The following is a 1153433-nucleotide window of genomic DNA, read 5'->3' on the forward strand; positions in this document are numbered from 1 at the left end:
GACGGCGAGTGAAGGGGCGGGGGAGGGGTTGCAGGCGGCGAAGTCGATGGTGTCTTGGGGCCAGGGCTGATGGAACTGGACGACGGTGTAAATGCGGAAGTGCAAGGGAGGTCCAAGTTTGGTAAAGGATTTGTCAAAGAGATATTCCTGAAGCGCGCCTCGGAATATGGAGCGTTAACAGGTTTGGCTTGCCACACGAGCCCCAAGATTCTAGCAAATTTGTTGCAATCTTTTCTGACATGACCAGACCGGAGGCAAGAGATACACCGAAGCGTAGATGTACACGCAGAAGCAAAATGATCCTTCTTCAGGCACTGCTGGCACATATAAATTTCATCGACCATATCAGAAATTAAGTTGTCGAAATCTTCCCTTGCTTGTTGAGACGAGGGGATATCCAGGTGCTCCCCAAAGGAAACTGGCGAAGCCCGGCCCACCTCAGAGGAGGATGATGACTCAGCAAGGCCCTCCGAGCCCACAAAAGCGGGCCCAACATGGCCCGACACGTCCTCATTCGAAGGAACAGAATTCCCGCTCGAGATTGGTGGCGTGCGATCAGCATGGGGTCGAAGATCATGCACCGTACCAAACGAGATAGATGGTCTCGCCGACGTCCACCGGAGAGTCGCCGACAAGGTTGGACGAATAATAACCCGCTCATGAGAAGAAATTGAGTAACCCGCCTGTTCAACATCCCGAATGCAATTTTCCGTAGCTGGATAACGATAATCCTGGCAAGCACCATAGCTTTGGAAAACTGCAAATGAGAGCTTTTTGCCAATTGAATGAGCCAATTTGAAAGAAGACTTCGAAGGCTTACAGTGCAGGGCTAAAACCCCAAGAGCAGCACGTCTCTTCGAGGGACTCACTAGGATCCACTCAGCATCACACTCCAAATTCCAGATCTTGAACTCACGACTCCAATTAGGACCACCGTTACTCCACAAATGAAAGTAACATTTGAATTGTTCGCAAGAAAAAGACCGAAGATGAAGAATAATCATGGCAACAACCTTGCAAGAGACTTGAAATCCAAATACCTTGTCCTTTATCAAAAACACCATGAAATCAATGCCCGATCCACCAATAGCTGCTTCCAGAGCCGCAGCCACAGAATCTTCGTTCAAACGAAAGTTGTGGCGCCCAAACGAAACCACCATGGTGAAGATGTGGGAGTCCTCCATGGGGTGTACCGAAAAGCCCGTAGATCTGAAAACCTTCTCCGCAAAAGCCAAACCTTTGGAGAAGTCCAGGCCAAGGGTGGAACCCTCCATGGAACCCATTAAAGATGGGTATGAACGTGTAGATCCCGGAGCACCGAAGAGATCCACTGGAGAAGAACTAGATTTTAGTGGCTAGTGTAGGAGATCGCCGGAAGGGGGTGGAGATCGCCGGGGTGGGGGTGGGAGCGTCGCCATCACTAAAGAATCCTACCATGAAATGGCCAATTGTTGGCGCCCTTCCCGCTCATTAAGTGGATGAAGTTTGTGGATTATTTAAGCTTGCAGGTGTACCCGGAGATGTTGTTAAGAAGAAGGTCTTCCCTTTATCTTTGAAGGGAGATGCATCGACATGGTATAGGATATGTGATGATACGGGGTCATGGAACTACAAACAATTGAAATTGGAATTTCATCAAAAGTTTTATCCTATGCATCTTGTTCATCGTGATTGCAATTATATATATATATATATATATAATTTTTGGCCTCGCGAAGGAGAAAGCATCGCTCAATCTTGGGGGAGGCTTAAATCAATGTTATATTCATGCCCCAATCATGAGCTCTCAAGGGAAATGATTATTCAAAAAATTTATGCTCGACTTTTCGATAGCAATCGCACCATGCTTGATACTTCTTGTGCTGGCTCTTTTATGATGAAGACTATTGAATTCAAATGGGATTTATCGGAAATAATTAAACGCAACTCTAAAGATTGGGACCTCGACAAAGGTAAGGACTCAGGTATGACACCTAGGTTTGATTGTGTTAAATTTTTTATGGATACCGATGTTTTCCGTAAGTTTAGCACTAAATATGGACTTGACTCTGAGATAGTAGCTTCTTTCTTTGAATCTTTTGCTACTTATGTTGATATCCCCAAGGAGAAGTGGTTTAAATATCATCCTCCCATAGAAGTAAAAGTAGCTGCACCTATTAAAGTTGAAGAAAAGACTATCACTTATAATGATCCTATTGTTCCTACTTCTTATGTTGAGAAACCACCTTTCCCTGTCAGGATAAAGGATCATGCTAAAGCTTCAACTGTGGTTCATAAAAGCAATATTAAAACTTATACACCTTCTGAGCAAATTAAAGTTGAACCTGATATTGCTATTGTTAAAGATCTCTTGGTTGATAATATTGATGGGCATGTTATTTATTTCTGTGATGAAACTGCTAGAATTGCTAAACCTTGTGCTGAAGATAAACCTAGACCTGTGGTAGGCATGCCTATTATTTCTGTTAAAATAGGATATCATTGTTATCATGGTTTATGTGATATGGGTGCCAGTGCTAGTGCAATACCTATTGGCCTATATAGATAAATTATGCATGATATTGCACCTGTTGAGTTAGAAGATATTGATGTCACAATTAAACTTGCCAATAGAGATACTATTTCACCAATGGGGATTGTTAGGGATGTTGAAGTCTTGTGTGGGAAAACTAAATATCCTGCTGATTTTCTTGTTCTTGGTTCCCCACAAGATAGCTTTTGTCCCATTATATTTGGTAGACCCTTCTTAAACACTGTTAATGCTAAGATAGATTGCAAAAAGGATGTTGCTACTATCGGTTTAGATGATATGTCTCATGAATTTAATTTCTCTAAATTTAGTAGACAACACCGTGTAGAAGAATTACCTAGAAACGATGAAATTATTGGTCTTGCTTCTATTGCCGTACCTCCTAGTGATCCTTTAGAACAATATTTGCTAGACCATGAAAATGATATGTTTATGAATGAAAGAAGGGAAATAGATGAAGTATTCTTTAAACAGGAACCTATTCTGAAACACAATTTTCCTGTTGAAATCCTAGGGGATCCTCCTCCACCCAAGGGTGATCCCGTGTTTGAGCTTAAACCGTTGCCTGATACTCTTAAATATGCTTATCTTGATGAGAAAAGGATATATCCTGTTATTATTAGTGCTAACCTTTCAGAGCATGAGGAAGAGAGATTATTGAAAACTTTGAAGAAACACCGTGCTGCTATTGGGTATACTCTTGATGATCTTAAGGGCATTAGTCCCACTCTATGTCAACATAAAATAAATTTGGAAGAAGATGCTAAACCAGTTCGTGATCATCAACGACGGCTGAATCCTAAAATGAAAGAAGTGGTAAGAAAGGAAATACTAAAGCTCCTTGAGGCAGGTATAATCTATCACGTTGCTGATAGTCAGTGGGTAAGTCCTATCCATTATGTCCCTAAGAAGGGAGGTATAACCGTCGTTCCTAATGATAAAGATGAATTGATTCCTCAAAGAATTATTATAGGTTATAGGATGGTAATTGATTTCTGCGAATTAAATAAGGCCGCTAAAAGGATCATTACCCCTTACCTTTTATCGATCAGATGCAAGAAAGATTATCCAAACATACACATTTTTGCTTTCTAGATGGTTATTCTGGTTTCTCTCAAATACCTGTGTCAGCCAAGGATCAATCAAAGACTACTTTTACTTGCCCTTTTGGTACTTTTGCTTATAGACGTATGCCTTTTGGTTTATGTAATCCACCTGCTACCTATCAAAGATGCATGATGGCTATATTCTATGACTTTTGTGAAAAGATTTGTGAGGTTTTCATGGACGATTTCTCCGTCTATGGATCTTCTTTTGATGATTGCTTGAGCAACCTTGATCGAGTTTTGCAGAGATGTGAAGAAACTAATCTTGTCTTGAATTGGGAAAAGTGCCACTTTATGGTTAATGAAGGTATTGTCTTGGGGCATAAAGTTTCTGAAAGAGGTATTGAAGTTGATAAAGCCAATGTTGATGCTATTGAAAAGATGCCATGCCCCAAGGACATCAAAGGTATAAGAAGTTTCCTTGGTCACGCCGGATTTTATAGGAGGTTCATTAAGGACTTCTCAAAAATTTCTCAACCTCTGACTAATTTATTACAAAAAGATATACCATTTGTCTTTGATGATGATTGTGTAGAAGCATTTGAAATACTTAAGAAAGAATTGATCTCTGCACCTATTGTTCAGCCACCTGATTGGAATTTACCCTTTGAAATTATGTGTGATGCTAGTGATTATGCTGTAGGTGTTGTTCTAGGGCAAAGAGTTGATAAGAAATTAAACGTTATTCAATATGCTAGTAAAACCCTAGACAATGCTCAAAGAATTATGCTACTACTGAAAAAGAATTCTTAGCAGTTGTATTTCCTTGTGATAAGTTCAGACCTTATATTTTTGATTCTAAAGTAACTATTCACACTGATCATGCTGCTATTAAATATCTTATGGAAAAGAAAGATGCTAAACCTAGACTTATTGATAGAAAGGGAGCTGAGAACACCGTTGCAGACAACTTGTCTAGGTTAGAAAATGTGCTTGATGACCCACTACCTATTGATGATAGCTTTCTTGATGAGCAATTAAATGTCATAAATGCTTCTCATACTGCTCCATGATATGCTGATTATGCTAATTACATTGTTGCAAAGTTTATACCACCTAGTTTCACATATCAGCAAAAGAAAAAGTTCTTCTATGATTTGAGGCATTACTTTTGGGATGACCCACATCTTTATAAAGAAGGAGTAGATGGTGTTATTAGACGTTGTGTACCTGAGCATGAACAGGAACAGATCCTATGCAAGTGTCACTCCGAAGCTTATGGAGGACACCATGCTGGAGATAGAACTGCACATAAGGTATTGCAATCTGGTTTTTATTGGCCTACTCTCTTCAAGGATGCCCGTAAGTTTGTCTTATCTTGTGATGAATGTCAAAGAATTGGTAATATTAGTAGACGTCAATAAATCCCTATGAACTATTCACTCGTTATTGAACCATTTGATGTTTGGGGCTTTGACTATATGGGACCTTTTCCTTCCTCGAATGGATACACACATATTTTAGTTGTTGTTGATTACGTTACTAAGTGGGTAGAAGCTATTCCAACTAGTAGTGTTGATCATAACACTTCAATTAAAATGCTTAAAGAAGTTATTTTTCCAAGATTTGGAGTCCCTGGATATTTAATGGCTGATGGTGGTTCACATTTTATTCATGGTGCTTTCTGTAAAATGCTTGCTAAGTATGATGTTAATCATAGAATTGCATCCCCTTATCACCCTCAGTCTAGTGGTCAAGTAGAATTGAGTAATAGAGAGCTCAAATTAATTTTGCAAAAGACTGTTAATAGATCTAGAAAGAATTGGTCCAAGAAACTTGATGATGCATTATGGGCCTATAGAACTGCATATAAAAATCCTATGGGTATGTCTCTGTATAAAATGGTTTATGGAAAATCATGTCACTTACCTCTCGAACTAGAACACAAGGCATATTGGGCTATTAAAGAGCTCAATTATGATTTTAAACTTGCCGGTGAGAAGAGGTTATTTGATATTAGCTCACTCGATGAATGCAGAACCCAAGCCTACGAAAATGCCAAGTTGTTTAAAGAAAAAGTTAAAAGATGGCAAAAGCGTGAGTTTAATATAGGTGATTATGCATTGCTATACAACTCTCGTTTAAGATTTTTTGCAGGAAAACTTCTCTCTAAATGGGAAGGTCCTTACGTTATCGAGGAGGTCTATCGTTCCGGTGCCATAAAAATCAACAACTTTGAAGGCACAAATCCGAAGGTCGTGAACGGTCAAAGAAGCAAACATTATATCTCAGGTAATCCCATAAATGTTGAAACCAATGTTATTGAAACCATAACCCCGGAGGAATACATAAGGGACACTTTCCGGAACGTTTCAGACTCCGAAAAGGAATAGGTATGTGGTACGGTAAGTAAACCGACTCCAAAATAGTTTTAAGGCAATATTTCTCCGTTTTGGAATATTTAGAAAAATAGAAAATAAGAAGCAGTCCGGGAAGGACACGAGGGCTCCACGAGGGTGGAGGGCGCGCCCTACCCCTTGGGCGCGCCCCCTACCTCGTGGGCACCTCGTGCGCTCTCTGGACTCCGTTTTCGTACACAACACGTATTTTGGTCAGTAAAAATTCATTATATAACCTCCTGAAGGTTTTGACCACCGTATCACGCAAAATCTCATGTCTTTGTTTCAAGCTATTTTTCTGACAGATCCAGGTCGTCATGTCGTCTTCAAGCGCCCCCAAGGACCAGTTCTTCGAGAAGGTCATCAACCCCTACCTCGCGGAAGTGCTGCAACACCCTCAAACCATTGAGATGCGTGAGGGGTTGTTGCACATCCGTGATGCTGAGGGACCAAGGAAGACCGGAAGCACGGAGGCAAGGCTCGAGGCATTGGAGCAAGAAGTTTTCAAGTGTCGGGAGATGGTGGTGCGTGGACTCGATTCCAATCATATTATGATCACGGAGTTCACCAACAACCACAAGCTGGATGTCAAGGACATTGGGGAGGCCATCTTCAAGCTTCATGAGAAAAACGAGCACCTCCAAACCCAGATCTATGACCTGCAAAATCAAAACTATGAGTATGAATATAGATTCAAGAGGATAAGTTTGGCTGCAGATTTGAGGTTTCAGGAGACTCAATCATCCTTCTATGATGGTGAGCCTATGCCTTGGAAGAAGGACAACAAGCCTACGCCATCAACAAAACCATCACCTTCTCCACCAACAAAGAAGAATTGAGTATCTGGTATGGGCCCTCCCCTTGGCAACCGCCAAGCTTGGGGGAGTGCCCCGGTATCTTATGACCATCACTTTTATCTTTACCATTTTTCTTAGCTCGATCCTTTTGGTAATATCTTGATCTAGTAGAATAAAGTTTATGGCATGATCTAGTCTTGAGTTTTCCTTTATGATCCTTCTATGTAATCGAGTCCGTGAGCTATATAATAAAGATTAGTGTTGAGTCAAGGGCTTGATTATTTTGCCATGATCCCAAGGGAATTAAAGAAAAGAGAAAGAAATAAAAAGAAACAAAGAGATCATATGGATCTTATGGAGAGTAATGAGCTCACATAGAAAAAGTATGATGAATAAAAGTTGTTGAGTGTTGACAAACATAGTTTTGGTCATCGTTGCAATTAATAGGAAGTAATACAGAAAGAGAGGTCTTCACATATAAATATACTATCTTGGACATCTTTTATGATTGTGAGCACTCATTAAAATATGACATGCTAAAGAGTTGACGTTAGACAAGGAAGACAACGTAATGGGTTATGTTTTCTTACATCTGAGATAAATTATATTGGCATGGATCATCTAACATGGTTGATCTTGCCTTCCCCCCTCATGCTAGCCAAATTCATCGCACCAAGTAGAGATACTACTTGTGCTTCCAAATACCCTTAAACCAGTTTTGCCATGAGAGTCCACCATACCTACCTATTGATTGAGTAAGATCCTCCAAGTAAGTTGTCATCGGTGCAAGCAATAAAAATTGCTCTCTAAATATGTATGACTTATTAGTGTGGGAGAAAATAAGCTTTATACGATTGTGTGATATGGAAGAAATAAAAGTGACAGACTGCATAATAAAGGTCCATATCACAAGTGGCAATATAAAGTGACGTTCTTTCGCATTAAGATTTTGTGCATCCAACCATAAAAGCGCATGACAACCTCTACTTCCCTCTGCGAAGGGCCTATCTTGTACTTTTATCTCCTACCTTGCATAAGAGTCATGGTGATCTTCACCCTTCTTTTTACATTTTATCCTTTGGCAAGCACAGTATGTTGGAAAGATCCTGGTATATAAGGCTAATTGGATGTGAGTTTTCATGAACTATTATTGTTGACATTACCCTTGAGGTAAAACGTTGGGAGGCAAAACTATAAGCCCCTATCTTTCTCTGTGTCTGATTAAAACTCCATACCCATAAGTATTGCGTGAGTGTGAGAAATTGTGAAAGAATATATGATAGTTGAGTATGTGGACTTGCTGAAAAGCTCTTATACATTGACTCTTTCCTATGTTATGATAAATTGCAATTGCTCCAACGACTGAGATTATAGTTTGTTAGTTTTCAATGAAGTTTACGATTCATACTTGAAATTGTGATTGAATTATTACTCTAGCATAAGAAATCATATGACAAGAATTATATAAGTTGCTGTTCAAAGAATGATCATGATGCCCTCATGTCCGTATTTTATTTTTATCGACACCTCTATCTCTAAACATGTGGACATATTTTTCGATTTCGACTTTCGCTTGAGGACAAGCAAGGTCTAAGCTTGGAGGAGTTGATACGTCCATTTTGCATCATGCTTTTATATCGATATTTATTGCATTATGGGTTGTTATTACACATTATGTCACAATACTTATGCCTATTCTCTCTTATTTTACAAGGTTTACATAAAGAGGGAGAATGCCGGCAGCTGGGATTCTGGGCTGGAAAAGGAGCAAATATTGGAGACCTATTCTGCACAGCTCCAAAAGTCCTGAAACTTCACGGAAGACGTTTTCAGAATATATAAAAAATACTGAGCAGAAGAAGTTCACCAGGGGGCCACACCCCGCCCACGAGGGTGGGAGGCGCGCCCCTACCTCGTGGGCCCCCTGGTGGCCCTCCAATGTCCATCTTCTGCTATATGAAGTCTTTCGATGAGAAAAAAATCATAAGACATCTCCTTGGACGAAACTCCGCCACCACAAGGCGGAACCTTGGCGGAACCAATCTAGGGCTCGGCAGAGCTGTTCTGCCGGGGAAACTTCCCTCCGGGAGGGGGAAATCATCGCCATCGTCATCACCAACGCTCCTCTCATCGAGAGAGGGCAATCTCCATCAACATCTTCATCAGCACCATCTCCTCTCAAAACCCTAGTTCATCTCTTGTATCCAATTCTTGTCTTCAAGTCCGGGATTGGTGCTAGTAGGTTGCTAGTAGTGTTAATTACTCCTTGTAGTTGACGCTAGTTGGTTTATTTGGTGGAAGATCATATGTTCAGATCCTATATGCATATTAATACCCCTCTGATTATGAACATGAATATGCTTTGTGAGTAGTTACGTTTGTTCCTGAGGACATGGGAGTAGTCTTGCTATTAGTACTCATGTGAATTTGGTATTCGTTCGATATTTTGATGAGATGTATGTTGTCTCTCCTCTATTGGTGTTATGTGAACGTCGACTACATGACACTTCACCATTATTTGGGCCTAGAGGAAGGCATTGGGAAGTAATAAGTAGATGATGGGTTGCTAGAGTGACAGTAGCTTAAACCCTAGTTTATGCGTTGCTTCGTAAGGGGCTGATATGGATCCATATGTTTCATGCTATGGTTAGGTTTACCTTAATACTTTTGTTGTAGTTGCGGATGCTTGCAATACAGGTTAATCATAAGTGGGATGCTTGTCCAAGTAAGGATAGTACCCAAGCACCGGTCCACCCACATACCAAATTATCAAAGTACCGAACGCGAATCATATGATCGTGATGAAAACTAGCTTGACGATATCCCCATATGTCCTCAGGAGCGCTTTTCTCTATATTAGAGTTTGTCCAGGCTTGTCCTTTGCTACAAAAAGGATTGGGCCACCTTGCTGCACTTTATTTACTTTTGTTACTTGTTGCTCGTTACAAATTATCCTATCACAAAACTATCTGTTACCACTTATTTCAGTACTTGCAGAGAATACCTTGCTGGAAACCGCTTATCATTTCCTTCTGCTCCTCGTTGGGTTCGACACTCTTACTTATCGAAAGGACTACGATAGATCCCCTATACTTGTGGGTCAACAGAACCCTAGAGGGCGCGACAGGCCAACGAGGGAAAATTTTCACACCCAAACAACAACATGCCGTCATGGCATGGATCATGTTGATTACTTTGAGCCTTATGATGCACGACGCTAGATAGATGTGAACTGGGCGCCTCCTCGGTCCATCTACAGGTCAAGAGGGCGTGTGCCAGCCGAGCTCAATGGCTATGATTCCTGGATGGACAGGAACGGTCGAGCTTGGGACCAAACTTATACATGGATATGTCCTGATGTCCGACACGACACTGCTCGGTTCTAAGGCCCCGCTCACCTGATCTGTTTCACATGTAGGGTGATGGAACATCAGTTCCTAGACGATTTTAAACCCGTCAACATCAAGTCGTATGATGGCACGACTGATCTAGCTGTGTGGATCAAAGATTTCCTTCTCCATATCCATATGCCAATGGAGACGATCTCCACGCTATCAAATAATTGCTGCTCAAACTAAAAGGGTCGGCGAGGCATTGGCTGAACAACCTGCCTCCTCATTCCATCGGGAGCTGGGATACACTGGAGGATGCCTTTAGGACAAACTTCCAGGGCACTTATGTCCGACCTCCAGACGCAGACGACCTCATCCATGTCATTCAGCAACCTGGCAAGTCAGCAAGGAAATTCTGGAACTGGTTCTTAACTAAAAAGAACCAAATCGTAGACTGCCCTGACGCCAAGGCAATCGCCGCCTTCTGGCACAACATCCGATATGAGTGGCTGGTGCGCCAGCTCTCCCAGGACAAGCCGAAGACCATGGCATCCCTCACCTCACTTATGACCCACTTTTGTGTGGGAGAGGATAGTTGGCTGGCCCACAATACTCACAATGGTGAGGCAGGCACCTCAGAAGATTGCGACGCCAATGGTAAACCCAGGCACAATAAGAATAAGAGCAGGCATAAAAATGGCGGGAGGGATATCGAGGACGCCGTAGTAAAGACGGGGTCCAATGGACCTAGATTCGGGCAGAAAAAGAAGGCCTTTAAAGGAAACAAAGATGGACCCAGCCAGCTAGACAAGATCCTTGACAGGCCGTGCCACATCCATGGCACCTTGGACAAACCAGCAAATCACACCAACGGGAACTGTTGGGTCTTCAAGCAGGCTAGAAAGGTGGCGACGGAGGGCCATAATAAAGCCCAACCTCACAGCGAAGACGAGGATGAACCTCGACAGCCCAATAAGGGAGGCCTGAAATAATTCCCTCACGAGGTGGAAGATGTGAACATGATTTACGCTACCCACATCCCTAAAAAGGAAAGGAAATGAGCACTTCGGGACATTTACATTCTAGATCCTGTTGCCCCGAAGTTCAACCCGTGGTCGGCTGACCCGATTACATTTGACAAACATGATCATCCGACCAGCATAAATCATGGCAGGTCGGTAATGCGGCTTGAACTACGTCGGTATTTCCCCAAAGAGGAAGGGATGATGCAGCGCAGTGAAGGTAGGTATTTCCCTCAGTGTTGAGACCAAGGTTATCAAACCAGTAGGAGAATGGCGCAACACTACGTAAACATTATCTGCACATAAAGAACAAATACTTGCAACCCAACGTGTTAAAGGGGTTGTCAATCCCTTTCGGTAACGGTGCCAAAAATTGTCGAGTTGACGGGATAAAAATATGATAGATTGGATAAATAGATCACGAATAAATGCAAAATAAAATAAAGTGCAGTAACGTATTTTTGGGTTTTTGGATTAGTAGATCTGAAAATAAAAGTGAATAAAAATAGATCTCGAAGGAAAATATAATAAAGAAGAGACCCGGGGGTGTAGATTTCACTAGTGGCTTCTCTCGAGAAAAATAGCTTACGGTGGGTAAACAAATTACCGTTGGGCAATTGATAGAACTTCAAATAATCATGACGATATCTAGGAAATGATCATTATATAGGCATCATGTCCAAGATTAGTAGACCGACTCCTGCCTACATCTACTACTACACACATCGACCACCATCCAGCATGCATCTAGTGTATTAAGTTCATGGAGAAACGGGGTAATGCAATAAGAACGATGACATGATGTAGACAAGATCTATTTATGTAGAAATAGACCCCATCTTGTTATCCTTAATAGCATAGATACACACATGTCGGTTCCCCTTCTGTCACTGGGATCAAGAACCGTAAGATCGAACCCATCACAAAGCACCTCTTCCCATGGCAAGAAAATCGATCTAGTTGGCCTAACTGAACCAAAGGATCGAAAAATAAATACGAGGCTATAAGTAATCATGCATATAAGAGATCAGAACAGTCAAATAACTTTCATGGATAAAAACATAGATCTGATCATAAACTCAAAGTTCATTGGATCCCAACAAACACACCGCAAAAAGGGTTACATCAAATAGATCTCCAAGAGACCATTGTATTGAGAATCAAGAGAGAGAGAGAGAGTGAGAGAGGAAGACATCTAGCTACTAACTACGGAACTGTAGGTCTACATTGAACTACTCACGCATCATCGGAGAGGCACCAATGAGGATGATGAACCCCTCTATGATGGTGTCTAGATTAGATCTGTGGTTTCTGGAACTTGCGGTGGTTGGAATTAATTTTTGCCAACTCCCCTAGGGTTTCTGGAATATTGGGGTATTTATAGAGCAAAGAGGCGGTGCGGAAGGTGAGGGAGTCCTGGATTAGGGTGTCCTCGGGTGCCCGGCCTATTCAACATGGGCCGCAGTGATGGGCCAAGAGGATAAAAACTGAAGATCATCCTCGTGTCTGGGTAGGACTCCTTGTAGGATCGAAAGTATGTCTAGAGGGGGGTGATTAGACTACTTGACCAAATAAAAACTTAACCTTTTCCCAGTTTTAGTTCTTGGCAGATTTTAGCTAATTTAGGACAAGTCAAGCAATCATCACATAATTCAAGCAAGCATGCAAAGAGTATATAGGCAGCGGAAAGTAAAGCATGCAACTTGCAAGAATGTAAAGGGAAAGGTTTGGAGAATTCAAACGCAATTGGAGACACGTATGTTTTTCCCGTGGTTCGGATAGGTGGTGCTATCCTACATCCACGTTGATGGAGACTTCAACCCACGAAGGGTAACGGTTGCGCGAGTCCACACAGGGCTCCACCCAAGGGCAACGGTTGCGCGAGTCCACACAGGGCTCCACCCACGAAAGGTCCACGAAGAAGCAACCACCCACAAAGGGTCCACGAAGAAGCAACCTTGTCTATCCCACCATGGCCATCGCCCACACAGGACTTGCCTCACTAGCGGTAGATCTTCACGAAGTAGGCGATCTCCTTGCCCTTACAAACTCCTTGGTTCAACTCCACAATCTTGTCGGAGGCTCCCAAGTGACACCTAGCCAATCTAGGAGACACCACTCTCCAAGAAGTAACAAATGGTGTGTAGGTAATGAACTCCTTGCTCTTGTGCTTCAAATGATAGTCTCCCCAACACTCAACTCTCTCTCATAGGATTTGGATTTAGTTGAAAGAAGATTTGAGTGGAAAGCAACTTGGGAAGGGTAGAGATCAAGATTCATATGGTAGGAATGGAATGTCTTGGTCTCAACACATGAGTAGGTGGTTCTTTCTCAGAACATATGAGTTGGAATGATGTGTGTGTTCTGATAGCTCTCTCATTAAATGAGAAGGAGGTGGAGGGGTATATATAGCCTCCACACAAAATCCAACCGTTACACAGTTTTCCAGTCTCGGTGGGACCGAATCAATAAACTCGGTCGGACCGAAAATGTAAACCTAGTGACCGTTAGTGATTTTCGGTGGGACTGACATGCAGCTCGGTAGGACCGATATGGTTAGGGTTTGGGCATAACATAATCTCGGTGAGACCGATTACACAAACTCGGTGAGACCGAATTTTGTAATTAGCTAACCAGAGAGTTGGTCAGGCAAACTCGGTGGGACCGATTTGCTCTTTCGGTGAGACCGAAAAGTTACAAAGGGGAAACACTGAGTTTACATTGCAATCTCGGTGGGACCGATTCGCTCTTTCGGTGAGACCGAAAAGTTACGAAAGGGAAACAGAGAGTTTGCAACCCCATCTCGGTGAGACCGAGATCCCTATCGGTAGGACCGAATTGCTAGGGTTTGGCAGTGGCTAATGACAAGTGAAACTCGGTGGCGCCGGATAGAAAGAATCGGTAGGACCGAGTTTGGCTTAGGGTTTAGGTCATATGTGGATATGGGAAAGTAGTTGAGGGTTTTGGAGCATATCACTAAGCACATGAAGCAAGAGGCTCATTAAGCAACACCTCATCCCTCCTTGATAGTATTGGCTTTTCCTAAAGACTCAATGTGACCTTGGATCACTAAAATATAAAATGAAGAGTCTTGAGCTTTTGAGCTTGAGCCAATCCTTTGTCCTTAGCATTTTGAGGGTTCCACTTTCACATCCATGCCATGACAATCATTGAGCTTTCCTGAAATAATCATCTTGGAATAGCATTAGCTCAATGAGCTATATGTTGTTATGAATTACCAAAACCACCTAGAGATAGTTGCACTTTCACTCCTGTATGCGTGAACGGCAAGTTTTGGTGTCCGGATGTATTATTTCCATCTTCTGCAAACTCACTGTATACTACCCTAGGCCCCTCCGGTGTGTATATAAACCGGAGGGGTTAGTCCGTAGGGATCATCATAATTCTCATAGGCTAGACAACTAGGGTTTAGCCATTACGATCTCGAGGTAGATCAACTCTTGTAACCCCTATACTCATCGAATACAATCAAGCAGGACATAGGGTTTTACCTCCATTAAGAGGGCCCAAACATGGGTAAACATTGTGCCCCACTTGTCCCTTGTTACCATCGATCCTCAAACGCACAGTTCGGGACCCCCTACCCGAGATCTGCCGGTTTTGACACCGACATTGGTGCTTTCATTGAGAGTTCCATTGTGTTGTCTATAGAAGTATTGATGGCTCGCCTTGTCATCAATAATGATATCACTTCTGGAAGGAGCCTAACTTCAAGATAGGTCCTCTAGCTCGACGGTTTCACCACGGGCACCCACACGGCCATCAAGCCGACGGCGCCCCCCATGATCGCCAAACATCACCTCCGCATCGGTCTCAAACACTCCAAACAGATGGATCTGACAGACATCTCGTCCTTGAACGAGCTGCTAGCTCACATCGCTGCCCTGGGGCTTACAACAGATTATGATCAGATCAGGCTCAAACCCAATCAAAGGGAAATCAATTCCCCGTTGATCACCCATCTGGTAGCGATCGTCGAGGAACAAGCAGAAAACACTTCTTCCCCTAAGTTAAAAACCAGCTATGTTTGGATCTCTGAGCCCCTCGAGTCGGACACCCTCCCTCGGGATGAGACTTCATGTCCTCCGAGCTCAGGGTCGGACATAGGGCCCGGAAAGAACTTGGGTCTTCCTGGACCCGAACCGGTGACCTTGGAGATTTTTCAAGCTCCGGATTCAATCCTGGGTCGGGATTCGAGTTTTAGCCCACCCACCCACCACAATCAATACTCTCCAAGTAATTCAGGCCCTCCAGACATATGTGACCTAATGTATGTATGACAGCAACCTCAGGAAACGGTCCATCACTTCTGGGCTAGATTACTCCTTGTTAAAAACAAGATTAAAGATTGCTGCGATGACAGTGCAATTTTGGTTTTTCATCATAATTGTACGAACGAGGGAATTCTGTACACCCTCAACCGCCGCCGCATACAAAATTTTACGGAATTATCACACTTAGTACAGAAGTACTGCTCGATGGAAAGCACATGGAAGGCCCAGAAAGCCCGGTTGGAACCCGCTGCCTTTAAGCAGTCCATTGCCCGGGCAAAATGGGTACACCCCTATGAGGCATCCGATCACACGCCCTTCAGCAAGAAAAACAAACCCGTCATGGGATACAGGTCCATTCTCAACGAATTCCCCGACAAGCCCTGTCTGGTACATGCGACGCCAAGCACCGAACCAACTCATAACCTTCGGGCATGTTGGGTGCTCCGGCAAGTGGCTAAAAGAGGGGAGGCTATCCTCACCACCGCTACTCTATAGAAACATTCTCCAAAAGATTACAATCTTAACGTCTTTACAGTCTTTGAGACCTTCTCTTCAAATAATCGACGCAAAAGGGCACATTGTGACCTCGCAGAAATTAACCAAGTAACCGCAATGAGCCCAGGGAACAACGCGGCAATAACTTTCACTGCTGACGACGAACCAAGGGCCCGATCAGTCCGTGCACCCGCCGCCTTGGTCTTAAACCCAATTGAGGACGCTTCCGACTTACCAAAGTGCTCATGGACGGCGGCAGTGGACTTAACCTCATCTATGGGGACATGCTTGACTAAATGCATATTGATAGAGCACGCATCGAGCAAAGCAACACCACCTTTAGAGGCATCATCCCCAGTCGAGAAGCACAATGGTTGGGGAAAATCAAACTTGATGTAGTATTTGGCACGCTTGAGAATTACAGGTCCGAAGAGTTTCTCTTCCACGTGGCCCCCTTCAATAGAGGATACCATGCCCTTTTGGGGCGGGACACCTTCTCACGCTTTCAAGCCATACCCCATTATGGGTACATGAAGCTTAAGATGCCAGGGCCCAATGGAATAATCACAATTATAAGTGATCCGGATATAGCACTCTGCGCCGAAAACAAAACCGCATCTTTGGCCCTTGAGGCATTATTCAAAACCCTTGCGGCCAGAGAACTAACCACCCTGCAATCCACGATGGAAAAGGATGATGTGATTCTCGATAAGAGACCCAAATCCACCTCTTTCAAACCAGCAGAGGAAATAGTAAAATTCCAAGTGCACCCGACGGATCCTAACAAAACAGCTTCCATTGGAGGACAACTGGATCTGACGGTAGATGCTTCCCTATGAGTGTTCCTATGCGAAAATTGGGACATATTTTCCTGGCACCCTTCAGACATGCCCGGGATCCCACGCAGACTGGTCGAACACAGCCTCAACATAATCAAGGGGTTCAAACCAGTCAAACAAATACTACGGCGATTTTCCAAACCCAAACGACAAGCTATGGGGGAGGAGCTAGCCAAACTACTCGAGGCCGGGTTCATCAGAGAAATCAAGCACCCGGATTGGCTGGCCAACTTGGTCATAGTGCCGAAAAAGGATAAGTCTTGGCACCTCTGTGTCGATTTCAAAGACCTCAATAAGGCATGCCCCAAAGACCCTTTCCCATTGCCCCGCATTGACCAGATTATTGACGCAACCGTAGGACACGACTCATTGTGTTTCCTCGATGCTTACTCTGTATACCATCAAATTAAGATGAAGGAGTCCGACCAGGCCACAACGGTGTTCATTACCCCGTACGGGCCTTTCTGTTTCAACACTATGCCTTTTGGGCTTAAAAACGCTGGTGCCACCTACCAACGCATGATTCAAACATGTTTGGAAAACCAAATCGGCAAGACAGTGGAAGCATATGTGGATGACGTGGTCGTCAATACTAAACACGTCAAATCATTGGTGGACGATCTCCGCCTCACATTTGACAACCTCCGAACATATGACATACGGCTCAATCCGGAAAAATGTGTTTTCGGCGTTCCAGCCGGGAAGCTACTAGGGTTCATCGTCTCCAATAGGGGAATTGAAGCAAACCCAGCCAAAATCCGAGCCTTGTCACAACTGGCCGTACCAGCAGACTTAAAGCAGGTCCAAAAACTAGCAAGGTGCGTGGCAGCGCTGAGCCGCTTCATCTCCAGATTGGGAGAAAAGGCATTACCACTGTATAGACTACTTAGACGCACCGACAACTTCGAGTGGATGGATGCGTCTAGAGCCGGATTGGAAGAAATAAAAACTTTATTAGCAGGCAACCTGATCCTAGCCGCCCCAAGTGTTGGCGAGCCTATGTTGCTTTATATATCCACAACTCACTAGGTAGTAAGCGCCGTACTCGTCGTCGAGCGAGGCGACGAGTGTTGGTGTCAAAACCGGCCGATCTATGGTAGGGGGTCCCGAACTGTGCGTCTAAGGATCGAAGGTAACAAGGGACACAGTGAACATGATGTTTACCCAGGTTCGGGCCCTCTTAATGGAGGTAAAACCCTATGTCCTGCTTGATTGTATTTGATGAGTATAGGGGTTACAATAGTTGATCTACCTCGAGATCATAATGGCTAAACCCTAGATGTCTAGCCTATATGAATTATGATCATCCCTACGGACTAAACCCCCAAGTTTATATATACACTAGAGGGGCAGAGAGTCGGTTTACAAGGGAAGGAAACAATACATTCTGTCTCCAATCTTGCATTCCACACATCCAGGAGGTGTAAGTGCATCTAGTGCCACCCCTAGTTGATTTTGGAGTATTGACGACAAACCTAGTTGAGGGACTAATGTGTTTGTGAGAATTGCAGGATAACACAGGTAGAAGTCCCTCATTGATTCGGTTTTAATACCAGAGATGACCCCTAAAAATGTATGAAGACATTGAAGCCAAAGGTGGTATATGAAGATATTCACATTGAAGACTATGACAAAAGAAGACACGTTATGAAGCCTATGGAGCTCGAAGACTTAGATCTTTCGTAGTTCTTTTTCTTTTGTGTTGAGTCATAGGAACCACCGTACTGTTAAGTGGGGTCCAGGAGAACCAGTCAGAATGACTGAAGTGATGCCTAAACCAAAAACCTATGTCTTCGAGTGAAGACAATGAGAGAGAATCTTGTCCAGAGCCGGACAAGTCAGCTTTGCTTGTAGCCCAAGTAAAGTTGCCATGAGAGTTTGAAATCTGACCGTTGCGACACGTGTCAGTTCCTTAGTGACCCAGGGTCATTTCGGACAAATCAGGTTGGGTTGCCAAGTGGCTATAAATAGCCCACCCCCTACAACCATAAACGGTTGGCTGCTCAGATTTCAGTGCACGGCTTTTGTCTTTGAGAGCAACCCACCTCGAAGCCTTTGAGAGAAAATTCCTAGCGAGGAGAAAAGCCCTAACCACCCAGAGCCAGAGAACATTGGGCATCACTTAAGTCTTCTTGTCTGTGTGATCTGAAGACTTATTACACTTGGGGACTGTGAATCCTCCAGATGGTTAGGCGTCGCGTTCAGAGCATCCAAGAGACATTGTGGATTGCCTGTGAACGAAGTCTGTGAAGGTTTGGGAGTCTACCTTGAAGACCTACCAGAGTGATTGGGCAAGGACTATGTGACCTTAGCTCAAGGAGAATACGGTGAGGACTTGGTGTCCTGAGCTGCGTGTTCAGGACTGGCTGTCCGGGACTGTGTGTCCTAAGGTTTAAATACCTAGCCGCTCCAACCAGACGTACAGTTGTCACAGCAACTGGAACTGGTCTAACACATCATTGTCTTCAACGAGTCACCGGTTTCATCTTCACTTCCTTTTTCATACTGTTACTCATTGTGAAGCCATTGCATGCTTGCTCTATCTTTTGTCTTCACAACGTGAATGTATGATCTGTTTGGCTTCACAACTTCTTCCTACCTGATCCTTATTACACTGCAGCTGTTTGTCATTGTGCTTTCACTCTATTGAATGCTTGACCATGGCTGGCCTAGTGTAATCTAACTTCCCCTGCATAGTAATAGGCATAATCTTTGCTGTTTGTCTTCATAACTCCCACGTTTTGAAGACTTTCATAAAAATCGCCTATTCACCCCCCCTCTAGTCGATATAACGCACTTTCAGGAGGCCTATCCGAACACGGGGAATAATCTTCCGTTCTATCTTCACGGCCCATCAGCCCAACCCATACTTGAATAGGCCGGACACCTGAGGACCCCCGAATCCATGTCTCCCTCAAAGAGGGGCATAAATTCATCATACATAAACCAGTGTATTACGTATCAGAGGTCCTTACAAGAGATAGCTTACTCGGTCTTTATGGCATCCTGAAAACTTCAGCACTACTTTCAAGAGTGTTCGATCACGGTGGCATCTGAAGTACCACTTAATGACATTATAAATAACAGGGATGCCACCGGTCGCATTGCCAAATGGGCCATTGAGCTCTTACCATTCGAAATAACATACAAGCCACGCCGAGCTATTAAATCTCAGGTGTTGGCCGACTTCATCGCTGAGTGGATGGAAGTCGAGCTCCCCAAAGAGTACAGTGCATACTCCAACTGGATCATGTACTTCGACGACTCTAAAATGCTGGCCGGACTGGGGGCTGGTGTCATCTTGACATCCCCTACGGGGGACACAGTCCGCTACGTGCTTCAAATCATGTATACGGACTCCAATAATGCAGCCGAATACGAGGCACTTCTACATGGTCTCCGAATGGTTGTCTCCATGGGCATACAATGCCTACAGGTGCGCAGTGACTCAAATCTCGCAATATCCTAGATAAATGGACAGTTCGATGCAAAAGATCCAAAAATGGTGTCGTACCGAAACACCGTATTAAAAATATTGGCTCGGTTCAAGGGGTTTGAGTTTCATCACGTCGCTCGAGACAGTAACCAGGCAGCACACATCCTTGCTCGAATGGGCGCCAAACACGACCCCGTCCCACCCTATACCTTTGTGGAAAGGCTCTTTAAGCCATCCGTGGTGTGGTAGGACGAGAGCAGAAATGCCAGTCTGGACCTGATCATACCCCCAGCAGCCGAACACAATACCGATATCATCGGGGGTTCGGATACCACAATAACACCCTCTGCTCGTGAAATCTTGGCTATTATCACTCCATGGACTGAACCCTTCCTGGCCTACCTTAATAGGCAGGAACTTCCTAACGATCAAATGAGGCCCATCGCATAGTCCGACGTTCTAAAGCCTATAAGGTCCGTGAAGGTGAAAGATACAAGAAAAGCACTATTGGAGTCCTTCAAAGGTGCATCTCCGAAGAGGAGGGACGACAACTCTTGGCTGAAATACATGCTGGTCTAGGTGGCCATCACGCTGTAGCTCGGGCCCTCGTAAGCAAGGCCTTCTGGACAGGTTTCTTCTCACCAACGGCCCGAGCAGATGCACAAGCCCTTATGCAACGTTGTGTGGGATGTCAACTTTTCGCCAATCAAAGCCATATGCCTCCCACTGCCTTAAGAACAATCCCCATCACTTGGCCTTTCGCTGTCTAGCGGCTAGACATGGTCGGAACCCTTAAAGGGGAAGCCACAAGAAGAAATATCTACTGGTTATGGTGGATAAATTCACTGAGTGGATAGAGCCCAAACCAGTAAAAACGGCTGAAGCAGGGCCAGTGATTGACTTTATATCCGGCGTGGTACACCATTATGGCGTCCCGCACAGCATCATCACTGATATCGGCTCCAATTTTACAACCATGAGCTGAAGAACTGGTGCGCTAACTTGGGCATTAAGCATGACTATGCATCCATCTACCACCCTCAAACAAACGGTCAGGTTGAATGAGCCAATGGCCTAATAATGAGCGGCATTAAACCCAGACTGGTGCGCTCCCTATGGGAGTCAGATAAGCACTAGGTGGAGGAACTCGATTCCGTACTCTAGGGGCTACGAACTACACCTAATCGAACGACCGGATACACACCTTTCTTCATGGTGTATGGTGCAGAAGCTGTATTGCCCTACGACATTATTCATGACTCACCTCGAGTGCGCATGTACAAAGAGAGAGAAGCCGAGCTTGATCGGCAGGACGACCTAGACGGCCTTGAAGAGGAGTGCGATATTGCACGAGCCCGTTCCGCATTTTATCAACAACAGGCCAGGTGATACAAAAGCATAGACGTGCGGGTCAAGACTTATTGTTGGGTAACATAGCATGCAATTTCAAAAAATTTCCTATGATCACATAAGATCTATCTACGAGATGCATAGCAACGAGAGGGGAAGAGTGTGTCCACGTACCCTCATAGACCGAAAGCGGAAGCGGAAGCTTAACGCGGTTGATGTAGTCGAATGTCTTCTCGATTCAACCGATCAAGCACCGAACGTACGACACCTTCGAGTTCAGCACACGTTCAGCTCGATGACGTCCCTCGAACACTTGATCCAGCAAAGTTTTGGGGGAGAGCTTCATCAGCACGACGACATGGTGACAGTGATGGTGATGTGATCCGCGCAGGGTTTCGCCTAAGCACTATGACAATATGACCGGAGGAGTAAACGGTGGAGGGGGGCACCACACATGGCTAAGAAACAATTGATGTGCTTAGAGGTGCCCCCAACCCCCGTATATAAAGGAGGGAGAGGGGAGGAGGCCGGCCTAGGGCGCGCCAATTGGGAGGAGTCCCAGTTGGACCCTAGTCCATTTCGCCCCCCTTTCCTTTTACCAGAAGTGGAAAGGGGGAAAGAGTAGGAGGATCAGAAGGAAAGGGTGCTGCGCCCCCACCCCTTGTCAGGATAGCTTGTACTAGCTGCCCCCCTTCAAATTGGCCGCTGTGGGATCCCTTCCCGCCTAATATTTGGGAAGTGGACCCCGACCTCTTTATATAGGGCTAGCCTCCACCAGGGGGGAGATCTCATCTTGGACCGGATCCATTCCACCAAGACCACTGATACGTCTCCAACGTATCTATAATTTTTGATTGTTCCATGCTATTATATTATCAACCTTGGATGTTTTATATGCATTTATATGCTATTTTATATTATTTTTGGGACTAACCTATTAACCCAGAGCCTAGTGCCAGATTCTGTTTTCCCCTTGTTTCAGTGTATCGCAGAAAAGGAATATTAAATGGAGTCCAAACGGAAAGAAACCTTCAGAAAAGTTATTTTTGGAAAGAAAGCAATACAAGAGACTTGGAGTGCACGTCAGTGGATCAATGGGGAGAGCACGAGGTAGGGGGGCGCGCTCCCTGGGTGTGCCCTCCACCCTCGCGGGCCCCTCGTGGCTCCCCTGATGTATTTCTTCTGCCTATATATATATCCATATACCCTAAAACTATCAGAGAACACAATAGATCAGAAGTTCCGCCGCCGGAAGCCTCTCTAGCCACCGAAAACCAATCTAGGCCCGTTCCGGCACCCTGCCGGAGGGGGAATCCTTCTCCGGTGGCCATCTTCATCATCCCGGCGCTCTCAATGACGAGGAGGGAGTAGTTCTCCCTCGGGGCTGAGGGTATGTACCAGTAGCTATGTGTTTGATCTCTCTCTCTCTCTCGTGTTCTTGAGGTGGTACGATCTTGATGTATCGCGAGCTTTGCTATTATAGTTGGATCTTATGATGTTTCTCCCCCTCTACTCTCTTGTAATGGATTGAGTTTTTCCTTTGAAGTTACCTTATCGGATTGAGTCTTTAAGGATTTGAGAACACTTGATGTATGTCTTGCGTGGGATGCCCGTGGTGACAAATGGGGTATTCTATTGATCCACTTGATGTATGTTTTGGTGATCAACTTGCGGGTTCTGTGACCTTGGGAATCTATGCATAGGGGTTGGCACACGTTTTCGTCTTGACTCTCCGGTAGAAACTTTGGGGCACTTTTTGAGGTTCTATGTGTTGGTTGAATAGATGAATCTAAGATTGTGTGATGCATATCGTATAATCATACCCACGGATACTTGAGGTGACATTGGAGTATCTAGGTGACATTAGGGTTTTGGTTGATTTGTGTCTAAAGGTGTTATTCTAGTACGAACTCTAGGGCTGTTTGTGACACTTATAGGAATAGCCCAACGGATTGATTGGAAAGAATAACTTTGAGGTGGTTTCGTACCCTACCATAATCTCTTCGTTAGTTCTCCGCTATTAGTGACTTTGGAGTGACTCTTTGTTGCATGTTGAGGGATAGTTATGTGATCCAATTATGTTATTATTGTTGAGGGAACTTGCACTAGTGAAAGTATGAACCCTAGGTCTTGTTTCAACGCATTGCAATACCGTTTGTGCTCACTTTTATCATTAGTTACCTTGCTGTTTTTATATTTTCAGATTACAAAAACCTTTATCTACTATCCATATACCACTTGTATCACCATCTCTTCGCCGAACTAGTGCACCTATACAATTTACCATTGTATTGGGCATGTTGGGGACACAAGAGACTCTTTGTTATTTGGTTGCAGGGTTGCTTGAGAGAGACCATCTTCATCCTACGCCTCCTACGGATTGATAAACCTTAGGTCATCCACTTGAGGGAAATTTGCTACTGTCCTACAAACCTCTGCACTTGGAGGCCCAACAACGTCTACAAGAAGAAGGTTGTGTAGTATACATCAAGCTCTTTTCTGGCGCTGTTGCCGGGGAGGTTAGCGCTTGAAGGTATATCTTTAGATCTTGCAATCGAATCTTTTTGTTTCTTGTTTTAGCACTAGTTTAGTTTATAAAAGACAACTACAGAAAAAAAAATATGGAATTGAGTTTGCCTCATACGCTTCATCTTTTTAATATCTTTTGTGAGTATGATGGAAAGGAAAATTGTGCCAAAGTGTTAGAAGAAGAATGCATTAGAATGTTTGGCACTAAATATTTGATGATGAGCATGATTGCAATGTTGTTAGTATGAATTCCTTGAATATCCATGATGCTAATGATGTGCAAAGCCACAAGCTTGGGGAAGCTATGTTTGATGAAGATGATATTTTTTTGTCCCCCAAGTTTTGATGAGCAAATTTATTATGATGATAGCATGCCGCCTACTTATGATGATTATATTGATGAAAGTGGGTTTCTAAGAGTGACAACTTTAGGAAGTAATGACCCCACTATTTTGGAGGATGATGAATCTTATTGTGATAATTATGAAAGTGGATTTGGAGAGGTCATGACTTTATTTAGTAATGATTCCACTATCTTGGAAGAGGTTCCAATTGATTATGAGAACAAAGTTGCTATCTATGATGATTATTGTGATGACTTGTATGATATTAAGAATAATGATACCCATGAAACTTGTCGTCATGATTTTAGTTTTCAATTGGATTATGCCTCACATTATAATTATTTTGTTGAGTTTGCTCCCACTATTATTCATGAGAAGAATTTTGCTTGTGTGGAGAGTAATAAAATTTTTGTGCTTGTACATCATGAAAATAATGCTTTAGGTTCTGGTTATATTGTTGAATTCATTCATGATGCTACTAAAAATTATTATGAGGGAGGAATATGTGCTTGTAGGAATTGCAATAATATCAAGTTTCCTCTCTATGTGCTTAAAGTTTTGAAATTATGCTTGTTTTGCCCTCCTATGCTAGTTGATTCTTGTTCCCACAAGTTGTTTGCTCACAAAATCCCTATGCATAGGAAGAGGGTTAGACTTAAATGTGCTAGTCATATTCTTCATGATGCTCTCTTTATATTTCAATTTTTATCTTTTATGTGAGCATCATTGGAATCATCATGCCTAGCTAGGGGCGTTAAACGATAGCGCTTGTTGGGAGGCAACCCAATTTTATTTTTATTCCTTGCCTTTTGTTCCTGTTTAGTAATAAATAATTTATCTAGCCTCTTTTTCGATTGATTTTTTATGTGTTAATTAGTGTTTGTGCCAAGAAGAACCGTTGGGAAGACTTGGGGAAAGTCTTGTTGATCTTGCTGTAAAAAAACAGAAACTTTAGCGCTCACGAGAATTGCTGCCATTTTTATTTGGATAGTGCTATTTAGTTAATTATTTTTTCATATGATTAATAGGTAAATTCCTCAAGTCCAGAAATTTATTTTATAATTTTTGTGGTTCCAGAAGTTTGCGTTAGTTACAGATTACTACAGACTGTTCTGTTTTTGACAGATTCTGTTTTTTCATGTGTTATTTACTTATTTTGATGAATCTATGGCTAGTAAAATAGTTTATAAACCATAGAGAAGTTGGAATACAGTAGGTTTAACACCAATATAAATAAAGAATGAGTTCATTACAGAACCTTGAAGTGTTGTTTTGTTTTCTTTCGCTAACGGAGCTCACGAGTTTTCTGTTAAGTTTTGTGTTGTGAAGTTTTCATGTTTTGGGTAAAGATTCAATGGACTATGGAATAAGGAGTGGAAAGAGCCTAAGCTTGGGGATGCCCAAGGCACCCCAAGGTAATATTAAAGGACAACCAATAGCCTAATCTTGGGGATGCCCCGGAAGGCATCCCCTCTCTCGTCTTCGTTCATCGGTAACTTTCCTTGAAGCTATATTTTTATTTACCACATGATATGTGTTTTTCTTGGAGCGTCAATTTATTTTGTTAGGATTTGCTTGCTGTTTGAATAAAATACCAAGATCTGAAATTCTTAAATGTTAGAGAGTCTTCATATAGTTGCATAATTATTCGACTACTCATTGATCTTCACTTATATCTTTCGGAGTAGTTTGTCGTTTGCTCTAAAGCTTCACTTATATCTTTTTAGAGCACGGTGGTGGTTTTATTTTGAAGAATTAGATGAACTCTCGTGCTTAACTTATATTATTTTGAGAGTCTTTAGAAAAGCATGGTAGTTTGCTTTGGTTATGAAACTAGTCCTAATATGATGGGCATCCAAGAGGTATATAATAAAAACTTTCATATAGAGTGCATTGAATACTATGAGAAGTTTGATACTTGATGATTGTTTTGAGATATGAGGATGGTAATATTAGAGTCATGCTAGTTGAGTAGTTGTGAATTTAGAAATACTTGTGTTGAATTTTGTGATTCCCGTAGAAGGCACGTATGGCGAACCGTTATGTGATGAAGTCGGAGCATGATTAACTTATTGATTGTCTTCCTTATGAGTGGCGGTCGGGGATGAGAAATGGTCTTTTCCTACCAATCTATCCCCCTAGGAGCATGCGCGTAATACTTTGTTTCGATAACTAATAGATTTTTGCAATAAGTATGTAAGTTCTTTATGACTAATGTTGAGTCCATGGATTATACACACTCTCAACCTTCCACCATTGCTAGCCTCTCTAATACCGCACACCTTTCGCCGGTATCATAAACCCACCATATACCTTCCTCAAAACAGCCACCATACCTACCTATAATGGCATTTCCATAGCCATTCCGAGATATATTGCCATCCAACTTTCCACCGTTCCGTTTATTATGACACGCTTCATCATGCAACCTCTTGAGCACTGCGTTGGTTTTCCCCGAAGAGAAAGGGATGATGCAACAAAGTAGCGTAAGTATTTCCCTCAGTTTTTGAGAACCAAGGTATCAATCCAGTAGGAGGCTATGTGCAAGTCCCTCGTACTTGCACAAAATAAATAAATCCTCGCAACCAACGCAAATAGGGGTTGTCAATCCCTATAAGGCCACTTACGAGAGTGAGATCTGATAGATATGATAAGATAATATTTTTGGTATTTTTATGATAAAGATGCAAAGTAAAATAAAGGCAAGGTAAATAGCAAAGGAAATAACTAAGTAGTAGGAGATCAATATGATAAAGATAGACCCAGGGGCCATAGGTTTCACTAGTGGCTTCTCTCGAGAGCATAAGTATTCTACGGTGGGTGAACAAATTACTGTTGAGCAATTGACAGAATTGAGCATAGTTATGAGAATATCTACGTATGATCATGTATATAGGCATCACGTCCGAGACAAGTAGACCGACTCCTGCCTACATCTACTACTATTACTCCACTCATCGATCGCTATCCAGCATGCATCTAGAGTATTAAGTTAAAAACAAAGTAACGCCTTAAGCAAGATGACATGATGTAGAGGGATAGACTGATGCAATATGAAGAAAACCCCATCTTGTTATCCTCGATGGCAACAATACAATGCGTGCCTTGCTGCCCCTACTGTCACTGGGGCAGGACACCGCAAGATTGAACCCAAAGCTGCAAGAAAGATCAATCTAGTAGGCCAAACCAAACTGATAATTCGAAGAGACTTGGAAAGATAACCAATCATACAAAAAAGAATTCAGAGAAGATTCAAATAGTATTCATAGATAGACTTGATCATAAACCCACAATTCATCGGTCTCAACAAACACACCGCAAAAAGAGGATTACATCGAATAGTTCTCCACAAGAGGTGGAGAACATTGTATTGAGATCCAAAAAGAGAGAAGAAGCCATCAAGCTACTAACTATGGACCCGTAGGTCTAAGGTAAACTACTCACACTTCATCGGAGAGGCTATGGTGTTGATGTAGAAGCCCTCCGTGATCGATACCCCCTTTGGCGGAGCTCCGGAACAGGCCCCAAGATGGGATCTCGTGGATACAAGAAGTTACGGCGGTGGAATTAGGGTTTTGGCTCTGTATCTGATCGTTTGTGGGTACATGGATATATATAGGAGGAAGGAGTACGTCGGTGGAGCAACAGGGGGCCCACAAGGGTGGAGGGCGCACCTAGTGGGGGTGGGCGCGCCCCTACCTCGTGGCCTCCTGTTTCCTTTCTTGACGTAGGGTCCAAGTCTCCCGGGTCTTGTTTGTTGAGAAAATCACGTTCCCAAAGGTTTCATTCCGTTTGATCTCCGTTTGATATTCCTTTTATTCGAAACCCTAAAACAGGCAAAAAACAATGATTCTAGGCTGGGCCTCCGGTTAATTGGTTAGTCCCAAAAATAATATAAAAGTGGATAATAAAGCCCAATAATGTCCAAAACAGTAGATAATATTGCATGGAGCAATCAAAAATTATAGATACATTGGAGACGTATCACATCATTGTCATATTGCTTTGCATGATCATGTAGTTGACATCGTATTTGTGGCAAAGCCACCGTTCATAATTCTTTCATACATGTCACTCATGAGTCATTGCACATCCTGGTACACCGCCGGAGGCATTCATATAGAGTCATATCTTGTCCTAAGTATCGAGTTGTAATTCTTGAGTTATAAGAAAATAAAAGTGTGATGATCATCATTATTAGAGCACTGTCCCAAGTGAGGAAAGGATGATGGAGACTATGATTCCCCCACAAGTCGGGATGAGACTCCGGACGAAAAAAAGAGGCCATAAAAAATACAAAAGGCCCAAAGAAATTAAAAAAATGAGAGAAAAAGAGAGAAGGGACAATGCTACTATCCTTTTACCACACTTGTGCTTCAAAGTAGCACCATGATTTTCATAGTAGAGAGTCTCCTTTGTTATCACGTTCATATACTAGTGGGAATTTTTCATTATAGAACTTGGCTTGTATATTCCAATGATGGGCTTCCTTAAAATGCCTTAGGTCTTCGTGAGCAAGCAAGTTGGATGCACACCCACTTAGTTTCTTTTTGAGCTTTCATACATTTATAGCTCTAGTGCATCCGTTGCATGGCAATCCCTACTCACTCACATTGATATATATATTGATCGGCGTCTCCATAGCCAGTTGATACGCCTAGTTGATGTGAGACTATCTTCTCCTTTTTGTCTTCTCCACAACCACCATTCTATTCCACCTATAGTGCCATGTCCATGGATCATGCTCATGTATTGCATGAAGATTGAAAAAGTTTGAGAACATCAAAAGTATGAAACAATTGCTCTAATAATGATCATCACACTTTTATTTTTCTTACAACTCAACAATTACAACTCGATACTTAGAACAAAGTATGGCTCTATATGAATGCCTCCGGCGGTGTACCGGGATATGCAATGACTCATGAGTGACATGTATGAAAGAATTATGAATGGTGGCTTTGCCACAAATACGATGTCGACTACATGATCATGCTAAGCAATATGACAATGATGGAGTGTGTCATAATAAACGGAATGTTGGAAAGTTGCATGGCAATATATCTCGAAATGGCTATGGAAATGCCATAATAGGTAGGTATGGTGGCTGTTTTGAGGAAGTAATATGGTGGGTGTATGATACTGGCGAAAGGTGTGCGGTATTAGAGAGGCTAGCAAAGGTGGAAGGGTGAGAAAAGTGCGTATAATCCATGGACTCAACATTACTCATAAAGAACTCATATACTTATTGCAAAAATCTACAAGTTATCAAAGCAAAGTATTACGCCCATGCTCCTAGGGGGATAGATTGGTAGGAAAATACCATCGCCCGTCCCCGACCGCCGCTCATAAGGAAGGCAATCAAAAAATAAATCATGCTCCGACTTCATCACATAACGGTTCACCATACGTGCATGCTATGGGAATCACAAGCTTCAACACAAGTATTTCTCAAATTCACAACTACTCAACTAGCATGACTTTAATATCACCATCTTTATATCTCAAAATAATTATCAAGTATCAAACTTATCATAATATTCAACACACTCATAAGAGAATTTTTTATATTCTTGAATACCTAGCATATTAGGATTTAAAGCAAATTACCATGCTATTAAGACTCTCAAAATAATCTAAGTGAAGCATGAGAGATCAATAGTTTCTATAAAACAAATCCACCACCATGCTCTAAAGGATATAAGTGAAGTACTAGAGCAAAATTATATAACTCAAAAGATATAAGCAAAGCACATAGATTATTCTAACAAATTCTAAATCATGTATGGCTCTCTCAAAATGTGTGTACAGAAAGGATGGTTGTGGTAAACTAAAAAGCAAAGACTCAAATAATACAAGACGCTCCAAGCAAAACACATATCATGTGGCGAATAAAAATATAGCTCCAAGTAAAGTTACCGATAGAAGTAGACGAAAGAGGGGATGCCTTCCGGGGCATCCCCAAGCTTTGGCTTTTAGGTGTCCTTAGATTATCTTGGGTGTGCCATGGGAATACCCAAGCTTTGGTTCTTGCCACTCCTTGTTCCATAATCCATCAAATCTTTACCCAAAACTTGAAAACTTCACAACACAAAACTTAAAGTAGAAAATCTCGTGAGCTCCGTTAGGGAAAGAAAATAAAAGACCACTTCAAGGTACTGTAATGAACTCATTCTTTGTTTATATTGGTGTTATACCTACTGTATTCCAACTTCTCTATGGTTTATAAACTATTTTACTAGCCATAGATTCATCAAAATAAGCAAACAACACACGAAAAACAGAATCTGTCAAAAACAGAACAGTCTGTAGTAATCTGTAGCTAGCGCAAGATCTGGAAACCCAAAAATTCTAAAATAAATTTCTGGACGTGAGGAATTCATATGTTAATCATCTTCAAAAATAATTAACTAAATAGCACTTTCCAAATAAAAATGACAGCAGTTCTCGTGAGTGCTAAAGTTTCTGTTTTTTACAGCAAGTTCAACAAGACTTTCCCCAAGTCTTCCCAACGGTTCTACTTGGCACAAACACTAATTAAACACAAAAAACACAACCGAAACAGAGGCTATATAAATTATTTATTACTAACCAGGAGCAAAAAGCAAGGAATACAAATAAAATTGGGTTGCCTCCCAACAAGCGCTATCGTTTAACGCCCCTAGCTAGGCATAACAAGCAATAATAGATCTAGGTATTGCCATCTTTGGTAGGCAATTATTCAATGAGGCATCTACCATTTTTAGTAAATTTTTTTATTTTTATTAATTATCAAACTTTTAGCCACAAGATCGAAAAATTCATTTGTAACAAATGGTTCCTTAATGATAGCAAAAAGATTGGGATGAATACTTATAGATTTGAGATCCGTATTTTCCTTACTAGATGATTCACCCTTATTTTTAGGAACGTACATAAGCTTGGCAACTTTAGTGGAAGGACTTGGAGTATTCTTTACGGAAGAAAAAGCGGTTCCCAAGTTGGTAATAATATTCTCAAGTTTATCGATCCTAACGGAATCATGATTTATTTTCTCATTAACTATGGGTTCCTTTTCTTTAATATCTTTCAAAGTAACTCCTACTTTAGATCCGTATTGAGAGATTCGGCTGTGGATCTATTTATCCAAATTTTCAATTAACTCTACGGTAGCAACCTCATTTTCAATAATTTCAAGCCTTTGTATTACATGCTCCAAAGTTAATATAGTTCCATTAACCAAGAGAGGGGGTGAGCCAAATAAATCTGACATAACATTATAAGAATCAAAAGTATGGCTACCCAAAAAGTTCCCTCCGGTAATAGTATCAAGAACATAACGGTGCCAAGGAGTAATGCCTACATAAAAATTGCGAAGGAGAACGGAAGTAGATTGCTTCCTAGTAGATCTATTTTGAGCATTGCAAATTCTATACCAAGCATCTTTTAGATTTTCTCCCTCCCTTTGCTTAAAATTTAGAATTTCATTCTCGGGAGACAACAGAGAAGATAAGGGACTAGCCATAACGACAAGCAAACAAACTAACACACAAGCAAACAAAAAGCAAGCGGGCTGTTGACACCTGATTTTGGCAAGATACAGATTGCAATGAAGATGGTATCGAGTGAACGGATTTTCAGCATGAAAAGATTCACGTCGCCGAGTGGAACCACTTTGATGTTTCGGTTATATTCATTCGACTTTATCTTACGGACCGAAACTATACTCCGAGTGGCATAATTCAATGTTCCGAGTTGTTTTTGGCCAATCACGTCTTCAAGATGACCTCGGATGAAGGAGCACTCTTAAGGAATTGTCTTCGACTCGTCGAGGCAATTGGTTTTGATATATAAATCATCTCAATCTGAGTTCATATACAAAAGTTAGAGGCAATACACTGCAGACCGAACCTCAACGGAAATATGGCGCGAGGTGCGAGACACTTGTCTGATAGGTTGCGTGAGTAATTCGGCCATCAAGACGGCCTTGAATCGAAAAACCTTCAACACGAAAAAGTTTTGTCTCGTCGAGCCGATTGTTTCTCATATAAAATTTGTCTCAATCCGAGGTCGTATGCAACTTGGAGAGGAAAATCAAGATCAGGCTGTGTTTTCAGTCGGGAAATCCGAGTGAAAAGTTTACCATCCGAGTGAAAACCTACCGATCGAGTAAAAGGTCGAGTGAAAAACTTATCGATCGAGTAAAAGATTGGCTTTCGAGTGAAAATATAGTAATCCGAGTGAAATTATCATCCGAGTGAAGTTATTCCGAGTGAAAAGATTACCATCGGAATGAAAACTTGACGTTCGAGTAAGATATTGCCTTCCGAGCGAAATATAGTCATCTGAGTGAAAGATTGTCTTCCGAGTGAAATTATAGTCATCCGAGTGAAAGATTGTCTTCCGAGTGAAAGACTCTAACATCCGAGTGAAAAGGTCCAGTCGGACGAAAAACTCTAATATCCGAGTGGATGAGCTCGGATCCGAGTGAAACTGAAGATGTGCCCGAAAGGTAATCCAGATGACCTCGGATGGAAAAGCGATCAACACGGAAGTTGTGCGCATCGTCAAAACGGTGAACTTTGGTTTTGGAGTCATTATCATATGAGATAGTATACGGCCTGTAAGTTCACTAGGAGACTCGGACTATCCAGTCCGTTACATGACCGAGTTCGACTGGATATTAAAGATGGCGTCGTAGAATATTCAAGATGGTCTTATTTGGAAAAGTGTTCAACATAAGGATTGTTCGCCTCGTCGAGGCACACAAGTTTCATATTTGGGCCGTCTTGATCGGAGGTCATATGCAAGCTCGGCGGCCCGCACAAGGAGGAAGATAGAAGTTGGGCCAGATTCAGACTGAATCCGAGTTGGAATAGAACTAGGACTCTAGGACGTGAATTGATGTAATTTTTTGTAAGGAAAGCCTAGATGAATCCTTTGCTTGTATGGGAAGTCCAGCCGCCTCTTATATATGTCGGGGGTGATGGCCGATTGAACAACACGCAATTGAACAAATCAATATACTACTTTGTCATCTATGTTTTATCTCTCCACCGTTTTTCTATCTCGTTCTTCGCTGTTCTTTGTGTTTGAGAGCTGCGAATCCCGAGGATCTAGGGGCGAGCGAATCGACCTAGGGCAGCCCATAGCCGCTGCACTCCCTGACGGGGTCCCTCCCGTGGGTGTGGGGTTTTCGGGTCTGCAAAAGCGCCTGTCGACTGTCTTGCGCATCGCGCTGTCGGTCGGGTCTCCTTCGACGTGAGCTGCGGTGCATCAACCCCAGTGTCGAGGGTACACGTGACGTGTTCGTGTGTCAACACACTTTTTGGCGACTCCGCTGGGGATCGAAGATCAATCATCATCATCCACCATGTCCGATCTTCCCAAGCCATCTGAGGTAGACGCCGATAACATCATTAAGCCCAGTCTTGATGAGATATCGGCCGATCATCGCCAAGTCTATGAGGAGTACAAGAAGGCGCGCGAGGAGAAGGACCTGCAGGAGTTCCTTGCAAAATTCAAGAAAGATCGCCAAGGCAACATCACTCCGATTGAAGAAATCAAGTTCCCTCCTCTTCAAACTGAACAGGTTAAACCCTCTATAAGTACTGCCTTTTCTCCTGAGCAGTGGGCTGAGATTGAAAGTCGTATTGCTGATGGTAACAATCTAGTCTATCAAACTTTTATAGAAAATACTAATGCTCAGAAGAATATATCTCAATCTTCTAGTGGTAATAATGGTATAGCTGCTAGTGTGCAAAACCCTAATCTGGCTTTACCTATTGCATCAGCGCCTCCCGTGCCGATGACTTATTATCCTACCCAAACAAATCAGATTGTGGCTACACCCATTAATCCTATTATGAGCATGACAGGTTCGGTGGCAACACCGAACCAAACTCTACCTACAACTATAACCACTCGACCACTACCAAATTATGGGTCGACATACATGCCACAATTCCTACCTACAGCTAGTAACCATACTCTTCCTATGTCACTGCCACAAGCTTCATCGTCCACTACGGATGATGGTCTAGCTAATATTAGAGAGGAGATGGCTAAGATGCTTAGAGAGAATTTTGGAGTTGAGTTACCTCGGAATCGGATTTACCAAAAGCCGTACCCTGAGTACTTTGATGCCATCCAGTGCCCTCCGGGATATAAGATTCCAGATTTTGTTAAGTTCAATGGAGAGGGCACAAAAACCACATGGGAGCATGTTAGTCAATACTTATCACAACTAGGTGAAGCAGGCTCACTAAATGAGTTGAAAGTGCGTTTGTTTCATTTATCTTTAATTGGTACTGCATTTTCATGGTTTTCTTCTTTACCACATGGTTCCATTCGGGTTTGGTCACAGCTAGAGCAGAAATTTCATGATCACTTTTATAGCGGCGACAATGAACTCAAGTTATCACATCTAACATCGGTTAAACAGAAGCATGATGAATCAGTCTCCGATTACGTCAAGAGATTCAGAGAAACAAAAAACCGGTGTTTTAGTTTGGTGATAACCGAGAGAGTCTTGGCAGACCTAGTGTTGAGTGGTTTGAGAACTCCCATTAGAGAATAGCTATAAGGTTATGAGTTCTTAAATATCAACCAAGTCTTACAAAGGGCTTTGGCTCAGGAGAGCCGAAGCAAAGATCTCAAAGAAGTGCATAGATACAAAGCCGATCGTCCAAAGATGAATATGGTGGAATATGATAGTGATCACTCGAACGATGAGGGTGATGTTTTTGCTACTGAATTTGTTTGTCCATCTAAGGCAAAACCCTTTACTTGCAATGATCTGAAACCGATTCATAAGAATCGTGATGAAGAGATGAAGTTTACTTTTAACATTGCTAAGTGTGATAGAATATTTGATGCTTTGCTGCAGGCTAAGATTATTAGAATATCTCATACTTTACCGCCGTTTGAAGAGCTAAAACGGCGTGCTTATTGCAAGTATCATAATTCTTTTTCTCATGCTACTAACGATTGCAATGTTTTTCGATGACAGATACAATCGGCCATTAATGACGGATGATTGAACTTTTCTGAGATGCAAGTTGATAAACAACCTTGTCCAATGAATACCATGGATTTGGAGGGGAAGAAGCTACTCATTCAGCCCGAGGTAGCCGAATCTGCTAATAAAGCTAATATCATTATTGGTGAGCCCAGGAAAGACAAGGAAGGCAGCACGGTCTTGGGGAGACATGTTGTGCTTGATAAGCAGCCCGATGGCAAGGAAGTAATCAAAATCACCATCAAGAATCCTACACTCGGGGGGCAACCGCAAGTGCAAGAAAATACTCAAGTTAAATTTGTCAAGCCTAAGAGTCCAAAAGTTGGCAAGTGGAAGAGGAATGAAGCTAAAGTGCAACGCAAGCGGATCAAGCCAACTTTTGATATGTTGCTATCCAAATATGCTAATTAGTCGGCTGGTCCCAGCTCTAACCGGCCATCATACTTGAAGCGACCAAGGTCACCATCAGATGATATGTTCAGTCAGTATATGAAACCGAGTGGACCAAAGGCGTTGTTTCCAGAAGAGCAAAGGCAAACTATTTGGGGTCGACTTGAATACTCATATAATGGCCGACTGAACATCGGTAACTATCGGCCGGCTGGTCAAAACATGCGACCGGATGGAAATTATCCGAGTGTAAGAATGCACCCAGGTGGAAGCTATCCGAGTGAAAAAATGTGGCCGAGTAGATTCCATCCGACTGAATTCCATCCGAGTGATATCCATTCGAGTGGATTCCATCAGAGTAAAAAGGTGCGCCCGAGTGGAAATTTCATGCATCTGGAAAGTCGAAACGAATGGCATGTTAAATCATCAAGTGTTGTAGCAGTTGAGTCGGGAAAAGGCAAGGAGAAAACGGATGTCGACTCACTTATCTTGGGCACCGAAACATTCGCCATACAGCAGTCGATTGTGCATAGCAATCCGACTGAGCCGATACTTGCTATCGCGCCAAAGCACTCGTCTAATGACCATGAGGCAAGCACCGGCCAGGTAAAAATGAGAGATCCTAAATACACTCAGCCAAAGTGGTGTCCTCCAGGGCTAACAAAGACACAAAAGAGGAAACTACAGAGGTTAAGGAGTCAAGATATGGTCCAAAGGACCACCATCATCCACTGCCTTAATAATTTCCTTCCGCTGTATTAATTTTGCATTGTGAAGTCAAACCGATAAGAAAAAGGAATAAAATCCGCTCTTCAGAACTCATTCATGCATGATACTGATGAACACTACTCGGATGAATGGCAAACACATGATACGAGGATGGAATATGTACGAAAAACAAGACGACATGACATATTCACACCTATGATGTGATAACTAAGAAGAAGGCATTTCAACAAATTAGAAGCACTGCAAGCTAGACACCATGCGAATGATGCAACCAATATCACTCTGCCAAGTTCAAACCGTCTGGCGTTTCACCAAAGTAGAAGCAGTACATGCTAGAAATCATATGCAAGACACAACCAATATCACGGTGGCGACTTAAAGGTGCCTCACCATAAGTGACTGATGCGGGATGCGTAAGAACAGTAGTTTGATGTAAGAACATACTATGATCAGATGTAGTATGTTCTAGAAATAGGAGCACGTCTCATATTCACAGGTATGATGTGTAAAGTAAGCATGCAATACAACAAGTTTAGAAGCAATACAAGCTAGACATCATATGCAACATGCAACCACATATAATAGTGCCAAGTTAGAGCAAACACCTGTGATGGTGGAGTAGGGGAGATGTGCTCATCATCTACATAGCTACGTTGACTGTCTACCCTTGCGTTTTCTTGTGAATCTTGTTGGGAGGATGGTGGAGTAGAATCTGTAGAGACCCTCCATTTAATTTCCTCGGAAGGACCACCATCATCCAATTCCTTACCAATTTCCTTTTTGCATTGTGAGGTCAAACTGACAAGAAAAAGGAATAAAATTTGCTCTTTAGAACTCATTCATGCATGATACCGACGAACACTACTCTGATGAAAGGCAAACTCATGATACGAGGATGGAATATGTACGAAAAACTATACGGCATGACATATTCACACCTATGATGTGGTAACTAAGCAGAAGGCACTTCAACAAATTAGAAGCACTACAAGCTAGACACCATATGGAAGGTGCAACTAACATCACTCTGCCAAGTTAAAACTGTCTTGTCATAGGTGGCGTTCATCAAATTAGAAGCACTACATGCTAGAAATCTTATTCAAGATGCAAACCAATATCACACGACCAACTTAAAGGTGTCTCTTCATAAGTGACTGATGCAGGATACACAAGAAGAGTAGTTTCATGTAGGAACATGGTGTGATAGACAGATATAGTATGTACCAAAAACAAGAAGGTGTTTCATATTCACACATATAATGTGTAAGCTAAGAAGATGTAGTTTACACTAATTAGAAGCAGTACAAGCTAGACACCATATGCAACATGCAACCAGATATCACACTGCCAAGTTACAGCAAGCACCTGGGATGGTGGAGTAGGGGACCGGAGACTTGGAACTTGTAATGCACTAGCAGTATGAGGAGAATCCGTACAGATGCTCTATTTACGTTGATGCAGAGGACCACCACCATCACCTTCCTTACTCATTTCCTTCCTCTTTTTGATTTTGCCTTGTCAAGTCAAACCCATAAGAAAAAGGAATAAAATTTGCTCTTCAAAACTCATTGATGCATGATACTGACGGACACTACTTTTGTGTAAGGAAACCGCGTGATAGGAGGATGGAATATGTATGAAAAACAGGACGATGTGACATATGGACATGTATGATGTGTAATGTGTAAACTATGCACAAGGTGTTTGAACTAATTAGAAGCAATGCAAGCTAGACACCATATGAAAGATGAAACCAATATCACTCTGCCAAATTAAAAGGGTGGCCTCATAAATGTATTTGAACAAACTAGAAGCAATACATGGCAAAAGGCTAGAAATCATATGCAATATGCAACGAATAAATGTGTCGCATCATAAGTGATTGATGCAGGATACAAAAGAGTGCTAGTTTCATGTAAGAACATGGTTAATAGATAGATGTAGTATGTACCAAAAATAGGAAGGCATGTCATATTCATAGGTATAATGTGTAAAATAAGCAGTTGCAATTTACCCTAATTAGAAACATCACAAGCTAGACACCGTATGCAACATGCAACCACATATCACACTGCGAAGTTAGAGCGAGCACCTGCGATGGTGGTGTAGGGGAAATGCGGTCTTCAAGTACAGAGCTACATTCAATATCTTCATTTGGACTTGCTGTTTCTTGAGAATCATGTGGGGAGGATGAAACTGCACTCTTTATAAGAGTAGCGTGTCTCATACTAACCCATGGGCATGACTATCACATCATAAGTGATAGATGCAGGATACACAAGAATAGTAGTTTGATGTAAGAACATGGTGTGATTGGCAGATGTAGTATGTACCAAAAACAGGAAGGCGTGTCATACTCACATGTATAATGTGTAAGCTAAGGAGATGCAATTTAACAAATTAGAAGCAATACAAGCTAGGCACCATATGCAACATGCAACCAGATATCACACTGCCATGTCAGAGCAATCACCTAGTATATATGTGGAGTAGAGGAGATGAGATTTGGAACTTGCACTACAATAGGAGTAGCAGGAGAATCTGCAGAGATCATCTGTTTCGGTTGCTCTAGAGGACCACCATGATTACGTGCGTTCATCCTTTTAGATTTTGCTTTGTCAAGTCAAACACACAAGAAAAAGGAATGAAATTCGCTCTTCCAAATTCGTTGATGCATGATACTAACAAACACAACTTTTATGTAAGGCAACCACATTTTAGGAGGATGGAATATGTACAAAAAAATGCTAAGCAGAAGTCATTTCAACAAATTGGAAGCAATGCAAGTTACACACCATATGAAAGATCCAACCAAAATCATTGTACCAAGTTAGAATTGTCTCGTTATAAGTGGAATTTCAACAAATTAGAGGCAGTACATGCTTGAAATGATATGCAAGATGAAACCAATGTTACACTGTCAATTTGAAGGTGTCTCGTCAGAAGTGATTGATGAGGGATACACAATAAAAGTAGTTTGATGTAAGAACATGGTTAATAGAAAGACATAGTATGTACCAAAACAGGAATGCATGTCATATTCACAGGTATAATGTGTTAACTAAGCAGATGCAATTTACCCTAATGAGAAGCATTACAAGGTAGACACCATATGCAACATGCAACGACATATCACATTTCCAAGTAAGAGCAAGCACCTACAATGGTGGTTGTCGGCGTTTTGGGAACGAGGGTCCCCAGACTTGCCTGCCTGCGGCCAACGGCGTCTCCGCTTCCCCATGCTGCTTTGGTGAGGCCGCGCCAACCAGCACCCCCCACAATCACAGGTAATGATGGTTTTCCTTGCATGTCGCAGGGACTTGTCAAGTCAGGCAGTTGCCAAGGCAGCGTGGGGAAGCGGAGACGCCCAAGTCCAATCAACCGCCATGCGTCCACCAAGGCCGCGGGCTATTGGGGCCCGCGGCGCTCCGCACTTGACCTTTGGCTTCGCCTCGAAGCCAAGCCCGAGCGCGCCTTCGGCCCGGGGGCTACTGTCGGCGTTCTGGGAATGGGGGTCCCCAGACTTGCCTGCCTGCGGCCCATAGTGTGGCTTTGCTAGCAGGCCTGTACGGCCCATCTTCACCAGCAAGGAATCAAGACCCTCGCGAGGGGCCAGGCGTCGCGAGGTGGACGAAACAAGACCTCCTCAGGAGCGGCCTCACTAGGTTGGCTCGCGAGGGGCGGAGAATTCAAGGCCAGGCAAACCTTGTGAGGTTCTCGTGACGTGAGCCATGACGATCGAGACCAGGCGGACGCCAAACGGGCACCAGCGTGCGCAACATCCTTGTTTCCTCTTTGGTGCTAAGGGGCAAGCGCAGGCGCGGAGTACCGAGGCATCACGCAAAGGTTTCCATATCGGTGCAATGAGACCAAGACCAGCAGGACGGCAAGATAGAGGCCACCGTGGTGCCCAAGATGGCATCACCACCAGAGCCTTTGGCAGGCGAAGACTGCTTTTGTTAGGATAGCTTGTACTAGCTGTCCCCCTTCGAATTGGTCGTTGTGGGTTCCCTTCCCACTCAATATTTGGGAAGAGGACCAAGGCCTCTATAAATAGGACTAGCCATCACCATAGCTAGGGGACGAGAGGTGAATCGGATCCTCACACACACAAGTTCACCAAGCACAAGAACACCTCAACCTTAGGAGGCTGCTCTTCCCCTTGTACTGTTCATCCTCAGCCCAAGAGGAAATCCACCACCACCACACTGGAGTAGGGTATTACACCACAACGGTGGCCCGAACCAGTATAAATCTTGTGTCCTTTGTGTTGCGAGTTCGTCGAGTTAGTTCATAACATCTTACCTAAGTTAGGCGGTGGATCGGTAGGAGGGAAATCTTCGTGCGCACCCTAGAGTTCGAACCTTAAGGGTTTTGTCAGAACCCGTGATCCGACATTTGGTGCGCCAGGTAGGGGTGCAGGGGAGTCTTTCTTCCATTGATTTGCGCTCCACCATCTCCACGCCCGCTCCCCATGGTGGGAGCCCCGCCAGCTAGATCTACCGGTGCCCACGGCGGCGTTCGGGGGCTCCGAGCCCTTGCCCCCGCCTTGCGGCAGGTGCAGTGGCCACCAAAGTTCAAGCCAGAGATGCCGCCGCGCTACAAAGGCGCGGTGGACTCGTCAGCTTTCCTGCGGGCGTACAAGGAGGCCATTCTGGAAGCCGGGGGCGATGGCAAGATCATGGCCAACTGGTTCCCAATGGCCCTTGTAGGCGTGCCGCGCGCCTGGCTCTTCCACTTGCCGGACTCTTCTGTCGCCACCTGGGAGGAGCTGCGCAACCTCTTCATCACTCACTTCGGGGAACCGGCAGCCCCCATCGTCGCAGCTCTTATCGGCGGTTCGCAAGCACCACCCTTAGATCGGCATGTCAAGCCGTACTTTTGCCAGATCGGCGCCGCTTCCAAGCGCCCGGGGGCTCCACCGGGCTGGGCCGCGCCTGAGGCCGACCTCACCTTCACCTCAGAGGATCATCCCACCTCCACCGTCGGCTCGGGTGCGCTCCCGATGTTGTGCACACCCACCATCTGCCACGTATCCATCACTAAGACGCTCGTCGACGGCGGCGCCGGCCTCAATGTGCTCTCCATCGAGGCCTTCAGCCTCCTTCACGTACCGTTCGAGTGGCTCCGCCCCAGCAAGCCCTTATCGGGGGTTGGCGGAGGCCCCGCCCGCTCCTTCGGGCAGATCCGCCTCCCCGTGACCTTCGGCACGCGCGACAACTACCGCACCGAGCTCATCGACTTTGACATTGCCTGCATTGGCCTCCCGTACAACGCCATCCTCTGGTACCCAGCTCTGGCCCAGTTCATGGTAGCAACCCATCCTGCTTACAATCTCATGAAGATGCAGGGGAGCTAGGGTGTCCTCACCATCAAGGGGGACGCCAAGGAGGCCCTGGCGGTGCTCAAGCTTTCCCTCAAGGCCGCCGCGACAGCACGACCCGCCGACACGGATACCTCCAAGGCCAAGGGAGCCGCACCAACCAAGAAGAAGCAGTTCTTCACTCAAGACAAGGCAGAAACCAAGCAAGTGCTGGTCGAGGAGGACGGGTCCTCAGGGACAACCTTTACCATATGCGCCAACCTCGAGCCTGCTCAGGAGGAGGCGCTAGTGATGTTTTTGCATGCAAACAAGGGAGTGTTCGCCTGGGAGCCCGATCTGCTGGTAGGGGTCCCAAGAGAGGTAATAGAGCACCACCTGAAGGTGTGCCCCAATGTATGCCCCGTGAAGCAGAAGGCGAGGCGGCAGTCCATGGAGAAGCAAGATTTCATCGTCCAAGAAACCCGCAAATTTGAGCCTGCGGGTGTCATTTGCGAGGATTGGTAACCCGAGTGGCTGGTGAACCCCGTCGTTGTCCCCAAGAAAGGCGGGAAGGAGCGGATGTGCGTCAACTTCACCAACCTCAACAAGGCCTGCCCCCAAGATCCGTTCCCACTTCCACGCATCGACCAGATCGTCGACTCCACCGCCGAGTGCGACTTGCTATGCTTCTTGGATGCATTCTCAGGATATCACCAGATCAAGATGGCGGTAGAAGATGTGGAGAAGACGGCCTTCCTGACCCTGTGTGGGTGTACTGCTACACTTGCATGTTGTTTGGGCTGCGCAACATGGGCGCAACCTTCCAGCGGCTCATGTACATCACCTTAGGGCGGCAGCTCGGGAGAAACACTGAAGCCTACGTCGATGACATCATGGTGAAGTCTCGGGAGGCGGGGACCTTGATCCAAGACCTGAAGGAGACCTTTGAAAGCCTTTGCCAGGTGGACTTGCGGCTCAACCCGGAGAAATGCGTGTTTGGCTTCCCCTCCGGCAAGCTGCTTGGTTTCCTGGTGTCCCACAGGGGGATCGAGGCCAACCCAGAGAAGGTCGAGGCCATTGAAGACATGAGTCCACCGCAGACCCTCAAGGAAATGCAGAAGTTGGCTGGTCGGGTGACTATGTTGGGGCGCTTCATCTCCAAGCTGGGAGAGCACACCCTACCCTTCTTCAAGCTGATGAAAAAGAAGGGACCGTTCGAGTGGACCCCAGAGGCCGACCAAGCTTTTCAAGACCTCAAGAGATACCTGACTAGCCCTCTAGTGATGGTGGCGCCACGACCTCGCAAGCCCCTAGTGCTCTATCTTGCCGCCACCCCGTACTCAGCCAGCGCGGCTCTGGTGGCGGTTCGGGAAGAACACCAAGCCAAGGGCGCATCGCACCGTGCCACGCCTCCAGCAGAGACAACGCAAGACCAGAAGGGCGCCACAAGGGCTGCAGTAGCAGCGATAGTGTCGGATTTCGGGTTCCGGCAGACCCTTGAGGTTCGAACACTGGGGTGCACGCGGAGATCTCTCCCCTACCGATCTACGTCCAATCTCCTCGCATGATCTAAGCTGGAAACAATGAACAACACAAGGGACACGAGATTTATACTGGCTTGGGCCATCGTTGTGGTGTAATACCCTACTCCAGTGTGTGGTGTGGTGGATTGCCTTGGGGGCTGATGATGAACAGTACAAGGGAAGAACAGCCTCGCGAGAGGTGTTCTTGAGCTGGTGCGATGAACTGCTTGGGTGAGTTCAGTCGCCTCTCTCTCTCTCTCTCTGCTAGGGTTCTATCATATCTCTAGCCGTCTCTCTTTCATCCCCCCTTGGTGTCTCCTTCGTTCTGTGGTGGCTAGCTCTATTTATAGGGGCCCTGGGCCTCTCCCCAAATTATGAGCGGGAAGGGCGCCAACAATTGGCCATTTTGAAGGGGAACATCTAGTACAAGTTATCCTGACCAAAGGTGGTCTTCGGCTGCCAAAAGCTCTGGTGATGATGCCGTCTTGGGCTCCACGGTGACCTCCGTCCTGCCGCTCTGTTGGTCTTGGTCTCGTTGCACCGGAATGGTAACCTTTGCCCGATGCCTTGGCCTGTGCTTGCCCCTTTGCACCAAAGGGTAAAAAGGATGCTGCGCAGGCCGGCGCCCGCCTGGTATCGATCGTCATAGCTTGCGTCACGGGCTCCTCGCGAGGTACCCCTGCCTTGATCTCTCCGCCTCCTCGCGAGCCTGCCCGATGAGGCTACCTCTGAGGAAGCTTTCTGCCGTCTGCCCTGCGAGGCTTGGCCCCTCGCGAGGGTCTTGAGCTTGAGCTGATGAAGATGGGCCGCGCTGGGCCCCCACTGGAGCCACGCCACAGGCAGGCAAGTCTGGGGACCCCCGTTCCCAGAACACCGACAGTAGCCCCCGGGCCCAAGGCACGCCCGGGCTTGGCCTAGTAGGGAAGCGAAGGGGCAAGCGCGAAGCGCCGCGGGCCCTAACAGCCTGCGGCCATGGGCACCGTGTGGAGATTGATTAGACGTGGGCGTATGTGCTTCCCCACGACGCCTTAGAGACCACACGACTTGACATGTCCCTGCATGCAGAGAAACCGATCATGATTACCTATGATCGTGGTGCTCGGCGGTTGGCCTCCTTCGGCTATAAGTACGGGGCTGCGCGAGCCCCTTCAGCCCGTCCCTTCCTGCTGCTCCTTGCCTTCTTCTTGGCTACTCGTCGTTCCCAGGGCTCCAAAGAGATTCTCGGCCGCGGAGAAAGGAAAGGCCCGCGAGGCAGGGCCTGACTCCCCCCGACCAAGCGCGGCCAAGGCCGCCCTCGCAAGTATTCCACGGTCCCCGTAGTGGCCTCCCGTGGCCATGGAGGCGGTTCCCTGCGCGGGGGTGAGCGCCGGGTTGCCGATGGGGGGCATGCCATGGCTGCGCCCCCCTAGGCCATGCTTTCGCTCTGCGGAGGTGCTGCCGGAGTTCGTCGTGTGGTCGGTGGACCCAAGCAGCACCCAGCTCCAGCTCCCCCGTTTCTTTGTAGATGAATTGCCGGCCAGCGCCCTGTGCAGCTTCTGGCTCCAGGCGGACGGCTACTGCAGCAGGGCCTCCTGGGCTTTGCTGGAATTCTTCGTTTCTGGGAATGGGGCCCTGACCCGCGGCTGGCAAACGTTTGCCCGTGCGCGCGGCCTGGGCCGGTGGTGCACCCTGCACTTCAAGTTCGATGGCGACGCCACCCTCTACGTGAGGGTGTTCGGGGAAGACGGTCGCCGTGCTGGGTGCTGCCCCGAAGACGACGACCGCAGCCGCCTGGCCATCCCCGGTACTGACCAGGATGAAGACGGCGACAGGCGTATGGGCGGCGGTGCTTGGGGTCCGCTGAGCTTCGGCGACTCCCTCTCAGGCAGCAGCTCCTCCAGTGGTGGCTAGGACCATCCCCCGCACCGTCGCGCCCGCCTGGGTGAAGGTAGCGGGTCTGCCCGCCGTCGCGCCCCGATGAAGCGAGAGGAGGGATCCGCCTGAGCCTCAGGAGCAGCTCGGACCCTCACTTTGGGTTGTTGTAGGACGAATCGCACCCATTTTGTTTTCCTTCCTTTCCTTCGCAAAAATAGAGGGTAGTATAAGGCCCCGCGGGGCGTGTTAGAACTGCTGCTGTTAACCATCGTGCTGCTTCTGCTACTTCTGCGCTGTGTTTCCGCGCCGTGCACCCATGTGCGGGAACTGTTTTAGCTCGGTGGGGCCTAACGCGGTCCTTGCCTCCCGAGGCCGTGGCCTCGCCGTGCGCTTCGTGCCCTGCAAGGGTTAGTAGGAGGGGTAACTTTCGGTCTTGGTTGAGGGGGCGATCGGCCCAGGTCCTGCACTCTTGTCGCGATGCCCGCGGGGCACGGACTAGGAGGGGTGCTCCCACAGAGGACTCGGATAGCAAAGCTCCAAACGATCGGGGCAGAAAACACTCGCGAGGGCGCCATCGCGAGACTTGTGCGAGAGGAAACGAGGCAAGCGAGTGAAAAAGATAAAGTGCCACAAGCCAGGAACGTCAACAACTCCAATAAAACTTCAAACGGGAATAGACAAGCCAACTGCAGAAAGCAAATGGGAAAGCCGCATCCGGCACCTATTCTAGTCTTCGACGTCTTCTCACCAGCGCGGAGCTAAGTGCTGCCACTGGGCGTGGGCGGGAGCCCCCGAGGCCCGAGGGCGGCACTCCGGAGACTCCAGGGTGTGTACAACCCCACTCATTATTACGTGAGAGTGTCACGGGCGACGAGCTTCACAGGCATTGGCCTTCTTCACAGGCACCGGGCCTTTTCCGAAACGCGGCAGCTTCACAGGCATTTGCCTTCTTCACAGACACCGGGCCTTTCCCAAAACGCTGCAGCTTCACAGGCATTTGCCTTCTTCACAGGCACTAGGCCTTTCCCAAAACACTGCAGCTTCACAGGCATTTGCCTTCTTCATAGGCACCGGGCCTTTCCCAAAACGCGGCAGCTTCACAGGCATTTGCCTTCTTCACAGGCACCGGGCCTTTCCTAGGCGCTAGGCCTCACTCAGGGATAGAACCTCCGGAGATGTTGAATGTTCCACGCGTTCTGGATGGGTAACCCCTCCGTGGTCTCCAAGCGCGCGGAGCCAGGCCTGGAAACATGAACAACCTTGAACGGGCCCTCCCACATGGGAGAGAGCCTGTGCAGCCCCTCCCTGGAGAGAACCCGTCTGAGCACGAGATCCCCTACCTCAAGAGTTCTGGGGCGGATGTTGCGGCAGTGGTATCGTCGCAGCGCCTGTTGATACCTTGCCGCTTGCAGCGCGGCTTCTCTACGGTGTTCCTCCCCCAACACGAGATCCGTCCCCCGCATGGCGTCCTACTGCGTCTCGTCGAACGCCAGGACCCGTGCGGAGCGATGCCTGAACAACCTCTGCTCCGTAGACGAGGAAGAACGGGGTCTCGCCAGTCATCTTGGTTGTAGTTGTGCGGATTGACCATAGCACGGACTGGAGCTCGTCATACCAACCCCTGCCACAGGCCTCCAGCTTCTTCTTGATGGTCTTGGCTTTGAGGCCCCTCAGGACCTCCATGTTGGCTCGCTCGGCCTGGCTGTTGCTCTGGGGGTGTGCTACCGAAGCGTAGCATATCTGCGTTCCAAGGTTAGCACAGTACATTTTGAAGACATTGCTGGTGAACTGCGACCCGTTGTCGGTGATGATGCGGTTGGGCACCCCAAATCGACTCACAAGGCCCCTGATGAATTTGACCGGAGAGCCTACCGGGATTGTGCGGACGGCGTCCACCTCGGCCCACTTGGTGAACTTGTCCATAGCGACGTAGAGGTAGCGATAGCCCCCTGGCGCCCGAGGAAACGGGCCCAGAATGTCCAGCCCCCAAACTGCGAATGGCCATGAGAGGGGTATAGTCTGTAGACCCCCCGCAGGCTGATGGATCTGCTTAGCGTGAAACTGGCAGGCCTCGCAAGCCTTCACCAGCTCAACAACGTCGTTGAGCGCCGTGGGCCAGTAGAATCCACTACAGAACGCCTTGCCGATGAGGGTTCGTGACGATGAGTGGTGCCCGCAGTCTCCGCCGTGTATGTCCGCCAGTAGCTCCTTCCCTTGCTCTCGGGTGATGCAACGTAGGGACACATCATTTGGTCGCTTCCTGTAGAGCTCTCCATCCTTGATGCAATAAGACGTGGCCTGCCGTGCCACACACTCTGCTTCCTCCTCATTCTCCAGCAGAGTCCCTTGCATCAGGTAGTTCTTGAGCTCCGGGATCCAACACCCTTCCTGAGGCTCTAACACCAGGAGCAGGCGTGCCCCTGAGGCCGGGCCGCAGACCGGGGCTCCTGAGGCAGGTGGCTGAGGGAGCTCCTCCTTTGTTGCGCCGTGCTCGTTAGTGACGGCACCGCCAAGGGTTTGAAGAGCCGCTCCTCGAAGACGCCAGGCTCCTGAGGCAGCCTCCTAGATGCCCTCTTGGCAATGTCATCAGCCTCCTGATTGGTGCCGCGAGGCACATGCTGCAACTCCAGCCCCCAGAACTGTTTCTCCATCTTGCGAACCTCAGCGAGGTAGGCTTCCATGTGCTCGTCATTTGACTCGTATATCTTTTTGGAGAAGTTGACGAGGAGCTGCAAATCACCCTTGATGATGAGGTGCTTCACCCCTAAGGAAATTGCGGCCTTCAAGCCTGCTATTAGGCCTTCATACTCCGCTATGTTGTTGGAGACTTTTTCTCCGTGCTGGAAGCAGAGTTGTACGGCGTAGTAGAGTTTGTCTTGAGTAGGAGATATGAGCACTAGGGTAGGATGCAAGGGATCAATATGGGGTGCACAAGGGCTAGCAATATACTTGTTCAAATGATATTGATTGAACATTACAAGCATCTCATTTTTCCACTCATGAAAATACTCTCCCTCAAGAATAGGCACTCTATGTCTAAGACTCCCTAATGTAGACACATCCATCTTCCTCCAATGGTGATTAAACCAAGGCAATGGAGACCAAAGCTCTGATACCACTTGTAGGATCTAGAAGTAGATGTGTCTAGAGGGGGGTGATTAGACACATAATGCTCTAGTTGCAATTTTTAAGCTTTTTCGGTTTAAGTGGAGTTTAGGCACAATTTCAATACACTCAATATATATCAAGCAAGCATGCAAAGAGTATATGAGCAGCGGAATGTAAAGCATGCAACTTGCAAGAATGTAAAGGGAAGGGTTTGGAGAGATCAAACGCAATTGGAGACACGGATGTTTTTCCCGTGGTTCGGATAGGTGGTGCTATCCTACATCCACGTTGATGGAGACTTCAACCCACGAAGGGTAACGGTTGCGCGAGTCCACACAGGGCTCCACCCACGAAGGGTCCACGAAGAAGCAACCACCCACAAAGGGTCCACGGAGAAGCAATCTTGTCTATCCCACCATGGCCATCGCCCACACAGGACTTGCCTCACTAGCGGTAGATCTTCACGAAGTAGGCGATCTCCTTGCCCTTACAAACTCCTTGGTTCAACTCCACAATCTTGTCGGAGGCTCCCAAGTGACACCTAGCCAATCTAGGAGACACCACTCTCCAAGAAGTAACAAATGGTGTGTAGGTAATGAACTCCTTGCTCTTGTGCTTCAAATGATAGTCTCCCCAACACTCAACTCTCTCTCATAGGGTTTGGATTTGGTGGAAAGAAGATTTGAGTGGAAAGCAACTTGGGAAGGCTAGAGATCAAGATTCATATGGTAGGAATGGAATGTCTTGGTCTCAACACATGAGTAGGTGGTTCTCTCTCAGAACATATGAGTTGGAATGGTGTGTGTGTTCTGATGGCTCTCTCCTCGAATGAGAAGAAGGTGGAGGGGTATATATAGCCTCCACACAAAATCCAACCGTTACACAGTTTTCCAATCTCGGTGGGACCGAATCAATAAACTCGGTCGGACCGAAAATGTAAACCTAGTGACCGTTAGAGATTTTCAGTGGGACTGACATGCAACTCGGTAGGACCGATATGGTTAGGGTTTGGGCATAACGTAATCTCGGTGAGACCGATTACACAAACTCGGTGAGACCGAATTTGGTAATTAGCTAACCAGAGAGTTGGTCAGGCAAACTCGGTGGGACCGATTTGCTCTTTCGGTGAGACCGAGTGGAACTCGGTGAGACCGAAAAGTTACAAAGGGGAAACACTGAGTTTACATTGCAATCTCGGTGGGACCGATTCGCTCTTTCGGTGAGACCGAAAAGTTACGAAAGGGAAACAGAGAGTTTCCAACCGCATCTCGGTGAGACCGAGATCCTTATCGGTAGAACCGAATTGCTAGGGTTTGGCAGTGGCTAATGACAAGTGAAACTCGGTGGCGCCGGATAGGAAGAATCGGTAGGACCGAGTTTGGCTTAGGGTTTAGGTCATATGTGGATATGGGAAAGTAGTTGAGGGTTTTGGAGCATATCACTAAGCACATGAAGCAAGAGGCTCATTAAGCAACACCTCATCCCTCCTTGATAGTATTGGCTTTTCCTAAAGACTCAATGTGATCTTGGATCACTAAAATATAAAATGAAGAGTCTTGAGCTTTTGAGCTTGAGCCAATCCTTTGTCCTTAGCATTTTGAGGGGGTTCCCACAACCTTTAGTCCATGCCACTCCATTGTTGAACTTATATGAAACATGCTAGATTGAAATGTTAGTCCAACAAGAGATATGTTGTCATCAATTATCAAAACCACCTAGGGAGCACTTGTGCTTTCAATCTCCCCCTTTTTGGTAATTGATGGCAACATACATCAAAGCTTTAGATAAAGATATAAAGAACAGCAAGTAAAGCTTTGGAAGAACATGTAACAAGCATAGGCTCCCCCTACATGTATGCACTCATGTAAATATGAAATATAGAGACATGTGAGTGAAGGAAATATGCCCTAGAGGCAATAATAAAGTTATTATTTATTTCCTTATAATCATGATAAATGTTTATTATTCATGCTAGAATTGTATTAACCGGAAACATAATACATGTGTGAATACATAGACAAACAAAGTGTCACTAGTATACCTCTACTTGACTAGCTCGTTAATCAAAGATGGTTATGTTTCCTAACCATGAACAATGAGTTGTTATTTGATTAACGAGGTCACATCATTGGTTGAATGATCTGATTAACATGACCCATTCCATTAGCTTAGCACCAGATCGTTTAGTATGTTGCTATTGCTTTTCTTCATGACTTATACATGTTCCTATGACTATGAGATTATGCAACTCCCGTTTGCCGGAGGAACACTTTGGGTGCTACCAAACGTCACAACGTAACTGGTGATTATAAAGGAGCATTACAGGTGTCTCCAAAGGTAGATGTTGGGTTGGCGTATTTCAAGATTAGGATTTCTCACTCCGATTGTCGGAGAGGTATCTCTGGGCCCTCTCGGTAATACACATCACATAAGCCTTGCAAGCATTACAACTAATATGTTAGTTGTGAGATGTTGTATTACGGAACGAGTAAAGAGACTTGCCGGTAACGAGATTGAACTAGGTATTGGATACCGACGATCGAATCACGGGCAAGTAACATACCGATGACAAAGGGAACAACGTATGTTGTTATGCGGTCTGACCGATAAAGATCTTCGTAGAATATGTAGGCGCCAATATGGGCATCCAGGTCCCGCTATTGGTTATTGACCGGAGACGTGTCTCGGTCATGTCTACATTGTTCTCGAACCCGTAGGGTCCGCACGCTTAAGGTTACGATGACAGTTATATTATGAGTTTATGCATTTTGATGTACCGAAGGTTGTTCGGAGTCCTGGATGTGATCACGGACATGACGAGGAGTCTCAAAATATTCGAGACGTAAAGATTGATATATTGGAAGCCTATGTTTGGACATCGGAAGTATTCCGGGTGAAATCGGGATTTTACCGGAGTACCGGGAGGGTTACCGGAACCCCCCGGGAGCTATATGGGCCATAGTGGGCCTTAGTGGAAAAGAGAAGGGGCTGCCCTAGATGGGCTGCGCGCCTCCCCCTTCCCCTAGTCCTATTAGGACTAGGAGAGGTGGCCGGCCCCCTCCTCCTCTTTTCCCCTCCGAGGAATCCTAGTTGGACTAGGATTGGAGGGGGAATCCTACTCCCAGAGGGAGTAGGACTCTCCTGCGCCTCCCTCCCTCTACTCCTTTATATACGGAGGCAGGGGACACCTCTAGACACACAAGTTGATCCACGTGATCTATTCCTTAGCCGTGTGCGGTGCCCCCTGCCACCATATACCTCGATAATACTGTAGCGGAGTTTAGGCGAAGCCCTGCTGCTGTAGTACATCAAGATCGTCACCACGCCGTCGTGCTGACGGAACTCTTCCCCGACACTTTGCTGGATCGGAGTCCGGGGATCGTCATCGAGCTGAACGTGTGCTCGAACTCGGAGGTGCCGTAGTTTCGGTGCTTGATCGGTTGGATCGTGAAGACGTACAACTACTTCCTCTACGTCGTGTTATCGCTTCCGCAGTCGGTCTGCGTTGGGTACGTAGACAACACTCTCCCATCTCGTTGCTGTGCATCACATGATCTTGCGTGTGCGTAGGAATTTTTTTGAAATTACTACGGAACCCAACAGTGGCATCCGAGCCTAGGTTATTTATGTTGATGTTATATGCACGAGTAGAACACAAGTGAGTTGTGGACGATACAAGTCATACTGCCTACCAGCATGTCATACTTTGGTTCGGCGGTATTGTTGGACGAGACGACCCGGACCAACCTTACGCGTACGCTTACGCGAGACCGGTTCCCTCGACGTGCTTTGCACATAGATGGCTTGCGAGCGACTGTCTCTCCAACTTTAGTTGAACCGAGTATGGCTACGCCCGGTCCTTGCGAAGGTTAAAACGGAGTCTATTTGACAAACTATCGTTGTGGTTTTGATGCGTAGGTGAGATTGGTTCTTACTTAAGCCCGTAGCAGCCACGTAAAACTTGCAACAACAAAGTAGAGGACGTCTAACTTGTTTTTGCAAGGCATGTTGTGATGTGATATGGTCAAGGCATGATGCTGAATTTTATTGTATGAGATGATCATGTTTTGTAACCGAGTTATCGGCAACTGGCAGGAGCCATATGGTTGTCGCTTTATTGTATGCAATGCAATTGCGATGTAATGCTTTACTTTATTACTAAACGGTAGTGATAGTCGTGGAAGCATAAGATTGGCGAGACGACAACGATGCTACGATGGAGATCAAGGTGTCGCGCCGGTGACAATGGTGATCATGATGGTGCTTCGGAGATGGAGATCACAAGCACAAGATGATGATGGCCATATCATATCACTTATATTGATTGCATGTGATGTTTATCTTTTTATGCATCTTATCTTGCTTTGATTGACGGCAGCATTATAAGATGATCTCTCACTAAATTATCAAGAAGTGTTCTCCCTGAGTATGCACCGTTGCCAAAGTTCGTCGTGCCCAGACACCACGTGATGATCGGGTGTGATAAGCTCTACGTCCATCTACAACGGGTGCAAGCCAGTTTTTGCACACGCAGAATACTCAGGTTAAACTTGACGAGCCTAGCATATGCAGATATGGCCTCGGAACATGGAGACCGAAAGGTCGAGCGTGAATCATATAGTAGATATGATCAACATAAACGATGTTCACCATTGAAAACTACTCCATCTCACGTGATGATTGGTTATGGTTTAGTTGATTTGGATCACGTAATCACTTAGAAGATTAGAGGGATGTCTATCTAAGTGGGAGTTCTTAAGTAATATGATTAATTGAACTTAAATTTATCATGAACTTAGTACCTGATAGTATCTTGCTTGTTTATGTTGATTGTAGATAGATGGCTCGTGCTGTTGTTCCGTTGAATTTTAATGCGTTCCTTGAGAAAGCAAAGTTGAAAGATGATGGTAGCAATTACACGGACTGGGTCCGTAACTTGAGGATTATCCTCATTGCTGCACAGAAGAATTACGTCCTGGAAGCACCGCTGGGTGCCAGGCCTGCTGCTGGAGCAACACCAGATGTTATGAACGTCTGGCAGAGCAAAGCTGATGACTACTCGATAGTTCAGTGTGCCATGCTTTACGGCTTAGAATCGGGACTTCAACGACGTTTTGAACGTCATGGAGCATATGAGATGTTCCAGGAGTTGAAGTTAATATTTCAAGCAAATGCCCGAATTGAGAGATATGAAGTCTCCAATAAGTTCTATAGCTGCAAGATGGAGGAGAACAGTTCTGTTAGTGAGCATATACTCAAAATGTCTGGGTATAATAATCACTTGATTCAATTGGGAGTTAATCTTCTGGATGATTGCGTCATTGACAGAATTCTCCAATCACTGCCACCAAGCTACAAAAGCTTCATGATGAACTATAATTTGCAAGGGATGAACAAAACTATTCCCGAGCTCCTCGCAATGCTGAAAGCTGCGGAGGTAGAAATCAAGAAGGAGCATCAAGTGTTGATGGTTAACAAGACCACTAGTTTCAAGAAAAAGGGCAAAGGGAAGAAGAAGGGGAACTTCAAGAAGAACGGCAAGCAAGTTGCTGCTCAAGAGAAGAAACCCAAGTCTGGACCTAAGCCTGAAACTGAGTGCTTCTACTGCAAGCAGACTGGTCATTGGAAGCGGAACTGCCCCAAGTATTTGGCGGATAAGAAGGATGGCAAGGTGAACAAAGGTATATGTGATATACATGTTATTGATGTGTACCTTACTAGAGCTCGCAGTAGCACCTGGGTATTTGATACTGGTTCTGTTGCTAATATTTGCAACTCGAAACAGGGACTACGGAATAAGCGGGCACTGGCAAAGGACGAGGTGACGATGCGCGTGGGAAACGGTTCCAAAGTCGATGTGATCGCGGTCGGCACGCTACCTCTACATCTACCTTCGGGATTAATATTAGACCTAAATAATTGTTATTTGGTGCCAGCGTTGAGCATGAACATTATATCTGGATCTTGTTTAATGCGAGACGGTTATTCATTTAAATCAGAGAATAATGGTTGTTCTATTTATATGAGTAATATCTTTTATGGTCATGCACCCTTGAAGAGTGGTCTATTCTTATTGAATCTCGATAGTAGTAATACACATATTCCTAATGTTGAAACCAAAAGATGTAGAGTTGATAATGAAAGTGCAACTTATTTGTGGCACTGTCGTTTAGGTCATATCGGTATAAAGCGCATGAAGAAACTCCATACTGATGGACTTTTGGAACCACCTGATTATGAATCACTTGGTACTTGCGAACCGTGCCTCATGGGCAAGATGACTAAAACACTGTTCTCCGGTACTATGGAGAGAGCAACAGATTTATTGGAAATCATACATACCGATGTATGTGGTCCGATGAAATTGAGGCTCGTGGCGGATATCGTTATTTTCTCACCTTCACAGATGATTTAAGCAGATATGGATATATCTACTTAATGAAACATAAGTCTGAAACATTTGAAAAGTTCAAAGAATTTCAGAGTGAAGTTGAAAATCATCGTAACAAGAAAATAAAGTTTCTACGATCTGATCGTGGAGGAGAATATTTGAGTTACGAGTTTGGTGTACATTTGAAAAACTATGGAATAGTTTCGCAACTCACGCCACCTAGAACACCACAGCGTAATGGTGTGTCCGAACGTCGTAATCGTACTTTACTAGATATGGTGCGATCTATGATGTCTCTTACTGATTTACCGCTATCATTTTGGGGTTATGCTTTAGAGACGGCCGCATTCACGTTAAATAGGGCACCATCAAAATCCGTTGAGACGACGCCTTATGAACTATGGTTTGGCAAGAAACCAAAGTTGTCGTTTCTTAAAGTTTGGGGCTGCGATGCTTATGTGAAAAAGCTTCAACCTGATAAGCTCGAACCCAAATCGGAGAAATGTGTCTTCATAGGATACCCAAAGGAGACTGTTGGGTACACCTTCTATCACAGATCCGAAGGCAAGACATTCGTTGCTAAGAATGGATCCTTTCTAGAGAAGGAGTTTCTCTCGAAAGAAGTGAGTGGGAGGAAAGTAGAACTTGATGAGGTAACTATACCTACTCCCTTACTGGAAAGTAGTACATCACAGAAAACTGTTTCAGTGACACCTACACCAGTTAGTGAGGAAGCCAATGATAATGATCATGAAACTTCAGATCAAGATACTACTGAACCTCATAGATCAACCAGAGTAAGATCCGCACCAGAGTGGTACGGTAATCCTGTTCTGCAAGTCATGCTACTAGATCATGATGAACCTACGAACTATGAAGAAGCAATGGTGAGCCCAGATTCCGCAAAGTGGCTTGAAGCCATGAAATCTGAGATGGGATCCATGTATGAGAACAAAGTATGGACTTTGGTTGACTTACCCGATGATCGGCAAGCAATTGAAAATAAATGGATCTTTAAGAAGAAGACTGACGCTGATGGTAATGTTACTGTCTACAAAGCTCGACTTGTCGCAAAAGGTTTTCGGCAAGTTCAAGGGATTGACTACGATGAGACCTTCTCACCCGTAGCGATGCTTAAGTCTGTCCGAATCATGTTAGCGATTGCCGCATTTTATGATTATGAAATTTGGCAGATGGATGTCAAAACTGCATTCCTGAATGGATTTCTGGAAGAAGAGTTGTATATGATGCAACCGGAAGGTTTTGTCGATCCAAAGGGAGCTAACAAAGTGTGCAAGCTCCAGCGATCCATTTATGGACTGGTGCAAGCCTCTCGGAGTTGGAATAAACGCTTTGATAGTGTGATCAAAGCATTTGGTTTTATACAGACTTTCGGAGAAGCCTGTATTTACAAGAAAGTGAGTGGGAGCTCTGTAGCATTTCTGATATTATATGTGGATGACATATTGCTGATTGGAAATGATATAGAATTTCTGGATAGCATAAAGGGATACTTGAATAAAAGTTTTTCAATGAAAGACCTCGGTGAAGCTGCTTACATATTAGGCATTAAGATCTATAGAGATAGATCAAGACGCTTAATTGGACTTTCACAAAGCACATACCTTGACAAGATTTTGAAGAAATTCAAAATGGATCAAGCAAAGAAAGGATTCTTGCCTGTGTTACAAGGTGTGAAGTTGAGTAAGACTCAATGCCCGACCACTGCAGAAGATAGAGAGAATATGAAAGATGTTCCCTATGCATCAGCCATAGGCTCTATCATGTATGCAATGCTGTGTACCAGACCTGATGTGTGCCTTGCTATAAGTTTAGCAGGGAGGTACCAAAGTAATCCAGGAGTGGATCACTGGACAGCGGTCAAGAACATCCTGAAATACCTGAAAAGGACTAAGGATATGTTTCTCGTATATGGAGGTGACAAAGAACTCACCGTAAAAGGTTACGTTGACACAAGCTTTGACACTGATCCGGACGATTCTAAATCGCAAACCAGATACGTGTTTACATTAAACGGTGGAGCTGTCAGTTGGTGCAGTTCTAAACAAAGCATCGTAGAGGGATCTACATGTGAAGCGGAGTACATAGCTGCTTCGGAAGCAGCGAACGAAGGAGTCTGGATGAAGGAGTTCATATCCGATCTAGGTGTCATACCTAGTGCATCGGGTCCAATGAAAATCTTTTGTGACAATACTGGTGCAATTGCCTTGGCAAAGGAATCCAGATTTCACAAAAGGACCAAACACATCAAGAGACGCTTCAATTCCATCCGGGATCTAGTCCAGGTGGGAGACATAGAGATTTGCAAGATACATACGGATCTGAATGTTGCAGACCCGTTGACTAAGCCTCTTCCACGAGCAAAACATGATCAGCACCAAGGCTCCATGGGTGTTAGAATCATTACAGTGTAATCTAGATTATTGACTCTAGTGCAAGTGGGAGACTGAAGGAAATATGCCCTAGAGGCAATAATAAAGTTATTATTTATTTCCTTATAATCATGATAAATGTTTATTAGTCATGCTAGAATTGTATTAACCGGAAACATAATACATGTGTGAATACATAGACAAACAAAGTGTCACTAGTATACCTCTACTTGACTAGCTCGTTAATCAAAGATGGTTATGTTTCCTAACCATGAACAATGAGTTGTTATTTGATTAACGAGGTCACATCATTGGTTGAATGATCTGATTGACATGACCCATTCCATTAGCTTAGCACCAGATCGTTTAGTATGTTGCTATTGCTTTTCTTCATGACTTATACATGTTCCTATGACTATGAGATTATGCAACTCCCGTTTGCCGGAGGAACACTTTGGGTGCTACCAAACGTCACAACATAACTGGGTGATTATAAAGGAGCATTACAGGTGTCTCCAAAGGTAGATGTTGGGTTGGCGTATTTCGAGATTAGGATTTGTCACTCCGATTGTCGGAGAGGTATCTCTGGGCCCTCTCGGTAATACGCATCACATAAGCCTTGCAAGCATTACAACTAATATGTTAGTTGTGAGATGTTGTATTACGGAACGAGTAAAGAGACTTGCCGGTAACGAGATTGAACTAGGTATTGGATACCGACGATCGAATCACGGGCAAGTAACATACCGATGACAAAGGGAACAACGTATGTTGTTATGCGGTCTGACCGATAAAGATCTTCGTAGAATATGTAGGCGCCAATATGGGCATCCAGGTCCCGCTATTGGTTATTGACCGGAGACGTGTCTCGGTCATGTCTACATTGTTCTCGAACCCGTAGGGTCCGCACGCTTAAGGTTACGATGACAGTTATATTATGAGTTTATGCATTTTGATGTACCGAAGGTTGTTCGGAGTCCCGGATGTGATCACGGACATGACGAGGAGTCTCGAAATATTCGAGACGTAAAGATTGATATATTGGAAGCCTATGTTTGGACATCGGAAGTATTCCGGGTGAAATCGGGATTTTACCGGAGTACCGGGAGGGTTACCGGAACCCCCCGGGAGCTATATGGGCCATAGTGGGCCTTAGTGGAAAAGAGAAGGGGCTGCCCTAGATGGGCTGCGCGCCTCCCCCTTCCCCTAGTCCTATTAGGACTAGGAGAGGTGGCCGGCCCCCTCCTCCTCTTTTCCCCTCCGAGGAATCCTAGTTGGACTAGGATTGGAGGGGGAATCCTACTCCCAGAGGGAGTAGGACTCTCCTGCGCCTCCCTCCTTGGCCGGCCAGCCTCCCCCCCTCTACTCCTTTATATACGGAGGCAGGGGACACCTCTAGACACACAAGTTGATCCACGTGATCTATTCCTTAGCCGTGTGCAGTGCCCCCTGCCACCATATACCTCGATAATACTGTAGCGGATTTAGGCGAAGCCCTGCTGCTGTAGTACATCAAGATCGTCACCACGCCATCGTGCTGACGGAACTCTTCCCCGACACTTTGCTGGATCGGAGTCCGGGGATCGTCATCGAGCTGAACGTGTGCTCGAACTCGGAGGTGCCGTAGTTTCGGTGCGTGATCGGTTGGATCGTGAAGACGTACAACTACTTCCTCTACGTCGTGTTATCGCTTCCGCAGTCGGTCTGCGTTGGGTACGTAGACAACACTCTCCCATCTCGTTGCTGTGCATCACATGATCTTGCGTGTGCGTAGGAAATTTTTTGAAATTACTACGAAACCCAACAGTGAGAGCATAACCATGACAGAGTAGGCAATGTGTTACATGCATCTTGGCCATATGCATCAGAGCAAAAGATTATCAAGGAAAATACCTTCATGCTCATGAGTCCTTCTTGCAAACAGTATGTACATAAGCAAGAGCTCCTCATACTCATGATTTTGATGCATATACTTACCTTGTGGTCTTGAGTTGGCTTAGGATGGAATGAACCTGCACAAACAACGTTAGATAACACAGGTACGTCCACTAGCCAGAGCAAACAAAAGAAACCACAAGAATACCAAGATTGGGATGACATGTAGAGAGTGAGTACAAGGTACCATATTGAATTCAACATGTCCCCAAGAATAAAGATATGCAATGAATTTAACTGATTTCTTTTCCTTAGGTGTCTTGCTCCCCCTGAATCTTACATGGGATATTGGGAGAAGATAGGAAATAGAAAATCAGAGCTGAAAGATATGAGTAGAACTAAATTCAAATGAGTTCATATGAACATGTCTTTCCCCCAAAAAGACATGTGGCATCTCTCCTCTTGAACATCAAGCATCTGGGATGCTTGAGTATTCTCTCCCCCTTAGTACTTTCTCCTTTGTAGGTGATAAGCTTTTGATGTGATCTCTCTCTCTCTGATGATAAGCTTTGATGTGATCTCTCTCTCTCCCCCTTTGACATCAATTTCCAAGAAGGTTTTTCCTGGAATCCGTCGAATAGGTTTGTTCCTTGAGATTCAGTACAAAGCAGTGAATAAAACTGTGATGCTTGTAGAGGACAAGATTCATTGAGTGGAGCTGGATCAGAAGAAATATAGAATATGTGGCAAACTGTTTTTCCTGTTGCGAAATCGGTGGTACCGAGTGGCATGTTTCGGTAGTACCGAAGGGATTCGGTTGGACCGAAAATAGCTATTCGGTGAAACCGAGTTCATCACAGAGAAAAACACTTGTCACCTCAGCTCACTAGTCAAGTAAGATCTCACAAAGATTTGCAATGAATTAGCTGAAAGATTTGCAAGGAATTTGATGCGGAATTATGCAGAACAAAAATCAAAAAGAAAAGAGTGAAAGTTTCTAGATGAAGTTTTTTTTGATTGAAAAAGAAAGAAACGAATATGCAAGGAACAAATGCAATAACTCAGAAAAGAACACAAGAGATCTTCATCTAGAATTGGGCGGTGACATAGTCACCTATGTTAGAGTATATTGACTTAGGAGTCAAGTGAGAACACTTGATCATAGGTCATACTCATCGTTTAAGCTCAAAATGGGGTTATCATCTTTCGTTTAAGCATCTTGATGTATTCACATCTTGTTGAGTTGCTTTGACTCATGTCTTGGAGTAAAGCTTCTCTAAGATGGAATAACATACCTTGGGTGGTGGTGTGGTTCTTGCTCATGTAGTTGAACTTGTGTGGGTGCTCAAGGTTGATGTAGCTCATCGAGAGTTGGGAGCACCATTTGGAGTTTGAGTTCATCTACCTACACGGTTTAGTTCTTGCAAGGAAAAGCACTTGTGTATCCAAAAATGACAATCATGAAGCTTAATATAGAATTTGTCAAAGGATATGTTTGAATGGTTTTGTGCTTCCTTGTCTTCAACCACTATTGTGTAGAGTCTTGGTGATGTAGAGATTGCTCAAGATATGAGTGAGTCGCAATCTCATGGAATTAGATTCAACCAAGCACCTACATGGGTTAGACAACATGCAAGGTGCAAATATATCCAAGACATAAGATAGTTATCATAAGAGATATATCATGGATTAGTCATAAGCTCATGTCTTGCATGTATCCAATGGAGTTTCTACTCCAAGTTCGAAGCACAATGATGTTCAATTCTCCTCTCAACCTGCAAAACACTTTCTCATCAAGCGGTTTAGTGGATATATCCGCTAATTGCTTATTAGTGCGAACATGCTTAAGATTGATGTCACCCTTAGCAACATGATCTCGAATGAAATGATGACGAACTTCAATATGCTTAGTTCGAGAATGTTGTACAGGATTATGACCAATTTTGATAGCACTTTCATTGTCACAAAGCAGTGGAACATGTGTCACATAAATCCCATAATCTTTAAGAGTTTGGGTCATCCAAAGTAATTGAGCACAACATGAACCAGCGGCAATGTATTCCGCTTCGGCGGTGGATAAGGATACCGAGTTCTGTTTCTTGGAAGACCAAGACACAAGAGATCTACCAAGAAATTGACAAGTACCCGAAGTGGACTTTCTATCAACCTTGTCTCCGGCATAATCCGAGTCAGAATAGCCAACAAGATCGAAAGAAGACCTCTTAGGATACCAAATGCCAAAATTTGGTGTATGGATTAAATATCTCACTATCCTTTTCACAGCCTTAAGATGGCAATCTTTAGGAGCAGTTTGATATCGTGCACACATGCACACACTTAGCATAATATCGGGACGTGAAGCACATAGGTATAACAATGAACCAATCATAGAGCGATAAACCTTTTGATCAACCGGTTCACCATCTTTGGTCAAATCATTATGTCCACTAGTAGGCATGGGTGTAGACATACCTTTGCATTCTTGCATATTGAACTTCTTGAATAAGTCCTTGGTGTACTTTGTTTGAGAGACAAATGTACCTTCCTTAGTTTGCTTGATTTGCAACCCGAGAAAGAATTTGAGTTCACTCATCATAGACATCTCAAACTTCTCTGACATTAGCTTTCCAAACTTTTCACTAAATAGAGGGTTAGTTGAACCAAATATGATATCATCAACATAAATTTGGCATACAAATAGTTCTCCATTAACCCTTTTAGTAAAAAGAGTAGAATCAATTTTACCAATTTCAAAACCACTTGTAGTAAGGAACTTGGTCAAGCATTTATACCATGCTCTAGGAGCTTGTTTAAGACCATAAAGAGCTTTGTGAAGTTTGTAAACATGATTTGGTTTCTTAGGATTGATAAAGCCAGGAGGTTGTTTGACATAAACTTCCTCCTCTATTTCACCATTTAGAAAAGCACTTTTAATGTCCATTTGGTACAAGGTGATATTATGGTGATTAGCATAGGCAAGTAAGATGTGAATGGACTCAAGTCTAGCAACGGGAGCATATGTCTCACCATAGTCCATACCTTCGACTTGTGTGTACCCTTGGGCGACGAGACGTGCTTTGTTGCGAACCACTTGTCCATCTTCATCTTGCTTGTTGCGGAACACCCATTTGGTACCAATGATGTTGTGGTTGTTGTCGGGCTTCTCGACCAATGTCCAAACTTGGTTTCTCTCAAAGTTATGTAGCTCTTCATGCATAGCGTTTATCCAATCCGGATCTTCCAATGCTTCTTCAACCTTCATAGGTTCAATACTAGAGATGAATGAATAGTTTTCACAAAAGTTAGCTAAACGAGTTTTTGAGCGAGTGATTCTCCCGGTTTGTATATCATTGAGGATTTGCTCGACGGGATGATCTTTGGCAATTCTTGCTCGAACTCGTGAGAGCTTTTGCTTGGGTCTTCGTTGAACATCTTCTTCATCTTGTTCTTCTTCTTGGCCTTCTTCATTGTTGACATCGTCGTTCTCTTGTCGTGGTGGAGAAGGATGTTGTTGATGTTCGTCTTGATGTATTTCCTCGTTTTCTTCATCTTGGTGTGTCCCACTTGTGGATGCTTCCGTGTCGATTCTTGGTTCACCTTGTCGTGAAGTGGAAGCTTCCACTTGAACGGATGAAGTACTCTCCTTCACTTCCGTTGGACGAATTTTTCCAATGGACAAGTCTTGAATTGCTTCTGAAGGGTCTTTGTCTCCTACATCAATTGGCAGTTGCTCTACTTGCGAGCCATTAGATTCATCAAACTTCACATCTACCGTCTCTTCAACCTTTCGGGTGAAATTGTTGTAGACACGGTAAGTGTGAGAGTTTGAGCCATAACCAAGTAGAAAACCTTCATGAGATTTAGGAGCAAACTTTGAACGACGATGCTTATCAAGAATGTAGCACTTTGAGCCAAATACTCGAAAGTATCCAACTTGGGGTTTGTTACCGGTGAGAAGCTCATATGCCATTTTGCCGAGTAGCTTGTGAAGATATAAGCGATTTGTTGCGTGACAAGCTGTCTCAACCGCTTCTGCCCAAAAGTGCTTTGGCGTCTTGTATTCATCAAGCATCGTTCTTGCCATTTCGATGAGCGTCCGGTTCTTCCTCTCAACAACTCCATTTTGTTGAGGTGTGTACGTAGCCGAGAACTCGTGTGAAATCCCTTCTTCGTCAAGAAAGGTGTCCACATTTATGTTCTTGAACTCCGTTCCATTGTCACTCCGAACCTTTTTGATCTTCACATCAAACTAATTTTGGGCCTTCCTAGCGAAGTTTCTGGAGATCTTCTAGACCTGCGATTTGTCATTAAGAAAGAACACCCACGTAAATCTTGAAAAGTCATCAACTATAACTAGACCAAAAGAATTTCCACCGAGACTCTTGTAGGCATTGGGACCAAAAAGATCCATGTGAAGTAGCTCAAGTGGCCTCCTTGTGGTCATGATGTTCTTCACGGGATGTCTTCCTCCAACCTGTTTACCTACTTGACAAGCACTGCAAAGTCTATCCTTATCAAATATGACATCGTTGACTCCAAGGATATGATTTCCTTTAATAAGCTTGTCAAGGTTTCTCATGCCAACGTGACCTAGTCGTCTATGCCACAACCAACCTTTTGAGGATTTAGCAACAAAGCAAGTTTTAGGTTGTGCCTTTTTAGAGAAATCGACAATGTAAAGATCACCTCTACGCATACCTGTAAATACCATTTTATGATTGTCTCGATGAAATACTTGGCAATCTACCTCAGTAAATAGGACATTCAAACCAAAATCAGCAAGTCTAGATACTGAAAGTAAGTTGTAGCCACGAGATTCAACGAGCATGACATTTTGAATGGAACTATCATGTGAGATGGCCACCTTACCAAGGCCAACCACTTTACCCTTTGAATTATCACCAAAGGTGACATATTTTCGAGGGCCGTCATTTTCAGCAAGCTCACGAAACATCTCTTCATCTCCGGTCATCTGATCAGTACATCCACTATCAAGAACCCATTCCTTTCCTCCTGATTCATATCCCCGAAGATTTTCCATAAGACCAAAATGTCTCATTGCATCATCAAGATCTAAGTCACTATCATCATCATCATAATATTCATGTTCATCATGATCTTGTGACTCATCATTTCCTAGAGAGGGTAATTCATTAGATAAATGATTATCAAGGTGGTCACTTTTATGAATTCTTATAGCTTTGAATATGATATCATTAATGATTCCAACATCTCCTTTAGCATGCTTAAGATTGGCAAGTTCAAAAAGACATTTACCAAAACTAGGATCACTAGAGTTCATCTTACTCAAGGCAATAGATTTATGGAGAATTTCATCCAAAGTTTTCAAGGAATAATCGGGAAATCGTTCCTCAAGAAATTTCCATTGGTATAGGCACAATTGTGAGTAGGCAAACTAGCAATCAAATTTTTGGGCAATCCTCTAATGATGAGCTCAATAGTTCTAAGATTGCGAATCATGTCAATATCTTCATCTAGGGTAGGATGCAAGGGATCAATATGGGGTGCACAAGGGCTAGCAATATACTTGTTCAAATGATATTGATTGAAGATTACAAGCATCTCATTTTTCCACTCATGAAAATACTCTCCCTCAAGAATAGGCACTCTATGTCTAAGACTCCCTAATGTAGACACATCCATCTTCCTCCAATGGTGATTAAACCAAGGCAATGGAGACCAAAGCTCTGATACCACTTGTAGGATCTAGAAGTAGATGTGTCTAGAGGGGGGTGATTAGACACATAATGCTCTAGTTGCAATTTTTAAGCTTTTTCGGTTTAAGTGGAGTTTAGGCACAATTTCAATACACTCAATATATATCAAGCAAGCATGCAAAGAGTATATGAGCAGCGGAATGTAAAGCATGCAACTTGCAAGAATGTAAAGGGAAGGGTTTGGAGAGATCAAACGCAATTGGAGACATGGATGTTTTTCCCGTGGTTCGGATAGGTGGTGCTATCCTACATCCACGTTGATGGAGACTTCAACCCACGAAGGGTAACGGTTGCGCGAGTCCACACAGGGCTCCACCCACGAAGGGTCCACGAAGAAGCAACCACCCACAAAGGGTCCACGGAGAAGCAACCTTGTCTATCCCACCATGGCCATCGCCCACAAGGACTTGCCTCACTAGCGGTAGATCTTCACGAAGTAGGCAATCTCCTTGCCCTTACAAACTCCTTGGTTCAACTCCACAATCTTGTCGGAGGCTCCCAAGTGACACCTAGCCAATCTAGGAGACACCACTCTCCAAGAAGTAACAAATGGTGTGTAGGTAATGAACTCCTTGCTCTTGTGCTTCAAATGATAGTCTCCCCAACACTCAACTCTCTCTCATAGGGTTTGGATTTGGTGGAAAGAAGATTTGAGTGGAAAGCAACTTGGGAAGGCTAGAGATCAAGATTCATATGGTAGGAATGGAATGTCTTGGTCTCAACACATGAGTAGGTGGTTCTCTCTCAGAACATATGAGTTGGAATGGTGTGTGTGTTCTGATGGCTCTCTCCTCGAATGAGAAGAAGGTGGAGGGGTATATATATCCTCCACACAAAATCCAACCGTTACACAGTTTTCCAATCTCGGTGGGACCGAATCAATAAACTCGGTCGGACCGAAAATGTAAACCTAGTGACCGTTAGAGATTTTCGGTGGGACTGACATGCAACTCGGTAGGACCGATATGGTTAGGGTTTGGGCATAACGTAATCTCGGTGAGACCGATTACACAAACTCGGTGAGACCGAATTTGGTAATTAGCTAACCAGAGAGTTGGTCAGGCAAACTCGGTGGGACCGATTTGCTCTTTCGGTGAGACCGAGTGGAACTCGGTGAGACCGAAAAGTTACAAAGGGGAAACACTGAGTTTACATTGCACTCTCGGTGGGACCGATTCGCTCTTTCGGTGAGACCGAAAAGTTACGAAAGGGAAACAGAGAGTTTGCAACCGCATCTCGGTGAGACCGAGATCCTTATCGGTAGAACCGAATTGCTAGGGTTTGGCAGTGGCTAATGACAAGTGAAACTCAGTGGCGCCGGATAGGAAGAATCGGTAGGACCGAGTTTGGCTTAGGGTTTAGGTCATATGTGGATATGGGAAAGTAGTTGAGGGTTTTGGAGCATATCACTAAGCACATGAAGCAAGAGGCTCATTAAGCAACACCTCATCCCTCCTTGATAGTATTGGCTTTTCCTAAAGACTCAATGTGATCTTGGATCACTAAAATATAAAATGAAGAGTCTTGAGCTTTTGAGCTTGAGCCAATCCTTTGTCCTTAGCATTTTGAGGGGGTTCCCACAACCTTTAGTCCATGCCACTCCATTGTTGAACTTATCTGAAACATGCTAGATTGAAATGTTAGTCCAACAAGAGATATGTTGTCATCAATTATCAAAACCACCTAGGGAGCACTTGTGCTTTCACCTCCCAGCTGAGTTGGGGCTCCTGAGTACTCTTTCCAAGGGGTATGATGAGACGACTTTGATGGGATGGCCTTGGAAGTAGTGGCTCAGCTTGCGTGAGGCCACTAGTAGCGCGAGGAGGAGTTTTTGAGGCATGGGATACCGTGCCCTTGCGTCCCGTAGCACCATGCTGACGAAGTACACGAGGTGCTCGACGAGGTTGAGGGTGCTAGCGCAGCTTGCGTCCTCCAGAGGCTGAGGCATCTCTTGAGACGACGGAGCTCCCAGTGCTTGGTCGCCTGAAGAGGTCTCTCCTGCTCCGGGTGCGTTCTCCTGCCGCGGCTGTTGCTTTCCGGCTGCGGTTGCGACCTTCACGAGGCCCTCCTGGCTCTACTTTGCTTCGGTTTGGACGGTCGATGCGGCCTTGGCACAACGCTCCTCCCTGACCGCCACCAGGGCTGCGCTAGCGGAGTAGGGGGTGGCCGCAAGGTAGAGCGCCAGGGGCTCCCTAGGACGCGGAGCTACCATCACTGGTGGACTGGTAAGGTACCTCTTGAGGTCTTGGAATGCCTTGTCGGCCTCTTCAGTCCATTCGAAGGGGCCCTTTTTCTTCATCAGCTTGAAGAAGGGCAGCGCTCGTTCCCCCAGCTTGGACATGAAGCGCCCCAGCGCAGTTACACGCCTGGTGAGCTTCTGCATTTCTCTGAGGGTCCTTGGCGGGCTCATATCTTCGACTGCCTTGACCTTCTCCGGGTTGGCCTCGATGCCCCTGTGGGACACGAGGAAACCCAGGAGCTTGCCCGAGGGGACTCCAAACACGCACTTCTCCGGGTTGAGCCATAGGTCCACTTCGTTGAGGCTCACAAAGGTTTCCTCCAGGTCCTGTATCAGGGTTCCTGCCTCACGATACTTCTACCACAATGTCATCGACATAAGCTTCAGCGTTCCTCTCGAGATGCTGGCCCAAGGCGATGTGCATCAGCCGCTGAAAGGTCGCGCCTGCGTTGCGCAACCCAAATGGCATGCACGTATAGCAGTACACTCCACACGGGGTCAGGAAAGCCGTCTTTTCCACATCTTCTACCGCCATCTTGATCTGGTGATAGCCCGAGAAGGCATCTAGGAAGCACGATAGGTCACACTCTGCGGTGGAGTCGACTATCTGGTCAATGCGGGGGAGCGGAAATGGATCCTGCGGGCAGGCCTTGTTGAGGTTGGTGAAGTCGACGCACATGCGCTCCTGTCCTCCCTTTTTTGGCACAACGACTGGATTGGCCAGCCAATCAGGGTAGCGGACCTCGCGGATAACTCCTGCCGCCTCTAGCTTCCGGGTCTCTTGAACGATGAAAGCCTGTTTCTAAGTGGACTGCCGCCTCGCCTTCGGCTTCACGGGGCGCACATTGGGGCACGCGTTGAGGTGATGCTCAATCACTTCCCTTGGGAGCCCTGCTAACTGATCAGGTTCCCACGCGAACACCTTCTTGTTCGCACGCAGGAACCTCACCAGGGCCTTCTCCTGCTCGGGCCCGAGGTTGGCCCCTATGGTGAAGGTGGCGCCAGTGGACCCATCCTCATCGACTGGTACCTACTTGGTTTCTGCCTTGTCTTGGGTGAACAACTGCTTCTTTTTAGCCGGCGCAGCCCCCTTGTGCTCAAGGGCACCGGTGCTAGTGGGCTGTGCCACCGCGGCCGCCCTGAAAACAAGCTGGAGCACCTGCAGCACATCCCTTGTGTCTTCCGACATGGTGAGGACGCCGCTGCTCCCAGGCATCTTCATGAGGTTGTACGCCGGGTGAGTTGCTGCCATGAACCGAGCCAAGGCCGGGTAGCCGAGGATGGTGTTGTAGGGGAGGCCAATGGGGGCGATGTCGAAGTCGATCAGCTCCGTGCGGAAGTTGTCGCAGGTGCCTAAGGTCAATGGGAGGCGGATCTGTCCCAAGGAGGCGGTGGAACCGGCTCCGACGCCCGAGAAAGGCCTGCTGGGTTGGAGCCGCTCCAGCGGCACGTGGAGGAGGCTGAAGGCCTCCACCGAGAGCACGTTGAGGCTGGCACCACCGTCGATGAGGGTCCTGGTGACAGCCACTTGGCAGATGGTGGGGGTGCACAGCATCAGGAGCGCGCCCGAACCAATGGGGTTGAAGGGGTGGTCCTCCGAGTCGAAGGTCCACCCAGCCCGGGGGGGCTTCTCGGCGCTTGGAGGCGGTGCTGATCCGGCGGGTGAACGGCTTGACGTGATGGCTCGAGGGCGGTGCCTGGGAGCCACCCAGGAGAGCCGCGACGACGGGCGGCACTGGTGTGGCAAAACGGGCAAGGAAGAGGCCGCGCAGCTCCTCCCAGGAGGTGACAGAAGCCGTCGGCAGGTGGAGGAGCCACGCGCGCGGGACGCCGGTGAGGGCCATGGGTAACTAGTTGGCCATCACCCGGTCGTCGCCCCCAGCTCTGAGGACGGCCTCCTCGTACGCCAGCAGGAAAATCATCGGGTCTATCGTGCCGTTGTAGCGCAGCGGCATCTCGAGATTGAACTTGCGCGGCCACTGCACCTGTCGCAAGGCGGGGGCCAAGGCCCGGAGCCCCCTGGCCCCAGTATCGGCATCCGTTGCTGGAGCGAGTGGCGTGTTGTCCACCATGAGGGCGGGATGCGATGTTGGGGTAGAGCGGGTCATCAGGAGGGAGAACTCCGGCGCACCCCTACCTGGCGCGCCAAATGTCGGATTTCGGGTTTCGGCGGACCCTTGAGGTTCGAAGACTGGGGTGCGTGCGGAGATCTCTCCCCTACCAGTCTACGTCCAATCTACTCGCGCAATCTAAGCTGGAAACAACGAACAACACAAGGGACACGAGATTTATACTGGTTCGGGCCACCGCTGTGGTGTAATACCCTACTCCAGTGTGTGGTGTGGTGGATTGCCTCGGGGCCTGATGATGAACAGTACAAGGGAAGAACAGCCTCGCGAGAGGTGTTCTTGAGCTTGTGCAATGAACTGCTTGGGTGAGTTCAGTCGCCTCTCTCTCTCTCTCTGCTAGGGTTCTATCAGATCTCTAGCCGTCTCTCTTTCATCCCCCCTCGGTGTCTCCTTCCTTCTGTGGTGGCTAGCTCTATTTATAGGGGCCCTGGGCCTCTCCCCAAATAATGAGCGGGAAGGGTGCCAACAATTGGCCATTTTGAAGGGGAACATCTATTATAAGTTATCCTGACCAAAGGTGGTCTTCGGCTGCCAAAAGCTCTGGTGATGATGCCGTCTTGGGCTCCACGGTGACCTCCGTCCTGCCGCTTTGTTGGTCTTGGTCTCGTTGCACCGGAATGGTAACCTTTGCCTGATGCCTTGGCCTGTGCTTGCCACCTTTGCACCAAAGGGGAAACAAGGACGCTGCGCAGGCCGACGCCCGCCTAGCGCCCGCCTGGTCTCGATCATCATGGCTTGCGTCACGGGCTCCTCGCGAGGTACCCCTGCCTTGATCTCTCCGCCTCCTCGCGAGCCTGCCCGATGAGGCTACCTCTGAGGAAGCTTTCTGTCATCCGCCCTGCGAGGCTTGGCCCCTCGCGAGGGTCTTGAGCTTGAGCTGATGAAGATGGGCCATGCTGGGCCCCCACTTGAGCCACGCCGCAAGCCACACACAGGCAAGTCTGGGGACCGCCATTCCTAGAACGCCGACACAAAGGATCAGGCTCGGCAGGACGACGCCCTCAAACTCGAAAATACTTCGGAAAGCGATAAAGCGTCGGGGGCTCTACCACCTCAGGAGGCACCCCAGCTTCCGGAAGACACAAACCTCATCAGCACGCCTACCCTCATCGAGCACCCAGAAACTTCGTCAGCACGGTGTTGCGGGATGCAAGAGCACGGTACCCCATGCCTCAGAAACTCCTACTCGCGCTCCTGGTGGCCTCACGAAAGCTGCGGCACTACTTCCAAGGCCACCCCATCAAGGTCATCTCAGCTTACCCATTGGAGAGGGTGCTCAGGAGCCCCAACTCTGCTGGAAGGCTCGCTGAATGGAACATCAAGTTGCAAGCATTCCAGTTGGAGTTCAGTACTACCAGGGTCATCAAGGGAGCCGCGCTCGCTGATTTCGTGGCAGAATGGACAGACGCCCCAGCGCTTGAAGTAGGCGAAGGCCGGTCCCTCCCGCCGGGAAGCGAGGTGCCTGACGGCTGGATCATGTATTTCGATGGTGCCTTCGCACGCCAGGGCACGGGGGCTGTAGCAGTACTCATCTAGCCCACTCAAGACGAGCTCTACTACACCGTGTAGCTCTGCTTCCAGCAGGGCGAGAAGGTCTCCAACAACATTGCAGAATACGAAGGCCTCATAGCCGGCCTGAAGGCTGCGGCAGCACTGGGGGTGAAGCGTAACACTATCAGGGGCGACTCATAGCTCCTCGTCAACTTCTCCAACAAGGTATACGAGCCGAAGGACGAGCACATGGAAGCATACCTCGCGGAGGTGCGCAAGATGGAGAAGCAATTTCTGGGCCTGGAGTTGCAGCACGTGCCCTGTGGCACCAACAAGGAAGCCGAAGACATCGCCAGAAGAGCATCCAAGTGATAGCCCTAGGAGCCTGGCGTCTTCCAGGAGCGGATCTTCAAGCCATCAGCAACGCCACCGCTTTCAAGAACAGCTCAGCCTCGGGAGGAACTCCCGCAGCCGCCTGCCACAGGATCCCCGGCCTGTGGCCCGACCTCGGGAGCGCACCTACTCCTGGTGCTTGAGCCCCAGGAGGGATGCTGGACCAAGGAATTCATGGAATACCTGATGCAAGGGACGTTGCCAGAGATGGAGGAGGATGCGGAGCGCGTGGCCCGTCAGGCTACAACATACGGCATCCGTGACGGTGAGTTATACAGGAAGCGACTAAATGATGTTTCACTGTGTTGTATCTCCAGGGAACAGGGGAAAGAGCTGATAGCTGACATACATGATGGGGACTATGGGTACCACTCGTCGTCGCGAACCCTCGTCGGCAAGGCATTCCGAAGTGGATTCTACTGGCCTACGGCGCTCAACGACGCGGCTGAGCTGGTGAAGTCCTGCGAGGCCTGCCAATTCCATGCCAAGCAGATCCATCATCCAGCTCAGGGCCTCCAGACCATTCCACTCTCTTGGCCGTTCGCAGTCTGGGGGCCGGATATTCTGGGCCCGTTTCCTCGGGCGCCTGAGGGCTATCGATACCTCTACGTCGCCATCGACAAGTTCACTAAGTGGACGGAGGTTGAAGCCATCCGCGCCATCCCAGCTGGCTCTACGGTCAAGTTCATCAAGGGCCTCGTGAGCCGTTTTGGGGTCCCCAACCGCATCATCACCGATAATGGCTCGCAGTTCACTAGTAATCTCTTTAAGTCATATTGTGCTAACCTTAGAACGCAGATCTGCTACGCCTCGGTAGCACACCCCAGGAGCAATGGCCAGGCCAAACGTGCCAATGCAGAGGTCCTGAGGGTACTCAAGACCAGGACCTTCAAGAAGAAGCTCAAAGCCTGTGGCAGGGGCTGGCACGACGAGCTCTAGTCCATGATGTGGTCGATACGCACCACCGCCACCAAGCCAACGGGCGAAACCTCCTCCTTCCTCGTCTACGGAGCAGAAGCAGTCCTCCCTCACGAGGTCAAGCATTGCTCCGCACGGGTCCTGGCGTTTGATGAGACGCAGCAGGATGCCACGCGGGGGATGGACCTCGTGCTGGGGAAGGAACGTCGCCGCGAAGCTGCACTACGGGCGGCAAGATGCCGGCAGGCACTGCAGCGGTACCACTGTCACAGCGTCCGCTTCAGGACTCTTGAGGTGGGTGACCTCGTCCTAAGGCGGGTGCTCTCCAGGGAGGGGCTACATGAGCTCTCACCCATGTGGGGGGGCCCGTTCAAGGTCATCCACGTCTCCAGGCCTGGCGCCGCGCACCTGGAGACGCAGGACGGGGTACCCGTCCAGAACACCTGGAACATCCAACACCTCCGGAAGTTCTACCCATGAAGAAAGGCCAAGCGCTTGTGAAGAAGGCCCGGTGCCTGTGAAGAAAGGACCAGCGCCTGTGAAGAAGGCCCGGTGCCTGTGAAGAAAGGCCTAGTGCCTGTGAAGCAAGGCCCCGTGCCTGTGAAGAATCGCCGCCCGTGACACTCTCACATAATAATGAGTGGGGCTCTACACGCCCCGGAGCCTCAGGAGAGCCGCCCTTGGGCCTCGGGGGCTCCTTCCCACGCCGAGTGGCAGCACTTAGCTCCGCGCTGGTGAGAGGAAATCGAAGACTAGACTAGGTGCCGGACGCAGCTTTTCATTTTCTTTCTGAAGTTGGCTCGCCCCTCTTTAAATTGAAATTTGCTTTCTAGTGTCTCTTGCTGGTCCCGTTTTATCACCTTCTGCCTCTGTTTCTGCCTTCGCCTCTTTGGTCGACCTCTTCTCTCCCTCGTGTCCCTCGCGAGGGGGATGAACATGTACCTTCATGAGCTTCCTCCTTATGTCTTTTCATGAGGCACCCTCGTTCGAGCCCACAAGCTGTCACACCTATCCTAATCTATTCCCCACGGGTATAGTGACGCAAAGCACCGGGGCAAGGCCAGCGGCGCCTATGACCAAGCCCTAGGTGAACGATAAACCTCTTGACGATTTTTTTGCAGTTCCTAAGCGCATATCAGGACAAGGAGGCCTCGATGGGTACTAGGAAGCAAGCGCCTCATGAGGAGGAGGCCACTCAAAACAAGTCGAGCTAAGTTATCCCTACATAAAATGACGATATTGCGACACAGCACAGGAACGACAAACATAACATAACAATTGAGATCATGGTTCGATACATGCCCCTCCGGGGCCCATTCTGCATTCTTTCTGATGCAGGAAGGAAAAGGAGAACAAAATAGAAGCGACACGTACAACGGTCCATGGGAGCAGGCCCCAGCGCCTTCCTGAGCTCAGCCGGACCCCTCCTCGCGCTTCACGGAGGCGCGACGACGAGACGACCCGCCACCATCTTCGAAGCGGGCACAACGGCATGGCGGCTGGTCGTAGCAGCCACTACTGGAGCTGTCACTGGGGGAAGAGCTGCCATAGCCGGACGAGACGTGGTCGGCACCAAGGGTAGGATCGCCCTCGTCCTCGTCGCGGTCGTCGCCAAGGCCGAGCACCTCCTCACCATTGTTCACCTCGGGGTAGCACCTGGCGCGGCGACCATCTTCCCCAAACACCCTCACATAAAGGGTCGCATCGCCGTCGTACTTGAATTGGAGGGTGCACCGCCTGCCTAGGCCACGTGCGCGGGCAAACGTCTGCCAACCACGGGCCCGAGCTATATTGCCGATGGCAGAGACCTCGACCGCGACCCAGGAAGCACTGTTGCAGCAGTTGTCTACCTGTAGCCAAAGCCCGCCTGGACCTGAGGCCGGCAGCTCGTCGGCGAAGAAGCGCGGGAGCTAAAGCCGGTTGCCGGTTGGGTTCTCCGACCAGGCAACAAACTCCGGCAGCATCTCCGCCAAGTGGAAGTGCGGCCGGGGAGGCCGCGCAACCACGACACGTCTCCCTTCATCAACAGGACCACCACGACCGGAGCGACCCCTGCCCCACGAAGCGGCACCACCATGGCTGCGCGGGGCCGCGGCGGGGGTTGCGGTGTGCTTGCGCGGACGTCGACGTCCATGCTTGGGCACCGGAGAGCCGGGGCCCTCGCGAGGGGCCTTCCCCTTCTCCGCGGCAGTGAACCTCCTTGACGGCGCCATTGGTAGAAGGAGAGGAGCAAGGAAGGAGAAGAAGCGGGAGAGGCAGAGGAAAGATGGGCGACGGGGGCTCTGCCCCCTTCTCATTTATACCAGGAGAAGGCCAACCAGCACCCCCCACGATCACAGGTAATGATGGTTTTCCTTGCATGTCGCAGGGACTTGTCAAGTCGGGCAGTTGCCAAGGCAGTGTGGGGAAGCGGAGACGCCCAAGTCTAATCAACCACCATGCGTCGACCAAGGCTGCATGCTATTAGGGCCTGCGGAGCTCCGCACTTGACCTTTGGCTTCGCCTCGAAGCCAAGCTCGAGCGCGCCTTGGGCCCTGGGCTACTGTCGGCGTTCTAGGAATGGGGGTCCCCAGACTTGCCTGCCTGCGGCCCACGGGGTGGCTTTGCTAGCAGGCATGTATGACCCATCTCCACCGGCAAGGAATCAAGACCCTCGTGAGGAGCGGCCTCCTAAGGAGCGGCCTCACCAGGCTGGCTCACGAGGGGCAGAGAATTCAAGGCCATGCAAACCTCGCGAGGTTCTCGTGACGACATGAGCCATGACAATCGAGACCAGGCGGGCGCCAGCGCGTGCAGCGTCCTTGTTTCCTCTTTGGTGCTAAGGGGGCAAGCGCAGACGCGGAGTACCGAAGCATCAAGCAAAGGTTTCCATATTGGTGCAACGAGACCAAGACCATCAGGACGGCAAGACAGAGGCCACCGTGGTGCCCAAGATGGCGTCACCACCAGAGCCTTTGGCAGACGAAGACTACTTTTGTTAGGATAGCTTGTACTAGTTGTACCCCTTCGAATTGGCCGTTGTGGGATCCCTTCCTGCTCAATATTTGGGAAGAGGACCAAGGCCTCTATAAATAGGACTAGCCATCACCATAGCTAGGGGAGGAGAGGTGAATCGGATCCTCACACCCACAAGTTCACCAAGCATAAGAACACCTCAACCTCAGGAGGCTGTTCTTCCCCTTGTACTGTTCATCCTCAGTCCAAGAGGCAATCCACCACCACCACACTGGAGTAGGGTATTACACCACAACAGTGGCCTGAACCAGTATAAATCTTGTGTCCTTTGTGTCGCGAGTTCGTCGATTTAGTTCGTAAGATCTTAGCTAAGTTAGGACGTGGATCGGTAGGAGGGAAATCTCCGTGCACACACCAGAGTTTGAACCTTAAGGGTTTTGCCGGAACCCGTGATCCGAAAGTGGTGTAGGGCAATTGCATTCATCAACTATAGAGCTACGTTGACTATTTTCATTTAGCCTTGCCGTTTCTTGAGATCATGTGGGGAGGATGACAATGTAGTCTTTAAAAGAGTAGCGTTTCTCACAGTAACCCACTGGGGTGACTGTCTCATCATAAGTGATTGATGAGGGCTACACAAGAGCATTAGTTTGATGTAAGAACATGGTTAATAGACAGATGTAGTATGTATCAAAAATAGGAAGGCATGTCATTATCAAAGGTATAATGTTTAAAGTAAGAAGCTGCAATTTAACCAAATTGGAAGCAATACAAGCTAGACACCATATGCAACATGCAACCACATTTGACAGCGCAAAGTTAAAGAAAGCACTTGGGATGGTTGTGTGTGGAAATTGAGATCATCAACTACAGAGCTACGTTTACTGTCTCCATCTGCCGACACTACAACCTTTAGAGTGACTTCTCTCTTTTCTTTTGTGTATTCATCAATAGTGCGTCAGAGTCTGAAATACCCAAGCATAAAAATACAATAGTGTGAGTATGGGCGATGTGTGTGCACAAGTAGTATAGTGTAAAAGTAGCAGATAGCAGGTGGGTGAGAAATAAATGATGGGAGACATATGATAGCTCTACAACATGCATGGCACATGAAATTAGATTCTAGGATTTTGAAATATGAGCACAGGGATGGCTGGGAAATGCAGATACTCCTCCAGCACATCACAAGGTGTGGTCCTATGAAAATAACAGTCGGCTAAAAACAAATAGGCTAGTACAGTTTTTCTGCACCATCCGATTTACAAAGAACGGGAAGATCGCCTTCATCTACATCCAACTAGTCAGTGTTGATGATCTTCCTCGAAACGCCAGCAACCACCGGCCCAGTCCCCTGCCTCCGCTCTCCCCTCGACCTCACTACACCGCCATGCTTGGCACCGCCCCGGCCATCCCTTCAAGCCCCGCCGGCCTCTAGATCGGGCGCAAGCAGCTCCTGCACCCCACACCCCTATGATAGACACGGATGCGTCGCTTCCCTGGCGAACATGCGGACTAGGTGCTCCGCGCGCCTAAGCGGGTGTTGCTTCTTTAAATTGTGAATCAACTGACCTTGAACTGAAATCCAAGCAGGCGACTGACCTCTAGCTAAGGTGAAATAGTAAATTGGGGGAAACCTTGTGCATTTAGTATCACAAAGAAGGTGCAGTAAGAAGCACTCAACTAGTTTCTTTCGTGGGATGAAACGATGTGAGCAGCGATGTAAGATTTGCACGAATAAGGGAATAGGAGTACCTATTTCTGCTGGCAGTGTTGTGTCCTCCTTCTATTTTTCCAACAATCTTCTTGTGGTTCACTAGAAACAATAAGTTGTGGACAACGACGAAGCCTTGGACGAACCCATGGCCAAGTTGTTGATTGTGGTGCGGTGGCTGTCTGTTGGCAGCGGGAAACCAGATCTGAGGCAACGAACGACGGCGTAGCGGGAACATATCCGGTGCGGTGGACGGTTGCGACAGTGGAGCAGCAGTGGTGAGGCGCAAGACAGTGTGGTAGAAGTGGTTCGGGTATGGCGCATGTCGGCGTCGGTGTCGTGGAGGCAGCTCTGCCTCGGCTTCAGCTCCTAAGTCCTTGAGGGCGTTGCGGTTGTGGTTGCATTGGACGACAATGTCGGGATACCGGCTCTGGCGTGATGGAGGAGGGCGGCGGTGGATTGGGAGCGATGGGGTGGAGGACGGAGGAGGTTGGGGTTTCACGACTAGTGGAGAGGGCATTTCGGTGCCCAGAGAGTATGAATGGGGAAACAGAGGGAGGGGGAACTAAGGGGTAAAAATGTTTTAGTTTGGGACGCTCTTGTTTGAAATTTGGGGAAAGTTACAAACTTTGCCCCCATCTAAAATTTCGGACATATTGCGGGTCGGGAGTAGGATAATAATCTCAGGTGTCCCAAATAGTGTGCGAGATAGATTTCGGCCGAGCGCATGGGTGTTTAGGCGCCCACGGGGTATGAATGCTTCTCGGAGGCGGTTGACTAGCGTCTTGGTGAAGTTACAAACCTACCCCGGTTTAGACCTTTGGACATCAGGCCGATAGGCTACACAGGTCAGAGCATCTCCAGCCGTTTGCCCCCCCCAGAGGCATTTTTTCGCCTCCTGGGGGCTGCCGGCGAGAACTTTGGCCTGGGGGGCCAAAATTTTCCACTCGCTGCCTCCCCACTACCAGTGTTGGACTTCCACAAACGGAGCGGCATTTCGTCGAGCATCTTGCCCGCGGCGGCATCGACAACCTCCACGGCGCGCGCCCAGCGGAGGAGCGTGAGCATCGACGGGGAAGGAGGCGATGAGAAGCTCGAGGAGACATCCTGCAGCCGGAGGCCGACGTCGAGCCGCCCCATGCCCTGCTCCCTCGCCCCATGCCCGGTCCCTCGAGCCGCCCGATGAGAAGCTCGAGTCGCCCGTGCCCCGCTCCCTCGCAGGGCGTCCAACCGCGGACGATGAGCTTTCGCTCGGCGGACTCCAGCTCGTCGAGCGCCTCCATCTCGGAGCATAGCTTGGATGTGGCGGCCACGAGGCGCTCCATCTTCTTGGCCTTGACCTTGAGCTCCTTGGCCGCCAGCAAGTCGAGGCACGTGTCGTGGGTGCCGACCTTGATGATGTAACACCCGGCGAAGTCGATGCCACAGCGCAGGCCGAGGCGCGCGACAGCGGCTGCCGCGGCGTCGAGCGACAGCGCCAGCTCGGCGCAGGTGAGGCGGAGGAGGAACGCATGGTCGGCGTAGTTGAGGTAGCCCTCCTGCTCCGAGAGCGAGCGGTGCAGCGAGAGCAGCTTGGACATGGCCGCCCTCCCCTACCCGGCGTCCTGGGCTGCACGGGTCAACGCGCTACAGCGGCGGGAGATGGAGGCGGCTGCAGGCGGAGGCGGTGGTGCTCACGGAGGCTGCGCCGTGGCGGGAGGCGGCTGACGTGCGAGGCGGCAAGCGAGGAGGGAGGCGCATGGCGAGGATGAGAGGAGCGGCCGGGCGGCGCGCGGCCAGGGCTGCGGAGGGCGTGGGGAGAAAATAAAAAGAGATAGCGTGGGTGGGGCCCGGAGGAAAAGGGTGGAGAAGGAGTGTGAGGCTGATTGTGGGCCAAACACATGCAAATCCTTCTCTCTCCGCCCCCAACTCCCCCCCAGGGGGCTGAGTTTCGCCTGAGAGCGCCGGCACTATTTTTGGTCAAATCCGGCGAAAATAAAGCCTCTGGGCGACGAGTCGGAGAAATTTTAGTCGCCTGCGCGCAAAAAGTGGCCTGGGAGGGCATCTTGGGGGGCCGGCTGGAGATGCTCTCAGAGTCAGGACAGTAATTCCCTACCACCAAACATTAGTCACCCGTGGTTTCAGGCGACCAGAGGCTTATTTGGCGCTTCGTTCAATATTTGGGAGAAGAAGCATTAACGTTTACAATTCTCTTGAATTGAACTTTCAGGATTTGTCAAACTTCAAAAATCTTGACTCTTGAAAATCCTAAAACTATGATTATTTTGGAATCGAGGGGTACATTTGAATATATATTGTACTTGACTATATATTAAAAAATATGCAACTTAGCTCAATTCATGCATGGTTCCAGATATAATATCCTTGGTTGCAAAAAAAAATAGTTAGACATGTGTATGAATATATAGCATGTTCAAACGCACAACAAAGATTGATGCCCCCTTTTAGATCTTATTTACAAATGCCATTATCTCAAATTCAAATAGATGAATGCACTTCCTATGAATTCGAATCTTCGAAACCACCTTAATGTTGAATTCAGTATGTATTCTATTTCGTAGCTAGCAATTTGGAATGTATCCATGTATATGACAAATTTATAAAGTGCTTGACACTAACAACACGGAGAGCACTAATTAATGCTCATATATGAATTGCAAAAGCCATGCATTGTCTGGATTTCAAACCACTCTTACTCTATGGATCGATAATATGAAATAAACCCATACACATGCTCGAATTCAATAGAGTATGGGTGGCTGATAGACCAATGTTCATTCATATGCAAATTGCAAAATTCATGATCTCATCCAAATTTTTTAATGCAATTTATATTTTAATTTAATGCGTAGAACCGCATTTTACGCGTAGATGCGCTATGCCTCGGCCCGTCCTCACGCACACGCTATCTCTCTCTCTATCTGACGCATAAGTGCACACACTTTATATACGTCGGCATTTCTCTCTCACACATGCTCACACTCTCTCCTGGGTTTTCTCACGCACACACTCTCTATATATCCCCCCCTCTCTCTCTTACTACTACGTACCATGATTTTCACTAATCTCAGTTGGAAAACACTATTTCTCTCACATGCATATATACACATGTACGGTCTCTGCTGGCCCTCTATATGCACATATATGTGCCTACGGGTCTCCCTCGCACATATTATCTTTACGCCTCTCTCGCACACATTGCCCGCTTCCACCCCTCTCTCTTATTAGTTGGCGGATATGATTCCATCAGAGCATTCAGTAGGATATCCCTTACTGTTAGGCTGGATGGTAATACAAGGAAAAGTTTTACCCAAGTCTGGGCCCTTGCAGTTGAGGAAAAATTCTACTCCTGGTACTGTATATTTGTGATAGGGGTGTGTACAAAGTACACGTGAATACTAGGCATTGTGTGTGTATACTATCGACGAACTAGCCCCCCGGCTTATATAACATACTCGGGGCCTAGGGATACAAATCATATATAGCCGGCTTATCATTAGTGGGGATAGAGTCCTCCGTGACTCTCGCAGCTTCATCTTGTACGCCGAGTCCTCCATGGGTCTTCGAATAACGCATCTCGGTCCAACCTATGTGGCTTAGGATGGAACCTACCCATGAGTCCTCACGTCGACCCAACACAACTAGAAATGATGTGCCCACCACACCCCACACACAATCGGCCACTAAGAAAATAAGCATATACAATAGTACAAAGTTAGACATGAAAGTTAATTGCATGGCGCATCCAATAATATTTGTTCCGCATTGTGAATGTTTATATTTTCTCCTAAAAAATTAGTCACGGAAAAGAGAAACGAAGGGCATATCTCTCTTTGTCTCCACCCCACACCCCCTCTCTCCACACCAATTTCACGTACGCACACAAACTATCTCTTGGCCCTCAAAAAGTATGCCCTTGACACATTCATGCGTGACGGTCACTATATTTCAAGTGAAAGCACTATTCGGTCATTGTACTTCAGAATATGCTCATTACGGTCACCGTATACATTCTTGTGGTGATCATACGACATCTAGCTCACCACACGTCTCCGTATTTTGTGGATGACACTGACAGTCATTGTATTTGATGCGTGCTCCGTATTTTGTTGACGACACTTATAGTCATTGTAGTTGAAGTGAAAGCACGATATGTTCACTGGACTTCAGAATAAGCTCATTATGGTCACCATATACATTTTGTGGTGCTAACCAAGCTGTGATTGGATGGTTAGAAGGACAATGGTATCCTCAGCCCACCAAGATTGAAGTCCTAGTGCTTGCATTTATCCTGGATTAATTTCAGTATTTCCGGCGATGTGCGTTCAGCGGGAGGAGACGTTTCCATCGACTACGAGGTGCCTATGGTGACTTCGTAAAATCTCAAGATGATATGTTGGCTCACTCTCTCGAAGGTGCTCATAAGGGCAGGGCGTGCGTGTGTGCTCTTAGAGCGGTGAGTGTTTGCGCGTATATATGAGTGCTTGTGTTTGTACTGTGTTAAAAAATACATGTCGGTCAGTGGCTCACCGTACAACTCTGTAATCTGTTGATGACACGATCAATTGACCAGTCAAATGTTCCACGTGGCCCAACTAGTGTTGCACCATCAGCGCGCTTTCCCATGGGGCCCACCAGTCAGCGTGTATTTGAAAGAAAGAAATGGCAGCTTGCGTCTGTACTGTGTTAATAAAATACATTTTTTGTGGTGATCATACGGTCGCTGGCTCACCATACAACTCCGCAATTTGTTGATGACACGATCAATTGACCAGTCAAATGGTCCATGTTCATCAGCGCACATTACCGTAGGGCCCACCTGTCAGCATGTATATGAAAGATAGAAATGGTAATAAATTAGTGATCGGTGGGGATTCGAAGTCGTGAGACTTCTGGTTGGTAGCCCGCGCGCCCTAACCACAACGGACAAGGTCGCCTTATGATGATATGTTGCATCGGCCATTTTAATTGCACGCAATTATTGTGGTGAATACAAACACATCACACATGCGCACAAACATGCCTGCAACGCCAGCATGCATGCAATACTCACACATACACATGCACGCACGCAACACTCGCAGGAACACACACACGCATGCAGGCATGCAACACTAGCACGTACACATGCACGCACGCATGCATACAACACTAAAACATACACATGCACGCAACACTCGCTTGTACACATGCACGCACGCAACACTCGCAAGCTTGCATGCACACAGCACATGATGCAAGACACACGCTCAACCTATATGTGCATGCACCCTTTGTTAAGCACATGGATTGTTACGAGTATTAATCAATCTTATCTCTGATAAGCAGAACATTGATGTTTGCAGCGGTCTTCATGAATCACAACGTATCGAACGGGCTATCAACGTATATACATGAAAATTTTAAAATTCTCTTACATTATATAGTAGGCCTATCAACCTATATGAATTAGATGACGTCACACTCAATGAACAATCATGGGTTTATGTAATGCCCGCTTCTCACCGGCTAGGCCCACCAAAAACCCCTCCCCCTCCCGCGCACGATTCCGGCCTAGCGCCAGCTGCCCACATTCACATGGAGCTGGCTCCTCTGCCGTGCTCTGCCTGCGTTGGTTGACAAACATGCAAGCCAGGTACCCGACGGGCCCACACATCAGTGGAAGAATGACACGGTGTTGTAGATCAGATTCGAGGGCGCCGCTCGCTGCACGCCCGGCTAAACACGCCTCCTTGCCGCATTCAAACGCCTCCATGAAACCCGTGTGGAAGCCGAGAAATCCACTCCGGCCACACGTCCATTCATGACTGGGCCGACATTAACTGCAACGCCGGCTGAGCTCCTCCCGTACGACCTCTATTTAATCTCCTATTTAAACAAGGCCAGACGCCGGCCAAGAATCACACACCTCCACCGCTCCCCTATCTCCTCCTTTAGCATTTTCTCCACTCTTATAATGGCTTACAAAGAGTAGTTATCCGGCATCCAAGCCGGCTGGGTGGCCTGCCAGATACGAGTTATGCAGCTTTGTGATCCATCTCCCTCCCCTCGCCCGACAGAGCCAGTTGCCACCCCAAGCCGACGCATGCTTCAGCAACTCGCTACTCCAGGCCAGCTCAACGAGGAGTGGTGAGCTACTCCATGCCGGCACGGTGGGTAGCACGGGCATCACCGGTGCCATCCACGTCGCCACCTTGTACCGCATCTTCCTTGTCTATGGCCGAGACTCCTGTGCCTGCAGCCGCACCATGCAAGCAGAGATAGAAGCTGGGTGCACGGAGAACGACGAGTCGGTGGCCAGTGCCTCCACGTCTGCCGCCTTCATCGAGGAGAAGTAGAACATGAGAGGCCGCCTCCACTTGGGTCCCATGAAGGCCACCACCGAGGCGATGTCAGCGTACACAACAAGTGTCTTGTCGGGTCCTTCTGTTGCGAGGACCTTCGTCGACCATGCATGGGCTCCACGGAAGCAGAGAATCCCCCTTCGACTCCATGTTTGGCCTCAACAAAGGATTTCACTCCGTTGAGCGATGGGGAAGCGAGTGGTCCTTTGCACTGAAGCATATACCTCCGGGGCTCCCGGCAGTCTGGTGATCGTGCTGCCGGACATGAGGAAGACAAAGGGATCCGCGAGCAACCATTTAGGCTAGGTATTATACCTGTGCCGTTCAGGAGTAGGACCGCTTAGTTGATTTATAAATGTAATGAAATTTGTTATGTTTATATGAAAATCCGGTATCTTATATGAATTCTGTCATTGTTTATATGAAATATGGCCGTGTTTGCATGAATTTTTTCTGGTTGGTTGAGTTGTTGTCAGAATGTGTGTGGCTTCGGTTGGATGGCATGATTTCTAGGTTACCAGTCGGTCTGCGACTGGCTCAGGTGGCGAGGTGGGACAAATAAAAACCAGCTCGTCCGAGCTCCTCTCCACCACGCGCGCTGGAGGAGGAGCACCTGAGCTCTACCTCGTTCATCGGTGTCAAAGGCATGGGTGGACAAAAGGGTCACCAATATTTTGGCTACCCCGGGCAAGATCCAAACAGCGCCTTCACTACAAAAAAAACCACTTCCATGATGATACGTGTTTGTCACAGTAGGTCACGTTTTCTGTCATACATGTACATCCATGAAAATTTTATGAATGAATCAAGATAGTCATATATGTGCTGTCGTAGAAGTGTTCCATGGCAATACCAAAATTATCATCACGGAAGTGTCCACTTCCATGACGATAAATGTCACGTCATGGAAGTGCTTTCGTCAATGGTAACCGACACGTGACATCCACCGTAACGGGTCCCCGTTAAGCTATCGGGTTCTGGTTTGGATCCAATAACCCGTTAACAGCCCGGACTAATGGGGATTTTCCATGTGTAAAATTCTCATTGGCTCTAGCAACCATGTGTTAGCTCCACGTTGGGACAGATGTCAACTGCCCAATGAACAGGAGGCACCTATCATATGTTGACACGTAGCAAGGCCCAACAACAGCCCATTTAGGTTAAAAAGGTCGGCATGTTTGACTTGGTCAAAAGGTAGCGGGCCGGGCCACGAAAGCCTGTTAATGGCCTATTTGCATATAGCCCATTTACAGCCCGCTAAATCACGACCCATTATGATCTATCTGAATTAGAGGCCCAGTAGCGTCATCTGGGCCATCCAATATGATTCCAACCCGTAGTAACTTTCAGCCCATGTATGGCCTATGACGTGTTTCGGCCCATATGGGGCCCTTTGTAAAACATGGCCCTTTAACGGCCCATGGTGAAACTAGCCCATAATGAATAGTAAATCACTTTATACCCATTGATGCCCATTATTCCATTGGGCCATTTCTAGCCCGCGTTACATTTCGGCCTTCTAAGGGCTCATTTCCAGCATACAATTACTTACGGTCCATTATTGGCATGTTCCGCTGATGGGCCAAATTCAGCCCGTGGTTACAGTCAGCCTGTTTGTGGCCCGTTAATCTAGTGGGCTTTTTTCATAGCGTCATCCAATATGGCCCATGAATAGTATGGTCCATGTTAGACCAATCAATCATACGGCCCGTAGATGCCCCCCTGATTCTACGGTCCGTAGAAGGCCCATGGACCATATGGACCTTAGGAGGCCCATGGTCAGTATAGCAGGCAGCAGGACCATGGTTACAATGGTTCGTATGTTGCCCAGGGTTATTGTGGCCTAGTTCTAAATAAAAAGGCCATGGAAAAAGAACTGTAGTGACTACAAGCCAAAAAATAAACAAGACAATAAGGAAATAAATAAGCAAGCAACTTAAGCTAGGATATTACAAATATTACATCCACTAGGCATCGAAGTTCGCCACCAGAGCAAATATAGTGAATAAAGTAGCATATTACATACACTAGGCGTCTAAATTGGCCACCCGTGCAAATAAACGATGCAGCAAAACAAGTCCAGGACTGAAACCATGATAGAAGAGCTTAAGAAACGATATCCTGGATACCCACCATGTTGGCAAGAAGCTTAGCAAGCTTATTAGTTTTCTCTTGTTTGGCGCTAAAATCCTCGAGCGCATGCTATTGCACTAGAAAGTATGCATCTGAATTTTGCAGGGACTTCCTCAGTCCTTCGGTTTCTTGCTGCAGCACACCTGACTGATGCCTTTCAGCTTGTAGTTGAAACTGAAGAAGCCGAACTGATTTAGGTAGCGAGTTCAAAGAGTTTGTGCCAACGGTAGTGGCCAGTAACTCAAACACTACATCAACGCATGACTTTGGGGTTGTCTCACTGTCCAGAAGATAGTTTCTACCACCTTTCTTGGAGACAAACAAGGTTGCCTCACTATCTTGAACCTTATCTGCATTACTTTCTCTACCATTGCATAATGGGGTGCTCTTCTCCAACATTCTGTTCGCATTCTACAAGAGAAACAAGCAGACACATCACAGGTTTACATGTAGTGTATGAAACACATTTTGTAAACCGATTCAGTAGTAATGTGGACAGGATAAAAACATCAAACAAGCATATATCTATGTACTATGGCCATTGTATGGTCTATATCATTCTAGTTTATGTTGCCAAATCAAGATAGAGACACGGTTCAAATCATATCTTTTCAAGACACAGCAGCATAGACAGAATATAAGTGTGGGAAACTACACAGCACTAGCAACATTTATAATGTGCATGACCTGAGAACATAACTGTTTATTCAATTGAAACTGAAATCAACATAGAGCATGTTACAACAACAACAAACCAGTTACAAAAACAGGTTTAAAACATACCTGTTGCGTCATTTGAGTTTCAATTCCATCCTTCAAATTTGAAATTAATTCGTATGAGTAAATACAGTGATGCAAGAGCAAATGAGTAAGAACCATAGCTATGGAACCTAACCTGAGAACAATTATTCTTCTGCTTTAAGCATTGAGTTGGGGTTTAGAGTGGTGGTCCTCATGCTTTGAGCACTGCAGTTGCCTTACTAATTGCTCATGTTTGGGTGCTCTGTGGTGGAGACAGTGTTGTGTCAACTGGAACTGGGTTACTATCTACTGGGGTTGGGGTTAGAAGGGGTGTAGCTAGTTCTCTGTCCAACTGGGTAGGGGTACAATCTGCAAGAGTCTGGGTTATGTGTGGTGGGGCTGGTTCTTGGGCAAGTACAACCATGGTTCTATCTGCATCGACTAGTAGCACTATCTTTTCTGAAGACCATGTTGTTACTCCCTTAGATACTGCCATCACCCCCTCCAATTCAAATGGCTGATAAATAAGAAAAGTAATTGAATGTACAAACATTGTATGATAGTTAGGTGCAATGGATAGTGGGGAATAAAAGAGGGCATGAAATAATTCACATTTATGTTGTCTAATCAAACAGGACAACATGACACAATTTCACATATATGATGGCTAGCCAAATAGGATAGCATGACACAATTTCACATATATGATGGCTAACTAAACTGGATAGAAAGACATAATTCAGAATATGATGACTATGTAAACAAGATGACATGATATAACTATATGATGTGTTTATTAAATAGGTTGGCATGCCATAATTCACATACATGCCGCCTATGGAAACACAATGGCATGATATAATTCACGGATAGAATGACATAATTCAAAATATGATGACTATGTAAACACTAAACAGGATGAGATGATATAACTATATGATGTCTTTATTAAATGGGTTGGCATGCCATAATTCAGATAGATGTTGTCTATGTAAACATGATGGCATGATATAATTCAAATATATAATTTATATACTAAGCAACAAAGCAGATGGAAATCGCATATATGATGTCTAAACTAAGCAGATGGAATTCAATATTGTGTATATGATGTAAAATTTCAGCAATGCAAGACAACATATGCATGATATGAGTAATATAACCCTGCCAAGTTTGAGCATACACCTCAGGGGGGAAATAGGACTGGTCATCTATCTCTGAATCCTCCTCTAAAGACCTTGTTTCACTCCAAATACTTCCATCACCGATTCAAATGTTTGATGCACAGGAAGAGTAGTTGAATATAGAAACGTTATCGACAAATGGAATACGTAATACAAAAAAAAGGATAACATGATATAATTCACATATATGATGATTGGCTAAACGGCATTGCATTGCATAATTCACATATATAATGCCTTGCAACAAGATAGCATTGCATAATTCACATATATATGATGTCTTGTAACAAGAGGGCATTGTATAATTCACATATATGGTAATTAGACACTAAACAGGCAGCATTCACACAAAGCATGTCAAAACTAAGCAAATGACATAGCAATGCAAGACACCATACGCACGATATGAGCAACATAACCCTGTCAAGTTAGATCATACACCTTGGGGGGTGGGTAATAGGAATAGTCATCTATCTCTGAATCCTCCTCTGAGGAGCTATCCATAACCAGCGAGATATGTGCTTCGTCAGATAGCATTGTCTGCTCTGAAGACCTTGTTTTCACTCCAGATTTTTCCATCACCGTGTCAAATGGCCGATGCATATGAAGAGTAGTTGAATGTACTAACATTGTTGACAAATGTAATACGTAAAGAAAAAAGGATGGGTGATATAATTCACATATAAGATGACTGGCTAAGTAGGATGGCATTGCAAAATTCACATATATGATGCCTGGCTAAACAAGATGGCATTGCATAATTCACATATATGATATAGAAACTAAATAGATGGCATTCACACAAAGCATGTCTAAACTAAGCAGATGACATATTTGATGTATAAAGTAAGAAATGCAAGGCACCATATGCATAATATGACCAACATCAGCATGCCAAGTTAGAGCAAAGACCTTGGGGGTAAATATGAGTGTTCTGCTCCTTCTGTATCCCCCTCAGAAAAGTTATCTTCTTCTTGATTACAATCTGAAATGGGGGAGGGGGCTGCCTTGCACCCACCTTGGAGCGAGGTATGCATGAAATGTATTGCCACACAAGGCTCGTCTCTTTTGCTCTACATGCTCAGTACCATTTTGTACATAACTGACATGCATAGGAATAAAACATAGTGAGATTATGTAAGGAGTGCATGCAGAAATCCAAAGTGATGGTAGCAACCTGTGGATAGACCCAAAACCAATGATAGCAGGCAGATAATAGCTTCAGTTAAAAAATAAAGATAATGACTTCTTTTACTGTTTGTTTCCCACCCAACATGAAACTCATAGTAGACACCATAGATTAACCAGATAGTATACATATACTATTGATTGCTGCCCCGATATGTACCCCGCAACCATTTAAAAACTCAAGTTTGAGCATTAGTTTGGAGCTGACACAGTGTCTAATCGGTGAACAGGATGATAAAGTAGCATGTAATATTAAGCGATGCATAACGTAAGCAGACATGAAAGAGTGCGAGCTCTCTTGCAGACCCGTGTAGTCATCTTAAGCTTCTCACACTATAGGTTTAGTAAAACATATACATGAACAAGACCCCTTTTTTTTTAATGACCGATAGCGGAACCCTAGACATCCATATCGATCCCTATGAGCACACGAATGACATTCGAGTGAACCTTTGGTTATCACGTGTTATTCCCTTTGCTTTGCGATACTTTACAAACCAGAGGTGGGATATAACGGTATCATCTTGAGTCGTACACATGCTCATTATACCAGTCTTCTCATTATCGGTTTTGTTCTTCTTTCTCATTGACATGTTCTGACATCCCCGTGATAGTCACCCATGTCTGGCCAAATGATGACGGATGTCGTCACATAGAGAGGTCCCTAAGAATATCTCTCCATCATCAGAGGAGCAAATCCACTCTCGTGCTATCTAGTCCCTTGTCAAACTTTCCGATGAACCTATAAGTTTTCGTCATGATCACCGTGTTATAGATGACGTTTGAGCAACCCAAAGTTCATTGTACAGTAAGAATTGACTATGATACTATCATGGTCCAAGGAACTAAATCACACGTTAACTTTGCGTGACGATATTATCTCAAAGTATAACAAACAAGTTTGGGGCGATTCAGTATGATCGTTCTTCCAACGTCATATTGTCAAATTTGTTTTAGGACTATCGTTTACACTTAACAATATCCTAAGATCTGGAAAACATGACCATCAACAACACTTTGGGCTAGTCTTAGAGGCAAGACTAGGAATCATATTTTACCGTTTATTCTTCCACGCGTGCATATGAGTTTTCCATTGAATCGCATATTCCAGGATCATACCCGTTATATCATAGAATATAAACTCCTAGTTATCAACATCGAAATATAATAATACAATATTATTGCCTCTAGAGCATATTTCTGACACACACATAATTTCAAAGGGTATATTCCAATCAGGTGGCTGAACAATAGGAGCAGTAATGAAATCTTTCTTAAGTATTTCAAAGGCTTCTACACAATCATCATAAAAATAAAAGGAACATTCTTTTGCAATAAATTAGTAAGAGACCTAGAAATTTTAGAGAAGTCCTTAATAAACCTTTTATAGAAACCAACATGACCAAGAAAAGTTCTTATACCTTTGATATCTTTAGGACATGGTATATTTTCAATAGCATCTACCTCTGCTTTATCTACCTCGATGCCTCTTTCAGAAATTTTATGAACAAGGACAATACTTTTGTTTACCTTAAAGTTTCACTTCTCCGAGTTTAATACAAGACTAGTTTCTTTACATCTCTGCAAAACTTTATCAAGATTGTGCAAGCAATCATCAAAAGAAGTCCCACAGATGGAGAATCGTCCATGAAAACTTCAACAATTTTATCACAAAAATAAGAGATTATAGCAACCATACATCTTTGGAAGGTAGTAGGTGCATGATAGCCTACAAGTGCATGGGGTTTGGTTGTAGCCTTTTCAAAGTAAGATTATTGGTCCCATAGGGAGCATAGGAATTAGGCTTTTGCTCCTTGTAAAGAATTGTGTAGCTCTGTTCCGACTGATAATTGTAGACTTGAAGCAGAGTGAGGGAAGATTTAAATAAGGATTTAGTGAAATGGTGATTTGTGACTAAACAACATGAAAATAAACTAAAGGCAAGGGATGGTGTCAGTGCAACAGACCCTGGGTCTGTCGCCCAGACTGTGCACAGGCACAGGTACAAGATTGAACCACCAGCCCAAGTCAGAGATTGAGGGACCAAGAAATTCAAAGAACCAGCATGCAGCTCAGAGAGACCAAGGCCAGGCCAGGGAAGCAAGATATCAATGAGAGAAGGGCCTCCCTTGCTGGGTAGGCAAGCCCGGCAAGCGGTGAGGCAACCACCAGAAGTAGGCAACTCAGGCACCCCAGCAAGGTCTACCGGGGCTCGCGGGCATAAACCACCCCACCAACCACTCCAACATGACCCACATCATCAATCAGTGCGGTGTCAAGCCGCAAGGTGATTAAGCCACAAGGCGAATGGCTTCCACTTAGTCACTTTGCGGCTTGACACCACACTAATTGACGACATGGGTTGTGGCGAAGTGGTTGGGTGAGGTGGTTTTGCCGTCGCGAGTCCCGGCATGCCCTGCCAGGACGTCTTGGACGTCTTCTTCTCGGGCTGGCCTCGTCCTTGTCGAGCCCGCCTTCCCGGCAAGGGCGGCTTTTCTCCTGGTGGTGTCTTGCTCTTCTGGTTTGATCTTAGTCTTCTTGATCTGCATGTTGGTCCTTCGATGCTCTTGGCTCCTTGCACTCTGACTTGGGTTGGTGCCCCAATCCTGTTCCCGTTCCTATGCACAGTCGGGGCAACAGACCCAGGGGTTGTGGCATTGCTAGAAGCCCCCGGGCCTGCCCCGAACGCGCTGCCGAGCATCGTCTAGGTAGGGCCTAATAAGTGCATAGGTGGGGATGCTGAAGAGACTGGCCTCTTGTGGTCTTCTTTGCTTCTTCATTAATATTGGGTCCAGGCTAGTTTCCAGTTTCTCTGCGCGTTGTGCGTAATGTTGTGGAAGAACTTTGATCATGGCCCGCGGATTCTCCATGTCCCACGGTCACGGGGTGGAAACTGCCATCCCACTTGCCTCACGTTTCGCACGCACCTGCCATGTGTTCTGCATGCATTGGGCGTGGTAGGTGGTGGATGCAGAGAGGGCGGGGATGAGCTCCATGGTCGAAAAACCGGGCGTCGATGGTTGGAGCAGAGGATCGGCCTTGATTCTTATAGTCGCAAAAGGCGCAGGGAGGCCGCATTGGAGGAGCGGGGTGGCCATTTCCTGTGAGAGGCCAACCCCTACCTCATCCTCCTATAAGAAGGGGGCAAGGGTAGAGCTTCTTCACACACGCTCCTTCTCCTTCTTCTTCTCCTCTGCATCCTTTCCCTTCTAGCCATGGTGAGGGGACAAGGGCGCGGTGGTGGCCCAGTGGTAGCAATGAGGGCTTCTACTCGACAGCGCATCCCTCCTCCTCCGGATCCTGCAGCGGTGGAGCCCGCCGTGAGGGGAGGAGGGAGAGGGCCGGGTCGAGGTCGCCGTAGCTCCTGAGGAAGTGGAGGACGGGGCGGTTTAGCCGTGCCCCCACCGGCGGCCCTCCCTCCAATGGAAGGCCATGTCAGGGATCAGCCTCGGGAGTTCATCATCAGGCTGTATAAGCCTCCGTGCGGCCATCTTCATCTCCCTACTCCATTCGCACGGGAAATGGAGCTTGAACCACCACGCTCCCTGAGGTTGCACATGAGGGGCTATGGTAATGGCGGCATGCGGGTGGATGTTGATTTCCCAGCTCCTCATGTCATGTACCTCCGCCATGGCTGGAAGACTTTTGCTCGCGCCCACAGCTTCTCGGAGGGGCATGTTCTCCAGTTCAAAATAATGGAGAATGGCCTGCTGTCCGTCAAGATCTTCGGGCGCTCGGGAGGTCGCTTAGGGTGCTGCGCGGAGAGCTCGATCGACAATGAAAGCACCTCCTTGAGCGAAAGCGACGAGGAGGACAGTGACGGTGATGAAGACGGCAGTGGGCGGGCAGGCAACGATTTCCGACTCTGGCTGAGCGCCACCCACACCATCTTCATCAGGCGGCAGCGCCATCATCTGCATCTGCATCTCCTTCCTGGCAACGTGATTTGCTGGGGAGTTGGATGCAGAGGTGGGGATGGTGCAACCAGGCTCCTCTAGCAGTCCCCCGGCTGGACTCCTGTTGGCGTTCTGGGAACGGGGGTCCCCAGACTTGCCTGCCTGCGGCCTGCGGCATGGCTTAAGTGGGGGCCCAGCGCGGCCCATCTTCATCAGCTCAAGCTCAAGACCCTCGCGAGGGGCCAAGCCTCGCGGGGTGGACGATAGGAAGCTTCCTCAGAGGCAGCCTCACCAGGCAGGCTCGCGAGGAGGCGGGGAGATCAAGGCAGAGATACCTCGCGAGGAGCCCGTGACGCAAGCCATGACGATCGAGACCAGGCGGGCGCTAGGCGGGCGTCGGCCTCCGCAGCGTCCTTGTTTCCCCTTTGGTGCAAAGGGGGCAAGCACAGGCCAAGGCATCGGGCAAAGGATACCATTCCGGTGCAACGAGACCAAGACCAATAGAGCGGCAGGACGAAGGTCACCGTGGAGCCCAAGACGGCGTCATCACCAGAGCTTTTGGCAGCCGAAGTTCACCTTTGGTCAGGATAACTTATAATAGATGTTCCCCTTCAAAATGGTCAATTGTTGGCGCCCTTCCCGCTCTTTATTTGGGGAGAGGCCCAGGGCCCCTATAAATAGAGCTAGCCACCACAGAAGGAAGGAGACACCCAAGGGGGATGGAAGAGAGACGGCTAGAGATCTGATAGAACCCTAGCAGAGAGAGAGAGGCGACTGAACTCACCCAAGCAATTAATCGCACCAACTCAAGAACACCTCTCGCGAGGCTGTTCCTCCCTTGTACTGTTCATCATCAGCCCTCGAGGCAATCCACCACACCACACACTGGAGTAGAGTTTTACACCACAACGGTGGCCCGAACCAGTATAAATCTCATGTCCCTTGTGTTGTTCGTTGTTTCCAGCTTAGATCACGCGAGGAGATTGGACGTAGATCGGTAGGGGAGAGATCTCCACGCGCACCCCAGTGTTCGAACCTCAAGTGTCTGCCGGAACCCGAAATCCGACATTTGGAGCGCCAGGTAGGGGTGTGCCGGAATCTTTCTTCCGTTGTTCGCGTGTGATCTTCCGTCGTGTCCATGGCTGACGTTGGTCGGGCTCGCACCGAGCGCCGGGATGCTCTCGCCACCCGCGTTGCCCAGACGGCGCCCGTCGGCGGACGTCCTTGTCATTCCCCGTCTCCTACCACCAACGCCGCCACCGGCCCGGCGGGGAACGAGCAGCAGGCCTCGTCCCATCATCCTTCGGTACGGCGGGAGGGCCGCACCGCCACACCGTCGCTAACTCCAGCCGCTTCGTCGTCCCACGCCAGTCGCGCCCCCACGGACGCGCACGCCGCTCTGCTCCTGGCAAGAGAGCTCTTGCACTACCGCCCCGTCGACAACCTCTACGAAGACTGGCTCGCCTGCATCATCGAGCTCGTCGGCGCCGCAGGGGCTCCCCCTTGCCATCCTTCTTGCTGCCTCGCCCTCCATTCCGCGCAGGAGGCGAGGATCAGGAGGTGCCTCCACCACCTCCTCCCCAAGGAGGCGCCCTGGCTCCAAGGCGCGCAGCCCCAGGGCGAGACCCTCCGCGCCCGGCGCCTGCGCAGCAAGAAAGGAGCTGCCAAGAGATCCCTCGTCCCCAAGAAGGTGCTCGCGCGCTCCCAGTGCCGGCGCGCCAAGATCGCGTCCCTGCACCTCCACGCCAAGACCCCGTGCTGCTCCAAGCGGTGGCGCGCGGTAATCCCCAGGAGCAAGCCCAGTACCAGCAAAAGGCACCGGTGGCCACAGTAGGCTGCCGCGCCCTCCCCCCGAGCTACACGGCGTCGCATGGCCAGGCAAGTTCAAGCCTGACCTGCCCCCTCGCTACGATGGCATGGCGGACCCTGCGAGAGATGGACGTGTCGGCCAACGCCTCGAGCGCAATGATAGGGGCTATGGCCGAGGAGGAGGAAGAGGTGGCGGACGATGGGAAGACCGTGGTCCTCGCCAAGGGTGGCGTGACCGACCTCGCGAGGATCACTGGAAGGACCAGCCTCGCAAGGGAGGTTGGAGAGGTCAGCCTCGTGAGGATCGCCCGCACGGCAACGCAGGCCTTCCTCCTCTGCCGCCACTGCCAAGGAGGAACGAAGACCAACATCAAGATGAGGGAGCTGGGGGCTTCCAGGAGCCGCGCGCAATCGCTTGCATCTTGGGTGGCGCGCAGGCCCTAGCCTCACAGCTCATCTTCAAGCAGTTTGCTCGCGAGGTGAATGCAGTCCTCCCCAAGCTTGAGGCCACGCGCCCTCTCAGGTGGTCTGCGTGCGCTATCACGTTCAGCTCAGCGGATCAGCTCAAGTGCGCGGCAACGGCCGGTGTCCTCCCGATGCTTTGCTCCCCAGTCATCAGCAACTTGCAGGTCACCAGGACCCTCATTGACGGTGGAGCAGGACTCAACGTCCTGTCCATCGAGACGTTCGACAATCTCCAAGTGTCGTATGATCAGCTTCAGTCAACCAAGCTCTTCTCAGGAGCCACTGATGGTTCCACCGTTCTGATAGGGCAGGTTCGCCTTCCAGTCACCTTCGGGCAGCGCAACAACTACCGCACCGAGCTCATCGACTTCGACGTCGCCCACATCCGTGTGCCATACAACGCCATTCTCGGGTACCCAGCCCTGGCCAAGTTCATGGCAGTGACTCACCATGGGCACAATGTCCTCAAGATGCCAGGAAGCGGCGGAGTCATCACCGTATCCCTGTGAAGAAAGGGACGCAGTGTGTTCACTTGAGCGCGTGTTCCAAGCCACGGCAATCGAAGACCTGGACTACAGAAACGGAAGACTTCCCGAGGCGACCCTTAAGAAGAAGAAGGTTTCGCCTGGCCCAAGCCATAAGGAGGCAGGCGCCTCCAGAGGTGTTGCGTCAGGATCTGCGCCCAATCAGGGAGTGCCACCCTCTTTCGCATAGGAAGGCGCGCCCGGTGCCCTCCTCAGGCAGGGCTCGGGGGCTCTTGCTTGGAGAGCCACCAACCTTGCCGAGGTCGCGAGGGAGGCGCTCGGGCACCACTTGGAGGGGTGCTTCCAGGCACATTTCCCTCAGGAAGGTACAAGAAAAGGAAAACCAAACCCTCAGGAGTTCATCGCAAGAAACACCCAGGAGCTACAGGAATCGAGAGTCATGCGCGGGAGCCGCCATTTGCCCACCATAGCCCCACATCCAGGCGAGGATGGTGGGCTGCACATCTGCATCGACGTGCCAGGGCTCAACCGAGCCGCGTCTCTGGAGCGCCTCTGGCCTTCGCGCACGGGGCGTTGCGAGGGTCCACCTCACAGCTACATTCACATGCCTTTCGGCCTGCCGAACGCAGTCGCCGCTCATCAGCGCCTGCTGAGGGGCATTCTGGAGGCTCAGGAGGTCAGGCATGGTGTGGTCCTGGCGGAGATGGAGAAGGCCCTCGGAAACCCACCAGTGCCCCCGGAGCCTCCCGAGGCTCCTGGGCCTGGGGGCTCGTAAGGATCGACGTCTTCATCACGCATCGACCGCTTCTTCAGCATCACTTCAACTTCAACGAGACCAGGTGATATCTTTCTAAGTCCCGTTTTTAGCTGGGAGCGCCCACAGGGCCGCATCATTCCCAGGTCGCGTGGGTCCGTCCCTGCGGCATGTATCCATTTTGCTTACGCTCTTTACTTACCTTGTTGGGGGCGCCCTCGTGCTGCATCATCTTCGAGCTGCTCGGGCCTGGCCCTGCGGCGTTTGCTTTTCCCGCGTCTACTTAAAATGAATTTGCTCTTTCGCGCTTAATTGTCACCTACTGCTTATCGCGGACTTCTCCGCTTTCATGCAAAGCGCTTGCACGTTAAAAGGGGGGTACCTGAGCATCGCGACTCATGGGCTCCTACTGGCTCTCCAGCCTTCACCCCCTGGCCTTGACCCACGGCATCGCGACCTGTCATACCAGCGGCGGCCGAGCTCGCTCGAGGGCCGGGACCTGAGGACATAGAGCATTTGCATTCTAACCACCCTGTAGGAACACACCATTGATAAAGGCCTAGAGCCAGGCGCAACCCGCCTCGAGGTAGGTCCTCGTGAGTCCCGCGCTGGCTCACGAGTGCCCAGATACACCTCTCCTAGCCCTATCGTGCCGGTCACGTGTCAGGGCGGGGCTGTACATGCCCTGGGGGCTCCTCCCGGAGGGGAACCCCCTCCCACGTACCAGTGGAAGCACCATGCTCCGCGCTGGCTGATGACACTGCCGAGGAGCGGCTATGCCCGTACACATACGGAAGCGCTATGATCCGCGCTGGTGATAAACAACTAAGGGCGGCCTACAGCCGTACCAACCTCAGGGAGCCCAGAGCTTAGTGTCTGGCACCATCGCAATGCCTCCCCTCGGGAGCGCCGCGCGAGGGGGCTGGACACGGGGGCTACACCTGGGTCTTGCCCAAGTGCACGCCACCCAGCCAGGTCCCTCGGACCTGGTCGTCACGCGCCCCTCCGCGAGCGGAGCCAAGGTATGGAAACCCGTTTGAACATCAAGGGGGACTCCTGAGCATCGCGACTCAGGAGCCTAACTTGCCCCGTAGCCCCTCACTCCTTAGTCCTGTCCTGGTTTCCGGGCGGGGCTAACACTGGGTGAGGTATGCGCGGGGCCGGGCCCTGCCGACGCAGAACGATCAATCCACTCCTCGTTCCCCCTTTCCTACTTGTTGCTTGTGCGTCAAGGGGGACTCCTGAGCATCGCGACTCAGGAGCCTAACTTTCCACGTAGCCCCTCACTCCTTAGTCCCGTCCTGGTTTCCGGTCGGGGCTAACGCTGGGTGAGGTATGCATGGGGCCGGGCCCTGCCGACATAGAGCGCGAGCAAATACGGGATAAAAATGCAAATTCCAGGAAATTCAAAGCAAATATTACAAGCCATAGATTGTTTCACGACGCCAAACACAAGTTTAAATGCCTCCGCGAGGCATGGTGCATGTTGCAGGAATAAAAATAGGACAGAAGCCGCGAAGGGACCACTCTCCAGTGGCGCCGCCGCCTGTGGTGGGGTCGCGCTGGGCGACCCCGCCTCCTGGGGCCGCGGAGCTAGTGGCACCACGCCCGGGCAAGACGCTGAAGGCTCGGAACCTCCCCAGCAAAGCTTCGGCTCGGCCTTTCACGGCCTCAGCGGCAGCGGCGGCAAGGTCGCGGCTCATGGGTTCCAGCAGGCTATCGAAGTCGACGTCGGGGTCACGCAGGTAGACGTGGCTGAGGACATGCGTCGGTGCCGCAGAAGACAGGGCACACGCCTCGGCCTCGGCCGTGTGGCCAAGGTCGTCTACGACATCTTCAAGCGCATGGACCAGGAAGGGAAGCAGCTCGGCGGGGCCGTCCTCCGCACCGGCTAGCGGCTCCTCCAAGCCGCTCTCGTAAAGCGTCTTCAGCGCGGCACGAGCCCTCTTCTCCATCTTCACGAAGGACACCCGATCCTCCGCCAGGACCTTCTCCTTGGCATCTAGCTCCGTCCTCCCCGCCTTCAGCGACCGCTCCAGCGTCTCCAACCAGTCGTGGCAGTCATCAAGCTTGACGTCCCGGTCCTTGACGACAGCCTCCCGAGCCTTCATCTCCTTCTCTTTCTCCTGGCGGCCGTGGACCTCCTTGGCGAGCTCGTCGTGCAGGCCTTGCAGCTCGGTCTCCAACGCTGGCAGCGAGCCTTGGCAGCCTCAGTGTCGCCTAGGGCAGCGTCGCGAGCGGCCTTGGCTTGGTTGGCGGCCTGCTTCTCCCCCTCGGAGGCCGCCACGGCCTGGCTCAGCGCTGCTCGGACGGAGGCAGCGGAATGGGCCCAGCCAGAAGCTAACTCCAGGCGCCCGGCCGCTAGGCGAGGGTCCGCGCTCAGAAGATCCTCCCGCAGCTAGCTCAGTTCGCTGGCGACCTGGTCCAGGATGGCGGCAGAGGAAACCGAAGAAGCGGGAACTGGCGGAGCAAGCGAAGAAGATGGCAGCGTGATCACGGCTTGGTAGGAAGGAACCCCCTGGGCCTTGGCTGCCCCGGCTACAGCATCGAGCGCAGTCGACTCCAGGGTCAACGGAGCCACGAGGGCTGACTCCTCGCCGAGGCATCCCAGTCGGCCTCGCAAGGACGACCGGGCAGGGGAGGCGTGAGCCGCGCCGTCTTTCCCCTCAGTGGACGAAGGCGCCATCCCGGCAGGTGGACTCGCCCCAAGCGGGGCCGCAGAAGCCCCTTTCAACCTCTTCGCCGCAGGCGCCAGCCTGACAAAAGAATATGGACGTCAAGCCACGGCGGCAGAAACCAAGCAAAGCACGAATCGAGCACTTACTGGTCGTCGCTCGCAGACCCAAGCAACCTCCGGCCGAACTTGAAGCCCGAGAGCCTGCAGCTGGGGTCAGCCTCGGGAGGCCTGGAAGCAGAAGGCATGTCAGGAGGGCTGGAGCTGGCCTCGGATAGCTCAGGGACCAGAGCAGACCCTGGGGGAACCAGCCCCGACCTGCCCTTCCTCGCGACCAAGGGAGAGTCCTCCCCTCCTCGCCTGGCGCCGGCCTCGTCGTCGTCTGGCATGGAGCGGAGGACCTGGGACCTGCACCGAGGGAAAGACTCCCTTGACTCCTCGCCAGTCACCTTAGAGTCAGATTCTTCTTCCTCCGCCTCTTCTTCCCCCTCGCTCTCGCTGGAGCTGTCGGAGGACACGTTCACTATCGCCAGCGCCGCAAGACCCTCGGGAGCTTCCACAGGCACCAGGTCATCGCCATTAAAGGTGGGCATGGCGTTCACCACCTGCTCCCAGTCGTCGCGAAGGAACAGGGGGACGGGGGCGCCCACCGGCTTCACCACGTCTCCCCCAACCATGGAATGGAGGGCCGTGACCAGATTCTCATCGGTCAGGGCCTCGGAGCTTAGGTGCAAGGCGGCGTCCGCTTCCCCAAGCCTCCACAACGGGAGCGAGTGCTCCTGGAGTAGAGCCACCCGGTGCTCCAAGAACTCCCTCAGGAGCGTGGCTCCAGTCAGCTTCGTCGTCCCCAAGTTGCTCGGCCTCAGGTCCGCGTTCATCCCCTTCAGCACCACCCTCGCATGGGGGTCGACGAGCTCCGCGCGGGACCACGCGTCGACAGCCTTGGGCTGCCCCATAGGCAACACCAGACGGGGTTGGAGGCGCCCAACGTCCACCATGACCCACTTGCTCCGGAAGCCTTCGATTCTCTTCCCAGGCTTCGAGATAGCATTGGAATTGGAGTATGCGATGAAGCTCGCACATGCGGAGACATGGCCACCAGAAACCCGGAGGGAAAAATAGTGGCGCAACAAGGCCACCGAGGGCTTTACCCCGACATGAGCCTCACATTAGTAAGCAAAAATCACCAGGAGAAGAACAGAGTTGGGGTGGAGATGCAGAGCCTGCAAGTTGTACTGGCGGAGAACAGCAAAGAAGAACTCAGAGAAAGGAGGCACCAGACTGGCGACGATGGTGCTCAAAAAAAGCAGATAGAAGGTGCTCCCCCCTGCTTTCTGGCTGGTCAGAGCCGGCCTAGAGCACAGTCGCCCCCTTGCTGCCCCGCGCCACCGTCATCGGGCGCGTGAGGGCGAGGTTCTTCTCCGGCAAGTTCGGGGAATCCAAGGCCGGCGAGTACCAGGCCTCGGTCGGGGACTTGCGAGGCGCCATGGCGTGCCGGGCGAGAAGGATTGAGACAGATCTGGAGGATTTCGGAAGCAAGAAGGAGGAGAGCAAGAAAGGGGATCTGGTGCAAGGCGAACGAGAACAAAGCAAGTAAGTCTAGCCCGGGCACCTCTTTTGTCACATGGATAGTTGCCGAAGCATCGTGGGAAGCGTAGACGCCCACGTCCAATCAATCGCCACGCGGCGTCCAAGGCCGCAGGCTGTTGGGGCCCGCAGCGCTTCGCGCTTGCCCCTTCGCTCCCCTGCTAGGCCAAGCCCGGGCGCACCTTGGGCCCGGGGGCTACTGTCGGTGTTCTGGGAACGGGGGTCCCCAGACTTGCCTGCCTGCGGCGTGGCTCAAGTGGGGGCCCAGCGCGGCCCATCTTCATCAGCTCAAGCTCAAGACCCTCGCGAGGGGCCAAGCCTCGCGGGGCGGATGACAGGAAGCTTCCTCAGAGGCGGGCTCGCGAGGAGGCGGAGAGATCAAGGCAGGGGTACCTCGCGAGGAGCCCGTGACGCAAGCCATGACGATCAAGACCAGGCGAGCGCCAGGCGGGCGTCAGCCTGCGCAGTGTCCTTGTTTCCCCTTTGGTGCAAAGGGGGCAAGCACAGGCCAAGGCATCGGGCAAAGGTTACCATTCCGGTGCAACAAGACCAAGACCAACAAAGCGGCAGGACGGAGGTCACCGTGGAGCCCAAGATGGCGTCATCACTAGAGCTTTTGGCAACCGAAGATCACCTTTGGTCAGGATAACTTGTACTAGATGTTCCCCTTCAAAATGGCCAATTGTTGGCGCCCTTCCCGCTCATTATTTGGGGAGAGGCCCAGGGCCCCTATAAATAGAGGTAGCCACCACCGAAGGAAGGAGACACCCAGGGGGGATGGAAGAGAGACGGCTAGAGATCTGATAGAACCCTAGCAGAGAGAGGCGACTGAACTCAGCCAAGCAGTTCATCGCACCAGCTCAAGAACACCTCTCGCGAGGCTGTTCCTCCCTTGTACTGTTCATCATCAGCCCCCGAGGCAATCCACCACACCACACACTGGAGTAGGGTATTACACAACGGTGACCCGAACCAGTATAAATCTCGTGTCCCTTGTGTTGTTCGTTGTTTCCATCTTAGATCACGCGAGGAGATTGGACGTAGATCGGTAGGGGAGAGATCTTCGCGCACACCCCATTGTTCGAATCTCAAGGGTCTGCCGGAACCCGAAATCCGATAACCCCGGCAGGCTTCCTCTCGAGCTGCAGCTCTATTAGCCATGTCGCGTCCTGCTGGCGCCGGTGGCGGTAGTCGACGGGTCGCCTCCGTCGGATTTCGATTTCAGGCAAAACCCTTCAGGTTCAAACTCTGGGGTGCGCATGAAGATCTCTCCCCCCTAGCTCACACTCTCACCACGATCTCGAAGCTAACCACGTCGAACTCGCAGCACAAAGGACATATGGTTTATACTAGTTCTGGCCACCATTGTGGTGTAATACCCTACTCCAGTGTGGTGTGGTGCATTGCCTCTTGGGCTGAGGATGAAGAAGTACAAGGGAAGAACCGCCTCCTGAGGAGAGGTGTTCTTGAGCTCGATGAGCTGGTGTGCTTGAGGATGGTTTGAATGTGTCCTCCCCTGCTATGGTGGTGGCTACTCCTATTTATAGAGGCCCTGGTCCTCTTCCCAAATGTTGGCGGGAAGGGATCCAACAACGGCCAAATTTGAAGGGGGACAACTATGTCGGCGTTCTGGGAACGGGGTCCCCAGACTTGCCTGCCTGTGGCGTGGCTCAAGCGGGGCCCAGCGCGGCCCATCTTCATCAGCTCAAGCTCAAAGACCATCGCGAGGGGCCAAGCCTCGCGGGGCGGATGACAGGAAGCTTCCTCAGAGGCAGCCTCATCAGGCAGGCTCGCGAGGAGGCGGAGAGATCAAGGCAAGGGTACCTCGCGAGGAACCCGTGACGCAAGCCATGATGATCGAGACCAGGAGGGCGCCAGTCGGGCGCCAGCCTGCGCAGTGTCCTTGTTTCCCCTTTGGTGCAAAGGGGGCAAGCACAGGCCAAGGCATCAGGCAAAGGTTACCATTCCGGTGCAACGAGACCAAGACCAGCCGGACGACAGGACAGAGGTCACCATGGAGCCCAAGACGGCGTCATCGCCAGTGCCTTTGGCAGCCGAAGACCACCTTTGGTCAGGATAACTTGTACTACATGTTCCCCTTCGAAATGGCCAATTGGTGGTGCTCTTCCCGCTCATTATTAGGGGAGAGGCCCAGGGCCTCTATAAATAGAGCTAGCCACCACAGAGTAGAGGACACCCCGGAGAGATATGGTAGAACCCCAGCAGAGAGAGAGAGGCGACCGAACTCACCCTAGCAGTTCATCGCACCTACTCAAGAACACCTCTCGCGAGGCTGTTCTTCCCTTGTACCGCCCATCATCAGCCCAGAGGCAATCCACCACACCACACACTGGAGTAGGGTATTACACCACAACGGTGGCCCGAACTAGTATAAACATCGTGTCTCTTGTGTTGTTCATCATTTTCATCTTAGTTCGCACGAGAGGATCAGACGTAGATCGGTAGGGGAGAGATGTCCGCGCGCACCCCAGTGTTCAAACCTCAAGGGTCTGCCGGAACCCGAAACCCGACATTTGGCGCGCCAGGTAGGGGTACGCCGGGGTCCTCCTTCCTGACGACCCACTCTCCCCCGACATCGCATCCCGCCCTCATGGCGGACAACGCGCCGCCCGCTCCAGCAACGGATGCCGACACTGGGGCCAGGGGGCTCCGGGCCTTGGCCCCCGCCTTGCGGCAAGTGCAGTGGCCGCGCAAGTTCAGGCCCAAGATGCCGCCGCATTACGACGGCGCGACGGACCCGATGATTTTCCTGCTGGCGTATGAGGAGCCCGTCCTCGGAGCCGGGGGCGACGATCAGGTGATGGCCAACTGGTTACCGATGGCCCTCACCGGCGTCCCGCGCATGTGGCTCCTCCACCTGCCGACGGCCTCTGTCACCTCCTGGGAGGAGCTGTGCGACCTCTTCCTCGCCCGTGTCGCCGCACCAGCGCCGCTCGTCATCCCAGCTCTCCTGGGTGGCTCCCAGGCACCACCCTCGAGTCATCACGTCAAGCCGTTCGCCCGCCGGATCCGCACCGCCTGCAGGCGCCAAGAAGCCCCCCCCCCCGGGCTGGGTGGCGCCCGAGGCCAATCTAACCATCGACTCGGAGGACCACCCCTTCAACCCCATTGGTTCGAGCGCGCTCCCGATGCTGTGCACCCCCACCATCTGTCAGGTAGCCGTCACCAGGACCCTCATCGACGGTGGTGCCGGCCTCAACATGCTCTCGGTGGAGGCCTTCAGCCTACTCCACGTGCCGCCGGAGCGACTCCAACCCAGCATGCCTTTCTCGGGCGTCGGAGCTGGTTCCACCGCCTCCTTGGGACAGATCCGCCTCCCTGTGACCTTCGGCACCTGCGACAACTTCCGCACGGAGCCGATTGACTTCGACATCGCCCCTATCAGCCTCCCCTACAACGCCATCCTGGGCTATCCGGCCTTGGCTCGGTTCATGGCAGCAACTCACCCGGCGTACAATCTCATGAAGATGCCCGGGAGCAGCGGCGTCCTCACCGTGTTAGGAGACACAAGGGATGCGCTGCAGGTGCTCCGGCTTGTTTTCAGGGCGGCCGCGGTGGCGCATCCCACTAGCACCGACGCCCTTGAGCCCAAGGGGGCTGCGCCGGCTAAAAAGAAGCAGCTGTTCACCCAAGACAAGGCGGAAACCAAGCAGGTACCAGTCGACGAGGATGGGTCGACTGGCGCCACCTTCACCATAGGGGCCAACCTCAAGCCCGAGCAGGAGAAGGCCCTAATCAAGTTCCTACGTGCGAACAAGAAGGTGTTCGCGTGGGAACCAGATCAGTTAGCGGGGGTCCCAAGGGAAGTGATTGAGCATCACCTCAACGTGTGCCCCAATGTACGCCTTGTGAAGCAGAAGGCAAGGCGGCAGTCTACTGAGAAATAGGATTTCATCGTTCAAGAGACCCGGAAACTAGAGGCGGCAGGGGTTATCCGCGAGGTCCGCTACCCCGATTGGCTGGCTAATCCTGTTGTCGTGCCAAAGAAGGGGGGAAGAGCGCATGTGCATCGACTTCACCAACCTCAACAAGGCCTGCCCGCAGGATCCATTTCCGCTCCCCCGCATCGACCAGATAGTCGACTCCACCGCAGAGTGTGACCTATTGTGCTTCCAGGATGCCTTCTCGGGCTATCACCAGATCAAGATGGCGGTAGAAGACGTGGAGAAGATGGCTTTCCTGACCCCGTGTGGAGTGTACTGCTATACGTGCATGCCGTTTGGGTTGCGCAACGCAGGCGCGACCTTTCAGCGGCTGATGCACATTGCCTTAGGCCGGCAGCTCGGGAGGAACGATGAAGCTTACGTTGATGACATTGTGGTGAAGTCTCGTGAGGCAAGAACCCTGATACAGGACCTGGTAGAAACCTTTGCCAGCCTCAACGAAGTGGACCTACGGCTCAACCCAGAGAAGTGCGTATTTGGAGTCCCCTCGGGCAAGCTCCTGGGTTTCCTCGTATCCCACAGGGGCATCGAGGCCAACCCGGAGAAGGTCAAGGTAGTTGAAGATATGAGCCCCCCGAGGATCCTCAGAGAAATGCAGAAGCTCACTGGGCGTGTGACTGCGCTGGGGCGCTTCATCTCCAAGCTGGGGGAACAAGCCCTGCCCTTCTTCAAGCTGATGAAGAAAAAGGGCTCCTTCGAATGGACTGAAGAGGCCGACAAGGCATTCCAAGACCTCAAGAGGTACCTTACCAGTCTGCCAGTGATGGTAGCTCCGCATCCTTGGGAGCCCCTGGTGCTCTACCTTGCGGCCACCCCCTACTCCGCTAGCGCAGCCCTGGTGGCGGTCAGGGAGGAGCGCTGTGCCAAGGCCGCATCGACCGTCCGAACTGAAGCAAAGCAGAGCCAGGAGGGCCTCGCGAAGGCCGCAACCACAGCCGGAAAGGAACAGCCGCAGCAGGAGAACGCACCCGGAGCAGGAGAGGCCTCTTCTGGTGACCAAGCCCCGGGGGCTCCATCGTCTCCTGAGACGCCTCGACCTCTGGAGGACGCAAGTAGCGCCAACACCCTCAACTTCGTCGAGCATCCCGTGTACTTCGTCAGCACGGTGCTACGGGATACAAGGGCACAGTATCCCATGCCTCAAAAACTCCTCCTCGTGCTACTAGTGGCCTCGCGCAAGCTGCACCACTACTTCCAAGGACATCCCATCAAGGTCGTCTCAGCATACCCCTTGGAAAGAGTGCTCAGGAGCCCCATCTCAGCTGGAAGGGTCACCGAATGGAACATTGAGCTACAGGCATTTCAGCTAGAATTCAGCACGACCAGAGTTATCAAGGTAGCCGCACTTGCAGATTTTGTGGCAGAATGGGCAGAAGCGCCGGGTCTCGAGGCAGGCGAAGACCGATCACTTTCCCCGGGAAGTGAAGCACCGGACGGCTGGGTCGTGTACTTCGATGGGGCATTCTGTCACATCCCTGTTTTTAGTCATGCGTTAGGATTGGATGAACATGTGCATCATGTTTAAATTTCTTTTAAACTTGAAATGGGGCCTAATCAACCCCAACACCCCCCTGAAAATGCTAATTTCCAACAATTGGAATTTCAATGAACCCAAAATGCCCTTCATAAAAGCCCACCATTTTTGGTCTTGACTAAAACCTCTGCCAAAAATGGTGTTGCAATTTATGGAGCCATTCTGGATTTTTGAACAAGCCATAAGTATTTGTATTTGGGCATTTTTTAAATGCTATAAATATTTTAAAGTGCTCAAATAATCTTGGAAGCATTTTTAGGCAGTTGAGAATATTCCCAAATGTGCCTCTGAATATTTCCAGAGTTTTTGGAAATGAAATAGTATTTATTCTATTTCAATACACATAGCAAGAAATAAATAAAAGCAAAACAGAAAAGAGAGAGAGAGAGAGTTAGAGCTTACATGTCGCCCTGGCCTGGCCCAGCTCGGCCCAGCCCACTGGCTACCGCCAGTCATCCCCCTCCTCTCGCCAGGAGGATGAGAGGCGCGTGGCCGGCGCCCGTAGCCACACGCCGGCCACCTCTTGCTTCTGCCGACACCCAAGACATCGTCTACGAGTGCCACGCACTCTCCCTCGTCCCCCTCTCACTTTTCCCACTCTTCCCGTGCCCCTCTCCCTCCTCTGGATCTCTCCCCATCCCCTCCCGAGAGGAGCTCGTCGCCACCGTCGCCGTCCACCGCGGCCATCGACCCTTTCTCGTCTCTTTGACGTGTCCCCGAGCACCGCCGATGTCTTCCTCTTCCTCACGGGCGAGCCACGACGCCTCAGACGCACTGCAACGCCACTAGCGCCGTCTTCTTCCACCTCGGTCCGCCGAGATCGTCGGCGACCGTACGCCGCCCCTGATGCCTCCCGAGCTCGCTGAGGCCACCGCTACACTCCCCGTGAGCTCCTTCTCCGTTCCCCTCTCTTTCCTTGCCGTTTTCTCCCTCTAACCGCGGGCTCCGTTGAGCCCGAGAGCTCGGCTCCGCCGGCCATGTCGCCGCCGTGGCCACAGGCGCGTAAGCTCGATTCCGAGCGCGTCACCACACTCACCATGTTTCTAGGAGCCTAACGCACCACTCCCCGCGCCTCGCCGTGCCCCGTAGGTTCGGGTTTATCCTCGCCCGAACTCTGGCGACCGCCAAGGTCGTTGCCGGCGTCGTTTTCGGCCTCCCCGAGCTCCACTTCCACCATCAAACGCCGCGGCTTGCACCCAGCTACGCGTAGGACCAAACCGCAGTCGATTTGGTCGACTGTGGGCAAAACCCGAGCCCCTCCGCCGCATCTATCGTCGCCGGCGTCAAGCCGCCGGCGGGTTGACCATGTTTTGACCCGTGCACTGACGTGTGGGCCCAAGTTGACTTCCCCCCTGAGCCTATGACAGGTGGGGCCGACCTGTTATTTAGTTTAGGATTAGTGCTAACTAATTTTAGTTAGATTAGGTCACTGACATGTGGGCCCAGGCCCCACTGACAGTTAGTTAGTGTTAACTTAATCCTCTTAGTTAGCTGAGACACTGACAGACAGGGCCCACCAGTCAAGTTTGACTGGCCCTGGCGCCTTTGACTCGCTGATGTCACAGTGACGCAGTGCTGACGCAGTTATTCTTTTTCTGGATTTATTTTTATATAGGAAATTCCAGAAAATAGCCAAAACTTCTAAAAATCATAGAAAATCAACCATAGCTCCAAATCAAACAATTTGTAAATGAAAAATGATCAGAAAAATTCAATTTATCCATTTGTAATGGTTTCATGCATGACAAACCACTTTAACCTTGCTGTTTAGGTGAACCAAGCTAATACACTTTTTATGCATAAGAACTTAACCTTCAATTGAATCTTTGATTCAAATGGACCCATTTTAACTTGTTTCACATTGCATTAGGCAGGACACGTCATTTTGCCATGTCATAGCATGCATCATATTGTTGCATATTGTCATGTGTTGATTATGTGTTGTGCGTCCTTCATGGTAGGTTCTGCCTCCGAGGATATCTCTGAGTATCCAACTGAAGGGCAGTACCCTACTACCACTCCATCAGGCAAGTAGCCCCATTGGGCATACCGATACAATCCCATGTTCTCGCCTCTGCTCGCAATTACTGCATTAAGACAACAACGTTTGAAACTGCGGTGTGCTATGGTAGTTGAACCCTTATCCTCTGCATGACCTGTCATTGCCACAGTAATTAGATGAAACCCACTAGCATGTGTAGGAGTTGATTGAGCCATGTATGTGTTTCCTACCTTGCTATGCCTGCTATGCTTAGAGTTGTGTCAGGTCTGGTTCATCTGGGTGATGGGCTAGAGTGAAATGATTATGTCGGTAATGTGAGGGATGTGTTGAACATGATTTGGTAAAGGTATCGATGAGAGGCCATGTAGGAGTACATGGTGGGTTGTTTCATTGAGGTCGTCCATAAGAACTGAGATCTGTATGCGTGATTTAAGATTCAGCTACTACCACTCATTGGGCCCTGAAATATGACCCCGCTCGACTTACTGACCCCTCTCGCCCTCTGTCCAGGAGTTGCAACTAGTTTATGCTGTTTGTAGGTTATGTGTTGGCGGCCGTGCGTAGCGCTGACCCTAGGGGTGGGCTATGATGCGGTAGATACACTGTGGCCGGGTATGCCGAGCGCCTGTTTGGTGTCTCGGGACCCTGTACACATCGCTTGGGGCCGTTGAGGACACCCTGGACGGATTTCCTTGCGGATGGAACCTGAATAGGCGATAAACCTGGACTAGAGACTTGTGCGGTTAGTCAGGTCGTGGTCTACACCCACGTCGGCTTTCGCTTGAAGTCTGCCGAGCACTTGTCGTGTGCAGACGCTAAGTGGTGGAAACATGTGTGATGAAGTACACCCCTGTAGGGTATAAAACTATTCGAATAGCCGCGTCCGCGGTAAAGGACTACTTGGTTGCCTATACAGTTCATAGACAAGTTAATGGACACTACTAAAAGACTCAAGATAAGTGGGAGTACCGAGGATGGCCCTCTCGTAGGATGACGAGGGAGGATCCCCGGTGGGGTATTGTGTTGGTGATTAGTGGACTCGTGTGCGAAAACTATTTTACTAGTGGAGTCTTGTAGGATAGCTTAGCCAAGAGTCAAAGCTGGCTTGCTGCAATAACTCCACCACCCTCTTGAGAATGAGCATGTATAGTAGGTTCTGATGTAAGACTTGCTAAGTATCTTTGTACTCATGTTTGCTTAATTACTGTTTTCAGATGACAACACCGCCCCCTCCGATGGGTTTTATGTAGATCTCGACGTCGATGAGTGACATGCCACCCAGGTGGTGATCCTGGCCATGGAGGGCCCTAAGTAGATAGACAGGCTTCGAGAAGCCTTCTTGCTTTCTAGTGTCTGTACTCAGACTATTTGCTTCCGCATGTGCTTGTATGCTTGTATGACTTGAGTGTCGGGTCATGTGACCCCTACCTGTATGAACATGTTATGTATGGCTCTTTGGAGCCTTTAAATAAAGTACTTGAGTTGTAGAGTTTTGTTGTGATGCCATGTTGTATTTGCACATATCGAGCATATTGTGTGTATGATTGAAATGCTTGGTATGTGTGGGATCCGACAATCTAGTTGTTTATCCTTGGCAGCCTTTCTTATGGGGAAATGTAGTCTAGTGCTCCTCGAGCCATAGTTGTCCGCTACAGCCCGGTTCACCGGAGTCCTGCTAGCCCAGCACTACTACTCAGGACACTTGACTGGCCGGCATGTGTTTCACTTTGTTCCTATGACTGTCCCTTCGGGGAAATGTCACGCGCTGACTTTCGGAGTCCTGCCTAGCCTGCTACAGCTCGGGTTCCCCGGAGTCCTGTTAGCCCAGTGCTACAGCCCGGATTCACACGCTGATGACCGACATGCTCGATGTGATTCACATATGCCTGTCTCCATAGGTATGTGCCGCTTTGGGTTCACGACTAGCCATGTCGGCCCGGGTTCTCTGTCATATGGATGCTAGCGACACTATCATATACGTGATCCAAAAGGCGCAAACGGTCCCGGGCCATGGTAAGGCGACACCCGTGGGGATACCGTGCGTGAGGCCGCAATGTGATGTGAGGTGTTACCGGCTAGATCGATGTGACTTGGAATCAGGGTCCTGACAGCGTTGGCATCAGAGCCGGACTGGCTGTAGGTTCATTGAGCCAAACTGGTCGATGTCGAGTCTAGAAATGCTTTAGTTATATGTAGGGGAATTGATTATGGGAGGGAACGTAAGGCTCTTTTACTCCTTAACCTTATGCCCTCTGATCTGAGTCATTCTCTTCTCATTCAACGTGGGTTAAGGACTAGGCTCTCTTCTTCTATCAGGTTCACGTGTTACTAATCTGTAGTAGCTTATAGGATTGTTGTTACAAGCCTCAGTACAGTTTCTACTATTTTTAGTATGTTGCCAGTTGAATCAGAACCTTGATATGATGTTGTTGAGTGGTATTGCAAACTGTTGTGGATGTCTCAAATCTTTTTCTGAGCATTTACAGCCGTTATGCTGTCCAATTTTCCCTAGAAATTCTAATGTCTTTGCATTGTGGTTGTGCTTTCAGATGGCCACTCATGCTCAAAACCAAGTGGTTCGCCTGACCCGGTGCCTCGATGTGCCCGGTCATACTGCTATGTTAGTCCGGGTAATGATCGAGACGGGTTACCGTTGGTATCCCGAATATACCGCCGAGGAGCAGTTCAGAGACTTCAACCAGAGCCGGTACCTCTGTACCGTCAGGATATATCCCTCTTATCCTGGAGCCACTGAGCCCCTTCACTATTCCTATGGACTCGGGGTTACTGTTGAGATGGCTGTGCAAGATGCTGCCTATTCCATGATGACCATCGTCCGAGTCCGGACTGGCCTGCTTCGGAACACCGACTTCTGTTATATGCCAGCTTCACTTCCGGGAGCGCAAGGGTATCTCCAGGCTATCTATGCTGACTCCACACATGAGGAGTCACTACTCCGCACCACTGCCGAGATGCTCGAGGATAAGGACCGCGAAAATTGGGCCTTGCGTATGGAGCTTTTCAACTCTCGTGCTGATCACTAGGCCACTTTGACTCGGTTTGCACCGGCGGTACAGGCAGGATACATGGATCTGAGGGATCTGTACCCTGTACGGTCTGGATTGCCAGATTGTATGGAGTGGCGCGATGTAGGAGGCATCACCCCTCCTCGTGGTCCCCGTCTGCCACCACCTATGGGACCAAGGCCACATCCGAGTCCCTATGGTCCGCAGGCTCCGCAGGACCGTCTGTTCCCAGATGATCATGTTCCACTTCCAGGCTTTGGTGGCGACTTCTATGAGGATTACTACAGAGCCGTTTGAGCTAGTAGTAGTTTCACTAGTATTGTAATAGTTGTATTCCCCACAGTCCTGCGTGAACCGTGGGATACAACTTGGTGTGTATCACGCTCCGGAGGTGTAGAAAAATAATGTATAGGAGCTTGGAATGCCTCCGATGAGATGTAATGTCTTCCACCGTAGTTGTACTCTAGCCTGGGCTTGTACTAAACTATGTACGGTGTGTATGACCAATGGTATATATATGGCAGTTTATATATTACCATGTCGTGCAATGAACATCTTAGCATTCCATGTTATCCATTACATTCTGCACTTCCTTGCTAAGTTGTGCCATCCTTATCTAAACCGTTGTCTTGTTTTCTCCTAGGATGGTCAACACCCGCAGCAACCCTGCTACCCCGGAGCAGGGGGAAGCCAGTGCAGCTAGGGGTGATAATCTGCCTCACCCACCTTCTCTGGCCGAAGTGATGCTAGAGGCGGAAAGAAACAAGCATGAGACTAACCGCTTGCTGGAGCGGATTGAGCAGAACATTGCACGCCATCAGCGAAATGACTTGGTGTCAATCAATGAATTTATCAAGCTGTACCCACCAAAGTTTAACCATTTTGTCGAGCCCCTCGACGCGGATGACTGGCTTCGCAGCATCACCCACAAGCTACGTTCTGCCAACGTAGCCAAAGCTGATAAGGTTACTTATGCTGCCTATCACCTCGAAGGCCCTGCTAGCCTTTGGTGGGAAAATTTTGAAGCTATGCGCCCGGTCGGCCAAATCACTACTTGGGCTGAATTCAGTGAGGCTTTCCGTGAGCATCACATCCCAGAAGGTCTCATAGATCGCAAGAGGGAAGAGTTCTGCAATTTCACCCAAGGAAGACTGACTATGGATGCATATAGTCGTGAATTTGGGAATCTGGCACGATATGCTCCTGAAGAGGTATCCACCGACGCTAAGAAGCAGGAAAGGTTCCGCAAGGGACTTAGCCCTGAGCTTCGCCGCGATCTTCGTCTGCACGAGTGCACCTCCTTTCAGAAGTTGGTCAATAAAGCCATCAGTGCTGAGACAGGCCAGTCTGACTATGACGCTTCACGCAAGCACTCTCGTGATTTTGGCTCTTCATCCGGCTCTGGATCTCAGAAGCGCCGAGTGTGGATTCCAAGCACGGCATTGCCACCCAGGTTCATTCCGAGGCCATCCTTTGAGGCGCCTCGTCCCAACCAGCAGTTTGCACCGCCCAAGCCCTATGGTGGCCCCGCTGCTAATGCTACTCCACGCCCCAATGTTGTGACATGTTTCAAGTGTGGAGAGCCGGGTCACTATAGTCGAGAGTGTCCCCAGAACAACAACCCCAATCAGTCTGGAAAGTCCGTTGGCCATGGTAAGCCAGCGGGAAAGACATTCTACGCCAAGCCAGTCACCACTGCACATGGCCATGTCAACTATGTCTAAGCCGAGGAGGCTCATGAGGATCCTAACGTCGTCCTTGGTACGCTCCTTGTTAATTGCCATCTGGCATCTGTTCTTTTCGATACTGGAGCATCTCATTCATTCATATCTGAGAGCTATGCTCGATTGCATAACACAACATTCTGTGATATGCCCACTATCATGGAAATTCAAACCCCTGGCTCTAGATGGCAAACTTCTAGAGTAAGCCATGGGAACAAAATTCTTGTCGATAGACTTGTCTTCCTTGCATCCTTAATAGCTCTCAAGTCCTCGGACATAAACATCATCTTGGGTATGGATTGGATGTCAGCTCATTATGCTAAGATTGATTGTGCCACTAGAACCGTTCAACTTACTCACCCATCGGGCAAGGCAGTTAATGTTTTAACTTGAGTGGCCAAGCGCCAGCTTTACTCCCTAAATGCCAACCCCCTTCCAGACCCTGAGGATATTTTGGTAGTCCGAGACTTTCCGGATGTCTTTCTAGAAGAACTTCCAGGTGTTCCACCTGACAGGGATGTCAAGTTCATGATAGACCTTGTTCCAGGAACCGTTCCAATTTCTAGAAGACCCTATAAGATGGCACCCTTAGAACTAGCCGAGCTTAAGAACCAACTCGATGAGTCCTTGAAAAAGGGTTTCATCTGTCCTAGTTTCTCTCCTTGGTCTTGCCCCATCCTCTTCGTCAGGAAGAAGGATGGAACGGATCGGATGGTTGTAGATTACCGACCTGTCAACTTGGTCACCATCAAGAACAAGTATTCACTTCCCAGGATCAACAATCGGTATGACCAGATCGCTGGATCCTTAGTCTTTTCCAAGATGGATTTGAGGTTGGGCTACCATCAAATCAAAATCAGAAACGGGGACATTCCCAAAACGGCCTTTGTTACTCGTTATGGTCAATACGAGTACACCGTTATGTCCTTTGGTTTAACCAATGCCCCAGCCACCTTCTCTCGGTTAATGAACTCAGTCTTCATGGATTATTTGGATAAATTCGCCATAGTATACCTTGATGACATACTCATCTACTCCAAAAATGAAGAGGAACATGCCGAACATCTAAGGCTGGTATTGACGAAACTTCGAGAGCATCGCCTTTATGCCAAATTCTCCAAGTGTGAATTTTGGTTGCCAGAAGTGACCTATCTAGGCCATGTAATCTCTGGTAAGGGTATTGCTATCAATCCCGAGCGAGTTCAAGCCGTACTTGATTGGACTCCACCTGAGACGGTCAAGCAAGTTCGGAGCTTCCTTGGTTTAGCGAGCTACTGCTGCCGCTTCGTCGAGAATTTCTTCAAGGTTGCTAAACCTCTAACTGAACTCCTCAATAAAGATAAAAAGTTCGAGTGGACCCCACAGTGCGAGTTCAGCTTTCAGGAACTGAAAAGACGCCTGACATCTGCTCCCGTACTGGTACCACCAGATTTCTCCAAGGACTTTATTATCTATTGCGAGGCCTCGCGACAAGGACTAGGTTGCATACTCATGCAAGATCGTCAGGTAATTGCCTATGCCTCACGGCAATTACACCCACATGAGGAAAACTATCCCACACATGATCTAGAGCTTGCAGCTGTAGTCCATGCACTCAAAACTTGGCGACATTACCTCCTCGGTAATCGTTGCGAGATCTTCACCGATCACCAAAGTTTGAAATATATCTTCACCCAACCGGATTTGAATCTCAGGAAAAGACGTTGGGTCGAGTTGATCTCGGATTACGACTTAGGAATAACTTACACCCCGGGCAAAGCCAATGTCATGGCTGATGCACTAAGTCGTAAGTCCTATTGTAACAACCTGATGTTACAACAAAGTCAACCACTTCTCCATGAGGAATTTCGTAAGCTTAATCTTCACATTGTTCCTTGAGGATTTCTATCCACCCTGGTGGTGAAGTATAATCTTACGGATCAAATCATAGCTTCCCAGAAGCGTGATAAGGGCATATTCCGGATTAAGGAAAACATTGCTAGCGGAGCTGGTAAATGTTTTTCCATGGATGAGCGAGGTGTTGTCTTCTTCGAGAACCGCTTAGTGGTTCCCAAGAAACAACATCTACACCAGTTGATTCTTAAGGAAGCTCATGAATCCCCTCTCACCATTCATCCCGGTAGTACTAAAATGTATCAAGACCTACGCCAGAGGATTTGATGGACTAGGATGAAGAGAGAAATTGCTCAATACATTGCTAGTTGGGACGTCTGTCGTCGTGTTAAAGCAGAGCACCAACGGCCTGCTGGCACCCTTCAACCTTTGGCTATTCCTGAGTGGAAATGGGATAAAATCAGTATGGATTTCATTACTGGGTTTCCCAGGACCAAGAGAGGGAATAATGCCATCTTCGTCGTGATCGACCATCTTTCCAAAGTAGCCCATTTCCTACCTGTTCGTGAGAGTATCACCGCTAGCCAGCTAGCTGACTTATACATCTCCCGAATAGTGTCTCTTCATGGTGTCCCATTGGAAATTAACTCAGACCGTGGGAGTCTCTTCACCTCTTGATTTTGGGAAAGTTTCCAAAATGCTATGGGAACTCGTCTCTCTTTTAGCACCGCCTTCCATCCTCAATCAAGTGGTCAAGTAGAGCGAGTCAATCAAATTCTGGAAGATATGCTCCAAGCTTCTGTCATCTCATTCGGAATGGGTTGGGAGAAATGCCTTCCATTCACGGAGTTTGCGTATAACAATAGTTATCAAGCTAGCTTGGGCAAAGCTCCTTTCGAAGTTCTCTATGGACGAAAATGTCGAACGCCTCTTAACTGGTCAGAAACCGGGGGAAGACAACTCTTTGACCCGGATATGATTCAGGAAGAAGAAGAGCAGGTTCACGTTATTCGTGAGAAATTGAAAACAGCCCAATCTCGTCAAAAGAGCCAATATGATCGTAAACATAAGCTCATGACTTATGAAGTCGGCGAGAAGGCTTACCTTCGGGTTACTCCGTTAAAGGGAACCCATTGTTTCGGTATCAAAGGCAAATTGGCTCCTCGTTACATTGCACCCTTTCGCATTCTTGCCAAACGAGGAGAAGTTGCCTACCAATTGGAACTACCTTCGCATATTTCCAGAGTTCACGATGTCTTCCACGTTTCTCAACTCAGGCGTTGCTTCGCGGATCCTATCCGTGGAATAGACCACGAAACGCTTGATCTACAGGATAACCTCTCATATCGGGAATATCCCGTTCGTATCCTTGATCAAGCCGAGCGTACCACTCGACGCCATAGTATCAAGTTTCTCAAGGTTCAATGGTCACACCATTCCGAGAAATAACCCACTTGGGAAAGGGAGGATCGTCTTCGACTCGAGTACCCCACCTTCTTCCCGGAGGATCCTAAATCTCGGGACGAGATTCTTTTGAGTGGGGGTGAGTTGTCACATCCCTGTTTTTAGTCATGCATTAGGATTGGATGAACATGTGCATCATGTTTAAATTTCTTTTAAACTTGAAATGGGGCCTAATCAACCCCAACACCCCCCTGAAAATGCTAATTTCCAACAATTGGAATTTCAATGAACCCAAAATGCCCTTCATAAAAGCCCACCATTTTTGGTCTTGACTAAAACCTCTGCCAAAAATGGTCTTGCAATTTATGGAGCCATTCTGGATTTTTGAACAAGCCATAAGTATTTGTATTTGGGCATTTTAAATGCTATAAATATATTAAAGTGCTCAAATAATCTTGGAAGCATTTTTAGGCAGTTGAGAATATTCCGAACTGTGCCTCTGAATATTTCCAGAGTTTTTGGAAATGAAATAGTATTTATTCTATTTCAATACACATAGCAAGAAATAAATAAAAGCAAAACAGAAAAGAGAGAGAGAGAGAGTTAGAGCTTACATGTCGCCCTGGCCTGGCCCAGCTCGGCCCAGCCCACTGGCTACCGCCAGTCATCCCCCTCCTCTCGCCAGGAGGACGAGAGGCGCGTGGCCGGCGCCCGCAGCCACACGCCGGCCACCTCTTGCTTCTGCCGACACCTAGGACGTCGTCTACGAGTGCCACACACTCTCCCTCGTCCCCCTCTCACTTTCCCCACTCTTCCCGTGCCCCTCTCCCTCCTCTGGCTCTCTCCCCATCCCCTCCCGAGAGGAGCTCGTCTCCACCGTCGCCGTCCACCGCGGCCACCGACCCTCTCTCGTCTCTTCGACGTGTCCCCGAGCACCGCCGACGTCTTCCTCTTCCTCACGGGCGAGCCACGACGCCTCGGACACACTACAACGCCACTAGAGCCATCTTCTTCCACCTCGGTCCGCCGATATCGTCGGCGACCGTACGCCGCCCCTGATGCCTCCCCGAGCTCGCTAAGGCCACCGCTACACTCCCCGTGAGCTCCTTCTCCATTCCCCTCTCTTTCCTTGCAGTTTTCTCCCTCTAACCGTGGGCTCCGTGGAGCCCGAGAGCTCGGCTCCGCCGGCCATGTCGCCGCCGTGGCCACGGGCGCGTAAGCTCGATTCCGAGCGCGTCACCACACTCACCACATTTCCAGGAGCCTAACGCACCACTCCCCGCGCCTCGCCATGCCCCGTATCTTCGGGTTTATCCTTGCCCGAACTCCGGCGACCGCCAAGGTCGTCGCCGGTGTCATTTCCGGCCTCCCCGAGCTCCACTTCCACCGCCAAACGCCGCGGCTTGCCCCCAGCTACGCGTAGGACCAAACCGCAGTCGATTTGGTCGACTGTAGGCAAAACCCGAGCCCCTCCACCGCGTCTGTCGTCGCCGGCGTGTTGACCATGTTTTGACCCGTGGACTGACGTGTGGGCCCAAGTTGACTTCCCCCCTGAGCCTATAACAGGTGGGGCCGACCTGTTATTTAGTTTAGGATTAGTGCTAACTAATTTTAGTTAGATTAGGTCACTGACATGTGGGCCCAGGCCCCACTGACAGTTAGTTAGTGTTAACTTAATCCTGTTAGTTAGCTGAGACACTGACAGACAGGGCCCACCAGTCAGGTTTGACTGGCCCTGGCGCCTTTGACTTGCTGACGTCACAGTGATGCAGTGCTGACGCAATTATTCTTTTTCTGGATTTATTTTTATATAGGAAATTCCAGAAAATAGCCAAAACTTCTAAAAATCATAGAAAATCAACCATAGCTCCAAATCAAGCAATTTATATATGAAAAATGATCAAAAAAAATTCAATGTATCCATCTGTAATGGTTTCATGCATGAGAAACCACTTTAACCTTGCTGTTTAGGTGAAACAAGCTAATACACTTTTTATGCATAAGAACTTTAACCTTCATTTGAATCTTTGATTCAAATGGACCCATTTCAACTTGTTTCACATTGCATTAGGCAGGACACATCATTTTGCCATGTCATAGCATGCATCATATTGTTGCATATTGTCATGTGTTGATTATGTGATGTGCGTCCTTCGTGGTAGGTTCTGCCTCCGAGGATATCTCCGAGTATCCAACTGAATGGCAGTACCCTACTACCACTCCATCAAGCAAGCAGCCCCATTGATCATACTGATACAATCCCATGTTCTCGCCTCTGCTCTCAATTACTGCATTAAGACAACAACGTTTCAAACTGCTGTGTGCTATGGTAGTCGAACCCTTATCCTCTGCATGACCTGTCATTGCCACAGTAATTAGATGAAACCCACTAGCATGTGTAGGAGTTGATTGAGCCATGTATGTGTTTCCTACCTTGCTATGCCTGCTATGCTTTGAGTTGTGTCAGGTCTGGTTCATCTGGGTGATGGGCTAGAGTGAAATGATTATGTTGGTAATGTGAGGGATGTGTTGAACATGATTTGGTAAAGGTATTGATGAGAGGCCATGTAGGAGTACATGGTGGGTTGTTTCATTGAGGCCATCCATAAGAACTGAGATCTGTATGCATGATTTAAGATTCAGCTACTACCACTCATTGGGCCCTGAAATATGACCCCGCTCGACTTACTGACCCCTCTCGCCCTCTGTCCAGGAGTTGCAACTAGTTTCTGCTATTTGTAGGTTATGTGTTGGCGGCCATGCGTAGCACTGACCCTAGGGGTGGGCTATGATGCGGTAGATACACTGTAGCCGGGTATGCCGGGCGCCCGTTTGGCGTCTCGGGACCCTGTACACATCGTTTGAGGCCGTTGAGGACACCCTGGACGGATTTCCTTGCGGATGGAACCTGAATAGGCGATAAACCTGGACTAGAGACTTGTGCGGTTAGTCAGGTCATGGTCTACACCCACGTCGGCTTTCGCTTGAAGTCTGCCGAGCACTTGTCGTGTGCAGACGCTAAGTGGTGGAAACATGTGTGATGAAGTACACCCCTGTAGGGTATAAAACTATTCGAATAGCCGCGTCCGCACTAAAGGACTACTTGGTTGCCTATAAAGTTCATAGACAAGTTAATGGATACTACTAAAAGACTCAAGATAAGTGTGAGTACCGAGGATGGCCCTCTCGTAGGATGACGAGGGAGGATCCCCGGTGGGGTATTTTGTTGGTGATTAGTGGACTCGTGTGCGAAAACTATTTTACTAGTGGAGTCTCGTAGGATAGCTTAGCCAAGAGTCAAAGCTGGCTTGCTGCAATAACTCCACCACCCTCTTGAGAATGAGCATGTATAGTAGGTTCTGATGTAAGACTTGCTAAGTATCTTTGTACTCATGTTTGCTTAATTACTGTTTTCAGATGACAACACCGCCCCCTCTGATGGGTTTTATGTAGATCTCGACGTCGATGAGTGACATGCCACCCAGGTGGTGATCCTGGCCATGGAGGGCCCTAAGTAGATAGACAGGCTTCGAGAAGCCTTCTTGCTTTCTAGTGTCTGTACTCAGACTATTTGCTTCCGCATTTGCTTGTATGCTTGTATGACTTGAGTGTCGGGTCATGTGACCCCTACCTGTATGAACATGTTATGTATGGCTCTTTGGAGCCTTTAAATAAAGTACTTGAGTTGTAGAGTTTTGTTGTGATGCCATGTTGTATTTGCACATATCGAGCATATTGTGTGGATGATTGAAATGCTTGGTATGTGTGGGATCCGACAATCTAGTTGTTTATCCTTGGCAGCCTTTCTTATGGGGAAATGTAGTCTAGTGCTCCTCGAGCCATAGTAGTTCGCTACAGCCCGGTTCACCGGAGTCCTGCTAGCCCAGCACTACTGCTCAGGACACTTGACTGGTCGGCATGTGTTTCACTTCGTTCCTATGACTGTCCCTTCGGGGAAATGTCACGCGGTGACTTCCGGAGTCCTGCTAGCCTGCTACAGCCCGGGTTCACCAGAGTCCTGTTAGCCCAGTGCTACAGCCCGGATTCACACGCTGATGACCGACATGCTCGATGTGATTCACGTATGCCTGTCTCCATAGGTCTGTGCCGCTTTGGGTTCACAATTAGCCATGTCTGCCCGGGTTCTCTGTCATATGGATGCTAGCGACACTATCATATACGTGAGCCAAAAGGCGCAAACGGTCCCGGGCCATGGTAAGGCGACACCCGTGGGGATACCGTGCATGAGGCCGCAATGTGATATGAGGTGTTACCGGCTAGATCGATGTGACTTGGAATCGAGGTCCTGACACATTCTCCCGACACGGTGCAGGAGCTGGCGCAGTGCTTGTGTCCCCTACCCTGGACAAACTCTATTACGTCGTGCAACTCTGCTTCCAGCACGGAGAGAAGGTCTCCAACAACATAGCAAAATATGAAGGCCTGATAGTAGGCTTGAAAGCCGCAATCGCGTTAGGGGTAAAGAGCCTCACCATCAAGGGCGATTCACAGCTCCTCATCAACTTCTCCAACAAGATATACGAGCCGAAGGACGAGCACATGGAACCTTACCTCGCTGAAGTCCGCAGGATGGAGAAACAGTTCTGGGGGCTTGAGCTGCAGCATGTGCCTCGCGGCACCAATCAGGAGGCTGACGACATTGCCAAGAGGGCGTCTAGGCGGCTACCGCAGGAACCTGGCGTCTTTGAGGAGCGGCTCTTCAAGCCCTCGGCGGCGCCATCGCTATCAGGCGCGGCACAGCCAAGGGAGGAGCCTCCTCAGCCGCCTGCCTCGGGAGCTCCGGTCTGTGGCCCGGCATCAAGGGCACGCCTGCTCCTAGCGTTGGAGCCTCCGGAGGGATGTTGGATCCCAGAGCTCAAGGACTACCTGATGCAAGGGATTCTGCCGGAGAACGAGGAGGAGGCGGAGCGTGTGGCACGGCAGGCCACGGCTTATTGCATCCAGGATGGCGAGCTCTACAGGAAGCGGCCAAATGACGTGTCCCTACGTTGCATTTCCACGGAGCAAGGAAAGGAACTGCTGGCGGACATACACAGCGGAGACTGCGGGAACCACTCGTCGTCACGAACCCTTGTCGGCAAGGCGTTCCGCAGCGGGTTCTACTGGCCCACAGCACTCAGCGACGCCGTTGAGCTGGTGAAGGCTTGCGAGGCCTGCCAGTTTCACGCTAAACAGATCCATCAGCCTGCGGGGGGTCTGCAGACCATACCCCTCTCCTGGCCGTTCGCAGTTTGGGGGTTGGACATTCTGGGCCCGTTCCCTCGGGCGCCAGGGGGCTATCTCTACCTCTACGTCGCCGTGGACAAGTTCACCAAGTGGGCCGAGGTGGAAGCTGTCCACACAATCTCGGCAGGCTCGGCAGTCAAGTTCATCAAGGGCCTCGTGAGCCGGTTTGGGGTGCCTAACTGCATCATCACTGACAACGGTTCACAATTCACCAGTAATCTCTTCAAAACGTACTGTGCTAACCTTGGAACGCAGATATGCTATGCTTCGGTAGCACACCCACGGAGCAATGGCCAGGCTGAACGAGCCAACGCAGAGGTCCTGAGGGGCCTCAAGGCCAGGACCTTCAAGAAGAAGCTGGAGGCCTGTGGCAGGGGCTGGCACGATGAGCTCCAGTCCGTGCTATGGTCAATCCGCACGACAGCGACCAAGCCGACTGGCGAGACCCCGTTCTTCCTCGTCTACGGAGCAGAGGCTGTTCTCCCTCACGAGGTCAGACGTCTCTCCGCACGGTTCCTGGCATTCGACGAGGCTCAGCAGGACGCCATGCGGGGGACGGATCTCGTGCTGGGGGAGGAACGCCGTTGGGAAGCCGCACTGCGAGCGGCAAGGTATCAACAGGCGCTACGACGATACCACAGCCGCAACATCCGCCCCAGGACCCTTGAGGTAGGGGATCTCGTGCTCAGAAGGGTTCTCTCCAATGAGGGGCTGCACAAGCTCTCTCCCATGTGGGAGGGCATGTTCAAGGTTGTTCATGTTTCCAGGCCTGGCTCCGCGCGCTTGGAGACTCCGGAGGGGGTACCCATCCAAAACCCATGGAACATTCAACATCTCCAGTGGTTCTACCCCTGAGTGAAGCCGCTGCGTTTTCGAAAAGGCCCGGTGCCTGTGAAGAAGGCGAATGCCTATGAAGCCGCTGCGTTTTGGAAAAGGCCCGGTGCCTATGAAGAAGGCGAATGCCTGTGAAGCCCCTATGTTTTGGAAAAGGCCCGGTGCCTGTGAAGAAGGCGAATGCCTATGAAGCCGTTGCGTTTTGGAAAAGGCCCGGTGCCTGTGAAGAAGGCAAATGCCTGTGAAGCCGCTGCGTTTTGGAAAAGGCCCGGTGCCTGTGAAGAAGGTGAATGCATGTGAAGCCGCTGCGTTTTGGAACAGGCTGGTGCCTATGAAGAAGGCGAATGCCTGTGAAGCCGCTGCATTTTGGAAAAGGTCCAGTGCGTGTGAAGAAGGTGAATGCCTATGAAGCCGCTGCGTTTTGGAAAAGGCCCGGTGCCTGTGAAGAAGGCAAATGCCTGTGAAGCCGCTGCGTTTTGGAAAAGGCCCGGAGCCTGTGAAGAAGGCGAACGCCTGTGAAGCTACCGCGTTTCAAGAAAGGCCCGGTGCCTGTGAAGAAGGTCAATGCGTGTGAACCTCGCCGCCCGTGACACTCTCACGAAATAATGAGTGGGGCTGTACATGCCCCGGAGTCTCCGGAGTGCCGCCCTCGGGCCTCGGGGGCTCCGCCCACGCCCAGTGGCGGCACTTAGCTCCGCGCTAGTGAGAAGACGTCGAAGACTAGAATAGGTGCCGGACGCGGCTTTCCCATTTGCTTTCCGCAGTTGGCTTGTTTATTCCCGTTTGAAGTTTTTATTGGAGTTGCTGACGTTCCTGGCTTGTGGCTCTTTGTCTTTCTCGCTCACTCGCCTCGTTTTCTCTCGTGAAGTCTTGCGAGGGAGGATCGCGGGTGCCCTCGCGAGTGTTTTCTGCCCCGGTCATTTGGAGCTTTCCTATCCGAGTCCTCTGCAGGAGCACCCCTCCCAGTCCATGCCCCACGGGCATCGCGACACGAGCGCAGGACCTGGGCCGATCGCCCCCACAGCTAAGACCGTAAGTTACCCCTCCTACTGATCCTTGCAGGGCACGAAGCGCACGAGGAGGCCACGGCCTCGGGAGGCGAGGAGCGCGCCAAGCCCCACCGAGCTAAAATAGTTCCCGCACATGGGAGCGCAGCGCAAAAACACGGCGCGAAAATAGCGGAAACAGCGCGATGGTTAAACAGCAACAATTCTAATACGCCCCCGCGGGGCCCTACATTACTTACTATTTTTGTGCAGGATAAGAAAGAAAACAAAACGGGCGCGATTCGTCCTGCGCCAACCCACAGCGAAGGCCCGAGCTGCTCCTGGGGCTCAGGCGGATCCCTCCTCTCGCTTCACCGGGGCACGATGGCGGGCTGACCCGCTACCTTCACCCAAGCGGGCGCGACGGCAAGGAGGCTGGTCGCAGCCACCGCCGGAGGAGCTGCTGCCTGAGAGGGGGTCGCCGAAGCTCGACGAAGCCCGAGCACCGCCTCCTGTACGCCAGTCGCCATCTTCATCCTGGTCAGAGCCAGGGCTGGGCAGGCGGCCGCGGTCGTCGTCTTCAGGGCAACACCCGGCACGGCGACCGTCTTCCCCGAACACCCTCACGTAGAGGGTGGCGTCGCCATCAAACTTGAAGTACAGGGTGCACCACCAGCTCAGGTCACGCGCGCGGGCAAACGTTTGCCAGCCGCGTGTTAGAGCCCCGTTCCCAAAAACGAAGACCTCCAGCGACGCCTAGGAGGCCCTGCTGCAGCATCCGTCTGCCTGGAGCCAGAAGCCGCACCGGGCGCTGGCCCGCAGTTCATCTACGAAGAAACAGGGGAGCTGGAGCCTGGTGCTGGATGGGTCTGCCGACCACACGACGTACTCCGGCAGCACCTCCGCAGAGCGAAAGCGTGGCCTAGGGGGCGCACACCCACGGCGTGCCCCCCGTCGGCAACCGGGCACTCACCACCGTGCCGGGAACCGCCTCCATGGCCGCGGGAGGCCACCACGGGGACTGTGGTATACTTGCGAGGGCGGCCTCGGCCGCGCTTGGCCAGAGGGGAGTCAGGCCCAGCCTGGGGGGCCTTTCCTTTCTCCATGGCCGAGAATCTCTTTGGAGCCATGGGAGCGACGGGTAATCAAGAAGAAAGAAAGGAGCAGCAAGGAGGGACGGGCCGAAGGGGGCGCCCAGCCCCGTACTTATAGTCGGAGGAGGCCAACCGCCGTGCACCACGATCGCAGGTAATCATGACCGGTTTCTCTGCATGCAGGGACTTATCAAGTCATGCGGTCGCCGAGGCGTCGTGGGGAAGCGCAGTCGCCCACGTCCAATCAATCGCCACACGGCGCCCAAGGCCGCAGGCTGATAGGGCCCGCGGTGCTTCGCGCTTGCCCTTTCGTTTTCCTACTAGGCCAAGCCCGGGCACGCCTTGGGCCCGGGCGCTACTGTCGGCATTCTGGGAACGGGGGTCCCCAGACTTGCCTGCCTGCGGCCTGCGGCGTGGCTCAAGCGGGGCCCAGCACGGCCCATCTTCATCAGCTCAAGCTCAACGACCCTCGCGAGGGGCCAAGCCTCGCGGGGCGGATCACAGGAAGCTTCCTCAGAGGCAGCCTCATCAGGCAGGCTCGCGAGGAGGCGGAGAGATCAAGGCAAGGGTACCTCGCGAGGAACCCGTGACGCAAGCCATGACGATCGAGACCAGGCGGGCGCCAGCCTGTGCAGTGTCCTTGTTTCCCCTTTGGTGCAAAGGGGCAAGCACAGGCCAAGGCATCAGGCAAAGGTTACCATTCCGGTGCAACGAGACCAAGACCAGCCGGACGGCAGGACGGAGGTCACCGTGGAGCCCAAGACGGCGTCATCGCCAGTGCCTTTGGCAGCCGAAGACCACCTTTGGTCAGGATAACTTGTACTACATGTTCCCCTTCAAAATGGCCAATTGTTGGCGCTCTTCCCACTCATTATTAGGGGAGAGGCCCAGGGCCTCTATAAATAGAGCTAGCCACCACAAAGTAGAGGACACCCCGGAGAGATCCGGTAGAACCCCAGCAGAGAGAGAGAGAGGCAACCGAACTCACCCTAGCAGTTCATCGCACCAGCTCAAGAACACCTCTCACGAGGCTGTTCTTCCCTTGTACTGTCCATCATCAGCCCCAGAGGCAATCCACCACACCACACACTGGAGTAGGGTATTACACCACAACGGTGGCCCGAACCAGTATAAACATCGTGTCTCTTGTGTTGTACATCATTTTCATCTTAGTTCGCACGAGAGGATCGGACGTAGATCGGTAGGGGAGATATCTCCGCGCGCACCCCGGTGTTCGAACCTCAAGGGTCTGCCGGAACCCAAAACCTGACAAACTAGTACAAGTTATCCTGACAAAAGGTGGTCTTCGCCTGCCAAAGGCTCTGGTGGTGACGCCGTCCTGGGCTCCACGGTGACCTCCATCCGGCCGTCATGCTGGTCTTGGTCTTGTTGCACCGATATGGAAACCTTTGCCTGATGCCTCGGGACTCCTCGCATGCGCCTGTCCCTTTAGCACCAAAGAGGAAACGAGGACATTGCACGCTGGCGCCCGCCTGGCCTTGGTCGTCATGGCTTGCGTCATAGGGACCTCGCGAGGTGCCCCCCACCTTGATCTCTCTGCCCCTCGCAAGCCAGCCTGGTGAGGCCGCCCCCGAGGAGGTCTTGCATCGTCCGCCTCGTGAGGATTGGCCCCTCGCGAGGGTCTTGAGTGTTCGATGCTGAAGATGGGCCGTACGGGGCCGCTGGTGGAGCCACACCGTGGGCCGCAGGCAGGCAAGTTTAGGGACCACCGTTCCTAGGACGGTGACAGCCTCCTCCGTGCTCTCGATCGATGTGTTCCCCAGTGCTCTCCCGCTCCCATCGGGTTACCTCTCCTGGAGCCCGATGGGGGCGGGCTGGGCTTCTACCCAGGCGCTCCTTTTGCCCTCCTCGCCTTCGACGGCTGTGCCTAGGAGGAGAGGGACAAGAAAGGGCATTACGGGGCACTTATCTTTTTTCAATCTTAAATCTATAGGCACTTTGCAAATTTTAATTCAAATAATGTAATCTCTCGAGTCCATGTTCGTGTTCTGTAATGCTTGTACTTGTATTGTCGGCATATTAATGAAAAAGATGAACCTTGCCGGGAACTCATGCATGTATATGTCCATGCAGAGGTGGGATACCTCTTTAGTGTAAATAAACGAGTTTTCCTCGGCAGGCTATCCTACCGGTACCCTTTTCATTTGCCGGAGAACTGTGTCTATCAGGCAAAATACAAAGGGACCAGACCCCCGCCAACTTCCTTTTTATCGGAGGCCACAGTGACCATTCTGACTGAAGCAGCATTCAAGTCAAGGATGGGAGCACCTAAGTCTCAAGAGAGTGGCGAGGTTTCTTCATGCACAAGTTATAGCTTACATAACACTAATGGACAAGAGGTAGAACTTATCTGTTTGGCTTGCCGAAGATCGCAATGCTGGTTCATCCTCCCAACTCCTTGTAGAGGCCAAGTTCACGGCATGAACCTACAACTTCATGCAGATAGGAATGATGCAAAATGCGATCCTATCTGTATGCACATGCAAATGCTCATGAAATGCTTATGCAGTGCTCTTGGAATGCTCATGCATGCATGCAACTTGGTAGGGGGCCACCCAGCGCTTCGTTTATTTTCTCTTGCACTGGGTCACCGCCCTAGCTTTGTATAAGGGGTTACATGCAACTGAGGCAAGGCCTATACAAAAGGGTGGCTGTTGGGACAAGTAGAACTTGTGGAGATGCTCAATATTCCATGAGTTTTGCAATTGAATGCCATCTCTGGTCTCCAGACGGACTGCGCCAAGTCTGGTGACTCGTACTGTAAGGGCCTTCCCACTTTGGCGTCAACTTGTTTGTACCCTTGGCGGACTGAACATGCCTAAGGACAAGGTCGCCTTCCTCACAACACCAGTCATGAACCCTGTGGCTATGATAGCAACGCAGGGCTTGCTGATAGCGTGCAGCACGCGTAGCAGCCCGAAGACGGTTCTCCTCGAGTAGCATAGCATCGTCACACCAGTAAATGAGTTCTGTGGGGATAATTGCTTCTGCCCTGTAAACCAGGGAGAAAGGAGTCTGCCTGGTAGCTCGGTTTGGTGTCATTCTGAGGGACCAGAGAACTACCAGCAGCTCATCAATCCATCGCCTGCCATGATTCTGCAGCGTATCAAAGGTTCTCATTGTCGGTGTCAAAACCGGCGGATCTCGGGTAGGGGGTCCCGAACTGTGCATCTAAGGCGGATGGTAACATGAGGCAGGGGACACGATGTTTTACCCAGGTTCGGGCCCTCTTGATGAAGGTAAAACCCTATGTCTTGCTTGATTATTCTTGATAATATGAGTAGTACAAGAGTTGATCTACCACGAGATCGGAGAGGCTAAACCCTAAAAGCTAGCCTATGGTATGATTGTCTGTTGCCCTAGAGACTAAAACCCTCCGGTTTATATAGACACCGGAGGAGGCTAGGGTTACACAAGGTCGGTTACAAAGGAGGAGATATGCATATCCGTATTGCCTAACTTGCCTTCCACGCCACATAGAGTCCCATCCGGACACGGGGAGAAGTCTTCAATCTTGTATCTTCATAGTCCAACAGTCTGGCCAAAGGATATAGTCTGGTTGTCTGGAGACCCCCTAATCTAGGACTCCTTCAGTAGCCCCTGAACCAGGCTTCAATGACGATGAGTCTGACGGGCAGTGTTGTCTTCGGCATTGCAAGGCGGGTTCCTCCTCCGAATACACCACAGAAGAGTTTGAATATAAGGATAGTGTCCGACCCTGCAAAATAAGTTCCACATACCACCGTAGAGAGAATAATATTTCCACAAATCTAATCCGCTGACACGTTTTGGCAGCATGACATCATGCCATGGCCCGGTAATTATTCGAACCGTTTTTCTTTAAACAGCCCGGCACATAACGCGAGGCGGTTTCTTGACATGTCTTGTCAAAGCAGAGATCATGTTCCCCTTATTATTGGATTCCCATTAATACGGGCATGGGTAACCCAACCGCGCCAGCAATTACGGCGCTTGGGGGATAAGCGAGTTTTACCAGGCTGGTGGGGGCGCATAGTTTCATCCGCCCTTATAAAGGGATAAAGTTTCACCTTTTTCTACCCACGCCTTCTTCCTCATTGCTCATCCATTCTCGCGCACTCGAGCTCCAATGCCCAAGTCCACATCCTTCCCCTCAACTCTCTCCAAACATGTCCGGAGCGGGAGGCAAGTGGATGGCCTCCTCCGTCACGGAGGGACACATCAAAAAGCTACATGGAGCCGGATACTTAGTCGCGGATATCGCGCACTGGCTGCCAGCCGCGGGGCAGGTCGTCCCTACCCCGGAACCTCACGAAAGGGTGGTTTTCCTCCCCCACTTCGTCCACGGACTGGGGTTTCCCCTCCATCCATTCGCCCGGGGCCTTATGTTCTATTATGGGCTGGACTTTCATGATCTGGCCCCGAATTTCATCCTCAACATCTCGGCGTTCATCATCGTGTGCGAGGCTTTCCTCCGCATCCGGCCCCACTTCGGCCTGTGGCTAAAGACCTTCAATATCAAGCCAAAGGTGGTTGGCGGGCAACAAGCGGAATGCGGCAGAGCCATGCTGGGCAAAATGCCCAATGTTATATGGCTCGAGGGCTCCTTCGTGGAGACCATAAAGGGGTGGCACTCGGGGTGGTTCTACATCATCGAGCCGTGCGACACCAACTGGGTGGTGGCCCCCGAGTTTCGATCCGGAATCCCCACGCGGCTCACTTCCTGGAAGGAGAAGGGCCTGTCTTGGGGTTCATCGGTGGAGCTGGACAGACTACAGAAGTGTATCCGAAACATGATAAGCAAGAAACTTAAGCTTGTCAACATAGTCCAGGTCATGCTCTTCCGCCGGATCCTCCCGTGTCAACAATGGGATTTCAACTTATGGGAGTTCGACCCGGCCCAGCACCAGACTCTACATGAGCTCTTCGACACGACGCATAAGGACGTCTGGAGGGTGCTGTTCAAGGGCGTTGAGGTCCCTCCTTCTCTTACCGAGGACCGCGGGCTAAGCGCGAAGCGCCCTGCGAATTCGGTAAGTTCTGTACATCTAGTAGGATATTTATTTCCCATAGCTTAACCATGTGCGGGGTTTGAGCTCCCATGCCTTTGACAGGACTGGGTGGAGACATCGAAGCAGATTAATTATCTGGCCCCTCTACCTGAAGACCCTGCAGACGCTCTCCTGACGGACATGCGGACTCCGGCTCCTTATGAGGTGCCGGAGAAGACCAAGAAGAAGGCGAAGGGAACCCGAAAGAGTTTCCGGCGCCAGGTGGTATCCGACTCATCATCCGATAACACCGAGACGCACTCCTCCCGTGAAAACGAGGGGAAGGAAGATGAAGATTCTCCCCCTCCAGCCGAGGGAGACAAGAAAAGGAAGGCCGCCCCAACCGGGGAGGCCGAAGGGTCCAAGAAGGGAAGGACTCTCCTTCTGGACTGCTCCACCACCGCCGCCAACGGCGAAGACGAGTGGCTGCTCAGGGCCAAGCCCCTGGCGAAGTCGTAAGTATTCGGATACCAGAGTAACTCATAGCATACCTTTGTCGCGCTGTTCTCTAACGTCGAATATGATTATGCAGTCCGCCCCAAGCCCGTATCGACGTATCATCGTCGGACGGTTCCATGGACTCGTCGGACATGAATAGTGATACACTTCCAACCGCCTCCTCTCCTTGCCCTACGGACAATGCCGAGGTATTGTCTCAGGGGGCACCGAGCCGGGGGGGACAGTCCCGGAGGCGCCTCAAGGCGACCTTCCGGATTCCAGGAGCAAAGGGAGCAAGGCTCCCGGGGACTCCAAGTTCGGCCCTCACCCGAACACCACGCCGGAACCTCCAGTGGTTCCGGACTCGGGCAGGCGGCCCCCTTCCAATAGGGGCAAGCCATCTGTGCTGGTGACCTCTGTCCATCCAGAGGCACCGGTCGACCTGCTGGGAGCGCTTCGCGGCGCTTCCATCGACGAAGAGCACCGCACTACTATGAGTGCGGTGATCAAGAAGGTTCAGTCCGCCAAGAGCGGACTGGCTGAAGCCTGTGCCAGCCTTCTAACAGGCTTTGAGGTAAGTATTTAAAATATAGGAAAATATTACCGCATAGACAGTAGCCCCTGATGCTCTTTTTGGTGTTCACAAAGAAAAGTCGAATAGAGGATAAAATAATATCTGTAGGAGTCTAATATAAGTATGTCTGTATGCGTTTGCAGGCTTCGCTGCTGACCTCTGCCGCACTGATTGCGGAGGTCGCCGCACTGAAGCAGGACCTCGAGCGGTCCAAGAAAGAGCTCGGCCTTGCCAAGAGGCAGCTCGAGGAGAACAAAGGTAAGTAATACCTTGTCTATATAAAAAACAAAATGTGGTTGCTAAATGATAGGATCATCATGAATGTGCCAGGGGCCACGACCGAAGTGGCAACCCTAAAGCAAGCGCTGTCCGAGGCCGAAAACAAAGCGGTCGAGCTGCACGGGTGGGCGAGGTGTAGCAAGAGCTCCAGGCTCTCGTGAAGAAGCACAAGGCTTTGGAGCTTGACTCGAAGACGCGAGAGTCTGAGCTTGCCGCGGCCCTCGAGAGCACAAAGCATGCCAAGGCTGAAGCCCAAAAGGCCCTCCAGGAAATTGAGGTGATGAGGAAGATAGCGGCGGGTAAGGCATTCAATATCCAAAGCAAGCATGTGAAAGTAAATTACTTGTTACTTACCCAAGTCCGGAGCTCTCCAGGAGCATTCGCAGATTTGCCCCGCAGCGTGTCGGATGCCGCGAAGTATTACCAGGCCGAGGAGGGAAGCTCGACGGAGAAGTCGTTTTGGTCTCAATATACTGGGACCGAACACCCGATGCCTATGAGCGACCAGCTAAAGCAACTGGTCGAGCTGCACAAGGCGGTCGGACAGGCCATGAAGGGCTTTATAGTCTGGATGTGGCCTGGCGACTCCCTTCCCAACAACTACTTCGGCCTGGTGAGGCGGCTTGTGGATGCCTGCCCAGGCTGGAAGTCATCAAGCGGTCCGTCTGTATCGAAGGTGCCCGCCGGCCTTTTGCCCGTGCAAAGGTGCACTGGGCCAAAATGGACGCCGAGAAGCTGGTGAAGGAGGGGCCGCCGCAGGGAAAGGAGCATCGCCACCCCGAGATGTTTTATGAGGGTGTCTTGAAGGGTGCCCGTCTTGTGGCGGACGAGTGTGTGAAGGATGTAATTTTTGAATGAACTTGCTCGTGTGATCCTGTATTATGAAAACTTGTTCATGTGCGCTATGCAACACTTGTTTGAATTTAAAATATTACCTTCTGTGCGGCTGTTTATCAAATCTGAGAGATGGCCAGTCGTCGGCTTCTGCCCCCATGCCACGAGTGCTGGGGTGTTCGGGATAAACCTGAGCACTCTTTTTCCCATTGTTGGGTCCTTCGAGGGAGGTGCTCAGCACAACGAACAAGGCAACCGGACTATAATGCTTTATCACTCTCACTTAGCTATAGAAGTCTACAATTTTAAATTTTGGCGAAGCCCCTAGTATTCGGAAGGCCGAATTCGGGGCGCTATACACGCCTTAAGTCGGACAAAGCCGACTCCTCGCTCTAAGCGGCATAAGTCTTTAGGGACTCGAGACCTCTCGAACAGCGACTAGCTCTCGCCTTATCATGACAGTCAGTTTTAGCTTTCTCTACTAAGGTGCTTAGCCTAGATGAACCGGGGCACAATCGCAGTAGTTCTCCCAGTGCTACCTTAGCCGATATAGCGGAACGTAAGGTACCAAAACATGGGAGCCGGGCAAACCCAACTATTGACCCAAGACATGATTCGGAGTTGATGCATATAATGCTATAAGTTCGGGGTGCCGCACTATCGAAAGTGTTCGGACTTCTCACACCATATTATGGGGTACGCTTAAGCCCCTGGCGTATTGGCTGTACCAGAGTGTATGGGTGCTGAATGTCATGAATGAACATATATATATATAAAGAAAGAATAGAGAATGCGGTAATAGTCTAGTGCTATGCATTGTTTATTCAAAAAGGTGCGTCGAAGCAGAATGATACAAGTAGTGCGATAAGCAAAAAGTAGGACTATTTGACATGTCCCCTCCAAGGGCAAGCTGAGGAATGGTATTTAAAGCAAGTATTTTACTCGTTATCGGAGACCACCTGGGAGTTCCGTGGTGCGACGTGGCTTTTTGCCTCCTTGGTTGTTGCATCGTGTGTCCGGCAATCGTACTGCTGGACGGGGTTTCCAGAGATTAAAGTCTTGAAAGAGAGAAAATTAACAAAGAGGGAAGCCCCTAGTGCGGTTGAGCCGCGTCTTGGGGCGTGCCGTAGTCGTGCCCCCTCCCCACCTGTGCCCATGGTATTTCCAATGCGTAATTATGTACGCATGGCATGGATTTCACCCGTTGGCTGGTACTGGGGTGGGGGCAGCATTGCTATGCGAGCTCGAAACGTGCCAGGCGGTCTTGTTGCCGATTACTCCGGGCACACTTGAAGGTGTCCGGGTCTTTAATCGCCGAACTGGTGGATTGCCTTAAGAGGCTGCTTTGCACTTCTACTGCGAGGGCCGCAGTGGGCTCCTCCGTGCGGAGAGAGCGCTCTGTGTTTCCATTGACCGTGATGACCCCCCGAGGTCCTGGCATCTTGAGCTTGAGATATGCATAGTGCGGTACCGCGTTGAATCTCGCAAATGTGGTTTGCCCGAGCAGTGCATGATAGCCGCTGCGGAACGGGACTATATCGAAGATTAACTCCTCGCTTCGGAAGTTATCCGGGGATCCAAAGACCACTTCCAGTGTGACTGAGCCTGTGCAATGGGCCTCTACACCTGGTATGATGCCTTTAAAGGTCATTTTTGTGGGTTTGATCCTTGAGGGGTCTATACCCATTTTGCGTACTATGTCCTGATAAAGCAGGTTCAGGCTGTTGTCGTCGTCCATAAGGACTCGAGTGAGGTGAAATTCGTCGATGATTGGGTCTAGGACCAGTGCGGCGAATCCGCCATGACGGATACTAGTGGGATGGTCCCTGCGATCGAAGGTGATCGGACAGGAGGACCATGGATTGAACTTTGGGGCGACTGGCTCCAACGCGTATACATCCCTTAACGCACGCTTCCGCTCCCTCTTGGGGATGTGGGTTGCGTATATCATGTTCACCGTCCGCACTTGTGGGGGGAACGTCTTCTGCCCTCCGGTGTTCGGCTGCCGGAGCTCCTCCTCGTCATCGCTATGTAGCCCCTTATCTTTGTCTTCGGCGCTTAACTTGCCGGCCTGCTTGAACACCCAACATTCCATGTTGGTGTGGTTGGCTGGCTTGTCGGGGGTGCCATGTATTTGGCATGAGCGATCGAGTATACGGTCCAAACTGGACGGGCCCGGAGTGCTTCTTTTGAATGGCTTTTTCTGCTGACCGGGTTTAGAGCCTCTGAATCCGGCATTGACTGTCGTATCCTCGGTACTGTCGCTATTGACGCGGCGCTTATGTTTGTTGCGACGTGACCTGCCGTTGCTATCCTTGGTATCTGAGGTACCGTGGTTCTTTGATATGTTATTGCTGCGAGCCAGCCAGCTGTCTTCTCCCGCGCAAAAGCGGGTCATGAGTGTCGTGAGGGCTGCCATGGATTTCGGCTTTTCCTGGCCAAGGTGCCGGGCGAGCCACTCGTCGCGGATGTTGTGCTTAAAAGCTGCTAGGGCCTCTGCATCCAGACAGTCAACGATTTGATTTTTCTTTGTTAGGAACCGTGTCCAGAATTGCCTGGCCGATTCCTTTGGCTGCTGAATTATGTGGCTCAAGTCATCTGCATCTGGTGGTCGCACATAAGTGCCCTGGAAGTTGTCGAGGAATGCGGCTTCCAAATCTTCCCAACAACTAATGGATTCTGCTGGCAGGCTATTGAGCCAATGCCGAGCTGGTCCTTTGAGTTTAAGTGGGAGGTATTTGATGGCGTGTAGATCGTCACCGCGGGCCATGTGGATGTGCAGGAGGAAGTCCTCGGTCCATACCGCAGGATCTGTTGTGCCGTCGTAGGATTCTATATTTACGGGTTTGAAACCCTTTGGGATTTGGTGACCCATTACTTTGTCTGTGAAGCATAGGGGGTGTGCGGCGCCTCTGTACTGGGCTATGTCGCGACGCAGCTCAAATGAGTCTTGTCCGCTGTGTTCGGCCCGGCTGGATTTAATTTTACTGTATCCGGCGTGACGGTTATCGTCCCGCGTGGTGGCGCGCCCTCGTGATCCGTAGATCAATCTTGCGTGTTTTGCTTTTTCCTCCAATACATCTCGCAGGTCTAGCGTGTTTCCCCATGCCTTGACATTTTTATTTGAGTGGCGTCGGGGTGCAGGCTGAGCTTTTGGCTGAAATGCCTCTCTGTCGCGGCCACGAGGTGGCCGATCAGCCGTGTCATACGCTGGAGATGTAGGTTTTAATGCTTCCTCCTCCAGGTGGGGTAGCAACATGCGCTTTGGGTAACTCTTGGAGGGGCGTTCGAGTTCATATTCCTCAGCCGCAAGGACATCAGTCCATCTGTCAGCTAGCAAATCTTGATCAGCTTGAACCTGCTGCTGCTTTTTCTTAAGGCTATTTGCCATGGCTATAAGCCGGCGCTTGAAGCGCTCTTGCTCGACGGTATCCTCAGGCACGACAAATTCGTCATCGTCGAGGCTTGCCTCGTCTTCGGAGGGAGGCATGTAATTATCATCCTCCGCCTCTCCATCTGCCGCTCTCTTGGGAAGGTTGGCTTCTCCATCATCCTGCTCTAAATCTTGCTGGAGGGGATTGTTGTCGTCTTCGGCACTGTCCGGAGTGTTATTATCTCCTATGCCGGTGTCACCGCTTTTGCTTTGGCGAGACTTAGAGCGGCTGCTGACGTCGGCGCTTGGGTTGTTTCTTGGAGGGGTCATCCTCCACTCTCTCGTCGCCATTGCCTTCTTTGGGTGTGTCCACCATGTATATATCATACGATGAGGTGGCTGTCCAGTGCCCTGTGGGCAGTGGTTCCTCTTCGTCTCCCGCATCGTCGTCCATACCGTCGATGTCTTCGGAGTCGAAGTCGAGCATGTCGGTCAAATTGTCGACAGTGGCTACTAAGTGGGTGGTGGGTGGGCGGCGAATTTCTTCGTCATCCGCATCCCCATCCTGCCGAACATAGTTCGGCCAGGACTCTCCTGACAGGGAGAGAGACCTTAATGAGTTCAGTATGTCGCCGAAGGGCGAGTGCTGGAAGATATCCGTGGAGGTGAACTCCATGATCGGCGCCCAATCGGATTCGATAGGCACGGGCGCAGGCGGTTCAGAGTCCGTGGCCGGGGAAGAATCCGGCAGTTCGTCATGGCTCCCGTGAAGGGTAAGGTCGATATTCGGCTCGATCGCCGCTGAGAATACGACCTCTGTGGTGGGGTCTATCCACCCATCCATGGATGGCACAATTGGCTCCGAATTGAGGGTCAGAGCGGTTGCCGGTGCGGTCTCCTGAACACTGTCCGATGGTAGAGCTAAATCATGCTCATTGTGACCGTGCGGCACACTCGGCAGGGGCTCGAATCCGTCGAAGATCAAGTCTCCGTGGATGTCGGCCGTGTAGTTTAAGCTTCCAAACCTGACCTGGTGGCCAGGGGCATGACTCTCGATCTGCTCCAGATGGCCAAGCGAGTTGGCCCGCAGTGCGAAGCCGCCGAATACAAAGATCTGCCTAGGGAGAAAAGTCTCACCCTGGACTGCATCGTTATCGATGATCGAAGGAGCCATCAAGCCTAACGGTGACGACACAGAGGAACTCTCAATGAAAGCACCAATGTCGGTGTCAAAACCGGCGGATCTCGGGTAGGGGGTCCCGAACTATGCGTCTAAGGCAGATGGTAACAGGAGGCAGGGGACACGATGTTTTACCCAGGTTCGGGCCCTCTTGATGGAGGTAAAACCCTACGTCCTACTTGATTATTCTTGATAATATGAGTAGTACAAGAGTTGATCTACCACGAGATCGGAGAGGCTAAACCCTAAAAGCTAGCCTATGGTATGGTTGTTTGTTGTCCTACGGACTAAAACCCTCCGGTTTATATAGACACCGGAGGAGGCTAGGGTTACACAAGGTTGGTTACAAAGGAGGAGATATGCATATCCGTATTGCCTAGCTTGCCTTCCACGCCAAGTAGAGTCCCATCCGGACACGGGACGAAGTCTTCAATCTCGTATCTTCATAGTCCAACAGTCCGGCCAAAGGATATAGTCCGGCTGTCCGGAGACCCCCTAATCCAGGACTCCCTCACTCGTCTTGAACCCTCGCAGCACTTCAGCGTTTGCCCTCTTAGCTTGTCCATTGCTCCGGGGATGTGCCACAGAGGCGAATGAGATCTTGTATCCGAGGGCATGAACATATTGCATGAAGGCGCGGCTCGTGAACTGGGTGCCATTGTCGGTAATGATCCTTGTCGGAACTCCAAAACGACACACCAATTCTTTCAAGAATTTAATAGCTGATTGTGCAGTCACCTTTCTCACAGCAGTCACTTCCGGTCACTTTGTAAACTTATCTATAGCAGCCAATAAGAATTCAAAGCCCCAGTTGCTCGGGGGAAGGGGACGAGGATATCGAGCCCCCAGACCAAAAATGGCCACGATAAAGGGATTGTCTAAAGAGCTTGGGCAGGCAGGTGTATGTCTCGGAATGGAACTAGTAGGCTTCACACTTGGTGACTAGCTCGACCGCATCTTGGAGGGCTATGGGCCAATAGAATCCTTGTCGGAATGCTTTCCCAACTAATGCCCTTGATCCAATGCGGGAGCTGCACATGCCTTTGTGTATCTCAGCCAGCAGTTCCTTTCCTTCTTCCCGGCAGATGCACTTCAATTTCACACTATTGGGCCTCTTTCTGTATAGAGTCTCATCGACAAACGGATACATATTGGCCCTCTGGGCTACTCTTTCAGCTTCATCTTGATCGCCGGGAAGCTCTCCGGTTTGGAGGAAGTGGACTATGTGCCTTGCCCAAGTTGGAGCCTGGGGCTCGGCGACGAGGACTAGCGGCACCTCCTCTACTGCGGGAACACATGCCTCGTTCGCGGGGTCCATGGGCCCAGCTGGAGGGTGTGGTCCGGTATGTGGCGAGGAGTTGTTTCCGGCAGGGTCTCTGCCAGGAGCGGACGGCTCTACCAGGAGAGGCTTACCGGAGTCCAACTTTCTCCTTTTCTGGTCCATTGTTGCTGGTGATACAGAGGGGTGAGTAAGATGGAGAACAAAAGTCCCTACTTCCACGGGAAGCTTCTGCGCAGCACACTTTGACAGATGATTAGCTATGTTGTTTTCCGCACGGGGTACGTGCTCTGTTTGCAATCCGTCAAAGTGTTCCTCCAATCTTCTCACTTCCTCGATGTATTCCTCCATCAATGGGCTTTGGTAATCCTTGTTGACTTGTCTCACCACAAGCTGTGAATCTCCTCGAATGATCAGTTTCTTGATTCCCAATTCTGCGGCAATCCTGAGCCCAACAAGGAGCCCTTCATACTCTATTGTATTGTTGGTTACCTCTTCCCGGGAAAAATGCATCTGGATGACGTACTTCAAGTGCTCCCTGGAGGGGGTGACAAGAAGCACGCCAGCTCCTGCACCTTGCAGGGAAAAGGCACCATCGAAATACATAATCCATTCTTGGGGTGATTCCTTGTCAGGGATAACTGTCTCCGTTACTTCCTCATTAGGGGTTGGCGTCCATTCTGCAATAAACTCTGCCAATGCCCTGCTCTAGATTGTTGCCATGTTCTCAAACCTTAAACCAAAACTGGATAACTCCAAAGCCCACTCCACTATTCTGCCAGTAGCCTCAGGGTTTTGGAGTATCCTTTGCAACGGGAAACGAGTGACAACGATGATCTCATGGGCTTGGAAGTAGTGCCACAGTTTCCTTGAGGCCATGATGAGACCAAAGATCAACTTTTGCATGCCAGAGTACCTCAATCTAGCCTCCTATAACAAGGAGCTAACAAAGTACACTGGGCGTTGCACCAATTTCTTCCCTGTCGTGTCCTTGGGGTTGCTCTAGTTGCCATGCTTATTGCTGTCCTGATCCTTCTCTCGCTCTATCGGTCCTTGCTCACTCTCTGGCTCATCCACTTCCCGCTGTGCCACCAAGGCTGCACTAACCACTTGGTTGGTTGCCGCTAAGTATAGCAGTAACGGCTCTTGCGGTTTGAGAGCAACCAAGGTGAGCACAGAGGACAAGTAGGCCTTCAATTCTTGCAAAGTTGCTTCTGCTTCCAGAGTCCACTTCATGGGCCCTGCCTTCTTCAAAATTTTGAAAAACGACAGGGCACGCACGACAGACTTGGAGATAAATCTGCTTAGCTCGGCAACGCACCCTGTCAGGTGTATCACATCCTTGACTGTCCTTGGTGCTTGGATCTGCTCAATAGCTTTAATCTTGTCAGGGTTGGCTTCGATCCCCCGATTGGACACAGAGAACCCAAGCAGCTTGCTGGAGGGAACGCCGAACACACACTTCTCCGCGTTGAGCTTCAAGTTGATCTCGTGCAGATTGGCAAATGTCTCCTCCAAATCCTGAATAAGGGTGGCTCTATCCTTGGTCTTGACCACAATATCATCCATATAAGCTTCAATGTTTTTGTGCACCTGTGGCTCAAAACCAATCTGGACTGCCCTTGGAAAAGTGGACCCGACACTCTTCAATCCGAACGGCATGCAGATAAAACAGTACATACCACATGGAGTGATGAACAATGTCTCCTCTTCATCCTCCTTGGACATGAAGATCTAGTGATACCCATAATATGCATCCAGAAAGGAGAGAAAATCACAGCCTGAAGTGGAATCCACAATCTGATCGATGCGTGACAAGGGAAATGGGTCCTTCGGGCAAGCTTTGTTGAGATCTGTGAAATCTATGCAAAGCCTCCACTTCGCGTTAGCCTTCTGGACTACCACTGGATTTTCCAACCACGTGGGGTGTATCACTCCTCTGACCAAACTAGCTGCTTCAAGTTTCTTGATCTCTTCCGCAATAAACTGCTGCCTCTCCAAGGCCTACTCCCGGACTTTCTACTTGACGGGTTGGGCGTGTGGGCAGACAACAAGGTGGTGCTCGATTACCTCCCAGGGAACACTGGGGATATCAGATGGTTGCCAAGGAAACACATCGATATTTGCCCACAGCATGGCAATGAGCGTGCTTTCCTATTTTTCATCAAGGGTGGCGCTGATAGTGAAAGTACCATCAACGCTAGCCAACCCCGTTAGGACCTTCTTCACTTGGGGTGTAGTGACCTTGGATCTCTTACTGTTGGAGCTCTCTGGCAAGTCATCGACAGGCACAGTGCACTCCGAAGAGGTACGCTTCCCGGATTCCTTGCTAGCGTCCTTGCTACCCTTCTTCTTTCCTCTGTACTCCTTGGTGGGAACTGCTGCTGCCGCTGCCTCTACCGCGACTGCATCCCGATACATCTTGTCCACGCAAATGATTGCATCCTTCTCGTCTGATAGGATAGTAACGACCCGCAAAGGCCCATGCATCTTCAAGGAGTTGTAGGCATAGTGGGATGCCACCATGAATTTAGCCAGGGCTGGGCGTCCGAGAATCCCATTGTACGGCAGGGGGAGGTCAACCACATCAAACACAATCTTCTCAGTTCGGTAATTCAGTTCCTCCCCAAACGTCACCGGCAGCGTGATCTTTCCCTTAGGATGGCTCCTGCCGGGATTAACTCCTTGAAACGTGTCAGTAACCTTTAACTCATCCTCTGCTATCTAAAGTCTTTCGATGACTACCGGGGAGATCAGATTGAACCCGGCCCCGCCGTCCACCAACATCTTTGTGACCTTGAGGTTGCGAATTGTTGGAGAGACCAACAATGGCAAACACCCTACCGCACTGGTACAGTTAGGGTGATCCTCCTCATGAAAGATGATGGGCATGTGTCACCATTTGAGCGGCTTCCGGGCCTCTGGCTGGTTCCATGGCATTGACTTCCCATGCCCACCGTTTGAGCTGGTGGTGGGAGGTCTGCAAAGATGCACCCCGTCAATGCACAGGGTGTTAGTGGCCTTATGAAACTCCTGCTCACTAGTTTCCTCTTCATCCCCTCCATCACTCTCATCATCATAGGCTTCCTTCTCTCGACCTTTGGCGGGTTTTCCTTGGTTCCGGAAGGGTTTACCGGGGCGATTTACTTCACCGCCCCGGCCCTTACCGCCGGCAACATTCTGACCCTTTTCCTTGCCGCGCTTCTCATACTCTGCTCTCTGTCTCTTAACATGTTGCACAACCCAATAACACTCTTGAAGGTCATGGCCTTTGGTCCGATGAATCTTGCAACAGACCCATCACCTTTCCCAGCCTTCTTAGTAGCCACGGCCTCCCGGCAGTCAGCGCACACGACAGCTTCCTTGCCGGGGATTTTAGCCTTGGCCTTCTTGCCGGTACTAGGTGTACCCGATCCATCAATAGTCATCACTACCCTATCCTTCCGTTTCTTACTGCGCTTCTTGCTCTTCTTCTGACTGGTTGATTCATCATCATCCTCTGAATCAATGTTGGCGCAATCTTCCTCTCCGGGAAACTTCCTTCCCTCCTCCATTCGGGCACACTTATCCACCAAGGTGTAGAGCTCCTTCACAGTCTTGGGCTACTGCATGTTCATCTTGGAACAAATCCGGCGGTTGCGCACATTGGACTGGAAGGCAGCTATCACAACTGCCAGTTGGATATTTGGTATGTTCCTATGAACCTTGCTGAATCTCTATAAATACTTACATAGGGCTTTTCCTTCCTTCTATTGGAGAAGATGCAAGTCGCTGGGCCTGCCTGGCTCTTGATGGCCGCCGATGAAGACGCTGATGAACTCAGGGCACAGGTCCGCCCATGATGATATGGAGTTCTCCGGCAGGTGCATCAGCCAAGACTTCACATTGGACTTGGGAGCCAAGGGGAAGTAGTTGGCGAACACCTTCTCATCTCTTCCCCCAGCAGCCTGAACAGCGATGGTGTAGATGCTCAGAAACTCTGTCGAGTTCAGCCCTCCATCGTACTTCTCAGGTATCTCTGGTTCGAACATGAGAACGGATGGCCAACAGACTTGCCACAGCTCTCGAGTAAAGGCAAATCACCCAACCTCGAAAGGTAGGCACACGCCAATACCGAGTGCAGGCTCATCGACGTTGGGGCCATCGCACCCGTTGGTTCGGCGGTGGTCGTCGGGGTGTCGCTCGACAGCGATGCGCCCGTCTTCCTCACGCCTATCCTCCGAGGCTCGCTGAGGGAGTCCTGGATTAAGGGGTCCTCGGGTGTCCGGGCTATCAGATATGGGCCAGACTAATGGGCCATGAAGATACAAGGTAGAAGGCCATCTCCCGTGTCCGGATAGGGCTCTCCTTTACGTGGATGGCAGGATTGGCGTCCAGATGTATAGTTTCCTTCCTCTGTAAACCGACTCTATACAACCCTAGGCCCTTCCGGTGTCTATACACTATAAAAAAATACACTTCCATGATGATACGTGTTTGTCACAGTAGGTCACGTTTTTTGTCATGCATGTACATCCATGACAAATTTATGACAGAACTAAGATAGTCATACCTGTGCTGTCGTAGAAGTGTTCCATGACATCACCAAAATTATCATCACGGAAGTGTCCACTTCCATGACGATAAATCGCGCATCACAGAAGTGCTTTCGTCAAGGGTGACCGACATGTGGCATCCACCGTAACAGAATGCCGTTAAGCTATCGGGTCGGGTTTTGGACCCGATAACCCGTTAACAGCCCCGACCAATGGGGATTTTCAACGTGTAAAATCATCATTGGCTGGAGGAAACATGTGTCGGCTCATCGCTGGGACAGATGTCATCCACTCATTGGACAGAAGGCGCCTATGATACGTCTACACGTGGCACGGCCCAATAGAGGCCCATTCCTGTGAAAAGGCCGGCCCATTTGACTTGGTCAAAAGGTGGCGGGCCGGCCCATGGAAAGCATGTTAACGGCCTGTTTGCATATAGCCCATTTACAGCCCGCAAACCCAAGGCCCGTTACACCCTATCCGTATTAGGCCCAGTAGCATCATCTGGGCCATCCAATATGATTCCAGCCTGTTTTCACTTCTGGCTCATGTATGGCCCATGACGTCTTTCGGCCCATATGAGGCCCTATGTAACTCTTGGCCTATTAACGACCCGTGGTGAAACTGGCCCGTAATGAATAGTGTATCACTTTACACCCATTAACGGCCCGTGGTGAAACTGGCCCGTAAAGAATAGTGTATCACTTTATACCCATTAACGGCCCGTTATTCCGTTGGGCCGTTTCCAGGCCATGTTATCTCTCGGCCTTCTCAGATCCCATTTATTCTTGGGCTATTTTCCAGCATTCTTTTACTTACGTCCCGTTACTGTCATGTTCTGCTTGTGGGCCAAATTCAGCCCGTGGTTACAGTCGGCTCGTTTGTGGTCCGTTAATACATTGGGCCGTTTTCATAGCATCATCAAATACAGCTTATTAATGATGGCTCGTTATGGTCGACCCATGAACGGACTATTCCAAGTCTAGCCCGTTTACGGCCAGAATGCAGTCTGTTTGGCCCATGTTTGGCCAATCGATCATACGGCCCGTATTAGGCCCATTGATGATACGGCCCGTAGAAGGCCCATTGTTTCTACGGCCCGTAGAAGGCCCACTGTTTCTACGGCCTGTAGAAGGCCCACTGTTTATATGGCCCGTAGAAGGCCCACTGTTTCTACGGCCCGTAGGAGGCCTAGTGTCACTACAGTAAATATTAGCCCATGGTTATTGTGGCCTAGTTTTTAAAAATAGGTTATTGCAGCCACTAGCAAACCGCAGAAAAAGAACTGCACTGACTACAAGCAAACAAATAAACAAGACAACAAGGAAATAAATAAGCAAGCAACTTACACTAGGCTATCACGGCTATTACACATATTACATCCACTCGGCATCAAAGTTCGCCACCAGTGCAAATATAGGGAACACAACAGCATATAAACGCCGCAGCAAAACAAGTCCAGAACTGAAACCACTTCAGAAGAGCTCAAGAAACAATATCATGGGTACCCATAATGCTGGCAAGATGCTTAGCAAGCTTATTAACTTTCTCTTGTTTGGCGCTTAAGTCCTCCAGCGCTTGCTGTTGCACCAGAAAGTATGCATCTGAATTCTGCAGGGACTTCCTCAGTCCTTCGGCTTCCTGTCGCATAACATCTGATCAATGTCTTTCAACTTGAAGTTGAGACTCAAGAAGCCGAACTGATTCAGGCAACGAGTTCGAAGAGCTGGTGCCAGCAGTGGTAGCCAGTAACTCGATCGCTACATCAAGACAGGACTTTGGGGTTGTCTCAGTGTCTTCAATATAGTTTTTATCAGCTTTCTTGGAGACCAACAGGGATGTCTCACTATCTTGAACCTTATCTACATTACTTCCTTTACCATTGCATAACACGGTACTCTTCTCCAATATTTTATCCGTGTTCTAAAAGAGAAACAAACAAACACATCTCAGGTTTACAATGTAGTATATGAAACTCATTTTGGTAAACCAGTTCAGTAGTAAGGTGGACAGGATAACAGCATGAAACAAACATATATCTATGTAGTATGGTCACTGTATGGTCTATATCATTCTAGTTTATGTTGCCAAATCAAGATAGATACAGTTCGAATCATATCTATTTAAGACAAAGTAGCATAGACAGAATATAAGTGTGGGAAACTACATAGCAATAACAACACTTGTAATGTGCATGGCATGAGAACATAATTGTTTATTCAATTGAAACTAAAATCAACATAGAGCAAGTTACAACAGCAATCAGCCAAACACATTGAAGAAACAGGTTTAAAACATACCTTTTGCGCTATTGGAGTTTCAATTGCATCCTTCAAATTTGAAATTAGTTGGTATCAGTAAATACATTGATGCAAGAGCAAAGTAGTATGAACCATAGCTACGGAACCTAACCTGAGAACAATTCTTCTTCTGCTTTAGCATTGACTTCGGGTTCAGAGTGGTGGTCCTCGTGATTTTGGCACTGCAGTCGCCTTACTAACTGCTCATGTTTGGGTGCTCTGTGGTGGAGACGGTGCTGTGTCAACGGGAACTGGGTGTCTATCTGCTGGGGTTGGGGTTAGAAGGGGTGTAGCTGGTTCTCTGTCCAACTGGGTAGGGGTACAATCTGCATGAGTGTGGGTTATGTGTGGTGGGGCTGGTTCTTGGGCAAGTACAACCGTGGTTCTATCTGCATTGATAGGTAGCACGATCTTTTCTGAAGACCGTGTTTATACTCCCATAGATACTGCCATCACTGCCTCCAATTGAAATGGCTGATAAACAAGAAAAGTAATTGATTGTACAAACATTGTAGGATAGACAGGTGCAATTGATAGTAGGGAAAGAAAACAGGGCATGAATAATTCACATTTATGTTGTCTAAGCAAATAGAATAGCAGGACATAATTTCACATATATGATGGCTAATTAAACAGGATGGCATGACACAATTTCACATGTATGATGGCTAACTAAATAGGATAGAATGACATACTTCAAAATATGATGACTATGTAAACAGGATGACATGATATAACTATACGATGTGTCTATTAAAGTGATTGGCATGCCATAAATCACAAACATGCCATCGATGGAAACATGATGGCATGATATAATTCACGGATAGAATGACATAATTTAAAATATGATGACTATGTAAATAGGATAAGATGATATAACTATATTATGTCTTTAGAAAATGGGTTGGCATGCTATAATTCAGATACATGTTGTCTATGTAAACATCATGGCATGACATAATTCAAATATATGATTTATATACTAAGGAAGTGAGCAGAGGGCAATCGCATATATGATGTGTCAACTAAGGAGATGGCATTCAATATTGTGTATACGATGTAAAAACTAAGCATTGCAATACAACATATGCATTATATGAGTAATATAACCCTGCCAAGTTTGAGCATACACCTCAGGGGGATAAAGGACTGGTCATCTGCCTCTGAATCCTCCTTTGAAGAGCTATCTATAACCAGCAAGATATCTGCTTCAGCAGGTAGCATTGTCTTCTCTGAAGACCTTGTTTTCACTCCAGATTTCTCCATCGCCAATTCAAATGGCTGATGCATAGGAAGAGCAGTTGAATATACAAACATTGTCGACAAAAGCAATGAGAAATACAAAAAAAAGGACGGCATGATATAATTTACATATATGACGCTTGCCTAAACAGCATGGCATTGCATAATTCACATACGTAGTGCCCTGCAACAGGATTAATTGCATAATTCACATATATAATGTCTTGCAACAAGATGGCATTGCATAATTCACATATATGGTAATTAGACATTAAACAGGTGGCTTTCACACAAAGCATGTCTAAACTAAGCAAATGACATACCAATGCAGGCTACCATATGCACGATATGAGCAACATAACCCTGCCAAGTTAGGGCATGCACCTCGGGGGGGATATGACTGGTCATCTGTCTCTGAATCCTCCTCTGAGGAGCTATCGGTAACCAGCAAGACATGCACTTCGTCAGATAGCATTGTCTGCTCTGAAGACCTTGTTTCCACTCCAGATTTTTCCATGACCGTGCCGAATGGCTAATAGACAGGAAGAGTAATTGAATGTACTAAAATTGTTGACAAATTTAACACGTAATAAAAAATGATGGCATGATATAATTCACATATAAGATGACTGGCTAACCAAGGTGGCATTGCAAAATTCACATATATGATGCCTGGCTAGACAAGATGGCATTTCATGATTCACATATATGATAAAGAAACTAAACAGATGGCATTGACACAAAGCATGTTTAAACTAAGCAGATGACATCTTTAATGTATACAGTAAGCAATGCAAGGCACCATATGCATGATATTACCAACATCAGCATGCCAAGTTAGAGCGAAGACCTCATGGGGTAAATAGGAGTGGTCTTCTCCTTCTGAATCCCCCTCAAAACAGTTATCTTCCTCTTGATTACGATCTGAAATGGGTGGAGGGGGGCTGCCTTTGCACCCACCATGGAACGACGTCTGCATGAAATTTTATTGACACGCAAGGCTCGTCTCTTTTGCTCTACATGATCAGTTCCATTGAGTACAAAAACTGGCATGCATAGGAATAAAACATAGTGAGATTATGTAAGGAGTGCATGCACAAATCCAGAGTGATGGTAGCAAACTGTGGATAGACCCAAAACCAATGATAGCAGGCAGATAATAGCTTTAGTTAAAAAAATACAGATAATGGCTCCTTTAATGTTTGTTTGCACCCAACATGAAACTCATAGTAGACACTGGAGATTAACCAGATAGTAGACAGATAGTACTAATTGCTGCCCCAGTATGTACCCCACAACCATTTAAAAACTCAAGTTTCAGCATTAGTTGGGACCTGACTCGGAGTCTAATAGGTGAACATGAGGATAATGTAGTGTGTCATCATATTAAGCGACACATAACGTAAGCAGACACGGAAGAGTGTGACCTCTCTTGCGGACCCGTGTAGTCCTCAAGGTCATCTGCTCAGTTGATGATGGTAATGCAGTTGCCATGGCTGCCGGCGGCGGGGAAGAAGATCTGAGGCGGCGAAAGACAGTCTGCAGAGCAGATCCCTGCTATGGTAAACCCTTCCGTTGTTGGAGCAGCTGAGCTGGGGTGGAACACAGCACCGCAGGAGCAGGACAAACCACACAAGGTTTTCTTTGACACATATCTGTAACAGAAGTAATTGAGTAAGGGCTTGTTTGAATTTGAGGATTCTAACAATGCAGGGATAGGAAATAGATAGGAATAGGATAGGAATGCATGTGCAAAACAGAGAATTTAAAAACACAGGATTTCTGCCAATCTGGGTGTTTGATTCACAACAATTGGAAGATCACAGGATGCAAAAAAGCATGGGGAGATTAAGTCAAATCACAAGAAAATGTACGGTTATAATGCTATTATGCTACTATCTCTTAGTCTTGTGCTTGATGAATAGGAATATGTAAAGGAGGAGAAGTGGAAATTAGAATTCCTATGGTTTTTATTTCAAGGAGACACTAAAGGAACAAATCCTGCAGTATTCCTTTGCTCCATTCCTTTGCACCAAATTCATGAAAAGTAGTACCATAGGAAACTTTCCAATTCTGATGTTTTTCATTCACTTTTCCTTTCAAGCATTGGCGATTCTAGTAGGCAGGCTTGAGCAAGGAAAATCCTACACTAAAAAAATGTTTTTGTGCTACTTCTATTACTTTGGACCCAGGCCACTGCCATACTAGCTCAAGTCCCAGGCCCATCAACAAATGCACAGCTCAAACGCAGAGAGATAAATAATGATCTCGTTCAAGAGAGTCCATCATGGATAGCTAAGTTGCCTGGTACCTCACTGCTTGTCATATAGTAGGATAAAATAATCGTATTTCCCGTTACTACGAGTGCTCAGTGGACAATATATATAATATGTACAGTAAAAAAGAGATGCAACAAGTGTACAACCTCTTTGGCGAAGCCATGTCGATCTCAACGTGATTGGGTTGGCCGGTGAGGATGCTCCGGCTGACTTGGCTGTCGAAGGAGGGTAAGAAGATCTTAGGCATCTGGAGATGGAGCCCGAGGTACTGCTCCGCTGTGATGGAGGGTTTCATCATTGGAGCAGCTCCGGTGAGTTGTACGACGCCGAGGCTGAAGCAGGACAAGAGAGACAATGAACAACGTTAACCTGAGTGGAATTCTAATAGCATCTCCCATACATGACGTAAAATACATAACCACAAAGTGCTAGATGTAAAATACATCAGCCGCTCATCTCTGAACTTAACTGTCGAAACTGAATTTAACTGTCTAAACTGAACTTAACTGTCGAAACTGAATTTTGCTGTCGAAACTGAACGCACTAGCAAGGTGAGGCTACACATCAGTCGACTGACTTTTTCATCTCTGGTCAGTCGATTTTGCAGCCGTTGGAAACGAAATCCAGGGCATGCGGTTCATCTTCAACCTCCACCCCCCTGAGCCACTAGCCACCACCGGCCAAACAGCAGCCCCCCGCCGCCCGCGGCCGGCGGTGCGCCGCCCAGCCCGCCCCGAAAACACTCCCCACCGCCGGTCCGTTGCCGCCTCGGCCATCCCTCTAGCCCCCCCCCCCCCCCCGTGCCGAGCTTTTTCTCCGGCGATCCCCATGCCACCGCCACGCCAACGCCCCACCACCGCTGGTGACCACCGCCCCCATCCTGAACCCTAAGATAGATAGTGGGGTACCTCTCCGGCGAGCCCCCTCCCTGCTGCGGCTGGTTCTTCCTTCACCCCGGCAAGCCCCCCCTGAAAATTGACTGACCCAAAAGTCGATTCACTCGACTGAAGTGTAGCTAAATCAGAGCAGCATCGCAAGCAAGAGCAAGAGCGAGAGCAGCAGTGTGAGCAAGAGCAATAGCAAGAGCAGACCAGGCGGGGGGCCGAGAGAAAGAGCAGAGCAGCAGCGCGAGGGAGAGCTAAAGCAGCAGCAGCTCCTACTGATGTGGACGTCGCCGCCGAGGGAGCGAGGCCGTGGAGGAAGTGGCCGGCGACGCCGCCGTGGATGGAGTCAGGCCGTGTCGGCTCGGGACCGAGCGCCGGCAGCACCGTGAGATCAAATCAAGAAGATGCGGTGATTAGTTTACAACCTCTTTGGTGGCGCCGATTAGACCGCAGCTTCATCCGAGGAAACGGTGATGATGATGCTCTTCCGGTGGTGCAGGTGAAGACGGCGGTGTGGGAATGGAGGTGGCGCGAAAGACGAGGGGACGTCGGGGCAGCTCCTTGGAGGTGGAGGACGGGGTGGCTGAACCGGCGGGACGATGAGATCGACGACGGATCCTCATCTGGTACGGTGGATGAGGGACGTCGAGGTGTTGCTGTGGACGAGGTCATCGGGGAAGAGGCTCCGGCTGGGTGGCGGACGGAGCAGGGTGTGGGGTTTCGTCACGGGTTTTCGCGTCCTCAGTGTACGAATGGGTGGGCGAATGGGATGGCACTGGGGAACCATGGCTTAGAGACGCTCTTGTCCGAAATGTCGGGTAAGTTACGAAAGTACCCCCACCGATTTGAGGCGGTTCTTTCGGTTCAGGGCTACCACGGGCATTTCGCGTGTCGGGATTTCACAGGAGGTGGAAGTTTTCACGCGCGTTGTAATTTCGAAATAGCAAGGCACGGGTTGAGATGGAGGGAGTTGTCGGAGCACAACGAGACAAAGATATATCTTAAATATTTCGGGCTAACAAGGCGCGGGTTGAAGAGGCGGGAGTTTCGCAGCATGATAGACAGAGACGCTAGCTTGAATTTTCGGCATAACAAGGCGCGGCTTGAAATTTCAGAAGAACAAGCTTAACGTGTACCCCAAAAAAAGACAATTTGCACCTCAACACGCAAAACACACACACACAAACACCATTTAGACTAGAGTAAGGTACACGTGCATTGCACGCATGAGATTTGGCAACCAAATTATGAATAAATACCACATTATAGCATGCAAGCTTTGAGTCATATATGCATGATGTAGATGTTCGTTTAATTCTTATAGCTCATTTCATTCAAAATCATCTAGTTTTTATAAGAAAGCTAATCTATTTTAAGATTCATGGAATTGTGCATCGTAAGACATAAAGTAAAAAACAAATGATGGCAAATCATGTATAAAAATATTTGGGAAATTCTGATACGGAAGATTCTAGAACAAATAAGTAGTGCTTGTGTTTTGATGTTTGTGCATTATGCTTAAGTTCAACCATGGAGTCTTCTAGATTATACATGTGGCAAAATTTGGTGGAATCTAGATGATATCCAACAGCCAGTAGTGCTCAAATTTGCCATCTTTGGACCATCGGATTCGCCTCATCCAAAGACTATCTTTCAAAGTTAAAGTTACCCACACACAATATAAAAAAATATAAAAATAATATATATAGGGGGTATAGATATAGATATGTGATGCAAAAGCCGCCCATCATCTCCAATTAGAATAGTGTGTCCATGCACGGATGCGACGTGGCCAAATGGTGTCTGCCATCGGTATCTCAAATTCAAATCAGTCTGACCTTGTTCAGTGTGTATACATTACAACATGCTCGTTTCCAAACCACACCACGCAGATCTCCGTTATATTCATGCATGCATGGGTTTCAGTTCAAACATCAGGATCTCTTATTCAAATATTTGAATTCAACTTTACATTGATTATGAGCTCACCTATTCTTTTACACCCACACAGTAGTCTTCTCTTTATAATTGTACCACTAACTTTCTCTCGTGCATGCATGCACACACACTACCAGTCGGCATTATCCATCGCACGCATGCAATCTTTTTCTTCAGGTCGGTCTCCCATGAAGGCACACACCCACACACATCCCCCTCTCCATCATATCGGGCATTCTTTTTCTCTCACGCGTGCATGCGCAACGATCGATGTTCCTCTATGTATGTGTGTATATAGCTAGGTCTTTCATAGTTTTCCACACAAACCGATCAATCGATATATCCAGTGAGGTCTCACCCTCTTTCCCACATCCATATCGATCAATCTATACCTCTCTATATAGGATTAACATATATAGCTAATACACCCACATTAATTATATATCCAACGTCCCCCTCTCATCATCCATGCCTTCCACTTCATCTCTCAGGTGCATGCACAATGGCAAAGACAGGGGGCAGTAAGGGCCCTGCCCCCCTCCCCCCTAACATCACTATATATCGAGGCTAATATGAATGTGATCATTAGACAATTGTTGATAAAAATGGTTTAAGTTCATGAATTGACCCTCCACGTAAAGGATTAGCAATGCTTGGCCCCCTAGCTCATTTATTTTTCATGGCTCCGCCACTGCGCGCAACAGCGCACGTGTTCGCCCCCTCTCTCTAAATATCGATCTCGCACTTGTGCATTCCTTCATAGTCTCCCTCCACTCAGCCCCTCGCACCATCTTCAAGCCCCCACCGGATTTTGCCACATGTACAATCTAGCAGACTCCATGGTTGAACTTAAGCATAATGCACAAACCTCAAAACAACAGTGGTTCTCTTTTGTTCTAGAATCTACCGTATCATAACTGCCCAAACTTTTTTTCTAGTTGAATTGCCAGTATTTGTTTTTACTTTATGCTTTACAACGCACAATTCCATGAATCACAAAATAGATTAAGGGCTTCTTTGATTCAAAGGATTCTCAAAGGAATTTTGGAGGATTCTAATCATTAGGAATTTTTCCTATCTTGGTTGTTTGATTCGTAGGATTGTAAACCATAGGAATTTTTCCATATGATTCATTTGCACTAGATTTCATAGGAAACATCCCATCCACTCAAACCTCTTTGAAAGAATTCTGCATTTTTTCTATGCACAATCAAACACTCGTACATTCCTGTAGGATTCAAGACGACATTCCACTATAATCCCATGTTTTTCCTATTCCTGTGTTCTTAGCTTTTTTATAAAAACTAATTGATTTTGAATGAGATGAACTATAAGAATTAAACGAAGGGCTACATTAGGCATATATGACTCAGAGCTTACATGCTATAGTGTGGTATTTATTCATAATTTGGTTGCAAAATCTGATGTGTGCAATGCACGTGTACCTTAATAGTACTTCGAGTATGTGCAAAACACGTAAATTAGAATACCAATGGAACGCTACACAGTGTCTCTCTTACAGTTCATGAAGCCACGTGGCACATGTGGAGGCGTTGTCGCGACCTCCTTGCGTGGATTGATCACAGTGATGTGTTGCTGGTTCCAGAAGAATGTACTCGTCCTCCCTGAGCCATACTGGCGGTATATGCACGAAGCGAAGATGTGCACGCACGCCATGCACGCACTCATTCCCTCGCACGCACACGCGGGTACATGGGCGGACGCAATTTTGTACCAAGATCCACCCCATGTGATAATTTAACGCATGTAAAGTCGTTCACTTCATTGATGGTCAATTAATACAGCGCATGCAAATTGAGTGGACGTGAGGGCGGAAGAAAGACATTATTACTCCACTGCGTGCATGAGAGTAGTTAAATCGTGGGTTGCTAGTAGTACTTCCATTGGTCTCCTTCGTATTTTGTGCCAATTTTTGACAGTAACATAATATTTACGCATTTGAGCAGTGTAGTACTTGAAATTTATGTTTCGCTAAACTCATCGGGGGCCGTTTCGGGCCTCGAAACCAAAACCATCAATTAATCTTTACCTTGTTCCCATCACATTCGAAAGCCTTCTCGCACCTACTAGTACGTACCAAACCTGAACGTGTTCCCACTATGCAGGTATTAGTACTAGTGCTAGTACTTAGGTTATAAAAAGGGGAACTACCTAACCGAAAATTACTCTACCTTTCCTCCTCATAAGTACTTCTTCTTCGTCCGACGTTGCCATGGTCGGTGAGCAGAGCTCTAGGTCGAGAACTACTCGTAACAAGGGAGCGGCAACCAAGGCTGTGGAAAAAAAGAGGGCTCGCCGCCACGCAGAGACCTCGAAAGATCTCTCACGGGCAGGCGATGGCTCCCAGGAGCGCCCTAGCTGCGGAGGCGAACATGCCGAGCCGGCGGAGCTGGAGTCGTTATCCCTCGACGGCATGCCCGATCAGCTCAATAAGCACCTCAATAAGCAGAAGGAGTTCATCGAAGGCTTGATGGAGTTGCTGAAGGAGAGCCTCGACGACATGCCCGCTGAGCTCAATCAGCAGGGGGAGTTGACCGCCGGCTTGGTGATGTTGCTGAAGAAGAGCATTGCCTCGGAGAAGAAGGCGACTGGCGAAATCCCACGACTTCAGGAGGACAAGGCGAAGCTCTGCCACGAGATCGACCTGTTGAAGGAGAAGAACGTCGGCTGGAAGAAGCTGCATGAGAATAGTAGTTCCTCGATGAAGATGCTGCAGGCCCTCGTCATGGAACAGAAGGAGGAGTTGGCGAAGCTCCGCATCGAGCACCCGGCTGCTGTCAAGGTACGTAATGCGGCCATGGAACAGATGATGAAGGCTTGCGTCGAGAAATCCCGCGTCATGGACAGAATGAAGAAGATGGCGGAGGAGACGCGCAAGGAGATGGAGGTCGTGGAGGAGATGAAGAAGAAGTTACGACTCCGCGGCGAATTAGATCATTTGGGGTGATAATCTTCCTTCTTCTTTTGCTCCTGTGTTTCATCTTTTGCTTCGGATGTTTCGCCGCATGTGTCACATTCTCTGCGAGCCATGAATAGAACAATGGTTTTTTAGGGAATGAATAGAACGATGCTAACAATGAGATGACTAGCAAATTAGATCATTTTTATCGCCATATGGCACTAGGCTGCCGTGTTTTGTGCTCCTCCGTCGCAGTACTACTCCAGTGGAAAACTTGAGTATACCGCACGGTTCTTTGCTCCTCTTCGATCAGGTCGTCGGCGCATTTATATGAGCAGTAAAATCACAAGGCCCCGCCTTCCAGCAGTAATGAGCTGTCAAATCACAAAGGCCCTCGCCTCTTGTGAACCCGACCAAGCTAGACTGCCCCGCCCTCTAGCCTTTTAAAAAATGTATACTTTTGTACAGCAGTAGTATCGATGGATTGCGCCATGGAGCAAAACTTAAAACTAAAAAAAAGGTGGTACATATAGAGAGTGCTCGTCGCCAAATTATGCATATAGTACTATTAAAAAGGCTAGTCACAATAATGGTGTCCAGCACAACCCACCCCTCAAATAAAACTAAGAGGGTGCTTGGATACGTTTTAGTCCCATGACTAAAAGTAGTGGGACTAAAACATGCTAGCCTCACCCATGCTTGGATCCAAATACTAAAAATGCTAAAATCAAGTTAATGAGCATTTATTATCCTCCAAACCCTCCAATCCAGAACTCGCATGTGTTAAAGGAGAGGAGTTAAATGAGTAGAGAGAGGACTAATCCACATTTTAGTAGGGGTACCCCTGACTAAAAAAATTTAGTCTCAAGACTGTTTTAGCCCCTCTTTAGTCAGGGGTGCTTGGAACTTTAGCCTCTTAAAGAGACTATTTTTAGTCAAACTAAAATAAGTCCCTTGGATCCAAGCACCCTCTAAGCATCCTGGAACTCTTTGACAAAACTAAGCACCCTGAAATTCTTTGACAACTAAACTGCTGGCTATATGATGTTGGCCATATATATTGTACGTATATAATGTGAAGAAACGAGTGGTAGTACTATACCAACTAAAAGATGAAATGTAAGAAATACTAGTATGTACATACTAAAGAGTTAAAGTAACGAGAAGAAACATAACATAGTTCTGCTAGGGGCTCAGCACAACACACCCCTCAAATTAAATTAAGCACACTTGAAATTAAACTTTGCAACTATTCCGGTAGACACTGCATTAGAACCACCATGAGCAACGACACTGCCACCTTACTCAGAGTCCTCGTCCACGTCCTCGACTTCGTCCTTGTCCCTCTTCCTCTTGGCCGATACTTCTTTGCTTGAACCGCACACTTGGCTATTGCTCTTCATCCAACCCTTGTAGATATTGAAGTAAAGGTAGCCATCCATTGCAGCGTAGTGGATGTGGTCTATATCTAGTACATTCTGCTGCCATGTATGACGATGAAATGTGTATGGAGGTTTCTCTAGTTTACCGTACGAAGGATGAACCATGGCTCTTGCCAGGGTCAGCATTGAAGGCTGACGAGAGGACACCAGCCGATTCTTCTGGAGGTCGAAGGGGTTGCCTACAACGAGACCTATCCGACGCAAGACATCCAAGTCGTTCTTAAAGTCTACAATAACGAATTTCACTGTTTTGTCCTTGAGGAAGTTCTTAAAATCCTGGCACTCAACGTCGGCATGGCATATGTGGTAGACCAAGCAAACGTTATGTACGCAAACCTGGATCACGGCGGGCTTCTTCCTCTCTTCGTCTTTTAGATCCTTCTCTGGTCCCGGGACTGTGGTGTACTCAACATCTAGCCCAGCGACCCACTCATCATCTGAGTTTTCGAACATGCGTCTGAAGCGAGAAAGGCATCCTTTCACCGTCGCGGAAGAACGGGTGTAGATGACGTCGAACTCATCGCCGGTGATGGTTCTAACCTTGTACTCACCGCCCATCGTGGAGATTTGGGACGCCATGGATTTGGGAGGAGGGTTAGGATTAGTGGAACTGCTGAATGGACGAGGCAACTAGGAGCGAACCGCCGTAGTATTGAAGGACGTGCGGGGACGAGTAGGAGCGAACTGCCAGTGTGCGAATGGCAGGGTAGTGGCATTCCATTCTCCCATGATACGGGCTTCCGAGAGCCCTTGGATCTGAGATCGAATGGTTGCATGGCGTGATTCTAGACCTATGGGTGATTATCCTATCCTGGAGGGTTATTCTGCAAATTTTTAGCAACTTAGCATGCGTCCGTTTGATCTCAGATCCAAGGGCTACCAGTAGCCCGTATCATGGTCGCGCCTACCACGACCGTCTCATCGCTCGCACGGCCGCGCCCTTGGAGATTTAACACGGTGCGTTAGGCTATCTGATGTTGGCATGTCATACATAGTCATCACTTAGTCACTCATACTACAACAAGGTTGGCTATAAGGTTGGCTATAAGTGTATTTTTTTACTCCTCTCTATCTCTTTCTTCGTACTCCCTCCGTCCCATAATATAAGAATGTTTTTGACACTGGTGTAGTGCCAAAAACATTCTTATATTATGGGACACAGGGAGTACTAGTATTTATTGCATTTGCCAAGGAGTGACCTCTTCCAATGAAATGGTGTTGCTAAGTTTGCTTCATTTAATTAGCTATAGACTAAAAATTGTCTTTTCACCTAGGTACACGCGCTTAGCACCGTTTCTTCCTTGGGTCACCAAACTAGTCTCTCTCTTCTTGATTAACTTGCCACATCAGACTTTATGCCTATGTGGCAAGCTTAAGCACCTGTAGGAGCAAGTAAAAGTAAGTACAATAGTGCGCTTTACATGGCATTTTTGCATATGTGGAGGAAAGAGAGGCAAGGAAGAAGTGGAGAAGTGGGCTCTCATGCAAGAGCCAGCCTCTACTACATTATGGAGCATTGGGAGAGGCACTGAGGGAGTCCTAGATTAGGGGGTGTCCGGATGGCCGGACTATACCTTCAGCCGGACTCCAGGACTATGAAGATACAAGATTGAAGACTTCGTCCCGTGTCTGGAAGGGACTTTCCTTGGCATGGAAGGCAAGCTTGGCGATACGGATATTCAGATCTCCTACCATTGTAACCGACTCTATGTAACCCTAACCCTATCTGGTGTCTATATAAACCGGGGGGGTTTACTCCGTAGGACGACATACACATCAACAATCATACCATAGGCTAGCTTCTAGGGTTTAGCCTCTCTGATCTCGTGGTAGATCTACTCTTGTACTACCCATATCATCAATATTAATCAAGCAGGACGTAGGGTTTTACCTCGATCAAGAGGGCCCGAACCTGGGTAAAACTTCGTGTCCCTTGCCTCCTGTTACCATCCGGCCTAGACGCACAGTTCGGGACCCCCTACCCGAGATCCGCCAGTTTTGACACCGACATTGGTGCTTTCATTGAGAGTTCCTCTGTGTCGTCGCCGTCAGGCCCGATGGCCCCTACGATCTTCGACAGCGATGCAGTCCAGGGTAAGACCTTCCTCCCCGGACAGATCTTCGTCTTCGGCGGCTTCGCACTGCGGGCCAATTCACTTGGCCATCTGGATCAGATCGAAAGCTACGCCCCTGGCCGTCAGGTCAGATTCGGAAGTTTTAACTACACTGCTGACATCCGCGGGGACTTAATCTTCGACGGATTCGAGCCACTGCCGAGCGCGCCGCACTGTCCCGACGAGCATGATCTAACTCTGCCGCCGAACAATGCCCTGGAGGCCGCACCCGCATCGGCTCCGTTCCCTAATTCGGAGCCAACTGCGCCGATCGAGGATGGGCGGTTGGACGCCACCTCAGGGGCTGCGATCCCAACGGCGATTGAGCCGAACACCAGCTCCGCACTCCGCGAGACTCATGACTCCAAGGAGCCGGACTCCTTTCCGGACTCCGAACCCTCCGCGCCCCGGCCTATCAGATCCGATTGGGCGCCGATCATGGAGTTCACTGTCGCGGACATCTTTCAGCACTCGCCTTTTGGCGATATTCTGAAGTCACTGAAGTCTCTCTCTTTATCAGGAGAGCCCTGGCCGGACTGCGGCCAGCGAGGTTCGGATTCGGACGATGAAGAAATTCAAAGCCCACCCACCACCCACTTTGTAGCCACTGTTGACGACTTAACCAACATGCTCGACTTCGACTACGAAGACATCGACGGTATGGACACCGATGAAGGAGATAATGAAGAACCAGCGCCTGCTAGGCCCTGGAAAGCCACCTCGTCGTATGACATATACATGGTGGACACCCCAAAAGAGGGAGATGGCGATGGAACAGCGGAGGATGACCCCTCCAAGAAACAGCCTAAGCGCCGACGTCAGCGGCGCCGCTCAAAATCCCGCGAAAACAAACACGGTGATTCCAGCACGGGAGATCATAACACTCCGGAAAGCACCGAAGAAACCCCCCTCCAGCAAGATTTAGCACAGGAGGATGGAGAAACCTGCCCTCATGAGAGAGCAGCAGTCAAAGAGGTCAAGGACGATAATTATATGCCTCCCTCCGAAGACGAGGCAAGCCTCGACGATGACGAACTCGTCGTGCCAGAGGATCCCGTCGAGAAAGAGCGTTTTCAATGCAGGCTTACGGCCACGGAAAGAAGCCTCAAGAAAAAATAGCAACAGCTCAGAGCTGATCAAGATTTGCTAGTTGACAGATGGACTGAAGTCCTTGCGGCCGAAGAGCATAAACTCGAACGCCCCTCCAAGAGCTACCCAAAGCGCAGGTTGCTACCCCAATTAGAGGAGGAAGCACTCTATGCGGCCGACCGGCTACCTCGTAGCCACGACAGAGAGGCCTCTTGGCCCTCCACTCAAGACGCACCCCGTACCAAGGCACGGGACTATGCGCCAGACTTACGAGATATGTTGGAGGACAAGGCTAAACAAACAAGATCGATCTACGGATCGCGTGGGCGCCCCACGGCTCGAGACGGCATCCGTCACGTCGGCCACAAATTCGGCAGGGCCAAACACAGTAGACAAGGCTCACTGGAGCTACGTCATGATATAGCCCAGTACAGAGGAGCTGCACACCCACTCTGCTTCACAGACGAAATAATGGATCATCAAATCCCCGAGGGTTTCAAACCCGTAAACATCGAATCATATGATGGCACAACAGATCCTGCGGTATGGATTGAGGATTATCTCCTTCATATCCATATGGCCCGCGGCGACGATTTCCACGCCATCAAATACCTCCCACTCAAGCTTAAAGGACCAGCTCGGCATTGGCTTAACAGCTTGACAACAGGATCAATCAGTTGTTGGGAGGACCTGGAAGCCGCATTCCTCGACAATTTCCAGGGCACTTATGTGCGACCCCCAGACGCCGATGACCTAAGCCACGTAATTCAGCAGCCATATGAATTGGCCAGGCAATTCTGGACACGGTTCTTAACAAAGAAAAATCAAATAGTCGACTGTCTGGACGCTGAGGCCCTAGCAGCCTTCAAGCACAATATCCGGGACGAGTGGCTAGCCCGGCACCTTGGACAGGAAAAGCCGAAATCCATGGCAGCACTCACGACAATCATGACCCGCTTTTGCGCGGGAGAAGACAGCTGGCTTGCTCGTAGCAACAATATAACCAAAAACCCTGGTAATTCAGACACCAGGGACAGTGGTGGCAGGTCACGTCGAACCAAGCAGAAGCGCCGCATTAACGGCGACAATGCTGAGGATACGGCAGTTAATGCCGGATTCAGAGGCTCTAAATTCGTTCAGCGGAAGAAGCCATTCAAAAGGAATCCTAGGGGCCCGTCCAGTTTGGACCGAATACTCGATCGCTTATGCAAGATACATGGCACCCCCGAAAAGCCGGCCAATCACACCAACAGGGATTGTTGGGTGTTCAAGCAGGCAGGCAAGCTAAACGCCGAAAACGAAGACAAGGGGCTGCATAGCGATGACGACGAGGAGCCCCGGCCACCGAACAACAGGAGAAAGAAGGGTTTCCCCCACAAGTGCGGACGGTGAACATGATATACGCAACCCACATCCCCAAGAGGGAGCGGAAGCGCGCGTTAAGGGACGTATACGCGATAGAGCCAGTCGCCCCAAAGTTCAACCCATGGTCCTCCTGCCCGATCACCTTTGATCGAAGGGACCACCCCACTAGCACCCGTCACGGTGGCTTCGCCGCATTGGTTCTAGACCCAATTATTGACGGATTTCATCTCACTAGAGTCCTTATGGATGGCGGCAGCAGGCTGAACCTGCTTTACCAGGATACAGTGCGGAAAATGGGCATAGATCCCTCGAGGATTAAGCCCACCAAAAGGACCTTTAGAGGCGTAATACCAGGTGTAGAGGCCAACTGTACAGGCTCAGTCACACTTGAAGTGGTCTTCGGATCTCCGGATAACTTCCGAAGCGAGGAGTTAATCTTTGACATAGTCCCGTTTCGCAGTGGTTATCACGCACTGCTCGGGCGAACCGCATTCGCTAAGTTCAATGCGGTACCGCATTACGCATACCTTAAGCTCAAGATGCCAGGCCCTCGAGGAGTAATTACAGTCAATGGAAACACCGAACGCTCCTTCCGAATGGAGGAGCACACGGCGGCCCTTGCGGCGGAAGTTCAAAGCAGCCTCTTTAGGCAGTTCTCCAGCCCGGCCACTAAATGACCGGACACCGTCAAGCACGCCCAGAGTAACCTACAACAAGACCGCCTGGCATGATCCGAGCAGGCGTAGCAATGCGGCCCCAACCCCAACCCTCGTAAAAAGGCGATGCCAGTACTTCGCGCACATAACTACGCTCTAGAGATACCATGGGCACAGGGGGAGGGGCACCACCACGGCACGCCCGAAACACGGCTGAAACCGCACCAGGGGCTGCCGATTTTTTAAATTTTCTCTTATTTTCAGGGCTCCACTCTTCGGAAGGCCTGTTCAGCAGTTTAGTTGCCGCAGAAACGATGCAAGAACCAGGGAAGCAGCCAAGCCACACCGCATTACGGAACTCCCAGGTGGTCTCTATCACGATCAGTATACCTGTTTCGCACATTATTCCACAGCTTGCCCCTGGAGCGGACATGTTACATTGTCCAACCTTTTGCTTATCGCATTATTTGTATCGTTCTGCTTTGATCGCAGCTCTTTTTAATAAACAATGCATAGCTTTTGTCTATTTTTGCATTACCTTTTTTATATATTTATATATGTTCCTTAACGACATGTTGCACCCGTACACTTTGGTATGGCCAAAATACGCCAGGGGCTTCCGTACCCCTCAACATGGTGTGAGAAGTCCGAACACTTTAACAAGTATGGCACCCCGAACTTATAGCATTATATGCATCGGCTCCAAATCATGTCTTGGGTCAATAGTTGGGTTTGCCCGGCTCCTATGTTTTGGTGCCTTACGTTCCGCTATATCGGCTAAGGTAGCACTAGGAGAACCACTGCGATTGTGCCCCGGTTGAGCTGGGTCGAGCACCTCAGTGGAGAAAGCTAAAACTGACCGTCATGATGAGGCGAGAGCTGGTCGCTGTTTGAGAGGTTTTTTCGAGTCCCTAAAGACTTATGCCGCTTAGGGCGAGGAGCCGACTCTGTCCGGCCAAGGCGTGGATAGCGCCCCGAACTCGGTCTTCCGAATACTAGGGGCTTCGCCGAAATTTAAAATTATAGAATTCTATGGCTAAGTGAGAGTGTTCACGCATTATAGTCCGATTGCCTCGTTCGTCGGGCTGAGCGCCTCCCTCGAAGGACCCAAATATGGGAAAAAGAGCACCCAGATTTATCCCCGAACACCCCAGCACTAGCGGCAAGGGGGCAGAAGTCGACGACTCGCCATCTCTCAGTATTGATAAACAGCCGCACAGAAGGTAATATTTTAAATTCAAACAGCATTGCTTAAGCGCATATGAACAAGTTTTCAACGCACGGGACAAAACGAGCGAGTTTTACTCAAAAATTACATCCATAGAATATTCCTCCGCCACAAGGCAGGCACCCTTCAGAACATCCTTATAATAATTTTCGGGCTTACGATGCTCTTTCCCCGGCGGTGGCCCGTCCTTTACAAGCTTCTCAGCATCCAGCTTGCCCCAGTGCACTTTCGCACGGGCAAGGGCCCTACGGGCACCTTCAATGCAGACGGAGCGCTTGATGACTTCGAGCCTTGGACAGGCCTCCACCAGCCCGAAATAGCTCCCAGGCTGAGCCTCTCCAGGCCACAGCCGAACTATGAGGCCCTTCATGGCCTATTCGGCCGCCTTGTGGAGCTCGACCAGTTGCTTCAACTGGTCGCTCAGGGGCATGGGGTGTCCGGCCTCAGCGTACTGAGACCAGAACACTTTCTCCGTCGAGCTGCCCTCCTCGGCTCGATAGAATGCGGCGGCATCAGATACACTCCGGGGAAGGTCTGCGAACACGCCTGGAGAACTCCGGATTCGGGTAAGTAACAAGTAACTCACGCTTATGTGTTTACTTTGCATAAAGAATGCCTTACCCGCCGCTATCTTCTTCACCTCATCCAACTCCTGGAGGGTCTTCTGGGATTCGGCCTTGGCAGACTTGGCACTTTCAGTAGCCGCCGCGAGCTCAGACGCTCGCGTCCTTGAGTCACGCTCCAAACTCTCATGTTTTTCCATGAGAGCCTGGAGCTCTTGCCGCACCTTGCCAACCTCAGCCTCATACTTTTCTCACTCAACGCGCTCCGCAGCCGACCTATTCTCAGCCTCAAGCAGCGCTTGCTTCAGGGTCGCCACCTCAGACGTGGCCCCTACAATAGCCACGATAATCCTGTCATTTTTTGCAATTGCACCTTTTTATATATACATATATTTAATTTAAACAAGGTATTTCTTACCGTCATTGTCCTCGAGCTGCTTCTTGGCACGTCCGAGCTCTTGCTCGGACCGCTCGAGGTTCTACTTTAGCACGTCCACTTCCGCAGTCAGTGCGGCGGATGCCAGCAGGGAAGCCTGCACACGCATATTGACTCTTTTTAGACTCCTGCGATTTTTATTTGATCCTCTATTCGGCTTTTCTTTCCGAACGCCAAACAGAGCATCAGGGGCTACTGTCTATGCGGTAATGTTATTTACACATTCTTTACTTACCTCAAAGCCTGTTAAAAGGCTTGTACAAGCTTCAGTCAGTCCGCTCTTGGCAGACTGAACCTTCTGGATCACCGCACTCATAATAGTGCGGTGCCCCTCGTCGATGGAGGCACCTTGGAGCGCCTCCAACATATTGTCCGGCGCCTCCGATTGGACGGAGGTCGCCGCCACGGTGGGTTTGCTCCTCTTGGAAGGAGGTTCCCCTCCGGACTCTGGAACCTTTGAAGGTTCCGGATCAGTGTCCGGCCTAAGGCCGGACTTGGAGCCCTAGGGGGTTTCGTCCCCTTTACTCCTGGAGTCCGGGAGGTCGCCTTGCGGCGCCTACAGGACCACCTCCTCCCGGATTGGACCCTGTTGGGACAACACTTCGATGTCATCCGTAGGGCGGGGGGAGGAAGCCGTCGGCAGCGAGTTCACGTCCGACGAGTCCAGTGAGCCGCTCGACGACGCGTCGAGCTGGTCTTTAGGTGGGCTACATAAACATATTCGACATAAGGGAAAGCTGTGCAATAAACGAATACTATGAAATCACTCCGGTATCCGGATACTTACGATTTCGCCAGGGGCTTGGCCCTGGGCGGCCACTCTTCTTCGCCGTCGTCGGCGTTGGTGTAGTCCGGAGGAGGGGTTCTCCCTCTCTTGGACCCCTCGGCCTCCCCAGTTGGGGCGGCCTTCCTTTTCTTCCCTTCCCCCGCTGGAGGGGGAGGGGTCCCTTCTTCCCCCTCCTCATCTTCGTGGGAGGAGTGCGCCTCGGAACCGTCGGATGATGGATCCGACGCCTCCTGGCGCCGGTCACTCTTTTGAGTCCCCACGGCCTTTTTCGCGGCCTTCTTCTCCGGCACCACATAGGGTACCGGAACCAGCAGCTTTGCCAAGAGGGCGTCCGCTGGGCCTTCGGGCGAAGGAGCCAGATAGTTGATCTGTCCAGACTTCGCCTGCCAATCCTGTCAAAGGTAAGGGAGCTTAGATCCCGCACAGAGTTGAACTATGAAAAACTAGTGCCCTGTAAGAGGTACAAAAAACTTACCGCGCTAGCGTGACGCTGCGTGCTGTATCCTGATCCTCGGTAGCAGATGCGGGAGCCTCGGTGCCTTTGAAAAGCCCCTTCCAGGCATCTTCATATGTCGTGTCGAAGAGCCTGCTCAGAGTTTGGTGCCGCGCTGGATCGAACTCCCACAGGTTGAAAGCCCGTTGTTGACACGGGAGGATCAGGCGGATGAGCATAACCTGGACTATGTTAACAAGCCTGAGTTGCTTGTTTGCCAGGGATTGGATGCATGTTTGGAGTCCGGTCACCTCCTTTTGCCTGCCCCATGACAGGCCCGTCTCTTTCCAAGACGTGAGCCCCATTGGGGGCCCGGACCGGAACTCGGGGGCTGCGACCCACTTAGGGTCGCGCGGCTTGGTGATGTAGAACCACCCCGATTGCCACCCCTTTAGGGTCTCCACAAAGGAACCCTCAGGGCCATAGGACGTTATCCATCTTGCCCACCATGGCTCCTCCGCACTCCGCTTGGTTGCCGCGCACCACCTTTGGCTTGACGTTGAAGGTCTTGAGCCATAGGCCGAAATGGGGGCGGATGCGGAGGAAAGCCTCGCACACGACGATAAACGCCGAGATGTTGAGGACAAAGTTTGGGGCCAGATCGTGGAAATCCAGGCCGTAGTAGAACATGAGCCCCCGGACAAATGGATGCAGAGGGAAGCCCAGTCCACGGAGGAAATGGGGGAGGAATACCACCCTCTCATGGGGCCTGGGAGTGGGGATGAGCTGCCCCGTTTCGGGAAGCCGGTGCGCGATGTCGCTAGCTAGATATCCGGCCTTCCTCAGCTTTTTGATGTGTCCCTCTGTGACGGAGGAGACCATCCACTTGCCTCCCGCTCTAGACATGGCTGGGAAAGGTTGAGGTGAGGAGTGCAGACTTGGGCGCTGGAGCTCGAGTGCGCGAGAATGGATAGGCGAAGGAGGAAGAAGGCGTAGGTGAAAAGGTGGATCCTTATCCCCTTATATGGGTGGACGCAACTACATGTCCCCACCAGCCTGGTAAAACTCGCTTATCTCCCAAGCGCCATAATCAAAGGCGCGGTTGGGTTACCCACGCCCGTATTGATGAGAATCCCGGAATAAGGGAACACGATCTCTGCTTTAACAAGATGTGCCAAGGAAACCGCCTCGCATAACGCGCTGAGATGGGACAATAAAATGGTTTGAATAAAAGCTTGGTCGTGGTGTGATGTCACACTACGGAATACGTCAGCGGATTAGATTTGTGTAAATATTATTCTCTCTATGGCAATATGTGGAAAACTTATTTTGCAGAGCCGGACACTACTTTTGTGTTCAAAATCTTCTATGAAGTACTTGGAGGAGGAACCCGCCTTGCAATGCCGAAGACAATTTGCGCGCCGAACTCGTCGTCATTGAAGCCTGGTTCAGGGGCTACTGAGGGAGACCTAGATTAGGGGGTGTCCGGATGGCCGGACTATACCTTCAGCCGGACTCCAGGACTATGAAGATACAAGATTGAAGACTTCATCCGTGTCCGGAAGGGACTTTCCTTGGCGTGGAAGGCAAGCTTGGCGATACGGATATTCAGATCTCCTACCATTGTAACCGACTCTATGTAACCCTAACCCTATCCGGTGTCTATATAAACCGGGGGGTTTTAGTCCGTAGGACGACATACACATCAACAATCATACCATAGGCTAGCTTCTAGGGTTTAGCCTCTCTGATCTCGTGGTAGATCTACTCTTGTACTACCCATATCATCAATATTAATCAAGCAGGACGTAGGGTTTTACCTCCATCGAGAGGGCCCGAACCTGGGTAAAACTTCATGTCCCCTGCCTCCTATTACCATCGGGCCTAGACGCACAGTTCGGGACCCCCTACCCGAGATCCGCCGGTTTTGACACCGACACGCACCTATATGGAGGTGGTCAGGAATCGGAAGACTCACGCTGGTCGTAGCACCGCAGTTAAAATGATAATGGCAAGTCAAATCACGGGGCCCCACCTATCCGGCAGTAACTCGCTGTCAAATCACACAGCCCTATGTTTGCAGCAGCCTACTCCCTCGTCTTCTCACGTCTCTGTCGAACCGACTAGGCGGAACTGCCCCGCCGCCTACCATGCAGGAAAAGCCCCGCCCTCGACTTTTAAATAGTATACAGTATACTAATTTGTATCCATGGATTGCGCCCGCGCCATGGAGTAAAGCGTCTAGAAAACGGAGGAGAGACGATGGTCTTGCAATAGAGAAGGGGGAGAGGCGAGACATTGGTTTTGGAATGGAGATGATGGAGAGGAGAGGAGGTGGTTTTGCAATGGAGAAGATCAGAAGAGGGAGAGGCGAGACGGTGGTTTTGGAATGGAGATGATGGAGAGGAGAAGAGGTGGTTTTGCAATGGAGAAGAGGGAGAGGAGCATGCAGCAGCGATTTAGGATTGGACGAGAGGGCCGGCGCGCTGTGACTGGATCAAAATCAAAATCAATTTACCCTTCAATTAAGAAAGCGACCCCACATTAACTAGTCTCCCTTTTATTCTGGGTCATAATTGACCATGTTTTTTGCACATAAAATATATATTATACGTTGCAAAAATAATATAATTTGAAAGTACATTCAGATACGAACCAAACGATACAATTTTTGGTGACATGCATTCACATTTTGCTTGTCAAATACAGTGCGTGGTCAAACTTTGACCCAAAATACGCAAAACAACAAAAAAATACTTCCAAGACCAGCGCCACTCTTCCGCTCTTCTCCTCTTAAACCACCGCCGCTCCTCTCCTGTTCCAATCTAAATGCAGCGCCGCTCCTCTCCTCTTCCATTTCAAAACCACCGCCCATCCTCCTATTCCAGTCCAAAACCAGCCTCGCTCCTCTCCCGTTCTAATCCAAAACCAGCGCTGCTCCTCTCCTCTTCCATTCAAAAACCACTGCCGGTGAGTGAAGGTGCTGTGGAGAAGTAGATCAATGGAGGAGTACAACCGATATGTGAGGATCGCAGACGGTGACCCTGTGAAGCTAGCTAGGATGTTGGAGATACAGTCTTGGTTTGACAACAAGGACCAACTAGCAGCGACGGCGACATCCATGGCCAAATATTTGCAACAGAGCGAAAAGGTGGCGATACTCCCGGAGGGAGTCGCGCCGGAGTACATAGAGCTGCTCCTCTGGGCCATGGAGCAAACAGATTCACCAAATCTGATCGTGAGGGAGCGGTGGTGGGAGTATCGATCCCAGATGGAGCATCCACCAGAGATTGAAGGATCGAGCATCTACAGGGTGTTGTTTGTGAGGGTGTCCTGCCAGAGCAAGCTGGTGGAGTCTTCGTCGACCGAACCCAACTTCAAGAGGAGAAAAGCAGTTGTCCCGACGACGCTTCCCTGCCATCGTCTCCCTCGCCGTTCACATCGTCTCACGAGGCGGCTGTCTGCCGTCGAGGAATAGGAGGGGGCTGCCCCCCAGCCCAATAGTCGGGCAGGTTGTGAATTGTTAGGAGGAGCTTAGGGTTGTCAGTATTTGCAGGTTGTGAATTGTGTTTTGTGTTGTGTATTTTGAGAGTACTTTCAGATATGAATGTCTTTTGAATTTCAGATTTGCAGTATTGAGCATATGAAGTATTTTATGAATTCTAGATATCTATTTTTAGCACTTAAAAAATGTAGTTTCATAGGAGTATAAAAGTGCACACAATGTGACTCTCAGAGAAGAAACTGCAAGTTTCAGTTTCAGATAAGAAACTGCAAGTTTAGTTTCAGATAAGAAACTGCTACTTTTAGAGGCAGAGCATTTATATTAGCACGGCCTTTTCAAACAGGGTTAACATCATGTTGGAAGTTTTATTCATGGTCGAAAATGGAACTACCGGCCAGTTAACATCATGCTGATCAACATTCATCCATAGAACATCTTCATATGATGCACAGTCAAAATGCCCACACAATGTCGAGTGTGCGAAACACAGAGAAAATGAGGGACGAAGTTTTGGCAAGTGTTGGACATGGTTTTGGGCTGCCCCGTCTAGGCTTTCATTTTTAACATGCGCAGCCCACGACCTCGGATGGGAGGTCCATAGGCTTGTTTGTATTTTCTTAGGGCCGTCATGTATCGACCGGCCTATGGACCTCCCATCCGAGGTTTTATTTTTGGCAGCCCAATTTATGTATTTTTTTGAAGAAACGCAGAGGTCTGTTCTATTTTTCTATATAAGAATAGGAACGCCAGGTCCAACTTATGTTTCCCTTCTAACTATATTATATATATTTAAGTTATTTTATATGTTGACTGTTTAGTTCACATAATTGGCAAATAGATGACCGCTCTCGCGATCCCCTTCGCCCCCGCCACCACCTCCACCCTCGCCGCCGCCCCCGCCACTAACTCCACCCTCGCCGCCGCCATAGATCTCGCCGCCACCCCCTGCCTCCTGACTCCGGGCACGCCTACCCCCCTCAGCAAGTCCGCTCGCGCGCCCCACGGAGTCGCCGGCCATATCCACGGGGGAATGGCTGGAAGACAGGCAGATGTACAAGATGCATCTCCCACATATCTACAAAGCCTTCCCGCGGATGCTCCAGCCGCTCAACTCTGTCGCGCCGGCGGTGCTGCGGGAGACTCGAGGGAGGAGATGGAGGGAGCGGGCGATGCGGATCCACGACGACGCTCTCTCCTGGACCCAGTGCACGTGCGAATGGAGGGAAGCAGAGGAGGAAGCTGCGAGGGAGGAAGCCGAGGAGGGACCAAATCCGTTCTCTCACTCGCGCAGGTATGCTCGGATGTGCAAGGATCATGTGGATTGGGAGCTGCTAAATCTAGACCTGTGGATCTACTTCGAAGGAGATTTCTCGGAGAAGCACATGATGCCCCACCCCAGGGAGCCGCCGATTGCGTTTGTTCGATGGGAGAAAGGAGAAGTGAATTCAGGAGATACACGCCGTGCTACGAGATGGGAATGCTTGACTGGACTCATGCCCACTAGCACGCCACTAGAGCCGGAGCAGGTGGATCCCCTACCTTACCTCTCCCCCTAACCTGCAGAAGATTGAAATTAGGCTTGCAATCTGCTTCAATTGAGTTGTCTGGTGGTTATTTCTGCTTCGTGAGAGACAACATCTGGCTGGAGGATGAGAAGGAACCAGGAACTCCGATGAATTTCCCCTATCACAATGGGGGGAGCGCCGGTTGGGCAGTGGTATGGCCCACCTCCGCCCCAAATGGGGGCACAATCTGGGCAGGTTCCTGTATTGCCCAAGATCAATCTGCTGGTAGTTCTGACTCTCAGATCAGTGGGAAATCTCAAGGCAAGAATCAGCAAAAGAAGAGACAGGACATCCAGAAAACTGCTCCTGCCCCTACTTCGGGCCTTATGGCATACTCTGAGGTGATCTGCTACAACTGTGGGGAACCAGGGCATCATTTGGATAAATGTGTCAAGCCCAAGAGTTGTTTTATCTGCAAAATGGTTTCCCATAAAGTTGAGAATTGCCCTGTCAGAAGAAAAACCCACAGTTCTGCTAGATATGTTGGAAGTGCTGCTCCAGGATTAGGGTTCTACCACATAGACCCACCTGATGAAAATGCTCAGTATCATGGCTCCCTGAAGAATGTGGGGATTGTACTGGTAAAAGCTGGTGAAGTGACCAAGCAGGAACTTGCCACTGAGTTTGCAGACATTTACAAAACCAACTGGCCCTGGCCAATCAATGCCCTAGATGAGTGGACATTCTTGGTCAAATTTCCTCCTGAAATAGATGTAGTTCAAGTTGTTGGATACCCCTGTTTTGGTCTCAAAAAAGACAATGTTGTAGTCAATGTTGAAATCTAGAAAGGCAGGATTGAGTCTGAAGAGGACCTCCAGGAAACTTGGATCAAGATCAGGAAATTGAACCCCCAAGTGGTGTGACTGGACTATGCTGGATCAAATCACTTCCACTCTGGGGGTCTTACTGGATGTGGATTGGCAGCATAATTTCAAGTCATTCTATGAAACTGTTAGGGTCAAAATCTTATGTAAAGATCCCTCCAAAAGCCCTGCGGAAAGGCTTTTTGGAGTTGGGAACAAAATCTACAGGCTACTCATTGAGGTGGAGTCCTTAACCCCCACTGAAACTGGCACCTCCACCAACCTCTCTGCTGGTACATATGTCTCTGCAACTGAAACTGGTACCAATCTTACTGAAGATGCTGAATCCAATAGGAGCTCTAGATTTGAATCAGATAAAGGGACTCCTGCCAATTCTGGGGCCCCTAACATCAGAGGACAGTCTTTTGTCCACAATCAGATGCTTGGAGAAACTACACCCACTTCAGTCCTCAAGACACACCTCCCTGATTCTCCATACACTCCTCAAATCAGCATCCAGGAAAAGATCTTGAATTCTGTGCTTGATGAAACTGATGGATTCAACCTCCTCAAGGAAATGGAGCTCCTGGAAGATGATGATCTGATGGAATTAGAAGGTTCTGTAGATCTACAAGAGGATCAAGAGGCACTTGTTGAAACAACTAAACTCCCAGAAAATTTGGACTCAAAATACAACTCTGACTTCCATGCCCTTCTTAAGGAGAAGCACCTTCCCAAATGGGGTCCTGTTCAAGCCACCAGAACCAGTGCCAGGGTAGCTGGTGACAAGAGAACCATTATTGAAAGAGGTTCAGAACCTGGAAGTGCAAAAACCCCAGGGTATGAAACACACTTCCTTCTCCAACTTTAATGATCCTTCCTTCAATGCCATTGCTGCTAAGATTGGTGTAGATGTTACTTCTCTTAATGATGGCATTGAATGCTCTTCCTATATTTACCCTCACCAAAACAGATCTGAAGGCTCTGTTTTGTGAGAATTTTTCTCTAGATGGTAGTTCTAGTTTAGACTGCCTTCGATAAAGTTGACCTTGATTTCCTTATGAAACTCCTGAAGCTTAGAGGTTTTGGGGGTAAATGGACTAGTTGGATCCAGCAACTTACTCATGGGGGTTCTGTTGGGGTCAAGTTAAATAACTGTGAAAGTGATTTTTTCCTTGATGGTAAAGGCCTTAGGCAAGGTGACCCCATCTCCCCGCTTTTGTTTAATTTAGTAGAGGACGTTCTTACTAAAATGTTGAGCAAAGCTGCTGATCATAGTATGATTGTAGGGCTCTGTCCTGAGATCTGCCCTGGTGACATCATCTGCCTTCAATATGCAGATGATACCATCCTTTTCTTAGACAATGACTCCACACATGCTAGCAATCTGAAAACTGTTCTAACCTGTTTTGAACAAGTCTCAGGCATGAGAATCAACTACTCTAAAAGTGAACTCATCCCTATCAACATGGATGATCAGGAGTTAGCTGACTTCCTCTCTATTCTAGTCCGTAATAAAGGTAACTTCCCCATTAAGTACCTAGGTATCCCTCTCCACTATGATAAACTGAGGAGAGAGGATATCCAACCCCTTCTGGATAAAATCATTAAAAAGATTGTTGGGTGGAGGGGCAAACTTCTCTCTTACAGAGGTAGATTGATCCTCATACAAGCTTGTTTGGCTAGCATTCCAGTGTATCTCCTCTCCTTCTTTAAGTTCCCTAAATGGGCAGTGAACCTCATCAATTCTTAGATGTCTCATTGCTTGTGGAATGATTTTGAGGGAAATAGGAAGCTACACCTTGCTAATTGGGCCCTAGTCTCTATGAAAAAAGATTTTGGAGGCCTAGGCATACCTAACCTCCAAGAAATTAACAATTGTCTTCTAGGGTCTTGGATTCAAAGATTCTATGAGGAAGACCTGAAACCCTGGAAGCTTCTTATTGCCCATAAATACCTAGGAAATAAACCTAATATTTTTGTCCCTTCCTGCAACCCTAAGACCTCTAGATTCTGGAAAGGATTAAAATCTATTATGCATGCTGTGAAATTTGGCTACAGATGGAACATAGGGGATGGGAGCAGAACCAGGTTCTGGGAAGATACTTGGTTTGGCACATCCCCCCTAGCAGTCCAATTTTGGCCTATTTACTCTGTCTGCAATGAGCTTAACAAAAGTGTCAATGAAGTTTGGGACGATCAATGCCTAAAACTCTCTTTTAGAAGGAACTTTAGTGATAGTCTCATGGAACAATGGTTCCAGTTGGAGGAAATTGCCAAAAGCATTACCTTTACTGCCGAGCCGGATGCCCTAATTTGGCAGCTGGACAATAAGGGGAAGTATTCCTCCAGCTCCCTCTATCATGTTATCAACTTTAGAGGGGTTCAACCCATGTTTATCCCTGCTGTCTGGAAATTGAGAGTTCCCCCTAAAATTCATGTATGTCTCTGGCTTCTCTCCAAAAACAAATTGATGACTAGGGATAACCCTAGGAAGAGACACATCATCAGACCCCTTGATTGTGTTTACTGCTTGGAACAAGAGTCTTGTTCTCACCTATTTTTTGAATGTATAGTTGCTAAACATCTCTGGGCCCAAATTGAGGAATATTTCTCTAGTCAGATTGGCTCATCCTTCGAATCTGTCGCCAGATTCTGGATTGCTACCAAAAAGTGCTCAGTTTTAAATATTGTTAGCTCAGCTGTCCTTTGGTGCCTCTGGAAATATAGAAATGCTATGATTTTCAGTAACACCTCCTGGATTTCCATTCTGCGGGTCTTGAGGTTGATCAGGAACATGGTGAGGAACTGGGCGATTCTCTCCTCCGGATCGGACAAGGACAAGTTGATGAGCTTCGTGGAAACCCTAACAAGATCCCTCCAAAAACTGTTGGCGATCACTTGTGGCTGAACAAGGCTCGACCTGCTCTGGGCTGGACCCGTGGGCTCGTCTCAAGATCTCTGATGAAGATGATGGGCACCTGGCGCCGAAACAGAGGGACATCCACCATGCTACGCCTTCCAGCCCGGTGTCTCCGCTTGCTTACTGGTCGGCACAGGCTGACACGGCCCCTCAGCTGAAGACCATGAAGTCTTCGCTGGACCCTCCTTGTGTCATTTGAGTGCTCTATCCACTCTGCCTTTGGCACCGCTCGGGTGATTTGTGTTATTCAGAGAACTTGTTCATCCACCCCCCTAGTTTGTAGCTTTTCTACCTTTGCTTTCGAACTGCTCTTTGAGCTGTTGTATCAGAATATGTTGTGGTTTCGTTCTCAGCAATGGAACCAGGGAGATGCTCCCTGTTTCTCTAAAAAAATATTTTATATGTTATTATATATTATTTTTATTGTCATCATATATTTAATAGATACTTACATATGTAAGAAAATAATATCCCACATCTTATTAACTTATAAGAATAATTTCTTAACAAATAAAATCCTGATTGTTTTGGCAGGAAAATCCTAGTGATTGTGTACAAAAGCTTGGTAAGATTTAAGGACAAATGTAATAATATCACTTATTATTTAAATATATTTATAACAAAATGCTCAGCCCCTTTTTATTTTTTGATAACATTGCTGGCCCAACCCAACATTATAATTAGAATCATCCCAGCAAAATCGTGTATTTCGAGAAAGTGCAAATGGCCTGTAATTTTTTAGGAAATAGAATAAATGGGCCGCATGGACACTACATTATTTGTTCACCCAGCCAAGCTAATGGCTGTAATTCAAAAAAAAAGATCAAATTGACTATAAATTCTACCGCGCAAAAAAAGACTGTAAATTCTGAAAAAATGGGTTGAATACGGGCCACATTTTTGGAGGCTGAAATGTGGGCCAATAGGTCGAAGCCAACGCAAGTTGTTGTCAATTTAGTCAACAAATGATTCTGACATGTTAGCCGTTGGATTTACATCCAACGACCGGCATCCATCTTCAATCTCTCGTCTTCTTCCTCCAGCGCCGCCGGGACCACCTCCCGCCTCCTGCTACTAGCAGCTCTGCTTAACACGCTTCGCTATGAAGCGCTACTCCACCGTTGGCCAGGCCATCCCTCCACCCCTCCACACCTCCTGTTCTTCTCCACCGACTGCCGAACCACACCGCACTAGAACCAGTTAACCCTCGTACACCTCTCCGTCTGCGACTCTACTCCCACGTCTTCCCATCTCCGGCTCGTTGCTGTCCGGGGCCACGCCGTCGTCCGCCACCTTGGATGCGCTCGGCGAGGCGTGGTCAACGAACGACACCATCGGAAGTAGACTGTGCATGGAGAGGCTGACAGCTGGGTCCACGACCGCACACAAGGAAATGCCTCCTTATTATGTGCAAAATAATGATTCCTCCACCTGACATCTGGGACCCACCGGAAGGGCCTCTGTATTTCGCGAAAATAATGTGCCCCCCACTGACATGTCGGACCCACCAGCTATCTTCAGATGCAAGGAAGTGCCTCCTTATTACGCATAAAAAAATGAATATTCCCCTTGCCAGCCGGAACCCAGCGTAATGGGAGGCTGACTTGTGGGCCTACCAAGTTGACGGGGACGGAGGGCTTTGTCAACTTAGTCAATATGAACGATTCTAGCTCCTGTTACCGTACGATGTTCATCCAACGGCCGTAGTGCTTCTTCAACCTCTGGTCTTCTTGCTCCAGCCGCCCAAACCAGCGACGGTCGTGCCGCGTGCTCCTGCCTCCCGTGGCCGGCTGTGATGCTGCGGAGGCCTCACCGCCCCTACTACTCCCACCGCTAGCAAGGCCATCCCTCTACTCACCCACACCCCCTGTTATTGTGCGGCGACAACAGCCTCACACCGCAACTGAACCAGTGAACCCTCATACTCCTCTTCGTGGGCATCCACTGTTGCGTCTTCCCCGGCTCCGAGTCGTCCCCTTCCTAGTCCTTGCCATCGTCCACCGCCGTGGTGCTCTCGGCGCGGAGTGGTCAACATGGTCAAGGAACGACTTCCATCGGACGTGGACTGTACGTGGAGAGGCTGACAGCTGGGTCCACGGCCGCAGCAAGGAAGTGCCTCCTTATTATGCGCAAAATAATGATTCCTCCACCTGACAACGGGGACCCACCGGACGGGCCACCGTATTTCGCGAAAAAACGTTTACCCCTGACTTCTGGGACCCACCAGCTACATCTTCGCACGCAAGGAAGTGCGTCCGGGCAAAAAAACGATTCGCCCCCCTGACTGCTGGGACCCACCAGCTACATCTTCGCATGCAAGGAAGTGCGTCCGGGAAAAAAAACGATTCGCCCCCCTGACTGCTAGGACCCACTAGCTACATCTTCGCACGCAAGGAAGTGCCTGACAGTCGGGGCCCACCTGGTCGAAGCGTACGTAGCGTTGTCATTCTGGTCGTGAACGTGTACGTACATATATACTAGTGGATGTAGAGGCGCGCACGTGTCATAGTAGAGGCGTGTACGTGTCGTAGTAGAGGCGCGTACATGTCGTAGTAGAGGCGCGCACGTAGCATGTACACATACGTACAGCGGCCAGGGTGCAAGAAAGAAAATACGGCTATGTATGTGTACATACGTGCGGGGTCTCGAACGCCTACTCGCGCATACGTACGGCCAGGGCTCGTGTACATGGCTGGGTCGGAACGGAGAAACAGCATCGTCGTTGTGTTCATGGGGAGGCAACGGAATGCGTCGTGTTCATGGGGAGGCAACGGAATGCGTCGTGTTCTTCGGGAGGCAACGGAAGGCGTCGTGTTCATCGGGAGGCAACGGAACGCATGGGAGCCAACCGGCTGGGTCAGAATAGAATGCGTGGTCGTGTTCATCGGGAGGGCTTGGACGGAACGGGCGATGGAAACGAGGCCTGGCGTACCGCACAACGGAGGAAATGGACCTCCTACATTCGGAACGGGGTCCTGTTGATCGGGAGGGGTCTGGCGTACCGCAAAACGGAGGAAACGGACCTCCTACGGTCGAAACGGGGGTCCTGTTGATCGGGAAGGGTGTGGCATACCGCAAAACAGATGAAACCGACCTCCTACGGTCGAAACGGGGGTCCTGTTCATCGGGAGGGGTGTGGCGTACCGCAAAACGGGACTCCATGGGGTACTGTTCATCTCTACCGTCGACCTCCTCCAGCCTCCCCGGGCTACCGTCGACCTCCTCCAGCCTCCACGGGCTCATGTTCATCCAGCCTCCACCGCGCGCTGCTCCACCGGCTACTGTTCAACCACCCCTCCACGGGCACCCCTCCACTATCTACTGTTCATCCAGCCCTCCACACCACGGGGTCCTATTCAACCACCCCTCCACGGGCACCCCTCCACCGTCTACTGTTCATCCAGCCCTCCACCACACCACGGGGTCCTGTTCATCCAGAGGCAACGCCACCGCTCACTGTTCATCCAGAGGCAACGCCACCGCTCACTGTTCATCCAGAGGCAACGCCACCGCTCACTGTTTATCCAAACCCCCCGCAACACTCACTGTTCATCCCACAGGCAGCATCGATCGGCTTCAGTTAGCAGCAGTAGAAAAAATCGCTCGATCGGGTTTAGTTAACAGCCATCGATCGATCGCTCGGGTTCAGTAACGCGTAGCCTGCAGTGCAATCGCTCGGGTTCAGTTAGAGCCCAACGTCTCGCTCGGGTTCAGTTAGAGCCAATGCCTTACACACACGCGCATACGTGTACGAGAGAAACGCGCATCGCTCGGCCCCCGACCTCCCACCAAAACCGGGAACTCCCCGAAATTTTCCTCCCCCTCGCTTCTACCATGGTTTTTTCCGTCATGGATGGCCCAAAGAATGTCATGCAGCTGCGTCTCCGGCCCGCCCAGGACGAAAAGCCCATTTTCTGTCATGATTTTTTGTCATAGAAGTAGGAGCCCACCACATCTATGATGATACCGGGTTTTGTCACAATTATCGTCATAGAAGTGTCATATGTATGACAGAAAAAAAAATCGTTCGGCCCAAAATGTCACGGATGTGTCTTTTTTTTGTAGTGATATAAACCGGAGGGGTTAATCCGTGGAGATGATCAGAATTCATATAGGTTAGACATCTCGGGTTTAGCCATTACGATCTCGAGGTACATCAACTCTTGTAACCACTATATTCATCAAAGTCAATCAAGCAGGAAGTAGGGTTTTACCTCCATTAAGAGGGCCCAAACCTGGGTAAACATCGTGTCCCCTTTGTCTCCTGTTACCTTCAATCCTCAGACACATAGTTCGGGACCCCCTACCCGAGATCGGCCGGTTTTGACACCGACATTGGTGCTTTCATTGAGAGTTCCACTGTGTCATCGGTAGAAGGTTTGATGGCTTGTTCGATCGTCAACAACGACGTCGTTTCCAGGAAAACCATTTGTGTTTGGCGGCTTTGCTCTGCGTGCCAATTCAATTGGTCACCTTAGCGGATCGACAATTATGCCCCTGGTCATCAGATCAGATTCGGGAGCCTGAATTACATTGCCGACATCCGAGGAGACTTGATCTTCGAAGGGTTCACGGCCTCGACCGCTATTCCTCATCTCCAAGAAAGAAACCCATCGGATTCGTCATCAGGCGCCACTCAAAGACCAACTATCATCCCTGCACTGGCCGTAGATCCAAAGCAGACCACCTCGTCCGAAGATGGGAGTTTGAAACCCACAGGATCCTCTTGATACGTCTCCAACGTATCTATAATTTTTGATTGCTCCATGCTATATTATCTACTGTTTTGGACATTATTGGGCTTTATTATCCACTTTTATATTATTTTTGGGACTAACCTATTAACCGGAGGCCCAGCCCAGAATTGCTGTTTTTGCCTGTTTTAGGGTTTCGAAGAAAAGGAATATCAAACGGAGTCCAAACAGAATGAAACCTTCGGTAACGTGATTTTGTCGCCGAATACAACTCAGGAGACTTGGACCCTACGTCAAGCCAGCTAACAGGAGGCCATGAGGTAGGGGCGCCTGCCCCCCCCCAGGCGCACCCTCCACCCTCGTGGGCCCCCTGTTGCTCCACCGACGTACTTCTTCCACCTATATATACCCACGTACCCCCAAACGATCAGAAACGGAGCCAAAACCCTAATTCCACTGCCGTAAGTTTCTGTATCCATGAGATCCCATCTTGGGGCATGTTCCGGAGCTCCGTCGGAGGGGGCATCGATCACGGAGGGCTTCTACATCAACACCATAGCCTCTCCGATGAAGTGTGAGTAGTTTACTTCAGACCTACGGGTCCATAGTTAGTAGCTAGATGGCTTCTTCTCTCTTTTTGGATCTCGATACAATGTTCTCCCCCTCTCTTGTGGAGATCTATTTGATGTAATCTTCTTTTTGCGGTGTGTTTGTTGAGACCGATGAATTGTGGGTTTATGATCAAGTCTATCTATGAATAATATTTTAATCTTCTCTGAATTCTTTTATGTATGATTGGTTATCTTTGCAAGTCTCTTCGAATTATCAGTTTGGTTTGGCCTACTAGATTGATCTTTCTTGCAATGGGAGAAGTGCTTAGCTTTGGGTTCAATCTTGCGGTGTCCTTTCCCGGTGACAGTAAGGGCAGCAAGGCACGTATTGTATTGTTGCCATCGAGGATAACAAGATGGGGTTTTCTTCATATTGCATGAGTCTATCCCTCTACATCATGTCATCTTGCTTAAGGCGTTACTCTATTTTAACTTAATACTCTAGATGCATGCTGGATAGCGGTCGATGAGTGGAGTAATAGTAGTAGATGCAGACAGGAGTCAGTCTACTTGTCTCAGACGTGATGCCTATATACATGATCATACCTAGATATTCTCATAACTATGCTCAATTCTGTCAATTGCTCAACAGTAATTTGTTCACCCATCGTAGAATACTTATGCTCTCGAGAGAAGCCACTAGTGAAACCTATGGCCCCCGGGTCTATCTTTATCATATCAATCTCCTACTACTTAGTTCTTTACTTTGCTATTTTACTTTGCCTTTATTTTACTTTGCATCTTTATCATAAAAATACCAAAAATATTATCTTATCATATCTATCAGATCTCGCTCTTGTAAGTGGCCTTATAGGGATTGACAACCCCTATTTGCATTGTCTGCGAGGATTTATTTGTTTTGTGCAGGTACGAGGGACTTGCGTGTAGCCTCCTACTGGATTGATACCTTGGTTCTCAAAAACTGAGGGAAATACTTACACTACTTTGCTGCATCATCCCTTCCTCTTCGGGGAAAACCAATGCAGTGCTAGAAGAGGTAGCAAGAAGGATTTCTGGCGCCGTTGCCGGGGAGGTCTATGAAAAAGTCAACATACTAAGTACCCATCACATACCCTTATCTCCCGCATTACATTATTTGTCATTTGCCTCTCGTTTTCCTCTCCCCCCAATTCACCCTTGCTGTTTTATTCGCCCTCTCTCTCTATCCTCCCTCTCTATTTGCCCTTTTTCCGCTTGCTTTTTGTTTGCTTGTGTGTTAGTTTGCTTGCTTGTCACGATGGCTCAAGATAATACTAAATTGTGTGACTTCACCAATACCAACAACAATGATTTTATTAGCACTGCGATTGCTCCTCTTACCGATGCTGAATCTTGTGAAATTAATACTGCTTTGCTGAATCTTGTCATGAAAGATCCATTCTCTGGCCTTCCTAGTGAAGATGCCGCTACCCATCTTAATAGCTTCGTTGATTTGTGTGACATGCAAAAGAAGAAAGATGTGCATAATGATATTGTTAAATTGAAGCTATTTCCTTTTTCGCTTAGAGATCGTGCTAAAGCTTGGTTTTCGTCTTTGCCTAAAAATAGTACTGATTCATGGAACAAGTGCAAAGATGCCTTTATCTCTAAGTATTTTCCTCCTGCTAAGATCATCTCTCTTGGAAACGATGTTATGAACTTTAAGCAACTTGATCATGAACATGTTGCGCAAGCTTGGGAGAGAATGAAATTAATGATACGTAATTGCCCTACTCATGGTTTAAACTTGTGGATGATTATACAAAAAATTATGCCGGATTGAATTTTGCTTCTATAAATCTTTTAGATTCGGCCGCGGGAGGCACTTTTATGGAAATCACTTTAGGAGAATATACTAAACTCCTAGCTAATATTATGGTTGATTATTCTCAATGGCACACTGAAAGATCTACTAATAAAAAGGTGCATGCGATAGAAAAAATTAATGTTTTGAGTGGAAAGAAGGATGAACTGATGAAATTATTTGCTAATAAGAGTGTTTCTTCTGATCCTAATGATATGCCCTTGTCAACTTTGATTGAGAATAATAATGAATCTATGGATGTGAATTTTGTTGGTAGGAACAATTTTGGTAATAACGCGTATAGAGGAAATTTCAACCCTAGGCCTTATCCTAGTAATCCCTCTAATAATTATGGTAATTCCTACAACAATTCTTATGGAAATTATAATAAGATGTCCTCTGATTTTGATTCTAATATTAAATAATTTATTACTTCGCAAAAGAATTTTAATGCTATGATTGAAGAAAAATTGCTTAAGATTGATGATTTCGCTAGGAACATTGATAGAATTGCTCTTGATGTTGATTCTTTGAAACTTAGATCTATTCCACCTAAGCATGATATCAATGAGTCTCTCAAAGCCATGAGAATTTCCATTGACGAGTGCAAAGAAAGAAGCGCTAGGATGCGTGCTAAGAAAAATGCCTTTATAAAAGTGTGTTCTTCTAGTTCCTATGAAAATAATAATGAAGATCTAAAAGTTATTGATGTGTCCCCTATTAAATCTTTGTTTTGAAACATGAATCTTTATAATGTTGGGACTGAATATGATCCACCTTTACCTAGAAGGTGTTCCAAGAATTCTGAATCTTTTGATCTTGATGCTAAATTTGATAAAAGTGGGATTGAAGAAATTAAAACCCTAGATGTTGCTAAACCCACTATTATGGATTTCAAGGAATTTAACTATGAAAATTGCTCTTTGATTGATTGTATTTCCTTTTTTCAATCCGTGCTAAATTCTCCTCATGCTTATAGTCAAAATAAAGCGTTTACTGAACATATCGTTGATGCCTTGATGCAATATTATGAAGAAAAAATTGAATTGGAAGTTTAATCCCTAGAAAACTTTATGATGAGTGGGAACCAACTATTAAAATTAAAATTAAATATCATGAATGCTATGCTTTATGTGATTTGGGTGCTAGTGTTTCCACGATTCCAAAGACTTTGTGTGATTTGTTAGGATTCTGTGATTTTGATGATTGCTCTCTAAACTTGCACCTTGTAGATTCCACTATTTAGAAACCTATGGGAATAATTAATGATGTTCTTATTGTTGCAAATAGGAATTATGTGCCCGTAGATTTTATTGTTCTTCACATAGATTGCAATCCTTCATGTCCTATTATTCTTGGTAGACCTTTCCTTAGAACGATTGGTGCAATTATTGATATGAAGGAAGTAAATATTAGATTCCAATTTCCGTTAAGGAAAGGCATGGAACACTTCCCTAGAAATAAAATTAAATTACCTTATGAATCTATTATGAGAGCCACTTATGGATTGCCTACCAAAGATGGCAATACCTAGATGTATTCTTGCTTGTTATGCCTAGCTAGGGGCGTTAAACGATAGCGCTTGTTGGGAGGAAACCTAATTTTATTTTTATTCCTTGCTTTTTGATCCTGATTAGTAATAAATAAATTATTTAGCCTCTGTTTGGTTGTGTTTTTTGTGTTTAATTAGTGTTTGTGCCAAGTAGAACCGTTGGGCAGACTTGGGGAAAGTCTTGTTGAACTTGCTGTAAAAAACAGAAACTTTAGCGCTCACGAGAACTGCTGTCATTTTTATTTGGAAAGTGCTATTTAGTCAATTCTTTTTGCAGATTATTAATAGATAAATTCCTCACGTCCATAAGTTTATTTTAGAATTTTGGGGGTTCCAGATCTTGCGCTAGCTACAGATTACTACAGACTGTTCTGTTTTTGTCATATTCTGTTTTGCGTGTGTTGTTTGCTTATTTTGATGAATCTATGGCTAGTAAAATAGTTTTTGAACCATAGAGAAGTTGGAATACAGTAGGTATAACACCCATATAAATAAAGAGTGAGTTCATTACAGTACCTTGAAGTGGTCTTTTGTTTTGTTTCGCTAACGGAGCTCACGAGTTTTCTACTTTAAGTTTTGTGTTGTGAAGTTTTCAAGTTTTGGGTAAAGATTTGATGCATTATGGAACAAGGAGTGGCAAGAGCCTAAGCTTGGGTATGCCCATGGCACCCCCAAGATAATCTAAGGACACATAAAAGCCAAAGCTTGGGGATGCCCCGGAAGGCATCCCCTCTTTCGTCTACTTCTATCGGTAACTTTACTTGGAGCTATATTTTTATTTACCACATGATATGTGTTTTGCTTGGAGAGTCTTGTATGATTTGAGCCTTTGCTTATTAGTTTACCACAATCATCCTTGCTGTACACACCTTTTGAGAGAGCCATACATGATTTGGAATTTGTTAGAATACTCTATGTGCTTCTCTTATATCTTTTGAGTTATATAATTTTGCACTAGTGCTTCACTTATATCTTTTAGAGCACGGTGGTGGATTTGTTTTATAGAAACTATTGATCTCTCATGCTTCACTTAGATTATTTTGAGAGTCTTAAATAGCATGGTAATTTGCTTAAAATCCTAATATGCTTGGTATGCAAGATTAATAATAAAAATTCTCTTATGAGTGTGTTGAATACTATGATAAGTTTGATACTTGATAATTGTTTTGAGACATGGAGATGGTGATATTAAAGTCATGCTAGTTGATTAGTTGTGAATTTGAGAAATACTTGTGTTTAAGCTTGTGATTCATGTAGCATGCACATATGGTGAACCATTATGTGATGAAGTCGGAGCATGATTTATTTATTGATTGTCTTCCTTATGAGTGGCGGTCGGGGACGAGCGATGGTCCTTTCCTGCCAATCTATCCCCCTAGGAGCATGCGCGTAATACTTTGCTTCGATAACTTGTAGATTTTTGCAATAAGTATATGAGTTCTTTATGACTAATGTTGAGTCCATGGATTATACGCACTCTCACCCATCCACCTTTGCTAGCCTCTCTAATACCGCGCACCTTTCGCCGGTATCATACACCCACCATATACCTTCCTCAAAACAGCCACCATACCTACCTATTATGGCATCTTCATAGCCATTCCGAGATATATTGCCATGCAACTTTCCACTGTTCCTTTTATGGCACACTCCATTGTCATATTGCTTAGTATGATCATGTAGTTTACATAGTATTTGTGGCAAAGCCACCGTTCATAATTCTTTCATACTTGTCACTCATGCATCATTGCATATCCCGGTACACCGCCGGAGTCATTCATATAGAGTCATATCTTGTTCTAAGTATCGAGTTGTAATTGTTGAGTTGTAAGAAAAATAGAAGTGTGATGATCATCATTATTAGAGCATTGTCCCAAGTGAGGAAAGGATGATGGAGACTATGATTCCCCCACAAATTGGGATGAGACTCCGGACGAAAAAAAAAGAAAATAGGCCATAAAAAAGAGAAAAGGCCCAAATAAAAAAAGAAAAAGAAAAAAATGAGAGAAAAAGAGAGAAGGGACAATGTTACTATCCTTTTACCACACTTGTGCTTCAAAGTAGCACCATGACCTTCATAGTAGAGAGTCTCTCATGTTATCACTTTCATATACTAGTGGGAATTTTTCATTATAGAACTTGGCTTGTATATTCCAATGATGGGCTTCCTCAAACTGCCCTAGGTCTTCATGAGCAAGCAAGTTGGATGCACACCCACTTAGTTTCTTTTTGAGCTTTCATATACTTATAGCTCTAGTGCATCCGTTGCATGGCAATCCCTACTCACTCACATTGATATCTATTGATGGGCATCTCCATAGCCCGTTGGTACGCCTAGTTGATGTGAGACTATCTTCTCCCTTTTTGTCTTTTCCACAACCACCATTCTATTCCACCTATAGTGCTATATCCATGGCTCACGCTCATGTATTGCGTGAAGATTGAAAAAGTTTTGAGAATGTCAAAAGTATGAAACAATTGCTTGGCTTGTCATCGGGGTTGTGCATGATTTAAATATTTTGTGTGGTGAAGATAGAGCATAGCCAGACTATATGATTTTGTAGGGATAACTTTCTTTAGCCATGTTATTTTGAGAAGACATAATTGCTTTGTTAGTATGCTTGAAGTATTATTATTTTCTATGTCAATATGAACTTTTTTCTTGAATCTTTCGGATCTAAATATTCATACCACGATTAAGAGTAATTACATTAAAATTATTCCAAGTAGCACTCCGCATCAAAAATTCTGTTTTTATCATTTACCTACTCGAGGGCGAGCAGGAATTAAGCTTGGGGATGCTTGATACGTCTCCAACGTATCTATAATTTTTGATTGCTCCATGCTATATTTTCTACTGTTTTGGACATTATTGGGCCTTATTATCCACTTTTATATTATTTTTTGGACTAACCTATTAACCGGAGGCCCAGCCCAGAATTGCTGTTTTTTCCTGTTTTAGGGTTTCGAAGAAAAGGAATATCAAACAGAGTCCAAACGGAATGAAACCTTCGGGAACGTGATTTCCTCACCGAATACAACTCAGGAGACTTGGACCCTATGTCAAGCCAGCTAACAGGAGGCCACGAGGTAGGGGGCGCGCCTGCCCCCCCCCCCCCCCCAGGCGCGCCCTCCACCCTCGTGGGCCCCCTGTTGCTCCACCGACATACTTCTTCCTTCTATATATACCCACGTACCCCCAAACGATCAGAAACGGAGCCAAAACCCTAATTCCACCGCCGTAAATTTCTGTATCCACGAGATCCCATCTTGGGGCCTGTTCCGAACCTCCACCAGAGGGGGCGTCGATCACGGAGGGCTTCTACATCAACACCATAGCCTCTCCGATGAAGTGTGAGTAGTTCACTTCAGACCTACGGGTCCATAGTTAGTAGCTAGATGGCTTCTTCTCTCTTTTTGGATCTCAATACAATGTTCTCCCCCTCTCTTGTGGAGATCTATTCGATGCAATCTTCTTTTTGCGGTGTGTTTGTTGAGACCGATGAATTGTGGGTTTATGATCAAGTCTATCTATGAATAATATTTGAATCTTCTCTGAATTCTTTTATGTATGATTGGTTATCTTTGCAAGTCTCTTCGAATTATCAATTTGGTTTGGCCTACTAGATTGATCTTTCTTGCAATGGGAGAAGTGCTTAGCTTTGGGTTCAATCTTGTGGTGTCCTTTCCCGGTGACAGTAAGGGCAGCAAGGCACGTATTGTATTGTTGCCATCGAGGATAACAAGATGGGGTTTTCTTCATATTGCATGAGTCTATCCCTCTACATCATGTCATCTTGCTTAAGGCGTTACTCTGTTTTAACTTAATACTCTAGATGCATGCTGGATAGCGGTCGATGAGTGGAGTAATAGTAGTAGATGCAGGAAGGAGTCAGTCTGCTTGTCTCGGACGTGATGCCTATATACATGATCATACCTAGATATTCTCACAACTATGCTCAATTCTGTCAATTGCTCAACAGTAATTTGTTCACCCACCGTAGAATACTTATGCTCTCGAGAGAAGCCACTAGTGAAACCTATGGCCCCCGGGTCTATCTTTATCGTATCAATCTCCTACTACTTAGTTATTTACTTTGCTATTTTACTTTGACTTTATTTTACTTTGCATCTTTATCATAAAAATACCAAAAATATTCTTATCATATCTATCAGATCTCACTCTCGTAAGCGGGCCTATAGGGATTGACAACCCCTATTTGCGTTGGTTGCGAGGATTTATTTGTTTTGTGCAGGTACGAGGGACTTGCGTGTAGCCTCCTACTGGATTGATACCTTGGTTCTCAAAAACTGAGGGAAATACTTATGCTACTTTGCTGCATCATCCCTTCCTCTTCGGGGAAAACCAATGCAGTGCTAAAAGAGGTAGCACCTCTCCTATTACGAAGCTCTTTTTCGGAGACCCAGAGGCAACTATGTCTACGGCAAACCTGGAATCAAGCAGGACTCTCCCTGTCATCGAAGAGCCGAATCCACCTCTGGATGCTAGCTTTGAACTCCCAAGGTCCGCATCCAGTTAGCACGGCCTGGTAGAACCTACCATGCCCGGCCCTGCAGGTCCCCAGTTCCTCGTCTAGCCTTCCCTTTAACGAGGCCTTGGACTTAATGCGATCTCTTGCCATTACGGAAGTATCACCTCCGAACTATGCCCAGCCCGGATTAGGGGCTGAGAGCGGGGAATTTTACGTCCCACCCACCACCCACTTAATAGCCACTGTCGAGGACTTGACCGACATGCTAGATTACACCTCCGAAGACATCGACGGTATGGATGACGATGCCGGAGACGAACCAGGCTAGAATCCGCCCATCACCAGGTGTTGGATGGCTACCTCCACATACGATGTGTATATGGAGGATACACCCAAAAAGGACGACGATGGCGGCAGCAAGGACCCAATTGAGGATAAGCCTACCGAGGCACCACCAAAACGTCGACGTCAGCGGCGCCGCTCAAAGTTGCATCGTGAAAAGGAAAGTAATACCGGCACCAGAGACAATGATACTTCGGGAATGCCGAAGACTGACAATCCCATCGAGCCCGCCATAGACTAGGATGATTTGGAAGATGGACAAGTCAATCCAGACGAACTTGCCGAGAATGAGGATCCGGAGGATAGTAACTATCTACCGGCCTCCGAAGAGGAAGTCAGCCTTGGAAACGAAGATTTCATCGTGCCAGAGGAACCCCTCGAGCAAGAACGCTTCAAGCGACTGCTCATCGCATCTGCGAGGAGCCTAAAAAAGAAACAACAACAGCTTTAGGCCGAACAGGATACGCTCAACGATAGATGGACCTAGGTCTTAGCTGCCGAGGAATATGGCCTCAAACGCCCAACAAAGAGTTATCCGAAGTGCCGGCTACTGCCACAATTCGATGATGAGGCCCTTGAGCCAATACCATCAAGATATAACCGCACTGATGAACCAGACCGACCACCGCATGGGCGAGATAAAGCGGCTGCTTACGCCGAACACCAGCCCGCACCACCGCGCCATCAAGGTAGAGAGGTAGCGGCTCCGAGATACACCTACGACTTACGCCAGGACCTGGAAAATAGAGCCGGTCAGGCTAGATCAATTTATGGATCAAGGGGGCGTGCCCCAATGCGAGATGACCACCATCAAGCTTGGCGCGATAGGCATAACCTCACTCAGGCCGAAAACCGATCACGGATGTCATCCCAACTCTGTCGTGACATTGCCCGTTACAGAGGTGCCGCACACCCCTTATGCTTTATCGATGAGGCAATGTAGCACCAGTTTCAAGAAGGGTTTAAACCCGTAAACATAGAAGCATACGATGGAACAACGGATCCATCAGTATGGATCGATGATTTCCTTCTCCATATTCACATGGCTCGCGGTGACGATCTCCACGCCATCAAATACCTCCCGCTAAAGCTGAAAGGACCAGCACGACACTGGTTAAACAGCCTCCCAGAGAACTCCATTGGTAGTTGGGATGATTTGGAGGACACCTTTTGAGACACTTCCATGGCACCTGCGTCCGGCTTCCGGATGCCGATGACCTTAGTCATATAGTCCAGTAACCCAGAGAGTCAGCCCGCAATCTCTGGACAAGGTTCTTAATTAAAAAGAACCAAATCGTCGACTGCCCGGATGCCGAAGCCCTCGCGGCCTTTAAACATAGCGTCTGGGATGAGTGGCTCGCTGACACCTCCGACAGGAAACACCAAAGTCTATGGAAGCTCTTACTGCACTTATGACCCGCTTTTGTGCGGGAGAAGACAGCTGGTTGGCTCATAGAAGCAACAGTACCAGTGACCCTGGCACCTCTGAACCCATGGATGGCAATGGTAGGCCACGACGCAACAAACATAAGTGCCAAAATAACAATGAAGAAACTAAAGACACGGCGGCTAACGCCAGATTCCGCGGCTCTAAATCCGGTCAGCGGAAGAAGCCATTCAAAGAAACAAAGATGGTCCATCTAATTTGGACAAAATACTTGATCGGCCTTGCCAGATTCATGGCACCCCTGACAAGCCTGGCAATCACTCCAACAAGAACTGTTGGGTCTTCAAACAGGCCGGTAAGTTAAATACCGAACAGAAGGGGAAAGGGCCACCAAGCAAGGACGATGATGAGCCCCGCCAAACAAACACGGGTGGACAGAAGAAATTTCCCCCTGAGGTGAAAATAGTGAACATGATATATGCCACACATATCCCCAAGAGGGAGCGTAAGCGCGCAATAAGGGATGTCTACGCCATAGAGCCTGTCACCCCCAAATTCAACCCGTGGTCAGCTTGTCCGATCACCTTCGATCGCAGGGACCATCTGACTAGTATTCGTCATGGAGGTTCGACAGCTCTGGTCCACAACCCAATCATCGATTGATTCCATCTCACTAGAGTCCTTATGGACGGCGGTGGCAGTCTTAACTTGATTTACCAAGATACCGTTCATAAAATGGGTATTGACCCATCAAGAATCAAGCCTAGTAACACCACCTTTAAAGGAGTGATACCCGGCGTAGAAGCCTGCTGCACGGGTTCATTAACATTGGAGGTAGTTTTTGGTTCTCCGGATAACTTTCGAAGTGAAGACTTGATCTTCGACATCGTCCCCTTCCGTGGTCGTTATCATGCACTGCTCGGATGAACCGCCTTCGCTCGCTTTAATGCAGTCCCGCATTATGCTTACTTAAAGCTCAAAATGCCTGGACCCCGCGTCGTTATCACAATTAATGGAAACATGGAGTGCTCCCTTTGTACTAAGGAGCACACCACGGCCCTTGTAGCCGGGTTACAAAGCGGCCTCGTCAAGCCGAACACTTCATCGGTCATCAAGCCTCCCGACACCGTCAAACGAGTCTGGCCTACCCTGCAGAACGACAGCTTGGTCAGTCCAGCAATGGACTAGATGTTCCGCCTCCGTCAATTGCCCCATCTAACCGCGACATATGTATCGCATGTGCATAACTACGCACTTAAAATACCTTGGGCGACGATGGAGGCACATTGCGGACGAGGTTCATAGTGCGGCTTGACCCTATTCGGACCTTAAAACTTTTTCCCTTTCCTTTTTTTCTCATATTACAAGTTCGTTAAAACCTAATAACTTCATGGTCGTACAAGGGCCCTTTCCCAGGCCACTTTTATACAAAAGATCGCCGATTGCTCCTCTCAAAGGATCCTGCACCAAGGCGAAAAGCGGCGCAGACGTGCGGCAGGGTGTCGAGGGGATCTTCAAGACAACCCTTTCCCTTTTTAGGCCCTGCATACAGCTTTCCCTTATTCACAAATTCTCGGCATGTAAAATAGCCTTGATGTTTATGGCATCATCTATAATAGCATGTTTTGACGTATCAAACAGATTACAATGGAAACAGTCTTTTCACCAACCCTTGTTCGGTATTGGTTTATTTCATAATCTGCATTCCTCCTTTGTGTTAAGGTTGTCATACATATATCTTGGTACGGCTTAAAATGCCAGGGGATCTATTTGGCCACATATATTTTTCTAAAATTCTGAACGCTTCTATAGTATACTTCGGCGTCCCGAATTTGGCATTATATGCATTAGCTCCAAATCATGTCTTTGGTCAATAGTTGGGTTGCCCGGCTCTTGTGATTACTACCTTACATTCCGCTTGTTTGGCAAGGGTAGTAAAGGGAGAACTACTACGATTGTGTTTCTGGTTCGTCTGGTCAAATACCTCAGTAGATAAAGCCGAAAACTGACTGTCATGATACGATTCGATGACTTGCTATAAATCTCTTGTGATTTCTTCTGTATTATACGAAGGACTCGCTCTCGCCCAGTCACGTGCCTAAGGCATCCCAGTTCGGATAGCCACATACGCACCAGGGGGTAGTTCTTAGTCCCATCGTCAAACTCCTATGGCTAAGTGAAAGTGATAAAGCCACATACTCTGATTGCCCGGTTCACTGCTGTCGCGGGATATCTGCGACCACCTATGGGACCAGGCAGCCCCTTGCTTGTTCGGCGGGGGGACGTCACGTTGCACAAAGAGCAGACCAGTGTGCGGCTGCACGGCAGAGAGCACACAAGCAATTTACCCAGGTTCGGGCCACCGGAGGCATAAGACCCCACTCCTGCTATGGTGGATTGATGGTGGAAATGAACGTGGTGGTGCATGGTACACTTGCCTGGCAAGGCCTGCCTCAGGGCTACGGTGACCACAAGTGTATGGTGGCTTGGGTTTGTCAAGTTTCTAACCCTCTAACCCCCTCCTACGAATGCCATGGGCCTCCTTTTATAGATTAAGGGGTCACCACAGTGGCAAAACAGTCATTACCCACTGATATGATAGCAAACAGTGCTATCATACCTAAGTCTGCGGGCCGGTAGGGTGCATTAAATGCACCGCTTAGTGTCACACCACTAGCTGCCCGGCAAGGCCTGCGGGCTTATCTTGCCAGCTCCACATATGTTCTCTTTACACGTCGTTGGACGGGTGTCACCTGTGGGTTTCTTCTATAGGAGATGGCTGCCATCCAAATGCTGCCACTTAATCACCTTGCGGCTTGACACCGCACTGATTGATGACGTGAGTCGTACTTGCGTGGTTGGTGGGGTGGTTCGGGCCCCGCAAGCCCCGACAGGTGCTACCGGGGAGTCTTGGTTGCTTGCTTTTGGTGGTGGCCTGGCCCCTTGCCGGGCTCGCCTGCACGACGAGGGAGGCTCTTTCCTCTTGCCGTTATTATGTTCCTTTGGCTCGATCTCGATCTCTCTGAGCTGCATGTTGATTCTTCAAGCTCTTGGTTCTTCAAGCTCTGACTTAAGCTGGTGCTCCAATCTTGATCTTGTGCCTATGCACCATTGGGCAACATACCCGGGGTCTGTTGCACCGACAAAAGCCCCGGGGCCTGCCCCGATCGCGCTACGGAACATCAGCGGGGTAGGGCCTAACAAGTGCACAGGCATGGCTACTGAAGGGGTTGGCCCCTTAAGTTTTCCGTTGCTGCTTCATCATCCTTGATCTTGGGGCAGTTTCCGATTCCCCTGCACGTGGTGTAAAGCCAACAGTGGTGGGACAGCGGCAGTGATGGCCCGTGAATGACTTTAGCGCATGGGGTAGAAACCGCCAAATTACTCTTCCCACAGCGTGCTCTTATCCTTAGCCACGTATGCCGCATGCATAGCATGGGGTAGGTAACGGAGGCGCGTCGTGCGGAACAACATCTTGAAGTGGATCCATCCGTCTTGAATTGGCGGAGGAGGGTGGTGGTTGCCTATTGATGGAGCAGCTGCCCTTCCCCGCTCGGCCTAAAAAAGGAGGGGCAGAGGAGGGCGAAGTCGTCCATCTCTGCGCCCCTCTCCTCCTTCTTTCCTGGTTCTTTGCTTCTTCTGGTAATGCTGAAGGGAAGGGCCCGGGGCCAGCCCCTGGGCTTCTGTTCGGGGCAATTGCTGCCTCATGTTGTTGCTGACGCTCGGGGAGTGAGCTTGGTCCTTGGTGCGGTGAACCTCTTGGTCTCTTTGAAGCTCGACCGGGAGGCGGGGCTGGAGATCACTGGTAATCCCAGCATTGCCCCTCCCGGAGGCCTTGGGGCCATTGTCGACGAGGTGCGCGCCATCCTACCCGCCAAGGAGGGGAGCGGTGCGCCTCGAGCCCCCTGGCCATTCGAGCTGCTCGCCATCCTCCCGGGAAGAGCGCCGGACTGCTGTCTGGGCCTCATCCTGGAACGGTGTTGATGGAGACGAAGCCTGGGAGAAGGAGAAGACGGGAGGCAGGCCGACCAGTAGGAGCATGACTGCATCAACGTGTTCGTGTCATACTAGCGACCTGCTGCCCATCTTCCTGGCTCTTCCCCCTTTTCCTGGCACCGTCATCACCGTTTCTTCCGGCCGCCGGCAGAAGGCTTGTACTCCTGGTGCTCCCGTTTCCTTCTGGGGCCTTCTGACCGGTCCCCGTCGTATTCCTCTCTAGTGCCTGTGCTGGAGCCCTCCTTCCAGTCCTGGAGGCGGTGACTAGGGATCCGTTGAGGCGCTCCGCACGTCTTCCGCCTTCGCAGCCTCGCCACTCCCGATCCTGTCAGACTGGGTTCGCCAGCTCCTGACAAGGATCGGGGTGGCGTTGTGCCGGCGCGGCGCCCATCCTCTTCTCTTCCCACTGCAATACCTAGGATAAGGGGAACAGGGAGAGGAGTTTATGGGGCACTTATCTTTTTTCAATCTTAAACTAGCCGGTAATCACCAAATTTTAATTCAAATAATGTAATCTCTCAAGTCCATCTTTGAATTCTGTAATGCTTGTACTTGTAACTACATATGAATGAAAAAGATGAATCTTGTCGGGAACTCGTGCATGTGTATGTCCATGCAGAGGCAAAGTGCCTCTTTAATAAAATAAATGAGTTTTCCCCGGCAGGATATCCTGCCGGCACCCTCTTTGTCTACCGGAGAACTACGTCTGCTGGGGAACAGACAGAGGGGCCAGCCCCTCGCCAAGTCCTTTTTCCCAAAGGCCACTGCGACCACCCAGACTGAAGCAGCATTCGAGTCATGGATGGGAGCACCTAAGTTTCAAAGAGGGAGGCGAGGTTTTCTCATGCAAAGTTGTAGCTTTACAGAATACTAATGGACAAGAGGTGAACTTATCTGTTTGGCTTGCCAGGGATCGCCGTGACATGCAATCTTCTCGTCCTTTGTCGAAGCCAGGTTCACGGCAAGAACCTGCAACTCCATGTAGATGAGAATGAATGCAGGATGCAATCCTATCTATATGCATATGCAAATGCTCATGAAGTGCTTATGCAATGGTCTGGGTGTGCTTGTGCACGCATGCAATCTTAGTTGCCCCCCCCCATAGCGCTTCTTTATTTTCTCTAGCACGGGGTCATTGCCCCAGCTACATGCAACTTCGGCAATGCCATGTACAATGGGTGGCTGCTCGGCACGGCCCGGCAGCCTCTGGGCCTTACGGGTAGAACTTACGGAGATGCTCAATGTTCCATGAGTTTTGCAACGGTGTGCCATCTCCGGTCTCCAGACGGACTGCGCTGGGTCTGGAGACTCGTACTACCCGGTAAGGACCTTCCCACTTCGATGATAACTTGTGTGTACCCTTGGCGGACTGAATGCGCCTAAGGACAAGGTCACCTTCCTCAAGACACCGGGCATGAACCCTGCGGCTGTGATAGCGATACAGGGCTTGCTGATAGTGTGCAACACACGCAGTGTCCCGGACACGGTTCTCCTCAAGTAGCACAGCATCGTCATGCCGGTGCTGATCTTGCGCTACTTCATCATAGGCAAGCACCCGAGGAGACCCGTAAATGAGTTCTGTGGGGATAACTGCTTCTGCCCCGTAGAACAGCACTACAAAAAAAAGACACTTCCATGATGATACGTGTTTGTCACGGTAGGTCACGTTTTCTGTCATGCATGTACATCCATGACAATTTTATGACAGAATCAAGATAGTTATACCTGTGTTGTCATAGAAGTGTTCCATGACATTACCAAAAATATCATCACGGAAGTGTCCACTTCCATGACAATAAATCCCGCGACATAGAAGTGCTTTCGTCAAGGGTGACCGACACGTGGCATCCACCGTAACGGCTCGCCGTTATGCTATCAGGTCCAATTTTGGATCTGATAACCCGTTAACAGCCCTGACCAATGGGGATTTTCCACGTGTAAAATCATCATTGGCTGGAGGAAACACGTGTCGGCTCACCGTTGGGACAGATGTCATCCACTCATTGGATTGAAGGCGCCTATGATACATCGACACATGGCACGGCCCAACAGAGGCCCATTCCTGTGAAAAGGCTGGCATGTTTGACTTGGTCAAAAGGTGGCGGGCCGTGTAACACCCATGATGCGGCTATATCTCCCACGTGTCGGAGCACGACTTAGAGGCATAACCGCATAGTAGGCATCTCGCAAGAGGGGTAATCTTTACACATCCCATGTACTGAATAAGAAAGAGATAAAGAGTTGGATTACAATTGCCACTTCACACAATACATAAATATAGCATTACATCATCCAGAATACAATCAAGGTCCGACTACGGAACCAAATAAAGAAAGACAACCCCAAATGCATAGATCCCCGATTGCCCCAACTGGGCTCCTCTACTGATCGTCTGGAAAGGAAACATAGTAACGTCATGAATCCTCATCGAACTCCCACTTGAGTTCGGTCGCGTCCCCTGCACTGGCATCATCGGCACCTGCATCTGGTTTTGGAAGTAATCTATGAGTCACGGGGACTCAGCAATCTCGCACCCTCGCGATCAAGACTATTTAAGCTTAAGGGTAGGGAAAAGGTAGTGAGGTGGAGTTGCAGCAACACTAGGATATATGGTGGCTAACTTACGCCAGTGAGAGCGAGAAGAGAAGCAAAGCACGGTCGAGAAGCTATAAAGATCAAGAAGTGATCCTGAAACTACTTACCTTCAAGCATTACACGAGACTGTGTTCTCTTCCCGGACTCCACCGAAAAGATACCATCACAGCTACACACGCGGTTCATGAATGTGAATCTGATGATAACCCATACGGGGGTCAAGCTTGGAGAAAACTTGGGCACCTTTAACTTTCTCGAAAATCTCATTGATGTTGGGAAGTGGGTACTTGTTCTTTATTGTCTTCTTATTCAATGGACGGTAGTCGACGCAGAGTCGTTCCGTTCCATCCTTCTTCTTGACAAAAAGAACACCACAACCCCATGGAGAAGAACTCGGTCGGATCAGACCCATGCGCTCTTGTTCATCGAGTTGTTTCTTCAGCTCCTTCAACTCTTCTGGTCCAAGCTTGTAAGGACGTTTGCAAACAGGTTCCATGCCAGGCTCAAGATCGATGACGAATTCAACTGGCTGGTGAGGAGGCATTCTTGGAAGCTCTTCTGGAAAGACATCTTGATATTCACAAACGACTGGAATCTGAGAGATGGCATTCAACTCGCCCTTCTCATTGAGAGAAAATAGTCGAATGGTATCGTCACGAGTGGCATAGATGATCACATCCTCAGACGAGTGTGTCAATTGAATCTGCCTGGAAGCACAGTCAAGCTGAACCTTGTGCTTAGAAAGCCAGTCTATGCCGAGAATTAGATCAATATCCGAGTCACCAAGAACAATAGGAGAAGACAGAAACTTATAGTCATCCATCTTGATAACGGAATCCGGAACGAATACTCGAGAAGTCATTTGTCGGGACGGAGAAACAATAGACAAAGGTCTCGGCAATACTTAAGTAACCAAATCATGCATAGCCACAAAAGGTCTTGAAATGAAAGAATGCGATGCACTAGTATCAAAAAGGACTTTTGCAAGAATATCATTAACAGGAAGGTTACCCATGATCACTTCTAAAGAGTCCTCTGCCTGAGCTGCGTTCATCATGTTGACCTTTGCAAACTTGGGATTATGCTTGACCAATGCATTGCTGGCAGATCTCACAGGAGGAGGAGGCGGAAGGCGCCTTTGGTTGAAGCATTTGTTCGCATAGTGCCCTTTCTTCTGACACTTGTTGCAAGTAACCTCTGAGAGCGGCCGGTGATAAGGAGCACTTGACCTTGGAGCATGAGACGGAGCTTTGTTCTGATAGCCTGGGTTGGGTGGGTGGGAAGATCCATTGCCACCTTTACTCTTCTGCTGATAAGGCTGACGAAACGGAGGAGGAGGAGGAGGCAACCAGAACTTCTGTTGCTTAGCTGCCACTTGAGTTAAAGAAGAAGAAGAAGATGGAGCTGCATCCCTGACTCTCTTCTTAGAAGCATCGCACTTGATCTGAGCAGCTTCTTGCTTTAGTGCCATGTTGTAGAAATCATCATACTTGGTCGGCTCAAAAAGCACGAGAGCTAGTTGCAGATCTTCTCTGAGGCCACCTCTGAATTGATAAATCATGCTCTTCTTGTCAGGGACGTCTTGTTTGGTGAAGCGAGCGAGCCTATGAAACAGGATGTTGTATTAGTAAACAGACATGCTGCCTTGCTTGAGATTGCGGAACTCCTCGCGCTTACTCTCAGCAACACTTTGAGGAATGTGGTGAGCTTTGAAGTCTCGGCGGAAATCATCCCAGGTAATCACACGACCTCCTCTGGAATCTTTGTATTATTGATACCACTCAGCAGCTTAGTCTTTGAGTTGGAACGAAGCAAACTTGACAAAGTCCTCAGGCCTGACGTTGCTACACTCAAAATGTTTGCAGATATCCACGAGCCAATCGTCAGCGTCTGTGGCCTCGACACAATTACTGAAGGACTTCGGCTGGTTTGGAAGGAACTGGTTGAGGGTAGCAAACTGAGCTTGATTGTTGCCTTGGCCTTGATTTCCTTGGTTGCGCTCTTGCAAGAGTTGCAAAAGCATTGATACGTCTCCAACGTATCTATAATTTTTGATTGCTCCATGCTATATTATCTACTGTTTTGGACTATATTGGGCCTTATTTTCCACTTTTATATTATTTTTGGGACTAACCTATTAACCGGAGGCCCAGCCCAGAATTGATGTTTTTTGCCTATTTCAGTGTTTCGGATAAACGGAATATCAAACGGAGTCCAAACGGAATAAAATCTTCGGGAACGTGATTTTCTCACCGAACGTGATCCAGGAGACTTGGACCCTGCTCCAAGGAACAAAAGAGGCGGTCACGAGGGTGGGGGCGCCCCCTAGGGCGCGCCCCCCTGCCTCGTGGGCCCCTCGTTGCTCCTCCGGCGTACTTCTTCCTCCTATATATACACACATACCCCCAAACGATCAGAAGAGGAGCCAAAAACCTAATTCCACCGCCGCAACTTTCTGTATCCACGAGATCCCATCTTGGGGCCTGTTCCGGAGCTCCGCTGGAAGAGGGCCGTCATCACGAAGGGCTTCTACATCATCCTAGCCCCTCCGATGAAGTGTGAGTAGTTTACCTCAGACCTTCGGGTCCATAGTTAGTAGCTAGATGGCTTCTTCTCTCTCTTTGAATCTCAATACAAAGTTCTCCCCCTCTCTTGTGGATATCTATTCGATGTAATCTTCTTTTTGCGGTGTGTTTGTTGAGACTGATGAATTGTGGGTTTATGATCAAGTCTATCTATGAATAATATTTGAATCTTCTCTGAATTCTTTTATGTATGATTGGTTATCTTTGCAATTCTCTTCAAATTATCCGTTTGGTTTGGCCAACTAGATTGGTAGTTCTTGCCATGGGAGAAGTGCTTAGCTTTGGGTTCGATCTTGCGGTGTCCTTACCCAGTGACATAAGGGGCAGCAAGGCACGTATTGTATCATTGCCATCGAGGGTAACAAGATGGGGTTTATTTCATATTGCATGAATTTATCTCTCTACATCATGTCATCTTGCTTAAAGCGTTACTCTGTTTTTAACTTAATACTCTAGATGCATGCTGGATAGCGGTCGATGAGTGGAGTAATAGTAGTAGATGCAGAATCGTTTCGATCTACTTGTCACGGACGTGATGCCTATATACATGATAATGCCTAGATATTCTCATAACTATGCTCAATTCTGTCAATTGCTCAACAGTAATTTGTTCACCCACCGTAGAATACTTATGCTCTTGAGAGAAGCCACTAGTGAAACCTATGGCCCCTGGGTCTATTCTCATCATATCAATCTCCATTACTTTAATCTTGCTTTGCTTTTTTACTTTGCCTTTACTTTTTACTTTGCATCTTTATACCAAAAATATTATATCTATCAGATCTCACTCTCGTAAGTGACCGTGAAGGGCTTGACAACCCCTAATCGCGTTGGTTGTGAGTAGCTATCGCTTTGTGCAGGTACGAGGGACTTGAGTGTGGGCTCCTACTGGATTGATACCTTGGTTCTCAAAAACTGAGGTAAATACTTACGCTACTCTGCTGCATCATCCCTTCCTCTTCGGGGAAAACCAACGCAAGCTCAAGACATAGCAAGAAGGATTTCTGGCGCCGTTGCCGGGGGGGGAGTCTACGCAAAAAGTCAACATACCAAGTACCCATCACAATCCCTATCTCTCGCATTACATTATTTGCCATTTGCCTCTCGTTATCCTCTCCCCCCAATTCACCCTTGCTGTTTTATTCGCCCTCTCTCTCCCAATCCTCCCTCTCTATTTGCCTCTTTTTTCCCGTTTGCCTCTTGTTTGCTCGCGTGCTAGTTTGTTTGCTTGTCTTCATGACTAGTCCTCTTTCTGCTCCTATGTCTCCCGAGTTTGAAGTCGTCCACTTCAAACAAAAGCAAGGAGAAAACTTAAAGGATTCTTGGTTTATAATAATGGAATCTTATTGTAAATGCACCCTAGAAGTAAATTTCAGAATTTTGCTTCGCAATTTTTATGTTGGGCTTAATATATCTCATAGACAACTTTTGGATTGTGTTGCCAAAGGCAATTTTATTGAAATTGATCCCAGTATCGCACATGAAATTATGGAAGGTATAGTAGGAACTTTACCTCAATAAAAGGGGCCCCATCATACCCAAGAGGAAACATAAGTTTTTGAGAAAATATGTGAAGTAACTAAGATTTTACAAAAATCTCTTGAACCTCTTAAGAGCGTTAGCGGAAATCTTCACCGCATGAATATGTTAATTACTCTTTGCAATAAGCGGTTGGATTCTTTAGATCTCAAGATCTCTGAATATGAAGGGAAACGTAAGGAACCTCCCAGATTCGAGAATAACATCACTAAAAGAATTAAGAATCAAGATGGCAATATTTAGATCTATCCTCGCTTTTATGCCTAGCTAGGGGCGTTAAACGATAGCGCTTGTTGGGAGGCAACCCAATTTTATTTTTATTCCTTGATTTTTGCTCCTGTTTAGTAATAAATAAATTATTTAGCCTCTGTTTTGGTTGTGTTTTTTGTGTTTAATTAGTGTTTGTGCCAAGTAGAACCGTTGGGAAGACTTGGGGAAAGTCTTGTTGAACTTGCTACAGATTACTACAGACTGTTCTGTTTTTGACAGATTCTGTTTTTTGTGTGTTGTTTGCTTATTTTGATGAATCTATGGCTAGTAAAATAGTTTATAATCCATAGAGAAGTTGGAATACAGTAGGTTTAACACCAATATAAATAAAGAATGAGTTCATTACAGTACCTTGAAGTGGTCTTTTGTTTTCTTTCGCTAACGGAGCTCACGAGTTTTCTATTTTGAGTTTTGTGTTGTGAAGTTTTCAAGTTTTGGGTGAATTCTTTTGATGGATCATGGAACAAGGAGTGGCAAGAGCCTAAGCTTGGGGATGCCCATGGCACCCCCAAGATAACCCAAGGACACCAAAAAGTCAAAGCTTGGGGATGCCCCGGAAGGCATCCCCTCTTTCGTCCACTTCCATCGGTAATTTACTTGAAGCTATATTTTTATTCACCAACATGATATGTGTTTTGCTTGGAGCGTCTTGTATTATTTGTGTCTTTGTGTCTTAGTATGTCACAATCATCCTTGCTGAACACACCTTTTGAGAGAGCCATACATGAACTAAAATTTTATAGAATACTCTATGTGCTTCACTTATATCTTTTGAGCTAAGTAGTTTTGCTCTATGTGCTTCACTTATATCTTTTGAGCTAAGTAGTTTTGCACTATGTGCTTCACTTATATCTTTTGAGCTAGATAATTTTGCTCTATGTGCTTCACTTATATGTTTTGAGCATTATGATTTTGCTCTATGTGCTTCACTTAGATCTTTTAGAGCACGGTGGTGGATTTGTTTTAAAGAAACTATTGATCTCTCATGCTTCACTTAAATTATTTTGAGAGTCTCTTAATAGCATGGTAATTTGCTTAATAATAATATGCTTGGTATTCAAGATTTGTGAAACTTTCTTTTGAGTGTGTTGAATACTAAGAAAAGATTGAAGCATGATAATTGTTTTGAGATATGGAGGTGATAATATTAAAGTCATGCTAGTTGAGTAGTTGTGAATTTGAAGAATACTTGTGTTAAGGTTTGTGATTCCCGTAGCATGCACGTATGGTGAACCGTTATGTAACGAAGTCGGAGCATGTTTTATTTATTGATTGTCTTCCTTGTGAGTGGCGGTCGGGGACGAGCGATGGTCTTTTCCTACCAATCTATCCCCCTAGGAGCATGTGCGTAATACTTTACTTTGATAACTTCTAGATTTTTGCAATAAGTATATGAGCTCTTTATGACTACTGTTGAGTCCATGGATTATACGCACTCTCACCCTTCCACCTTTGCTAGCCTCTCTAATACCGCGCACCTTTCGCCGGTATCATACACCTACCATATACCTTCCTCAAAACAGCCACCATACCTACCTATTATGGCATTTCCATAGCCATTCCGAGATATATTGCAATGCAACTTTCCACCATCTAGTTCATCATGACACATTCATCATTGTCATATTGCTTAGCATGATCATGTAGTTGACATAAGTATTTGTGGCAAAGCCACCGTTCATAATTTCTTCATAATTGTCACTCTTGATTCATTGCATATCCCGGTACACCGTCGGGGGCATCCATATAGAGTCATACTTTGTTTTAGAATCGAGTTGTAATTATTGAGTTGTAAATAAATAAAAGTGTGATGATCATCATCCAATAGAGCATTGTCCCAATAAAAAAAGGGGGGAGAAAGGCCAAAGAAAAAAAGAAGGCCCAAAAAAGGGCAATGCTACTATCCTTTTACCACACGTGTGCTTCAAAATAGCACCATGATATAGCGAGTCTCATATATTGTGCTTCAAAGTAGCACCATGTTCTTCATATAGAGAGTCTCATATGTTGTCACTTTCATATACTAGTGGTAATTTTACATTATAGAACTTGGCTTGTATATTCCAATAATGGGCTTCCTTAAATTTCCCTAGGTCTTTGTGATCAAGCAAGTTGGATGCACACCCACTAGTTTCTTTTGTTGAGCTTTCATACATTTATAGCTCTAGTGCATCTGTTGCATGGCAATCCCTACTCACTCACATTGATATCTATTGATGGGCATCTCCATAGCCCGTTGATACGCCTAGTTGATGTGAGACTATCTTCCCCTCCTTTTTGTCTTCTACACAACCACCATTCTATTCCACCTATAGTGCTATATCCATGGCTCACGCTCACGGGGTCCTGTTCATCCAACCCCCCCCCAACAACGCTCATTGTTCATCAAGGGAAGGAGGCAGCAGGTTCGATTGACTTTAGTTAGCAGCAGTAGTGAACAAAGGAATCGCTCGGTCGGGTTCAGATAACAGCCATCGATCGATCGCTCGGGTTCAGTAACGCGTAGCCTGCAGTGCAATCGCTCGGGTTCAGTAGGCGAACGCCTCGCTCGGGTTCAGTTAGAGCCCAATGCCTTACACCCATGTGCGTACGTGTATGAGAGAAACGCGCATCACTCGGCCCCGACCACCCACCGTACTGGGAACTCCCCGATATTTTCCGCGCCCTCGCTTCTACCATGGTTTTTTCCGTCATGGACGGCCCAAAGAATGTCATGCAGCTGTGTCTCCAGTCCGTCTAGGACGAAAATCCCATTTTCTGTCATGATTTTTTGACATAGAAGTAGGACCCCACCACATCTATGATGATACCGGGTTTTGTCACAATTATCGCCATAGAAGTGTCATAAGTATGACAGAAAAAATCGTTCGGCCCAAAATGTCATGTTTGTGTCTTTTTTTGTTGTAGTGTCATAACACGTAGTAGGTGACTATAACTTGCAAGGTCGGATCTAGAACATAGATATAATGGTGATAACATAAACGGTTCAGATCTGAAATCATGGCACCCGGGCCCAAAGTGACAAGCATTAAGCATGGCAAAGTCATAGCAACATCAATCTTAGAACATAGTGGATACTATGGATCAAGCCCTGATGAAACTAACTCGATTACATGATGAATCTCATCCAACTCCTCACCGACCAGCGAGCCTATGAAGGAATTACTCACTCCCGGTGGGGAGCATCTTGAAATTGGCGATGGAGAAGGGTTGGGTGATGACGAAAATCGAAGATCCCCTTCTCCGGAGCCCAAAACGGACTCCAGATCTGGCCTCCCAATGAAGAACAGGAGACGGCGGCAGCTCCATCTCATGGAACGCGATAATTCTTTCTCTCCTATTTTTTTTCTGGAAAAATAAGATTTTATAGTGTCGATTTCAGGGTCTATGGGGCCACCAGGTGGGGATAACCCACCTGGGCGCCTGGAGGGGGAGGCGCGCCCTGGTGGGTTGTGCCCACCCAGGTGCCCCCCTCCAGTGGTTCTTGGCTCCAGAAATTATCTTTCATTGTATAAAAAATCCTCGCAAAGTTTCATTCCAATCCGAGAACTTTTATTTCTGCACAAAAAAACAACACCATGGTAGTTATGCTGAAAACAACGTTATTCCGGGTTAGTTTCATTCAAATCATGCAAATTAGAGTCCAAAACAAGAGGAAAAGTGTTAGGAAAAGTAGATACGACGGAGACGTATCATGCCCCTGGCCTGTGGGCCCGCCGGTAGTCCACCGACCTCCCTCTCAGCTCTATAAATTCACAAATATTCCAATATCAACAGAAGCGTCCACCAAAATACTTTTCCGTTGTTGTAACCTTCTGTTCCCGTGAGATCCATCTTGGGGCCTTTTCCGGCATCCTTCCGGGGGGGATTCAATCACGGAGGGCATCTGCATCAACTCTATTGCCCTTTCGATGAAGTGTGAATAGTTTACCACAGACCTACGGGTCCATGGCTAGTATCTAGATGGATTCTCTCTCTTTGATTCTCAATACCATGTTCTCCTCGATGTTCTTGGAGATCTATCCGATGTAATCTTCTTTTGCGGTGTGTTTGTCGAGATCCGATGAATTGTGGATTTATGATCAGCTTAGCTATGAATATTATTTGAATCTTCTCCGAATTCTTATATGCATGATTTAATATCTTTGTATTTCTCTACAAATTATCGGTTTAGTTTGGCCAACTAGATTGGTTTTTCTTGCAATGGGAGAGGTGCTTAGTTTTGTGTTCAATCTTGTAGGGGTAGTGAGACACATATTGTATTGTTGCCATCAAGGGTAAAAAGATGGGGGTTGCATCATATTGCTTGAGTTTATCCCTCTACATCATGTCATCTTACTTAAGGCACTACTCCATTATTTATGAACTTAATACTCTAGATGCATGCTGGATAGCGGTCGATGTGTGGAGTAATAGTAGTGGATGCAGGCAGGAGTTGGTCTACTTTACATGGAGGTGATGCCTATATTCATAATCATTGCCTTGGATATCATCATAACTTTGCACTTTTCTATCAATTGCTCGACAGTAATTTGTGCACCCACCGTATTTTTTGCCCTCAAGAGAGAAGCCTCTAGTGAAACCTATGGCCCCCGGGTCTATTTTCCTTCATATATTTTCAGATCTATATACCAAAAACACCTTGCTGTAATTTATTTACTTTTATTTTGTTTTATATTTTAGTAATCTTTTGTGTCTATCTCTATCTGACCTCACCTTTGCGAGTGACTATGAAGGGATTGACAACCCCTTTATCACGTTGGGTGCAAGTGTTTGATTGTTTGTGTAGGTGCATGTTGGGAAACGTAGCGTGCAATTTCAAAAAAATCCTATGTTCACGCAAGATCTATCTAGGAGATGCATAGCAACGAGAGGGGGAGAGCATCTTCATACCCTTGAAGATCACAAAGCGTAAGCGTTTATCCACGCGGTTGATGTAGTCGTACACCTTCACAATCCGTCTGATCAAGTACCGAAAGTACGGCACCTCCGCGTTCAGCACACGTTCAGCTCGATGGCGTCCTCGCCTTCTTGATCCAGCAAGACAAGCGAAGTAGTAGATGAGTTCCGGCACACGGCTTGGTGAATCTTGATGTGTCTTGGGTGCTAGCCCTGCCCCTCTATTTATATGCTGAGCCTTGGGGTCGAAACTTGGAGTAAAAGCCTCCTCAAAGTCAGTTTTGCTCGTAAGGAAGAGTCCTTCTCGGACTTCCAGGACCAGATGCCACAATCCTTGGCGTCTGGCCCAAACACCATGTGCCTCGGCATCTGGCCCAGGGCCAGATGCCAGGGTCTCCGGCGTTTGGCCCCCTGGCCTCCACAAAACTCCTTTTCAACCAACCTAAAGCCCCGTGGGCTTTACCCCTTGGCCGAACCATATCATCCGATATATCAATCTTTACCTCTGGACCATTCTGGAGCTCCTCGTCATGTCTATGATCCCATCCGGGACTCCAAACAACATTCGGTCACCAACTTACATAACTCATATAGTACTATATCGTCAACGAATGTTAAGCGTGCGGACCCTATGGGTTCGAGAACTATGTAGATATGACCGAGACACCTCTCCGGTCAATCACCAATAGCGGAACCTGGATGCCCATATTGGCTCCTACATATTCTATGAAAATATTTATCGGTCGAACCGTAATGACAACATACATTGTTCCCTTTGTCATCGGTATGTTACTTTCCCGAGATTCGATCCTCGGTATCTTCATACCTAGTTCAATCTCGTTACTGGAAAGTCTCTTTACTCGTTCTGTAATGCATCATCCTGCAACTAACTCATTAGTCACATTGCTTGCAAGGCTTCTTATGATGTGCATTACCGAGAGGGCCCAGAGATACCTCTTTGATACTCGGAGTGACAAATCCTAATCTCGATCTATGCCAACCCAACAAACACCTTCGGAGATACCTGTAGAGCATCTTTATGATCACCCAGTTATGTTGTGACGTTTGATGGCACACAAGGTATTCCTCCGGTATCCGGGAGTTGCATAATCTCATAGTCAAAGGAATATGTATATGACATGAAGAAAGCTATAGCAATAAAACTGAACGATCAATATGCTAAGCTAACAGATGGGTCATGTCGATCACATCATTCTCCTAATGATGTGATCTCATTCATCAAATGACAACTCATGTCTATGGTTAGGAAACTTAACCATCTTTGATTAACGAGCTAGTCTAGTAGAGGCTTACTAGGGACTCGGTGTTTTGTCTATGTATTCACACATGTATCAAGTTTCTGGTTAATACAATTCTAGCATGAATAATAAACAGTTAACATGATATAAGGAAATATAAATAACAACTTTATTATTGCCTCTAGGGCATATTTCCTTCAGTGCATATATTGGGGACTTGCATGTTTCTCCTACTGGATTCATACCTTGGTTCTTAACTGAGGAAAATACTTATCTCTACTTTGCTGCATCACCCTTTCCTCTTCAAGGGAAAAACCAAGGCAAGCTCAAGAAGTAGCAGTAATCATGTACCTCGACTCCCTGCTGCTACCAACCGACAAGAGATAAATGGGAAGATTGCTCAGCGAATGGACAAGGCCTCATTACCACGAGCAAACCATCTCAAAGAGAGTGTACTAGCAAAAATAGCTAGAGCAGACATGAAAAAGGATGGAAATGCACGACCGGATGACTATAAATTTGGCAAGATACAGGTATGGCTCTATTGTGTATAAATCCATTCTTCCTTGTAAAAACAATTTCCATTCTCCAACTCCATTCTACCAAAACAATGCAGACATGGAAAGGAACAACAAAGAGGATCTTCTATACCAGCACAGCATCACCTTCGTCTTCAATGCAACTGATACAAGCACAACAACAACGGCACCAGCACACGACCAAACTGCTACCACCTCCACCCAAGCGCCAGCGCGAAGCACGTGTCAGCACCAGTGGAAGCAGGGAACCCGACACAAGCACCAGCACAGGATCAGAAGAAAGATTCGAAAGGATAAATGAAATGTTAGAAAAAGTGCTTGCCGAAGCAAAATATTTACCAGGGATAACCACCAGGACTGAACACCAATGCACTAATCAAGAGGAGAAATTGGATCAACAAGCCAAGACATCACTGGTGCAACAAACAACGGCTCTGATCAAAGCTTTCAAACATCACAAAGACCTTCAGGACCAGATTTGCAACGCGAGATACAACAAAACAAACGAGGGGATCCTGCGGGTACTAGAGCAAGCAGATGCAGGAGCCACAAGTACACTAGTGGATGGGAACCGTACGAAAGAAGTTGTAGCCGCAACAGAAGCATGAGAAACACAAAAAAGAAAGACGGAAGAACAGGACCGAGAGAAGAAGAGAAGAAGAACATCAAGGGACAGATAAAGAGCCAGAAACAGATACAGAAGCAACAGAAGGAGAAGTACATACCAACTAACACAAGCTTTGAAGAACAGCAAAACGAAGGAACAAAAGCAGGAGCACAAAAAAAGATGCAGGTCATGAACAAGAAAAACAGGTAAATAATAGTAATGCATGATGCCATATGCATCTAAAGCTCTATTTTCATACCCCGAACTAAAAAACTGTGTGAATACTTTGAGGCACGTGCTAGTAGCATGCTAGGCCAAGATGAACTCCAACAACAGGATGATGTCAACAACCCCAAAAACAAGGATAAATTCAACAAAGCAAGCAACCTCACAACAGATAGTGGTACATCAACAACGACCCCAAAACAAGCACAAGACACGATAGACATCAGAATCAGTGAACATGTCAGTATGAACATCCCTTTTTCCTTTCTAAACTAAATATAGTTATGACATGCCTGCAACAAAATATAGACTCAGCTGGACAACCATCAAATTAGCAGTCCCGCCAACAAACCACAAGAAGTTGACCCACAATCGACCATTAGCATCACACACAATAAACAACAAAGAGGAGGTAAACTTCCACAGCCCACTACGCCCCACACCGGAAACTCATAAAGGCAGGGAGAAAATGCACTACAAACTCATATTGTTTGATCTCCAGGTTTCACAAGAACTGCAAGAGCAAGAGGCGACCACGGTTGAAGCTGAATCCCATGATGAACCTCAAACGTATGAAAGCGTCACCGAACGCGAAGTTTGTGTATGAGAGATTTCCAGTGCCACAACATTGCAGATGACCATGAAAAATACAGAGGAGAAAGCCCCAGACATCCCACTCGATGAAAAACTCAAGACTATTATATCTGAGAAAGAAACAGTCGACGCAGACACGAATATGCCAATCACCACCACAAAGATGAAATTCAACAACAACAACAACAACAACCCTTTTCAAAATATTTATGATGTCTGAACTACCTACTACACCCTGCCACTATAATACAAGAATTATAAGGGATATACTACAAGAATTGTAAGGAATGAATCACCATTTTTTTCTAAACAGATGCGGGAAACAAACAAGAATGTTAATCTCAAAGATCAACAAGGAGCACAACCAGAGGAGGCCCAAAAACACAGAGAAGTTCAGACAACAATGGCTGAAGAGGTGAAGTTACATAGTCTGTTTCTATAACATAAAAAAATTGTTACACAGACACAAATAAAGTTCAATCTATAATTTCATTATTTATTAAACAGGAAAAAGGAACAAACGAAAACACTGGCATTGATATCCAACACGAAGAACGAGAGGATGATACGTCTCCAACGTATCTATAATTTTGATTGTTCCATGCTATTTTATTATCTGTTTTGGATCTTTAATGGGCTTTAATATACTTTTATATTATTTTTGGGACTAACCTATTAACCAAAGGGCCAGTGCAAATTAATGTTTTTTTCCTATTTTAGTGTTTCACAGAAAACGAATATCAAACGGAATCCAAACGAAACGAAACCTTCGCGAGGATCTTTCTTGGAACAAACGCAATCCAGGAGACTTGGAGTGGAAGTCAGAGACGCAACGAGGCAGCCACGAGGCAGGAGGGCACGCCCAGGGGGATAGGCGCGCCCTCCACCCTCGTGGGCCCCTCGTAGCTCCACCAACCTACTTCTTTTGCCTATATATACTCTTATACCCTGAAAACATCGGAGGGAGCCACGAAACCACTTTTCCACCGCTGCAACCTTTTGTACCCGTGAGATCCCATCTTGGGGCCTTTTCCGATGATCTGCCGGAGGGGGATTCAATCACGGAGGGCTTCTACATCAACACCATAGCCTCTCCGATGATGTGTGAGTAGTTTACCACAGACCATCGGGTCCATAGTTATTAGCTAGATGGCTTCTTCTCTCTCTTTGGTTCTCAATACAAAGTTCTCCTCGATATTCTTGGAGATCTATTCGATGTAATACTTTTTGCGGTGTGTTTGCCGAGATCCGATGAATTGTGGGTTTATGATCAAGATTATCTATGAACAATATTTGATTCTTCTCTGAATTCTTATATGCATGATTTGATATCTTTGCAAGTCTCTTCGAATTATCAGTTTAGTTTGGACTACTAGATTGATCTTTCTTGCAATGGGAGAAGTGCTTAACTTTGGGTTCAATCTTGCGGTGCTCGGTCCCAGTGACAGAAAGGGAACTGACACGTATTGTATTGTTGCCATCGAGGATAAAAAGATGGGTTTTATATCATATTGCTTGAGTTTATCGCTCTACATCATGTCATCTTGTCTAATGTGTTACTCTGTTCTTATGAACTTAATACTCTAGATGCATGCTGGATAGCGGTCGATGTGTGGAGTAATAGTAGTACATGCAGAATCGTTTCCGTCTACTTGACACAGACGTGATGCCCATGTTCATGATCATGCCTAGATATTCTCATAACTATGCGCTTTTCTATCAATTGCTCGGCAATAATTTGTTCACCCACCGTAATATATGCTATCTTGAGAGAAGCCACTAGTGAAACCTATGGCCCCCGGGTCTACTTTACATTATATAAGTTTCCGATCTATAATTCTAGTTTACTATTTATTTTGCAATCTTTATTTTCCAATCTATACAACAAAAATACCAAAAAAATAGCTTATTATCTTTATCAGATCTCACTTTTGCAAGTGGTTGTGAAGGGATTGACAACCCCTTTATCGCGTTGGTTGCAAGGTTCTTGATTGTTTGTGCAGGTACTAGGTGATTTGTGTGTAGTCTCCTACTGGATTGATACCTTGGTTCTCAAAAACTGAGGGAAATACTTACGCTACTTTGCTACATCACCCTTTCCTCTTCAAGGGAAAACCAACGCATGCTCAAGAGGTAGCAAGAAGGATTTCTGGCGCCATTGCCGGGGAGATCTATGATCAAGTCAAGACATACCAAGTACCCATCACAAACTCGTATCCCTCGCATTACATTATTTGGCATTTGCCTCTCGTTTTCCTCTCCCCCACTTCACCATTGTCGTTTTATTCGCCCTTTTTCCGTTCGTCTCTTTTTGCTTGCTTCTTCTGTGCTTGTGTGTTGGATTGATTGTTTGTCACGATGGCTCAAGACAATACTAAATTATGTGACTTTTCCAATACCAACAACAATGATTTTATTAGCACTCCGATTGCTCCTATTACCGATGCTGAATCTTGTGAAATTAATGCTGCTTCATTGAATCTTGTCATGAAAGATCAATTCTCTAGCCTTCCTAGTGAAGATGCCACTACCCATCTAAACAACTTTGTTGATTTGTGCGATATGCCAAAGAAGAAAGATGTGGTTAATGATATTGATAAATTGAAGCTATTTCCATTTTCGCTTAGAGATCGTGCTAAAACTTGGTTCTCTTCTTTGCCTAAAAATAGTATTGATTCATGGAATAAGTGCAAAGATGCTTTTATCTCTAAGTATTTTCCTCCCACTAAGATCATCTCTCTTAGAAACGATATTATGAATTTTAAGAAACTTGAACATGAGCATGCTGCACAAGCTTGGGAGAGGATGAAATTAATGATACGTAATTGCCCTGCACATGGTTTGAATTTATGGATGGTTATACAAAAAATTTATGCCTGATTGAATTTTGCTTCTCGAAATCTTTTAGATTCGGCCGCGGGAGGCACTTTTATGGAAATCACTTTAGGAGAAGCTACTAAACTCCTAGGTAATATTGTGGTTAATTATTACCAATGGCACACCGAATGATCTACTAGTAAAAAGGTTCATGCGATTGAAGAGATTAATGTTTTGAGTGGAAAGATAGATGAACTTATGAAATTGTTTGCTAATAAGAGTGTTTCTTATGATCCTAATGATATGCCTGTGTCCACTTTGATTGAGAATAATAATGAATCTATGGATGTTAATTTTGTTGGTAGGAACAATTTTGGTAACAACGCGTATAGAGTAACTTTAATTCTAGGTCGTTCCCTAGTAATTCCTCTAATAATTATGGTAATTCCTACAACAACTCTTATGGAAATTTTAATAATATGCCCTCTGATTTTGAGACTAGTGTTAAAGAATTTATGAATTCGCAAAAGAATTTCAATGCTTTGCTTGAAGAAAAATTGCCTAAGATTGATGAGTTGGCTAGGAATGTGGATAGAATTTCTCTTCATGTTGATTCTTTGAAATTTAGATCTATTCCAACTAAGCATGATATCAATGAGTCCCTCAAATCCATGAGAATTTCCATTGATGAGTGCAAAGAAAGAACCTCTAGGATGCGTGCTAAAAAAGATTGCTTTGTGAAAGCATGTTCTTCTAGTTTTCATGATAATAATGATGAAGATCTAAAAGTGATTGATGTGTCTTCTATTAAATCTTTGTTTTCCAATATGAATCTTGATAAAGATGGGACTGGAGATGAGTCAACTTTAGTTAAAAGGCGTCCCTGTGATTCGGAGTTTTTAGATCTTGATGCAAAAATTGGTAAAAGTGGGATTGAAGAGGTCAAAACTTTACATAGCAATGAACCCACTATTTTGGATTTCAAGGAATTTAATTATGATAATTGTTCTTTGATATATTGTATTTCCTTGTTGCAATCCGTGTTAAATTCTCCTCATGCGTATGATCAAAACAAAGATTTTACTAAACATATCATTGATACTTCAATGCAATCTTATGAAGAAAAACTTGAATTAGAAGTTTCTATCCCTAGAAAACTTTATGATGAGTGGGAACCTACTATTAAAATTAAGATTAAAGATCATGAATGCTATGCCTTATGTGATTTGGGTGCTAGTGTTTCCATGATTCCAAAAACTTTGTGTGATGTGTTAGGTTTCCGTGAATATGATGATTGTTATTTATATTTGCATCTTGCGGATTCCACCATTAAGAAACCTATGGGAAGGATTGATGATGTTCTTATTGTTGAAAATAGGAATTATGTGCCCATAGATTTCATTTTTCTTGATATAGATTGCAATCCTACATGTCCTATTATTCTTGGTAAACCTTTCCTTAGAACGATTGGTGCAATTATTGATATGAAAGAAGGAAATATTATATTCCAATTTCCATTAAGGAAAGGCATGGAACACTTTCCTGGGAAGAAAATTAAATTACCTTATGAATATATTATGAGAGCCACTTATGGATTGCATACCAAAGATGACAATACCTAGATCTATTCTTGTTTTATGCCTAGCTAGGGGCGTTAAACGATGGCGCTTGTCGGGAGGCAACCCAATTTTGTTTTTGTTCCTTGCTTTTTGTTCCTGTTTAGTAATAAATAATTCATCTATCCTATGTTTAGATGTGGTTTTATGTTTTAATTAGTGTTTGTGCCAAGTAGAACCTTTGGGAAGACTTGGTTGAGGTCTTTGTGATCTTGCTGTAAAAACAGAAACTTTAGCGCTCACGAGATTAGCTGCCATGTTTTACTGGAGAGTGATTTTAGGTTGATTCTTATTGAATATGATCAACAGATAAATTCCTCACGTCCACCAGTTTATTTCAGAATTTTTGGAGTTCTATAAGTATACGTATGATACAGATTACTACAGACTGTTCTGTTTTTGACAGATTCGGTTTTTCGTATGTTGTTTTCTTATTTTGGTGAATCTATGGCTAGTATCGGGGGGTATGAACCATAGAGAAGTTGGAATACAGTAGGTTTGACACCAATATAAATAAAGAATGAGTTCATTACATTACCTTAAAGTGGTGGTTTGTTTTCTTACACTAATGGAGCTCATGAGATTTTCTGTTTAAGTTTTGTGTTGTGAAGTTTTCAAGTTTTTGGGTAAAGATTTGATGGATTTTGGAATGAGGAGTGGCAAGAGACTAAGCTTGGGGATTCCCAAGGCACACCAAGGTAAAATTCAAGGACAACCATAAGCCTAAGCTTGGGGATGCTCCGAAAGGCATCCCCTCTTTCGTCTTCGTTTATCGGTAACTTTACTTGAGGCTATATTTTTATTCACCACATGATATGTGTTTTGCTTGGAGCATCTTGTATGACTTGAGTCTTTTCTTTTTAGATTACCACAATCATCCTTTATGTACACACCTTTTGGAGAGACACACATAAATTGGAATTTATTAGAATACTCTATGTGCTTCACTTATATCTTTTGAGATAGATAATTTTGCTCTAGTGCTTCACTTATACCTTTTTAGAGCACGGTGGTGGTTTTATTTTACAGAAATTATTGATCTCTCATGCTTCACTTATATTATTTTGAGAGTATTTTAGAACAGCATGGTAATTTGCTTTGGCTATAAAATTAGTCCTAATATGATAGGCATCCAAGATGGGTATAATAAAAACTTTCATATAGAGTGCATTAAGTACTATGAGAAGTTTGATACTTGATAGTTGTTTTGAGATATAAAGATGGTAATATTAGAGTCGTGCTAGTTGAGTAATTGTGGAATTGATAAATACTTGTGTTACGGTTTGCAAGTCCCGTAGCATGCATGTATGGTAAACGTTGTGTGACAAATTTGAAGCATGAGGTGTTCTTTGATTGCTTTCCTTATGAGTGGCGGTCAGGGACGAGCGATGGCCTTTTCCTACCAATGTATCCCCCTAGGAGCATGCGCGTAGTGCTTGGTTTTTATGACTTGTAGATTTTTGCAATAAGTATGTGAGTTCTTTATGACTAATGTTGAGTCCATGGATTATACGCACTCTCACCCTTCCATCGTTGCTAGCCTCTTCGGTACCGTGCATTACCCTTTCTCACCTCGAGAGTTGGTACAAACTTCGCTGGTGCATCCAAACCCCGTGATATGATACGCTCTATCACACATAAGCCTCATTATATCTTCCTCAAAACAGCCACCATACCTACCTATTATGGCATTTCCATAGCCATTCCGAGATATATTGCCATGCAACTTTCCACCGTTCCGTTTATTATGACACGCTCCATCATTGTCATATTGCTTTGCATGATCATGTAGTTGACATAGTATTTGTGGCAAGGCCACCCTTCATAATTCTTTCATACATGTCACTCTTGATTCATTGCACATCCCGGTACACCGCCGGAGGCATTCACATAGAGTCATATTTTGTTCTAAGTATCGAGTTGTAATTCTTGAGTTGTAACTTGTAAGTAAATAAAAGTGTGATGATTTTCATTGTTACAGCATTGTCCCATGTGAGGAAAGGATGATGGAGACTATGATTCCCCCACAAGTCGAGATGAGACTCCGGACGAAAAAAAGAGGCCAAAGAAGCCCAAATAAAAAAAGAGGCCATAAAAAAAGAGAAGGCCCAAATAAAAAATGAGAGAAAAAGAGAGAAGGGGCAATGTTACTATCCTTTTTCCACACTTGTGCTTCAAAGTAGCACCATGATCTTCATGATAGAGAGTCTCTTTTTTTTCACTTTCATATACTAGTGGGAATTTTTCATTATAGAACTTGGCTTTGTATATTTCAATGATGGACTTCCTCAAAATGCCCTAGGTCTTCGTGAGCAAGCAATTTGGATGCACACCCACTTAGTTTCTTTTGATGAGCTTTCATATATTTATAGCTCTATTGCATCCGTTGCATGGCAATCCCTACTCCTTGCATTGACATCAATTGATGGGCATCTCCATAGCCCGTTGATTAGCCACGTCAATGTGAGACTTTCTCCTTTTTTGTCTTCTCAGACAACCTCCATCATCATATTCTATTCCACCCATAGTGCTATGTCCATGGCTCGCGCTCATATATTTTGTGAAAGTTGAAAGAGTTTCAAAAGGCTAAGTATGAAACAATTGCTTGGCTTGTCATCAGGGTTGTGCATGATGGGGGCATTTTGTGTGATGAAAATGAAGCATGGCCAAACTATATGATTTTGTAGGGATAAGCTTTCTTCGGCTATGTTATTTTGATAAGACATAATTGCTTTGTTAGCATGCTTGAAGTATTATTATTTTTATGTCAATATTAAACTTTTGTCTAGAATATTTTGGATCTAAACATTCATGCCACAATAAAGAGAATTACATTGAAAATTATGCTAGGTAGCATTCCACATCAAAAAATCTGTTTTTATCATTTACCTAGTCGACGACGAGCAGGAATTAAGCCTGGGAATGCCTGATACGTCTCCAACGTATCTATAATTTTTTATTGTTCCATGCTATTATATTATCTGTTTTGGATGTTTAATGGCTTTTAATATACTATTTTATATTATTTTTGGGACTAACCTATTAACCGAAGGCCCACTTCAAATTGTTGTTTTTTTTCCTATTTCAGTGTTTCGCAGACAAGGAATATCAAACGGAATCCAAACGGAACGAAACCTTCACAAGGATCTTTCTTGGAACAAACGCAATCCAGGAGACTTGGAGTGGAAGTCAGAGACGCAACAAGGCGGCCACGAGGTAGGAGGGCGCGCCTAGGGGGGTAGGCGCCCCCCCACCCTCGTGGGCCCCTCGTAGCTCCACCGACCTACTTCTTTCGCCTATATATACTCTTATACCCTGAAAACATTGTAGGGAGCCACGAAACCACTTTTCCACCGCCGCAACCTTCTGTACCCGTGAGATCCCATCTTGGGGCCTTTTCCGATGATCTGCCGGAGGGGGATTCGATCACGGAGGGCTTCTACATCAACACCATAGCCTCTCCGATGATGTGTGAGTAGTTTACCACAGACCTTCAGGGCCATAGTTATTAGCTAGATGGCTTCTTCTCTCTCTTTGGTTCTCAATACAAAGTTCTCCTCGATATTCTTGGAGATCTATTCGATGTAATACTTTTTGCGGTGTGTTTGCCGAGAACCAATGAAATGTGGGTTTATGATCAAGATTATCTATGAACAATATTCGATTCTTCTCTGAATTCTTATATGCATGATTTGATATCTTTGCAAGTCTCTTCGAATTATCGGTTTAGTTTGGCCTACTAGATTGATCTTTCTTGCAATGGGAGAAGTGCTTAGCTTTGGGTTCAATCTTGCGGTGCTCGATCCCAGTGACAGAAAGGGAACTGACATGTATTGTATTGTTTCCATCGAGGATAAAAAGATGGGGTTTATATCATATTGCTTGAGTTTATCCCTCTACATCATGTCATCTTGCGTAATGCGTTACTCTGTTCTTATGAACTTAATACTCTAGATGCATGCTGGATAGTGGTCGATGTGTGGAGTAATAGTAGTAGATGCAGAATCATTTTGGTCTACTTGACACGGACGTGATGCCTATGTTCATGATCGTGCCTAGATATTCTCATAACTATGCGCTTTTCTATCAATTGCTCGGCGGTAATTTGTTCACCCACCATAATATATGCTATCTTGAGAGAAGCCACTAGTGAAACCTATGGCCCCCGGGTCTACTTTACATTATATAAGTTTCCGATCTATAATTCCAGTTCACTATTTATTTTGCAATCTTTATTTTCCAATCTATACAATAAAAATACCAAAAATATTTATCTTATTATCTTTATCAGATCTCACTTTTGCAAGTGGCCGTGAAGGGATTGACAACCCCTTTATCGTGTTGGTTGAAAGGTTCTTGATTGTTTGTGCAGGTACTAGGCGATTTGCGTGTAGTCTCCTACTGGATTGATACCTTGGTTCTCAAAAACTGACGGAAATACTTACGCTACTTTGCTGCATCACCCTTTCCTCTTCAAGGGAAAATCAGCACATGCTCAAGAGGTAGCAGAGGACAACACGAAAGAAGGTGAAGCCATATTTCCAGGAGTAGACAGTCCTGCCACTGCACAGAAAGGGGTCTTACAAATCCTATCCTTATAACATATTAAAAGATAACTGCAACTGCACCCTTTTAATTACTTTTTGCATTGGAACATGCGCAAGAAGCTCGGGAGAGCACCAACAATCAAGGCCATCAAACACAACAAGAGGAGGCCAATGAACAATGTGAACATGTTCTTAAAATGGTAGACAGCAATGCCACCGAAGACCAAGCAGGGAAATATTCACTCACCGAACAACAGGTAGCAGAGACGGCAACAGAGACAACAACTCAAGAGGTAAATTTCATAACCTGCTGCTATGAAATTCTAAAATAGCTCCGCACACTCAAATGCACTCCCACTTACCACCTCTATGTTCACTCAAATGCACTCACACTTAGCCACCTCTATGTTTGAGCAGCTGCAAGAGAAAAACGAGGACAGTGGCGAAGAACAGCAAAACAAACAACAAGAGGAGACCCAAAAACCTCCACTCAACAAAGAACAGGATGAACACTCAACACCAGCAACAACGAATAAAGAGGTGAAGTTGCATAAAGTGTTTCTACAAAATTGTAGCTTAACTTCCACGAACACCGCCACAATTCTCAATAAAAAATACCTCTTCACAATCACATAGTTCAAAAATACGCACTTGATATTTCACTATTTCCTTGTTACAGCCAGAGGAGGCCAATGAGCAAGAGGACGCCAATGAAAAAGGGCAACATGTTCTTCAAATGGTAGACATCAAGGCCACATAAGACCAAGCCCTAAAATATTCACTCACCAAACAACACGTAGCAGAGACGGCGACAGCGACAACGACTGAAAAGGTAAAATTAGATAAGTTGATTCTATGAAAATATAAAATAGCTCTGTGAAAACGCAAATGCACTCACACTTAGCCACCTCTATGTTTGAACAGCTTCAAGACAAAAACGAGGATAGTGGCGATGAACGCCAAAAGAAAGAACAAGAGGATGCCCAAAAACCTCCACTCAACAAAGAACAGGCCGAATAGTCAACATCAGCAACAACGACTAAAGAGGTGAAGTCGCATAAAATGTTTCTATAAAATAGTAGCTGAATCTCAATAAAAGAATGCCTCTTCACAATCACATAGTTCAAAACATGCACCAGGCGTTTCACAATTTTCCTGCCACATTTTCTATAATTAAAATAAAGTAGGAAAGTAAATTATTTAACGCTTTTTCCATGATAACGCAGAAACCTGAAAAAGGCAACCATGCAGATACAATTAATGAAGCAGACACTCAGAGTGTTCTGCACAAACATGGGTATGATATTTTAGAGAAAGAATCAGACACTATCCAAGAAAACCCTACACCATCATACGACGGTGATTCTCCTGGCAAAGAGGTTACTGCCAACCAGGGCGAGACTGAAAAAAGGATGGAAAAGACCACTAGCAAGACACGATGCTTGACAAGCAAAAACATCACGCTAAGAAAAGCATGGACGACTCAAACGAGGATGCAGCAGAAACTGGACAAAAGGGTACTGATGAATCCAGCTTCGAATGTACAATACAAAAAGGACAACATCACATGCAGCCAGAAGCAGAAGGAGAACAAGAAAGCAACAACACTGGATGATGACCCACAATTATGTGGGATCAATTGTAACTCTTTTCGATAAGTAAGAGTGTCAAACCCAACGAGGAGCAGAATGAAATGACAAGTGGTTTTTAGCAAGGTAATGTTTGCAAGTGCTGAAATTGTAAGTAACAGAGTAGTTTGATAGCCAGATAATTTTTAACGAGCAAGTAATGATAGTAGTAACAAAAGTGCAGCAAGATAGCCCAATCCTTTTGAGGCAAAGGACAGGCCAAAACAGTCTCTTATAGTAAGCAAAGTGTTCTTGAGGGTACACGGGAATTTCATCTAGTCACTTTCATCATGTTGGTTCGATTCGTGTTCGCTACTTTGATAATTTGATATGTGGGTAGACCGGTGATTAGGTGTTGTTCTTACTTGAAAAAACCTCCTACTTATGATTAACCCCCTCGCAAGCATCCGCAACTACGAGAAAAGTATTAAGAATAAATTCTAACCATAGCATTAAACTTTTGGATCCAATCGGTCCCTTACGGAATAGCGCATAAACTAGGGTTTAAGCTTCTGTCACTCTCGCAACCCACCATCTAATAACTACTCCACAATGCATTCCCTTAGACCCAAACAAGGTGAAGTGTCATGTAGTCGACATTCACATGACACCACTAAGGGAATCACAACATACGTACTATCAAAATATCGAACACACATCAAGTTCACATGATTACTTGCAACATGATTTCTCCCGTGACCTCAAGAACAAAAGTAACTACTCACAAATGATAATCATGTTCAATATTAGAGGGGTATTAAATAGCATATTGGATCTGAACATATAATATTCCACCAAATAAATCATATAGTAATGAACTACAAGATGTAATCAACACTACTAGTCACCCACAAGCAGCAATCTATAGTTCCGGTAACAAGATTGAACACAAGAGATGAACTAGGGTTTGAGATGAGATGGTGTTGTTGAAGATGTTGATGGAGATTGCCCTCACCAAGATGGGAGAGTTATTGGTGATGATGATGATGATGATTTCCCCCTCCGGGAGGGAAGTTCCCCCGACGGAATCGCTCCGCCGGAGGGCAAAAGTGCTCCTACCCAAGTTCCGCCTTGAGACGGCGGCTCTCCATCCCGAAAGTCCTCTTCTTATTTTTTTTTCTAGGTCAAAATTACTTATATACCAGAAGATGGGCACCGGAGGTGGGTTTGGGTGAGCACAACTCACCAGGGCGCGCCTGGGCTCCTTGGCGCGCCCAGGTGGGTTATGCTCACCTGGTGGGCCCCCTCTGGTACTTATTGGCTCCAATATTCTTCATATTTCCAAAAAAATCTCTGTAAAGTTTCAGCTTGTTTGGAGTTGTGCAGAATAGGTAGCCTGACGTAGCTTTTCCATGTCCAGATTTCCAGCTGCCGGAATTCTCCCTCTTTGTGTGTACCTTCAATATTATGAGAGAAAAGGCATTAGAATTACTCCAAAAAGCATTATTATGCATAAAAACATCATAAATAATAGTAGGAAAACATGATGCAAAATGGACGTATCACTGGACAAGGCATATCTTCTAGCAGCGAAACATGCAAGAAAAAGGAAACTTAGTTGCTATCTTCTGACTTGAAATTATTTAGATTAAAATAAAAATCATCCCAGGCACAAAGGAGAAAGGGGGCAAACATCGTGATTTCGTAAACAAATCCATCGAAGACATGTACAACGCTGTATGCAAGCCATGGACAAAGAAAGAAAGGTAAGTTCGTGTAACTAACACATAACACGTTCTTACATACAATGATTTTACCTGTATTCCGTGTAATTTAAGATATTTTTCTAAATATACTATGCAGAGAGCGGCTTTTCATTACAGCAAATAGGTTAGATGTCAATCTAGGTCATGTCGCTGAAAGCTTCAAAATCGGTAACCCAGTGAGCAGCGAAGCCATCGAGCCCATGCCAACGATCACGAGAAATCAACTCAATGGCACAGGGAGAAAGATTATATCATTAAGCAACACTATAAGTAAAGATCACGGCAAAGGATCACATTTAAAATGATAAATATCAGTTTATAAATAGATAAACTTCACGTATGAGTGAACTGATAAATTCCCTTTGTGTATGTATGACAAAACAAGCAGCACTCAATAAAGGCAGCCGACGAAGAAGATACAATGTGCTACAAAAATAATGATCAAACACATCATAAAAAAACACTACTTGCCACGCTTAGAACATTTTTCAATGTAGAAGAAGAAGAAGAAGAAAAACTGCAAGATTATGACATGGTAAGCAGATCACCTGTTACAAATGTTGGGGAACGTAGTAATTTCAAAAAAATTCCTACGCACACGCAAGAACATGGTGATGCATAGCAACGAGAGGGGAGAGTGTTGTCTACGTACCCTCGTAGACCGTAAGCGGAAGCGTTTATCAACGTGGTTGATGTAGTCGTACACCTTCACGATCTGTCCCGATCAAGCACCGAACATACGGCACCTCCGCATTCAGCACACGTCCAGCTCGATGGCATCCTCGCCTTCTTGATCCAGCAAGAGGGGCGAAGTAGTACATGAGTTCCGGCAGCACGACGGCATGGTGACGGTGTTGGTGAAGAACAATCTCCACAGGGCTTCGCCTAAGCTCTACGAAAACTATGACAGAGGATAAACTAGAGGGGACGGCGTTGCCGGCACACGGCTTGGTGTTTCTTGATGTGTCTTGGGTGCTAGCCCTACCCATATATTTATATGCTGAGCCTTGGGGTCGAAACTTGGAGTAAAAGCCTCCACAAAGTTGGTTTCACCCGAAAGGCAAGAGTCCTTCTCAGACTCCAGGGCCAGACGCCAGGGTTCCCGGCGTCTAGCCCCTGGACTTCGCAGAATTTCCTTTTGCACTTTCCAAAAACCTTATGGGCTTTCCCCTTTGGCCCAAATAAAGTGTTCTCGTACCCAAACATTTCGGGAAACATCCGGAACCCCTTCCAGTGAATTCTGGAACCCTTCCGGAGACCAAACACTATTATCCCATATATCAATCTTTATCTCCGGAACATTCCGGAGTTCCTCGTCATGTCCGTGATCTTATCCGGAACTCCGAACAACATTCGGTTACCAACATACATAACTCATAAATACTATATCATCAACGAACGTTAAGCGTGCGGACCCTACGGGTTCGATAACTATGTAGACATGACCGAGACATTTCTCTGGTCAATAACCAATAGCGGAACCTGGATGCCCATATTGGCCCCTACATATTCTACAAAGATCTTTATCGGTCAAACCGCATAACAACATACGTTGTTCCCTTTGTCATCGGTATGTTACTTGCCCAAGATTCGATCGTCGGTATCTCAATACCTAGCTCAATCTTGTTACCGGCAAGTCTCTTTACTCGTTCTGCAATGTATCATCCCGCAACTAACTCATTAGTTGCATAGCTTGCAAGGCTTATAGTGATGTGCATTACCGAGAGGGCCCAGAGATACCTCTCCGACAATCAAAGTGAAAAATCCTAATATCGATCTATGCCAACTCAACAAGTACCATCGGAGACACTTGTAGAGCACCTTTATAATCACCCAGTTACGTTGTGACGTTTGGTAGCACACAAAGTGTCGTGGAATTGTCACGGAAGATGTCCTCTTGCAAGGACTTAGTCGTGGAGCCATCGCAACTAGGAAGCTTAAAGGGGTTAATCGGGACAAAGGACACGAGAGAGTTATACTAGTTCAGCCCCTTACGGTGAAGAAAGGCCTACGTCTAGTTGGTTTGGTATTGATAAGGTTTCGATGACCGGGGAGCGAGATACGCTATGCCCGGTTCTCGATAAGTTGTTTCTTGCCCTAAGCCGCCAGCGGGTTGTCCCCTTATATACACGGGTTGACGCCCTGCGGTCTACAGAGTCCCGGCCGGCTCATAAACAGTGTCCGACTCGGTGAATAGTTAAGTCTACCTTACGATACAAGTCATGCCATTATGGCGGTTTACTACCATGGGCCTTAAGTCGCCAGTGGGCTTTAGACCCTATATTGAACCGCCATCTTCATGCTTGGTCTTGGGCTTCTTCAGATGAATCCCTCTTGCGTAACCCGGCCCCTTATGGCGGCTTACACAAGTAGTTATATCCCCAACATTAGGCCCCAGATTGATTTGAACCAGTTCATGTCAATCTTAAAATACCTTAAGAAATAAGCCTTCGGTCTTTTGTCTGTGCAAAGGGTTTAACCCATCATGACATCATCTTTTGGATCCGCGTTAACCCGTCGTGATGTCATCTTCAATTAAATTCATATTTTACTCCGCCATATCCTCAACGGATCTTTGCCTTTACTGACCGTCCCAAAAACCGAGGCGTCAGGGCCGCTGGATAATGATGTTTTGGTCTCCTCGTTTCTTGCGCCGTCTTAGTCGGTCTTCCCTTATAAATAGGCACAACCTAGGTCTTCCATTCTCCCCCCTTTCAGTCATCCTCTTCCTCTCGCTGTCTCTCTGCCACTCGAGCTCCGCCGCCACCGCCGCCGTCGAGCTCCTTGTCTTCACCAACTCAGGCCGCTGCATCGACCTGAATCTGACCAGAGAAATGCGACGAACTCTGCTGCAGCCCCGCATCTGTAAGTCCCTTTTTCCTTCTATCTTAGATCTGCATTATAGTGTTCATCGAGCTCGTCGGTGTTCATCGCCGCCCGCGGCGAACCCTTGATGTACTTCACCTCCGATGCCCTGTTCAGATCGTTGAATAGCATAGAACTGCCGCGGTGATTGTTTCACGCTTATCTTGAATGCAAACAAATCTCTTTTCTTTTGTTCAGAGGCTTCTTTCGAGTGTATGAATTCCTTTGCACTGGTCTTAGGTCTAGAAATTTTTCTTTTCATAATGACCGTTTGATCCTAAAATAATAGCCGCAGCTTGTGAAACCTGTTTGTTCCATACTTAGCCAAAAAAAACTGCCTCTGTTGAATCTGTTTAACCACGGTAGTCCATATGGCCGGCTTAAGACAACCCGATCATCGGTCTTGCCTACTTCTGACGACTTTAAATAATTTTAACTGTTTCTGAAACCTGTAGCGGTTTAAATACCACTGCATAGTTACCCGTATGTCATTAGGCCCCTTCTTAAGCCGCCACCTTGAATAAATTAATAATGCTCTCCTCCGGGTTATGAGTTAAACCGGAAATTTTTTCTTTGTCATAGGCCTCCACTTACGCCATGGCACCTAAGGCTCCCAAGGCTCCTGTGACCTGCAATTGGGTCCCGTCCATTTTCACAGAAAGCAGACTGTCTGAATTTATGAAGTCTGGCCACCTACCCAAGAAGGAAGTTATGTCTTATCATGCTCCTGACCCGTCTGAGGAGAAACCTCAACCCAAAGAAGGGGAGGTGATTGTTTTTACGGATCATATGAGCCGGGGACTTGCTCCACCCGGTTCAAAATTCTTCAGGGATGTTTTACATTTCTTTGACCTCAGACCTCAAGACATTGGACCCAACTCTGTGTCAAATATTTGCAACTTCCAAGTTTTCTGTGAAGTGTACCTTGGAGAAGAGCCCAATCTACTTTTGTTCAGAGAGTTGTTCTATTTAAACCGGCAGAATGAACGTGCCAACGGGCCCAGTCTGGAACTCGGCGGCATCTCAATTCAGAGGCGGAGAGATTGCCTTTTTCCTTATGCCGAACTACCCAGCCACCCAAAGGACTGGAACCAGACGTGGTTTTATTGCCAGGACACTTCTCCGGCTCGCGAGAACCCTCTGCCCGGCTTCCGTGCTTTGTGCCTTGAATCCAATCACCCGCTGCCGGATAAATTAACCGCTATTGAACGTCTATCACTTGCCCCTACCATCAAGAAGATCAAAGCCCTCTTAGGCAATGTCTTGAGTGGCATTGACTTGGTGCGAGTCTGGATCTCCTGGCGGGTGATCCCGTTAAGCCGCCGCCCCGGCTTAATGTGCTCTTACTATGGCGAGAAGGATGACCCGCTGCGCGATAGTTCTGATGACTTACCAGATGATATGGTTGAAGTTATGACCCAGACCTTGTTGAAAGAGGGCATGGTGACTAGTAACGCCTTTGGCTTACTTCCCTTTTGCAAGAAGAACCCGGCCCCTGCAGTGAGTCATCAACCTCAATAAATACTCTTTTACTGTGTTATACTTTGCTTTTACTCATAACCCTTTATCATTTTTCACAGGCCAATGACAACTTCTGGAAGGTCAAGTATGACCATGAGGCGGCCAAACAAGCCAGAGCGGCCAAGAGAGCCGAAAGAAAAGCCGCCAAACCAGTAACTTCGAAGAAAAAGAAGCCAAGCGCTTCAGACATGTTGAAACTTGATGATACTGATGATGATGACGAAGAGGTAACTTTTAACTCACTTGACTCTTTTATCATCACCTTACTGACATTAAGTCCTTTTAGGAATACACGGGAAACAGCCAAGCCGTCGAGGAAGAGGTAATTATAATCTCCTCCGACTCCGAGCCTCTGCTGCGTCAGAAAATACGAAGAGTGACCCAGAAAGTAAGATTTTCACATCCTTTGGCTTACCAAGATCCTCAATTTCTTTTGAAGCAACAGCAATTTGAAAGCTGGAGGCAGAGCCGGACCAGCAAGGATGCAGAGCTCTCCTACGGCTTACCGGACGTAACCAGGAAGCGTCGGAATGAGGTTACCTCCAAGTTACATTCTGTTTTACCTTTGGCGGGCTTAATTCGTCAACCTCTCAATTCCTCTGACTCCAATTATCAGGATACCTCTCCTTCCTCCGGCGAGTCTATGTAATCAAACATGCCGGCTTTCAAAACCGCCCCCGGGTAAGGTAAATTTGTCTATTTTATGCTTTACCTTACTCATGCTTTTGTACTCATCCTTCTGCCTTGTCCACGGTGTACAAATGAAGCCCAGTAAGAGGGCAAAAAATACTAAGCTGTCCCAAGAGCCGGTCGTCACTGAGCCGGAGCTTGGCACGGCTGCCCCTGACAGTTCTACCCATCAGCCGCCGCCTGAACCGGCTTATGACATTCCAGCACCAAACTCTGATCCGTCCGCTAAAGAAACTCTCAACGGTTCTGATAACCCGGAAGCTCCTAGCCCGGCCAAGACCATTGATCCAGAAGTCGACATTCTGAAGACTCAGTTTGCTGAGCCGGGTCAGCCCACTGTCCTTGCCAAATGCTCTGCCAAGGAGGAGCTTTTGGAGCGCCAAAAGGCCAAGTTATATATTGCAGACTACACTCACTTGAGTATTGGGGAGATCGTCTCTGGTTACATCAGTCAAGTGCATAGCAGGTGTGACCTGGAAATTGACATGGTGAAGCAAATACAGCAAAAATCTGAGGTATGACTTTTCCTTAACCATACTTACTGTACCAGCCCCCAAGTCTATTGCTTATAAGTAAATATGTTGTAGACTTTAGAAAACTGCCTAGTACTACTTATCCGGTTTAGAAAGAAGATATGTAACTCGAATGTAGCATGATACTTTGAACTTACGATACACATTAGCCCCCAAGTGCCAAGTATCTTTGCTTGCAAAGTGCTTGGGACTTAATTTTCATGACCCGGCATAGTAAATTAGAGTTCTTCAGCATACATTAGCCCCCAAGTGTCAAGTACCTTTGCTTGTAAAGTGCTTGGGACTTAATCTTATTTTACAATGATCCTGACTATAACCCGGCATCAATGCAGGCCACCATAAGTCAATTTGAGTCGGAGATTGCTGACCTGAAGAGCCGCCTGGCAGCTCAAGAACTTGAAACTCAAAAGGCCAACTCCAAGTTTGAATTCAGCGTCTCTGAACAAGAGAAGTTGAAGAAAAACCTTGAGACGGATAAGAAAACCTGGGCTGATGAGAAGGCTTCACTGGTGACCCGGGCCGAAACGGCAGAGGCATCGCTCGCCGAAGCAACAGCCGAGTTGTCCGGCTTAAAGCGCCAGATATCTCAGATGGTCTCATCAATCTTCGGTAAGTCACTTTATATACACTTTTAAGTGCTGCAAGCCTTCTTTTGATGACTATTTCAGTTGTTATCTCCGGTTTATCTTATGTTTATGACTGCAAGCCCCAGGAGCACAAACCTCAAGCAGAACATGTTGATCAAACTGAAGGCGGTTTATACTTTGGTGGAGCAACTCTACACCGTGTCACAACATGCCTTGGCCGTTGTGGCTTTATCAAACGATGCTCCCCATCTCCTGCAAGATGTGCTAAAATGGCTTGTTGTTCTGCCTCAGCGGGTCCAAGAACTAAGACGGGCATCTGCAAGAGCCGGAGCTATAGCCGCATTGAGCCGGGCCAAGGCGTGGCTTCCAGAGCTAGACCCGGCAGATATTGCTCTTGGGTATCCCAGCTTGAAGGAAGACGGCACCTTATTCAATGAGACAGACTTCACCGCCTGTGTTAAAGACATACGCCCTGTGGCTACCCTCATTGGGAATGATACGGACCTTACCAAGTATCAGCCGGGCTATGACAGTGAGAACCGGAGAATTCCAACACCTCACTATGATGAAGTCAGCCTGGTCCCTCCAACTCGTAAGCATACCTTTGCCCCTGAAGTCAACCCAGCCAGTTTAATAGATGATGAAGCTGAGTTTGAAGCCTTGAGTGGCATTGACTGGGCCTCATCAACCTTCTAGGACAGGGTAGCCGACGGAGGAGCGGAAAAGGATAACCTGGGAACTTCAGGCCAGCCAAAGGAGTAAAACGCCAGGCGTCGTGTACTTATGTCTTTGTGAAAACAATGCTTCATTTATTCATACTCGGGGAGTCTTGTAATAGGGTAGAAAAACCTCTCAATTTTGCCATGCCTTCGCGCATGTTTATGGCGCTCAATACTTTCTTAAGCCGCCATCGCTATACACTTCCAGCTTATATTGATCTTCTATTTCCTTTATGTTAAACAAAAAATTGTTTGCCTTATCCTGCATATAACACAAATAGAATTCCCTTGGCGACTTATCACACCAGGGGTCACATAAGGTACTGATAACCCGGAGTGTGAACCAAAACATCACATAAAGGTTGGTTTATGATTACCTCTGTTAACATAATCACAACAGCATACCTGCGATCCTTTTGGTAATTTCGCCGGCTTATATAACCCAACCCATGAAGGTAATTTTAATTCCTGAAAGTTGGCACATATAATGTTCACCTAGCACTTAACAACCTGGGGTGACCAATATTAAGCTGGAAGAACAAAAAACATCTTACAATGCTTTCAAGAAGGTCTCAAGATAATCAAATACTTACAAAGTCTGATGAATAATAAACAGAATTTAAAGGCCTCTGATACGAATACGATCAGTGAACCGTTCCAAAGGGGTTAAGCTAAGATTCGGATACAATCATATATCCCCCGGTGGCTTTGGCGATGCCGATCAAGTGGGTATCGACAGCTATGTTCTCTTTGGTTCGAATAAGACCTATGTTTGAACAGGAAGCCCCCAAGTGACCATAAGAGTTGTTTAATGATGCTGATTCGAATACGATCCACGTCAGACACAAAGGGGTTAAGCTATGATTCAAATATGATCAAGAAGCCCCCAAGTGGGTTTGGCAGTATGCCGATCAAGTGGGTATCGACAGCTATGTTCTCTTTTGTTCAAATACGACCTATGTTTGAATAGGAAGCCCCCAAGTGATCATGGCTGGATTCAGATATGATCATAAGTCGGACCAAAGGGAAAGCCGGATTCAGATATGATCCGCTCCCTGTTGGTTGTTTCCACCACCTGATAAGGAAGACATGTAAATCTTTGAAGGTGAAAAGGACAGAGGTCCTGCTTTATTGCTTTATATAATATATACATCGTCTAAATATATACATCCTGAGAGCCAACGGCTCAAGTATAGTAAGGCCGAAGATGAGCGATATTCCATGGCCGGCGGGTCTCCTCGGACTTAGGTGAGTCTTTGTGCTCTCGAACATCGATAAGGTAGTATGACCCGTTGTTCAGATTCTTGCTGACCACAAAGGGTCCTTCCCAAGGAGGGGATAGCTTGTGCATATCAGACTGATCCTGGATGAGCTGGAGCACTAAGTCGCCTTCCTGAAAGGTTCTGCTTCTAACCCGGCGGCTGTGATAGCGGCGCAGGTCTTGCTGGTAAATCGCCGAGCGGGCTATTGCCAAGTCTCGCTCCTCATCCAACAAGTCAAGTGCATCTTGACGAGCTTTTTTGTTATCAGCCTCAACATAAGCCGCCACACGAGGTGAATCATGTCGGATGTCACTTGGCAGGACCGCCCCTGCTCCATACACCATGAAGAAAGGTGTGTAACCCGTAGATCTGTTAGGCATAGTGTTGATGCTCCAAAGCACAGAGGGTAGCTCCTCCACCCAACAACCCGGTGTCCGCTGTAAGGGGACCAAGAGCCGGGGTTTGATACCCTTCAAAATCTCCTGATTTGCTCTTTCTGCTTGACCATTGGATTGAGGATGAGCAACAGCCGAAACATCAAGCCGGATATGTTCTCGTTGACAGAACTCTTCCATGGCACCTTTGGAGAGATTAGTACCATTATCAGTTATGATGCTGTGTGGAAAACCAAAACGAAAGATCACCTTCTTTATAAACTGAACCGCCGTGGTTGCATCACACTTACTGACCGGCTCTGCCTCAACCCACTTTGTGAACTTATCCACTGCTACCAGGAGGTGTGTCTTTTTATCTTTAGACCTCTTGAAAGGTCCAACCATGTCAATCCCCCAGACTACGAACGGCCAAGTAATTGGAATCATCCTCAATTCTTGAGCCGGCACATGAGCTCGTCATGAGAATTTCTGACATCCGTCACATTTACTGACCAGATCCTCCGCATCAGCATGAGCCGTCAGCCAATAGAAGCCATGACGGAAAGCCTTGGCCACAAGAGATTTTGAGCCGGCGTGATGACCACAATCCCCTTCATGGATCTCACGAAGTATCTCCTGTCCCTCCGCAGGCGACACACAATGTTGAAACGCCCCAGTGACACTGCGATGATGTAACTCACCATGAACAATTGTCATGGATTTGGACCGCCGGATTATTTGTATCGCCAAGGTCTCATCCTCAGGCAACTCTCCCCAGGTCATGTAAGCCAGATATGGCACTGTCCAATCCGGGATAACGTGAAGAGCTGCTACCAACTGTGCCTCCGGGTCTGGCACTGCTAGGTCTTCCTCTGTGGGTACCTTGACAGAAGGATTATGCAAAACATCAAGAAAGGTGTTAGGCAGCACCGACTTACGCTGAGATCCCAGCCGGCTTAAAGCATCTGCCGCCTCATTCTTCCTTCGATCAATGTGCTCCACTTGATAACCTTTGAAGTACCCAGCCATAGCATCAACTTCACGACGGTAAGCCGCCATAAGGGGATCCTTGGAGTCCCACTTGCCTGAAACCTGTTGAGCCACGAGATCTGAGTCACCCAAGCACCTTACCCGGCTCAAATTCATCTCTTTGGCCATCCTGAGACCATGGAGTAAGGCCTCATACTCAGCTGCATTGTTAGTACAAGGGAACATAAGCCGGAGCACATAACAAAATTTATCACCTCGGGGGGAAGTCAAAACAACTCCAGCCCTCGAGCCTTCTAACTGTCTAGACCCATCAAAGTGAATAGTCCAATATGTGTTGTCTGGCTTCTCCTCAGGTGCCTGTAACTCTGTCCAATCATTGATAAAGTCCACCAAGGCTTGAGACTTAATAGCAGTACGTGGCATGTACTTCAAACCATGAGGCCCAAGCTCAATGGCCCACTTGGCGACTCGTCCTGTGGCCTCCCTATTCTGGATGATGTCTCCCAAGGGGGCAGAACTTACCACAGTGATGGGATGACCTTGGAAGTACTGCTTCAGCTTCCGGCTTGCCATGAACACTCCGTAAACAAGTTTCTGCCAATGTGGATACCTTTGTTTAGACTCAATGAGCACCTCACTGATGTAGTAAACCGGCCGTTGAACCGGATGCTCCTTGCCAGCCTCCTTGCGCTCCACCATGATGGCAACACTGACGGCTCGTGAGTTAGCAGCCACAAATAATAGCAATGGCTCTCTATCAATGGGAGCCGCAAGGACCGACGGCTCAGACAACTGTCTCTTTAAATCTTCAAAGGCAGTGTTAGCAGCATCACTCCAGACAAAAGTGTCCGTCTTTTTCATCATCTGATACAGCGGTAAGGCCTTCTCACCTAACCGGCTTATGAACCAGCTTAAAGCAGCAACACGACCCGCTAGTCGCTGAACATCATTGATACATGCCGGCTTAGCCAAAGAGGTAATTGCCTTGATCTTCTCTAGATTAGCTTCAATGCCCCTGTTTGAGACCAGAAAACCCAAAAGCTTACCTGCAGGTACACCAAATACACACTTGGACGGGTTAAGCATCATCTTATAAACCCGGAGGTTATCAAAGGTCTCTTTCAAATCAGATATCAAGGTTTCCTTCTCTCTGGACTTCACCATGATGTCATCCACATAAGCGTGAACATTGCGCCCAATTTGATCATGGAGACAGTTCTGTACACATCACTGATTGGTTGCCTGGGCACTCTTGAGCCCAAATGGCATACATACATAGCAGAAGGCTCCAAACGGGGTGATGAAAGCCGTCTTCTCCTGGTCCTTAACTGCCATCTTGATCTGATGATAACCAGAGTAAGCATCAAAAAAGCTCAAATGCTCGCAACCCGTCGTAGCATCAATGATTTGATCAATACGGGGGAGAGCAAAGGGATCAGCCGGACAAGCCTTATTTAAGTCTATGTAATCCACACACATCTGCCAGGTGTTGTTCTTCTTGAGGACGAGCACCAGGTTAGCCAACCACTCCGGGTGAGAAACTTCAACAATGAACCCAGCCGCTAAGAGCCGGGCGACCTCCTCTCTAATAGCTTTCCGTCTCTCTTCGTTGAACCATTGAAGAAACTGCCTGACTGGCTTATACTTAGGATCAATATTGAGAGTGTGCTCAGCGAGTTCTCTTGGTACACCCGGCATGTCAGAAGGCTTCCATGCAAAGATGTCCCAGTTCTCAGGATGAACTCGATGAGCGCGCTTTCCTATTTAGGATCCAAATTGGCACTGATGGTGAACTGCTTAGATGAATCGCCTGGAGTAAAATCAATAAGCTTGGTTTCAGCAGCCGACTTGAAATTCGTCGCTGGGTCATGTTCCGTGGTTGGCTATTTGAGGGAGGTCATATCCGCCGGGTCAACATTATCTTGATAAAACTTCAGCTCCTCTGCCGCACAAACAGACTTAGCATAAGCCACATCGCCTTCTTCGCATTCCAGGGCCACCTTTCGACTCCCATGCACGGTGATGGTGCCCTTGTGACCCAGCATCTTAAGCTGTAGATAAAAGTAACACGGTCGTGCCATGAACTTGGCATAAGTCGGCCGCCCAAACAGAGCATGATATGGACTCTTGATTTTGACCACCTCAAAGGTTAATTTCTCAGCCCTAGAATCATACTCATCTCCAAAGGCCACTTCCAGTTCAATCTTGCCGACTGGGTAAGCCAACTTACCAGGCACCACTCCATGGAAAACAGTGTTGGACGTCTTTAAATTCTTATCAGTCAACCCCATGCGTCGAAAGGTCTCATAATAGAGGATATTGATGCTGCTACCTCCGTCCATGAGTACCTTAGTAAATTTATATCCACCAACCTGACGTGCTACCACCAGGGCTAACTGACCCGGGTTATCAACCCGGAGGGGGTGATCTTCCCTGCTCCATACAATGGGCTGTTCTGACCACCTCAAATAATGGGGAACCGCCGGCTCAACAGAATTCACGGCCGTCTTATGAACCTTCTGGTCACGTTTGCATAAGCTAGTGGTGAACACATGATATTGCCCACTATTCAGCTGCTTCGGATGGCTTTGATAGCCCGACTGCTGCTGCTGTTGTCCCCCTTGACCAGACTGCTGTTGATTATAGCCGCCTTGACTTCCCTGAAAGCCGGAACTTGAACCGCCGCCCGGGCCATGAAAGCCGTCGGCGCCTGAGCCGCCGCCCGGGCCATGAAAGCCGTCGGCGCCTGAGCCGCCGCCCAACCCATGATTGTCGTCAAACGTGTTGGAGTTCTTGAAAGCCTTCATGATCGCACAATCTTTCCATAAGTGGGTGGCGGGTCATTCCCGGGTGCCGTGTCTCGGGCAAGGCTCATTGAGTAGTTGCTCAAGAGATGGGCCTGACCCGCCCGATCGAGGGGGCGGTTTTCCTTTACGTCTCTGATTATTACCCTATGCATTGGCGTTGGCCACAAACTCCGGGTTACCCTCCGCCTTACGCTTATTGCCTCCTTGATTCATCGGGTTATGCTGCTGACCCTTTCCATTGTTGTTCTTCTTTCCCTTCCCTGTCTTTTCCTCATCAGACGCGGGATCCTTGGTACTATCAGAATCGGTGTATTTGACTAAAACTGCCATCAGCATACCCATATCATTGCAATCACGCTTAAGGCGCCCCAGTTTCTGTCTCAGCGGCTCAAAACGGCAATTCTTCTCCAACATGAGGACTGCAGAGCCGGCATCCATCTTGTCAGACGAATGTATTATCTCCTTGACCCGGCGCACCCAATGAGTTGTGGATTCACCCTCCTCCTGCTTACAATTTGTCAAGTCCACAATCGACATAGATTGCTTGCAAGTGTCTTTGAAGTTCTGGATGAATCGGGCCTTTAGCTCTGCCCATGAACTAATGGAATTGGGCGGCAAGCCCTTTAACCAAGACCGGGCCGTTCCATCCAACATCATGGTGAAGTACTTAGCCATTGTTGCGTTGCTGACCTCCAACAGCTCCATGGCCATCTCATAACTTTCGATCCACGCTCTGGGATGTAAGTCGGCCGTGTAATTCGGCACCTTACGAGGTCCCTTGAAGTCCTTGGGTAAACGTACATTACATAGAGCCAGCACCAAACAAGGAACACCACGGTTCTGGTAGCCACTCCCGCCTCAACGGAAGTCGTCGGATAATCTGGAAAGTCCTGATGAGCCGTCTGTTGAGCCGCTAGCTGAGCCGCCCGTTCGTCCTCCTGACGTATTGGTCCTGCACCGGGCTATAACCACCAGGCTGATTACGGCGCTGGGCGTTGCTTGACAAAGCTTCTGACTCCATGTGCCTGTTGTAACTCGGACTCCTGTTTGGACGAGCCAGGGTGAGCCAAGGCGGGGGAGTTGAATGAATCATGTCCCGGCTGTAGGAATAAGTCTCTTGTTGAGCCAGGGCTGTCTGGATGAGGTCTTTGATCCTTCGGGTCTCTACTGCTGTTGGATCGTCACCGTCCACTGGGAGAGCCGCCAAACGTGTTGATGATGCGATCAAGTTCTCCATGGGGTTGGAAAAGTGACCCGGTGAAAGGGCATTTCCCTACTTTATGTTTTGGATGATGATGACAACCCTTTGTGGTCTAATCGTATGCTATATGTTTCAGGTTCTCAATGTTTAGGCTTACATCGGATTGCATTGCCTCTCGAAGGAAAAGATCGAAGACGTGTCCTCTACGCTTTTATTTTCTTTGGTCGTAGAGTACCCGTACTATCAAGAAGGAATCCTCATTAGGAAGCTCTGGGGGAATCAGTTCACGTACACTTTCCTCACCCCTTCCTTGTCTTCCTCAGTTGTGAGAGAGAGAGAGTTCCCCCTGTCTTTCCTCTTGTTTCTGCTCTTCCCAGCAGTTGTACCGCTCCCTGGAGCGGTTGTACCGCTGGACCTTAACGCTCTCCAGCTTTGACCGAGCGGTTGTACCGCTGCCTCCGGGCGGTGGTACCGCCACCTTGCTCAACAAAGCCTAGGACGGTGGTTCCGGCCATGCACCGCTCAAGTACCGCTCAAGGCTCTGTTTTGATGCGGTTCTCGGGCGGTGGTGGCCCGGTTGATCCGGTCGATCCTCGTTGACTGGTACCACTAGTGGTCTGAGCGGTTCTTCCGCTCAGAACTTCGCCGTCCAAGAGCTCAGAGCCATGCGGTTGTTCCAGTCTTGCACCGCTCAAGTACCGGTCTCGTCTCTGTTTCGAGGCGGTAGTTGTGCGGTGGCTGGGCGGTTGGTCCGGTCATTCTCTTAACTGGTACCACCGCCTAGTGGCCCGGTTGTACCGCCTGGTAGGGTTCTGCAGCTACACTGTGAGTCCCGGTTGTACCGGGACAAGGACCGGTTGTACCGCTGCGGGGCTGAAAGCGCAGCAATGGCTGGATTTTTAGGGTTGGTATTTAAGAGAGCTTCTCCCACCTACCACACTCACCTTTGACCTCTCTCACTCCACCATTAATGCACTTCAAGCTCTCTTGCCCGATCTCTCTCTCTCTAGCCACCCAAACTTGTTGATTTGCTAGGGATTGAAGGAGGAGACCTAGATCTACACTTCCACCAAAGGATATTTGCTTCCCCCATACTTTCTTGTGTGGATTTTGTTACTCTTGGGTGTTTGAGGACCCTAGATGGTTGAGGTCACCTCGAAGCCATATTCCATTGTGGTGAAGCTTCGTGGTTTTGTTGGGAGCCTCCAATTAAGTTGTGGAGAGAGCCCCAACCTTGTTTGTAAAGGTTCGGTCGCCACCTTCAAGGGCACCAATAGTGGAATCACGGCATCTCGCATTGTGTGAGGGCGTGAGGATAATACGGTGGCCCTAGTGGCTTCTTGGGGAGCATTGTGCCTCCACACCGCTCCAACAGAGATGTACTTCCTCTCAAAGGGAAGGAACTTCGGCAACACATCCTCGTCTCCACAGTCTCCACTCTTGGTTATATTGTGCCTTTACTTGAGCAAGCTTATTTGTTTCATATCTCTTGCTTGCTTGTGTTCCTATCCTTGTTGCATCATATAGGTTGCTCACCTAGTTGCATATCTAGACAACCTACTTTGATGCAAAGTTTAAATTGTTAAAGAAAAGCTAAAAATTGTTAGTTGCCTATTCACCCCCCCCCCTCTAGTCAACCATATCGATCCTTTCAATTGGTATCAGAGCCTCGTCTCTTTATTAAGGACTTTACCGTCCAAAGAGTATGGTTGATACCGTAGACGGTGTGGAGGAACACTCCGGTGTGAATCCGGTCTCGTCTACGGGCAATGGGGGAACCTCGGTCTCTCGTGAGGAGTTCAATGTGGCCTTGGAGACATTGAAAACCTCCATGACAACCGAAGTTGAGAGCATGTTTACTAAATTTCTTGAGGGGCTTAAACTATCCACCGCACCGTTGAAAGTGGGTGATCCCGCCAACAAGGTGACGGATGCTATCCCCGACAAGGGGGAAGCTAGTAGTGAAAAGGCTCCTTCTTCTAGTGGTAAGAATGGCACCGGCATCTTTGCCCATGTGGAACCACCACTTGTTTATGGTGGACCGATTCCTTCCACTCATTTGAATCATGCCGGTCCTCCTCCTAAGATTGTGAAAAATGAGGACTTTGATTCTTGGGTTTACCGCTTTAAACGTCATTTAAATCATGTAAACACTAACCTTTGGAGAACCATTGAAGAAGGTTTCTATCCACATGATCCAAGCAACTTCACTCCTCGAGAAGCCGCAGACAATCAATTCAATGAGAATGCTCTCTTCATCATTCAAGATGCAATTCCACCCGAAGACCTACCTCATCTTCGTCCCTTCGCCTTGGCCAAAGATGCATGGCATTGTGTTATCTCTCTCTACCGGGGAAGCGCAAGCATTCAACGCTCCAACTATGAAGTGGTACAAGATGAGGCCGATGAGTTTGCAATGAAAGAAGATGAAGAACCTTGTGAGCTTTATCGGAGAGTAACCAAACTCGCGGTCTCACTATGAGATCACGGGAGCAAGGACACGGATGACAATTGGATCAAGCGCAAATTCCTCAAGGCAATGATGCCCTATCACAAGGCCATGTCCTCCGTCATTCGTCAAAGACCGGACTTCCACACTTTGACCTCAAGCGAAGTGTTGGATGAGTTTTTGGCCATGAACATTTTGGACAAGACCGCCGACAATGCGGTGCTTCGTTCCCAAAGGGCAAAGAGGCCTAACCTTGCATTGAAGGCCAAGCTCACCATTGAAGAAGAAGAAGAGGAAGAAGAGGAGAGCAACCCCGATGATACGAAGTATGCATATCATGAACACATGGCACTTGCTTCAAGGCAATTTTGGAGCAAGAAAAACTCAAGGCCAAACTTTAGCAAAAACAACTCGAGTGGCACAAGGGGCAAGCAACGTGTAAGGACTTGCTACAATTGCGGCAACATGAGTCATTTCGTTGCGGAATGCCCGTATGAGAAGAGGGAAGACAATGGTGGCAAGCTCATCCGAAAGGACAAGGCCAAGTCATTCCCCAACAAGAACAACTTATCCAAGAAGACTCCTCCCAAGGCTTTGGTTGTGCAAGAAGAGTACAATGAGGATGATGACGATGATGAAGATGATGAGTCGGTTGCCATGGCCTCCGTTGCCATTGCAACAACGTCACGGGTGTCTCTCTTCGACTCACCCAATGAGAGCATCACCGCCAAGTGCCTCATGGCTAAAGCCACCAACAAGGTGTTTGCTTCCGGTGGTGGATCATGGTTGCTCGATAGCGGAGCTACAAATCATATGACCGGAAGCAAGGACTTGGTGGTGGACGTGCACAAAGTTCCATCTATGCCCACCAATGTCGAGTGGGGTGACGCCTCATCTTCTAAGGTATTGGGACTTGGCAAGGTGGTCATCTCTCATGATCTCATGATCGAGAAGGTCATGCTTGTTGAGTCCCTTGCATACAATTTACTTTCCGTTCGTCAACTTGCAATGATGGGCTTTGCCACGTTCTTTGATATCGATACCGTGGCCCTCTTGTGGAGCAAGACTCTTAAAGTAGCTTTTGTTGGACATGTCAAGAACGGTCTATATGTGATTAACTTTTCGGAGCGACCCACTAAGACCGCGACATGCCTAATGGCTAAAGTTGATATGGGATGGCTTTGGCATCGCCGTTTAGCCCATGTCAATATGAGATCCTTGCAAAGTCTCCTCAAGGGGGACCATGTCCATGGACTAACGAATGTTAGTTTTGCTAAAGATCGTGCTTGCAGTGCCTGTATCGAAGGAAAGCTACATGAGAAGGCTCACCCTCCCATGACTATCATTTATTCAAAGAGGCCCTTGGAGCTCCTTCACATGGATCTCTTTGGGCCCCCATCCTTCGATAGTCTTGGAGGTAGGAAGTATTGCTTGGTGATTGTGGATGACTACTCAAGGTACACATGGGTGTATTTCTTCAAGAGGAAGAGCGAGACCCAACAAACCGTCATTGACTTTGCAAATGAAGCACAACGTCAACACAATGCAAAGATCTTGACAATAAGAAGTGACAACGGCACCGAGTTCAAGAACTACACCTTGGATGAATTTCTTAGTGATGAGGGAATCAAGCATCAATATTCCACACCATACACCCCTCAACAAAACGGTGTTGCGGAGAGGAAGAACCGGACGTTGATGGATGCGGCAAGGACCATGATGGCGGAGTTCAAGTCTCCATACAACTTTTGGGCCGAAGCCATCAACACCGCATATCATGCATCCAATCGGCTCTACCTCCGCAAGGGCTTGAACAAGACTCCATACGAGATACTCATCGGTAACAAGCCCAACCTCAAGTACTTTCGGGTATTCGGGTGTAAGTGTTTCATTCTCAAGAAAGGTGTTCGGTTGTCTAAATTTGAGGCTAGAGCTTATGAGGGCATATTTGTTGGCTATGCTACAAACTCTCATGCTTACTGTGTCCTCAATAAATCCACGGGACTTATTGAGGAGATGTGTAACGTGGAGTTTGATGAGAATAACGGCTCCCAAGTGGAGCAAAGTGGCACTTGTGATGTAGGTGATGAAATTCCTCCCCAAGCCATAAGAAGAATGGGTGTTGGCTTTATCCTACCCATTGAGGAACCCCTTGTGGCCGAAGGAGAAGGACAAAGCTCCACTCAAGTGGAGCCATCACCAACCCAAGGCCCACACGCTTCCGAAGAACAACATGAAGGCTCTCATCCTCAAGAACATGACCAAGGGCAAGATCACGCTCAAAACGGTGTTGACACATCAAGTGATGTCCAAGGTTAAGTTCTCTCCTCCGAGCAAGTTCAAGAACAAGAACAAGCCCAAGACGACGCTCAAGATGATCAAGTGACCACTCCTCGTCTCACCCCCGAGGAGGAATTAGAGCGTCGTGCCGCCAAGGTTGCTTCCAAGCTCTCCACCAAGGATCATCTCATGACGAATGTGCTTGGAAGCTTAAGAAAGGGGGTAAGCACTCATAGACAATTAGCAAACTATTGTGAACATCACGCGTTTGTCTCTTGTGTTTAACCCCAAAAGGTCTATGAGGCACTCGAGGATCTGGATTGGCTCAATGCCATGCATGAAGAACTCAACAACTTCGGGCACAGCAAGGTGTGGAGATTGGTGCCAAGGCCAACGGGGAACCATAATGTCATAGGAACCAAGTGGATATTCAAGAAAAAGCAAGATGCTCATGGGATTATCATTCGCAATAAGGCTCGTTTGGTGGCACAAGGCTACTCCCAAGTCGAGGGTATCGACTACGGTGAAACCTTTGCTCCCGTTGCTCGTCTTGAATCCATTCGCATGTTGATTGCATATGCTTCTCATCATAACTTTAAGTTACAACAAATGGATGTGAAGAGTGCTTTTCTTAATGGTCCTATTAATGAATTGGTTTACGTCAAGCAACCCCCCGGGTTCGAGGATCCCTACTTTCCCGATCATGTGTATCAACTCGATAAGGCACTCTATGGCCTTAAACAAGCCCCACGTGCGTGGTATGACCACCTTACCGAGTTGCTACAAGACCGTGGTTTTGAGGTTGGGCTAATCGACCCCACTCTTTTTACTAAGAAGGTCAAAGGGGAGTTGTTTGTGTGCCAATTATATGTTGATGATATTATCTTTGGTTCTCCTAACAAAGCTTTCAATGAGGAATTTGCCGCTCTCATGACCTCAAAATTCGAGATGTCCTCCATGGGAGAGTTGAAGTTCTTTATAGGGTTCGAAGTGAAGCAAAGAAGAGAAGGAACCTTCATCAATCAATCCAAATACACTCAAGACATGCTCAAGAGATTCAAGCTAAGTGACGTCAAGCCGGCCTCCACTCCAATGCCCACCAAGTGCCAACTTGACTTAGATCCCAATGGTAAAGTGGTGGATCAAAAGGTATATCGTTCCATGATTGGATCCTTGCTTTACCTTTGTGCATCTAGACCGGACATCATGTTGAGTGTGGGAATTTGTGCACGGTTTCAATCCGCACCTAAGGAAAGTCACTATGTGGCGGTCAAACGAATCTTTCGATATTTGGCTCATACCCCAAACTTTGGCTTATGGTACCCAAGAGGATCAAACTTCAAGCTTGTAGGTTACTCGGATTCTGATTGGGCGGGAGACAAAGTGGATAGGAAGTCCACTTCCGGAGGGTGCCAATTCCTTGGTTGCTATTTGGTAAGTTGGTCTTCCAGAAAGCAAAGTTGTGTGTCTCTCTCGTCCACTGAGGCGGAGTATGTTGCCTCCGGTAGTTGTTGTGCACAACTCCTATGGATGAGGCAAACTTTAAAGGATTATGGTGTCACTTGTGACAAAGTGCCTCTTTGGTGTGACAATGAAAGTGCCATCAAGATCTCTCTCAACCCGGTGCAACACTTCAAGACGAAGCATATTGAGATTCGGTATCACTTCATCTGGGATCACATTAGTCGAGGAGAGATCGAGCTCAACTATGTCAACACTCATGACAACCTTGCAGATATTTTCACGAAGCCCTTGGATGAAGCAAGATTTCACGAGTTAAGGCATGAGCTAAATATCATTGATTCGAGCAATGTGGCTTGAACCCTTGCACACCCCACCACGCTCAATTTGTTGTCTAGTTTAGGTGTAGGCATGGACAGAGGGGGAGTGATGTTCTCTCAATGAACTCTCCCTCCCCCCATTATGCATAAATTGATCGAGTCTTTCACATTAGCCATGTTTGATGGTACTTGTGCTTCAAAGATGAGTTTTGGTCATGGACCCAAGGATAATTCTTCGCGGTGCCATACCAATTGACTCAAACATAGGTGGCCTCGGCCACCGTCCTCTCTTCGAGAGGTTGGAGTTAGCCTTGTTGTTCTCGTGTTATTTTTCTCTCTTCTGTCTTTGCTCCTTGTGTTGGGTTCTCCTAGGGTGTTGCTTCTCTCCTGTTTTGTGCCCCTTCTTCCTCCCTTGGGATTGCACTCATTTGACCTTGGCTTGGGCAGAGGTGGTCGGGCGGTACAACCGGTATCACGGGCGGTTCTACCGCTGGTACCGGGTTGTGCCGTCCCAATGGGCCTCCGTTCGGTGCTTAGGCGGTTCCACCGCTCAAACCCACGGTAACCTACGTCCGGTACTACCGGTTGACGCTGTGCGGTACTACCGCTGCCTCCCAGGCACCGGAAATATTATCTCCAACCATCGGTCTTTACCAAATGAGCGGTACAACCGCTCCCCTAAGCGGTTCTACCGGGGCGTGTCTACGGGCCTATATATACTCGACGGGGCTGAAGGGCTGTCTTTTTTTCCCTCCGTCCTCGTTCCTCTTCTCTTTTCCCTAGCCGCCGGCCATCTCTACCCCTGCCCCGGAGTGCGTCTCGCGCTTCGGATCCTTGGCTCTCTGTGGATTCTCTCCGTGGAGGCCTCCCGTTCTCTTCCCATGGATGGTGGTAATGCCTCGTGTTCTTTGCTTCTAGATCTTTCTAGGGTTCTTCCTTGTCTAGGGCATTACTTAACTTTCCGTGATTAGTGTTCGATCTATGGTATAGAAGAGATCTTTGTTAGCCTCCTGTCTTGTTTGCAGCACCTAGAATTTGGAATATTACTTGTGTGATTCATATGCCTCGGTTAGATCTATCTTCCCTGGTAGTGCCACTATCGGCAGTTCTACCGCCCCTACGGGCGGTACAACCGCTGGAGCGGTACTACCGGCGGAAGATCCGGTACAACCGGAGTATATCAACCACAAAGCACTGTTCTATCTTCTCTGTTTTTGCAACTTGTTCCTTTTCTGCTAGTGGGTGCAATCCTCTCATCCTTGTTGGGTTTTCGTGTGTTCTTTTCGTTTGTGTGTTCAGGTGGCTCTAGTTCTCGCTCTGCCCCTCGCAAGACCAAGAAGAGGGCGCGAAGGACCTTGCGCCCGGTTGTGTCTGATGATGAAGAAGAAGTTGTGATTCCCACCAAGCCCACTCGCCGTGAAAAGTCTGCAGCTGCTAAGCAACGTGTGGTTATGCCATTGCATCGTTGGAAAGCCAAGGATTGGGAAGCCTTTCGATCAAAGAATCTGTATGAGGTTCCCATTGCTCCCCGTTGGACCACCGTTCAGTTCCGGAATGATATGCAAGTGCGGATTGTTCATGAACTCTTTGAGCACAACAAGAACAGATATGCCAAGCAGTGGACAATTGATCTTGACCATTGGAGGAACAACATGGAGTATTTTGGTAAGGCGCTGGCTCTTTGCGAGGAGTTTGATCTTGTCAAGCTCATATCAGTCAACTGTGACTTTGATGTTCAACTCATCCATCAGTTCTATGCCACGGTTCATTTTGGGGAAGATGATGCACGCACTATCACCTTCATGTGTCGCGATGAGTTGTTTCACGTTCCCTGGAGGGCATTCTGCAATGCTATTGGGTACGAGGATACCGGTCTGGAAGGAAGGGGTGGCATTCGTCCTCATGATTTTCCTGAGCCCATGCTTAAGGAGAAGCTTGCCCCTCTGTACATTCGGGGCCGTGGGATTATTGGAGAATCCAAGGATTTGGAGAAGGTCTATGACATCATGCACCGAGTGTTCCGCAATGTGCTCTTGCCCAAGGTGGGCAACCAAGATGAGATTCATGGTTATCTGGTTGATTTGATGGTTGCTATGAAGACCATGGTGGGGACAAGAGCAACGTTTGATGTGTCAAATTGGATGTGGCATGAGATGTACAACATGGTCATCTACCGTAAAGTCCCAATCTATGCCCCGTTTGTCATGTGCCTTCTGAACTCTGTGTGGGTTGTTCGTCGTCCTGGAGAGCTCCTCACTTCTCCAGGCAACCTCACTGTTCATGAGGTCAAGCTTCTTAAGAAGAAGAAGCATGCCGAGCCTCGCTTTCCTGAAAATGCTCCTGAGGATGTCTATGCTACTTCTGACGATGGGGACTTTGAGCTGGAGCCAGGGGCCAAGCCTTCGTGGGTGGCCAAACTTACTGCCAAGGTGAAGAAGACCTTTTGTCTCCAGGCCGACATCCAGAAGAATATGTATGAGGCACATGTCAATGAGAAGCTTGCACGACGTCGCCAAATTGCGATGATGAAGCACCTCAACATGCCAGTTCAGAGTGGCTCTGAGAAGAGCATCACCCCAGAGGAGAGTTGGATTTCTACCCATAGCACCTGGACTGATGATGAAGCCCCTCCCCGGCCATCCTCCTCGTTTGCAGCAGCTGACAATGCCATGGAAGAATCTGATCACGACGACGATGACGACTCTGATGATGAGGATCTAGATGCAACCGAGGAGTCAGAGGAGGATGCCTGAGCTTTGGGTTGATAGCCTCGCTCTTTTCCTTTTTGGTGTCTTGATGCCAAAGGGGGAGAGGGTTCTATAGGTCTCGGGGATTTGCTTGGGTTGTTCTCTTTTTGGTGTCTCTTTTTCTCGTGTTTAGTGTTGGTCTTTGTTCGTGGACTTGTTTAGTTCCTTGCTATGTGTGAGACTTATGTTACTTCTTTTACCTTTCCGTTCATCAGCCATTATCGTTATTATTGCACTCTAAGTATTATATTGTTTCTCCTTTTGTGCTCAAAGTGGTGAGTCTATAAAATCTAGGGGGAGTCTAGTCCTGAAAGTGTGCCCACGCTTTCTAACAGCTAGTTCCTGTTGGGGCACACATTCAGGGGGAGTTCCGTCTAGATTTCATTGACTTATCTCTTGCAAATCGTGTTGTTGTCATCATCCACCAAAAGGGGGGAGATTGAAAGGGCATTTCCCTACTTTATGTTTTGGATTATGATGACAACCCTTTGTGGTCTAATCGTATGCTATATGTTTCAGGTTCTCAATGCTTAGGCTTACATCGGATTGCTATTGCCTCTCGAAGGAAAAGATCGAAGACGTGTCCTCTACGCTTTTATTTTCTTTGGTCGTAGAGTACCCGTACTATCAAGAGGGAATCCTCATTAGGAAGCTCTGGGGGAATCAGTTCACATACACTTTGAAGGAAATATGCCCTAGAGGCAATAATAAAGTTATTATTTATTTCCTTATATCATGATAAATGTTTATTATTCATGCTAGAATTGTATTAACCGGAAACATAATACATGTGTGAATACATAGAAAAACAGAGTGTCACTAGCATGCCTCTACTTGACTAGCTCGTTAATCAAAGATGGTTATGCTTCCTAACCATGGACAAAGAGTTGTTATTTGATTAACGGGATCACATCATTAGGTGAATGATCTGATTGACATGACCCATTCCATTAGCTTAGCACCCGATCGTTTAGTATGTTGCTATTGCTTTCTTCATGACTTATACATGTTCCTATGACTATGAGATTATGCAACTCCCGTTTACTGGAGGAACACTTTGTGTGCTACCAAACGTCACAACGTAACTGGGTGATTATAAAGGAGCTCTACAGGTGTCTCCAAAGGTACATGTTGGGTTGGCGTATTTCGAGATTAGGATTTGTCACTCCGATTGTTGGAGAGGTATCTCTGGGCCCTCTCGGTAATGCACATCACATAAGCCTTGCAAGCATTGCAACTAATGAGTTAGTTGTGAGATGATGTATTACGGAACGAGTAAAGAGACTTGCCGGTAACGAGATTGAACTAGGTATTGAGATACCGACGATCGAATCTCGGGCAAGTAACATACCGATGACAAAGGGAACAACGTATGTTGTTATGCGGTCTGACCGATAAAAGATCTTCGTAGAATATGTAGGAGCCAATATGAGCATCCAGGTTCCGCTATTGGTTATTGATCGGAGACGTGTCTCGGTCATGTCTACATTGTTCTCGAACCCGTAGGGTCCGCACGCTTAAGGTTTTGATGACAGTTATTTTATGAGTTTATGCATTTTGATGTACTGAAGTTTGTTCGGAGTCCCAGATGTGATCACGGACATGACGAGGAGTCTCGAAATGGTCGAGACATAAAGATTGATATATTGGAAGCCTATATTTGGATATCGGAAGTGTTCCGGGTGAAATCGGGATTTTACCGGAGTACCGGGAGGTTACCGGAACCCCCCGGGAGGTATATGGGCCTTAGTGGGCTTTAGTGGAAGAGAGGAGAGGTGGCCAGGGCTGGGCCGCGCGCCCCTCCCCCCCTAGTCCGAATAGGACAAGGAGAGGGGGCCGGCGCCCCCCTTCCTTCTCTCTCTCCTCTTTTCCCCCTCCTGAATCCTATTCCAACTAGGAAAGGGGGGAATCCTACTCCCGGAGGGAGTAGGACTCCTCCTGGCGCGCCCTCTCCTGACCGGCCGCACCCCCCCCCCCCCTTGATCCTTTATATACGGGGGCAGGGGCACCCCATAGACACACAAGTTGATCCACGTGACCATATTCTTAACCGTGTGCGGTGCCCCCTTCCACCATAGTCCTCGATAATATTGTAGCGGTGCTTAGGCGAAGCCCTGCGACGGTAGTACATCAAGATCGTCACCACGCCGTTGTGCTGACGGAACTCTTCCCCGACATTTTGCTGGATCGGAGTCCGGGGATCGTCATCGAGCTGAACGTGTGCTAGAACTCGGAGGTGTCGTAGTTTCGGTGCTTGATTGGTCGGGCCGTGAAGACGTACGACTACATCAACCACGTTGTGCTAACGCTTCCGTTGTCGATCTACAAGGGTACGTAGATCACACTCTCCCCTCTCGTTGTTATGCATCACCATGATCTTGCGTGTGCGTAGGAAATTTTTTGAAATTACTACGTTACCCAATAGTGGCATCCGAGCCTAGGTTTTATATGTTGATGTTATATGCACGAGTAGAACACAAGTGAGTTGTGGGCGATATAAGTCATACTGCTTACCAGCATGTCATACTTTGGTCCGGCGGTATTGTTGGACGAAGCGGCCCGGACCGACATTACGCGTACGCTTACACGAGACCGGTTCTCCCGACGTGCTTTGCACAAAGGTGGCTAGCGGGTGACAGTTTCTCCAACTTTAGTTGAACTGAGTGTGGCTACGCCCGGTCCTTGCGAAGGTTAAAACAACACCAACTTGACAAACTATCGTTGTGGTTTTGATGCGTAGGTAAGATTGGTTCTTGCTTAAGCCCGTAGCAGCCACATAAAACTTGCAACAACAAAGTAGAGGACGTCTAACTTGTTTTTGCAGGGCATGTTGTGATGTGATATGGTCAAGACATGATGCTAAATTTTATTGTATGAGATGATCATGTTTTTTAACCGAGTTATCGGCAACTGGCAGGAGCCATATGGTTGTCGCTTTATTGTATGCAATGCAATCGCGCTATAATGCTTTACTTTATCACTAAGCGGTAGCGATAGTCGTGGAAGCATAAGATTGGCGAGACGACAACGATGCTACGATGGAGATCAAGGTGTCGCGCCGGTGACGATGGTGATCCCGATGGTGCTTCAAAGATGGAGATCACAAGCACAAGATGATGATGGCCATATCATATCACTTATATTGATTGCATGTGATGTTTATCTTTTATGCATCTTATCTTGCTTTGATTGACGGTAGCATTATAAGATGATCTCTCACTAATTATCAAGAAGTGTTCTCCCTGAGTATGCACCGTTGCGAAAGTTCTTCGTGCTGAGACACCACGTGATGATCGGGTGTGATAGGCTCTATGTTCAAATACAACGGGTGCAAAACAGTTGCACACGCGGAATACTCAGGTTATACTTGACGAGCCAAGCATATACAGATATGGCCTCGGAACACGGAGACCGAAAGGTCAAACGTGAATCATATAGTAGATATGATCAACATAGTGATGTTCACCAATGAAACTACTCCATCTCACGTGATGATCGGACATGGTTTAGTTGATTTGGATCACGTAATCACTTAGAGTATTAGAGGGATGTCTATCTAAGTGGGAGTTCTTTAAGTAATATGATTAATTGAACCTAAATTTATCATGAACTTAGTACCTGATAGTATCTTGCTTATTTATGTTTGATTGTAGATAGATGGCCCGTGCTGTTGTTCCATTGAATTTTAATGCGTTCCTTGAGAAAGCTAAGTTGAAAGATGATGGTAGCAATTACACGGACTGGGTCCGTAACTTGAGGATTATCCTCATTGCTGCACAGAAGAATTACATCCTGGAAGCACCGCTGGGTGCCAGGCCTGCTGCTGGAGCAACACCAGATGTTATGAACGTCTGGCAGAGCAAAGATGATGACTACTCGATAGTTCAGTGTGCCATGCTTTATGGCTTAGAATCGGGACTTCAACGACGTTTTGAACGTCATGGAGCATATGAGATGTTCCAGGAGTTGAAGTTAATATTTCAAGCAAATGCCCGGATTGAGAGATATGAAGTCTCCAATAAGTTCTATAGCTGCAAGATGGAGGAGAACAGTTCTGTCAGTGAGCATATACTCAAAATGTCTGGGTATAATAATCACTTGATTCAATTGGGAGTTAATCTTCCAGATGATTGCGTCATTGACAGAATTCTCCAATCCCTACCACCAAGCTACAAGAGCTTCGTGATGAACTATAATATGCAAGGGATGAATAAGACTATTCCCGAGCTCTTCGCAATGCTAAAAGCTGCGGAGGTAGAAATCAAGAAGGAGCATCAAGTGTTGATGGTCAACAAGACCACTAGTTTCAAGAAAAAGGGCAAAGGGAAAAAGAAGGGGAACTTCAAAAAGAACAGCAAGCAAGTTGCTGCTCAAGAGAAGAAACCCAAACCTGGACCTAAGCCTGAAACTGAGTGCTTCTACTGCAAGCAGACTGGTCACTGGAAGCGGAACTGCCTCAAGTATTTGGCGGATAAGAAGGATGGCAAGGTGAACAAAGGTATATGTGATATACATGTTATTGATGTGTACCTTACTAATGCTCGCAGTAGCACCTGGGTATTTGATACTGGTTCTGTTGCTAATATTTGCAACTCGAAACAGGGACTACGAATTAAGCGAAGATTGGCGAAGGACGAGGTGACGATGCGTGTAGGAAATGGTTCCAAAGTCGATGTGATCGCAGTCGGCACGCTACCTCTACATCTACCTTCGGGATTAATATTAGACCTAAATAATTGTTATTTGGTGCCAGCGTTAAGCATGAACATTATATCTGGATCTTGTTTGATGCGAGATGGTTATTCATTTAAATCAGAGAATAATGGTTGTTCTATTTACATGAGTAATATCTTTTATGGTCATGCACCCTTAGAGAGTGGTCTATTCTTATTAAATCTTGATAGTAGTGACACACATATTCATAGTGTTGAAACCAAAAGATGCAGAGTTGATAATGATAGTGCAACTTATTTGTGGCACTGCCGTTTAGGTCATATCGGTATAAAGCACATGAAGAAACTCCATACTGATGGGCTTTTGGAACCACTTGATTATGAATCACTTGGTACTTGCGAACCGTGCCTTATGGGTAAGATGACAAAACACCGTTCTCCGGTACTATGGAGAGAGCAACAAATTTGTTGGAAATCATACACACAGATGTATGTGGTCCGATGAATGTTGAGGCTCGTGGCGGATATCGTTATTTTCTCACCTTCACAGATGACTTAAGCAGATATGGGTATATCTACTTAATGAAACACAAGTCTGAGACGTTTGAAAAGTTCAAAGAATGTCAGAGTGAAGTTGAAAATCATCGTAACAAGAAAATAAAATTCCTACGATCTGATCGTGGAGGAGAATATTTGAGTTACGAGTTTGGTGTACATTTGAAACAATGTGGAATAGTTTCGCAACTCACGCCACCCGAAACACCACAGCGTAATGGTGTGTCCGAACATCGTAATCGTACTTTACTAGATATGGTGCGATCTATGATGTCTCTTACTGATTTACCGCTATCGTTTTGGGGATATGCTCTAGAGACGGCCGCATTCACGTTAAATAGGGCACCATCAAAATCCGTTGAGACGACGCCTTATGAACTGTGGTTTGACAAGAAACCAAAGTTGTCGTTTCTGAAAGTTTGGGGCTGCGATGCTTATGTGAAAAAGCTTCAACCTGATAAGCTCGAACCCAAATCGGAAAAATGTGTCTTCATAGGATATCCAAAGGAAACTATTGGATACACCTTCTATCACAGATCCGAAGGCAAGACTTTTGTTGCTAAATTCAGAAACTTTCTGGAGAAAGAGTTTCTCTCAAAAGAAGTGAGTGGGAGGAAAGTAGAACTTGACGAGGTAACTGTACCTACTCCCTTATTGGAAAGTAGTACATCACAGAAACCTGTTTCTGTGACACCTACACCAATCAGTGAGGAAGCTAATGATAATGATCATGAAACTTCAGAACAAGATGCTACTGAACCTCGTAGATCAACCAGAGTGAGATCCGCGCCAGAGTGGTACGGTAATCCTGTTCTGGAAGTCATGCTACTAGATCATGATGAACCTACGAACTATGAAGAAGCGATGGTGAGCCCAGATTCCGCAAAATGGCTTGAAGCCATGAAATCTGAGATGGGATCCATGTATGAGAACAAAGTATGGACTTTGGTTGACTTGCCCAATGATCGGCAAGCAATTGAGAATAAATGGATCTTCAAGAAGACGTGGATTCCGCCGAAGGGGACCCGGTACCCATACTCAATTGAGCCAGCATCGGGGCCCCAGCCTTCGTCGTCGATGTAGATCTTGCCGCGACGACTCTTGGTCATCCGGCCGACCGCGTATCCTTTGAGCCCTTCGAAGCTGCCCTTCAAGAACTCAAATCCACCGTGCGCTTGCCCCATGGTGGGCGCCAACTGTCGTGGAATTGTCATGGCAGATGTCCTCTTGCAAGGACTTAGTCGTGGAGCCATCGCAACTAGGAAGCTTAAAGGGGTTAATCGGGACAAAGGACATGAGAGAGTTATACTAGTTCATCCCCTTACGGTGAAGGAAGGCCTACGTCTAGTTGGTTTGGTATTGATGAGGTTCCGATGACCGGGGAGCGAGATGCGCTATGCCCGGTTCTCGATAAGTTGTTTCTTGCCCTAAGCCGCCAGCGGGTCGTCCCCTTATATACACGGGTTGACGCCCTGCGGTCTACAGAATCCCGGCCGGCTCATAAACAGTGCCCGGCTCGGTGACTAGTTAAGTCTACCTTACGATACAAGTCATGCCATTATGGCGGTTTACTACCATGGGCCTTAAGTCGCCAGTGGGCTTTAGACCCTATATTGAACCGCCATATTCATGCATGGTCTTGGGCTTCTTCAGATGAATCCCTCTTGCGTAACCCGGCCCCTTATGGCGGCTTACACAAGTAGTTATATCCCCAACACAAAGTGTTCTTCCGGTAATCGGGAGTTGCATAATCTCATAGTCATAGGAACATGTATAAGTCATGAAGAAAGCAATAGCGGTAAACTAAAACGATCAAGTGCTAAGCTAACGGAATGGGTCAAGTCAACCACATCATTCTCCCAATGATGTGATCCCGTTTATCAAATGACAACTCATGTCTATGGTTAGGAAACTTAACCATCTTTGATCAACGAGCTAGTCAAGTAGAGGCATACTAGTGACACTCTGTTTGTCTATGTATTCACACATGTATTATGTTTCCGGTTAATACAATTCTAGCATGAATAGTAAACATTTATCATGAAATAAGGAAATAAATAATAACTTTATTATTGCCTCTAGGGCATATTTCCTTTAGTCTCCCACTTGCACTAGAGTTAATAATCTAGATTACACAGTAATGATTCTAACACCCATGGAGCCTTGGTGTTGATCATGTTTTGCTCATTGGAGAGGCTTAGTCAATGGGTCTGCAACATTCAGATCCGTATGTATCTTGCAAATCTCTATGTCTCCCACCTGGACTTGATCGCGGATGGAATTGAAGCGTCTCTTGATGTGTTTGGTTCTCTTGTGAAATCTGGATTCCTTTGCCAAGGCAATTGCACCAGTATTTTCACAAAAGATTTTCATTGGACCCGATGCACTAGGTATGACACCTAGATCGGATATGAACTCCTTCATCCAGACTCCTTCATTTGCTGCTTCTGAAGCAGCTATGTACTCTGCTTCACACGTAGATCCCGCCATGATGCTTTGTTTAGAACTGCTCCAACTGACAGCTCCACCATTCAATATAAACACGTATCCGGTTTGCGATTTATAATCGTCCGGATCGGTGTCAAAGCTTTCATTGACGTAACCATTTACGACGAGCTCTTTTTCACCTGCATAAACGAGAAACATATCCTTAGTCCTTTTCAGGTATTTCAGGATGTTCTTGACCGCTGTCCAGTGATCCACTCCTGGATTACTTTGGTACCTCCCTGCTAAACTAATAACAAGGCACACATTAGGTCTGGTACACAGCATTGCATACATGATAGATCCTATGGCTGAAGCATAGGGAACACTTTTCATTTTCTCTCTACCTTCTGCAGTGGTCGTGCATTGAGTCTTACTCAACTTCACACCTTGTAACACACGCAAGAACCCTTTATTTGCTTGATCCATTTTGAACTTCTTCAAAACTTTATCAAGGTATGTGCTTTGTGAAAGTCCAATTAAGTGTCTTGATCTATCTCTATAGATCTTGATGCCCAATATATAAGCAGCTTCACCGAGGTCTTTCATTGGAAAACTCTTATTCAAGTATCCTTTTATGCTATCCAGAAATTCTATATCATTTCCAATCAAAAATATGTCATCCACATATAATATTAGAAATTCTACAGAGCTCCCACTCACTTTCTTGTAAATACAGGCTTCTCCAAAAGTCTGTATAAAACCATATGCTTTGATCACACTATCAAAACATTTATTCCAACTCCGAGATGCTTGCACCAGTCCATAGATGGATCGCGGGAGCTTGCACACTTTGTTAGCACCCTTTGGATCAATAAAACTTTTAGGTTGCATCATATACAACTCTTCTTCCAGAAATCCATTCAGGAATGCAATATTTACATCCATTTGCCAAATTTCATAATCATAAAATGCGGCAGTTGCTAACATGATTCGGACGGACTTAAGCATCGCTACGGGTGAGAAAGTCTCATCGTAGTCAACTCCTTGAACTTGTCGAAAACCTTTTGCAACAAGTCGAGCTTTGTAGACAGTAACATTACCATCAGCGTCAGTCTTCTTCTTGAAGATCCATTTATTCTCGATGGCTTTCCGATCATCGGGCAAGTCAACCAAAGTCCACACTTTGTTCTCATACATGGATCCCATCTCAGATTTCATGGCCTCAAGCCATTTTGCGGAATCTGGGCTCATCATCGCTTCCTCATAGTTCGTAGGTTCGTCATGGTCAAGTAACATGACCTCCAGAACAGGATTACCATACCACTCTGGTGCGGATCTTACTCTGGTTGACCTACGAGGTTTGGTAGCAACTTGATCTGAAGTTTCATGATCATGATCATTAGCTTCCTCACTAATTGGTGTAGGTGTCACATGAACTGGTTTCAGTGATGAACTACTCTCCAATAAGGGAGCAGGTACAGTTACCACATCAAGTTCTACTTTCCTCCCACAAACTTCTTTCGAGAGAAACTCCCTCTCTAAAAGGGATCCATTCTTAGCAACAAATGTCTTGCCTTCGGATCTGTGATAGAAGGTGTACCCAATAGTATCCTTTGGGTATCCTATGAAGACACATTTCTCTGATTTGGGTTCGAGCTTATCAGGTTGAAGTTTTTTCACATAAACATCACAGCCCCAAACTTTAAGAAATGACAACTTTGGTTTCTTGCTAAACCATAGTTCATAAGGTGTCGTCTCAACGGATTTAGATGGTGCCCTATTTAATATGAATGCAGCTATCTCTAAAGCATAACCCCAAAACGATAGTGGTAAATCGGTAAGAGACATCATAGATCGCACCATGTCCAGTAAAGTACGATTACGGCATTCGGACACACCATTACGTTTGTAACGCCCTCGATGCGGCTATATCTCCCACGTGTCGAAGCACGACTTAGAGGCATAACCGCATTGAAGGCAATGTCGCAAGTGAGGTAATCTTCACACAACCCATGTAATACATAAGGGAAAGAGATACATAGTTGGCTTACAATCGCCACTTCACACAAATACATGAATAAAGCATTACATCAACCAGATACAATCAAGGTCCGACTATGGAACCAAAATAAAATAAGACTACCCCAAATGCTACACAGATCCCCGATCGACCCGACTGAGCTCCACTACTGATCAACTAAAACGAAAACAACACAAAGGACAAGATCTTCATCAAGCTCCTCCTTGAGCTTGGTTGCGTCACCTGCTCGGTAACATCGGCACCTGCAAACTGGTTTTGGAAGTATCTGTGAGTCACGGGGACTCGGCAATCTCACACCCTCGCGATCAAGACTATTTAAGCTTATAGGTAAGGTAAAAGGTATGAGGTGGAGCTGCAGCAAGCGACTAGCATATTTGGTGGCTAACCTATTCGCAAAAGAGAGTGAGAAGAGAAGGCAAAAGCACGGTCGAACAACTATGATCAAGAAGTGATCCTAGAACAACCTACGTCAAGCATAACTCCAACACCGTGTTCACTTTCCGGACTCCGCCGAGAAGAGACCATCACGGTTACACACGCGGTTGATGTATTTTAATTAAGGTCAACTTCAGGTTTTCTACAACCGGACATTAACAAATTCCCATCTGCCCATAACCGTGGGCACGGCTTTCGAAAGTTCAAATCCCTGCAGGGGTGTCCCAACTTAGCCCATCACAAGCTCTCACGGTCAACGAAGGATATTCCTTCTAGTGGGAAGACCCGATCAGACTCGGCATCCCGGTTACAAGACATTCTCGACAATGGTAAAACAAGTCCGGCAAGACCGCCCGATGCGCCGACATCCTGAAAGGAGCTGCACATATCTCGTTCTCAGGGCAACACCGGATGAGACATCCTATGAGTAAAACCAGCCCTCAAGTTTCCCTGAGGTGGCCCCACAGTCTACTCAGTTCGGACCAACACTTCGACAAGCACTGGCCTGGGGGGTTAAAATAAAGATGACCCTTGGGCTGGCCTAACCCAAGGGAAAAAGAGGCTAGGTGGCGAATGGTAAAACCAAGGTTGGGCCTTGCTGGACGAGTTTTATTCAAAGCAAACTATCAAGGGGTTCCCATTATAATCCAACCGCGTAAGGAACGCAAAATCCGGGAACATAACACCGATATGACGGAAACTAGGGCGGCAAGAGTGGAACAAAACACCAGGCATAAGGCCGAGCCTTCCACCCTTTACCAAGTATATAGATGCCTTAATTAGATAAGAGATATTGTGATATCCCAACAAGTAAACATGTTCCAACAAGGAACAACATCTCCATGTTCCGACAAGGAACAAACTTCAATCTTCACCTGCAACTAACAACGCTATAAGAGGGGCTGGGCAAAGCGGTAACATAGCCAAACAACGGTCTGCTAGGACAAGGTGGGTTAGAGGCTTGGGTTAACAATATGGGAGGCATGATAAGCAAGTGGTAGGTATAGCAGCATAGGCATAGCAAAAGAGCGAGCAACTAGCAAGCAAAGATAGAAGTGATTTCGAGGGTATGGTCATCTTGCCTGAAATCCCGCAAGGAAGAAGAACGAGTCCATGAAGAAGACAAACGGACGTAGATGAATGGGTCCTCACAAACACGGCGTTACCGGAACAAACCCGAAGAAGCAACACCGGAAAGAAGCACACAACAGAGTAAACAAACCACACATGAACATGGTATGATATGCGGGATGCGGGATGCGGTGCATATGCATGATTTGATAAGGAATGATTGAACCTGGCCTCGACTTGGAAATCCAAGAGTGCCACTGGAAAGGTGAGGTGATTTCGGTTGAAATCGATATAAAGATCACCGGAATCGGATGCATGGTTTGGAAATGGCAAGCAAAACAAATATGGCCCCGTTCTGCGATAATCAGCGAGTAGCCATCTAGATGCATCAAGATAAATATGCGATAGCACTCAAACATGGCAACAAAATACATGGCAGGGATACACTCAAGATGCTTGAAAAAATATGAACACTCAGCTATGGCTAATTCATCCATTAACAGGTTCAAAACAAGCATGGCAAAAGTGCAAATGATAACAGGTTTCAGACTTAGTGAAATAACATGTCAGGAATTTATCATCAGGAAGCATACTTTGGAGCATGAAAGCTATATGCTACAGGAACTTAACATGGCAAAGCAAGGCATGGTATGAAGCTACTCAAAGCACTTAACAAAAGTCCCTTAGTGACCTTGAGCCAAAAGGGATCAGAAAATACAATTGCAAGCATGTGAACATGGCAAAAACATAAACAGATTCAGACTTGGTGAAAAACTGGAGCATGCAAATCAGTTAACGAGTAGGCATGTTTACGAGCTCGATGCACTCACTATAGAGCATGTCATGACAAACTAAGCATACACCCAACAAGAATACATGGCATAGAAGCTAGAAATGGCAAGAACAATAACATAGCATGCACGGATCAATAGCAACATCCTCGGCAAAATCGCTAATCATGTCAACAATCTGCCAGGATTCACTTAATAGCAAAAGTAGAGCTCGATTGACTCAAGCTAGGGTGCTCCATAAATGCAAACAAAGACGTGGATGGATATAGAACCACAATATTAACAAAACATCCTTACTGATCATCCTCAAAAGAGGCACGGATCACTAGGAAACAACATGAACATATGGCATAACGACAAAATCAGGACAAGGACTTAGTGAAAAACTAAGTCCCTGAAATCAGCATTACCGATTACGCTACTTTGCAAGCTTGTGCTAGTCACCACAAACATCAAAAAAATACATGGCAAGCACCTATGTAAAGATGGCATGGCATATAACAAAACGCATGTAGAGCTCAGGATCATAGCATGCACACATCAATCATGGCAAAAATGACAAAATGCCATTTGGTGAAACAGATCTGACAAATTCACCACATAGCCCTCTTCCAACAGCATTTCGGGCATCAAGATGAGCTCAAATGAAAATGATGCAATGAGATGAAATGATGTACTCGTCGAGAAAAATATTTTTATATGCTACACGCACGAATCAGAGCTACGATGAGGGAGTTATGACATGATGAAAAGAGGCATATGAATCTGAAAATTTAAGGACTTAGACGAATTTTAGCGAGCGTCAAATAGTTAAACGGCGCACAGGCGGGAGATAAGGGCTGGTGGGGCGCTCACCTAGTGGGCTGCAGGCCCAGGTCGGTGGAGGAGGCGGCCTGGCAGGCCGGCTGGAGCTGGGCCCATGAGGGGGGGCGCTGAGGCGCATCGTCCCCGTCCTCTGCCCGAGCGGGAACAGGGCGGCGGCAGTCAACGCCGACACGGGAGGGCACGCCGGGGCGGCGGCAAGGCAGGGGAACCAGCGAGGTGCGTGGGATCTGACGGATCCGGAGGAGGGCGACGCCGGGGAACCCATTCCCGAGCTTGGCAGCGCCGGAGGCCGACAAGAACTTCGGCGGCGGCGGCGCCCTGCGAGGGAGAGAGAGAAGGTGAGCGGGCAAGGAGGAAGAAGGACGGGAAGGAGAGGAGCGGCGAGGCCTGGCCTAGGGTCGTCACGGCGGGGCTCCGGTAGTCGGACGCGCACGGCGACGGTGAGGAAGATCGAGCAGTAGGCGCGCGGAGGAGCGAGCGCTCGGGCGGCGGGGGTTCGGGCCCGGGCGGGCCGGCTTTGGGCGCCGCGGGCCCGCGCGGTGGAGAGAGGCGGCGGTGACAAGTGGCGGCGCCTGAGTGGAGGAGAGGGGCGGCAGAGCTGACGTGGCGCCTTTTGATTGGACGGAGTGAGGTGGCGGCGGGGTGGACGCGTCCGCCGGCGGGCGGACATGTCCGGCGGCGCGGAGAGAGGTGAGATCTAGGGTTTCGTCCGCGAATTTGGAAGGGTTGCACATATATATAGGTAGAGGGAGTTAGGAGAGTCCAAATGAGGTGTGGTTTTCGGCCATGCGATCGTGATCGAACGACCGAGATGATGGAGGGGGTTTAGGTGGGTTTTGGGCCACTTTGGAGGGGTGTTGGGCTGCAACACACACAAGGCCTTTTCGGTCCCTCGGTTAACCGTTGGAGTATCAAACGAAGTCCAAATGGTACGAAACTTGACAGGCGGTCTACCGGTAGTAAACCAAGGCCGCATGACAAGTCTTGGTCCAATCCGAAAGCGTTTAACACCCGCACACGAAAAGAGTTAGAAATGGACACCGGGTGACATAGGAGCGCCGGAAAGCAAAACGGACAACGGGAAAAATGCTCGGATGCATGAGACGAACATGTATGCAAATGAAATGCACATGATGACATGATATGCAATGCATGACACGCAAGCAATGATAAGGCAACAACATCGAATAACTGGAGGACACCTGGCACATCGGTCTCGGGGCGTTACAACGTTGTGGTGTTCCGGGTGGCGTGAGTTGCGAAACTATTCCGCATTGTTTCAAATGAAGACCAAACTCGTAACTCAAATATTCTCCTCCATGATCAGATCGTAGAAACTTTATTTTCTTGTTATGATGATTTTCCACTTCACTCTGAAATTCTTTGAACTTTTCTAATGTTTTAGACTTATGTTTCATTAAGTAGATATACCCATATCTGCTCAAATCATCTGTGAAGATGAGAAAATAACGATATCCGCCGCGAGCCTCAATATTCATCGGACCACATACATCAGTATGTATGATTTCCAACAAATCCGTTGCTCGCTCCATTTTTCCGCAGAACGGCGTTTTAGTCATCTTGCCCATGAGGCATGGTTCGCAAGTACCAAGTGATTCATAATCAAGTGATTCCAAAAGTCCATCGAAATGGAGTTTCTTCATGCGCTTTACACCAATATGACCTAAACGGCAGTGCCACAAATAAGTTGCACTATCATTATCAACTCTGCATCTTTTGGCTTCAACATTATGAATATGTGTATCACTACTATCGAGATTCATTAAAAATAGACCACTCTTCAAGGGTGCATGACCATAAAAGATGTTACTCATATAAATAGAACAACCATTATTCTCTGATTTAAATGAATAACCGTCTCGCATCAAACAAGATCCAGATATAATGCTCATGCTCAACGATGGCACCAAATAACAATTATTCAGGTCTAAAACTAATCCCGGAGGTAGATGTAGAGGTAGCGTGCCGACGGCGGTCACATCGACTTTGGAACCATTTCCCACGCGCATCATCACCTCGTCCTTAGCCAATCTTCGCTTAATCCGTAGTCCCTGTTTCGAGTTGCAAATATTAGCAACAGAACCAGTATCAAATACCCAGGTTCTACTGCGAGCTTTAGTAAGGTACACATCAATAACATGTATATCACATATACCTTTGTTCACCTTGCCATCCTTCTTATCCGCCAAATACTTGGGGCAGTTCTGCTTCTAGTGGCCAGTCCCTTTGTAGTAGAAGCACTCAGTCTCAGGCTTAGGTCCAGACTTGGGCTTCTTCACTTGAGCAGCAACTTGCTTGCCGTTCTTCTTGAAGTTCCCCTTCTTCCCTTTACCCTTTTTCTTGAAACTTGTGGTCTTGTTGACCATCAATACTTGATGCTCCTTTTTGATTTCTACCTCCGCAGCCTTTAGCATTGCGAAGAGCTCGGGAATTGTCTTATCCATCCCTTCCATATTATAGTTCATCATGAAACTCTTGTAGCTTGGTGGCAGTGATTGAAGAATTCTGTCAATGACACTATCATCCGGAAGATTAACTCCCAGTTGAATCAAGTGATTGTTATACCTAGACATTTTGATTATATGTTCACTGACAGAACTATTCTCCTCCATATTGCAGCTGTAGAACTTATTGGAGACTTCATATCTATCAATCTAGTCATTTGCTTGAAATATTAATATCAACTCCTGGAACATCTCATATGCTCCGTGACGTTCAAAACGTCGTTAAAGTCCCGGTTCTAAGCCGTAAAGCATGGCACACTGAACTATCGAGTAGTCATCAGCTTTGCTCTGCCAGACATATAAGTGATCACGTGATCCATAACAACTAAACCATGTCCGATCATCACGTGATATGGAGTAGTTTTCAATGGTGAACATCACTATGTTGATCATATCTACTATATGATTCACGCTCGACCTTTCGGTCTCAATGTTCCGAGGCCATATCTGCATATGCTAGGCTCGTCAAGTTTAACCCAAGTATTTATGCGTGTGCAAAACTGGCTTGCACCCGTTGTATATGAACGTAGAGCTTATCACACCCGATCATCACGTGGTGTCTCGGCACGACGAACTTTGGCAACGGTGCATACTCAGGGAGAACACTTGTACCTTGAAATTTAGTGAGAGATCATCTTATAATGCTACCGTCAATCAAGCAAAATAAGATGCATAAACGATAAACATCACATGCAATCAATATAAGTGATATGATATGGCCATCATCATCTTGTGCCTTTGACCTCCATCTTCAAAGCACCGTCATGATCACCATCGTCATCGGCGTGACACCTTGATCTCCATCGTAGCATCATTGTCGTCTCGCCAACTATTGCTTCTACGACTATCGCTATCGCTTAGTGATAAAGTAAAGCAATTACAGGGCGATTGAATTGCATACAATAAAGCGACAACCATATGGCTCCTGCCAGTTGTCGATAACTCCGTTACAAAACATGATCATCTCATATAATAAAATATAGCATCATGCCTTGACCATATCACATCACAACATGCCCTGCAAAAACAAGTTAGACGTCCTCTACTTTGTTGTTGCAAGTTTTACATGGCTGCTACGGGCTGAGCAAGAACTGTTCTTACCTACGCATCAAAACCACAACGATATTTCGTCAAGTTAGTGTTGTTTTAACCTTCAACAAGGACCGGGCGTAGTCGCACTCGGTTCAACTGAAGTTGGAGAAACTGACACCCGCCAACCACCTGTGTGCGAAGCACGTCGGTAGAACCAGTCTCGCGTAAGCGTACGCGTAATGTCGGTCCAGGCCGCTTCATCCAACAATACCGTCGAACCAAAGTATGACATGCTGGTAAGCAGTATGACTTGTATCGCCCACAACTCACTTGTGTTCTACTCGTGCATATAACATCTACGCATAAACCTGGCTCGGATGCTATTGGGGAACGTAGTAATTTCAAAAAAAAAAATCCTACGCACAGGCAAGAGCATGGTGATGCATAGCAACGAGAGGGGAGAGTGTTGTCTACGTAAGCGGAAGTGTTTATCAACGCGGTTGATGTAGGCGTACACCTTTACGATCCGTCCTGATCAAGCACCGAACGTATAGCACCTCCGCGTTCAGCACACGTTCAGCTCGATGATGTCCTCACCTTTTTGATCTAGCAAGAGGGGCGAAGTAGTAGATGAGTTCCGGCAGCACGACGGTGTGGTGACGGTGTTGGTGAAGAACAATCTCCGCAGGGCTTCGCCTAAGCTCTACGAAAACTATGACGGAGGATAAACTAGAGGGGACGGCGTTGCCGACACACGGCTTGGTGTTTCTTGATGTGTCTTGGGTGCTAGCCCTACCCCTCTGTTTATATGTTGAGCCTTGGGGTCGAAACTTCGAGTAAAAGCCTCCACAAAGTCGGTTTCACCCGAAAGGCAAGAATCCTTCTTGGACTCCAGGGCCAGACGACAGGGTTCCCGGAGTAAAAGCATGAGAGTTCATCTATTTCTTCAAAATAAAACCACCGCCGAGCTCTAAAAAGATATAAGTTAAGTACTAGAGCAAATGACAAACTACTCCAAAAGATATAAGTGAAGATCAATGAGTAGTTGAATAATTATGTAACTATGTGAAGACTCTAACATTTAAGAATTTCAGATCTTGGAATTTTATTCAAACAGTAAGCAAAACTAAATAAAATAAAATGACGCTCTAAGCAAAACACATACCATGTGGTGAATAAAAATATAGCTCCAAGTAAAGTTACCGATGAACGAAGACGAAAGAGGGGATGCCATCAGGGGCATCCCCAAGCTTAGGCTCTTGGTTTTCCTTGAATATTACCTTGGGGTGCCTTGGGCATCCTCAAGCTTAGGCTCTTGCCACTCCTTATTCCATAATCCATCGAATCTTTACCCAAAACTTGAAAACTTCACAACACAAAACTCAACAGAAAACTCGTAAGCTCTGTTAGTATAAGAAAATAAATCACCACTTAGGTACTGTTGTGAACTAATTATAAATTCATATTGGTGTAATATCTACTGTATTCCAACTTCTCTATGGTTCATACCCTCCGATACAACTCATAGATTCATCAAAATAAGCAAACAACACAATGAAAACAGAATCTGTCAAAAACAGAACAGTCTGTAGTAATCTGTATCAAACCCATACTTCTGTAACTCCAAAAAAATCTGAAAAAAATACTAAGTCCTAGATAATTTGTTTATTGATCCACTGAAATTGGAATCAGTATTTTATCACTTTCTGGTGATTTTTAACAATTGTTCTCGTGAGCAGAAAGTTTTTGACTTTTTCAACAAGATCAAATAATTATCACCCGAGAAGATCCTATAGGTTTTACTTGGCACAAACACTAATTAAAACATAAAACCAAATCTAACCAGAGGCTAGATGAATTATTTATTACTAAACAGGAGCAAAAAGCAAAGAACAAAAATAAGATTGGGTTGCCTCCCAACAAGCGCTATTGTTTAACGCCCCTAGCTAGGCATGATGATTTCAATGATGCTCACATAAGAGATAAGAATTGAAACATAAAGAGAGCATCATGAAACACATGACAAGCACATTTAAGTATAACCCACTTCCTATGCATAGGTATTTTGTGAGCAAACAACTTATGGGAACAATAATTAACTAGCATAGGAAGGCAAAACAAGCATAACTTTAAAACTTTTAACACATAGAGAGGAAACTTGATATTATTGCAATTCCTACAAGCATATGTTCCTCCCTCATAATAATTTTCGGTAGCATCATGAATGAATTCAACAATATAACCAGCATCCCCAAGATTGGGCCTTTTTCATATCATAAGCATAATCACTCTCATGATTAATAGTATGGATAGCACCAATAGTATAGCAATTATCATCATCACAATGAGTAATAGGAGCAACATCATTTGGGAAGGATACCTTTCTACCTTTGCTTATCTGTCTTTTCTTTTTCTTCTTCACATCATGTGTGGGTTTAACTCTCTTTTTGGAGCTCGTTATTAATGAGATTGGTTGAATAGAAGGCTCCTCCTCATTACCTGATTCATCATAAGAAATAATAGGAAGATATTGGGAAGTCTCTTCCCTTTCATTAGTATTCTCTTCATCTTATATTTGTTTTCTTGTCTTTATGTAATTGGCAATATAAGGATTTTCAATGCAATGCACCGCACAATACATAAAAATTTCTTCTAGATCAAAATCAAGAAATCTATTAAGATTAAATTTTGGAATACCCTCAGTTATATGTTTCATTCTTCATACCCCAAAAGAAGACTAAGCTCTTGATGCTCAAGGGTAATCAAGTTATCACAACTTTTGGACACTATTTGATCATGAAACAAATAGCATGGGAGCTTTAAATGACCGTGTTCATTGCAAAGTTCACAAGGATGGCGATAAATATTGAATCTTTCAGCACAATCATCTAGCCTTTCTTGCAACCATTTAGTTTCCAAATACGTCTGCCTCTTGCAAAATCTATCTTCCCTATTTGGTGTGTACTTGCAAGCACTATGTATTCCACAAAAGTTGACATGCTTATAAGAGACATTTTCATCATGACTAGTGCAATTATCATTGGTACTATGGATATTCAAAGAGTTTGTACTAACAACATTGCAATCATGCTCATCATTCAAAGATTTAGTGCCAAACATTTTAATGCATTCTTCTTCTAACCTTTTGGCACAATTATCGGAATCCTTATTTTCATGAAAGATATTAAAAAGATGAAGCATATGAGGCACCCTCAATTCCATTTTTTTGTAGTTTTATTTTATAAACTAAGCTAGTGATAAAACAAGAAACTAAAAGATTCAATTGCAAGATCTAAAGATATACCTTCAAGCATTCACCTCCCCAGCAACAGCGCCAGAAACTACCTTGATGTCTACTACACAACCTTCTTATTGTAGACGTTGTTGGGCCTCCAAGTGCAGAGGTTTGTAGGACAGTAGCAAATTTCTCTCAAGTGGATGACCTAAGGTTTATCAATCCATGGGAAGGTAGGATGAAGGTGGTCTCTCTTAAACAACCCTGCAACCAAATAACAAAGAGCCTTGTCCCCAACACACCCAATACAATGGTAAATTGTATAGGTGCACTAGTTCGGCGAAGAGATGGTGATACAAGTGCAGTATGGATGGTAGATAAAGGTTTTTGTAATCTGAAAAAATAAAAACAGTAAGGTAACTATTAATAAAAGTGAGCACAAACGGTATTGCAATGCTAGGAAACAAGGCCTAAGGTTCATACTTTCACTATTGCAAGTTCTCTCAATAATGATAACATAATTAGATCATATAATAATCCCTCGACATGCAACAAAGAGTCACTCCAAAGTCACTAATAGCGGAGAACAAATGAAGAGATTATTGTAGGGTACGAAACCACCTCAAAGTTATCCTTTCTGATCGATCTATTCAAGAGTCCGTAGTAAAATAACACGAAGCTATTCTTTCCATTCGATCTATTCTAGAGTCCATACTAGAATAACACCTTAAGGCACAAATCAACCAAAACCCTAATGTCACCTAGATACTCCAATGTCACCTCAATTATCCGTGAGTATGATTATATGATATGCATCACACAATCTCAGATTCATCTATTCAACCAACACAAAGAACTTCAAAAGGTGCCCCAAAGTTTCTACCGAAGAGTCAAGACAAAAACGTGTGCCAACCCCTATGCATAAGTTCACAAGGTCACTGAACCCGCAAGTTGATCATCAAAACATACATCAAGTAGATCACGTGAATATCCCATTGTCACCACAGATAAGCACATGCAAGACATACATCAAGTGTTCTCAAATCCTTAAAGACTCAATCGGATAAGATAACTTCAAAGGAAAAACTCAATCCATTACAAGAGAGTAGAGGGGGAGAAACATCATAAGATCCAACTATAATAGCAAAGCTCGCGATACATCAAGATCGTGCCAAATCAAGAACAAGAGAGAGAGAGAGAGAGAGAGATCAAACACATAGCTACTGGTACATACCCTCAGCCCTGAGGGTGGACTACTCCCTCCTTATCATGGAGAGCGCCGGGATGATGAAGATGGCCACCGGTGATGATTTCCCCCTCCGGCAGGGTGCCGGAACAGGTCCCGATTGGTTTTTGGTGGCTACAGAGGCTTGCGGCGGCGGAACTCCCGATCTAGGTTATGTTCTGGGGGTTTCTGTATATATAAGAGGTTTTGGCATCGGGGACAAGTCAGGGGGTCTCCGAGGCGGCCACGAGGTAGGGGGCGCGCCCCCCACCCTCGTGGGTGCCTCGGGACTCTTCTAGCCCATCTCCGATACTCCGTGGGTTTCTTCTGGTCCAAAAATAATCTCCATGAAATTTCAGGTCAATTGGACTCCGTTTGGTTTTCCTTTTCTGCCATACCCAAAAAACAAGGAAAAAACAGAAACTGGCACTGGACTCTGGGTTAATAGGTTAGTCCCAAAATTCATATAAAATAGCATGTAAATGCATATAAAACATCCTAAATGAATACTCCCTCCATTCCCAAATATTTGTCTTTCTAGACATTTCAAATAAACTACAAATATGAATGTATGTAGACATATTTTAGAGTGCAGATTCACTCATTTTGCTCCGTACGTAGTCACTTGTTGAAATCTCTAGAAAGACAAATATTTAGGAACGGAGGGAGTAATATAATAGCATGGAACAATCAAAAATTATAGATATGTTGAAGACGTATCAGCAACATGCCTTGGATTCTTCAATTTTTCCACAAAGAAAAATAAAAAATATCCAATGACCTTAATGCAGCATAGCAAGGTAGATGCCGAGTGGAAACCGCAGTTCCTATTTACAGCCATATTTGGTGAAACCAACCAAGTAAAGTGCGAGCAACTACCTAAAAGAATCGAAGAATTCAAACCAGAAACTTCGAAGTTCTTTTCCACCAGCAAAGGTAGAAAAATCATTTTCTGGTTACCTTTTTTCTAATGACCTACCCATGATTGACCAATGTCTTTAGTATCACAAAAGCTTACATACTACATATCTAGAATAAAAATATGATTTGATTTTTAGTTATCCATCTAGCATGAGAATAACAACCATCAATATCTGCTTCCTCTGACAAAAACAGATGCGATAAAAAGGGAATAAAGGATGAAGCACCAACCCATACCCAAAACATGAATATTCCTTCCAACACACAAACGAGGCGTCCGACCTCTTCCAAATAGTCATGAGCGATAGCTGGCAGGAGGAATTCAAAAAGTGAGTTGTTTTCTATTGCATCTCAAACTAGTTAGACCGAGGACAAAAATATTATTAAATCCAGTTTCTCACTGACTCTCACCTTGAAAATTATTTTATTTTTCTGTCACAGCAAAACTATACTTAAGCGCATACGTAGAAAAAGAGAAAGCACGCATCTTACTGGAGCCCACCTGAAGACAATATTTGGTCCAACACCAGCACAGATGAACATACCACATCGTATTGAAAAGAAAGTGCTCGATGATATAGCAGATATCTGTGAAAGCAGACTAGATGCAAAAGAGAGTGATAGACTAATATTAGGCCCAAACTTTGCAGAGGTAATTTTTTAAAAAGCACAAATTTGTCTATATTGCAACGCCTGTTATTATATTGATACCAAGTTGTTTCTTCTGACAACTTTTTTATCGTAATTATTGTTTGCAGCACATACTAGATTTAAAGAATCACAAAACTACTCCTAGCAAATTTAGAACTACATTGCAAAGAAGAAAGAGTCAACTGGTTTCCATGTATCTCAAAGAACATCAACAGAATAAGCTCTCAACAGCAAGCATGATAACATCCCTTTACTCCACAACAAAATCAAAAATGCACTTTATCATGTTCCTTTATATTAAATTGTCATCTAAACATCAATATTTTGTACGCATATATTCATACCACTCGAGAAGGATCATCACTACGTCCTATATATGTTGGACAAATATAAAAAGAAAGTTCATATTATTGGAATATATTTTTACTTGCGATGCATATATTCACCTTTTATGCACCAACTCTTAAGAATATATTTTTCTTCTCGGCCAAATTTCACAGGATGAAGTGCAAGACTAGAGGGAAGAGGCACTGTACATTCTTTGACTTAGCAAGAAGAATGACATCAAACCTAATGAAATGGGTGATGAGATTAGCAAGATCTTAAGCAAGAATGAACACTAAATCTTTTGATTTAGCCAGCGAAGCTAATTCCATCCAAACATAACAAAACAGTTTAACCATGACTCATATTTATATGTAATCTCGTTGCAAATTGGGTGTCCATGTTGAAAAGAGAACATCATCAGAGTACCACTACACTATGAACAACAGTGCCTCATTTAACAGTGACTCCCAATACAAATTCCTACCCATGCCTCTGGAGACAACTCGCGCGTGCCTTCGGAGACAACTTGCCTGTGTCTCTGGAGAATTCACACCTCACATGCCTCAACCATGGCTAGGTCAACCATGGCTAGGTGTTGTACACACGTGACAATAAATGTTTCACACCCATACCTTTCTAGGCGAAGCAGCTTAGCTGTAGCACCCGTGCCGTCTACAGGACTTGTATAAAGAATTGCTCATGAGGTGTCAACTTCTTATAGTATCTTATGAACTTCAGCAAGACGAATTCCTACCCATGTCTCTGAAGACAACTCGCGCGTGCCTCTGGAGACAACTTGCCTGTGCCTCTGGAGAATTCACACCTCACATGCCTCAACCATGGCTAGGTGTTGTACACACGTGATAGTAAATGTTTCACACCCGTGCCTTTCCAGGCGAAGCAGCTTGGCTGTAACACCCGTGCCGTCTACAGGACTTGTATAAAGAATTACTCATGAGAAAAATGCGCTACCCGACCAACACACACTCCGACCTATGCCCCCCCCTGGTCAAGATGTTTATGAAAAAATAACAAGCAGAAGACGAGCAGGAGGGTCCCCGCACCCGAGGCGCCATGTGCCACTACGACGGAGAAGGCGTCCAACACACACTCCGACCTATGCTCCCCTTCAAGATGTTTATGAAAAATTAACGAGCCGAAGGCGAGTTGGAGGGTCCCTGCGCCGGAGGCGCCGCGTGCCACCATGACAGAGAACGCGCTGCACAACCAACACACTGCCCGTCGAAGCTGATACAGGAAGCTACACCACTGTGACGCTGCTCTATGCTCCAACTCAGTAAAGTGATATAACTCATGCCTCTCCTACTATACGCCCGTGCCTATAGAGAATTCACACATGCCTCTGCACTCTTCACGACCGTGCGTTAACATGTTTTCTCGTCCAAGCGTGTGTATGATAAAGTTCCTGTTTTTGCTTACGTGAAAGGTCACATTTAATAGTGTTGGAAGCCCCGCCCGTAACTACCCCATAGAACTCCATTTCTCAGAAATATAATGAGAACAAAAAGGAAACAGGGAACCGCCGACGCGGTTGGCGGCTAGTTTCTGTCTGTTATCGCGCAGAAAGGGAAAACAAAAAATTCAAATAGTTGGAAGGTTAAACTGCAAAACGCACGAAACCACAAACCGGAAAGGGAAAAACGGGAACCAACGGCATTGGCTGGTTTTCCCTCGCGGGAGCGCTCCCGAACCGCTCGTTCGGAGCGCTCGTTAACTAGTTGCTCTCCACAACTAGGGATGTGTTTTTTGCTGCTGCAGGCCGACTAACAGATGTTTCCGTTGCCCTGCATGCGGAGACTATGGCGCTTGTACATGCTATTCATCTTGCTGAAAATTTTGGTATGATCTCTTCAGAGAAGCAAAGTTCCAGCTTAGTATATGTTTCATCGAGCATAAGATTGAGTACTGTCCCCGGCAATGTAATAGACCAGCTCATATTCTGACTAGTCTTGGTTCACGGGGTATGGTCGAGAGCCAACATGTCTGGCTAATTGGCCTACCCTCGGATGTAATGGGTGGGTGTTGTGGCTGCCAGTGCCAATGTTGGAGCAGGCACTAGCTAATGGAATGCATGGTGTTTCAGATTTAAAAAAGCAATAACTAGTTTATGAAGGCTTTTTACTGCAATAATCCTACACCTAGGAAAGTTGGTACCTGCCTAACAAACTCTCTCGCGATGGTGGAGTGGCCCTGCACTAACCAAGATGATATACGTGCACACAACAGATGTACTATCTAGGTTGTCAGACCTTGATCTGGCCGAGGTCACCAGCCCCGCATGATGGAGTGATAGCCACACGTAATGGGATCACCATCAGAACCGACAAGGACGTGCACGCCACCTAGGCACAATGCTATCACCCACAGCGAGGGAGAAACAGGGCCGAAGCTAAGGACGTGCTGCCAGCAGATTTGGTTTCGTCTCGATGCTTGAACAGCTTGTGGTATGCAAATAAGCTACTATTCCAGACAAGGTAAATAAACAACACAAAAGAAATTGGACAAGCCTTCCAGCCTTGTTCACATATGACATTACACACAAACGTCATAATAGCTAAGATTAAGTCGAGTGTTTAACTTGGTAACAAGTTCAAATACTCGAAAGCTCCACTGAGTTCAATCTACTGATAAATGAAAACAGGTGATAATAGGCAGGGACATCTTCACTCTTCATCTGAATCAGGGGCAATTTCTTCATCCGACTGTAAAATAGCAGCAATGAAAGAACTAGTCAAAAACACAAAATTTGAATACAAGATGAGTTCACGGCCATGTCGCATACAGGCAGTGCCTCCAAAAGACAACAGAGCTAGAGAACTGCAGACGACTGACATTCAAAAAGGTGGCTGGTGGCGAAATATATAGTACTATGGACCGTGATTGCACAGTAGTCCAATTTTCAGCAACACTACTTTTCTCAGCAGTCAACGAGTATATGGAGTCATCTAAACAAAAACATGCAACGGCACAACTAATCTTGTACATGGCACAACTAAAAGAGCAAAGGAAAACAAATAGCTGACCAGTTTCAAACACCAAAAATGGACAACAAACAGATTTAGTGACCTCCGAACAATCAAGTTTCAGGGTGTATACAAACCCAAGCAAACTACTGAGCGGTTCAGAGGCAAGTGCCCTATTCTTCTCACAAGCAGGTCGCCAGAAAACAGGCTCGGAACTAAAAAACAGTTTGGTAACACTACCAACATCCAGGAGCTTTCAGGTATTCTTCCTCTAAACATCTAAAGATTCACGTGGGAATCGGACAAAAAACTTGACAAAACACAACTACTAACACATTGAAGGAGATTGGGACTCGAACCTGGAGATGTATTTCATGTTTCCGTGGATAATTAAGACGTTTGCAGCGCATATTCTCCAAAAATTCAGCATCATCAAGGAACTTCAGAAGATGATAAACACAAAAGAAATAATTAGTCCAGTGGTTCAGAATCAAGTTGCCACAAAATGGTTATTTACCACAGAATTATGAAATTACCTCAAAGAATTCTCTTATCCTTTTCTCCTCTCTTTTTATCAGTTCTTCATCCTGAGCTTCCTGCAACCGAGGATAAAACACATAGTTAACATTGACGCAGCACATTGAAGATACTAAAACGCTAGCCAGTACATAGATCACCATACAGTGTTACGGGAGTCGACCCACTGCTTCTCATTACAGGGACCAAAACCAAGTGGGAAACAGATGTTCATGTGGCCGCCTTTGAATGAAGCAGCACATGGGTGCTTCATACCATCACTTTTATTGTTTGTACAGCCATGGCAGGTAGCTCCATCTAAAGACAGGTATGAAATTTGTCATTTAAGTATCAGATGACTAGCCTGGCTCAGATACAACAAGAATAGCTGAATAAGTGCCAAAAAATGCATGATTGCAGCACCTACAAATGGCTGTGCGTGAACCAGTTGGATTGTGATATTACAGACATAAAGCTATGTATGGTATAAGATGGCACAATGGGCAGGCAAGCAGGTCAACAGTAAGGGCTCCACAATAAACCAGAAACGCATTTGCAATTATATTATATATATATAGACATGCTAAAGTCAGTGTGCACGCATTATAACCTAGCATGCGCTCCGGCCGCCCATCGACCCACCGGCTGTATGCGCTAATTAGCCGAAGCACGGGCTGGACGGTAAAATCTACCGTAATGAACTTACGACCATGCCTGCTTTCCTCTGGAAAAAATGAGTAGTAACGAGTCACGATCCACGCGCAAGTTAACATGCCCAATCCCTCGCACACCTACACCCGGGTCCAACGTAATTGACAAATGTAAAAGAGCCCAGCCCAGCAATTAATTGCTACAATCCAGTAAATTGGGTCTGCAAAAGTAGTAACAATGTTACCACCTAGTAACTGGACATGCAGAAGTAGTAATGCATTACTATCCTGGTTTTACTAGGTTACCATCTAGTAATCGGACCTGCAAAAGTAGTAATGCATTATTACCCTGGTTTACTAGGTTTACCATTGACTCCATCATAGCATAGTAATCCGTTACTACATTCAAGCGTTGTTTCCAACGAAGAGAGCTCTTGTAGTAATGCATAGTAATCCGTTACTACATGCTAGCAAGCTTTTACACTTAAGGCTCCAACCAACGATTACTAAGTGTCTCGTAAACAATCCTCGTCCATTACCATCCCTACTATTCCTGTTACTGCCAATAAATAGTCACTCCAGAGACGGGATACATCCGACGAAGCATGGTAATAAAATTAATTCTGTTACTTCTTTTAACAAAGCCCGTTACCCTCAACCAGAATAGCAGTGGAGCGCAGCCTTCTCCGCATGACCCACGCGCCTAATTAGGAGAGGCCGGAGCGTAGGCTAAGAAGAATGCGCGCTCGCTTACAATAGCGCAGCCGTATTTGAGATACGAGTGTAAATTATCCTTGCCATCAGCGTTAACACCACAGAAAATGCGGAGAAAACATCCTAGTGTATCGTTCTGATCTATATCTAACAGATAATTTCAAACAGTATTCCAAAAATGCATAATTTGAGATAAGAGTGTAAACTACCCTGGCCATCAGTGTTAACCCTGGAGAAAGTGTTGATATAATATCCTGTGATATCATTTGAATCACATGCGACTTCAACGAAGAATAGACTGCTGCTGCCCGCATCATCGGCACCCTCTTTGGTCTTCACAGTGATATTGAGATGATAGTACCATTCGACACCTTCGCAGATTGATTGCCAATGAACAATTTCTTCGAGTTCATCCACAAGATCCTAGAATAAGCATTGATTGGATCAGTAATGTTGCATGCACAAAGCAGTAACAATAAAAATACAACACAAGCCTGGTAGTGGGACAGAGTGAAGGCGAGCAGAGAATGAACCTCATTGTCATTCCGCTTGTCCAGTAAAGCTTCAACCAGTCTCCGAACTTTGTCACGTTCCCTCTTCGCTACTTGAGCCCTTGTGTGTAGACCTTGCTGGTGCCATTTGGGAAGTAAAGATGTTCCTGTACAGCACGTTCCTTCTTTGAAAGCATCTTATCAGACCTAATTTCAGATCAGAGCATATGATTAATAGATGTTCGTTCTTCAGAGAAGTTAACGATTTTCTTTTGAGAGAGATCAGAACATTACATGACATTGCTATTGGGACCATTGGGACAAGCATAGGAATCAACAGCACTTCCAACTTCTTCAAGGCTCTGCAACGGCTTATCACCCAGAGTAGGATATGTGTAAAAAACTCCTGAACTATCCATTCTGACATAAACTGGTGTAGGCAAACCGGGATCTCTCCAGGCCAAAACATGGTTTGTGTCGTAAGTCTCTGGACCCCTGCAGTGGGTAGGCTTGGTCAATGAGTAGAAGAACGATGACACACTATGTTAGAAGATATAAACACATGGGATTTCAACCAGATGGAGAAACAGAAAACGAGAGAGCAAAAGCTTTTTTTTCATACTCATCAGACTCCGAAGCGTCAGACAGATCGGAAGATGACTTTTCCTCACCAGGCAATCCCTGAAACGGAGAAACAAGCTAGATGAGTACATAAGAACTATTTGTGTATATCTCAGGAGATTGAACATAGTGACACGGCCAAGTTGAACGGCGATTTGCAATCCAGGGAGGCGTAAAGCCAACTGAAATGCACTTCTATATCTACGTACCTTTAGATTACAAGTAAGAAACAGGTGACCAAAGAGAGAGGTAGGGCATACACAAGTGCAGAGAATCTGCCTCCGACCTGATCCACCGGCTGAGACCTGAAGCGAAACAAGCAAGCCTGATGAGTGGTATAACCATTTTTAAAACCTTACGAGACGAATTACCAAAGATATATCATGGCGTGATGTGGCCTGAAACCTTGCCGCGAGAAATCAGACAGAAATTTAGTTACAAATTACCGTCCACGGAGAAAACAATTCGATTTCGACTAACCAGAAACAGGAAGTGATGAGGGACTGAGAGCAAGATCTTACAGGGAGAGTGCCATCCTCTGCTTTGTCTTAGAAGATCTGATCTTTACCGGCAGGGATGACCTCCTCTCTTGTGGCTGCTGCCTGCCCTCAACAGATCCCGGCGGGAACATGACGGCGGTGGGAGTGTCTCTTCTATTTCGTCGACCCTTCCTCCTCTGTCGCTACCACGTCCTCGGCCTTTCCGTCAAAACCGACGTATTTTCGTTAATGGCGACTAACTTGACCGGCGGGGAGGAAGACGATCCGCCGACCAGAGTGGAGGTAGAAGGCGAGGTGGCCGTGGGACTGAACGGCGGGGACGAAGACGATCCGCCGACCGGCGTGGAGGAAGAAGGCGAGGTGGCCATGGGACTGACCAGCGGGAAGGAAGACGGAGATTTAGGGTTCGGGCGATTTGCTTTCTCGTGGGGTGGGTGGGGAAAGGGCAGAAGAGAAACACTGTGTGTGGTGGGTGGGGAGGCAACGCTCGCTCGGCGGAACTAAGACCTGGCCAAATGGGCCAGCCTGCGTTAAACGGACCAGGCACGACACTTCTGGCACGAGAAGGTGCGTCCGCCCGATTTTTCAATTTCAAAAATAACAAATGCACGTCAGGCTTACCGGCGAGAGCAACTAGTTAACAAGCGCTCCTTCAGAAGCCTCACAACGATCAGCGCCACTTGACGCGCTCTCAGCCATTCGCCACGTGTCGCGCTCTGGGCGCTCCCTCCGGATTTTGTTTTCTTTTTTGCACGCGTTTTCGCCTTTTTAAACGATTTTTTGGCGGTTTTTCGATGTTTTGGTTTTCCATCGGTCTTTCTTATCTTTTTGACAAAAAAAATTTGCGCAAAAAATGCGTTTTTTCTCCTTTCGTGAGAGTCACGGTTTTGCTTCCGCGAGAGGCACGGTTGTGCTTTAGTGAGAATCCCGGTCGTGCCTCTCGGAAACGGAAAAAAGCGCCTTTTTTGTTTTTTTTTCCTTTCACGAGAGTCACGGGTTTGCTTCCGCGAGAGGCGCGGTTGTGCTTTCGTGAGAGTCACGGCCGTGCCTCTCGGAAAAGGAAAAAACGCGTTTTCTGTTTTCTTCCTTTCGCGAGAGTCATGGTTTTGCTTCCGCGAGAGGCACGCCGTGCCTATCAAAAAGGAAAAAAAACGCGTTTTCTCTTTTTTTTCACGAGAGGCACAGGCGTGCCTTTTTCAAAAAGGGAAAAACCCGTGTTCCTAGTTCGGTTTTTTCATCCGGTCTTTTTTTGAAAAAAAGTTCGTCAAAACTTATCAATATGGGATCTAGTTTTGAAAATCTCGACGCGAGGAATTCAATGATGAAAGCGGTTCGAGATTTGGACGCACGGTTTGAGAGATAAAACGTTTTGAATAAACGGATCTATGAAAAAAAAACTTCCAGGTTGCGACAAGTGGCGTGCTGCATGTGCACCACTTGTCGCAGCTTGGGGAGTTGTGGTGATCTTTGCAATGAGTACTCTTCAACTAGTGATTTCGCCTACCGGCGGGGTGGTGTGAGTTGTCTTTGCTCGTCGGCTTGTGCCGAATGCAACCATGCAAGGCCGCATGCATGTATGCACGAAGCACGCTGTCTTTTTTTTAGATTAATGTTGCCATTTTATTTTCTATTTTTTTTGCAGGAAAGCCCTCAGCTCTATTCATCAGCTATAAAGATAAAAAAAAGAACACATATCCAGGCCCAGCCATCCCCTTCCGTCAGAGTGTGCCGATGGCGTGTCGCCGCCCCTCCGTCGCTAGAGTCGGGCTAACCATTGTTGATCACGCAGCTAGGAAGTCATCAATGCATAGCCCCAGAATGACCAGCACCCAGAGGAAGGAGATGCCGGAAAAGTTGTTGTCGAAGAACACCAAGACTCGACAGATCGCCAGATCTACAAGCAAGCACCACCGGAAGCTCGTCGGCGCCGCCCCAAAGGACCTTGCCGAGGTGGGGGAGAACTCGAGTACTGTTATTACACACCGATGCCGCCGCCACCACCTCACCAGAGCCATTAGGAGACACTACCCTACTATATACCACACCTCATGCACGAATCCGAGGTCTCCCCACTCTCCAGCCGCCGGAAAAGCAGACGGGGAGGGGAGAGACCGCCGATCCAGCCGTCGGCAAAACGAGGGACACGGTGAACTCCTTTTCCGCCTCTCCACAAAACGGTTACTAGATGCGATTCGCGTGCAACTGTTCAATGTTGCCGCTTTATTTAATCATAAAAGTTCGGGAATCTCATCTGAGATTACGTCTAGCACATAGTCTGGGGTAACCCCCAACCAGACCTTACAAAGTTCATCACCGACACCGACTCTAGCTAATTTATGCGTGATAACATTAGCAGAACTATGAACCCACGACACTTTAAAACCAGAAAACAAAACAAGCATCGCCTTGATCTCCTGTATCCACGGCCCCGCACTGGACATCTCCTTGTGTGGTTGGTTCAGCACATGCATCACACTTTGAGAATCAAGCTCCACATGGACCCTCACAGCGTTGATTTCCTGCACCACTTGTAGCGCCCGTGTGTTGGCCAAAATCTCCACTATTTCATTATCCACTAGGCCAGGAAAATGATGACAAAGCCCAACCCTAAACGCTCCCCCGTGGTCCCTAATCACTACTCTAGCTCCAGCTCCTCCCTTGTCACCGGCGTGGAGGAAGAAGCCAAGGTGGCCATGGGACTGAACGGCGGGGAGGAAGACGATTCTGCGACCGGCGTGTAGGAAGAAGACGAGGTGTCCATGGCACTGCTCAGTGAGGAGGAATACGGTGATTTAGGGTTCGGCGATTTGCTTTCTCACGATGGTGGGTGGGGAGACAACGCCCGCTCAGCGAAACTAATACAAACCTGGCCAAATGAGCCGACCCGGCTTGGCCTAGGTTAAACGGGCCAGACACGGCACGGCCCGGCCAGGCACGCGAAGTACTCGGGCAATGTCGGACGGCACGCATGCTAGCCTCCCAGACCCAAGCACGGCCCCTGGTTAAACGGGCTGGCCTATAGGCACGAGCAGCACGTCCTCCCGATGTTGGCCTGACAAAGTTGTCTTTTTCCCTCTAGTTAGGGTTTTGGTTCTCGCGCTGGCGATTTTCTCCCTGTCGTCGATCTTCTTCTTGATGGTCGTGTGACCCGGTCCGTGATCCTCGATCGCGCCGATCCATGGCTGTCGGGCCGAACAGCGGAGTTGGGTTCCTATCCAAATACCTGATCCAATCTACGTCGGGTAAGGAAATCTCCATGGCTACAGCTGAGACCTCGGACCAAGCGGGGGTCAGCGATGTGGAGAGGATGATGCAAGAGTTAGGGCTGAGAGAAGAGGATCTGGACGATGTCGTCTTCGATGAGAAGGAAGCACCACCAGTGGCTGCGCGTTGGGTGGCTTTGGCTAGGGTTCATACCCCCAAAACCTATAGCCAGACGTGGTTCTTCTAGAATATGAGATCCGCTTGGGACTTGGCACAAGAGGTCAAGTTCAGACCGCTAGAAGATAACCCATACATAGTCCAATTCTCGTGTCTTGGGGATTGGGTGAGAGTCATGAACAATGGCCCATGGCACTTCCGAGGGGACGCGGTGATCCTCAAACCTTATGATGGGGTGACAAAGCTAACGACCATCAAGATGGACACAATCGAGATATGGGTGGAAATCCATGATGTACCGTATCTGTATGCCCATCTAGTTCCATCTCTTGCTGCTAAAGTGGGGGAAGTTCTATTTGCCGAACCCCCGTCGCAAGATTTCGCGGGAAACTTTTATCGCGTTTGGGTCAGAATTGATGTCACAACGCCACTGAAGAACGCCGTGTCTATGATCCGTGAATCTAAGCGCCAGATTTATCGAGTGAGATATCAGAAGTTGCCAAACTGGTGCGCAGTTTGCGGAATGCTTGGTCACTTGTTTAAGGAGCATGGCACAGGAATACATCCTCCATCGGCTCTCGTCTTCAAGGAGTTACGGGCTGACTGGTTTATGAGATCTGGCCGAGGTCCAGGTGGTGGCCAAGGTCGTCGGGAGGAAGAAGAGGAGGTCGTAGTGGAGGATGGGGTCCAACCCCTGCACCAGGGACGCATAAGGAGTTTCAGGAGGAGGGTGAACTAGACACTGCTGATGGGAAGGCCTTGGTGTTGAAGGAGGGAGGTGGAGCGAGTGTTGACTTGGATATGGTGATGGAGGATCACACACGGAAGAGGATGGAGAGAGCAAAACTGGGTAGCAACCCTTCGGCTCCACCGCTTGTGCATGGTACTGTTTTGAAGGAGAACCAACTGGCTCTAGTTCCAGCAGGTGCTACAGTTGTTAGTCCACCAATCATGAGAGGTCCAAGAAGGCAAGGACTGGTCTAGATGGCAAGGAGGGTTCTACACTTCTGCAAAAAAATTGGTGGGCTCCCTGGAGGAGTGCCACCGAGACCAATGAGTGCATTTTGTTGGAACTGTCATGGCGCGGGTAAACCTTCGACAGTTCGAGAACTTCGCGATGAAGTTTACCCCTACTGTGCTTTGTATTGTCGAAACACAGATAAGTGGGGCACGTGTAGAAGCTCTTCCTAGTACTCTAGGGTTTGATAATTCATATCCTATTAATAGTTAGGGGAGAAGCAGAGGTATTGGTATTTTTTTGGAATAATATAATTAAGCTTGAGATTTTGGGAGACTCTTGTTATCACATTGATGCTAAAATTGAGGAGGCAGGTCAAGACCCTTGGAGGATTACGTGTGTATACGGTGAGGCCCAAAGTCACCTTCGGCACCAAACTTGGGATCTCATGAAGGGAATAAGTATTGTCAATGATCTAACATGGCTTTGTTTTGGAGATTTTAATGAAGTGTTGCGGCCAGAGGAACACGAAGGAGTAGCCAACAAAAGTAATGCCCAGATTTAGGGTTTTAGGGATGCAGTTGACATTTGCATGTTAATCGATATAGGTCACCAAGGTCGCTTCTATACGTTCGAAAAGAAGGTAGCAAGGGGTCATATGCAAGAGTCAGGTTGGGTCGGGCACTAGCTTCTGCGAGCTGGATGGCCCGATTCCCACATGCTATATTGACTCACCTGTCTGCCGCTACATCTGACCATGGTCCTATTTTACTGAAGTTGAATGTCGCGCAAAGTGATCCTACACCAAAGAAAACCTTCAGGTACGAGGTGATGTGGGAATCCCATGAATCGTGGAAGGACATGGTTACAAATAGCTGGAACACGACGAGTGCAGGCTATGGAGTCGGCAACTTTCGTGACAAGCTTCTGGCCATAACCAATGATTTGTCTTCGTGGAGTAGAGACAATTTTGGTAGCGTCAAAAAGGAGATTAAGCAGATTAAGGCTCAGTTGGAAGTATTGCGTAATGATCCAGGGAGGGTGAGACCATCACATGTGGAGTTGAAACTAAATGAGAGGTCTGAACTATATCATAGAGAATAGTTAATGTGGCGTCAAAGATCCCGGTTGGAATGGTTCTCTGCTGGTGACAGGAATACTAAATTTTTTCACATGAGGGCAAGCATGAGGCGTAAGAAAAACATGATCTGGGCACTCAGAAACGCTTTGGGTATACACACTGAGGACCCAACAGAATTGAAGGCCATGGCAGTGTTCTATAAGACTCTGTATACTTCCGAAGGGTGCAGGGGATGGAAGAGGTGCTGAGACATGTCCTAAGGAAGGTTACGCCTGCAATGAATGAGACCTTATGTGCTCCATATACCAATGCTGGGGTCAAAACTGCCTTATTTCAAATATTTCTAACCAAGACTCCTGGACCAGATGGCTTCCCTGCTCATTTTTATCAAAGGCATTGGGATATTTGTGGTGACGAGGTCATTGCAGTAATTGTGCGTATCATAAAAGGAGAGGAGAGCCCGGAAAGTATAAATGATATGGTATTGATGTCGCTTGAAGCTACGTCGGTATTTCCCCAAAGAGGAAGGGATGATGCAACACAGCGGCGGTAGGTATTTCCCTCAGATATGAAACCAAGGTTATCGAACCAGTAGGAGAACCAAGCAACACAACGTAAACAGCCCCTGCACACAAATAACAACACCTCGCAACCCGACATGTTAAAGGGGTTGTCAATCCCTTCCGGGTAACGACGCCAGAAACGACGTGCGGACAGGATAAAGTTGTAATAGATAGATAGATCGAACGCCAAATAAAATAAATAGAAATAAAATGCAGTGAGGTATTTTTGTATTTCTGGTTTAATAGATCTGAATAAAAATAGCAAATAAAATAGATCGCAAAGCAAATATATGAGAAAGAAGACCCGGGGGTGTAGGTTTCACTAGTGGCTTCTCTCGAGAAAGATAGCAAACGGTGGGTAAACGAATTATTGTTGGGAAATTGATATAACTTCAAATAATCATGACGATATCCACGCAATGATCATTACATAGGCATCACATCCAAGATTAGTAGACCGACTCCTGCCTGCATCTACTACTATTACTCCACACATCGACCGCTATCCAGCATGCATCTAGTGTATTAAGTTCATGGAAAAATGGAGTAATGCAATAAGAACAATGACATGATGTAGACAAGATCCATTATCTATTGCGGCAGATAGGGATCCCATCTTATTATCCTCAGTAGCAACGATACATACGTGTCAGTTCCCTTTCTGTCACTGGGATCAAGCACCGTAAAGATCGAACCCACTACCGGGCACCTCTTCCCATTGCAAGATAAATAGATCAAGTTGGCCAAACAAAACCCAAATATCAAAGAAGAAATACGAGGCTATAAGAGATCATGCATATAAGAGATCAAAGAAACTCAAATAACTTTCATGGATATAAAAAGATATAACTGATCATAAACTCGAAGTTCATCAGATCCCAACAAACACACTCAAAAGAGTTACGTCATATGGATCTCCAAGAGACCATTGTATTGAGAATTCAGTGAGAGAGAGGAAGCCATCTAGCTACTAACTACGGACCAGAAGGTCTACAAAGAACTACTCACACATCATCGGAGAGGCACCAATGGTAGTGGTGAACCCCTCCGTGATGGTGTCTAGATTGGATCTGGTGGTTCTGGACTCTACGGCGGTTGGATGAATATTTTGTTGACGTTTTTAGGGTTCTGGTATTTTGGGGGTATTTATAGAGCAAAGAGGCGGTCCGGGGGGCACCCGAGGTGGGCACAACCCACCAGGGCGCGCCTGGGCCTCCTAGCGCGCCCTGGTGGGTTGTGCCTCCCCTCGGGGCACCCCCCAGGTGCAACTAGGGCCCATTGCCTTCCTTCTGACCCATGAAAAATCATCATGGAGTTTCGTGGCATTTGGACTCCGTTTGATATTGATTTCCCGCGATGTAAAAAACATGGAAAAAATAGCAACTGGCACTTGGCACTATGTCAATAGGTTAGTACCAAAAAATGATATAAAATGACTATAAAATGATTATAAAACATCCAAGATTGATAATAAAACAGCATAGAACAATAAAAAATTATAAATACATTGGAGACGTATCAGGTATTGGTCTTGATCCCCAAGGTAACACATCCCACTCAGTTGACACAGTTTAGGACCATCAGTCTATGCAATGTTTTGTCTAAAATTGCCTCCAAGGTTGTTGCAAACAGGTTAAAAATCATCCTACCTGGTATTATCTCGGAGGATCAGTCAGCTTTTGTGCCTGGTAGGTTGATCACGGATAACATTATTTGTGCTTACGAGTGCTTACACTTCATGAAAAGAAACATGTCTAAAACTAACAGTTTCTGTGCTCTGAAGTTGGATATGATGAAGGCCTATGACAGAGTAGAGTGAGAATATTTACAGGCAATTATGAACAAACTTGGTTTCTCTCGATCATGGATTGAAGTGGTCATGGGTATGGTAAAATCAGTGTCTTTCTAGGTGTTATTCAATGGTGAAAAGCTTGAGCAGTTCAAACCAACAAGAGGTATTCGACAGGAAGATCCAATTTCCCCCTACCTATTCTTAATTGCAGCAGAGGGCCTTTCGTGCCTACTAAAATCCAGTTCCCAGTCATCCCCTCTCAGTGGTGTTAATGTTGGGAAACGTAGTAATTCAAAAGATTTTCCTACAATCACACAAAATCTATCTAGGAGATGCATAGCAACGAGAGGGGAGAGTGTGTCCACAAACCCTCGTAGACCGAAAGCGGAAGCGTTTAGTAACGCGGTTGATGTAGTCGAACGTCTTCACGATCCGAGTGGTCCAAGTACCGAATGTACGGCACCTCCGTGTTCAGCACACGTTCAGCACGATGACGTCCCTCGAGCTCTTGATCCAGTTGAGGATGAGGGAGAGTTCCGTCAGCACGATGGCGTGGCGACGATGATGATGAAGTTACCGGCGCAGGGCTTCGCCTAAGCACTACGACGATATGACTGAGGTGTGTAACTGCGGAGGGGGCACCGCACACGGCTAAGACAATTGATCTTGTGTGTTCTAGGGTGCTCCCCTGCCCCCGTATATAAAGGAGGGAGGAGGAGTAGGCCGGCCCCCTAGGGGCGTGCCAAGTGTTGGGAGTCCTACTAGGACTCCCTAGTCCTAGTAGGATTCCCATCTCCTTTTTTTTCCTTTTCTGGAATAGCAAAGGGGGAAAGAGAGAAGGAGTAGGAGAGGAAAAGGGGGGAACGCCGCCCCCACCCCTTGTCCAATTCGGATTGGCAAGGGGGGCGCGCGCCACCTCCTATGGTCGGCCCTCTCTTCTCCACTAAGGCCCATGTTGGCCCAATACCTTCCCGGGGGGGGGGGGTCCGGTAACCCCCGGTACTCCAAAACTTCCCGAAACCATTCCAGTGTCCTAATCTAACCTTCCAATATAAGAATCTTTACCTCTCAGCCATTTCGGTACTCCTCGTCATGTCTGTGATCTCATCCGGGACTACAAACAAACTTTGGTCATCAATTCACATAACTCATAATACAAATCGTCATCGAACATTAAGCGTGCGGACCCTACGGGTTTGAGAACTATGTAGACATGACCGAGACACATGTCCGGTCAATAGCCAATAGCGAACCTGGATGCTCATATTGGCTCCTACATATTTGATACGTCTCTGTCGTATCTATAATTTTTTATTGTTCCATGCCAATATTATACAACTTTCGTATACTTTTGGCAACTTCCTGCCCCCCTGGGCGCGCCTACCCCCCTCGTGGGCCCCCTGTAAGGCAGTTGCTGCTCAACTTTGGACGCAAGAAGGCTATTTTTTGGTTAAAAATCACGGCGAAGATTTCAGGCCAATCAGAGTTACGGATCTCCATATATACACGAAACGGTGAAAGGGCAGATACAGAGAACGCAAAAACAGAGAGAGACAGAGAGACAGATCCAATCTCGGAGGGGCTCTCGCCCCTCCCGGGCCATGGAGACCAAGGACCAGAGGAAAACCCTTCTCCCATCTAGGGAGGAGGTCAAGGAAGAAGAAGAAGAAGGGGGGCTCTCTCCCCCTCGCTTCCGGTGGCGCCGGAGTGCCACCGGGGGCCATCGTCATCACCGCGATCTTCACCAACAACTTCACCGCCATCAACATCAACTCTTCCCCCCTCTATGCAGCGGTGTAACCTCTCTCTTATCCGCTGTAATTTCTACTTAAACATGGTGCTCAACGCTATATATTATTTCCCAATGATGTATGGCTATTCTATGATGTTTGAGTAGATTTGTTTTGTCCTATGGGTTAATTGATGATCGTGATTGGTTTGAGTTGCATGTTTTATTATTGGTGCTGTCCTATGGTGCTCTCCGTGTCGCACAAGCGTGAGGGATCCCCGCTGTAGGGTTAGCAATATGTTGATGATTTGCTTATGGTGGGTGCGTGAGTGACAGAAGCACATACCCAAGTAAGTATGTTGTTTGCGTATGGGATAAAGGGGACTTGATACTTTAATGCTATGGTTGGGTTTTACCTTAATGAATCTTTAGTAGTTGCGGATGCTTGCTAGAGTTCCAATCATAAGTGCATATCATCCAAGAAGAGAAAGTATGTTAGCTTATGCCTCTCCCTCATATAAAATTGCAATAGTGATTACCGGTCTAGTTATTGATTGCCTAGGGACAAATAACTTTCTCATAACAAAAAGCTCTTTACTAAAACTAATTTAGTTCTATCTTTATATAAACAGCCCCTAATTTTTATTTATGCTCTCTTTATTATCTTGCAAACCTATCCAAAAACACCTACAAAGTATTTCTAGTTTCATACTTGTTCTAGGTAAAGCGAACGTTAAGCGTGCGTAGAGTTGTATCGGTGGTCGATAGAACTTGAGGGAATACTTGTTCTACCTTTAGCTCCTCGTTGGGTTCGACACTCTTACTTATCGAAAGAGGCTACAATTGATCCCCTATACTTGTGGGTTATCAAGACCTTTTTCTGGCGCCGTTGCGGGGAGCAATAGCATGGGGTGAATATTCTCGTGTGTGCTTGTTTGCTTTATCTCTAAGTAATTTTTATTTGCTGTTCTTAGTTGTTCTTTATCTTTAGTTATGGATATGGAACACGAAATACCAAAAAATTAGGTGTACTTGCTGCTCATGGAGAGGGGAACCTCCTAAAACCCCCGATGCTCAATATGTGAAAAATATTATGTACCACTTTGATAATCATGAGAAAACCTCATTCAATTATGTAATGGGAGACACGTTGGACCAACGTGAATACTTTAGGGATTATCGCTTGACTCAAAAAGGGAAACTATTATGGGATCAAATTTATATGTTGAAGTGGTATGCTAGGCAACTATGCTTGAGATATGATTATACTTGTTGCTCTAGGATGAAGTCTCCACACCTTCCCTTTTCATGCGAATTCAATGATAATGAAACCTTGGCTTCTTATGCCAGAGGTATATATGATTACTATGATGTGGAACAAATAAAAGAATTTGTTGCTTTTAAGGGTGCTTATGAAATTGAATCTTTGTTTGAAAAGTATGAAGCTTTTGATGATGATGTTTATAGGCCTAAAATTTTTGCTATATTGAAATATTGCTATGATAATTATGAATATAATTCCGATATTGATGCATTTATTGAGAAAGTCTCCGCTGTCCAAGAAGAGACTAATATTTTGCAGGAATCTATGGAAGAAGAAATTGATGAAACTGTGAGCTCATTGGATGAAAAAGATGATGAGGAGAGCGAAGAACAAAAGGAGGAAGAGCGGATTAGCTACCCGTGCCCACCTTCTAATGAGAGTAACTCTTCAACTCATACATTGTGTAATTTCCCTTCGTGCTTACCGAAGGATGATTGCTATAATAATTGTTATGATCTCGTTGATTCTCTTGAAATATCCCTTTTTGATGATGCTTGCTATGCTTGTGGCCAAGATGCCAATATGAATGATGCTTATGGAGATGAACTTGCTATAGTTCCTTATGTTAAACATGAAATTGTTGCTATTGCACCCACGCATGATAGTCCTATTATCTTTTTGAATTCTCCCGACTACACTATATCGGAGAAGTTTGTTCTTATTAAGGATTATATTGATGGGTTGCCTTATACCGTTGCACATGATGATTTTGATGAATATAATATGCATGTGCTTGATGCTCCTACTTGCAATTATTATGAGAGGAACTATATTTCCACCTCTCTATGTTTCCCATATGATAAAAATTGCAAGAAACTGTTTATACTATGCATTGGCCTTTACTAGGTGTGCATGAATTGTTCTTTTATGACATGCCGATGCATATGAAGAGAGTTAGACTTCATTATTACTTGATATATGTTTCTTTATGCTCACTACTAAATGCCAAATCATTGTTAATTAAAATTGGCTTTGATATACCTTGGGATCCGGGTGGATCCATTACTTGAGCACTATATGCGTAGCTTAATGGCTTTAAAGAAAGCGCTGCCAGGGAGACAACCCGGAAGTTTTAGAGAGTCATTTATTTCTGTTGTGTGCTTTTATAAAGTTTAAATATTAAAATAATGTGCCAAGGTTTGCCTTTAGTATGTTTATAATGCTTGTTGGTTTGTGCGGTGTAGGACAGAAACTTTGGCTGTAGTGCACGATTTTACATTTTTTTACTAGAAGGTCAAACAGTTCTGATTCTTTCTGCACTGTCTTTCTATACAAATTGTTTATTTTTCCTAATTTTGGTAGAATTTTTGGGGTACCAGAAGTATGGTGAATGTTCAGATTGCTACAGACTATTTTGTTTTTGACAGGTTCTATTTTTGATGCATAGTTTGCTTGTTTTGATGAAACTATCAATTTATATCAGTGGATTAAGCCATGGAAAAGTTATACTACAGTAGACACAATGCCAAAACAAAATATGAATTGGTTTGCAACAGTACTTAGAGTAGTGATTTGCTTTATTATACTAACGGATCTTACCGAGTTTTTTGTTGAAGTTTTGTGTGGATGAAGTGTTCGATGATCGAGAAGGTCTCGATGTGAGAAGAAGGAAGAGAGGCAAGAGCTCAAGCTTGGGGATGCCCGAGGCACCCCAAGTAAATATTCAAGGAGACTCAAGCGTCTAAGCTTGGGGATGCCCCGGAAGGCATCCCCTCTTTCTTCAACAAGTATCGGTATGTTTTCGGATTCGTTTCATTCATGCGATATGTGCAATCTTGGAGCGTCTTTTGAATTTAGTTTTCATTTTTATTTTATGCACCATGCTGGTATGAGATAATCCTTGGTTGATTTATAGAATGCTCTTTGCACTTCACTTATATCTTTTGAGTATGGCTTTATAGAATGCTTCATGTGCTTCACTTATATCATTTGAAGTTTGGATTTCCTGTTTCTCTTTGCATAGAAAACCACCATTTGTAGAATGCTCTTTTGCCTCACTTATATTTGTTAGAGAGTGGGCATATCTTTTGTAGAAATAATTAAACTCTCTTGCTTCACTTATATGTATTTAGAGAGATGACAGGAATTGGTCATTCACATGGTTAGTCATAAAATCCTACATAAAACTTGTAGATCACTGAATATAATATGTTTGATTCCTTGCAATAGTTTTGCGATATAAAGATGGTGATATTAGAGTCATGCTAGTGGGTAGGTGTGGATTAGTAGAAATACTTGTGTTGAGGTTTGTGATTCCCTTAGCATGCACGTATGGTGAACCTTTATGTAACAAAGTCGGAGCATGAGGTATTTATTGATTATCTTCCTTATGAGTGGCGGTCGGGGACGAGCGATGGTCTTTTCCTACCAATCTACCCCCTAGGAGCATGCGCGTAGTACTTTGTTTCGATAACTAATAGATTTTTGCAATAAGTATGTGAGTTCTTTATGACTAATGTTGAGTCCATGGATTATACGCACTCTCACCCTTCCACCATTGCTAGCCTCTCTAGTACCGCGCAACTTTCGCCGGTACCATAAACCCACCATATACCTTCCTCAAAACAGCCACCATACCTACCTATTATGGCATTTCCATAGCCATTCCGAGATATATTGCCATGCAACTTCCATCATCATCATATACATGACTTGAGCATTCATTGTCATATTGCTTTGCATGATCGTAAGATAGCTAGCATGATGTTTTCATGGCTTGTCCGTTTTTTGATGTCATTGCTATGCTAGATCATTGCACATCCCGGTACACCGCCAGAGGCATCCATATAGAGTCATATATTTGTTCTAGTATCGAGTTGTAATATTGAGTTGTAAGTAAATAAAAGTGTGATGATCATCATTATTAGAGCATTGCCCCAGTGAGGAAAGGATGATGGAGACTATGATTCCCCCACAAGTCGGGATGAGACTCCGGACGAAAAAAAGAGAAAGGCCAAAAAAAGAAGGCGCAAAAAAAGAGAAAAAAATGAGAGAAAAAGAGAGAAGGGGCAATGTTACTATCCTTTTACCACACTTGTGCTTCAGAGTAGCATAATGTTCTTCATATAGAGAGTCTCTTGAGTTATCACTTTCATATCTAGTGGGAAATTTCATTATAGAACTTGGCTTGTATATTCCAACGATGGGCTTCCTCAAATGCCCTAGGTCTTCATGAGCAAGCAAGTTGGATGCACACCCACTTAGTTTTCAGTCCGAGCTTTCATACACTTATAGCTCTTAGTGCATCCATTGCATGGCAATCCCTACTCACTCACATTGATATCTATTGATGGGCATCTGCATAGCCCGTTGATATGCCTAGTTGATGTGAGACTATCTTCTCCTTTTTGTCTTCTCCACAACCACCATTCTATTCCACCTATAGTGCTATGTCCATGGCTCACGCTCATGTATTGCGTGAAAGTTGAAAAGGTTTGAGAATGTCAAAAGTATGAAACAATTGCTTGGCTTGTCATCGGGGTTGTGCATGATGTGAATATTTTGTGTGGTGAAGATGGAGCATAGCCAGACTATATGATTTTGTAGGGATAACTTTCTTTGGCCATGTTATTTTGAAAAGACATGATTGCTTTATTAGTAGGCTTGAAGTATTATTGTTTTTATGTCAAATGATAGACTATTGCTTTGAATCACTTGTGTCTTAATATTCATGCCATGATTATATTATGTGATCAAGATTATGCTAGGTAGCATTCCACATCAAAAATTATCTTTTTTATCATTTACCTACTCGAGGACGAGCAGGAATTAAGCTTGGGGATGTTGATACGTCTCCGCCGTATCTATAATTTTTGATTGTTCCATGCCAATATTATACAACTTTCATATACTTTTGGCAACTTTTTATATTATTTTTGGGACTAACATATTGATCCAGTGCCCAGTGCCAGTTCCTGTTTGTTGCATATTTTTGTTTCGCAGAATATCCATTTCAAACGGAATCCAAATGGGATAAAAACAGACGGAGAATATTTTTGGAATATTTGGAAAATTCCAAAAGAAGAATCAACGCGAGACGGTGCCCGAGGTGGCCATGAGGCAAGGGGCGCGCCTACCTCTTGGGCGCGCCTACCCCACTCGTGGGCCCCCTGTAAGGCAGTTGCTGCTCAACTTCGGACGCAAGAAAGCTAATTTTTGGTAAAAAAAATCACAGCGAAGATTTCAGGCCAATCGGAGTTACGGATCTCCATATATACATGAAACGGTGAAAGGGCAGATACAGAGAACGCAGAAACAGAGAGAGAGACAGAGAGACAGATCCAATCTCGGAGGGGCTCTCGCCCCTCCCGGGCCATGGAGACCAAGGACCAGAGGGGAAACCCTTCTCCCATCTAGGGAGGAGGTCAAGGAAGAAGAAGAAGGGGGGCTCTCTCCCCCTCGCTTCCGGTGGCGTCGGAGTGCCACCGGGGGCCATCGTCATCACCGCAATCTTCACCAACAACTTCACCGCCATCAACATCAACTCTTCCCCCCTCTATGCAGCGTGTAACCTCTCTCTTACCTGCTATAATTTCTACTTAAACATGGTGCTCAACGCTATATATTATTTCCCAATGATGTATGGCTATTCTATGATGTTTGAGTGGATCCGTTTTGTCCTATGGGTTAATTGATGATCGTGATTGGTTTGAGTTGCATGTTTTATTATTGGTGATGTCCTATGGTGCTCTCCGTGTTGCGCAAGCGTGAGGGATCCCCGCTATAGGGTTAGCAATATGTTCATGATTTGCTTATGGTGGGTGGCATGAGTGACAGAAGCACAGACCCGAGTAAGTAGGTTGTTTGCGTATGGGATAAAGGGGACTTGATACTTTAATGATATGGTTGGGTTTTACCTTAATGAATCTTTAGTAGTTGTGGATGCTTGCGAGAGTTCCAATCATAAGTGCATATCATCGAATAAGAGAAAGTATGTTAGCTTATGCCTCTCCCTCATATAAAATTGCAATAGTGATTACCGGTCTAGTTATCGATTGCCTAGGGACAAATAACTTTCTCGTAACAAAAAGCTCTTTACTAAAACTAATTTAGTTGTGTCTTTATATAAACAGCCCCTACTTTTTATTTACGCTCCTTATTATCTCGCAAACCTATCCAAAAACACCTACAAAGTACTTCTAGTTTCATACTTGTTCTAGGTAAAGCGAATGTTAAGCGTGCGTAGAGTTGTATCGGTGGTCGATAGAACTTGAGGGAATACTTGTTCTATCTTTAGCTCCTCATTGGGTTCGACACTCTTACTTATCGAAAGAGGCTACAATTGACCCCCTATACTTGTGGGTTATCAATATTCTACGAAGATCTTTATTAGTCAAACCGCATAACAACATACGTTGTTCCCTTTGGCATCAGTATGTTACTTGCCCGAGATTCGATCGTTGGTATCATCATACCTAGTTCAATCTCGTTACCGACAAGTCTCTTTACTCGCACCGTAGTGCATCATCCCGCAACTAACTCATTAGTCACATTGCTTGCAAGGCTTATAGTGATGTGCATTACCGAGAGGGCCCAGAGATACCTCTCCGATACTCGGAGTGACAAATCCTAATCTCGATCTATGCCAACCCAACAAACACCTTCGGAGATACCTGTAGAGCATCTTTATAATCACCCAGTTACGTTGTGACGTTTGATAGCACACAAGGTGTTCCTCAGGTATTCAGAAGTTGCATAATCTCATATTCATAGGAACATGTATAAGTCATGGTGAAAGCAATAGCAATAAAACTTAATGATCATAATGCTAAGCTAACGGATGGGTCTTGTCCATCACATCATTCTCCAATGATGTGATCCTATTCATCAAATGACAACACATGTCCATGGTCAGGAAACTTAACCATCTTTGATTAACGATCTAGTCAAGTAGAGGCATACTAGGGACACTCTGTTTTGTCTATGTATTCACACATGTACCAAGTTTCCGGTTAATACAATTCTAGCATGAATAGTAAACATTTATTATGATATAAGGAAATATAAATAACAATTTTATTATTGCCTCCATGGCATATTTCTTTCAGTCTCCCACTTGCACTAGAGTCAATAATCTAGTTCACATCACCATGTGATTTAACACCAATAGTTCACATCTTTATGTGATTAACACCCATTGTTCACATCACCATGTGACCAACATTCAAAGGATTACTAGAGTCAATAATCTAGTTCACATCACTATGTGATTAACACCAAAGAGTAATAAGGTATGATCATGTTTTACTTGTGAGAGAAATTTTAGTCTATGGGTCCACAACATTCAGATCTGTATGTATTCTGCAAATTTCTATGTCTACAGTGCTCTACACGGAGCTACTCTAGCTAATTGCTCCCACTTTCAATATGTATCTAGATTGAGACTTAGAGTCATCCAGATCGGTGTCAAAGCTTGCATCGACGTAACTCTTTATGACGAACTCTTTGTCACCTCCATAACCGAGAAACATTTCCTTAGTCCTCTTTAGGTACCTAAGGATAATTTTGACTGTTGTCCAGTGATCTACTCCTGGATCACTATTGTATCCCCTTGCCAAACTCATGGCAAGGTACACAATAGGTCTAGTATACAGCATGGCATACTTTATAGAACCTATGGCTGAGGAATAGGGAATGACTTTCATTCTCTCTCTATCTTCTGTCGTGGTCGGGTTTTGAGTCTTACTCAACTTCATACCTTACAATTCAGGCAATAACTCCTTCTTTGACTGATCCATTTTGAAATCCTTTCAAAATCTTATGAAGGTATGTACTCGTCGAAATTCTTATCAAGCGTCTTGATCTATCTCTATAGATCTTGATGCCCAATATGTAAGCAGCTTCATCGAGGTCTTTCTTTTGAAAAACTCCTTTCAAATACTCCTTTATGCTTTCCAGAAAATTCTACATCATTTTTGATCAATAATATGTCATTCACATATACTTATTAGAAAGGTCGTAGTGCTCCCACTCACTTTCGTGTAAATACAAGCTTCACCGCAAGTCTGTATAAAACTATATACTTTGATCAACTCATCAAAGTGTATATTCCAGCTCCAAGATGCTTGCACTAGTCCATAGATGGATCGCTGGAGCTTGCACATTTTGTTAGCACCTTTAGGATTGACAAAACCTTCTGGTTGCATCATATACAACTCTTCTTTAATAAATCCATTAAGGAATGTAATTTTGATATCCATTTGCCAGATTTCATAAATGCGGCAATTGCTAACATGATTCGGACAGACTTAAGCATCGATACGAGTGAGAAAATGTCATCGTAGTCAACACCTTGAACTTGTCGAAAACCTTTTGCGACAATTCGAGTTTTGTAGATAGTAACACTACCATCAGCGTCCATCTTCCTCTTGAAGATCCATTTATTCTCAATGGCTTGCCGATCATCGGGCAAGTCCACCAAAGTCCACACTTTGTTCTCATACATGGATCCCATCTCAGATTTCATGGCCTTAAGCCATTTTGCGGAATCTGGGCTCATCGTCGCTTCCTCATAGTTCGTAGGTTCGTCATGGTCTACTAACATGACTTCCAGAATAGGATTACCGTACCACTCTGGTGCGGAACGTACTCTGGTTGACCTACGAGGTTCGGTAGTAACTTGATCTGAAGTTTCATGATCATCATCATTAACTTCCTCACTAATTGGTGTAGGCATCACTGGAACTGATTTCTATGATGAACTACTTTCTAATTCGGGAGATGGTACAATTACCTCATCAAGTTATACTTTCCTCCCACTCACTTCTTTCGAGAGAAACTCCTTCTCTAGAAAGGATCCATTCTTAGGAACGGATACCTTGCCTTCGGATCTGTGATAGAAGGTGTACCCAACAGTCTCCTTTGGGTATCCTATGAAGACGCATTTCTCCAATTTGGGTGCGATCTTATCTGGTTAAAACTTTTTCACATAAGCATCGCAGCCCCAAACTTTAAGAAACGACAGCTTAGGTTTCTTGCTAAACCACAGTTCATACGGTGTCATCTCAATGGATTTAGATGGTGCCCTATTTAACGTGAATGCAGCTGTCTCTAATGCATAACCCCAAAACAATAGTGGTAAATCAGTAAGAGACATCATAGATCGCACCATATCTAATAAAGTGCGGTTACGATGTTCGGACACACCAATACACTGTGGTGTTCCAGGTGACGTGAGTTGTGAAACAATTCCATGTTGTTTAAATGAAGGCCAAACTCGTAACTCAAATATTCGCCTTCGCGATCAGATCGTAGAAACTTTATTTTCTTGTTACGATGATTCTCCACTTCACTCTGAAATTCTTTGAAATTTTCAAATGTTTCAGACTTGTGTTTCATTAAGTAGATATACCCATATCTGCTCAAATCATCTGTGAGGGTTAGAAAATAACAATACCCGCCGCGAGCCTCAATACTCATCGGGCCGCATACATCGGTATATATTATTTCCAATAAGTCAGTAGCTCGCTCCATTGTTCCGGAGAACCGATATTTAGTCATCTTGCCCATAAGGCATGGTTCGCAAGCATCAAATGATTCATAATCAAGTGGTTCCAAAAGTCCATCTGCATGGAGTTTCTTCATGCGCTTTACACCAATATGACCTAGACAACAGTGCCACAAATATGTTGCACTATCATTATCAACTTTGCATCTTTTGGCATCAATATTATGAATATGTGCATCACCACGATCGAGATTCAGTAAACCATTTACATTGGGTGTATGACCATAGAAGGTTTTATTCATGTAAACAGAACAACAATTATTCTCTGACTTAAATGAGTAACCGTATTACAATAAACATGATCAAATCATATTCATGCTTAATGCAAACGCCAAATAACATTTATTTACGTTCAACACTAATCCCGAAAGTATAGGGAGTGTGCGATGATGATCATATCAATCTTGGAATCACTTCCAACACACATCGTCACCGCGCCCTTAACTAGTCTCTGTTCATTTTGCAACTACAGTTTCAAGTTATTAATCATAGCAACTGAACCGATATCAAATACCCTGGGGTTACTATGAACACTAGTAAATTACACATCAATAACATGTATATCAAATATACCTTTGTTCACTTTTCTATCCTTCTTATCCGCCAATTATTTGGGGTATTTCTGCTTCCAGTGACCATTCCCTTTGCAGTAGAAGCACTCAGTTTCAGGCTTAGGTTTAGCTTTGGGCTTCTTCATGGGAGTGACAACTTGCTTGTCATTCTTCTTGAAGTTCCCTTTCGTTTCCTTTGCCCTTTTCTTGAAACTAGTGGTCTTGTTAACCATCAACAATTGATGCTCTTTCTTGATTTCTACCTTCGCCGATTTCAGTATCGCGAGGAGCTCGGGAATCGTTTTCGTCATCCCTTGCATACTATAGTTCATCACAAAGTTCCAGTAACTTGGTGATAGTGACTAGAGAACTCTATCAATCACTATATTATCTCGAAGATTAACTCCCACTTGACTCAAGCGATTGTAGTACTCAGACATCCTGAGCACATGCTCATTGGTTGAGCTATTCTCCTCCATCTTGTAGGCAAAGTATTTGTCAAAGGTCTCATACCTCTCGACACGGGCATGATACTGAAATACTAATTTCATCTCTTGGAACATCTCATATGCTCCGTGGCGTTCAAAACATTTTTGAAGTTCCGTTCTAAGCCGTAAAGCATGGTGCACTAAACTATCAAGTAGTCATCATACCGAGCTTTGTCAAACGTTCATAACGTCTGCATCTGCTCCTACAATAGGTCTGTCACCTAGTGGTGCATCAAGGACATAATTCTTCTGTGCAGCAATGAGGATAATCCTTAGATCACGGACCAAGTCCGCATCATTGCTACTATCATATTTCAACCTATTTTTCTCTAGGAACATATCAAAAATAAATGGGGAGCTACATCACGAGCTATTGATCTACAACATAAATTTTCAAATACTATCAAGACTAAGTTCATGATAAATTAAAATTCAATTAATCATATTACTTAAGAACTCCCACTTAGATAGACATCCCTTTAGTCATCTAAATGATCACGTGATCCATATCAACTAAACCATGTCCGATCATCACATGAGATGGAGTAGTTTTCAATGGTGAACATCTCTATGTTGATCATATCTACTATATGATTCACGCTCGACCTTCCGGTCTCAGTGTTCCGAGGCCATATCTGCATATGCTAGGCTCGTCAAGTTTAACCCGAGTATTCTGCACGTGCAAAACTGGCTTGCATCCATTGTATTTGAATGTAGAGCTTATCACACCCGATCATCACATGGTGTCTCGGCACGACGAACTATCACAACGGTGCATACTCAGGGAGAACACTTATACCTTGAAATTTAGTGAGGGGTCATCTTATAATGCTACCGCCGTACTAAGCAAAATAAGATGCATATAAAAGATAAACATCACATGTAATCAAAATATGTGACATGATATGGCCATCATCATCTTGTGCCTTTGATCTCCATCTCCAAAGCACTGTCATGATCTCCATCGTCACCGGCTTGACCTTGATCTCCATCGTAGCGTCGTTGTCGTCTCGCCAACTATTGCTTCCACGACTATCGCTACCGCTTAGTGATAAAGTAAAGCAATTACATGGCGATTGCATTTCATACAATAAAGAAGACGACCATATGGCTCCTGCCGATTGCCGATAACTTTATAAAAACTGATCATCTCATACAACAACTTATATCTCATCACGTCTTGACCATATCACATCACAACATGTCCTGCAAAAACAATTTAGACGTCCTCTACTTTGTTGTTGCAAATTTTACATGGCTGCTATGGGCTTCTAGCAAGAACCGTTCTTACCTACGCATCAAAACCACAACGATTTTTCGTCAAGTGTGCTGTTTTAACCTTCAACAAGGATTGGCCGTAGTCAAACTCGATTCAACTAAAGTTGGAGAAACAGACACCCGCCAGCCACCTGTGTGCAAAGCACGTCGGTAGAACCAGTCTCATGAAAGCGGTCATGTAATGTCGGTCTGGGCCGCTTCATCAACAATATCGTCGAATCAAAGTAAGATGTTGGTGGTAAGCAGTATGACTATTATCGCCCACAACTCTTTGTGTTCTACTCGTGCATATAACATCTACGCATAGACCTGGCTCTGATGCCACTGTTGGGGAACGTAGTAATTCAAAAGATTTTCCTACGATCACGCAAGATCTATCTAGGAGATGCATAGCAATGAGAGGGGAGAGTGTGTACACGTACCCTCGTAGACCAAAAGCGGAAGCGTTTAGTAACGCGGTTGATGTAGTCGAACGTCTTCACGATCCAACCGATCCAAGTACCGAACGTACGGCACCTCCATGTTCAGCACACGTTCATCACGATGATGTCGCTCGAGCTCTTGATCCAGTTGAGGACGAGGTAGAGTTCCGTCAGCACAACGCCGTGGCGACAGTGATGATGAAGTTACTGGCGCAGGGCTTCGGCTAAGCACTATGATGATATGACCGAGGTGTGTAATTGTGGAGGGGGGCACCGCACCAGGCGCACCCCAGTGGGTTGTGCCCACCTCGGTGGCCTCCCGCACCGCCTCTTCGCCCTATAAATTGCCAAATATTCCAAAAACCCTCGGGGAGACCCTAGATCAGAAGTTCCGCCGCCGCAAGGCTCTATAGCCATGAGAAACCAATCTAGACCCTGTTTTGGCACCCTGCCGGAGGGGGAGATCATCACTAGTGGCCATCTTCATCATCCTGGCGGCCACCACGATGAGGAGGGAGTAGTCCACCCTCGGGGCTGAGGGTTTGTACCAGTAGCTATGTGTTTAATTTCTCTCTCTCTCATGTTCTTGAGATGGCACAATCTTGATGTATCGCGGGCTTTGTTAATATAGTTGGATCATATGGTGTTTTCCCCTCTCTATTTTATTGTGATGAATTGAGTTTTCCCTTTGAGATTTCCTTTTATTGGATTGAATACTTTTATGGATTTGACAGCACTCTATATATGTCTTGCATATGAATACCCGTGTTGACAATGGGGTATTATATTGATTCACTTGAGATATGTTTTGGCACTCAACTTGCGGATTCCCGAGGTGACGTTGGTGTAATCTATGCGTAGGGGCTGATGCACGTTCTCGTCTTTTGTTTCTCCGATAGAAATCTTGGGGCAATCTTTGAGGTTCTTTGTGTTTGATTGAGTATTATGAATCTGAATTTGCTTTGGTGTTATTTTAGTACAAACTCTTGATAGATCGATTGAAAGAATAACTTGGTGTTATTTTAGTATGAACTCTTGATAGATCGATCAGAAAGAATAACTTGGTGTTATTTTAGTACGAACTCTTGGATAGATCGATCGGAAAGAATAGCTACAAACAATTTCTTCTTATGTTCTCCGCTAGATAGGAACTTTGGAGTGATTCTTCATCGTACTTTGAGGGATGGTTATATGATCCAATTATATTAGCATTGTTGAGAGATTGCACTAGCGAAAGTACGGACACTAGGCCTCATTTTCAAGCATTGCAATACCGTTTGTGCTCCGTTTTATCAATTGCTACCTTGCTGTTTTTATTGTCCTTATTACAAAAATCAATATCTACTATCCATATTACACTTGTATCACCATCTCTTCATCAAACTAGTGCACCTATACAAATTACCATTGTATTTGGTGTGTTGGGGGCACAAGAGACTTTTTATTATTTGTTTGTAGGGTTGTTTGAGAGAGACCATCTTCATCCTACGTCTCCCACAGATTGATAAACCTTAGGTCATCCACTTGAGGGAAAATTGCTACTGTCCTACAAAACTCTGCGCTTGGAGGCCCAACACGTGTCTACAAGAATAAAGTTGCGTGGTAGACATCAAAGACCCACCCCAAATAGTCACTCAGCTAATTGACGCCACTGCTGCTTCATGGCAGGAAGAAGTAGTGCGGCAAGTTTTCCTCCCTCTGGATGCCGAGGCCATACTACGGATCCCCATATGTACTAGGCAAGTCAAAGATTTTTTGGCATGGGCTGAGGACCCGCGGGGTCGTTTCTCTGTTAGGACGGCATACAAGATGATCTTCGGAAAAAATGGGCAGGGAGGCATGGCTCGAAGAGACTGATGGCTTATCAAACCTAGAAGGGGAGATGAGAGGCTGGTCAAAGCTATGGAAGATGAATGTGCCCTCCAAACTCAAGGTTTTCTCTTGGAGGCTTGCCCAACATTCTTTGCCAACCGAGGATGTCCTCCAGCATAGAAACATGGCTACAACACAAGTTTGTACGATCTGTGGAGCACATGATAGTTAGCGTCACTCATTACTTGATTGTGCCATGTCCAGATGTACATGGGATTTGTCCAAAGAAGAACTTCTTCAACATATGTCCTCAAACCGAGATGACAATGCAAACGTTGGCTACACTCCATGATTGAAACCGTTGATAACCCACAAGTATAGGGGATAGCAACAGTTTTCGAGGGTAGAGCATTCAACCCAAATTTATTGATTCGACACAAGGGGAGCCAAAGAACATTCTCAAGTATTAGCAGTTGAGTTGTCAATTCAACCACACCTGAAATACTTAATATCTGCAGCAAAGTATTTAGTAGCAAAGTAGTATGGAAGTAACAGTAACGGTAGCCGAAGTAACAGTAGTAGTTTCATAGCAATTGTAACAGTAGCAGCGGAAAAGTAACGAAGCAAAGATCAATATGTGAAAAGCTCGTAGGCAATGGATCAATGTTGGATAATTATGTCGGACGACATTCATCATGCAATGGTTATAACACAGGGTGACACAGAACTAGCTCCAATTCATCAATGTAATGTAGGCATGTATTCCGAATATAGTCATACGTGCTTATGGAAAAGAACTTGCATGGAATCTTTTGTCCTACCCTCCCATGGCAGTGGGGTTCTATTGGAAACTAAGGGATATTAAGGCGTCCTTTTAATAGAGTATCGGACCAAAGCATTAGCACTTAGTGAATACATGAACTCCTTAAACTACGGTCATCACCGGGAAGTGTCCCGACTATTGTCACTCTGGGGTTGCCGGATCATAACACGTAGTAGGTGACTATAACTTGCATGATAGGATCAAGAACACAAATATATTCATGAAAACATATTAGGTTCAGATCTGAAATCATGGCACTCGGGCCCTAGTGACAAGCATTAAGCATAGCAAACTTATAGCAACATCAATCTTAGAACATAGTGGATACTAGGGATCAAACCCTAACAAAACTAACTCGATTACATGGTAAATCTCATCCAACCCATCACGGTCCAGCAAGCCTACGATGGGATTACTCACGCATGGCAGTGAGCATCATGAAATTGGTGATGGAGGATGGTTGATGATGACGATGGCGACGGATTCCACTCTTCGGAGCCTCGAACGGACTCCAGATCTGCCCTCCCGAGGAAGGACAGGGCTTGGAGGCGGCTCCGTATCGTAAAACATGATGAATCCTTCTCTCTGATTTTTTTCTCCCCGAACGTGAATATATGGAGTTGGAGTTGAGATCGGTGGAGGTCCAGGGGGCCCACAAGGTCGGAGGGCACGCCCCCACCCTTGTGGCCAGGGTGTGGGCCCCCTTCTATTGATTCTTTCACCAATATTTTTTATTAATTCCGAAAATGATCTCAGTGAATTTTCAGGTCATTCCGAGAACTTTTATTTCTGCACAAAACTAACACCATGGCAATTATGCTGAAAACAGCGTCAGTCCGGGTTAGTTCCATTCAAATCATGCAAGTTAGAGTCTAAAACAAGGGCAAAAGAGTTTGGAAAAGTAGATACGACCGAGACGTATCAACTCCCCCAAGCTTAACCCATTGCTTGTCCTCAATCAATTCAGCTGACAAACTAAAAGTGATAAAGACAAACTTTTACAAAGTCTGTTTGATCTTGTTGTTGCAAATATGTAAAGCTAGCGTTCAAGTTTTCTGCAAAGATTATGAACTAACCATATTCACAATAACGTTTAGGTCTCACATTTACTCATATCAATGGCATAATCAACTAGTGAGCAATAATAATAAATCTCAGATGACAACACTTTCCCAAAACAATCATGATATGATATAACAAGATGGTATCTCGCTAGCCCTTTCTGAGACCGCAAAATATAAATGCAGAGCACCTCTGAAGATCAAGGATTGACTAGACATTGTAATTCATGGTAAAAGAGATCCAGTCACAGTCATACTTGATATAAATTAATAACAATTCATACAAATGACAGTGGTGCTCTATATCTAGTGCTTTTTATAAGAGGATGATGACTCAACAATAAAAGTAAATAGATAGGCCCTTCGCAGTGGGAAGTAGGCATTTGCAGAGGTGCCAGAGCTCGAGTTTTGAAATAGAGATAAATAATATTTTGAGTGACATGCTTTCATTGTCAACATAACAACTAAGAGATCTCGGTATCTTCCATACTAGATACATTGTAGGCGGTTCCCAAATAGAATGGTAAAGTTTATACTCCCCCACCACCAACAAGCACATTCCACGGCTGGTCCGAAACAATGGTACCGTTCAACTAACAACAGTCCTGGGGGAGTTTTGTTTGCAATTATTTTGATTTGATTTGAGCATGGGACTAGGCATCCCGGTTACCAGCCATTTTCTCGTGAATGATGAGGGAGTCCACTCATCGTGAGAATAACCCACCTAGCATGGAAGATATTGACAGCCCTAGTTGGTACATGAGCGATTTGAGCATACAAAACAGATTATCATTTGAAGGTTTAGAGTTTGGCACATGCAAATTTACTTGGAACGGCAGGTAAATATTGCATATTTGTAGGTATGGTGGACTCATATGGAACAACTTTGGGGTTTATGGAAGTGAATGCACAAGCAGTATTCCTGCTTAGTACAAGTGAAGGCTAGAAAGAGACTGGGAAGCGACAAACTAGAGAGTGACAACAGTCATAAGCATGCATTGAGATTAACCAACATTGAGTGCAAGCATGAGTAGGATATAAATCATCATGAACATAAATATTGTGGAGGCTATGTTGATTTTGTTTCAACTACATGTGTGAACATGAGCCAAGTCAAGCCACTCGAATCATTCAAAGGAGGATACCATCCTATCATACTACATCACAACCATTTTAATTTTCATGTTGGCACGCAAGGTAAACCATTATAAACTCCTAGCTAATTAAGCATGGCATGAATAACTATAATCTCTAATTGTCATTGCAAACATGTTTCATTCATAATAGGCTAAATCAAGAATGATGAACTAATCATATTTACAAAAACAAGATAGGTCGAGTTCAGGCCAGCTTTTCCTCATCTCAATCATTTCATCATATATCGTCATTATTGCCTTTCACTTGCACGGTCGAATGGTGTGGATAATAATAATAGTGCACGTGCATTGGACTAAGCTGGAATCTGCAAACATTTATTCAAAGGAGAAGACAAGGTAATAAGGGCTCTTTGTTAGATCAACAATAATGTATATGAGAGCCACTCGGCATTTTCATCGTGGTCTTCTCCTCTCGACCTCCAAAGAAAAGAAATTCAAAGAAACACACTGAAATGTTTTTGGAGTTTTTGTTTTTCTGAAGAAAGTAAAACAAGAATGAGAAAAACCATTTACATGAGAAAGCTCCCAACAAGCAAAAGAAGAACGAGAAATCTTTTTGGGTTTTCTTTTAATTATACTACTAAGCATGCATAGAAGGTAAACTAACTACAACTATTTTTTTGGTTTTTCTTAAGATTTATCAAACACAAAAGAAGAAAGCGGGGAAAAGAAATAAACTAACATGGATAGTACTAATGAAAAAGTATGAACACCGACAACTGAAATGAGTGTGTGAACATGAATATAACGTCGGTGAGAAATATGTACTCCCCCAAGCTTAGGCTTTTGGCCTAAGTTCGTCTACGGCCATGACTGGCCTGGTGGATATCCAAAGTTGTAGTTGGGGTTGTACTGAGACGCATCAGCTACTGCCTGTAGGGCTGCAGCATGGAGGCGAGCAGCCTCCACTGTTCTCTCATACTCGTTTCTTCCTCTCAGTTATAAAATATCACCCATTTGCCTGAAAGTTAAAGAAAGCAGTGTTGGGGAACGTAACATGCAATTTCAAAAATTTCCTACGCTCACGCAAGATCTATCTAGGAGATGCATAGCAATGAGAGGGGGAGAGTGTGTCCACATACCCTCATAGACCGAAAGAGGAAGCATTTGTTAACGCAGTTGATGTAGTCGAACTTCTTCTCATTCCGACCAATCAAGCACCAAATGTACGACACCTCCGAATTCTGCACACATTCAACTCGATGACGTCCCTCGAACTCTTGATCTAGCAAAGTGTTGAGGGAGAGTTTCGTCAGCACGACGGTGTGGTGACAGTGATGGTGAAGTAATCCATGCAGGGCTTTGCCTAAGCACGTGAATATGACTGGAGGCGTAAACTCTGGAGGGTGGTGCCGCACATGGCTAACAATTGTTGGTGTGTGTTCTAGGCGCCCCCTCCCCATGCATATATAGGTGGGAGAGGGAGGGGAGCAGCCTTGCTGCACCCTATGTAGGAGGAATCCTACTTGGGGCCTCCTCCAATTCGGCCTCCCCCTTTCCTTATATCCGGAGGGGGAAGGAAAGAGGGGAGAGGGGAAAGGAAGGGGGAATCATATTCCCTCTATTTCCTTTCCTCTTCCCCTTTTCCTTTCTCCACTTAGATCGGCCCATATTGGGGCGCACCACCCCACAAGGGGCTGGTCTGTCCCACCCTAGGTCCAATAAGGCCCATATATTTGCCGGGGGGTATGTATTCCATGAAGATTGAAAAAGTTTTGAAAAAGTTAGAGTATGAAACAATTGCTTGGCTTGTCATCGGGGTTGTGCACGATTTAAATACTTTGTGTGGTGAACATGGAGCATAGCCAGACTATATGATTTTGTAGGGATAACTTTCTTTGGCCATGTTATTTTGAGAAGACATAATTGCTTTATTAGTATGCTTGAAGTATTATTATTTTTATGTCAATATAAACTTTTATCTTGAATCTTTCTGATCTGAATATTCATACCACAATTAAGAAGTTTTGCATTGAAAATTATGCCAAGTAGCACTCCGCATCAAAAATTCTCTTTTTATCATTTACCTACTCGAGGACGAGCAGGAATTAAGCTTGGGGATGCCTGATACGTCTCCAACGTATCTATAATTTTTGATTGCTCCATGCTATATTATCTACTGTTTTGGACTATATTGGGCTTTATTTTCCACTTTTATATTATTTTTGGGACTAACCTATTAACCGGAGGCCCAGCCCAGAATTGCTGTTTTTTTTGCCTATTTCAGTGTTTCGGATAAACGGAATATCAAACGGAGTCCAAACGGAATAAAATCTTCGGGAACGTGATTTTCTCACCGAACGTGATCCAGGAGACTTGGACCCTGCTCCAAGGAACAAAAGAGGCGGTCACGAGGGTGGGGGGCGCCCCCCCTAGGGCGCGCCCCCTGCCTCGTGGGCCCCTCGTTGCTCCTCCGGCGTACTTCTTCCTCCTATATATACACATGTACCCCCAAACGATCAGAAGAGGAGCCAAAAACCTAATTCCACCGCCGCAACTTTCTGTATCCATGAGATCCCATCTTGGGGCCTGTTCCGGAGCTTCGCCGGAAGAGGGCCGTCATCACGGAGGGCTTCTACATCATCCTAGCCCCTCCGATGAAGTGTGAGTAGTTTACCTCAGACCTTCGGGTCCATAGTTAGTAGCTAGATGGCTTCTTCTCTCTCTTTGAATCTCAATACAAAGTTCTCCCCCTCTCTTGTGGAGATCTATTCGATGTAATCTTCTTTTTGCGGTGTGTTTGTTGAGACCGATGAATTGTGGGTTTATGATCAAGTCTATCTATGAATAATATTTGAATCTTCTCTGAATTCTTTTATGTATGATTGGTTATCTTTGCAAGTCTCTTTGAATTATCCGTTTGGTTTGGCCAACTAGATTGGTAGTTCTTGCCATGGGAGAAGTGCTTAGCTTTGGGTTCGATCTTGTGGTGTCCTTACCCAGTGACAGAAGGGGCAGCAAGGCACGTATTGTATCGTTGCCATCGAGGATAACAAGATGGGGTTTATTTCATATTGCATGAATTTATCTCTCTACATCATGTCATCTTACTTAAAGCGTTACTCTGTTTTTAACTTAATACTCTAGATGCATGCTGGATAGCGGTCGATGAGTGGAGTAATAGTAGTAGATGCAGAATCGTTTCGATCTACTTGTCACGGACGTGATGCCTATATACATGATCATGCCTAGATATTCTCATAACTACGCTCAATTCTGTCAATTGCTCAACAGTAATTTGTTCACCCACCGTGGAATACTTATGCTCTTGAGAGAAGCCACTAGTGAAACCTATGGCCCCCGGGTCTATTCTCATCATATCAATCTCCATTACTTTAATCTTGCTTTGCTTTTTTACTTTGCCTTTACTTTTTACTTTGCATCTTTATACCAAAAATACCAAAAATATTATATCTATCAGATCTCACTCTCGTAAGTGACCGTGAAGGGCTTGACAACCCCTAATCGCGTTAGTTGCGAGTAGCTATCGCTTTGTGCAGGTACGAGGGACTTGAGCGTGGGCTCCTACTGGATTAATACCTTGGTTCTCAAAAACTGAGGGAAATACTTACGCTACTCTGCTACATCATCCCTTCCTCTTTAGGGAAAACCAACGCAAGCTCAAGACGTAGCAAGCATCTGCGTGTTGGCGTTGGTGGCGGACATGACAGCTTGCCATGCCTCCGGAGGTGGAGGTGGTGGCGGAGGTTCCGAATTCTGACGCGTTGGAGGAGCCATCCTGAAGAGGTTGACATCCGTTAGCATCTTGAAAGACATATATTCAAGCTTAATCAAATGGATCGAAATTGCAACATATAGCCTTAACATTCGAACAAGAATGAACGAATGAATTCCAAAGTAAATCATCACACTTTCATAAATTGAGAAGCCACTTAGATAGAGATAGATGAATAAAGCAACAAGGTACGGATATGAACAAATAATTGGTAAGGATTACCCAATCACAAACCAAATATTTGCGGGAAGAAATACTAGAGGTACAAGAATTCCCACCTATGAAACTCCTGAAACTTTCTGGTTATGCAATCAGGTGTTGGGGATACAGGGGAAGCATAATATCTCACCCAAAACTAGCAAATCCTACATCCAGCTGTATCCATCCTTCAACACATAACCAAGAAACCTTCGGAAATCATTTACCTGAACCTTCGAAAAGCATCCGTTATACGAGTTATGGCAATACTCCTGAACTTCCGCCCCAGTACTGTGTGGCGTCGAGGTTATCTCACCAACAACTGCATAAAGGAGATTTTCGATGTCGGCGAACTCAGGTATTCCAGAACTGCAACGATAAAATTGTGACGACAACACCTCGGAGCTCAACTCCCCGGGACACTGCCACAACCCCTAAATCTCAGGAGGCACCAAGAACAATGTTCTCGTCACAAAACCATCGGAACGATTCCAAGATACCCACATGATCTGATACGGCTCCAACATATCTATAATTTTTGATTGTCCCATGCTATATTATCTACTGTTTTGGACATTATTGGGCTTCATTATCCACTTTTATATTATTTTTGGGACTAACCTATTAACCGGAGGCCCAACCCAGAATTGCTGGTTTTTGCCTGTTTTAGGGTTTCGAAGAAAAGGAATATCAAACGGAGTCCAAACGGAATGAAACCTTCGGGAACGTGATTTTCTCAACGAACAAGACCCAGGAGACTTGGACCCTATGTCAAGACACAAAAGAGGAGGCCACGAGGTAGGGGGCGCGCCTACCCCCCCAGGCGCGCCCACCACCCTCGTGGGCCCCCTGTTGCTCCACTAACGTACTTTTTCCTCCTATATATACCTACGTACCCCCAAACGATTAGATACGGAGCCAAAAACCTAATTCCACCACCGCAACTTTCTGTATCCACGAGATCCCATCTTGGGGCCTGTTCCAGAGCTCCGTCGGAGGGGGCATCGATCACGGAGGGCTTCTACATCAACACCATAGCCCATCCGATGAAGTGTGAGTAGTTTACCTCAGACCTATGGGTCCATAGTTATTAGCTAGATGGCTTCTTCTCTCTTTTTGGATCTCAATACAATGTTCTCCCCTCTCTTGTGGAGAACTATTCGATGTAATCTTCTTTTTGCGGTGTGTTTGTTGAGAACGATGAATTGTGGGTTTATGATCAAGTCTATCTATGAACAATATTTGAATCTTCTCTGAATTCTTTTATGTATGATTGGTTATCTTTGCAAGTCTCTTCGAATTATCAGTTTGGTTTGGCCTACTAGATTGATCTTTCTTGCAATGGGAGAAGTGCTTAGCTTTGGGTTCAATCTTGCGGTGTCCTTTCCCAGTGACAGTAGGGGCAGCAAGGAACGTATTGTATTGTTGCCATCGAGGATAACAAGATGGGGTTTTCATCATATTGCATGAGTTTATCCCTTTGTAAGTGCATCTAGTGCCACTCCTAGTTGGTTTTGGAGTATTGACGACAAACCTGGTTGAGGGACTAATGTGTTTGTGAGAATTGCAGGATAACACAGGTAGAAGTCCCTCATTGATTCGGTTTTCCTACCAGAGATGACCCCTAAAAATGTATGAAGACATTGAAGTCAAAGGTGGTATGTGAAGACATTCACATTGAAGACTATAACAAGAGAAGACATTGCATGAAGACTATGGAGCGCGAAGACTTAGTTGTTTCGTCATTCTTTTTCTTCTTTGTTGAGTCATAGGAACCACCGTACTGTTAAGTGGGGTCCAAGTGAACCAGTCAGAATGACTGAAGTGATGCTTAACCAAAATCCTATGTCTTCGAGCGAAGACAATGAGAGCAAATCTTATCCAGAGCTGGATAAGTCAGTTATGCTTGTATCCCAAGTAAAGTTGCTGTGTGTGTTTGAAATCTGACCGTTGGAACACGTGTCAGTTCCTTAGTGACCCAGCGTCATTTCGGTCAAATCAGGTCGGGTTGCCTTGTGGCTATAAATAGCCCACCCCCTACAACCATAAACGGTTGGCTGCTCAGAGTTAGTGTACGGCTTTTATCGTTTGAGAGCAACCCACCTCGAAGCCTTTGAGAGAGAATTCCTTGCGGGGACAAAGCCCTAAACACCCAGAGCCAAAGAGTGTTAGGCATCACTGAAGTCTTCCTGTCTGTGTGATCTGAAGACTTATTACACTTGAGGACTATGAATCCTCCAGCCGGTTAGGCATCACGTTCTGAGCATCCAAGAGTCATTGTGGATCGCCGGTGAACGAAGTCTGTGAAGGTTTGGAAGTCTACCTTGAAGACTTACAAGAGTGATTGGGCGAGGACTAGGTGTCCTTAGCTCAAGGGGAATAAGGTGAAGACGTGGTCTTCTAAGTTGAATCTCAGCCTCCGTAACCAGACATACAGTTGTCACGGCAACTGGAATTGGTCCAACAAATCATTGTCTTCAACGAGCCACTGGTTCCATCCTTCCCATCTCTTTACTTTCAGATTGGTCCTTGTGAAGTCATTGCCTATCCGCATTATCTATTTGTCTTCACTGTGTGACTGCTGTTCTGCTTGGCTTCATACTATCTTCCATCCTGATCTATACTGCCTAGCTGCTATTAGTCCTTGTGCTTTCATCTCATTGAATACTTGACTATGGCTTGCTTAGTGTAGTCTACCTTTCACTGCATGGTAATAGGTTTGTTTCTATCGTTTGTCTTTGAAACTTCCATGTTTTGAAGACTTTCATAAAAATCGCCTATTCACCTCCCTCTAGTCGATAACTAGCACTTTCAATTGGTATCAGAGCAAGGTACTCCCTTGTTCTGTGTGATTCGGTTTAACCACCTGGAGTTTTAGCTATGTCGACTTCAGGGATAATCAAAGTCTCCGCTGCGTGCCCGGTCTTTGATGGAACTAAATATCCCTACTGGAAGAATAAGATGCGCATGCATCTTGAAGCCATTGATATCGACCTCTGGTATGTCGTCAAGAATGGTGTTCCCAAGGCTGGTGAAGGTGTCACCGCTGCTGATGTCAAGAAGTTCGTTCAACTGGATTCCACTGCCAAGAACATTATCTGTGGTCATCTGACCAAAGGACAGTATGGCCGTGTGAGTGCTTTGGAAACATCCAAGCCAGTCTGGGACTGGCTCTCCAAGGTCAACAAAGGCGTATGAACCCAGAGATATCAAAGAATCAGTGTCCTTCGCAACCTCTTCAACCGCTTCAAGAGAAACGACAATGAGAATGTTCAGCTTACGTTTGATCGACTCACTGACATCACAAATGAGCTTCAAGCCCTCAGCGCTACTGATATCACCAAGCATGAAGTCGTCAAGACACTCCTGAGATCACTTGACAGCTCGTTTGACACCCTAGCCCTGATGATTCAAGAACGCCCCGACTTCAAGACACTCGATCCGTCTGACATACTGGAAAAGGCTCAACACACATGAGTTTCAGCTTTCTGAGAAAAGAGACATCTATGGTCCCAACTATGGGCGAACTCGTGCTTTGAAGGAAAAAGCTATTTCCTCATGTGAAGAAGAATCTGATTGCAGTTTTGATGATCCTGAAGACATTGGAAAGGAGCTTGTTATGCTTGTGAAGAAGTTCTAGAAATTCACCAAGAAGAAAGGCTTCAGAAAGTCCTCATGATCTAGCTCAAGGAATGATGAAGCTTCTACTCATGACTACAAGAAGAGAACATGCCACAAGTGCAAGAAACCTGGCCACTACATCTCTGAGTGTCCTCAGTGGGACAATGAGAACAACAACAAGAAGAAAAGCAAGGAATATGATTCTGACGACAAGAAGAAGAAGAAATACTCAAAGTCATCTTCCAAGTCTTCATCAAAGTCTTCATCACACAAGAAGAGCTCATCTGGCAAGGCTCGTGCGTTTGTTGGCAAGGAAATGGATTCAGAGGAGGAGTCTGCTTCTGAGGAGGCGGAGGTGGAGTCTGAGGAGGAGTCCGATTCTGGCATTGCGAGTCTGGCTACAGCCTACGTTGCCAAGTCCAGCTTCAACATTGAAGACAATGACTCCATCACCGACGCCGATGCTGATGACCAGGATGACTCCGCCCCCACCTACTGCTTCATGGCACCCAGTGCCAAGGTAAACTCACGCACTACTCACTATCAAACATCCAGTGAAGATGACTCTGATTGTCGTTCCAAACCCAGCTACAAAACACTTGCTAAAATTGCAACTGAACAACAGAAAGCTATGGAACATATTCAAAAACTGTTAGACAAAAGCGATGACCTGTTAGACGCTGAAATGACTCGATCTCAGTCCTTAATTGAAGACATAAAAAATATTCACATTAAGTATGAGGAACTTGAAAGTCGTCATGAAACACTCTCAACAACTCATGAAAAGCTCTCCTATGATTATCTTCAAAGGAAGCAAGATCTTGATAAATTGAGAGCGGCTCATGAAGATCTTCAAAAGGAAAACGAGTCACTTCGCGCCAAACAGATCAGTCCCGCTCAGGAAGGATTTGAACCACCATGTCTTAAATGCATTGAGCGTGATAATGCTACTTCTGTTGCTGGATGTTCTACTGCTGCTACTGTTGCAATATCTTCAACTGTTGATGTGGTAACTAACCCCTCTGCTGAGGATGCCACTGCTATTGCTGATGAAAATGCTAGGTTGAAGACATTGCTTGAAACAGGGATGTACAAAAGTCTCAAAGGACATCAGACACTATGTGATGTCCACAAAAGGCAGATCCTGAACCGAAACCCTAGGAAAGAGGGTGTTGGGTTCGAAAGGAAAATGAATGCTGATGGCTCTTACTGGAAATCTGAGCAGTACCCCAAAACCACATGGGTTGCTACAAAGGAATCTTCAGTGGATCCATCCACCCTATCTGGCTTCACTTGTGCTAATCCCATTGTTATTGATGAATCCTTTGATGCAAACTATAAACTGTTTAAGAATCAGAATGGTGAAGTGTTTGCCATGTATATTGGTACTAACTGCAGGAATGGGCCACCTATGAAGAAAGTCTGGGTGCTGAAAAGGTGTCTGGAGAATCTCCCTGTGAATGTCATCATGACACCACAAGTGAAGAAGACAAACCCCAGACCACAGGCTTCATACAGACAGAGGGCTCACCCAAGTCGCACTAACGCAAATGTTTTGTAGGGAAACCATACTCAGGTCTATGAATATGAGCGCGTTTCATCAAACCGCCATGTTCATAAGACCAAGAACTACTCTGCTTATTCTCATGAGTACTATTGCCCTCCTGCAAGACTATTTACTAGGGCTTCAAAGCCAAAGTTCTCAGATGCTGCACTTAGACTCATTGCTTCGAAGCCACCCTTGAAGATGTGGGTGGCTAAGAAAGCTTAACTCTCTTTTGCAGGGAAGGGTCTCCAGCCGAAAATCAAATTCGTCTGAAGCTATTGCTGGGGACCTTAAACATCTTGTAGGGCGCAAGATCAAATGCCCAAATGGTCTTATTATGTATTTTGTTCCTGAGTCGCTTGCTACTTCCCCTATCAGTCCTAACCTCGATCTAAGCTTTCATAATCCACTTGCTCGTCAAATGTTTATGCTTCACAATTCTCTTCGTGAAGCCTATCCCCCTAACTGCACTGTAGGGAATGACACCAGCTGCTTCAGAATGGATTATTGATAGTGGGTTTACTAATCACATGACTGGCAAGCGAAGTCTTCTCATGGACTCAACTTTACGTCCATCTGACAAGAGTCACATCACATTTGCTGATACTGGTAAAAGCAAGGTATTGGGTCTAGGTAGAGTTGCAATCTCAAGGGATCAACACATGGATAAAGTGATGCTTGTTGAATCCCTTGGTTTCAACTTAATGTCTGTCTCAATGCTTTGCGATTTAAACATGATTGTGATATTTGGAAAATATCGTTGCCTTGTTCTTATGGAATCTGACAAGTCTCTAGTCTTTGAAGGGTATCGGAAAGATGATTTGTACGTAGTAGATTTCTCAGCAGGACCACAACTTGCCATATGTCTTCTAGCAAAGGCTTCAGAATGCTGGATCTGGCATCGGAGGCTAGGGCATGCTGGCATGAGGACCTTGCACACTCTTGCAAAGAAGAAGCATGTCATAGGCATCGAGTGCGTCAAGTTTAAGAAAGATCACCTATGCGGTGCCTGTGAACCTGGAAAGATGACGAGAGCCAAGCATCCCTCGAAGACAATCATGACAACGACTCAACCCTTCGAACTGCTACACATGGACCTCTTCGGTCCCACTCACTACTGAACTCTTACTACTACTGCTTGTCTCTATGGCTTTGTCATTGTTGATGATTATTCAAGATATACATGGGTGCATATAATCCTCTACAAGACTGAAGTGCAGGATGTCTTCAGACGCTTCGCCAATCGAGCAATGACCAACTATGGCGTCAAGATCAAGCACATCAGAAGTGACGATGGCACTGAATTCAAGAACACTGGCCTCGACACTTATCTTGATACTTTGGGCATCACTCAGAGTTCTCAGCTCCGTACACGCCGCAGCAGAATGGTGTCGTGGAACGCAAGAATAGAACACTTATTGAGATGGCCCGGACGATGCTCGATGAATACAAGACTCCAAGAAAGTTCTGGCCTGGAGCCATTGATACTGCATGCCATATTATCAACCGTGTTTATCTTAACAAGCTTCTGAACAAAACATCCTATGAGCTCCTCACTGATGAAGTTCCATCCAGTGAAACCATCAAGCTTATGGGAACTGGAGAAATCATACCGTCTGAAGCTCAGCCTGAAGAGGAACTCATCATCTCTGCACCTGATCAACCTGAAGACAATGCTTAGTCTAAAGACAATCCTTCTAACGATGACAATGATCAGCAAGAGCAAAATCTTCGTCCTGTTCATCCTCGTGTTGCAAATGAAGTACAGATTGAGAGAATAATTGACAGCATCAATGCACCTGGTCCACTCACTCGTTCAAGGGAAACACAACTAGCAAATTTCTGTGGACACTTCGCATTCGTCTCAATATCCGAACCCAAGAAAGTTGATGAAGCCTTCATGGAGCCTAAGTGGATTCAAGCTATGCAAGAAGAGCTTCAACAATTTAAACTGAATAATGTATGGGAACTGGTCAAGCGTCCTAATCCTCGTAAGCACAATATCATAGGCACTAAATGGATATATCGCAACAAGCAAGATGAGCATGGTCAAGCTGTCAGAAACAAAGCTCGTCTCGTTGCTCAAGGATACACTCAAGTTGAAGGAATTGACTTCGATGAAACATTTGCTCCTGTGGCTAGGCTTGAAGCTATACGCATACTGCTGGCCTATGCAAATCATCATAACATTCTTCTATATCAAATGGATGTGAAGAGCGCTTTTCTCAATGGCAAGATTGAAGAAGAAGTGTATGTTGCACAACCGCCTGGCTTTGAAGATCCAAAACATCCTGACATGGTTTACAAGCTCAACAAGGCACTGTATGGCCTTAAACAAGCCCCTCGTGCTTGGTATGACACACTCAAGGACTTCCTGAAGAGCAAAGGCTTCAAACATAGTTCTTTGGATCCCACACTCTTCATGAAGACATATGATGGTGAACTGTTTGTGTGCCAAATATATGTGGATGACATTATCTTCGGCTGCACCAACCAGAAATACAGTGATGAGTTTGGATATATGATGCAAGAGCAATATCAGATGTCCATGATGGGTGAACTGAAGTTCTTCCTTGGTCTTCAAATACGACAGCAACGCAACGACATCTTCATATCTCAAGAGAAATACCTCAAAGATTGCCTGAAGAAGTTTGGAATGCAAGACTGCAAAGGTTACACTACGCCAATGCCAGCTAAACACCATCTGGGTTCCGACGACAATGGTAAAGAGTTCGATCAAAAGGTATACCGCTCCATAATTGGTTCTTTCCTTTATTTATGTGCATCTAGGCCATATATCATGCTTAGTGTTTGCATGTGTGCCCGATTCCAAGCGGCACCAAAGGAATCGCATCACTTAGCTGTGAAGCGAATTCTTCGATATTTGGCTCACACCCCAACACTAGGATTATGGTATCCAAAGGGCTCAGAGTTTGATCTAGTTGGATTCTCGAATGCTGATTATGCTGGTGACAAGGTGGATTGCAAGTCTACATCAGGCACATGTCACTTTCTGGGACGATCACTTGTATGTTGGTCTTCAAAGAAGCAGAACTGTGTATCTCTCTCCACTGCTGAATCTGAATACATTGCTGCTGGATCTTGCTGCGCTCAGCTTCTATGGATGAAGCAAACACTCAAAGACTATGGCATTCATCTGAAGCAAGTGCCACTCTACTGCGACAACGAAAGCGCCATCAAGATTGCTAACAACCCAGTTCAGCACTCGAAGACAAAGCACATTGAAATTTGTCATCACTTTCTTAGAGATCATGTCATGAAGGAAGATATTGATATCATACACGTCAACATTGAAGAGCAACTGGCAGATATCTTCACAAAGCCCTTGGATGAGAAAAGGTTTTGCAAGTTACGGTGTGAGCTAAATATCTTGGAATCCTCAAATGTCCTGTGATCAGGCACACATCCTAACACTTATGCATGTCGATGACTTAGATGTGCAACACACGAAGTAAAGTATGTCTTCAATCAATGAAGACTTACATTCTGAGTGTGAATACATTAACGTGGAATTTGACTTCGGAGCGCCACAATAATTGTGCGCCGTGTCTAGGTCTAATACTTCCTATACGGTGGGTAACGCCACCACCAAATTCTTCCCTTAGAAGTGTTTTTCACATGGCGTTACATTTGCAAAGTATTCACATTTTGTTTGTCTTCAATGTTAACTTGGCCTCATGTTTATCTTCAATTTAGTTTCTGTCCTCTACAGCATTCACTTATAGCTATGTCTTCACATTGAATCTTTTGAACTAAGTGATTGTGATTGGACCCTAACCTCTCTATGCTTTCATCTTAAGTCTCTCTATCCAAATCATATGCATTCTATTGAAACTGTCAAAACGTCTTCTTTGCGTCCTTGTCAGCAGAAGACACAGAGACAAACATTAATCTGCTTTCAATGTTCAATCCTTTTTTCCTGAAACCCGGAGAAGTGGGAACGACCACCCGACAATCCAGGCGTGCGTGGGAACGTGGAACAACCTCTCATGTGTTGCATGATCGCCATGTGCCCTTCAGATGCGAATCGCCAGGGGCACCTGTGTAATAACACTGTGCCATCCATGTCCCTATAAATACATGCCTCACCCCAGTCACTATCTCTTCTTCTACTCTCGCACAAACCCTAGCGCCACCGCTAGCCCTCGACGACGCCGGCGACGAAGCGCTTAGCTGCCGCGACCTCACCGACTCCGTCCTCACGCCGGCCGCGGACATCGTCTTCTCCGCCGTCGCCGTAGGTGTCCTCCGTCGCCAAGTTAGGGAGCGGAAGATCGAACTGCTCGGCCTCCTCTCCCACTCCTTCTAGTAGTTCCTCGTGTGGTAAATAAAATCTCCTTTTACAGTCTTTTTGACCCGATAGATTCATCCTTTTCAACCACAAGTAGTTTCTGTTCACACAAGTTGGATCTATCTCATACGCATATCATAATATGCCTAGCATGTTCACTTATGCTTCACAAAGTAGTTAGATTCCTCACTTGTACTTATTCATGGATTCGTACAAATCTGGAACCAACTCTCTACCTATGAGTGAATGTCTTCGCACTATGAGGTCAATGTCTTCTAAACTGATTTATCTTCAAAATCTTCTGAGAATGCATATGACCTCTTCCCCTTCCTCGCACCTTTAATGCTGTCACAGGTACATGTCCGTGGGAGAATCCCTTGGTTCTCATAGTCTGCATTCATTTGCAGAGTTCTTACAACATCATATAAATTCTCCTGAAGCCAGTTCTTGTCTGACTAGTAGACAGAAGACTTTGACAGTTTTGAAGCCTTTCAGTCTAAACTTCATGGCACCAGAGAAATCTGCAAGGAAGGGTGGCAGACAACACCGTGGAAACACCTCAAGAGATTTGCCTCCTGACCTCTATGAGCTGTACAAGACAGATCCAGAGGAGGACTACAATCAGCGGAAAACCCGAATCCAATGGATTCGAAGATATTGGGCAGAACAATGGTACAAGTACAGGTTCGTGACCCAGGAATATGCTGAGAAGAATGCCATCAAGCGAGCGTGGGGAGACATCTTGTACAGAAATCTTCAACCCAGGTCCAGAGCTGAAGCCATTGAACAAGGCTTCTATCCTTGCATGGTCCGTGGACCACAGCCTCCAGATGCAGACCCATCTTCATTACTATGGTGCCGTGACGATAATCTATTCAAGCGCAACTTCTAGTTTGCCAAGTACTCGGCCAAAGAAAACAAGAAGTCATGGGGATTAGACTTCAATCCAAGTCCCTCTGCTCCTCGTGCCGATGGCACTCGTGAAGCTGAACCCAATCTTGTTGGGCCCTTCTACAACCTAGAAGGTCTCATCTCTCATATTATGGTTCAAGGGACAGCCGTGGATGAACCTGCAGATGACGCTGATTCTGACGAAGCGCCTACACCACCGAAGCCAAAGAAGCTGAAGAAACCTAAAGCTTCGAAGCCTTCCCCTGCACCAAAGGTTTCACGGGCGAAGCCTCTGGCCACTGCACCTCCTGAAGACAGTGTGCAGTCTGAAGATCTTTCACGCATCTCCAAACCCGCCAAAGTGAAGATGCCCATGCAACCCACTAGCCAAGCACTGGCCCCTGTTGTTGTTCTACGCAACGAGAATGACGCCATTGATCTGTCCAGCGACGACGATCTTGGCGATGACGCTCTTGAGGAGTTGATCAAGAGCAAGCAAGAGGCGGAAATCTTCAATGACCTTCCTCTCTTTGATGTGGAAATCTTAAACAAGTTCATTGATGAGTGGTTTGACAGCCCAAATGTCAGCTTTGATGATCTTCAGCTTCCCATTGGCCTCAACGTTGCCTTCCATGGAGCCATTGCTGCTGAGCTGGCTCTAACTCAAAAAATTGTTGAGCTGAAACATAAGATAGATTATGAAAAGGCTCGGTTCAAGAAGCATATGGCCAAGCTCAATGTTTAAGACCCAGAACTTCCAAGTCATGATGCATGAGCTCAAGGAAGCATTCCGCACGAAATGCGAAGAAGCCAAAGGTTCTCGTGAGCGCATGAAGGATCTTGCCGCTAAATGTGTTCAGGGATACAATGAAGCTGAAAAGCGCAAAGCTTTGGGGCGTCCAGGCATCGACCCTCGAATGGCGGCCAAGAAGAAGAAGAAGCCAGCTGTGGCAGAACCCGAAGCACCAAGGCAGGAAATACATCCAATTGTCTTCCCAGCCAGTATGACAGGCTCGAAGCCTAAGGTCCCCACAGTGGCTTCTGAACTCAAGAAAACAAGGGCAGCTGAAGCCGAAGCAAGAAAACGCAAGACCAAGGCCACCACTGATGATGCTCCCCCAACCAAGAAACGAAAAACCAAGAAGAGAGATTGGACTGCTCCCACAGAGCCCCTGAGGTCGAGCCAATCTCCGTGGCTCGTCCTGCGTCCGAACACCGAGAGAGCCGCTTGATAGTTCATGAGCCTGCTTCCATAGAGGCTCCTGAAGCTAAAGACAATCCAGCTGTTGACCCCACCGCAACTAAAGACATTGGTCCTCACGACAATGTTGAAGATGATGAAGTCCTTCCTCAGATCGAGCACAATTTGGTATCATCGCCTGTGCTCACGCACAGCAAACTCATCAGCATTGGTCATCCTCTAACACCAACTGCTCAGGATGCATCATGGGCTGATCACCCACAACACCAAGACACCCCAAGTGCTCCCCAACCACAAGATGATGATGACTTTGAGGCCCAGCCAACTCCATCTCCACAAGCGTCGCCAGCATTACGCAGGCTTCACAAAGGACCAAGGCCCCAAGTCCCTTCCACTGTGCACGTTTCTGAGTCTGAAGCCAAAACAGCTGAAGATATTCCTGTTGCATCAGCCGATGAAGGAGAAGAACCAAGAGTTGAAGTAGAAAGAGTTGCTACACCCCCGTCCCACCAAGATGTTGTTCTCGAGGAGAACGTGTCCGACCCTCCATCTCCTGAAGTGGAGGTTAACAATCCTGAGGCATCCACCAACATCAATAATGAAGCCAATGACGTTGTCATGGCTGAAGCTAATGTGGCGCCTGAAGCTCATGCGGTGCCAGAAGTGCCTGCACCTGAAGCCACTGCAGCGCCCGAAGCCAATACTGAAGCTCTTGAAGCCAATGTGGACCCTGAAGCCCATGTCAATGCCAATGCCAATGCTCCTGTACCCCCTCCAAGACCTCATACAATTGAGCTGGCATTTGATCATGGTCAGCCTGTTATGGTCCGATGGCCCATTCTGGTTCCTCCACCTGCTGCGGGTCCACAATTTGACTATCATGTCGAGCATAGACCTCATGTCCAGAAGCCCAAGCCAAGACTTCCAAGATTCCCAGGCACTGCAATCTCTCCTGGGGTCTTCAATGTGAATGGCTTCGTGGCACATAACACCTTCTTCAACAGCGCCAAGAACCCTTACACCAAACCCCGTATTTCCTCGGATCGGTTCTGGAGCTATCAGCAGCGCAGCTACTATTCCTGCGTCTTATACAATCAAGGGCGCATATTTCCCCATATGCGTCTTGATACTGAAGCTATAGCTGGCCTGCCCTGTCTGGAAGAAGCGCTGGATTGCTTCAGAGACGACGGACTCCTGCAGTTTGTCACGGACAAGGAACACTGGAATGAAGAGCTTCTGTTACAATTCTATGCAACTCTTCACATTCGCAGCTACAACAGGGATCCAAAGTCTTGGGTCCTTGAGTGGATGACATGCAATGTCCATCATGAAGCCAAAGCTCTTGATATCTTTGAGCTCACAAGCCTGCCCACTCCTGGTGAATACTATGAACCAGGTTGTCAACAACACCAGAATGCTTTGGAGAGCATTTTTCAGAAGCCAGAACCCAACATGAGCCAAATGTTGAGCATGATGAAGCCTTTGCCTCACGACACTGACTACACATCTGAATTCTTTGTTGAAGACCTAGAGTATTTGCCTTGCACCATTTATCATATCATCAGAAAAACTCTATGGCCTGTCAAAGGACATTCATCTGCAGCGAAGCTTGAAGGAGCAATGAAGACTTTGGTTTTCTATACCTTCAATGGCATCAGTTTCAATGCTCAAGACTTCTTCATCAGGCAGTTGGCTGCATCTGGCTCCGACATTTTTGGTGTGAAGTTTTATGCTCCATGGGTAATGCGCCTTATCAAGCTTCACTCTGCCATCAACTATCAGCCGTCTGCGTGCAATCATCTTGTATTCTTGCCAGAGGTTGATCTGTCTGTTGAAGCTATTTACCCAGAGCCTGCTAAGGATCCCATTTATCTTCACAATGCTGGTCACCAAAGCTTCACCCAGCCCATTGAAGGAGTTCAGGTAGTCTCGCGTGTTTATCCCTTGGCTGGCAATACACGTGTCCCTCGCGCTCAAACTGACGCCACTGGAAGCACCATTGCCCAAAGGCCTCGGAGGCAATCTCGTGTTCTCAATGACCGAGAGCTTCTCGTCATGCTACACTAGAAACAGGACAAGCATCACAACTGGCTTAAGCGTTAGATGCAAAGCCTCTTGGTGGATGTCAATCGCATTCGCAATCTTGCCACCAAGAATGCCTTTGTTACTCATGAAACTTGTCGGAGGTCTTGGAAGAGTTTGACATTGCTTAGTGCCGAAGCTGATTTGCAGGACGATGGCTTCACCGAAAGATTCAAGTTTGACTCAACTCCTCCAAGGAATGCTCACTTCCGTCGGACTCCCTCACTTGAAGACTCTAACTATCCGTCCTCAGCTGCGACAGTGAATGCCAGAGTCATCGATGACCAAGATGATGCCACTTCACCTCCTCCAACTTCAGCGCGTGTCGACACTGCACCAAGTTCTTCTACACCACCGGACCTCAACGACGACCCTGCTGCCTCGCCTGCACCTCATGGGAATGAGTAGGCGCTCTATGTCTTCAAACCTTTTTGGTCCTTACTGACAAAAGGGGGAGAAGCATATGAGTTGATAGTCTTCAAGCGGGTCCATATGGGTGGTTGCTTTACTTTTTGCTATGTTTGCCAAGTGCTTACAACTCTCGCTTTACGATACATTTGTTTCTTTGAGTTGTAACACTTAAACTCGATGGTCGTCTGCTACTTATTTGCTATTCTGTGATGCGATGATAAATTCTGCATGTGCGATGATAACTTCCGCACTTAGGTCATTTGCAGACGTCCATCTGTCATTATGCATGTCATTATCTACGTTATATCAAATCCTGCATGATGAATTGTCATCATAAGTTGAAGAGGATCTCCACAAGTACAACCTGCCATGTGCATTTGCATTCCAAAAGCAAATTACTTATATGCACATCTTCAGGGGGAGCCTTTGCCACTTATGAAGACAATACCCTATCCTTTACAATTTCACATATTTTATTCCCCATTGAAAACTTCAACCAGTTTGTCATCAATCACCAAAAAGGGGGAGATTGTAAGTGCATCTAGTGCCACCCCTAGTTGGTTTTGGAGTATTAACGACAAACCTGGTTGAGGGACTAATGTGTTTGTGAGAATTGCAGGATAACACAGTTAGAAGTCCCTCATTGATTCGGTTTTCCTACCAGAGATGACCCCTAAAAATGTATGAAGACATTGAAGTCAAAGGTGGTATGTGAAGACATTCACATTGAAGACTATGATAAGAGAAGACATTGCATGAAGACTATGGAGCGCGAAGACTTAGTTGTTTCGTCGTTCTTTTTCTTCTTTGTTGAGTCATAGGAACCACCGTATTGTTAAGTGGCATCCAAGTGAACTAGTCAGAATGACTGAAGTGATGCTTAACCAAAATCCTATGTCTTCGAGCGAAGACAATGAGAGGAAATCTTATCTAGAGCTGGATAAGTCAGCTGTGCTTGTAGCCCAAGTAAAGTTGCCGTGTGTGTTTGAAATCTAACCGTTGGAACACGTGTCAGTTCCTTAGTGACCCAGGGTCATTTCGGACAAATCAGGCCAGGTTGCCTTGTGGCTATAAATAGCCCACCCCTACAACCATAAATGGTTGGCTGCTCAGAGTTAGTGTACGGCTTTTATCGTTTGAGAGCAACCCACCTCGAAGCCTTTGAGAGAGAATTCCTTGCGAGGACAAAGCCCTAAACACCGAGAGCCAAAGAGTGTTAGGCATCACTAAAGTCTTCCTGTCTGTGTGATCTGAAGACTTATTACACTTGAGGACTGTGAATCCTCCAGCCGGTTAGGCATCGCGTTCTGAGCATCCAAGAGTCATTGTGGATCATCGGTGAACGACGTCTGTGAAGGTTTGGAAGTCTACCTTGAAGACTTACCAGAGTGATTGGGCGAGGACTGGGTGTCCTTAGCTCAAGGGGAATAAGGTGAAGACGTGGTCTTCTGAGTTGAATCTCAGCCTCCCTAACCAGACGTACAGTTGTCACAGCAACTGGAACTGGTCCAACAAATCATTGTCTTCAACGAGCCACTGGTTCCATCCTTCCCATCTCTTTACTTTCAGATTGGTCCGTGTGAAGTCATTGCCTGTCCGCATTATCTATTTGTCTTCACTGTGTGACTGCTGTTCTGATTGGCTTCGTACTATCTTCCATCCTGATCTATACTGCCTAGCTGCTATTAATCCTTGTGCTTTCATCTCATTGAATACCTGACTATGGCTTGCTTAGTGTAGTCTACCTTTCGCTGCATGGTAATAGGTTTGTTTCTATTGTTTGTCTTCGAAACTTCAATGTTTTGAATACTTTCATAAAAATCGCCTATTCACCCCCCCTCTAGTCGATAACTAGCACTTTCACCCTCTACATCATGTCATCGTGCTTAAGGCATTACTCTGTTTTTAACTTAATACTCTAGATGCATGCTGGATAGCGGTCGATGAGTGGAGTAATAGTAGTAGATGCAGGCAGGAGTCGGTCTACTTGTCTCGGACGTGATGCCTATATACATGATCATACCTAGATATTCTCATAACTATGCTCAATTCTGTCAATTGCTCAACAGTAATTTGTTCACCCACCGTAGAATATTTATGCTCTCGAGAGAAGCCACTAGTGAAACCTATGGCCCCCAAGTCTATCTTCATCATATTAATATCCTACTATTTAGTTATTTCCTTTGATTTTTTACTTTGCCTTTATTTTACTTTGCATCTTTATCACAAAAATACCAAAAATATTATCTTATCATATCTTTCAGATCTCACTCTCGTAAGTGGCCGTGTAGGGATTGACAACCCCTTATCGCGTTGGTTGCGAGGATTTATTTGTTTTGTGCAGGTACGAGGGACTCGCGCGTAGCCTCCTACTAGATTGATACCTTGGTTCTCAAAAACCGAGGGAAATACTTACGCTACTTTGCTGCATCATCCCTTCCTCTTTGGGGAAAACCAACACAGTGCTCAAGAGGTAGCAAGAAGGATTTCTGGCGCCGTTGCCGGGGAGGTCTACGCAAAAGTCAACATACCAAGTACCCATCACATACCCTTATCTCCCGCATTACATTATTTGCCATTTGCCTCTCGTTTTCCTCTCCCCCACTTCACCCTTGCCGTTTTATTCGCCCTCTCTCTATCCTCCCTCTCTTTCTCTATTTGCCTCTTTCTGCCTGCTTGCTTTTTTTGTTTGCTTGTGTGTTAGTTTGCTTGCTTGTCACGATGGCTCAAGATAATACTAAATTGTGTGACTTCACCAATACCAACAACAATGATTTTATTAGCACTCCGATTGCTCCTCTTACCGATGCTGAATCTTGTGAAATTGAAACTGCTTTGCTGAATCTTGTCATGAAAGATCCGTTTTCTGGCCTTCCTAGTGAAGATGCCGCTACCCATCTAAATAGCTTCGTTGATTTGTTTGATATGCAAAAGAAGAAAGATGTGGATAATGATATTGTTAAATTGAAGCTATTTCGTTTTTCGCTTAGAGATCGTGCTAAAGCTTGGTTTTCGTCTTTGCCTAAAAATAGTATTGATTCATGGAACAAGTGCAAAAATGCTTTTATCTCTAAGTATTTTCCTCCCACTAAGATCATCTCTCTTAGAAACGATATTATGAATTTTAAGCAACTTGATCATGAACATGTTGCACAAGCTTGGGAGAGAATGAAACTTATGATACGTAATTGCCCTACTCATGGTTTAAATTTGTGGATGATTATACAATTTTTTTATGCCGGATTGAATTTTGCTTCTAGAAATCTTTTAGATTCGGCCGCGGGGGGAACTTTTATGGAAATCACTTTAGGAGAAGCTACTAAACTCCTAGATAATATTATGGTTAATTATTCTCAATGGCATACTGAAAGATCTACTAATAAAAAGGTGCATGCGATAGAAGAAATTAATGTTTTGAGTGGAAAGATGGATGAACTTATGAAATTATTTGCTAATAAGAGTGTTTCTTCTGATCCTAATGATATGCCCTTGTCTACTTTGATTGAGAATAATAATGAATTTATGGATGTGAATTTTGTTGGTAGGAACAATTTTGGTAACAACGCGTATAGAGGAAATTTCAACCCTAGGCCTTATCCTAGTAATCCCTCTAATAATTATGGTAATTCCTACAACAATTCTTATGGAAATTATAATAAGATTCCCTTTGACTTTGAATCTAATATTAAAGAATTTATTACTTCGCAAAAGAATTTTAATGCTTTGATTGAAGAAAAAATGCTTAAGATTGATGAGTTGGCTAGGAACGTTGATAGAATTTCTCTTGATGTTGATTCTTTGAAACTTAGATCTATTCCACCTAAGCATGATATCAATGAGTCTCTCAAAGCCATGAGAATTTCCATTGATGAGTGCAAAGAAAGAACCGCTAGGATGCGTGCTAAGAAAGATGCCTTTATAAGAGCGTGTTCTTCTAGTTCCTATGAAAATAAAGATGAAGATCTAAAAGTTATTGATGTGTCCCCTATTAAATATTTGTTTTGCAATATGAATCTTGATAATGATGGGACTGAATATGATCCACCTTTACCTAGAAGGCATTCCAAGAATTCAGAATTTTTTGATCTTGATGCTAAAATTGATAAAAGTGGGATTGAAGAAATTAAAACCCTAGATGTTGCTAAACCCACTATTATGGATTTCAAGGAATTTAACTATGAAAAATTCTCTTTGATTGATTGTATTTCCTTGTTACAATCCATGCTAAATTCTCCTCATGCTTACAGCCAAAATAAAGCGTTTACTAAACATATTGTTGATGCCTTGATGCAATCATATGAAGAAAAACTTGAATTGGAAGTTTCTATCCCTAGAAAACTTTATGATGAGTGGGAACCAACTATTAAAATTAAAATTAAAGATCATGAATGCTATGATTTATGTGATTTGGGTGCTAGTGTTTCCATGATTCCAAAGATTTTGTGTGATTTGTTAGGTTTCCGTGATTTTGATGATTGCTCTCTAAACTTGCACCTTGCGGATTCCACTATTAAGAAACCTATGGGAAGAATTAATGTTGTTCTTATTGTTGCAAATAGGAATTATGTGACCGTATATTTTATTGTTCTTGACATAGATTGCAATCCTTCATGTCCTATTATTCTTGGTAGACCTTTCCTTAGAATGATTGGTGCAATTATTGATATGAAGGAAGGAAATATTAGATTCCGATTTCCCTTAAGGAAAGGCATGGAACACTTTACTAGAAAGAAAATTAAATTACCTTATGAATCTATTATGAGATCCGCTTATGGATTGCCTACCAAAGATGGCAATACCTAGATCTATCCTTGCTTGTTATGCCTAGCTAGGGGCGTTAAACGATAGCGCTTGTTGGGAGGCAACCCAATTTTATTTTTATTACATGATTTTTGCTCCTGTTTATTAATAAATAATTTATCTAGCCTCTTTTTCGGTTGTGTTTTTTTTGTTTAATTAGTGTTTGTGCCAAGTAGAACCATTGGGAAGACTTGGGGAAAGTCTTGTTACACTTGCTGTAAAAAACAGAAACTTTAGCGCTCACTAGAACTGCTGCCATTTTTATTTGGAAAGTGATATTTAGTTAATTCTTTTTGAAGATGATTAATAGATAAATTCCTCACGTCCAGAAATTTATTTTAGAATTTTTGGGGTTCCATATCTTGCGCTAGCTACAGATTACTACAGACTGTTCTGTTTTTGACAGATTCTGTTTTTCGTGTGTTGTCTGGTTATTTTGATGAATCTATGGCCAGTAAAATAATTTATAAACCCTAGAGAAGTTGGAATACAGTAGGTATAAAACCAATATAAATAAAGAATGAGTTCATCACAGTACCTTGAAGTGGTCTTTTGTTTTCTTTAGCTAACGGAGCTCACGAGATTTTCTACTTTAAGTTTTGTGTTGTGAAGTTTTCAAGTTTTGGGTAAAGATTTGATGGATTATGGAACAAGGAGTGGCAAGAGCCTAAGCTTGGGGATGCCCATGGCACCCCCAAGACAATCTAAGGACACCTAAAAGCCAAAGCTTGGGTATGCCCCGGAAGGCATCCCCTCTTTCGTCTACTTCTATCGGTAACCTTACTTGGAGCTGTATTTTTATTCGCCACATGATATGTGTTTTGCTTGGAGCGTCTTTCATGATTTGAGTCTTTACTTTTTAGTTTACCACAATCATCCTTGATGTACACACCTTTTGAGAGAGCCATACATTATTTGGAATTTGTTAGAATACTCTATGTGCTTCGCTTATATCTTTTGAGTTATGTAGTTTTGCTCTAGTACTTTACTTATATCTTTTAGAGCACGGTGGTGGATTTGTTTTATAGAAACTATTGATCTCTCATGCTTCACCTAGATTATTTTGAGAGCCTTAAATAGCATGGTAATTTTCTTAAAATCTTAATATGCTTGGTATACAAGATTAATAATAAAACTTTCTTATGAGTGTGTTGAATACTAGGAGAAGTTTGATACTTGATAATTGTTTTGAGATATGAAGATGGTGATATTAAAGTTATGCTAGTTGAGTAGTTGTGAATTTGAGAAATACTTGTGTTAAAGTTTGTGATTCCTGTAGCATGCACATATGGTGAACCGTTATGTGATGAAGTCGGAGCATGATTTATTTTTTGATTGTCTTCCTTATGAGTGGCGATCGGGGACGAGCGATGGTCTTTTCCTACCAATCTATCCCCCTAGGAGCATGCGCATAATACTTTGCTTTGATAACTTGTAGATTTTTGCAATAAGTATATGAGTTCTTTATGACTAATGTTGAGTCCTTAGATTATACGCACTTTTCTCACCCTTCCACCTTTGCTAGCCTCTCTAATACCACGCAACTTTCGCCGGTATCATACACCCACCATATACCTTCCTCAAAACAGCCACCATACCTACCTATTATGGCATTTCCATATCTATTCCGAGATATATTGCCATGCAACTTTCCACCGTTCTGTTTATTATGACACACTCCATCATTGTCATTTTTCTTAGCATGATCATGTAGTTGACATCGTATTTGTGGCAAAGCCACCATTCATAATTCTTTCATACGTGTCACTCTTGATTCATTGCATATCCCGGTACACTGCCAGAGGCATTCACATAGAGTCATATTTTGTTCTAAGCATCGAGTTGTAATTGTTGAGTTGTAAGAAAAATAAAAGTGTGATGATCATCATTATTAGAGCATTGTCCCAGTGAGGAAAGGATGATGGAGACTATGATTCCCCCACAAGTCGGGATGAGACTCTGGACAAAAAAAGAGGCCATAAAAAAGAGAAAAGGCCCAAATAAAAAAATAAGAGAAAAAGAGAGAAGGGACATTGCTACTATCCTTTTACCACACTTGTGCTTCAAAGTAGCACCATGATATTCATGATAGAGAGTCTCCTATGTTATCACTTTCATATACTAGTGGGAATTTTTCATTATAGAACTTGGCTTTGTATATTCCAATGATGGGCTTTCTCAAAATGCCCTAGGTCTTCATGAGCAAGCAAGTTGGATGCACACCCACTTAGTTTCTTTTTGAGCTTTCATATACTTATAGCTCTAGTGCATCCGTTGCATGGCAATCCCTACTCACTCACATTGATATCTATTGATGGGCATCTCCATAGCCCGTTGATACGCCTAGTTGATGTGAGACTATCTTCTCCCTTTTTGTCTTTTCCACAACCACCATTCTATTTCACCTATAGTGCTATATGAAAGTGCGTTATATCGACTAGAGGGGGGGTGAATAGGCGATTTTTATGAAAGTCTTCAAAACGTGGGAGTTATGAAGACAAACAGCGAAGATTTTGCCTATTACTATGCAGCGGAAGTTAGATTACACTAGGCAAGCCATGGTCAAGTATTCAATAGAGTGAAAGCACAAAGACAAACAGCTGCAGTGTAATAAGGATCAGGTGGGAAGAAGTTATGAAGCCAAACAGATCATACATTCACGTTGTGAAGACAAAAGATAGAGCAAGCATGCAATGTCTTCACAATGAGTAACAGTAAGAAAAAGGAAGTGAAGATGAAACCGGTGACTCATTGAAGACAATGATGTGTTGGACCAGTTCCAATTGCTGTGACAACTGTACGTCTGGTTGGAGCGGCTAGGTATTTAAACCTTAGGACACACAGTCCTGAACACGCAGCTCAGGACACCAAGTCCTCACCGTATTCTCCTTGAGCTAAGGTCACATAGTCCTCGCCCAATCACTCTGGTAAGTCTTCAAGTTAGACTCCCAAACCTTCACAGACTTCGTTCACTGGCAATCCACAATGTCTCTTGGATGCTCTGAACGCGACGCCTAACCGTCTGGAGGATTCACAGTCCTCAAGTGTAATAAGTCTTCAGATCACACAGACAAGAAGACTTAAGTGATGCCCAATGTTCTCTGGCTCTGGGTGGTTAGGGCTTTTCTCCTCGCTAGGAATTTTCTCTCAAATGCTTCGAGGTGGGTTGCTCTCAAACGACAAAAGCTGTGCACTGAAATCTGAGCAGCCAACCGTTTATGGTTGTAGGGGGTGGGCTATTTATAGCCACTTGGCAACCCGACCTGATTTGTCCGAAATGACCCTGGGTCACTAAGGAACTGACACGTGTCTCAACAGTCAGATTTCAAACTCTCATGGCAACTTTACTTGGGCTACAAGCAAAGCTGACTTGTCCGGCTCTGGACAAGATTCGCTCTCATTGTCTTCACTCGAAGACATAGGTTTTTGGTTTAGGCATCACTTCAGTCATTCTGACTAGTTCTCCTGGACCCCACTTAACAGTACGGTGGTTCCTATGACTCAACATAAAAGAAAAAGAACTACGAAAGATCTAAGTCTTCGAGCTCCATAGGCTTCATAACGTGTCTTCTTTTGTCATAGTCTTCAATGTGAATATCTTCATATACCACCTTTGGCTTCAATGTCTTCATACATTTTTAGGGGTCATCTCTGGTAGTAAAACCGAATCAATGAGGGACTTCTACCTGTGTTATCCTGCAATTCTCACAATCACATTAGTCCCTCAACTAGGTTTGTCGTCAATACTCCAAAACCAACTAGGGGTGGCACTAGATGCACTTACAATCTCCCCCTTTTTGGTGATTGATGACAAACTAGTTGAAGTTTTCAACGGGGAATATAGTCTGTGAAATTGTAAAGGATAAGGAATTGTCTTCATAAGTTTCAAGGGCTCCCCCTGAAGATGTGCATATAAGTTAATTTTCTTTTGGAATGCAAATGCACATGGCAGGTTGTACTTGTGGAGATCTAATTCAGCTTATGATGACAATCCACTATGCATGTGAAAGTATATGAAGATAATGACATGCATAATGGAAAATGGACGTCTGCAGAATGAGATAAGTGCGGAATTTATCGTCGCACATGCGGAATTTATCTTCGCAAACAGGGTGGCAAACAAGTAGCAGACGACCATCGAGTTTTAGTGTTACAACTCAAAGAACCAAATGAAGCAAAAACGAGAGTTGTAAGCACGAAGCAAAATATAGCAAAACATAAGGCACCCGCCCATATGGACCCGCTTGAAGACTATCAACCCATATGCTTCTCCCCCTTTTGTCAGCAAGGACCAAAAAGGTTTGAAGACATAGAGTGTCTACTCGTTCCCAGGAGCAGCAGGGTCGTTGGAGGTGTTTGGCGGTGCAGAAGAGCTTGGAGGTGCTGAAGCAGGTGGCGGTGATGTAGCATCGTCTTCTTCATAAATGATTCTGGCAGTGACTGTGGCAGCAGATGAAGAAAACTCAGAGTCTTCAAGTGATGGTGTGTTGCGCATCACAGCCCTTCTAGGAGGTGTGGTGTCAAACTTGAATCGCTCAGTGAAGCCATCCTCTTCAAGTTCAGCTTCAGTACACATCATTGATAGCCCTTTCCATGTACGACGACAGGTTTCATGAGTGACGAAAGCATTCTTGGTGGCAAGATTTCGAAGACGATTAACATCCACCAAGAGGCTTTTCATCTGACGCTTTAGCCAGTCGTGATGCCTATCTTGTTTTTGATGAAGGGCCACAAGAAGCTCTCGGTTATTGAGAACACGAGCGCGCTTCTTGGGTCTGGAAGCAGTTGCACTATCAGTGGCTTCAGTTGAAGCAGGGTGTGGCGCACGTGTAGTGCCAGCCAAAGGATACACCCTGGAGATGGCTTCAACACCTTCATCATTTTGAGTGAAGCTTTGGTGTTCTGCATTCTGAAGACTCAAAGGTTGCTTGGCAGGCTCAGGATATATAGCTTCAGCAGAGGTATCCACATCTGGCAAGAAGATCTGATGGTTGCGGGCTGAGGGCTGATATGAGATCGCAGAGTGAAGCTTGATCAGTCTCATTACCCAAGGAGCATAGAACTTTAAACCAAACAGATCTGAGCCTGATGCAGCGAGTTGGCGTATGAAGAAATCCTGTGCATTGAAGCATTTTCCATGAAGGATACAGAATATCAGAGTCTTCATTGCACCCTCGATCTTGGCATTTGAAGAGTGCCCTTTAATAGGCCAGAGAGTCCGCTGGATAATGTGATAGATGGTTCTGGGCAGGTACTCAAAGTCTTCAACGAAGAACTCTATTGGATAAGGAGCATCGTGGGGCAATGGCTTCATCATGGAGAGCATCTGACTCATATTTGGTTCAGGCCTCTGGAATATGCTCTCAAGAGCTTCAGTGTGTAGTGGACAGCCTTCCTCGAAGAGTTCGCCAGGAGTGGGCAGGCCGGTGAGCTCAATGATATCGAATGCATTGGCTTCGTGATGGACATTGCCGGTCATCCACTCCAGGGCCCAAGTCTTCGGATCTCTGTTGTATCCTTTGATGTGTAGGGTGGCATAGAATTGCAACAGAAGCTCTTCATTCCAGTGCTCTTCATCAGTTATAAACTACAGCAGACCCACTTGCTTGAAGCAATCCAGCGCTTCCTCTAAGCAGGGCAGACCAGCAATGACTTCAACATCAAGGCGCTTGTGCGGGAAGATGCGACCTTGGTTGTATAGGATGCATGAATAGTAGCTGCGCTGAGGATAGCTCCAGAACCTATCTGATGAAATCCTTTCCCTTGAATAGGGGTTCTTGGAGCTGTTGAAGAACGTATTGTCTGCCTTGAAGCTATTGATGTCAAAGGAGCCAGGTGCTGATGTAGGACCTGGGAACCTTGGCAGCCTTGGGACTGGCTTCTGGACATGAGGCATGTGCTCAACATGGTAATCAAATTGAGGACCTGCAGCAGACTCAGGAACAGAAGTGTCTGGATCAGTAGCTTCGCTGTCTGCTGAAGCTTTTGGTGGGGAGGGCTCCACATTGGCTTCAGTGTTGGTTGTGGCAGCCTCAACATTTTCAGCCTCCGCTTGACTAGCTGGAGGGTCAGTCACAAGCACGTTCTCCTGGAGAACTGCTTCTTGGTGGAGCATAGGAGTAGGCTCTTGTGGTGCGTCTTCTGCGGCTGATGTAGCCGGAATGTCTTCAGCATAGACTTGAGGCCTTGGACCTTTGCGAAGCCTGCGGAATGCAGACGACGCCTGTGGGGTTGGAGTGGGCTGGGCCTCATTGTCTTCTTCCTCTTGAGGGCGATCCGCCCATGACGCATCTTGTGCAATTGGTGTCAGAGGACGACCAATGCTGATGAGCTCGCTTTGTTCATACTGAGGAAGGGCTGCATCATCTTGTACATTGTCCTGATGACCAATGTCTTCAGCAGCAATGGGGTCGGCTGCTGGTATGTCTTCAGCTTAAGGAGCCTCTGTGGAAGCAGGCTCATGAACTGTCAGTTGTCGTTCTGCGTTGGGATGAACCATAGAGATAGGTTCAACTATCAAGGGCTCTGTGGGAGCAGCCCGAGATTTCTTGATCTTTCGCTTCTTCTTGCTGGGGGCAGTAGGAGAGGCTTCAGAGCTTTTCCTCTTTCTGGCTTCAGCCTCAGCAGTTCTTGTCTTCTTGAGCTCCGAAGCTGTTGACCGGCTCTTTGGCTTCGAGCCAGTCGTTGCAGTTGGGAAGACAATTGGAATTGCTTCTTGCCTAGGTGCCTCTGGTTCAGCCATAGCAGGCTTCTTCTTCTTCTTCACGGCCATCTTGGGGTCGATGCCAGGACGCCCAAGTGCCTTGCGCTTCTCAGCCTCATTGTAGGCTTGTACACATCTTTCAGCCAGAGACTTCATCTGCTCACGTGAGCCCTGAGCTTCTGCACGCTTCTTCAGAAAATTTTCCTTGAGCTCATGCAACATGGTCTTGAAGCTCTTCACTTCTTGCACGCTGAGATTGGACATATTCTTCTTGAACTGAGCCTTTTCATGATCAATTTTCTGCTTCAGTTCAACAATGCGCTGGGCAATGGCAAGTTCTGAAGCAATTGCGCCTTGGAAGGCGACGCTGAGGCCAACAGGCAGTTGCAGATCTTCGAAGCTGATGTTTGGTGTGGCAAACCATTCGTCGATGAAGTTGTGGATGATGGCGACATCAAAGAGAGGCAAATTGTTGAAGATTTCAGCTTCTTCTTTGCTCTTGATGAGCTGCTCTAGAGCGTCATCTCCAAGATCTTCATCACTTGACAGATCAATGGCTTTGCTGCGCAGAATGGCAGCAGCTGTGAGCTCTTTGCCGGTGTGTGGCTGAGGCACCTTGGCCTTCTGGGGCTTGGAGACGCGGGATACGTCTTCAGACTACACACTGTCTTCAGGAGGTGCAGTTGCCAATGGCTTCGCCCTTGAGATTTTTGATGAAGGGGCTGGCTTTGAAGCTTTTGACTTCTTCGACTGCTTTGGCTTCGGTACAGCAGGAGCTTCATCAGACTCAGAGTCAGCTGGAGGGTCATTCACGGCAGTCCCTTGGACTAAGATGCGGGTGATGAGGCCCTCAAGATTGGCATACGGACCGATGATATTGGGTTCTGCGTAGCGTGTGCCATCTGCCCTTGGTGCTGAGGGACCAGGGTTGAAGTCTAACCCCAACTTCTTCTTGTTCTGCTTCGCTGATTGTTGGGCAAACTGGAAGTTGTGCTTGAATAGATTGTCGTCACGACACCAGAGTAGTGACGACGGATGTGCATCATTAGGCTGTGGCCCATGAACCATGCATGGATAGAAGCTTTGGGCAATAGCTTCATCTCTGGACCTGGGTACAAGGTTTTTGTATAAGATGTCTCCCCACGGTCTTTTGATGGCACTTTTCTCAGCATACTCTTGGGTTGTGAAGCGGTATTTGAACCATTGTTCAGCCCAATAGCATCGAATCCATTGAATTCGGGTCTTGCGCTGCCCATAATTCTCTTCAGGATCTGTTTTATACATTTCTGCCAGGTCTTCAGGCAGATCTTTGGAAGTTCCTTCACGTCGCTGTCTGCCCCCCTTCCTTGCTGCTGCTTCTGAAGCCATAAACTTTAACTTGAAAGGCTTCAAAACTTTCAAAGGCTTCAAAGGCTTTCTTTTGCGGGACCAACAGGAACTGGCTTCAGGAGAATTTATGTGATGCTGTAGGAATTCTGCAAATGAATGCAGACTATGAGAACCGAAGGATTCTCCCACGGACATGTACCTGTGACAGCATTAAGGTGCGAGGGAAGGGGAAGAGGTCATATGCATTCTCAGAAGGTTTTGAAGATTAATCAGTTTAGAAGACATTGACCTCATCGTGCGAAGACATTCACTCATAGATAAGAAGTTGGTTCCAGATTTGTACGAACCCACAGATCAGTACAAGTGAGGAATCTAACTACTTCATGAAGCACAAGTGAATATACTAGGCATGTTATGAGATGCAGATTGAGAGATCTAACTTGTGTGAAGATAAACTTCTTATGGTAGAAAGTGACAGAACCATGAGATCAAAAGGGGCTGTAAAAAGAAGTTTTATTTACCACACTTGGAACTGCTAGACGGAAGTGGGAGATGATGCCGAGCAGTTCAGTCCTCCGTGCCCTAACTTGGCGACGGAAGACACCTATGGCGACGGCGGAGAGAACGATGTCCGCGGTCGGCGTGAGGACGGCGTTGGAGAAGTTGCGGCAGCGAAGCGCTTCGTCGCCGGCGTCGTCGAGAGCTAGCGGTGGCGCTAGGGTTCGTGCGAGGGTGGAAGAAGGAGATAATGACCGCGGTAAGTGTGAATTTATAGGCACAGGGGCGGCACTGTGCTATTACACAGGTGCCCCTGGCGATTCGCATCTGAGGAACGCGTGGCCTGTTTGCGGAAGTTTGGGGTTTGTTCCACGTCCCACGCACGTCTGGATTGTTGGGCGGTCGTTCCTGCTTCTCCGGATTTTATGTGGAGGAATGAGCATTGAAAACGGACTTTATGGTTGTCTCTATATCTTCTGCTGACAAGGACGCAGTGAAGACATTCGACAGTTTCAATAGAATGCATATGACTTGGAGAGATAGAATTTGAGATAGAAAGCATAGAGAGATTAGGGTCCGATCACATTCACTTAGTTCAAAAGATTCAACCAAGAAGACATAGCTATAAGTGAATGCTGTAGAGGACAGAACACTAGTATGTATACATCTATATAATCAACGTAGTGAAGATAATCATGAAGACATGTTGAGTTCGAAGCCAAACCAAATGTGAAGATATTGCAAGGTAACGCCATGAGTGAAACACTTCAAAATAGAACGTTTGGTGGTGGCGTTACCCAACGTATAGGAAGTATTAGACCCAGACACGGCGCACAATTATCGTGGCGCTCCGAAGTCAAATTCCACATTAATGTATTCACACTTAGAATGTATGTCTTCATTGATTGAAGATATACTTTACTTTGTGCGTTGCACATCTAAGTCATCATATGCATAAGTGTTAGGATGTGTGCCTGATCACAGGACATTTGAGGATTCCAGGATATTTAGCTCACAACGTAACTTGCAAAATCTCTTCTCATCCAAGGGCTTGGTGAAGATATCTGCCAATTTTTCTTCAGTGTTGACGTGTATGATATCAATGTCTTCCTTCACAACATGATCTCTGAGAAAGTGATGACGAATTTCAATGTGCTTTGTCTTCGAGTGCTGAACTGGGTTGTTGGCAATCTTGATGGCACTTTCGTTGTCGCAGTAAAGTGGTACTTGCTTCAAATGAATGCCATAATCCTTGAGTGTTTGCTTCATCCACAGAAGCTGAGCGCAGCAAGATCCAGCAGCAATGTATTCAGATTCAGCAGTGGAGAGAGATACACAGTTCTGCTTCTTTGAAGACCAACATACAAGTGATCGTCCCAGAAAGTGACATGTGCCTGATGTAGACTTGCGATCAACTTTGTCACCAGCATAATCAGCATCCGAAAATCCAACCAAATCAAACTCTGAGCCCTTTGGATACCATAATCCTAGAGTTGGGGTGTGAGCCAAATATCGAAGAATTCGCTTCACAGCTAAGTGATGCGACTCCTTTGGTGCCGCTTGAAATCGAGCACACATGCAAACACTAAGCATAATATCTGGCCTAGATGCACATAAATAAAGCAAAGAACCAATCATGGAGCGGTATACCTTTTGATCGAACTCTTTACCATTGTCGTCAGGACCTAGATGATGTTTGGCTGGCATTGGTGTTGTGAAGCCTTTGCAGTCTTGCATACCGAACTTCTTCAGGCAATCTTTGAGATACTTCTCTTGAGATATGAAGATGCCATTGCGTTGTTGTCGTATTTGAAGACCAAGGAAGAACTTCAGCTCCCCCATCATGGACATCTGATATTGCTCTTGCATCATATATCCAAACTCTTCACTGTACTTCTGATTGGTGCAGCCGAAGATAATGTCATCCACATATATTTGGCACACAAACAGTTCACCATCATATGTCTTCGTGAAAAGAGTGGGATCCAGGGAACCAGGTATGAAGCCTTTGCTCTTCAGGAAGTATTTGAGTGTGTCATACCACGCCCTAGGGGCTTGTTTGAGGCCATACAGTGCCTTGTTGAGCTTGTATACCATGTCAGGATGTTTTGGATTTTCAAAGCCAGGCGGTTGTGCAACATACACTTCTTCTTCAATCTTGCCATTGAGAAAGGCACTTTTCACATCCATTTGATATAGAAGTATGTTATGATGATTTGCATAGGCCAGTAGAATGCGTATGGCTTCAAGCCTAGCCACAGGAGCAAATGTTTCATCGAAGTCAATGCCTTCCACTTGAGTATATCCTTGAGCAACGAGACGAGCTTTGTTTCTGACAACTTGACCATGCTCATCTTGTTTGTTGCGGTATATCCATTTGGTGCCTATTATGTTGTGCTTCCGTGGATCAGGACGCTTAACCAGTTCCCATACATTATTCAGCTCAAACTGTTGAAGCTCTTCTTGCATAGCTTGAATCCATTCAGGTTCCATGAAGGCTTCTTCAACTTTCTTGGGTTCTGATATTGAGACGAATGCGAAGTGCCCATAGAAATTTGCTAGCTGAGTTGCCCTTGAACGAGTGAGTGGACCAGGTGCATTGATGCTGTCAATTATTCTGTCAATCTGCACTTCATTGGCAACACGAGGATGTACAGGGCGAAGACTTTGCTCTTGCTGATCTGTGTTGTTGTTGGGAGGAATGTCTTCAGGCTGAGCATTGTCTTCATGTTGATCAGGTGCTGAGATGATAAGTTCTTCTTCAGGATGAGCTTCAGAAGGTATAATCTCTCCAGTTCCCATTAGCTTGATTGATTCACTAGCTGAAATCTCATCTAGCACATTGGGCAGTTGCTCTCTTTGTGAACCATTTGTCTCATCGAACCGCACATCCACTGTTTCAACCACTTTGTAATGAAAGAGATTGAAGACTCTGTAGGAGTGCGAATCCTTTCCATATCCAAGCATAAAGCCCTCATGTGCTTTTGGTGCAAACTTTGAGGTGTGGTATGGGTCCTTGATCCAGCACCTTGCGCCAAATACTCTGAAGTAACTGACATTTGGCTTCTTGCCAGTTAGGAGTTCATAAGATGTCTTGTTCAGAAGCTTGTGAAGATAAACACGACTGATTGTATGGCATGCAGTGTCAATGCCTTCAGTCCAGAATTTTCTTGGAGTCTTGTATTCATCTAGCATTGTTCTGGCCATCTCAATGAGTGTTCTGTTCTTGCGTTCGACGACGCCATTCTGCTGTGGCGTGTACGGAGCTGAGAATTCATGTGTGATGCCCAAGGTATCAAGATATGTATCAAGGCTAGTGTTCTTGAATACAGTGCCATTGTCACTTCTGATGTGTTTTATCTTGGCGCCAAAATTGTTCATAGCACGATTGGCGAAGCGTCTGAAGACATCCTGCACTTCAGTCTTGTAAAGGATTATGTGCACCCAAGTATATCTAGAGTAATCATCAACAATGACGAAGCCATAGAGGCAAGCAGTAGTAGTAAAAGTTGAGTAGTGAGTGGGGCCGAAAAGATCCATGTGGAGCAGTTCGAAGGGTTGAGTAGTAGTCATGATTGTCTTCGAAGGATGTTTTGCCCTTGTCATCTTCCCTGCTTCATAGGCATCGCATAAGTGATCTTTCTTGAACTTGACGCCCTCGATGCCTATGACATGCTTCTTCTTCGCAAGGGTGTGGAGGTTCCTCATGCCAGCATGCCCAAGCCTCCGATGCCAAAGCCAGCATTCTGAAGCTTTTGCAAGAAGACATACTGCAAGTTGTGGCCCTGCTGAGAAATCTACCACGTACAGATCATCTTTTCGATACCCTTCAAACACTAGAGACTTGTCAGACTCCATTAGTACTAGGCAACAATATTTTCCAAACATTACGATCATGTTCAAATCGCAAAGCATTGAGATAGACATTAAGTTGAAGCCAAGGGATTCAACAAGCATGACTTTATCCATGTGTTGATCCTTTGAGATTGCAACTCTACTAGACCCAATACCGTACTTTTACCAGTGTCAGCAAATGTGATGTGGCTCTTGTCGGATGGACGTAAGGTTGAGTCCATAAGAAGGCTTCTTTTGCCAGTCATGTGATTTGTACACCCACTGTCAATAATCCATTCTGAAGACTTTGAAGACGCTGGTGTCGTACCCTACAGTGCAGTTAGGGGGATAGGCTTCACGAAGAAAATTGTGAAGCAAAAACATTTGACGAACCAGTGGGTTATGAAAATTTAGATCCAGATTAGGACTAATAGGGAGAGTAGCATGCGATTCAGGAACGAAATACATAATGATGCCATTCGGGCATTTTATCTTGCGCCCTACAAGATTTTTAAGGTCCCCAGCAATAGCGTCAGAAGATTTTGTTTTTCTGCTGGAGACCTTTCCCTGCAAAAGAGAGTTAAGCTTTCTTAACCACCCACATCTTCAAGGGTGGCTTATAAGCAATAAGTCTAAGTGCAACATCTGAGAATTTTGGCTTTGAAGCCTTAGCAAACAGTCTTGCAGGTGGACAATAATACTCATAGGAATAAGCAGAATAATTTTTGGTCATATGAACATGACGGTTCGATGAACCACTCTCATATTCATATGCCTGAGTATGGTTTCCCTGCAAAACATTTGCGTTAGTGTGACTCAGGTGAGTCCTCTGTTTGTATGAAGCCTTTGGACCGTATGAAGCCTTTGGTCTGAGGTTTGTCTTCTTCAAGTGAGGTGTCATGAAGACATTCGCAGGAAGATTTTCCAGACACTTTTTTGGAACCCAGATCTTCTTCATAGGCGGTCCATTCCTGCAGTTAGTACCAATGTACCTGGCAAACACTTCACCATTCTGATTCTCAAATAGTTTATAGTTTGCATCAAAGGATTCATCAATAATAATGGGGTTAGCACATGTGAAGCCAGATAAATTGGATGGATCTGCTGAAGGTTCCTTTGCAGCAACCCATGTGGTTTTGGGGTACTGCTCAGGTTTCCAGTAAGAGCCATCTGCATTTATTTTCCTTACGAACCCAACACCCTCTTTCCTAGGGTTTCGGTTCAGAATCTGCTTCTTGAGGACATCACATAATGTCTGATGTCCTTTAAGACTTTTGTACATCCCTGTTTCAAGCAATGTCTTCAACCTAGCATTCTCATCAGCAATAGAAGTGGTATCCTCAGCAGAGGGGTTAGTTACCACATCAACAGTTGAAGATATTGCAACAGCAGTAGCAGTGGAACATTCAGCAACAGAAGTAGCATTATCACACTCAATGCATTTAAGACATGGTGGTTCAAATCCTTCCTGAGCGGAACTGATCTGTTCGGCGCGAAGTGATTCGTTTTCCTTTTGAAGATCTTCATGAGCCGCTCTCAATTTCTCAAGTTCTTGCTTCCTTTGAAGATAATCATAGGAAAGCTTTTCATGAGTTGTTGAGAGAGTATCAAGATGATCTTCAAGTTCCTGATACTTAACGTGAAGATTTTTTTATGTCTTCAATTAAGGATTTAGATCGAGTCATTTCAGCACCCAACAGATCATCGCTTCTGTCTAACAGTTTTTGAATATGTTCCATAGCTTTCTGTTGTTCAGTTGCAATTTTAGCAAGTGTTTTATAGCTGGGTTTTGAATCACAGTCAGAGTCATCGTCACTAGATGTTTGATAGCGAGTAGTGCATGTGTTTACCTTGGCACCGCGTGCCATGAAGCAGTAGGTAGGAGTGGAGTCGTTCTTGTCATTTGCATCAGTGTCGGTGATGAAGTCATTGTCTTCAGTGTTGAAGATGGACTTGGCGACGTATGCTGTAGCCAGACTCGCAATGCCAGAATCAGACTCCTCCTCAGATTCCACCTCTGCCTCCTCAGAAGCGGACTCCTCCTCTGAATCCATTTCCTTGCCAACAAATGCACGTGCCTTGCCAGATGAGCTCTTCTTGTGTGATGAAGACTTTGAGGAAGACTTGGAAGAAGACTTTGAGTATTTCTTCTTCTTCTTGTCGTCAGAATCATATTCCTTGCTCTTCTTCTTCCTTCTGTTCTCATTGTCCCACTGTGGACACTTAGAGATGAAGTGTCCAGTTTTCTTGCACTTGTGACATGTTTTCTTCTTGTAGTCATGAGCAGAAGCTTCATCATTCCTTGAGCTTGATCGTGAAGATTTTCTGAAGCCTTTCTTCTTGGTGAATTTTTGGAACTTCTTCACTAGCATTGCAAGTTCCCTTCCAATGTCTTCAGGATGATCAGAACTGCTGTCAGATTCTTCTTCAGATGAGGAAACAGCTTTTGCCTTCAAGGCACGAGTTCGCCCATAGTTTGGACCGTAGATATCTCTTTTCTCAGAAAGCTGGAACTCATGTGTGTTGAGCCTCTCAAGTATGTCCGACGGATCAAGTGTCTTGAAATCAGGACGTTCTTGAATCATCAGGGCTAGGATGTCAAACGAACTATCAAGTGATCTCAGCAGCGTCTTGACGATTTCATGTTTGGTGATCTCAGTGGCACCGAGGGCTTGAAGTTCATTTGTGATGTCAGTGAGCCGGTCAAATGTGTGCTGGACATTCTCATTGTCATTTCGTTTGAAGCGGTTGAAGAGGTTGCGAAGAACACTGATTCTCTGATCTCTCTGGGTTGAGATGCCTTCATTGACCTTGGAGAGCCAGTCCCAGACCAGCTTGGATGTCTTCAAGGCACTCACACGGCCATACTGTCCTTTTGTCAGATGACCACAGATGATATTTTTGGCAGTAGAGTCAAGTTGAGTGAACTTCTTGACATCAGCAGCAGTGACACCTTCTCCAGCCTTGGGAACGCTGTTCTTGACGACATACCATAGGTCGACGTCAATGGCTTCAAGATGCATGCGCATCTTATTCTTCCAGTAGGGATATTCAGTTCCATCGAAGACGGGGCACGCAGCGAAGACTTTGATTATCCCTGCAGTCGACATAGCTAAAACTCCAGGTGGTTAAACCGAATCACACAGAACAAGGGAGCACCTTGCTCTGATACCAATTGAAAGTGCGTTATATCGACTAGAGGGGGGGTGAATAGGCGATTTTTATGAAAGTCTTCAAAACATGGGAGTTATGAAGACAAACAGCGAAGATTTTGCCTATTACTATGCAGCGGAAGTTAGATTACACTAGGCAAGCCATGGTCAAGTATTCAATAGAGTGAAAGCACAAAGACAAACAGCTGCAGTGTAATAAGGATCAGGTGGGAAGAAGTTATGAAGCCAAACAGATCATACATTCACGTTGTGAAGACAAAAGATAGAGCAAGCATGCAATGGCTTCACAATGAGTAACAGTAAGAAAAAGGAAGTGAAGATGAAACCGGTGACTCGTTGAAGACAATGATGTGTTGGACCAGTTCCAGTTGCTGTGACAACTGTACGTCTGGTTGGAGCGGCTAGGTATTTAAACCTTAGGACACACAGTCCTGAACACGCAGCTCAGGACACCAAGTCCTCACCGTATTCTCCTTGAGCTAAGGTCACATAGTCCTCGCCCAATCACTCTGGTAAGTCTTCAAGGTAGACTCCCAAACCTTCACAGACTTCGTTCACTGGCAATCCACAATGTCTCTTGGATGCTCTGAACGCGACGCCTAACCGTCTGGAGGATTCACAGTCCTCAAGTGTAATAAGTCTTCAGATCACACAGACAAGAAGACTTAAGTGATGCCCAATGTTCTCTGGCTCTGGGTGGTTAGGGCTTTTCTCCTCGCTAGGAATTTTCTCTCAAATGCTTCGAGGTGGGTTGCTCTCAAACGACAAAAGCCGTGCACTGAAATCTGAGTAGCCAACCGTTTATGGTTGTAGGGGGTGGGCTATTTATAGCCACTTGGCAACCCGACCTGATTTGTCCAAAATGACCCCGGGTCACTAAGGAACTGACACGTGTCTCAACGGTCAGATTTCAAACTCTCATGGCAACTTTACTTGGGCTACAAGCAAAGCTGACTTGTCCGGCTCTGGACAAGATTCACTCTCATTGTCTTCACTCGAAGACATAGGTTTTTGGTTTAGGCATCACTTCAGTCATTCTGACTGGTTCTCCTGGACCCCACTTAACAGTACGGTGGTTCCTATGACTCAACACAAAAGAAAAAGAACTACGAAAGATCTAAGTCTTCGAGCTCCATAGGCTTCATAACGTGTCTTCTTTTGTCATAGTCTTCAATGTGAATATCTTCATATACCACGTTTGGCTTCAATGTCTTCATACATTTTTAGGGGTCATCTCTGGTAGTAAAACCGAATCAATGAGGGACTTCTACCTGTGTTATCCTGCAATTCTCACAAACACATTAGTCCCTCAACTAGGTTTGTCGTCAATACTCCAAAACCAACTAGGGGTGGCACTAGATGCACTTACACTATATCCATGGCTCACGCTCATGTAATGCGTGAAGATTGAAAAAGTTTTGAGAATGTCAAAAGTAATAGTAGTAGATGCAGGCAGGAGTCGGTCTACTTGTCTTGGACGTGATGCCTATATACATGATCATACCTAGATATTCTCATAACTATGCTCAATTCTGTCAATTGCTCAACAATAATTTGTTCACCCACCGTAGAATATTTATGCTCTCGAGAGAAGCCACTAGTGAAACCTATGGCCCCCAGGTCTATCTTCATCATATTAATATCCTACTATTTAGTTATTTCCTTTGCTTTTTTACTTTGCCTTTATTTTACTTTGCATCTTTATCACAAAAATACCAAAAATATTATCTTATCATATCTTTCAGATCTCACTCTCGTAAGTGGCCGTGTAGGGATTGACAACCCCTTATCGCGTTGGTTGCGAGGATTTATTTGTTTTGTGCAGGTATGAGGGACTCGCGCGTAGCCTCCTACTGGATTGATACCTTGGTTCTCAAAAACTGAGGGAAATACTTACGCTACTTTGCTGCATCATCCCTTCCTCTTCGGGGAAAACCAACGCAGTGCTCAAGAGGTAGCATGATCCTAAAAAAATTTCGTGAAATTTGAGAAGAGAAGAGTCAAAACTCTACGTCAGGAGGCCTCACCAGAGCGACGAAGGGACTGAGTAGTAAGATGAATCCTACTCTCTGATATATATAATCCTATAAGACTCAAAACATTTTTCTAGACTCAACAACGTCAGCGATTCGATCAAGCAGGGGGATCCTAAGTTGGGGAAGGCTCTGATTACCAACTTGTAACACCCACGATGTGGCTATATCTCCCACGTGTCGGAGCACGACTTAGAGGCATAACCTCATAGTAGGCATGTCGCAAGAGGGGTAATTTTTACACATCCCATGTACTGAATAAGAAAGAGATAAAGAGCTGGCTTACAATCGCCACTTCACACAATACATAAATATAGCATTACATCATCCAGAATACAATCAAGGTCCGACTACGGAACCAAATAATAAAGACAACCCCAAATGCATAGATCCCCGATTGCCCCAACTGGACTCCTCTACTGATCGTCCGGAAAGGAAACATAGTAACGTCCCGAATCCTCGTCGAACTCCCACTTGAGTTCGGTCGCGTCCCCTGCACTAGCATCATCGGCACCTGCATCTATTTTTGGAAGTAATCTGTGAGTCATGGGGACTCAGCAATCTCGCACCCTTTTGATCAAGACTATTTAAGCTTAAGGGTAGGGAAAAGGTAGTGAGGTGGAGCTGCAGCGGCACTAGCATATATGGTGGCTAACTTACGCAAGTGAGAGCGAGAAGAGAAGCAAAGCACGGTCGATAAGCTATAAAGATCAAGAAGTGATCCTGAAACTACTTACGTTCAAGCATTACACGAGACCGTGTTCTCTTCCCGGACTCCGCCGAAAAGAGACCATCACGGCTAAACACGCGGTTGATTCATTTTAAATTAAGTTAAGTGTCAGGTTTTCTACAACCGGATGTTAACAAAATTCCCATCTGCCCATAACCGCGGGCATGACTTTCGAAAGTTCAAAACCCTGCAGGGGTGTCCCAACTTAGCCCATCATAAGCTCTCACGGTCAATGAAGGATATTCCTTCTCCCAGGAAGACCCGACCAGACTCGGAATCCTGGTTACAAGACATTTGGACAATGGTAAAATAAGACCAACAAAGCCACCCGAATGTGCCGACAAATCCCGATAGGAGATGCACATATCTCGTTTTCAGGGCACACCAGATAAGCAATCCGTACAACTAAAACCAAACCTCAAGTTTCCCCGAGGTGGCGCTGAAAGGGGCTCTAGTTTGGACCAACACTCAGAGGAGCACTGGCCCGGGGGTTTAAAATAAAGATGACCCTTGAGTCTGCGGAACCCAAGGGAAAAAGGCTTAGGTGGCAAATGGTAAAACCAAGGTTGGGCCTTGCTGGAGGAGTTTTATTCAAGGCGAACTGTGAAGGGGTTCCCATTATAACCCAACCGCGTAAGGAACGCAAAATCAAGGAACATAACACTGGTATGACGGAAACTAGGGCGGCAAGAGTGGAACAAAACACCAGGCATAAGGCCGAGCCTTCCACCCTTTACCAAGTATATATATGCATTAACATAAACACGATATAATAATGATATCCCAACAATAATCATGTTCCAACAAGGAACAAACTCCATCTTCACCTGCAACTAGCAACGCTATAAGACGGGCTGAGCAAAGCGGTAACATAGCCAAACAACGGTTTGCTAGGAAAGGTGGGCTAGAGGCTTGACATGGCAATATGGGAGGCATGATATAGCAAGTGGTAGGGTATCGCGGCATAGCAATAGAGAAAACAACTAGCAAGCAAAGATAGAAGTGATTTCGAGGGTATGGTCATCTTGCCTGCAAAGTTCTCCGAGTTGACGAAAGCTTGATCCTCGTAAGCGTACTCAATGGGTTCCTCGATCACATAATCGTCTCCCGGCTCTACCCAAAGTAAGAACACAAGCAAAGGAAACAACAATCAACCACGGTGCAATGCGCAAGCAACATGATGCAAAACATGACATGACATGCGGGATGTGATATGCAATGCATATGCATGCTTTGGAAGGGAAAGATTGAACCAGGCCTCAACTTGGCAAACCAAGCGTGCTGCTGGAAAGATGAGTTGATTTCGGTCGAAATCGATATAAAGATCACCGGAATCGGATGCACGGTTTGCAAATGGCAAGCAAAACAATAATGGCACAATTCTGCGATTAACAGCACGATGCCATCTAGAATGCAACAAGAAACTAAGCTACTGCACTCCAACATAACAACTAAGCACGTGGCAGCAATCTACTCAAGATGCTTGACAAAAGATGAACACTGAGCTACGGCTAAATCACACAATAGCAGGTTCAAACAAGCATGGCAAAAGTGCAAAAGGTATCAGCATCACAGACTTAGTGAAAATAACAACATGCCAGGAATTAACATCAGGAAGCAATGTTTAGAGCAAGATAACAACATGCTACAGGAACAGAACATAGCAATACAAGGCATGGAATGAATCTACTCAAAGCATAGAACAAAAGTCCCTTACTGACCATAAGCCAAAAAGGATCAGAAGATATGATGGCACCCATGTAAACATAGCAAGTTTCGTTAACAGATTCAGACTTAGCAGAAAACTGGACATGGCATCAATAGAATTATGAAAGCATCTTTGCGAGCTCGATTCACTCACCACAAAGCCTTGCATGACAAACTAAGCCTACTACCAGCAAGAAGAAGTGTTCAAGAAGCTAACCATGGCAAGAACAATCTCATAGAATGCATGGATCAACTACAACAACCTTGGCAAAATTGATTAACACGTAAACAATCTGCCAGGAACATTTTATAGCAAAAGTAGAGCAATATTAAGGCATTCTAGGGTACTCCTTAAATGCAAACAGGGGCATGGATGGATAGAGCATGACCATATGTCCAAATCATCCTTACTGAACATACTCAAAAGAAGCATGGATCTCTCTGTAGCAACATGAATACATGGCATAAAAATAACAGCAGGGAAATGACTTAGTGAAATTCTAAGTCCCTGAAATCAGCAATATCACAAGAGCTACTTTGCATGCTTGTGCTAGTCACCACATTGATCACAAAAATACATGGCATACACCCCTGTAAAGATGGCATGGCATAGACCAAAACACATGTAGAGCTCATGCCCAAATGCAGCACACAATAAATGTAGCAAAAATGACAAATGCTCATACTCTGCTAAGAATCAGCACCTAACATTTTATAGCACTCTTGCATCAATGATTTGGGCATCAAGATGGACTCAAACAAGCATGAAACAATGGAACAAAATGAAGAGCGCATCCTGATGAACATTTTGATATATCACACGCGCAAAACGGAGCTACGGATGAGAAGTTATGATCCAATGAACAGTGGCTCGAAATGTTACAGAGAAAGGGGATTTAGTGGAAAATATCACCTCCTAGAACAGATCTAGGGTTCGTCGCAGTGCATAGATCGAGGGTCACCGGAGGGCTTTGTCGGAGTTCGACGGGGACGCGGGGAGAGGCCAGATCCGGGGTCGTCCGGGGCGGATCCGTCCGGCAGCGGGCGCGGCGGCGAGGGAGAGAACCGCGACGCGCGGCCGCGACGATGACGACCGGCGACGGCGAGGAGGAGCGGCGTCGGCGGGTGGTCAGCGACAGGCGGCGATTAGCGGCCTCGCACGGGGAGCTGCGGGGCGCCTCGGGCGCGCGGGTGGCGGCGACAGCGGGCCGGGAGGGGAGGCGCGGGCCCGGTCGGCGGAGCAGGAGGGCCGGCCTCGGGCCAGGCGGGTCGGAGCGGTGGCTGGAGGCAGCAGCGACACGTGGCAGCCGACGATAGGCGTGGGGCGGCGGCGCGAATTTGTCCGGCCGGACCGGACACGTCCGGTGGTGCGAAGGGATTTGGATCTAGGGTTTCGCCCGAATTTGGAGGAGGGGGCACCTATTTATACATAGAAGGAGGTGGGAGTGTCCAAAAGAAGTGTAGTTTTCGGCCACGCGATCGTGATCCGACGGCGGGGGACATGGGATAGGTTTGGATGGGTTATTGGGCCACTTTGGAGGGGTGTTGGGCTGCAACACACACGAGGCCTTTATGGTTCCCCGGTTAACCATTGGAGTATCAAACAGACTCCAAATGGCACGAAAATTGACAGGCGGTCTACCGGTGGTGTACCAAGGCCGCTTGGCAAATCTCGGTCCAATCCGAGGGCGTTTAACACCCGCACATGAAAAGAGACAAAATGGGGCATCGGAGGACATAGGAGTGTCGGATTGCAAAACGGCAACGGGGAAAATGCTCGGATGCATGAGACGAACACGTATGCAAATGCGATGCACATGATGACATGATATGATATGCATGACATGAACAAAAGCAAAACGAAGACAAACCCAACCACGAAGGGAATCTCATAACTTAGAGCCAAAAACGGCAAGAGTTGGAGTACAAATATGGTAAGTTACATCTGGGGTGTTACAACACTCCACCACTACGAAAGGATCTCGTCTCGAGATCTAGGACTGAAAGAACTCCGGATATTCGGAACGGAGGTGGTCCTCACGTTCCCAGGTGGCTTCTCGGTCGGAATGATGTGACCACTTCACTTTCAGGAATTTGATAGACTTGTTGCGAGTCTTGCGCTCGGTTTCTTCAAGAATAGCAATGGGATGCTCATGATAAGACATGTCTTCTTGGGGATCAATCTCTTAGAAGTTGATGGTGCGGTCAGGAGTCTTGAAGCACTTGCAAAGCTGAGACACGTGAAACATGTCGTGCACGTTCGCAAAGTTGGATGGGAGCTCAAGTTGATAGGCGAGGTTGCCTCTTTTGTCAATGATCTTGAAAGGACCCACATATCTAGGGGCAAGCTTCCCTTTGATACCGAAGCGACGAGTACCTTTCATTGGAGAGACGCGGAGGTGGACATGGTCTCTGATCTCGAAAGCCAAGTCACGATGCTTGCTATCATAGTAACTCTTCTGACGTGATTGCACGGCTTTGAGATTTTCATGGATGACTTTACACATTTCTTCAGCTTTTGTGATTAAGTCATTGCCAAGAAGTTAGCGTTCACCAGTCTCTGGCCAATTAAGAGGAGTACGACACTTTCTGCCATAGAGAATCTCAAATGGGGCCTTGCCTGAACTCGCTTGGAAGCTGTTGTTGTAGGAGAACTCGGCATATGGAAGACAATCTTCCCACTTCATACTGAAAGAAATGACACAAGCCCTGAGCATATCTTCAAGAATTCGATTAACTCGCTCGACTTGTCCACTAGTTTGAGGATGGAAGGCTGTGCTGAAGCGGATGTTGGTGCCCATGGCCTTCTGGAAGGAATCCCAGAACTTAGAAGTAAATATGCTTCCACGATCTGAAGATATCAACCGCGGAATGCCGTGCAAGGAGACAATCCTGGAGGTATATAGCTTTGCCAACTGAGCTGCTGTGATAGATTCTTTGATAGGAAGAAAATGAGCCACTTTAGTAAGCTTGTCGATGACAACAAAGATAGCATCATTTCCATGCCTGGACTTGGGAAATCCAGTCACGAAGTCCATCTCAATATGATCAAACTTCCATTCTGGAATGGCAAGAGGTTGGAGGAGACCAGCTGGTCGTTGGTGTTCTGCTTTCACTCTTCTGCAGACATCACATTCATTCATGAACTGAGCAATTTCTCGCTTCATTCGAGTCCACCAATACGACTGCTTGAGGTCATGGTACATCTTTGTACTTCCAGGATGAATAGATAGGAGTGAATTGTGGGCCTCCTTCATAATGACTTTACGATGGTCACCTTTAGGAACAACAATTCGATCCTCGAAGAAAAGAGTATCTTTGTCATCAAGGCGATAGCACTTGTACTTGGGTTGGCTCTTGGAAATCCCATTCTTCACCTTCTTCACCATTGCATCAAGAAGTTGTGCCTCACGAATCTGATCTTCCAAAGTAGGGGAGACTTGGAGGTTGGCAAGAAATCCTTGAGGAACAACTTGGAGATTAAGTTTGCTGAAAGCTTCACAAAGATCCAGTTGGAAGGGCTTGAGAATTAAGCTGTTGCAGTAAGCCTTTCTGCTCAAAGCGTCTGCAATGACATTGGCCTTGCCTGGAGTATATTCAATACTCGGATTATACTCTTGAATCATTTTGACCCAACGAGTCTGCCTGAGGTTGAGGTTGGGTTGAGTGAAGATGTACTTGAGGCTCTTATGATCAGTGAAGATGTCCACTTTCCTTCCCAACAAGAGATGTCTCCATGTTAAAAGAGCATGGACAACTACCGCCAACTCGAGGTCATGAGTGGGGTAGTTCTTTTCGTTGGGCCTCAACTGACGAGAGGTATAGGCCACAACTTTCTTCTCTTACATTAACACAACACCGAGACCTTGCAGGGAAGCATCACAAAAAACCTCGAATGGTTTGGATTCATCAGGATGAGTCAGAACTGGAGATGTGACTAGCTTCTCTTTGAGGGTGTTGAAAGCGATGTCACATTCAGGCGACCAGACATACTTCACATGCTTCTGGAGGAGGTTGGAAATAGGCTTTGCAATCTTAGAGAAATTCTCAATGAATCTTCGACAATAGCTTGCAAGCCCAAGGAAACTGCGAAGCTGCTTCACATTCTGAGGCGGTTCCCAATTCACAATTGCAGACACCTTCTCAGGATTAACAGCAATGCCCTTGGCGGAGATGATATGGCCAAGGTAGAGAACCTCATCGACACAAAACTCACACTTTGAAAACTTCACATAGAATTGATGTTCTCTGAGTTTGTCCAGCACCAATCTCAAATGCTTGGCATGATCCTCCTTGTTCTTTGAAAAGACCAAGATGTCATTGAGATACACCAAGACGAAATAATTTGTGTAAGGGTTGAAGATGAAGTTCATCATTCGAGAGAATGTTGGAGGAGCATTGACAAGGCCGAAAGACATGACAGTATATTCATAAGAACCATAGCTTGTTCTGCATGTTGTCTTGGGGATATCTTGTTCACGCATGTGAATCTGATGATAACCCATACGGAGGTCAAGCATGGAGAAAACTTGGGCACCTTTAAGTTGCTTGAAAAGCTCATTGATGTTGCGAAGTGGGTACTTGTTCTTTATTGTCTTCTTGTTCAATGGACGGTAGTCGACGCAAAGTCGTTCCGTTCCATCCTTCTTCTTAACAAAAAGAACACCACAACCCCATGGAGAAGAACTCGGTCGGATCAGACCCATGCGCTCTTGTTCATCGAGTTGTTTCTTCAGCTCCTTCAACTCTTCTGGTCCAAGCTTGTAAGGACGTTTGCAAACAGGTTCCGTGCCAGGCTCAAGATCGATGACGAATTCAACTGGCCGGTGAGGAGGCATTCCTGGAAGCTCTTCTAGAAAGACGTCTTGATATTCACAAACGACTGGAATCTGAGAGATGGCATTCAACTCGCCCTTCTCATTGAGCGAAAACAGTCGAATGGTATCGTCATTAGTGGCATAGATGATCACATCCTCAGACAAGTGTGTCAATTGAATCTGCCTGGCAGCACAATCAAGCTGAGCCTTGTGCTTAGAAAGCCAGTCCATGCCGAGAATTAGATCAATATCCGAGTCACCAAGAACAATAGGAGAAGACAGAAACTTATAGTCACCCATCTTGATAACAGAATCCAGAACGAATACTCGAGAATTTATTTGTCGGGCCGGAGAAACAATAGACAAAGGTCTCGGCAATACTTGAGTAACCAAATCATGCATAGCCACAAAAGGTCTTCAAATGAAAGAATGCGATGCACCAGTATCAAAAAATAACTTTTGCAGGAATATCATTAATAGGAAGGTTACCCATGATCGGCCGATTAACGACGGCCCATTATGGTCGGCCCATGAACGGACGATTCCAACTCTAGCCCGTTTACGGCCATAATTCGGTATGTTATTGGCCCATGTTTGGGCAATCGATCAGACGACCCATAGAAGGCCCATTGATGATACGACCCGTAGAAGGCCCATTGATGATACGACCCGTAGAAGGCCCATTGTGTCTACGCCCCGTAGAAGACCCATTGTTTCTACGGCCCGTAGAAGGCCCAATGCCACTATAGTAAATATGTAGCCCATGGTTATTGTGGCCTGCTTTTAAAAAATAGGTTATTGCGGCCACTAGCAAACCACAGAAAAAGAGCATCACTGACTACAAGAAAACAAATAAACAAGACAACAAGGAAATAAATAAGCAAGCAACTTACGCTAGGCTATCACGGCTATTACACATATTACATCCATTGGGCATCAAAGTTCGCCACCAGTGCAAATATAGGGAACAAAGCAGCATATCATATACATTGGTTGTCAAAGTTGGCGAACAGTGCAAATAAACGCCGCAGCAAAACAAGTCTAGAACTAAAACCACTTCAGAAGATCTCAAGGAACAATATCCTGGGTACCCATAATGCTGGCAAGATGCTTAGCAAGCTTATTAACTTTCTCTTGTTTAGCGCTTAAATCCTCCAACGCCTGTTGTTGCACCAGAAAGTATGCATCTGAATTCTGCAGGGACTTCCTCAGTCTTTTAGCTTCCTGTCGGAGCACATCTGATCGATGTCTTTCAACTTGAAGCTGAGACTCAAGAAGACGAATGATTCAGGCAGCAAGTTCGAAGAGCTTTTGCCAGTAGTAGTGGCCAGTAACTCGAACACTACATCAAGACAAGACTTTTGGGTTCTCTCACTGTCATCAAGGTAGTTTTTATCAGCTTTCTTGGAGACCAACAGGGATGTCTCATTATCTTGAACCTTATCTGCATTACTTCCTTTACCATTGCATAACGGGGTACTATTCTCCAATATTTTGTCCGCATTATAAAAGAGAAACAAGCAGACACATCACAGGTTTACCATGTTGTATATGAAACTCATTTTGGTAAATCGGTTCAGTAATAAAGTGCACAGGATAACAACATGTAACAAACATATATCTATGTACCATGGTCACTTTATGGTCTATATCATTCTAGTTTTTGTTGCCAAATCAAGATAGAGACACACTTCAAATAATATTTGTTCAAGACAAAGCAGAATAGACAAAATATAAGTGTGGGAAACTATAGAGCAATAACAACACTTGTAATCTGCAAGACATGAGAACATAACTTTTTATTTAATTGAAACTGAAATCAACATAGAGCAAGTTACAACAGCAACCCAGTTCAAGAAACAGGTTTAAAACATACCTGTTACGCCATTGGAGTTTCAATTCCATCCATCAAATTTGAAAATAGTTGGTCTGAGTAAATACAACGATGCAAGAGCAAAGGAGTATTAACCATAGCTACAGAACCTGGCCTGAGAACAATTCTTCTTCTCCTTTAAGCATTGAGTTGGGATTCAGAGTGGTGGTCCTCGTGCTTTGGGAACTGTAGTTCCCTTACTAACTGCTCGTGTTTGGGTGCTCTATGGTGGAGACGGTGCTGTGTCAACTGGAATTGGGTTACTATCTGCTTGGGTTGGGGTTAGAAGGGGTGTAACTGGTTCTCTGTCCAACTGGGTAGGGGTACAATCTGCGAGAGTCTGGGTTATGTGTGGTGGGGCTGGTACTTGGGAAAGTACAATCGTGGTTCTATCTGCATCAACTGGTAGCACTATCTTTTCTGAAGACCGTGTTGTTACTCCCTTAGATACTACCATCACCCTGACCAATTCAAATGGATGATAAACAAGAAAAGTAATTGAATGTACAAACATCGTATGATAGACAAGTGCAATGGATAGTGGGGAATAAAAGAGGGCATGCAATAATTCACATTTATGTTGTCTAACCAAACAGGATAGCATGACACAATTTCACATATATGATGTCTAACTAAACAGGATAGCATGACACAATTTCACATTATGATGGCTAACTAAAAAAGATGGAAAGACATAGTTCAAAATATGATGACTATGTAAATAGGATGACATGATATAACTATATAATGTGTTTATTAAATAGGGTCGCATGCCATAATTCACATACATGCCGCCTATGGAAACATGATAGCATGATATAATTCCTGAATAGAATGACATAATTCAAAATATGATGACTGTAAACACTAAACAGGATTAGATGATATAACTATATGATGCCTTTATTAAATGGGTTGCCATGCCATAATTCAGATAGATGTTGTGTATGTAAACATGATGGCATGATATAATTCAAATATATGATTGTAAGCAAGTAAGCAGATGGCAATCCATATATGATGTAAAAACTAAGCAATGCAAGACAACATGCATGACATGGGTAATATAACCCTGCCAAGTTTGAGCATAGACCTCAGGAGGTAAATAGGACTGGTCATCAATCTCTGAATCCTCCTCTGAGGAGCTCTCTGTATCCAGCAAGATGTCTGCTTCAGCAGGTAGCATTGTCTGCTCTGAATACCTTGTTTTCACTCCAGATACTTCCATCACTGCTTCAAATGGTTGATGCATAGGAAGAGTAGTTGAATATGCAAACGTTGTCGAGAAATGGAACACGTAATACAAAAAAATGATAGCATGATATAATTTGCATACATGATGATTGGCTCAACAACATGGCATTGCATAATTCACATATATAATGCATTTGCAACAAGATAGCATTGCATAATTCACATATATAATGTCTTGCAACAAGATGGCAATGCATAATTCACATATATGGTAATTAGACACTAAACAGGTGGCATTCACACAAAGCATGTCTAAACTAATCAAATGACATAGCAATGCAAGACACCATACGCACGATATGAGCAACATAGCCCTGCCAAGTTAGAGCATACACATCGGGGGAAATAGGACTGGTCATCTGTCTCTGAATCCTCCTCTGAGGAGCTATTCGTAACCAGTGAGATATGCGCTTTGTCAGATAGCATAGTCTGCTCTGAAGACCTTGTTTTCACTCCAGAATTTTCCATCACCGTGTCAAATGGCTGATGCACATGAAGAGTAGTTGAATGTACTAACAATGTTGACAAATGTAATATGTAACGAAAAAAGGATGGCCTGATATAATTCACATATAAGATGACTGCCTAAGCAGGATGTCATTGCAAAATTCACATATATGATGCCTGGCTAAACAAGATGGCGTTGCATAATTCACATAAACAATGAATAAACTAAACAGATGGCATTCACACAAAGCATGTCTAAACTAAGCAGTTGACATATTTGATGTATAAAGTAAGCAATGCAAGGCACCATATGTATGATATAACCAACATCAGCATGCCAAGTTAGAGCGAAGACCTCAGCGGTTAAATATGAGTGGTCTTCTCCTTCTGAATCCCCCTAAGAACATATATCTTCCTCTCAATTACAATCCGAATGGGTGGAGGGGGGCTGCCTTTGCGCCTACCATGGAGCGACATCTGCATGAAATTTTATTGCCACACAAGGCTCGTCTCTTTTGCTCTACATGTTCAGTTCCATTGTGTACAATAACTAACATGCATAGGAATAAAACATAGTGAGATTATGTAAGGAGTGCATGCAGAAATCCAGAGTGATGGTAGCAACCTGTGGATAGACCCAAAACCAATGATAGCAGGCAGATAATGGCTTCACTTAAAAAATACAGATAATGTCTTCTTTACTGTTTGTTTCCCACCCAACATGAAACTCATAGTAGACACCAGAGATTAACCAGACAGTAGATAGATACTATTGATTGTGGCCCCGATATGTACCCCACAACCATTTAAAAACTCAAGTTTGACCTTTAGTTTGGAGCTGACTCAGAGTCTAATCGGTGAACATGACGATAAAGTAGCATGTAATATTAAGCGATGCATAAGTAAGCAGACACGAAAGAGTGCGACCTCTCTTGCGGACCCGTGTAGTCCTCGAGGTCATCTGCTCGGTTGATTATGGTAATGCAGTTGTCATGGCTGCCGGCAGTGGAGAAGAAGATCTGAGGCGGCGAAAGATAGTCTGGAGGCCAGATCCCTGCTATGCTGGACCCTTCTATCGTTGGAGCAGCTGAGCTTGGGTGGACAACGGCGCAGCAGGAGCGGGATAAACCACACAAGGTTTTCTTTGACAACTATCTATAAGAGAAGTAATTCTATAAGGGCTCGTTTGAATTGGAGGATTCTAACAACGCAGGGATAGGAAATACACAGTAATAGGATAGTAATGCACGTGCAAAACAGAGAATTTAAAAACACAGGATTTCTGCCAATCTGGGTGTTTGATTCACAAGAATTGGAAGATCACAGGATGCAAAGAAGCATGGTGAGATTAAGTCAAACCACAAGAAAATGTACAGTTATAATGCTATTATGCTACTATCTCTTAGTCTTGTGCTTCATGAATAGGAATTTGAAAAGGAGGACAAGTGGAAATTAAAATCCGTATGGTTTTTCTTCCAAGGAGACACTAAAGGAACAAATCCTCCCGTTTTCCTTTGCTCCATTCCTTTGAACCAAATGCATGAATAGTAGTACCATAGGAAACTTTCCAATTCCTATGTTTTTCCTTCACTTTTCCTTTCAAGCACTGGCGATTCTAGTAGGCAGGCTTGAGCAAGGAAAAGCTACACTCAAAAAATGTTTTTGTGCTACTTGCCTACTTCTACTATTTGGGACCCAGGCCACTGCCCTACTAGCTCAACTCCCAGGCCCATCGACAAATGCACAGCTCAAACACGCAGAGATGAATAATGATGGCATTCAAGAGAGTCCATCACGGATAGCTAAGAGAGTCCATCACAAGGAGAAACTAATCGCATTTCATGTTACTGCGTGTGCTCAGTGGACAATATATATAACATGTAGAGTAAAAAAGAGATGCAACAAGTGTACAACCTCTTTGGCGAAGCCATGTCGATCTCAGCATGATTGGGTTGGTCGGTGAGGATGATCCGGCTGACTTCGCTGTCGAAGGAGGGGAAGAAGATCTTAGGCATCTTGAGATGGAGCCCGGGGTACTGCTCTACTGTGATGGAGGGTTTCATTGTTGGAGCAGCTCTGGTGAGTTGTACGACGCCGAGGCTGAAGCAGGACAGGAGAGACAACGTTAACCTGAGTGGAATTCTAATAGCATCTCCAATAGATGACGTAAAATACATAACCACAAAGTGCTAGATGTAAAATACATCAGTCGCTAATCTCTGAATTTAACTGTCGAAACTGAATTTAACTGTCGAAACTGAACTTAACTGTCGAAACTGCATTTTGCTGTCGAAACTGAATTTTACCGTCGAAACTAAATTTTACTGTCGAAACTGAACGCACTAGCTAGTAGCAGAAAAGCAGCAGCAGCAGGCAGGCAGCAGCACGCGCGAGAGCTGGTCGACTGAATTTTTCATCTCTGGTCAGTCGATTTTCCAGCCGTTGGATACGAAATCAAGGGCTTGCAGTTCAACTTCAACCTCCACCCCCCTGAGCCGCCAGCCACCACCGACCAAACGGCCGGCGGTGCACCGCCCCGCCCGCCCCGAAACCACTCCCCACCGCCGGTCCGCCGCCGCCGCAGCCATCCCTCTAAGCCCCCCCCCCCGTGCCGAGCTTTTTCTCCGTCGATCCCCACGCCACCGCCCCACCACCGCCGGTGACCACCGCCCCCACCCTGAACCCTAAGATAGATAGTGGGGTACCTCTCCGGCGAGCCCCCCTCCCCGTTGCGGCTGGTTCTTCCTTCACTCCGGCGAGCCCCCCCTGAAAATCGACTGGCCCAAAAGTCGATTCAGTCGACTGAAGTGTAGCTAAATCGGAGCAGCATCGCAAGCAAGAGCAAGAGAGAGAGAGCAGAAGCGCGAGCAAGAGCAATAGGAAGAGTAGACCAAGTAGGGGACCGAGAGCAAGTGCAGAGCAGCAGCACGAGCGAGAGCTAAAGCAGCAGCAGCTCCTATTGATGTGGACGTCGCTGCCGAGGGAGCGACGCCGTGGAGGAAGTGGTCGGCGACGCCGCTATCGATGGAGCCGCGCCTTGTCGGCTCGGGAGCACCGGCAGCACCGTGAGATCGAATCAAGAAGAAAATGCGACGATTAGTGTACAACCTCTTTGGTGGCGCCGATTAGGCCTCGGCTTCATCCGACGAAACAGTGATGATGATGCTCTTCCGGTGGTGCAGGTGAAGATGGCGGTGTGGGAATGGAGGTGGCGCGAAAGACGAGGGGAACGTCGGGGCAGCTCCTTGGAGGTGGAGGACGGGGTGGCTGAACCGGTGGGACGATGAGATCGACAACGGATCCTCATCCGGTATGGTGGATGAGGGACGTCGAGGTGTTTCTGTGGACAACATCATCGGGGAAGAGGCTCAGGCTCGGTGGCGGACGGAGGAGGGTGTGGGGCTTCGCGGGTTTTCGTGGCCTCGGTGTACGAATGGGTGGGCGGATGGGATGGGAGTGGGGAACCATGGCTTAGGGACGCGCTTGTCCGAAATGTGGGGTAAGTTATGAAAATACCCCCACCGATTTGAGCTAGGCGGTTCTTTCGGTTCAGGGGTATCACGGGCATTTCGAGTGTCGGGATTTCACAGGAGGTGGGAGTTTTTGCGTGCATTGTAATTTTGGAATAGCAAGGCGTGGGTTGAGATGGAGGGAGTTGTCGGAGCACAACGAGACAAAGATATATCTTAAATATTTCGGGGTAACAAGGCGCGGGTTGAAATTTCCGGACAAGCCCAACGTGTACTGTACCAAATCAATTCACACTTCCGTAGACGAAAAAACAAAAAGAAATCAATTCGCAGCACACAAGAGAGTCTAGTCCTGTGTATTGTACCAAATCAATTTGCACTACAAATTTCATTCAAAACTTTGAATTCATGTTATGTTCAATTAAAATATTTCGCTATGTGTATAATGCATGCAAACTGCTACTCAAATGAGCGTTTTAGTGCATTCCAAACGTATATACTACCGCTTCAATATGAACTAAATTTGAATTCGTTTCTTTATTTTAATAAGATCTACAATAATGATTGTTGTGAAGTCAAACCATTTGAATTTGTTTCTCTATTTTAATAAGATCTACAATCATCATTATTGTCAAGTTAAACCATCGTTTGTGTATTATCTTCATAACACATCACATGATTACTCTCGAGTTAGATATGAACTATGTGTACTATATGAACTTGAACTCAATTTTTTGAATCCACTTTATGTTGATTTCAAATCACAGTACATTTCAAGCTCTAGCTAGATCTTCATAATCTAAACCATGTCTCATATGTATAATGTGTTTATCACATAATGTATGGTGCCCCGCCCCCTACGCCTACAAGTATTTAGATGTGAGTTGCAAACACCACACATTACCACAAATTCAAATAAAATGTGAGATTGTTCGATATATAGTATTGTTTAGATTGTTCGATATTTAGTTGTAAGCTGCAAACGCCACACATTATCACAAATTCAAATAAAATGTGAGATTGTTCGATATATGGTATGGTTTAGATTGTTCAACATTTAGCTATGAGTTGCAAACGCCATGCATTATCACATTATGGTATAACATGTGCAAAACCACAGCACGCGTATCACCGCTATATTCATGCATGCATATGTTTATAACACTATGATCTCCTATTCAAATATCTGAATCCACTTTCATATCAAATTATGATCTTTGTTAGTCTCTTACACCCACACAATCCTCTAACCTTTGTAGCTAGCACTAACTTTTTCTCTCGTGCATACACACGCCCTCCTCGCCCTCGCCCTCCCTCGGCATTCTATCCATCATGCACATTCATTTTTCTAATTTAGGTTGTTCTCCCACAGTCTCCACAACTCCTTTCCGACACACGCCGATCGATAAACCCCTCCGGTGTCTACCTACAACATACGTACAACGCACCTTCCATCTCCTCCTTTATGTGTCCATGCCTCGTGTCTCTCATATGGTCCCACACATGTGTAAACTCTCACCCCTCTTTTCATCGATCTCACAACCGCACACTCCTCCCCCTATCTAGCTAGTAGCTCGGCCTCTCGCACCACCTCCTAGCTCCATTCTCACTATCTATCCATCTCGCTGGGCCTTATTTGCATCTAACAAATGGATGTACACCGACCGATCTCCCACTATACATATAGCTAGCTAGGTCCTTATAACTCATTTTCCCCAATCGTCGATCGATCTACCTCATTAGTTATGTCTCTCCCTTCCTCCGACAAACAACAATTGATCTACCAATCTAGTTAGGTTTGCTTAGCAAACACAGGGTTCCCCTTCATCATCCATGCATCCGTCCCGACAGATCTATCATGCATAGGCACACACATAAACACATCCCCACTCTCATTGATAATATTGCAATTCTACCCTCAGTTTGTCTAGTAGGCCTCTCCCACCATCTTTGAGAAGCAACTCCATCACCCATCCAACACTCTACCCCTCTCCCTCCCTCTCTCTCCTCTCTCTCTCTCTATCCCAACATATTTCCCGTCCTTCAGTTATGTATGGATGTCGACCCATCTCCCTCAACACATAGCTGGGTCTCTCCTTCTCAACACATATACGAGTCGTTCTACCTTTCTAGTTAGGCGTCTGCCTCCCCCCTCCCCCCACCCCCACCCCCCCACACGCACACCGATACATTGAGCGCTCTAGTCATGTCTCCCTGCCACACACAAACTTGCCCTGTGCCCTCTGATGTTCTGGTAGGTCAGTCGCCCTATATCTTTGACTTGCACACACACAATTTCGGTGGCTCTCTTCATCCATCTCGCACCCACCCACTTGATCCTCTCTTCGACTCTATCGATATCTATGACCCCTCCCTCTCTTCTCGTGGATCGCCCCCTCTGGCCCTCTCTATATGATATGGATATGCCTCTATTTGACACACATTGCATGCAAAATTTTGTTTATGATGTCATCGACACATTTTCCCACATATACATTCACGAAATCACCACACCCCCCAAAACAAAAAACACTCACGAACGCACACGCCATCTGTCTAGGTTTGTATCTCTCTCACACACACCCATGTAGGTGGGTGACGTGCACGAAGAGAATAGGTGCACGCACGGCGCACGTACTCCCGTCTCTTTCCCAACCACACCCGCGCGGGTACACCGGTGGAGCTCATTTCTGTACGAAAAGGCAGCCCACGTGGTAATTTGACACGTGTACTGGTTGTCCACTTGATGGAGGATCATCTACCATGGGTGAACAAACAAACTGCGACTTGACGCGTTATATTAAAAAAGAGGCAAACCATGTGGGGCCTACCTTAGAGGCAAGGCTCTATACACTGCAGTACTTTTGATGTGTCCCGTCAACTCGTAGAACGAGGAGAAGCTTGCTTAGTACGCTGTCTCCCCCGCCCACGGGTGCGGTGGCTCGCAGGATGAGGTGAAGCTTGCTTACTAGTATGCCTTTACGCCCGCTCCCTCGCCCACGCGCGCGGTGGCTCGCAGGACGAGGAGAAAATTTTACTAGTCCCTCCGTTTACTCCTCGTCCCTACCTTGGTTAGAGAGATTATCAAATTGTTTGGAATATATGTCCTTTAGTAGGCAGGACGAGCCTACACGGTTGCTTGCTGGGGTTGCTCTCTTCAGTCTTCACACTCTCTCGCACAAAACGACTGTGGCCACATCTCTAACATCCCGGCGGATCACCACGTCCGCCGGGGGAAGGGGTGGATGCTTTTAGTGTAGATGCGGTCACTGTCACCGACGGCGAAAACCCACTGTCGGCACGTCCCGATCAGGGGTTCCCGCCGTTCTCTCTCACAAAGTCGGTGAGGTTGCCTTCGTCCATTGCTCACTGCCGCAACATGGGCAGTTGCCTCCTCCCTTCGCCCTCCTCTAGGTTGAGCTACGTCCCGACATCCCTCAGGTACAACTCCCTTTACAGCCGGCTTGCACCACTGCTCCAGCTGCCCACATCACTCCATGTGGATATTTCTCTACTTCTTTGCCCCTCACATACCTCTACTGGCTTCTACGTACTATATTTGTGATGAGTTTATGTCTCATCAACTAGTCCCAGTAATCTTATTCTAATCACGCTTCTTCAATTTCTTTGCCATAGGGATGCTCATCTCGATTTTGGTGAAACTACACAAAATGATCCATGGTCAAAGGGTTGCAAACTTCATTTCTTTGGAAGCTCCAACGTTGCCAGCAAATTAAAGCCTGGTTAGGCCTTCTTTGGTTCATAAGATAGGAATTTTATAGGAATAGGAAAATCATAGGAAGTGAGATGACATGCATGTAAATTCCTATAGAGAAAGAGATGCCATTTGGTGCATAGGATAGGATTTTTTTCCATTGAGTCTAGGCTAATATTTTTTTCCTCCAAAACGTGAAGGGTTGATTCCTATCCTACATAGGAATAGGAATCAATTCCTACAAACCAAAGGGCTTCAAAGGAATTTTTCCTTTGCAAATCCTATCCTATAGAATTCCTACAAAAATCCTACAAACCAAAGGAGGCCTTAGGGTTTATGGTTCAAGGGCTAGGGACTGCATGGATCGGTTTTTTCTTTAGCTGTCTTTGTTCCAAAAATAAGTGTCAACTTTAGTAGTAGTAGTAGTAAAACTTTGTACTAAAATTTGCATAAAGTTGAGACACTTATTTCAGAATGAAGGGAGTACATATTGGCTATGATCTGACAATCATTGAGATGCAATAGCATGCATGTTAGTCTCCTTTGTATTTGATGAAATGTTGCAACGGGCAACCTTGGATGCAAGATACATGAAACAGAAGCTGGAAGCTTCATAGCATTGTACAAATTTATCTCGCTAATAAATTATAGTATGTACTATACTAGTACTATGTAAAGAGTTAGGTGTCGCACGGTGTCCAGAAAATATGGTGATAGTGTGAGGTGGGCCATGTAATCACTGAGCCTATGTGTTTTCACTGCTCTCGCACTCCTTCGCTGAGAATGGAGAAAATTGTAATCTAGTAATACCTCTTTTCGCTGAAAGCGTGGGACATCCAGCAATCCTACCACCTCAGTAATAATGACCAATGAGCCGTCAAATCACATAGACCCAACAGTAAGTTGGACGAACGAAGCAACCATCACTCTTGAATCTGCTTCTCCCTTCAACGTAGGCGCCAGTGAGAGGTCGCGTCTGCTCTACCCGAGCATGAATGCGGCACCGATTCTTTGGAGCGGTGTTGACCGTTTCGGGCGGGAAGCGCGCGCGGGCGATGGAGGGGCTTTGGGTGGGCCAGGCTAGTCAGGAGCGGGCGTGGCAGCTGTCCCGCCTGTCCCGAGCATCCAGCTGTCCCGCCTATCCCTACCGGACGCTCGGAAATGAGAGGATGCACCAACTCTCGCAGCTAAATCGTACACTACACACAATCTCTCAGTAGGAGTAGGTCGATGTGTCGCTCTCTCTAAGACTACCCACAGTGGGAGTAACATAGGTGGTACCATCACACTTATCTGGGCAAAATAGATGATGTGGAATATAATAAATGAAGAAAGAGAGGCATGTGGTAACATATCTAGTTACTATAACATCACACATATCAAGAAAAGATGAGTCTACAACATAATAAATGCAGTGATGCATGAGACAATACATATGTTACTACCCACTGTGGATGTAGTAACATAGACTAGTAACATATGCATGTTACTACTCTAAGTTACTCCCCACTGTGACTAGTCTAACACACACATGTTGTTAAACACACACACACACACAAATACACACACACACACACAAACACGCCGAGGTAAAATGAGTCTATATCTCAATTAATGAAGACTTGGATGTTACCATCCATATGTTACTACCTACTATTAAAGTAGTAACATAGACTAGTAACATATGCATGTTACTAGTCCAAGTTACTCACCACTATGACCAACCTAGCAATGTAACCAAACGCTCCTTACTCTGCCTTGTTATCTCCCCCGGAAACCCAATGCATGGAGCGCAACTATGCGTTGATGCATGTGAGTTAATATGTGGCCTTGCATGGTAGCTAAAACGGCATCTCTTAGTTTTTATGATTAATTGTTGCGTTTAGAGACAGATATCAGGGCTTTGATTGGAGGAAGGACCGGTCAAGTTTCTCCTTCTCCTCCAATTTGCTTGCACCTCGTTCCGAAAAAAATCTGCTTGCACCTTGGTCCCGCTGCACCTTCTAACATGGCTTATTACACCTAGACGGAGGGAGTAGTATGAGATACGATGGCACACTGACTTAGGTCGAATACAAGTGCCAAAAATTGTGTGCATGTTATAATAAGGATTCACTTAAAATAGTACGTGAGTGAACAGAGGGATCAATTGGACAGTGTTCACGAGTAGTAGCAAGATGTGTGAGGTAAGATACACCGCTGGCGCTTTTAATTTTTCTTATTAATTTGTTTGTTTCACCCTCTGACTGGTGGGACCCAACGTACTACGTGGAGAAAAGTAAGGTGACTAAGGCTGCATTATTTCTGTACTACCAACACCGCTTTAAATCCCAAAAGACCTTACCACCAAAGCCACATGACACGATTATGATTTAAATCCCAATGACTCCCACGCAAAAAAAACACAGCATGCTTGTCACATGAATGTAGGAATGTATTAAAGGTTATTTTCCTCTCGTTAAACATAACATGGGGGTGGTGTAGCTGGTTAGCCTGTTCGCTCATCAAACTTGAGGTCTCAGTTTTGATAACTACACTTGAGCATAATTTTGTTTTTGTTCGACTTCTTTCTTCCACCCAATGACAGGTAGGCCCCGCATGACAGAGAGAGAAAGTGATCTAGGGTGGTGCCAGGAGGATTCTTTGACTGGTCAAAATGGATGGACATGGAGCTATATGATCTCGTAGTGACTGTATAATCACCTCATCACGTATACGCTGCAGCCTCGGCGCTTGTTTTCTAGGGTTTGCACTCTTCACACTCTCTCTCCAGTATATATATACACGCTGGAGCCCCAGAGCTTGTAGTTGCTCTCTTCACACTCTCTCACCCTCTCCAAACTAAACACGACTTCGTTAGCCTCTCTCTCTCTCCCCTCACTGTTGGTCAAAGAGCCGGCAGGATCCGTCCGTGATAACCCACAAGTATAGGGGATCAATTGTAGCCTCTTTCGATAAGTAGGAGTGTCGAACCCAACGAGGAGCTAAAGGTAGAACAAATATTCCCTCAAATTCTATCGACCACCGATACAACTCTACGCACGCTTAACGTTTGCTTTACCTAGAACAAGTATGAAACTAGAAGTACTTTGTAGATGTTTTTGGATAGGTTTGCACGATAATAAAGAGCATGTAAATAAAAAGTAGGGGCTGTTTAGATAAACAATAAAGTTAGTATAGCGAGTGTGGAAAAGTGGTGGTAGGAGTTGCGAAATTGTCCCTAAGCAATTGACTACTTTACTAGACCGATAGCAAATTTTATGTGGGAGAGGCCACTGCTAGCATGTCATCCCTGACTTGGAATTCTATGCACTTATGATTGAAACTATTAGCAAGCATCCGCAACTACTAACGTTCATTAAGGTAAAACCCAACCATAGCATTAAGATATAATGGTATCCCTTCAATCCCGTATGCATCAATTTCTATGCTAGGCTGGAGTTTCTGTCACTCTTGCCCTCCAATACATAGTCCTATCAACATACAACTAATCCTATGGTGTGATCCACGCGCGTGCTCATATGATGGGCACCAAAGGACAGCAACATAACCACAAGCAAATTAAATCAATCATAGCAATTCATCAACCACCGATAGGACAACAAAAATCTACTCAGACATCATAGGATGGCAACACATCATTGGATAATAATATGAAGCAGAAAGCACCATGTTCAAGTAGAGGGTACAACAGGTTGCAGGAGAGTGGACCGCTGTAGATAGAGGGGGGAAGGTGATGGATATGTTGGTGAAGATGGCGGAGGTGTTGGTGTAGATTGCGGTGATGATGATGGCCCCCGGCGGTGTTCCGGCGCCGCCGGAAGCGATGGGGAGAGAGCCCCCCTCCTCCTTCTTCTTCCTTGACCTTCTCCCTAGATAGGAGAAGGGTTTCCCCTCTGGTCCATGGCCTCCATGGCATGGGAGGGGCGAGATCCCCTCCGAGATTGGATCCGTCTCTCAGTCTCTCTCTGTTTATGCGTTCCCAGATTCTGCCCTTTCACCGTTTCTTATATTCCCGGAGATCCGTAACTCCGATTGGGCTGAAATTTTAACACGATCTCTATCCGGATATTAGCTTTCTTGCAGCGAAATAAGGGCATCAACCACCTTATGATACGTCTCCGTCGTATCTACTTTTCCAAACACTTTTGCCCTTGTTTTGGACTCTAACTTGTATGATTTGAATGGAACTAACCCGGACTGACGCTGTTTTCAGCAGAATTGCCATGATGTTGTTTTATGTGCAGAAAACAAAAGTTCTCGGAATGACCTAAAACTCCGGGAATATCTTACAATAAATAATAAAAAATCCTCGCCAAAGATGAAGACCAGGGGAGCCACACCCTGTCCATGAGGGTGGGGGCGCACCCCCTAGGGCGCGCCCCCCTACCTCATGGGCCCTCTGGAGACCTCCCGACTCCAACTCCAACTCTATATATTTGCTTTCGGGGAGAAAAAAATACGATAGAAGATTTCATCGTGTTTTACGATATGGAGCCGCCGCCAAGCCCTAAAACCTCTCGGGAGGGCTGATCTGGAGTCCGTTCGGGGCTCCGAAGAGGGGTATTCGTCGTCGTCGTCATCATCAACCATCCTCCATCACCAATTTCATGATGCTCACCGCCGTGCGTGAGTAATTCCATCGTAGGCTTGCTGGACGGTGATGGGTTGGATGAGATTTACCATGTAATCGAGTTAGTTTTGTTAGGGTTTGATCCCTAGTATCCACTATGTTCTGAGATTGATGTTGCTATGACTTTGCTATGCTTAATGCTTGTCACTAGGGCCCGAGTGCCATGATTTCAGATCTGAACCTATTATGTTTTTATCAATATATGAGAGTTCTTGATCCTATCTTGCAAGTCTATAGTCACCTATTATGTGTTATGATCCGTTAACCCTGAAGTGACAATAACTGGGATACTTACCGGTGATGACCGTAGTTTGAGGAGTTCATGTATTCACTATGTGCTAATGCTTTGTTCCGGTTCTCTATTAAAAGGAGGCCTTAATATCCCTTAGTTTCCATTAGGACCCCGCTGCCACGGGAGGGTAGGACAAAAGATGTCATGCAAGTTCTTTTCCATAAGCACGTATGACTATATTCAGAATACATGCCTACATTACATTGATGAATTGGAGCTAGTTCTGTGTCACCCTATGTTTTGACTGTTACATGATGAACCACATCCGGCATAATTATGCATCACTGATCTGATGCCTACGAGCTTTCCATATACTAGTTTACGCTTATTTACTTTCCCGTTGCTATTGTTACAATCACTACATAATACCAAAAATATTACTTTGCTTTCATTACTCTTTTGTTACCGTTACCACCAGTATCATATTACTTTGCTACTAAATACTTTGCTGCAGATACTAAGTTTCCAGGTGTGGTTGAATTGACAACTCAGCTGCTAATAGTTGAGAATATTCTTTGGCTCCCCTTGTGTCGAATCAATAAATTTGGGTTGAATACTCTACCCTCGAAAGCTGTTGTGATCCCCTATACTTGTGGGTTATCACCTTACAGGGTGGCCACGAGGGCCCAGGGCGCTCCCGCCCCCCTGGGGCACGCCCCCTGCCTCGTGGCCCCCTCGGGCATCGTCTCGCATTGGTTCTTCTTCCCAAAAATCACATATATTCCAAAAAAAATCTCCGTCAGTTTTTATCCTGTTTGGACTCCGTTTGATATGGATTTTCTGCGAAACAAAAAACATGCAACAAATAGGAACTGGCATTGGGCACTGGATCAATATGTTAGTCCCAAAAATAGTATAAAAAGTTGCCAAAAGTATATGAAAGTTGTATAATATTGGCATGGAACAATCAAAAATTATAGATACGACGGAGATGTATCAGTTCGCCGGGAAGGGAAGGAGGCTTAATGCTGTCGCCGTCGGCGAGGGAGGGAATCCACTACCAGCGCAGCTGTTCTCTTTCACCCAGTGGCGGTGCAGGAGGGCCTCTGACCCCTTCTTCCTTGCCACCGTACATAGTGTGGGCCCAACGGCCTCCGGTCGCCCACCGAACCACACCCCAAGAACCTTAAGGTATAATTTACTTATTCCACATGCATTGCTCTAGCTGCATGTGGGATTTTCCGCTTCTGCACTCGAATCTAGGTGTTGGATCAAACAGGAGTTGTGGGGAAAGTTGTATAGCATGAATCTAGGACGTGGTTCAAAGAGGAAAGGAAGGGGGAAAGTACTAGTACAGACTGCCTATCCAGTACCTACGTTGGTCGAAAAGGGGAAACAATGACAAATGCAGTACGCACATCTGTAACAAACAGATCTTTTGTTTTGGGGGATAAGGCTGTAGAGTTTGAGCGGGACTAGATTTGCTGCGCTCACATAGGGAAAGGTGTCAAAAGATAACAAAACTGGGACCAACATAAATATGCTCCTTGGTTGTTTTTGTTCTTTGTTGCAACAGACTGTGCATCACCCCTTCATACATTGGTAGATGCACATGGTGCTGGTGCGTCCACTATCCCGTGCAACTCTTTAGCTGTTGTTAATCTAAGGCCCTGTTTGGTTAAAAACTCCCTAGTCCCTACCTTCTTGGTTCCAGGGACTAAACATGGACTAGAGGTTATTAAATGACATGCTAAAAGACCATGTTACCCCTAGTAATGAACTAATAGAGACAAGCTGCGATGCGGGGCAGGGGCAACTGTTGGAAAAAGTCCCAAAAAGACTCTCCCTCGGGGTCTTCTTTCTTTAGTCCCTAAAAGGCCCTGTTGTTTGGTTCAGATGGGACTGACACGGACTTTTTTAGTCCCTACACCAAAATGTCCCTGTAAACAAACACTCTCTAATAATGCCGCTGAAAAATTGATGCAATGCCACAGTTACAAGCAAATTACGTGTTTAACGAATTTTATTGTTAATATAATCTCTCTGTTAAAATTAATCAATGCCACCGTTTGAGAAATGATACTATCTTGCTTTCTTTCCCATTTAGATAAGTTCAATGCTTCTTTTTGTTGGCTTTTGTGTCATCCACCGTTATTGACCACTAGTTGTTTCCTTTGCACCTCTGTGTAAACAGGGTTATCTACTTCACCTGGTTGCTATTGTGACCTTTTGTTGCACTGCACAAAACACTTTTGTTTTAGGAGTGTTCTGTGCAGTTCATCCAAAATGTCACACCGACAATGTTGCTTGATTGCTTGATCTTAGTGGAACTACACAAGAGGAGATCTTACTTCCCATCCGTGTTGGCAAATTTGGTTCACATCTTCTTGTGAGTTGTTTGAATTCCGCGTCATGAGATGTCAGTACTAGCCTTCTTTCACATGATTGTGCAGTGTGCTTTCATATGTTGTGCTACTTGTATGCTAATGTTGCTTGATTTTAGGGAACTGCACAAATGGAGATAAGACTTCCAATCTGTATGTGCACCGTAATATCCCATTGAGGTAAGATAAGGATATTTCACAACTGTTGGCCTGTATTTTGCCACTTTCATCTGAAAATTAACGTCATTGTTTAGTGTTATACTTGTGCTCCCTAATTGACATGCCAAATCTTGCATTGAAGGCAAAGCTTGTCTGTTATTGAACCAAGTGATGAAGGGGAAGAACAAGCGGAAGAAAAACAAAAATCAACTCCCAGTGCTGTAATGAAGCACCAGAACCGTGATGACACAAGTAATGATATAGCTTTGCATCTTAATTTATTGCTATGGCCGGAACGTGCAATTGTTTTGCCACTCATTTGATGCCACTCTTAATGTAATATGTAATTATCTCTACTTGTGCAAACAGGGATCTTCTTTGAAGATACCATATATTTTAGTGGAACTGCATAAGAAGATGTTGGAAACATTAAACTAATCGAGGAGTATATAGTAAGCATGGCAACCACAGTAGATAACAACAGGTGGTTCCGGAGAAGTGCATGATCTGTATGCTCTACACAATAAGCCTCCTGACAAAGGTTGGTACTCGCCCACGGATTTCATCCATATGATTGAGCTTTGTCATCTCTATTGGTGTTGTGCTACTGTTTAGATACTGTCATGAGAAAGTGGTATTGTCCTTGAGAATTGTTTCATCTGTGTTGTTTTAAATATTTCCTTTCCTTTTTTTCAAGCAAACAGGGATGCTAGCATTTAGTTGTTCTCTTGTCTTTGCACAATAGGAGCATCCTCCTCTGAAGAAGAATATGGAGTACGTGAAGTGCGTAGTTCCGATTATGCCAGGATAAATAAGCCAGGCCTCTCTTCTTAAGAAGGGAGCAGTTGAAGGATGGTTACATTATTGCCCACAAGAACAAACTAACTTCAGCTTAGAAGGACTCATGGATCTCCATCTTTGTTGCTGTGATGGCCAGTACAATGTTGTTTTACGATTCCTTCTGGTGAGTTCCATTGTTTTAAATGTGTGCTCTGCATGGATCATGTAGGTTGACTGTTTAAACTGTCAATGCATAGTACAGTTTGCTTTATACTAATCACTTTTTTGTATTTATGCAAACAGGGGTGCTCAGCTTGATTTCAATGGGAACTGCACAAAATGTTCATGAATACATCAAATATTCTCGAATCATTCATTTCCACCACAAGAAAGGAGGTGCCGATATGTTCAAGGCATTGCAACATATAAAGGCGAAATCATACAAGCTACGCACGAATTTGGTTGATTTTGGTGGAACTGCACAAAAAGAACAGCTGGTTTATTTAGCACAAGGTGCCATGTCAATGTCCGAACTGATGGGAAACCCTGCCCATTCCACAATCGTAGGAATTTGATATTTTGGAATGGGAAAACCTTGTCAAAGTTTGCTCATTGATGTATGCAAAACAACACGCATTTGACATTTTGGAATGGGACAACCTTGTCAAACTTTGCTCATTGATGTTAGCAAGAAGACATGTGTTTGATATTTTCGAATGGGACGCCCTTTGCTGTTAGCAGCATCGATTGATTTTTCTTTATTCTTTAGTTGTGAAGTAAATATTGGCTCTGACATGTGAACCGCTGAGATGCATAATCATCGATTGTTTTGAATGTTCTCTATGAATTGCCAGGCCTGTGTGTTGATTGCAATGTAAAGGAATGCTAAATTTTGTACTCCCTCTATTCCTTTTTACTTCGCATATTAGATTTCTTTCAAGTCAGTTGATTTTACATTGTGAATGTTGATACTTTTTTCTATAAGATTGGTCAAAGTAGAGATACTTTGACTACAGACAAAACTTATATGCAGACTAAAAAGGACCGGAGGGAGTACATGTGAAACTGCTGCAAACGAGGTGATCACCCTGGGAATAATGCTAGTACGTATTGCTTTGCATGTTCATCCAATGCCAGTGATACAAGAATTCAAGCAAATCGAACTAAATTCATTCATACACTGCTAGACTTCATATAAACATGTCGGATTTCATTACATTTCATACATTCTTCAACTAAAAAGGGGTGCGCTGGAGGTATAATTAAGATTTAAATGTACTGGAGGTCCTAAAAGTTTCATCAAGGTGTCACTTTAGTCCTAATTCTTTCAAAATGCACCTTTAGATCCTAATTCTTTAGTAAGTGGTTCACTTGAGGTCCTTTTTTCATGAGTGCTCGTTGACCTGCCCGCGTGGCACGTTGACCCATGCCACGTCGACAGAGGGCCCAACTGGCTGGCGAGGAAAATACACTGGTGATCCTAAAAGTTTCTGAGCAGTCACTTTAGTCCTATTTTTTTTTCAAAACGCACGTTTACGTCCTAATTCTATAGTAAGTAGTTCATGTGAGGTCCTTTTTCGCACGATCATTCTATAGCTTGTGGAGGAGGCAACGCTGCCGACGCTGCTGCAATGCTCCTCTTCGTCACTCGCTTCCTTGCCGAGGAGCTTGCTGCCCCAGCCATGGTGACGATGTGGGCATGAGAGAGAGAGAGAGGTGGGAAATGTCAAGAGGGGGAGGGTACAAGGGGCTTTCTCTAAAAAAAGAACAACCACAACGGCCTCTAAGTTGACATGGCATGGGTCAATGCACGCAAGCATGTCAGAGAAAGATCGTGCAAAAAAGGACCCCACGTGAACCACTTACTATAGAATTAGGATTTAAACATGCATTTTGAAAGAAGTAGGACTAAAGTGACACTGCCTAGAAACTTTTAGGACCTCTGGTGTAATTTTCTCGCCTGGCGGTTGGGCCCTCTGTCGACGTGGCGTGGGTCAACGCGCCACACGTGCAGGGCAATGAGCGCTCATGGAAAAAGGACCTCGCATGAATCACTTACTAAAGAATGAGGACCTAAAGGTGCATTTTGAAAGAATTAGGACTAAAGTGACACCCCGATGAAACTTTTAGGACCGCCAGTGCATTTAACTCTATAATTAATTAACCGTAGCACTCGTGGCCGGTTGAGCCGAACAGAAGCTTCTTCTCTAGCGGACTGAGCTTTAGTGACATAACAGCAGGTGCAGTTGCGTCACTTACATGTGGGCCAGATGCCTCTTGGGCCCACATGCCAGTGACCCAACTGCACCTGCAGTTAAGTAACTGAAGCAGCGTCCTTCTCCAACATAGCTCTCCAACTCCACGTCGCCGCCAAGAAGCTAACCGGCTGTCAATGGTCAATCCGCCTAGCTTGTCTTCAACCGGAGGGTACCAGTGGTGGCCTTACTTGGACCTGAGCGGCGGTGACCTACTGTGTTCTACTCTTCCTTGTTTTCTGCGTGGCATGGGCTCGTTGGCAGTGGGGCGGGGCCTCAACGGAGCTGGCGATGTCCTCTATCTCGTTGCCGGCGGAGCGGCACCTCGGTGGAGCGGGGGAAATCCTCCCCCTCATTGCCGGCAGGGTGGGGCCTCGGCTGAGCCGACGATGTCCTCTGCCTCGTTGTTGGCAGGGCGGGGCCTCGGTGGAGTAGGGCGTCCGCCTCGGTGCCGGCGGGGCGGGGCCGCGGCGGAGCCGGCGGTGTCCTCTGCCTCGTTGTTGGCGCCGCAGGGCCTCGGCGGAGCCGGCGATGTCCTCTGCCTCGTTGTTGGCACCGCAGGGCCTTGGCAGAGTAGGGCCTCATCGACGCCAGCGGAGCGGGGACTCGTCGGAGCCGCCATTGTCCTCTGCCTCATCCTCGGTCCCGCCAAACAGCGCCTCGCCCGCTTCATCACCCTCTTTCTAGCTGGCCCCCATTTCCTTCCTCCCTCTCCCCTCCTTCCTTCCTCTCCTACTCCTACTTGGAAGGGGGGAATCCTACTCCCGGAGGGAGTAGGACTCCCCTAGGGCGCGCCATAGAGAGGGACGGCCCTCCCCCTTCTCCACTCCTTTGTATATGGGGGACGGGGGCACCCCATGGACACACAAGTTGATCATTGATCTTTTAGCTGTGTGCGATGCCCCCCTCCATCACAATCCATCTTGGTTATATCGTAGCGGTGCTTAGCCGAATCCCTGTTCCGATAGCAACATCATCACCGTCATCACGCTGTCGTGCTGACGAAACTCTCCCTCGAAGCTCTACTGGATCATGAGTTCGCGGGACGTCACCGAGCCGAACGTGTGCAGATCGCGGAGGTGTCGTACCTTCAGTGCTAGATCGGTCGATCATGAAGACGTACGACTACATCAACCGCGTTGTCATAACGCTTCCGCTTACGGTCTACGAGGGTACGTAGACGATACTCTCCCCTCTCGTTGCTATACATCACCATGATCTTGCGTGTGCGTAGGAATTTTTTTGAAATTACTGCGTTCCCCAACAATGGTATCTGAGCCAGGTTTATGCATAGATGTTATATGCATGAGTCGAACATAAAGGAGTTGTGGGCGTAGGTATACACATATTGCTTGCCGTCACTAGTTGATTCTTGATTCAGCGGCATTGTTGGATGAAGCGGCCCAGACCGACATTACGCGTACGCTTACGCGAGGCTGGTTCTACCAACGTGCTTCGCACACAGGTGGCTAGTGGGTGCCTGTTTCTCTAGCTTTAGTTGAATCGAATTCAACGAACATGGTTCTTTCTGAAGATCAAAAAGCAATCACTATACCGTGTTGTGGTTTTTGATGCGTAGGTAAGAACGGTTCTTGCTCAGCCCGTAGCAGCCACGTAAAACTTGCAACAACAAAGTAGAGGACGTCTAACTTGTTTTTGCAGGGCATGTTGTGATGTGATATGGTCAAGACATGATGCTAAATTTTATTGTATGATATGATCATGTTTTGTAACGCAGTTATCGGCAACTGGCAGTAGCCATATGGTTGTCGCTTTATTGTATGAAATGCAATCGCCATGTAATTGCTTTACTTTATCACTAAGCGGTAGCAATAATTGTAGAAGCAATAGTTGGCGAGACGATAAAGATGCTTCGATGGAAATCAAGGTGTCAAGCCGGTGATGATGGTGATCATGACGGTGCTTTGGAGATGGAGATCAAAGGCATAAGATGATGATGGCCATATCACATCACTTATATTGATTGCATGTGATGTTTATCCTTTATGCATCTTATTTTGCTTAGTTTGGCAGTAGCATTATAAGATGATCTCTCACTAAATTTCAAGGTATAAGTGTTCTCCTTGAGTATGCACTGTTGCTACAGTTCGTCGTGCTGAGACACCACGTGATCATCGGGTGTGATAAGCTCTACGTTCACATACAACGGGTGCAAGCCAGTTTTGCACATGCGGAATACTCGGGTTAAACTTGACGAGACTAGAATATGCAAATCTAGCCTCAGAACACTAGAAACCGAAAGGTCGAGCGTGAATCATATAGTAGATATGATCAACATAGTGATGTTCACCATTGAAAACTACTCCATCTCACGTGATGATTGGAGATGGTTTAGTTGATATGGATCACGTGATCACTTATATGATTAGAGAGATGTCTATCTAAGTGGGACTTCTTAAGTAATTTGATTAATTGAACTTTGATTTACCATGAACTTAGTACATGATAGTATTTTGCATGTCTATGTTGTTGTAGATAGACGGCCCGTGATGTTGTTCCGTTGAATTTTAATGCGTTCCTAGAGAAAGCTAAGTTGAAAGATGATGGTAGCAACTACACGTGGGTCCATAACTTGAGGATTATCCTCATTGCTGCACAGAAGAATTATGTCTTGGAAGCACCGCTAGGTGACAAACCCGTTGCAGGAGCAACGCCAGATGTTATGAACACCTGGCAGAGCAAAGCTGATGACTACTCGATAGTTCAGTGTGCCATGCTTTACGGCTTAGAACCGGGACTTGAACGACGTTTTGAACATCATGGAGCATATGAGATGTTCCAGGAGTTGAAGTTAATATTTCAAGCAAATGCACAGATTGAGAGATATGAAGTCTCCAATAAGTTCTACAGCTGCAAGATGGAGGAGAATAGTTCTGTCAGTGAACATATACTCCGAATGTTTGGGTACCAAAACCACTTGAATCTACCGGGAGTTAATCTTCCTGATGATGGTGTCATTGACAGAGTTCCTCAATCACTGCCACCAAGCTACAAGAGCTTTGTGATGAAGTATAATATGCAAGGGGTGGATAAGATGATTCCTGAGCTCTTCGCAATGCTAAAGGCTGCAGAGGTAGAAATCAAGAAGGAACATCAAGTGTTGATGGTCAACAAGACCACCAGTTTTAGGAAAAAGGGTAAAGGGAAGAAGGGGAACTTCAAGAAGAATAACAAGCCAGTTGTTGCTCAAGTGAAGAAACCCAAGTCTGGACCTAAGCCTGAGACTGAGTGCTTCTACTGCACAGGAACTGGTCACTGGAAGTGGAACTGCCCCAAGTATTTGGCGGAGAAGAAGGATGGCAAAGTGAAAGGTATATTTGATATACATGTTATTGATGTGTACCTTACTAATGCTCGCAGTAGTGCCTGGGTATTTGATACTGGTTTAGTTGCTACCATTTGCAACTCGAAATATGGGCTACAGATTAAGCGAAGATTGGCTAAAGACGAGGTGACGATGCGCGTGGGAAATGGTTCCAAAGTCGATGCGATCGCCGTCGGCACGCTACCTCTAAATCTACCTTCAGGATTAGTTTTAGACCTAAATAATTGTTATTTGGTGCCAGCGTTGAGCATGAACATATCTGGATCTTATTTGATGCGAGACAGTTATTCATTTAAATTAGAGAATAATGGTTGTTATATTTACATTAGTAATATCTTTTATGGTCATGCACCCCTGATGAGTGGTCTATTTTTACTAAATCTTGATAGTAGTGATACACATGTTCATAGTATTGAAGCGAAAAGATGCAGAGTTGATAATGATAGTGCAACTTATTTGTGGCACTGCCGTTTAGGTCATATTGGTGTAAAGCGCATGAAGAAACTCCATTCTGATGGACTTTTGGAATCACTTGATTATGAATCACTTGGTACTTGCGAACCATGCCTCATGGGCAAGATGACTAAAACTCCATTCTCCGGAACAATAGAGCGAGCAACAGAGTTACTGGAAATCATACATACTGATGTATGTGGTCCAATGAACATTGAAGCTCACGGCGAATATCATTATTTTCTCACCTTCACAGATGATTTGAGCAGATATGGGTATATCTACTTAATGAAACATAAGTCTGAAACATTTAAAAAGTTCAAAGAATTTCAGAGTGAAGTGGAAAATCATCGTAACAAGAAAATCAAGTTTCTACGATCTGATCGTGGAGGCAAATATTTGAGTTATGAGTTTGGACTTCATTTGAAACAATGCAGAATAGTTTCACAACTCACGCCACCTGGAACACCACAGTGTAATGGTGTGTCCGAACGTTGTAATCGTACTTTACTAGATATGGTGCGATCTATGATGTCTCTCACTGATTTACCGCTATCATTTTGGGGTTACGCTTTAGAGGCAGTTGCATTCACATTAAATAGGGCACCATCTAAATCCGTTGAGATGACACCTTATGAACTGTGGTTTGGCAAGAAACCCAAGTTATCATTTCTTAAAGTTTGGGGCTGCGATGCTTATGTGAAAAAGCTTCAACCTGATATGCTCGAACCCAAATCAGAGAAATGTGTCTTCATACGATACCCAAAGGAGACTGTTGGGTACACATTCTATCACAGATCCGATGGCAAGATATTCATTGCTAAGAACGGATCCTTTCTAGAGAAGGAGTTTCTCACGAAAGAAGTGAGTGGGAGGAAAGTAGAACTTGAGGTAATTGTACCTTCTCCTATCGGTGTCAAAACCGGCGGATCTCAGGTAGGGGGTCCCGAACTGCGCGTCTAGGTCGGATGGTAACAGGAGGCAAGGGACACGATGTTTTACCCAGGTTCGGTCCCTCTTGATGGAGGTAAAACCCTACGTCCTGCTTGATTAATATTGATGATATGGGTAGTACAAGAGTAGATCTACCACGAGATCAGAGAGGCTAAACCCTAGAAGCTAGCCTATGCTATGATTGTTGTTCGTCCTACGGACTAAAACTCTCCGGTTTATATAGACACCGGAGAGGGCTAGGGTTACACAGAGTCGGTTACAATGGTAGGAGATCTACATATCCGTATCGCCAAGCTTGCCTTCCACGCCAAGGAAAGTCCCTTCCGGACACGGGACGAAGTCCTCAATCTTGTATCTTCATAATCCAGGAGTCCGGCCGAAGGTATAGTCCAGCCATCCGGACACCCCCTAATCCAGGACTCCCTCAGTAACCCCTGAACTAGGCTTCAATGACGACGAGTCCGGCGCGCAGATTGTCTTCGGCATTGCAAGGCGGGTTCCTCCTCCAAGTACTTCATAGAAGATTCTGAACACAAAGGTAGTGTCCGGCTCTGCAAAATAAGTTTCCACCTATTGCCATAGAGAGAATAATATTTACACAAATCTAATCTGCTGACGTATTTCATAGCGTGACATCACACCATGGCCAAGTCTTTATTCAAATCGTTTCATTGTCCCACCTCAGCGTGTTTAGCGAGGCGGTTTCCTTGGCACGTCTTTGTTAAAGTAGAGATCGTGTCCCCTTATTCCGAGATTCTCATCAACACGGGCGTGGGTAACCCAACCGTACACGTTGGTATATTTTCTCGATCAAAGGCGAGTCCCAAACGGTCACGGGGAAGGCCCTTGGTATTCAACCTCTTATAAAGAGACCAAGGCCTTACTCCTTTCTTTCAATCTCAAACGAGCTCACCCTTCGCCTCGAGTTCCAACACCCAAGGCTCCAGATTTCAGGCGATTCGGACCTTCGAGAATGTCCGGTTCCGACCTTCGAGGCCGATGGATGCCTTCCTCCGTCACGGAGGAGGACGTGCTGAAGTTGAGAGAGGCCAGGTTCTTGACCGGCGAAATCTCGCATAGCCTGCTTGCTCAAGGGCAGGTCATTCCCACTCCCAAGCCCGGTGAGAGTGTGGTGTTCATGTCTCACTTCCTTCGGGGGCTAGGCTTCCCAACGGATCCCTTCGTGAGGGGGCTCATGTATTATTATGGGCTGGAATTTCACGACTTAGCCCCGGAGTCCATCCTCCATATTTCCTCATTCATTGTCGTGTGTGAAGCCTTCCTCCGTATCACTCCTCACTTCGGACTATGGCGCAACACCTTCAAAGTAGAGCCAAAGATGATCGAGGGACGGCATGCGGAGTGCGGAGGTGCTTTTATAAGCAAGAATGTTGGTACTCCATGGCCCGAGGGCTCTTTTCAATAGGAGTCCAGCTTATGGCAGCGAGAGTGGTTTTATATTACCGCTCCCAGGGCCCCTAAGTGGGTGGCGCCACTTGCCTTTCGCTCGGGTCCCCCGCCACGACTGGCATCATGGGTCAATACGGGGCTGGACTGGGGGCCGGCAAAGGATGTGCCCCTGTTGCAGGGCCACATCCAAGATCTCCTAGAAAGAGACATCAATCTGGTCATGGTGACACAGGTTATGTTAATTCGCCGAGTTCTGCCCTGCAAACGTCGCCCCCTCCGCCTATGGGAGTTCAACCCGGAGGGACCACGAGTTCTCCAACATTTTCTTGGCATGACGCCCATGGAGATGTACAAATTGTTCTTCGGACCACAAGTAGTGTGTCCGGATTCTACGGAGGACGCGGGTCTGAGCTGCAATCGTCCGAATACTCAAGTAAGTAGCCTTGTGCCCGGACTCACTATCCGTATATTTATCATAAAATTGCCCCTAAAAGAGTTGTCCTTTAAACAGGAGTGGATAGCGAAAGCAAAGCTAATTAGGTGTCTGCCCCCCCCTCCCCGAGACCACGCCGGGTCTCGTGCTAGTCAGGATGTTGGAGGTTGTGCCTTCAAAGGGAAGCGAGGGAGGGGACAAGGGAGCTACAGCCTCCTCAAAGGAGGTTGTCCGGAAGGGAGGAATCGAAAATTCCTCTCCTCAGGGGAAGAAAAGGACCGCCTCTGAAGACCCGGAGACCATGGCCTTAAAGCGGGGGAAGAAATCTTCGCCAGAGGGTCCTGTGCTGGGGGATACTTTGGCCGAATTATGCCCTCAAGGGGATCAGCCCTCCACCAAGCCGTAAGTAGAGAGGAGTTTTCTTTTTAAGAAACGAGAGAAATCCCTGCTTTATATCTGAGAAAAGTAATGGAAAATTTACCTTGTAGCTCGGACCTTAGCCCTTCTCAGCAGAGCTCGTCTTCGGGGGATCTTCTTCCGGAGATGATGGAGAGCGGAACGCCTCCCCCTGCCGTACCGCCTTGCGAGGCGGGCAACCCTGAGGTATCATCGCGGAGGGTTTCTCCGAATCCGGCGTATGGCCCCCCAAAGCCCTCTGCGTCCGGCCTTCGAAAAGGGCCATCGGACAAGTCCGGCGCCATCTGGTGCGCAGTCGGAGGAGCAGAAGGATCTGCAAGGGCGAGCATCTATCTCAGAGGAGCACCGTGCATTGATGGGTACGGTGATTGAGAGGATTTCATCCGCGGAGAGCGGATTGCACGAGGCCGTCAGGAGTTTACTGACAGGTTTTGAGGTACGCAAAATAATGTACCCTTTTTGGACAGTTGCGCATAAATAAGATGCGCCCTGTGTAGATAGTAGCCCCTGAGACTCTGTGTGTTGTCAAAAGTGACGGCGCACAGAGGATCATAATCCCAGGTCTAATATGCCGCCTTTATACGTAGGTGGCGAAGTGTCCGGTGGCCAGCCGGACTGATGGATTTGCTGAGCTAAAGCGGCAACTTGACATGGCAGATGCCGACATCGCGCTTGTCAATAAGCGGCTTGACGAGGCACAAGGTATGTAATTCCTTCGGCGGCGCCTGGTAAGAGGAGCTTTATGTCAGTATCTTACAATGTGTGCACTTGATGCAGATGGTGCTGCTGCCATGGAGAATCTTCGGGCAGAACTTGCCCGAGCCAAGGAGCAAGCCAGGAAAAGTGATGCGGTTGCCGTAAAGGCAATTGAAGAGCTGAAAGCCGAACAGGCTGCTCATTGCCGAAGCAAGAAGGAAATGGACGAGATGGCCGTGAAGCTGAAGAACGCTGCTGACCGTTGCAAGCTTCTTGAAAAAGAAGATCGGGCGGAACAGACGGACCTGAAGAAGGCCGTTGCCGATGCCAAGGATGCTCGCTCTGCGATGAGAGCTATGAAAGAGGAGCTGCGTCAGGCCAGAGAAATCGCGGCTGGAAAGGCCTTTATGCTGCGGAGGACGTTCTGTGATCCTAAACATGCTCCGTTAGACCAGATGTGGAGTACGGCGGACACCTATCTGGATTTAGCAGCGAGTGCCATAGATGCGGCCGAGCACTTCCGAGATCAAGAAGATCGCGAAGTGGAAAAGCTCTTCTGGTCGCAGTTCCACAATCCAGAGCGTCCACTGTCATTAGCCGATCATTTGGCCGAATGGGCCGAGCTAAATAGGTTGTCCGGACTCGCCATGAAATATGTCATGAGTCATCTGTGGCCAGAGAGACCAGAGCTGAAAAGTTATTTCAACTTGGTGCAGCAGTTCCTTGGTGCGGCGTCGCATATCAATGCAATGAAGTGGTCAGCGTGCATAGAGGGTGCGCGGATGGCTCTTGCTCGTGTCAAGACATACTGGGCGGAAATGGAAGCCACCGTTGTTGCATCCCCAGACTCAGATGGAAGCCGAGTACCTGCCGAGCGCTATTTTCAGGAAGTTCTGCAAGGCGCTCGTTTAATAGAGACGCAGTGCTCGAAGGATACTATATTCGAATAGCATGTATAATTGTAAAACAATATTTTGATAAATTGTAGAAGCTTTTTATACTTGTGCCTTCAAGTATTATGATACCTCCTGTGCGGCCGTTTAACATATATGTATATATAATCTGAAAGATGGCAGTCGTCGGCTTCAGCCCCCACGCACATAATGCGGGGGTGTTCGCAGAAGGCGCATTTTCACACTTGATCCAACGTCTTGGTCCTACAAAGGAGGTGATAGCGCAGCGAACTAGGCAATCGGACTATGGTGCTTTATCACTTTCACTTAGCCATAGGAGTTTGACATTGAGGCTACTTATATAGCCCCTGGTGGCGCCTGCGCTCGCCCGAACTCGGGGCGCGTATGTGCCTGGCCGGGAAACGACCCTTTGTTAATGCGGAGGAATTCTAAAGATTCCGGTATGTCATCGAGTGGTTGACCAGTCTCACGCTATATCATGATAGTCAGTTTTCGGCTTTCTCTACTGAGGTGCTCGCCTGGCCGAACCGGGGCACAATCGCAGTAGTTCTCTTGGTGCTGCCTTAGCCAATAGAGCGGAACGTAAGGCAGCAAAACACAGGAGCCGGGCAAACCCAACATTTGACCAAAGACATGATTCGGAGCTGATGCATATAAGGCCAAACTCGCGACGCCGAACACTCCCTAAGGTATTCGGTCTTTATGAGGGCAGGCGGGATAACGCCCTTAGTAATAAGCCCCTAGTGTCCAGGTACGTGCAAAACTCTGACATGGCCACATGCCAAAACGCCAGCCTCCTCCTTGGTTATACCAAGAAACCAGGGGATGTGTATCAACAAGAAAGAGTAAAAAAGGTTTACGCAGGGTCTTAATCTGAAAAGAATCCTTGGAACGGGTCCCTGCTGCACGTTTGCGCCTGTGTCTCCATTGTGCCGTATCCTGGACAGGCGTAGCATGGTGTTCATCTGTAAAAGAGAGGAACTTAGTTAAAGAAAGATCGTGCCGAACATGAGTTATACTAAATAAACAAAGTATGAATCGAAATGGGTAAAATTGAGCTTTATTGTCTCTTGTTTTATATGCGCGGAGCCCCTAGTTCAGGGGTATACGGCTATTAAGCCTATATCAATTGTATGTTTATGCCGGACTCGTCTAGCCGTGTCCGTGGTCTTGACGACCTGTTTAGATGGTTTGGCTGGTGAAGCCGCTTTATTGTGGGGCTGTCAAGGTAGCCGCACTGTTTAATGAGATGATGCCTCATGGACCAGGCATGTTAAGCGTAAGAGATGCATAATGTGGTATTGCATTAAAGCGGATGAAAGCTTCGCGTCCCCGCAGTGCTTGATAGCTACTTGAGAATGGGGCGATGTGGAAAGTTAGCTGTTCGCAACGGAAGTTATCGGGGGAGCCGAACATAACTTCTAGCCGGAGAGAACCCATGCAACGGGCATCCGGGCCTGACGTTACCCCTTGAAAGGAGGTTTTGTTATGGCGAATTTTTGTTGGGTCTATCCCCATGTTGCGGATTGTGTCCTGGTATAACAGGTTTAGACACTGCCGCCGTCCATCAGGACATCTGTAAAATGGAGCCCGCCGATTATTGGATCTAATACCAAGGCAGTCCAGCCTGCGTTCCGGATACTTCTAGAGTAATCCTGATGGTCGAAGGTGATTGGTTTTAACAACCATTGGCGAGACTCCTTTGGGATAGGCCGTATGGCGCGTATCTCTTGTGGCACCATCCTGTTCGTCACGTGAAGTAAGTTTACTGTTTTGACTTCTTGTGGGAAGTCCTTTTGTTTCCTGGTGCTCTACTTGTGGGGTTCATCGTCGTCCTCACTTAGTGTGTCGAGCCCCTTGTGTTCAGCATTGAGCTTGCCGGCTTGCTTGAAAACCCAACAATCTCTGTGGGTATGGTTCGCAGGCTTCCCAGGAGTACTGTGTATTTGACATATCTTGTCCAAGATTTTGTTTAAGTTGGATAGCTCGTCCCTGTTATCCTTGAGGGGCAGCTTTCTCTGATTCTGCCGCGAGCTTTTGAATCCGGCGTTGACCGCCGTGCTCTTCGGGCTGTTTCCCTTATTCCGGCGCTCGTCCTTGCTGCGTCGGGGTTTTCCGTTTCCATCCCTAACTTCGGATGTACTTGGGTCGCTGGTGCTGCATCTTGCCAACCAGCTGTCCTCTCCTGCGCAAAAGCGGGTCATGAGGCTTGTCAATGCGGCCATTGTTCTTGGCTTTTCTTGGCCGAGGTGTCTGGCGAGCCATTCGTCTCGAACATTGTGCTTAAAAGTTGCTAGGGCTTCGGCGTCCGGACAGTCGACTATCTGATTCTTTTTAGTAAGAAATCTGTTCCAGAATTTCCGAGCTGACTCTCCGGGCTGTGGAGTTATGTGACTGAGATCATCTGCATCCGGAGGGCGGACATAGGTCCCTTGAAAATTTGCCCGGAAAGCATCCTCAAGCTCTTCCCAACTTCCAATGGTGTTTTCGGGAAGGCTTTTGAGCCAATGCCAGGCTGGCCCTTTAAGCTTGAGGGGTAAGTATTTTATGGCGTGGAGGTCATCCCCTCTGGCCATGTGTATGCGAAGGATGTAATCCTCGATCCAGACCCCAGGGTCTGTTGTTCCGTCGTATGCCTCTATGTTTACGGGCTTGAATCCCGCTGGAAATTCATGGTCCAGCACCTCATCGGTGAAACATAGGGGGTGTGCGGCACCCCTGTATTTGGGTGTGCCATGATGTTCGAATATTTGTTGTGTTGCATTACTTGCTAGAGCTTGCTTTCTTGGCCCGTATGTAGATCTGGCTGGCCGTCTTTTTGATGCGGATCCTTTGGTGGATCGCATGCCGGCTTGTGTGCGGCGCCGCTTGCCGCTCCATGCTGGCCATGCGATCGTCCATCCGACCGGATGGCTTTCCTATTTTTTGACTGCGGGGGCTCTAAGGCCTCCTTGTCAAATTCAGGCAGTAGCTTTCGCTTTGGATAGCTTTTTGTGCGGCGACTGCCGGCATATTTGTCTGCGGTGTTGCGTACTTTGCTCCATCTGATTCTGAGTGCTTCTTCTACAGTTTTGAGCTTCCGCTTCTGCTTTTTCAGGCTATGCGCAGTGGCGACGAGGCTTTTGTGGAGGTTCTTCTGCTCCATGAGTTTATCCGGCGTAAGGTTGTCCGGACTGTTGTTTTCGCCGGGGATGGGGTGTTCGGTTTGTTTATCCAAGTTTTCCTGTTCGGACGCTTGCTCGAAGGCATGTTCGTCGTCCGCCGGCTCATCCTGCTCTATGGCTGGGTCTGTATGACTGTTGTCTCTGTCGAGGCGGGGCTTGGAGTGGCGCTTACGTCGCCGCTTTGATTGCTTTTCGAGTGAACGATCTCTCGTTGCATCCCTGTGTTCCTCGTCGTCGCTTCCTTTGGGTGTGTCCACCATGTATACATCATGAGATGAGGTGGTTGTCCAGTGCCTTATAGGCGTTGGTTCGTGTTCATCTCCTACATCGTCGTCCATACCGTCGATGTCTTCGGAGTCGAAGTCGAGCACGTCGTTTAAATTATCGACAGTGGCTACGAAGTGGGTGGTGGGTGGGCTTTGAATTTCTTCATCATCTGCATCCCAACCTTGTTGACCATAGTCCGGCCAGGGCTCTCCTGATAAAGAGAGAGACCTTAGTGAATTCAGAATATCGCCGAAGGGCGAGTGCTAAAAGATGTCCGCGGCGGTGAACTCCATGATCGGCGCCCAATCGGGTTCGATCGGTCGGGGCGCGGAGGGCTCGGAGTCTGGAGAGGAGTCCGGCTCCTTGGAGTCACGGGTTTTGCAGAGAATAGGGCAGGTGTTTGGCTCGATCGCCGTAGAGATTGCAGCCCCCGAGGCGGTGTCTAACCACCCATCCTCGATTGGTGTGATCGGCTCCGAGCTAGGGGTCGGAGCGGACACAGGTGCGGACTCCAGGGCACTGTTCGGCGGCAGAGCTAAATCATGCCCATCATGACAGTGCGGCGCGCTCGGCTGTGGCTCGAATCCCTCGAAGATCGAGTCTCCGCGGATGTCGGGCGTGTAGTTCAAACTTCCAAATCTGACCTGATGGCCACAGGCGTAGCTTTCGATCTGCTCTAGATGGCCAAGCAAATTGGCCCGCAGTGCAAAGCCGCCGAATACGAAGATCTGTCCGGGGAGAAAAGTCTCACCCTGGATCGCATCGCGGTTGATGATTGGAGAAGCCATCGGGCCTAAAAGTGACGACATAGAGGAACTCTCGATGAAAGCACCAATGTCGGGGGGGGGGGTCCCGAACTGGCGGATCTCGGGTAGGGGGTCCCGAACTGCGCGTCTAGGTCGGATGGTAACAGGAGGCAGGGGACACGATGTTTTACCCAGGTTCGGGCCCTCTCGATGGAGGTAAAACCCTATGTCCTGCTTGATTAATATTGATGATATGGGTAGTACAAGAGTAGATCTACCACGAGGTCAGAGAGGCTAAACCCTAGAAGCTAGCCTATGCTATGATTGTTGTTCGTCCTACGGACTAAAACTCTCCGGTTTATATAGACACCGGAGAGGGCTAGGGTTACACAGAGTCGGTTACAATGGTAGGAGATCTACATATCCGTATCGCCAAGCTTGCCTTCCACGCCAAGGAAAGTCCCTTCCAGACACGGGACGAAGTCTTCAATCTTGTATCTTCATAATCCAGGAGTCTGGCCGAAGGTATAGTCTGGCCATCCGGACACCCCCCTAATCCAGGACTCCCTCATCTCCCTTATTGGAAAGTAGTTCATCACTGAAAACAGTTCCAGTGATTCCTACACCAGTAAGTGAGGAAGGTAATGATGATGATCATGAAACTTCTGATCGAGTTACTACCGAACCTCGTAGGTCAACCAGAGTAAGATCCGCACCAGAGTGGTACGACAATCCTATTCTGGAAGTCATGTTACTTGACCATGACGAACCTACGAACTACGAAGAAGCGATGATGAGCCCAGATTCCGCAAAATGGCTTGAGGCCATGAAATCTGAGATGGGATCCATGTATGAGAACAAAGTATGGACTTTGGTTGACTTGCCCGATGATCGGCAGGCCATAGAGAATAAATGGATCTTCCAGAAGAAGACTGACGCTGACGGTAATGTTACTGTCTACAAAGCTCGACTTGTTGCGAAAGGTTTTCGACAAGTTCAAGGAGTTGACTACGATGAGACCTTCTCACCTGTAGCGATCGTTAAGTCCGTCCGAATCATGTTAGCAATTGCCGCATTTTATGATTATGATATTTGGCAAATGGATGTCAAAACTGCATTCCTTAATGGATATCTTAAAGAAGAGTTGTATATGATGCAACCAGAAGGTTTTGTCGATCCAAAAGGTGCTAACAAAGTGTGCAAGCTCCAGCGATCCATTTATGGACTGGTGCAAGCCTCTCGGAGTTGGAATATACGCTTTGATAGTGTGATCAAAGCATATGGTTTTATACAGACTTTTGGAGAAGCTTGTATTTACAAGAAAGTGAGTGGGAGCTCCGTAGCGTTTCTGATATTATATGTAAATGACATATTGTTGATCGGAAATTATACTGAATTTCTAAATAGCATAAAAGGATACTTGAATAAGAATTTTTCAATGAAAGACCTCAGTGAACATGCTTATATATTGGGCATCAAGATCTATATAGATTGATCAAGACGCTTAATTGGACTTTCACAAAGCACATACCTTGATAAAGTTTTGAAGAAGTTCAAAATGGATCAGGCAAAGAAAGGGTTCTTGCCTGGATTTAGACCTGGCCATCCTCCGGGCCGGGTCGGGCTTCGGGCCAGGCCTGACCAAGCCCGAGGTAGAAAACTCAGGCCCGAGCCCGGCCTGGCCCGGCCGTCGGGCCTAGTTTTCAGGCCCAAGCCTGGCCCATCATAGCAAAAAACACATCGGGCCTCGGGCCAGGCCTCTTCAGTAAATGGCATAAACAGCGGGCCCAGGCCCGGCCCGACCTAGTCTTCGGGCTCAAAACCTAGGCCCAGGCCCGGCCCGGGAGCAGCATCGGGCCGGGTCGGGCCGGGCTTTTTCGGGCCGGGATGTTCGGGTCGGGCGGCCCATGGCCAGGACTACCTGTATTACAAGGTGTGAAGTTGAGTCAGACTCAATGCCCGACCACTGCAGAAGATAGGGATAAAATGAAAGGTGTTCCCTATGCTTCAGCCATAGGCTCTATCATGTATGCAATGTTGTGTACCAGACCTGATGTGTGCCTTGCTATAAGTTTAGCAGGGAGGTACCAAAGTAATCTAGGAGTGGATCACTGGACAACGGTCAAGAACATCCTGAAATACCCGAAAAGGACTAAGGATATATTTCTCATATATGGAGGTGACAAAGATCTCGTCGTAAACGGTTACGTTGATGCAAGCTTTAACACTGATCCGGGTGACTCTAATTCACAGACCGAATACATGTTTTTATTAAATGGTGGAGCTGTCAGTTGGTGCAGTTCCAAGCAAAGCATCATGGCGGGATCTACATGTGAAGCGGAATACATAGCTGCTTCGGAAGCAGCAAATGAAGGAGTCTGGATGAAGGATTTCATATCCGATCTAGATGTCATACCTAGTGCATCGTGTCCAATGAAAATCTTTTGTGACAATACTGGAGAAATTGCATTGGAAAAGGAATCCAGATTTCACAAGAGAACCAAGCACATCAAGAGACGCTTCAATTCCATCCACGATCAAGTCAAGGAGGGAGACATAGAGATTTGCAAGATACATACGGAACTGAATGTTGCAGACCCGTTGACTAAGCCTCTCTCATGAGAAAAACATGATCAGCACCAATACTCCATGGGTGTTAGAGTCATTATAATGTAATCTAGATTATTGACTCTAGTGCAAGTGGGAGACTGAAGGAAATATGCCCTAGAGGCAATAATAAAGTTGTTATTTATATTTCCTTATATCATGATAAATGTTTATTATTCATGCTAGAATTGTATTAACCGGAAACTTAGTACATGTGTGAATACATAGACAAACAAAGTGTCACTAGTTGGCCTCTACTTAACTAGCTCGTTGAATCAATGATGGTTATGTTTCCTAGCCATAGACATGAGTTGTCATTTGATTAACGGGATCACATCATTGGAGAATGATGTGATTGACTTGACCCATCTGTTAGCTTAGCACGATGATCGTTTAGTTTGTTGCTATTGCTTTCTCCATAACTATACATGTTCCTATGACTATGAGATCATGCAACTCCCGAATACCGGAGGAACACTTTGTGTGCTACCAAACGTCACAACATAACTGGGTGATTATAAAGGTGCTCTACAGGTGTCTCCCATGGTGTTTGTTGAGTTGGCATGGATCAAGATTAGGATTTTTCACTCCGATTGTCGGAGAGGTATCTCTGGGCCCTCTCGGTAATGTACATCACTATAAGCCTTGCAAGAAATGTAGCTAATGAGTTAGTTACGGGATGTAGCATTACGGAACAAGTAAAGAGACTTGCCGGTAATGAGATTGAACTAGGTATTGAGATACCGACGATTATATCTCGGGCAAGTAACATACCGATGACAAAGGGAACAACGTATATCGTTATGCAGTTTGACCCATAAAAATCTTCATAGAATATGTAGGAACCAATATGAGCATCCAGGTTCCGCTATTGGTTATTAACCGGAGACATGTCTCAGTCATGTCTACATAGTTCTCGAACCTGTAGGGTCCGCACGCTTAACGTTCGATGACGATCGGCATTACAAGTTTATGTGTTTTGATGTACCGAAGGTAGTTCGGAGTCCTGGATTTGATCACGGACATGACGAGGAGTCTCAGAATGGTCGAGACGTCAAGATCGATATATTGGAAGCCTACATTTGGACATCGGAATGGTTCCGAGTGGTTCGGGCATTTTTCCGGAGTACCGGGAGGTTACCGGAACCCCCCGGGGAGTATATGGGCCTTATTGGGCCTTAGTGGAACAGAGGAGACGGAAGGAAAAATAGGGAGGCGCGCCCCCAAGCCCAATTCGAATTGGGAGGGGGGAGGCCCCCCTTTCCTTCCTCCCTCTCTCCTCCTTCCTTCCTCTCCTACTCCTACTTGGGAGGGGGGATCCTACTCCCGGAGGGAGTAGGACTCCCCTAGGGCGCGCCATAGAGAGGGCTGGCCCTCCCCCTCCTCCACTCCTTTATATACGAGGGAGGGGGCACCCCATGGACACAGAAGTTGATCATTGATCTTTTAGCCGTGTGCGGTGCCCCCCTCCACCATAATCTACCTCGGTTATATCATAGCGGTGCTTAGGCGAAGCCCTGTTCCGGTAGCAACATCATCACCGTCATCACGCCATCGTGCTGATGAAACTCTCCCTCGAAGCTCTACTGGATCGTGAGTTCGCGGGATGTCACCGAGCCGAACGTGTGCAGATCGCGGAGGTGTTGTACCTTCGGTGCTAGATTGGTCGATCGTGAAGACGTACGACTACATCAACCGCGTTGTCATAACGCTTCCGCTTACGGTCTACGAGTGTACATAGATGATACTCTCCCCTCTCGTTGCTATACATCACCATGATCTTGTGTGTGCATAGGAATTTTTTTGAAATTACTGTGTTCCCTAACAGTCCTCGGGTGTCTGGGCTATAGGATATGGGCTGGACTGATGGGCCGTGAATATAAAAGGTAGAAGGCCTTCCCCCGTGTCCAGATAGGGCTCTCCTTTGCATGTATGGTAGGATTGGCGTCTAGATGTATAGTTTCCTTCCTCTGTAAACTGACTTTGTACAACCCTAGGCCCTTCCGGTGTCTATAGAAACCGAAGGGGTTAGTCCATGGAGATGATCAGAATTCATATAGGCTAGACATCTAGGGTTTAGCCATTATGATCTCGAGGTAGATCAACGCCGGAAGTAGGGTTTTACCTCCATTAAGAGGGCCCGAACCTGGGTAAACATCGTGTCCCCTTTGTCTCCTATTACCTTCGATCCTCAGACGCATAGTTCGGGACCCCCTACCCGAGATTAGCCGGTTTTGACACCGACACTCGCCGCCAGCCTGGACGCGCTCGAGGGTCGAAGGAGGCCATCGAGACATCGTCAGGGTCTTGACTCTGCTGCACTCGCACTGGCTGCCGCGGTGGGCACTGCACCATGAGGGTAGCCCCTTCCGTGCGGCCAGCAACACGAGTCGTCGTCGTTTGGGGAGGCCGTGGCAGACCAGCTCACTGTGAGCCCCCAGCCTCGGCGAAATCGAGCAGAAGTTGGATGGTGGCACGCCATTCGTGCATCTGCTCGGCCACTGGCGGAAACCTCAGCAGCAGCTGAGCCTACACCATGGCCTCCGTGGTTGTACTTGGCATGGGTGATGATGAAGTAGATCGCACCATCGCTCGGCTCCTGACGGTGCCAGCAGCGGCAGCACCGCACCCCCGATGTTGCGGAGCGGCCAACTGGACGGCATGGGGGTGCGGTGAAGGCGCTCAAGGGCCAGCGGCTCCGTCGGGTGCAGCAACTTGGTCGACCCGTCCTGGGGGAGGCGCATGAACTACGGTCGTTCCAGTTGTGGGAGCGATCGGAGGGCGGCGGTTAACCCCGGACCGAGCGCCGTTGCTATGGCTCTGCCCGTCGGTGAGAGGAGGGAGCGCGGATGGAGTAACCCCCTCACCCGTACCTTGTGGAGCATGGCCGTTGGGGCGTTGCTGATGTTGTTCTCCTCTGATGTCTCCCACTCCTGTGTCAGCCACAGGGGAAGTGGTGACGGTGTCGCTTGCCCCGACCACGTCCCTAGCAGCGTCCACCTCCTCGCGTGCCTCCGCGTCCCCCGCAGCATTAGAGGTCGCGGGTGATACGTCTCTGTCGTATCTATAATTTTTGATTGTTCCATGCCAATATTCTACAACTTTCATATACTTTGGGCAACTTTTTATACTATTTTTGGGACTAACATATTGATCCAGTGCCCACTGCCAGTTCCTATTTGTTGCATGTTTTTTGTTTCGCAGAATATCCATATCAAACGGAGTCCAAACATAATAAAAACTAACGGAGATTCTTTTTGGAATATATATGATTTTTGGGAAGAAAAATCCATGCGAGACGATGCTCGAGGGGCCCACGAGGCAGGGGGCGCGTCCCTGATCCTCGTGGCCACCCCGTAATGTAGTTGATGCCCTTCTTTTGCCGCAAGAAAGCTAATATCCGGATAGAGATCGTGTTAAAATTTCAGTCCAATCGGAGTTACGGATCTTCGGGAATATAAGAAGCGGTGAAAGGGAAGAATCTGAGAACGCAGAAACAAAGAGAGACAGAGAGACAGATCCAATCTCGGAGGGCCTCTCGCCCCTCCCACGCCATGGAGGCCATGGAACAAAGGGGAAACCCTTCTCCCATCTAGGGAGGAGGTCAAGGAAGAAGAAGAAGGAGGGGGGCTCTCTCCCCCTCGCTTCCGGTGGCGCCGGAGTGCCACCGGGGGCCATCATCATCACCGCAATCTTCACCAACAACTTCACCGCCATCATCACCAACTCTTCCCCTCTCTATGAAGCGGTGTAACCTCTCTCTTACCCGCTGTAATCTCTACTTAAACATGGTGCTCAACACTATATATTATTTCCCAATGATGTATGGCTATCCTATGATGTTTGAGTAGATCCGTTTTGTCCTATGGGCTATTTGATGATCAAGATTGGTTTGAGTTGCATGTTTTATTATCGATGTTGTCCTATGGTGCTCTCCGTGTCGCGCAAGCGTGAGAGATTCCCGCTGTAGGGTGTTGCAATACGTTTATGATTTGCTTATAGTGGGTTGCGTGAGTGACTGAAACACAAACCTGTCACATCCCTAGCTTCAGCTTGGCCTTGGACTATCTTGGTTGTTGCATCATGTTTAAATTCAAGGAAAATTGAATTGAGGGAATTCCCAAAGCCTCAGAAATCTTTGAAAATGAGCAAGTTAAAAAAAATTCTTCAAATGAGCCCAAGGAAATGTTCACTTTAATCCCTGAAAATATTGGCAAGAGGTAAAAGTTCAAACCAATATTTTAGGGCATTAAGGGTAATTAATTTGGGCATTTTGAATTAAACCATAATGTATTTTAATTGGCTTTATTTCTGTTATAAAAGAAATACATGTCCAATAATTTTGGAAATTATTGTGGGGCTCCAGAGTAATATCTCTAGTCCATACAATAATTTACAGAAGCAACAAAATTGGTTTAGTTTTAAACCTAAATCAAAACAGAGGAAATAAATAGAAAACATAATTAAAAAAAGAGGAACCTTACCGTGCAGCTCACCACTGTAGTGGCCTGCTGGCCAAAGCCAGCCCGGCCCACCAGGGGCAGCACTGTCTTCTTCCTCCTGCCAGGAGGAGAAGCAGCTGCGTGCCCGATGGTCGGCGAGCCGCGCTGGCTCCTCCCTGCCTACGTGCCCCCCCCCCTCGACTGCCTGGTCGCCACCACGACACCCCTGACCCCCTCTCACTCCCCCTCTCTCGCTCTGGACTCCCTCCCCCTCCTCTGCTTCCTCTCCCGTGTTCGACCACGGGCACCCGAGAGCGCCGACGAGCACCACCGGGGACATCGTCCACCCCGCACCTCGCTGTTGCTTCCAGAGGAACCGCCATCGCCTTTTGTGTCATCTACACCAACCCATTCGACCGCGGGAGCACTGTAGCGTCTTCCCCGAGCTCGTCTTCTACCTTCGGCCGCCGACAACCTCACCTTCGATTCGCCGCCATCTCCGCGTCCCCGAGCTCGCCGACTTGCTCGTCCGACTCGCCGTGAGCCACTGACCCGAACACCCCTCCTTTGTGCTCCATTTGCACGCTGTAGCCGTTGCTCTGCCGGAGACCGAACCACTCTGCCGCCCGAGCTTCTCGCCGCCGTGGCCACAGTCGTCGAAGCTCCCAACTGAGCACACCCACGTGCTCACCGCGCCGCGTAGGTGCCGTAGGAGCTAAGCACACCACTCCACGGCCACCGCAGCCCCGTTCCCGAGTGTGCCCAAACTCCGGCCGTCGCCGAGGTCGATGCCGCGCACATCCCCGGCCACCCTAGCTGCTGCTGCTTGCTGCGCTGGATGCGGGAGAGCTCCAGCTCCCCGCGAATGCCCTCCGCCGCTCGTTTCGTCGCCTGTGCTGCGTTTTCGAGCCGCGCCGCCGTCTCGGGCCTCGCCGGCGTCATGTCGCCGGTGGGGTTGACCCATTTGACCACGTGGGCCCCGCCCCCTGGTCAAACCTAGATTAGGAGTTAAACTAACACTAATTTAGTTAGGTTAGCCGCTGACATGTGGGCCCCGACCCCACTGACATTTTAGTTAGGCTTAATTTAAGGTTAATTAACCATATTAATTAGCTGAGTCAATGACATATGGTCCCGCAGGTCAGGTTTGACCTAGCCGACCAGTTGACCCGCTGACATCACCCTTGCGCAATGCTGACGCAGTAAAGCTTTTCTGGGATTTTAAATAAATCAGAAATGATTTATTTATTTCAAAAAACAGCTAAAACTTCTAAAAATCATAGAAAATAATCTATAACTCCAAATGAAATAAATTATATATGAAAAATTATCAGAAAAATTCAAGGAATCTGAATATGGCATTTTCATGCATGTTTGAACAACTTAACCTCACTGTTTAGTCCAAAACATGATAATGCACTATTTGAATTCATAGTTTGAATTTGATTTTGAACCTAGTGTTCAAACCAACTCCATTTAACTTGTTTCTAGTTGCATTAGATCAATCAACAGCATATTGCCATGTCATGATCATGCATCATATTGTTGCATCACATTGATTGTGTTCTTCCTTGTTTGCCGGTAATTGTCCCCTCTCGGTAGACGTTGCTCAGACGCTGTGATCGTTGACACTGATGAAGACTCAATGTTATCTTCAGAAGTGCCAGGCAAGCAAAACCCCCTTGTTTATTCCGATACAATCCCACTCTCTCGCTCCTGCTCTCTTTTACTGCATTAGGACAACAACGATTCATCTGTTACTTGCTGCGGTAGCTGAACCCCTTTATCCTTTGCATGACCTGTCATTGCCACAGTAAATAGATGAAACCCACTAGCATGAGTAGGAGTTGTTTGAGCCCTGATGTGCCTACTCATTCATGCTTGTTTGTCATGCCTGCTATTGCATAGAGTTGTGTCGGGTCTGATTCATCGGGAATGAATTGGAATGGTGATGAACATGTCCTACTGTGTGTGAGCTAAGTGTGTGAACACGATTTGGTAAAGGTAGTGGTGAGAGGCCATGTAGGAGTACATGGTGGGTTGTCTCATTGAAACCATTCTTAGGAACCGAGTTCTGTGTCTGTGATCCATGAACAGCTACTACCACTCATTGGGATCCTTAATTGACCCTCTCGGCTTCTTAATCACCCTAGTACTCTGTCCAGGAGTTGCAACTAGTTTCTGGTGTTTGTAGGTTATGTGTTGGCGGCCGTGCGTAGCGCTGACCCTAGGGGTGGGCTATGATGCGGTAGATACACCATGGCCGGGCATGCCGGGCGCCCGTTTGGTGTCTCGGAACCCTGTACACGTCGTTCGGGGACGTATGTGGAAACCTCGGCCGGACTCCCTGCGGATGGAACCTGGATAGGTGATAAACCTGGACTAGAGACTTGAGTGTTTAGGTAGGCCGTGCCCGACACCCTCGTTGGGCTTCCGCTTGAAGGTTGCTGAGTACATGTCGTGTAAACGACGGTAAGTGGTGGGAGCGTGTGTGAAGAAGTACACCCCTGCAGGGTTATCATTATCTATTCGAATAGCCGGATTCCTCGGATATGGAAACTTGGACCCCTTGCATAGTTCATAGATAACTTGAAGTGGATACTCTAAAACTCGCAAGATAAGTGTGAGTGCTATGGATGGCCTTCTCGTAGGGAGACGGGAGCGAATCCATAGTGGAGTATTGATATGGTGAATATGTGGACTTGTGTGCGCCACCTCAAAAGAGTTACTTGCTGTCGTAGTTCAGGATAGCCACCGAGTCAAAGCTGGCTTGCTGCAGTCAAACTCCACCACCCCCTTTACTGATACTGATGCATATGTAGCTAGTTCTGACGTAAGTCTTGCTGGGTACATTTGTACTCACGTTTGCCTATTTTATGTTTTGCAGAGAGACGTCAGTCTCGCTAGTAGTTCCGCGTGGACTTCGACGTTTAGCTTGATACCTCAGCTACGATCTTGTGCCCTCGGCAGGATCTGGTAGATAGTCAGGCTTCTCAGCCTTCTTCATTTGTAGTTGTCTGTACTCAGACAAGTTAAGCTTACGCATGTGCTTGTTGCTTGTATGCTCTGTATGTTGGGTCATAAGACCCATGTTTGTAATATCTCGCTCCTCGGAGCCTAATGAATAAATACTTTGAGTCGTAGAGTTATGTTGTGATGCCATGTTGTATTTACACATATCGAGCATATTGTGTGTATGATTGAAATGCTTGGTATGTGTGAGATCCAACAATCTAGTTGTTTATCCTTGGCAGCCTCTCTTATGGGGAAATGTAGTCTAGTGCTTCCTTGAGCCATAGTAGTCCGCTACAGCCCAGTTCACCGGAGTCCTGCTAGCCCAGCACTACTGCTCAGGACACTTGACTGGCCGGCATGTGTTTCACTTCGTTCCTGTGTCTGTCCCTTCGGGGAAATGTCACGCGGTGACATCCGGAGTCCTGCCTAGCCTGCTACAGCCCGGGTTACCGGATTCCTGTTAGCCCAGTGCTACAGCCGGATTCACACGCTGTTGACCGACATGCTCGAAGTTGATTCATGTATGCCTGTCCCCATGGGTTAGTGCCGCTTTGGGTTCACGACTAGCCATGTCGGCCCGGGTTCCTTGCCATATGGATGCTAGCGACACTATCATATACGTGAGCCAAAAGGCGCAAACGGTCCCGAGCCAGGTAAGGTGGCACCCGTGGGAATACCGTGCATGAGGCCGCAAGTGATATGATGTGTTACAGGCTAGATCGGTGTGACTTAGGATCGGGGTCCTGACAAAACCCGAGTAAGGGGGTTGTTGCGTATGGGATAAAGAGGACTTGATGCTTTAATGCTATGGTTGGGTTTTACCTTAATGATCTTTAGTAGTTGCAGATGCTTGCTAGAGTTCCAATCATAAGTGCATGTGATCCAAGTAGAGAAAGTATGTTAGGTTATGCCTCTCCCTTATATAAAATTGCAATAATGATTACCGGTCTAGTTATCGATTGCCTAGGGACAAATAACTTTCTCGTAACAACAAGCTCTTTACTAAACCTAACTTAGTTGTGTCTTTATCTAAAGAGCCCCTACTTTTTATTTACATGCTCTTTATTATCTTGCAAACCTATCCAAAAATACCTACAAAGTACTTCTAGTTTCATACTTGTTCTAGGTAAAGCGAACATCAAGCGTGCGTAGAGTTTTATCGGTGGTTGCTAGAACTTGAGGGAATATTTGTTCTGCCTTTCGCTTCTCATTGGGTTCGACACTCTTACTTATCAAAAATTGTTGCAATCCCCTATACTTGTGGGTTATCAGCGGGCGGCGGAGCTTTCGAGGTAGATGGATGAGCCGAAGCGCCAGATTTCTTCTTGGGCTCCATGGTCGATGGCGCTGTCGATGGTGAAGACGGTGATGAAGATGACGTGTTGCACACACCTTCGGGTTCGCGCAAGCGATCCCCCTACCTGGAACGCCAAAGATATCGTGGGAAACCACAGCCACCTATGGGACCATAAGGCCCCTTGCTGGTTTGGCAGGGGGACGTCGCGTTGCACAAAGAGCAGACGAGCATGGGGCAGCACAATAGAGATCACACAGGCAATTTTAACTAGGTTTGGGCTGCCGTGAGGCGTAAAACCCTACTCCCGCTTTGGTCGATTGATGGTGGAAGAGTGGTGGTGGAGCGTAGTACACTTGCCCGGCAGGGGTGGTAGTGGCTATGCATGTATGGGTGTGTGAGTTGTCCAACCTTCTAACCCTTTCTACAGTTGCCATGGGCCTCCTTTTATAGATTAAGGGGTCACCACAATGGCAAAGTAGTCATTATGCACTGATAAGATAACAAACAGTGCTATCATACCTAACTCTATAGGCTGACAGGGTGCATTAAATGCACCACTTAACATCACGTCATTGGTTACCCAGCAAGCCTTGCTGGGCTGTTTCGCTAGCTCCACGCCTGCTCGCTTGACACGTCGCAAAATGGGTGTCATCTGTAGACATTTTCGGTAGAAAGAGGCCGCCATGTGGCGAATGGCTGCCACTTACTCACTTTGCGGCTTGACACCGCACTGATTGACGACGTGGGTCGTGGCGGAGTGGTTAGTGAAGGACATATGCCCTAGAGGCAATAACAAAGTTATTATTTATTTCCTTATTTCATGATAAATGTTTATTATTCATGCTAGAATTGTATTAACCAGAAACATAATACATGTGTGAATACATAGACAAACATAGTGTCACTAGTATGCCTCTACTTGACTAGCTAATTAATCAAAGATGGTTAAGTTTCCTAACCTTAGACATGAGTTGTCATTTGATTAATGGGATCACATCATTAGCAGAATGATGTGATTGACTTGACCCATTCCGTTAGCTTAGCACTTGATCGTTTAGTTTGTTGCTATTGCTTTCTTCATGACTTATACATGTTCCTATGACTATGAGATTATGCAACTCCCGTTTACCGGACGAACACTTTGTGTGCCACCAAATGTCACAACGTAACTGGGTGATTATAAAGATACTCTACAGGTGTCTCCAAAGGTACTTGTTGGGTGGGCGTATTTCGAGATTAGGATTTGCCACTCTGATTGTCGGAGAGGTATCTCTGGGCCCACTCGGTAATGCACATCACTATAAGCCTTGCAAGCACTGTAACTAATGAGTTAGTTACGGGATGATGTATTACGGAACGAGTAAAGAGACTTGCCAGTAACAAGATTGAACTAGGTATTGAGATACCGACGATCGAATCTCGGGCAAGTAACATACCGATGACAAAGGGAACAACGTATGTTGTTATGCGGTTTGACCGATAAAGATCTTCGTAGAATATGTGGGAACCAATATGAGCATCCAGGTTCCGCTATTGGTTATTGGTCGGAGACGTGCCTCGGTCATGTCTACATAGTTCTCGAACTAATAGGGTCCGCATGCTTAAAGTTTCGGTGACGATGGTACTATGAGTTTATGTGATTTGATGTACCGAAGGTAGTTCAGAGTCCCGGGTGAGATCGGGGACATGACGAGGAGTCTCGAAATTGTCGAGACGTAAAGATCGATATATTGGACGACTATATTCGGACATCGTAAAGGTTCCGAGTGATTCGGGTATTTTCGGAGTACCAGGGAGTTACGGGAATTCACCGGGAGAAGTATTGGGCCTTATTGGGCCATACGGGAATAGCGGAGAGAGGCCAAAAGTAAGGAGGCACGCGCCCCCCTTCTGGTCTGAATTGGACAAGGGGTGCAGCCCCCTTTTCCTTTTCCTCTCCCCCTCTTTCCTTCTCTCCTACTCCGGAAAGGAAAGAGGAATCCTACTAGGACTTGGGAGTCCTAGTAAGACTCCCCACACTTGGCGCGCCCCCTCTAGGGCCGGCCTCTCCCTCCCTCCTTTATATACGGGGGCAGGGGGCACCTCTAAACACACAAGTTGATATGTTGATCTCTCCCAGCCGTGTGCGGTGCCCCCCTCCACCATATTCCACCTCGGTCATATCGTAGCGGTGCTTAGGCGAAGCCCTACATTGGTAGCAACATCATCACCGTCATCACGCCGTCGTGCTGACGGAACTCTCCTGTGAAGCTCTGCTGGATCGGAGTTTGCGGGACGTCATCGAGCTGAATGTGCTGAAGTCGGAGGTGCCGTACGTTCGGTACTTGATCGGTTGAATCGTGAAGACGTACGACTACATCAACCGCGTTGTGCTAACGCTTCCGCTTTCGGTCTACGAGGGTACGTGGACACACTCTCCCCTCTTGTTGCTATGCATCGCCATGATCCTGTGTGTGCGTAGGAAATTTTTGAAATTACTACGTTGCGCAACAGTGGTATCCGAGCCAGGTTTTATGCGTAGATGTTATATGCACGAGTAGAACACAAGTGAGTTGTGGGCGATACAAGTCATACTGCTTACCAGCATGTCATACTTTGGTTCGGTGGTATTGTTGGATTAAGCGGCCTGGACCGACATTACGCGTACGCTTACGCGAGACTGGTTCTACCGACGTGCTTTGCACACAGGTGGCTGGCGGGTGTCAGTTTCTCCAACTTTAGTTGAACCCAGTGTGGCTACGCCCGGTCCTTGAGAAGGTTTAAATAGCACTAACTTGACAAACTATCGTTGTGGTTTTGATGCGTAGGTAAGAAAGGTTCTTGCTCAGCCCATAGCAGCCACGTAAAACTTGCAACAACAAAGTAGAGGACGTCTAACTTGTTTTTGCAGGGCATGTTGTGATATGGTCAAGGCATGATGCTATATTTTATTGTATGAGATGATCATGTTTTGTAACCGAGTTATCAACAACTCGCAGGAGCCATATGGTTGTCCCTTTATTGTATGCAATGCAATCGCTCTGTAATGCTTTACTTTATCACTAAGCGGTAGCGATAGTCGTAGAAGCATAAGTTGGCGAGATGACAACGATGCTACGATGGAGATCAAAGTGTCGCGCCGGTGACAATGGTGATCATGACGGTGCTTCGGAGATGAAGATCACAAGCACAAGATGATGATGATGGCCATATCATATCACTTATATTGATTGCATGTGATGTTTATCTTTTATGCATCTTATCTTGCTTTGATTGACGGTGGCATTATAAGATGATCTCTCACTAAATTATCAAGGTATAAGTGTTCTCCCTAAGTATGCACCGTTGCGAAAGTTCTTCGTGCTGAGACACCACGTGATGATCGGGTGTGATAGGCTCTATGTTCAAATACAACGGGTGCAAAACAGTTGCGCACGCGGAATACTCAGGTTAAACTTGACGAGCCTAGCATATGCAGATATGGCCTCGGAACACTGAGACCGAAAGGTCGAGTGTGAATCATATAGAATATATGATCAACATAGTGATGTTCACCATTGAAAACTACTCCATCTCACGTGATGATCGGACATGGTTTAGTTGATTTGGATCACGTGATTACTTAGATGATTAGAGGGATGTCTATCTAAGTGGGAGTTCTTAAGTAATATGATTAATTGAACTTTAATTTATCATGAATTTAGTCATGGTAGTATTAGCATATCTATGTTGTAGATCAATAGCTCGCGTTTAGCTCCTCTGTTTTATTTTTGATATGTTCCTAGAGAAAACTAAGTTGAAAGATGTTAGTAGCAATGATGCGGATTGGATCTGTGATCTCAGGATTATCCTCATTGTTGCACTGAAGAATTATGTCCTTGATGCACCGCTAGGTGACAGACCTATTGCAGGAGCAGATGCAGACGTCATGAATGTTTAGCTAGCTCAATATGATGACTACTTGATAGTTTAGTGCACCATGCTTAACAGCTTAGAATCAGGACTTCAAAGACGTTTTGAACGTCATGGATCATATGAGATGTTCTAGGAGTTGAAGTTAACATTTCAAGCAAATACCCGAGTTGAGAGATATGAAGTCTCCAACAAGTTCTATAGCTAAAAGATGGAGGAGAATAGCTCAAGCAATGAGCATGTGTTCAGATTGTCTGGGTAGTACAATCGCTTGAATCAAGTGGGAGTTAATCTTCCAGATAAAATAGTGATTGAAGGAATTCTCTAGTCACCATCACTAAGTTAGTGGAACTTCGTGATGAACTATAGTATGCAAGGGATGATGAAAACGATTCCCGAGCTTTTCATGATGATGAAATCGATGAAGGTAGAAATCAAGAAAGAGCATCAAGTGTTGATGATTAACAAGACCACTAGTTTCAAGAAAAGGGCAAAGGGAAAGAAAGGGAACTTCAAGAAGAACGGCAAGCAAGTTGCTGCTCAGCCCAAGTCTGGACCTAAGCCTGAGACTAAGTGCTTCTACTGCAAAGGGACTGGTCACTGGAAGCGGAACTGCCCCAAGTATTTGGCGGATAAGAAGGATAGCAAAGTGAAAAATGCTATATTTGATATACATGTTATTGATTTGTACTTTACTAGTGTTTATAGCAACCCCTCAGTATTTGATACTGGTTCAGTTGCTAAGAGTAGTAACAACGGGAGTTGCAGAATAAACAGAGACTAGTTAAGGGTGAAGTGACGATGTGTGTTGGAAGTGGTTCCAAGATTGATATGATCATCATCGCACACTCCCTATACTTTCGGGATTAGTGTTAAACCTAAATAAATGTTATTTTGTGTTTGTGTTGAGCATGAATATGATTTGATCATGTTTATTGCAAAACGGTTATTCATTTAAGTTAGAGAATAATTATTGTTCTGTTTACATGAATAAAACCTTCTATGGTCATACACCCAATGAAAATGGTTTGTTGGATCTCGATCGTAGTGATACACATATTCATAATATTGAAGCCAAAAGATGCAAAGTTAATAATGATAGTGCAACTTATTTGTGGCACTTCCCTTTAGGTCATATTGGTGTAAAGCGCATGAAGAAACTCCATGCTGATGGGCTTTTGGAATCACTTGGTTATGAATCATTTTGATGCTTGCGAACCATGCCTCATGGGCAAGATGACTAAGACTCCATTCTCCGGAACAATGGAGCGAGCAACTGACTTATTGGAAATAATACATACTGATGTATGCAGTCCGATGAGTGTTGAGGCTCATGGGAGGTATCGTTATTTTCTGACCTTCAGAGATGATTTGAGCAGATATGGGTATATCTACTTGATGAAACATAAGTCTGAAACATTTGAAAAGTTTAAAGAACTTCAGAGTGAAGTGGAAAATCATCGTGACAAGAAAATAGAGTTTCTACGATCTGATCGCAGAGACAAATATTTGAGTTACGAGTTTGGTCTTCAATTAAAACAATGTGGAATAGTTTCACAAAATCATGCCACCTGGAACACCACAGGATAATGGTGTGTCCGAACGTCATAACCGTACTATTATTGGATATAGTGCAATCTATGATCTTTCTTACCGATTAACCACTATAGTTTTGGGGTTATGCATTAGAGACAGCTGCATTCACATTAAAAAGGGCACCATCTAAATCCGTTGAGACGACACCGTATGAACTGTGGTTTGGCAAGAAACCAAAGTTGTCACTTCTTAAAGTTTGGGGTTGCGATGCTTATAAGAAAAAGTTTCATCCTGATAAGTTCAAACCCAAATCGAAGAAATGTGTCTTCATAGGATACCCAAAGGAGACAGTTGGGTACACCTTATATCACAGATCCGAAGGCAAGACATTCGTTGCTGAGAATGGATCCTTTCTAGAGAAGGAGTTTCTCTCGAAAGAAGTGAGTGGGAGGAAAGTAGAACTTCATGAGGTAACTGTACATGCTCCCTTATTGGAAAGTAGATCATCACAAAAATCCGTTTCTGTGACTCCTACACCAATTAGTGAGTAAGCTAACGATGATGATCATGTAACTTCAGATCAAGTTACTACCGAACCTCGTAGGTCAACCAGAGTGAGATCCGCACCAGAGTGGTATGGTAATCCTGTTCCGGAGGTCATGTTAATTGACCATGACAAACCTACGAACTATGAGGAAGCGATGATGAGCCCAGATTCCGCAAAATGGCTTGAGGCCATGAAATCTGAGATTGGATCCATGTATGAGAACAAAGTATGGACTTTGATTGACTTGCCCAATGATCGGTGGGTCATTAAGAATAAATGGATCTTCAAGAGGAAGACGAATGCTGATAGTAGTGTTACTATCTACAAAGGTAGAATTGTCGCAAAGTGTTTTCGACAAGTTCAAGGTTTTGACTACGATGAGATTTTCTCACTCATATCGATGCTTAAAAGTCTGTCCGAATCATGTTAGCAATTGCCGCATTTTATGAAATCTGGCAAATGGATGTCAAAATTGTATTCCTTCGTGGATTTCTTAAGAAGATTTGTATATGATGCAACCAGAAGGTTTTGTCGACCCTAAAGGTGCTAACAAAATGTGCAAGCTCTAGTAATCCATCTATGGACTGCTGCAAGCATCTCAGAGTTGGAATATACGCTTTGATGAGTTGATAAAAGCATATAGTTTTATACAAACTTGTGGTGAAGCATGTATTTACAAGAAAGTGAGTGGGAGCACTATAGCATTTCTGATAAATATATGTAAATGACATATTGTTGATCGAAAATAATGTAGAATTTTCTGGAAAGCATAAAGGAGTATTTGAAAAGAGTTTTTCAAATAAAGACCTCGGTGAAGCTACTTACATATTGAGCATCAAGATCTATAGAGATAGATCAAGACACTTGATAAGTTTTTTCAATGAGTACATACCTTGACAAGATTTTGAAGTAGTTCAAAATGGAACAGTCAAAGAAAGAGTTGTTACCTATGTTACAAGGTGTGAAATTGAGTAAGACTCAAAGCCCGACAACGGCAGAAGATAGAAAGAGAATGAAAGTCATTCCCTATGCCTCAGCCATAGGTTCTATAAAGTATGCCATGCTGTGTACCAGATCTATTGTATACCCTACACTGAGTTTGGCAAGGGAGTACAATAGTGATCTAGGAGTAGATCACTGGACATCGGTCAAACTTATCCTTACTGGAACAAGGATATGTTTCTTGATTATGGAGGTGACAAAAGGTTCGTCGTAAAGGGTTACGTCGATGCAACTTTTGACACTGATCCAGATGACTCTAAGTCTCAATCTGGATACATATTGAAAGTGGGAGCAATTAGCTAAAGTAGCTCCATGCAGAGCATTGTAGACATAGAAATTTGCAAAATACATAACGGATCTGAATGTGAAAGACCCGTTGACTAAGATTCTCTCACAAGCAAAACATGATCACACCTTAAGTACTCTTTGGGTGTTAATCACATAGCAATGTGAACTAGATTACTGAATCTAGTAAACCCTTTGGGTGTTGGTCACATGGTGATGTGAACTATGGGTGTTAATCACATTGTCGGTGTCAAAACCGACGGATCTCGGGTAGGGGGTCCCGAACTGTGTGTCTAGGATCGATGGTAACAGGAGGCAGGGAACACGAAGTTTTACCCAGGTTCGGGCCCTCTTGATGGAGGTAAAACCCAACGTCCTGCTCGATTTATTCTTGATGATATGGGTATTACAAGAGTTGATCTACCACGAGATCGGAGAGGCTAAACCCTAGAAGCTAGCCTATGCTATGATTGTTGTTGTGTATGTTGTATATTCTATCGACTAGCCTGGCCCTGGTTTATATAATGCACCAGAGGCCTAGGTTAACAAGAGTCCTAGCCGAATACGCCGGTGGGGAGAAGTCCTTGTCTTGATCGCCAAGTCTTTGTGGAATCTTCCTTGTATGCGGCAGCTGTCCGAACTGGCCCATGAGTATACGGCCATGGGGGGCCTCGGCCCAATCTAATAGATCGGGAGACGATGTGGTGAGTACCCCCTAGTCCATGACACCGTCAGTAGCCCCCTGAACCGGTCTTCAAGTTAGGGACGCTCCTCGATTCTTCTGAACGGCTCTTCATCTTCGGTCGTCGGTCTTGAAAACTGGTTCAACAAATCTTCTTTATCTTCGATCTTGAGGATCGCCGAAATGCATTCGACGAGTTTACACGTCGGGTATCCGAGGAGCCCCTTTAAGTTTCCGGCCTTTACCAATGCCTTGTTATTTTTATGCCACACCTCGAGTTTGAAGTTGTTCCCGGGCGGCAGCGTCCTCTTGCGTCCGAGCTCCAACACCGGACTGTATTCGAGGTATCTTTTGCAACCGAGCACCAACGCCGGATCACTTCCCAGCTCTAACGCCGGAATGTATCCGAGCTCCAACGCCGGACTATGTATCCGAGCTCCAACGCCAGATTGTATCCGAGCTCCAACGCCGGACTATATCCGAGGTGTCGTAACAACCTTGGTTCAAAGAAGTTTGAAGGAGTTTAGCCGAGATTAATGCCGGAAATGCCCTCTATGGAGCCAGCCACTAGCGCCCGAGCTTTATGCCGGTCTGCTTCCGAGGTGGTGCACCACCCCGAATGTGGGCCGATTTTTGTGAATATTTTTTATTGGTGCAATTTATTCTCTGCCGAGATATATAGCCAGTAGCCCTCAAGGTGTGTATCGGTCTAAAACCTGAGATGCACCTGAAGGATGACGTAAGACCGCTGATCCCAGTAGCCGCTGAGACTCAGGTTGATTTGCAAAATCGGCCTGAGGATCAAGTCCAAGCTCGGCAGAATACTTCGGGACACTAAAAGCGGCGTGCTCAGTCCTCGAGACTCGGGTTGGGTGCGGCCGACCAACCTGAGGATCAAAATCTCCTCAGAAACTATATTGCACATAAAATCTTCTGCATTGGACAAGCAATGCAATAGCCCCCGAGACACTGGTCGGGTGGTAACACCAGATCAGGGGATCAATGTGCCCCTTTAATATTTGTAAATAATAAGCCCGAAGCCCAGTAGCCCCCGAGCCTTAATGCGGGCACGGGTGGCCGAATTAAGGATCAATATCCATAGTAAAATCACAAATTACGTGTAATGACTCTATGTATCCAAGTACTTTACATCATTAATGCTCAGATCCGCATTGTACAAAACTTTGTTGACCGACCATCGGCTTCCACCTCCTGGACCAGTAGCCGAGGAGTGTTTGTCCTACTTTATAAAGCCTTTATGAGGGCAAAGATTTACAACAAACAAGGCAATCTGGCCATACGGTTTTATAAACAAAGGTACGTAGAGAGTTATATTATTGTTTAACGGAGGAAATGTCTTCCAAAGAAAATAGTCCCGCTATCGGTTCCTTTCTTTGGGTGGTCATGCTAAGCATGATCATTAAACCTCAGCTCTAATGTAAGATAAAAATATTGAGGATTTAGTTTGGGAGGCCAGTTAATAGCCCCCGGTAGTGTTTGGCGACAGTCGGGGTCAAGCCATAAACACTTCGGCCAATGTTATGAATGGCCCATCATTTAACATAGTCATCAGATCGCTGACCAGTTTACGCTTATTGTGAAAGTCAGTTTTCGGCTTTCTCCACTGAGGTGCTTAACCATGTGAGCTGGAAGCACAATCGCAGTGGTTCTCCCTTTGCACGCCTAGCCGAACGAAACGGAACGTAGGAAGCAAGTGCAGGAGCCGGGCAACCCAACTATTGACCGAAGACACAATTCGAAACCGATGCATATATAGCAATATCTGAGAATGTTTTTGCCGAATCCCTAAAGGTGTCTGGCGTTGCATTGCGAGACTAATGCTGGAAAAGCACAAATAGTTTAAAAGTGCCAAAAAGTTTAGAAAACCAAGAAACGTCAGTAAAAACATGACGTCCGAACAATATCAAGTGTTCGGTGCCAATCCGAAAGTTGGTCTTAGAAAAAAGAAGTGCTTATGTCGTGCTTTAACATGATACATCCTATCTCAAGACTTCGAGCGGGTCAGCCTACGGCTTCGACCTCCTATCCCGAGGGCGGAGTACTTCTCATCAGGCCAGTTTAGCAAACTAAACTCTAGCGGCTTTGAGAGAGAAATTAGGCTCCCCGGCTAGTGACCGCACACTCATGTCGAAAAAAGGAGTGATAAATAATAATAATAAAACTTTGCAACGACTAAGAAGAAGAACACTTATTATAAAACGGCTCAAATAAACTTAAGAGCCCCCAAGTGACTTGGGTAGAAGAATGATTGCATGTACCGAAGTACTTATATCATATCTATGTTCAACCGAACTTTAAACGCGTCTTAACCGACCGTCAGCTTCTCCCTCTTCGGTCAAGGACCGAAAAGTGTTATGTACTCCATCAGTCGAGAATATCGACGGTGTTTCCAATAACCAGGCAATCAGGCCATAAGGCTGTAACAGACAAAGCGCGCTCAGGGAACTTATGCTATATTACCGTGAAGTGTAAGAAGCATCTTCGAAGAAAATAGTACCCCCACCGATACCTTTCTTCGGTGCTCATTGTTATTATGAGACTTGTGCAATAGATTTTTTGTACTCATGAGTTCCATTGTGTGCCGACCATCATTGAAAACTATAAGAGCGCTAGCTTTCGGCTTCACCCAGTCTGAGGTCCGGCTCGGGCGACCCGATCGTGACAATCGCAGAGGTGCTCCCTTTACTCCCTAGCCGAACAATCGGGAATGTAGGGATAAACACAGGAGCGAGGCAACCCAGCTTGCAAATCGCTTAAGTCAATATGGTGCATATTGTGGCATAATACACGAACAAGGAACGAAGCCGTACAAGTATAATCATATGCAAGTGGAAAAGCTTCATGAAGGAAGCCCCCAAATGAATTGGGTATTTGAATTTATGCGTCACAAACAAAGTTTGGACAATGAAATTTTTTACAAACAACTTTTTTCCAAAAAAGTATAATGCTTGGTCGAACCGAACACAAGTTAGAAATTAAAGCTTTGAACATGAAAGCGACTTAGCTGGTTAATGTGTTCGGTATTGATGACGCGGTCCGAGCTTGATGCGGGGCAAGGTTCCATCCCCCAAGCTGGTCCCGAGGTGGCAGAGCGGAGAGCTCGACACGCCGAAGTGGTGACATAGCACGGTCAATGCAGACCGGTAGAGTGACGCCGAAGTCCCGGGATCATTTTCTTGTGCACAAAAAATAGTGCAAACCGGAGATAATGGTAATAATGATAATTAAAAAAATGTTGCAAAATAAATAATTTATGCAAAGTGAGGAATAGAAGAAATATGGCCTGGCGCCGAAGTCAATGTCGATGCAGGGTGTCGGCGTGATGTAGTAAAGGCGTGGCAAAGCCTGAATTCACAGGTCGGTCTGAGCTCCGGATGCGGCATTCGCTGGACTATGTATGGGAACTGATCGAACCACCACGCGACCTCGTTAATGCGGTCACCATTTGATAGACCTGTGTACATATCATGGACAAACCAGAGTAATAGTTCCTTGGGAAAAATGAACCCAAACAAGCAAAAAATACTGGGATTAATAGCACTTGGTTTATTTGTTGTAGCAATCGAAGGAAGGTGATTCCCAAAATTGGGACTCGCTCCGCACACCCATTGCCTGATGGGCGATAAAACGACGGCATGGCAATGCTGGTAAAGGTTGACTCGCCAAGGCAAAGCCCTCGGCCCAGCTAACGTGACGGAGCTGGTCGGCTAGTGACGCCGAAGTGTCCGGAGTAGGTTGATGAAGAGATGGCGAAGCCCCCGGTCCATACGAGATGTCGAAGCCTCGACGTCAGCCGATGAGTCGAAGTAGGTTGGCGTGATGGACACCAGTTTGAAGAAGCAATAGTGCGGCCCTGTCGATGCAGGTCGTGACGTGGTCGATGCCGGCTTGATAAAGCGACCGTGCGGCGATGCCGGTATGCCCGCTCCGTGTAATTCGTGGGGCGGCGATGTTGATGATGATTTATCCTTCGCGATGCCGGACTCTTGTTCGGCTTGCCGAGATGATGATCCAAAGAAGTTGAGCTCGGCTAAAGTGATGACGTGTCTAGCGCAGGTCGGCAGCCGTGGAGTAATATTGCCGGACTGGTTTGACACTAGCATGATGTTGAAAATCATGTTCAAAAGATTTTAAAGTTAGTGGGATGTGTTCGGGAACAAAACACAATACCCCATACAAAACTTCCTTCAAAAGGGATGTCCGAAATCTCGTTCATAAAAAAGATGAACTCGGGTCAGATTCGTTTTCGCGCAGAAAACATATCCGAAAAGTGATGCACTAATCGGAAGGTTCCCGGAGTTTGGACGGTCTGATCGAGCTGAAATTTTGAGAGGTGGTAGATATAGGAATTCCGTAGCCAATCAACGGTTGGATCTTCCAAAGGACGTCTAGGCTAGAAGCTGGACACCACGCCATAAACTCATCCAAATTCCCGTACAGATTTGACACGGCTCCGGTATATCATGGATTGCCAGAGATTCCTCCATCGGAACTCGACGAAATTTTCCAGGATTGTTATAGACTCAATTCCGCATAATTCCACCAAAGCGATCATCAAAGAGATACTCGAGGAGGTGGTGGCGGCAGATACGAGTTCGCTGTCCCAAAAAACAACACGGTCACTTGAGGGCAATGTTGACGTTGAGCCCCCGAGCTCCATAGATGATTTCTCCGTGATATTGATAGAGATCGGAGTTGATGTTTGATGAAGGCCCTCGTCCGAACATGGTGATCCGAACACGGGGTGCAATTCTTGGTCGAACCAAGGTGACCAGTCGAACTGGTGACGAAGACGCCGAAGTCGCAGTTGATCTGCAGGCGAGCCATCGATCCTTTTATCGATCACACAGCGGAACTCTCAATGAAAGCATCAATGTCGGTGTCAAAACCGGCGGATCTTGGGTAGGGGGTGCCGAACTGTGCGTCTAGGATCGATGGTAACAGGAGGCAGGGAACACGAAGTTTTACCCAGGTTCGGGCCCTCTTGATGGAGGTAAAACCCTACGTCCTGCTCGATTTATTCTTGATGATATGGGTATTACAAGAGTTGATCTACCACGAGATCGGAGAGGCTAAACCCTAGAAGCTAGCCTATGCTATGATTGTTGTTGTGTATGTTGTATATTCTATCGACTAGCCTGGCCCTGGTTTATATAATGCACCAGAGGCCTAGGTTAACAAGAGTCCTAGCCGAATACGCCGGTGGGGAGAATTCCTTGTCTTGATCGCCAAGTCTTTGTGAAATCTTCCTTGTATGCGGCAGCTGTCCGAACTGGCCCATGAGTATATGGCCATGGGGGGCCTCGGCCCAATCTAATAGATCGGGAGACGACGTGGTGAGTACCCCCTAGTCCATGACACCGTCACACATGATGATGTGAACTATCGATGTTAATCACATGGTGATGTGATCTAGATTATTGACTCTAGTGCAAGTGGGAGACTAAAGAAAATATGCCCTAGAGGCAATAATAAAGTTATTATTTATTTCCTTATTTCATGATAAATGTTTATTATTCATGCTAGAATTGTATTAACCGGAAACATAATACATGTGTGAATACATAGACAAACATAGTGTCACTAGTATGCCTCTACTTGACTAGCTCATTAATCAAAGATGGTTAAGTTTCCTAACCATAGACATGAGTTGTCATTTGATTAACAGGATCACATCATTAGGAGAATGATGTGATTGACTTGACCCATTCCGTTATCTTAGCACTTGATCATTTAGTTTGTTGCTATTGCTTTCTCCATGACTTATACATGTTCCTATGCCTATGAGATTATGCAACTCTCGTTTACTGGAGGAACACTTTGTGTGCTACCAGATGTCACAACGTAACTAGGTGATTATAAAGGTGCTCTACAGGTGTCTCCAAAGGTACTTGTTGGGTTGGCGTATTTCGAGATTAGGATTTGTCACTCCGATTGTCGGAGAGGTATCTCTGGGCCCACTCGGTAATGCACATCACTATTAGCCTTGCAAGCATTGTAACTAATGAGTTAGTTACGGGATGATGTATTACGGAACGAGTAAAGAGACTTGCCAGTAACGAGATTAAACTAGGTATTGATATACCGACGATCGAATCTCGGGCAAGTAACATACCGATGACAAAGGGAACAACGTATGTTGTTATGCGGTTTGACCGATAAAGATCTTCGTAGAATATGTGGGAACCAATATGAGCATCCAGGTTCCGCTATTGGTTATTGGCCGGAGACGTGGCTCAGTCATGTCTACATAGTTCTCGAACCCGTACGGTCCGCACGCTTAAAGTTTCGGTGACAATGGTATTATGAGTTTATGTGATTTGATGTACCGAAGGTAGTTCGGAGTCTCGGATGAGATCGGGGACATGACGAGGAGTCTTGGAATGTTCGAGACGTAAAGATCGATATATTGGACGACTATATTCGGACATCGGAAAGGTTCCGAGCGATTCGGATATTTTCGGAGTACCGGGGAGTTACGGGAATTCACCGGGAGAAGTATTGGGCCTTATTGGGCCATACGGGAATAGAGGAGAGATGCCAAAAGGAAGGAGGCGCACGCCCCCCCTCTGGTCCAAATTAGACAAGGGGTGCAGCCCCCTTTTCCTTTTCCTCTCCCCCTCTTTCCTTCTCTCCTACTCCGGAAAGGAAATAGGAATCCTACTAGGACTTGGGAGTCCTAGTAGGACTCCCCACACTTGGCGCGCCCCTCTAGGATCGGCCTCTCCCTCCCTCCTTTATATACGGGGGCAGGGGGGCACCTCTAAACACACAAGTTGATCTTCTGATCTCTCCCAGCCGTGTGCGGTGCCCCCCTCCACCATATTCCACCTCGGTCATATCGTAGTGGTGCTTAGGCGAAGCCCTGCGTCGGTAGCAACATCATCACCGTCATCACGCCGTCGTGCTGACGGAACTCTCCTCTGAAGCTCTACTGGATCGGAGTTCGCGGGACGTCATCGAGCTGAATGTGTGCTAAACTCGGAGGTGTCGTACGTTCGGTACTTGATCGGTCGGATCGTGAAGACGTACGACTACATCAACCGCGTTGTGCTAACGCTTCCGCTTTCGTTCTACGAGGGTACGTGGACACACTCTCCCCTCTCGTTTCTATGCATCACCATGATCCTCTGTGTGCGTAGGAAATTTTTGAAATTACTACGTTCCCCAACAGTTAGGAGAGTGATGTCTACTACACAATCTTCTTCTTGTAGACGTTGTTGGGCCTCGAAGTGCAGAGGTTTGTAGGACAGTAGCAAATTTCCCTCAAGTGGATGACCTAAGGTTTATCAATCCGTAGGAGGCGTAGGATGAAGATGGTCTCTCTCAAGCAACCCTGCAACCAAATAACAAAGAGTCTCTTGTGTCCCCAACACACCCAATACAATGGTAAATTGTATAGGTGCACTAGTTCGGTGAAGAGATGGTGAAACAAGTGGTATATGGATAGTAGATAAAGGTATTTGTAATCTGAAATTATAAAAACAGCAAGGTAACTAATGATAAAAGGGAGCGTAAATGGTATTGCAACGATAGTAAACAAGGCCTAGGGTTCATACTTTCACTAGTGTAAGTCCTCTCAACAATAATATCATAATTGGATCACATAACTCTCCCTCAACATGCAACAAAGAGTCATTCCCAAGTCACTAATAGCGGAGAACAAACGAAGAGATTATGGTAGGGTACGAAACCACCTCAAAGTTATTCTTTCCAATCAATCCGTTGGGCTATTCCTGTAAGTGTCACAAACAGCCCTAGAGTTCATACTAGAATAACACCTTAAGATACAAATCAACCAAAACCCTAATGTCACCTAGATACTCCAATGTCACCTCAAGTATCCGTGAGCATGATTATACGATATGCATCACACAATCTCAGATTCATCTATTCAACCAACACAAAGGACCTCAAAGAGTGCCCCAAAGTTTCTACCAGAGAATCACGACGAAAACGTGTGCCAACCCCTATGCATAGATTCATGGGCGGAACCCGCAAGTTGATCACCAAAACATACATCAAGTGAATCACGTGATATCCCATTGTCACCACAGATATCCACGGCAAGACATACATCAAGTGTTCTCAAATCTTTAAAGACTCAATCCGATAAGATTACTTCAAAGGGGAAACTCGATTCATTACAAGAGAGAAGAGGGGGAGGAGAAACATAAGATCCAACTATAATAGCAAAGCTCGCGATACATCAAGATCGTGCCAAATCAAGAACACGAGATAGAGAGATCAAACACATAGCTACTGGTACATACCCTCAGCCCTGAGGGAGAACTACTCCCTCCTCATCATGGAGAGCACCGAGATGATGAAGATGGCCACCGGAGAAGGATTGCCCCCTCCGGCAGGGTGCCGGAACGGGTCTAGATTGGTTTTCGGTGGCTACAGAGGCTTCTGGCGGCGGAACTCCCGATCTATTGTGCTCACTGATGTTTTTAGGGTATATGGAGATATATAGGCAGAAGAAGTACGTCAGGGGGGCCACGAGGGGCTCACGAGGGTGGAGGGCGCGCCCCCCTGCCTCGTGAACTCCTCGCAGATCCCCCGACGTGCACTCCAAGTCTTCTGGGCTTCTTTCCTTCCAAAAATGAGTTCCATGAAGTTTCAGGTCAATTGGACTCCGTTTGATTTTCCTTTTCTTCGAAACCCTAAAACAGGGTAAAAACAGAAACTGGCACTGGGCTCTGGGTTAATAGGTTAGTCCCAAAAATGATATAAAAGTGTATAATAAAGCCCATAAACATTCGAAATAGTAAATAATATAGCATTGAGCAATCAAAAATTATAGATACGTTGGAGACGTATCAGCATCCCCAAGCTTAATTCCTGCTCGTCCTCGAGTAGGTAAATGATAAAAACAGAATTTTTGATGCGGAGTGCTACTTGGCATAATTTCAATGTGATTCTTCTTAATTGTGGCAAGAATATTCAGATCCATAAGATTCAAGACAAAAGTTCATATTGACATAGAAATAATAACACTTCAAGCATACTAACTAAGCAATTGTGTCTTCTCAAAATAACATGGCCAAAGAGAGCTATCCCTACAAAATCATATAGTCTGGCTATGCTCCATATTCACCACACAAAATATTTAAATCATGCACAACCCTGATGACAAGCCAAGCAATTGTTTCATACTTTTGATGTTCTCAAACTTTTTCAATCTTCACGCAATATATGAGCGTGAGCCATGGACATAGCACTATAGGTGGAATAGAATGGTGGTTGTGGAGAAGACAAAAAGGGAGAAGATAGTCTCACATCGACTAGGCGTATCAATGGGCTATGGAGATGCCCGCCAATAGATATCAATGTGAATGAGTAGGGATTGCCATGCAACGGATGCATTAGAGCTATACGTGTATGAAAGCTCAAAAAGAAACTAAGTGGGTGTGCATCCAACTTGCTTGCTCACGAAGACCTAGGGCATTTTGAGGAAGCCCATCATTGGAATATACAAGCCAAGTTCTATAATGAAAGATTCCCACTAGTATATGAAAGTGACAACATAGGAGACTCTCTATCATGAAGATCATGGTGCTACTTTGAAGCACAAGTGTGGTAAAAGGATAGTAGCATTGTCCCTTCTCTCTATTTCTCTCATTTTTTTATTTTTTTATTTTTTTATTTGGGCCTTCTCTTTTTTTATGGCCTCTTTTCTCTTTTTTTATTTGGGCTTCTTTGGCCTCTTTTATTTATTTATTTATTTATTTATTTTCGTCTGTAGTCTCATCCCAACTTGTGGGGGAATCATAGTCTCCATCATCCTTTCCTCACTGGGACAATGCTCTAATAATGATGATCATCACACTTTTATTTTCTTACAACACAAGAATTACAACTCGATACTTAGGAAAAGATAGGACTCTATATGAATGCCTCCGGCGGTGTACCGGGATGTGCAATGACTCATGAGTGACATGTATGGAAGAATTATGAACGGTGGCTTTGCCACAAATACAATGTCAACTACATGATCATGCAAAGCAATATGACAATGATGAAGCGTGTCATAACAAATGGAACGGTGGAAAGTTGCATGGCAATATATCTCGGAATGGCTATGGAAATGCCATAATAGGTAGGTATGGTGGCTGTTTTGAGGAGGGTATATGGTGGGTTTAAGGTACCGGCGAAAGTTGCGCGGTACTAGAGAGGCTAGCAATGGTGGAAGGGTGAGAGTGCGTATAATACATGGACTCAACATTAGTCATAAAGAACTCACATACTTATTGCAAAAATCTATTAGTTATCAAAACAAAGTACTACGCGCATGCTCCTAGGGGGATAGATTGATAGGAAAAGACCATCGCTCGTCCCCGACCGCCACTCATAAGGAAGACAATCAATAAAGAAATCATGCTCTGACTTCATCACATAACGGTTCACCATACGTGCATGCTACGGGAATCACAAACTTCAACACAAGTATTTCTCAAATTCACAACTACTCAACTAGCATGACTCTAATATCACCATCTCCATATCTCAAAACAATTATCAAGTATCAAACTTCTCATAGTATTCAACACACTCATAAGAGAATTTTATTATTCTTGAATACCTAGCATATTAGGATTTTAGTAAATTACCATGCTATTAAGACTCTCAAAATAATATAAGTGAAGCATGAGAGTTCATCTATTTCTTCAAAATAAAACTACCACCGTGCTCTAAAAAGATATAAGTGAAGCACTAGAGCAAATGACAAACTACTCTGAAAGATATAAGTGAAGATCAATGAGTAGTCGAATAATTATGCAACTATGTGAAGACTCTCTAACATTTAATAATTTCAGATCTTGGTATTCTATTCAAACAACAAGCAAAGCAAAAGAAAATGACATTCTAAGAATAGCAAACATCATGTGAAAAAGCAAAAACTTAGGATCAACCAATACTAACCAATAGTTGTTGAAGAAGAAAGGTGGGTTGCCAACCGGGGCATCCCCAAGCTTAGACACTTGAGACTTCTTGAAATATTATCTTGGGGTGCCTTGGGCATCCCCAAGCTTGAGCTTTTGTGTCTCCTTGATTCCTCTCATATCACGGTCTCCCCAAATCTCAAAAGCTTCATCCACACAATACTCAACAAGGACTCATGAGATAAGTTAGTATAAACCATTGCAAAAACCTTATCATACTCTACTATAGCAAATAACTAAAATTATTATTAAACATTGCATACTAAATGCCTCTGCATATTTAATAGTCCTATCCTCAAATAGAATTATTAAAGAAGCAACCATATGCAAACAATGCAAACATAACAGCAATCTGCCTAAACAGGATAGTCTGTAAAGAATGCTGCAACATCCATACTTCCCTAGCTCCAAAAATTATGAAATAAAATTCCCACTGTAGTAAATTTATCAGAGCTTAACATTCAAAAGGTTTCAACATTTTATCACATTCTGACTTTTCTAGGGAATTATTGCAACAGCGGTAAACTTTCTGTTTTCAAACAGCAACATGTGGACTTCTAAAATAGGCATAGTAAAGACTATCAATGCCACTTTTATTGAAATGAAAGATGCAAAACATTGTTCTAAATAACAGCAAGCAAATCCTAACAAAATAAATTAATGCTCCAAGCAAAACACATATCATGTGGCGAATAAAAATATAGCTCCAAGTAAAGTTACTGATGAACGAAGACGAAAGGGGATGCCTTCCAGGGCATCCCCAAGCTTAGGCTCTTGCCACTCCTTATTCCATAGTCCATCGAATCCTTACCCAAAACTTGAAAACTTCACAACACAAAACTTAAAGTAGAAAACTCGTGAGCTCCGTTAGTATAAGAAAATAAATCATCACTTCAAGGTACTGTAATGAACTCATTATTTATTTATATTGGTGTTAAACCTATTGTATTCCAACTTATCTATGGTTCATACCCTCCGATACTACTCATAACTTCATCAAAATAAGCAAACAACACATAGAAAACAGAATCTGTCAAAAACAAAACAGTCTGTAGTAATCTGGATCAAACGTATACTTCTGGAACCCCAAAAATTCTAAAATAAATTGCTGGACCTGAGGGATTTATCTATTAATCATCTGCAAAAAGAATTAACTAAATATCACTCTCCAAATAAAAATGACAGCAGTTCTCGTGAGCGCTAAAGTTTCTGTTTTTTACAGCATGATCAACAAGACTTCACCCAAGTCTTCCCAAAAGTTCTACTTGGCACAAACACTAATTAAAAGAATAAAACCACATCTAAATAGAGGCTAGATGAATTATTTATTACTAAACAGGAACAAAAAGCAAGGAATAAAAATAAAGTTGGGTTGCCTCCCAACAAGCGCTATCGTTTAACGCCCCTAGCTAGGCATGATGATTTCAACGATGCTCACATAAGGGATAAGAATTGAAACATAAGGAGAGCATCATGAAGAATGTGACTAGCATATTTAAGTCTAACCCACTTCCTATGAATAGGGATTTTGTGAGCAAACAACTTATGGGAGCAATAATCAACTAGCATAGGAAGGCAAAACAAGCATAACTTCAAAACTTTAAGCACATAGAGAGGAAACTTGATATTATTGCAATTCCTACAAGCATATATTCCTCCCTCATAATAATTTTCAGTAGCATCATGAATGAATTTAACAATATAACCAGTACCTAAAGCATTCTTTTCATGATCTACAAGCATAGAAAATTTATTACTCTCCACATAAGCAAAATTCTTCTTATTCGGAATAGTGGGAGTATCATAGGAAACTTGAGTACTATAAATTGTTTCCACATTAAAAGAGTAATGTTCAGAGAAGGGGTAATCATAACCATGACAAGTTTTATAAATATAATCACTACTTTTTATAGCATAAGTATCATCACAATAATCATCATAAGTAGGAGGCATGCTATCATCATTATAAACTTGCATATCAAAACATGGGAGACTAAAAATATCATCTTCATTAATCATAGCTTCCCCAAGCTTGGGACAAACATTAATTGCAGCAAATATATTCTCAAATATGTCATCCTCATCAAACATAGCTTCCCCAAGATTGGGCCTTTTCATATCATTAGCATCATGGATATTCAAGGAATTCATACTAACAACATTGCAATCATACTCATCATTCAAATATTTAGTGCCAAACATTTTATAGATTTCTTCTTCTAGAACTTGAGCACAATTATCCTTTCCATCATACTCACGAAAGATATTAAAAAGGTGAAGCGTATGAGACAAACTCAATTCCATTTTTTATAGTTTTCTTTTATAAACTAAACTAGTGATAAAAAAAGAAACTAAAAGACTCGATTGCAAGATCTAAAGATATACCTTCAAGCGCTAACCTCCCCGGCAACAGCGCCAGAAAAGAGCTTCATGTCTACTACACAACCTTCTTCTTGTAGACGTTGTTGGGCCTCCAAGTGCAGAGGTTTGTAGGACAGTAGCAAATTTCCCTCAAGTGGATGACCTAAGGTTTATCAATCCGTAGGAGGCGTAGGATGAAGATGGTCTCTCTCAAGCAACCCTGCAACCAAATAACAAAGAGTCTCTTGTGTCCCCAACACACCCAATACAATGGTAAATTGTATAGGTGCACTAGTTCGGCGAAGAGATGGTGAAACAAGTGGTATATGGATAGTAGATAAAGGAATTTGTAATCTGAAATTATAAAAACAGCAAGGTAACTAATGATAAAAGTGAGCGTAAACGTTATTGCAACGATAGTAAACAAGGCCTAGGGTTCATACTTTCACTAGTGTAAGTCCTCTCAACAATAATATCATAATTGGACCACATAACTATCCCTCAACATGCAACAAAGAGTCACTCCCAAGTCACTAATAGCGGAGAACAAACAAAGAGATTATGGTAGGGTACGAAACCACCTCAAAGTTATTCCTTCCAATCAATCCGTTGGGCTATTCCTATAAGTGTCACAAACAGCCCTAGAGTTCATACTAGAATAACACCTTAAGATACAAATCAACCAAAACCCTAATGTCACCTAGATACTCCAATGTCACCTCAAGTATCCGTGGGCATGATTATACGATATGCATCACACAATCTCAGATTCATCTATTCAGCCAATACAAAGGACCTCAAAGAGTGCCCCAAAGTTTCTACCGGAGAATCACGACGAAAACGTGTGCCAACCCCTATGCATAGGTTCATGGGAGGAACCCGCAAGTTGATCACCAAAACATAAATCAAGTGAATCACGTGATATCCCATTGTCACCACAGATATCCACGGCAAGACATACATCAAGTGTTCTCAAATCTTTAAAGACTCAATCCGATAAGATTACTTCAAAGGGGAAACTCGATTCATTACAAGAGAGAAGAGGGGGAGGACAAACATAAGATCCAACTATAATAGCAAAGCTCACGATACATCAAGATCGTGCCAAATCAAGAACACGAGAGAGAGAGAGAGATCAAACACATAGCTACTGGTACATACCCTCAGCCCCGAGGGAGAACTACTCCCTCCTCATCATGGAGAGCACCGGGATGATGAAGATGGCCATCGGAGAAGGATTGCCCCCTCCGGTAGGGTGCCCGAACGGGTCTAGATTGGTTTTCGGTGGCTACGGAGGCTTCTGGTGGCGGAACTCCCGATCTATTGTGCTCATGGATGTTTTTAGGGTATATGGAGATATATAGGCGGAAGAAGTACGTCAGTGGGCCACGAGGAGCTCATGAGGATGGAGGGCGCGCCCAGGGGGGTGGGCGCGTCCCCCTGCCTCGTGACCTCCTCGCAGATCCCCCGACGTGCACTCCAAGTCTTTTGGGCTTCTTTCCTTCCAAAAATGAGTTCCGTGAAGTTTCAGGTCAATTGGACTCCGTTTGATTTTCCTTTTCTTCGAAACCCTAAAACAGGGTAAAAACAGAAAGTGGCACTGGGCTCTGGGTTAATAGGTTAGTCCCAAAAATGATATAAAAGTGTATAATAAAGCCCATAAACATTCAAAACAGTAAATAATATAGCATGGAGCAATCAAAAATTATAGATACGTTGGAGACGTATCAGTGAGGTGGTTTTGCCTTCACGAGTCCCGGCAGGCCCTATCGGGACGTCTTGGAAGTCTTCTTTTAGGGGTGGCCTCGTCCTTGTCGAGCTTGCCTGCCGGGCAAGGGAGGCTTTTCTCCTGGTGGTGTCTTGCTCTTCTGGTTTGATCTTGGTCATCTTGATCTGCTTGTTGGTCCTTCGATGCTCTTGGCTCCTTGCACTCTGACTTGGGTTGGTGCTCCAATCCTGTCCCCGTGCCTATGCACAGTCCGGGCAACAGACCCAGGGTTTGTTGCACCGACACCACCTCTAGATGAAGTTCTCTAGTGTTCTTTTGTATTTTTGTATTTCCATTGCATGTTTTCTTACTTGAGTGTTTCCCTTCTAATCATAAAAAAATCATCAAGATCTCTGTTGTTTTTCTCTTCATTTTTCTCTTTATCTAAAGTTAATTCATTGCAAATCCTTATGATAATTCCTTGAAAATCTTTGTGAGATTTCATTTGCCAAGTGAGCTAAGTTGACAAAATTTTCCTCTGTGTTGAACTCGGTCTCACCGATCAAAGCCCATGGGCTAGACCGAAACACAAGGTTGCCTTGAACACAGTTCATCGGTACAACCGACATGGACTAACTCGGACTCACCAATGAGCACCTTCAGTGGCACTACTATTCGGAGTCAATGATGGAAACGGATCGGCGTCACCGATTTCACTACTGAGAAAACATTTTGCCATTTTATATTGCCTACGTTCTTCAGCTCCACTAATGATTCTTAACCTCTTCCAGTATCTTAAGCTACATGCTGTTTTGTAGTATCTCTCAAGGACCACACCTACTTGACTCATGTTCCTAAAGTGCCCTTCTTGGTAATTGATGTCAAAGGGGGAGAGATAGAGCACATAAAAGCTTATCAATCAAACTTATCAAGAGAAAGAGAGCACTTCTAAGCTCTTCTAAAAGATGCATGTTAACAAGAGGAGAGAAGTCACATGTCTTAAAGAGGGGAAAGACATGTTAGTATAATTGATTATTTTTCGCTCTATTTTAATTGATTCATCTTTGATCTGGTTTTATCTCACCCTACCTTCTCCCATTGTCCAATGTTAGATTCAGGAGGAGAAAGAGTCTATGCTAACAGGAGAAAAATCCTTGGGATTTATTGCAAATCTTTAAATCTTTGGGGACATGTCTATGTCTAAATGAAGTACTCACCTATTACATGTCATCCCATTCTTGGTAATCTTGTGGATTTCAAAATTATTTTGTTTGGAGTGTTCTTGTGTTATCTAACTCTATTTTCTCAAGTTTACTCATTCAAAAGTCTGCTCAAGAACCACAAGGTAAGTATATGCATCACACTCATGTGCATGATGATCCCTTGCTTCTGCACATATTGTTTGCGCGAGAGATTCATAAACATGAAGGTACATCTTTCAATCATAGTGTTTGTTCTTATGCATATAGCCAAGATATATGTAACCCATTACCTGCTCTGTCATGCAATGCATTCACATGTTCTTCTATCTTATCATTACATGATTGCATACATGTAGGGGGAGCTTATGCATGTTACATGTTTCTCCAAAGATTTGCCTACTATTCTTCATATCATTTACTTAAAGCTTTGATGTATGTTTTCATCAATTACCAAAAAGAGGGAGACTAAAAGCACAAGTGCTCCCTGAGTGATTTTGGTAATTAATGTCAACATATTTCTTGTTGGACTAATAGTTCTATCTAGTGTATTTCAGACAAGTTCAACAATGGAGTGGCAACGACAAGAGGATGTGGAACCCCTTCAAAATGCTAAGGAAAAGATTGGCAAAAGCTCAAGATTCTTCATCTTTATTTTAGTGATACAAGATCACATTGAGTCAATAGGAAAGACAATAGTATTAAAAGGGGATGAGGTGTTGCTTAATGGCTTATTTTCTCAAGTGCTTAGTGATATTGCTCCAAAACCCTCAGCCACTTTCTCCATCCAAATATGTCCAAAACCTAAACTCTAACTCGGCCCCACCGATTCTCTCTATGTGGAGCCACTGAGTTCATATGACATAGCCACTGCGAGAAACCCTAATAGTTCGGTCTCACTGATACGGTTCTCGTTCTCACCGAGATGGCCTTGCCAGCACTCTGTGACTTGTTGCATTTATTTCGGTCTCACTGAGTTATGCAATCGGTCTTACCAAGTTGGCTTGACAGATTCTTTGTTGCTTATTGCTTCACTTCGGTCTCACCGAGTTGATGCAATCGGCTCCATCGAGACGATGTTTGCCCTAAGCCCTAACACATCGGTCCCACCGAGTTGTTCGAGTCGGTCCCACTGAGATTCCTAACTTTCACATTTTTTAACAGATCGGTGCCACCGAGTTCAACTATTCGGTCTCACTGAGATGAGTCAAATGTGTGTAATGGTTGGATTTTGTGTGGAGGCTATATATACCCCTCCACCCCCTTCTCCATTTTAGAGAGAGCCATCAGAACGTGCCTACACTTCCACCATACATTTTCTGAGAGAGAACCATCTACTAATGTGTTGAGATCAAGATATTCCATTCCAACCATTTGAACCTTGATTTCTAGCCTTCCCCGAGCTGTTTTCCACTCTAACCACTCTTCCACCATAGCCAAATCTGAGAGAGAGAGATGGTTGAGTGTTGGGGAGACTATCATTTGAAGTACAAGAGCAAGGAGTTCATCATCAACACACCGTCTATTACCTTTTGGAGAGTGGTGTCTCCTAGATTGGTTAGGTGTCGCTTGGGAGCCCCCGTCATGATGTGGAGTTAAACCAAGAAGTTTGTAAGGGCAAGGAGATCGCCTACTTCGTGAAGATCTACCTGAGTGAGGCAAGTCCTTGGTGGACGATGGCCATGGTGGGATAGACAAGATTTCTTCTTCGTGGACCCTTCGTGGGTGGAGCCCTCCGTGGACTCACACTGCCGTTACCCTTCATGGGTTGAAGTCCCCATCAAAGTGGACATACGATAGCACCACCTATCGGAACCACGCCAAAAAATTGTGTCTCCATTGCATTTGCAAACTCCAATCCCATCCCTTTACTTTCTTGCAACTTGCATGCTTTACTCTTTCCGCTGCATATACTATTGTCATACTTACTTGAAATGTATTGTGAGTGTTTTAACATGTGTTAAACTCAACCTTGACTTGAAGAAATATAAAACTGCCACTTTTGCTTGTGAAGGGTCTAATCACCCCCCCCCCTCTAGACCCCTCTTCTTGATCCTTTCAAGTGATATACTTCATGGCCAGACGCGACGGCGCAGCCTGCTGACGCGGGCACCTACGAGCCCAAGAGAGCCGTACCGACCAAGAAGAAGCAGTTGTTCACACAAGACAAGGCAGAAACCAAGCAGGTGCCAGTCAATGAGGACGGGCCTCCAAGAGCCACCTTTACCATAGGTGCCGGCCTTGACCAAGGTCAAGAGGGAGCATTGGTGAAGTTCTTGCACGCAAACAAGCATATATTCGCGTGGGAGCCCAATCAGCTGGTAGGAGTCCCGAGGCAAGTGATTCAGCATCATCTAAGGGTATGCCCCAATGTACGCCCTGTGAAGCAGCGGGCGAGATGACAGTCCGCTGAGAAGTAGGCCTTCATCGTCCAAGAGACCCGCAAGCTGGAGGCGGCGGGTGCCATTCGCGAGGTTCGCTATCCTGAATGGCTGGCGAACCCGGTCGTAGTACCGAAGAAAGGCGGGAAGGGACGGATGTGCGTCGACTTCACCAACCTTAACAAGGCTTGCCCCCAAGATCTGTTCCCGCTCCCACGCATCGATCAGATCATCGACTCCACCGCCGAGTGCAACCTGTTGTGCTTCCTGGATGCATTCTCGGGATATCACCAGATCAAGATGGCGGTAGAAGATGTGGAGAAGACAGCCTTCCTGACCCCGTGTGGGGTGTACTGCTACACCTGCATGCCTTTTGGATTGCACAATGCAGGCGCAACCTTTCAGCGACTGATGCACATTGCCCTGGGGCGGCAACTCGGGGGAAACACAGAGGCCTACATCGACGACATTGTGGTGAAGTCTCGGGAAGCAAGGACCTTGATTCAAGACCTGGAGGAGACCTTCGCGAGCCTGCGCCAAGTGAACTTGCGGCTTAACCCAGAGAAGTGTGTGTTTGGCGTCCCTTCCGGCAAGCTGCTGGGCTTGCTCGTGTCCCACAGAGGTATCGAGGCGAATCTAGAGAAGATAAAGGCCATCGAGGACATGAACCCTCCGCGGACCCTTAGGGAGATGCAGAAGCTGGCTGGCCGGGTAACTGCGTTGGGGCGCTTCATCTCCAAGCTAGGGGAACGCGCCCTACCCTTCTTCAAGATGATGACGAAGAAGGGCCCATTCGAGTGGACCCAGGAGGCCGACCGAGCTTTTCAAGACCTCAAGAGATACCTGACCAGCCCTCCGGTGATGGTAGCGCCACTACCCCTTGAGCCCCTAGTACTCTACCTCGCTGCTATCCCATACTCCACCAGTGCAACACTGGTGGCGGTTCAGGAGGGACACAAACCAAGGGCGCACTGCGCCGGGCTACAACTAAAGCAATACAGGATCAGGAAGGCACCGCAGGAGCCGTGGCAGCTCCAACGGAAGACCAAGCCCAGCAGGACGACGCTGCCAAAACTCCCGCAAACAATCAGGCATCAGAAGCCCCGTCACCTCATAAGGCGTCTCAACTCCCGCAAGACACAAGCCCAGACACCGCGTAAGCCCACGTCGAACACCCGGTGTATTTCGTCAGCACCGTGCTGCGGGATGCGAGGGCGCGATATCCCATGCCTCAGAAGCTTATGCTCACACTCTTTGTGGCCTCGCGCAAGCTGCGGCATTACTTCCAGGGGCACCCCATCAAGGTGGTCTTGGCCTACCCATTGGAGAGGGTGCTCAGGAGCCCCAATTCTGCTGGAAGGGCCGCCGAGTGGAACATCGAGCTGCAAGCATTCCAGTTGGAGTTCAGCACTACCAGGGTCATCAAGCGAGCCGCACTCGTTGATTTTTTGTGGCGAAATGGACGGATGTCCCGACACTTGAAGTAGGCAAAGACCGGTCTACCTCGCTGGGAAGTGAGTCACCGGACGACTGGGTCATGTACTTCGATGGTACCTTCGCGCACCAGGGCGCGGGGGCTGGAGCAGTACTCATCTCGCCCACTCAGGATAAGCTCTACTACGCCGTGCAGCTCTGCTTTCAGCAGGGAGAGAAGGTCTCCAACAACATCGCGGAATATGAAGGCCTCATAGCCGGCCTGAAGGCCGTGACAGCTCTAGGGGTGAAGCGCCTTACCGTTAGAGGCGACTCGCAGCTCCTCGTCAACTTCTCCAACAAAGTATACGAGCCGAAGGACGAGCATATGGAGGCATACCTCGCGGAGGTGTGCAAGATGGAGAAGCAGTTCTTGGGCCTGGAGCTGCAGCACGTGCCCCGGGGCACCAACAAGGAAGCCGAGGACATCGCTAAGAGAGCCTCCAAGCGGCAGGCACAAGAGCCCGGTGTCTTTGAGGAACGACTCTTCAAGCCATCGGCGACACCACCACTTTCAAGCACAGCTCAGCCTCGGGAGGAGCTCCCATAGCCTCCTGCCACAGGGGCTTCGGCCTGTGGCCCGACCTCAGGAGCTCGCTTGCTCTTGGCGCTCGAATCTCAGGAGGGATACTGGACCAAGGAATTCAAGGAATATCTGATGCAGGGGGTGCTGCCAGAGGAGGAGGAAGATGCAGAGCGTGTGGTTCCGCAAGCCACGGTGTACTGCATCCAGGATGGTGAGTTATACAGGAAGCGGCCGAACGACGTTTCCCTGCGCTGAATTTATAGGGACCAGGGGAAGGAGCTGCTAACTGACATACACGGAGGGGACTACGGGCACCACTCGTCATCACGGACCCTCGTCGGCAAGGTATTTCGCAGCGGGTTCTACTGGCCCACTGTGCTCAACGACGCAGCTAAGCTGGTGAAGTCCTGCGAAGCCTACCATTTCCACGCCAAGAAAATTCATCAGCCGGCTCGGGGCCTCCAGACCATTCCGCTCATGTGGTCGTTCGCGGTCTGGGGGCTGGACATCTTGGGCCCGTTCCCTCGAGCGCATGGGGGCTACCGCTACCTCTACGTCGCCATCGACAAGTTCACCAAATGGGTGAAAGTGGAAGTCGTCCGTACCATCCCAGCTGGCTCCGCTGTCAAGTTCATCAAGGGCCTCGTGAGCCGCTTCGGGGTCCCCAACCGCATCATCACAGATAACGGCTCGCAGTTCACTAGTAACCTCTACAAAACCTACTGTGCTAACCTTGGAACGCGGATCTACTACGCTTCAGTGGCGCACCACAAGAGCAATGGTCAGGCTGAGCGCGCCAACGCGGAGGTCCTGAGGGGCCTCAAGACCAGGACCTTCAAGAAGAAGCTCGAGGCCTGTTGCAGGGGTTGGCACGACGAGCTCCAGTCCGTGTTATGGTCTATCCGCACCACCGCCACCAAACCAACGGGCAAGACCCCATTCTTCCTTGTCTACGAAGCTGAAGCAGTCCTTCCTCATGAGGTTAAGCATCGCTCCGCACAGGTCCTGACGTTCGATGAAACGCGGCAGGACACCATGCGGGGGATGGACCTCGTGCTGGGGAGGAATGTCGTCACGAAGCTGCACTGAGGGCGGCAAGGTACCAGCAGGCGCTGCGGCGATACCACTGCCGCAACATCCGCTCCAAGACGCTCGAGGTGGGCGACCTCGTCCTGAGGCGGGTCCTCTCCAGGGAAGGGCTGCATAAGCTTTCGCCCATGTGGGAGGCCCGTTGAGGGTCGTCCATGTCTCCAGGCCTTGTGCCGCGCGCCTGGAGACGCAGGACGGGATGCCTATCCAGAACGCCTGGAACATCCAGCACCTCCGGAGGTTCTACCCATGAAGCAAGGCCCAGAGCCTGTGAAGAAAGGCCCAGAGCCTGTGAAGAAGGCCCGGAGCCTGTGAAGAATCGCCGCCCGTGACACTCTCACGTAATAACGAGTGGGGCTGTACACCCCCTGGAGTCTCAGGAGCGCCGGCCTCAGGCCCTGGGGCTCCCTCGCACGTCTAGTGGCAACACTTAGCTCCGCGCTCGTGAGAAGACTTGAAGACTAGATTAGGTGCCGGACGCGGCTTTTCATTTGCTTTCCGCAGTTGGCTCGCTTTTTCTTAATCGAAGTTCGCCTTTGGTGTTCCTTGCTGATTTGATTCCCTCGCCTCTTACCGCATTTTCTGGTTCTGGTTCGCTCGTGTTCTCTCTCTCGTATACCTCACGAGGGGGCTAGGCAGGTGCCCTCGCGAGCATTTTTTCTCTCTGCCTTCTCGCGAGCCACCCTCATTCGAGCCCGAAAGCTGGCGCATCTCTCCTAATCTGTGCCCCACGGGTACCGCGATACAAGGCGCCGGGTCAAGGCTTGGGTGAGCGACAAATCTCCTGGCAAAACTCCCTAACGAATTCTTTCGCAGTTCCCGAGCAATCGCGGACCACGAGGTCAAGATGGACATGAGGAAATAAATGCCTCGTAAGGAGGAGGGCGCCCCGAATGCACCAGGATAAGTTATCTCTGCGCAAAATAGCCACACAACATTGAAACAACAAGCGTAGCATAATGGATAATAAGTTATGGTTCGATACACGCCCCTGCGGGCCCATGCTGGTTTCGTTTCAATGCAGGAAGGAAAAGGGAAACATAACAAAAGCGACGCTTGCCCCTGCAGCAACCGATGGGGGTAGGGCCTCGGTGACGTCCCGGGCCTAGTCGGACACATCCTTGCGCTTCACTGGTGCGCGACGACGAGACGACCCACTACCACCTTCGAAGCGAGCGCGACGGCATGGCGGCTGATCAGGGCCGCCGCTGCTGGAACTGTCACCGACGGAGGAGCCACCATAGCCAGATGAGGCGCGGCCGGCGGGTTCGTCCTCCTTCGCGTCCCGACCATCGCCAAGGCCGAGCACCTCCTCGTCGTCGTTCACCTCAGGGCAGCATCCGGCGCGGCGACCGTTTTCCCCAAACACCCTCACGAGGAGGGTCGCGTCGCCGTTGAACTTGAAGTGGAGGGTGCACCACCTGCCCAGGCCGCACGCATGGGCGAACGTCTGCCAACCGCGGTCCAAAGCAATGTTGCCCGCGGCGGAGACCTCGACCGTGACCCAAGAAGCTCGGCTGCAGCAACCGTATGCCTGCAGCTAGAGCCCGCCTGGACCGGAGCCCGGCAGCTCATCGACAAAGAAGCGGGGGAGCTGGAGCCAGCCGCCTGCCGGATTCTCCGACCAGACAACGAACTCCGTCAGCACCTCCGACGCATGGAACCACGGTCGGGAAGGTCGCGCAACCATGGCGCATCTCCTCTTGTCGACAGGACTGCCGCGACCAGAGCGACTCCTGCCGCGCACTGCGGCGCCACCCCGGGAGCCGGGGGCCACGGCGGGGGTTGCGGTATACTTGCAGGGACGACCACGTCCTCGCTTGGGCGCCGGGGAGCCGGGTCCCTCCTGAGGGGCCTTGCCCTTCTCCGCGACGGGGAACCTCTTCGGCGATGCCATCACTACTAGCGGTGGAGCAAGGAGGAAGAAGCAAGTGAACCAAGAAGAGATGGGCGACGGGGGCTCCGCCCCCTCCCCATTTATAGCGGAAGAAGGCCAACCGGCACCTCCCACAATCTCAGGTAATGATGATTTTCCTTGCATGTCACAGGGACTTGTCAAGTCGAGCAGTTGCCGAGGCAGCGTGGGGAAGTGGAGACGCCCACGTCTAATCAACCGCCACGCATCAACCGAGGCCGCAGGCTTTTGGGGCCCGCGGCGCTCCGCGCTTGACCCTTTGGCTTCGCCTTGAAGCCAAGCCCGAGCGACAGGACTTGCGGGGACAGGACTGCCGCGACCAGAGTGACTCCTGCCGCGCACTGCGGCGCCACCCCGGGAGCCGGGGGCCATGGCGGGGGTTGCGGCATACTTGCGGGGACGACCACGTCCTCGCTTGGGCGCCGGGGAGACGGGTCCCTCCTGAGGGGCCTTGCCCTTCTCCGCGACGGAGAACCTCTTCGGCGATGCCATCACTACTAGCGGTGGAGCAAGGAGGAAGAAGCAAGTGAACCAAGAAGAGATGGGCGACGGGGGCTCCGCCCCCCTCCCCGTTTATAGCGGAAGAAGGACAACCGGCACCTCCCACAATCTCAGGTAATGATGATTTTCCTTGCATGTCACAGGGACTTGTCAAGTCGAGCAGTTGCCGAGGCAGCGTGGGGAAGTGGAGACGCCCACGTCTAATCAACCGCCACGCGTCAACCGAGGCCGCAGGCTTTTGGGGCCCGCGACACTCCGCGCTTGACCCTTTGGCTTCGCCTCGAAGCCAAGCCCGAGCGCGCCTTGGGCCCGGGGGCTACTGTCGGCGTTCTGGTAACGAGGGTCCCCAGACTTGCCTGCCTGTGGCCCATGGTGTGGCTGTGTTGGCAGGCCTATACGGCCCATGTTCATCGACAAGGAACCAAGACCCTCGCGAGGGGCCAAGCCTCGCGAGGCGGACGACGCAAGACCTCCTCAGGAGCGGCCTCACCAAGCTGCCTCACAAGGAGCGGAGATATCAAGGCGGGGCGAACCTCGCGAGGCTCTCGTGACGTGAGCCATGACAATCGACACCAGGCGGGCACCAAGCGGGCGCCAGCATGCGCAGTGTCCTTGCTTCCTCTTTTGTGCTAAGGGGGCAAGCGCAGGCACGAAGTACCGAGGCATCAAGCAAAGGTTTCCATATTGGTGCAACGAGACCAAGACCCGCAGGACGGTAGGATGGAGGTCACCGTGGAGCCCAAGACGGCGTCATCACCAGAACCTTTGGCAGGCGAAGACCACCTTTTGTCAGGATAGCTCGTACTAGTTGTCCCCTTTCAAATTGGTCGCCATTGTTGGCTCCCTTCCCACTCAATATTTGGGAATAGGACCAGGGCCTCTATAAATAGAACTAGCCACCACAAAGAGAAGTGGGGGATGGAGAGCCAACCCTTAGCCACACCGAACACAAGAACACCTCAACCTCAAGAGGTTGTTCTTCCCCTTGTACTGGTCATCATCAACCCAAGAGGCAATCCACCACCACCACACTGGAGTAGGGTATTACACCACAACGGTGGCCCGAACCAGTATAAATCTTGTGTCTTTGTGTTGCGAGTGCGTCGAGTTCGTCCGCGAGACCTTAGCGAGCTAGGGAGTAGATCAGTAGAAGGGAAAGAACTTCGCACGCACCCCAGTGTTTGAACCTTAAGGGTCTGCCGGAACCCCAGATCTGACACACAAGACTTCAACATTTCATACAATCCCAAGAGGTGAAATGATACCCCTATTTGCAAGCTTAATAGTAACATCGATCTCTTATGTCTCAATAGGTGAAATATCAGACATAACCTCTTGATAGAGAGAAAAAATTCCACTTATACTAGCACCAATATCACATAAACCATGATAGCAATGATCTCCAATCTTAACAAAAACAATATGCATGCCAAATACTCTTTTATTTTTATCTTTCTTATCCTATTCATTTCTAGCAGGTTTAGCAATTCTAGTAGCATCCTCATAGAACTAAATAACATGCCCATCAATAGTTTTAACCAAGAGATCTTTAACCATGGCAATTTGAAGGTTCTACTTTAATTTGTTCATAATGATTTGGTGCTTTATTATAACTTCCCTGGATCACACTTGTAGGCTTAGAGTGCTCCTTAATCTTAGTAGGAAAAGAAGGTTTTTCAATAAAAGCAGTAGCTACAACATGATTAACAACAAAAGATTGCACTTCAGTATTAGGAATTATAGGTTCCTCAAAAATACCTTTAATGGGTTCATTATATTTAAACCATATCTCTTTAGGGAGATCAACATGAGCAACAAAATATTTACATAAATTAACAACTATCTTAGAACAATTCCATATTTTGCACTAAGCTCATGAAAAACACCAGTTTCAACAAAAGACTTAACACAATCATATTCAAGATTTATACCTGACTCTTTACCTTTGTCGACCTCCCAATCTTCAGATTTTATTTTAATTCTTTCAATAAGATCCCATTTGAATTCAATTTGTCTACTTGATAAAGAACCCGTAGAAGAAGAATCAAGCTTTTCTTTATCGCGAAGAGAAAGCCTAGCATAAAAAATACGAAAAACTCTTTAGAGCTCATGATTGGGGCATTTGAGCATTAAGTCCTTAAGCCTCCCCAAGCTTGAGCGATACTTTCTCATTCACGAGGCCAAAAAATTATAGATATAATTCCGGTCACGGTGAACCAAATGCATAGGATATTTTTTCCATCAAACGCCAGCTTCAATCAGTTCCAGTCCATGAGTGAGAATCATCCAATAGCCTATACCATGCCAATGATTTTCCCTCCAAATATAAAGCAAATAACTTCATCTTAAATCCGTCACTCGATTGACAAGCAAGCTTAAATAATCCATAAAGTTCATCTAGTAAAAGCAAGTTTATATCAGGATGTACCGTTTCGTCTCCTGCATAATGGTTAGTGTGCAATATTTCAAGAATACTAAGAGAAATTTCATAATACATATTTTCAGTAGGTGGGGTTTCATCTCTTACCAATTGTGCATGTGGCATCGGCACCCCAAACAAGTTTCCCAAAGGACGTTTTTGCATAATAGCAAGTGTAGATAAAAATCAGCATGTACGATAAAAGTTTCCTTACCAAATTCCACTTATCAAGAGTTCCACACCCCTCGGCAACGACGCCAGAAAAGAGTCTTGATGACCCAAAATTATAGGGGATCAATCATAGTCCTTTCGATAAGTAAGAATGTCGAACCCAACGAGGAGCATAAGGAGTTGATAGGCAATTTTCAGCAAGGATTTCACTGCAAGTGTTGTAAGATAGTTTTGATAGCAAAGTAATTTGTAGCAAGGTAACAAGTAACAAGATAGCAAGTGGTACAATCCTTAATTGTGCTAAACACAAGCCGGTGGTACTTCTTATAGTGATTAAAATGCTTTTGAAGACACACGGGAATATCACCAAGTTACTTTCACCATGATTCATCGACTTACGTTCATTGCGTTGATAAGTGTTATGTGGGTGGAAGGAGCTAATGTAATATTCTTACTTGAAAAAATACCTACTTATGATTATACTCCATGCAAGCATCCACAAGTACAAGAGAAGTAATTAAGATAAATCTAACAATAACATTAAACAATGAGATCCAAAACAACCCCTTACGGAATAATTTGTAAATCGGGGTTTAGGTTTCTATCACTCCCGCAACCCATAATCTACAAACTAATCCCACAATGCTTTCACCTTGGACCAAGCATGGTGAAGTGTTATTTTGGTTGATGTTCACATAACACCAATAGAGGAACAACAACACACCATAATATCAAAACATTGAACGGCGATCAACTTCACATGATTACTAGTAACAAGACTTCTCCCATGTCCTCGAGAACAAATAGAACTACTCACAACTCATCATATTGATCATGATCCGTGGGTATAAATATATGATTAACAATCTGAACATAATAATTTTCTATGAGTTAAACCAACAAGCATGAGCTACAAGATGTAATAAACACTACTAGCACCCCTGGGTACCAAACCAAGGTTTGATACAAAGATTGCATACAAGCGATGAACTAGGGTTTGGAGATGACATGTTGTTTATGAAGACGCTAATGAAGATGGTGATACCCACGATGAACGGAGTGTTGGTGTTGATGAAGGCTTCGATTTCCCCCTCTGAGAGGGAAGTTTCCCGGTGGAATCACTCCGCCCAAGAGCAAAAGTGCTCCGCCTCGCAGACGGCGCTGGAAACTCCCAAAGCTTCTTTGTGATTTTTTAGAGCAAATGGGATTCTATGGACAAAGGGCATCAGGAAGCGAGCCAGCATGGCCCCACATGGGCACGTGTCGTGGCTAGGGGGTGGTCGTGCCACCTGTCCATGTGGCTGGCTAGTGGCCCCCCTTTGACATATCTTTGCTCCATAATTCAATATATATTTCAAATTAATTCTCCAAAAATCCGTGCTTCATTTTGAACTCTCGAGAATTGCTTTCTCTTTGCTTGCTATTTCAGGTCCAGAGTTCTAGCTTCCGGCAATCCCTCTCTCTAGGTATAACTTGCATTTTAAGAGAGAAAGCACATTAAAATTGAACCACAATGTGAAATATAACATTGAAATAAGATAAATTACAGTAGAAAATAATGATGTGAAATGGACGTATCAACAGGGACCGGCCCAGCCGCATGCCCAACAGGCGACCCAGGAGGCACAATCGCGGAAGACGACCCACTAGCCATCTCCCAACCAGATCCATCCCACTAGGGTTTGCCCCAACGCCACGCTCGACGTCGACGCTGCCACCACCGAAGGGGCACCATTCGCCACTAAATCCAACGACCACACGTCGGCAGGAGCAAGCACGAAGAGGGAGGAGAGGCAGGGACAGAGATTGGGTCAAACGCACCAAGAATGCCAACAGCAGAAGTGCGGAAAGCGGACTTACCTGCACGCCCGCAGTGTGTCGAGCCCACCGTGGTCCAGCCGCCGCCAAGCGCAACCGACGGAGACCCCTGCCCCGCAGCGTGCCCACCCGGTGCAAATTTGTGCCGATCGCTGTTAGCACAAGGCAGCGAAGAGATCATAACCTGAATCCTCGACATTATCGCCCAACGCTCAATAGCGGCTGGACGTGGGGGACACCACCGACGGCCCCACCGCCCATCGCAGCCCGACCGACGATGAGGGTGTTGGGGAACATAGCATAAATTCAAAATTTTCCTGTGTGTCACCAAGATCTATCTATGGAGTCATCTAGCAACGAGGGAGGAGTGGATCTACATACCCTTGTAGATCGCGCGCGGAAGCGTTCAAGAGAACGGGGTTGATGGAGTCGTACTCGTCGTGATCCAAATCACCGATGATCCTAGCGCCGAACGGACGGCACCTCCGCGTTCAACACACGTACGGAGCAGCGACGTATCCTCCTTCTTGATCCAGCAAGGGGGAAGGAGAGGTTGATGGAGATCCAGCAGCACGACGGCATGGTGGTGGAAGTAGCGGGATTCCAACAGGGCTTCGCCAAGCGCTGCGGGAGGAGGGAGATGTGTCATGGGAGGGAGAGGGAGGCGCCAGGGCTTAGGTGTGGCTGCCCTCCCTTCCCCCACTATATATAGGGCCAAGGGAGAGGGGGGCGCAGCCTTGGCCCTTCCTCCAAGGAAGGGTGCGGCCAGGGAGGAGTCCATCCTCCCCAAGGCACCTAGGAGGTGCCTTCCCCCTTTAGGACTCTTCCTTTCCCTCATCTCTTGGCGCATGGGCCTCTTGGGGCTGGTGCCCTTGGCCCATATAGGCCAAGGCGCACACTCCTACAGCCCATGTGCCCCCCCGGGGCAGGTGGACCCCCGGACCCCTTTCGGCACTCCCGGTACAATACCGATAATGCGTGAAACTTTTCCGGCGACCAAAACAAGACTTCCCATATATAAATCTTTACCTCCGGACCATTCCGGAACTCCTCGTGACGTCCGGGATCTCATCCGGGACTCCGAACAACTTTCGGGTTACCGCATACTAATATCTCTATAACCCTAGAGTCACCGAACCTTAAGTGTGTAGACCCTACGGGTTCGGGAGACATGCAGACATGACCGAGATGACTCTCCGGTCAATAACCAACAACGGGATCTGGATACCCATGTTGGCTCCCACATGTTCCACGATGATCTCATCGGATGAACCATGATGTCAAGGACTTAATCAATCCCGTATACAATTCCCTTTGTCTAGCAGTACGATACTTGCCCGAGATTCGATCGTCGGTATCCCGATACCTTGTTCAATCTCGTTACCGGCAAGTCTCTTTACTCGTTCCGTAACACATCATCCCGTGATAAACTCCTTGATCACATTGTGCACATTATGATGATGTCCTATCGAGTGGGCCCAGAGATACCTCTCCGTTTACACGGAGTGACAAATCCCAGTCTCGATTCGTGCCAACCCAACAGACACTTTCGGAGATACCTGTAGTGTACCTTTATAGCCACCCAGTTACGTTGTGACGTTTGGCACACCCAAAGCACTCCTACGGTATCCGGGAGTTGCACAATCTCATGGTCTAAGGAAATGATACTTGACATTAGAAAAGCTTTAGCATACGAACTACATGATCTTGTGCTAGGCTTAGGATTGGGTCTTTGTCCATCACATCATTCTCCTAATGATGTGATCCCGTTATCAATGAAATCCAATGTCCATGGTCAGGAAACCGTAACCATCTATTGATCAACGAGCTAGTCAACTAGAGGCTTACTAGGGACATGGTGTTGTCTATGTATCCACACATGTATCTGAGTTTCCTATCAATACAATTCTAGCATGGATAATAAACGATTATCATGAACAAGGAAATATAATAATAACTAATTTATTATTGCCTCTAGGGCATATTTCCAACAGTCTCCCACTTGCACTAGAGTCAATAATCCAATTCACATCGCTATGTGACTAACACTCAAGGTCACATCCCCATGTGACTAACACCCAAAGAGTTTACTAGAGTCAATAATCTAGTTCACATTACCATGTGATTAACACTCGATGAGTTCTGGGTTTGATCATGTTATGCTTGTGAGAGATGTTATAGTCAACGGGTCTGAATCTTTCAGATTCGTATGTACTTCGCAAATCTCTATGTCATCTTGTAGATGCAGCTACTACGCTATATTTGGAGCCATTTCAAATAACTGTTCTACTTGGAGCTATTCTAAATTGTTGCTCCATTATACGTATTCGGTATCTCTACTCAGAGCTATCCGGATAGGTGTTAAGCTTCCATCGACGTAACTCTTTACGTCGAACGCTTTATCACCTCCATAATCGAGAAACATATCCTTATTCCTCTAAGGATAATTTAGACCGCTATTTGGTGATCTACTCCTAGATTACCTTTGTACCCTCTTGCCAGATATGTGGCAAGGCATACATCAGGTGCGGTACTCAGCATGGCATACCGTATAGAGCCTATGACAAAAGCATAGGGGATGACCTTCGTCCTTCCTCTTTCTTCTGCCGTGGTCGAGCTTTAAGTCTTAACTTCATACCTTACAACTCAGGCAAGAACTCCTTCTTTGACTGGTCGATCTTGAACACCTTCAAGATCATGTCAAGGTATGTGCTCATTTGAAAGTACCATTAAGAATTTTGATCTATCCTTATAGATCTTGATGCTCAATGTTCAAGTAGCTTAATCCAGGCTTTCCATTGAAAAATACTTTCCAAATAACCCTATATGCTTTCCAGAAATTCTACGTCATTTCTGATCAACAATATGTCAACATATATTTATCAGAAATTCTATAGTGCTCCCACTCACTTCTTTGGAAATACAAGTTTCTCATAAACTTTGTATACACCCAAAACTTTGATCATCTTATCAAAGCATACATTCCAACTCCGAGATGCTTACTCCAGTCCTTAGAAGGATTGCTGGAGCTTTTCATACTTATTAGCATCTTTCAGGATTAACAAAACCTTCCGGTTGTATCACATACAACCTTTCCTCAAAAATTGTCGAGGAAACAATGGTTTTTGGCATCCCATCTGCAAGATTTCACAAATAATGCAATAATTGCTAATATAATTCCAACAGACTCTTAGCATTGCTACGAGTGAGAAAGTCTCATCGCAGTTAACTCCTTGAACTTGTCGAAAAACATCTTAACGACAAGTCGAGCTTTCTTAATGGTGATACCTACCATCATTGTCAGTCTTCCTTTTAAAATCCATATGTACCTAACAGCCTTACGGCCATCAAGTAGTTCTCCCAAAGTCTACACTTTGTTTTCATATATGGATCCTCTCTCGGATTATATGGCCTCGAGCCATTTTGGAATCCAGGCCCACCATCGCTTCTCCATAGCTCGTAGGTTCATTGTTGTCTAGCAACATGACTTCCAAGACAGGATTACGTACCACTCTGAAGTAGTACGCATCCTTGTCATCCCACGAGGTTTGGTAGTGACTTGATCTGAAGTTTCATGATCACTATCATAAGCTTCCGCTTCAATTGGTGTAGGTGCCACAGGAACAACTCCTGTGCCCTGCCACACACTAGTTGAAGAGATGGTTCAATAACCTCATCAAGTCTCCACCATCCTCCCACTCAATTCTTTCGAGAGAAACTTTTCCTCGAGAAAGGACCTGATTCTAGAAACAATCCCTTATTGCTTTTGGATCTGAGACAGGAGGTATACCCAACTGTTTTGGGTGTCCTATGAAGATGCATTTATCCGCTTTGGGTTCGAGCTTATCAGCCTGAAACTTTTTCACATAAGCGTCGCAGCCCCAAACTTCTAAGAAATGACAGCTTAGGTTTCTCTAAACCATAGTTCATATGGTGTCATCTCATCGGAATTTCGTGGTGCCCTATTTAAAGTGAATGTGGTTGTCTTTAATGCCTAACCCATAAACTATCGTGGTAATTCGATAAGAGACATCATGGTATGCATCATATCCAATAGGGTGCAGTTATGATGTTCGGACACATCATCACACTATGGTGTTCCAGGCTGTATTAGTTGTGAAACAATTTCCACAATGTCTTAATTCTGTGCCAAACTCGTAATTCAGATATTCATCTCTATGATCATATCATAGATATTTTATCCTCTTGTCACGACGATCTTTCAACTTCACCCTGAAATTACTTGAACCTTTCAATAATTCAGACTCGTGATTCATCAAGTAAATATACTCAACATCTACTCAAATCATATGTGAAGTAAGAACATAACGATATCCACTACATGCCTCAGCACTCATTGGATTGCACACATCAAAATGTATTACTTCCAACAAGTTTCTTTCTAGTTCCATTTTACTGAAAACGAGGCTTTCAGTCATCTTGCCCATGTGGTATGATTTGCATGTCTCAAGTGATTCAAAATTAAGTGAGTCCAAACGGTCCATTTGCATGGAGTTTCTTCATGCATATACACCAATAGACATGGTTCGCATGTCTCAAACCTTTCAAAACAAGTGAGCCCAAAGATCCATCAACATGGAGCTTCTTCATGCGTTTTATACCGATATGACTTACGTGGCAGTGCCACAAGTAGGTGGTACTATCATTACTATCTTTTGGCATGAACATGTGTATCACTACGATCGAGATTCAATAAACCATTCATTTCAGGTGTAAGACCATTGAAGGTATTATTCAAATAAATAGAGTAACCATTATTCTCTTTAAATGAATAACCGTATTGCGATAGACATAATCTAATCATGTCTATGCTCAACGCAAACACCAATCTCGATGGTAGAGGGAGCGTACGATATTTGATCAACCTTGGAAATACTTCCAACACATATCGTCATCCCACCTTTAGCTAGTCTCCGTTTATTCCGTAGCTTTTATTTCGAGTTACTAACACTTAGCAACTGAACCGGTATCTAATACCCTGGTGCTACTAGGAGTACTAGTAAAGTACACATTAACATAATACATCCAATATACTTCTATCGACCTTGCCAGCCTTCTTATCTACCAAGTATCTAGGGTAATTCTGCTCCAGTGGCTGTTCCCTTTATTACAGAAGCACTTAGTCTCGGATTTGGGTTCAACCTTGGGTTTCTTCACTAGAGCAGCAGCTGATTTGCCGTTTCATGAAACATCCCTTTTTGCCCTTGCCCTTCTTGAAAACTAGTGGTTTCACCAACCATCAACAATTGATGCTCCTTCTTGATCTCTACTTTTGTGGTGTCAAACATCGCGAATATCTCAAGGATCATCATATATGTCCCTGATATATTATAGTTCATCACGAAGCTCAAGCAGCTTGGTGGTAATGACTTCGGAGAACCATCACTATTTCATCTGGAAGATCAACTCCCACTCGATTCAAGCGATTGTTGTACTCAGACAATCTGAGCACAAGTTCAACAATTGAGCTTTTCTCCCTTAGTTTGCAGGCTAAGAAAATCGTCGGAGGTCTTATACCTCTTGACGTGGGCACGAGCCTGAAATCCCAATTTCAGCCCTCGAAACATCTCATATGTTTCGCGACGTTTCAAAACGTCTTCGGTGCCTCAACTCTAAGCCGTTTAACTGAACTATCACGTAGTTATCAAAATGTGTATGTCAGATGTTCGCAACATCCATAGACAACGTTCGAGGTTCAGCACACCGAGCGGTGCATTAAGGACATAAGCCTTCTATGAAGCAATGAGGACAAACCTCAGTTTACGGACCTAGTCCGCATAATTACTACTATCAACTTTCAACTAAATTTTCTCTAGGAACATATCTAAACAGTAGAACTGAAGCGCGAGCTACGACATAATTTGCGAAGACCTTTTGACTATGTTCAGGATAATTAAGTTCATCTTGTGAACTCCCACTCAGATAGACATCCCTCTAGTCATCTAAGTGATTACATGATCCGAGTCAACTAGGCTGTGTCCGATCATCACGTGATACGGACTAGTCATCATCGGTGAACATCTTCATGTTGATCGTATCTACCATACGACTCATGCTTGACCTTTCGGTCTCTTGTGTTCCGAGGCCATGTCTGTACATGCTAGGCTCGTCAAGTCAACCTAAGTGTTTCGCGTGTGTAAACCTGTCTTACACCTGTTGTATGTTAACGTTAGAATCTAACACCCAATCATCACGTGGTGCTTCGAAACAACGAACTGTCGCAACGGTGCACAGTTAGGGGGAACACTTTCTTGAAATTATTATGAGGGATCATCTTATTTACTACCGTCGTTCTAAGTAAACAAGATGCATAAACATGATAAACATCACATGCAATCAAATAGTGACATGATATGGCCATCATCACTTTGCTCCTCTCGGTCTCCATCTTCGGGGCTCCATGATCATCATCGTCACCGGCATGACACCATGATCTCCATCATCATGATCTCTATCATCGTGTCTTCATGAAGTTGTCTCGTCAACTATTACTTCTACTACTACAGCTAACGGTTAGCAATAAAGTAAAGTAATTACATGACGTTTATGTTGACACGCAGGTCATAAATAAATTAAGACAACTCCTATGGCTCCTGCCGGTTGTCATACTCATCGACATGCAAGTCGTGATTCCTATTACAAGAACATGATCAATCTCATACATCACATATATCATTCATCACATCCTTTTGGCCATATAACATCACATAGCATACCCTGCAAAAACAAGTTAGACGTCCTCTAATTGTTGTTTGCATGTTTTACGTGGCTGCTATGGGTTTCTAGCAAGAACGTTTCTTACCTACGCAAAAACCACAACGTGATATGCCAATTGCTATTTACCCTTCATAAGGACCCTTTTCATCGAATCCGATCCAACTAAAGTGGGAGAGACAGACACCCGCTAGCCACCTTATGCAACTAGTGCATGTCAGTCAGTGGAACCAGTCTCACGTAAGAGTACGTGTAAGGTCGGTCCGGGCCGCTTCATCCCACAATGCCACCGAATCAAGATTGGACTAGTAACGGTAAGCATATTGAACAAAATCAACGCCCACAACTACTTTGTGTTCTACTCGTGCATAGAAACTATGCATAGACCTAGCTCATGATGCCACTGTTGGGGAACGTAGCATAAATTCAAAATTTTCCTACGTGTCACCAAGATTTATCTATGGAGTTATCTAGCAACGAGGGAGGAGTGGATCTACATACCCTTGTAGATCGCGCGCGGAAGCGTTCAAGAGAACGGGGTTGATGGAGTCGTACTCGTCGTGATCCAAATCATCGATGATCCTAGCGCCGAACGGACGGCACCTCCGCGTCCAACACACGTACGGAGCAGCGACGTCTCCTCCTTCTTGATCCAGCAAGGGGGAAGGAGAGGTTGATGGAGATCCAGCAGCACGACGGCGTGGTGGTGGAAGTAGCGGGATTCCAACAGGGCTTCGCCAAGTGCTGCGGGAGGAGGGAGATGTGTCATGGGAGGGAGAGGGAGGCGCCAGGGCTTAGGTGTGGCTGCCCTCCCTTCCCCCCACTATATATAGGGCCAAGGGAGAGGGGCGGGGGGGGGGGGGGGGCGCAGCCTTGGCCCTTCCTCCAAGGAAGGGTGCGGCCAGGGAGGAGTCCATCCTCCCCAAAGCACCTAGGAGGTGCCTTCCCCCTTTAGGACTCTTCCTTTCCCTCATCTCTTGGCGCATGGGCCTCTTGGGGCTGGTGCCCTTGGCCCATATAGGCCAAGGCGCACACCCCTACAGCCCATGTGCCCCCCCGGGGCAGGTGGACCCCCTTGGTGGACCCCCGGACCCCTTTCGGCACTCCCGGTACAATACCGATAATGCGCGAAACTTTTCCGGCGACCAAAACAAGACTTCCCATATATAAATCTTTACCTCCGGACCATTCCAGAACTCCTCGTGACGTCCGGGATCTCATCCGGGACTCCGAACAACTTTCGGGTTACCGCATACTAATATCTCTATAACCCTAGCGTCACCGAACCTTAAGTGTGTAGACCCTACGGGTTCGGGAGACATGCAGACATGACCGAGATGACTCTCCGGTCAATAACCAACAGCGGGATCTGGATACCCATGTTGGCTCCCACATGTTCCACGATGATCTCATCGGATGAACCACGATGTCAAGGACTTAATCAATCCCGTATACAATTCCCTTTGTCTAGCGGTACGATACTTGCCCGAGATTCGATCGTCGGTATCCCGATACCTTGTTCAATCTCGTTACCGGCAAGTCTCTTTACTCGTTCCGTAACACATCATCCCGTGATAAACTCCTTGATCACATTGTGCACATTATGATGATGTCCTACCGAGTGGGCCCAGAGATACCTCTCCGTTTACACGGAGTGACAAATCCCAGTCTCGATTCGTGCCAACCCAACAGACACTTTCGGAGATACCTGTAGTGTACCTTTATAGCCACCCAGTTACGTTGTGACGTTTGGCACACCCAAAGCACTCCTACGGTATCCGGGAGTTGCACAATCTCATGGTCTAAGGAAATGATACTTGACATTAGAAAAGCTTTAGCATACGAACTACATGATCTTGTGCTAGGCTTAGGATTGGGTCTTTGTCCATCACATCATTCTCCTAATGATATGATCCCGTTATCAATGACATCCAATGTCCATGGTCAGGAAACCGTAACCATCTATTGATCAACGAGCTAGTCAACTAGAGGCTTACTAGGGACATGGTGTTGTCTATGTATCCACACATGTATCTGAGTTTCCTATCAATACAATTCTAGTATGGATAATAAACGATTATCATGAACAAGGAAATATAATAATAACTAATTTATTATTGCCTCTAGGGCATATTTCCAACAGAGGGGGGGGGGAGAAGAGCAGTCGTCCCAGCTATGATGAAGGCCGGAGGGAGAGGGGTGGATCGAATAATCAAAGAGGGGAAGGGAGGGGAGGAGGGGGGGAGCGAAGAGAACCATTATCAACAAACCTTTGTTTCAATTACTATATTCACCTAAAGCTTTTTTTTGCGGGCACCTAAAGCTGAAACTATTCATAGTTAAATTTGTCATTTTTGTATCTCTAACTGTAATTGTAGTTCGAGTTTTAAGTTATTTTTTTGAAATATACATCATAGGTATTTTGTCAGATAATAATACTTTCTATTGTGTAAATACGAGTTTTTGAGGTTGATCCTACGATCTTACCTAAAGGATTTTAATTTGTAGTAATTCTCCAAGATGATTAATGCAAACTCATGGTTACAAACACAATTTTTTTTTACTTATCCATTCCCTTTCAGACTCAGACATCATTACATCATCATATATTCACAACTCATATATCCCCGATCCAACCGCGCAATTCCTCATCCACATCCTCGTCATCGATGTCACGGTCACGAGCAGCAGTCCATGACTTAATAATGTCCGTCCACTGACGGTGGGGCCCCGCCGAGAATGGAAGTAGCCGGTGCTCCAAGTTGCCACGTGGAGCCCACCTGTCCTCTCTAGCTAACCCAGCAATGGGCTGACGGCGAAGACTCCCGTGCCACTGTTCACTGGGCCCCACCACACCCCCCGATAAACGCACACGCCCAAAATCCGACGGCCCCACCACCGCCCAAGGCATAAAATATACCAATCCTGACCCATCACGCTGTCATGCGGACCCACGTTCTTCCCTCCCTCTCTCCAATTTCTTTTGTGCTTCTCCTCTCTCTCTCTCTCTCTCCGTCTCCCCCCACAGAAAGTGTGAGAACGCCAAGAGCGTCAAGCTGAGGGAAAGATGAGGGAGCTGGTCTCCTCCTCCACCTCCTCCCCCACCGCGGCCCTCGTCGCCGCCGGCCACGCGGCGCTCCGGGGATGGTGGGAGGAGGTCAACGAGTCGCCGGCGTGGCAGGACGGCGCCTTCTTCTCCCTCACCGCCGCCTACGCCCTCGTCTCCGCCGTCGCGCTGGTCAGTCCACCCCCTCGCCTCCACGGGAATGCTACCTTGATTCGTTCTCCCTCCAAGCCCAATGCGTGCGTCGGCTCATTACTGATCCGAACCGAGCTGCCGATTGAAATCGGATCTTTCCTCCATCAATCTCACAACGCATCGAGGGGGTGCCGCCGCCGAGTTCGATTTTGAGGCCGTTTTATGCTGTCCGCCTGCAGATTCAGCTGGTGAGGATCCAGCGCAGAGTGCCCGAGTTCGGCTGGACCACGCAGAAGGTGTTCCACCTCATGAACTTCGTCGTCAATGGGGGTAATGTAAAATAAATGTTGCCGGAAATGGGGGCAATGTAATCAATGTTAATTAAATGTGGGGAGGATCTCCCAATCCTGATTCCTTTTTTTGATTTCACCCTTCATTTGCAACTAATCCCCCGCATGTGTCACGCCTGTGCTAACCTACCAACAAACACCTTGCTGCAGTTCGTGCCGTTGTATTCGGATTCCATGCCTATGTCTTCCTCCTCCAAACTAAAGTAAGAGCCAAAGTTTGGGCACTACCACTTTACTTTAGCACTGGTGTCGAGACCTTTTTTGTTAATTGATTTGATTGGCTTGGCCAGGTTTATAAGTTGGTGTTACTAGACCTCCCCGGCTTGTTGTTCTTCTCGGCCTACACCTTACTTGTTCTTTTCTGGGCAGAAATATACCATCAGGTATTTCCTACCAATCTTTGTTATACACTCTTCATGTTCTTATCATTTAGTTGTGTTTGTTCAAGGAATTATGCGAGATTTTTCTTCTGAGTTTTGCAGGCTAGGAGTCTCCCCACCGATAAGTTAAGGATTATATACCTAGCCGTTAATAGCATCGTATATGCAATTCAGGTGTGTTATTTCTCATCATCGCACGGTCATATCACTTCATTGTTCCTATAAGAGAGAACCATGCTCATGGTTGCTATGTCCGACCGCAAATCTGGACAGATCTGTATTTGGGTGTACCTTGGAATAAACGACAATGCGTTGGTTGAGCTGGTGAGCAAAATCTTCATCGTATCTGTCTCCGCCGTGGCCCTTCTTGGTTTTGCAGTATATGGTGGAAGGCAAGTCCAATGCTTTTTCTTTGTATTGTATCGCTGTGTGTGCGCTGTATCTGTAAGCTGTGCTCTTTCTTTTCTATAGGTTGTTTGTCTTGCTGAGACGTTTCCCCATTGAATCAAAGGGGCGAAAAAAGAAGCTTTATGAGGTGATTACACCCTTCAATAAATGGATTTGTACACATTTTCTGTTCAGGTGGACATGTATAGCATGTTGTCAAGAACAAAATACCGACATATTCTGTTAGGATCTGTCATTTCATATAGCTTTGCCATGACAATGATTAGTTTTAACATGACATACTGGTAATTGTCACACATTGAACATGAAATCTTTTGTATTATCTGTAACTCAGTGCTCGGAATTTATGACTGGCAAAAATGTTGTGTCGTCTTCTCTTTTTGTCTTAATATGTTTAGTATGTCTTACAAATGTTCTATTTTTTTATTGTTATCCTTTTTCTCAATAATAACTGAACTGAAGATCCATCAGTCCAAAAATAATAACTGTCAGTTTCTGTCTTGGCCTCCAAAATTTTATTGTAATGTTGAAAATTGTCAGGTTGGGACTGTGACGACAATCTGCTGCACCTGTTTCCTGATAAGATGCATCGTGGTGAGTATTTGGTTCTTCATGACTCGCTGTTTTTTTCGTGACTCACTGTTAGGGGTTCAGGAATCATGCTTAAATTCCTTTTTGGTTGGGCGTAAAGAAGAACTCTGATGTCCACCTGTGTGGACGGTTTCATATGAATGTGAAGCCACCAAACGTATCAACCTAATGTTTACTGCACCTGATGTTGCTGTGCACTGTTGTGATAAACCCACTTGGTCTATGGTCTACAGATCTTCTTCCAGAACAGTGCACCGTGTGCACGTGTATATACTTGTGTCCTTCTGTTGATTTATTTACTTCTAAGTTCCTCCCTTTCCCCCTTCTTACTTGATCATAGGTGGCAGTATCTGCATTTGATGCTGATGTTTCTTTGGAGGTTTTAGATCATCCAATCCTAGATTTCTTCTATTATATGGTAAGTAACATCGAAAAGTCATTACCATGGTATCCATGGTATTTTTGTAGATTTAGTTCCTGTCTTTACACACACTCCCCTATTACCGTGCAGTTGACAGAGATACTGCCTTCCGCGCTGGTCCTTTTCATCCTTCGGAAGCTTCCACCTAAGCGAGCATCGGCGCAATATCACCCTATTAACTAGAGTTTTTGTGCTTATGTATGATGTTATGCTTGGAATAATGGATGAACTTGGAAGTGCCCAAAATTTTACATGTCTGGTGTGAGCTGAATGCTGGTGTTTTCCAAAAGCATCGAAGTGTTGTCGATGGATTATGCAATGTGCAGTTCAGGGGCCCTATAGCAGTGAATTTCCGTCTTCTGCTTGTTCTTTTTTTGGTGGAATTTGGTCGATAGCTTTGCTCTAGTAGAGGAGAAAATCGTAGTGGATTCCCTGATGTTTATCCGAGTCGTTTTGTGATTGCCTTTGCCATGTTTACCATCGGAGCGTTGCTGGTTATGCCGCTTGGAGCTTAATATTTGTAAATTTTACCAGTCTCTTGAATTATGTGTGCATTGTAGAGGGCCTTAAAAGTCATATTCGTAAGTTTGACTGGTTTGGAGTAGATGATGTCCTGCGCGTTGCTAATTTTCCTTTCAAGAATGTGAGAAATACTTGGCATAATTGCAAACTAGTACTCCCTCCGTCCTCGGTATCTAGACAGACAAGTAATGTCTAATTTGGGATGGAGGTATATCTGTAATCGTACATTTCATTTGCAATCATACAGCTGAATGGTGGATGCATCATTCGGATCAGGTTACTAAATTCTTCGAAATCATTTGCTGATGCCTGCTGCACCTGTGGTGGTTGTGTCTATTGGCTCGATGTCGATGAGGAGCCCCTGAGCCGGGGTCGGCATCGGGTACCTGGAGAAGCTGCCGTCGCAGCCGTCGGCGAGCTTCCACCTGAACCCGGTGACGATGTAGTGCATGGCCACCAGCGTCTCCACCCTAGTGAACTCGTTGCCAGGGCACATGCGCGCGCCGCCGCCGAACGCCACGAAGCTGTAGGGTGGTATCGGGCTCTCGAACCTTGCCGGCTCGAACCTGCTTGGCTCCGGGAAGATGGCCGGGTCCTGCTGCGTCAGGTTCATCGCCCCCAACACCTGCCATCCCTTGGGGATGAGGTGGCCGTCAAACTCCACGTCTGCCACCGCCCTCTTGAGCATGGAGAACACGGGAGGTACCAGGCGCAGGGTCTCCATCGCCGCCGACCATGTGTACTTCATCTTGCCGAGGTCGTCCCACGACAGAGCTTCCCCCGGAGCCTTGCTCCTGGCGACCTCTTGTTGCTCTGCCACGACCCTGCCGTAGGCGTCCCGGTTGCCATCGAGGTGCCGGAGGAGGAAGGTGAGGAGGCTGGCGGTGGTGTCGTGCGCCGCTACCATCATGAACATGACGTTGTCGATGATCTCCTCGTCGGCCAGCCCCTCCGCGAGCATGTGGGTCATGAGGTCGTCGGACGGCGAACTATGCCCGCTCTCCAGCTTGGCGCGCTTCTCCTTGATGATTGCCGCGACGGTTCGCCGGCCTCGCCGGCTCGCGGCGAGGCACTTGCCGAAGGAGGTGAAAGGCAGGTTCACCGGGATCGCCCAGATGCCCCTCACCAGCTGCTGGAACTCCGCCGAGAGCTCCAGCCTCACGTCGGCGTGGTCAGCTCTCCCGAGCCCGAAGATGACGGTGCACATGATGTCGAAGGTGAGCGACTTCATCGACGGCATCACCGCGACGGTCGTGCGGCCGTCCCAGTGGGCGCGGAGGTGGTGCCGGACCTCGTCGTCCATGCTGGCGACGTAGCTCCTCACAATGTCCAGCTTGAGGAACTGGACCATCATGGCCCTCACGCGGCGGTGGTCGTTGCCGACCAGCTCCCGGATGTTGCGCCTGCCGACCATACTGTTGAAGGAGGTGGAGCTCTTGGCGGTGAGCGCGGCGCTGGCGAAGAGGAACTTGTTGGCGGCGGGGCCGACGAGGAAGGCCGTGTGGAGGCCGAAGAGGGAGAGCTTTGAGATGGGGCCGTACTCGGAGGCCCAGCGCCGGAGCCATGCCTCGCCGGTGTTGGCGCGGAGGGCGCGCAGTAGGCCGACCGTCTGGCCGACGACGGGAAGGCCGAAGGAGCCCGGAGGCAGCTGGCGGCGCCGATCGTCTTGAGATGAGCTCTGCTTTCTGAGGTGTGGCAATACCAACAAGATGAAAGCGATGATTACTGCCGCAAGAGCTGCCAAGACGGGAGCCTCCATTTCCATCTTCTTGATCCAAGCTCTCCAATGCTTGTTTTTCTCATCAGATGGACTCCACTTGTCCACTATCTAGTAAATTAAACCGATGGGATCAAAAGCTACATCCGAGCTTAATATTTTGATTGGTCTTAATAAATAATCTTAAAGTACTTCATTTGTTTATTTCTGATCGAAATTATTGGAGGGAATCATGCTTACGATGCATTCCACCGAGTACATACAAATTGAGCAGCTACAGAGACAACAGAGACGATTAATTAATCCATCCTCACCAAAAAAATTTGACATCTCTTTTTTTTCGCGAATCCATAAAAGACTTATCCATAGAAGAAGGTTTAAAGAAGTCATTACAGAGACGGTCTTGCAAGCACCAACACGTAGGCGGTGTGATCAAGGCCTACAAGAGCGCATGAGAATGGTAGCTACAAAGTCTATGTCTCGTGTTGATCAGCTGGCCAAGCCCCTTGGCCCCAGCGCGAGCCCAAGCTCTACCGTCGTCTTTGATCTCATTGGTGAGCTGCACAACCGAAGGTGTATCATTGTTGAACATGCTACCGATGTGGTGTTTTCAGATTCGCCAAGCGGTGAGAATGAACACGGTGGCGAGGCCGCGTCGAAGGGCGGTTGGGGAGTCTTGGATGGAGGCTGAAAACCATTCGTGGAACGCATCATCCGGGCTGGGTAGCATGGTCATGGTATGGCACCAGGCCAGGATCTCATGACCACACCTAGCGGTAGAAGGAGCGGGTGACGAGAAGGTGCTGGATGATTTCTGGCTCCTTGTTGCAAAGTAGACATAGAGAGGTGTGCGGCAGTCCACGACGTGCCAATCTGTCTGCGGTCGAACACCGGCCCTGGTAAGCAAGCCATAGGAAGATCTTTATGCGTAGTGGAGCCCACGACTTCTAGGTGAGGTGCCAAGATGGCTCAATTGCGGATCCAGAGAAGAGCACCAGATAGCAGGACTTGGCCGAGTACGCATCATTTTGAAGATCAATAGGTATATTTTTATTGCCATAAGAATTTTCATATGTATTTTGAACTTTTTGCAGGTATGGTCTAACATAATTATTTTCAAAGTTGTTCTTATAAGCATTGTTACTAAAATTGTTTATGGAAATGAAATTCATATCCACCTGATCATTCTTTTGTTCAACAAGTGAGGCAGTAGAACATCATTGGTATCATTAGGAACATGTTTAAAAGCAAACATGGACATGATCATGTCAACTTTTCATCCAAGCAAGAGATCTCCTGAATAGAACTTACCTTCTTACTAGTTGGAGCTATTGTCATTGAGCATAGTTTGTTGTAATCTTATAAAGTACCTTAGCAGCATTACCTAATGTAGTTTCCATGATGATAGAGGCAAAGGTGTCCCGTCTTTCAATGAGATTGTGGCTATCGTTTTTTATGGAGCTGATTTTGACGATCCGACTACGAACGTGTGAGGACGTCGCGCCTTAGCAATCGCTAAACCAACTCCGAGAGGTTATTGACCACGCCGGAGCATGATCAACCTGACCACGAAGGTCTATTTCCTGCACGCAAACGAAGAACAAGCAAGAAACTGAGATTGCAATATGGATATTGCGAATATAAGAGGAAAGCTTTATTAAACAAGTGGTGTTCTGTGACGTCTTGGTTTGGTCGTTGAACACAAACGAAGTACGCGAGTTGCAGCTATGGCGAACTTTAATCTAAACAAAACCCAAGGCTAAAACAACGCCCTAAGGGTTGTATTTATAGGGAGAGAGAGAGGAATTTCGTCCACCCTTGGCAAGGTGGGACTAAATTATGTCCTAAATCGTTTTCCCTATTAATACGTGTTGGGGATCGTTGCAGAAATTAAAAAATTTCTACGCATCACCAAGATCAATCTATGGAGTAACTAGCAACGAGAGGGGAGTGCATCTTCATACCCTTGAAGATCGCGAGTCGGAAGCGTTGCAAGAACGCGGTTGGAGGAGTCGTACACGTAGCGATTCAGATCGCGGCCGAAACCGATCTAAGCACCGAATAACGGTGCCTCCGCGTTCAACACACGTGCAGCCCGATGACGTCTCCCGCGCCTTGATCCAGCAAGGAGGAGGGAGAGGTTGAGGAAGAAGGCTCCAACAGCAGCACGACGACGTGGTGGTGATGGAGTGGCAGTTCTCCGGCAGGGCTTCGCCAAGCTCACGCGAAGGAGGAGAGGTGTTGGGGAGGGGAGGGGCTGCGCCTTGGATGTGGTGCTACAGCCCTCCCCTCGCCCCTCTATTTATAGGGAGAAGGGGGAAGGGGACCGACCCCTCTAGATGAGATCTAGAGGGGGCGGCGGCCAAGGGGAGGGGGCTTGCCCCCCAAGCAAGGGGGGGGGGGCGCCCCCCTCTAGGGTTTCCCCCCCAACCCTAGGCGCATGGGCCCAAGGGGGGGGATGTGCCCAGCCCACTTGGGGCTGGTTCCCTTTCCTCTACAGCCCATGAGGCCCTCCGAGAGAGGTGGCTCCTCCCGGTGGACCCCCGAAACCCCTCTGGTGGCCCCGGTACAATACCGATATGCCCCCGAACCTTTCCGGTGACCGTATGACAACATCCTATATATAAATCTTCACCTCCGGACCATTTCGGAACTCCTCGTGACGTCCAGGATCTCATCCGGGACTCCAAACAACATTCCGTAATCACATACAAGTCTTCCTAATAACCCTAGCATCATCGAACCTTAAGTGTGTAGACCCTACGGGTTCGGGAACCATGCAGACATGACCGAGACAACTCTCCGGCCAATAACCAACAGTGGGATCTGGATACCCATGTTGGCTCCCACATGTTCCACGATGATCTCATCGGATGAACCACGATGTCGAGGATTCAAGCAATCCCGTATACAATTCCCTTTGTCAATCGGTACGTTACTTGCCCGAGATTCGATCGTCGGTATCCCAACACCTCGTTCAATATCGTTACCGGCAAGTCACTTTACTCGTTCTATAACACATCATACCATGACCAACCCTTAGTCACATTGAGATCATTACGATGATGTCTTACCGAGTGGGCCCAGAGATACCTCTCTGTCATACGGAGTGACAAATCCCAGTCTCGATTCGTGCCAACCCAACAGACACTTTCGAAGATACCCGTAGTGCACCTTTATAGTCACCCAGTTACATTGTGACGTTTGGCACACCCAAAGTATTCCTACAGTATCCGGGAGTTGCACAATCTCATGGTCTAAGGAAAAGATACTTGACATTAGAAAAGCTTTAGCAGACGAACTACACGATCTTGCGCTATGCTTAGGATTGGGTCTTGTCCATCACATCATTCTCCTAATGATGTGATCCCGTTATCAGTGACATCCAATGTCCATGGTCAGGAAACCATAACCATCTATTGATCAACGAGCTAGTCAACTAGAGGCTCACTAGGGACATGTTGTGGTCTATGTATTCACACATGTATTACGATTTCCGGATAATACAATTATAGCATGAACAACAGACAATTATCATGAACAAGGAAATATAATAATAACCATTTTATTATTGCCTCTAGGGCATATTTCCAACAGTCTCACACTTGTAGTAGAGTCAATAATCTAGTTACATTGTGATGAATCGAACACCCATAGAGTTCTGGTGTTGATCATGTTTTGCTCGAGGAAGAGGTTTAGTCAACGGATCTGCGACATTCAGGTCCGTATGCACTTTACAAATATCTATGTCTCCATTTTGAATATTTTCACGAATGGAGTTGAAGCGACGCTTGATATGCCTGGTCTTCCTGTGAAACCTGGGCTCCTTGGCAAGGGCAATAGCTCCAGTGTTGTCATAGAAGAGTGTCATCGGGCCCGACGCATTGGGAATAACTCCTAGGTCGGTAATGAACTCCTTCATCCAGATTGCTTCTTGTGCTGCCTCCGAGGCTGCCATGTACTCCGCTTCACATGTAGATCCCGCCACGACGCTTTGCTTGCAATTACACCAGCTGACTGCCCCACCATTCAAAATATACACGTATCCGGTTTGTGACTTAGAGTCATCCAGATCTGTGTCGAAGCTAGCATCGACGTAACCCTTTACGACGAGTTCTTCGTCACCTCCATAAATGAGAAACATATCCTTAGTCCTTTTCAGGTACTTTAGGATATTCTTGACCGCTGTCCAGTGTTCCATGCCGGGATTACTTTGGTACCTTCCTACCAAACTCACGGCAAGGTTTACATCAGGTCTGGTACACAACATGGCATACATAATAGACCCTATGGCCGAGGCATAGGGGATGACACTCATCTATTCTCTATCTTCTGGCGTGGTCGGGCATTGAGCCGTGCTCAATCTCATACCTTGCAATACAGGCAAGAACCCCTTCTTGGACTGATCCATATTGAACTTCTTCAATACCTTGTCAAGGTACGTACTTTGTGAAAGACCAATGAGGTGTCTCGATCTATCTCTATAGATCTTGATGCCTAATATATAAGCAGCTTCTCCAAGGTCCTTCATTGAAGAACACTTGTTCAAGTAGGCCTTTATGCTTTCCAAGAGTTCTATATCATTTCCCATCAATAGTATGTCATACACATATAATATGAGAAATGCTACAGAGCTCCCACTCACTTTCTTGTAAACACAGGCTTCTTCATAAGTTTGCGTAAACCCAAACGCTTTGATAATCTCATCAAATCGAATGTTCCAACCCCGAGAGGCTTGCACCAGCCCATAGATTGAGCGTTGGAGCTTGCACACCTTGTCAGCATTTTTAGGATCGACAAAACCTTCCTGCTGCATCATATACAATTCTTCCTTAAGGAAACCATTAAGGAATGCCGTTTTGACGTCCATTTGCCATATCTCATAATCATAGAATGCGGAAATTGCTAACATGATTCGGACGGACTTCAGCTTCGCTACGGGTGAGAAAGTCTCATCGTAGTCAACCCCTTGAACTTGTCGATAACCCTTAGCGACAAGCCGAGCCTTATAGATGGTCACATTACCATCCGCGTCTGTTTTCTTCTTAAAGATCCATTTATTTTCTATGGCTCGCTGGTCATCGGACAAGTCAGTAAAAGTCCATACTTTGTTTTCATACATGGATCCTATCTCGGATTTCATGGCTTCCAGCCATTTGTCAGAATCTGGGCCCGCCATCGCTTCTTCATAGTTCAAAGGTTCACCATTGTCTAACAACATGATTTCCAGGACAGGGTTGCCGTACCACTCTGGTGCGGAACGTGTCCTTGTGAACCTACGAAGTTCAGTAGCAACTTGATCTAAAGTTTCATGATCATCATCATTAACTTCCTCTCTAGCTAGTGCAGGCACCTCAGGAACATTTTCTTGAGCTGCGCCACTCTCCGGTTCAAGAGGCAATACTTCATCAAGTTCTACTTTCCTCCCACTTACTTCTTTCGAGAGAAACTCTTTCTCTAGAAAGGATCCATTCTTGGCAACAAAGATCTTGCCTTCGGATCTGAGGTAGAAGGTATACCCAATAGTTTCTTTAGGATATCCTATGAAGACGCAATTTTCCGATTTGGGTTTGAGATTTTCAGGTTGAAGTTTCTTGACATAAGCATCGCATCCCCAAATTTTCAGAAATGACAACTTAGGTTTCTTACCAAACCACAATTCATACGGTGTCGTCTCAACGGATTTCGACGGAGCCCTATTTAAAGTGAATGCGGCAGTCTCTATAGCATAACCCCAAAATGACAGCGGTAGATCGGTAAGAGACATCATAGATCGTACCATATCCAATAGAGTGCGATTACGATGTTCGGACACACCATTACGCTGAGGTGTTCTAGGCGGCGTGAGTTGTGAAACAATTCCGCATTTCCTTAAGTGCATGCCAAATTCGTGACTCAAATATTCTCCCCCACGATCTGATCGTAAGAACTTGATTTTCCTGTCACGTTGATTCTCAACCTCACTCTAAAATTCCTTGAACTTTTCAAAGGTCTCAGACTTGTGTTTCATTAAGTAGACATACCCATATCTACTCAAGTCATCAGTGAGGGTGAGAACATAACGATAGCCACCGCGAGCCTCAACACTCATTGGACCGCACACATCAGTATGTATGATTTCCAATAAGTTGGTTGCTCGCTCCATTGTTCCGGAGAACGGAGTCTTGGTCATTTTGCCCATGCGGCATGGTTCACACGTGTCAAATGATTCATAATCAAGAGACTCCAAAAGTCCATCTGCATGGAGTTTCTTCATGCATTTGACACCAATGTGACCAAGGCGGCAGTGCCATAAGTATGTGGGACTATCATTATCAACCTTACATCTTTTGGCATTCACACTATGAATATGTGTAACATCACATTCGAGATTAAATAAGAATAAACCATTGACCAGCGGGGCATGACCATAAAACATGTCTCTCATATAAATAGAACAACCATTATTCTCAGATTTAAATGAGTAGCCATCTCGCATTAAACGAGATCCAGATATAATGTTCATGCTCAAAGCTGGTACTAAATAACAATTATTGAGGTTTAAAACTAATCCCGTAGGTAAATGTAGAGGTAGCGTGCCGACGGCGATCACATCGACCTTGGAACCATTGCCGACGCGCATCGTCACCTCGTCCTTCGCCAGTCTCCGTTTATTCCGCAGTTCCTGTTTTGAGTTACAAATATGAGCAACTGCACCGGTATCAAATACCCAGGAGCTACTACGAGCGTTGGTTAGGTACACATCAATAACATGTATACCACATATACCTTTGGCATTGTCGGCCTTCTTATCCGCTAAGTACTTGGGGCAGTTCTGCTTCCAGTGACCGTTTCCCTTGCAATAAAAGCACTCCTTCTCAGGATTGGGTCCATTCTTTGGCTTCTTCCCGGCAGCTTGCTTACCGGGCGCGGCAACTCCCTAGCCGTCCTTCTTGAAGTTCTTTTTACCCTTGCCTTTCTTGAATTTAGTGGTTTTATTCACCATCAACACTTGATGTTCCCTTTTGATTTCCACCTCCGCTGATTTCAGCATTGAATATACCTCAGGAATGGTCTTTTCCATCCCCTGCATATTGAAGTTCATCACAAAGCTCTTGTAGCTAGGTGGGAGCGACTGAAGGATTCTGTCAATGACTGCATCATCCGGGAGATTAACTCCCAGCTAATACAAGCGGTTGTGCAACCCAGACATTTTGAGTATGTGCTCGCTGACGGAACTATTCTCCTCCATCTTACAACTGTAGAACTTGTCGGAGACTTCATATCTCTCGACCCGGGCATGAGCTTGGAAAACCATTTTCAGCCCTTGGAACATCTCATATGCTCCGTGTTGTCCAAAATGCTTTTGGAGCCCCGGTTCTAAGCTGTAAAGCATGACGCACTGAACCAGGGAGTAATCATCACTGCACCTCTGCCAGGCGTTCATAACGTCTTGTTCTGCTGGGAAAACAGGTGCTTCACCTAGCGGTGCATCAAGGACATATGCTTTCCTGGCAGCTATGAGGATAATCCTCAGGTTACAGACCCAGTCCGTGTAGTTGCTGCCATCGTCTTTCAGCTTGGTTTTCTCTAGGAACGTGTTGAAGTTGAGGGCAACATTAGCGTGGGCCATTTGATCTACAAGACATATTGCAAAGATTTTTTAGACTATGTTCATGACAATTAAGTTCATCTAATCAAATTATTTAATGAACTCCCACTCAGATAGAGATCCCTCTAGTCATCTAAGTGATACATGATCTGAGTCAACTAGGCCGTGTCCGATCATCACGTGAGATGGACTAGTCATCATCGGTGAACATTTTCATGTTGATCGTATCTTCTATACGACTCATGTTCGACCTTTCGGTCTTCCGTGTTCCGAGGCCATGTCCGTACATGCTAGGCTCGTCAAGTCAACCTAAGTGTATTGCGTGTGTAAATCTGGCTTACACCCGTTGTATGCGAACGTTAGAACCTATCACACCCGATCATCACGTGGTGCTTCAGAACAACGGACCTTAGCAACAGTGCACAGTTAGGGGGAACACTTCCTTGAAATTATTGCGAGGTATCATCTTATTTATGCTACCGTCATTCTAAGCAAATAAGATGTAAAACATGATAAACATCACATGCAATCAAATAGTGACATGATAGGGCCAATATCATTTTGCTCCTTTTGATCTCCATCTTCGGGGCGCCATGATCATCATTGTCACTGGCATGACACCATGATCTCCATCATCATGATATCCATCATTGTGTCTTCATGAAGTTGTCTTGCCAACTATTACTTCTACTACTATGGCTATCAATTAGCAATAAAGTAAAGTAATTACATGACTTTTATGTTGACACGCAGGTCATAAATAAATTAAGACAACTCCTATGGCTCCTGCCGGTTGTCATACTCATCGACATGCAAGTCGTGATTCATATTACAAGAACATGATCAATCTCATACATCACATATATCATTCATCGCATGCTTTTGGCCATATCACATCACACGGCATATGCTGCAAGAACAAGTTAGACGTCTTCTAATTGTTGTTGCAAGTTTTTATGTGGCTGCTATAGGTTTCTAGCAAGAACGTTTCTTACCTACGCCAAAACCACAACGTGATATGCCAATTTCTATTTACCCTTCATAAGGACCCTTTTCATCGAATCCGATCCGACTGAAGTGGGAGAGACAGACACCCCTTAGCGACCTTATGCAACTAGTGCATGTCAGTCGGTGGAACCAGTCTCACATAAGTGTACGTGTAAGGTCGGTCCGGGCCGCTTCATCCCACGATGCTGCCGAATCAAGATAAGACTAGTAACGGCAAGTAAATTGACAAAATCGACGCCCACAACAACTTGTGTTCTACTCGTACATAGAAACTACGCATAGACCTAGCTCATGATGCCACTGTTGGGGATCGTTACAACAACAAAAACAAAAATCTTTTGGGTTTCATCTCCATAAGAGTGGCTGAGTTTTTACGTTGGCTCACCAAGCCTATCACAACCCTCCTCCTTTACCCGGGCTTGGGACCGGCTATGTTGAGACAACATAGGCGGAGTTGGGGATCGTTGCAGAAATTAAAAAATTTCTACGCATCACCAAGATCAATCTATGGAGTAACTAGCAACGAGAGGGGAGTGCATCTTCATACCCTTGAAGATCACGAGACAAAAGCGTTGCAAGAACGCGGTTGGAGGAGTCGTACACGTAGCGATTTAGATCGCGGTCGAATCCGATCTAAGCACCGAATAACGGTGCCTGCGCGTTCAACACACGTGCAGCCCGGTGACGTCTCCCGTGCCTTGATCCAGCAAGGAGGAGGGAGAGGTTGAGGAAGAAGGCTCCAACAGTAGCACGACGACGTGGTGGTGATGGAGTGTCAGTTCTCCGGCAAGGCTTCGCCAAGCTCACGCGGAGGAGGAGAGGTGTTGGGGAGGGGAGGGGCTGCGCCTTGGATGTGGTGCTGCAGCCCTCCCCTCGCCCCTCTATTTATAGGGAGAAGGGGCCGGCCCCTCTAGATGAGATCTAGAGGGGGGGCGGCGGCCAAGGGGAGGGGGCTTGCCCCCAAGCAAGGGGGGGGGGGGGCGCCCCCCTTTAGGGTTCCCCCAAACCCTAGGCGCATGGGCCCTAGGGGTAATGGCGCCCAACCCACTAGGGGCTGGTTCCCCTCCACCTACAGCCCATAAGGCCCTCCGGGGCAGGTGGACCCTCCCGGTGGACCCCGGAACCCCTCCGGTGGTCCCAGTACAATACCGGTATGCCCCCGAATATTTCCGGTGACCGTATGATGACTTCCCATATATAAATCTTCACCTCCGGACTATTCCGGAACTCCTCGTGATGTCCGGGATCTCATCCGGGACTCCGAACAACATTCGGTAATCACATACAAATCTTCCTAATAACCCTAGCGTCATCGAACATTAAGTGTGTAGACCCTATGGGTTCGGGAACCATGCAAACATGACCGAGACAACTCCCCGGCCAATAACCAACAGCGGGATCTGGATACCCATGTTGGCTCCCACATGTTCCACGATGATCTCATCGGATGAACCACGATGTCGAGGATTCAAGCAATCCCGTATACAATTCCCTTTGTCAATCGGTACGTTACTTGCCCGAGATTCGACCGTCAGTATCCCAATACCTCGTTCAATCTCGTTACCGGCAAGTCACTTTACTCGTTGCGTAACACATCATCCCGTGACCAACCCTTAGTCACATTGAGCTCATTACGATGATGTCTTACAGAGTGGGCCCAGAGATACCTCTCCGTCATACGGAGTGACAAATCCCAGTCTCGATTCGTGCCAACCGAACAGACACTTTCAGAGATACCCGTAGTGCACCTTTATAGTCACCCAGTTACGTTGTGACGTTTGGCTCACCCAAAGTATTCCTACAGTATCCGGGAGTTGCACATTCTCATGGTCTAATGAAAAGATACTTGACATTAGAAAAGCTTTAGCAGACGAACTACACGATCTTGCGCTATGCTTAGGATTGGGTCTTGTCCATCACATCATTCTCCTAATGATGTGATCCCGTTATCAATGACATCCAATGTCTATGGTCAAGAAACCGTAACCATCTATTGATCAACGAGCTAGTCAACTAGAGGCTCACTAGGGACATGTTGTGTCTATGTATTCACACATGTATTACGATTTCCGGATAATACAATTATAGCATGAAGAATAGACAATTATCATGAACGAGGAAATATAATAATAACCATTTTATTATTGCCTCTAGGGCATATTTCCAACAATACAGACTCTAAAACCAGCCTATTAAGTGTATTTAAAAATTACATGGGCCTGACCCAAAACCAAGGTGGCGCAACACCTATATTAAGCTTATGGACGAAATATTATGAAAGGCCGTCTTGTATATTTCGTCCATGTCCTTGTACTTCGTCATGGTGGCTCCAAAGTGATGAACACTCTACCAAAAACTCTATTCTTGCTCCCCTTACGAGCGCCATCTTCTCCATGCTTGATGATGCTCCAATGTTCATCATTCTTGTCCATGCTTCACCCTCATATATAAGCAAAACAAATGTATCGAATTTAGGCAGCATCATATTCTACGAGCATTAGAATCATTACCAAGAAATGAAAGTACCTGATAATTTAATTAGCGTGCGTGAGCTTTAGTAATTGGTCTAGTATATGTAGCAGTAGGGGCTATCAGTGTAACTTTGTTAGTGATGTCCTCATCACATGAAGGTCCCGCCTGCATCAAAGTCTAAACATTATTGGACATATAGTTAACGCCATCATAGAAAGTTTACAAAATCATCAGGTCACTTAAACCATGTGTAGGGAAATTCTTAGTCATAGTTTTTAACCTTTATCAAGCTTGGTCTACATTGTCATGCTTAGTTTGTTTAAAATTCATGATAAAATTTCTCAATAGAATGATTTTTGTAGGAGGATAATATTACCAATGAAAGCATCCTTACAATTTGTCCATGAATCAATGTTATTCTTAGGTATAGATAACAATCATTCTTTATCCCTGGCTCTCCACAAAAAATGGAAAACGTTAATATCAACTTCTACTTATTTATATTTTTGCATATCACATAGCTCAACAAAATTATTCAAGTCAAAAGCAAGATTTTTATTATAAGAACCAGAGACTTGTTCTTTCACCACCAAGGTCGATAAAGTGGGGCTGATTCCATATGATTCAATCTTAGTAGTTAGTGAAGCAATAGATGTACTAATGAAATCATCATTATTAGTATTTGAGAAGTCAAATAGTTTCATATTTTTGGCATAAGTAGACATCATTAAGATATTGTGTGAGGCAACAGGTCACCAAAATAACATGTATACTTGTGTATGGAGAGAGAGAGGGGGGGGGGCAGCTGAGTGATTCAGCTCCAACAGAGTGAGAGGGGGGCTGAGTGATTCAAGTAAGCTTCATAGCTAGTAATAATTACGTGTGTGTGTGTGATAATCCCCAGGTGCAATGAATTGTCGTAGCACTTTCTAATGACAAAGGTGGTAAGTATGGAGTGTCGAACCAACAAGGAGTTAAAGTTAAGAACAATATTCTCTCAGGTAATATCTGGCACTGATACAACCCCATGTACACCGAGCGTTCGCTTTATCTAGAAAGAAAAATAAAACTACGAAGTGTGTGGGTATAAAGAGATGGGTTTGCAAAATAATGGAGAACTTAGACATACAAATAGGTGTTGCCTAAGTAAAGCTACACTATATTAAAATATAATACAAATAGCGAGTGTGGAATAGTGGTGGTATGATGTGTGGACTTTTCCCTGGGCAATTAGCTAAGTTACTAAGCCGATTATCGTCATTGCAATTTTATATGTGGGGGAGGCCTCAACTATCATACCATCCCTTGGAATTTTATGCACTTATGGTTGGAACTATTAGCAAGCATACACAACTACTAACAAGTTCATTAAGGTAAACCCAACCATAGCATTAAGATATATTGGCCCCCTTCAATTTCATATGCATCAATTTCTACACTCAGCTTCGGTAATATTTTTCACTCCAGCTAGCCTATGCATAGTACTATCAACATACTATTAGCCCTAAGATGTGATCCACGCACGCACTCATATGAGGGGCACCAAAGTACAGCAATAAAATCACCATGCAACTCAAACCAATCATAGCAATTCACCAGTTAACCCATATGACAACAATAATCTACTCAGACATAATAGCGATGACACAAATCATTGGATAATAAGCCATAGCAGCAAAACACCATGTTCCAGTTGGGGATTACAGAGGGTTGCAGGAGATTGGACCACTAAAAAGAGGTGAGGAAGGTGATGGAGATGTTGGTGAAAACGACAACGTTGATGAAGACGATCTCCGTGATGATGGTTCCCCTAGTGGCATTCTGGCGCCACCGGCAGAGAGTGGGAGAGAGGCTCCTGTAAGTGCATCTAGTGCCCCTTAGTGATTTGGGTTTATTGAAGACTTATAGGTTAAGGGACTGATGCGTTTGTGAGTGTACACAGGTCTATAAGTCTATGAGGAGTTTGATGTTTACAGAGAAAGTCGACCCCTAAAAATGAAGTTCTTCGACTGAAGACTTTGAAAATGAAGAAATTGGTGTAATCCTGAAGACTTGGTATTCATTCGAGGAACATGAAGCATGAAGACTTTTATTTTTGTAGTTTCATTTTCTCTTTCTCGAGTCATAGGAAACACCGTACTGTTAAAGGGGGTCGAGGAAATACTAAGGAAAAATTTCCAAGCGATGCTCAACTCAAATTCTACACCTACCAATCCCTTCGAGTGAAGCCATTGGAAATCTCATACAGCTCAGTCAATTTCTTCAGTCACAGAGACGAAGTTCTTCTGGTCTCTGAGAAATTTGTTCTGACTGAGGAGTTAGGAATTCGCCAGTGCGGATTGCCTACACAGTGAGGAACATGATGGCCCTGAGGAATTTGATACTCAAAATTCCGACCGTTGCTGTGCTATGTGCCAGCTGTCCCAAAATATCTACCCACCTAACGGTCATATCATTGAAGGGCATTTATGTCTTATCATGTCGGGCTGCTCCCTAGGCTATAAATAGCCGCCCCCGACAACCACTAGCTGGTTGGCTGCTCCGAGAGAAACTGACACTTGTCATTTGAGAGCATCCCATCCTCCGAGGACTTTGAGAGAAAATCATCAAGTGAGGAAAACCCAAACCCAAACACCTACAAACCCAAAGTGATTGAGCATCACTGAAGAGATTGATCCAGCGTGGATCCGACGCTTGTTACCTTTGAAGACTGTGCATCTTCCAGATGGTTAGGCGTCTGATACGTCCATTTTGCATCATGCTTTTATATTAATATTTATTGCATTATAGGCTGTTATTACACATTATGTCACAATACCTATGCCTATTCTCTCTTATTTTACAAGGTTTACATAAAGAGGGAGAATGCCGACAGCTGGGATTCTGGGCTGGAAAAGGAGCAAATATTAGAGACCTATTCTGCACAGCTCCAAAAGTCCTGAAACTTCACGGAAGTTATTTTCAGAATATATAAAAAAATATTGAGCATAAGAAGTACCAGAGGGGGGCCACCCACCAGCCACGAGGGTGGGGGGCACTCCCTACCCCCCTGGGCGCGCCCCTGCCTTGTGGGCCCCCTGGTGGCCCTCCAATGCCCATCTTCTACTATATGGAGTCTTTCGTCGAGGAAAAAATCATAATCAAGCTTTCGGGACGAGATTCTGCAGCCACGACGCGGAACCTTGGCGGAACCAATCTAGGGCAACGGCGGAGCTGTTCTGCCGGGGACACTTCCCTCCGGGAGGGGGAAATCATCACCATCGTCATCACCAATGACCCTCTCATCGGGAGGGGGTCAATCTCCATCAACATCTTCACCAGCACCATCTCATCTCAAACCCTAGTTCATCTCTTGTATCCAATCTTTGTATCGAAACCTCAGATTGGTACCTGTGGGTTGCTAGTAGTGTTGATTACTCCTTGTAGTTGATGCTAGTTGGTTTACTTGGTGGAAGATCATATGTTCAGATCCATTATGCATATTAATACCCCTCTAATTATGAACATGAATATGCTTTGTGAGTAGTTACGTTTGTTCCTGAGGACATGGGAGAAGTCTTGCTATTAGTAGTCATGTGAATTTGGTATTCGTTCGATATTTTGATGAGATGTATGTTGTCATCCCTCTAGTGGTGTCATGTGAACATAGACTACATGACACTTCACCATTGTTTGGGCCTAGAGGTAGGCATTGGGAAGTAATAAGTAGATGATGGGTTGCTAGAGTGAGAGAAGCTTAAACCCTAGTTTATGCGTTGCTTCATAAGGGGCTGATTTGGATCCATATGTTTCATGCTATGGTTAGGTTTACCTTAATACTTCTGTTGTAGTTGAGGATGCTTGCAATGGGGTTTAATCATAAGTGGGATGCTTGTCCAAGTAAGGACAGCACCCAAGCACCGGTCCACCCACATATCAAATTATCAAAGTACCGAACGTGAGTCATATGATCATGATGAAAACTAGCTTGACGATAATTCCCATGTGTCCTCCGGAGCGCTTTTCTCTATATAAGAGTTTGTCCAGGCTTGTCCTTTGCTACAAAAAGGATTGGGCCATCTTGCTGCACCTTATTTACTTTTATTACTTGCTACTCGTTACAAATTACCTTATCACAAAACTATCTATTACCGATAATTTCAGTGCTTGCAGAGGATACCTTACTGAAAACTGCTTATCATTTCCTTCCGCTCCTCGTTTGGTTCGACACTCTTACTTATCGAAAAGGCTACGATAGATCCCCTATACTTGTGGATCATCAAGACTCTTTTATAGCGCCGTTGCCGGGGAGTGAAGCGCCTTTGGTAGGTGGAATTTGGTAAGAAAAAATTTATATAGTGTGCTGAAATTTGCTGTCACTTGTTCCTATGGAAAGTAATCCTTCGAGGGGCTTGTTCGGGGTATCTTCACCCCGACCGGTAGAGCAAATAGTTGCTCCTCAACCTACTGAACCTACTGAAAATGTTTACTTTGAAATTCCTTCGGGTATGATAGAGAAACTGCTAGCTAATCCTTTTGGAGGAGATGGAACATTGCATCCCGACTTACACTTAATCTATGTGGATGAAGTTTGTGGATTATTTAAGCTTGCAAGTATGCCCAATGATGTTATCAAGAAGAAGGTCTTCCCTTTATCTTTGAAGGGAGGTGCATTGACATGGTATAGGCTATGTGATGATATGGGATCATGGGACTACAAACGGTTGAAAGTGGAATTCCATCAAAAGTTTTATCCTATGCATCTTGTTCATCGTGATCGTAATTATATATATATATATAATTTTTGGCCTCGCGAAGGAGAAAGCATCGCTCAAGCTTGGGGGAGGCTTAAGTCAATGTTATATTCATGCCCCAATCATGGGCTCTCAAGAGAATGATTATTCAAAATTTTTATGCTCGGCTTTCTGACAACAATCGCTCCATGCTTGTAACGCCCGAATAATTGTGCTACAGTAATCCAACGCTAATCATGCCACGTCACCACGGTTATTGTTGATAGTCTGCTGTTAGTTCAAAACCGAGTCAAATTCAAATTTAAAAATAAAGTTAATAATAAAAGTTTACAAACGTTAAAACAAAAATGTTCGGTTTGTGCATAATATTACATAGTTAATTATGGTGAAGAAAACACATGTTTAGAAAATGCATAAATATTTTAAATTGAATAAAAACAGAAAAGGAAAAAAGAGAAATAAAGAAGAAGAAAAAATAAAAACAGAAAACTAACGAAAGAGAAAAAAAAGGAAACACCCCCCACTGGGCTCCGTCCCAGCAGGCCATTGGGCCACCCACCTGGCCGGCCCACCCCCACTCCTCAAAACCCCCCACACCCCCAGTCAACCACCGACACCCCCACCCCCTCCCCGAAATATCTCCTTCCCCTCTCCCCGATCAGATCGGGATCGAGGAGGAGGTCGTCGCCTCGCCGAAGCCCCTCCCCGCCAGCCTGCTTCCCCGCCGCACGTCGTCCCCGTCACCCCCCTCGACCACCGCTGCCCAGTCCCTACCCTGCCGGTGAGGCCCCGGCCTCTCCCCTCTTCCTCTCCCCGTGTTTGACGTCGCCATGCCCGCCGTCCCGTGTGCATGCTCACCGCGTCGTGCCCGCGCACCGCACCCGCCCGTGGCCCGACCTCTCCTCTGCCAGTCCCGTCGTCGCCTAGCACCGTAGCTCCGCGCCCCGACTCCTTCCGCCTCCTTGCTGCCGGCCCGCGCCCGTGGACCCCTTCCCCTTGCTCGCCGCAGCTCCGGCGCGGCTCTGCCCGCGCCACCGCGCCACGTTCGGCTGCCCCCGCCCGAGCACGCCCGCTCTGACCTTCCCCGTGCGCGCCTGCCGTTGCTGGCGCCGCCCGCTACAGCCAGCCACCGCGCCGCCCGCCCGTGCCACTTCTGCCCCGCGCCAGGCTGCGCCCCACAGCCGCCTTGCTCCGCCGCCCGCACGCTGACCCGGCTCCCCACACCATCGCCCTGATCTGCCCTGCAGCCACCCGTACCTGCGGTCGCCTTGCGCGCTGTGCGCCGTCGCCGGCAGCCGCAACCGCCATTAACGGGCGCCCGCCCGTTGCCCGTTCGGGCTGTGCCCATAGCCCACACCCGGTATGGCCCCCTTGCCTATAACATGTGGGGCCCCAACCCCCCACAGAACGTTTACAAAAAAATAGTAATAAAAAATATAAATATTAATTAATTAATTAACTTAATTAATTTTGATTAATTAAACTAATCAAATAACTAAACTAATTAAACTGTTAGTCAATTAATTACTCAATGACAATGGGGCCCCCTAATTAATACTAATTAGGGTAATTAAAATGTTTAATTAAAATGTGTCACTGACCAGTGGGACCCACTGGTCAGGTTGACCAGTCAACCCCTGTTGACTGCTGACGTCAGCATGACATCATGCTGATGTCATAAATCCAAATTCGAATTAATTAATTAATTAATTAAATTCCAGAAATTAATAAAATCTTTAGAAAATCATATCTTTTTATCCGTAACTCGGATTAAAATACTTTCTGCATGAAAGTTGCTCAGAACGACGAGACAAACCCGGATATGCAGCCCGTTCGTCCGCCACGCATCCCTAGCATAGCGAACACGGAACTTTCCCCCTCCGGTTCATTTGTCCGAAAACGCGAAACACTGAGGATACTTTCCCGGATGATTTCCCCCTTCACCGGTACCACCTCGTACCGTGTTAGGACACACCTGGCATCACGCTTTGTCATGTCATGCATCGTCATGCATTTGTTTGCATTATATTTATTGTTTCTTCCCCCTCTTCTCTCGCTAGACACCGAGACCGATGCCGCTGCTACCCAGTACAACTACGGTGTTGACGACCCCTCTCTCTTGCCAGAGCAACCAGGCAAGCCCCCCCCCTTGATCACCAGATATCTCCTACTCTTGTCTATACTGCTTGCATTAGAGTAGTGTAGCATGTTACTGCTTTCCGTTAATCCTATTCTGATGCATAGCCTTTCATTGTTGCTCCAACTGTTGATACCTTACCTGCAATCCTAATGCTTAGTATAGGATGCTAGTTTATCATCAGTGGCCCTACATTCTTGTCCGTCTGCCATGCTATACTATCGGGCCGTGATCACTCGGGAGGTGATCACGAGTATATACTATATACTTTATACATGATACATGTGATGACAAAAGATGGGTCGGCTCGAGGAGTACCCGCGGTTGATTCACGAATTGGGGGATGGAAGGACATACTTTCCCGACAGCCCTCTATGTGGATCTTTGTGGCGAAGCGACATGGCAGGTTGAGACCACCTAGGAGAGAGGTGGGCCTGGTCCTGGTCGGCGTTCGCGGTTATTTCAAGATAACACGTTTAACGAGATCTTAGTATTTGATCTGAGTCTGGCCATTGGCTTATACGCACTAACCATCTACGCGGGGACAGTTATGGGCACTCGACGTCATGGTATCAGCCGAAGCCTTCGTGACGTCAGCGACTGAGCAGCATGTGCCGGATTGGACCGTAAGCCTGCTCTTGTATTAAGGGGGCTAGTTCTGCTTCCGGCCGCGTACGCAACATGCAGGTGTGCAATGGGCGATGGGCCCAGACCCCTGCGCCATAGGATTTAGACCGGTGTGCTGACCTCTCTGTTGTGGCTAGGTAGGGCTGTGACGTGTTGATCTTCCGAGGCCGGGCATGACCCAGAAAAGTGTGTCTGGACAAAGGGGATTGAGCGTGTTGGGAAATGTGGTGCACCCCTGCAGGGAAGTTAATCTATTCGAATAGCCATGATCTTCGGTAACAGGACGACTTGGAGTTGTACCTTGACATTATGACAACTAGAACTAGATACTTAATAAAACACACCCTTCCAAGTGCCAGATACAACCGGTGATCGCTCTCTCACAAGGCGATGAGGGGAGGATCATCAGTTATGATTATGCTACACGACACTACTTGGTGAACTTACCATCTACTCTCTTCTCCTGCTGCAAGATGGAGGTTACCAGAAGCGTAGTCTTCGATAGGACTAGCTATCCCCCTCTTATTCCGGCATTCTGCAGTTCAATCTACATATGATACCCTTATTCCATTTGATACCAATGCATACATATGTAGTGTAGCTCCTTGCTTGCGAGTACTTTGGATGAGTACTCACGGTTGCTTTGCTCCCTCTTTTCCCCCTTTCTATACTCGATTGCTGCGACCAGACGTTGGAGCCCAGGAGCCAGACGCCACCGTCGATGACGACTACTACTACTCGGGAGGTTCCTACTACTACGTGCAGTCCGCTGACGATGACGAGGATTAGTTTAGGAGGATCCCAGGCAGGAGGCCTGCACCTCTTTCGATTTGTATCCCAGTTTGTGCTAGCCTTCTTAAGGCAAACTTGTTTACTTATGACTGTACTCAGATATTGTTGCTTCCGCTGACTCGTCTATGATCGAGCTCTTGTATTCGAGCCCTCGAGGCCCCTGGCTTGTAATATGATGCTCGTATGACTTAATTTATTTGTAGAGTTGTGTAGTGATATCTTCCCGTGAGTCCCTGATGATCGTACACGTTTGTGTGTATGATTAGTGTACGATTGAGTCGGGGGCGTCACAAGTTGGTATCAGAGCCGACTACCTGTAGGAATCCCCCTTCCACACTCCTTGGTCGAAGTTGAGTCTAGACATTACAAAAACTTTTACTAACATGGATGTGTGCCTTACGGGCCCACGTCGCCATTTGGGTGGTATTAGTATCTTTTACTCCTCGATCCTTACTCTGGGACTCTGAACTCTCTTCTACTCGGGTTAAATGATTTTACTAACTTTAAAATTAGGATCCCGTCACCACATTCACCCCAAAGTTGGATAAGCCCTAGCTATTCTTTAGAGTTGTATATTGAACATTATCCACACTGCCAGTTGACTCCTTTGAAACTTTTTTGTTTTTAGATGGAACCCACGAGACAGGTCGTGCACCACATGACGACCATTGGTGCCTCAGGATCACCTACTGTGTTGGTTGAGATGATGACCTATCTGGGTTATCGCTGGCACCCTGAGTACACCGTCTGAGGGAGTCCTGGATTAGGGGGTCTCCGGACAGCCGGACTATATCCTTTGGCCGGACTGTTAGACGATGAAGATACAAGATTGAAGACTTCGTGTCGTGTCTGGATGGGACTCTACTTGGCGTGGAAGGCAAGCTAGGCAGTACGGATATGGATATCTCCTCCTTTTGTAACCGACCTTGTGTAACCCTAACCCTCTCCGGTGTCTATATAAACCGGAGGGTTTTAGTCCGTAGGACAACAACTACAACATACAATCATACCATAGGCTAGCTTCTAGGGTTTAGCCTCTCTAATCTCGTGGTAGATCTACTCTTGTACTACCCATATCATCAATATTAATCAAGCAGGACGTAGGGTTTTACCTCCATCAAGAGGGCCCAAACCTGGGTAGAACTTCGTGTCCCTTGCCTCCTGTTACCATCCGCCTAGACGCATAGTTCGGGACCCCCTACCCGAGATCCGCCGGTTTTTACACCGACATTGGTGCTTTCATTGAGAGTTCCTCTGTGTTGTCGCCGTTAGGCTTGATGGCTCCTTCTATCATCGTTAGCGATGCAGTCCAGGGTGAGACTTTTCTCCCCGGACAGATTTTTGTATTCGGCGGCTTTGCACTGCGGGCCAATTCGCTTGGCCATCTAGAGCAGATTGAAAGCTACGCCCCTGGGCACCGGGTCAGGTTTGGAAGCTTGAACTACATGGCCAATATCCGCGGAGACTTGATCTTCGACGAATTCGAGCCTCTGCCTTGTGCGTCACGCGGTCATGATGAGTACGATTTAGCTCTACCATCCGACAGTGTTTAGGAGATCACACCGGCAGCCGCTCCGACCCTCAATTCGGAGCCAATTGCGCCGTCCATGGACGGGTGGATGGACCCCGCCACGAAGGCCTTACCCTCATCGGCGATCGAGCCGAACATCGACCTTACTCTGCACGAGAGCCGTGTTGACAAACTGCCGGATCTCTCTCTGGCCATGGACTCCGAACCGCCTGCGCCCGTTCCTATCGAATCCGATTGGGCACCGATCATGGAGTTTACCTCCGCAGATATCTTTCAGCACTCGCCCTTCGGCGACATACTGAACTCATTATGGTCTCTCTCCTTGTCAAGAGGATCCTGGCCGAACTATGTCCGTATGGACTGGGATTCAGATGACGAAGAAATTCACGACCCACCCACTACCCACTTAGTAGCCACTGTCGATGACTTAACCGACATGCTCGACTTCGACTCCGAAGACATCGACGGTATGGACGACGATGCGGGAGACGAAGAGGAACCACTGCCCATAGGGCACTGGACAGCCACCTCATCATACGATATATACATGGTGGATACACCCAAAGAAGGCAATGGCGATGAGACAACAGAGGATAACCCCTCCAAGAAGCAACCCAAACGCCGACGTCAGCGGCGCCACTATAAGTCCCGCCAAAGAAAAAGTGGTGATACCGGCACAGGAGATAATAACACTCCGGATATTGCCGAAGATAACAACAATCCCCTCCAGCAAGATTTAGAGCAGGAGGATGGAGGAGCCAGCCCTCCTGAGAGAGCGGCAGACAAAGAAGCGGAGGATGATAATTACATGCCCCCCTCCGAAGATGAGGCAAGCCTCGGTGATGACGAATTCTCCGTGCCAGAGGATCCCGTCGAACAAGAGCGCTTCAAGCATCGGCTTATGGCCACGGCAAATAGCCTTAAGAAAAAGCAGGAGCAGCTTCAAGATGATCAAGATCTGCTAGCTGACAGATGGACTGAAGTCCTCGCGGCCGAGGAATATAAACTCGAGCGCCCCTCCAAGAGTTACCCAAAATGCAGGTTGCTACCTCGACTAGAGGAAGAAGCGTATGACGCGGCGGATCGGCCACCTCGTGGCCGTGATAGAGAGGCATTCCAGCCAAAAACCCAGCCCGCACCCCGACGCCATTCAAATAAAAAAGCATGGGGAAATACACCAGACCTGCGAGACGTATTGGAGGACAAAGCAAAACATGCAAGATCAATCTACGGATCACGGGGGCACGCCACTATGCGAGACGATAAACGTCACGCCGAATACAGTAAAAGTAAATCTGGCCGGGCCGAACACAGCGGGCAAGACCCATTCGAGCTACGTCACGATATAGCCCAATACAGAGGCGCCGCACACCCCCTATGCTTCACAGACGAAGTAATGGATCATCAAATCCCAGAGGGTTTCAAACCCGTAAATATTGAATCATACGACGGCACAACAGATCCTGCGGTTTGGATCAAGGATTTCCTCCTCCACATCCACATGGCCCGCGGCGATGACTTACACGCCATCAAATACCTCCCACTAAAGCTCAAAGGACCAGCGCGGCATTGGCTTAACAGCTTGCCAGCAAAGTCCATTAGCTGTTGGGAAGATCTGGAAGCCGCATTCCTCGACAACTTTCAGGGCACTTATGTGCGACCACCAGATGCCGATGACTTGAGCCACATAATTCAGCAGCCAGAAGAATCGGCCAGGCAATTCTGGACTCGGTTCCTATCAAAGAAAAATCAAATCGTTGATTGTCCGGATGCAGAGGCCTTAGCAGCCTTCAAACACAACATTTGCGACGAGTGGCTAGCCCGGCACCTTGGTCAGGAAAAGCCAAAATCTATGGCAGCCCTCACGGCCCTCATGACCCGCTTTTGTGCGGGAGAAGACAGCTGGCTGGCTCGCAGTAATAATATGTCAAAGAACCATGGTACTTCGGATACCAAGGACGGCAATAGCAGGTCACATCGCAATAAACATAAGCGCCGCATTAACAGCGATAATACTAAAGATACGGCAGTCAATGCCTGATTCAAAGGCTCTAAACCCGGTCAGCGGAGAAAGCCATTCAAAAGAAGCACTCCGGGCCCGTCCAGTTTGGACCGTATACTCGATCGCTCGTGTCAAATACACGGCACCCCCGACAAGCCAGCCAACCACACCAACAGGGATTGTTGGGTGTTCAAGCAGGCCGACAAGTTAATTGTCGAAGACAAGGATAAGGGGCCACATAGCGATGACGAGGAAGAGCCCCGGCAGCCGAACACCAGAGGACAGAAGAGGTTCCCCCCACAAGTGTGGACGGTGAACATGATATACGCAACCCACATCCCCAAGAGGGAGCGGAAGCGTGCGCTCAGGGACGTATATGCATTGGAGCCAGTCGCCCCAAAGTTCAACCCATGGTCCTACTGTCCGATCACCTTCGATCGCAGGGACCACCCCACTAGTATCCGTCATGGCGGATTCGCCGCACTGGTCCTAGACCCAATCATTGACGGATTTCACCTCACTCGAGTCCTTATGGATGGCGGCAGCAGCCTGAACCTGCTTTATCAGGACACAGTGCGCAAAATGGGTACAGACCCCTCAAGGATCAAACCCACAAAACGACCTTTAAAGGCGTCATTCTAGGTGTAGAGGCCCATTGCACAGGCTCAATTACACTGGAAGTGGTCTTCGGATCCACGGATAACTTCTGAAGCGAAGAATTAATCTTCGATATAGTGCCGTTCCGCAATGGCTATCATGCACTGCTCGGACGAACCGCATTTGCAAGATTCAATGCGGTACCACATTATGCATACCTCAAGCTCAAGATGCCAGGAGCTCGGAGGGTTATCACAGTCAATGGAAACACAAAGCGCTCTCTCCGTACGGAGGAGCACACTGCGGCCCTCGCAGCAGAAGCGCAAAGCAGCCTCTCAAGGCAATCCACCAGTTCGGCGTTTCAAGACACGGACACCCTCAAGCGCGCTCGGCGTAATCGGCAACTAGACCGCCTGGCACGATCTAAGCTCATGTAGCAATGCGGCCCCCACCCCAGTCCTAGCCAAATAGCGAAATCCGTGCCACGCGTACATAATTACGCATTAAAAATACCATGGGCACAGGCGGGGAGGGGGACACAACTACGACACGCCCCAATACGCGGCTTAAACCGCACTAGGGGCTTCCCGCTTTGTTATTTTTCTCTTTCACGACTTTAATCTCTGGAAACCCTGTCCGACAGCATGATTGCCGAACACACGATGCATTAACCAAGGAGGGAGAAAGCTACGTCACACCACGGAACTCCCAGGTGGATTACGATAACGAGTGAAATATTTGTTTAATACTATTCCTTAGCTTGCCCTTGGAAGGGACATAGTCCTACTCTTTGCTTATCGCACTATCTGTATCATTCTGCTTTAAAGCATCTTTTTGAATAAACAATGCATAACACTAAGACTATTATTGCATTCTTCTTTTTATATATATGTGTTCATTAATGACGCCTTGCAACCGTACACTTTGGTACGACCAATACACCAGGGGCTTAAGTACCCCACAATACGGTGTGAGAAGTCCGAACACTTTCACAAGTGCGGCACCCCGAACTTATAGCATTATATGCATCAGCTCCGAATCATGTCTTTGGTCAAATGTTGGGTTTGCCCGGCTCCTATGTTTTGGTACCTTACGTTCCGCTCTATCGGTTAAGGTAGCGCTAGGAGAACTACTGCGATTGTGCCCCGGTTCTGCTGGGCTAAGCACCTCAGTAGAGAAATCTAAAACTGACTGTCATGATAAGGCGAGAGACTGGTCGCTGTTCGGCGAGGTTTCGAGTCCCTAAAGACTTATGCCGCTTAGAGCGAGGAGTCGGTCCTGTCCGGCTTAAAGGCGTGTATCGCGCCCCTAATTCGGCCTTCCGAATACCAGGGGCTTCGCCGAAATTTAAAATTATAGAATTCTATGACTAAGTGAGACAGCTAAACATAAGGTAATATTTTAAATTCAAACAAGCGTTGCATAGTGCATATGAAATAAGTTTTCAACATACAGGATCACACGAGCAAGTTTACTCAAATATTACATCCTTTGAACATTCGTCTGCTACAAGACGGGCACCCTTCAGGACACCCTCATAATAAATTTCGGGGGTGCGATGCTCCTTGCCCTGCGGCGGTCCTTCCTTGATCAGCTTCACGGCGTCTAGCTTGGCCAATTGCACCTTCACACGGGCAAAAGCCCGGCGTGCACCTTCAATACAGACAGACCGCTTGACGACTTCCAGCCGTGGGCAGGCATCCACAAGCCGCCTCAGTAGGCTGAAGTAGCTGTTTGGAAGGGTGTCGCCAGGCCACAACTGGACTATAAAGCCCTTCATGGCCTGTTCAGCCGCCTTGTGTAGCTCGACCAACTGCTTCAGCTGGTCGCTCATAGGCACTGGGTGTTCGGTCCCAGTATACTGTGACCAGAACAGCTTCTCCGTTGAGCTTCCCTCCTTGGCCTGGTAAAATTGTGCGGCATCCGACACGCTGCGGGGCAAATCTGCGAATGCTCCTAGAGAGCTCCGGATTCGGTTAAGTAACAGGTAATTTACTTTCACATGCTTGCTTTGCATATAGAGTGCCTTACCCGCCGCTATCTTCCTCATCGCATCAATCTCCTGGAGGGCCTTCTATGCTTCGGCCTTGGCACTCTTTGCACTTTCACGGGCGGCGGCAAGCTCGGACTCTCGCGTCTTCGAGTCATGCTCCAACGCCTCATGCTTCGACACGAGAGCTTGGAGCTCTTGCTGCACCTTGCCCACCCGTGCCTTTTGCCTTTCCCGCTCGGTCCGCTCCTTGGCCGCTTTATCTTCGGCCTGGGATAGCGCTTGCTTCAGGGTAGCCCCCTCGGTCGTGGCCCCTGGCAAACATACGATGATCCTGTCATTTTGCAATCGCGTCTTCTTTTATATATACATATCTATAGACAGGGTATCACTTACCTTTGTTCTCCTCGAGCTGCCTCTTGGCAAGGCCGAGCTCGTCCTTGGACCCTTTAAGGTCCTGCTTCAGTACGGCAACCTCCGCAGTCAGTGCGGCAGATGCTAGCAGCGAAGCCTGCATACGCATATTGACATACTTATATTAGACTCCTGCGATGTTGTTTGATCCTCTGTTCGTCTTTTCTTTGTGAACACCGAACAGAGCATCAGGGGCTACTGTCTATGCGGTAATATTTTTCCTATATTTTAACACTTACCTCAAAGCCTGTTAAAAGGCTGGCACAGGCTTCAGTCAATCTGCTCTTGGCAGACTGAACCTTCTGGACCACCGCACTCATAATAGTACGGTGCTCCTCGTTGATGGAAGCGCTGCGAAGCGCTTCCAGCAGATTGTCCGGCGCCTCTGGATGGATAGAGGTCACCGGCACAGGCGTCTTGCCCCTCTTGGAAGGAGGCCGCCTGCCCGAGTCCGGAACCACTGGAGGTTCCGACGCGGTGTTCGGCTGAGGGCCAAACTCGGGGCCCTCAGGGGCCTCGTCCCCTCTGCCCCCGGAGTCCGGAAGGTCACCTTGAGGCGCCTCTGGGACTGTCTCCCCACGACCCGGTGCCTCTTGAGACAATACCTCAGCATCGTCCGCAGGGCAAGGGGAGGTGGCGGTCGGAAGTGGATCGCTATCCATGTCCGACGAGCCCAGGGAGACGTCCGATGATACATCGATACGGGCTCGTGGCGGCCTGCATAATCATATTCGGCGTTAGGGGAAGAAGTGCGCAAAAAGGATACTATGAGTTACTCTAGTGTCCGAATACTTACGACCTCCCCAGGGGCTTGGCCCTAGGTAACCACTCGTCTTCGCCTTCGGCGGTGGTGGAACTGTCCGGAAGGAGAGTCCTTCCCTTCTTGGACCCTCCGGCCTCCCTAGTTGGGGCGGCCTTCCTTTTCTTATCTCCCCAACTGAAGGGGGAGCATATTCTCCTTCCTCCTTGTCTTCGAGGGAGGAGTGCACCGCAGAGTCATCGGACGGTGAGTCCGATGACGCCTGGCGCCGGGAACTCTTTCGGGTTCCCTTGGCCTTCTTGGTCTTCTCCGGCACCTTGTAAGGAGCCAGAGTCAGCATCTCCGTCAGGAGAGCGCCCGCAGTGTCTTCGGGCAAAGGGGCCGGACAGTTAATCTGCTTCGACGTCGCCACCTAGTCCTGTCAAAGGCATGGAGATCAGACCCCACACATGATTAAGCTAGGTGAAATTAATATCCTACGGGATGTATTGAACTCACCGAATGCGCTAGGCGCTTTGCGCTTAGCCCGCGGTCCTCGACGAGAGAAGGAGGGACCTCGGCGCCCTTGAACAACACCTTCCAGACGTCCTTGTGCGTCGTATCGAAGAGCTCACTTAGAGTCTAGTGCTGGGCCGGGTCGAACTCCCACAAGTTAAAATCCCGTTGTTGACACGGGAGGATCCGGCGGATGAGCATGACCTGGACTATGTTGACAAGCTTGAGCTTCTTTCTCGCCATACTCTGGATACATTTCTGGAGTCCATCCAGCTCCACCGATGAACCCCACAACAAGCCCTTCTCTTTCCAAGAAGTGAGCCGTGTAGGGAATCCGGATCGAAACTCGGGGGCCGCCGCCCATTTGGCGTCGCGCGGCTCGGTGATGTAGAACCACGCCGATTGCCACCCCTTTATGGTCTCCACAAAGGAGCCTTCAAGCCATATAACATTGGGCATCTTGCCCACCATGGCTCCGCCGCATTCCGCTTGTTGGCCTCCCACCACCTTCGGCTTGATATTGAAGGTCTTTAACCACAGGCCGAAGTGGGGCCGGATGCGGAGGAAAGCCTCACACACGGCGATGAATGCCGAAATGTTGAGGACGAAGTTCGGGGCCAGATCATGAAAGTCCAGCCCATAGTAGAACATGAGACCACGGACGAATGGATGGAGGGGAAACCCCAGTCCACGGAGGAAGTGGTGGAGGAAAACTACCCTCTCGTGAGGTTTCGGGGTAGGGACGCTCTGCCCCGCGGCAGGCAGCCGATGCGCGATATTCGCGGCTAAGTATCCGGCTCCGCGCAGCTTCTTGATATGACCCTCCGTAACGGAGGAAGCCATCCATTTGCCTCCCGCTCCGGACATGTTTGGAGAAGGTTGAGGGAAAGTATGTGGACTTGGGTGTTGGAGCTCGAGTGCGTGAAAATGGATGAGCAAAGGAGGAAGAGGGCGTGGATGAAAAGGTGAATCCTTATCCCTTTATATGGGCGGACGAAACTAAGCGTCCCCACTAGCCTGGTAAAACTCGCTTATCCCCCAAGCGCCGTAATCGATGGCGCGGTTGGGTTACCCACACCCGTATTGATGAGAATCCCGTGATAAGGGGACACGATCTCTGCTTTGACAAGACGTGTCAAAAAACTGCCTCGCGTTATGTGCGGGGCTAGTTGAAGGAAACGGTTCGAATAATCACCGGGCCATGACATAATGTCGTGTTGCCAAAACAAGTCAGCAAATTAGATCTGTGGAAATATTATTCTCTCTGCGGTGGTATGTGGAACTTATTTTGCAGGGTCGGACACTATCCTTGTATTCAAATTCTTCCGTGATGTATTTGGAGGAGGAACCCGCCTTGCAATGCCGAAGACAATACTGCACGCCGGACTCATCGTCATTGAAAGCCTGATTCAGGGGCTACTGAGGGAGTCCTGGATTAGGGGGACTCCAGACAGCCAGACTATATCCTTTGGCCGGACTGTTAGACTATGAAGATACAAGATTGAAGACTTCGTCTCGTGTCCGGATGGGACTCTACTTGGGGTGGAAGGCAAGCTAGGCAGTACGGATATGGATATCTCCTCCTTTTGTAACCGACCTTGTGTAACCCTAACCCTCTCCGGTGTCTATATAAACCGGAGGGTTTTAGTCCGTAGAACAACAACTACAACATACAATCATACAATAGGCTAGCTTCTAGGGTTTAGCCTCTCTGATCTCGTGGTAGATCTACTCTTGTACTACCCATATCATCAATATTAATCAAGCAGGACGTAGGGTTTTACCTCCATCAAGAGGGCCCGAACCTGGGTAAAACTTTGTGTCCCCTGCCTCCTGTTACCATCCGCCTAGACACACAGTTCGGGACCCCCTACCCAAGATCCGCCGGTTTTGACACCGACACCGTCTATGAGGAGTACGAGGACTTCAACCAGGAGCAGTACCGTGCCATCGTCCACATCTACTCTCGGGAGTATGACTCCACTACCGTGCTGCACACTGCTCATGGTGTTGGAGTGACTATCGATATGGCGGTCCACGAAGCTTCTTATGCTACTCTGACACGTCTTCGTGGAGAGTATCAGGAGTTGGACACCTCCCCCTTCAGGCACATTGCTATCGCATCCGATGTTGGTGCGGAGGGATACTACACTGCTGCCTACTCCATCGTCACCCGAGAGCCCTTCTACCATCAGAACCTGGTTCTGCATGCTGATGGGCTGGATAGAGCTAACCGAGCTCTTCGGCACGAGTTGTACACCACCCGTCAGCACCTGTACCGTGGTGTGACGCTTTTGCACCCCTCTGTCCGATCTGGTGATCTATCGCGTTCTGCAATCTACCCTTCGAGGACCGTGATGCCCCAGGGCGTCGGCTGGCCAGATGTGGGAGGCTACTCTCCCGCACTTGGTCCTCTCCTGCCACCTGCGCGCCGGGTTCCGCACCAGAGTATCCGCGGACCCCAGGCTACTCGCGTGGAGGTCTTCCCTTCGCGTCACTACCAGCTGTCAGGCTACACCTACCTCCACAGTTCCTCCTGGGACTGATGTAGGCTTGCTTGTTAGTGTTAGATGCCTTCGCCGCGAGCCTGCGTGCCGCCTATGATGTTCTTAGTCTGTGTACTGAACTCTATGCATGATCACTTTTGTAAGATGTGCCAACTACTATGTAGTATCTATCGTGTTCCTTTCATTATGCATGTTTCATCATGAATGATTCTTGTCCTTGCAATTTCTCAATGCTGAACTACTCCTGTTATATATTAGCAGGATGGTTAGAACAAGTGGTCGTGGTGGCAACGCCCCACCACCACCTGAGTACATGGCTGGTATGATCCAACAGCTTGAGATGAATCGCCAGTTCATGGAGAATATGATGGCTCAGTTTCCTCGCCCCAATATGAACAAGCAGCCAAACCCAGTAACTCCGCAGGATTTCATGCACCTGAACCCAACTGTGTACCGTAGCTCAACTCAGCCTCTGGATGCTGATGACTGGCTCCGTGACATCACCTATGAGATGGAGTCTGCTGATGTAGCCCCTGCCAGCTATGTCACCTTTGCTTCCTTCTTCCTGAAGGGACCCGCAGCTCAATGGTGGGACAGCCATGGGTGTACTCTGTCAGTTGGAACAATCATCACCTGGCCAGACTTCCAAGCTGCCTTATGTGCTCGCTTCATTCCTCGGGGAGTCATGGACCGAAAGAAGCGCGAGTTTCGCAACCTCACTCAGGGCAACAAAACTGTGGAAGCTTATCAGCAGGAGTTTCTGGATCTGTCCCGCTATGCCAAAGAAGACATTGCAACTGATGCACGCAAACAGGAGAAGTTCCATGATGGCCTTTAAGATGATATCAAGCTCGCACTTTTAGTGCACGACTTTGTCGATTTCGCCACCTTGGTGAACAAGGCCATCAATGTCGAAACTGGTCTGCAGGAACACCAGAGCTCTCACAGGCGCAACCATGACACGGGCTCATCTTCGGGCCCGTCTTCGTAGAAGCGTAGGATATGGATTCCCAACAGGATGTATCAGCCAACTGCACCTGCTCCAAGGCAGTCCTATGCTGCACCGCGTCCGCCTCCCCCACCAACTAGGCAGCCAAGACTTCCAGCTCCACCACCCCAAGCTCCTGTTCCCACTCCCAATAATGGTCTCTGCTACAAGTGTGGTCAGCCAGGTCACCGTGCCAGAGACTGCAATCAGAATCAGAATCAACTGGCCCTTCCCGCAGCTGGCCGTGGAAACAACCAGCCTCGCAACAACAATGCCAGGTCTTATGGTCGTGTTCATCCCAACCACGTTGACCTTAATGAAGCTCAAGACCAGCCTGCTACTGTGATGGGTACACTCCTCGTAAATTCAGTACCTGCATCTGTTTTATTCGATTCAGGAGCATTGCATTCATTCATGTCAGAAGATTTTGCATACAAGCATGACGTTAAATGTGAGGAGATGAACACTTCGGTATTGGTAAAAAACCCCGTGGGACAATGTCAAACCTCACTGGTTGGCATCGACGTCCCCGTGGAAATCGAAGGGCTGGAATTCTACGCCTCTCCCATTATCCTAAAGTCGTCTAACATCGACCTCATTCTGGGAATGGATTGGTTGAAAGCGCATACTGCTTCTATAGTTTGCGCCACTAAGGTCGTCCATCTGCCCCACCCTTATGATGAAATAATAGCTTACCAAGCTCTTCTAGTTCAGAATGCCGAGGCACGGCTTTATGCCTTGAATGCGTTGAACGCTGCACCACTCGAGGGCATTGAAAACATTCCCGTCGTTCGTGAATTCCAAGACGTCTTCCCAGAAGAAATTCCAGGGATTCCTCCTGCTAGAGCTGTCGAATTCATCATTGACTTGAAACCCGGCACCACCCCTATAGCTAAACGACCCTACAAGATGCCGCCGCATGAACTCATTGAGCTTAAGGAGGAAATCGACAAATCTCTTGTCAAAGGTTTCATTCGCCCTAGTTGCTCTCCTTGGGGAGCACCTTCTCTCTTTGTTAAGAAGAAGGATGGGACAAACCGATTAGTCCAAGACTACCGTCCTATAAACCAAGATACCATTCAGAATAAATATCCTTTTCCTCGGATCAATGATCTTTATTATCAACTGGCTGGCTCATCAGTGTTCTCCAAACTCGATTTGAGGTTGGGTTACCACCAGATCCGTGTTCGTGAAGAGGATATCCCAAAAACCGCCTTCGTGACTCGGTATGGGTCATACGAGTACACCATCATGTCATTCGGCTTAACGAATGCTCCCGCCACCTTCTCTCGTCTGATGAACTATATATTCATGGATTGCCTCGACAAGTTCATCATGGTTTATCTAGATGATATCCTTGTATTTTCCAGGAACAAAGAAGAACATGCTGAACATATTCGTCTTGTGCTAGCAAAGCTTCGAGAGCATCAACTGTATGCTAAGTATTCCAAGTGTGAATTCTGGCTCCCCGAAGTAACCTATCTTGGGCATGTCATCTCCAAGGATGGTATTGCCATCAACCCTGAACGAGTTCAGGCTATTCTCGATTGGACTCCTCCGAAGAATGTCAGGCAAGTCCGAAGTTTTCTCGGTCTCGCCAGCTATTGCCGTCGATTCATCGAGAACTTCTCCAAGATTGCCAGGCCTCTGACTAATTTGTTGCATAAGGGTGTCAAGTTCGAATGGACAGACAAGTGTCAAGAAAGTTTCCAAGCGCTCAAAGATAAGTTGACTTCTGCCCTAGTGCTTGCTCCACCTGATACTAAGAAAGACTTCGTCATTTACTGCGACGCTTCCCGTCAAGGATTAGGCTGTGTCCTAATGCAAGAGCGCAGAGTGATTGCTTATGCCTCTCATCAACTGCGCCCTCACGAAGAAAACTACCCAGTTCACGACCTCAAGCTTGCTGCTGTCATTCATGCACTGAAGCAGTGGCGACATTACCTTCTCGGTAATTGTTGCGAGATCTTCACCGACCACCAAAGTCCGAAGTATCTGTTTACTCAGCTAGATCTGAACCTCCGTTAGCAGATATGGATGGAGACTGTTGCAGACTTTGACGTGGGTATATCCTATACCCCCGGCAAGGCTAATGTAATGGCTGATGCCTTGAGCCGCAAGTCTTACTGCAATCACCTCCAGGTTCACAAAGTTCAACCCTCGCTTGTCGAAGAATTTAGAAAGCTGAACCTTCATATTGTTCCTCCTGGAGCACTCGCTCCCCCTCCCCCAGAGTTTTGAAATATGAATCTTCTTGTTGTTACTAAGGGTTCTCTAAATACCCTGGCCATCGTACCATATCTCGTAGCTGGTATAAAGACTATTCAAGGTTATGACTTTGAAGTCCATAAGATTAAACACCATCTAGCAGAAGGAAAGCCCTCATTCTTCACTATCGCCGATGATGGCGCCTTGTACTTCAAAGGCCGCCTAGTGGTACCATGTTCGAAGAAAAACCTGGATAAGACTAAAAGGGTTATGAAAGAAGCTCATGATACGCCTCTGTCCATCCATCCTGGTAGTACAAAGATGTACCAGGATATTCATCAAAGATTCTGGTGGTCTAATATGAAGCAGGAGATTGCTCGTTATGTTGTTGAGTGTGACGTTTGCCGCCGTATCAAAGCAGAGCATCAAAGGCCTGCTGGAACTCTGCAACCTATCTCTATTCCTGAATGGAAATGGGACCATGTTGAAATGGACTTCGTCACTGGATTTCCCAAATCGCGGAAAGGTAATGATGCTATTCTTGTCGTCATCGACCGGCTTTCTAAAGTTGCACATTTTCTGGCGGTCAAAGAGACAATCACTGCTAGTCAGCTTGCTACTCTCTACATGACCAGAATTGTTTCACTTCACGGCATTCCACTGGTTATCAGTTCAGATCATGGCAGCTTATTTACTTCAAGATTTTGGGCAAGTTTCCAAGAAGCTATGGGAACTCATCTGTCGTTTAGTACGACGTTTCATCCTCAGTCGCAAGGACATGTTGAACGTGTCAACCAAGTTCTCGAAGACATGCTTCGAGCTTGTGTAATTTCCTTTGGCAAGAAATGGGAGGAATCTCTTCCATATGCCGAGTTCTCTTATAATAATAGCTATCAAGCTAGTCTGAGGATGTCCCCCTTTGAAGTATTATATGGACGAAAGTGTCGGACCCCTCTGAACTGGTCAGAAACTAGGGAACATCCACTCTTCGGTCCAGATATTATCCAACAGGCCGAAGAACAAGTTTGCATTATTCGCGAGAATCTCAAGACTGCTCAGTCACGTCAGAAAAGTCAGTATGACCGTCATCACAAAGACATGGTCTATCAACCTGGCGAAAAGGCTTATCTTCGAGTTACACCAATGAAGGGTGCTCACCGCTTCGGGATCAAGGGTAAGCTAGCTCCTCGCTATATCGGTCCCTTCACTATTCTCGAAAGGCGTGGAAAAGTGGCATATCAACTGGAGCTTCCGCCGAACCTTTCTTAGGTTCACGATGTGTTCCACTTGTCACAGCTCCGCCGTTGCTTCAAGGATCCAATCCGATCAGTGGATCATGGAGTGCTCGAATTGCAATAGGACCTCTCCTATAAAGAGCATCCGGTCCATATTCTCGACCAAGCTGAACGCCGCACACGTCAGAAGGCAATCAAGTTCCTCAAAGTCTAGTGGTCGCACCATTCTGAAGATGAAGGCACTTGGGAACGCGAGGACCGCCTGCGTGATGAATACCCCGCACTGTTTCCTTCTACCTCCTAAATCTCGGGATGAGATTTCTTGTAGTGGAGGAGATTTCTAACGCCCGGATAATCGTGCTACAGTAATCAAACGCTAATCATGCCATGTCACCACGGTTACTGTTGATAGTCTGCCGTTAGTTCAAAACCGAGTCAAATTCAAATTTAAAAATAAAGTTAATAATAAAAGTTTACAAACGCTAAAACAAAAATGTTCGGTTTGTGCATAATATTACATAGTTAATTATGGTGAAGAAAACACATGTTTAGAAAATGCATAAATATTTTAAATTGAATTAAAATAGAAAAGGAAAAAGAGAAATAAAGAAGAAGAAAAATATAAAAACAGAAAACTAACGAAAGAGAAAGAAAAGGAAACACCCCCCACTGGGCTCTGGCCCAACAGGCCATTGGGCCACCCACCCGGCCGACCCACCCCCACTCCTCATAACCCCCACTCCCCCAGTCAACCACCAACACGCCCACTCCCTCCCCGAAATATCTCCTCCCCCTCTCCCTGATCGGATCAGGATCGAGGAGGAGGTCGTCGCCTCGCCGGAGCCCCTGCCCGCCGGCTTGCTTCCTCCTCTCCGCCGGCCTGCTTCCTCGCCGCACGTCGTCCCCGTCACCCCCCTCGACCATCGCTGCCCAGTCCCTACCCTGCCGGTGAGGCCCCGGCCTCTCCCCTCTTCCACTCCCTGTGCTGGATGTCGCCATGCTCGCCGTCCCGTGTGCGTGCTCATCGCGCCGTGCCCGCGCACCGCACCCGCCCGTGGCCCGGCCTCTCCTCCGCCAGTCCCGCCGTCGCCTAGCACCGTAGCTCCGCGCCCCAACTCCTTTCGCCTCCCTGCTGCCGGCCCGCGCCCGTGGACCCCTTCCCCTTGCTCGCCGCAACTCCGGCACGGCTCTGCCCGCGCCACCGCGCCGCGTTCGGCTGCCCCCGCCCGAGCACGCCCGCTCTGGCCTTCCCCGCGCGCGCCTGCCGTTGCTGGCGCCGCCCTCTGCAGCCAGCCACCGCGCCGCCCGCCCCTGCCACCGCTGCCCCGCGCCACGCTGCGCCCCACAGCCGCCTTGCTCCGCCGCCCGCACGCTGACCCAGCTCCCCGCACCATCGCCCTGATCCGCCCCGCAGCCACCCGTTCCCGCGGTCGCCTCGCGCGCCGCGCGCCGTTGCCGGCCGCCGCAGCCGCCGTTAACGGGCGCCCGCCCGTTGCCCGTATCCCCCTCGCCCGTTCGGGTTGTGCCCGTAGCCCACACCCGCTATGGCCCCCTTGCCTATGACATGTGGGGCCCCAACCCCCCACAGAACGTTTAGAAATAATAATAATAATAATAACAAAAAACAATTAATTAATTAATTAATTAGAGAATTAATTAACTTAATTAATTTTGATTGATTAAACTAATCAAATAACTAAACTAATTAAACTATTAGTCAATTAATTAATTACTCAATGACAGTGGGGCCCACCCCCTAATTAATACTAATTAGGGTAATTAAAATGTTTAATTAAAATGTTTCACTGACCAGTGGGACCCACTGGTCAGGTTGACCAGTCAACCCCTGTTGACTGCTGACGTCAGCATGACATCATGCTGATGTCATAAATCCAAATTCGAATTAAATTAATTAATTAATTAAATTCCAGAAATTAATAAAATCTTTAGAAAATCATATCTTTTAATCCGTAACTCGGATTAAAATACTTTCTACATGAAAGTTGCTCAGAACGACGAGACGAACCCGAATTTGCAGCCCATTCGTCCGCCACGCATCCCTAGCATAGCGAACGCGCAACTTTCCCCCTTCGGTTCATTTGTCCGAAAACGCGAAACACCGGGGATAATTTCCCGGATGATTTCCCCCTTCACCGGTACCACCTTGTACCGCGTTAGGACACACCTAGCATCACGCTTTGTCATGTCATGCATCGTCATGCATTTGTTTGCATTATATTTACTGTTTCTTCCCCCTCTTCTCTCGCTTGACACTGAGACCGACGCCGCTGCTACCCAGTACGACTACGGTGTTGACGACCCCTCTCTCTTGCCAGAGCAACCAAGCAAGCCCCCCCCTTGATCACCAGATATCGCCTACTCTTCTCTATACTGCTTGCATTAGAGTAGTGTAGCATGTTACTGCTTTCTGTTAATCCTATTCTGATGCATAGCCTGTCATTGTTGCTCCAACTGTTGATACCTTACCTGCAATCCTAATGCTTAGTATAGGATGCTAGTTTATCATTAGTGGCCCTACATTCTTGTCCGTCTGCCATGCTATACTATCGGGCCGTGATCACTCGGGAGGTGATCACGGGTATATACTATATACTTTATACATGATACATGTGATGACAAAAGATGGGTCGGCTCGAGGAGTACCCGCGGTTGATTCACGAATTGGGGGCTGGAAGGACATACTTTCCCGACAGCCCTCTGTGTGGATCTTTGTGGTGAAGCGACATGGCAGGTTGAGACCACCTAGGAGAGAGGTGGCCCTGGCCCTGGTCGGTGTTCGCGGTTATTTCAAGATAACACGTTTAACGAGATCTTGGTATTTGATCTGAGTCTTGCCACTGGCCTATACGCACTAACCATCTATGCGGGGACAGTTATGGGAACTCGATGTCGTGGTATCAGCCGAAGCCTTCGTGACGTCAGCGACTGAGCGGTGCGCGCCGGATTGGACCGTAAGCCTGCTCTTGTATTAAGGGGGCTAGTTCTGCTTCCGGCCGCGTACGCAACGTGCAGGTGTGCAATGGGCGATGGGCCTAGACCCCTTCGCCATAGGATTTAGACCGGCGTGCTGACCTCTCTATTGTGCCTAGGTAGGGCTGCAACGTGTTGATCTTCCGAGGCCGGGCATGACCCAGAAAAGTGTGTCCGGACAAAGGGGATCGAGCGTGTTGGGAAATGTGGTGCACCCCTACAGGGAAGTTAATCTATTTGAATAGCCGTGATCTTCGGTAACAGGATGACTTGGAGTTGTACCTTGTCCTTATGACAACTAGAACCGGATACTTAATAAAACACACCCTTCCAAGTGCTAGATACAACCGGTGATCGCTCTCTCACAGGGCGACGAGGGGAGGATCATCAGTTAGGATTATGCTACATGATGCTACTTGGTGAACTTACCATCTACTCTCTTCTCCTGCTGCAAGATGGAGGTTACCAGAAGCGTAGTCTTCGATAGGACTAGCTATACCCCTCTTATTCCGGCATTCTGTAGTTCATTCCACATATGATACCCTTATTCCATTTGATACCAATGCATACATATGTAGTGTAGCTCCTTGCTTGCGAGTACTTTGGATGAGTACTCACGGTTGCTTTGCTCCCTCTTTTCCCCCTTTCTATACTCGATTGCTACGACCAGACGTTGGAGCCTAGGAGCCAGACGCCACCGTCGACGACGACTACTACTACTCGGGAGGTGCCTACTACTACGTGCAGCCTGCTGACGACGACCAGGAGTAGTTGAAAGGATCGAGAAGAGGTGTCTAGAGGGGGGGGGGGTGATTAGACACTAAGTGCCAAAAGTTGCAGTTTTTAATATTCTTAGGTTTAAGTGGAGTTTAAGCACAAGTTTAACAAACACAATACATATCAAGCAAGCATGCAATGAGTAGATGAGCAGCGGAAAGTAGAGCATTCAACTTGCAAGAATGTAAAGAGAATGGTTTGGAGTATTCAAACGTAATTGGAGACACGAATGTTTTTGTCATGGTTCCGATAGGTGGTGCTATCGTACATCCACGTTGATGGATACTTCAACCCACGGAGGGTAACGGTTGCGCGAGTCCATGGAGGGATCCACCCACGAAGGGTCCATGAAGAAGCAACCTTGTCTATTCCATCACGGCCGTCGCCCATGAAGGACTTGCCTCACTAGCGGTAGATCTTCACGAAGTAGGCGATCTCCTTGCCCTTACAAACTCCATGGTTCAACTCCACAATCTTGTCGGAGGCTCCCAAGTGACACCTAGCCAATCTAGGAGACACCACTCTCCAAGAAGTAACAAATGGTGTGTTGATGATGAACTCCTTGCTCTGGTGCTTCAAATGATAGTCTCCCCAACACTCAACTCTCTCTCACAGGATTTGGATTTGGTGGAAAGAAGATTTGAGTGGAAAGCAACTTGGGGAAGGCTAGAGATCAAGATTCATATGGTAGGAATGGAATATCTTGACCTCAACACAAGTGTAGGTGGTTCTCTCTCAGAAAATGTGTATTGGAAGTGTAGGTATGTTCTGATGGCTCTCTCCAAGAATGAAGAGTGGGTGGAGGGGTATATATAGCCTCTACACAAAATCTAACCGTTACACACAATTTGCCAAACTCGGTGGGACCGAATGGTTAAACTCGGTCGGACCGATTCAGCAAACCTAGTGACCGTTAGGATTTTCGGTGGGATTGAGATGCAACTCGGTAGGACCGATATGGTTAGGGTTAGGGCATAACGTAATCTTGGTGTGACCGATTACACAAACTCGGTGGGACTGATTTTGGTAATAAGCTAACCAGAGAGTTGGTCAGGGAAACACGGTGGGACCGATTCGCTCATCTTGGTGAGACCGAAATGTTACAAAAGGGAAACAGAGAGTTTACATTGCAATCTCGGTGGGACCGATCGTTCATCTCGGTAAGACCGAAACGTTACGAAGGGAAACAGAGAGATTACAATCCCATCTCGGTGAGACCGAGATCCGTATCGGTGAGACCGATTTGCCTAGGGTTTGTGGCAGTGGCTATGACATTTGAAACTCGGTGGCGCCGGACAGAAAGAATCGGTGGGGCCGAGTTTGACTTTTGGTTTAGGTCATATGTGGATGTGGGAAGGTAGTTGAGGGTTTTGGAGCATATCACTAAGCACTTTGAGCAAGCAAGCCATTAAGCAACACCTCATCCCCTCTTGATAGTATTGGCTTTTCCTATAGACTCAATGTGATCTTGGATCACTAAAATAGAAAATGTAGAGTCTTGATCTTGAAGCTTGAGCCAATCCTTTGTCCTTAGCATCTAGAAGGGGTTCCACATCCTCTAGTCCATGCCACTCCATTGTTGAACTTATTTGAAACATACTAGGAAAAAGTGTTAGTCCAACAAGAGATATGTTGACATTAATTACCAAAACCACACAGGGAGCACTTGTGCTTTCAATCTCCCCCTTTTTGGTAATTGATGACAACATACATCAAAGCTTTAGATAAAGATATAGAGAATAGCAAGTAAAGCTTTGGAAAGACATGTAACATGCATAGGCCCCCCCTACATGTATGCAATCATGTGAATATTGAATATAGGAGCATGTGAATGCGTAAACATGACAGAGTAAGCAATGTTTTACATGTATCTTGGCTATATGCATCAGAGCAAATGATGTGAATGTGAGAAATGTACCTTCATGCTCATGAGTCCTTCTTGCAAACAGTATGTACATCAGCAAGAACTTCTCATTCACATAACTGTGATGCATATACTTACCTTGTGGTCTTGAGTTGGCTTAGGATGGGATGAACCTATGCAAACAAGGTTAAATAACACAGATACACCTACTGACCAGAGCAAGCAAGAGAAACCACAAGAGAACCAAGACTGGGATGACATGTAGAGTGAGTACTAAGTACCACATTGGATATAGACATGTCCCCAAAGGTAAAGATATGCAATAAAATCAGAGAGATTTCCTTCCCTTAGATATCTTGCTCCCCCTGAATCTGCATGGGATATTGGGAGAAGATAGGGAACAGAAAATCAGAGCAACAAAAAAAAGGAAACAACAGAGCTTGAGCTAAAGCAAGCAACCAAACATGTCTTTCCCCTCTTAAAGACATGTGACATCTCTCCTCTTGAACACCAAGCATCTGAGGTCTTTGATGATATTACTTTCTCCTAGTTGAGAAACTCTCTACCCTTGAGTATTCTCTCTTTCTCCCCCTATAGGAAGGATTAAGCTTTGATGTGATCTCTCTCTCCCCCTTTGACATCAATTTCCAAGAAGGGCTCTTCTGGACATGTGATACAAATGGGTTGGTCCTCGAGTCACAGAGCAAAGCAGCATGTCTAATATGATGCTGGTAGAGGACAAGAATCATTGAGTGGAGCTAGAGCAAATAGAAATCAGAAATAAGTGGCAAGTTGGTTTTCCTGTGGTGGAATCGGTGACTTCGAGTTGTGTGCTTCGGTTGCACCGAAAGATTTCGGTTGGGCCAAAGAGAACAAACCGGTGTGACCGAATTCATTAGAGTGAAACCACTTGTCACCTCAGCTCACTAGACAAGTAAGATCTCACAAGGATATGCAAGGAATTTACTGAAAGATTTGCAATGAATTGGATGCAGAAAATGCAGAACAAAAAGGAAAGAAAAGAAACTAAAAGTTCTAGATGAAGTTTTTGAGACACACGAGAAATTCATCTAGAGATGGTCGGCGACAAAGTCACCTATGTTAGAGTATATTGACTTAGGAGTCAAGTGAGAGCACTTGATCATAGGTCATACTCATCGTTTAAGCTCAAAATGGGGTTACCATTTTTCGTTTAAGCCTTTTGATGTATTCACATCTTGTCGAGTTGCTTTGACTCATGACTTGGAGTAAAGCTTCTCTAAGATGGAATAACATACCTTGGGTGGTGGTGTTGATCTTGCTCATGTAGTTGAACTTGTGTGGGTTGCTCAAGGTTGATGTAGTTCATCAAGGGTTGGGAGCACCACTTGGAGTTTGAGTTCATCTACCTACATGGGTTAGCTTTGCAAGGAAGAGCACTTGTGTATCCAAAATGACAATCATGAGACTCAACATAGAATTTGCCAAAGGATATGTTTGAATGATTTCGTGCTTCCTTGTCTTCAACCACCATTGTGTAGAGACTTGGTGATGTAGAGATTGCTCAAGATGTGAGTGAGTTGCGATCTCATAGATTTAGATTCAACCAAGTACCTACACGGGTTAGATAACATGCAAGGTACAAATATATCCAAGACATATGAATAGCATCATAAGAGAAATATCGAGGATTAGTCATAGGCTCATGCCCCGCATGTATCAAATGGAGTTCCTACTCCAAGTTTGAAGCATCAATGATGTTCAATTCACCTCTCAACCTGCAAAACACTTTCTCATCAAGTGGTTTAGTGAATATATCCGCCAATTGCTTATCGGTGCGAACATGCTTAAGGTTAATGTCCCCTTTTGCAACGTGATCTCAAATGAAATGATGACGAACTTCAATATGCTTAGTTCGAGAATGTTGCACGGGATTGTGAGCAATATTAATAGCACTTTCATTGTCACATATCAATGGAACATGTTTCACATATATCCCATAATCTTTAAGAGTTTGGGTCATCCAAAGTAATTGTGCACAACATGAACCAGCGGCAATGTATTCCGCTTCGGCGGTGGATAAGGATACTGAGTTTTGTTTCTTGGAAGACCAAGACACAAGAGATCTACCAAGGAATTGACACGTACCCGAAGTGGATTTTCTATCAACCTTGTCTCCGGCATAGTCTGAATCGGAGTAGCCAACAAGATCAAAAGAGGACCTCTTAGGATACCAAATGCCAAAATTTGGTGTATGGATTAGGTATCTCACTATCCTTTTCACAGCCTTAAGATGACATTCTTTAGGAGCAGCTTGATATCGTGCACACATGCACACACTTAGCATAATATCGGGACGAGAGGCACATAGATATAACAATGAACCAATCATAGAGTGATAAACCTTTTGATCAACCGGTTCACCATCTTTGGTCAAATCAAGATGTCCACTAGTAGGCATGGGTGTAGTCATACCTTTGCATTCTTGCATATTGAACTTCTTGAATAAGTCCTTGGTATACTTCGTTTGAGAGACAAAGGTACCTTCCTTAGTTTGCTTGATTTGCAAACCGAGAAAGAATTTGAGTTCACTCATCATAGACATCTCAAACTTCTCCGACATTAGCTTTCCAAACTTCTCACTAAAATGGGGGTTAGTTGAACCAAATATGATATCATCAACATAAATTTGGCACACAAATAGTTCTCCATTAACCCTTTTAGTAAAAAGAGTAGAATCAATTTTACCAATTTCAAAGCCTTTTTCAATAAGGAACTTGGTCAAGCATTTATACCATGCTCTAGGAGCTTGTTTAAGACCATAAAGGGCTTTGTGAAGTTTGTAAACATGATTAGGTTTCTTAGGATTGACGAAGCCGGGAGGTTGCTTAACATAAACTTCCTCCTCAATTTTTCCATTTAGAAAAGCACTTTTAATGTCCATTTGGTACAAGGTGATATCATGGTGATTAGCATAAGCAAGTAAGATGTGAATGGACTCAAGTCTAGCAACGGGAGCATATGTCTCACCATAGTCCATACCTTCAACTTGTGTGTAGCCTTGGGCAACGAGACGTGCTTTGTTGCAAACCACTTGTCCATCTTCATCTTGCTTGTTGCGAAACACCCATTTGGTACCAATGATGTTGTGGTTGTTGTCGGGCTTCTCGACCAATGTCCACACTTGATTTCTCTCAAAGTTGTGTAGCTCTTCATGCATAGCGTTTATCCAGTCCGGATCCTCCAATGCTTCTTCAACCTTCATAGGTTCAATGCTAGAGATGAATGAGTAATGTTCACAAAAGTTAGCTAAATGAGTTTTAGAGCGAGTGATTCTCCCGGTTTGGATATCATTGTAGATTTGCTCGATGGGATGATCCTTAGCAATTCTTGCTCGAACTCGTGAAAGCTTTTGCTTGGGTCGGGGTGGAACATCCTCTTCATCTTGTGCTTCTTCTTGGCCTTCTTCATTGTTGATGTTGTTGTTCTCTTGTCGTGGTGGAGAAGGAGGTTGTTGATGTTCATCTTGGTCCGCTTCCTCGTTTTCTTCATCTTGGCGTGTCCCACTTGTGGATGCTTCCGTATCAACTCTTGGTTCACCTTGTCGTGAGGCAGAAGCTTCCACTTGGACGGACGAGGTACTCTCCTTCACTTCAGTTGGACGAATCTTGCCAATGGACAAGTCTTGAATTGCTTCCAAAGGGTCTTTGTCTCCTACATCAATTGGCAATTTCTCTACTTGCGAGCCGTTAGATTCATCAAACTTCACATCTACCGTCTCTTCAACCTTTCGGGTGAAATTGTTGTAGATACGGTAAGTGTGAGAGTTTGAGCCATAACCAAGTAGGAAACCTTCATGAGATTTAGGAGCAAATTTAGAATGACGATGCTTATCAAGAATGTAGCACTTTGAGCCAAATACTCGAAAGTATCCAACTTGGGGTTTGTTACCGGTGAGGAGCTCGTATGCCGTCTTGCCGAGTAGCTTGTGAAGATACAAGCGATTTGTTGCATGACAAGCTGTCTCAACCGCTTCCGCCCAAAAGTGCTTTGGCGTTTTGTACTCATCAAGCATCGTTCTTGCCATCTCGATAAGAGTCTGGTTCTTCCTTTCAAAAACTCCATTTTGTTGAGGTGTGTACGTAGCCGAGAACTCGTGTGAAATCCCTTCTTCGTCAAGAAAGGTGTCCACATTTGCGTTCTTGAACTCCGTTCCGTTGTCGCTCCGAACCTTCTTGATCTTCACGTCAAACTGATTTTGGGCCTTCCTAGCGAAGTTTTTGAAGATCTTTTGGACCTGCGATTTGTCATCAAGAAAGAACACCCACGTAAATCTTGAAAAATCATCAACTATGACTAGACCAAATGAGTTACCACCGAGACTCTTGTAGGCATTTGGACCAAAGAGATCCATGTGAAGTAGCTCGAGTGGTCTTCTTGTGGTCATGATGTTCTTCGCGCGGTGACTTCCTCCAACTTGTTTCCCTGCTTGACAAGCACTACAAAGTCTATCCTTGTCAAATATGACAGCTTTTATTCCAAGGATATGATCACCTTTAATAAGCTTATCAAGATTTCGCATACCAACATGACCTAGTCTTCTATGCCACAACCAGCCTTTAGAAGATTTGGTAAAGCAAGTTCTAGGTTGAGCCTTTTTAGTGAAATCAACAATGTAAAAGATCTCCTCTACGTATACCGGTAAAGACCATTTTATGATTGTCTCTACGAAACACTTGGCAATCTACTTCAGTGAATAAGACATTGAAACCGAAATCCGCAAGTCTAGAAACTGAAAGTAAATTGTATCCAAGGGATTCAACGAGCATGACATTTTGTATGGAGCTATCATGTGAGATGGCCACCTTACCAAGGTGTCACGCCCTCGATGCGGCTATAGCTCCCACGTGTCGAGGCATGACCTAGAGACATAACCGCATTGAAAGCAATGTCGCAAGTTAGGCAATCTTCACAACATCCCATGTAATATAGATAATAAAGGGGAGATACATAGTTGGCTTACACTCGCCACGTCAATCAAAGTACATAAATAGCATTACAACATTCAAACACTCATGGCCCGACTATGGCACCAAAATAAAAGATAACCCAACATGCGACACGGTCCCGATCACCCCAACTGGGCACCACTACTGATCATCAGGGAAACACATGTAGTATCGTTGAGAGTCCTCGCCGAACTCCCACTTGAGCTCATGCGCGTCATCTGGAACGGAATCATCAGGCCCTGCATCTGGTTTGGAAGTAATCTGTGAGCCACAGGGACTCAGCAATCTCGCACCCTCGCGATCAAGACTATTTAAGCTTAATAGGAAAGGCAAGGCAATTATGTGGAGCTGTAGCAAGCGACTAGCATATATGGTGGCTATCCTGTTCGCAAAAGAGAGCGAGAAGAGGAGGCAAAGCGCGAGCGAGTAATCTAGAGAACAACCTGCGCAAGCATAACTCCAACACCGGGTTCACTTCCCGGACTCCGCCGAGAAGAGACCATCACGGTAACTCACACAGTTGATTCATTTTAATTAAGTTAAGGTTCAAGTTATCTACAACCGGACATTAACAAATTCCCATCTGCCCATAACCGCGGGCACGGCTTTCGAAAGTTCAAATCCCTGCAGGGTAGTCCCAACTTAGCCCATGACAAGCTCTCACGGTCAACGAAGGAATAGACCTCCTCCCGAGACATTCCGATCAGACTCGGTATCCCGGTTCATCAAGACACTTCGACAAGTCAAAACCAATCCAGCAACACCGCCCGAATGTGCCGAAAAATCCCGATAGGAGCTGCACATATCTCGTTCTCAGGGCACACTCAGATTGTCCTAGGTACGCGTAGGCCAGCCCAGAGTTGCCCCTGGTGGCCACCGGCAACTGACAGGTGGACCAACACTCAGAGGAGCACTGGCCTGGGGGGATTTAAAAATGAGATGACCCTCGGGCTCCGGAAACCCAAGGGAAAAATAGGCTAGGTGGCAAATGGTAAAACCAAGGTTCGGCAGTGCTGGAAAAGCTTTAATCAAGGCGAACTATCAAGGGGTTCCCATTATAACCCAACCGCGTAAGGAACGCAAAATCCGGGAACATAACACCGATATGACGGAAACTAGGGCGGCAAGAGTGGAACAAAACACTAGGCGAGAGGCCGAGCCTTCCACCCTTTACCAAGTATATAGATGCATTAAGATATCAAGGCAATATAATGATATCCCAACAAGTAAATAATGTTCCAACAAGGAACGGTCTCCAAACTTCACCTGCAACTAGCAACGCTATAAGAGGGGCTGAGCAAAGCGGTAACATAGCCAATCAACAGTTTGCTAGGACATGGTGGGTTAGAGGTTTGACATGGAAATTTGGGAGGCATGATAAGCAAGTGGTAGGCATCGTAGCATAGGCATAGCAAAAGAGCGAGCATCTAGCAAAGCAAAGATAGTAGTGATTTCGAGGGTATGATTATCTTGCCTGCAAAGTTGTCAGAGTTGACTGGATCCTTGAAAGCAAACTCAATGGGCTCCTCGTTAGCAAACTCGTCTCCCGGCTCTACCCAAACAATACAAACAAGCAACAAGGACACAATCAAACACGTGCAAACTCAAACAACATGATGCAAGGATGGTATGCTATGCGGGATGCAATATGTGATGCATATGCAAGATTTGACAAGGAATGAATGAACCTGGCCTCAACTTGGAAATCCAAGTGTGCCACTGGAAAGGTGAGATGAAATCGCTTGAAAATGATATAAAGATCACCGGAATCGGAGTTACGGTTTGGAAATGGCAAGCAATTCAAATATGGCCACGTTCTGTGATTTACAGCAAGTAGCCAACTAAATGCAACAAGATGAACATGCTACAGCACTCAAACATGACAACAAAATACATGGCAGGGATCCATTCATGATTCTTAACAAAAGACTAGCACTGAGCTACGGCCAATTCATCCATTAACAGGTTCAAACAAGCATGGCAAAAATGCATTTGGTAAAGAGATTTCAGACTTAGTGAAATTAACACTTGTCTGGAATTTCAGATCAGATAGCACTCTTTGGAGCAAGAAAACAATATGCTACAGGACCTGAACATGGCAAAGTAAAGCATGGAATGGAGCTACTCAAAGAGCTTAACAAAAGTCCATTAGTGACCTTGAGCCAAAAGGGATCAGAAAATACATTTGCAAGCATGTGAACATGGCAAAAACATAATTAGTTCTCAGACTTAGTGAAAACTGGAGCATGCACTCACTACATGGCAAAAACATAATCAGTTCTCAGACTTAGTGAAAGCTGAAACAGAAATCAAGTAGGCATGTTTACGAGCTCGATGCACTCACTACAGAGCAAGTCATGACAAACTAAGCATACACCCATCAAGATTACACAAAATACAAGCTAGACATGGCAAGAACAATAACATAGCATGCACGGATCAACTACAACATCCTCGGCAAAATCGCTAACAAGTAGACAATCTGCCCAGATTCACGAAATAGCAAAAGTAGAGCTCGATTGACTCAAGCTAGGGTGCTCCATAATTACAAACAAAGACATGGATGGATAGAGCACTACAATATTAACAAAACATCCTTACTGATCATCCTCAAAAGAGGCATGGATCACTAGGAAACAACATGAACATATGGCATATTGAGATAAACAGATCAAGGACTTAGTGGAATCTAAGTCCCTGAAATCAGCATTAACGAATGCTCCACTTTGCAAGCTTGTGCTAGTCACCACACACATCACAAAAATACATGAGTTGCACCTCTGGATAGATGGAAAAATATATAACAAAACACATGTAGAGCACAGGGGCATATCATGCACACATTAATCATGGCAAAAATGACAAATATCTAATTGGAGCAGCAGATCTGACAAATATCTCAAATAGTATTCTTCCAACAGCATTTCGGGCATCAAGATGAACTCAAATGAAAATGATGCAATGAGATGAAATGATGTCCTCTCTGAGAAGAACATTTTGATATGCTATATGCCCAAAACGGAGCTACGGATGAGGAGTTACGATGTGATGAACATAGAAAAAAAGTTAGGGTTTCGGGGCAAAAGTCAACCGTCTCGTCCAGATCCAGATCCGGTTGCACGCGAACCGAGGAGATCGCCGGAGTGCACTGTAGCTCGCCGGAGACGGAGGAGGCCGGCCGGAGAGGGACTTGGTGCGTGGAGGAGGCGACCGGAGAGAGGCGGAGCCGGTGGTGGCGGCGGTCGGGCGCGGCGCCGGCGGGGTCTGACGGCGCGTTGGGCGGCGGGGAAGGCTCGCCGGAGACGGAGCCCTGGTGGCGGCGCTCGCCGGCATCGGTGGTGCGGCGGTTGGGTCGCGCGGACGCGGGCGACGCGCGAGGAGGAAGAGGGCGGCGGCAACTCTGGCCCGAGCGCCCGGCGGGGAGGGCCGGAACCGGGCCTCGTGGGCCTCAGCGGGAGCGACGGTGATGTGGGGTGCCGCTGCCACGTGGCGCGCCCCGGTTGGACGGAGGCGGCGGCGGACGCTGTCCGGCCGGGGACAGACGTGTCCGGCGCGGCGCGAGGGGTGGATCTAGGGTTAGGGATGGAGGGGATCCGGGATTTTCGAGGAGGGGTCTTTATATAGGCATAGAGGGAGGTAGGAGTGTCCAAATGAGGTGCGGTTTTCGGCCACGCGATCATGATCGAACTCTCTAGATGATGGAGAGGGTTTTGGTGGGTTTTGGGCCAAAATGGAGGGGTGTTGGGCTGCAACACACACGAGGCCTTTTCGGTACCTTGGTTAACCGTTGGAGCATCAAACGAAGTCCAAATGGTACGAAACTTGACAGGCGGTGTACCAGTAGTAAACCAAGGCCGCTTGGCAAGTCTCGGTCCAATACGGAAATGTTTAATCCCCACACACAAAAGAAAGGTAGAAATGGCCACCGGAGGAGAACGAAGCGCCGGAATGCAAAACGGACAACGGGGAAAATGCTCAAATGCATGAGATGAACACGTATGCCAATGCAATGCACATGATGACATGATATGCGATGCATGACAACGATAACAACACACGGAGACAAAAACCCGAACCCGAGAAAATAAAATAACTTAACGCCGGAAACGGCAAGAGTTGGATTACATATTGGGTAAATTACATCCAGGGTGTTACAACACTCCACCACTACGAAAGGATCTCGTCCTGAGATCTAGGACTGAAAGAACGCCGGGTACTCAGAACAGAGGTGATCCTCGAGTTCCCAGGTGGCTTCACAGTCGGAATGGTGTGACCACTTGACTTTGAGGAATTTGATTGACTTGTTGCGAGTCTTGCGTTCAGTCTCTTCAAGAATAGCAACGGGGTGCTCACAATAAGAGAGATCTTCTTGGAGCTCAATGTCCTCGAAGTTGACGGTGCGGTCAGGAGTCTTGAAGCACTTTCGAAGCTGAGAGACATGGAACACGTCATGAACATTTGCAAAGTTTGAAGGAAGCTCGAGTTGATAGGCGAGATCGCCTCTCTTGCTGACGATCTTGAAAGATCCCACGTATCTGGGGGCAAGCTTCCCTTTGATACCGAAGCGGCGAGTACCTTTCATAGGAGAGACGCGGAGGTAAACATGATCTCCGATCTCGAAAGCCAAATCACGATTCTTACTATCATAGTAGCTCTTCTGGCGGGATTGGGCTGCTTTGAGGTTATCTCGAATAACTTTGCACATTTCCTCTGCCTCTGTGATTAAGTCATTTCCGAGAAGCTGACGTTCACCGGTTTCAGACCAGTTGAGAGGAGTACGGCACTTCCTGCCATACAGAATTTCAAATGGGGCCTTGCCCGAACTTGCTTGAAAACTATTGTTGTAGGAGAATTCAGCATATGGAAGACAATCCTCCCACTTCATGCTGAAGGAGATCACACAAGCCCTGAGCATATCTTCAAGAATCTGGTTGACACGCTCGACTTGACCGCTAGTTTGAGGATGGAAAGCTGTGCTGAAGCGGATGTTGGTGCCCATGGACTTCTGAAAAGAATCCCAAAACTTGGAGGTAAAGATGCTGCCACTGTCTGAAGAGATCACTTGTGGAATACCATGCAGAGAGACAATTCGAGAGGTATAGAGTTCCGCCAATTAAGCTGCAGTGATTGACTCTTTGATAGGCAGAAAGTGAGCCACTTTAGTGAGTTTGTCGATGACAACGAATATAGCATCATTGCCACGTTTGGACTTTGGAAACCCAGTCACGAAGTCCATCTCAATGTGGTCAAACTTCCATTCTGGAATGGCAAGAGGTTGGAGGAGACCAGCTGGCCTTTGGTGTTCTGCCTTCACTCTTCTGCAGACATCACACTCATTCACGAATTGAGCAATCTCGCGCTTCATTCGAGTCCACCAATAAGTCTGCTTGAGGTCCTGATACATCTTCGTGCTCCCAGGGTGGATGGAGAGGAGAGAATTGCGAGCCTCATTCATGATCACTTTACGAAGGTCACCTTTAGGCACAACAATACGATCCTTGAAGAAGAGAGTATCCTTGTCATCAAGGCGGTAGCACTTGTACTTGGGTTGACTCTTGGCAATCCCAATCTTCACCTTCTTCACCATAGCATCAAGAAGATGGGCTTGGCGAATCTGGTCTTCCAAGGTAGGAGAGACTTGAAGGTTGGCGAGGAAACCTTGAGGAACAACTTGCAGATTAAGTTTGCGGAAAGCTTCACAAAGCTCGGGTTGATAAGGCTTGAGAATAAGACTGTTGCAGTAAGCCTTCCTGCTCAATGCGTCAGCAATCACATTGGCCTTGCCTGGAGTATACTCGATACTCGGATTATACTCTTGAATCATTTCGACCCATCGAGTCTGCCTGAGGTTGAGATTAGGCTGAGTGAAGATGTACTTGAGACTCTTGTGATCAGTGAAAATGTCCACTTTTCTTCCCAATAAGAGATGTCTCCAAGTCAAAAGAGCATGCACAACTGCCGCCAACTCGAGGTCATGAGTGGGGTAGTTCTTCTCGTTGGGCTTCAACTGGCGAGAGGTATAAGCCAAAACTTTCTTTTCTTGCATCAACACTGCGCCGAGACCTTGGAGAGAGGCATCGCAAAAGACCTCGTACAGTTTGGCTTCATCAGGCGGAGTCAGAACTGGAGCGGTGACCAATTTCTCTTTCAAAGTGTTGAAAGCAATGTCACACTCCAGAGACCAAACGTACTTGACGTGCTTCTGGAGAAGATTTGAGAGAGGCTTCGCGATCTTAGAAAAGTTTTCAACGAATCTTCGACAGTAGCTTGCGAGACCGAGAAAGCTACAGAGTTGCTTCACGTTCTGAGGTGGTTCCCAATTCACAATTGCAGACACCTTCTCAGGATTCACCGCAATGCCCTTGGCAGAGATGATATGACCAAGATAAAGAACCTCATCGAGCCAAAATTCGCACTTGGAGAACTTGGCGTAGAACTGGTGTTCCCTGAGCTTATCGAGTACCAAACACAAGTGCTTGGCATGATCTTCCTTGTTCTTCAAAAAGACCAGAATGTCGTCGAGATAGACCAAAACGAAGTCATTGGTGTAGGTGTTGAAGATGAAGTTCATCATGCGAGAGAAAGTCGGAGGAGCATTGACGAGACCAAAAGACATGACAGTGTATTCATATGACCCATAGCTTGTCCTAAAAGCCGTCTTGGGAATATCTTGCTCATGGATTCGAATCTGATGATAACCCATACGGAGATCAAGCTTGGAGAATACTTGGGCACCTTTGAGTTGTTCAAACATCTCGTTGATGTTGGGAAGTGGGTATTTGTTCTTGATGGTCTTCTTGTTCAATGGACGGTAATCAACACAGAGTCGGTCCGTGCCATCCTTCTTCTTCACATAAAGAACACCACAACCCCACGGAGAAGAACTAGGCCGGATGAGACCCATTCTCTCTTGAATATCGAGTTGCTTCTTCAGCTCCTTCAACTCTTTAGGTCCGAGCTTGTAAGGATGCTTGCACACTGGTTCCGTGCCAGGCTCAAGATCGATGACGAATTCAACTGGCTGGTGCGGAGGCATTCCTGGAAGCTCTTCTAGAAAGACGTCTTGATATTCGCAAACGACTGGAATTTGCGAGATAGCATCCAGTTCACCCTTCTCATTGAGAGAAAACAGACGGATGGTATCATCACGAGCGGCAAAGACAATTACATCCTCAGACGAATGAGTCAATTGAATCTGCCTGGCTGCACAATCAAGATGCGCCTTGTGCTTAGAAAGCCAATCCATCCCGAGAATAAGATCAATTACCGAGTCACCAAGAACCATTGGAGAAGCCAGAAACTTATAGTCACCCAAAGTGATAGTAACATCCGGAACGATGGAGTTAGCATGCATGCGCTTACCGGGAGAGACAACTGCTAACGGACTAGGCAAAACTTGTGAAGTCAATTCATGCCTAGATGTAAACAGTCTCGAGATGAAACAATGCGATGCACCAGTGTCAAAAAGAACTTTAGCTGGAATATCATTAACTGGAAGGTTACCCATGATGACATCTGACGAGTCCTCTGCCTGAGCTGCATTCATCAAGTTGACCTTCGCGTGCTTGGGGTTATGCTTGACCACAGCTGTACTTGCCGATCTCACAGGAGGAGGAGGAGGAAGACGCCTCTGGTTGAAGTACTTGTTGGCATAGTGACCCTTCTGTTGGCACTTGTTGCACGTGACCTCTAAAAGCGGACAGTGGTACGGAGCACTCGACCTTGGATCTTGAGACGAAGTCTTGTTCTGAAAGCCAGGGTTGGGTGGGTGGGAAGATCCACTGCCACCTTTGCTCTTCTGATACAGCTGACGGAATGGAGGAGGAGGAAGCCAATACTTCTGCTGCTTGGCCACTTGAGTAGAGGAAGAAGGAGTAGCATCTCTGACTCACTTCTTGGAAGCATCACACCTCAGTTAAGCAGCCTCTTGCTTCAATGCCATGTTGTAGAACTCATCGTACCTCAAAGGCTCAAAGAGAATAAGAGCTAGCTGGATTTCTTCTCTGAGACCACCCCTGAACTGGTATATCATGCTCTTCTCGTCAGGGACGTCCTGCTTAGCAAAGCGGGCGAGCTTCTGAAACAACTTGTTGTAGTCATAGACAGACAAAGAGCCTTGCTTCAGGTTGCGGAATTCCTCATGCTTGCTTTCAACCACGCTCTGAGGGATATGATGAGCTTTGAAGTCTTGACAGAATTCATCCCAGGTAATCACACGTCCTCCTCTGGAATCCTTGTATTGCTGGAACCATTCTGCAGCTTGGTGTTTGAGTTGGAAGGAAGCGAACTTGACGAAGTCCTCAGGCCTGACGTTACTGCACTCGAAATGCTTGCACAGATCCACGAGCCAATCGTCAGCATCAGTTGCCTCAACACAATTGCTGAAAGTCTTTGGCCCGTTAGCAAGGAACTGGTTGAGTGTAGCAAAGTGATTCTGATTGTTGCCTTGGTTGCCTTGGTTCGCTTGATTGCGCTCTTGAAGAATTTGCATGATCAACTGCGTGTTTGCATTGGTTGCGGCCATCACAGCTTGCCATGCCTCCGGAGGAGGAGGAGGTGGTGGCGGATCTTGATTCTGATTCTGATTGGTGCTCTTAGCGGGAGCCATCCTGAAGAGGGTGACATCCATTAGCACATTGATAGACAAGTATTGAAGCTAAATCCAACAGAATGAAAATTTGCAACATAAAGTCTTCACATCCGAACAAAATGAACGAATGCATTCCTCTTGAAATGGTCACCTATCCATAAATTGAGAAGCCACTTAGAATTTAGGTAGAGGAATAAATCAACAAGGTATGGATCAAGAACGAATACTCGGTGAGAAATCCCAATCTCAAACCAAATATCCGTGGAAGAAGAACTAGAGCTACAAGATTTCCCACCTATGAAACTCACGAACCTTTCTGGTTATGCAATCAGGTGTTGGGGATGCAGGGGAAGCATAATATCTCACCCAAATCTAGCAAATCCTACATGTAGCTGTATAATGCATCCGAGCCTTCCACCCTTTACCAATTATATAGATGCATTAAGATATCAAGGCAATATAATGATATCCCAACAAGTAAATAATGTTCCAACAAGGAACGGTCTCCAAACTTCACCTGCAACTAGCAACGCTATAAGAGGGGCTGAGCAAAGCGGTAACATAGCCAATCAACGGTTTGCTAGGACATGGTGGGTTAGAGGTTTGACATGGCAATTTGGGAGGCATGATAAGCAAGTGGTAGGCATCGTAGCATAGGCATAGCAAAAGAGCAAGCATCTAGCAAAGCAAAAGAGCGAGCATCTAGCAAAGCAAAGATAGTAGTGATTTCGAGGGTATGATCATCTTGCCTGCAAAGTTGTCAGAGTTGACTGGATCCTCGAAAGCAAACTCAACTGGCTCCTCGTTAGCGAACTCGTCTCCCGGCTCTACCCAAACAAGACAAACAAGCAACAAGGACACAATCAAACACGTGCAAACTCAAACAACATGATGCAAGGATGGTATGCTATGCAGGATGCAATATGTGATGCATATGCAAGATTTGACAAGGAATGAATGAACCTGGCCTCAACATGGAAATCCAAGTGTGCCACTAGAAAGGTGAGATGAAATCGCTTGAAAACGATATAAAGATCACCGGAATCGGTGTTACGGTTTGGAAATGGCAAGCAATTCAAATATGGCCACGTTCTGTGATTTACAGCAAGTAGCCAACTAAATGCAACAAGATGAACATACTACAGCACTCAAACATGACAACAAAATACATGGCAGGGATCCATTCATGATTCTTAACAAAAGACTAGCACTGAGCTACGGCCAATTCATCCATTAACAGGTTCAAACAAGCATGGCAAAAATGCATTTGGTAAACAGATTTCAGACTTAGTGAAATTAACACTTGTCTGGAATTTCAGATCAGATAGCATTCTTTGGAGCAAGAAAACAATATGCTACAGGACCTGAACATGGCAAAGTAAAGCATGGAATGGAGCTACTCAAAGAGCTTAACGAAAGTCCCTTAGTGACCTTGAGCCAAAAGGTATCAGAAAATACATTTGCAAGCATGTGAACATGGCAAGCATGTGAAAACTGGTGCATGCTGAAACAGAAATCAAGTAGGCATGTTTACGAGCTCGATGCACTCACTACATAGCAAGTCATGACAAACTAATCATACACCCATCAAGATTACACAAAATACAAGCTAGACATGGCAAGAACAATAACATAGCATGCACGGATCAACTACAACATCCTCGGCAAAATCGCTAACAAGTAGACAATCTGTCCAGATTCACGAAATAGCAAAAGTAGAGCTCGATTGACTCAAGCTAGGGTGCTCCATAATTACAAACAAAGACATGGATGGATAGAGCACTACAATATTAACAAAACATCCTTACTGATCATCCTCAAAAGAGGCACGGATCACTAGGAAACAACATGAACATATGGCATATTGAGATAAACAGATCAAGGACTTTGTGGAAATGCTAAGTCCCTGAAATCAGCATTAACGAATGCTCCACTTTGCAAGCTTGTGCTAGTCACCACACACATCACAAAAATACATGGGTTGCACCTCTGGGTAGATGGCAAAACATATAACAAAACGCATGTAGAGCACAGGGGCATATCATGCACACATTAATCATGGCAAAAATGACAAATATCTAATTGGAGCAGCAGATCTGACAAATATCTCAAATAGTATTCGTCCAACAGCATTTCGGGCATCTAGATGAACTCAAATGAAAATGATGCAGTGAGATTAAATTATGTGCTCTCTGAGGCGAACATTTTGATATGCTATATGCCCAAAACGGAGCTACAGATGAGGAGTTACGATGCGATGAACATAGACAAAAAGTTAGGGTTTCGGGGCAAAAGTCAACTGTCTCGTCCAGATCCAGATCTGGTTGCATGCAAACCGAGGAGATCGCCGGAGTGCACTGTAGCTCGCCGGAGACGGAGGAGGCCGACCAGAGAGGGACTTGGTGCGTGGAGGAGGCGACCGGAGAGAGGCGGAGCCGGTGGTGGCGGCGGTCGGGCGCGGCGCCGGCGGGGTCTGACGGCACGTCGGGCGGCGGGGAAGGCTCGCCGGAGACGGAGCCCTGGTGGCGGCACTCGCCGGTGTCGGTGGTGCGGCGGTTGGGTCGCGCGGACGCGGGCCGCGCGCGAGGAGGAAGAGGGCGGCGGCAACTCGAGCCCGAGCGGCTAGCGGGGAGGGCCGGAACCGGGCCTCTGCGGGAGCGGCGGCGATGTGGGGCGCCGCTGCCACGTGGCGCGCCCCGGTTGGCCGGAGGCGGAGGCGGACGCTTTCCGGCCGGGGACGGACGTGTCTGGCGCGGCGCGAGGGGTGGATCTAGGGTTAGGGATGGAGGGGATCCGGGATTTTCGAGGAGGGGTCTTTATATAGGCATAGAGGGAGCTAGGAGTGTCCAAACGAGGTGCGGTTTTCGGCCACGCGATCGTGATCGAACGCTCTAGATGATGGAGAGGGTTTTGGTGGGTTTTGGGCCAAAATGGAGGGGTGTTGGGCTGCAACACACACGAGGCCTTTTCGGTACCTTGGTTAACCATTGGAGTATCAAACGAAGTCCAAATGGTACGAAACTTGACAGGCGGTCTACCAGTAGTAAACCAAGGCCGCTTGGCAAGTCTCGGTCCAATCCAAAAATGTTTAATCCCCACACACGAAAGAAAGGTAGAAATGGCCACCGGAGGAGAACGAAGCGCCGGAATGCAAAACGGACAACGGGGAAAATGCTCAAATGCATGAGATGAACACGTATGCCAATGCAATGCACATGATGACATGATATGCGATGCATGACAACAATAACAACACACGGAGACAAAAACCCGAACCCGAGAAAATAAAATAACTTAACGCCGGAAACGGCAAGAGTTGGATTACATATTGGGTAAATTACATCTGGGGTGTTACACAAGGCCAACCACCTTACCCTTTGAATTATCACCAAAAGTGACATATTTTCGAGGGTCGTCGTTTTCAGCAAGCTCACGGAACATATCTTTATCTCCGGTCATATGATCAGTACATCCACTATCAAGGACCCATTCCTTTCCTCCAGCCATGTAGCCGCGAAGATTTTCCATAGGACCAAAATGCCTCATTGCATCATCAAGATCATAGTCGCTATCATCATCTTCATCATAGTATCCATGTTCAACATCATCTTGTGATTGATCAATTCCTAGAGAGGGTAATTCATTAGATAAATGATCATCACAATGGTTACCTTTATGAATTCTAATAGCTTCGGATATGATATCGCTAATGATTCCAACATTTCCTTTAGCACGCATGAGATTGGTAAGCTCAAATAGACAATCACCAAAGCTAGGATCACTAGAGTTCATATTACTCAAGGCAATAGACTTATGGAGAATTTCGTCTAAATTTTTCAAGGAATAATCTGGAAATCGTTCCTCAAGAAATCTCCATATGGTGTAGGCACACTTGAGAGTAGGCAAACATCTAATAAAGTTTCTAGGCAAGCCTGTAATGATGAGCTCAACCGTTCTAAGATTGCGAATCATGTCAATATCTTCATCTAGGGTAGGGTGCAAAGGATCAACATGAGGTGCACAAGGGCTAGTAATGTACTTGTTCAAATAATATTCATTGAAAATCTCAAGCATTTCATTTTTCCACTCATGAAAATACTCTCCATCAAGAATAGGCACTCTATGTCTAAGACTCCCCAAAGTAGACACATCCATCTTCCTCCAATGGTGTTTAAACCAAGGCAATGGAGACCAAAGCTCTGATACCAATTGAAAGGATCGAGAAGAGGTGTATAGAGGGGGGGTGATTAGACACTAAGTGCCAAAAGTTGCAGTTTTTAATATTCTTAGGTTTAAGTGGAGTTTAAGCACAAGTTTAACAAACACAATACATATCAAGAAAGCATGCAATGAGTAGATGAGCAGCGGAAAGTAAAGCATGCAACTTGCAAGAATGTAAAGACAAGGGTTTGGAGTATTCAAACGCAATTGGAGACACGGATGTTTTTGTCGTGGTTCCGATAGGTGGTGCTATCGTACATCCACATTGATGGAGACTTCAACCCACGGAGGGTAACGGTTGCGCGAGTCCACGGAGGGCTCCACCCACGAAGGGTCCACGAAGAAGCAACCTTGTCTATTCCATCACGGCCGTCGCCCACGAAGGACTTGCCTCACTAGCGGTAGATCTTCACGAAGTAGGCGATCTCCTTGCCCTTACAAACTCCTTGGTTCAACTCCACAATCTTGTCGGAGGCTCCCAAGTGACACCTAGCCTATCTAGGAGACACCACTCTCCAAGAAGTAACAAATGGTGTGTTGATGATGAACTCCTTGCTCTTGTGCTTCAAATGATAGTCTCCCCAACACTCAACTCTCTCTCACAGGATTTGGATTTGGTGGAAAGAAGATTTGAGTGGAAAGCAACTTCGGGAAGGCTAGAGATCAAGATTCATATGGTTGGAATGGAATATCTTGACCTCAACACAAGTGTAGGTGGTTCTCTCTCAGAAAATGTGTATTGGAAGTGTAGGTATGTTCTGATGGCTCTCTCCATGAATGAAGAGTGGGTGGAGGGGTATATATAGCCTCCACACAAAATCTAACCATTACACACAATTTGCCAAACTCGGTGGGACCGAATGGTTAAACTCGGTCGGACCGATTCAGCAAACCTAGTGACCGTTAGGATTTTCGGTGGGACTGAGATGCAACTCGGTAGGACCGATATGGTTAGGGTTAGGGCATAACGTAATCTCGGTGTGACCGATTACACAAACTCGGTGGGGCCGATTTTGGTAATAAGCTAACCAGAGAGTTGGTCAGGTAAACTCGGTGGGACCGATTCGCTCATCTCGGTGAGACCGAAATGTTACAAAAGGGAAACAAAGAGTTTACATTGCAATCTCGGTGGGACCGATCGCTCATCTCGGTAAGAACGAAACGTTACGAAGGGAAACAGAGAGATTACAATCCCATCTCGGTGAGACCGAGATCCCTATCGGTGAGACCGGTTTGCCTAGGGTTTGTGGCAGTGGCTATAACATTTGAAACTCGGTGGCACCGGATAGAAAGAATCGGTGGGGCCGAGTTTGACTTTTGGTTTAGGTCATATGTGGATGTGGGAAGGTAGTTGAGGGTTTTGGAGCATATCACTAAGCACTTTGAGCAAGCAAGCCATTAAGCAACACCTCATCCCCTCTTGATAGTATTGGCTTTTCCTATAGACTCAATGTGATCTTGGATCACTAAAATAGAAAATGTAGAGTCTTGATCTTGAAGCTTGAGCCAATCCTTTGTCCTTAGCATCTAGAAGGGGTTCCACATCCTCTAGTCCATGCCACTCCATTGTTGAACTTATCTAAAACATACTAGGCAAAAGTGTTAGTCCAACAAGAGATATGTTGACATTAATTACCGAAACCACCCAGGGAGCACTTGTGCTTTCAGTAGTTTAGGAGGATCCTAGGCAGGAGGCCTGCGCCTCTTTCGATATGCATCCCAGTTTGTGCTAGCCTTCTTAAGGTAAACTTGTTTACTTATGTCTGTACTCAGATATTGTTGCTTCCGCTGACTCGTCTATGATCGAGCTCTTGTATTCCAGCCCTCGAGGCCCCTGGCTTGTAATATGATGCTTGTATGACTTATTTTATTTGTAGAGTTGTGTTGTGATATCTTCCCATGAGTCCCTGATCTTGATTGTACACGTTTGCGTGTATGATTAGTGTACGATTGAGTCGGGGGCGTCACAATGCTCGATACTTCTTGTACTGGTTCCTTTATGATGAGGACTATTGAATTCAAATGGAATTTATTGGAGAGAATTAAACGCAACTCTGAAGATTGGGATCTCGAGGAAGGTAAGGAGTCAGGTATAACACCTAAGTTTGGTTGTGTTAAATCTTTTATGGATACCAATGTTTTCCGTAAATTTAGCACTAAAATATGGACTTGACTCTGAGATAGTAGCTTGTTTATGTGAATCCTTTGCTACTCATGTTGATCTCCCTAAGGAGAAGTGGTTTAAATATAATCCTCCCATTGAAAGAAAGGTAGTTGCACCTATTAAAGTTGAAGAAAAGACTATCAGTTATAATGATCCTATTGTTCCTACTGCTTATGTTGAGAAACCACCTTTCCCTGTTAGAATAAAGGATCGTGCTAAAGTTTCAACTGTAGTCAACAAAAGTAATATTAGGACACACAAACCCCCTGAGCAAGTTAAAGTTGAACCTAATATTGCTATGGTTAAAGATCTCTTGGCCAATAATATTTATGGGCATGCTATTTACTTCTATGATGAAGCTGCTAGAATTGCTAGGCCTGATACTAAAAATAAACATAGACCTGTTGTAGGCATGCCTGTTATTTCTCTTAAAATAGGAGATCATTGCTATCATGGCTTATGTGATATGGGTGCTAGTGCAAGTGCAATACCTCATTCCTAATACAAAGAAATTATGCATGATATTGCACCTGCTGAGATAGAAGAGATTGATGTCACAATTAAGCTTGCCAATAGAGACACTATTTCACCAGTTGGGATTGTTTGAGATGTTGAAGTCTTGTGTGGGAAAGTTAAATATCCTGCTGATTTTCTTATTCTTGGTTCCCCTCAAGATAGCTTTTGTCTCATTATATTTTGTAGACCTTTCCCGAATACTATTAATGCTAAGATAGATTGCAAGAAGGATGTTGATACTATTGGTTTGGATGATATGTCTCATGAGTTTAATTTTTCTAAATTTCATAGACAACCCCGTGATGAAGAATTGCCTAGCAAAGATGAAATTATTGGTCTTGCTTCTATTGATGTGCCTCCTAATGATCCTTTAGAACAATATGCTAGACCATGAGAATGATATGTTTATGAATGAAAGAAGGGAAATAGATGAAGTATTCTTTAAACAAGGACCCATTCTGAAACACAATTTGCCTATTGAAATCCTAGGGGATCCTCCTCCACCCAAGGGTGATCCCGTGTTTGAGCTTAAACCATTGCCTGATACTCTTAAATATGCTTATCTTGATGAAAAGATGATATATCCTGTTATTATTAGTGCTAACCTTTTAGAGCATGAAGAAGAAAAATTATTGAAAACTCTGAAGAAGCAACGTGCTGCTATTGGATATACTCTTGATGATCTTAAGGACATTAGTCCCACTCTATGTCAATGTAACATCCCAAATTTTCAATTTGGAATGTTATACATTAGATCATCATGCATATCTTATTTTCTTGCATTTTGGTCGATCCTAGAAATTTCACGCAACTCAAGGACCTTCGGAGAGAGTTGGAGATTTCGTTATTTTCATATTTGAGAGTTCTCTCAAATTTTGAAAAGAGGATCATTTGATTTATTTATTTCATCTTCAATTATTTTTCCGATATCAAAAATATGAGAGAGGGAATAACATGACTTTCCCAAAATTGAGGAAAATGAAGATTTAATAAATAGATCAAATTTTGTTTGCCGGAGTTTATTTGCTTTTTATTTGGATAGGAAAAAAATGCGCGTTTTCAAAAATTGCATTTTAGGTCCGGAGTAAAGTTCATTTTGTTCGGCTCATTTTTAGGAGTCGGAGAAAATTTACTTTAGATTTTGGAGCTCGCTTAGATTTTCCTTTTCTTGTTTTCTGCGCGTGGAAACTATTTTTTTAAAAAAAAAGCTTACCGCAGGCCTGCCGGGCCAAGGCCCAGGCCAGCCACCGCCGCGCCCAGCCCCAGCCTCCCGAGCGCGCGCCTGGCGCCAGAGGCAGGCCGCCGGCTCGCCTTGTCTTAGCCGAGTCCTAAAAGGACTCTAGGCTAGCCCTTTCCTTTGTTTCGTTTTCTTTTTCCTATTCCTAGTCTATTTCTTGTCCCCTACCCCAAGTCTCCTCACCCCTCCCCAATATAAATACCCCAACACCCCCCCCTCTAAACACATCAAATCAAAGCCGCAGCAAGCAGCAGCGCGCAGCCCTCACCCGCGCCGCCCTCACCCGCCGCCCTACGCCGCCGCCGCCCTACGCCGCCGCCGGAGCCCCGCTCGCTGGAACCTCGCCGGAGGTTGCCCCCCGTCTCTTTTCCTCGGATTGTTTTCTTCTAATCGTTCCGATTCTTTTCTTCTCGTCCGATTCGTTTTCTTTCCGGTTCTTTTCTAAACCGTTCGTTTTCTAGATCGGTTTTTCGTTTCGGTTTTCTTCTCCGAAACCCTAGATCGGATTGTTTTCTTTTCCGATTTAGTTGCCTTTGGACCGTTCGTCCTAACGAACGTGATCACCGGATTATTCCCGGTTAACGACGCCCGTTTGTTTAACCGTTCTTCTTTTTCTTCTCGTCGGATTTATTCCGCGATCGCGATCTCAGATCCGATCTTCGTTCTAGTTTTTCTTCTCGCTCGTTTATCGGAATCAGGTGATTCAAGCGCCTGGAGTTTCGTTTTGAAACCGCCGTTCCGTCTAATCAACTTAAACAAGTTTTTGCCCCGGTAAAATTTGACCTAGATTCAACTTGCTAGAACCGAGTTGTTTTCTTCTGCCGTTTGTTTTCCGTTTCTTTGTTCGGTTCGTTCTTTCTTTGCAACCGGAGTTCTTAAGTTGAACTATCTGGTTCGTTCTCTTGTTCGAGTTTTACTTGTGCGTTAGATGAGTACTTATTGTGTGGTTACTATTGTTTGCTTACGATAGATTGACCGGAGTGTGACGAGTAGATCTATCAAGAGTTTAAGTGCGAATCATCTTCATCTACATTGCAGGCAAGTTCACACTTTGATCATACTTTTTCTACAACCCAGTTTTATTGCATTACATCAATCCTCACACATTGCCTGAATAGGATCTAATCAAATTGTGGGATGGGAAGTAGATGAGGTAGTACCTATTACCTGTTTATTATGAAACCTTTGGGAGTTACTTCTACGTTTTCTTATTACGCCATGCTATGCTAGTAGACGTGGATCGGGTGAGTGATATCCATGACAGATGTGAGTTTGTTAATTTTAATGGTTTATCTAAGGTGGCAACTTAAACACACATCTGGGTGGATTGAGGCACCTGATGTCTATCAGGACTTGCCTGTTTTTTTGGACCGCCACCCAGGCTCAAAGGGATCATAAGATAATTCATGCTAGAAACTTCCGTGTGCAGCCACATGCTACTATGGGCTCTGGCATAGTTGACTAAGTTGTGCGAACTCTTACGGGGTGGACTAGCAGATGTAGGGGTTGTAGGTGGTACGGTCTACCCCACATGTAAGGTGCTAGCGCTTCTGAAAGACTATGTCTCGGTCATCCGTTTCTCAAACACCATGTAGTGCGAGAAAACAATACGGAGGCGATCGAGTCATGTGGGGAAAAGTGCGCAAACCTCTGCAGAGTGTACAAACTAATCATGATTAGTCGTGTCCCCGGTTATGGACAACTTGAGTATCTAGTACTTGAATATCATGTGAATCTCAACATGTTACTTCTAATTAATGTTGTTGGGTTTTAATTATTTTTAATTGGGATTGAGAATGCTGTCAACCATTCTCAATGTTTCACAACCACCATGATAGTAATTAAATTTATTCCTTTGCAGTAGGGAAAAATTGGCTTTACGCAAAAACCTTATAACCATAGAGCTTCTCCACCAGCCAAATATGCATGTAGTGATAGCCATTGTTCATCATTCTCTATGGTGTGAATTTGCCAGTACATTCAATGTACTGACCCGTTTCAGGCTGCAACGTCTTATGTTGCAGGTTTCTTACGACGAGTAAGTGATACGTTAGGGTTACGATTTCTACACTCAACTTTGCCGTTGGTGTTGATGGGAATCCACAACCTTGTTGCTTCCGCTATAAGGATTGAGGTAATAGTACTTACGTTACTTTATACATGTGATTTACCTATGTTATAAATCCTTCGAGTACTGTGTGTGTCAGCATACTGATCCAGGGATGACACCTAAGCACAGAGACTTGATCCATTCGGGTCGGGTCGCTACAAGATGGTATCAGAGCACATGTTGACTGTAGGACGTGACCCTAGAAACTGGCAAGCCCATAGCAAAGATTTTTCTCTACAACTTTCCCTTTCAAAAAGACCTTTTACCTCTCCTCTCTTCTGAGCTTATTCAAAAATTCCCTTTAGTGAGACCATACCCCTTTCCCCTTTTGCCCCACGAAGATTCTACTGATGAGACCACTCCAAGAAGTACAAGATATCGGACAACTAAGACCACTTCGGAATGAAGAGTATTTTCCGTGCATCTGAATAATGGAAACTACAACGGTTGAAGGCCGAAGACAAGTAGAATTTGTAGGCTCTGAAGAATTCCCAGATTTGTATGACCTAGGAAGGCCACCCTTATGGAACTTGGCAGACTATGGAAGTTGTCAATACCCGCGATCGAGGTGTATCGGAGAAAGACTGAAACAAGGAGCATGAGAATTCGAAGTTTTGAAAACCCTAAGGCAGGAGATATCAACTATGGAATGATAGCTCATGGAAATGACAAGAGCAGAAACACAGCTATCCAAGAAGTTATCTCCCGCTGATGCTATTGTCACCATGCTGAGTTAAGGATGCAAGTCTTCAGAATGGATTTGATGGAAGAAGGCTGATGGAGCACCTATCATAAGATGAAGTTTTAGCCCTAGCCGGTGTATCACCAGGATCTGGAGTAGTACATCAAGAATTTTAAGATGGAGCTACAAGAAGCCGTATTTTGACAAGGAGCATTTCGTGAAGAACTTAGGTCCAAGAAGTGAAAGTAGCCAAGCTGGAGGAGCTACAACCTTGAGATACAGGAGATTCGTCAGGAACTGAAGGACAGTATGACCATGGTTCATGTGAAGGATGTTGAAACCAGAAGTTTGAAATGCAACTCCGGAATATTAAAGGATGTCACAAGAGATTTCACATCAACAGAGATTGATCTGGCAAAAGAACTTGAGAAAGACAAGCATGATCGGAATAAGCCATTGGAGGCATGAACAAGGTTTGAAGAATTTGGAGACGTTGAAGATTTATTGACCTTTAGAAGACCAAAACCCCTATTATACACCTACGTTAGATGCGACGATTGTGAGCTGTCATTTGTTTGTTGTTTTTCCGACAGCCACAATAAAATCTGTCTTTTCAAAACTTTTGTTTGTATTGTGTGCATTCCTCTCTCTTGATCTCTCTTATCTCACCCCAAACCCATAGACCCAATAGATGATGAATGGAGATGAGCTTGTATTTTCTGGACCGATGAGTCAATAGGAGACAGATCGATGGATTCAGAACATGGAGGATCACATGGAGAATAACCCTATAGTTGGACATGATATGACCCAGCATGCTCTTCAGTGCTTTGAAAGAGGTGCTGCTACTTGGTGGAGGATGTATCAAACCATCAATGGATGGCAAGGAGTAACCACTTGGAAAGGATTTAAGTTGACTTTGCTAAAGTCTCAGTTTGTGTTCCAGAAGTTGAAGCCTTATGGAAAGGATATGAAGAAAACTTGTGCATGCAAGCTTTGTGGAGAAATAGGACACAACCATAAAGAACACAAGGATGTATGCCCTAACTGTGAAGGAAGTCACCCAGTTGAAGAATGCCCAACTAGGCAGATCACTTGTTTCTTGTGTGAAGGGACTACCCACTACCCTGCTTAGTGTCACATTTACCCCTTGGTACAAAGAACCATCCAGCAGAAGGAAGAAGCAATGAAAGGAGCCCTTATGGAAAGTTTAGAAGAACCTGTGATGAAGAAAGAGGTGGAGGACACACCCAAAGAAGAGCCAATTAAACCCTACACCAAGTCTTGCTATTCATGTGGAGAAGAAGGACACATCTCCTAGAATTGTATGAATGGGAATCTAGTCGAATTCCCGGCTGAGGAAGTAGAGTATGACCCACAGGAAATAGAAGCTCTGATTGGAATGGAAAAGTCCAGAAAGAGAAGTAGATTGTATTCCAGGAAGGATCTGAGTCATGTCACCTGTTATGGGTGCAAGGAGTCAGGGCACTACCACAACAATTGCCCAAAAAGGAAGCCAAGGACCCCAGGAGGCTATATAATCACAAGGAAACCTCGAAACTTGTCAGAAGTAATATGTTTCCGTTGTAATGAATCAGGGCACTTTGCCAGAGATTGTCCGAAGGAGAAGGAGACTTGTGATAAATAGTTGAGTTTATAACAGAAGAAATATAGTAGTAGTAGTGAGAACATTTTCCTTCATATTGAGGTGTTAAGTTGAGACTTGTAATGGAAAAGCAAGAGATTGTAATCATTGGAGAATGAATAAAGTAGCATCGTTGGTACTGATATGGATTTTATGAATTGTTACTCTATGAAGAAGAATTTTGGCCATTCTGAGGATAAGGGAAATATGGTCTATGGAAAATTTGTGCATTTTAAGGGTGGTAGTACCCTGTAATGGATTTCGGACAAAATGAATACGAGTTTTGTCTCGATATGTGTGATGCCCCAAGAGTATGTGGGATGAAGTTGGAGATCGTCAGTTGTTGGACCAAATGTGATCAAGGAGTCAGAAGAGAATGTTAAGTTAGTCAAGATCGACTGAAGGTAGCTCAGTCCAGGCAGAAGAGTTATACAGACTCAAAAACGCAAGGAGGTATCCTATGAAATTGGAGACAGAGCATGTCTTCATGTGTTCCCTCTGCGATGAGTTAAATGAATTGGAGTTAAGGTAAAGTTAGCCCTGAGATTTGTAGGACCATACCGAGTTTTGAAGCGTATGAGAGAAGTGGCCTACAAGTTGGAGTTACCCAAAGGACTGTCAGGAGTTCATGTTGTGCTTCACGTTTCCCAGTTGAAGAGTGCCATGCAGAGATGGCCAATATTCTCCTGTAAAGACGCTTGACCACGGAAAGGATAATGATGTTCCACGAAGTGGAATATGGACTTCATAAGTATAAGTTTTTATCTCGGTATGTGGGATAACCCACGAGAATGAAGAGATTAAGTACTATTGGATATAAAGGAGGTATGTTGTTGGAAATATGGATCAATGGAAATTCCATGATGAGTCTGAGTAATCATGTCTTAGTTTGGTGCTGATAGAAGGAAGGAAGATAGTACAATTGGATGGATTTAAGAATACTAGGAAGTTGGAAGTTGGAACAATGATCAGTTGCCCGATGATAAGTTCAAGGACTACAAGTGATGAGATGGGCCATAACCCACATGCCCCAGAACCTGCCTAGAAGCAAGCACATTCTTGCTGAAGGAAAAAACCCTGGAAGTGGATATGCCCTTATCGATAGACGATCTTATAGGAGTAACGCAAAACCTGAGAGTTCTGAAGGAACGATAGATGGTTGTTTGGCTTGCAGAGTCTATGGATTTATCTGAACTTGGTTCGTCGACAAGGGAAATTCTGCAATGCTTGTGAGGATGACCGAGTGTTAGAATGCTAGATTCACTAAACCGTATACAAGGTAATGATTTGGGTGCGGGATGGATTGATCACCATACCGACCTACTCTTATTATTCGCCTTGCTATATGGAATGGTAAATCTGAGTGACTTACCTATAGTAGAGAGACGACGATGAAAACCTTGTTTAAACCTTAGAATGGTATAGCAATTTTTTTCCCTTGTACAAAGCAGCTTTGCCAACCGTAGGTTATACGGTGAGGATCAACCCAGACCCATTTCCTGCAGGAGAAACCATACATTGTTGACCACCATGAGATATCGATAGTTGTTTAGTTTTGGCGCTAGACCCGTCAGCTAAGAAGACCCAATCTCGGAATAACCTTACTAAGAGGAAATGACAGAAGAATTGAGTAAAAGGTTATGCCACTACCTGAAGAGCCTAGATAAGGAATTATCCTGAAGATCTGAGAAGACCGGCCCTGTCAAGAATAAGGATGGAGTATATGAGTTTTGATGGAACAGTAACCATGCTTCTAAGGGTGGTAGTACCCCAGACCCCTATGATGATCGATGGATTTTGAGAAGACCCCAAACCCTAACCTTTTCTTTCTAGCCTCTCCGAATCTCGAGGACGAGATTCCTTTTAAGGGTGGTAGGTTTGTAACATCCCAAATTTTCAATTTGGAATGTTATACATTAGATCATCATGCATATCTTATTTTCTTGCATTTTGGTCGACCCTAGAAATTTCACGCAACTCAAGGACCTTCGGAGAGAGTTGGAGATTTCGTTATTTTCATATTTGAGAGTTCTCTCAAATTTTGAAAAGAGGATCATTTGATTTATTTATTTCATCTTCAATTATTTTTCTGATATCAAAAATATGAGAGAGGGAATAACATGACTTTCCCAAATTGAGGAAAATAAAGATTTAATAAATAGATCAAATTTTGTTTGCCGGAGTTTATTTGCTTTTTATTTGGATAGGAAAAAAATGTGCGTTTTCAAAAATTGCATTTTAGGTCCGGAGTAAAGTTCATTTTGTTCGGCTCATTTTTTGGAGTCGGAGAAAATTTACTTTAGATTTTGGAGCTCGTTTAGATTTTCCTTTTCTTGTTTTTCTGCGCGCGGAAACTATTTAAAAAAAAAGCTTACCGCAGGCCAGCCGGCCCAAGGCCCAGGCCAGCCACCGCCGCGCCCCAGCCCCAGCCTCCCAAGCGCGCGCCTGGCGCCAGAGGCAGGCCGCCGGCTCGCCTCGTCTTAGCCGAGTCCTAAAAGGACTCTAGGCTAGCCCTTTCCTTTGTTTCGTTTTCTTTTTCCTATTCCTAGTCTATTTCTTGTCCCCTACCCCAAGTCTCCTCACCCCTCCCCAATATAAATACCCCAACACCCCCCCCCCCTCTAAACACATCAAATCAAAGCCGCAGCAAGCAGCAGCGCGCAGCCCTCACCCGCGCCGCCCTCACCCGCCGCCCTACGTCGCCGCCGCCCTACGCCGCCGCCGGAGCCCCGCTCGCCGGAACCTCGACGGAGGTTGCCCCGCGTCTCTTTTCCTCGGATCGTTTTCTTCTAATCGTTCCGATTCTTTTCTTCTCGTCCGATTCATTTTCTTTCCGGTTCTTTTCTAAACCGTTCGTTTTCTAGATCGGTTTTTCGTTTCGGTTTTCTTCTCCGAAACCCTAGATCGGATTGTTTTCTTTTCCGATTTAGTTGCCTTTGGACCGTTCGTCCTAACGAACATGATCACCGGATTATTCCCGGTTAACGACGCCCGTTTGTTTAACCGTTCTTCTTTTTCTTCTCGTCGGATTTATTCCGCGATCGCGATCTCAGATCCGATCTTCGTTCTAGTTTTTCTTCTCGCTCGTTTATCAGAATCAGGTGATTCAAGCGCCTGGAGTTTCGTTTCGAAACCGCCGTTCCGTCTAATCAACTTAAACAAGTTTTTGCCCCGGTAAAATTTGACCTAGATTCAACTTGCTAGAACCGAGTTGTTTTCTTCTGCCGTTTGTTTTCCGTTTCTTTGTTCGGTTCGTTCTTTCTTTGCAACCGGAGTTCTTAAGTTGAACTATCTGGTTCGTTCTCTTGTTCAAGTTTTACTTGTGCGTTAGATGAGTACTTATTGTGTGGTTACTATTGTTTGCTTACGATAGATTGACCGGAGTGTGACGAGTAGATCTATCAAGAGTTTAAGTGCGAATCATCTTCATCTACATTGCAGGCAAGTTCACACTTTGATCATACTTTTTCTACAACCCAGTTTTATTGCATTACATCAATCCTCACACATTGCCTGAATAGGATCTAATCAAATTGTGGGATGGGAAGTAGATGAGGTAGTACCTATTACCTGTTTATTATGAAACCTTTGGGAGTTACTTCTACGTTTTCTTATTACGCCATGCTATGCTAGTAGACGTGGATCGGGTGAGTGATATCCATGATAGATGTGAGTTTGTTAATTTTAATGGTTTATCTAAGGTGGCAACTTAAACACACATCTGGGTGGATTGAGGCACCTGATGTCTATCAGGACTTGCCTGTTTTTTTGGACCGCCACCCAGGCTCAAAGGGATCATAAGATAATTCATGCTAGAAACTTCCGTGTGCAGCCACATGCTACTATGGGCTCTGGCATAGTTGACTAAGTTGTGCGAACTCTTACGGGGTGGACTAGCAGATGTAGGGGTTGTAGGTGGTACGGTCTACCCCACATGTAAGGTGCTAGCGCTTCTGAAAGACTATGTCTCGGTCATCCGTTTCTCAAACACCATGTAGTGCGAGAAAACAATACGGAGGCGATCGAGTCATGTGGGGAAAAGTGCGCAAACCTCTGCAGAGTGTACAAACTAATCATGATTAGCCGTGTCCCCGGTTATGGACAACCTGAGTATCTAGTACTTGAATATCATGTGAATCTCAACATGTTACTTCTAATTAATGTTGTTGGGTTTTAATTATTTTTAATTGGGATTGAGAATGCTGTCAACCATTCTCAATGTTTCACAACCACCATGATAGTAATTAAATTTATTCCTTTGCAGTAGGGAAAAATTGGCTTTACGCAAAAACCTTATAACCATAGAGCTTCTCCACCAGCCAAATATGCATGTAGTGATAGCCATTGTTCATCATTCTCTATGGTGTGAATTTGCCAGTACATTCAATGTACTGACCCGTTTTGGGCTGCAACGTCTTATGTTGCAGGTTTCTTACGACGAGTAAGTGATACGTTAGGGTTACGATTTCTACACTCAACTTTGCCGTTGGTGTTGATGGGAATCCACAACCTTGTTGCTTTCACTATAAGGATTGAGGTAATAGTACTTACATTACTTTATACATGTGATTTACCTCTGTTATAAATCCTTCGAGTACTGTGTGTGTCAGCATACTGATCCAGGGATGACACCTAAGCACAGAGACTTGATCCATTCGGGTCGGGTCGCTACAGTCAACACAAAATAAATTTGGAGAAAGACGCCAAACCAGTTATTGATCACCAACAACGGCTGAATCCTAAGATGAAAGAAGTGGTAAGAAAGGTAATATTAAAACTCCTTGAGGCAGGTATAATTTATCCCGTTGCTGATAGTCAGTGGGTAAGTCATGTCCATTGTGTCCCTAAGAAGGGAGGTATTACTGTTGTTCCTAATGATAAAGATGAATTGATTCCGCAAAGAATTATTACAGGTTATAGGATGGTAATTGATTTCCGCAAATTAAATAAAGCTACTAAAAAATATCATTACCCTTTGCCTTTTATTGATCAAATGCTAGAAAGATTATCCAAACATACACATTTTTGCTTTCTAGATGGTTACTCTGGTTTCTCTCAAATACCTGTGTCAGCTGATGATCAAGAAAAGACCACTTTTACTTGCCCTTTCGGTACTTTTGCTTATAGACGTATGCCTTTTGGTTTATGTAATGCACCTGCTACCTTTCAAAGATGCATGATGGCTATATTTTCTGACTTTTGTGAAAAGATATGTGAGGTTTTCATGAACGATTTCTCCGTTTATGGATCCTCTTTTGATGATTGTTCGAGCAACCTTGATCGAGTTTTGCAGAGATGTGAAGAAACTAATCTTGTTCTGAATTGGGAGAAATGCCACTTTATGGTTAATGAAGGTATTGTCTTGGGGCATAAAATTTCTAAAAGAGGCATTGAAGTTGATAAAGCTAAAGTTGATGATATTGAAAGATGCCATGTCCCAAGGGCATTAAAGGTATAAGAAGCTTCCTCGGTCACGCCAATTTTTATAGGAGGTTCATTAAGGACTTCTCAAAAATTTCTCGGCCTCTGACTAACCTATTACAAAAAGATATTCCTTTTCTCTTTGATGATGATTGTGTAGAAGCATTTGAAATACTTAAGAAAACATTGATTTCTGCACCTATTGTTCAGCCACCTGATTGGAATTTACCCTTTGAAATTATGTGTGATGCTAGTGATTATGCTGTAGGTGTTGTTCTAGGGCAAAGAGTTGCTAAGAAATTAAATGTTATTCAATATGCTAGTAAAACTCTAGACAATGCCCAGAGAAATTATGCTACTACTGAAAAAGAATTCCTAGCAGTTGTATTTACTTTTGATAAATTCAGACCTTATATTGTTGATTCTAAAGTAACTATTCACACTGATCATGCAGCTATTAAATACATTATGGAAAAGAAAGATGCTAAACTGATGTCTACTACACAACCTTATTCTTGTAGACGTTGTTGGGCCTCCAAGTGCAGAGGTTTGTAGGACAGTAGCAAATTTTCCTCAAGTGGATGACCTAAGGTTTATCAATCCGTAGGAGGCGTAGGATGAAGATGGTCTCTCTCAAACAACCCTGCAACCAAATAACAAAGAGTCTTTTGTGTCCCCAACACACCCAATACAATGGTAAATTGTATAGGTGCACTAGTTCGGCGAAGAGATGGTGATACAAGTGGTATATTGATTGTAGATAAAGGTATTTGTAATCTGAAAATATAAAAACAGCAAGGTAGCAAGTGATAAAAGTGAGCATAAACGGTATTGCAATGATAGGAAACAAGGCCTAGGGTTCATACTTTCGCTAGTGTAAGTTCCCTCAACAATAATAACATAATTGGATCATATAACTATCCCTCAACATGCAACAAAGAGTCACTCCAAAGTCACTAATAGCGGAGAACGAACGAAGAGATTATGGTAGGGTACGAAACCACCTCAAAGTTATTCTTTCCAATCAATCCGTTGGGCTATTCCTATAAGTGTCACAAACAGCCCTAGAGTTCGTACTAGAATAACACCTTAAGACACAAATCAACCAAAACCCTAATGTCACCTAGATACTCCAATGTCACCTCAAGTATCCGTGGGTATGATTATACGATATGCATCACACAATCTCAGATTCATCTATTCAACCAACACATAGAACCTCAAAGAGTGCCCCAAAGTTTCTACCGGAGAATCACGACAAAAACGTGTGCCAACCCCTATGCATAGGTTCATGGGCGGAACCCGCAAGTTGATCACCAAAACATACATCAAGTGAATCACGTGATATCCCATTGTCACCATAGATACGCACGGCAAGACATACATCAAGTGTTCCCAAATCTTTAAAGACTCAATCCGATAAGATAACTTCAAAGGGGAAACTCAATCCATTACAAGAGAGTAGAGGGGGGAGAAAACATCATAGGATCCAACTATAATAGCAAAGCTCGCGATACATCAAGATTGTATCACCTTAAGAACACGAGAGAGAGAGAGAGAGATCAAACACATAGCTACTGGTACATACCCTCGGCCCCGAGGGAGAACTACTCCCTCCTTATCATGGAGAGCACCGGGATGATGAAGATGGCCACCGGAGAGGGATTGCCCCCTCCGGCAGGGTGCCGGAACGGGTCTAGATTGGTTTTCGATGGCTACGGAGGCTTCTGGCGGCGGAACTCCCGATCTATTGTGCTCTCGGATGTTTTTAGGGTATATGGAGATATATAGATGGAAGAAGTACGTCAAGGGGGCCACGAGGGGCCCACGAGGGTGGAGGGCGCCCCCCTACCTCGTGGCCTCCTCGAAGCTTCCCTTACGTGCACTTCAAGTCTTCTGGGCTTCTTTCCTTCCAAAAAAGGGTTCCGTGAAGTTTCAGGTCAATTGGACTCTGTTTTGTTTTGTTTTCTTCGAAACCCTAAAACAAGGTAAAAACAGAAACTGGCACTGGGCTCTGGGTTAATAGGTTAGTCCCAAAAATGATATAAAAGTGTATAATAAAGCCCATAAACATCCAAAATAGTAGATAATATAGCATGGAGCAATCAAAAATTATAGATACGATGGAGACATATCAGCATCCCCAAGCTTAATTCCTTCTCGTCCTCGAGTAGGTAAATGATAAAAACAGAATTTTTGATGCGGAGTGGTACTTGGCATAATTTCAATGTAATTTTTCTTAATTGTGGCATGAATATTCAGATCCGAAAGATTCAAGATAAAAGTTCATATTGACATAAAAATAATAATACTTCAAGCATACTAACTAAGCAATCATGTCTTCTTAAAGTAACATGGCCAAAGAAAGTTCATCCCTACAAAATCATATAGTTTAGTCATGCTCCATTTTCGTCACACAAGAATGCTCTCATCATGCACAACCCCGATGACAAGCCAAGCAATTGTTTCATACTTTAGTAATCTCAAACCTATAAACTTTCACGCAATATATGAGCGCAAGCCATGGATATAGCACTATGGGTGGAATAGAATAATGAGGGGGTTATGTGGAGAAGACAAAAAGGAGAAAGTCTCACATCAACGAGGCTAATCAATGGGCTATGGAGATGCCCATCGATTGATGTTAATGCAAGGAGTAGGGATTGCCATGCAACGGATGCACTAGAGCTATAAATGTATGAAAGCTCAACAAAAGAAACTAAGTGGGTGTGCATCCAACTTGCTTGCTCACGAAGACCTAGGGCACTTGAGAAGGCCCATTGTTGGAGTATACAAGCCAAGTTCTATAATGAAAAATTCCCACTAGTATATGAAAGTGACAAAACAAGAGACTCTCTATCATGAAGATTATGGTGCTACTTTTAAGCACAAGTGTGGCAAAGGATAGTAGCATTGTCCCTTCTCTCTTTTTCTCTCATTTTCATTTTTTCATTTTTTTGGGCCTTCTCTTTTTTATGGCCTTTTTCTTTTCTTTTTGGGCCTTCTCTTTTTTTATGGCCTTTCTCTTTTTTTTATTCCTCACTTGGGACAATGCTCTAGAAAATGATGATCATCACACTTCTATTTATTTACAACTCAATGATTACAACTCGATACTAGAACAAAGTATGACTCTATATGAATGCCTCCGGCGGTGTACCGGGATATGCAATGAACCAAGAGTGACATGTATGAAAGAATTATGAATGGTGGCTTTGCCACAAATACTATATCAACTACATGATCATGCTAAGCAATATGACAATGACGAATGTGTCATGATAAACGGAATGGTGGAAAGTTGCATGGCAATATATCTCGGAATGGCTATGGAAATGCCATAATAGGTAGGTATGGTGGATGTTTTGAGGAAGATATAAGGAGGTTTATGTGTGATAGAGTGTATCATATCACAGGGTTTGGATGCACTGGCGAAGTTTGCGCCAACTCTCAATGTGAGAAAGGGCAATGCACGGTACCTAGGAGGCTAGCAAGGATGGAAGGGTGAGAGTGCGTATAATCCATGGACTCAACATTAGTCATAAAGAACTCACATACTTATTGCAAAAATCTACAAGCCATCAAAAACCTCGGCACTACACGCATGCTCCTAGGGGGATAGATTGGTAGGAAAGGACCATCGCTCGTCCCCGACCGCCACTCATAAGGAAGACACTCAAATAACACCTCATGTTTCAAATTTGCTACACAACGTTTACCATACGTGCATGCTACGGGACTTGCAAACTTCAACACAAGCATTTATCAAATTCACAACTACTCAACTAGCACGACTTTGATATTATTACCTCCATATCTCAAAACAATCATCAAGCATCAAACTTCTCTTAGTATTCAATACTCTATATGAAAGCTTTTACTATTCTTGGATGCCTAGCATATTACAATTATTTAAGAAAATTACCATGCTATTTAAAACTATCAAAATGATATAAGTGAAGCATGAGAGTTCATTAATTTCTTATAAAATAAAACCACCACCGTGCTCTAAAAAGATATAAGTGAAGCACTAGAGCAATAACAAACTACTCCGAAAGATATAAGTGAAGATCAATGAGTAGTCGAATAATTATGCAACTATGTGAAGACTCTCTAACATTTAAGAATTTCATATGTTGGTATTTTATTTAAACATAAAGCAAAACAAAAGAAAATAAAATGATGCTCCAAGCAAAACACATATCATGTGGCAAATAAAAATATAGCTCCAAGTAAAGTTACCGATGAACAAAGATGAAAGAGGGGATGCCTTCCGGGGCATCCCCAAGCTTAGTGTAACGCCCGGATAATTAAGCTACAGTGAACCTCTCCTAATGATGCCACGTCACCTCGATTACTGTTCCTAATCTCGTGTTAGTTCGAAACTGATTCAAATTCAAATTCAAAATCAACCAAAGAATAAAAACTTTTCAAAATTTAAGACAAAATGTTCGGGGTGAGCAAATAAATGCCTAGGAATTTATGGTGTGGGATCCATGCCTTTATAAAAGACCTAAATACTTAAAATGAATCAAAACAGAAAAGAAAATAAATAAAGAAAAGAAAATACAAAAAACAGAAAACAAACCAAAAATATATATAAAAGGACCCCCCCCCCCACTGGGCCAGACGGCCCAGCCGGCCAGGCCACCAACCGGCCCAACTGGGCAAAGGCCCAGCCGGCCACCCCCCCATTCACCTTATCCCCCTGAAAACCCTAACCCCACCCCGTCGCCCCCAGTCGCCCCACTTCCCCCCCCACTCGCTCCACCCCCCCTGCCCCCTCCCCGATCCAGATCGGATCGGGGGCGTTCGCCGCCGCCGCCCGGATTCCACGCCAGGACCCCCCCTCGTCGGAACAACCTCGCCGGTCTCCCTCTGCCTCCTCTTGATCTGGATCGAGGGGATCCACCCCGGCCTCCTCCGCGCCTCTCCTCTCCCTCACGCGACCCCACCTGGAGCCGCAGCCTCGCCCGACGCCGCCGAACGCCTCCTCGTCCTCCTCCTCGCCGGTCTTCCCCGACCGCCCCCGAGCCCACTGCCCCGTTGCCCTACTCCCCCCCCCCCTGAGCTCCCCCCTTCGCCCTCCTCTCCCCCTAGGTCGCCTCGGCCGTTGCCGCTCGACGCACTCCGGCGCCACCGTCGCCCGCGCCGGGCCGTCCCGCCCCCGGCCCCTCCCCGCTTCCCCGTGCGGCTCCCCTGCCGCGGCCGCCGCGCCCTTCCCCCTGGTCGCCTCGGCCACGTGCACCGGCACCACCGACCGCGCCCTCGACCCCGGCCCTCCCTCTCTCTCCGTCTCGCGCGCACTCGCCCTGACCGGCGTGCCTCCGCCCGCGCCGGCCTCGTCTTGCCCCGGACGGCGTCGCCCTCCGCCCGGCCATGCCCCGGTCCTCCTCGCCCGTCGATTTGGGCGAACGCCCTGTGCCCGCTAGCCCCCCTGGGCCACTGACTAGGGGGGCCCATGCCCAAAATGAAAAAAAAAGAATTAAAAAATATATAATAATAATAAAATTAATTAATTAATTAATTAAGGAATTAATTAAGTTAATTAATTATAATTAGATTAACCTAATCACTAATTAACCTAATTAACTGTTAGTTAATTAAAACAGAGTATGACGAACGGGACCCACCTGTCAGGTTGACCTGGTCAACTGCTGACGTCATGCTGACATCATGATGACGTCAGCAGACACTATTCTGGATAATTTTGATTAAATTAAATAAATAAATCCTAAAAATGATTTAAATCTTTTAAAATTATATAAAATAAACCGTAGCTCGGATGGAAAAACTTTGTACATGAAAGTTGCTCAGAACGACGAGACGAATTTGAATACGCGGCCCGTTTATCCGCCACGCACCCCTAGCATAGCGAACACGCAACTTTCCCCCTCTGTTTCATCTGTGCGAAAACGCGAAACACCGGGGATACTTTCCCGGATGTTTTCCCCCTTCACCGGTATCACCTAATACCGCGTAGGGCACCTCTAACATCGTTACTTGTCATGTCATGCATCACTATGCATATGCTTGCTTATATATTTATTGTTTCTCCCCCCTCTTCTCTCGATAGACACCGAGACCGACGCCGCTGCTACCCAGTACGACTACGGTGTTGACGACCCCTCTCTCTTGCCAGAGCAACCAGGCAAGCCCCCCCCCTTTGATCACCAGATATCGCCTACTCTTCTCTATACTGCTTGCATTAGAGTAGTGTAGCATGTTACTGCTTCCCGTTAATCCTATACTGATGCATAGCCTGTCCTTGCTACTACTGTTGTTACCTTTACCTGCAATCCTAATGCTTAGTATAGGATGCTAGTTTTTCATCAGTGGCCCTACATCCTTGTCCGTCTGCCATGCTATACTATCGGGTCGTGATCACTCGGGAGTTGATCACGGGTATATACTATATACTTTATACATGATACATGTGGTGACTAAAGACGGGTCGGCTTGAGGAGCACCCGCGAGTGGATCCTTGAGGCGGAGCGACAGGGCAGGTTCCGACCACCTAGGAGAGAGGTGGGCCTGGCCCTGGTCGACGTTCGCGGATACTTAACACGCTTAACGAGATCTGGGTATTTGATCTGAGTTTGGCCTTTTGGTCTATACGCACTAACCATCTACGCGGGAGTAGTTATGGGTATCCCGGCGTCGTGGTATCAGCCGAAGCCTTCGTGACGTCAGCGACTGAGTGGCGCGCGCCGGATTGGAACGTAAGCCTGCTCTTGTATTAAGGGGGCTAGTTCTGCTTCCGGCCGCATACGCAACGTGCAGGTGTGCTAAGGGCGATGGGCCCAGACCCCTGTGCGCTTAGGTTTAGACCGGCGTGCTGACCTCTCTGTTGTGCCTAGGTGGGGCTGCGACGTGTTGATCTTCCGAGGCCGGGCATGACCCAGGAAACTGTGTCCGGCCAAATGGGATCGAGCGTGTTGGGGTATGTGGTGCACCCCTGCAGGGAAGTTAATCTATTCGAATAGCCGTGATCTTCGGTAACAGGACGACTTGGATTTGTACCTTGACCTTATGACAACTAGAACCGGATACTAAATAAAACACACCCTTCCAAGTGCCAGATACAACCGGTGATCGCTCTCTCACAGGGCAACGAGGGGAGGATCATCGGTTAGGTTTATGCTATGCGATGCTACTTGGAGGACTTCAGTCTACTCTCTTCTACATGTTGCAAGACGGAGGCTGCCAGAAGCGTAGTCTTCGAAAGGATTAGTTATCCCCCTCTTATTCTGGCATTCTGCAGTTCAGTCCACATATGATACCCTTACTCCATTTGATACCCATGCATATGTAGTGTAGCTCCTTGCTTGCGAGTACTTTGGATGAGTACTCACGGTTGCTTTCTCCCTCTTTTCCCCCTATCCCTTCTACCTGGTTGTCGCAACCAGATGTTGGAGCCCAGGAGCCAGACGCCACCTTCGACGACGACTCCTACTACACCGGAGGTGCCTACTACTACGTGCTGCCCGCTGACGACGACCAGGAGTAGTTAGGAGGATCCCAGGCAGGAGGCCTGTGCCTGTTTCGATCTGTATCCCAGTTTGTGCTAGCCTTCTTAAGGCAAACTTGTTTAACTTATGTCTATACTCAGATATTGTTGCTTCCGCTGACTCGTCTATGATCGAGCTCTTGTATTCGAGCCCTCGAGGCCCCTGGCTTGTAATATGATGCTTGTATGACTTATTTTATTTGTAGAGTTGTGTTGTGATATCTTCCCGTGAGTCCCTGATCTTGATCGTACACGTTTGCGTGTATGATTAGTGTACGATTAAATCGGGGGCGTCACAAGTTGGTATCAGAGCCGACTGCCTGTAGGAATTACCCTCTCAACTCCTTGGCCGAAGTCGAGTCTAGACTTTACAAAACTTTTACTAACATGGATGTGCGGCCCATGGGCCCACGTCGCCATTGGGTGGTATTAGAATCTTTTACTCCTCGACCTTTACTCTGGGACTCTGAACTCTCTTCTACTCGGGTTAAACGAATTTACTAACTCAGACACTAGGATCCCGTTACGACATTCACCCCAAAGTTGGATAAGCCCTAGTTATTCTTTAGAATTGTATTTGAACATTATCCACATTGTCATTTGACTCCAGTGAAAACATCTGTGTTTTCAGATGGAACCCACGAGGCAGGTCGTGCGCCACACGACGGCCATTGGTGCCTCAGGGTCACCTGCTGTGTTGGTTGAGATGATGACCTATCTGGGTTATCGCTGGCACCCTGAGTACACCGTCTATGAGGAGTATCAGGACTTCAACCAGGAGCAGTACCGTGCCATCGTCCACCTCTACTCTCGGGAGTATGACTCCACTATCGTGCTGCACACTGCTCATGGTGTTGGAGTGACTATCGATATGGCGGTCCAGGATGCTGCTTATGCTGCTCTGACACGTCTTCGTGGAGAGTATCAGGAGTTGGACACCTCCCCCTTCAGGCACATTGCTATCGCATCCGATGTTGGTGCGGAGGGTTACTACACTGCTGCCTACTCCACTGTCACCCGAGAGCCCTTCTACCATCAGAACCTGGTTCTGCATGCTGATGGGCTGGATCGAGCTAACCGAGCTCTTCGCCACGAGTTGTACACCACTCGTCAGCACCTCTACCGTGCTCTGACGATGTTGCACCCCTTCGTCGGATCTGGGGAGCTGTCGCGTTCTGCTATCTACCCAGCCAGGACCGTGATGCCCCAGGGCGTCGGCTGGCCAGATGTGGGAGGCTACTCTCCTGCATTGGGTCCTCTCCTGCCACCTGCGCATCGGGTTCCGCACCAGAGTATCCGCGGACCCCAGGCTACTCGCGTGGAGGTCTTCCCTTCGCGTCACTACCAGCTGTCGGGCTACACCTACCTCCGCAGTACCGCATGGGACTGACGTAGACTTGCTTATTAGTGTTAGCTGCATTCGCCGCGAGCCTGTGTGCCGCCTATGATGTCTTAGCCTATGTACCGAACTCCGTGTAACGAACTCTATGCTGATCTCTTTTGTAAGATATGCCGACTACTATGTAGTATCTATCGTGCTACGTTCGTTGTGCATGTTTCATCATGAATGATTCTTGTTTTTACAATTCCTCAATGCTGAACTACCCCTGTTAAATATTAGCAGGATGGTTAGACCAGGTGGTCGTGGTCGTGGTGGCAACGCCCCACCACCGCCTGAGTACATGGCTGGGATGATGCAACAATTTGAGCTGAATCGTCAGTTCATGGAGAATATTATGGCTCAGTTTCCTCGCCCCAATATGAACCAGCAGCCAACCCAAGTGACTCTGCAAGATTTCATGCGCCTCAACCCAACCGTGTACCGCAGCTCAACTCAGCCGCTGGATGCTGACGACTGGCTCCGTGACATCACCTATGAGATGGAGTCTGCTGATGTAGCCCTTGCCAGCTATGTCACCTTTGCTTCCTTCTTTCTGAAAGGACCCGCGGCTCAATGGTGGGACAGCCACAGGCGTACTCTGCCAGCTGGAACAATCATCACCTGGCCAGACTTCCAAGCTGCCTTCCGTGCTCGCTTCATTCCTCAGGGAGTCATGGACCGAAAGAAGCGTGAGTTCCGCAACCTCACCCAAGGCAACAAAACTGTGGAAGCTTATCAGCGGGAGTTTCTGGACTTGTCCCGCTATGCTGAAGAAGACATTGCAACTGATGCACGCAGACAGGAGAAGTTCCGTGATGGCCTTCAAGCTGACATCAAGCTCGCACTTCTAGTGCATGACTTTACTGATTTCGCCACCTTGGTGAACAAAGCCATCAACGTCGAAACTGGTCTGCAGGAATACCAGAGCTCTCACAAGCGCAGCCGTGACACGGGCTCATCTTCGGGCCCGTCCTCGCAGAAGCGCAAGATATGGATCCCCAACAGCATGTACCAGCCGGATGCACCTGCCCCAAGGCAGTCCTATGCTGCACCTCGTCTGCCTGCTCCTCCAACTAGGCAGACAAGACTTCCAGCTACACCACCACAAGCTCCTGTTCCCACTCCCAATAATGGCCTCTGCTACAAGTGTGGTCAGCCAGGTCACCGTGCTAGGGATTGCAATCAAAACTAGAATCAACTGGCCCTCCCAGCAACTGGCAGTGGAAGCAACCAGCCTCGCAACAACAGTGCCAAGTCTTATGGTCGTGTTCATGCCAACCATGTTGATCTCAATGAAGTTCTAGACCAGCCTGCTACCATGATGGCTACACTCCTCGTAAACTCAGTACCTGCATCTGTTTTATTCGATTCAGGGGCATCGCATTCATTCATGTCAGAAGATTTTGCATACAAGCATGACGTTAAATGTGAAGAGATGAACACTTCGGTATTGGTAAAAACCCCCGTGGGACAATGTCAAACCTCACTGGTTGGCATCGATGTCCCCGTGGAAATCGAAGGGCTGGAATTCTATGCCTCTCCCATTATCCTGAAGTCGTCTAACATCGACCTCATTCTGGGAATGGATTGGTTGAAAGCGCATACTGCTTCTATAGTTTGCACCACCAAGGTCGTCCATCTGCTACACCCTTCTGACGAAATAATAGATTACCAAGCTCATCTAGTTCAGAACGCCGAGGCACGACTTTATGCCTTGAATGCGTTGAACGCTGCACCACTCGAGGGCATTGAAAACATTCCCGTCGTTCGTGAATTCCAAGACGTCTTCCCAGAAGAACTTCCAGGGATTCCCCCTGCTAGAGCTGTCGAGTTCATCATCGACTTGAAACCCGGCACCACCCCTATAGCTAAACGACCCTATAAGATGTCGCCGCATGAACTCATCGAGCTTAAGGAGGAAATCGACAAATCTCTTGTCAAAGGTTTCATTCGCCCAAGTTGCTCTCCTTGGGGAGCACCTTCTCTCTTTGTTAAGAAGAAGGATGGGACAAACCGATTAGTCCAAGACTACCGTCCTATAAACCAAGCTACCATTCAGAATAAATACCCACTTCCTCGGATCAATGATCTTTATGATCAGCTGGCTGGCTCGTCAGTGTTCTCCAAACTCGACTTGAGGTTGGGTTATCACCAGATCCGTGTTCGTGAGGAGGACATCCCAAAAACCGCCTTCATGACTCGGTATGGATCATACGAGTACACCGTCATGTCATTCGGCTTAACGAATGCTCCAGCCACCTTCTCTCGTCTGATGAATTATATATTCATGGATTACCTCGACAAGTTCGTCGTGGTTTATCTGGACGATATCCTTGTATTTTCCAAGAACGAGGTAGAACATGCTGGACATTTGCGTCTTGTGCTAGAGAAGCTTCGAGAACATCAACTGTATGCTAAGTATCCCAAGTGTGAATTCTGGCTCCCCGAAGTAACCTATCTTGGGCATGTCATCTCCAAGGATGGTATTGCCGTCAACCCTGAACGAGTTCAGGCTATTCTCGATTGGACTCCTCCGAAGAATGTGAAGCAAGTCCGAAGTTTTCTCGGCCTCGCCAGCAACTGCCGTTGATTCGTCGAGAACTTCTCCAAGATTGCCAGGCCTCTGACTAATCTGTTGCATAAGGGTGTCAAGTTTGACTGGACAGACAAGTGTCAGGAAAGTTTCCAGGCGCTCAAAGACAAGTTGACTTCTGCCCCCGTACTTGCTCCACCTGATACTAAGAAGGACTTCGTCATTTACTGCAACGCTTCCCGTCAAGGATTAGGCTGTGTCCTAATGCAAGAGCGCAGAGTGATTGCTTATGCCTCTCGTCAACTGCGCCCTCACGAAGAAAACTACCCGGTTCACGACCTCGAGCTTGCTGCTGTCATTCATGCACTGAAGCAGTGGCGACATTACCTCCTCGGTAATCGTTGCGAGATCTTCACCGACCATCAAAGTCTGAAGTATCTGTTTACTCAGCCAGATTTGAACCTACGCCAGCAAAGATGGATGGAGACTGTTGCAGACTTTGACGTGGGTATATCCTATACCCCCGGCAAGGCTAATGTAATGGCTGATGCCTTGAGCCGCAAGTCTTACTGTAACCACCTCCAGGTTCACAAAGTTCACCCCTCGCTTGTTGAAGAATTTAGAAGGCTGAACCTCCATATTGTTCCTCCGGGATCACTCGCTCCCCCTCCCGAAGGTTTCCCCAAACAGAACCTCCATGTTGTTTCCAAGGGTTCTCTCAATACCCTGGTTGCGAAACCAGATCTTGTGGACACCATCAAATGGATACAGAAATGTGACGATGAAGTCCTCAAGATTAAGCGCGACCTCAAAAGGGGAAAGCCCTCATTCTTCACGATCGCCGACGATGGCGCCTTGTATTTCAAAGGCCGCCTAGTGGTACCATGTTCGAAGAAAAACCTGGATAAGACTAAGAGGGTTATGCAAGAAGCTCATGATACGCCTCTGTCCATCCATCCTGGTAATACAAAGATGTACCAGGAAATTCGTCAAAGATTCTGGTGGTCTAATATGAAGCAGGACATTGCTCGTTATGTTGCTGAGTGTGATGTTTGTCGCCGAATCAAAGCAGAGCATCAAAGGCCTGCTGGAACTCTGCAACCTATCTCTATTCCTGAATGGAAATGGGACCATGTTGAAATGGACTTCGTCACTGGATTTCCCAAATCGCAGAAAGGTAATGATGCTATTCTTGTCGTCATTGACCGGCTTTCCAAAGTTGCCCATTTTCTGGCGGTCAAAGAGACAATCACTGCTAGTCAGCTTGCTACTCTCTACATGGCCAGAATCGTTTCACTTCACGGTATCCCACTGGTTATCAGTTCAGACCGTGGCAGCTTATTCACTTCAAGGTTTTGGGCGAGTTTCCAAGAAGCTATGGGAACTCATCTGTCGTTCAGTACTGCGTTTCATCCTCAGTCGCAAGGACAGGTTGAACGTGTCAACCAAGTTCTCGAAGACATGCTTCGAGCTTGTGTAATATCATTCGGCAAGAAATGGGAGGAATCTCTTCCATATGCCGAGTTCTCTTATAATAATAGCTATCAAGCTAGTCTGAAGATGTCCCCCTTCGAAGTGCTATATGGACGAAAGTGTCGAACCCCTCTGAACTGGTCAGAAACTGGGGAGCGTCCACTCTTCGGTCCGGATATTATCCAATAGGCCGAAGAACAAGTTCGCATTATTCGCGAGAATCTCAAGACTGCTCAGTCACGTCAGAAAAGTCAGTATGACCGTCATCACCAAGACATGGTCTATCAACCTGGCGAAAAGGCTTATCTTCGAGTTACACCAATGAAGGGTGCTCACCGCTTCGGGATCAAGGGAAAGCTAGCTCCCCGCTATATTGGTCCTTTCACTATTCTCGAAAGGCGTGGTAAAGTGGCATATCAACTGGAGCTTCCGCTGAACCTTTCTCAGGTTCACGATGTGTTCCGTGTGTCACAACTCTGTCGTTGCTTCAAGGATCCAATCCGAGCGGTGGATCATGAAGTGCTCGAATTGCAACAGGACCTCTCTTATAAAGAGCATCCGGTCCGCATTCTTGACCAAGCTGAACGCCGCACACGTCAGAAGGCGATCAAATTCCTCAAAGTCCAGTGGTCGAATCACTCTGAAGACGAAGCCACTTGGGAACGCGAGGACCGCCTGCGTGATGAATACCCCGCACTGTTTCTTTCTACCTCCTAAATCTCGGGACGAGATTTCTTGTAGTGGAGGAGTTTTGTAACGCCCGGATAATTAAGCTACAGTGAACCTCTGCTAATGATGCCACGTCACCTCGGTTACTGTTCCTAATCTCGTGTTAGTTCGAAACTGATTCAAATTCAAAATCAACCAAAGAATAAAAACTTTTCAAAATTTAAGACAAAATGTTCGGGGTGAGCAAATAAATGCCTAGGAATTTATGGTGTGGGATCCATGCCTTTATAAAAGACCTAAATACTTAAAATGAATCAAAACAGAAAAGAAAATAAATAAAGAAAAGAAAATACAAAAAACAGAAAACAAACCAAAAAAAATATAAAAGGACCCCCCCCCCACTGGGCCAGACGGCCCAGCCGGCCAGGCCACCAACCGGCCCAACTGGGCAAAGGCCCAGCCGGCCACCCCCCCATTCACCTTATCCCCCTGAAAACCCTAACCCCACCCCGTCGCCCCCAGTCGCCCCACTTCCCCCTCCCCCCACTCGCTCCACCCCCCCTGCCCCCTCCCCGATCCAGATCGGATCGGGGGCGTTCGCCGCCGCCGCCCGGATTCCACGCCAGGACCCCCCCTCGTCGGAACAACCTCGCCGGTCTCCCTCTGCCTCCTCTTGATCTGGATCGAGGGGATCCATCCCGGCCTCCTCCGCGCCTCTCCTCTCCCTCACGCGACCCCACCTGGAGCCACAGCCTCGCCCGTCGCCGCCGAACGCCTCCTCGTCCTCCTCCTCGCCGGTCTTCCCCGACCGCCCCCGAGCCCACTGCCCCGTTGCCCTACTCCCCCCACCCCCCGTGAGCTCCCCCCTTCGCCCTCCTCTCCCCCTAGGTCGCCTCGGCCGTCGCCGCTCGACGCACTCCGGCGCCACCGTCGCCCGCGCCGGGCCGTCCCGCCCCCGGCCCCTCCCCGCTTCCCCGTGTGGCTCCCCTGCCGCGGCCGCCGCGCCCTCCCCCCCCCCTGGTCGCCTCGGGCACGTGCACCGGCACCACCGACCGCGCCCTCGACCCCGGCCCTCCCTCTCTCTCCGTCTTGCGCGCACTCGCCCTGACCGGCGTGCCTCCACCCGCGCCGGCCTCGTCTTGCCCCGGACGGCGTCGCCCTCCGCCCGGCCATGCCCATGTCCTCCTCGCCCGTCGATTTGGGCGAACGCCCTGTGCCCGCTAGCCCCCCTGGGCCACTGACTAGGGGGCTCCATGCCCAAAATGAAAAAAAAGAATTAAAAATATAATAATAATAATAAAATTAATTAATTAATTAATTAAGGAATTAATTAAGTTAATTAATTATAATTAGATTAACCTAATCACTAATTAACCTAATTAACTGTTAGTTAATTAAAACAGAGTATGACGAACGGGACCCACCTGTCAGGTTGACCTGGTCAACTGCTGACGTCATGATGACGTCAGCAGACACTATTCTGGATAATGTTGATTAAATTAAATAAATAAATCCTAAAAATGATTTAAATCTTTTAAAATTATATAAAATAAACCGTAGCTCGGATGGAAAAACTTTGTACATGACTTTGATATTATTACCTCCATATCTCAAAACAATCATCAAGCATCAAACTTCTCTTAGTATTCAATACTCTATATGAAAGTTTTTACTATTCTTGGATGCCTAGCATATTACAATTATTTAAGCAAATTACCATGCTATTTAAAACTATCAAAATGATATAAGTGAAGCATGAGAGTTCGTTAATTTCTTATAAAATAAAACCACCACCGTGCTCTAAAAAGATATAAGTGAAGCACTAGAGCAATAACAAACTACTCCGAAAGATATAAGTGAAGATCAATGAGTAGTCGAATAATTATGCAACTATGTGAAGACTCTCTAACATTTAAGAATTTCATATGTTGGTATTTTATTTAAACATAAAGCAAAACAAAAGAAAATAAAATGATGCTCCAAGCAAAACACATATCATGTGGCGAATAAAAATATATCTCCAAGTAAAGTTACCGATGAACAAAGATGAAAGAGGGGATGCCTTCCGGGGCATCCCCAAGCTTAGGATCTTGGCTATCCTTGAATATTACCTTGGGGTGCCTTGGGCATCCCCAAGCTTAGGCTCTTGCCACTCCTTATTCCATAGTCCATCGAATCCTTACCCAAAACTTGAAAACTTCACAACACAAAACTTAACAGAAAACTCGTAAGCTCCGTCAGTATAAGAAAATAAATCACCACTTAAAGGTACTGTAATGAACTCATTCTTTATATTGGTGTTAAACCTACTGTATTCCAACTTCTCTATTGTTTTGTAAACTCTTTTACTAGCCATAGATTCATCAAAATAAGTAAACATCACATGAAAAACAGAATCTGTCAAAAACAGAACAGTCTGTAGTAATCTGGATCAAAAGCATACTTATGGAACTCATAAAATTCTGAAATAAAATTATGGACATGAGGAATTTATCTATTAATCATCTTCAAAAAGAATTAACTAAATATCACTCTCCAATAAAAAATGGCAGCTAATCTCGTGAGCGCTAAAGTTTCTGTTTTTTACAGCATGATCGCAAAGACTTTCCCCAAGTCTTCCCAAAGGTTCTACTTGGCAAAAACACTAATTAAAAGCATAAAACCACATCTAAACAGAGTCTAGATTAATTATTTATTACTAAACAGGAGAAAAAAGAATGGGACAAAAATAAAATTGGGTTGCCTCCCAACAAGCGCTATCATTTAACGCACCTAGCTAGGCATGATGATTTCAACAATGCTCACATAAAAGATAAGAATTGAAACATAAAGAGAGCATCATGAAGAATATGAATAGCACATTTAAGTCTAACATACTTCCTATGCATAGGGATTTTGTGAGCAAACAACTTATGGGGACAATAATCAACTAGCATAGGAGGGCAAAACAAGCATAACTTCGAAACTTTAAGCACATAGAGAGGAAACTTGATATTATTGCAATTCCTACAAGCATATATTCCTCCCTCATAATAATTTTCAGTAGAATCATGAATGAATTCAACAATATAACCAGAACTTAAACCATTATTTTCATGATCTACAAGCATAGAAAATTTACTACTCTCCACATAAGCAAAATTCTTCTCATGAATAATAGTGGGAGCAAACTCAACAAAATAACTATCATGTGATTGAAAATTAAGATCAAGATGACAAGGTTCATTGTTATTATTATTCTTTAAAGCATACATGTCATCACAATAATCATCATAGATAGGAGGCATGCTTTATCACAATAAATTTGCTCATCAAACTTGGGGAAAAAATATCATCTTCATCAAACATAGCTTCCCCAAGTTTGTGGCTTTGCATATCATTAGCATCATGGATATTCAAAGAATTCGTACTAACAACATTGCAATCTTGCTCATCATTCAAATATTTACTGCCAAACATTTTATAGATTTCTTCTTCTAGCACTTGAGCACAATTTTGCTTTCCATCATACTCACGAAAGATATTAAAAAGATGAAGCGTATGAGACAAACTCAATTCCATTTTTATAGTTTTATTTTATAAACTAAACTAGTGATAAAAAAGAAACAAAAAGACTCGATTGCAAGATCTAAAGATATACCTTCAAGCACTCACCTCCCCGGCAACGGCGCTAGAAAATAGCTTGATGTCTACTACACAACCTTCTTCTTGTAGACGTTGTTGGGCCTCCAAGTGCAGAGGTTTGTAGGACAGTAGCAAATTTCCTTCAAGTGGATGACCTAAGGTTTATCAATCCGTAGGAGGCGTAGGATGAAGATGGTCTCTCTCAAACAACCCTGCAACCAAATAACAAAGAGTCTCTTGTGTCCCCAACACACCCAATACAATGGTAAATTGTATAGGTGCACTAGTTCGGCGAAGAGATGGTGATACAAGTGGTATATGGATGGTATATAAAGGTATTTGTAATCTGAAAATATAAAAACAGCAAGGTAGCAAGTGATAAAAGTGAGCATAAATGGTATTGCAATGATAGGAAACAAGGCCTAGGGTTCATACTTTCGCTAGTGTAAGTTCCCTCAACAATAATAACATAATTGGATCATATAACTATCCCTCAACATGCACAAAGAGTCACTCCAAAGTCACTAATAGCGGAGAACGAATGAAGAGATTATGGTAGGGTACAAAACCACCTCAAAGTTATTCTTTCCAAGCAATCTGTTGGGCTATTCCTATAAGTGTCACAAACCGCCCTAGAGTTCGTACTAGAATAACACCTTAAGACACAAATCAACCAAAACCCTAATGTCACCTAGATACTCCAATGTCACCTCAAGTATCCGTGGGTATGATTATACGATATGCATTACACAATCTCAGATTCATCTATTCAACCAACACATAGAACCTCAAAGAGTACCCCAAAGTTTCTACTGGAGAATCACGACAAAAACGTGTGCCAACCCCTATGCATAGGTTCATGGGCGGAACCCGCAAGTTGATCACCAAAACATACATCAAGTGAATCACGTGATATCCCATTGTCACCACAGATACGCACGGCAAGACATACATCAAGTGTTCTAAAATCTTTAAAGACTCAATCCAATAAGATAACTTCAAAGGGGAAACTCAATCCATTACAAGAGAGTAGAGGGGGGAGAAAACATCATAGGATCCAACTATAATAGCAAAGCTCGCGATACATCAAGATCGTATCACCTCAAGAACACGAGAGAGAGAGAGAGATCAAACACATAGCTACTGGTACATACCCTCAGCCCTGAGGGAGAACTACTCCCTCCTCGTCATGGAGAGCACCGGGATGATGAAGATGGCCACCGGAGAGGGATTGCCCCCTCCGGCAGGGTGCCGGAATGGGTCTAGATCGGTTTTTGATGGCTACGAAGGCTTCTGGCGGCGGAACTCCTGATCTATTGTGCTCTCGGATGTTTCTAGGGTATATGGAGATATATAGGCGGAAGAAGTACGTCAGGGGGGACACGAGGGGCCCACGAGGGTGGAGGGCGCGCCCAGGGGGGTGGGCGTGCCCCCTACCTCATGGCCTCCTTGAAGCTTCCCTTACGTGCACTTCAAGTCTTCTGAGCTTCTTTCCTTCGAAAAATGGGTACCATGAAGTTTCAGGTCAATTGGACTCCGTTTGGTTTTCCTTTTCTTCGAAACCCTAAAACAAGGTAAAAACAGAAACTGGCACTGGGCTCTGGGTTAATAGGTTAGTCCCAAAAATGATATAAAAGTGTATAATAAAGCCCATAAACATCCAAAATAGTAGATAATATAGCATGGAGCAATCAAAAATTATAGATACGTTGGAGACGTATCATGAACCTAGACTTATTAGATGGGTTCTCCTGCTACAATAATTTGATTTGCATATCATTGATAGAAAGGGAGCTGAGAACCCCGTTGTAGACAACTTGTCTAGGTTAGAGAATGTTCTTGATGACCCACTACCTATTGATGATAGCTTTCCTGATGAACAATTAAATGTCATAAATGCTTCTCGTAGTGCTCCATGGTATGCTGATTATGCTAATTACATTGTTGCTAAATTTATACCACCTAGTTTCACATACCAGCAAAAGAAAAAGTTCTTCTATGATTTGAGACATTACTTTTGGGATGACCCACATCTTTATAAAGGAGTAGATGGTATTATTAGACGTTGTGTGCCTGAGCATGAACAGGAACAGATCCTACGCAAGTGTCACTCTGAGGCTTATGGAGGATACCATGCTAGAGATAGAACTGCATATAGGTATTGCAATCCGGTTTTTATTGGCCTACTCTCTTCAAGGATGCCCATAAGTTTGTCTTGTCTTGTGATGAATGTCAAAGAATTGGTAATATTAGTAGACGTCAAGAAATGCCTATGAATTATTCACTTGTTATTGAACCATTTGATGTTTGGGGCTTTGATTATATGGGACCTTTTCCTTCCTCTAACGGGTATACACATATTCTAGTCGATGTTGATTATGTTACAAAGTGGGTAGAAGCTATTCCAACTAGTAGTGCTGATCATAACACCTCTATTAAGATGCTTAAAGAAGTTATTTTCCTGAGGTTTGGAGTCCCTAGATATTTAATGACTGATGGTGGTTCACATTTTATTCATGGTGCCTTTCGTAAAATGCTTTGGTAAGTATGACATTAATAATAGAATTGCATCTCCTTATCACCCACAGTCTAGTGGTCAAGTAGAATTGAGTAATAGAGAGCTCAAATTGATTTTGCAAAAGACTGTTAATAGATCTAGAAAGAATTGGTCCAAGAAACTTGATGATGCATTATGGGCCTATAGAACTACATACAAAAATCCTATGGGTATGTCTCCGTATAAAATGGTTTATGGTAAAGCATGTCACTTACCTCTTGAATTAGAACATAAGGTATATTGGGCTATTAAAGAGCTCAACTATGACTTCAAACTTGCCGGTGAGAAGAGGTTATTTAACATTAGCTCACTTGATGAATGGAGAACCCAAGCCTATGAAAATGCCAAATTGTTTAAAGAAAAAGTTAAAAGATGGCATGACAAAAGGATACAAAAGCGTGAGTTTAATGTAGGTGATTATGTATCGCTATACAACTCTCGTTTAAGATTTTTTGCAGGCAAACTTCTCTCTAAATGGGAAGGTCCTTACGTTATCGAGGAGGTCTATTGTTCCGGTGCCATACAAATTAACAACTTCGAAGGCACAAATCCGAGGGTGGTGACCGATCAAAGAATCAAATATTATATCTCAGGTAATCCTATAAATGTTGAAACTAATATCATTGAAACCGTAACCCCGGAGGAATACATAAGGGACACTTTCCAGAACGTTTCAGCCTCCGAAAAGGAATAGGTATGTGGTACGGTAAGTAAACCGACTCCAAAACAGTTCTAATGGCAATTTTTCTCCGTTTTGGAATATTTAGAAAAATAGGAAAATAAGAACCAGACCGGAAAGGACACGAGGCTTCCACGAGGCTGGAGGGCGCGCCCTACCCCCTGGGCGCGCCCCCTGCCTCGTGGGCACCTCATGTGCTCTCCGGACTCCGTTTTCTTGCACGGTACTTCTTTTAGTCGGTAAAAATTCATTATATAATCTCTCGAAGGTTTTGACCACCGTATCACACAAATATCTCTCGTCTTTGTTTCGAGCTGTTTTTCTGACAGGTCTAGGTCGTCATGTCGTCTTCAAGTGCCCCCAAGGAAAAGTTCTTCGAGAAGGTCATCAACCCCTACCTCACGGAGGTGCTGCAACACCCTCAAACCATTGAGATGCATGAGGGGTTGTTGCACATACGCGATGTTGGGGGACCAAGGAAGACCGGAAGCACAGAGGCAAGGCTCGAGGCATTAGAGCAACAAGTTTTCAAGTGTCGGGAGATGGTGGAGCGTGGACTCGACTCCAATCACATTATGATCACAGAGTTCACCAACAACCACAAGTTGGACGTCAAGGACATTGGGGAGGCCATCTTCAAGCTTCATGAGAAAATCGAGCACCTCCAAGCCCAGATCTATGACCTGCAAAACCAAAACTGTGAGTATGAATATAGATTCAAAAGGATGAGTTTTGCTGTAGATTTGAGGACTCAGGAGACTCGATCATCCTTCTATGATGGTGAGCCTATGCCTTGGAAGAGGGACGACGAGCCTACATCATCAACAACTCCAACTCCTTCACCGGCAAAAGAGATATAATCACATGGGTATGGGCACTCCCCTTGGCAACTGCCAAGCTTGGGGGAGTGCCCCGCTATCGTATCACCATCACAACTTTTATCTTTACCTTTTTCTTAGTCCGATCCTTTTGATAATATCTTGGTCTAGTAGAATAAAGTTTTAGTATGATCTAGTTGTGAGTTTTGCTTTATGATCCTTCTATGTAATCGAGTCCGTGAGCTATATATAATAAAGATTAGTGTTGAGTCAAGGGCTTGATGATTTTGCTATGATCTTGAGGGAATAAAATAAAAGAGAAGAAATAAAAAGAAATAAAGAGATCATATGGATCTTATGGAGAGTAATGAGCTCACATATAAAGAGTATGATGAATAAAAGTTGTTGAGAGTTGACAAACATAGTTTTGGTCATTGTTGCAATGAATAGGAAGTAATAAAGAAAGAGAGGTTCACATGTAAATATACTATCTTGGACATCTTTTATGATTGTGAGCACTCATTAAAGTATGACATGCTAAGAGTTGACGTTGGACAAGGAAGACAACGTAATGGGTTATGTTTTCTTACATCTGAGATAAATTATATTGTCATGGATCATCCAACATGTTGAGCTTGCCTTTACCTCTCATGCTAGCCAATTTCTTTGCACCAAGTAGAGATACTACTTGTGCTTCCAAATATCCCTAAACCCAGTTTTGCCATGAGAGTCCACCATATCTACCTATGGATTGAGTAAGATCCTTCAAGTAAATTGTCATTGGTGCAAGCAATGAAAATTGCTCTTTAAATATGTATGACTTATTAGTGTGGGAGAAAATAAGCTTTATACGATCTCGTGATATGGAAGAAATAAAAGCGAGGACTGCATAATAAAGGTCCATATCACAAGTGGCAATATGAAGTGATGTTGTTTCGCATTAAGATTTTGTGCATCCAACCATAAAAGCGCATGACAACCTCTGCTTACCTCTGCGAAGGGCATATCTTTTACTTTTATCTTCTACCTTACATAAGAGTCATGGTGATCTTCACCTTTCCTTTTTACATTTTATCCTTTGGCAAGCACAATATGTTGGAAAGATCCTGATATATATAGCTAATTGGATGTGAGTCTTCATGAACTATTATTGTTGACATTACCCTTGAGGTAAAACGTTGGGAGGCAAAACTATAAGCCCCTATCTTTCTCTGTGTCCGATTAAAACTTCATACCCATAAATATTGCGTGAGTATTAGCAATTATGAAAGACTAAAAGATGGTTGAGTATGTGGACTTGCTGAAAAGCTCTTATATTGACTCTTTCCTATGTTATGATAAATTGCAATTGCCTCAATGACTGAGATTAGAGTTTGTTGGTTCTCAATGAAGTTTATGATTCATACCTGAAATTGTGATTGAATTGTTACTTTAGCATAGGAGATCATATGACAATATATATAGGGTTAATTTGATAAATGCCACTCCAATTATGGCGATTCTGAGAAATGCCACCGCAATTTCCAAACTTTGAAAAATGCCATTTCATGCCACTTCCAGTGGCATTTTTCGAAGTCTGCAGTGGTGTTCTTCAAAGATTGCAAAATTTGCAGTGGCATTTTTCAAAGTTTGGAAATTGCAATGGCATTTTTATGAATCGCCATAATTGGAGTGGCATTTATCTAATTAACCCATATATATATATATATGTTGCTGTTTAAGAATGATCATGATGCCCTCATGTCCGTATTTTATTTTTATCGACACCTCTGTCTCTAAACATGTGGAAATATTTTTTGATTTCGGCTTTCGTTTGAGGACAAGCGAGGTCTAAGCTTGGGGGAGTTGATAAGTCCATTTTGCATCATGCCTTTATATCAATATTTATTGCATTATGGGCTATTATTACACATTATGTCACAATACGTATGCCTATTCTCTCTTATTTTACAAGGTTTACATAAAGAGGGAGAATGCCGGCAGTTGGGATTCTGGGTTGGAAAAGGAGCAAATATTAGAGACCTATTTTGCACAGCTCCAAAAGTCCTGAAACTTCACGGAAGTTATTTCCAGAATATATAAAAAATACTGAGCACAAGAAGTACCAGAGGGGGGCCATCCACCAGGCACGAGGGTGGGGGCGCGCCCCCCTGCCTCGTGGGCCCCCTGGTGGCCCTCCGATGCCCATCTTGTGCTATATGGAGTCTTTCATCGAGGAAAAAATCATAAGCAAGCTTTCGGGACGAGACTCCGCCGCCACGAGGCGGAACCTTGGCGGAACCAATCTAGGGCTCCGGCAGAGCTGTTCTGCCGAGGACACTTCCCTCCGGGAGGGGGAAATCATCACCATCGTCATCACCTACGATCCTCTCATCGGGAGGGGGTCAATTGATACGTCTCCAACGTATCTATAATTTTTGATTGCTCCATGCTATATTATCTACTATTTTGGACATTATTGGGCTTTATTATTCACTTTTATATTATTTTTGGGACTAACCTATTAACCGGAGGCCCAGCCCAAAATTGTTGTTTTTTGCCTGTTTTAGGGTTTCGAAGAAAAGGAATATCAAACGGAGTCCAAATAGAATGAAACCTTCGGGAACATGATTTTCTCATCGAATACAACTCAGGAGACTTGGACCCCACGTCAAGAAACGTAACAGGAGGCCACGAGGTAGGGGGCGCGCCTACCCCCCAGGCGTGCCCTCCACCCTCGTGGGCCCCCTGTTGCTCCACTGACGTACTTCTTCCTCCTATATATACCCATGTACCCCCAAATGATCAGATACGGAGCCAAAACCCTAATTCCACCGCCGTAACTTTCTGTATCCACGAGATCCCATCTTGGGGCCTGTTCCGGAGCTCCGCCGGAGGGGGCATCGATCACGGAGGGCTTCTACATCAACACCATAGCCCCTCCGATGAAGTGTGAGTAGCTTACCTCAGACCTACGGGTCCATAGTTAGTAGCTAGATGGCTTCTTCTCTCTTTTTGGATCTACAATGTTCTCCCCCTCTCTTGTGGAGATCTATTCGACGTAATCTTATTTTTCCGGTGTGTTTGTTGAGACCGATGAATTGTGGGTTTATGATCAAGTCTATCTATGAATAATATTTGAATCTTCTCTGAATTCTTTTATGTATGATTGGTTATCTTTGCAAGTCTCTTCGAAATATCAGTTTGGTTTGGCCTACTAGATTGATCTTTCTTGCAATGGGAGAAGTTCTTAACTTTCTGTTCAATCTTGCGGTGTCCTTTCCCGTTGACAGTAAGGGCAGCAAGGCACGTATTGTATTGTTGCCATCGAGGATAACAAGATGGGGGGTTTTCTTCATATTGCATGAGTTTATCCCTCTACATCATGTCATCTTGCTTAAGGCGTTACTCTGTTTTTAACTTAATACTCTAGATGCATGCTGGATAGCGGTCGATGAGTGGAGTAATAGTAGTAGATGCAGGCAGTAGTCGGTCTACTTGTCTCGGACGTGATGCCTATATACATGATCATACCTAGATATTCTCATAACTATGCTCAATTCTGTTAATTGCTCAATAGTAATTTGTCCACCCACCATAGAATACTTATGCTCTCGAGAGAAGCCGCTAGTGAAACCTCTGGCCCCCGGGTCTATCTTTATCATATCAATCTCCTACTACTTAGTTATTTACTTTGCCATTTACTTTGCCTTTATTTTACTTTGCATCTTTATCATAAAAATACCAAAAATATTATCCTATCATATCTATCAGATCTCACTCTCTTAAGTGGCCCTATAGGGATTGACAACCCCTATTTGCGTTGGTTGCGAGGATTTATTTGTTTTGTGCAGGTGCGAGGGGCTCACGCGTAGCCTCCTACTGGATTGATACCTTGGTTCTAAAAAACTGAGGGAAATACTTACGCTACTTTGCTGCATCATTCCTTCCTCTTCGGGGAAAACCAACGTATCTCTTGTATCCAATCTTTGTATCCAAATCTTAGATTGGTACCTGTGGGTTGCTAGTAGTGTTGATTACTCCTTGTAGTTGATGGTAGTTGGTTTACTTGGTGGAAGATCATATGTTCAGATCCATTATGCATATTAATACCCCTCTGATTATGAACATGAGTATGGTTTGTGAGTAGTTACGTTTGTTCCTGAGGACATGGGAGAAGACTTGCTATTAGTAGTCATGTGAATTTGGTATTCGTTCGATATTTTGATGAGATGTATGTTGTCATCCCTCTAGTGGTGTCATGTGAACGTCGACTACATGACACTGATACGTCTCCATCGTATCTATAATTTTTGATTGTTCCATGCCAATATTATTCAACTTTCATATACTTTTGGCAACTTTTTATACTATTTTTGGGACTAACATATTGATCCAGTGCCCAGTGCCAGTTCCTGTTTGTTGCATGTTTTTTGTTTCGCAGAATATCCATATCAAACGGAGTCCAAACGGAATAAAAACTGACAGAGATTTTTTTGGAATATATATGATTTTTGGGAAGAAGAATCCACGCGAGACGATGCTCGAGGGGTCCACGAGGTAGGGGGGCGCGCCCCAGGGTGTCAGGCGTGCCCCTGACCCTCGTGGCCACCCCGTAAAGCGGTTGGTGCCCTTCTTTCGCTGCAAGAAAGCTAATTTCCGGATAGAGATCGTGTCAAAATTTCAGACCAACCAGAGTTACGGATCTCCGGGAATATAAGAAATGGTGAAAGGGAAGAATCTAAGAACGTAGAACCAGAGAGAAACAGAGAGATAGATCCAATCTCGGAGGGGCTCTCACCCCTCCCATGCCATGGAGGCCAAGGACCAGAGGGGAAACCCTTCTCCCATCTAGGGAGGAGGTCAAGGAAGAAGAGGAAGAAGGGGGCCCCTCTCCCCCTCTCCTCCGGTGGCGCCGGAACACCGCCGTGGCCATCATCATCATCACCGCGATCTACACCAATACCTCCGCCATCTTCACCAACATCTCCATCACCTTCCCCCCTCTATCTACGGTCCACTCTCCCGCAACCCGCTGTACCCTCTACTTGAACATGGTGCTTTATGCTTCATATTATTATCCAATGATGTGTTGCCATCCTATGACGTCTGGGTAGATTTTCGTTATCCTATCGGTGGTTGATGAATTGCTATGATTGATTTAATTTGCTTGTGGTTATGTTGCTGTCCTTTGGTGCCCATCATATGATTGCGCGCGTGGATCACACCCTAGGGTTAGTTGTATGTTGACAGGACTATGTATTGGAGGGCAAGAGTGACATAAGCTTCAACCTAGCATAGAAATTGATGCATACGGGATTGAAGTGGGACCAATATATCTTAATGCTATGGTTGGGTTTTACCTTAATGAACGTTAGTAGTTGCGGATGCTTGCTAATAGTTCCAATCATAAGTGCATAGAATTCCAAGTCAGGGATGACATGCTAGCAGTGGCCTCTTCCACATAATACTTGCTATCGGTCTAGTAAAGTAGTCAATTGCTTAGGGGCAATTTCGCAACTCCTACCACCACTTTTCCACACTCGCTATATTTACTTTATTGTTTCTTTATCTAAATAGCCCCTACTTTTTATTTACGTACTCTTTATTATCTTGCAAACCTATCCAACAACACCTACAAAGTACTTCTAGTTTCATACTTGTTCTAGGTAAAGTGAACGTCAAGCGTGCGTAGAGTTGTATCGGTGGTCGATAGAACTTGAGGGAATATTTGTTCTACCTTTAGCTCCTCGTTGGGTTCGACACTCTTACTTATCGAAAACTGTTGCGATCCCCTATACTTGTGGGTTATCAGACACTTCACCATTTTTTGGGCCTACAGGGAGGCATTGGGAAGTAATAAGTAGATGATGGGTTGCTAGAGTGACAGAAGCTTAAACCCTAGTTTATGCGTTGCTTCATAAGGGGCTGATTTGGATCCATATGTTTCATGCTATGGTTAGGTTTACCTTAATACTTCTGTTGTAGTTGCGGATGCTTGCAATGGGGGTTAATCATAAGTGGGATGCTTGTCCAAGTAAGGACAGCACCCAAGCACCGGTCCACCCACATATCAAATTATCAAAGTACTGAACGCGAGTCATATGATCGTGATGAAAACTAGCTTGACGATAAATCCCATGTGTCCTCGGGAGTGCTTTTCTCTATATAAGAGTTTGTCCAGGCTTGTCCTTTGCTACAAAAAGGATTGGGCCATCTTGCTGCACCTTATTTACTTTTATTACTTGCTACTTGTTACAAATTACCTTATCACAAAACTATCTGTTACCGATAATTTCAGTGCTTGCAGAGAATACCTTACTGAAAACTGCTTATCATTTCCTTCTGCTCCTCGTTGGGTTCGACACTCTTACTTATCGAAAAGGCTACGATAGATCCCCTATACTTGTGGGTCATCAGGGTCATGGTCTAGAGCATCCAAGAAGAAATTATGGATCGCCGAGTGACTGAGTCTGTGAAGGTTTGGAAGTCACCTGAAGACTTACCATGAGTGATTGGGTGAGGTCTGTGTGACCTTAGCTCAAGGGGAATACGGTGAGGACTAAGTGTCCTAAGCTGCGTGTTCAGGACTGGGTGTCCGGGACTGTGTGTCCTCAGGTTTAAATACCTAGCCGCCCTAACCAGACGTACAACTTTCACAACAGTTGGAACTGGTCTACCAAATCATTGTCTTCACCGAGCTAACTGGTTTCAACTCCTCAAACCTTCTATTTCCTCATTTCTGTGTTGTGTGCTTGTTCATATCTGTTTGAAGACTTTGACTGAAGACTTTCTCAATTTTCTCAGTTCAATTTCTTCAGTCTGTTTGTCTTCATTCTGTTTATCTTGTGTTTACGCTTTCTGTACTCTGTGCTTGTTTTCATTTCATCATGAAGACCATGCTCATGCTCTGTTACGTTTACTTCTGAGTACTTATTCCGCTGCAAGTAGTTCTTCTCTTAGGAATTTCCTCACCCTGAAATTCCTTGGTGAAGAATTCATAAAAATCGCCTATTCACCCCCCTCTAGTTGACTTAACACACTTTCAATTGGTATTAGAGCAAGGTACTCCCTTGTTCTGTGTGATTTTGGTTTACTCGCCTGGAGTTTTAGTTATGCCGACCACATGAATGAAGACTGTGACATGCTCCATCTCTGACGGTCATGACTATCCCAAGTGGAAGGCCATGATGAAGAAGCGCCTCATGGCGATGAACAGCGAACTCTGGACCGTCACCGAAATTGGTCTTACTGACCTATGGAAGATGGCGGAGGCTGATGATATTCGCAAGTACACGCTACTCAACCTCACGGCAAAGGACATCATCTTCTCCAGCTTGTCACAAAACCAGTTCAGGAACGTTATGCATCTCAGCCATGCGAAACTCATCTGGGACCGACTCTCTAAGGTCTATGAAAGTCATCGATCTCACCATGAACCCTGGTTCGAGGACTTCATGGAATCGCGCAAGGCTATGACTTTCAATCCAGAATCATCATCCTCTGCACCATGCCTTATGGCAAAAGGTGCCAAGGTAACTGAATGCTACTTAACTGAGTCCAGTGATGATGAATCTGGTGATGAATTTGGACCCAGTTATGTCAAACTTGCTTCCCTTGCCACTAAACAACAAAGAGCTTTGGAAAAAGTTCAAAACATGCTAAATGAGAGCGACGATATGTTGGGTGAAGAAATGGATCGTTCCAAAGCTTTGGCTGAAAGTCTTCAGGGACTCCAGTCCAAGTTTGACAATCTTCAAGGTCATCATAACACTCTCCTATCTGATCATGAGAAGCTTTCTTATGAATTTCTTCAAAGAAAGTAAGATCTTGAGAAGCTAAGAGTGAGTTATGAAGATCTTCAGAAGGAGCGTGATTCATTACTTGCTCAACAAATCAGCACTACTCAAGATGAATTTGTTCCTCCATGTTTGAAGTGCATTGAACATGACACTGCTAATTCTTCACCTGAATGCTCAAATACTTCCATTGCTGCAAATTCTTCAACTGCCTCTGCTATCACTAATTCCTCATCTAAGGACATTGCTAGTATCACTGATGATGCAGGGTTGAAGGAATTGTATATGAATGGCATCTACAAAAGCCTCAAAGGGCATCAGGCTCTTTGTGACGTGCTTACAAATCAGATCCTCAACAGGAACCCTAGGAAAGAGGTTATTGCCTTTGAGAGGAAAATCAATGCTGATGGGACCTACTGGAAACCTGAGCAGTATCCCAAAACCTCATGGGTTGCTGCAAAGGGACCTTCAGTGGATCCATCTACTTTATCTGGCTTTACATGTGAATCTTCATATTCTTTTGATGAGTCCATTGACTCTAACTATAAACTGTTCAAAAATCAGAATGGTGAAGTATTTACTAGATATGTTGGCACTAACTGGAGGAACGGTCCTCCTATTGAGAAAATCTGGGTTCCCAAAAGGTGCCTTGAAAATCTTTGGGTGAATGTCATCATGACACCACCTGTGAAGAATAGGAACCCTAGATCAAATTCTTCATATGGCCCAAATTCCAGCGACATCAAGGTCCTCTCACATGCTCAAGAGCTTCACATTTATCTAACTTTTGTGGGAACTTTGCTTTCGTCTCTATCACAGAGCCCACTAAGGTAGATGAAGCATTTTTGGAGCCTGAGTGGATTCAAGCTATGCAAGAGGAATTACATCAATTCGAGCTCAACAACGTCTGGGAACTAGTCAAACGTCCAGATCCTCGCAAGGACAATATCATCGGCACAAAGTGGATCTACTGCAACAAGCAAGATGAAAATGGCCTTGTGGCGAGGAATAAGGCACGACTTGTAGCGCAAGGCTACACATAGGTTGAAGGAATTGACTTCGATGAAACTTTTGCACCTGTTGCTAGACTTGAAGCTATTCGCATATTACTTGCTTATGCTAACCATCATGATATCATCTTATATCAAATGGATGTGAAAAGTGCATTCCTCAATGGTAAGCCTGAGGAAGAAGTATATGTTGCTCAGCCCCCAGGTTTTGAAGATCCAAAGCATCCTGACAAAGTCTTCTCAGACTCAATAAGGCCCTCTATGGCCTCAAGCAGGCCCCACGGGCGTGGTATGATACTTTGAAGGAATTCCTCATGAAGAAAGGCTTCAAACCCTATTCACTTGAACCAACTCTTTTCACTAAATCTTATGATGGTGAATTGTTTGTGTGCCAAATTTATGTTGATGATATCATTTTCGGCCGTACTGACCAACGTTACAGTGATGAATTTGCCTATATGATGAGTGAAGAATATCAAATGTCTATGATGGGAGAATTGAAATTCTTCTTAGGTCTTCAGATTCGTCAACAGCTCAATGGAATATTCATCTCTCAGGAGAAATACCTCAAGGATGTACTGAGGAAATTTGGCATGCAAGATTGCAAAGGAGTCAAAATCCCTATGCCCACAAATGGCCATCTATGCACTGATGAAAATGGTATTAACTTCGATCAAAAGGTATACTGCTCCATGATTGGTTCTTTATTGTACTTATGTGCATCTAGGCCAGATATTATGCTTAGTGTTTGCATGTGTGGCCGATTTCAAGCTACACAGAAGGAATCACACCATAAGGCTGTGAAGCATATTCTTCGATATCTAGCTCACACACCAACACTTGGATTATGGTACCCCAAGGGCTCGGCTTTTGATCTCATTGGATTTTCAGACTCTGACTATGCTGGTGATCGTGTGGACCGCAAGTCAACATCTGGCACATGCCATTTCCTCGGACGATCCTTGGTCTGTTGGTCCTCGAAGAAACAGGACTGTGTATCACTGTCTACTGCTGAAGATGAGTACATTGCTGCTGGTTCTTGGTGTGCTCAACTGCTATGGATGAAGTAAACTCTCAAGGACTATGGCGTCAATGTGAAGAATGTGCCACTCTACTGTGACAATGAGAGTGCCATCAAGATTGCTCATAACCCAGTTCAGCACTCGAAGACAAAGCACATTCAGATTCGTCATCATTTTCTTCACGACCATGTGTTGAAGGGCGACATCTCTATTGAGCATGTGAAGACTGAAGAACAGCTAGCCGATATCTTCACTAAGCCCTTGGATGAGAAGAGATTTAGCAAGTTGTGGTGTGAGCTAAATATCTTAGAATCTTCAAATGTTCTTTGAAAAGGACACACATCCTAAGACTTATGCAAAATTGATGACTTAGATGTGCAACACATGAAGAAACATTTTTATTCAATCAATGAAGACTAACCCTCTAAGTGTGAAGAAATTAACAAAGAATTTGATTCTCAGAACCCTACGACAATTGTACGCGGTGTCTGAAATCATCATTCTTATACGATGGGTCACACCATCACCAAAAGTTGAAAAATCCTCAATCTGAGTTTTTCCTCACTTTGAAATACCTCAGTTGTTCTTCAACTTGCATTGTCTTCACTCTTTCTATCATTTTTTCATTGGCTATATATATATATATATATATATATATATATACATATATATGTGTGTGTGTGTGAGTTTATGTCCTCTACAGCATTCACTTATTGCTATTTCTTCAAGTTGCTTGTTCTGCTAAGTGAATGTGATCGGACCCTTTCCCCCTCTATGCTAAACTCAACCTAGTCTATTCACAAATTCTTCATGTGCGTTCTATTTTAAACTCATTCAAAATCTTCACTGTGTCCTTGTCAGCTGAAGAAATTGCGAACGAAACTTTAAACTTATCTTATCTGAATTTTCGGCTTTTGCCGCTCAAACCGTTACACATTCCACGATAATACTTATCCTATTCACCCACGATCGCACACGATCGTCACCTCTCAGTATGTGGGTGACACATGTCACACGAATGAGAAGGTTCAGGGGCACGTTCGTCCAATTTCCTTGGGCGAGCAGTTTTTCACTTCGGCTATAAATACCCCTCTCCCTTCCTCACTTCATTTTTACTCCGCTCGACCTCACTCCCTCGCTCGAGCTCTCAAACCCTAGCGCCGCCGCTACTTCCATCGTCGCCGGTGAGGAAGAGCTTCACTGCCTCGACCTTGTCGCCGTCGTACTCACGCCGGTCGCGGATTTCTTCACTCCGTCGCCGCCGTAGCTATCTTCCTCAGTCAAGTTAGGGCGTGGAAGATCTGAACCGACGAGCTTCAAATCTACACTTCACAGTTCATCGTGTTCTTCATCCAGGGTAATTAAAAGTTACTTTTACTGCCCTCCTTGATTCAAATGTTTTCTACAAAATCTTCGAAAGGTGTTTATTCTTCAAATCTTCACGCACTGGACACCTCCCATAACATCTGTTCTTAATCTGTTTCTCTAAGCAAATTTTTTCTTCAAGATTCCTCAATTGTGTGGATTTTTTTTTGATTTGTACAACTCTAGAACCTAAGTCAAAGAACGCTTAGTGAAATTCTTCAAGACTTAACTGGTCAAATTCCTCAAACTTGTTCTTGTTGCAAAACCTTCTGAGAACGCATATGATCTCTCCAAATTCCTTGCAACTATACTCTGTTCACAGGTACACATGTCTGCTACTGAATCTCTAGGTTCTCACCAACTTAACTCATTTGCAGCGTTCCTTGAAGAAAAGTTGCACACCTCTTCAGGTAATTCCATTGCTCAAATTCCTCAGCTGAAGAAGATGGCTGACGGTAAGAAGCCACAGAAGGGAGGAAAGAGGCCTGAGGTCAATACTGCTTTCGAGATTCCTGATGACATATACAAGGATTATTGCACTCCTGGTGAGGCCAAATTTGGCAAGGAGGACAAAAATCAGCGCAAGGTGTGCATACAAAGGATAGAGAGGAGATGGGCACGGGAATGGAGAGAGTACGGATATGTTACTCCCAAGTATATGAAGAAATTCGCTCTTAATCCTCCATGCCCAAGACCTTCATTGGCACCTGGCCAAGAAGCTGATCCCACCAGCCTCAAGCGTGGTGAGGACTATCCTGATGAATGGGCCAAGCGCCAGGCCAAGCTAGCCAAAGTAGCTAAGGAAGCAGTGAGGAAATTTAATGAAGACTCTGCTGCTGCTACTACCATTGTTGAGGCCTCTGCAAGCAAGCCAAAGAAGGCCATGGCAAAGAAGCCTGCTCATAAGCCAAGTGCTTCAACCCCAATGCCCTCACGGCCAGATTCTTCAAAGCCCTCATGGTTAATTCCTCAAGCTGCTCTAGCTCCTCCAAAGTCCTCAGCTCCTCCGTCAAAATCCTCAGCACCTATGCATATCGCCACATGTCAAGGGACAACAGGCATCTCTATTGCCTTAGGAGCTTATGCTAGTTCTTCAGCTGCACCCAATTCATCAACTGGCCCCTCTCTGCTGAAGACAAAGGCCACTGCTAGACGAGGCTCTCGACCAAGTCCTCACAAGAAGCAGGTCGCCTTTCAAGTACCATCCGAAGATGATGAAGCTGATGATGAAGAACTCGCTGAAATCATCAGAGATAGGTAGCACAGGGCCGCTAGAGCCAAAGGCAGCAATGTGCCATTGATACTGGATCCGAAGTTGATCCTAGACTTCATTGACTTGTGGCACAAGGACCCCAACACACCTCTGCCTGAGCTGAACCTCACCCCTGGTCAAAGTCATGTGCTGACTCACTTCATTGATGAGGAAAAATGGAAATTTGAACAGGGAACAAGGGTGAAGAAAGCGCAGTACAAGAAAGAGCGCTTTCTAAAGCAAAACGTTCTGAAGCTTTCACCTAAAGAACTTGTTGCTCTTCAATCTGAGATCAAGAAACTGAGTGATGAATTTGATCGCTACTATGCTGACTGGCTTGGAGCCAAAGTCAGATTTGTAAAGATAACTGAAATGTTCACTTCAAATGTTGCAGCCCCAACGCAACAAGAAAATCCTCAGGCTAAGGCATCTGCTTAGCCTACTGAAGAGCATGCTAGCACCGCTGATGAAAATCAGGCTGCTGAAGATACTCACAGTACCAGGGCTGATGGCTGCATTCCAGCCGCTGAGGAAATTGCCAGGGCAACCACTAGTGTTGCGCCTGAAGAAAATGACGAAGTCAGGGCAACTGCATCAGTTATGCCTGAAGTTATTGAACCAAATTCCTCTGCTCCCCCTGCACCTACCCCAACTCCAATCCTTCCATCTGCATCAAATGTGAAGAAGAACAAGGCTGCAGAGCGTGCAGCTGTGAAGAAAAGGAAGGCATCAACTGCATCAGATTCTTCAGCTCGGAAGAAGATGAAGCCGCTGACCAGCTTGTTTGAAAATCCTATTGATGTTGTTCCAGTCTCAAGCATGCCATCAAAGGAACTCATTCCTTTTGATGAAGAATACGTTATCCCAAGAGGATCCGATCAAGACATTCCTTCTGCTGCTTCCTCAGATCAGTTGGATGAAGAAATTGAAGTGGATGCAATCCCTTCAACCCCAGTTGTTTCATCGCCCATGCCTCAGTTCACTACTGAAGAGGCCGGTGTTGAGGAAAAGAGTGAAGAAGAAGATGTGGACATTGGGTGCACAACTCCAGTGTTGAACGATGACTTTTGGGAAAGTCAGCACCCCAATTCTCCTCTGTTCACACCCCTTCAACAAATTCCTCAGTCCCCTATAACTACTGAAGTTCAAATGGGATCTGAAGAACCTCATGCCACACCGTCTGTCCATGAAGAGACTCCAGCCACTAGTGCTGAAGAAAATGTTAATGAAGAATTGAAGACTCAGGCTGTCACTGAAGAAGAAGCTGAAATTCCTCGGCTAGTGGATCCTGAGATTGTGATTCCTGAGGTGGTGATGCAATTGACCGATACCCCTCAGCCCAAGCCAAAGGATCCCTTCTCAAAGAAGCAGAAATTCAAGGCCGATGGCTTCTTCGGCGAGCATGTGTTCTTCACAGACTATAACCCTTATGACTCTGCTCGTCTTAGAAGGAAGCACTTCTGGACTACCAGCCAAGAAAACTTTTATTCTTCACTGCTTTTCAACAAGGACAAAGTCTTCGACCATGAGCATATTTCTCACGTGGACATGGAACCACTGCCTTGCTTCACCCTAGTCCTCAGTGTGCTTCATGATGCAGGACTGCTCAACTTTTGCACGGATATTTGCGATTGGAATGAAGAGCTCATTCTTCAATTCTATGAAACTCTGCATATCACAGGCGATGCTGACGATGTGAACTCTTGGGCTTTGGACTGGATGATAGAAAACACACATTTCAAAGCACCGGCCTCTGAATTACTTCACGCCCTGCCTGTCAGTCCTCCCCTTGAAGGCACTTGTTGCATTTATCATGAACCTGAACTCACTGCCCATTACATGCAAGTGCTAATGAAGCCTCTGAAGCTAGGTCAAGCTCCAAGGACCAAATTCCTCGTGAAGGAATTGTTGTTTGTGCCTAGAACTGTCTATCGCATTCTGACGAAGACATTGAGTCCAATCAAAGGCCACGATTCAAATGATGAAGAAGTTGTTGGCATCATGAAGAATCTGCTATTCAATATCATACATGGCATTCCTATCAACTACCATGATTTCTTCATGAGGACTCTGGCAAATGTTGCCCTCTCTCCATTTGAGTTGAAGCCTTACGCTCCCTGGATTATGAGATTCCTCAGAACAAGGTCTTCACTCAACTACAAGGCTGAATTCAGAATCATGTCAATTACCTGCCCCCAATTGAAGTCCTCAAGCGGACATTTTCCTCATCTGATGAAAAGGGCAAGGCTACTGCTATTATTCATGAAGGCATTCGTCCATTGGATGGTCAGTTTCGCAAAGCTGCATCTTACTCCACCAATGATGATTCTGCTACTCATGATTCTGCCGCTAATGCATCAAAGCCAAATCCTCAAGCAACAGCTCCCCAGGTGATGATTGACCGTGAGCTTCTTCTTAGTCTTCACCAGAAGATGGATCGAAACCACAAATGGTTTAAGCGTTAATTTGGTTCTATTCTTCACAACATGACTGCTACACACAATGCAGTGAAGAAAAACCATTACTACCTCCATGAAGTCTTCGGTCGCACCTCGGCTGTTTTGTCACATCTATATGGTGAAGATGATCTGAAGCGAATGGGTTTCAAGCAGGACTTTGAATGGTCTCAGCCGCCACCGGCGAAGAAATTCAAGAAGACTAAAGTTCCTTCCTTGGTGGCCAGCTCATATTCTTCATCATGCGAAACGATGAGCATGAAGACTTGGACGACACTGTGGCAGGCCCTACAACAAAAAACGACCCCAACAACGCTGGCGCTTGATACGTCTCCGTCGTATCTACTTTTCCAAACACTTTTGCCCTTGTTTTGGACTCTAATTTGCATGATTTGAATGGAACTAACCCGGACTGACGCTGTTCTCAGCAGAATTGCCATGGTGTTATTTTTGTGCAAAAATGAAAGTTCTCGGAATGACCTCAAAATCAACGGAGAATTATTTTGGAATATATAAAAAATAATGGAAGGAAGATCCACGTCAGGGGGGCCTCCACCTGTCCACGAGGGTGGGGGCGCGCCTGCCCCCCTAGGCGCCCCTACCTTGTGGGCCCCCTGACGCTCCACCAACCTCAACCCTAACTCCATATATTCACTTTCGGGGAGAAAAAAACCAGGGAGAATGATTCATCGTGTTTTACGATACAGAGCCACCGCCAAGCCCTAAACTCTCTCGAGAGGGCTGATCTGGAGTCTGTTCGGGGCTCCAGAGACGGGAATCCGTCGCCATCGTCATCATCAACCTTCCTCCATCACGAACTTCATAATGCTCACCGCCGTGCGTGAGTAATTCCATCGTAGGCTTGCTGAACGGTGATGGGTTGGATGATATTTATCATTTAATCGAGTTAGTTTTGTTAGGGTTTGATCCCTAGTATCCACTATGTTCTGAGATTGACGTTGCTATGACTTTGCTGCGCTTAATGCTTGTCACTAGGGCCCGAGTGCCATGATTTCAGATCTGAACCTATTATGTTTTCATCAATATATGAGAGTTCTTGATCCTATCTTGAAAGTCTATAGTCACCTACTATGTGTTATGATCCGACAACCCCGAAGTGACAATAGTCGGGACCACTCCTGATGATGACCGCAGTTTGAGGAGTTCATGTATTCACTATGTGTTAATGCTTTGGTCCGATACTCTATTAAAAGGAGGCCTTAATATCCCTTAGTTTCCAATAGGACCCCACTGCCACGGGAGGGTAGGACAAAAGATGCCATGCAAGTTCTTTCCATAAGCACGTATGACTATATTCGGAATACATGCCTACATTACATTGATGAACTGGAGCTAGTTCTGTGTCACCCTAGGTTATGACTGTTACATGATCGACCGCATCCGGCATAATTCTCCATCACCAATCCATTGCCTACGAGCTTTTCCTATATTGTTCTTCGCTTATTTAATTTTCCGTTGCTATTGTTACAATTACTATAAAATACCAAAAATATTACTTTTGCTACCATTACCTTTTGCCACCGTTACCACTACTATCATATTACTTTGCTACTAAATACCTTGCAGCGGATATTAAGTTTCCAGGTGTGGTTGAATTGACAACTCAGCTGCTAATACTTGAGAATATTCTTTGGCTCCCCTTGTGTCGAATCAATAAATTTGGGTTGAATACTCTACCCTCGAAAACTGTTGTGATCCCCTATACTTGTGGGTTATCAAGACTATTTTTTGGCGCTGTTGCCGGGTAGCATAGCTCTATTCTTTGAGTCACTTGGGATTTATATCTGCTTATCATTATGAAGAACTTGAAAGATCCAAGAACCAAGATTTATCCCTCAACTACGAGGGGAGGTAAGGAACTGTCGTCTAGCTCTGCACTTGATTCACCTTCTGTTTTGAGTAAACTTGCGACACCTAGACCTACTTCTACTATTAATTCTGATATGTCACATGTTATTGATGATGCCACTTCTGCTATGCATGATACTTATGATGAAACTACTTCTATGCTTGATACTACTGTGCCACTTGGTGAATTTCTTGATGGACAACTTGCTAGGGCTAGAGAGAATGAAATTATTGAAACTGATAATATTGATGAAAGTGATGATGAAGATTCTCCCCCTAGATATGAATTTCCTGTTGTTCCTGAGGGTTATGTTATGGATGAAGAAACTGCTAGAGACTTTCTTGCTTGCAATGATAGGAGTGATCTTAAGAAGCTTTTAGCTAAGCTGAAACAAAAAACTTTGAATGCTAGAATGAAATATGATCCTGCTTATGCTACTTCACCTATCTTTGTTACTAATAAGGATTATGATTTCTCTATTGATCCTAAGATAATTACTTTAGTTGAATCCGATCCTTTCTATGGCTATGAATCTGAAACTGTTCTGGCACATCTTAATAAATTAAATGATATAGCCACCATGTTCACTAATGATGAGAAAAGTCACTATTATTATATCCTTAAATTATTTACGTTCTCATTAAAGGGTGATGCTAAGATATGGTTTAATTCTCTTGATCCTGGTTGTGTGCGTAGTCCCCAGGATATGATTTATTACTTCTCTGCTAAATATTTCCCCACTCATAAGAAACAAGCTGCTTTAAGGGAAATATATAATTTTGTGCAAATTGAAGAAGAGAGTCTCCCACAAGCTTGGGGGAGGCTTCTCCAATTACTTAATGCTTTGCCTGATCATCCTCTCAAGAAAAATGAGATACTTGATATCTTTTATAATGGACTAACCGATGCTTCCAGAGACCACCTAGATAGTTGTGCCGGTTGTGTTTTCAGGGAAATAACTGTTGATGAAGCTGAAATTCTATTGAATAATATGTTGACTAATGAAAATAATTGGACACTTCCTGATCCAATCCCTGATCCAATTCCTGAACCAACTCTAGATCCAACTCCGAAGAAAAAGGGTATTCTATTTCTCAGTCCTGAAGATATGCAAGACGCAAAGAAATCTATGAAAGAAAAACGTATTAAAGCTGAAGATGCTAAGAATTTACCTCCTATTGAAGAAACACATGGTCTTAATTTACCGCATGTTGAAGAAATACATGGTCTTGATAACCCGACACAGGTAGTAAAGGTAAATTCTCTCTATAGATATGATAAAGCTGAAGTCCCTCCTATACTAAGTTTGCTAGCCAATGCTTAGATGAGTTTGATAACTTTATGGTTAAGCAAGAAGATTTTAATGCTTATGTTGGTAGACAATTGAAACATAATGCTTATATGATTGAACACTTGAGTGATTACATGGCTAATGTTAAAGGTGAACTAAAACTTATTAGTAAACATGCTTCTATGGTTACCACTCAAGTAGAACAAGTACTTAAAGCTCAGAATGATTTGCTCAATGAATTAAATAGTAAGAAAAATGATAATTGTAAGTGCATCTAGTGCCACCCCTAGTTGGTTTTGGAGTATTGACGACAAACCTGGTTGAGGGACTAATGTGTTTGTGAGAATTGCAGGATAACACAGGTAGAAGTCCCTCATTGATTCGGTTTTCCTACCAAAGATGACCCCTAAAAATGTATGAAGACATTGAAGTCAAAGATGGTATGTGAAGACATTCACATTGAAGACTGTGACAAGAGAAGACATCGCGTGAAGACTATGGAGCGCGAAGACTTAGTTGTTTCGTTGTTTCATTTTTCTTCTTTGTTGAGTCATAGGAACCACCGTACTGTTAAGTGGGGTCCAAGTGAACCAGTCAGAATGACTGATGTGATGCTTAACCAAAATCCTATGTCTTCGAGCGAAGACAATGAGAGCAAATCTTATCCAGAGCTGGATAAGTCAGCTTTGCTTGTAGCCCAAGTAAAGTTGTCGTGTGTGTTTGAAATCTGACCATTGGAACACGTGTCAGTTTCTTAGTGACCCAGGGTCATTTCGGACAAATCAGGTCGGGTTGCCTAGTGGCTATAAATAGCCCACCCCCTACACCAAAAATTGGCTTGGCTGCTTAGAGTTAGTATACGGCTTTTGTCGTTTGAGAGAAACCCACCTCGAAGTCTTTGAGAGAGAATTCCTTGCGAGGACAAAGCCCTAAACACCCAGAGCCAAAGAGTGTTAGGCATCACTGAAGTCTTCCTGTCTGTGTGATCTAAAGACTTATTACACTTGAGGACTGTGAATCCTCCAGCCGGTTAGGCGTCGCGTTCTGAGCATCCAAGAGTCATTGTGGATCGACGATGAACGAAGTCTGTGAAGGTTTTGAAGTCTACCTTGAAGACTTACCAGAGTGATTGGGCGAGGACTGAGTGTCCTTAGCTCAAGGGGAATAAGGTGAAGACGCGGTCTTCTGAGTTGAATCTCAGCCTCCCTAACCAGACATATAGTTGTCACAGCAACTGGAACTGGTCCAACAAATCATTGTCTTCAACGAGCCACTGGTTCTATCCTTCCCATCTCTTTATTTGCAGATTGGTCCTTGTGAAGTCATTGCCTGTTTGCATTATCTATTTGCCTTCACTGTGTGACTACTTGTTCTGATTGGCTTCATACTATCTTCCATCCTGGTCTATACTGCCTAGCTGCTATTAGTCTTTGTGCTTTCATTTCATTGAATACTTGACTATGGCTTGCTTAGTGTAGTCTACCTTCCGCTGCATGGTAATAGGTTTATTTCTATCGTTTGTCTTTGAAACTTCCATGTTTTGAAGACTTTCATAAAAATCGCCTATTCACCCCCCCCCCCTCTAGTCGATCACTAGCACTTTCAATTGGTATCAAAGCAAGGTACTCCCTTGTTCTGTGTGATTCAGTTTAACCACCTGGAGTTTTAGCTATGTCAACTGCAAGGATAATCAAAGTCTCCGCTGCGTGCCTAGTCTTCGATGGAACTGAATATCCCTACTGGAAGAATAAGATGCGCATGCATCTGGAAGCCATTGATGTCGACCTCTGGTATGTCATCAAGAATGGCGTTTCCAAGGCTGGTGTAGGTGTCACCACTGCTGATGTCAAGAAGTTCGTTCAACTGGATTTCACTGCCAAGAACATCATCTGTGGTCATCTGACCAAAGGACAGTATGGCCGTGTGAGTGCTCTGGAAACATCCAAGCTAGTCTGGGACTGGCTCTCCAAGGTCAACGAAGGCGTCTCAACCCGGAGAGATCAAAGAATCAGTGTCCTTCACAACCTCTTCAACCGCTTCAAGAGAAACGACAATGAGAATGTTCAGCTCACGTTTGATCGACTCACTGACATCACAAATGAGCTTCAAGCCCTCAGCGCTACTGAGATCACCAAGCATGAAGTCGTCAAGACACTCCTGAGATCACTTGATAGCTCGTTCGACACCCAAGCCCTGATGATACAAGAACGCCCTGACTTCAAGACACTCGATCCGTCTGACATACTTGAAAGGCTCAACACACATGAGTTTTAGCTTTCTGAGAAAAGAGACATGTACGGTCCCAACTATGGACGAACTCGTGCGTTGAATGCAAAAGCTGTTTCCTCATCTGAAGAAGAATCTGATTGCAGTTCTGATGATCCTGAAGACATTGGAAAGGAGCTTGCTATGCTTGTGAAGAAGTTCCAGAAATTCACCAAGCAGAAAGGCTTCAGAAAGTCCTCACGATCCAGCTCAAGGAATGATGAAGCTTCTCCTCATGACTACAAGAAGAGAACATGCCACAAGTGCAAGAAACCTAGTCACTACATCTCTGAGTGTCCGCGGTGGGACAATGAGAAGAAGAAGAAGAAGAAGAAGAAGAAGAAGAAGAAGAAGAAGAAGAAGAAGAAGAAGAAGAAGAACAAGAACAAGAAGAAGAAGAAGAAGAAGAAGAAGAAGAAGAACAAGAACAAGAAGAAGAAGAAGAAGAAGAAGATGATGATGATGAGCAAGGAATATGATTCTGATGACAAGAAGAAGAAGAAATACTCAAAGTCTTCTTCCAAGTCTTCCTCAAAGTCTTCATCACACAAGAAGAGCTCATCTGGAAAGGCTCGTGCATTTGTTGGCAAGGAAATGGATTCAGAGGAGGAATCTACTTCTGAGGAGGCGGAGGTGGAGTCTGAGGAGGAGTCCTATTCTGGCGTTGCAAGTCTGGCTACAGCCTACGTTGCCAAGTCCATCTTCAACACTGAAGACAATGACTTCGTCACCGACGCCGATGCTGATGATAAGGACAACTCCGCTCCCACCTACTGCTTCATGGCACGCGGTGCCAAGGTAAAGTCACGCACTACTCACTATCAAACACCCAGTGAAGATGACTCTAATTGTGGTTCCAAACCCAGCTACAAAACACTTGCTAAAATTGCAACTGAATAACAGAAAGCTATGGAACATATTCAAAAACTGTTAGACAAAAGCGATGACCTGTTAGACGTTGAAATGACTCGATCTCAGTCCTTAATTGAAGACATTAAAAACTTCATGTTAAGTATGAGGAACTTGAAAGTCGTCATGAAACACTCTCAACAACTCATGAAAAGCTTTCCTATGATTATCTTCAAAGGAAACAAGATCTTGAGAAATTGAGAGCGGCTCATGAAGATCTTCAAAAGGAAAATGAGTCACTTCACGCCAAACAGATCAGTTCCGCTCAGGAAGGATTTGAATCACCATGTCTTAAATGCATTGAGCGTGACAATGCTACTTCTGTTGCTGGATGTTCTACTGCTGCTACTGTTGCAATATCTACAACTATTGATGTGGTAACTAATCCCTCTGTTGAGGATACCACTGCTATTGCTGATGAAAATGCTAGGTTGAAGACATTGCTTGAAACAGGGATGTACAAAAGTCTCAAAGGGCATCAGACACTATGTGATGTCCTCAAAAGGCAGATCCTGAACCGAAACCCTAGGAAAGAGGGTGTTGGGTTCGAAAGGAAAATGAATGTTGATGGCTCTTACTGGAAACCTAAGCAGTACCCCAAAACCACATGGGTTGCTGCAAAGGAACCTTCAGTGGATCCATCCACCCTATCTGGCTTCACTTGTACTAATCCCATTGTCATTGATGAATCCTTTGATGCAAACTATAAACTGTTTAAGAATCAGAATGGTGAAGTGTTTACCAGGTATATTGGTACTAACTGCAGGAATGGGCCACCTATGAAGAAAGTCTGGGTGCCGAAAAAGTGTCTGGAGAATCTTCCTTTGAATGTCGTCATGACACCACAAGTGAAGAAGACAAACCCCAGACCACAAGCTTCATATGGTCCAAAGGCTTCATACAGATAGAGGACTCACCTGAGTCGCACTAACGCAAATGTTTTGAAGGGAAACCACACTCAGGCCTATGAATATGAGCGTGTTTCATCAAACCGCCATATTCATAAGACCAAGAACTACTCTGCTTATTCTTATGAGCACTATTGTCCACCTGCAAGACTATTTGCTAGGGCTCCAAAGCCGAAGTTCTCAGATGCTGCACTTAGACTCATTGCTTCGAAGCCACCCTTGAAGATGTGGGTGGCTAAGAAAGCTTAACTTTTTTCTGCAGGGAAGGGTCTCCAGCCGAAAATCAAATGAGTCTAAAGCTATTGCTGGGGACCTTAAACATCTTGTAGGGTGCAAGATCAAATGCCCAAATGGTCTTATTATGTATTTTGTTCCTGAGTCGCTTGCTACTTGCCCTATCAGTCTTAACCTCGATCTAAGCTTTCATAATCCACTTGCTCGTCAAATGTTTATGCTTCACAATTCTCTTTGTGAAGCCTATCCCCCTAACTGCACTGTAGGGTATGACACTAGCTGCTTCACAATGGATTATTGATAGTGGATGTACTAATCACATGACTGGCAAGCGAAGTCTTCTCATGGACTCAACCTTACATCCATCTGACAAGAGTCACATCACATTTGCTGATACTGGTAAAAGCAAGGTATTGGGTCTAGGTAGAGTTGCAATCTCAAGGGATCAGCACATGGATAAAGTGATGCTTGTTGAATCCCTTGGTTTCAACTTAATGTCTGTCTCAATGCTTTGTGATTTAAACATGATTGTGATGTTTGGAAAATATCGTTGCCTTGTTCTAATGGAATCTGACAAGTCTCTAGTCTTTGAAGGGTATCGGAAAGATGATTTGTACATGGTATATTTCTCAGTAGGACCACAGCTTGCCGTATGTCTTCTTGCAAAAGCTTCAGAATGTTGGCTCTGGCATCGGAGGCTAGGGCATGCTGGCATGAGGAACTTGCACACTCTTGCAAAGAAGAAGCATATCATAGGCATCGAGGGCGTCAAGTTCAAGAAGGATCACTTATGCGGTGCCTGCGAAGCTGGAAAGATGACGAGGGCCAAGCATCCCTCGAAGACAATCATGACAATGACTCAACCCTTCGAATTGCTACACATGGACCTCTTCGGTCCCACTCACTACTCAACTCTTACCACTACTGCTTGTCTCTATGGCTTCGTCATAGTTGATGATTATTCAAGATATACATGGGTGCATATAATCCTCTACAAGACTGAAGTGCAGGATGTCTTCAGACGCTTCGCCAATCGAGCCATGAACAACTATGGCGTCAAGATCAAGCACATCAGAAGTGACAATGGCACTGAATTCAAGAACACCGGCCTCGACACCTATCTTGATACTTTGGGCATCACTCATGAGTTCTCAGCTCCATACACGCCGCAGCAGAATGGCATCGTGGAACGCAAAAACAGAACACTCATTGAGATGGCCCGGATGATGCTCGATGAATACAAGACTCCAAGAAAGTTTTGGCCTGAAGCCATTGATACTGCATGCCATATCATCAACCGTGTTTATCTTCACAAGCTTCTGAACAAAACATCCTATGAGCTTCTCACTGGTAAGAAGCCAACTGTCAGTTACTTCAGAGTATTTGGTGCCAGGTGCTGGATCAAGGATCCACATCACACTTCAAAATTTGCACCAAAATCACATGAAGGTTTTATGCTTGGATACAGAAAGGATTCGCACTCCTACAGAGTCTTCAACCTCTTTCACTATAAAGTGGTTGAAACTGTGGATGTGCGGTTCGATGAGACTAACGGCTTGCAAAGAGAGCACCTGCCAAATGTGCTAGATGAAGTTCCATCCAGTGAATCCATCAAGCTTATGGGAACTGGAGAAATCATACCGTCTGAAGCAAGCCCGAAGAGGGACTCATCATCTCTGCACCTGATCAACCAGAAGACAATGCTCAGCCTGAAGACAATCCTTCTAACGATGACAATGATCAGCAAGAGCAAAATCTTCGTCCTGTTCATCCTCGTGTTGCAAATGAAGTACAGATTGAGAAAATAATTGATAGCATCAATGCACCTGGTCCACTCACTCGTTCAAGGGAAACACAACTAGCAAATTTCTGTGGGCACTTCGCATTCGTATCAATATCTGAACCCAAGAAATTTGATGAAGCCTTCATGGAACCTGAATGGATTCAAGCTATGCAAGAAGAGCTTCAACAATTTGAGCTGAATAATGTATGGGAACTGGTCAAGCGTCCTGATCCTCGTAAGCACAATATCATAGGCACTAAATGGATATATCGCAACAAGCAAGATGAGCATGGTCAAGTTGTCAGAAACAAAGCTCGTCGCGTTGCTCAAGGATACACTCAAGTTGAAGGAATTGACTTTGATGAAACATTTGCTCCTGTGGCTAGGCTTGAAGTTATACGCATACTGCTGGCCTATGCAAATCATCATAACATTCTTCTGTATCAAATGGATGTGAAGAGCGCTTTTCTCAATGGCAAGATTGAAGAAGAAGTGTATGTTGCAAAACCGCCTGGCTTTGAAGATCCAAAACATCCTGACATGGTGTATAAGCTCAACAAGGCACTGTATGGCCTCAAACAGGCCCCTCGTGCTTGGTATGACACACTCAAAGACTTCCTGAAGAGCAAAGGCTTCAAACCTGGTTCCCTAGATCCCACACTCTTCACGAAGACATATGATGGTGAACTGTTTGTGTGCCAAATATATGTGGATGACATTATCTTCGGCTGCACTAATCAGAAATACAGTGGTGAGTTTGGATACATGATGCAAGAGCAATATTAGATGTCCATGATGGGAGACTTGAAGTTCTTCCTTGGTCTTCAAATATGACAGCAATGCAACGACATCTTCATATCTCAAGAGATATACCTCAAAGATTGCCTGAAGAAGTTTGGAATGCAAGACTGCAAAGGTTACACGACGCCAATGCCAGCTAAACACCATCTGGGTCCCGACGACAATGGTAAAGAGTTCGATCAAAAGGTATACCGCTCCATGATTGGTTCTTTGCTTTATTTATGTGCATCTAGGCCAGATATCATGCTTAGTGTTTGCATGTGTGCCCGATTCCAAGCGGCACCAAAGGAATCACATCACTTAGCTATGAAGTGAATTCTTCGATATTTGGCTCACACCCCAACACTAGGATTATGGTATCCAAAGGGCTCAGAGTTTGATCTAGTTGGATTCTCGGATGTTGATTATGCTGGTGACAAGGTGGATCGCAAGTCTACATAAGGCACATGTCGCTTTCTGGGACGATCACTTGTATGTTGGTCTTCAAAGAAGCAGAACTGTGTATCTCTCTCCACTTCTGAATCTGAATACATTGCTGCTGGTTCTTGCTGCGCTCAGCTTCTATGGATGAAGCAAACACCCAAAGACTATGGCATTCATCTGAAGCAAGTGCCACTCTACTGCGACAACGAAAGCGCCATCAAGATTTCTAACAACCCAGTTCAGCACTCGAAGACAAAGCACATTGAAATTCGTCATCACTTTCTCAGAGATCATGTCATGAAGGAAGATATTGATATCATACACGTCAACACTGAAGAGCAACTGGCAGATATCTTCACAAATCCCTTGGATGAGAAAAGGTTTTGCAAGTTACGGTGTGAGCTAAATATCTTGGAATCCTCAAATGTCCTGTGATCAGGCACACATCCTAACACTTATGCATGTTGAAGACTTAGATGTGCAACACACGAAGTAAAGTATATCTTCAATCAATGAAGACTTACATTCTGAGTGTGAATACATTAACGTAGAATTTGACTTCGGAGCGCCACGATAATTGTGCGTCGTGTCTGGGTCTAATACTTCCTATACGGTGGGTAACGCCACCACCAAATTCTTCCCTTAGAAGTGTTTTTCTCATGGCGTTACATTTGCAAAGTCTTCGCGTTCTGTTTGTCTTCAACATTAACATGGCCTCATGTTTATATTCAATGTACTGATTTGGTTTCTGTCCTCTACAGCATTCACTTATAGCTATGTCTTCACGTTGAATCTTTTGAACTAAGTGAATGTGATCGGACCCTAACCTTTCTATGCTCCTGTCTCAAGTCTATCTATCCAAATCATATGCATTCTATTGAAACTGTCGAATGTCTTCGCTGAGTCCTTGTCAGCAGGAGACACAGAGATAAACATTAATCTGTTTTCAATGCTCACTCCTTTTTACCTGAAACCCGGAGAAGTGGGAACGACCACCCGACAATCCAGGCATGCGTGGGAACATGGAACAACCTCCAATGTGTTGCATGCTCGCCACGTGTCCTTCAGATGCGAACCGCCTGGGGCACCTGCGTAATAACATTGTGCCGTCCCTGTCTTTATAAATACACGCCTCACCCTAGTCATTATCTCTTCTTCCACTCTCGCACAAACCCTAGCGCCACCGCTAGCCCTCGACAACGCCGGCGACGAAGCGCTTAGCTGCCGCGACCCCACCGACGTCGTCCTCACGCCAGCCACGGACATCATCTTCTCCGCCGTCGCCGTAGGTGTCCTCCGTCGCCAAGTTAGGGCACGGAAGATCGAACTGCTCGGCCTCCTCCCCCACTCCGTCTAGCAGTTCCTCGTGTGGTAAATAAAACCTCTTTTTACAGTCTTTTTGATCCGATAGATTCATCCTTTTCAACCACAAGTGGTTTCTGTTCCCACAAGTTGGATCTATCTCATTCTGCATCTCATAGCATGCCTAGTATGTTCACTTATGCTTCAAAAAGTAGTTAGATTCCTCACTTGTACTTATTCGTGGATTCGTACAAATCTGGAACCAACTCTCTACATATGAGTGAATGTCTTCGCACTATGAGGTCAATGTCTTCTAAACTGATTTATCTTCAAAATCTTCTGAGAATGCATATGACCTCTTCCCCTTCCCTCGCACCTTTAATGTTGTCACAGGTACATGTCCGTGGGAGAATCCCTTGGTTCTCATAGTCTGCATTCATTTGCAGAGTTCTTACAGCATCATATAAATTCTCCTGAAGCCAGTTCTTGTCTGACCAGTAGACGGAAGACTTTGACAGTGTTGAAGCCTTTCAGTCTAAACTTCATGGCAACAGAAAAATCAGTCAGGAAGGGCGGCAGACAGCGCCGTGGAAACACTGCTAAGGACCTGCCACCGGATCTCTATGAGCTATACAAGTCGGATCCAGAAGAGACCTATGGAGAACGCAAGAACCGAATCCAATGGATTCGAAGACACTGGGCAGAGGAATGGTTCAAGTAAAAATTCGTCACCAACGAATATGCTGAGAAGAGTGCCATCAAGGGCCCCTGGGGAGATATTATATACAAAGGTCTTCAGCCCAAGTCGAAGTCCAAAGCTATTGCTCAAGGCTTCTACCCCTGCATGATTCGTGGACCTCAGCCTGCTAATGCCGACCCATCCTCTCTGTTATGGTGTCGAGAAGATAATATCTTCAAGCGCAACTATCAGTTTGCAAAGAACTCGGCCAAGGAAAACAAGAAGTCTTTGGGATTAGACTTCAACCCAGGCCCCTCTGCACCACGTGCCGACGGCACACGAGAAGCTGAACCCAATCTTGTTGGGGCCTTCTACAACTTAGAAGGTCTCATCACTCACATAATGGTTCAAGGGGCAGACATGGATCAACCTGCCGACGACGCTGATTCTGACGAAGCGCCTGCACCACCGAAGCCTGTGAAGCAAATGAAACCCAAGGCTTCAAAGCCCTCTTCAGTACCAAAGGCTTCAAAGCCCTCATCTGCACCAAAGGTCTCATGGGTGAAGCCTCTGGCCGCTGCACCTCCTGAAGCCAGTGTGCAGTCTGAAGATCTCTCATGCATCTCCAAGTCTGCCAAGTTGAAAAAGCCCATGCAACCCACTAGTCAAGCACTGACCCCTGCTGCTGTCTTGAGAAACGAGAATGACGCCATTGATCTGTCTAGCAACGACGATCTTGGTGATGACGCTCTTGAGCAGTTGATCAAGAGCAAGCAAGAGGCAGAAATCTTCAATGATCTTCCTCTCTTTGATGTGGAAATCTTAAACAAGTTTATTGATGAGTGGTTTGACAGCCTAGATGTCAGCTTTGATGATCTTCAGCTTCCCATTGGCCTCAGCATCGCCTTCCATGGAGCCATTGCTCCTGAGCTGGCTCTAGCTCAGAAAATTGTTGAGCTGAAGCATAAGATCGATTATGAAAAGGCTCAGTTCAAGAAGCACATGGCCAAGCTCAATGTTGAAGACATTCAAAACTTCAAGGTCATGATGCATGAGCTCAAGGAGGCATTCCACAAGAAACGAGAAGAAGCAAAAGGTTCTTGTGAGCGCATGAAGAATCTTGCTGCCAAATGTGTTCAAGGCTAGAATGAAGCTGAAAAGTGCAAGGCCTTGGGGCGACCAGGCATCGACCCCAGAATGGCTACCAAGAAGAAGAAGAAGCCAGCTGTGGCAGAACCAGAAGCATCAAGGCAGGAAGAACCTCGCATCGTCTTCCCAGCCAGTATGACAGGCTCAAAGCCTAAGGTCCCCACAGTGGCTTCAGAATTCAAGAAAACTAGAGCAGCTGAAGCCGAAGCCAGAAAGAGCAAGACCAAAGCCACCACTGATGATGCTCCCCCAACCAAGAAAAGGAAAACAAAGAAGAGAGACCGGGCTGCCCCCACAGAGCCCCTTCTTGTCAAGCCAATTTCTGTTGCTCGTCCTGCGTCTGAACATCAAGAGCGCCAGTTGATAGTTCATGAGCCTGCTTCCACAGAGGCTCCTGAAGCTGAAGACAATCCAGCTGTTGGCCCCACCGCAGCTGAAGACATTGGTCCCCACGACAATGTTGAAGATGATGAAGTCCTTCCTCAGATCGAGCACAATTTGGTATCATCGCCTGTGCTCACGCACAGCGAGCTCATCAGCATTGGTCGTCCTCTGACGCCAACTGCTCAGGATGCATCATGGGTTGATCACCCACAACAACAAGACACCCTAAGTTCTCCCCAACCACAAGTCACCTCAGCAGTGCAAGATGACAATGACTTTGAGGCCCAGCCAACTCCATCTCCACAGGCGTCGCCAGCGTTACGCAGGCTTCGCAAAGGACCAAGGCCCCAAGTCACTCTTCCGAGCATTCAAGAAGGAGAAGTGCCCCACCAATCTGTTGCACGTCAAGTGTTTCCAGAAGCCACTCCAACTGTGAACGCCTCTGAGTCTGAAGCCAAAACGGCTGAAGATATTCCGGCTGCATCAGCCGATGAAGAAGAAGCACCACGTGATGAAGAAAGAGTTGCTACACCACCAACCATTCCTGAAGCTGTTCTCGAGGAGAACGTGTTCGACCCTCCAGCTCCTGAAGTGGAGGTTACCAATACTGAGGCGGCCACCAACATCAACACTAAAGCCAATGACGTTGTCATGGCTGAAGCTAATGTGGCGCCTGAAGCTAACGTCACCACCAACAACAACACTGCTGACGACACTGATGTCGTCATGCCCGAAGCGAATGATGAAGCACCTGAAGCCAATGTGGCCCCTGAAGCCAATGTTGCACCAAACGTAATCATACCTCCTGAAGCTATTGTGCCACTTGCAGCCCATGTCAACGAAAATGCCAATGCTCCTGTACCCCCTCCAAGACCTCATACTGTTGAGCTGGCATTTGATCGTGGTTAGCCTGTTATGGTCCGATGGCCCATTCTGGTTCCTCCACCTGCTGCGGGTCCACAATTTGACTATCATGTTGAACACAGGCCTCAAGTCCAGAAGCCCAAGCCAAGACTTCCAAGATTCCCAGGCACTGCAACCTCACCTGGGGTCTTCAATGTGAATGGCTTCGTGGCACATAACACCTTCTTCAACAGGGCCAAGAACCCTTACTCCAAACCTCGCATTTCATCGGATCGGTTCTGGAGCTATCAGCAGCAAAGCTACTATTCATGCGTCTTATACAATCAAGGGCGCATATTTCCACATATGTGTCTCGACACTGAAGCTATAGTTGGCCTGCCCTGTCTAGAAGAAGCGTTGGATTGCTTCAGAGACGCTGGACTCCTGCAATTTGTCATAGACAAGGAACACTGGAATGAAGAGCTTCTATTACAGTTTTATGCAACTCTTCACATTCGAGGCTACAACAGGGATCCAAAGACTTGGGTCCTTGAGTGGATGACAGGCAATGTCCATCATGAAGCCAAAGCTCTTGATATCATTGAGCTCACAGCCCTGCCCACTCCTGGTGAATACTATGAACCAGGTTGTCAACAACACCAGAATGCTTTGGAGAGCATTTTTCTGAAGCCAGAACCCAACATGAGCCAAATGTTGAGCATGATGAAGCCTTTGCCTCACGAAGCTGACTACCCATATGAATTCTTTGTTGAAGACCTAGAGTATCTGCCTCGCACCATTTACCATATCATCAGAAAAACTCTATGGCCTGTCAAAGGACATTCATCTGCACCGAAGCTTGAAGGAGCAATGAAGACTTTGGTTTTCTATATCTTCAATGGCATCAGCTTCAATGCTCAAGACTTCTTCATCGGGCAATTGGCTGCATCTGGCTCCGACATTTTTGGTCTGAAGTTCTATGCTCCATGGGTAATGCTGTTGGAAGTATGCCCTTGAGGCAATAATAAAATGGTTATTATTATATTTCCTTGTTCATGATAATTGTCTATTGTTCATGCTATAATTGTGTTATCCGGAAATCGTAATACATGTGTGAATACATAGACCACAACATGTCCCTAGTGAGCCTCCAGTTGACTAGCTCGTTGATCAATAGATGGTTATGGTTTCCTGACCATGGACATTGGATGTCATTGATAACGGGATCACATCATTAGGAGAATGATGTGATGGACAAGACCCAATCCTAAGCATAGCGCAAGATCGTGTAGTTCGTCTGCTAAAGCTTTTCTGATGTCAAGTATCTTTTCCTTAGACCATGAGATTGTGCAACTCCCGGATACTGTAGGAATACTTTGGGTGTGCCAAATGTCACAACGTAACTGGGTGACTATAAAGGTGCACTATGGGTATCTCTGAAAGTGTCTGTTGGGTTGGCATGAATCGAGACTGGGATTTGTCACTCCGTATGACAGAGAGGTATCTCTGGGCCCACTCGGTAAGACATCATCGTAATGATCTCAATGTGACTAAGGGTTGGTCACGGGATGATGTGTTACAGAACGAGTAAAGTGACTTGCCGGTAACGAGATTGAACGAGGTGTTGGGATACCGACGATCGAATCTCGGGCAAGTAACGTACCGATTGACAAAGGGAATTGTATATGGGATTGCTTGAATCCTCGACATCGTGGTTCATCCAATGAGATCATCGTGGAACATGTGGGAGCCAACATGGGTATCCAGATCCCGCTGTTGGTTATTGGCCAGAGAGTTGTCTCGGTCATGTCTGCATGGTTCCCGAACCCGTAGGGTCTACACACTTAAGGTTCGATGATGCTAGGGTTATTAGGAAGACTTTTATGTGATTACCGAATGTTGTTCAGAGTCCCGGATGAGATCCTGGACGTCACGAGGAGTTCCGGAATGGTCCGGAGGTGAAGATTTATATATAGGATGTTGTCATACGGTCACCGGAAAGGTTCGGGGGAATATCGGTATTGTACCGGGGCCACCGGAGGGGTTCCGGGGGTCCACCGGGAGGGGCCACCTCTCTCGGAGGGCCTCATGGGCCATAGAGGAAAGGGAACCAGCCCCAAGTGGGCTGGGCGCATCCCCCCCCCCTTGGGCCCATGCGCCAAGGGTTGGGGGGAACCCTAGAGGGGGCGCCCCCTTGCTTGGGGGGCAAGCCACCCCCCTTGCCCCCCCCCCTCTAGATCTCATCTAGAGGGGGCCGGCCCCCTTCCTCCTTCCCCTATAAATAGAGGGGCAAGGGGAGGCTGCACACCACGTCAAAGGCGCAGCCCCTCCCCTCCCCAACACATCTCCTCCTCCGTTAAAGCTTGGCGAAGCCCTGCCGGAGTACTGCCACTCCACCACCACCACGCCGTCGTGCTGCTGTTGGAGCTCTCTTCCTCAACCTCTCCCTCCTCCTTGCTAGATCAAGGCGTGGGAGACGTAACTACTCCGTACGTGTGTTGAACGCAGAGGTGCCGTCCGTTCGGCGCTAGGATCATCGGTGATTTGGATCACGACGAGTACGACTCCATCAACCCCGTTCTCTTGAACGCTTTCGCTCGCGATCTACAAGGGTATGTACTTGCACTCCTCTCCCTCTCGTTGCTAGATGACTCCATAGATTGATCTTGGTGATGCGTAGAAAATTTTAAATTTCTGCTACGATCCCCAACAGTGGCATCATGAGCCAGGTTTATGCGTAGTTTCTATGCACGAGTAGAACACAAAGCAGTTGTGGGCGTTGATTTTGTCAATTTACTTGTCGTTACTAGTCTTATCTTGATTCGGCGGCATCGTGGGATGAAGCGGCCCGGACCGACCTTACACGTACGCTTACGTGAGACTGGTTCCACCGACTGACATGCACTAGTTGCATAAGGTGGCTAGCGGGTATCTGTCTCTCCCACTTTACTCGGATCGGATTCGATGAAAAGGGTCCTTATGAAGGGTAAATAGAAATTTGCATATCACGTTGTGGTTTTGGCGTAGGTAAGAAACTTTCTTGCTAGAAACCTATACCAGCCACGTAAAACTTGCAACAACAATTAGAGGACGTCTAACTTGTTTTTGCAGCATATGCTGTGTGATGTGATATGGCCAAAAGGATGTGATGAATGATATATGTGATGTATGAGATTGATCATGTTCTTGTAATAGGAATCACGACTTGCATGTCGATGAGTATGACAACCGGCAGGAGCCATAGGAGTTGTCTTAATTTATTTATGACCTGCGTGTCAACATAAATGTCATGTAATTACTTTACTTTATCGCTAACCGTTATCCATAGTAGTAGAAGTAATAGTTGGCGAGACAACTTCATGAAGACACGATGATGGAGATCATGATGATGGAGGTCATGGTGTCATGCCGGTGACGATGATGATCATGGCGCCCCGAAGATGGAGATCAAAAGGAGAAAAATGATATTGATGTTTATCATGTTTTACATCTTATTTGCTTAGAACGACGGTAGCATAAATAAGATGATCCCTCGCAATAATTTCAAGAAAGTGTTCCCCCTAACTATGCACCGTTGCTAAGGTCCGTCGTTCCGAAGCACCACATGATGATCGGGTGTGATAAGTTCTAACGTTCGCATACAACAGGTGTAAGCCAGATTTACACACGCAATACACTTAGGTTGACTTGACGAGCCTAGCATGTACAGACATGGCCTCGGAACACGGAAGACTGAAAGGCCGAACATGAGTCGTATAGAAGATACGATCAACATGAAAATGTTCACCGATGATGACTAGTCCGTCTCACGTGATGATCGGACACGGCCTAGTTGACTCGGATCATGTATCACTTATATGACTAGAGGGATGTCTATCTGAGTGGGAGTTCATTAAATAATTTGATTAGATGAACTTAATTATCATGAACATAGTCTAAAATCTTAGCAATATGTCTTGTAGATCAAATGGCCCACGCTAATGTTGCCCTCAACTTCAACGCGTTCCTAGAGAAAACCAAGCTGAAAGACGATGGCAGCAACTACACGGATTGGGTCCGTAACCTGATGATTATCCTCATAGCTACCAGGAAAGCATATGTCCTTGATGCACCGCTAGGTGAAGCACCTGTTTTCCCAGCAGAGCAAGACGTTATGAACGCTTGGTAGACGCGTAGTGATGATTACTCCCTGGTTCAATGCGGCATGCTTTACAGCTTAGAACCGGGGCTCCAAAAGCGTTTTGAGCAACACGGAGCATATGAGATGTTCCAAGAGCTGAAAATGGTTTTTCAAGCTCATGCCCGGGTCGAGAGATATGAAGTCTCCGACAAGTTCTACAGTTGTAAGATGGAGGAGAATAGTTCCGTCAGCGAGCACATACTCAAAATGTCTGGGTTGCACAATCGCTTGTCTCAGCTGGGAGTTAATCTCCCGGATGATGCGTCGTTGACAGAATCCTTCAGTCGCTCCCACCTAGCTACAAGAGCTTTGTGATGACCTTCAATATGTAGGGGATGGGAAAGACCATTCCTGAGGTATATTCAATGCTGAAATCAGCGGAGGTGGAAATCAAAAAGGAACATCAAGTGTTGATGGTGAATAAAACCACTAAGTTCAAGAAAGGCAAGGGTAAAAAGAACTCCAAGAAGGACGGCAAGGGAGTTGCCGCGCCCGGTAAGCAAGCTGCCGGGAAGAAGCCAAAGAATGGAGCCAAGCCTGAGACTGAGTGCTTTTATTGCAAGAGAAACGGTCACTGGAAGCGGAACTGCCCCAAGTACTTAGCGGATAAGAAGGCCAGCAATGCCAAAGGAACTGCGGAATAAACGGAGACTGGCAAAGGATGAGGTGACGATGCGCGTCGGGAATGGTTCCAAGGTCGATGTGATTGCCGTCGGCACGCTACCTCTACATTTACCTACGGGATTAGTTTTAAACCTCAATAATTGTTACTTGGTACCAGCTTTGAGCATGAACATTATATCTGGATCTCGTTTAATGCGAGATGGCTACTCATTTAAATCTGAGAATAATGGTTGTTCTATTTATATGAGAGACATATTTTATGGTCATGCCCCACTGGTCAATGGTTTATTCTTATTTAATCTTGAACGTGATGTTACACATATTCATAGTGTGAATGCCAAAAGATGTAAGGTTGATAATGATAGTCCCACATACTTGTGGCACTGCTGCCTTGGTCACATTGGTGTTAAACGCATGAAGAAACTCCATGCAGATGGAATTTTGGAGTCTCCTGATTATGAATCATTTGAGACGTGCGAACCATGCCTCATGGGCAAAATGACCAAGACTCCGTTCTCCGGAACAATGGAGCGAGCAACCAACTTATTGGAAATCATACATACTGATGTGTGCGGTCCAATGAGTGTGGAGGCTCGCGGTGGCTGTCATTATGGTCTCACCCTCACTGATGACTTGAGTAGATATGGGTATGTCTACTTAATGAAACACAAGTCTGAGACCTTTGAAAAGTTCAAGGAATTTCAGAGTGAGGTTGAGAATCAACGTGACAGGAAAATCAAGTTCTTACGATCAGATCGTGGGGGAGAATATTTGAGTCACAAATTTGGCACGGACGTAAGGAAATGTGGAATAGTTTCACAACTCACGCCGCCTGGAACACCATAGTGTAATGGTGTGTCCGAACGTCGTAATCGCACCCTTTTGGATATGGTGCGATCTATGATGTCTCTTACCGATCTACCGCTATCATTTTGGGGTTATTCTATAGAGACTGCCGCATTCACTTTAAATAGGGCTCCGTCGAAATCCGTTGAGACGACACCGTATGAATTATGGTATGGTAAGAAACCTAAGCTATCGTTTCTGAAAGTTTGGGGATGCGATGCTTACGTCAAGAAACTTCAACCTAAAAAGCTTGAACCCAAATCGGAAAAATGCGTCTTCATAGGATACCCTAAAGAAACCATTGGGTATACCTTCTACCTCAGATCTGAAGGCAAGATCTTTGTTGCCAAGAATGGATCCTTTCTAGAGAAAGAGTTTCTCTCGAAAGAAGTAAGTGGGAGGAAAGTAGAACTTGATGAAGTATTGCCTCTTGAACCGGAGAGTGGCGCAGCTCAAGAAAATGTTCCTGAAGTGCCTCCACCGACTAGGGAGGAAGTTAATGATGATAATGATGAAACTTCAGATCAAGTTGCTACTGAACTTTGAAGGTCCACAAGGACACGTTCCGCACCAGAGTGGTACGGCAACCCTGTCCTGAAAATCATGTTGTTAGACAATGGTGAACCTTCGAACTATGAAGAAGCGATGGCGGGCCCATATTCCGACAAATGGCTGGAAGCCATGAAATCCGAGATAGGATCCATGTATGAAAACGAAGTATGGACTTTGACTGACTTGCCCGATGATCGGCGAGCCATAGAAAATAAATGGATCTTTAAGAAGAAGACAGACGGGATGGTAATGTGACCATCTATAAGGCTCGGCTTGTCGCTAAGGGTTATCGACAAGTTCAAGCGGTTGACTACGATGAGACTTTCTCACCCGTAGCGAAGCTGAAGTCCGTCCGAATCATGTTAGCAATTGTCGCATTCTATGATTATGAGATATGGCAAATGGACAACAAAACGGCATTCCTTAATGGTTTCCTTAAGGAAGAATTGTATATGATGCAGCCGGAAGGTTTTGTCGATCCTAAGAATGCTGACAAGGTGTGCAAGCTCCAACGCTCATTCTATGGGCTGGTGCAAGCATCTCAGAGTTGGAACATTCGATTTGATGAGATGATCAAAGCGTTTGGGTTTACGCAGACTTATGGAGAAGCCTGTGTTTACAAGAAAGTGAGTGGGAGCTCTGTAGCATTTCTCATATTATATGTGGATGACATACTATTGATGGGAAATGATATATAATTCTTGGAAAGCATAAAGGCCTACTTGAACAGGTGTTTTCCAATGAAGGACCTTGGAGAAGCTGCTTATATATTAGGCATCAAGATCTATAGAGCGCCTCATTGGTCTTTCACAAAGTACGTACCTTGACAAGATATTGAAGAAGTTCAATATGGATCAGTCCAAGAAGGGGTTCTTGCCTATATTGTAAGGTATGAAATTGAGCACGGCTCAATGCCCGACCATGGCAGAAGATAGAGAAAAGATGAGTGTCGTCCCCTATGCCTCGGCCATAGGGTCTATTATGTATGCCATGCTGTGTACCAGACCTGATGTAAACCTTGCCGTAAGTTTGGTAGGAAGGTGCCAAAGTAATCCCGGCATGGAACACTGGACAGCGGTCAAGAATATCCTGAAGTACCTGAAAAGTACTAAGGATATGTTTCTCGTTTATGGAGATGACGAAGAGCTCGTCGTAAAGGGTTACGTCGATGCTAGCTTCGACACAGATCTGTATGACTCTAAGTCACAAACCGGATACGTGTATATTTTGAATGGTGGGGCAGTCAGCTGGTGCAGTTGCAAGCAAAGCATCATGGCGGGATCTACATGTGAAGCGGAGTATATGGCAGCCTCGGAGGCAGCACAAGAAGCAATCTGGGTGAAGGAGTTAATTACCGACCTAGGAGTTATTCCCAATGCGTCGGGCCCGATGACTCTCTTCTCTGACAACACTGGAGCTATTGCCCTTGCCAAGGAGCCCAGGTTTCACAGGAAGACCAGGCATATCAAGCGTCGCTTCAACTCCATTCATGAAAATGTTCAAAATGGAGACATAGATATTTGTAAAGGGCATACGGACCCGAATGTCGCAGATCCGTTGACTAAACCTCTTCCTCGAGCAAAACATGATCAACACCAGAACTCTATGGGTGTTCGATTCATCACAATGTGACTAGATTATTGACTCTAGTGCAAGTGGGAGACTATTGGAAATATGCCCTAGAGGCAATAATAAAATGGTTATTATTATATTTCCTTGTTCATGATAATTGTCTATTGTTCATGCTATAATTGTGTTATCCGGAAATCGTAATACATGTGTGAATACATAGACCACAACATGTCCCTAGTGAGCCTCTAGTTGACTAGCTCGTTGATCAATAGATGGTTACGGTTTCCTGACCATGGACATTGGATGTCATTGATAACGGGATCACATCATTAGGAGAATGATGTGATGGACAAGACCCAATCCTAAGCATAGCGCAAGATCGTGTAGTTCGTCTGCTAAAGCTTTTCTAATGTCAAGTATCTTTTCCTTAGACCATGAGATTGTGCAACTCCCGGATACTGTAGGAATACTTTGGGTGTGCCAAACGTCACAATGTAACTGGGTGACTATAAAGGTGCACTACGGGTATCTTCGAAAGTGTCTGTTGGGTTGGCACGAATCGAGACTGGGATTTGTCACTCCGTATGACAGAGAGGTATCTCTGGGCCCACTCGGTAAGACATCATCGTAATGATCTCAATGTGACTAAGGGTTGGTCACGGGATGATGTGTTACAGAACGAGTAAAGTGACTTGCCGGTAACGAGATTGAACGAGGTGTTGGGATACCGACGATCGAATCTCGGGCAAGTAACGTACCGATTGACAAAGGGAATTGTATACAGGATTGCTTGAATCCTCGACATCATGGTTCATCCGATGAGATCATCGTGGAACATGTGGGAGCCAACATGGGTATCCAGATCCCACTGTTGGTTATTGGCCGGAGAGTTGTCTCGGTCATGTCTGCATGGTTCCCGAACCCGTAGGGTCTACACACTTAAGGTTCGATGATGCTAGGGTTATTAGGAAGACTTGTATGTGATTACCGAATGTTGTTTGGAGTCCCGGATGAGATCCTGGACGTCACGAGGAGTTCCGAAATGGTCCGGAGGTGAAGATTTATATATAGGATGTTGTCATACGGTCACCGGAAAGGTTCGGGGGCATATCGGTATTGTACCGGGGCCACCAGAGGGGTTTCGGGGGTCCACCGGGAGGAGCCACCTCTCTCGGAGGGCCTCATGGACTGTAGAGGAAAGGGTACCAGCCCCAAGTGGGCTGGGCACATCCCCCCCCCTTGGGCCCATGCGCCTAGGGTTGGGGGGGAAACCCTAGAGGGGGCGCCCCCTTGCTTGGGGGGCAAGCCACACCCCTTTGGCCGCCGCCCCCCTCTAGATCTCATCTAGAGGGGGCCGGCCCCCTTCCTCCTTCCCCTATAAATAGAGGGGCAAGGGGAGGGCTGCACACCATGTCAAAGGCGCAGCCCCTCCCCTCCCCAACACATCTCCTCCTCCCTTAAAGCTTGGCGAAGCCCTGCCGGAGTACTGCCACTCCACCACCACCACGCCGTCGTGCTGCTGTTGGAGCTCTCTTCCTCAACCTCTCCCTCCTCCTTGCTAGATCAAGGCGCGGGAGAAGTCACCGCTCCGTACGTGTGTTGAACGCGGAGGTGCCGTCCGTTCAGCGCTAGGATCATCGGTGATTTGGATCACGACGAGTACGACTCCATCAACCCCGTTCTCTTGAACGCTTCCGCTCGCGATCTACAAGGGTATGTAGATGCACTCCTCTCCCTCTCGTTGCTAGATGACTCCATAGATTGATCTTGGTGATGCATAGAAAATTTTAAATTTCTGCTACGATCCCCAACAAATGCGTCTTATCAAGCTTCACTCTGCCTTCAACTATCAACCATCTGCGCGCAATCATCTTGTATTCTTGCCAGAGGTTGATCTGTCTGTTAAAGCTATTTACCCAGAGCCTGCTAAGGACCCACTTTATCTTCACAATGCTGATCGTCAAAGCTTCACCCAGCCCATTGAAGGAATTCAGGCAGTCTCTCGTGTTTATCCCTTGGCTGGTAACACACGTGCCCCTCGCGCTCAAACTGACGCCACTGGAAGCACCATTGCCCAAAGGCCTCAGAAGCGATCTCGAGTTCTCAATGACCGAGAGCTTCTCGTTGTGCTACATTAGAACAGGATAAGCATCATAACTGGCTTCAGCGTCAGATGCAAAGCCTCTTGGTGGATGTCAATCACATTCGCAATCTTGCCACCAAGAATGCCTTTGTTACACATGAAACCTGTCGGAGGTCTTGGAAGAGTTTGACATTGCTTAGTGTTGAAGCTAATCTGCAAGACGATGGCTTCACAGAAAGATTCAAGTTTGACTCAACTCCTCCAAGGAATGCTCACTTGCGTCGGCCTCCCTCACTTGAAGACTCTACTATTCGTCCTCAGCTGCGACGGTCAATGCCAGAGTCATCGATGACCAAGATGATGCCACTTCACCTCCTCCAACTTCAGCGTGTGTCGACACTGCACCGAGTTCTTCTACACCACCGAACCTCAACGACGACCCTGCTGCTTCGCTCTATGTCTTCAAACCTTTTTGGTCCTTACTGACAAAAGGGGGAGAAGCATATGAGTTGATAGTCTTCAAGCGGGTCCATATGGGTGGTTGCTTTACTTTTTGCTACTTTTGCCAAGTGCTTACAACTCTCGCTTTTTGATACATTTGGTTCTTTGAGTTGTAACACTTAAACTCGATGGTCGTCTGCTACTTATTTGCTATTCCGTGATGCGATGATAAATTCCGCATGTGCGATGATAACTTCCGCACTTAGGTCATTTTGCAGACGTCCATTTTTCATTATGCATGTGATTATCTTCGTAATATCAAATCATGCATGATGAATTGTCATCATAAGTTGAAGAGGATCTCCACAAGTACAACCTGCCATGTGCATTTGCATTCCAAAAGCAAATTACTTATATGCACATCTTCAGGGGGAGCCTTTTCCACTTATGAAGACAATACCCTATCCTTTACAATTTCACATATTTTATTCCCCGTTGAAAACTTCAAACAGTTTGTCATCAATCACCAAAAAGGGGGAGATTGTAAGTGCATCTAGTGCCACCCCTAGTTGGTTTTGGAGTATTGACGACAAACCTGGTTGAGGGACTAATGTGTTTGTGAGAATTGCAGGATAACACAGGTAGAAGTCCCTCATTGATTCGGTTTTCCTACCAGAGATGACCCCTAAAAATGTATGAAGACATTGAAGTCAAAGGTGGTATGTGAAGACATTCACATTGAAGACTGTGACAAGAGAAGACATTGCGTGAAGACTATGGATCGCGAAGACTTAGTTGTTTTGTTGTTTCATTTTCTTCTTTGTTGAGTCATAGGAACCACCATACTGTTAAGTGGGGTCCAAGTGAACCAGTCAGAATGATTGATGTGATGCTTAACCAAAATTCTATGTCTTCGAGCGAAGACAATGAGAGCAAATCTTATCCAGAGCTGGATAAGTCAGCTTTGCTTGTAGCCCAAGTAAAGTTGTCGTGTGTGTTTGAAATCTGGCCGTTGGAACACGTGTCAGTTCCTTAGTGACCCAGGGTCATTTCGGACAAATCAGGTCGGGTTGCCTAGTGGCTATAAATAGCCCACCCCCTACACCACAAATTGGCTTGGCTGCTCAGAGTTAGTATACGGCTTTTGTCGTTTGAGAGCAACCCACCTCGAAGCCTTTGAGAGAGAATTCCTTGCGAGGACAAAGCCGAGCCAAATAGTGTTAGGCATCACTGAAGTCTTCCTGTCTTTGTGATCTTAAGACTTATTACACTTGAGGACTGTGAATCCTCCAGCCGGTTAGGCGTCGCGTTCTGAGCATCCAAGAGTCATTGTGGATCGCCGCTGAACAAAGTCTGTGAAGGTTTGGAAGTCTACCTTGAAGACTTACCAGAGTGATTGGGCAAGGACTGGGTGTCCTTAGCTCAAGGAGAATAAGGTGAAGACGCGGTCTTCTGAGTTGAATCTCAGCCTCCCTAACCATACATACAGTTGTCACAGCAACTGGAACTAGTCCAACAAATCATTATCTTCAATGAGCCACTGGTTCTATCCTTCCCATATCTTTATTTGCAGATTGGTCCTTGTGAAGTCATTGCATGTTTGCATTATCTATTTGCCTTCACTGTGTGACTGCTTGTTCTGATTGGCTTCATACTATCTTCCATCCTGATCTATACTTCCTAGCTGCTATTAGTCCTTGTGCTTTCATTTCATTGAATACTTGACTATGGCTTGCTTAGTGTAGTCTACCTTCCGTTGCATGGTAATAGGTTTATTTCTATCATTTGTTCCATGTTTTGAAGACTTTCATAAAAATCACCTATTCACCCCCCCCCTCTAGTCGATCACTAGCACTTTCAATAATGTTGTTAGAGTTATGACTAGAGGTGGTAAAATGACTCAGGAACCTTTGTATCCTGAGGGCCATCCTAAGAGAATTGAGCAAGATTCTCAGAGAAATAATATTGATGCACCTAGTCCTTCTAAGAGGAAGAAAAAGAAAAATGATAGGACTTTGCATGCTTCTAGTGAACCTGTTATTGACACACCTGAGAATCCCAAGGATATCTCTATTTCTGATGTTGAAACACAATCTGGTAATGAGCATGAACCTAGTGATAATGTTAATAATGATGTTCATGTCGATGCTCAACCTAATAATGACAATGAAGTAGAGATTGAACCTGCTGTTGATCTTGATAACTCACAATCAAAGAATCAACGTTATGATAAGAGAGACTTTGTTGCTAGGAAGCATGGTAAAGAAAGAGAACCATGGGTTCAGAAACCCATGCCTTTTCCTCCTAAACCATCCAAGAAAAAGGATGATGAGGATTTTGAGCACTTTGCTGAAATGATTAGACCTATCTTCTTGCGTATGTGTTTGACTAATATGCTTAGAATGAATCCTTATGCTAAGTACATGAAAGATATTGTTACTAATAAAAGAAAGATATCGGAAGCTGAAATTTCCACCATGCTTGCTAATTATACTTTTAAGCGTGGAATACCTAAGAAACTAGGAGATCCCGGAGTACCAACTATACCATGCTCCATTAAAAGAAACTATGTTAAAACTACTTTATGTGATCTTGGAGCCGGTGTTAGTGTTATGCCTCTCTCTTTATATCATAGACTTGATTTGAATAAGTTGACACCTACTGAAATATCTTTGCAAATGGCTGACAAATCAACTGCTATACCTGTCGGTAGTTGTGAGGATGTGCATGTTGTGGTTGCAAACGTTACTATTTTAACGGACTTTGTTATTCTTGATATTCCAGAGGACGATAGTATGTCTATTATTCTTAGAAGATCCTTTTTGAATATTGCAGGGTCTGCTATTGATTGCACCAAAGGCAATGCCACTTTTCATGTTAATGGTAATGAGCATACGGTACACTTTCCGAGGAAACAACCTCAAGTCCACAATATCAATTCTATTGGAAATTTTTCAACTATTACTATTGGAGGTTTTGAATTACCTCTTCCTACTGTCAAGAAGAAATACGATATTCTTATTGTTGGGGACATGCATATTCCCGTTGTTGGGGACATGCATATTCCCGTTGAGGTAACCTAGTGTTATTCGAAAATTATCCGGTTTCATGCAATTCGGAATGAGTTTGTTAACAAGACTTGATCAACCTTGTTACTGGATTCCCTTTGATGAGCATGAGATGGATGAATTTAGAAAACACAACTATCTGTACCCTCTTTTTACTTTCTGTTATTTATATTAAATAAAGCAAAAATAGTAATTTCTGTCTGTTTTCTGAATTATCCATGCAATAAAAAATACCCCAAAAATAAAAGTTCTCCAAATGCCCTGAAATTTAAATATGATTTTTTCTATAATATTTGAGAATATCCGGCGCTGAGAACACGGCAGGGGAGCAAGCACCTGGCCACGAGGGTCCAGGGCGCGCCCCCTGCCTCGTGGGCCCATGGTGGCTCCCCTCCACTTATTCCAGCTACTAGACACTCCTTCTTCCTCCCAAAAACATCACTAGCTGGCTCAAACTCGAGTCCAAGCTCATCTTGCTGCCATTTTCGATCTCCTTGCTCGAAGCTCCATTCACAAAACTGCTTTGGGGGATTGTTCTTTGGTATGTGACTCCTCCAATGGTCCAATTAGTTTTTGTTCTGGTGCTTTATTCATTGCATATTTTTGCTGCTTAGGTGACCCTGTTCTTGAGCTTGCATGTCAAATTTATATGGTCAAAAATAGTTTTAATGCATGATATATCCTCTAGGCACTTGTGGGAGTAGTTGCTATCAATTCTGTTGAGTTTGGTTCACTTTTATTTTGAAGTTACTAAAAATTTCAGAAATTTTTCAGAGGAAGAAATATGTTTAGGAAAATGTACCAAGGCGGTCCTTCAAGGAAGCAAGGACCCAGGCTCGCAATACGCGATGCCAACGATGAACCACCGAGGGAAGCTCAGGTGCGGGCTTGTGAATGGTCGTCAAAGGACTTTATGGATCGAGCAGGAATCAAGGAAGAATTTAACGCGTATGTGCGTAATGCCAATCTTGAGAGCTTCGAGGCAGATAAGTGCTGCCAATACCACAATCTCACTGATTCCTTTGTGAGAAGGTTTAAATTTTCATCATCACGCAATTCTCAAACTGTCCTATTTGATCTTTATGAAAAATCTTATACTATGGACTTAGAGGATTTTAATACTGCTTGCAAACTTCCACAATGGGGCAACACTACTGAGCCTCGCAAATCTAAGTTCAGAAATTTTCTTGCTAGTATAACTGTGGGGGAATCTAGAGATATAACACAAGCTACCATAGGGAGCATTCATTTTCCTGCTATACATTATTTTGCTCTCTTCATAGGTAGGTGCATAAATGGTAAGGATGAAGCATGTCACATGTGTGTCCCTGACCTCAATGTTCTCAGGAGTGCTGTGTTAGGAGATAAACATTATAATTTGGGAGCCATTGTTGCACGTAGGTTGCATAATAATAGATTTAATGGAGATTTCTTTGGTGGAATTTATGCAACCCGTCTAGCTAATTTTCTCGATATACCCATACGTGGGTATGATATTGAGTTGCCTCCTGTTTATTTAGATTATGAGGCTATGGTTCGTCATCAGTTTGTTGAGAGGAACGATCAGTTTCTCCAGTACCGACTAATCTTTGACAGACGACGCACCTATCACGTCGCTCTCCCTCCTCCTACTTTCTTTGATTTTCAGGCAAAAGGGAGATATGTTATAACCAGGGAGGAGGCGACCGAGTACGAGAGGAGGGCGGAGACAGCTCGCCTCCAAGTTGTAGCTCATCAGGCAATTGCCGCTGCATCTCAGTACGACCCCAGCTACAACTTTGGATATCTGTCAGGCCAGCTGTGGCCATAGACAACCTTGGTCCAAAAACCTAAGCTTGGGGGAGTACGTATTTCTCATCGACATTACATTCATGTTCACACACTCATGCTAGTTGTCGGTGTTCATACTTTTTCATTGTATCATCCATGCTAGTTTATTTTCCTTTTTATGCTTTCTTGTGTGTTTAATAAACCTTAAGAAAAACAAAAAAATAGTTGTAGCTTTCAGCTAGTTTACTTTCCATGCCTGTAGTAGTAATAACTAAAAGAAAACCCAAAAAGATTTCTCGTTCTTCTTTTGCTTGTTGGGAGCTTTCCCGTGTAAATAGTTTTATTTCTTTTCTTGTTCTTTGGGGGTTGAGAGGAGAAGACCATGATTAAAATGATTGAGTGGCTCTCATATGCATTATTTTTGATCTAACAAAGAGCCCATATTACCTTGTCTTCTCTCTTGAATTGAATGCTTGCAGATTCCAGCTTAGTCCAATGCACGTGCACTATTATTATTTTCCACACTATTCGGTCGTGCAAGTGAAAGGCAATAAGGATGATTATATGATGAACTTATTGAGATGAGAAAAGCTAGTATGAACTCGACTTCTCTTGTTTTCGTAAATATGATTAGTTCATCGTTCCTGATTCAGCCTATTACGAATAAACATGTTTGCAATGACAATTAGATATTATAGTTGCTTATGCCATGCTTAATTAGCTAGGAGTTTATAATGGTTTACCTTGTGTGCCAACATGCTATTAAAATGGTTGTGATGTGGTATGATAGGGTGGTATCCTCTTTTGAACGATTCAAGTGGCTTGACTTGGCACATGTTCACGCATGTAGTTGAAACAAAATCAACATAGCCTCTACGATATTTATGTTCATGGTGCATAATATCCTACTCATGCTTGCATTCGGTGTTCATTAATTTTAATGCATGTTCATGACTGTTGTCGCTCTCTAGCTGGTCGCTTCCCAGTCTTTTTCTAGCCTTCACTTGTACTAAGCGGGAATACTGCTTGTGCATCCAACTCCATAAACCCCAAAGTTATTCCATATGAGTCCACCATACCTACCTATATACGGTATCTACCTGCCGTTCCAAGTAAATTTGTATGCGCCAAACTCTAAACCTTCAAATAAACATGTTTTTTGTATGCTCGAATAGCTCATGTATCAACTAGGGTTGTCTGTATCTTCCATGTTAGGCGGGTTATTCTCAAGAGGAGTGGACTCCACTCCTCACTCACGAGAAAGTGCCTGGTCACTGGGATGTCCAGTCCCATGCTTTATGCAAATCAAATCAAAATAACTGCAAACAAAACTCCCCTGGGACTCTTGTTAGTTGGAGGCACTCGTTGTTTCGAGCAAGCCATGGATTGATGCTTGTTGGTGGAGGGGGAGTATAAACTTTACCATTCTGTTTGAGAACCTCCTATAATGTGTGTAGCATGGAAGATATCGAGATCTCTCGGTTGTTATGTTGACAATGAAAGTATACCGCTCAAAATATTATTCATATCTATTTCAAAACCGAGCTCTGGCACCTCTACAAATCCCTGCTTCCCTCTACGAAGGGCCTATCCATTTACTTTTATGTTGAGTCATCATCCTCTTATTAAAAAGCACCAGTCGGAGAGCACCGCTGTCATTTGCATCCATTATTGTTAGTTTACATTGAGTATGACTTGACTGGATCTCTTTTACCATGAATTACAATGTCTAGTCAGTCCTTGATCTTTAAAGGTGCTCTGCATTTATGTTCTGCGGTCTCAGAAAGGGCTAGCGAGATACCATCTTGTTATATCATATCATGGTTGTTTTGAGAAAGTGTTGTCATCCGACATTTATTATTATTGCTCGCTAGTTGATTATGCCATTGATATGAGTAAACATGAGACCTAAATGTTATTGTGAATATGGTTAGTTCATAATCTTTGCTGAAAACTTGAATGCTGGCTTTACATATTTACAACAACAAGAGCAAACCGAGTTTGTAAAAGTTTTTCTTTATCACTTTCAGTTTATCAACTGAATTGCTTGAGGACAAGCAAAGCTTTAAGCTTGGGGGAGTTGATACGTCTCTGTCGTATCTACTTTTCCAAACATGTTTGCCCTTGTTTTGGACTCTAATTTGCATGATTTGAATGGAACTAACCCGGACTGACGCTGTTTTCAGCAGAATTGCCATGGTGTTATTTTTGTGCAGAAATAAAAGTTCTCGGAATGACCTGAAAATCAACGGAGAATTATTTTGGAATATATAAAAAATAATGGAAGGAAGATCCACGTCAGGGTGCCTCCACCTATCCACAAGGGCGGGGGGGCACGCCTGCCCCCTGGGCGCGCCCCCTACCTCGTGGGCCCCCTGACGCTCCACCGACCTCAACCCTGACTCCATATATTCACTTTGGGAGAGAAAAAACCCAGGGAGAATGATTCATTGCGTTTTACGATATGGAGCCACCGCCAAGCCCTAAACTCTCTTGGAAGGGCTGATCTGGAGTCCGTTCGGGGCTTCTGAGAGGGGAATCCGTCGCCATCGTCATCATCAACCTTCCTCCATCACCAATTGCATGATGCTCACCGCCGTGCGTGAGTAATTCCATCGTAGGCTTGCTGGACGGTAATGGGTTGGATGATATTTATCATTTAATCGAGTTAGTTTTGTTAGGGTTTGATCCCTAGTATCCACTATGTTCTGAGATTGACGTTGCTATGACTTTGCTACGCTTAATGCTTGTCACTAGGGCCCGAGTGCCATGATTTCAGATCTGAACCTATTATGTTTTCATCAATATATGAGAGTTCTTGATCCTATCTTGCAAGTCTATAGTCACCTACTATGTGTTATGATCCGACATCCCCGAAGTGACAATAGTCGGGACCACTCCCGATGATGACCGCAGTTTGAGGAGTTCATGTATTCACTATGTGTTAATGCTTTGGTCCGATACTCTATTAAAAGGAGGCCTTAATATCCCTTAGTTTCCAATAGGACCCCACTGCCACGGGAGGGTAGGACAAAAGATGCCATGCAAGTTCTTTCCATAAGCACGTATGACTATATTCGGAATACATGCCTACATTACATTGATGAACTGGAGCTAGTTCTGTGTCACCCTAGGTTATGACTGTTACATGATCGACCGCATCCGGCATAATTCTCCATCACCAATCCATTGCCTACGAGCTTTTCCTATATTGTTCTTCGCTTATTTAATTTTCCGTTGCTATTGTTACAATTACTATAAAATACCAAAAATATTAGCTTTGCTACCATTACCTTTTGCCACCGTTACCACTACTATCATATTACTTTGCTACTAAATACCTTGCTGCAGATATTAAGTTTCCAGGTGTGGTTGAATTGACAACTCAACTGCTAATACTTGAGAATATTCTTTGGCTCCCCTTGTGTCGAATCAATAAATTTGGGTTGAATACTCTACCCTCAAAAACTGTTGCGATCGCCTATACTTGTGGGTTATCAGCGCTCGTCCATCAACTTGACATTCTTCAGGGGCGTTAGTCCTCATTTTTCGTCCCTTTTGGCCATTTGATGACAAAGGGGGAGAAATTTGAGTTAGTCTTCAAGCGGGTCTACTTATATGGGCGTTTTTTTCTAAGTTACAACTCTCGTTCTTCTGAGACTTTATTCGATCGAGTTGTAAACTTAAACTCTATGGTGGTCTGATACTTTTGCTGAGTTTTTCTGCATGCTTATTCCTCATTAATGTTAATGCACGCATGTTGAACTACATCAGTCACCATATTTCATCATGCATTTCAAATTCTTCATATTGTATGTTAAATGCGTATATGGATTACAAGATATAGGGGGAGATCTCCATGATTCTACTCTTCAAAGTGTGCATTGCTTCAAAAGAAAATTCCTCACTATGCACATCTTCAGGGGGAGTTCTTCTATATCTTGCAATCAAAATCCTCAATATCAGTATTTACACTTCATATGTTTATCCCCGTTGAAAACTTAACCTATATTATCATCAATCACCAAAAAGGGGAAGATTGTAAGTGCATCTAGTGCCCCTTAGTGATTTTGGTGTATTGAAGACTTATAGGTTAAGGGACTAATGCGTTTGTGAGTGTACACAGGTCTATAAGTCTATGAGGAGTTTGATGTTTACAGAGAAAGTCGACCCCTAAAAATGAAGTTCTTCGACTGAAGACTTTGGATTTCTGAAGACTTTCTGAAGACTTTGAAAGTGAAGAAATTGGTGTAATCCTGAAGACTTGGTATTCATTCGAGGAACATGAAGCATGAAGACTTTTATTTTCGTAGTTTCATTTTCTCTTTCTTGAGTCATAGGAAACACTGTATTGTTAAAGGGGGTTGAGGAAATACTAAGGAAAAAATTTCAAGTGATGCTCAACTCAAATCCTACACCTACCAATCCCTTCGAGTGAAGCCATTGGAAATCTCATACAGCTCAATCAATTTCTTCAGTGATAGAGACGAAGTTCTTCTAGTCTCTGAGAAATTTGTTCTGACTGAGGAGTTAGGAATTCGCCAGTGCGGATTGCCTACACAGTGAGGAACATGATGGCCCTGAGGAATTTGATACTCAAAATTCCGACCATTGATGTGCTATGCGCCAGCTGTCCCAAAATATCTACCCACCTAACGGCCATATCATTGAAGGGCATTTATGTCTTATCATGTCGGGCTGCTCCCTAGGCTATAAACAGCCGCTCCCTACAACCACTAGCTGGTTGGCTGCTCTGAGAGAAACTGACACTTGTCATTTGAGAGCATCCCATCCTCCAAGGACTTTGAGCGAAAATCATCAAGTGAGGAAAACCCAAACCCAAACACCTACAAACCCAAAGTGATTGAGCATCACTGAAGAGATTGATCCTGTGTGGATCTGACACTTGTTACCTTTGAAGACTGTACATCTTTCAGACGGTTAGGCGTCATGGTCTAGAGTATCCAAGAGGAAATTGTGGATCGCCGAGTGACCGAGTCTGTGAAGGTTTGGAAGTCACCTGAAGACTTACCACGAGTGATTGGGCGAGGTCTGTGTGACCTTAGCTCAAGGGGAATACAGTGAGGACTAAGTGTCCTGAGCTGCGTGTTCAGGACTGGGTGTCCGGGACTGTGTGTCCTCGGGTTTAAATACCTAGCCGCCCTAACCAGACGTACAATTGTCACAGCAGTTAGAACTGGTCTACCAAATCATTGTCTTCACCGAGCTAACTGGTTTCAATTCCTCAACCCTTATATTTCCTCATTTCTGTGTTGTGTGCTTGTTCATATCTGTTTGAAGACCTTGACTGAAGACTTTCTCAATTTTCTTAGTTCAATTTCTTCAGTTTGTTTGTCTTCATTCTGTTTATCCTGTGTTTACGCTTTCTGTACTCTGCGCTTGTTTTCATTTCATCATGAAGACCATGCTCATGCTCTGTTACGTTTACTTTGCTTTGTTACGTTTACTTCTGAGTATTTATTCCTCTGCAAGTAGTTCTTCTCTTAGGAATTTCCTCACTCTGAAATTCCTCAGTGACGAATTCATAAAAATCGCCTATTCACCCCCCCCCCCTCTAGTCGACTTAACGCACTTTCAGCTCCCCATCGGCTTCTTCCTCCATGCCCTCCCCCTAGATGGGGAGAGGTTCTCCCATCTTGTCCGTGGCCACCATGACTCCCGGAGGGGCAGGAGCCCATCCGAGATTGGATCTCTTCTCTCTGTCTCTCTGTTTTTTGGTACTGTTTTCTGGTCGAGCATCATTTCTTTTATAGCCGAAGATCTGTAACTCCGACCGGGCTGAAATTTCGAGGTGATTTTTTCCATAAAACTATCTTTCTTGCGACGAAAGAAAGGCTCTAACCAACATCCACAACCCTCGCATGATCCCGCAGCGCGTCCGGGGGTGGTTGTGTGGGGCCCTCGGGCACCGCCTTGCGTGACGACCAGTAGCTTAGGCAACCCAACTACAACAGTGGCAATAGCAACATGGATGATTACATTCCCACGACTGACAAGGACCAACTACACAGTGTGGGCGATGAGGATGAAGTGCCACCTAGGAGCAAATGGTGCATGGGGTGTCATTGATCGCGAGAGCTCGCCAAAGGAGGTTGATGAAAGCATGGAGGAGCTGGACTTTGACAATTATCTCCCAGTCAATCGATGACGCGACGCTGCTGCCTTGCAGAGAAGGAGACCGCCTATGATATGTGGGGAACGCCACGCTCCATGCATGCGGGCGTAGAGCGTGTTCGAGAGACAAGGATTCAGTCCTTGCGCTCGGAGTTTGATAACCTCAAGATGGCTTATGGAGAGCCCATGGATAATTTTGCGATAATTCACGACACTTGTGGGGCGTATCTGTGAGCTTGGAGACCCGATGGAGGTGAAGTAAGTCATGAAGAAGGTGTTGCGAGCCATCTCCAACAAATTCATCCATGTTGCTTCATTGACTGCCTTGTTTAGTAACATCAACAAGATGACCATGGAGGAAGCCTTTGGGTCACTCAAGGTGCAGGAGGGGCTCCTCAACAGGCTGGAGCCGAGAGGCCTAGAAGAGAAACTTCTCATGATGAGAGGCCGTGGACGTGTATGCGGTGGAGGACGCAAAGATAAAAGCGAGGTACAGTGCTACAATTATGATGACTTTGGACATTATGTTTATGGGTGTTCATAGAAGAAACACAAAACACTTCTGGCAAAGGCTTATTGTGAGGACAATGAACCCGCGCTCCTTTGAGAGGAGTTGCGGTGAGTGCACGCCTGACGGTGTGATGCCGTTAGGGACTGTGCAAAATGACAGTGGTGTGACACCATTTTCATATGAAGCGTGGATGTGAGGCCAACAAAGATGATGGTGTGAAGCTATTGTTAGGCAGGGTCGGTGTGATGTTGAGGCAGTGGTGTGATGCCATTGTCACAAGAAGTTTAACGGTGTGAAACTTGTTGAATATTTGAGCAAATTACTACGAGATTTAATCTGAATAAAAAATAAATAAATTATGACGACAATAAAAGAGATCAAACTAATCATGCGGACTAGCATAGTAGATGAATAGATCGAATCTAATGCATAGACTAGAAATAGGAATTCTATCACGATCTCAAGCAAGGAGGACAAAAACACATACGATGCAGCGGGAGCAGAACCGCTGGCGTTGATGTTGCCGCCTATGTCGTTGATGAAGAGGTTGTCGAGGTCGGGGAAGAAGTTGTCATTGAGGAAGTCGTCGCCGCCAGCTGTCATGCGAGTGCGCTCCCAAAAAACCCGACCGCCCCTCTCCCATACAGGATCACGAGAGGCGGTGTTTCGGAGGCCTGATGTCCCTTCTCACGGTGTCCTTGGCTCGTTCCTGAAACCCGACCCGGCCCGAAGAGGAAGAGCGCGCATATAGGTCTCCTCTTCTTATGCTCATACAAGTGGTAGAAGAGTTCGTCTTATAAGGTGACGCAACTCCCCCTTAACTAGCAGTATAAGACTAAACATTAGTCTCACTCACACCACACACAGTCGCATGAATAAGCCACGAGAATTTCAGATTTTAGTTGGGCTTTGAGCCAAAAGCCTACTAGCAAAATCCAAGAAGACTGACAAGCATGGTGTGATGCCGTTGTTAGTCATGAGCTTAGAGCAAGGACTGGAACGGTCAAGGTAGCACACAAGGATTACGGAAGAATGTTGGATATAAACCTTGCGTGCTGGGCTTAGTTAACTGGGCATTAGTATAGATCGGTTCAGACCAACACTTAGCTAGTAAAAACATGCAGTCAGCCTGTAGTCAATTTGGCTTCTGCGTGTTCTGTCAGCTGCTAAAGCTATAAATGACAAGAGTAAATGAGTTGTTTGTACTGGTAGTAGAGTAGTATAGCTAGCTGCTTCTGAGCTGCATTGTTCAGGTCGGTTTGGAGCCCTGGAGGTCTAGATCGGTTTAGCCTATAAATATGCATGTACTTCTTTTGTTTTTTTATGATACTACAGGCAACACAACTCTTGTGACAATGGCTAAAGCTACATAACTCGTTTTTTTATGATACTACAGGCAACACAACTCTTCGACCAAAGCTACAAAACGGCTTATCTCTGTTTTTTTCACCAAAACCTTATATTCCACCCATCTCAGGGAACTTGGGCACATCTCTGGGTGCGCGATTAAAGGAGACACGGAAGCAAAACAAACAACTATTTCCAAAAGAAATAATCTCTCCGCCAAAACCGTTGTTCCAGGCATCGCGTGACAGTGCACAACAAAGGGAGAAACACAGACAGATATTCCCGAAAATTCTCTCCTCCAAAAAAGTTGTTCCAGGCATCTCAGGGAATTTGTGTGATGGTGCACAACAAAATGAGAAACACATCAGCTACACGGGCAACTATTTCCCAGAGAAATAAACTTGCCACAAAAAATGTCGTTCCAGGCATCTTGAGTAACTAATACAGTTATTTCCAGCAAAAGTCCTCCTGAGTTTTATGTCACAAGAATCCCGCTGCACCCTGCGACTGAGACGTTCCCTGCTCTGGCGTCCTCACTGCACAAACAAATAATTCATTTATCATAGCTAGGTATTTACAGAAAAGAAAAAAGGCTCTCCCTGGTCCTAATCAGAAATGGAACCTACCTGTACTGGGGTCTGCTGTGGCTGCTGCTGTTGGTGATATGCATATCCAGGATGGCCTGTGTAACCAAGAATGTTAGGATCCTCGGGACAGCAACCATAACCAGGACCAGAGCTTTGGGGGTGTCCATAGTCCACACCATTCCATTGGTCCTGCTCATATTTGTGATTGAAGAGTATGCTTGTCAACGAAAAACTCAAAGTGATCTGGTCATAAAATAACTAGAAAGTACTCCCTCTGTAAAGAAATATAAGATCGTTTAGATCACTAGATCTTATATTTCTACAGAGGGAGTAGAAGGCAAAAAACAGATAAAGACTACCTGCTTCTTAGGAGCAGGACGAGCCCAGTTAACTGTTATGATATTATCTCCCAGCTGGCTTCCATTTAGAATTGTCATAGCCTCCACAGCTGATGCCCTGCAAATACATAAAACTCACAATTCAGTCTATTCCTGGGAAGAACTGTGGTACAGTGGAGAGAGTATGGCAGACAAATTAAAGATTTGCACGATGCATCTGTGTTTTCATATTCCTGCGCACACCTATCATATATGGCTGGAGTTCTCAACCAGAATTTACCATCAGGGACATAGTATTTACCATCCTCAACCGTCACCATAAACATCACCAATCTACCATATTTCAGAATTGTCGAAATTGCAATATAAATAATTATGGTTCTGGTCTCGACAACATAATAGGTACAACAAATAGGTTAAAAGAGGGCCTTGGGCAGTTAACTAACTAGGCTAATATATGACTACTATATGGTATTATTTAACTTGTATTTTTCAGGTAGATCTGCCTATTCCCATGTTCTTTTAGCATATGTAATCACATGGCATTTGTCAAACCATTTATCATGACTAGACCAGATACCTGCTCGAATATGTGACGAAGCCACAGTTCTTCCCCTCTATTACCTTGACAGTAAGCTCTCCATAAGGACTGAAGGCTTTATCTAGATCCTCATCAGTCACACATGAATCAAGTTGACCAACAAAAAGCTGCAAGCCATGAAAAAAATTCTGAGATCAATTGACCATACATGTGACTCCTTTTAAAAGGTAAAACCATGGACTCACTCTGCTATTGTTCTGGTTAGAATCAAAATATGTCCCTTGTGTACGAAAATCTGCAGAAATGGAATGTATTGTTAGAAACTATTGACTCTGACATTAATGAAAAGTGTATGGTGTAGCTGATACAAATATTACTTGCTGTATTGCAAATTTCGGATCCATCAGTAGATGAGAATTAGCTCAGCACTAGTGAAGAATTAATGCACTAAAATGTTCCAACATTATAGGATGTATACCCAGCACAATACGTTCACATCTGTAGATACTGTTAAAGCATGGAATTTTCAAAAAATAAAGCACCAAATCCAGCATTAAGATAATCAACAAATGTTTTGCGATAGCCGACAATAGGCCTGATGCGACTGATTCAAAACTCTTGCAAGTGAAACAATGTGTGTATCATGCAACTTGAAATGCATCACTGCATCCCTCACTGGCAACAATGCGGCAGAGTTATATGAACTGGTACCCAGCAATACATATTGCGATAGAGGCTGGACCAGAAGTCCATGATAAAAGGAAGAGCATAATACAAGGGCTGGAAGAGGGGAGGCTACATTCGCACAGCCAAAGTGACACACAAGCCCTACTGGGATAGCATGGCAGCCTGCACCAGGATAATAAATATGCTTACTGGCGAACTAACTTTAATTCCATCACAACATGGATGATTAAGAATTACTGTACTCCTTTGAAGCCATGCTGCTAATATTTACTAGTCAGTGGTGCAAGAAGAGACCACCTGGGGAATAACATATGCAGGTGTGCAAGCTTTAGGAATTGCAACATGCCGAAACCAAACCCGTGAAAAGATATTTGCAATGTTAAGGACACATAGAAAGCCAGAAATCAAAACTCACAGTTCGGTAGCTACAAAAGTAAATAATTGCAAACCATATTGTTGGTGGCCATACCACTCTTGAAGGTAGCAGGTCCGATACGCATAGGCCTAGAAGAACAGTATGCTCCATTCATTTCAGTCATTGCTTGTGTGCGTTCATTGACATCTCCAAACACAACAAACCCATAGCCTTTTGAGCGTCTAGCAAAAAAATCCCATATAACTTTTGCCCTCTTAACTGATGGATAGCGATTCTTGAACACGTGGTGTAGCATGAAGTCTGTAACATCAAAGCCCAATCCCCCAACATATATGGCACAATCATCATCAGGACCAGCATAGTGGACCCAGCTGAGGCTGAAATCCCTGTCAGCATTAGGCATCTTCTGGCCATCGTAGCTCTGGAGGATTTGGTCAGCAGTGGCATGGTCAGAAAAGGTAAGATAACCGAAACCCTCAGATTGCTTGGTCTCCTTGTTCCGCGTTATCACTGCTGTCACAAGCTGCATTTTAGAAGGAAATGATGAGGAAACAGTGAGAAAAGCACGTAAACTTTGAGATGAATCACAAGAAGATTTCATATACAATGCCTGATGCTATTTGATTGGGTAATCGGAGAAAATCGACAAATATATAGCCTGATTTAAGCAACTGAAATGCAGATAGAGTAAGGAGCTAAACACGGTAGCCGTCTGCAGTTCACTATCACTAGAGCATACTGTGAAACATATAATAAAACGGAAGAATGGATGTAGTGAGACCCTATCATCCATCTGATTTATAGAAATGTGAGACAGTATCCTGATATACACAATAGCGAGTGGCTCACAATCTAGTGGGCACCAACCACCAAAGCTAGGACCCAGTGGTGCTAGTGAGCAGTATGATGCACGCATGTAAACGCGACTCAGTTGAGGAGACATAAATTGGGAAACATATAGCAGGGGCACAAACATGTATAGGAAACAATTTCAGAAAAAAAAGGGGAGTAGGTGGGACGAGGGGCATGGGACGGGATCACCTCGGGCGAGCGGGTGAAGCAGCTGCGCAGGTAGTCCTCGTCCATCCAGGGGAAAAGCTCGCTGATCCGGAGTGACCTCGACTCCGCCTCCTGCCCTCCGGACCCGGCTCCGCTCTCATCCTCCGCGGCTGGCACCGCCTGCTCCTGCTGCGACGTCCCGTGGTAGTGGTACGGCGGCGCCATGGCCCAGTTCCGCGGGGGCGGATGCGCCATCGTGCCAGGAAGGGTAGGATCAAACCCTAGCAGCCCAATCGATTCTACTCCAATGCGAGAGGAGGAAGAGGGGAAGGAGAAAGTGGACCAAAAGCAAGGACAAGGAGAGGGTTTGCTAAAAGTTGGGGTTTAAGGGGCGCACGCATCCCACGGTTGATAGCCCGTGGAACTGGTTCACCACTCTCTGAATGGTCATAAGAGCAAGTATAATAATGGGCTTAGAGCATGTCTAGTACATCCCGCATCTCGCCCCGACCCGTAAAATAACCGTTAAAATACGGGCCGGGAGCAAGTACAATAGTGGGCTTAGAGCATGTCTAGCACACCCCGCATCTCGCTCCGATCCGTAAAATAACCGTTAAAATACGGGTCGGGGCGGAAAAACCTGCCTGATTAGACCTCGTATCTCGTCCCGGCCCGCAAAATTTTTTGAGAAGCACGGCAAAATCTCGGCCCTAACCCGCGAATACGCGGGTTTCCCCCTCGCCGCTGTGGTGCCCTGCATATAAGCGGAAGCGGTTGGTGGGAGACATTTCAGCCCGCGCTTTCCCCACCAACCACCTCCCCTCTTCCCCTCGCCCCGCTGTCGGGCCGCCGCCCAAGATTCCGGCGAAAGCAGCCGGTGGGAGCACGCCGAAAGGCCGCCACACGCACGAGGCCTCCCCTCCCTCCTGCTTCGGCGGGACGCCGGATTTGCGGATCTGTGGCCCTTCATCGCGGGCCGCCGAATTTGGCTTTTCCGGCCGCCGGTGGCAGCGCCAAGCGATGGAATGGTCGGGGAGCATCTCCCGCAGCCCCGGCAAGGGTGCATCGCCGCATGCAGGTACGGGTTCGTCCTCCCGCCACCGCCGATGGTTTGCGGGCATGGATTCGTCCGGCCGTCCACCAGGCTCGACGCTCGCGCGGCGGCTCTGTGGCTCGTCGATGCTGCTCATACAGTGCGACGACTGCACGCGGACAGTGATGCGGCTGACTTCGAGCACGCCGAAGCATCCCGGATGGGTGTTCTCCAAATGCGTAAACAACGGGGTACGTGCACTTGTGGTAGCTCATTTTGATAGCTCATTCTTTGGTTCAATTGCGGTAGCTCATTTCGAATATGCTCATTCATGTGTGTACGAAGATGGATGCTCATTTTGGTTTTGGGAAGGCGAATACATTGATTTATTGATAGAAAGAAACTTAATAGATGTTTGTGCACTCCTTAGTAGAATCAAAGGCAATGATGCGGCTGCATGTGCAACTAGAGGGGAAGCAACGTCTACTTCTTTCGAACCAAAGATGAAGAAAGAAGAATGCAAAATCAAGAATCCGCAGATAAACAATGAATGCATGGAGAAGATATTAGTCCAACTAGTGGGAGCAGTTATGGAAGTTGGAAATCTTCTAAAATGCATACTTATGGTTCTTGTTTTCTTTGGTCTTGCTATTTTAACAAAGATATGGTGATGTCTTATGTATCCAATGTTGTTGAAAAAGCAAAGAAATGCATTATGTTGGATCAAATTAAGGTGTGAATTTAGGTTTTCCGGGTCGGGAGGAGCTGTGCCAGATCTGACCCCGCAAAGCTGACCCGTAAAAGAGCATATTCCGTGAATATCCTTTTTACGGGTCCGTTATGCGGGGTCTGCAACTGCGGCCATCCGTGTCGGCCCGCGAATGCGTTTTTCCGTGAACTACAAACACGTTTTGCGAGCCGGCCGGATGCGGGATCTGCTAGAGTTGCTCTTAGGCCCTCTCCAATGCTCCACCTTGTATAGGTGCTAAGTCTGCCATGTAGGCAAAAAATCTGATGTTGCAAGGTAATAAAGAGGAGAAAGATGAGTTTGATGACCCAGGAAGAACCAATGCCAAGCACGTGAACCTAGGCACAAGCAATTAAATGAAAGAAACCCACCAATGTATGGAATAGTTTAGTTGCTAAAACATTAAATGAGGGGAGCTTAGCACCAACAAGTGAAGCACCTATGCATTGTGGACATTAGTTGCTAAATTTTTTAGTATGCTTGGCGCCTTATCTAAGCACCTATGCATTGGAAGTGGCCTTATAGCCCGCTTACATGGTATTTCTGCCTATGTGAAGGAGAGAGATGTGAAAAAGTAAAGAGAGTAGCTATATACGTATTCCTAGGTAAATGTAATAAATGTGAAGCAAGAGATAAAGAGAAAATGGGAAAAGGTACTGATGTAATAGCCAACCTTATAGCTCACACTATTGTATGAGTGCGTGTAGATAATGGCTATAGAGGACATGTCGGTTCCTTATAGCCATCAGTTGGCTATGTTATTAACCATGCTCTAAGGGCATCTCCAACAAATTGTATGTTAGTATTGTTGGTAAAATGCCCGTGTCATCAACCAACAAGTTATCATACAACTACTCCAATAGATTGTATCTAAATTATCCAATAGATGGTGAGAAAATAAATATGAGTATAGGTGGCAAATTTACCAACACCTATCTTACAACTGTTGGAGATGCCCTAACTCGTGGAACTGGTTCACCACTCTGTGAATGTTGTTAACTCATGGATCTGGTTCACCACTCTTTGAATGCGCCGACCAGGGTAACAATACTCCGAATTATTTTCGGCGTGTCTACAACGTGTCTGTCGGATCAAGCTGTTCTTTTTTACCCACAAATGTTAAACTGTGAGCGTGCGCAAGCGGCCACGTTGCAGCCGTCCGGTCATGCTGACTGTCGTGAAATCACGCCGCATGGAAAGGAGCGCAGACATGTGGGTTGGGCAAGGCGGTGGGTTTCATCGGCTTCTGCTTCAATTTTCGTGAGTTGAGACGCATCACATTTTTTGGCCATTCCCCTTTCTCGTCTATCATATTGATTTCACCGTCACCACCACGACACCATGCCGAAATCTGAGGGATCCACCAACACACGCCCTCGCTATTGCGGTGATGCGCAAGGGATCTCGCTATCCATCCCCGTCCCCTGACGGACCTCACTATCCCCTCTCCGGTCCCATCCGCGCGTCGGTGATCCATCACTCCAAAATTCAAGAGTGGTGAAGGGAGGGAAGAGTGGTGGCAACGGTAGTGCGTAGTAGAGGAGGCGACAGAGAGTCGTGCGGCCGAGGGAATCGCCATCGACAAGCCCGGCAGAAGAGTATGGGTGGCGGTAGTGTTGTTGGAGTTTGGGCGATGGCGTGCGCCTCCTCCGTGACAAATTATAATGGCTTCACACCTTCATCTACATCACCGGCTATAGGCGTCGTCACCACGATGACGAATTTCATTTGTCAGTTGGGTGCATCGAGACCAAGGACGCTCTCAATGATTTCCTCCATCGGTGTAGGATGACGAAGGTAGAGAAGAGGCGCTCCGCAGGGGCGCGCTGCTTTCGGATGTGGTGATGGCGCTGACAGTGTGCGGGGCTGCAGGTCAGCAACAACAATTCACGGAGAATTTGAAAACTAAGCAAGGGAATGTTCATAAGCTTCCTAAGCTACTTATCGGCAGAGTCGGTACCCAGGATGACGTTTTTTAAGCTTTCTTGAAGTGGTCTCAGTTGTCTGAATTTATTTTCTTGCTGTGTTTATTTGCATTGGTGGCGAACTTTGATGCCCAACATATGTAATCGGTTGTTTTGTTGTTGTGTTTATTTTCACTAGCGGCGAATTGATGTCCAGTGAATGTAATATGCATAATTTCCTGGTGTAGAGTGCCTCTTTATGGTCAATTATTGTAGGTTGTTTCCAGTGGTCCGCTATTGGACCAAACATGCCATCGGTCTTTAACGGGCCAAAATAATCATGGGCCACAAAACAGGACAAAAGGACCTTAGACCATAAATGGATCAAAAAACAATATGGGCCACAGATGCCTGAAAGCACACATGATATAAATGGGCGCAAACACATATTGGGTTGTTAATGGACCAAAATAGATCACGGGCTGGAAATGGACCCATGGGCATGGCAAGTCGTTAATGGGCTGAAAGTCATCAAAGACCTGAGATGACTCAAAGACATCACATTCGTTAACGGGCCAAAAGACCACACTTGGAAATAGCCCAAAGCCATGATGGATCTTAATGGGCCGAAAGATATCAATGACCAAAAGACATCAATATACCAAAGACACAACCTGCCATTAACAGGTCGAAAGAGTCGTCACGAGCAGTTAATGGCCGAAAGGCACCACATGCTCTAGATGTGCCAGAAGCACCATGCGCCATTAATGGTCTGAGACACACAATGGGCCTCGTATGGGTCAAAAAACGTCATGGACCACACATGGACCGAAAGTATCAATAGGTTGGAACCATGTCGCACGGCCCATGTGTTGGTAATGGGCTAAATTCACGTAGGTCCTAATGGACTATGGACTTGGGTCGTAAATGAGCTACATGCAAGCATGTTGTTAAAGGACCTTCCATGGGCCATATCTACTAATTTTTGACTTAGGACCATGGGTTTAACCAGGCTTTTGACTTATCTGACATTTTTGGCTAAATGGGCCTATATTTGGGTCATGCCATATGTCTTTATTTAATAGGCACATGTGGTCCATTGGACGTGCGACATTGCTTCCTCTGAACTAGGAAGGCATTGGCCCCCCAAGTGTAAGAGTATGTATCAAGCAGCAATTCCCTTAAGTGGGTGACCTTCGGGTTTACTGAACCATTAGAGTTGCAGCACAAGGATTAAATGCACTAGTGTATGAAAGATTTGGTTGTAGCAAGAAAGTAAAACAAGGAATTGTAAGAAAGCGTTTGATCGAGACCAAAAGAAATGAGAAGAAAAATGGACCGGTATCCATAGGTTCACTAGTGGTTTCTCTTCAAATGATAGCATGGTGTGGTGAACAAATTATAATTGTGTATCGATTAAATTACAAATTTTATAACTATGACTATCCACGGCATAATCAACATATGAGTATCACGTCCAAACATCTATACACCATTATATAACTAAATATATATCTAATACCCCACTCAAGACCGCTATCCAACACGCATCTTACAGTATTAAGTAAAACATGGAGTATCGCATTAAGTATTATGCCATGAAGTAGATGATATATTGTCTTCGCCCTATGTTCAAAAGACATCTACGCAAACATCTTCTTATCCCTAGTAGCAACAACACAACACAAGCCTTTTCCAAAAAATTTCACCGTGGTAGATTACTTGCAAAATTGAACTCAACTATCATACACAATTACCTCTTGGAGATCGCTCATCAAACTTGGCTAAATAAAGACAAATAGATCGAAGAGCATTATATGAATAAGAAATAATGGTGTTATGTGTCAGCCATTTATAGAGGAGAGAGAGAGAGAGAGTTAGAGTGGAGAGAAATAACCATGCATGCATACATTCTCTCTCCCCATACATATGACATGTATTTAATTTTCGGTCTCACATGTTGCACGATCGATATGTTTTGAACCAAATGTCCTTTTTTTAATTTTTTATATATATTTGAATTCATGGTGAGAAGACTTCAAAAGATCAATCTTGGATATATTTAAACTACTTTTTATTTTATATATTTCAATTATCTTTGAAATCACTTCCATAAAACATAAAGTTATTTTGCTATTTCATAGGAGTGATTTTGACTGTTTCACTAATTCCAAATGATTGATTTCACTCATTAGACAAAACTAATTTCACTCGTTTTTAAACACTGGTTTCACTTATTCTAAAACACATATTTCACTCGTTTTCAAAAACAATTTCACTAATTTTTTTAAAATGATTTCACTCGTTAAAAACATGCTAATTTCACTATTTTTTAAACATGGTTTACTTATTTTAAAACAAAATTCCACTCATTTCAAAACACTGACTTTGCTCGTTTTAAAAACAAAATTCACTTGTTTTAAAACACACATTTCACTCATTTTTAGTGTAAAAAATCACTTATATCAAAAGACTTGTTCCAATTATAGTGAAAAAAAAATCCATTCCACACATTTAAACAATTCACATATTTTGGAATAACTCGTTTTATATATTTTCTTACACTGAATAAGCAACTTAAAAAACATGATGAAATTTGATTCATATATTTAAAAATACAAATTTCATATACTTGAAATAACCATGTCGCTCGTTGAAACAATCAATTTCATATATTTGTCATAGTCAATTTTTTTTCATATATTTGAAATATGGTTTGAAATTATAAAATTAAGAGTCCTTTCAATTGTATCACAAACTGGTCTAGTTCGGAAGGTCTTGTCGCCAGGAATTCAAACATATAAAAAACATCAAAAACCAAATTCTAGTTCAAAAGATCAGGATGATTGAAATTATTCAAAAGATAAATAAAAACCATGAATTTATATGGTGAGAGCTTGTGCGTGTTTGTTGGACCCACCTTTACCTTTCTATGACAAAATCACATGCATATGTATTCTGTAGCTTTTTTTGAGCAAAATGTATTCTGTAGCTAAGATGGGCACCATTCAACCTGACACTAATTTGATTATAGGCAGAGATACGAGAGATAGACGATCACAATACAGGGTTATACATATAGATGGCCCCACTAACGCACGGAGCTCAAAGCATTTGTATGGTGGATGATTCGCTGCTACATACGGAACCGTTAGAGCATCTCCAGCCGTTCGGCCCCCGGGGCTTGAAATACCGCCGCCTGGGGGCGAACCGGCGATAAATTCGACGTGGGGGCGGGTGGTTTTCCAGCCGTCGCCTCCGATGACGTTTTTCAAAAAGTAAACTCGGACGAAATTCGGCCAAACGCAACACAAATTCGGACAAACTGGGTGATTTCATTGATATTTGTACAAAAAGCTGAAAACATACATTAAAAAGAACTAAATACTACTACTAAAAACAACTAAATATCAAAGCAGCAGCCGTCGCCCGCCTTCTACATGTCGAGCAGCCTGTAGAACTTGGTGTAGTCACGTCGTCGTCGTCGTCGCCGCTGCCGTCCTGCGTGCTGCCGTCGTCCCTGCTGCACCCCTGACTAGGGTTGCCAATGCGTGAGGGGTTGGATGGACCGGGCGCCTCCTCGTCGCTGCCATCGAGGAAGACGACGACGCCCACCTCGCGTCCGCGGCGTCGAGCGGCGATCTCCTCGAGGGTGCGGTGCTGCCGCGCCATCTCCTCGCGAACGTAGTCTTCCCGCACCCATTTGAGGGCGGTCTCGTCGGCGGCGGCCATGGCCTCGTGCTCCTTCTTCACAGGGAGAAGCCCCGGCTCGGTCTTTGGCCTGACGAGGCGGGAAGAGGGAGGAGAGGGGCCATGGCCGCCCTCGTTGATGACCCGCCTGAGCGGCGTCTCCTATGGCTCCGGCTTGACGGGGCGGAGCGTTGGCGATCCGGAGGAGAGGGAGCCCGACGACGAGGATGTCGGCGTCTCCATTCGACGCGGCGTTCAGGAGCTGTCGCGTCGATGAGAGAAGTGAAGGAAATATGCCCTAGAGGAAATAATAAAGTTGTTATTTTATATTTCCTTATATCATGATAAATATTTATTATTCATACTAGAATTGTATTAACCGGAAACTTAATACATGTGTGGATACATAGACAAAACACTGTGTCCCTAGTAAGCCTCTACTAGACTAGCTCGTTAATCAAAGATGGTTAAGTTTCCTAACCATAGACATGTGTTGTCATTTGATGAACGGGGTCACATCATTAGGAGAATGATGTGATGGACAAGACCCATCCGTTAGCTTAGCATAATGATCGTTAAGTTTTATTGCTACTGTTTTCTTCATGACTTAAATATATTCCTTTGACTATGAGATTAAGCAACTCCCGAATATCGGAGGAATACCTTGTGTTCTATCAAATGTCACAACATAACTGGGTGATCATAAAGATGCTCTACAAGTATCTCTGAAGGTGTTTTTTGGGTTGGCGTAGATCGAGATTAGGATTTGTCACTCCGAGTATCGGAGAGGTATCTCTGGGCCCTCTCGGTAATGCACATCATGATAAACCTTGCAAGCAATGTGACTAATGAGTTAGTTACAGGATGATGCATTACGAAACGAGTAAAGAGACTTGCCGGTAATGATATTGAACTAGGTATAAAGATACCAACGGTCGAATCTCGGGTAAGTAACATACCGATGACAAAGGAAATAACATATGTTGTCATTACGGTACGACCAATAAAGATCTTCGTAGAATATGTGGGAACCAATATGAGCATCTAGGTTCCGCTATTGGTTATTAACCGGAGAGGTGTCTCGGTCATGTCTACATAGTTCTCGAACCCGTAGGGTTCGCACGCTTAACATTTGATGACGATTTTGTATTATATGAGTTATGTGATTTGGTGACCCAATGTTTTTCGGAGTCCCGGATGAGATCACGAACATGACGAGGAGTCTCGAAATGGTCGAGAGATAAATATTCATATATAGAACGATAGTATTTGGACACCGGAAGTGTTTCGGGGGTACCGGGGACGTATCGGGTCACTGAAAGGGGTTCCGGACTACCCCCGACAAACTATATGGGCCTTATGGGCAAAGAGGGGAAACACCAGCCACAAAGGGACTGGTGTGCCCCTCCGATATGGGCTGGCCTAATTGGAGAAGGAAAGGGGAAGGAGGAAAGGAAAAAGGGAATAGGATTCCCCCTTCCCCCTCTTCCCTTCCTACTCCGAATAGGAATAGGAAGGGGGGGAGGCTGAATTGGGAGGTGCCCAAGTAGGATTCCTCCTACTTAGGGCGCCCCCTTGGCTGCCTCTCCTTCTCTCCAACCTATATATATGAGGGGGACCTCTAGAACACACAACAAACATTGTTAGCCATGTGAGGCGCCCCCCTCCACAGTTTACGCCTCCGGTCATATTCTCGTAGTGCTTAGGCGAAGCCCTGCGTGGATCATTTCACCATCACCGTCACCACGCCGTCGTGTTGATGGAACTCTTCCTCGACACTTCGCTGGATCAAGAGTTCGAGGGACATCATCGAGCTGAATGTGTGCAAAACTCGAAGGTGTCGTGCGTTCGGTGCTTGATCAGTTGGATTGAGAAGACGTTCCACTACATCAACCATGTTAAGCTAACGCTTTCGCTTTCGGTCTACGAGGGTATGTAGACATACTCTCCCCCTCTCATTGCTATGCATCTCCTAGATAGATCTTGCGTGAGCGTAGGAAATTTTTTGAAATTGCATGCTATGTTCCCCAACAGTGGCATCCGAGTCAGGTCTATGCGTAGATGATATGCACGAGTAGAACACAAAGAGTTGTGGGCAATGATAGTCATACTGCTTACCACCAACGTCTTATTTTGATTCAGCGGTATTGTTGGATGAAGCGGCCCGGACCAACCTTACATGACCACGTTCATGAGACCGGTTTCACCGACAGGCATGCAACTTGTTTTGCATAAAGGTGGCTCGCGGGTGTCCGTTTCTCCAACTTTAGTTGAATCAAATTTTACTACGGACGGTCCTTGTTGAAAGTTAAAATAACAAACTTGACGAAACATCGTGTTGGTTTTTATGCGTAAGTAAGAACAGTTCTTACTAGAAGCCCGTAGCAGCCACGTAAAACTTGCAACAACAGAGTATAGGACGTCTAACTTGTTTTTGCAGGGCACGTTGTGATGTGATATGGTCAAGACATGATGTGATATACGTTATTGTATAAGATGATCATGTTTTGTAAAAGTTATCGGCAACTGGCAAGAGCCTTATGGTTGTCGCTTTATTGTATGAAATGCAAACGCCATGTAATTGCTTTACTTTGTCACTATGCGTTAGAGATACTTGTAGAAGCAATAGTTGGCGAGACGACAACGGCGCTATAATGGAGATCAAGGTGTCAAACCAGTGACGATGGAGATCATGACGGTGCTTTGGAGATGGAGATCAAAGGCACAAGATGATGTTGGCCATATCATGTCACATATTTGATTGCATGTGATGTTTATCTTTTATGCATCTTATTTTGCTTAGTATGGTGGTAGCATTATAAGATGATCCCAAAATTTCAAGGTATAAGTGTTCTCCTGAGTATGCACCGTTGCGACAGTTCGTCGTGCCGAGACACCACGTGATGATCGGGTGTGATAAGCTCTACGTTCACATACAACGGGTGCAAGACAGTTTTGCACATGCGGAATACTCGGGTTAAACTTGACGAGCCTAGCATCTACAGACATGGCCTTGGAACACTAGAGACCGAAAGGTCGAACGTGAATCATATAGCAGATATGATCAACATAAGAGATGTTCACCATTGAAAACTACTCCATCTCATGTGATGGTCAGACATGGTTTAGTTGACATGGATCATGTGATCATTTAGATGACTCGAGGGATGTCTATCTAAGTGGGAGTTCTTAAGTAATATGATTAATTGAACTTAATTTATCATGAACTTAGTCCTGATAGTATTTGCATCTTTATGTTGTAGATCAATAGCTCGCGTTTAGCTCCCTGTTTTATTTTGATATGTTCCTAGAGAAAACTAAGTTGAAAGATGATAGTAGCAATGATGCGAATTGGGTTCGTGATCTGAGGATTATCCTCATTGCTGCATAAAAGAATTATGTCCTTGATGCACCGCTAGGTGACAGACCTATTGCAGGAGCAGATGCCAACGTTATGAATGCTTGACAAGCTCGGTATGATGACTACTTGATAGTTTAGTGCACCATGCTTTACGGCTTAGAACCGGGACTTCAAAAATGTTTTTGAACGCCATGGAGCATATGAGATGTTCGAAGAGTTGAAATTGGTATTTCAGACTCATGCCCATGTTAAGAGGTATGAGACCTCTGACAAGTACTTTGCCTACAAGATGGAGGAGAATAGCTTAGCTAGTGATCAGGTGCTCAGAATGTCTGGGTACTACAATTGCTTGAATCAAGTGGGAGTTAATCTTCCAGATAAGATAGTGATTGACAGAGTTCTCTAGTCACTATCACCAAGTTACTAGAACTTCGTGATGAATTATAATATGCAAGGGATAATGAAAAATGATTCCCAAGCTCTTCGCGATGCTAAAACTGGCTACGGTAGAAATCAAGAAATAGCATCAAGTGTTGATGGTTAACAAGACCACTAGTTTAAAGAAAAAAGAAAGGGAACTTCAAGAAGAATGGCAAGCAAGTTGCCACTCCTGTGAATAAGCCCAAAGCTAGAACCAAACCTGAAACTGAGTGCTATTACTGCAAAGGAAATGGTCACTGGAAGCGGAACTGTCCCAAAAACTTGGCGGATAAGAAGAATGGCAAAGTGAACAAAGGTATATTTGATATATATGTTATTGATATGTATTTTACTAGTGTTCGTAGCAACCACTGGGTGTTTGATACGGGTTCAGTTGCTAAGATTAGTAACTCAAAACAGGAGTTGCAGAATGAACATAGACTAGTTAAGGACGAGGTGACGAGGTGTGTTGGAAGTGATTCCAAGGTTGATACGATCACCATCGCACACTCCCTCTACATTCGGGATTAGTGTTGAACCTAAATAAATGTTTTTTGGTGTTTTGCCTTGAGCATGAATATGATTGGATCATGTTTATTTCAATGGTTATTCATTTAAGTCAGAGAATAATTGTTGTTCTGTTTAAATGAATAAAACCTTGTATTGTCATGCACTCAATGTGAATGGTTTGTTGAATCTTGGTCGTAGTGATACACATATTCATAATATTGATGCCAAAAGATGCAAAGTTGATAATGATAGTGCAACATATTTGTGGCACTGTCGTTTAGATCATATTGGTGTAAAGCGCATGAAGAAACTTCAAGTAGATGGGCTTTTGGAATCACTTGATTATGAATCATTCGATACTTGCGAACCATGCCTCATGGGCAAGATGACTAAAACTCCGTTCTCTGAAACAATGGAGCGAGCTAATGACTTATTGGAAATAATACATATCGATGTATGCGGTCTGATGAGTGTTGAGGCTCGTGGCGGGTATCGTTATTTTTTGACCTTCACAGATGATAAGCAGATATGGGCATATCTACTTAATGAAACACAAGTCTGAAACATTTGAAAAGTTCAAGGAATTTCAAAGTGAAGTTGAGAGTCATCGTAACAAGAAAATAAAGTTTCTACGATATGATTGCAGAGGTGAATATTTGAGTTGCGAGTTTAGCCTTCATTTTAAACAATGTGGAATAGTTTCACAACTCACGCCACCTGGAACACCATAGTGTAATGGTGTGTCCGAACGTCGTAACCGTACTTTATTGGATATCCTGCGATCTATGATGTCTCTTATCGATTTACCACTATCGTTTTGGGGTTATGCATTAGACACAAATGCATTCACGTTAAATAGGACACCATCTAAATCCGTCGAGACGACACCATATGAACTGTGGTTTGGCAAGAAACCTAAGTTGTCATTTCTTAAAGTTTGGGGTTGCGATGCTTATGTGAAAAAGTTTCAACCTGATAAGCTCGAACCCAAATCGGAGAAGTGCGTGTTCATAGGATACCCAAAAGACATTGTTGGGTACACCTCCTATCACAGATCCGAAAGCAAGATCTTTGTTGCTAAGAATTGAAGGAAATATGCCCTGGAGGCAATAATAAAGTTGTTATTTATATTTCCTTATATCATGATAAATGTTTAATATTCATGCTAGAATTGTATTAACCGGAAACTTAGTACATGTGTGAATATATAGACAAACTAAGTGTCACTAGTATGCCTCTACTTGACTAGCTCGTTGAATCAAAGATGGTTAAGTTTCCTAGCCATAGACATGAGTTGTCATTTGATTAACGGGATCACATCATTAGAGAATTATGTGATTGACTTGACCCATTCTGTTAGCTTAGCACTTGATCGTTTAGTATGTTGCTATTGCTTTCTTCATGACTTATACATGTTCCTATGACTATGAGATTATGCAACTCCCGAATACCGGAGGAACATTTTGTGTGCTACCAAATGTCACAACGTAACTGGGTGATTATAAAGGTGCTCTACAGGTGTCTCCAATGGTACTTGTTGAGTTGGCATAGATCGAGATTAGGATTTGTCACTCCGATTGTTGGAGAGGTATCTCTGAGCCCTCTCGGTAATGCACATCACTATAAGCCTTGCAAGCAATGTGACTAATGAGTTAGTTGTGGGATGATGCATTACAGAACGAGTAAAGAGACTTGCTGGTAACGAGATTGAACTAGGTATTGAGATACCGACGATCGAATCTCGGGCAAGTAACATACCGATAACAAAGGGAACAACGTATGTTGTTATGCGGTTTGACCGATAAAGATCTTCGTAGAATATGTAGGAGCCAATATGAGCATCCAGGTTCCGCCATTGGTTATTGACCGGAGATGTGTCTCGGTCATGTCTACATAGTTCTTGAACCCGTAGGGTCCACACACTTAACGTTCGATGATGATCGGTATTATGAGTTTATGTGTTTTGATGTACCTAAGGTAGTTCGGAGTCCCGTATGAGATCGCGGACATGATGAGGAGTCTCGAAATGGTCGAGACGTAAAGATCGATATATTGGACGACTATATTCGGACATCGGAAAGGTTCCGAGTGGTTCGGATATTTTTCAGAGTACCGAGGAGTTACGGGAATACGGGAAAAGAAGTATTGGGCCTCATGGGCCAAGTGGTGAAAGAGAGGAGGCAGGACAAGGCATGGCGCGCGGCCCCCCTAGCCCAAACTGAATTGGACTAGGGGGCCGCCCCCTTTCCTCCTTTCCTCCCTCTCCTTCCTTCTCCCTCCCTTCCTCTTTTTGGACTCCTACTAGGACTTGGAGTCTTAGTAGGACTCCACACTTGGGCGCGCCTCTAGGGCCGGCCGGCCTCCCCTCCTCTCCTGCTTTATATACTGAGGCAAGGGGCACCCCATGGACACACAAGTTGATCATTGATCTTTTAGCCTGTGGTGCCCCCCTCCACCATAATCCACCTTGGTTATATCGTAGCGGTGCTTAGGCGAAGCTCTGTTCCGGTAGCCACATCATCACCGTCATCACGCCGTCGTGCTGAAGAAACTCTCCCTCGAAGCTCTACTGGATCTTGAGTTCGCAGGACGTCACCGAGCTGAACGGGTGCAGATCGTGGAGGTGTCGTACCTTTGGTGCTAGATCGGTCTATCGTGAAGACGTACGACTACATCAACTGCGTTGTCATAACGCTTCCTCTTACGGTCTACGAGGGTACGTAGACGATACTCTCCCATCTTGTTGCTATGCATCACCATGATCTTGCATGTGCGTAGGAAATTTTTGAAATTACCGCGTTCCCCAACAGTGATCTGAGCCAGGTTTATGCGTAGATGTTATATGCACGAGTAGAACACAAATGAGTTGTGGGCAATACAAGTCATACTGCTTACCAGCATGTCATACTTTGGTTCGGCGGTATTGTTGGATGAAGCGGCCCAGACCGACATTACGCGTACGCTTACGCGAGACTAGTTCTACCGACGTGCTTTGCACACAGGTGACTGGCAGGTGTCAGTTTCTCCAACTTTAGTTGAACCGAGTGTGACTACGCCCGGTCCTTGTTGAAGGTTAAAACAACACTAACTTGCAACAACAAAGTAGAGGACGTCTAACTTGTTTTTGCAGGGCATGTTGTGATGTGATATGGTCAAGACGTGATGAGATATAAATTGTTGCATGAGATGATCATGTTTTGTTGAAGTTATCGGCAACTGGCAGGAGCCTTATGGTTGTATCTTTATTGCATAAGATGCAAGTGCCATGTAATTGCTTTACTTTATCGCTATGCGATAGCAATAGTTGCAAAAGCAATAGCTGGTGAGACGACCATGTGACGACACATTGATAAAAGATCAAGATGATGGAGATCATGGTGTCATGCCGGTAACAATGGAGATCATGACAGTACTTTGGAGATGGAGATCAAAGGCACAAGATGATGATGGCCATATCATGTCATATATTTTGATTACATGTGATGTTTATCTTTTATGCTTCTTATTTTGCTTAGTACGGCGGTAGCATTATAAGATGATCTCTCACTAAATTTCAAGGTACAAGTGTTCTCCCTGAGTATGCACTGTTGACAAAGTTCGTCGTGCCGAGACACCACGTGATGATCGGGTGTGATAAGCTCTACGTTCATATACAACGGGTGCAAGCCGGTTTTGCACACGCAGAAATACTCGGGTTAAACTTGACGAGCCTAGCATATGCAGATATGGCCTCGGAACATAGAGACTGAAAGGTCGAGCGTGAATCAAATAGTAGATATGATCAACATAGTGAAGTTCACCATTGAAAACTACTCCATCTCACGTGATGATCGGACATGGTTTAGTTGACATGGATCACGTGATCACTTAGATGATTAGAGGGATGTCTATATAAGTGGGAGTTCTTAAGTAATATGATTAATTGAACTTAAATTTATCATGAACTTAGTCCTGATAGTATTTGCATATCTATGTTGTAGATCAATAGCTCGCACATAGCTTCCCCGTTTATTTTTTATATGTTCTAGAGAAAAATAAATTGAAAGATGTTAGTAGCAATAATGCGGATTGGATCCGTGATCTGAGGATTATCCTCATTGCTGCACAGAAGAATTATGTCCTTGATGCACCGCTAGGTGACGGACCTATTGCATGAGCATATGCAGACGTTATGAACGTTTGGCAAAGCTCGGTATGATGACTACTTGATAGTTTAGTGCACCATGCTCTATGGCTTAGAACCGGGATTTCAAAGACGTTTTGAATGCCACAGAGCATATGAGATGTTCCAAGAATTGAAATTAGTATTTCAGACTCATGCCCATGTCGAAAGGTATGAGACCTTTGACAAACACTTTGTCTACAAGATGGAGGAGAATAGCTCAGCTAGTGAGCATGTGCTCAGAATGTCTAAGTACTACAATCACTTGAATCAAGTGGGAGTTAATCTTCCAGATAAGATAGTGATTGACAGAATTCTCTAGTCACTATCACCAAGTTACTAGAACTTCGTGATAAACTATAATATGCAAGGGATAACGGAAACGATTCCCAAGCTCTTCGTGATACAAAAATCGACGAAGGTAGAAATCAAGAAAAGCATCAAGTGTTGATGGTCGACAAGACCACTAGTTTCAAGAAAAGGGCAAAGGGAAGAAGGGGAACTTCAAGAAGAACGGCAAGCAAGTTGCTACTCAAGTGAAGAAGACCAAGTCTAGACCTAAGCCTGAGACTAAGTGCTTCTACTGCAAAGGGACTGGTCACTGGAAGCAGAATTTCCCCAAGTATTTGGTGGATAAGAAGGATGGAAAATTGAACAAAGGTATATTTGATATACAAGTTATTGATGTGTACTTTACTAGTGTTTATAGCAACCCCTCAATATTAGATACTAATTCAGTTGCTAAGATTAGTAACTTGAAACGGGAGTTGCAGAATGAACTTGGACTAGTTAAGGGTGAAGTGACGATGTGTGTTGGAAGTGGTTCCAAAATTGATATGATCATCATCGCACACTCCCTATACTTTTGGGATTAGTGTTGAACCTAAAATAAATGTTATTTGGTGTTTGCGTTAAGCATGAACATGATTGGATCATGTTTATTGCAATACGGTTATTCATTTAAGTCAAAGAATAATTGTTGTTCTATTTACATGAATAAAACCTTCTATGGTCATACACTCAATATAAATGGTTTATTGAATCTCGATCATAGTGATACATATATTCATAATATTGAAGACAAAAGATGCAAAGCTAATAATGATAGTGCAACTTATTTGTGGCACTGTCGTTTAGGTCATATTGGTGTAAAGCGCATGAAGAAACTCCATGCTGATGGGTTTTTGGAATCACTTGATTATGAATCACTTGATGCTTGCGAACCATGCCTCATGGGCAAGATGACTAAGACTCCGTTCTCCGGAACAATGGAGCGAGCAACTGACTTATTGGAAATAATACATACTGATGTATGCGGTCCGATGAGTGTTGAGGCTCGCGGTGGGTATCGTTATTTTTTGACCTTCACAGATGATTTGAGCAGATATGGGTATATCTACTTGATGAAACATGAGTCTGAAACATTTGAAAAGTTCAAAGAATTTCAGAGTGAAGTGGAAAATCATCATAACAAGAAAATAAAGTTTCTGCGATCTGATCGTGGAGAAGAATATTTGAGTTATGAGTTTGGTCTTCATTTGAAACAATGCGGAGTAGTTTCGCAACTCACGCCACCTGGAACACCACAGCGTAATGGTGTGTCTGAACGTCATAACCGTACTTTATTAGATATGGTGCGATCTATGATGTCTCTTACCGATTTATCACTATCATGTTGGGATTATGCATTAGAGACAGTTGCATTCACGTTAAATAGGGCACCATCTAAATCCGTTGAGATGATACCATATGAACTATGGTTTGGCTAGAAACCTAAGCTGTCGTTTCTTAAAGTTTGGGGCTACGATGCTTATGTGAAAAAGTTTCAACCTGATAAGCTCGAACCCAAATCGGAGAAATGTGTCTTCATATAATACCCAAAGGAAACTGTTGGGTACACCTTCTATCACAGATCCAAAGGCAAGATCTTTGTTGCTAAAAGTGGATCCTTTCTAGAGAAGGAGTTTCTCTTGAAAGAAGTGAGTGGGAGGAATGTAGAACTTGATGAGGTAATTGTACCTTCTCCCGAATTGGAAAGTAATTCATCACAGAAATCAGTTCCAGCTATCTCTGCACCAATTAGTAATGAAGCTAATGATGATGATCGTGAAACTTCAGATCAAGTTACTACCAAATCTCGTAGGACAACCAGAGTATGGTCCGCACCAGAGTGGTATGGCAATCCTTTCTGGAAGTCATGTTAGTAGACCATGACGAATCTACGAACTATGAGGAAGCAATGATGAGCCCAGATTCCACGAAATGGCTTGAGGCCATGAAATCTGAGATGGGATCCATGTATGAGAACAAAGTATGGTCTTTGATTGACTTGCTCGATGATCGGTGAGTCTAAGAATAAATGGATCTTTAAGAGGAAGACGGACACTGATAGTAGTGTTACTATCTACAAAGCTCGAATTGTCGCAAAATGTTTTCGACAAGTTCAAGGTGTTGACTACGATGAGATTTTCTCACTCGTATCGATGCTTAAAGTCTGTCCGAATCATGTTAGCAGTTGCCACATTTTATGAAATTTGGCAAATGGATGTCAAAACTGCATTCCTTAATGGATTTCTTAAAGAAGAGTTGTATATGATGCGACAATAAGGTTTTGTCAATCCTAAAGGTGCTAACAAAGTGTGCAAGCTCCAGCGATCCATCTATGGACTGGTGCAAGCATCTCAGAGTTGGAATATATACTTTGATAAAGTGATCAAAGCATATGGTTTTATATAGACTTGCGGTGAAGCCTGTATTTACAAGAAAGTGAGTGGGAGCACTACAACATTTCTGATAAGTATATGTGAATGACATATTGTTGATCAGAAATGATGTAGAATTTTCTGGAAAGCATAAAGGAATATTTGAAAAGAGTTTTTCAAAGAAAGACCTCGGTGAAGCTACTTACGTATTGAGCATCAAGATCTATAGAGATAGATCAAGACGCTTGATATATTTTCAACGAGTACATACCTTTACAAGATTTTGAAGTAGTTCAAAATGGAACAGTCAAAGAAGGAGTTCTTGCATGTGTTGCAAGGTGTGAAGTGGAGTAAAGACTCAAAACCCGACCACAACAGAAAATAGAAAGAGAATGAAAAGTCATTCCCTATGCCTCAGTCATAGGTTCTACAAAGTATGCCATGCTGTGTACCAGACCTATTGTGTACCTCACCATAAGTTTGGCAATAGAGTACAATAGTGATCCAGGAGTGGATCACTGGACAGCGGTCAAAAAATTTCCTTAGTGGAATAAGGAAATGTTTCTTGGTTATGAAGGTGACAAAGAGTTCGTCGTAAAGAGTTACGTCGATGCAAGCTTTAAGACCAATCTGGATGACTCTAAGTCTCGATCTAGATACATATTAAGAGTGGGATCAATTTGCTAGAGTAGCTCCGTGCAAAGCATTGTCGACATATAAATTTTGCAGAATACATACGGCTCTGAATATGGCAGACCCGTTGACTAAATTTCTCTCACAAGCGAAACATGATCACTCTTTGGGTTTTAATCACATAGCGATGTGAACTAGATTATTGACTCTAGCAAACCCTTTGGGTGTTAGTCACATGGAGATGTGAACTATTGGCGTTAAATCACATGACGACGTGAACTAGATTATTGACTCTAGTGCAAGTGGCAGACTGAAGGAAATATGCCCTAGAGGCAATAATAAAGTTGTTATTTATATTTCCTTATATCATGGTAAATGTTTATTATTCATGATAGAATTGTATTAACCAGAAACTTAGTACATGTGTGAATATATAGACAAACTAAGTGTCACTAGTATGCCTCTACTTGACTAGCTCGTTGAATCAAAGATGGTTAAGTTTCCTAGCCATAGACATGAGTTGTCATTTGATTAACGGGATCACATCATTAGAGAATGATGTGATTAACTTGACCCATTCCGTTAGCTTAGCACTTGATCGTTTAGTATGTTGTTATTGCTTTCTTCATGACTTATACATGTTCCTATGACTATGAGATTATGCAACTCCCGAATACCGGAGGACACTTTGTGTGCTACCAAACGTCACACCGTAACTGGGTGAAAAGGTGCTCTACAGGTGTCTCCGATGGTACTTGTTGAGTTGGCATAGGCCGAGATTAGGATTTGTCACTCCGATTGTCGGAGAGGTATCTCTGGGCCCTCTCGGTAATGCACATCACTATAAGCCTTGCAAGCAATGTGACTAATGAGTTAGTTGCGGGATGATGCATTACAGAATGAGTAAATAGACTTGACAGTAACGAGATTGAACTAGGTATTGAGATACCAACGATCGAATCTCGGGCAATTAACATACCGATGATAAAGGGAACAACGTATGTTGTTATGCGGTTTGACCGATAAAGATCTTCGTAGAATATATAGGAGCCAATATGAGCATCCAGGTTCCGCTATTGGTTATTGACCGGAGATGTGTCTCAGTCATGTCTACATAGTTCTCGAACCCGTAGGGTCCGCACGCTTAACGTTCGATGACGATCGGTATTATGAGTTTATGTGTTTTGATGTACCTAAGGTAGTTCGGAGTCCCGGATGATATCGGGGACATGACGAGAGTCTCGAAATGGTCGAGACATAAAGATCGATATATTGGACGACTATATTCGGACATCGGAAAGGTTTCGAGTGGTTCGAATATTTTTAGGAGTACCGGGGAGTTACGGGAATACGGGAAAAGAAGTATTGGGCCTCATGGGCCAAGTGGTGGAAGAGAGGAGGCAGGACAAGGCAGGGCGCGCGGCCCCCTAGCCCAAACCGAATTGGACTAGGGGGGCGGTTCCCATTTCCTCCTTTCCTCCCTCTCCTTCCTTCTCCCTCCCTTCCTCTTGATGGACTCCTACTAGGACTTGGAGTCCTAGTAGGACTCCACACTTGGGCACGCCTCTAGGGCCGACTGGCCTCCCCTCCTCTCCTCCTTTATATACTGAGGCAAGGGGCACCCCATGGACACACAAGTAGATCATTGATCTTTTAGCCGTGTGTGGTGCCCCCCTCCACCATAATCCACCTCGGTTATATTGTAGCGGTGCTTAGGCGAAGCCCTGTTCCAGGAGCAACATCATCACCGTCATCACGCCATCGTGCTGACGAAACTCTCCCTCGAAGCTCTACTGGATCGTGAGTTCGCGGGACGTCACCGAGCCGAACGTGTGCAGATCGTGGAGGTGTCGTACCTTCGGTGCTAGATCGGTCGATCGTGGAGACGTACGACTACATCAACCGCGTTGTCATAACGCTTCCGTTACGGTCTACGAGGGTACGTAGATGATACTCTCCCCTCTCGTTGCTATGCATCACCATGATCTTGCGTGTGCGTAGGAAATTTTTGAAATTACCGTGTTCCCCAACAAGAATGGATCCTTTTTAGAGAAGGAGTTTCTCTCGAAAGAAGTGAGTGGGAGGAAAGTAGAACTTGATGAGGTAATTGTACCTTCTCTCGAATTGGAAAGTAGCTCATCACAGAAATTAGTTCTAGTGATGCCTACACCAACTAGTAAGGAAGCTAATGATGATGATCATGAAACTGCAGATCAAGTTACTACTGAACCTCGTAGGTCAACTAGAGTACGTTCCGCACCAGAATGGTACGGTAATCCTGTTGTGGAAGACATGTTACTTGACCATGACGAACCTGCGAACTATGAGGAAGCGATGATGAGCCCAGATTCCGCAAAATGGCTTGAGGCCATGAAATCTGAGATGGGATCCATGTATGAGAACAAAGTGTGGACTTTGGTTGACTTCCCCTGAAAGGATCGATATAGTTGACTAGAGGGGGGTGAATAGGCAACTAACAATTTTTGGCTTTTCTTTACCAAACTAAACTTTGCATCAAAGTAGATTGTCTAGATATGCAACTAGGTGAGCAACCTATATGATGCAACAACAACAAGCACACAAGCAAGCAAGGGAAATAACACAAATAAGCTTGCACAAGTAAAGGTACGAGATAACCAAGAGTGGAGCCGGTGAAGACGAGGATGTGTTATCGAAGTTCCTTCCTTTTGAGGGGAAGTACGTCTCCGTTGGAGCGGTGTGGAGGCACAATGCTCCCCAAGAAGCCACTAGGGCCACCGTATTCTCCTCACGCTCTCACACAATGCGAGATGCCATGATTCCACTATTGGTTCCCTTGGAGGTGGCGACCGGACCTTTACAAACAAGGTTGGGGCAATCTCCACAACTTAATCGGAGGCTCCCAACAACACCACAAAACTTCACCACAATGGAATATGGCTCCGCGGTGACCTTGCTACCTCTTGAGCACTGCATTGGTTTTCCCCGAAGCGGAAGGGATGATGCAGCAAAGTAGCGTAAGTATTTTCCTCAGTTTTTGAGAACTAAGGTATTAATCGAGTAGGAGGCTACGCGTGAGTCCCTCGCACCTGCACAAAACAAATAAATCCTCGCAACCAACGCAAATAGGGGTTGTCAATCCCTATAGGGCCACTTACGAGAGTGAGATCTGATAGATATGATAAGATAATATTTTTGTTATTTTTATGATAAAAGATGCAAAGTAAAATAAAGGTAAAGTAAATAGCAAAGAAAATAACTAAGTAATAGGAGATCAATATGATAAAGATAGACCCGGGGACCATAGGTTTCACTAGTGGCTTCTCTCGAGAGCATAAGTATTCTACGGTGGGTGAACAAATTACTGTTGAGCAATTGACAGAATTGAGCATAGTTATGAGAATATCTAGGTATGATCATGTATATAGGCATCATGTCCGAGACAAGTAGACTGACTCCTGCCTGCATCTACTACTATTACTCCACTCATCGACCGCTATCCAGCATGCATCTAGAGTATTAGGTTAAAAACAGAGCAACGCCTTAAGCAAGATGACATGATGTAGAGGGATAGACTCATGCAATATGAAGAAAACCCCATCTTGTTATCCTCGATGGCAACAATTCAATACGTGCCTTGCTGCCCTTACAGTCACCGGGAAAGGACACCGCAAGATTGAACCCAAAGCTAAGCACTTCTCCCATTGCAAGAAAGATCAATCTAGTAGGCCAAACCAAACTGATAATTCGAAGAGACTTGCAAAGATAACCAATCATACATAAAAGAATTCAGAGAAGATTCAAATATTATTCATAGATAGACTTGATCATAAACCCACAATTCATCGGTCTCAACAAACACCCCGCAAAAGAAGATTACATCGAATAGATCTCCACAAGAGAGGGGGCGAACTTTGTATTGAGATCCAAAAAGAGAGAAGAAGCCATCTAGCTAATAACTATGGACCCGAAGGTCTGAGGTGAACTACTCACACTTCATCGAAGGGGCTATGGTGTTGATGTAGAAGCACTCCGTGATCGATGCCCCCTCCGGAGGAGCTCTGGAACAGGCCCCAAGATGGGATCTCGTGGATACAGAAAGTTACGGCGGTGGAATTAGGGTTTTGGCTCCGTTTTTGATCGTTTGGGGGTACGTGGATATGTATAGGAGGAAGGAGTACATCGCTGGAGCAACAGGGGGCCCATGAGGGTGGAGAGCGCGCCTGGTGGGGGTGGGCGCGCCCCCCTACCTCATGGCCTCCTGTTTCCTTTCTTGACGTAGGGTCCAAGTCTCTCTAGTCTTATTCGTTGAGAAAATCACGTTCCCGAAGGTTTCATTCCGTTTGGACTCCGTTTGATATTCCTTTTCTTCGAAACCCTAAAACAGGCAAAAAAGAGCAATTCTGGGCTGGGCCTCCGGTTAATAGGTTACTCCCAAAAATAATATAAAAGTGGATAATAAAGCCCAATAATGTCCAAAACAGTAGATAATATAGCATGGAGCAATCAAAAATTAGAGATACGTTGGAGACGTATCAGACCTCAACCGTCTAGGGTGCTCAAACACCCAAGAGTAACAAGATCCGCAAGGGATTAGTGGGGGGAATCGAATTTCTCTTGGTGGAAGTGTAGATCGAGGCCTTCTCAACCAATCCCTAGAAAATCAACAAGTTTGATTGGCTAGAGAGAGATCGGGCGAAAATGGAACTTGGAGCAACAATGGAGCTTAGGGTTAGAAGAGGTGGTCAACTTGGAGAAGAAGACACCCCTTATATAGTTGAGAGACAAATCCAGCCGTTATCCACTTAGCCAGCCCGCAACCTACGGTACTACCGCACCAAACCAGCGGTACTACCGCAAGGGGGTACTACCGCAGCTAGCCGCGGTACTACCATGGGCACAGCAGGAGCTAGCCCAGGCCTGTAGCAAAGAAGCTGGGGCGGTACTGCCGCTCGCGCGGTACTACCGCACCCCCTTGCGGCACTACCGCAAGGCAGGATTGGACTAGCTTGGGAAGGGCACGGATAAATAAAAAAACGTCTGTGCCAACTTCCGCTGACTTTCAGATAGTGCAAAAATCCGACACGGTACTACTGCACAAGGCACGCGGTACTACCGCGCAGGGAGCGGATGTAAAAAAGTACATCCGCCCATACTTCCGTTTATGGTGCTGTGCCGGACCAGGACTCACGGTACTATGGCTCCCATGGAGCGGTACTACCGTGACCACCTGCGGTACTACCACAAAGGCCTACGGTACTACCGCTCCGAAGAGCAGTACTACCGCATGCCCCAGAACAGCAACACTAGGAATTCTTCTTTTTGCACAAACATGAAGAAACGGAGGATGCTCCATAGTGCTAAGGGAAAGGCGGTGCAAAGAGGAGTAAACGTGTACGTGACGATTCCACCCAAACCTTTCGAAAGCGGACCCCCTCTTAATAGTACGGCTTTCCCATGACTCAAATCCACCGAAAAAGGAACATGGAAAAACATCGTCTTCAATAATCTTCGAGGGGCACCAAACCGTCTTGTGCCTAGTAATGAAATATCTGAAATACTCAAGGCACACGATTAGTCCGCAAATATTGTCATCAATCACCAAAACACCTTAGGGATAAATATGCCCTTACAATCTCCCCCTTTTTGGTGGATTGATGACAATACGGGATTTGCACAAGGGAGAAAATATAGAACATGAGCAAACCACACATCTCTAAAATATAGACGCCCCCCCCCCCTAGATGTGTGCTATTTAGATAAGTGCTTTGGACTACACCGCACACATACCACTCCCCCTATATTTTATAGACATGGCATATCTTGCAATAATAAAGCTAACACTAAGCAAGATAGTAAATAAGAGCAAAATATATGTAGCACAATATATCATAAGCTCAATAAGGTGCGATAGATAGAGTGCATATGTCTTACACCATATGATAGATAAGTCTCACAAGCTCAATCAAAACCAAAGCAAACAAGGTACAACGGAACAAACACAAGCGAAGCAAACGAAACAAACACACGCGAAGCAAACACGACACGACACGCAAATCCCTACACGCTCTCCCCCTTTGGCATTGATACGTCTCCAACGTATCTATAATTTTTGATTGATCCATGCTATATTTTATTCTGTTTTGGACATTATTGGGCTTTATTATACACTTTTGTATTATTTTTGGGACTAACCTACTAACCGGAGGCCCAGCCCAGAATTGTTGTTTTTTTGCCTATTTTAGGGTTTCAAAGAAAAGGAATATCAAACGGAGTCCAAATGGAATGAAACCTTCGGGAACATGATTTTCGGAGCGAACAAGATCCAGGAGACTTGAACCCTACGTCAAGCAACCAACAGGGAGGCCACGAGGTAGGGGGGGCGCCTACCCCCCCAGGCGCGCCCTCCACCCTCGTGGGTCCCCTGTTGCTCCACCGACGTACTTCTTCCTCCTATATATACCTACGTACCCCCAAACAATCAGATACGGAGCCAAAACCCTAATTCCACCGCCGTAACTTTCTGTATCCACGAGATCCCATCTTGGGGCCTGTTCCGGAGCTCCGCCGGAGGGGGCATCGATCACGGAGGGCTTCTACATCAACACCATAGCCCTTCCGATGAAGTGTGAGTAGTTTACCTCAGACCTTCGGGTCCATAGTTATTAGCTAGATGACTTCTTCTCTCTTTTTGGATCTCAATACAAAGTTCTCCCCCTCTCTTGTGGAGATCTATTCGATATAATCTTATTTTGCGGTGTGTTTGTTGAGACTGATGAATTGTGGGTTTATGATCAAGTTTATCTACGAACAATATTTGAATCTTCTCTGAATTCTTTTATGTATGATTGGTTATCTTTGCAAGTCTCTTCGAATTATCAGTTTGGTTTGGCCTACTAGATTGATCTTTCTTGCAATGGGAGAAGTGCTTAGCTTTGGGTTCAATCTTGCGGTGTCCTTTCCCAGTGACAGTAGGGGCAGCAAGGCACGTATTGTATTGTTGCCATCGAGGATAACAAGATGGGGTTTTATCATATTGCATGAATTTATCCCTCTACATCATGTCATCTTGCTTAAGGCGTTACCCTGTTCTTATGAACTTAATACTCTAGATGCATGCTGGATAGCGGTCGATGTGTGGAGTAATAGTAGTAGATGCAGGCAGGAGTCGGTCTACTTTGTCTCAGACGTGATGCCTATATACATGATCATACCTAGATATTCTCATAACTATGCTCAATTCTATCAATTGCTCAACAGTAATTTTTTCACCCACCGTAAAATACGTATGCTCTTGAGAGAAGCCACTAGTGAAACCTATGGCCCCGGGGTCTATCTTCATCATATTAATCTTCCAATACTTAGTTATTTCCTTTGCTTTTTACTTTGCATCTTTATCATAAAAATACCAAAAAAATTATCTTATCATATCTATCAGATCTCACTCTCGTAAGTGACCGTGTAGGGATTGACAACCCCTTATCGCGTTGTTGCGAGGATTTATTTGTTTTGTGTAGGTGCGAGGGACTCGCGCGTAGCCTCCTACTGGATTGATACCTTGGTTCTCAAAAACTGAGGGAAATACTTATGCTACTTTGCTGCACCACCCTTTCCTCTTCAAGGGAAAACCAACGCAAGTGCTCAAGAGGTAGCAGGCATCGAGACGCCAAAAAGGCAGAGAGGACACCTACAACACAAGTGGTGGCTCAAGCAGAGTAGTCACTCGCACGCTCTTTGTCGGACTCGGCAGCGGGGATGGGCTCCTCCTCAGAACCAGTCCACTTGTAGCCTTGTTTTGCCATCCATTCGGCCTCTGGAGTGATGTGCTCCTCGGAGCCGCCAGAAACATCCTCTCCAAACACCCTCATGATCTTCTTATCGCGGCGGTGACTCTCCTTGGAGGCAACGTGAGTCCGGTACTGCCCCTTGGCCTGCATGCAGAACAAGGCCTTCATCTTGGCCTTCAGCTTCTTCGCCCATGAGGGCTCAGAGGAGGGAGGTGCATATCCAGCAGAGCTGTCCTCAGCTACATTATCCTCCTCAATCTCCTCCTCATCAACAGCCCTCTTAGCAGCCTCAGCCTCGGCATGAGTAGTAGTGTTAGCAGACTGGGGCTTGATGCGGAGTCTGATGGGGTCATGACGGATCCAGTCAGGGGCCAAAAACTCCTCGGTGGGATAGAGCTTCTCCCAAGTCTTTGATATCAGGAGGAACGGATATGGACCATAGATGGGTACCTTGTGGGTGAACACCACAAATCGAAGCTCGCACCACATGATATGTGAGACATCAAGTGGTTGTGTCTGAGAAACGTGCGCCTCCTCACAAATGAGCAACATGTCCACAAGATAGGCATGCACCTTGTCCTTGTCCCCAATGCGAGGGAAGAGGGAGTGGCGGAAGATCCGGTGCATGATGTCAAGGAACGGGTTGAGCACCTACGTCGTCTTGTCATTGGCCAGTTTCTTCTCAACATAGAACGACTGAAGCTTGTCCTTACTAGCTGACTCGGCGTTGGCATGAGGGCGAACACCAACAGGCGTGCGGAGCCCCTCATCAGGAACTTTGAGCAAATTCATGAACTCCTTCCAAGTAGCAGTCAACTGACGTCCATTGGTCATCCAGGTCATCCGCCGATCCTCACCAGTATGGAAGTGGACCGAAGCAAAGAACTGGGCCACCAGCTCGGGGTCAAATTCCAGGTGGAAAGAGATCACATCCTCAATGGCAAACTGCTCCACGAGATCCAAGGCCTCACCAAAGTAGTCACGATGCTTAGCATCCCTCATGTGATGCATGTCAATCCAGTGCACATCCACATACATATTCTGCTTGGCCTTGATCACATCCAGGTAAATGAGATTCTGCTGCTTGGTCCAGAACAGTTCATTCCCTCTGAAGTTTGCACGAGGATTCGCATAGGGGTTGATCTTCCTTCGAGAAACAAACTCAGCAAGAGGTATCTCATCCATGCCCTTTGACAGTTCCTTGTACTTGCCAGCAGTGGTCTTGATATTGCGCTTGGAGGCATTGGAGCCCTCTGGAACATCCTCTTGGTTGCGTAGACGTTTGAAGCCCGTGTCACGGCTTGTATTGGAACGGCGAGCAGGGACACCGGAGCCACCACCTAAGACACACACAAAACACAAACACACACGAGAGGCGAGAAGGATCAATGCAAAGACCACAGCAAAACAGGTGAAACAAGTAGAAAGTGCATTTGGTAATTGCCATGAAGAAGATTTGACAGCAACGATAGTACTGCCTATTCGCGCGGTACTAAAATTTTAGTGCCGCTCCTAGTCGCGGTAGTACCGCGCGGTGGTACGGTAGTACCGGGGCTCGGAGCGGCAGTAGAACCTTAATACCGCAGCTCACGCGGTAGTACCGCACGACATCAGATCCAAACCAACTGAATATGAGAACAACTGCGATGACGAGGCGGTACTACGGTTGATCAAATCTACCATGGAACAACATATCAAGTACAATTTCTACGCATCACTACTCTCCTACATCCTACTCTTGCAAAGATTTGGCCCAAAATCTCAAGAACAACATGCATCTCCCCCAAAACCTAGAAGCGAAAGCACAAACAAAAGAGAGAGGGATTTGGGGAAAAACCTTGTTCCATGGCAAGAGGAAGTGGTGGGGACGGAGACGGAGATCCGGCGAAGGTCTCCGACGCCGTTCTTGAGCGAGAGAGAGAGAGACTATGGGGAGAGAAAAGGACGAATGGGTATGGGGGAGTTGGAACTCCCCCTGCCCGCTCTTAACCCCCACGCGATCTCGGCAGCGCGGTAGTACCGCACGGGCGGAAGTACCGCACCAGACGGTAGTACCGCTCCCCCAGGCGGCAGTAAAAAATTACTGCCGCGCTGGGTGCGGAAGTACCGTGCACTCCTCACACGGTAGTACCGTGGCAGGCCGCGGTAGTACCGTGTGCTCAAGAATATGCAAGTTTCAAGAAGGGGAAAACTGAAGCCTTTGCAAGGCAAGCTTCAAGCGAGCGGACACACCAAAAGGCTGACACACGAGACAACTCAAACAAGAACGACATGACGAACGAAAGACAAGAGACAAGGAGGACTAAGACACTCAACACAACCTCTCTAAAGAGAGGGTGGTGGCCGGAGCCACCTATGTTTGAGTCAATTGGTATGGCACCACGAAGAATTATCCTTGGGCCCATGACCAAAACTTGTCTTTGAGGCACAAGTACCATAAAAATGGCTAATGTGAAAGAGTTGATTAATTTATGCATAATGGGGGGAGGGAGAGTTCATTGAGAGAACAACACTCCCCCTATGTCCATGCCTACACCTAAACGAGATAACAAGTTGAGTATGGTGGGATGTGCATGGGTTCAAGCAACATTGCTCGAATCAATGATATTTAGCTCATGCCTTAACTCGTGAAATCTTGCTTCATCCAAGGGCTTCGTGAAGATATCTGCAAGGTTATCAAGAGTGTTGACATAGTTGAGCTCAATCTCCCCTCGCCTAATATGATCCCGGATGAAGTGATACCGAATCTCAATATGCTTCATCTTGAAGCGTTGCACCGGGTTGAGAGAGATCTTGATGGCACTTTCATTGTCACACCAAAGAGGCACTTTGTCACAAATGACACCGTAATCCTTTAAAGTTTGCCTCATCCATAGAAGTTGTGCACAACAACTACCGGCAGCCACATACTCCGCTTCCGTGGACGAGAGAGACACGCAAATTTTCTTCTTGGAAGACCAACTCACCAAAGAGCAACCAAGAAATTGGCACCCTCCGGAAGTTGACTTCCTATCCACTTTGTCTCCCGCCCAATCGAAGTCTGAATAGCCCACAAGATTGAAGTTAGATCCTCTTGGATACCATAAGCCAAAGTTTGGGGTATGAGCCAAATATCGAAAGATTCACTTGACCGCCACATAGTGACTTTCCTTAGGGGCGGCTTGAAACCATGCACAAATTCCCACACTCAACATGATATCCGGTCTAGATGCACAAAGTAAAGCAAGGAGCCAACCATGGAGCGATATACCTTTTGATCCACCGCTTTACCATTGGGATCTATGTCAAGTTGGCATTTGACGGGCATAGGAGTGGACACCGGCTTGACATCACTTATCTTGAATCTCTTGAGCATGTCTTGAGTGTATTTGGCTTGGTTGATGAAGGTTCCTTCTCTTTGTTGCTTGACTTCGAACCCGAGAACGAACTTCAACTCTCCCATCATGGACATCTTGAACCTGGAGGTCATGAGTGCGGCAAATTCCTCATTGAAAGCTTTGTTAGGGGAACCAAAGATAATATCATCAACATATAGTTGGCACACAAACAACTCCCCTTTGACCTTCTTAGTAAAAAGAGTGGGGTCGATTTCCCAATTTCAAAACCACGATCTTGAAACAACTCGCTAAGGTGGTCATACCACGCACGTGGGGCTTGCTTAAGGCCATAGAGTGCCTTATCAAGTTGGTACACATGATCGGGAAAATAGGGATCCTCAAACCCGGGGGGTTCCTTGACATATACCAACTCATTAATAGGACCACTAAGAAAAGCACTCTTCACATCCATTTGTTGTAACTTAAAGTTATGATGAGAAGCATATGCAATCAACATGCGAATGGATTCAATGCGAGCAACGGGAGCAAAGGTTTCACCGTAGTCGATACCCTCAACTTGGGAGTAGCCTTGTGCCACCAGACGAGCCTTGTTGCGAATGATAATTCCATGAGCATCTTGCTTGTTCTTGAATATCCACTTGGTTCCAATGACATTATGGTTCCCCGTTGGCCTTGGCACCAATCTCCACACCTTGCTGTGCTCGAAGTTGTTGAGTTCTTCATGCATGGCATTGAGCCAATCCAGATCCTCGAGTGCCTCATAGACCTTTTGGGGTTCAACACAAGAGACAAACGCGGGATGTTCACAATAGTTTGCTAATTGTCTATGAGTGCTTACCCCCTTTCTTAAGCTTCCAAGCACATTTGTCATAAGATGATCTTTGGTGGATAGCTTGGATGCGATCTTGGTGACACAACGCTCTAATTCCTCCTCTGGAGAGAGTTGAGGAGCGGTCACTTGATCTTGATCATATTGAGCGTCATCTTGAGCTCATTCTTGATCTTGAGCTTGCTCTTGATCTTGAACTTGCTTGGATGATAGAACTTGACCTTGGGCATCACTTGGTGATTCAACACCATCTTGAGGTTGATCTTTCCCTTGGTCTTGTTCATGAGGTTGAGGGCCTTCACTCTGTTCTTCGGAAGCGTGTGAGCCTTGAGTTGGTGATGGCTCCACGGGAGTAGAACATTGTCCTTCTCCTTCGGCCACAATGGGGATCCTCAATAGGTAGGATAAAACTGACACCCATTCTTCTTATGGCTTGGGGAGGAATTTCATCACCTACATCACAAGTGCCACTTTGCTCCACTTGGGAGCCGTTATTCTCATCAAACTCCATGTTACATGTCTCCTTAATAAGTCCCCTGGACTTATTGAGGACACGGTAAGCATGGGAGTTTGTAGCATAACCAAAAAATATGCCCTCATGAGCACTAGCCTCAAATTTAGACAAACGAACACCTTTCTTGAGAATGAAACACTTACACCCGAACACCTGGAAGTACTTGAGGTTGGGCTTGTTACCGGTGAGTATCTCATATGGAGTCTTGTTCAAGCCTTTGCGGAGGTAGAGCCGATTGGATGCATGGCACGCGGTGTTGATGGCTTCGGTCCAAAAGTTGTATGGAGACTTGAACTCCACCATCATGGTCCTTGCCGCATCCATCAACGTCCGGTTCTTCCTCTCCGCTACACCATTTTGTTGAGGGGTGTAAGGTGCGGAATATTGATGCTTGATCCCCTCATCACTAAGAAACTCATACAAGGTGTAGTTCTTGAACTCGGTGCCATTGTCACTTCTTATTGTTAAGATCTTTGCATCGTGTTGGCGTTGAGCTTCATTTGCAAAGTCAATGACGGTTTGTTGGGTCTCACTCTTCCTCTTGAAGAAATATACCCAAGTGTATCTTGAATAATCATCCACAATCACCAAGCAATACTTCCTACCCCCAAGACTATCAAAAGATGGAGGCCCAAAGAGATCCATGTGAAGGAGCTCCAAAGGCCTCTTTGAGTAAATGATAATTGTGGGAGGGTGAGCCTTTTCATGTAGCTTTTCTTCGATAAAAGCACTGCAAGCACGATCTTTGGCAAAACTAACATTTGTTAGTCCACGGACATGGTCCCCCTTGAGAAGACTTTGTAAAGATCTCATATTGACATGGGCTAAACGACGATGCCAAAGCCATCCCACGTCAACTTTAGCCATTAGGCATGTCGCGGTCTTAGTGAGTCGCTCCGAAAAGTTAATCACATAGAGACCATTTTCGACATGCCCAACAAAGGCTACTTTAAGAGTCTTGCTCCACAAGAGGGCCACAGTATCAACATCAAATAAGGTGGCAAAACCCATGAGTGCAAGTTGACGAACGGAAAGTAAATTGTATGCAAGGGACTCAACAAGCATGACCTTCTCGATCGTGAGATCATGAGAAATGACAACCTTGCCGAGTCACAATACCTTAGAGGACGAGGCATCACCCCACTCGACGTTGGTGGGCATGGATGGAATCTTTTGCACGTCCACCACCAAGTCCTTGATTCCGGTCATATGATTAGTAGCTCCACTATCGAGCAACCATGATCCCCCACCGGAAGCAAACACCTACAAGAAATCAATGCTTGGTTTTAGGTACCCATTTTGTAATGGGTCCTTTGATGTTAGTAACAAGGGTCTTAGGAACCCAAATCGACCATTCAATGGACTCATAAGGAGAACCAACAAATTTGGCATCAACATGCCCATCGCTAGCACGGCACAACACATAAGAAGGGTTAAAGTCGCCGGCTTTGTTAGGAAGGGAAGCGTTGCCCTTCTTGGCATCACTACCCTTCACGGTGTTCTTCTTCTTCTCCTTAGTAGCACCCTCTCCCTCCTTCACAAAGGTTTTCTTGAGAGGAGGAGGTCGTTTGGCCTTGTCATTCTTCTTCTTGTTCTTAGATTTGGGCACGTACCCAATCCCTTCCTTGGCCACAACTTCCTTTTGGTTGCTCAAAAGGTCGTTGAGGTTCTTCTCGCCTTGTATGCAAGACACAAGACCTTTCTCAAGTTGCCCCTTCAACTTAGCATTCTCCTCAACAAGATGCACATGCTCACAACATGGGTTAGTAGCATTTGCATTATCAATTAACATCATATGAGGAAAAGTGGCTTTCTCCTTGGTTAGCTTTACTTGAAGTTGATCATGGGACTCTTTGAGGCTAGCATGAGCACCCTTCAAGACCTTGTGAGCCTTGTCAAGTAAGTCAAACTCCTCTTTGAGTCTAGCAAGATCAACCCCAAGCTTGACCTTCTCGGAGTTTAGCACACGAGAAACAACAAGAGCATGATCAAGATCTTTCTTTAACTTAGCGTGATCAACGTTGTGTGACTCCTCAAGAGCCAAATGAAGACCACACTCTTCCTCAAGAGCATTGGAAAGATCCGAAATCTCATCGGCATAGTCACGACTATGCCCCCCCCATCTTGGATATAGTATCTTCGTGAGCCTCGATCATGTCATTGGCTTCACCAAGTTGTTCCAAGAGAGCAATGATGTGCTTCTTGGATTTACCCTTGAGTTTACCCATAAAGGACTCAAACTCATTTTCCTCCACATTAGATTCCTCGTATTCATCAATGCAATCCGTCAAAGAAGGATTATTAATGATGGTGGTTTTGATGTTGGGGGTTACCTTGTTTGTGGCTTTGGCCATGAGGCACTTGGCGGTGATGTTCTCATTGGGTGAGTCAAAGAGTGACACCCATGGAGTTGTCGCAATGGCAATGGAGGCCATGGCAACCGACTCACCATCTTCATCATCATCATCATCATCCTCATTGTACTCTTCTTGTACCACCAACGCCTTGGGAGGAGTCTTCTTGGTGAAGTTGCTCTTGTTGGGGAAAGACTTGGCTTTGTCCTTTCGGATGAGCTTTCCACCATTGTCTTCCCTCTTCTCATCAGGGCATTCCGCAAAAAAATGACTCACATTACCACAATTATAGCAAGTCCTCATACGTTGCTTGACTTTCGCACCACTTGAGTTGTTCTTGTTGAAGTTGGGCCTTGAGTTCTTCTTGCTCCAAAATTGCCTTGAAGCAAGAGCCATGTGTTCATGATAGGCATACTTTGTATCTTCGGGGTTGCTCTCATCTTCTTCCTCTTTTGTCCTCTTCTTCCACCCTAACCTTGGCTTTTAATGCAAGGTTGGGCTTCTTTGCTCTTTGAGAGCGTAGCACCACATTGTCAGCGGTTTTGTCTAAGATGCTCATAGCCACAAACTCATCCAACACTTCACTTGAGGACAAGGTGTGAAAGTCCGGCCTTTGATGAATGACATAGGACATGGCCTTGTGGTAAGGTATCATTGCCTTGAGGAATTTGCGCTTGATCCAATTGTCATCCGTGTCCTTGCTCCCATGATCTGGAGTGAGACCGCGAGTTTAGTTACTCTCCGATAAAGCTCACGAGGTTTTCATCTTCTTTCATTGCAAACTCATCGGCTTCATCTTGCACCACTTCATAGTTGGAGAGTTGAATGCTTGCGCTTCCCCTGTAGAGGGAAACAACTTGGTGCCATGCATCTTTGGCCATGGCGAAGGGCCAGAGGTGAGGAAGATCTTCGGGTAGAATTGCATCTTGGATGATGAAGAGAGCATTCTCATTGAATTGATTATCCGCGGCTTCTCTAGGAGTGAAGTTGCTTCGGTCATGCGGATAGAAACCTTCTTCAATGATTCTCCAAAGATTAGTATTCACATGATTTAAATGACGCTTAAAACGATAGACCCAAGAATCAAATTGCTCATTTTTAACAATCTTAGGGGGAGGACCGGCATGATTCAAATGAGTGGAAGGAATCGGTCCACCATAAACAAGTGGAGATTCCACATGGGCAAAGATGCCGGTGCCATTTTTACCACTAGAAAAAGGATGTTGGGTAATGTAGCAGAATTTTAAAATTTTCTACGCATCACCAAGATCAATCTATGGAGTCATCTAGGAACGAGGGAGAGGGGAGTGCATCTACATACCCATGTAGATCGCGCGTGGAAGCGTTCAAGAGAACGGGGTTGATGGAGTCGTACTCATCGTGATCCAAATCACCGATGACCTAGCGCCGAACGGACGTCACCTCCGCGTTCAACACACATACGGTTGGGAAGATGTCTCCTCCAAATTGATCCATCAAGGGGGAAGGAGAGGTTGATGAAGATCCAGCAGCACGACAGCGTGGTGGTGGAAGCAACGGTGATCTCGGGAGGGCTTCGCCAAGCTCAGGGAGAGGAAGGAGTGTCACGGGAGGGAGAGGGAGGCGCCAGGGGCTAGGGTGCGGCTGCCCTCCCTCCCCCCACTATATATAGGACCCCTAGGGGGGCGCCGGCCCTAGGAGATTGAATCTCGAAGGGGGGGCGGCGGCCAAGGGGGGTGGAGTGCCCCCCAAGCCAAGTGGGGCGCCCCCCACCCCTAGGGTTTCCAACCCTAGGCGCAGGGGGAGGCCCATGGGGGGCACACCAGCCCACTAGGGGCTGGTTCCCCTCCCGCTTCAGCCCATGGGGACCTCCGGGATAGGTGGCCCCACCCGGTGGACCCTCGGGACCCTTCCGGTGGTCCCGGTACAATACCGATTACCCCCGAAACTTTGCCGATGGCCAAAACTTGACTTCCTATATATAAATCTTCACCTCCGGACCGTTTCAAAACTCCTCGTGACGTCCGGGATCTCATCCGGGACTCCGAACAACTTTCGGGTTACCGTATACTAATATCTCAACAACCCTAGCGTCACCGAACCTTAAGTGTGTAGACCCTACGGGTTCGGGAGACACGCAGACATGACCGAGACGACTCTCCGGTCAATAACCAACAGCGGGATCTGGATACCCATGTTGGCTCCCACATGCTCCTCGATGATCTCATCGGATGAACCACGTGTTGAGGATTCGATCAATCCCGTATACAATTCCCTTTGTCAATCGGTACGTTACTTGCCCGAGACTCGATCGTCGGTATCCCAATACCTCGTTCAATCTCGTTACCAGCAAGTCACTTTACTCGTACTGTAATGCATGATCCCATGATCAACCACTTGGTCACATTGAGCTCATTATGATGATGCATTACCGAGTGGGCCCAGAGATACCTCTCCGTCATACGAAGTGACAAATCCCAGTCTCGATTCGTGCCAACCCAACAGACACTTTCGGAGATACCCGTAGTGTACCTTTATAGTCACCCAGTTACGCTGTGACGTTTGGCACACCCAAAGCACTCCTACGGTATCCGGGAGTTGCACAATCTCATGGTCTAAGGAAATGATACTTGACATTCGGAAAAGCTATAGCAAACGAACTACACGATCTTTGAGCTATGCTTAGGATTGGGTCTTGTCCATCACATCATTCTCCTAATGATGTGATCCCGTTATCAATGACTCCAATGTCCATAGTCAGGAAACCATGACTATCTTTTGATCAACGAGCTAGTCAACTAGAGGCTCACTAGGGACGTGTTGTGGTCTATGTATTCACACATGTATTACGATTTCCGGATAACACAATTATAGCATGAACAATAGACAATTATCATGAACAAAGAAATATAATAATAACCATTTTATTGTTGCCTCTAGGGAATATTTCCAACAGTCTCCCACTTGCACTAGAGTCAATAGCCTAGTTAAATTATGATGAATCGAACACCCATGCAGTTCTGGTGTTGATCATGTTTTGATCTAGGGAGAGGTTTAGTCAACGGATCTGCCACATTCAAGTCCGTATGTACTTTACAAATATCTATGTCTCCATTTTGAACACTTTCACGAATGGAGTTGAAGCGACGCTTGATATGCCTGGTCTTCCTGTGAAACCTGGGCTCCTTGGCAAGGGCAATAGCTCCAGTGTTGTCACAGATGAGAGTCATCGGGCCAGACGCATTGGATATGACTCCTAGGTCGGTAATGAACTCCTTCACCCAGATTGCCTCTTGTGCTGCCTCCGAGGCTGCCATGTACTCCGCTTCACATGTAGATCCCACCACAACGCTTTGCTTGCAACTGCACCAGCTTACTGCCCCACCATTCAAAATATACACGTATCCGGTTTGTGACTTAGAGTCATCCAGATCTGTGTCGAAGCTAGCATCGACGTAACCCTTTACGACGAGCTCTTTGTCACCTCCATAAATGAGAAACATATTCTTAGTCCTCTTCAGGTACTTCACGATATTCTTGACCGTTGTCCAGTGTTCCATGCCGGGATTACTTTGGTACCTTCCTACCAAACTTACGGCAAGGTTTACATCAGGTCTGGTACACAGCATAGCATACATGATAGACCCTATGGCCGAGGCATAGGGGACGACAATCATCTTTTCTCTATCTTCTGCCGTGGTCGGGCATTGAGCCGTGCTCAATCTCGTACCTTGCAATACAGGCAAGAACCCCTTCTTTGACTGATCCATATTGAACTTCTTCAATATCTTGTCAAGGTACGTACTATGTGAAAGACCAATGAGGCGTCTCGATCTATCTCTATAGATCTTGATGCCTAATATGTAAGCAACTTCTCCAAGATCCTTCATTGAAAAACACTTGTTCAAGTAGGCTTTTATGCTTTCCAAGAATTCTATATCATTTCCCATCAACAGTATGTCATCCACATACAATATGAGAAATGCTACAAAGCTCCCACTCACTTTCTTGTAAATGCAGGCTTCTCCATAAGTCTGCTAAAAGTGCGTTATATCGACTAGAGGGGGGTGAATAGGCGATTTTTATGAAAGTCTTCAAAACTTGGGAGTTATGAAGACAAACAGTGAAGATTATGCCTATTACTATGCAGCGGAAGTTAGATTACACTAGGCCAGCCATGGTCATGTATTCAATAGAGTGAAAGCACAGTGACAAACAGCTTCAGTGTAATAAGGATCAAGTAGGAAGAAGTTATGACGCCAAACAGATCATGCATTCACGTTGTGAAGACAAATGATAAAGCAAGCACACAATGACTTCACAATGAGTAACAGCAAGAGAAGGAAGTAAAGATGAAACCAGTGACTCGTTGAAGACAATGATATGTTGGACCAGTTCCAGTTGCTGTGACAACTGTACGTCTGGTTGGAGCGGCTAGGTATTTAAACCTTAGGACACACAGTCCCGGACACCCAGTCCTGAACACACAGTTCAGGACACCAAGTCCTCACCGTAATCTCCTTGAGCTAAGGTCACTTAGTCCTCGCCCAATCACTCTGGTAAGTCTTCAAGGTAGACTCCCAAACCTTCACAGACTTTGTTCACTGGCAATCCACAACGTCTCTTGGATGCTCAGAACGCGACGCCTAACCGTCTGGAGGATTCACAGTCCTCAAGTGTAATAAGTCTTCAGATCGCACAGACAAGAAGACTTAAGTGATGCCCAATTTACTCTGGCTCTGGGTGGTTAGGGCTTTTCTCCTCGCTAGGAATTTTCTCTCAAAATCTTCGAGGTGGGTTGCTCTCAAACAACAAAAGCCGTGCACTGAAATCTGAGCAGCCAACCGTTTATGGTTGTGGGGGTGGGCTATTTATAGCCACTTGGCAACCCGACCTGATTTGTCCGAAATGACCCTGGGTCACTAAGGAACTGACACGTGTCTCAACGGTCAGATTTCGAACTCTCATGGCAACTTTACTTGGGATACAAGCAAAGCTGACTTGTCCGGCTCTGGACAAGATTTGCTCTCATTGTCTTCACTCGAAGACATAGGTTTTTGATTTAGGCATCACTTCAGTCATTCTGACTGGTTCTCCTGGACCCCACTTAACAGTACGGTGGTTCCTATGACACAACAAGAATAGAAAGAACTAGAAGGATCTAAGTCTTCGAGTTCCATAGGCTTCATAACGTGTCTTCTGTTGTCATAGTCTTCAATGTGAATATCTTCATATACCACCTTTGTCTTCAATGTCTTCACACATTTTTAGGGGTCATCTCTGGTAGTAAAACCGAATCAATGAGGGACTTCTACCTGTGTTTTCCTGCAATTCTCACAAACACATTAGTCCCTCAACTAGGTTTGTCGTCAATACTCCAAAACCAACTAGGGGTGGCAGTAGATGCACTTACAATCTCCCCCTTTTTGGTGATTGATGACAAACTAGTTGAAGTTTTCAACGGGGAATATAAAGTGTTAAGTCTGTAAAGGAATTGTCATCATAAGTTGCAAGTGCTCCCCCTGAAGATGTGCATATAAGTTAATTTGCTTTTGGAATGCAAATGCACATGGCAGGTTGTACTTGTGGAGATCAGCTTCAGCTTATTGTGACAATCTACTATGCATGTGAAAGTATATGAAGATAATAACATGCATAATGAAAATGGACGTCTGCAGAATGAGATGAGTGCGGAATTTATCGTCGCACATGCGGAATTTATCTTCGCAAAAGGAGTGGTAAAACAAGTAGCAGACGACCATCGAGTTTTAGTGTTTGCAACTCAAAAGAACCAAATGAAGCAAAACAAGAGTTGCAAACACGAAGCAAGTATAACAAAACAAGGCACCCGCCCATATTGACCCGCTTGAAGACTATAAACATCATATGCTTCTCCCCCTTTTGTCAGGAATGACCAAAAAGGTTTGAAGACATAGAGTTTTCTACGCGTTCCCAGGCGCAGCAGGGTCGGTGGAGTTGTTTGGCGGTGCTGAGCTTTGAGGTGCTGAAGCGGGTGGTGGTGAAGTAGCATCATCATCTTCATCAACGATCCTCGCAGTGACGATGGCAGCAGATGAGGAATACTCAGAGTCTTCAAGTGACGGTGTGTTGCGCATCACAGCCCTCCTAGGAGGCGTGGTGTCAAATTTGAAGCGCTCTGTGAAGCCATCATCTTCAAGTTCAGCTTCAGTGCAGATCATTGAGAGCCCTTTCCACGTACGACGGCAAGCCTCATGCGTAACGAAGGCATTCTTGGTGGCCAGGTTTCGAAGACGATTGACATCCACCAAGAGGCTCTTCATCTGACGTTTCAGCCAGTCGTGATGCCTATCTTGCTTTTGGTGAAGGGCCACAAGAAGCTCTCGGTCAGTGAGAACACGAGCACACTTCTTGGGTCTTGGAGCGTTTGTGCTATCTGTGGCTTCAGTTGATGCTGGTGCACGTGTAGTGCCAGCCATAGGATAGACCCTGGACATGGCTTCAACACCTTCAACATTCTGTGTGAAGCTCTGGTGTTCGGCATTCTGAAGACTTATTGGTTGCTTGGCAGGCTCAGGGTATATTGCTTCAGCAGAGGTGTCCACATCTGGCAAGAAGATCCGATGGTTGCGGGCTGAGGGCTGATATGAAGTTGCAGAGTGAATCTTGATCAGCCTCATAACCCAAGGAGCATAAAACTTCAAACCAAAGAGATCTAAGCCGGATGCTGCAAGTTGGCGTATAAAGAGATCATGTGCGTTGAAGCATTTGCCATGCAGAATACAGAAGATGAGAGTCTTCATTGCACCTTCAACCTTGGCATATGGAGAGTGCCCCTTAATGGGCCATAGAGTCCGCCTGACGATGTGATATATGGTTCTGGGCAGGTACTCTAAGTCTTCAACGAAGAACTCAGTTGGATAGGGTGCATCATGAGGCAATGGCTTCATCATTGAGAGCATCTGACTCATATTTGGCTCAGGACGCTGAAATATGCTCTCAATTGCTTCAGCATGGGGTTGGCAGCCTTCTTCGAAGAATTCGCCAGGAGTGGGAAGGCCGGTAAGCTCAATGATATCGAAAGCATTGGCTTCATGATGGACATTGCCGGTCATCCACTCCAGGACCCAAGTCTTCGGATCTCTGTTGTAGCCTTTGATATGCAGGGTGGCATAGAACTGGAGCAGAAGCTCTTCATTCTAGTGCTCTTCATCGGTGATAAACGGCAGCAGACCCACTTGCTTGAAGCAATCCAGTGCGTCTTCCAGGCTAGGCAGGCCAGCAACAGCTTCAACCTCAAGGCGCTTGTGAGGAAAGATGCGGCCTTGGTTGTATAGGATGCATGAATAATAGCTGCGCTGTTGATAGCTCCAGAACCTATCTGATACAATCCGTTCCCTTGAATAAGGATTCTTGGAGCTGTTGAAAAACGTGTTGTCTGCCCTGAAGCTATTGATGTTGAAGGAGTCAGGAGCTGATGCAGGGCCTGGGAACCTTGGCAGTCGTGGGATCGGCTTCTGGACCTGGGGCCTGTGCGCAACATGATAGTTGAATTGGGGACCGGCAGCAGACTCAGGCACAGAAGGTTCAGGAGCAGTAGCTTCAGTGTCTTCTGAAGCTGTTGTTGGGGAGGGCTCCACATTTGCTTCGGTGTTGTTTGTGGCAGCCTCAACATTTGCAGCCTCCACACGTGTAGTGGGAGGGACGAACTCAGGCACGTTCTCCTGGAGAACTGCTTCTTGTTGGTGCGGGGGAGTTGGAGCTTGTGGTATTTCTGCATGCTCTTCGGCTGATGCAGCCGAAATGTCGTCAGCAGCCTGAGCCCTTGGCCCTTTGCGAAGCCTACGGAATGTATGCGACGCCGGTGGAGTTGCAGTGGGCTGGGGCTCATTATCTTCCTCCTGTGGGCGATCTGCCCACGATGCATCTTGTGTGATTGGCGTTAATGGACGACCAATGCTGATCAGTTCGCTTGTCTCAAGCTGAGGAAGGGCTGCATCACCTTGGACATTGTCTTGGAGACCAATGTCTTCAGCAGCGTTGGGGTCGGCTGCTGGAATGTCTTCAGCGTGCGGAGCCTCTATGAAAGCAGGCTCATGCACTGTTAACTGACGATCTGCGTCAGGATAGCGGACGGAGAGGGGTTCAACTATCAAGGGCTCTGTGGGAGCAGCCCGAGATTTCTTGGTCTTGCGCTTCTTGATGGTGGGGTCAGAAGGAGAGGCATCAGAGTGTTTCCTCTTCCTAGCTTCAGCCTCTGCAGTCCGTGTCTTCTTGAGCTCTGAGGCGGTTGATCGACTCTTTGGCTTCGAGCCAGTCGTTGCAGTGGGGAAGACAATCGGAGCAGTTTCTGACCTTGGCGCCTCTGGTTCAGGCACAGCAGGCTTCTTTTTCTTCTTCGCGGCCATCCTGGGGTCAATGCCGGGACGCCCAAGTGCCTTGCGCTTCTCGGCCTCATTGTAGGCCTGCACGCAGCGATCAGCCAGAGTCTTCATGCGCTCTCGCGAGCCTTGAGCTTCGGCACGCGTCTTCAGAAAGTTCTCTTTCAGCTCGTGCAACATGATCTTGAAGTTTTTCACTTCTTGCACGCTGAGCTTGGCCACGTGCTTCTTGAACTGAGCCTTTTCAAAATCAATTTTCTGCTTCAGTTCAACAATGCGCTGGGCTATTGCAAGTTCTGAAGCAATTGCGCCTTGAAAGGCAACGCTGAGGCCTATGGGCAGCTGCAGATCATTGAAGCTGATGTCCGGTGAGGCAAACCATTCATCGATGAAGTTGTGGATGATGGCGACATCAAACAGATGCAGATTGTTGAAGATCTCAGCCTCCTCCTTGCTCTTGATGAGCTGCTCAAGAGCGTCATCTCCAAGATCTTCATCGGTTGATAGATCAATGGTTTCGCAGCGCAGAATGGCAGCAGCTGTGAGCTCTTTGCCTGTGTGTGGCTGAGGCTTCTTGGCTTCTTGGGGCTTGGAGACTCGTGATAAGTCTTCAGACTGCACACTGGCTTCAGAAGGTGCAGTTGCCAATGGCTTCGTTCTTGAGATTTTGGGAGAAGCGGCTGGCTTTGAAGCTTTTGGCTTCTCCTGCTTTGGCTTCAGCGCAGCAGGGGCGTCATCAGACTCAGTATCTGCTGGAGGGTCATTCACGGCAGTCCCTTGGACTAGGATGCGGGTGATGAGGCCTGCTAGATTGGCATACGGCCCGATGATATTGGGATCGGCGTCGCGTGTGCCATCTGCCCTTGGTTGAGGGACCAGGGTTGAAGTCTAATCCCAGCTTCTTATTTTGCTTTGCAGAGTTCTGAGCAAATTGGAAGTTGCGCTTGAACAGATTGTCATCGCGACACCAGAGAAGTGATGACGGATGTGCTTCAGCTGGCTGTGGTCCTCTCACCATGCATGGATAGAAGCCTTGAGCAATGGCTTCGTCTCTGGACCTGGGTACGAGATTTTTGTATAATACATCTCCCCACGGTCTCTTGATGGCGCACTTCTCGACATACTCCTGAGTGACGAAGCGGTATTGAAACCATTGCTCTGCCCAATATCTTCGAATCCATTGGATTCGTGTCTTGCGCTGGCCATAGCTTTCTTCAGGATCAGTTTTGTACATATCTGCCAATTCATCAGGCAGATCTTTGGACGTTCCACCACGTCTCTGTTTGCCTCCCTTCCTTGCTGCTGTTTTTGAAGCCATGAATCTTAACTTGGAAGGCTTCAAGATGTTCAAAGTCTTCAAAGGCTTCCTTTTGCTTGACCAACAAGAACTGGCTTCAGGAGAGTTGATGTGATGCTGCAAGTACTCTGCAAATGAATGCAGACTATGAGAACCAAAGGATTCTCCCACGGACATGTACCTGTGACAGCATTAAGGTGCGAGGGAAGGGGAAGAGGTCATATGCATTCTCAGAAGATTTTGAAGATAAATCGGTTTAGAAGACATTGACCTCATCGTGCGAAGACATTCACTCATAGATAAGGAGTTGGTTCCAGATTTGTACGAACCCACAGATCAGTACAAGTGAGGAATCTAACTACTTCGTAATGCACAAGTGAATATCTAGGCAGGTTATGAGATGCAGACTGAGAGAGATGTAACTTGTGAGAGCAGAAACTTCTTATGGCAGAAAGTGACTGAACTATAGGATCAAGAGAGGCTGTAAAAAGAGGTTTTATTTACCACACTTGGAACTGCTAGACGAAGTGGGAGTTGAGGCCGAGCAGTTCGATCCTCCGTGCCCTAACTTGGCGACGGAAGACACCTACGGCGACGGCGGAGAGAGAGATGTCCGCTGTCGGCGTGAAAACGGCGTCGGAGAGGTTGCGGCAGTGAAGCGCTTCGTCGCCGGCGTCGTCGAGTGCTAGCGGTGGCGCTAGGGTTCGTGCGAGGATGGAAGAAGGATATAATGACTGCGGTAAGTGTGAATTTATAGACTCAGAGACGGCACAGTGCTATTACGCAGGTGCCCCTGGCGGTTCGCATTTGAGGCACATGTGGCCAGTTAGCGGAAGTTTGGGGTTTGTTCCACGTCCCACGCATGCCTAAATTGTCGGGCGGTCGTTCCTGCTTCTCCGGATCTTATGTGGAGGAATGAGCATTAAAAACGGACTTTTATGGTTGTCTCTATGTCTTCAGCTGACAAGGACACAGTGAAGACATTCGACAGTTTCAACAGAATGCATATGACTTGGAGAGATAGAGTTTGAGATAGAAAGCATAGAGAGGTTAGGGTCCGATCACATTCACTTAGTTCAAAAGATTCAACCAAGAAGACATAGCTATAAGTGAATGCTGTAGAGGATAGAACACTTAGCGCATATATATATATATAATCATCATAGTGAAGATAATCATGAAGACATGTTAAGTTCGAAGCCAAACCAATGTGAAGATATTGCAAGGTAACGCCATGAGTTAAACACTTCAAAAAGGAACGTTTGGTGGTGGCGTTACCCACCGTATAGGAAGTATTAGACCCAGACACGGCGCACAATTATCGTGGCGCTCCGAAGTCAAATTCCACATTAATGTATTCACACTTAGAATGTATGTCTTCATTGATTGAAGATATACTTTACTTTGTGTGTTGCACATCTAAGTCATCAATATGCATAAGTGTTAGGATGTGTGCCTGATCACAGGACATTTGAGGATTCCAAGATATTTAGCTCACACCGTAACTTGCAAAACCTCTTCTCATCCAAGGGCTTGGTGAAGATATCTGCCAATTGCTCTTCAGTGTTGACGTGTATGATATCAATGTCTTCCTTCACAACATGATCTCTGAGAAAGTTATGACGAATTTCAATGTGCTTTGTCTTCGAGTGCTGAACTGGGTTGTTGGCAATCTTGATGGCGCTTTCGTTGTCGCAGTAAAGTGGCACTTGCTTCAGATGAATGCCATAATCCTTGAGTGTTTGCTTCATCCACAGAAGCTGAGCGCAGCAAGATCCAGCAGCAATGTATTCAGATTCAGCAGTGGAGAGAGATACACAGTTCTGCTTCTTTGAAGACCAACATACAAGTGATCGTCCCAGAAAGTGACATGTGCCTGATGTAGACTTGCGATCAACTTTGTCACCAGCATAATCATCCGAAAATCCAACCAAATCAAACTCTGAGCCCTTTGGATACCATAATCCTGGAGTTGGGGTGTGAGCCAAATATCGAAGAATTCGCTTCACAGCTAAGTGATGCGACTCCTTTGGTGCCGCTTGAAATCGAGCACACATGCAAACACTAAGCATGATATCTGGCCTAGATGCACATAAATAAAGCAAAGACCCAATCATGGAGCGGTATACCTTTTGATCGAACTCTTTACCATTGTCGTCAGGACCTAGATGATGTTTGGCTGGCATTGGTGTTGTGAAGCCTTTGCAGTCTTGCATACCGAACTTCTTCAGGCAATCTTTGAGATACTTCTCTTGAGATATGAAGATGCCATTGCTCTGTTGTCGGATTTGAAGACCAAGAAAGAACTTCAGCTCCCCCATCATGGACATCTGATATTGCTCTTGCATCATATATCCAAACTCTTCACTATACTTCTGATTGGTGCAGCCGAAGATAATGTCATCCACATATATTTGGCACACAAACAGTTCACCATCGTATGTCTTCGTGAAAAGAGTGGGATCCAGGGAACCAGGTATGAAGCCTTTGCTCTTCAGAAAGTACTTGAGTGTATCATACCAGGCCCTAGGGGCTTGTTTGAGGCCATACAGTGCCTTGTTGAGCTTGTATACCATATCAGGATGTTTTGGATTTTCAAAACCAGGTGGTTGTGCAACATACACTTCTTCTTCAATCTTGCCATTGAGAAAGGCACTTTTCACATCCATTTGATATAGAAGTATGTTATGATGATTTGCATAGGCCAGCAGTATGCGTATGGCTTCAAGCCTAGCCACAGGAGCAAATGTTTCATCGAAGTCAATGCCCTCCACTTGAGTATATCCTTGAGCAACGAGACGAGCTTTGTTTCTGACAACTTGACCATGCTCATCTTGCTTGTTGCGGTATATCCATTTGGTGCCTATTATGTTGTGCTTCCGTGGATCAGGACGCTTAACCAGTTCCCATACATTATTCAGCTCAAACTGTTGAAGCTCTTCTTGCATAGCTTGAATCCATTCAGGTTCCATGAAGGCTTCTTCAACTTTCTTGGGTTCTGATATTGAGACGAATGCGAAATGCCCACAGAAGTTTGCTAGCTAAGTTGCCCTTGAACGAGTGAGTGGACCAGGTGCATTGATGTTGTCAAGTATTCTGTCAATCTGTACTTCATTTGCAACACGAGGATGTATAGGGCGAAGACTTTGCTCTTGCTGATCTGCGTTGTTGTTTGGGGGAATGTCTTCATGCTGAGCATTGTCTTCATGTTGATCAGGTGCTGAGATGATGAGTTCTTTTTCAGGATGAGCTTCAGAAGGCATAATCTCTCCAGTTCCCATAAGCTTGATTGATTCACTAGCTGGGACTTCATCTAGCACATTTGGCAGTTGCTCTCTTTGTGAACCATTTGTTTCATCAAACCGTACATCCACTGTTTTGACCACTTTGTGATGGAAGAGATTGAAGACTCTGTAGGAGTGTGAATCCTTTCCATATCCAAGCATGAAGCCCTCATGTGCTTTTGGTGCAAACTTTGAGGTGTGGTGTGGGTCCTTGATCCAGCATTTTGCGCCAAATACTCTGAAGTAACTGACATTTGGCTTCTTGCCAGTTAGGAGTTCATAAGATGTCTTGTTCAGAAGCTTGTGAAGATAAACACGATTGATTGTATGGCATGCAGTATCAATGGCTTCAGTCCAGAATTTTCTTGGAGTCTTGTATTCATCTAGCATTGTTCTGGCCATCTCAATGAGTGTTCTATTCTTGCGTTCGACGACGCCATTCTGCTGTGGCGTGTATGGAGCTGAGAATTCATGTGTGATACCCAAGGTATCCAGATATGTATCAAGGCCAGTGTTCTTGAATTCAGTGCCATTGTCACTTCTGATGTGCTTTATCTTGGCGCCAAAATTGTTCATAGCTCGATTTGCGAAGCGTCTGAAGACATCCTGCACTTCAGTCTTGTAAAGGATTATGTGTACCCAAGTATATCTAGAGTAATCATCAACAATGACGAAGCCATAGAGGCAAGCAATAGTAGTAAAAGTTGAGTAGTGAGTGGGACCGAAAAGATCCATGTGGAGCAGTTCGAAGGGTTGTGTAGTAGTCATGATTGTCTTCGAAGGATGTTTTGCCCTTGTCATCTTCCCTGCTTCACAGGCACCGCATAAATGATCTTTCTTGAACTTGACGCCCTCGATGCCTACGACGTGCTTTTTCTTCGCAAGGGTGTGGAGGTTCCTCATGCCAGCATGCCCAAGCCTCCGATGCCAAAGCCAGCATTCTGAAGCTTTTGCAAGAAGGCATACCGCAAGTTGTGGTCCTGCTGAGAAATCTACCACGTACAAATCACCTTTCCGATACCCTTCAAACACTAGAGATTTGTCAGATTCCATTAGCACCGGGCAGCGATATTTTCCAAACATTACAATCATATTCAGATCGCAAAGCATTGAGACAGACATTAAGTTGAAGCCAAGGGATTCAAAAAGCATGACTTTATCCATGTGTGTGATCCTTTGAGATTGCAACTCTACCTAGACCCAATACCTTACTTTTACCAGTGTCAGCAAATGTGATTTGGCTCTTGTCGGATGGACATAATGTTGAGTCCATAAGAAGGCTTCTTCTGCCAGTCATGTGATTTGTACACCCACTGTCAATAATCCATTCTGAAGACTTTGAAGTCGCTGGTGTCGTACCCTACAGTGCAGTTAGGGGGATAGGCTTCACGAAGAGAATTGTGAAGCATAAACATTTGACGAACCAGTGGGTTATGAAAACTTAGATCCAGATTAGGACTAATAGGGAGAGTAGCATGCGATTCAGGAGCAAAGTACATAATGATGCCATTCGGGCATTTTGTCTTGCGCCCTACAAGATTTTTAAGGTCCCCAGCAATAGCATCAGAAGATTTTGTTTTTCTGCTGGAGACCTTTCCCTGCAAAAGAGAGTTAAGCTTTCTTAACCACCCACATCTTCAAGGGTGGCTTAGAAGCAATAAGTCTAAGTGCAGCATCTGAGAATTTTGGCTTTGAAGCCTTAGCAAACAGTCTAGCAGGTGGACAATAATACTCATAGGAATAAGCAGAATAATTTTTGGTCACATGAACACGGTTCGATGAACCGCTCTCATACTCATGTGCCTGAGTATGGTTTCCCTACAAAACATTTGTGTTAGTGTGACTCAGGTGAGTCCTCTGTTTGTATGAAGCCATTGGACCGTATAAAGCCTTTGGTCTGAGATTTGTCTTCTTCAAGTGAGGTGTCATGAAGACATTCACAGAAAGATTTTCCAGACACTTTTTGGAAACCCAGATCTTCTTCATAGGCGGTCCATTCCTGCAGTTAGTACCAATGTACCTGGCAAACACTTCACCATTCTGATTCTTAAACAGTTTATAGTTTGCATCAAAGGATTCATCAATGATAATGGGGTTAGCACAAGTGAAGCCAGATAAGTTGGATGGATCTGCTGAAGGTTCCTTTGCAGCAACCCATGTGGTTTTGGGGTACTGCTCAGGTTTCCAGTAAGAGCCATCTGCATTGATTTTCCTCACAAATCCAACACCCTCTTTCCTAGGGTTTCGATTCAGGATCTGCTTCTTGAGGACATCACATAGTGTCTGATGTCCTTTGAGACTTTTGTACATCCCTGTTTCAAGCAATGTCTTCAACATAGCATTCTCATCAGCAATAGCAGTGCTATCCTCAGCAGAGGGGTTAGTTACCACGTCAACAGTTGAAGATATTGCAACAGCAGTAGCAGTGGAACATTCAGCAACAGAATTAGCATTATCACGCTCAATGCATTTAAGACATGGTGGTTCAAATCCTTCCTGAGTGGGACTGATCTGTTCGGAGCGAAGCGACTCGTTTTCCTTTTGAAGATCTTCATGAGCCACCCTCAATTTCTCAAGTTCTTGCTTCCTTTGAAGATAATCATAGGAAAGCTTTTCATGAGTTGTTGAGAGAGTATCATGACGATCTTCAAGTTCCTGATACTTAACGTGAAGGTTTTTTATGTCTTCAATTAAGGATTCAGATCGAGTCATTTCAGCACCCAACAGATCATCGCTTCTGTCTAAAAGTTTTTGAATATGTTCCATAGCTTTCTGTTGTTCAGTTGCAATTTTAGCAAGTGTTTTGTAGCTAGGTTTTGAATCACATTCAGAGTCATCGTCACTAGATGTTTCATAGCGAGTAGTGCGTGTGTTTACCTTGGCACCGCGTGCCATGAAGCAGTAGGTAGGAGTGGAGTCGTTCTTGTCATTTGCGTCGGTGTCGGTGATGCAGTCATTGTCTTCAGTGTTGAAGATGGACTTGGCGACGTATGCTGTAGCCAGACTCGCAATGCCAGAATCAGACTCCTCCTCAGACTCCACCTCTGCCTCCTCAGATGTGGACTCCTCCTCTGAATCCATCTCCTTTCCAACAAACGCACGTGCCTTGCCAGATGAGCTCTTCTTGTGTGATGAAGACTTTGATGAAGACTTGGAAGAAGACTTTGAGTATTTCTTCTTCTTCTTGTCGTCAGAATCATATTCCTTGCTCTTCTTCTTCCTTCTGTTCTCATTGTCCCACTGTGGACACTCAGAGATGAAGTGTTCAGTTTTCTTGCACTTGTGACATGTTTTCTTCTTGTAGTCATGAGCAGAAGCTTCATCATTCCTTGAGCTTGATCGTGAAGATTTTCTGAAGCCTTTCTTCTTGGTGAATTTTTGGAACTTCTTCACTAGCATTGCAAGTTCTCTTCCAATGTCTTCAGGATCATCAGAACTGCAGTCAGATTCTTCTTCAGATGAGGAGACAACTTTTGCCTTCAAGGCGCGAGTTCGTCCATAGTTTGGACCATAGATATCTCTTTTCTCAGAAAGCTGAAACTCGTGTGTGTTGAGCCTCTCAAGTATGTCAGATGGATCGAGCGTCTTGAAATCAGGACGTTCTTGAATCATCAGGGCCAGGATGTCAAACGAACTATCAAGTGATCTCAGCAGCGTTTTGACGATTTCATGTTTGGTGATTTCAGTGGCGCCGAGGGCTTGAAGCTCATTTGTGATGTCAGTGAGTCTATCAAATGTGTGCTGGACATTCTCATTGTCATTTCGCTTGAAGCGGTTGAAGAGATTGCGAAGGACACTGATTCGTTGATCTCTCTGGGTTGAGATGCCTTCATTGACCTTGGAGAGCCAGTCCCAGACCAGTTTGGATGTCTTCAAGGCACTCACACGGCCATACTGTCCTTTGGTCAGATGACCACAGATGATGTTCTTGGCAGTAGAGTCCAGTTGAACGAATTTCTTGACATCAGCAGCAGTAACACCTTCTCCAGCCTTGGGAACGCCGTTCTCAACGACATACCATAGGTCGATGTCAATGGCTTCAAGATGCATGCGCATCTTATTCTTCCAGTAGGGATATTCAGTTCCATCAAAGACGGGGCACGCAGCAGAGACTTTGATTATCCCTGCAGTCGACATAGCTAAAACTCCAGGTGGTTAAACCGAATCACACAGAACAAGGGAGCACCTTGCTCTGATACCAATTGAAAGTGTGTTATATCGACTAGAGGGGGGGTGAATAGGCGATTTTTATGAAAGTCTTCAAAACTTGGGAGTTATGAAGACAAACAATGAAGATTATGCCTATTACTATGCAGCGGAAGTTAGATTACACTAGGCCAGCCATGGTCATGTATTCAATAGAGTGAAAGCACAGTGACAAACAGCTTCAGTGTAATAAGGATCAAGTAGGAAGAAGTTATGACGCCAAACAGATCATGCATTCACGTTGTGAAGACAAATGATAAAGCAAGCACGCAATGACTTCACAATGAGTAACAGCAAGAGAAGGAAGTAAAGATGAAACCAGTGACTCGTTGAAGACAATGATATGTTGGACCAGTTCCAGTTGCTGTGACAACTGTACGTCTGGTTGGAGCGGCTAGGTATTTAAACCTTAGGACACACAGTCCCGGACACTCAGTCCTGAACACACAGTTCAGGACACCAAGTCCTCACCGTAATCTCCTTGAGCTAAGGTCACTTAGTCCTCGCCCAATCACTCTGGTAAGTCTTCAAGGTAGACTCTCAAACCTTCACAGACTTCGTTCACTGGCAATCCACAACGTCTCTTGGATGCTCAGAACGCGACGCCTAACCGTCTGGAGGATTCACAGTCCTCAAGTGTAATAAGTCTTCAGATCACACAGATAAGAAGACTTAAGTGATGCCCAATTTACTCTGGCTCTGGGTGGTTAGGGCTTTTCTCCTCGCTAGGAATTTTCTCTCAAAATCTTCGAGGTGGGTTGCTCTCAAACGACAAAAGCCGTGCACTGAAATCTGAGCAGCCAACCGTTTATGGTTGTGGGGGTGGGCTATTTATAGCCACTTGGCAACCCGACCTGATTTGTCCGAAATGACCCTGGGTCACTAAGGAACTGACATGTGTCTCAACGGTCAGATTTCGAACTCTCATGGCAACTTTACTTGGGCTACAAGCAAAGCTGACTTGTCCGGCTCTGGACAAGATTTGCTCTCATTGTCTTCACTCGAAGACATAGGTTTTTGATTTAGGCATCACTTCAGTCATTCTAACTGGTTCTCCTGGACCCCACTTAACAGTACGGTGGTTCCTATGACACAACAAGAATAGAAAGAACTACGAAGGATCTAAGTCTTCGAGTTCCATAGGCTTCATAACGTGTCTTCTGTTGTCATAGTCTTCAATGTGAATATCTTCATATACCACCTTTGTCTTCAATGTCTTCACACATTTTTAGGGGTCATCTCTGGTAGTAAAACCGAATCAATGAGGGACTTCTACCTGTGTTTTCCTGCAATTCTCACAAACACATTAGTCCCTCAACTAGGTTTGTCGTCAATACTCCAAAACCAACTAGGGGTGGCACTAGATGCACTTACATCTGCGTAAACCCAAATGCTTTGATCATCTCATCAAAACGAATGTTCCAACTCCGAGATGCTTGCACCAGCCCATAGATCGAGCGTTGGAGCTTGCACACCTTGTCAGCATTCTTAGGATCGACAAAACCTTTCGGCTGCATCATCTACAATTCTTCCTTAAGGAAACCATTAAGGAATGTCGTTTTGACGTCCATTTGCCATATCTCATAATCATGGAATGCGGCAATTGCTAACATGATTCGGACGGTCTTCAGCTTCGCTACGGGTGAGAAAGTCTCATCGTAGTCAACCCCTTGAACTTGTCGATAACCCTTAGCGACAAGCCGAGCTTTATAGATGGTTACATTACCATCCGCGTTTGTCTTCTTCTTAAAGATCCATTTATTTTCTATGGCTCGCCGATCATCGGGCAAGTCAGTCAAAGTCCATACTTCGTTTTCATACATGGATCCTATCTCGGATTTCATGGCTTCCAGCCATTTGTCGGAATCTGGGCCCGCCATCGCTTCTTCATAGTTCGAAGGTTCACCATTGTCTAACAACATGATTTCCAAGATAGGGTTGCCGTACCACTCTGGTGCGGAGCGTGTCCTTGTGGACCTACGAAGTTCAGTAGCAACTTGATCTGAAGTTTCATGATCATCATCATTAACTTCCTCTCTAGTCAGTGCAGGCACCTCAGGAACATTTTCTTGAGCTGCGCCACTTACCGGTTCAAGAGGTAATACTTCATCGAGTTCTACTTTCCTCCCACTTATTTCTTTCGAGAGAAACTCTTTCTCTAGAAAGGATCCATTCTTGGCAACAAAGATCTTGCCTTCAGATCTGAGGTAGAAGGTATACCCAATAGTTTCTTTAGGGTATCCTATGAAGACGCATTTTTTCGATTTGGGTTCGAGCTTTTCAGGTTGAAGTTTCTTGACATAAGCATCGCATCCCCAAACTTTTAGAAACGACAGCTTAGGTTTCTTCCCAAACCATAATTCATAAGGTGTCGTCTCAACGGATTTCGACGGAGCCCTATTTAAAGTGAACGCGGCAGTCTCTAAAGCATAGCCCCAAAATGACAGCGGTAAATTGGTAAGAGACATCATAGATCGCACCATATCCAATAGAGTGCGATTACGACATTCGGACACACCATTACGCTGAGGTGTTCCAGGCAGCGTGAGTTGTGAAACTATTCCACATTTCCTTAAGTGTGTGCCAAATTCATGACTCAAGTATTCTCCCCCATGATCTGATCGCAAGAACTTGATTTTTCTGTCACGTTGATTCTCAACCTCACTCTGAAATTCCTTGAACTTTTCAAAGGTCTCAGACTTGTGTTTCATTAAGTAGACATACCCATATCTACTCAAGTCATCAGTGAGGGTGAGAACATAACGATAGCCACCGCGAGCCTCAACACTCATTGGACCGCACACATCAGTATGTATGATTTCCAATAAGTTGGTTGCTCGCTCTATTGTTCCTGAGAACGGAGTCTTGGTCATTTTACCCATGAGGCATGGTTCGCACGTGTCAAATGATTCGTAATCAAGAGACTCCAAAAGTCCATTTGCATGGAGCTTCTTCATGCGTTTGACACCTATGTGACCAAGGCGGCAATGCCACAAGTATGTGGGACTATCATTATCAACCTTACATCTTTTGGTATTCACACTATGAATATGTGTAACATTACGCTCGAGATTCATTAAGAATAAACCATTCACCAGCGGAGCATGACCATAAAACATATCTCTCATATAAATAGAACAACCATTATTCTCGGATTTAAATGAGTAGCCATCTCGAATTAAACGAGATCCTGATACAATGTTCATGCTTAAAGCTGACACTAAATAACAATTATTGAGGTTTAAAACTAATCCCGTAGGTAAATGTAGAGGCAGCGTGCGGACGGTGATCACATCGACCTTGGAACCATTCCCGACGCGCATCGTCACCTCATCCTTCGCCAGTCTCCGCTTATTCCGCAGCTCCTGCTTTGAGTTACAAATGTGAGCAACCGCACCGGTATCAAATACCCAGGAGCTACTACGAGTACTGGTAAGGTACACATCAATTACATGTATATCACATATACCTTTAGTGTTGCCGGCCTTCTTGTCCGCTAAGTATTTGGGGCAGTTCCACTTCCAGTGACCACTTCCCTTGCAATAAAAACACTCAGTCTCGGGCTTGGGTCCATTCTTTGGCTTCCTCCCGGCAGCTTGCTTACCGGGCGCGGCAACTCCCTTGCCGTCCTTCTTGAAGTTCTTTTTACCCTTGCCTTTCTTGAACTTAGTGGTTTTATTCACCATCAACACTTGATGTTCCTTTTTGATTTCCACCTCCGCTGATTTCAGCATCGAATATACCTCAGGAATGGTCCTTTCCATCCCCTGCATATTGAAGTTCATCACAAAGCTCTTGTAGCTCGGTGGAAGCGACTGAAGGATTCTGTCAATGACCGCGTCATCCGGGAGATTAACTCCCAGCTGAGTCAAGCGGTTATGCAACCCAGACATTTTGAGTATGTGCTCACTGACAGAACTATTTTCCTCCATCTTACAGCTGAAGAACTTGTCGGAGACTTCATATCTCTCGACCCGGGCATGAGCTTGGAAAACCATTTTCAGCTCTTTGAACATCTCATATGCTCCGTGTCTCTCAAAACGCTTTTGGAGCCCCGGTTCTAAGCTATAAAGCATGCCGCACTGAACGAGGGAGTAATCATCAGCACGTGACTGCCAAGCATTCATAACGTCTTGGTTCTCTGGGATGGGTGCGTCACCTAGCGGTGCTTCTAGGACATAATCTTTCTTGGCAGCTATGAGGATGATCCTCAGGTTCCGGACCCAGTCCGTATAGTTGCTGCCATCGTCTTTCAGCTTGGTTTTCTCTAGGAACGCGTTGAAGTTGAGGGCAACATTAGCGTGGGCCATTTGATCTACAAGACATAGTGTAGAGATTTAAGACTAAGTTCATGATAATTAAGTTCATCTAATCAAATTATTCAATGAACTCCCACTCAGATAGACATTCCTCTAGTCATCTAATGAAACATGATCCGAGTCAACTAGGCCGTGTCCGATCATCACGTGAGATGGACTAGTCAACATTGGTGAACATCTTCATGTTGATCGTATCTTCTATACGACTCATGCTCGACCTTTCAGTCTTCCGTGTTCCGAGGCCATGTCTGTACATGCTAGGCTCGTCAAGTCAACCTAAGTGTATTGCGTGTGTAAATTTGGCTTACACCCGTTGTATTCGAACGTTAGAATCTATCACACCCAATCATCACGTGGTGCTTCGAAACAACGAACCTTCGCAACGGTGCACAGTTAGGGGGAACACTTTCTTGAAATTATTACGAGGGATCATCTTATTTAAGCTATTGTCATTCTAAGCAAATAAGATGTAAAACATGATAAACATCACATGCAATCAAATAGTGACATGATATGGCCAATATCATTTGCTCCTTTTGATCTCCATCTTCGGGGCTCCATGATCATCGTTGTCACCGGCATGACACCACGATCTCCATCATCATGATCTCCATCATCGTGTCTTCTTGAAGTTGTCTCGTCATCTATTACTTCTACTACTATGGCTAACGCTTTAGCAATAAAGTAAAGTAATTACATGACGTTTATGTTGACACGCATGTCATAAATAAATTAAGACAACTCCTATGGCTCCTGCCGGTTGTCATACTCATCGACATGCAAGTCGTGATTCCTATTACAAGAACATGATCAATCTCATACATCACATATATCATTCATCACATCCTTTTGGCCATATCACATCACACGACACATGCTGCAAAAACAAGTTAGACGTCCTCTAATTATTGTTGCAAGTTTTTACATGGCTGCTATAGGTTTCTAGCAAGACCATTTCTTATCTACGCCAAAACCACAACGTGATATGCCAATTTCTATTTACCCTTCATAAGGACCCTTTTCATCAAATCCGATCCGACTAAAGTGGGAGAGACAGACACCCGCCAGCCACCTTATGCAACTAGTGCATGTTAATCGGTGGAACCAGTCTCACGTAAGCGTACGTGTAAGGTCGGTCCGGGCCGCTTCATCCCATGATGCCACCGAATCAAGATAAGACTAGTAACGGCAAGCAAATTAACAATACCCATGCCCACAACTGCTTTGTGTTCTACTCGTGCATAGAAACTACGCATAGACCTAGCTCTGATACCACTGTTGGGTAACGTAGCAAAATTTTAAAATTTTCTATGCATCACCAAGATCAATCTATGGAGTCATCTAGCAACGAGGGAGAGGGGAGTGCATCTACATACCCTTGTAGATCGCGCGCGAAAGCGTCCAAGAGAACGGGGTTGATGGAGTTGTAGTCGTCGTGATCCAAATCACCGATGACCTAGCGCCGAACGGACGACACATCCGCATTAAACACACGTACGGTTGGGAAGACGTCTCCTCCAACTTGATCCAGCAAGGGGAAAGGAGAGGTTGATGAAGATCCAGCAGCACGACGGCGTGGTGGTGGAAGCAACGGTGATCTCGGCAGGGCTTCGCCAAGCTCAGGGAGAGGGAGGAGTGTCACGGGAGGGAGAGGGAGGCGCCAGGGGCTAGGGTGCGGCTGCCCTCCCTCCCCCCACTATATATAGGACCCCTAGGGGGGCGCCGGCCCTAGGAGATTGAATCTCCAAGGGGGGGCGGCGGCCAAGGGGGGTGGATGCCCCCCAAGCCAAGTGGGGCGCCCCCACCCCTAGGGTTTCCAACCCTAGGCGCAGGGGGAGGCCCATGGGGGGTGCACCAGCCCACTAGGGGCTGGTTACCCTCCCACTTCAGCCCATGGGGCCCTCCGGGATAGGTGGCCCCACCCGGTGGACCCTCGGGACCCTTCCGGTGGTCCCGGTACAATACCGATTACCCCCGAAACTTTGCCGATGGCCAAAACTTGACTTCCTATATATAAATCTTCACCTCCGGACCGTTTCAAAACTCCTCGTGACGTCCGGAATCTCATCCGGGACTTAGAACAACTTTCGGGTTACCGTATACTAATATCTCAACAACCCTAGCGTCACCGAACCTTAAGTGTGTAGACCCTACGGGTTCGGGAGACACGCAGACATGACCGAGACGACTCTCCGGTTAATAACCAACAGCGGGATCTGGATACCCATGTTGGCTCCCACATTCTCCTCGATGATCTCATCGGATGAACCACGATGTCGAGGATTCGATCAATCCCGTATACAATTCCCTTTGTCAATCGGTACGTTACTTGCCCGAGACTCGATCGTCGATATCCCAATACCTCGTTCAATCTCGTTACCGGCAAGTCACTTTACTCGTACCGTAATGCATGATCCCGTGATCAACCACTTGGTCACATTGAGCTCATTATGATGATGCATTACCGAGTGGGCCCAGAGATACCTCTCCGTCATACAAAGTGACAAATCCCAGTCTCGATTCGTGCCAACCCAACAGACACTTTCGGAGATACCCGTAGTGTACCTTTATAGTCACCCAGTTATGCTGTGACGTTTGGCACACCCAAAGCACTCCTACTGTATCCGGGAGTTGCACAATCTCATGGTCTAAGGAAATGATACTTGACATTCGGAAAAGCTATAGCAAACGAACTACACGATCTTTGAGCTATGCTTAGGATTGGGTCTTGTCCATCACATCATTCTCCTAATGATGTGATCCCGTTATCAATGACTCCAATGTCCATAGTCAGGAAACCATGACTATCTTTTGATCAACGAGCTAGTCAACTAGAGGCTCACTAGGGACGTGTTGTGGTCTATGTATTCACACATGTATTACGATTTCCGGATAACACAATTATAGCATGAACAATAGACAATTATCATGAACAAAGAAATATAATAATAACCATTTTATTATTGCCTCTAGGGCATATTTCCAACAAAGGAGCCTTTTCACTAGTAGCTTCCCCCTTGTCGGAGTTAGCATCCGTCACCTTGTTGGTGGGATCACCCACTTTCAACGGTGCGGTGGATAGTTTAAGCCCTTCTAGGAATTTATTAAACATGCTTTCAACCTCGGTCGTCATGGATGTTTTCAATGTGTCCAAAGCCACATTGAATTCCTCACGAGAGACCGCGGTTCCCCCATCGCCTGTAGACGAGACCGGATTCACACCGGAGTGCTCTTCCACACCGTCTACGGTGTCAACCATACTCTTCGGACGACAAAGTCCTTAGTAAAGAGACGAGACTCTGATACCAATTAAAAGGATCGATATAGTTGACTAGAGGGGAGGGTGAATAGGCAACTAATAATTTTTGGCTTTTCTTTACCAAATTAAACTTTGCATCAAAGTAGGTTGTCTAGATATGCAACTAGGTGAGCAACCTATATGATGCAACAACAACAAGCACACAAGTAAGCAAGGGAAATAACACAAATAAGCTTGCACAAGTAAAGGTACGAGATAACCAAGAGTGAAGCCGGTGAAGACGAGGATGTGTTACCGAAGTTCCTTCCTTTTGAGGGGAAGTACGTCTCCGTTGGAGCGGTGTGGAGGCACAATGCTCCCCAAGAAGCCAGTAGGGCCACCGTATTCTCCTCACGCCCTCACACAATGCGAGATGCCGTGATTCCACTATTGGTGCCCTTGGAGGCGGCGACTGGACCTTTACAAACAAGGTTGGGGCAATCTCCACAACTTAATCGGAGGCTCCCAACAACACCACGAAGCTTCACCATAATGGAATATGGCTCCGCGGTGACCTCAACCGTCTAGGGTGCTCAAACACCCAAGAGTAATAAGATCCGCAAGGGATTAGTGGGGGGAATCAAATTTCTCTTGGTGGAAGTGTAGATCGAGGCCTTCTCAACCAATACCTAGAAAATCAACAAGTTTGATTGGCTAGGGAGAGAGATCAGGTGAAAATGGAGCTTGGAGCAACAATGGAGCTTAGGGTTAGAAGAGATGGTCAACTCGGAGAAGAAGACACCCCTTATATAGTGGACAGACAAATCCAACCGTTATCCACTTAGCCAGCCCGCAACCTACGGTACTACCACACCAAACCAGTGGTACTACCGCAAGGGCTCCCGGTACTACCGCAGCTAGCCGCGGTACTACCGTGGGCACGGCAGGAGCTAGCCCAGGCCTGTAGCAAAGAAGCTGGGGCAGTACTGCCGCTCGCGCGGTACTACCGCACCCCCTTGCGATACTACCGCAAGGCAGAATTGGACTAGCTTGGGAAGGGCGCAGACAAATAAAAAACGTCTGTGGCAACTTCCGCTGACTTTCAAACAGTGCAAAAATCCGACACGGTACTACCGCGCAGGGAGCGAATGTAAAAATTTACATCTGCCCCTACTTCTGTTCATGGTGTTGTGCCAGACCAGGACTCACGGTACTACGGCTCCCAAGGAGCGGTACTACCGTGACCACCTGCTGTACTACCGCAAAGGCCTGCGGTACTACCGCAGGGGCGTGCGGTACTACCGCTCCGAAAAGCAGTACTACCACATGCCCCAGAACAACAACACTAGGAATTCTTCTTTTTGCACAAACACGAAGAAACGGAGGATGCTCCATAGTTCTAAGGGAAAGGCGGTGCAAAGAGGAGTAAACGTGTACGTGACGATTCCACCCAAACCTTTCCAAAGCGGACCCCCTCTTAATAGTACGGCTTTCCTATGACTCAAATCCACCGAAAAAGGAACGTGGAAAAACGTCATGTTCAATAATCTTTGAGGGGCACCAAACCGTCTTGTGCCTAGTAATGAAATATCTGAAATACTCAGGGCACACGATTAGTCCGCAAATGCATTGTCATCAATCACCAAAACACCTTAGGGATAAATATGCCCTTACATCCCCGATGATCGGCAAGCCATAGAGAATAAATGGATCTTCAAGAAGAAGATTGACGCTGATGGTAATGTTACTGTCTACAAATCTTGACTTGTTGCGAAAGGTTTTCGACAAGTTCAAGGAGTTGACTACGATGAGACCTTCTCACCCGTAGCGATGCTTAAGTCTGTCCGAATCATGTTAGCAATTGCTGCATTTTATGATTATGAAATCTAGCAAATGGACGTCAAAAGTGCATTCCTTAAAGGATTTTTGAAAGAAGAGTTGTATATGATGCAACCGGAAGGTTTTGTCGATCCTAAAGGTGCTAACAAAGTGTGCAAGCTCTAGCAATCCATGGACTGGTGCAAGAATCTTGGAGTTGGAATATACGCTTTGATGAGGTGATCAAAGCATATGGCTTTATGTAGACTTTTGGAGAAGCCTGTATTTACAAGAAAGTGAGTGGGAGCTCTGTAGCATTTCTAATAATATATGTGGATGACATATTGTTGATTGGAAATGATATAGAATTTCTTGATAGCATAAAAGGATACTTGAATAAGAGTTTTTCAATAAAATACCTCGGTGAAGCTACTTATATATTGAGCATCAAGATCTATAGAGATAGATCAAGACGCTTGATAGGACTCTCACAAAGCACATACCTTGACAAGATTTTGAAGGAGTTTAAAACGGATCAGTCAAAGAAAGGGTTCTTACCTGTGTTACAAGGTGTGAAGTTGAGTAAGACTCAAAAACTGACCACAGCAGAATATATAGAGAGAATGAAAGTCATTCCCTATGATTTAGTCATAGGTTCTATAAAGTATGCCATGTTGTGTACCAAACCTATTGTGTGACTTGCCATACGTCTAGCAGCGAGGTACTAATATTGATCCAGGAGTAGATCACTAGACAACGGTCAAAGTTATCCTTAGAGGACTAAGGAAATATTTCTCGGTTATGAAGGTGATAAAGAGTTCGTCGTAAAGAGTTACATCGATGCAAGCTTTTACACCAATCCAGATGACTCTGAGTCTCAATATGGATACGTATTGAAAGTGGGAGCAATTAGCTAGAGTAGCTCCGTACATAGCATTGTAGACATAGAAAATTTGCAAAATACATACGGATCTGAATGTGGCAGATCCATTGACTAAACTTCTCTCACAAGCAAAACATGATCACACCTTAGTACTCTTTGGGTGTTAATCACATAGCGATTTGAACTAGATTATTGACTCTAGTAAACCCTTTGGGTGTTGGTCACATGGTGATGTAAACTATGGGTGTTAATCACATAAAGATATGAACTATTAGTGTTAAATCACATGGAGATGTGAACTAGATTATTGACTCTAGTGCAAGTGGAAGACTGAAGGAAATATGCCCTAGAGGCAATAATAGAGTTGTTATTTTATATTTCCTTATATCATGATAAATGTTTATTATTCATGCTAGAATTGTATTAACTGGAAACTTAATACATGTGTGGATACATAGACAAAACACGGTGTCCCTAGTAAGCCTCTACTAGACTAGCTCGTTAATCAAAGATGGTTAAGTTTACTAACCATAGACATGTGTCGTCATTTGATGAACGGAATCACATCATTAGGAGAATGATGTGATGGACAAGACCCATCTGTTAGCTTAGCATAATGATCATTAAGTTTTATTGCTATTGCTTTCTTCATGACTTATACATATTCCTTTGACTATGAGATTGTGCAACTCCCGAATACCGGAGGAATACCTTGTGTGCTATCAAATGTCACAACATAACTGGGTGATCATAAAGATGCTCTACAGGTATCTCCGAAGGTGTTTGTTGGGTTGGCATAGATTGAGATTAGGATTTGTCACTCCGAGCATCGGAGAGGTATCTCTGGGCCCTCTCGGTAATGCACATCATGATAAGCCTTGCAAGAAATGTGATTAATGAGTTAGTTGCGGGATGATGCATTACGGAACGATTAAAGAGACTTGCCGGTAACGAGATTGAACTAGGTATAAAGATACCAACGATCGAATCTCGGGCAAGTAACATACCGATGACAAAGGGAATAACGTATGTTATCATTACGGTACGACCGATAATGATCTTCGTAGAATATGTGGGAACCAATATGAGCATCTAGGTTCCAGTATTGGTTATTGACCGGAGAGGTGTCTCGGTCATGTCTACATAGTTCTCGAACCCGTAGGGTCCGCACGCTTAACATTCGATGACGATTTTGTATTATATGAGTTATGTGATTTGGTGACCGAATGTTGTTCGGAGTCCCGTATGAGATCACGGACATGACGAGGAGTCTCAAAATGGCCGAGAGTTAAAGATTCATATGTAGGACGATAGTATTTGGACACCGGAAGTGTTCCAGAGGTACCGGGTACGTATCGGGTCAGCAGAAGGGGTTCCGGGCTACCCCTGGCAAACTATATGGGCCACATGGGCCAAGAGGCGAAACACACAAGCCACAAAGGGACTGGTGCGCCCCTCCCATATGGGCTAGCCTAATTGAAGAAGAAAATGGGAAGGAGGAAAGGAAAAAGGGAATAGGATTCCCCCTTCCCCCTCTTCCCTTCCTACTCCGAATAGGAATAGGAAAGGGGGAGGCCAAATTGGGAGGTTCCCAAGTAGGATTCCTCCTACTTGGGGCGCCCCCTTGGCTGCCTCTCCTCCTCTCCAACCTATATATGTATATGAGGGGGGGGGGCACCGCTAGAACACACAACAAACATTGTTAGCCGTGTGCGGTGCCCCCTCCACAGTTTACGCCTCCGGTCTTATTCTCGTAGTGCTTAGGCGAATCCCTGCGCGGATCACTTCACAATCACCATCACCACGTCGTTGTGCTGACGGAACTCTCCCTTGATACTTTGCTGGATCAAGAGTTTGAGGGATGTCATCGAGCTGAACGTGTGCAGAACTCGGAGGTGCCGTACATTCAGTGCTTGATCGATTGGATCGAGAAGACGTTCGACTACATCAACCGCGTTAAGCTAACACTTCCACTTTCGGTCTATGAAGGTACATAAACATACTCTCCCCCGCTATGCATCTCCTAGATAGATCTTGCGTGAGCGTAGGAATTTTTTTGAAATTGCATGCTACGTTCCCCAACAAGAAGGAGGGGGCGTCGGGTACTCCAAGCGCGGCGTGTTGCCGACCTTGATGTACTTGAGGACGGCGTCGAGGGTGCGGCCGGGGACGCCCCACCATTGGTGATAGAGGCAAAGGTGTCTCGTCTTTCGATGAGATGGTGTCTATCATTTTGGAGGAAGTCGACTTTGACGATCCGACTACGAACGTGCGAGGACGTCGCGCCTTAGCAATCGCTAAACCAACTCCGAGAGGTTATTGACCATGCCGGAGCATGATCAACCTGACCATGAAGGTCTGTTTCCTGCAGGCAAAAGAAGAACAAGCAAGAAACTAAGATTGCAATCTGGATATTGCGAATATAAGAGGAAAGCTTTATTGATCAAGGTGGGGTTATGTGATGCCTTTGTCTGGTCGTTGAATACAAACGAAGTACGCGAAGTTGCAGCTATGTCAAACTTTTAATCTAAACAAAACCCAAAGTCTAAACGACGCCCTAAGGGCTGTATATATGGAGGAAGAGGGGGGGGGGGATTTTGTGGCCCTTGGAGGAGGGGTCCGAAACCAACCCTAATTCTTGTTTCCCCACACATACGGACTCTAAAAACAGCCTATACTTAAGTATTTCGAAATTACATGGGCCTGGCCCAATAATAAGGCGACGCAACACCTAGAATAGGCTCTGGACAAAATTTATGAAGTGGCATCTTGTATATTTCGTCCAAGACTTCATGCACTCCTTATGGTGGCTTCAAAGTCCTAAAATCATCACTTGTAACTCTGTTTTTGATCCCCTTACACATGCCATCATCTCCATGCTTGGTCTTGCTCCAGTGTTCATCCCTCTTATCCATGCCAGGCCTTTCATTTGTAAGCAAAACAAATGTATTCAATTTAGGCAGCATCATATTCTCATGAACATTAGAATCATTACCAAGAAATGAAAGTACCTGATAATTTAATTGGCATGCACGAGCTCTAGTAGTTGGTCCAGTATGTATAGCAGCAGGGGCTGTGGGTGTAACAATGGTATTGATGTACTCATCAATTGGCGCCGCCCGTCGGAGTTGAGGCGGCTGCGTCCTGTGGGGCTCGACGCCGTTGGTGGAGGCAAGATGCTCCTCGTGGCGACGGTCGAAGTACGCCGTCCATAGCGTGTTGCTGTCGGGGGCGTACCTTGGCTGGTTTCGCGCCTGCTTCGGCAGCGAGGACTGGATACGCGCTATTTCGACGCGCCGAGCAGCTCCGGTGGGCACTGGTGGCACCCGGACGCCGCCGGCGCTGAGCCTCCAGGTGCCCGACACCCACATGTCCGGCGGTACCGGGTAGTCGGCTTCATAGAGGAGGCGTGCCTCGTCCTCGTGCAGGTGGCGGCAGCTGAAGCCGTTGACTGCTGCACCATCGCCTGGGAAGCGCTCGGCCATGCTCGTCGTCGGGGGAGGGGGGAGAGGAGAGACGAGCGTCAGCGGGGAGAGGTCGAGAGGGGCAGGGTTCTTGCGCGATGGAGTGTGCGCTCACCGGCGAGGGAGGGGCGACGAGAGGGCAGCCGTCGTGTGTACGCGTGGCGGGAGCGGGCGGAACGCGCGGCGCCCGTGCCTTCACTGCGCCGCCCGTGAGGCATCAATGGAAGGCTGTCCGGCGCGGCAGCACGACAACCTTGGCATTGATTCTCCGCGGGAAACCAAGACGATGAGGACGGCGAATGCGCCCGGTCGTTGACTCGGCGGGCCCGCCAGGCTTTCGCGCCAAAATTGTTTCCCCTAGCGTCCCCATCGTGCCGGGTTTGGCCTAGGTCCGCCGACAACAAATTTGGCCCTTACCAGCGAAAGTTGAGTTTCTGGGGACGCGACTGGGCTGATTTTTTGGCGCAGGTAATAAATAAGGCCTTGAAGGAGCTTGTTGGGGGCGAGGCTGGAGATGCTCTTAAGCTCTTCGCGGTCGGACTCTCTCCATTAGTAACATGAATTCAATAAAACCTAACCTGCTCGCGCTTGCGCTTACCCAGCCGCCACCTCCAACGTAGCCAGCTGGCGCCTCCCCAAATTAGGGTTCTTTGCCTCCCACCGGCACCGACGCTGGTCCATCCCGTCTCCGGTGGCCTTAGGGCCGTGGAGGCGGAGTGAATCTCGGCCCTTTCCGGTGGGAGCGCTCCGTTTTCATATATTTTTTCGAGTTTTGTTAGCGTTTGTGTCCTGCTCAGGAAGGCGAGACGGCGGCTGCTCCCTGAAGATGGAATAAAGGTCTCCCCGTCTAGTCCCCGTTCCGGTGATGCGTGCAGCATCATCGGTGGGCGTGTGGAGGTGTGTCTCCAACGGATCTGTCTTTGATGGATTTGCTCGGATCTGTTCGTCGTTCGTCTTCGTTCGTGTGTCTTCAAGTTGGATCCTTTTGATCTACACTCTTCATCTGCGGCGGTTGCTGTTCTGGTGCGTTGGTTCTATGGGACCTTAGCACGACGACTTCTCGACTGTCTAGTACAGTAAGGTTTGCCCGGCTCCGGTGAGGGAAGGGCAATGACAGCGGCGCGCTTTCGGTTCGCTTCCGTGTTTGTAGTCGTCGCTAGGTGGTCTATAAATCTGGATGTAATTTTTATTATTTCTAGTGTTTATTGTACTATCATGATTGAAGGTGAATAGATTGAAAGTTTTTCCGTAAAGAAACATGAATTCAATATCATGCACATCGCCATCCAAGAAATATTGCCGTAAAAGGGTCATGTTGTTGATTTGGTTTGAAGGCACTCAAGCGGTTACGTCCATTAGTCGCCGGTCATCTCTGACTTCCATGGTTGTATGCTCGCTCCCCCATCGAGAAGCATCAAACATCCCACTGGTACGTTAGCGCCAGGTTAAAAGGCCGTGGGTACCGGCTGTCAGGGACATGTCTCCGGCGAGTATATATTTTTTTAGCAAGTGCGAGTAGTAATTGTGGGCATGATGATCTAATAGCTGATCAACGGACAACGGGTGGCGACCGCGGGAAATTCACTGCGCGTGCACGGCCCCATACGTCAGCGACAAGGCAACGTGGTGGCAGGGGGTATTGAAGAGCATTGATGCTGATATTCAATTCCCAGCACCCCCAACTCCTCTTTCCTCACGTCTACCCGAGCACATGTACCCCAAAACATACCGCTCACTCCCATGCTGGATCAGACAATGTAGGGAGCAAAACCATTCATCCATCCTTCTTGTTTCAAAACAGAACATAGGCTTTCTCAATCTTGTAGGGAGATCTCTCTTGTAGGAAGTTAATTGTGTTGCATCTGCCACAACAGCAAGCAGTGTCATTATAAAACTTCACAGGTAAAAGCCTTACAATCATGCGATGCTAACATGATCATTGATAACCTGCAAAAACACATTGTCATGGATATTCACAATATACCATTTTTTTAGCATATATGCGGCCACACTATCACCAGAAAATAACAAGATATTAATTTATAAAGTAAATCTCATTTTACCCCTAAGTTCCACAGTCGTGACAGAAAATAGCCTATTTAACAGAATTTTCATATTTTTCCCAATTTAAGCAAACAGCTACCACTTTTTACCCATTTTATTTTTTTCCAATCTGACAAGTTGGCCTCACGTTTCAGCTAATCTGGGTTGCTACGCAGATGACTTAATTACTTCGGTCCATTTTTTTTTGGGTTTGAGTTTTCAAACTCCTTTTGTTGGACCTGTGGGCGGCACTGCTGACAGGTTGGGGCGCAGCCCGTGAACATGGATAAAGTGTCAAAGTTATATGGCAATGTTTCGTCAAATTGGGTAAAATGTGAAAATTCTGTGCAATGCGGTATTCTGTCACAACATAAAAACTTAGAGGCAAATAGTAAAATTTACTCAATCTACAATAACAAACATGATCTTTGTACATTATATGGTCAAACTATACAAATAAACACATGGTATGTCAAACAATATATTGTTACGTACTCAACTTGTCGCCTAAGGAATATAAAGTAGAGAGGCTCGAAGTGGCTGACTTAAGCAAGTGTTGACTCATGGAGAAGTTGACAAAATTTGTTCGTGGCCCACCTTACAAGATTTTTTTTTTCTTGAAAATAAAACAAAAAATACGTTTGCTATCTTGATTTTTTCTTGTCGTTCCAGTACTGGCGTTGAAACAAGAAGGCAATTAGGCAAATGCTCCAGCAGATCTTGTCCCGGGTGTACCTAGCAATTCGCAGCACTCCCCTAGCTGTCCACTTTCTCCACTTCCCTTTTTTCTCACACTCACACACAAGCAGCGGCTCCGTCCCTCCCTCTCCGGCCTCTGCTCTTTCTTCCTCCTCCTCGTTGCCGCAGCCGCAGCCGCAGCCGCCTCCGCCCCGCCTTCGCCGTGCGCTGCGGCCGGCGGATGGGACCCGCAGGCCGGCTGTCCGTGGCGGCCGCTCTCCTCTCATGCCTATGTGAGTAGCTCTCTGCTGATCTGCTGCCTGGCTACACTCCGATTCTTCCCCTTCTTGCAAATTACTGAAGTGCGCCCAGCCGCCGGACATACGAATGCTTGGTCGTAGCCAGTGCTGGTTCTGCCTCTGTGCTGGTTCTCGATTTTGATCTGTCATGGAGGCGAAATCCTAGTTGCGGGAACAAGCGACTGATTCTTGATTTGTCAATGTGCAGGTTTACATGGGCTGTTGGGGAATTCCGGGCAGGCATTTGGTCAGGGCCCGCCGGTGCTCCACCGGATCGACCACGCGGAGGAAGATGACGACAGCGGCGGCCTCATGCCGGAGCTCTCGCCGACCGGCTCCCCCCAGCCCTTCGTCCCCTTCCTCGCGCCTGCCCCTCTCGCGCCCTTCTACAACAACTCTACGCCCAAGTTGTCAGGTCTCAACTCACTGCACATTTCCATTTCTATTTCTATTTTGTCAGTGTAAATCAAGCTGTGAACTGAATTCCCCCCCCCCCCCCCCCCCCCCCCCCCAATGCAGGCAAATGCTCACTGAACTTCACTGCCATCAATGGCCTGATGACCACCACGGCCGTCGACTGCTTCGCCTCATTCGCTCCGTTCCTCGCCAATGTCATCTGCTGTCCCCAGCTCCAGGCCACTCTCACCATCCTCATAGGGCAGTCCAGCAAGCAGACGGGGTCCCTCGCTTTGGATCCCACTCTTGCCAACTACTGTCTCTCTGACGTCCAGCAGCTGCTCATGAGCCAGGGTGCCAGTGATGATCTCCACAGCATTTGCTCCGTCCACCTCTCCAATGCCACCGAGGGGTCGTGCCCCGTTAGCACCGTCGACGCGTTTGAGAGCGTCGTCGACTCGTCGAAGCTCCTCGAGGCCTGCCGGAAGGTCGACCCTGTTAACGAGTGCTGCAGCCAGACATGCCAGAGCGCTATAAGTGATGCTGCCCGCAAAATCTCTTCCAAGGACGCTGCGTTGACAAGCGACACTGCCAGTCCCAAAGTTGACAGTTGCAGGAACGTTGTACTTAGATGGTTATCCAGCAGGCTTGAGCCATCATCCGCAACCAAAATGCTCAGGCAGATATCAAACTGTAATGTCAATGGAGGTACGTACATTCAAACTAATAACTTGCTTAAATGTGAATTATGATCCCAGCAGTCAGTACATTTTACTCTTTTAGAACGACTACATACATTTATGTCATTATCCTGTTGAGCAGGCAGATTGATTTACTTGAATTTTGTAGTAACATAAAGACAATGTTTGCACCCATTAAACTGACAGAATGTCACCAATTCCACTTGTCTAGCTCCATAGAACATACTGTTGGAGCACAAAGATAATACCCATGCATAGCATTACTATATGTATATGTGTGTGTGAAATATTACAATCTTTTCATGGCTATATAGGTAGGAAAAGGCTGCGACAGACATTTAGCTTCAAGCACCATACCACCATACTTTATTTGCTCAGACAAAAACATCGAAATTTAAAGCAAGACACCAAATATTGTGTACATGGGTGCTTGAATTTTTCGTTTGGCCGAGCGGATAAATGGAATGATTTGCTCCTATATGAAGTTGACTTTGTTAAGGCATATGACTCAATAGGAGCTTGAGTTTTTCAGTTCAATCTTCATGTTAGCAATATGCAAGGTTCTCACAATATGTGCGCCATTACCAGCAATGTGTTGGGTGTGACAGGGCTTGAACATATCAATTAGATCGAAAGAATAAAATATTTAGTGCAGTAATACATCAGAATTGCCATGAATGTATATTTGCCAGATTTAAAATGTTTCTTGTACTCTGCCTTTTGACGAACATGTGCAATACCTGGATATTTGTATTTAGTTTCTAATTTATTTAAATATGTGTCTAGGTTCAATTTTATTCTCATTCTTCACTGGCAGCAGCATTTATGTTGAGATTTTCTTTTTTCCATTTGAACCTTCCAGTTTGCCCACTAAGCTTCCCAGACACAAGTAAGGTTGCAAAGGAGTGTGGTGGTACAGTTAAAAACATTACTGTATGCTGCAAGGCGATGGACAGTTACGTATCTCACTTGCAAAAGCAAAGTTTCATAACAAATTTGCAAGCTTTGAATTGTGCGTCAGTCCTTGGGGCAAAATTGCAAGAGATGAAGGTCAGCACAAATGTTTATAGCTCATGCCAAGTAACATTGAAGGATTTCTCACTTCAAGGTAAGCTAGACAGTATATTTTACTTAGATACTTGCAGTAGAGTTATATTTTAATTTGCATCTATGTATCTGTAATGACTGAATTCTTGATCTTTTTCTTTTTGTCTTGGGTATGTGCATTTGACCGAACCCCCTATGATTTGGCATGCAGTTGGATCTCAAGGTAATTTGGCATTTCAAGTTGTTTTATATATTTTTTGGCTAGTGTGCATTTTTTTTTGTTCTCAGAACAAATATTAATGTTTTTTTTTGCGTGTCATGCCACATTTTGATTACGCTTTGACGAATACGGTGTTACTTGCAATGTGACTAATGTTGCGTATTCAGTACTAACCATGCTTGTACTTTCAAACATACTGAGTCTAATAAAAAATAACAGCGTGTGTTAAACATTGTGCCAGATAAATATGTATATTAAGAGGAGGTCAGCAATATAAATTTCAAGTCGTCACAATTTTCTTCTCTTTTCCCGATAAAGGGTGCTTTTACTGACCCATATTGTCGCATCAAGAGAATACAAGCAAAATGAGACACATCCAAGCTTTGCATAGCTAGGATGCACACGGCTACACACACACACAAATGCCGGCATCTAGCAAAGTCATACAAGACCAAAACCATGCCTAAGGCGAAGTAGGTGGGGGGCCTATCTGGAGAGTATGCTGCCACCCATGAACCGTGTCACAATTTTTTATAAGGGTGTAAACCATGATTCCTTTCCTAAAGGCGGAAATCAGAATGAGGAAATGTGATTGATCAGCTTGTAGTAAATGTTTAGATGTAAACTAATAAAGGGAAAATGTTTGTGATCATAAAGATGCCCGAAGAATGGAGGCGGAGTATATTGGTACCAATCAAGAACAAGGGGGGCGTTCGAAGTTGTACTAATTACCGTGGAATTAGGTGATGAGCCATACAATGAAGCTATGGGAGAGTCATTTAGCAATGCTTAAGAAAAATGACAAGTGTGACCAAAATTCTGTTTGGGTTCATGCCTGGGAGGTCGACCATGGAAGCCATTTCCTTGGTACGGCAACTTGTGGAGTGATACACGGAGCAAAATAAGGACCTGCATATGGTGTTCATTGACTTGGAGAAGGCCTAAGATAAGATAATGCGAAATGTCATGTGTGCCTGGGGGAAACACAAAGCCCCAACAAAGTACATTACGCTTATCAAGGACATGTAGGATAATGTTGTGACAAGTGTTCGGACAAGTGATGGCAACACTCATGACTTTCCAGTTAAAATAGGACTGCACCAAGGGTTAGCTTTGAGCCCTTATCTTTTTGCTTTGGTGATGGATGCGGTTACAAGGGATATACAAGGAGATATCGCATGGTGTATGCTATTTGCGGATAATGTGGTGCTGGTCGACAATAGTCGGACGTGGGTTATTAGAAAGTTAGAGTTGTGGAGACAGACTTTGGAATCGAAAGGTTTTAGGCTTAATAGAACTAAAATGAGTACACGAGGTATGGTTTCAGTACTACTAGGCACAAGGAGGAGGAGATAAGCCTTTATGGGCTGGTGGCACCTTAGAAGGACCCTTTCGATATTTGGGGTCAATCCTGCAGAAGGATGGTGATATCGATGAAGACGTGAGCAATCAAATCAAAGTTGGATGGAAGAAGTGGCGCCAAGCTTCTGGTGTCCTCTGCGACAAGAAAGTGCCACAAAAGCTAAAAGGCAGGTTCTATAGGACAAGAATAGGGAACCGCCGAATACACCAGCTACACCTAACATGTGGAATGGATGCATAAGGATGTTGTGCTCTGCCTGGAATACAATCATAAAGTTGAAAGTACCAGAGATTCCTAAAGGCATACCATCAGAAAAGCTTCCTTGACCAATAGGGTAAATCAAGAAAACAGCAGTAGCAGCTGCAACAGGAGCTGAATATGCAACAGCAATCCAAGGACGCATACCCAGACGGAAACTAAGTTCCCACTCACGACTTTCCTGGAGAACCAGTAAAAACTTCTGCCACAAAGAACGGTTGTGATAAGAAACGCTCAATTTTTCTTGCTCTTGCTACAGTTAAACGATCCTCTTCCGATAATTCATCCAAGCCAAGAATTGCGATAATGTCCTGAAGTTCTTTGTAACGCTGTAAAGTTTCCTTAACTCTTTGCGCAGTTTCATAATGTTCGTTGCTCTTTTACCTTGGAAAATTATAGTTACCCCATGGGGAATTAGCAGCGCCCACGAATGATATAAATACTACTGTTGCTTTAGCTTTACTCACGTCAGCGGCATATTTTTATGCTGGTCTTAGCAAAAAAGCTCGGGACATTTTCCATTAAGTAATTTATATGAGTCATTGATCTTCCTTTCATGGGCCCTGTATATTCTTCATACCATTCCTAAAATACAGGAGTAAATTCCTTGAACTGATTGATCCATGGCCTTAGGGCGGAATCCCTTTTTGACTCTGTACCCTTGATTCCACTATGATTATTGATCAATAGTAGAATAATCCCTTCATAGAAATAGGAGACATAATTTAGATGGATATAGTAAGTCTCGCTTGGGCTGCTTTAATGGTAGTCTTTACATTTTCTCTTTCACTAGTAGTATGGGGAAGGGGTCATTCGAGCCTATGGAAATAGGATACTCTGTTTACATAGAAATCCCTACGTCCTTACATTCTATTTAGGATTAGGAATAGGTGTAATCAGACCTGCTTTTGACATATCTATCCTATTCTTATTATTTGGGTACCATATGCACCTCTTTGGGCTTCTATTGAATCGAGAAATTGGATTGTACATCTTTCATCTTTTTGATATTCTTCTAATTGATTGCAATTAAACTCGGCTCAATCTTTTTTTTCTAAAAAAGATTGAGCCGAATAAAAATAGATCATGATACGATCATGAGACTTGACAAATTGAGATTCGGGGTTGGTTTACAGGGACAACTTTTGTAACTTCTTGGTATACCCATGGATTGGCTAGTTCCTATTTGGAAGGTTGTAATTTCTTAACCGCAGCAGTTTCTACCCCTGCCAATAGTTTAGCACACTCTTTGTTGCTACTATGGGGGCCCGAAGCACAAGGAGATTTTACTCGTTGGGAATTTTTTTTTCTAATCCATATCTCTCTCATTCCTTTCTTACAAACAAAAGAGTTTTTCTTATTGAAGGCTGGATTATTATCCATTTTTAGTGTACTATTCTTCTTTCCCTAGGGAGGGGGTATTTAAAAAGAAAAAATGGATAAAGGGTTAATTCGTTCTTGATAGCCATTTCCTTAACAAGTGAATGGGAACATACTCTGGATCGGAATCCGAAGAAAGTACTACTTGATAATTTCTACAATCCGGCTGCACTTTATAATATTTTTTAGTATTTTTCGGATAAATAAGAAAAGGGTGCACGATCTCGACGAATTACTTCTGAATAAATTCAGAAATCATATGGAAGAACCATAGCATTTCGCGACTCATTGGTAAATCAACTTTGATTCTCTATAAACCAAGAATGTGAGACCATTAACACGGTTAAAGCTAAACTGCTTGAAGTCCAGGCAAAAAGAGGTACTCTTTCTACATTCAACAACTCTCGTTCTTTACACTTCTTCTTGGCTGCTTGGCCTGTAGTAGGAATCTGGTTCACTGCTTTAGGTATTAGTACTATGGCTTTCAACCTAAATGGTTTCAATTTCAACCAATCTGTAGTTGATAGTCAAGGTCACGTTATTAATACTTGGGGTGATATCATCAACCGAGGTATTTCTGTAAGTCCTCAAAATGGGATGACGGAAAAACTTTTTGTCCAAACACTAATTGGTCGTGTATTAGCAGACGATATATATATCGGTTCACGATGCATTGCCGCGCGAAATCAAGATATTGGAATTGGATTAGTCAATCGATTCATAACTGCCTTTCGAGCACAACCAATGAGAAATAGAATAGTCCTTTTATACAGACTGCTAAGTGCGGAGACGGGAATCGAACCCGTGACCTCAAGGTTATGAGCCTCGTGAGCTACCAAACTGCTCTACTCCGCTCTGGAGTACCAGAAACTGGTGGACAAAAAAGGCTTGAATACAAGCCTCTAACATGTCTAATGTCGAATCGGGATTCACTAAGACAGAAATAAAGCATTGGGTCGAACTCTTCTTTGGTGTTAAGGTGGTAGCTGTGAATAGCCATCGACTACCTGGAAAAGGTAGAAGAATAGGACCTATTCTGGGCCATACAATGCATTACAGACGTATGATCATTACCCTTCAACCGGGTTATTCAATTCGACCTTGCAATGTTGTATGGTGCTGAATGTTGACCAACCAAAAGGCGACATGTCCAACAGTTAGGTGTAACAGTGATGCACATGTTGAGATGGATATGTGGCCACACAAGAAATGATCGGGTCCAGAATGATGATATATGTGATAGAGTTGGGGTAGCACCGATTGAAGAGAAGCTTGTCCAACATCATCTGAGATGTGTTGGGCTTATACAACGCAGGCCTCCAGAAGTGTCAGTGCTATGCATAGCAGGCGCTTAAAGTGTGTTGATAATGTCAAGAGATGTCGGGTTAGACCAAACTTGATATCACCAAAGAACTAGCCATGGACGTGGGTGCATGGAAGTTAGCTATCCACGTGCCAGAACCATGACCTGGTTTCGAGATCTTATGGGTTTCAGAACGACTGGGAAAAGGTCAAAACAGACGAAGAGAAATAGATTCGCTACCCCCTCGTGTCGTCTCCCCAGGGCGACGCCAGGGGCGAACCCTAGTGCCGCTAGAGACCTCCTTGCGCCGTTGATTTCGTATCCGCTGATGTCGCCGGTGTATGCCGCGGTGGCGGCGGGCTCGGTGCCGAAGGAGCCGGGGAGTCTTTGATGCGGCGGCGACCTCCTGGTGCGGCTGGGCCGTGGCCCAGGGGGAGTTGCGCGCAGCAGCCAGGGCAGCGCCCCTGGTCGTGCGGTGGCCGCGCTAGCCTCCATGGCCCACAAGATCCCACGTCTCAGGCGATGGTGGGCGCGGTGGCGGCCGCGGATCTGATCCCCACCAGATACATCGTCGGTTTTGCCTATGGCCGGCCGGCGGCGCGTTGAGGGATCGGCGAGGCTTGCTGTGTTCCCTGCTGGCGTACTAACAGCTGCATGCGCCGTCATGGCATAGCTCAGCATGGATCCAGCCTGCTGCTGGTTTGGAGTGCCTTGATTGCCGGTGAAATCCGTGTGGACCTTGGTCATGGCAGATGATGGCGGCGTCTTAGGCGTCATCTCCTTGTCAAACATCGTTGGTTGCAACCGTCATCACTTAGTTTCAGATGCTCCGAGGGAAACTATAGATCTGGGTCTCTCGGATCGGACGTTGGCGGTTCCTTCAGGGCCGTTAACCCTCTTGGGGGCAACGTTTTGGAGCAGGTGCTGGATGGAGGGAACAAGAGGAGGAGCGGTGTTGCATCTACCACAGCGGAGTCTCGGCGACAGGCGCATGTTGATGGACTCGCGCATGATGGTGGCGTTACCTGGCGTCGTGGTGACGTGGATGGTAGAATGGCCTGGCGAGGTGAATGCGTTGATCGCTCCTGAAGGTGGGACGACGGAAGATGGTGGCGGTTGATTCTAGAGTGTGCGCATGTGATGTGCTCAGAGGGTCTAGCTAGACCGGTTGGTGCTCTCTGCTTGCCGGCAGGCGGCCTGATGAGGCCACCTGATTAGATGGTGTGTGTTGATGTGAGGTCAGGGCTTGTAGGTGTAGCGACAATTGTTGCCAGGACGTTGGCTTTGGGTTGATTCATGTATTTGTTTTGTTGGGTTCTGTTGAATAATATAATAAAATGGCTGTGTGCACCTCTTGATGCAGAGACCGGGGGTAATCTTCCTTTTCGAAAAAAAGGGTTTCAGGTCTAGCCTACACAACTCTTGTTGTTCTAATCAGCCATATGAATCAGTTCTGACTAAAACGAGCTGTATGAATTAGTTCGATACGGAATTGTAGTTAGTCTTAAATCAGTTCGGGAGGACTCCACTTGCTACCATCCAGAGATGGAAAGACATACAATGTTCAAGATACCGGTAACTGGTACCGGCAAGGTGCTGAGTAGGGATTAATCGGCGAATCCGGCATTTAACTGAATTTATTGGTAACCATTTATCGGTAGGTTAACTAGAGCCATATTTATATATCCTAGGCTAATAGCAACATGCAATGTACCAAGTGTCTAAATATGCAATCCTAGGCTACATAGCAACAAGGAAAAGTATTGCCTTGGTGTTCTGATGATGTTGCAGCCAATCTGGAAGGCCATAGACCTGCACATCGAAAAGTAGGGAGGGAACAGGCCAATTTTGGGCTAAAAAATGCGTAGCAGGACAATAATTCGGCCTGACAGCTGATAAATCAGCTCGTCAGACAAATTAACTGGACCGACCAGTTAATGGCTTGAATAGCACGTTCCCATATCGGGAGAGGTCCGAATAGCAGTTAACTGACCATGTTGGCAGTTAACTGACCGATATTTGGAATAGTGGACATATATAAGTTGAAGTCTTAAATTCTTAATATGCTCATATTAATTCCTACTAAGAAGAAACCAATACACTGAGATAAATATCTGCCAGTTATATAGCGAAACATTTATTTCGATGATGTGCATTTTCGCCTAGCTGCCAGTTAGTTCTGTTATACAGCCCAGACTGGTTGGGATGTCAGTTTTAGGCCTTACTAGTTACATTGAATTTCACACCATAAGTTTGAAAGCAGCTTAAGAAACTAGGCTTGATATATTGTTGCTGATCCGTGCTTTGTGGTTGGATGCAGAATCTGGATGCCTTCTTCCAAGTATGCCCTCTGATGCATCATTTGACCCTTCTTCTGGAATTAGTTTCACATGTGATCTGAATGATAACATAGCTGCCCCATGGTCGCCTTCTTTGCAAGCATCGGCTTCAACATGCAATAAATGTACGTTATGTTATCTACCTACGGTGCTGATTATGCAGTTGTTTACATACTTGATCTCTTCTTGTTGTTTCTCAAAATTTAAACTATTCAGCAGAGTAGGCTACTTACAAATCGAAATCTTCTATCTAAATCTGCTATAATATTTTATCTCTCTTTTGCTGAAATAACGTCAAATGAAATCATTATCATTATGCCTTTTTTATATACTATTATAAATTGCCTGTACCTCTACAACTTTCATCTTGGCTGTAAAGTTGTGTGCTGCGAACAGTTGAGCCAAATGGTTGTGGCATTGGAGTACTTCAATGTGCATCGACAGTTGCAACCCGTCACAAGCTTCCTGCTGTTTTTGTTGCTTTTATTCAAGTTAGGCTTCCACTTAACTTTTGGCCATTTTTTCAGCAGCTGCTCCTGGTCCAACAATCCCAGAGAGGCCTGCGGCGACATCGGCGCAGAACGGTAAGCTCAAATGTTCTTCTTTCTCCGTCGTGGTGCATTCTGGAGCCTATAAAAGTGACGATCCCTTTTTTTTCAGGTGTCAACCACAACAGACTGGAGCTTAGCCTAGCCGTCTGCTTTGGCGCCCTTGTGGCCACTATTTTACTTCAAGTCTAGTTCACCTAGTTTGTCAAATTATCCAGAGGTTGAGGAGAGCTGATTGGAACTGTGAACCGCAGAGTTTTTGTGCGTGCTTGGTCATCGCATCAGAGCATTGTAACTGGTAGCTATTAGTGTAATTTGTTGTAAGCCACAGAATGACAGTGAATGCAACACTGACTCTAATTTATTACTATTATGCCTTTTGTATAGCGAGTAGTGAAGGTTCCATAATTCTGCATGACAACTTGGATAGACTTGATTTTGTTGTCTAATGGTTTGTCACTTTATTAATGATTTTTATCATTGGTTCACCTTTATATTGTTTGTTTTATTGTTGTTATTAATTATAATTATAATTAATGAAGGCCTCAACAAGTCGGAAGCATGGCCTGCTCAGGAAACTCTGTTTTGAGAGATGGATGTCAGGAGCCTTTCCCGTGATCTTTGATCTTGTTGCAGCTCATCTACTTCCATGTGGCTGGCTGGCTTTGGTTTCAAAAAAAAAAACCCAAAAAACTTTCATGTGGCTCATTTGTTATAGTATATCGAAAATATACCTACTTGCCATGTCAGCACCAAGTACTCAAAAATATATCATCTTGCCTTGTCTGCATAATCGGGCTGATTCATTAGAAGATACTGCATGCATATTTTTTTTCTTCGATAAAAAGCATTTCATTGAATTGAAATATCAAGGTGATACAATCGCATCGAAAGAACGCCCGGCCTCTGCATAACCACATGCATATATGCCAGTACAGATCATCAACTTGCATGAGCAGATACAAATTCTACATCCATCTGCAGTGTTTGTGCACAAAAATCATGACGATGCAACGGATGGACTACCATGAGTGAGATTAGCACAAGCAGCACACACATACGTATAATGCCATCAACACACACAGGGGGACCAGATCAGTCAGACAACCAAAGATCTTTCAGTGGAAGCTGCTACACTCTATGATGAGCCTGGGAAGGAGTGATCTAGATACAGGTACTACTACCGTACTAGTGGTATAATATAATCAGGGTTGGGCATGATCCAAATCTCCTTGCAGCCCACAGCAGCAACACTAACACAGCAGCGGAGGCACCTGTCCATCAATCAGCTACTAATCAACACTGTGCTTAGCATCCCTTCCTCTTGTACTTTACCATCCTGCGGTATATTCCCCTCTCCCCTATACGAAAGGTGGTCACTTCCATCAACAGTGCCAGCCATATTTTATGAGCAGTTGGGTTGGACATTTGCTAGTGGCATCATCGATTGTGTGCTCATTGTCGAGAAAAGGGCGATGGATGGATTCCCGGTACAAAGAGATGATGACACTCTCATCACCCGACTTGGCTACAATCCTCTTGCTGACAAAGAGATGAGATGAGATGATTGCAGTTTAGCAGCAGCAGAGCACGACGTCGACGAGGCCGTCGAAACCCAAGGCAAATATTCCATTCCTGCCACGTCCACATCCGTCCGGCTTCAGAGTCACTCAATGGGAAAAGAAAATGGAGCCCACTCAACAGAACCGTGCACAGCGCACATCACTCTCTTCTGCGGGCCATCTCATCTCATTCCACAAGAGTAATAAAATTCAAACTGTTTTTAGTCAGGTGGTCTATGTAGAAGGGAAAGAATATGTTGTGCAACACAATACATTGATCGATGCACCAGTCACGTATATATGATGTATAGAGGGGGTTCACAACCTCAACTATACATATGAACTAGGAGGTGGGCCCAAGACACAATATACACATACACAATATACTCAACACCCTCCCGCAGTCGAAGCTGCGCCGGAGACGCAGAGACAGGAACGAAACTCCTCGAAGGTGGAAGTCGGCAGTCCCTTAGTCATCACATCGGCGAACTGTTGTGCAGTTGGAACATGGAGGACCCGAATGCGTCCAAGGGCCACATGCTCACGGACAAAGTGAATGTCCAGCTCAATGTGCTTAGTCCGACGATGATGAACGGGGTTTGTGGAAAGGTACACCGCAGAGACGTTGTCACAGTAGACAACTGTAGCATGGGAGACGTGTGATGCAACTCCTGAAGTAGCTGTCGTAGCCCGGTGCACTCGGCGACAACGTTAGCCACTGCTCGGTACTCGGCCTCCGCGCTAGAGTGCGAGACGGTGGGTTGTCGCTTGGACGATCATGAGACGAGTGAAGGACCGAGGTAGACGCAGTAGGCAGGGTGGAGCGACGGGTGTCAGGGCAGCTGGCCCGGTCCGCGTCGGAATAGGCTACCATCTCCAGAGAAGTGGACGCCGTGAGAGTGAGCCTAAGAGCCATCGTGCCACGGATGTAGCGGAGAATCCGCTTCACAAGGGTCCAATGGGATGTTGGAAATATGCCCTAGAGGCAATAATAAAATGGTTATTATTATATTTCTTTGTTCATGATAATTGTCTATTCTTCATGCTATAATTGTGTTATCCGGAAATCGTAATACATGTGTGAATACATAGACCACAACACGTCCCTAGTGAGCCTCTAGTTGACTAGCTCGTTGATCAAAAGATGGTCATGATTTCCTGACTATGGACATTGGATGTCATTGATAACGGGATCACATCATTAGGAGAATGATGTGATGGACAAGACCCAATCCTAAGCATAGCTCAAAGATCGTGTAGTTCGTTTGCTATAGCTTTTCCGAATGTCAAGTATCATTTTCTTAAACCATGAGATTGTGCAACTCCCGGATACCGTAGGAGTGCTTTGGGTGTGCCAAACGTCACAACGTAACTGGGTGACTATAAAGGTACACTACAGGTATTTCTGAAAGTGTCTGTTGGGTTGGCACGAATCGAGACTGGGATTTGTCACTCCGTATGACGGAGAGGTATCTCTGGGCCCACTCGGTAATGCATCATCATAATGAGCTCAATGTGACCAAGTGGTTGATCACGGGATCATGCATTACGGTACGAGTAAAGTGACTTGCCGGTAACGAGATTGAACGAGGTATTGGGATACCGACGATCGAGTCTCGGGCAAGTAACGTACCGATTGACAAAGGGAATTGTATACGGGATTGATCGAATCCTCAACACGTGGTTCATCCGATGAGATCATCGAGGAGCATGTGGGAGCCAACATGGGTATCCAGATCCCGCTGTTGGTTATTGACCGGAGAGTCGTCTCGGTCATGTCTGCGTGTCTCCCGAACCCGTAGGGTCTACACACTTAAGGTTCGGTGACGCTAGGGTTGTTGAGATATTAGTATACGGTAACCCGAAAGTTGTTCGGAGTCCCGGATGAGATCCCGGACGTCACGAGGAGTTTTGAAACGGTCCGGAGGTGAAGATTTATATATAGGAAGTCAAGTTTTGGCCATCGGCAAAGTTTCGGGGGTAATCGGTATTGTACCGGGACCACCGGAAGGGTCCCGAGGGTCCACCGGGTGGGGCCACCTATCCCGGAGGTCCCCATGGGCTGAAGCGGGAGGGGAACCAGCCCCTAGTGGGCTGGTGTGCCCCCCATGGGCCTCCCCCTGCGCCTAGGGTTGGAAACCCTAGGGGTGGGGGGCGCCCCACTTGGCTTGGGGGGCACTCCACCCCCCTTGGCCGCCGCCCCCCCTTCGAGATTCCATCTCCTAGGGCCGGCGCCCCCCTAGGGGTCCTATATATAGTGGGGGGAGGGAGGGCAGCCGCACCCTAGCCCCTGGCGCCTCCCTCTCCCTCCCGTGACACTCCTCCCTTTCCCTGAGCTTGGCGAAGCCCTGCCGAGATCACCGTTGCTTCCACCACCACGCCGTCGTGCTGCTGGGTCTTCATCAACCTCTCCTTCCCCCTTGCTGGATCAAGTTGGAGGAGACGTCTTCCCAACCGTACGTGTGTTGAACGCGGAGGTGCTGTCCGTTCGGCGCTAGGTCATCGGTGATTTGGATCACGACAAGTACGACTCCATCAACCCCGTTCTCTTGGACGCTTCCGCGCGCGATCTACAAGGGTATGTAGATGCACTCTCCTCTCCCTCGTTGCTAGATGACTCTATAGATTGATCTTGGTGATGCATAGAAAATTTTAAAATTCTGCTACGTTCCCCAACAGTGGCATCATGAGCTAGGTCTATGCGTAGTTTCTATGCACGAGTAGAACACAAAGCAGTTGTGGGCGTCGATATTGTCAATTTGCTTGCCGTTACTAGTCTTATCTTGATTCGGCGGCATCGTGGGATGAAGCGGCCCGGACCGACCTTACACGTACGCTTACTTGAGACTGGTTGCTCCGATTGACATGCACTAGTTGCATAAGGTGGCTGGCGGGTGTCTGTCTCTCCCACTTTAGTCGGATCGGATTCGATGAAAAGGGTCCTTATGAAGGGTAAATAGAAATTGGCATGTCACGTTGTGGTTTTGGTGTAGGTAAGAAACGTTCTTGCTAGAAACCTATAGCAGCCACGTAAAAACTTGCAACAACAATTAGAGGACGTCTAACTTGTTTTTGCAGCATGTGCCGTGTGATGTGATATGGCCAAAAGGATGTAATGAATGATATATGAGATGTATGAGATTGATCATATTCTTGTAATAGGAATCACGACTTGCATGTCGATGAGTATGACAACCGGCAGGAGCCATAGGAGTTGTCTTAATTTATTTATGACATGCGTGTCAACATAAACGTCATGTAATTACTTTACTTTATTGCTAAAGCGTTAGCCATAGTAGTAGAAGTAATAGATGACGAGACAACTTCAAGAAGACACAATGATAGAGATCATGATGATGGAGATCATGGTGTCATGCCGGTGACAACGATGATCATGAAGCCCCGAAGATGGAGATCAAAAGGAGCAAATGATATTGGCCATATCATGTCACTATTTGATTGCATGTGATGTTTATCATGTTTTACATCTTATTTGCTTAGAACGACAATAGCTTAAATAAGATGATCCCTCGTAATAATTTCAAGAAAGTGTTCCCCCTAACTGTGCACCGTTGCGAAGGTTCGTTGTTTCGAAGCACCACGTGATGATCGGGTGTGATAGATTCTAACGTTCGAATACAACGGGTATAAGCCAGATTTACACACGTAATACACTTAGGTTAACTTGACGAGCCTAGCATGTACAGATATGGCCTCGGAACACGGAAGACCGAAAGGTCGAGCATGAGTCGTATAGAAGATACGATCAACATGAAGATGTTCACCGATGTTGGCTAGTCCGTCTCACGTGATGATCGGACACAGCCTAGTTGACTCAGATCATGTTTCACTTAGATGACTAGAGGGATGTCTATCTAAGTGGGAGTTCATTGAGTAATTTGATTAGATGAACTTAATTATCATGAACTTAGTCTAAAATCTTTACACTATGTCTTGTAGATCAAATGGCCCACGCTAATGTTGCCCTCAACTTCAACACGTTCCTAGAGAAAACCAAGCTGAAAGACGATGGCAGCAACTATACGGACTGGGTCCGGAACCTGAAAATCATCCTCATGGCTGCCAAGAAATATAAATAAATAGCAAAATCACAGTCACTCCTCGATCTAGTACTACCTGATAAAAATGAAATAAGTTAGGAAGGAAAAAAGGATCCGTCTGTCTCTGTCTTGTCCCTGTGATGGTCTCCGTCTCCTCACACATGGCATGTGCATGCAGATGCGGAAAGAAATTGCCATCCAAAAACAACAGCAGCCAATAACTCCCTGCCACCTTCCAATCTCCGGCTCCATGATCCCATGACCCCCTTCGCCACTCATCATCGCCGGAGCCCCCGTGGCATCCGCGCTCACCTGAGGCGACGTCACAATGCCGCCACGGCGAGGACGCCGCCGCTCGCCGGTGCCACGGCAAGGGCGCTCGCCGCCGGCCTCTGGAGGCTGCGGCACGCCGAGCGGCAGGCGGTCAACCCCGGCCCTCTGCGGCACGACGCTCATTCTCCCGTGAGTGCCCTCGCCGCCTCCCTCTCTCATCGCTTCGTTGCTGTGATCCTCTCTCCAGTTGAGTCAGCCGGTTTGGGGGGTTGTTCTTCTTGATTCAAGATTGATTGATTTGATTTGTCACTAGATTATTTTGGGGTCGGATTCTTCCTGATCCTTCCTTACACAATGGTCAAAATTGGGTTGCGCTTTTGACCTCTGATCCCCAAACTGATGCCATCGCCTGTTTCTTCTCTTTATGGCTGGTTTCTTTGGCGCCATCTGGTTCAGTACTCATCTGGTTCGATTGTGTATGGTCTTTCTTCCTCGTTCCTACCAGGCTGTAGGCATGGCTGCGAATTCAGGACCAAATTTTGCTCCCTCTTTTCCTCCAATTATTCGTTTCAGTTTGCTTAGGTTCAGAAGTGTTTCAATTAGCATGATTGTTTGTAAATGATCAGCATCCCCCCTGTACTTTTGGTGCTGTCAATCCTCCACTAATTATTTCCCCAAAAGAGAACATCATCATATAAAATAAATCAGGTGCAGGACACAACATATTTAATCTTCAATGCCATGAAACAAATAAATATTTCAAATTTATCCGGGATTGTAGATTATCAGGGTAATCCCAAAACCAGATGAATGCAGTAACGTATTGTCAATCCTGTGATTCTTTCCAACAGCTGCATTTTTCAACCATGGAATCGCTTACTGTATTTCCTCTATATATGACTCTGATTGCTACTAACAATCAATGCTTGATACAGCGTAGCCCCCGACACCGAAGAAAAGGGAAAGCGAAACTCTGCAATGGCAACAAAACGCGGTGCGGTTTGGGCGTCGGAATCCCATGCAGAAATCATAGCATCTTAGACAAGGTAGGCACTGTATGTATAATTCTGTTTATGTTCTCTCTTGGCATGCATAAGCTGATTTTTCTAACTTGAGCACGTTCATTGATTAGATCGATGCCTGCGCTGTGGACTTGCCATATGGTTGTTGGATGGAGAAGGCAACCAAATGGGACCAGCAGCATGCCTGCCTGCACAACATGCTGGCTTCACATGATCCTTGCCAGCTCCCACCACATGTTCATCACGCCCGTGCAATGCCGGCTCACGGCCATGCTTCGGCGGTGACGGTGGCGCTGGAGGCTGAGCTTGACAAGGCCCGTGCTCGGATCAGCGAGCTCGAGGACGAGAAGCGCGTGATGAGGAAGAAGGTGGAGCGCTTCCTGAGGAAGGTCACGGAGGAGAAGGCGTCGTGGAAGAGCAGGATGCGTGACAAGGCTCAGCACGTGATCGCCACGTCAAAAGAGGACGTCAAGACGGAGAGGCGTCACCGGCGGCAGCTGGAGGCGGCCAACGGCAAGCTGGTGAAGGAGCTGGCGGAGGCCAAGGCGTCGGCGAAGCAGGCGGCGCAGAGCTACGAGATGGAGCGCAAGGCGCGGGAGATGATGGAGGACGCGTGCGAGGAGCTGACCAAGGAGGTGGAGGAGGACCAGGCGGAGGTGGAGCTCCTGCGGCGCGAGTGCCTGGGCATGCGGGAGGAGATGGAGGAGGAGCGCCGGATGCTGCAGATGGCGGAGGTGTGGCGCGAGGAGAGGGTCCAGATGAAGCTCTCCGACGCCAAGCTCGCGCTGGAGCACAAGTACTCGCAGCTCAACCGGCTGCAGGCCGAGATGGAGTCCTTCCTGCGGAAGGACGGCAAGAGCATCGACGCCAACAACTCCACGTTGCGGGAGGCACGGATGATCAGCGAGGCAGCGAGCTCCGTCCGGCTCCGCGGAGTCAAGGAGCTGAGCCATCGGAATCCTCATGCCCCGGAGGACGTGGACCGGGTGTTCCAGCACTTTTGCCGGAGAGAAGAGACGGCAAGCGGCGGCAGCCCGGCGTCCAACGTCCACTCCGTCAGCCCGGCGACGGACATCTTCTTGGAAAAGCTCGACGGCTCCGCCGGCCTGGAGAACGGCAGCGGCAGTAGCTGGGACACGCCCGACCGTGAGCGGCGGCGTGATTCTTGTGCTTCGGCTGGTACCAGCGACCGTTCGGTGGCGCGAGCGAGCAACGCGTCCTTGTTGTCCAATGGCAAAGGAGGCAGCGGCCTCACTGATCAGGTTCACCATCCAAGTCCAAGCAGGGGCGCCACCGCCACTGGGAAGAACACGGCGTTGATACGGCGGCTGTGGAGGTCGGCGATCAGCGAGAGCAGGAAGAAAACAGCTGGGTCTGCAGGGACGACGCCGACATCGGAACAGCAGAGGTCGACCGTGATCACCCCGGCATTGCCGGTTGGGGAGCAGTGCAGTTCGTCCTACTTGGTGAAACCGCAGCAGCAGCGGCAGAGGAGCCACGAATCCAAAGGATTGGCGCGAGGGCCGCACAAGCACAAGCAAAAGCAAAGCCTGCAGGAGAAGCTTCTGGAGGCCAGGATGGACGATCGCAAGCCCTCGCCCAGCTCTGCTGCCAAGCACAAGATGCAGGTAGCGGCATGCAACTGAGATCGTTAAAGAGATATGTACACATGGCTGTGGCTCGCACGGTCGCACCCGGCACCATATGTTTATAGGATAATAATAGGATAAGCGCATTTGCACATGTTAATACTACATCAAATACCTCACCCGCAAAAAAACAAACAAACATCAAATGCCTGTATATACGTACGCAAAATCCATCTTCTTGGCTTGTGCATTCCAGTCTCCTCCTGTCATATGTACACTAATTAACGGTTTTGCTAATTTTTCATTCCGATGAAAAGCAACTCTTTTCCATTCCCGGGCTGCTCGCGGCCACCCTCTTCTTTCCGAGTGTATTTTGAATTTATTTTCCCCTCAGTGTTTATCTGGTTGTCCATTTTGCTCTGTTCGAGAGAAAGAGATAGAGCTACAGAGAGAGACAGAGAACAGAGGAGAGACGCGACTATCTTGGCGCCTTCTTTTCCATGGTGATTCCACCATCTTTGGTCGTTTTTGCATGAGGATTGCCGTCCCTGGTGTGGCGGTGTCGATTCAGGTCCTGCATAGCAGTTTGTTGTCTCATTTTGCTCAGCCCTCCCTCTTGTGCTCTCGTGTGTTCTTGATAGTTCATCTATAGATATGGTTTCTAGGTTGTTTGAGTGACCCCCCCTCACAAAAAATCTAGGTCGTGTTCTTCATATGTTGTTATCTTGCTTGTAGGTCCTGTTGACTTGGATCTCTTGTTAGTTTGGGTGGTTGTGCTTGCTTTGATTTTAGGTTTGCGTCATTTCTAGGATTTTTAATTGTTCAATCAGGACAGATGATAGTTTTGCGCTTGATTGTTCTCCTCATTGTGTTAGGAGATTGTTGGATTCTAACATTTTTTTGGCTAAAGAAGCATAATTGCTGTAAGTTATTGTTGTAGTGTGGTCTGAAGCCCGAGACTGGTTTTTCTACCGTGCACGGTAGATACCGTGCATGCATCCACCGTCCCGTTATTTTGTTGGGATGTGTGCAACAGAGTATGTAAAGCAATTAAATATAACATGTAGCTATTGATGTGTAGTATCGCTGACATATGCAATGTTTTCTCTCACCTAACATTTCATCCCGTGATTTTTCGTTTCAACAAGCAACCAGGTCAGATTTTCCCTACAAGTCAGCCCCATCTAAATTTTAATTCATATTTTTAATTATTGTTTTGAACACTCGCATGTAATATATTTTTATTTTATTTGGATATTGCTTTTTTTAGAGGTTCATCATGTTTCATAGTGCACCCTAAAATATGTATCATGTAAATTTGTTTTTTTTTGTGATATGAGAATGATAATTTTTCTTTATGTTCTCTCGTGGTTTAGACCATTTCCTACAGGATTAATCATGTCTCAAATATTGAAATTTGTCAAAGCATATTCAGTATTGGGCTTGTTTTGAAGATATAATCAAAAGAAAGATATAGGTTCAGACATAATATTTTTTATGAAATTGATTTTAACATATATACTTGTTTCAAGTTTAGGATTGAAAATAAAATGCATGTTACTAGTGACTGGGAGAGATAACCCAGTTTGTGTGCATGCCGTGTGAGAGGAAAATGATGAGAGAGAACTCATGATGTGTTCTGGAAAACAGTAGAAAAGTAGGAGTAGCATGGCATAAAGTTCATTGATGGACTGACATAAGACAGAATTCTGTTACTCCAGAGGATAAAAAATATACTACTCACAAGTATTTACTGTTTCTTAATCTCAAACCGAGTCGACGGTTGATCCATGCACGGGACCTCCCATGCATGGGAGAACTACTTTTCTCTCTGAAGCCCACCATGTATGACACTAGGCTGATGTTTTCTTCAGTGGTTCCAGTGTATTGGGGACTATGTGTTTCCTGTAATATGTGTTGTACTGCATTGTCATTAATATAGCATTCCCCTGTAATATGTGTTGTACCGCATAATCATTAATATAGCATTCCCCTGTAATTTGTGTTGGATAGTAATAATGGAGTTGGCTAGCCTATAATGATAAAGTCCACATGTGTGTAACCTCATTGCACTTTTTCATTTTAATGCTTATAATTTCATATGTCTTAATGATCAATTATTATGCTTGGTGTGTAGTACTTCCTTGTACTAAATTCAGACGCGCCACCCGTAGTGTTAGTCCGTTGCAACTGTTTTTGTTCCATTAAGTAACTAGCGGTCTAAGGTCTTGTACCGGTTCTTCTTTTTACTAGATATCGGATATTTTCAATGTAGACGAGATGGTTTGTGAGATATCACGTATTTTTTTCATCCCTTTTTTCGCATGTGGCGTATAGTCCCTCGGTTTCTACAAGTGTGCTCTGTTACCAATGCTTGCTTTTGTAATAAGGTGTGTTAAGACGGCTTAATGTATGAATGAGCTGTGATGTGATTTGCTTGTTGTCGTGTTGTAACCGATTTTCTTAATTTTGTGTCTTTGTTTTCTGTTGAGGTTCTTTCATCAGGTAACTAAGTGATTAGTATTTTTCAAGGGTTGCTAGGTAACTAATTTGCCTTTCTTTATAGCTTTTGGATTATCATGTAGTTGAAATGTCGAGATAATGTTGTCAGGTAAGTAATTTGCCTTCTTTGCTGGCCTATTATCACAGTATTTTGGTGTCTTACTACTTTGATTGTACAAGTTTCATTGTATTTGTTTCTTTGTGATATCTGCGTGTAGCTTCAGTTTTTTCATGTTTTTTTCTTTCTTTCTTCCCTTTTCAATGTGCGAACATCTTTGAAATTCATGAATATTTTTATTGAAATCCTGAATATGTTCTTACAAATTCGAGAATATTTTTTTGAAATCTTGAACATTTTTAGAATTCATGTACTTTTTTTTACAAATTCTTGAACATGTTCCTGAAACTCGTGAAGATTTTTTGAATTGATGAACATTTTTTGAAATTTGGAAACAACTTTTTAAATTCAGGGTCATTTTTGAATTTTTATTTTATTTAAATTCGAGATTAATTTTGAAATCTAAGAACATTTAGAAAAATCATGAACATTTTTTGAATTATATTATTTTTTAAAAATCATAACTTTTTTTGTTTCTTGAACATTCTTTTTCAAAATCATGAACATTTTCTGATTTTTTTCTTCAAAATCATGACATTTTTGAATAAGCAAATAATTTCTCAAAATCAGGAACCGTTTTTGAACCTGTGAACATTTTATGATTTCCTATTTTTTTCAAAATCATGAATATTTTTTAAATTCACAAATATTTTACGATTTCCTGTACAGATGTTTTCAACAGTCGCAACTTTTTAAAAATCTCAAATTCTTTGAAAGAATAAAAAAGAAAAGCAAAAAATACAAAATGAAAAAAAATAAGGGCGTCCTGCCCCGCATCTATAATACATAAATAGTTGATCCCCACTATCTCATTTCTCTTGACATGCAGCCTATCCACCTCATCAACCTATCCACCTCATCTATCCTGCCATGTCATCACCTCTCTACAAAGTGCCTATTCGGTTTTTATCCTGTGGTTTGTTTTTCTGCCCGTTCAGTTTTCTGTTGCTAGCAAACTGGCGACCCATAAGTCTAGCGTACATGGCAGCCCATTCGTTTCCAGTCCTTTTGTTTTCTCCCACTAGCGAACTGGCAATTAAAGCAGCCCACATCATAGATCCTCACCAAATCCATAAGAAACGACTAGACAAGAACTGATGTAGGCGATCAAGATAAAAATGTGCCGTCTTCTCCCTTTCCTTGCATCTTTTTTGCCCTCCCTATAAGTTAGCTTGATCTCCACATTATCGCAATACTGCTTCTCCTCGCCATACATACGAACCATTCTAAAAGACCAGATGCATCGCATCCTCCACGGCTCCACCTCCCAGGCTCCCACCGCATTTCTCTAATGAACAAAGCAGCGTTTCATCTGTGCATCTCATCTTCAGACGCAGACGCCGGAATCCACCTCTGCAACGCACTACCATGTCACCACTCAAAGATGTGGCTCGATCTCGGCGGAATCAGGCCTCAACCTATTCAGGTAGGGTATTCCGGCGCGATCTCGACTAGGCATGGAGGCTGTCTCCGTCCGATGCGTGTTTATCGCCTTCAAGATTTCGTCTTCAAGGCCGGACTACAACTGCGGCGCACAGAGCATCGAGTGGTGGTGTCTCTCCGTGACCAGCGTTGGCTGCAGGTGTTCTTCTTCGTCTGTAGCTTCGTCGTCCTTTGCGTATTGTACTGTTAGAGGAGTACTACCTTAATACAAGTTCAGTAATACTGCGATGTACCTTTCAAAAAAGAGAAGAGAAAAGGTGTTGCCGGGGAGCTGCAGCGCCTCACCAATGCCCCGCATCGGCTTCGCCAAGCCGGGCTCCTCTGACCGTCCGCATCGGCTTCAGTCGGCTGAGCCCGCCTGTAACACCCACAGTGTCATGCTACAGTAACCCTCTCTGATTAAGCTAATCATTTTTTTTCTAAAACAGTGCTTAATCACCTTTGTTCAATATCCCATTTCAAATTCCAGTCAATTCAAATTTAAGTGAAGTTTGAAGTAGCTCAAAAGTTGCTGGAAAAATGTTTATCATTTGCCAAAACTTCCATAACAATTATTTGTTAAGGAACACAACATCACTTTTGTGCAAAGATGAGCATTAGCAATTATAACAACACCAATTCAGCATTTTTAAATGTTATCCTACTTATGAAAAATATCAAATGAATTATTCTGGTCTCCAAAATATTTATGGTACTGTCTATAATCACCAGGAATTTAATGGGACTCCTCCCAAATTTTTCCTAAGTGAAATAGTTGACCAAATAATTCCCTTTTTCTCTCTGTTAATAAAGGAAAGCTAAAACAGAAAAGGAAAACTGTTTAAAGTAAACGAAAAGGAAAAGGGCCCATTGTTGGACTGGGCTCTACATGCACAATGCATAGCCCAGCCCAACTCTCCCGTCATCTCCTTTCTCTGTTCATGGAGATGGTGTGGCGCCCATCCAAGCCTCTGGTGGCGCCGTGTCAGCCATCCGCTCCTCCTGGAGATGGATAAGATCCACCCCAAGCGTCAAGGCAAACCCTAATCCCCATTCCCCATCCTCCTCGCTCGTTCTTTTCCCTCCTCTGTCGCCCGACCGCAATCGTCGTGCCGTCGCCGTGCTCGCGGCCACTAGCCTCCCCGGTGCTTGGGAGGAAGTCGAGGAGCACCGTCGTCCTCTTCTCCGTCGACTTCAACCATCGGAGCAAGCTGGGAGGGCCTCGCGCGTCGCCATCGAGCTCATCACCATCTCTGCATCTCGGTGCTCGCCGTCTTCAATTCGGCCTCGCCGGAGCCTCCCCGAGCCCGCTTTGCACTTCTATAGGCTCATTGTGAGCCCCTCTGCCGATTCCTCGCCTCTCCTCTTCGAGTCCCTCGCCGTAGGAGCCCCACCCGAGTTAGTCCGCCGCGGTCGGAGCTTCGTTTCGACGTGCCTTGGCCGCGCTCCCGATCTACCTCAGGTCGTCCTTGGCCACGCGTGCCTGGGTGAGTTCGCGCTCCCGCACGCCTCTAGCGCCCCACGGCCGCTCGTCGCACTCCCGCACGCGCGAGCCCAGCCGTGCCACCCCTGCTGCTGCGCTGCTGCTGTGCTGCCGGCCCTTGCTAGCTGTCGCCGCTGCTCTGGCCGCCTAGCACCACATCGCCGGAGGCCGCCGCTGCCTCCCCTGCGCGTGCATGGACAGTCCCGCCGCGCTCGCTGCTGCTGCGCAAGCTCGCGCCGGCCGCCTCCCCTCCCACTGGCCGCGCCGCCGCGCCCAACCAACCCGGCCCGCGCCCACCGCCACCTGCCCTCGCCGTGCCCCGCCTCTGCTGCTGTCGCCCGGGCTGCGCTGCTCGTGGTCCCCCTGCTCACGCGCCTGACCTCGCCGGGCCTCGCCCGCCGTCTTCACCCCCCCGCGAACCCACCGCCCACCGTGCCGACCGCCGCTCCGTTCCCCTGTGCCTTGCCGCCAAGCCCCGCGTCGCCCCGCTCGGCTGCCTAGTGCGCCCGGCCCGCGCCGGTGCTGCTCCCCCTCTGGCGCCGGCCTTGACCGGCGCCGCCCTCCTCCGGTGCCGCGCCCGCCGACGCCTCCGTGCGCCGTGTGTGTGGGTTGCGTGCGTGTGTGTGTTCTGTGTGTGAGGTGCCCCTGTCAAGTGGGGCCCGCCCCCTAAAAGATTAGGTAAAATAAATTAATAATAATTATATATAGTAAATTAATTAATAAATTAGTTAATTAACAGTTTAGTTAACTAATTTAGTTAATTAAGTAATTAACCTAAATGTGTCAATGACACATGGGCCCCACTGCCCACTTTGACCAGTCAACTGGGAGTATTGACTACTGACTCAACAGTCAACAGGACCCACCTGTCTTACACATACACACACTGCTGGGTACACTTTCGTGTACCCATAGCAGTTTCTGTTTATTAATATATGGATTTAAACTAAATTCAGGTAAATAGGAAGTCTTTTAAAAACTTTAGAAAATCATAGAAATTAAACCGTAGCTCCGATGAAAATGTTTTCTATATGAAAGTTGATCAGAAAAATCCAACGAATCCGAATACACGTTCCGTTCATCTGTCACATGCCCCTAGCATGCTGAACATGAAACATTCCCCCTCTGGTCATCTGTCTGACACAGGTCCGGAACCGGGAATACCTTCCCGGTTGAATTCCCCCTTCATCTATAACATCTAGAACCGCGTTAGAACACGTCTAGCTATTCCTGTTGTCCTGTTATGCACTTGCTTGCTATGTATTTACTGTTTCTCCCCCCCTCTTCTCTTCGGTAGACCCCGTGGCGGCTGCCGATGCCGCTGTGAACGACTACGTCGACGACGACCCCTCCTTGCCAGAGCCACCAGGCAAGCAAACCCCCCTTGAGCATTCCGATATTGCCCATTTCCTTCCCTCTCATGCTTGCATTAGAACTGCTACTGCTTTCTGTATGATCCTACTCTGATGCATAGCCTATTTTTGATACCTACTTTCATACCTTACCTGCTTATCCTAAACTGCTTAGTATAGGTTGGTTAGTGATCCATCAGTGACCCTCACCTTGTCCCAGTTGCCTCGCTTTATGTTCGATGACTCGATCAACGTGATCGATGTCCAGGCCCTGACACCGCACATCACCCCCTAGTTGTACGACACTACAGAGTTACTATCGAGTGCCGAGGGTGAACCTCATACATCACTCCTGATGAGATCTCTGTAGTGTAGCTATACGGTCGAGGTCATCGAGGGTGATTTCCTCCTTAACCACTTCCGTTACCGCTCTGTCATGCAACCCCTCAAGTGTGAACCTCGAGGGTGGATCCTCTTACGTTCACCTTGATGATAACATCGAGTGGGATTCACCAGGGGTGATTCCTCGGGTTTTTCCCTTGGTGTTAGACACACAGTTACTATGGTTACTATGACTTTACACTGAGCCATGTTACTAAAGACGGGTCGACCCTGAGGGGTACCCGCGCGAGCTTAATTGCGAGTGATGTGGAGTCGGGTTGACCTGGAAGGTGCCCGCGAGATACTTACGAGGCGTGGCCGGGCATTCTTAGCCCTTGCCGCAAGTACTCGAGACGGGGCGACGGGGTCACATCGATCGTGAGTCTCTGCTCGTTACCGCGCGTTCCTAATCCACTACGATTTGGATATTTGATCCGAGGGGCCTCTGGCCTGATAGCACTAACCATCACGTGGGCATAGTATGGGCGTTCTGCGTCGTATACATCAGCCAAACCTTAATAGACGTCAGCGACTGAGCGGCGCGCGCCGGGTTGGACTGCGTAAGCTCCTGCCTTGTTGAAGGAGGTAGCTAGGTCTGCTCACCGGCTGCGTACGCAACGTGCAGGAGTTCCCGGGGAGATGGCCCATGACCCCTGGGGACATAGGTTTAGTCCGGCGTGCTGGCCTCTCTATTAAGCCTAGGTCGGGTTGCGGCGTATTGTTTGGCCGAGGCCGGGCATGACCCAGGAAAGTGTGTCCGGCCAAAGTTAATCGAGCGTGGTGGGTAAGTTGGTGCACCCCTGCAGGGAAGAAAACATCTATCGATAGCCTGTCCTACGGTAACGGACACTTGGAGTTGTATCCCGATTGATATAACTAGAATTGGATACTTGTGATGAGAACGGGATGGTGATGAGAACTGGAATGTGTTGCCACTTGGATAGTATGGCTCTGGGATTGCTTTCTCGCAGGGAGTCGAGAAAGGATCTCTGGCCGAGGTTGATAACACTTCTACTACTTTATTTTATACTACTTTACTCCCTCCTGTTGCTGCAAGATGGTGGTTTTCAGAAGATGCTAGTCTTCGATAGGCTAGGCTTTTTCCTTCCCTTCTGGCATTCTGCAGTTTAGTCCACAGATGCAACCCTTTCCTTTGATACAGATGCATATTTAGTTTAGATCTGATGTAAGTCTTGCGATACTTTGGATGCGTACTCACGGTTGCTTTGCTACTTCTTTTCCCCCATACCCGATTGTTGCGACCAGATGACAGATCTCAGGAGCCAGACGATGTCACTGATGACTACTATTACCCGGAGGATGCCTACTACTACGTGAAGACCGCAGACGACTAGGAGTAGTTAGGAGGCTCCCAGGCAGGAGGCCTTGCCTTTTCAATCGTTGTTGCTTTTGTGCTAGCCTTCTTAAGGTAAACTTGTCTAACTTATGTCTGTACTCAGATATTGTTGCTTCCGCTGACTCTTGTGTATTCGAGCTTATGTATTCGAGCCCTCGAGGCCCCTGGCTTGTAATATAAAGCTTGTATTATTTTAATTTGTGTCTAGAGTTGTGTTGTGGTATCTTTCCATGAGTCCTTGATCTTGATCGTACACATTTACGTGTATGATTAGTGTGCAATTAAATCGAGGGCGTCACACCGCCCTCCACACTCCACTCCGCTCCATCGCAAGGCAACATGAACCTTGCTTCTTCCCGTCGTGAAGCCCCTTCACTCCTCCCTTTGCTCTGGCGTGGAGCTCGGCGAGCCGATAGGCGTGCCTTGCGTTGGGCGAGGAAGAACAGGGCTCTTTGCAGTTGTTGGGATCTGCCTAATTAACTCGACCTTGCATATTGTAGGTACGAAATCAGCTACAAAGTAATTTAATCCAATCAGGTACAAAAACATATTTTAGTCAATGCTCCCAACAGCCAGAGCGTAAGTCACAGGACCAAGGTTCAGTTAACCTGTTGATAAAGTTATTAAATAACCTGTACCTCTTATCTCTTTCTCCTCCTCTGTTTATAGCTTAACACGGCTTGGTAATGACCAGCTATACTTTCTGCGCAGCGTTTCGGTCACTCAAGTTTCATACATGTTTTGAAATGTATAAGGCAGAAACTGCTCTGCCTTTTCTTTCAAAAAAAGTTATTAAATAGTTTACCTGACTTAATGCCCATATATTTGCAGCCAAAAATTGTGATTTTGGATTCATCTCCATGGCCCATACCATGAATCACCACCTTGCCAAGATGAAGTTCATGTGCCTTTACTTTGTTCTTTCATACTCACCCGATTTTCCTTACTATTCATGCATTTATTATTCTATTTGTTCCATGCTTAAAGTGTTGGAATTCCTGCTATTTATTTCCAATGGCCATTGGCACCTTTAGTCCTAGAACATCTATAGTTTTCAGACATAGTTTTTCTTCTCGAGATTAATTTTATGTCATTGTTTCTGAAGGAACCCACCTTTTAAGTTAATTCAGTATCTGTGCTCCTTTACTGCTCCTACTGCTTTCTTGGGAGATGCTTACTGAATTGCTTAGCACAAGCTTTAACACCGTGAATCAAACTAGCAGCTGTGCAATTAATTTTTTATTAAGCATTTGATAGCTCAAGTGGTGCTATTCCAGTGCACTTTTTAGTTTTCGATGGTGCTCTTGCCGATTGTCTTAATGCCTTAGACACTTTCTTAAAAGGGAAAGCTTGCATTTCCCTCTGCCCTCTTACCTCCATGTATATGTACGTAGGTACCTTGTTTTTCCTGCTCAAGTAGGAGGTGATTGATATGTTGCTTTCACTTGCATCGTCATTTCTTGCAGGCACCTTCTATTTTCTTTCAGCTACAATATTAATTGGATCTCTCATCAAAATATTCACTGGATCTGTCAATTGTGAAGTTCCATCTTCTTTACTTATATTCTACATGCACAATGTTACTGATCTCTGTCCAATTTCAGTGTACGATCTATCAGAATTTTCTATAGCTTGCATATAATGCCCAGATTCATTAGCCCATTCTAATATTTTGTAGAGATTTCATATTATCATTAGCAAGATGAAGCCTGAGTACGGTATCATCCCTTCATGTCAAGTATCCGCTACTACTATATGCATTAGTTTCGCCTCAGAACATACCCTTCTTATTTGGAAAGAGGAATATGTTCGTAGGTGTTCACACTAATTATTATACAAGCTACCAGAGATGTTAATGAAGACAGGAACAAACTAATGTATCCAATTTATTAGCAGATACAACTATGTGTTGCAACACACCCTATTTTTACACTTGCTTTTATATATGAACAAATTGTTATATTGTGTAGAACTTATGTAATAACATGGAGAAGATATATTTATGACAAGACTCACATATAATACACAATAAGTAATGGGAATTTGTACATAACCTTTCGTCGCATCTCCATTTGAGAATCCGGCTCTTAGAGTGTTTATATACAATATTACTAATGTAAATGATATGAGATTACTTATGCCATGACACTATATTTGCTATCTTTATAATTATACTGCAAGTATTATGTCCATTCCAAAAGAAAATCATCTTAAGGTCATATATCCATCTTATTCAAACAAGTTATTCTATTTATGCATTACCACATGCGTAGGACTAAGAATTCCCGGAGCAGCGCGCGGGGGAATTATCTAGTATGGTCATATGGGAATGGCCAAAAACGCATGCGAGGGGAGGGGGTGCACGTTTCCAGAATATCCTATTTGCCGCTCGTTGCGGCAAGTTGTCGGGCGGACGCACAGGGAGAACAATCGGGGGTTGGCGTGTGGGCCGGCCCGTAAAATGTTTGGAAGATTCCAGTTTTAGGAACCTTCTCGCTTGTTCCCAGCCGCTTTTTCCGGTTTGGGGAACCTTCTAGGAGCTTCCTAACACTTTTTTTTTCTGTTTTTTCTTAGTTTTTCGTTTTCTTTTTTCCTGTTTAATTTTCCTTCTCTATCATTTCCTATTCATTCCTTTTCTACTTTTTCAAGTTTTCTTTTTCACCTTTTTTCTTTCTGTTTCATTTCTTTATTTTTCCTCGTCTTCACTTTTTCATTTTCAATAATTTTAAAAATCTTCAAACTATTCAACATTTGTTTGCATGTAAAAAATATTCGTTCCTTACAAAAACGTATAAGTTTAAAAAAATTGTTTGCTTATTGAAAAATATGTTCAAATTTTTAAAAATATGTTCCGGTTTTAAAAATATTGTTCATGAATTGAAAAATGTTTGAATATCCAAACTTGTTTGAGATTTTTAAAAAGTTTCTAAATTTTTAAATTTGTTCTTCAATTTTAAAAAAAATTCGTGCTATCTAAATTCCTTTCTTTCAAAATTTATTCTAGTTCTCAAATTTTGTTCACAGATTCAAAATATTGATAGTTCTCAATTTTTGTTCACAAAATTCAAAAAATGTTCATGTTTTCAAATTTTGCTTAGGAGTTTGAAAAATGTTCCTCTTTCAAAATTCATTTGCAAATTTAAGAAAAATGTTTGTGTTTTCCAATTTTGTTCGGTAGTTTCAAAATTGTTTCTATTTCAAATTTTGTTCGCAATTTTCAAGAATGTGTCTGTTCATAATTTCGTTTGGGAGTTCCAAAAAATGTTCGATTTTTTTTTTGAAAATGCTAACGAATTTGAAAAATGTTCATCTTTTTTTCTCGTTTTTCTGCTTATATTGTCCTGTTCCTTTTTAGAATATTTCACAGTTCTAAAAAATGTTCTTGATTTGATAAAACTGTTCATATTTCTCAAAAAATGTTTTCATTTTCAAATTTTGTTCTGAGTTTTAAAAAATGTTCTTGTTTCAAAAATTGTTGACGGATTCCAAAACTATACGCATTTCCAAATTATTGTTCAAAGTTTAAAAAAATGTCGCCTTTAAGAAAAATGTGTTCACAAATTCAATAATGTTCATGATATTCAAAAAAGTGTTCAGTTTATCAAAAATTTGTTAGGATATTCAAGAAATATTCAAGCTTTTTTCCCTTCTCAAAGTTGAAAAGTGCTCGCTTAAAAAAACATATTTCCAAAATAATGTTCGCGTTCAAAATTTGATAATATGGTCGAATCTATATTACCTTTAGCTTAGCGTGGCATTATAAACCAAGAAGCTCATCTATCCCGTTGGCTAGGCTCGCGCATAAGCAACGAGAGGTCCCTGGTTTGATCCCTCCCTCGAGGACACTTCTTGGGGATTTTTCACTGTGTTACGCTAATGGGTCGGCCCAGCTGGAGTCGTGTTTGTGCGTCTGCTCGGCAATTCGCCGCAACGAGCGGCGCATAGAAACTCCCCGCGTTTCCTCCCTATTCAGCCTGTAGGGTCGATGAAATCACTACTCGAGGAGTACTTGTTGCAAAGATCACTCCAACTCCCCAGTTGCGACAAGTGGCGCACATACCGTCACTTGTCTCAACCTGGGAGTTTTCCCTTTTTTCGTAGATCAATTTATTCAAAACGTTTTATTTCTCAAACTGTGCGTCCAAATCTCGAACCGTTTTCACTGTTGGATTCCTTGTATCGAGATCTTCAAAATTAGATTCCATGTTGATAGGTTTTGATGAACTTTTTTTTCATAAAAAACCGAATGAAAAAATCGAACCGAGAGCACGGGTTTTTACCCTTTCCGAAAAAGGCACGCCCGTGCCTCTCACGAAATCACAACCGTGCTTTTCGCGGAAGTAAAAACGTGACTCTCGCGGAACGAAAAAAAGAAAACGTGTTTTTTTCGTTTTCGATGAGGCACGGCCGTGACTCTCGCGAAAGCACACCTGTACCTTTTGGAGAAACAAAACCGTGACTCTCATGAAAGAAAAAAACAGAAAACACATTTTTCCTGTTTCTGAGAGGCACGGCCGTGACTCTCACGAAACCACAACCGTTCCTCTCGCCGAAGCAAAACTGTGGCTCTCGCGAAAAGAAAAAAAACAAAAAACGTGTTTTTTTCGTTTGCGAGAGGCACGGCCGTGACTCTCACAAAAGCACACCCATGCCTCTTGCGAAGAAAAACCGTGACTCTTCCGAAAAAAACACATTTTTTTCGTTTCCAGAGGCACAACCATGACTCTCGCGAAAGCACAACTGTGCCTCTCGCGGAAGCAAAATCGTGACTCTCGCGAAAGGAAAAAAAAAGAAAACGTATTTTTTTCCATTTTCGATAGGCACGGCCGTGACTCTCGCGAAAGCACAACCGTGCCTCTCGCGGAAGCAAAACCGTGACTCTCGCGAAAGAAAAAAAAAAGAAAAAACGCGTTTTTTTCGTTTTCGAGAGGCACGGCCGTGAGTTTCGCGAAAGCACAACCGTGCCTCTCGCGGAAGCAAAACCGTGACTCTTACGAAAGGAAAAAAAAAATAAAAAACGCGTTTTTTTCGTTTCCGAGAGGCACGGCCGTGACTCGCGAAAGCACAACCTTGCCTCTCGGGGAATCAAAACCGTGACTCTCGCGAAAGGAAAAAACCTGAAAACACGTTTTTTTCGTTTCCGAGAGGCATGGTCGTGACTCTCGTTAAAGCACAACCGTGCCTCTCGCGGAAGCAAAACCGTAACTCTCGTGAAAGGAAAAAAACAAAAAAACACGTTTTGTTTTCGTTTTCGAGATGCACGTCCGTGACTCTCGCGAAAACACAATCATGCCTCTCGCGGAAGCAAAACCGTGACTCTCGCGAAAGAAAAAAACAACAGAAAACGTGTTTTCGCGCAAAAAAAATTTAAAATTTTTTTGATCGAAAAGTTAAGAAACACTAGTGGAAAACCAAAAAGTTGAAAAAACCGAAAAACCCCGTTTAAATAGCCGAAAACGCGTGCGGAAAAATAAAAGAAAATCCGAAAGAAACGCCCAAAGCGCGACACGTGGCGAATGACTGAGAGCGCGTCAAATGACGATGATCGTTATCGATCTCCAAAGAAGGATGTTCAACAGTTGATTTGTGGGCCAAATTAGTAAAGTGCGTGAAGCAGGCCTCAGGAAAGTGCCCTGATCAGTAGAGGCCAGCCCAGATATTGGAGAGCTAGCCTGAAAAGAAAATCGTAGCATGTCCAATAGGAGGTCTTTGGGTTTTTCTTGACGCAGTACAGATGTAGACTCTCATATATACATACACACTTACTTCTACGAATGTATGCATGCATACTTTATCCCTATGAGCATTTTCGAAAGACTCAACCGGCACATTATTTTAAGATTGACAAAATTGCCACTGATGACTTCATAGTCGACGGGAGGTCCCATGTGACATGTAAAAAAACCATGGTTTTGCTAGTTCCAAATTTTCTCCCGGGAAGAATGTATATCCATGTAGTGGACAAAGATGAACATATATGCTGCTAAATCTGACAGCTCTCCAGCCTCAGGTTGGCCTCTAAACCACATCAACATGCATGCATCACATGCGGAGTGAATGATTACGCGTAATCGTGGACTGAATAATGGAGATGCTCACCATATGCGACTAAACATTAGCTAGACACGCATCTGCACGGCTGCACCTGCATTATTGTCTCCCGCAATCCTCAGAGTAGAAGAAAAAGAGAGGTACTCCTCCAGATGATGGCTGGCTGTGGTTGCTATGAAGCCGTGAACTCAATTAGTTTCGACCTCCTTTTTGGGGACAGTGACATCCCAAAGCGACATCGACACCGACACCGATGATGAAGAAGGAGAAGCACCACAAGTTGAGAGCTGGGCAGGCAGGAAAAATGCAGCGTCAAGAGAAGAGAGCATCCAAGCAGAGCCTCAGCTCAAACCAAGCAACAACTAGCAAAAACAATTCAGTTTTGTTTTTTGGGAAGAGAAAGCAACAAGCAGCCATCAACCATTCGTAAGTGTTGGGAAGGTTAGGCCCACCTCAGCCTTGGCGCCTGCTCCATCATGGGCCCGACCTAATGGAATCTTTGCTTTGCTCTGTCTGCTTCCCGTGGCCCACCCTACGCACGCACACAAACAAGTTGCTGCCCCTCACTCATACTCCAATCCTCACAATTTTCGATAGCTATAGCTTCGCCAATCTTCTCAAAAAAGAAAGAGAAAAATGAAAAAAAAGATAGCTTCGCCAATCCTCACAATTTTCGATCATTATTTTTTCTTTTCAATCGTCGCACTCACACAGTTGATTGATTGAACAGCACATAGGGCCCTAGTTGTATGGTGCATCTCTGTTGGCGATCCCTCGTATTATTATTGGCGCACAGAAAGTCCAGCTCCCAAATGAATCGACAGGACAGCACTTATTATTTCGTGAGGTCACCATCTGAATCTCCACTGGAATATATGTATTCCGAAGGTTCTTCTTCGCAAAGATCCTCTGGATCTACATAAAAATGATAACGAGAGGGAGGAATCAAATCAAAAAAGGAAAAGAAATATGTCATAAAGCTAATTTGCGCGGAAGTGTGGTCTACCTCGACCTATGGAAGTAAAATATGGTACTCGCGTGTAATACAAGATTCGGTCCTTGCACTGCATCTTTGTGATGCGACCACCATTTCCCACAGTCCCCGGGGAATAGAATGGAATCTCTGTAATTTTCAATCTTTCTCTATTTTAAAAGTTACTTGGTCCACCACCCAAATTGTGTAAATCGGAAATCTTGTATATCCAATCTGAATACAGAGATAATATACAGTCTCAAATTCTCAATCCTTGGCACAAAGAGAAAATTTGAGGGATACTTTGATTCAAAGAACTTTCTTAGAAAATTATGATAGAGGACTGGAGGATTGAATCCTTGGAACTTTTTTTTATGTTGATTGTTTGACCTGGAGGATTGAATCAATTGGGTATTCTTTCAGGATCTCATTTAAAAACAGCATCTAGTCAAATCTCTTTGGAAACAACCATTTGTTTCTTGTATGGCCCAACCACTTATGCGCAACACAATTCTGTAGGATTCATACATGGTTTACAATTATATGTTTTTTCTATTCCCAAATTTTGTAATCTTATCAATCAAAGAGACCCCGAGTTACGCGCTGGGCATAACTCAGATGTTCTTTTTGTGTGTGAATAGTGTAACTCACATGGTTAGATTCCTTGTGAACGTATGCTATATTTTCCTAGATTAATCCCGGACTCTTCGGTGATGTTTGTTTAGTGGGGGACGATGTTTCCATCCACTATAATACACATGTGATGACTTCGTCAATCTCATGATTTGCCGGGCCAGAGTCTCGGATGTGCTCATGACGATAGGGTGTGTGTGAGTGTGTGTTCTATTATAGAGTAAGATATGCGTGCATGTTTGGGAGCATTTGCATTTGTATTGTGTTTCTCAAGAAGAAGAAAACAACTCCGAGTTGAATTCCATTCTAATCTAGATCCTTTTGTCTAAGAACTCAACAGTAAAAAAATTTGTATTTCATACCGGCATGGTTCAAGCATGAGTGACCCACCCCCGAGCCCGTCCCACCATCAACCCCTCCGGGCGAGGGCCTTTCTGTCCTCACCGGCCACCATATCCATCCTTTCCTTGCCTTACTTTCAGCCGTCGTCGCCGGCCTGTCTTCCTGCGACTTTACCCCAGTGGTCGTCCATGTTGGCAGCTTCGGATCCGACCGGATCGCCGTGCGGATCTGACGTTGCACCACCCTCTCTGTCCTCCGGAGAACGGTTCCAGGAGGCCTTGAAGGCGGGTGAGGCCATGGAGAAACCGTCGGCACTTCAAGGCGAGAGTGTGCGCGCTGCATCCATCGTGGTGGCTCGAGCTGCCACTGATGCCCGCATTCATGTTCAATGCGGGGGATTACCCGCATGGCGATGGGACGTCCTTGCTCTGCCGCCCCTCCGGGTCTCCCGCGGCTCCCGCTGCACACCTTTAAGAGCCTGTGTGGGAGGATGAGTTGGGGACATGCCAGATGCGCGTCGGGGCGGAAAAGGCTCTTCTGCCTTCGCCGTTGTGACACCCCTTCCTCTTCCCCTCCCTGCCCCTCGTAAGCGACATCAAAACCCCCCACACCCTGTGGAAAGTTTGGGGCCCACCCAATGTTGGAAATATGCTCTAGAGGCAATAATAAATTGGTTATTATCATATTTCCTTTTTCATGATAAATGTTTATTATTCATGCTAGAATTGTATTGACCGGAAACATAAATACATGTGTGAATACATAAACAACAGTGTCCCAAGTAAGCCTCTTCTAAACTAGCTCGTTTATCAAAGATGGTTAAGGTTTCCTAGCTATAGACATGAGTTGTCATTTGATAACGAGATCACATCATTAGGAGAATGATGTGATGCACAGACCCAACCGTAAGCTTAGCATCAGATCGTTTATTTATTTGCTACAACTTTCTTCATGTCAAGTATCAGTTCCTTAGACCATGAGATCATACCACTCCCGGATACTAGAGGAATGCCTTGTGTGCTATCAAACTTCACTTCGTAACTGGGTGATCATAAAGGCGCTCTACAAGTATCTCTGAAGGTGTTTGTTGAGTTGCATGGATCGAGACTGGGATTTGTCACTCCGTGTGACGGAGAGATACCTCTGGGGCCTCTCGGTAATACAACATCACAAGAAGCTTCATGTGACTAATTAGTTTAGTCACGGGACCTTGTATTGCGGAACGAATAAAGAGACTTACCGGTAATGAGATTGAACTAGGTATGGAGATGTCGATGATCGAATCTCGGGCAAGTAACATACCGCAGGACAAAGGGAATTGCATACGGGATTAATTGAATCCTTGACATCATGGTTGAACCGATGAAGATATTCATTGAATGTGTAGGAATAATATGGGCATCCAGGTCCCGCTATTAGTTATTGACCGAAGAGGTGTCTCGGTCATGTCTACATGTCCCCGAACCCGTAGGGCCGCACACTTAACGTTCGGTAGCACTAGGGTAGTATTGAGCTATTAATAATGTGTAATACCCCCAGTGTCATGCTACAGTGACCTCACACTAATGGTGTCGTGTCATCAAGTTTGACTAAGCCAAATTGCCCGTTGATAAAAATCAAAGACAAATTCAAAATTCAAATTGCAAGTGAAAATTGAAGTTCACAAACATGGTTGGAAAATAGTTCATCATTTAGCAAATATTCCATAACACACAAGCACACACACACACGCACTCTGCCTCCGACACACCCGCGAGTACACGATGGAGCACATGTAAACGAAGAGGCAACTTACATGATAATTTGACCCTTTACTTTCTTCACTTAATAGTGGAGGGTCGGGGACCACACGTGAGCTATACAAAGTGCAACCTGGAAGCGGGAGCGTGTTATTGATCGAGCTTTCTTTCCTGGTACGTTAAAAAAAGATTCATCCACCAGTTTTCACTTCTTTTTTTCAGGAACGCGCGTATTCTATTTAAAACCACTGCTACGGAGAGATATTTTTTACTCCATTGTATATGTAGCCTCATGTTTGATAGGGTTTCCCGCGTCGCTCTCTCACCCTCTTGATATCTAAACAAGACGATAGTGTCCACTATCTCTCTCCTCACCGGTGGTCACCGATCCGGCCGGATTCCGTCCGCTGCGGCAGGTGAGGAGGTGCATCATTGACGTTATCGCCGTCGGCGATGGATGAAGCCGATGTGCATCGTCCTCTCCGAGCCAGCGCTGGCGCGACGAAGGTCCTCCGTGCCCTTGTTCCCTGCCGTCGTGTGGGTAGTTCCCGCCCGCCCGCCTAAGCCACATCTCGCCCACTTGATGTATAACTTCTTTTGGATTTCATGCTTGATTGTACTGGTCCAGCTCCCCAGGTCGCCGCATGCGGGTTTTCTTTGATACCACTACTCCCCAGCTCCCCATGTACAGTAGCTAGGGTTCGTCGGCTGGTCCAACATCACCTAATTTTTACTTAGGGGAAAAGCCACTCCAAAAGTTGTGGTTTATGCCTCGGTGGAGGTATACATGTTGTTTTTTACAACTGTACTTGGTGGTTGTGCGGTCATTGTCCATATGCTCCTATTGTTGCTGCTAATCTAATACTATCACTGTTAAAATGAAGCAATGCCCATGTTAAAGTGACGTCCCTTTTAAGTAACAGATTTGCTAAAGCACAACTACATGTGCTCTAAGTATTGCACATCTAATTCCTATGTGATTAATTTTACGCTAAGATTCATGCAATCATTTTCTTTTGTCTTTTTTCCTTTTCTTTCTAGATTGATTGAGTCACTTAAGATGTGTGATAACTAGGGCACATCTAGACTTTAAGTAATGTTGCTTGCTACTTGTGAATTGCGTTGGGATTTCTCCGAAGAGGAGAGGATGGTGTAGTACAGTAGAGATAAGTATTTCCGTCAGTTAAAAACCAAGGATATCTATCTAGTAGGAAAACCACGCAACACCTCGTTATCAGCACCTGCACACAAACAACAAATCCTCGGAACCCAACATGAACAAGGGGTTGCCAATCCCTCGGCGGTTACGTGCAAGATTAAATTGTGTAGTAATTGATAGATAGATTGAACAAAAATACAAAATAAAGTACATAAATAAAAAGTGCAGCAAGGTATTTTTAGGATTTTTAATATATGATAGAATTAGACCCCGGGGCCATGGTTTTCACTAAAGGCTTCTCTCTTGAAAATAGCATACGGTGGGTAAACAAATTACTGTTGGGCAATTGACAGAAAAGCAAATAATCATGACGATATCCAAGACAATGATCATGTATATAGGCATCACGTGCAAGACAAGTAGACCGACTCCTGCCTGCATCTACTACTATTACTCCACACATCGACCGCTGTCCAGCATGCATCGAGTATTAAGTTCATAAAGAACGGTGCCTTAAGCAAGATGGCATGATGTAGACAAAGTAAACTCATGCATGAATAAATCCCATCTTTTTATCCTTAATGGCAACGATACAAATACATGTCATATCCCCTTCTGTCACTAGGATTGAGCACCACAAGATCTAACCCATTACAAAGAACCTCTCCCATTGCAAGATAAATCAATCTAGTTGGCCAAACCAAATCAATAGATCGGAGAGAAATAAGAAGCTATAACAATCATGCATAAAAGAGTTTAGAGAAAACTCAAATAATATTCATGGATAATCTGATCATAAACTCACAATTCATCGGATCCCAACAAACACACCGCAAAATGTGATTACATCGGATAGAACTCCAAGAACATTGAGGAGAACATTGTATTAAAGATCAGAGAGAGAGAGAGACATCTAGCTACTAACTATGGACCCGTAGGTCTGTGCTAAACTACTCACACATCATCGGAAGGCAAGCAAATTTGATGTAGAGCTTCTCCGTGATCAAACCCCCTCCCGTAGAGTGCCGAAAAAGGCCTCCAGATGGGATCTCGCGAGAACAGGAACTTGCGGCGGCGGTAAAAGTATTTTGGCTGGCTCTCTGTTGGCTTCCCGATTTTAGAGAATTTATAGAGGCGGGGTTAGGTCAAACGGAGCCACATGGGCCCCATGAGCCAACAGGGCGCGCCCTGGTGCCTCGTGGTCCACTACTCCATCTTCTCGTCCCCTCCTGAAGCTTCCAGGGTCTCCTATGTATAGAAAAGAATCTCCAAAAAGTTTCATGGCATTTGACTTTGTTTGGTACTGATATTCTGAAAAACCAAAAACAGGCAAAAGAAACAAGCAACTGGCACTGGGCACTAAGTTAATAGGTTAGTCCCAAAAAATGATATATAATTGCTTGTAAATGCATATAAAACATCCAAGGTTGATACTATAATAGCACAGAACAATAAAAATATATAGATACGTTGGAGACGTATCAAGCATCCCCAAGCTTAATCCATGCTCGTCCTCGAGTAGGTAAATGATAAAAACATAATTTTTGTTGTGGAATGCTACCTATCACATTCATCCTGAAGAGGAGAGGATGATGAAGCACAACAACGGTAAGTATTTCCCTCGGTTATGAAACCAAGGTTATCAATCCAGTAGAAGAACCAAGCAACACTATGTAAACAACACATGCACACAACCCACAAAAACTTGCAACCCAACGCGTAAGAGGGGTTGTCAATCCCTCCTCGTCATTGAGATAGATTAAATTGTATGAGATTGGATAAATAGATCTAGAAAAAAACACAAAATAAATAAATAAAAAGTGCAGCAAGATATTTTTTTGGATTGTTGGAATAATAGATCCGGAAACAATATGATAGGAAATAGACCCCGGGGCCAAAGATTTCACTAGAGGCTTCTCTCGAGAAAAATAGCATACGGTGGGTAAACAAATTACTGTTGGGCAATTGATAGAAGGTCAAGTAATTATGACGATATCCAAGGCAATGATCATGTATATAGGCCACGTCCAAGATAAATTAGTAGACCGACTCCTGCTTGCATCTACTACTATTACTCCACACATCGACCGCTATCCAACATGCATCTAGTGTATTAAGTTCATGGAAAAATGGAGTAATGCAATAAGAACGATGGCATGATGTAAACAAGATCTATTCATGTAGGAATAGATGCCATCTTTTTATCCTTAATGGCAATGATACATGCGTGTCATGTCTCCTTCTGTCACCGAGATTGAGCACCGCAAGATCGAACCCATCACAAAGCACCTCTTCCCATGACAAGAAAAATCAATCTAGTTGACCAAACCAAACCAAAGTTTCGAAGAAGAAATACCAGGCTATAAAAATCATGCATATAAGAGTTCAACAAAGACTCAAATAATATTCATAGATAGATCTGATAATAAACTCGCAATTCATCGGATCCCAACAAACACACCACAAAAGTCATTACATCAAATAGATCTCCAAGAACATCGAGGAGAACATTGTATTGAAGATCAAAAAGAGAGAAGAAGCCATCTAGCTACTGCCTACAGACCCGTAGGTCTGTGGTGAACTACTCACGGTTCATCGGAGGGGCAGGGTGCTGATGAAGAACCCCTCTGTGATCATTGCCCTTCCGTCAGAGTGCTGGAGAAGGCCTCAAGATTGGAGCTCGTGGTTCTGGAACTTGTGGCAGCTGGAATTGTGTTTTGTCGACTCCCCTAGGATTTTTGGAATATTTGAGTATTTATAGAGTTGAGAGGCAGTGGAGGGGGTGCCTGTGGGCCCCAATACCCGCCAAGGCACGCCTGAGGGCCCTGGCGCGCCCTAGTGCCTAGTGGGCCACACAGAGCCCCTCTAGTGCACATCTTGGGCTTCCTGGGTGTCTTTTGGGCAGGAAAAAACCTCCAAAAAGTTTTGCTGCATTTGGACTTCATTTGATATGGATATTCTGCAAAGTAAAAAACAAGCAGAAAACAACAACTGACACTGGGCACTATGTCAATAGGTTAGTCCCAAAAAATGATATAAATTTGGTAGTAAATGCGTATGAAACATCCAAGAACGATACTTTAATAGAATGGAACAATAAAAAAATTATAGATACGTTGGAGGCGTATGAGCGTCTCCAAGCTTAATTTCTGCTCGTCCTCGAGTAGGTAAATGATAAAAACAGATTTTTTGATGTGGAATGCTACCCATCATATTTATCACATATTCTTTTCTTCTGTAGCTTGGACATTTGGACTTTAGATGATTCAAAGCAATAGTCTATAATTTGACATGAAGACTTCAATACTCATGCATATCAACAAGCAACCATGTCCTTCAAAATATCAACACCAAAGAAAGTTGTCCCTAGCCCATTATGCTCAATCATTGATCCATTCATGAACCACACTCAAATATTAGCTACATCCAATGCTCAAGTATGATAATAGTGCTCCCTAGTTGGTGCTTTATAAGAGAAGATGGAGACTCAATAAAAATAAAAATTGCAGAAAAGTAAATAGATAGGCCCTTCGCAGAGGGAAGCATAGATTTGTAGAGGTGCCAGAGCTCAAAACTTAAATTGAGTGATAAAATTGTTTTGAGAGGCATGCTTTTCCCGTCAACGAAAACGAGTGAGAATTCCCAATACTTTCTATGCTAGATACATCATAGGCGGTCTCCAAACATAAAATAAAGTTTATTCCTTTTTCCACCATTCTTTCACAATCCATGGCTAGCCGTATCCACGGGTGCCTTCCATACCAATACTTCCCAAGGAATTTATTATTGACAACATAAAGTAAATTTCTTTTTCAATTCGGGACTAGGCATCCCTATTACCTTGCCACACTCTTGTGCAATGACAAGTGAATAAACACTCATCTTGAGAATTACACATCTAGCATGAAAAATATTGACCACCCCGTGTCGCTTCATGAGTGGTACGGGCACACAAAAAGGAAATTCATTTTGAAAATTAGAGTTGGCGCATACCAATTTACTTGGAATGACATGGAAATACCGCATATAGGTAGGTATGGTGGACTCATTCGGCACAACTTGGTTTAACGAGTTTGGATGCACAAGCAGTATTCCTGCTTAGTACAAGGGAAGGCTGGCAAATAGATTGAGAAGCAACCATCCAAGAAATGAAAACGATCATAAGCGAGCATTAAACAAAACTAACACCGAATAATGTAGCATAAGTAGGATGTAACTTCATTGCATTACTATTGACTTCTGTTCTTGCATAGGGAATCACAAACCCTAACACCAATATTCTTACTAAAGCACAATTACTCACCAACATGACTCACATATTACTATCTCCATATCTCAAAACTATTTGAAAGAATCAAGTTTTAATATCCAATGATCTTCATGATAGTTTTTATTATCCCTCTTGAATATCTATCACTTTGGGACTAGTTTCATATATTACCATTGCTTATAACAAGCTCTCAAACACATCTAAGTGAAGAACAAGAGCATAAATATTTCTTCAAAATTTCCAACTCTCAAAATAATATAACTGAAGCATGAGAGAATATTCTTCAAATTTTTACGAACTCTCAAAATAATCTAGGTTAAGCATCAAAGCATTTATCCAAAAATTAAACAACCACCGTGCTGAAAAAGGTATAAGTGAAGCACTAGAGCAATTCCATAGCTCAAAAAATTTAAGTGAAGCACACAGAGCAATTCTAACAAATCATGGCATCATTATGGCTCTCTCAAATAGGTGTGTCCAGCAAGGATAATTGCGAGAAACTAAAAACAGAAAGAAGCAAAGATTCATATAATACAAGACGCTCCAAGCAAACTCATGATATGTGACGAATAAAAATATAGCTCCAAGTAAAATTACCGATGGTTGTTAGAAGAAAGAGGGGATGCCTTCCGGGGCATATCCAAGATTAGTTGCTTGGTTCTCCTTGAATATTTGCTTGGGGTGCCATGGGCATCCCCAAGCTTAGGCTCTTTTCACACTACTAGGGAAAACCTTATACACAGAATGTTACCAGTAGCGCTTGTTAAAATGAGGCGCTACTGCTACTTAGCAGTAGCGCGTCTGCTAGAACGACGCTACTGTTACCCGCTTAGCAGTAGCACGGCAGGAACAGAACGCGCTACTACTATAATTGCCACACCATTCCCGACGTGCTAGGTATAGTAGTAGCGCCCTTCTACGAACAGCACTACTACTATGGATTTTAGCAGCAGTGAGTTTTGCCTCCCCACGCTACTGTTAAAGCTATTTTCACCTAACCCCCCGCGCGGCCTGATTCCCTCTCCTCTGCTTCCTCCCCCAATTCTCCTCTACTATTCCTCGTCGCCTCCGCCTCGCCGCCGTCTCCCCCGACCCCGCCTCGCCGCCGTCTCCCCCGACCCCGCCTCGCCGCGCCTCGGTGCCGCCATCTCCCCCGACCCCATCTCTCTCCCCGCCCTCTGTAAGCACTCTCCCCTTCCAATCCCTCTTCTCTTCTTAGTATGAACCCTAGCTATTTAGTGCTAGTTAGTATGAACCCTAGGCTATTTTTAGTGCTAGTTAGTTAATTACTTATATGGTATTTAGGGCAGTAGTTCCTAGGTACTAATTAGTTAGTAAGAACTAGGTAGTAATTAGGTATTAGTTTATTTTTATTTATAGTAAGTTTATTTTTAGTAAGAACTAATTGAATTAATAGAACTCGTTAGTAAGAACTTGTTGCTATTTTTTTAGTTAAAGCAACTTTTCTCGCATCGACGTGGACGATGCCTATCCCGCATCCTCGTCGTCGAGTCGGCGGAGGACGACACCTGCTTGACCAGATGGGCCATGTCCGGGACTGGGCTCCGATGGGGTGGTACTGGGAGGCGCTACCTATCGGGGGCGCAGGTTGGTGAGGAGCCAGCCTGTCGTTGACCCGAACCTTCTTTGGTGGCGGTCGCGTGGGCCAGTGACGGTCCAGAGGCTCGAGGACTCCACGGAGGTGGTGCGTCACCGTGTCAGTGAGGAGGACGCGCACGTCCGTCGCTACTTGTTTGCGTTGGAGCACAGGTTCTCCAATACCTGGCAGGTTCTCCAGGGATCTCACTTGAGCTATGATCCCGTGATGGTTCCTTCTCTGTGGGTGTCCACCGCCCGCGCCGATACCCGTCGTGTGCTAGGGTTTTAGTTGTATTAGTGATGTTATATGTATGACACTATTTGGGATGTATTAGTGATAATATTCGATGATGTACGGACGCATGAGATGATTTACTTTTGCTTATTGAATGCATGCTAATTTGAGTCCTATAAGATATTTTGAAATGTATATCTTGTGTTGCTCAATATCCAAGTGGCCGGTCATGTTTGCAGGTTACACCTCCGAGTGGCCTATGTTTTGCCGGAGTGTTGATTCATTTCCGTTCCGGCAAATTTCAGGCGCTCGATATGTCCTATTTTAGGAAAGGTCATGCCGGATTTTTCCGTGAATTTTGGCATGACTTGTGCCAGAATATGTAGGAAATATCGATTGCCCCGGATTTGTGTGTTGAGTATCCTGGTAGTTGTCTTCGATCGATTTTCAATTAATGTTTTAACTATGAACATAGGAAATGTCTGATGGCGAAAAGGATTTCGGTATTTGCAAATACTGCGAAGACGAGCGCGGCCTGTGCGACGGAATCTTCCTAGATGATGATAGGCGCTTCAGCATCAAGCTGGATGAGAACTTCGAAGTGGATACAGTAAGTCACAACGACAAGTCTTTTTTCGTAATTAAGCATGACATCTGCTTCATTTGCTTCAACTTATATTTTTTTTACTATTGTACTAGCGTATCCCCTGCCATGCAAGAATTTTTGTATTGGATAAGATAGGTTTCAGTCATACTTTGGAGGTAAAGAAAGTTTACTTGAAGACCGAGCATGGTTATATTTTCCACGCAAAATTATACAATTCAGACGACTACACCTATTTTGGATGCAAAACATGGCGAGCACTATGCAAGACTTATGCATTTGAGCCTGATATGGTTATCACCTTTGATATTCGTCCGGAAGATGATATTGAAGGTAATACCGACATCTGGTCGATGTGCAGACGCCTCTAGTTATACCATTATGTAAGTTTCTCAATCATATTTATGTCTTCGATATTGTTTATTCAAAAATAGTTGACAACTAATTTGTATTGTCAGCTTATTTCGGTGCAAGCAAACATGTCCAGGGCTTGGTAGACAGGACCTACTACTGTCCCGAGGCTGAACTCAACTGCGAGGAGCTAAGCCATTATGTTTCATGGCTTGAGGATCTTGATACTGTCAAGACAAATTTTCTTCCTGCATTTAGAAATGTTAGTACTGAAAACGTGCGACCAATAGTGTTCGTAATGAACTACGGTCACATCTATTTAGGAAGGATGGTAAGAGTTTTACTATTTTTCCTCAGTGCATCTTTTCCATACATTATTTTTGAAGCTAAACTTCATTGCTAAGTATGTTACCATACGATGTTCTTCAACAGGGACTCGCGATGAATGTTGTGCCTTATGGGTTCGAGACTAAAGGTACTATGAGTATTATTAGCTTACGGCCAAGATATCCTACAGATTACTTTAGTGCATTCAAGATTAGCAACGGATGCTTAATAGTGCAAGACTGGACCAAATGTGTGATGGAGAAGTGTAGAGAAGTACTAGGGGCAGCAAACAGATGCGCTACCCACGTTTAGGAGACAGGTTCATCTGCATGCTCCAACTTGATCAAGGAGGAGAGCTACACATGTTTTATGTTATTTTACCTAAGAGAGAGCAGCAGGAGTGATTAGCTAGCTAGAAATGAGTTTGAGGATGATGATGTGCTACACTATTACTATGATGATAAAATAGCTAGTGTTGGTGGTAATGACTATGATGATTATTATTAGCTAGTGTTAGTGGTGATTAAATAAATACTGTTGATGGTAATGACTATGATGATGATTAAATAGCTTGTGCTGGCAGATTAGATTCAAGTGGAGGCAACATGTGGTGCACATTGAAAGTACTAGTCCAAACTAGATCAAGTTTGGATTAGTAGTATACTTTTGACATGCACCACATATTGCCTCCACTTGAACCTAATCCACCTTCATTTGACACACTGTTATGGACATAATGATGTAAATCTCATAACTGGTATTGTACCAATATTTGTCCTATGGCGCATAAATACACTAAAAATAAAAAAGTAAAAAAAGAATACTAGTAGCGATGGCGAGAAAACACGCTGCCAGTAGTTACATTAGCAGTAGCGCGGGAGTGAACAAACGCTGCAGCTATTTGCCCTAGCAGTAGTGCGTGCAGGCACGCGTTACTGCTAAGCAATAGCTGTAGCGCCTTATTAGTAGCGCGCCTACCTGCGCTACTAGTGAGCACAAAACCCGCGCTGCTGCTAGCCTTTTCCCTAGTAGTGTCACCCTAATTCCTCCATCCATTGTGATCTCACCCAAAACTTGAAAACTTCAATCACACAAAACTTAACAAAAACCTTCGTTAGATCCGTTAGTATAATAAAGCAAATCACCACTTTAAGTAGTATTGCAAACCCATTCATATATTATTATTGCATTATACCTACTGTATTCTAACTTTAACATGGCTTATACCCCTCGATACAATCCATAGATTCACCAAAATAGGCACACAATGCAACAGAAATAGAATCTGTCAAAAACAGAATAATCTGTAGTAATCTGGACTTTGACCATACTTCTGTAACTCCAAAACTTCTGAAAAATAAGGACACCATAGGCAATTTGTATATCAATCTTGTGTAAAAAAATTCAAAATTTTATCACGCTTATGTTATTTTTAACAATTTTGATACTGGGCGTCAAAGTTTCTGTTTTCCAACAAGATCAAGTTAACTATCACCCAACATGATCCTAAAGGCTTTACTTGGAAAAAACACTAATTAAAACATAAAAAACAATCACAACAGTAGCATAATTGTGTCAACACACAAAAACAGAAAGAAAAAGAGAGAGAAAATATTTTATTCATTGGGTTGCCTCCCAACAAGCGCTATCGTTTTATGCCCCTAGCTAGGCACAATGCATATATTCAAGTATTGTAATAAAAATGCGGGAGATCATCCATTCTCATCTCATACTCCCTCCTTTCAGCAACAAGTTTCCTTCGTGGCAAGCAAAAATAATCAAACTGGCTAAATTTTAATAGGGTACAGATCTTTATATGTGATGACTATCTCTTCATTATAAACATTCCTTTGAGTATACTACCTAAGTTTATCTCTAAGAAAAACCCCAATTCATCATTTTGTATAGCAATCTTATCATTTTGTTCAGAGATTTTATCAATCAAAACAGATGGGGGATCCTTTTTCCTTAGATTTCATTGTAAGCAGCATAATCAGAGATTGTAATCTCCTTATCTCTTCTTGATTAAAAATAATTTCTTCAATAGGGGGACAACCACAATTGATATTATAATGAGCAAAAATTTCGCGTGCTTCCTTCATAATATGCCCAAATTCATAAGCCAAAAATATTGCGGTGACACGTTTAAAAGAAGGATCATGAATATTTGAGAATTCTAAGAAGATCCATTGTATGAAAGGATGCATGTGAACATATTGTGTTTCAAGTTCAATTATAAGCAAAGATATTGCATCCTCAAGACTAGAAGTTTTGTTAAGGATTGACACCCCTAGCATAGGTAATGTGCCGGCGCAAGTAAATAAATCTTGAATAACCCGTTTTCCAATAATACTATCGCTACCTACGCGGAGTCTTTTGGTATGCATGATAGTAGTTTCCTCTTCATGAGGGCCATCAACATCATCAAAATTTTCTTTAGCAACTTCATGAGTATTTTCTTTATTTCTCGTAAGTTTCAAAAGAACAGACTCATTGTCCAAAGAGCTGGCACTAGTTGAAAAAACATTACCACTCTTTTCAGATCTAGACATGATAATGAGAGCAAACAAGATCACAAGCAAACAAAATATCGAATGAGAAAAAGGCAAACAAAAAATATTTTTGTATTTTCGCAAAAAACGTTTTAGAAGTGGGGGAGGTGAAAACAAGAGGCAAATGGCAAATAAATTAATTGCAAGGACACGAGAATTTGTGCATAGGAACCTGTTAGATGTTGATGATGTCTCCCCGGCAACGGCGCCAGAAATTCTTCCTGATTGCTTGTATCTGCATTGGTAATTCCTCGAAGAGCAGAGGATGATGCAGCACAACAACGGTAAGTATTTCCCTCAGTTATGAAACCAATGTTATCAATCCAGTAGGAGAACCAAGCAACACTATGTAAACATCACCTACACACAAACCACACAAACTTCCAAACCAACGCGTAAGAGGGGTTGTCAATCCCTCGGTATTGAGATAGATTAAACTGTATGAGATTGGATAAATAGATCTAGCAAAACCACAAAATAAAATAAATAAAGAAAATGCATCAAGGTATTTTTTTTGGATTTTTGGAATAATAGATCTGAAAACAATATAATAGGAAATAGACTCGGGGGGGGGGGGGGGGGCGTAGATTTCACTAGAGGCCTCTCTCGAGAAAATAGCATACAGTGGATAAACAAATTACTGTTGGGCAATTGATAGAAGAGAAAATAATTATGGTGATATCCAAGGCAGTGATCATGTATATAGGCATCACATCCAAGATTAGTAGACCGACTCCTGCCTGCATCTACTACTATTACTCCACACATCGACCACTATCTAGCATGCATCTAGTGTACTAAGTTCATGGAAAAATGGAGTAATGCAATAAGAACGGTGACATGATGTAGACAAGATCTATTCATGTAGGAATAGACCCCATCTTTTTATCCTTAATGGTAACGATATGTGCGTGTCATGTCTCCTTCTGCCATTGAGATTGAGCAACGCAAGTGAAGGAAATATGCCCTAGAGGCAATAATAAAGTTATTATTTATTTCCTTATATCATGATAAATGTTTATTATTCATGCTAGAATTGTATTAACCGGAAACATAATACATGTGTGAATACATAGACAAACAGAGTGTCACTAGTATGCCTCTACTAGAGTAGCTCGTTAATCAAAGATGGTTATGTTTCCTAACCATGGACAAAGAGTTGTTATTTGATTAACGGGATCACATCATTAGGTGAATGATCTGATTGACATGACCCATTCCATTAGCTTAGCACCCGATCGTTTAGTATGTTGCTATTGCTTTCTTCATGACTTATACATGTTCCTATGACTATGAGATTATGCAACTCCCGTTTGCCAGAGGAACACTTTGTGTGCTACCAAACGTCACAATGTAAGTGGGTGATTATAAAGGAGCTCTACAGGTGTCTCCAAAGGTAGATGTTGGGTTGGCGTATTTCGAGATTAGGATTTGTCACTCCGATTGTCGGAGAGGTATCTCTGGGCCCTCTCGGTAATGCACATCACATAAGCCTTGCAAGCATTGCAACTAATGAGTTAGTTGTGAGACAATGTATTACAGAACGAGTAAAGAGACTTGCCGGTAACGAGATTGAACTAGGTATTGAGATACCGACAATCGAATCTCGGGCAAGTAACATACCGATGACAAAGGGAACAACGTATGTTGTTATGTGGTCTGACCGATAAAGATCTTCGTAGAATATGTAGGAGCCAATATGGGCATCCAGGTCCTGCTATTGGTTATTGACCGGAGACGTGTCTCGGTCATGTCTACATTGTTCTCGAACCGTAGGGTCCGCACGCTTAAGGTTTCGATGACAGTTATATAATGAGTTTATGAATTTTGATGTACCGAAGGAGTTCAGAGTCCCGGATGAGATCGGGGACATGACGAGGAGTCTCGAAATGGTCGAGACGTAAAGATCAATATATTGGACGACTATATTCGGACATCGGAAAGGTTCCGAGTGGTTCAGGTATTTTTCGGAGTACCGGGGAGTTACGGGAATACGGGAGAGAAGTATTGGGCCTTATTGGGCCATACGGGAAAGAAAGAGGGGCTGCCTAGGGCAGGCCGCACGCCCCCCCAAGGCCTAGTCCGAATTGGCAGTGGCAGTGTAGGGATTGACAACCCCTATTCGTGTTCGTTGCGAGGATTTATGTGTTTTGTGCAGGTACGAGGGACTCGCGCGTAGCCTCCTACTGGATTGATACCTTGGTTCTCAAAAACTGAGGGAAATACTTACGCTACTTTGCTGCATCATCCCTTCCTCTTCGGGGAAAACCAACGCAGTGCTCAAGAGGTAGCACTCCTCCTCGGCCTAGGCAAGGGCGCTCTTGAGGGTCTCGACCTCGGCCGCGCCAACTGCAGTCATAATTACAGCAATACTTGAGTTCAACTTTGAATTTGCATATCACTTCAGATATATGATCAAACTCTTTAAGGTACACGCATACCTTGCGTCTCATCGAACCGCTTGTTAATACGATCGATTTCATCATCAGCTAGCCTCAGTTTCTGATTGAGTTTGGAAACTTCAGCGGCCTGGGCGGTCACCGCTAACAGGGAAGCCTGTTATGTAATAGAAAAGTATGTCACCTCTTCCGAATACTATGTGATCCTCTGTCCGGCTTTTTCAAAACCGGACAGAGTGTCAGGGGCTACTATCTATTTCCTTCATATAAAAAAGTGTCTAGAGCATTACATCGCATACCTCGAAGCCTGTCAGTAGGCTGGTTGTAACGCCCCGGACACACCCGCCGGTGGTCGTTACTCTTGGCGGGATCTAGACTGGCCCCACAGATCAATACTAGTCTTTTCTGCACACTTTGTCCTCACTCGTGCGTACCCGGGAGCAACTTCCCGGTCGGTCACCCATCCTGACACTACTCCAAGGTGAGCACGCTTAACTTTGGAGTTCTGTCCGAATGGGCTCCCGAAAAAGAAGGAATTCCTTATTGATATGAGTAGTCTATCATCCCTAATAAGCCAGGCTATCACATACACCCCCACTCAGAGGAACCGACGTCCTCGTCGGGCCACAGGAACGTTCCCTCTTGGCACATACGTCTGTGCTTCTAGTCCAGTACATGTGCCATGCCGTGTGCCACGACGGGTCACAAACGTCATGAACAACATGACCACGCACCTGTCCGCAACCATCCGTGTAACCGCGAGGGTCGGCTCTGATACCAACTTGTAACGCCCCGGACACACCCGCCGGTGGTCGTTACTCCTGGCGGGATCTAGACTGGCCCCATAGATCAATACTAGTCTTTTCTGCACACTTTGTCCTCACTCGTGCGTACCCGGGAGCAACTTCCCGGTCGGTCACCCATCCTGACACTACTCCAAGGTGAGCACGCTTAACTTTGGAGTTCTGTCCGAATGGGCTCCCGGAAAAGAAGGAATTCCTTATTGATATGAGTAGTCTATCATCCCTAATAAGCCAGGCTATCACACTGGTGAAGGCTTCATTCAGCCCACTCTTGGCGGACTGGACATTCTCTACCACCACACCCATCAGGGTGCGGTGCTCCTACATGATGGAAGCACGTCGTAGTGCTTCCACTAGAGTATTCGGCGCCTCCGGATTAATGGAGGTTGCCATCGGAGCTGATGCTCCCCCCTCCTTCAAAGGGGCTGCTCGCCTGATTCCGGAGCCACGTGGGTCTCCGGAATCATGTCCGACTTGGGGCCGGATTGATCAGCACCCCCGCTGTTGGTTGCCATGGGGGTCGCATCCCCCATGCCTTCGGCAGCCGACGTATCACCCTCAGGCGCCTTCTCGGCAGTCTCGCTCGCCCCTCCGCGGCCAGGAGATGTCCTTCGGGACAACACCTTGGTGTCATCCGCGATGGCTGGTAAAGGGGCTCGCGGTGGCATCTCGTTCTCTGCCATATCTAGTGGCAGAGAACTCCCCTCAGATAGCGAAGGGTTGGGGAGGTCGCGAGTAGGGCTGAAAGACACACAATATAATATGTTATATTATAAAAACATAGTGGACCGAAGACATATAGTAAATCCTTTGATACTTACGATTCGGCCAGGGGCTTCAACCTGGGAAGCCTCTTGGGGATGGGTTCGGCCTCCGAATCCAAACCATCCGAGAGGGCCATCTTCCCCCTCTTGGGCGCCTCCTCCTCCGGGTCTGTGGAGGCTGCCCTCTTCTTCTTCCTCCCCTTAAGAGGGGAGTCACTTTCCTCTTCCTCCCCCTCTTCGTCTTCATCTCCCTCGTGGGAGGAGGGGATTTCGGTCTCTCCGGACACTGTGTCCAAAGTACCCTTGTGGCGGAGGCCGCCTCTGGCCTCTTTTTCTTCTTCTTCTTGGCCTTCTTCTCCGGGACCTGATAGGGCACTGGGACCAACATCTTTGTCAGCTGGGGTGTGGCCGGGTCTTCAGGCAGCGGAGACCGGCACTTAATCTGCTCCGCCTTTGCTATCCAACATTGTACCAGGGACAGAAAACTCATTATATCTAAGAAACTTATTGATCGAATATATATTTGGGAAAATCATACTTACTGGTGTGGTTAGATTCTCGCTGTCAAGACCGATGTCTTTGGTCTTCTTCGTCCATGCTTTTTGGGCCTTGAACAACAGCTTCCAGATGTCTCCATGTGTTGTGCCGAAGAAGAGCTTTAGGGTCCGTGGATCCTCCGGATTGAACTCCCACATGTGAGAGGGCCGGAGTTGGCAGGGAAGAATCCAGCGAAAGAGCATCACCTGAATCACGTTAGTGAGACTGGTGTTCTTGCCTATCATGTTTGTGATGCGCTTTTGCAGCATCAACACTTCCGTTGTGAATCCCTAGTCCAGACCCTTAGTGGCCCATGAGGTGAGCCGCATAGGGGGTCCGGATCTGAATTTAGGAGTGGCCGCCCACTTGGCGCCACGGGGTTCGGTGATGTAGAACCACTCCTGCTGCCACACCTTGACAGTCTCCATGAAGGCCCCCTTTGGCCAAAAAACGTTGGGGAGCTTACTCACCATGGCGCCGCCGTAGTGTGCATGCTACCCGTCGACCACCTTCAGCTTCAGATTGAAGACCTTGAGCCATAGGCCGAAGTGTGGGGGGATACGGAGCAGCGCCTCGCACACGACGATGAATGCCGAGATGTGGAGGAAAGAATTCGGGGCTAGATCATGGAAATCTAGCCCATAGTAGAACATGAGGCCCCAGACGAAGGGGTGGAGGGGAAACCCTATCCCACGGGAAGTGGGGGATGAATACAACCCTTTCGCCGGGCTCCGAACTGGGGATGACTTGATCCTTGGCAGGGAGCCTGTGCGCGATGTCCGTGTCAGGACCCCGATTCCAAGTCACATCAGTCTAGCCGGTAACACCTCATATCACTTTGTGGCCTCACGCACGGTATTCCCATGGGTGTCTCCTTACCATGGCCCGGGACCGTTTGCGCCTTTTGGCTCACGTATATGATAGTGTCGCTAGCATCCATATGACAGAGAACCCGGGCCGACATGACTAGTCGTGAACCCAAAGTGGCACTAACTTACGGGGACATGCATACATGAATCAACATCGAGCATGTCGGTCAACAGCGTGCGAATCCGGGCTGTAGCACTGGGCTAACAGGACTCCGGGAACCCGGGCTGTAGCAGGCTAGGCAGGACTCCGGATGTCACCGCGTGACATTTCCCCGAAGGGACAGACACCAGAACAAAGTGAAACACATGCCGGCCAGTCAAGTGTTCCGGAGCAGTAGTGTGGGGCTAGCAGGACTCCGGTGAACCGGGCTGTAGCGGACTACTATGGCTCATGGAAGCACAAGACTACATTTCCCCATAAGAGAGGCTACCAAGGATAAACAACTAGGTTGTCGGATCCCACACATACCAAGCATTTCAATCATACACACAATATGCTCGATATGTGTAAATACAACATGGCATCACAACAAAACTCTATGACTCAAAGCATTTATTCATTAGGCTCCGAGGAGCGAGATATTACAAACATGGGTCTCATGACCCAACATACAGAGCATACAAGCAACAAGCACATGCGGAAGCTTAACTTGTTTGGGTACAGACAACTACAAATGAAGAAGGCTCAGAAGCCTGACTATCTACAAGACCCTCCCAAGGGTATAAGATCGTAGCTGAGGTATCAAGCTAAACGTCGAAGTCCACCTGGAACTACTAGCAAGACTGAAGTCTCTCTGCAAAACATAAATTAAGCAAACGTGAGTACAAATGTACCCAACAAGACTTACATCAGAACTAACTACATATGCATCGGTATCAACAAAGGGGGTGGTGGATTTTAACTGCAGCAAGCCAACTTTGACTCAGTGGCTAACCTGAACTACAACTATAATTAACTCTTTTGAGGTGGCGCACACGAGTCCACAAAATCACCATACCAATACACCATTATGGATCCGCTCCCGTATCCCTGCGAGAACGCCATCCATAGCACACTTATCTTGCGCATTTTAGAGTATCCACTTTCACTTGTCTATGAACTATGCAAGGGGTCCAAGTTTCCATATCCGAGGAATCCGGCTATTTGAATAGATAGTGATAACCCTGCAGGGGTGTACTTCTTCACACACGCTCTCGCCACTTATCGCCCTGTACACGTCATGTACCTCGTCAACCTTCAAGCGGAAGCTGGGCGAGGGTGTCGGCCACGACCTGACTAACCACACAAGTCTCTTGTCCAGGTTTATCGCCTATTCGGGTTCCATCCACAAGGAGATCCGGCCGGGGTGTCACTCACGGCCCCAAACGATGTGTGCAGGATTCCCAAGTCCACCATCCGGGTGCCACTTGGTACACCGTGCCACTGTGCCTAGTCTGTCCCAAGCCCACCTGTACCGGGTGCCACTTGGTAGACTACTAACACTACCTACAAACACCAGAAACTAGTTGCAACTCCTGGACAGAGATCGAGTTGATTAATAAGCCGAGAGGGGCCGAGTTACCGGAACCCAATGTGTGGTAGTAACTGTTCATGGATCACAAACACAGAACTCAGTTCCTGTGGATGGCTACAATGAGACAACCACCATGTACTCCTACATGGCCTCTCACCGCTACCTTTACCAAATCGTGTTCACGCACTTAGCTCTCAACGGTAGGACATGTTCACCATGTTCCAATTCATTCCCGATGAATCAGACCTGACTCAACTTTAAGCAGTAGCAGGCATGACAACAAGCATGAATGAGTAGGCACATCAGGGCTCAAACAATTCCTACTCATGCTAGTGGGTTTCATCTATTTACTGTGGCAATGACAGGTCATGCAGAGGAAAGGGGTTCAGCTACCGCAACATGTAACAGTTGAATCGTTGTTGTCCTAATGTAGTAAAAGAGAGCAGGAGCGAGAGAGTGGGATTGTATCAGAATGAACAAGGGGGTTTTGCTTGCCTGGCACTTCTGAAGATATTATAGCTCTTCATCGGTGTCATCGAACTCATCGTCAGAACCACGTCTATCGAGAGGGGACAAATACCGGCAACAGAGAAGGAGAGCAAAATCAATGCAATGCACAATATGATGCATGATCATGACATGTCAATATGCTGTGTTTTGAGCTAATGCAACTAGCAACATGTTAAATGGAGGTGGTTTGAACCCTAGGTTCAAATTCAAACTCCATATGTGAGGATTTAAATGCCATTTATATGATTTGGCCTAAATAGAAGCCATAAGTTGTTCTAACATGCATTAAAATGGTACAAATGGATAGATTGGATTTTTCTGATCATTTTTCATATATAATTTATTTCATTCTGAGCTACGGTTGATTTTATATGATTTTTAGAAGTTTAAAACATTTTCTGGAATTTCCTGGATTAAATTAAACCCAGAAAATAGCTTATTGCGTCAGCACTGCGTCATTATGACGTCAGCAGGTCAACAGGGCCGGTCCAGGTCAAACCTGACCAGTGGGGCCCACTGGTCAGTGACTAACTAACTAACTAACCTAAGTTAATTAGAGCCTGGGCCCGCATGTCAGTGTCTAATCTACTTAACTAAGTTAATTAGTACTAACTAAATCTAACACTAATTAAAAAGGGGCCTGGCCCACACGTCAGTCAGCCAGGGGAGGTCAAACCCCTGGTCAGCGGGTTCAAACCTACCGGACTTGGTCCATGGCTCGACGCCGGCGACGACAGACGCGGCGGAGGGCATCGGGTTTTGCCGTCCGGTGACCAAACAAGCGGCGGAGAGGCTCTATGCGTAACTGGCGCTCTTCCGCATCCAATGGGACTGAAGTCGGCGGCTGGGGTGGCCGGAAATGGCGGCGGCGACCTCAACCGCGGCGGCCGGAGCTCGGGCGCCGACCGACTCGACGCTACGATGCACTAGGGGAGGAACTGATGGGTGCTACGTGCTCCTGGGGAAGTACTGAACACGGGGACACACTCAGGCGCGAGCTATGGCGTCAGTAGCCACGGTGGCGCCATGGCCGGCGGCAGTGAGGTCTCAGGCTTGACGGAAGCAACAGCCAGAGGGGGCAAACGAGCACGGGGAGAGAGGGGTTCGGTGTAGTGGCTCACGGCGGTTGTAGGGGGCGTCGAAGTGGGCTCGGGGAAGCATGGACGGCGTCGTGGCATTGCCGGCGATCTCGGCGGCCGGAGGGAGAAGAAGGCGATGCAGGCGGCGTTGCAGGGGCTCCCACGGTCGCGTTCTTTAGCGTGCGGCTCCACGGCGTCGAGGCGGAGCTAGGGGACCGAACAGCGAGGCGAGGCATGCGCGGTGGCTGCGCTGGAGCTCGTCGGCGCGCTGCGAGGCGCTCGGTGGTTGCGCACACGAGGAACAGAGAAGGGGGAGGCGACCAGAGAGAGGGGGAAATGGAAGAGGGGAAGCTGGGCGTCTCCGTGGCACGTCTGGACGGGTCGGGGTTGCGCGGCTGAAGCAGGAGGTGGCAAGGCGTCGTCGGCGCGCACGCCACGCACCTGTCTGTCCTCCTGGCAGGAGGAAGAAGACCACTCAGCCCCTGGTGGGCTGGGCCTCTTCTGCCAGGTAAGGCCCAGGTGAGGTTTCTGTCTTTTCTTAGTTTCTGTTTTCTATTTTCATTTCTGTTGTTTTTGGTTTAGTAAAAATACTAAACCACTTGGTAAAATCCAGAAAATAATTTTAGGCACCTTTGAAATATTTCCCAACAGCCCTCAAGTACTTTCAGGATTATTTGGACAATTAAAAATATTTATAAGATTTAGATGTCCAAATTCAAATACTTATGGATTAATTCAAAAATCCAAAGTGTCCTAGAAAAATGTGCACCATTTTTGGCAGAGATTCTAGACCAATCCAAAGATGATGAACATTTTTGGGAAGGCATTTTGGGTTCATTGAAAATATTTTTATTTGAACCTAGTTGAATTCTTTCTGATGCTAGGGTTTGGTCAATCCCCATTTCAACTTAAATATAATTTAAACATGATGCAACAAGATGCAAAACACCAGGCAGTACCAGTAGCTAGGGATGTGACAGTCCGCATACAGGTATCCCGCCTCCCGGAGCTCCTTGACGTGCTTCTCGGTGACGGAGGAGACCTCCCACTTCCCATTTGAGCCAGATCCTGACATAGCTAGGGAGACTGGTGGCAGTGGGAAGTATTGAAGATTGGGCGCTGGAGCTTGAGGATGAGAAAGCAGGAGAAGGAACAAGGCATGAGGAAAAAGAGGGAACTTTATCCTCTTATATAGGCAGTGAATATCAAACGCCCCCCCTCAAGCCTTAAAACTCGCCTGTTCCCGAGGGGTCGTGCGAATGGCACGATTGGATTACCAAAAAACCGTATTGATGAGGATCCCATAATGGGCGGACACGATCTTTGTTTTTACAAGACGTGGGAATAGAGGTTGTGCCTCGAAACGCGAAGCGGGACATGTAAAAACGGTTTGAAATGATAAGGTCCACACGTGATGTTTCGTCGGAAAAAGTTGTCAGTGGAAGGACACTGTTTTGATTGATATCTTGCCTTCATGGCTAAGGGTTGTAACAATTATACAGAGCCGGATATGGTTCTTTTGTTCAGAAGATTGCTTTGAAGTACTCCGGAGGAGGAACCCGCCTTGCAATGGCGAAAACAATCCGTGTGCCGAACATATCGTCATTGAAGACATGTTTAGGGGCTACTGAGGGAGTGCTGGATTCAGGGGGTCCTCGGGTGTCCGGGCTATTTGGTATGGGCCAGACTAATGGGCCGTGCAGATATAAAGCGAAAGACTTTCCCCCGTGTCCGGGTAGGACTCCCCTATGCGTGGATGGCAAGATTGGTGATCCGATATGTAATTTCCTTCCTTTGTAAATCGACTCTATACAACCCTAGGCCCCTCCATGTGTATATAAACCGGAGGGTTTAGTCCGTAGAGGCTATGAGAGTTCCTACAGGCTAGGTATCTAGGGTTTAGCCATTACGATCTCGAGGTAGATCAACTCTTGTAACCACTACTGTAGGATGGTCCAAACGCGACACTACGATCAGAGACCCTTCGACGAAACTGTGTGCGATGCCATAATCGCAAACGGTGGTGTAAAAGAACCTTCAAAAAAGGTGCAAAACGTTTGCGATGGCGGAGCTATCAAACACGGTTCAGATTTTAGTTGTGTGTGCGATGCGGGGCATACGGTTCAACTCAATGAATTGTTTGCGATGAGGCGGAACAAAAGAAACGGGCAGCCTGATGAAGGCGTGTGCGATATAGAGCATATAGTTCACTCAGATGAACTGTTTGTGATTAGGCAACACAAAAGAAATGGTCAGCCAGATCAAGGTGTGTGTGATACGCGGCAAATAGGTCCGTAATCAGAAATGTGTGCGAAGACCAATAATAACACAGACGATTGCTGCTAATAAGCCATGTGAATTGCTTTGTCTACAGTAGAATCACATGTATATATATATATAACTGGAATAAACATCCAATTACATAAGTGACTATACAGATCATTCGCACACACCACAATAAACAATTGCATGCATTCTAAAGTAGGAGAAACGATCATCTAGTCATCTACTTCTTGTGACGCTCCCGCCACTGCTATGTGGCTCGATCCCTCGTCTGGGTCAGGAAGAAGACAATTCCTCATGTGAACGATCCGCCTGTACATCTCGTAGCTTGTGTACGTGTCCATGGCCGCGTACTCGACATGTTGTTCATCCAGTCTCTCATGCCACACACTGTGCCAGGCGTTCTTGTCCTTATTGCTCTCTTCCTTCATCTTCATGTAGTAGGGGTCGATGATGGCCGAGGCGAGGTCAACCAGGGAGTTCAGTTTATTTTTGACGCTGCCCCATACCTTGTAGTGGTGCTGGATGTTGACAAGATTCAGGCATTTCAAGTCCGAAACCTTGAGCACTTTTAGATCGTTGGTGGTGTCCATCGTAGCGAAACTGTAGTCGGAGCTATTGATAAACCTGGAAAAACGCTCGCAAGGCCTTGTGGCAGGGTGGTAGTGGTAGACAAGGACGTCATGTCGCACGCACAACTGGGCGACGACAACGTTCTGATCGTGCCCGGCATGACCGATGGTGTACTCGAGGTCGAAGCCGACCACTCGGTACTTGTCCTCGGCAAGGAACTGCTCCATAGTTTGGATGGAGATCTCAACCGAGACCGGATCGTTCATGTACACCACCTAGAGGGCCTTCCCCCTCACATGGGTGTCCACTATGTGATGCGTGGTGAACTTTCCGCCATTGTCATCGCGGCCGCTGGGAGCGCCATTGGAGCCACGGGGAGCACCATTGGAACCCCTGTATGTCGTCTTTGTATGTGTCCTCATGGGCATGCTTATTGTGTCGTGTGAGACGAGAGATGAAGGTAAATTGCCGCAGGAATAAAAGGGGGCCGGGCGGCGTGGATTCTCGACGCGTCTGCATGGCAGTTTTTGCAGCGGGTAACTGCATCGTTGCACCGCGCCTGGCGCAACCGCTTGCACATGAATGTGCGTGATTGTGCGCCGGCCCCAAACACTGGCAGCGCACGTGGAGGGACGAGGGCAGAGCACCCGGAGGGATGCAAGAGTAGAGCGCGCGCGGCGGGACACGAGCAGAGCGTGCCGCGGCCACCTGAACCGCAAGAAACCACACGCATAGAACAGTTGAACAGACAGGAAATGGTCGCCTACAAGCCGGCTGACAGTTGCATCGCTGCGTAGAGAGCGGCCGTGTGCTACCACCTCTGTCTAGTCTATAGTCTCCTTTATATTCTGTGCCATACTTTGCCTCAAATTTAACCAACAAAATGTTAATGCATGTTTTAAAAATTATATAATTGGAAACTATGTTCAAATACAAATCCAACTATATAATGTTTGGCGACATGCATTCGTATTTTATTAGTTAAATCATAATTATAAACCAGGAGGGTGGTATAGTAGGTAATTAAATCGCAAACATTTTTTATTAACTGTATGTGTATGTGGCCTTTCGTCCTGCTCTCGCACGTCTTGTCACCCCGCTGCCGCAGACGGCTTACAGCGCAAGCTTGCGTAGCATGCGGGGGCGTTCTTTTGGCCAAATGGTGGCGCCAATGAATCGTCGGTGAGCCCGTTCCCGCGCAACCTCGTAGGTTCCCGCGCAAGCTTCCCGCCCGACTCGGTGAAATCCCCCAAAATCCCAATGCTTACCGTCCTTCTATAAAAACCCTCACGGCCGGCGAGTCATGCGTCACATTTTCCCCTCCCTCCTTGTAGCTTATCTTGTCTGCTTCTCCCACAATCGCCAATGGCACCAGTCCATCGTCGTCGCTCAGCCACTCCACTGTCATCAGAGCATAGCTCCAGCTGGGAGGCTACACCGCGGCGGCGGCGCAGTCCCCGGCATAGTGTAGTGTGCGTGGCGTCCCTGTTGGGTGTGCGCGGAACACCCACCACACACTCCAGTGCCGGTGCCCGTCAGCAGCTGTTGCCGGCCGCCGTTGCCGCCACACCACCGTCGAAAGCCAGGGCCATCGCGCGCTCTGCCGCCGCGGCCCGAAGGTGGGAGGTGGCCATCGTGGCCTCCACCTGACTGCCGGCCACTATGGCCATCACCCGCTCCGCCACCGCGGCCCGTAGGCGGGAGGTGGTGGTCGTGGCCGCCACCCCATCGTTGTCCACCGTGGCCGCCAGCACGCCGTCGACCGCCGGGGTCATCACCCGCTCTGCCACCGCCGCCCGAAGGCGGGAGGCAGAGGTGGATGCCCGCACGTGCGTCGGCGACCTTGCGCGCTACACCGAGTTCCTACGGGAGGAGCAGGAGCGCCTCGTCGAGCACGCAAAGAGCCTTACCGCCGCCATGGCCGCGGCACATGCCGCCTCAGAGGCGACGAATCAGGAGATCTACAAGGAGAACCACTGCTTCGAGAGGGGTCGTCTGGAGTGGCAGAGGGCGTTCGAGGTGAGCGTCGCTGAAGCTGCAACAACGGCAGGCACCGTATTGCGGTTGCCCAACTCGTTAGTAGGCTCCTCCTCCTCCGCCTCTTACTGAGTGTGCTCGGCGGAGGAGAGGCAGCCGGAAGTAGTACAAAGCCCCTCCGCAGTAGTAGTAGTATTTATGGGCTATTTTGTTCAGTGCATCTGACTATAGATGTGGTGGAACTGTACAACGTACTTAAAATTAGCTAGTATATATAGTTGAACTAGCTATTTCAGTACGTGGTTGGCAACAATTGGGGAAAAGTTTGGTCCGTTCAGCTGTCGAGCTGAACTGTTTGTATAAATTAAGAACGACTGCTTAATCTATGGATGAAATCTATGCTTAATTACTGAATTTTAGTTGCAAAAATTAGATACTGCTAGTGATTTTTAGCTTCATATTTTGACAAATCACAGTGTTACAAGGATTGACAAATCTTACCAAATTGTTTGTACGTGGTTGCACACGGGTCATCCAAAACAACCGTTTGAGTTGAAGGGATGCACAAATCCTGCGCTGCTCTCACTTGGCATACGGGTGTTCTATCTGAAATGTTTGCGATCAAGAGCAGTAGAAAATCATGCTCGACACATTTTCACTTGGCTTCCTGGGTTAGCTGTCGGTTTGCATACGCGTGTTCTAAATAAATTGTTTGCGTTTATTGTTTTATATTTAAAAAGCGAATTAAACTGCAGCTTGGGCGCCATTAATGGAGAGGATGCGAGCAAGGCGGGTGGCCATGGAAGTCAAAGGGCTCGCTTCCTAGTGGGTCTGCGCAGTGTACAGCTCGCACGCTTCCCGATGATCCTGCGCATTCGAGGACAGTTTGCACGCCTCTCGGTCAGCCTACACATCGGACGACGCTCGCACGCCTCCCATTCAGTCAAGGTCAAGAAGCTGTCCGCACGGCACCTCCTACAGCCATTAAAACCAAGACACGTGGTGTCACATGAATGGTTAACAGAACGCACACGGTTTGAATTATACAAACGTTTGAGATATTGAAGTCGCAACTACTTTTCAGAATGTCTTTGTTCGCTGTCATTATTCGACCGCGCCTTCTCTCAAAATGGACATGAAAAATACCACAACATGTCGGGTGCCATTCCATGATAGCATGCCAAGTTTCATGAATTTCAGACGAGTTTTGGATTTACTAGAATTTAAAAACCAGGCATCTCAATGTTTTGCCGGCAATCAACGGTGCCCTGGTGTTTGAAATTCATTCCCATTTGTTGCATGGGACCTAAGCATGCACCCAAGGACACATATTCGATTTTTCAACCAATTTATATGCACTGGAGCATGTGCATGTAGTTCAAATTTGAATTATGCACATAAATGCATTGAAAACTCAGTTAATGCCTAAAAATGTCCAAAGGAACCCCAAAAAATCACAAAAAATCACACAACACTCCTGTAGTTCTATGTTGACACAAGAAATTTTTTGAAAGCAATAAGAGGCAATGGATATCGTTTCGTCCCCAAAGGTGGGACGTTCCCTACCGAAAACTCTCATGCTTGTTGTGAGAAGCTCCGGTTTGTGAGAAGCATATACCCAAACATGCCCCAAATGGGACAAAATTTTTACCATGGCATGTTGATGCCGCTCCATGATAGCATGCCAAGTTTCATGAATTTCAGACATGTTTTGGATTTACTAAAATTTAAAAACCAGGCATCTCAATGTTTTGCCGGCAATCAACGGTGCCCTAGTGTTTGAAATTCATTCCCATTTCTTGCATGAGACCTATGAATGCACCCTAGTACACATATTTGATTTTTCAACCAATTTATATGCGTTGGAGCATGTGCATATAGTTCAAATTTGAATTATGCACATAAATGCATTGAAAACTTAGTTAATGCATAAAAATAATCACAAAAATTCACACAATACTCCTGTTGTCCTATGTTGACATGAGAAAAAAATTGAAAGCAATAAGAGGGAATGGATATCGTTTCGTTCCCAAAGGTGGGACAATCCCTATCGAAAACCATCATGCTTGTTGTGAGAAGCTCCGGTTTGTGAGAAGCATATACCCAAACCTTCCCCAAATGGGACAAAAATTTTACCACGGCATATTGATGCCGCTCCATGATAGCATGCCATGTTTCATGAATTTCAGACGGGTTTTGGATTTACTAAAATTTAAAAACCAGGCATCTCAATGTTCTACCGGCAATCAATGGCGCCCTGGTGTTTGAAATTCATTCCCATTTCTAGCATGGGACCTAAGCATGCACCCAAGGACACAGATTTGATTTTCCAACCAATTTATATGTGCTGGAGCATGTGCATGTAGTTGAAATTTGAATTATGCACAAAAGTGCATTGAAAACTCAGTTAATGCATAAAAATGTCCAAACAAACCCCAAAAAATCACAAAAAATCACACAACACTCCTGTTGTTCTATGTTGACACGAGAAAAAAAATTGAAAGCAATAAGAGGCAATGGATATCGTTTCGTCCCCAAAGGTGGGACATTCCCTACCGAAAACCATCATGCTTGTTGTGAGAAGCTCTAGTTTGTGAGAAGCATATACCCAAACCTGCCCCAAGTGGGACAAATTTTTTACCATGGCATGTTGATGCCGCTCCATGATAGCATGGCAAGTTTCATGAATCTCAGACGGGGTTTGGATTTACTAGAATTTAAAAACCAGGCATCTCAATGTTTTGCCGGCAATCAACGGTTCCATGGTGTTTGAAATTCATTCCCATTTCTTGCATGTTACCTAATCATGCACCCAAGGACACAAATTTGATTTTTCAACCAATTTATATGCACCGGAGCACGTCCATGTAGTTCAAATTAGAATTATGCACATAAATGCATGGAAAACTCAGTTAATGCATAAAAATGTCCAAACGAACCCCAAAAAATCACAAAACTTCACACAACACTCCTGTTGTTCTATGTTGACACGAGAAAAAAATTGAAAACAATAAGAGGCAATGGATATCGTTTCGTCCCCAAAGGTGGGACATTCCCTACCGAAAACCATCATGCTTGTTGTGAGAAGCATATACCCAAACCTGCCCCAAATGGGACAAATTTTTTACCACGACATGTTGATGCCACTCCATGATAGCATGCCAAGTTTCACGAATTTCAGACGGGTTTTGGATTTACTAGAATTTAAAAACCAGGCATCTCAATGTTTTGCCGGCAATCAACGGTGCCATGGTGTTTGAAATTTCATTCCCATTACTTGCATGGGACCTAAGCATGCACCCAAGGACACAGATTTGATTTTCCAACCAATTTATATGCGATGGAGCATGTGCATGTAGTTCAAATTAGAATTATGCACATAAATGCATTGAAAACTCTGTTAATGCGTAAAAATTTCCAAACGAACCCCAAAAAATCACAAAAATTCACACAACACTCCTGTTATTCTATGTTGACACGAGAAAAAATTTGAAAGCAATAAGAGGCAATTGATATCGTTTCGTCCCCAAAGGTGGGACGTTCCCTATCGAAAACCATCATGCTTGTTGTGAGAAGCTCCGGTTTGTGAGAAGCATATACCCAAACCTGCCCCAAATGGGACAAATGTTTTTCCACGACATGTTGATGCCCCTCCATGATAGCATGCCAAGTTTCGTGAATTTCAGACGGGTTTTGGATTTACTAGAATTTAAAAACCAGGCATCTCAATGTTTTGCCGGCAATCAACGGTTCCATGGTGTTTGAAATTCATTCCTATTTCTTGCATGGGACCTAAGCATGCACCCAAGGGCACAATTTGATTCCTCAACCAATTTATATGCACTGGAGCATGTGCATGTAGTTCAAATTTGAATTATGCACATAAATGCATTGAAAACTCAGTTAATGCATAAAAATGTCCAAACGAACCCCGAAAAATCACAAAAATTCACACAACACTCCTGTTGTTCTACGTTAACACGAGAATTTTTTGAAAGCAATAAGAGGCAACGAATATCATTTTGTCCCCAAAGGTGGCACGTTCCCTACCGAAACCATCACGCTTGTTGTGAGAAGCTCTGGTTTGTGAGAAGCTTATGCCCAAACCTCCCCCAAATGGGACAAAAATTTTACCACGGCATGTTAATGCTGCTCCATGATAGCATGCCAAGTTTCATGAATTTCAAACGACTTTTGGATTTACTAGAATTTAAAAGCCATGTATCTCAATGTTTGCGGCCGAGTGACGGTGGCAGGGTGTTTGAAATTCATTCCCATTTCTTGCATGGGACCTAAGCATGCACCCAAGGACACAAATTTGATTTTTGAACCAATTTATATGCACTGGAGCATGTGCATGTAGTTCAAATTTGAATTATGCACCTGAAATGGCTAGAAAACCAATTTAATGTATAAAATGTTCAAACGAACCCTGAATAATTCCAATTCTTTTATGACACACATATAGTTGTATGTTCACTCTAGATAAAAGGTCTAGCAATTCAAACACCGTCCATTGCCGCCGTGACCCCATTATGTAATTCAAATCAAGATGAAAAATCAAGTAGATCGCACACAGTTTATTATCAGCAACTGTGTGAGATGCAGCACAAAATATCCTAGAGCACCGTCGGTGTATGGTATACCTATGGCTTACGCGAGAATGTGCGTCAGCTACAGTCCATAGCCAGCGTCTCAAGCACACTAGCTCGCTCCCCAAATATAATTTCACTGTTCAATCGTCACCGATGAAAGATGGGCACGTGGACCCGCGTCGTGAGGGCAACTTCGGTATCCCTCTCCGGCGAGAGCGTGGCCGCAGCCGCCATCCGCGTGCTAACAAGGTGCATGAGCGCGGCCGCAATCTGCGACCAGGTGGCAAAGGCATCCCAAACGGCCGCTGTTGCTTTTCAAGTGGCGACAACAACATCTGCCTTGGGGATAACAACTGGCGAGAGCGGCACAACAGCTGTCCGTTCCGCAGCGGCGGCCTTAGCCCTGATGGAGGCCGCCCACGCCCAGCTCCTGGCGGTCACTGCACAAATTGAGCGAAGCTTCTCCGACAACGGTTGGCAACCCATGGCCGAAGAGCTAGCAATCGCCAAGAGCGTTCGAGCAGCCGTCCGTTCCTCTGCCGCATAACTTGCGACGACGGAACCCGTCCAAGCCCAGAACGCCTCCGCCCACGCCCAGCTCATGGCGGTCTTTTCCAAAGAGATGGCGGACGCGGATGGTGAGATGCTTGCCGAGTATGGTGCGATGGATGCCATGGAGCCCCTTCCCCAGGAGACCGTCGGGCGTGAGCTGGACATGGAGGCGGCGGCGGAGATCGACGAGCACCAGCCGTAGTAGTACTCTTTGTTTTGTTTAATTAAGAGCGTCGGTCTTTAATTTGTTAGAGTAATGTTTAGGTCAGCTAGCTCTGTTTAAATTTTTGAACTTGCTCGATTAAGAAGTGTAGGTGTGCTATAGTCTCCTTTGTGTACCCAAATTATGCAATGACGTGGATGACCACTGTAACCATGGAAATTCGAACCAAAACTTTTGATGTTCAAACTCATCACACATGGGTTAGCTATCTGAATCGTTTGTGATGTCCACATATCGTACACAGTTCTGAATAAGGGACCGTGTCTGATGACACTTTGCGCGTCAGTTTTTTTGGCTGAAGCGATTCCAAATTTTCGGCTTCCGCAGAAATATCTACCTCCCCGCTCCCTCCCCCTTACCAAAAGCCACATTTCCCCTCTTTCCGCCTTATTTTCCAAGTTGAAACCTTCACTCCTTGCTTGCAGCGCCGCCTCCTTGTCGGCGACCCTCCTTCATGCTGCTCGGCCTCGTCTATCCAGGCAGGTAATCCACACCTAACCCCCATCCTCCTCCTCATTCCACATCCCACATGCCCCGACTGCCGGCACGAGCGCGACACCTTCCACCCAAATCACCGACCCTCCGCCAAATAAGCGCCGCCCTAAGCCATGGTGCACGTAGTATAGCCAGGATCTCAAGGAGCATTTGGCAGCGGAAAAGCAAATCGCGGCCGCACGCGCGGATGAGGTCGCGATGGCTGCCATTCATGCCGACCCCCAGATCTTGGAGGAGCACCTTGCCATTTGCTAGCTATGCCGGTTATGCATGCTCGGTTTACCCGTTGCGTGTGCTGCTCCTGCCTTTCCTTCACAAATTCTAGTGAATTGTGCTATCTAATTTTACCATGCAATCTGTTGCTCTAGTGTATATATTCTATATGTCGTGAAGTGTGGTGTTCACTTATTAAATGTTTTGTTAATTAGTTGTCGTCTCCAGTTAACTGTTTGGTTCAATTCTACAAATGTGATGTTCAATTCTTCAGGCTGCAATTTTGTATTGTCTTCCGTGTGAGAAATAAATCAAATTTATCTTTACAAAATACATGAGAAACGAATACAATTGCTATATTTCCAAGTTGTCAAGCATGCTTGGTTTGGTTATACATTGTGCAATGTGGTGCTCAGTTAACGTTTGGTTCATTTGTGTTATAGTGTTTAGTTAACTATTTGGTTCAATTCTGGAATGCGATGTTCAATAGTTGTGGGTGCATTCTATTATTGTATACCATGTGAGGAATAAATTGAATTTGGCTATAGTAAATACATGAGAAACAAATACAATTGCTACAATTGGCTGTAGTTAACTATTTGGTTAGCTATCTGATCTTCTATTAGGAGTATGTTATATTGTGCAAGGTGGTGCTCAGTTAATGTTTGGTTCATTTGTTGTGGTGGTTAGTTAACTGCTTGGTTCAATTCTGCAATGCGATGTCCAATTGTCGTGGGTAGAATTTTGTATTGTTGTGCATGTGAGGAATAAATCGAATTTGGCTGCATTTAATACATGAGAAACATATACAAGTTCCATATTTCCTAGTTCTTAATCATGCTTGGTTTGGGTAAATTGGTTTTTCGCGTGGCTTGAATTAATCTGATGAATCTGCAATGTGCTTATTTTTCATCAACATATTTTACTGGTAGCATGCGAACCCTTACTTAACCTGATGACTAACTACCTTATATGTGTTGCAGGGAAACAATGGGAAGCACTGAGGTTTACAATCGAGGTTAGCACGTGCATGGTCCGTTCTCTAATAGCACATTATTGTGCAATTGCAGGAACCATTCTAATATTTTGGTTTTTAACAATTTGGTCTTGCACATGTAGGTCCTACTGTTAGAGGTTTTGACCCACTGTTCGACCCTTTTTGCATATGGGGATATGAGTTGTCCATGAATATCAATCAAATCAAGAAACTCAGAAAGATTGTTAGGATAAAGAAATTAGCGACAAAACACAACAAGATCTTTGTCTGCACAATGAAGACATCAGTTCACTACAAGATGGTACTAACTATTATACCTTGCCTTTTTTATTCCTTTGCCCCATTTCCAATATATAGAAGTTATTATGCACATCCTTGTTTTCAGGCCTTTCCAAAGTAGTTCACTAATGATTACCTCTCAAACCACCTCTATGGTCAGGAGGGGAGGAAGGTATTCATACAACACCCACGGTTCAATATTGAAGTGTTCCTGAAGAGGACGAAGGACGGACGGTCAATCATGCACAGGCACTGGCCTAAAGATGCAAACACCTTCAACATGAATGAAGGCTCAATATTCGCCTTTCGCTTCAGCAGTTTTCCAGATCAGATGCATCTATCAATATACCGTCTATGATTCTAATTTCAAAAGGTTCTACATGTTGCATGTGGAACTTGCTGCTGGTGCAGTTGTGTAATGGGGTAGCTGAGAGCTGAAGCTATATCGTGTTGTACTCTGATGTATTTCAATTATGAAATTCTGCTTCCTTAATATGGAAATGAAATATATTGTGTGGTTAATATGAAATTTCAAATAGATTAATAAATGGATTATGAATAATCAGATAATTAGCCTGCTAATGGTGAATTAACCTTCTAATTGGGTTTTGCTATTCCAAACGGTTGTTGAAAAAAATACTGTGGGCGATGACCTCGGGCAATGCACACAGTTTCTAGGAATAAACCGTGTTGGATCAATGAACAATCACACACGACTTTCTCTTGAAAACTATTTGCGTTAGGCCACCTTGCGCAAACGTTTACCACATAAAAACTATGTGTGATGGAGAGCCTTTGCCACACAGTTTCTTCTACGGACCATGTGTGATACATTCAATAACGCAAACAATTTAACGGGAAAAATTGTGTGTGATGTACCTGTGAACGGAAACGTTTTCCTTGGAGCGACAGTGTGGGATGTACATTCGAACAGAAACGTTTGGCGGGGACTGACTGTGTGGGATGTACTTGCGACCGGAAACAATTTCGCCGTATAATTGTATTTTTAGCTCTACTGTACATATTTCCATATTTGAGCGCTCGCCAGTCGCACACGATCTCATTTTGCCGAGCGTGCGTGCTTGGAGGGCATATCCTCGACGGTTTCTGGGTCGTGTGGGAAGGACCCCCCTATCGCCCACACTCACTTGGCGACGGTTCCAAATGCCGTCACGGAAAGGGGTTAAAACCCGTTTGTTTAGGACCGACGCTCACCAGTGAACCCCTATACTCATCAAATACAATCGAGCAGGACGTAGGGTTTTACCTCCATCAAGAGGGCCCGAACCTGGGTAAAAACATCGTGTTCCCTGTGTCCCTTGTTACCTTCGATCCTCAGACGCACAGTTTGGGACCCCCTACCCGAGATCGGCCGGTTTTGACACCGACTGCTACTAGGAGCCTCGCGCGATAGCCTGCATCCTCGGCGAAGCCCAGGCTCCCACGTCCAACTGCATCTTCAAGCAGTTCTCTCGCGAAGTGAACACTGCCCTCCCGAGGCTTGAGGCCATGCGGCCTCTCAAGTGGTCGCAGTACGCCATCACCTTTGACTCAAATGACCACCTCGGGTGCTCAGCCACCGCCGGCACGCTCCCCATGCTGTGCACCCCCACCATCAGCAAGCTCGCGGTCACCGAGACCCTTATCGATGGAGGGGCGGCCTCAACGTGATCTCCATCACGAACTTCGAAACACTCCAGGTGCCCTATGACTAGCTGATGCCCACCAGGCCCTTCTCTGGGGTGACGGATGGATCGACCACTCCCCTGGGCCAGGTGCGCCTTTCGGTCACCTTCGGTACTCGCGACAACTACCACTCCGAGCTGATCGATGTGGCCCACATCGGCCTCCCGTACAATGCCATCTTGGGGCACCCTGCACTCGCCAAGTTCATGGAAGCAACCCACCATGGCTACAATGTCCTCAAGATGCCTAGCTACAACGGCATCATTACCATCGCCTGCGACGAGAAGGATGCAGTTTGCTCCCTTAAGCACGCCTATCGGGCCGCCATGGCCGATGACCATGACGGCGAGAACATCGTCGAGCCTCCTGAAGCCATCCCCGCGAGGAAGAAGCTGCTCCATCCCAAGAGGTACCCTGAAGCCAAGAAGCAGCCGACTGGCGGTGATGCCCAAACCTCCGCACAGGCCACCGGGGCTTGCCTCCCTCCCACATAGGAAGGCATGCCGGACGCCTCCCCTAGGACAGGCTCGGGGGCTTCCGTCTAGAGGGCGTCCGACCTGACTAGTGTGACAAGGGAGGTGCTCGGGCACCACTTGGAGGTGTGCCTCGACGCATGCCCCCACAAGCAAGGAGCAGGATGTTAGACGCCAGGAGCAAAAGAGTTCATCACCCAGGAGATTCACAAGCTACAGCAGGCAAGAGCCATGCGCGGCAAGTGTCGCCCCGCGCACTCCATCGGATCACCTACCATCCCGAATGCGGGAGCGCACTGCGCGTGTGAGTCGACATCGCGGGCCTCAACAGGGCCGGCTCCGAGGACATATTCTGGCCGTCTCGTGTCAGCCGGAGCAGGAGCGTCCCCACCAACTAGGTCTGCATGCCCTTTGGCCTGCTAAATGCTGGTGCCACCTACCAGTGCTTCGTGCGCCTCGCGTTGGCGTCTCGCGAGGCTTTAGCCCCCCACGGGCCTACGGGGCCTCAGGAGCCGCCAGGCCCCTGAGGGGTGACCCATTGCGATGTGCTACATCGACCGCCCCGATGCTCTACAGCAGCATGGTTGTGAGGTGACTTTTTGGTTTGTTCAATTGAGGGCGCCTCTAGGGCTACATCATCCTCAGGCCGGTTAGGATCCGCCCTGCAACCGTGTCGGTTTTGGTCTTGTGTTGGACCTGGTTATGCTTTGATGAAATTCTCTCGCTGGCTTAAATTGTGTGTTTGGTGTTTCGACGCCATTTGGATCGCCGCACCCTCGTGACTCTGCTCTTGACCACCCCATGACCGGGACTGGACATGGTGTCTATGCTCGGGTCCGTCCTTGCAGCGCTGATAACCCCAAGCTACCAAGCTCTGTCTCGCGGGCCAGCTCCCATGCATGTGACCTCCAGAGGTCCTTGGTGTCCTGTCCCCTCATGGGACCATCACGAGCAGGAGAGTAAGGGCATGGCCTAGGTTATACAACTATGAGTCTGGTGCTTTGCCACCTCGGCTGCCACACATGAGGTGACTCTTCGCATGATCATTCCATGAGGAAACCCGACACGATGTTTGTGCTCAGGTCCGTCCCTGCAGCATCGCTAAATCGGGTCACTGAGATCTGTCTGATGGGTCGAACACATACACGTCACCTCCATTGGTCCTTGGTACCCATCCTCTGCATGCGATGGTCTCGGGAAGACCGCCTGGTGCGCGTTACCCCCACGTCACCGGATCCGCAAACACGCAGGTACTGCCGGGGTTCCCTCGCGAGGCTCCCCTGCTTGGCCGCCTCTCTAGGTCGCAATAGAATTCATCGAGGCCTAGAGCCCAACGCAGCTCAACTGCTAGCGGAGAACGGGGTCCCTGTGCTTATCACCCGGGACACCCAATACCTCTAGTTCTGTCATGGCTCCCATGTGTACGAACAAGATAGGGCTGTACATGCCCCGGAGACTCTTAAATAGAGCTCCCACCCACGCCTGGTGGAAGTCCCATGCTACGTTGGCGTAACGGTCACATTACGGCCATTCCCACGCCCAGTGGAAGCCGCATCCTCCGTGCTAGTGGATAATAAATTGAGGGCGCCTCACGGGCTGCATCAACCTCAGGACGACCTATGCTTGTCGCGGCCGCCGCTCAACCTTTCAGCGACATGGTTCGCGGCTTCCCCCTAAGCCTCACACAAGCGGGGGGCTGGGCACGGTGCTTATGCTCAGGTCAGTCCCAGTAGCGCTGAAAAACCCAAGGGACCGGACTCTGGCTCGCGGGCCTGCTCCCGTGCACGTCATCCCACCAAGGCCCTTGGTGTCTAGTCTCCACGCGTAACACCCAGGTGCAAGCCAACGAGTGTGCATCGCTCGAAATGAAGCTCTGTGTGTGCCGTGGTATTCTCACGGAGGGTGCAAGATGATAGATGCCACAGGGTGGCTTAGTGTGAGGGCAAGACTGCTGCTGATAGGCCCGGGAGTGGGTATGCGAGTAGCACGCGGTAGTTTACCCAGGTTCGGGGCTCTCCGGAGAGATAACACCCCTACTCCTACATGTCTCAGTATATCTGGTACAGAGTGCTCGTGGAGCTATATCTGAAAGCAGTGCCACAGGCATCTGGTTTCATATATGCATGTATGGCATGCTCTAGTGGCCGGTCGTGCTCATGGCTCATGGCCGTGAGCATGTGAGTGCTCATGCGTGTGTGTGTGCTAGCTAGCATGCATGCGTGAGAGCACCCAGGGAGCCATTGTGGCCGGCCCCAGCCGCCTCCCCCTCAATTTCTGTGTGCCTCCACCTCAGATCCGCCACTTGGCGCGCCGCCACCTGACCGCGCCTCGACCAATCCCCCGCCTCCATGTCGCCTCCCCAGCGCGCCTCCACCTCCCACCTCCCGCGGCCTGCCCAGAGGAAGCCCGCGTTGCACAGCCGAAGCCCACAGGCACCTGTGCGCCACGGGCTCCCGCTACCGCCCTTCCTCTGCGCCTCTCCGTCGACCTTGATGCCGGCCACCAGAGGGCCTCGCAGCCACACCCAGGTCAGGCCAAAGCCCTGCCTTGCATCCTTCTTCTCCTTTCTCTCTTCCTCCCTCACCTGAGCCTCTCTCTCTCTCTCTCTCTCTCTCTCTGCCCGCAGGAGCCTGCCATGGCCACCGCCGCCTTGGATCCTTCGCATCCGTCGCCGGAGCTTCGACCAGCCGCCTCCGTTGCCCAGATCCGGTGTAGGACGCCCGAATCCGCTCGTTCCCGTCCTTGCCCGCCTTGCCCCATTGTCGTCCTCGCCGGACAACCACCGATGGCACGCCCTTTGCTGTTTGTGCGTGCGTGCGAGCACACACACAACAACCGTGTGCGTTGACCTCGCCAGCAGGCCTTCCAGCGTCAGGTGGGCCGGCCTCTTCTCCATGCCGAGGCCCAGCGCCCACCTCTGCCTCCCCTTCAACCGGCCGGCCTCCTCTGCGCCAGCTGGGCTTGGCCCAATGTGAGCAACCTTTGCCCAGATCAAGATTTGGTCCGTATTTTTTTTCGAGTGTCTGCGATTTTGCCTAATAATCCAGGGACTACCTATTTACAGGAAAGTCCCTCTAGATCATGCATTTAATAACTCACAAATGGTGCATCGAATTAAAATGATTTAAATATGTAAAATGCTTAGAATTTTGTCTAGTTTCATAATTTCCAACTTTCATCCATGTTTAAAATGTTGTTTAAACTTGCTGTTTGCATTATTTTGCATAAATAGCATGTTAAAATGGTTTAATTCAGAAATAATTAACTGTAGCTTGGATTTAAATAAACTTTATATGGAAATGGGGTAAAAATGCCTAGTTTAACATGGTGCACTCTTCTTGCATGTTTAATAACTCTAAAATATGGTTTAGGGCAGAACAATACCAAATTAAAAATATGCATATGGGGATTTACCAGATTTGTTGTTTGTTATATCCGGCCCCATTTAAATTGTTTCGATAGTATAGTTTTGTTATGCCTCACCTCTTGCCATGTTTAACAACATTTAATATTGTTGAGTACCTAACCGGGAGTGAACTAAATAATTGAATGTGGTGTTTCGTCAACATGCATCTTGTTACATGTTGAGCTCCACTTAACTTGTAGTTTTTTTTGTGCACTTTGTCATGCCATGCATATTTAAACCGGACATGCATCATCCTTGGTTGTGCATCATGCCATGTTTATGCTTGCGTGTTTACCATGTTGCTTGCTCCTTTCCAGTTTGCTTCTCTCGTTAGCTTCAGTTTCATTCCGGAGTTGTGAGGATTCGTTCGACTACATCTGTTTGTCTTCTTCATGGACTCGTTCTTCTTCCTTGCGGGATCTCAGGCAAGATGACCGTTACCCTCGATATCACTTCTATCTTTGCTTATTAGTTGTTCGTTCTATCGCTATGTCGCGCTACCTACCACTTGTTTATCATGCCTCCCATATTGCCATGTCAAGCCTCTAACCCACCTTCCTAGCAAACCGTTGTTTGGCTATGTTACCGCTTTTACTTAGCCCCTCTTATAGCGTTGTTAGTTGTAGGTGAAGTTGAAGATTGCTCCATGTTGGAACATGTTTATGTTGGGATATCACAATATCATTTATCTTAATTAATGCATATATATATATATATACTTGGTAAAGGGTGGAAGGCTCGGCCTTATGCCTGGTGTTTTGTTCCACTCTTGTCACCTTAGTTTCCGTCATACCAGTGTTATGTTCCTTGATTTTGCGTTCCTTACGTAGTTGGGGTTATGGGACCCCCTTGACAGTTCGCCTTGAATAAAACTCCTCCAGCAAGGCCCAACCTTGGTTTTAAATTTGCCTAACAACCTATAACTTTCCCTTGGGGTTGCAAACCCGAGGGTCATCTTTATTTTAAAACCCCTGGGCCAATGCTCCTCTGAGTGTTGGTCCAACCTAGAGCCACTTGCAGTGCCACCCCTTCACCCGGGGTCTTCGGTTGCACTACGTAGTTTTCATACGGTGTGCCCTAAGAACGAGATATGTGCAGCTCCCATCGGGATTTGTTGGCACATTCGAGCGGTCTTGCTGGTCTTGTTTTACCATTGTCGAAATGTCTTGTAACCGGGATTCCGAGATTGATCGTATCTTTCCAGGAGAAGGAATATCCTTCCTTGATCGTGAGAGCTTGTGATGGGCTAAGTTGGGACACACCTACAGGGTATAAACTTTCGAGAGCCGTGCCCGCGTTTATGTGGCAGATGGGAATTTGTTAATATCCGGTTGTAGAGAACTTGACACTTGACTTAATTAAAATGAATCAACCGCGTGTGTAGCCGTGATGGTTTCTTTTCGGCGGAGTCCGGGAAGTGAACACGGTTTGGGTTATGTTTGCACGTAAGTAGTTTCAGGATCACTTCTTGATCACTTCTAGCTTCACGTCCGTCACGTAGCTTCTCATCTTACTCTTGTATGCGTATGTGTAGCCACGATATTTGCTTAGCACTTGCTGCAACTCCACCTGATTACTTTATCCTACCCATAAGCTTAAATAGTCTTGATCTCGCGGGGTTTGAGATTGCTGAGTCCTCGTGACTCACAGATACTAATAAAATAGTTGCATGTGCTGATGATACCAGGGAAGGTGATGCTACCGAACTCAAGTGGGAGTTCGCCGAGGACCTTGGTCGTTACTATGTTTCGTTTCCTGATGATCAGTAATGGAGCCCAGTTGGGATGATCGGGGATCTAGCATTTGAGGTTATCTTCCTTTTGATTTGGATTTGACCGTAGTCGGTCTATGTGTGTATTTTGGATGATGTATGATTTATTTAAGTATTGTGTGAAGTGGTGATTGTAAGCCAAACCTCTTTATCCCTTTCTTGTTCATTACATGGGATGTTGTGAAGATGACCCTTCTTGCGACAAAACCACCATGCAGTTATGCCTCTAAGTCGTGCCTCGACACGTGGGAGCTATAGACGCATCGTGGGCGTTACACTGTGCATCTCGTAGCATGTGTAAACTCTCTTGGCCACGAACCTGAGGTGAGGTTCATCCAGTTGCCGCATCCACACTACAAAAAAAGACACATCCGTGATATTTTGGGCCGAACGAAAAAAAATTCTGTCATACTTATGACACTTCTATGACAATAATTGTGAAAAAACCCGGTTTCATCATAATTGTGACAAAAAATTCTGTCATACTTATGACATACTTCTATGACAAAAAATCATGACAGAAAATGGGCTTTTCATCCTGGGCGGGCCGGAGACGCAGCTGCATGACATTCTTGGGGCCGTCCATGACGGAAAAAACCATGGTAGAAGCGAGGGCGAGGAAAATATGGTGGGTGGTCGGGGCCAAGCGATGCACGGAGGTTTGCGCATTTCTCTCAAACACGCACGCGCGTGAGCACGAGGCGTTGGGGTCTAACTGAACTCGAGCGAGGCGTTCGCCTACTGAACCCGAGCGATTGCACTGCAGGCTACGCGTTACCGAACCCGAGCGATCGACCGATGGCTCTTAACTAAACCCGATCGAGCGATTCCTTCGCTACTGCTGCTAACTGAAGTCGATCGATGCTGTCTCTGGCTGAACAGTGAGCGTTGCTGGGGGGGTTTGGATGAACAGTCCCCGGTGGGGGTGGATGAACAGGACCCTGTGGTGTTGCCTCTGGATGAACAGGACCCCGATCGATCGAGCCGGTTGGGGCTCAATGAACAGGATCCATGGAGGGCTGGATGAATAGGACGACCCCGTGGAGGGCTGGATGAACAGTAGATGGTGGAGGGCTGGATGAACAGTAGCCCATGGAGGGGTGGTTGAACAGGAGCCCATGGAGAGGGCTGGTTGAACAGTAGCCGGTGGAGTAGCGTGCGGTGGAGGCCAGATGAACAGGAGCCCGTGGCTGAACAGTCGCAGGTGGAGGCTGGAGGAAGTCGACGGTGGATGAACAGTAGCCCGTGGAGGCTGGAGGGGGTCGACGGTGGAGATGAACAGTATCCCGTGGAGTCCCGTTTTGCGGTACACCACACCCCTCCCGATGAACAGGACCCCCGTTTGGACCATAGTGCTCCAACACAAGTCTGTTTCCTCCGTTTTGCGGTACGCCACACCCCTCCCGATCAACAGGACCCCGTTTCGACCGTAGGAGGTCCGTTTCCTCCGTTTTGCGGTACGCCAGACCCCTCCCAATGAATAGGATCCCGTTTCGAATGTGGCCGGTCGAACACATGGCCGTTTCCTCCGTTCTGTGGCACGCCAGGCCTTGTTTCCATCGGTTGTTCCGTCCAAGCCCTCCCGATGAACACGACGACACTTTCCGTTCCGACCCAGCCGGTTGGCTCCCCATGAACACGACGACGAAGCAGTTTCTCCGTTCCGACCCAGCCATGTACACGAGCCCTGGCCGTACGTATGCGCGAGTAGGCGTTCGAGACCCCCCCGTATGTACGTACGTGGCCGTATTTTCTTTCTTGCACACTGGCCGATGTACGTACGTGTACATGCTACATGCGCGCCTCTACGACGACACATGCATGCTCTACATCGACCAGTATGTACGTACACGTTCGCGACCAGAATGACAACGCTACGTACGCTTCGACCAGTTGGGTCCCGACTATCAGGCACTTCCTTGCGCGCGAAGATATAGCTGGTGGGTCCCAGCAGTCAGGGGGCGAATTGATTTTTTGCCCGGACGCACTTCCTTGCATGCGAAGATGTAGCTGGTGGGTCCCAGCAGTCAGGGGGGAAACGTTTTTTTTCGCGAAATACGGTGGCCCGTCTGGTGGGTCCCCGCTGTCAGGTGTAGGAATAGTTATTTTTCTCGTAATAAGGAGGCACTTCCTTGCGGCTGCCGTGGACCCAGCTGTCAGCCTCTCTACATACAGTACTCTTCCGGTGAAAGTCGGTCGTTGACCACATTGACCACGCCGTGCCGAGAGCACCAAGGCGGTGGACGACGGCGAGGCCTAGGAAGGGGACGACGCGGAGCCATGGAAGACGCGACAGTGGATGCCCACGCAGAGAGGAGTACGAGGGTTCGCTGGTTCGACTGTGGTGTGAGGCTGCCGTCGCCGCAGAATAACAGGGGGTGTGGGTGAGTAGAGGGATGGTCTGGCAAGCGGTGGGAGTAGTAGATGGCGGTGAGGCCTCCGCGGCATCACTGCCGGCCACGAGAGGCAGGAGCACGCGACACGACCGGCGCTGGTTTGGGCGGCTGGAGCAAGAAGAACAGAGGTTGAAGAAGCACTACGGCCGTTGGATGGACATCGTATGGTCACTGGAGCTTGAATCGTTCATATATTAACTAAGTTGACAAAGCCCTCCGTCCCCGTCAACTTAGTAGGCCCACAAGTTAGCCTCCCATTATGGTGGGTCCCAGCTGGCAAGGGGGTATTCATTTTTTTGTGCGCAATAAGGAGGCACTTCCTTGAGTGCGAAGATATAGTTGGTCGGTCCGACCTGTCAGCAGGGGGAACGTTTTTTCGTGAAATACAGAGGCCCTTCCGACGGGTCCCAGATGTCAGGTGGAGGAATCATTATTTTGTGCGTAATAAGGAGCGACCGTGGACCCAGCTATCAGCCTCTCCACATACAGTCAACTTCCGATGGATGTCGTTCATTGACCATGTTGACCACGCCGCGCCGAGAGCACCAGGGTGGTGGACGACTGCGAGGCCTACGAAGGGAACGACACAGAGCCAGGGAAGACACGGCAGTGGCTGCCCACGCGGTGGAGAGTACGAGGGTTGACTGGTTTGGCTACCATCGCCGAAAAATAACAGGAGGTGTGGGTGAGTAAAGGGATAGACAGACCAGGGATGCGAGTATGTGATGGGGCCGTGAGGCCTGCCCGGCAGCACAACTGGCCACGGGAGGCGGGAGCAGGCGGTTCCGACGGTGCTGGTTTGGGCGGCTGGGGCAGGAAGATGAGAGACTGAAGAAGCACGATTGCCGTTAGATTGACATCTAACGGTCTGATGCTGGTAGAGTCTATTGTTGACTAAGTTTCTTTTTTGAGAAACCTTGTGTACGCATGAACTTAGTAGGCCCACATGTCAGCCACCAAATCTGTGGCAAAAAACATAGAGCCCATTTGCTATTTTTTAATAATTTACAGCCCATTTGCTAATTCTTAAGTAATTTATTACAACCCATTTTCTGCCCAGGACCACGTTCAAAAAGTTCAACCTTATTTTGCATATTTCGGTGGAGTCCGAACTTTTGTAATCCCAAAATGATAAACATTTTTTAAAAATGTATTGATTTGCCAAAAAAATCATTTTGTTTTTGTAAGCAAATAAGACATGGGACAATTGAGTTGGTTTGAGGGAAAACCAGTGGTAAAAAAATCAGTGTTGGGAGGGAAAACAACAACAAAAATAAGAATGTAAATATGAAAAGGGAATTTTATATATTTTCAATATAATGATACGTGTATATGAACTAGTGAAACTATATGTAGAGATTAGAAAACGGATGTAGGACATGCGTTTCAAGAGGAAAATAGAACTGGGATGTGTGTTTGATTCAGTAAAAAAACTGCCTGCGGATGTTGTAGGACAAAATATAACTAACGCTGGCGGGCCAGAGGCGAGTAGATACCTGCTGAATCTTTGTGCCCCGTTGTCGTCATGGGCCGGGCCTATTAAAAACAAAACGAAGCCTGGGCAGTCTACAGCCCAGTTGAAACTTGCTCGACCTGAAAAAACAATATACGTTCTCAATAAACGAGAGAATTCTGCAAGTACAGACTGATAATTGGGATGCAGCAGGGATATTGTTTTTTCATCGTGATAATAAATGCATGAACTGGGAATTCAAACGGCAGGTGCTTATGCTACCCATAAAAAAATCAGGTGCCTGAAAATTCGTTTCGAAACAAATGATTCAGCTTTTATATCCACGTCGACCCTCGGCATGATGGTTGGAAGCAAATGCCAAGTTCATACCAAAAGATCGTTAACAACAATACCAACTTGCAGACGACAAGGTAGTACAAGTACCAATACCAAACTAACTTATAATCTTTTTACTCCTGGCCTTAGTGTTCGTCTGGTAGAAAATCTTGCAGAGGACCAGCTCCCGCTCCTTCTCTTGCTCCAGGTCCCCGAGGTGGTACTGGTGCATCACCCAGTTGGTCCTATGCTAGTCAAAGTTCTTGTTGGTGTGCAGCACCACAACCTTTTTGCTGCCCGTCTGCCGGCCGTTGACCATCACTGGCAAGGTATTGCCGGTGTTGTGCCACATCGCGTGCATGCCGCACTCCGACTGTATCTTGAGACATGTCCACGTGCCCCTTTTGAACGCCCTGGAATTGCGCTGGAAGAAATACTTGCTTAGGCCACTCAATGTGATACCTGCAGTATTGTCGAATACATGTTTTAGTGTACGTAGTTAGCATTTTCATAACATCTTTGGCATGTTGCAGTCACTTGTTTCACCTTTTATTAACTGTCAAATTGTAATTGCTTCACCAGGTCTGCGTCTAAAAAGAAAAATAGAGCTATAAACAAAGGAATATGTTTGTGCAAGTAGACGGCCGATCGGTGTCTTACCTGGAAGTTTCTTAGGATGGGTGTAGCATATGCCGTGCTCGCTGTCGATGGTTGGTATGAACAAATCGATCAGAGGGTGAGATCTCGCGCTGTCAGCACTCACTTTGGCCTCAAGGTGCTCGATCAGCTCCTGATCTATGGGATCGAACTTGACGCCAGCCGGCAGCACCGACCAATCCTTCTTCGACTTGCATCGGTTAATTACAGTTATATGGTACTCAATGTATGACCAATCGACTGTTTTAAGTGAACGATGAAAGATTTCGACAGATAAGTGGTACTCCAAATATGAAGTGCAGAATACCCAAACATGCCACCGGGATTCTTGTGTCACTTCACGCGCAGCGTATTGTCACGTCAATTCAATGTGTGGACATGATGAATAATTTGACCGACGTATACTAGTATTGCTACTATACTACTTACTAGTTGTATTTAGTGTCACATTTTAACCATAGGTTTAACTAACAAGTACGCACTTGAAGCACTCCATCTATATATATACACTTCACAACATCTCCATCATCATTATCAGTACATCCTGCGCAAGTGAGTTAGGATGCACTTGATCCCAGAAAGGTATCTATCCCTCAAACAAGAGGAGTGCTTCAAACTAACAACAGTACATAATATCCAACAAAAGAGGGTCGTGCTACAGCAGCAGAATACATGGCACAGTCTAGATATCAGTACGAATCAAGTTGTGCATATTTGCTGTTGGCATGACCCACATCGCCGCATGTTGGGTTTGCAAAAGCCATCCATCGCATGGAAGCTTGATGCCTTTCACACACTGAAGATTATCTGGCAACAAGTTGTATCGATGAATCTCTGGATATGGTGATTCATGAAACCCATGGAATGATGTGTAAACACAGCCCCCCCTGGCGAATGGAAGTTGCATAGCACGGTAATCATCGCCGGTGACATGATCGATGATTGGTTGGATGATCGGATATTTGAGCCCGAGGAACATGGAGTGGTTGCCGAGGCTGTAAATCCGCCTCTAGTTGAATACGCCTGGCCCAATGGAGCTGAGATCTTTCTCGAACACGAAGCAGCCATAGCCATCAATGTCACGAATGCCCCAGGCATTGTACTTCATGTGGTTTGATGTAATGGTTTGGTCAATTTGGTGCGTGCGAATGAGCATCAAATGACCGCCGTCAGCTGAACGAGCGATAAACCACCACCCATCGGCTGGTATGATTCCAGGTCCTGGAATCATGAAGGCCAGCGCATTTGCGTCTACCGCAACAATTCAAATTGGAGACCAAAAGGACAAAAATAAACAATCATGTTCAGAGTATGTGTGGAATTAAGATTATTATAACAGTGACACATATCATAGACAGAGAATTGCAATGCCGTGGTCATAATCATACCCCAAGTTAAAAAAATAAGCCAATGTCTTTCATATTCTAGCAATATGTCATGGCTCAAACATCATGTAACAACGAGAGGAAAACAGCTATGACAGAGCCTACTCATATTCTACCATATCACTTACTACTACTGTTCTCATATCAACTCTAAGCACTAACATGCGTTGTTATAAAAATCTTGGAAATGAGAGTAACATATAGCAATCATGATGTTATTCTCATAATATCTATTGTAACAACCATTAGATGCCAATTGTTCTCATATCAACTCTAACAATAACATGTGTGGTCATAAAAATCTAGGAAATGAGAGGAACAAATAGCAATGATGGGGTTATATACATACCATCTATTCAAAATTTGTAACAATGAACATGCAGTCGTATTCATAAGGTAAAGATGAGATGGGATAGAACAATTACACGACGATAGATTCCACCAGTATGGGCAACGATGCCATCATGCACTATAGCATCAGACAAAAATGTTGCCTCAACAGGATTGACGATGGGCCATAACTATGTATGGCGACCGGATTCCAGATAGACTAATCCCATGTTGAACAAGGCAATGAGCTTGTAATCCATGTAGTCTTCTGATGGTGTGGGCACTTCGCAGATTACAACTTTCAGCAAAAAAAAGGTTGAGCCAAAAGCTTGACGCGTCTCGTGCGTAGTAGGCAGGAGTGTCCGGCGGGCCGGGAGGCTCGATGGTGGAGGTATCCAACGATGGAAGGGTGATCTCTCGCTGGGTGTAGATATCCATGAGACGCCACGGACTACCGGATTGGTGGATGAGGGCGATCCAGTTGGCCTTCATGCCCGCCCAATAGTGGCCGCGCATGAAGGACAGGTGGACGGGTAGTGGTAGCATGTCGAGGGGCACCACGACAACCTCCATAGGATCGTCAAGTCGGTGTCTGGGCCACCTGCGAGGATCGGGCATCAGCAAGCAGGGTGTCTTGAAAAGAGCCGGCCGGTTGCAGATGAGTAGACGGTACAATGACACCGAGCATGCGGCAAGATGGACGGTGCTGAGTAGGTTGATACGATTACAGATCTGCTCCAAGAGAACATCGGGGAGGGAATTCCAATCGTGGCTCTGCGTGTCAGTCGGTTCTGCCATTAGGGTTTTCGGTGCCTGCGAGCCAGCGGGGGAGTGGATTCGGGCGGGCGAGCAAGGAAGCTTCTCCTCGTGTGGTCGAGCACTGAGCGGGGGGATATGGTATGCGCGAGCTACCAAGGAAGATAGCGTGGGCGGGTGAGCAGTGAGCGGGGGGAAATGGTGTGCGGCCGACGTGGGGAAGAGAGGAGGAAGAAGAAGAGAGGAGGAAGAAGAGTGGAAGACGGGGAAGTAAGTGCATTAGATCTCAATTCTACTACTACTACCAGGATATACCGTCCTTCAGAGTGTAAATAGTTACACCAATGACATGTGGGTCTACCACAAGAGGGACCATATGTTAGTTAATGGAGGACAGAAGCGTGCTCTACTGGCAAACATGATGGTAGTACTGGGTAAGGCTGATTTAGCAACACCAACACACTGGTTCAGCTTATTAATTAAGTGTCCCATCTACTGCAGCGTGTAATGTCACTTCACTGTGAAGACTAGTTGAATAGTTCTCTCTGACCGAGATGGGGAATAATGGATGGCGAAGACTTCGTTTCTACATTATCCCTATGCCTCTACGCTCACTTCACTCATTTTGCTCCGTACATAGTAACTTGTTGAAATCTCTAGAAAGACAAATACTCTGTATTTGGGAACAGAGGGAGGATTTTACTCTGTATTTGGGAACAGAGGGAGGATTTTACTCCGTATTTGGGAACAGAGGGAGTATCACCATATGGAGGGAACAGAGGAAGCTTGAAATATGAACATGTCAATGGGAGGGAGTAAGCCCCATGCATGCATGCAACATGCAACACTCACACGTACACATGGACACACGCAACACTCACGCACCCATGCGGCACACAACACATGACGCAACACACACGCTCACGCTCAAGTGCTCAACCTACTCCCTACGTCTGTGAAAGACTGTACATTTAGAGATTTACACATTGACCAGGGCATAATTAACGCCAAAAAGTAGCAGACTTATGTGTGCATGCGACCATTGAGAGAAGAAGATTAAATGAAGGTCGTTGCATGCTGTAATTAAGGATAGACATGTAGCCTATACCTAGAGCACAAGTTGGTGCATTAGTCAATCAATATCGATTTAGATTAAAGGCTAAATGCATTGGAAGTGTAGATGTACTACACTCTTTGTTTTTTAGCCGATGTACACTCTTTGTTGGAAGATCGAGGGAGTACACATGCATGCACTCACATACACAGCCAGGGTGGTTCGCGTGCAAGGGTTGGACTCCTATCACGCCCGCGTAAAGTTTTGTTTAACTGATTTCTTTGCTCTGCCAACTGACACGTGGGACCTAGAAACTATGTGGCCAGTCAGTAGGGTGCAATACGGTGATCTACGATGAGCTAGTGATCGTATAATCATCGCAAAACTATATATAGTGACCATAAAGAGCGTATTGTTACATGCGTTGACCGCTAGTGTATTTTTATCATTTCAAATTAACCCATATTAACCGGAAAGGACGCAGTATGGACTAGTACTAGTACTTCTTTGATGTGTCCCATCAACTCGCCGAACAAGGAGAAGCTTGCTTACTATGCCTCTCCCTCACCCACGCACGTGGTGGTTCGCAGGACGAGGAGAGGGTTTTGACTACAGCGCCCTCTCCCTCTCCCTCTCCCTCGCCCACGCGGTGGACGTGCAGCAGTTCAATCGGTGTCAGATTGCCAGAAGCATATTGTACTGTAGTATCATCATTGTTGGACCTTCCGAAGAGGCGAAGAGCCAAGTGCAAGGTTCACACGAGTACGAACTTTTGAACCTCCCAAAGAGGCAAAGAGCCAAGTGCAAGGTTTTATAGGAGTTTTCATCCTAGTAGGAGTGTACTACAACTATAGCGAACGATGCTACTGTATGATGCCGCCACGTCACATATATCCAAAGCTGTGCCACCTTTTTTTTCTCAAAGAGCATGTTGGAGCCCATGCAACAACCACACAAGTTGCACGTACACATAAAACATTTACTAGTAATAAATTCTAAAGGACAAATGCCAATATGCCACACAAGTTCATCTCCAATTCATGTAATAAATTTGTGCATGACTAGTCTACATATATTCACAGCGCTACCGTTCACAATTTACCATACTCCACTTACATGTTATAGATGGGCTACATGTCCTCCTCCAGGTTCCAGTCCCAGGTGGTCTTCATGGATGGCACAATCCATAGCGGTGGGCAACAGGAATCATTGTCGCTGCTTTCTAGTCCGGTTCCACATGATGGAGACTCATCCAAGCTGAAGCGGCATAAATCAGGAATAGCGTGTCCCAGCATGTCGTTCATCCGGCGGTGCGCATTAAAGACACAACCATGCTTCATGAACGGCAGGCCTTCCGTGTCGTGCACGGAAGGTGGCATCCGCTTCACAATGGGGTAGCTATCCCCAATGAAAAGCGAGTACTCTCCAAGAGTGTTCCTCGGCACCCACATAGCATCACGGGGGTCGAACTCGGCGCCGTTCATCTGGTACACGTGGCATCTCAGATCTGGACACATAGTTACGTACATAGTCAAGGTCCATGCATAATAATGTTGTGCTCAAATATGGCGATCAGTAATACTGTGCAACAAATAGTACTACTCCGATATAGAGGGAGTAAAATAACCGGCTTATTATATATAGCCACTCCTGGCTACCTGGATGAGATAGTAAGACATGGAAAAACAAAAATGGTGGCAGCTAGTGGGTTCAAGTCTTCAAGGGCCTAGCTAGCTATACGCGTCCTCCAAGGTAAAAAGTACTCCTACTAGTACGTAAGTAGAGTACTAGTACAACAATGAAAGAGAAGGCGAGAGGGTTAAAAATGGAATACATGGGTAGATGGTGACCATCCGATAGTGGTAGATTGTGTGACCATGTTGCACATCAGTGGTACCATGGGTAACGACTGCTAAGATAGTTGATCCCAATATGCCAATATCAGCTACAAGGTTCCAGGTTAGACAGAATCGCGGATGCAAATGCACATCCAGGATCGGCGATCTTATTTTGATCGCGGGATGACTGGTCCCTGCAAAATACTGGAGTACCGTTAGGGATGCAAATGATAGTTTGTGCATTCCGTTTGTAATCCCCCGTATCGTAGGATGGCAACCAAATGAAACAAGTCCCCTGGCTTGTCACCGCAAAGATGCGGCCTAGATGGCGCACGACGTCTTCGAACGTGTAGGGGTACAAATCTGCCGGCGCCAACACGCGCCAGCCTCTGCCGTTACTGCCTCTTGCATTGATGGCAATCCTTATGTCGAGCACCACGATGAGATAGTAATCATTGTAGCCGTGTCGCTTTGTCGGCGGGTCCGCAATTGCTATCTTCTTCAAACTCATGTAGGCATCATCATACGTATTCAAGCCCAGCCAGTCCGAAAGGCCGATCCTAATGGTGGAGAAGGGTCTACCGAAACGGCAGCACTTCTGTGGATGTTGTGCAAAATGATGGTGGTATCCGACCGGAGGTATGCAAGCCAATCTTCGATGGCACTGACACAGACCTATATATAAGACGATGGGCAGCGGAGAAATTATGAGATGGAAATGGAATAACAAAGTACTACATGATCAAACTCCATTACAGACCTGCTCATCGGAAAAAATCCGACTACCTCTCAACGTCGGCAACTCTAGCGGAGTCAACGTGCAACCATGGCCAGGGAGCGGTGGACTATTCGAAGGATTGTCCCATAGAAGAACCTTCTCCTCGAGGACGCATGGAAGACCAACAAGCATGGTCTTTTCCCAAGCCTTTTTAAGCAATGTCTTGAAAAAGTTGGTGCAGGAAGCACCGAGTCTTGCGGCGGTGAGGACGTCGGAGCGGTGTGCGATTTCTCCCAGAGGATCGTCGTCCAAGGTCTCCCAGCCCCGACGAGGAGAAGAACCACCTAGCGAATCCATGGGAGCAGCGACGAACTGCCTTCTCTTCAGGGGGAGGGGAACTGGCAAGGAGGAGATAAGAGCGTAGTAACCGCAGGGCCTCGTCCCTTCCAACTGTAGATCGTTCCTTAGCGAAGGGGTGAGGCTATTATTTACTACTAGTACTAGTATTATGTGACGTTATGGGATTGCATTATACTGTCAATAATAGCACTAGTAAGAAATTTTTGGCACTAGCTAGTAGTTTTTGGCGTGGATTAAGAAATTTTGGGTATGTTTTTGCTATTTTTTGTACACACCAACTAGTGTCAAAAAACGTCTTACATTATGTGACGGAGGAGTATGTACTCGTACTGTAGCAGTACTAGTACTACTTTCTCAACTACTAGTGTGATGTACTGTACTTTTAGTATAGTGCACCAGTTGTGTCCCTTGAATCTCAGGGCCAAGGAGCTACAGTTGGAAGTGGAGGGTACTACTGTTCTCTAGAACCATCGCTGTACTATCAATGGAGGCAAAGTACACCTACGTAGTGTCCTAGTGGGTACTCTCGGTGCTCTATTCAGCCGCTCCTCTCACGCAGCTGGCCTACTCAGCTGCTCCTCTCACGCACACACTAGCAACCTATTTATCAGCGACGGTTACTGCGGGGGCGGAACATTTGAGTTATTTGATACAGCGAGACTAGGCTTTTCGCTTCCATTTGTAGAGGTGTAATGGATCTCGTCGAACTTTGTTACTAGTTGCTTCTTTATGAATGAGATGAAGCAAAGCTTTTGCCTCCGTTTAAAAAAAACACGACAAGAGGAAGTTCTTTTATAGTAGAGCCGATAATGGAGTGAAGTCCATGCGTGCAATGCCACAAGCTACAGAGTAGTAGTATAGCACTTTACGTACAGAGCCATACTGCATAGTTCCCAATGCCCCATCAGGCTTTTCTGGCTCCTCGGGCCTAATTGGGAGGCGCTAGTTTAAATATGCTACTAGCTGATGAGGAAGCTGCAAGCGAGGTGCGGCTAGGGCGAGCACGCGAGCCACGAGATGCTGGGAAGGAAAACCCGTTCACGTGGCTAGGCTATCCAGTGCACCCAGATTGTGGTGCCGCACGTCCGTTTGACTTCAAAACTCAAACTACCCGTGTAAAATATTGGCTCACAGCGAAGTTACTATTTAAAAAAAGGCCGCCATGCGTTCGGCCGGGATCGAACCCACAAAACGAGGTATACACTCCCTTGACCACTAGTAGTACTTGTTGGAGTACAACGCAACCTAGAATCGCCTTTTGTCGTTAGTAGTACATTGTTCCTTACAAGAAACCCCTAATAATGCAAGAAATCACTAATAATGCTAAGAAACTACTACCACTTGCATACGTGGCAGACTTAAGATAAGACTACCTTATCAACCATTGTACATGCTCTTACCAACCAGCCCTACCAAGAAACGACTACTCTACAAAGTGTCATTATAGGCATGTTTCAACCCATGGCCCTATTTGGATACATTTGTTGTCAATCTAACCCTGCCATCCAAACACCACTTTGGTTAGAGTATCCAAACAGGGCCCATGTCGCCCATTAAGTCAATGCCTTATATGACTTGTGGGACCTACATGTCAGTCTGCACAAAAATCCCCGAGTGACCTCCTACCTCTGACCCGTCCACCTAGTCATCCTCGGCCATGGGACGCAGCTACCGCCGCCGACAGAAGGCAAGGTCAAAACTATCGGCGGTGCCGAACCCATCTTGCGGCAGCCCGGATGCCAGCTTCGTTCCGCGCTCGCGGCCGCTAGCTAGCCAATATAGCTCCATCCAGCTGCTTGTCTGCAACATTTGCTAGCTAGATTGGCACGGTGGCGCGGCGGCTTGCTCGCGCACGCCGCGCTAAGGCCAGCCATCTGGCTCGAGCGAAGGCCAGCGCGGTGGCTTGCTTGCTCGTGAATCACGCTCGGGCCAGCCTGCCAACCCGTGCGGAGGCCAGCACGGCGTCCGGCCCGTCCGGCGGAGCGGCGGACAACTCGCTCATCACCGGCGCCACCGACTAACACGCATCAGTACTGTTTGAAGTAATGTTCAGGAAAAATAATGATTTGAGGGGGAATAACAGGATAGAAGGTCAGATGTGGGTCCCTCGTGTCAACGGTCAAACAAAATGTGTTGGTTTAAGCTGCCTCGTCAGCACGGACATGTGGGCCAACCCATCATAAATGGGTTTAAACTAACCTAATCGGTACTCCCTCTGTCCCATAATATAAGATGTTTTTGCAAGCTAAACTAGCTTGCAAAAACGTCTTACATTGTGGGACGGAGGGAGTATTAGGTAGTAGTTTTTGGCATGGATTAATAAATTTTGGGTATGTTTTTGCTATTTTTTGTACAATAGATTCTTCCTAGGGCTGGTTGAAAGTGGTAGTTTTTTTGTTAAATACTCTACATATCGTAAGTAGGAGTGAAAGTTAAGCTTTGGAACCCAATAAGCAAGGCTAGTTACATAGTGCATATGTGTACATGATTGAAAGTAAATATCAACCATGAGTGACTAATATCTTGATGGAAAACTCGAAACTATGGAATACTAGGAAAAAAATTACATGGTTGGAAATACTAGCAATTTTCATGTGTGTTGCAACGAATCATAATTAGAATAATACTTATTCACAAACTTGATACAAAACACTCTAATTTTGATATACATATATCACTAGAGATATACTATGTTTCAATTAGAATATATTCCTTGTGCTATTTTGGTGAGGTCAGGGAGGGATGTGGTTGGTTTTAAGATACTAATTATGGGTTTTTCTGCAAATTGGTAGAAAAGTGGGATGTTGGTGAGAAAAGGCAACAACTTACCTCACAGTCGTTAGATGTAGATCTAATGGTCACAAATGACGGATGGCAGACACACCATCATCACCAACTTAGTATTCTGTAGGAGTACTAGCAAGATCCGTGCATTGCATGGAACATCAAGATGCATTTTTTATAGAACACTTGTTGTGATTGACCCATGCGGGAGTAATCCCATGTGTAAAAACTAATGATATCTCGAGAAATAGGAGATAAGGTGAAGTCGAGTGGGGCGTGGTGGTGATTGGTGGTCGGACTGAGCGGAGGCATGGGGAATTACGATACCGGCAGCAGCCACCAGGCCAGTTTGTTCCAGAGGCTTCCTTTCTTAATTGCTCAACAATGAGGTTGTTGGAGATAAGGATGAACGAGGGAAGGCCTTGTCTAAATATGTGGAGAGGGGTGCGGGTATCTTTTAGTTTAATTTCCATCTGTCAGATATAGATCAGACGGTAAGATGGCACGCGTACCATCATCACCAACTCGGTTTTTTATAAGAGAAGAAATATAAGTATGGAGATACCAACGTATTATCGATACTTGTTTCCGTAAACTGGCATCTACATTCTATTCAACGCCTCAGCATGTGAGGCCTTAGCACAATGACTTCTCTACTGTGTAAAACAAAGGTTTCCCGTCGCTGATAAGGAGGGGGTGACGGCGGCGCACCTTTTGGCTTTCTCTAGTCCTAGTAGTCATACTAGGTGGTCTAAACATGTGGCATTACAGAACATGTCTAAACTAAGCAGATGACATATATGATGTCAAAAGTAGGCATTGCAAGGCAACATGTGCATGATATGACTAACATCATCATGCCAAGGTAGAGAAAACACCTTGGGGGTAAATAGGAGTGGTCAGCGGTGTCTGAATCCACCTCAGAACAGATATCTTCCTCTAGATTACAATCTGGAGAGGGGTGGGGAGGGTTTGCCATTGAACCCACCATGGAGCGATGTCTGCATGACATTGTATTGCCGCGCAAAACTCTTTTCTTTTTCTCTACATGTTCAACATGACTGTGTACAATATATGACATGCATACGAAAAAATATGATGAGATTATGTAAGGAGAGCATGAAGAAATTTAGAGTGATGGTAACAACCAGTGGATGGATCCAAAAATAATGATAGCAGGCTGATGATTGCTTTAATTTAATAAAAAGAAAGATGATGATTCCTTTACTATTTGTTTCCCACCCAAGATGAACAATATAGGCATACCCTAGGTGAACCAGATATTAGACAGAGATACTATTCATTGCTTCCTCGATATGTGCCCCACAACTAATTTAGAACTCAAGTTTGAACATTAATTTGGACCTAACTTGGAATCCAAGAGGTGAGGACGTCAAGGCTGAAGCAGCACAAGACAGACATCGTCAATCTCAAGTGGGATTCTAATAGCATCTCCAATAGATGATGTAAAATAGATGTAAAATTTACATCACCAAAAACCACCTAACTACAACAGACGAGGTAAAAACTGTTGACTCTGAACTTAACTGTCGAAACTGAAATTTACTGTGGAATCTGAATGTTACCGTCGAAACTCAATGCAATGGTAGCAGAGAGGCACTTGACATGTAGTTTAGGGAGGGCCTGCAGTTCATCTTCAACCTGCACCCCCTGAGCCGCCAGCCACCACCGGCTGAACTGCCGGCCCCAGCGCCACCTCGCCACCCTGAGACAACTCCCCACCGCCGCCCCGGCCAGCCCTCTAGGCCCCCCGCCCCACCCTGAACCCTAAGATAGATAGTGGGGTACCTCTCCGGCGAGCCCCCGTCCCCGCTGCGGGTGGTTCTTCCTTAACTCCGGCGAGCCCCTCCACCCCTTGAAAATTGACTGACCCAAAAGTCGATTCAGTCGACCGAAGTGTAGCTAAATCAGAGCAGAGCAGCAGCACGAGCGAGGGGGAGAGCAGCAGCAGCGCGAGCGAGCGAGAGGCGGAGGAGCACCAGCTGGGCGATCGAGCGAGAGCCGGAGCAGCAGCAGCAGCGCAAGCGAGCGAGCGAGAGCCGGAGCAGCAGCAGCAGCGCAAGCGAGCGAGCGAGAGCCGGAGCAGCAGCAGCAAATCCGGCCGGTATGGATGCCACCGCCAAAGGGGCCTCACACTGGGGCAGAGCCGCCGTGGAGATGTCGCCCGCGGCGACGACTTCAAGGTAGTCGCTCCATGGGGGTGCGTGATGGAGCACTGTCGGCGCCGGGAGGTCGAGTTAAGGAGAAGGTGCGATGCGATGAGTGTACAACCTCTTTGGTGGCGCCGAGTAGGCCTCGGCTTCACCTGAGGAGTCAGTGAGGATGTTGCGGTTCCGGTGGAGCAGGTTAAGGTGGCGCTGTGGGGATGGAGCAGCCGCGATAGACGAGGCGATCGTCGGAGCAGCTCCTTGGAGGTGGAGGACGGGGCGGCTGAACCGGCGGGACGAAGAGATGGACGACGGATCCTCATCCGGGGAGGTGGACAAGGGACGTCGAGCTATTGCGGTGGACGACGTCATCGGGGAAGAGGCTCCGGCTGGGCAGCGGTGAGGTGGCGGACGGAGGAGGGTGGGGTTTCGCGGCTGGAGCGGAGAGGTTATGGCGGCCCGGGATTTCGAATGGCAAAAAGGAGGCGATGGGAGTGGGTGAACCATGACTTAGGGACGCGCTTGTCCAAAATGTAGGGTGTGTTACAAAAGTACCCCCCACCGATTTGAACTAGCGGCCCTTTCGGCTCAGTGTTAGAAGGGGGATTTCGAGTGTCGGGATTTGGCAGCTGGAGGGAGTTTTCGCGTGCGTTGTAATTTTGGGATAGCAAGGCGCGGGTTGTGAAGGCGCTAGTTTTGGGAGCACGATATCTGAATTTTCGGGATATAACAAGGCGCGGGTTGAATTTTAGGGACAAGCCTAACATGTAATATTGTACTTGTACGGACCAAATCAATTCGCACTTCCCTCAACCAAAAAGAAAACGAAAAAATAAAACTATTCACACCACACAAAGAGAGTCTTGCCCCGTTTAATATAAAAATGCTATTCAAAGCTACTCCCTCCTTCCGTCTATATAGGGCCTAATGTGTTTTTTGATGCTAACTTTGACCAAATATTAGAGCAATAATATATGGCATGCAACTTACACAAAGCACACCGTTAAATTCGTCTGTGAAAGGTTCTTTCAATGATATAATTTTCACATTGTGCATGTCATGTACTATTAATCTTGTCAATAGTCAAAGGCGGTCCTAATAAACGCATTACGCCCTATATAGATGGAAGAAGGAGGGAGTATGAATCCATGTTATGTCCAATTAAATTTTTTCGCTTGCTGTATGATGCATATAAGCTACTCATACCAACATTTTAGTGCATTCCAAATGTCTACACTACCGCTGCAATTTGAACTGAATTTGAATTCATTTCTCTATTTCAATAAGAATCTACAATCATGATTGTTTCCAACTTCAACCATCATTGGTGTATTACCTTAATAACACACCACATGATTACTATAGAGATAGATATGAACTATGTGTACTACATGAGCTTGAATTCTATTTTTTGAATACATTTGATGTACTAACTATATATTCATAATCTAAACCATGTTCCATACGTACACCGTGTTTATCACACATAGTATAGTGCCCCGCCCCCTACATTATGACAAGTATTTAGACCTGAGCTGCAAAAGCCACACATTAGCCCAAATTATGATCAATGTTCTATATATTATACGTAGTACTAGCAAGGTACCCATGCGTTCCACAGAACATCAACATGATCAGGGGGAGGCCTAATTTGCAAATATGGAGAGGGGTGTGGGTATCTTTTTTCAAAATTGCCATAGTTTCCTTCCTATCTGTCAGATATAAATCGGACGACCTATATTGCAGGATGGCGGGCACACCATCATCAACAACTCCGTTTTTTATAAGAGTAGAGATAAAATATATTATATGTAGTATTTCATATTCATAACCACACCATGTGTATCACCGTTATATATATATATATATTCACACATACATTGGTTTAAAACACTATGATAAATTCTTCAAATATCCAAATTCTCCTTTTATAATGAAGTTTGATCTCTATTCGTCTTTTACACCCACACAATCCTCTTATCTTTGCAGCTAGCGCTAACTTTCTCTCGTGCATGCATGCACCCGCATCCCTCTCACCCTCCCTCAGCATTCTCTAGCTCCATCGCACAAATTTGTCTTTTCACTTTAGGTCATTCACCCACGGTGTGTGTAGGCCCAGCTCCTTCCTTACGGCACACATCGATCGATATGCCTCTCTAGCCAGGTGTGCCTAGCACAAACACAAGCTTCCCCTCTTCTCTTATCACCGTCCATGCCTCACTCCCACCACTCTTTTCATCGATCTTGTACTCGCACACTCCTTCCCCCTCGATATAGTATGACTCTCGCACCACCTCCTAGATGCATCCCTCTCTCTCTATCCTTCTCCCCATGCCTCATTTGCTTCTAACACACACATGCATGTATACCGATCGATCTCCCAACATATATCTAGGTCGACTTTAAATATTCCCCCCATCGATCGACATACCTCACAAGTTATGTCTTTCCTTTCTCTGGCAAAGGACGATTGATCTTCCTACGTAGTTACGTCTGCTTACCACAACCGTGTCATCCCCCCTCATCATTCGTGCATGCCTCCTGACCCGTCTCTCACACGCACGTGCACAGACGGGCAGCCATCCCCTCTCTTATTGATATTGCAGGCATGCCCTCTAGTTGTCTAGCAAGCCTATCCCACCATTTGTTAGAAGCAACTCCACTACCACCCCTCCAACACGCTAGCTCTGTCTCTCTCCCAACCTTATTCCTCTCCTACACATATGCATGGATGCCAATCGATCTCCCTTAATACATGAGGTAGATCGATCTCCCTTAATACATGAGGTAGGCCTCTCTCCTCCTCCACACATATACCAGCCATTGTACCTCTATAGTTAATTAGGCCTCCCTCCCCCCCACCACACACCGATAGTCGAGCGCTGTAGGTAGGTATCCATGCCACAGAGACAAACTGCAGCTATCCCCTCTCACGTTCCAGTAGGCCAGCCACTCTATATCTTTGACGTGGGCACACACAAATTCGATGGCACTCTTTATCGATCGTGCGTGCACACACACACACACATCATCATCATCATCATCATCATCATCATCCCTCTCTTCGATTCTAAGGACACCTCAAGCCGATGATACCTCTACTCTCTTCTCGTGAATCGCCCCCTCTATATATATGATATATCCAGGACTCTATTTCACACACATTTCATATGTTACATTTTTTGATCGACCCTCCCCCCCAAAAAAAACTCTCACCAACCCACACACTATATCTCTCTATGTTTGTATCTCCCTCACACAACCCCACGTAGGTGGTGTAAGTATACAAGAAGAGAATAGGTGCACCATGCACGTCCTCACGCTTCGTGCCCAGACACACCCACGTGGGTACACGGTGGAGCTCATTTCTGTATGAAATGGCAGCCCACGTGCTAATTGAACTCGTGTAGTGGTTGTTCACCTACGGAGGTCTTGTACCACGCGTGCACGAAACAAAGTTCGACTTGATGCGTTAGCGCGTTATTTTTAAATAAAGTTATATCGCTCAATGGCACGTACACAGAATATAAAACGATTTTTATGGAGAAAAAGGTAGTCCGCTCCACTATATACAATGGAGCCTGCCTGCCTGGTGTGTCTCTCTTCAGAGTATCTCACACAAGGCTGTGGTGGCCTCTCTCTCTCTCACCATTGGTCACTGATCCGGCCGCATCCCGTCCGCCGACGAAAAGGGAGGACGTGCATCGTTTCTCCGTTCGATGGCGCCGAGGCAGCACGTCCCGATCTGCGGTACACGCTGTTCTCTTTGACCAAGCTTCGGCGCGGTCGGGCCTAAGCCACCTACTCGTTGCTGCAGTATGGGCAGATTCCACCCGCCGCCACTCACCTAGTTACATCCCGACGACCTCCAGGTATCCCCTCCGGCCTTGCTCCACTGCCCGTCTTCCCACGTCCTACATGTGGATCTTCCGTAATTCTTTGCCTAAAACGTAGCTCATCCGGCGTACTTTCCATATTGCAATCTCGTCCTCACACCGTTTTAGACAAACACAACCGTGTTGTTATCTTCCCTTAGGACAAGGAATATGCTTCTTTTTGTCATCGCATGTGTCATCAACTGTTATTGGCCAGTAATTGTTTCCTTTCTACCTCTTTTTTGCAAACAGGGCTATCAATTTCACCTCGTTGCTATTGCGACCTTTTGGTGAACTGCACAAATCACTTTTTTCTTAAGAGTATTTTGTGCAGTTGTACTAAAATGTCACACGGGCAACGTCTCTACATTTCAGTGCGACTGCACAAAGGGAGATTGGTTTTGCTCTATCCTCCTCATCCAACTCCGAGCCTAATCTTCTCCAACTAGTTAGACTTAAGAGAGACTGCAAAGGTGACTGGCTTCTATTTGTGTGTTTATTGTTTCATCAGCAGTCCTCTATTATTGTAATCACACTTAATATCTTTGGAACAGGGACACTCAGCTCTATTTTAGTGGAATTTCACAAAATGATCGAATGATCGGAATGTTGCATGCTCCACATAGCTACTTTTTTCCCAACATGCCTTGTTGATTTAGACAAAGCTGGGGGGACGTAGCTGCCAATAAAAGCATGGATCAATTTTAATTTAACACCTTCTCACAACTTTGTCTTCAGTTGTGATGTAAATATTAGCTCTAATATGCTAATAATTGAGATGCATTAGCAAGGAAGTTAGTTTTTTTATTGTTCCCGAAAGAGCATCGATGGCAAGACACATGAAACAAAAGCTGAAAGCTCACACCATTGTACAATTTCATGTCGCTGGAAAATTATTTGTATAGTATGTCAATTATGTAAACAAATGATGGAAGCTTGATAGCATTGCCAGATGCCTCTTCGGCATCTGGGTCCATGTGCCATGCACAAAATTATACTCCTTCGTTCCTAAATATTTGTCTTTTTACAAATTTCAGATGGGCATATTTTAGAGTGTAGATTCACTCATTTTGCTTCGTATGTGTACTCCCTCCATTCCTAAATATTTGTCTTTCTAGAGATTTCAACAAGTGACTACATACGGAGCAAAATGAGTGAATCTACACTCTAAAATATGTCTATATACATCCATATGTAGTAGTCCATTTGAGTCTTTAAAAAGAAAAATATTTGAGTAGTCACTCGTTGAAATCTCTAGAAAGACAAATACTCCGGAGTATATTTAAGAACCGAGGGGGTACTGCACAGCCGTATGGGAGACTCAGCCCGGTCATTGCGTCGCATTAATAGTGAGTAATGAGCAGTCAAATCATAAGCCCCACCTTTCCCACTGTAAGTTGCTCGGAAGAAGCAACCATCAATACGCTCTTCTTTGAATCCGCTCATACTACTCCATCTGTCACTGTTTATAGAGCGTACTTCAGAAAAAGAAAAAAATCTCTGGGACCAAGGCGACTAGCGATCGGCCTGGAAAATAGCATTGGTAGTTATAGCACGACGTCTATTACAAGAGGAAATAATGCGTACACACATGCATGCAGTGCTTCTACCCCGGGTACACACATGCATGCACTTACTCCACTCTGTAGTACATCAAGAGAAAATTGTGGACTTGATTGTGGTTACCACGCCCTAATTAATTGAGCATTAAACCAAACTCGTCTAAAGTCTCTCTGGTGGTGGAAATGCATTGAGAGAAATGCATCATAATGAAGTGCGCCCTATAAACTGTGACGGAGGGAGGAGTAGTATGAAGGTGCAAAACCAAGTACGCGTATGGCCAGTCGGTCAACGCACCTCCTCTTGGCATATCACTAACATGGGGGACCGGAGTGTGAGCAAACCGATCTCAATTGACGGCAAAATGGACAATCCGCCGTTCCTTGAGAGAGACGAGGAGCGAGAACACACAGACGGGCTCGCACGGAGGCCAAGATATATTCGAGCATGGTTGATCGATATCATCATTACATGTTGGGCTGCCGTTTTCCGCCCTTCTCCGGAATAAATGTGTACTTTATCAGAGATTAAAAAAATAAGAGTACATACGCTCCACCATGCGGTTCTAGTAGTAGTATGACTCTGGCAATTGGTACTACAGTGTATCCCTCTGAGTACTTTATCGTGAAGTCGAACAATGATGGTACTCCGCATGTTCGGTACTATAGTGTATGCCTCTGGCAATATGACACCGAATGAACTGATGCAAGTCCACCGCCTGGGCGAGGGTAGGTTGCATTAGTCAAAAGGCGTAAGCGAGCTTCACCTCGTCCTGCAAGCTTCTCCTCGTTCTACGAGTTGACGGGACACACCAAAAAGTAGTGCTAGTCGATACTCCCTCCTTTCCGGTTAATATGGCTTAATATTTTTTGAGGGTAAATGAGAGAGCTTTATTCATATATAAGCATTCTTACGACGATCAGCCAAGACACTGGTCACTAGGAAGCGAGGTACCCCGCAAAAAAATAAATAGGAAGCGAGGTGTTTCATCAAGCCAGATAATACGTCTCCAACGTATCTATAATTTTTGATTGTTCCATGCTATTATATTATCAACCTTGGATGTTTTATATGCATTTATATGTTATTTTATATGATTTTTGGGACTAACCTATTAACCTAGAGCCCAGTGCCACTTTCTGTTTTTCCTTGTTTCAGAGTATCGGAGAAAAGGAAAATCAAACGGAGTCCAATTGACATGAAACTTCACGGAACTTATTTTTGGACCAGAAGAAGCCCACAGAGTATCGGAGATGGACCAGGAGAGTCCCAGGCTGCCCACGAGGGTGGGCGCGCGCTCACCCCTCCTGGGCGTGCCCCTGCCTCATGGACAACCCGGAGGTCCACCGACGTACTTCTTCCTCCCATATATATCCATATACCCTAAAAACTTCGGGGAGCACAATAGATCGGGAGTTCCATCGCCAGAAGCCTCAGTAGCCATCGAAAACCAATCTAGACCCGTTCCTGCACCCTGCTGGAGAGGGAATCCCTCTCCGGTGGCCATCTTCATCTTCCCGGTGCTCTCCATGACGAGGAGGGAGTAGTTCTCCCTTGGGGCTGAGGGTATGTACCAGTAGCTATGTGTTTGATCTCTCTCTCTCTCGTGTTCTTGAGGTGGTACGATCTTGATGTATCGCGAGCTTTGCTATTATAGTTGGATCTTATGATGTTTCTCCCCCTCTACTCTCTTGTAATGGATTGAGTTTTCCCTTTGAAGTTATCTTATCGGATTGAGTCTTTAAGGATTTGAGAACACTTGATGTATGTCTTGCGTGCGATACCCGTGGTGACAGTGGGGTATTCTATTGATCCACTTGATGTATGTTTTGGTGATCAACTTGCGGGTTCCACCCATGAACCTATGCATAGGGTTTGGCACATGTTTTCGTCTTGACTCTCTGGTAGAATCTTTGGGGCACTCTTTGAAGTACTTTGTGTTGGTTTGAATAGATGAATCTGAGATTGTGTGATGCATATCGTATAATCATACCCGCGGATACTTGAGGTGACATTGGAGTATCTAGGTGACATTAGGGTTTTGATTGATTTGTGTCTTAAGGTGTTATTCTAGTACGAACTCTAGGGCTGTTTGTGACACTTATAGGAATAGCCCAACAGATTGATTGGAAAGAATAACTTTGAGGTGGTTTCGTACCCTACCATATTCTCTTCCTTTGTTCTCCGCTATTAGTGACTTTGGAGTGACTCTTTGTTGCATGTTGAGGGATAGTTTTATGATCCAATTTTGTTATTATTGTTGAGAGAACTTGCACTAGTGAACGTATGAACCCTAGGCCTTGTTTCAATACATTGCAATACCTTTTGTGCTCACTTTTATCATTAGTTACCTTGCTGTTTTTATATTTTCAGATTACAAAAACCTTTATCTACCATCCATATACCACTTGTATCACCATCTCTTCGCCGAACTAGTGCACCTATACAATTTACCATTGTATTGGGTGTGTTGGGGACACAAGAGACTCTTTGTTATTTGGTTGCAGGGTTGCTTGAGAAAGACCATCTTCATCCTACGCCTCCTAGGATTGATAAACCTTAGGTCATCCACTTGAGGGAAATTTGCTACTGTCCTACAAACCTCTGCACTTGGAGGCCCAACAACGCCTACAAGAAGAAGGTTGTGTAGTAGACATCACCAGCTCTCGGCCACATTCCAAGTGCAGCAAGCACGGTTCGCACAAAGATGCGCCACAAGGTTTGCTGACCTGTTTACATGCTGAATAACAAAAAAAGGAAATATTACCCAACGCTCCTATTTGTAACAGGATATGAGCCAGAATTAAGTGAGAATTGTGGCGAGTGTTCCATGCAATCATATTCCATTATCACATGCGAGAACCCTCGAAGAGAATCAAATGTGTTGAAGATTGCTTTATCACATTTTAAAAATATAATAAGAGTGCAGACGCTCCTCCATCCGGTTCCTAGTACTAGTATAGTACATACATCTATAGACTATAGTAGTAGTACTAGTACTAGTAAACTTTGCGCTTGGTTGTTCGCCTCTTCGGGAAGTCGAACAATAATAGTACTAGTATAGTGTATGCTTCTGGCAATCTTACACTAAATTAACTGTTGCACATCCACCGCCTGAGAGAGGGAGTGCTTTCATTAGTCAAAAGTTTCTCCTTGTCCCGCGAGCCACCGCACGCAAGCTTCTCCCGTCCTGCAAGCTTCTCCTCGTTCGGCAAGTTGACGGGACACAACAAAGTAATGCTAGTCCATACTGCCTCCTCTTCGGTTAATATGGCTTAATTTCAAATGAGATAAATACATTGTCTGTCACTATATATTTGTAAAAATACGGTCAGTGGACTTCATAATATGCTCATTGCGCCCAATATATACATTTTCCAGTGTTTATACAGTCACTAGCTCACCCTGGTTGAGTATGTGTGTGCATGCACCTGTAGGTTGAGCACTTGAGCATGACCGTGTGTGTTCCGCCGTGTGCTCAGACATGCATGCATTAGGGCGTCGCGTGCATTTTTGCGTCCATGTGTACGTGTGACTGTTGCATACACGTAGGGGAGTACGTGTAGGGGCCACTAAATGAGCAGTCAAATCACACAGTAAGTTAGTCGGAAGAAGCAACGGTCATTTCACACGTACGCAATATAAAATGGTTGATATGGAGAGAAAAAAACCCACTATATATACACTAGCAGGAGCCTAAGCTACAAGCCTGCTTGCTTGGGTTGCTCTCTTCACAAGCATAGAATGTCGGTGGCCACACCGCTGGTCACATATCCGGCCTGATCAAGCAGCTGGGGGAAGGGAATAATGTTCTGCGTAGACGTGGTCGACATCAGCGACGGAGAAAATCCACAGTGGGTGCGTCCCAATCGGGGGTCACCAAAGTATGGGCCGATGCCGCGTCCCAACCTCCCTTCTAGCTATAGCCCGACGTCCCAGGTAGTCCACCTTCCTTTTGGAGCTGGCTTGCTCCACTGCCGCAGCTCCCCACATAGCTCCATCTCCATGTCGATCTTTCTCCACTTCTACCAGATTCTACTTGTGATGAGTTTATGTCTCATGAACTAGTGCCAGTACTATTATTCTAATCACACTTCTTCAATATCATTGCCATCAGGGATGCTCAGCTCGATTTTAGTGGAACTAAACAAAAGCATCGTATGATCCGAGGGTGCCAGCCGTCTTTCCTTTGACAGGTTCTACCTAGCCAGGAAATTAAATCCTGTTTAGGGTTTATGGTTTAAGTCATAGTGACCCCATCAGTAGTTTTTCTTTCGTACATGCTCTCACAACTTTTGTCTTTAGTTGTGAAGTAAATATTGGCTATGATCTGTGAATCATTGAGATGCATCAGCATGCGTGCTAGTTTTCCTTTGTATTTGATGGAATGTTGTAACGGGGCAACCTTGGAGTAGGAATGAAAATGGAGTGGAAAGTTTTCGTTTTTCCGGAGAAAAAATGGAAACGGAGATAAACCAACATTTCGTTTCGTTGGATCGCGCCATCGAGCAAAACTAATGTTTAAATCACGTCTGTCGTGTTCATGTCTCACCCTCCTCCACGGCTCGACCCCACACGGTCGCTCGGCATGCCACTCACCGCAAACCGAGTATACGATAACTTTCCCGCCTGCTTGTCGATGGATCGCGCCATGGAGTACTAGTACTACTGGAAGAGATTGACGAGTTGGGGGAGGACAACTAGCTCTAGCACAGACTCCCAAGAACTTTTTACATGCATGCTGTGGCCGGCTATTGCGACCTTTGAAAGCGGAGCAGTCGCGTGCACCAGGAAGCGGCGTGGGTGACGCTCTCTCGGCTGGTGCGCCACTTCAATGCCTGCGCCAGTGAGAGGTCGCGTCCGCTCTGGCCGAGCATGAATGCGGCACTGACCATTCCGGGCGGGAAGCACGCGCGGGTGATGAAGAGGGTTCGAGCTGGTCAGGAGCGGCCATGGCAGCGGTCCGGACGCCTGCAAACAAGAGATGATGTACATTAATATTGCTGCGTATATAATTAACAATGTAAATAATGTGCCAGTTGGACAAATATGATTGGAGATGGAGATTGAAATGGAATTTTACGTAAACATGGATATGCATGTCTATGTCTGTGTGTGTGCACGCGCGACGACTCTCGCGACCTGGAAGCGGGGGCGTGTTTTTGATCGAGTTTTCTTTCTTGGTATGTTAAAAAATTGTCTGCCCGTTTTCGTTTCTTTTTTCCGGGAATGTGCGTATTCTATTTTAAACCACTGCTATGGAGAGATTTTTTTACTCCATTATAGCCTCTTGTTTGATAGAGTTTCTCGCATCTCTCTCTCTCACCCTCTCCATATCAAAACAAGATGACAGTGTCCACACTATCTCTCTCCTCACCGATGGTCACAGATCCGGCCAAATCCCGTCCGATGCGGGAGGTGAGGAGGTGCAGCGTTGATGTTGTCGCTGTCGGTGATGGAGGAAGCCGATGTGCACCGTCCTCTCGGAGTCGGCGCTGGCGCGGATGAAGGTCCTCCGTGCCCTTGTTCGCTACCGTCGTGTGGGCAGAGCACACCCGCCCGCCTAAGCAAGATCTCGCCCACCTGAGGTATAATTTCTTATACTGGTCCAGCTCCCCAGGTCGCTGCATGCGGGTTTTCTTCTATGCGACTACTCCCCAGCTCCCCATGTATAGTAGCTAGGGTTCGTCGGCTGGTCCAACATCACCTACTATTATAGAGGAAATGCCACTCGAAAAGTTGTCCTGATTTATGCCTCGGTGGAGGTATACATGTTGTTTCAACAAAAAGAACATGGTGGTTGTGCGGTCATTGTCCATATGCTCCTATTGTTGCTGCTAATCTAATACTATCACTGGTTAAATGAAGAAATGCTTTTTTTCTCGGGTATCCTGGTTTAGTTCCCATCAAGATAATCATGATGCTTCTGTTTGTTGGTGTACTTTTCATAATTCTTATTGACAATTGAGATGTCGTTGTTAATCTTGTAAAACAAAGTAACAACACTATATCCCTTTTTTATATTTTTGGAAACAGCGATGCGTATCTCCATACCCGGGTATGTCTTCCTCAATTTTAGTGGAACTGCACAAAATTGGATGGCCATTGTTGTTCCGCCTCACTGTCCTCTGCCACGTGGTTCTTCCTTCCTCGAGCTTGATTACTGAGAAGAAACAGACCACAGTGAGGATTTGTCAAACTTCATAGGTGCCTCACCCAAACTTGATGCCAAATGGATGATGCATCACCATGATGACCTATCGATGCTCATGGTTGCGCCTCATGGTTGCGTCGGCTGGTGAAGCTGATCGATTTTCAATGAAAAACAAGCTGTCTTCCATCAGTGCTCTTTGCTTGTTACCCACAAAGATGATATCCTTCATCAGTTCACCTTGGTTGCGTTGGAGACGCAGTCGTCTTTCATGTTGGTGCAATTTTATCACACAATTGGCTATGAACCAAATGTTTCCTCGAAGAAGGATCGACGTTGGTACTAAGAGCATAAGTTTTGTATTGATTTCTAAGCCTTCTCACAACTTTGTCTCCAGCTCCCCTGTAATTTTATTTGTCCAACTATTAACTTTGATTAAAAAATGGTGTGGAGTAAAAACCCGGATGGACGTAGTAGCCCTTCATTTTTATTTACTCCGCATATTAGATTTGACTGAAGTCAAACTTTGTAAAGTTTGACCAAGTTTAGGCCGAACACAACAAACCATAATTATTAGAGAGGGCAAACTGTACATACTCTCAAATCTTTCCGATAATTGAAATTAAAATTATTTATTTGTACACACTCTCACACGTTTCCTATAATTTGGCGCATGTGTGGTTGTTCACTTAAGGGAGGGTAGTGTACCGCACGTGAAGGACAGGAAGTGTGACCAGGACGCGTGGATCGTTAGTTCATCGGAAGTACTCCCTCCATTCCTAAATATTTGTCTTTTAAGTGGTTTGAAACTACCACATACGGATGTATATAGACATTTTTTACAATGTAGATTCACTCATTTTGCTCCGTATGTAGTCATTTGTTGAAATCTCTAGAAAGACAAATATTTAGGAATAGAGGGAGTAGTAGTTTTCTTCACTGGTACGTTAAATAAAGAGTTTCGTTTCATACTTACACAATTTACAACGATTGTTATGGAGAGAATAATAAAACCACTCCACTATATATTAGTAGTATACACGAGTACTATATGGACGGAGCTTCATTAACTTTAGTGCACATGCCTTTGGGTTTATGATAGGTGGGCCCAAAATATGGCTGGCCCACCTGTCATACAGCCAAAAGCAGGTGCAGTTAAGGCACCGGAGCTCAGTCTATACTACAGTATATATATAAGATGGAGCCTCAGCGTTTGTTCGCTAGGGTTTGCACTCTCCACACTCTCGCCGCACTACATATATATATACACGCTGGAGGCTTAGCGTTCCTTTGCTAGGGTTTGCTATATTCACAGTCTCTCACCCTCTTCACCAGATGTAAACAAGACTGCGTTGTGACCTCTGTCTCTCTCACCCTCCTCACATATGATGAAGGAGGCGTCCGGATCCTGTCGCATCGGGAAGGGGACGAGGTGCAGCGTTCACTCTATCGCCTTCGGCGAGGGAGGCAATCCACTGTCGGCTACGCTTTTCTCTTTCACCCAGCGCCTATGCGGGAGGGCCACCGACCCCTTCTTCCTCGCTATCGTACGTAGTGTGGGCAGATCCGACCTCCTGTTGCACGCCTTGCCACATCCCGACGACCCTAAGGTATAAGTTTCTTTGAAACCGTCATTGGTCTAGCTGCATGCGGATCTTTTTCGATTCTGTACTTGAATCTAGGTCTTGGTTCAAAGAGGAAAGAAGGGTGCGGTGGGGTGGAGCATGAATCTAGGACATGGTTCAATGAGGAAAGAAGGGAGGGAAAGTAGTATAGACTAGCTATCCAGCCGCTTTGTTGGTCGAAAAGGGAAAAAGGGGGTAACCCAGTACACACATCTGTAAGGAACCGAACTCTTTGTTGAAAAGGGAAAGAAACTGGGGGGGTCGGGTAGTTTGTGCAGGACTAGATTTGCTGCCCTCACATAGGAAAAAATTTCAAAGAGAACAAATATGGGACCAACGCAGATATGCTGCTTGGCTACATACTCTACATCACCCATTTATACGTGTGGACGCACATGGTGCTGGCATGTCCCATGTCCCATCCACATGATCATGCAGTGTCTTTTGACATGTTGTGCTACTTGTATTGGTATTGTTTTAAATAAATGTTGAATTGAAGCTATTCTATTGCTCTCTTTTCCCATTAAGTAGTGAACAAAAATGGTACAAACCCAGACATGATGCTTGTTGCTTTGTTACAACAAACTCTGCATCACCCCCTTTATAAGTAAATGGAAGCACATGGTGTTGTTGCGCCCACTCGCCCCTGGAACTGTTTATGTTTTTTCTTAATCTAATGTTGATGGTAAAACTAAGCAATGCCACTCTCAGAATTAACTACTGAACTATTTTAAGAGAATTTATCTGTTAATATGAATCAATGCATCCTTTTTAGAAATGCTACTATCCTATACTTTGTTTTCCATCAAGATAAGGTAGACACTTCTTTTTGTGGTCGCATGTTTCATCCTCCTTTATTGGCAGTAATTGTTTCCTTTTTGCCTCTGTTAAATCAGGGATATCTATTCAACTTGTTGCTATAGCAAACTTAAATGTCACACCGGCGACTTTACTTGATTTCAGTGCAACTGCACAAAACGAGATTGGATTTCCTATTCGTGTTGGCAGATTCGTACGTGATCTTGTGTGCGTCATGACAGGTTGGTACTTGCCTTCATACACATGATCGTGTAGTGTGTTTTGAGATGTGCTACTTGTATTGGTACTGTTTTAAATAAATGTTGAATTAAAGCTATTGTATTGCTGTCTTTCCCATTAAGTAGTGAACAAAATGGGACCAACCCAGACATTATGCTTGTTGCTTTGTTACAACAAACTCTGCATCACCCCCTTTATAAGTAGATGGAAACACATGTTGTTGTTGTGCCCACTCTCCCCTAGAACTGTTTATGCTTTTTGTTAATCTAATGCCGCTGGTAAAATTAAGCAATGCCACTCTCAAAATTAACTACTGAATCTTATTTCCAAACTGCAACACTTGTTAGGGATTAGGGGGATTACAATTTTTGTGGCCGTGTGTTTCATCCTCCTTTAGTGGCCAGTAATTGATTCCTTTTTTGCCTCTGTTAAAACAGGGATATCTATTCAACTTGTTGCTATTGCGACATTTTGCTTCACTTAATTTTGGTGGAATTGCACAAAATGAGACCGGATTTCCATATATGTGTTGAGATCTCTTTTAGATCTTCCTCAGTAGTTGTTTCAAATCCTGGTCTTGAAAGGTCAGTACCTACTTTCCTCAGAATTAACTACTGAATCTTAGTTCAAAACTGCAACACTTGTTAGGGATCGGCGGGAGTACCATTTCTGTTAAGGATCGGCCGGAGTACATGTTTAAGAAATGTATTGTTCAGATAATGTCTGTGTTATCATATATTAGTTATAGTGTTTTACAAATGGTACTATCCTGCTTTGTAGTTCTTTCTACATCTTTAACCAAGGTATTGTTAAGATAATGTCTCTATTAAAATGAATCAATCGCATTGTTTTAGGAATGATACTTTTCTGCTTTATTGTTCTTTATACATGTTGAAATAAGGCATTGTTAAGATAATGTCTCGATTAATATGAATGAATCACACTGATTGATAATTGCTACTCTCCTGCTTTTTTCCCATTAAGATAAGGTAGATCGGTAGATGTTTTTCTTCTGGGAGTACAAGTCATCAACCGTTATTTCTCAGTAATTGTTTCCCTTATACCTATTGTTGTTTACAGGGATATCAAAATTAAAGCTCGGTTTTATTCCGACTTTGATTTTAGTTGAACTGCACAAAAGAAGCCAATGTGTCTAAGGCAAACTGCTGCATTAGTGGGTCCAGTTGGTCTTACCACTTTGCAGAAACAAGCAGTCACTGTTTGCGCTACATTACACAAGGAATGATCGAGAAACTTTACAGAGTATTAGTAGATGCTCGAGACATGACTAGTCTGTAGAGAGTATAGGAAACTCTACAACACGTGGAGTGCAGTGGGCAAAAAGTGCCCAAACAAGTACGGGAACCCAGGACAGGACTCCAAATCTGTCAATGTCATTCTAAGCAACAATGATGGGGCATATGGGTATGGTAATCTGTTTACCGTACTTTCAGTTTGTTAGTCCACCGATTGGTGGGTTGACACTGGGGCCAATATTCATGTGTGTGCTGCTGTGTCTTTGTTTTCTTGCAGCATATAAATACGATATCCACAGGGATGCTCAACTTGATTTTAGTGGAACTGCACAAAATGTCCAGATGGTTTGTGTCCTCCATAATACTTCATCATGCACAATACATCGAATGGTTGTCTAATCATTCGTCGTCACCTTGACCCACCGGACTATATGTTTGAATGGCGTTGCCAGCGTCGGCCATTAAGAAGGGTAAGAAGAAAGACAAAAAGAGAGATGGCTGCTTTACTTGTGGTTCGGAGGAACGCTAGGCAAACAAGTGCCCAAGCAAGTACCAAGAAGCCAGGACAGGACTCCAAGTCTGTCAATGTCACTCTAAGCAACAATGATGGGGCATCTGGGTATGGTAATTTGTTTACTGTACTTCCAGTTTGGTAGTCCACCGATTGGTGGGTTGACACTGGGCCAATATTCATGTGTGTGCTGATATGTCTTTGTTTTCTGGCAGCAGATAAATACAAAATCCACAGGGATGCTCAGCTTGATTTTAGTGGAACTGCACAAAATGTTCAGATGGTTCATGTCCTCCATAATACTTCATCATGCACAATACATCGAATGGTTCTCTAATCATTCGTTCTCACCTTGACCCACCGGACTATCAGATGACAAACTGATGACAAACCCAGCCCGTTCCACAATCATAGGCATTACATATTTTGAATGGGAAAAGCTTGTCAAAGTTGACATTAGTTTAATATATTGGAATTGGAAAACCTTGTCAATTTTTGCTCATTGATGTTAGCCAGAACACATGCATTTGATATTTTTGAGTGGGACGCCCTTTGTTGTGAGCAATGTTGATCGTTCTTTCCTATTCCTGTCTTTATTTCAGCAGTAAATAATAACTCTGCTGAGATGCATAGTCACATGAATGTTGAATTCTGTAAGATATTTTAAGAGTTTGTTCTGAATATTGTCTATGTAATGCCAGGCCTTGTGTTTGATTGCAAAGTTGAGCTTGGAATGTCGTGGCATGCGGCATCACGAGCTGTTCACCGTGCCTCCTGAGAATAATGCTTTGTATTGTTTTGCATGTTGATCTAATGCCAGTGATTTGCTTGTTAAGAAGATCATCCTCTTCTGTTGTTTCCGTGCTTAAGAAGTTCATCGTCTTATGTTTCATTCATAGCCTATACGACAAGTCGGGTAGGTTAGACGTGAAACCATATGATCTTCCGACCAACTCATCATCTTAGGCCGTGATTGGATCGTCGTTTTTCAACCAAAACCGCTTGTAAAACTGACGCTTGTAAATAAAAGCAGATGGTCTCGGGCGAAGCGCTTGCTTGGTCGATTCGACTAGTAAAATATACACTGGTCTCTCAAATTACACGCGTAACCCGCCGGGTTTACTTACAGACCTCGGGCCCTCGGTTTCATTACGCCTGTATTTTACGCGTTGTTTCTGATGATGATTAAATCACACTTGTATCTTAATATAGGTGTGAAATAAACCAGAGCTCCCAGGCGCGGCCTTACCGTTTCATGTCGTCTCAGTCTCTCGAAGGTGCTCATAGGTGTCCAATGATCCTGGCTTTCTGAATGAGCAGCGGGAACTGTATCAGACCATCCGTAGGGCCCGCGAGGCCCACTCCGTCGTCCTTCGAGTTGTTGCGCTCGCCGTGGCGCCGAGCATTGTTAACATGGTCAATGAACATGAGGATTCAGGAGATGACTTTATTTTGACTGGATGACACTAGGGACCCACTAGGGCCATAGCCGTACGTATGCAAGTGCCTCCTTATTATGTACAACTATATTTTTTTTGCTTTCTCCTGGTTTCGTGACATCACGGTCCCACACCATTGTCAACCTATGTAGTCAATATAAACGAGAGAATTGCACAAGGTGCGGCCGACAGCTGGGACCATGCAGCTCGAGCAGTATTTGTGTTTTTGAGGCATGAGCACTGCAGAGTTTTTCTTGGCGATGATTTCGTTGTTGTTGATAGGAGAGCAGGGTATTAACTGGGCGGGCTGTGGCCCGTCTAGCCCAGGCCAGATATCCGGCCCAGATACTAATTGTTTCAAGATGAAAATGGCTAGCCCAGCTATACATCTTTTTGAGGAATACCCAGGCAAGGTCAACTTGTTATTCTCCTCCCCGCTGGGCTGCAAATCTTTCCTAGGAGGGATGCATTAGGCTTAACAGGAAAATGGCTTTAAAAATAATAAATGAGATATAATTATAAAAACTAGACAGTAACTATAAAAAATGCACCAAACACGAAATTAGTTTATAAAATATTATTTATGGATTTTGAAAATCTTAAATTTTCATTGTTGCGCGCGTAATGTTTCGTTGGATTTTTAATATATTGGAATTGGAAAACCTTGTCAAAATTTGCTCATTGATGTTAGCCACAAGACATGCATTTGATATTTTTGAGTGCGACACCCTTGCTGTGAGCAGCGTCGAGTGTTTTTTCCTATTTCTGTGTTTAGTTTAGAAGTAAATAGTTACTCTGCTGAGATATTCCTGTGTTAAGAGTTTGTTCTGAATATTGTCTATGTAATGCCAGGCCTTGTGTTTGATTGCAAAGTTGAGCTTGGAATGTTGTGGCATGCGGCATCACGAGCTGTTCACCGTGCCTCCTGAGAATAATGCTTCGTATTGTTTTGCATGTCGATCTAATGCCAGTGATTTGCTTGTTAAGAAGATCATCCTCTTCTGTTGTTTCCGTGCTTAAGAAGTTCATCGTCTTATGTTTCATTCATAGCCTATACGACAAGTCGGGTAGGTTAGACGTGAAACCATATGATCTTCCGACCAACTCATGATATTAGGCCGTGATTGGATCATCGTTTTCCAACCAAAACCGCTTGTAAAACTGATGCTTGTAAATTAAAGTAGATGGTCTCGGGCGAAGGCGCTTGGTTGGTCGATTTCGACTAGTAAAATATCGGAAGTACTTGACACATGATAAAAACGCTGAATGACACTCGCACGATTGCTAATCCAGCCGTTAGCTGATGTTTCAGCCTTGCCCATGGATGGCATGATACACACGTCGTGCATGTATCGTCTGGTAATGTTGTCCATATAGCAGTGCTCGTAAAATATACACTGGTCTCTCAAATTACACGCGTAACCCGCCGGTTTTACTTACAGACCTCGGGCCCTCGGTTTCATTACGCCTGTATTTTACGCGTTGTTTTCAATGACGAGTAAATTACACTTGTATGTTAATACAGGTTTGAAATAAACCAGAGCTCCCAAGCGCGACCTTACCGTTTCATGCCGTCTCAATTTCTCGAAGGTGCTCATAGGTGTCTGATGATCCTGGCTTCCTGAATGAGTAGCGGGCGCTGTATCAGACCATCCATAGGGCCCGCGAGGCCCTCTCCGTTGTCCTACGAGTTGTTGCGCTCGCCGTGGCGCCGAGCATTGTTAACATCGTCAACGAACATGAGGATTCAGGAGATGACTTTATTTTGACTGGATGACACTAGGGACCCACTAGGGCGATAGCCTTACGTACGCAAGTGCCTCCTTATTATGTACAACTAAATATTTTTTTGCTTCCTCCTGGTTTCCTGACATCATGGTCCCACACCATTGTCAAACTATGTAGTTAATATAAACGAGAGAATTGCACAAGGTGCGGCCGACAGCTGGGACCAAGCAGCTCGAGCAGTATTTGTGTTTTTGAGGCATGAGCACTGCAGAGTTTTTCTTGGCGACATTTTCATTGTTGTTCAGAGGAGAGCAGGGTATTAACTGGGCGGGCTGTGGCCCGTCTAGCCCAGGACAGATATCCAGCCCAGATATTAAATTTTTTTCAAGATGAAAATTGCTAGCCCAGCTATACGTTTTTTTGAGGAATACCCTGACAAGGTCAACTAGTTATTCTCCGCCCCGCTAGGTTGCAAATGTTTCCTAGGAGGGATGCATTAGGCTTAACAGGAAAATGGGCTTTAAAAAATAATAAATAGGATGTAATTATAAAAACTGGGCAATAACTATAAAAAATGCACCAAACACGAAATTAGTTTATAAAATATTATTTATGGATTTTGAAAATCTTAATTTTTAATTGTTGCGCGCGCAATGTTTCGTTGGATTTTTACGTAATACAAATTTATATTTATCTGACTTGAAATTTCGGGATAAAAATATTTCGGATCCCATCAAAATGTGGGAAATTTTATTGAATTCTGTCGTGAACGGTTGGTTTTTTTTTGAATAAATCTTGAACTGTTGGTTGAAATTATTAGTTGTTGTCCTAGCTAGAAAATGGGTTGTACTTTTAAAAAACTGTAAATGGGCTATATTAAATTCCATTAGAATTCAAAAATGGGCTGTACATTCTTACAAATCGCAAATGGGCTATAAGTTCTCTGCCACACACTTGTGGGCCTACTAAATTGACGTGTCCCCTAAAAAAACAAGTTGGCGCGTATGCAAGGCTTTGTCAACTTATTATAGTCAACACACGGTTCTAGCAGCAGTGGTCGTTGGATGTCTATCCAACGGATGTCGTGCTTCTTCTTCAACCTCGGATATTCTAGCTTCGGCCGCCCAAAAAATGATTCCTCCCCCTGACATCTGGGGCGTACCGTTTCGGAGGCTGACCTGTGGGCCTACTAAGTTCACGCGTACCAAGGGCTTTGTCAACTTAGTCAATATAAATGATTCAAGCTGTAGTGACCGTACGATGTCCATCCAACGGCTGTAGTGCTTCTTCAACCTCTGGTCTTCTTGCTCCAGCCGCCCAAAGCAGCGCCGGTCGTGCCGCCTGCTCCTGCCTCCCGTGGTCGGCTATGCTGTCGTGGAGGCCTCACCGCCTCCTACTACTCCCACCACTGGCCAGGCCATCCCTCCACTCACCCACACCCCCTGTTATTCTGTGGCGACGGCAGCCTCACACCGTAGCCGAACCAGTGAACCCTCGTATTCCTCTCCGTGCGGGCTTCCACTGCCGCGTCTTCCCCGGCTCCGTGTCGTCCCCTTCCTAGGTCTCACTGTCGTCCACCGCTCTGGTGCTCTCGGCGCGGCGTGGTCAACATGGTCAAGGAACGACTTCCATCGGAAGAGTAATGTACGTGGAGAGGCTGACAGCTGGGTCCATGGCGGCCGCAAGGAAGTGCCTCCTTATTACGCGCAAAATAATTATTCCTCCACCTGACAGCAGGGACCCACCGGACGGGCCATCGTATTTCGCAAAAAAACGTTTCCCCCATGACTACTGGGACCCACCAGCTACATCTTCGCACGCAAGGAAGTGGCCCCTTATTATGCACAAAAAAAATGAATACTCCCCCTGCTAGCTAGGACCCACTATAGTGGCAGGCTGACTTGTGGGCCTACTAAGTTGACGAGGATGGGGGGCTTTGTCAACTTAGTCAATATGCACGATTCTAGCTCCAGTGATCGTACGATGTCCATCCAACGGCCGTAGTGCTTCTTCAACCTCTGGACTTCTTGCTCCAGCCGCCCAAACCAGCACCGGTCATGCCTCGTGCTCCTACCTCCCGTGACCGGCTGCGATGCGGCGGAGGCCTCACCGCCCCTACTACTCCCACCACTGGCCAGACCATCCCTCTACTCACCCACACCCCCTGTTATTCTGCGGCGACGGCAGACTCACACCGCAGCGAACCAGTGAACCCTCATACTCCTCTACGCGTGGGCATCCACTGCCGCGTCTTCCCTGGCTCCGTGTCGTCCCCTTCCCAGGCCTCGCCATCGTCCACCGCCCTGGTGCTCTCGGCGCGGCGTGGTCAACGTGGTCAAGGAACGGCTTCCATCGGACGTGGACCGTACGTGGAGAGGCTGACAGCTGGGTCCACGGTCGCAGCAAGAAAGTGCCTCCTTATTACACGCAAAATAATTATTCCTCCATCTGACAGCGGGGACCCACTGGACGGGTTACCGTATTTCGTGAAAAAATCGTTTCCCCCTTACTGTTGGGACCCACCAGCTACATCTTCGCATGCAAGGAAGTGCGTCCGGGAAAAAAATGATTCGCCCCCCTGACTGCTGGGACCCACCAGCTACATCTTCGCATGCAAGGAAGTGCCTGACAGTCGGGACCCACCTGGTCGAAGCGTATGTAGCGTTGTCATTCTGGTCGCGAACGTGTACGTACATACTGGTCGATGTAGAGACTCGCACATGTCGTAGTAGAGGCGCGCACGTAGCATGTACACGTACGTATAGCAGCCAGTGTGCAAGAAAGAAAATACGCCCACGTACGTACATACGGGTGGGGTCTCGAACGCCTACTCGCGCATACGTACGGCCAGGGCTCGTGTACATGGTTGGGTCGAAACGGAGAAACAACGTCGTCGTCGTGTTGATGGGGAGCCAACCGACGGGGTCGGAATGGAATGCGTCGTCGTGTTCATAGGGAGGGCTTGGACGGAACATCCGATGGAAACGAGGCCTGGCGTACCGCACAACGGAGGAAACGTCCTTGTGTTCGACCGGCCACGTTCGAAACGGGATCCTGTTCATCGGGAGGGGTCTGGCATACCGCAAAACGAAGGAAACGGACGTCCTACAGTCGAAACGGGGTCCTGTTGATCGAGAGGGGTGTGGCGTACCACAAAACGGAGGAAACGGACTTGTGTTGGAGCGCTATGGTCGAAACGGGGGTCCTGTTCATCGGGAGGGGTGTGGCGTACCGCAAAACGGGACTCCACGGGATATTGTTCATCTCCATCGTCGACCCCCTCCAGCCTCCACGGGCTACTGTTCATCCACCGTCGACCTCCTCCAGCCTCCACCTGCGACTGTTCATCCATGGGCTCCTGTTCATCCAGCCTCCACTGCGCGCTACTCCACCGGCTACTATTTAACCATCCCCCTCCACATGGGCTCCTGTTCAACCACCCCTCCACGGGCTACAGTTCATCCAACCCTCCACCATCTACTGTTCATCCAGCCCTCCATGGGGTGGTCCTGTTCATCCAGCCCTCCATGGGGCCCCGGTCATCCAGCCCCAACCGACTCGATCGATCGGGGTCCTGTTTATCCAGAGGCAACACCACAGGGTCCTGTTCATCCACCCCCACTGGGAACTATTCATCCAAACCCCCCCAGCAACGCTCACTGTTTAGCAAGAGGCAACATTGATCGGCTTCAGTTAGCAGCAGTAGGGAAGGAATCGCTCGATCGGGTTCAGTTAACAGCCATCGATCGATCGCTCAGGTTCAGTAACGTGTAGTCTGCAGTGCAATCACTCGGGTTCAGTTAGAGCCCAACGCCTCGCTCGGGTTCAGTTAGAGCCCAACGCCTCACACCCACGCGCGTGCGTGTACGAGAGAAACACGCATCGCTCGGCCCCGACCACCCACCGTAACCGGGAACACCCCGTTTTTTCCTCTCCCTCGCTTCTACCACGGTTTTTCCCGTCATGGACGCCCAAAGAATGTCATGCAGCTGCGTCTCCGGCCCACCCAGGATGAAAAGCCCATTTTCTATCATGATTTTTTTCATAAAAGTAGGAGCCCACCACATCTATGATGATACCGGGTTTTGTCACAATTATCGTCATAGAAGTGTCATAAGTATGACAGAAAAAATTTCGTTCGGCCCAAAATGTCACGAATGTGTCTTTTTTTGTAGTGCAAAAATGTAGAATAATGGCAACGCTTATAAAGAATTTTCTTTGGGGAATTTATTGAATTATCCTTCCATCAACATGGAGAAGCGCTTTGTCCAGCCCGTGTTAACATGTAATGTAAGTTCATCCTTCTCAAGCCTTCAAACTTTGTTCTAGTATAGATTTGGATAGGCATCATTTCCTCCACTACTGTTTACATCTGATTGGATGTTTGCAACAACTACCAGTTTTAAATTGTAGTTGTAAAAACATGTTCCTTATGTAGAATAGATCCATTTATTTGCTTATATAATTGTGAAACCTGTTACGTGTCTCCTTGTTTCTCTTTCGGAGTCGTATCTCTTATGCCAGGCAGAACTTTAGGAAAGATAGTGAGCCAAACCATCTTGAGGACAGTGAGATGACCCCAAGGTCCTGTCTTGATGAAGACAGTGAGTTGAAGCTACTTACCGGTAGGTGTGAGACAACCTCTGTGCAGTCGCTGCCTCAATCAGTTCGACTTCTTTAGTCTCAACTTAAAGCGGAAAGGCTTGCTTCAGCTCAGCTCTGACTTGAAGTCAAAGATGTAATGAAGATGTCAGGGGACTGCCTTGCGCACTATGGTGCCATACAGCTAGGGATGAAGCATCTATCGTTGACACAACTGAGGTCTCATCAGCTTGTTCGGCTGCTTGCAGAGCCCGACCTTGCCAGGTCTAGTGCCTTCTGAAGTGCTCTTAGTTTTGTATATTCTTTTGTCGGCGCATTTATATGCACTGGTGGCGACCTTTGATGCCCAGTGTATGTAATCCATGGTCATGTTGCGCTTTATTATCACCGGTAGCGAACTTTGATTCCCAGTGGATGTAATATGCCGTAATTTCTTTATTGTATAGTCTAGGTTTATTCTTTGGTCGGTGTGCTGTAATTTAGGCCGGAAGGTTCAGTGGATCTCAGTATTGTCTGTCTTCAGGCTGGCCCGTTACTCATATGGGCCAAAACATGGGCCTATAATCATCTTGGGCCATTAGCAGGTCTAAATTTATAGTAGTTTCCCGCCTTTAACAAGCCATGGGCTACATATTTATTGTAGGGACAATGGGCCTCCTATGGGCCGTAGAAACAATAGGCCTTCTACGGTCCATAGAAACAATGGGCCTTCTACGGGCCGTAGAAACAATGGACCTTCTACGGGTCGTATCATCAATGGGCCTTCTACAGGCCGTAGAAACAATGGACCTTCTACAGGTCGTATCATCAATGGGCCTTATACGGGCCGTATGATTGATTGGCCAAACATGGGCCAAAAACAGACCGCATTATGGCCGTAAATGGGCAAGAGTTGGAGTCATCCGTTCATGGGCCGACCATAATGGGCCGTCATTAATAGGCCGTATTTGATGACGCTATGAAAACGGCCCAACGTATTAATGGGCCACAAACAGGTCGACTGTAACCACGGGCTGAATTTGGCCCACAAGCAGAAAATGGCAGTAACGCACCGTAAGTAACCGAATGCTGGAAATGAGCCCAAGAATAAATGGGCCCTGAGAAGGCCGAAAGATAACATGGGCTGCAAACGGCCCAATGGATTAATGGGTCGTTAATGGGTACAAAGTGATACACTGTTCATTACGGGCCAGTTTCACCATGGTCCACTAATGGGCCAAGAGTTACGAAGGGCCTCATATGGGCCGAAAGACGTCATGAACCATACATGGGCCGGAACTTAAAATGGGCTGGAATCATATTGGACGGCCCAGATGATGCTACTAGGGCTAATTCGGATAGGTCGTAACGGGCCCTAGGTTAGCGGGCTGTAAATGGGCTATATGCGAACAGGCCGTTAACAGGCTTTCCATGGGCCGGCCCGCCACCTTTTGACCAAGTCAAACGGGCCAGCCTTTTCATATGAATGGGCCTCTATTCGGTCGTGCCACATGTCGATGTATCATAGGCGCCTCCGGTCCAATGAGTGGATGACATCTGTCCCAACGGTGAGCTGACACGTGTTTCCTCCAGCCAATGATGATTTTACACGTGGAAAATCCCCATTGGTCGGGGCTGTTAGTGGGTTATCGGATCCAAAACCGGACCCGATAGCTTAACGGCGTTCCGTTACGGTGGATGCCACGTGTCGGTCACCCTTGACGAAAGCACTTCTGTGACGCGAGATTTCTCATCATGGAAGTGGACACTTCCATGATGATAATTTTGGTAATGTCATGGAACACTTCTACGACAACACAGGTATGGCTATCTTGATTCTGTCATAAAATCGTCATAGATGTACATGCATGAAAAAAACGTGACCTACTGTGACAGACACGTATCATCACGGAAGTGTATTTATTTTGTAGTGAAGGAAGGAGGCCAGCCATCTGCGAATGTTGTCATTAGCGAGGTAGGTGGAGGATCTGGGTATGTCCCTAGTGTTCTTCTTGCATGTCAATCCACTGATTGGTGGATAGGTAATGGAGCTAATGTGCATGTTTGTGCTGACTACAACTTGTTTTCTTCTTATCAGGCTTGCAGCGGTTCCACCATCGTGATGGGGAACGAAACAAGGGCAGTCGTTCGTGGAACCGGTAGAGTTGACCTAAGGCTTACCTCGGGGAAGACTTTGTCGCTAAAGAACTTCCGGCATGTCCCAGGAATAAATAGGAACCTCCTTTCTGGTTCATTGCTGTGTCGTGATGGCTACAAGCTAGTGTTTGAGTCGAATAAATTTGTTATTTCAAAATTTGGTTTGTTTATCAAAAAAGGCTATAACAGCGTAGGTTAGTTCCGGCTTTGTATTCTAGACGACTGTAATGTCGTAAACAATTTATCGTGTTCTTCATATTCTGGAATGAATCTTGGAGATGTTGCTGTTTGGCACTCTCGTTTATGTCATATAAATTTTAATCGCATTGTACGGTTATGCAAGCTTAATTTAATTCCGAATGTTTCCATAGTCCATGGATCTAAGTGTCGGGCTTGTGTTCAAGCAAAGCAACCCCAAAAGTCGTTTAAGCCTATTGGGGAGAAAAGCCTTTCACCTCTAGATTTAATACATTCAGATTTGTGTGAGATGAATGGAGTTTTGACTAAGGCAGGGAAAAGATATATGATGACATTGATAGATGATGCGACTAAGTGGTGTAATATTTCTCTAGTAAAAATGAAAGATGAGGCGTTGAATTGCTTTAAGATCTATAAAGCTGAGGTAGAAAACCAATTAGAGAAGAACATCAAACGCTTAAGGTCTGACAGAGGAGGAGAGTATGTCTCACATGAGTTTGCTGAATTTTGTGCGGAACATGGAATTATCCATGAGGTAACCCCTCCCTACTCACCCCAATCAAATGGAGTAGCTGAACGTAAAAATGGAACACTTACGGACTTGGTAAATGCCATGTTGTTCAGTGCCGGTTTATCTAAGTCATGGTGGGGAGAGGCTGTGTTGGCTGCATGTTATGTTCTCAACAGAGTTCCTTCATCAAAAGGACATACAACTCCATATGAAGGATGGAAAGGACACAAACCAACTCTGCATTTCTCACGTGCTTGGGGCTGTTTAGCCAAGGTTAATGTACCTGTATGCAAGAAACGAAAATTGGGACCTAAGACTGTTGATTGTATCTTTTTGGGTTATGCACATAATAGCAATGCTTATAGATTCTTGGTAGTCAAGTCCGAGTTTTTGGATGTGCACACTAACACTGTGATAGAATCTCGAGACGCTACCTTCTTTGAGAACATCTTTCCAATGAAGGAGAATAGAGCATCCACTAGTCAACCAACTATGCAGAGAGAACTTGAACCCGAACCTGAACCGGAAAATACTCCTTTGTAACTCCGTATAATCCAAATGAGGAGGATGATAGTGAAGTAGCTCCCAGAAGGAGCAAGAGACAACGGACTAAAAAGTCCTTTGGAGATGACTTTGTTGTGTACCTCGTGGATGATGTTCCCGGAACTCTTTCTGAAGCATATGCATCCCTAGATGCTGATGATTGGAAGGAGGCAGTCCAAAGTGAAATGGATTCCATTCTCACTAAAGAAACATGGGAAATCTGTCCACGACTGATGGGTTGTAAACATATTGGTTGCAAATGGATATTTAAAAGGAAGTTAAGACCTGATGGTACCATTGAAAAGTATAAGGCTAGACTAGTGGCCAAGAGTTTTACCCAAAAGGAAGGTGAGGATTTCTTTGATACATACTCGCCTGTTGCTAGGATGAGTACAATTCGGGTGCTGATTGCACTAGCAGCCTCTTATAAATTCCTAATCCATCAAATGGATGTGAAGACAGCTTTCCTAAATGGAGAGCTTGATGAGGAAATTTATATGCAGCAACCTGATGGTTTTGTAGCAACCGGGCAAGAGAACATGGTGTGTAGATTGAAGAAATCACTCTATGGCCTCAAGAAGGCGCCGAAGCAGTGGCATGAAAAATTTGACAAAACTCTTACTTCGGCAGGCTTTGTGGTGAATGAAGGAGACGAATGTGCGTACTATAAATATGGTGGGGGTAAGGGTGTAATCTTATGCTTATACGTTGATGACATATTAATTTTTGGGACCGATATGGATGTTATAAATGATGTTAAATCCTTCTTGTCTCAAAACTTTGATATGAAAGATTTGGGAGAGGCGGATGTTATTTTAAACATAAAGCTGCAAATGAATGAGAATGGGATTACATTAATTCAGTCACATTATGTGGAGAAAATCCTGAGTCGGTTTGGTTTTGAGGACTCTAGAACATCTCCAACTCCTTATGACACAAGTCGGAAGCTTCGAAAGAACAGAGGACAAGGGGTCGAGCAGCTAAAATACTCTCAGATTGTTGGTTCTTTCATGTACCTTGCTGCTGCAACTAGACCTGACATTTCATTTGGGGTTAGAAAATTGAGCCGGTTTAATTCAAATCCGGGAAATGATCACTGGACTGCACTAGAACGAGTAATGAGGTATTTGAGAGGAACCACAACGTATGGACTACACTATACAGGGTATCCTGATGTACCAGAAGGGTATAGTGATGCAAATTGGATTTCAGATGCAAATGAGATCAAAGCCACCAGTGGATATATATTTACTTTTGGCGGTGTTGCAATCTCTTGGAGGTCTCGCAAGCAGACAATCTTGACGACGTCTACTATGGAGGCTGAACTTGTAGCACTTGACTCAGCTACTATAGAGGTAGAGTGGCTGCATGAACTCTTGAGTGATTTGCCAATCATTGAAAAACCAATTCCGGCTATCCTTCTGAACTGTGATAACCAAAACGTGATCACTAAGATTAAAAGTTCGAAGGATAATCTAAAGTCATCAAGACATGTGAAATGGCGTATCAAATCTGTCAGGAACTTGAGACGTAAAGGAGTGATCGCCGTTGATTATACTAACACTGCTAAAAACCTGGTGGATCCCTTTACAAAGGGGCTATCACGTTCAGTGATAGATGGAGCATCAAGGGAAATGGGCTTGAGACCGACCTGAGTTGCACGACTACAGAAACCCGGCCTATGTGATCGGAGATCCCGTGAATTAGGAAAAGGGAAAAACAAGTTGTTGGAGCAACAGGAGAGAGTACATATTGAAGGAAATATGCCCTAGAGGAAATAATAAAGTTGTTATTTATATTTCCTTATATCATGATAAATGTTTATTATTCATGCTAGAATTGTATTAACCGGAAACTTAGTACATGTGTGAATACATAGACAAACGGAGTGTCACTAGTTTGGTTCTACTAGACTAGCTCGTTGAATCAATGATGGTTATGTTTCCTAACCATAGACATGAGTTGTCATTTGATTAACGGGATCACATCATTAGAGAATGATGTGATTGACTTGACCCATCCGTTAGCTTAGCACAATGATCGTTTAGTTTGTTGCTATTGCTTTCTCCATAATGATAACCCACAAGTATAGGGGATCGCAACAGTTTTCAATAAGTAAGAGTGTCGAACCCAATGAGGAGCTAAAGGTAGAACAAATATTCCCTCAAGTTCTATCGACCACCGATACAACTCTACGCACGCTTGATGTTCGCTTTACCTAGAACAAGTATGAAACTAGAAGTACTTTGTAGGTGTTGTTGGATAGGTTTGCAAGATAATAAAGAGTACGTAAATAAAAAGTAGGGGCTGTTTATATAAAGAAACAATAAAGTAAATATAGCGAGTGTGGAAAAGTGGTGGTAGGAGTTGCGAAATTGTCCCTTAAGCAATTGACTACTTTACTAGACCGATAGCAAGTATTATGTGGGAGAGGTCACTGCTAGCATGTGATCCCTGACTTGGAATTCTATGCACTTATGATTGGAACTATTAGCAAGCATCCGCAACTACTGATGTTCATTAAGGTAAAAACCCAACCATTGCATTAAGATATATTGGTCCCCCTTCAATCCCGTATGCATCAATTTCTATGCTAGGTTGAAGCTTCTATCACTCTTGCCCTCCAATACATAGTCCTATCAACATACAACTAACCCTAGGGTGTGATCCACGCGCGCAATCATATGATGGGCACCAAAGGACAGCAACATAACCACAAGCAAATTAAATCAATCATAGCAATTCATCAACCACCGATAGGACAACGAAAATCTACTCAGACATCATAGGATGGCAACACATCATTGGATAATAATATGAAGCATAAAGCACCATGTTCAAGTAGAGGGTACAGCGGGTTGCGGTAGAGTGGACCGCTGTAGATAGAGGGGCAAAGGTGATGGAGATGTTGGTGAAGATGGCGGAGGTGTTGGTGTAGATCGCGGTGATGATGATGGCCCCCGGTGGCACTCCGGTGCCACCGGAAGCGAGGGGGGAGAGCCCCCCTCTTTCTTCTTCTTCCTTGACCTCCTCCCTAGATGGGAGAAGGGTTTCCCCTCTGGTCCACGGCCTCCATGGTACGGGAGGGGCGAGAGCCCCTCCGAGATTGGATCTGTCTCTCTGTCTCTCTCTCTTTATGCGTTCTCTGATTCTTCCCTTTCACCGTTTCTTATATTCCCGGAGATCCGTAACTCCGATTGGGCTGAAATTTTGACACGATCTCTATCTGGAAATTAGCTTTCTTGCGGCGAAAGAAGGGCACCAACCACCTTACGGGGTGGCCACGAGGGCCAGGGGCGCTCCTGACACCCTGGGCGCGCCCCCCTACCTCGTGGGCCCCTCGACCATCGTCTCGCGTGGATTCTTCTTCCCAAAAATCATATATATTCCAAAAAAAATCTCCGTCAGTTTTTATTCCGTTTGGACTCCGTTTGATATGGATATTCCGCGAAACAAAAAACATGCAACAAACAGGAACTGGCACTGGGCACCGGATCAATATGTTAGTCCCAAAAATAGTATAAAAAGTTGCCAAAAGTATATGAAAGTTGAATAATATTGGCATGGAACAATCAAAAATTATAGATACGACGAAGACGTATCACATAACTATACATGTTTCTATGATTATGAGTTCATGCAACTCCCAAATATCGGAGGAACACTCTGTGTGCTACCAAACATCACAACGTTACTGGGTGATTATAAAGGTGCTCTACAGGTGCCTCCGATGGTGTTTGTTGAGTTGGCCTGGATCAAAATTAGGATTTGTCACTCCGATTGTCGGAGAGGTATCTCTGGGCCCTCTCGGTAATGTACATCACTATAAGCCTTGCAAGAAATGTAGCTAATGAGTTAGTTATGGGATGTAGCATTACGGAACAAGTAAAGAGACTTGCCGGTAACGAGATTGAACTAGGTATTGAGATACCGATGATCGAATCTCAGACAAGTAACATACCGATGACAAAGGGAACAATGTATATCGTTATGCGGTTTGACCGATAAAGATCTTCGTAGAATATGTAGGAACCAATATAAGTATCCAGGTTCCGCTATTTTTTATTGACCGGAGACATGTCTCGGTCATGTCTACATAGTTCTCGAACCCGTAGGGTCCGCACGCTTAACGTTCAGTGACGATCGGTATTACGAGTTTATGTGTTTTGATGTACTGAAGGTAGTTCGGAGTCCCAGATTTGCTCACGGACATGACGAGGAGTCTGGAAATGGCCGAGACGTAAAGATCAATATATTGGAAGCCTATGTTTGGACATCGGAATGGTTCCTGGTGAAATCGGGAGTATACCGGAGCACCGGGAGGTTACCAGAACCCCCCGGGAGATATATGGGCCTTATTGGGCCTTAGTGGGAGAGAGGGGAAAGGAGCAAAGGAGGGGGCGCCGCCCCCCCCCCCCCACCAAGCCCAATCCAAATTGGGAAGCCGCCCCCCTTTCATTCCTTCTTCCTCCTCCTTCCTTCTCTCCTAGAACCAACATAGGGAAGGGGGGAATCCTACTCCCAGTGGGAGTAGGACTCCCTTGGGGCACGCCTAGAGAGGCCGGCCCCCTCCCCCTCCTCCACTCCTTTATATATGGGGGAGGGGAGCACCCCATAGACACACAAGTTGAACATTGATCTTTAGCCGTGTGCGGTGCCCCCCTCCACCATAATCCACCTCGGTAATATCATAGCGGTGCTTAGGCGAAGCCCTGTTCCGGTAGCAACATCATCACCGTCATCACGTCGTCGTGCTGACGAAGCTCTCCCTCTAAGCTCTACTGGATCGTGAGTTCACGGGACGTCATCGAGCCGAACGTGTGCAGATCACGGAGGTGTCGTACCTTCGGTACTAGATCGGTCGATCATGAAGACGTACGACTACATCAACCGTGTTGTCATAATGCTTCCGCTTACGGTCTATGAGGGTACGTAGACGATACTGTCCCCTCTCATTGCTATGCATCACCAAAGTCTTGCGTGTGCGTAGGAATTTTTTTGAAATTTCTGCGTTCCCCAATAGTGGCATCTGAGCCAGGTTTATGCATAGATGTTATATGCACGAGTAGAACACAAAAGAGTTTTGGGCGTGGGTATAGACATATTGCTTGCCGTCACTACTTGATTCTTGATTCAGCGGCATTATGCGTACGCTTACGCGAGACTGGTTCTACCGACGTGCTTCGCACACACGTGGCTAGTGGGTGTCTATTTCTCCAGCTTTAGTTGAATCGGATTCAATGAACAGGGTTCTTTCTTAAGATCAAAAAGCAATCACTATACCACGTTCTGTTTTTTGATGCGTAGGAAATAACGGTTCTTTCTCAGCCCGTAGCAGCCACGTAAAACTTGCAACAACAAAGTAGAGGACGTCTAACTTGTTTTTGTAGGGCATGTTGTGATGTGATATGGTCAAGAAATGATGCTAAATTTTATATTATGAGATGATCATGTTTTGTAACACAGTTATCAGCAACTGGCAGGAGCCATATGGTTGTCGCTTTATTGTATGAAATGCAATCGCCATGTAATTGCTTTACTTTATCACTAAGCGGTAGCGACAGTCATAGAAGCAATAGTTGGCGAAACGACAACGATGCTTCGATGGAGATCAAGGTGTCAAGCCGGTGATGATGGTGATCATGACGGTGCTTTGGAGATGGAGATCAAAGGCACAAGATGATGATGGCCATATCATCTCACTTATATTTGAATGTGATGTTTATCCTTTATGCATCTTATTTTGCTTAGTCCGGCGGTTGCATTATAAGCTGATCTCTCACTAAATTTCAAGGTATAAGTGTTCTCCCTGAGTATGCACCGTTACTGTAGTTCATCGTGCCGAGACACCACGTGATGATCGGGTGTGATAAGCTCTACGTTCACATACAACGGGTGCAAGCCAGTTTTGTACACGCAGAATACTTGGGTTAAATTTGACGAGCCTAGCATATGCAGATATGGCCTCGGAACACTGAGACCGAAAGGTCGAGCATGAATCATATAGTAGATATGACCAACATAGTGATGTTCACCATTGAGAACTACTCCATCTCACGTGATGATCAGACATGGTTTAGTTGATATGGATCACGTGATCACTTAGATGATTAGAGAAATGTCTATTGATACGTCTCCAACGTATCTATAATTTTTTATTGTTCCATGCTATTATATATTCTGTTTTTGATGTTTAATGGGCTTATTTATACACTTCTATATTATTTTCGGGACTAACCTATTAACCGGAGGCCAACCCAAATTACTGTTTTTTTGCCTATTTCAGTGTTTCGCAGAAAAAGAATATCAAATGGAGTCCAAACGGGATGAAACCTTCGAGGGCGTGATTTTTGGAACAAACATGATCCAGGGGACTTGTAGTGGACGTCGAGAAATAATCAAGGAGGCCACGAGGCAGGGGGCGCGCCCTCCACCCTCGTGGGCCCCTTGTGGCTCCATCGACCTACTTCTTCCTCCTATATATATTGACATACCCCGAAAACATCCAGGAGCACCACGAAACCCTATTTCCACCATTGCAACCTTCTGTACCCAAGAGTTCCCATCTTAGGGCCTTTTCTGGAGCTCTACCGGAGGGGGCATTGATCACGGAGGGCCTCTACATCAACTCCATAGCCCCTCCGATGATGTGTGAGTAGTTTACCTTAGACCTTCAGGTCCATAGCTAGTAGCTAGATGGCTTCTTCTCTCTCTTTGGATCTCAATACAAAGTTCTCGATTCTCTTGGAGATCTATTCGATGTAATCTTCTTTTGCGGTGTGTTTGTTGAGATCCGATGAATTGTGGGTTTATGATCAAGTTTATCTATGAACAATATTTGAATCTTCTCTGAATTCTTTTATGTATGATTGGTTATCTTTGCAAGTCTCTTCGAATTATCAGTTTGGTTTGGCCTACTAGATTGATCTTTCTTGCAATGGGAGAAGTGCTTAGCTTTGGGTTCAATCTTGCGATGCTCGATCCCAGTGACAGAAAGGGAAACGACACGTATTGTATTGTTGCCATCGAGGATAAAAACATGGGGTTTATATCATATTGCATGAGTTTATCCCTCTACATCATGTCATCTTGCTTAAGGTGTTACTCTCTTATGAACTTAATACTCTAGATGCATGCTGGATAGCGGTCGATGTGTGGAGTAATAGTAGTAGATGCAGGCAGGAGTCGGTCTACTTATCACGGACGTGATGCCTATATACATGATCATACCTAGATATTCTCATGATTATTCGCTTTTCTATCAATTGCTCGACAGTAATTTGTTCACCCACCGTAATACTTATGCTATCTTGAGAGAAGCCACTAGTGAAACCTATGGCCCCTGTGTCTATTTTCCATCATACAAGTTTCTAATCTATTTTATTTTGCAATCTTCGGTACCGTGCATTGCCCTTTCTCACCTTGACAGTTGGTGCAAACTTCGCCGGTGCATCCAAACCCCATGATGCGATACGCTCTATCACACATAAACCTCCTTATATCTTCCTCAAAACAGCCACCATACCTACCTATTGTGGCATTTCCATAGCCATTCCGAGATATATTGCCATGCAACTTTCCACCGTTCCGTTTATTATGACATGCATCATCATTGTCATATTGCCTTGCATGATCATGTAGTGGACATCGTATTTGTGGCAAAGCCACCGTTCATAATTCTTTCATACATGTCACTCATGAATCATTGCACATCCCGGTACATCGTCGGAGGCATTCATATAGAGTCATATCTTGTTCTAGTATCGAGTTGTAATCATTGAGTTGTAAATAAATAGAACTGTGATGATCATCATTAATAGAGCATTCTCCCCAAAAAAGAGAAAGGACAAAAAAAGAGAAGGCCCCAAAAAAGGGGGGCAATGCTACTATCCTTTTCCACACTTGTGCTTCAAAGTAGCACCATGATCTTTATGATAGAGAGTCTCTTGTTTTGTCATTTTCATATACTAGTGGGAATTTTTCATTATAGAACTTGGCTTGTATATTCCAACAATGGGCCTCAAGTGCCCTAGGTCTTCGTGAGCAAGCAAGTTGGATGCACACCCACTTAGTTTCTTTTGGTGAGCTTTCATACATTTATAGCTCTAGTGCATCCGTTGCATGGCAATCCCTACTCCTTGCATTGACATCAATTGGTGGGCATCTCCCTAGCCCATTGACTAGCCGCGTAAATGTGAGACTTTCTCCTTTTTTGTCTTCTCCACATAACCCCTTCATTATATTCTATTCCACCCATAGTGCTATATCCATGGCTCACGCTCATGTATTGCGTGAAAGTTGAAAAAAGTTTGAGATTACTAAAGTATGAAACAATTGCTTGGATTGTCATCGGGGTTGTGCATGATGAGAGCATTCTTGTGTGACGAAAATGGAGCATGACCAAACTATATGAGTTTGTAGGGATGAACTTTCTTTGGCCATGTTATTTTAAGAAGACATGATTGCCTAGTTAGTATGCTTGAAGTATTATTATTTTTATGTCAATATTAGACTCTTATCTTGAATCTTTCGGATCTGAACATTCATGCCATAATAAAGAAAATTACATTGAGAAATATGTTAGGAAGCATTCCACATCAAAAATTCTGTTTTTACCATTTACCTACTCGAGGACGAGCAGGAATTAAGCTTGGGGATGCTTGACACGTCTCCAACGTATCTATAATTTTTGATTATTCCATGGTATTATATATTCTGTTTTGGATGTTTAATGGGCTTATTTATACACTTCTATATTATTTTCGGAACTAACCTATTAACCAGAGGCCCGGCCCAAATTGCTGTTTTTTTGCCTATTTTAGTGTTTCGCAGAAAAAGAATATCAAACGGAGTCCAAATGGAATGAAACCTTTGGGAGCGTGATTTTTGGAACAAACGTGATCCAGGGGACTTGGAGTGGACGTCAAGAAACAATCGAGGAGGCCACGAGGCAGGGGGCGCGCCTACCCCCCTGGGCGCGTCCTCCCCCTCGTGGGCCCCTCGTGGCTCCACCGACCTACTTCTTCCTCCTATATATATTGACATACCCCAAAAACATCCAGAAGCACCACAAAACCCTATTTCCACCGCCGCAACCTTCTGTACCCAAGAGATCCCATCTTGGGGCCTTTTCCGGAGCTCTACCGGAGGGGGCATTGATCACGGAGGGCCTCTACAGCAACTCCATGGCCCCTCCAATGATGTGTGAGTAGTTTACCTCAGACCTTCGGGTCCATAGCTAGTAGCTAGTGGGCTTCTTCTCTCTCTTTGGATCTGAATACAAAGTTCTCCTCAATTCTCTTGGAGATCTATTCGATGTAATCTTCTTTTGCGGTGTGTTTGTCGAGATCCCATGAATTTTGGGTTTATGATCAAGTTTATCTATGAACAATATTTGAATCTTCTCTAGATTCTTTTATGTATGATTGGTTATCTTTGCAAGTCTATTCGAATTATCAGTTTGGTTTGGCCTACTAGATTGATCTTTCTTGCAATGGGAGAAGTGCTTAGCTTTGGGTTCAATCTTGCGGTGCTCGATCCCAGTGACAGAAAGGGAAACGACACGTATTGTATTGTTTCCATCGAGGATAAAAGGATGGGGTTTATATCATATTGCATGAGTTTATCCCTCTACATCATGTCATCTTGCTTAAGGCGTTACTCTCTTATGAACTTAATACTCTAGATGCATGCTGGATAGCGGTCGATGTGTGGAGTAATAGTAGTAGATGCAGGCAGGAGTCGGTCTACTTGTCACGGACGTGATGCCTATATACATGATCATACCTGGATATTCTAATAATTATTCGCTTTTCCATCAATTGCTCGATAGTAATTTGTTCACCCACCGTAATACTTATGCTATCTTGAGATAAGCCACTAGTGAAACCTATGGCCCCCGGGTCTATTTTCCATCATACAAGTTTCTAATCTATTTTATTTTGCAATCTTTACTTTCAACCTATATCATAAAAATACCAAAAATATTTATCTTATTATCATTATCTCTATCAGATCTCACTCTTGCAAGTGGCCGTGAAGGGATTGACAACCCCTTTATTGCGTTGGTTGCAAGGTTCTTATTTGTTTGTGTAGGTACGAGGTGACTCGTGCATGGTCTCCTACTGGATTGATACCTTGGTTCTAAAAAACTGAGGGAAATACTTACGCTGCTTTGCTTCATCACCCTTTCCCCTTCAAGGGAAAACCAACGCGGTGCTCAAGATGTAGCATCTATCTAAGTGGGAGTTCTTAAGTAATTTGATTAATTGAACTTTAATTTATCATGAACTTAGTATCTGATAGTATTTTGCATGTCTATGTTGTTGTAGATAGATGGCCCGTGTTGTTGTTCCGTTCAATTTTAATGCGTTCCTAGAGAAACCTAAGTTGAAAGATGATGGTAGAAACTACACGGACTGGGTCCATAACTTAAGGATTATCCTCATTGCTGCACAAAAGAATTACGTCCTGGAAGCACCGCTAGGTGACAAACCCGTTGCAGGAGCAACGCCAGATGTTATGAACACCTGGCAGAGCAAAGCCGATGACTACTTGATAGTTCAGTGTGCCATGCTTTACGGCTTAGAACCGGGACTTCAACGACGTTTTGGACTGAAGGAAATATGCCCTATAGGCAATAGTAAAGTTATTATATATTTCCTTATATCATGATAAATGTTTATTATTCATGCTAGAATTATATTAACCGGAAACATAATACATGTGTGAATACATAGACAAACAGAGTGTCACTAGTATGCCTCTACTTGACTAGCTCGTTGATTAAAGATGGTTATGTTTCCTAACCATAGACATGAGTTGTCATTTGATTAACGGGAACACATCATTTGGAGAATGATGTGATTGACTTGACCCATTCCGTTAGCATAGCACTTGATCGTTTAGTTTGTTGCTATTGCTTTCTTCATGACTTATACATGTTCCTATGACTATGAGATTATGCAACTCCCGTTTACCAGAGGAACACTTTGTGTGCTACCAAACGTCACTACGTAACTGGGTGATTATAAAGGTGCTCTACAGGTGTCTCCGAAGGTACTTGTTAGGTTGACGTATTTCGAGATTAGGATTTGTCACTCCGATTGTCGGAGAGGTATCTCTGGGCCCTCTTGGTAATGCACATCACCTAAAGCCTTGCAAGCATTGCAACTAATGAGTTAGTTGCGAGATGATGTATTACGAAACGAGTAAAGAGACTTGCCGGTAACAAGATTGAACTAGGTATTGAGATATCGACGATCGAATCTCGGGCAAGTAACATACCGATGACAAAGGGAACAACATATGTTGTTATGCGGTTTGACCGATAAAGAACTTCATAGAATATGTGGGAGCCAATATGAGCATGCAGGTTCCGCTATTGGTTATTGACCGGAGACGTGTCTCGGTCATGTCTACATTGTTCTCGAACCCGTAGGGTCCGCACGCTTAAGGTTTCGATGACAGTTATATTATGAGTTTATGAGTTTTGATGTATCGAAGGAGTTTGGGGTCCCGGATGAGATCGGGGACATGACGAGGAGTCTTGAAATGGTCGAGACATAAAGATTGATATATTGGACGACTATATTCGGACACAGGAATCGTTCCGGGAGTTATCGGATATAAAACGGAGTACCGGGGGTTACCGGAACCCCCCCCCCGGGGGGGGGGGGGGGGTTAATGGGCCTCATGGGCCCAAAGTGGAGCAGAGGAGGGGCGGCCAGGGCAGGCTGCGCGCCCCTCCCCCTATAGTCCGAATTGGACAAGGAGGGAGGGGCGGCGCCCCCCCCCCTTTCCTTTCTCTCCTCTCTCCCTTCCTTCCCCCTCTCCTAGTTGGACAAGGAAAGGAGGGAGTACTACTCCCGGTAGGAGTAGGACTCCTCCCTGGCGCGCCTCCTCCTGGCCGGCCGCCCCTCCCCCTTGCTCCTTTATATACGGGGGTAGGGGGCACCTCTAGACACAACAATTGATCCTTGAGATCTATTAGCCGTGTGTGGTGCCCTCCTCCACCATAATCCTCGATAATATTGTAGCGGTGCTTAGGCGAAGCCCTGCGACGGTAGAACATCAAGATCGTCACCACGCCGTCGTGCTGACGGAACTCTTCCCCGACATTCTACTGGATCGGAGTCCGGGGATCGTCATCGAGCTGAACGTGTGCTAGAACTCGGAGGTGCCGTAGTTTCGGTGCTTGATCGGTCGGCCATGAAGACGTACGACTACATCAACCGCGTTGTGCTAACGCTTCCGTTTCCGGTCTACGAGGGTACGTAGACAACACTCTCCCCTCTCGTTGCTATGCATCACCATGATCTTGCGTGTGCATAGGAATTTTTTTGAAATTACTACGTTCCCCAACATGGACGCCATGGAGCATATGAGATGTTCCAGGAGTTGAAGTTAATATTTCACGCAAATGCCCGGATTGAGAGATATGAAGTCTCCAATAAGTTCTACAGCTGCAAGATGGAGGAGAATAGTTCTGTCAGTGAACATATACTCAGGATGTCTAGGTACCACAACCACTTGACTCAACTAGGAGTTAATCTTCCCGATGATAGTGTCATTGACAGAGTTCTTCAATTACAGCCACCAAGCTACAAGAGCTTCGTGATGAACTATAATATGTGCTACCTCTTGAGCACTTGCGTTGGTTTTCCCTTGAAGAGGAAAGGGTGGTGCAGCAAAGTAGCATAAGTATTTCCCTCAGTTTTTGAGAACCAAGGTATCAATCCAGTAGGAGGCTACACGTGAGTCCCTCTCACCAACACAAAACAAATAAATCCTCGCAACCAACGCGATAAGGGGTTGTCAATCCCTACACGGTCACTTACGAGAGTGAGATCTGATAGATATGATAAGATAATATTTTGGTATTTTTATGATAAAGATGCAAAGTAAAATAAAAGCAATGAAAATAACTAAGTATTGGAAGATTTAATACGATGAAGATAGACCTGGGGGGCATAGGTTTCACTAGTGGCTTCTCTCAAGAGCATAAGTATTTTACGGTGGGTGAACAAATTATTGTTGAGCAATTGAGAGAATTGAGCATAGTTATGAGAATATCTAGGTATGATCATGTATATAGGCATCACGTCCAAGACAAGTAGACTGACTCCTGCCTGCATCTACTACTATTACTCCACACATCGACCGCTATCCAGCATGAATCTAGAGTATTAAGTTCAAGAGAACAAAGTAACGCTTTAAGCAAGATGACATGATGTAGAGGTATAAACTCATGCAATATGATGAAAACCCCATCTTGTTATCCTCGATGGAAACAATACAATACGTGCCTTGCTTCCCCTACTGTCACTGGGAAAGGACACCGCAAGATTGAACTCAAAGCTAAGCACTTCTCCCATTGCAAGAAAGATCAATCTAGTAGGCCAAACCAAACTGATAATTCGAAGAGACTTGCAAAGATAACCAATCATACATAAAAGAATTCAGAGAAGATTCAAATATTGTTAATAGATAAACTTGATCATAAACCCACAATTCATCGGTCTCAACAAACACACCACAAAAGAAGATTACATCGAATAGATCTCCACAAGAGAGGGGGAGAACTTTGTATTGAGATCCAAAAAGAGAGAAGAAGCCATCTAGCTAATAACTATGGACCTGAAGGTCTGAAGTAAACTACTCACACTTCATCGGAGAGGCTATGGTGTTGATGTAGAACCCCTCCGTGATCGATGCCCCCTCCGGCGGAGCTCCAGAACAGGCCCCAAGATGGGATCTCGTGGATACAGAAAGTTACGGCGGTGGAATTAGGGTTTTGGCTCCGTATCTGATCGTTTGGGGGTACGTAGGTATATATAGGAGGAAGAAGTACGTCGGTCGAGCAACAGGGAGCCCACGAGGGTGGAGGGCGCGCCTGGGGGGTAGGCGCGCCACCCTACCTCATGGCCTCCTTGTTGGTTGGTTGACGTGGGGTCCAAGTCTCCTGGGTCTTGTTCGTTCCAAAAATCACGTTCCCAAAGGTTTCATTCCGTTTGGTATTCCTTTTCTTCGGAACCCTAAAATAGGCAAAAAAAACAACAATTCTGGGTTGGGCCTCTGGTTAATAGGTTAGTCCCAAAAATAATATAAAAGTGGATAATAAAGCCCAATAATGTCCAAAACAGAAGATAATATAGCATGGAGCAATCAAAAATTATAGATACGTTGGAGACGTATCAAGCATCCCCATGCTTAATTCCTACTCGTCCTCGAGTAGGTAAATGATAAAACAGAATTTTTGATGTGAATGCTACTTGGCATAATTTCAATGTAATTCTTCGTAATTGTGGCATGAATATTCAGATTCAAAAGATTCAAGATTAAATTTTAATATTGACATAGAAACAATAATACTTCAAGCATACTAACTATGCAATTATGTCTTCACAAAATAACATGGCCAAAGAAAGTTATCCCTACAAAATCATATAGTCTGGCTATGCTCTATCTTCACCACACAAAGTATTTAAATCATGCACAACCCCGATGACAAGCCAAGCAATTGTTTCATACTTTTGGTGTTCTCAAACTTTTTCAATCTTCATGCAATACATGAGCGTGAGCCATGGACATAGCACTTTAGGTGGAATAGAATGGTGGTTGTGGAGAAGACAAAAAGGGAGAAGATAGTCTCACATCAACTAGGAGTATCAACGGGTATGGAGATGCCCATCAATAGATATCAATGTGAGTGAGTAAGGATTGCCATACAACGGATGCACTAGAGCTATAAGTATATGAAACCTCAAAAAGAAATTAAGTGGGTGTGCATCCAACTTGCTTGCTCACGAAGACCTAGGGCATTTTGAGGAAGCCCATTATTGGAATATGCAAGACAAGTTCTATAATGAAAAATTCCTACTAGTATATGAAAGTGATAACAAAGGAGACTCTCTATCATGAAGATCATGGTTCTACTTTGAAGCACAAGTGTGGTAAAAGGATAGTAGCATTGTCCCTTCTCTCTTTTTCTCTCGTATTTTTTTATTTGGGCCTTTTCTCTCTTTTTTATGGCCTCTTTTTTTTCGTCCGGAGTCTCATCCCAACTTGTGGAGGAATCATAGTCTCCATCATCCTTTCCTCATTGGGACAATGCTCTAATAATGATGATCATCACACTTTTATTTTCTTACAACTCAAGAATTACAACTCGATACTTAGAACAAAATATGACTCTATGTGAATACCTCCAGCGGTGTACCGGGATATGCAATGACTCATGAGTGACATGTATGAAAGAATCATGAACGGTGGCTTTGCCACAAATACAATGTCAACTACATGATCATGCAAAGCAATATGACAATGATGGAGTGTGTCATAGTAAACGAAACGGTGGAAAGTTGCATGGCAATATATCTCGGGATGGCTATGGAAATTCCATGATGGGTAGGTATGGTGGCTGTTTTGAGGAAGGTATATGGTGGGTGTATGATACCGGCGAAAGGTGCGCGGTATTAGAGAGGCTAGCAATGGTAGAAGGGTGAGAGTGCGTATGATCCATGGACTCAACTTTAGTCATAAAGGACTCATATACTTATTGCAAAAATCTACAAGTTATCAAAGCAAAGTATTACGCGCATGCTCCTAGGGTGATAGATTGGTAGGAAAAGACCATCGCTCGTCCCCGACCGCCACTCATAAGGAAGACAATCAATAAATAAATCATGCTCTGACTTCATCACATAACGGTTCACCATACGTGCATGCTATGGGAATCACAAACTTTAACACAATTATTTCTCAAAATCACAACTACTCAACTAGCATGACTCTAATATCACCATCTCCATATGTCAAAACAATTATCAAGTATCCAACTTCTAATAGTATTCAACACACTCATAAGAGAATTTTATTATTAATCTTGTATACCTAGCATATTAGGATTATTTAAGCAAATTACCATGATATTTAAGACTCTCAAAATAATCTAAGTGAAGCATGAGAGATCAATAGATTTTATAAAACAAATCCACCACCGTGCTCTAAAAGATATAAGTGAAGCACTAGACCAAAACTATATAACTCAAAAGATATAAGTGAAGCACATAGAGTATTCTAATAATTTCCGAATCATGTGTGTGTCTCTCAAAAGGTGTCTACAGAAAAGATGATTGTGGAAAACTAACAAATAAAGAATCAAATCATACAAGACGCTCCAAGCAAAACACATATCATGTGGTGAATAAAAATATAGCTCCAAGTAAAGTTACCGATAGAAGTAGACGAAAGAGGGGATGCCTTCCGGGGCATCCCCAAGCTTTGGCTTTTAGGTGTCCTTAGATTATCTTGGCGGTGCCATGGGCATCCCCAAGCTTAGGCTCTTTCAACTACTTGTTCCATAATCCATCAAATCTTTACCCAAAATTTGAAAACTTCACAACACAAAACTTAAAGTAGAAAATCTCCTGAGATCCGTTAGCGAAAGAAAACAAAAGACCACTTCAAGGTACTGTAATGAACTCATTATTTATTTATATTGGTGTTAAACCTACTGTATTCCAACTTCTCTATGGTTTATAAACTATTTTACTAGCCATAGATTCATCAAAATAAGCAAACAACACACGAAAAACAGAATCTGTCAAAAACAGAACAGTCTGTAGTAATTTGTAGCTAACGCAAGATATGGAACACAAAAAATTCTAAAATAAATTGCTGGACGTGAGGAATTTATCTATTCATGATCTTAAAAAATAATTAAATAAATAGCACTTTCCAAATAAAAATGGCAGCAGTTCTCGTGAGCACTAAAGTTTCTGTTTTTTACAGCAAGATTAAAAAGACTTTCCCCAAGTCTTCCCAACGGTTCTACTTGGCACAAACACTAATTAAACACAACAAAAACTGAGGCTAGATAAATTATTTATTACTAAACAGGAGAAAAAATCAAGGAAAAAAATAAAATTGGGTTGCCTCCCAACAAGCGCTATCGTTTAACGCCCTTAGCTAGGCATAAAAGCGAGGATAGATGTAGGTATTGCCATATTTGGAAGGCAATCCATAAGTGGATCTCATAATAAATTCATAAGGTAATTTAATTTTCTTTCTAGGAAATTGTTCCATGCCTTTCCTTATCGGAAATTGGAATCTAATATTTCCTTCCTTCATATCAATAATTGCACCAATTGTTCTAAGGAAAGGTCTACCAAGAATAATAGGACATGAAGGATTGCAATCATTGTCAAGAACGATAAAATCTACGGGCACATAATTCCTATTTGCAACAATAAGAACATCATTAATTCCTCCCATAGGTTTCTTAATAGTGGAATCCGCAAGGTGCAAGTTTAGAGAGCAATCATCAAAATCACGGAAACCTAGCAAATCACATAAAGTCTTTGGAATCGTGGAAACACTAGCACCCAAATAACACAAAGCATAGCATTCATGATCTTTAATTTTAATTTTAATAGTTGGTTCCCACTCTGTAACGCCTGGATAATCACGCTACAGTGATCTTACGTTAATGGTGACACGTCACCTCTGTCACTTTTACTAATCTCGGGGTAATTCGAAACCGTGTCAAATTCGAACTTAAATTTAAAGTCGACAATAAAAGTTTTCAAATATTAAAAATAAAATGTTCGGGCTATGTCTATTATTGCATCGGTAATTATGGTGGAGTAAACACATTTTTATAAAATGCCTAACTGCTTTTGAATGAATTAAAACAGAAAAGATATAGTAAAAGAAAATACAAAGGGGAAAAACAAACAGAAAAAAAGAAAGGAAAGAGAAAGGCCCCCCACTGGGCTTCGGCCCAGTAGGCCGGCCCATTCGGCCGCAGGCCCAACCGGCCACCCCCTTTTCCCCACGACCGAACCCTAACTCCACCCCGTCACCCCCACTCCCCACGCCTCTCCTCTCCCCTTCCCGATCCGATCTGGATCAGGGACGAGCCCGCTCCCCCCCCCCACCTCGCGACGCCACCGCCCCGGATCACCGTCGCCGTTGCCTTCTCGCCCCCCTCTCCTCGCGCGACCACCCCCCCTGAAGCCGGCGCCACCCGTCTCCGACCCCGTCACCCTCGCTCGCCGCGACGACTGCACGCGGGTTGCCTCGGAGCTCGCCGACCCCGCCCCGCCCCGCACCAAGACGCCACCTCGCCGGCCTACCTCCTCTACGTCGTCGTCGCCATCTTCCTCCTCAACCCCCGTTGCCTAGACCCCACGAACTCCGGTGAGGACCCCCGCCGCTGCTCCCACTTGCCCTGCCTACGCGCCACCGGCGCCGTCCCGTGCCTGTGCACGCACTCACGTGGCCGCGTGTGCGCCCGTGCGTCGCAGCCACCACGCCCCACCCGCGGTCACCGCGCCCTGAACCCCCCCTCTCCTACGGCGTGTCCGGGCCGTGCCCCGTGCGCCGCGCCGTGGTCGGCCGCCCGTTGCTCCCTGGCCACGAGGCCTGCCCCGTCCTGGCCTCCCCCCCCCCCCCCCGCACCCCCACTCTGGCGGCGCCTCCCGCTGCACCTCCGGCGGCCATCCGACCCGCGGCACTCCTCGTGTCGTGCTACCACGGCTCCGCTGCCCCAATCACGCTGCTGGCCCGCGCCCGCGGCCACCCCTCTCCGTCGACGCCCCGTCTCCGGCCGCTCCGGCCGCCGCGACCGGCGTCTTCCCTGGCCGATGCCCCGCTGCACCAGGTCATGGGCTCCGCCCGCTAACGGGCGCCCCGTAGCCCCCCTGCGCCCACGCGCCCGAAACCCGCAAAGCCCCTCTGAGCCAATGACAGGAGGGCCCCGCCTCCAGAACGAATTAAAAAAACAAAGGAATTAAAAAAATACATAAATAAATAATTAATTAATGATAAAAATAAATAATTAATTAATTAACTAATGAGTTAACTTATTTAATTCTGATTAAATTAACTAATTAAGGTTAATTAACCCAATGATTATTTAACCTAATTAACTACTGTTAATTAGTTAATTAATTAGTATGACAGTGGGGCCCACCTCCCTAATTAATTTTGATTAGTTTAATTAATCTATTTAATTAAAATGTGTCACTGACCAGTGGGACCCACTGGTCAGGTCAGGTTGACCAGTCAACCCCTGTTGACTACTGACGTCAGCATGACATCATGCTGATGTCATAATTCCATTTTCGAAATTAAAGTAAATAATTAATTAAATTCTAGAAATTAATAAAATCTTTAGAAAATCATATCTTTTAATCCGTAACTCGGATTAAATTATTTTCAACATGAAAGTTGCTCAGAACGACGAGACGATTCCGGATACGCAACCCGTTCGTGCGCCACACACCCCTAACATATCAAACTCGCAACTTTCCCCTCCGGCTCCTCTGCCCGAAAACGCGAAACACCGGGCATACTTTCCCGGATGTTTCCCCCCTTCACCGGTATCACCTCATACCGCGTTAGGACACCCCTAGCACCGATACTTGTCATGTCATGCATCGCTATGCATCTGTTTGCTTAAGTATTTATTGTTTCTTCCCCCTCTTCTCTCGCTAGACACCGAGACCGACGCCGCTGCTGCCCAGTACGACTACGGAGTTGACGACCCCTCTCTCTTGCCAGAGCAACCAGGCAAGCCCCCCCTTTGATCACCAGATATCGCCTACTCTTCTCTATACTGCTTGCATTAGAGTAGTGTAGCATGTTACTGCTTCCCGTTAATCCTATCCTGATGCATAGCCTATCCTTGCTACTACTGTTGATACCTTTACGTGCAATCCTAATGCTTAGTATAGGATGCTAGTTTATCATCAGTGGCCCTACATTCTTGTCCGTCTGCCATGCTATACTATCGGGCCGTGATCACTCGGGAGGTGATCACGGGTATATACTATATACTTTATACATGATACATGTGGTGATTAAAGACGGGTCGGCTCGTAGGAGCACCCGCGAGTGGATCTTTGAGGCGGAGCGACAGGGCAGGTTCAGACCACCTAGGAGAGAGGTGGGCCTGGCCCTGGTCGGCGTTTGCGGATACTTAACACGCTTAACGAGATCTGGGTATTTGATCTGAGTCTGGCCATTTGGTCTATACGCACTAACCATCTACGTGGGAGTAGTTATGGGTATCCCGGCGTCGTGGTATCAGCCGAAGCCTTTGTGATGTCAGCGACTGAGCGGCGCGCGCCGGATTGGAACGTAAGCCTGCTCTTGTATTAAGGGGGCTAGTTCTGCTTCCGGCCGCGTTCGCAACGTGCAGGTGTGCTAAGGGCGATGGGCCCAGACCCCTGTGCGCTTAGGTTTAGACCGGCGTGTTAACCTCTCTGTTGTGCCTAGGTGGGGCTGCGACGTGTTGATCTTCCGAGGCCGGGCATGACCCAGGAAAGTGTGTCCGGCCAAATGGGATCGAGCGTGTTGGGGTATGTGGTGCACCCCTGCAGGGAAGTTAATCTATTCGAATAGCCGTGATCTTCGGTAATAGGACGATTTGGAGTTGTACCTTGACCTTATGACAACTAGAACCGGATACTTAATAAAACACACCCTTCCAAGTGCCAGATACAACCGGTGGTCGCTCTCTCACAGGGCGGCGAGGGGAGGATCATCGGTTAGGGTTATGCTATGCGATGCTACTTGGAGGACTACAGTCTACTCTCTTCTACATACTGCAAGACGGAGGCTTCTAGAAGCGTAGTCTTCAAAAGGATTAGTTATCCCCCTCTTATTCTGGCATTCTGCAGTTCAGTCCACCTATGATACCCTTATTCCATTTGATACCCATGCATATGTAGTGTAGCTCCTTGCTTGCGAGTACTTTGGATGAGTACTCACGGTTGCTTTCTCCCCCCTTTTCCCCCATTCCCTTCTACCTGGTTGTCGCAACCAGATGTTGGAGCCCAGGAGCCAGACGCCACCTTCGACGACGACTCCTACTACACCGGAGGTGCCTACTACTACGTGTTGCCCGCTGACGACGACCAGGAGTAGTTTAGGAGGATCCCAGGCAGGAGGCCTGCGCCTCTTTCGATCTGTATCCCAGTTTGTGCTAGCCTTCTTAAGGCAGACTTGTTTAACTTATGTCTGTTCTCAGATATTGTTGCTTCCGCTGACTCGTCTATGATCGACCTCTTGTATTCGAGCCTTCGAGGCCCCTGGCTTGTAATATGATGCTTGTATGACTTATTTTATTTGTAGAGTTGTGTTGTGATATCTTTCCATGAGTCCCTGTTCTTGATCGTACACGTTTGCGTGTATGATTAGTGTATGATTAAATCGGGGGCGTCACAAGTTGGTATCAGAGCCGACTGCCTGTAGGAATCCCCCTTCCACACTCCTTGGCCGAAGTTGAGTCTAGACATTTGAAAAACTTTTACTAACATGGTTGTCTGCCTTACGGGCCCACATCGCCATCTGGGTGGTATTAGGCTCTTTTACTCCTCGATTCTTACTCTGGGACACTGAACTCTCACCTACTCGGGTTAAACGATTTTACTAACTCTAACACTAGGATCCCGTGACCACATTCACCCCAAAGTTGGATAAGCCCTAGTTGTTCTTTAGAGTAGTACTTGAACATTATCCACATTGTCATTTGACTCCTGTGAAAACATCTTTGTTTTCAGATGGAACCCACGAGGCAGGTCGTGCGCCACACGACGGCCATTGGTGCCTCAGGATCACCTGCTGTGTTAGTTGAGATGATGACCTATCTGGGTTATCGCTGGCACCCTGAGTACACCGTCTATGAGGAGTATCAGGACTTCAACCAGGAGCAGTACCGTGCCATCGTCCACCTCTACTCTCGGGAGTATGACTCCACTACCGTGCTGCACACTGCTCATGGTGTTGGAGTGGCTATCGATATGGCGGTCCACGATGCTGCTTATGCTGCTCTGACACGTCTTCGTGGAGAGTATCAGGAGTTGGACACCTCCCCCTTCAGGCACATTGCTATCGCATCCGATATTGGAGCGGAGGGATACTACACTGCTGCCTACTCCACTGTCACCCAAGAGCCCTTCTACCATCAGAACCTGGTTCTGCATGCTGATGGGCTGGATAGAGCTAATCGAGCTCTTCGCCACGAGTTGTACACCACCCGTCAGCACCTGTATCGTGCTCTGACGCTATTGCACCCCTCTGTCCGCTCTGGTGATCTGTCGCGTTCTGCGATCTACCCTGCCCAGACCGTGATGCCCCAGGGCGTCGGCTGGCCAGATGTGGGAGGCTACTCTCCTGCATTGGGTCCTCTCCTGCCACCTGCGCATCGGGTTTCGCATCAGAGTACCCGCGGACCCCAGGCTACTCGCATGGAGGTCTTCCCTTCGCGTCACTACCAGCTGTCGGGCTACACCTACCTCCGCAGTACCGCGTGGGACTGATGTAGACTTGCTTGTTAGTGTTAGATGCATTCGTCGCGAGCCTGTGTGCCGCCTATGATGTCTTAGCCTATGTACTGAACACTGTGTAACGAACTCTATGCATGATCTCTTTTGTAAGATATGCCGACTACTATGTGGTATCTATCGTGCTGCTTTCGTTGTGCATGTTTCATCATGAATGATTCTTGTTTTTGCAAATTTCTCAATGCTGAACTACCCCTGTTAAATATTAGCAGGATGGTTAGACCAGGTGGTCGTGGTCGTGGTGGCAACGCCCCACCACCGCCTGAGTACATGGCTGGTATGATCCAACAGCTTGAGATGAATCGCCAGTTCATGGAGAATATGATGGCTCAGTTTCCTCGCCCCAATATGAACCAGCAGCCAACCCCAGTAACTCTGCAGGATTTCATGCGCCTGAACCCAACTGTGTACCGCAGCTCAACTCAGCCTCTGGATGCTGATGACTGGCTCCGTGACATCACCTATGAGATGGAGTCTGCTGATGTAGCCCCTGCCAGCTATGTCACCTTTGCTTCCTTCTTCCTGAAGGGACCCGCGGCTCAATGGTGGGACAGCCACAGGCGTACTCTGCCAGCTGGAACAATCAACACCTGGCTAGACTTCCAAGCTGCCTTTCGAGCTCGCTTCATTCCTCAGGGAGTCATGGACCGGAAGAAGCGTCAGTTCCGCAACCTCACCCAAGGCAACAAGACTGTTGAAGCTTACCAGCGGGAGTTTCTTGACTTGTCCCGCTATGCTGAAGAAGACATTGCAACTGATGCACGCAGACAGGAGAAGTTCCATGATGGCCTTCAAGCTGACATCAAGCTCGCACTTCTAGTGCATGACTTTGCTGATTTCGCCACTCTGGTGAACAAAGCCATCAATGTCGAAACTGGTCTGCAGGAATACCAGAGCTCTCACAGGCGCAGCCGTGACACGGGCTCATCTTCGGGCCCGTCCTCGCAGAAGCGCAAGATATGGATCCCCAACAGCATGTACCAGCCGAATGCACCTGCCCCAAGGCAGTCCTATGCTGCACCTTGTCTGCCTACTGCTCCAACTAGGCAGCCAAGTCTTCCAGCTCCACCACCACAAGCTCCTGTTCCCACTCCCAATAATGGCCTCTGCTACAAGTGTGGTCAGCCAGGTCACCGTGCTAGGGATTGCAATCAGAACCAGAATCAACTGGCCCTCCCAGCAACTGGCCGTGGAAGCAACCAACCTTGCAACAACAGTGCCAAGTCTTATGGTCGTGTTCATGCCAACCATGTTGATCTCAATGAAGTTCTAGACCAGCCTGCTACCGTGATGGGTACACTCCTCGTAAATTCAGTACCAGCATCTGTTTTATTTGATACAGGAGCATCACATTCATTCATATCAGATGAGTTTGCATTCATGCATGGCATTAAATACGAAGAGATGAACACTGCGATTGTGGTACACACTCCCGCGGGCCAGTGTCAAACCTCTATGGTTAGTCACGATGTTCCCGTTGAAATTGAAGGGCTGGAATTCCTTGCCTCTCCCATCGTACTGAAGTCCTGTAGCATCGACCTCATTCTGGGAATGGATTGGTTGAAAGCGCATACTGCTTCTATAGTTTGCGCCACTAAGGTCGTCCATCTGCTACACCCTTCTGATGAAATAATAGCTTACCAAGCTCATCTAGTTCAGAACGCCGAGGCACGACTTTATGCCTTGAACGCGTTGAACGCTGCACCACTCGAGGGCATTGAAAACATTCCCGTCGTTCGTGAATTCCAAGACGTCTTCCCAGAAGAACTTCCAGGGATTCCCCCTGCTAGAGCTGTCGAATTCATCATCGACTTGAAACCCGGCACCACCCCTATAGCTAAACGACCCTACAAGATGCCGCCGCATGAGCTCATTGAGCTTAAGGAGGAAATCGACAAATCTCTTGTCAAAGGTTTCATTCGCCCAAGTTGCTCTCCTTGGGGAGCACCTTCTCTCTTTGTTAGGAAGAAGGATGGGACAAACCGATTAGTCCAAGACTACCATCCTATAAACCAAGCTACCATTCAGAATAAATACCCTCTTCCTCGGATCAATGATCTTTATGATCAACTGGTTGGCTCATCAGTGTTCTCCAAACTCGACTTGAGGTTGGGTTACCACCAGATCCGTGTTCGTGAAGAGGACATCCCAAAAACCGCCTTCGTGACTCGGTATGGATCATACGAGTACACCGTCATGTCATTCGGCTTAACGAATGCTCCCGCCACCTTCTCTCGTCTGATGAATTATATATTCATGGATTACCTCGACAAGTTTGTCGTGGTTTATCTGGACGATATCTTTGTATTTTCCAAGAACGAAGAAGAACATGCTGCACATCTTCGTCTTGTGCTGGAAAAGCTTCGGGAGCATCAGCTGTATGCTAAGTATTCCAAGTGTGAATTCTGGCTCCCCGAAGTAACCTATCTTGGGCATGTCATCTCCAAGAATGGTATTGTCGTCAACCCTGAACGAGTTCAGGCTATTCTCGATTGGACTCCTCCGAAGAATGTGAAGCAAGTCGAAGTTTTCTCGGCCTCGCCAGCTATTGCCGTCGATTCGTCGAGAACTTCTCCAAGATTGCCAGGCCTCTGACTAATCTGTTACATAAGGGTGTCAAGTTCGAATGGACAGACAAGTGTCAGGAAAGTTTTCAGGCGCTCAAAGACAAGTTGACCTCTGCCCCCGTGCTTGCTCCACCTGATACTAAGAAGGACTTCGTCATTTACTGCGACGCTTCCCGTCAAGGATTAGGCTGTGTCCTAATGCAAGAGCGCAGGGTGATTGCTTATGCCTCTCGTCAACTGCGCCCTCACGAAGAGAACTACCCAGTTCACGACCTCGAGCTTGCTGCTGTCATTCATGCACTGAAGCAGTGGCGACATTACCTTCTCGGTAATCGTTGCGAGATCTTCACCGACCATCAAAGTCTGAAGTATCTGTTTACTCAGCCAGATTTGAACCTACGTCAGCAAAGATGGATGGAGACTGTTGCAGACTTTGACGTGGGTATATCCTATACCCCCGGCAAGGCTAATGTAATGGCTGATGCCTTGAGCCGCAAGTCTTACTGTAACCACCTCCAGGTCCACAAAGTTCAGCCCTCACTTGCCGAAGAATTTAGAAGGCTGAACCTCCATATTGTTCCTCCGGGATCACTCGCTCCCCCTCCCGAAGGTTTCCCCAAACAGAACCTCCATGTTGTTTCCAAGGGTTCTCTCAATACCCTGGTTGCGAAACCAGATCTTGTGGACACCATCAAATGGATACAGAAATGTGACGATGAAGTCCTCAAGATTAAGCGCGACCTCAAAAAAAGAAAGCCCTCATTCTTCACTGTTGCTGACGATGGCGCCTTGTATTTCAAAGGCCGCCTAGTGGTACCATGTTCGAAGAAAAACCTAGATAAGACTAAAAGGGTTATGCAAGAAGCTCACGATACGCCTCTGTCCATCCATCCTGGTAGTACAAAGATGTACCAGGATATTCGTCAAAGATTCTGGTGGTCTAATATGAAGCAGGACATCGCTCGTTATGTTGCTGAGTGTGACGTTTGTCGCCGAATCAAAGCAGAGCATCAAAGGCCTGCTGGAACTCTGCAACCTATCTCCATTCCTGAATGGAAATGGGACCATGTTGAAATGGACTTCGTCACTGGATTTCCCAAATCGCAGAAAGGTAATGATGTTATTCTTGTCGTCATTGACCGGCTTTCCAAAGTTGCCCATTTTCTGGCGGTCAAAGAGACAATCTCTGCTAGTCAGCTTGCTACTCTCTACATGGCTAGAATTGTTTCACTTCACGGTATCCCACTGGTTATCAGTTCAGACCGTGGCAGCTTATTCACTTCAAGGTTTTGGGCGAGTTTCCAAGAAGCTATGGGAACTCATCTGTCGTTCAGTACTGCATTTCATCCTCAGTCGCAAGGACAGGTTGAACGTGTCAACCAAGTTCTCAAAGACATGCTTCGAGCTTGTGTAATATCATTCGGCAAGAAATGGGAGGAATCTCTTCCATATGCCGAGTTCTCTTATAATAATAGCTATCAAGCTAGTCTGAAGATGTCCCCCTTCGAAGTGCTATATGGACGAAAGTGTCGAACCCCTCTAAACTGGTCAGAAATTGGGGAACGTCCACTCTTCGGTCCGGATATTATCCAACAGGCCAAAGAACAAGTTCGCATTATTCGCGAGAATCTCAAGACTGCTCAGTCACGTCAGAAAAGTCAGTATGACCGTCATCACCAAGACATGGTCTATCAACCTGGCGAAAAGGCTTATCTTCGAGTTACACCAATGAAGGGTGCACACCGCTTCGGGATCAAAGGAAAGCTAGCTCCCCGCTATATTAGTCCTTTCACTATTCTCGAAAGGCGTGGAAAGGTGGCATATCAACTGGAGCTTCCGCCGAACCTTTCTCAGGTTCACGATGTGTTCTACGTGTCACAACTCCGACGCTGCTTCAAGGACCCAATCCGAGCAGTGGATCATGAAGTGCTTGAATTGCAACAAGACCTCTCCTATAAAGAGCATCCGGTCCACATTCTCGACCAAGCTGAACGCCGCACACATCAGAAGGCGATCAAGTTCCTCAAGGTCCAGTGGTCGAATCACTCTGAAGACGAAGCCACCTGGGAACGCGAGGATCGTCTTCGCGATGAATACCCTGCACTGTTTCCTTCTACCTCCTAAATCTTGGGACGAGATTTCTTGTAGTGGAGGAGATTTGTAACGCCCGGATAATCACGCTACAGTGATCTTACGTTAATGGTGACACGTCACCTCTGTCACTGTTACTAATCTCGGGGTAATTCGAAACCGTGTCAAATTCAAACTTAAATTTAAAGTCGACAATAAAAGTTTTCAAATATTAAAAATAAAATGTTCGGGCTATGTCTATTATTGCATCGGTAATTATGGTGGAGTAAACACATTTTTATAAAATGCCTAACTGCTTTTGGATGAATTAAAACAGAAAAGAAATAGTAAAAGAAAATACAAAGGGGGAAAAACAAACAGAAAAAAAAGAAAGGAAAGAGAAAGGCCCCCCACTGGGCTTCGGCCCAGCAGGCCGGCCCATTCGGCCGCAGGCCCAACCGGCCACCCCCTTTTCCCCACGACCGAACCCTAACTCCACCCCGTCACCCCCACTCCCCACGCCTCTCCTCTCCCCTTCCCGATCCGATCTGGATCAGGGACGAGCCCGCTCCCCCCCCCACCTCGCGACGCCACCGCCCCGGATCACCGTCGCCGTTGCCTTCTCGCCCCCCTCTCCTCGCGCGACCCCCCCTGAAGCCGGCGCCACCCGTCTCCGACCCCGTCACCCTCGCTCGCCGCGACGACCGCACGCGGGTGCCTCGGAGCTCGCCGACCCCGCCCCGCCCCGCACCAAGACGCCACCTCGCCGGCCTACCTCCTCTACGTCGTCGTCGCCATCTTCCTCCTCAACCCCCGTTGCCTAGACCCCACGAACTCCGGTGAGGACCCCCGCCGCTGCTCCCACTTGCCCTGCCTACGCGCCACCGGCGCCGTCCCGTGCCTGTGCACGCACTCACGTGGCCGCGTGTGCGCCCGTGCGTCGCAGCCACCACGCCCCACCCGCGGTCACCGCGCCCTGAACCCCCCCTCTCCTACGGCGTGTCCGGGCCATGCCCCGTGCGCCCGCGCCGTGGTCGGCCGCCCGTTGCTCCCTGGCCACGAGGCCTGCCCCGTCCTGGCCTCCCCCCCCCGCACCCCCACTCTGGCGGCGCCTCCCGCTGCACCTCCGGCGGCCATCCGACCAGCGGCACTCCTCGTGCCGTGCTGCCACGGCTCCGCTGCCCCAATCGCGCTGCTGGCCCGCGCCCGCGGCCACCCCTCTCCGTCGACGCCCCGTCTTCGGCCGCTCCGGCCGCCGCGACCGGCGTCTCCCCTGGCCGACGCCCCGCTGCACCAGGTCATGGGCTCCGCCCGCTAACGGGCGCCCCGTAGCCCCCCTGCGCCCACGCGCCCGAAACCCGCAAAGCCCCTCTGAGCCAATGACAGGAGGGCCCCGCCTCCAGAACGAATTAAAAAAACAAAGGAATTAAAAAATACATAAATAAATAAATAAATAAATAAATAATGATAAAAATAATTAATTAATTAATTAACTAATTAGTTAACTTATTTAATTCTGATTAAATTAACTAATTAAGGTTAATTAACCCAATGATTATTTAACCTAATTAACTACTGTTAATTAGTTAATTAATTAGTATGACAGTGGGGCCCACCTCCCTAATTAATTTTGATTAGTTTAATTAATCTGTTTAATTAAAATGTGTCACTGACCAGTGGGACCCACTGGTCAGGTCAGGTTGACCAGTCAACCCCTGTTGACTACTGACGTCAGCATGACATCATGCTGATGTCATAATTCCATTTTCGAAATTAAAGTAAATAATTAATTAAATTCTAGAAATTAATAAAATCTTTAGAAAATCATATCTTTTAATCCGTAACTCGGATTAAATTATTTTCAACATGAAAGTTGCTCAGAACGACGAGACGATTCCGGATACGCAACCCGTTCGTGCGCCACACACCCCTAACATATCAAACTCGCAACTTTCCCCTCCGGCTCCTCTGCCCGAAAACGCGAAACACCGGGCATACTTTCCCGGATGTTTCCCCCCTTCACCGGTATCACCTCATACCGCGTTAGGACACCCCTAGCACCGATACTTGTCATGTCATGCATCGCTATGCATCTGTTTGCTTAAGTATTTATTGTTTCTTCCCCCTCTTCTCTCGCTAGACACCGAGACCGACGCCGCTGCTGCCCAGTACGACTACGGAGTTGACGACCCCTCTCTCTTGCCAGAGCAACCAGGCAAGCCCCCCCTTTGATCACCAGATATCGCCTACTCTTCTCTATACTGCTTGCATTAGAGTAGTGTAGCATGTTACTGCTTCCCGTTAATCCTATCCTGATGCATAGCCTATCCTTGCTACTACTGTTGATACCTTTACGTGCAATCCTAATGCTTAGTATAGGATGCTAGTTTATCATCAGTGGCCCTACATTCTTTTCCGTCTGCCATGCTATACTATCGGGCCATGATCACTCGGGAGGTGATCACGGGTATATACTATATACTTTATACATGATACATGTGGTGATTAAAGACGGGTCGGCTCGTAGGAGCACCCGCGAGTGGATCTTTGAGGCGGAGCGACAGGGCAGGTTCAGACCACCTAGGAGAGAGGTGGGCCTGGCCCTGGTCGGCGTTCACGGATACTTAACATGCTTAACGAGATCTGGGTATTTGATCTGAGTCTGGCCATTTGGTCCATACGCACTAACCATCTACGTGGGAGTAGTTATGGGTATCCCGGCGTCGTGGTATCAGCCGAAGCCTTTGTGATGTCAGCGACTGAGCGGCGCGCGCCGGATTGGAACGTAAGCCTGCTCTTGTATTAAGGGGGCTAGTTCTGCTTCTGGCCGCGTTCGCAACGTGCAGGTGTGCTAAGGGCGATGGGCCCAGACCCCTGTGCGCTTAGGTTTAGACCGGCGTGCTGACCTCTCTGTTGTGCCTAGGTGGGGCTGCGACGTGTTGATCTTCCGAGGCCGGGCATGACCCAGGAAAGTGTGTCCGGCCAAATGGGATCGAGCGTGTTGGGGTATGTGGTGCACCCCTGCAGGGAAGTTAATCTATTCGAATAGCCGTGATCTTCGGTAATAGGACGATTTGGAGTTGTACCTTGACCTTATGACAACTAGAACCGGATACTTAATAAAACACACCCTTCCAAGTGCCAGATACAACCGGTGGTCGCTCTCTCACAGGGCGACGAGGGGAGGATCATCGGTTAGGGTTATGCTATGCGATGCTACTTGGAGGACTACAGTCTACTCTCTTCTACATACTGCAAGACGGAGGCTTCCAGAAGCGTAGTCTTCGAAAGGATTAGTTATCCCCCTCTTATTCTGGCATTCTGCAGTTCAGTCCACCTATGATACCCTTATTCCATTTGATACCCATGCATATGTAGTGTAGCTCCTTGCTTGCGAGTACTTTGGATGAGTACTCACGGTTGCTTTCTCCCCCCTTTTCCCCCATTCCCTTCTACCTGGTTGTCGCAACCAGATGTTGGAGCCCAGGAGCCAGACGCCACCTTCGACGACGACTCCTACTACACCGGAGGTGCCTACTACTATGTGTTGCCCGCTGACGACGACCAGGAGTAGTTTAGGAGGATCCCAGGCAGGAGGCCTGCGCCTCTTTCGATCTGTATCCCAGTTTGTGCTAGCCTTCTTAAGGCAGACTTGTTTAACTTATGTCTGTTCTCAGATATTGTTGCTTCCGCTGACTCGTCTATGATCGAGCTCTTGTATTCGAGCCTTCGAGGCCCCTGGCTTGTAATATGATGCTTGTATGACTTATTTTATTTGTAGAGTTGTGTTGTGATATCTTCCCGTGAGTCCCTGATCTTGATCGTACACGTTTGCGTGTATGATTAGTGTACGATTAAATCGGGGGCGTCACACACTCATCATAAAGTTTTCTAGGGATAGAAACTTCCAACTCAGTTTTTTCTTCATAAGATTGCATCAAAGCATCAACGATATGTTTGGTAAAAACTTTATTTTGACTATAAGCGTGAGGAGAATTTAGCACGGATTGCAACGGAAATACAATCTATCAAAGAGCAATTGTCATAGTTAAATTGCTTGAAACCCAAAATAGTGGGTTCATTAACATCTAGAGTTTTGATCTCTTAAATCCCACTTTTATCAATTTTAGCATCAAGATCTAAAAACTCCAAAATCTTGGAATGCCTACTAGGTAAAGGTGGATCATATTCAGCCCCATTATTATCAAGATTCATATTGCAAAACAAAGATTTAATAGGGGACACATCAATAACTTTTAGATCTTCATCTTTATTATCATGGAAACTAGAAGAACACACTCTTATAAAGGAATCTTTCTTAGCACTTATCCTAGCGGTTCTTTCTTTGCACTCATCAATGGAAATTCTCATGGATTTGAGAGACTCATTGATATCATGCTTAGGTGGAATAGATCTAAGTTTCAAAGAAACAACATCAAGAGAAATTCTATCAACGTTCCTAGCCAACTCATCAATCTTAAGCAATTTTTCTTCAATCAAAGCATTGAAATTCTTTTGCAAAGTAATAAATTCTTTAATATTAGATTCAAAATCAGAGGGCATATTATTATAATTTCCATACGAATTGTTGTAGGGATTACCATAATTATTAGAGGAATTACTAGGATAAGGCCTAGGATTAAAGTTTCCTCTATACGCGTTGTTACCAAAATTGTTCCTACCAACAAAATTCACATCCATAGATTCATTATTATTCTCAATCAAAGTAGACAAAGGCATATCATTAGGATCAGAAGAAACACTTTTATTAGCAAATAATTTCATAAGTTCATCTATCTTTCCACTCAAAACATTAATTTCTTCTATCGCATGCACTTTCTTATTAGTAGATCTTTCAGTGTGCCATTGAGAATAATTAACCATAATATTATCTAGGAGTTTTGTAGCTTCTCCTAAAGTGATTTCCATAAAAGTGCCTCCCGTGGCCGAATCTAAAAGATTTCTAGAAGCAAAATTCAATCCGGCATGAAAATTTTGTATAATCATCCACAAATTCAAACCATGTGTTTGGCAATTATGTATCATTAATTTCATCCTCTCCCAAGCTTGTGCAACATGTTCATGATCAAGTTGCTTAAAATTCATAATATCGTTTCTAAGAGAGATGATCTTAGCGGGAGGAAAATACTTAGGGATAAAAGCATCTTTGCACTTATTCCAAGAATCGATACTATTTTTAGGCAAAGACGAAAACCAAGCTTTAGCACGATCTCTAAGCGAAAAAGGAAATAGCTGCCCACCTGCTTACTTCTTGCTCTTTTGCGAAGGAAGTTTGGCACCTGACACTCTGCAAGCTGAACATGACCCCGGCTATGGCGGCAGTACATGACGATTCCCTAGTTAGCTGGTGGCAGCGAACAAATGCTTCCATGGGAAAGGAAAGAGCGAAATCTTGGAGATCAATTTTGGCCCTGGTTTGGTGGAACCTATGGAAAGAAAGAAATGATAGAACATTCAGAAATATTTCTTGTCACCCCACACAACTGTTTTTGAAGATTCAGGTCGAAGCAAAGGACTGGGTTGACGCTGGGCGTAAGCGTGCAATGGCTCTTGTAGAGCACCCCCTAGAACCAGACTGATGTACTTCTGATGTATCTCTAACCCCAATCCTCCTTCTCTAATCTTGTGTTTGTAACTGTTTTTTTCTTCTATACGCAATGAAAAGCAGTGGCCCTGCCTTTTCATCAAAAAAAGGAAATAGCTTCAATTTAACAATATCATTATCAACATCTTTCTTCTTTTGCATATCACACAAATCAACGAAGCTATTTAGATGGGTAGCGGCATCTTCACTAGGAAGCCGGAAAACGAATCTTTTATGACAAGATTCAGCAAGGTAGCATTAATTTCACAAGATTCAGCATCGGTAAGAGGAGCAATCGGAGTGCTAATAAAATCATTGTTGTTGGTATTGGTAAAGTCACACAATTTAGTGTTATCTTGAGCCATCATGACAAGCAAGCAATCCAACACACAAGCAAATGAGCAAAAAGAGGCAAATAGAGAAAGAGAGGGAGGATAGAGAGAGAGGGTGAATAAAACGGCAAGGGTGAAGTGGGGGAGAGGAAAATGAGAGGCAAATGGCAAATAATGTAATGCGGGAGATAAGGGTTTGTGATGGGTACTTGGTATGTTGACTTTTGTGTAGACCTCCCCGGCAACGGCGCCAGAAATCCTTCTTGCTACCACTTGAGCCCTTGCGTTGGTTTTCCCTTGACGTGGAAAGGGTGGTGCAGCAAAGTAGCGTAAGTATTTCCCTCAGTTTTTCAGAACCAAGGTATCAATCCAGTAGGAGGCTACGCGCGAGTCCCTCGCACCTACACAAAACAAATAAATCCTCGCAACCAACGTGATAAGGGGTTGTCAATCCCTACACAGTCACTTACGAGAGTGAGATCTGATAGATATGATAAGATAATATTTTTGGTGTTTTTATGATAAAGATGCAAAGTAAAATAAAAGCAATGAAAATAACTAAGTATTGGAAGATTTAATATGATGAAGATAGACCCGGGGGCCATAGGTTTCACTAGTGGCTTCTCTCAAGAGCATAAGTATTTTACGGTGGGTGAACAAATTACTGTTGAGCAATTGACAGAATTGAGCATAGTTATGAGAATATCTAGGTATGATCATGTATATAGGCATCATGTCCAAGACAAGTAGACCGACTCCTGCCTGCATCTACTACTATTACTCCACACATCGACCGCTATCCAGCATGCATCTAGAGTATTAAGTTCAAGAGAACAGAGTAACGCTTTAAGCAAGATGACATGATGTAGAGGGATAAACTCATGTAATATGATGAAAACCCCATCTTGTTATCCTCGATGGCAACAATACAATACGTGCCTTGCTGCCCCTACTGTCACTGGGAAAGGACACCGCAAGATTGAACCCAAAGCTAAGCACTTCTCCCATTGCAAGAAAGATCAATCTAGTAGGCCAAACCAAACTGATAATTCGAAGAGACTTGCAAAGATAACCAATCATACATAAAAGAATTCAGAGAAGATTCAAATATTGTTCATAGATAAACTTGATCATCAACCCACAATTCATCGGTCTCAGCAAACACATCGCAAAAGAAGATTACATCGAATAGATCTCCACAAGAGAGGGGGAGAACTTTGTATTGAGACCCAAAAAGAGAGAAGAAGCCATCTATCTAATAACTATGGACCCGAAGGTCTGAGGTAAACTACTCACACTTCATCGGAGAGGCTATGGTGTTGATGTAGAAGCCTTCTGTGATCGATGGCCCCTCCGGCGGAGCTCCGGAACAGGCCCCAAGATGGGATCTCGTGGATACAAAAAGTTACGGTGGTGGAATTAGGGTTTTGGCTCCATATCAGATTGTTTGGGGGTACGTAGGTATATATAGGAGGAAGAAGTACGTCGGTCGAGCAACAGGGGGCCCACGAGGGTGGAGGGCACGCCTGGGGGGGTAGGCGCGCCCCCCTACCTCGTGGCCTCCCTGTTGGTTGCTTGACATGGGGTCCAAGTCTCCCGGGTCTTGTTCGTTCCAAAAATCACGTTCCCGAAGGTTTCATTCCGTTTGGACTCCATTTGGTATTCCTTTTCTTTGAAACCCTAAAATTGGCAAAAAAGCAGCAATTCTGGGCTGGGCCTCCGGTTAATAGGTTAGTCCCAAAAATAATATAAAAGTAGATAATAAAGCCCAATAATGTCCAAAAAAGAATATAATATAGCATGGAGCAATCAAAAATTATAGATACGTTGGAGACGTATCAATATGCAAGGGGTGGATAAGACGATTCCTGAGCTCTTTGCAATCCTAAAGGCTGCGGGGGTAAAAATCAAGAAGGAGCATCAAGTGTTTATGGTCAACAAGACCACCAGTTTCAAGAAAAAGGGTAAAGGGAAGAAGGGGAACTTCAAGAAGAACAGCAAGCCAGTTGCTGCTCAAGTGAAGAAACCCAAGTCTGGACCTAAGCCTGAGACTGTGTGCTTCTATTGCAAAGGAACTGGTCACTGGAAGCGGAACTGCCCCAAGTATTTGGTGGAGAAGAAGGATGGCAAAGTGAAAGGTATATTTGATATACATGTTATTGATGTGTACCTTACTAATGCTCGCAGTAGTGCTTGGGTATTTGATACTGGTTTAGTTTCTAACATTTGCAACTCGAAACAGGGGCTACAGATTAAGCAAAGATTGGCTAAGGACGAGGTGACAATGCGCGTGGGAAATGGTTCCAAAGTCGATGTGATCGCCGTCGGCACACTACCTCTACATCTACCTTCGGGATTAGTTTTAGACCTAAATAATTGTTATTTGGTGCCAGCGTTGAGCATGAACATTATATCTAGATCTTGTTTGATGTGAGACGGTTATTCATTTAAATCAGATAATAATGGTTGTTCTATTTATATGGGTAATATCTTTTATGCTCATGCACCCCTGATGAGTGGTCTATTTTTACTAAATCTTGATAGTAGTGATACACATGTTCATAGTATTGAAGCCGAAAGATGCAGAGTTGATAATGATAGTGCAAATTATTTGTGGCACTGCCGTTTAGGTCATATTGGTGTAAAGCGCATGAAGAAACTCCATTCTGATGGACTTTTGGAATCACTTGATTATGAATCACTTGGTACTTGCGAACCATGCCTCATGGGCAAGATGACTAAAACTCCGTTCTCCGGAACAATAGAGCGAGCAACAGAGTTACTGGAAATCATACATACTGATGTATGTGGTCCAATGAACATTGAAGCTCACGGCGAATATCATTATTTTCTCACCTTCACAGATGATTTGAGCAGATATGGGTATATCTACTTAATGAAACATAAGTCTGAAACATTTGAAAAGTTCAAAGAATTTCAGAGTGAAGTGGAAAATCATCGTAACAAGAAAATCAAGTTTCTACGATCTGATCGTGGAGGCAAATATTTGAGTTATGAGTTTGGACTTCATTTGAAACAATGCAGAATAGTGTCTTCATAGGATAAGCTCGTTTCTTAAAGTTCGGGGCTGCGATGCTTATGTGAAAAAGCTTCAACCTGATAAGCTCGAACCCAAATCAGAGAAATGTGTCTTCATAGGATACCCAAAGGAGACTGTTGGTTACACCTTCTATCACAGATCCGAAGGCAAGATATCCGTTGCTAAGAATGGATCCTTTCTAGAGAAGGAGTTTCTCTCGAAAGAAGTGAGTGGGAGGAAAGTAGAACTTGACGAGGTAATTGTGCCTTCTCCCTTATTGGAAAGTAGTTCATCACTAAAATCAGTTCAAGTGATTCCTACACCAGTAAGTGAGGAAGCTAATGATGATGATCATGAAACTTCTAATCAAGTTACTACCAAACCTCGTAGGTCAACCAGAGTAAGATCCGCACCAGAGTGGTACGGTAATCCTGTTATGGAAGTCATGTTACTTGACCATGACGAACCTATGAACTATGAGGAAGCGATGATGAGCCCAGATTCCGCAAAATGACTTGAGGCCATGAAATCTGAGAAGGGATCCATGTATGAGAACAAAGTACGGACTTTGGTTGACTTTCCTGATGATCGGCAGGCCATAGAGAATAAATGGATCTTCAAGAAGAAGACTGACACTGACGGTAATGTTACTGTCTACAAAGCTCGACTTGTTGCAAAAGGTTTTCGACAAGTTCAAGGAGTTGACTACGATGAGACCTTCTCACCCGTAGCGATGCTTAAGTCCGTCCAAATCATGTTAGCAATTGCCGCATTTTATGATTATGAAATTTGGCAAATGGATGTCAAAACTGCATTCCTTAATGGATACCTTAAAGAAGACTTGTATATGATGCAACCAGAAGGTTTTGTCAATCCAAAAGGTGCTAACAAAGTGTGCAAGCTCTAGCGATCCATTTATGGACTAGTTCAAGCCTCTCGGAGTTGGAATATACGCTTTGATAGTGTGATCAAAGCATATGGTTTTGTACAGACTTTTGGAGAAGCCTGTATTTACAAGAAAGTGAGTGGGAGCTCCGTAGCATTTCTGATATTATATGTAGATGACATATTGTTGATCAGAAATGGTACTAAATTTTTGAATAGCATAAAAGGATACTTGAATAAGAATTTTTCAATGAAAGACCTCGGTGAAGCTGCTTATATATTGGGCATCAAGATCTATAGAGATAGATCAAGACACTTGATTGGACTTTCACAAAGCACATACTACTACGTTTTGAGCTTGCGTTGGTTTTCCCCGAAGAGGAAGGGATGATGTAGCAGAGTAGCGTAAGTATTTCCCTCAGTTTTTGAGAACCAAGGTATCAATCCAGTAGGAGGCCACGCTCAAGTCCCTCGTACCTGCACAAAACGATAGCTACTCGCAACCAACGCGATTAGGGGTTGTCAATCCCTTCACAGTCACTTACGAGAGTGAGATCTGATAAATATAATATTTTTGGTATTTTTGGTATAAAGATGCAAAGTAAAAAGTAAAGGCAAAGTAAAAAAGCAAAGCAAGATTAAAGTGATGGAGATTGATATGATGAGAATAGACCCGGGGGCCATAGGTTTCACTAGTGGCTTCTCTCAAGAGCATAAGTATTCTATGGTGGGTGAATAAATTACTGTTGAACAATTGACAGAATTGAGCATAGTTATGAGAATATCTAGGCATGATCATGTATATAGGCATCACGTCCAAGAGAAGTAGACCGAAACGATTCTGCATCTACTACTATTACTCCACTCATTGACCTCTATCCAGCATGCATCTAGAGTATTAAGTTAAAAACAGAGTAACGCCTTAAGCAAGATGACATGATGTAGAGAGATAAATTCATGCAATATGAAATAAACCCCATCTTGTTATCCTCGATGGCAACGATACAATACGTGCCTTGCTTCCCCTTCTGTCACTGGGAAAGGACACCGCAAGATCGAACCCAAAGCTAATCACTTCTCCCATGGCAAGAACTACCAATCTAGTTGGCCAAACCAAACGGATAATTTGAAGAGACTTGCAAAGATAACCAATCATACATAAAAGAATTCAGAGAAGATTCAAATATTATTCATAGATAGACTTGATCATAAACCCACAATTCATCGGTCTCAACAAACACACCGCAAAAAGAAGATTACATCGAATAGATCTCCATAAGAGAGGGGGAGAACTTTGTATTGAGATTCAAAGAGAGAGAAGAAGCCATCTAGCTACTAACTATGGACCCGAAGGTCTGAGGTAAACTACTCACACTTCATTGGAGGGGCTAGGATGATGTAGAAGCCCTCCGTGATGACGGCCCTCTTCCGGCGGAGCTCCGGAACAGGCCCCAAGATGGGATCTCGTGGATACAGAAAGTTGCGGCGGTGGAATTAGGTTTTTGGCTCCTGTTCTGATCGTTTGGGGGTACGTGTGTATATATACGAGGAAGAAGTACGTCGGGGGAGCACCGAGGGGCCCACGAGGCAGGGGGCGCGCCCTAGGGGGGGCGCCCCCCACCCTTGTGACCGCCTCCTTTGTTCCTTGGAGCAGGGTCCAAGTCTCCTGGATCACGTTCGGTGAGAAAATCATGTTCCTGAATGTTTTATTCCGTTTGGACTCCGTTTGATATTCCGTTTCTTCGAAACACTGAAATAGGCAAAAAAACAACAATTCTGGGCTGGGCCTCCAGTTAATAGGTTAGTCCCAAAAATAATATAAAAGTGGAAAATAAAGCCCAATATAGTCCAAAACAGTAGATAATATAGCATGGAACAATCAAAAATTATAGATACGTTGGAGACGTATCGGGCATCCCCAAGCTTAATTCCTGCTCGTCCTCGAGTAGGTAAATGATAAAAAGAGAATTTTTGATGCGGAGTGCTACTTGGCATAATTTCAATGCAAATCTTCTTAATTGTGGTATGAATATTCAGATTAGAAAGATTCAAGACAAAAGTTTATATTGACATAAAAATAATAATACTTCAAGCATACTAATAAAGCAATTATGTCTTCTCAAAATAACATGGCCAAAGAAAGTTATCCCTACAAAATCATATAGTCTGGCTATGCTCCATCTTCACCACACAAAGTATTTAAATCATGCACAACCCCGATGACAAGCCAAGCAATTGTTTCATACTCTAACTTTTTCAAAAAAAATTCAATCTTCACGCAATACATGAGCGTGAGCCATGGATATAGCACTATAGGTGGAATAGAATGGTGGTTGTGGAGAAGACAAAAAGGAGAAGATAGTCTCATATCAACTAGGCGTATCAACGGGCTATGGAGATGCCCATCAATAGATATCAATGTGAGTGAGTAGGGATTGCCATGCAACGGATGCACTAGAGCTATAAGTATATGAAAGCTCAAAAAGAAACTAAGTGGGTGTGCATCCAACTTGCTTGCTCATGAAGACCTAGGGCAATTTGAGGAAGCCCATCATTGGAATATACAAGCCAAGTTCTATAATGTAAAATTCCCACTAGTATATGAAAGTGATAACATGAGAGACTCTCTACTATGAAGATCATGGTGCTACTTTGAAGTACAAGTGTGGTAAAAGGATAGTAACATTGTCCCTTCTCTCTTTTTTTCTCATTTTTTTATTTATATATTTTTTGGGCCTTTTTTTATGGCCTCTTTTTATTTGGGCTTCTTTGGCCTCTTTTATTTATTTTTTTATTTTTCGTCCGGAGTCTCATCCCGACTTATGGGGGAATCATAGTCTCCATCATTCTTTCCTCACTGGGACAATGCTCTAATAATGATGATCATCACACTTTTATTTTTCTTACAACGCAATACTTAGAACAAAATATGACTCTATATGAATGCCTCTGGCGGTGTACCGGGATATGCAACATGACAATGATGGAGTGTGTCATGATAAATGGAACAGTGGAAAGTTGCATGGCAATATATCTCGGAATGGCTATGGAAATGCCATAATAGGTAGGTATGGTGGCTGTTTTGAGGAAGGTATATGGTAGGTGTATGATACCGGCGAAAAGTGTGCGGTATTAGAGAGGCTAGCAAAGGTGGAAGGGTGAGAGTGCGTATGATCCATGGACTCAACATTAGTCATAAAGAACTCATATACTTATTGCAAAAATCTAGAAGTTATCAAAGCAAAGTATTACGCGCATGCTCCTAGGGGGATAGATTGGTAGGAAAAGACCATCGCTCGTCCCCGACCGCCACTCATAAGGAAGACAATCAATAAATAAATCATGCTCCGACTTCATCACATAACGGTTCACCATACGTGCATGCTACGGGAATCACAAACTTTAACACAAGTATTCTTTAAATTCACAACTACTCAACTAGCATGACTTTAATATTATCACCTCCATATCTCAAAACAATTATCATGCTTCAATATTTTCTTAGTATTCAACACACTCAAAAGAAAGTTTCACAAATCTTGAATACCAAGCATATTATTATTAAGCAAATTACCATTCTATTAAGAGACTCTCAAAATAATTTAAGTGATGCATGAGAGATCAATAGTTTCTTTAAAACAAATCCACCACCGTGCTCTAAAAGATCTAAGTGAAGCACATAGAGCAAAATTATAACGCTCAAAAGATATAAGTGAAGCACATAGAGCAAAACTACATGGCTCAAAAGATATAAGTGAAGCACATAGAGCAAAACTACTTAGCTCAAAAGATATAAGTGAAGCACATAGAGTATTCTATCAAATTTTAATTCATGTATGGCTCTCTCAAAAGGTGTGTATAGCAAGGATGATTGTGGCATACTAAGACACAAAGACACAAATAATACAAGACTCTCCAAGCAAAACACATATCATGTTGGTGAAAAAAAATATAGCTCCAAGTAAATTACCGATGGAAGTGGACGAAAGAGGGGATGCCTTCCGGGGCATCCCCAAGCTTTGACTTCTTGGTGTCCTTGGATTATCTTGGGGGTGCCATGGGAATCCCCAAGCTTAGTCTCTTTCCACTCCTTGTTCCATGATCCATCAAAAGAATTCACCCAAAACTTGAAAACTTCACAACACAAAACTCAAAATAGAAAACTCGTGAGCTCCGTTAGCGAAAGAAAACAAAAGACCACTTCAAGGTACTATAATGAACTAATTATTTATTTATATTGGTGTTAAACTTACTGTATTCCAACTTCTCTATGGATTATAAACTATTTTACTAACCATAGATTCATCAAAATAAGCAAACAACACACGAAAAACAGAATCTGTCAAAAACAGAACAGTCTGTAGTAATCTGTAGCTAGCGCAAGATCTGGAACCCCAAAAATTCTAAAATAAATTTATGGACGTGAGGAATTTATATATTAATCATCTGAAAAAATAATTAACTAAATAGCACTCTTCAAATAAAAATGACAGCAGTTCTCGTGAGCGCTAAAGTTTCTGTTTTTTACAGCAAGTTCAACGACTTTCCCCAAGTCTTCCCAACGGTTCTACTTGGCACAAACACTAATTAAACACAAAAAACACAACCAAAACAGAGGCTAAATAATTTATTTATTACTAAGCAGGAGCAAAAGGCAAGGAATAAAAATAAAATTGGGTTGCCTCCCAACAAGCGCTATCGTTTAACGCCCCTAGCTAGGCATAAAAGCGAGGATAGATCTAGGTATTGCCATCTTTGGTAGGCAATCCATAAGTGGCTCTCATGATAGTTTAATATGGTAATTTTATTTTATTTCTAGGAAAGTGTTCCATGCCCTTTTTAATGGAAATTTAAATCTAATATTCCCTTCCTTCATATCAATAATCGCACCAACCGTTCTAAGGAAAGGTCTACCAAGAATAATAGGGCAAGAAGGATTGCAATCTATATCAAGAACAATGAAATCTACGGGCACATAATTCCTATTTGCAACAATAAGAACATCATTAATCCTTCCCATAGGTTTCTTAATAGTGGAATCCGCAAGATGCAAGTTTAGAGAGCAATCATCAAAATTACGGAAATCTAGCAAATCACACAAAGTCTTGGGAATAGTAGAGACACTAGCACCCAAATCACACAGAGCATAAAACTCATGATCTTTAATTTTAATTTTAATAGTTGGTTCCCACTCATCATAGAGTTTTCTAGGGATATAAACTTTCAACTCAAGTTTTTCTTCATAAAATTGCATCAAGGCATCAACAATATGTTCGGCAAAGGCTTTATTTTGACTATAAGCATGTGGAGAATTTAGCACGGATTGCAATAAGGAAATACAATCAATTAAAGAGCAACTTTCATAATTAAATTCCTTGAAATCCAATATAGTGGGTTTAGCAACATCTAGATTTTTATTTTTTTCAATTCCACTTTCATCAATTTCATCATTAAGATCTAAATACTCCGAAGTTTTAGAATGCCTTCTAGGTAAAGGAAGATCATATTCAGTTTCATCAAGATTCAGCATCGGTAAGAGGAGAAATCGGAGTGCTAAGGAAATCATTATTATTGGTATTGGTGAAGTCACACAATTTGGTAGTATATTGAGCCATCGCGACAAACAAGCAATCTAACACACGAGCAAACAAAAAGCAAGCGGGCAAAAGAGGCAAATAGAGAGGGAGTATAGAGAGAGAGAGGGCGAATAAAACGGCAAGGGTGAATTTGGGGGAGAGGAAAACGAGAGGCAAATGGCAAATAATGTAATGCGAGAGATAGGGATTGTGATGGGTACTTGGTATGTTGACTTTTTGCGTAGACTCCCCGGCAACGGTGCCAGAAATCCTTCTTGCTACGTCTTGAGCTTGCGTTGGTTTTCCCCGAAGAGGAAGGGATGATGCAGCAGAGTGGCGTAAGTATTTCCCTCGGTTTTTGAGAACCAAGGTATCAATCCAGTAGGAGGCCACGCTCAAGTCCCTCGTACCTGCACAAAACGATAGCTACTCGCAACCAACGCGATTAGGGGTTGTCAATCCCTTCACGGTCACTTACTAGAGTGAGATCTGATAGATATAATATTTTTGGTATTTTTGGTATAAAGATGCAAAGTAAAAAGTAAAGGCAAAGTAAAAAAGCAAAGCAAGATTAAAGTGATGGAGATTGATATGATGAGAATAGACCCGGGGGCCATAGGTTTCACTAGTGGCTTCTCTCAAGAGCATAAGTATTCTACGGTGGATGAACAAATTACTGTTGAGCAATTGACAGAATTGAGCATAGTTATGAGAATATCTAGGCATGATCATGTATATAGGCATCACGTCCAAGAGAAGTAGACCGAAACGATTCTGCATCTACTACTATTACTCCACTCATTGACCTCTATCCAGCATGCATCTAGAGTATTAAGTTAAAAACAGAGTAACGCCTTAAGCAAGATGACATGATGTAGAGAGATAAATTCATGCAATATGAAATAAACCCCATCTTGTTATCCTCGATGGCAACGATACAATACGTGCCTTGCTTCCCCTTCTGTCACTGGGAAAGGACACCGCAAGATCGAACCCAAAGCTAATCACTTCTCCCATGGCAAGAACTACCAATCTAGTTGGCCAAACCAAACGGATAATTTGAAGAGACTTGCAAAGATAACCAATCATACATAAAAGAATTCAGAGAAGATTCAAATATTATTCATAGATAGACTTGATCATAAACCCACAATTCATCGGTCTCAACAAACACACCGCAAAAAGAAGATTACATCGAATAGATCTCCATAAGAGAGGGGGAGAACTTTGTATTGAGATTCAAAGAGAGAGAAGAAGCCATCTAGCTACTAACTATGGACCCCGAAGGTCTGAGGTAAACTACTCAAACTTCATCAGAGGGGCTAGTATGATGTAGAAGCCCTCCGTGATGACGGCCCTCTTCCGGCGGAGCTCCTGAACAGGCCCCAAGATGGGATCTCATGGATACAGAAAGTTGCGGCGGTGGAATTAGGTTTTTGGCTCCTGTTCTGATCATTTGGGGGTACGTGTGTATATATAGGAGGAAGAAGTATGCCGGAGGAGCACCGAGGGGCCCACGAGGCAGGGGGCGCGCCCTAGGGGGGGCGCCCCCCACCCTTGTGACCGCCTCCTTTGTTCCTTGGAGCAGGGTTCAAATCTCCTGGATCACGTTCGGTGAGAAAATCACGTTCCCGAAGGTTTTATTCCGTTTGGACTCCGTTTGATATTTCGTTTCTTCAAAACACTGAAATAGGCAAAAAAAACAACAATTCTGGGCTGGGCCTCTGGTTAATAGGTTAGTCCCAAAAATAATATAAAAGTGGAAAATAAAGCCCAATATAGTCCAAAACAGTAGATAATATAGCATGGAGCAATCAAAAATTATAGATACGTCGGAGACGTATCACATACCTTGATAAAGTTTTCAAGAAGTTCAAAATGGATCAGGCAAAGAAAGGGTTCTTGCATGTATTACAAGGTGTGAAGTTGAGTCAGACTCAATGCCCGACCACTTCAGAAGATAGAGAGAAAATGAAAATTGTTCCCTATGCTTCAGCCATAGGCTCTATCATGTATGCAATGCTGTGTACCAGACCTGATGTGTGCCTTGCTAACAGTTTAGCAGGGAGATACCAATGAAAATCTTTTGTGACAATACTGGTGCAATTGCCTTGGCAAAGGAATCCAGATTTCATAAGAGAACCGAGCACATCAAGAGACGCTTCAATTCCATCCGCGATCAAGTCAAGGAGGGAGACATAGAGATTTGCAAGATACATACGGATCTGAATGTTGTAGACCCATTGACTAAGCCTCTCTCACGAGCAAAACATTATGTAACGCCCTCGATGCGGCTATATCTCCCACGTGTCGAGGCACGACTTAGAGGCATAACCGCATTGAAAGCAATGTCGCAAGTCAGGAAATCATCACACATCCCATGTACATAAATAATATAAAGGGGAGGTACATAGTTGGCTTACACTCGCCACGTCACATCAAAGTACATAAATAACATCCATCATACAAATCACTCATGGCCCGACTACGGTGCCAAAATAGAAAAAGACCCCCAACATGCGACAAGGCCCTGAATCGATAACCCCAACTAGGCACCACTACTGATCATCCGGAAAAGACACGTAGTATCGCTGAGAGTCCTCGTCGAACTCCCACTTGAGCTCGTAATCGTCAACCGGAGCGGAATCACCTGGACCTGCATCTGGAGTTGTAGTATCTGTGAGCCACAGGGACTCAGCAATCTCACACCCACGCGATCAAGACTATTTAAGCTTATAGGACAGGATAAGGCAAGTATATGTGGAGCTGCAGCAAGCGACTAGCATATATGGTGGCTAACTTATTCGCAAAGGAGAGAGAGAAGAGGAGGCAAAGAGCGAGCGAGAAACTAGAAGGAACAACCTGCGCAAGCATTACTCCAACACCGTGTCCACTTCCCGGACTCCGCCGAGAAGAGGCCATCACGACAACACACTCAGTTGATTCATTTTAATTAATTAAGGTTCAAGTTATCTACAACCGGACATTAACAAATTCCCATCTGCCCATAACCGCGGGCACGGCTTTCGAAAGTTCAATCCCTGCAAGGGGGTCCCAACTTAGCCCATGACAAGCTCTCATGGTCAACGAAGGAATAGACCTCCTCCCAAGACGTTCCGATCAGACTCGGTATCTCGGTAACTCAAGACACTTCGACAGGTTAAAACAAGACCAGCAACACCGCCCGAATGTGCCGACAAATCCCGATAGGAGCTGCACATATCTCTTTCTCAGGGCACACTCAGATTGTCTTAGGTACGGGTAGGCCAGCCCAGAGTTGCCCCTGGTGGCCACCGGTAGCTGACAGGTGGACCAACACTCAGAGGAGCACTGGCCCGGGGGGGTTAAAATAAGATGACCCTTGAGTCTGCAGAACCCAAGGGAAAGAAAAGGCTAGGTGGCAAATGGTAAAACCAAGGTTGGGCATTGCTGGAAAAGCTTTAATCAAGGTGAACTATCAAGGGGTTCCCATTATAACCCAACCGCGTGAGGAACGCAAAATCCGGGAACATAACACCGATATGACGGAAACTAGGACGGCAAGAGTGGAACAGAACACTAGGCGAGAGGCCGAGCCTTCCACCCTTTACCAAGTATATAGATGCATTAAGATAACATAGCAATATAATGATATCCCAACAAGTAAATAAATGTTCCAAGAAGGAACGGCTCCAATCTTCACCTACAACTAGCAACGCTATAAGAGGGGCTGAGTAAAGCGGTAACATAGCCAATCAACGGTTTGCTAGGACAATGGTGGGTTAGAGGTTCAACATGGAAATTGGGAGGCTGACAAGCAAAAGGTAGGCATCGTAGCATTGGCATGTCAAGAGCGAGCAAACTAGCATAGCAAAGATAGTAGTGATTTCGAGGGTATGATCATCTTGCCTGCACAGTCGTCAGAGTTGACTGGATCCTCAAAAGCACACTCAACGGGCTCCTCGTTAGCGAACTCGTCTCCCGGCCCTACCCAACAAGACAAACAAGCAACAAGGATACAATCAACCACGTGCAAGACCAAGCAATATGATGAAATGATGATATGCTATGCGGGATGCGATGCGGGATGCAAAATGCAAGATATGACAGGAAATGCATGAACCTGGACTCAACTTGGAATTCCAAGGGTGCCACTGGATAGAGGGGGTGAAATCGCTTGAAAACGATATAAAGATCATTGGAATCGGAGTTACGGTTTGGAAATGGCAAGCGTTTTAAGATATGACACCGGTCTGCGATTTACAGCAAGTAGGCATCTAAATGCAACGAAAAGAACATGCTACAGCCACCAAACATGACAACAAAATACATGGCAGTGATGTACACAAGATGCTTAACAAAAGACTAGCACTGAGCCACGGCCAATTCATCCATTATGAGGTTCAAACAAGCATGGCAAAAATGCAAATGCAAAACAGATTTCAGACTTAGTGAAATTAACACTAGTCTGAAATTTCAGATCACGATGCTCTCTTCGGAGCAGGAAAACAACATGATAAATGACCTGAACATGACAAGTAAGAATATGGAATGGAGCTACTCAACAAGATTAACAAAAGACCCAAAGTGACCTGGGGCCAAAAGGGTTCATAAAATATATTAACGGGCACACGAACATAGCATAAAACACAATCAGTTTTCAGACTTTGTGAAAACTGAGACATGCTGAAATTTAACTCACGAAGGCATGTAAACGAGCTCGATGCACTCACCATGGTGCAAGTCATAGCAAGGCAAGCATATAACCAGCAAGAAGGCACAATATTCTAGCTACATATGGCAAGAACAAAGGCATAGAATGCATGGAACACTAACGGTAGCATCGGCAAAATCGCAAACAAGTTGACGATCTTCCCAGATTAACAACGAAGCAAAAGTTGAGCTTGATTGAGTCAACCCAGAGCACTCCACATATGCAAACAAAGATATGGATGGATAGAGCATAACATAAATATCAAAACTCCCTTACTGATCATCCTCAAAAGAGGCACGGATTACTAGGAAACAAGCTCGACATATGGCATCATGAACTAAAATATCTCAGACTTGGTGAAAATCACTAAGTCCCTGAAATCAGCAATCTCAGGTACCTCTCTTCGCAAACTTGCACAAGACAACACACACATCCTAAAAATGCATGGGTGGCACTTCTGGAAAGAAGACAAAATTCTTAACAATTCATCCCAAAGGGGCACAGGCATATCATGCACGAATTAAACATGGCAAAAATGACAAAAGTGCATGATGAACTAACGGATCTGCAATTTAACTCACGAAGCCTCCTTCTAACAGCATTTTGGGCATCAAGATGAACTCAAATGCAAATGATGCAATGGAATGGAATGATGTACATGTCGAGACGAAGATTTTGATATATTATATGCCCAAATCGGAGCTACGGATGCAAAGTTACGGGCGGTCAAAGTATGCATAAAAAAACTAGGGTTAGGGACGAAAGTCAACCGATCCTCCCAGATTCAGATCTGAGAGCACTGTTCACGCACGGATCCCGAGATCACCGGAGTCGAGGTCGTGCTCACCGGAGCTCTTGCCGGAGCTCGCCGGTGCCGGGGAAGTAGAGGAGGAGCCGGGGAAGGAGAGGAAGAGGCCGGCCTTGGCACGGGCCGGCTCGGGCGGTGGCCGGGGCGGCGGTCGCCGGCCGGCGGCTGGGCGGCGATGGCGGGGCTCGCCGGTGACGTTGGCGGCTGCCGGCGGCGATGGAGCCGCGGTGGCGGGGGCGGTAGAAGACGGCGGCGCGGGGCGGCGGAGGGAGTGGCCCGCGGAGGCGGCGGCGGGGGCCGGCTGTGGGCTTCGGGCCCGGCGGCGGGGGCGATGTGGTCCGCGCCACGTGGCGCGCGGCGAGTGGCGGGCTGCGGCGGCGGACGCTGTCCGGCCGGGGGCGGACACGTCCGTCGGCGCGGATCTGGAGTTTTTTTTTAGACTAGGGTTTGGACGGGGAAGAAGATCCGAATGGAGGGGGTATAAATAGGCATAAGTAGAGCTAGGAGAGTCCAAATGAGGTACGGTTTTCGGCCACGCGATCGTGATCGAACGCTCTAGGACATGGAGCAGAGTTTGGTGGGTTTTGGGCCAAATTTGAGGGATGTTGGGCTGCAACACATTCGAGGCCTTTTCGGTCCCTCGGTTAACCGTTGGAGTATCGAACGAAGTCCAAATGATACGAAACTTGACAGGCGGTCTACCGGTAGTAAACCAAGGCCGCATGGCAAGTCTCGGTCCAATCCGGAAATGTTTAACCCCCACACACGAAAGAAAGGTAGAAATGACCACCGGAGGAAAACGAAGCGCCGGAATGCAAAACGGACAACGGGGAAAAAGCTCGAATGCATGAGATGAACACGTATGTAAATGCAATGCACATGATGACATGATATGAGATGCATGAAAAAGAAAACAACACACGGAGACAAAACCCGAACCCGAGGAAATAAATATAACTTAACCCGGAAACGGCAAGAGTTGGAGTACAAATTGGGAAAGTTATATCTGGGGCGTTACACATTATCAGCACCAAGACTCCATGGGTGTTAGAATCATTACAATGTAATCTAGATTATTGACTCTAGTGCAAGTGGGTGACTGAAGGAAATATGCCCTAGAGGCAATAATAAATTTGTTATTTATATTTCCTTATATCATGATAAATGTTTATTATTCATGCTAGAATTGTGTTAACCGGGAACTTAGTACATGTGTGAATACATAGACAAACAGAGTGTCACTAGTTTGCCTCTACTAGACTAGCTCGTTGAATCAATGATGGTTATGTTTCCTAACCATAGACATGAGTTGTCATTGATTAACGGGATCACATCATTAGAGAATGATGTGATTGACTTGACCCATCCGTTAGCTTAGCACGATGATCGTTTAGTTTGTTGCTATTGCTTTCTCCATAACTATACATGTTCCTATGACTATGAGATCATGCAACTTCCGAATATCGGAGGAACACTTTGTGTGCTACCAAACGTCACAACGTAACTGGGTGATTATAAAGGTGCTCTACAGGTGTCTCCGATGGTGTTTGTTGAGTTGGCATGGATCAAGATTAGGATTTGTCACTCCGATTGTCATAGAGGTATCTCTGGGCCCTCTCAGTAATGTACATCACTATAAGCCTTGCAAGCAATGTAGCTAATGAGTTAGTTACAGGATGTAGCATTATGGAACGAGTAAAGTGACTTGCCGGTAACGAGATTGAACTAGGTATTGAGATACCGACGATCGAATCTCAGACAAGTAACATACCGATGACAAAGGGAACTACGTATATCGTTATGTGGTTTGACCGATAAAGATCTTCATAGAATATGTAGGGACCAATATGAGCATCCAGGTTCCGTTATTGGTTATTGACCGGAGACATGTCTCGGTCATGTCTACATAGTTCTCGAACCCGTAGGGTCCGCACGCTTAACGTTCGTGACGATCGGTATTACGAGTTTATGTGTTTTGATGTATCGAAGATAGTTCGGAGTCCCGGATTTGATCATGGACATGACGAGGAGTCTCGAAATGGTCGAGACGTAAATATCGGATATATTGCAAGCCTATGTTTGGACATCGGAATGGTTCCGGGTGAAATCGGGAGTATACCGGAGCACTGGGACGTTACCGGAACCCCCCCGGGAGGTATATGGGCCTTATTGGGCCTTAGTGGGAGAGAGGGGAAAGGAGAAAAGGAGGGGGCGCCCCCCCCCCAAGCCCAATCCGAATTGGGAAGCCCCCCCTTTCCTTCCTTCTTCCTCCTCCGTCCTTCTCTCCTAGAACCAACATAGGGAAGGGGGGAATCCTACTCCCGATGGGAGTAGGACTCCCTTGGAGCGCGCCTAGAGAGGCCGGCCCCCTCCCCCTCCTCCACTCCTTTATATACAGGGAGGGGAGCACCCCATAGACACACAAGTTGATCATTGATCTTTAGCCGTGTGCGATGCCCCTCCACCATAATACACGTCGGTAATATCGTAGCGGTGCTTAGGCGAAGCCCTGTTCCGGTAGCAACATCATCACCATCATCACGCCGTCGTGCTGACGAAGCTCTCCCTCGAAGCTCTACTGGATCGTGAGTTTGCGAGACGTCACCGAGCCGAACGTGTGCAGATCACGGAGGTGCCGTATCTTCGGTACTAGATCGGACGATCGTGAAGATGTACGACTACATCAACTGCATTGTCTTAACGCTTCCGCTTACGGTCTACGAGGGTACGTAGACGATACTCTCCCCTCTCATTAATTAAGCGTGACTTGTGACTTGTGACTTTGGCGAGGCGAGCGCGGCCGTGGCCTAATAAAATGCATTTTTTGTTATTTTTCACCGCGCAGTTTTTACTCTTATCCACCCACGTCTGTCTCACACACGAACCAAGGATAGACTCGCACATTTACGTGCGGTTACAGGTTCGTTCGTGATGGGGATATCGAAGGGGGCGGATCCTAGGATATAGGCAGCTCGTGATGCGTGGGGATTATCCATCCGAGTCTATAAGAGGGACACGTCCTTCTCGCTAGAGACTCTGGAGGTAATACACAACCCTAAACCGTTCTCATCTCCGCCTCCGCCATCGACCTTCGCCGATCCTCTCCCTGTCGTGCAGTGGGGTGAGGAGAGCAGTAGTCTTCGGACTTTCCCCGGCATCTGTGACCTGCACGGGTAGCCGGGCGATAAAGTTTCTGGGCAGTGCATCCGCATGGTTGCTCCATCTTCCTTGACTACGTCCGTCTGCACTGCGATTAGTTCATCATCAACTCTCCATCGACATCTCCATCTGCACTGCGATCTCTTCATAGTAAACTCTCCATCGACACCTCCGTCTGCACTGTGATCTCATCATCAACCCCGCTGTAAGAAATCCTTTTGTGCTCGGTTATATTTTATGTGATCTTGTTATGGGACTTCAGTCCATGTCCTTTTCATTTACTCTGTTAGATTTCATCTACGTAATTGCATGTATAAATCTGTTAGATCTGTCCTTGTCACCTGTCTCACATAAATTTGGAATTATATTAATTATAGTACCTACCATATTTCCAACAGTCCAGAAACTTTATTACTGTGCAATGGCTGGACCAAGCGATGTGATGAAACCTGAGAGGTTTGGGGTGAGAACTTCAAAAGATGACAGACCCGTGTGAAGTTCTGGCTTATGAGCATGAACTTGTGGTGGGTGTTTTCATCCACCGTTGAGAGGCCACTCACGCAGGAACAACAGCGTGACTTTGAGGTGTCTTTGGACACGGCCATGGGCTGCCTGCTCTCCCTTATGACCGATCAGCTTTGTGACATATATATATGAACTTTGCCAGTCCTGCCCTTGTTTGGGAAGCGCTCGACAGGAAATATGGAGAGTCGGATGCTGGCGTGAACTATATGTTAATGAGCTGTATCACGATTTTAAGATGGCCAATAATAATTCGGTTGTGACACAAGCCCATGAGATCCAGCTTATGGTGGGGGAACTCGCTGGTTTTGGAGCCGTTCTGCCTGACAAGTTTGTGGTGGAGGGCATTATTGCCAAGTTACCTCCATCTTGGAGGACCTTTGCCACCACTCTCAAACACAAGAGGGAGGTGATGACTTTCAAAAGTCTCATCGCCACTCTTGATGTTGAGGAAAAGGCTAGAGTGAAAGATGCGGAAAAAGTTCCTTCCCAGCCGATTCTCAATGCCAATGTCGTCCAAAGTTGGGCTGGCAGTTCCGGTGCAAAGAATTACAAGAACAAAGGGAAGGCAAAACAAACCACCAGTTTTAAGAATACGAATGAAAAAGGGTGAGTTCAACTGCTTCGTGTGAGGTGAGCCTGGGCACATAGCCAGGAAGTGCCGCATGCGCAACTGCAGGAAGGAAGGAGGCCAGCCATCTGCGAATGTTGTCGTTAGCGAGGCAGGTGGAGGATCTGGGTATGTCCCTAGTGTCCTTATTGCATGTCAATCCACTGATTGGTGGATAGATACTGGAGCTAATGTGCATGTTTGTGCTGACTACAACTTGTTTTCTTCTTATCAGGCTTGCAGCGGTTCCACCATCATGATGGGGAATGAAACAAGGGCAGTCGTTCGTGGAACCGGTAGAGTTGACCTAAGGCTTACCTTGGGGAAGACTTTGTCGCTGAAGAACGTCCGACATGTCCCAGGAATAAATAGGAACCTGCTTTCTGGTTCGCTGCTGTGCCGTGATGGCTACAAGCTGGTGTTTGAGTCAAATAAATTTGTTATTTCGAAATTTGGTTTGTTTATCGGAAAAGGCTATAACAGCGGAGGCTTGTTCCGCCTTTCTATTCTAGACAACTGTAATGTCGTAAACAATTTATCTTGTTCTTCATATTCTGGAATGAATGTTGGAGATGTTGCTGTTTGGCACTCTCATTTATGTCATAAAAATTTTGATCGCATTGTTCGATATGCAAGCTTAATTTAATTCCGAATGTTTCCATAGCCCGTGGATCTAAGTGTCAGGCTTGTCTGCAAGCAAAGCAACCCCGAAAGACGTTTAATCCTATTGGGGAGAAAAGCCTTTCACCTCTAGATTTAATCCATTCAGATTTGTGTGAGATGAATGGAGTTTTAACTAAGGCAGGGAAAAGATATATGATGACATTGATAGATGATGCGACTAAGTGGTGTCATATTTATCTAGTAAAAATGAAAGATGAGGCGTTGAATTGCTTTAAGATCTACAAAGCTGAGGTAGAAAACCAATTAGAGAAGAAGATCAAACGCTTAAGGTCTGACAGAGGAGGAGAGTATGTCTCACATGAGTTTGCTGAATTTTGTGCGGAACATGGAATTATCCATGAAGTAACCCCTCCCTACTCACCCCAATCAAATGGAGTGGCTGAATGTAAAAACCGAACACTTACGGACTTGGTAAATGCCATGTTGTTCAGTGCCGGTTTATCTAAGTCATGGTGGGGAGAGGCTGTGTTGGCTGCATGTTATGTTCTCAACAGAGTTCCTTCATCAAAAGGACATACAACTCCATATGAAGGATGGAAAGGACACAAACCAACTCTGCATTTCTCACGTGCTTGGGGCTGTTTAGCCAAGGTTAATGTACCTGTATGCAAGAAACGAAAATTGGGACCTAAGACTGTTGATTGTATCTTTTTGGGTTATGCACATAATAGCAATGCTTATAGATTCTTGGTAGTCAAGTCCGAGTTTTTGGATGTGCACACTAACACTGTGATAGAATCTCGAGACGCTACCTTCTTTGAGAACATCTTTCCAATGAAGGAGAATAGAGCATCCACTAGTCAACCAACTATGCAGAGAGAACTTGAACCCGAACCTGAACCGGAAAATACTCCTTTCGTAACTCCGTATAATCCAAATGAGGAGGATGATAGTGAAGTAGCTCCCAGAAGGAGCAAGAGACAACGGACTAAAAAGTCCTTTGGAGATGACTTTGTTGTGTACCTCGTGGATGATGTTCCCGGAACTCTTTCTGAAGCATATGCATCCCTAGATGCTGATGATTGGAAGGAGGCAGTCCAAAGTGAAATGGATTCCATTCTCACTAAAGAAACATGGGAAATCTGTCCACGACTGATGGGTTGTAAACATATTGGTTGCAAATGGATATTTAAAAGGAAGTTAAGACCTGATGGTACCATTGAAAAGTATAAGGCTAGACTAGTGGCCAAGAGTTTTACCCAAAAGGAAGGTGAGGATTTCTTTGATACATACTCGCCTGTTGCTAGGATGAGTACAATTCGGGTGCTGATTGCACTAGCAGCCTCTTATAAATTCCTAATCCATCAAATGGATGTGAAGACAGCTTTCCTAAATGGAGAGCTTGATGAGGAAATTTATATGCAGCAACCTGATGGTTTTGTAGCAACCGGGCAAGAGAACATGGTGTGTAGATTGAAGAAATCACTCTATGGCCTCAAGAAGGCGCCGAAGCAGTGGCATGAAAAATTTGACAAAACTCTTACTTTGGCAGGCTTTGTGGTGAATGAAGGAGACGAATGTGTGTACTATAAATATGGTGGGGGTAAGGGTGTAATCTTATGCTTATACGTTGATGACATTAATTTTTGGGACCGATATGGATGTTATAAATGATGTTAAATCCTTCTTGTCTCAAAACTTTGATATGAAAGATTTGGGAGAGGCAGATGTTATTTTAAACATAAAGATGCAAATGAATGAGAATGGGATTACATTAAGTCAGTCACATTATGTGGAGAAAATCCTGAGTCGGTTTGGTTTTAAGGACTCTAGAACATCTCCAACTCCTTATGACCCAAGTCTAAAGCTTCGAAAGAACAGAGGACAAGGGGTCGAGCAGCTAAAATACTCTCAGATTGTTGGTTCCCTCATGTACCTTGCTTCTGCAACTAGACCTGACATTTCATTTGCGGTTAGCAAGTTTGAGCCGGTTTAATTCAAATCCGGGAAATGATCACTAGACTGCACTAGAACGAGTAATGAGGTATTTGAGAGGAACCACAACGTATGGACTACACTATAAAGGGTGCCCTGATGTACCAGAAGGGTATAGTGATGCAAATTGGATCTCAGATGCAGATGAGATCAAAGCCACTAGTGGATATATATTTAGTTTTGGCGGTGCTGCAATCTCTTGGAGGTCTCGCCAGCAGACTATCTTGATGAGGTCTAATATGGAGGTTGAGCTTGTAGCACTTGACACAGCTACTATTGAGGCAGAGTGGCTGCATGAACTCTTGAGTGATTTCCCAATGGTTGAAAAACCAATTCCGGCCATCCTTCTGAATTGTGATAACCAAACCGTGATCACTAAGGTTAAAAGTTCGAAGGATAATCTGAAGTCATCAAGACATGTGAAACGGCGTATCAAATCTGTCAGGAACTTGAGACGTAAAGGAGTGATCGCCGTTGATTATATTAACACTACTAAAAACCTGGTGGATCTTTTTACAAAGGGGCTATCACGTTCAGTGATAGATGGAGCATCAAGGGAAATGGGCTTGAGACCCACCTGAGTTGCACGACTACAGAAACCCGGCCTATGTGATCGGAGATCCCGTGAATTAGGAAAAGGAAAAAACAAGTTGTTAGAGCAACAGGAGAGAGTACATATGTATCTTTCCATTTCCCGCTGAGATGAGTACTCTAAGTAATGCATGGGAGGCTGACTTCTGTCTTAATATGTTCTAATGCCGAAACACTTCAGAAAGATACCGTCCTGCAGGGTATTCTTGAAAGAACACACCTATGTGAGCTTAACTGTGAGGTCGCAGTACATGAGATTTGGGTGATCTCTAATGAGCTCATTAAAGGACTAGGGAGCACGACCGTAATGCTCCAAACCTTAGGCGTGGATCAAGGCGGCCTAGTATCAGTGATGCCTTCAGGTGAATATCTTCTACACAAGACTGGCAATTCAAGGCAGTGTCCATTGCCTAGTTGTAAGAGGAGTGGATCATGGAGTACTAGGTATAGATCAACCCGAGATGGGTCTATACTTTAAAAACCGGTATATAAAAGCCAGATGAGAACAAATTGTAGACCTTGACTTCTTGGTGGGGATTGTTGGAATTAATGGGCTTTCTACTCAGATTGGGCCCAAATTAATTTCGGAATTGGAGAGAAGTCAAGGGGGTGGACAGCCATGTGGGAGTTTAGTCCCACATCGCTAAGGGAGCAAGAGTTCTACCTGCATATAAGGAGGCCTCTCGTGGTTCTCTTGATTGGGATAACTAAAGATGCAAGTATACATCACACGCCCACACGCGCGCATGCGGTCGCTCGCATTTTGCATTTATTCACGTTTAATTACGCGTGACTTGTGACTTTGGCGAGGCAAGCGCGACCGTGGCCTAATAAAATGCATTTTTTATTATTTTTCATCGCGCAGTTTTTACTCTTATCCACCCGCGTCTGTCTCATGCACGAACCGAGGATAGACTCGCACGTTTACGTGTGGTTACAGATTCGTTCGTGATGGAGATATCCAAGGGGGCGGATCCTAGGATATAGGCAGATCGTGCAGCGTGGGGATTATCCATCCGAGTCTATAAGAGGGAGATGTCCTTCTCGCCAGAGACTCTGGAGGAAACACACAACCCTAAAGCGTTCTCATCTGCGCCGCCGCCGTCGACCTTCGTCGATCCTCTCCCTGCCGTGCAGCAGGGCGAGGAGAGCAGTAGTCTCTGGACTTTCCCCAGCATCTGCAACCTGCACGGGTAGCCGGGCGATAAAGTTTCTAGGCAGTGCATCCGCATGACTGCTCTATCTTCCTTGACTACATCCGTCTTCACTGCAATCAGTTCATCATCAACTCTCCATCGACATCTCCGTCTGCACTGCGATCTCTTCATCATCAACTCTCCATCGACATCTCCGTCTGCACTGCGATCTCATCATCAACCCCGCTGTAAGAAATCCTTTTGTGATCAGTTATATTTTATGTGATCTTGTTGACTTCAGTCCATGTCCTTTTCATTTACTCTGTTAGATTTCATCTACGTAATTGCATGTATAAATCTGTTAGATCTGTCCTTGTCATCAGTCTCACATAAATTTGGAATTATATTAATTATAGTACCTGCCATATTTCCAACATCTCTTACTGATTTACCGCTATCATTTTGGGGTTATGCTTTAGAGACGGCTGCATTCACGTTAAATAGGGCATCATAAAAATCCGTTGAGACGACACCATATGAACCGTGGTTTGGCAAGAAACCCAAGTTGTCGTTTCTTAAAGTTTGGGGCTGCGATGCTTATGTGTTTCAACCTGAAGGAATTATGCCCTAGAGGCAATAATAAAGTTGTTATTTATATTTCCTTATATCATGATAAATGTTTATTATTCATGCTAGAATTGTATTAACCGGAAACTTAGTACATGTGTGAATACATAGACAAACAGAGTGTCCCTAGTATGCCTCTACTTGACTAGCTCGTTAATCAAAGATGGTTAAGTTTCCTAGCCATGGACATGTGTTGTCATTTGATGAACGGAATCACATCATTAGAGAATGATGTGATGGACTAGACCCATCTATTAGCTTAGCACCATGATCATTTAGTTTATTGCTATTGCTTTCTTCATGACTTATACATGTTCCTATGACTATGCGATTATGCAACTCCCGAATACTGGAGGAACACATTGTGTGCTATCAAACGTCACAACGTAACTGGGTGATTATAAAGATGCTCTACAGGTGTCTCCGATGGTGTTTGTTGAGTTGGCATAGATCGATATTAGGATTTTTCACTCCGTGTATCAGAGAGGTATCTCTGGGCCCTCTCGGTAATGCACATCACTATGAGCCTTGCAAGCAATGTGACTAATGAGTTAGTTGCGGGATGATGCATTACGGAACGAGTAAAGAGACTTGCCGGTAATGAGATTGAACTAGGTATGATGATACCGATAATCGAATCTCGGGTAAGTAACATACCGATGACAAAGGGAACAACATATATTGTTATGCGGTTTGACCAATAAAGATCTTTGTAGAATATGTAGGAGGGTGCGGCCCCTCTTTCCCTCCCCTCTCCCTCTCCTTCCTTCTTCTCCTAGTTGGACTAGGAAAGGGGGAACCTACTCCTACTAGGAGTAGGATTCCCCCTCTTGGGGCGCGCCCTAGGGGCCGACCGGCCCTCCCCTCCTCTCTCCTTTATATATGGGGGAGGGGGCATCCCATGGACACACAAGTTGATCTTTAGCCGTGTGCGGTGCCCCCCTCCATAGTTTTCCACCTCGGTCATATTGTCGTAGTGCTTAGGCGAAGCCCTGCGTCGGTAACTTCATCATCATTGTCAACACACCGTCGTGCTGACACAACTCACCCTCGGCCTCAGCTTGATCAAGAGTATGAGGAACGTCACCGAGCTGAACGTGTGCAGATCGCGGAGGTGCCGTCCGTTCGGTACTTGATCGGTTGGATCGCAAAGACGTTCGACTACATCAACCGCGTTACTAAACGATTCCTCTTTCAGTCTACGAGGGTACGTGGACACACTCTCCTCTCTCGTTGCTATGAATCTCCTAGATAGATCTTGCGTGATCATAGGATTTTTTTTGAAAGATTGTGTTCCCCAACAAATATGTCGAGACCAAACATCATGCACCAGAAGGCCATGGCATTGTTTCTCACCATGCTTGTTAGTTGGGTAATTTGGAACGAGCGAGTGGAATGTCAAAGTCTTCATAAAGAAGTCGACACCTCCATTCTACATCCTCAAGAGCATTGAGAAGAGTCGAGGCTCTGGGTCAAGATGGGTGTCGAGCATTTGAGAAATATCATACCGCGAGAGTAGTTCAGTGATGTAATAACGTTCTGTTGGGCAATGAGTTGAGCCTTTGAACCTTGTATTTCACCTTCTCCTTGTTTAATAAATGAGGCAAATCTTTTGTTTAGTTTTCATTTTAAGTTTAGAACTAAGAAATTTGTTATTATAACAGCAAAGTGTTTTTTGGCTCAAATTATGACACCGAAGTTACCAACCACACAATTAAGTTGTTGCACATGTTGCAGACAAAATAATTTTTACCTTTATAAATCGGTGGTAGGTGTCATCAGACTATGGTCTTAATTCTCCCCCTCCCCCCCTCTCGTGACTGCATCCGTCCCCCTCGGGCGGCCGGCCACGCCCTTCTCCCTTCCTCCCCAGCGGCCCCTCCACCCAACCTCCTCCAGCCGTCGTCGGCGTGCGTCGTCGGGCTCTGCCCGGGCGGCGGCGGCGGCCCGCTGCTTTTCCCCTCCCGGTGTCCCTCCTGCGCGAGGCGGAGTGGTGTTGGGTGGTGCTCCTAGGCGGCAGTGGTCCGACGCGGCGGCGGGGCGACCCGGCGCGCGTGTTGGGGGGTCGACTGCGCGGCGACGCCGTCATTGGCGGCGGATCGACGTGGTGGTGCGGGGTGGCGGTGCTAGTCTGGCGCAGATCTGGGCCCTTTCGGGCCCCTTCTGGGCTGGGGTGGGCCGGCGGCTTCTCCATCGGCGGCGGTGATCCCTGGAGGTGGTGTGGGGTGTAGGGCGGCTGGGTGCTGGCGGCGCTGCTGTCAACTGGCTGCAGAGGGGTGGCAGCGGCTTTGCGAGCCCAAGATGGGCTCAGCCGGGCCCGGGTGGCCTGGTGTGTCGTTCTTGCCGCGTCCGTCCGGCTACCACGACATTGCGGAAGGCACAGGCATCCTGCACAATGGCGGTGGAGGTGGTTCCCTCCGGCTCGGCTCCGGTGCTGCCCCTCCTGTCTCCTGACGTCCCTTTCTCCACCCTCTAGGCCTCGTGATGGCGTTCTCAGTGAGGCGGCATGGATGATCTCAAGGCTGTGGTGGCGTAAGCTGGCGGGTCAAGATGGATGGTTGGCTCCAGTCGGCAGGTAGTGGTGGTTGGGATGCGGGAGATATCCCTGCGGGTTCTTCCTGCTCCGACACAGTGGCGCCTGCGGGTGCCACCTTTCCTTCATGAAGGGCGTCGGTGTTGCCCATCCCCACTCCGTTCCGCGTACCAGGGGAAACCCAAGGATATGTTCGGACAGCAGCGTCGTCGACGTCGCATCCCTTCTTGGAGGTGCTGCTTGGCACGCGGTGGAGCAAAGCCTTGGTGTGCGGTAGGACGAATCCAGAGGGCGCATCGGTGGCGGATCATCTATGCTTTGTCAAGCTGCCATTGTTGGCATTTAGTCTTTTTTTTTCTTTTGGGCTTGATGAGTTGTTGGCCCCAGCAGTTATCATGTGTTCGGTGGAAATTGCTTTATAATCTAAAGCGAGGGGAAATCATTTTTCGGTTATAAATCAGTGGTATGTGTAGGTTTGGTTGTCCGGTCATGAGCTACTGCTAGACAACAACATTACCTACAAATTAACTTTAATTGCTAGTATATCAGTGTTGTCCATGATGTGATGTAGCCTATGGAATCTTGTTCACTTATAATTATCGTGTAAGACTATTTTACTTTTCAAATCTTTTATATGCGCCAATGAAATATTGATTCATCATTGCGACCTGTGGAAGCTTCTTTGATCATTGCAGAGAATACATGGATTGCTAACCCTTGCGAGTTCGGACGAGGATCCCTTGTTGTGGCCTAGCCTATCTTTGAGTCACTGACACATGGATCACACAGAGCATGGGGCCCACCTGTCAGTGACTCAAAGGCAGGGTATGACAGGGATTGTAAAGTCAGAGGATCCAACGTCCAGCTGCGAGTTCCAGTGCGCGGTTACCAATTTTCTCATGAAAAAGAAGGACAATTAAATTAGTAAAACTGCATGGCCATTAACCTATAACAGTTTGGTATTATGGAAAGAGTATAGTGTTCAAAAAAATTATAGAAAGAGTATACGTTCACATATAATGAAGTATAGGAGTAGCTGCAAAATAGCAAATACTCCCTTTGTTAGTGATCTAAAAGATTTTATATTAGTCTTTTTTATGAGAATCTTATATTAGTTTATATAGAGAGTATTTGCACTCGGTCTGGAGTGGCCAATAATGCTCAAATATAGTAGTACATTTTTTCTACATATATATGGCTGTGTTCCAAGACAATGACGGATCATGATTGTGCCTAATTCCAAATAGTGTGCTTGATGTGAATGGGCAACTGATTATAGGAGGAGACCACACAGCACACAGCTAGCCAGACATGTTGGTGGATAGGGCTGAAGCTTGCTTTTGTCCCGATAGCTACACACACTTCACCTGTACCTGCCATTCCGCCCAGTCGATCACAACACTACTGTTCCAGACGTCTCCATTGTTCCGTTCGTCTATAATCCCCTGCCATGTATTTCGCCGAAGTTTTATTGGCAATTATATTTTGTTTCTTTGCCTTTGGCTATGCATGTCTTGCAGGGGTGAAGCCAGGAAGAAAGATCATCATTGTCAACACGTACAAGTAGCACTGGTGCATCCATCCAAGAACGAAGTAGTACTAATATACCGGACGTTTTGCCTCCCGAGCTCAGATGTTTTTGCTGATAAACAGTAAAATCGACAAAAATAGCAGGAATTTTTTTTCGAAAAAATGATGTATTTTTTGGCGTGCAAGATACTTATGTGCGTGATGTCCGTGCAAAATTGATGAAGTTTGGACATTCGAGGAGATCGTGGTAAAAAAAGAAAAAACAAATTCTGAGTGTTTGAGAAACATTTTAAAAAAGCACTGTTTGGCGCTGATTTTTTCTTTTTTGCACGAGGTCCTTGAATGTCCAGACACCTCAAAAATATGCACTGGCATCACGCACCTGAGCATCTTGCATGGCAAAAACAATTAGGGTTTTTTTGCTATTTTTTTGTGTTTTTACTGCTCACCAGGTGCAGATTAGACCGGCACTGTTTTGAATTATCTTAATATACCTCTCAAAATAAATGGCTCATACTAATTAATGTGTGTATATTTTTTTTGTAAACTCACATAAATAAGAATCGTATTAGCCGATGCATCATAACTAAATAAGCAATTATAAAAAAATATCAACACATTAAACAAATCTTAAGATAATGAAATGTCCTTTGTCGAAAAAATTAATCAAATCTTAAGATAAAAAAGAGCAGGAATTTAGGTTGTTAAGGTGGTGTTTGGTTCTCTAGTCCTAGGACTTTTTCTAGTCCCTAAGACTTTTTGAAAAAGACTTTCAAGGAGGTGCTTCTAAGTACTTTTAGCAAAAAGCACCAAAAAAATCCCATCCTGTTTGGTTTGCTAGGGACTTTTTTTAGTCCCAACACAAAAAAGTCCCTGAAACCAAACACCCCTAAATCTCTTGCTCCATTGGATCAATTAGGTGGGTAGATGGACTTTAGTGTCACTTGCAGATCGGAACTGCAGATGGAATCATCAATTTACGAATAGACGGAATCATCAATTTCCGCGTAGGAGATGACTTGCGATTGGAGGCCGCGGTGGTTCATGCGAATAGACGGGGCGACAGGGCCAAGCACGTTTTGTGGAGGAAGATAAGCGAGCGTTAGTTTGAGAGATCATCCGGGTTGTAGGCCGTAGCATTGGTACATTTGCACTTAATGTACGCGTGTTAGATGTTCATGGGCTGGTGCAAATTGTTTTTTCACTGGGGCCCTCATAATTATTAGGTTTTATATACATACTCCCTCCGTAAAGAAATATAAGAGCGTCATGAACGCTTTTATATGGAGGGAGTACAAGATAGTTTTTGACATTCCAACTCCTGCTCTAATTTGAAGTTTAAAATCAGACACACCATGCATGTCAAAAATCCAATGTTAGTCTCTAGCCATTTGCAATTCGTGTGTTTGCAGTGAAGAGCTAGCTAGCTGGCTTGCATGTGTATACTCAGTTCACATGAAATGTCGTTTGTCACTTAGTAAGTACGTTGATGATGGAAGATTGTCGAGAGAGATAAGCCAAGAGCCAAAAGAAACACGTAGTAGATGTGTACTGCTAGCTAGCTATGCACTCAAATTAAGACAAAAGGGGCTCACTCATGACGACCGGTGGTCCTTGCACCCTGTGAACCGTCCAATGTGTTGTGTGCGTGCCCCTGTTTTAAACCCTTACACTCGTCGTCTTTTCCAAGTGCGTCTGTTCATGATTACATAAGGATGTCACCACATCATTAGCCCACAACAATTTTTAAAATTAACCCCGACTCAAATTGTACTACTACTTGTATGAATGAACCCCCTTTTTTTGTATATTTTTTGTATATTCGTATGTATGAACTTTTTTTTATTTGTATTTTGACATGTTGTATGTACTGTATGAACCTGTGAGTAGAATACTACATGCATGCATGCATGCAGCATGCATGCAGCATGCGTCCTCTCGGTCCCGGGTGGAAAAGGACGAGAATGCAATGCACGCATTGCCTGGTGACATGCGCGCGGGGGTCCACCCTGAGTCGTACGTGGCACCATGTAGCTGGCAACTCCGTGGGCCCAGGTGGACAAACGGACACGTGTGAGGTCACAACAGGTTACGCCTGCGGGCCCACACCATGCTGGCAGTCACGTGGGCAGCTCGTCTCCATCTCACCTCGCTGCTGTGCCGACGTCACGGCCGCCCAAACTGCCTCGCGCACACGGAGATCCTACACAGCAAGTTGCGCCCCGCTCGGCTGTATATATATAGCGGCTGCCCGCCCATGGATTCCATTCCACTCCATTGAGTGGAGTTCTTCCCATCCACAGGGCCTACTCGTAGCCTTGCTCTCATTTTTTCCTTAAACTTTTTTTGGGGGGGAAAGTTGGTTTTGTGTACACGGCAGACAGTATATATAGTAGGCTTTGTGTGAGTTGATTAAAAAGCTTCAATCATTCGTTTCATCTCTAGCTAGCCAGTAGCAAAGATTCTTCGTTTCGTTTCTTTTCTTTGCTTTGCTTGCCATCCATCCTTTCATATATACGGAGGGAGGGAGGGAGGGAGCTAGTTGATTCCAGTTTCCCGAAGCTAGCTAGCTAGCCAACCAGTGATATCGATCCATGGGGAAGGGCCGCAGCTGCAGGTACGGATCAGAGCGGCTGCTCTACCCCGTCCAGGCCAGCGGTCACCACGTCGCCGGCGCCGCCGATCACCTCGCCGACCTCGACGAGGAGGACGTCTGGTCGGTGCTCGCGGCGCCTGCGCCCGACTCCAACCGCTCCACCGGCAGCGCCAGGCAACCTGAGCAGGACCGTCGCGGGCGGTGGACCGCAGGGGGCCTGTCGCTGGCGTTTGAGGCAACGGCGTCCACGCCGGCCGGGCGCCACCATCATCACGTGGCGAGCTCGGCGCCTGTCAGGGTGCCCGAGTGGCCGGCGGCCAGGTTCCCGGCTGGGTCTGGCGGCGAACAGCACGGCTACGGCGTGAGCTGCCGTGAGGAGGAGGGGGAGTGGATGGCGCCGCACGAGTACCTGCAGGCCCAGGCACGGAGCAGCGGGCGCGGCACGGCTGCGCCGTCGGTGTTCGAGGGCGTGGGGAGGACGCTGAAAGGGCGCGACCTCAGCCGGGTGCGCGACGCCGTCTGGAGCAACACCGGATTCTTCGGCTAAGCAAGCAATACCATGCACCTCATCATCATCGTCTCCTCTCTTGTCAGCTCAGCTAGCTACTCCATCATAAGCTCGGAGGGCACTTCCCTTTCCTGTTGGAACATTCGTTATAAGATGCATGTACTGTTCTTAATCAGTACTTATGAATTAGGATAGGAGGTGTGGGAAAGTATGAAGAAGAAAAAATTAAATGATTGGTTAATTATTAATTAATCTCCTGCACTGTGGAGTACGTACTGTATGTAGCTGCTGCAGGTAGAGTTTTGGGTCTGTTTCGATTGTATTGGGTTGTGTGCTATCCCTAGCTAGCTAGCTACCTGCCGATATCGTCAGTTTGTCACCAACTTCTCCGGAAAAAAAAATTCCAATTTGATTATTATTAGCTCAAAGTGATCGTGTTGGCGTATGCATGGTCAGTTGGATTACATCCTTGGGAGTTGGGAGTATTTCTCACTGTATACACGCGCTAGAGATGGCCTAGTTTACGGGTACGTACGCTCTAAAACAGAAATAAGAGGGCGAATTAACCTGCATCAAGTAGAGTAGTACTAGTAAATTGGCCGCGCGAAGAGGACCGGAGGAGCGCATTTACGGGAGCGTTTGGTTCGTGGGCAAGGTTAGCTGGCTAAGGATATACCTAACCATATGATTAGAGATATCCTTATTCTCGTGTTTGGTTGCAAATTGAGAGGTGGTTAAGGGTAGCTAATTTTATGTTTGGTAAGAAAGATGGAAGATGGATATCTTATAATTTGAGTTCTTTTTTGTAAATAAACTAATTATACAAAACATATATATCAATTTTTTAGAATTAAAACATATATATATATATATATATTTGAATGGTCAACGACACTATAGAAAAAATGCATTGGATTTGTAACTTCATGGTCCAAACATATTCATCTGTACAACCAAATGCGTACACTCCAATCTGACAAAAAATACAAGCTATACATCAGCAAATTAGAAGATGTATCTAATGGTCAATTCGAAGTCGATCTTGCCATGTCATGTCACAGCTAGATGCACAAATACTAGTCTGAAGCCTCGACATGGTCCATGAACTCGGGATCCCCTGAGATGTGGAGGCAATTGCCTCCGCGTCCGCATAGGCCGTGGCTACCTGCTGGTCGTGGAGGCGGAAATGCAGGATAGCAGGTCAGTACTTGTTGTGGCCGGCGAGCGTGATGGTCCGGCCTACTTCACGCGTACCATCGGACCTTACTGTGCCGCCGCCGTACACCTTAAACGCGTCGTCGCCGTACACCTCAAACGCGTCGCCGCCGATCCAAATTGTAGTAGCCGTCACTACCTATTCTGTTCGGGAGGGGTGAGAAAAGAAAGGAAAATGTTTCCCTGGCTCAGGAGGGCATCGCGCGTGGGTGGTTGCCGCCATCCCCCATAATTTTGCGGCTCCCCTCAGCCAGCTTTTGATGGAATATTCTCAGGTATCTGGTTATCCTTAGCCATCTTCGCTCATAAACCAAACGAGTGGTATCCCCTCTAAAACTGGCTATCCTTATCCCCTGGATGGTTATCCTTTTAACCAAACGCCACCTACGTGTACGAGTGGCCAGGGATGTCCCTCCGTGACCATTGTGAAGTGAAGGACGCGTCCAGCTCTCTGTGTGGACCGTGCTGTGCACGTACGCGCGCACGCTTAGATTGACAGGCACGAGACAGACAGCACTGACCAGCAGCAGCAGGAGGCCGGCAAGCTCATAGAGTGGTACTGCTACGTACGTGAGTGAACAGAAATAGTTACACAGTGAAGGGAGAGCGAGCATCGAGGAATCATCCATCAGCAAGCGCAGTAATTGTTGTCGACAGCAAGTGGGCGGGCGCTACAATTCACTTGACTTCCCACACCCATGGGCATGGGCACACACCTTTTTGGGGAAAGTGACTTGCCCTATTTCGCATCCATCTGACCACCCCGGTAGCGCTTGGACGTGCACCCGCCAAATGCTCCAGCAACCACGCACACGGGTTGGAAATCCAAAATGATTATTATTTGTGTGTTCTTTGTACCGCCATGCTACGATGAATAAATCCAAAGTTTTCTAGCAGAAAAATGAAATTCAAAATGAAAAAATGTAGGCACAGGCAAGAAGGGTTCCAATAGAGAGCTGTCATCTATTACTCTGTGGGCCAGCTGTTAAAAAGAGATGAGAAATAATGATAAGTGAAGTCTATTTTAAACTTTGAATTCATACGCCCCGTCGGAATTGAACCCTAACCTTCATATCCCTGAAATTGACACCCTGTACTCACTGATTCCGGTCTATCTCAACCCTAAACCCGTTAAAACATGTTTGACTCGCTAGGAAAACAACAATCCCGGCCGGGATCAAACACTACTCTGACTGAACACATGGGTCCACATGTCATATTCATCTTCTCCACTGAATCTTTTTATTCACAGATTGACATTTCAGTTTTTATTTAGGTTAAATAGGTTTCTCATGATATAGGTTGATTTCATGTATTTCTATTGCAATAGGTTTGTTTCATATTTTTCAAGTGAAATATGTTTGTTCCGCATATGAAATATGAAACGTTAAAATTCAAACGTGTTTGAAATGTATCCAAGATTGGTCTAGTTCTAAAGGTCTTGGCGCCCGGAGTTTAAATATATATGTTATGTCAAAAACAAACTTTTGGTTTAAAATTTATGAACAATTTAAATTAGCAAAGGTGTAGTAAAGGTTGGGTTTATTGTGTGAGAGGAGGGAGCGTGGGCTGTCAACTTTGTGCCGGAACCGGATCTCCTAACATTGAGAAAGAAATTCACGGTGTTATAGTGCTGGCCAAGTGTAAAAAGAAGAAGGAAAGTTAGAGAAGGTTAGTAGATAGTTAGTAGCTTGTTTACTGTTGATATTTACTGTAGATATAAATAATTTAAAATTAATTTTATTTCACCGTCAACTTATTTGTGCGTAATTACTATAAATGTAGAGAAAATTCCTTATTTAACATTATCTTAAAATCTGTTTTCTTATTTGACACTGGAAAAGTTTTTCTTCCCTATTTGACACAAGTTCTAAATTTTATTCCCTATATGACATTTCCGTCCATTTTGAGCCTAAATGACACATGAAAAGACTCTTTTGCCCCTCATGTGGTATGTGTGTGAGGGGCAATAGCGCACGCACGCAGCATCAGTGCAAGGGCAAGAGAACACACGCAGCAACACATACACATTTACCAACACACACGCACGCGCACACACACGCAACAACACGCACGCGCACGTGCACACACACACGCAACAACATGCGCGCGCACGTGCACACACACACGCACACACGCAGCAACACACATGCACGCAGCAACACGCACGCAGCACACACACACACACACGTAGCAGCAGCACACACAGGCAGCACATAGGCACGCAACAGCACACACACGCGCGCGCACGTACACACGCAGTAGCAAACACACACTGTAGCACACATGCACACACACATGCAGCGGCAGCACACATGTGCGCGTGCACCCACACACGCAACAGCACACACGCGCGCGCACACACATACCGCATGAGGGGCGAAATCGTCTTTTCAGGTGTCATTTAGGTTTAAAATGGACAGAAGTGTCGTATAGAGAATAAAATTTAGGACTAGTGTCAAATAGGGAAGAATAACTTTTCCAGTGTCAAATAAGGAACCAGATTTTAAGACAGTGTCAAATAAGGAATTTTCTCATAAATGTATACAATAGATCATCAATTTGCAAATTAATTTAAGTCATTTTAGCCTTAATCGTATGAATAGAAAGAAGGGAAAGTTAGGGTATTGTAGCTTCTCTAACTTTCTTTCTCTATGTTAGAGGATCCGGTTCCCTTTGTGCCATACATGTCATGCATGCCATGCGAGGACAATAGTAGGACCCATATGTTATATTTCATTATGTATAATTTTATATAGAAGAAAGTATGAATAAATAGATAGAAACCGCACGCATCTTGATGTCTAGATGGACGGTGGATATGTTACAAGTAGGTAACTTTAACATGCAAAACGACTGTGCGGCTGGAAATCAGGTCCAACCATCGGGAATAGGAAGATTTTTTATTCCTTTTGTTACTCTTTTTTTTAAGCAAAGGACGCCCGAATATACCATAAAATTATCGATAGATAAATATTTATTGGATACCTACCTTACCTAATGTTTATTTTTGACCTAAACCCTGCAGCCTTGCTTGGCCGGATCAAAGCTCCAAATCGTAATGTCGCGACATACATAATCAGAAAATAGGATTCGTGAGAGTGTTTTCTTTAGCTGTTCCTTAAGAAAGCTATCGACTTAACCGCTTGTGTTAAACATATAGATTGTCCTATTCTCTTTTTTTTTTCTCAAATGAGCACCCAATCACGGGATCAGAATCACACTCTAGATCATACCTTTCACGAAAGAAAAGGACAGGCAGCCGCTGCTAAACCAAGATCTCCATCTCTTGACTCCGTCAATCAATCTTACCTTATAGGGCACAAAGGTATATCGTTATCTCCCTGACACTAGGCGGCTAAGGCAAACTTTTCGTTTGAGACTTCACTAGTGAGCCCATGAATTTTCCTCCCCTCTGCCTGCCGTTCCGGCGATCAGTGGAGGGAAGGAGAAACCCGATGCCTTCACTCGAGTTAGTAGTTTAGGTTATGGTTTTACGTATGGCGCACAGGTGGATGGCGGCGCTTCTTTTTTGATTTTTTTCTTCCAGGCTTCGATCCTCCATGAATTCGTCCATTAGGACGTAGTCGACGAAGGTAGATTCCTGTTGCCTCCTTGGAACGGTGAGGTCAGCGTTTCTCGTGATGTGGCGAGATTTGGCGTCAAACGCTTCAGATCTATGCAAGCATTCAACGGCGCTGGTCGTTAGGTCCACGTTCACGATTACTTCCCAAATGTCATCGACAAAGGTCAAGCCGGCTCCGGTAGGGAACGGCGCATCGGCAGCTCATTCTGGTGGCCATAGTGGTCGTTCGGGCGTCACGGAATCTTGATGTAATTTTTATTATGTTTGAGATTATTTATACTTGCAATGGACTTTTATAATTGATTTGATCCTTTCTGCAAAAGAAACAACCACACACGGGTTAACTCATACTCCAGTTGTTCGGTTATAAGGCAAAGACACATTATGTCATTTTTTCGACAAATCTAATTCGGCTCTTGGGAGCATATGCTCCTACGCCCAAAAATGTTTTCTTATAAGTGTTAATCTTTTTAAAACAAAATAGATGGGTTCATTATCACACTCAAAATGATACCTGCAATTTTTCAGGGAGAAAGCTTAAGCATTTTGACATGTTCAAAAAAATCAAACAGCAAATGTTATGCTTAGTTTTATTTTTCTCACCGACAATGCATTATTATTCCGTTTCACATGAAAATTGTCAAACATGCTAGATACACTAACAAGAGCATCTACACAAAAAACAAAAACAAAATATGGAGTACTATTTATTTTGAATTTACTGTTCATACGAGGGCATATGCAACCAGAGCCAAAACAGCCATCACATTATCTTACAACTTTTTTTACCGTAGAGTCCAACAAAGGAGGCCTATTAACCTACATGCCTTATGTCGTTCAATCCAGAAGCTAACACAAACTTAGCCAATCCTATAAGACGCCGGCGTGCATCATATAGTCGAGGCCTCGCTATATCTCGCTTCACGTGAGAGAAAAGGTTTTCTCGCGTCAAGCTTTTCATGTGCGCTACAGTAACATGCCACCAATTTTTCACACGTTGATCGCTTCCTCGGCTTCGCTGTGTTCGCTCGTTCCCTATGTTTTTTCCTTTGGTTTTCCTTTTTCTTTGTTTTTCATGTGATTTCATTGTCTTTTCCTTTTTTTTCTTGGTTATACTTAGATTTTTCTTTCTTTCTTCACCGGTTGTCTTCAGTATTTTTTTCTTAGATGTATTTCAATTTTCTTTGTTTCTTCACTAGTTTTCTTCGGCTTTTTTTTCTATGTTATACTTTGGTTTTCTTTGTTTCTTCAACGGTTCTCTTCGTTTTTCTTGAGTATATTATTTTCTTAATTTTGTTCTTATTTTTCTTTGGGATTCTTTTTTAATATTTCTTGCTTTTCATCGATTTTCTTTGTTTTCTTTGCTTCTTTCCTGGTTTTAGCTGTTTTCCATTCTTTATGCCGTGGTTTTCTTTGCTTTTTTATTTTTTCTTTTGATTCCATTTATTTCCATTTCACTTTTTATTGGGTTTCTTTGCTTTTCGTTTGTTTATATGAAAATAATGATCATATATTTTCAAAAACTTAAATGTGTATAAAAATGCTCTTGGTGTATACAAAATATGTACATTAAATAAAAATATATAGCAAAAATAAATATTTTGGAAAATGTTAATTCTATAACGAAAAAATGTTAACCACGTATGTTTCTAAGTATATGAAAAATTTACATTGTGTGTGAAAAAACGTTTGTTGCCATTAATAAAACGTTGAATACATGATCAACCTTTTTATGCATGTTTAACATTTTTTAAATTTATTATCATCGTTTTTATACACATTTGTTTTTAAATAAGTGATCAATTTTTTCATACACATTGTATATTTTTGTATATGTGGGATTTGTTTTTTCAATGCATATTTAATATTTTTCAATTGCTTGATTAAATTTTTCCAAATACTTGTTTAGCATTTTTCAAATGCTTGATTGACATTTTTAAAATACTTGATCAACTTTTGTCATAAACATTGTATATTTTTGTGTACATGATAAATATTTTTCTATGCCTACTTCACATTTCTGAAATGCTTGATCAAAATTTTGAAATACCTGATTATCATTTTGTTCTAATGCTTGATTAACTTTTTTAAAATACATGATCAATGTTCTCATACACACTGTAAAAAATTGTATACATTTTTGTTATACATGAGGTAAAATAATTCTATAGACATTTAGCATTTCAGAAAATGCTTGATTAATATTCTTCAGATGTTTTGTATGTATAGTATTTTTGCAATGTACTGTATATTTAGTACATTTTGAAGTATAAACAAAAGCAAAAAAGGAAGCAAAAGGGAAATGAAAAACATAAAAAGGAGGCTTCGGCCTGTGTCTGTGGACTCGCACGCCTAGACCGGATGATCTCGCTGTCGCCTTCAGGCAAGACTGCCCTACGTCTCGCACGTGCCCATCCTGATAAATCCTATAAGACGCCGACATGCATTATAGTTGAGGCTTTGTTGTAGGCTACTCCAGACGGGCCGACCCACCTAACGGTTTTCTGTTTTGGATTTTCTTGATCATTTTCCTTTTATTTTTATCTTTTCGGATCATGCCTTTTCTTCTGCTTTTTTATTTAACTTTTTGCACATTTTCTTTTCTATAGGTTTCTCAATATAGAGTTAATTTTTTTCCAATATATCATAGATATTTTCCCTAATATACGCTAAACTTTTTTAGTATACGGTGAACATTTTTTGAATACTAAATTTACCTTTTTCGTATTATATGATGAACATTTTTGTTGTATACATTGAACATATATGTACACATGATGAACTTTTTTTAGTTATACGATGAACATTTATTTTTGGACACTGAACAGTTTTTAAATATATAATGAACTTTATTATAAAACACACACAATCTTCTATAACACATTTTTTATATTTTAAAATATATATCTCCTAAAAACAAAAGGTTTTTTGTGAAGAAATGACTAAATAGCCAAAGAAGAAAACTAGAAAACAGCTCACGGGCTAAGTGGGTTGGCCCAGTTGCCTCGGCCTCTTTGAAGGCTCCCATAGTTGACGCACACGGGCGTCTACTACGAGGTCTCCACATTCCCCTTACCCCCCCTCCCCCCGTCGAGTGATATATTCGACAAGCACATAAGAATTTGTCGAGTTTAACATTCGACAAACTCCTTTTACATGTTGTTTTCTCTTTTTCTTTCTTTCTCTATTTAATTCTCTTGCTATTTTTTTCATGTATAAGGCCTAAACATATGAGGTCATATGATGCCTAAAAAACACAAATAGTATTTTTAACCCAATTTCACAAACTTTTACATGCACTTGCAGTTCAAATTTGACTTATATGCACTAAATGTCTATAAACATGATTACTCACTTAAATATAGCAAATAGACCCCCAAAATGCCAAATTTTTACATGTGTCATTTAATGTTGTATCTTGGGTGTAGTTTTCCCTTTTTTTCAAACTACCGATGAAGCGACTGTCACTTTGCCAATAAACCTTACCCGCTCCCTCTCAAAACATTAGATTCTTTCTCGCGGATGCTCCAGTTTCTAAGCAGTATATGCCATAATTTTGCGAAACAATCATAAAGTTATATTACAACATACTGATGCAATAGTACCATTCCAAGTTTCATGTTTTCATACTTTGTTTGCATGTTTCTAAATTGAAAAATCAGTAATCTCCATGTTCGGAGTCGAGTGTTGGCACCTTCAGGTTTGTAAGAGCATCTACAGCTGGATATGTCAAACATGGCCCCTCAAACACCCGTGGACGCGCCCGAGCACGTCTGCGGGCAGTGACCAAGACTCCTCAAATTTCAGTAGTTGCATCCAGACATCTCATACTATATTCTTAAATCCATACAAGGACATGCAAACGAAACAAACCAATGTACTACGTCGATCACCTAGCTACTCATCGTTGGAGATATCGGCGATCTCCGTGCCCGGCTCCAGCAGCATGGGCGTGTTGGGGAACGCAGTAATTTCAAAAAAAATTCCTACGCACACGCAAGATCATGGTGATGCATAGCAACGAGAGGGGAGAGTATCGTCTATGTACCCTCGTAGACCGTAAGTGGAATCGTTATGACAACACGGTTGATGTAGTCGTACGTCTTCACGATCGACCGATCTAGCACCGAAGGCACGACACCTCCGCGATCTGCACACGTTCAGCTCGGTGACGTCCCACGAACTCACGATTCAGTAGAGCTTCGAGGGAGAGTTTCGTCAGCACGACGGCGTGATGACGGTGATGATGTTGCTACCGGAACAGGGCTTTGCCTAAGCACCGCTACGATATAACCGAGGTGGATTATGATGGAGGGGGGCACCGCACACGGCTAAAAGATCAATGATCAACTTGTGTGGCCATGGGGTGCCCCCTCCCCCGTATATAAAGGAGTGGAGGAGGGGGAGGGCCGACCCTCTCTATGGCGCGCCCTAGGGGAGTCCTACTCCCTCCGGGAGTAGGATTCCGCCCCTTCCAAGTAGGAGTAGGAGAGGAAGGAAGGAGGAGAGAGGGAGGAAGGAAAGGGGGCCCGCCCCCCCTCCCAATTCGGTTTGGGCTTGGGGGGTGCGCCTCCCTCTTTTCCCTTCCCTCTCCTCTATTCCACTAAGGCCCAATAAGGCCCATATACTCCCTGGGAGGTTCCGGTAACCTTCCGGTACTCCGGAAAAATGCCCGAACCACTCGGAACCATTCTGATGTCCAAATATAGGCTTCCAATATATCGATCTTTACGTCTCGACCATTCCGAGACTCCTCGTCATGTCCGTGACCAAATCCGGGACTCCGAACTACCTTCAGTACATCAAAACACATAAACTCGTAATACCGATCGTCACCGAACGTTGAGCGTGCGGACCCTATGGGTTCAAGAACTATGTAGACATGACCGAGACATGTCTCCGGTCAATAACCAATAGCGGAACCTGGATGCTCATATTGGCTCCTACATATTCTACGAAGATCTTTATCGGTCAAACCGCATAACAACATACGTTGTTCCCTTTGTAATCGGTATGTTACTTGCCCGAGATTCGATCGTCGGTATCTCAATACCTAGTTCAATCTCGTTACCGGCAAGTCTATTTACTTGTTCTGTAATGCAACATCCCGCAACTAACTCATTAGTCGCATTGCTTGCAAGGCTTATAGTGATGTGCATTACCGAGAGGGCCCAGAGATACCTCTTTGACAATCGGAGTGACAAATCCTAATCTGGATCTATGCCAACTCAACAAACACCGTTGAAGACACCTATAGAGCATCTTTATAATCACCCAATTACGTTGTGACGTTTGATAGCACACAAGGTGTTCCTCCGGTATTCGGGAGTTGCATAATCTCATAGTCGGAGGAACATGTATAAGTCATGATGAAAGCAATAGCAATAAAACTAAACGATCATTTATGCTAAGCTAACGGATGGGTCTTTTCCATCACATCATTCTATAATGATGTGATCCCGTTCATCAAATGACAACACATGTCTATGATGACCCACAAGTGTAGGGGATCTATCGTAGCCTTTTAGATAAGTAAGAGTGTCGAACCCAACGAGGAGCAGAAGGAAATGATAAGTTGTTTTTAGTAAGGTATTCTCTGCAAGCACTGAAATTGTCGGTAACAGATAGTTTTGTGATAAGGTAATTTGTAACGAGTAGCAAGCAATAAAAGTAAATAAGGTGCAGCAAGATGGCCCAATACTTTTTGTAGCAAAGGACAAGCCTGGACAAACTCTTATATGAAGGAAAGCGCTCATGAGGACACATGGGAATTATCGTCAAGCTAGTTTTCATCACATTCATATGATTCGCGTTCGGTACTTCGATAATTTGATATGTGGGTGGACCAGTGCTTGGGTACTGTCCTTACTTGGACAAGCATCCCACTTATGATTAACCCCTATTGCAAGCATCCGCAACTACAACAGAAGTATTAAGGTAAACCTAACCATAGCATGAAACACATGGATCCAAATCAGCCCCTTACGAAGCAACGCATAAACTAGGGTTTAAGCTTTTGTCACTCTAGCAACCCATCATCTACTTATTACTTCCCAATGCCTCCCTCTAGGCCCAAACAATGGTGAAGTGTCATGTAGTTGACGTTCACATGACACCACTAGACGGATGACAACATACATCTTTGTCGGCGTCCTGGGAACGGGGGTCCCTAGACTTGCCTACCTGCGGCCCACGGCGTGGCCGGGTTGGCAGGTCTATATGGCCCATCTTCATCGACAAGGCATTCAAGACCCTCGCAAGGCGGACGACGCAATACCTCCTCAGGAGCGGCCACCCCAGGCAGGCTCGCGAGGGGCGGAGAGATCAAGGCAGGGAAAACCTCGCGAGGTCCTCGTGACGTGAGTAGTGACGATCGAGACCAGGCGGGCGCCAGCGCGCGTAGTGTCCTTGTTTCCTCTTTGGTGCCAAGGGGGCAAGCGCAGGGGCAGAGTACCGAGGCATCAGGCAAAGGTTTCCATATTGGTGCAATAAGACCAAGACCAGAAGGACGGTAGGACGGAGGTCACCATGGAGCCCAAGACGGCGTCACCACCAGAGCCTTTGGCAGGCGAAGACCACCTTTTGTCAGGATAATTTGTACTAGCTGTCCCCTTTTGAATGGGCCGTTGTTGGCTCCCTTCCCGCTCAATATTTGGAGAGAGGACCATGGCCTATATAAGTAGAACTAGCCACCACGGTAAAAGGGGAGAGAGAGGAAAGAGAGGACGAGGGGACGAGAGATAAGTGAGGATCGACCTCATCACAAGACCACCAAGCACAAGAACACCTCAATCTCAGGAGGCTGTTCTTCCCCTTGTAACTGTTCTTCATCAGCCCAAGAGGCAATCCACCACCACCACACTTGAGTAGGGTATTACACCACAACGGTGGCCCGAACCAGTATAAATCTTGTGTCTTTCTGTGTTGTGAGTTCTTGAGTTCATCTGCGAGATCTTAGAGAGCTAGGGCGAGGATCGATAGGGAGAAAGCCTTCGCGCACCCCAGTGTTCGAACCTCAATGGTTTGCCAGAACCCATGATCTGACATTTGGCGCACCAGGTAGGGGTGCGCCGGAGTCTCTTCCCCACCAATCGACCCGTTGACGCTCCGTGGCCCCGATGTCTGGCGACCCAAGGGCCGACTCCGACCGATGGGCAGCCTGGCCAGCCCGGGCGGCGCCACCTACCCATGAAGACCTCAACTCCACGCTCCAGACGGCGCGAGCGCCGCCTAACGCTACGGGGCGCGGGCAGCGCGGCCAGGCATCATCCACCCCCACTCCACGACAAGCGCGAGCCGCTGCAAGGGCTGCAAGCCACGCTGCGGCAACAACGCCACACACCCGGCAGGAGAAGGCGAACATGCGGGCCACGCTCACGATGGCGCGTGAGTTTCTGCGGTGCCGGCTGATGGAGAGCGGACGCGACGCACTGCTGGAACGTGTCGCTGAACTGCTGGATGCGGCAGCGTCAGGAGCGCCGCCTTTCTGCTATCTGGTTCCTTCCCGAGCCGCTACTGGACCTCACGACGGGCCACGCCGCAACCGCGCGCCCTCGGGTGCACCCGGGGGCTTCACCAACACCAGGACGGCCGGCAGCGCTAGGGGCCCCGTTGCCCCCGCGCCGCCTCTGATGAGCATGGGCACGAGCGTTGCCCCCCCCATGGCCCTAGCGAGGCGTCGTGCTACCACCCTCAGGACAGCGCACTGGGTCGGGCGACATGGAGAGTGGGGCACTACGGCGAGGTATTTGGGGTGGCAGCCCCAGAAGCCTATGTTCCCCGCATGATTGACCAGGAGTACACGCCGGAGGACGACCCTGGCTCGTTTCCTGGGCCAGGTTGGAGGAGGAGGCATTGGGAGCTGAAGCCTTCCAAGAGCCGCTGGAGAGCCCCGCCAACCGCGCCATCGACAATAGATACATGGTACCACTAATCCCTAGGGGGCAAGCTTATGCTAACCATGAGTCGCAGATGAACCAAGCCACGGCGCCGAACGGTGGCTCCTGCACGGCGATGCCCGCCTCGACAGGAGAGACCCGCTGGGGGCTACGCGGAAGGGGCCAGGAGCAAGGCCCCTCCCCGTGTTGCGAGGAGCAAGGCAACACCCGGAGGTAGGCCCTCTGTCCGGGTGGCGACCGCGACCCTTCCCCCGGCAGAGGACCCGTGGTTGCCGAGGGCGCCGCTGGCTCCCCTCTGCCCTCGTTGGGCCGTCCCAGTTTCTGGTCGTTCCAGCGGTGGTAGGGGGTGGCGCAAGGCGGGGCCCTTGCCTGGCGATATGAAGCAAGGCCGGTACCTGTGAAGCAAGGCCCAGTGCATGTGAAGATCGCCGCCCGTGACACTCTCACATAATAATGAGTGGGGCTGTACACGCCCCAGAGTCTCCGTAGAGCCGCCCTCGGGCCTCAGGGGCTCCCTCCCACGCCTAGTGGAAGCACTTAGCTCCGCGCTGGTGAGAAGATGACGAAGACTAGACTAGGCGCCGGACGCGGCCATTTGCTTTGGATTTCTTTTCTGTAACCCTGCCTTCTGGGTTTGGTTTTAAGTTGAAGTTGAATTTTCATTTGATGCGTGCGGGGGGTACCTTTTCTCGTTCGAGTTATTTCTCGTGGTCTTGTTCTTGCTTTATTTCGGAGTTCGCGCCAGTCGCTCCCCCCTCGCAGGCCCCTCGCAAGCCGGGCTGGGCATGAAACACATGAGCCACACGGGTGGCGGGCCGTGGTGACCGCACGCTTACCACACGACCCTCTCGGACGTGGCGACGAATTCGTCAGGGGCTCCTCAAAAGCCAGTAGTCTCTCGGGCCGGTTTTGGGCTCGTCCAAGCTAAGGTAAACCGCAACAACAACATTACCCCGACATGCATAAGCTCATGAAGACCCGTGCTCAATTTAGCATGAAAGGATAAAAGCTGTGATTATTTACATCAGGGGCTCCCCCTCTCAAAATGCTCTTACAGTCTTCTAGGGCCACACCCAAGTTTTTACAGGGAAACAAGGAATCAGCCGGATACGTCGCTCGCCGCGTCCCCCATGTCATCGTCAGACGCACTGCTCGCGTCGCTGTCACCATTGTTGGCATTGCCTTCACCTTCGCCGGTGTCGATGTCGCCGTCATCAACCACGTCGTCTGCGTCCGCCGCAACCACAACCCCATCATCGTCAGAAGCGAAGGCCCTGACCAGCGCATCCACGTGGTCTTCAACCCACCGCGCCAAGTCGCCCTGGATGGCTTCCGGAACGGGAGCGATAGCGGCGTCAAAATAGAAGTCGAGATCAATGTTCCGGAGGTGGCTGAAGACGCGGGAGAACGCGCGCCCAAGCAGACTGCGACTTCTCTCGTCCACAAGCTGGCGAGCCCTATTAGACCGGGCTTCCAGGCGCATCACCATGTTGGTGAAGAAGGTCAAGTGACTGGCGTAGTCATCCGAGTGGGGGGCGGTGCATTCTCGTCGCAGATGAAGCCCAGGGCAGCATTACCCCTGCTCCGGAGACCCTAGAGCATGGGGGCGTGCTCGCGCTCTAGCATCCGCCGTTGAAGCACATCCTCCCTGTTTTGCCACGCGATGGCCTCGGCATCATCAACCCGCCTCTGAAGAGAGAGCAGCTCGGCACGGGCGGAGGCCAAGTCCGCCTGCGCGGTGACCAGGGCGGCAGCCGTGGCCTCCTCACGCCTCTCCGCCTTATTTGACCTGGAATGGGGAGCGGCGGTCCTGCCCGCTGCCCCAGTTCCCGCAAGCTTCAGCTCCAAGACGCGCTGACCTTCAAGATCCGTGCGAACCTCGGCCACCCGGCGGTCGACTTCCTCCAGGACTCGTGCCTTGATGTCTACTACACAACTTTCTTCTTGTAGACATTGTTAGGCCTCCAAGTGCAGAGGTTTGTAGGAAAGTAGAAAATTTCCCTCAAGTGGATGACCTAAGGTTTATCAATCCGTAGGAGGCGTAGGATGAAGATGGTCTCTCTCAAACAACTCTGCAACCAAATAACAAAGAGTCTCTTGTGTCCCCAACACACCCAATACAATAGTAAATTGTATAGGTGCACTAGTTCGGCAAACAGATGGTAATACAAGTACAATATGGATGATAGATAAAGGTTTTTGTAATCTGAAAATATAAAAACAGCAAGGTAACTACTAATAAAAGTGAGCGTAAACGGTATTGCAATGTGTTGAAACAAGGCCTAGGGTTCATACTTTCACTAGTGCAAATTCTCTCAACAATAATAACATAATTGGATCACATAACTATCCCTCAACATGCAACAAAGAGTCACTCCAAAGTCACTAATAGCGGAGAACAAACGAAGAGATTATGGTAGGGTACGAAACCACCTCAAAGTTATTCTTTCCAATCAATCAGTTGGGCTATTCCTATAAGTGTCACAAACAGCCCTAGAGTTCGTACTTGAATAACACCTTAAGACACAAATCAACCAAAACCCTAATGTCACCTAGATACTCCAATGTCACCTCAAGTATCCGTGGGTATGATTATACGATATGCATCACACAATCTCAGATTCATCTATTCAACCAACACATAGAACCTCAAAGAGTGCCCCAAAGTTTCTACCGGAGAGTCAAGACGAAAACGTGTGCCAACCCCTATGCATAGATTCCCAAGGTCACGGAACCCGCAAGTTGATCACCAAAACATACATCAAGTGGATCAATAGAATACCCCATTGTCACTACGGGTATCCCACACAAGACATACATCAAGTGTTCTCAAATCCTTAAAGACTCAATCCGATAAGATAACTTCAAAGGGAAAACTCAATCCATTACAAGAGAGTAGAGGGGGGGGGGAAACATCATAAGATCCAACTATAATAGCAAAGCTCGCGATACATCAAGATCGTACCACCTCAAGAACACGAGAGAGAGAGAGATCAAACACATAGCTACTGGTACATACCCTCAGCCCCGAGGGAGAACTACTCCCTCCTCGTCATGGAGAGCACCGGGATGATGAAGATGGCCCCCGGAGAGGGATTCCCCCTCCGGCAGGGTGCCAGAACGGATCTAGATTGGCTTTTGGTGGCTACGGAGGCTTCTGGCAGCGGAACTCCCGATCTATTCTGCCCTCCAACGTTTTTAGGGTATATGGGTATATATGGGAGGAAGAAGTACGTCGGTGGACCTCTGGGCTGTCCACGAGGCAGGGGGCGCGCCCAGGGGGGTGGGCGCGCCCCCACCCTCGTGGGCAGCCCAGGACTCTCCTGGTTCAACTCCGATACTCCGTGGGCTTCTTCTGGTGCAAAAATAAGTTTCGTGAAGTTTCAGGTCAATTGGACTACGTTTGATTTTCCTTTTCTGCGATACTCTAAAACAAGGAAAAAACAGAAACTGGCACCGGGCTCTGGGTTAATAGGTTAGTCCCAAAAATAATATAAAAGTGCATAATAAAGCCCATAAGCATCCAAAATAGATAATATAATAGCATGGAACAATCAAAAATTATAGATACGTTGGAGATGTATCAGCATCCCCAAGCTTAATTAATGCTCGTCCTCGAGTAGGTAAATGATAAAAACATAATTTTTGATGTGGAATGCTACCTAACATATTTCTCTAGGTAATTCTCTTTATTTTGGCAAGAATGTTCAGATCCATAAGATTCAAGAAAAAAGTTCAATATTTACATAAAAATAATAATACTTCAAGCATACCAACAAAGTAATCATGTCTTCTCAAAATATCATGGCCAAAGAAAGCTATCCCTACAAAATCATATAGTCTGGCTATGCTCCATCTTCACCACACAACATATTTAAATCATGCACAACCCCGATGACAAGCCAAGCAATTGTTTCATACTTTTGATGTTCTCAAACTTTTTCAATCTTCAAGCAATATATGAGAGCGAGCCATGGATATAGCACTATAGGTGGAATAGAATAGTGGTTGTGGAGAAGACAAAAAAGGAGAAGATAGTCTCACATCAACTAGGCATATAAACAGGCTATGGAGATGCCCATCAATAGATATCAATGTGAGTGAGTAGGGATTGCCATGCAACGGATGCACTAGAGGTATAAATGTATGAAAGCTCAACAAAAGAAACTAGTGGGTGTGCATCCAACTCACTTGCTCACGAAGACCTAGGGCATTTTGAGGAAGCCATCATTGGAATATACAAGCCAAGTTCTATAATGAAAGATTCCCACTAGTATATGGAAGTGATAACCTAGGAGACTCTCTATCATGAAGATCATGGTGCTACTTTGAAGCACAAGTGTGGTAAAAGGATAGTAGCATTGCCCCTTCTCTCTTTTTCTCTCATTTTTTTATTTTTATTTTTATTTATTTGGGCCTTTTCTTCTTTTTTTATGGCCTCTTTTTTCCCCTCTTTTTTTATTTTTCATCAGGAGTCTCATCCTGACTTATGGGGGAATTATAGTCTCCATCATCCTTTCCTCACTGGGACAATGCTCTAATAATGATGATCATCACACTTTTATTTACTTACAACTCGATACTTAGAACAAAATATGACTCTATATGAATGCCTCTGGCGGTGTACCGGGATGTGCAATGACACAAGAGTGACATGTATGGAAGAATTATGAACGGTGGCTTTGCCACAAATACGATGTCAACTACATGATCATGCATAGCAATATGACAATGATGAAACATGTCATAATAACGGAACGGTGGAAAGTTGCATGGCAATATATCTCGGAATGGCTATGGAAATGCCATAATAGGCAGGTATGGTGGCTGTTTTGAGGAAGGTAGATGGTGGGTTTAAGGTACCGGCGAAAGTTGCGCGATACGAGAGAGGCTAGCAATGGTGGAAGGGTGAGAGTGCGTATAATCCATGGACTCAACATTAGTCATAAAGAACTCACATACTTATTGCAAAAATCTATTAGTTATCGAAACAAAGTACTATGCGCATGCTCCTAGGGGGATAGATTGGTAGGAAAAGACCATCGCTCGTCCCCGACTGACACTCATAAGGAAGACAATCAATGAATAAATCATGCTCCGACTTCGTCACATAACGGTTCACCATACGTGCATGCTATGGGAATCACAAACTTCAACATAAGTATCTCTCAAATTCACAACTACTCACTAGCATGAATCTAATATTACCATCCTCATATCTCAAAACATTTATCAAGTATCAAACTTCTCTTAGTATTCAATGCACTTTATATGAAAGTTTTTATTATATCCCTCTTGGATGCCCATCATATTAGGACTAAATTCATAACCAAATCAAATTACCATGCTGTTTAGGACTCTGAAAATAATATAAGTGAAGCATGAGAGTTCATCTATTTCTACAAAATAAATCCACCGCCCTGCTCTAAAAAGATATAAGTGAAGCACTAGAGCAACAACAAACTACTCCGAAAGATATAAGTGAAGCTCAATGAGTTGTCGAATAATTATGCAACTATGTGAAGACTCTCTAACATTTAAGAATTTCAGATCTTGGTATTTTATTCAAACAGAAAGCAAAACAAAAGAAAATAAAATGACGCTCCAAGCAAAACACATATCATGTGGTGAATAAAAATATAGCTCCAAGTAAAGTTACCGATGAACGAAGATGAAAGAGGGGATGCCTTCCGGGGCATCCCCAAGCTTAGGCTCTTGGTTGTCCTTGAATATTTCCTTGGGGTGCCTTGGGCATCCCCAAGCTTAGGCTCTTGCCACTCCTTATTCCATAGTCCATCGAATCTTTACCCAAAACTTGAAAACTTCACAACACAAAACTCAAAGTAGAAAATCTCATGAGCTCCGTTAGCGAAAGAAAACAAAACACCACTTCAAGGTACTGTAATGAACTCATTCTTTATTTATATTGGTGTTAAACCTACTGTATTCCAACTTATCTATGGTTTATAAACTATTTTACTAGCCATAGATTCATCAAAATAAGCAAACAACACACGAAAAACAGAATCTGTCAAAAACAAAACAGTCTGTAGTAATCTGTAACTAACGCAAACTTCTGGAACCTCAAAAATTCTAAAATAAATTTCTGGACGTGAGGAATTTATCTATTAATCATATGCAAAAATAATTAACTAAATAACACTCTCCAATAAACAATGGCAGCAATTCTCGTGAGTGCTAAAGTTTCTGTTTTTTACAGCAAGATCAACAAGACTTTCCCCAAGTCTTCCCAATGGTTCTACTTGGCACAAACACTAACTAAACATAAAAAATCAATAATAAAATAGGATAGATAAATTATTTATTACTAAACAGGAACAAAAAGCAAGGAATAAAAATAAAGTTGGGTTGCCTCCCAACAAGTGCTATCGTTTAACGCCCCTAGCTAGACATGATGATTTCAACGATGCTCACATAAAGGATAGGAATTGAAACATAAAGAGAGCATCCTGAAGAATATGACTAGCACATTTAAGTCTAACCCTCTTCCTATGCATAGGGATTTTGTGATCAAACAACTTATGGGAACAATAATCAACTAGCATAGGAAGGCAAAACAAGCATAACTTTGAAACTTTAAGCACATAGAGAGGAAACTTGATATTATTGCAATTCCTACAAGCATATATTCCTCCCTCATAATAATTTTCAGTAGCATCATGAATGAATTCAACAATATAACCAGCACCTAAAGCATTCTGTCATGATCTACAAGCATAGAAAATTTACTACTCTCCACATAAGCAAGATTCTTCTCCTTCGGAATAGTGGGAGTATCATAAGAGACTCGAATACTATAAATTGTTTCCAAATTAAAAGAGTAATGTTCAGAAAAAGGGTAATCATAATCATGACAAGTTTTATAAATATAATCATCATTGCTTTTTATAGCATAGGTATCATCACAATAATTATCATAAGTAGCAACTTTGTTCTCATCATAATCGATTGAAACCTCTTCCAAGATAGTGGAATCATCACTAAATAAAATCATGACCTCTCCAAATCCACTTTCATAATTCTCATAATAAGATTCAACATCCTCCAAAATAGTGGGAACATTACTTCCTAAAGTTGGCACTCTTCCAAACCCACTTTCATCAATATAATCATCATAAGTAGGAGGCATGCTATCATCATTATAAATTTGCATATCAAAACTTGGGAGACTAAAAATATCATCTTCATTAAACGTAGCATCCCCAAGCTTGGGACAAACATTAATTGCAGCAAATATACTCTCAAAAACATCATCTTCATAAAACATAGCCTCCCCAAGCTTGGGATTTTTCATATCATAAGCATAATCACTCTCATCATTAATAGTATGGATAGCACCAATAGTATAGCAATTATCATATTCTTCCAAGAAAGTGCCAAAAAGATTTTCAAGATCATAAGAAGTATCATTATCTTCCACAATTATATTTTCATGAGGCACAATAGCAATAGGAGCAGCATTATTTGGGAGAGATATCTTTTTACCTCTCTTCCTTTTTCTTTTCTTCTTCTTCACCACATCATGTGTGGGTTCAATCCTCTTTTTGGAGCTCCTTATTAATGAGATTGGTTGAATAGGAGGCTCCTCCTCGTTACTTGATTCATCATAAGAAATAATAGGAGGGTATTGGGAAGTCTCTTCCCTTTCATTAGTATTCTCTTCATCCTCTATTTGTTTTCTTTTCTTTATGTAATTGGCAATATAATGATTTTCAATACAATTCACCGCACAATACATATAAATTTCCTCTAGATCAAAATCAAGAAATTTATTGAGATTAAATTTTGGAATACCCTCAGTTATATGTTTCATTTCTTCATAACCCAAAAGAAGACTAAGCTCTTTATGATGCTCAAGGGTAATCAAGTTATCACAATTTTTGGACACGACTTGATCATGAAACAAATAGCATTGGAGCTTTAAATGACCATGTTCATTGCAACGTTCACAAGGCTGGCAATAAATATGAAATCTTTTAGCACAAACACCTAGCCTTTCTTGCAACAATTTAGTTTCTAAATGCTTATGCCTCTTGCAATATCTATCTTCCCTATTTGGTGTGTACTTGCAAACCCAATGCACTCCACAAAAATTGACATGTTTATAGGAGACATTTTCATCATAACTAGTGCAATCATCATTATTACTATGGATATTCAAGGATTTCATACTAACAACATTGCAATCATGCTCATCATTCAAAGATTTAGTGCCAAACATTTTAATGCATTCTTCTTCTAACACTTTGGCACAATTTTCTTTTCCATCATACTCACGAAAGATATTAAAAAGATGAAGCGTATGAGGCAAACTTAATTCCATTTTTTTGTAGTTTTCTTTTATAAACTAGACTAGTGCTAAAACAAGAAACAAAAAGATTCGATTGCAAGATCTAAAGATATACCTTCAAGCACTCACCTCCCCGTCAACGGCGCCAGGAAAGAGCTTGATGTCTACTACACAACCTTCTTCTTGTAGACGTTGTTGGGCCTCCAAGTGCAGAGGTTTGTAGGACAGTAGCAAATTTCCCTCAAGTGGATGACCTAAGGTTTATCAATCCGTAGGAGGCATAGGATGAAGATGGTCTCTCTCAAACAACCCTGCAACCAAATAACAAAGAGTCTCTTGTGTCCCCAACACACCCAATACAATAGTAAATTGTATAGGTGCCCTAGTTTGGCAAGAGATGGTGATACAAGTGCAATATGGATGATAGATAAAGGTTTTTGTAATCTGAAAATATAAAAACAGCAAGGTAACTAATGATAAAAGTGAGCGTAAACGGTATTGCAATGTGTTAAAACAAGGCCTAGGGTTCATACTTTCACTAGTGCAAGTTCTCTCAACAATAATAACATAATTGGATCACATAACTATCCCTCAACATGCAACAAAGAGTCACTCCAAAGTCACTAATAGCGGAAAACAAACGAAGAGATTATGGTAGGGTACGAAACCACCTCAAAGTTATTCTTTCCAATCAGTCCGTTGGGCTATTCCTATAAGTGTCACAAACAGCCCTAGAGTTCGTACTAGAATAACACCTTAAGACACAAATCAACCAAAACCCTAATGTCACCTAGAAACTCCAATGTCACCTCAAGTATCCGTGGGTATGATTATACGATATGCATCACACAATCTCAGATTCATCTATTCAACCAACACATAGAACCTCAAAGAGTGCCCCAAAGTTTATACCGGAGAGTCAAGACGAAAACGTGTGCCAACCCCTATGCATAGATTCCCAAGGTCACGGAACCCGCAAGTTGATCACCAAAACATACATCAAGTGGATCAATAGAATATCCCATTGTCACCACGGGTATCCCACGCAAGACATACATCAAGTGTTCTCAAATTCTTAAAGACTCAATCCGATAAGATAACTTCAAACGGAAAACTCAATCCATTACAAGAGAGTAGAGGGGGAGAAACATCATAAGATCCAACTATAATAGCAAAGCTCACGATACATCAAGATCGTACCACCTCAAGAACACGAGAGAGAGAGAGAGATCAAACACATAGCTACTGGTACATACCCTTAGCCCCGAGGGAGAACTACTCCCTCCTCGTCATGGAGAGCACCGGGATGATGAAGATGGCCACCGGAGAGGGATTCCCCTCCGGCAGGGTGCCGGAACGGGTCTAGATTGGCTTTTCGTGGCTACGGAGGCTTCTGGCGGCAGAACTCCCGATCTATTCTGCCCTTCGAAGTTTTTAGGGTATATGGGTATATATGGGAGGAAGAAGTACGTCGGTGGACCTGCGGGATGTCCACGAGGCAGGGGGGCGCGCCCAGGGGGGTGGGCGCGCCCCCCACCCTCGTGGGCAGCCCATGACTCTCCTGGTTCAACTCCGATACTCCGTGGGCTTCTTCTGGTCCAAAAATAAGTTCCGTGAAGTTTCAGGTCAATTGGACTCCATTTGATTTTCCTTTTCTGCGATACTCTAAAACAAGGAAAAAACAGAAACTGGCACCGGGCTTTGGGTTAATAGGTTAGTCCCAAAAATAATATAAAAGTGCATAATAATGCCCATAAACATCCAAAACAGATTATATAATAGCATGGAACAATCAAAAATTATAGATACGTTGGAGACGTATTAGGCCTCGCGAGCCCTGACGGCATCCTCCGCTTGGGCAACTTGGCGCTCCCTCGTCTCCACTCGCTCGAGCTCGAAGCTGTGCTCGACGGCTTCCAGAGCCAACGCCTCCTCGCACTTCCGGACCTCATCTTCCTCGGCAGGTGTCCCCCTTAGTGCCGCGAGGGCGGCCTTGCACGCCTCCACTTGCTGCTCGAGGGACGCACTCCAGGCGTGGAGCTCCCACGCGCGCTTCTCCGCAGCCTCGTGGCGGCGGTCAGCTTCACGAGCCTCCTCTAGAGCCCAGGAGCAGGCCTCATGGGAGGCCGCGAGGGAGGCCTCGGCCTTCACGTTCTCTAGCTCGTGCTGGTGATGCCCGAGGTTGATGGCCACTTTCAGCTTGTGCCACTCCTCCGCCAACCGGAGACCCTCGGCCTCAAGGCGCGCGTCAACAGCCTCAAGTTCTTCGCCGAGTCGGTTCATCGCGTCCGGCGCCTCCTGGAAGAGCTCATGGAGAACGACGCTCTGCCCGCGCTCGAACTTGAGCGCACGGCCCATTTCTCCCTCCGCCACGGGGGCTGTGGGTGGCGCCCGGCGTGGCGTGCCCCCTCTCAGCAGGGGGCTGGGGCTGGCGTGGCCTCAGGCGCCAGCCGACCCTCGGGAGGGACCTGAGCCGAACAAGGCCCGCTGCTTGAAGAAGACCCCAGGGTCGAGGCCAGCCAGCTGCCAACCAAGACCAAGGGGGGAGCCCTTGGCACGCATACTGCGCTCTGAGCGAGGCCGCGAAGGAAAGACGGCGAAGGCATGAGCTCGGGGCTCCTTGACGACGTACCAACTCCCACGGCTGACCCCGCGTCGCGGGCGACACCCGCACCCGCGGCACTGGAGCTTGGCGGGTGCAGCAGGACGAGAGGGAGCTGCTTCTCAAGAGATTTCACAGCCCCCACAGAAGGAGTCATGAGGGAACAATCGTCAGGAAGGGAAGACAGCTCACAGAAGATCATCGAAATAAGGTACTTACTCATCGACGGCGATGTACTTTCGTCGCTTCAACGGCCCGAAGACACCACTACCGCTTAGAGATCCCTTCCTTTTGCGGAGCTCCTCGAAGTCCATGCAAAGCTGACCGAAGCGCTGAACGTGGCGGCCAGTACGGGGTGAAGCCCGAGAAGTTCTCGGGAGAATGACTTTAGTGGTGCCCGGCTGCGGAGAACAGTCGGGCGTCGTTTCACCGCAACCTCCCAAGGCCTCCGGAGTTTCGGCCTTGGGAGCCGCGTGCTGCATCGCCTCAGCAACCGGCGTTCCAAAATCATGGGATCCTGAGGACGACGCCGAGCGGCGTCCGCACCTCAGCACTCATGCCGCCAGCCTTCGACGGCACTCATCCCCCTGCACCCACATTATGGGCGAGACCGGCGCCAGCGACGGAGAGGGGAACCACGCTGGCAGGGTTCTCGCAGGACCCCACCAGGCCGTCCGAACGCAGCGCCCACTCGTCAAAGGGAGGCATGCTCCTCGCGAATTCAGCCTTGTTCCCACAGCGGTATAGGAGACAGTTCTTCCCAGGCAAGTCGTCCGGCGAAGGGACACCTATCAGGACCTTAAGCACCATTTGCCGCGCCCCAAGGGGGAGCCCAAACTCCTGAAACCTCATGTGGTCATGACTACTGAGCAAGGTCCACATCGGGCGAGAATGGCGTTGAAGCGGAGCAACCCGGCGCCTGATAAACTCCCTCACCACCATCAGCGCGGTCACGCTGCGTCCTTCAGCATCCTTAGCAGGAACCAGACAGGAGCAAGACAGGGGCTCGTGAGCCTCTCATGGCCCCAGCCAGAATGGGGAACGACGGGCGCTGACGGGGCGTGGAGCAAGGGGCTGAGCACATCGACATCGACAAATACCCACCGTGTCCGAAACTCGCTCGTAGAGGGAGGAAGCTCGAAGTCGATCCCCGTGCCCACCGTCGCGGCCACGGCCTGGAAGCTCACGCACCCCGAGCTTTGCCGGGGATCGGTCAGATGCAATGAGAAGAAATGGCGGAGAAGAGCCACAGAGGGAGCGATGCCCACCATGGCCTCGCACACAAAGGCGAAGACGGCAAGGAGAGTCATGGATTGGGGGTCGAGATGCAACATATGGATCTGGTAGTGTTCAAGCACTGCGTTGAAGAAGGTAGAGAAAGGGGGAATCAGGCCCGCCCAAAGGGCGTCGACGAAGATTGGGACCTCCGTGACCGCCCGAGTGATGCGAGCGCGAGACGCGGGCCAAGCCACCATCTCGCCCCACTCGTTGAAGCTGGTAGCGAGCATGGGGCACACCTTATCCATGGCCTCGTCGTTGAGCACCAAGGATCGGCCAACTGCAGGCTCGGTGGCTGGAGGCGCACTTGGCGGAGACAGTGGCTACTTCCCCTTGTCAGCTTGTTTCGGTGCCTTGGCGATGAAGCAGGCGGAGTGCAAGTCAGGTTGGAGAAGAGGCCAGAGTTTCGAGGAAGCAGAAGGACTGTGGAAGCAAGGCGTGGGCAATGGGAGAATAACTGTGTAGGTTGCGAGGGCCGCATAGCCAGGCGGGTTCAAATGCAGCATGGGGAAGCGGCGAGGCCCACGTCCACTCAACTACCATGCGTCAACCAAGGCCGCAGGCTTGGGAGGCCCACGGCACTCCGCGCTTGACCCTTTGGCTTCGCCTCGAAGCCAAGCCCGAGCGCGCCTTGGTCCCGGGGGCTACTGTCGGCGTCCTGGGAACGGGGGTCCCAAGACTTGCCTGCCTGCGACCCATGGCGTGGCTGGGTTGGCAGGTCTATACGGCCCATCTTCGTCGACAAGGCATTCAAGACCATCGCTAGGGGAGAAGCCTCGCAAGGCGGATGACGCAAGACCTCCTCAGGAGAGGCCACCCCAGGCAGGCTCGCGAGGGGCAGAGAGATCAAGGCATGGCAAACCTCGCGAGGTCCTCGTGACGTGAGCCGTGACGATCGAGAATAGGCAGGCGCCAGCGCGCGCAGTGTCCTTGTTTCCTCTTTGGTGCCAAGGGGGCAAGCACAGGCACAGAGTACCAAGGCATCAGGAAAAGGTTTCCATATTGGTGCAATAAGACCAAGACCAGAAGGACGGAGGTCACCATGGAGCCCAAGACGGCGTCACCACCAGAGCCTTTGGCAGGCGAAGACCACCTTTTGTCAGGATAACTTGTACTAGCTGTCCCCTTTCGAATTGGCCGTTGTTGGCTCCCTTCCCGCTCAATATTTGGGGAGAGGACCAGAGCCTATATAAGTTGAACTAGCCACCACAGTAAAAGGGGAGAGAGAGGAAAGAGAGGACGAGGGGACGAGAGATAAGTGAGGATTGACCTCATCACAAGACCACCAAGCACAAGAACACCTCAATCTCAGGAGGCTGTTCTTCCCCTTGTAACTGTTCTTCATTAGCTCAAGAAGCAATCCACCACCACCACACTGTAGTAGGGTATTACACGACAACGGTGGCCCGAACCAGTATAAATCTTGTGTCTTTCTGTGTTGTGAGTTCGTTGAGTTCATCTGCGAGATCTTAGAGAGCTAGGGCGAGGATCGATAAGGAGAAAGCCTTCACGCGCACCCCAGTGTTCGAACCTCAAGGGTTTACCGGAACCCGTGATCCGACAATCTCATCAAAATATCGAACGGATACCAAATTCACATGACTACTAATAGCAAGACTTCTCTCATGTCCTCAGGAACAAACATAACTACTCACAAAGCATATTCATGTTCATAATCAGAGGGGTATTAATATGCATATTGGATCTGAACATATGATCTTCCACCAAGTAAACCAACTAACATCAACTACAAAGAGTAATCAACACTACTAGCAACCCATAGGTACCAATCTGAGGTTTGGATACAAAGATTGGATACAAGAGATGAACTAGGGTTTGAGATAAGATGGTGCTGGTGAAGATGTTGATGGAGATTGACCCCCTCCCGATGAGAGGATCATTGGTGATGACGATGGTGATGATTTCCCCCTCCCGGAGGGAAGTTTCCCCGACAGAACAGCTCTGCCGGAGCCCTAGATTGGTTCCGCCTCGTTGCGGCGAAGTTTCGTCCCGTGAGCTTGCTTATGATTTTTTCTTGGACGAAAGACTCCATATAGCCAAAGATGGGCATATGAGGGACACTGGGGGCCCACGAGGCAGGGGGCGTGCCCAGGGGGGTAGGGCGCCCCCACCCTCGTGGCCAGGGTGTGGCCCCCCTCTGGACCTTTCTTCGCTCAGTATTTTTTATATATTTTGGAAATAACTTCCGTGAAGTTTCAGGACTTTTAGAGCTGTGCAGAATAGGTCTATAATATTTGCTCCTTTTCCAGCCCAGAATCCCAGCTGCCGGCATTCTCCCTCTTCATGTAAACCTTGTAAAATAAGAGAGAATAGGCATAAGTATTGTGACACAATGTATAATAACATCCCATAATGCAATAAATATCGATATAAAAGCATGATGCAAAATGGATGTATCAACTCCCCCAAGCTTAGACCTCGCTTGTCCTCAAGCGAAAGCCGAAATCGAAAAATATGTCCACATGTTTAGAGATAGAGGTGTCGATAAAATAAAATACGGACAAGAGGGCATCATGATCATTCTTAGAACAACAACATAAATATATATTGTCATATGATCTCTTATGCTAAAGTAACAATTCAATCACAATTTCAAGTATGAATCATAAACTTTATTGAGAACCAACAAACTCTAATCTCAGTCATTGAGGCAATTGCAATTTATCATAACATAGGAAAGAGTCAATGTAAGAGCTTTTCAGCAAGTCCACGTACTCAACTATCATTTAGTCTTTCACAATTGCTAACACTCACACAATATTTATGGGTATGGAGTTTTAATCGGACACAGAGAAAGATAGGGGCTTATAGTTTTGCCTCCCAACATTTTACCTCAAGGGTAATGTCAACCATAATAGTTCATGAAAACTCACATCCGATTAGCTATATATATCTGGATCTTTCTAACACATTGTGCTTGCCAAAGGATAAAATGTAAAAGGAAAGGTGAAGATCACCATGACTCTTATATAAGGTAGAAGAGAAAAGTAAAAGATAGGCCCTTCGCAGAGGGAAGCAGAGGTTGTCATGCGCTTTTATGGTTGGATGCACAAAATCTTAATGCAAAAGAACGTCACTTTATATTGCCACTTGTGATATGGACCTTTATTATGTAGTCCGTCGCTTTTATTTCTTCCACATCACAAGGTCGTATAAAGCTTATTTTCTCCACATTAATAAATCATACATATTTAGAGAGCAATTTTTATTGCTTGCACCAATGACAACTTACTTGAAGGATCTTACTCAATCCATAGGTAGATATGGTAGACTCTCATGGCAAAAACAGGTTTAGGGATATTTGGAAGCACAAGTAGTATCTCTACTTGGTGCAAAGAAATTGGCTAGCATGAGAGGGAAAGACAAGCTCAACATGTTGGATGATCCATGACAATATAATTTATCTCAGATGTAAGAAAACATAACCCATTACGTTGTCTTCCTTGTCCAACGTTAACTCTTAGCATGTCATACTTTAATGAGTGCTCACAATCATAAAAGATGTCCAAGATAGTATATTTATATGTGAACCTCTCTTTCTTTATTACTTCCTATTAATTGCAACAATGACCAAAACTATGTTTGTCAACTCTCAACAACTTTTATTCATCATACTCTTTATATGTGAGCTCATTACTCTCCACATGATCCATATGATCTCTTTGTTTCTTTCTCTTTTATTTTATTCCCTCAAGATCATAGCAAAATAATAAAGCCCTTGACTCAACACTAATCTTTATTATACATAGCTCATGGACTCGATTACATAGAAGGATCATAAAGCAAAACTCACAACTAGATCATACTAAAACTTTATTCTACTAGATCAAGATATTATCAAAAGGATCGAACTACGAAACACGGTAAAGATAAAAGTGATGGTGATACGATACCGGGGCACTCCCCCAAGCTTGGCAGTTGCCAAGGGGGGTGCCCATACCAGATACTTAGTTCTTCTTTGTTGGTGAAGAAGGTGGAGTTGTTGATGATGCAGGCTTGTCGTCCCTCTTCCAAGGCATGGGCTCACCATCATAGAAGGATGATCGAGTCTCCTGAATCCTCAAATTTGCAGCCAAACTCATCCTCCTGTATCTATATTCATACTCACAGTTTTGATTTTCCAAGTCATAGATCTGGGCTTGGAGGTGCTCGATTTTCTCATGAAGCTTGAAGTTTGCCTCCCCAATGTCCTTGACGCACAACTTGTGGTTGTTGGTGAACTCCGCGATCATTATGTGATTGGAGTCGAGTCCACACTCCACCATCTCCTGACACTTGAAAACTTGTTTCTCCAATGCCTCGAGCCTTGCCTCCGTGCTTCCAGTCCTCCTTGGTCCCTCAACATCGCAGATGTGCAACAACCCCTCACACATCTCAATGGTTTGAGGGTGTTGCAGCACTTCCGCGAGGTACGGGTTGATGACCTTCTCGAAGAACTTGTCCTTGGGGGCACCTGAAGACGACATGACGACCTAGATCTGTCAGAAAAACAGCTCGAAACAAAGACAAGAGATATTTGCATGATACGGTGGTCAAAACCTTCGGGATATTATATAATGATTTTTTACCGACCAAAAGAAGTATCATGCAAGAAAACGGAGTCCGGAGAGCGCACGAGGTGCCCACGAGGCAGGGGGCACGCCCTCCACCCTCGTGGAAGCCTCGTGTCCTTTCCGGTCTGCTTCTTATTTTCCTATTTTCCTAAATATTCCAAAACGAAGAAATATTGCCATTAGAACTGTTTTGGAGTCGGTTTACTTACCGTACCACGTACCTATTCCTTTTCAGAGTCTGAAACGTTCCGGAAAGTGTCCCTTATGTATTCCTTCGGGGTTACGGTTTCAATAATGTTAGTTTCAACATTTATAGGATTACATGAGATATAATGTTTGATTCTTTGACCGTTTACCACCCTCGGATTTGTGCCTTCGAAGTTGTTGATTTTTATGGCATCGGAACAATAGACCTCCTGGATAACGTAAGGACCTTCCCATTTAGAGAGAAGTTTGCCTGCAAAAAATCTTAAATGAGAGTTGTATAGAAATACATAATCACCTACATTGAACTCATGCTTTTGTATCCTTTTGTCATGCCATCTTTTAACTTTTTCTTTACAAAGCTTGGCATTTTCATAGGCTTGGGTTCTCCATTCATCAAGTGAGCTAATGTCAAATAACCTCTTCTCACCGGCAAGTTTGAAATCATAATTGAGCTCTTTAATGGACCAATATGCCTTATGTTCTAGCTCAAGAGGTAAGTGACATGCTTTGCCATAAACCATTTTATACGGAGACATACCCATAGGATTTTTGTATGCAGTTCTATAGGCCCATAATGCATCATCAAGTTTCTTGGACCAATTCTTTCTAGATCTATTAACAGTCTTTTGCAAAAATAATTTGAGCTCTCTATTACTTAATTCTAGTTGACCACTAGACTGTGGGTGATAAGGAGATGCAATTCTATGATTAACATCATACTTAGCAAGCATTTTATGAAAGGCACCATGAATAAAGTGTGAACCACCATCAGTCATTAAATATCTAGGGACTCCAAACCTCGGAAAAATAACTTCTTTAAGCATCTTAATAGAGGTGTTATGATCAGCACTACTAGTTGGAATAGCCTCTACCCAATTAGTAACGTAATGAACAACAACTGAAATATGTGTATACCCATTAGAGGAAGGAAAAGGTCCCATATAATCAAAGCCCCAAACATCAAATGGTTCAATAACAAGTGAACAATTCATAGGCATTTCTTGCATTTACTAATATTACCAATTCTTTGACATTCATCACAAGACAAGACAAACTTACGGGCATCCTTGAAGAGAGTAGGCCAATAAAAATCGGATTGCAATACCTTATGTGCAGTTCTATCTCCAGCATGGTGTCCTCCATAGGCTTCGAAGTGACACTTGCATAGGATATGTCCCTGTTCATGCTCAGGTACACAACGTCTAATAACACCATCTACTCCTTCTTTATAAAGATGTGGGTCATCCTAGAAGTAATGCCTTAAATCATAGAATAACTTTTTCTTTTGCTGGTATGTGAAACTAGGTGGTATGAATTTAGCAACAATATAATTAGCATAATCAGCATACCATGGAGCAGTACGAGAAGCATTTATGACATTTAATTGTTCATCAGGAAAGCTATCATCAATAGGTAGTGGGTCATCAAGAACATTCTCTAACCTAGAGAAGTTGTCTGCAACGGGGTTCTCAGCTCCCTTTCTATCAATGATATGCAAATCAAATTCTTGTAGTAGGAGAACCCATCTAATAAGTCTAGGTTTAGCATCTTTCTTTTCCATAAGATATTTAATAAAAGCATGATCAGTGTGAATAGTTACTTTAGAATCAACAATATAAGGTCTGAACTTATCACAAGCAAATACAACTGCTAAGAATTCCTTTTCAGTAGTAGCATAATTTCTCTGGGCATTGTCTAGAGTTTTACTAGCATACTGTATAACATTAAATTTCTTATCAACTCTTTGTCCTAGAACAACCCCTATAGCATAATCACTAGTATCACACATAATCTCAAAGGGTAAATTCCAATCAGGTGACTGAACAATAGGTGCAGAAATTAATGCTTTCTTAAGTATTTCAAATGCTTCTACACAATCATCATCAAAGACAAAAGGAATATCTTTTTGTAATAGGTTAGTCAGAGGCCGAGAAATTTTTGAGAAGTCCTGTGACGCCCCCGATTCAATCGTACTCTAATCATACACGCAAATGTGTACGATCAAGATCAGGGACTCACGGGAAGATATCACAACACAACTCTACAAATAAAATAAGTCATACAAGCATCATATTACAAGCCAGGGGCCTCGAAGGCTCGAATACAAGAGCTCGATCATAGACGAGTCAGCGGAAGCAACAATATCTAAGTATAGACATAAGTTAAACAAGTTTGCCTTAAGAAGGCTAGCACAAACTGGGATACAGATCGAAAGAGGCGCAGGCCTCCTGCCTGGGATCCTCCTAAACTACTCCTGGTCATCGTCAGCGGGCTGCACGTAGTAGTAGGCACCTCCCGAGTAGTAGTAGTCGTCGTCGACGGTGGCGTCTGGCTCCTGGGCTCCAACGTCTGGTCGCAGCAATCGAGTATAGAAAAGCAGAAAAAGGGGGAGCAAAGCAACCGTGAGTACTCATCCAAAGTACTCGCAAGCAAGGAGCTACACTACATATGTATGCATTGGTATCAAATGGAATAAGGCTATCATATGTGGACTGAACTGCAGAAAGCTGGAATAAGAGGGGGATAGCTAGTCCTATCAAAGACTACGCTTCTGGCCACCTCCATCTTGCATCAGAAGAAGAGAGTAGATGGTAAGTTCACCAAGTAACATCACATAGCATAATCCTAACCGATGATCCTCCCCTCGTCGCCCTGTGAGAGAGCGATCACTGGTTGTATCTAGCACTTGCAAGGGTGTGTTTTATTAAGTATCCGGTTCTAGTTGTCATAAGGTCAAGGTACAACTCCAAGTCGTCCTGTTACCAAAGATCATGGCTATTCAAATAGATTAACTTTCCTGTAGGGGTGCACCACATTTCCCAACACACTCGATCCCCTTTGTCCGGACACACTTTTCTGGGTCATGCCTGGCCTCGGAAGATCAACACGTTGCAGCCCTACATAGGCACAATAGAGAGGTCAGCACGCCGGTCTAAATCCTATGGCGCAGGGGTCTGGGCCCATCGCCCATTGCACACCTGCACGTTGCGTACGCGGCCGGAAGCAGAACTAGCCCCCTTAATACAAGAGTAGGCTTACGGTCCAATCCGGCGCGCGCCGCTCAGTGGCTGATGTCACGAAGGCTTCGGCTGATACCACGACGTCGAGTGCCCATAACTGTTCCCGCGTAGATGGTTAGTGCGTATAGGCCAGTGGCCAGACTCAGATCAAATACCAAGATCCCGTTAAGCGTGTTAGCTTGAAATAACCGCGAACGTCGACCAGGGCCAGGCCCACCTCTCTCCTAGGTGGTCTCAACCTGCCCTGTCGCTTCGCCACAAAGATCCACACAGAGGGCTGTCGGGAAAGTATGTCCTTCCAGCCACCAATTCGTGAATCAACCGCAGGTACTCCTCGAGCCAACCCGACTTTAGTCAGCACATGTATCATGTATAAAGTATATAGTATATACCCGTGATCACCTCCCGAGTGATCACGACCCGATAGTATAGCATGGCACACGGACAAGAATGTATGGCCACTGATGATAAACTAGCATCCTATACTAAGCATTAGGATTGCAGGTAAAGGTAACAACAATAGTAGCAAGGACAGGCTATGCATCAGGATAGGAAGAACGGAAAGCAGTAACATGCTACACTACTCTAATGCAAGCAGTAGAGAGAATAGTAGGCGATATCTGGTGATCAGGGGGGGCTTGCCTGGTTGCTCTGGCAAGAGAGAGGGGTCGTCAACACCGTAGTCGTACTGGGTAGCAGCGACGTCGGTCTCGATGCCTAGCGAGAGAAGAGGGGGAAGAAACAATAAATATAATGCAAACAAATGCATGACGATGCATGACATGACAAAGCGTGATGCTAGGGGTCCCCTAACGCAGTATGAGGTGATACCGGCGAAGGGGGAAAACATCCGGGAAAGTATCCCCGGTGTTTCGCATTTTCGGGCGGAGGAGCCGGAGGGGGAAGTTGCGAGTTTGATATGTTAGGTGTGTGTGGCGGACGAACGGGCTGCGTTTCCGGGTTCGTCTCCTAATTCTGAGCAACTTTCATGTTGACAATAATTTAATCTGAGTTACGGATTAAAAGATATGATTTTCTAAAGATTTTATTAATTTCTAGAATTTAACTAATTAATTAATTTAATTTGAAAAGGGATTTATGATATCAGCATGATGTTATGCTGACGTCAGCAGTCAACAGGGTTGACTGGTCAACCTGACCAGTGGGTCCCACTGGTCAGTGACACATTTTAATTAAACATTTTAATTACCCTAATTAGTATTAATTAGGGGGTGGGCCCCACTGTCATACTAATTAATTAGCTAATTAACTAACCAGGTTAATTAGATAACTAATGTTTAATTAGTTGTTTAGTTTAGTTAATCAAAATTAATTAAGTCAATTATTTCTTTAATTAATTAATTATTTTTATTTTTATTTTATATATTTTTAATCCTTTTTTCATAAACGTTCTGGGCGCTGGGGCCGGCTTGTAAGTGGCCCAGGGCCTTAACGGGCGCTGGGGCTCACAGGCGCACGAACGGGCGCGTGCCCGAGGGAACGGACCCGGGCGGTGCCGTTGGATCCAGCGGGGCGGCCGGCGGAGGCCACGACGGGGCTCAGACGGGGAAGGCCGGCGCGGCGCGGAACGGGGCAGGGGTGCGCGAGGGGGCCATGGGCGCGCCGACTGAAGGCGCACGGGGCCCAGTAGCAGGTGCGGCGGCCGGAGCCGCGCCATGTGAAGGACACAGCCGGCAGCGGCGCGGGGCGCCGGCAGGCGTGCCGTTGTCGGGAAGGAGGTGCGCACGGGCGCGCGACAAGAGGGCAGGCGGAGCGCGCGGTGAGCGCGACAGGGGCGCGGTGGCAGGCTTGGCCGGTGCGGGGTCGCGGCGCGGGCGGCGGTGCGCTGAGCGCTAGAGGCTCGGGCGCGGTCTTGTGCGTGCGAGCGCGCGTGGGGGAGGAGGAGAGGACGAGGCCTCACCTTGGGAGCGTGGGGACTATGGCAACGGGCTCGACGGAGGTCGGGGAGGTCCGACGAGGGAGATGACGATGCGGCGGCAGTCCGATGAGGGAGGTCCGGCGAGGTGGCTCCGACGACGGGCAGCGTTCCGGGCAGCAGCGGACGATGGAGGGCGGGCGCAGGGCATCGGGGGCGACGCGGAAGGCGCAGTGAGGGGCGCCGCTGAGAAAGAGGGGACGGGGGCGCGAGGATGCGGGAGGGGGCCGGCGAGGCGGCTATGGGCGTTGGCGTCAGTGGTTCGCTCCCCTCGATCTGATCAGGATCGGGGAGGAGGGGAGAGCGAGTGGGGGGGGGGGGCGAGTGGGGCGACGGGGTGGGGTTAGGGTTTGGTCGTGGGGATAAGGGGTGGCCGGTTGGGCCGGTTCGACCGGGCCGGCGGAAGTGGCCAGCAGGGCCGGTTGGCCCAGTCGGGCCAGGGGCACTTTTCCTTTTTTTGTTTTTCTTTTTTCTTTTCTGTTTTGCATTTTTTTTCTTTTTATTTATTTTCTTTTCTGTTTTAAATCATTTAGGCATTTTATAAAAATGTGTTTGCTTTATTATAATTACCCTAGTAATATTCGGCACCCACCGAACATTTTAGTTTAATATTTTGAAAACTTTGTCGTTTGACATTAATTTGAATGTGAATTTGAAAAGGTTTCGAATCATTGCAAGGTTAGCAACAGTAACCGAGGTGCCATGGCATGATTAGCGTGGGATTACTGTAGCATGATTATCCGGGCGTTACAAATCTCCTCCACTACAAGAAATCTCGTCCCGAGATTTAAGGGGTGGAGTAAGGGGGAAAGTTCTGGTTACGAAATTCTAACGGATCTTCTTGTTCTTGGCTGCTCTTCTCGAAGAGGTCGATCCATTATATTGATGTCTTCCTTTCTCTGCTTCAGGTCATCATGATGAAGTCATCATCCTTTCTTCAGAAATTCCATCGTACTTACGAAAGGACAAGGGGTGGTTATTCTGTAAGAACGGACCACTGCAACGTTGACTACCTGGTAGTTAACATCGGGGAAGGTGGCGGAAAGTAACCCTCGAATTAAAACTTAAGAAAATACCGAGAGCAAAGTAAGGAGGTATCATTGGAAGTTTCGAGCGGGTAGGCAATCATTAGGTGCCTGGAACAAAGTGTGAAAGGGATTCAGAGCAATGGGAATAAGTATTGCGTCTGATACCAGAATAGATCACTAGGCAGGTGGCCCGTGAACTACATACGAAGTCAAGCTCTAGGATTAACTTTGGCAACAAGGTGTATAGGAGAGTTAGGTTTCAATCCTGTAGAACTATGGGTTATGGGCCCATCATGTGGGTTAAAAGTAGGAAGGGCGGTGACATCTTGCATGGTCGTGATAGCAAGGCATGCCAGAAAATAGTCTGTCAGTTATGTCGCCAACAATGTCGGTACCAAGGGCGAGGGACGAAGAGAACCATTTTCCTGCTCGTTGAACAAGGCGGACCAATAGGCAAAGTTCTCGTCCATCGGTGGTGACCGAAATGCTATCGACAATTTCAACAGGGTCTTACTGACAGAATTGTACACCGAGGTGGTTACATAAGCAGGAGAATATTACTGCTTAGATCATATAGATCACAAGAAACGTTAAACGAACCAATGGAAAGGAAAACATGATTATCAGATTAAATAGAACAATGGAAAGGAAAATGTGTTTAAACACATATTTGAAGGGTATATCCTTCCCAAAGACAAGTAGAGCATGATATCCATGACAGGATATAATGTAGAAAACTCTTTAGGTAGGGGAGAGAAATTTCATTACATTACCCATACAACGGTGTTTGGATAATTGAGCATGAAACATTTAGCATTGGGCTTCAAATGTTCTCGTTGAAAATCGGAATACCATAGACATGCTTCGAGATAGCATTTACATGGTCTTCAAGCAAAGTTCAAACTCTGGATACACGAAGGATCCATTAGGAACAATTTGTAGAATAAGCCTTACAATTTCCTCATGGAAGAATGGTTAGCCTTGCAAAAATGAAAATTATAACAATAGGTCCTCCGGTCAGGTGTGCTAGGCATGACATCACCGTACCGAGTCATATAAAGACCAATGATATAACTCGTGGAAATATGTTCCAACCATCATATCTGACCGAGGTTTAGATCCGATTGGTGTCAGGATACCTCCGACTTAGGATGCCTGAGAAGAAAAGGTGCAACACAAATCGACGAGATGACATTATAAGATTCTCGGGAAATGAACTATAGAAGCAAGTTCTGAATCAAGAGTTCATCATTAAACCAAGGAGAGGATGAGGAGGTGGCTGATGGACTCAGCGACAATTCATCGAGATTAACAAAGATGGATTTCCACAATTATGAGAACAAGGAGACAACAATTGTCAGATCAAATGGTATAATGATGTATGCTAGAGGAAAACATACGCCATTAAACATTGGTCGAAAGGTGCACCCATAATATGGGCTTAGGTAGCATGATCGATGTTAGAATGGTGATTCGATAACCAATGGTCTAAGAATGAAATAGCGACCATTAACTTGAAAGCAATAGGGTTGCTAGAAGTTTTGAAGTCGCACATCATAGTTCAATTGTCGGTTTTCCGGTTAGAAACGACACGGGGACCAAGGAGCGAACGGATATGGCAAGGAGTATCACCTGTATCATTAATTCTTAAGAGGTGGTGAAATTCTCACGACATTCTTGACATAAAAGATGGTAATACTCCAAGGTAAAGAACAAATGCTGGATAGCAAGGATCTCAAGGTATATCACGAAACACGAACAAGTTTGTGTTGAACGGAAGGCAATAAAGTGGTCGATGATAACACAAATCATCGAGGGCAAGGATGGTACTTCTCATCATGAATTCAATCGATATCCTGGAAGGGGTCAAAATGTTGATGATGATCATGACACATTTGTCGAGAGATTTCATGAAGATGTAATCAATCAGCGATGACATCAAGTCAAAGGAATGATGAAGCGCAAGTTTATTGGAACCATGGCTACGACACAAACTCCGAATCAAGCTTGTTGTTCAAGGCGAAATGATATGATGAGGAAGTTCGACGTAAGATTAGCTCATCGTCGAAATTTGCGCTCCGTGAAGAAGGACCAGGTAGCACAGTTAAAATTTAGCCCAATAATGGTATAGCCGATCAGGCTAGGAATGAGTTGAAGGATTATTAAACTCATAAGCAACAAAAAATAATTAGGGTTATTGAACCGGAATGCGGAATCGGTTCACATATCGGTGTTCTCGGTTGACGACAACCCAGAACCCAGAAAAATTGGAATTGGTGAGAAATAACAGTTAATGAAGAACCCATAAGAAGTTATGCAGTTCCATGACATTATAAAGATATCATAGTGTAATACTCGACAGTAGATCAAAGTAAAGGTTGGATAGGTGCAATGATCTGCACTAGACAAGTACTTCAACTTGTCCGAGAAATGGTATTAAGGAGAAAATATGGTCAGAACCATGATTGCAAAGGACCAAACATAGATACAGGACGAACTTATAACAAGGGGATTATTATCATTTACAAGAAGCTTCGATTATAGGTTCCACATCGGGTCCATGGGCATGAACGCAAAGGCTCAAGGTCGACTCCCACTTCTTTAATGCATAACCTTTCATTTTACTTCCCGCTTTTGATGAGGTTGTAGTGTAGAAATTTTATCTGGTGAAACAACAGAAGGGTATGACTCGCGAAAACTTTCGGGTTCATACGGTTTGGGGAAGGCATAGGTTCAACCCATCGAGGCATCTTAGGAGCATATACCACAATTTCAAGAATAAATAACACAAGCTCGATAGTAGAGCATGCTGGAGAAAGCAGAGGATACAATTTACCAAAGGCATTATGTATCCGAGGAAAAGCTCACAAGCTTATAGAATATGAAGGACGCTGTCGGATAAAATCCAACAAAGGATCTGGTGGTCCATAAGGGATCTGATGTGAGCATCGGTACTCAACCAGAGGAAGAAGGAATGCTAGGAGATCAGTTTATAGAAACAACTGACTAACTCAAAGTTTAAATGCAAAGGAATTATCAATTCCAAGACAATAGATCAGAAGCAATGCTCTGGTTAGGGATGGATAAGTTGAATAGCCTTAGGGGTACAATCGACGGCAAAATTTAATTGGTCGAGATCCAGCTCATGTTTAAAATGACGTCTGAGCCAGAAGGACAAAACGAAGGATCTGATTAAGGAATGCGAGCATTCGCAACATGTCGATTCAACAGACTCAAACTGATAATGACTAAGGATGCCAATAAGATTACCGGACTTATGAGGTTAATAATAATGCAAGCAAGCAAGAATTTCAAGAGCAATAAGCTGCTAAGGATTTTCGGAAGATCAAATAGTATTTCGAAGTCTTCGGTGAAACACATGAACAACTGGGGAGAAACAAATCCTCGATGTGTGTGAGGATTAATTTGTAGGTGTATTCAGGTGACAAGGAACTGCAAGGCAGTACGCACAAGGATTCTCGGAACAACAACGAGTATTTTGGGGTACCTTGTAATAACAAGATCAATGGGGTTGAATGTAAGAATGCCAAGTATATGTAGTTATCCATAAGGATTTATCGGTGGTCGGGAATAGCAAAAGTGGTGGGCACAAGGTCTCGAGAGAATAACGGAGAGTATCTTCAGAATCTTCTGGTGAAGCAGACCATCATCTGGAATGAAGGGGCTCTTCGGAAGAAAGTATTTACGAGAACCTAGAGTTGGAGTTAGTAAAATCGTTTAACCCGAATAGAAGAGATGTCAGAGTCCCAGAATATAGGTCGAGGAATAAAAGATCCTAATACCACCCAATGGCAACGTGGGCCCGTAAGGCGCATAGCCATGTTAGTAAAAGTTTTTTGCAATGTCTAGACTCGACTTCGGCCAAGGAGTGTGGAAGGGGGATTCCTACAGGCAGTCGGCTCTGATACCAACTTGTGACACCCCCGATTCAATCGTACACTAATCATACACGCAAATGTGTACGATCAAGATCAGGGACTCACGGTAAGATATCACAACACAACTCTACAAATAAAATAAGTCATACAAGCATCATATTACAAGCCAGGGGCCTCGAAGGCTCGAATACAAGAGCTCGATCATAGACGAGTCAGCGGAAGTAACAATATCTGAGTACAGACATAAGTTAAACAAGTTTGCCTTAAGAAGGCTAGCACAAACTGGGATACAGATCGAAAGAGGCGCATGCCTCCTGCCTGGGATCCTCCTAAACTACTCCTGGTCGTCGTCAGCAGGCTGCACGTAGTAGTAGGCACCTCCCGAGTAGTAGTAGTCGTCGACGGTGGCGTCTGGCTCCTGGGCTCCAATGTCTGGTCGCATCAATCGAGTATAGAAAAGCAGAAAAAGGGGGAGCAAAGCAACCGTGAGTACTCATCCAAAGTACTCGCAAGCAAGGAGCTACACTACATATGTATGCATTGGTATCAAATGGAATAAGGCTATCATATGTGGACTGAACTGCAGAAAGCCGGAATAAGAGGGGGATAGCTAGTCCTATCGAAGACTACGCTTCTGGCCACCTCCATCTTGCATCAGAAGAAGAGAGTAGATGGTAAGTTCACCAAGTAACATCGCATAGCATAATCCTAACCGATGATCCTCCCCTCGTCGCCCTGTGAGAGAGCGATCACCAGTTGTATCTGGCACTTGGAAGGGTGTGTTTTATTAAGTATCCGGTTCTAGTTGTCATAAGGTCAAGGTACAACTCCAAGTCGTCCTGTTACCGAAGATCACGGCTATTCGAATAGATTAACTTCCCTGCAGGGGTGCACCACATTTCCCAACATGCTCGATCCCCTTTGTCCGGACACACTTTTCTGGGTAATGCCCGGCCTCGGAAGATCAACACATCGCAGCCCTACCTAGGCACAACAGAGAGGTCAGCACGCCGGTCTAAATCCTATGGCGCAGGGGTCTGGGCCCATCGCCCATTGCACACCTGCATGTTGCGTACGCGGCCGGAAACAGAACTAGCCCCCTTAATACAAGAGCAGGCTTACGGTCCAATCCGGCGCGCGCCGCTCAGTCGCTGACGTCACAAAGGCTTCGACTAATACCACGACGTCGAGTGCCCATAACTTTCCCCGCGTAGATGGTTAGTGCGTATAGGCCAGTGGCCAGACTTAGATCAAATACCAAGATCTTGTTAAACGTGTTATCTTGAAATAACCGCGAACGTCGACCAGGGCCAGGCCCACCTCTCTCCTAGGTGGTCTCAACCTGCCCTGTCGCTTCGCCACAAAGATCCACACAAAGGGCTGTCGGGAAAGTATGTCCTTCCAGCCCCCAATTCATGAATCAATCGCGGGTAGTCCTCGAGCCAACCCGACTTTAGTCATCACATGTATCATGTATAAAGTATATAGTATATACCCGTGATCACCTCCCGAGTGATCACGGCCTGATAGTATAGCATGGCAGACGGACAAGAATGTATGGCCACTGATGATAAACTAGCATCCTATACTAAGCATTAGGATTGCAGGTAAAGGTGACAACAGTAGTAGCAAGGACAGGCTATGCATCAGGATAGGAATAACGGAAAGCAGTAACATGCTACACTACTCTAATGCAAGCAGTAGAGAGAAGAGTAGGCGATATCTGGTGATCAAGGGGGAGGGCTTGCCTGGTTGCTCTGGCAAGAGAGAGGGGTCGTCAACACCGTAGTCGTACTGGGTAGCAGCGGCGTTGGTCTCGATGTTTAGCGAGAGAAGAGGGGGAAGAAACAATAAATATAATGCAAACAAATGCATGACGATGCATGACATGACAAAGCGTGATGCTAGGGGTGCCCTAACACGGTATGAGGTGATACCGGCGAAGGGGGAAAACATCCGGGAAAGTATCCCCGGTGTTTCGCGTTTTCGGGCAGAGGAGCCAGAGAGGGAAAGTTGCGAGTTTGATATGTTAGGGATGTGTGGCGGATGAACGGGCTGCGTATCCGGGTTCATCTCGTCGTTCTGAGCAACTTTCATGTTGAAAATAATTTAATCTGAGTCACGGATTAAAAGATATGATTTTCTAAAGATTTTATTAATTTCTAGAATTTAATTAATTAATTAAATTCGAAAATGGATTTATGACATCAGCATGATGTCATGCTGACGTCAGCAGTCAACAGGGTTGACTGGTCAACCTGACCAGTGGGTCCCACTAGTCAGTGACACATTTTAATTAAACATTTTAATTACCCTAATTAGTATTAATTAAGGGGTGGGCCCCACTGTCATACTAATTAATTAGCTAATTAACTAACCAGGTTAATTAGATAACTAATGTTTAATTAGTTTAATTAGTTGTTTAGTTTAGTTAATCAAAATTAATTAAGTTAATTATTTCTTTAATTAATTAATTATTTTTATTTTTATTATATGTATATATATATATATTATTAATCCCTTTTTTCATAAACGTTGGGGCCCGCGTGTAAGTGGCCCGGGGCCTTAACGGGTGCAGGGGCTCACGGGCACATGAACGGGCGCGTGCCCGAGGGAACGGACCCGGGCGGTGCCGCTGGATCCAGTGGGGCGGCCGGCGGAGGCCACGGCAGGGCTCAGCCGTGGAAGGCCGGCGCGGCGCGGAACGGGGCGGGGGTGCACGAGGGGGCCATGGGCGCGTCGACTGAAGGCACACGGGGCCGAGTAGCAGGTGCGGCGGCCGGAGCCGTGCCATGCGGAGGACGCAGCCGGCAGCGGCGCGGGCTGTGGGCAGGCGTGCCATTGTCGGGAAGGAGGTGCGCGCGGGCGCGCGGCAAGGGGGCAGGCGGAGCGCGCGGTGAGCACAGCAGGGGCGCGGTGGCAGGCTTGGCCGGTGCGGGGTCGCAGCGCGGGCGGCGGAGCGCTGAGCGCTGGAGGCTCGGGCATGGTCTTGCGCGAGCGAGCGCGCGTGGGGTAGGAGGAGAGGACGGAACCTCACCGCGGGAGCGTGGGAACTATGGCAATGGGCTCGACGGAGGTCGGGGAGGTCCGACGAGGGAGATGATGAGGCGGCGGCAGTCCAGTGAGGGAGGTCCGGCGAGGTGGCTCCGATGACGGGTGGTGTTCCGGGCAGCAGCGGACGACATAGGGCGGGAGCAGGGCATCGGGGGCGACGCGGCAGGCGCGGCGAGGGGCGCTGCTGAGGAAGAGGGGACGGGGGCGCGAGGATGCGGGAGGGGGCGGCGAGGCGGCTACGAGCGTTGGCGTCGGTGGTTCGCTCCCCTCGATCCGATCTGGATCGGGGAGGAGGGGGAGAGCGAATGGGGGGGGGGGCGAGTGGGGCGACGGGGTGGGGTTAGGGTTTGGTCGTGGGGATAAGGGGTGGCCGGTTGGGCCGGTTCGACCGGGCCGGCGAAAGTAGCCAGCTGGGCCGGTTGGCCCAGTCGGGCCAGGGGCACTTTTCCTTTTTTTGTTTTTCTTTTCTGTTTTGTGTTTTGTGTTTTGCATTTTCTTTTCTTTTTATTTATTTCCTTTTCTGTTTTAAATCATTTTAAATTATTTAGGCATTTTATAAAAATGTGTTTGCTTTATTATAATTACCCTTGTAATATTCGGCACCCACCGAACATTTTAGTTTAATATTTTGAAAACTTTGTCGTTTGACATTAATTTGAATATGAATTTGAAAAGGTTTGAATCATTGCGAGGTTAGCAACAGTAACCGAGGTGCCATGGCATGATTAGCGTAGGATTACTGTAGCATGATTATCCGGGCGTTACAAGTCCTTAATGAACATCCTATAAAAAGGTTAGTCAAAGACAAAAGGAATAGCTTCTTATACCTTTGATGTCCTTGGGACACATCATGTTTTCAATAGTATTGATAACCCACAAGTATAGGGGATCGCAACAGTTTTCGATAAGTAAGAGTGTCGAACCCAACGAGGAGCTAAAGGCACAACAAATATTTCCTCAAGTTCTATCGACCACCGATACAACTCTACGCACGCTTGATGTTCGCTTTACCTAGAACATGTATGAAACTAGAAGTACTTTGTAGGTGTCGTTGGATAGGTTTGCAAGATAATAAAGATCAAGTAAATAAAATCTAAGGGCTGTTGTAAGTAAAGAAGCAATAAAGTAAATATAGTGAGTGTGGAAAAGTGGTGGTAGGAGTTGCGAAATTGCCCCTAAGCAATTGACTACTTTACTAGACCGATAGCAAGTATTATGTGAGAGAGGCCACTGCTAGCATGTCATCCCTGACTTGGAATTCTATGCACTTATGATTGGAACTATTAGCAAGCGTCCACAACTACTAATGTTCATTAAGGTAAAACCCAACCATAGCATTAAGATATATTGGTCCCCCTTCAATCCCGTATGCATCAATTTCTATGTTAGGTTGAAGCTTCTGTCACTCTTGCCCTCCAATACATAGTCCTATCAACATACAACTAACCCTATGGTGTGATCCACGCGCGTGCTCATATGATGGGCACCAAAGGAGAGCAACATAACCACAAGCAAATTAAATCAATCATAGCAATTCATCAACCACCGATAGGACAACGAAAATCTACTCAGACATCATAGGATGGCAACACATCATTGGATAATAATATGAAGCATAAAGCACCATGTTCAAGTAGAGGGTACAGCGGGTTGCGGGAGAGTGGACCGTTGTAGATAGAGGGGGGAAGGTGATGAAGATGTTGGTGAAGATGGCGGAGGTGTTGGTGTAGATCGCGGTGATGATGATGATGGCCACGGCAGCGTTCCGGCGCCACCAGAAGATAAGGGGAGAGGGGGCCCCTTCGTCTTCTTCTTCCTTGGCCTCCTCCCTAGATGGGAGAAGGGTTTCCCCTCTGGTCCATGGCCTCCATGGCATGGGAGGGGCGAGAGCCCCTCCGAGATTGGATCTGTCTCTCTGTCTCTCTCTGTTTCTGCGCTCTCAGATTCTGCCTTTCACCGTTTCTTATATTCCCAGAGATCCGTAACTCCGATTGGGCTGAAATTTTAACACGATCTCTACCCGGATATTAGCTTTCTTGCGGCGAAATAAGTGCACCTACCTTACGGGGTGGCCACGAGAGTCAGGGGCGCGCCTGGCCCCTGCCTCATGGCCCCCTCGGCATCATCTCGCGTGGATTTTTCTACCCAAAAATCAAATATATTCCAAAAAAATCCCCGTCAGTTTTTATCCTGTTTGGACTACGTTTGATATGGATATTCTGCGAAACAAAAAACATGCAACAAACATGAACTAGCACTGGGCACTGGATCAATATGTTAGTCCCAAAAATAGTATAAAAAGTTGCCAAAAGTATATGAAAGTTGTAGAATATTGGCATGGAACAATCAAAAATTATAGATACGATGGAGACGTGTCAGCATCCCCAAGCTTAATTCCTACTCGTCCTCGAGTAGGTAAATGATGTAAAAGATAATTTTTGATGTGGAATGCTACATAGCATAATCTTGATCATATATCTAATCATGGCATGAATATTAAGACACGAGTGATTCAAAGCAATAGTCTATCATTTGACATAAAAACAATAATACTTCAAGCATACTAATAAAGCAATCATGTCTTTTCAAAATAACATGGACAAAGTAAGTTATCTCTACAAAATCATATAGTCTGGCTATGCTCCATCTTCACCACACAAAATATTCATATCACGCACAACCCCGATGACAAGCCAAGCAATTGTTTCATACTTTTGACGTTCTCAAACCTTTTCAACTTTCATGCAATACATCAGCGTGAGCCATGGACATAACACTATAGGTGGGATAGAATGGTGGTTGTGGAGAAGACAAAAGGAGAAGATAGTCTCACATCAACTAGGCGTATCAACGGGCTATGGAGATGCCCATCAATAGATATCAATGTGAGTGAGTAGGGATTGCCATGCAACGGATGCACTAGAGCTATAAGTGTATGAAAGCTCCAACTAAAACTAAGTGGGTGTGCATCCAACTTGCTTGCTCATGAAGACCTCGTGCATTTGAGGAAGCCCATCATCGGAATATACAAGCCAAGTTCTATAATGAAAATTCCCACTAGTATATGAAAGTGATAACTCAAGAGACTCTCTATATGAAGAACATGGTGCTACTTTGAAGCACAAGTGTGGTAAAAGGATAGTAACATTGCCCCTTCTCTCTTTTTCTCTCATTTTTTTGTTTTGTTTTTGTTTTATTTTGTTTTATTTTTTGGTGGGCTTCTTTGGCCTCTTTTTTTATTTGGGCTTCTTTGGCCTCGTTTATTTTTTTGTAAAGTCCTGAGTCTCATCCCGACTTGTGGGGGAATCATAGTCTCCATCATCCTTTCCTCACTGGGGCAATGCTCTAATAATGATGATCATCACACTTTTATTTACTTACAACTCAATATTACAACTCGAAACTAGAACAAAGATATGACTCTATATGAATGCCTCCGGCAGTGTACCGGGATGTGTAATGATCTAGCATAGCAATGACATCAAAAGACGGACAAGCCATGAAAACATCATGCTAGCTATCTTACGATCATGCAAAGTAATATGACAATGAATGCTCAAGTCATGTATATGATGATGATGGAAGTTGCATGGCAATATATCTCGGAATGGCTATGGAAATGCCATGATAGGTAGGTATGGTGGCTGTTTTGAGGAAGGTATATGGTGGGTTTATGGTACCGGTCAAAGTTGCGCGATACTAGAGAGGCTAGCAATGGTGGAAGGGTGAGAGTGCGTATAATCCATGGACTCAACATTAGTCATAAAGAACTCACATACTTATTGCAAAAATTTATTAGTCATCGAAACAAAGTACTACGCGCATGCTCCTAGGGGGATAGATTGGTAGGAAAAGACCATCACTCGTCCCCGACCGCCACTCATAAGGAAGACAATCAATAAATAAATCATGCTCCGACTTCATCACATAACGGTTCACCATACGTGCATGCTACGAGAATCACAAACCTCAACACAAGTATTTCTACTAATCCACAACTACCCACTATCATGACTCTAATATCACCATCTTTATATCGCAAAACTATTGCAAGGAATGAAACATATCATATTCAGTGATCTACAAGTTTTATGTAGGATTTTATGACTAGCCATGTGAATGACCAATTCCTATCATCTCTCTAAATAGATATAAGTGAAGCAAGAGAGTTTAATTCTTTCTACAAAAGGTATGCCCACGCTCTAACAAATATAAGTGAAGCAAAAGAGCATTCTACAAATGGCGGTTTTCTATGTAAAGAGAAACAGGCAATCCAAACTTCAAATGATATAAGTGAAGCACATGAAGCATTCTATAAAGCCATACTCAAAAGATATAAGTGAAGTGCATAGAGCATTCTATAAATAAACCAAGGACTATCTCATACCAGCATGGTGCATAAAAGAAAAATGAAAACTAAATGCAAAAGACGCTCCAAGATTTGCACATATCGCATGAACGAAACGAATCCGAAAACATACCGATACTTGTTGAAGAAAGAGGGGATGCCTTCCGGGGCATCCCCAAGTTTAGACGCTTGAGTCTCCTTGAATATTTACTTGGGGTGTCTCGGGAATCCCCAAGCTTGAGCTCTTGCCTCTCTTCCTTCTTCTCACATCGAGACCTTCTCGATCATCGAACACTTCATCCACACAAAACTTCAACAGAAAACTCGGTAAGATCCGCTAGTATAATAAAGCAAATCACTACTCTAAGTACTGTTGCAAACCAATTCATATTTTGTTTTGGCATTGTGTCTAATTTAGTATAAATTTTTCATGGCTTAATCCACTGATATAAATCGATAGTTTCATCAAAACAAGCAAACTATGCATCAAAAACAGAATCTGTCTAAAACAGAACAGTCTGTAATAATCTGAGCATTCACCATACTTCTGATACTTGAAAAATTATGCCGAAATTAGGAAAAATAAAAAATTTGTATAGAAAGACAGTGCAGAAAGAATCAGAACCATTTTACGTTCCAGCTAAAAATGTAAAATCGCGCACTACAGCCAAAGTTTCTGTCCTGCACCGTACAAACCATCAAGCAAATGTAAACATCCTAAAGGCAAACCTTAACACATTATTTTTATAATACAATGGAATTTTACAAGGGGATAATTATTTTTTTTTGAGAAGTTTCTGTAATCAAGATTCACAAAGTTGCCGTGAGCATGAACAAAGTTCAAGGAGCTCTCCCACTTCAACAATGCTTGTCTTTCTCACTTTCATCTTCCTTTTTTTTTGAAAAAGATTTAGGTTCCCCTCTTTATTTTTGTCATTTTTAAAATATATAAAAGCACTCAACAGAAGTAAATGACTCTCTAAAATTTCCGGGTTGTCTCCCTGGCAGCGCTTTCTTTAAAGCCATTAAGCTAGGCATGTAGTGCTCAAGTAGTGAATCCACCCGGATCCCAAGGTATATCAAAGCCAATTTTAATTAACAATCATTTGTAATCTAGTAGTGAGCACAAAGTAACATATATCATGTAACAACGATGTCTAACTCTCTTCCTATGCATTGTCATGTCATAAAAGAACAATTCATGCACACATAGTAAAGGCCAATGCATAGTATAAATAGTTTCCTGCAATTTTGTTGTATTGGAAACATAAAGAGGCGGAGATGTAGTTCCTCTCTCATAATAGTTGAAAGTAGGAGCAGCAAGCACATGCATATTATATCTATCAAAATCATTATGTGTAATAGTAAAACGCAACCGATCAATGTAATCCTTAATAAGGGCAAACTTCTCTGATATAGTGTAGTTGGGAGAATTCAAAAAGATAATAGGACTATCATGCGTGGGTGCAATAGCAACAATTTCATGTTTAACATAAGGAACTATAGCAAGTTCATCTCCATAAGCATAATTCATATTGGCATCTTAGCCACAAGCATAGTAAGCATCATCAAAAAGGGATATTTCAAAAGAATCAACGGGATCATAGCAATTATCATAGCGTTCATCCTTCGATAAGCATGAAGGGGAAGTAAACAATGTATGAGTTAAAGAGTTACTCTCATTAGAAGGTGGGCACAAGTGATCAATCCGCTCTTCCTCCTTTTGTTCTTCGGTCTCCTCCTCATCTTTTTCATCCAATGAGCTCACAGTTTCATCAACTTCTTCTTCCATAGATTCCTGCAAAATATTAGTCTCTTCTTGGACATCGGAGACTTTCTCAATAAGCGCATTAATATAGGAATTATATTCATAATTATCATAGCAATATTTTAGGATAGCTAAATTTTCAGGCCTATTAACATCATCATCAAAAGCTTCATACTTTTCAAACAAAGATTCAATTTCATAAGCACCCTTAAAAGCAACAAATTCTTCTATTTGTTCCACATCATAGTAATCATATATACCATTAGCATAAGAAGCTAAGGTTTCATTATCATTAAATTTGCATGAAAAGGGAAGGTGTGGAGCCTTCATCCTAGGGCAACAAGTATAATCACAACTCAAGAATACTTGCCGAGCATACCACTTCAATATATAAATTTGATCCCATAATAGTTTCCCTTTTTGTGTCAAGCGATAATCCCTAAAGTATTCACGTTGATCCAACGTTACTCCCATTACCAGATTGAATGGGGTTTTCTCAGGATTATCAAAGTAGTACATAATTTCTGTCACATAATGAGCATCGAGGGTTTTAGGAGGTTCCTCATCTCCATGAGTAGCAAGTACACCTAATTTTTTTGGTATTTCATTTTCCATATCCATAACTAAAGATAAAGAACAACTAAGAACATCAAATAAAAATTACTTAGTGATAAAGCAAACAAGCACACACGAGAATATTCACCCCACACTATGACTCCCCGACAACGGCGCCAGAAAAAGGTCTTGATAACCCACAAGTATAGGGGATCACAACAGTTTTCGATAATTAAGAGTGTCAAACCCAACGAGGAGCTAAAGGCAGAACAAATATTCCCTCAAGTTCTATCGACCACCGATACAACTCTACGCACACTTGATGTTCGCTTTACCTAGAACAAGTATGAAACTAGAAGTACTTTGTAGGTGTTGTTGGATAGGTTTGCAAGATAATAAAGAGCAAGTAAATAAAAGCTAAGGGCTGTTGTAAGTAAAGAAGAAATAAAGTAAATATAGCGAGTGTGGAAAAATGGTGGTAGGAGTTGCGAAATTGCCCCTAAGCAATTGACTACTTTACTAGACCGATAACAAGTGTTATGTGGGAGAGGCCACTACTAGCATGTCATCCCTGACTTGGAATTCTATGCACTTATGATTGGAACTATTAGCAAGCGTCCGCAACTACTAATGTTCATTAAGGTAAAACCCAACCATAGCATTAAGATATATTGGTCCACCTTCAATCCCGTATGCATCAATTTCTATGCTAGGTTGAAGCTTCAGTCACTCTTGCCCTCCAATACATAGTCACCCTATGGTGTGATCCACGCACGCGCTCATATGATGGGCACCAAAGGACAACAACATAACCACAAGCAAATTAAATCAATCATAGCAATTCATCAACCACCGATAGGACAACGAAAATCTACTCAGATATCATAGGATGGAAACACATCATTGGATAATAATATGAAGCATAAAGCACCATGTTCAAGTAGAGGGTACAATGGGTTGCGGGAGAGTGGACCGCCGTAGATAGAGGGGGGAAGGTGATGGAGATGTTGATGAAGATGGCGGAGGTGTTGGTGTAGATCGCGGTGATGATGATGATGGCCATGGCAGCGTTCCAGCGCCACCGGAAGAGAAGGGGAGAGGGGGGCCCTTCATCTACTTCTTCCTTGACCTCCTCCCGAGATGGGAGAAGGGTTTCCCCTCTGGTCCTTGGCCTCCATGGCATGGGAGGGGCGAGAGCCCCTCTGAGATTGGATCTGTCTCTCTGTCTCTCTCTGTTTCTGCGTTATCAGATTCCGCCCTTTCACCGTTTCTTATATTCCCGGAGATCCCTAACTCCGATTGGGCTGAAATTTAACACGATCTCTATCTGGATATTAGCTTTCTTGCGGCGAAAGAAGGGCAGCAACCGCCTTACGGGATTTCCACGAGGGTCAGGGGCGCGCCACCTGCCTCATGGCCCCCTCTGGCATCGTCTCGCGTGGATTTTTCTTCCCAAAAATCAAATATATTCAAAAAAAATCTCCGTCATTTTTTATCCCGCTTGGACTCCGTTTGATATGGATATTCTGTGAAACAAAAAACATGCAATAAACAGGAACTGGCACTGGGCACTGGATCAATATGTTAGTCCCAAAAATAGTATAAAAAGTTGCCAAAAGTATATGAAAGTTGTAGAATATTGGCATGGAACAATCAAAAATTATAGATACGACGGAGACGTATCAAGCATCAACTTTAGCTTTGTCAACTTCAATACCTCTTTCAGAAATTTTATGCCCCAAGACAATTCCTTCATTAACCATAAAGTGGCACTTCTCCCAATTCAAGACAAGATTAGTTTCTTCACATCTCTGCAAAACTCAATCAAGGTTTCTCAAGCAATCATCAAAAGAGGATCCATAAACAGAGAAATCGTCCATGAAAACCTCACAAGTCTTTTCACAAAAGTCAGAGAATATAGCCATCATGCACCTTTGAAAGTTAGCAGGTGCATTACATAAACCAAAAGGCATACGTCTATAAGGAAAAGTACCGAAAGGGCAAGTAAAAGTGGTCTTTGCTTGATCATCAGCTGACACAGGTATTTGAGAGAAGCCAGAGTAACCATCTAGAAAGCAAAAGTGTGTATGTCTGGATAATCTTTGTAGCATTTGATCAATGAAAGGCAAAGGGTAATGATCCTTTTTAGTAGCTTTATTTAATTTGCGGAAATCAATTACCATTCTATATCCTGTAATAATTCTTTGTGGAATCAATTCATCTTTATCATTAGGAACGACAGTAATACCTCCCTTCTTAGGGACACAATGGACAAGACTTACCCACTGACTATCAGCAACGGGACAAATTATACCTTCCTCAAGGAGCTTTAATATTTCCTTTCTTACCACTTCTTTCATCTTAGGATTCAGTCATCGTTGGTGATCAATAACTGGTTTGGCATCTTTCTCCAAATTTATTTTGTGTTGACATAGAGTGGGACTAATGCCCTTAAGATCATCAAGAGTATATCCAATAGCAGCACGGTGCTTCTTCAGAGTTTTCAATAATTTTCTTCCTCCTTCTCTGAAAGGTTAGCACTAATAATAACAGGATATATCTTCTTTTCATCAAGATAAGCATATTTAAGAGTATCAGGTAAAGGTTTAAGCTCAAACACGGGATCACCCTTGGGTGGAGGAGGATCCCCTAGGATTTCAACAGGCAAGTTGTGTTTCAGAATAGGTCCTTGTTTAAAGAATACTTCATCTATTTCCCTTCTTTCATTCATGAACATATCGTTTTCATGGTCAAGCAAATATTGTTCTAAAGGATCATTAGGAGGCACAACAATAGAAGCAAGACCAATAATTTCATCCTTACTAGGTAATTCCTCATCACGGGGTTGTCTACGAAATTTAGTGAAGTTAAACTCATGAGACATATCACCCAAACCAATAGTAACAACATCCTTTTCGCAGTCTATCCTAGCATTAACAGTATTTAAGAAGGGTCTACCAAATATAATGGGACAAAAGCTATCTTGTGGGGAACCAAGAACAAGAAAATCAGCATGATATTTAACCTTCCCACACAAGACTTCAACATCTCTAACAATCCCAATCGGTGAAATAGTATCTCTATTGGCAAGCTTAATTGTAACATCGATATCTTCTATCCCAGCAGGTGCATTATCATGCATAATTTCTTTGTATAAGGTATAAGGTATTGCACTAGCACTAGCACCCATATCACATAAGCCATGATAACAATGATCTCCTATTTTAACAGAAATAACATGCATGCCTATAACAGGTCTATGTTTATCCTTAGCACCAGGCTTAGCAATTCTAGCAGTTTCTTCACAGAAATAAATAACCAGCCCATCAATGTCGGCGTTCTGGGAACGGGGGTCCCCAGACTTGCCTGCATGCGGCCCACTGCATGGCTAAGCCAGCAGGCTGTACGGCCTATCTTCGTCAACAAGGCATCCAAGACCCTCGCGAGGGGCCAAGCCTCGCGAGGCGGACGACACAAGACCTCCTCTGGAGTGGCCTAGTCGGGCAGGTTCACGAGGAGCAGAGATATCAAGGCGAGGCAAACCTCACGAGGCTCTCGTGACGTGAGCCATGACGATCGACACCAAGCGGGCGCCAGGCGGGCGCTAGCGCGCGCAACGTCCTTGTTTCCTTTTTGGTGCTAAGGAGGCCTGCGCAGGCGAGGAGTACCGAGGCATCAGGCAAAGGTTTCCATATCGATGCAACAAGACCAAGACCAGAAGGACGGCAAGACGGAGGTCATCATGGAGCCCAAGACGGTGTCACCACCAGAGCCTTTCGCAGGCGGAGACCGCCTTTGTCAGGATAGCTTGTACTAGCTGTCCCCCTTCAAATTTGCCCGCTGTTGTTGGCTCCCTTCCCGCTCAATATTTGGGAAGAGGACTAGGGCCTCTATAAATAGGACTAGCCACCACCATAGGTGGGGGGACCAGGGGGAGACCATCCAGAACCGCACAAGTTAGCCAAGCACAAGAACACCTCAACCTCAGGAGGTTGTTCTTCCCCTTGTATTGTTCATCATCAGCCCTGGAGGCAATCCACCACCACCACACTAGAGTAGGGGTTACACCACAATGGTGACCCAAACCAGTATAAATCTTGTGTCTTTCTGTGTTGCGAGTTCATCCGCGAGATCTTAGCAAGCTAGGGCGTAGATCGGTGGAAGGAAAAGACTTCGCGCACACCCTAGTGTTCGAACCTTAAGGGTTTGCCAGAACCCCACATCCGACAATCAATATTATTGTCCAAGAGATCTTTAACCATATCAATATTAGGTTCAACTTTAATTTTCTCAGGGGGTTTGTGTGTCCTAATATTACTCTTGTTGACTACAGTTGAAGCTTTAGCATGATCCTTAATTCTAACAGGGAAAGGTGGTTTCTCAACATAAGCAGTGGGAACAACAGGATCATTATAAGTGATAGTTTTTTATTCAACTTTAATAAGTGCAACTACTTTTGTTTCAATGGGAGGATTATATTTAAACCACTTCTCCTTAGGGAGATCAACTTGAGTAGCAAAAGATTCACAGAAAGAAGCTACTATCTCAGAGTCAAGTCCATATTTAGTGCTAAACTTACGGAAAACATCAGTATCCATAAAAGATTTAACACAATCAAACTTAGGTGTCATACCTGACTCCTTACCTTCGTCGAGATCCCAATCTTCAGAGTTGCGTTTAATCCTCTCCAATAAATCCCATCTGAATTCAATAGTCTTCATCATAAAAGAACCAGTACAAGAAGTATCGAGCATGGAGCGATTGTTGTCAGAAAGCCGAGCATAAAATTTTGAATAATCATTTATCTTGAGAGCTCATGATTGGGGCATGAATATAACATTGACCTAAGCCTCCCCCAAGCTTGAGCGATGCTTTCTCCTTCGCGAGGCCAAAAATTATATATATAATTACGATCATGATGAACAAGATGCATAAGATAAAACTTTTGGTGAAATTCCAATTTCAATCGCTTATAGTCCCATGATCCCATATCATCACATAGCCTATACCATGTCAATGTGTCTCCATTCAAAGATAAAGGGAAGACCATCTTCTTGATAACATCATCGGTCATACCTGCAAGCTTAAATAATCCACAAACTTCATCCACATAGATTAAGTGCAAATTGGGATGCAATGTTCCATCTCCTGCAAAAGGATTATCTAGTAGTTTCTCTATCATACCCGAAGGAATTTTAAAGTAAGAATTTTCAATAGGTTCTGTAGGTTGAGGGGTAACTAATTGTGGTTCCGGACGAGGTGAAGATACCCTGAACAAACCCCTCAAAGGATTATGTTCCATAGTAACAAGTGACAGTAAATTTCAGCACACTATATAAATTTTTCCTTACCAAATTCCACCTACCAAAGGCGCTTCACTCCCCGGCAATGGCGCCAGAAAAGAGTCTTGATGACCCACAAGTGTAGGGGATCTATCGTAGCCTTTTCGATAAGTAAGAGTGTCGAACCCAACGAGGAGCGGAAGGAAATGATAAGCAGTTTTCACTAAGGTATTCTCTGCAAGCACTGAAATTGTCGGTAACAGATAGTGTTGTGATAAGGTAATTTGTAACGAGTATCAAGCAATAAAAGTAAATAAGGTGCAGCAAGATGGCCCAATCCTTTTTGTAGCCAAGGACAAGCCTGGATAAACTCTTATATGAAGGAAAGCGCTCCCGGGGATACATGGGAATTATCATCAAGCTAGTTTTCATCACGTTCATATGATTTGCGTTCGGTACTTTGATAATTTGATATGTGTGTGGACCGGTGCTTGGGTACTATCCTTACTTGGACAAGTATCCCACTTATGATTAACCCCTATTGCAAGCATCCACAACTACAACAGAAGTATTAAGGTAAACCTAACCATAGCATGAAACATATGGATCCAAATCAGCCCCTTACGAAGCAATGCATAAACTAGGGTTTAAGCTTCTGTCACTCTAGCAACCCATCATCTACTTATTACTTCCCAATGCCTCCCTCTAGGCCCAAACAATGGTGAAGTGTCATGTAGTCGACGTTCACATGACACCACTAGAGGGATGACAACATACATCTCATCAAAATATCGAACGAATACCAAATTCACATGACTACTAATAGCAAGACTTCTCCCATGTCCTCAGGAACAAATGTAACTACTCACAAAGCATATTCATGTTCATAATCATAGGGGTATTAATATACATATTGGATCTAAACATATGATCTTCCACCAAGTAAACCAACTAGCATCAATTACAACGAGTAATCAACACTACTAGCAACCCACAGGTACCAATCTGAGGTTTGGATACAAAGATTGGATACAAGAGATGAACTAGGGTTTGAGATGATATGGTGCTGGTGAAGATGTTGATGGAGATTGACCCCCTCCCGATGAGAGGATCGTTGGTGATGACGATGGTGATGATTTCCCCCTCCCGGAGGGAAGTTTCCCCGGCAGAACAGCTCTGCCGGAGCCCTAGATTGGTTACGCCAAGGTTCCGCCTCGTGGCGGCGGAGTTTCATCCCGTGAGGTTTCTTATGATTTTTTCTCGGACGAAAGACTCCATATATCCAAAGATAGGCATCGGAGGGCCACCAGGGGGCCCACGAGGCAGGGGCGCACCCAGGGGGTAGGGCGCCCCCACCCTCGTGGCCAGGGTGTGGCCCCCTTTTGGAGCTTTCTTCGCTCAGTATTTTTTATATATTCTGGAAATAACTTCTGTGAAGTTTCAGGACTTTTGGAGCTGTGCAGAATAGGTCTCTATTATTTGCTCCTTTTCCAGCACAGAATCCCAGCTGCCGGCATTCTCCCTCTTCATGTAAACCTTGTAAAATAAGAGATAATAGGCATAAGTATTGTGACATAATGTGTAATAACAGCCCATAATGCAATAAATATCGATATAAAAGCATGATGCAAAATGGATGTATCAGTCTATGGTTAGGAAACTTAACCATCTTTGATTAACGAGGTAGTCAAGTAGAGGCATACTAGGGACACTCTGTTTTGTCTATGTATTCACACATGTACTAAGTTTCCGGTTAATACAATTCTAGCATGAATAATAAACATTTATCATGATATAAGGAAATATAAATAACAACTTTATTATTACCTCTAGGGCATATTTCCTTCAGTCTCCCACTTGCACTAGAGTCAATAATCTAGTTCACATCGTCATGTGATTTAACACCAATAGTTCACATCTTTATGTGATTAGTTCACATCTCCATGTGACTAACACCCAAAGGGTTTACTAGAGTCAATAATCTAGTTCACATCGCTATGTGATTAACACCCAAAGAGTGATGATGTTTTGCTTGTGAGAGAAATTTAGTCAACGGGTCTGCCACATTCAGAGCCGTATGTATTTTGCAAATTTTCTATGTCTACAATGCTTTGCACGGAGCTACTCTAGCTAATTGCACCCACTTTCAATATGTATCTAGACCGAGACTTAGAGTAATCCAGATCGGTGTCAAAGCTTGCATCGATGTAACTCTTCAAGACGAACTCTTTTTCACCTCCATAACCGAGAAACATTTCCTTATTCCACTAAGGATAATTTTGACCGTTGTTCAGTGATCCACTCCTGGATCACAATTGTACCCTCTTGCCAAACTCATGGTGAGGTACACAATAGGTCTGGTATACAGCATAGCATACTTTATAGAACCTATGACTGAGGCATAGGGAATGACTTTTCATTCTCTTTCTATTTTCTGTCGTGGTCGGGTTTTGAGTCTTTACTCAACTTCACACCTTGCAACATAGGCAAGAACTCCTTCTTTGACTATTCCATTTTGAACTACTTCAAAAACTTGTCAAGGTATGTACTCATTGAAAAAAATTACCAAGCGTCTTGTTCTATCTCTATAGATCTTGATGCTCAATATGTAAGCAGCTTCACCAAGGTATTTCTTTGAAAAACTCCTTTCAAACACTCCTTTATGCTTTCCAGAAAATTCTACATTATTTCCAATCAACAATATGGCATTCACATATACTTATCAGAAATGTTGTAGTGCTCCCACTCACTTTCTTGTAAATACAGACTTCACCGCAAGTCTGTATAAAACCATATGCTTTGATCACTTTATCAAAGCATATATTCCAACTCTGAGATGCTTGCACCAGTCCATAGATGGATCACTGGAGCTTGCTCACTTTGTTAGCACCTCTAGGATGGACAAAAACCTTTTGGTTGCATCATATACAACTCTTCTTTAATAAATCCATTAAGGAATGTAGTTTTGATATCCATTTGCCAGATTTTATAAAATGCGGAAACTGCTAACATGATTCGGACAGACTTTTAAGCATCGATACGAGTGAGAAATTCTCATCATAGTCAACACCTTGAACTTGTCAAAAACCTTTTTGCGACAATTTGAGCTTTGTAGATAATAACACCACTATCAGCGTCTATCTTCCTCTTGAAGATCCATTTATTCTGAATGGCTCACCGATCATCGGGCAAGTCAATCAAAATTCATACTTTGTTCTCATACATGGATCCCATCTCAAATTTCATGGCCTCAAGCCATTTTGCGAAATCTGGGGTCATCATCGCTTCCTCATAGCTCGTAGGTTCGTCATGGTCGAGCAACATGACTTCCAGAACAAGATTACCGTACCACTCTGGTGTGTACCGTACTCTGGTTGACCTACGAGGTTCGGTAGTAACTTGATCTGAAGTTTCATGATCATCATCATTAGCTTCCTCACTAATTGGTGTAGGAATAATTGGAACTGATTTCTGTGATTGAGGGAGTCCTGGATTAGGGGGTGTCCGGATAGCCGGACTATACCTTCAGCTGGACTCCTGGACTATGAAGATACAAGATTGAAGACTTCGTCCCGTGTCCGGAAGGGACTTTCCTTGGCATGGAAAGCAAGCTTGGCGATACGGATATGTAGATCTCCTACCATTGTAACCGACGCTATGTAACCCTAAACCTACCCGGTGTCTATATAAACCGGAGGGTTTTAGTCCGTAGGACAACATACACATCAACAATCATACCATAGGCTAGCTTCTAGGGTTTAGCCTCCTCGATCTCGTGGTAGATCTACTCTTGTACTACCCATATCATCAATATTAATCAAGCAGGACGTAGGGTTTTACCTCCATCGAGAGGGCCCGAACCTGGGTAAAACTTCGTGTCCCTTGTCTCCTGTTACCATCCGGCCTAGACGCACAGTTTGGGACCCCATACCCGAGATCCGCCGGTTTTGACACCGACATTGGTGCTTTCATTGAGAGTTCCTCTGTGTCGTCGCCATCAGGCTCGATGGCTCCGACGATCATCGATAGCGATGCAGTCTAGGGTGAGACCTTCCTCCCCGGACAGATCTTCGTCTTCGGCGACTTCGCACTATGGGCCAATTCTATTGGCCGTCTGGAGCAGATCGAAAGCTACGCCCCTGGCCGTCAGGTCAGATTTGGAAGTTTAAACTACACGGCTGACATCCGCGGGGACTTGATCTTCGACGGATTCGAGCCACTGCCGAGCGTGCCGCACTGTCACGACGAGCATGATCTAGCTATGCCGTTAAACAGTGCCCTGGAGGCCGCACCCGCATCGGCTCCGACCCTTAATTCGGAGCCAACCGTGTCGATCAAGGATGGGTGGTTGGATGCCACCTCGGGGCTGCAACCCCAACGGAGATTGAGCCGAACACCAGCCCCGTACTCTGTGAGACTCGTGACTCCAAGGAGCCGCACTCCTCTCCAGACTCCGAACCCTCCGCGCCCCTACCGATCGAATCCGATTGGGCGCCGATCATGGAGTTCACTGCCGCGGACATCTTTTAGCACTTGCCTTTCGGCGATATCCTGAAGTCACTAAAATCTCTCTCTTTATCAGGAGAGCCCTGGTTGGACTACGGTCAGCAAGGTTGGGGTACGGACGATGAAGAAATTCAAAGCCCACCCACCACCCACTTTGTAGCCACTGTCGACGACTTAACCGATATGCTCGACTTCGACTCCGAAGATATCAACGGTATGGACGCTGATGAAGGAGATGATGAAGAACCAGCGCCTACTAGACCCTGGAAAGCCACCTCGTCATATGACATATACATGGTGGACACCCCAAAAGAGGGAGATGGCGATGGAACAGCGGAGGATGACCCCTCCAAGAAATAGCCTAAGCGCCAGCGTCAGCGGCGCCGCTCAAAATCCCGCCAAAACAAACACGGTGATTCCAGCACGAGAGATAATAATACTCCGGAAAGCGCCAAAGAAAACCCCCTCCAGCAAGATTTAGCACAGGAGGATGGAGAAACCAGCCCTCATGAGAGAGCGGCAGACAGAGAGGTCGAGGACGATAATTATATGCCTCCCTCCGAAGACGAGGCAAGCCTCGACAACGACGAATTCGTCGTGCCATAGGATCTCGTCGAGCAAAAGCATTTTCAACGCAGGCTTATGGCCACGGCAAGAAGCCTCAAGAAAAAACAGCAACAGCTTAGAGCTGATCAAGATTTGCTAGTCGACAGATGGACTGAAGTCCTTGCGGCCGAAGAGAATAAACTAGAACGCCCCTCCAAGAGCTACCCAAAGCGCAGGTTGCTACCCCGATTAGAGGAGGAAGCACTTGATGCGGCCGACCGGCCACCTCATGGTCGCGACAGAGAGGCCTCTCGGCCCTCCACTCAAGCTGCACCCCGTACCAAGGCACGGGAATATGTGCTGGACTTACGAGACATGTTGGAGGACAAGGCAAGGCAAACAAGATCGATCTACGGATCTTGTGGGCGCCCCACGGCTCGAGATGGTAACCGTCACGCCGGCCACAAATTCGGCGGGGCCGAACACAGTAGACAAGGCTCATTGGAGCTACGTCACGATATAGCCCAGTACAGAGGCGCCGCACACCCACTCTGCTTTACAGACGAAATAATGGATCATCAAATCCCCGAGGGTTTCAAACCCGTAAACATCGAATCATATGATGGCACAAAAGATCCTGCGGTATGGATCGAAGATTATCTCCTTCATATCCACATGGCCCGCGGTGATGATTTCCACGCCATCAAATACCTCCCACTCAAGCTTAAAGGACCAGCTCGGCATTGGCTTAACAGCTTGCCAACAGGATCAATCAGTTGTTGGGAGGACCTGGAAGCCGCATTCCTCGACAATTTCCAGGGCACTTATGTGCGACCCCCAGACGCCGATGACCTAAGTCACGTAATTCAGTAGCCAGAGGAATCGGCCAGGCAATTCTGGACACGGTTCCTAACAAAGAAAAATCAAATAGTCGACTGTCCGGACGCTGAGGCCCTAGCAACCTTCAAACACAATATCCGTGACCAGTGGCTGGCCCGGCACCTTGGACAGGAAAAGCCGAAATCTATGGCAGCACTCACGATACTCATGACCCGCTTTTGCGCGGGAGAAGACAGCTGGCTTGCTCATAGCAACAATATGACCAAGAACCCTGGTAATTCGAACACCAGGGACAGTAGTGGCAGGTCGCATCGCAACAAGCAGAAGCGCCGCATTAACGGCGACAATGCTGAGGATGCGGCAGTTAATGCCGGATTCAGAGGCTCTAAATCCGGTCAGCAGAAAAAGCCATTCAAAAGGAATCCTAGGGGCCCGTCCAGTTTGGACCGAATACTCGACCGCTCGTGCCAGATACATGGCACCCCCGAAAAGCCAGCCAATCACACCAACAGGGATTGTTGGGTGTTCAAGCAGGCAGGCAAGTTAAACGCCGAAAATGAAGACAAGGGGCTGCATAGCGATGATGACGAGGAGCCCCGGCCGCCGAACAACAGTGGACAGAAGGGTTTTCCCCCACAAGTACGGACGGTGAACATGATATACGCAACCCATGTCCCCAAAAGGGAGCGGAAGCGTGCGTTAAGGGACGTATACGCGGTAGAGCCAGTCGCCCCAATGTTCAACCCATGGTCCTCCTGCCCGATCACCTTTGATCGAAGGGACCATCCCACTAGCATCCATCATGGCGGATTCGCCGCATTGGTTCTAGACCCAACTATTGACGGATGTCATCTCACTAGAGTCCTTATGGACAGCGGCAGCAGCCTGAACCTGCTTTACCAGGATACAGTGCGGAAAATGGGCATAGATCCCTCGAGGATTAAGCCCACCAAAACGACCTTTAAAGGCCTAATACCAGGTGTAGAGGCCAACTGTACAGGCTCAGTCACACTTGAAGTGGTCTTCGGATCTCCGGATAATTTCCGAAGCGAGGAGTTAATCTTCGACATACTCCCGTTTCGTAGTGGCTATCACGCACTGCTCGGGCGAACCACATTCGCTAAGTTCAATGCGGTACCGCATTACGCATACCTTAAGCTCAAGATGACAGGCCCTCGAGGAGTAATTACGGTCAATGGGAACACCGAACGCTCCCTTCGAACGGAGGAGCACACGGCGGCCCTTTCAGTGGAAGTTCAAAGCAGCCTCTCGAGGCAGTTCTCTAGTTCGGCCACTAAACGACCGGACACCGTCAAGCGCGCCCGGAGTAACCTACAACAAGACCGCCTGGCACAATCCGAGCAGGCGTAGCAATGCGGCCCCAACCCCAACCCTCGCAAAAAGGCGACGCCAGTACTTCGCGTACATAACTACGCTCTAGATATACCATGGGCACAGGGGGAGGGGCACCATCACGGCACGCCCACAACACGGCTTAAACCGTACCAGGGGCTGCCGATTTTTTAATTTTCTCTTACTTTCAGGACTTCATCCTTCGGAAGGCCTGTTCGGCAGTTCAATTGCCGCACAAACGATGCAAGAACCAGGGAAGCAGACAAGCCACGCCGCACTACGGAACTCCCAGGTGGTCTCTATCACGAGCAGTATAGCCGTTCCGCATACTATTCCACAGCTTGCCCCTGGAACGGACATGTTAACTAGTCCAACCTTCCACTTATCGCATTATTTGTATCGTCCTGCTTTGATCGCAGCCCTTTTTAATAAACAATGCATAGCTTTCGTCTATTTTTGCATTACCTTTTTTCTTTATATATGTTCCTTAACGACATGTTGCACCCGTACACATTGGTACGGCCAAAATACGCCAGGGGCTTTAGTACCCCTGAATATGGTGTGAGAAGTCCGAACACTTTAACAAGTGCGGCACCCCGAACTTATAGCATTATATGCATCGGCTCCGAATCATGTCTTGGGTCAATAGTTGGGTTTGCCCAGCTCCTATGTTTTGGTGCCTTACATTCCGCTATATCGGCTAAGGTAGCACTAGGAGAACCACTTCGATTGTGCCCCGGTTGAGCTGGGTCGAGCACCTCAGTGGAGAAAGCTAAAATTGACTATCATGATGAAGCGAGAGCTGGTCGCTGTTCGAGAGGTTTTTTCGAGTCCCTAAAGACTTATGCCACTTAGGGCGAGGAGCCAGTTCTGTCCGTCCAAGGCGTGGATAGCGCCCCGAACTCGGTCTTCCGAATACCAGGGGCTTCGCCGAAATTTAAAATTATAGAATTCTATGGCTAAGTGATAGTGTTCATGCATTATAGTCCGATTGCCTTGTTCGTTGGGCTGAGCGCCTCCCTCGAAGGACCCAAACATGGGAAAAAGAGCGCTCAGGTTTATCCCCGAACACCCCAGCACTAGCGGCATAGGGGCAGAAGCCGACGACTCGCCATCTCTCAGAACTGATAAACAGCCGCACAGAAGGCAATATTTTAAATTCCAACAGCATTGCTTAGCGCATATAAACAAGTTTTCAGCGCACGGGACAAAACGAGCAAGTTTCACTCCAAAATTACATCCCTAGAACATTCATCCACCACAAGGCGGGCACCCTTCAGAACATCCTTATAGTAATTCTTGGGCTTACGATGCTCTTTCCCCGGCGGTGGCCCGTCCTTCACAAGCTTCTCAACATCCAGCTTGCCCCAGTGCACCTTAGCACGGGCAAGGGCCCTACGGGCACCCTCAATGCAGACGGAGCGCTTGATGACTTCGAGCCTTGGACAGGCCTCCACCAGCCGCTGCACCAGCCCGAAATAGCTCCCAGGCAGAGCCCCTCCAGGCCATAGCCGAACAATAAGGCCCTTCATGGCCTGTTCGGCCGCCTTGTGGAGCTCGACCAGTTGCTTCAGCTGGTCGCTCAGGGGCACGGGGTGTCCGGCCTCAGCGTACTAAGACCAGAACACATTCTCCGTCGAGCTGCCCTCCTCGGCTCGATAGAATGCGGCGGCATCGGACACACTCCGGGGAAGATCTGCGAACGCTCCTGGAGAGCTCCGGATTCGGGTAAGTAACAAGTAACTCACGTTTATGTGTTTGCTTTGCATAAAGAATGCCTTACCCGCCGCTATCTTCTTCACCTCATCCAACTCCTGGAGGGTCTTCTGGGATTCGGCCTTGGCAGACTTGGCATTTTCAATAGCCACCGCGAGCTCGGACGCTCGCGTCTTTGAGTCAAGCTCCAAACTCTCATGTTTTTCCATGAGAGCCTGGAGCTCTTGCCGCACCTTGCCAGCCTCGGCCTCATACTTCTCCCGCTCAGTGCGCTCCGAGGCCGCACTCTTCTCGGCCTCGACCAGCGCTTGCTTAAGGGTCACCACTTTAGACGTGGCCCCTATAATAGCCACGATAATCCTGTCATTCTTTGCAATTGCACCTTTATATATATATATATATATATATTTAACAAGGTATTTCTTACCTTCGTTGTCCTCGAGCTGCTTCTTGGCACAACCGAGATCTTGCTCGGACCGCTCGAGGTTCTGCTTTAGCGTGTCCACTTCCGCAGTCAGTGCGGTGGACGCAAGCAGAGAAGCCTGCATACGCATATTGACTCCTTTTGTTAGACTCCTGCGAATTTTATTTGATCCTCTATTCGGCTTTTCTTCCCGAACGCCAAACAGAGCATCAGCGGCTACTGTCTATGCGGTAATATTATTTACACATTCTCTACTTACCTCAAAGCCTGTCAAAAGGCTAGTACAAGCTTCAGTCAGTCCGCTCTTGGCGGACTGAACCTTCTAGACCACCGCACTCATAATGGCACGGTGCTCCTCGTCGATGGAGGCGCCTTGGAGCGCCTCCAACATATTGTCCGGCGCCTCCGGTTGGACGGGGGCCACCGGCACGGCGGACTTGCTCCTCTTGGAAGGAGGTCCCCCGCTGGACTCTGGAACCTCTGAAGGTTCCAGAGCGGTGTCCGGCCTAGAGCCGGACTTGGAGCCCCGGGGGGTTTCATCCCCTTTACTCCTGGAGTCCGGGAGGTCACCTTGCGGCGCCTCTAGGACCACCTCCTCCCGGCTTCGAACCTGTTGGGACAACACTTTGGTGTCGTCCGTAGGGTGGGGGGAGGAAGCCGTCGGAAGCGAGTTCACATCCGACAAGTCCAGTGAGCCGCTCGACAACGCGTCGAGCCGGTCTTTGGGTGGGCTGCATAAACATATTCGACATGAGGGAAATCTGTGCAATAAACGAATACTATGAATTACTCTGGTATCCGGATACTTACGATTTGGCCAGGGGCTTGGCCCTAGGCGCCCACTCCTCTCCGCCGCCGTCGGCGTCGGTGGAGCAGTCCGGAGGAAGGGTTTTCCCCTTCTTGGACCCTTCGGCCTCCCCAGTTGGGGCAGCCTTCCTTTTCTTCCCTTCCCCCGCTGGAGGGGGAGGGGTCTCTTCTTCCTCCTCCTCGTCTTCGCGGGAGGAGTGCGTCTTGGATTCGTCGGATGATGAATCCGACACCTCCGGGCGTCGGGCACTCTTTCGAGTCCCCGTGGCCTTCTTCTTGACCTTCTTCTCCGGCACCACATAGGGTGCCGGAACCAGCAGCCTCGCCAAGCGAGCGTCCGCTAGGCCTTCGGGCAAAGGGGCCGGACAGTTGATCTGTCCGGACGTCACCTGCCAATCCTGTCAAAGGAAAGGGAGCTTAGATCCCGCATAGAGTCAAACTATGAAAAACTGATACCCTGTAAAAGGAAAAAAACAGCTTACCGCGAGAGCGTGACGCTGCGCACTGAATCCGCGATCCTCAGTAGCGGATGCGGGAGTCTTGGCGCCCTTGAAAAGCACCTTCCAGGCATCTTCGTACGTCGTGTCGAAGAGCCTGCTCAGAGTTTGGTGTCGTGCCGGGTCGAACTCCCACAGGTTGAAAGCCCGTTGTTGGCACGGGAGGATCAAGCGCATGAGCATAACCTGGACTACGTTGACAAGTTTGAGCTTCTTGTCCACCAGGGTTTTGACGCATGTTTGGAGTCCGGTCAGCTCTCCTTTTTTACCCCACGACAGGCCCGTCTCTTTCCAGGACGTGAGCCGCGTTGGGGATCCGGACCGGAACTCAGGGGGTGCGACCCATTCGGCGTCGCGCGGCTCGGTGATGTAAAACCACCCCGATTGCCACCCCTTCAGGGTCTCCACAAAGGAGCCCTCGAGCCATAGGACATTGGCCATCTTGCCCACCATGGCGCCTCCGCACTCCGCTTGGCTGCCGCGCACCACCTTCGGCTTGACGTTGAAAGTCTTGAGCCATAGGCCGAAATGGGGGCGGATGCAGAGGAAGGCCTCGCACATGACGATAAATGCCGAGATGTTGAGGACGAAGTTCGGGGCCAGATCGTGGAAATCCATGCCGTAGTAGAACATGAGCCCCCAGACAAATGGGTGGAGAGGCAAGTCCAGTCCGCAGAGGAAATGGGGGAGAAACACCACCCTCTCATGGGGCCTAGGGGTGGGGACGAGCTGCCCCTTCTCGGGGAGCCGGTACGCGATGTTGTTAGACAGGTATCCGGCCTTCCTCAGCTTTTTGATATGTCCCTCCGTGACGGAGGAGACCATCCACTTGCCTCCCGCTCCGGACATGGCTGGAGAAGGTTGAGGTGAGGAGTGCGGACTTGGGCGCTGGAGCTCGAGTGCGCAAGAATGGATAGGCGAAGGAGGAAGAAGGCGTAGGTGAAAAGGTGGATCTTTATCCCCTTATATGGGTGGACGCAACTACATGTCCCCACTAGCCTTGTAAAACTCGCTTATCTCCAAGCACCGTAATCAATGGCGCGGTTGGGTTACCCACGCCCGTATTGATGAGAATCCCTGAATAAGGGGGCACGATCCCTGCTTTAACAAGACGTGCCAAGGAAACCGCCTCGCATAATGCGCTGAGATGGGACAGTAAAACGGTTCGAATAAAAGCTTGGCCGTGGTGTGATGTCACACTACGGAATACGTCAGCAGATTAGATTTGTGTAAATATTATTCTCTCTATGGCAATATGTGGAAACTTATTTTGCAGAGCCGGATACTATTTTTGTGTTCAAAATCTTCTATGAAGTACTTGGAGGAGGAACCCACCTTGCAATGCCGAAGACAATATGCGCGCCGGACTCGTTGTCATTGAAGCCTGGTTCAGGGGCTACTGAGGGAGTCCTGGATTAGGGGGTGTCCGGATAGCCGGACTATACCTTCAGCCGGACTCCTGGACTATGAAGATACAAGATTGAAGACTCCGTCCCGTGTCCGGAAGGGACTTTCCTTGGCGTGGAAGGCAAGCTTGGCGATACGGATATGTAGATCTCCTACCATTGTAACCGACTCTATGTAACCCTAACCCTACCCGGTGTCTATATAAACCGGACGGTTTTAGTCCGTAGGACAACATACACATCAACAATCATACCATAGGCTAGCTTCTAGGGTTTAGCCTCCTCGATCTCGTGGTAGATCTACTCTTGTACTACCCATATCATCAATATTAATCAAGCAGGACGTAGGGTTTTACCTCCATCGAGAGGGCCCGAACCAGGGTAAAACTTCGTGTCCCTTGTCTCCTGTTACCATCCGGCCTAGATGCACAGTTCGGGACCCCCTACCCGAGATCCGCCGGTTTTGACACCGACAGTGATGAACTACTTTCCAATTCGGGAGAAGGTACAATTACCTCATCAAGTTCTACTTTCCTCCCACTCACTTCTTTTGAGAGAAACTCCTTCTCTAGGAAGGATCCATTCTTAGCAGCAAAGATCTTGCCTTCAGATCTGTGATAGAAGGTGTACCCATCAGTTTCTTTTGGGTACCCTATGAAGACGCACTTCTCCGATTTGGGTTTGAGCTTATCAGGCTGAAACTTTTTCACATAAGCATTGCAACCCCAAACTTTAAGAAATGATAGCTTAGGTTTTTTGCTAAAACACAGTTCATACGGTGTCATCTCAACGGATTTTTAGACGGTACCCTATTTAACGTGAATGCAACTGTCTCTAATGCATAACCCCAAAACGGTAGTTGTAGTTCGGTAAGAGACATCATAGATTGCACCATATCTAATAAAGTATGGTTATGATGTTCGGACACACCATTACATTGTGGTGTTCCAGGTGGCGTGAGTTGTGAAACTATTCCACATTGTTTAAAATGAAGACCAAACTTGTAACTCAAATATTTGTTTCCGCGATCAGATCGTAGAAACTTTATTTTCCCGTTACAATGATTTTCCACTTCACTCTAAAATTCTTTGAACTTTTCAAATGTTTCAGACTTATGTTGCATCCAGTAGATATACCCATATCTACTCAAATCATACATGAAGGTCAGAAAATAACGATACCCACCGCGAGCCTCAACACTCATTAGACCGCACACATCAGTATGTATTATTTCCAACCTGTTGCTCGCTCCATTGTTCCGAAGAACGAAGTCTTAGTCATCTTGCCCATGAGGCATGGTTCGCAAGCATCAAGTGATTCATAATCAAGTGATTCCAAAAGCCCATCAACATGGAGTTTCTTCATGCGCTTTACACCAATATGACCTAAACGGTAGTGCCACATATAAGTTGCACTATCATTATTAACTTTGCATCTTTTGGCTTCAATATTATGAATATGTGTATTACTACAATCGAGATTCAATAAACCATTCACCTTGGGTGTATGACCTCAGAAGGTTTTATTCATGTAAACCGAATAACAATTATCCTTGACTTAAATGAATAACCGTATTGCAGTAAAAATGATCCAATCATATTATGCTCTACGCAAACACCCAATAACATTTATTTTAGGTTCAACACTAATCCCGAAGGTAAAGGGAGTGTGCGATGGTGATCTTATCAACCTTGGAATCACTTCCAACTCACATCATCACCTCGCCCTTAACTAGTCTCTGTTTATTTTGCAACTCCCGTTTCGAGTTACTACTCTTAGTAACTGAACAAGTATCAAATACTGAGGTGTTGTTATAAACACAAGTAAAGTACACACCAATAACATGTATATCAAATATATACTTTTGTTCACTCTGCCATCCTTCTTATCCACCAAGTATCTAGGGCAGTTCCACTTCCAGTGACCATTTCCTTTGCAGTAGAAGCACTCGGTTCTAGGCTTTGAGCTTCTTCATGGGAGCAGCACCTTGCTTGCTATTCTTCTTTGAAGTTCTTCTTTCTTTCCATTTGCCCTTTTCTTGAAACTAGTGGTCTTGTTAACCATCAACACTTGATGCTATTTCTTGATTTCTACCTTCGCCGATTTTAGCATCGCGAAGAGCTTGGGAATTACTTTTGTTATCCCTTGCATATTATAGTTCATCACTAAGTTCTAGTAACTTGGTGATAGTGACTAGAGAACTTTGTCCATTACTATCTTATCTGGAAGATTAACTCCCACTTGATTCAAGCAATTGTAGTACCCAGACAATTTGAGCACATGCTCACTAGTTGAGCTATTCTCCTCCATCTTGTAGGCAAAGTACTGTCAGAGGTCTTCTACCTCTCGACACGGGCATGAGTATGAAATACCAATTTCAACTCTTAGAACATCTTATATGCTCTGTGGCATTCAAAATGTTTTTGAAGTCCCGGTCCTAAGCCGTAAAGCATGGTGCACTAAACTATCAAGTAGTCATCAAAACGAGCTTTACCAAACGTTCATAATGTCTCTATCTGCTCCTGCAATAGGTCTGTCACCTAGCGGTGCATCAAGGACATAATTCTTCTGTGCAGTAATGAGGATAATCCTCGGATCAGAGACCTAGTCCGCATCATTGCTACTATCATCTTTCAACATAGTTTTTCTCTATGAACATATCAAAAATAAACGGGGAGCTACATTGCAAACTATTGATCTACAACATAGTTATGCAAATACTATCGGGACTAAGTTCATGATAAATTAAAGTTCAATTAATCAAATTACTTAAGAACTCCCACTTAGATAGACATCTCTCTAATCATCCAAGTGATCACGTGATCCATATCAACTAAACCATGTCCGATCATCACGTGAGATGGATTAGTTTTCAATGGTGAACATCACTCTGTTGATCATATCTACTATATGATTCACGCTCGACCTTTCGGTCTTAATACGTCTCCAACGTATCTATAATTTTTTATTGTTCCATGCTATTATATTATCTATTTTGGATGTTAATGGGCTTATTTATACGCTTTTATATTATTTTTGGGACTAACCTACTAACCCAAGGCCCAGTGCAAATTGCTATTTTTTTGCCTATTTCATTGTTTTGCAGAAAAGGAATATCAAACGGAATGAAACCTTCAGGAGAGTTATTTTTGGAACAAACGTGATCCAGAGGACTTGGAGTGGACGCCAAGAAATCAACGAGGAGGCCACGAGGCAGGGGGCGCGCCTACCCCCCTGGGTGCACCCTCCACCCTCGTGGGCCCCTCGTGGCTCCACCGACCTACTTCTTCCTCCTATATATATATATCCATATACCCAGAAAACATCCAGGAGCACCACGAAACCCTATTTCCACCGCCACAACCTTCTGTACCCAAGAAATCCCATCTTGGGGCCTTTTCCGGAGCTCTGTCGGAGGGGGAATCGATCATGGATGGCTTCTACATCAACACCATAGCCTCTCTGATGATGTGTGAGTAGTTTACTTCAGACCTTCGGGTCCATAGTTATTAGCTATATGGCTTCTTCTCTCTCTTTGGATCTCAATACAATGTTCTCCTCGATCTTCTTGGAGATCTATTCGACGTAATTCTTTTTGCGGTGTGTTTGTCTAGATCCGATGAATTGTGGGTTTATGATCAAGTTTATCTATGAACAATATTTGATTCTTCTCTGAAATCTTTTATGTATGATTGGTTATCTTTGCAAGTCTCTTCGAATTATCAGTTTGGTTTGGCCTACTAGATTGATCTTTCTTGCAATGGGAGAAGTGCTTAGTTTTGGGTTCAATCTTGCGGTGTCCTTTCCTAGTGACAGCAAGGGCAGCAAGGCACGTATTGTATTGTTGCCATCGAGGATAAAAAGATGGGGTTTATATCATATTGCTTGAGTTTATCCCTCTACATCATGTCATCTTGCCTAATGCGTTACTCTGTTCTTATGAACTTAATACTCTAGATGCATGCTGGATAGCGGTCGATGTGTGGAGTAATAGTAGTAGATGCAGAATCGTTTCGGTCTACTTGTCGCAGACGTGATGCCTATATACATGATCATGCCTAGATATTCTCATAATTATACACTTTTCTATCAATTTCTCGACAGTAATTTGTTCACCCACCGTAATACTTATGCTATCTTGAGAGAAGCCACTAGTGAAACCTATGGCTCCTGGGTCTATTCTCCATTATATTAATCTCCCATCAACTAGCTATTTCTATTACCATTTATTTTGCAACCTTTATTCTCCAATCTATATCATAAAAATACCAAAAATATTTATATTATTATTATTATTATTATCTCTATCAGATCTCACTCTCGTAAGTGACCGTGAAGGGATTGACAACCCCTTTATCGTGTTGGTTGCGAGGTTCTTATTTGTTTGTGTAGGTACGAGGGACTTGCGTGTAGCCTCCTACTGGATTATTACCTTGGTTCTCAAAAACTGAGGGAAATACTTATGCTACTTTGCTGCATCACCCTTTCCTCTTCAAGGGAAAACCAATCCAGTGCTCAAGAGGTAGCAAGAAGGATTTCTGGCGCCGTTGCCGGGGAGATCTACGCACAAGTCAAGACATACCAAGTAGCCATCACAAACTCTTATCCCTCGCATTACATTATTTGCCATTTGCCTCTCGTTTTCCTCTCCCCCACTTCATACTTGCCGTTTTATTCACCCTCTTTTTCCACTCGCCTCTTTTTCGTTCGCCTCTTTCGCTTGCTTCTTGTGTGCTTGTGTGTTGGATTATTGGTCATGATGGCTCAAGATAATACTAAATTGTGTGATTTTTCCAATACCAACAATAATGATTTTATTAGCACCCCGATTTCTCCCCTTACCGATACTGAATCTTGTGAGATTAATACTGCTTTGCTGAATCTTGCCATGAAAGATCCATTTTCCGGCCTTCCTAGTGAAGATGCCGCTACCCATCTGAATAGCTTTGTTGATTTGTGTGATATGCAAAAGAATAAAGATGTGGATAATGATATTGTTAAATTGAAGCTATTTCTGTTTTCACTTAGAGATCGTGCTAAAACTTGGTTTTCTTCTTTGCCTAAAAATAGTATCAATTCATGGAATAAGTGCAAAGATGCTTTTATCTCTAAGTATTTTCCTCCCGCTAAGATCATATCTCTTAGAAACGATATTATGAATTTTAAGCAACTTGATCATGAACATGTTGCACAAGCTTGGGAGAGGATGAAATTAATGATACGTAATTGCCCTACACATGGTTTGAATCTTTGGATGATTATACAAAAAAATTATGCCGGATTGAATTTTGCTTCTAGAAATCTTTTAGATTCGGACGCGGGAGGCACCTTTATGGAAATCACTTTGGGAGAAGCTACCAAACTCCTAAATAATGTTATGGTTAATTATTCTCAATGGCACACTGAAAGATCTACTAGTAAAAAGGTTCATGCTATAGAGGAAATTAATGTTTTGAGTGGAAACATGGATGAACTTATGAAATTGTTTGATAATAAGAGTGTTTCTTCTTATCCTAATGATATGCCTTTGTCTACTTGGATTGAGAATAATAATGAATCTATGGATGTGAATTTTGTTGGCAGGAACAATTTTGGTAACAACGCGTATAGAGGAAACTTTAATCCTAGGCCTTTTCCTATTAATTACTCTAATAATTGTGGTAATTCCTACAACAATTCTTACAGAAATTATAATAAGATACCCTCTGATTTTGAATCTAATATTAAAGAATTTATTAGTTTGCAAAAGAGTTTCAATGCTTTGATTGAAGAAAAATTGTCTAAGATTGATGAGTTGGCTAGGAACGTGGATAGAATTTCTCTCGATGTTGATTCTTTGAAACTTAGATCTATTCCACCTAAGCATGATATCAATGAGTCTCTCAAAGCCATGAGAATTTCCATTGATGAGTGCAAAGAAAGAACCGCTAGGATGCATGCTAAAAAAGATTGCTTCATAAAATCGTGTTCTTCTAGTTTTGATGATAATAAGGATGAAGATCTAAAAGTGATTGATGTGTCTCCTATTAAATCTTTGTTTTTCAATATGAATCTTGATAATGATGGGACTGGAGATGAGTCAACTTTAATTAAAAGGTGTCCCAATGATTCGGAGGTTTTAGATCTTGATGCAAAAATTGGTAAAAGTGGGATTGATGAGGTCAAAACTTTACATAGCAATGAAACCAATATTTTGGATTTCAAGGAATTTAATTATGATAATTGTTCTTTAATAGATTGTATTTCCTTATTGCAATCCGTGCTACATTCTCCGCATGCTTATATTCAAAATAATGCTTTTACTAAACATATCGTTGATGCTTTAATGCAATCTTATGAAGAAAAGCTTGAATTGGAAGTTTCTATCCCTAGAAAACTTTATGATGAGTGGGAACCTACTATTAAAATTAAAATTAAAGATCATGAATGCTATGCTTTATGTGATTTGGGTGCTAGTGTTTCCACGATTCCAAAAACTTTGTGTGACGTGTTAGGATTTTGTGAATTTTATGATTGTTCTTTAAATTTGCATCTTGCGGGTTCCACTATTAAGAAACCTATGAGAATAATTAATGATGTTATTATTTTTGCAAATAGGAATTATGTTCCCGTAGATTTCATTGTTCTTGACATTGATTGCAATCCTACATGTCCCATTATTCTTGGTAGGCATTTCCTTAGAACGATTGGTGCAATTATTGATATGAAAGAAGAGAATATTAGATTCCAATTTACGTTAAGAAAAGGCATGGACCACTTTCCTAGAAATAAAATTAAATTACCTTATGAATCTATTATGGTAGCTACTTATGGATTGCATACCAAAGATGATAATACTTAGATCTATCCTTGCTTTTATGCCTAGCTAGGGGCGTTAAACGGTAGCGCTTGTTGGGAGGCAACCCAATTTTATTTTTGTTCCTTTCTTTTTGGTTATGTTTAGTAATAAATAATTCATCTAGCCTCTTTTTAGATGTGGTTTTATGCTTTTAGTTAGTGTTTGTGCCAAGTAGAACCTTTGGGAAGACTTGGGGAAAGTCTTTGCGATCTTGCTGTAAAAAACAGAAACTTTAGCGCTCACGAGATTTGCTGCCATTTTTTACTGGAGAGTGCGATTAGGTTGATTCTTTTTGAAGCTGATTAATAGATAAATTCCTCACGTCCATCATTTTATTTTAGAACTTTTGGGGTTGCAGAAGTATTCAAAACCTACAGATTACTACAGGCTGTTATGTTTTTGACAGATTCTGTTTTTCGTGTGTTGTTTGCTTATTTTGATGCATCTATGGCTAGTATCGGAGGGTATGAACCATATATAAGTTGGAATACAGTAGGTTTAACACCAAAATAAATAAATAATGAGTTCATTACAGCACCTTAAGTGGTGGTTTGTTTTCTTATACTAACGGAGCTCATGAGATTTTCTGTTTAAGTTTTGTGTTGTGAAGTTTTCAAGTTTTGAGTAAAGATTTCATGGATTATGGAATAAGGAGTGGCAAGAGCCTAAGCTCGGGGATGCCCAAGGCACCCCAAGGTAAAATTCAAGGACAACCAAAAGCCTAAACTTGGGGATGCCTCGGAAGGCATCCCCTCTTTCGTCTTCTTCTATCGGTAACTTTACTTGAGGCTATATTTTTATTCACCACATGATATGTGTTTTTCTTGGAGCGTCTTGCATGATTTGAGTCTTTGATTTTTAGTTTACCACAATTATCCTTGTTGTACACACCTTTTGGGAGAGACACACATGAATTGGAATTTATTAGAATACTCTATGTGCTTCACTTATATCTTTTGAGCTAGATAATTTTGCTCTAGTGCTTCACTTATATCTTTTAGAGCACGGTGGTGATTTTATTTTATAGAAATTATTGATCTATAATGCTTCACTTATATTATTTTGAGAGTCCTTTAGAACAGCATGGTAATTTTCTTTGGTTATAAAATTAGTCCTAATATGATAGGCATCCAAGATGGGTATAATAAAAACTATCATAAAAAGTGCATTGAATACTATGAGAAGTTTGATACTTGATGATTGTTTTAAGATATGAAGATGGTGATATTAGAGTCATGCTAGTTGAGTAGTTGTGAATTTTAGAAATACTTGTTCTAAAGTTTGTGATTCCCGTAGCTTGCACGTATGGTGAACCGTTATGTGATGAAGTCGGAGCATGATTTATTTATTAATTGTCTTCCTTATGAGTGGCAGTCGGGGACGAGCGATGGACTTTTCCTACCAATCTATCCCCCTAGGAGCATGCGCGTAGTACTTTGTTTCGATAACTAATAAATTTTCGCAATAAGTATGTGAGTTCTTTATGACTAATGTTGAGTCCATGGATTATATGCACTCTCACCCTTCCACCATTGCTAGCCTCTCTAGTACCGCGCAACTTTCGCGCGGTACCATAAACTCACCATATACCTTCCTCAAAACAGCCACCATACCTACCTATTATGGCATTTCCATAGCCATTCCGAGATATATTGCCATGCAACTTTCCACAGTTATGTTTGTTATGACACGCTTCATCATCGTCATATTGCTTTGCATGATCATGCAGTTGACATCGTATTTGTGGCAAAGCCACCGTTCATAATTCTTTCATACATGTCACTCATGAGTCATTGCACATCCCGGTACACCACCGGAGGCATTCACATAGAGTCATATTTTGTTCTAAGAATTGAGTTGTAATTTTTGAGTTGTAAGTAAATAAAGTGTGATGATCATCATTATTAGAGCATTGTCCCATGTGAGGAAAGGATGATGAAGACTATGATTCCCGCACAAGTCGGGATGAGACTCCGGACGAAAAATAAAAATAAAATAAAAAAAGAGGCCATAAAAAAGAAGAAGAGAAAAGGCCCAAATGAAAAAAAATGAAAAATAAGAGAAAAAGATAGAAGGGACAATGTTACTATCCTTTTACCACACTTGTGCTTCAAAGTAGCACCATGATCTTCATGATAGAGAGTCTCCTATGTTATCACTTTCATATACTAGTGGGAGTTTTACATTATAGAACTTGGCTTGTATATTCCAATGATGGGATTCCTCAAAATGCCCTAGGTCTTCGTGAGCGAGCAAGTTGGATGCACATCCACTTAGTTTCTTTTTGAGCTTTCATACACTTATAGCTCTAGTGCATCCGTTGCATGGCAATCCTTACTCACTCACATTCATATCTATTGATGGGCATCTCCATAGCCCGTTGATAGGCCTAGTTGATGTGAGACTATCTTCTCCTTTTTGTCTTCTCCACAACCACCATTCTATTCCACCTATAGTGCTATGTCCATGACTCACGCTCATGTATTGCATGAAGATTGAAAAAGTTTGAGAACATCAAAAGTATGAAACAATTGCTTGGCTTGTCATCGGGGTTGCGCATGATTTAAATACTTTGTGTGGTGAAGGTAGAGCATAGCCAGACTATATGATTTTGTAGGGATAACTTTCTTTGGCCATGTTATTTTGACAAGACATAATTGCTTTGTTAGTATGCTTGAAGTATTATTATTTTTATGTCAATATTAAACTTTTGTCTTGAATCTTTCGGATCTGAACATTCATGCCACAATAAAGAAAATTATATTGAGAATTATGCTAGGTAGCATTCCACATCAAAAATTCTGTTTTTATCATTTACCTACTCGAGGACGAGCAGGAATTAAGCTTGGGGATGCTTGATACGTCTCCAACGTATCTATAATTTTTGATTGTTCCATGCTATTATATTATCTGTTTTGGATGTTAATGGGCTTATTTATACACTTTTATATTATTTTTGGGACTAACCTACTAACCCAAGGCCCAGTGCAAATTGTTTTTTTTGCCTATTTCAGTGTTTCGCAGAAAAGGAATATCAAACGGAATCCAAACGGGATGAAACCGTCGGGAGAGTTATTTTTGGAACAAACGTGATCCAGAGGACTTGGAGTGGACGTCAAGAAATCAATGAGGAGGCCACGAGGCTGGGGGGCGCGCCTACCCCTTGGGCACGCCCTCCACCCTCGTGGGCCCCTCATGGCTCCACCGACCTACTTCTTCGTCCTATATATATCCATATACCCCGAAAACATCCAGTTGCACTACGAAACCTTATTTTCACCGCTGCAACCTTCTTTACCCAAGAGATCCCATCTTGGGGCCTTTTCCGGAGCTCCGCCGGAGGGGGAATCGATCACGGAGGGCTTCTACATCAACACCATAGCCTCTCCGATGATGTGTGAGTAGTTTACTTCAGACCTTCGGCTCCATAGTTATTATCTAGATGGCTTCTTCTCTCTCTTTGGATCTCAATACAATGTTCTCCTCGATCTTCTTGGATATCTATTCGACGTAATTCTTTTTGCGGTGTGTTTGTCGAGATCCGATGAATTGTGGGTTTATGATCAAGTTTATCTGTGAACAATATTTGATTCTTCTCTGAAACCTTTTATGTATGATTGGTTATCTTTGCAAGTCTCTTTGAATTATCAGTTTGGTTTGGCCTACTAGATTGATCTTTCTTTCAATGGGAGAAGTGCTTAGCTTTGGGTTCAATCTTGCGGTGTCCTTTCCCAGTGACAGCAGGGGCAGCAAGGCACGTATTGTATTGTTGCCATCGAGGATAAAAAGATGGGGTTTATATCATATTGCTTGAGTTTATCCCTCTAGATCATGTCATCTTGCCTAATGCGTTACTCTGTTCTTATGAACTTAATACTCTAGATGCATGCTGGATAGCGGTCGATGTGTGGAGTAATAGTAGTAGATGCAGAATCGTTTCGGTCTACTTGTCGCGGACGTGATGCCTATATACATGATCATACCTAGATATTCTCATAATTATACACTTTTCTATCAATTTCTCGACAATAATTTGTTCACCCACCGTAATACTTATGCTATCTTGAGACAAGCCACTAGTGAAACCTGTGGCTCCCGGGTCTATTCTCCATTATATTAATCTCCCATCAACTAGCTATTTCTATTACCATTTATTTTGCAATCTTTATTCTCCAATCTATATCATAAAAATACCCAAAAAAATTATCTTATTATTATTATCTCTATCAGATCTCACTCTCGTAAGTGACCGTGAAGGGATTGACAACCCCTTTATCGCGTTGGTTGCGAGGTTCTTATTTGTTTGTGTAGGTACGAGGGACTTGCGTGTAGTCTCCTACTGGATTGATACCTTGGTTCTCAAAAACTGAGGGAAATACTTACGCTACTTTGCAGCATCACCCTTTCCTCTTCAAGGGAAAACCAACGCAGTGCTCAAGAGATAGCAGGTCTCCAGTGTTCCGAGGCCATATCTGCATATGCTAGGCTTGTCAAGTTTAACCCGAGTATTCTGCGTGTGCAAAACTGGCTTGCACCCATTGTATGTGAACGTAGAGCTTATCACACCCGATCATCACGTGGTGTCTCGGCACGACGAACTGTAGCAACGATGCATACTCAGGGAACGCAGTAATTTCAAAAAAAATTCCTACGCACACGCAAGATCATGGTGATGCATAGCAACGAGAGGGGAGAGTATCGTCTACGTACCCTCGTAGACCATAAGCGGAAGCGTTATGACAACGCGGTTGATGTAGTCGTACGTCTTCACGATCGACCGATCTAGCACCGAAGGTACGACACCTCCGTGATCTGCACACGTTCAGCTCGGTGATGTCCTACGAACTCACGATCCAGTAGAGCTTCAAGGGAGAGTTTTGTCAGCACGACGGCGTGATGATGGTGATGATGTTGCTACCGGAACAGGGCTTCGCCTAAGCACCGCTATGATATAACCGAGGTGGATTATGGTGGAGGGGGCACCGCACATGGCTAAAAGATCAATGATCAACTTGTGTGTCCATGGGGTGCCCACCTCCCCCATATATAAAGGAGTGGAGGAGGGGGAGGGCCGACCCTCTCTATGGCGCGCCCTAGGGGAGTCCTACTCCCTCCGGGAGTACGATTCCCCCCTTCCCAGTAGGAGCAGGAGAGGAAGGAAGGAGGAGAGAGGGAGGAAGGAAAGGGGGGCCGGCCCCCCTCCCTATTCGGATTGGGCTTGGGGGTGCGCCTCCCTCTTTTCCCTTCCCTCTCCTCTATTCCACTAAGGCTCAATAAGGCCCATATACTCCCCGGGAGGTTCCGGTAACCTGCCGGTACTCCGGAAAAATGCCCGAACCACTCGGAACCATTCCGATGTCCAAATATAGGCTTCCAATATATCGATCTTTACGTCTCGACCAGTCCGAGACTCCTCATCATGTCCGTGATCAAATCCGGGACTCCAAACTACCTTCGGTACATCAAAGCACATAAACTCGTAATATCGATCGTCACCGAACGTTAAGCATGCGGACCATACGGGTTCGAGAACTATGTAGACATGACCGAGACATGTCTCCGGTCAATAACCAATAGCGGAACATAGATGCTCATATTGGCTCCTACATATTCTACGAAGATCTTTATCGGTCAAACCGCATAACAACATACGTTGTTCCCTTTGTCATCGGTATGTTACTGGCCCGAGATTCGATCGTCGGTATCTCAATACCTAGTTCAATCTCATTACCGGCAAGTCTCTTTACTCGTTCCGTAATGCAACATCCCGCAACTAACTCATTAGTCGCATTGCTTGCAAGTCTTATAGTGATGTGCATTACCGAGAGGGCCCAGAGATATCTCTCCGACAATTGGAGCGACAAATCCTAATCTCGATCTATGCCAACTCAACAAACACCATTGGAGACACCTGTAGAGCATCTTTATAATCACCCAGTTACGTTGTGACATTTGATAGCACACAAGGTGTTCCTCTGGTATTCGGGAGTTGCATAATCTCATAGTCAGAGGAACATGTATAAGTCATGATGAAAGTAATAGCAATAAAACTAAACGATCACTTATGCTAAGCTAACGGATGGGTCTTGCCCATCACATCATTCTCTAATGATGTGATCCTGTTCATCAAATGACAACACATGTCTATGGTCAGGAAACTTAACCATCTTTGATTAACGAGCTAGTCAAGTAGAGGCATACTAGGGACACTCTGTTTTGTCTATGTATTTACACATGTACTAAGTTTCCGGTTAATACAATTCTAGCATGAATAATAAAAATTTATCATGATATAAGGAAATATAAATAACAACTTCATTATTGCCTCTAGGGCATATTTCCTTCAGGGCGGCAGCTGTAGCTCGGCCTCCTCCGGCGCCCCCGGCTGCTCCGCTCCGGCCTCCTTCGCGTCTATCTTTGCATCATGTTCGGTGAAGAGCACGTCAGACGCCTCTTGCTCTTGCCGGAGGAATGCCCCAGTTAGCCTCCACATAGGCCTCACCCTGGATGGACTCCAGGATGGCCTGCTACTCTGCCATCTCCTCCAATCGCGTGATGACGAACTCTGCCTCCGCCTGCTCCATGTTGAGACCCGGCAGCTCCTCCTCCCGCCGCTCCGCCTCCTCCACCTCCATCGGAGCCAGCTCCTCTTCCTCCTCTCCCCCCGGTCGCTCCTCCTCCTCCTCCTCCTTCGGCTCCAGCGAGTCCGGAGGCAGCCTAGGACCGATGCGGGTGGCGCGCGTGGGTTGTCTCGCCGAGATCTCCTGCTGGATCTCGTACCGGCGCTCCGGCGTGAGCATTGCGTAGTAGGTGATCTTGCTCTGGACCATGGCGGAAAGCCGGAGCGGGAGAGGGAGGAGGTGGATGGGATCGAACTGGCGGTGTGGAGAGGGCGAGGTGGATGGGCTAGGGTTGCAGGACGTTGGCCGGTTAAAATCGACGAATTTGGTCTCGGGCGGCGAGCCGAAGCGGCGCCATGCGGCTACGGAGGAGGCGTCCGTCGTACCGCCGGGTGTCCGGGCGAGCCCGCGTGGGACCCCTTCGTCAGTCCTACGTGGCGGGCGCGCCCGGGCGACTCCATATCCGCCCCATATTTAGGCTGGATATGAGGGGTGCCGCTCATCCTGGGCGTCTAAGGCCCGTTTGAGGGGGCCGTCTGGGTTGAAAAATCTTGACCGGGCGGCCCGCCCGGGCGTATGAGGCGGCTTTGGGGCGCCCGGGTGTAGATGCTCTAATACCTTGCCTTTTCTTAGATAAGGCCTAAACATAGACTAGAAAACACAAATAATATTTTTAACCCATTTTTGTCAACTTTTTCATGCATTTCCGGTCTGAATTTGTATACACACTAAATGCCTAGAAATGCGCTTAATGGTATAAATATAGCAAACGAACCTCGAAAGATGCCATATTTTTTACATGTAACATGTAATGATATATCTTGGGTGTAGGAAAAAAATCAAGGCCAATCGATGAAGCAATCATCACTTGATCAACATTTAACATTTTTCAAATGATTGATTAAAAATTTTCAAATACTTGATCAACATTTTTCAAGTGATTGATTGATAGTTGTTCAATTTTTTTATGCACGTTTAACATTTAACTTTTTTCATACACATTGTATAATTCTGTATACATGATAAATATTTTTTCTATGCACGTTTAACATTTTTTAAATGCTTGATAACATTCTTCAAATACTTGAGTAGTATTTTTTTATGCTGGATTTACATTTTTTAAATACATGATCAATTTTTCATACACATTCAAATTTTCTGTATACATTTTTGGTATATATGAGAAAAAATAATTTTATAGACATTTAACATTTTAGAAGATGCATGATTAATATTTTCAAATGTTTCTATCTATTGTGTTTTCGTACTATACTACATATTCAGATTATTGCAAAGTATAAACAAAAGAAAAAAAAAGAGAATAAAAACATGAAAAAGGGAGGCCTTGGCCGGTGCCTGCGGACTTGTGCACATAGGGCAGGCCATCTCGCTATCGCGCTCAGATGACACTGCCCTACGTCTCGCGTCAAACGAGACATAGGCGCGCCCATCTTGACCAATCCTATAAGACGCCGACGTGCCTCATATAGTTGAGGCTTCGCTGAACGCTCCTCCAGACAGGCCGACCCTCCTAATGGTTTTCTGTTTTATTTTTTTCTTCATTTTTTCCTTTTCCTTTTATCTTTTAAGATCTTGCACTTTCTTCCTCTTTTTTATTTTAATTTTTGCACATCTTCCTTTTTATAGGTTTCTCAATATATGGTTATGTTCTTTTTCCAATATATCGTGAATATTTTTCCAAATACACGCTAAACTTTTTTAGTATACAGTGAACTTTGTTTGAATGCACAATTAATATTTTTTTATAATATATGATGAACATTTTTGGTGTATACATTTGAACATATATAAATATAAGATGAACTTTTTTTAATTATACGATGAACATTTATGAATGGACATTGAACATTTGCTAATATACAATGAACTTTTTTATAAAATACATACTAGGCAATCTTATATAACATATTTTTAATAGTTGTTAAAATAACTATATCCAAAATACTCAGTCGGTTTCCGGTGAAAAAATGACTAAATAACTAAAGAAGAAAAAAGAAACAACTCACGGGCTAAGTGGGCAGGCCCATTTGTCTTGGCTTGTTTGATGACACCCATAGTTGACACGCACATGCATCAAGTAGGAGGTCTCCACATTCCTCTTAACCCACCCCCCCTAAAACCACGGGTTTGCGGAGTGATACATTCGACAAACTCCTTTTGACTGTCCCCCCCCCCCCCCCCCCCTTTTCTCCTTTTCTTTCTTTCTCTATTTAATTTTCTTCCAATTATTTTTCATGTATAAGGCCTAAAAATATGAGGACATATGATGCCTAAAAAACACAAATAGTATTTTAACCCAATTTCACAAACTTTTACATGCACTTGCAGTTCAAATTTGACTTATATGCACTAAATGTCTATAAATACGGCTACTGACTAAAATATAGCAAATAGACCCCAAAAATGCGAATTTTTTATATGTGTCATTTAGTGTTGTATCTTGAGTGTAGTTTTCCCTTTTTTCAAACTTAACTGGTGAAGCAACCATCACTTTGCCTTTAGACCTTACTTGTTCCCTCCCAAAACATTAGATTCTTTCTCGTGGATGGCCCGGTTACTAATTTTGCAAAAAACAATCATAAAGTTTTACTACAACATACCGATGCAATAGCACCATGCCAAGTTTCATGTTTTCGGACTTCGTTTGCATGTTTCTAAATTGAAAAATCAATTACCTCCATGTTCGGAGTCGAGTCTTGGCACCTTCATGTTTGTAATTCCTTGCCTTTTCTTAGATAAGGCCTAAACATAGACTAGAGAACACAAATAATATTTTTTAACCCAATTTTGCCAACTCTTTCATGCACTTCCAGTCTGAAATTGTATACACACTAAATGCCTAGAAATGCACTTAATGATATAAATATAGCAAAGGAACTTTGAATGATGTATCTTGGGTGTAGGAAAAAAGTCAATGTCAATCGATGAAGCAATCATCACTTTGCCTTCAAACCTGACTCGTTCCCTCTGGAAACAAATATTCTTCTTCAGGATGGTCTGGTTTCTAAGTAGTGCACGACATAATTTTTGGCAAAACATTGTAAATTTTTGGAACTCGTTTCTTATTGATGTCATAAGAGGGCATGGTGCAAGTTCAATGTTTTCGGACTTCGTTTGCATTTTTGGAACTAAAAAACTAATAGCCTCCATGTTTGCGGTCCAGTCCAGGCACCCATGTGTTTGTAATTCCATTCCTTTTGGGGGATAAGGCCTAAACATAGACTAAAGAACACAAATACATTTTTTTCAACCTAATTATGCCTTTTTTCCAATACATTTGCAATTTCAAATAGAATTATATGCACTAAATGCTTAATTAATTTTTACTTGCAATTCATACCCAAGCCTCTATTCCAGGCAAAGTTTTTGCGCTGAGATTCAAACACTTGTACGAAAGTGACCCATGGTGAATCGTCCATGTGCCGCGTGGTATTATTTTGGTACGGGAGTGTGTACAAACGCTTTGTGGATTTGGTGTTTAGTTTCAATTTTTTTTTGAACTGATTTGATGATTCGTTTGGTTCATTTAGCATTTTTTCACTGCATGTGGGCCGGCTCATGTACTGTTTGCATAGGTTGTGTCGTCCTACGATTCTAAACAGCGGTGCCGCTTCGACCGTCCTGTCTAGATGTTACTGATATGTTCTATCGCTGCTGCTTTTGCCGTTGAATCGAGATATTTCCTTCAGATTTCATTCTGGGTCAACTTTGCGTTCTGCCGCTGAGCCATCCCGATCTCTCCGGTTTTTTCTGGAGGGCTCCATCGAAGCTCCGTGTACGACTCACCACCGATTGGCCGCCGTATGAGCCTATAAAAGCCACCTCCTTCTCCCGCCTGCATCACAACAATTGTCGAGCAGCGGGGCGGCGCTCCTGTCCCTCGCCGGAGCCCCCAACGCATCTTCGCTCCCGGCGCCGGCCTTCATCTCGTCTCCCGGCGGCGGCTCCCCATCTCTCCTCCGCATGGCCAAGGTGGTGATGCACAGGAGGTGTGCGCGAAGACCACGACCGAGGAGGGAAAGTGATGGCGGAGGTGCCTCTATGCGGGAGGAAGAACTCAGGCCGCATCCGCACGTCGTCCCTGGTGCCGTTGTTGGTTCTCCCGTCGTCATGCATGCCCGTGAGCCGGTGCTCTTGACCTCAAGCCCGCCGCGCCTCTAGATCGCCCCCGCACAGGCTGCCGGCGCCCCCCCCCCCCCCCCCGCGCGTCCTGTGTCTCCCAGGCGCACCTCATGGTCGACACCTGAAGGCATCTGGCGCTGCCCATGTGTTGATATTGCACGCGTCCAGGCCACCGAAGCCCTCAGTCCCCCGTCATCGTCGTGGGAAACTGCCGCTTCGGCTAGCCTAGCACCGATGTCGGCACGCGCCCGAGCTCCCTATCACGCCACCTTTGTGTAAGTTGTAGGGCGGTAAGCGGAGGACATGACGGCGGCTTCCTGCTTGCTCTCTTGGCCAGGTGCGCCGCGCTCGCGCACGGGGCTTGCGTGCTATGACTGAAGAAGTGAAGATACATGTGATGCATGGGCGCCTTGGCTGTCACCCGCTATTGTGCTGCATAACAAGTCTGCTGGCATGTGCAAGGCTATGCCGGGACCAAAAGGATCGACGCAGCGACGAGCTCGGTGGCCGAGCTGCGGCGTTCTGGCGCGGTTTGGACATCCTGGGCGGGGCTCGCGCGCTCAGGACACGCGTTTCTCGCGTGGTTTGTGGACAAACAGAACATCGGTAACACGATTGCACTCTCCCTCCCGACCGGCCACGGCAACCAAAACTAGCAACCAGTCAAACAATCAAAGAGTTGATACATGAGACTTCCTTTTACAACACATGGAAACTCAACATAAATCATCGACATCACACTGCCCCATGTCTTACAATGAAACCTCAACATGAATGAGCTAATTTAACCATTATGCACCCTAAGGTTGATACATCATACTTCAAGTTTGCACAGAAACCAGTTCATATTGTTTGGAGCAGCAACAACTAGCAAATAATTACTCAGCGAAATGAGCTCACAAGACGGACTAAGGTCTTGGCAAAGATATGCAACCAAATTTAAGGCATCATACCATTGCATTCTCACCGCCCACATATTGATGATTCAGTAATCTCATGCAACCATGCTAAGCCACAACAAGATCGTACGCAAGAATATGCAAAAGCTACCACTTCATCGCACGCACCAATCACCCGGGAGGTCTCACTAGAATGATATAAGCTATGAATGGCTCTAATGTGTTCGATCTTGTTGGTGTGATAATGGCAATGTGTATTTTCTACTTTGCAAAATATATTGACCATGTGATGAATAAATTCATGTTTTCCAATTCGCCTCCCAGTTTGCTTCTATGCATATTATTTTCTTTTTTTAGAATATAACTTTATCCATACAGTACTGTTACTTTCATTTGAAATTTATTGCATACAATAAAGACACCACTTATAGACACTATGTATCGACGAGGCGTGGCGTGCCGCCGCGCGGGTATGGCTAGTTATAGACTAAAGAACACAAATAAGTTAGTCGAGTGGTACGTGACAGGAATTCAGTCCATGTGGAAGAAACTCAACAAATGTGCGATTTGCCGAGTGACACCCTTTTGCATAGCGTCCGACGAAATGACTCACAGCCACCTGACACCAGGCAAAGTTCCATATTCCTAATGCACGCACAGTGAACTAAAAATGATGAAATGAACTGGGGAGAAGAATTACATCAACCTACAAATACAAAGATATACTACAATACAAGGGTGCTATGTACGCCTTAGCAGTATACAATACTACGTATCTGCCTTGATCGATGGATGATCATCGTATCCTTCCATATATAGTATATGCAAGTGGCGCCATTGATCCACACGCATGTACGTAATTCACATTAACCTCCTGGTCGATGGGTCCTCCACAAGCGTTCGAAACCAATAGTACCCGGCCGGGGCCATACGGAGCTGCATGCATGCTAGGTAGTAGAGGGTGTCGAGGCCGGTCCGCTAATGGTGGAGTGGTAGCTAGATCTCGTAAGACATTCCGACCTTGAGCAGCTGGCTTCTTGGGATGGCGAGCATCTTATCCCCTTGCCTGCAGTTCTTCCTGAGGAAGGCGTAGACGTAGTTGACGATGACTTTCTTGAGCAGCGAGGAGTGAGGCCGCGCCACCACCTCGTTCTCCCCCATGATGTACACCACCCCCTTCTCCATCTCCCGCTCGATGTACCTCTGCTCCTCCTCGATCTTGGCCATCTCCTCCAGGCTCATCTTCGCCGCCTGGAACAGCTGCTGGCTACTCGCCGCGTACCGCCCCGACGGCACCACCTGCATTGCCAGCTCCGAGAAGGACTCGGCCGGCGTCATCATCTCCTCCGCGTAGATGGACCGCCCCTGCCTCTCCCTCTCCGTGTAGGACGCCGACGGCATCATGATCAGGCCGTTCATGTTCATGCGCCCGGTGGCCCCCGACGACGTCGACCTTGCCCGAGCCAGCGCAAGGCTCTCCGTGTAGGACGCCGACGAGTAGTGCTGCTGCATCGTCATCGTCATCGCCATGCTGCTGCGCCGGGTCGACCTGGCCATGCTGTCGCAGCGCGAGCTCGGGTAGCTCACCTTGCCGGCCTTGGCGTCCACGTCCACGCCGTACAGGTTCACGTCGCGGATGTAGTACTGGAGGCGCTCCACCAGGTTGGCCGCGAAGTCCTTGGCCTCCTCCAGCGGGTCACGGTACCCGTACCTCGCCACGCACCGGTACAGCTTGTGCTCCCTCGGCTCCACCTGCCGGAACAGGAACCGCTCCGACATGTCCACGTGCGGGACGGGGAGGTGCTTCACGGAGACGAAGAGCAGCACGGCGTGGATGGACGGGATCTTCTCGATGAGGTGCGGGAACACCGGCGGGATCCCCTGCACCAGGTCCGTGTAGAAGAGCCCCACGCCGGGCACCTTGCGCAGGTCGCGGCCGTCCAGCAGCTCCCGCACCTTGTCCGGCGACACCGTGCGCTCCAGCTCGTACTTGTAGCGCTTCACGTGCACGTAGTGCCACACCATCATGACGGCCATGAGCACCGCCGAGATGACCACGGGGATGTACCCTCCGTGCAGGAACTTGTAGAGCACCGAGGAGAGGTAGACGGACTCGGACGCCATGAAGACGGCGAAGAAAAGCGCCACGCACCACGCGTTCATCCTCCACACCAGGAGCATCACCACGGTGAGGAGCAGCGTGGTGATGAGCATGACGAGGACGACGCAGATGCCGTGCGCCTCGCCGATGACCACGGTGGTCTTGAAGGCCACGGTGACGACGCAGGCGGCGAAGCCCAGCAGGAAGTTGACCTCCGGGATGTAGAGCTGGCCCTGGTACTGCTTGGAGGTGTGCAGGATCTTGACGCGCGGGAAGCACCCCAGCGCCTGCGAGTGGGAGATGGTGGCGAAGGCGCAGGAGATCATGGCCTGGCTGCCGATGATGGAGGCGGCGATGGCCAGGACGAAGGTGGGCCAGAAGAGGACCGTCGGGGTGGACCTGTAGAAGGTGTTGGCCACCTCCTCCGGGTACTTGCGGAGGAAGGCGGCCTGGCCGGCGTAGGCGAGGAGCACGGAGGGGACGAGGCCGAAGCCGAAGCTGAGCTGGATGGAGCGGATGCTGAAGTAGCCGAGGTCGGCGAAGAGAGCCTCGGTGCCGGTGAAGCAGAGGAGGATGCCGCCGAGGGAGATCCAGGCGTCCTTCTTGTTGCGGCGGAAGTAGTCGGCGATGTACTTGGGGTTGAAGGCCCGGAGGACGCCGATGTCGTGCTTGACGAGGTTGTAGACGCCGACGCCGCCGATGAGGAGCAGCCAGAGGATGACGACCGGCGCGAAGAAGTAGCCCACCTTGTCCGTGCCGAAGCGCTGCACCGAGAAGAGCGCCACCAGAATGGCCACCGTGATCCACACGATCTGGTCTGCATGCATACAACATCCGTCCGTCAGTCGATCAGTTCAGTGCTGCGGTGTTCTTGTTAATTTCTTTAACCCAACCCTACAGGGTACTGAATCTTCTACTCCACTACCGAGTTGATTGATTGCAAAATATCATCTGCATGCATGCATGCATGCATGAGATCCCTGAGAGTTCGGTACGCTGCTAGATGCATGTTGATGATAAAACATTTTACTCCAACATGTAAGCTACTACTAGCCTGGAGTAGTCGTACGTATACGTAACGTATGAATGTGTATGCTGATTTGCAAGTTAGTACTACGATGGATGGATGTCACATCCATTATAACTGCAAACATTTATTGAGGCTGCAATGATTCAGAGTGCGTGTCCTGGAGGTTTCACACGCCGTTAAGTATCGATAGAGATACTCCTACCGTCTCAAAGAAAAAGTATCGGCATAGTTAATAGAGTTTACTGTTGATCTTGAGTTTAGAGAGTGACAGCCTATCTATCCTGAAAAGTACGTACAGAGGGAAGGGATCCATGGATCGGTTCTCCGAATCATGTACGATTGAAATGCAAGATTTATTGATGTTTGTGACAAGTTAACACACACGCACCATTTCATCACTGCGTGGAGAAGATGGTGTCGACTGCTAACGACTTAGTACAAGACAAGACGTACCCTACATCTACTGTACATGTGAGGTAGCATGCAGTAGTTGAACATTATATTCAGGTGTGTGCATCTCGAGTCTGAACACAAGAGGTGGAGCACAGTAGATGTCGGTACTAGTATGTCTGTCGAGCCTGTACTCGTACTCGTACGTGTGGATAGCAGTGAGGCTGCGTAAACACCACTATATATACAACTATACATACCGATGGACCGATAACTGCTGGATGGCGACGGCGCCATCGACAAAGTCGTCTCACTTAATCATGCCTGGACGGCTGGACTACAAGAGACCTACCTGCCCACATACTACACACTGACCCATCGGAAAAAGAAATGGCGGACATGGACGGATGTATGCTGTTTTTCTCGCATCAATTAATATGCCCACCTCAAATGATTTTTGCTTTTCCTCGCTGCTCTATCTATGCTGCGTTGCATCTAGATCACGCCACGCTACACTCCAGCTAGCTGGTCGTCGATCGCGTTCACACTTGTTACCCATAGCAATAGGCGCGCGGCCGGCTGATCGAGTTGTATGTATGATATTGATGCCTCTAGCTAGGCGCTAGTACGTACGTATGCTGTACAAGGTAGACTGAAAGATATAGTATATGCATGGTGCGTACCTGTGGTGAGGTGCGGCGCCTTCTCCTTGAGCCCTCCCACGGCGGACAGCACGGAGATGGCCGGCGTCAGGCAGGCGTCGCTGATCACCATGGCCGTGGCGAGGATGGTGAGCAGGAAGAGCGAGATGCGCACGGGCTTGCTCGTCTCCAGGAGCTCCTTCACCCGCTGCGCGCGGTACGCCGCCGGCGAGGCCAGCTGCAGCGTGGCCAGGGCGCGCCGCCGGCTGAAGGACTTGGGGTCGTCCTGCTCCAGGATGTGCAGCTCGTCCTCCGCCTGCTGGTTCGGCACCAGGCTCACCTTGGCGTGCCGCGAGATGAGAGAGTAGAGCGCGAACGTACCGCCTGCATGCATGTCATGCAACAGCCTCTTTAATTTGGGCCTTTGGTATCTACTCATGCATGCTAACTAAAATCACCACAAACATTCCCATGCATGTGCTCGATCGTAGGATTATTTATATTAATATGATGGACAATATGAGAAGTATCACGTTGATCACTAACTACAATATCAACTAGTAGTAGCTCTGTGTTAATAATAATTATACAGTAATAAACAACAAACAAACACATGCACGTACGGCCACTTGACCCACTTGAGTTTGGAAAACCTTGTGTTTTTAGGAAGAGACGACAAGAGACGGTGGTGTACCATGCATGCACCAAACGATCAATTTTGCCGTTGGGTCGGGGGTCCAAATAAGCTGTTGGTACATGCAGATGCTGCGTCAATTTGTTGCATGCTAAGATAGCTAGCTAGCTAGGTGCAGCGTACGTACGTGTAACACGTCGCGCAATCTAATTACTATGATCTACTAGTACAAAGAAAGAATAAAAGAGGAAGAAGATGAAGCGAGGAAGGAAATCTGCGTGCGTGCGTACCGTCTCCGTCGTCGTTGGCGCGGAGGGCGATGTAGACGTACTTGACCATGGTGAAGAGTATGAAGCTGTAGATGATGAGGGAGAGGACGCCGAGCAGGTCGTCGGTGTGCCGGACGCCGGCGGTGAAGGTGCTGGAGTAGACGTAGAGGGGCGACGTGCCGATGTCGCCGTAGAGCACGCCGACGCACTGGAACGCGAGGCGCAGCGTCTTGCCCCACCGCTCATGGCCGTGGTGGCTGGCGCCGCCGGCCCGGGAGGCGTCCCGGTACAGCGAGTCCTGCCGCTGCACCACCTCCGGCATGTCCAGCGCGCACTCCACCTCCAGCACCTCATCATCACCACCCTTCTGTTGCTGCTCAGCCATCGATCCTAGCTACCAGCCGGCTAGATGACTGAGCTTAATTGTTGAGAAGGATCCGAGAAGTAAGTGTGTAACTAATTAGCTCGTGGAATAACATGCCAATATCCAGCTAGCTAGCTTGTGCTCCTGGATGGATCTAGCCTCTCATGGCCTCGCCATGCAACCTTCCCTTTTATAATGAGCTAGTACTACTATTGGCATCTCCCTGGTTAGAGTTAGCGCGCGGTACTAGTTGTCTTGTCGATCGCTGGAGTATGTGAACGGCAGGGCAGCAATTAATTAAGCTGCTACAGTACTTATGTGGAGTAGTACATACGTGGTGCTGTGCTATGCGACCCGACCTGGATACGTTTTCAGATGGACGTTGATGGATCAACAGATTCCGTCCCCGCAATGGCCTTGGCTTGGCTAGCTGCCCGCGGCTTACTTTTCGCCCATCACCCTTCGCGGCTCATGGCGTCAGCGTCGGGCTCGGGCCACAAGGGTGTGATCACAATTCATTGCTGTAGCTGTTGCTACGCCAAAGGAAATCAAAAATCGATATCGCGCGGTCCATTTCAGCGTGGATCCACGAATTCAACCACGCGTAGACAGGCCTTGGATTCAGATGCATGACCTCACGTCCGCCGCACGTACCTACGTCGAGTGAGAAAAACGCTACCTACCTATGTTGGATCCACTCATTGACCGCGGTGCAAGATCGTCGATCATCTCTTGTAGCTCTCCGTCCACACGCATACGTCCTTCATTTCTGATGGATCCACTGATTGACCTCGGGGTAAGATTCAGTCGGGGGTGTTTCTCTTCTGTCTGGCCTTTATCTGTACATGGCTCTGTTTTCCTCAAGTAACCCACTACTATGCTCTTACAGTCTCTTCTTCCTCAGCTAGGAACGTAGGGGCTGTTTGGTTTGTGACTAACTTTGCCAAAGATTGCCACACCTAAGGTTAGGCAAATTTGACCAACTTAGGTGAGTGTTTGGTTCAAGCCACATATTAGGCAAGCCACACTTGGACCCCATATGGCATACACACAAAAAGTGTGGCAATATTCCCTTAGGCTTGCCAACTTGTGGCTCTTAGGGTCTGTTTGGTTGGATACTAGTGTGGCCAAGCCAAAGTGTGGCTAGCCACACAAGTATGACAAGCCACACAAGTGTGGCTGTGAAATTAGACACCAAACTTTGACAAAAGTTGGCAAAAAAATTGTCTCTATGACAAATGGGCCATATGGGCAATAAAGTGTGGCAAGCCAAAGTGTGGCAAAAACCAAACACATGCCAACTAAACTATGGCTGCCAAATTTTGACTTGACAAACTGTGACTGGGAACCAAACAGCCCCTTATTTTGATGAACTAACCTTAGTCAAGTTTGGCAAAAATGTGTGGCAAAATATGGCAATGCTAGTCCTAAAACCAAACAGCCCCGTAGTACCCAGGAGACGCCATACAGGCCATTATAGTTTCCTTGATAAATTACCAGTATCCTTTTAGAACACTGACATATCCTTTTTTTTCTTTCCTTTTTCTGAACAACTCAACACTTAATCTGTAGTAGTACGTCCTAGATTTCTGATGGAGATTTTATGCAAGCTAGCTTATTGATTATTTATTAATTGTTCCAGGTATTGCTCTGTAGGTTCTTCCCCGATAAGCAAGTGTGCTTGCTTACCAGATTAATTCAACTGAAGTTAGCCAAGGACAGGCTACCAAGTTAGTTAAGAGTGGACACACCGGGGAATGGTTAGCTAGCGCGAGGCACCAAACGCATTAGCCAACCAAAGCGATGTCCCACGACGCCTAATTTATCAGATTGCGACCTCAAGAACGTGATCTCTCCCATGTATTTTCTTCAATTATCCAAGAAACAAGCCATTAAGGTGCACAGTAATTCATTATTAGAAGCAAATCTTAATATCCAAGTTAGCGGCATGTTCATAGAAGACGCTTTGCCAAGTTCCATAAGGCTACTGTATTATTTGTTTCACTGTCATAACTGTGGCATGCACACTTTCTTAGCGGCGATTTTCAACCAGCACAGCGAAGGCCTTGTAGTATTTTTTGTTAAACTTTGTCTAACTTGTGTCACCAATTTTCCCGCCACACTGTTTGTGGCTTGACGGAGTTTGCCACTAAATAAATGTGACAACGTATGTATAGCTATGAATCATGGAAGGCTTAAACCCGGCTCTTGTTTCATGATACGCATATGCATAATTTGATAACTATATTCAGATTCGAGACTTCACTTTCATCCATTGATGCTCTTTATATCCAATTAGTTGCCGCATGGATCCATGTAGCGACATACTGTTCTAGCTAGGTACTAGGGGCTAGGTGCAGGATCATGTATCCTGCCTGAAGAAGCGTTCATACCATGATAGGTTGACAGAAAGGGACACCCAGCTAGCTAGCCAACAAAGCCATAAAGAATCAAACCAACATGATCCGTACCAAGTCCATATAGTTTTCAAAACAAGACAGAAAAGACATGTTTTTCTTTTAAGGGAAACATCAGGACTGTGCTGCATTTTTTATATTAATTCTCGAAATAATAAGTCTGAAAAAAGAAAAAAGAAACTATACAAGCAACAACAACAACAACAACAACAACAACAACAACAATAAGAACAACAACAACAACAACAACACCACCACCACCAGAAGAGCGACAAAGGCTCAAAGCTATACAAAGGACTTCACCCAATTCTCCAAGTTGTTGTAGTTCTTCCTTGTTGCTCCGATCTCAATCCAGTTTAGCTCTTTCTTAAATTTCTCCTGCAATTATATAAGCTTGGCGCAATGCCCTTGAAAATACAATCATTCCTCGTGGTCCAGATTGCCCAAGAGATTAAGATGATTAATTCTATAGAAAGGAACACCCAATTGTGTCTTGATAAGATTTATCTCTGCTTTTAAATCTTCAAGGGTAGGTGTCCAGCTTGGGCATAAACAAGATGTTGGTGCAATGGTTTGCCCCCTTGGGTTTTGGAGATTGTTATCAGAAGCAGTAAGGGATATATTTGTTTACTAGTGCAAACAGACAGCAATAGTCCCTGACGTATCGAGAAGGATGCTACATTCTGATGTGAAGTTTGAAGAACTTCACCGAGAAGTATCTGCATTACAGAGAAGAGAGGGGTATGTTTCAAGAAGAAACTATAACGAGAAGATTGTGTGGCGGAGTTGACCCCTTAAAATATTGTTGAAGTGAAGCAATTCCTCTTTAGTGTGCCCGAGAAGAAATGGTTGCAGCCAAGAAGTTTGAAGGCGAAGCGAAGATGTAGTATTTGTTTCCTTGTTCTTCTTTCTCTTATTTGAGCCATAGGATCACCATACTACTAAAATGGATATAGGTATACGATACTTAAGTCTGTTGTGATGCTTAGCCGAAACCTATGAAAGATTGAGAAAAGTCTCTTTGTGCTCCGAAACTTTCCTTGTCAGCGAGAGACATTGTTCTTCTGGGCTACGAGAGATATGTTTCAAACTGAGGAGTCAGCTTTACTTGTTCCTTGGGAAAAGTTGCAGTGTGCTCAAAACCCGACCATTTGGAAACGTGTTGGTTGGCCATTGGCTCGATCGCGTGTCTAAAATGGTCATCTCCTTGCTGGGAAGGCTGCGGCTATAAATGGCCACCCCGCTCCAACTTTGATCATTGGCTGCTTCGCTTGAGATTATGAGAAGAATTGAGCACTCCTCTCCGAGAGATTTTAAAATCCACTGAGAGAAAATCAAGAGCGGAAACTTAGATACTAGTTGAGCATCACGATAGATATAAGTTGAGAGTTCTTGTACCTATTAATTTGGAGAGTTGCACACTCCCTAGACGGATAGGTGTTGACTTGAGTGTTGAAGAGTAATTGTCTTCATCAAGCCAAAGTCTTCAACAATCAAGAGTAATTGTGGTCCGCGAAGCAAGTCTGTCGAAAGATTGGAGATCGCCATTAAGTATCTACCCTGAGGGGAATCAGGTGAAGTCTGACCGGCTTCATGTTGAAGTAGAATAGGACATAGAGAGGTTTGCTCCTGTGTTCATTCACAAGTCCCTCCAACTAGACGTAGCCCTTTTGAAGAAGAGTGAACTGGTCTTCCAAATTATCGGTCGCCACCGAGCACCACTGATTATTTCTATGCTACTGCAATTCTTTCAGTAGTTTATCTTCTGTGCACCATGTCCCGATAGATATCTCTCTGATATTAATTTTCTCCTCTGTTTGTTATATGATATATGGTAATATTGTTTAGTGTATTTGAGTTTGTTGTGCTCAAATTTGTTTGTCTGTATGCTCGTCTGTTGATCATTTGGCGTTACTTTGTCATTTAGCTAAGTCATGCTCTGATGAACATTCCTCGGTAGATTGTTTGTTTCTTGATCTATTTTGTTCATATTGTTCATCGAAGTCGTTTGTCATGTTTCCTTTCTGTGTCACCATTATCACCATGAAAGTATTCTGTCGCTATACTAGGAAGATTATGATCACTTTCATCGGAAGTTTTGCTTATTCTTACTACTTTAGCCTGTTTATTCTTGTGTGCCCATTCTGGTTTAGTTTCAGTGCTCCTATTGTAGTTTTATTTCCGCTGTGCTAAGCTAAGAGAATTAAAGTTTCAAAAGGAATTTTAAATCTCTCATTCACCCCTCTAATCAATATAATCCCAATCCTACACAAGACTAGCAGATCTGAGCAAATGGGCAATGGAAAAAGAGGTGATCCCTAGTTTCCAGTACTTGCATGTTACACAAAACACAATAATAGTCATCAGTAAAAAAATATTTCTTTGAAGTAAGGCTCTTGTGTTGAGTCTATTATTGACCAACAACGAGAAAAAGAATTTGTGCTTCAGCTAACATCATGTGTTCCAAATCCATTTAATGACATGTGGGACCAATGCTCTCCCATTAGAAATGTGTATGTCTTGGAAACTTGAAACTTGGAATCTCTAGAAGGATATTGCCATATATCTTCAGTTGCAAAGAGCAGCATCTCATTAAACATTAGTATCAACCGATTGGATTGGTCATAAGCCTCTTTAGAAAGAAGAAGGTGAAAATGGTCAAATAAATCTCCCATAATCCATTGTTGGGAGATAGTTATGTTCAAGCTTCTTCAATAGGAGTGTGGATGTGGCCATTCTTGCGTTGGGGGGCATTCTAGTTGTCTGACGAAAATAGGATGGAATGTCCACTTTCCACATGACATCTTGCCTTACCCTTGTATGTAGAGAGCAACTTTGATGTAGTCCCCTCTACCAAAAAGTTCAACTAGTTAGTTGATCAGTTGGTTCCGTGTTAAGGTTGTAGGCTACCCAAACTAAGTGAACTCAAGGGACATCATGGTGATTGAAGAATTTATGGAGCATCTGAGCAACAAGCTATTATTTTGAATTTGGAAATTTATAATGCCAAGGCCATCTTGCTCTAGGCCTGCAAATCAAATCCCAAGTAGCCAGAGGGGGCTTTATCTTTTCTAAACCTTGCTTCTCCAAAAAAGGAGCTTCCTATATTTATCCAATTATGCAATCATTCCTTTATATAGCAACAAGCAACTCATAATAAAAGTTGGTAGAGAGGATAACACTGCATTGACCATTAAAAATCTACCATCATCCCTGAGATATTCAAAGCATGCCCTTAATACTCTTTGGATCCTCTCAATTAGAAAAAGGACATGATTAGTTCCCACATACCGGCCGGTTTGAAAAAAGTAGATTCTAGATATATATAGTCAGATGTTGGTCTCATTAGAGGGTCGCTCTGTTAGTGCTAGAATAATAGAAGGGAGCTTAAGTCCAACATATAAAAGAAGGAGATAGTAACATGCAATATTTCCATTTGGTGGCTAATGGGAGTCATCAAGAACAAAGGGTTCTATATTAAACCTAGATGATGGTGCCATAGAAGGGGGAGCAAATTAAAAGGTACACCACAAAGTAATATAGTGGCTAGTTTGTGGCGCATGATGAAGGACAAGTTTTCCTATATGAGTTAAGAAGGCAGGGCATTCCTCAAGTCGCCTCCCAAGCAGATGACGTTATTCCTACCAAATTCATGGAAATCAGAGATTAAGGATGCCATTTTCCAATTGAGGCACAATAAGTCTCCTGGTATGATCGGCTTCGCAACTTAGTTTTACTAGACCTTTTGGAAGTGATAAAGGGTTATATCCTGGTTCTCTTTCCCTACTTTCATAAGGCAATTCTTCCACTCCAGTTCACACTTTGGAGCCATCACTATTCTCCCGAAGGGCCCGAAGCCATCCAAGATTTAACAATTCATACCAATTTGCTTATTCATCGTGAGTTTTAATATTTCAACGTAAGTAGGTATCAAACGCATATCCTAGGTGGTGCTTGATGTCATTTAACCAACACAAACATATCCCTTTTTTGGGCCTCTGTATCACATATAGAATTTTCATTTTATATGGAACCATCATGAGCTCCACACGAAAAAGAAAGGGATGGAGTGATATCTAGATTTGAATTTACGAAGGCATATGATAAAGTGTGTTGGTTTTCCTCCGCCAAGTCTTGCGAGTGGATTTGTCCTATGTGGTGTGGGTGGATAATTTTGTTCAGATGGGCAATGTAGGGCTAGAATTTAATTGTGTTGTGGGTTTTTTCTTCCAAAAGAAAAGGACTCGACACGGGGACTATTGATTCTCTAGTGTATTTAATATTGTGGCTTACATATCACTCTACACATCAATAGATATCAAGGCTAAAGAGGAGGGGGTGTTTAGTTGTTTGATCCGGCATATGGTGCAATGGTGGCTAATGATTCTGCAATTCAAGCAATGGATCTTCTTTGTGGACCATGAATTGGAGAAAAGTGCTAATTTAAAATTCACTTTGAGTGTTTTGAGCAGCTATCATGACTAAAAAGTACTCCCCCCCTTCCATAATAAGTGCAGTGGTTTTAGTTCAAATTTAAATTGAACTAAAACCACTGCACTTATTATGAAGCGGAGGGAGTAGCTTTGAAAAAAGTTGAAATTCCTAATTTTAGGAAGGGTGGATAGCATGAGATTGTACACACCCATTTGGTTGTGGAGTTGGATCATTTCTCTTTAAGTATCTTAGCGTCTCTATGCACTTTTACAAGCTCCACAACTAGGCCGGAGAATATTAAAGACTACTTTGAGAAACACATCAGAATGTTGCGAACTAGAAAGTATTATCAGATAATTAGTTCGTGATATGTTGAAAAGACATATACTCCCTCCATTCCATAATGTAATGCCTATAGATTTTTGCAAAAGTCAAACATTACAAATTTTGACCATATTTATAGAGAAAAGTAGGTACATCTAGAATACAAAATGCACATCATTGAATATATCATGACTTATATTTTCAGAATGTACATGTTTGGTATTGTAGATGTAGACAGTTTTCTCTGTACACTTGGTCAAAGTTGGCAAAGTTTGACTTTTATAAAAATCTCTAGGCACTACATTATGAAACGGAGGAAGTATTTATTATGAAGGTTAATTAAGTTCATTCCTAATTCTTTAATTACGCTCTAGGACTACGATGAGCGTATTTCATGCCCATTATTTACTAAGTTTAATGTTGATTTTCTCAAGAATTTCTCTTGGATTATCCCTTAAGTTGTCTACTTTTTTTATTTTTAGAAAAGGAGGAAGACCCCCGCCCTCTGTATCTGGGCGATGCATGCAGTCAGTTTATTAATTATTCACAAAAGACCTTATAAAGAAATACAACAGTAAGCCTGAAACCACCGTCCAGGTAACATCTGTCGCTACTCCTATCCAGTTGATGTAGGGATGCTGATAGTCCAGACCTAATACCACAGACCTCGCAGTCAAGCCTAACATCTAAGACCGGCCCCAACCAAGCCACTTGTCGGGTCTGGGGCACACACGGGTCCGGCGCGCTCTCAAAGGTTGCCGCCGCAAACTGCCACCACTCCATCTTCAGAGCTGTACTCATCAACCTTGCCCGGTCTAGCAGCCGTCGACGCCACCACGCCGTCCAACGACACCAGCTCCCTGCGCGCGAACAGCTGAGCACATCACGGTCGCCATCGATACACCTCAGCATCATGCTGCCAAGTACCACCAGCCGACACAGTTTGAAGTCTCTAGAAAATCTGTGATGCGTAGCACCTGCCGACCAGGCATGACAAAGCGTAGCACCTGCCGGTCAGGCATGACTTGACATCTCCACCAAAACTCCGTGCCTACTAATCCTGTTTGGTATTTTTTTGCCAACCTAGTAGAGAAAAGGGGGAATCGATGGTTCTTCATAATCTACTCCCAATTGGGAGCATTTCCATATGTGGTGTGTCATGAACAACCAAGCTAGACCGAGTTGAGTAGCAATATGACAATACTAGGTCATATTGGGGTGCCTTCGTAATGTCAAGCCGATGACTTTTTTTTTTGCGGGTGAAACCGATGATCTTTAATGCATGAAGGCACCCCAGGCCGAAAGCAATCTCGACAACTACGCCACTGTATATCTCATCAGGAGAGGAGACACCAGGAAAGGCGTTAGTACTATCGCCACATGCGACCTGTGCAATTATTTTTAAGAAACAAACAGGTCACATACAATTATGTTTAAGGTCTAAAATGTATACGCGCATACTTGTAACCATTCTCTACATGCACAATTTTTGTCTAATATTTTTAAAATTACTAATCATGTTTAAAAGAACTGTGTCTACGATCTGATGAGCATTTTCCAATTTCCATAGCAGTGCACATAGTAGTGGTAGATGTATGTTGTCGATTTCCACGTAGATCAATGCGAGGCGCTTTCATTTCCATGTCCAGGATGTGAATCGAGAAATGAGAATCTCGATCCGAAGATATCTAGATATATACGCCCTTGTCATCATAGATACATATGTCAGTGTCGTAATTGTTTTTGTCAAGGGGCCAGGAAAACGTGATGACCGGGCGAGATTAATCTCTAGGTAGCCTGCATGCTTATCGTTCACACTCCTCGCAGGTCTAGTCATCTAAGTCCACCTTCCGAATTAATACCTTCATTTTTCCGACAGCTGTAGGTGCTCTTATCGTTAACGTTGCGACATCGATCGCAAGAAGGGTACATGCACGTAGAATCTACGGAGTATATATACCAGATGATACTCTGTGTTGCTGTAGAATTTGGTTAAGGTATATTTCAATGAGATTTCGTTGTATCAATCACGATATCTTGATTAAGAATATATGAACTGAAACAAAAAATACATATTATATTTTATATTTTATATTTTATTATTCTATCATTGAAAAATATTTATTCAATGTAAGTAGTATAATAGAATGGAAAAAAATTCCTATGTATTTTGAGTGGGCCCTTGATGAGGTAGCATGTGTGCATACTAAGATAAAATCAAAGATGGGATCAACTAATAATGGATTTTTACACGCATGTTTTGGTGTGTCTTTAATGATGTGGCATGTGTACACGGTAAGATAATAAAATAGCGAGGATCAACTATTTAAGTATATAAGATTCACATTGAATAGAAAAGCATCCAAATCTATTATAAAAGCTCACTAGAATAGAAAAGACCCTAAACTTAATTAAAATTTCATTGAGGTCCCTAGACCACCGAGTGACCACTACTGCCGCCAGAGCGCGTCATTGACACGGTGTTGTCACCGTTCCCCTACCCGAGCTGACCTGACTTTGTCGATGACAACCAGAAAGTTTTTGTGCGCATGCCCCTAGGGAACAACACCCTTGAGCCACAGTCCTCGCCGTTGAACCCTTGAATCGACCAAAACTCCCTGACATCAGATCTCGTCGTCCTACACACACGACGAGAAAACGTTAACCTTTTTTGCGAAAATAATAGATCTGCTATAAAGATTCACGAGAAGTACAAAACACCTCAAACGAACGATCATTGCCGCTGCCAGAATGAGCCGCCAACGTGTTGTTATCATCCCTCTCATACCGGAGCCAGCTTAACATTGTCGATGACACTTGGGAAGTCTTCGTGGCGCTGATCCTAAGGATCAGCGCCCCGGAGACGCAGTCGTCGTCGTAGAATCATTGAATTGATATGAGGAAACTGGCATCAAATCTCGCCATCGTGTGCACAAGGCGTGGAATCCTACCTCGTCGCCTCAGGAGCTAAAGACAATATAAGCCGGAGCTCCGTCTAATATGTCCTAGCGGACGAACTTGAGAAGGATCGGAGGTTAGAAGACTGACTCAAAGAACAAGCGCCACCATCTATCGGGACCTATCTACTAGATGGAACCAAGGCACCAAGATTCTTCTTCCCGCCACCGGCCGCCGGAGTGACAATCAGAGGGAGACGAATCCACAGACTCATCGAGGGGAGGAAGATTTTCCCCTAGCGCCTTGAGAGGGGAAAGAAATATGTGGACTTATTGAGATATGCTATTCCAAGAAAACTCATGCCCTTCTACCAGGAATTGTGTTTACCGAAAAAAGGCTTTCGCCCAGTTTTATATATAAAGCAACAAACACCAACCGACATTCAAACCGATACGAACACAACACCACACCCCAACACCAACACGCATCCAAGGCTAGATACATAGGCGCAAAGAGCTTCAACAACACAACGAGCGACTCGAGGTAGACTACAAAATGTCAGTAAGCATCACTACAGAGCCACGGGAGCCCTTTCCGGTGAAGATACTACGAAGAGGTGAAGTTGAGAGTCGAACAAACCGTGAGCTCCAGGACGGTGGCTTCAGAAAGGACACGACACGGAATCGCCGCCACCATTCGATCCAAAGATCAAGATTTTCATCTGGAGAAGACGAAGGGAAAGGAGCAACCACAACGGAGACTTCAGGAAGATGATGACGTCCACAAGCGCCGCCTTCGTCGGTCCGGCCAAAGCTAGACAGGGTTTTCACCCCCGAAAAGCATACTCCACCTTCACCCATGGTGTGGCGAGGTACATGGAGCACCGCAACACACCGCCAGAGAACGTTGAAACACCATCCACCACACCGTCCAAGTGGCCATGGCCGCTAGCCGCCCGTACCTGAGCCGCGAGTTCAGCCCACAAGCATCATGGTTCCCACCACCCGGTCGCCGCCTAGGGAATCCCAAAGTCCCATAGGTCCTCCATGACTGCAGACGATGAGCCAATCGACAAGCTCCGAGTGCCGACAAAGCCGCCAACGATCGGAAAGACAAGATTGATCAGGGAGCCACTGAGTCATAGAAGAGGTGAAGCGGGTGTGGACCACGTCGACGCCCAGCACCCTTGCCGGTGACAGGTGTTCCGGCCACATCAGCGCCACCCATCTCTCCCACTACCTCTTCAAGCGCCACCCCTTCTGACACCTAACTGCAGCTCCAGGCATGTATCCACAACTGGCCTGTCTCGGACATCCGCCCAATGAAGTGAGGTACCGTACCGACCACAACTTGCAGCCACTAAAGGGCACTAGAGATCACCACCAGAGCCGTGCACGAATGGACCGACACCGGAGCAAATCCAGCCGTCGCCGCGAAACGACCCTCACCGCCACCATGGGCTGCCACCACGCCATCACAACCGATCACCGTGCACCAACCAGGACGACCGTTGCCCCCACCCGAGCCGCCCGCCGACGACCAGGGGCGAGATCCAGGCGGATCAGACCCGTGCCCAACAGGTGCTCTCCACCACACAACATACGAGCAGCCGGGGAGGTCGAGGCCCAATCGCACACCCTCCAGATCCTGCCCAGCCGTGCCGCCACAGCCCGCGGCGCCAACTGCCGGATCTGACGAAGCCAACACAAAGCAAGCCACCCCGCCATCCCATCGCGTCGGCCCGCCCTGCCACGCAGTCACGCCACCGAGCCCAAGGCCCAGCCGCCCGATATGATATGACGATGTTTCTCCTTTATGTTCCCTATTACATGTCTAGTTTCACCAGTCAGCTACTTGATTCGATTACCATATCTATTTTGATTATCATGTTTTATCTACTGTCATTTTAATTTTAATTGAATGAAAAATTACTCAAGTATTCAACAATTCTGTTTGTTGATCTCCGATGTGTGGCGCATACATGTACGTCAGATTATAGGCAGGGTGCTTTACAATTCAAGGCCCCTACTCCCTCTGATAAAAAAAATGTCAGTGGTTTTAATTCAAATTTAAGCTAAAAAGCACGACACTTATTTCCAAACGTATGAAATGCTACTTTTCCCTGCACAAAAGAAAAAGAAAAGAATGAAATGCTACTTTTAAAGCTACTGTCTAGAGAAGGAGCGAAGCATGTGGAGAAAGTATTGCAGATTATATGTTCCTGGTCCTAGGTAAAAGCATAGCTTCCATGCATTTCTGGCCGTTGGATATGTATGGTCCAGCGGTGCCATTTATTCCAGATTAACTTCCCATTGAGGTAATTCAACGGACGTCGTTCGTTCATATTGCTACACTATGCAGGAGTACGGATCCAGATGAATGCTGCCAAAAGTCAACTTTTGTTGTCTTGTTTAAAATTTGCGAGACTGACGCACGCTTGCTGCCAAAGGTAGCGCAAATCGACGTACGCACTACACTGATCACACGAACGGACAACACCAAATCGACGTTGTTTGCAGCTAACTAAATTGACCCAGCTAGCAAGCTAGCTACAGCACATAGCTGCAATGCTTTGGCTGAGTTGACTATGCAGGTGTGCACTCTTTGACCTTTCTTCCTAGCTTCTCCATGACAGTTTGTGTATGTGGAGCACATGAGACCACGTGAATGTCTTGCGTTTTACTCACTCGGCTGCAATTAATGGCATGCCAACCCACCCCAGTCTGGTGTCACAGTTTTGCCACGTGGAACTTCTGTTCGCTTTGCAGACACACGTAACTATAGTAGTAGCTCTATAGCATGCATTATTGAACTTAAGCAGGTTACAATCTTACAGATGGGTGGAGCATCCAGAGTGGGCAAACGAGAAGCTAACTAAATTATATCCGTGCCCAATAATATTGTCCACGTGTATGAGAGAGATGATATCGAGTAAAACAAACAAACTACCGTGCATAGGATCATTTCTCTCATGTGCAAGGTCCTTCACTATGTAGGTCGAAACTGATGTCAAAATCACTTTTGCTTCATTTAATACCGGTGCCCTCTGTAGAGAATAGGTACAACTCACTATATATTCATCGGATGCATATGCACGTATATATATAGGTATAAAGATAGCCACGTCCTTAATTATACAAAAAAGAAGAAGGCCTTGTTGTACAAGAAACACACATGCAAAATATACAACTCAACCCCTCCACCCCCCTCCCCTCTTGCGTAGTCGAAGCGGTCGCCATTGCCGACGCAAAAGCGGGATCAGAACTCCTCGAAAGACACCGTAGGTAATGTCGTGGTTCTAAGTCTGACAGTAATGTAGGGGGGTAGGTATGGAGAGGAAAGATCTTAGTTATGGAGTAGTTGTAAGCACACGAGGTTTATGAGTTCAGGCCCTTCTTGGAGGAAGTAATAGCCCTATGTCTCGGAGCCCGGAGGCGGTCGACTGAATTATGTGTGTATGAATTACAGGGGTGCGAACCCTTTACACTGAGGAGGGGGGTGGCTTATATAGAGTTCGCCAGACCCCTCCGGCCCTCAGTTATGCAGGGTTTCAAATACATTAAGGTCGGGCGTTACTGACGCCCCCTAATAAAGTGCTATGATGACCATAAAAGCTACTTAATGACCGACCGTTAGCGTGTGGAGTGACTTTAGGTCTCCTGGCCGTCGAGTGGTTGGATCTTGGTCGAGTGATTGCTTCTTGGTCGAGTGTCTTCGAGTCTTTCGAGTGGAACACCTCCAAGTCGATTGAAAAGTGATTTCTTCTAGAGATGTCCTTGGGTAGGGCAGTTAGGACAGGTCCATGACCGTACCCTAGGTACATAGCTTCATCATTAGCCCCCGAATTGATCGAGGTTTGAGTGGGGAAGGAGTTGAGAACTTCTCCGACTCATTTTTCATGCCATGAGCATATCTTGTTTCGGATCAATGAACCTGAGTGATGACAGCAACTTCCTTTTCAGTCGCCTTGATCCATTCTTAGTTTTTTGTCGAGTGAGTTTCTTTACTTGAAAAGCTCCGAGTGACGGTGTGGAGGAGATCTTTCGTCTGACAAGTTGTTCTGCTGCCCGCAGATTTCGCGGGATTCGAATTTTGGGAAGCGCGCGGGACAGGGGAGGTCGCAGTAATCGGATGGGATAGGGCGGAGCCACCTCGATCTCCGCGCCACCTTTTTCGCCATGTATCGCGCGCGCGATTGTTACGGGATTTGACAGGATCGTCCGGGCCTACCAGTCAGCCACTCGGAAGCGACCTCATATAAGGCGTCGGACCGGGGTTTCTTGAACAGTGCGTTCTCATTTCCTCTTCTCCTCTTCAGGCTTCTTCGTCGCACTCGCTCTCGCCCCAGCGCCGCCGCTCCATACGCGTCTCGCCGGCGACGATGGGGAAGGAGAAGATGGCGGCTCTGGAGCGGGCGAAGAAGGCGACGGCAAAGGCGAAGGGGAAGGCGACCAGTCGGGGTGGATCTTCCTCACGAGCCGGCCTGCCGAAGGGCTGGATCCAGGGAGACTGGATCCGCTCGGCGATCCGCCAAGAAGACCTTGACGACCTAGCCGACGGAGGACTGATCCTCCATGGATCGGCGCGGCTTTCGGGGAAGGAATCCGAGCCGCAACCTCGGGAGGGTGAGCGCGTTCTCCTTGCCACCCACGTCGACCGTGGATTTTCTTTGCCTCCTCACCCTTTCTTTCGGGGATTTCTGAATTTCTTTGGGGCACAACTCCACCACTTCACTCCCAACACAATCGTGTATCTCGCTGCTTTCGTGTCTTTGTGCGAGAATTTCTTGGGTTATCGGCCTCACTGGGGCCTTTTCAAGCACATTTTCACCTGTCGTTCTTAGACGGTGAAAAAGGCCAATCCGAGTGACGAGAGAACACAAGTGATTCAGATGTGTGGGGGTCTTGGTGTTCAGATGAGAGGGAAAAGTTCCTTTCCGGCCATGATTCTTCCCGACTCGGTCCGCGGATGGCAGTCGACCTGGTTTTACTGCAAAGACCAGCCGACGCCAGGGCAGTCGACTGGCCTCCCTCCTTTTACCATGGACCGAGTGAGGAAACCCTCCTCTTTGAAGGTGCTCCCGGAGGAGAAGGCGCAATTTAGGGTGCTGGTCGAACGAGTGGTCCAGCTTATCGGTGACGGGGTCACTGGTATGGATCTCTTGAAGGTTTTTCTTCGGCGGCGCATCCAGCCTCTTCAAGCTCGAGACCATCCGATGTGGATGTATTCGGGTCTTGACGACACCACTCGGATTCACCCGGAGGAGGTCAATGACGACACACTGGAGGGGTGGCTGTCGGGCATCACCGGAAACAAGGACAACCCTAGGGGAGCCAGGAGAGTTCCTCCATTCGACCAGTCCCACGAACCAGAAAAGGTCCGATTCTGAGCTTTTGATTATAATCTGAATTCACTCGCGCAGCTGTCTATACTGCGTCGACTGACTTTATTCTTCCTGCTTTCTTTCAGGCCCTTATCGAAATGTACTCAGTGCCCAACGGAGAGCAAGAGCAAGATCTGGAAGGAGAGGCGAGCGACGGCGACAGTGGCGAATGGCATTCTGACGGAGAAGAGGACGAAGAAAGCGACGACTCAAGTGACGAAGAAGAAGTCGAGTCGCCTCCTCGCAGGGAGAGGCGATCCAAGCTTGACCAAGAACGACCGAGCGCCCGTGAAAAGGCGATTGCTCAGACTGGTCAGTCTTCAAAGCGTCCTCGGACATCTTCACCAACCCCAACTGAAAAAGTGTCAAAGCATCTCAAAGTTGCAGAGCAGAAGCCTCGGAAGGCGTTGCCGAAGATTAAGATTGACATCCCTGTCGCTTCTGCGTGAGTGTCTCCTTTTGTATTCACTCGACGCTCTGTGCTGTTTATTTTTTCTTGATTTAACCAGACGAACTTTGGAACTGGCAGCGCTGCTACTTCCGGGACCTCAGCTTACAGAGATGAGGATGAGGTAATGGAGGATGCATTCACTTCCAATCTGGGTATGATTTCTGTCATTCTATCTTTATTTGGTCGACTCAACTGTAATGTGTACCATTGGGTGATGTGATTTTGGCGATTGATCTTTGAACAACTCCTAACATTATTGACCTCCCCGATGATGATGATGATGAAGAGCCTGAGAGGCCTTTGACGAGGAAAAATAGGAAAGCTCCTGCAAGCAAGGTGCCACAGTCGACGTTGATGGCGGAACCAGTCGTTCAAGACGCTGGTGATGCCAATCGGGGTTCTGTTACCTTCGCCGTACCATTGTCGAGTGCCCTGCCTTCTTCGTCGACTGCTCAAGCTCCTGCCGACCCACCTTCAGTTTTTGCGATCCATCATGTCCCAAAGGACGAAGTGAATGCTGCCAAGGAAGCCATACGCCAGGCGGGCATTATGATGGAGAAGGTGAAGATGGTGCGGGACGCCAGTCAGGCCGCCTATGACGCCAGCTCGGCTCTCCAAAGCAATGTTCAGGTTAGCTGGTCACCGCTTGTTCTGTTAGGATATGCTATCTGGAGACTCTCTTTCCAAAAATCTTTGCATCTGTACACCCACTGGGTGCGTCGATTGAATTTTTGGACTAGTGGGGACACGCTGAGTGCACCCACTGGGTGTAGTCCCCGAGACTACGGTGGACTGCTGGCAGTCGACTGTAGTCTTTGTATTTTGATTCTTTCGCTCGATCTAGTCTAGCCGTGTCGAGTGTAAACCGAACCGGTGGGGGCACGCAAAGTGCACCCAGTGGGTGTAGTCCTCGAGACTACGGTGGACTGTTGGCAGTCGACTGTAGTCTTTGTATTTTGATTCTTTCGCTTGATCTGGTCTGGCCGTGTCCAGTGTAAACCGAACCGGTGGGGGCATGCAAAGTGCACCCACTGGGTGTAGTCCCCGAAACTATGGTGGACTGCGGGCAGTCAACCGTAGTCTTAGTATTGATTGTCTTTGTCGTTTTTCGCTGTAAAATAACTTCCCCTCCCTGTTTGCAGAAATCTTGCAATCTTGGAGCTCGCTTTGCTGACAGAAACAGCAGATCCAGCTAAACCTTGACTTGGAATTGGCCAAGACAGAGCTGCAAAAGGCCAAGGACGACGCCAATGGTAAGACGAGCTTGTCGACTGGTTTGTCTTAGGCTTGAGTACCCTTCTGCTCTTTCTGAATCAAGCACCATTTCTTTGTAGAAAAACTGAACGAAGCTCTGGCGAAGAAGGATCAGGATTTGGCTGCTGCTCAAAAGAAAGCTGACGACAGAACCGCTCTGGCTGAACAGAAACTGGCTTCAGTCGGCCAATTGGAAGAAGAGAACGCCAAGATGAAATCTTCCCTGAACGAAGCCAACAAGGAGTGCACGCGCTTGAAGAAAAACAATGTCAACCTGTACGAGAAGATGGAAGGCATCGCTCGCAGGAGGGACGATCTGGAGAGTTATCTGAGGAGCCTTGCCAAGAAGTTGTTCATCAAGCTTGAAGGTATATATTTTGTTCTGACTGATGTTTTTTGTCGACTCAGCATACGAAAATTGACTTATCCTTGGATCGTGAATGCAGAGTTTTGCCAGAACTTCGAGGAGGAGACTGGGTGGATTGAGCCAGGTTTGGACCCCATCAACTCTCCCGTGAAAGATGAAACTGCCATGAATCTGCTCTGACTGGAATCCCGCATCGACGGTGTTGTGGACTACTTGGCTCGACTGAAGGTCGCCACGTCACGGATCGACACGGCACTTTGGCCAGGGGCCACGCTCCAGAATGATCTCGAGTCTCTGATGACTCGACTTAACGAGATCCCTGGTCGAGTGCAGGAGTGGAAGAAATCTTCTGCCCGGTGTGGTGCTGATGTGGCTCTGTCTTTGGTTCGTGTCCACTGCAAGGAGGTGTGACAAGATAAGCTGGCAGCAATCAAGGTCGCCAACACACAGAGGCATGACTTCCGATCTTTTATGGATACTTTTATTGCTGCAGCCACTCGGATCGCTGACGGCGTCGACCTGGACGAGTTCGTCGAGCCAGCCAGTCCTCCTCCTGCAGAGTGAACAAACTTTTATGCCCCACCTTAAATTTCTCGGAATGCCGAGTGGTTTTTGTAACCGTTAAACTCTTTCGGGCTGAATGCCCGAGCACTTCGATCTGCGGTTTGGAACCTTTAGGATTTATCTAAACTTGGTTTATTGTTGAATATCTTCACGAATTCTTCGTCGAGTGGAACTCGTTCTTCACTCGAGACAACTTTTGTATTTGTGGCGCAGCTCCGAAGGAGAAGGTAGCAGTCGACCTGCACCTCGTCGTCCTTGCGGGTCGAGATGGAGCGCACGTTGTGTTTGTGGCGAAGCTCCGAAGGAGAAGGTGGCAGTCGACCTGCACCTCGTCGTCCTTGTGGATTGGGATGGAGCGCACGTTGTATTTGTGGCGAAGCTCCCAAGGAGAAGGTGGCAGTTGACCTGCACCTCGTCGTCCTTGTGGATTGGGATGGAGCGCACGTTGTATTTGTGGCGAAGCTCTGAAGGAGAAGGTGGCAGTTGACCTGCACCTCGTCTTCCTTGCGGATTGGGATCTGTTTCGTACTTAGGCAAGTACTGGACTGCAGCTAAGCCTCTGAGTGGGAGGGTCGTCTCCACTCGGTAGGATTTTTCAAACTTAGGCGAGTACTGGACTGCAGCTAAGCCCCCGAGTGGGAGGGTCGCTCTCCACTCGGTAGGATTTTTCAAACTTAGGCGAGTACTGGACTGCAGCTAAGCCCCCGAGTGGGAGGGTCGCTCTCCACTCGGTAGGATTTTTCAAACTTAGGCGAGTACTGGACTGCAGCTAAGCCCCCGAGTGGGAGGGTCGCTCTCCACTCGGTAGGATTTTTCAAACTTAGGCGAGTACTGGACTGCAGCTAAGCCCCCGAGTGGGAGGGTCACTCTCCACTCGGTAGGATTTTTCAAACTTAGGCGAGTACTGGACTGCAGCTAAGCCCCCGAGTGGGAGGCTGGCTCACCACTCGGTAGGATTTTCAGATACTTAGGCGAGTACTGGACTGCAGCTAAGCCCCCGAGTGGGAGGCTGGCTCACCACTCGGTAGGATTTTCAAATACTTAGGCGAGTACTGGACTGCAGCTAAGCCCCCAAGTGGGAGGCTGTCTCACCACTCGGTAGGATTTTCAAATACTTAGGCGAGTACTGGACTGCAGCTAAGCCCCTGAGTGGGAGGCTGGCTCACCACTCGGTAGGATTTTCAAATACTTAGGCGAGTACTGGACTGTAGCTAAGCCCCCGAGTGGGAGGCTAGCTCACCACTCGGTAGGATTTTCAAATACTTAGGCGAGTACTGGACTGCAGCTAAGCCCCCGAGTGGGAGGCTGGCTCACCGCTCGGTAGGATTTTCAAATACTTAGGCGAGTACTGGACTGCAGCTAAGCCCCTGAGTGGGATGCTGGCTCACCACTCGGTAGGATTTTCGAATACTTAGGCAAAACGGGTTCGTAGCTAAGCCCTCGAGTGGGAGGCTGGCTCACCACTCGGTAGGAAATTATTTTTACAAACTTCGGCGAAATGGATTCGCAGCTAAGCCACCCACTGGGGGATTTCTCACGCAAACAAAAACAATAACAATCACTGGGAAAATTATAACGCTCTTGTCTTTGATAAATAAACTACAGAAGTTTTTCTTATTACATCTCATCCGAGTGAGAATTCAAGTATAAAAGGGGCGGAGCAGCTCCGCATTCCAGGCTCATGGCTCATCAATCTGGCGATCAACATTATAAAGGTGGTACGCTCCATTGTGGAGGACTCTGGTGACTATGAAGGGACCTTCCCAAGTAGGAGCGAGTTTGTGTGGTTTCTGTTGATCCACTCGGAGGACCAAGTCTCCTTCTTGGAAGGCTCGACTCTTCACATTTCTGGCATGGAATCGACGCAAGTCTTGCTGATAGATGGTCGATCGGATCATGGCCATTTCTCTTTCTTCTTCCAGGAGGTCGACTATGTCCTGCCGGGCTTGTTCTGCTTCATCTTCAGAGTAGAGCTCGACTCGGGGTGCGTTGTGAAGCAGGTCACTCGGCAAAACTGCTTCGGCTCCGTAGACCAGAAAGAATGGGCTTCTTCCAGTCGATCGGTTCGGGGTTGTCCTCAATCCCCAAAGAACTGATGGAAGCTCGTCGACCCATGCACCTGCTGCGTGCTTGAGATTGCGCATCAGTCGGGGTTTCAGTCCTTTGAGAATTAAGCCGTTTGCTCTTTCTGCTTGTCCATTCGACTGGGGGTGAGCGACTGAAGCGTAGTCGACTCGTGTGCCTTGAGAGGCGCAAAAGGCTCTGAATTTGTCGGAATCGAAGTTTGACCCATTGTCAGTGATGATGCTGTGCGGAACCCCATATCTGAATATCAACTCTCTGATGAAACTGATAGCAGTGCAAGCATCAAGATTCTTGATAGTCTTAGCTTCAATCCATTTGGTGAACTTGTCGACTGCTACTAGCACATGAGTGAAGCCGCTCCTGCCCGTTCTCAGTGGTCCAACCATGTCCAGTCCCCAAACAGCAAAGGGCCAGACGAGTGGAATGGTTTTCAGGGCTGACACGGGTTAAAACTGACATCCTTCAGATTTGTCGACTATCTCTTTCGCCATTTCATTCGCTCTTGGCCAGTAGAATCCCGCTCGGTATGCTTTAGCCACAATGGTCTGAGAGGACGCATGATGACCACAGGTCCCCAAGTGGATATCATCAAGGATTATCTGACCTTCTTCTGGTGTTATACACTTCCGACTGACTCCAGTCGCGCTTTCTCTATACAACTGTCCCTTTATGAATGTAAAGGCCTTGGATCGATGGACGATCTGTCGAGCCTCTTCTTCGTCCTCTAGGAGTTCTTTCCTTAGGATGTACGCGATGTACGGTACCGTCTAGTCGGGAGTGATGACCAAAACTTCCATGATCAGGTCGACCACAGCTGGAACTTCAACTTCAATCAGATCCGTGGCACTTTTTGGCTGCGGGGCTTCTTCAATGAAGGGATCCTCCTGAACTGATGGTGTGTGGATGTGTTCCAAAAACACATTGCTGGGAATGGCTTCTCTTTTGGAACCTATTTTCGCCAAATCATCAGCTGCTTGATTTTTCAGTCGGGGTATGTGATGAAGTTCTAACCCCTCGAATTTCTTCTCCAGCTTTCTCACTGCATTGCAATAACCAGTCATGGCCGGACTTCTGACGTCCCACTCTTTCAGCACTTGATTAACCACCAAATCTGAGTTGCCATAGACCATGAGGCGACGGACGCCGAGTGAAATGGCCATGCGCAACCCATATAAAAGTGCTTCGTATTCTGCATCGTTATTGGATGAATCAAAGTGGATTTGAAGAACATATCTAAGCTTATCTCCTTGGGGGGAGACCAATACTACTCCGGCACCGGAACCATTCAGCATTTTGGAACCGTCGAAGAACATGGTCCAATGCTCCGAGTGAACCTGAGTCGGCAGTTGTTGTTCAATCCACTCGGCAACGAAATATGCTATTGCTTGGGACTTGATAGCTTTCTTTGCCTCAAACTTGATATCTAGAGGAAGGAGTTCAATCGCCCATTTTGCCACTCGACCAGTTGCATCTCTGTTGTGCAGGATCTCTGACAATGGAGCGTCGCTGACGACCGTAATGGAATGATCAGAGAAGTAGTGAGCAACCTTCTTTGTGGTCATATAAATCCCATATACAAGCTTCTGATAATGAGGATATCTTTGCTTCGACGGGGTCAAAACTTCAGAAACATAAATACTGGGCGCTGAACTTTGAAGGCTTTTCCTTCTTCTTCCCGCTCGACCGTAAGTACCGTACTGACGACTCGTCCTGTGACTGCGATGTAAAGCAGCAAAGGCTCTTTGCTGATTGGGGCAGCAAGCACCGGCTGGGTGGAGAGCAGAGCTTTGAGCTCTGCAAACGCTGCATCAGCTTCAGGAGTCCACTCGAATTTGTCTGACTTCTTCATCAATCGGTAAAGAGGCAATGCCTTTTCACAGAGACGAGAGATGAATCGACTTAAAGCGGCCAAGCAACCAGTAAGCTTCTGGACGTCGTGCACGCGCACAGGACGTTTCATCCGGAGTATAGTACCGACTTTTTCTGAATTGCCGTCGATTCCCCGTTCGAAATGAGAAAACCGAGTAACTTTCCGCCAGGAACTCCGAATGTGCACCTTGATGGATTAAGCTTGATATCATACCTCCTGAGGTTGGCAAAGGTTTCAGCAAGGTCAGTCAGCAGGTCGGAACCCTTCCATGACTTGACCACAATATCATCCATGTATGCTTCCACATTCCGACTGATTTGAGTGAGCAAACACTTCTGAATCATCCTCATGAATGTGGCTCCGGCATTCTTGAGGCCGAATGGCATGGTAACATAACAGAAGCACCCGAATGGAGTGATGAAAGCTGTTTTGATCTCGTCAAGTCCATACAGACGGATCTGATGGTACCCGGAATAGGCGTCTAAAAAAGACAGTCGCTCACATCCCGCAGTCGAGTCGACTATCTGGTCAATGTGGGGGAGAGGAAAATGATCTTTCAGGTAGGCCCGATTGATATGTTTAAAGTCAATGCACATGCGAAGTGACTTGTCCTTCTTGGGGACCATGACAACGTTGGCGAGCCACTCGGAGTGGTAAATCTCTCGGATGAACTCTGCTGCTAAGAGCCGAGCCACCTCCTCACCAATAGCCTTTCTCTTCTGGACGGCGGACCGTCGGAGATGTTCTTTGACGGGTTTCACTTTCGAGTCGACTCGTAGGCGGTGCTCAGCCAGCCCCCTGGGAACACCTGGCATGTCAGAAGGCTTCCATGCGAAGATGTCCCAGTTCTCACGGAGGAACTGTATGAGTGCTTCTTCCTATTTTGAGTCGAGTGTTGTTGAGATATGAGTCGGAGCAGCACTGGGATCGGTCGGGTGAATGTGAACCGGCTTCGTTTCACCAGACGACTGGAAAGCTGATTCTGTAGCGGGCTTCTTGGCTCGCAACAAATCACTCGGGTTTGCAGTCTTCTGGTACTCCTGCAGCTCCACCACTGCCATCTGAGCATCAGCGATCTTTGAGCCTTTCTGAAAACACTCTTCTGCTTTCTTCCGATTGCCCGTAACAGTGATCACACCTTTGGGACCAGGCATCTTCAATTTGAGATACACATAACATGGTCGAGCCATGAAGCGTGCGTAAGCTGGCCTGCCCAAAATAGCGTGATAAGCACTCTGGAAATCCACAACTTCGAACGTCAACTTTTCTTTGCGGTAATTCTTGGAATCACCGAAAACCACATCAAGAGCAATTTGGCCGAGTGACTCAGCCTTCTTCCCAGGAATGACTCCATGAAAACTCATGTTGCTGGTACTGAGTCTCGACATCGGAATGCCCATCCCTTTCAACGTCTCAGCATACAGTATGTTCAAACCACTGCCACCATCCATCAAGACTTTGGTCAGTCGAGTGCCTTCAACAACTGGGTCGACCACCAAAGCTTGCCTCCCAGGGGTGGGAATGTGCGTTGGGTGATCAGACTAGTCGAATGTGATGGCAGTCTGAGACCACTTCAGATAACTGGGTGTCGCCGGAGCAACCATATTCACCTCACGGTTGATAACTTTCAGTCGACTTTTGCTTTCAACATCAGCAAAAATCATCAAGGTGGAATTGACCTGGGGGTATCCATCATCACTGTCTTCCTTGTCCTCAACTTTGTCCAACTCCTTTTCCTTATCTTTGGGTTGTTTGCCCTGGAACTGCTGGATCAAGAGCCGACACTGTCGAGTGGTATGTTTCGGGTAAATGAGCTTACCCTCTTCATCTTTCTTGGTGTGGATGTGACATGGCAAATCCAACACATCATTTCCGTCTTGATCTTTAACTTTCTTGGGGTTCCAAGGCCCTTTGGGTTTTCCCTTAAACTTTCCTTGAGTTACAGCCAAGGCTTCCCCACGAGCAGCTAGCTCGGCTTTCCGCTTCTGTTTCCGATTGGAATTTCCTCCTCCGGTTTCTTGGGCGAATGACTTGTGCTTGCCACTCTAGAGTCGATCCTCATCTTCACCATTAGCGTACTTGGTGGCAATCTCCATCATCCAATTCAGAGACATGTCTCCGGTTCGACCGAATTTCAGATTCAGTTCTCTGTACTTGACGCCTTCTTTGAAGGCACAGACTGCTTGGTGATCAGGCACATTCTCTACCGTGTGATGTAACGTGATCCATCTCTGGATGTAATCCCTCAAGGTTTCATTTGACTTCTGCACGCAAGACCGCAGTTCCATCAGTCTTGCCGGTCGCTTGCATGTTCCTTCAAATGTAGTGACAAACACTCGGGCGAGATCTTCCCAAGTGTAAATGCTGCTGGGTGCTAACTGATTCAGCCACGCTCTGGCTGAGCCCTCCAACATGAGAGGCAGGTGCTTCATGGCCACTTCATCATTGCCACTGCCAATCTGAACAGCCACTCGTTAGTCTTCAAGCCAAGTATCGGGCTTGGACTCACCGGTGAACTTACTGACTCCAGTCGCCAACCTGAAGTTGGGAGGAATCACAGCGGCCCTGATGGCTCTACTAAAGCACTCTGGCCCTGAAACATGTACTCTGCTGCTGGTAGGTGCATCTCTGTCGTGACCTTCTCGGTGAGCTCTGTTCCTGTCGACCAAACCTTGAACGAGAATGGATCTCGCATCAAAGCCTGGTTCTCTGGGGTCGACTGGAATCCTTCGCCCAACACTATGAGGGCGCCTGTCATCCTGCTGTCGAGGCACATACGATCCACTCCTCGGGGGAGGGGTGGGCACTCGACGTCGACCGTCACGATCGAATCGGTGATCATACTGCTCACGGTTTCTGTACTGATCACGCCGGCCCCCATGTCCCTCACGCCTCGAGGGCGATCTTGGACTATGAGCCGATTGGACTGTGTCTACAGCAATGGATCTGCTATGAATCCTGTTCCGCGATTGTGAAACAACAGAATTCTGGTCTCCTGCTGCCCGGAGCAATGCTCTGATCTGCAGCAAGCCTCTGCCAGCCTCTGATTGGGAAGGCTGGATCGACTCTGCTATACGGGTTGCAACTGCTAAATTCTGAATCGGAGTTCGATATACCTGCGGGGGCGGAAAGAGTTGATGTCGACTGGATTCTGGAATCCGTTGTCGCGCACGCTCGTCGAGTGCTCGCTGGAGGTTCTCTAGTCAAGTGCGCTCAGCCAAGTTTGCCAGGCGCGCGTCCTCCAAGGCACGAGCCTCGGGGGTTTCTCCAACGATAGGAGTGTGCAGTGCATCCATGTTCCGGCGACGAAGTTCTTCTCTCTGCAGCGACGTGAGAGGCTCGGGGAGATATTCCTCATGGGGATGCGACGGGTCGCCTCCACCTGCGCCTCCGTCGGTGCGGGGAAAACCGAGAGGACTGCGCGGTCCATCGACCATCAGAACCTCCGCCGCCGGATCACTACTGTCGCACTCGGATGCGGTCTCTGCGGAGCTAGTCGACAGGTCGAATAGGCCGTAGAGGGATTCGTCGGGCTCGATCGCCACGACTTGAGGGGTGGCCGACTGGCATGCCACCGTGTGTCTCACCCACCGCTGAAGTCTTGACCGACCGGAGCGCTTGCGCCGGCGGGAAACAGGGAGGGAGGACAACACAGGGGCCGACCGATAATGGGTCGACGGTTGCCGCAAGAGGACGCCACGAACGCACGCGCGAAAATTCCTATAAATATAGAAACCCACAAAAAGAAACCTAGATCGGGAGTTCCGCCGCCGCAAGCCTGTGTAGCCACCAAAAACCAATCGGGGCCCTGTTCCGGCACCCTGCTGGAGGGGGGATCCATCACCGGTGGCCATCTTCATCATCCCGGTGCTCTCCATGACGAGGAGGGAGTAGTTCACCCTTGGGGCTGAGGGTGTGTACCAGTAGCTATGTGTTTGATCTCTCTCTCTCTCTCTCTCTCTCGTGTTCTTGATATGGCACAATCTTGATGTACCGCGAGCTTTGGTATTATAGTTGGATCTTATGATGTTTCTCCCCCTCTATCTCCTTGTGGTGAATTGAGTTTTCCCTTTGAAGTTATCTTATCGGATTAAGTCTTTAATGATTTGAGAACACTTGATGTATGTCTTGCGTGTGCTTATCTGTGGTGACAATGGGATATTCACATGATCAACTTGATGTATGTTTTGGTGATCAACTTACGAGTTCTGTGACCTTGTGAACTTATGCATAGGGGTTGGCACACGTTTTCGTCTTAACTCTCCGGTAGAAACTTTGAGGCACTCTTTGAAGTTCTTTGTGTTGGTTGAATAGATGAATCTGAGATTGTGTGATGCATATCGTATAATCATACCCGCGGATACTTGAGGTGACATTGGAGTATCTAGCTGACATTAGGGTTTTGGTTGATTTGTGTCTTAAGGTGTTATTTTACTATGAACTCTAGGGCTGTTTGTGACACTTATAGGAATAGCCAATGGATTGATCAGAAAGAATAACTTTGAGGTGGTTTCGTACCCTACAATAATTTCTTCGTTTGTTCTCCGCTATTAGTGACTTTGGAGTGACTCTTTGTTGCATGTTGAGGGATTGTTATATGATCCAATTATGTTATTATCGTTGAGAGAACTTGCACTAGTGAAAGTATGAACCCTAGGCCTTGTTTGAACGCATTGCAATACCGTTTTCGCTTACTTTTATCGTTAGTTACCGTGCTGTTTTTATAATTTCAGATTATAAAAACCTATATCTACCATCCATATTGCACTTGTATCACCATCTCTTCGCCGAACTAGTGCACCTATACAATTTAACATTGTATTGAGTGTGTTGGGGACACAAGAGACTCTTTGTTATTTGGTTGCAGGGTTGTTTGAGAGAGACCATCTTCATCCTTCGTCTCCCATGGATTGATAAACCTTGTGTCATTCACTTGAGGGAAATTTACTAATGTCCTACAAACCTCTGCACTTGGAGGCCCAACAACATCTACAAGAAGAAGGTTGTGTAGTAGACATCCGTAGCAGGGCGCGTGCGCACATCTGGAACTATGCTTCACCAGCAAGTGCTGGTCGACGTACCTCTCGCAGCTGAAACTCTTGTAGACGCAGGGTACCTTGGAGGCATCGACCAGGCCGTCCATGAAACAGGAGTGGCTGTAGGGGACGTTGCGCCTGGTGAATATATGAGCAAGTTACTACGAGATTTAATCCGAATAAGCACAAAATAAATCATGACGGCTATAATGGAGATTAAACTAATCATGTGGGCTAGCATAGTAGATGAACAGATCGAATCTAGGACACAAACTAGAAACATGAATTCTACCACGATTTCGAACAGGAAGGGCAGAAACACATATGGTGCAACGGGAGAAGCACCGCTGGCGTTGAGGTTGTCGCCCATGTCGTTGAGGAAGAGGTTGCCGAGGTCGGGGAAGAAGTCGTCGTCAGTGAAGTCGTCGCTACTAGTAGTCGCGCGAGTGCGCTCCCCAAATTGCAACAATGCCCGCCGAATGGAGCGCATGAGGGAGTGGCTGTAGGGGGCATTGTGGCCACCGAATGGAGCGCAAGATTAGCACACGAAGCAGTAGATGGTGCTCCTCCCTAGTCTCTATCTCTGCTCTTATCTCTATTGTTATAAAAAACCGAGTTGGTGACGACGGTGTGCCTGCCATCTTGTAATATAGACCGTCCGATCTATATCTGATGGATAGAAAGCAAACTATGACAATTTTAGAAAAGATACCCACACCTCTTTCCACATTTACAGATAAGGCCTTGCCTCGTTCATCTTTATCTCCCACAACCTCATTATTGAGCAATTAAAAAAGGAAGTCTCTGGAACAATCTGGCATGGTGGCCGCTACCGGTGCCGTCCATCCCCATGCCTCTGCCCAGTCCGACCACCAGTCACCACCACGCCCCACTCCTCCTCATCTTATCATTTTTTGATGAAATTCTCGAGATACCATTTTTTCGATAAAATTCTCGAGATATCATTAGTTTTTACACATGGGATTACTCCTGCATGGGTCAATCACAATAGGTGTTTTGTAAAAAAATGCATCTTGATGTTCCATGCATTACATGGCCATCTTGCTAGTTTTCTGCATATAATTCCAAACACCACATAGACACGATCTTTGACCATTTTACAACTATGTTAGTATCATTGTTATTGAAGGTTTATGTTTGGATGCGTGTGATAGAATTGAAGATTGTCGACGAGAGAGAGATCAGGAGTCCGGGAGAGGGGGAGGTCGCCTTTTATGCATCAAAGACTGATATAAAGCATGTTTCGATATAAACTTGCATTCAAATATTTAAATTGGAGGATATGTTGTCTGCAATCCACACATGAACGGAGATATGCGTATCAAACAAGTTCATTAATTTGACTTTCAACATGTTCATGGAGTACTGTAATAGTGTACAACATGCTACTCGATTGAGGTGTTCAATTTTGGATTTAGTTCACTATTTTGACCTGGTGAACAAGCTATTTCATTGAATCGAGATATTTCATTTTGGTTTTCATTCCCGTTTTTGAGTGGGTCAACTATTTGTCATATAGTAAATCATTAGCAACGAGCATGTAAAAACACATTAGTCTTGAGCATCATCTTTCCATCTTAAAAAGAAGTGGCAAGCTAATATTTCAAAATTTGATTTGAATCTACTTGGTAAGGTAGACGTGGATGCTCATTCTCCCAAAATTTGAACGAACCGCTAAACACCCTCTGCTCGGTGGAATTCACCCGAGCAAATAAATGGGAGACGCGAAATTACCGGCCTATGTGCAACACACATCAATTGGCCCGTTGTACATCGAGGGTAGGTTTGTAACTTCATCCAAGCGCGCCTTCTCCTCGGCCGAAATGACATGTGCCGAATAATTCATAAACCATGGGCGGCCAAACACCCTCTCCTCGCCCAAAATCGCTCGCGCCGACTATTTCAAAACACGCACTCCTCGCCCGAAATCGCTCATGCCCACTATTTCAAAACATGCCCTCCTCACTCGAAATCGCTCGCGCCCACTATTTCAAAACACGCCATCCTCGCCCGAAATTGCTCGCACCCACTATTTGGGAGAAGCAAAGCTACTCTACTATCCCCGACCCTCAGTACACAGACCCAATCCCAGAAGCCTAAAGGCAGGTGTAGAACTGTAACTCCCCCATATTTCAGACAAATGCGTCTGTAAGAGGTTCCCCCTCCCAATTCCCCATTCATACCTCATGGGCGCCAAATCACCTTCTCCCCGCAAGCTTCCTTCTCCCCATCCATGAAAGCTCAGCCCCTCCTCCATGGCGCCCCCACCGCACCAAATTCACCGCCGCCCTCCTCCCCCATGCCGGAGATGTTGTCTGTTTGCCCTCATGCATTGGACCGTGTGCCTCTTACTCTGTGCTGCCGGCGCTGCATCGACGATGGTCGCGTGGACCATACCGGAGCCGATTCACTCCCGTCGTTGTGCACGGCGCCGGAGCGGCTCCAACTTCGGATGCGTCCAGGGCCCCGGCGCTGCTTCCCCGTAGCCGTCGACCGTTGCGACATCTCTGCTTTCCTGCCGCCGGTAGCCACCGCAATCGTGCCGGCCTCACCGACTCGGCAGCTGGAGCTGCCTACTTCACCGGGCCGCAAGATAGGTCGTACACTCATCTCAAATCACTTTATTTAGGCGTCAGTTGTCTGAATTTTTATTCTAGGTCAATCGATTCCCAATGGGAAGCAACACCCCTCGAGGCAGCGGAGCTCCTAGGCTGTCGGTTGGCTGGTGTCTAACGTAAGGGTGCGGGGGCGCAAGTTCGCCGTGGAAGCAACGCTTAAATGGCTATCTTAGAGTTGCATGGGTTGAAGGTACTGCTGCCGCTGGATCTGGATGACGGCGAGTCTTTGTGGATTGGCCGGGGCGGTGCAACCACGACAGTGCGGTGGGGTGGTGAGTGGGGTTTTGGTTGGAGCTCTCGCGGCCACAGATGGCGGAGGCAGGCTGCTCTTCCGGTGGTCGCTGGCTCTTCTAGGAAGATTCTGAACAGTGTCAGCCGGGAGGCACAAGATGGCCATCAAGCCATCCGGCGTAGATCGGACAGTACAAAAATAAAATAAAATCATGTGACCCAATTTAGTCTTCAGTCAACATACGTGTGACCACTCTCATACCTTACTGTTGATCTCTTAGGGTATTTCTTCAGATCACAGATATGTGTCGTTCTTAACATCATGCATTTTCTGCATCTTTAGCCACACTGTCTTCCTTCTCACCGCAGCTACTCCAACAAGGGAAGCATACACCAGAAGGGAGCTATAGTCCTCACTCAACAGTCCCCTGCATCGAATGCGCGTGCCTGACATGGACAACCACAACAACTGCAGGGCCATCGACAAGTCAGCACATGATGCTCACTGCTATGGATGGCGGCCAGATAGGTTGTACCCTCATCTTACTTGTGTGCAACATTTATGGCTTTGTTATTCATCTAAGCATGGAAAATAGATTATCACATTTCACGGTCTATTCATGCTGGTCTCTTACGAGTCTTGTTCAGGAGTTAACATTGTTCCATAGTTCAGCTAAGAGACTTGTTCTTTAGGTAACGATGTTCCATAGTTATCATCCACCAGACAATGCTATCCCACAGGCTAGTGATTATAGTATTATACCACTTCTAGTATTACCTATGTTGTTCTTTAATACTTTTGTGTGCCATCTAGTTAATCTCGAGTACAAACGATACATATTCTGTAGCTTTCATATGTGTTCTCCCTTTAGTTTTGAGACATGTTGCTGCTAGTTAACCCCAGTCCTACTATTTATGTCGTCTCCTATAGGCACTCATTACATAAATCTAACTACTAGTTGTCTTCCATGCATGTCAGATATAATTGCAGACACTGATATATCCACAAGAACCTCACGGAGCAATGTAACGGCCAAGAAACTTGACGTCAATGATACCCAATATGATGGAGCATGTAAAGGGAGTTCTTCAGAAGACTTGCAGAAAGATGATGAATTCTATTCACCCCACAAGTCCTTGATCTAACTTGGCCCGTGATATGGGTACACATGCATATAATGTCCTGGAGTGCCTATACTCTGTTGCAATGCCATGTGCTTAGCCTGCTGATCATGCATGTAAATATGTCATGCCTTCATGTTTTTCAGTACCTATTCCATTCATGATAACATGTTTTCAAATTCAAGTACAATCATTCTACTCCGTTGCAATGCCATCTGCTTAGTTTGGACATCATGCTTCTGAATATCTTATGCATTGTTATTCATCTATCTACCATACCATGTTTTCTTTACATTGAAGTGATGTTCTAGTGGTCTGTTGCAATGCCATCTTAGTTTCCCAATCATACACGCCTATGTTGCCTTAGTGTTTTCTGTATGTATTCCGCCAGCATATAGTTTTACATTCAACTAGTGTTTTTTACTCTGTTGTCATGTCGTATCCCTAGCTCTTACATCGTACTCCCTTCGTCCGGATTACATGTCGCAGAAATGAATAAAAATGGATGTATCTAGAACTGGAATACGCCTAGACCCATCCATTTATTTTCGGATGGAGGGAATACATGTCAATATGTCATGCCTTTCTATTCTTCAGTACCTATTCCATATCTATGTTGTAGCATGTTTTATAATTGAAGCACCATTCTTCTATATAAGGCATGCAAGGGGAAGACGGGAATGTTAGAATCTGAAGGGTTACAAACAAGGTCTTTGCAAAAGATTCAAATGCCAGGAGATAGCAAACCAACTCCAGTTTTCATAGATACTGCTCCAGCACAGAGAAACTCAACTCCTACTGATAATAAGCAGATTCCAGTGGCCAAAGAACTAGTCCGCTCCAGTCCAGCAAAAATATGTCAACTCCATTCTAAGAAGCATGTGCATATCCTGGCATCATGAAATTTTATAGCATTCTGATCATATTTTCTACATGTTTCTTACCCATTTCTCTTCTAGAAAATAAGCTTAAAGGATAGAAGACTTTCTGTACTAGGATCGTATTCGAGGAAAGTATGTTGCGGGAATTATCTGTGCTCCAATGCTGATGTAAGTACCTATTGTATATCACTATTTTTTACATCAACATGTATTTTGTTAATCGGTGTGAATCCAACCTTTATTTGATCTAAATTTAGTTGTAGCAAAATGTATAATTAAAGGAAACAATGTTGGTTTTTGTAAGGAAAACTGTCTGGTAGTTTTGCATACTGAGCTGCATGAGTGTACTATCTCATATCATGCACATTACTGAATTGTAGTACTGCTCTGGTTGCGCATTCATTCATTCTGTCAATGTTGCTTTCGTATTACCTTACCTGGATGATGATAGCTATGCCATATTGTGTTAATTTGGTGTAGGCTGGTGTGGTCTGGTTGCCCAAACGTTTGTTGTGTCAATGTTGCTTTCCTATTATCTGACCTGGCCAATGATAGCAATGCTAGTGTGTTAATTTGGTGCAGGCTGCTAAAGATAAGAAGACAAACTCTGAAAACAACAAGGCAACCCCATTGTTTCATTCCAATAAATCTAGGCCAGGTAATATGGCAATAACGCTTGATTAATCTGTTCAGTTCCCCTCTTAATTTATGTTATGATGCAGTGGTCGAGACACTCTCCACTATCAATAATACAAGCCTGCCAAAATCGCCATCTGAATCTGTTCAGTTTTCTCTGTGTCGAATGCAACAGAAAAAATGTATGTTTGTGAACCAATTACTGGCTGAAGCAATGATGGAAATCGTGGAGGAATCATAGGTGCACATTCTTGCGCAACAACAACTAATCAATGTTTTCAGAGATAGTGTAGCAAAGAAGGAAGAACTTGCTCACATGCTTATGGGCGTCATCCGCGCTGAGGTTGCAGATTGTGACGTTGTAGATCGCTAGTTTCTGTTCAGTTATTTGCATTGGCATCAATCTTTGATTACCCAGTGGATGTAATTTCTTGTAATATATGCTGGATGTGCAACATTTTTCCCTGTATGTCGTACATTTGCTTAGCGTGCCTCGCATTCTAGCTATCTGGTCGCTAGGAATAAAAAAAGCAGTTAAATTATTAGTTAGCAGGAACAGTCGTGTGCCCTATATGAAGGAAGCAGCACACTGCCCTTAATGGGCTTCCCTAATGGGCTCGCAGGGGCCAAAATTCTCATAGGCCTTTGATTGATCAGTTTTGGTCTTGTGCATAATTGCTCGTCGTAATGGGCTCAAATTATCTAATTGGGCCTACAGACCTGTTGAAACTTTAGTGGAGTTAATGGGCCGTTACTAGGCCGAAAGTTAATGCTCGGCCATGTTACCTCCCGGGTCGTTAACAGGCCAACATCGAAGCGGGCAACAGGTGGGCCCATTTGGTTTCACGGGTCGTTAATAGGCCGATACTAAGGTTGGGCTACATATGGCCCAGCTATACTGTGGGCCATTAGCAGGCCGAAAGAGACGGCGGGCTCGTACTAGACCATGAAGAGCATGGGCAGCTAAGAGGCCGAAAGTTAGGTCGTCCTGTATATGGCTCACCTATGGTGTGGGCCTTTAGCAGGCCGAAAGAGAAATCGAGCTGGTATTGTACCATGAAGAGCATGGACCGTTAAAAGGCCAAAACTCAGGTCTGACTGCAAATGGCCCAACTCATTCATGGGCCGTTCACGGGCTGAAAGACACACCAGGCTGGAAATTGGCCCAACACTTAAATCGGTCGCTAAAAGGCCGAAATACATACATCCTGAAAATTGGCCCATCCCTTGAATGTGCCGTTAACAGGACGAAACCACATCGGGCCGATATTGATCCAAAATATATAGCGGGCTGTTAACGGGTTCGAACTGACGATGCACTGCAATGGTGTCAAATTGTTAATGGGCTGTTGACGGGCCGAATTGGCACATCTCGTATGGGCCTTGGGCTTAAATGGACATGACACAAGTAGGCCTGATACGTCTCCAACGTATCTATAATTTTTGATTGCTCCATGCTATTATGTTATCTATTTTGGATGTTAATGGGCTTTATTTTACACTTTTATATCATTTCTGGGACTAACCTACTAACCAGAGGCCCAACCCAAATTGCTGTTTTTTTTGCCTATTTTAGAGTTTCGAAGAAAAGGAATATCAAACGGAGTCCAAACGGAATGAAACCTTCGGGAACATGATTTTCTCAACAAACATGATCCAGGAGACTTGGAGTGGGCGTCAAGAAACAAACGAGGCGGCCACGAGGCAGGGGCGCGCCTACCCCCTAGGCGCGCCCTCCACCCTCGTGGGCCCCTCGTTGCACCACCAACGTACTTCTGCCTCCTATATATATCCACGTACCCCAAACATCCAGGAGCACCACGAAAACCTAATTCCACCGCCGCAACCTTCTGTACCCGAGAGATCCCATCTTGGGGCCTTTTCCGGAGCTCCGCCGGAGGGGGCATTGATCACAGAGGGCCTCTACATCAACTCCATGGCCTCTCCGGTGATGTGTGAGTAGTTTACTTTAGACCTTCGGGTCCATAGTTATTAGCTAGATGTCTTCTTCTCTCTCTCTTTGGATCTCAATACAAAATTCTCCTCGATTCTCTTGGAGACCTATTTGATGTAATCTTCTTTTACGGTGTGTTTATCGAGATCCGATGAATTGTGGGTTTATGATCCAGATTATCTATGAGAAATATTTGATTCTTCTCTGAATTCTTTTATGTATGATTGATTTATCTTTGCAAGTCTCTTTGAATTATCAGTTTGGTTTGGCCTACTAGATTGATCTTTCTTGCAATGGGAGAAGTGCTTAGCTTTGGGTTTAATCTTGCGGTGCTCGATCCCAGTGACAGAAAGGGAAAAGACACGTATTGTATTGTTGCCATCGAGGATAAAAAGATGGGGTTTATATCATATTGCATGAGTGTATCCCTCTACATCATGTCATCTTACTTAAAGCATTACTCTGTTCTTATGAACTTAATACTCTAGATGCATGCTGGATAGCGATCAATGTGTGGAGTAATAGTAGTAGATGCAGAATCGTTTCGGTCTACTTGTCACGGACGTGATGCCTATATACATGATCATACCTAGATATTCTCATAACTATGCTCAATTCTATCAATTGCTCGACAGTAATTCGTTTACCCACCGTAATACTTATGCTCTTGAGAGAAGCCACTAGTGAAACCTATGGCCCCCGGGTCTATCTTCCATCATATTAATCTTCCAACACTTAGTTATTTCTATTGCCGTTTATTTTACTTTGCATCTTTATTTCTCTTTATCATAAAAATACCAAAAATATTATCTTATCATATCTATCAGATCTCACTCTCGTAAGTGACCGGGAAGGGATTGACAACCCCTTTATCATGTTGGTTGCGAGGTTCTTGTTTGTTTGTGTAGGTGCGTGGGACTTGAGCGTGATCTCCTACTGGATTGATACCTTGGTTCTCAAAAACTGAGGGAAATACTTACGCTACTTTACTGCATCACCCTTTCCTCTTCAAGGGAAAACCAACGTAGTGCTCAAGAGGTAGCAAGAAGGATTTCTGGCGCCATTGCCGGGGAGATTCGCGCCAAGTCAAGTCAAGATTCGACTCCCGACAATGAGTCATTTCTGGTGCCGTTGCTGGGGAGTCTACGCACAAGTCAAGACATACCAAGTACCCATCACAAACTCTTATCCCTTGCATTACATTATTTTCCATTTGCCTCTCGTTTTTCTCTCCCCCACTTCACCCTTGCCGTTTTATTCGCCCTCTCTTTTCCGCTCACCTTTCTTTCGCCATGTCGGAATCAAAAAGGCTTGGGGGTTCTCTCCCGAGTTTTAGTACTTTTGACAATCCTTCTATCCTCTCTAAACTCATAAAAATGATGTTATGGAAAGACCTACCAAAGTTATCAATGAGAATCTTAATAATTTTGATGAAGATGAATCCAGAATTTTTCGTTATTTACTCGATGAATCTTTGAAAGATGCTTGGGATAGACTATTAAGGATCTGGGCCAGCTATGTGCCCCAATACCAAATTGAAATTTACTTAAAGAGCTTTTATCTTGCCCTACCTTCTTTGTTTAAGCATGTCTTAGATTCTATATTTGAAGAAGGTTTTCTTGAAGGGGATGCCGTAGATAGTTATGAAAAGATGAAAACCATATTTGGGCACCCTATGAATGAGAAGGTTGAGTCTACATCTCTTTTGCTCTCCTACCAAAATGAATCTATTAAAGAGGTGAAAGCTAGCTTAGATGCAAATTTCCGTAAAATGCTTAATCTTTCTTCTACCATTAACAGCCATGTGCTTTATCAAAATAGAAAGGTTAATGCCATAGATAATAAGTTTGCTCTTTTCTTCCCTACTACCAAAGATGGCAATACCTAGATCTATCTTCGCTTTTATGCCTAGCTAGGGGCGTTAAACGATAGCGCTTGTTGGGAGGCAACCCAATTTTATTTTTATTACTTGCCTTTTGCTCCTGTTTAGTAAAAAAAATTTATCTAGCCTCTATTTTTGTTGTGTTTTTTGTGTTTAATTAGTGTTTGTGCCAAGTAGAACCGTTGGGAAGACTTGGGGAAAGTCTTTTTGATCTTGCTGTAAAAAACAGAAACTTTAGCGCTCATGAGAATTGCTGCAATTTTTATTTGGAGAGTGCTTTAGTTAATTATTTTTTCATATGATTAATATATAAATTCCTCACATCCAGAAATTTATTTTAGAATTTTTGGGGTTCCAGAAGTTTGCTTTAGCTACAGATTACTACAGATTGTTCTGTTTTTGACAGATTCTGTTTTTCGTGTGTTGTTTGCTTATTTTGATGAATCTATGGCTAGTAAAAGAGTTTATAAACCATAGAGAAGTTGGAATACAGTAGGTTCAACACCAATATAAATCAATAATGAGTTCATTACAGTACCTTGAAGTGGTGTTTTGTTTTCTTTCGCTAACGGAGCTCACGAGATTTCCTATTTAAGCTTTGTGTTGTGAAGTTTTCAAGTTTTGGGTAAAGATTTGATGGATTATGGAACAAGAAGTGGCAAGAGCCTAAGCTTGGGGATTCCCATGGCACACCAAGGTAAAATTCAAGGACACCAAAAAGCCTAAGCTTGGGGATGCCCCGGAAGGCATCCCCTCTTTCATCTTCGTCTATCGGTAAATTTACTTGGAGCTATATTTTTATTCACCACATGATATGTGTTTTGCTTGGAGCGTCCTGTATGATTTGAGTATTTTATTTTTAGTTTACCAGAATCATCCTTGCTGTACACACCTTTTGACAGAGACTCACATGATTTGAAATTTATTAGAATAGCCTATTTGCTTCACTTATATCTTTTGAGCTATATAGTTTTTGCTCTAGTGCTTCACTTATATCTTTTAGAGCACGGCGGTGGTTTTATTTTATAGAAATAATTGATCTCTCATGCCTCACTTATATTATTTTGAGAGTCCTTTAGAACAACATGAAAATTTCCTTTAATATAAAAACTTTCATACAAGTGCATTGAATACTATGAGAAGTTTGATACTTGATAATAGTTTTGAGATATGTAGATGGTGATATTAGAGTCATGCTAGTTGAGTAGTTGTGAATTTGAGAAATACTTGTGTTGAAGTTTGTGATTCCCGTAGTATGCACGTATGGTGAACCGTTATGTGATGAAGTCGGAGCATGATTTATTTATTTATTGTCTTCCTTATGAGTGGCGGTCGGGGACGAGCGATGGTCTTTTCCTACCAATCTATCCCCCTAGGAGCATGCGCGTAATACTTTGCTTTGATAACTTCTAGATTTTTGCAACAAGTATATGAGTTCTTTATGACTAATGTTGAGTCCATGGATTATACGCACTCTCATCCTTCCACCATTGCTAGCCTCTCTAATACCGCGCACTTTTCGCCGGTACCATAAACCCACCATATACCTTCCTCAAAATAGCCACCATACCTACCTATTATGGCATTTACATAGACATTCCGAGATATATTGCCATGCAACTTTCCATCGTTCTGTTAGTATGACACGCTTCATCATTGTCATATCGCTTGCATGATCATGTAGTTGACATCGTATTTGTGGCAAAGCCACCATTCGTAATTCTTCATACATGTCACTCATGCATCATTGCACATCCCGGTATACCGCCGGAGGCATTCACATAGAGTCATATTTTGTTCTAAGTATCGAGTTGTATCTTTATTTCTCTTTATCATAAAAATACCAAAAATATTATCTTATCATATCTATCAGATCTCATTCTCGTAAGTGACCGTGAAGGGATTGACAACCCCTTTATCACATTGGTTGCGAGGTTCTTGTTTGTTTGTGTAGGTGCGTGGGACTTGAGCGTGATCTCCTACTGGATTGATACCTTGGTTCTCAAAAACTGAGGGAAATACTTACACTACTTTACTACATCACCCTTTCCTCTTCAAGGGAAAACCAACTCAATGCTCAAAAGGTAGCAAGGCCTTATATGGGCCGACCTGCTAATTTTTACTGGGCAGGCCATTTTCACCGGAATGGGCAACTGTTGGGCCTTGCCACGTGCCGACGTATCATAGGCGCCTCCCGTACTATGAGTGGATGACATCTGTCCCAGTGCTGAGCCGACACGTGGATCCTTCGGCGAATGACAATTTTACACGTGGAAAATCCCCATTGGTTGGGGCTGTTAACGGGTTATCGGATCCAAACTGGAACCCGATAGCTTAACGGCGACCCGTTACGGTGGATGCCACATGTCGGTTACCCTTGACGAAAGCAATTCTATGACGCACGATTTATCATCATGGAAGTGGACACTTCTATGATGATAATTTTGGTAATGTCATGGAACACTTCTACGGCAGCACAGGTATGACTATGTTGATTCTGTCATAAAATCGTCATGGATGTACATGCATGACAAAAAACGTGACCTACTGTGACAAACACGTATCATCATGGAAGTGTATTTTTTTGTAGTGATATAGGGAAAAGATTCTATGAATTCTCCATTTGTCATGTCTACGGTTCAGTTTTTGTTGACCCCTAAGGTGCTTTAAAGATCCATGGTCGGAATGTATCACAAATTCTTTAGGCCACAAATAATGTTGACATATTTCCAAAGATCTCACAAGTGCATATAATTCTTTGTCATAAACTGAGTAATTAGAGTTGGACCACTTAGCTTCTCACTAAAATATGCAATAGGCCTACCTTCTTGCATTAGCATGCCTCCAATACCAACACCACTTGCATCACATTCAATTTCAAAAGTCTTACCAAAGTTTGTTAGTGCAAGTAGCAGATGTCAATTTATCTTTCAACTCTTGGAAGGCCTTCTCTTGTGCATTTTCCCACTTGAAGGGAACATCTTTCTTGTTTAGCTCATTCATTGGGGCAGCAATGGTGCTGAAGTCCTTCACAAACCGACGGTAGAAACCAGCAAGGCCAAGAAAGCTTCATACTTGGATTACATTTTGTGGAGGAATCCACTCATGGATGTATTTGATCCTCTCCTCATCTACCTCCACACCTTTACCTGGAACAACAAAGCCAAGAAAAACAACTTCGTCTGTGCAAAATGTGCACTTTTCCTTGATAGCATATAATCTCTCCTCTCTTAGGATAGCAAGCACACACCGGATGTGTTCAACATGTTCATCCAAAGTTTTGCTATAAATCAGGATGTCATGAAAGTAAACAACCACAAACTTGCCAATGAACATTCTAAGCACATGATTCATTAATCTCATGAAGGTACTAGGTGCATTTGTCAATCCAAATGGCATAACTAACCACTCATACAAACCAGATTTTGTTTTGAAATCAGTTTTCCATTCATCACCCTCTCTCATTCTAATTTGGTGGTAGCCACTTCGCAAGTCAATTTTAGAAAAGATGGCGGCGCCACTAAGTTCATCAAGCATATCATCAAGCCTAAGTATGTGGTGCCTATACCTCACAGTGATGTTGTGAATAGTCCTACAATCATAAAACATTCGGGAAGATCCATCTTTCTTTGGTACTAAAAGAACCGGTACATCACAAGGAGAGAGACTTTCCCTTGCATAACCTTTGTTTAGTAGGCCTTCAATTTGTCGCTGAATCTCCTTGGTTTCCTCCAGGTTTGTGCGGTATGGAACGGTCGGTTCGACATTGGGGCCCCTGGGACCAAATCAACTTGGTGCTCAATGCCTCTTGGTGGTGGTAGCCCCGGTGGTATCTCCTCAGGGAACACATCTTCGTACCCCTACAAAATTTCAGCAACAACACTAGGAGTGGTAGAGGGTAATTCGTTAGTAGAAAGAAAGTTTTCCTTGTACAAAAGTACAAAGAACACGGAATTGGGTTCTCTCAGCTCTCTCATGTCCCTTTTCCTAGCCATCATAACTAATCCCTGTTTTCCCCATGTCTTGGTCAATTTAAGTTGTGGGGTTTTATTTGGCTTTGGATTCTCTAGGTCACTATGTTGGTGGATGTCACTCAAGTGTTTCTTGCTCACTCTCTCTTTCCTTTTTAGATCATCCATCAATATTTCTTCGGGTGTCAAAGGGAGCAAAGATATGCGCTCTCTTGTATTGGAACAAGAGATGATTAGCACGGCCGCTGATTTGCACATCACGATCATAGAACCAAGGTCTTCCCAACAACAATTGGCATGCTTGCATTGGCACCACATCACACATTCCACTTGATCTCGGTACTTCCGAATGGAAAACTGAACGGTGACTATGTTGCTTGCTCGAAGTGTACCACAATCATTGAGCCATTTCATCTTATATGGACTTGGGTGCTTTCTTTGTTTTCGTCAACAATAATTCTACAAGCATTCTCCTTGATGGTGCCACGGGTGTGAAATATATTATGGCACTACCCTATCTCTTCCCTAGCTACATTGACACTATAAGCACACGATGGGAAACAAATAAATCTTCCATGTCGGCTTGAATATCACAACCACTCTTCTCAATTTCTTCACCCTCATGATCATACGGTGCTCCACTATCTTCATGTTCACTCTCACATTCCCATTCACCTTGTTTATTGACAAATAGAACTCTCTTGTTTCGACACCCAGAAGAAATGTGACCATGCCCTTGCACTTCCAACACTCAATATCTCGGCTTCGAGATGATGGTACAACTATGGGGTTAGAAGTACTTCCACTAGCAGAAGGAGCACGCTTGTCACATTCCTAGGAGCCGGTGATGATGCCGATGAAGCCACTGTTCGCTGGGTGGCAGTAGGGTGTGAAGTATGCTGAAACTAAGAACCACCATGAGAGGCACTTGGATGCAACCTTTACCATGGTGTGGTGGTGTAGTTATGAGATATCTGTCCATGACCGCTCTGCTGCACCTTCCTCTCCGTGCGCTTTGCTTGCTCCAAAATATCTTGAAGAGTGTTATAAGGAAACATCTCCACAAAATCAGAAATTTCATTGTTGAGACCATGCAAAAATCTTGCCATCTTTGACTCCTCATCTTCATGAATACGAGCACGCACCTGCAACAATTCCATCTCTTTATAGTACTCATCCACCGTGCGCGTACCTTGGCTGAGGTGCTGCAATCTGTTTTGGAGATCTCTTTGATATTCTGAAGGGACAAACCTTCAGCTCATGGCTTGTTTCATCTCCTCCCAAGTGTCAATGTGGTCACAGACTAGCAGCAGCTGATTTTCTTGTAGTTGATTCCACCAAGTGAGTGCGTAACCAGAAAACTCAACACAAGCAACGTTGACTCTCTTCAGATCAGCAAGGTTATGGATACGATAAATCTGATCACACTGCTTTTCCCAATCAAAATATGCATCGGGATCTTCCATTCCTGTGAACTTGGGGACGTGCAACTTATTCTTGCTATGTCATCTCGACCATCTCGATCACGACATTCTGCACGACGGCCATCTTCAGCAGCACGACGGTATGGGACACCATTATAATCATTAAAATCATCTCCATGACCACGAGCAACACGCTCATGAGGGTCATAGTAGTGCCCACGAGGACCATGGCCTCGCCGCCGAAGTTCTCCTCCTCGCTCCCCTTCATGAGCAGCAGCACCACGCCCACGAGCAGTAGCCACTTGTTCGCCATAGCTGTTGTTATCTGATACGTCTCCGGCGTATCTATAATTTATTAAGTATTCATGCCATGTTTACAACAATTTTCTATGATTTTGGTATGATTTGATTAGAACTAACCCAGACTGACGTTGTTTTCAGCAGAACTACCGCGATGTCGTTTTTTGTGCAGAAATAAAAGTTCTCAGAATGGGCTGAAAATTTACGGTGATTTTTTATGGAACAAAAGAGAACCTCAAAGCACAAGAGTTGGACCAGAAGAGTCCCGAGGCAACGACAAGGTAGGGGGCGCGCCCTACCCCCGGGGAGGGTGCTCCTACCTGTCGCTGCCTCGTGGACCCCCTTGACATGAGACCGACGCCAAAAATTCCTATAAATACTAAAACCCCCATAAATAAACCTAGATTGGGAGTTCCACTGCCCCAAGCCTCTGTAGCCACGAAAAAACAATCTAGGCCCTCTCCGGCACCCTGCCAGAGGGGGCCAACATCGCTGGAGGCCATGGAGGAGGATCCTAGAGGGGACCACCATCACCATGGAGGCCAAGGACCAGATGGAGAACCTCTCCCCATCTAGGGGGGAGGCCACGGAGGAGGAAGCACAAGGGGGATACTCTCTCCCTCTCTCTCTCGGTGGCGCCGGAGTGCCACCGGGGGAATCATTGCCGCGGTGATTGTCTTCATCAACATCACCATCTTCATCACCTTCCTCATCTCTTTTACGCGGTCCACTCTCCCACACCCCGCTATAATCCCCTAATTGAACATGGTGCTTTATGCCACATATTATGATCCAATGGTGTGTTGCCATCCTTTGATGTTTTGAGTAGATTTCTTTTGTCTTTTGGGTTGATTGATGATATAGATTGGTTTGAGTTGTATGTTTTATTTTGGTGCTGTCCTATGGTGCCTTCCGTGCCGCGCACATGTGAAGGATTCCCGCTGTAGGGTGTTGCAATATGTTCATGATTCGCTTATAGTGGGTTGCTTGAGTGACAGAAGCATAAACCCGAGTAAGGGGGTTGTTGCGTATGGGATATAGGGGACTTGATGCTTTAATGCTATGGTTGGGTATTACCTTAGTGATCTTTAGTAGTTGCGGATGCTTGCTAGAGTTCCAATCATAAGTGCATATGATCCAAGGAGAGAAAGTATGTTAGCTTATGCCTCTCCCTCATATAAAGTTGCAATGACGACTACTATCTTGTTAACAATTGCCTAGGACAATTCCGCACACCGATCCATCATTATTCCACACTCGCTATTTATAATGTATCGTAATATATTCTAAATTTATGTTAACAACACCTACTTCTATATTTTAGTTCATCGATATCATGCAAAGTTATCCTCTTCATACCCACAACGTAGTTTTATTTCTCGTTTCTAGATGGAAGCAAATGTTCGGTGTACGTAGAGTCGTATCAGTGGCAGATAGGACTTGAGAGAGTATGATCTTGCCTTTAGCTCCTTGTGGGTTCGACACTCCATACTTATCACTTCCACCTTTGGAAATTTCTATGATGATTCCTTGCACTTGGAGATTATCAAGCTCTTTTCTGGCGCCGTTGCCGGGGAGCAATAGCATGGGGTTGATATTGTCGTGTGTGCTTGTTTGCTTTCTTCACAAAGTATATTTTGTTTTCCCTTTTGTTTTTGTTTTCTTTAATTGTGTTTGAAAAAAACAAAAAAACTAAAAGAAATAAAATACAAAAAATACTTGCCTCTTATGCCTAAAAACTTTTTCACAAAGAGAAGTGATTGGAAGGTTATGCATTGGAGAAGTGAGGCCGACCTTGAACACTTGTGTTCATGCTCATGGAAACAATGTAGAATTTTTCATGGAAGTTTCTCAAAAATAATTATCCCCTTGTATATATCCATCGTATTATAAAAATAATGTGTCAAGTTTTTGTTTTAGGATGTTTAAATTGCTTGTTTGGTGTGTGCAGCAGAAAAAACAGAAACTTTTGCTGTAGTATTTGAATTTTCATTTTTAATTGGAGCATGATAAAATCTTGAAATTTTTACACAGCACTGCTATGAATTTTTTTTTATATTTTCCTAATTTTTTAGAATGTTTGAAGTGACAGAAGTATATGAAAGTTCCATATTGCTACAGACTGTCCTGTTTTTGACAGATTCTGTTTTCTATGTGTTGTTCACTTATTTTGATGAATCTATGGGTTGTATCAGGGCGTATGAACCATGGTGAAGTTGTAATACAGTAGATATAATGATAATATGAAATTGGAATGAGTTTACAACAGTACCTAAAGGTAGTGATTTGCTTTATTATACTAACGGATCTCACGAGGGTTTTGTTAAGTTTTGTGTGGATGAAGTGTTCGAAGATCGAGGAGTTATCGATATAAGAAGAATAAGGAGAGGCAAGAGTTCAAGATTGGGGATGCCCAAGGCACCCAAGTAAATATTTCAAGGATACTCAAGCATCTAAGCTTGAAGATGCCCCGGTTAGCATCCCATCTTTCTTCTTCAACAATTATCGGTATACCTCAGTTTTTGTTTTGTTCACTGATACGTCCATTTTGCATCATGCTTTTATATCGATATTTATTGCATTATGGGCTGTTATTACACATTATGTCACAATACTTATGCCTATTCTCTCTTATTTTACAAGGTTTACATGAAGAGGGGGAATGCCGACAGCTGGAATTATGGGCTGGAAAAGGAGCAAATATTAGAGACCTATTATGCACATCTCCAAAAGTCCTAAAACTTCACCGGAGCACGTTTTAGAATATATAAAAAATATCGGGAGAAAGAAGTACCAGAGGGGGGCCACCCACTGTCCACGAGGGTGGGGGGCGCGCCCCCCTGCCTCGTGGGCCCCCTGGCAGCTCTCGTCGAGGAAAAAAAATCATAAGCAAGCTCACGAGACGATACTCCGCCGCCACAAGGCGGAACCTTGGTGGAACCAATCTAGGGCTCCGGCGGAGCTGTTCTTCCGGGGAAACTTCCCTCCAGGAGGGCGAAATAACCACCATCATCATCAACAACGATCCTCTCATCAGGAGGGGGTCAATCTCCATGAACATCTTCACCAGCACCATCTCATCTCAAACCCTAGTTCATCTCTTGTATCCAATCTTTGTCTCAAAGCCTCAGATTGGTACTTGTGGGTTGCTAGTAGTGTTGATTACTCCTTTTAGTTGATGCTAGTTGGTTTACTTGGTGGAAGATCTTATGTTCAGATCCATTATGCATATTAATACCCCTACGATTATGAACATGAATATGATTTGTGAGTAGTTACGTTTGTTCCCGAGGACATGGGAGAAGTCTTGCTATAAGTAGTCATGTGAATTTGGTATTCGTTTGATATTTTGATGAGATGTATGTTGTCTTTCCTCTAGTGGTGTCATGTGAACGTCGACTACCTGACAATTCACCATTTTTTAGGCCTAGAGGAGGGCATTGGGAAGTAATAAGTAGATCATGGGTTGCTAGAGTGACAGAAGCTTAAGCCCTAGTTTATGCGTTGCTTCTAAGGGGCTAATTTGGATCCATATGTTTCATGCTATGGTTAGGTTTACCTTAATACTTCTGTTGTAGTTGCGGATGCTTGCAATAGGGGTTAATCATAAGTGGGATGCTTGTCCAAGGAAGGACAGTACCTAAGCACCGGTCCACCCACATATCAAATTATCAAAGTACCGAACGCGAATCATATGAACGTGATGAAAACTAGCTTGACGATAATTCTCATGTGTCCTCGGGAGTGCTTTCCTTTATATAAGAGTTTGTCCAGGCTTGTCCTTTGCTACAAAAAGGATCGGGCCATCTTGCTGCACCTTATTTACTTTTATTACTTGTTACCTGTTACAAATTACCTTACCACAAAACTATCTGTTGCCGATAATTTCAGTGCTTGCAGAGAATACCTTACTGAAATCAGCTTATCATTTCCTTCTGCTCCTCGTTGGGTTCGACACTCTTACTTATCGAAAGGACTACAATAGATCCCCTACACTTGTGGGTCATCAAGACTATTTTATGGCGCCGTTGCTGGGGAGTGAAGCGCCTTTGGTAGGTGGAATTTGGTAAGGAAAATTTTTATATAGTGTGCTGAAATTTACTGTCACTTGTTACTATGGAACATAATCTTTTGAGGGGCTTGTTTGGGGTATCTTCACCCCGACCAGTAGAGCAAAGAGTTGCTCCTCAGCCTACTGAACCTACTGAAAATCTTTACTTTGAAATTCCTTCGGGCATGATAGAGAAAATGCTAGCTAATCCTTTTACAGGAGATGTAACATTGCATCCCGATTTGCACCTAATCTATGTGGATGAAGTTTGTGGATTATTTAAGCTTGCAGGTATGCCCGAGGATGTTATCAAAAAGAAGGTCTTCCCTTTATATTTGAAGGGAGAGGCATTGACATGGTTTAGGCTATGTGATGATATGGGATCATGGAACTACAACCGATTGAAATTGAAATTTCATCAGAAGTTTTATCCTATGCATCTTGTTCATCGTGATCGTAATTATATATACAATTTTTGGCCTCGCGAAGGAGAAAGCATCGCTCAAGCTTGGGGGAGGCTTAAGTCAATGTTATATTCATGCTCCAATCATGAGCTCTCAAAAGAAATGATTATTCAAAAAAATTTATGCTCGGCTTTCTCTCAGTAATCGCTCCATGCTCGATACTTCTTGTACTGGTTCTTTTATGATGAAGACTATTGAATTCAAATGGGATTTATTGGAAAGAATTAAACGCAACTCTGAAGATTGGGACCTGGACGAAGGTAAGGAGTCAGGTATAACTCCTAAGTTTGATTGTGTTAAATCTTTTATGGATACCGATGCTTTTCATGAATTTAGCACAAAATATGGACTTGACTCTGAGATAGTAGCTTGTTTCTGTGAATCCTTTGCTACTCATGTTGATCTCCCTAACGACAAGTGGTTTAAATATAATCCTCCCATTGAAGTAAAAGTAGTTGCACCTATTAAAGTTGAAGAAAAGACTATCACTTATAATGATCATGTTGTTCCCACTGCTTATATCGAGAAACCGCATTTCCCTATTAGAATAAAGGATCATGCTAAAGCTTCAACTGTGGTTCGTAAGAGTAATACTAGAACACCTACACCCTTTGAGAAAATTAAAGTTGAACCTAGTGTTGCTATGGTTAAAGATCTCTTGGCCGATAATATTGATGGGCATGTTGTTTACTTCTGTGATGAAGCTGCTAGAATTGCTAGACCCGATACTAAAAATAAACATAGAATTGTTGTAGGCATGCCTGTTATTTCTGTTAAAATAGGAGATCATTGCTATCATGGCTTATGTGATATGGGTGCTAGTGCAAGTGCAATACCCCATTCCCTATATAAATAAATTATGCATGATATTGCACCTGCTGAGATAGAGGAAATTGATGTTACTATTAAACTTTCCAATAGAGACACTATTTCATCAGTTGGGATTGTTAGAGATGTTGAAGTACTGTGTGGGAAAGTTAAATATCCTGCTGATTTTCTTGTTCTTGGCTCCCCACAAGATGACTTTTGTCCCAATATATTTGGTAGACCCTTCTTGAATACTGTTAATGCTAAGATAGACTGCAATAAGGATATTGTTTCTGTTGGTTTGGGGGATATGTCTCATGAGTTTAATTTTGCTAAATTTCGTAGACAACCCCATGATAAAGAATTGCCTAGTAAAGATGAAATTATTGGTCTTGCTTCTATTGCCGTGCCTCCTTCTGATCCTTTAGAACAATATTTGCTAGACCATGAAAATGATATGTTTATGAATGAAAGAAGGGAAATAGATGAAGTATTCTTTAAACAGGGACCTATTTTGAAACATAACTTGCCTGTTGAAATTCTAGGGGATCCCCCTCCACCCAAGGGTGATCCCATGTTTGAGGTTAAACCCTTACCAGATACTCTTAAATATACTTATCTTGATGAGAAAAAGATATATCCTGTTATTATTAGTGGTGACCTTTCAGAGCAAGAGGAAAAGAAATTATTGAAAACTTTGAAGAAGCACCGTGCTGCTATTGGATATACTCTCGATGATCTTAAGGGCATTAGTCCCACTTTATGCCAGCACAAAATAAAATTGGAGAAGGATGCTAAACCGGTTGTTGATCACCAACGACGGTTAAATCCTAAGATGAAAGAAGTGGTAAGAAAACAAATACTAAAGCTTCTCGAGGCAGGTATAATTTATCCCGTTGCTGATAGTCAGTGGGTAAGCCTTGTCCATTGTGTCCCTAAGAAGGGAGGTATTACTGTTGTTCGTAATGATAAAGATGAATTGATCCCACAAAGAATTGTTACAGGTTATAGAATGGTAATTGATTTCCGCAAAGTAAATAAAGCTACTAAAAAGGATCAATATCCTTTACCTTTTATTGATCAAATGCTAGAAAGGCTATCCAAACATACACATTTTTGCTTTCTAGATGGTTATTCTGATTTCTCTCAAATTCCTGTGTCAAAAGAGGATCAAGAAAAGACAACTTTTACTTTTCCTTTCGGTACCTTTGCTTATAGACGTATGCCTGTTGGTTTATGCAATGCACCTGCTACCTTTCAAAGCTGTATGACTCCTATATTCTCTGAATTTTGTGAAAAGATTGTTGAGGTTTTCATGGATGATTTCTCCGTTTACGGAACTTCTTTTGATGATTGCTTAAGAAACCTTGATCGAGTTTTGCAGAGATGTGAAGAAACTAATCTTGTCTTGAATTGGGAGAAGTTCTACTTTATGGTTAATGAAGGTATTGTCTTGGGGCATAAAATTTCTGAAAGAGGTATTGAAGTTGATAAAGCTAAAGTTGATGCTATTGAAAAGATGCTGTGTCCTAAGGACATTAAAGGTATAAGAAGCTTCCTTGGTCATGCCGGTTTTTATAGGAGGTTCATTAAGGACTTCTCTAAAATTTCTTGGCCTCTGACTAATCTCTTACAAAAAGATGCTTCATTTGTCTTTGATGATGATTGTGTAGAAGCATTTGAAGTACTTCAGAAAGCTTTGATTTCTACACCTATTGTTCAGTCTCCTGATTGGAATTTACCATTTGAAATCATGTGTGATGCTAGTGATTATGCTGTAGGGGCTGTTCTAGGATAAAGAGTTGATAAGAAATTAAATGTTATTCAATATGCTAGTTAACTCTAGACAATGTCCAGAGAAACTATGCTACTACTGAAAAATAATTTTTAGCAGTTGTATTTGCTTGTGATAAGTTCAGACCTTACATTGTTGATTCTAAAGTAACTGTTCACACTGATCATGCTGCTATTAAATATCTTATGGAAAAGAAAGATGCTAAACCTAGACTTATTAGATGGGTTCTCTTGCTACAAGAATTTGATTTGCATATTATTGATAGAAAGGGAGTTGAGAACCCCGTTGCAGACAACTTGTCTAGGTTAGAGAATGTTCTTGATGACCCACTACCTATTGATGATAACTTTCCTGATGAACAACTAGCTGTCATAAATGCTTGTCGTACTGCTCCATGGTATGCTGATTATGCTAATTATATTGTTGCTAAATTTATACCACATAGTTTCACATACCAGCAAAAGAAAAAGTTCTTCTATGATTTAAGGCATTACTTTTGGGATGACCCACATCTTTATAAAGAAGGAGTAGATGGTGTTATTAGACGTTGTGTACCTGAGCATGAACAGGAACAGATCCTACGCAAGTGTCACTCCGAGGCTTATGGAGTACACCATGCTGGAGATAGAACTGCACATAAGGTATTGTAATCCGGTTTTTATTGGTCTACTCTCTTCAAGGATGCCCGTAAGTTTGTTTTGTCTTGTGACGAATGTCAAAGAATTGGAAATATTAGTAGACGTCAAGAAATGCCTATGAATTATTCACTTGTTATCGAACCATTTGGTGTGTGGGGATTTGATTATATGGGACCGTTTCCTTCCTCTAATGGGTATACACATATTTTAGTTGCTGTTGATTATGTTACTAAGTGGGTAGAAGCTATTCCAACTAGTAGTGCTGATCATAACACCTCTATTAAGATGCTTAAAGAAGTTATTTTTCCGAGGTTTGGAATCCCTAGATATTTAATGACTGGTGGTGGTTCACATTTATTCATGGTGCTTTTCGTAAAATGCTTGCTAAGTATGATGCTAATCATAGAATCACATCTGCATATCACCCACAGTCTAGTGGTCAAGTAGGAGTGAGCAATAGAGAGCTTAAATTAATTCTGCAAAAGACTGTTAATAGATCTAGAAAGAATTGGTCCAAGAAACTTGATGATGCATTATGGGCTTATAGAACTGCATATAAAAATCCTATGGGTATGTCTCTGTATAAGATGGTTTATGGAAAGTCATGTCACTTACCTCTTGAACTAGAACATAAGGCATATTGGGCCATTAAAGAGCTCAACTATGACTTCAAACTTGCCGGTGAGAAAAGGCTTTTTGACATTAGCTCACTTGATGAATGGAGAACCAAGGCCTATGAGAATGCCAAACTGTTTAAAGAAAAAGTTAAAAGATGGCATGACAAAAGGATACAAAAACATGAGTTTAATGTAGGTGATTATGTATTATTATACAACTCTCGTTTAAGATTTTTTGCAGGCAAAATCCTCTCTAAATGGGAAGGTCCTTACATTATCGAGGAGGTTTACCATTCCGGTGCCATAAAAATCTACAACTTCGAAGGCACAAATCCGAGGGTGGTGAACGGTCAAAGAATCAAACTTATATCTCAGGTAATCCCATAAATGTTGAAACTAATGTTATAGAAACCGTAACCCCGAAGGAATACATAAGGGGCACTTTCTAGAACGTTTCAGACTACGAAAAGGAATAGGTACGTGGTACGGTAAGTAAACCGACTCCAAAACAATTCTAATGGCAATTTTTCTCCGTTTTGGAATATTTAAGAAAATAGGAAAAGAAGAAGCAGTCCAGGAAGGACACGAGGCGTCCACGAGGGTGGAGGGCACGCCCTACCACCCTGGGCGCCCCCTGCCTCGTGGGCACCTCTTGTGCTCTCCGGACTCCGTTTTCTTGCACGATACTTCTTTTGGTCGGTAAAAATTCATTATATAATCTCCCGAAGGTTTTGACCACCGTATCACGCAAAAATCTTTTGTCTTTGTTTTGAGCTGTTTTTTTGACAGATCTAGATCGCCATGGCGTCTTCAAGTGCCCCAAGGACAAGTTCTTTGAGAAGGTCATCAACCCCTACCTCGCGGAGGTGCTGGAACACCCTCAAACCATTGAGATGTGTGAGGGGTGGCTGCACATCCGCGATGTTGAGGGACCAAGGAGGACCGGAAGCATGGAGACAAGGATCGAGGCAATGGAGCAGCAAGTTTTCAAGTGCCAGGAAATGGTGGAACGTGGACTCGACTCCAATCATATAATGATCATGGAGTTCACCAACAACCACAAGCTGGATGACAAGAACATTGGGGAGGCCATCTTCAAGCTTCACGAGAAAATCGAGCGCCTCCAAGCCCAGATCTATGACCTGCAAAACCAAAACTGTGAGTATGAATATAGATTCAAGAGGATGAGTTTGGCTACAGATTTGAGGATCCCGGAGACTCGATCCTCCTTCTATGATGGTGAGCCTATGCCTTGGAAGATGGACGACAAGCCAACATCATCAAGAACTCCATCATCACCACCTCCGAGGAAGGAAACATAAATACATGGGTATGGGCACTCCCCTTGGCAACTGCCAAGCTTGGGGGAGTGACCCGGTATCGTATCATTATCACACTTTTATCTTTACCATTTTTCTCAGTTCGATCCTTTTGGTAATATCTTGATCTAGTAGAATAGTATGATCTAGTTTTGAGTTTTGCTTTATGATCCTTCTATGTAATCGAGTCTGTGAGCTATATATATAATAAAGATTAGTGTTGAGTCAAGGGCTTGATTATTTTGCTATGGTCTTGAGGGAATAAAAATAAAAGATAAAGAATAAAAAGAAATAAAGAGATTATATGGATCTTATGGAGAGTTATGACTTCACATATAAAGAGTATGATGAATAAAAATTGTTGAGAGTTGACAAGCATAGTTTTGGTCATCGTTGCAATTAATAGGAAGTAATAAAGAAAGAGAGGTTTTCACATATAAATATACTATCTTGGACATATTTTATGATTGTGAGCACTCATTAAAATATGACATGCTAAAGAGTTGATGTTGGACAAGGAAGACAACGTAATGGGTTATGTTTTCTTACATCTGAAATAAATTATATTGTCATGGATCATCCAACATGTTTAGCTTGCCTTTCACTCTCATGCTAGCCAAATTCTTTGCACCAAGTAGAGATACTACTTGTGCTTCCAAATATCCTTAAACCTAGTTTTGCCATGAGAGTCCACCATATCTACCTATGGATTGAGTAAGATCCTTCAAGTAAGTTGTCATCGTTGCAAGCAATAAAAATTGCTCTCTAAATATGTATGATTTATTAGTGTGGATAAAATAAGCTTTATATGATCTTGTGATGTGGAAGAAATAAAAGCGACGGACTGCATAATAAAGGTCCATATCACAAGTGGCAATATAAAGTGACATTCTTTCGCATTAAGATTTTGTGCATCCAACCATAAAAGCACATGACAACCTCTGCTTCCCTCTGCGAAGGGCCTATCTTTTATTCTTGTCTTATACTTCATATAAGAGTCATGGTGATCTTCATCTTTCCTTTTTATATTTTATCCTTTCGCAAGCACAATGTGTTGGAAAGATCCTGATATATATGGCTAATTGGATGTGAGTTTTCATGAACTATTATTGTTGACATTACCCTTGAGGTAAAAGGTTGGGAGGCAAAACTATAAGCCCCTATCTTTCTCTATGTCCGATTAAAACTTCATAACCATAAATATCACGTGAGTGTTAGCAATTGTGAAAGACTAAATGATGGTTGAGTATGTGGACTTGCTAAAAAGCTCTCATTGACTCTTTTTGATGTTATGATAAATTGCAATTGCCTCAGTGACTGAGATTATAGTTTGTTGGTTCTCAATGAAGTTTCTGATTCATACTTGAAATTGTGATTGAATTATTACTTTAGCATAAGAGATCATATGACAATATATGTATATGTTGCTGTTATAATAATGATCATGATGCCCTCATGTCCGTATTTTATTTTATCGACATCTCTATCTCTAAACATGTGGACATATTTTTCAATTTCGACTTTCGCTTGAGGACAAGCGAGGTCTAAGCTTGGGGGAGTTGATACGTCCATTTTGCATCATGCTTTTATATTGATATTTATTGCATTATGGGCTATTATTACACATTATGTCACAATACTTATGCCTATTCTCTCTTATTTTACAAGGTTTACATGAAGAGGGGGAATGCCGACAATTGGAATTCTAGGCTGGAAAAGGAGCAAATATTAGGGACCTATTCTGCACATCTCCAAAAGTCCTGAAACTTCACGGGAGCATGTTCCAGAATATATAAAAAATATTGGGAGAAAGAAGTAACAGAGGGGGGCCACCCACTGTCCGCGAGGGTGGGGGGCGCGCCCCCTGCCTCGTGGGCCCCCTGGTAGCCCTCTGATGCCCATCATTGGCTATATGGAGTCTTTCGTTGAGGAAAAAAAATCATAAGTAATCTCACGAGACAAAACTCCGCCGCCACGAGGCGGAACCTTGGCGGAACCAATCTAGGGCTCCGGCGGAGCTGTTCTGCTGGGGAAACTTCCCTCTGGGAGGGGGAAATCATTACCAACAATCCTCTCATTGGGAGGGGGTCAATCTCCATCAACATGTTCACCATCACTATCGCATCTCAAACCCTAGTTCATCTCTTGTATTCAATCTTTGTCTCAAAGCCTCAGATTGGTACCTGTGGGTTGCTAGTAGTGTTGATTACTCCTTGTAGTTGATGTTAGTTGGTTTACTTGGTGGAAGATCATATGTTCAGATCCATTATGCATATTAATACCCCTCAGATTATGAACATGAATATGATTTGTGAGTAGTTACGTTTGTTCCTGAAGACATGTGAGAAGTCTTGCTATAAGTAGTCATGTGAATTTGGTATTTGTTCGATATTTCGATGAGATGTATGTTGTCTTTCCTCTAGTGGTGTCATGTGAACGTCGACTACATGACACTTCACCATTGTTTGGGCCTAGCGGAGGGCATTGGGAAGTAATAAGTAGATGATGGGTTGATAGAGTGACAGAGCTTAAACCCTAGATTATGCGTTGCTTCGTAAGGGGCTGATTTGGATCCATATGTTTCATGCTATGGTTAGGTTTACCTTAATACTTCTATTGTACTTGCGGATGCTTGCAATAGGGGTTAATCATAAGTGGGATGCTTGTCCATGGAAGGACAGTACCCAAGCACCGGTCCACCCACATATCAAATTATCAAAGTACCGAACGCGAATCATATGAACGTGATGAAAACTAGCTTGACGATAATTCCCATGTGTCCTCGGGAGCGCTTTCCTTTATATAAGAGTTTGTCCAGGCTTGTCCTTTGCTACAAAAAGGATTGGGCCATCTTGCTGCCCCTTATTTACTTTATTACTTGTTACCCGTTACAAATTACCTTATCACAAAACTATCTGTTAGCGATAAGTTTAGTGCTTGCAGAGAATACCTTACTGAAAACTGCTTATCATTTCCTTCTGCTCCTCGTTGGGTTCGACACTCTTACTTATCGAAAGAACTACGATAGATCCCCTACACTTGTGGGTCACATTCACATGATATGCATATTTTTTGTTTATTTTTCTTTTCTTTTTCTTTATGAACCATGCTAGTATGAGATAGTCCTTCATTGATTTGTAGAATTCTCTTTGTGCTTCACTTAAATCTTTTGAGTATGGCTTTATAGAATGCTCTTTGTGCTTCACTTAAATCTTTTGAGTATGGCTTTATATAATTCTTCGTGTGTTTCACTTATATATTTTGAGCTTGGATGTTGGTAAATCTCTAGTAATTGTAGAATGCTCCATGAACTTCACTTATATCTTTTGGAGTATGAATAAGACTATCATCGAAATTGGGCTTGGAAGAGTATCATTAAAATATCATGCCTAGCTAGGGGCGTTAAACAATGGGAAAATTTTGTTTTTCCCACTCTAGATTTTGCCAATTTTCCTTATGCCACTCTAGATTTTGAGATTTCACTTTTACCACTCTTAGTTTTTGACAATTATCACAATTGCCATTCCCGTGGCAAAGGCAAAATTTTCAGAGTGGCAATTGTGATAATTCTCAAAAGATAATAGTGGTGAAAATGAATAAAATTATTTTGCTTTTGCCACAGAATGGCAATTGTCATAATTGTCAAAATCTAAGAGTGACAAAAGCGAAATGTCAAAATATAGAGTGGCATAAGAAAAATTGGCAAAATCTAGAGGGGCAAAAACAAAATTTCCCCTTAAACAATAGTGCTTGTTGGGAGGCAACCCAATTTTGTTTTTATGTTTTTGGTTCTGTTTTTCAATAAACACACATTATTACCTCTGTAGTAATTGTGTTTTGGTGTTTTAGTTAGTGTTTGTGCCAAGTAAGACCTTTGGGGTGGCTTACGATGATAGTTGATTTGATCTTGCTGAAAAAACAGAAACTTTTGTGCCCAGTAAAATAATTTTCAATTTTGACAAAAAGTGTGATAAAATACTGGTTCTCCTTGCACAAGATTTATATACAAATTCCCTAGGTTGTCCTAATTTTTCAGATTTTTTGGAGTAACAGAAGTATGGTTGTTGTTCAGATCATTACAGACTTTTTTGTTTCTGACAAATTCTGTTTTCAATGCATAGTTTGCTTGTTTTCTAGTTTATATGGCTTATATTGTTCAATATAAATTGTAGAAATGATATGGTACAGTAGGAATTTTGTGAGAATAATTATGAATCTTATCTTGACAGTATCAAAGTGAATGATTTGCTCTTTATCATACTAACTCATCTCACGAAGTTCCGTTAATTTTTGTGTAATTGAAGTTTCCAAGTTTTGGGTGAGATATCGATATGAGGAGAATAATGAGTGGAAAGACCCTAAGCTTGGGGATTCCCAAGGCACCCCAAGGTAATATTCAAGAAAGATTCAAATGCCTAAGCTTGGGGATGCCCCGGAAGGCATCCCCTCTTTCGTCTTCCAAACCATCGGTATACCTTACTCGGAGCTATATTTTTATTCGTCACATGATACCTTACTCGGAACGTATTTTCATTTTACTTGCTGTTTGAATAAAATCATTGGATCTGAAATTTTGAATGAGAGATAGAGAGAGTCCTCCCCTGGCTATTTAACTATTTGACTACTCATTGATATTCACTTATATCTTTTTGGAGTAGTTTGTCATTTACTCTTGTGCTCCACTTATATCATATGAGTAAATGGTTGAATGAATTGAATATCATAAATCTGAAATTATATATGCTTCATATGCTTATCCCATGGGGAGTAGTGAATTCACATATAATAAATATAGGTGGTAAAATTTATTGAAAGTTAACAAACACAACATTGGTCACTTGAACAATTCATGAAAGAATATTGAAGGAAGAGAGATTTCACATATAAATATACTATCTTGGACATCTTCTATGATTGTGAGCCCCATTAATTATTTTCAACTTGAGCAAATTATTTGAAGTTGGACAAGGAAGACAACGTAATGAGTTATGTTTGGGTATATTTGCATAGAAGTTATATTGTTATGGATCCTCTAACATGTGGTGCTTGCTTAGGATCTTTTGCTAGCCAAAATTTTGTACTAAGTAGAGATACTACTTGTGCATCCAAAACCCTTAAACCCTGTTTCATGCCATGAGTGTCCACCATATCTACCTATGGATTGAATAGGATCCTTCAAGTAAGGTGTCATCGGTGCAAAAAGCAATAAAAAATGCTCCTAAATGTGTATGATCTTTTATTGTAAGGGAAAATAAGTGTTGTATGAACTTGTGATGGTAAAGAAATAAAAGCGACATATTGCATAATAAAGGTTGCTATCACAAAGGGCAATACAATGTGACATTGCTTTGCACTGAGGGTTTGCACATCCAAAATTAAAAAGCGCATGACAACCTCTGCTTCCCTCTGCGAAGGGCCTATCTTTTACTTTCATGTATTTACTTTTATGCAAGAGTCAGTAGTATTCCTTCTTATTTCAACCTCAATTATTCTTTAGTTGGCAAGCATCATGTGATGGGGAAAGATCCAAGCACATATGGCCATTCAAATATATTTGATCACGAATTATTATTGTTGACGATTATCTATATGATAAATAAGTTTTTTTGACCAATGAAAACAGTAGGAGAGACTCCTACTGTTGTATTTTTATTAATCAAATGTTAATCTAAGGTTAACGTGGGATGGGGGTACAAAAAATCTTTACATGGTAACACACAGAAAAGATATGCCAAACATGGGCACTATCCAAAAGGAAGTAACAGAAGGAAAAGGCTAGACTACAAAGAAGAAGGTTTAAACCATAAGAGAGTTGCTAAACCCTTCCAAAAAGGATAGGTTTTGAGGGTTGACCCTGAAACCCAAAATCACAAAATGTTCCTTGATCTTCCTCAGCCATTCACAATGGGTAGCAACCTCCCCATCAAATATCACTCTGTTTCATTGCTTCCAAATGTTCCATTGTGTCAAAATGGTAATCTCTTTGAAGAGAGGACCCTGCCAGCTTGTTCCAGCTCTTCCATATTTGCGTTGCATGTCCAGTTGATTATCCCAATGAATTCCCACCGTTTGCCAACACTTTGTAGCAAATGGTCAGTCGTAGAAAAGATGGGTGTTTGTTTCTAGAACCTCCATGTCACACATTGGGCAGTTGTGATCCTCGCCAATGTTGAAATGCCTTCTCAGTAGCATGTCCCTTGTATTAACCCTGTCATTCAACATTAACCATGCAAACACTTTATGTCTCATGATGCATTTTGTCTTCCAAATGGAGGTGATGCATTGTGGCGCCACTATATTTCTGAACATGAAGTTATAGAACTTCTTGGGTTTAAAATTTGTATCACCCCAGCACAAAATCCATTCGTCTGTCCCCATAGGTTCCAAGGTTATTCCTGCTATTATCCCTTGTAGGGTGTCCAGCTCAGCTCTAGCTTCCATTGATAGAGGTAAGTAGAAATTATTCTCATGACCAATGTCATTGTAGTATTGAGCCAATGAAACATCTTCATTTTTGGTATAGGAGAAAAGGTGTTCATGTGTGTTCATCGGCGGTCTTTCATCCAACCAAACATCCTTCCAGAGTAAAATTGTATCTCCCGCGGCAGGAATACAGGTGGTGATCCCTCGATAGATATCCATTAGAGAGAAAACATCATGCCACCAAAAAGAGCCGCAACTTGGTTTTGCATGGGGGTGGCTCATCATAATGGGCATTCCAGACTAGCATTACCCATGGCGCATCTTTTTGTGAATAAACTTATGGAGGTATTTGAGTAGAAGTGTTTTGTTTTGAATTTGCAAGTTTAAGATCCCCAGACCCCCTTTTTTCTTTGGGCGGCAGATCCTACCCCAAGCTGCTAAGGAGTAAATTTTGGCACCCTTGTCCACTTCCTTCCTCCACAGACAGTGTCTCCTTGCACGGTCAAAGCTGTCGATCAACTTTAGTGGAATTTTAAGAACACACATGACAAAAGATAGAAGTGACGAAAGTGCCTAGTTGATCAGTTGAACTCTTTCACCATAGGAAAGCCATATAGCCGTTCCAGTTAATCTCCTTTCAATTCTGTCGACCAATGGCATCAAGTCCCTAACCGTTGGCCTTGAAGTACCGAGGGACAGTCCTAAATAGGTAAACGGCATACCCCCTACTTGGCAGCCCAGCACACTAGCTAGATCCATAGTTTTTTGAGCATTCACATTAATTGGCATTAATTGTGATTTTGCGTAGTTGATCTTCAGGCCCGTTGCCTTTGCATATGAGTCAAGAATCCCCTTAATTGTCTGGAGCTCATGTTGATTAGCCAGGAGAATGATTAACATATCATCTGCGTATTGCACAACTGGGTAATCTTCTGAAGCAGGCTGATTGATTGGTAGTTCAATTAAACCATCTGACCATGCTTTATTAATTAAGTACTGCAATAAATCTGCCGCGAGCACAAATAACAAGGGGGATATCGGGTCACCTTGTATCACTCCCTGTTTGCATTTAAATTCCGTGCCAGGTATACCGTTAAGAAGAATCAAGGAATATCCAGATTGTAACAGCATTTTAATCCACATACACCATCTATCGTCAAAACCCTTGCATTCAAGCATTTTCAGAATAAAAGAATGTTCCATTGTGTCGGAAGCCTTTTCGAAGTCTAATTTCAGAATCACAATCTCCCTGCCCGACTGTTTGCATTGGTGCAAATACTCAAAAGCCCATCCGAGGCAATCTTGAATTGTCCTTGTCTTAATGAACCCATATTGGTTATGATGTAGTACCTTTAAAATCCAGCATTGAAGCCTCTCACACAGAATTTTTGTCATAACCTTGAGAACACAATTTAGCAAGGAGATCGGTCTATAATCATTGACTGTCTCAGGAGTTAGTTTTTTTGGGATCAACGTGATAAAAGATGTGTTTAAACACTGAAGGTTTATTGTCCCATTCCAGAAGTCCTCACAGAGAGCATAGAAATCCTCTTTAATTATCTCCCAACATACCTTAAGAAAAATACCATTGAAGCCATCAGGTCCTGGTGCACAATCAGCTGGGATGATCTTAATTACATTATCTATTTCCTCTTTCGTAAACGGTACCGAAAGTTCTTCAAGACCTTGGCATTTTTGAATGAGCTCAGAGAGTTCAAAATCAAACTCAAGTTGGTTAGAAACCCCCATTCTTCTTTTAAAGCAATCATAAAAAGCCGCAACCTTTTCATCATGGTTTTCAATCAAACGACCGTCAGACATGAGCAGATTAGTGATGGCATTCCTCTTTAACCTTTCCATTGCACATGCTTGGAAGTATTTGGTGTTTTCCTCACCTTGGACTGCCCATCGAAACATGCACCGTTTTTTCCAATATTCACTTTGGTATTTAAGCAATCGTAGCACATGTGCTTTGATAATGTTCCTGAAATTAGCCTCTGGGGTGGAGAGCTGTCTCAATTCCTCAAGGTTATCAAGCTTTAACTTAGAGATGGACTTACTCCATTTTTAAAAGCATATCTTAGTCTCTTTAGCTTTGCTGAGAGTTTGGTGGCACTAGAAGAGGCCCTAATTGGTGCTAACCAAGATGTTTTCACTACATCCAAAAAACCAGGATGAGAGGGCCAAAAAATTTCAAACATGAAAAGCTTAGATCTTGGGATTTTTGTTTCCACTGAAAGAATGCAAGGAACATGATCTGAGATTGGTCGAGCCAGAGGTTTTGCCAAGGTATTTGGGAATCTGATAATCCATTCTGCAGAAGAAAAGAACTAATCTAGTTGTTCGAGTAAGGGGTTTTCCTGCATGTTACTCCAAGTGTACTTCCTTCCTTTGATTGGAATTTCAAGCAATCCGAGATGACTAATAATCTCATTAAATTTGAGGACATCATCCACATTTCTACCAGGTAGGTTTCTGTTATCCAAAGATCGCATGAAATTAAAATCTCCCATGAAAAGCCACAGATCCTCTACTTCAATGTTTATATTATCCAACCAATCAGTGAAAACTAATCTTTCAGGCCCATCACATGGCCCATAAATATTTCAAAGAAACCAACTTTCATTTGTTTGGACCGAGGTCATTTTAATTGTGATCGCAAAGGAGAACTGATGGATGATCTGGCCCACAAACTGACCGCTACACCAAATAATGACTAGACCACCTGAAGCGCCGTCAGACGTAATGAATTCAAATTTATCAAATCTCCTTGGATAACACTTTCTAATAAAAGAGTGATCAAAATCAGGTTTCTTAGTTTCTTGCAAGCAAACGATCGAGCAGTTTGATTCATCAATCTTATTACAAAGGGCATCACATTTGGTAGTAGCATTCAAACCACGGATATTCCAGCACAAAATATTCCACATAACCAAGGCCATTAAAGTCGTGAAGCAGGCTAAATATAGCATAAGCTAAAGTTTAGAAATACGTTGATAAAACTTAACAGAGCAATTGAAACTGGGAATTGAAAAAAAGGCCTAAGCTTAGTTTTTGTCCTTGCCCTTGAGAGGAGCAAGCTCCTGAGGAATAGCACATTGGGTTGTGCTAATATATTGCAGAGTTTCAATTGCAGTGGGAGGTGGGGCGTGCGTTGCAGTAGCTGTTTCCTCAGCTTCATTTCCTTGTTGCATCTCCAGGATATCAGGAATCCTTCTCGGCTTAACATATGAGGGCCTACGCTTGTTGTCCGCCAGAGATGGTGTCTTGAAACCCTGGTACCTAGTAGCCCTCACACTTCGTCTGACTTCTGACACATCGATCAGCGTGACCATTCTGCGTTTCCTTTTGTTATTGACCGTATCCAGCTCCATAGTATCCCGCTGTTGCTCAAGAAGAGGCACATTCTCCAACTGCGAGTTGATTTCCACATCAACTGACTCACAACTCTCCAGATGCAGAAGTTTGTTAAGTTGATCGGCCACAAAATCACAACAAACGTACCAAGCATCTTCAGGCAAGAAAATGACGTTAGTACCTGGCTCAAATGGTGAAAAAGGGAAGGTTGTGAAGCATGCACTTCCAACCAGATCCACCAGCGTGTTCTGCAGCCCATTGACAAATCTTACCCAGAGACTGGTGCTGCTATCATCTTCCAAACTCGAACAATAAATAAGTTGGGAGTCCAAACATTAGGCCCCTATCTTTCTCTGTGTTCGATGAATGCTATTTGTTCTAAAAATATGCTTTGATTGTTAGCAATCATGGAAGACTATATGATAGTTGAGTATGTGGAATTTGCTAAATCAAAGCTCTTACATAGACCCTTCCTGAAAATAAGATGAATTGCAATTGTTTGATGACTAAGAACATGATTTGTTAGTTTTCAAGAAACTTTATGGTCTATACTTTAACTTGTGAATAGCTTGCTACTTGATCATGAGAACTTTTATGATATGAGCTAATGTTTATGATATATAATGATGCTAGAAAAAGTGATTAAAATTATCATTGTTCAAACTTGTGCACTTGCTAGAATTCACACTTCATTAATTATTTCTTTTATCATTTACCTACTCGAGGATGAGAAGGAATTAAGCTTGGGATGCTGATACATCTTTGATGTATCTATAATTTATGAAATATTCATGCCATGTTTACAACAATTTTATATGATGTTGGTATGATTTGATTATAACTAACCCGGACTAACGCTGTTTTCAACAGAACTACCGTGGTGTCTTTTTTTGTGCAGAAATAAAAGTTCTTGGAATGGGCTGAAAATTTACGGTGATTTTTTATGGACCAAAAGAGGACCCTGAAGCACAAGAGTTGGACCAGAAGAGTCCTGAGGCAACGAAAAGGTAGGGGGCGCGCCCTACCCCTGGGAGGGTGCTCCTACCTTGTCGCTGCCTCGTGGACCCCGTGATGTGAGACCGACGCCAAAAATTCCTATAAATACCAAAAACCCCAGAAATAAACCTAGATCGGGAGTTCCACCGCCGCAAGCCTCTGTAGCCATGATCTCCGTGATGTGAGACAAAGTTTGTTATCTTATGCCTCTCCCTCATATAAAATTGCAATGACAACTACTAATCTTGTTAACAATTGCCTAGGACAATTCCGCACGCTGATCCATCATTATTCCACACTCACTATTTATAATATATAGTAATACATTATAAATTTATGTTAACAACACCTACTTTTATGTTTTAGTTCATCGATATCATGCAAAGTTATCCTCTTCATAACCACAACGTAGTTTTATTTCTCATTTCTAGATGGAAGCAAACGTTCGGTGTACGTAGAGTCGTATCAGTGGCAGATAGGACTTGAGAGAATATGATCTTGCCTTTAGCTCCTTGTGGGTTCGACACTCCATACTTATCACTTCGACCTTTGGAAATTGCTACAATGATTCCTTGCAGTTGGAGATTATCATTATCATCCTCCAAGGCACCGTCAACAGCAACATGCACGGAATTCTCATACCCAACTTCTTCAAGTGGATCAATAGGGTGTTGTCGGTGTCGAACCCTATCCCCACCTACTGGAGGACACTCGTGTAGCATCCTTTCCATGGCTTGGAGTAAGTTGTTCTCGAGTCACTGCAGCTCGGTATGTGTGACCGAGGCATCTTCTTCCCCAGGGTTTTCTCCATGAACACTCGATCTAGATCCTGCCATGTTAGTAATAAGGCGAAAAGTGGAATAGGATAATTTTGTGGAATTACACAACCTCACCAAAGTCCTTATGAGTTCACATCAGATTGTGCTTCTCCCGGATGTGTTAAAGTGATTGAAAGACAAGGATCAAAGAACTAGCTTCAGTTTTTGGTGGAGCTCAGTGGGGTAAACAAAAAGGGGCTTGTGCTGAAATCTTGTTGATGCAAACCAAGAAAATATAGGGATAGATCTGCTGCACTTTTGCACCAAGATTGAAAAACACACAACACACAAGCTTCTGAAATTTTTCTACCAAGCTGAAACTTTTGGATCTTACACAACACTTTCTTTTTCTCTCTTGACTTTTTTTCCACTCTTTTTTTCTTTCTTTGAATATTTTTCCACTCTTTTTTTCAAAGCACAATAACCAAATCTGAAAGCAATTACAAAGATGAACTTGGTGCAGATCTAAAAGATGAAGAACATGCAAGGTATGCAACAACAAGATCTCAGCACCAACAAGCCTTGGATTTTTTGGTGGGGCTTTGGACTTCTAGGAAAGAAAATATAGCATGAAAAACTATCGATCCAAAGGGATGATAGCAAGATAAATTTGGATAACAGATCCTATCGTGTCAACGAAGGCTCTAATGCTAGATGATAGGTGGGAACCCAATGAATGAGTTCACGCCCGAGGGTGGCCTGATCTTCACGTCGTAGTATCGAATCAGAAGGGATAACTAGCTGCAAGAAGCCAGGATAACTAGCTTTATACCCACCAAGGTTGGATGCAACACATACGTTGGGGATGGCTGAACGAAGCTACAAGAACTCCAACCCATTGTCCGAACAATCGCAGAACCACAAACCCGGACTAACCCACACAAAACGGCTGGAACCGTAGAGCACGAATTAGGGGGAACGAAAGGCTCCTTCTCGGGAATCCGGATGAACTCACAAGAGTAAAGGTAGCAAGGATCTCTTGGATCTTTCTAGCAGTCTTGCTGCATAAGCTTCTTAGGTGAATGGTTTGACTAAAGGTTCTTCTAGAGGATGGGGGAGATGACATTTTATAGCAGGGACAACCCCCCTTAGCTAGGTGTGAAAATGGTTTCAAAAGTAAGCAGGTTTGCGTGGCTTTCTTAGGTGAATAAGCAGTCAACTTTGGGAGTTGTTGGAGAGCTCCTCGGAAATTCATGAAGCCTTGACAGCCTAGACACCTTCCACGAGATTGGCTAGAACTTTTGACTCACAACTCCAAATGATGTGAAGTTTTTTGGATTGGAAAGATAATTTAATGTAGCTTCTGGTGATGTACCCCTATGGCCCCGTCTTTCCACCACCTGGGAGTGGCACAACGAAACATCAGAGGTAAAAACTGATAGCATCAGCTTCACTTGAAACTTGTTATCTCCAAACTTGTTCCTCCAAACCGGTTGCTTCAAGAGCTCATAGGTTGTTGGATTTCTTCCATGTGATACCTAAGTTCAACCAAAAACAATGGGGATTAAATCATAGTTGTGTACTCAAGGTTACGAGGCAAACTTAAGTTAGCGTTCACCTGGTCACTTATTAGTTTGGCGCGACTCCTTGTGATTGGACCTATAATTATTGGAGACTTGTTTATCATTGTGGTATCCTCATCAACTGTTGTTGGTATGGATGATATCCATTATTTCAGATCAGCCATGGAGTGTGATTGTTGATGGAGGGGGAGTAAAAACTTTACCATTCTATTTGGGAACCGTCTATAATTTATCTAGCATGGAAGATACCGAGATCACTTGGTTGTTATGTTGACAATGAAAGCATACCACTCAAAATCATATTCATCTCTGTTTTAAAAGCTCGAGCTCTGGCACCTCTACAAATCCCTACTTCCCTCTGGGAAGGGCCTATCTATTTACTTTTACTGCCGAGTCATCATCCTCTTATAAAAAGCAACAGTTAGAGAGCACCACTGTCATTTGTATGCTTTGTTATTAATTGATATTGAGTATGACTGGATCTTTTTTACCAAAAATTACAATGTCTAGTCAGTCCTTGATCTTCAGGGGTGCTCTGCATTTATGTTTTCCAGTCTCGAGAAGGGCTAGCGAGATACTATTATATCATATTGTATCCTGATTGTTTAAAAAAAGTGTTGTCATCCGAGATTCATTATTATTGCTCGCTAATTGATTATGCCACTGATATGAGTAAATGTGAGACCTAAATGTTATTGTGAATATGGTTAGTTCATAATCTTTGCTGAAAACCTGAATGCTAGTTATACATATTTGCAACAACAAGATCAAACCGAGTGTAAAAGTTTTTCTTTATCACTTTCAGTTTGTCAACTGAATTGCTTGAGGACAAGCAATGGGTTAAGTTTGGGGGAGTTGATACGTCTTCATCTTATCTACTTTTCCAAACTCTTTTGCCCTTGTTTTGGACTCTAATTTGCATGATTTGAATGGAACTAACCCGGACTAATGTTGTTTTCAGCAGAATTGCCTTGGTGTTATTTTTTTTGCAGAAATAAAAGTTCTCGTGTTGACCTGGAAATTTATGAAGAATATTTTTGGAATAAATAAAAAATACTGGCGAAAGAATCAATTAGAGGGGACCCACCACCTGACCACAAGGGTGGGAGCGCGCCCCTTGCATTATGGGTCCTTGGACCTCCTCCGACCCTAACTCCAACTCTATATATTCACGTTCAGGGAGAAAAAATAATCAGGGAAAAGGATTCATCGCATTTTACAATACGGAGCCGCTGCTGCCTCCTGTTCTTCATCGGGAGGGCTAATCTGGAGTCCATTCGGGGCTCCGGAGAGGGGGATCCATCGCCATCATCTTCACCAACCTTCCTCCATCACCAATTTCATGATGCTCACTGCCGTGCGTAAGTAATTCCATCGTAAGCTTGCTGGATGGTGATGGGTTGGATGAGATTTATCATGTAATCGAGTTAGTTTTGTTAGGGTTTGATCCCTAGTATCCACTATGTTTTGAGATTGATGTTGCTATGACTTTGCTATGCTTAATGCTTGTCACTAGGGCCCGAGTGCATTGATTTCAGATCTGAACCTATTATGTTTTCATGAATATATTTGTGTTCTTGATCCGATCTTGCAAGTTGTAGATACATATTACGAGTTATGATCCGCATACCCCAAGGTGGCAATAATTGGGATTCTTTCCGGTGATAACCATAGTTTGAGGAGTTCATGTATTCACTAAGTGCTAATGCTTTGTTCTGGTTCTGTATTAAAAGGAGGCCTTAATATCCCTTAGTTTCCACTAGGACCCCGCTGCCACGGGAGGGTAGGACAAAAGATGTCATGCAAGTTCTTTTCCATAAACATGTATGACTATATATGGAATACATGCCTACATTATATTGATGAATTGGAGCTAGTTCTATGTCACCCTAGGTTATTGCTGTTGCATGATGAATGCCATCCGACATAATTATCCATCACTGATCCATTGCCTACGAGTTCGTTTCATATTGATCTTTGCTTTATTACTTTCGTTATTGCTGTTGTTACAATTGCTACAAAACTGCCACTGTTACTTTTTACCACCGTTACCGCTACCTCCATACTACTTTGCTACTAATAGTTAGATTTTGTGTGGGGGCTATATATACCCCTCCACCCATCCTCCATTCACTGAGAGATCCATCATCATGTGCCTACACTTCCATCTTTCATTTTCTGAGAGAGAACCACCTACTCATGTGTTGAGACCAAGATATTCCAATCCAACCATAAGAATCTTGATCTCTAGCCTTCCCCAAGTTGCTTTCCACTCAAATAATCTTTCCACCCTATCCAAATCTGAGAGAGAGAGAGTTGAGTGTTGGGGAGACTATCATTTGAAGCACAAGAGCAAGAAGTTCATCATCAACACACCATCTATTACCTTTTGGAGAGTGGTGTCTCCTAGATTGGTTAGGTGTCACTTGGGAACCTCCGTCAAGATTGTGGAGGTGAACCAAGGGGTTTGTAAGGGCAAGGAGATCGCCTACTTCATGAACATCTACCCAAGTGAGGCAAGTCCTTCGTGGGCAATGGCCATTGTGGGATAGACAAGGTTGCTTCTTCGTGGACCGTTCGTGGGTGGAGCCCTCCATGGACTCGCGCGGCCGTTACCCTTCGTGAGTTGATGTCTCCATCAACGTGGATGTATGATAGCACCACCTATCGGAACCACGCCAAAAATCTTTGTGTCTACATTGCGTTTTCTCCCTTCAAACTCCTCCCCTTTACCTTCATATGCAATGATTTCCATTCTACTGCTATACTCTTAGAATTGCATGTGTAGGTTGTTTGCTTGACTTGTGATAAGTTGCTAAAATCTTCCAAGACTTAAAATTGGGAAAAGGCTATATTTTAATTTGGTCAAGTAGTCTAATCACCCCCCTCTAGACATAATTTCGATCGTACAAGTGCTATCAGAGCTTTGGTCTCCATTTGCCTTGATTTCCATAGCTTTGGTGATCATAGCCTTGGTTTCACAACCTAGGATAGTATGGCGTCTAGCGAGGGAAATTACCACCGTAGAGGTCCTTACTTTCATGGTACTAATTTTGCTAGTTGGGAGCATAAGATGAAAATGCATATTCTTGGACATAACCCCGTCGTTTGGGCTATTGTGTGTATTGGCTTGCAAGGTGAATTATTCGATGGGAGAGAACCGAATCATGAAGCTACTGCGGAAGAATTGAAGATTCTGCAATACAATGCTCAAGCTTGCGATATCCTCTTCAACGGATTGTGCCCCGAAGAATTCAACAAAATCAACCGTCTTGAGAATGCAAAGGAAATTTGGGATACTTTGATTGATATGCATGAAGGTACCGACTCTGTCAAGGAATCCAAATTGGATGTGCTTCAAAGTCAGCTTGACAAGTTCAAAATTAAGGATGATGAAGGTGTCGCTGAAATGTACACTAGGCTTGCTCTCATCACAAATGAGATTTCCGGCTTAGGAAGTGAAGAGATGACCGACAGATTCATCATCAAGAAGATCCTAAGAGCCTTGGATGGAAAATATGACACTGTGTGCACATTGATCCAAATGAAGCCCAATTACAAAGATCTCAAGCCAACGGAAGTCATTGGTAGAATTGTTGCTCATGAGATGTCACTCAAGGATAAAGAAGAGCTTCACAACAAGTCTAGTGGTGCTTACAAAGCCTCATGTGATGCTCCTACATCATCAAGTGAGAAACAAGTCTTCAATGAGGAATTGAGCCTAATGGTGAAGAACTTCAGCAAGTTCTACAAGACTAGAAGCAAAGAAAAAGTTCCAAGTCAAGGTCCTACAATGACAAAAGATCTTCTAGTCGTGAGTGTAATTACTACAATTGTGGAAAACCCGGACATTACTCCAATGAGTGTACGGCTCCCTACAAGAGAAGAGAAGACTCACGTAAAAGGAGAAGTAGAAGAGAAGAATCACCTCCAAGAGAGAGAAGGAGTAGAGGTGCTCGTTATGAACGAAGAACCTCTCGCAGAAGCGAGGATTCAGAGATCAAGGACAAGTCATCAAGGAGCTACACAAAACTAATACATCAAGCTCATGTTGGTGAATGGTTATACGGCTCCGACACCGACCATCACTCCACGAGAAGTTAGCACTCCGACTCAAAATATACTCAAGATGAAGGTGTTGCCAGTCTAGCACTTGTGTCAACCAACTTCTATGACATATTTGAGTCACCAAATGAAGGAATTGGAAGATGCTTCATGGCTAAAGGCCCAAAGGTATCACATCCCGAGTATGTTGATTTCATTAGTGATGAAGATGATTTTCTAGGTGATGATGATTTACTTGTTGACAACTCTAGTGATGAAAACTATGATGAACTTGCTATTAATCATGCTAATCAAGATAAAGCGAATGACGATGATAAGAAGGGGATTGAGCGTCTAACTAAAGAACTAAACACTCTTAAGTTAGCTCATGAAACTACCTTAGAAGATCATCGAGAGATTTTAAAGACTCATGAGAAGCTACGCTTTGAAAAGCTCAACCTAGAGCAAGAGCATGGCTTCTTAAAAGAAATCAATGATGATCTTCGTAAGAAAAGTTCTTCTTACATTGCGAAGCGTTTACTCTTGTCTACTTACATGCCACAAGTAAAATCTAGCAACAAGAGTAAGAAAGATTCTTCTTCTAGTAGTAACAATAATCATGCTAAATCCAATGTTGTTGCTTCTAGTAGTTCTCTTGATTCCACTAATGATTCTCTTAGCCAAGTTACACTTGAGCAAGAAAATAGCTTATTGAAGGGAATTATAGAGAAAGGTGTTTACAAGAGCCTTGCCGGAAGTAAGCAATTTGAGGAAATTGTACGCAAGCAAGGAAGGCACCAGAAGAATCAAGGTGTTGGTTTTGAACGAAAGTTCAATGCCAATGGAGTTGAGTGGGATGAAGATCAATACCCCAAGACAAAGTTTGTTCCTCAACAAGAGAAGTATGATACTACTTCCTTCAAGGGGACACAAGCTCAAGATGATCTTCCACCACAAGACCACAAGCAAAAAGGCAAGGACAAGCTTCAAGAGGAAATTGACGCATTTGAAGAAGCTCCCAAGGCCTTGGTCAAGTGGGTTCCCAAGACTACATCAAGTTCTACTTTATCAAGTACGACCACAACTTCAAGGATTCCCATCAAGTTGATGTGGATCCAGAAGAAGAACTAGAGTGTTCTTGAGGGTGACTCCACCAACATACTTCACTCAAATCATTTTGGTGAGAACAAGTGCAAACAACTTCCACATCTTGCACTAGTTCAAGGAGTCACAAACCCTCTTGTTGGTAAGACAAGGGACAAGGTAACCTAATGCTTTCATGCACATCATCTTGTGTGTACTTCACTCTATGTCTATGGATATCCTTGGTTGTTCCTTGTGGGACTAACCCATGTAGGTATTGAAAGTGTAACTCACTCCAATGGATTGCTCCAAATGATCTACATCAACATTGAGCATCCACATCTTCAACATCTACATGAATTAATCATCGACAAAACCCAAGGTTAGTTCATCCCTCTTAGGGAGGATATCACATCTAGGGGGAGCTTTACTCTAAGAATTGAGCTAAAGGAACTATAAATGATGTGAACACAACAATGCTTTATGTAAAATTGGTAACCCCACTTGTGCTTAAACGATGAGTATGACCTATGATCAAATGTTCTCATTTGACTCCTCAGTCAATATACTCATATATAGATGACCTAGTCATCGCCAATTGCTTGATAGATGCTAGAGTGCTTGTGCATGCTTTGCCACATATTTCATTTGCTATCTTATTGTGTGAGCATGTCGATTGCATATTTTTCTCATTCAAGGACATCCATTTGTTGTTTTGATTGTTTGGTCTTTTTGTTTTTGCCAAATGGATGGACAAGAATGCCTAAGAACTTCCTCTAGCTATCTATGCTTTTCTCGTCTCAAACTCTATTCATGCTACATCACAAAGTTTGATCAAGTCAAATTTGAAACCTCTGGGTGAGGAGCACTCGGAGTCACCGATGCATCATAGACTTAAACTTCCAAAACCTCTCTGTGTATTTCGGTCTGACCGATTCATCCCTTTCGGTCATACCGAGTTCATTGAGTTGATCTAGGTTTTCAATCTCGGTGCAACCGATTAGAATCATTCGGTCACACCGAGTTGCAGTAACAGCTTGCGATTCTGCATCTCGGTGCCACCTAGTTGTTCCACTCGGTCACACCGTCAGGGTCAGTATATAAATACCCACGGGTCAAATTTTGGAAATTCCTCCGAAACCTTTCACCCGCGCGTGTCCTACTCTGCCAACTCGGGTCTCCAGATCATCTCCTCATCTCCAGCGACCTCCCACCGCTGGTCTCCGCCGCCGTCAACGGAATCTTCACTGCCGTTGCTGCCGTAGCGAGCTCATCACCAAGTTAGGGTATGAGTTCGATCCTTTGTGCAATCTTTACCTCTAATTCTTAGCACAAAGTCAATGCCATGATTCTTACCACGTATGAGATCATCCTATCCAGCAAAACTCCCTTTAGATTAGTTTTGATTCAAAAATTTAGGGTTAAGTTTCCGCAGAACTTATCTCGGACCGACCGATTTGTAGTAATCAGTCTCACCGATTTGGCTTAGGCCATTACACTTCTAACTTTCGGTCTGACTGAGACTTGCAAATCGGTGTGACCGAGTTCAACTCTCAGTGAAACCCTAGCAATCTCGGACTCACCAAACTGTGTCTCGGTCTGACCAATCTCACTAGTTCGGACTCCAATATTGCTTCGGTGGCACCAAGGTTAACAAATCGGTAGTTCCGAAATGCTTTATGTGGAAAAATAAAACTAAGTTTTTGACTCAATTGTTTTGCAAAATCTATGCAATTTGTGATGCTCATCCACTCTATCTCAACTACATCTATTCACAGGGTCAGCTTTCATTTTGCAATGTCAGAAATGTCTGATCAGAGTGACAGCCAGAACAAGTCTGAGGAGCAAGTTAACATGAGTGAGGGCACTAGTCCCTCTGACAGCTATGATGAGGGTAGCAGAAGTACTCCTAGCAACCTGCCTAAGGCTGCTACAAGGACAAGGAAGAAGAGAAACTCAGACTTTGAAGATGAGGATTATGTTGTGATGACCCACAAGTATAGGGGATCTACCGTAGTCCTTTCGATAAGTAAGAGTGTCGAACCCAACGAGGAGCAGAAGGAAACGATAAGCGGTTTTCAGCAAGGTATTATCTGCAAGCACTGAAATTATAGGTAACAGATAGTTTTGTGATAGGATAATTTGTAACGAGTAACAAGTAACAAAAGTAAATAAAGTGTAGCAAGGTGGCCCAATCCTCTTTGTAGCAAAGGACAAGCCTGGACAAACTCTTATATGATGTAAAGCGCTCCCGAGGACACATGGAAATATCGTCAAGCTAGTTTTCATCACGTTCATATGATTCGCGTTCGGTACTTTGATAATTTGGTATGTGGGTGGACCGGTGCTTGGGTACTGTCCTTCCTTCTTAGGGACACAGTGGACAGGACTTATCCATTGACAATCAGCAACGGGATAAATTATACCTTCCTCAAGAAGCTTTAGTATTTTCTTTCTTACCACTTCCTTCATCTTAGGATTCAACCGTCGTTGATGATCGCGAACTGGTTTGACATCTTCCTCCAAATTTATTTTGTGTTGACACAGGGTGGGACTAATGCCCTTAAGATCATCAAGAGTATATCCTATAGCAGCACAGTGCTTCTTCAGAGTTTTCAATAATCTCTCTTCTTCATGCTCTGAAAGGTTAGCACTAATAATAACATGATATATCTTTTTCTCATCAAGATAAGCATATTTAAGAGTATCAGGTAACGGTTTAAGCTCAAACACGGGATCACCCTTGGGTGGAGGAGGATCCCCTAGGATTTCAACAGGAAAATTATGTTTCAGGATGGGTTCCTGTTTAAAGAATACTTCATCTATTTCCCTTCTTTCATTCATAAACATATCATTTTCTTGGTCTAGCAAATATTATTCTAAAGGATCAGTAGGAGGTACGGCAATAGAAGCAAGACCAATAATTTCATCTTTACTAGGCAATTCCTCTTCACGGTGTTGTCTACGAAATTTAGAGAAATTAAATTCATGAGACATATCACCTAGTAACAACATCCTTTTTGCAATCTATCTTAGCATTAACAGTGTTCAAGAAGGGTCTACCAAATATAATGGGACAAAAGCTATCTTGTGGGGAACCAAGAACAAGGAAATCAGCAGGATATTTAGTTTTCCCACACAAGACTTCAACATCTCTAACAATTCCCATTGGCAAAATAGTATCCCTATTGGCAAGTTTAATTGTGACATCAATATCCTCTATCTCAGCAGGTGCAATATCATGCATAATTTCTTTGTATAACTCAAAAGGTATTGCACTAGCACTAGCACCCATATCACATAAGCCATGATAACAATGATCTCCTATTTTAACAGAAATAACAGGCATGCCTACCAAAGATCTAGGTTTATCTTTAGCACAAGGTTTAGCAATTCTAGCAGTCTCATCACGGAAATGAATAACATGCCCAACAATATGATCAGACAAGAGATCTTTAACAATAGCAATATTAGGTTCAACTTCAATTTGCTCAGAAGGTGTATAAGTTCTAGTATTGCTTTTACTAACCACAATTGAAGCTTTAACATGATCTTTTATCCTAACAGGAAAAGGTGGTTTCTCACCATAATAAGTAGGAACAATAGGATCATTATAAGTGATAGTATTTTCTTCAACTTTAATAGGTGCAGCTACTTTTACTTCTATGGGAGGATGATATTTAAGCCACTTCTCCCTAGGGAGATAAACATGAGTAGCAAAAGATTCACATAAAGAAGCTACTATCTCAGAGTCAAGTCCATATTTAGTGCTAAATTTACGGAAAACATCGGTATCCATAAAAGATTTAACACAATCAAACTTAGGTGTCATACCTGACTCCTTACCTTCGTCGAGGTCCCAATCTTCAGAGTTGTGTTTAATTCTTTCCAATAAATCCAATTTGAATTCAATAGTCTTCATCATAAAAGAGCAAGCACAAGAAGTATCGAGCATGGTGCGATTATTATCAGAAAGCCAATGATACGTCCATTTTGCATCATGCTTTTATATTCATATTTATTGCATTATGGGCTGTTATTACACATTATGTCACAATACTTATGCCTATTCTCTCTTATTTTACAAGGTTTACATGAAGAGGGAGAATGCCGGCAGCTAGGATTCTGGGCTGGAAAAGGAGCAAATATTAGAGATCTATTCTGCACAGCTCCAAAAGTCCTGAAACTTCACGAAAGATGTTTTCCAAACATATAAAAAATATTGAGCGGAAGAATGTCACCAAGGGGGCCACACCCTGCCCATGGGGGTGGGGGGCGCGCCCTACCCCCTGGTTTACTTTTGTTACTTGTTGCTCATTACAAATTATACTATCACAAAATTATCTGTTACTACTTATTTCAGTACTTGCAGAGAATACCTTGCTGGAAACCTCTTATCATTTCCTTCTGCTCCTCGTTGGGTTCGACACTCTTACTTATCGAAAGGACTATGATAGATCCCCTATACTTGTGGGTCATCAACCGAGCATAAAAATTTTGAATAATCATTTCTCTTGAGAGCTCATGATCGGGGCATGAATATAACATTGATTTAAGCCTCCCCAAAGCTTGAGTGATGCTTTCTCCTTCACGAGGCCAAAAATTATATATATAATTGCGATCACGATGAACAAGATGCATAGGATAAAACTTCTGATAAAATTCCAATTTCAATCGTTTGTAGTTCCATGACCCCGTATCATCACATAGCCTATACCATGTCAATGCATCTTCCTTCAAAGATAAAGGGAAGACCTTCTTCTTAATAACATCTCTGGGTACACCTGCAAGCTTAAATAATCTACAAACTTCATCCACATATATTAGGTGCTCATCTGGATGAATTGTTCCGTCTCCTGCAAAAGGATTAGCTAAAAGTTTTTCTATCATACCCGAAGGAATTTCAAAGCAGACATTTTCATTTTCAGTAGGTTCAGTAGGTTCAGGAGCAACTCTTTGCTCTACTGGTCAGGGTGAAGATACCCCAAACAAGCCCCTCAGAGGATTACTTTCCATAATAACAAGTGACAGTAAATTTCAGCACACTATATAAATTTTTCCTTACCAAATTCCACCTACCAAAGGCGCTTCATTCCCCGGCAACGGCGCCAGAAAAGAGCCTTGACGACCCAAAAGTATAGGGGATCTATCGTAGTCCTTTCGATAAGTAAGAGTGTCGAACCCAACGAGGATCAGAAGGAAATGATAAGCGGTTTTCAGCAAGGTATTCTCTGCAAGCACTGAAATAATAGGTAACAGATAGTTTTGTGATAGGATAATTTGTAACGAGTAACAAGTAACAAAAGTAAATAAAGTGCAGCAAGGTGGCCCAATCCTTTTTGTAGCAAAGGAGAAGCCTGGACAAACTCTTATATGATGTAAAGCGCTCCCGAGGACACATGGAAATATCGTCAAGCTAGTTTTCATCACGTTCATATGATTCACGTTCGGTACTTTGATAATTTGGTATGTGGGTGGACCGGTGCTTGGGTACTGTCCTTACTTGGACAAGCATCCCACTTATGATTAACCTCTATTGCAAGCATCTGCAACTACAACAAAGTATTAAGGTAAACCTAACCATAGCATGAAACATATGGATCCAAATCAGCCCCTTACAAAGCGACGCATAAACTAGGGTTTAAGCTTCTATCACTCTAGCAACCCATCATCTACTTATTACTCCCCAATGCCTCCCTCTAGGCCCAAATAATGGTGAAGTGTCATATAGTCGATGTTCACATAACACCACTAGAGGAGAGACAACATACATCTCATCAAAATATCGAACGAATACCAAATTCACATGACTACTAATAGCAAGACTTCTCCCATGTCCTCAGGAACAAACGTAACTACTCACAAAGCATATTCATGTTCATAATCAGAGGGGTATTAATATGCATATAGGATCTGAACATATGATCTTCCACCAAATAAACCAACTAGCATCAACTACAAGGAGTATTTAACACTACTAGCAACCCATAGGTACCAATCCCGGGCTTAGAGAGAAGAATTGGATACAAGAGATGAACTAGGGTTTTGAGAGGAGATGGTGCTAGTGAAGATGTTGATGGAGATTGCCCTCTCCCAATGATAGGAGCGTTGGTGATGACGATGGCGATGATTTCCCCCTACAGGAGGGAAGTTTCCCTGGCAGAACAGCTTCGCCAGAGCCCTAGACTGGCTCCGCCAAGGTTCCGCCTCGTGGCGGCGGAGTCTCATCCGGAAAGACGGCTTATGATTTTTTCCTCGTCGAAAGACTCCATATAGCAGAAGATGGCCATCGGAGGGCCACTAGGGGGCCCACGAGGTAGGGGGCGCGCCCAGGGGGTAGGGCGCGCCCCCACCCTCATGGGCAGGGTGTGGCCCCCCTGGTGAACTTCTTGCACTCAATATTTTTTATATATTCTGAAAATGACTCCGTGAAGTTTCAGGTGGAGCTGGGCAGAATAGGTCTCTAATATTTGCTCCTTTTCCAGCCTAGAATCTCAGCTGCCGGCATTCTCCCTCTTTATGTAAACCTTGTAAAATAAGAGAGAATAGGCATAAGTATTGTGACATAATGTGTAATAACAGCCCAAAATGCAATAAATATCGATATAAAAGCATGATGCAAAATGGACGTATCAACTCCCCCAAGCTTAGACCTCGCTTTTCCTCAAGCGAAAGCCGAAATCAAAAAATATGTGCACATGTTTAGAGATAGAGGTGTCGATAAAAATAAAATACGGGCATGAGGGCATCATGATCATTCTTAGAACAACAACTTATATAATTCTTGTCATATGATCTCTTATGCTGGAGTAACAATTAAATCACAATTTAAAGTATGAATCATAAACTTCATTGAAAACTAACAAACTATAATCTCAGTAATTGAAGCAATTGCAATTTATCATAATATAGGAAAGAGTCAATATAAGAGCTTTTCAGCAAGTCCACATACTCAACTATCATTTAGTCTTTCACAATTGCTAACACTCACGCAATACTTATGGGTATGGAGTTTTAATCGGACACAGAGAAAGATAGTGGCTTATAGTTTTGCCTCCCAATGTTTTACCTCAAGGGTAATGTCAACAGTAATAGTTCATGAAAACTCACATCCAATTAGCCATATATACCAGGATCTTTCCAACATGTTGTGCTTGCCAAAAGATAAAATGTAAAAAGGAAGGGTGAAGATCACCATGACTCTTATGTAAGGTAGGAGATAAAGGTAAAAGATAGGCCCTTCACAGAGGGAAGCAGAGGTTGTCATGCGCTTTTACGGTTGGATGCACAAAATCTTAATGCGAAAGAACGTCACTTTATATTTCCACTTGTGATATGGACCTTTGTTATGCAGTCTGTCACTTTTATTTCTACCATATCACACAATCGTATAAAGCTTATTTCCTCCACACCAATCAATCATACATATTTATAGAGCACTTTTTATTGCTTGCATCGATGACAACTTACTTGAAGGATCTTACTCAATCCATAGGTAGATATGGTGGACTCTCATGGAAAAACAGGTTTAAGGGTGTTTGGAAGCACAAGTAGTATCTCTACTTGGTGCAAAGGATTTGGCTAGCATGAGGGGGAAAGGCAAGCTCAATCATGTTGGATGATCCAAGACAATATAATTTATCTCAGATGTAAGAAAACATAACCCATTACGTTGTCTTCCTTGTCCAATGTCAACTCTTTTAGAATGTCATATTTTAATGAGTGCTCACAATCATAAAAGATGTCCAAGATAGTATATTTATATGTGAAGACCTCTCTTTCTTTATTACTTCCTATTAATTGCAACGATGACCAAAACTATGTCTGTCAACTCTCAACAACTTTTATTCATCATACTTTTTCTATGTGAGCTCATTACTCTCCATAAGATCCATATGATCTCTTTTATTCTGTTTATTCTTTCTCTTTTCTTTTATTCACTCAAGATCATGGCAAAATAATCAAGCCCTTGACTCAACACTAATCTTTATAATATATAGCTCACGGACTCGATTACATAGAAGGATCATAAAGCAAAACTCACAACTAGATCATACTAAAACTTTATTCTACTAGATCAGGATGTTATCAAAAGGATTGAACTAAGAAAAGCGGTAAAGATAAAAGTGATGGTGATACGATACTGGGGCATTCCCCCAAGCTTGGCAGTTGCCAAGGGGAGTGCCCATACCAGATACTCAATTCTTCTTTGTTGGTGAAGAAGGTGATGGTTTTGTTGATGGCGTAGGCTTCTTCCTTAATTTGCGCTTGAGGACAAAATTTTGGTCCCTTAGGTCATCGATCTCCTGCTCCAGGCTCAATATCTTTTTGCATAGTTCTTTTTTGTTTTCCTGGAAGAGACGAAAAGGGATAAACTCGATCTTAGGTTTCTTTACTCTATCCGGTAGGCTTGACTTTTTGAACTCCACATGCATGTCCCCAGGTTGAGGTAATGGGACTTCATCTTCTTCTGAGCTCGTCTCCTCCCTTCCCTTGGGTTCATAGTCCTCTTCTGCTTCCGTAGTCCAACAACAATGCTCTACATCCCCATAGACCTTAGGATCTGCAAGGTTATCAGCCACATAGCTTTCTCCTTCTAAATCCTAGGACGACATGTTGCTCTAATCTGCAGCGAGACAGCTCGAAACAAAGACAGATGATTTTTGCGTGATACGGTGGTCAAAACCTTCGGGAGGTTATATAATGAATTTTTACCGACCAAAATACGTGTCATGTACGAAAACAGAGTCCGGAGAGCACACGAGGTGCCCACGAGGTAGGGGCGCGCCCAGGGGGTAGGGCGCGCCCTCTACCCTCGTGGAGCCCTCGTGTCCTTCCTGGACTGCTTCTTATTTTTCTATTTTTCTAAATATTCCAAAACGGAGAAATATTGCCATTAGAACTGTTTTGGAGTCGGTTTACTTACCGTACCACATACCTATTCTTTTCGGAGTCTGAAACGTTCCAGAAAGTGTCCCTTATGTATTCCTCCGGGGTTACGGTTTCAATAACATTGGTCTCAACATTTATAGGATTACCTGAGATATAATGTTTAATTCTTTGACCGTTCACCACCTTCGGATTTGTGCCTTCGAAGTTATTGATTTTTATGGCAGCATAACGATAGACCTCCTCGATAACGTAAGGACCTTCCCATTTAGAGAGAAGTTTTCCTGCAAAAAATCTTAAACGAGAGTTTTATAGCAATACATAGTCACCTACATTAAACTCACGCTTTTCTATCCTTTTGTCATGCCATCTTTTAACTTTTTCTTTAAACAACTTGGCATTTTCGTAGGCTTGGGTTCTCCATTCATCAAGTGAGCTAATGTCAAATAACCTCTTCTCACCGGCAAGTTTGAAATCATAGTTGAGCTCTTTAATAGCCCAATAAGCCTTATGTTCTAGTTCGAGAGGTAAGTGACATGCTTTTCCATAAACCATTTTATACGGAGACATACCCATAGGATTTTTATATGCAGTTCTATAGGCCCATAATACATCATCAAGTTTCTTGGACCAATTCTTCCTAGATCTATTAACAGTCTTTTGCAAAATTGATTTGAGCTCTCTATTACTCAATTCTACTTGACCACTAGTCTGTGGGTGATAAGGAGATGCAATTCTATGATTAACATCATATTTAGCAAGCATTTTACGGAAAGCACCATGAATAAAATGTGAACCACCACCAGTCATTAAATATCTAGGGACTCCACACCTTGGAAAAACAACTTCTTTATGCATCTTAATAGAGGTGTCATGATCAGCACTACTAGTTGGAATAGCTTCTACCCACTTAGTAACATAATCAACAACAACTAAAATATGTGTATATCCATTAGAGGAAGGCAAAGGTCCCATATAATCAAAGCCCCAAACATCAAATGGTTCAATAACAAGTGAATAATTCATAGGCATTTCTTGACGTCTACTAATATTACCAATTCTTTGACATTCATCACAAGACAAGATAAACTTACGGGCATCCTTGAAGAGTGTAACATCCCAAATTTTCAATTTGGAATGTTATACATAGGTCATCATTGCATATCATATTTTATTGCATTTTGGCTTGATCCTCGAAATTCTAAGCAACTCAAGGACCCTCGGAGAGAGTTGGGGATTTCCCTGTCTTCATATTTGAGTTTTATCAAATATTGAAATGAGGATTTTTGGTTTTAATTATTTTTCTCTCCGAAAATATTTCATATTAAAATATATGAGAGGAGATAATATGACTTATCCAAAATAAATGAAATATTGGTGGAAAAAGATTAAAATCTAATATTTGATTTTTATCTGGAGTTTATTGCTATTTTATTTGATTTGGAAAAAACTTGCACGTTTTTCAAAGTTTCATTTTAGGGCCAAGAAAATGTTCATCATGTTCTAAATATTTTATTTAGACGGTGAAAATTTGTTTTGGCATTTTAGATTTTTATTTTATTTTCTAGGATTTATTTGGTTTCGGCAAAATTATTAAAAAAACGCGCAGTGCCCGACTGGGCCAAGGCCCAGCCGAGCCAGGCCGCCGGCCCGCCTGCCCCGCCGCCGCCTCCCGCGCTGAGTCCGGCCAGGACACGGCCGGCGCAAGCCGAGTCCGGTCGGGACTCCACCCGCTCCGCCTTGCCCCCTCCCCCAAGTCGCCGCCGCCCCACCTCTTATAAGCCGCCGCCCGCCCCCTTTTGGACCCCGAGCCGCCCCGCGCCATCCGCTGCCGCAACCCGCCCGCCTCACCGCCTCGCGCTGCCGCCGCTGCCCTGAGCCGCCCCGCCGCTCCGGATCCTCGCCGGAGGTATAAGCGTCATTTGATAACCCACAAGTATAGGGGATCGCAACAGTTTTCGAGGGTAGAGTATTCAACCCAAATTTATTGATTCGACACAAGGGGAGTCAAAGAATATTCTCAAGTATTAGCAGCTGAGTTGTCAATTCAACCACACCTGGAAACTTAATATCTGCAGAAAAGTGTTTAGTAGCAAAGTAATATGATAATGGTGATAACGGTAATAAAAGGTAACAGTAGTAAAAGCAATGTTTTTGGTATTTTGTAGTGATGATAGCAATAGCAACAGAAAAGTAAATAAGCGAAGAACAATATATGGAAAGCTCGTAGGCAATGGATCGGTGATGGAGAATTATGCCGGATGCGGTTCATCATGTAACGGTCATAACCTAGGGTGACACAGAACTAGCTCCAGTTCATTTATATAATGTAGGCATGTATTCCGAACATAGTCATACGTGCTTACGGAAAAGAACTTGCATGACATCTTTTGTCCTACCCTCCCGTGGCAGCGGGGTCCTTACGGAAACTAAGGTATTTTAAGGCCTCCTTTTAATAGAGAACCGGAACAAAGCATTAACACATAGTGAATACATGAACTCCTCAAACTACAGTCATCACCGGTAAGTATCCCGATTATTGTCACTTCGGGGTTAACGGATCATAACACATAATAGGTGATTATAGACTTGCAAGATAGGATCAAGAACACTCATATATTGATGAAAACATAATAGGTTCAGATATGAAATCATGGCACTCGGGCCCTAGTGACAAGCATTAAGCATAGCAAAGTCATAGCAACATCAATCTCAGAACATAGTGGACACTAGGGATCAAACCCTAACAAAACTAACTCGATTACATGATAGATCCCATCCAACCCATCACCGTCCAGCAAGCCTACAATGGAATTACTCACGCACGGCGGTGACCATCATGAAATTGGTGATGGAGGATGGTTGATGATGACGATGGCGACGGATTCCTCTCTCCGGAGCCCCGAACGGACTCCAGATCAGCCCTCCCAAGAGGTTTTAGGGCTTGGCGGCGGCTCTATATCGTAAAACGCAATGATTTCTTCTCTCTAATTTTTTTCTCCCCGAAACTCAATATATGGAGGTGGAGTTGGAGTCGGAAAGGCAACAGGGGGCCCACGAGGTAGGGGGGCGCGCCAGGGGGGCAGGCGCGCCCCCCACCCTCGTGGCAAGGTGGTGGCCCCCCTGGCCTTCATCTTTGGCATGTATTTTTCTTAGTTTCTGAAAAGTGTCTCCATGAAGTTTCAGGTCATTCCGAGAACATTTGCTCCTGCACATAAATAACACCATGGTAATTCTGCTGAAAACAACGTCAGTCCGGGTTAGTTCCATTCAAATCATGCAAGTTAGAGTCCAAAACAAGGGCAAAAGTGTTTGGAAAAGTAGATACGTTGGAGACGTATCAACTCCCCCAAGCTTAAACCTTTGCTTGTCCTCAAGCAATTCAGTTGACAAACTGAAAGTGACAAAGAAAAACTTTTACAAACTCTGTTTGCTCTTGTTGTTGTAAATATGTAAAGCCAGCATTCAAGTTTTCAGCAAAGATTATAACTAACCACATTTGCAATAATGCATAGGTCTCAAGTTTACTCACATCAATAGCATAATCAGCTAGCGAGCCATAATAATAAAACTCGGATGACAACACTTTCTCAAAACAATCATAATATGATATAGCAGGATGGTATCTCGCTAGCCCTTTCTGAGACCGCAAAACATAAATGCAGAGCACCTTTAAAGACCAAGGACTGACTAGACATTGTAATTCATGGTAAAAGAGATCCAGTCAAGTCATACTCAATGTAAACTAAAAGTAATGAATGCGAATGACAGCGGTGCTCTCCAACTGGTGCTTTTTAATAAGAGGATGATGACTCGGCATAAAAGTGAATAGATAGGCCCTTCGCAGAGGGAAGCAGGGATTTGTAGAGGTGCCAGAGCTCAGTTTTGAAACAGAGGTGAATAATATTTTGAGCGGTATACTTTATTGTCAACATAACAACCAAGAGATGGCGATATCTTCCATGCTACACACATTATAGGCGGTTCCCAAACAGAATGGTAAAGTTTATACTCCCCCTTCCACCACAAGCATCAATCCATGGCTTGCTCGAAACAACGAGTGCCTCCAACTAACAAGAGTCCCAGGGGGAGTTTTGTTTGCAATTATTTTGATTTAGTTTGCATAAAGCATGGGACTGGGTATCCCGGTGACCAGCCATTTATCTCGTGAGTGAGGAGCGCCTCTTGAGAATAACCCGCCTAACATGGAAGATACAGACAACCCTAGTTGATACATAAGCTATTCGAGCATACAAAACATGATATTTATTTGAAGGTTTAGAGTTTGGCACATACAAATTTACTTGGAACGGCAGGTAGATACCGTATATAGGTAGGTATAGTGGACTCATGTGGAATAACTTTGGGGATTAAGGGATTGGATGCACAAGCAGTATTCCCGCTTAGTACAGGTGAAGGTTAGCAAAAGACTGGGAAGCGACCAGCTAGAGAGCGACAACAGTCATGAACATGCATTAAAATTAATCAACACCTAATGCAAGCATGAGTAGGATATAATCCATCGTGAACATAAATATCGTGAAGGCTATGTTGATTTTGTTTCAACTACATGCGTGAACATGTGCCAAGTCAAGTCACTTAAATCATTCAGAGGAGGATACCACCCTATCATGCCACATCATAACCATTTTAATAGCATGTTGGCATGCAAGGTAAACCATTATAACTCATAGCTAATCAAGCATGGCACAAGAAACTATGATCTCTAGTTGTCATTGCAAACATGTTTATTCATAATAGGCTGAATCAGGAACGATGAACTAATCATATTTACAAAAACAAAAGAGGTCGAGTTCATACCAGCTTTTCTCATCTCAGCCAGTCCACCATATATCATCATAATTGCCCTTCACTTGCACGACCGAACGATGTGAATAATAATAGTGCACGTGCATTGGACTAAGCTGGAATTTGTAGGCATTCAATAAACAGGAGAATACAAGGCAATATGGGCGCTTTTGTCAGATCAACAATAATGCATATAAGAGCCACTTCAACAATTTAATCATGGTCTTCTCCTATCGACCCCCAAAGAAAAGAAATAAAACTATTTACACGGGAAAGCTCCCGACAAGCAAAAGAAGAACATGAAATCTTTTTGGGTTTTCTTTTTAATTACTACTACAAGCATGGAAAGTAATCTAATTAAAAGCTACAACTAATTTTTTTTGGTTTTTCTTAAGGTTTATTAAACACACAAGAAGAAAGCATAAAAAAGGAAAATAAACTAGCATGGATGATACAATGAAAAAGTATGAGCACCGACATCTAGCAATGAGTGTGTGAGCATAAATGTAATGTCGGTGAGAAATACGAACTCCCCCAAGCTTAGGCTTTTGGCCTAAGTTGGTCTATGGCCACGGCTGGCCTGGCGGATATCCATAATAGTAGCTGGGGTCGTACTGTGATGCAGACGAGGAAGACTCCGATTGCCACTAGCTGACAATCATCTCCGGATCCCACTGGTAATTAGACTGTCGTGAAGGATCAAATTGTGGTTCCGGCTCTGGCTCCTCGGCTGGTGCAGGGTTCCGGTAGGCGTGGATGGACGTCAACAGAACAAGGTACGTGCCTACTGTCAAGTCAAACAAAGAAGGAGCAGGCAAGGTAATAGTCTCAGGATGATGTTTATTAAAGAACAATTGATATTTAAGCTCTCCTTCCCTATTCTTAACAATAAAATCATGTGCTACCATACTTTTATAATCTAAATAAACACGAGGTAACACCTTTTCTTCCTTCGCATAATGCCTAATAGGTATGTTAAAATGTGCAGCTAGGCGTGTAGCATAGATGCCTCCAAAGATGGGGCCCTTGGTACGGTTCAGACTTAACCGTTTGGCAATAATGCCGCGCATACTAAAAGAGTTATCACTGTATAAACCGTGGTGCAAAATAATAATATCAGGGATACTCAGGTTTCCATAGTTTCCGCGACCAATTAAGCAACGACTAGCAAATAATGAAAAGTAACGTAAAACAGGAAAGTGTATGCTAGTGATTCGTGCATCAGAAACCGTCCTTGTTTCCCGTACAGTCATAGTGTCAATAAATCCCTCCACATCATCACGATGTGGTTCTTCTGTCTTGCCCTCAAAAGGGACTAAACAAATCCGACAAAAATCATAAAGTGACATCTCCTTATGCTCATCATATAAATGAAACTCCACCGTAGGTGGTGAGTTCCTAGAATGAAAATGAAAGTTTTGCACAAAGGTATTTGTGAGTAAGAGATACTGATCGCATTGGTCGTGGAGGAAAGCAGTGAGGCCTGCATTATGAGCCAATTCATGAAAATCTTCATAAATCCCGGCTGCTCTCAAGAAATCCTCGGAAGGCCATTCACACGCCCGAACCTCCGCGGTGCGAGGCAGATTATACTTACGCTTCGGTACCTTTTCCTTCGAGCTTTGGCTCGATGAGCCCCTCAAGAGTCTCCTCATCATTTTCTGAGAAATTCTGAAATTTTTTAGTAACTTAAAAATAGAAGTAAACCAAACTCAATAATATCGATAGCAACTACTCCTACAAGTGCCTAGGGCCTATATCATGCATCAAAACTACTTTTGACCATATAAATTTGACATGCAAGCTCAAGAACAGGGTCACCTAAGCAGCAAAAATTTGCAATGAATAAAGCACTAGAACAAAAACTAATTGGACCAATGGAGGAGTCACATACCAAGGAACAATCTCCCTAAGCAGTTTTGTGAGAGGTGCTTTGAGCAAGGAGATCGAAAATGGCAGCAAGATGAGCTAGAACTCGTGCTTGAGCTTGATATTCGTGTTTGTGGGAGGAAGATGAAGTATGTGGGAGCAGGAATAAGTGGAGGAGGGCCACCATGGGCCCACGAGGCAGGGGGGCGTGCCCTAGAGGGGTAGGCGCGCCCTCCACCCTCGTGGGCAGGTGGTTGGCCCCCCTGGTGTGTTCTCAGTTCCATAAATCCTCAAATATTCTAGAAAAAAATCATATTTAATTTTCAGGGTATTTGGAGAACTTTTATTTTCGGGGTAATTTTATATTGCACGGATAATCAAATAATAGACAGACAAATATTTATTTTTATTTTTTTAATATAAATAACAGAAAGTAAAAGTGGGACACAGAAGGTTGTGCCTTCTAGTTTCATCCATCTCATGGTCATCAAAAGGAATCCACTAACAAGGTTGATCAAGTCTTGTTAACGAACTCATTCCGAATAACATGGAACTGGAGAAATTTTGAATAACACTATGTTACCTCAACGGGGATATGCACATCCCCAATAACAAGAATATTATATTTCTTCTTGACAGTAGGAAGAGAAAATTCAAAACCTCCAAATATAATCGATGGAATTTTTCCAATAGAGTTGATGTTATGAACTTGAGGTTGTTTCCTCGGAAAGTGTACCGTGTGCTCATTACCATTAACATGAAAAGTGAGATTGCCTTTAGTGCACTCAATAACACCCCCTGCAGTATTCAAAAAGGGTCTTCCAAGAATAATAGACATACTATCGTCCTCGGGAATATCAAGAATAACAAAGTCCGTTAAAATAGTAACATTTGCAATTACAACAGGCACATCCTCACAAATACTGACAGGTATAGCAGTTGATTTATCAGCCATTTGCAAATATATTTTAGTAGGTGTCAACTTATTCAAATCAAGTCTACGATATAAAGAGAGAGGCATAACACTAACACCGGCTCCAAGATCACATAAAGCAGTTTTAACATAGTTTCTTTTAGTGGAGCATGGTATAGTGGGTACTCCTGGATCTCCAAGTTTCTTTGGTATTCCACCCTTAAAATTATAATTAGCAAGCATGGTGGAAATTTTAGCTTCCGATATCTTTCTTTTATTTGTAATAATATCTTTCATATACTTAGCATAAGGATTTGTTTTGAGCATATCAGTTAATCGCATACGCAAGAAGATAGGTCTAATCATTTCAGCAAAGCGCTCAAAATCCTCATCATCCTTTTTCTTGGATGGTTTGGGAGGAAAAGGCATGGGTTTCTGAACCCAAGGCTCTCTTTCTTTACCATGTTTACTAGCAACAAAGTCTTTCTTATCATAACGTTGATTCTTTGATTGTGGGTTATCAAGATCAACAACAGGTTCAATTTCTATATCATTATCATTACTAGGTTGAGCATCATTATGAACATTATTATTAGCATTATCACTAGTTTCAGGTTCATTACCAGATTGAGTTTCAATATCAGAAATAGAAATATCATTTGGATTCTCAGGTGTTTCAACAATAGGATCACTAGAAGCATGCAAAGTCCTATCATTTTTCTTTTTCTTCTTTTTAGAAGAACTAGGTGCATCTAAATTATTTCTCTGAGAATCTTGCTCAATTCTCTTAGGGTGGCCTTCAGGATACAAAGGTTCCTGAGTCACTCTACCACCTCTAGTCATAACTCTAACAGCATTATCATTATTCTTATTATTCAATTCATTGAGCAAATCATTTTGAGCTTTAAGTACTTGTTCTACTTGAGTGGTAACCATAGAAGCATGTTTACTAATAAGTTTAAGTTCACTTTTAACATTAGCCATATAATCACCCAAGTGTCCAAGCATATTTGAATTGTATTTTAATTGTCTACCAAAATAAGCATTAAAATCTTCTTGCTTAGCCATAAATTTATCAAACTCATCTAAGCATGGGCTAGCAAATTTAGTAAATGGGATTACAACTTTATCATATCTATAGAGAGAATTTACCTGTATTACCTGTGTTGGGTTATCAAGACCATGAGTTTCTTCGATAGGTAAAGGATTTGGATTATATGTTTCTTCAACAGGAGGTAAATTAAGACCATGTATTTCTTCAATAGGAGGTAAATTCTTAACATCTTCAGCTTTAATACCTTTTTCTTTGATAGATTTCTTTGCCTCTTGCATATCTTCAGGACTGAGAAATAGAATACCCCTCTTCTTCGGAGTTGGTTTAGGAATAGGTTCAGGAATTGGCTCCGGAGGTGTCCAATTATTTTCATTTGTCAACATATTATTCAATAGAATTTCAGCTTCATCCGGTGTTCTTTCCCTAAAAACAGAACCAGCACAACTATCCAGGTAATCTCTGGAGGCATCAGTTAGTCCATTATAAAAGATATCAAGTATTTCATTTTTCTTAAGAGGATGATCAGGCAAAGCATTAAGTAATTGGAGAAGCCTCCCCCAAGCTTGTGGGAGACTCTCTTCTTCAATTTGCACAAAATTATATATATATCCCTTAACGCAGCTTGTTTCTTATGAGCGGGGAAATATTTAGCAGAGAAGTAAGAAATCATATCCTGGGGACTACGCACACAACCAGGACCAAGAGAATTAAACCATATCTTAGCATCACCCTTTAATGAGAACGGAAATATTTTAAGGATATAAAAGTAGCGAGTTCTCTCATCTTTAGTGAACAGGGTAGCTATATCATTCAGTTTAGTAAGATGTGCCACAACAGTTTCAGATTCATAACCATGAAAAGGATCAGATTCAACCAAAGTAATTATATCAGGATCAACAGAGAATTCATAATCCTTATCAGTAACAAAGATAGGTGAAGTAGCAAAAGCAGGTCAGGTTTCATTCTAGCATTTAGAGATTGCTTACTCCATTTAGCTAATAATCTTTTAAGTTCAGTTCTATTTCTGCAAGCTAAAATGGCTATAGAAGCATCTTGATAAAAAACATAACCCTTAGGAATAGCAAGTGGTTCTTCATCATCACTTTCATCAGTATCATCAGATTCAATATTTTCTATCTCTCTAGCCCTAGCAAGTTGTTCATTGAGAAAATCACTAAGTGGCACAGTAGTATCAGGCATAGAGGTAGTTTCATCATAAGTATCATGCATAGCAGAAGTGGCATCATCAATAACATGCAACATATCAAAACGAATAGCAGAAGCAGGTGTAGGTGTCGCAAGCTTACTCAAAACAGAAGGTGAATCAAGTGCAGAGCTAGATGGCAGTTCCTTACCTCCCCTCGTAGTTGTGGGATAGATCTTGGTTTTTGGATCTCTCAAGTTCTTCATAATGATAAGCAGATATATATCCCAAGTGACACAAAGAATAGAGCTATGCTCCCCAGCAACGACGCCAGAAAATAGTCTTGACAACCCACAAGTATAGGGGATCGCAACAGTTTTCGAGGGTAGAGTATTCAACCCAAATTTATTGATTCGACACAAGGGGAGTCAAAGAATATTCTCAAGTATTAGCAGCAGAGTTGTCAATTCAACCACACCTGGAAACTTAATATCTGCAGCAAAGTGTTTAGTAGCAAAGTAATATGATAATGGTGATAACGGTAATAAAAGGTAACAGTAGTAAAAGCAATGTTTTTGGTATTTTGTAGTGATGATAGCAATAGCAACAGAAAAGTAAATAAGCGAAGAACAATATATGGAAAGCTCGTAGGCAATGGATCGGTGATGGAGAATTATGCCGGATGCGGTTCATCATGTAACGGTCATAACCTAGGGTGACACAGAACTAGCTCCAGTTCATTTATATAATGTAGGCATGTATTCCGAACATAGTCATACGTGCTTACGGAAAATAACTTGCATGACATCTTTTGTCCTACCCTCCCGTGGCAGCGGGGTCCTTACGGAAACTAAGGTATTTTAAGGCCTCCTTTTAATAGAGAACCGGAACAAAGCATTAACACATAGTGAATACATGAACTCCTCAAACTACAGTCATCACCGGTAAGTATCCCGATTATTGTCACTTCAGGGTTAACGGATCATAACACATAATAGGTGATTATAGACTTGCAAGATAGGATCAAGAACACTCATATATTGATGAAAACATAATAGGTTCAGATATGAAATCATGGCACTCGGGCCCTAGTGACAAGCATTAAGCATAGCAAAGTCATAGCAACATCAATCTCAGAACATAGTGGACACTAGGGATCAAACCCTAACAAAACTAACTCGATTACATGATAGATCCCATCCAACCCATCACCGTCCAGCAAGCCTACGATGGAATTACTCACGCACGGCGCTAAATTGGTGATGGAGGATGGTTGATGATGACGATGGCGACGGATTCCCCTCTCCGGAGCCCCGAACGGACTCCAGATCAGCCGTCCCGAGAGGTTTTAGAGCTTGGCGGTGGCTCTGTATCGTAAAACGCGATGATTTCTTCTCTCTGCTTTTTTTCTCACCGAAACTCAATATATGGAGGTTTGAGTTGGAGTCGGAGAGGCAACAGGGGGCCCACGAGGTAGGGGGGCGCGCCCCCACCCTCGTGGCAAGGTGGTGGCCCCCCTGGCCTTCATCTTTGGCAGATATTTTTCTTATTTTCTGAAAAGTGTCTCCGTGAAGTTTCAGGTCATTCCGAGAACGTTTGCTCCTGCACATAAATAACACCATGGTAATTCTGTTGAAAACAGCATCAGTCCGGGTTAGTTCCATTCAAATCATGCAAGTTAGAGTCCAAAACAAGGGAAAAAGTGTTTGGAAAAGTAGATACGTTGGAGACGTATCATCGTTCGGTTATTTTTTATAAAAACTGGTTCGGTTTTTGTTAGAAAACCCTAGTTTTTTTTATAAATTGGATCGCTGTTTTTTTCTCGGTTTAGTTACTATACGGACGTCCGTCCGTACGTTCATTTCAAGGAACGGTGTTCACTCGTTAGCCGCAGAAAATGAAGGTTCGTTCGTTAGCCTGTTCGTCAGATTTCTTTTTCTCAGACTTTCCGCGATTATTTTCAATCGCGATTTCTGATCTGATTTTTATTTTAGTTTATCTTTTCGCTCGTTTGTTGGAATCAGGCGATTCAAGCGCCTAGATCTTCGTCTCGAAACCCTCTTTCCGTTTAACCAACTTGAACAAGCTTTTGCTACTGTAAAATTTGACCTTAGTCCAGATTAGTAAACGGATCTTGTTTTTTTCGCAGTTTGAGTTTCGTTGCTCCGTTTTATGTGATTCTTTTCGCAAACCGGAGTTCTTAAGTTGAACTTTCTGGTTAGATCTTCTTATTTGAGATTTACCCATGTTTCTTTGCTTGATTGCTTATGTATGCTATTGTTTGGTTGCGATAGAACACCCGGAGTGCGAAGCGTGCTACTACGAGTCCCTAGGTTTTGCGGATCATCAGCAAGGCAAGTAACACTTTGATCATACCCCTTTATCACCCAGTTTTTATGCATTAGTTCCAATCCTCAAACATTGCATGGTTAGGACGTGATTAACATGTGGGTTGGGAAGTAGTTGATGAGGTAGAACCTATTGCCCTGTTATATTCAAACCCTTGGGAGTTACTTCTACGTATTGATTTTATTGCTATGCTATGATTGTAGACGTGGTTGGGTGAGTGAAATCCATGATAGATGTGAGATTCTTAATTAATGGTTCAACTTAAGGTGGCAACTTGAATACACATCTGGGTGGATTGTTTGTTGGGCACCTGGGGAATCCAGTGTTGTCCTAGGATATCCCGGAGTACCCGTGTGATAATCCTATGGTCCGCCACCCAGGCTCAAAGGGAACTGAGATATTTTCATGCTAGAAACTTCCGTGTGTTGCCACAAGCTATTATAGGCTCTAGCATAGTTGAGTAAGTTGCGTCAAGCTCCCGAACAGGTGGATCAACAGGTAGAGGGATGTAGGTTGGTATGGTCTGCCCGGAGTAAGGGGTTAATGCTTCGGAAAGACTGTGTCTCAGTCATCCGTTTCTCAAACACCCCGTAGTGCGAGAAATCCAACGGAGGAGATTGAGTCTTGTGGGGAAAAGTGTGCAAACCTCTGCAGAGTGTATAAACTAATCATGGTTAGCCGTGTCCCTGGTTATGGACATCTTGAGTATCTAGTACTTGGAGTATCATAAGTATCTCAACACTCTAAAATAATATTGTTGGGTTGTTAATTACTTTAATTGGGATCGAGTTGGAGGAACCTTCTCAATGATGTTTCAACTACCATGATAGTTAAATAAAATCTATTCCTTTGTTGTAGGGAAAAATTGGCTTTTCGCAAAAACTATAACCTAGAGCTTTCCACCAGCCAAATATGTATGTAGTGATAGCATTATTCTGTTTTTGCTCTACTATGTTACTTTGCTAGCATATTCCATGTGCTGACCCATTTTCGGGCTGCAACGTATTATGTTGCGGACTTTTCAGACGAGGAGTAAGGTTCGTTAGGTCATTGCCGTGCAGCTCAGCTATGCCGTTGGAGTTGATGGACTCACTTTATCTTCCAAGCCTTCCGATGTTATCGTATTAGATGGCCTTAAGCCATATTTATTGTAATAAGTTCTCTTTTGAGACATTCGATGTAATAAGTGTGTGATTGCCACTCTGTTATAAATCCTCGAGTACTGTGTGTGTCAGCATTTCCGATCCAGGGATGACACTGAAGCACAGAGACTTGACCGTTTGAGGTCGGGTCGCTACAAGATGGTATCAGAGCACACACTGAGTGTAGGACACGACCACTAAGCTAAAGCCCTAGATCACTATTCTCTTCTCATTTCTGACTCCTCTCCATTTTCTACTCTTTAGGATGTAGGACGCAAGGAACAAGTTTGCACAACCGGATGAAGACGCACCCTTTGGAAGACACTTGAAGGAAGTCACTAGGTACCTGAACATCGGAATACCAAGCTTCACCGGGACTTACCACGCCACTTTACCAGAAGAGGAGCGATGGATGATTCAAGTTCAAGTTCCAGGAAGGACATTCACGCCAGTCACTAAGCCCATAGAGTTTTCCTTCGATGCACCAACCTGGAGTCTAGCAAAGAGTATGGCAGCTCACATCACCATGGGACGCATTGGAGAAGTTTATCATAAGGAGCTTAAGGATACTATCTATCAGATTTGTGGGTGCCGAGACGAGAAATGGGAGATGATCAGCACCAGGAAGGATAGATCAATTGCATCTTTCATCCAGGAGTTAAACCAACACATTCGTCGCTAGGAGAACTAGATGTGCGCAGGAATGATAGACCTGAAGAAGGCAATGACTAGAATCACAGAATTGGAGGAAGAACTCAAGGCTACTCGCGAAGATTATGAGGAGTAAATCATCGTACTAGTGGAGAAGAATGATGATCTGGAAAGGAAGCTAGGAGTATTCCTGGGAGACCCCGCACCAGGAGGAGAAGACGAAGAACCCAAGGAGATTCGCCCGGAGGACTACATTATCATCGACGACACCGACTCGGACCCCGACAATAGCGATAATGACTATGAAGACGAAGCTGGAGCAGACATCATGGAGTCTTCAACCAAAGAATATTTTTAGTAGACCACCACATCAGTAGTAGGATTCCACCATGTAAATAGTATAGTCCGAGCACTTTTGTAACGATAGTTAGATCGATTGTATGCCCTTGCTTGCTTGATTGAGTGAAATGTTTGTGTTTGTCTCATGTGCATATGGGTAGTGTTTTCTAATTAGACCTCATTCTATTCTAATCTCTCCCATCTAAACCCATCAGATGCCTCCGAAACAAGACCCCGGATTTACCTTCCCACCGGAGCTCACTCAGTTGATCCAGCAGCAGAATACCCTGATGCAATTGTTAGTTCAGAACCAAGGCAACAACAATAACAACAACAACAATCCACCGCCACCACCACCAGTTGATAACTTAGCCTGTTTTCTGAGGTTGCAGCCGCCGGTGTTTTCCAGTAGCACCGAGCCCATAGTAGCAGATGATTGGCTCCGCAGGATTGGAAGGGAGTTAACCACTGCAGGATGTACCGATGCTGAGAAGGTGCATTTTGCCACACATCAGTTGGATGGACCAGCAGCCTCATGGTGGGAGAATTACACTGTCACCTACCCTATAGCCACTGTTACATGGGATCAGTTTCAGCAAGCTTTCCGTACAGCCCATGTCTCAACTGGAGCTATGAGTATGAAGAAGCGTGAGTTTCGCAACTTACGCCAGGGGAACAGTACTGTGGCTCAGTACGCGAATGACTTTAGCAAGTTATCTCGTTATGCCCTTGATGATGTGGCCACAGATGCCGCAAAGCAGGAGAAGTTTATGGAAGGGCTGAATGATGAGATGAGCATGCAGTTGATGGTGGCAACATTCAACAACTACCAGGAGTTGGTAGACAAGGCTCTTATGATTGAAGGGAAGCAGCAGCAGATTGAGAGTCGTAAGAGGAAATATGGACAAGGAAGATATAATTCAGGAGCTCAGCAGAAGCCTCGCCTAACACCAAACTCGGGAGGACTTGTTCATAACCATGGAGGCCACACCCATAATGGAGGAAGTAACCATAATCATACTAGCCCGAGGAATGGGAATGGGAATGGAGCAAGCAACAATCAGAACCGCTCCAATCCAGCCACACCTGCAAAGAGAGACCTAAGCCACGTTACTTGTTTCAAGTGCGGGAAGACTGGACACTTTGCCACGGAGTGCCCTGAAGTGAAGAATGGAAACGGCAATGGGAGCGCTGGAAAGAAGCCCAACCCATTCAACAAAGGACAAGTGAACCACGTCAACGTGGAGGAGGTTGAAGAGCAGCCAGACGCGGTGATTAGTAAGTTTTTGGTTAAGTATTTTTCCTCCCTTGTTCTTTTTGATACTGGTGCATCGCATTCATACATATCAAGGGAATTCATGGATAAGTTTAAACTACCAACCCAAACCCTTAGGACCCATCTGTTAGTGAGTTCACCTGGAGCAGAGTATATGGCTTTTCGATGGTGCGACCAGATACCCTTAACCATTGGTAGCCATGTCTTTCCGTCCGACCTAATAATCTTGGAGTCACAAGGATTGGATGTGATATTAGGAATGGACTGGATGTCAAAGTATGGAGGAAGCATTGACTGTGTTAGTAAGTCAATTTGTCTCACCACTCCTGAGGGAAAAAGGATCAAGTATGTATCTAGGCATGCGCCAAGGAGTAGCCAATTAAATACCCTCACGGGAGTTGTTCGGGAGGAAGTGCCTGTAGTGAAGGATTACCTGGATGTTTTTCCAGAGGAGTTACCAGGCATGCCACCGGATCGAGACATCGAGTTTTTGATAGAGTTATTGCCAGGCACCGGGCCTATATCGAAGAGACCATACCGGATGCCCACAAACGATCTGGAGGGGATTAAGAAACAGATCAAGGAGTTATTGAAGAAAGGTTACATTCGACGGAGCTCATCACCATGGGGATCCCTAGTGCTTTTGGTCAAGAAGAAGGATAAGTCTCTAAGAATGGTTGTTGATTATCGAGCGTTAAATGAGGTGACAATCAAGAACAAATACCCACTGCCGATGATCAATGATTTGTTCGACCAGCTGCAAGGAGCTAAGGTGTTTTCAAAGACCGATTTGTGATTTGGATATCACCAGCTGAAGATACGAGAGAAGGACATACCAAAGACAACATTCACCACATGGTACGGGTTGTATGAATATACGGTCATGTCGTTTGGACTAACTAACGCCCCTGCCTACTTCATGAGCATGATGAACAAAGTGTTCATGGAATATTTGGATAAGTTCGTTGTGGTGTTCATTGATGATATAATGGTATACTCGAAGAACGAGGAGGAGGACGAAGAGCATTTGCGTTTAGTTCTCGAGAAACTCAGGGAACATCAGTTGTATGCCAAGTTCAGCAAATGCGAGTTTTGGCTGAAGGAAGTTGGATTCCTTGGACATGTTATATCAGGATAAGGTGTAGCAGTGGATCCTAGGTTCAGTCAGTCACTGAATGGTTGGCACCCACTTCAGTTAGCGAGATCCGCAGTTTCCTTGGACTCGCAGGATACTATCGGAGATTCATTGAGAATTTTTCCAAAATTGCGAAGGCAATGACAGAGTTATTGAAAAAGGATACCAAATTTAAATGGACAGAAGCATGTGAAGCGAGTTTTCAGGAGTTAAAGAAACGTTTGACTACAACCCCAGTGATGATTATGCCGGATATATGCAAGGAGTTTCAAGTGTATTGCGATGCCTCTCGCCTAGGACTTGGAAGTGTGCTTATGTAGGACGGAAGAGTTGTTTCGTATGCCTCGCGACAACTGAAACCGCACGAGTTGAATTATGCCACACATGATTTGGAGTTGGCTGTCGTAGTGCATGTGTTGAAGACCTGGAGACATTACCTTATTGGAAATCGTTGTGATGTGTACACGGATCATAAGAGTTTGAAGTACATTTTCACACAGAAGGAGCTGGACCTTAGGCAGAGGAGATGGTTGGAGCTTATAAAAGATTATGACATGAAGCTTCACTATCATCCAGGCAAGGCCAATGTCATAGAAGATGCCTTGAGCCGGAAGAGTTATGGTAATACCCTAGTGAGCACGAGATTGTTGAAGGAGTTAGCAGAGGATCTCAGGGAACTTCGATTGGAGATAGTTCCTAGAGGTTTTGTTGCAACAATGGAGGTTCAGTCTACATTGTTAGGAAAGATTCGAGAAGCTCAGAAGGATGACAAAGAGGTTACCGAGATAAAAGAGAGAATGAGCGAAGGAAAGGCCAAAGGTTTTCGTGAGGATGAGCACGACACCTTATGGTCCGAGGACTGTGTTTATGTGCCCAATAACACAGAGATCAGGAAGTTAATACTTCAGGAGGCTCATTACTCACCATACTCGATACACCCCGGAAACACCAAGTTGTATTTGGATTTGAAGGAACGTTTCTGGTGGACTGGTATGAAGAAGGATATTGCCGAGTATGTAGCCGTATGTGATGTATGTCAGATAGTGAAGGCTGAGCATCAACAGCCAGCAGAATTGTTACAGCCTATGCCGATACCCGAATGGAAGTGGGATAAACTTGGAATGGATTTGATCACCGGATTACCCAGAACCAAATCAGGATATGATTCTATATGGGTAGTAGTCGACCGCTTGACCAAAGTAGCTCACTTTATCCCGGTGAAAACCACATATACAAGTGCAAAGTTGGCCAAGATATATATGACCATGATTGTATGTCTGCATGGAGTTCCGAGGACCATCGTATCAGATAGAGGGACACATTTTACTTCAAAGTTTTGGCATCAGTTGTACCAAACTTTGGGGACAAGGTTGGAGTTAAGTACAACATTCCACCCGCAGACAGATGGACAGACTGAGAGAGTCAACCAGATTCTGGAGGATATGTTGAGGGCCTGTGTGCTAGATTATGGATCTAGTTGGGATGACAATTTTCCCTACGTGGAGTTCTCATACAACAATAGCTACCAAGCCAGTTTAAAGATGGCACCGTTCGAAGCCCTGTATGGACGAAGGTGCAGAACACTGTTGATGTGGGATGAAGTCGGAGACCGACAGTTGTTTGGACCATATTTGATCAAAGAGTCTGAATAGAAAGTTAAGTTGATCAGAGATAGACTGAATATAGCTCAGTCGAGGCAGAAGAGTTATGCGGATTCAAAACGCAAGGAAATAACCTATGAAATTGGAGATAGAGCATATCTACGAGTGTCACCCCTGTGAGGAGTGAAACATTTTGGAGTTAAGGGAAATTTAGCCCCAAGATTTGTAGGACCGTATCGAATTTTGGAACGCATGGGAGAAGTTTCCTACAAGTTGGAGTTACCTGAAGGACTGTCAGGAGTTCATGATGTATTTCATGTTTCACAGCTGAATAAGTGTCATGCTAAGATTGCCGACATACCATTAAGAGATACAGTACCCTTGGAGGCGATTCAGTTGGACAGTGATTTGACCTATGAGGAGAAGCCAGTCAGGATTCTCGAATTTGCCAGCCGAGTCATCCACAGCAAGGTTATCAAGTTTTGCAAAGTTTAGTGGAGTCACCATACCGAGGATGAAGCCACCTGGGAACGACAGGATGATCTTCGCAAAGACCACCCACACCTATTCTCTAGCCAACCCGAATCTCGAGGGCGAGATTCATCTTAAGGGGGGTAGGTTTGTAACATCCCAAATTTTCAATTTGGAATGTTATACATAGGTCATCATTGCATATCATATTTTATTGCATTTTGGCTTGATCCTCGAAATCCTAAGCAACTCAAGGACCCTCAGAGAGAGTTGGGGATTTCCCTGTCTTCATATTTGAGTTTTATCAAATATTGAAACGAGGATTTTTGGTTTTAATTATTTTTCTCTCCGAAAATATTTCATATTAAAATATATGAGAGGAGATAATATGACTTCTCCAAAATAAATGAAATATTGATGGAAAAAGACTAAAATCAAATATTTGATTTTTATCTGGAGTTTATTGCTATTTTATTTGAATTAGAAAAAAAATTGCACATTTTTCAAAGTTGCATTTTAGGGCCAAGAAAATGTTCATCATGTTCTAAATATTTTATTTAGACGACAAAAATTTGTTTTGGCATTTTTAGATTTTTATTTTATTTTCTAGGATTTATTTGGTTTTGGCGAAATTATTTAAAAAAACGCGCAGCGCCCGACTGGGCCAAGGCCCAGCCGAGCCAGGCCACCGGCCCGCCTGCCCCGCCGTCGCCTCCCGCGCCGAGTCCGGCCAGGACACGGCCGGCGCAAGCCGAGTCCGGCCGGGACTCCACCCGCGCCGTATTGCCCCCTCCCCCAAGTCTCCACCGCCCCTCCTCTTATAAGCCCCCCCTTTTGGACCCCGAGCCGCCCCGCGCCATCCGCCGCCGCAACCTGCCCGCCTCGCCGCCTCGCGCGGCCGTCGCCGCTGCCACCGCTTGCCGCTGCTTACCCCGCGCCGCCCCGCCCCACTCGCCGGAGCCGCCCCGCCGCGCCGGATCCTCGCCGGAGGTATAAGCGTCGTTCGGTTTTTTTATAAAAACCGGTTCGGTTTTTGTTAGAAAACCCTAGTTTTTTTATTAATCGAATCGCCGGTTTTTTCTCGGTTTAGTTACTTTGCGGACGTTCGTCCGTGCATTCGTTTTAACGAACGGTGTTCACTCGTTAGCCGCAGACAACGAACGTTCGTTCGCTAGCCTGTTTGTCAGATTTCTTTTTCTCGGATTTTCCGCGATTATTTTCAATCGCGATTTCTGATCCGATTTTTGTTTTAGTTTATCTTTTCGCTCGTTTGTCGGAATCAGGAGATTCAAGTGCCTAGATCTTTGTCTCGAAACCCTCTTTCCGTTTAACCAACTTGAGCAAGCATTTGCGACTGTAAAATTTGACCTTAGTCCAGATTAGTAAACGGATCTTGTTTCTTTCGCAGTTTGAGTTTCGTTGCTCCATTTGATTTGATTCTTTTCGCAAACCGGAGTTCTTAAGTTGAACTTTCTGGTTAGATCTTCTTATTTGAGATTTACCCGTGTTTCTTTGCTTGATTGATTATGTATGCTATTGTTTGTTTTCGATAGAACACCTGGAGTGCGAAGCGTGCTACTATGACTCCCTAGGTTTTGTGGATCATCAGCAAGGCAAGTAACACTTTGATCATACCCCTTCATCACCCAGTTTTTATGCATTAGTTCCAATCCTCAAACATTGCATGGTTAGGAAGTGATTAACATGTGGGTTGGGAAGTAGTTGATGAGGTAGAACCTATTTCCCTGTTATATTCAAACCCTTGGGAGTTACTTCTACGTATTGCTTTTATTGCTATGCTATGCTCGTAGACGTGGTTGGGTGAGTGAAATCCATGACAGATGTGAGATTGTTAATTAATGGTTCAACTTAAGGTGGCAACTTGAATACACATCTGGGTGGATTGTTTGTTGGGCACCTGGGGAATCCAGTGTTGTCCTAGGATATCCCAAAGTACCCGTGTGATAATCCTATGGTCCGCCACCTAGGCTTAAAGGGAACTGTGATATTTTCATGCTAGAAACTTCCGTGTGCAGCCACAAGCTATTATGGGCTCTACCATAGTTGAGTAAGTTGTGTGAAGCTCCCGAAGAGGTGGATCAGCAGGTAGAGGGATGTAGGTTGGTATGGTCTGCCCGGAGTAAGGGGTTAATGCTTCGGAAAGACTGTGTCTCGGTCATCCGTTTCTCAAGCACACTGTAGTGCGAGAAATCCAACTGAGGAGATCGAGTCTTGTGGGGACAAGTGCGCAAACCTCTTCAGAGTGTATAAACCAATCATGGTTAGCCGTGTCCCCGGTTATGGACATCTTGAGTATCTAGTACTTGGAGTATCATAAGTATCTCAACACTCTAAAATAATATTGTTGGGTTGTTAATTACTTTAATTGGGATTGAGTTGGAGGAACCTTCTCAATGATGTTTCAACTACCATGATAGTTAAATAAAATCTATTCCTTTGCTGTAGGGAAAATTTCCTTTTCGCAAAAACTATAACCTAGAGCTTTCCACCATCCAAATATGCATGTAGTGATAGCATTATTCTGTTTTTGCTCTACTGTGTTACTTTGCCAGCATATTCCATGTGCTGACCCATTTTCGGGCTGCAACGTATGATGTTGCAGACTTTTCAAACGAGGAGTAAGGTTCGTTAGGTCATTGCCGTGCAGCTCAGCTATGTCGTTGGAGTTGATGGACTCACTTTATCTTCCAAGCCTTCCGCTGTTATCGTATTAGATGGCCTTAAGCCATATTTATTGTAATAAGTTCTATTTTGAGACATTCGATGTAATAAGTGTGTGATACCACTCTGTTATAAATCCTCGAGTACTGTGTGTGTCAACATTACCGATCTAGGGATGACACTGAAGCACAGAGACTTGACCGTTTGAGGTCGGGTCTCTACAAAGAGAGTAGGCCAATAAAACCGGATTGCAATACCTTGTGTGCAGTTCTATCTCCTTCATGGTGTCCTCCATAAGCCTCGGAGTGACACTTGCATAGGATCTGTTCCTGTTCATGCTCAGGTACACAACGTCTAATAACACCATCTACTCCTTCTTTATAAATATGAGGGTCATCCCAAAAGTAATGCCTCAAATCATAGAAGAACTTTTTCTTTTGCTGGTATGTGAAACTAGGTGTTATAAATTTAGCAACAATGTTATTAGCATAATTAGCATACCATGGAGCAGTGTGAGAAGCATTTATGACATTTAATTGTTCATCAGGAAAGCTATCATCAATAGGTAGTGGGTCATCAAGCACATTTTCTAACCTAGACAAGTTGTCTACAACGGGGTTCTCAGCTCCCTTCCTATCAATAATTTGCAATTCAAATTCTTGTAGCAAGAGAACCCATCTAATAAGTCTAGGTTTAGCATCTTTCTTTTCCATAAGGTATTTAATAGCAGCATGATCCGTGTGAATAGTTACTTTAGAATCAACAATATAAGATCTGAACCTATCACAAGCAAATACAAATGCTAAGAATTCTTTTTCAGTAGTAGCATAATTTCTCTGAGCATTGCCTAGAGTTTTACTAGCATATTGAATAACATTTAATTTCTTATCAACTCTTTGCCCTAGAACATCACCTACAACATAATCACTAGCATCACACATAATTTCGAAGGGTAAATTCCAATCAGGTGGCTGAACAATAGGTGCAGAGATTAATGCTTTCTTAAGTATTTCAATTGCTTCTACGCAATCATCATCAAAAACAAATGTTATATCTTTTTGTAATTAATTAGTCAGAGGCCAAGAAATTTTTGAGAAGTCCTTAATGAACCTCCTATAAAAACCGGCGTGACGAAGGAAACTTCTTATACCTTTGATGTACTTGGGACATGGCATCTTTTCAATAGCATCAACCTTGGCTTTATCAACTTCAATACCTCTTTCAGAAACTTTATGCCCCAAGACAATACCTTCATTAACCATAAAGTGGCACTTTTCCCAATTCAAGACAAGATTAGTTTCTTCACATCTCTGCAAAACTCGGCCAAGGTTGCTTGAGCAATCATCAAAAGAGGATCCATAAACAAAAAATCGTCCATGAAAACCTCACAAATCTTTTCACAAAAGTCAGAGAATATAGCCATCATGCATCTTTGAAAGGTAGCAGCACTACAGGAATCAGCTACTTTGCCGTCCGCCACGGCGGACGGCAAAGGCATGAACGGCGGACGACAAAGGCCTTTGCCGTCAGCCGCGGACGGTAAAAGGCTTCGGCAATGTAGGCTTCGGTAAACAGCTACTTTGCCATCTGCTACTGATGGCAAAGTCTTTGCCGTCCGCCGCAGACGGCAAAGAGAGCTCGGCAGACGGCAAAGAAGGCGGACGGAAATAATTGCGCTGTCAGTCCGTTAAGTGGCTAACGGCAGGCCTTTGCCGTCCGCCGCTGACGGCAAACTTTCTAGTGTCTTTGCCGTCTGCCACTAATGGCAAAGTCTTTGCCGTCTGCCACTGTAGGCAAACTGGCCAAATGGGTCAGCTCCCAGGAAGCACAGCTGGATGCCACGTGTCTTCTTTGCCGTCCGCGGCAGACGGCAAAGAGCTCGTTGCCGTCGGTGGCAGACGGCAAAGAGCCTGCATATTGGCTCTTTTATCTGTTTTTTATTAAATCCAACAATTTTCATCACAAATATAGATGACATATATAGATATATTTCAAAAGGCCATTACAGAGCAAACATATAAGATATCCAACCATATATATTACATGCATCCAACACATAACTTCATCATAGTTCCATCATACATAACAAGTTCAACATAGAGGCATCCAACCATATATATTACAATAGTTTCATCCAACGATACATGCATAGTTCAACGATACAAAAAGAAACAGAGAAAGGGATAAGGAGCACTCCATCTAAGCAAGCTTTCGTCAAGTGAATGAACTCTGCAAAATGAAAAATAAGAAAGTTAGAACAAGAAGAGTAGAACAAGAAGAAGAGTAGAACAAGAAGAAGACTAGAACAAGAAGAGTAGAACAAGAAGAAGACTAGAACAAGAAGAGTATGTCATTTATGAGCTAACTTACGTGAAATGGATCATATATGAGCTAACTAAGTTGAAATGGGTCGTTTATGAGCTAGCTAAGGTGAAATGGATCATTTATGAGCTAACTTAGTTGAAATGGGTCGTTTATGAGCTAGCTAAGGTGAAATGGATCATTTTTGAGGTAACTAAGGTGAAATGGATCGTTTTTTAGCTAACTTAGGTGAAATGGATCATTTATGAGCTAACTTAGTTGAAATGGATCGTTTTTGAGCTAACTTAGGTGAAATGGATCATTTATGAGCTAATTTAGTTGAAATGGATCTTTTTGAGCTAACTTAGGTGAAATGGATCATTTAAGAGCTAATTTAGGTGAAATGGATCGTTTTTAGGTAACCTAGGTGAAATGGATCGTTTATGAGCTAAATTAGTTGAAATGGATCGTTTATGAGATAACCTAGGTAAGATTGGTCATTTTGGAGTTAACCTAGGTGAAATGGGTCATTTTAAAGCTAACGTAGGTAAAATGGATCATTTAGGAGCTAATCTAGGTAAAATGGGTCATTTTTGAGCTAACTTGGATGAACTGGATCATTTATAAGCTAATCTAGGTAAAATGGGTCATTTTAGAGCTAACTTGGGTAAAATGGATCGTCTATAAGCTAACTAAGCTAATTATGCAATTTTTGACATAAGTAAGCTAAGTACAGATCGTTTTAGAGCTAACTTAGGTAAAATGGATGGTTTTGGAGGTCAGTAAGCTTATTAAGTCATTTTGGAGGTGAAGAAGCTAAGTCTAGGTCATTATGGTAAGCATTGGAGGAAATAAAGCTAAGTCTAGGTCTTTATGCATGTGTTAAGCAAAACACTAGATAAACTTACCAAGATGTAGGAGGTATAGGAGCGGGGTGGCTCGTGTCGGTAGCTGGAGAAGGATCGTGCGATGCTTGTCTGGAGTTACGCTGCACCAAAGATCATTTCCAATGTCTTGTTAGCATGATGACACTCAAATGTTAAGACTAGCAAGTAATGTCCATTCAATAAAACTCACCGTGGTCCCAGGAGCAATCACTGGCATCGGCGGAGCGGTCTGACCTGTCTTCTCGCACACAGACTGCACATTTGGTTTTGACGACTCAGTCATACTAGTTAGTAATGAGACAAACACTACATGAATGTTTTGGCTAATCTGCAGAAGAAACTTACCACAAGGAGCTCGCACATGGCCCTTGCCTGCATGTCATTCCGTGCCCTTTCCTCCTCCATCATCTTTGTCGTCCTCTCCTCCAACTCCCGCTGCCTCTCCGCCGCCTCCGCCAGAAGTTTCTCCGTTCTATCTCTCTCACTCTGTATAGCAGCCTGCAACACCACTCACATGACCATTTGTAAACATTGATGGAAGCGCACAGAATGTAATGGAGAAAGATAACTGAGTACGTATCACTAACCTTGATGGCGAGTTGCACTGGCCGTTCACGAGGCCTTATCTCAGGAGCGGAGCTCGACTGGCGCGCCTTGATCTCCGGGAGAGTGCTAGGACAACGGATAAGTCCATCTCCAATGGCTATGGAGCCATGGGACCTCCCGCCACCAGATATCATCAACAACTCTGGATCAATGGGACCCTGGCTCGGATTAAAGTCCTCCCCTTTCCTCGCCTTCCCCTCATCTCTATATCTCACGAGCTTGTTGTGGGAGGAGATGTTGGTGAAGTTGTTTGCATCATCGAGGTCAGACTGAGAGAAAGCCTTGACTTTCTTGAAAGAGGCAGTGTGGGCCATGGCATACAGGTCGTACACCTCTGGCACCTTATCCGCCTTATTGTAGCGTGCCTGAAAGAGAGAAACAATGAAAATTAGTAATTAAAGGGCTCAAGCTAGCATGATGAATGAATTGCATGAATCATGAAGCAAACCACATACCCAGTTGCGCCCGAACTAATATAAGTTGGAGCTGCCTTGATGGTGTGGCACACCTTCCATTTGGGCACGTTTGTCCTTGGCCTCGTTGTGGAGGGCTAGCCATTGTGGAGAGCACCACTCATCGACCAACACCTCCCAACAATCCATCCGATCCGCACACCATCTCGGAGGCGCCTAAGTTAGCAAATAGAAACTTGAGCGCTACGGCTAAGAATTACTAAATGAAGGAACTTAAGTAGAGAAGGCCTTAAGAATTACCTTCATGTACTGCTCCTTACTCAGGAACTTATCGCGGCACGCCGGCTTGGTCTTCTTGATACCACGCAAGGCGTAGTAGTCTCGAACAGCTTGCACCCGAGCCTCGTGCCGTAAGTTCTGGAGTAGGCGCTTGCAGACGTTCTCGATAACATGTGCCGCGTCCTCCTCGTATCCCTCCTCACACCTGTAGAATGTCTGCAATCAAATGAGACAATATTGATTAGTACAATTAATAACTAGATAGTTGAAGATTTTTAAATGTGTAAAGGAGAAATTACCCAAAACTTTCTGATCACCATGTCTGCCCTCGTGTCGCACACGACACCGTCGATAATCTCATCCGGCGGGGCCGGGGCAGCCACGTAGTGCTCCCAGCTCAATCCAAGCTCTGGAAGCCGACCCTCACCAGGCAACGTGACAAACCCCGGGAAGTTTTGCCGGCAAAGAACTCCAAGGACGGAGTTGGGCCGGTGGACACTATGATGGTGGTCCCAACCCCTGCAGCATGACAAGGCCAACGCATTAGTTATTTGAAAAAACGTGAATGCACAAGGTACAAAAATATTAAATGCACTTACGTACCTCTCCCCATCAGGGAAAATCAACCACCTCTGCTCGCGGGTCACCGGCACGGACGGGAGCCGTGTAGCACCACGCTGGTAGACGGTGCCCCCCTCCTCCTCAAGATCAGTCGGCTCCCCACCATCATCAGCATGGCCACTCGGCTCCTCGGGCTGATCCGGCCAGGTACCCCATCCGGACGTGTGCTCCTCCGGGGTCACGTGGGCCGAACTCTCGTGGGCCCAAGGCCAGTCGACCCGAGGCTCGTGGGCCCAAGACCCATGGACCGGAGGCTCGTGGACCGGAGTCCGTGTAGCCTCCTCCTCGGACGAGTCCACCCTAGCAGTCACGTGCTCGGGTGAAACAGCCGGGGGTGGCGGCGAGGAAGGCGCCGTAGCCCTACCTCCTCTCCCACGACCACGTGCCCCACCTCCTCTCTTCCTACCTCGAGCTCGTCCCCTGCTGGGCACCGCGGTCGACGAAGAAGGGCCCGGTGGTGTGGCCATACTATCCAGCAACGCTCGGCGGAGAGGTGCGTCTGGAATGGAAGACCTCAGACCACGCTCCCGACCAGCGCCCACCATCTTTCAACACCTGCCATGACAAACAGTAAACGAAATTAGTACAACATAAAAAAAGACCGACATGAATAATAATATGTGTATCACTTAAGTGTATCATCATCAAGTACAACATAAAAAAAATGTAATACCTGACACTACTAATAATCTCGATCAGTATCATCAATAAATGCATAATCATCATCATCATCACTATAATCAATGACGGGCTCATAGGGTTCATTGGCATCAACATGTGCAAGGCCACCTTGACGTAATCGGTCAAGCATTGACAGGTCATCCGCAGCAGTAACCTCTTCTTGTTCCGGCTCTTCTTGTTCCTCCTCTGGGGTGATGTCGGATTCATTGTCGCTGTCTACTTCAATGTTTTGGGGTGAAGTATAGAAGTTCTTGAAACGCTTTTTGGAAAGACGTGTCTCTTGGAAGAATTCTCCTTCATATGTGTCTGGGTTAATGTGAGGTTCATAATCCTCTTCCTTTGGGGGAGAAAGTCTAGCACGTGGCGGCACTTCATAAACGACATCCCAACCTTTCAGATTTGGATTAGTTTGGCAGGCCCACGGTAGATAGAATACTTGGGTCGCCTGTTGAACCATAATATAGACATCAGGAACATCTAAATGAGTGCTTTGGTTGATTTCAACTAGCCCTACATGTTCATGAGTCCTTCTAGTCTCCTTCGGCTGAAACCAATAACATTTGAAGACTACGACATTCGGTGGATTTTCACCATAGAACAGAAGTTCATAAATTGCTTCAACTCTCCCATAATACTCGGTACCTCCTTCGCCGATAGCAGATACACAACAATTTGTTGACTTTCGGTCGGCCATAGATAGCTCTTTGCCATAGGTACGAAAGCGATACCCGTTGATGTCATACTTGTCAAATGAACGGACCTTATAGTCAAAACCATTAGCGACTTGTCTCAATTCGGCGTCCATAGACTCTGAATTAGCCTACAAGTTTAATATGAAAGGATTGTTGCATTATGCACAAATTAGCGAATGATATGAAATTGTCTAATAGAAATTACCGTTTGTTTGAACCAAGAGATGAAACCGGGATAGCCACCTCCTTGCTTTGCGAGAAGCTCATACTCTTCGACGGAATCCTTTTGGATCTCTGCTCCATACGAGAATATGGTGACGTATCGACTGTATGACATATCCAGGAATAAGAGTAGTTCAAAGGAAATAGAAGTTGCGAAACAATGTACCGAGAACTTACTCGATGTACGGCCGCACTTCTATCAGGTTGTTGAAGATATACAACGAAATGGTCCGCCATTCTTCGTTATCCAAAGATACTGGATGTGAAACACTAGCTGGTGCGAGATTCCCTTTGAATAGGCTGAGGTTGGATCCACCCTTTTTAGGCTCGTCAGCATTGTACCGAGGCTTCGGATTATGCAAATGACGATTTTTGGCTTCATAGTGCGCTGTTACGAAGTTTGCCGCCTCCTCTGTGATGAATGCCTCAGCCATCGATGCTTCAATTCTACGTTTATTTTTACATTTTTCTCGAAGCGTCTTCTGCATCCTCTCAGTTGGGTAGCACCAACGATTTTGCACGGGCCCCCCCAATCTTGCCTCGGTCGGGAGATGCAAAATCAAATGCTGCATTGGATTAAAGAAGCCCGGTGGAAAGATCTTCTCTAACTTGCAGATCAACTCGGGCGCCAACTCTTCCATTTCTTCTAGCACGCCAGGCGATAGTTCTTTCGCACAAAGAACACGGAAGAAATAGCTGAGTTCTGCCAGTACTAGCCATTCATCCTCAGGGATGAAGCCACGCAACATCACCGGCATTACCTGCTCAATCCATATGTGCCAATCATGACTCTTTTGACCAAATATCTTCAGTTTATCAAGATTCGCTCCCCTCTTTAGATTCGCTGCATACCCATCGGGGAACATCAACTACTGTTGCACCCACAAGAGAATTTCCCTCATAGCTGGCCTTCCAAGATTGAACCATGCCTTTGGCTTCGTCCAGTTCTGCTTTCCTTTCGGTTCTTTCATGTTTTGTAATGGCCTATCACATAGCGCCTCCAGATCGACTCTAGCCTTAGTATTATCCTTTGACTTCCCATCTATGCCGAACAATGTACCAAAAAGTGCCTCAGCGATATTCTTCTCAGTGTGCATCACGTCGATGTTGTGTGGGCAAAGGAGGTCTTTGAAGTAAGGCAGATCCCATAAGCATGTTTTGTGAGTCCACGCATGCTTAGTATTATACCCCTTGAAGTACCCTGGACGTTGTGGATCTGGCTCGAGAGCGTTTAACTGATCCAGGGTCTGTTGGCCTGTCAATGCAGGTGGTGCAGAGTTTTTGACAACTCTACCCCTGATGAAGTTCTTCTTGTCTTTCCTGAACTTATGGCGAGGATCCAGGAACTGTCTATGCATGTCGAAGCAAGAAAACTTGCGACCGGCCTGAAGCCAACGAAACTCAAGAGCTCCCTTGCATGTGGGGCACGGTAACCTTCCATGCACACACCAGCCAACGAATAGCGCATACGCCGGCAAGTCATGCGTCGAGTACATGTACCAGACACGCATTATGAAGTTCCGTTTGCTAAAGGCGTCGTATGTCTTGAACCCATTATCCCAGGCTTCTTGCAATTCGTCCTTAAGCGGCTGCATGTACACATTCATATTTTTGCCTGGATAGTTGGGTCCTGGAATTATCAACGTCAGGAAAATGTTCTTTCTTTGCATAATCTGTCCGGGGGGGAGATTGAGTGGAAAGACAAATACGGGCCAACAACTGTATTGGGCTGCCGTCATACCAAACACACTGAACCCATCTGTGCTGATGCCGACTCGAGGATGCCTCGGATCTGCCGCTTTGTCAGCATGTAATTCATCAAACTTTTTCCACGCAACACCATCCGATGTGTGTACCATCATCAGATTCCCATCTGCATCTAGTTCGGTTCTTTTGCCTGTTTTGTGCCATGTCATCTGTCTGGCCGTCTCTTCGACCATGAAAAGACGTTGAAGTCTTGGTACGATTGGCATATACCGAAGAACAGTAACGGGGATTTTGGTCTGTGTCTTCTCACCCATACCGTTGTCTACCACAATATACCTGGAAGACTTGCAAATGGGACAATAGTTCAAGTCTGCATAGTCAAGCCTAAATAAGGCACATCCTTTCTCACAGGCATGTATCTTCTCATAGGGCATCTTCAGTGCACGGAGGATTTTGTCTGACTGGTACAGGTTTGCAGGCATTACATGGCCTTTGGGTAGAAAGCGTCCAAAAACTGTCATAATTGCGTCATAGCATTCTCTGCCCAAGTTGAACTGAGCCTTCAGAGCCATTACTTGTGAGATGGCATCCAACTGACAAAGCTCAGTGTGCTCGTGGAGCGGACGTTTCGAAGACTCCAACATTTCATTGAAGGCCTTTGCAGATTCCTCCATCTCCTCGTCCGAATCCCGAGCATCATCATAGCCTTGCACCATGTTTTCCATCCCGGTACCATGCTCATCGGTGCGACGACGATCCACCTCAGCTCGGTCACGTTGGGCAGACTCACCATGAAATGTCCACACCGTATAATCGGGCGTAAAACCACTCTTCTGCAGGTGTTTGCCCATTTCAGCCTCTGTCTTCTTTTCCCAATTGCCGCACCGGAAACAGGGGCACCAGGTTTTCTTTTGGCCATTTGCAAATGCGGCTTGCACAAACCCCTTAGTTTTTGTGAACCATTCAGCGCTCCATTTGTTTTGACCAGTGTGACCGGTATACATCCAAGCACGGTCACTCATCTTGACTTTCAGCGCTACTGGACACACAACAATTATATATGTAATTCACCATGTATATATTCATCAGTTGATCTACTTTGTCAATTTTATTACGTCCATGCAACCTACACTCTAATAGGTAATGATAGGTCCTAATCCCACCCATGTATGTGTAGATTGGGTTTATTTTCCCATGCTATGCTCCGGATCTGACGCAAAATTTTGGCAGCACCTCCCCGCTGTTCTCCTGATACACGTCTCTGCAATAAACAGAGAGGATGTGTACCCGGAAAACAACAGGGGAGGCACTGACGAAATATATGCGTCGGATCCGGAGCAAAGCATATGGGAAAACGAACCCAATCTACACATACTCGGGCTGTCCATGGATAGCGTTGGACAATTCGAAAGAATCAAGGTTATATATATGCAAATGCATGCATATTTATAACTATGATGCTTTCGAACGGGAGACACATATTGGTTACGCATACTGATGATTCAAGACACATACATAGCTAGCTATCAAGTTTCATCGGAATAGATCAAATAATTAATGGGGGAGGAGGACTTGTCATTTGTGCTCACCCACGAACGAAGGGGCAGAGCTCGTCAAACGCACGGTGAGGTCGTCGAACACCAAACCTCGCAGCGATGAAACAACTGCACATTTAAAACTACACGATCAACACAATTATATATGATGTTTTTCATAACAAAATCGAAAAATATATGACCTAACTAATAATTCACAAATATATGACCCCGTCGGCCTCTGGAAGGCCAAAGAACACCTTTACGGGAGGTGTCGGTGGTCGGGGTGTCCTGTCGGTGTCGGGGTGCCGTGTCGGGGTCGGGGTGCTGTTTCGGGGTCGGGGGGTCGGGGTGTCGTGTCGATGTCGGGGTAGTGCCGTGTCGGTGTCGGGGTGTTGTTTTGGGGTCGGGGTGTGGTGTCGGTGTCAGGGTGTCGGGTCAGGCTCGGGGTCGGGGTGTCGGGTCAGGCTCGGGGGGTCGGGGTATCGGGGTCGGGGTGTCGGGTCAGGCTTGGGGTGTCGGGGTCAGGGTCGGCGTGTCGGGGTCGGGGTCGGGGTCGGGGTCGGGGTGTCGGGGTCGGGGTCTCGGGGTCGGGGTCGGGGTCTCAGTGTCGGGGTGTCGTGTCGGGGTGCCGGGTCGGGGTCCGGGTACCGTGTCGGGTCGGGGTCGGGATGTCGGGGTCGGGATGTCGGGGTCGGGGTCGGGGTCGGGGTGTCGGGTCAGGCTTGGGGGGTCGGGGTGTCGGGGTCGGGGTCTTCTTATTCTTCTTCTTCCTCCTTTCCTTTTTCCTCTTCTTCTTCTCCTCCTCTCCTCTTTTTTCTTCTTCTTCTTCTTCCTCTTCTTCTTTTTTCTTCTCCTCCTCCTCTTCTTCTTCTTCTCCTGATCTCCTCTTTTTCTCTTTTTCTTCTTTCCTAAAACTAAACGAAACCTATAACTAAAACTAAAAAGACAGAAAAAGAAAAAAACTAAATCTAAACCTAAAACTAAACTAAAACTAAACCTATAAACCTAAAACTAATCCTAAAACTAAAACTAAATCTAAACTAAACATGAACCTAAAACTAAAAAAACAGAAAAAAGGAAAAAGAAAAAAAGGAAGAAGGAGGCCTCACCTGCAGGGTGGAGGAGGGGGGCGGTGCGGCCTGGGGCGACGGAGGAGCGGGGCGGGGCGGCCTGGGGCGGCGGCCCGGGCGCTGGGGCGGGGGGGGGGGGGCGCCGGGGCGGCGGCGGGGGGCGCTGGGGCGGGGGGGGGGGGCGCTGGGGCGGCGGCGGGGCGGGGGGGGGGGGGGCGCCGGGGCGGCGTCGGGGGGCGCTGGGGCGGCGGCGGGGCGTGGTGCGACGGGGCGGTGGAGGTGGGAGAGAGAGAGGAGGGTGTGGGGCGCGTCCCCGTTAACGTTACGTGGGGCCTTCCTCTTTGCTGTCCGCCAACCTTTGTCGTCCGCCTCCTTGCTCTTTGCCGTCCGCTAGCGGACGGCAAAGAGGGGGGCCCGTCAGGTTTTTTTTTGCAGCTCGTCAGTGGGGCCCCTCCCTCTTTGCCGTCCGCTAGCCGATGGCAAAGAATCTTTGCCGTCCGCTAGCAGACGACAAAGAACTGGCTGATGGCAAACTTTGTCTTTGCCATCAGCCAGTTCTTTGCCGTCTGCTTTTTGGAAGCTGATGGCAAAGAGCTTCTTTGCCGTCCGCTAGCGGACGGCAAAGAACTGGCAGATGGCAAACTAGCTGATTCCAGTAGTGCAGGTGCATTACATAAACCAAAAGTCATACTTCTATAAGCAAAACTACCAAAAGGGCAAGTAAAAGTAGTCTTTGATTGATCATTGGCTGACAGAGGTATTTGAGAGAAACCAGAATAACCATCTAGAAAGCAAAAATGTGTATCTTTGGATAATCTTTCTAGCATTTTATCGATAAAAGGTAAGGGGTAATGATCTTTTTTAGTAGCTTTATTTAATTTGCGGAAATCAATTACCATCCTATAACCTGTAATAATTCTTTGCAGGATCAACTCATTTTTATCATTAGGAACGACAGTAATACCTCCCTTCTTAGGGACACAGTGGAGAGGACTTACACACTGACTATTAGCAACGGGATAAATTGTACCTGCCTCAAGAAGCTTTAGTATTTCCTTTCTTACCACTTACTTCATCTTAGGATTCAGCCATCGTTGATGATCACGAACTGGTTTGGCATCTTCCTCCAAATTTATTTTATGTTGACACAGGGTGGGACTAATGCCCTTAAGATCATCAAGAGTATATCCAATAGCAGCATGGTGCTTCTTCAGAGTTTTCAATAATCTCTATTCTTCATGCTCTGAAAGGTTAGCACTAATAATAACATGATATATCTTTTTCTCATCAAGATAAGCATATTTAAGAGTATCAGCCAACGGTTTAAGCTCAAACACGGGATCACCCTTGGGTGGAGGAGGATCCCCTAGGATTTCAACAGGCAAATTGTGTTTCAGGATGGGTTCCTGTTTAAAGAATACTTCATCTATTTCCCTTCTTTCATTCATAAACATATCATTTTCTTGGTCTAGCAAATATTGTTTTAAAGGATCACTAGGAGGTACGACAATAGAAGCAAGACCAATAATTTCATCTTTACTAGGAAATTCCTCTTCACGGTGTTGTCTACGAAATTTAGAGAAATTAAATTCATGAGACATATCACCTAAACCAATAGTAACAACATCCTTTTTGCAATCTATCTTAGCATTAACAGTGTTCAAGAAGGGTCTACCAAATATAACGGGACAAAAGCTATCTTGTGGGGAACCAAGAACAAGAAAATCAGGAGGATATTTAGTTTTACCACATAAGACTTCAACATCTCTAACAATTCCCATTGGCGAAATAGTATCCCTATTGGCAAGTTTAATTGTGACATTAATATCTTCTATCTCAGCAGGTGCAATATCATGCATAATTTCTTTGTATAAGTCAAAAGGTATTGCACTAGCACTGGCACCCATATCACATAAGCCATGATAACAATGATCTCCTATTTTAACAGAAATAACAGGCATGCCTACCAAAGATCTAGGTTTATCTTTAGCACAAGGTTTATCAATTCTAGTAGTCTCATCAGGGAAATGAATAACATGCCCATCAGTATTATCAGACAAGAGATCTTTAACAATAGCAATATTAGGTTCAACTTCAATTTGCTCAGAAGGTATATAAGTTCTAATATTGCTTTTATGAACCACAGTTGAAGCTTTAGCATGATCTTTTATCCTAACAGGAAAAAGGTGGTTTCTCAACATAAGAAGTAGGAACAATAGGATCATTATAAGTGATAGTCTTTTCTTCAACTTTAATAGGTGCAACTACTTTTACTTCTATGGGAGGATGATATTTAAACCACTTCTCCCTAGGGAGATCAACATGAGTAGCAAAAGATTCACAAAAAGAAGCTACTATCTCAGAGTGAAGTCCATATTTAGTGCTAAATTTACGGAAGACATCGGTATCCAAAAAAGATTTAACACAATCAAACATAGGTGTCATACCTGACTCCTTACCTTCGTCGAGGTCCCAATCTTCAGAGTTGCGTTTAATTCTTTCCGTTAAATCCCATTTGAATTCAATAGTCTTCATCATAAAAGAGCCAACACAAGAAGTATCGAGCATAGTGCGATTGTTATCAGAAAGCCGAGCATAAAAATTTTGAATAATCATTTCTCTTGAGAGCTCATGATTGGGGCATGAATATAACATTGATTTAAGCCTCCCCCAAGCTTGAGCAATGCTTTCTCCTTCGCGAGGCCAAAAATTATATATATAATTGCGATCACGATGAACATGATGCATAGGATAAAACTTCTGATGAAATTCCAATTTCAATCGTTTGTAGTTCCATGACCCCGTATCATCACATAGCCTATACCATGTCAATGCTTCTTCCTTCAAAGATAAAGGGAAGACCTTCTTATTAATAACATCTCCGGGTACACCTGCAAGCTTAAATAATCCACAAACTTCATCTACATATATTAGGTGCTCATCAGGATGAATTGTTCATTCTCCTGCAAAAGGATTAGCTAGCAGTTTTTCTATCATACCCGAAGGAATTTCAAAGCAGACATTTTCAGTTTCAGTAGGTTCAGTAGGTTGAGGAGCAACTCTTTGCTCTACTGGTCGGGGTGAAGATACCCCGAACAAGCCCCTCAGAGGATTACTTTCCATAGTAACAAGTGATAGTAAATTTCAGCACACTATATAAATTTTTCCTTACCAAATTCCACCTAGCAAAGGAGCTTCACTCCCCAACAAGGGTGCCAGAAAAGAGTCTTGATGACCCACAAGTATAGGGGATCTATCGTAGTCCTTTCGATAAGTAAGAGTGTCGAACCCAACGAGGAGCAGAAGGAAATGATAAGCGGTTTTCAGCAAGGTATTCTCTGCAAGCACTGAAATAATAGGTAATAGATAGTTTTGTGATAGGATAATTTGTAACGAGTAACAAATAACAAAAGTAAATAAAGTGCAGCAATGTGGCCCAATCCTTTTTGTAGAAAAGGACAAGCCTGGACAAACTCTTATATGATGTAAAGCACTCCCGAGGACACATGGGAATATCGTCAAGCTAGTTTTCATCACGTTCATATGATTCGCGTTCGGTACTTTGATAATTTGGTATGTGGGTGGACCGGTGCTTGGGTGCTGCCCTTACTTGGACAAGCATCCCACTTATGATTAACCTCTATTGCAAGCATTCACAACTACAACAAAAGTATTTAAGGTAAACCTAACCATAGCCTGAAACATATGGATCCAAATCAGCCCCTTACGAAGCAACGCATAAACTAGGGTTTAAGCTTCTGTCACTCTAGCAACCCATCATCTACTTATTACTCCCCAATGCCTTCCTCTAGGCCCAAATAATGGTGAAGTTTCATATAGTCGATGTTCACATAACACCACTAGAGGAGAGACAACATACATCTCATCAAAATATCGAATGAATACCAAATTCACATGACTACTAATAGCAAGACTTCTCTCATGTCCTCAGGAACAAACATAACTACTCACAAAGCATATTCATGTTCATAATCAGAGGGGTATTAATATGCATATAGGATCTAAACATATGATCTTCCACCAAATAAACCAACTAGCATCAACTACAAGGAGTATTTAACACTACTAGCAACCCATAGGTACCAATCCCGGGCTTAGAGACAAGAATTGGATACAAGAGATGAACTAGGGTTTTGAGAGGAGATGGTGCTGGTGAAGATGTTGATTGAGATTGCCCTCTCCCGATGAGGGGAGCATTGGTGATGACGATGGCGATGATTTCCCCCTCCCGGAGGGAAGTTTCCTCGGCAGAACAGCTCTGCCAGAGCCCTAGATTGGTTCCGCCAAGGTTCCGCCTCGTGGTGGCGGAGTCTCGTCCGGAAAGATGGCTTATAATTTTTTTCTCATCAAAATACTCCTGTCGGATTTCGGGTTCTGACAGACCCTTGAGGTTTGAACACTGGGGTGCGCGCGGAGATCTCTCCCCTACCGATCTACGTCCGATCCTCTCGTGCAAACTAAGATGAAAATGACAACAGAAGAGACACGAGGTTTATACTGGTTTGGGCCACCGTTGTGGTGTTATACCCTACTCTAGTGTGTGGTGTGGTGGATTGCCTCTGGGGCTGATGATGAATAGTACAAGGGAAGAACAGCCTCGCGAGAGGTGTTCTGGAGCTGGTGCGATGAACTGCTAGGGTGAGTTCCGTCACCTCTCTCTCTATCTCTGCTAGGGTTCTACCAGATTTCTCTCTCTGTGTCTCCCTTGGGTGTCTAGATGTTCTCGGGGTGTCTAGATGTCTCTACTTTGTGGTGGTTAGCTCTATTTATCGAGGCCCTAGACCTCTCCCCGAATAATTGAACGGGAAGGGCGCCAACAATTGGCCATTTTGAAGGGGAACATCTAGTACAAGTTATCCTGACCAAAGGTGGTCTTCGGCTGCCAAAAGCACTGGTGATGACGCCGTCTTGGGCTCGCGGTGACCTCCGTCCTGCCGCTCTGCTGGTCTTGGTCTTGTTGCGTCGGAATGGCAACCTTTGCCCGATGCCTTGGCCTGTGCTTGCCCCCTTTGCACCAAAGGGGAAACAAGGACCCTGCGCAGGCCGGTGCCCGCCTGGCCTTGATCGTCGTGGCTTGCACCATGGGATCCTCGCGAGGTAACCCTGCCTTGATCTCTCCGCCTCCTCGCGAGCTTGCCTGATGATGCTGCCTCTAAGGAAGCTTCCTGTCGTCCGCCCCACGAGGCTTGGCCCCTCGTGAGGGTCTTGAGCTTGTGTTGATGAAGATGGACCGTGCTGGGCCCCCACCTGAGCCACGCCGCAGGCCGCAGGCAGGCAAGTCTGGGGACCCCCGTTCCCAGAACACCGACAGTAGCCCCCGGGCCCAAGGCGCGCGCGGGCTTGGCTTAGTAGTGAAGCGAAGGGGCAAGCACGAAGCGCCGCGGGCCCTAATAGCCTGCGGCCTTGGGCGCCACGTGGAGGTTGATTGGACATGGGTGTCTGCACTTCCCACAACACCTTGAAAAGTCCCTGCATGCAGAGATATGGGTCATGATTACCTGTGGTCATGGCGCTCGGCGGTTGGCCTTCCCCGGCTATAAGTACGGGGCTGGGCGAGCTCCGCCAGTTCACCCCTTTCCGTTACTCCTCCTCTTCTTCTTCCTCATCCTTGCTTCCTCTTGCACCAATGGCACCGATCCGCCGGTTTTCAGCTGAGGAGAAGGGAAAGGCCCCCAGAGAGGGTCCTGACCCCCTCCCGCAGAAGAAACGTCCAATCCTCTGTCACCGGGATGAAGGCGCCTGGCAGGTGGTGTCGAGGCCGTGGTACGAGCGGCCGCCGCCTGGGTTTCCGCTGCCCCTGTACGCCCGCGTCGTAGCCCCGGGGGGAGGGCGCCGAGCAACACCGACAGCGTCGCCGTCGACGCCGGCGAGTCACGGTGGTGCGCGTTGTTCCCCCTGGAGTCCACGCGGAGCGCTCCTCTCCCGAGCTTGTGCTCCACGCCGCCATGCCTCCAACTTCATGGATCCTCCTTCCTCCCTCCTTCGCCTTCGAGATGCCGCCGAGCGGGGCCCTGGAGCTCTGGCTGCAGCATGCCGACTGTGGCACCCTTGCAACCAGAGCGGAGGTCGCGGTCGTCGCTCCAGGCAAGGTCTTCATGACCCGGGGCTGGGGTGAGATTGCCCGGTTCTATCGCGCGGACGGCGCCTTGGTGATCCATCTTGAATACGATGACGCCTCCTTGATGTTCTTCAAGGTCTTTGATGCAGAAGGACACCGACTGGAATGCTGCCCTAAGGGAAGCGGCAGTGGTGACGAACTGGCGAGGACCAGCCCCGCCCGTTGGTCCTCATGCAGCTCCTCAGGCAACAGCAGAGGGGCTGAGGGCTTCAGCGGCTCCCACGAACTCCTCGCGACCCCGGCGACGAGCGACGACAGCTACGAGCCTCTGAGCTCACACCGCGCTCGGAGTGGGGCAGCTGCGTCGGGCCGCCAGCGCCACTTATCTGGATGGGATTGGCACCGTCACCGGGCAGCCCACTGTTGATGATCGCGTAGCTTGGGGAGGTGCTAGTAAGTAGCGTTCCTTAGGGTTAGCACCTTTTGTTCCCTGCGAGGAATCAAAGCAACACCCCGTGGGGGTATGTAAGGCGTCTGCCGTGCCTTCTGTAAATACTATATCCTTAATATGAATTGGCATGAGGTGTCCGTTTTGTCCCCGCTAAGCTCCCCCTTTCTATCCTCACGAGGACTTGGCGCTCTACACTGACAGGTCCCAGTCCCCACGCAAGCTTCAGCCGTCACTGGTATGCTAGGTCGTGAGGCCGTGGTCAAGGCCAGGAGGTGAGCGGCACGAGGTCCGGTAAGATCCCCCGAGTCGCATTGTTCGGGAGGTCCCCTTTAGCGCTCAAGCGATCCTTGCTGGGCGAGAAAGGAAGGTAGCGTCGCCATGACAGAGTTGCACTAGGCGGGGATTTAGCGCTGCGTTGGTCTAGCTCTTGCGAGGGCGCGACTTATCTTGTGCGTCTGATGTAGTTCCTCGGATAGGCGCCCGGCCCGAGAGGCGGTGGCCGAGGTACTGCTAGGTGAGGCCCTCGCGAGCTTCTTCCCACTCCTCCGCACTTTCCTTAACGCTCTACGTCCTCAGGTCCCGGCCCTCGAGCGAGCTCAGCCGCCGCTGGTATGACAGGTCGCGATGCCGTGGGTCAAGGCCAGGGGGTGAGGGCTGGAGAGCCAGTAAGAGCCCATGAGTCGCGATGCTCAGGCGCTCCCCTTTTAACGTGCAAGCGGTCCATGCCGAAGAGTGGGAGAGAGAGCTCACGATGCCCCCAACGTTGCTCCTGGAGTAGATCCTGCACACCAATCATGAGGAGAAACAAGGCCTGTCGTTACGGTCGCCGGCCAACCCATGGTCACTCTGAGGGAGCGGTCAGGGCACTGAGGGCCTGGTGAGGTGGCACCGTGCGGGGCTGCCGTGGCCAGAGCTCGACCACTCAGGTTTATCAACGCTATAGGGACGGACCCGTGCGCACGCGCCATGCTAGAGCGAGCGGCTCTTCAGATAGGCGTCGATCGAGCAGGTGATTAGGTCAGGTATGTTAAGCACGTAGGAAATCCAATTTCAAGCAAGCGCAGGTAAAAGCAACAGTCGCTGGGTCGGGACCGAGCGGCGTGGGGATGATGCAGCCCGAGGGGCGCCCCCAACAAGGTAAGTAAAGAGCATAGCCAAAATGGATACATGCCGCGGGGACGGACCCACGCGGCCTGGGAATGGTGCAGCCCTATGGGCACTCCCAGCTGAAAGTAGAACTCTGAAAGATGTCACTTGGTGCTGTTGAAGATGAAGTGATGCTGAGGAAGTGAGTGATGCGTGGTGAAGACGTTGACCCTCATGAGCCCCCAAGCCCAGGGGCCTCGGGAGGCTCCGGTGGCATGTGCAGGTCTTCAGGGACCATCACCACCTCCGCCAGGACCGCGTGATGCCTGACCTCCTGAGCCTCCAGAATGCTCCTCAACAGGCGCCGATGTGCGGCGACCGCGCTCGGCAGGCCAAAGGGCATGCGAACGTAGCTGTGAGGTGGTCCCTCACAGCGCCCTACGGCCGAAGGCCATAGGCGCTGCTGGGACGCAGCTCGGTTGAGCCCTGGTACGTCGACGCAGACGCACAGTCCTCCATCCTCGCCTGGATGTGGGGCCACGGTAGGTAAGCAGTGGCTGCCGCGCATGACTCTGGACTCTTGTAGCTCATGGGTATTCCTTGCGATGAACTCCCGAGGGTTTGGTCTCCTTTGACTTGTACCTTCCTGAGGGAAGCGTGCTTGAAAGCACACCTCCAAGTGGTGCCCGAGCGCCTCCCCCGCGACCTTGGCAAGGTCGGCGGCTCTCCAAGAGAGAGCCCCCGAGCCCTGCCTGAGGAGGGCGCCGGGCACGCCTTCCTATGCGTGAGAGGGCGACGCTCCCTGATCGGGCGCGAATCCTGGCGCGATACCTCCGGAGGTGCCTGCCTCCTTGTGGCTCGGGCCAGGTGTGGTCTTCTTCTTCTTGAGGGTTGCCTCGGGAGGCCTCCCGCTCCCGTGATCTGGGTCTTCGATTGCTGCGGCTTGGAACGCACGCTCAAGCGAGCACACCGCGTCCCTTTCTTCAAAAGGTACAGTGATGACTCCACCGCTTCCTGGCATCTTGAGGGCATTGTAACCATGGTGAGTCACTGCCATAAACTTGGCTAGCGCTGGGTACCCAAGGATAGCATTGTACGGCAGGCGGATTTGAGCGATGTCGAAGTCGATGAGCTCGGAGCGGTAGTTGTTGCGTTGCCTGAAGGTGACCGGAAGGCGAACCTGCCCAATTGGAACAGTGGAACCATTGGTGACTCTTGAGAAAGGCTTGGTCGGCTGAAGCTGGTCGTATGACACTTGGAGATTGTCGAACGTCTTGACGGACAGGACGTTGAGTCCTGCCCCGCCATCGATGAGGGTCCTGGTAACCTGCACGTTGCTGATGACTGGGGAGCAAAGCATCGGGAGGACTCCAGCCGTTGCTGCACCCTTGAGCTGGTTCGGGGAACTGAATGTGATCGCGCACGAAGACCACCTGAGAGGGCGCGTGGCCTCAAGCTTAGGAAGGACTGCATTCACCTCACGAGCAAACTGCTTGAAGATGCGCTGTGAGGCTGGGGCCTGGGCGCCACCCAAGATGCAAGCAATTGCACGCGGCTCTTGGAAGCCCCCAGCACCATCGTCTTGGTGTTGGTCTTCGTTCCTCCTTGGTGGAGGCGGCAGAGGAGGGAGGTCAGGCTTGAACTTGCCTGGCCATGTGACGCCGCGCAGCTCGGGGGTGAAGGCGAGGTAGCCCACTGTGGCCTCTGGCGCCCTTTCCTGGTGCTGGACTTGTTCTTTTGGGTCACCACATGCCGCCACTGGGAGCAGCGCGGGGTTTTGTCGTGGAGGCGCGATCTTGGCGCGCCGGCGCTGGGAGCGCGCGAGCACCTTCTCAGGGACGTGGGATCTCTTGGTAGCTCCCTTCTTGCTGCGCAGGCGCCGGACGTGGAGGTTCCCGCCCTGGGGCTGCGCGCCTTGGAGCCAAGGCACCTTCTTGGGGAGGAGGCGGCGGAGGCGCCTCCTGATCCTCGCCCCCTGCACGGGATGGAGGGCGAAGCAGCGAGAGGGACCGCAAGGGGGAGCCCCCTGCGGCACTGACGAGCTCGGTGATGCGGGCGAGCCAGTCCTCGTAGAGGTCGTCGACGGGGCGATAGTGGAGGAGCTCCCGCGCCAAGAGCAGTGAGGCGTGCGCATCCATGGGTGCGCGACGGGCGTGGGACGACGAGCCAGCTGGAGTCAGCAACGGGGTGGCGGTGCGGCCATCCCGCCGCACAGAGGGATGCTGGGACGAGGCCCGCTGCTCGTTCCCCACCGGGCCGGTGGCGGCGGGCGACGGGGAACGACGTGGGGGGCCGCCGACAGGCGCCGTCTGGGCGACGCGAGTGGCGCGAGCAGCCCGGCGCTCGGCGCGAGCCCGGCGAGCGTCAGCCATGGACACGATGGAAGATCACACGCGAATGGCGGAAGAAAGATTCCGGCGCACCCCTACTTGGCGCACCAAATGTCGGATTTCGGGTTCCGGCAGACCCTTGAGGTTCGAACACTGGGGTGCGCGCGGAGATCTCTCCCCTACCGACCTACGTCCGATCCTCTCATGCGAACTAAGATGAAAATGATGAACAACACAAGAGACACGAGGTTTATACTGGTTCGGGCCACCGTTGTGGTGTAATACCCTACTCTAGTGTGTGGTGTGGTGGATTGCCTCTAGGGCTGATGATGAATAGTACAAGGGAAGAACAGCCTCGCGAGAAGTGTTCTTGAGATGGTGTGATGAACTGCTAGGGTGAGTTCCGTTGCCTCTCTCTCTCTGCTAGGGTTCTACCAGATTTCTCTCTCTGTGTCTCCCTTGGGTGTCTAGATGTTCTCGGGGTGTCTAGATGTCTCTACTTTGTGGTGGCTAGCTCTATTTATAGAGGCCCTGGGCCTCTCCCCGAATAATTGAACGGGAAGGGCGCCAACAATTGGCCATTTTGAAGGGGAACATCTAGTACAAGTTATCCTGACCAAAGGTGGTCTTCGGCTGCAAAAAGCACTGGTGATGATGCCGTCTTGGGCTCCACGGTGACCTCCGTCCTACCGCTCTGCTGGTCTTGGTCTTGTTGCACCTGAATGGCAACCTTTGCCCGATGCCTTGGCCTGTGCTTGCCCCCTTCGCACCAAAGGGGAAACAAGGACCCTGCGCAAGCCGGCGCCCGCCTGGCGCCTGCCTGGCCTTGATCGTCATGGCTTGCGTCATGGGATCCTCGCGAGGTACCCCTGCCTTGATCTCTCTGCCTCCTCGCGAGCCTGCCTGATGAGGCTGCCTCTGAGGAAGCTTCCTGTTGTCCGCCCCGCGAGGCTTGGCCCCTCGCGAGGGTCTTGAGCTTGTGTTGATGAAGATGGGCCGCGCTAGGCCCCCACCTGAGCCATGCCGCAGGCCGCAGGCAGGCAAGTCTGGGGACCCCCGTTCCCAGAACGCCAACAACTCCATATAGGAGAAGATGGCCATCGGAGGGCCACCAGGGGGCCCACGAGGTAGGGGGTGCGCCCCCCTCCCTCGTGGGCAGGGTGTGGCCTCCCGGGTGAACTTCTTGCGCTCAGTATTTTTTATATATTCTGAAAATGACTTCCATGAAGTTTGAGGACTTTTGGTGATGTGTAGAATAGGTCTCTAATATTTGCTCCTCTTCCAGCCCAGAATCTCAGCTACCAGCATTCTCCCTCTTTATGTAAACCTTGTAAAATAAGAGAGAATAGGCATAAGTATTGTGACATAATGTGTAGTAACAGCCCATAATGCAATAAATACCGATATAAAAGCATGATGCAAAATGGACGTATCATGTTGCTGCTGTGGAAGAGGTCAGCTCAAAGAAGAAAGTGGTTAAGAAGGAATTTGGCATAGCTACTTCAACAAAGCTTGGTATGCTCAAGAAGACTCCTTCCAAGAGAGTGCCCATGTCAAAGGCCAGAGCCTCAACTCTTGAAGCCTCCAAATCAACTGAAGAAGAGGCTGCTAGTGAAGGTAAGAAGAGGAAGGAAAGGGACAAGAAAACTGTGGAAAGAGTTATTGGAAAGCCCTCAATGATGATTCAATCTGATGAGGAAGAAGAGGATGCTGGACCAGCACCTAAAACTCAGAAGTTGATGGGGGATGCCATCAAGTCTGGGGCTACTCCATCAAAGCCCAAGACTGCCCCCAAAGCTACTGCTCCAGCCACCAAGTCTGCACCAAAGAGAAGCACAAGAAATATTCCTGCTGCTGAGAAGAACAATGCCCCAGTGCCTGAAATTGAAGAAGAAGAGGAAGATGGAGCCCAAGTGCTCAGAAAGTTAAAGCCCAAGATCCCTGATCACGATGATACACATCCAGTGGCTGAAAACATGAAGATAAGGAAGGATGCAGGTCTCAGACTATGGAGACAATCAGATCCTTATGCCTCAAGAAGAAGAACTGTTGTAGATTACAGGTTCCACACTAAGGAACAACAGGACTTCTATGAGACCGTGCTCCTGGATAAGAATCCCATTGTATGTGACATGAAGTGGGTTGACTGGAAGTAGATCAACAACTATGAAGACCACTTCCCTGGAGTTCATGAAAGCTTCAGGATGAATGGAGTTGATGCCTTTGTGGGTCAGAAATTGACCAAGTGGAATGATGAGCTCATTATGCAGTTTTATTCAACAGCTCACTTCTACCCAGATGGCAGAATTGTTTGGATGTCTGAAGGTACAAGGTATCAGTCAACAGTTGCAGAGTGGGCCAAGATAATCAATGCCCCTAAAGAGCATGAGGATTCCACTGATGTGTATGCCAAGCCATGGAAGGGACACAACTCCATGGCACATATGTACAAGGAGATTCCAGACATAGCTTTAGAATATCACAAGTTTGGCTCTGTCTATTTTCTTCTATCAGGATTGCCCACAATCAATACCATCCTCAGGCACACATTGTTGCCCAAGTCTGGTGATCACAGAATGATAAGAGGACATTCCATAAATTTGGTGCATATGTTTGATGTGCCGGAGAAGTTGAAAGTGGTGACACTGGTTGTAGAGACAATCAAGAGGATAGCTGCTGATCAGAAGAGATCATGTGGGTATGCTCCACACATCCCGATGGGCATCAACTCCAAGATGGGCCGAGGCACATACTTGTTGGACAAAGAGCATCTTCCCTTGAGGCCTGACTTTGAGGACAACATAGTTGTCATGGATGGTACATACCCTACAACAGTAGAGGCTCAAGAGAAGAGAGAGAAGGCAAAAGCTGAGAAGGCAGCCAAGATGCCAAGTGCTGAAGAAGCTTCACAAGTTTTTCTTGAGTCAAAGCAAGACCAACTTGGCTATATTATTCTGGCTACTTTGAGGATTGAGAAAGGACTGGCCACCCTGACTCGGAATCAATAGAGTCTTGAGAGAATCTTTGAGACCAAACTTCATGACTTGGATGTCAAGGTGACAGAGATTCAGACTTTTGTGGAGAAGATCCAAGAAGAGCTTGAGGATAGGAGTGACAAGACCACTACAGATGCATATCAAAGGGTGCCTAGAAGGCAGAGGTCTGCAGCAGTGCCAGTGACAGACACTAGAGCTACTACTTCATCCCCTGCAGCCACAGCTTCAGTTGCCCCTCCAGTTGCAACTCCACCAGCTCCTTCAACCTCAAACAGATGCATTTGTCAAAGGAGTCCTCTCCAGGCCACCTCCCGAAGATCAAGCTTAGAGAGCCGCATAGCACTATGCATTTTTGAGATTTTTGGTAACTTGTTGCCAAAGGGGGAGAAAGTGTATAGACCTTAGGCTTCACGCGCGCGCGAGAGAGAGAGGGAGCTTTGCTTCTTTTTGCCTCTTTTGCTGCTACTCATTTGCTACTTGTTTGTTTGCTTGCTTGGATGATACTTTATAGTTATGTGTGTGAGATACTTGTATTGTCATGTGTTTGATCATATCATATGTTAATGCTTGTGCTTGGATGATGATATTATCTATCTCTCATGTATGATCATTCACATCTTGCTATGGTGATGAGTGCATATTTCTTGTACTATCATTTTAAGCGCTCCACCAAGATGTATGTGACATGGAAGAATAACCCATGATCCTAATTGATTGTGCATTTGCATTCATAAACAAATTTTAAATAATGCACAAATTTAGGGGGGAGCTCTTTCTTATAACATACTTCTCAACGCGACGATATATTTCATTCTTATTATCATTCATCAAAGCTTTGATCTATACGTTTTCATCAATTACCAAAAAGGGAGAGTTGAAAGTCCAACTAATCCCTGGGTGGTTTTGGTAATTCTTAACAACATATATATCATTGGACTAATATCCTTTCAAGATAATGATTTCAGAAAGTTCAGTGACTGGCATGGCATGGACTAGAGATGTGGACCCCTCAAAATGCTAAGGACACACATTGGCTCAAGCTCAAGACTCTACATTTTCCTTTTAGTGATCCAAGATCACATTGAGTCCATAGGAAAGCCAATACTATTAAAAGGGGATGAGGTGTTTCTTAATGGCTTGCTTGCTCAAAATGCTTAGTGATATGCTCCAAAAGCCCTCAACCACTTTCTCATATCCACATATGTCCCAAACCAAAAGTCAAACTCGGCCCCGTCGATTTGATCTATCTGGTGCCACTGAGTTCATTTGACATAGCCATAGCCAGAAACCCTAATCAGTTTGGTATCACCGAGGGATCTCGGTCTCACCAAGATGGGATTGCAAACTCTCTGTTTCCCTTCGTAACGTTTCGGTCTAACCGAGATGAGCGATCGGTCCCACCGAGTTCGCAATGCAAACTCTCTGTTTCCTTTTCGTGACGTTTCGGTCTCACCGAAATGAGCGATCAGTCCCACCAAGTTTGCTTGACCAACTCTCTATTTGCCTATTACAAAAATCGGTCTCACCGAGTTCATGTGATCGGTTTCACCGAGATTACGTTATGCCCTAACCCTAACACAATCGGTCCCACCGAGTTGACATGTCAGTCCCACCGAAGAGCCTAATGTTCACATTTTGAACTAAATCAATCTGATCGAGTTTCAGTATTCGGTCCCAGCGAGTTTGGTAAATTGTGTGTAATGGTTAGATTTTGTGTGGGGGCTATATATACCCCTCCACCCATCCTCCATTCGCTGAGAGAGCCATCATCACGTGCCTACACTTCCAGCATTCATTTTCCGAGAGTGAACCACCTACTCATGTGTTGAGACCAAGATATTCCAATCCAACCACAAGAATCTTGATCTCTAGCCTTCCCCAAGTTGCTTTCCACTCAAATAATCTTTCCACCATATCGAAATCTGAGAGAGAGAGAGAGAGTTGAGTGTTGGGGAGACTATCATTTGAAGCACAAGAGCAAGGAGTTCATCATCAACACACCATCCATTACCTTTTGGAGAGTGGTGTCTCCTAGATTGGTTAGATGTCACTTGGGAGCCTCCGTCAAGATTGTGGAGTTGAACCAAGGAGTTTGTAAGGGCAAGGAGAGCGCCTACTTCGTGAAGATCTACTGATGCAGAGCATCCTATGGACATCACCATGTCAAGAGTCCGTTCGGCGAGTGAAATGTGCAACATCTACTTCACATACACAAAGGTGAATCATCTCCTTTACACGTGCTCACTTGACCCCTTCGAGGATGGTATACTACTTGACACTCCAGTTGTGTGCATGCATAGGTATTGTCGGAACACTACGGATGACGAGGAGGAGTGCGAATGCAAGTGCACAACTACACCATCCGCGAGGGAAGCATGGAAGCGACGATGGAAGAAGACGGAGCTACGGAAGCTACATCAGCTGGACATCAGGGCCAGAGGCCAGACATCCGGCGCCTGTGCAGCCGCCCAGGAATTTCACCAATAGACGACCAAGAGCTTCAGTGGCCGGACATCCGCCGTCAGCCCGGACATTCGGCGCCCAGCAACGCCCAGACATCTGGCGGCCAACCCTGGAAATACGGTGATGACTATTCAGAGAAGACTGGAATGGCCAGTTCCAGGCCAGACATCTGGCCCGTGCCCCGGACATCCGGCCTCCTGCGAACGGCCAGACATCCGTCCCCCAGCCCGGACATCCGGTGCCTTCCTGCGTGCATGGAGAGGGCCCGAGGCCCATGTATCCCTTTTCCACTTACCCCTTCGTGGCTTAGACTATAAATAGACATCCCCTCCTCCATTCTAGGGTTATCAAAGTGATAGCTCATTTGTATGTGAGCTTTGCTCCTACTACTCTTCTCTTGAGAGAGAGAGACAACTCCATTGGAGGCCAAGACCTCCATCTAGGAGAAGATCCCGAGGGATTCATGACCTCCTCACGGAGAAGATCCTTCTAGGATTCAAGCCCCCATCTCCTTTGGATTTGGGATGAACTCTACCTTGTATCTTTCCCTTTGTTGTTCATGTACCTTGTGGATCTTGTGTGTTTGATTGTATAGTGGATGTGTGATTGGACTTGTTCTTGAGTGTTTCCCCTTGTGATTTCTCCCTGTTCTTCCCCGTGTTCTTCGTGTTCTTCGAGGGAATCCACTCCAATCATGAAAGATCAGCCTACACCGGGTTAGCCCCATATCATATGGAATCAGAGCTTAGGTTCATCACTATTTTGGAGTGCTCATGCTATCATATGGTATCATGAGCCATGCCCCACCATTTTCTAGCCTTCTTTTGCTTGATTACGTCATAAATTCGAAAATCCCCACCAAAAATAGCCTCAATTTTTTTGTGATTTGTTGGTTTGATGATGTTTTGTTGATTTTGATCCATGGATTTGCTTGATTTCGAGTAGATCTAGCTTTCCCCCACTTTTATCCACCTTCCATCTACAAAATTCGTCAAATTTTGCCCCCGAAATCACCAATTTCCGCCCCAAATCAAGTTTCGAAGTCCAAATCCTGATTTGGAATCGTCGGGCCGGACATCCGGCTCCTGCAGCGCCAAATCTGCACGGTTCTGGACACTGACCCCCGGATATCCGGCCCCCATCCCCGGATTTCTGACCCCTCGGAATTCAGCCTTCCCGTGTTTCACTGTTTTGCCCATAAGTTTCACATCCGGAGTCCGATTTTTGTGTTCTTTAGCTTGTTGAGTAGCTATTGACATCCTATATCCCTCTAGTTTGGTTCCAACACCATTTGAATCCATATTTTTTCAACTTTGGCATCTTTTCCTAGGGCTTCCACCATATCTTCCGCAAAACCACCATAGCCTTCCGCAACCTAACCCATTTTGTTCCCATTAGCATTTAAGGTTGTTTGAGTTGTGATTCGAGTCTCCTAAAGTGTTTAGGCTACTTAGGGATGATTGCTTCATCATCAACCACCACCATAACTTCCGTATAGGTTTGCCCACCATACACCTTCGTCACCCAACTTAACCCAATTTTGTTAGTGTTGTGAGTTGTGTCTCCTAAGGTGTTTCGGCTACTTAGGGACCGTGCTTTCACCTCCGACACCATGTATAGCCCATCATACCCTTCCACCTTAACCCATTTTGACCGGGTTTCCACCAGTACTTCGCAACCACCACTGCTTTCTCGCTACCACCATTTTGACATTTATGTTTGACATTTTGAGTTCGCGGTTTTTCCGTTTCCTAAGGTGTTTCGGCTAATTAGGAATGGGTCGACATCGACAACACCGCCTCTCATCATTGCCAAGGACGGTAGCCTCGATGACGTCATTGTATATTCCCATTGCAATTGCATTGATAGCCCCTAGCCCATTTTGCGTCACTTGCCTATCGAGACTAGCCATTTGAGTATTGCCGGCAACGTTACTTGTGCGCATTAGTGATCATCAATCCGCCCTTCCATTGCATACATACCATATCATATTGGTATCATCATATCATCTCATGTGCCAAAAGTTTGTTCCCGCATATACACAATTGCTATCTTGGTTTCTGCATTTCGCATTGTGGCCATAAAAAAAGAATAAGCTTTTAAGCAAAGAAAAAGAGAGCAAAGAAGCTTGTAAGCAATAGCCATAGCATGATACCACATTGCATATAAGATCATCTTGGATCATCTTGAGAGGAACATCAGGAACCATATATACATAGCATAATTGGGATATAATTCATTGCCTTTTTGTCTCCCATAGGTTGTGCACAAGTGTCGTATACGCCTATTGAGAAATCGTGCTAGCGTATCTCTAGAGTTGTGCAACAAGAGCATTTTTCATGGATTCCACATTTTGATCTCATTCCTTGGTTGCACAACCCCATTTATCTATCCGTGTGTGCGTTTCCGTGTGCCACATATTGCTATTGGTCTACTTGTTCCACTTGCGAATTTGTGAATCTCTTTCAACAGTATTGACTCTTGCTAACATTTTGCATCAAATTTTTGTGCCACTATCCTCACCAAGCCACTCCATAAGCTTTACTTGATAGGTGTGAGTGAACAAGTCCGGTACCAATTCCACTACTCTTTCATTTCACATTGAGTGAAACGGATACATCCTGAACTTTGTGGAAAGGTAACTTGGTATTGTTTATCTCATTTCCTACTCGCCTCTACTCAGAGTCTTGTGATGGATAGGCAAGGAATTTCACCTCCTTCAGTCTGCAACAACAACAAAAACGACAAGTTAGATGCCAAGAAAAACTACACCGATGCTAAGATGCAAGCTCAAATGGAAGAGATCAAAGCCCTCATCAAGTCCTACAAGCGATCTTCCTCGTCTTTGAGAAGACGCTCAAGTACACATGCTTCTGAGCTACCATCTTCGGCAAGATCACATCGGCATCGACACCATCACCAACAAAAACGTGAAGGTCAAGATATCAACACCAACTACCGCTCAACGACTTCACCATCTCCCTTGGCATCTTCACCAAGTGACTTCAAGGCATCTTCGCCTATGGAGAGACGACATCTTCGCCTACAAGCACCTCAAGACTACTCTCGAGAGGAGCTCCCCAAGCTCAAGTCCGCGACTTCCACGAGCTACTACGACCTCGACATCGACCATGAGATTCCTTTCTATGGAACTCTAGAACCCGAGGAGTATCTCGAGTGGGAACGCTTGATGGAAGACTACCTCAAGCTACATCAAGTTCCTCCCGAAGATCAAGTGAAGTGCGCCACAAGAAACTTCCACGACTACTCATCAACATGGTGGCTTCACACCCTTCGGAGAGCTACGACATGAGTTGGCCCAAAACGAAGAGAGCTATGCGGTGAGAGTTTGTGCCTCCAACCTACACGGAATAACTTCTACGCCAATTGGAGAACAGCATCCAAGGATCCAAGTCCATTGACGCGTACTTCAAGGAGATGAAGAATGCCTTGTGACGAGCCAGCGTGGACGACCCCATTTCGATGAAGTTCCACTTCATGATGGGATTGCACAACGACTTCTCCAAGACTATCTTCCTCGAGAACTACAAGTCCCTCGACGAAAACTACATTGGTGCTCTCAAGGCGGAACAAGAACTCATGAAGGCCAAGGCTTCTCGACCCCAAGAACACTTCTCAAAGACCAAACTCCAAGATGGCGAGCATGAGCCTAGTACCACCATGATGTCCAAGCCCGATGAGCTCCAAGACGACGCTCCCAAGTTCGACTTCACCGCCATCCCTCTTTGTGGCATTGATGATGTGATACGTCCATTTTGCATCATGATTTTATATCAATATTTATTGCATTATGGGCTGTTATTACACTCACAATACTTATGCCTATTCTCTCTTATTTTACAAGGTTTACATAAAGAGGGAGAATGCCGGTAGCTGGGATTCTGGCTGGAAAAGGAGCAAATATTAGAGACCTATTCTACACAACTCCAAAAGTCCTGAAACTTCACGGATGATGTTTTCCAAATATATAAAAAACATTGAGCGCAAGAACTTCACCAGGGGGGGTCACACCCTACCCACGAGGGTGGGGGCGCGCCCTACCCCCCTGGGCGCGCCCCCTACCTCGTGGGCCCCCTGGTGGCCCTCCGGTGACCATCTTCTGCTATATGGACTCTTTCGATGGGAAAAATCATAAGCCATCTTCTCGGAAGAAACTCCGCCGCCACGAGGCGGAACCTTGGCGGAACCAATCTAGGGTTCTGGTGGGGCTGTTCTGCCAGGGAAACTTCCCTCCCGCAGAGGGAAATCATCGCCATCGTCATCACCAACGCCCCTCTCATCGGGAGAGGGCAATCTCCATCAACATCTTCATCATCACCATCTCATCTCAAAACCCTAGTTCATCTCTTGTATCCAAGTCTTGTCTCCAAGTTTGGGATTGGTGCTAGTAGGTTGCTAGTAGTGTTAATTACTCCTTATAGTTGATGCTAGTTGGTTTAATTGGTGGAAGATCATATGTTCAGATCCTATATGCACATTAATACCCCTCTGATTATGAACATGTTTATGCTTTGTGAGTAGTTACTTTTGTTCCTGAGGACATGGGAGAAGTCTTGCTATTAGTAGTCATGTGAATTTGGTATTCGTTCGATATTTTGATGAGATGTATGTTGTCTCTCCTCTAGTGGTGTTATGTGAACGTCGACTACATGACACTTCACCATTATTAGGCCTAGAGGAAGGCATTGGGAAGTAATAAGTAGATGATGGGTTGCTAGAGTGACAGAAGCTTAAACCCTAGTTTATGCGTTGCTTCGGAAGGGGCTGATTTGGATCCATATGTTTCATGCTATGGTTAGGTTTACCTTAATACTTTTGTTGTATTTGCGGATGCTTGAAATAGAGGTTAATCATAAGTGGGATGTTTGTCCAAGTAAGGACAGTACCCAAGCACCGGTCCACCCACATACCAAATTATCAAAGTACCGAACGCGGATCATATGAACGTGATGAAAACTAGCTTGACGATATTCCCATGTGTCCTCGGGAGCGCTTTACATCATATAAGAGTTCGTCCAGGCTTGTCCTTTGCTACAAAAAGGATTGGGCCACCTTGCTGCACCTTATTTACTTTTGTCACTTGTTGCTCATTACAAATTATCTTATCACAAAACTATCTGTTACCACTTGTTCCAGTACTTGCAGAGAATACCTTACTGGAAACCGCTTATCATTTCCTTCTGCTCCTCGTTGGGTTCGACACTCTTACTTATCGAAAGACTACGATAGATCTCCTATACTTGTGGGTCATCATGATGCCGAGTCTACTTCGACTCTTTTTCAAGATGGTGCGGCGAGGACTACGACTATGGAGCCTCTCAAGGAACATGTTTTGGAGGCAAGCGACAAGGTGGCGAGTAAGGATGATGCTTGGATCTTTCGAGGCGAGAGTGATGGTGTGCCATATTCGGCTTTCATCCATGGTGATGGCGATTAGATGGTTGAGTATTTCACCTCGACCACATCGACGTATGATGATTTGAGTGACTTTTCCACCATATTGAGAGTGAGAGTGTCTTCACCACTAGCCCCATATATGATGTGTTGCCCCAATTCCCATGTGAGGATAGCCACAACCCCCACCACTTGAGTGAGACGAGTGGCTCCACCATATGTGAGTTTAAGTGCACCTATTTTGAGGGAGTGATTGAATGACCACATAGAGAGAGTGAGGTAGTTGATAGGGCATGTGAGGCCACTTCAATTTCTAATGACTTAACCTCTACCTCTATTGTGTCTTCTCATTTGGTGCTAGGTCCCGTATATTATGACGCGCCAATCCTCGACGACTTCGCCCTTCCTTTGGACAAGACGATGGCCATGGTGGAATATGATGCAACCCCACATGGTTCCATCACGATGAAGATGACCACCATTTGGTCTTTACCACCTCACCTACACCACTTGAGTGGAATGAGAATGGTAACATAGGTGAAGGTGATGCTCTAGTCCCACTAGTGGACATTCTTGACATTGATTGCTTGCATGATGTTGATCAACCTATTAGCATGCTTCATGCTAGTGCGACTTCCCCATGCGATGATTTACCCATTTATGATGATTTTGATGATTTCCATGTGGAGTCTATTAGTTGTGATGCCATGTTACATAGGATTTCTTGTGACAATTCTTTAGGTCACATCATGTTTGAAAACCCACTTGATTTGTCATATGCTATGCATGAGATCAATCATATGTCATATTGATACGTCTCCAATGTATCTATAATTTTTGATTGTTCCATGCTATTATATTATCAACCTTGGATGTTTTATATGCTATTTTATATGATTTTTGGGACTAACCTATTAACCTAGAGCCTAGTGCCAGTTTTTGTTTTTCCTTGTTTTTGAGTACCGCAGAAAAGGAAAACCAAACGGAGTCCAATTGACCTGAAATTTCACGGAGATCATTTTTGGACCAGAAGAAGCCCACAGAGTACCGGAGATGGGCCAAAAGAGTCCCGAGGCCACCACGAGGGTGGGGGCACCCTACCCCCTTGGGCGCTGATGTCTACTATGCAACCTTCTTCTTGTAGACTTTGTTGGGCCTCCAAGTGCGGAGGTTTGTAGGACAGTAGCAAATTTCCCTCAAGTGGATGACCTAAGGTTTATCAATCCGTGTGAGGCATAGGTTGAAGATGGTCTCTCTCAAACAACCCTGCAACCAAATAACAAAGAGTCTCTTGTGTCCCCAACACACCCAATACAATGGTAAATTGTATAGGTGCACTAGTTCGGCCAAGAGATGGTGATACAAGTGCAATATGGATGATATATATGATTATTCGTAATCTGAAAATATAAAAACAGCAAGGTAACTAATGATAAAAGTGAGTTTAAATGGTATTGAAATGCTAGGAAACAAGGCCTAGGGTTCATACTTTCACTAGTGCAAGTTCTCTCAATAATAATAACATAATTGGATTGTATAACTATCCCTTAACATGCAACGAAGAGTCACTCCAAAGTCACTAATAGCGGAGAACGAACGAAGAGATTATGGTAGGGTACAAAACCACCTCAAAGTTATCCTTTCTGATCGATGTATCATAGAGTTTGTACTAGAATAACACCTTAAGAAACAAATCAACCAAAACCCTAATGTCACCTAGATACTCCAATGTCACCTCAAGTATCCGTGGGTATGATTATACGATATGCATCACACAATCTCAAATTCATCTATTCAACCAACACAAAGAACTTCAAAGAGTGCCCCAAAGTTTCTACCGAAGAGTCAAGATGAAAACGTGTGCCAACCCCTATGCATAAGTTCACGAGGTCACGGAACTCGCAAGTTGATCACAAAAACATACATCAAGTGGATCATGTGATATCCCATTGTCACCACAGATAAGCACATGCAAGACATACATCAAGTATTCTCAAATCCTTAAAGACTCAATCTGATAAGATAATTTCAAAGGGAAAACTCAATTCATCACAAGAGAGTAGAGGGGGAGAAACATCATAAGATCCAAATATAATAGCAAAGCTTGCGATACATCAAGATCGTGCCGACTCAAGAACATGAGAGAGATAGAGGGAGAGAGATATTAAACACATAGCTACTGGTACATACCCTCAGCCCCGAGGGTGAACTACTCCCTCCTCGTCATGGAGAGCGCCGAAATGATGAAGATGGCCATCGGAGAGGGATCCCCCCCTTCGGCAGGGTGCCGGAACAGGTCTAGATTGGTTTTCGGTGGCTACAGAGGCTTGCGGCAGCGGAACTCCCGATCTAGGTTTATTTCTGGAAGTTTGGGGTTATATAAGAGGTGTTGGAGTCGGGAACAAGTCAGGGGGGTCCCCGAGGCGGCCACGAGGTAGGGGGCGCCTGATACGTCTCCAACGTATCTATAATTTTTGATTGTTCCATGCTATTATTACTACTACAGGCATGGAATGTAAACTAGCTAAAAGCTACAACTAATTTTTTTGTGTTTTTATTAAGGTTTCTAAAACACACAAGAAGAAAGCTTAAAACAGAAAATAAACTAGCATGGATAGTACAATGAAAAAGTATGAGCACCGACAATTGGCATGAGTGTGTGAACATGAATGTAATGTCGGTGAGAAATAGGTACTCCCCCAAGCTTAGGCTTTTGGCCTAAGTTGGTCTATGCCCATGGATCAAAGTGGTTCCCTCCAGTGTACTGAGGAGGGTCCTCGGGGTGCCACTGGTTGGCGATCTCCTGCGGATCCCACTGATAAACAGATTGATGGTGAGGATCAAGTGGTGGCTCCAGCTCAGGCTCTGGAGCTGATGTCTGGCTCCGGTATGCATGAACAACCTCCGGCAAAACAAGGTACGTGCCTGAAAATATGTTGAACAAAGAGGGAGCAGGCAAGGTAATAGTCTCAAAGTAATTTTTATCAAATATCAGTCTATAGTTAAGCATCTTCTTCTTATTATTAACAATAAAATCATGTGCTACCATACTCTTATAATCTAGAAAAATAGGATGCAACAACTTTTCCTCTTTCTAATAGTGCCTAATAGGTATGTTAAAGTGTGCAGCAAGGAGCGAGGCAAAGATGCCTCCAAAGATCGGACTGTCAGTGTCAAAACCAGCGGATCTCGGGTAGGGGGTCCCGAACTGTGCGTCTAAGGTCGATGGTAACAGGAGACAGGGGACACGATGTTTACCCAGGTTCGGGCCCTCTCTGTGGAGGTAATACCCTACATCCGGCTTGATTGATCTTGATGAATATGAGTATTACAAGAGTTGATCTACCAAGAGATCCTAATGAATAAACCCTAAAAGTCTAGTCTGGCTATGATTATGAGGATTTGGCCTATCTACGGTCCTAGCCTTCCGGTTTATATAGACACAAGAGGGATCTAGGGTTACACAAGGTCGGTTGCAGAGAAACGAATCTACATAGTTGGCCTCCAAGCTTGCCTTCCACGCCAAGGAATGTCCCATTCAGACACGGGTGCAGTCTTCGATCTTCGTATCTTCACGGCCCATCAATCCGGCTCATGGCTAACAGGTCGGACGCCCGAGGACCCCTTAGTCCAGGACTCCCTCGGTAGCCCCTGAAGCAGTCTTCAATGATGAGGTGTTCGACACATAGATTATCTTCGGCATTGCAAGGCGGGTTCCTCCACCGATGACTTCTGCGTATTGTGTTCGGCCTTCCATTTAATCTTGTACCCCTCGGCCTATGTGCATAAACAACTTCAGTTTCCACGTGTCGAGCGAATGCAAGAGGTCGGGGTATTTTTTGCATATACCACCCCGACCGTACCACAATGGTGCCTATTTAAAGGGAATAGATCTCAGATCCATTCCACACCCCGTGAAAAATCCTCGGAGCTTGCTAAGAAAAAACCACCCCAACATGGCTAGCGCTCCCAGCTCTTCCTCCCGTCCCCGCGGCTCCAAAAAGGGTGATTGGGAGAGATGTTCCATATCCCACAGTCAGCTGGCGAAGATGCAAACACATGGCCTTCTTCCCCCTGCGGACATGGTCCCCGTACGAGCAGGGATGACGTCCATCAAGAGCGGGGCTCAAACGGAGAACTTCCCCAATCCGTACAGGGGAGAACGAGTATGATTCGTCCCCTTCTTGTTAAGAGGTGTGGGATTTCCGGTCCATCCCTTCCTCCGAGGTCTACTGGAGTATTACGGCCTCCAACTGCACAGTCTCACTCCCACCTCTATCCTTCATATTGCGGGTTATGTTGCTCTATGCGAGCTATTCCTGGGCTGCAAGGCCCATTTTGATTTATGGAGAAGATTGTTCTGTCTCGTCCCTCGTAATCAAGGTGGGTTAATTTTTGAAGTGGGAGGAGCTGAAGTGTGGCGCATCACCGGGACCGGATACCTGTCCGGAACACCGAAGAAGGCTTCCGAAGAGTGGCCTTCTGAATGGTTCTACATCGACGACGTCGCTCTACCCGACCCTTGTCATAGCCCGAGATCAGCCCTTGCTTGATTTTTCTTGCATCCATGCATCATGTCTAAATTTCTTTTAAATTTGAATTGGGGAATTGGAGAGCCTCAGAAATCATTTCTGTAAATGATCAACATTAAAAATTGCTTCAAATGTTTCCAAGGAGATGTTCCTTTTCAGCTTTGAAAAATATTGGCAAGAATAAAATTCAAACCAATATTTTTGGAGGTTCAAAAGTATTTATCTTGGGCCTTTGAGTTAAATCCTATAGTATTTGAATTGGATTATATTCATAATAATTATTTTACTAATCCAATAATTCTGAAAATTGGTGGGTGGCTCTGAATATATTATACATAGCCACATGATTATTTTCAGAAGCAAAAAAATAGTTTAGTGCCTGAACTAAATCAGAACACAAAAAATACAAAATAGAAAACAGAACAGAAATTATGAAAGACAGAAACCTCACCTGGGCCTTACCTGGCAGAAGAGGCCCAGCCCACTAGGGGATGAGTGGTCTTCTTCCTCCTGCCAGGAGGACACACAGGTGCGTGGAGAGCGCGCCGACGATGCCTTGCCACCTCCTGCATCAGCCGCACGACCCCGACCCTCCAGACATGCCACGGAGACGCCCAGCGTTCCCTCTCGCTTCCCCTCCTCGCCCTGGACCTCACTCCCCTCTCTGCTCTCTCTCTTTTTCCCATGACCGAGCGGAGCTTGTCGCCGCCGTTCGCCGTTACCGTGGCCACCGGCCACCAGGCCCCTCACCGACGAGTCCCCGGGCTCCGCTTCCTCGCGCAGAAGCTCTCCGCCAAGCCAAGCATCTCTGTACAACATGCATCGCCGTCGCCATCACCGTCTTCAACCTCGGCCGCCTGAGATCACCGGCGACATTCCATCGTCACTAGCTCCTCCCCGAGCTCGCCGTCTCCTTCGTACGAACCGCTGTGAGCCCCTCTTGCTCCTCCCCTTATCTCCACACCCACGCGCGTGCTCTATCTCCGACCCCACCGTACCCGCAAACTCCACGCCGCCGGCGATGTCACCGCCATCGCTATAGCCACCGGGGCTCAAAATCGAGTGAGGCACCGTACTCCACACCCTCCCAGGAGCCGAAAAGCCCCACCTGCTCGATCTATGGCGCACCACATCGCCGTTCCCGAGCACGCCCGAACCACGACCGCCGCAAAGCTCGTCACCGATGCCCCGGCAGGCCACCCCAGCTCCAGCAGCCACCACCACTGGATGCGCCCCTCTGCCAGCTCCCTGTAGATGCTCCTCGTGCGCCAAATCGGGCCCTGCAACGAAATCCCGACTCCCTTCGCCGCGGATTTGGTCGCCGGCGGTTAAACGCCGGCAGCTGACATGGCAACGTCATTAGCTTGAGCTAATTACTACGTTAATCTCGCCCTGTGCCACTAACAGACGGGCCCCACACCCTAATTAACCATGGGGTAAACCCCTGTTTAGATTTAACCTAACCACAGTGGCCCACGCGTCAGCTTTGACCATGCTGACGTGGCCGTTGACTGGGCCCACAAGTCAGCGACCCTAGCCAGTACCGTGGCATTGACCTGTGGGACCCACAGGTCAGGTTTGACCCAGACCAGCCGCTATTGACCTGCTGACATCACACAGACATCATGCTGATGCAGTTAACCATTTTCTGGTTTAAAAAATAATCAGGAAATTCCAGAAAATGTTTAAAACTTCAAAAATTCATAGAAAATCAACCGTAGCTCAGAATGAAATAAATTATATATGAAAAATGATCAGAAAAATCCAAAGAATCTGTTTATGCCTTGATCATGCATGTTTGAACAAGTTAACCTCACTGAATAGGACAAATGATGATTAGGGCAAATTATGAAATAACATTTGGAGTTGGAATTTGATCTTGTTTGAGTTCCACTTCAATTAAATTGGCTAGATATTGCATTAGGTCAATTCAGTACCTTAATATGTCATATCGTTCATTCGCTTGTGCATTGCATTAATTGAATGTTGTTTATGTTCCCTTGCCGATAATTGTCCCCTCTCAGTAGACGTGTTTCGACGGTGAATTTGATGACACCGATGAAGAGCTATAATATCTTCAGAAGTGCCAGGCAAGCAAAAACCCCTTGTTCATTCTGATACAATCCCACTCTCTCGCTCCTGCTCTCTTTTACTGCATTAGGACAACAACGATTCAATTGTTACATGTTGCGGTAGTTCAACCCCTTTCCTCTGCATGACCTGTCATTGCCACAGTAAATAGATGAAACCCACTAGCATGAGTAGGAGTTGTTTGAGCCCTGATGTGCCTACTCATTCATGTTTGTTTGTCATGCCTGCTATTGCTTCGGGTCGTGTCAGGTCTGATTCATCGGGGATGAATTGGAAAGTTGTGAACATGTCCTACTGTGTGAGCTAAGTGTGTTGAACACGATTTGGTAAAGGTATCGATGAGAGGCCATGTAGGAGTACATGGTGGGCAATTTCATTGGAACCGTCCTTAAGAACCGAGATCTGTATGTGTGATTTATGAACCAGCTACTACCATGCATTGGGCCCGAAACCAATGGACCCTCTCGGCTTCTTAACCACTCTAGTCCTCTGTCCAGGAGTTGCAACTAGTTTCTGGTGTTTATAGGATATGTGTTGGCAGCCGTGCGTAGCGCTGACCCTAGGGGTGGTCTATGATGCGGTAGATACACCATGGCTAGGCATGCCGGGCGCCCGTTTGGTGTCTCGGAACCCTGTACACATCGTTCGGGGCCGTATGTGGAAACCTCGGCCGGACTCCCTGCGGATGGAACCTGGATAGGCGATAAACCTAGACTAGAGACTTGAGTGTTTAGGTAGGCCGTGGCCGACACCCTCGTTGGGCTTCCGCTTGAAGGTTGCCGAGTACATGTCGTGTAAACGACGGTAAGTGGTGAGAGCGTGTGTGAAGAAGTACACCCCTGCAGGGTTAACATCATCTATTCGAATAGCCGCGTTCGCTGTAAAGGACTACTTGGTTGCCTATACAGTTCATAGACAAGTGAAAGTGGATACTCTAAAATGCGCAAGATAAGCGTGAGTGCTATGGATGGCATTCTCGTAGGGAGACGGGAGCGGATCCATAGCGGTGTATTGATATGGTGAATATGTGGACTCGTGTGCGCCACCTCAAAAGAGTTGCTTGTAGTCGTAGTTCAGGTTAGCCACTGAGTCAAAGCTGGCTTGCTGTAGTTAAACTCCACTACCCCTTTGTTGATACCGATGCGTATGTAGTTAGTTCTGATGTAAGTCTCGTTGGGTACATTTGTACTCACGTTTTCTTAATTTATGTTTTGCAGAGAGACTTCAGTCTCGCTAGTAGTTCCGCGTGGACTTCGATGTTTAGCTTGATACCTCAGCTACGATTTTGTGCCCTCGACAGGATCTGGTAGATAGTCAGGCTTCTCAGCCTTTTTCATTTGTAGATGTCTGTACTCAGACCTGTTAAGCTTCCGCATGTGTTATGATTTGTATGCTATGATTGTTGGGTCATGAGACCCATGTTTGTATATCTCGCTCCTCGGAGCCTAATGAATAATACTTGAGTCGTAGAGTTATGTTGTGATGCCATGTTGTATTTACACATATCGAGCATATTGTGTGTATGATTGAAATGCTTGGTATGTGTGGGATCCGACAACCTAGTTGTTTATCCTGGCAGCCTCTCTTATGGGGAAATGTAGTCTAGTGCTTCCATGAGCCATAGTAGTCCGCTACAGCCCAATTCACCGGAGTCCTGCTAGCCCAGCACTACTGCTCAGGACACTTGACTGGCTGGCATGTGTTTCACTTCGTTCCTGTGTCTGTCCCTTCGGGGAAATGTCACGCGTGACATCCGGAGTCCTGCCTAGCCTGCTACAGCCCGGGTTCCCGGAGTCCTGTTAGCCCAGTGCTACAGCCCGGATTCACACGCTGCTGACCGACATGCTCGATGTGATTCATGTATGCCTGTCCCCATAGGTTGGTGCCGCTTTGGGTTCACGACTAGCCATGTCGGCCCGGGTTCTCTGTCATATGGATGCTAGCAACACTATCATATACGTCAGCCAAAAGGCGCAAACAGTCCCGGGCCATGGTAAGGCGACATCCGTGGAATACCGTGCGTGAGTCCGCAAAGTGATATGAGGTGTTACCGGCTAGATCGATGTGACTTGGAATCGGGGTCCTGACAACCCCGTCCGTATGGGCCTCCCCGAGTTTTCAAGTGCTCCGCTGAAGAAACACCATAGCTGGCATCCTCGGAGCCTCGAGGAAGAGGATAGTGCAGATATCAGCCTGCTGCTGGGCATAATTAAGACGCTTGCCCAGTCCGGATTGTCAATAGTCGAGGTAATGGAGATCTTTAGAGCGCGGGGGCTCCAGCCACTCCAATACAGAGGGCTGCCCATGTCGCATTATAACGGGAATGACGACACCTCACGCTATGGTCAGAAGGGCCCGAAGACCCCCGCCGCCCTGGCCAAAATACTGGCCGAGCTGTATAAAGGGGAGAAGGAGGAGTTTACCCATCTCCAATATCGAGACGGATTTTCCATGTATAATCCTCCTAGCTTGGTAAGCTTCAGCTCCACTATTTTACTCCTGTCCCTGAATCATTCTTGATGGGCAGTATCTTATCTGCTTATAACAGGAATGGCGAAAGGATGTCGAGGGGATCCATGACCCTGCTCCTCAGCCGGAGAACCACAACCGGGATCTTGACCTCGGATATGAAGAAGATCCGAACATATTTGTGGAGCTCGAGGATGGAATATTCTATCAGATGAGCTATGACGGTACAAATGTACCCATCATTGCCGATTACCCCGGTAACCTTCCTGCTTCACATGTAAGTAATCTGGAGATACCTTGTCCAAGAGAGTTTTATCATTCCTCCTCACCCACCGCACTGTCCTGTGCTCAAAAGGGGAGGCGTTCGGCGCGTCATGCTGCCCCGGGGGCATCTCCGAAGAGAGTGTCCCCCACACCAGGCAAGCCTTCGAAGAGGAAGGCAAACGAAGATACAGCCGAGCCTTCATCCAATAGGTACGAATTTGAAAATATGCACCTTGCCAGTCACATCCAACTATGACCTTTCCGTTTACCCTGTATCAGGAAAAAGGTGTGCCGGACTATATCCGGGGGTCCGGCCGGTCGTACTTCCCACAGCCAGGATCCAGATCCTGCCATGAAGACGGGGGCTGATGCGGGGGTGACGCCGGATTGTCCTCCAACCGAGGATTCAGATGATGTATCCATCACCAACTCGGAAGTGGAGAGCGCCATGAATCATCGGCGCCGCAGAGCCGTTTTACAAGACCCTGGTTTTTCAGAAGAGGCATTTAACGCCTTCAGCTCGGTTGATGCATATATCCGAGCTGCTCGAGATGGGCTTAACAGAGCCACAAAGCAGCATTTAAAAGATGTGCAGGTAAGTTTACTTTGTCTGACTATGATAACCATATGCCAGTAGCCCCCGAGACTTGAAGCAGTTGGTACAACTGATTTAACTATCATTGTATAACCAGGTTCTTACGGAGAAGAACGACCTGTTAGCCCAAGAGCTAGAAAAGTGCCAGACGCAGCTAACTGCTGCCCGTGCCGAACTGGAGAAATCCAAGAAGGCGTCACCTGGTAATGTTCCCCTCCATCAAGAAAACAGAATGGTATACCAATAATGTTAAACACGGTTGCTTACCTCCTACCAGGATCACTTGGTCAATTGCAAGAACAACTGAAAGCTGCCCAGGACAGAGAACGAGAAGCCAAGAAGCTGCTAGCTGCGGGCGAGCATGTGCTCACAAAAGTCGTACTGGAGAAGAACAAGCTCCAGGATTCGAATACCCGATTGGGCGAGGATCTGAAAGATGTACGGGCCCAACTGGCCGACTCCATGAAGGAGAATAAAAGGCTACGCTGTGGCATGTTCAGTATGTGGCCAACTTTACTTTATAATAGTTCGGAGATATCAGGAACTGACAGAGTTATATGTGTAGGTATGCTGACTGGCCGTCCCAAAGATGAGATGTCCGGATTCTCAGGCGACATGCTACAAGAGCTGTCGCGTATTCATGAGAAAGCTCGGCAGGCGATGCAAAGCGTTGCCAAAGCTTTGTGCCCAGCTGCCTCCCCTCCAGGAAAGATGGAGGAGCTCCTAGAGCTATTCAAGGGGGCGTGGGGGCGCTTTTGATTGTGGAAAATATCGGCCTGCCGAGAAGGGGCTCGAGAAGCCTGGGCCATGGTGAAGACACGGTACACCAAGCTTGACCCGAATCATATGGCTCAGGTCGGACCTCTAGGGTCAGACGGGAAGGAAGTTCCCGTTAATTTGGTGTATGACCAATTAGCAGTAGCTGCCAAATTTTCCCAGCAGGATTGTAAGTTAGATAGTCTACTGGAGGGTATAGATGAGGAAATTTTTCAGTCGAAATGACTGTATTTTTTCGTCTAGCTGAATTGTAAAATGATTGTCATGGCAGACCTTTTTTTTTGCCCTATGGACCCGAAGGCGCAGAGTGTTTCCGAATACCCGTGCGGCCGAATAGACCGGGGTATGCGTGGAAACCAGGCGTAGGGGTCATAGTTGCTTGAACAGACAAGTTGTATCTGGGTAGTTATGTTATATTACATTATGTAATAAACATCTTCCAGAGAGAATAGTTCCGTTAAGGGTTCCTTTCCCTGGGTGTGCATGCGTTAGAGCGCATGTCTGAACTGTGATTGAAAAAATCACAGTATATACATATATATCTTCTAGGGGTTCGCAAATGGAGCGAATGCAAAAAACATCTTTAATTCACTGACCGAATATTCCCTTAAGAATGCTAGCTTTCGGCTTTACCCAGTCTGAGGTACACATCCAGATGACCCGGCATTTACAATCGCAGAGGTGCTCCCTTTATGCCCTAGTGTCGGTGTCAAAACCGGCGGATCTCGGGTAGGGGGTCCCGAACTGTGCGTCTAAGGCTGATGGTAACAGGAGGCGGGGGACACAATGTTTACCAGGTTCGGGCCCTCTCAATGGAGGTAATACCCTACTTCCTGCTTGATTGATCTTGATGATATGAGTATTACAATAGTTGATCTACCACGAGATTGTAGAGGCTAAACCCTAGAAGCTAGCCTATGATTATGTTTGCTGTTGTCCTACGGACTAAACCCTCTGGTTTATATAGACACCGGAGGGGGCTAGGGTTACACAGAGTCGGTTATAAGGGAGGAGATCTACATATCCGAATTGCCAAGCTTGCCTTCCACGCAAAGGAGAGTCCCACCCGGACACGTGATGAAGTCTTCAATCTTGCATTTTCATAGTCCAATAGTCCGGCCAAAGTATATAGTCCGGCTGTCCGAGGACCCCCTAATCTAGGACTCCCTCAGTAGCCCCTGAACCAGGCTTCAATGACGATGAGCCTGGCGCGCAGATCATCTTCGGCATTGCAAGGCGGGTTCTTCTCCAAACCCCGAGTATCTGTCGTAACGAGTAGTGTCCGGCTTCCCATGAATGTTGCACTCCTCGGCTTCTATGCTTTAATAATGGCTATCTTCCACATGTCGAGCAAATGCGAGAAGTCGGGGCATTTTTTCATTTACCACCCTAGCCGTGTAAGTAAATCGTCTATTTAAAGAGTCGGGGATCCTCAGATCCAGATCACACCATCCTCCCACAGCGAATATCCATCGGAGCGCGCTCGGAAAAGTCCATCCCATCATGGCCGGCCATCGCAGCCCCTCCTCTCGCTCCCGTAGCACTAAGCCAGGCAATTGGGACAAGTGTTCCGTCCCCCACAGCCAATTAGTAGAGTTGCAGACCCAGGGGTTTCTTCCTCCTACGTATATGGTCCCCGTCCGAGACGAATTAGCCACTTATAACGGCGGGGAGCAAGCGGAGAGCTTTCCCAACCCATCCATGGGGGAGCGGGTATGCTTTGTCCCTTACTTATTGAGGGGACTCGGATTTCCAGTCCATCCGTTCCTCTGCGGGCTCCTAGAGTTTTATGGCCTCTAGCCACATAACTTTACTCCCGCCTCCATATTACACATCGCCGGCTACGTCGCCTTTTGTGAGTTGTTTCCGGGCTGCGAAGCTCATTTCGAGCTATGGGAGAGGTTATTCTGCCTCGTACCCTGTACACAGGAGGGGTCAATATATCAAGTGGGCGGAGCCAAAATATGGCCCATCACCAGGACCGGATACCTGTCCGGTACTCCGGAGAATACATCCGAAGACTGGCCTTCAGAGTGGTTTTATATGGAGGACGCCCCCCTTCCGGACTATAACGCCCCGGACACACCCGCCGGTGGTCGTTACTCCTGGCGGGATCTAGACTGGCCTCACAGATCAATACTAGTCTTTTCTGCGCACTTTGTCCTCACTCATTCACACCCGAGAGCAACTTCCCAGTCGGTCACCCATCCTGACACTACTCCAAGCTGAGCACGCTTAACTTTGGAGTTCTATCCAAATGGGCTCCCGGAAAAGAAGGAATTCCTTATTGATATGAGTAGTCTATCATCCCTAATAAGCCAGGCCATCACATACACCCCCACTCAGAGGAACCGACGTCCTCGTCGGGCCACAGGAACGTTCCCTCTTGGCACATACGTCTATGCTTCCAGTCCAGTACATGTGCCATGCCGTGTGCCATGACGGGTCACAAACGTCATGAACAACATGACCATGCACCTGTCCACAACCATCCGTGTAACCGCGAGGGTCAGCTCTGATACCAACTTGTAACGCCCCGGACACACCCGCCGGTGGTCGTTACTCCTGGCGGGATCTAGACTGGCCTCACAGATCAATACTAGTCTTTTCTGCGTAGTTTGTCCTCACTCATGCGCACCCGGGAGCAACTTCCCAGTCGGTCACCCATCTTGACACTACTCTAAGCTGAGCACGCTTAACTTTGGAGTTCTGTCCGAATGGGCTCCCAGAAAATAAGGAATTCCTTATTGATATGAGTAGTCTATCATCCCTAATAAGCCAGGCCATCACACAGACCCTATTCAGATGGGCCTTCCTGAGTTTAGTAATGCCCCTTTGAAGAAACGCCGCAACTGGCGCCCTCGGAGCCCCCAGCAGGAAGACAACAGAGAGGTCCGTAACCTGATGGCAGGATAAAAACGCTGGCCAAATCAGGACTGACAGTAATCGAGGTTATGTCAATATGTATAATGCGGGGGGTGCAGCCACTTCAGTATCGGGGGAAACCCATGTGGCACTTCAATGGAGAAGATGATGCCACCAGTTGTGGACGTAAAGGTCCGGACTCCACCACTGCTCTAGCGAAAATACTGTCCGATTTATACAAAGGAGAGGAAGAGGAGTTCATCGCATTAAGCCACGGGATGGATTCTGCCTGTACAACCCCCCAAACTGGGTGAGCTGCTACCTTTTACTCCAGACCTTCCCGAATTCTTCATAATAAATATTTACCTTGCTATTTCATAGCAGGAACTGCGAAAAGCTGTGAGGGAGGTCCATAGCCCGTCTCCACAGCCAGAGGACCCTGACCGGGCCCTCGACCCCGGACTCGAAGAAGATCCGGACATATTTGGGGAGCTCACCGATAGGACCTTCTATCAGTTAAGCTGCGATGGTGCCTTGGTGGCCATCATAGCCGATTATCCTGGCCTGCTCCCTGCATCGCATGTAAGTAAAACCGGAGTTCCAACTTCCGAGAAGGATCCCTTTTTTGCACTTCACCCACCGCACACATATGGTGTCTTACAGGGAAGGCCCTCGGGATGCCTTGCCGAACCCGCGGTGACTCACCAACAAGGGGCACCAAAGCCGGGTAGGCTTAAAAGGAAGGCAGTCAGGACTGAGACGCCATCGCAGAGGTATGAAAAGGAAACCCTGCTCTGTGGTTGTCGTCTTTAAAATATAATAACGTCCATGGTTCCTGGCAGAAAAAACACTCGCCGGACTATGTCCGGAGAGCCTGCCGGCCACGCCTCCACCAGTCGGACTCCAGAGCTGGAGTTAGGGGTAGATGCTAATGTGGGGACAACACCGGATGTTCCTCCTACAGAGGATGTGAATAGGTTGTCCGCTACAAATTTCAAAGTGGAGAGTGCCATGAATCACAGGCATCGCCGGGCCGTACTCCGTGACCCTGGTTTCTCCGAAGAGGCGTTTGATGCCTTCAACTCGGGAGACGCGTACATCCGAGCTGCTCAAAATGGCCTTGCCAGAGCCACGAACCAGTATGTAAAGGATATACGGGTAAGAAAATCTGATAATTATGTATATCAGTAGCCCCTAAGACTTGAAACAGTTGGCACAACTGATTTAAGGATCATTATATACGTAGGTTCTTACGGAGAAGAATACCCAGTTGTCTCAAGAGCTGGAGGAGTGCAAAGCCCAGCTACGGGCCACAGTTGCTGAAATGGAGGAGTACAAGAAGGCCCCATCTGGTAAGACTTGTCCGGATTGAAAAGAATGAAATGACATGTACCAGTTAGTATTCGGCATGCATGCAAATCTAACAATAGATTCCGCAAATGATCCCGTAGTGAATCCGAAGATCATGCGAGGGGATGAGCAACATGCTCAACGGCAGCTAGAGGCTGGCGAGCGCGTGCTTACGCGGGTTAGGCAGGAGAAAAACAATCTCCAAGATGCCAATACCCGGCTGGGCATTGAGCTGAAAGATGTTCGGGCTCAGCTAGCTGACTCCGTAAAGGAGAATAAGAGGCTTCGATGCGGCATTTTTAGTAAGTGCTTGAACGAACTTTTATAGAGTTCAGCGAAGAAACCGGCTAACAGAGTTATATCTGTAGGTATGCTGACGGGTCGTCCCGAAGAGGAGATGCCCGGATCTTTGGGCGATCTTCTCCCAGAGCTCTCACAACTGCACGAACAAGTTTGGCAGGTGATGCAGGGCATTGCCTAGGCCTTGTGGCCATCCGCCTCCCTGCCAGGATCATGGGGGAGCTCGTGGAGATGCTCAAGGGAGCGCGACGGCGCTTCCGATTATGGAAGATATCTGCCTGCCGACAAGGTGCAAGGGAAGCCTGGGCCATGGTGAAGACGCGATATACCAAGGCTGACCCGAACCACATGGCCGAGGTCGGACCTCTAGGGTTTGATGGGAAAGAGATCCCCGTTATTCTGGTATATGACCAGGTGAAATTAGCCGCAAAGTATTCCCAACAGGATTGTAGGCTAGACAGCTTTTTGGATGGTATAGAAGAAGAATTTAGTCAGTCTAAGTGACTGTGTACTTAAAGTGACATATTTTGTCCCTAGCCGGATTGTAAATCATTTGTCATGGCGACCTTTTCGCTTCGACCTCCGGACCCGACCGTCCGGAGTGTATCCGAATACCCGCTTAGTTATGTAAAAACCGGGGTACGCGTGGAAACCAGGCGTAGGGGTCATGAGTGCTTGAACAGACAAGTACCCAACTAGCTATGTTATATTACATGGATAGTAAGAAACATCTTCCAGGGAGAATAGTTTCGTTAAGGGTTACTTTCCCTGGATATGCATGCATTAATGTGCATGTCCGAACTGCGAAAAGAGACGCAGGATATAAACATCTGGGGGCATGTATTGTAATAAGTAAAAGTCATCTTTTGTTCATCGACCGAATATTCCCTTAAGAACGCTAGCTTTCGGCTTCACCCACTCTGAGGTACAAATCCGGCTGACCCGGCAGTAACAATTGCAGAGGTGCTCCCCTTATGCCCTAGCCGAATTAACGGGAACGTAGGGCATAAACACAAGAGCCAGGCAACCCAGCTTGGCCAAAAATTAAGTCATATCAATGCATATAATGGCGAAGAAAAGGTACATGTGGAAAAGTAACACATGTGTAGGGGGCATAGAGCCCGGAACATAATTATATTAAGCTTCTGTATAAGAAGCCCCCAGGTATAATGACCACGCATGGTGTGTCAAGATTGTGTAGTCAAGACACATTTTAACCTTTTAAGGCCGTGAATAAAAATGGAATAAAGAAAGAGAGAGAGACAGATAGCGGATATATAGAAAAAAGGCGGAGGTAGGGAGACGAACACAGAGTTCGGCACTAGGCATAGAACCTTCAAAGTCTGGCCGCGTTCCATGGGTTTGGCTCGAGTCGATTCTCCGATGCATCACACAGACGGTATGCTCCACCGGTTAGAACTTTGTCAATGACGAAGGGACCTTCCTATTTGGGCTTGAGCTTGTCCTTTTTCTTCTCTGGTAGGCGTAGAACGAGTTCGCCAACGTTATAAGTTTTGGCCCGTACTTCTCTGCTTTGATACCATCGAGCCTGTTGCTGATAGAATGCGGAGCGGGCCTTTGCAACATCACTCTCCTCCTCCAGGGCGTCTAAACTGTCCTGCCGATCAAGCTCGACTTCTTTTTCTTCGTACATGCGCACTCGAGGTGAGTCATGAATGATGTCACAGGGCAGTATCGCCTCTGCGCCGTACACCATAAAAAACGGTGTGTATCCGGTAGTGCGATTCGGTGTGGTCCGCAACCCCCATACTACGGAGTCGAGCTCCTCAACCCAGTGCGTGTCTGATTCCTTCAAGGATCGCACTAATCTGGGTTTAATGCCGTTCATAATAAGACCATTTGCTCATTCGGCTTGACCGTTTGTTTGGGGGTGATAGACGGAGGCATAATCGAGCTTAATGCCCATGTTGCCGCACCAAGTTTTTACCTCGTCGGCTGTGAAGTTCGAGCCGTTATCGGTGATGATGCTGTGGGGGACACCGTAATGGTGTACAACCCCGGATATGAAGTCTATCAGTGGTCTGGACTCAACCGTTGTAACTAGTTTGGCTTCTATCCATTTGGTGAATTTATCCACCATGACCAATAGGTACTTTATCTTATGGCTTCCTCCTTTAAGGGGTCCGACCATATCAAGCCCCTAGACCGCAAAGGGCCAAGTAATGGGGATTTTTTGGAGAGCGGTAGGTGGCATATGGCTTCGGTTTGCAAAAAGCTAGCAACCGACGCAATGTTGGACGAGGTCCTGTGTGTCTGCTCGGGCTGTCGGCCAGTAAAACATGTACGGAAGGCCTTGCTTACAAGGGCCCGAGCTGCGGCGTGATGGCCGCCGAGTCCAGCATGAATTTCTGCCAAAAGTTGTCGTCCTTCCTCCTTTGAGATGCACCTTTGAAGCACTCCGGTAGCGCTTTTCTTATAAAGCTCTCCCTCGTGGACCTTGTAGGCTTTAGACCGCCACACAATGCAACGTGCCTCGTTTGGGTCCTCAGGGAGTTCCTGCCTATTTAGGTAAGCCAAGAAGGGTTCTGTCCATGGGGCGATGATAGCCATAATCATGTGGGCCGAAGGTGTTATTTCGGTGGCGGAGCCTCCGATTATGTCAGAGTGTTCGGGATCTGGTGTTGTGGCCGGATCCGGACTGTTGTTGCCGCTCTCCCCTTCCCACACCACGAATGGCTTAAACAGCCTTTCCAAGAACATATTAGGTGGGACAGGGTCGCGCTTAGCACCGATGCGGGCGAGGATATCCGCCGCTTGATTGTTTTCTTGGACCACATGGTGGAATTCGAGCCTGTCGGTTTCAAAACCGGTGGAACTCGGGTAGGGGGTCCCGAACTGTGCGTCTAAGGCCGATGGTAACAGGAGGCAGGGGACACGATGTTTTACCCAGGTTCGGGCCCTCTTGATGGAGGTAAAACCCTATGTCCTGCTTGATTTATTCTTGATGATATGAGTATTACAAGAGTTGACCTACCACGAGATCGGAGAGGCTAAACCCTAGAAGCTAGCCTATGTTATGATTGTGTGTTGTCCTACGGACTAAAACCCTCCGGTTTATATAGACACCGGAGGGGGTTAGGGTTACACAAGGTCGATTACAAAGGAGGAGATATCCATATCCGTACTGCCTAGCTTGCCTTCCACGCCAATAGAGTCCCATCCGGACACGAGATGAAGTCTTCAATCTTGTATCTTCATAGTCCAATAGTCCGGCCAAAGGATATAGTTCGGCTGTCCGGAGACCCCCTAATCCAGGACTCCCACAGTAGCCCCTAAACCAGGCTTCAATGACGATGAGTCCGGCGTGCAGTATTGTCTTCGGCATTGCAAGGTGGGTTCCTCCTCTGAATACACCACGGAAGAATTTGAATAAAAGGATAGTGTCCGACCCTGCAAAATAAGTTCCACATACCACCGCTGAGAGAATGATATTTCCACAAATGTAATCTGCTGACATGTTTCGGCAACATGACATCATGTCGTGGCCTGGTGATTATTCGAACCGTTTCCTTTAACTAGCCCCGCACATAACGCGAGGCAGTTTCTTGACACGTCTTGTCAAAGCAGAGATCGTGTCCCCCTTATTACGAGATTCTCATCCATACGGGTGTGGGTAACCCAACCGCGCCATCAATTATAGCGCTTGGGGGATAAGCGAGTTTTACCAGGTTAGTGGGGGCGCATAGTTTCGGCCGCCCTTTTAAGGGGATAAGGTTTAACCTTTTTCTACCCACGCCTTCTTCCTCCTTGCTCATCCATTCTTGCACACTCGAGCTCCAATGCCCAAGTCCACATCCTTCTCCTCAACCTTCTCCAACCATGTCCGGAGCGGGAGGCAAGTGGATGGCTTCCTCTGTCACGGAGGGACACATCAAAAAGCTGCGCGGAGCCGGATACTTATCCGCGAATATCGCGCATCGGCTGCCCGCTGCGGGGCAGATAGTCCCCACCCCGGAACCTCACGAGAGGGTAGTCTTCCTCCACCACTTCCTCCGTGGACTGGGGTTTCCCCTCCATCCATTCGTCCGTGGTCTCATGTTCTACTACGGGCTGGACTTTCATGATCTGGCCCCGAACTTCATCCTCAACATTTCGGCGTTCATCGTCGTGTGTGAGGCTTTCCTCCGCATCCGGCCCCACTTCGGCATGTGGCTGAAGACCTTCAATATCAAGTCGAAGGTGGTGGGAGGCCAACAAGCGGAATGCGGTGGAGCCATGGTGGGCAAGATGCCCAATGTTATATGGATCGAAGGCTCCTTCGTGGACACCATAAAGGGATGGCAATTGGCGTGGTTCTACATCACCGAGCCGCGCGACACCAACTGGGTGGTGGCCCCTGAGTTTCGATCCGGAATCCCCACGCAGCTCACCTCCTGGAAAGAGAAGGGCCTGTCCTGGGGTTCATCGGTGGAGTTGGACGGACTCCAGAAATGTATCCGGAATATGGCAAGCAAGAAGCTCAAGCTTGTCAACATAGTCCAGGTCATGCTCTTCCGCCGGATCCTCTAGTGTCAACAATGGGATTTTAACTTATGGGAGTTCGACCCGGCCCGACACCAGACTCTAAGCGAGCTCTTCTACACGACGCACAAGGACGTCTAGAGGGTGCTGGTCAAGGGCGCCGAGGTCCCTCCTTCTCTTACCGAGGACCGCGGGCTAAGCGTGAAGCGCCTAGCGCATTCAGTGAGTTCTATACATCCGGTAGGATATTTATTTCCCCTAGCTTAACCATGTGCGGGGTGTGAGCTCCATGCCTTTGACAGGACTGGGTGGAGACGTTGGGACAGATTAACTGTCCGGCCCCTCTGCCCGAAGACACTGCGGACTCTCTCCTAACGGAGATGCTGACTCCGGCTCCTTACAAGGTGTCGGAGAAGACCAAGATGGCCAAGGGAACCCGAAAGAGTTCCCGGCACCAGGTGGTATCGGACTCATCGTCCGATAACTCCACGACGCACTCCTCCCCCGAAGACGAGGAGGAAGATGAAGATGCTCCCCCTTCAGTCGGGGGAGACAAGAAAAGAAAGGTCGCCCTGACTGGGGGGTGTAGGGTCCAAGAAGGGGAGGACCCTCCTTCCAGACTACTCCACAACCGCCGCCGAAGGCGAAGACGAGTGGCTGCTCAGGGCCAAGCCCCTGGCGAAGTCGTAAGTATTCGGATACCAGAGTAACTCATGGCATACCTTTGTCGCACTGCTTCCCCTAACGCCGAATATCATTATGCAGACTGCCCCAAGCCCGTATCGACGTATCTTCGTCGGGCGGCTCCTTGGACTCGTCGGATATGGATAGCGATCCACTTCCAACCGCCACCTCCCCTTGCCCTACGGACAATGCTGAGGTATTGTCTCAAGAGGCACCGGGTCAAGGGGAGACAATCCCGGAGGCGCCTCAAGGCGACCTTCCGGATTCCAGTAGCAGAGGGAGGGAGGCTCCCGAGGGCTCCGAATTCGGCCTTCAGCCGAACACCGCGCCGGAACCTCCAATGGTTTCAGACTCAGGCAGGTGGCCTCCTTCCAAAAGGGGCAAGACGCCTGTGCCGGTGACCTCTGTCCATCCAGAGGCACCAGACAATATGCTGGGGGCGCTTCGCAGCGCTTCCATCGACGAAGAGCACCGCACTATTATGAGTGCGGTGATCCAGAAGGTTCAGTCCGCTAAGAGTGGACTGACTGAAGCCTGTGCCAGCCTTCTAACAGGCTTTGAGGTAAGTATTTGAAATATAGGAAAAATATTACCGCATAGACAGTAGCTCCTGATGCTCTGTTTGGTGTTCAAAAAGAAAAGCCGAATAGAGTATCAACTAATATCTGCAAGAGTCTAATATAAGTATGTCTATATGCGTATGCAGGCTTCACTGCTAGCCTCTGCCGCACTGACTGCGGAGGTTGCCGTACTGAAGCAGGACCTCGAAGGGTCCAAGAAAGAGCTCAGCCTTGCCAAGAGGCAGCTCGAGGAGAACAAAGGTAAGTAATACCTAGTCTGTAGATATGTATATATATAAAAGGGATGCGATTGCAAAATGACAGGATCATCTTTAATCTGCCAGGGGCCACGACCGAAGTGGCAACCCTGAAGCAAGTGCTATCCAAGGACGAAAACAATGCGGCCCAGGAGCACACCGAGCGGGAAAAACAAGAGGCACGGGTGGGCGAGGTGCAGCAAGAGCTCCACGCTCTCGTGACGAAGCACGAGGCGTTGGAGCTTGACTTGAAGACGCGAGAGTCCGAGCTTGCTGCGGCCCTTGAGAGTGCAAAGAGTGCCAAGGCTGAAGCCCAAAAGGCTCTTCAAGAGATTGATGCGATGAAGAAGATAGCAGCGGGTAAGGCATTCTATATGCAAAGCAAGCATGTGAAAGTAAATTACTTGTTACTTACCCGAATCCGGAGCTCTCTAGGAGCATTCGCAGATTTGCCCCGCAGCGTGTCGGATGCCGCACAGTTTTACCAGGCCGAGGAGGGAAGCTCAACGGAGAAGTTGTTCTGGTCTCAGTATACTGAGACCGAACACCCAATGCCTCTGAGCGACCAGCTGAAGCAACTGGTCGAGCTGCACAAGGCGGCCGAACAGGCCATGAAGGGCTTTATAGTCCGGATGTGGCCTGGTGACGCCCTTCCCAACAGCTACTTCGGCCTGGTGAGGCGGCTTGTGGATGCCTGCCCATGGCTGGAAGTCATCAAGCGGTCCATCTGCATCAAAGGTGCACGCTGGGCTTTCGCCCGTGCGAAGGTGCACTGGGCCAAGATGGACGCCGTGAAGCTGGTGAAGGAAAGGCCGCCGCAGGGCAAGGAGCATCGCCACCCCGAGATGTACTATGAGGGTGTCCTGAAGGGTGCCCGTCTTGTAGCGGACGAGTGTGTGAAAGATGTAATATTTGAGTAAAGTTGCTCGTGTAATCCTGTATTATGAAAACTTGTTCATATGCACTATGCAACGCTTCTTTGAATTTAAAATATTGCCTTCTGTTCGGCTGTTTATCAAATCTGAGAGATGGCTAGTCGTCGGCTTCTGCCCCCACGCCACTGTAACTCCCCCGATCCAATCGTACACTAATCATGCACGCAAATGTGTACGATCAAGATCAAGGACTCACGGGAAGATATCACAACACAACTCTACAAATAAAATAAGTCATACAAGCATCATATTACAAGCCAGGGGCCTCGAGGGCTCGAATACAAGAGCTCGATCATAGACGAGTCAGCGGAAGCAACAATATCTGAGTACAGACATAAGTTAAACAAGTTTGCCTTAAGAAGGCTAGCACAAACGGGGATACAGATCGAAAGAGGCGCAGGCCTCCTGCCTGGGATCCTCCTAACTACTCCTGGTCGTCGTCAGCGGGCAGCACGTAGTAGTAGGCACCTCCGGTGTAGTAGGAGTCGTCGTCGACGGTGGCGTCTGGCTCCTGGACTTCAGCATCTGGTTGCGACTACCAGAAAGGAAGGAAAAGGGGGAAAAAGGGGGAGAAAGCAACCGTGAGTACTCATCCAAAGTACTCGCAAGCAAGGAGCTACACTACATATGCATGGGTATCAAATGGAGTAAGGGTATCATATGTGGACTGAACTGCAGAATGCCAGAATAAGAGGGGGATAACTAATCCTTTCGAAGACTACGCTTCTGGCAGCCTCCGCCTTGCAGCATGTAGAAGAGAGTAGACTGAAGACCTCCAAGTAGCATCGTATAGCATAATCCTAACCGAAGATCCTCCCCTCGTCGCCCTGTGAGAGAGCGACCACCGGTTGTATCTGGCACTTGGAAGGGTGTGTTTTATTAAGTATCCGGTTCTAGTTGTCATAAGGTCAAGGTACAACTCCAAGTCGTCCTGTTACCGAAGATCACGGCTATTCGAATAGATTAACTTCCCTGCAGGGGTGCACCACATACCCCAACACGCTCGATCCCATTTGGCCGGACACACTTTCCTGGGTCATGCCCGGCCTCGGAAGATCAACACGTCGCAGCCCCACCTAGGCACAACAGAGAGGTCAGCACGCCAGTCTAAACCTAAGCGCCCAGGGGTCTGGGCCCATCGCCCTTAGCACACCTGCACGTTGCGTGGGCGGCCGGAAGCAGACCTAGCCTAGTGGCGTTCCAGTCCAATCCAGCGCGCGCCGCTCCGTCGCTGACGTCAAGAAGGCTTCGGCTGATACCACGACGCCGGGATACCCATAACTACTCCCGCGTAGATGGTTAGTGCGTATAGACCAAATGGCCAGACTCAGATCAAATACCCAGATCTCGTTAAGCGTGTTAAGTTTCCGCGAACGCCGACCAGGGCCAGGCCCACCTCTCTCCTAGGTGGTCGGAACCTGCCCTGCCGCTCCGCCTCAAAACTCCACTCGCGGGTGCTCCTCAAGCCGACCCTTCTTTAGTCACCACATGTATCATGTATAAAGTATATAGTATTTACCCGTGATCAACTCCCGAGTGATCACGGCCCGATAGTATAGCATGGCAGACGGACAAGGATGTAGGGCCACTGATGATAAACTAGCATCCTATACTAAGCATTAGGAGTGCAGGTAAAGGTAACAACAGTAGTAGCAAGGACAGGCTATGCATCAGTATAGGATTAACGGGAAACAATAACATGCTACACTACTCTAATGCAAGCAGTAAGAGAAGAGTAGGCGATATCTGGTGATCAAAAAGGGGGGGGGGGCTTGCCTGGTTGCTCTGGCAAGAGAGAGGGGTCGTCAACTCCGTAGTCGTACTGGGTAGCAGCGGCGTCGGTCTCGGTGTCTAGCGGAAGAAGAGGGGGGAAGAAACAATGAATATAATGCAAACAGATGCATAACGATGCATGACAAGACAAGTAACGGTGCTAGGGGTGCCCTAACGCGGTATTAGGTGATACCCGTGAAGGGGGATAACATCCGGGAAAATATCCCCGGTGTTTCGCGTTTTCGGACAGATGAACCGGAGGTGAAATGTTGCAGGTTCACTATGCTAGGGACACGTGGCGGACGAACGGGCTGCGTATCCGAATTCGTCTCGTCGTTCTGAGCAACTTTCATGTATAAAGTTTTTCCAACCGGGCTACGGTTTATTTTATATTGATTTTCTAAAGTTTAAATCATTTTTAGAATTTATTTAATTAATTTAATCAACATTATCCAGAATAGTGTCTGCTGACGTCATCATGACGTCAGCATGATATCAGTAGTTGACTTGGTCAACCTGACAGGTGGGTCCCGTTCGTCATTGACTGTTTAACTAATTAGGGTTTAATTAAGCTAACTAGTTAATTAGGTTAATTAAACATGATTAATTAACTTAATTAATTAATTAATTAATTTAATTATTATTCATTTATTTTTAATTTTAATTTAAATTTTTTATTATTATCATTTTTTATTTTTTTTAATCATTTTTGGCGTGGGCCCCGTTTGTCATAGGCACAGGGGGTGGTTAACGGGCGCTGAGTTAGCGGTGGCGGGCGCCACCCGCTCGGGGCCGAGCCCAACCAAGGGCGACGGGGCGAGGCCACCGGAGCACGACGGCATAGCGAGGCGGGGCCGGCAGAGGTGTAGGCCACGGCGAGCAAAGGGGGTTCCAGGGCGGCAGCGGTGAGGGGCTGGGCGTGGCAAGGGGCGGCCCAGGCGAGCGCTGCCAGGCGCAGCGGACAGGAGCCGGTGAGCGGAAAGGCATGCGCGGGGACAGCGGGGAGCGACGGCACGGCGAGCCGGGCCTGGGCTGCCGCGCGCGCAGGGCGCGAGGCGTGCGCGGGGAGGAGGGGGCTTGGCCTGGCGCGCAGTCGGGCGGCCAGGGACGCGGGCGACGGCGTGGCCGACGCGGTGGTGCTCGTGCACGGCTGCGGGACGACGCGAGGAGCCGGGAGGAAGAGAGGCCGGGGGCCTCACCGTGGATCCGTAGGGTCAGGGGCAACAGGGGGGCGAGGAGGCGGGCGGAGACGACGCGGCGCAGGGGATGCAGTCCGGCGGGGTAGGGCTCCGGCGATGGCGGAGCGGTCCGGCGAGTCGAGGAGGCCCTCGAGCGGCAGCGGATGGGGCGCGGTCGTCGGGGCTCGGGGTGGCGCGGGGTCCAGCCCCCGATCCAGCTCGTGTCGAGGGGGGGCGCTGTGCGGGAGGAGTCGGAGGGCGGGCGACGGGGCGGGAGGCAGGAGGCGCCGGCGGAGACGGGCGGCGCCGGCCGGTAACGGGGCGCAGGGATGAGGCGGCGGGGTCGGGCCTCTCCCTGATCCAGATCGGGGGAGGGAGCGAGTGGGGGAGAGTGGGGATCGGGTGAGGGTTAGGGTTCGGGGGGGGGGGGGTGGACCGGGGTTAAGTGGTGGGGGGTGTGGGCCGGCCTGGTTGGCCCGACGGCTAGCTGGGCCAAGGCCCAGCGAGGGAGGGGGTTTCCCCTTTTTTTTGGTTTTGCTTCCTGTTTTCCTTTTTTTTATTTTCTCTTCTGTTTTAATTCATTTTAAGTATTTAGGTCTTTTATAAAGGCATGGATCCCACACCATAAATTCCTAGGCATTTATTTGCACACCCCGAACATTTTTGTTTTAAATTTTGAAAAGTTTTTATCCTTTGGTTGATTTTGAATTTGAATTTGAATCAGTTTCGAACTAGCACGAGATTAGGAATAGTAATCGAGGTGACGTGGCACTATTAGCAGAGGTTCACTGTAGCTTAATTACCCGGGCGTTACAGCCACGAGTGCTAGGGTGTTCGGGATAAACCTGAGCACTCTTGTTCCCATTGTTGGGTCCTTCGAGGGAGGTGCTCAGCACAACGAACAAGGCAATCAGACTATAATGCGTTATCACTCTCACTTAGCCATAGAATTCTATAATTTTAAAATTTGTGGCGCGATACACGCCTTAAGCCGGACGGGGCTGACTCCTCGCTCTAAGCGGCATAAGTCTTTAGGGACTTGAAACCTCTCAAACAGCGACCAGTCTCTCGCCTTATCATGACAGTCAGTTTTAGCTTTCTCTACTGAGGTGCTTAGCCGAGCAGAACCTGGGCACGATCGCAGTAGTTCTCCCAGTGCTACCTTAGCTGATAGAGCGGAACGTAAGGTACCAAAACATGGGAGCCGGGCAAACCCAACTATTGACCCAAGACATGATTCGGAGCTGATGCATATAATGCTATAAGTTTGGGGTGCCGCACTGTCGAAAGTGTTCGGACTTCTCACGCCGCATTATGGGGTATGCTTAAGCCCCTGGCGTATTGGCCGTACCAGAGTGCACGGGTGCTAGATGTCATGAATGAACATATTGTAGGATCTAGAAGTAGATGTGTCTAGAGGGGGGGTGATTAGACACTTAGTGCTAAAGTTGCAATTTTTAAACTTTTTTGGTTTAAGTGGAGTTTAGGCACAATTTCAACACACAATACATATCAAGCAAGCATGCAAAGAGTATATGAGCAGTGGAATGTAAAGCATGCAACTTGCAAGAATGTAAAGGGAAGGGTTTGGAGAATTCAAACGCAATTGGAGACACGGATGTTTTTCCCGTGGTTCGGATAGGTGGTGCTATCCTACATCCACGTTGATGGAGACTTCAACCCACGAAGGGTAACGGTTGCGCGAGTCCACACAGGGCACCACCCAAGGGCAACGGTTGCGCGAGTCCACGAAGGGCTCCACCCACGAAGGGTCCACGAAGAAGCAACCACCCACAAAGGGTCCACGAAGAAGCAACCTTGTCTATCCCACCATGGCCATCGCCCACGAAGGACTTGCCTCACTAGCGGTAGATCTTCACGAAGTAGGCGATCTCCTTGCCCTTACAAACTCCTTGGTTCAACTCCACAATCTTGTCGGAGGCTCCCAAGTGACACCTAGCCAATCAAGGAGACACCACTCTCCAAGAAGTAACAAATGGTGTGTAGGTAATGAACCCCTTGCTCTTGTGCTTCAAATGATAGTCTCCCCAACACTCAACTCTCTCTCATAGGATTTGGATTTGGTGGAAAGAGGGTTTGAGTGGAAAGCAACTTGGGAAGGCTAGAGATCAAGATTCATATGGTGGGAATGGAATGTCTTGGTCTCAACACATGAGTAGGTGGTTCTCTCTCAGAACATATGAGTTGGAATGGTGTGTGTGTTCTGATGGCTCTCCCTCTGAATGAGAAGGAGGTGGAGGGGTATATATAGCCTCCACACAAAATCCAACTGTTACACACAATTTACCAATCTCGGTGGGACCGAATCAGAAAACTCGGTCTGACCGAAATGGTAAATCTAGTGACCGTTAGGAATTTCGGTGGGACCGACTGGATCAACTCGGTGGGACCGATGTGCTAGGTTTAGGGTAAATCCAAAACTCGGTTTGACCGATTACTCAAACTCGGTGGGGCCGATTTGGGTAATAAGTGAAACTGAGATTTGGTCAAGCAAACTCGGTGGGACCGATTGCATATCTCGGTGGGACCGAGAATATTGCAATGGGTAACAGAGAGTTTGCAAGCCCATCTCGGTGAGACCGAGATCCCATCGGTGAGACCGAACTGATTAGGGTTTGGCAGTGGCTTATGACAAGTGAAACTCGGTGGCGCCGGATAGGAAGAATCGGTAGGACCGAGTTTGGCTTAGGGTTTAGGTCATATGTGGAAGTGGGAAAGTAGCTGAGGATTTTGGAGCATATCATTAAGCACATGAAGCAAGAGGCTCATTAAGAAACACCTCATCCCTCCTTGATAGTATTGGCTTTTCCTATGGACTCAATGTGATCTTGGATCACTAAAATGTAAAAGTGAAGAGTCTTGAGCTTGAAGCTTTAGCCAATCCCTTGTCCTTAGCATCTTGAAGGAGTTCCCACAACCTTTAGTCCACGCCACTCCATTGTTGAACTTATCTGAAACATGCTAGATAGAAGTGTTAGTCCAACAAGAGATATGTTGTCATCAATTATCAAAACCACCTAGGGAGCACTTGTGCTTTCAATCTCCCCCTTTTTGGTAATTGATGGCAACATACATCAAAGCTTTAGATAGAGATATAAAGAACAGCAAGTAAAGCTTTGGAAGAACATGTAGCAAGCATAGGCTCCCCCTACATGTATGCACTCATGTAAATATGAAATATAGAGGCATGTGAGAGCATAATCATGACAGAGTAGGCAATGTGTTACATGCATCTTGGCCATATGCATCAGAGCAAAAGATTATCAAGGAAAATACCTTCATGCTCATGAGTCCTTCTTGCAAACAGTATGTACATAAGCAAGAAATCCTCATACTCATGATTTTGATGCATATACTTACCTTGTGGTCTCGAGTTGGCTTAGGATGGAATGAACCTGCACAAACAAGGTTAGATAACACAGGTACGTCCACTAGCCAGAGCAAACAAAAGAAACCACAAGAATACCAAGACTGGGATGATTTCAACATGTCCCCAAGAATAAGGATATGCAATGAATTTGGCTGATTTCTTTTCCTTTAGGTGTCTTGCTCCCCCTGAATCTTACATGGGATATTGGGAGAAGATAGGAAACAGAAAATCAGAGCTGAAGAATATGAATAGAACTTAATTTAAATGAGTTTATATGAACATGTCTTTCCCCCAAAAAGACATGTGGCATCTCTCCTCTTGAACATCAAGCATCTGGGATCCTTGAGTATTTTCTCTCCCTGGAAATCTCTCTCTCCCCCTTAATACTTTTTCTCTTGTAGGTTTGGTCCTTGAGACTGTTTCTCTCCCTTGATGTGATCTCTCTCTCCTACAAGCTTTGATGTGATCTCTCTCTCCCCCTTTGACATCAATTTCCAAGAAGGTTTTTCCTGGAATCCGTCGAATAGGTTTGGTCCTTGAGATTCAACACAAAGCAGAGGATAAAATTGTGATGCTTGTGGAGGACAAGATTCATTGAGTGGAGCTGGATCAGAAGAAATGTAGAACAAGTGGCAAACTGTTTTTCTGATTGCAAAGTCAGTGGCACCGAGTGGCATATTTCGGTGGTACCGAGAGATTCGGTTGGACCGAAATTTGCAAGTCGGTGAAATCGAGTTTACACAGAGAAAAACACTTGTCACCTCAGCTCACTAGTCAAGTAAAATCTCACAAAGATTTGCAATGAATTAGTTGAAGGATTTGCAAGGAATTCGATGCAGAAATATGCAGAACAGAAAAGAAAAAAATGAAAGTTTCTAGATGAAGTTTTTTTTTGTTTGAGAGAGAAGGAAACAAATATGCAAGGAACAAATGCAATAACTCAGAAAAGAACACAAGAGAACTTCATCTAGAATTGGGCGGTGACATAGTCACCTATGTTAGAGTATATTGACTTAGGAGTCAAGTGAGGACACTTGATCATAGGTCATACTCATCGTTTAAGCTCAAAATGGGGTTACCATTTTTCGTTTAAGCATCTTGATGTATTCACATCTTGTTGAGTTGCTTTGACTCATGTCTTGGAGTAAAGCTTCTCTAAGATGGAATGACATACCGTGGGTGGTGATGTTGTTCTTGCTCATGTAGTTGAACTTGTGTGGGCGCTCAGGGTTGATGTAGTTCATCAAGAGTTGGGAGCACCACTTGGAGTTTTGAGTTCATCTACCTACATGGGTTAGTTCTTTCAAGGAAGAGCACTTGTGTATCCAAAAATGACAATCATGAAGCTTAATATAGAATTTGTCAAAGGATATGTTTGAATGGTTTTGTGCTTCCTTGTCTTCAACCACTATTGTGTAGAGTCTTGTTCTTGTAGAGATTGATCAAGATGTGAGTGAGTCGCAATCTCATGGAATTAGATTCAACCAAGTACCTACATGGGATAGAAAACATGCAAGGTGCAAATATATCCAAGACATAAGATAGTTATCATAAGAGATACGTCATGGATTAGTCATAAGCTCATGTCTTGCATGTATCCAATGGAGTTTCTACTCCAAGTTCGAAGCATCAATGATGTTCAATTCTCCTCTCAACCTGCAAAACGCTTTTTCATCAAGTGGTTTAGTAAATATATCCGCTAATTGCTTGTCGGTGCGAACATGCTTAAGATTGATGTCACCCTTAGCAACATGATCTCGAATGAAATGATGACGAACTTCAATATGCTTAGTTCGAGAATGTTGTACAGGATTATGACCAATTTTGATAGCACTTTCATTGTCACAAAGCAGTGGAACATGTTTCACATAAATCCCATAATCTTTAAGAGTTTGAGTCATCCAAAGTAATTGAGCGCAACATGAACCAGCGGCAATGTATTCAGCTTCGACGGTGGATAAGGATACCAAGTTTTGTTTCTTGGAAGACCAAGACACAAGAGATCTACCAAGAAATTGACAAGTACCCGAAGTGGACTTTCTATCAACCTTGTCTCCGGCATAATCTGAGTCGGAATAGCCAACAAGATCAAAAGAAGACCTCTTAGGATACCAAATGCCAAAATTTGGTGTATGGATTAAATATCTCACTATCCTTTTCACAGCCTTAAGATGACAATCTTTAGGAGCAGCTTGATATCGTGCACACATGCATACACTTAGCATAATATCGGGACGTGAAGCACATAGGTATAACAATGAACCAATCATAGAGCGATAAACCTTTTGATCAACTGGTTCACCATCTTTGGTTAAATCATTATGTCCACTAGTAGGCATGGGTGTAGACATACCTTTGCATTCTTGCATATTGAACTTCTTGAATAAGTCCTTGGTGTACTTTGTTTGAGAGACAAATGTACCTTCCTTAGTTTGCTTTATTTGCAACCCGAGAAAGAATTTGAGTTCACTCATCATAGACATCTCAAACTTCTCTGACATTAGCTTTCCAAACTTTTCACTAAAGAGAGGGTTAGTTCAACCAAATATGATATCATCAACATAAATTTGGCATACAAATAGTTCTCCATTAACCCTTTTAGTAAAAAGAGTAGAATCAATTTTACCAATTTCAAAACCACTTGTATTAAGGAACTTGGTCAAGCATTTATACCATGCTCTAGGAGCTTGTTTAAGACCGTAAAGAGCTTTGTGAAGTTTGTAAACATGATTTGGTTTCTTAGGATTGACAAAGCCGGGAGGTTGTTTGACATAAACTTCCTCCTCTATTTCTCCATTTAGAAAAGCACTTTTAATGTCCATTTGGTACAAGGTGATATTATGGTGATTAGCATAGGCAAGTAAGATGCGAATGGATTCAAGTCTAGCAACGGGAGCATATGTCTCACCATAGTCCATACCTTCGACTTGTGTATACCCTTGAGCGACGAGACGTGCTTTGTTGCGGACCACTTGTCCATCTTCATCTTGCTTGTTGCGAAACACCCATTTAGTACCAATGATGGTGTGGTTGTTGTCGGGCTTCTCAACCAATGTCCAAACTTGGTTTCTCTCAAAATTATGTAGCTCTTCATGCATAGCGTTTATCCTATCCGGATCTTCCAATGCTTCTTCAACCTTCATTGGTTCAATGCTAGAGATGAATGAGTAGTTTTCACAAAAGTTAGCTAAACGAGTTTTTGAGCGAGTGATTCTCCCGGTTTGTATATCATTGAGGATTTTCTCGACGGGATGATCTTTGGCAATTCTTGCTCGAACTCGTGAGAGCTTTTGCTTGGGTCTTTGTTGAACATCTTCTTCATCTTGTTCTTCTTCTTGGCCTTCTTCATTGTTGACGTCGTCGTTCTCTTGTCGTGGTGGAGAAGGAGGTTGTTGATGTTCATCTTGACGTACTTCCTCGTTATCTTCATCTTGGTGTGTCCCACTTGTGGATGCTTCCGTGTCGATTCTTGGTTCACCTTGTCGTGAAGTAGAAGCTTCCACTTGGACGGATGAAGTACTCTCCTTCACCTCCGTTGGACGAATTTTGCCAATGGACAAGTCTTGAATTGCTTCTGAAGGGTCTTTGTCTCCTACATCAATTGGCAATTGCTCTACTTGCGAGCCATTAGATTCATCAAACTTCACATCTACCGTCTCTTCAACCGATGAGAAGCTCGTATGCCGTCTTGCTGAGTAGCTTGTGAAGATATAAGCGATTTGTTGCGTGACAAGCTGTCTCGACCGCTTTTGCCCAAAAGTGCTTTGGCGTCTTGTATTCATCAAGCATCATTCTTGCCATTTCGATGAGCGTCCGGTTCTTCCTCTCAACAACTCCATTTTGTTGAGGTGTGTACGTGGCGGAGAACTCGTGTGAAATCCCTTCTTCGTCAAGAAAGTTGTCCACATTTGCGTTCTTGAACTCCGTTCCGTTGTCACTCCGAACCTTCTTGATCTTCACATCAAACTTATTTTGGGCTTTCCTAGCGAAGTTTCTGAAGATCTTCTGGACCTGCGACTTGTCATTAAGAAAGAACACCCACGTAAATCTTGAAAAATCATCAACTATAACCAGACCAAAAGAGTTTCCACCGAGACTCTTGTAGGCATTGGGACCAAAACGATCCATGTGAAGCAGCTCGAGTGGCCTCCTTGTGGTCATGATGTTCTTCACGGGATGTCTTCCTCCAACCTGTTTACCTGCTTGACAAGCGCTGCAAAGTCTATCCTTATCAAATATGACATAGTTAACTCCAAGGATATGATTTCCTTTAATAAGCTTGTCAAGGTTTCTCATGCCAACGTGACCTAGTCGTCTATGCCACAACCAACCTTTTGAGGATTTAGCAACAAAGCAAGTTTTAGGTTGTGCCTTTTTAGAGAAATCGACAATGTAAAGATCACCTCTACGCATACCCGTAAAGACCATTTTATGATTGTCTTGATGAAATACTTGGCAATCTACCTCAGTAAATAGGACATTCAAACCGAAATCAGCAAGTCTAGATACTGAAAGTAAGTTGTAGCCAAGAGATTCGACGAGCATGACATTTTGAATGGAATTATCATGTGAGATGGCCACCTTACCAAGGCCAACCACTTTACCCTTTGAATTATCACCAAAGGTGACATATTTTCGAGGGCCGTTGTTTTCAGCAAGCTCACGAAACATCTCTTCATCTCCGGTCATATGATCAGTACAACCACTATCAAGAACCCATTCCTTTCCTCCTGATTCATATCCCCGAAGATTAGCCATAAGACCAAAATGTCTCATTGCATCATCAAGATCGAAGTCACTATCATCATCATCATCATAATATTCATGTTCATCATGATCTTGTGACTCATCATTTCCTAGAGAGAGTAATTCGTTAGATAAATGATCATCAAAGTGGTTACTTTTATGAATTCTTATAGCTTTGAGTATGATGTCATTAATGATTCCAACATCTCCTTTAGCATACTTAATATTGGCAAGTTCAAGAAGACATTTACCAAAACTAGGATCACTAGAGTTCATCTTATACAAGGCAATAGATTTATGGAGAATTTCATCCAAAGTTTTCAAGGAATGATTGGGAAACCGTTCCTCAAGAAATTTCCATATAGTATAGGCGCAATTTTGAGTAGGCAAACTAGCAATCAAATTTTTGGGCAATCCTCTAATGATGAGCTCAATAGTTCTAAGATTGCGAATCATGTCAATATCTTCATCTAGGGTAGGATGCAAGGGATCAATATGGGGTGCACAAGGGCTAGCAATGTACTTGTTCAAATGATATTGATTGAAGATTACAAGCATCTCATTTTTCCACTCATGAAAATACTTTCCATCAAGAATAGGCACTCTATGTCTAAGACTCCCTAGAGTAGACACATCCATCTTCCTCCAATGGTGATTAAACCAAGGCAATGGAGACCACAGCTCTGATACCACTTGTAGGATCTAGAAGTAGATGTGTCTAGAGGGGGGGTGATTAGACACTCAGTGCTAAAGTTGCAATTTTTAAACTTTTTCGGTTTAAGTGGAGTTTAGGCACAATTTCAACACACAATACATATCAAGCAAGCATGCAAAGAGTATATGAGCAGCGGAATGTAAAGCATGCAACTTGCAAGAATGTAAAGGGAAGGGTTTGGAGAATTCAAACGCAATTGGAGACACGGATGTTTTTCCCGTGGTTCGGATAGGTGGTGCTATCCTACATCCACGTTGATGGAGACTTCAACCCACGAAGGGTAACGGTTGCGCGAGTCCACACAGGGCTCCACCCAAGGGCAACGGTTGCGCGAGTCCACGAAGGGCTCCACCCACGAAGGGTCCACGAAGAAGCAACCACCCACAAAGGGTCCACGAAGAAGCAACCTTGTCTATCCCACCATGGCCATCGCCCACGAAGGACTTGCCTCACTAGCCGTAGATCTTCACGAAGTAGGCGATCTCCTTGCCCTTACAAACTCCTTGGTTCAACTCCACAATCTTGTCGGAGGCTCCCAAGTGACACCTAGCCAATCTAGGAGACACCACTCTCCAAGAAGTAACAAATGGTGTGTAGGTAATGAACCACTTGCTCTTGTGCTTCAAATGATAGTCTCCCCAACACTCAACACTCTCTCATAGGATTTGGATTTGGTGGAAAGAGGGTTTGAGTGGAAAGCAACTTGGGAAGGCTAGAGATCAAGATTCATATGGTGGGAATGGAATGTCTTGGTCTCAACACATGAGTAGGTGGTTCTCTCTCAGAACATATGAGTTGGAATGGTGTGTGTGTTCTGATGGCTCTCCCTCTGAATGAGAAGGAGGTGGAGGGGTATATATAGCCTCCACACAAAATCCAACCGTTACACACAACTTACCAATCTCGGTGGGACCGAATCAGAAAACTCGGTCTGACCGAAATGGTAAATCTAGTGACCGTTAGGAATTTCGGTGGGACCGACTGGATCAACTCGGTGGGACCGATGTGCTAGGGTTAGGGTAAATCCAAAACTCGGTTTGACCGATTACTCAAACTCGGTGGGACCGATTTGGGTAATAAGTGAAACTGAGATTTGGTCAAGCAAACTCGGTGGGACCGATTGCATATCTCGGTGGGACCGAGAATATTGCAATGGGTAACAGAGAGTTTGCAAGCCCATCTCGGTGAGACCGAGATCCCATCGGTGAGACCGAATTGATTAGGGTTTGGCAGTGGCTTATGACAAGTGAAACTCGGTGGCGCCGGATAGGAAGAATCGGTAGGACCGAGTTTGGCTTAGGGTTTAGGTCATATGTGGAAGTGGGAAAGTATCTGAGGATTTTGGAGCATATCATTAAGCACATGAAGCAAGAGGCTCATTAAGCAACACCTCATCCCTCCTTGATAGTATTGGCTTTTCCTATGGACTCAATGTGATCTTGGATCACTAAAATGTAAAAGTGAAGAGTCTTGAGCTTGAAGCTTTAGCCAATCCCTTGTCCTTAGCATCTTGAAGGAGTTCCCACAACCTTTAGTCCACGCCACTCCATTGTTGAACTTATCTGAAACATGCTAGATAGAAGTGTTAGTCCAACAAGAGATATGTTGTCATCAATTATCAAAACCACCTAGGGAGCACTTGTGCTTTCAATCTCCCCCTTTTTGGTAATTGATGGCAACATACATCAAAGCTTTAGATAGAGATATAAAGAACAGCAAGTAAAGCTTTGGAAGAACATGTAGCAAGCATAGGCTCCCCCTACATGTATGCACTCATGTAAATATGAAATATAGAGGCATGTGAGAGCATAATCATGACAGAGTAGGCAATGTGTTACATGCATCTTGGCCATATGCATCAGAGCAAAAGATTATCAAGGAAAATACCTTCATGCTCATGAGTCCTTCTTGCAAACAGTATGTACATAAGCAAGAAATCCTCATACTCATGATTTTGATGCATATACTTACCTTGTGGTCTCGAGTTGGCTTAGGATGGAATGAACCTGCACAAACAAGGTTAGATAACACAGGTACGTCCACTAGCCAGAGCAAACAAAAGAAACCACAAGAATACCAAGACTGGGATGATTTCAACATGTCCCCAAGAATAAGGATATGCAATGAATTTGGCTGATTTCTTTTCCTTTAGGTGTCTTGCTCCCCCTGAATCTTACATGGGATATTGGGAGAAGATAGGAAACAGAAAATCAGAGCTGAAGAATATGAATAGAACTTAATTTAAATGAGTTTATATGAACATGTCTTTCCCCCAAAAAGACATGTGGCATCTCTCCTCTTGAACATCAAGCATCTGGGATCCTTGAGTATTTTCTCTCCCTGGAAATCTCTCTCTCCCCCTTAATACTTTTTCTCTTGTAGGTTTGGTCCTTGAGACTGTTTCTCTCCCTTGATGTGATCTCTCTCTCCTACAAGCTTTGATGTGATCTCTCTCTCCCCCTTTGACATCAATTTCCAAGAAGGTTTTTCCTGGAATCCGTCGAATAGGTTTGGTCCTTGAGATTCAACACAAAGCAGAGGATAAAATTGTGATGCTTGTGGAGGACAAGATTCATTGAGTGGAGCTGGATCAGAAGAAATGTAGAACAAGTGGCAAACTGTTTTTCTGATTGCAAAGTCAGTGGCACCGAGTGGCATATTTCGGTGGTACCGAGAGATTCGGTTGGACCGAAATTTGCAAGTCGGTGAAATCGAGTTTACACAGAGAAAAACACTTGTCACCTCAGCTCACTAGTCAAGTAAAATCTCACAAAGATTTGCAATGAATTAGTTGAAGGATTTGCAAGGAATTCGATGCAGAAATATGCAGAACAGAAAAGAAAAAAATGAAAGTTTCTAGATGAAGTTTTTTTTTGTTTGAGAGAGAAGGAAACAAATATGCAAGGAACAAATGCAATAACTCAGAAAAGAACACAAGAGAACTTCATCTAGAATTGGGCGGTGACATAGTCACCTATGTTAGAGTATATTGACTTAGGAGTCAAGTGAGGACACTTGATCATAGGTCATACTCATCGTTTAAGCTCAAAATGGGGTTACCATTTTTCGTTTAAGCATCTTGATGTATTCACATCTTGTTGAGTTGCTTTGACTCATGTCTTGGAGTAAAGCTTCTCTAAGATGGAATGACATACCGTGGGTGGTGATGTTGTTCTTGCTCATGTAGTTGAACTTGTGTGGGTGCTCAGGGTTGATGTAGTTCATCAAGAGTTGGGAGCACCACTTGGAGTTTTGAGTTCATCTACCTACATGGGTTAGTTCTTTCAAGGAAGAGCACTTGTGTATCCAAAAATGACAATCATGAAGCTTAATATAGAATTTGTCAAAGGATATGTTTGAATGGTTTTGTGCTTCCTTGTCTTCAACCACTATTGTGTAGAGTCTTGTTCTTGTAGAGATTGATCAAGATGTGAGTGAGTCGCAATCTCATGGAATTAGATTCAACCAAGTACCTACATGGGATAGAAAACATGCAAGGTGCAAATATATCCAAGACATAAGATAGTTATCATAAGAGATACGTCATGGATTAGTCATAAGCTCATGTCTTGCATGTATCCAATGGAGTTTCTACTCCAAGTTCGAAGCATCAATGATGTTCAATTCTCCTCTCAACCTGCAAAACGTTTTTTCATCAAGTGGTTTAGTAAATATATCCGCTAATTGCTTGTCGGTGCGAACATGCTTAAGATTGATGTCACCCTTAGCAACATGATCTCGAATGAAATGATGACGAACTTCAATATGCTTAGTTCGAGAATGTTGTACAGGATTATGACAAATTTTGATAGCACTTTCATTGTCACAAAGCAGTGGAACATGTTTCACATAAATCCCATAATCTTTAAGAGTTTGAGTCATCCAAAGTAATTGAGCGCAACATGAACCAGCGGCAATGTATTCAGCTTCGGCGGTGGATAAGGATACCAAGTTTTGTTTCTTGGAAGACCAAGACACAAGAGATCTACCAAGAAATTGACAAGTACCCGAAGTGGACTTTCTATCAACCTTGTCTCCGGCATAATCTGAGTCGGAATAGCCAACAAGATCAAAAGAAGACCTCTTAGGATACCAAATGCCAAAATTTGGTGTATGGATTAAATATCTCACTATCCTTTTCACAGCCTTAAGATGACAATCTTTAGGAGCAGCTTGATATCGTGCACACATGCATACACTTAGCATAATATCGGGACGTGAAGCACATAGGTATAACAATGAACCAATCATAGAGCGATAAACCTTTTGATCAACTGGTTCACCATCTTTGGTTAAATCATTATGTCCACTAGTAGGCATGGGTGTAGACATACCTTTGCATTCTTGCATATTGAACTTCTTGAATAAGTCCTTGGTGTACTTTGTTTGAGAGACAAATGTACCTTCCTTAGTTTGCTTTATTTGCAACCCGAGAAAGAATTTGAGTTCACTCATCATAGACATCTCAAACTTCTCTGACATTAGCTTTCCAAACTTTTCACTAAAGAGAGGGTTAGTTCAACCAAATATGATATCATCAACATAAATTTGGCATACAAATAGTTCTCCATTAACCCTTTTAGTAAAAAGAGTAGAATCAATTTTACCAATTTCAAAACCGTCCATTAGGGTTCAGGCTGCTGTCGCCGTCCATTAGGACTCGAGTGAGGTGAAATCCGTCAATGATTGGGTCTAGGACCAGTGCAGCGAATCCGCCATGACGGATACTAGTGGGGTGGTCCCTGCGATCGAACGTGATCGGATAGGAGGACCATGGGTTGAACTTTGGTGCGACTAGCTCCAACGCATATACGTCCCTGAGCGCATGCTTCCGCTCCCTCTTGGGGATGTGGGTTGCATATATCATGTTCATCGTCCGCACTTGTGGGGGGAACCTCTTCTGTCCTCCGGTGTTCGGCTGCCGGGGCTCCTCCTCGTCATCGCTATGTGACCCCTTATCTTTGTTCTCGGCATTTAACTTGCTGGCCTGCTTGAACACCCAACAATCCCTGTTGGTGTGGTTGGCTGGCTTGTCGGGGGTGCCTTTTATTTGACACGAGCGATCGAGTATACGGTCCAAACTGGACGGGCCCGGAGTGCTTCTTTTGAATGGCTTTTTCCGCTGACCTGGTTTAGAGCCTTTGAATCTGGCATTGACTGTCGTATCCTCGCTATTGTCGCTGTTAATGCGGCGCTTATGTTTGTTGCGACGTGACCTGCCGTTGTCGTCCTTGGTATCCGGAGTACCATGGTTCTTTGATATGTTATTGTTGCGAGCCAACTGGCTGTCCTCTCCCGCACAGAAGTGGGTCATGAGTGTCGTGAGGGCTGTCATAGATTTCGGCTTTTCCTGGCCAAGGTGCCAGGCGAGCCATTCATCGCGAATGTTGTGCTTGGAAGCTGCTAGGGCCTCTACATCCGGACAGTCGACGATTTGATTTTTCTTTGTTAGGAACCGTGTCCAGAATTGCCTAGCCGATTCCTCTGGCTGCTGAATTATGTGGCTCAAGTCATCGGCATCTGGTGGTCACACATAAGTGCCCTAAAAGTTATCCAAGAATGCAGCTTCCAAATCTTCCCAACAGCCAATGGACTCTGCTGGCAAGCTGTTGAGCCAATGCTGAGCTGGTCCTTTGAGTTTGAGTGGGAGGTATTTGATGGCATGTAGGTCATCACCACGGGCCATGTGGATGCGCAGGAGGAAATCCTCGATCCATACCAAAGGATCTGTTGTGCCGTCGTATGATTCAATATTTATGGGTTTGAAACCCTCTGGGATTTGATGATCCATTACTTCGTTTGTGAAGCATAGGGGGTGTGCGGCGCCTCTGTACTGGGCTATATCGCGACGCAACTCAAATGAGTCTTGCCCGCTGTGTTCGGCCCGGCCGGACTTACTTTTACTGTATCCGGCGTGACGATTATCGTCTCGCATAGTGGCGCGCCCTCGTGATCCGTAGATCGATCTTGCGTGTTTTGCTTTGTCCTCCAATACATCTCGCAGGTCTGGCGTATTTCCCCATGCCTTTTTATTTGAATGGCGTCGGGGTGCGGGCTGGGTTTTTGGCTTGAATGCCTCTCTGTCGCGGCCACGAGGTGGCCGATCAGCCGCGTCATACACCGGGGATGTGGGTTTTGGTGCTTCATCCACCAGTCGGGGTAGCAACCTGCACTTTGGGTAACTCTTGGAGGGGCGTTCGAGTTTATATTCCTCGTCCGCCAGGACTTCAGTCCATCTGTCATCTAGAAAATCTTGATCAGCTTGAAGCTGCTGCTGCTTTTTCTTAAGGCTATTTGCCGTGGGTATAAGCCGGCGCTTGAAGCGCTCTTGTTCGACGGGATCCTCTGGCACGATGAATTCGTCATCATCGAGGCTTGCCTCATCTTCAGAGGGAGGCATGTAATTATCATCCTCCGCCTCTCCATCTGCCGCTCTCTTAGGAGGGATGGCCTCTCCATACTCCTGCTCTAAATCTTGCTAGAGGGGATTGTTATTGCCTTCGGCACTGTCCGGAGTGCTATTATCTCTGGTGCCGGTATCAACGCTTTTGCCTTGGCGGGACTTAGAGCGGCGCCGCTGACGCTGGCGCTTGGGTTGCTTCTTGGAGGGGTCATCCTCCGTTGTCTCGTCTTCATTGCCTTCTTTGGGTGTGTCCACCATGTATATATCGTATGATGAGGTGGCTATCCAGTTCCCTGTGGGCAGTGGTTCCTCTTCGTCTCCCGCATCGTCGTCCATACCGTCGATGTTTTGGAGTCGAAGTCAAGCATGTCTGTTAAGTCGTCGAAAGTGGCTACTAAGTGGGTGGTGGGTGGGCGGCGAATTTCTTCGTCATCCACATCCCAATCCTGCCGGACATAGTTCGGCCAGGATCCTCCTGACAAGTAGAGAGACCTTAATGAGTTCACTATGTCGCCGAAGGGCGAGTGCTGAAAAATATCCGCGGAGGTAAACTCCATGATCGGCGCCCAATCGGATTCGATAGGAACGGGCGCAGGCGGTTCGGAGTCCGTGGCCGGAGAAGGATCCGGCAGTTTGGCAACTCGGCTCTTGTGAAGGGTAAGGTCGATATTTGGCTCGATCGCCGCTGAGGATACGGCCTCCGTGACGGGTTCTATCCACCCGTCCATGGATGGTGTAACTGGCTCTGAATTGAGGCTCGGAGCGGCTGCCGGTGCGATCTCCTGAATACAGTCCGATGGTAGAGCTAAATCGTACTCATCGTGACCGCATGGCGCACAAGGCAGGGGCTCGAATCCGTCGAAGATCAAGTCTCCGCGGATATCGTCCATGTAATTTAAGCTTCCAAACCTGACCTGGTGGCCAGGGGCCTAACTTTCGATCTGCTCCAGATGGCCAAGCGAGTTGGCCCGCAGTGCGAAGCCGCCGAACACAAAGATCTGTCCAGGGAGAAGAGTCTCACCCTGGACTGCATCGCTATCGATGATAGTAGGAGCCATCAAGCCTAACAGCCACGACACAGAGGAACTCTCAATGAAAGCACCAATGTCGGTGTCAAAACCAGCGGATCTCGGGTAGGGGGTCCCGAATTGTGCGTCTAAGGTGGATGGTAACAGGAGGCAGGGGACACGACGTTTTACCCAGGTTCGGGCCCTCTTGATGGAGGTAAAACCCTACGTCCTACTTGATTTATTATTGATGATATGAGTATTACAAGAGTTGATCTACCACGAGACCGGAGAGGCTAAACCCTAGAAGCTAGCCTATGGTATGATTGTGTGTTGTCCTACGGACTAAAACCCTATGGTTTATATAGACACCGGAGGGGGTTAGGGTTACACAAGGTCGGTTACCAAGGAGGAGATATCCATATCCGTACTGCCTAGCTTGCCTTCCACGCCAAGTAGAGTCCCATCCGGACACAAGACAAATTCTTCAATCTTGTATCTTCATAGTCCAATAGTCCGGCCAAAGGATATAGTCCGGCTATCCGGAGACCCCCTAATCCAGGACTCCCACAAAGCCCCTCGAACCGAGCTGACATTTTGAGGACGGCATTGCGGTAAGCCGCCATTTTTGGGTCCTTGGCATAAAAGTCTCCATTTATTTGAGATATTGCGAGGTTCAAATCCCCACGCACCTCTAGGCGTTGAATGCCCATGGAGACTGCCATCTGGAGACCATGCAGCAGGGCCTCATATTCTGCTGCATTGTTGGAGTCTGTGTATAATATTTGGAGTACGTATTGCACTGTATCTCCGGTGGGGGATTTCAGGACGACGCCTGCCCCCAGACCAGCCAGCATCTTAGAGTCGTCAAAGTGCATGAAACAATTGGAGTACGCGCCGTACTCTTTAGGGAGTTCGGCTTCTGTCCATTCGGCGATGAAATTAGCCAGTACTTGCGACTTAATGGCTCGCTGTGGTTTGTATGTTATGTTGAACGGGAGGATCTCAATAGCCCATTTAGCAATCCGGCCCGTGGCATCGCAGTTATTTATTATGTCGTTGAGTGGTACTTCAGAGGCCACCGTAATTGAACACTCTTGAAAGTAGTGTCATAGTTTTCGGGATGCCATGAAGACCACGTATGCTATATTTTGATAATGTGGGTACCGTGATTTGCATGGAGTGAGGACAGTGGATATGTGGTATACCGGCTTTTGAAGCGGGAACTTATGTCTGTCCGTCTCTCGTTCGACGACAATCACTGCGCTTACAACCTGGTGTGTTGCCGCTATATATAACAACATTGGTTCGCCGATATTTGGAGCGGCTAGGATTGGGTTGCTTGCCAAGAGGGCATTTATTTCCTCCAATCTGGCCGTCGCCGCACCCATACACTCAAAGTTTTCGGTGCGTAGAAGAAGGCGATAAAGAGATAATGCCTTTTCTCCCAACCGGGAGATAAAGCGGCTTAAGGCAGCCACGCATCCGGTTAATTTCTGGATTTGCTTGAGGTCTGTTGGGATAGACAACTATGACAGAGCTCGGATTTTAGCCGGATTTGCTTCAATTCCTCTATTGGAAACGATGAAGCCCAAGAGCTTTCTGGTGGGCACGCCAAAAACGCATTTTCGGATTGAGCTTGATGTCATATGTTCGGAGATTATCGAACGTAAGCCTCAAGTCGTATATTAAAGATTCGACGTGTCTGGTTTTAATGACCACATCGTCTACATATGCCTCCACTGTTTTGCCGATTTGTGTTTCCAGGCATGTCTGAATCATGCGTTGATAGGTTGCACCGGCGTTTTTGAGCCCGAAAGGCATGGTGTTAAAACAGAACGGGCCGTATGGAGTGATGAATGCCGTTGTGGCTTGATCGGACTCCGCCATCTTGATTTGATGGTATCCGGAGTATGCGTCGAGGAAATACAATGAGTCGTGTCCTACGGTAGCGTCGATAATTTGATCGATGCGGGGGAGGGGGAAGGGATCCTTGGGGCAAGCCTTGTTAAGGTCCTTGAAATCGACACATAGGCACCAGGATTTGTCCTTCTTTGGTACCATCACCAGGTTAGCTAGCCAGTCCGGATGTTTTATTTCTCTAATGAATCCTGCCTCGAGTAACTTGGCTAGCTCTTCTCCCATGGCTTGTCACTTAGGCTCTGAGAAACACCGAAGAGTCTGCTTGACCAGCTTGAATCCCTTTAGAATGTTTAGGCTATGCTCGGCTAGCCTGCGTGGGATTCCTGGCATGTCTGAAGGATGCCAGGTGAAGATGTCCCAATTCTCGCGCAAGAACTCCCGCAGTGCGGCGTCTGTTGTGGGGTTCAGCTGTGCCCCAATGGATGCTATTTTTGTAGGGTCCATTGGGTGGACCTGGAATTTGACTATTTCATCCGCTGGTTTAAAAGAGGCGGACTTGGGTCTTTTATCGAGTATCACGTCGTCCCTGTCCATCGTGGAGCGTAGTGCAGTTAGTTCTTTGGCCGCGAGGGCTTCGGAAAACCCCTCGAGGGCCAGTGCGGTGGTTTTATTTTCGGCGCGGAGTGCTATGTCCAGATCACTAGTTAGAGTGATGATTCCATTGGGCCCGGGCATCTTGAGCTTCATGTACCCGTAATGGGGTATAGCTTGGAAGATCGTGAATGCCTCCCGCTCTAAAAGGGCGTGGTATCCGCTACTAAATGGGGCCACTTGGAATGTGACTTCTTCAGACCTATAATTCTCTGGCGTGCCGAATACCACATCTAGTGTGCATCGTGCCTCCCGACTAGGGATGATTCCTCTGAAGGTCGTGCTGCTTTGCTCAATGCGGCTCTTGTCTATTTCCATTTTGCTAAGAGTCTCCTCGTAGATGAGGTTTAATCCGCTGCCACCGTCCATGAGCACTTTAGTAAGCCGGAAGCCATCCACAATTGGACTAAGGACCAAAGCGGCTGGTGCTCGGGCTGTTCGGAATTGAGGTTCGTCACTGGCATTGAAGGTTATAGCTGTATCATTCCATGGATTTATTGTTGCAATGTGGCAAACTTCGGCGAGGCTGCGGAGTACTCGCTTGCACCTATTATTTGAGGCGAAAGTCTCAAAGACTGTGACTACTGTATTGTTATTTTCCACGGGATGGTGCTCTGTGGTATTGTTGATGAGGAGATCCTCGCTGCTCTTGGCCACCTGCCAGAGTATCCAACATGCTCTAAGGCTATGTGTTGGCATGGTATCCGGTGTACTATGAATTTTGCATGGCCCATTAAGACATCCCTCCAATACGGTTCCACGCCCTGTAGTGGGCTTTGGTTTCTTTGTAATTGGATCGGGTGACCTACGAGAGTACACACTTTTAGTTCAGACGGAGGGTTTAGTGAGAGCCAGAGGATCCCAAAGTTTTGTTTGGGTTTTCCAGGTGCTTTCCATCGCACAGTACTTCTATACTATGGCCGCCAAGTCAGCGAAGTGTGTTATCTCATAGCAACTTATGGCGTTGAGGTTTCCCTTGTCCGTGCAATTTTTGCAAAAGAATGAAATTGCGTCTTCCTTCCGACAATCCTTGACCTTGCTCATTACAAGGAGGAATCTGACCCAATAGTGATGTACTGCCTCTTGGGGCTCTTGTCTAATGTGGGAAAGATCACTTATGTGAGGGTGGGTGGGTAGATTTAGGTCCAAACCCTGACCCGTTCTGAGACCGAGGGGCAGAGGAGTTTCCGAGCTTGGCAGTCCGGGTTCCGAGACGTTGCCTAATAGTTCTGGCCCGCTGTTCGATTCTAGGTTCGAAGCTTGGGCCATGCCCTCCCATAGACAGGTATCTGGCTCAGAGAGCTCGGGAATCCGGACATAGTTTGTCCTCAAAATAGAGGAAGAATCGCTGCATTGCTCCTCCACCACCGCTATTTGATGGGTGACTGGCGGAGAGTTAATCTCCCTTTGGTCGGGTTTAAGCCCGATCCGATCATAGTCCCTAGAGACTCCCAAGGCGGCGATGCGATCCAAGAGCTCGTTCAAGGAAGAGAGCTCCATTGGATCCATCTGCTCAGCGAATCCCAAACTGACGTGAAGGGTGTTTTTGATGACCCGAGAAGTCATCGTCGGCGCGATGGCCGAACTGGCGGTCATGACGAAGCCGCCTAGTCGGAGAGTTTGGCCTACAGCCAGGGCTCCCCCAGAGGTAATGGTATCCTTGACAACAAAACGAGCCATCAAGCCTTATCGTGACGGCACAGTGGAACTCTCAATGAAAGCACCAATGTCGGTGTCAAAATCGGCGGATCTCGGGTAGGGGGTCCCGAACTGTGCGTCTAAGGCTGATGGTAACAGGAGGAGGGGACACAATATTTACCCAGGTTCGGGCCCTCTCGATGGAGGTAATACCCTACTTCCTACTTGATTGATCTTGATGATATGAGTATTACAAGAGTTGATCTACCATGAGATTGTAGAGGCTAAACCCTAGAAGCTAGCCTATGATTATGATTGTTGTTTTCCTACGGACTAAACCCTCCGGTTTATATAGACACCGGAGGGGGCTAGGGTTACACAGAGTCGGTTACAAGGGAGGAGATCTACATATCCGAATTGCCAAGCTTGCCTTCCACGCAAAGGATAGTCCCACCCTGACACGTGACAAAGTCTTCAATCTTGTATTTTCATAGTCTAACAGTCAGGCCAAAGTATATAGTCCGGTTGTCCGAGGACCCCCTAATCCAGGACTCCCTCACCTAGCCGAACTAACGGGAACATAGGGCATAAGCACAGGAGCCAGGCAACCCAGCATGGCCAAAACTTAAGTCATATCGATGCATATAATGGCAAAGAAAAGGTACATATGGGGAAAATGCATATGTGATGAGCTTGATGCCCGGAGAATAATAGCAAGCTTCTGTATAAGAAGCCCCCAGGTATAATGGACGTACATATTTGAAGGCATATGTGTGCGCCCGAGGTGCACGGTCTAACCGCACGAAAGCTTTAAGGCTAAAGAGAAAAACTAAAAGAGAGAGAAAGAAAGAAAAAGTATTATGGAAACAAGAGGGAGAGGAGACAAACAAAGAGTTCGGCAGTTGGGAATTGAATCTTTGGAGTCTGACCGCGTTCCAGGGGTTCGGCTCGAGGCGATTTTCTGACGCATCACGCTGGCGGTACGCTCCTCCGGTGAGGACTTCGTCAATGATGAAGGGACCCTCCCATTTGGGCTTGAGTTTGTCATTTTTCATCTCCGGCAAGCGTAGAACGAGTTCGCCAACGTTATAAGTCTTGGCCCGTACTTCTCTGCTTTGATATCTGCGGGCCTGTTGTTGATAAAATGCAGAACGGGCTTTTGCGACGTCACGCTCCTCCTCCAGGGCGTTTAGGCTGTCATGCCGATCGAGCTCGGCCTCTCTCTCTTCGTACATGCGCACCCGAGGTGAGTCATGTATAATGTCGCAGGGTAGCACAGCCTCTGCGACGTACACCATGAAACAAGGTGTGTATCCGGTAGTTCGGTTCGGCGTGGTCCGCAAACCCCAGAGTACGGAGTCAATCTCCTTGTCGGTGTCAAAACCGGCAGATCTCGGGTAGGGGGTCCCGAACTGTGCATCTAGGCGGATGGTAACAGGAGACGAGGGACACAATGTTTTACCCAGGTTTGGTCCCTCTTGATGGAGGTAAAACCCTACGTCCTGCTTGATTAATATTGATGATATGGGTAGTACAAGAGTAGATCTACCACGAGATCAGAGAGGCTAAACCCTAGAAGCTAGCCTATGGTATGATTGTATGTTCGTCCTACGGACTAAAACCCTCCGGTTTATATAGACATCGGAGAGGGCTAGGGTTACACAGAGTTGGTTACAATGGTAGGAGATCTACATATCCTTCTCGCCAAGATTGCCTTCCACGCCAAGGAAAGTCCCTTCCGGACACGGGACGAAGTCTTCAATCTTGTATCTTCATGGTCCAAGAGTCCGGCCGAAGGTATAGTCCGGCTATCCGGACACCCCCTAATCCAGGACTCCCTCAGTAGCCCCTGAACCAGGCTTCAATGACGACGAGTCCGGCGCGCAGATTGTCTTCGACATTGCAAGGCGGGTTCCTCCTCCAAGTACTTCATAGAAGATTTTGAACACAAAGGTAGTGTCCGGCTCTGCAAAATAAGTTTCCACATATTTCCATAGAGAGAATAATATTTACACAAATCTAATCTGCTGACGTATTCCATAGCGTGACATCACACCATGGCCAAGTCTTTATTCGAATCGTTTTACTGTCCCACCTCAGCGCATTTAGCGAGGTGGTTTCCTTGGCACGTCTTGTCAAAGCAGAGATCGTGTCCCCTTATTCCGGGATTCTCATCAATACGGGCGTGGGTAACCCAACCGCGCCATTGATTTACGGCGCTTGGGAGATAAGCGAGTTTTACCAGGCTGGTGGGGACGCATAGTCGCGTCCACCCATATAAGGGGATAAGGATCCACCTTTTCATCCACCCCTTCTTCCTCCTTTGCCTATCCATTTCCGCGCACTCGAGCTCCAGCGCCCAAGTCCGCACACCCCACCTCAACCTTCTCCAGCCATGTCCGGAGCGGGAGGCAAGTGGATGGTCTCCTCCGTTACGGAGGGACACATCAAAAAACTGAGGAAGGCCGGATACTTGTCTAACGACATCGCACCGGCTTCCCGAAGAGGGGCAGCTCATCCCCACCCCTAGGCCCCATGAGAGGGTGGTGTTCCTCCCCCATTTCCTCCGTGGACTGGGCTTCCCTCTCCACCCATTTGTCCGGGGGCTCATGTTCTACTATGGCCTGGATTTCCACGATCTGGCCCCAAACTTTTTTCTCAACATCTCGGCGTTTATCGTCATGTGCGAGGCTTTCTTCAGCATCCGCCCTCATTTCGGCCTATGGCTCAAGACTTTCAATGTCAAGCCGAAGGTGGTGCGCGGCACCCAGGCGGAGTGCGGAGGCGCCATGGTGGGCAAGATGCCCAATGTCCTATGGCTCGAGGGCTCCTTCGTGGAGTCCCTAAAGGGGTGGCAATCGGGGTGGTTTTACATCACCGAGCCGCGCGACCCTGAATGGGTCGCAACCCCCGAGTTCCGATCCGGACCCCCTACGCGGCTCGCCTCCAGGAAAGAGACGAGCCTGTCGTGGGGTAAAAAAGGAGAGCTGACCGGACTCCAAACATGCGTCCAAACCCTGGTGGACAAGAAGCTCAAACTTGTCAACGTAGTCCAGGTTATGCTCATCCGCCGGATCCTCCCGTGTCAACAACGGGCTTTCAACCTGTGGGAGTTCGACCCGGCGCGGCACCGAACTCTGAGCAGGCTCTTCGACACGACGTACGAAGATGCCTGGAAGGTGATTTTCAAGGGCGTTGAGGCCCCCGCATCCGCTACCGAGGATCACGGATTCAGCACGCAGCGTCCCGCTCGTGCGGTAAGCTGTTTTTACCTTTTACAGGGTATTAGTTTTTCATAGTTTGACTCCATGCGGGATCTAAGCTCCCTTACCTTTGACAGGATTGGCAGGAGATGTCCGGACAGATCCACTGTCCGGCTCCTTTGCCCGAAGGGCTAGCGGACGCTCGCTTGGCGAAGCTGCTGGTTCCGGCACCCTATGTGGTGCCGGAGAAGAAGGCCAAGAAGAAGGCCACGGGGACTCGAAAGAGTGCCCGGCGCCAGGAAGTGTTGGATTCATCATCCGACGACTCCAAGGAGCACTCCTCCCATGAAGACAAGGAGGAAGAAGAGACCTCTCCCCCTCCAGCGGGGGGAGGGAAGAAAAGGAAGGCCGCCCCAACTGGGGAGGCCGAAGGGTCCAAGAAGGGGAAGACCCCTCCTCCGGACTACTCCACCAACGCCGACGACGGCGAAGAGGAGTGGCCGCACAAGGCCAAGCCCCTGGCGAGATCGTAAGTATCCGGATACCAGAGTGATTCATAGTATTCCCCCATTGCACAGCTTTTCCTTACGTCGAACACGTTTATGCAGTCCACCCAAAGACCGGCTCGACGTGTCGTCGAGCGGTTCCCTGGATTCGTCAGACGTGAATTCGCTTCCGACGGCTACCTCCCCCATCCTACGGATGACGCCGCGGTGGCGTCCCAACAGGTTCCAAGCCAGGAGGAGGTGGTCCTGGAGGCGCCGCAAGGCGACCTCCCGGACTCCAGGCGTAAAGGGGATAGAACCCCCAAGGGCTCCAAGTCCGGCCTTGAGCCGGACACCGCGCCGGAACCTTCAACGGTTCCGGACTCCGGTAGGCAGCCTCCTTCCAAGAGGGGCAAGTCTACCGAGCCGGCGACCTCCGTCCAACCGGAGGCACCGGACCATTTGCTGGTGGTGCTTAACGGCGCCTCCATCGACGAGGAGCACCGGACTATTATGAGTGCGGTGATCCAAAAGGTTCAGTCCGCCAAGAGCGGACTGACTGAAGCCTGTGCCAGCCTTCTAACAGGCTTTGAGGTAAGTAAAGAATATGTAAAAATATTGCCGCATAGACAGTAGCCCCTGATGCTCTGTTTGGCGTTCGGAAAGAAAAGCCGAATAGAGGATCTAATAACATTCACAGGAGTCTAACATAATCAAGTCAATATGCGTATGCAGGCTTCGCTACTGGTCGCACTGACTGTGGAGGTGGATACGCTGAAGCGAAACCTTGCACGGTCCGAGAACGAGCTCGGCCATGCCAAGAGGAAACTCGAGGAGAAGGAAGGTAAGTAATACCATGCGTAAGTATATAGAGAATATGTGGTTGCAAAAAATGATAGGATCAACGTGCTATTATAGGGGCCACCACCGAGGTGGCAACCCTTAAGAAAGCGTTGTCCGAGGCCGAAAACAGAGCGGCCGCGGAGCGTACAGAGAGAGGGAAGTAGGAGGCGCGGGTGGAGGAGGTGCAGAAAGAGCTCCAGGCTCTCGTGAAAAAACACGAGAGTTTGGAGCTTGACTCAAAGACGCAAGCGTCCGAGCTTGCGGCAGCCCTCGAAAGTGCGAAGTCTGCCAAGGCCGAAGCCCAGAAAGCCCTCCAAGAAATTGGAGATATGAAGAAGATAGCAATGGGTAAGGCATTCATTATGCAAAGCAAGCACGTGAAAGTGAATTACTTGTTACTTACCCGAGTCCGGAGCTGTCCAGGAGCATTCGCAGATTTGCCTCGTAGTGCGTCTGATGCCGCCGCCTACTACCGAGCCGAGGAGGGGAGCTCAACGGAGAAGGTGTTCTGGTCTCAGTATGCTGAGGCCGGACACCTGGTGCCTTTGACCGACCAGCTGAAGCAAATGGTAGAGCTCCACAAGGTGGCCGAACAGGCCATAAAGGGCCTCATAGTTCGGCTTTGGCCTGGAGAGGCTCTGCCTAGGAGCTACTTCGGGCTGGTGAGGTGGCTCGTGGATGCCTGTCCACGGCTTGAAGTAATCAAGCGCTCCGTCTGCATCGAAGGTGCCCGTAGGGCGCTTGCCCGTGCCAAAGTGCACTGGGGCAAGATGGATGCGGAGAAGCTGGTGAAGGACGGGTCGCCGCCGGGCAAGGAGCATCGCGTCCCGGAAGCGTATTATGAGGGCGTCCTGAAGGGTGCCCGCCTTATAGCGGATGAATGCTCCAAAGATGTAATTTTTGAGTAAACTCGCATTTGTGATCCTGTACGCTGAAAACTTGTTCATATGCGCTAAGCAATGCTTTTGAATTGAAAATATTACCTTCTGTGCGGCTGTTTATCAAATTTGAGAGATGGCGAGTCGTCGGCTTCTGCCCCTGTGCCACGAGTGCTGGGGTGTTCGGGATAAACATGAGCGCTCTTTTTCCCATTCTTGGGTCCTTAGAGGGAGGCGCTCAACACAACGAACAAGGCAATCAGACTATAATGCTTGAACACTCTCACTTAGCCATAGAATTCTATAATTTTAAATTTCGGCGAAGCCCCTAGTGTTCGGAAGACCGATTTCGGGGCGCTATCCATGCCTAGGCCGGACAAAGCCGACTCCTTGCTCTAAGCGGCATAAGTCTTTAGGGACTCGAAAACCTCTCGAACAGCGACCAGCTCTCGCCTCATCATGACGGTCAGTTTTAGCTTTCTCTACTGAGGTGCTTAGCCCAGCTCAACTGGGGCAGAATCAAAGTAGTTCTCCTAGTGCTACCTTAGCCGATATAACGGAACGTAAGGTACCAAAACATAGGAGCCGGGCAAACCCAACTATTGATCCAAGACATGATTCGGAGCCGATGCATATAATGCTATAAGTTCGGGGTGCCGCACTTGTGAAAGTGTTCGGACTTCTCACACCGTATTGTGGGGTACTTAAGCACCTGGCGTATTGGCCGTACCAAAGTGTACGGGTGCAACATGTCATTAATGAACATATATTCGTAAAAAAGAGTAATGCAATAATAGACGGAAGCTATGCATTGTTTATTTAAAAAAGCTGTGATCAAAGCAGAACGATACAAATACTGCAATAAGCAAAAGATGGGACTATTTAACATGTCCTTTCCAGGGGAAAGCTGCGGAATGTTATGTGAAACAGGTATACTGCTTGTTATAGAGACCACCTTAGAGTTCCATAGTGCGGCGTAGTTTTCTGCTTCCCTGGTTGTATCGTTTGGGCGGGAATTGTACTGCCGGACAAGCCTTCCAAAGAATGGAGTCCTGAAAATAAGAGAAAATTAAGAAATCGGCAGCCCCTAGTGCGCTTTAAGCCGCGTTTCGGGCGTGCCATGGTGGTGCCCCTCCCCCTGTGCCCATGGTATTTCCAGAGCGTAGTTATGTACGCGCAGCACTGGTTTCGCAAGTTCGCGAGGGCTGGGGTTGGGGCCGCATTGCTACGCTTGCTCTGAACGTGCAAGGCGGTCTTGTTGTAGGTTACTCCGGGTGCGCTTGACGGTGTCCAGACGTTTAATGGCCGGACTGGAGAATTGCCTTGAGAGGCTGCTTTGTACTTCCGCTACGATAGCCGCCGTATGCTCCTCCGTTCAGAGAGAGCGTTCGGTGTTTCCATTGACCGTGATGACGCCTCGAGGGCCTGGCATCTTGAGCTTGAGGTATGCGTAGTGCGGCACCGCATTGAACTTGGCAAATTCGGTTCGCCCAAGCAGTGCGTGATAGCCACTGCGGAACGGGACTATGTCGAAGATTAACTCCTCGCTTCGGAAATCATCCGGAGATCCGAAGACCACTTCAAGTGTAAGTGAGCCTGTACAGTTGGCCTCTACACCTGGTATGATGCCTTTAAAGGTCGTGTTAGTGGGTTTAATCCTCGAGGGATCGATGCCCATTTTCCGCATTGTATCCTGGTAAAGCAGGTTCAGGCTGCTACCGCCGTCCATAAGGACTCTAGTGAGGTGAAATCCGTCAATAATTGGGTCTAGAACCAATGCGGCGAATCCGCCATGACAGGTGCTAGTGGGGTGGTCCCTTCGATCAAAAGTGATCAGGCAGGAAGACCATGGGTTGAACTTTTGGGCGACTGGCTCCATCGCGTATACGTCCCTTAGTGCACGCTTCCGCTCCCTCTTGGGGACGTGGGTTGCGTATATCATGTTCACCGTCCGCACTTGTGGGGGAAAACCTTTCTGTCCACTGTTTTTCGGCGGCCAGGGCTCCTCCTCGTCATCGCTATGCAGCCCCTTGTCTCTGCTTTCGGCATTTAACTTGCATGCCTGCTTCAACACCCAACAATCCCTGTTGGTGTGATTGGCTGGTTTTTCGGGGGTGCCATGTATCTGGCATGAGCGGTCGAGTATTTGGTCCAAACTGGACGGGCCCGGAGTATTTCTTTTGAATGGCTTTTTCCGCTGACCGGGTTTAGAGCCTCTGAATCCGGCATTAACTGTCGTATCCTCAGCATTGTCGCCGTTAATGCGGCGCTTTTGCTTGTTGCGATGCGACCTGCCACTGCTGTCCTTGGTATCCGAATTACAAGGGCTCTTGGTCATGTTATTGCTGCGAGCTAGCCAGCTGTCTTCTCCCGCGCAAAAGCGGGTCATAAGTGTCGTGAGGGCTGCCATAGATTTCGGCTTTTCCTGTCCTAGGTGCCGTGCAAGCCACTCGTCGCGGATGTTATGCTTGAAGGCTGCTAGGGCCTCTGCGTCCGGACAGTCGATGATTTGATTTTTCTTGGTTAGGAACCGTGTCCAGAATTGTCTGGCCGATTCCTCTGGCTGCTGAATTATGTGGCTAAGGTCATCGGCGTCTGGTGGTCGCACATAAGTGCCCTGGAAATTGTCGAGGAATGCGGCTTCCAGGTCCTCCCAACAACCAATTGATTATGCTAGCAAGCTGTTAAGCCAATGCCGAGCTGGTCCTTTAAGCTTGAGTGGGAGGTATTTGATGGCGTGTAGGTCATCACCGCGGGCCATGTGGATATGAAGGAGATAGTCCTCGATCCATACCGCAGGATCTGTTGTGCCATCATATGATTTGATGTTCATGGGTTTGAAACCCTCAGGGATTTGATGATCCATTACTTCATCTGTGAAGCATAGTGGGTGTGCGGCGCCTCTGTATTGGGCTATATCACGACGCAGCTCAAACGAGCTTTGTCTACTGTGTTCGGCCCGGCCGGATTGACTGTATCCGGAGTGACAATTACCGTCTCGTGCCGTGGGGCGCCCACGCGATCCGTAGATCGATCTTTTTTGCCTTGCCTTGTCCTCCGATATATCTCACACGTCTGCCGCATTTTCCCGTGCCTTGGTATTTTTTGGGCGGCGCCGGGGTGCGGCTTGAGTGGAGGGCCGAGAGGCTTCTCTGTCGCGGCCACGTGGTGGCCGGTCGGCCGCATCATGCGCTGGTGATGTAGGTTTAGGTGCTTCCTCCTCTAGTCGGGGTAGCAACCTGCGCTTTGGGTAGCTCTTGGAGGGGCATTCGAGTTCATACTCTTCGGCCGCAAGGACTTCAGTCCATCTGTCGGCTAGCAAATCTTGATTAGCTCTAAGCTATTGCTGTTTTTTCTTGAGGCTGCTCGCCGTGGCCATAAGCTTGCGTTTGAAACGCTCTTGTTCGACGAGATCCTCCGGCACGACAAATTCGTCGTCGTCGAGGCTTGCCTCGTCTTCGGAGGGAGGTATATGATTATCGTCCTCGACCTCTCTGTCTGCCGCTCTCTCATGAGGGCTGGCTTCTCCATCCTCCTGTGCTGAATCTTGCTGGAGGTGGTTGTCTTTGGCACTGTCCGGGGTGTTATTATCTCTCGTGCCGGAATCACCGTTTTTGCTTTGGCGGGATTTAGAGCGGCGCCGCTGACGCCGGCGCTTAGGCTGCTTCTTGGAGGGGTCATCCTCCGCTGTTCCATCACCATTGTCTTCTTTTGGGGTGTCGACCATGTATATATCATACGACGAGGTGGCTTTTCCAGTGTCCTATAGGCGCTGGTTCTTGATCATCTCCTGCATCGGCGTCCATACCGTCGATGTCTTCAGAGTCGAAGTCGAGCATGTCGGTTAAATCATCGAAAGTGGCTACGAAGTGGGTGGTGGGTGGGCTTTGAATTTCTTCATCATCCGCATCCCAACCTTGCTGACCATAGTCCGGCCAGGGCTCTCTTGATAAAGAGACAGACTTTAGTGAATTCAAAATATCGCCGAAGGGCGAGTGCTGAAAGATGTCCGCGGCGGTGAACTCCATGATCGGCGCCCAATCGGGTTCGATTGGCAGGGGCGCTGAGGGAGTCCTGGATTAGGGGGTGTTCGGGTAGGCGAACTATACCTTCAGCCGGACTCCTAGACTATGAAGATATGAGATTGAAGACTTCGTCCCGTGTCCGGATGGGACTTTCCTTGGCATGGAAGGCAAGCTTGGCGATGCGGATATTCAAGATCTCCTACCATTGTAACCGACTCTATGTAACCCTAACCCTATCTGGTGTCTATATAAACCGGAGGGTTGTAGTCCGTAGGCAATCAACTCCATATACAACAATCATATCGTAGGCTAGCTTCTAGGGTTTAGCCTCCTTGATCTTGTGGTAGATCTACTCTTGTACTACCCATATCATCAATATTAATCAAGCAGGACTTAGGGTTTTACCTCCATCAAGAGGGCCCGAACCTGGGTAAAACATCGTGTTCCCTGCCTCCTGTTACCATCCGGCCTAGACGCACAGTTCGGGACCCCCTACCCGAGATCCGCTGGTTTTGACACCGACATTGGTGCTTTCATTGAGAGTTCCTCTGTGTCGTCGCCTTTAGGCCCGATGGCTCCTTTGATCATCAACAATGATATGGTCCAGGGTGAGACTTTTCTCCCCGGACAGATCTTCATCTTCGGCGGCTTCGCTCTGCGGGCCAAGTCGCTCGGCCACCTGGAGCAGATCGAAAGCTACGCCCCTGGCCATCAAGTCAGGTTTGGAAGCTTAAACTACATGGCTGACATCCGCGGAGACTTGATCTTCGACAGGTTCGAGCCACGGCCAAGCACGCCGCACTATCTCGAGGGGCATGATCTAGCTCTGCCTCCGGACAGTGTCCTGGAGGCCGCACACGCATCGGTTCCGGCCCCTAACTCGGAGCCCATTGCGCCAATCGAGGATGAGCGGTTGGACGTCACCTCAGGGGCTGCGATCCCGAAAGCGATCGAGCCGAACGCTAGCCCCGCACTCTGCACGACCCGTGACTCCGAGGATCCGGACTCCTCCCCGGACTCCGAACCCCCTGCGCCCCTGCCAATCGAATCCGATTGGGCGCCGATAATGGAGTTCACCGCCGCAGACATCTTTCAGCATTCGCCTTTTGGCGACATCCTGAATTCTTTTAAGTCTCTCTCTTTATCAGGAGAGCCCTGGCCGGACTACGGTCAGCGAGGGTGGGATACGGACGATGAGGAAATTCAAAGCCCACCCACCACCCACTTTGTAGCCACTATCGACGATCTAACCGACATGCTTGACTTCAGCTCCGAAGACATCGACGGCATGGACGACGATGTAGGAGACGAACAGGAACCAGCACCTGTAGGGCACTGGAAGGCCACCTCGTCATATGACATATATATGGTGGATACTCCAAAAGATGGAGATGGCGATGGAACAGTGGGGGATGACGCCCCCAAGAAACAGCCAAAGCGCCGGCGTCAGCGGCGCTGCTCTAAATCCCGCCAAAGCAAAAAACGGTAATTCCGGCACGGGAGATAATACTACCTTGGATAGCGCCGAAGAACACCCACCTCAGCAAGATTCGGCACAGGAAGATGGAGAAGCCAGCCCTGATGAGAGAGCAGCAGACCGAGAGGTCGAGGATGATAACTATACGCCTCCCTCCGAAGACGAGGCAAGCCTCGATGACGACGAATTCGTCATACCATCAAACCCCGCCGAACAAGAGCGTTTTAAACGCAGGCTTTTAGCCACGGCAAGCAGCCTCAAGAAAAAGCAGCAACAGCTTAGAGCTGCCCAAGATTTGCTAGCTGATAGATGGACTGAAGTCCTTGCGGCCGAAGAGTATGAACTCGAACGCCCCTCCAAGAGTTACCCGAAGCGCAGGCCGCTACCCCGATCAGAGGAGGAAGCACCTACATCACTAGCACATGACATGGCAGACCGGCCACCTCACGGCCGCGACAGAGAGGCCTCTCGGCCCTCCACCCAAGCCATACCCCGACGCCGCTCAACTAAGGCACGGGAAAATGCACCCGACCTGCGAGACATACTGGAGGATAAGGCAAGACAAACAAGATCGATCTACGGATCGCGCAGGCGCCCTACAGCATGTGAAAATGATCTTCACTCCGGATACAACAAATCCGGCCGGGCCGAACACAACAGACATAGCTCTTCCGGGCTGTGTCGTGATATAGCCCAGTACAGAGGCGCCGCACACCCGCTATGCTTCACAAATGAAGTAATGGATCATAAAATCCCAGAGGGTTTCAAACCCGTAAACATCAAATCATACGATGGCACAACAGATCCGGCGGTATGGATCGAGGATTATCTCCTTCACGTCCACATGGCACGCGGCGATGATCTACATGCCATCAAATACCTCCCGCTCAAACTTAAAGGATCGGCCCGGCATTGGCTTAACAGCTTGCCAGCAGACTCAATCGGTTCTTGGGAGGACCTGGAAGCCGCATTCCTCGACAACTTCTAGGGCACTTACGTGCGACCGCCGGATGCCGACGACTTAAGCCACATAATTCAGCAGCCAGAGGAATCGGCCAGACAATTCTGGACACGGTTCCTAACAAAGAAAAACCAGATAGTCGACTGTCCGGACGCAGAGGCCCTAGCAGCCTTCAAGCATAACATCCGCGACGAGTGGCTTGCCCGGCACCTGGGACAGGAAAAGCCGAAATCCATGGCAGCCCCCACGACACTCATGACCCGCTTTTGCGCGGGAGAAGACAGCTGGCTAGCTCGCAGTAACAACTTATCAAAGAACCCTGGTAATTCGGATACCAAGGCCAAAAGTGGTAGGACACGTCGGAATAAGCAAAAGTGCCGCGTTAACAGCGACAGCAATGAAGACACGTCAGTCAATGCCGGATTCAAAGGCTATAAATCCGGTCAGCGGAAAAAGCCATTCAAAAAGAATACTCAGGGCACGTCCAGTTTGGACCGAATACTCGATCGCTTGTGCCTGATACATGGCACCCCGAAAGGCCAACCAATCACACTAACAGGGATTGCTGGGTGTTCAAGCAGGCAGGCAAGTTAAGGGCCGAAAACAGAGACAAGGGGCTGCACAGCGACGACGAGGAGCCCAAGCCGCCGAACAACAATGGACAGAAGGGCTTTCCCCCACAAGTGCGGACGGTGAACATGATATACGCAACCCACATTCCCAACCGGGAGCGGAAGCATGCGCTATGTGACGTATACGCGATAGAGCCAGTCGCCCCAAAGTTCAACCCATGGTCCTCCTGCCCGATCACTTTTGATCGAAGGGACCATCCCACTAGCATCCGTCATGGCGGCTTCGTTGCATTGGTTCTCAACCCAATCATCGACGGATTTCATCTCACAAGAGTCCTCATGGACGGCGGCAGTAGCCTGAACCTGCTTTATCAGGATACAGTGCGGAAAATGGGCATAGATCCCTCAAGGATTAAGCCCACAAGAACGACCTTTAAAGGCGTTATACCAGGTGTAGAAGCCAACTGTACAGGCTCAGCAACACTTGACGTGGTCTTCGGATCCCCGGACAATTTCCGAAATGAAGAGTTAATCTTCGATATAGTCCCGTTTCGCAGTGGCTATCATGCCCTGCTCGGACGAACCGCATTCGCAAAGTTCAATGCGGTGCCGCACTACGCATATCTCAATCTCAAGATGCCAGGCCCTCGAGGAGTAATTATGGTCAACGGAAACACCGAACGCTCCCTCCGTACAGAGGAGCATACGGCGGCTCTCGCAGGGGAGGTACAAAGTAGCCTTCTCAGGCAATTCTCCAGTCCGGCCATTAAAAAGCCAGACACTGCCAAGCGCGCCCGGAGTAACCCACAGCAGGACCGCCTGGCACACTCTGAGCAAGCGTAGCAATGCGGCCCCCACCCCAGCTTTCATGACATAGCGAAACCAGTACCTCGCGTACATAACTACGCCCTTGAAATACCATGGGCACAGGGGAAGGGGCACAATAACGGCATGCCCAAAATACGGCTTAAAACGTACTAGGGGCTGCCGGATTCCTTTTTTTAATTTTTTCTTACTTTCAGGACTCCATACTTCGGACGACCTGTTCGGCAATTCGCCTGCCGCACAAACGATGCAAGATCCAGGGAGACAGACAAGCCATGCCGCATTATGGAACTCCCGGGTGGTCTCTGTTACGAGCGGTATACCTGTTTTAAATACAATTCCGCGGCCTACCCCTGGTCAGGACATACTGAATAGTCCAATATCTTTTGCTTACCGCACTATTTGCATCGTTCGGCTTTGATAAATAGCCTCTCTATAGACAATGCTTAGCTTCTTGTCTATTTTTTGCATTATCCTCTTTTCACATATATGTTTATTAAATGACATGATTGCACCCGTACACTATGGTACGGCAAACACGCCAGGGGCTTCAGTACCCCTCATTATGGTGTGAGAAGTCCGTACACTTTCACAAGTGCGGCACCCCAAACTTATAGCACTATATGCATCGGCTCCGAATCATGATTTGGGTCAATAGTTGGGTTTGCCCGGCTCCTATGTTTTGGTGCCTTACGTTCCGCTATATCGGCTAAGGTAGCACTAGGAGAACCACTGCGATTGTGCCCCGGTTCAGCTTGGTTAAGCACCTCAGTGGAGAAAGCTAAAACTGACTGTCATGATGAGGCGAGAGACCGGTCGCTGTTCGAGAGGTTTTTCGAGTCCCTAAAGACTTATGCCGCTTCGAGCGAGGAGCCGGCTTTGTCCGGCCAAGGCGTGGATAGCGCCCCGAACTCGGTCTTCCGAACTAGGGGCTTCGCCGAAATTTAAAATTATAGAGTTCTATGGCTAAGTGAGAGTGTTCAAGCATTATAGTCCGATTGCCTGGTTCGTTGTGCTGAGCGCCTCCCTTGAAGGACCCAACTATGGGAAAAAGAGCGCTCAGGTTTATCCCGAACACCCCAGCACTAGTGGCATGGGGGTAGAAGCCGACGACTGGCCATCTCTCAATTTTTCGATAAACGGCCGCACAGAAAGTAATATTTTAAATTCAATAAGCATTGCTTAGCGCATATGAACAAGTTTTCAGCACACAGGATAAACACGAGCGAGTTCATTCAAATATCACATCCTTGGTACATTCATCCGCCACAAGGCGGGCACCTGCAAGAACATCCTTGTAGTAGTTCTCGGGCTTGCGATGCTCCTTCCCCAGCGGCGGCCCGTCCTTCACAAGCTTCTCACCGTCCAGCTTACCCCAGTGCACCTTCGCACGGGCAAGGGCCCGACGGGCACCTTCGATGCAGACGGAGCGCTTGATGACCTCAAGCCTCGGACAGGCCTCCACCAGCCGCCGCACCAGCCCGAAATAGCTCCCAGGCAGGGCCTCTCCGGGCCACAGCCGAACTATGAAGCCCTTCATGGCCTGTTCGGCCGCCTTGTGGAGCTCGACCAGCTGTTTCAGCTGGTCGCTCAAAGGCACAGGGTGTCCGGCCTCAGAATACTGAGACCAGAACACCTTCTCCGTCGAGCTGCCCTCTTCAGCTCGGTAGAATGCGGCGGCGTCGGATACGCTGCGGGGAAGATCTGTGAATGCCCTTGGAGAGCTCCGGATTTGGGTAAGTAACAAGTAGTTTACTTTTATATTTCTGCTTTGCATGAAGAATGCCTTACCAGCTGCTATCTTCCTCATCTCCTCCAACTCTTGGAGGGCCTTTTGGGCTTCGGCCTTAGCATACTTGGCAGTCTCAAGGGCCGTCGCGAGCTCGGATGCTTGCGCCTTTGACTCAAGCTCCAAACTCTCATGTTTTTTCATGAGAGCCTGAAGCTCTTGCTGCACCTCGCCGACTTGAGCCCCAAGTCTATCTCGCTCGGTGCGCTCCGCAGCCGTTTTCTTTTCGGCCTCAGACATCGCCTGCTTAAGGGTCGCCACCTCAGTCGTGGCCCCGACAATAAGTAGTACAATCCTGTTATTTCTTTTTGCAATCGCGCCTTTTTATAGGCACTTTTTCTGTAAGGTATTTCTTACCTTCTTTCTCCTCGAGCTGCCGCTTGGCAAGGCCGAGCTCTTGCTCGGTCCGCTCGAGGTCCTGCTTCAGGACACCCACCTCCGCAGTCAGTGCGGCGGTGGATAGCAGTGAAGCCTGCATACGCATATTGACTCCTTTTGTTCGACTCCTGCGAAATTTAATAGATCATATATTCGGCTTTTCTTTCCGAACGCCAAATAGAGCATCAGGGGCTACTGTCTATGCGGTAATATTTTTACATATTTTTACTCACCTCAAAGCCTGTTAGAAGGCTAGCGCAAGCTTCAGTCAGTCCGCTCTTGGCGGACTGAACCTTCTGGATCACCATACTCATAATAGTACGGTGCCCCTCGTCGATGGAGGCGCCGTCAAGCACCTCCAGCAGATTGTCCGGCACCTCCGGTTGGACGGAGGTCGCTGGCTCAGAAGGCTTGCTCCTCTTGGAAGGAGTTCGCCTACTGCGGTCCGGAACTGTGGAAGATTCCGGCGCGGTGTCCGGCACAAAGCCGGACTTGGAGCCCTGGGGGGCCTTATCCCCTTCACTCCTGGAGTCCGGGAGGTTGCCCTGCGGCTCCTCCGGGACCACCTCCTCCTGCCCCGGAGCTTGTCACGATGCCACTTCGGCGTCGTCTGCAGTGCGGGGGGAGACAGCGGGCGGAACTAAGTTCACGTCCGATGAGTCCAGGGAGCCGCCCGACGATTCGTCGAATTCGGCCCGGGGCGGACTGCATAATTACATTCGACATTAGGGAAAGCTGTGCAACAAAGGAACATCATGAGTTATTCTGATGTCCGAACTTACGATTTCGCCGGACGCTTGGCCCTGTTTGGCCACTCCTCTTTGCCCTCTTCGGCGTTGGGGACGTAGTCCGGCGGAGGGGTCTTCCTTTTTCTAGACCCCTCGGCCTCCCCCGTTGGGGCGGCCTTCCTCTTCTCTCCTCCCTCCGCTGGGGGGGGAGAGTTTTCTTCTTCCTCCTCCTCGTTTTCATGGGAGGAGGGCGTCTCGGACTCATCAGATGACGAGTCCGACACCACCACGTTGCGGGCACTCTTTCGAGTCCCCGTGGTCTTCTTGTTCTTGGCCTTCTTCTCCGGCACCACATAAGGCGCCGGAACCAACAGCTTCACTAGTAGAGCTGGGGCTGGGTCTTTGGGTAGCGGAGCCGGACAGTTAATCGGTCCGGATATCACCCGCCAAGCCTGTCGAAGGTAAGGGAGTTTAGATCCCGCATAGAGTCAAACTATGAAGAAATCTTAACATCCTGTAAAAGGTGAAGATAGCTTACCTCGCTAGCGTGACGCTGCGAGCAGTATCCGCGGTCCTCGGAAGCGGATGCGGGAGCCTCGGCGCCCTTGAATAGCACCTTCCAGGCATCTTCGTACGTCGTGTCGAAGAGCCTACTAAGGGTTTGGTGCTGCGCCGGGTCGAACTCCCATAGATTAAAATCCTGTTGTTGGCACGGGAGGATCCAGCGGACGAGCATAACTTGGATTACATTAACAAGCCGGATTGCCTTGTTCACCAGGGACTGGATGCATGTTTGTAATCCGGTCACCTCTTTTTCGTCACCCCACGACAGGCCCGTCTCTTTCCAGGACATAAGCCGCGTGGGGGGTCCGGATCGGAACTCGGGGGCTGCGATCCAGTTCGGATCGCGTGGCTCGGTGATGTAAAACCACCCGGATTGCCACCCCTTTAGGGTCTCCACAAAAGAGCCCTCGAACCATAGGACGTTGGCCATCTTGCCCGCCATGGCGCCTCCGCACTCCGCCTGGCTGCCGTGCACCACCTTGGGCTTGACGTTGAAGGTCTTGAGCCAGAGGCCGAAATGAGGGCGGACACGGAGGAAAGCCTCGCACACGACGATAAACGCCGAGATGTTGAGTATGAAGTTCGGGGCCAGATCGTGGAAATCCAAGCCGTAGTAGAACATGAGCCCCTGGACAAATGGGTGGAGTGGAAAACCTAGTCCGCGGAGGAAGTGGGGAAGAAATACTACCCTCTCATGGGGCCTTGGGGTGGAGAGAAGCTGCCCCTTTTCGGGAAGCCGATGCGCGATGTCCTTAGACAGGTATCCGCCCTTCCTTAACTTCTTGACTTGGCCCTCCGTAGCGGAGGAGACCATCCACTTGCCTCCCGCTCCGGACATTGCTGGAGAAGGTTGAGGTGGGAAGTGCAGGCTTGGGCGCTGGAGCTCGATTGCGTAGAATATGGATAGGAAAAGGAGGAAGAAGGCGTAGGTAAAAAGGTGGATCCTTATCCCCTTATATGGGCGGATGCGGTTGTGCGTCCCCACCAGCCTAGTAAAACTCGCTTGCCTCCCAAGCGCCATGATAAATGGCGTGGTTGGGTTACCCACGTCCGTATTGATGAGAATCCCGTAAAGGGGGTACACGATCTCTGCTTTGACAAGACGTGCCAAGGAAACCGCCTCGCAAAACATGCTGAGGTGGAAAAGTGAAAACGAGTCGAGTAAAGGACTTGGCCGTAGTGTGATGACGCACTGCGGAATACGTCAGCAGATTTGATTTGTGTTAATATTATTCTCTCTATGGCAATATGTGGAAGCTTATTTTGCAGAAGCCGGACACTACTCTTGGTGTTTACAATCTTCTATGAAGGACTTGGAGGAGGAACCCGCCTTGCAATGCCGAAGACAATTTGCGCGCCGGACTCGTCGTCATTGAAGCCTGGTTCAGGGGCTACTGGGGGAGTCCTGGATTAGGGGGTGTTCGGGTAGCCGGACTATACCTTCAGCCGGACTCCTGGACTATGAAGATACAAGATTGAAGACTTCGTCCCGTGTCCGGATGGGACTTTCCTTGGCGTGGAAGGCAAGCTTGGCGATGCGGGTATTCAAGATCTCCTACCATTGTAACCGACTCTATGTAACCCTAACCCTATCCGGTGTCTATATAAACCGGAGGATTGTAGTCCGTAGGCAATCAACTCCATATACAACAATCATACCGTAGGCTAGCTTCTAGGGTTTAGCCTCCTTGATCTCGTGGTAGATCTACTCTTGTACTACCCATATCATCAATATTAATCAAGCAGGACGTAGGGTTTTACCTCCATCAAGAGGGCCCGAACCTGGGTAAAACATCGTGTTCCCTGCCTCCTGTTACCATCCGGCCTAGACGCACAGTTCGGGACCCCCTACCCGAGATTCGCCGGTTTTGACACCGACAGGCATAGAGGGCTCGGAGTTTGGAGAGGAGTCCGGCTCCTTGGAGTCACGGGCTTCGTAGAGAATAGGGCTGGTGTTCGGCTCGATCGCCGTAGAGATTGCAGCCCCCGAGGCGGAGTTCAACCACCCATTCTCGATTGGCGCAGTTGGCTCCGAATTAAGGGTCTTAGCTGATGCGGGTGCGGCCTCTAGGGCACTGTTCGGCGGCAGAGCTAGATCATGCCCATCGTGACAGTGCGGCACGCTCGGCTGCGGCTCGAACCCGTCGAAGATCAAGTCTCCGCGGAGGTCGGCCGTGTAGTTCAAACTTCCAAAACTGACCTGATGGCCAGGGGCGTAGCTTTCGATCCACTCCAGATGGCCAAGCGAATTGGCCCGTAGTGCAAAGCCGCCAAATACGAAGATCTGTCCGGGGAGAAAAGTCTCACCCTGGATCGCGTCGTCGTTGATGATCGGAGGAGCCATCGGGCCTAAAGGTGACGACACAGAGGAACTCCCAACGAAAGCACCAATATCGGTGTCAAAACCGGCGGATCTCGGGTAGGGGGTCCCGAACTGTGCGTCTAGGCGGATGGTAACAGGAGACGAGGGACACAATGTTTTACCCAGGTTTGGGCCCTCTTGATGGAGGTAAAACCCTACGTCCTGCTTGATTAATATTGATGATATGGATAGTACAAGAGTAGATCTACCACGAGATCAGAGAGGCTAAACCCTAGAAGCTAGCCTATGGTATGATTGTATGTTCGTCCTACGGACTAAAACCCTCCGGTTTATATAGACACCGGAGAGGGCTAGGGTTACACAGAGTTGGTTACAATGGTAGGAGATCTGCATATCCGTATCGCTAAGCTTGCCTTCCATGCCAAGGAAAGTCCCTTCCGGACACGGGACGAAGTCTTCAATCTTGTATCTTCATGGTCTAGGAGTCCGGCCGAAGGTATAGTCCGGCTATCTGGACTCCCCCTAATCCAGGACTCCCTCACTCCTCGACCCTGTGTGCGTCTGATTCCTTCAAAGACCGCACCAGCCTAGGTTTGATGCCACTCATTATAAGATCGTTAGCCCATTTGACTTGACCGTTTGTCTGCGGATGATAGACAGAGGCGTAATCGAGCTTGATGCCCAGATTAGCGCACCAGGTTTTCACTTCGTCGGTTGTGAAATTAGAGTCGTTATCAGTGATGATGTTGTGTGGGACACCATAACGATGTACGATGCTGGATATAAATTCTATCACCGGCCCGGACTCGGCCGTTTTAACTGGTTTGGCCTCTATCCACTTAGTGAATTTATCCACCATGATTAGCAGATATTTTTTCTTATGGCTTCCTCCCTTAAGGGGTCCAACCATGTCCAGTCCGCAGACCGCAAAAGGCCAAGTGATGGGGATTGTTTGTAGGGCAGTGGGGGCATGTGGCTTTGATTGGCGGAGAGTTGGCATCCGACGCAATGTTGGACAAGGCCCTGTGCATCTGCTCGGGCCGTTGGCCAATAAAAACCTTTACGGAAGGCCTTGCTAACAAGGGCCCGAGCTGCGGCGTGGTGCCCGCCGAGACCGGCATGAATCTCAGCCAGGAGCTGCCGCCCCTCCTCCTCGGAGATGCATCTTCGAAGGACTCCGGTAGGGCTTTTTTCATAGAGTTCTCCGTCGTGGACCTTGTAGGCCTTCGAATGTCGGACAATGCGACGGGCCTCATTCTGATCCTCAGGAAGTTCCTTCCTATTAAGGTAAGCCAAGAAGGGTTCGGTCCATGGGGCAATGACTGCCATAATGAGATGGGCCAACAGTGTTATTTCGGTGGCTGAGCCTCTGATGATATCGGTGTGTTCGGAATCTGGGGTTGTGTTCGGATCCGGACTAATGTTGCCGCTTTCCCCTGACACACCATGGATGGCTTGAAAAACCTTTCCAGAAAGATATTAGGTGGGACTGGGTCGCGCTTGGCACCGATATGAGCAAGAACGTCCGCCGCTTTATTACTTTCTCGGGCCACGTGATGAAACTAGAGTCCCTTGAACCGAGCCGACATTTTTAGGACGGCATTACGATAAGCTGCCATCTTCGGATGTTTGGCATCGAAGTCTCCATTTATTTGAGATATTGCAAGGTTTGAGTCCCTGCGCACTTCCAGGCACTGTATGCCCATGGAGACAGCCATCCGGAGACCATGCAATAAGGCCTCATATTCGGCTGCATTATTGAAGTCTGTGTATAGTATTTGGAGTACATACTGAACGACGTCTCCCGTGGGGGACGTCAAAACGACGCCCGCTCCCAGCCCTGCCAACATTTTGGAGCCATCGAAGTACATAACCTAGTTGGAATATGTGTCGTACTCTTTAGGGAGTTTGGCCTTTGTCCATTCGGCGAAAAAGTCAACTAGTACTTGGGATTTAATAGCTCGACATGGTTTGTATGTAATATCAAATGGAAGGAGCTCTATGGCCCATTTGGCAATCCGGCCCGTGGCATCGCGGTTGTTTATTATGTCATTGAGTGGTACTTCGGAAGCCGCCGTAATCGAACACTCCTGGAAGTAGTGTCGTAGCTTTCAGGATGCCATGAAGACCACATATGCTATCTTTTGATAATGGGGGTACCGGGATTTGCATGGTGTAAGGACAGTGGATACGTAGTATACTGGCTTCTGAAGCGGGAATTTATGTCCGTCCTGTTCTCGTTGAACGACGAGCATGGCGCTCACCACTTGATGTGTTGCCGATATGTATAGAAGCATGGGTTCGCCGACGTTCGGTGCGGACAGGATTGGTTTGCTTGCTAGGAGTGTTTTTATTTCTTCCAGCCCAGCTGTTGTCGCGTCCGTCCACTCGGAGTGATTGGTTCGCCGTAGAAGGCAATAGAGTGGCAGTGCCTTTTCTCCCAATCTGGAGATAAAGCGGCTTAGAGCTGCCACACAACCCGCGAGTTTTTGGACTTGTTTAAGGTCTATTGGCGTAGCCAACTGTGACAGAGCTCGGATTTTGGCTGGGTTTGCTTCAATTCCTCTATTAGAGACGATGAAGCCCAGCAGCTTTCCTGCGGGGACGCCAAAAACACATTTTTCTGGATTGAGCTTAATGTCATATGCACGGAGGTTGTCAAATGTGAGGGATAGGTCATCTATTAGTGTTTCGACGTGCCTGATGTCTACTACACAACCTTCTTCTTGTAGACGTTGTTGGCCTCCAAGTGCAGAGGTTTGTAGGACAGTAGCAAATTTCCCTCAAGTGGATGACCTAATGTTTATCAATCCGTAGGTGGCGTAGTATGAAGATGGTCTCTCTCAAGCAACCCTGCAACCTAATAACAAAGAGTCTCTTGTGTCCCCAACACACCAAATACAATGGTAAATTGTATAGGTGCACTAGTTCGGCGAAGAGATGGTGATACAAGTGCAATATGGATAGTAGATATAAGTTTTTGTAATCTGAAAATATAAAACAGCAAGGTAACTAATGATAAAAGTGAGCACAAACGGTGTTGCAATGCGTTGAAACAAGGCCTAGGGTTCATATTTTCACTAGTGCAAGTTCCCTCAACAATAATAACATAATTGGATCATATAACTATCCCTGAACATGCAACAAAGAGTCACTCCAAAGTCACTAATAGCAGAGAACAAAGGAAGAGATTATGGTAGGGTACGAAACCACCTCAAAGTTATCCTTTCTGATCGATCTATTCAAGAGTCTGTAGTAAAATAACATGAAGCTATTATATCCGTTCAATCTATCATAGCGTTCGTACTAGAATAACACCTTAAGACACAAATCAACCAAAACCCTAATGTCACCTAGATACTCCAATGTCACCTCAAGTATCCATGGGTATGATTATACGATATGCATCACACAATCTCAGATTCATCTATTCAAACCAACACAAAGTGCTTCAAAGAGTGCTTCAAAGTTTCTACCGGAGAGTCAAGACGAAAACGTGTGCCAACCCCTATGCATAGGTTCATGGGCGGAACCCGCAAGTTGATCACCAAAACATACATCAAGTGGATCAATAGAATACCCCATTGTCACCACGGGTATCCCACGCAAGACATACATCAAGTGTTCTCAAATCCTTAAAGACTCAATCCGATAAGATAACTTCAAAGGGAAAACTCAATTCATTACAAGAGAGTAGAGGGGGAGAAACATCATAGGATCCAAATATAATAGCAAAGCTCGGGAAACATCAAGATCGTATCACCTCAAGAACACGAGAGAGAGAGAGAGAGAGAGAGAGATCAAACACATAGCTACTGGTACATACCCTCAGCCCCGAGGGAGAACTACTCCCTCCTCATCATGGAGAGCACCAGGATGATGAAGATGGCCACCGGAGAGGGATTCCCCCCTCCGGCAGGGTGCCGGAACGGGTCTAGATTGGTTTTTGATGGCTACGGAGGCTTCTGGCGGCCGAACTCCCGATCTATTCTGCTCTTCGATGTTTTTAGGGTATATGGGTATATATGGGAGGAAGAAGTACGTCGGTAGACCTCCGGGCTGTCCACGAGGCAGGGGGCGCGCCCAGGGGGGTGGGCACGCCCCCACCCTCGTGGGCAGCCCGGGACTCTCCTGGTCCAACTCTGATACTCCGTGGGCTTCTTCTGGTCCAAAAATAAGTTCCGTGAAGTTTCAGGTCAATTGGACTCCGTTTGATTTTCCTTTTCTGCGATACTCTAAAACAAGGAAAAAACAGAAACTGGCACTGGGCTCTGGGATAATAGGTTAGTCCCAAAAATAATATAAAAGTGTATAATAAAGCCCATAAACATCCAAAACAGATAATATAATAGCATGGAACAATCAAAAATTATAGATACATTGGAGATGTATCAGAATCCCCAAGCTTAATTCCTGCTCTTCCTCGAATAGGTAAATGATAAAAACAGAATTTTTGATGTGGAATGCTACCTAACATATTCATCATGTATTTCTCTTTATTGTTGGCAAGAATATTCAGATCCATAAGATTCAAGACAAAAGTTTAATATTGACATAAAAATAATAATACTTCAAGCATACCAACAAAGTAATCATGTCTTCTCAAAATAACATGGCCAAAGAAAGTTATCCCTACAAAATCATATAGTCTGGCTATGCTCGATCTTCACCACACAATGTATTTAAATCATGGACAACCCCGATGACAAGCCACGCAATTGTTTCATACTTTTGATGTTCTCAAACATTTTCAATCTTCACGCAATATATGAGCGTGAGCCATGGATATAGCACTATATGTGGAATAGAAGGGTGGTTGTGGAGAAGACAAAAAGGGAGAAGATGGTCTCACATCAACTAGGCGTATCAACGGGCTATGGAGATGCCCATCAATAGATATCAATGTGAGTGAGTAGGGATTGCCATGCAACGGATGCACTAGAGCTATAAGTGTATGAAAGCTCAATAAAAGAAACTAGTGGGTGTGCATCCAACTTGCTTGCTCACGAAGACCTAGGGCATTTTGAGGAAGCCCATCATTGGACTATACAAGCCAAGTTCTATAATGAAAGATTCCCACTAGTATATGAAAATGACAACATAGGAGACTCTCTATCATGAAGATCATGGTGCTACTTTGAAGCACAAGTGTGGTAAAAGGATAGTAGCATTGTCCCTTCTCTCTTTTTCTCTCATTTTTTATTTTTTTATTTGGGCCTTTTCTCTTTCTTTTTTTGGCCTCTTTTTTTAGTCCGGAGGCTCATCCCGACTTGTGGGGGAATCATAGTCTCCATCATCCTTTCCTCACTGGGACAATGCTCTAATAATGATGATCATCACACTTTTATTTACTTACAACTCAAGAATTACAACTCAATACTTAGAACAAAATATGACTCTATGTGAATGCCTCCGGCGGTGTACCGGGATGTGCAATGACTCATGAGTGACATGTATGAAAGAATTATGAACGGTGGCTTTGCCACAAATACAATGTCAACTACATGATCATGCAAAGCATATGGCAATGATGCAACGTGTCATAATAACGGAACGGTGGAAAGTTGCATGGCAATATATCTCAGAATGGCTATGTAAATGCCAAAATAGGTAGATATGGTGGCTGTTTTGAGGAAGGTATATGGTGGGTTTAAGGTACCGGCGAAAGTTGCGCGGTACTAGAGAGGCTAGCAATGGTGGAAGGGTGAGAGTGCGTATAATCCATGGACTCAACATTAGTCATAAAGAACTCACATACTTATTGCAAAATTTATTAGTTATCGAAACAAAGTATTACGTGCATGCTCATAGGGGGATAGATTGGTAGGAAAAGACCATCGCTCGTCCCCGACCGCCACTCATAAGGAAGACAATCAATAAATAAATCATGCTCCGACTTCATCACATAACGGTTCACCATACGTGCATGCTACGGGAATCACAAACTTCAACACAAGTGTTTCTCAAATTCACAACTACTCAACTAGCATGACTCTAATATCACCATATCCATATCTCAAAACAATTATCAAGTATAAAACTTCTCTTAGTATTCAATGCACTTTATATGAAAGTTTTTATTATACCCCTCTTGGATGCCCATCATATTAGGACTAAATTCATAACCAAAGAAAATTACCATGATGTTCTAAATACTCTCAAAATGATATAAGTGAAGCATGAGAGTTTATTAATTTCTATAAAATAAAACCATCATCGTGCTCAAAAAAGATATAAGTGAAGCACTAGAGCAACAACAAACTACTCCGAAAGATATAAGTGAAGATCAATGAGTAGTCGAATAATTATGCAACTATATGAAGACTATCTAACATTTAAGAATTTCAGATCTTGATACTTTATTCAAACAGCAAGCAAAACAAAATAAAATAAATTAACGCTCCAAGCAAAACACATATCATGTGGTGAATAAAAATATAGCTCCAAGTAAAGTTACCGATGAACGAAGACGAAAGAGGGGATGCCTTCCGGGGCATCCCCAAGCTTAGGCTTTTGGTTGTCCTTGAAGATTACCTTGGGGTTCCTTGGGCATCCCCAAGCTTAGGCTCTTTCCACTCCTTATTGCATAGTCCATCGAATCTTTACCCAAAACATGAAAACTTCACAACACAAAACTTAAACTAGAAAATCTCGTGAGCTCCGTTAGCGAAAGAAAACAAAACACCACTTCAAGGTACTGTAATGAACTCATTATTTATTTATATTGGTGTTAAACCTACTGTATTTCAACTTCTCTATGGTTTATAAACTATTTTACTAGCCATAGATTCATCAAAATAAACAAACAACACACGAGAAACAGAATCTGTCAAAAACAGAACAGTCTGAAGTAATCTGTAACTAACGCAAACTTCTGGAAACTCAAAAATTATAAAATAAATTTATGGACGTGAGGAATTTATATATTAAGCATCTGCAAAATAATTAACTAAATATCACTCTCCAATAAAAAATGGCAGCAAATCTCGTGAGCGCTAAAGTTTCTGTTTTTTACAGCATGATCGCAAAGACTTTCCCCAAGTCTTCCCAAAGGTTCTACTTGGCACAAACACTAATTAAGACATAAAACTACATCTAAACAGAGGCTAGATGAATTATTTATTACTAAACAGGAACAAAAAGCAAGTAACAAAAATAAAGTTGGGTCGCCTCCCAACAAGCGCTATCGTTTACCGCCCCTAGCTAGGCATGATGATTTCAATGATGCTCACATAAAAGATAAGAATTGTAACATAAAGAGAGCATCATGAAGAATATGACTAGCAAATTTAAGTTCAACCCAATTCCTATGCATAGGGATTTTGTGAGCAAACAACTTGTGGGAACATGAATCAACTTGCATAGGAAGGTAAAACAAGCATAACTTCAAAACTTTAAGCACACAGAGAGGAAACTTGATATTATTGCAATTCCTACAAGCATGTATTCCTCCCTCATAATAATTTTCAGTAGAATCATGAATTAATTCAACAATATAACCATCACCTAAAGCATTCTTTTCATGATCTACAAGCATAGAAATTTTATTACTCTCCACATAAGCAAAATTCTTCTCATTCGGAATAGTGGGAGTATCATAAGAAACTAGAATACTATAAATTGTTTCCACATTAAAAGAGTAATGTTCAGAAAAAGGGTAATCATAATAATGACAATTTTTATAAATATAATCATCACTACTTTTTATAGCATATGTATCATCACAATAATTATCATAAGTAGCAACTTTGTTCTCATCATAATCGATTGAAACCTCTTCCAAGATAGTGGAATCGTCACTAAATAAAGTCATGACCTCTCAAAATCCACTTTCATAATTATCATAATAAGATTCAACATCCTCCAAAATAGTGGGATCATTACTTCCTAAAGTTGACACTCTTCCAAACCCACTTTCATCAATATAATCATCATAAGAAGGAGGCATGCTATCATCATTATAAATTTGCATATCAAAACTTGGGAGACTAAAAATATCATCTTCATTAAACATAGCTTCCCCAAGCTTGGGACTAACATTAATTGCAGAAAATATATTCTCAAAAACATCATCTTCATCAAACATAGCATCCCCAAGCTTGGGCCTTTTCATATCATAAGCATAATCACTTTCATCATTAATAGTATGGATAGCACCAATAGTATAGCAATTATCATATTCTTCCAAGTGCCAAAAATATTTTCAAGATCATAAGAAGTACCATTATCTTCCCAATCATAATCATCACAACAAGAAATAGGCATAACGAGATCATCATCAAGTGCATCATCTTCCACAATTATATTTTCATGAGGCACAACAGTAATAGGAGCAGCATTATTTGGGAGAGATATCTTTTTACCTCTCTTCCTTTTTCTTTTCTTCTTCTTCACCACATCATGTGTGGGTTCAATCCTCTTTTTGGAGCTCCTTATTCATGAGATTGGTTTAATAGAAGGCTCCTCCTTGTTACCTGATTCATCATAAGAAATAATAGGAGAATATTGGGACGTCTCTTCCCGTTCATTAGTATTCTCTTCATCCTCTATTTGTTTTATTTTCTTTATGTAATTGGCAATATAAGGATTTTCAATGCAATTCACCGCACAATACATATAAATTTCTTCTAGATCAAAATTAAGAACTCTATAAAGGGCAAATTCTGGAATAACCTTAGTTATACGTTTCATTTCTTCATAACCCAAGAGCAAACTAAGTTCATTATGATGTGCAAGAGAAATCAAGTCATCACAATTTTTGGACAGGATATGATCATGAAACAATTTGCATTGGGTACTGAAATGCTCACGTTCATTGCAAAGTTCATAGGTACGGCTAATAAAATTTAAATTTTCAGCACAAATATCTAGCCTTTCTTGCAACAATTTAGTTTCTAAATGCTTATGCCTCTTGCAATATCTATCTTCCCTAGTTGGTGTGTACTTGCAAACCCAATGCACTCCACAAAAATTGACATGTTTATAGGAGACATTTTCATCATAACTAGTGCAATCATCATTAGTACTATGGATATGCAACGAGTTCATACTAACAACATTGCAATCATGCTCACCATTCAAAGATTTAGTGCCAAACATTTTATAGACTTCTTCTTCTAGCACTTGAGCACAATTTTCCTTTCCATCATACTCACGAAAGATATTAAAAAGATGAAGCATATGAGGCAAACTCAATTCCATATTTTTTGTAGTTTTCTTTTATAGACTAAACTAGTGATAAAACAAGAAACAAAAAGATTTGATTGCAAGATCTAAAGATATACCTTCAAGCACTAACCTCCCCGGTAACGACGCCAGAAAAGAGCTTGATGTCTACTACACAACCTTCTTCTTGTAGACGTTGTTGGGCCTCCAAGTGTAGAGGTTTGTAGGACAGTAGCAAATTTCCCTCAAGTGGATGACCTAAGGTTTATCAATCCGTAGGAGGCGTAGGATGAATATGATCTCTCTCAAGCAACCCTACAACCAAATAACAAAGATTATCTTGTGTCCCCAACACACCCAATACAATGGTAAATTGTATAGGTGCACTAGTTCGGTGAAGAGATGGAGATACAAGTGCAATATGGATAGTAGATATAAGTTTTTGTAATCTGAAAATATAAAAACAGCAAGGTAACTAATGATAAAAGTGAGAACAAACGGTATTGCAATGCGTTGAAACAAGGCCTAGGGTTCATACTTTCACTAGTGCAAGTTCCCTCAACAATAATAACATAATTGGATCATATAACTATCCCTCAACATGCAACAAAGAGTCACTCCAAAGTCACTAATAGCGGAGAAAAAACGAAGAGATTATGGTAGGGTACGAAACCACCTCAAAGTTATCCTTTCTGATCGATTTGTTCAAAAGTCCGTAGTAAAATAACATGAAGCTATTCTTTCCGTTCAATCTATCATAGAGTTCTTACTAGAATAACACCTTAGGACACAAATCAACCAAAACCCTAATGTCACCTAGATACTCCAATGTCACCTCAAGTATCCGTGGGTATGATTATACGATATGCGTCACACAATCTCAGATTCATCTATTCAACCAACACAAAGAACTTCAAAGAGTGCCTCAACGTTTCTACCGGAGAGTTAAGACGAAAACGTGTGCCAACCCCTATGCATAAGTTCATGGGCGGAACCCGCAAGTTGATCACCAAAACATACATCAAGTGGATCAATAGAATACCCCATTGTCACCACGGGTATCCGACGCAAGGCATACATCAAGTGTTCTCAAATCCTTAAAGACTCAATCCGATAAGATAACTTCAAAGGGAAAACTCAATTCATTACAAGAGAGTAGAGGGAGAGAAACATCATAGGATCCAAATATAATACCAAAGCTCGCGATACATCAAGATCGTATCACCTCAAGAACACGAGAGAGAGAGAGATCAAACACATAGCTACTTGTACATACCCTCAGCCCCGAGGGAGAACTACTCCCTCCTCGTCATGGAGAGCACCGGGATGATGAAGATGGCCACCGAAGAGGGATTCCCCCCTCTAGAAGGGTGCCAGAACGGGTCTAGATTGGTTTTCGGTGGCTACGGAGGCTTCTGGCGGTGGAACTCCCGATCTATTCTGCTCTTCGATGTTTTTAGGGTATATGGGTATATATGGGAGGAAGAAGTACGTCGGTGGACCTCCGGGCTGTCCACGAGGCAGGGGGCGCGCCCAGGGGGTGGACGCGCCCCCACCCTCGTGGGCAGCCCGGGACTCTCCTTGTCCAACTCCGATACTCCGTGGGCTTCTTCTGGTCCAAAAATAAGTTCCGTGAAGTTTCAGGTCAATTGGACTTCGTTTGATTTTCCTTTTCTGCGATACTCTAAAACAAGGAAAAAACAAAAACTGGCACTGGGCTTTGGGTTAATAGGTTAGTCCCAAAAATAATATAATAGTGTATAATAAAGCCCATAAACATCCAAAACAGATAATATAATAGCATGGAACAATCAAAAATTATAGATATGTTGGAGACGTATCAGTGCCTTGTCTTGATTACGATGTCGTCCACATAGGCTTCAACTGTCTTTCTGATTTGTTTCTCCATGCATGTTTGTATCATGCGTTGGTAGGTGGTGCCGACATTCTTGAGCCCGAAGGGCATGGTGTTGAAGCAGAATGGCCCATATGGGGCGATGAATGCTGTTGCAGCTTGGTCGGACTCCTTCATTTTGATTTGATGGTATCCGGAATATGCGTCGAGGAAACAGAGTGAGTCATGTCCTGCAGTAGCATCAATGATTTGATCAATGCGGGGGAGGGGAACGGATCCTTAGGGCAAGCCTTATTGAGGTCTTTAAAATCGACGCACAGGTGCCAGGATTTATCCTTCTTTGGTACCATCACCAGGTTTGCCAGCCAGTCCGGATGTTTTATTTCTCTAATGAATCCGGCCTCGATTAGCTTGGCTAGCTCCTCTCCCATGGCTTGACGTTTCAGTTCAGAAAAGCGCCGCAGTGTTTGTTTGACCGGTTTGTATCCCTTTAATATGTTGAGGCTGTGCTCGGCCAGTTTGCGCGGGATACCTGGCATATCAGAAGGGTGCCAGGCGAATATATCCCAGTTTTCACGAAGAAAATACCTTAGCGCGGCGTCGACCGTTAGGTCTAGTTGTGCCCCAATAAATGCTATCTTTTTGGGGTCCATTGGATGGACCTGGAATTTGATTATTTCTTTCGCTGGCTTGAAGGAGGTGGACTTGGGGCATTTGTCTAAGATCGCATCGTCCCTGTCCACCGTGGAGCGCAGTGCGGTTAATTCTTCGGTCGCAAGGGCTTCAGATAATGCCTCAAGGGCCAGGGATGCGGTTTTATTTTCGGCACGGAGTGCTATGTCCGGATCACTAGCGAGAGTGATTATGCCTTTGGGCCCGGGCATCTTAAGCTTCATGTACCCGTAATGAGGTACAACTTGGAAGCGTGTAAATGCCTCCCGCCCCAAAGGGGCGTGATATCCGCTGTTGAAAGGGGCCACTTGGAAGGTTATTTCTTCAGACTGATAATTCTCCGGTGTGCCGAATACCATGTCGAGCGTTATTTTTCCCGCACACCGCGCCTCCCGACTGGGAATAATTCCTCGAAAGGTCGTGCTGCTTTGCTCAATGTGGGCCCTGTCTATTTCCATTTTGTGCAGTGTATCTTCATAGATGAGGTTTAGTCCGCTGCCGCCGTCCATGAGGACTTTGGTGAGCCGAAAGCCGTCCATGATTAGACTGAGGGCCAAGGCGGCTGGTGCTCGGACTGTCCTTTATTTTGGTTCGTCACCGGCATTAAAAGTTATAGCCGTGTCGTTCCAAGGGTTTATTGCTGCTATTTGACAGACGTCGGCGAGTCCGTGTAGTGCTCTTTTGCGCCTATTGTTTGAGGCGAATGTCTCAAAGACCGTCAGTACTTTGAGGTCGTTGTCCTCTGGGGGGTGTTGTTCTGGGTTATTCTTGGTGAGGATATCCTCGCCGCTCTTGGCCACTTGCCGGAGTATCCAACATGCTCTAAGGCCATGTGTTGGTATGTTATCCGGTGTTCCGTGTATTTTGCATGGCCCATCGAGCCATCCTTCCAGAACGGTTCTGCGCCCCATACTGGACTTATATTTCTTTACTATTGAACCGGGTGTGTTGCAAGGGTGCGCCCTTTTGCCTGAATGAGGGGTTGAGTGGGGACCGATGATTCCCAATGGGCTGCTTGAGTTTTCCAGGTGCTTTCCATTGCGCTGTACTTCTGTACGATAGTTGCCAAGTCAGCAAAGTGTAGGATGCGACGGAGGTTGATGGCGTTGAGGATTCCTTCGTCCCTGTAATTGTTGCGGAACACTGAGATCGCTTCCTGGTCGCGGCAATCTTTAATCTTGTTTTTGACAAGAAGGAATCTGGCCCAGATGTGGTGGATCGTTTCCTGAGACTGTTGTTGTATGCTCGTGAGAGCGCTTGTATTCGGGTGGGTGGGTGGATTTAAATCTAAATCCTGACCCAGTTTTGGATCCGGAGTCTGAAGGTCTTCCGAACTTAACAGATCGGGCTCGGGATATCCATTGATTTTTTAGGCCCGTCGTCCGATTCTATGTTTGGAGGGGAGGATGCATCTCCTCGCAGGTAGGTGTCCGGCTCTTCGAGATCGGAGATCCGGACATAGTCCATTCTTAGTATGGAGGAAGAGTTCTCGACTCGCTCCTCGACTATCGCTACCTGGTGGGTGATTGGTGGAGATTTGATTTCTCTCTAATCGGGTTTAAGCCCACTTCGATCGTAATCTGTAGAGACCCCCAGTGCGGAGATGCAATCTAGGAGCTCGCTGAAGGACGAAAGCTCCGCTGGATCCATCTGCTTGGAGTGTTCAGAGTCGATATGAAGGGGGTTTTCGATGACCCGAGAGGTCATCGTCAACTTAACGACTGAACGGGCGGTCATGGTAAAGCCGCCCAGCTGGAGGGTTTGGCCTGGAGCCATCGTTCCTCCGGTGGTGATATTATCCTTGAGAACAAGGCGAGACATCGATCCGGTCATTGACGTCATAGTGGATCTCTCAATGAAAGCACCAATTTCGGTGTCAAAACCGGTGGATCTTGGGTAGGGGGTCCCGAACTGTGCGTCTATGGTCGATGGTAACAGGAGACAGGGGACACGATGTTTACCCAGGTTTGGGCCCTCTCTATGGAGGTAATACCCTACGTCCTGCTTGATTGATCTTGATGAATATGAGTATTACAAGAGTTGATCTACCACGAGACCCTAATGACTAAACCCTAAAAGTCTAGTCTATCTATGATTATGAGGATTCGGACTATCTACGGACCTAGCCTTCCGGTTTATATAGACATGGGAGGGATCTAGGGTTACACAAGGTCGGTTACAGAGATGGGAATCTACATAGTTGGCCGCCAAGCTTGCCTTCCACGCCAAGGAAAGTCCCATCCGGACACGGGTGCAGTCTTCAGTCTTCATATCTTCACGGCCCATTAGTCTGGCCCATGGCTAACAGGTCGGATGCCCGAGGACCCCTTAGTCTAGGACTCCCTCAGGGACCCTTTCTACGGTTCAGATTTAACCGTTTAGCAACAATAGCACCTAAACTAAAAGTGGTATCACAAAACAAAGCATGGCGCAAAATAACAATATCGGGGGCACTAAGATTTCCATTGTTCCCACGACCAATCAAGCATCTACTAGCAAATATTGCAAAGTAACGTAGAACAGGAAAATGTATGCTAGTAATTCTTGCATCGGAAACTTTCCTCATTTCCCCTACAACAATCATACCAATAAATCCCTCCACATCATTACGATGTGGTTCCTCTATGCTGCCCTCAAAGGGTATATTACGGACCCGGCAAAAATCATATAGTGACATCTCCTTAACCTCATCATATAAATGAAATTCCACTGAAGGTGGTGATTTCTTAGCATGAAAGTAAAAAAATTGCACGAAAATATTAGTGAGGAGGAGATATTGTTCGTGCTGGTCGCGGAGGAAGTTGATGAGGCCCGCATTCTCAGCCAAATAATAAAAATCTTCATAAATCCCAGCTTCTCTCAAGAACTCATCACAAGGCCATTCACACGGCCGAACTTCTGAAGTGCGAGGGAGATTATATTTGGGCTTCTTATTTTCTTCACTTTGCTTATCCTTCGAGCTTCGACTCGAAGAGCCCCTCAACAATCTCTTCATCATTTCCTCTGAAAAATTTCTCAAATTTTTAGTGACTCAAAATAAAAGTAAATCAAACTCAACAAGATTGATAGCAGCTACTCCTACAAGTGCCTAGAGACTATATCATGCATTAAAACTACTTGTGACCACATAAATTTGACATGCAAGCTCAAGAACAGCGTCACCTAAGCAGCAAAAATTTGCAATAGATAAAGCACTAGAACAAAAACAAATTGGACCATTGGAGGAGTCACATACCAAAGAACAATCCCCCAAAGTAGTTTTGTGAATGGAGCTTTGAGCAAGGAGATCGAAAATGGCAACAAGATGAGCTAGACCTCGGGTTTGAGCTAGTGGAAGATTTTTTCTGGAGGAAGAAGAAGTGTGTGGGTGCAAGAATAAGTGGAGGGGCCCACGTGGGGTCCACGAGGCAGGGGGCCGCGCCCCAGGTGGTGGGCGCGCCCTCCACCCTCATGGGCACATGGTGGGTCCCCCTGGTGTGTTCTCAGTGCCAATAATTCTTAAATATTCTAGAAAAAAATCATATTAAATTTTCAGGGCATTTGGAGATATTTTATTTTCGAGGTATTTTTTATTGCAAGGATAATTCAGAAAACATACATAAAATACTATTTTTTCTTTATTTAAACTAAATAACAGAAAGTAAAAGGAGGGTACAGAGAGTTGTGCTTTCTAACTTCATCCATCTCATGCTCGTCAAAAAGAATCCACTAACAAGGTTGATCAAGTCTTCTTAAATAACTCATTCTGAATCGCATGAAACCAGAGAGATTTCGAATAACAATAGGTTACCTCAACGGGGATATGCACGCCCCCAACAATAAGAATATCATATTTATTATTGACTGTAGGAAGAGGAAATTCAAAACCTCCAATAGTAATTGTTGGAATTTTTCCAATAGAATTGATACTGTGGACTTGAGGTTGTTTCCTCGGAAAGTGTACCGTATCCTCATTACCGTTAACATGAAAAGTGACATTGCCTTTGTTGCAATCAATAACAGCCCCTGCAGCATTCAAAAAGGGTCTACCAAGAATAATAGATATACTATCGTCCTCGGGAATATCAAGAATAACAAAGTCCATTAAAATAGTAACGTTTGCAACCACAACAGGCACATCCTCACAAATACCGACATGTATAGCAGTTGATTTATCAGCCATTTGCAAAGATATTTTAGTAGGTGTCAACTTATTCAAATCAAGTCTACGAGAAAAAGAGAGAGGCAGAACACTAACACCGGCTCCAAGATCACATAAAGCAGTTTTAACATAGTTTCTCTTAATGGAGCATGGTATAGTTGGTACTCCTGAATCTCCTAGTTTCTTTGGTATTCCACCTTTAAAAGTGTAATTAGCAAGCATGGTGGAAATTTCAGCTTCCGGTATCTTTCGTTTATTAGAAACAATATCCTTCATGTACTTAGCATAAGGGTTCATTTTAAGCATATCAGTCAAACGCATACGCAAAAAGATAGGTCTAATCATTTCAGCAAAGCGCTCAAAATCCTCATCGTCCTTTTTCTTGGATGGTTTAGGAGGAAAAGGCATGGGTTTCTGAACCCATGGTTCTCTTTCTTTACCATGCTTCCTACCAACGAAGTCTCTCTTATCATAATGTTGATTCTTTGATTGTGGGTTATCAAGATCAACAGCAGGCTCAAACTATACATCATTATTATTACTAGGTTGAGCATCAACATGAACATCATCATTAACATTATTACTAGGTTCATGTTCATTACCAGATTGTGTTTCAGCATCGAAAATAGAAATATCATTGGAATTCTCAGGTGTAAACAGCAGGTTCACTAGAAGCATGCAAAGTCCTATCATTTTTCTTTTTCTTCTTCTTAGAAGAACTATGTGCATCAACATTAGTTCTCTAAGAATCTTTCTCAATTCTCTTAGGCTGGCCCTCAGGATACAAAGGTTCCTGAGTCATTTTACCCCCTCTAGTCATAACTCTAACATCATTATCATTTTTCTTATTATTTAATTCATTGAGCAAATAATTCTGAGCTTTAAGTACTTGTTCTACTTGAGTGGTAACCATAGAAGCATTTTTACTAATAAGTTTAAGTTCACCTTTAACTCTAGACATATAATCACTCAAGTGTTCAATCATATAAGCATTACGTTTCAATTGTCTACCAACATGAGAATTGAAGTCTTCTTGTTTAACCATAAAATTATCAAACTCATCCAAGCATTGGCTGACAGACTTATAACAAGGAATATCACCTTCATCAAATCTATAGAGAGAATTTACCTTTACTACCTGTGCCGGGTTATCAAGCCCATGTATTTCTTCAATAGGTGGTAAATTCTTAACATCTTCGGCTTTAATACATTTTTCTTTCATAGATTTCTTTGCCTCTTGCATATCTTCAGGACCGAGAAATAGAATACCCCTTTTCTTCGGAGTTGGCTTAGGAGTTGGTTCAGGAAGTGTCCAATCATTTTCATTACTCAACATATTATTCAATAGCAATTCATCTTGATCAACAGTTCTTTCCCCGAAAACACAACCAGCACAACTATCCAGGTGGCCTCTGGAAGCATCGGTTAGTCCATTATAAAAGATATCAAGTATTTCATTTTTCTTGAGAGGATGATAACTCAAAGCATTAAGTAACTGGAGAAGCCTCCCCCAAGCTTGCGGGAGACTCTCTTCTTCAATTTGCACAAAATTATATATTTCCCTTAGAGAAGCTTGTTTCTTATGAGCAGGGAAATATTTAGCAGAGAAGTAATAAATCATATCCTGGGGACTATGCACACAACCAGGATCAAGAGAATTAAACCATGTTTTAGCATCACCCTTTAATGAGAACAGAAACAACTTAAGGATAATGTAATAGCGAGTTTTCTCATCATTAGTGGACAGGGTGGCTATATCATTTAATTTAGTAAGATGTGGCTCAACAGTTTCAGATTCATAGCCATAAAAAGGATCAGATTCAACCAAAGTAATTAACTCAAGGTCGATAGAGAAATCATAATCCTTATCGGAAATACAGATAGGTGAAGTAGCAAAAGCAGGGTCATATTTCATTCCAGCATTCAAAGATTTTTCTTTCAGCTTAGCTAACAGTTTCTTAAGATCATATCTATCATTGCAAGCTAAAAAGTCTCTAGCAGTTTCTTCATCCATAACATAACCCTCAGGCACAACAGGCAATTCATATCTAGGGGGAGAATCTTCATCATCACTTTCATCAATATTATCAGTTTCAATAATTTCATTCTCTCTAACCCTAGCAAGTTGTTCATCAAGAAATTCACCTAATGGCAAAGTATTATCAAGCATAGAAGTAGTTTCATCATAAGTATCATGCAAAGCAGAAGTGGCATCATCAATAACATCCGACATGTCAGAATGAATAGCATGAGTAGGTGTCGCAAGTTTACTCAAAACAGAAGGTGAATCAAGTGCAGAGCTAGATGGCAGTTCCTTACCTCCCCTCATAGTTCTTCATAGTGATCAGCAAATATAAATCCCAAGTAACTCAAAGAATAGAGCTATGCTCCCTAGGAATGGCGCCAGAAAATAGTCTTGATAACCCACAAGTATAGGGGATTGCAACAATTTTTGAGGGTAGAGTATTCAACCCAAATTTATTGATTCGACACAAGGGGAGCCAAAGAATATTCTCAAGTATTAGCAGCTGAGTTGTCAATTCAACCACACCTGGAAAACTTAATATCTGCAGCAAAGTATTTAGTAGCAAAGTAGTATGGAAGTAACGGTAACAGTGGCAAAGGTAATGGTAATAGTTTTGTAGTGATTGTAGCAGTAGCAACTGCTACCTCTTGAGCATTGCGTTGGATTTCCCCGAAGAGGAAGGGATGATGCAGCAAAGTAGCGTAAGTATTTCCCTCAGTTTTTGAGAACCAAGGTATCAATCCAGTAGGAGGTTGCACGCGCGTCCCCTAGTACCCGCACAAAGCAAATAACTCCTCGCAACCAACGCGATAAGGGGTTGTAAATCCCTTCACGGTCACTTACAAGAGTGAGATCTGATAGATATGATAAGATAATATTTTTGGTATTTTTATGATAAAGATGCAAACTAAAATAAAGGCAAAGTAAAAAAGCAAAGGAAATAATTAAGTATTGGAATATTAATATGATGAAGATAGACCCGGGGGCCATAGGTTTCACTAGTGGCTTCTCTCAAGAGCATAAGTATTCTACAGTGGGTGAACAAATTACTGTTGAGCAATTGACAGAATTGAGCATAGTTATGAGAATATCTAGGTATGATCATGTATATAGGCATCACATCTGAGACAAGTAGACCGACTCCTGCCTGCATCTACTACTATTACTCCACTCATCGACCGCTATCCAGCATGCATCTAGAGTATTAAGTTAATGAAAACAGAGTAACGCCTTAAGCAAGATGACATGATGTAGAGGGATAAATTCATGCAATATGATAAAAACCCCATCTTGTTATCCTCGATGGCAACAATACAATATGTGCCTTGCTGCCCATACTATCACTGGGAAAGGACACCGCAAGATTGAACCCAAAGCTAAGCACTTCTCCCATTGCAAGAAAGATCAATCTAGTAGGCCAAACCAAAATGATAATTCGAAGAGACTTGCAAAGATAACCAATCATACATAAAAGAATTCAAAGAAGATTCAAATATTTTTCATAGATAGACTTGATCATAAACTCACAATTCAGCAGTCTCAACAAACACACCATAAAAAGAAGATTACATCGAATAGTTCTCCACAAGAGAGGGGGAGAACATTGTATTGAGATCCAAATAGAGAGAAGAAGCCATCTAGCTAATAACTATGGACCCGAAGGTCTGAGGTAAACTACTCACACTTCATCGGAGAGGCTATGGTGTTGATGTAGAAGCCCTCCGTGATGGATACCCCCTCTGGCGGAGCTCTGGAACAGGCCCCAAGATGGGATCTCGTGGATACAGAAAGTTACGGCGGTGGAATTAGGGTTTTGGCTCTGTATCTGATCGTTTGGGGGTACGTAGGTATATATAGGAGGAAGGAGTACGTCGGTGGAGCAACAGGGGGCCCACGAGGGTGGAGGGCGCGCCGGGGCGGTAGGCGCGTCCTCCTACCTCGTGGCCTCCTCCTTTGTTTCTTGACGTGGGGTCCAAGTCTCCTGGATCATGTTCGGTGAGAAAATCATGTTCCCGAAGGTTTCATTCCGTTTGGACTCCGTTTGATATTCCTTTTATTCGAAACCCTAAAATAGGCAAAAACAACAACAATTCTGGGCTGGGCCTCCGGTTAATAGGTTAGTCCCAAAAATAATATAAAAGTGGAAAATAAAGCCCAATAATGTCCAAAACAGTAGATAATATAGCATGGAGCAATCAAAAATTATAGATACGTTGGAGACGTATCAACAACGGAAAAGTAAATAAGCAAAGATCAATATGTGAAAAGCTCGTAGGAATTGGATCAGTGATGGATAATTATGTCGGATGCGATTCCTCATGCAACTGTTATAACATAGGGTGACACAGAACTAGCTCCAGTTCATCAATGTAATGTAGGCATGTATTCCGAATATAGTCATACATGCGTATGGAAAAGAACTTGCATGACATCTTTTGTCCTACCCTCCCGTAGCAGCGGGGTCCTATTGGAAACTAAGGGATATTAAGGCCTCCTTTTAATAGAGTACCGGACCAAAGCATTAACACATAGTGAATACATAAACTCCTAAAACTATAGCCATCACCAGGAGTGGTCCCGATTATTGTCACTTTGGGGTTACCGTATCATAACACATAGTAGGTGACTATTGACTTGCAACATAGGATCACGAACTCACATATATTCATGAGAACATAATAGGTTCAGATCTGAAATCATGGCACTCGGGCCCTAGTGACAAGCATTAAGCATAGCAAAGTCATAGCAACATCAATCTCAGAACATAATGGATACTAGGGATCAAACCCTAACAAAATTAACTCAATTACATGATAAATCTCATCCAACCCATCACTGTCCAGCAAGCCTACGATGGAATTACTCACGCACGGCGGTGAGCATCATGAAATTGGTGATGGAGGAAGGTTGATGATGACGATGGCGACGGATTCCCCTCTCCGGAGCCCCGAACGGACTCCAGATCAGCCCTCCCGAGAGAGATTAGGGATTGGCAGCGGCTCCGTATCATAAAATATGATGAATCCTTCTCCTTGTTTTTTTCTCCCCGAACGTGAATATATAGAGTTGGAGTTGAGGTCGGTGGAGCACCAGGGGGCCCACGAGGCAGGGGGGGCGCGCCCTGGGGGGTAGGCGCGCCCCCACCCTCATGGACAGGGTGTGGGCCCCCTGGCCTTGATTCTTTCGCCAGTATTGTTTAATATTCCAAAAATATTCTCCGTTGATTTTCGGGTCATTCCGAGAACTTTTATTTCTGCACAAAAATAACACCATGGAAATTCTGCTAAAAACAGCGTCAGTCTGGGTTAGTTCCATTCAAATCATGCAAGTTAGAGTCCAAAACAAGGGGAAAAGTGTTTGGTAAGGTAGATACTTTGGAGACGTATCATGCATGTGTAGGATACTTGGACTTTGCGTCGACTTCCACTTCACGTGAGTTGACCATTCGAGCTCTTGAGAGCGAACCACCTTCGATCACGACGCTTCTACATTGTACTTGCTTGTGCTTCGGCATTGTGAAGGACGCACAAGGACATGTTTTCAAGGTGATATACTTCTCATTCGAGAAACCCAAAACCATGGGCATGAATATTGTGGATCATACTACTTGTGTTGCTTGCACCATGAGACTTATTTGTCATCTTGGACCCCTTGATTGCGCACATGTTATTGATATTGCTTTCATTCATGATCGCCACTTTGCCATGCTTCATGAAATATATATACCTTGTGTGTTGCATCCAATTCTTGGATTACTTGCTCCTATCATATGTTTGGTTGCAGCAATGTCATTTCTTCACATATGACATGTCCCGTTGATTGCTACATGATTGACTTGATTGCCTCACACATGATGAACAATTGCTCTTTCTATTGTGTTGAGTGCCACACCATCTTCACTACACCCTATGCACGTTATGCTTGGATTGTCTTGCACTTGACCCATGTGTTTAGACACTTCATTTTATTTGGTGTTGTGAATGATTCCTATGCCTACCATCGACCATTTGTCGAGCACTTTATGCATGATTGCTATGACCACGAGGTAGATGCTTGTCCACTTGCCACGCATATTTGCATCTCTACCTCACATTTACATGCTTGTCCCCATGATATCTTTGCTTATGCTTGATTGATACGCTTACATGCCATGTCACAATCCTTTGCCACACCATATGCTATGCATGATGACAACACTTGTTTGGTGAATCACCTCTTTAATGCTTGGTTTTGCACTAACGCTAACCACATTTGTTTTTACTAGTGTTTGTTGACCTTACTCCTTTTGAAGGAATCACAAGACGGTGCGACATGGGAGAGTTCCCATTTTGAGCTTCATGACGACGAGTACTTGGTGAATGTCCACTTCTACATGGCGAAGCCATCTCTTTCCCATGGTGATTTGGTTTTCGATCCGAGGTCGGATCTTTCCCAAGGGGGGGGAGGTGATGCGGAGAATCCTATGGACATCACCATGTCAAGACTCCGTTCAGCGAGTGGCACGTGCGACATCTACTTCACATACACAAAGGTGAATCATCTCCTTTACACGTGCTCACTTGACCCCTTCAAGGATGGTATACTACTTGACATTCCACTTGTGTGCATGCATAGGTATTGTTGGAACACTATGGACGACGAGGAGGAGTGCGAACGCAAGTGTACAACTACACCATCCGCAAGGAAAGCATGGAGCGACGACAGAAGAAGACGGAGCTGCGGAAGCTACATCAGCCGGACATCTAGGCCAGAGGCCAGACATCCGGCGCATGTGCAGCCGCCCAGGAGCTGCACCAACAGACGGCCAAGAGCTTTAGTGGTCGGACATCCGGCGCCAGCCCGGACATCCGGCACCTCAGCAACGCTCGGACATCCAGTGGCCAACCCTGTAAATCCGGCGACGACTATCCAGAGAAGACTGGAATGGCCTAATCTAGGCCGGACGTCCATCCCATGCCCCGGACATCCGGCCCCCAGCCCAGACATCCGGCGCCTGCCTGCGTGCATGGACAGGGCCCGAGGCCTATGCATCCCTTTCCCACTTACCCTTTCATGGCTTAGACTATAATAGACATCCCCCTCCTCCATTCTAGGGTTAGCAAAGTGATAGCTCATTTGTATGTGAGCTTTTCTCCTACTACTCTTCTCTTGATAGAGGGAGACTACTCCATTGGAGGCCAAGACCTCCATCTAGGAGAAGATCCCGAGGTTTTCAAGACCTCCTCACGGAGAAGATCCTTCTAGGATTCAAGCCCCCATCTCCTTTGGATTTGGGATGAACTCTACCTTGTATCATTCCCTTTGTTGTTCATGTACCTTGTGGATCTTGTGTGTTTGATTGTCTAGTGGATGTGTGATTGGACTTTTTCTTGAGTGTTTCCCCTTGTGATTTCTCCCCGTTCTTCCTCGTGTTCTTCAAGGGAATCCACTCCAATCGTGAAAGATTGGCCTACACCGGGTTAGCCCCGTATCATCTACCCAAGTGAGGCAAGTCCTTCATGGGTGATGGCCATCGTGGGATAGACAAGGTTGCTTCTTCATGGACCCTTCGTGGGTGGAGCCCTCCGTGGACTCGCGTAGCCGTTACCCTTCGTGGGTTGAAGTCTCCATCAACGTGGATGTACGATAACACCACCTATCAGAGCCACGCCAAAAATCTCCGTGTCTACATTGCGTTTGCTCCCTCCAAACTCCTCCCCTTTACCTTCATATGCAATGATTTACTTTCCACTGCTATACTCTTATGATTGCATGTGCAGGTTGTTTGCTTGACTTGTGATAAGTTGCTAAAATCTGCCAAGACTTAAAATTGGGAAAAGGCTAGATTTTTATTTGGTCAAGTAGTCTAATCACCCCCCCATCCAGACATACTTTCGATCCTACACGTTTTCCTTGCGCATAATCCACTTGAGCTAGATGATGATGATCTTGACCTCCTCAAGTTGGACCACATTTCTTGACTACGGTGGCTCGATGAAGACTAGTAGATTGCTCCCCCATACTCCACTATGGGTGATCCTCTCTTCGGCACATCTTCACATGTCCATTGTCACCACAATGGGCGGCAAGCTTCAAGCATGTGATCTCTTCGTGATGCTCCACTTGAACTTGCACAAGCAACCTCGATGATGATCACCACTTGATGTCATCCTCCATGGGATCACTTGATCCCTCTCGGTACATCTTGTACACTTTGTGTGTTGATCAACTTGATTCACTCTTTGACTAAGTCTTGATCAACCTTGTATCTTATCTTCTCTATGACCAATCTTTGGATAATTCCTTGAGTAGCATCTTGGTCATCACATAATCTCCTTGACACCAACAAATGAACTTCAAGAAATGCCTTTGGACAAACACTTCAAATATAGCTCAAGGTAACCATTAGTCCATAGGGATTGTCATCAACTACCAAAACTAAACATGGGGGCACCATGCTCTTTTAAAAGGCAATAAAAGTTTTAATTTGGGTGAGGTTTTCATAAGATTTAATTTCATTTTGGTATGGGTAGGGAAAGACAAGGAAAATTTTGCTACTTGAGGTTTTGGTCATATTTGTTTGAGTTAATTTAGTAGGTGAGAAGGGGGGACGCGGAGAGGGACAAAGGCAAATGCATTTATACAACGATCAACTGCCTTTAATAGTAGAGATAAAAGGGCCTAGGAGTCACGCCAATAACTTTGGGAGCAACTAGTGAGAGGTGCCTTTTAGGTCCATGTTAGTGTCAAAACCGGCAGACCTCAGGAAGGGGGCCCGAGCTGTAAGATCAGATAGATGGGTAACAAGAGATAGACGACACGGTGTTTTTACCCAGGCATGGGCCCCCCTTTAAGGAGGCAAAACCATACGTCCTTCTCTTGCTTATATTATGGGTGTATCAAAGTACAAACACTACTGCAGGATACTGCTAATGCGACACTACGATCAGAGACCCTTTGCCGAAACTGTGTGTGATGCAATAATCACAAACGGTGGTGTGAAAAGCCATCAAAAAAGGTGAAAAACATTTGCGATGGCGGAGCCATCAAACACGGTTCAGATTTTAGTTGCGTGTGCGATGCATGGCTCACGGTTAATCCATTCCAACTGTTTGCGATGAGGCGGAACAATAGAAATGGGCAGCCATATCAATGTGTGTGCGATGCAGGACATACGGTTAACACATTCGAACTGTTTGCGATGAGGTAGAACAATAGAAACGGGAAGCCATATCAATGTGTGTGCGATATACGGCATACGGTTCACTCGGATGAACTGTTTTCGATTAGGGAACATAACAGAAATGGTTCAACTTAACAAGATATAACACCCACGATGCGGCTATATCTCCCACGTGTTGGGGCACGACTTAGACGCATAGCCGCATGGTAGGTTTGTCGCAAGAGGGGTAATCTTTACACATCCCATGTACTGAATAAGAAAGGGATAAAGAGTTGGCTTAGAATCGCCACTTCACACAAAACATAAGTTAAACATACATCATCCAGAATACAATCAAGGTCCGGCTACGGAACCAAAATATAGAAGACAACCCCAATTGCTAGATCCCCGATCGTCCCAACTGGGCTCCACTACTGATCAACAGGAAACGAAAACAACACAAAAAAAACGATCTTCATTGAGCTCCCACTTGAGCTAGGTTGCGTCACCTGCACTGGCATCATCGGCACCTGCAACT

The 1153433-nt window shown here is 45.8% G+C and overlaps 8 protein-coding genes and 1 pseudogene across 12 annotated transcripts; 5 read left to right on the forward strand and 4 right to left on the reverse strand.

The window, feature by feature from the left end:
- Nucleotides 1-265803: 265803 nt before the first annotated feature.
- Nucleotides 265804-270312, reverse strand: LOC147985311 (uncharacterized). 3 transcript variants are annotated; one of them, XR_015616587.1, is made up of 10 exons: nucleotides 269801-270312; nucleotides 269540-269584; nucleotides 269281-269339; nucleotides 268953-269153; nucleotides 268701-268865; nucleotides 268377-268590; nucleotides 266970-267121; nucleotides 266824-266883; nucleotides 266647-266727; nucleotides 265804-266026 (listed from the first exon to the last, which is right to left on the reverse strand). XR_015616587.1 is itself a non-coding variant. In XM_087544019.1 (10 exons), exons 7-10 carry the CDS (start codon nucleotides 267075-267077, stop codon nucleotides 265988-265990), a joined length of 288 nt encoding a protein of 95 aa, XP_087400145.1. In that variant the 5' UTR covers nucleotides 267078-267121; nucleotides 268377-268590; nucleotides 268701-268865; nucleotides 268953-269153; nucleotides 269281-269339; nucleotides 269489-269584; nucleotides 269801-270303; the 3' UTR covers nucleotides 265804-265987. The 3 variants fall into 3 exon arrangements, 2 of the variants coding, with proteins under 2 accessions (XP_087400145.1, XP_087400146.1); XM_087544019.1 differs by having other exon boundaries at nucleotides 269489-269584; nucleotides 269801-270303; XM_087544020.1 differs by having other exon boundaries at nucleotides 266970-268590; nucleotides 269489-269584; nucleotides 269801-270309.
- Nucleotides 270313-435831: 165519 nt separating this feature from the next.
- On the forward strand, nucleotides 435832-438498 carry TOM1 (tobamovirus multiplication 1). The gene is made up of 10 exons (XM_048700490.2): nucleotides 435832-436134; nucleotides 436335-436425; nucleotides 436596-436648; nucleotides 436736-436828; nucleotides 436928-436999; nucleotides 437099-437217; nucleotides 437297-437360; nucleotides 437774-437827; nucleotides 438165-438242; nucleotides 438336-438498. Exons 1-10 carry the CDS (start codon nucleotides 435964-435966, stop codon nucleotides 438426-438428), a joined length of 888 nt encoding a protein of 295 aa, XP_048556447.1. The 5' UTR covers nucleotides 435832-435963; the 3' UTR covers nucleotides 438429-438498.
- A 480-nt stretch (nucleotides 438499-438978) lies between these two features.
- On the reverse strand, nucleotides 438979-440800 carry LOC125537179 (cytochrome P450 716B1 pseudogene; annotated as a pseudogene).
- A 145351-nt stretch (nucleotides 440801-586151) lies between these two features.
- On the reverse strand, nucleotides 586152-589814 carry LOC125537612 (polyadenylate-binding protein RBP45). Its single transcript, XM_048700938.2, has 7 exons — nucleotides 589445-589814; nucleotides 588497-588926; nucleotides 587586-587635; nucleotides 587380-587507; nucleotides 586821-586917; nucleotides 586501-586650; nucleotides 586152-586410 (listed from the first exon to the last, which is right to left on the reverse strand). The coding sequence occupies exons 1-7, from the start codon at nucleotides 589655-589657 to the stop codon at nucleotides 586408-586410; spliced, it is 1071 nt and encodes a 356-aa protein (XP_048556895.2). The 5' UTR covers nucleotides 589658-589814; the 3' UTR covers nucleotides 586152-586407.
- Nucleotides 589815-657031: 67217 nt separating this feature from the next.
- On the forward strand, nucleotides 657032-667283 carry LOC125537610 (putative GPI-anchored protein At1g61900). Of its 3 annotated transcripts, none has more exons than XM_048700937.2 (8): nucleotides 657032-657228; nucleotides 657443-657649; nucleotides 657754-658338; nucleotides 659194-659439; nucleotides 659590-659601; nucleotides 666223-666366; nucleotides 666772-666825; nucleotides 666902-667283. In XM_048700937.2, exons 1-8 carry the CDS (start codon nucleotides 657177-657179, stop codon nucleotides 666979-666981), a joined length of 1380 nt encoding a protein of 459 aa, XP_048556894.1. In that variant the 5' UTR covers nucleotides 657032-657176; the 3' UTR covers nucleotides 666982-667283. The 3 variants fall into 3 exon arrangements, with proteins under 3 accessions (XP_048556894.1, XP_048556893.1, XP_087400147.1); XM_048700936.2 differs by having other exon boundaries at nucleotides 657033-657228; nucleotides 666769-666825; XM_087544021.1 differs by lacking the exon at nucleotides 659590-659601 and having other exon boundaries at nucleotides 657034-657228; nucleotides 666769-666825.
- A 5275-nt stretch (nucleotides 667284-672558) lies between these two features.
- LOC125541602 (uncharacterized) lies at nucleotides 672559-675551 on the forward strand. Its single transcript, XM_048704966.2, has 3 exons — nucleotides 672559-672874; nucleotides 673621-673731; nucleotides 673818-675551. The coding sequence occupies exons 1-3, from the start codon at nucleotides 672671-672673 to the stop codon at nucleotides 675351-675353; spliced, it is 1851 nt and encodes a 616-aa protein (XP_048560923.2). The 5' UTR covers nucleotides 672559-672670; the 3' UTR covers nucleotides 675354-675551.
- A 3822-nt stretch (nucleotides 675552-679373) lies between these two features.
- Nucleotides 679374-684140, forward strand: LOC147985312 (uncharacterized). Its single transcript, XM_087541508.1, has 3 exons — nucleotides 679374-679498; nucleotides 680248-682190; nucleotides 683821-684140. The coding sequence occupies exons 1-2, from the start codon at nucleotides 679374-679376 to the stop codon at nucleotides 681320-681322; spliced, it is 1200 nt and encodes a 399-aa protein (XP_087397634.1). The 3' UTR covers nucleotides 681323-682190; nucleotides 683821-684140.
- A 155542-nt stretch (nucleotides 684141-839682) lies between these two features.
- Nucleotides 839683-840942, forward strand: LOC125541603 (protein S40-6-like). The gene has a single exon (XM_048704967.2). It carries the CDS (start codon nucleotides 840005-840007, stop codon nucleotides 840551-840553), a length of 549 nt encoding a protein of 182 aa, XP_048560924.1. The 5' UTR covers nucleotides 839683-840004; the 3' UTR covers nucleotides 840554-840942.
- Nucleotides 840943-926330: 85388 nt separating this feature from the next.
- Nucleotides 926331-931337, reverse strand: LOC125537613 (potassium transporter 22). Its single transcript, XM_048700939.2, has 3 exons — nucleotides 930757-931337; nucleotides 929875-930216; nucleotides 926331-928588 (listed from the first exon to the last, which is right to left on the reverse strand). Exons 1-3 carry the CDS (start codon nucleotides 931118-931120, stop codon nucleotides 926667-926669), a joined length of 2628 nt encoding a protein of 875 aa, XP_048556896.2. The 5' UTR covers nucleotides 931121-931337; the 3' UTR covers nucleotides 926331-926666.
- Between the last annotated feature and the right edge of the window lie 222096 nt (nucleotides 931338-1153433).

This window comes from Triticum urartu, chromosome 2A (assembly GCF_056163025.1).
Source record: "Triticum urartu cultivar PI428250 chromosome 2A, HENAU_Tu73, whole genome shotgun sequence".
In the NCBI taxonomy this organism is placed as follows: Eukaryota; Viridiplantae; Streptophyta; class Magnoliopsida; order Poales; family Poaceae; genus Triticum; species Triticum urartu.

Excerpts from the sequence above, each read along its gene's own strand:
- LOC125537612 (XM_048700938.2), bottom strand. The coding sequence starts at position 589,657 with ATGGCGCATCCGCCCCCGCGGAACTGGGCCATGGCGCCGCCGTACCAC. Across the intron at positions 587,636-588,496 it reads ACCTGCTACCTTCAAGAGTG|ATTTTCGTACACAAGGGACA; the intron begins GTATGGCCACCA and ends CCATTTCTGCAG. Across the intron at positions 587,508-587,585 it reads CTAACCAGAACAATAGCAGA|CTTTTTGTTGGTCAACTTGA; the intron begins GTGAGTCCATGG and ends CATGGCTTGCAG.
- TOM1 (XM_048700490.2), top strand. The coding sequence starts at position 435,964 with ATGAGGGAGCTGGTCTCCTCCTCCACCTCCTCCCCCACCGCGGCCCTC. Across the intron at positions 436,829-436,927 it reads GGGCAGAAATATACCATCAG|GCTAGGAGTCTCCCCACCGA; the intron begins GTATTTCCTACC and ends TGAGTTTTGCAG. Across the intron at positions 438,243-438,335 it reads TAGATTTCTTCTATTATATG|TTGACAGAGATACTGCCTTC; the intron begins GTAAGTAACATC and ends ATTACCGTGCAG.
- LOC125541602 (XM_048704966.2), top strand. The coding sequence starts at position 672,671 with ATGACCCCCTTCGCCACTCATCATCGCCGGAGCCCCCGTGGCATCCGC. Across the intron at positions 672,875-673,620 it reads GGCACGACGCTCATTCTCCC|CGTAGCCCCCGACACCGAAG; the intron begins GTGAGTGCCCTC and ends TGCTTGATACAG. Across the intron at positions 673,732-673,817 it reads ATCATAGCATCTTAGACAAG|ATCGATGCCTGCGCTGTGGA; the intron begins GTAGGCACTGTA and ends TTCATTGATTAG.
- LOC147985312 (XM_087541508.1), top strand. The coding sequence starts at position 679,374 with ATGGAGGCTGTCTCCGTCCGATGCGTGTTTATCGCCTTCAAGATTTCG. Across the intron at positions 679,499-680,247 it reads GTGACCAGCGTTGGCTGCAG|CCCAACTCTCCCGTCATCTC; the intron begins GTGTTCTTCTTC and ends TGCATAGCCCAG.
- LOC125537610 (XM_048700936.2), top strand. The coding sequence starts at position 657,177 with ATGGGACCCGCAGGCCGGCTGTCCGTGGCGGCCGCTCTCCTCTCATGC. Across the intron at positions 657,229-657,442 it reads CGCTCTCCTCTCATGCCTAT|GTTTACATGGGCTGTTGGGG; the intron begins GTGAGTAGCTCT and ends GTCAATGTGCAG. Across the intron at positions 666,826-666,901 it reads GGCGACATCGGCGCAGAACG|GTGTCAACCACAACAGACTG; the intron begins GTAAGCTCAAAT and ends CTTTTTTTTCAG.
- LOC125541603 (XM_048704967.2), top strand. The coding sequence starts at position 840,005 with ATGGGGAAGGGCCGCAGCTGCAGGTACGGATCAGAGCGGCTGCTCTAC.
- LOC147985311 (XM_087544020.1), bottom strand. The coding sequence starts at position 267,077 with ATGAAGCACCCATGTGCTGCTTCATTCAAAGGCGGCCACATGAACATC. Across the intron at positions 266,728-266,823 it reads GGATAAGAGAATTCTTTGAG|TTCCTTGATGATGCTGAATT; the intron begins GTAATTTCATAA and ends CATCTTCTGAAG. Across the intron at positions 266,027-266,646 it reads AACATGAAATACATCTCCAG|TCGGATGAAGAAATTGCCCC; the intron begins GTTCGAGTCCCA and ends GCTATTTTACAG.
- LOC125537613 (XM_048700939.2), bottom strand. The coding sequence starts at position 931,120 with ATGGCTGAGCAGCAACAGAAGGGTGGTGATGATGAGGTGCTGGAGGTG. Across the intron at positions 930,217-930,756 it reads CGCCAACGACGACGGAGACG|GCGGTACGTTCGCGCTCTAC; the intron begins GTACGCACGCAC and ends ACATGCATGCAG. Across the intron at positions 928,589-929,874 it reads GGCGCCGCACCTCACCACAG|ACCAGATCGTGTGGATCACG; the intron begins GTACGCACCATG and ends GTATGCATGCAG.